Raw genomic sequence first — 1,084,408 nt, 5'->3', positions numbered from 1 at the left:
GATCCTGAGACTACAGGACTCCACAGTGATCAACACCTCATGCAAACCACAGACCAAGACCTCCTAAATGCCATGGCAACTTTAATGCGCCCCATGTACAATAAGCCTTCATACCACATAGCTCTTACATGAGCCATCATGACTCAGCGAACCTAACATTCATCAGTGACTATCTGCAATGTCATGCTTTTGCTACGTTGTTCAGGCAGCATGTTTATGAGGGACTTAGTCTTGTCCAGCCAAGACAGCTTAAAACTCTTCTTGCCTCTGCGCATACCAGAGGAAGCAAAGAAGTCATAATCAGCTTCATGGACTTCTCCCTTTGCACATTGACTGTCTAATGTTCTTGGAGCAGATCAGTCTATACCTCACGAAGGCATTAGGATCATAGAATAAGGAGCTCCCCATATTTCCCAGATAACGTCTGCATGCCACCTTGGTTCCCCAGGGCAACAAGGCAAGTAGCAAATGCTATAAAATTAATGCCGCTCTGTTTTTGTTTGGAAAGGTGGAGAGCAAAGACCACCAGAAGCATGTTCCATCACAGTCAGGTGATAGAAAATAAAACCTTGAGCATGCCGCTTCAGCCAAAAAACAAAACACTGGGGGAAAAATGCTAATTCTGCAGAATGACAGCGGGCACGGTGTCTTTAGCAAGAGGAACTGGTCTATTCACACCACTCTGTTTCGCACTGTCTGTAAAATCAAGCAAGTGAATATGATTAAAACGAAAGCAAGGAATCGAGGGAACAATGGTGCAACAAGTAGTCGATTCAATGACAAACGCTTCAGCCACTGAATGAAAGATTATTCATGAGACTGCCTATAATCCTCCAATGCCCTGAACCAGCACCTTCTCCTAGGAACTAAGAAGTATCCTGAGAGCATAAGGTCAAGCAAGCTAAGCACACCAATAGTGTCTATTGTTCAAAAGAAGTCTAGTCCTAGAAAAAAAAATTTTTCCGCTGGGTAGAGACTACAAAAGAAGTCATCCTTTGGGCAAGAAAATTGTTTTCACAGGGGGAAAAAAGCATACTATTTAGAATTTTTTTAGCTACTGATAGGGGAAATTTCTCACAAAACCCATTTGCTTGAGTGTTGTTGTGGGAATAACAGTGTATGAGGGAGAAGTTATTTTAATTCCCATATATATTCAGCCTTAATTTTGTGAGCTGATGTGCCAGAATGGATGCCAATCGGTGTCAGTGGACATTTAAAATGTGGACAACCTTTCACAAGGAAAGACTTTAAAGCTATGAACTCATTTTCTACTGAGTTCTTAAACAGCTGTTGAATGACAATGACTTTTATCGTTTGGCAATCCGAGACAGGCTCACACCATCAGTTAAAGGCTTGCAAATTAACTATAGGTTAAGGGTTTCCTAGACTATTAATAATCTCTTGAGACACAAATCCCACTATTCAATTGACTAGGGAAATAATTATGCTTGTATCAAGTGAGCACAGAACAAGCTAAAGATAAAATAATAAAGATAAAATGCTTTGAAAACAAAGCATGAAAGCCTATAAAATTACACACGCATGTACTAGCCAACAATGACTGGAAAAATACAACCAGTATGCTCCTACCCTGGATGCATGAACTGAGGCTTGAAAGATATGCTTAAAATCATAAAATCACTTCCTCATTAAAACCAAAGCTATAAAGTTTAGCATCCTACAAAGAATGATTCACAGCATCAAAGTTCCTTTGAAAAAAAAATCAGTAAATGCAGCAGAGACTAAAGCTTATCTTAAAATTACTACTATTTGGGCAAAATGCAGATCATCAGCTACTGAATAAATTACAAAAAGATAAAAAGTTGCGACCTGTAAGTGATCTTTTTTTTCATCGTGTAGGTTTATATACTGGCTGAAAGACAAAAGCTAGTTTTCACGAGGTTTTTCAGAACACCTTCTTCCTTGTCCTTCAGCACGGCAGCTTGTGTCATCATTTAATAAGGGAGGTTCATGGAAAACACATCCTTGTATTCATAGCCTTGGCAAGAGACAAATCCAGCACTGTTACGCTAAGATGCCACAATCAGAGGCTTAACATCAGCGATGCTGCTGCTACACTACAGCTGGGGTCGGCTTTCCAGCCGTCCACACGACGAGATTAGCCAGTTTAACTTGGAGCATGGAGAGGACTTTTTTCTCTTTGCCTCCTCTGTTCACTCTCACTGATCATTAGCCCTAATCTTTAGCCCGGGATCTTCATAGCTAGGTTTTGGCATTATGTCATCACACTGCATAGACATTGTATTTTGATTGCAATTAGGCTAGTACATACACACAACCTAGGACAGGCAAAACTGAAGTTAGCGACCCTAAGGCTGAAGGACAAATGTGATATTTTAGGAGAGTGTAAACGGCAAAGAGGATCTGCAAAGGGAAAGTAGAATTTGTGGGGGAGGGGGTCTCTCACTTTGCATTTCTTCATTAATGTCCCAATCTCTCTGGGCTGGATTTGAAGACTTAGCTCTGTGGGGGTGAAGCGCGGCAGGCTTGTGCTGCACAGCCCAGGCATTCAAGGCACATGGGGCTGCAAAGTCTTTGCAGAGGAGCAGAATTTATTCTCCTCCCCCCCCCCCAGCAGTCCCAGTCAAGGTCACTGAGTCAAATTCTGGCTCTTTTCTTTTTCTCATTAAAAAAAACAAAAAAAGAAGAAAGAATATTAGTTTTGTTAGCATATATTTTTTGTCCTTTTGATACAAAACTCACCCATTAATTTCATCTCTCCACATACAGAAACAAGCATCTGTCAAATTATATTAATTGGCTTAATTAATACACCCAACTCCTGTTGAATTAGGGAACGATTATTATTTTTATTGCTTCTGTCATTCTTCACCTATTACAATAATGAAAAGTGTCAGGAAAGAGCCCTCACACATCTTTAAAAACATACCACTCAATCTATAAAAATATGCATGGCCAGAAACATAAGCAGTGACATCTCTAGCTTCTAGATCTCTTACTCTTCGCATAGACAGAGGTCTTTCTAAACTGTCTGAATTACAGTTTACAGCGAGAAACGCTAGCTCTCTTCTGAGAGGTTGCAGTTTTAGTTGCTGTCAGCAGATGGCAATGAGTGTGATTCGGTCCCATAAGAGCGCAAGGCGCCATTCAGTATGTAACCTGCAGTCCAGGAAATACCAACGACTCTCTACTGCAGAAAGCAGAGGGACACCTAACAAAGGTCTCAGAAGTAGCAAAAGAGATAGCATTAAATTAAGCCATGTCAGTTATGTTCCTCATTTCCATGACTTGTTGTATTTCAACTGATCATCCATTTGGATGGGAGAGATTAGTGTGATTCTTGGTTTATTTGGCAGTGGCGTAAACAACGTCTTCCTCGGTTGCAGTTTGTTTATATGCCTTAAGCAAAACAGCTTTCAGAAATAAACCTGGACTGTGATGAGCTACAGGAGATAAGAAGGTTCTGAAGATAGTCCAGTCTTGGTACCATGTGCAAATCTCGTTTCTTTGGCTGATCTTTCTGCCAGTAAATGGGCACAGATAGGCACAAAATACACCACTTGTAGATATAAATTAGACAGACAAGCAATAAAACACATATACCTTATACCACTTCTTCTATACGTGAGAAAAGGAAGCTTTAGAAACATAGTTCTATTTCTACATAGAAATAGAAAGCACATGAATCCAAAAACCTAAATGTGTCCACAAACCTTAAATATCCAGAGATAATTTTATGAACATTGCCTGACAAGAAAAATATGTATCTAATCTGATAGAGACAGATAGATAGACATATAGACAGAGATAGACGGATGGATGGGACTAAATAAATATTTCCAGATAAATTGATCTGGCCATTCAACTGCTCCCTCTTAAGCAAAGTCCAGTTTTTCCCTAATAGTCAGTCACATAAACAACTGGACCTTAATTCCCTGTGATGGTCACAAAAAGCTGAAATTCCTCCATTTCTATGGCTACTGCTTCTGTCCTCACCAGCACCTTTATAGATTTCTATTTGTGTAGGACCATAAAGATATTAGTGCTTTTGCTGTTCCCTTGTTTTTACAGCCAACCATGGTACACTGTTTATGTGCCTCGATGGAGGCACTAGAACTTCTGCTGCAAAACACCCACAAAGGCAGCAGTAAGGATGAGAAGAGGGAAGGACCACTACAAGCGAAGACCTGGGACACTGAGAATGCACATCGTTTGTGCACGGACATGCGTGAAGGCTTTGTAGAGCTAGGAACTGGGTGCAGGTCTCTGGAGGTGTGGAGCTTGAACACAGCAGGAGATATGAGGATCGCACTTGGGGACTGTGGTGGAGAGCAAAGGGGCAGTCCTGGAAAGGTGCCTTGTACCACCAAAGCTTTATGAATTTGGTGCTGAAAGTCATCACAGAGAAGCTGACATGAAAGTGCTTGTGAGAAAAATAGGACCGTAAATATGAATAGGTAAGGTGCCAGTAGATGGCACCCCAGAATACGTAGCACTTTTCCCAGGATTTTGAAGGACAGATAGAACTTGCTGTTGTGCATGGCTATGGGTTGCTGTTTATAAGCAGAAGGAAATCTAAACGCTTAAGGATACTGGAAACGCAGGTGCAAGATGAGCCCAGGGCACAGCCATACCAGTTCATGTCAGGAGCCCAGAGGTGTCGGTCTGCTTATGCAGCCCCTGGCACTGTCTGTTCCTCAAGTCCTGCACATCCTCCGCTCACTGGAGCGATCCTGTGGCCTCAGCCTTCCCACTGGGTCATAGAGGCTTCAAACCTAGATCGGGCAAGGCAGGAAAGTCAATTAATCAGTCATATGCAAATTAGGTGGTAGTGTAGTGTTAACAGAGGAAAGTTTAGTGTTTTAGAGGAATAACCAACAGAAATAACTGTGCTTTAAATGCACAGACTCCTCTGTCTTCTGGTAGGATCAAATGTTAGTGATGCTTCTTCTTTAGAAGCTTTTTTTTAACCACAGCAATGCATTCAGAGTTGCAGCTGACCATTTTTTTTTTTTTTTTCCTTGGGGCAGCACTGGCCCAGCTCTACCAAAATGGTTCAAAGGGCTGTATGGCTGCAGGAGGGACGCACAGAGGATGCGTTCAACCCTGCTTGGCCACGTACCTGGATGTGCTGTACTGGAGCAGCCCTAGGCTTCATTAAATCCTTCCTCCAAGCTCCATCACCTTCACCAAAGAAACTAACACTAAAATGCTCATGAAATCCAGATTCTTCCTTAAGTTTATGATATGTGTAGCAGCTCAATCCAAACACTGGAGAGATCGTTTTTTTCTGTCAAGTATTAAGTTTCTTCCATTAGCTACTTTTTAAAACAATTGACATATCCCTTTTTATTTTTGTAAAACAATGATATTTTTTTGGAGATTTAAATTTCATTTTAATTTTCATCTTGTTCTGATTATGAAGAATATTTTTCAATGTCTTCTTGTAAATCTAACACGTGATTTTAAGATAGAGAAACTGAGTAGTGATGTGGAAACAAAATTTTTCTCATGCTGTCTGGAAAGTCTGTAAGTAAAATAGACTTAAGTTGCCCTCTCTTCTAAGATAGATTAGAAGTTAAAGGAGGCAGTGTTTGAAACAAGGTTTAAATCTTTCAGAAATACAAGATATGAGACCTAGGGAAGTTAAATTCATTTTCACTCACGTAATTCCTACATAACAGAAGGCCATACCCTAATAAACCATACAAATGAGATCAGACTACTGTGCTAAGAAGGAAGGATGTGAAGATTTTGTTGCTTTCTGAGCCTCACCACAATTTTTATGAAGTTCTCTTTAGATTTTTAGTTCACAAGGTTTTTATTTAAGTTTACATTTAGGATATGCACGTACATTTATGGGCCATGTTCTGTTTGCCACAGTACCACTAATATACAAAGCACTACTCTAGTTCAACACTGAAGATGAAAGCAGATGTGACCCATATGATACTCTCACAAATCCTTTAATACAGACACTAACACCAACCAGTAACCATAAAACATAGTTGGTTCAACTCAGTCTGCCAAACACAACCTTTTTCACAGCCATGCTGGCAACAGCCATTGTCAGCTTCAGGTGCTTTGAAATTACTTTTTGATTGCCGTTCAAGAATGTTCTCCTTGTAAATCACAAACAAGCTTGTCATTGCGGGGTTTCAGCACATCTATATTTCAAATAGCTTACCATCAAATTGTTTAACAGTTATTTTCAGAATTTCAAAGGATGCAGGTTCCGGTTGTTCCTTTTGCAGAACAGGCTAACTGGAGATAAATTAGAGGCTCTGACCTGCTAACATGAAAACACGGAAGCAACATTTTTTACGCACAGACCTAAGGAGAGCATTCCCTCCCCTACAAGCAGGAGACTGACCTGTCACCAGAGTATAAACAGAGTGACTGTTTTAAATGAAAGCAGCCATGCCTCCTCCAGACTTCAGTCATGCTTACAATTTTCTAAAGTGTTTCTCTTGTCATGTTTTTAATTACCACAGTAACTGGGCCTACATGTTCCATATTACCTACAAATCTAAGAATACATAACTCTCAAAGTGTAAAAAATTAGTAAAAAATTAGCAAAGAACATGCATTTTTCCCACTAAACTAATGTGCTACACCTATATCTGCATGTACGTGAACACACAAGTGCATCCTATGTATGAAAAGCAGTCAATTTTCTTACGCATCTCTCTGGGGAGCAGAAACATTTTAAAATCTACATTCACATCCTCCATATTAAAAGTTCACATAATATGCGTAAATTTTTAAGTCATTTTGGTTCACAACTGAAACTCAGCAGTAATACTAATGGACAAAAGTCTTGAAACTGCTTTTTACTTTGAGCCATACAAATCCCTTGTATCAACAAAGCAATCTTAAATGCTATAAGAAGCATTAATTTATAAGAGCTCCTATTCTTCAAGCTAGGTCAGAAAAAATTGCAGTCTTACTACCATTTCCTGACCAGGGAAAATCAGGAAGGCAAATAAAACTGAATGGCAATTAAATATTTTGGATCTCAAAAGATACATATGTTTAGTTCTATTCTGGCTTAGACACAAATTATTTTGTATTTTCCCATCCGTTTTTTAGGCCTCCCTGCTTTTTAACAAGTAGCTAACAATAATATTGCTACACTGACAAATTTTCATGTTTCATAATATTTGGTATTTTTTCTTAAAGCCATTCATCTCTAGTCATCTGAATATAGCTTCCGTTTCAGAAGAATAGCCCTCATAATAAGCTTACAAGTTTCAAGTGCTAAAAGGTAAATACAAACATTCCAAATATTGCCATTTAGACTCATGATTTCAGAACAGTTATGGTTGGCACACATTAATAAGATGATGATGTTTCGTTTTTGCTCAGAGTGTATCAGAGCAGTTCTCTCAAAAATTCCAGATGTCTCTAAGTTGTCACTTCTTTTTTTTTTCACTTACAATTCACTGCTTGTTATTGTTTTTCATATCCAAGCTCAGCACACAAAGATAGCAATGATTGAGTTTATTGAGTAAATCTCCAGTACACATTTGGAATCTACCTAGGAAATACTAATCAGTACTGTTCTTCATCTTCTATCAGAAAGAAAGGTTCAGAGATAAGCTAAAGTGAAAAACTACGGAAAATAACAATTCATAGGAATAGACAGAGATGTGAAGTGAGCTTTGTTTCAGTCTTTGGGAAATCCTGCCAAGTCAGCTATTTGTATACATATATGTTTTGGGGAGTGACTATGGCCTGGTGCACAGAGCAGGGACTGCCATTGCTCAGGACGCTTGGGTCTAACATGGATATGTTGGGTGGCTCGCTACTGTGCACTTCTTTCCTCATCTGCTCCACGGAAATATCAACACCTTGAGACCTAGCAATAGAAAACTGCGAGCTGTCTTGCGGTACGGGTACTAAAGGTGACATTACTCTGGAGAATTTGCAGGCTGGCTATACAGGTGAGAGTGAGTATGAGAATACTGGAATTCTTCTTTTATTATTATTTCACAGTGGCTTTTTGGTATGAATTGAAGCATACAGAATATAATGCGCTTTTTTTCTGAGACTTTTTGTGAGCCTCTAACGCGAAAGGACACCTCCCAGCTTCTCATGGGCTACAAAGAGCTGTTCTTGAACAGAGCCTCTGGTCTGTGGTAGAGGCCGCAGAGACAACTGGTGGAGGCCCCGACTCAGGTGAATGTCGAAGCACATGCTTACCTTTAAGCATGTGAGCAATCATCTCATCTAATCAACCATTTAACCATTAGATGTTTAAGTGAATAATCTCGTCCTGACTTACCAAATGGCATAAAGCATGAGGTGTTCGATTCTGCTCCTAGTGAAGGCAATGGCAATCCCCTGTGAAGAACATGCCCTGTCAATATCAGTGACTAGGGATCAACCCAACCACATGGTCCGAAGGGTCCCCAGATCAGATCGTGGTGGTTCAAGGGAGTCTCTCCACTGATAAAAGAGTGTTCTCTCTTTTGCTCCTCTTTTTCACTCCTTTTTTTTCGCCCTGATAATTTAATTTAAAAAAATTACTACATGAATCATACATTTTCAACCAAAAAGTCAGACTGATTTTCAGTGAGATGAAATATGAATAGTTGTCATTATTGAAAGATCTAAGGAAGTGCCACAGCAGAGTCTGTTCCATCATAAAATGCATCGGGGGTTTGATTTTTCAAATCTGTAGTGCTATGTTTTATGTATAAGGCATAGCACATTTGCTCAGGCAGGACAATGGACATGAACAGACAAATAACCACGTAAGTGCATCTGTATATCAGATGATTTTCCCAGCTGGAGTTTTTAACCGAGACAGAGTGATACTCTTCCAGAAAGTCACATTCATAGTGATATGCTACTTACTTATAAGATTTTACTTGTAGAATGAAAATTTCAAGGACATGTTTATGTAATTCAGAAATAAAAAAAAGAAAAATCCTGTAAGCCACAGTGGCAAATCCCACTTTTGTGGATGACACTGTATAGCAGGATATTCACATGATGCAAATTTCAGTATCTACATCAATGACTGACATGGGCAGTTAGTCTCCCTAGGTTCTTTCCGAAGCCAGAGAACACAAAGATGATCTCGCATAGGCAGAAGCCTGATCAGAGCACTCTGAATTGGTCTGATTTAGTATTAGTATTGGTGATTGTTTTACTCCAAAGATATTAGTTAGTTTTACACTGACCATTAAAAAGTTACTCATTCATATACACATCCTTTTTGCAAGGGTATACATCTGTACTCGGTGCCTCTCAGAGTAATTAAATCAATACTGTCACTAAGACAGTCAAAGTAGAGCAGGGTGAACAGATAGTGTAGTACAGTAGTACTGCTGATGAAGATATTATTATACCAACTCTCAGTTCCTTTTATAGAAGGCATGCTCAAGAAAAAAGCAATGTCTTCGTAACTGTCAGAAAGATCTAGAATAAAATTGTAACTAGAAGTCATCATTTGTGTTCTACCTCCACTTTCTTTTGATTTAGACAGCAAATAATCCAGCAGATGAATTTCGTTTTGTAGCAACAAAATGTGTGAATTGCCATGGCTGTCTCGTTATGTGTGCAGATTTATTATGAATCAATATAAAAAGCACAACCACTGTAAAACATTCTTCAAGCTAATTATCAGCTTGTGACATAATGCCAGTTGCATTAATTAACTACACTGATCAGCGCTAGCTATAAAAGTTTATGATGGGTGCTATTGTCTATACAGCACCCCATGATTTAAAAATTGAAGTTGTCCTTCCTGTTTTTAATCACAGGCATTTATCACGTGAGAGTTGTGCCACTCTTGTAGACTATGCCAAGTCTACCTAGATTACTCATTGCCTCCTGAGCTAAGAAAACAGTGTGCTGTATTATCATTGCTGCCCCAGAGCTAAGTCAATTTTTGGTGAGCAAAGGTTATGGGGTCTTCTAAGGACCGCTTCTATAAAAACGGCGTATTTGAGTGCAAAAAAAGGCCTCTAGGTACCTTTGTTTATCACTTGGACAAAACATTGAGCATAAAGAAGGACATTCACTGCGATTCAGCAAGAATGTTTATGCGGCCAGGTACTTAAACGCCACTGAATTTAGTGGGGCTTAGTCAGTTAGATGCACCTCTGGTGTTCTGGTGACATCTTCACTGGAGGACCCAAACACTGAGACACATTAAATCAATGGGCACTCATGAAAGCATTGGCATGAACAATTAATATCAGCCTCTGTAATGAGTCACAGGTACTAAAATGTGTGTGGGAAAGCTTGTTGCAAAGGCAGAGACTGCTTTTGGAAACCATTACACCTACAGTTTGTATTGTAATTTCCTTCTACACCTCGGAATTCCTAAAAATTGTACTGTTCCATACTTAGGACTTATGCTGAAAACCTATAGCAAATTTCTGAGTTAAAACTTTTCACCATGACTGAGGCTGATCCTTATTCATGATAGACTCAAAAGTGCTGTTCTTATTCATCTTGTAGATATGAAAATTGTAGTCAATATGCTCGACTATCCTTCTGTAGTTATTTGTTCCCTTTGTGGTAGTCTCTATTTGTTCAAAAAGTCGCAATTCGGGAAGAATTAGACAGGAACTACATAACAATGGACAGGATCGCACTTTTTCTAAATCTGTAGCTGTGTGTGGCATAGCTGTACAGTGTGATAAATTTATGCTTTACAGATGTTCCAACAGGTGAACAGTAAGGGAGAAGAATAGATAGCAAAAGAACAGCATTTTATAAAAACCACTAAAATTTAAAAAAATCAGGAGAATAATCAAGATCCTCTGTCATTTTTGTTATCTTTAAGAATCTTCCTACCCAGTGTTAAGTCAATACATTTCATCCATTTTTTTTATTGTTTTTAAGGCATTTTTCAAACTAACACTCCTTTTTTTTTTTCTAATGGCTCATTATTTCAAAAGAGGTTGTGTGTTCTTTCATATATATAAATAATACCAGCTGTTTCAGACCAGACCAAAGGCCATCTAGCCTAGTGTCCTACCCAGAACAGTGGTCATAAGCACATGCAACGGAAGGGTACAAGGGCAAGACAAACATATCTGCTTTGCCCTGTGGTATTCTCCTCCCAGCCTCTAACTCTCTTCAATTCTTGGACTTCTGGAGCCCGATCCAGTTGCTGTGTACTTAATAGCCCTGGATTTCTCTTCCATGAGTTTTTCCTGTCTTTCCTTCAGCCTGTGCATGATCCTTCCTGATTCACTGCGTTTGTGATTTCACAGATCTCTGAAGACGAGCCACACTTGCCTGAGCCAGAATGCTCTCAAACTCAGCCTGGCTCTACCAGGTGCTGCTGCAGAAGGACGATACGCAGGACAGCTGCACTAGAGACCCCTAACTGCTCCCTACTGAGCAGATTTGCCATCAGTTTACGGTGGACCTCAAAGGCAACACAGACACGGTAGGGTATTTTTGTACCCTCTTCAGAAATAATAGCTTTCTAGGAGTCTTTTATTTTCTAAGCTATTCATTTAATTTACATGTAGAACTTGAAAGAGCTAGATAATAGCAGTCAACATAGATGTGAAAGAATTTCAAATACTTTATTTTTGGAAGTATTTTTAGAAGCTCAATTTGAGCTAATTTTGTATGGGGTGTAGTGAATCAACAAGATGATTTCATATCAGTAAAAGAAATATTTTGCATCCAGACCTTGGATGAGCCAGATACCACTGACATAATGGTGTGACAGTAAAAAAAAAAAAAAGGAAAATACTACTAATTTTTTTTAAGGTAGGAACAGCGAGATCCTGTGCGGACATGCTCATATAAATCACCACAACTTACGATCAGTGATGCTTACTGAAAAGTGAGACATGCGAGATTTGGACCCTTGAGGTGTCTGTTCTATACAAAAGTAAGCATCATTCCTGAAGCAAAAGCAACACATTGCCATTGGGAATTAACAGACTGGCTCTTATTTATTTGTTTGTTTGTTTATTCATTCTTGCTGCCTTTTTTCTTTCACTGATTGCTAAAGAGACAAGAAAGAAAACACCATCCACTGACACTAATGAACAATGTTCTTTTCTTTTATAAGGGGCAAGGGGGAGTTTGGCTTTTTACATGCCAAAAAAATGACTAAAGCAATCTGCTTCACATTGCAATGTTTGTGTATGCCGACTATGTGATTTTTTCAAGCTCACTTCTGAAACCCTGACAGTGAGCATGCTCACTGGAAATACTGCCTGCTTCCTCGGCCTCTGTTTCTAGGCGCATAAGTTTTTTGGGTTTGTTTTTTTCCCTCTCTCCTGTCCCTCGTTCTCACTCCTTGCGTGTAGTCTCTGGCTGTGACTCAGCAGCACATGTAAACATGCTCACAGTTAGTTACGCGCTGTGTAAAGTCTCATTGATTTTAATAAGTTGGACATGTGCCCTCAGTCACTGAATGGGGATGGGGCTGAGCACCTTGTTTTCATCGTGCTGAATCTCCTAATCCACAGCTGCACCGTGCAGGAGCTTTTGACAGAAATCCCGTCAGACCCTTCTCTTTCATCAGCCCTTCCACAGACACTGCAGCATGAGAAGACGAATGAGTGACCTGAACGCTCGTGCTGTTACTGAAACCATGGCCTTGTTCCTAATCTCCTTGTGGTCTGGGCTCTCTCTCTTTTCTTGTCTATCTGAGCCATTCAGCCAAGGCTTGATGTGCCTTTTCTGTTTCTTTTTTCCTTCAGTTCCTCGCCCCTTTTCTTGCATTGCAATAGGCGATTCTTGTACCACAGAGCTCTAATCATCATATCTCTTCCTTCCAAGTCCATCACGTCTTCACCACTTTCTTGGGTTCACCTGGCCAGTATTTTTTGCATAACACTCACAGGTCCTTTCAGGGAAAGGGGCAGAAGACAGTGGAATTTCTCTGTGTGCTCCACAAACATCTGTAATCACTTGTTTTAGGCAACCCCAATGGGACAACTGAATCATCAGTCCAGGGCCATATCCCAGAAAATTTATTGCTGCTGGGTTTGCAGAATATGAAACTTTTCAAGACACAGTCCCACAACCAGCATGCCGAACCGTGACGTTTTAAACAGGCTCCCTATACCCTTTAAGTGCATGATAAATAGAGCTGGAAGCCACAGAGCCCATGATTCATGACCCTGCCGTACGTACCGGCCTGGTTCCTCTTTCTAACAGGAACGTGAATCAGTTAGGTATAGCTGCTGAAGGGAGTGATTAAGAAGTACCACTTCAGTGCAGGACTAACAAGAGATGAAGCAGCAGCAGTGATTACTTTTTCCTTGCGAGGCCAGTCAGATTTTGCAGATAGGGCAGAATGAGTGTCACCACATGAGCCTCCCCCCTTTCAGTCCTGGGAAACCACAGAGCTTGCCTCAGCTGTTCTGAACAGCCACGCTTCAGCAGGAAGAAGGAGACCCAGCCAGTTTAACAACACAACAAAACCTGCTTTATCATTAACGGCCACAAACATTTGTCTTTCATTTAATCTCCTTCCCTTGGGTGCCTGGGACATGCCACCAAGCCCTGGGAAGAGGACGGTGGCAGCTGGCTCCCTCCGGCTGGCCCAGGGCAGGCAAGGTGCTCCCAGGAGCCCCTCACAGATGCCGAACAAGTGCTGGGGGTCCCGAGAGGAAAAAGGCAGCTGCTAGCCCCTGGTGACTTTCAGACCCACGTCTCACCTCACCCACTTGCAATGCAAGCAGCAGGGAGGGAGACGCGGAGTATCCTGAGATGGAGAGAGGGGCCCAGAGAAAGTTTAGGAGATCAGGAAAAAGGGTCAGCCCTAGTGTACAGACTTTCAAAGCATCTCTGGGCACGCGCTGCCCCATTTTTATTTCAGCATTTGTGTACGGTAACTTGAACTCTGTTCTTTTTCCTGCTCTGTCGAAAGAAGGTGGGTAGCCCTGAGGACCTGAATTTCAAAACTTTGTAAGCCTTTCAAAATCACTTGCTTATGTCTAGCTATTTTAAGTAAGCACTTGCAGCAGTTGCACAAGTAGGTACATGCGTGTGTACAAAAAAAAGTTCCCTGCCCGTTTCCATGCACGGATGTTGTAGCTCTGTGCACCTGGGGCCTCAAAACTCTTTAAGAGGTTAATCTGAGCATCGCTCCAGGATTACACCACGTCACACACAAAAGTCCTTGCATTGTCACCGAGGCTTAGCCTTCTCAAATGCACGGAAGTCCGCCCCTGTTCGATCAAGGCTATTTGCTTGTTTAAACTCCTCGCACCAAGCACTCAACAGTTCTGCACTGTTACCGAGGTGCATTTCGTTTTAAAACAAAGTTGCCGTGGAAGCAGCAGAAATCTGGTGCTGAAATCTGGCACAGAATTTCAAAACAGATAGTGAGCAATGTAAGACATGACTCATTCCTCTTATTACAGGGTTTTTCACCAGTGCAGCTGGGTGAAGCGAAAGGAAACAAAGAAAGAGGCACAAGCTGTTTCTGAATGACTTTTTAAACCCAGTGACAACAAGAGTTTCTGCTGAGCCACCCCGAGCTGCCGTCAGAGCCCCACCTTGCAATATCTCCAAGGCCAGAGAGAAACAGCTTCCGCTTTCTGCTAGGGCTTACTCACCAAATTAGTCAGACGCTCACAACACTGCGCTTACAAAGCCAGAGAAAAAAAGGTTCTGCTAAAAAAAGTGATCAGAAGGCTATATCCAGGAAAGGACATTAGCAGAGTGAGTACCCACAGCCGCGTTGCCAGCTTTTTTGCTCAGTCCCAGCGGGTATTCTGAGTGAGGCTGCTCGACCGGACAAACGCAGCAGTCAGGTAGATGAGGAAATGTCAGGTTTCCTCCTGACCTGTTTTCAAACAAGAGAAATGTCTTTCCTCAGAGTTAATATCATATGATGCCCCCAGTTAGTCTGCATGTTAAGTAAACACGAGCTGGGGGCACTCAAAGTGTCTGCTTTCCGTTCTGCTACACTGGATTCAAGTGTATTACCTTAATGTAACAGCCAAAATATTCCTATTTATGAATGACTGCACAGGCTACAGTGCTCCTCACCAAAGTATTATTTTTTTTTACAAATGGGCCGGATTCTCCTTTCCATTACTCCAGCTTTACATCTATGTAGGTCTGCTGATTTTAACCAGGGTGACATAAGGATTCTTGATTTCAACAAGAAAAGCAGCTCTGCAGTTTGGAAAACCTGAACTGCTTGAAAATCATGAGTCATTTACTGTCTGTTGTCTATAAGGTCTTTGCTAGCAAAATACATCTTCTCGTAGCCTACACTGTAAAAGCTGAGCTCAATATTAACCTGAGGAAAAGAGCAGTAACTCTTGTGCTGAACAAGCGCGCTGTCAGCCTGTCCTCTCTTGCTGCAGAACGTCACGCCGACTGCAGGCACGAGGGAGATGCGAGGAGGATAATGCAAGGCAAATGCACCAGGCAGGGCTTAGTCTTGTCTCCCGGCTCCTTTCTTATCAGGGAGCAGGCAGGCAGGGAAGCTGAATGGTGAACGCGGAGCTCCCTCCAAAATATGTTATTGATTAGTAACTGAAGTAAGGACAAGGCTAAGATGCTGTACATGGACATTAAGAGGACTACTGCTGAAGTCAAAAATCTTGGGGTGAGTCATATCAGCTGAAAAAAATTAGACCAGCTCAGTTCACGACAGCTATGCCATTTTGCTGAAGCTGAAGATTTTGCCCATACAGTTAAATATCACTAAGCCTGGTCCCGCAGTACCAGACACCATGGGCCAAGAGGGTCCTGCTCAGGCACTATCGCTCAGTCTCAGTAACGGGAGAGAAGGCCCACCAGTTTGTGTGGAACAGCCATGCCGGACAAGACTACGCCGTGAGCAGCTAGCTGCCAGTTCCCTCCTTTTCAAGTATTCATGCTGAGCACGTTGATATATCTTTGGTGGTTTGATACATCTTTTGGTTCTCATGTCCTCGCCTGTGTGATCTTTTCAGACTAGTAATTTTAATTTGGAGGGCTTATGCCCTTTAATACATGGGTTTCATAATGATATAAGGAACTTGCATGCTTTTGTTGTTCTTCAGTAAATTTTCAAGTATCTAATTTAGGCACTCTCTCTGCAAGTAGGGATAATAAGGCCTTTAACAGTTTTATTTGTTTTAAGTAATGTGCTCAATATTAAGAAGAAGAAAACTAAATTACTTTGGGCATAGAAACTTTCAGATAAAAATCTGCCTAAAGCAGGCCTTCTCACACTGTTCTTAACATACCTTCTATTTTCACTGAGACGGAGCCCTTGATTATTAGGCAAAAGGCTAAATGCTCAAACTTTACACAGTGGTATTATGCATAAGAAATTCCCACCTATACACTAGGTTAAAAAAATGGTAAATTTAGCATAATTTTGATGTTCTGAGCTATTATTTTGATGGGAAGGACAAATATTCAAAAGTAGGGAAATATAGCAGAGTGGCATGGGAGTGCTCAGGCACAGGGATGAGGGGCTCACAGCTACGTGCTATAGACCTGTATAATCTATGAATCCACCTTCTTCAGCTAATTTCCAGTAGTCCCACATCAATTTTGTAGAGATTGTTACTGAGAACTGCTATGTGCAAGCTACTGTCATTCCTGAGCCTGGAAAAGCCTCATGATGTCTTCCTGCTTCCTGTTCAGTGAAAGTAAGAAAATATCAAAATTATCAAGCCAGGCTACTCTGCAGCTTCAAATCAGTAAGCATTTTTCACTGATAAATAGCGTGAGGATTCTGCTTTCCTTTTATTCACCCACATTAACTTCCTGAGGAAAGTTTTCCTCCTATTAGTCCAAAACATCTTGCCCTTTTTGTGTCACGTCCTTAAATAAAACATTTTATCTATATACAAAATTTTTGCATGCACTGCCTCAGCTGTCACAGACCAAAGCTATATTTTTGTTTTCTTGTTTTTATTAGCTTTCTTACTGCCTTTAGCCTGAGCTGTGCAGGAGAAATTATTGCAAAAATGTAACCCAGTTTTAAAACCAGTTATAGCTGCAGCTCACAGAAGCCTTGCAAAAATATTTACACAAACAACCTGTCAGATTTCCCCAAAAAGGATTTCAATGAAATCATTCTAATAATTAAATTTTATTTTGTCTATTTTACACTGCCATCCACACAACAGCACTTCACCAGGACCCTAGTATAGTAGTGAAGCAGTGTATGCTTTGATACGAGTAAAGCTGCACTTTTACTAGTATAACCTTGCTCAGCCTCCTAAAGTGAAATAGATTGCACCAGTAAAGTTTTGCCAGTATAGCAGGGCTACAGTACTTCTTTTGGCCTATTTCATCACTTTGGTTAGAATTCAGACGTCCCTACCTTCTTGACACAGCTATCATGCTGGTAAACGTTAGTAGAGTCTACGTAGTTCATTCTGTTTCTGACTTATGCCCAGCTGGTTTTGAATTTGTTTAGACAAAGTGTTGGAGATATTTATAGATCCAAATAATGAGATATTTGATCACAGGACTGCAGCTCCTAGATATGGGGGATAATTTGAGAAAATCAGATTTTTTGGTGTATCTGAAGACTGTGAAATCAGAGTTCCAACTCACTTTGCCACATGTGCAGAAAAATGAAAAGGAAACCTTTTACACCCTAACAGTATGCTTATTTAATATCAAAGTGTCTAATCTGTTTATTATCATAATCCCATTGCCAAAGCTGCCACATCAAATAACACCCAAATGGAAATGTATTCCATTTAAGTACATTTAAAAGATGAAATTAGAATACTAGAATCACTTGCACGGAATGAAAATATTGCAGATGACAACAGTTATTTACCAAAGAGCAGCACTGAATGAAATTCTGTGCAATTAGCTATTATTCTAAGTCAGCAGAAGATAATAGCTAGAAACAAAATGAATTCTTATGAACTAGAAAGCCCAGCAAAATTCCCATCTTCCTTCGTCATGATCCACCTAAGTGTCTTCTTGCAACTATAGTTTCCAAGAAGAACACCTTTAGAAAGCATTTATTTCAAGCAGTTACTGGATCAATGCAATAAGTGAACTGATTTTCAGAAGGTAATGTAATTCCCAGTACGAGAACCTGTTCACAGTTTCCTAAGCTAGGAGCTAAACTGTAACTCAGACTATTTATATCCCTTTTATTATCTAATGTTTACAATCTTTTATCTTACAAAAGATTCCCTCAGATATATGTTTGAAAATCACAAGACATCGCATTCATGACTGATGTTCTTCTAATCGAACATATACATGTGCTCAGCTATGAAGTAGAAGCAGAAAAATTTGAAAAATACCTTCCAAGCAGGCCATAGAAACAAAATGATGGGAGGAAGTGAACTGTTACAAGATGAAGTTGTAACTTCTGATTATTAAATATGGACTGGATATTAGCTGCAAAAAACTTTGAAACTCATTCAAGTTTCTCCACAGAAACACTAGCAGCTTCAGCCACTGCCTGCCCATCCCCAGACATCAGGTTGGGGTTATTCGTGTACCCAGTTCTCATTGCTCCATGCCAAAATTTAGAGTAGTCAAGCCAGAGACTGAAGCAAGACCTTTGCAGTCCAGCTGGAATCTGCCTCCAACAAGTCTGCACAGGTGCAGTGCAAACAGCTAGCTACTGCATGCTTCTATTTTGTGTTACAGAAACTCTCTACTCTGATTTACAGCCTGAAGAAAGAGGTGGGCACTACTCACTCAAGTACCTGCTCACAAAGGAAGGACTGCCATCTTCCCATAGGAACCCCAACCTGCCAGCAAGAGCAGAGGCAAAGCCACAGATCGCCTCAGCACTTCATCCCTGCAGCCCCCTCCTGGTATTTATGTATGGTAGTCAACGTGAAAGTGAATGTGACACCGAGCCACGTTAATTCCTTCAAAGTCTGTGTTGAAGAGCTGCAGTGAAGCCAGCTGATGTCCCAGGCCATAGTGCCATGGTGGGTCGTGTGTGGGCAGAGGGGAATCAGAGTCAGAAGTGTTTTATGTGAATGCAGAAGCTCTTATTCTGCAGATCCTTAGTTCCTGCTGTGTTCCGAGGTTTCACCATTTGCCAGCGCTGTATGACCCTCAGATGGCAGTTTAAGGCAACTTCCCTTTGCTTACCCCCTCAGGACTTTCTCTGTAGCACCAGAGAGCTGGATCTCAGAATGATTTATGGTTATGGTGGCTGGAATCACTTAACAATCTCAGTTACTAAAAATGCAGAGATAGACTTTGAGGCCACACTCTTCTCAGTGATGCCCAGCCACAGGACAAGAGGCAACGGGCACAAACTAATATACAGGAAGGTCTGTCTGAACATGAGGAAAAACTTCTTTCCTGTAAGGGTGACTGAGCACTGAAACACATTGCCCAGAGAGGTTGTGGAGTCTCCTTCCCTGGACATATTCAAAACCTGCCTGGACGCGATCCTGTGCACTGCGCTCTAGAGGACCCTGCTTGAGCAGGGACGTTGGACTAGATGATCTCCAGAGGTCCCTTCCAACCTCAACCATTCTGTGATTCTGTGGCTCTGTGACTTGGGTGTCCCTCTTAGCACGTAGCAAATGAGCAAAAAAAATTTCTCCAGGAGCTGTACGCTGTATCTGTGATGTGTAATGATCTCACAGTCAAATCTGATGCAGTCTCAATGCAATGCTGCATGACATCATATGTCTGCCAGAATAGAATTATTAATGATGCAACAGAAGAATTCTTGGCAGGATTTCAAAGCTGCTTTAAATGGTATTAGAACTACGCATTAAGTCACGAAAGGAGAAAAAAGTCAGAGACAACAAAAGCACTATTCAGATGTGTTAATGTTTCATTTAGTACATTAGACAGCAGATCAGATTGGCAAAGAGAAGCGGGTAAAATGAATATTCTGCAGGACTTCTGACAGATGAGCTCCCATTTTGTTGCTTGCTGAATACATACTGGGGTTGTTTTTATCCTCGGAGAAGGAAAAAGTGAGTTATGGAGTTGCATTGTGGAGCATTAAGGTTTATCTGGCATCAGCATTCTTCAAGAATAGATTCAGAATAGTTACATTTTCTCAGTTCTTCTCGAACATCTTCCATCCCAGGATCACAAAACGTAATAGAATGGGTACATTAATACAGTTAATTACACTGATTTAAGTGCATCAGTGTAATACCCTTTGTCTCCATCATGGTAGTCTCGCACGCTATTTGCCCGTGCTTGTGTCAATGGGGAGTAATGCCCTTTTTTCGGGAGGGAAATCTGCCTCAGGAGGACACAAGCTAGACACAAACCTGCAAGTTTGTATGAAGAGTGGGGGCCCCTTGCGCAGGTAGGCAGGACTCTGCACGTTCCCTACCCTTCTGCTCTCATGGCACTCTGCAAAGGCCAGCACCTTGCAAAAACAGCATGGAGGCAGCTGAGCGCATCAGGACAGAGTCTGGAGAAGTTTCACTCCTGCTCACACCTCAATGGTTGACTGTAATCTTGTAAAGTGCATATTGGCTGTTACCTTCGTTGGACAGAAAGGCAAAAAGCTGGGAACTTGACCATGAATATCAAAATGTAGCTAATTCCAGCCAATGCCTGATGCCCATTGGATATTCTTTTACTAGATTTCATCAGGGAAGCAGAAATTATCCCAATGACCATGTGGAATGAGTTGATAATACACTCAACCTCCCTACTAAAGTATTAAAGAAAAACTCAGCCACAGGGGAACTAACTTTCTGATGAAACATTAAAAAAAAAAAAGAAGCAGCATTGGCTAATTTTTCACAATAATAGACGTGTTAAGGAAAATACAATTCCAAATTCTATCTAAATGGCACTTTTCAGGTAGCAGTTTCATAAGTGTTTCTTTTGAGGCATCCTTGAAGCTCTTCAGCTATTGCAGCTCATGGAACCAATCTAGCTATAAAATGTTTTTTTTCTGGCTTTGTTCAGGTTTTCTTTTGTTCCAGATAAGCTTCCCAGTCCAATTCCATGCCCCACCCCAGCCCCAGGGTCCACTTGCATGGCCATGCAAACACTTTGTCTTTACAACTGAGTTTATACATAACTATATTGAATTAAACCCATTGATAAAGTCACATTTGGGTTGAATATTCTTTTCACTTGTGACACAAAGGGCAGAGTAAAGGTTATTCAAGTATGCTAAGGTAAGAATTTATGCAAGGGGAAGGAGCCTGTAAAGACAGCACTGCTGCTAAAAGAAACACTCATCACATTGTTGTCTGAACTTCCCTACCAAAACAACCTTTCACTAAATGAGACCTCTTCGTTCATTTCTGAGAACTATTTATGAAAATGTTTTGGTATGCAAAATACACTCATAATCAACTGGCTGAAGGACTACATTATTTTTCCCATTCTCTACCTGAAGGGTGTAATAGATGGTATAAAAAATCAATGCAAAACTCCCTGAAAGATAATCTGATCACATATCGCAAGATGACTGCAGTTATTTTATAACCAGTTCTAATCAACACCTTTGCAAATCTGTCAGTGTGTTTTCTAAAAATGTGTATGTCTTTTCCAAGTGGCACAACTGAATATCCTCAAAAGATGTCAAGAAAACGATACTCTCTGAAAACCTAGATTTTTCTGAAGTTGAAAAAATGTGAAGTTATTGCCAGCTGCTTTTAAATATTGCACATAGGACAGAGAAAGAAAGCATGGTCTCCAGGTGGTCTGTTATTTATTTTCTCTGCAGGAAAGAGAAACGTTAGAAAAACAGGGTGAGGATCACAGTAGGAAAGCAATAAAGCAGTAAGTAGCACCTTAGAGAGGAAAAAAACCACACAAACTGGCACTGAGGATTTGACCTCAGTTACCACCTATCTACCTTTTGGAAACAGAACCTGATGTGGTATTGGAGGGAAAACAGACACTTCTTATACCTGGTGACCCAGAGAATGCAAAAATGTAGATGAATGGCTTTTGTATTGTCTGGTATCCAGTGAAAGCACTTATATGTGTTAAAAATGTCCTTGTGCCTTTTACATCCATTTTTCACCAAGATACCGTTGCATAAAGAAGTTTTTCCATGAAAAGCTTCCCTGTTGTTGATTGACTAAACAAACATGTGAGAGAAAAACAAACCAAAGCAGAATAACAGAGGCTAATATTAGTAACAAAAGGCCATGCTCTCCCCAGGGCAACATGCCGCACAGTAGAAGTGCAGTGATGATAGTCCCTGGCCACATTCCCCTTCCTACTCTGCATGAATAATCTTTACCATTCTTACCTTCTCACATACCCTCTACACCAGCTCCTGATTCTGATTATAGCCTATTTATTAGGGCTGTCCGGCAATGCATCTCCTTATTCACACTGACAAGAGAAGCAACGGTAGCAGAAAAAGCCCGAAGGTCAAGCTCAGAATGGCTGGTTTCGGGGCACACTGAAACGATCACTGCTGCTGTTTGTTGCTCTCTCTGGACTCTCGGCAAACCCAGCCTTGACCTGCCTAACCTTGGTCCGGCCTTTGAAGTTTGATGATCTTGTGGTAACTGGCTGCTAGATAAAAAATATTTTATAACAGCTCCATGTGGATTTTAGCTCTATTTCACTCTTTCTGTCATTCTTCTGAGATTTCAAGGGCACAATCATTAGCCTGCATTTAATTTATGTGAGCATAGTGCTGGCAACTGAATTCATCATGAGCTACTGCAGAGTTTTACCTCAAGTTTCATTCTCAGCTTGGCTGCATACAGTAAATGCAATTAAATATAAATATGTTGTCATGAAGACTGCAGGAAATGTATATCACATAAAGGGAAAAAACTTGGGACACTTTACTAAACAATTTTCATTCGAGTGCCAGTAATTATTCCAGTGCAATTTGGTTAATATGCTGGTATATAGTAACAGGGAATAAGTAGTGAGGCTATATTTAATGCAGCCTAGTTGATTTAGTGTCAGCTCAGCATTCTAGCATGTTATATATTCAACTATTATTTTGCAAAAGCATTTACCCTCTTGGGGTATGACTCTTTTACAGTATTTTTGGGAGAGCAGGACTGAGTTTAAAATGCTTACTTCTTGAACAATGCTGAAAAGTATAATAGCATCACATGCAGAAAATTCTTTCTCACTGCCTGACCCAAAAAAAGCCAAAAACCCACAATGTACTCTCATAACATTTCTCAAAAGTTGAGCTAATGATTTGAGGGGGACATCTCAGGCCGTACACAGATGCTCAGGTGGCAAACGGGTTTTCTGGTTGAAGATTGCTTGTTCCTCTGCCAGCCATAACCAGTGTGGAGCTGAGCTAGCAAGAGGGATTATACAAGCGCTCCCTAGACCACTTCAAAATCAGCTTATCCAGCCAAGTGGTTTGAGTTGACCTTCCTGACTTTTCCTGATGTGGATAACTGACAGCTCATATGATCCCTTCAGCTGGAAGAAGTCTTGGGCTAGTAACCTCTGCCAACCTCGGCAGGTGGTCACAAACAGCCGGTAATGATAATCTCGTCACGTTCAGAAGTTGTCAGTCTCCAGCCTGGTCGACCCAGAGCTTCTGCTGGATGATCAGCCCCAGGAGCTGCTGGCCAAAATGTTCTGGCTGACTATAGATGTCATGAGAACACACTGGCAGGAAAAAACAGCCTCCCTGATAGCAAAGAGCCATTTCTTTCATGGCTTTACAGCTTAGCCACCTCCTTGAACTAGCATTTTGGAATAAAGAGGGCACTATACATCAGGCACCTCCAGAGACTCAAGCATAGCTGGACAGAACACTACAGTTAAAAAATAATAATTTCAGAATATAAGGAGGCAGGGTTAGCAGTTATTGTTTTGCATTATTAATTGTTCTATGGGAAATAAAATGGTTGCAATCCTCAAGGCTGTGAATGCTAAACACTGAAAGCACTGCAGAAAAAAATGCTTCCCAGATGAAAACAAATTTATGAGGTAACTCAGTCATTTAATAGCCAGAAGTGTTTGATGAGAAAAAGGTTCATGAAGCTACAAAGAGATGATTATTTATTAGCTTTCGAGTAGTGCCACAAGTGAACGTGCTACTCTACAGAAGCTTCTTTAGGCAAGCATAGCATAAGCCACAAAATCCCTGCCCTGAGGAGACTGCAGTCTAAGCTCATTTATTCTTGAACATAATGTAGTACATTACACGGCTTGAAAAGTGTGTATCCTGCTAACCAGGATACAATAAATCATAGCCAATAAATTGCTGATTTAGCTATCCTTTCCTACAGTTTGCTATTAGGATGTATGGTTTAGTGATATAATAGGATGCACAATAACGCTAATGAATATTTTCACTCAGCTGTAAGATATTTATTAGGCTTGAATTAGCAAGCAATAGTCTTTCTGTCCTCCCCCCTTCTTTCTCCCCCTCTAACAACTTCATAATTATTTCTCCTGAAAGAATGATTCCATTCAGCAGATATTTGAGAGACTATCTCTAATGCTTCTCACAGGCTCTATGACAAAAATGTAAAATCACCAGGTAAGTCATAAATGTAATCAGTTAATCCAGGCATCCTTTTCTGCAGTACTTTCAAAATAAGTAGAGCTAATTCCACTACAGCAAAAGGCAGTGAAGTCTTTCCAATGATTCTTCAGTAGATCCTCCTCCTGCCTCCCTTGCCCGCTCTTTCTGGGATATGAAAGGGTTTCCAGTTTTCTTCCGTGGTCAGTGTTCCTTGCCCACACACATAATTTCCACTGCCATCTCTCTTCTGATCTCACATGACTGCTAGTCCGAAGCAGACTCCCTTTTACATTGTCTTACATATGTCTTGAGCTACAGCAGGGAGGCAAACTGCTGCCCCATTGACTTTGCTATACTCACATCTGAACACTAAAGCCTATCTATCTCGAGCTTCTTTTACACCCACACTGTCTTTCTTCATTGCAAAATTGTTTCCTTGGTCTTTTATCCTGGCATTACATTTTTCTGGAATCTTTCTGGTTTTGCTGTGTAAAGTTCAAGCACTTGCAGCCATCACCTTCAACTCCCTTCTCAGTTTTGCCTTCTTCTCGTTCTTTAATCTACTCTGGTACAGGGAGAGATTACTATTGTTACAGCTACTCTTCCCTTTTCTGCCTGCACCAAACACCAACAGGAAAATCTTCCTTCCACATTAATCCTCTGCTGAACAACTTCTTGAATTGATTAATATGCTCACTTACTTTCTACTTCTTTACTTCTCTCTTCACAACTCACATCTGTGATTTTGCCCTAAAAAAATAACAATAATAAGCTTCATCATCCAGAGAAATTGCTTTCCATACATCCTGTCTATTTCCTATGCCAAAGAGCCATTGGCTATCATGATAGCATAAGCATATAGAAGCATACAGGCTGCAAGATTGGCCCAGCCTTCTAGAGCTGCTATGGCAATGGATACGGAGCTGAAACAGTAACAAGCTAGAAGTACACTACAGATACTTTTTTTTTCACTTCAGGTCATTCTGCTACGTATGTTTAATGATCTTTATTGATATATGAGAGGCAGTGAAAGAATGAAAGCTAACCCCTCCTTTTTGTGCACAATGAGGAGATAATGCCGTTCTTGTTCCCCTCCCTTCTCCAGTCGGTGCCTCTTAAAATACTTTAATGGCTGACAGGATTTCATTGTGGCTTTCCCACTGGGCTGCTGGCAACAGAATACCATCCCTTTCAAAGCTGCTCTGCCTTTTCTACCCTTTCAAACTGTAAACAACAGCGTTTAGAAACAAATGCCTGGGTACCATAGAGTTCACTGCTAATTAAACTCAATGAGACTACAATATGTGTGCTGAGTAATTGGTATCTCTGTCCATTTTATCTGTGCATTTTTCTGAGACCTTCTTAAACTGTTATCCAAAGATTGCTGATGCTGAACTACAGTGCTTTTCTGATTCACTTTTGGGGTTTTTGTTTTGAGGGGCTTTTTGCACTTGCACTGCTTTAGCAATGCACTGTTTGGTGTAAAGGGGAAGGAACAGAGCCGTAGGAAAAATGGCTTGCCAAGGTCACAAGCACAAAAGAGGTTCAAGTAATGCCCATATTACACAGTTCTACCAACACATAGGTCAAACAGCACTGCTGCTGCTTGTGCCAAAGAGTCCCCACTTCCCAAACAAGTTGTGGGAGTGCGTGTGGAATAAAGTGACAGGACTAATGGGACACAAATGAACTCTTTTCCTGCAGCTATACAGCCTGGAAAGCATGGGACCAAAGCATCTGAAAGTTAAGGTGGTTCATCTTCCGGGTAGACTGAACGTCACAGCTAAGGCCTCATCTACAGAGAAAAAAAAATCAGTTAAAGAAATGGGAACAAGGATCTTAATTTGTCCGAAGGACTAAGGCTGTTATAGGTACTCCTAGGATGTTTCCAACCTACTTTTCTCTCCCTCCCTTTTATTTATCTTTATAGCTTGCTAGCTCCTTCGTTATTCCAGGGCTATCCCATCCACCCTATTCTCATGTCTGGGTACCCTACCTGAAGATTTGCCTTTGAACACAAGCAATCTGAAATGAAGACCATACAGTTTAAGAAATGTGTGAAGTTGCATTCAAAATACCATTCCTTCCTTTTAAAAGTTCATCCACTTTCATCTTCCAATTTTTCCCCACTCCTTCTTCAGTCGCATATGTTTTGGACTACTTACATATTATGATAGTCTTCAAATTTTCTGCCTGACAGTCTTATATGTACTTCACTCAAGGCAATAATCCTAGTAACCCAGGCCTGTTCAGAGAAGATGCAGACAAAAGGACAGTGACAGCTCTGGCAGTGCCATATCTCTGCTAGCGTTCTCACTGCTGCTGCTACTGGTGGGGCAGGACCGCAAACTGGAAATGCGAGTAATGGCAGAGAAGAAATGGAAGTGCAAGCTCTGCATGTTACATTTGATTTGCTATCCTATCTTTCCACTATGCCTTCTATTCCTTGCTTGACTTCTCCCTTCCTGGCGCTGTCTGATTGTTTTTTTCATTTTCAAGATTCTGTAAACATGCCTCTCTACATTCACTGTCTTTCACATCACATTACTAGGCAACCATCCGTGTCTTCATGACTGGCAGTTTCTCACCTAGTCATTTCCTTGTCTTTGATAGTCCTTCCCCAGCACATGAATTCATCCATAGGCCATTATTCTTTACCTTTTTAACTATGTCTTCAAAACTCACCACTGCTGTTGTTGGCTTGGGAGGGGGGGGTGCCTTTTTTTGTAGTGAATCTTGTTTGTTTCACTAGAAATTACCTTCTACTGTTCTTGCTTCCGTCTTCTGTATCACTTTGTCTTCCTCTCAGACTATGATTCCCTTGCACTAGAGACTCTTCTGGTCTGTTTGGAAAGCACCTAGCATGTCACTGTGACTGCTGCAAGCAAAAAATCTTAACTTACTCCCCATGCAATATCATGTCACGTTGTGTCCTGAAACTTGTAAAGTTATGCTGTCACTTGAGTTTTACTACACAACCCTCTGAAACATTTTAGGGAGTACACAGGACGGACAACTTACATTTGTAATGAGTGCAGTCACAATCAAATAAAAATCTTAATATCTTAACCATCTGCACTTAAAATCAGGGCTCTACCACTTAAAACTTCACTTTAAGTTTAAAATATCCAAACAACAGAGGGACAACAAACATCAACATTTCTATAGTGATAGGCTCTAATTCTTTTATTTTTGATTTTTACATAGATCTGTTCCCAAAACAATAAATAAGATCCAAGACACAGTGACTAACTGCCTCTTCAAAGGAGATCGGGTTGATGCCTGTCAGAATCAGAGGGGAGTTTAATGAAGCATTTGGGTTTGGGGTTATTGTGGGCCCTCAGTTTCCCCGAGATAAAAAATCCTTCAATGACTTTGTTCATCCCTGGTATGAAAAATCTTGACCCACAACAAAAGTAGCTCCCTATTCCCCCATTCCTTATTATTCTATGACAGGCATGCTCTTTAGAAGAATTTCACTGAAGAGTTACCTGCTCTTCTATCAGCCTTTTCATGTGTCTGAATAAATCTCCTCAGCTGTCTGAGCTTCTGGATTCAACACCAGGAAACCTGAAAGAACGCAACTCTCCCACTCTCTGGCTTCGGCTCTGATTTCCTAATTACCATGTCTGCTTACCTGGCATATCTATGCAATTCGCTTTTTCCTCTGGGAGTTATAAACCGGTTGGGAAACCCCTCAGGCTTCTCAAAACTGAACTAGTTTCACCAGGAGAGACAAAACATTCTGAGAAAGAGAATCCTCAAACAACACAAAATCTGCACTCATTTCTTTTCACCTAAAATCCTACCATCCTGTAACAGTGTCCTCGCAGAGGCACAGGGTAGAGCTCAGGGAAAGATTGCTTGACTGCAGTTTGAGAGATACTTGGTTCAAATCCAGGTTCCCTCTCCAGAGCTTACCATTGTTTTGCCACACTGCCACTCTAATATCCAGGCCAAACCTCTTAAGAAACCTCAGCAAGTGCCTCTCACCCCTTGATCAGCTTCCTGAAAAAGAAAAGAGTCCAGAAAAAAGTCCTTTCATTCCTAGAGAGTGCCCTTGTTCCTGCCAGTTCCCAAACTGAGTTGGAATAGTCCCATGGGCTCACCAAGAGGTCAAATTGAACTCCTAGCAGACACCAGTTCTACCACTATGCCACAGCAACTCTCAAATGTTTATCATGAGGTGGCTCATTGCAAACTGCTGCTTCCTGTTCCTGCTTGTTTGCCTAATAGCCTTACTGATTTAACCCAATATAGTCACTCAGTAAGCATTCCAATAAACAGATAAATACTCACCAATTATAATGGTACTACAGAGCAGCTCAGTGTCTTCCGCAAACCCCAAGAGTTCCCACCACGTGTTCATCTGCAACTTGGAGCAGGTTACATTGCCCACCCAGTGCCTGCTACCATACCCTTTAAGTCAAGCTTTTTTTCAGAAGCTCAGTCAGATTAACTTTAGCTAGAAAATATTGAGGGAATTGTCTGGGAGTCCCATAGGGAAGGGAATAGGTCCTCTTGTGGACACTTATTCTTCACACAGCTACCACTGAAGAAGATTCACTTAGGAGTTCAGCAAAAGGTTCCTCACAGATGACGCCAGCTGATTTGTCCATAATCATATTTAATGCCATTTGGTAACTGATTTCACGAAGAAAACTTCATCTTTCCATATGCATATGTGTGCTAACTGGAGGAATAATGTGCTGGACAAAAATCCAGATGTTCACAAAGGAGTACCTTCAATCCAGTGCAGGTAGAGCTTATCCTTGTCACAAACCTAAAAAGTCACCATGACTGATTAAGCCTTTTTTTTTTAATAATGCCTCAGAACATAAAAGGCAAAAACTCCCTGAACAATTTTTTCTGTATCTGGGAACCATCCAGGACCTCAGCAGCAGCATGTGCTAGCTTTACTTTCGCACATTACATGGTAGAAGATGTACTTCCTTCACTGTTAAACATATGCAATTTAATGGAGGAAGTCATAAAAAAGATGAGATTTAAATGCCACTTGAAACATACAAACAAGCAGCAAAATTATTTCCCTTGACAAGAGAAATATCACAAAAACATCTACCTCCACATTAAATTAAAGTAGAGAAGTATCAAAAGCAACAGACAAGCTTGAAAATATCTGAGGGTGGCTTTCCTTTCAAATATAAAATGTTACCTCATTAATATTAAGTAAAGGATATAAATTAATGCAAAAAAATGTGATATAACTCTGTTAGGTAATATGCTAGGTTACACAAGCTAGGTTAGATGTAGCAGAGACTTTAGTTCAGTTTATTTTTTGTGAACAAAGTTTGGCTTTCAAAATATTTTTAGAGAAAATAACTGAGGCTTCACTTGCTATTAGCAGTGTTTTTTCCTCATCAGTTTTAAGATGTACAGCAAAGCACCAACTGAAAAGTTTAACTGATAAGTGTTTGTCAATTACAATGTAACAATTAGAAGGAATTTAGCTACTTACATCTGGAAATGATAATTGATAAAATAGCAGCTGCAATAAGGGAGGTAGGATGGCAAATACTTATGGCGCAATTGCTTTGTGATGCTTTTGGATCTCAGTAGGACCAGAACGGGGCTTTTTGTTAATTACATGGATTATTGTAGTTTTCACAACAGATTAGAACTTAGAAAACCGTATGGAAACAAATTTTGCATGAAAAGAATTAATGTGCCTTAGTATTCCTCCAAAGGCTTAGGTAACCATTCACTTCGTCATCATTACCCTGCAGGGTAGTAGGCTATGAAAGTCGTCTTCTACCTTCCTGTGTAGAAAATTATATCCCTTTCTTCCAGCTCAATCACTTTCTCTCCCATGTTCATCAGATTCTGCTTGGATTATCGCATCTCCCTATACTGCAAGGTTGAAAAGAAGCAAGGCAAAAGTCCAGTTAGTGGACTATGCCTGCCTGCTTTTTCAGTTGCCTGGATGACCATCAACACCTATTCATTTACTGAAATTTTTCCACAGGTTTCTGGTCTGCTTGTATTGTCAGTATAATACCTTGATCATGATATCCTGGACCATCATCCCTGTTAATAATTGCATCACTGTCAACAACTCAGCAAGATCTCCATAGCTGTCAGGGTAACGGGGCCCAAAAAGAAGAGAAATATGCATGCATGTGCTGGAGACAGATTCTCACTTTAGTCAAGCACAAGAGAGTAGAGGAAGAAGAAGACTAAGGTGTCCAAGTGACATTTCCAGTCCCTGATCCTAAACTCCAGCTTAGATCATGCTCTAAGTTATACCCATACAAATTCCTCCAAGGATCAGGATGAGCACAACACCTCTTGCACTTCCCCGACTTCCTCCTATCTTCTACTAACCCCTGGAAGATCCCAACCTGCCCTTTAGATTGGAGGCAAATGGGAGACACACTGCTGGCCACTTTCCAGCTTTGGCAGCTTCTCACCTATGTCTCTTTAGGGCAGCTTTGCTATGCTTCCTACTGCTAAGCTTTCTAGACCATACTCAGTGGTATTTTAATGAGGGCATTGGCTAGAGTTGATTAAATAACATCATTTCACCTACACTATAAAGCTTCAGCCTCATTGTAATGAAGCTGTAGCAGTGCTAGATCTCATGATAAATGCTGGCCTAAACAAGTCTAAATGAAACAACACAAGGTGTTTGTGACTGTTCTGACTACCAATTTGCATTCACTGGCAGAAAGGTACATTCTTTTGTTTTAATCCTTACCACCACTACCATTCTTTAATCTCATCTACTGTTTATGTAGTTGAGCTCCTATCTCAGTGCCCATAACCAAAGCATCTGATGCCTCACAAAGATTAAATTAACAATAATAAATCTCTCATCTTTCCCATCAGGTAGGAGTTGGAACTTAATTAGGAATAATTTAAGCCATTGTTGCTCCAGCATTCCCCTCAGGCAGCAAGCAACTCTTGTTGACTGAAACATCAGTAAACAGGAATATGATGAAACACATCATCAAAGTGCAAGAATTGGGGTGTGAAGCCCAAAGCATTTATAGAAAAGTATTAGTCATACCTTGGAAATCTATCAAGAATTTGTGGGGGGGGAGAGGGGACATGCAGGAAAGGCCAAGGGGAAGGCAGAACCAGCTGTAAATAACTTCCCTCAAGACAGCTGACTAATATATAGCGCATGGGCTGAAATGTCTTTGTTTGTTTGAACCCTGTGAACCCTGTACAGGTTTCTACTGGTCAAAAGTTTTGGAGGCAGAGGCAGAAGCAAGTGGCAAAGGTTATTCCCATGTTGCTGCAAAAGAAAAACGAGGTACTCTCCTGCCCTTTTCCGGGGGAGCAAGATAGCAAAGGCCTGAGCAAGGCGACCTGTCTCTGTGTCTGGGGAGCAAGAAGGGCTGGGCTGGCAGGGACTATCCCCCAGCACTAACCTCATCCCGTGTACCTCCCAGGCCTGCAGGTCACCCCAGCGCATCCAGCCCTGAGACACGGTTATGTGCCAGCCCTTCGGTGTCACCTGGCACTGAGGCAAGGAGAGGTGGGTAGGACAGGCTGCTCTGGCATTTCTTTACTGCAAATTCCCAGCTACTGAAGGGGGAAGCCAGAAACTGAAAGGGGAACTGGAATGGCACTGAGTCCCACCACATCTCTCCTCCTTCTTCCTCCTTTTCTGCCCATATCGCTTCATCGCCTTGTCACTGACATCTTCACTGCTGGAAATGAGTAATTCTGCAAGGACTAGAGAAAAAATAGATGCAGCACTGCCCAATGAACCACCCTGTGTAAACGTAAAAAAAAAAAGAACTCTAAAACTTTTAAAATGAATACTTAAAACAATTTCTGATACCATAGGATCTAATTATTTTATCAGTTTTTTACCACTTACGGATAGTGAGGATTTTAACAGCTCATCACTGAGATTCACTGCTCTGTAGATATCTCTCTTAACGTGTTTTCATTATGAATTTAAAGGAGAGAAATACTAGGACTGCACATAGGCAGAGAATTATTTCAGAAGATTAATAAACCTTTCATATACTAAAGGTGAACTATAATGAATATGTCAAATTATTTAAAATGCCTGTATTGCCATAAGCTCACTTTTTGGTCTGCTTGTGTTGCAGCATAGGTCACCTAGAGTGAATCTGCTGATCTCGGCCCCACTTCATGACTGAACTCCAAATCTAATTCAGGATAAAAGCTGAATTAATTTGGTTCTAGCTACCTGAGACAAATTTCTTTTTGCTGAGATCAGAACATCTCAAGACACCTATGTTCCAATGACAGAGTGGAAGTGTTTATTCATGCAGGAAAAGTCATGACCTAGAAGACATAATTTTAACAAGAGGAAGACTAAGACGGCAACTAATTGCCAGCTGAAGTGAGAATAGTTTTTGAGTTCATTGCACAGCAAGGTCGAAGCAAAACTACCTTTTCACAAAAACTCTTCTACAGCTATAGTAGTGCCTTCTTTCCCTTACTCTTGTACTTACCATATATCACTGTAAGAAAATAAATGCTACCTGATACCCATGCCTTACTAGAAGGGAAGAAGAAAAATAATTTTCTCATGTTTACAGCTGGTCCTAATTTCCTACTGAAAATTTTCTCAGATTATATATGCAAATTCAATGAAAATGACATTTTCTCCGATTAAAAATATTAATGCTTATTTTTTCAGGACGAAATGTCAAAATGCCATTTTTGTGTTTAAACAGCTATTTTGTCCACACCTCCCTCATTTGAGTATACTGCAATAGCAACTCACAGGCGGTTCAGTACAGCGAAAACAGTAAGCCAACTATGAAAAAAGAAGCTGTTTTTAACTGTGAACTGGTTCATCAACAACATCAATTACAAAACGACATTCATCACAAGAAGGGAACTTTGTTATTGTTATTTCAAGGGATAATATAAGTATTAGATAAATAACAGGTTAATTTGTATAATGCAAGCTAATTCAATGGGCTGCTTCAGGAGACATATGATAGGCATAAACAAGTTTTGACTAATTATTAACTAGGTTAACATGACATGGTGTGTATGTGCGTGTGCCGGATGGAGATATTAGTCTTTATACAGTGTTAGGAATATGTGTCATATCTGAAATACTGATTACTCATCTCTGCCTGCAGACAGTCTGAAAGTACCTTCTGTTAAGTGTGTGTATCGATTTAGTCAGTGTGCCCTAATGGATTAAGCGGAGAATATTGTCATATAGGGCACCAGTGATTCAAATACTGCAGCTCAGTGAATGAATTCTAATTTTGTTTTAATCATCTGCTGTTCACTTATTTCACAGTAACTTCATCATCTTAAGAATGCTAGAGTATGAGCTGGAAAACGATGTGCACAATTTGGCTAGTATTAGCCCAGGATCTACACCACAGGAGCCCTGAATTTTTCCCCACTAATTTTTGTGCCAAGTTCACAAAACAGACAGCCTTGGCGGCCCTCTGGGCTAGCAATTCCACAGCCATCTACATTTGCACTTTCTGATGTTTATACCCACAAATGTCAAATGATGTCGTATGGCTGCACTGACCCCTGGTAATGTTGTAGTTGTATCATCCACTTCTGCAGTTACAGAGCCAAACCAAAGACCCATATAAAACACTCCCCTCAGCCCTTAGTCATATATTGCATTTGTAAGGGTCACGGTCCTGACCTAAATCTCTTGCCTAGCATCATATCAGTCATGAGCTACAACTGAATACAGACCCTTACACTCAACAATTTTAAAAATAAAATGCCTTTCTGCCTCATAATATGAAGATATGCTTCAGTGGCAGGTTAGTAGCATGTTTTTGCATTGCCGGTAGCAGGGAAAATATCCACACTTCCATAATATTATTTCAAAAGAACTGAAACGTTTTGTTTAGAGAAATTCTAAACAAAATTAAGCCAGTGACCCTAAGGATCCTAACAGCTATGGGTCTTGGAGCCTCTTGTCTTTCATCTCCCTTTCTGCCTTAAAAGAGTGAAAAAGGACCAGATTCATGTAAGTACCGGTAGCTGTGGATGAATTAGGAGTCTACAAGTTTTGAGAGCCTCAAAATTACACCCTCAAACCAAGAGTCTCAGGGCTTAGCTAGACACAGAATTCCCAGGGCTTCCATTTCTTCTGCAGAGACTTTGTAAGTCCTGAGGCTTTCCAGAAGCGGGTTTCATGGAAAGTACTTCCCTTCTTCCTGCTGCTGTCTTGCATTTGTCTAAGGCAAGAAGCCAGGGTGTCCCTGACTCCAGAGCAGCATCCGAGGATACAGCTATTCACTGCCTTGGGTTCCACAGCCCTTGGACCACTCACATGCAGGATTACCATAGGTTCTCTGGCAGTCTGTCATGTGAGCTGAAGAAATATCAGACATATTTCCAATAGAATCCTGATGATATTTCATCTGATGTTCTTTACAATCAACATATTTTTCCAAAACGCTCAGGAGTTTTAAAAAGATTAGCATTTTTTAACAAAACTCATATCTTCAGACATTTTCCAGGCTGTTGTAGTCCTAAATAATCTGTCTCCTTCTCCTTTTCCTCTCTGTCAGCAGAGACAAGGGTTAATTGAAGCCTTAGAATACAGATTTTTACTTCTATTTCAGTGTTTTCTTGCTATTTCATTTATTCGTTTAAGCCTAATTTATCCAGAATTCCTCCTGAGCATTGGGCATTGCTTAGGACTGTTAATCTTCCAAGATTAGACAAGTTTACACATGGTCAGTCTACAGTCTAGATCATCATTTTTACCTGTCCTATGTAAATAGGAAAACTGCTAGCATGACTAGTTGAAGATGGCTGATCATTCCCACCCAGTGGTAAGCACTGTTGATGGCTCATAAGAGTGTTTTACAGGGATTGTACCTTGTTTTCATATTCAACAGAAAAGCTTAGGAGCTGAGCAGAGGTCCAAAATACTTCATACTTTAAGGACTACTTACACTGCTTGAAGAAAACCTCTAAGGACCCAAGCTTTTGTTGTGGATAAATTCCAAAAGAAGTGCCCAGATCTTAAAAGTAGGAAGAAATGACTGAATAGGTATTCTTGCAAATTACATAATGCTTTTCAGGGTAGGCAAAACACTGCAAAAATGGTTGGTCCTATAATGTTTCAGCTTTTCCCATCCTTTTGTATCTGGATCCAATAAGGGGCAATAACTATCACAAAACCAGAAAAACCTCTGTCCAAACTTCAAACCTCCAAAGGATATGTTCTGGAGTTTTATCAGGGTTAAACTGGCTCTTACTTCATTCTAACCAGACTCTATTCAGAGTAGCACTTAAGACTGCCTATCTGCATAACCTGTGCCATAATACATAGTATGTGAACGTTATTGTGAGCTTATTTTATTCATAAAAGTTACTCCATTAACTTCCATGGGACAGCTCATTTGCCTTGGGTGGTCTACGTTCTTAAGTGCTTGCAGAGTTTATGCTAAAAATAGCTATCAAAGAAGAAATAAATTATTAATGAACGATCGGCCTCAATATGTTTCACCAGGAGAGTTACGTTTAAAGATTTAGCCTTCCACTCTGCACAGGGTACAAGTACATCTGGGACTATAATATGCAGAAGTACAACCTTCCGTATACAGATGGTGGGGGAGAGGGGGAGGAAAAGAAAGCACCTTGCAAAAAAGGACCTAAATTGGGTTTATTAACACAGATCTTTGCTAGTGATTTAATGAGATGTTGCATCCCCTGTGTAGTGATTTTTCCTTGTGTGATTATTTCTCATTATCCCCTCTCTCCAGAAGAATTTAATGAAGAGATTATAATTTTAAATGCCTGGAAGGTATACTTAACATCCAGACCAGTTCAACCTGAAAGCATGGGAGACTGGAAAATTCTGACACATATGTCTGCTCTGAGATAAACAGGAGAGATAAGCCATGGTCATTGGGGCTTAAAGAAGACTTGAGAAACAAATTTCTTCAAAAGACAGAAGAACTGGCAGCTTGATGGAGGGGTAGGACAGGAGTCATCTCCACCTTAGTAACCCAGATGGTTTTGCTTACTTCCTTGCCTGCTATTTGTCCACTTTAACATCATGTCATTGCAGGATTGGATGACCAGTAGAGAAACTCTGGACTCTAGAGAAAATAAATATTGCTTGAACATGCACATTATCTGAACATTAACAGACCAGAATTTCTAGAAAAGAGTGAGAGGCATCACACGGGAGATAACAGATAACTATATCACTTGTCTTCTTTTGTCTTAAAAGATGCAACGCTACCTGTTTGTCTGGTATCTCATGTTAATATAGGAAGAAGCAAGCTGTTGATACTGCACCAAAGATTTATTGCAGCTACCCAGACAGACATGACCCAAGCTGTGTCACACGGTGCCTATTATAGCAGGACTGCATCCTCAGCTGACTCTTAGGTCTTTTGCTGATAGGTTGTTATGGGACAGCAGTTAGACTCGCAGTCCCATGAGGTGCCTTGACGATGAATGGAGGTGACAGCATCTTCTCTTCTTTGAAGCATAGGGACCAGGAGTATAAATGCCAGTTAATTCTGTACACCCCCGCAGACTCTTACCCTTCCTAAGACTTAATTTTTTCCTCCTCATCCCCAGATCGGCTTCAGTGATCCAGAAGGATGCTATCCCTTGACCTCAGCATAGGCGCCGGAAGTCCATACGCAGAACTACAGCTCTTATTCTGGATTTTTCAGCTCATGTAAATTTATACACCAGGGCATAATTTGGCCTCTAAGTAACATTTTTGTGCAGGCAGGTACCTCAGTTGTACAACCAGAATCATGGCTGATTTTACAATGGATATTTAGTTCTAATATTTCTGAAAGAGTTAAGCCTTTACTACTGCTTAAAAAAAAAAAAAAAAAGAAATGCTAAAAGTTTAAAACTGGAATGAACATTCAAAGAAGTCAAACTATGTTACTATTTTGAAACTGCTTAGAGGTCCTGTGATTTCTAAGTGAAAGAAGTCAACACTACAAGACTGATAAAACCACTTTGCTTACGCATCACCACCTGTCAGCAAGAAGAACTGTGAATTCTCCAAAAGTTGAATTGTTTCTTCCCTTAGTATCATTTAGGACCTGCACACTAAAATATACCAGTGTTTGATGTGTTAAAGAACTTTATGCAATTGCTTCTTGGCAGACATAAAGTAGCTGCTGAAAACAATCCCATCTGTAAAACTGCACCAATTTATCTGGCATTGAATTCCTTCTCCCTATACCATGCGCTGACTGGTGGAATATGAATCACAAAAATTAAAGATAGAAAAGCTCTATTAGCTCATCTGTTCTTCTCTTGCCAGAGCAGACTTGTTCTCTTCCATACATTCAGCAGTGTTTTCAATTCTTTTTATAAAAGTTTCAGAGATGGACTTCCACTATTTTTTTGGTAATCCATTCAACAAGCCTAAGAGCTCCCACAATTAGAAGATCGTTCTTAATATACAGCTTCTGTCTAATTTCTTGGCTTTACTTCCTCTGCATTCCATTAGCAATTTCTCTATAAGTGTATGTTTAAGTCTCTTTCCACTTGTTTCCAGTCTTGCCGCTTGATTTTTGTCAAACGCTGCGGCAAAGAAGCAGATTTGCAAGGGTGGCAGTTTTCAGCATCATCAATTTTCAAAGCTACTCTAAATAGAATAGTGTGGCTGCTGGGATGAATGGTGAACAGCTATTAAAAGGAAAGGGAGAGTTAAATAAAAGTATAGGGACAGTCTTCTGCTAGTGGAGGCATGACTGAATCACTAATGCAGAACAACAGGTTTTCCTGAACGTTGCTACATCTCATACAGTCTATGTATGAAACACTAACAAGAACCCACAAAGAATATACTGCAAGTCAAAATTTGAGGTCTCCCTTGCTGTTTAAACCTTCCTGTAACAAAGAGTTCCCTAACTGGACAAGTCGAATGGGTATTTGTCTGTGTTGGTTGCAAGCACACAAATAGCTGCCTGATGTTGCCTTTCAGTGCAATGTATTTTCTATTAGGATTTCTATCTATTCTTCAGACTCAAGCTGCAGCTGCTGCAGTAAATGTCCTGTTTTAAAGCATGTCAGTTGCTCAATATGCCAGAAGCCTAGTTTAAAAGACCAGACTCTAGAAGCAGCACAATGTAAAGCACTTGTATTCACTCACTTCCTACATCTACTCCTGTTCTCTCGCTACAAAGGTGACAATGGCACTGGAATTACAAGCACTTGTATGGCTCTATCACTTGCCCTGTAGTGACTTCAGCATTCGATTTAATTGAAATCTTCAGATGCCTCCATCCTTTTTCGTGATAGAAAATATTGTCTTATCCGGCATACGCGAAGGTGAGAAAAAGAAAATCTTCTTATTCTAGTAGTTAGCAGCTAAATTACATGGCGGCCTCAGGGGGAGACTTAAAGAGGCAGTTTCTCGTCTTCTAACAGTGTCGGATCACAGCCCACCCACCAGTGCCAGGCAGCAGTCTGAGCATGAGTAATACATCCCATTTTGTTGTTACTGCCTGTATGACTGGGAACTGATGGTGAGCAGTCAAAGCTCATTTCAATGGGTTAACAGCATATAATGTAGGGTCACAGAATCAGAAAAGTAAAAGATAGAAGAGCCATTTTAGTTCGCCTAGCCTTATGCTAGATTGCCCCCTAAAATATATTTTCTAGGGCTTTGTTCCTCTAAAATGTGTCTCAAATCATCATTTCTTCCACTTTTTTGAATGCTATATCCAGCCTATCATCACCCCCAATCCTCTGTCATTACATCAGTCATTATGAGGACAGAGCACTGTCAGAAATTAGGTTTTATGAAAGATTTTCACTTTTTATCCCTTAACTGCATCAACAACACAACATTTCAAATTTCTTCAGAAAGAAAGTTTCAGGATCTAAGGAGGAAAAGGAAATGTTGGAAGGTTCAAAACATTTCAAAATCATATAGTGTCAACGACAATTTTTCAACCGCTATATTACACTATATATATTTTGATGTAGATGGTACATATACTTAATAATTGAAATGAAAAGCCGTTTCAAATTTTTAAACACTGTAGGTTTTCGGCCTAAATACTCATTGGGAAATCCTGACATGGTTCGTATATGTTTTCTGTTTGCTTTTCGTAAAGGAAATTCCGACAAAGTAGCCTTGATTGCTATAGTTTTGACAGTTACACACTTTCCTTGTGCATTTTCCAACAGAAAGCTTGTCAGAAATAGTCTTACGCAGTTTATTTTTGTGGGGTTTTTTTTCTACTATAGTAAATGCTAGTCCAGACATGTGGCAAATATGTTCATATTTCGTTCCTTTCACATACAGCACAGTGTACTATGTACTCAATTCCCTCAGGTGAACTCCATGTTCTGAATGTAAGTATAAATATTTTGCCAATGCATCCTTGGAGATTCAACATATGCATAACCTGTTGCACACAGGTCTTTAAAATATATTTTATTTAAGAGAGAGAAATAGGCAGTGTTCTTGTTAAATAGCTGGGAAAAGGTGTGGGAGGGGGAGTTCAATTTTGTTTCTTCCATTCAGTTCTGAATGGAAGACACAGTGATGCTGTAGTGTCGTGTAAAACATACTTATGCAAAACTTCCTCCAATTTTATAGTTCCACCAAGTTTTATCACGGTTTTTAGCATTACTTACATTTTAAGAACAATTCCCCAAGGAACTGTGAAAACTATTAGGATCCAGAAAAGAACTGCACCGTCAGCCATAAGAAAAGTTCAGCAGTAGTATAGAGGCAAACAGTACTGATGTGGTAGGTTAGGCCTCAGCCTGTAATTTTTTCTACTTACGACCTTTTTTAGAAAGAGTTCAAGCAAATCACATTTTCCTGAGAGAATAAAGGCTGTAGTAGCTTTGGAGAAGAAAAATTAGCCAGGTTTTTGTTTTCTCATGATGTCATTGTCAGTTCAAGGAAGGACAGTAAAAGGCCCTGATCTCTGACAGTGTGTTTACAGTTAAATAAATGAGCAACTGTTTTCAGGATCGGGTCTACCATTGAATATTAACCAGGTACTGCAAGTTTCTGTTTGCTGCATTTCTCTCCCCTCCTCCAACAGAGCAACTCACGGCTGCAAGATTTGCATTGTTATATCTTCTCCCTCTTCCCCATGGAGCCACTCACATATATAGTGTCCTTAACATTTGCATGGCCTCAGCATTCAACACAGCTTACAGGAACCTTTGTGTCAAGTCACTGCGGAACAAAGCTTTAAAGCCCTGGCTGCTAAGCTGTACCAATACGATCTGCATGTATGCTCTGTGCACATAAAAAAAAGATTATTAGATTTTGTGTCATTATTTTTGTTCATTTGTATTTTGGCAATGATGACGATGCGCTTGGCATGTTCTCACCACGTATAGAGAAGAGATAGTTTGAACACACACACACACACACATACACACACACACACACACGCACACGCACACGCACATACACACGCAGTCCTTAATGCAGTTTAGGAGGGGACTGAAATTGTGGCCTTATGTAATGTACACCAAGAAAGTAAGAATCAGCTAGCTGCAAGACAAAAAGTAATTCTGTAAGTAATTCTGTAAGTAATTCACAATAGCCCAACTCAGTCAATGTGGCTTCTCATTATTAAATTTTGATTTTCATAAAAAAGAAAGCTGGTCAACGAAACCAAGACAAGGAAACTGCGAGCAGAAGAATAGAGTTTGCTCCTAGTTGTTACTCTCATCTCAGCATTGGTTCTACACCAGTGTTCAAAGTGGCAGCCTGATTTTATTTTCAAGCACTTAATTTATTGCTTTTCTCACAGAGCTGCTGGGGGAAAAGAATTCTGACATTTGTACAACAATAATTAAGCAGTGAGATAAACGTCCTGCAGTTTCCAGCCATTTGCTGATAGGCATTTTGAATTAGTGTCAAGGGACTTTGCAGTTTCATAGCCAGCCAGCATCTCTGAGCACTGCCATGGTGTTCAGCAGATCTCGTGGCTCTGCCTCATACCCTGACACGATCGTAACTCTGGCCTGTGGCATTTTATGGCAAAACACAAATCTTGTGAGTCTGTATTTAGGCCATAACTTGCAATAGAATGAGGAGGACAATACAACTTTTATTTAACATAGTAAGTCTGTGATTAATAGATAATTCTAGTTAATTTTTTCCAGGAACTGTGGTAATGAAATAACGTTGTCAGGCTTTTTTAGTTGTCAGACTTTACAGTTAGAGCCTAGGTGCAAAAATGCAAGAGTATTCCCAGACTGCTGAATGCATATATATTTTTATTTGCTAAAAAGAAGCCTAAGTTCTAGTGTCCTCACCAGAATTAATCTAGACCATCACCTCGGGACCACATCAATCAACCCAACACCTCTCTAAAAAGTAGCCTAGAGCAACTGAAATGAATAAATACTGCTCACCTGTGCATGCTAGTTTATTTCAGTAGCATCACCCCCAGCCATCCCAGTGTAGAAAAAAAACCCTTCTTGCGGTTACGTCAAGATGATGTACTTCATTTTAAGCTTGCCGTCTGAACAGGCATGCAGTGGCTGCATCCCAGTGGCTTTCAGTTTTCAGTGAGTTAACTCTTTCACACAAGGAAGGTTTCCTCTGATGCCTGCCCTTTTTTATACCACTGCTGACCTCCATTCACTGTGGCATTGGCCTGGCAATGCATGGTGGGACATGAGCTACAAAGTAGTCAAAAATTGCCATGTACCCCTTCTAGGGATCACACATAAAGAACCCTTGAAAGTTCTCCCATCATCTGATTATCTGACTTTTTTGAACAGCCAGTGCCAGTGAATAGCCACGAGTTTTCCTGACAGATAGCTGTAGAGGTAACTGTGCTGCAGTTTACAGCATTGATAATCAGGCATACACATTACACACACAATGTGTGCATATTTGACGTGATGCTGATTGCTGCAGCCTGGCTGCAAGCCAGGCACTCTGCTGGTCACTGGCCGTGGCAGTCGTTTTAGTGGCCACAGTGCAGCTGCCCAAAAAGGAGAATAAGAACATGGCTAAGAAAGAGAGGAAGCCTTAGTAGCTGCCTCACTAAGCACAACACCAAGAATAGCATCATTTACTGCATCATTGTCCTGGGAATAATAAAGAGGTATTGATGGGGGAAGCCGTTAGTGCTGCAGACCCAGAGAAACTCATGACTGCAGAAGATGATCTGTTCAGCAACAGCAACATAAACACAGGAGACCTCCTGCAGCCATGTAGAGCACCTGGAAGTTTGCTCCAAGGCTATCTGCAGTCACTAACCAATATAGTATTGACAGCCTGGCAAGTGGGGACTGCTGTGAGGAAATTGGGCACAACTATTTAACAGGGATATTGTCACTGCCTTGCACTTAGCAGTCCTCGAGAACTTAATGATTCTTTGAATGCATGGACATTTCAGCGTGTTTCTGTCTTGTTCTGTGTCTTGTGCTGTTTTCTTTTAGTGACCACAGTTGCAAAGGCTTTTGCTTGCACACAGAAATTGTCTAATGGTCACCAAAATAGCTGCAGGGTTACAGCAGAGTTTGACTTTGGGAGACTGATTCCTGCTGAGCAATATCACCTTCAAAGTCCAATTCTGATGTGTAGCCTGTAGCACCGTCAAAAGTAACAAAGAAAGCTTTGCAGCGAAACAAAGACAGCAATTTTCTAGACAGTCTGAGCACTCTAGGACATGCCATCTCCTGAGGGAGAATTGCCATGGACACAGTATCAGGAATGTCTCACATGTCTGCTTTGAGAAAGAGGCTTGTCTTTAGGATACAGACTTTGACTAACATATTGAATCACTTGTTCTAGCTTGTGAGGCATGAGTGCTAGCCAAGGCCCAGGGCCTGCTGGGCTCATGTTTTTGCTGTACCTGTGCTGTACCTTAACGACAGTACCTTCGTATGAGGGCACACTTACGGAAAAGAAGGTGATAAGCAAACCTTTGCTGTGGGACCTATTTAAGCTTTTTGTTCTATTGGCTCAAAGAAATGGTGGTTCCTGTATGTGGAATATCTTCTCAAATGCTTTTTAAAACTGTATTTTCTTAAAAAAATGGAAGAAGAGCTCTCTCTGGCTGGCCGCATTTCGTTCATTGGGCAAAAACAAAAGAAAAATCTCCACATATGAATAAACAATATCTTCGTTACACTGCAAACACAAACAGTGGTGGGGAGGGGAAGCTGAACTATAGGACAAGACGCTTCTCAGTTTGGAAACTTTAACCTTTTGATTCAAGGTTCCTTGTTGCCTCTTATAGCCCTCTTGAAAACCTCTTAAATAGTTCAGCATTACCTTCATGTCCACAGGAATCAAAGCAACTCAGCTTCTATTGGCCTCTCTTTTCACTGTAGAAGAAATCGATAGCTGAAGGGTTATGACACTTCAGGATATGTTCCTGGCAGGAGAGAATGTCATTTGTGCCTGTCAAAGGAAAACCCTCAACAAATTCACTGCCAGGCGTCACTAAGCCCTTGCATCGATCCTTCGTGGATCAGCAGAAAATTCTCACCAGTCCCCAGATTCGCTAAACATTTCCTCAGTGTTCAGGTCTCTCAAGACTGCCTGTGTACACCACTGTACTCTGATTTGTCATTTCATTTGAAACAGTGCAACATACACTTGATAGTTTCACTCTGATTCGCTACCCAGTCTTAAAGGCATAAAGAAAAGAAGGTTCATTTAGTGAAACAATGTCAATGTACAAGTTAAAGTTTTCTAATTACAGAAAATACAAATGCAATCCTATTTTCTACTTAACAACAGCAATATTTCCTATATGCTTCGGTACCCTTGCCTAGAACCCATCAGCAAGGCCTAAATGTGAGAGTGGAGAGCAGGTTTTGTAAGGGTTACATCTATACCATTGGGTCCTCAGGCCCCTCCTGGAGCCTAGATGAGCACCCAGCTGTATGACAGTTCTGTCATGATAAAATACAGCAAATAACATATCCTGCATCCTGCACCCGCACAAAGGAAACCCAAGCCAGAATGAAATCAAAGCACTGCATAAGGGATCCACTGATCTAGATGATCATAGAGTGAGGATGTGGAAGATAAACCCAAAAGGATGTTTGCTCTTCGGTATAAACGTAACCTCAGTTATATCGCCTCCTGTGTAGCATCCTCCGCTCTGAATGGTGCCCTTTCCACTGAAACTGTCCATAGTTTCCATATTTAGATGGGATATACTCATCAGACGAAGTATGTATGAAACATACACTCCACTGAGCTTGTATGCTCTGGTGCATTATCAGCTCCCTAAGGAGATCATACACAATATATTATTAATGTAAGTGAGAGAAATCTGTTCCTTTGCTTGACGATGCCTATGAGAAAAAAATTCTAATCTTTATCCCAGTTGCTAGTGGAGTTTGTGCGTCCCAGGTTCCTACGGGCAGCTGTTCTTCAGACAAGGAGTTTTCAACACCCACTGCTGATGGAACTTTACGTTAATCTAGATGCCATGAGACACCAGAGGAAGAAGGTAGAAGAGCAACAAGAAAGTATGTTCTGTTAGTTCATTTATCCACACAATGTACTTCTGCAGCTCCTTGTCAGTTCCCCAGTTACAGCAATTTTCCTTCTTCAGCAGTTCTTGGGGTTTGCCTTCTTGTCTGGCTTTCTTTTGATTGTCCCCTGTAAGCAAACCCTCCATACTGAAGCCTCTCTCCTTCATTTCATCATGCTCACATAGGTTACCAAACACATTTTGTAGATGCTGTGCAGCATCCAGCAGCAGTGTGCTATGAAGACTTCTCCTGCACTTTGAATGTAGATTTTCTCAGGATAAAAAGCAGCAAGAATTGTTTATCACTCAGGTTTTATGATTGCAAAGCTAAAGAGAAAAAATAGCAATAAAGTAACTGCCACTTGTGGCAAACTAAGGGAATATGTTGCATATATGCAAATCTTTTTATATAAATGCAGCCTGAGTCACTACAAAGTAAATTCCAATGCACATAAGCCCTCAGGTACAATCAATATTGACCCACAAAGTTAGTATTGGCTTACTTTAGTGTGGTGCTTAAGAGACACCATTGGTTTTGAATGATGACTCCAATAACTAGAAAAAATATTAGATGGCAAATTACAATGCCAGTCTATAACATACTGACTTAAATTGAGTAATACCTTATTCTGTTTGTTAGTTGTCTTATCCATTCCAACACTACTCTGTATGGAAGGAAATATTATTTGTTTTAGGGTGTTACTGCTTGGGTCTGTGGGAAGTCAAATGGAATGTGCTATGGATTTATATCAATGTTACTGATTTCTCGCTCTGGCCCAGAGCTAAAAAGAGCATTATTGAAAATGTATGGGAGGGCAGAATGCTTATTTAATAATAAAGAAAAAGGAAAGAAAACACTGTAATCCACAGCGTTCTGCCCTTATTTTTTTTTGAATTCCTGATCTTGAGACTTTTTTGCTCCTTCAGTTTGTTTGCTTTTTTGAAGCTGGCTTTTAGGCTATTTAAGGCTTTTTTTCAAAAATGTGGCTGTTGGATGGCGTAAGACTTTTGCCTCCCTGGTTAGTGAAATGAGTTCATCTTAACTGCCCCTTAAAAGAGGCTGTTAGTGTTAAATACTTAAAACAGACTGAACTACAATTGTACATATTTTCAAGACCCTTAGTTACATATATTTTCAAAGAACTGTTCTAGTACTCTATTAACATTAGAAGTATTACTACAATTTGCCAGTTGTACAGCATTTTAAATATAGGCATTCACAGCAGTGTAAATCAGGACTGCTGCACGACCACCAATGAAGCAGCTAGCGTAGAGAAGGAATGGAGCAGAATCAGGCCTACATAGAGTAGGTTGGCTATTTCCTCAATTCACTAGCAGCAGTCTACACTTAGTTCATTCTGTTGCAATCTTTTTTTACACTAGCATAATGCTTGTGATGGAGCACAGAACTAAGCCTCTGTTTAGTGCATGTCTTACAGCAATGCAGTGCGTTACAGTATAGATGTCGAAAATCTCCTTTTCCCGCATGAAGCTCGATGCGTATTCTGTGCCTGTAACGAAGGAATCAGGAGAGTTACACATCCAATATGGAGATTTTTTTTGACTTCTGAGCCAGAATTAAGATACCAGGATGACAGCTGCCAAATAAGACAGAAGGAATATGTACAATGGAAATGGGAAAGAAAACTAGTCCTATTTGCCATAGAGTCAATTCCAAACTGAGACCTCTTTGTTCAGCCTTAATTGGAGTCATTTACTTTCCATATGTGCCACTTGGAAATCTGAAGGAAATGTAGAAGTGCATGCATTTTTTCAGGCTTATATATTTAAACGTGGACAGCAGAATACCCAGGGATCCCTTTGTTCTCCCCTGCACCAGTTTTAAATGGCTAGGGCTCAGTTGTTTCACATCACCGTTAGAGAAGACTCCAACCCAAATCTCCTGAAAAATCTGTGAATTCTTCTTCTCTGAAGTAAATGCTATCATTGTGAATCTGCAAAGAGTACAACTAATATAGCCCTTCTAATTACTGTTTCAGAGCAAGAGAAGCATGGCACTGAGTTCTAGTACATTGCAAAAAAAGTCCATTTAGCCTCCATTCCATACTCTGAAACGCTATATTTTATTTTCCAAGATTTCAGTTTGTGCTGTCAGGACATGGTCAGGCAACACTGAGATCAGTTGGAAGTATTCATTACGAGTTAATAAAGATCAAATTCTGTTACAAAACAGTTCTTGTGAAATTTGAGAGGGGTATTTTTAGAAAAGGAGGTCAAATGTAAAGACCTACAAACCCACTTGAAATTAATCATGACTTTGCACATAAATCAGCTATCACACTATTTGCACATACTGTCATAGTAACTATCCAGCCTCCAGCAGGACCGCCCACGGATTTTTAACCAATTTACATCCAATACACGTTGCTTGTGTCGTTGTTAATGTCCCTGGCCTACAGACATCTCTGAAAATTCCAGTTCTTTCCTCCAACTAAAATTAGCTACAGATGTATCCCAATTTGTTTTTACTCAGTGAATGTCATGTATACAGCGAGGAAAAATATACTGTATTTGACAACATATCACAAAGCATCTTTGTTGTTTCCCTGATGAAGAGCTTTACAGCACGATGCTGAAAAGCTTTAATGGTTAAAACCCAGCAGAGGAAATGATATAGAGAGGGAACAAAAGGGTCGGTGCATGAGTGGCTCTCCAGCACCCTTTGCAAATATCTCCAAGGGTCATTGTGTACTGGATCTGGGTCTCTGAGCTGGCCATTTGTGCTAAGTATTTTATCTACATGGAGAAATTTGTGGGTCAAACAATGTTGGTATAATTATCTCACTAGAGTTATATCATCATAAAGCCTTGTATGCATCATAAAGCACTCTCCTTCCCAAGTAAGACTGCTCACATGGGAATTTATTCCAGCATAACTATAGCACTATAATTAGATCAATATAGCTCTACAGGTAAATTTTCCATCTAGAAAGCGCTATCAAAATTGCTAGAAGAAAGAATACAAATTCATCATGATTTGTTTAGTCACATTTCTTCACTTCTATATTTGTATATAGAGAAAGGAAATTATAAGTATTCTCTGGATAATGCAGGAGGGTTTTTTAGCATTATCTAGTATTATATCTCTCTCTGTGTTAAAATTAATTGCTATAAAATTTCATATTAAGCATATGGTAGTACAATGTGACTCAGAACTCTGAGAATCAAACCACACCGTTATATATACATATATATTTTTTTAACCCCAAAAGGACTCCATAGAACTCGATGAGCTAGAAATAAGGGGGCAAATGGCAAATTTCCCATTCACACTGATTAAACCTAATCATAGCTGACAAGTAACTGTTCCCCTGTGGGGCTTATCAAATCTGTTTGAAAGCTTTAATTCCAGATTAAATCAAAGTACAACCAGTTCCAAATGGCATCAGAGATAACATAGTCACCAATGGAATATTAAAATATAACAGCCATCTGACACAAACCAATTGATTTCTTATCTGGACGGTTCTTGCCATGATAAAAACCCTTGTTCATCCCAGTTCAATACCATTTTTCTCCTCTGTCTGCACACAGTAATTTGCTCCTTTCTCCACAGCCAGCCACAAACTGTAGAGGTGGAACAATGAACTCTTTCATAGCAAGAAAGAGAAGAAAATAAAACCCCTTTCACTGGAAACCTTGTGCTCCTGGTCTCTCTCTTTTCCTCAGACAATGGCTGCCTACACATTTTCAAAAAAGGACTAAAGAAGTGATTATTAAAGTTATAATGGTCAAAGAGGACACCCTTTTCATAGAAAATCTCTTATCTGTAAAATTTGGGCATTCCAAGAGCTAGGTCCTTATCAATTATAAACTAGTATTCTTTTATAACTGTTTGAAGATCTCTGCAGGCACTCACAGTGTGACACAATCTCCTAAAATGCTCTTAGGCCTCAGCACTGCAAGTGACTGTGCAGGAACGGACCCTTGCACTCATGATCAGCACTGCTGATGTTGGCAGGGCTTCATTCAAGTGTAGGACTCTTGAGCTGGATCATGAGTTTGGGGAAAATGAGTCAGAATTATCCATAGTGTGGCATTCAGGATGCCGTTCTCTCCAGACATGCAGTAATGTTTGGGCTTTGATTTATGATATTCAGGCACTTCTCACCTCCATGCATGCATGGAGAAAATCAACCTAGCACTGTTGCACAGCATGCATTACCTGGTGGACTAACATGCTGATCAGATGCATGACAGCAGCACTGCACAGGCAGCAAGCTGCAGAGCTGCTCTTCTTACCTCAGCACCTTGCATTAGCTTTGTTCATCAGACTCACTCTAGCTACGCCATCATCATCAAAAAACCCTGACCAACATAAGTATATGTTGGAAAAACCACAAAGCAGAGCCCAGGCCAAGGACAGAGGTTCCCCAAAGCTGCTGGGTCTCCATCCCACTAATTAGGCTAAAGGAACGGGTAAAGGAGTTTGCCCGCATGGGGCAACTTGTGACACTGGTGCTTTCTTCTCCCTTTCAGGGGTACACTCTTTCAGGGGTACACCGAGAGGCTGAAAAATGATTTCCACAAGAATTCCTGGATTTTTTTAATTGAATCACAACAGAAGCTTAGGGCTTTAATTACAATGGGTGGCGCTGAAATCTGTTTTCCACCCTCTCGACCCCAAAGATTTTTTTCCATGAGATTTTGATTTTAAAAATATGTTCTTATTGTTCATCTGAGTCTTTTTAAATGCCTGCTCTTCTACGAGAACAGTGTCTTAGGCTGTCCCCAGGGCTCTGTTTTTATATTAATTTCTTTTCTCCTCCAATATATTTTTTTCATTAGAAAAATACTTTATCATTTACTGCATGGTCTGGTTCCCCTGAGAAGTTCAGCAGCTCCTGAAAAGAGTAACTACTTAGGTCCTTGTAGGAGACGTTCGAGATAGCAACCCTCAGGGACTACTGAGGGGGAACTGGGAAAAGACTAAAGGTATCAAACTAAAAAGCAAATGAATAGCTACCATGAGAACAAAGGCTGTATTAGCTCACAGAATGAAATGAAACTGATCTAGTATTATGAGCATGGAAACTTGATTTTTTGGAGCATCTTCACCTCTATACTCTGCCTCTCAAAGTGGAAAAGGAAAGGGCAGAAGAGAGCATTATGTGTCATACGGAAAGGGAGGCCCATAGTCCAGGGTGCTTTATGTAACTCTGGTTTTACTATTTATCATTTTAGCAAACTTATGCCCCTTGGGCTTCTACTGCTAGCAGTTACTCTTTTCATTCAATTAGATAAGAATGCTGACTTGATTCCTTAGCTCTGTTTAGGCCCCACAGCAAAGATGGTCAGGATGGCCCAACAAGATGACTTTCTTCCCTTACAAGATGACTTCCTTTAAGTTTTAAAAACCTCTAGAAATTACATTCCTTCATTTCCCACATCCTGCACACCAAAAGAAGAGCCTGATGCTAGAGGAACTATTAATAATGCAAAGTTCAACACTAAAAGTTCACCAATGTCATAATTAGGGTAGCCAAGGCTAAATTTTGAGTAGAAAAAAATGTATGTAACAATATAATTAAAGTCTGTAGCATAATGTATAACGGCAAGAAGCCTGAACCAAGGCTCCTCCAGCAACCCTGACTTTTAATTACTAGAGGTTTTCTTGGATGTTTTTGGAGTATGATACATATGCAGCAGGATATAGGCTTCCAACAGCTTTGCTTCAGGATTGTATGGAAAGCAGCATTTCTTTAAAAAACTTCCTTTAAAAACAAGTTTGAAAAACATGGAATTTTAAAATACATTAAATCATTTTTGCAATAGAAAGGAAACTAGCAACTTACTTTCATTTGCAAAGTTTCAAATTCCTTGAAGGTTGTCTGTTTCTGAAGCCAAGCAAAATACTATGGTTAGGGTAACCAGGAGAAGGTAAGCTGATTAGTGCTAATTTTTGAATTTCATAAAAAACATAGAACATTCTTCCTAGAAAACAAACATCTTAACCCTGAATTTTTTACATTCAGAACCTAATCTGGTGGCTCATACTTGGAAGCTGGAATTTCCAATACTAAAACTTCTACCGTTAGCTCTTATTTTATTCAGTAAAATTCTACTGAGCTAGTGAATGATGCCACTCTTGCTAAACCCTAGCACAATTCCTCAAAAATGTAGCAGCATTTTCTCCCCTTTCAACAGAGGTGAGCATACACAAGACTCAGCAATTCAGCAAAAGGAGTGTGTTAAACGAAAGACGGGTGATTCATTGACATACTAATACAGATTTACAGGCATATTTACAGTTCATTGGTTCCTACAGCTACCAACTTCAAGGAGTTCACATAACAACCCTTGTTTCCATCTGTAGGATTTGCCAGCCTGGTTATAGCTGAAACTCTTTCTAATATTGAAAGATCTTACTAGTATATAATGACATAATATTTCCCTCTAGGTTACTCATACTGAAAAGAGAAAAGAGGGAATCAGCTGATGGTATTGAGACTCACAAACAGGACACTTCATTGTTGGTGGAACTTAAATGTACAAGTCATACTTAAAACATTTTGAAGGCTTCTAAAACAAGTGCAAGACCACAGGTCAAAAGGTCAGCCTGCCTGGGTGTTACCACTGTATTTTGTCATTTGTCATTGGTTTGGAAAGGCTTCTTGTTACAGCTGGTTGGCTTCAGGCTTACAGTCCAACCTCTTCAAAGCTAACCTTTTAATCTCAAGAGCTTGATTGCTTGCAATATAAAGTAGCTTAAAACAAAACAGAAAAGGAGGCTTTTGAAAAACCTAAAAAATTATCTTCTTCGTCTAAAGCACTAAGTTACACAGAAGATTGCATTTTGCATTGTTGTCATGATACTAGTTTTCCAAAGAAATAACTGTAGGACACGTCTATCTTGCTTTCAAATACAATCTCAAATCCAGATTTTCCAATTAGAAAAAAAGAAAACAGTGTCAGGAACACTGGGAATTGAAAATATATAGCATGAAAATTAGAAAGTGCTCTTTCAGTCTTAGAAAAAGCAGATGAAAAAATCTTTGGTGAAAGACTCGAGCCACTGAAGTCAAGGGAAACTTTGATGAAGATGTCACACAGATAACTCTTCACAAAAATCAAATTTTTTTAATGAATGATGCTAAGAGTTTTCAGTGGGTGATAAAAGTTAGCAGACACAGCTCCTGTCCATTTCCCCAACCAGCAAGATTTCCTCTTGTATCATGCATGAAGCAACAACAATACTAAAAGAACAAGGATATTTGGTGTGGATTAATGTTGCTGTCACCTCCAAAGTCAAAACATTGCTGTAAACTTTTACCAAAGTTTTTCATTTCAGTAATATAAGCATCACTGCATGCTGAAATTCATGAATATAAATAAAAATGTTAACTTCTTTGGAGATTTAGGTGAAAATCAACGGCATTAAAACCTACGCTCTTAGATACGCCAAAATTTAATCTAGGTTAGGAATTTGCATTGCACATCAGACATACAGTGACTCATGGTAATTACAGGACATGAACACAGAAACAGAGACTATTTGCAAATAGGCTGCACATCAAAGATGAATATAAACCTTTATAGCTGGTTTGTTCTTATCATTTGAGTCTTTTGGGACTCAGTTAAATACACATTTTAATAATACTGTGTTTCTGAAAAGATGGTCCACAGGATTATTTCTGCCACTAGCTCCTGTGAGCTGCCAGATAACTCCTTCAACTGCCGGGGTGTGACCAGAGCCCCATAGGGCCCCTTTGTAATCTTTATACTGCCATAAGATAGGCTGGCTATACTGCCATAAGATAGGCTGGCTTCCCCTGTGCTCCCCACCTACACATTCAGATTCCTTGTTAATGTGATGTAATTTAACCTACTTCCGACCACAGAAAAAAAGGAAAGAGAGAGGCATTTTTACTTTCTACAGTTAAAGAAAGAAATAGCTAGACACGGTGACACAGGGATGGAAGTGGGTGCCCAAGGCTGAAAACAGGAAAAGAAACGGAGCATGACAAACACTCCTGAAAGGCATTTGAGAAGTGAGAGCATTAAGAAAAGTCATTAGATCTTTTCTCTAAAATATAGAAGCAGGTAAAAGGTAGACAGAAGAAATCAAGCAATATGTAATAGTAAAATCCACCAACTACATTATGAAAATTCATTTGAAATTTTGATTAGGGAGTAAAGGGTATCCGGGCACTGGCACCAGGTAGAATGTTACCCAGAGGCAAATAAACACAGGCAAGTGGTCTCCATATACCTTTTTTTCAGTAGTTTTCAGCCTGTAACTAAACAGCTGTCCATTTATTTCCTTCAAGAAAAGCCACAGTACATGAATATAACCTCCCCAAAGTCACTAACCCACTGACTTGGCAAAAGCACTTATAAGCATGGCTAATTTCACAGTTGAAACGAGCAAAGTCTTTGCACAAAAGGGAGATGGGAGCCAGAAGCGGAAAGCCTTCCATCACTCTTCTGCCCAAATCCAAACTTGAGAAGAGAAGGCAGCATAGAGACAAGCCAACCCTTTGTATGCTTTTGTTCCTGGAGCACCAGGGCAGCACCACTACCAAACAGCTGCAGGCTGCAAAGGGACTCAGAGCATTAACATTCATCTGCTCAACCAGGAGTCAGGCCTGAAGTACTTACTAATTCCCAGCTATTTAATAGCAGAACTGAGGCAATCAGAGAAAACTGAAAACGGTGGTGTGCCGAGTGTGCACTGGCTTCATCTTTATAACGGACATGGTAAAATAAATCACTAAACTGCCTGTGCCTGTGCCAAATTCAGTTTCTAAGTCATAAGCTACAACATTTTCATGTGGTATGGTTGTTTTTTAATTTTACAGTATTTTTGCTAATGGCTGCAGGGCTGCTATAAAGTCCAAGTCAAGAGTCTTTATGTTAATATAGCAGAAAGCAGACATATTGACTGTGTAGGATAAAAGGCGGGGTTGTTGTGATCTTTGTATTACAGGAGGGGAGCATGGATGGATTCATCATGCCACAGCAGAAGTTTTACAGGAGAAGTAGTGTACCACTGCAAGAAGACAAGAAAAGAGGAAGACTGGGATACTGTGGCCCGTCTTGAGCAAATGGGGCAGAACTCCTCTGCAGCACATGGTCCATGTGAAAAGGCAGAAAATGTGTCCATGCTTTACCTCCTCCTTGCCTTTTCCTGTCCATATTTTCAGTAAGGAAGTAGTGGGGGAGTCATCTTTGAAAAGACCCCTAAACCATCACTATAAAGTTTCTGACGTACTCCTGAACAGAGAGAGGTCTCATGTGACTTGGGCCATTCTCAGGTTCTCCACAGAAAGATCAGCAGTATCATATTTGAAACCTTTCCCAAGCTACTCCTGTCCCTATTTCCTGTGGACTAGACTCCTAGGCCTGGGCTAGAAACAAGAAAGGATTTATTTTCCATCCAGTGTAGCTCAGTCAAGACAGCTTAACACCTTTGAGAGACTATCAAGGCCTAAACTGAAATACAGCCAGCTAACCTGGTTAGGCTGTGAGTAAAGAAGCATCGTGAAGTTTTTTCCATTATGTTCTCGAGCAAACACAATGGAAGAGCCACTCAAGCAGGATCTTCACTGTTGCTCCTACAATACAGTTCTGCTAGTAATGCAAATCAAATCTTCAAAAGTCACCACAAGGCTGTTCTGAATAAATTCACTCAAGGCCTCATTAGCAACAGACTGTCCCCTGCTTGTGCTCTGGCTGGCGGGATGTGTTTACCGACATCAAATGAAAGGTTTGGCAGACTCTCACCAGTCTTTCTGCCTCAGGGCAGGATCCCTGCATCCGAATTCATACTAGAAGACATTGTTGTAACTCCGCATGGCACTTGAGTTAATTTTGCTGTACAGAGGGAGGCCTTTGATGCCGTGAAACTTTCAGAGTCTGCTGGGGGGAAAGATGAGATATTATGTCCGAGTGTTCATGTTAGTGTTGCTTTCCACTGGAATTGCTCTGTTAGTCCGAAACTATATTTGAGAGTTCTACTGATATACTCTATGAGTAGAATTTCTTCAGAATGTTTATTTTACTTTTATTACTACTATTTCATTTTATATTATTTTATAACTACCAGGAATGACCTTAATGTTTGATGCACTTAGACTAACAACATTCAAAATGTCCTGTGGTTGACACCCTTAAGTGTGTAGATGATAAACACAATGCTTTAACAATAAAACAGCAGTGTTTTCTCCAGTGTGTAGTAAACAGAAGCACAGAATGACAAAACGCAGCAAGAAAGAATTTAATCTCTTCAAGGTTCAGATGCCTTGAGAGTATGAATGTCATTCTCTATATTTTGGCAATGGTCAAGAACTACATATCTTCATTACCTGTTACTCATGAAATACGTCCCTCCAAAAGAGAACATCTGGTATTTGATCTCTTGGGCCAAATTCTGCTCACAGATATTTGCACACGGTTCCATTAAGCTCAATGGATGTCTTGTTTATCCGACTTTGGCCTTCTTCTATTGTCCTAATTGCAACTGTCTAATGTTCAACATTAGTTATGTTTTGCTCTGCTATAACCAGTGACAGTTTCACTATTAATTCCAAAAGGAGCCAAGTTATATATGTAATGATATATACTAGCTCTAATTGTATTCCTCCATAGGCTATGATCTTTTATAACTATTTCTTAATCACTGTTACATAATTTCTAACTCTTTTGAGGGCATCATTTGGAAACTGATGACAAGCACAGTTATGCTTCCTTTGGTTCATCTAATGACTCAGCGAATCCCACTCCCCCCACCTTCAGCATGCTTTGGTCCTGTCAATACTTGGCTTCAATTCCATTTTTGTCATTATAGCTCTAATATTGAAGAGTACATAGGTCAGCTAACTGGGCTAGCTCAAACGAGCTCTCAAGGGAGGTGAACCGCCAAATTGAACCCCGGACTTCAGTGCGTAGGCTCAGTTTGTACCTAACAGGTAGCCCTGAGGAAGAAACGGAAAGCAGTAAATATGATGTTAGCTGGCATTTTGGCAAATGGAGATGTTGAATTTGTGGACCTACTGGCAGAGTCCCCATCACTCTCCTTGAGTGTTCAGCATTGTCTCAGTTGCACAACTGTGCCCACGTTTCCTGTTATCATCTCCCTTCTGCCATGCCCTTCTCCTTTCATCCCAAGCAGCAGAAGTTCTGCTTTCAACTCCCTTGTTCGTCAAAGACAGTGTCTTTCTACTGACGTTAGGGAGGTGCTTTTGATCCCAAATGGTATCAATATTTAATGGTAAATCTTAAAAGGATATGGAAAGAAGGTTAAGACTGCAAAGTGAAGCAAAAGAAATGACCGTATAACAGTATTGATGTCATGCCTGCAAACAGGTTATGAGGCAGACATCTCTGTTTTTGACAGAGAAAGTTTCACCTTAAAAAAGCCCACTATATTATACTGACAAATCACTCCTGTTCCAGTGAAATGCCTCCGGCACTAGTATAATAAAATCTCTCCCCTGTTCCTCTTACGACTAAAAGAAGCTACACTGATGAAAACATAGTTTAGTCATTATAAATGTGTTGGCACCAGGAGAGTCTGTAGCACAGACTCAGCCTGAGATAACACAGTCAAGATGTATATGCAGCATGAGCTTGCCTCACAGATATCTAATCCCAAGTTGGGCTCAGAGACAACTGAAAATAGGGTCTTAGAATTAAAATCATTAGCACCTATAGGTCTTATCAACAGGCCTTCTATATTAACAGGCCTTCTTTATTAATCATCCACCAGCTGTTTTTATCTATTTTGGTGGACTGAAGTAGTGAAAAATTTCCAAATATAAAGGTGTCAGTTTAAAAAAAGAAAGATATTACAGATATAAATTTAGATTGTCACTTTTACTTTAGAAATAAATTTATTTTCTTCTAGTGAAATAGCAGCTCCTGGAGCTCATGCATACCCCATATTTGTCTTTGCTCTGTATTTTATGAGCTTTAGCAATGACCTTCAAAACATTGCTTACAGGTGTATTGCCTCTGTCTTGCAGAAGCTGGTTCCTTTAAAGCAACGGAAGGGAAAGAAATGTTAATATTAAGCTACACACTTGGGTGCTATTACGCTCTGCTGTGCTTTTCAAATGTTGAAGTGATAAATCAGATGAAATGGAAAGATCTTGGTGAGATAACCCACTTCCCTCAACAGATCATTTAAATAACAGGAGAGAAAGGAAGAGATCAGGCAACGGAGCTGACATTTAATTATCTGTTGAAAACTGATTACTTAAGAAGGGTGCCTAACACTGGATCTCTTCCCAGAAAAGAAAACAAGTTTCTCTTCTGCGTCCCTTGGTGAAACACATTGAAAAGAAGGCTTCCTCCAATGTGTATGAAAGGATACTGTGCAACTTCTGGTGGTTGAGATATTGACAGTAGGTAGAAGGTCCCGTGAAAGAGCTTGTGAATATTCTAAAAATGCTGTTACCTTGATCTGATGGACACATAAAAACCTGAATTTCCACAGGATTGAGGAACCAAAGCCCCAAGAGTTCAGTGCAATCTGACAAATTTTCAGTCAACTTCTCAGTGGATACCTAGCTTCCTTAGTCATAAACTGTGAGACTTTAAAAATAAAACGTGATACTAAAAACAGAAGGTAACAGGAAGTTTGTCAACAACGAAAACCTAACAAGGAACGGGACAAAAAACTAAAAATATAATGAAAACAAGTCAACTAAGTCCAAACACTGCAAACCTCACAGGATAAAAAGAAAACACATAAAGGCTACTTAGATTTCCTGCTAAATGAAGCAAGAGAAGACCATCATAGTCAAAGAATGAATACTCCATTGGAGTTTTGGTAAATCGAGTTCTTCTTCCAGACCGAGAGATCTTTACGATATAGCTTTACTATTATTATTTTATTTTATTGTTAGAACGCTCACTTTACAAAAAGTGAAAAGCATCTTCAGCCCGAGAATGACAGAGTACACAAGACTGCTGACGGGCCATGAAGAGTTAAGCCAATGTGAGCGGGAAGGTATCACTGACATTGCTAAGGACAGGCCCGGAAATCCCAGTCAGTACTTAAAGGTGCAAGGCCAGCTCTCAGAGGAGATTCTCCCTGCCTCTGCCATTTTTGACCTCCGGATTATGGAACAATCAAACGTATCCAATGGCAGGGTAACTAAACTGTCTAGTCTCTGCAGATTGGCACATGAAAAATAGTGACCCAACATCATTAAGAGACTCATTCGGATGAGTAAGTTTGCTTCTCAGGATTGCACAATGCCTGGAAACAAATTTCATTGAATTTGTGAGAACCAGCACGGATTGACTGGGCTAATCTTTTACACAAAGGAGTACTTTGAGTACTGAATCAGTCTCCTGGGGATTAAACAAATGGCAGGGCTCCGAGACTCCTGGGATCCCTTTTTGATTCTGCCACCATTGTAAGAGGTGTCCTTGTCCCAGTCTCTTAGGTCAACACGTTCAACTAAAATTAGGCACACAAATCCATATTTAGGTATCTAAATAAAAGTTGACCTGCTTTCCAAAGGTGTTCTGTATAATTCCCACTTTGATCCCAGTACAATAGGCCCTCTTCAACTGAAGCAATAAATACATTTTCTCCCTAGCAATTAGGACTTTCTAAAAGAAGTAAATGTAATGAGATAATCAGTAGTAAAATGGATATGCAATTATGTATTAATATTATAGATCAGTATTGCAATTGTCTTTTTTTTATTGTTTCAGATTAAAGTGCAAGGGAACACGCAGCAGTACCCAAAGTGCCAGGACGTTCTGGAAACTGAAACTGGATAGACAGTACTCCCTTGTTATGCTGCCCTTCTATACCATCAGTCTCATACTGAAGCCCAGTGAAACACTATCCTTATTTTTTTATAAGTATATTCTCCAAAGGGAAAAGTGGAAGTTATAAACTGATACCGTCAGATACCTGCAAAGGGTCAAGAAAGAAATCTCCCAGGTGCTGAAGGATGAAGACATAGATTAAAAAGTAGTGTCTTTGGCGTGCAATGAAGGACATGCTTTCTCTGATTTCCTAATTTTGCATATTTATTATGTTTCAAACTGCATTTTCAGCAGTGTCATGTGTGCTTTTTCCAAAAGTGTCTTGCCTCTGGAAATGTAACATGAATGATAAACCACCGTTTTAATGAAAATTACGTGTATTTGTTTGTAGGGTTTTTAAAGTAGGCTAAGTTACAGGGAGTTTTAAGGCTTGCCAAAACAAGTAGACACTTCTGAGAAGAGTCTAGAGCAAATGGCTTGTGAGTGAAAGACCATCATGAACGTTTTTATATTCACTGTTTAAGTAAACAGCTTTTATGGTTCTACAGCAAGAACACTGGACTGGCATGCAAAGAATTCACTTGCAGAAGCTTAGACTAGCTGTTACAATTAACCAACAGCTGTGGAAATCAGATTAGAACACATCTTGGTTCCACTGATTTGCCGTATGCTTCTTAAAAGTCACTTAAGTCAAGATTTTCAACAGCTTTTAGGAATCTTGGCTGGATGGACATTCAGCTATTGTTCAAGGTGTGGCTGATAGGAACTTTGTCAAATCAGCTTCATTGAAGGCTACCTCAGTTTGGGTATGCACCACTCAGATTGCTAGTTTCTCTTGAAGGAGGTATTTTAATCTCTGTATGAATTACAGCAAAAATACTAAAGGATGCAATGTTTTAGCCTTCTGGAATGCTTTCAAATCTAGGAGGTGTTACATATAAATTTGGTGTTATCAGTTAATGAAACTAAAGACTAACAACGGGGTTGCAGGGAAGTGCCTATTAGGTCACCCTTAAAACTGTAATAAATGCTACCATGCCATTTCATATGCATGCACATGCTACAGTAAATTGAAGTAGTATATTGCATCTTTTACATACCATACAAAATTTTAAAATTCCAGAATAATAAGCAGGATCTCAGACCAGTATTAGAATTTTAATGAAAAAGGATGTGTGTATGCTTTCAGTTTCAATACTGAGCAACTAGTGCTTTTTGAAAGTGATATGCTTTATACAATACAGGCAAATTTTCAGTTGGCCTTAACTCTCCCAGAAGAGGCTGTTAATATTAAAAAAGGAGTTGCAGAGGAAAATTATGCAATTTTCATGCAGTTTTGCAGGCACATAGTTGTGGACATCACATTTTGATATTTGAGAATTGAATCCAAGTGCAATAAATGTTTTAAATTCCCACTGAGGTCTCCCCAAGTAGTCTCTTCTCAATGCTAAGGTGTAAACAAGAGTATGAGTGTACCAGAAGCGAATATCAGACCCCACCCTGTTATTTCACTCAAAAAATACATTGTTGGTATTTAAACATATGCCCATCTAAAGGGTCTGAACGCTTTTCATATGTTGATTTTATTTAGTTTATTTTGGGAACACATAAATACTGCTTTTAAACTATTTATCTTCCTTTGAAGGCAGATTTTATTTAGTAGCTTACTTTTTCTTGCTCTATCCCATGTAACAATTGTTATTTTCTTTGGCCTACAAATTATATGAATTGTTATGTGCCCATAACTGCCTTTGAAGTCAAAGTAATACTATAAATAATACACAGGACATAATACAAGCAATACTATAAAAGAATGTAAAATATAAATAGCACTCAGGATTGGGGGCTATCAATAGCTTACCCAACAAAAGAAAACTTTCCTGCTCAGGAAGTAAATTTTCAAAGACCAATAACTCCGAGTAATACCTTACATGATCTATAAGTCTTCTGCAGTCAGCAGGACTCTTTCTTATTTCAGTTACTGTGAAACAATTTCCTCTTGATATGTACGTCTGAACTATGCCTTTAAAATTCTAGTCTTTTAAAAGCTCTATGTTAGTCATAAAATAAATTTGCTTCTATACACCCATAGTCCTGGAAACACATTAATTACAACTTTGCTGGTGTTGCATGAGTCTCCATATGGCAGCATATGAAAAGCTTTTTCCTTTTCTATTTCATTGATCTGGTCTTAGCTCCAAGGCATAAGAATTTCTAGGCCTTTTCATGCAATGGATCTAAGCAGCTTAAAATGTAAATTACTTCCATATTTCTATCAATCCACATTCACAATTTTTGTTCTCTGAAGAAATTTACTACACATTGGTTTTGATCCAACACTGTGGTGGTACTCATGGGGTTCCCACAGAACAGCACATGAAAATGTTTGGGCATAGGAAATGAAGATCAGAAGCTATTTTCTGAGTAAACTGATGAATTCTCCCTTAGCTCTTCCAAGTATCAGAGAAAACAAAAATAGTACTGTCCTGAAAAATTCCTGTGAGGAGAGGGTTAAGTTTTTTTTTTTCTTAAACTGAATGAGTACATTCATAGATCATTACCAGTGGTGTCCTGCCAAATATTTACATCTCTGTGGTGAGCAAATTACAAGCCACATATTCAAATTAGCTCCAAAAAATCGCACTCTGAAAAAACAGAAAGGTAATCTGCTCCAAGTGAAGTCCTTGCCTTATTGCAAGAATATTTTTTATATCACATAGAAATGTGAATAATTGCTGTGCCCTGAAGAAATTATCTTTCATGTCAGATTTATTCCAGTATTGGTCAACAAAGATGAGTTTACATTTACATTAGACACAAAGAAGTGTATTGTAACAGAGCGAACTACATCCACAAGTACAGCTGGGTAGCCCAGTGGGCTTTGTATAGCTGCACAGACGCAACTGAAAGGAGAATTTGGTGCACACCGGGGGATTCATGCATTACATGAATTAGTAAATACGTTGCATTAAACAAGCATGCGCTTGCAGAGTCACACCTGCTTTCCCAACATAGTTTCATCTGCCTACCTCGATCCTCTTCTTTGATGACCTGCCACTGCTATAGCTATACATCCACCTTTAAAACCTTTCCTTCACTCTGAAAAAAATGAAAACATACCTGTTGATTCTCTAGGGACTGCGACTCAATCATGTTTTAGACTTTCTATATCAGGATGTGTGGTTTGCACATATTTGTCTGAGCTGACCACATCATCAGTACAGTTTGATCTTTGCCCAGGAAACATCCAAAAATAGAGAGAAATCTGACAAGCAAAATGAAGACAACATTATTTGCCAGAGAAAATGTAAAAGCAGGCTAAGCAGAACTTCCCAGCAATCTGAGTGTCCAAATTTGATTCTTAATTAAATGTAGTAAAAAAAAAAAATTATGAAAACTAAGTCAGACATCAAGAGAAATGGATGCCTATAACTGGTACTGCAGTTTTCTTAGGGCAAGCGTTGTGAGGAAGACACATGGCTGAGAAAAGGGAACAGTCTGTCCTTCTGTCCTGCAAAAAAATGTTTAAAAGCCCAGTGGCTAACAGATGCTTGGGCTCTAACTTATTGGGACTTCAGAATAACACGGTCAAGAGTGTTGCCATGATTTTATTCTCAGTAATAGCACACAAAAGTCACTGGGAATTTTACTCTTAACTGTAATGTAACAAGAATTACATTCACACTGTGATTTTCTGGATTTCAAATCCTAATGTTTCTTGAGCACTTTTTAGCAGTGATGGCGCAGCTACTCCAAATCTCCACTGATGTAACTAAGACCAGAATTAGGACCAAGAATACTAAAAATGGAAGAAGAAGATATCCTTAAGATTTGTAAATTTATCTGTTTTCATTTTTTGAATTTCATTTAGTTAAAGAAAAATATGCTTTTAATTACGCTTTTAATTAGTTTTAGGGCCCCCAAAATATCTAAAACATATGGTTTTAACCTCAGCTTGAGCAGTGTGATTCTTACCATAGCAACACTCATGACTGGCACTGGACCTACTTTCAGAGCAAAGAAAATGCTCCTTACTTTTCAAAGTAAAAAAGCAATTTTGTAAGGCTAGAATACTCTCTTAGGTTCAAATTCAGAACAGTATTAGAAGACTTAATGTGTCACTCTGCAGAGAAATTAAATCACCTTTATTGGGAATGCAGAAGCAAGAGAAACTGAATTATATTCTGTATTTGATGCTGCCCCCTGTTTACAAACAAGTTAGTTGCTCCTGTTTCATTGGTATGTAAAGAGGAGAACGGGCATAACTAGAGACAGAATACTACAGCAGTAAAGGCAGGTCTTTTATCTAATAAAGCTGTATCTACTAGGAAAAAGATACCACGTTGATTTAAATGTCCCATCCAAACTCAGTAAGAATTCTTGAATTCTGGAATGTATAAAAAGGAAAAAATGCCAAATTTCTATTTGTTAAAAATAATGAAGTGTTTTGAATGATAAATAAACTTGATAGTTAAATTCCAAAACTGCATTCAACAGATTTCAAACTTTTTTAAAAATAAATGTATATACACGCTATTTGTAATTAAATACATATATACATACGCATATGTATACAAGCAAGTCACTAAAGAGCATTTTCAGTCACTCTCTTACTGGGAAAATACTTTCCATACTTCCCAGGAGTATTGTGAAACTTAATTCATTGCAGTGAAAAGGGTTTAGGGCTTTAAGTAAAAGAGCTCCACAAATGTATATTATTACCAGTGCTTTTGTTTGCTCTTTTGTTGATTTATTTTTGTTTTGTTGTTAGAGGAAGAATTAAGGTACCACAGTCTACAAAGATATTCATCTAGTTCACATAGTCTGTTGTCTACTTCATTTTCTGTTTTCTTCCAGTTTGCTTGGAAATCAATTTGGTGCCCTCTGGAAAGGCAGAACAGTCCTCCTTCCATTGATGGCAGTGACGGCTGTCATCATCTTCAAAAAGCAGAAGCTAGCCATGGCAGAGTGAAATCAGGTGTTTCATGTTCTGATGCAGAAAGGACTCTAACAGTTTAACACTGCTGCAGCAGGATTCTTTTTAAAGGTGAAAAAACAGAAATTTGTATGAAGGGAAGCTCCTACAACATATGTGCCATGCAATAGACACATGTCTTATATACATGTCTTACATACTTGTCTTATACATACATAAGACACAGTTCATAGCCATTCAAGCAAGTAGCAGAAGGCAAATAGCAGAAAACTGAACAATCTCTTATTGTTGTGTTTCAGTTTGGGTGCTTTATTTATCTTACAGAGCAGCTACACTTTCAAGTACTGGAAGATGATTTCAGTTGCTCAGAGAATGTAGTAAATACAAATCTTAATAAGAACTCAAGATATTAGTAATGTTATCAATTCAAATCTGAACACAAAGAAGCAGTTGAAATTAAGGTCAGCAACAAAAAGAAAACACTGAGGCATCTAGAAATTTACTCAGAAACTGATCTATCTCCCATTTACGCTATTTATACAACATAAGGGTTTCTCATTTGTATTTTATTGATGTACATATTTAATTGCAACGTGCTCCTTTTGCAAAGAATTTACAAGCAACCAAGACTGAACAGGATACATGGATTCCTGACACAGGAACAAGATGCAAAATGAGAAACAACTAGGAAATACCAAAGAGAGATCTCAAGGGTATTTCTCAGATCAATAGTAGAAAAATTTTTTGAAGATGATGAAAAATGTTCAAGTTGTTTATAAGATTTGAAACGAATCTATTCATTATTTATATTTATTATACGAAATGTTATAAAAACTTATTTACCAGCAACAAAGATTTCAGTAAATGAACAATGCACATATTCATTTCAGGATACGTGGCTGATACTAATTACAGAAAAATTATTATATAAACTTAATTCTTTGTAAGGCAACAGCTTCTGGTGAGTAATTTGGAAAGTGAATACATTTTAATGAAAATGCTTATCTATCGCATACTATCTTCTACAAATTACATACTTTATATATGTAAAACAATAACTAAGATTCCAAGAGCCAAGATTTAGTCTGTGCAACAGATTTTGGACAGACTGATAAACGAACAGCATATCCCCAACTCATACTATATACACACCTCTCAGCACATACCCTGTCCATATGGATTGGTGAGAGAAGATTCAGGAGATACAGCAAGTCTCCAACCTGATGCGCCTAAAGCAGAACAATCAATGCTTAATATAACATGATCAATGTTTGCAAAATATTTGAGTCTTGGTTAAAAGGTGTTAATAATTAATAAAGAATCAATCTATTTTTACAAGCACATAGATAATACAGATGAGATCTCAGATACTGCTTGGTGGATGACACTTTCAGTATAACTCCTGTGAACTCTTCATTCACTCTTCATTTTTCTTATAAGGTGATAGGATTGACTCGTGATTGATTGACATGGTTCAGATGACCAAGTGACTTAAACAATTGGAGCACTTTGGATGACACAATTAGAGAGGCTTCTTTCTTGCTGTGTTGCAAAAAACATTTGGAGACAGAAATCTAGTTTCTGTGGTCAGATAAATTTTGCCACTTGCAAGCAGAGGCTAAGAAACTACAGAGTATATTCTTCATGTGAGACAGATAACAGGGGGATGCGAGGAGTTCCACAAAGAGAGAGCACACTATTCAAAATAGCTCAGGAACTGACATGTCTTTCAAAACCCATTAAGCTCTGGAGGTGAAAATTAATCTAGATAACATTAAGGTGCCTTTAGTACAATGAATGAAGGAAACCAGAAACACTGGCTAGGATCATCACAGCAGGCCTCACTGAGGCACTTGTCTGCCGCACTGCACTCGCATAGGTTCACAGCTTGGCATATCAAGGCCTGCTTTAGGTTGCTTAGGTAACACTCATAACAAAGATTACTCTCCTTTTGTCTGCTTAAGAATAGGAAAGTTTCAGTCAACAAAAGGCCTTGCTATAACTAACAATATATTTTCTTCATTGCAATTAGATTACTGTGACATGTTGTCCATGTTGGAACTGTCCAGGGTTTGAGATTAATACAAAATAGACCAGAGGATTTTCCTGCCAAGCCCATTATCACTGCTCTGTAGTCCACACTTGCAACTGATCAAGCTACAGATAGACTTAAAGATGTTCAGTTTGATAACTGGAACCCAAAGAAGACTTAGGATCTGGCTGCCTAAGAAGCAATGTTTTTTGCCATTTGGCATGTTTAATGAAGACACCTGACTTAGACGTTCAGAGAATGCAGGTAACAAGGTATTTTCCACGAAACGGCCTTGCCGGGAGACAGCTTGCGTGGCTGAGCGCTGCAATGGACAGGTACAGGATCTTCAGGAGAGGCCAGCAGGGGAGATGAGAAGGGAGGCTGCCCTCTATGTGGAAGAGCAGCTTGGGTGTACGGAGCTCCGGGTGAAAGCTTGAGGAGACACCACTAAGCATGGCATTGCAGTGGGAGAGTGTGACAGACCGCTGCGGACCAGGGTGAGGAAGGGGATGAAGTTTTCTTTGACTAACTCGAGGAAGTCTCTGTGTCACACATGCCTGTTCTCATCAGGGACTTTGACCTCCCTGACATCTACCGGAAGGGCAACACAGCAATGCGGGAGATTTCTGGAGGGTGTCATGGATAACTTTTTGCTGGGACTGGGTGGGCCAACCAGGCGTGACGCACAGCTGGTGATACACAGCTGGATCAGCAGATTCACTAACAAGCACAAATTGGCTGGGGATGTGGTAGTCACTGGCAGCCTTGGCTGTAGTGACCATGAAATAGTGGAGGTCAAGATCTTGAAGGGAGTGAGGGAAGCAGGAGAGTAGCAGAGACCAGACCTTTAACCTTAGGAGAACAGATGTGGCTTATTCAGGGAGCTGAATTCAGGGTAAGACATAGGAGGCCGTTCTAGTGGGCAAAAGAGGTCAGGAAAGTGGGTCAGCCTTTAAGGAGAGCATCCTGCAAGCACAAAACCTGTCCATGCCAATGTGCAGGAAATCAGGGAGATAAATGAGGAGGCCGGTTTGGCAAAGCAGGAAACTCGTGACAAAGCTCCAATACAAAAAGGCAGCATATGGGGGGGGAGGGGAGGGGGTTGAAGCACAGACAGGCTACAAAGGAGGAAATGGGAAACATCAGGTGTTGGAGGATTAGAACATTAGGCGGGTAGGGATGGTGTCAGGAAAGTCAAAGCTCAGCTGGAGCTGAGACTTGGAAGGAACATCAAGAGCGACAAGAAAAGTTTCTGTCATTACAGTACTTGTAAAAGACTGAACAGGGAAAATGTGGGACTGCTTCTGCACAGGGAGGATGGAGCACATAAATTTCAAAAAGTATGCACATAATTTTCATTTCAATGAAGCTGTATAAAGTACAATTAAAATGAGCATTAGCAGATAGAATGGAGAAAGTTTATTAAAACTAGTATTCACAGACATATCCTTTAAAACATGTTATATAATGAAATGCCAGCAAGTCTTCCTCTTCTGCAATCATGCAAATAAAGATTCACTGCCTTTCAAATCCCGCTTTGTAATAATTATTACCATTATTATCTAGTTGCACCTAGGAATAGCAGCTGTATCTAGGATCACATTATGCTAAGTAGTATACCAATACAGAAAAGGAGAGTCATTGCCCAAAGAGCTCGTGCTCTAGTTACTCTCTACCTCTCCTTTATTGCCCATAATGAAGACGAGACTGTTTCTCAGAGCATGCATCATTCCTGGAATGTCAGCATTACAGAAGAAAGGCGAGAGAAAATGTATTGGCAGCCTTTTGGTACCATTCTTAGGCAAAAATCTACAACTATGTATCAAGCAGTAGACTACTAAGTTTTAGAGGAAAGAGTCTGTGAGTGAAGATGGGCATCTGTCCCTCTCTGTCAAACTGCTCACCATCTATCTCTGATTTCCACCAAAACTTTTCAGGGATGCCACACTTCACCCTAAGCCTCTTCAAAGGCCAGTGCCCTTCACCACGAGGTAAGTTTGCTTTCAGGAGAGTGCCTGGGTGCCCAGAACCCTGCTCCACACCCTGCCACCTCGTGATTCCCCGACTGGGCATTTCATGCTAGATGCAGCCTCACCTGCTGAATCCAGTGAGAACACACCTACACCGTTGAACAAGACAAAATGCAACCAGGTATGACAGCTGTAAGTCCATGGAAGATATATGCGTCTGGTCTAGCTACTAACTTAAATTGAGGATGGTCACCTGAGAAGGAAAAGATTTGTTTAAAATTCTCTCTCCCTGACCCAAGTCCCACACTTCCTCGGAAGCACAGCTTAACTGTGATGCCACTGAGCAGACAAAGGTAAGGTCCAAATCATTCCCTTCTTTCAATGTTGTGGTTTCTAGGGGTGGAAGTACCCTTCTGCTCCCCCCTTTGCTTCCCTGGGTTACATGTTGAGGATACCCAAGGACTGAAGTTTCCTTTGACAGTTCCCTGATATTCCACTTATGCTGAGTTAGAAAAAAGGCTTAAAAGTAGCTTGAGTGAACCTCATCGTTTTCTTGAAATTTCCAGGCTATTTACAGGTTAAGCAGTCTCCAAAATAGGAGCTAGAATTAGGTCTTCGGCATTGAACAAGTAAAATGTGTGGTTACCTCTTTACTGGGGCATTTTCATTGTTATGTTGGGTTTGCTCTGAGGAGAAGGGGAGTATAGCTTAGCAGTGAGGTTAATAATCAGCAATTTACATAGAAGGCGCTCTTCCAGCTTAGGCCAATGCGGCTGCATTTCCGCACTTATGATTTCATAAGACACCCGGGTATTATGGGTAGGGTTCTTTTTTCTTCTTTTTATCTAGTATAAATCTAACAAAGCTGTGTGTTAAGGGTAATCCATTATCTTTGTGTAGTGGGAGTGTGCCCTCACGACTCTAAGGCAAATGGATGGTCCCAGAAGTCTAACCCTCGAAGGAAGAAATCTCTGGTAAATACACTTAGGGTCAGAGAGGCAATCCTCCTGCGGCTTGGAAAGGAGAATGGAGGGCCTCCCAGCCTGCAGCTTTGGCAGAACCCCATAATAGATGTGACACTCTGACACACCCTTGCGATTTACTGCTTGCTAGGCCAGGAGAACAGATCTTCTAAAGAACTGAGACATGCAGGGAGATACTTTCTTTCTTAGGCAGCCTACATGGGAAAGTTGATTAATGTGAGAAGAGCACATAGGAGAAGGATCTTAGCAGGCAAATCTGCCCAGTTCCCTTTCCTCTGGGGCTCCTGATCTTTGGGGAAGTAAACTCTCTGTTGACCTGCCTCTTGGAAACCACAGTGCTCTGTGAGATTTACCTCAGAAAGGGAAAAAGTAAGAGAAGTTAATGTTTTTCAGTTGAAACAATCTTCTGCCTCTGTCCTGCCATAGTAAGAGAGATGGAAACTACTCTTGAGGGCTACTAGTAGATAAAATTTGCTTTTTTGCAATTAGACTTATCATCATCTTTTAGTCCTGGTCAGAAAATCCCTGCAAGGGGAAAATAATACACGCTTTAGCTTTTTTTTTTTTTTTTTTTTTCCCCAGATGGGAAAATGAAGTTATCCAGCTCTAAATGATCTGAGAGTTCTGCTAGGAATGTATCCTGAAAATGCTGCATTTGAATATTTTCTTGTAATAGTTGAAACTGGGGCATGCTACTAAGTTTGAAGCCAGCCCAAACATTTCAGACAATATAGGGGTTATTCCAAAACCTCATTACAGATTGATCGCTGTTTCATAACATGCCTCTTGCAGTAGTGTCCTATGCTTATGCAGAGAGTACTTCAGCACAATATAATTCAATTTATCTGAAAGTTTTATCTATCTCAGATAGAAGCTTTTGGGTATCAGGAGATATCTCTCTGACAAACAAGGACAAAGATCAGCTCTAGAAGGCATTTCAGGCAAAAAGGTTTTCTAATGATCTTGGTGGTATATTTCCCACAGAGCCATACCTTCCAATTCTAGCTGTTTTCTTCAAATTAAACGGTTTCAAGAGGCCCATAAATACATGGCCCAATATGCTCTAGTCTCAAAATATCAGTAGAATAATACAGCAGAGACTGCATTTAAGCAAGGTTGAACTATTTTGAACTTTTACCTGCAGCTTTGAATTTGACTGCTGAAGATATTCTGTCCCTCAGAAAAAACATACTATACTTGTACGAATATATGCATCTTCCTCTTCCTAGAAAACTAACTTAAAAATATTTTATTGCCCTTAATTTGCAATGACAAAGTAAGTAAACCTCTTCCTCCTATACATACTAACAGTGTTTTTAAACTACAAGCTACCCTGTATTGCTCCCACAGTGAGCAGGAAGTTTGAAATAACAAGCTTTACTCTTTCCTTTGGTTTCTTTTTCCTCTTCCCACACTATCCAGGCTTGCATGACCACCTAACTCCTAGCTCCCCTCTCCAGAGTGATGCAGCCTTTCTTTCTCTCTTAACCATCCAGGTCAGTGCCACATCCTCTGAGCATATAGCTTTATCAACATCCTGGAAGACAGATATTTTCTTCAGCATCCAAATGACATGAAGTCTACTGTAAGCATGCCAACTTTGAAAGCTGATTTAAAGTCCAGATATGAAAAAGTATACAAATATTTAAATGTTGGGATATGCACACAAACTTGAAAAATTTGAATGCAAGTCAAGGTTTGCATTCAAGTCCCACCCTATGTTTATAGGTAGCTACAGCCAAGAAATAATAGGAAGCCCTCAAAGGGGAAGTGTTCAGTTAGAAAATATGTAAGTTGCTGGGAAAGACAGCATACCTCCTGATCACAGCACACAGAAAAGCAAAGAAGACCGCAAGCTTTAGCTAAAACATGCTTTCCTCTTTCTTCTATCTCAATTATCTTTAAAATGAACATTTCAAGGTGATATTTTTGTAAATTGTAGAAATTTACTTTTAGCAGAACATATTTCATAAACATTCAAAAACTAAGAATTTTAAATCAACAAAAAACACAGCAAATATAATTTCTTTATCTTACAGAAAGATAGCAGCACCAAACAACAGTTATCTCAATTCTTTAAACTGGTTTATCACTGCAGCCAACTCATGAAGTCTGATATCCTATTCAAAAAGCAGTAGCCAACTAATACTTTATTGTTTAGTATTTTTTTATCCTTAAAAATGTAAGCAGACAACAGCCTGCGTCTAGAAGACAGCCAAGATGTTTTTAGATACTGCACTTAGAAGTACACTTCTATGACTACACTTGGAAATCTAAGCAAGTGCCTGAATTCTTAGAAATACCACAATTTGTCACTGTTGAAAAGGTAGTCTGTACGGATCCCTAGTACGGATTTGGAAACTTGTTTTTTGGAAACTGCTTTTGCAGCGCTCAGCCCTCCAGCACGGCACAAACTCTGATGTTATCCCCGCCCAAGCGTAAAAAGCTCTTTGAAGAGTTTTTAAGCAGCACGAGTTACGGCGACTGCCTAGTTAACTCAGGCGGGAGGGCCCCCCAGGACCCCCTCCCCACCCCGATCGAGGGGGACCTAGCGGCGGCCGCATGGTCACATTTAAACGGAACCGTTAAATGGGGGCGCGACCTTCCGTTATGGGGAGGGGGAGGGGGAGGCTGCGGCGGGCCGTGCCCACGTGGTTCCCCCCGCCCCCGCCCCCGCCGGCGCGTGCCCCTCCAGCCCCCGCCTGCCCCCGCCTCCCGCTCGCACGCGGAACCCCCTCGCCCCGCCCCCAGATCCGGGCCCCGCCCCTCGGGGCGGTTGGGCGGGGCGAGGCCGGTGACGCTGCGCGCCGAGGGGGCCGCCGCTCTGCACACGGCTCTTCCTCCCCCTCCTCCTCCCTTCCCCCGCCCCCCTCTCCCCCCCCCCCCCCGCAGGGCAGACGTCGCTCTGTGACGGTGCGCACCGCCCTCTGCCCCCCGCCCACCAGCCTCCCCCTCTCCCCTCCCGCCGGCGGCCGGTGACTGCGCGGGCGGCGGCACCGCGCTCGCCCCACCCCGCGCAGCGCCCGCCGCCTCCGCCCGGCAGCGCGCGGGGCCGGCCGGCGGCGTCTCGCGGCGGCCGGGAAGAGGCGGAGCCGGGGCGAGCGGGCGGGCGGGCTGGGCTCCCTCCTCCCCCTGCCCGCGCCTTCCTTTCGCCCTGCCCCTGCGCGCCGCGCGTCTCGTTCCGCGCTGCTGCTGCTGCTCCTGCTGCTGCTGCTGCGGGAACAAAGGAGGGAAGCGGCGGCGGCGCCGCCAGCTCCGCGTCGGGACCCCCTTCCCTTCGCTCTCGCAGGAACAGCCCGGAGCGCCCCGCGCGGCGCCCCCTCCGGCACCCGCCGCGGGGTTTCTCGCCCCTCTCCCTCCCCCCACCCCGGAGCAGGTAACGCGGGCGCGGAGGGGCGGTGGGGGCGCGGGCGGTGCTCGCGGGGCCGTTAGCGAGGCGGCAGCAGCGGCGGGGCGGGAAGGAAGGTGTCTTTCGGGCCTCCCCGCGGCGTTTCCGCTGCCGTCGGCGGGTGCCGGGGGCAGGCCGCGGGCCGGGCTGGCGGCGGCCCCTCGGCGGGGCAGACAAAGGCAGCGAGACAATGGGGCTTGCGCGGCCCGCGCCGGCGGGGGGAGGGGGGCCGGGAGCGGCGCGGGGCCTCGCGGCGGCCGGTGCCGGCCATGACTCAGGGGTTTGCGAGGCGCCCGGGCCCGGCGGCGGCACCGGGGCCCCGCGGTGCCCGCCCGGCAGGCCTGGCCCGCCGCCTGCCCGTTGTGCTCCTGAGGCCGGCAGCCCCCGGGTCCCCGGCGGAAAAATAAATAAATAAATAGGAAGGCAATTAAAACGTATCACGCTTGGAGCGCTTGGCAGTGCCTTCCCTTTTGTCTGACTCACTGAGGTGGACTTAATCGTCATTGGGAAATGCCCGGTTTTCATCCGTGTTCTCCATTTTTGTTTCGCCTTACCGCTTCGCCTAGGACACTGTGTTACAGAGGCTTATGCCTGAAACATCCTTGCTGAATCTCTCTCTCTTCTTCTTCTTCTTCTTCTTTTTTTTCGCTCTCTTTTTCTAGAGGAGGATGTTGAGATAAATAAGTATTTAGGTCAGCTAGCCAATTCAGTCCTACCGTTGACGCAGTTCCCAGGTTTTATTATCGATTTAAGTGTACTTCGGATTTTTATTCCATGCGTTATATTAAAATCCGGATTTAACAGGCATAAGCGTTCGTTTCCAGCAGTAGTTTATTGGAAGCGTACTTGGGGCCCAAAAAGGAGCATGTTTTTGTTGATCAATGAAATAGTCTCGATATCTGGTATTGTTAAAATTTGCTATCCCTTAGCTTAGTTGTAATGTGGAACAGAAAAAGCTACCTTAGTTATGAGACTTAGATATCTAACTCAAAGATAATAATAGTTAAGTATTTATATCCCCTCTTTAGCTTCTCTGGGTAAGTTTACCAGTAACTATGAAGTTAAGTGGCATAAATCACTGTTGGAGTTAATGAATAAAATAGCTTCTTGTTATTATGTTGGTAAGGTCATAGGGTTAAATAGGAATATCCCTGAGATTGACTTGCTGCTTTTGGACGTAGAAGAAATCTTTATGCTTTGGAAAGGCAAATAGTTTGGTTGTAACTACCCACCCAAGAAGGTTGGGGGTATATTTGCAAGCCTGTGAAACGGTAATCATCTCTTAGGCCTCTGAGCACACCCAGTTGTTTTCTGTTCTTGCTGTGAGTTAGAGATGAAAATGGCTGTTTGAGACGACTAGCTCATGATGCTGCGTTTTCTTGATTGAATTTAAGTATCTGCGCTCCGTCTCCCTCTAGAAAGGAAGCTGTAGCCGTGTTAATCGGATTTTATATTTTCCTCTAACAGTGGGTGTATGCTCGGCTGCCTCAGTTCTGTGGGTTGTGTAGGAGTTGGCAGCCTTCGGGGATATAAATAGAAGCTGATTTCAGAGGCCCCTGTTGACGAGGTTTTGTGTCTGAGCCTCTAGCTCAGCCTGTCACATTGCAGCCTTGTGACAGGCGGAAGCTAATGCACTCACCCATGTGACCCAAGATTCTGAGAAATGTTAAGGGAAGCAGACACACATGTGATGATATTAGAAGCTAGTTTTCCAGGGAAATAGAACTGCGTTAGTAAGTAGGTTTTAGCTAGTTGCTGATGATCTCAGCAGAAAAGTTCCTACATTAAAGAACTGGAGAAGTCAGTAATGGCCCTTTTATGAAAACCTCACTTTCACTATTCTTTGTTCAAAAGATTAAACAGCTTGATTTAGTGTCCTGGTTATGAGATTCAGTACGGGAAAGTGTATAACTGTTTTCCAGTTGGTGATAAAGGGTTTTAGAAGAGACAGAGGTGATACTTGGACCTTCTTCAGGAGCGTGATAAAGCACAATTTTGTAGGCATTGGGTAACAACAACTTGACCTTTCAATTAGGGGCAGGTATTTCAAGTAGTGAAAGAATGTGCTGACAAAGGAGCCCTGAAGACTCTTGTTTGTAGTATGCTAATACCAGCATTAACACCTAAAGCTAGATTTAGTAAGTGGAGATACATGTTTACAGCATAGTAATTTGAAAGTGGAGCAAATCGATTGAGATTGATGGTGGCGGTGTATTTGATAGCACTTTGAGTGCTATCTGCTTAATAACATGGCAGAAGTATAATCTTTATTTCTATTATAGAAACATAAAGCTGTAATATGGGTGAGAAGATGTTTCGGATTTTAGATTTAAATAGTTAGGTTATTGTTTCTGCTGACTGCCTTGACCAGTGTATGGCTGTTAAGCTGCAGTTTGTTGAGAGGTCTATCAGAATAAGTGAGTTTGCCTTTTGTCCTGAAACAAAGGTGCTGGAGTCCCATAGCCATCGGTAGGGAGGAGATTAATTTTGCTTGTTTGTTTTCTCCCGCTACTGATTTACTTTGACCCTTGAGATTTTGTTTTTACCAATTGCAGCTGTCATACTGTTGAGATGTATTCACAACTTTGCAGTGTGGTATTTTTCACTTACGAAAAGTGTTCCTTCATACACTGGAACTAATTTATTTTTGGTATATTTGAGTTCTCATGAGCATCAGTAGTCAAATATCCTTCGTTATGGCTGCTCCTAAAGAGAAAGACAGTAGTCTAGAGATTTCACCGAAAGGTCTTCAAGAGACTTGTACAGTGCTTCTACTAAATCTAAGCTTTGGGAGGACAAGTGCAATATTCTTACATGTCCTCAATTTGTAGTACGTCACTTGATTACTGTGTTCCAGTTTTATTGCCCTTGGGAACCAAGGATTTGGTTACTATATCAGTTTTTCTACTAACCTTGTTTTGCAGAGGTTAACCTCCAGTGAAGGTGAAGTATTTTTATTCCTGTGTTTTGCAGTTGATGAGAGGGAGGGTTAGCATTGTCTGCCTTTGGGAGACTTGCTCTAACTTTTTTAAGACAAAGGATGCAACTAGCTTTTCGTAAATGCGTAGGCTGTGTGAGTGTGTTTAATAGTCTGAAGTTGTTTGTTTTGTATCTTCTTGGAAGAGTAAGATCATGTCTGAACTTACTTCAGAAATGCTGTTTGACTCTGAAGGCCTGTTGTACACATGTTGTTGCCAGTTAATATTCAGTATCAGGTTTCATATGCAATTTAAGCAGAGTTGAAGGCCTTGTTTTGGAAACTGCTCCTAAAGATAGGAATACAGATTAAAATTGACTGTTGCCCATACTTCAGTGATCTTTATTGTTCTGTTTAACAAGTGTATTTTGAAAGTAGGAACTGCTAGTAATTAATGGAATTAGCATCAAAACGATGCATCACTGGAAAAAGTGAAATTCTGTTGGAGCTGGAAAAAAACATCAGCTATGTTAATTGCCAGAATTGTTTAGTAGATACAAACTTGATCTTGCTTATTTCTGCACAGATATCTGGCTTTGTTCTTTTGCTGCGCTGTGAATGCTCAGAGATGGTAATAAAGCTTTTGTTGGCTGTTGAGTTGAACTTGGTCGTAACCTGCACACGCAGCCCGGGGTCGAACAAGTATATTACTTTTTGATATTAGTACCATAACACTTTTTTTTTTCTCTCTTAGGTTCATAAAGATGTTACTCATCAATACAATTGCAGTATTGAATGGTATATTAACATCAATAGAGCTCTTTTTTTAAAAGCTGATATGACTTTCTGGGGGCAGAGTGAGCAGACATACTTCAGTTCTATAACTCTATAATTGATTTTGGTGACATGCCAGCTCCTAATGCAGTTCTTGGTTTTATTTACAGCATCGAGATGGCCCAGGAGACAAATCAGACCCCAGGGCCCATGCTCTGTAGTACAGGATGTGGATTTTATGGAAATCCTAGGACAAATGGGATGTGTTCTGTTTGCTACAAAGAGCATCTTCAGCGACAGCAGAACAGTGGTAGAATCAGCCCAATGGGTAAGGGTTTCGGTCTTTTTCTTTTTTTTTTTTTTTGAAAATATAATGATGAAGAAAGGAATGAAAAAACGTATTTCAGGAGAACTTCTGAAAGCTGTGTACTAAGATTATGAATATCAGAGAATACTGCTTTAAAACACCGCAAGAATAGGAACGTGTTTTTGTGTAGTGAATTCTTGCCAACTTGGTGTTGAGCCTTAATTTGCGTTTCTAAGTATCTGCCGTTATCAGTGTGTTCTTATGTAATTGCTATATTTGGTCATTAACAATATAGTCAGTCTTTAAGTAATAAGTAAGAGTCAGTGGAATGAAGAATGAGGGGAAAAGGTTCATTTCTGTATCCAGGAATATTTGATTAACTTACAATCTGTAGTTTGCTTACAACTAACTTCTCAAATTCCTATTACATAGGAACAGCCAGTGGTTCAAACAGTCCTACCTCAGACTCCACATCTGTACAAAGAGCAGATACTAGCTTAAACAACTGTGAAGGTGCTGCTGGCAGCACATCTGAAAAGTCAAGGTAAGATTAAAGTATTATTTCGAGGTTGGAATGAGCTGAGAGTGCAGCAAGTGAAAGGCCTGCAGTAATATTGACCTAGTACAGTGAGTCCCTGCAGAGGGGAGAAAGGGACAGTGCACCTAATGGTGCTTTATGAATCTTTATAAAAAGAACTGATTACAATGTTCGGTGTTGGAACTGCTGCATTTACAAGGATGTTTGTTTTTCCTGGAGAAATACCCTCTACAGATTGAATATTTTCTTCTAGGGAAGCTGAAATAAGAGTGAAAAATACTTTAGCTATAGCAGAAGTAGAGATCAGGAAAATGTATCAGGAATAATTGAACAGGTAGCCTATTGATATAGATGGGTTTGGACAATTTAAGCTTTTATTATGAACTCAAAACTAATGTGAATTACCTGTTTCCCTGTACCTAAACAGAAATGTGCCTGTTGCCGCTTTGCCTGTAACGCAGCAAATGACAGAAATGAGCATTTCGAGAGAGGAAAAAGTAACACCGAAAACAGAGACTGAGCCAGGTATGTTTGCAGAGTAATGCTGGGTATAACTGGTGACTTAACAGAAACTGTTAGTTTAACTTCTTTAGGTAGGCCTCTCCCTTTGTGGTGGTGGTCCCGAGGAACTGTTAAGATACTGTTATGGATGCTTTTTGAGTATTGCTACCCTTGAGGTAAAGAAAAATGTCTAGTTCCAGAATATGGATTTTAGATACAATTCAGTTCCAGATTCAGTTCAAATTCAGTAGAGAATTTGATGCCTGTGAAGGCACTTTTGGCTCCAAGACCTTATTTTTTGCAAGCAAGACAGTTTGTAACTGCATGTGGGCAAGATGTTTGGTCTCAAAGTGAAAGCATTAAGATTTCTGTGTAAAATCTAGCAGTACAATTCCTGCTGACTCATGGCAGTCAAAATGGCTTGCTGCGTTTAGAGAACAAAGTTCTTAATAAATTCCATTTTGCAGAAGAATGGAAGTGTGGTGAAAGGGAATGCTTGGTTTAGAATATTGACAAAAGACTGCCAAATGTCCTTTACACTGATTGAGTAATCAGTAGTTAGAACCAAAGCATTTTTCTGCAGATAAAGAATATTTAATGACCTTAACTGCTTAGTGAGATTGTTCAGTTTAAAAGTTTTACTCTTGTGCAGGAAGGTTGTGGCTGTTGTATCTAAACTTTGAAGTGTAAAATATTTCTTGGAGGCAGGTGTATAGGAGGGAATGCTTTCTTACCTACAACTAGTGAATGATTGAATTTGTATTTTATTATGCAGCAGTTTATTCACACAGATATATTAACATACTTGTTCCATATACATAGGTACCCACATGTTTTAATTTTAACAGTTCTGAAATAGTCTTCAAACAAGAAGACTATTTCAGTCGTCTTTTGTTTCAAAACATTGAAGACTGATGCTTGGTAGGAAATCTGTTCACTACACCTAAAGGTGGTTTGTTTTTGTTTTTTTAATTCTCAGTTTTGAAAATCAGTAAGTTGGAAATTACAGAAGGTACCACTCAGCACTGTATAAAAATGTTTTTTGTCTAGATGTATCTTTACCGGTAAAAAGACTGTTGTAAGAGCTGATGTTTAATTGCTCAGTATTTGTGCACAGGATTTATCTATTTGAAATAAGTCATGTTAAGTTAAGATTGTGACATGAACTAAAATACAGTTGCTTTTACTATATTCTTTTTCGGTTATGCACAGACTGAGAGGAGATTCTTAACATGTTTCAGCTTCTTGTAACTGATGTCATCTGAAGAGGCTTATTGTATGTTACTGGGAAATAATTTATACTTTTATACAATATTTACAGACCCATATTGTCTTGTTATAAATACCTGAAAAGGTGACAAGCAGGAATGAGAAATACATAGAACAGCAGCAGTGGTCAAGTAATAGGCAGTTTATGTCTTGCTAAAACTTGCATAGGGGTTTATTATTTTTGCCAGATGTAAAGGGCAGTCTTCTGCTTCTATTGACTTAATATCTTTTTTGTTAACCAAGCAACTACATGATAGTTAGTGTCACACAATGCCCTTTATTGATTAGGGGGAAAAACCCTAAAAGCAATTCTATATATTTATAGCTGCAAATAACCTTAGAGTTGGAAACTCAGAAGTCGAGACCAGTAAAAGCTCAGTTAAAGCTTGTGTGTAGAGATTGCTGGAAAGACAATAAAACATAAACACAATTGGGGGAAAAAAAAAAACTTCTGAAAAGTAAACATGGTTGAGGGGGAAAAAAGTTTTCCACACTTCATACCCATAAATTCTTGAAACCACCTTCAGCTGCTCTAAAAGTGCAGGTTTTCTTTTTAGGTGTTCATGGGGTTTGAGGCAGGTTTTAGAAAGCATAGATTAACTTCCCTTATATTACGAAGGGGTTGTTGGGAATCTAAGATGCACCGAATGTTTGTTGTTGTGTTCACTGGTACCTTAATCTGTAAGTGTCTTGCAGTTACAAGAAACTGACCCAAACCCTTTCTTTTTATAAATCCCTATTATATCCTTGCTAGTTGCATTTTTCTTCTCTTCTTTTTCGAGCAGCAGTCAATGTGTGTTGGTCTGTCCTCATGAAGAGGAGCTGAAGTAACAGTAAAGCGTAGAAAATTCATTTTAACTCATGACAAAACTAATACTTTCTATGAGATGTAATCCTCCAAAATGATTTCACAACAGTCTGACCCCAGCAACTGAATTTTGTAACTGTCTATCAGGTGGAAGACCAGGGACGAACCATGTAGCCTGCAGGCAGAGTAGGTTGGTCTCCTTTTAATGCCTTTGCCAGTATGAAGGCTCATTCTCTTCTGCCAGCTTTTCATTAGCAAATAAAACTTCAGATACCTCCTCTAGAAGCCAGAAAATTGTAAATAGATTTGTCTGGTCGATTGTGTATTTTTTTTATTGTTGGGGTTTTTTTTGTTTTGTGGGGTTTTTTTCCATCTGTGGAGTTAAAGTATACTTTTTTGCCGTTGAGACTTAAGCATCTGATTCTGTAAGATGCTAAAACTGAGAGGAAAAATGAAGCAACAAGCTTGTTTTCCTTAATTTTTTTTGTCCAAATTTGAGGTTGTAACCTGGATCCTCATTCAGAACAAGTCAGGTTCTAAGGCAATTAATCATTTTAGCATTTGAAGGAAGAAGGATATGACAGATGTAACTGGCCAAGTTGTTTTAGACATGTGAATTACAAGAAGTTATATTTTGTTGTAAGTTGTAATTTATTAAGTCAACTTTCTTGCTCGTTGTACTTCTGTAATTGAATTGTGGCTTATGCTAAGTGCAATTGCTTATCTGATAAGCTGCTCACAAAAGTCAGTGAAATCTAAAGACCTTTATGTTATAAGAACTGCAGTTCATAATTAGGTACTGTTTATATCATACTTTTCACAGGCTTTGGATATGCTCCTGAACTTTTTATTAAGGACTGAATCCTAGTAAAGTCTTGACCAAAGTCAGACTACACCCAATTGTGAAATCTTTCTGTACTAGAAATATGGTGCATAGTTATGTTTTTTTCCACACTGAGTTATAGGATTTAAATGCAGAATTTAGCTAACTTCTTTGCTTTCCTTATGTTATTGCCTCAGAGCAATACCTTTACCAAGCTGGAGAGGCATAGTTGGAGGCCTTCCTCAGTAAACCTGTTTGGCTTTAGTGGCTTTGTAAGTGGTAATAAAGGATCCATACAAGAAAGAGAACAGAGTTAAATACTAAGCACTAGAAAGAAAGTGCTTTGAGAACAGGTATGTTTAAATAATCATATTGTATTAAATCATAGCATATTTTTAGCATTTTTTTGCTTCTTTATAGGTCACTACCTTTCTGAATGATGAGTCTCCTGTCAGGTCTGTCAGTGTTTCCAGACTTAATTAGTATGAGCATGCATATCAGAGTCTTGGTTTGTTTAACCCAGTAAAAGCACTGTTTTGAGGAGTAGTATGATGAGCTATCATAGCACTCTATAAACATTCAGTGGTGCAATAGCGCTGCCTGTAAAGACAGTGAACCAGAAATTGAAATGATTACAGTCTCTGTGTGTAAAATACATATTAGAAAATCATCCCCAAATATTGTTAACTTACAGTCTTATTCCATCCATTTCATAGGTTCTGTTCATTCTCTTCCTGAAAGCTGACACTTAATGAGCTTCACGAGGCAGGAGGTGGTGATGGTTAGCTCGCTTGTCTTTTGGCTCTGTACCAAGCCAATGTGATTAGAGTTATATTAATGTTAAACAACACAGCTGTCCTGTTTGCAGGTTGAGACCTTGTTTTGGGTTGCCCTCATTCAAATCTTAGATCAAAACCAGTAGCTATGATGTGTACAGCATATGTTGTAGATAATGTTCTGAATGAGATGCTGAATAGACAGCCAGCTTTAGATACGGTAGACTTAAGATGGTTTAAAAAAAAAAAAAAAAGGTATTACTTGTTTTTTGGTATTTTAAATCAGAAACAATAAGGCAGCTATTATCTTTAAACATGGCTGTAGTATTTACTCATGTTACTATCTATAAACAGTTCCTTTGTGGCTGGCTGTAATACCATCTGACGTAAGAATCTTGTCTTGTGTTCAGAATAGTTCTCTTCAAGTTTCCCGTGTCCCCTGAAGCTTGAGTAGAAATCCCTGATTCAAACAGTTCTGAAATGGAACCAGTAACTTTTTCTAAGACTTGAAACTGAACACCTTGAAAAGTGGGACAGAGCACAGCTGCTGGTGCTGTGCTTGTTACTGATAGGATGCTATTATATCTTTTTAACAGAGAGGTGTACAACAGACATCGAGTCTGATGGTGACCAAATGAAACTATATTTCAGTGTGATATTTAAACAGAGGTGTCTTTACCCTATATTGATATAACAGTAAAGGTATCCAATATGCCTATTAAAAGTTGCGCATGTGGGAGACTAGTTATGCATTGCAAAATAGCCTTATCTCTTTCTTTGGAATGAAATTAGAAATGATGCAGTTTATTCTTCAGCCTTTCCTGGGCATATCTAGATTAGCATAGCAATTGTAGTTTCTGAAGAGTAAAATATATCTTCAAGAAGCTTGACTAGTGTAATAAATACTGTCCATCCTATTCTCAGTGACTCAAATTTTATATACAAGTCAATTGGTGTTAATGTGCAATATAGTAAGGATTGCACAACCTGTAGTGTAACTCTCTGCTCTGCTACTGCAGAAGTGTCATCTGATGTGTTTCTGATGTCTTCTGGGTTCCCTTTTGGGTTTCGGTCTTTCCGTTACTGTTTTTTTTTTCCCCCCCTCCCTCAGTTCTTCCGCGGTGGGAATCGGAGGAGTAAAAATATGAGACTTTTTTTAGTGCTGTCATGACTTTCGCTTCAGTGGCATTCTTACTGCTTACTAGTACCATGGAAGTCATGTAGTTTGTTAAACTGAAGGGTTTCTATTTTGTATGCTACTTTGATCAGAGAAGAAGCTCCTAAAAATGTCTTGGTGTTAACCTTGGTATCCCTTTCTTTTTGCATTAAGTATGGGGAAGGTTAAAACAAATCTTGTTTTATTTTCATCTTGTTTTGACCAACTGAAAAAAATATCCGAGTCATTAATTTCTAGTATAAGTTTCAGTCAGAATATCTACAGTAGGCATGCTCTTTTACAGCAGCCAGAGTCTTGTATAAAGAAAACCACAATTAGTTTTGAAAATCCAGTTACTACAGTGGTTATTACTTCTGAGTAGAAGTTCTATGCAGTCACTGTGGCTTAGTACTGTGGGGTGAAAGAAGAGCATTGTTCTTCCTGCTTGTAGGACTGTTCTGTATATAGGTTGAGTAGCTGTCATGCTATGTTTGTGGCTTACTTCCAGTCATCAGTTGCCTTGCTGTTCCCACACGCCTTTCTTAAATTCTTCTCATCTTCAGACTATACATGAAGGAAATCTTCAAATTTACCATGCAGCACCTATATTTGTGCTTTTTTTCGGGTACCTGTCTAGTACTAGGGTTGTAGTACTGTTTTTATTTTCCTAGTAGAGCTAGGATGATCTCCCATTTTGTTACTCCTGGCGATACTGCCTCTTCCAATGCCTGCAAATAACTTACTTTTGTCTTAAATTGTTAATAAAGATTTTCTTAGTTCTGAAAAATCTCCGTTTTTCAACCTTGTAGCAGGAGAACCGGTTTGGTAAAATTCAAGTGAACTAAACATAATTTGGTAGCTTTCTGAGCCAACGATTGGGAAGCAAAATGACCAAAGCAATGGAGAAGGGTACATGCCAACAGAAACTCCATTACGATGACAGAACATCAGTTTTAGTGGTAAGGAGTTTGTTTCATCTGGACAGGGATATTGTTATTGAGGAAGCAGATCTGGAGACAGCCGTAACAACCATTTTCATGCTACTCTTTTCAACTTTTGTCCAGTGATTTATTCCATGGTGATCATATGGCAGTCATATAGAGCACTTTGATTTCATCAACACCATGTGATTTCTGGCATAAAATCGATTCAGTTTATTGTGGACTGGCATTCTGGCTGCCCATCTGGATTTAGCTTCTATGTTAAAGAGGGTCTTTTGTGACAAGCAGTTGTCAGGATAATATCTGCATGTATGTTTACTCTTGGCATCATGCCAGAACAACAGCATTTTAAATATGTTTCATTAGAGCCACAGTTTGAAAAACAATTTTGTTCTCTTTTATAAGCTTTAGTAAGGGCATTACAGGCAGCTTTGTCTCTGTTCTAGCTGTCAATCAGAAGGGACTTTATGAGGGTTTAAGATAATAAACGCTCATCGTTAGATTTAACTCTGGCATAAGTGGTAGAGTGCCTTCTTTCTGTAGGTATAACCATTCCAGAGTAATAAATTGAACATTTTAATTCATTTTTAAGGGGCCCTGCCAACTTATCTTTGTCTTGGGACCTTCTAACTGCCCATTTCTGGATGTTGTCTATTGCTTTTCCTTATTGAAGTGTGTTTGAGTTGTAGGGGGAAGGGTCTTGTTCAACAGCTTTTACATGAAATGGCCCTCTTCATTTCTCAGGATTACTCTCATCACTTTCCTGTTCCCATGTTGCTGGCTGTGGCAGTGAACGCTTCTTGTCACGCTTCTTTATATGGAGGAAGAAGTACATTTGTAGTAGTCTGTAGCATTTTCCCTTAGGTACTATTTTCCCTCAGATGGATTTGTTCTTAATATTTTGTTATGGCACAGAATGATCTCTTAGACTGTCTCTTTGTCTTGGTGAGTCCTGGGTGAAACTACCATTTCCACTTTTATTTCCTTGTAAGCATGTTCAGCAGCAGTAAAGTATTAAGGTTGTTCCTTTTCTTGTTTTCAGTTTCTTTAAGTGTTATGTTGTGAGTGACTAAATTATTTAGTTCACTGTTGCTTTCCCCTTTCTTTCTCATTTTCTTTTCCATCTAATTGAAACAACATGCATACTTCCAGGGCTTATAATATGAGTTAGTTCTGATGCAGATGAAGTTTCCCCTTGGCCAGCTATATACTGAATTGCAAAGTATGCAAGTACTTCTGGTTGTTCTTTTTCATCTGCCGGCTTACAAGTCTCATTTTATTTTTAGACAAACTAGCATTTTAACAAATCTGCAAGGAACTTGACATGCTTTTTGGTTTTGGAAGTTCTGTGGGGGGTTGTTGGGAGATTTGGTGTTTTTAATGCCATAGCTAATACCTGTCACTTAAGGTGTATGGTGACCCAGCAGGTTTGTGCTGTTTGCATCATTGATTCATTTTAAGCTGATACTTCATCATAGGCTTTCAAGTAGATTAACCAAACACTGAACGTTGCTTTCCTTGGTATTTAAATATAAATTCAGAGAATTGTATTCACAGATCTATAAAACATTAATTTTGAAGATAAAAGTTTTTTTTCTGGAAATAAAAACAGCTGAAACTACTCTGAAAAGTATTAGTAGGAGCAGTGATTAAAATGCTTGTCTTTTTTTAACCTATAATGCACTTAAAGTATTTTGTATCCAAGACTTTGTATGGTTTTATTGTCTTCATATTCAACAAAATAGCATGACTCTGAACTTTCCTTTTTTCTCTTTGTTAGAAAGGAGATATATAAGATATATCCAAAAAAAGGTAATAAATGGGTTTTAGTTGTTCATTAGGACTGTCACTGTTATAATTAGGTAATATTTCTGAAATAAGAAAATATTAGGAACCTTTTTTTACTGTATAAAACTTTCTGAGTACAAGCACTGATCGTTATTAGCTGTAAAAGTTTGTTACTTTTAAATCTAGGTTATAATTTAGGTTACGAACTCCTGACTAGATAGTTAACTTGTGTAGCGCATTTTGAAATGGGAATTGGATAGTTGAGGTTTTCTAGGTGTTAGTATTAATAGTGAGCTGTTTTTTATGATACACAATACAAACAAAATGATTGTTTTATGATGACGGTACAGATGGCTTTTTTAAAGACAGGTATAAATAATGAAGGTAGAAAAATAGTCAATGTAACTGGTAGTTCTTCCTGTGTGGATAAATCCACTTTTCATAGAATCTAACGCTGGTCCAAAGGATCTCAACTAGGAAATCCTGCTTGTGTACATGAGGTTGATTACAGCTGCGTCCTTTGAGCTTATGTCCTCAGTAATTTATTCTGGAATGCATTTTATAGTTTGTTCCTTATCTATTAGAATAATAGATGTCGTGGTGCAAGTGGGAGTGCTCAGGAAAACTGCAGAGGAGCAGGGGCCGTGTTTTGTATGTGTTAGATTGTATACAAACATAACCATCTTCAGCTTTGCTGTATGCCAGTTAGGATTTGAAGAGGATTTTAAACAAAGAAAAGTCATCATTTGATGGAAAGATATTTCAAACAAAATGAACGGATTCGCAAAAGGACAAATTTTTATCCTACAGAGCACTGAAGTAAAATGTGACTCAAATTTGACTGAAGGTGTTCATGACAAAGGCAATGGAAAAATGAGTCATTTTGACTGTGGCTGCTTGAACATTAAGGCTGAATACAGTATAGGAATACAGATATTCCATATAAGTCTGTACTTTGTTCTTTAAAATACTGGAAAACAACTCAAAAAGATCTCAATTTTGTTTGGTTTTGTAGCTGTGTTCTGGGTGTAGCACAAAATCAGGAGGTCTAAAGCTCAAAAGATTACTAGCTGCTGTTTTGGTTGACTGACATTTTAGATCATCTGACTCTGCAAGGATAGCAGCAGAGTAACCCAGTACTATCACAGTAACACATTACTGGAAATGGTTTCTGGAATGTGCTCCTGTTGATTACGTTTTCTACAAGTATCCCCTCTGTTCAACAACTTCAGCAGTGACAATATTGTTACTCTTTTGGATTAAACTTAATTTCGTTATACGATTTAATATTAAATATGAACATAGAATTTATGGAGTGCTTTGTAAGCACTTAACGTTGTATAGATGTGGCTGACAGGTATCTTATATTTTATAGCTGATGAAGCAGTGGGGAAAGTTTGATTGCCTTGGGTAGAGCCAAAAGGGAAGTTAGTACAGTACCTAAAAATCTGTGTTCCTGATTTACTTTTTCATAAACTGCTCTGCATAGTACTCTAGACAATAAACGTTAGCGTTAATAAACACATGCTTGGTACTGAATAGTTAGTGAAGTCAAGAAGAACTTCAACTTCTGTTTTCTTTGCTTGCTTTAACAGTTGTTACTCAACCAAGCCCGTCAGTTTCTCAGCCTAGTACTTCACAGAATGAAGAGAGAGCTCCTGAACTGCCCAAACCAAAGAAGAACAGATGTTTCATGTGCAGAAAGAAGGTTGGCCTTACAGGTATGAGAGCACTTTGTCAATATGGAGCGGATATGCATGATTAGTTGCCTCTTACAGGTTGTATTTGAAATACATGTAGCCGTTGAACTTACCTGCTGCTTCATAATCCAGAGTTTTTAGACCACTTAGTAACAGCTGATATTTTGGAAATGTTCGGGTTTTTTTACTGTTTGTCAAAATAGGTGCACATACCCCTTTGTCTCTATTGATTAAGCGCTTGATGTACTACAGCTTGCTTATATCTGAAGCTTCCTAGTGATGTTGCTTCCTCCTCTTTGTACAGGATTTGACTGCCGATGTGGAAACTTGTTTTGTGGACTTCACCGTTATTCTGACAAGCATAACTGCCCATATGATTACAAAGCAGAAGCTGCAGCAAAAATCAGGAAAGAGAACCCAGTTGTGGTGGCTGAAAAAATCCAGAGAATATAAACTAACCTACTTGTGAAAAGACTGACTCTTTGTTTTATTTTAATATATCCTAGGAAAACATTAAAGAGCAGATGCATGGCCATTTTCCTTTGATGTTCTCCAAAGTTTTACTTTTAGTCTTGTCTGTCTTAATGATATTTCAGAATGTTTGGGTGTTTGTTACAGGCAGAATTGGATACATACAGCCCTTGAAAATGTATATGCCCTCCCCAGAATATAATTGGATGATCAGAACCTGCACAGGAATACACATGCACAGAGGACAAACTCTAGTTCACATGTGCCAAACAGATGTATACTATCTGCATGTTTGCAGCAGATCTGCCTTTTGAGGAGTGTTTGGAGTGTATAATCTTTGGCTAGTGTTATGTGCCTGTTTGGGAGAAGGATACATCGGAAAGGTTTGCAGTCTACTTCTATCATTTAAAATCTCATTCCAATTTTAGTTTCCACACTCCATTGTTTTCCAGCAGAACGTAAGCTATGTAGGCGAGTCCGTCTTAAGAAACAGTTGCTTAACAATTGCAGTGGGAAAAGCGAAACAATTGGACATGTATGAGAAGAGAACTCTTTTGGAAACAGTTACATTAACTTGAGAATCATGGAAAATAGGTTCCCAAAGGAAGTGTCCTGTAAGGAACTTATGAACTGGCCGGCAACAGAGTTGTCTGCTTTTCCTTGCATAGCTAGAAATGTTGTGTAGCACAGTATTGTAAGATTGGTTTACAAAACAAAAGCTACATATGTTTTTTAGACATACCACAGCAGCTCAAGCGACACACGTACATCTGAGTAAGTTGCAGAAGTATTTGAACAGTTTATTATTCATGTACTACTTACGTTCTGGGTAAGTTCTAATGTGTTCTGGGTTCAAAAGAGTATTAGGAGCTTTTTTATTTTTCCTGATTTTGAAATGTAACAATTGCACCATTCTGCATGGAAAACTGTACCCAACATGGCTGCTGTAGACTTAAGTGGTAGCTGGAACCACTCTTGGAGGGCTGCTTTATCATTTTTAATTGTACTTGGGTCTAGGACTGTAGTGTTCTTGGGTGTATTGCATGGGCTGCATTATCTACAGCATTGTACAATAACAACTCTAGAAAAGGCAGTATACTTCACTGATGCTTGTCTGGTAATATCACTTCTGTGTTATAATGGAAGGTTTTTTGTGATGTATGAAACTTGTGTTTTTTATATAAACGAGTACAGTTTAGACTAGTGTTGTGGTAATGCCTGTTCTCATCTGTAAATAGTTACGTATGTACACAAGGCGCTAATTCTGATTTCTGTTGCAGTGTTCAGTCTTAGTTCTTACTTCACTATTAAAAGCATCAGGTTTTTGCTTTAACTTTCTTCTTTCAATTGAGTTATTAGATATGCAAACATGTACAGATAGTTCATATTTATGTATTGCACATAATCATGCTACCCAGCATCTATGCTATATTGTATTATGTAAATAATAAAAATCATGTACAGAAGGAAATACTTCCTTTTGTGATAGTTCATTGGTTTTAGTTATTGCCCTAACCTGAAGTTGACCTTGTGGAGATTGGGCTACAAAGTTAGTTCTAGTTTTGTATAGATGTTGTCTTTTTGCTTCAACCTGCCTATTTCTAACCTTTGTTTCTTATATTGACATACTAACTTGTCTAAGATGGCTTGTTGAGGTCAGAGAAGCATGAACAGCTGGAATACAGATAACTACTTCATGGCCAGACAAGAATGTCAGAAACGACGACGCGCTTAAAGGGAACAAAGGAAAGCATTTGCAGTGAACTTTAAAGGCTTTTTTTTTTTTTCTTTTGCCTACAAATGTTATTTCCAGCGGATCAGTAGTAATAGAGCCAGTACAGTGACTGCGTTGTTCTGTCCAAATCTTCATCAGCAGGCCTGGGCAGAGTTGTTGGGGTCTGAATATGGATGTCAAATATGCCAGACCTACCCTTCCCAATGACAAAGAAAAGTACAGAGCATACAGCACATTTTGACTTGGAAGAAGCTATCTTCATTGCTGGATTAAAATATAACAGTTGCTTATACCAGAAATGGATAATGTGCATCCCACCAGTCAGCTGAAAGTAACACCCGAGTGATAAGTTCCTGCTGCTGCCACTATATATACTTCTGATAAGGGAACAAAGGCATGCTTTGAGCCTTCATTTGACAGGATAAACTTTATGACTTGTAATTGTGGAACTGCTTTAAAGCACTGAATTTTTTTCCACCTTTTGTACTAAGCAAAATCAACTACTCAGCTGCAGCATAAAATGCTTTTCTCATTTGAATCTGAGAACACTTTGGAACTGGATGTTTAAAGAGAATGTATCCATATTTGTGATATTGTTATGGCTAGAACATTTTTAGGAAGGTTAGCTGTGCTGATACCAGTACTTAGTGAATCTGATGTTCTTGATCTCACCTCTGTCTGCTTTTTCATCTGAACCAAGACTGTACTTGGGAAGGCTTGTTGAAATCGTAGATCTCAGTAGATCTGTGAAAGAAAGTATGGAATGAGAAATCTCTCATTGTTCTGTATGTCATGAACTGTCTCGTGTGTATTGCCTACAGGTGAGGTATTCTAAACTGTATTCTAAACTAAGTTTATAAGCTCCACTGAGCTTTATTAATAATTCTTACAGGGTATGTAATCATTCAGGAGTCCTAGTTCTGTTGAGGCTCATCAAGAATTCAGATAGGAGGAAGCTTGTTTAGTAAGAGCAGGTAATGAAAAGTGTAGTAAATGTATATTTAAACTTCAATGCAAACGCTGCAGTACATCTTTGTTGGCAAAAAGGGATACGAATATAGGTGCAAAGAGTTCCCCCAATTTAACTTGGGAGACTGGTATAGACTCTTAAAATAAACGGCTGACTCCCACTGTATTGCCAGTCACAGTCAGTCTGGGTACATTATCAGAAGTATTAAAATGCTTTGAGGAAAAGAGGATTAAAAAGGTAAAAGTTCAAGCACAGGCCATTCATAAAGCTGCTGTAGATGGGCTATCTTCTGGTCTTTAGATTTGAAGTGACAAATGGCCACAAACAGTGTACTCTCTTTCCAAGAAAGAAACACGATCGCTTCACATGATACTAGTCCTTATTTAGCATTTGGCTGTTAGACTGAGATGTTATTAACTTGTACATAAACATGCTGTTCTGGAAAGGTTCTTCTGTGCCCCTGACAAGTTCATCAGATCATGGGGATTCTTTTTTTATTTAGGGCATTTAAGAATAATAAACGGATAAGCAGATGAAAGCAGCTAGGTGACTGAAGACTTATTTGGTAGTCTTTAATTTTGTAAATGTTTAGCTTCATCTTTAGCTTTGGCTGTACAATAGGGTGGTCCATAGGATTCTGTGCAAACTTACTCCTAGCTGTTAAACCCCAGATCTGGAGAATGAATGACAAGCTTCCTGTGGTGTTTCCAACCTGTCACTATAAGGCTGATGAACTGCCAGGTGACTTGGCTGGTTGCAGTAGGTGTAAGAATGTAATGGGGTTGAGAAGCCCTGACTATATCCTGTGATCTTGCTGGTATTCGGCCCGTTTGGTATTTCTGATGATCGGTTATTTTAAACTGAAATATCACAGATTCACAGGCATACTGTTTGAGCTGTAATGCTTAGTTTGGATTATAAATGATTCAGAAGCAGCTTTGGCTCTTTGGACCACCATATAAAGTAGCTGTTTGACTTTGTCTCTGTGGGGCTAATAGACTTTCTTCCCGTATTTTGCCTATCTCCCACCAACTGAGAATGGAAGATCTAATGTTAAGCCAATTAGATAACTGATTTAGACCTTGATTCTTTTTTAATACAGCTGCATGACACATTTCAGCATAGCATAAAAAAGTGTATAAATTGTTCCTTTACATGCATCTCTTAAAATAAAATCAAATTAAGATAATATGTAAATGAATTTAGCTTTTAAATGTTGCTATTGACTTTTTTCACTTTCTATTAACTGTTTTTGACCGCAGCTCTTGACATGATTTGGGGTTAACAAGCCAACTGTCACTGATTATTTCATTCTTGATCTTGTAAATAATGGGTTTGATTAACAAATATAATGAGGCTTTTGTGTGTGTGTGTGTGTGTGATGTTTGATGCGTTTTTATGGATAAAACCAGGCGAAAGAGGATGAAGACTTTCAGTATAAAGTGTTTGTGAGGCACTGGCAAACTTGTGCTTCTAAAGTTTTCTCTTCAGTTTAATTATTTCCTGTTGCATTACAATAATGTAACTTTTGTACATATATATGTGTTTTACTATACTGAAAAGATTAAGGAATGTTTTTAAATTTTCAGGCATTTAGCTTTTTCTTGTTTAAAATCACGTCTGAAAGCTGTATCTGCCCTTTTTTTCCCTCCCTCGTCTTTCCATAATGGAAGGAAAAAGAAATAGTCTTGCTGTCTGTATAGATGCAATTTTAATATTAGTTTTTATTAGTTTTAGTTTCCCGGCCAGCCAAATGATACATTTTTTCACAAATAACCTATTGCAACTCTCTTTATAATTAAACTTAAATACCCTGGAAGCTGCACGGGCTATGCTCTCAGATTCGCAACACAAAGGACAGTGCTTCTGAAAGTAACTGGATATTATTGGAAGTAATTGACAAATCTGAACAGTTGACTGAGGGGAACAGCCTATAAGAGAACCTGAGCTGGAGAAAGAGTGACTGCATGCGGAAGTGTTAAACCATAGTCCAAACCATAGAGCAAAGTTCTCTCTGTGAGTGCAGTAATGAGGTCAATTTCCAATGGAAGAAAGTTTTAAATGTGATTTCAAGACTTTGGGTTTCCCCTCAGAGTCTACCATAAACACTCAGCAAAACGTACTTTAGCTGTTAAATTGCCCATGCTAATACTAACTTAGCAGTGGTCAAAGAATAAACATGTTTCATTTTTATTTGCTATGTCTGAAGAAAATTCCGAGACCATTTGAGCTTAACGTTGAGAGCAAACCTATCAAAGGGCAGGCCCGTCAGCATGAGGAAACAGAACAGAGGACCAGATTCTTAACTCAGAAAGATCTGAATTCAATGAAAGAAGCAAGTATTGGCATATGGGATGCAAAGGAGCAGAATAGCAGCAGCCTGTAATTTAAATGAAATGAAAATAGAGGTGTAAAACCGATATAAGATGGCACTGTTAAAAGAAGAGCAAGAATAAACACCTACAGTAGCAACCCAGAATACTGCAGTTTGAATGCTTATTCGCTATAGATACAAATCTGTTTAAAAAAAAAAAAAGTTGTTAAAATAACTAGAGAAACAGCTTCTTGAAGAAGCTGCAGCTCACAGTTGCGTTCTGTGCTGTGTGATAAGATATATATGAAATAGAGAATTTTTTAATGCATTTTCTTTTCAGGATGTATTTGCCATATAGCCTCATAGCCTTGTGGCTAGTATTGCATGCAGTATTGCTTGTATTAGACTTCTCAGGCCGATGCTCCTTTTGGCTCAAGCCCCCTAAGTAGGGTATCTTTATTAAGTTACTTTGTACCCCAGGTTAGTTTCTCCTTGTCTCTAAAATCAGCTTGCAGCATTAATTTTAGAATAGCAGTAAGCCCAGTTATCACAAATTGAGGTTTACTTAGTACAGAGAGAAGATCAAAAATAAGTAGTATAATGGTATCCAGGCTTCTGTTTGTGTACAGGCATGCAGGGTTGAACTGTGTAATCAGTGCTGACCTGAGGCAGATTAAGTGTTGCGTTACCTGAGTTTACAGGCACCAGAAAGGGGTCTGCTGGAGTCAAGTCCTTTTCATTCTGTCCATGTTTCACGGTAGGGTTACTCAAACTGTGCCAATACAAAGCATTTAGTTAACTTCTCTCTTTAAAACATATCCTGTAGACTCTAGATTCCAGTCTGAATGATTCTTTCTTTAAATGATTAGCCTTTGAGTACAATGCTATTTTTAATCCGTATATAAGTGACAATATTTCGTGTTACCCTGAAGCAAGCTCTTATTTTGTCTGTTTTCCGTATGATTTTCTAAGCGGCGTGCATGGGGTTTTTTTTTTTTTTAAAACCTTTGTGTGTGCTTGCGTGTATCAAGAAATTTAATGTATTTTGTTTATAAAATATAAAGTTCCTTGGTCTTTTTTGTTTTTGCTTCCAGTTAATATCCCATATCTCAAAGTATTCAACTGAACATAAGCCTGACACTTACAATAACCCATAAAGTAGTCAGAAAGGGGCCATCTCATATAAGACCAGCCCAAACATCAGTGTATGTGACAGGCCCTTACGACAGATCAGTGCTATGTTTGCTAAACGAACCACCAGAGCTGGGTTGCTCAAGAAAAATGTTTAAATTCAATGAAAGCATTAGAATCACTGACTGTGTAATAGCCAAATGTATTTACCTGATTGGATTCAAGGCCCCTTAAGATACCTAGTACTACACATGCTACCCCTCCAGCCAGAGCTACCTGAAATTGTGTCTGCATCTTAACTTGTTTGGCTCTCCTCCAGTCCCACAGCCAGCCATCCTTGCAATGATTTCTTTTGCTCTTGGGGAAAATCACTATTTTAAAAAGTTTTGTTTGGGGGGTTGTTAGAGGTTTAAGGGAGAGGGACGTTACTGTTGTTTTGCAGGACTGTGAGAACTCTTCATGGTAAGTTACTTTTTTCTCCTATTTCACCCTCCTGGTTTTTTTCAGGCTCCTCTTATGGCTCTTGTTAATGGCTCAGTAATGAAAGCAATATAAATGGAGGCCAACGTGACTTAGAGGATAAAACGGGGCCAGAAGTCCAGAACGGACCTCCTTTCTCAGCATATCCTTTACCTTTTTTCAGCTTCATTTTCCCACTGTAACAAGATAATAACTCTCAGGCCCTTTGTCAAAAGTACATCCTGCTCCTGAAAGATGTTTAAAAAAAAAAAAAGCCACATACGTGTTTTTGCATGCATATTTGGACTCCTCTTTATTGGTTGATTTCACTTTTGATTTTATTGACAATGGTTTGTATGTGTAGTTAAGGTATTTTATTTCCTGAGAGCATTTTGGTAGTGGTATTTTTCAGTTTGTTGCTGAACTCATTTGTGAGATAGGTATTAGCACAAACTAAGCTGCTACGGGACAAACATGTTGGTGGAAAGAGGTTCCCTATGGCTTGGACCACTCATCTTCAGAGACCTCGTGCTAACTCTTTTTCCAGATTATTTGGTGATTTTGCAATGTAGACAAACAAGATGAAGTCCCATTGTGAAACTTCACGTGTAATGTTTCTGAGATCCGAGCACGGATCTGAGGAGACAAAAAGCAATTTCATTCGTTGTCCCTCATCCCCATTTATGTACTTTTTACTGTAGTGTACTCCTGTTACCTTTATATTAACGCTGTTTAAAGAATTATTAAGCCCAGCCAACCTGCCTGCTTGTTTTTCTAGAGCTGACCCTTCTGCATATGCCGATCGAGATTTTACTTGGATAGAGGGCATTTTTACTGTAGCTTTGACTGAGGTTTACATTAGTAGGTCAGCACATCCGAAATATGCGACAGGTTTCCAGAGGAGCCTGTGAAATGGTTTGTGCACAGGTCTTTGATCATGCTTCTGGGAGACCAGGTCAGACTAGATTTAAACAGGATTAGATTAAAGTAGATTTTGCTTGGTTGTATTTTAAGTACCATGAGATTTATGAGGGGAAAGTAGCTTTATGACCCTGGAAAAATCTTGATCCCTGTTAGTCAGCTTACAGCCTTCAGTGTTAAGAGGAAAACTGAGGTGGTCCCTTTAATGGATGTATCAGACTCATCCTACGGACAATGTCCATACTGATTTGTGCATTTTTGCTAGCAGCCCACCTTTTGATTGACCACATTGCTCACAGATAATGAGCCAGACAAACCTGCCCAGAGTCAGCAGTCCTTCAGCTCTGGTCCCATGTGTACTTGGCAGCAAAGAGGCAACTTGGGCCATGGTGCCATCAAGCATGAACGTCACCCAAGCCAGAGAAAACTTCGGTTTCTGGGTGCGTAGTGAAGCAGGCACATCCATGGCAGGCTAAGGTTAACTCAATATATGTGCTAAAAGTGGGGCTTCCTCCTTCCTGTGGCCTTGGGCACTTGCTCCCTCCTCCTCCTTTACCAGAGTCCCTGCGCTTTGCTGGCCAGCGCTGGACCAGTTCTGCAAACAAACCAAAAACCTGGGTGCTTTTCCTGCCGATTTAGTCACTGCAGCAGCTTGAGGAGAATTCAGTGAGTACCAGGGTTTGTGCAGGGAGGAGGCAGGGGCAGCAGGGGAGCTTAATCCCCTAGGTGCAGACGAGGACCAACTGCTGCGCTGCCATTCAGTCTCTGTGCTGCTGTGAACTGACTGGTAGCTTCACGCATGTAGCAGTGATGCAAAGGTTGGCATTTACCGTCATGGCTTCGAGGTTTGCTAGCTGAAGCCTCAGCCCCAACCTGCAGGCTGGAGAGAAAAGAAGAAACGGGTTTATGTTTGATTTATGGTGAGGTTTTAGCTGACATTAGCATCTCATTTACATGTAGGGCACTTGGCAAAAAATAAATGCTCAACAGTGAGAATAGGCATGAGATGATCTGACTTCTCCGCAAGATTTTCTAAGCTAGAGAATTTGGAAATTATATTATGTTAGGAAACGGCCTGGAGCTACATGTTAATTAACCCAGCTCTAGGCACCTAATGGAAGCTAAGGCTGTTGCGCTTAACAGTTTGTCACCTGGAGGGGGCGAATCACAGGTCAGCACGGACCAACCTTCAGTAAAGAGAGACATTTCGCTCTCACACACAAACTCCTGCTGGAGACCGAAGGTTGGACTGGTGGAGGGCAGCGTTTGCGCTTTTACAGCCCTGCTCCTTTTTACTACCCAGGGCCCCTCACGCGTGCGGGTCCTCAAGCGTGGCCATCCCTGCCCAAGGCAGGCGTGGACGAAGACCAGAGAGGGTCAGCGAGGACCCACCGGGCCACCCCGCTTGGAAACCGCTGGGCCTTGTCCGCACCAAGCAGTAGAGAGGGCAACGTGCAGCAATCCCCTCCATCGTGGGAGGGTGGCACTTCCGCTCCCAAATATCCCACCGCCAGCCCCAGAAACGCGCCGCCCCCGCGGCTGCCTCCCGCTGCCCCTTGCTTTCCTCCCTCCTTCCAGCCTGCCCGCAGCAGTCTGGCAGCCGCTGATGCAAACCCGCCTCTGGTTCACTTGCAGCAGGCCACATGCTTTGCAAAGCTGCTCTGGGGGTTATTTTTTAACTAACCGAAGCAGAAGATAATGCCAGGAACATATCTTTGCAGAGCTTATTAGTACCGGGGAAAGAAAGTTAATACATGCACAGCTGGCTTCTACGTATAAGCAGTATGCTGTTTGGGGCTAGAAAGAGAGGGCTATTTTTAAAAAGAGCTGACGCAGGAATGTCATTATTGACTGTAAATCCTAAGCAATCAGGGTAACTTCCACTCTTTTTCTGCAAACTATCCCTTTTTTTTAGGGCATGTTTCACTATTGTAAGTAAAGTTGCAGAGTTCCCTTTATTTTTCAAGCAAATACACTTTTTGTGTAGTAAAATACAGGCAAAAGGGTTGAACAAAATCAAGTGTTTTTCCCAAACTTTTTTTTTTTTTTAAGAGTCTTTCAGATGTTGGAGCGATGCCTCTGCTGTTTGAGCACATCTTCTTTCACTTGTGCCTCTGCTCTAGACGAAAGCTGGGTCTGAAAATCCCTTCCTTTCGCTATCCCACTTGAGTTATCAGAGTGCTGCGTCAAGAACGAAATCCTTGAGTTTTTTTTTCCCTGAGATCAAACGTGTGATGTTTTTGCTTTTCTAAAACCTTTCCTGTAGGCTGGGTTGCAGCCACAAGTGTGGCATAAAGCTTCCCCCCCCCCCCCCCCCTTCAAGGAAAGAGCCCTTCTCACCTGGCAGAGGTAGAAACAAAACCAGCCCGGATGCTGGAGTCAGCTTAAAATAACCGGAGGGTGTGCGAGCCTGAGCGGCGCAGCCGTGCCCGTCACCCTGCCGTGCTGAGCCTCCTCCGGCCGCCGCCAGCCTCTCCCCAGTGACTCAGCAGCCGAATAAGCTCATTTAATAGCTTTCCCCCCCACCCTCCCCATATTTACAAGGAAATTCAATACAAGGAAATTGCCTTTACAAGGAAATTCAAATAAAAAAATACATATATATAAAACAGTCGATTGCAGAATCCCCTTTCCCAAGGCCACAGGCTAAGGACAAAGCTGCTCCTCTGGTTTATTTAAATAAGCCCTCAGGAACATCAGCTCTTCGCTGAACAAAGTTTCAAGGCCAAGCAAACATTTTGGGCAGGCGTATTTGTTTTATCTGAGTCGACAGTTCACAAAGCCTGAACACCTCGACCGTATCTGTTGCGGACCGGCGCACAGGGCGGCCCCTCGTATCCCGAAAGGGGATCTCGAGAACAGCGTTACTCGAGGTGCCCAAAACCTGTGGCCGAGCGCAGCCACCTCACGCCCCAGCTTAGCTCCGCGGCCAGAGGGGGGTCCCGTGAGGACGCTGGCCTGCTGGACAAAGACTACCTGCACCAGCACGAGCAGTTTCACGCCCATCCCTTCTCCAGAGAACACTGAATTTCCCCAGTTTTATTTCTTATTAAAAAAAAATACTTTTAATTTTTGTTCTGAAGTTGTTCTTTTTCTTTTAAAAGTGAGGAAGGTAGAATTTCTGTAATATGCCATTGTCCCTTGTAGGGCACCCGACTGAATCTTGCCCAAGTCTGAGCTGATATGTGAGATTTTTAAAGCAATGGTTTTCCCGGCTGCCCAGGCAATCTGCCAGGGGAACGAGAGAAGAAAATAAGGGAAACTGCAAGCAAAATTGTTTCTTGGGAAGGGGAGGAAATCATTTCTTTTTACTGTCTTATGCTTTTGTAAGAGTTTGCACGCTAGAATTATATGTCATGTTGAGATGGTCTCACGTGCAAGCAACCTTAAATAATAGCATTCGTCCTGTTTTTCTGATGACAGGAAAAACTGTTAAAAATATGAGACTCAAAGTCTTGGGTGCAGATACCTTAATCACTGGTGTCATGTTTCACTGTTACTTCAATATTGAAAAGGGGCACTGATTCACTAAACGTGACAACCCTCTGCCCGGGAAATGGACCAGGAAAAGGCGGAGGGGAGCGTGGGAGCTGTTTGTCCCAGAGAGAGACACCACACCAGTCACACTCGTACTTAATTTTGCCTGATTATTAGTATGCGTCTGTGTGGGCAGAGCAGGAATCTGCTCGTTAAATACCTCTTGGAAATCCATTAGCTCAGCCTCCAACTTTTGGAGTTAAACAAGCAGAGATTTAGCGAACAGATGCTCCCCAAGCGATTATCGGGATGCTCTGGCCATCAGGGCCGCGGCGCCCTTTGCTGAACCAGTGAGACTCCCCTTCGTAAACACCTTCCCGTGCTGTGCAGGCTGAAAGCAGTCCAATTTTGCAGCAAATTACAGCTGCAGAAAGCTTCGGCCAGAAACTATTTAACAATGCATAACACTGATGTGCATCCTCATAGCTTTGAGGGTGGCGGGCCGTGATACCATCGTCCGCAAACACGTGGGCTCAGAAGGCCAAAGAGCATGAATGGTTATGCTTGAACATTAGCATGAAAGGGTAAGTAAGTGAGTCTTATTAAAGGCGCTGTAGTGGTTACCGCAGAGTGATTCTTGGTAATACCTAGGGCCACAGTTTGTAACTTTTTTCCACAAGAGAAGTCCAGCTGAAATTTTCAAGGTCTTTGAGTGCGTGTGGGAATTTCAGGGTTGCACCGTAATCTTGGATCTAGAAAACTAGTTGTGAACTCTTATCCTTGCTGGATACGAACATCACGCAGTTTGCTTTTCCATTCATCCGTGCGTCCCACGCTCGTCACCATGGTATCTGCATGTTTGCCTAATTGTGCTTGGAGGACAACTGAGAAAACAAAATGTAATCTTTCTGAGGGCTCCTATGAATAATGGAAGTGAGTGCAAACAATGATCCAAAGAGACTTTTTACATTTTGTATGTCTATTTGCCGCCAAACTGTTTTAACTTTGAATTTGCTGATGTCACAGCTCAAGTATAGCCATGGTTTTGTGCAGGTTTTTGAACACTTCCCAGAACACAAAGTTTTGTTAGTGCTCGTGAGCCACACGTCAGCGGTTAGTCAGAAAACAGCTCTAGAAAGGCTTGTGAGGAACGAAATCATGGCTCCTGTTCCTCTCCTGTCCATATTATGGGGATGAAATAACCATATTCTTATTGCATTCCTATCAGAAATGATCTCTTTTTCACAATTAGGTTTTAAGTAAAGGTCAATGGAGAGGAAGGAGAAAATACCCTCGTGTCTGTGCCCTGCTGCAACACAGCTACAGCTCTCCTCTTCCCCGTGGCTCTCCTCCTCCTCCCCTTCCTCGTCCCCCATCCCACCCACCCTATTTGTGAGGGAAAGAGAAACCCCAGATCTGTGATTCTGGTATAGGTCCTCGAGCCTAGCGGGGAGAGGACCGAGGTTGGCAGAGCCGAGGCCGCCGGCCCCTTGCGCAGCTCGTGCAGCCTGTTCTGCTGCTCCCAGCTCCAGGACACGGCCGGGGTTGCCTGCGGGATAGCTAGGGCTGGCTGCTGTTCTGCCTGCTGTCTGCGACACTAGCCCAGGCCACTTCATATTTAATTAGCTGTCCAACCCCAAGCTCCCTCTGGCCGAGCTGTAAAATAAATGAACGAAGACTGCAGCGCTGAACCCCACCGCTCTGGCTGCAACGTCGGCTTGGAGACTCCTCAACTTGTTTGCTGGCAGCAGGGAAGGTCACCAGGGAGGGCTCGTTCAGCGTCTCCGCCGCCTCCCTGCGCGTCCACGGCTAGAAACCCTGCTAGGCATAGCAGGACGCTCGTGCCAGGCAGCCCTGTGGTCGGCCCAGCCCCGTCGCGCTCAGGCCGCCGCTTGAGGGGCAGGGTAGGCACGGTGCTCCCCGGCGCGAGGGGCGGCGGGCTGAGAGGCGGTCAGCCTGCCGACGCAGGCGCCCGAATTCCCCGCGCGAAGAGGGAAACGCTGTGAACCGGTCTTGGGTTACTGAGCTGATTCCCCTTTGCCGCAGTTTTCTCTAGAGAGATTTTTTTTTTTTTCCTAATGAACGAGCGTTTTTCCTCCTCAGATGGAAAGGCCAGACTCACCTGCCTGACAGCTGAAGTCCCCCGCGCACCGCCCGGGAACTGGTGGTGATGGTCAGGAGAAGACTCCTAGTTAATCTTACAACAGCATAACACACCCAGTAGGGTTTACAGAGTAGCATGTGCCAGGAGCAAATTATCTCCATTTGCAGTGAGTGATTTTTTTTTTTTTTGGCTTTATTTTCCTTCGTTCAGTTGTATTTGGGTTAGCAGAGGCCACCAAACAGCCATTAGCCTGCAGTAGCTTTCTGTTGCTGACCACCTAAGCTGGATTTAGCTGATACCCTAGAAGTCACAGGCCATGTGCTAATTTTAGGAACAGCTGTTTTCAGCATCCTAGAAAAATGATTCCAGATTGACACCCGCACACTGGAAACCACTACTCCTGTGATCTCTCAGCTAAGCCCGTACCTTGCTTTTTGCTCAAAAATACAAATTATTTCATTTGAAGCCCATACTGCATACATTTTGATCTGGAAAATAAGAAATACTGATCCAGGCAAGCACATACTAAGAGAAGTGTATTTTAAATCAAACTGAAAGAGTAAACAACACATTAACAGAATTTCTTGGCTTTCCTGGTTTGTCATATTGTTGCCTTACCCTTAAAAAAAAGCCATTGACAGTAGTATGAGCTGTGACATGACAGGAGAGTGTATGTGTGGAAGGAGAGGTTCACACTACCTACTTGAGGTGTGGAGTTTACACACTGCAGGTTGTCTCCTGGAAATGCCAGCTCTGCTCCCCATTGACTACAGCAAGAGCGCAGGCACCTACCTACATGAAACGCTTTAAAATAGTAGGTGTGAATCTGCACTCTCCTGACACGTCACAGGGATTATTATATGCTGGGGCTTGCGATATCCTAGGAATTAATTGTGTCCAGATTTAAACGACATGCCATGAAGTGAAGTGTCAATAATAAAAGTGGAATGGGAATGTAAAAACAAAATTAAATGTATATTAACATATATTTAATATTTTTTAAACTTGACACCAGCTGTGAATATTCTTAATGAAGAACATTTTTTCTGGTGCTTTAATTCCATCGGAATTGATGAAATATTGACAACAATGGTTTTATCAAAAGGCATTTTCCACCAGAGAAATGTTTCATGTTGAATTTTCCAAGCAGCTCAATACTGATTTTTACAAGCAGGGCAATCGCCTGACTCTTCCTGCAGAAAAAAATCTGAGCTGACGCTATTGATGCTGAGAAAGAGTCATTTCCATGTGGGCCTCAGGAAGGAGGGAGAAGACACCCTTGCAGGGTTACATCCTATCTCCGCTGCTTGTATTCACGGTCATCGGAGAAGCCTGGCAGCATGTGTGGTGGGGAAGGGACCTGATCTGGTGCAGTGCTGTCTCTCCTGAAGCGTCCCCTCCCCAGCAAAGTCCCCACCACTATCCCCAGTGACATCCTCTCATGCCGAGGCCATGGAGGCGCACAGGAAGGAGGTCCCGAACGCTTCCCCTGTAGATCGTACGCTGCTCTTAGGGCCTCCTCAGCTGCATTTATTTAATGATGCCACGCGGTACTGAGGTGACATCCTTTCCTTTCTCATTCCTGTTTCTACGAATGCCCTTTTTTTGCTCTACCTATCCCTTTTGCACACAGAGCTGTGCCAAAGCAGATGCATCTTTCATTACTGCTTCCCCTTGTGTATGGACACAACAGCCGCCCCTGCCAGCATGAACAACAGATGCTCTTCACTCAAGCGGGGATTAAAAATGCTCCTGAAAGCACATTTAAAATAAATTCTGTTGTAATCCACTTTTTCCTTTTGACTTTCTCTTTCTTGCTTGGGGTTAAAAGGGAGTGCAAATGCAGTAATATTACTGTAAGGCTATCCCTGCTTGGAGGCTCTGGAATGACCACACGGGATGAAGGTGCCGCAGGAGAAGTCCTTGTGCCCTGGGGCCGCTGGTGCAGGGCTGGTGGAAAGGCTCACCGGGCCGGTAAATAGATGGAGCGAGGGAGTAAGTAAGAGGGAAGGAAAAGATCAAGTTACTCTTAAGGCCGGCTCTGATGTGGAATTAAGGGGTATAAGCTTGCAGAGAAAGAGAGGCTGGAAATGAAAAGGTGTCTGACCACCAAACCCACTGGAAGAACCTGTCCTCAAACCCACCAGTGCCAACAGCCACCATTTGACCTCCTTTTTAGCAGTAATTAATCCATAAAGCACTTCAAAGGCAATCTTATACCTGGTAGTATTTCCACATTCTTAGCAGCTTGAGTTCAGGTTCACTCTTGGTTTTCCTCTTCGAAATTCGCTGTGTTATTGAGACTAATTTGGGAGGCAGGGAGTGAGTTATTGCTGGCTGCCTAGTGCCGTTGTGATTCTAATAATGGTCTTCATGGAACTCATAAGCTGTGATTAAGTAGTCTTTCAAGGGGAAAAATAATCTAGAATTAGACTCCCTGAGGCTGTTTTAAAGGTGAACTGCACTTGTGATGTATAAAAGATGAAGAAGAGGAGGAGGCAGTAAGTCAGAAATGGGCTTTACCCTCCTTTCTCCCTTTTCTCAGGCTGTTATCCAGTTGCTTTTCTTTTCATCACCTTAAAATCACATCTACTTTCTCTTGCCCAGTAGCATCTCTCTCTGTGGGAAAAGATTGATATTACCAAACCAATTCTAGGCAGCTTAAATTAACTCATATTTTCACAGGAAATAACACATAGAAAATCATAAAGAGGGTCAGCACCAAGCACAACCACATCTGAGACTGCTGCTAAGTGTCCTATAAAGACTTTTTTTAAAAAGTCACTTTAAAAATGTTTTTTTAAAAATTGCTTTTTTCCTTTTTCTTTTTCTCTTCCCTTTTATTTTTCTTTTTGGGGGCTCAGGCCCCAAATGTGGCACCAATCCTGCAAGGACATACGTACGAGAGTACAGGTGATTTGCACACTCTTGGGTTCATTTTGTTTCACACTTTCACAAGCCACGGCCTTCAGCATTGCAGCCATGTTGCATTTGCTCTTTGCACAATAACCATCATGTAACTCCATGGATTCTAGCAGGTCCACATTACTGCGATCTATTTTTTTTCTTATTTCTTTTTCCTTTTAAGCTAAATGCAATTTTCAGGGCCTAAATACCAGGGAACCGAGGGTTTCTTTGGGTAGTTGTGGAATCTTCTACAATGCAGAGCTCAGAGAGCACTCTACTCTGTTCAAAGCAGTACTACAGCTTTTATACAGTACAGCTAAATTCTTGTACTTTGCCTGCCCTGGATTTTAGCTATTACTCCAGCTATTACTAATCTATAACTCAGATATTTAGTGGAATGTCACTGGGAAAGAAAAGGAGGTGTGAAATGGTGGTAAGTGTGCAGAGTAGTAGCTGCGCATTGCTTGCGAGCAATTTTTTCTCCAGGTCACACATTGAAGGTGTTGTTACGGTCACCAACAGTGGCTGTACATGGCATTGTTACAATGCATTGTCAAGGGGCTGTGCCCACCTCGGGCTAGGATGGCAGCAGGCCTGTGCTAGCGCAGCCTCAAGGACAAACAATTTTGACCAGGAAATAGGGATGGGCCCCTTCTCACCCCCCCTCTGGTACAAGGTGATCTAGTGTGAGAGGCAGAGGTGTGCAGGCACGAGCACGGAGATTGCGCAGGATTTCAGGGAGAGAGCAGTGCATGCCCCATGACTGAGAGTTCTTTCTCCTTCCTTCTTCCTTTTCTTTCCTTTCCTTTCCTTTCCTTTCCTTTCCTTTCCTTTCCTTTCCTTTCCTTTCCTTTCCTTTCCTTTCCTTTCCTTTCCTTTCCTTTCCTTTCCTTTCCTTTCCTTTCCTTTCCTTTCCTTTCCTTTCCTTTCCTTTCCTTCCCTTCCCTTCCCTTCCCTTCCCTTCCCTTCCCTTCCCTTCCCTTCCCTTCCCTTCCCTTCCCTTCCCTTCCCTTCCCTTCCCTTCCCTTTTTTCTCTTTTCTTTTCTTTTTTCTTTCCTTTCGTTTTCTTTTTTCTTTTCTTTTCTTTTTTCTTTTCTTTTCTTTTCCTTTTTTTCTTCTCTTCTCTTCTCTTTTTTTCCTTTCCTTTTCTTTTTTCTTTTGTCTTTTCCTCTTTTCTCTTCTCTTCTCTCCTCTCCTCTTCTCTCTTCTTTTGTTTTCCTCTTTGCTCTTTTTAGCGTTTTTTCTCTCTTTCTCTTTCTCTTTCCTTTCTCTTTCTCTTTTTCTTTCTTTTTCTTTCTCTTTTCTTCCTTTTCTTTTTCTTTCCTTCCTTCTTTCTCCCTTCCTTCTCTCCTTCCCTCTCTTTGTCTCTTTCTTTTGCTTCCTTTCTCTTTCTCTCTCTTCTTTAGTTTCCTTCCTTCTTTCCTTTCTCTCTACCTCTCTTTCCCTTCCCTTCCCTTCCCTTCTCTGCTCTTTTCTGCTCTGCCCCGCTTCCTTCTCTCCCTCCCTCCCTCCCTCCCCGGCTCCCGGCTGCCCGCTGTGTCTCCTGCTGGTCACCGGTGGAAGAGAAAGTACCCCAGGGGCTGCAGTACAGCCGGCTTCCCCAAGTAACCCGCCCGCCGCTGTTCTGACCCCAGCCACAGAAAGTATTCTCATACCAAAGCTGATCACGAATTTTAGTTCCAAAAAACAATTTTTTTTATTTTTAGCTTAAATAAGCATGAGCATAAGCATTTTTGCAAAAATAGTAACATAGGAACTATGCAGAGAACAACTCTGCATAGTTGAAAAGACATCTACCAGCTATGAACAACTCTTTTGCTTAAAGGTGGCCATTTTTTGCTTTTAAGAGGGAAAAATCATTTTAATTACTCTGAACAAAGACTATCTGAAAAAAACCCATAACCTTAGAGTTCACCTGAAATTACATTTTCATTTGTTTGCTAGTTTTTTGTTGAAATCCTAGAACTGAAAAATTACTCACCAGTTCTGCTTCTGGCTCAGATGGGAAAAGATGTGCAATCTGCAAGCTAAAATGACATCTAGGTAGGACTTAGTGCATTCATCTTATGAAATTATCTATTACTTTGTATATGAGTTAATACGAAAGTTGCTTATTCACATACTAAAAATTCATAGACATATACATTGCCATTAAGATGCTAATATTTAGCATATGAAAAACATGCATGATCTTTACCTGCATGCTCTTTCATGTTATGTCCTATAAATTATGTAGCAATGATATGAAAGACAACTTAAAAGAACTGAAAATCATCTAACTGTCTGTTCTGTCGTCTTTTACAAAAAGTAATCAGGAAAATTTCCTGAAAGGAAACATTTCTCCTTCTTTACTTGTCATTTTCCCTTTGTAGTCAGCGGCTGCTAGCACCACTAGAGGGAAACAATAAATAATGTGTCTGCAAGAGCAACAGAAGTGCCGTTAATTTGTCTAAACTAAAAAAAAGAAAATGACTGACTTATTCATTCCCCATCACCCCCACTACCTTGTTTATTTTTGTAATGGACCACTTTACAGCTGGACCATAACAATGTCAGAGAAAACGTAATGGTGGCCAGGTAGCAGCAAACACTCCCAGGATCTCGTGGCACGTTATGGAGAGGTTGCTATAGCTGCCCACCAGCTCGCGACAGCCCCTGTCTCGGCCTGAGCAGACACTGAGCCTCTGAACTTTGCAATTTCTTGATGCTGCCTCTCGCATTCAGCTTAAAATTGTCAGGGCCGAGGCTATTTCTTCTTTCTATTAATGGCAAGCATGTGTCCATGGGGAACGGGACTCTCCCAGGGCTGCCTTGCCGTGCCTGGGAAGGAGGCTGGGGAAATAGGGGGTGAGGCAGCCACTCACGTGCCGCAAATGCTTGAAACACAGGGAAAGGCACCGACCTTAGCCTCACCAGGGCCATGCGCTGCTCGATAACACTGCCTCTGCCCTTCTCTCTTCCTGGAGCAGTCTCCAGCAGAAGTCGCCCCCTTAGCCTCTTGTCATTACTGCAAATAAGGGGGGTGGCTGCAGCTGTAACTCCTCAAAGGGTTTTACAAAGCTGGGGGTGGGGGACGCTGTTACTAACATCCATCCTTTTTGAAGAGAGAAAACTGAGGCACAGAGTTCATGAAGGTTGCAAAGAAAGTTAGTAGTGTTGCTAGGGCAAAATCAGCTCATCGAGCATGGGGGAGTATACCCCAATATGCCCTGTCCCTTTGTTTTTTTGGCATGTTATAGTTTTCTCTTGCAGCCATGTAGATTTCATGGTTAAATATTTCCTAAGCATCAAAACAAAAAAGCCTCAAAAGACAAAAAAGAAAAAACATTTCTTCTTTAATATTTCCCAACAATGAAGGTTCCCACTGTTAGCAGTAGTACCTAACGGCAGCGTGCACTTGCTCTCTCTCCAGACCACCACCTCCGTCCTTCCACATCTGGCCCAAACCCAGCACTGCCCCACCACGTGGAAACCCAGCACCCACTCCTCACCACCCGCCCCTCGAAGCTGATGCCACATCCCTTGCTTTCACTGTCTTGCCTTGTCTCCCGTCCATGTCAGCACCCCGAGTCACATGTGGCAACACTGCGGGGCAGCTGCCAAACCAGGCAGAGGTGCCACCCAGAGCTGCTGGGGCACAGAAACCGTTTTGAGAAGGCCTTTGTGACATAAGAAGCGTGAGCACAGCAATTTGAAAATGATTTTATTGCAGAAAGTTTGAGGTGGGGTCGAAGCAAGGGTAGCCAAGCAGTTGGGGCACCAGCCCAGGGGCGCAGGAAATTTGCTCAGCTCCTTGCACTGCGACAGGTCTCCCGGAAGAGTTTGGGCTAATTATGCACATTGTGCTTGTGGCGAGGGCCTCCAAGACTGCAAGCAGCACAGATCTTGGCATGGCACCACGTTTGAGGGAATAAGCCCCAGTAGTAAGCTGAGATGGAGCATATGAATCTCCATACAACTATTTTGGAAAGAGCCTCAACACATGTAGCCCCGCAGCCTCAGTATGAGGCAACATTCAGCACTGGCTGGTGCATGCTGCACACTTGGCTCTCATTTGGCACATCTGTTTGCAGTTTCACAGGCCATAAAAACATAACAATGGTGCATGCTACATTTCATATAAAGCTGTGGTCAGATCACATAGGGAGGGCTCTCGCGAGGGACTGTATGGTAGCAAGGCATATCTTGGAGGCATCGTGGCCCCCAAGGAGCCCCCAGGCAGAGTGGACATCGGCATCTACAGTCAAGATACTGCAATCTATCTTCTGGAAAAAATGCTGTTAAATGCTTCATTAAACACAAAGGAACCTGAGTGGCTTGCTGAAATATATCTGTAACATTTACTGTGGACACTATTTTCTGCATCTGAAAAATGGCCTGTGGGTCAATGCCAGCAGGAGAGAGGCATATTTGTCTTAATACTGTGGTTCTGAATTCTATTGGTTAAAATCTAAAAATGCAATTATTAATGCAATAGAAAACTGAAAAATGAACTGTTCTCTTTGCACTAGGATCAGGTATTATTTGTGTCCTTCAGTGGAAAACTAGCAACTCTTGCCACTATTGCTTCCATGCAATAGTTCATGGGGTTTTTTTCTGCTTAGGCACATAAGAAATGATATCTTCCAGCATATACTGAAAAGAAAGGAAAAATACCTGGCAAAATCTTTTGAAATCCATGTTTGCTCTTTCATTTTGAGAAAATGAAAGCCCACATTCCTTGCTCCTTAGGTCAGGAGAAGTAGGACTATTTCTTTAACATGCGGAGTTTCCACAAACCCTCAGTATAGATGACTGGCTCTGCACCAGCAATAAGGGAAAAAAGCGCAGTCCTTATGCTTAAAAATTCCTAATGCAGTCAGCCAGACCAACAGCAAAGATCTCCCCAGAGTTGAATAGGAAATCATAGTCATAGGCTGGGCCAGCCGGTGCGCCAACATGCTGCACCCTGGGAGGCAGGGCTGGACTTAGACAGCCTTTTGAAAATAAACACGCACATCTTAAAGCTTGTTTTTACATCCTTTGCATACTTGACACTAACGAATGAGCTTGGCAGATGTAACCTAGAGTGCTTGATTCCACAACAAAGTAAAAAGTAATGGGTGCCAAAATTCAGCCTGTGAGGGCTGAAAAATGTTTGGGCAGCGAGAGGGCACTCGTGCGCAGGCTCCCCGGTAAAGATGTAGGCCTGTAAATCTCCGTCATTGCACTACTGGTATGTGTTTGGGAAGAGTGCCAGAAAAGCAGTGATTTTTCTTTCTTTCTTTTTTTTTTTAAGCCATTTAAACTAGGTGTCTTTTAGGGTAACTATAATAAATTTGAAGAATCTGATTTCCATCATGCCAGGTAACATCAACTGCAGAATAACTAAATGTAAGAACAAATGGCTGCCTACTCTACAAACTATTCTTCAAGTTAGAGGACGGGTTAGCTGGGCCTTTTTATGGAACTTACTTGCCATTTCAACATCTTTAGCATTAGTTAATTTTAAGTTCATTGGGTCATCCAGTGCAATTAGGACGAGATGAAAAGCTGGTGGGTCTTGCACCATTCTGCTGTGCTAGGAGATCACTAGGAACATCTCTTTTTTGTGTGTGCAAACATGTGGAAAGGATGAGCTGGGGAGTAGGATTTGCTCCATTCTGTTCAGTGCATGGCAGCATAGTCTGGTATCTGTTATTCAGTCTACGGTGACTACAGCGCACTGCTGCCAAGATTCACTTTCCTTCAGTTTATGTCATGCTTTAACTCCATTCTCATAGGCAATCTTTATCCAAATCGCCATAATTTAAGTTCCATCAATAATTTCTCACTTTTTAAAAATGTGAGGAATGTGCTGCTTAGAAGAATGTCAAGGAGGAACAAACATGTGTCTTTTAAAGGAGAACAACAACATAAACTAAATTGCAATAATAAATTGTAACAAGAGAATTGATTCAACGGACAGGCTTTATAATTCAGCAATTACAAGCATTTAAACTATGTTCAAGTTCAAGTTCTGTAGCAAAAATGTATTTTACAGCCTACATTAGCAAGTGGTACTGTCCAGTAAGATTGATGGATTGAATACCCATCGCATGTAGTAGGTGTACTACCCAAGCACATCTTCTGTTTCCTCTAAAAGCAATGCAGTTGTGCACTCCAAAACTACTCAATGATGCAAAGCAAAACGCAGAACGTGGAGATGACCTGAAGACTCAGATGGCTCACACTTGCTCTCAACTAAACTACTAATGTAGATGCACCCACTAGCTTTCAAAATGGAGCATTTATTAAAAGACAGCTTTGCATGTACGCAGGTAGGCCTGTTTGAAGACTCTTATTGAATTAATCTTTTTGAAAACAATATGAAAAGAAGCCATGAATAATGTCACAATATTTTCACAAGCTTGCCTATGAAAATGCCTGTGTATGTATTTTGTATATGTAGATCATCAGACTAACCACCTGAGCAATCTGGTACATTTTCACATACAAAATCATTTATCCAAAGGTTTTATAATGTATACATTTGAAGTATTGTTTGTGCAAAAGCTAAGATCTGTAATCTGTACACACAAAAGCTGATAGTCAAAAACTGAATGCACAGATGTTCACTTGTAAGCATGATCCACATACAGATCAGAAGGGTGGTATTACTGAGAGGAATCTATAGTAAAAACAGCCCCAGTAAATCTAATGGTAAAACTTTGCAAGGTTCTGTCTTTATAGTCCCACATTATCCCTTCGTTTCTTTCTTCCGTCCTCAAAAATAAAAGCTCAGGGAACAATTTCTCTAGAACTGTAGTGCACTATAATGAGAGTTAACACTGCCCACAGCTGGCTGGAATTGATATTCTTTACGAATTATCAGAGGAGCTGGGTTACTTACAGCTATGAACCTTCACCAGCAGGGCAGTATGTGTGATTTGTTTTAACTGGGGGTGGAGATCAGATACTAGCTACGATTTTAGTACTTCCAGGTCCTAGCAAGCAAAACACCTGTTGCATTTTAAAACGGTACCTTTAGGACAAAACATGAGAGGAAGAGGTGCCACTGATATTTTCATCTGGATTTTATGGCATTTCTAGGTATATCTGGTAATTCCTAAAGGACAGTTTTAATCAGAATTAAAAGCAAGAATGCAGTCATAAACTCATTACTTCAGAAGTCAGACAGCTAATTACAGAGGAAAAGCATAGGGTAAGCTTCTTTTTGCATTTTAATTGTAGTCTTTACTCATAAGCTATAAACCTATTAAGCTAAGTTATAAATAATTCTGTACCTGATCCCAAACCAACAGGACCCTTTGTATTCTTTTTAATAGCTATGGGAGGAGACTGATGAAAATTACACAGGTAATGCACTTATGATTACTCAGTAGGGTTTTTTTTAAGATTGCAAATTCTGTGTTCGCTTGCGTACACTGTGCCTGCGCCGACTCACTGAAGGGAAATAGCTAATTGTAGCTTGAGATTTAACGACAACATACCCAAAAGGCTCTCAAATTTTCAGCCTGGCTTACATACCCTTTATAGCCTACCCACTGCGCTCAGATCTAGAGTTTGTACTGCTTTACATGGATAGGTCTTGGATAAAATATTAACATAGTATCCTAGCAAAATGTTACAAAAGCATTTCTTACTGCTATTTTCCAAAATGAAACGTTAAGCAGCAGAATTCCTATGCTGAACAGTTTAAATGGATCCTTCTATTAAGCAGTCTATAAAGAAGTTTTGTTCCGATTCTGTTTTCTCTGTGGTTTGCATGACTTCTGCTAAGTTCGTTGATGAAAGTACAAAACAGCTTTATTTTGTGTGCACATAATTTTGCATAATTTGGTAATAACTTGCACATAATTCTCAAAACCTCAGCATATAGTTCCTCAGTGTGTAATTAGTGGTTCTCCTGTAGGAGTTTTTGTTTTAAGGAAATCCACTTCTGGTGTGCTTTAAAGCTGCTCACATAGGGGACATTTTTATGCTTAAGCTTTGTAAAATTAGAAAGTGAAGAAAAACATACTAAAGGAGACGTGACTCTGTGTACTTGTTGCCAAGCACAAGAAGAAAGCATTTCAGGATAGTCTATTTAAGCACCAAATAATAAAAATGTCACTGAAGCAGTTGACTTGATATATATCAACCCAGTAAATCTGGTAATAAAGTTACATGAAATGCTGTAAGAATTTTGAATCTGGAGAAAGATCTCCTAAAATAATGCCAAGCATATTAAGCAGTGTTTACAAATCTTGCAATTGCTGCGCCCCAGCTCCCTAGGGAACAGGTAAGTTCTGTGCATTTCTGAACTTTGCTGTGTACTGTGGTCCTCACTGTACATCTTCGTTAGACAGCTCGCCATGTTTTTCCTCTCCTCCAAAGTTACACACAGAAAAAGATGAGCGTTAATATAAACACAAGGCCTCTTTATTTTGTTTCAACAGAGATCATGAGTACATGAGAATCAAAAACAAGCAGAACAGAGCAAATCACATATACCATTATTCCAAACACATTGTTCCTCCTTTAAAATATACATGAGTACAACAGAAAGGAGGAACTGAACAATGTAACTCTCGGTAGGTAGTTTTCACAAAATAAAGAACCACAGCCTACACACAACAGGTGATAAGCGGACAACCAAGGACCAAAATCAGTAAAGCTCACTCCAGGGAGATGTCAACTCTCCCTTGGGGAAAGACGGTCATCTCAAAGCAAGGGTTGACAGAGTTCCTGCCACAGCCCTCCTCAGCTAAGATATATGTGCAAATGCTTTTTTAAAAGCTTCATCAGCACAAGCCTTTAAAGAAACATCCAATGCAGCTCAGAAGCCACAAGGTAAGACATGGAGGCTGAAGCCTTCAGTCGCTGCTAGCACTAGTCCCTTCCACTGAAGGCTTTTCCCCAGGGAGTTTTGGGCCTAAATGCACCTAGCAGACCTTGGCTAGGCAAAGCCTTTGGTAACTTAAGTGCAGAGCAAGATAAAACATTTTTATGTTCATGTCAGCTACTCACAGTTTACATCTGGGTCTTGCCTGAATTTAATTATTACTGGCTGACTCCAGTGACTAAGCCAAATCACCGAACGCAAGAGCTGCACAAACGCAGTAGCACTTTATGCAGACAAATCCTCTAAGTTGAAGCATTAGGTGGATGGGTATAAGACTGCCTTTTAGGCTTATCTTTCTCCCAACTGTACTCACTCAGAATTGTTATTTTCAAATTAAAATGAACTGTATGACAAATTAGGAACTAAAGCCAGAATTAAATTGAATACACAAGTCTGAATCCTGACTGGGCAGGAAGTATCAGTCTAGATACGATTATCGCCTTCACTTTTGCACAAGTACCTGACTTTGGCAAAGCCAGAGGGGATCCCACTGGTTGGAGCACACTCTGATTCACTGCATTTTCCAAGAAAAGTTAACGCTGGAGTTTCCAGGAAACTGCCCTCCAAAACACTCCTCAGTCTTTCAAGGAAAACCAACTTGACCGCTTTTCCTTTAACTTCAAACAACAAAGGATGCCCTTTCCGTTGCCTAGTAGTGTGCGTGGGTGCAGGCGAGAACAGAGCGTTGCAGATGTCATTTGCCAGCTTCTCTAGTGAGAGAAGCACAAGTCCTTGCACATGCAGTACAAGCACTTAGAAAAACTTCTGGCCAAAGTTCCTAGTACTCAGAAGCTCAGTATTAGACATATGTTTGCATAATTTAAAGTGTGCTGTGTTCTCTGCAGTGTTCTGAGGTTCAGAATGATCTGATTTTTAAAACAGCTTATTTTCAGGAACTCAGCCACACTAGACACCTGTGTTCTTGTGTTGGACTCAGTCATCACTGCACCACAAGGAACATGGCAGGAAAGGATATTGCACATAGAAATGATTGCTTCCCTTTGGAAATTTGTTCAGTTGTTGGGCCTCAATGACTTTGAGAAGGAATGACGTCCCCGATTCAATTGAATGTCGCTTGAAAAAGTATTTTCTTTTCCGAACATTGTATTTCCCACCTAGATTTCGTCGTCTTTTTTATATGAGCTCCTCAGATCGAGCTTCTTTCTATTTTGCATTATTTTATATTCTGCTACCACCCTTTTCTTGTCTACCTCTCTCTTTTAATCTCTTGCCAGATTAAATTTTTTCCAGGCCCTTCTCAAATTCTCAAAATTCCTTGACTTTTTTGAAGTGTCTTCTAGTTGTGCACCATCATTTTAGCAATGTGTTGGCCACACAGGGCTGCAGATAAGGCAGCACCGTTTATTTATATAAAACAAATATTACATTAAAAGTTGTTCCTCTTGTCATCTGTTATATATTATTTCTGGAAATGCTTAAAACAACAATATTGCTCAGACAAGCTGTTTAAAATGTTAATATCTCATTTTTAAAACTGGGCTACTCTGAAAAAACTCAAGCTTTTTTATCAAAATAACACATGTGTTCTTGTTTGGTGTATACACAAGAATAGTTACATTCTTGTGTGTTCAACATAACCGTATATGTTTAGCAAGAACGATTTGGCTTTTGTTAATCTGCATTGCGTAACCATGATTAAAGTAAAAAACTACCTCTCTTTAAGTATTTTTTAATTAAAACATTACTATTCATGTCAGCTTTCATAAAACCATTATACTTTTCATTCATGAGTGTATAACCAGGCACAGACTTCTAAGCAGGGTCATTTTAACATTTCTTCTTCTGGCAGAAATTCTACTGACAATAATGAGAATGCTCAGTACAGTGAACAAATACACATTTTTTCCCTACAAAGCTTTCTGTTTGCAAAAAAAAAACAAACAGAATGAATACAAACATTAAGCCAAGGCAACGTTTTTAAGTGCGGAACTCCACTTGCCACACATGAATAATTCAAATAACGCTGCATAATACCTAGGAGATACTTATTAGCATTTCATTAATAATCAAAAACTAAAGTGACACAATGAGATTAACACATAAAAATAACTCAAACAGATTCCACTTATAATAAGTAAGTGCTGGTCTGAACATAAAGCACATGAAGCATATTGTCCCAACAAGTAAGCTTTCCACAAACTACCCCTTTTTTTTTTTCCTCTTTATTTGAACAACGTGCTGACACTGAACACAAAGACACATCAAAAAACAAAGATCCCATCCACAATCTGGCAAGACGACTAACGAGGAGTGCCATCTGGAAGCAGTTGGGTGTACATTTTTCCAGAGGTTTTATCTTACGTTGGTATTTTGAGGGCCAGATGCTTAGCTAAAGTCAATGGTGCTATGTTGATTTATACTGACTGAAAATCAGCCCTGTCTTTTCTTCTACTTACTCATCTCCCATTAGTGTTTGGTTGCCTTATTTTCACTTTTTCTTGAAAGAGAAAGGAAGAAAAGAGGAGACTGCTTTGATTTGTCTTCTGCTAATCAGTTCAACACCAATGAGGATGGAAGGGAAAGAGAGAAACATCTAGCCTCTATTAACATTTTGATTTGAGGCAGCAGTGCTGTTTTGAAGTGAATGCTCCAATCATCCTCACTTACTGAACTTTGGTTCAGTTTGCAGAGTGGTTTTGGTGAACGAGGATTTAGTTTCATTTGGAGGAAACTACACTGGAGGCTCCGATGCATGCCAAACGCACTCCAACCTCTAATACAGACATTAAGATCTGCAACAATTACTTAGCCTGCTTCGAACCACATGTGTAGTGGGGACATATACCCAGGGAATTGGACTAATATACTCAGAAGTCACCTATGGGGTAGGTGTATCAGTCTCAGCAGTAACTTCTTTCATCTACTGATCCACTCCTACTGAACCAAATAACTTGACAATGTACAGAGACAATGTCAGAGAGTACCACGGATTAATACTTCCAAATGGGATCTTCAGTGGCTTTCCCAAAATTGTTTCTGAGAAGTCTGGATACTATATCCCTGGTATTGCAAAAGGTTCCCCTGGAACCTTAAAATTCTGGACATAAGCCAGGTTCTACTGTACCAACTTGTGGGAGCACCTCAACTTTTTTTCTGGAATTACAGTCTTGATTCATTCAATGCTATTTAAGGATGCTGCTGCTGAAATTACCTTCCAGTTTCTTTGTGATATGGCTACAATAATTCCTCCATTGGCTTCTTCTCACATCAAATTCAGGCTTTTTTTGAACCACTAAGCACCTCAGTGTTTAGTGTGATGCTATTCAACTTAGTCCTCGCTCTTCCCTTTCTTAGGCATTGCATGGTGCTGTGAAAAGTACACGGTACTACCTGCAGGCAGAGCTGCTCCTCCAGCTGAGATTCTTGAAAAGTTGATTTTCCAGTTCTATATTGAGTTCCTACCTTGTGCCTGAGTTTAATGAGAATCAAACTGCTCATTACATAGCCAATATTCAAATACAAAACTCTTTGGCAGCAGTTATTCTAAGGAGATGCTTTGCAACCACACCAGCAGGAGGTAGTGTTGAGCTTGTTAAAGTTTTTTTATATTCCCAGTTCGCCAAAAAGCAGTCCTTCCCTCCCCCTAAATCTTTTACGAAGAGGTGAATCCCATTCTTAACTACAAAAGAGCAGGAAAGCAATAAGAATCAGGAACAATTTGGACTACCACTACAATAAAAGCGTTGATTTAGTTCGTAACTCTGTAAGTGAAGGAGCGTGGCACAAACATATAGAGCACACAAGACTGTGTAATCTTTCCCCATCCCAGAATATATTCTTTCAGGAAAGCTTGCAAAGCTGCAAACCATGCAACTTCCTAAAAATAGTTTCAAACAGTAACTGGGAGGATTAAAACATGTGTCTCACAGATCTTCAGTTCTGGAATATGAAATTTGGTCAATTAAATCTATGTCAAAAATTGTGAGGAAAAATGCTCCCTGAATCAGGAAACAGAGTTAAAGAACTGTGGTTACTCCCTAGGGAAGAGACTGGGAGCTATGAAAACCAAAATTGTTAGGAAAAGCACTCTAACTGAACGTGAAAATCTTAATCCCTAAACCTTAACTCTTAAGACCTTAGGAATGATTAAATGTAATGAATACGAAGACTATACTCGAGCACACACATGGCACAGTGCAGTAACATGTGAAGATATCTGAGCTAGCTCTAAATGAGCAAGCAGTGCTGCTGTATTAAAGGGGTGTCTGCAAGCCAATATACCATGCTCTTCAATAGGGCTACTCAGTTTAGGCAAAACACCTAGACAGACAATACTGCTTTAAGTCCATAAGCTAGCCTGAATACTTCTACATGGTTCTATTCTGTCCCACGCAGGCATAACCTTAATCGCACATAAGCTTTAAACATGCTTTTAAAATCAGATCAAGTTTTTAGTACTATTGCGTCAACCATTCTTCTGGGAACTAAACATGAAGGGAAACTTCCATGCAGCTACCTCCCCTGTTTTAGGAACACGAGGAAGTCCTGTGCCTTTACACCATCAGGCAGTGAGGTAAAAGTGTGAAAGAAAGCTCAACGAAATCAAAGGAGTTTGAAGCAGGTGTTAAAATCATATATGCAATATATGATTATAGTAACTCTGTACAACATTGTCTCTATCGAGACTTAAATTCAAGTTTATATGCTCTGTGTTGCAAAATCATTAATAATCGAGCAATAGGAAGCAACCTCCCAACTAATCCCACAAGAAAAAAAAAAGGCTCAGGTAAAAAGTAGGGAAGTATGTTTTTTTAAGAAAGGAAGTCACACGGGACTTCCAAAATAAAAACGGCATTAATTTTTTTTACCTGGAATTATACAGGGTTGGAATTATTATTCCTTCAGTGCTGTAAGACACCAAAGGGCACTTTAAAGCTGAGCTGCTGCTTTCTCTAGTAAGAAATTGTACCTCAACTCAAAATTAGTAACAGCCAGGGATAATCCATTTCTGGCCAATTTTTGTTTTAAACCTACTAATTCTTTTCCAGAAAGGGGGAGGGACCTCATATCACCACAGTCTCAATAGTTAGGAGCAAAAGAACTTGGGAAGGTTCTGCAGGAGGTTAAATAGATGAAGTGTTCCCTCCGGCCCAAAAAACCCCTATTCAGTTATTTACCACAAGAGTTGCCCACTCAGATGTCCTACTGCCTGCTTCTGATTTAATACAAGTTCTGTTCAGCTGTCACTCCACCAAAGGAAGATTCAGTTGAACTGGTACAAAAACGGTGCGAGATCGGGCTGACTGCTCTAGACTTAAGAACAAAACTGAGAAGATGATGAGTTTCAATTCATAGAATCACTGAATAATACAGCTCTTCGGCTCTCCCAATTTGAGCCTATTTGACCAACCATGCATTTTTTACATGGCTTGTCCATCAGTTCTCTTTCATCTGAGTATTCTGAGTACTAATGACAAATCTTAATTCTTTGAAAATAAGGACTCTTATTTATTCATAAATACACACTTCTTATTTTATTTCTATTAAAAAAATAATATTTTAAATGAAATCATTATTTTAAAAACTAAGCAGCACCTAAAGAAAGCCGAAAAGTGTTTTAAATGCCCCAAAATGTCAGTAAATTATATTATCACATACTCAGTGATAACATTAACGAAATTGCACTCTTCCACGACACTCAGTATTTGCAAAATAATTTTGCTACTACTGGGTTGTTTGGTTTTTTTTAATTAAAAAGCTTAGAGATAATGGGAGTTTCACTGCTCATCGTAATATTTCCTACGCTATTATTAAAAGGACCAGCAGCTGTCCTATTTAATGAAAATATCTACCAAGTCCTTATCAGTGCCTACATGCTATTTTCATAGAGAAATTTAAATGCCTTTTTCCTCTCATAACTCTAATAGTTTTGGTAAAGTAACTCTTTAAAGGCCTAACAGATTTTCCAACATTGGCAAGTTTTGAAACATTAAATAAAAAATGAGATGTCATTCCTGATGATCAGGCACTGTGTTTAACCAATCTTTTCCAAATCAGATGCAGAATCATCAGCAGAACGCTTTGCAGAAGGGAAATGGATTTATACTGAACTTGAAAAAGGAACCACTTGCTTTCCAGCCACATATACTTCAGAAATATTCCGATCATCACCTGAAATAATACAGTCAAAGAAGAGATTTGGACATAAATCTATGCACCAGTCTACTTACTGAAAATGACGCAATCCTCAGTATCAGTTTTGGAGCAAATCATTTTCAGTGACTGTCTGCTACGAATGAGAAACTTTATTTGGAGAGGAACAGTCGGGGCTACCATAAAGACGAATGGACATTAAAGTACTCATGCTTTTTTGTAGAAATAAACGTGGGTCTGCATTCAGCTTTTGCAATAACGTCATGGATTTTCTGTATATTTAGAAGATTCAAAACATGAAATTATGTCTGTACAGAAAATGCACTGCTGCACAGATCTATCTGAACTAACTCTGGTACCAGTCACTAGTAAAGGTGTGTTAGGACACTGCTTTGCCTGAACTAACTTCGCAAAAAAACAAAAGCCTAAGTAGAGAACCACACAGATACGGCGAGAACCAGCTTCAAAATCCCTGCACAGCACAAGGATGTGCAGCACAATTCTTGGCCAGATAACGTCCTATAAAGAACACCTAATCTCTTAAAGAGTTTTTTTAAGGTGTTTTTGTCTGGGACTAAAAAAGACAGCAGCAACTGGTCTGCAAAAGTTCTGAAAATAAGTCTGACAGTTAAACTTAATACATCTGATCATGTTAAATCGATTATTTTACTAGGTTCCAAAGGACAAAAGTTGTACTACTTAATTCTTACTCAATACTTATAAGTAAATACAAAGTAATCTCCATACCAACTTAGAAGACTTTTACATATGAAATAAAAAGATAACTTTGTGTGTGGTGGAGGATCAAAACTTACCTAGATACAGGAACTTCTGGAGGGTATCCTGAAAAAAAAGGGAGAAAATCAGATTCAGAAAGTAGTATCTGCTACCCCAAATCACTTATTTGAAGTGTGAAATAGTTGGCAAAAATAATTTTCCTATATAGGATTAATAACTGTAAAATCAAAAGTTAATTTGCATGTTTTCTAATAATTAATTTTCAGTAAGGAGGCTGTATGTCTCAGGATACTGCACACCTTTGACAGCAGTTAAACAAATAGATGCCTACAACATAACACTTCTCCCTCCTCATGTTCAGAGGTCTCAAATTCATTCATTGCTACTGAAAAATGACACAAAGCTGTAAGCATTTTTATACTCCTACCTACTACTAACCTGGCTAAAAAGGTTTTGACTGACACTGGAAAATATTTCTTTTTCCAGAATGATTCAGTTTAGGAAAAACATTTACAATTCAAAGGGTTTCATCTAAACCCAGATCACTGTGACTGAATCAGGTTAAGGAACAACTACCTGACCAGTTACGCCAGCATTTCTAAGTGAACGATGGCCTTCACAACAGAGGCAGCAACAGGCAGTCTGGCTGCATCAGTAAATTCAGATAACTGTCCTTCTACTCTTTTTAATCATAGAAAGGTTTTGTTTGAGAAGGTGTCCCCACTGCATAATAGCAATAGTGCTTATTTAGTCATAGGAAACCTATGCTTTTAATCTAAATTAGCTATCTTGAGTTCTTGTTTCAATGTGAAGTCAAGGCAGCCTGGACTTGGACTGGGAACGGGTTCTTCAGTCTGAATTCAAAACGCTAACCGAAACTAAATTGCTCTCTCTTGACTGCTATTTGTCACTGCAATTAGCCGACTCCAGTTGCCAACGTGAGCTAACAAAACATACATTAAAATGTTATATGCGTTTTTGCTCACGGGGAATAGGACTATCAGTGTGGCTAATAAGATTCTGACAATAGTATTGTACCTCTCGGGCCACAATACAGACAGCAGTAGAGCAATACACCAGCTTCCTGTCACCGAGATAACCCTGAAGAGGCTGCAATAATTCTGGCTGTATCACAGATCTTTACTACATTATTTTCAGTAATTTGTTCCATCATCAACCCTGTTCTGATTACCTCAAAAGTATCAGCAGAGAACAAGTCAAAAGGACTGTCTGAAGCCTTTGCGTTGATTAGCAGTGCATCAAATTCTTTGCCAACTTCAAAGTTTCCAATCACATCTTCTAGTCCTAGAGCTGAAAAACAACATAAGCTCACAAACAGATCTTTCTTCATTACAAGCCTCTTTCCACTCTACAGAAAGATCTGCCAACTTATTTGAGATGTTCGTAAGAAAACTACAAGAGTTTAGATTGTTACAAGGAAAACCCTGAAATAATTATAACAGTGAATATGCTGACTTCTGAGTTCTTAAGTGACTCTTAATAAAAATATGCATCTTCTGGTGAAATGATGAAGGGCATCTGCTAAGGGTAAAAGAAATCTGAATAACAATTCAAACCCAATTTTTAATTTTTGTTCTATGAATGCTCTCCCTTACTTTTGTGTCATGAGCAGATCTGATGCATAAACTATTAACTTTTTAAAACAGAATAGTAATTGCTTCCATTGCAGAAACCGGAAAGTTCTTAAAGGGCCAATGAAATGAAGTCAAAGCAATAGCAGGGTATATAATAATGCTCACTTTGCTAAGGCAGGCTACATTGTTTATGTTTATAAAACAGCTTAAGCAACCTTGACAGTTTGCATAGACCTACTATAATAGTAATATATAACAATAAATAAGGTGTGTTTACTATTATTTGAGAGCATAATTAAGGGTAATCGGTAAGAAAAAGATCAACGTGATGAGATAAAAAATCATCTCAAGATCTAGCTCCTGTATCTAGCTGTAAGGCTTGTCTTAGTAGAAAACTCTATTATTTAGCTTTAGTATTTGTGGCTTCATCACAACCTTTAGATCTCAGGTCCACAAACACTGAAAATCTACAGTTTCATCATAAATAAATGGATGCTTCCAAGTGCTTGGGACAGCTAAAGAGACGCCTTTGCGTCTCCTTTGAAATAACTTAGAATATTTTTATGTTGCACAAAGTATCTGAGCATGAAATCAACATCTCCAACGCTCAGGAATTAAATTAGGTTATCAAAGGGCATAACATCTGCACATAATTTCTTCACTTGTTCCTAGACTGTACCTGTCTGACAAATGAACTTCAGTTTTTAATGAACTTTGTGTGTGACAGGAGCTTCACAATACCATAAAGATATTTAAACTCCTCAGAATGGTGAAATACTGACTCTGACTACTTAGCAGTGTCAACTGAAATGATCTCATATTCTTTTGGGTTGTGAGCAGAATGCAATTTTTAGATTAAACACAAGAGGGTGACAAGCGTATAGGAGTTTCAGAAAGGCAAATTATTCCAACAAAAACTCCGTCACATTTAAATTTCTCAAAACTGTACTTGTCCAGGCTGTTGACAGGGTATACCAGCACCTTACATTCTACTCACTTTCTGAAAGTAATTCAGTAAGGAAAAAATAGTTCAAAATCAATGCAACAAAATAATATATTACTATCATACGATAGTAATAATGTAAACCCCAGAACCCAGATAAAACAAACATGAGAGAATTAGGGAGGGGAAGAAGCCACATACACCAGTTTGGGATTTGAAAAGTTTTCCTTTCTATATCTGAATTTACTTACTTTCACCTTCAGTTAGCACAGTATTTATTCTGGGAAACAGATCTCTGCTTTTCTGTCCTTTGCTCATTTTCCTTCTGTCTTCTCTATTCCCCCATAACACCCTTTAGAAATTCAGCTGCACACCTGAGAAAAGCTACTTGAGGAAATTTTCATTACGTCTTTCAGGTTCACATTAATATTTCTAGTTTCCATTACCAGAAGGTTTTTTTGACAAGAGTAACAAAAAAGTTACCCTGAAAAGCCTTAGGACTAGTGTTTTAGCAGGTAGTGGGTGCATTTCTGCTGACTGAAACAATAAGAAATTTTTACCTGCGTGTGGATTTGCTTTCTGCAAAATCATACAAAGTCTGCTAAAATTTTGCTAATTGTAAAAAAAACCAAGTATTTGTGAATAGTGATCATGACAAAATATGTCAGTGAAGCAGAGTATCCAATACGATGACTATATTCTCCAGATGCAACTGCACCTTAAATAACCATGATGCATACACTGTTTAAACTTCATGCTTTCCTCTCAGGGGTGATTTGCATCATGTTTTGCTTTGCTGGAAAGGCCATGACAAGCTGTCTCACCAACAGCTCAAAAGAAGAAACAAATTAAGCAGCAGATGACAAATATGATGCAAAATTTTACAGCAATTGCACAGCTTTTCTTTAACTGTTGGTTGTTGAGAAAACAAAGCCTTTCCAATTGGTGTGATAAACACAAAGCCACCAGTGACTAAAAGTCTGAGTGTTTTTTCAAAGAAAATGTAGAGCCCTGAAAAATTATTAAGATTCTATTATTAAATTGTCAACTTTAATGCGAATGCACTTCTGAAATCAGTCTGGTATTGTTGAGAGGCTGAAAGAAATCTCTATCCAGCACATGTATTATTAGACTTCATTCTGGCATATGAATCAGCCATCTTTTAAAGACAGGGAGACAATATCAAAAAGATAAAGATAGAGACACAGTATCAAAAAGAGCTGTAGTTCTCTATGCACATTCTAGAGAAATTTCTTCTTACCTTGGCTTCCTCCTAGGGTTGCTAAGCGAAAAGCTTCTTTAAGAGTTAGTCCTGTTTCATTTGCTTTATTAACCTGAAGGGTACAAGATGCTATCATCGTTTTCCTGATAGCATCAAGCATGGAAGCGGAATATCCACCGGCAACATCTAGAAGAGATGAGACTCTTAGAAACAAGCTTTGTGAATAATACTCTGGTTCGAAGTATTATGAGCTTTAGTTAAATGTTACAAAGGAGCAAATGCGGTAAATACAAAAAGTTTTATCGCTAAGCACTGTCTATCAACATACAACTCTTAAGAAAAAAAAAAAAAAAAGGTGCTCTTATATACAAGGCCATGTAAATAGAAAGGAAACACAGTGTAATAGAAACATACAAATTTGCAGTTCAGGCCCTGTTTATTCTCATGACAGGAGCATCACTTTCTTCTCTCATTCCTGTATTTTTTTTTAGCATTTTTTGACCAGTGCTAGGTTTGAAGTAGTGAAAAAAAAGAATCAGGTCCATGGGTTGGAAGCATGCTGACTTTTAAATACAAACATGTGGTACGTTTTTGTCTCTTAAAATTGTTTTTAAAATAAACCAGTTCTACAGCAAACTACAAACCTGTGCCAAGGCCAAGCTTCACATTGTGTTTCAGAACCTTTTGTACGTCTAAGATACCACTGCGCAACCTGGATTGGAACAAGGAAAATATCTTGTATGATACATACAGTGGAAAGTTTATTCCTACACTCCAGTAAGAGTAAGGCTTTAAAGTAGTTTCATGGCAACAGCTCAGTATGCACGTGACAGATTAGGTAACAGTGATGCAGCGTTTGTGTTCATAAACCCAAATTATGTTTTTTAACCACCGAAAGTAAAGTAAATTTCTTAAATAGAAAATTCCCACAGTTTTATAGTTATCTGTTGAAAAACAGGCCTTAATATATTTGGGAAGAAAATCCATACGTGATGTAAAGTATACTCCAGGAGATGGGAGTTTATTTCATGAATCTTTTAAGCTCTGATTAGTCATCTATCTCAAACAAGGTAACGATTATGTTAAAGGCTAAAGCACTGCTAACATTTAGCACACTATCCCAGCTGGCCTCATGTCTGCTTAACAGATTCCTTAAAACAGATCCAGTCACATCATAAGACAACAAGAATTCCCCAAAATATACATCGGCGGCGAGGGGGGAGGAGGGGGGGCGGATGGGAGATGACCAGAATCTGACACTGACAGGAAAGTCATGTGAAACTGAAGTTTAGAGAAAGAAATACTCCTATATGTATTATTATACCCAAAGATCTCTAGTCAGTGTAAAGCATACCATGCAGAAGTGGAACATGAAGAGTCATCCTCGATCCAATATGTCAGGCTACTTCTAGTGGAATGGGCTACCCTATAACTAAGCTTGCAATTGTAGGCTGGACTGAAGGTACTATGTGAACAACAGCTTTATCTAACAGCAAACTATTAATTTTTCTTTTTCTTTTTTCTCCTTTCTTTTTTTTTTCCCCACTTACGAAAAATTAGAACTGGGGCAATGTGAAATTGCAGCTCCACGAAGGTTAAAAAGTTTCAGTTCTTCTTCGGAAAGATAACAGGCATGGGCCATCACTGCCTAAAGAGAAATAGAATCACTGATTTACTCAGCACTGGATTTATTTCAATGCTTGTGAATTTTTGCTGCATTCCTTTAAATAGCCCAAAGGGCACCCGGTCCTATCAAGAGAAATGAATGCAGCAGCAATCTCTTGAAATTAACAGCAAAGAAACTATCATTAACTTCAGTAAGCCTTAAATCAGACCTTAAGACACACATCATTCCCCTTGCATTTTTTCATTTCTTTATATAAAAAGGTAAGATGCTAACTCTTGCCCTGACTGTGTCTGTCACATAAGAGATGCAAGGAACAACAGCAAGAATTCCCCAGTTGCCATAGCACCATAGTAACCTTATGATGTGTATTTTATAGCTGCCATGGAGATTAAGTATTGGGTTTAGGAGTGTATCAGGTATAATGGAAGATGTGTACACCCATAGCTTGTTTTCCATGGCTTCTCCAAAGTTCTGCACTAGGTAGATCTCATCTGGAATATTCTCTGATTAATATAAGTTATTTTGTTATAGAAATGATAACCAACTTTTCCTTCTGGGTTTACATTTGTTGATTTTAAAGATAAGTTCATAAGCAGTCTACACAAAACACAGAAAGATATGATAGTATCATTTAATAGGACATAAGCTCATTATTCCCAGATAAATCTACTTTGAATTATCTAATATGCAAAACACCTACCCAGAGAGAAGGATATGACAGGGAAAGAGCTCTATTAGGCCTTGCAATTTGGTGATATAAACCAGAACTGCACAAGTACTGTTCTCACTTAACATCTCCTGATGGCACTATATCCTTGCCTTCTCTCAAGCTCAAATGCAACTGAAACTCAGTTCAATGAGAGTAGTCACATTTTAAGGTAAGCGCATGCTGTTACATGTTACATATGTTACCTCCTGAATCAGATCTCTGTAGCGCTCTACTTTTTTTTTTTTTTTAAAGGAGAAGTATTTCAGCATTAAAACATATTTCAACATTAAAAACACTTAATTTGACGTCTTAGGTTTTGGGAGGGAAAGGGAGGAGTCCTGCTGTTTTGTTATGCTCGTCTTTAAAACAATGTTTTCTCAAAGAGCAAGGAGCCTTGCATCAGAAAGCACTGGCAACCCTGGCTTTTAGTGACAATTTCCAGTGCTGTGTAAGTGATAAAAAAGTTTGACAGAATTGGGATCTGTGTTTTAGCAGCTCTGGTGTTCTCTCTACTATATTTATGCAACAACTTAGCATGCACAATACCATGCAAGAAAACAAAAGTTAGTATCATATACATACTTAAGTAGTCTGTATTGCCTTCTCAGGTAGAAAAAGACTATACATATGTAATTTACGGGGGTAGATTTTCAAAGGCAGAAATGGGAGTTTAATAGCTAATTCTCACGGAGTTTTCAACTGTCCTTTGTGTCTCTGAAAATTCTCTAAAATTTTAAATCAGTTTAGCTGTTTAAGCACTCTGACTGTAGTTAGGTGCTTATAAAGTCTCTCTTGCATGGGCTCTCTGATATCCAATAAGGTGTAACCTCACACTCCAACCTCTACTTAGAGTGAGCAGGTATTAAGATCTGTCTGCTTTTATCTAGTCAGGGTGAAAACTTTAACGAATTTCAAATTTTCAGGCCACTATGCCTCTATCAATATTTGGTAAAATTAGCTAATGAGATCAGAATGTTTTGGGTAGTAGGAACAGTGAACTGTCCATATGTGAGGCTCACATACAGACTGTAATAGGATAACCTACTTTTCCCTTGGAAACTGCTGAAAAAAATTGGTCCTATCCTAACGTACCTTCAGGCAACATCAATGTGCGGGAACACTGTAACACAACGTTAAATGGGTACTGCTCGAGAGTTACCAGCCGCAACATTAGCAGCCTTACCTAACCTCCTTCTCATCCTACTGCCTCCAGTCCTCTTTGGAGCACCTGGAAATTGGATCAGGGACCATAAAATGTCTTTATTGCTCATCTTTCCTAAAATGCTCAGAGAAAGCACAGGCTCGTCTAAAGTTGCAATATCTTTCCAATACCATGATCAACACATATGTAATGGATAACATAAGTCTAATTTTCTTTTCCCCAGATGTCACTCCGTCTCCTGACCTTGACAAAAGAATATACTTCTCAGGCAACTACAGTTCACCAATATATTCTCTATATAGATAAATCTAAGCTACTCTGTGGAAGGTTCTATGAAACTACCTTGCTGGTAAGCAGCTTGTTTTTATCATACACATCAGTGTAATTCTGATAGGCTGGAAACAGGTTCTCCACAAGTTTGAGTTCTTCTTCATTCTCACTTATGTGACTCTGCAATAGGAACATACACAGTGATGAGTATCCACTTATGTTTAGCTTTAAATAACAATAAACCTGACATGATAACCTTCTGAGCAATCTACTGGTTCTAAACACATAATGACGGCTAAACACTAATCTTTATTAAATCTATAGTTAGATCCAGTCCTTGAATGCTTCCACTTCCATCAGAGATCTGTACAGTCCAAAAGAGTAGCTGTTTTGTTCACTTAAAAATGATATGGGAAGGAATGCTTGGACAGCCCGTCCCAGTACCATGGTGACATAAAGACCCACTTGCTATTTGGCAAATGTTAAAATAAAAAAAACACAGAACTGCAAGATAAAAGAAAGATATCAGCCTACCACAGCGTGCACCCTGGGATCAGGGCAACATAAAGAGTAACTGCTCCACATATCTTCACATAGGCTGAGTAGTTCCTGGTCTCAGCTAAAAATCTGGCTCATCCTGTGCTTGTCACTGGAGTATGTACTTCCTGTATTTTGAAAATGCCCTGCCTCATAAGGACAAATAATCTTAACGTAGGGCAGCTTTAGTATAGTATATACTTACAGCTGTGTAACCAAAAAAGAAAGTTCTCAAAATTTTAACAGATCTGTAAGCTCTTCTTATCCACAGAAACCATATCACATAGTAAACCCTACATCTATGTTAACCATCCTAAATACGACATAAAGGTATCTAATTCTGTTATCTACTGAAATCTGCTTTGTGCAGAAACAGCAGGAGGCAGGGAGATAGAGGTAACAAGCTTGGAATAGGGGAGAGAAACCTTTAGCAACCTAAAGGTTGCTCTAACCTCCAATACTTGCAGTTGGTCTCCTAGTAACCATGTGTTGGGGGTTGTTGAAATGTGGAGCCTTCCAGCTAGGAGCTTTCTCATTCCCTGTGCAGGTCACAGTGATCTGGTAGAGAACCACTAATAATTTCAGAGGAATTTAAAAGATAGAAATTTAAAAGTTAAGAATGCAGTTTAAGTGCTTTGCTGAAATTATGAAAACTGCCTGGTCTGTATGCTTTCTATGCAAAAAGCTCTCTGTATAAGAGAGGTTTCAGAATTTACCTGCACACGGAGATCACAAGCCTGTGCTAAATTGCCAAGTGCACGCAGCAAATCCTCTGTGCAGGAAGGGCCAAAGCGAGGACTTACTATGGGCTGTACCCTTGGATACTGAAAACATTAAAAAGACATGCTTAGTATTGCACATATGTATCAGTAACCATAATAAAGAGCAGAATGAATGACAAGCATTTAGGCAACAATTAGATTTTGTTTGTATGGCTCATTCCTTGTCGCATCCTTTGCTGACATGAATAAATAGTCTGTTCCGTCATCTTCTGACTTTTATTAGAAATTTCATCATAGAAATAGAGAAACAAAGTTTTTTTTTACTAAAATCATTAAAATTGTTTTCAGAAAAGAAGCTTATTAGAACCCTTTTCTTAATTCACTGAGATTTTACCAGACTTCAACAGAAGCACTGAATGCTTTCTCAATTTGCTGATGAAGTCAAGTCATTAAGAGAGATGAGTCAGATGAATGAACAGACTTTTTCCCAAGTCCTGCTTCCATAAGCCTCAAAGAGAGGGTCCACAAGGAGAGGAAATGATGCAAAACTGCATATTCTGTAAAAACAAAAACCTTTTCCTTGCTTGATCTTCTCCACTCAGGACAACAGCAATCTGTCCTTACACTCCATAGACAGGAAGATTAGTGGTAGGACCAGATATGCTATGCAATTAGAAAACAGTGGAAAAGATACCTAGACTAGAATTGCAGCTATTTACTTTACACTTTGCACTTCTGGATTAAAGTTTTCATTAAAAAAAAAATTGCATTACTCTACCCTCACATACAGGCAATACTTCTTGTCATTGTGCATCTCACACCACTAGAAGAAAGTACGCGATAACTTGGTTTGCAATTTCTTATCCCACCTCCCAGATGCAGGATTTTGACAATTACTTCACTAATTACTCCAATTTAGGCACTAGACTTGAGGCTTCTATTCTTGAAAACATTGAGATAAAAATATTAACAAATTAAGCCACAGAAAACAGAAGGCTGATGAGAAAAGAATCCCTGCCTGTAATACACGAGTGTCAACCTGTATCTGCAGAACTTCTTTAGAAGCACACTTGAATGCATGTGCCAATCCAAAATACTAATTTGGTAATGGATTAGCAATTGCGTTGTAAAGATACCTGTTTTTGTCGGTGAGAAGACCTTCTTTTATTAGTCTACTTATATATACCACAAAGTGATGTATTGACTTCCACGTTTCTTTTACAGAAAATTGTCCTTTGTAAGGAAGCTGGGCACTCTGAAGTGAATAAAGAACATTCACAGAACATTTTTCTGCTGTACCATTTCTCAACAACCTGGCTAGCAGAACAGTTTGTGCAGACTGCGAATTTCTGTCAGAAAGGCTTATTTGCATTGATTTGTCACCAAGTCTGTAAAGTTTGTCAGTAGTAATTTAGTAATTCCATATATTCACACTGCATTTTCTGAATACAGAAGCGAATACAAAGGAGAGCTCTACTTACTTTCTTTTCTAGTAGTTCTTTAACAAATCTGAAAAAGGATAGAAAAAAAAACCTGTTATAATTGTCACCTATGTTATAAATTAATAAAAATACACAAAATATTTATTTAGGCATTTTATTAAGCATTTCAGACATATATCAGTCTTATACAGAAAGCTGGGCCAGATTCTCAGACGAAATAAAAAGATGAACTACACTAAAGTTAGGAGGACGGCACCAAATTATGCCAGCTGTGAACTTGACCCTAAATATGCAGAATTTTTTCATTTCTAATAATTAACCTTAGACATGTAGTAATTACTCTCAGTTCTCAGTGGACACCAAATACATTACATTAAATTCACTGAAAACATAACTGTATGCTACAGCAGCAGCATTAGAGGAAAACACTTAAATTTGTCTGTACTTGAATTTAAATCACAGCATTAAGTGTATTCTATCATTTAAAGTCTTGTTTTTGAAAGGTGTTGCAAGATTTCACACTTTCTTTACAGCAGTTGCATATGTTGGTATTTAAACTTATGAGTCTTTATTCCTCCTTTATTTAAAGGATCCTTGATTTTCTAGAAGTGCTTATATTAATGTTGGTGCATAAACTATCTAACTCGTGGAAAATATGATATAGTTTCAAGTACTTTGTTAAATAAAAGGAGCCATCCCAGAGACCCTCTGCAAAAACTCTCAAATAGTCAATATGGGTAATATAAACGAGCAAACAGAACTTTCTCTGACTTTGAAGAGAAGCAACGCACTGAAAACTTGTATATGCCATGTATACAAAGAACTCTCAAAAGCTAGCATGAAAAGGGTTTTGGACAGGAGCTCTGTGAATTTTTTTTATGTCATAGTTTATTTTTAAAAAATGTAATTTTGGTCATAACAAACACTGGATCAAATCTGTGAAATAACTTGGAAAGAAAATAATGCTAGATTCACAATACTGAAGCTGATACCAGATCACCTGCCAGAAACACAGCTCAGTTTCTATCTATGACTGATGGAATTTGAACCCACCATTGCCTAACTTTGAGAGCCAAAAGGCAACGTGAATTAGGTTTCTGTTCATCTGTCTCTCCTCTTAATGATTCACTTGCTACAATAATTAATTCTGTTCACTGGAACAGACACTAGAACATAAGCATTGCTCTCTCAGGTGAAAATCCAGAACTTCAGCGTGGTTATTTTCATTCTTTTTCTCATTCACTAGAAGTGTCAGCACTGTTTTAAAACTGAAGGACCTAGCTCAAAATACTCTACACCCTGCTGATTTGTACATTCCTCTAAAGAGAAGGATGGTCAGGTTCAAACCACTGCTAGCTGTAGGGCAGGAGCAGATTTCAATACGGGTATTCCTCTTTCCTGATGACTGCTCTTACAACCAGGATATCATGTATTTTAGATTTCAACTATCTAACTTTATATTGAACCTCCTCTCAGAAGAAGGGTAGATTCGAATTTTTAATTTTAATTTAGATTAAACATACAAAGTACTTCAAATTGTATATTATCTCCATACATAAGATACAAATATTTCCACAGATTGACTGTGAAGTCAACTGCAATCAATTTTGTGACACTGTGATCACACTTCTTGGGTTCTTTTTAAGCTTGATATCTGAAACACTTAAACCAGGACATAAATATTCCCATGAGCAAATTCACATGTCTGCCTAAGCATTTTCCAAGCATAGACAAGAAAGATGAGGCCTAAGACAGCAGGCCTCTATATCCTAATCTTGGCTTCCCCTCTGACCTAAAATAAATTCACACGGTACATCGTCTCAATTTGATCTTCTTTCATTCACTTAGTTGAAAGTTACAGTAATTTCACCGATGTTACGCTAGAGAACAAAAGCACTGGAGCATGTTTAAAATAGAGTATATGAAAGCTGACTTCTACAACTTGAATAAAGCCTTATTAAACGGGAGAAGAAAATTGCTCAGTGGTTAATGGGGGCAAAGGAGCTGCTTCTCCCCATATCAGGTCACAGACAGACCTCCACACATAGAGCTGTGAAGGGAAAAGAGGAGGCCACACATATTCCCTCTAACGTCTAGAACTGAAGCTTCCCTATTCCTTTCAAAGAGCTAGAGAGAAACTGCATGTACTGTGCCGCAGCTGGTAAGTATGAACTGCCAAAACCATAGGAAACAATGCCATAGGAAGAAAAAGGAAAGTTCCTAATAAATTTAGGCCTGTAAATCCTCATCAGCTTCACACTCACTTTGCAGCTGTATTAAAATGTCTTATTTCTGAAGGCTGTGCTATCAGTTTACTCATCTTACCTTTCTGTCTCTTGGATAGAATCAGCAGTAGTCTCTTTGTACTGTGGAACACTGTCATTCATATCCATACAGACTTTGCCGACAAATGCTCGTTGACCAAATTTATCTATTGAGATGCATAAAAAAATAAAGCTCAGCCTCATTCTCCACAAAAACTCCTGACAAAGCCTACACTGAAATCAAAATAGCAAATTCTACCCCGGACAGCTTCATTTAAGAATGAGCAGAATTTACACTCTTTTCTTCATCTTTAAGTTGGGACCATCCATGAAACTTCTAGAGCCAAAAAGGAAAGATAGGAGCTCTTTAAATAGGAGCTCTCCTCTTCCACATTAGCACCCAACTTTGTAAGTGTTATAATTGAGGATTGACTTACGTTGTTTAACCACAACTAGAATTCATAATGGTATTATAAGAAGGAAACCACTGGGAAGCAGAGGATGAGAAATGTCTCCTGGCAGGGAGAAATATATGCATCAAAGTACAGCAGCTGTAGCAGGTGAGCACCCTGAGCTGAAAAAAGGCATGAAGATCTCAGAATAGACTTTCTCCCTAAGATAGGCAAAAGAGCATTATAACATGTCTCCCACATGAGTTTGGCTGGAGAGAATAATCGGAGCTACTTCTAACCCTTTTCTTGAGATCTATCACTGTTAGGATTCAAAATTTGTGTGTAAAATTTAAAAGGAAAGCATGTAATATTAATTTCTATGCTTTTAAGCGTGTTTGTATATTAGATCCCTTTTAATGTCTGAGATGTTGAGTATACTCGCTTCAGAGTTTTGGGATGTCCTACAAAACCAGACAAACTAGAAAATTATTGATAGAAACTGAGATTCTCATTAAATCACCCTCCTTCAGGACCTGAGTTTTGAGATAGCTTGCAAGTATCACGAAACTTGCAAAGAAACAACAGGTATTTGTAACGGCGGAAAGGAGGGAGGGATAACATCCTGATGCCTCTCCCACCGTTCTGGTTTCAAAGGGTGTGTGGAGACTTTTGATGCTGATTCTCAGTTGAAACTTGAGCAGGAAATTAAGGCACTGACCGTACCTCTTGTCATTAAGCCCTTTAATCCTCAAACTGTAAAAGGCTGCAAGAAGCAGAGAACTGCAGCCGAACAGCAACTCCAGAGGACCTAATTCAAGTTCAGTCAGCAGTTGATTTGGGAATCAAGAACGGCCGAGAGGGAGGAAGCTAACAACAGCAAGAGAAAGGCAGATAAACGAATAGGGGTAACCGAACTGGATTTTGGGGACAGGGTGTGAAAGAGAAAACGAATAACAAAAAATGAATAGAGGGAGAGATCCTTAGCTAACCTAAAATGCCTAAGCTCTATTTGCTTCAACTAACACAGTCCACACAAAATCCTTCAAAACTCACTCTTGAAGTCTTACCTACAATTTCAGCTAGGAGAAGAGAAGTATCTGTGTAAATTGTTGCAAAGTAGCAAGCTGTAGTGGTGCCGTTCTTCAGAGTTCGTCTCTACAAAAAGAAACCAGTTTCAACTGTCTGGAAAAAAAAGCAGCCAAGCTGCTAAAAGGTAGAACAGTGACAGGGCAGCCAGTGATTTCAAACTGCAAGAACATTTAGTAACTGTAAAATTCAACAGAAGTTACAGTGAAGTGGAAAGGTAGTATATAGCTTTTTTATTAATATTCAAATTTTAGAAAGCTATTATAACATTAATACAAAAATTCCTCTTGCAAAGCCAAGCAGATTTATAACAATGGTTAAACCCACAGAAATTTGTCTTTATTTCCCTCAGGCACACTGGTAGCAAGTTCTGACTTATGTCTAACTTGACCTAAATTGAGAAATACAAACAACTAGTCATCTAAGTTACTCCCTAGTTTGGAAAGACACTCTGGTTTTCACAGCGAAGCACCGTCTATCTGACACGAGCAAAGCAAGGTTTTAGGGGAAAAGTAATGACTTTCATTTGGCCATTTGATGTGGCTAGGAACGACTGGCTGTCAGGTACACAAACCCTTCTTCACCCCCGAATGCAAAGTAACATACTTCAGGGTAAAAACAAGCCAAGAATAATTGCTTAGACCTTAATCTAATTATTTATTTAATTACCCAATTTGAAAGGAGATGGTTGTTGAAACCTGTTCATACTACTTTTGGAAGAGAAAACAGAAAATACCCATAAAACATAAATCATTTAAAGTTATATTAACTCATGATGTCATTTAGAGCCTAGTTTTATCTTGGGACCAATGTGTACCTCTTTGACCACCTATCCACTATAAAGATTTAAATTACTTCTTTGGATCCTGGTTAGAGTGTAATTTGAGAATTTTTAAAACTTTTTAATGAGACAACAGTAGCCAATGGCCATCTGATGCAACTTCTGAGAATAGCTAGAGCTAATTTTTCACAATATGAAGTCAAGCTTTGTCTTTTCCATACAATGTTCAAATTAAAGCCTATTAATTACAATATATCTTCAAGGGTGCCTAAAATGAGTCTCAAAATAATAATGTCACTACTGAGACAAACTACCTTTGTCATTTTTAGCTTTTAAGAGACAACATTCTCTTCCTCTGGATTTGTAACTTCATTGTCAAATGAAATCTAAAAATATTTTGTTCCAAAAATGCCAACAGAAAGCATTGGCTTTTCTAAAATTTGAGGGACGACAGGAGGTTTCAGCTAAAATTCTACCAAGTTGCAACTGATTCTTTACTTTTAGTAAACATAGGATTCTTATTTGAAATACAATATCAATTCAAAAAAATTGACTTTGAGTGAATATCATATTTTGAAATTATAATTTCAATATATGAGGATATTTTTCATACCAACATAATTCTTTAATCCTCTTTAACTCTTACTAAATTTTGGCCTCAATTCATGTGAAAATGAGTTCCACAGTACTCTTACAAATTGTGTGAAAGGTTACTTCTGCTTATCTTTTTTTAAAATTTACTACCCATCCCCTTGTCTCGGTATCACAAGCTAGATGGTATAACTTTTAACCTACCTCACCCAAACCAGCTGTTTTATATAATTTTAACTTATCCCTCATCTGTCACCATCTGCTAAACAGACTAGCTCTTTCCAGTCTCTCTTCCTGCGTTTTTCCTACCTTTAAGCTTCATCCTTTTCCATCAAACACTGCTTTCTGAGCTCCTCCTGCCTTTTTGAGCTCTGCAGAAAATATTCAATGTAATACTGCAGCACTGACTTATAAAAATCCTTTACGCATTCAAATGTCTTTTAGATTTCTTGGACCAAAGCTGCACAGCTTTTACCAAACTGACGGCGATTATGCCTAAGTCACATCTAAAGAGATACAATCATTCAGCCTTCCAGCTTGACTAAAACTGGAGAAACTCTGACAAGGTGGCTCTCAGACTATTTTTCACCAACGAGCTGCACTGAAAATATTCACTATCTAGATGGCTAGATCTAGTTCTGACATACTCAGCCATGAAGTATTGTGGACCTACCAGTAATCCGCAGTAGCTGGAGGTGAAGACACTTTCTGATATTGTCCTAGTTGATATATATTTGGGAAGCAGCTAACCATTGCGTTCAAGCTCCCCCAACTAACTGCCAGTTTTCACTCATTCTTTTCCAGGTGATATTATTAAATATGTGGCACAGTGAGCACTGACCACGTGATCTCACCCAGTCATGATCAGTACTGTCTGAACGGATGGAGACAGTAACAGGATGTTGAAGAATACTTCTGGAAGGTGAGATCATCCTTATGCTTTGTATCACTGAAGGCATGTGTGCTGGTTGCTAGAGTTCATGACCCAGCTGCTCTTAAGTGTTCTTATTACACCAGACTGCAGAAGGTCATTTTTTAAAGTCTGTTTCGCAGGCAGAGTATAACTATTTCTTACAGACTCAGAATGTTGTGACTTTGACAACACATACTGTCACAGTATTAGCCAAATGCAAGACGGCTTATGCTGGCCAAGTCAATTAACCTGGTGAAGATGTATCAGCTTACTTATCAAAGGATATATTTCAGTTCTAGAACAGAATCACTTCTCAGCAATCTGACCTAGCTGCTAACTGTTCAAGTGGAATTTGGCCTTTAAGTCTTTATATTGCTTAGCCTAGTTCAAAAGGTGCTTAGCCTATTGCCAGCCTAGTTCAAAACAGTCCTTCTCTACTTACGTTACAAATATCACCCAAAGGTTTCAGCTAAAGCCCCTGTGGTGAAATGAATTTCTGCTAAGGAGCCCTCAGCTGCAGAACCTCCTTCCTCAACTTGTCCAGAACACCCCAAATCTGTTAACTAGGAGAAGCCTCTTCTCTGTCAGGTACTTTTGCCAAAGACATGTTCATAATATAGGATTTTGCGCAGAGAAGAAAATATCCTCTGGGCTTTTTTTTTTCCTTTTTTTTTTTTTTACTGTACTTGATTATTTCTGAGTTGAGGTTATAAGCACCAGCTGGCTTTACTAGCTCTGACAGTACTCTTAAGTATTAGTCAATGTACTTAGATATCAGAAAAGATGATAAACAACATTAGCGTTAGTGATTTGATTAAATGAATTGTTTTCTCAGCAACCAAGGAACAAGACTGGAACCGGTAAGGGACAATCTTGGCTGGCAATTAGAACGGTGGCTGTATGACATCAAAATATGCTCTCCTATCTCCCAACCTTCTGAAAATATAAATATATATATATATCACAAATATGAATGCAATCAAATAAGTAAATTACATCTGCAATACTTACAACAACTCTAGTATACACTTCTTCTGCAAAATCACTGTCTTTGTATTTGGCTTCCGTTGGGAACGTGTAGGTAGTTAACCACTGCAAAAGAGGTAGATCTACTCTTGTACCAGCAAATGAATACTGAGGTGCATGAATGTGCGTATCAACCAATCCTGGCATGAAGAATTCACTAGGCAAAGAAAAGAAAACTGTAATAGTCCAAAATTTCAATTAACTCCTAAGTTAATAGTTTTGCTTTTAACAGTATTCTTGAATGAAAACCACCAGAGTAAAGAGCCAGTTAAACCTCATTCTTTAAGCATCAGTGTGTCCACCGCTACTGAATCCCTACCCCTAGTACAGAAACAGTGAACTCTAACTGTATGAAGCAGTTGACCGATAATTTTATATAGCTATATAAAATATATATATATACACATATACACACACACACATATATATATATATGCTATACAGCTAGCAGAGAGGAAAATCATCTGGGACTAGAAGTTTATACAGAAGCATGATGAATCCAATTAACTGCAACATTTATTGAGGCTAAATACCAGTAAGTAAAGCCAGGCTGACTGCACAGTAACTAAAATTACTTCACAGTAGAACATGAACAAGAGAAGAATCAGGCCCACTCTTACTTCCTAGTATAGATATATTTGGATGCCTTTAGATGCCAGATGATTATATTTACAAAACTGTAACTTTATACATTCCAGTTTTCCTCTGCATTATATATGTGTCTGTATACATAGTCAATCAATGAAATGTAAGGTTTAATGGAAGAAGAGTCACTCTGTCTAGAAATGCAGATGAAGAGGTTGATAAAATAATCTCTGTTCAGTATTTTGAGAGCAAAGATATAGCTACAACAAAACTGTAATACAGTTCATTGTCATGCAGTACTCATGCAATAATAGGGATGACAATATCAACGCTATCAGAAAATCACTATAATTTTTTTGCTGCATGCTGGAACTCTATACAATACTAAATTTCTCTCAGTCCTCCTGCTTTCTCCCTGGCTACTGAGGTAAAAGTGTTTCCTTCTTTTTATAAATTCTCCTCTTTCTATGCACCAGAAATGCTGAAAGATCCTTCTCAATCTGATGCACGTTCCCAGTGCCTTCCATTTTCCCCAGGCTATTTCAGATGAAGAAGAAAACACCTCATGATTCATATGCTCTCTATGATTAGTGTTCCAACAAAGCTTATAGACACTTTAACAACTGAGCACTAAAATGATGTTACAGGTCTAGACTCGAAGCCACCAGTTGCTTACAGTTGTACTACTGTGTGTAAAGCATAGTAGGCACAATCCAAAACCATTTCATTTCACCAGAAGGGTAAGGGATTTCACTGGCTGAAATAAAAAGAAACATGCTTGCTGAAATAAAAAGAAACATGCTTGCTGCAGTACAAGTAACAATGCAAGGCTCTATGTTTAGAGGATTTAAATCTTCTAATATTTTTAACAGTTTTAACTATTTTTTATTAGAAAGGGTGTCAAGCCCAAACTTTTTAGTACTGCATCTGCAACATTAATACTACCCAAATTTATTAAGGGTAGAATTTACAGCTAGCACCTATTGCTGCAGCCCACTGCTAGCAACTTGGACGTAGAATGTAATCTCAAGAATGTTGTTTACTTTTGTATGAACAGAAAAGGTCATATATGAAAACTAAATATAACATTTTGCTTTGTGCAGTATGAAGCAGCCAGCACAATTCACTCATGGCTGTGGTCCCAGCCTAAGGAATGCAAAAAGTCTGCAGACTGTTCACTCTCCACGCCTAATCCAAGACGCTTGCATCTTGGATTAAGAGTTCTCTCGGAACTGAAAGGGAGTTTTGCCCATGAGATTGGATGTGTAGTGCGTTCTGTGACTAAAATTGTTCACATAGGCTCACATTACTTCACTCAGAGAACAAACTGCATTTGCTGAAACTAATCCAAAACCAAACACATACTGATTATTCAGTTCTCTTATGTCAGATGTTTTGAATCCCCACTTCTTTGCCAGTTGCTCTTGCTGATCATTTTGCTCCAAAAACACAATCTAAAAGGAAGAAAAAATAGTTACATATTTCAAATAGGTGTCCCATATCAGCTTTATAGGAAGGCAAAATAAAAGCCATTAGCTTACACCAGATTTTACATACTTACTACAAAAGACTTAGGTTTGCGCTGAAATACTTGATCTACCTGACTATCAAGCATGATTGTGAAATAACTACTTACAAACAAGTGAATAACCTAACCCATTTTGTAACTTCTTGTAAAAAAAGAATTCATTCACTCTGAAGTGATACCCTGGCAGAACTGCACACACAGGCTTCAGTATCCACTGGCATTCCTGTAATACACCATGATGCTAGCAGTAAGGGAGTTCTTGATGGAAGTATGTGATAGCCTTAAGGGAATGTAATTACAGTATTTACAAAACAGAGGGGTCAAATTAATCACTTTACCTATGACTATCATGCACTGAGCTAAGTATTTTCTAATTTTCCATTCATGTCATTAACGTGGCTTTTCTATTTTTTAATTGCCTAGAAGAATGAAATTGAGGGAGAAAATGCAAATAATCTTTTACCTTTACAGAATGGTCTAGAAGCATGCCTAAGATTGTTATTTATCTCAAAAAAGTACAATCTAAAACCTAATTTGGCCACATGTGACTTCTAGAGGACATAAATTCTATAGCTGCTAAATTCCTGTTGCCACCTCACACTTGTAGTATGCTTGTTGTTCATTTTGAAATTTCCCGGTGTTTTTATCTACATCATGATTCTCAGTAGACTGATTCTAAACTTTTTAATTCTCTTATCTGGCAACACCAGGCATGAAAACCAAAGAGTGCAGAGTCTAAGGATGCAGGAATAATCTTTAGAAACCATAAAAACAATCAAATAACTATGATTTTTTACTTATTTGTATTAGAACGCTTGCCACAGGCTCTGGGCAGTATCAGGTTTGCATTATACTTCATAGAGTAGAGGAAGACCCCCTGATCAAAGGCTTTATATTCTGGGCTTTCAGAACTCTAAGTTCTTGCCTAACCACAATTTTTGCCAGAAACCATCTCATCATCCTCTAACTCCCTTGGTATGGTCATGAAGACCTCGTTCCTCTAAGTTTAAGGGAATAATCTCACTGCTACAGGTATCCTTCTGCTTCTATAAAAATTCCCAGATGTAGGATCTGTCTCACCTTCATGACTGCAGCTTCTAAGGCAGCGATTAAAAAACCATGCAAAGGAAAGATTAACTAGTTATAAAAAACAACAGGAACTTAGGAGGAAGGTCAGGAGGAACAGATGAGCACTGCTTAGCATATTTAGCAGCTATTTCCACTGCTGTTTTGTTACAGGTACATGTACCTTTTCCACTTTCTTTTTTTTATATATATAAGGGAACATAAATAAAGGCTATTCACTAAAGTGTAGACAATAAAAAGATTTTGGCTGCCTAGCTTTTTAAGTGCAGATATGGCGTTTTTGATTGTATTATATTCTCTTAAGAGCAGATGTTATAAAATTTGTACTCAGAAAAAAAATTATTAAAACCATACTGTGCAAGTAAATATCAAATTAGAAATAATTGCAAAAATATTGTAGTCCATTAATATTTCACATAAAGCAGTACATCTCTTACTGTAAGGAATATTTAGACTCCTCAGCCAGTTCAATTAGTTACATACCTGCAAAAGGATTAGAATATAGACCTACTGAAATTTCTGATGAGCAGTAAAGAAAATGTCACTCAGATACTGAAGTCAAAATGGATGCAGAATGACTAATGTTAGAGCTGCTGAATAAAAAAAAAAAAAAAGGAGAGAGAGAAAAAAAAAGACAAACATGAAATACAAGATGGTAAAAGCTGGAAACAGAGGTTGCCATGGAAAAGAAGTACACATTATATCTCTTAGGACTCAAACAAATGAAACATTTAAATCATGGAGAAATTAAGAACATACGCTTCAGGGTAGCTGAACACATGAAACAAATCCTAAACCTGACACCTGTTCCATTATTCTCAAATGTAGCTGTGGGTGAATCAGCTAGACATTTACACTCCTTTCAAACATAACAAGTTTGATTTTGCTTATTCTTAACCCCATCCCAACAGAACTGCTTGGTCATTCAAGAGAGATTCCCCATTGCTTTAGGAGGCATTTGTCCTAGCCACTTGTCTAGCCTCGAGTGCTTTGCAGTCTTTCAGGTCCCAGACTTTGACATTTTCCTGAGCGACTGCCTGTACATTCAAGGATAAATGCCCTGCTACTCTGGGAATTAGCACTTCAAACTAGTTCTGGACCTTAACACTATAAAGGCGAGAGCAAACTCTATGCCAGAGTCACCAAAGACAGAGGAAAGTGCACAGGCAAGGCTAAAACCTTCAGCTTATGAAGAAGGAAGCCAAGGGCAACAACCTTGGCTAGCTCTTGGGATTAGGCACATCACAAAGAGCCAGGTAGATCAATGGGTGCTGACACCAGGGCCCAAATGCTTTGATCAGTTCTGATGTGGGCTTCAGTGTCACTCACACGATGGGGCTAAAGGATCCAAAGATGAAGAGCTGAGATCTCTCTATCCCGGTGCCCAGCTCAGCCCTTCATTATTCCAAAAGATGATCAAACCCTTGCCACAGCCCATGGCTTGTTTAGTCAAATACACATCCACTACAGTGAAACCTGAGTGCCTCCAATCATCACCCTGCAAATAACTTAGCTACCTTAAGAGTGGAAAGTGAATGATACAGGCCAAAGGAAGATGCCTTTTTTGGATTTAATAGCGCCTGTATTTATGTTGTGTCTGACCATGAGGCCCCTAAATGAACACGAGTGAATGCTTCAACCTTCTCTGTGCTCCCTCATCCTACTCACCCCTCTCTAACCTCATAATTATTGGCTGCCAGCAAAAATATGTAGCTCTCCTCTGTCCCTGACTATGATGGATGTCCTATTTTTGGCCTCACTGGGTTGCTGCCACCGTTTAATGAAGCTACCAAGTTCAGGAATTTTGCTATTAAAGACATGATGTCCATCACTTCTCTGATTTCCCAAACTGGAACACGAGTCCAGATTTAGACATGCCTGCCAAATGAACAGCCCAAAAACCTACTGTAAAGGAGCAAGCAATGAACATCGCATGGATGCTGGTACCTTGCTACCTCCATCTGCACAGCCATAACTGCAACTGAGCGCAACACGTGTCACTGGGCCTACCAGGCTGATCCTACCGGGCTTACGCCAAACACCTATGCTTGGTAATACTTAACAATATTAACGTCCATAACTCTTGCTCCTCCCCAGCCTTCAAGAGCAGCAGCTTTTGTTCCATTTACTTAACATTTTACTCTATTAATTATTCCAGTGCTTCAACGGTAACTCATACTCTGCAGTTGGCTCTATTTTCTTTACTCTGAAGAACACTATTCTTTCTAAAAGCAATTCCTCAAGAACAGTACCACATTGCAACTGTTCAATAAAACCGAGGTTTTGTTAACTTCCGATACCTTTGGTCTCATACCCGACAACAAGGTTTCCTTTCCTAAAATTGCCTTTTCATCTTACTGGCAAAGCACAAAGGACCAACACTTTGGTCAGGGGCCTGCATCAGCCACATACGCCCATGCTGGACTGTGCAGTGTTACCATGCGCTAATTACACGCTCCTACCGTTTTGACGAGAGACCAGGACATATAACTAGGGAACAGCATCTGCCTGTTCACAAAAGCTCTCTGCTCACCCCGTAAAAAATCACGCAATATTTCCCCGTGATGGAGTCAGCAACAGGAGGCACCAGAACGATGCCTGTCTAGTTAAATTTAGTTCTTTGGGAGTAATAGTTTTGGTGTATATTTGGACAATAAAGATAAGCAATTTTCTACCCATCAAGTCCCTGTGCCATTAACTCTTCAGTAATGCTAATGGAAGTACTGCACGAGGTAAAGCTACAAGTAATAGACCACATGGTACCACAATTCATTGCGGTGGAACAGTAAAATGACAAGAATTTGTATTAAAACAGAAGAAGCTTCCTGTTACTCCCTTCTGGTAGAGATTTTATTTTTGGCCAAACGTTTTTCTGGAAAATAACTTTCTGAACTACTCTGTGGGAACGTGCCAGTTTATGCAGAAAAGAATATCCAGTGAATCCTCGTTCACTGGGAGAAAGGGAGAGAGTGGCTGACTGAGAGCACCAGTCATCTGACTGCAGCCTACTACCGCGTCTGTTTTCCAAGAAAATCTTGTAGAGGTCTTAATTTCCCAAGGGCAGAGAGCAGTGATTCTTTTCCAGAAAATTCCATGAGAGAGCTGGGTCGGGTGAGTTTCTGCCTCCTGCTCTTGAATTACAGAAACCAAACCCTTTGTTCATTCAGCTCCATTGTTTTTTAGTTAAAAATCAGCCAATATATAGCTTTGTAAGGTTTCACTCGCCTCCCATAAATCAAAATACAGCTTTCCATAGACTTAGCAATGCTTTGTACCAGACTCCTCAAGTGCCACCGGAGTCAAGAGCCACTTGGAAACAGGCCCTCACTGACCTGTGTGGATGGTGAAAGCAAACACTGTAACGGGTCCAAAATTCAAAGTGTGCTTTATGCATCTTCCAAGTGCTACTGAAGCCTGACATAGCTGTTTAGCCACCAAAAAGAAAAAAAAGAAATTTTGATTACGTATAGGGTAGAGACGGTAGCTTGCACTTGCGCTCTCTCTCTCTCTCTCTCTATATATATATATATATACACATATAAAATTGAGTCTCCAGGGAATTGCCACCTGCCTTTATACAATGAGCCCTGCGAAACCGTGATACTGTTACCAGCGTGATGTAGCTTCCCCACCAGAACCAATGCAATGCTCATTTTAAACTTAGCTCACACCACTCACTAACAAGCCAAATTGTTACCCTTGGTCTTCACGATTCTTTACAGACTTACTCCATGGCTTTTTTTTTTTCTTGTGATAAAGAGAAAAAAAAAAGGCGGGGGGGGGGGGAGAAGAAGCTTTCGGAGGCAGCATACGAGTACAGAAGGCACACTGCAATTATTTACAATCTTTTGTACTGCTTTGGTATTTATTACAGAGAACGAAAAACAAAAAAATCTGCAAAACTGAAAGACAGGCTTACGGCCCGAAGAATGTGTTTTGACAGTAAGGTAGAGCACCTCAGGAACAGCTTCTCGGCTCCCTGCCCCAATCACCCCTCAACTCCCACCAAGCGCCAAGCCCCGTCGAGAGACCCCTTACAGCCGCCGCGTGTTTTAAGCCAGGAAGTGCCCCGGTTCAAGGGCTGCAGCAAACGCCAACCGGACGGCCCCTTCCTCCCACCCGCCGGAGGACGCGGGCTGCGGGCTGAAAGGGGGCTTCCCGGCCGGGGTGCCCGCTTTTGGGCAGAGCGCCGGGCACCAACGTTTCGGTCTCGCCCGGGCGCCTCAGCCCCGGCCAACCGCCCCCCAAACCGCCGCCGCCGCCCCGGGCTGGCGCCCCGCCGTGCCGGCGGCGCTGCCCCCGCTCCCCCCGCCCTCCCTTTTCGGCCCCGCCGCCGCCGGCCCCCGCTCACTTTCCCGCTCTCGTCCACCCCCAGCAGGTGGCCGTGGAGGATCTCCATGGGCGCGGCGCGGCGCGAGTGCACGAAGGTGCCCCTGAAGACGTGGGCCAGCGGCGGGTGCTGCGAGGAGCCCATCGCGGCGCCGGCGCTGAGGAGGCTGCCAGCTGCCGCGCAGCGGGCTGCAGCCGCTCGATGTCTCTCGGCACCGACAGCGGCTTCCTGGACCTGTCAACATTTCCCCACCCCTTCCCTTCCCCCCCGCAAAGCTTCTTGCCCCGCGGGGAGTGGTTCCCGCCGCCGGCCGGCTCCTCCCGCCGGGCGGGTGCCCGCTGAGGGGAGGCGGTGGCGGCAGCCGCGGCCGCCCCGCCGAGGCCTCTGCCCCGGCGGCCGGGCGACCCCCGTCCTGCTGCCAAAACAGACAAATAGCGCCAGCAGGCAGGGGACAGGGGGCAAACTCGGTGCTTCCTGTTGCTGACGCACATGCGGGATGAGGCCGGCCGCCCTGAGAGGCGCGGAGCCCTGGCGCAGCCCCCGCGGGTGTTTGGTCTCCCCCTTACCGTGGCTGGTTGGTTCTCCTGTTTGTTTTTCCCCTTTGCCCCCCCAGCAGCCCCGATGTCTTCTGGCCTAGTGGGAAGTGAAACAGGCTTGGAAGTCATCAGGAAACACCAAAAATGGAACAAAGCGAGACTTGAATTTTATTGTTTGTAAAGCACGTGATTTTACTGAAACAAAACATTTCTGTCTAGTTCTACGCGTTGCCAAAGTAGCAATAACTAACCAACTTCCAAAGGGAAATCAGTACCCTTGAAAGCAGAACTTTTGCATGTTTTCTTCTCAGGAAAGATAACGTTATCACATTAATAACATGGCACAATACACAGAAATGTGGATTGTGTGTGTTTTCCCAGAGCAAGGTAGCTTGCCGTGGACTTCTTACAAAGGTACAAGCCTGTAACAGATGTTTTTAATAAGTGTGTTTCATTTACAAAATAAGGAGCTGCAGGCTCACAAGAGAGAGTTCTTAGGAAGACTGACAGCTACAGAAACAGCATCAGCGGTGCTTTCTGAGCGCCTCTGGCTTTTTCCAGGAAGTGATGACAGACCCGATAAGATGACTCACAGTAGTTAGTATATCCAGTGACTGATCTTTACAACCAAACCAAAGGCTGTAACCAGCTTCAGAAGCTTCATTTACAGGGTTCCTTTGGTTAGGCTTGCAACTGCAGGTGTTGCCCTGCGCCTGGAACATTATTGGACAATTTCAGAATAGAGCTAATCTTAAAATACTATAATATTAAAGGTGTGTTTCAGGTAGATGGTAGTTCCTGCCCCATCTATCCATTCTGCTGTACTCAGTACTTAATCTCTCTCTTACCACAGATTGTCTCCTAGGTCCTCTGCTCCTATGCTGTACATTAGTAGGATACAGGAGCAAAAAATCGATGCCAGCTGAAGCACTTCAGCTACCAGAAGAAAGCAGCCAACTGTTTCATTCAGCGGAGAGGGTCTATAGCAAAGGAGAAAGAAGCCCTGGGAAAACGAAAGGGAGAGAAGAATGAAATTTGTTAACTCAGAGAATTGCTCCAACAACTTAAGTTAATGTATATTATATATATACATTATTTATAATTAGGTGTTATTTACGTAATATATGAACATGCACTAAGATGATTTCTAGGGAGAATATTTGGATAAGAGTTCATGGGACATAGTAAAACCCTTTTCTTAATGTGAGAAAGCCAGAATCAGGGGTAACACTATGAATGTCCTGCCACTGAAAGTCACCTTGCTTCATCAGATAGAAAAGTGGTAAACAAAATTGCCATCCAAGGCTCTGGTACTGCCATTTTCAAAGCTGGATTACCAAGTTTATTATTACATAGTTTATCATAAAAGACCTTTGCCCATCCCACTGTGCTGACACTATACAAACATAGCAGGAGATAATCTTTCCTCTAAGCTTTCCAGATAAGTGGAGGGAGGAGACAAAGACACAGTGGGAAAGCACAGAACAAAGGTAATTTTAGTCTGCTCAGTGCACCTCATCTACCTTTGTTGTGCCATCTTTGAATGAGAATACTTCTAGGTTCACGTGAAGTAAATTAAAAAAAAAAAAAAAGTGGATTTACTGAAGCCAGCTGAAAGCTCTTACCTTGACTTCACTAGTGGTTCCGTCAGGCCATAAACAATATCCAGAATAAAATGGATAGGTGAAAGTGACTCTCACACTCTAAGATTGTTCATTTCCTGTGAGAGGTCTCATAGTTCAAGAAGATGCTAATAAGTTTTTTTTTTTTTTAAGAAGCTGCAATTTTTCACTGTATTTCTAATCTCTTTGACATGAGAAGCCAATAAAACACAAATTGGTCTTACAGGTTAATCTAGTTCGGAGAAGAAATTGCATGAGGGTCTTTCTTGCAATTCAGCTTGCTTACAAGATTGTAATACTTCATGCTTCTTTGAACAACAGAGTAATACAACAACACTGGATAGTTTCCTAAAAAATAGCACCAAGTGTCTTTTAAGTTAGCATTTACGAAAGCTTTCTTATAAGGACATTTCTCAGAGTAACACTACTGTGTTTATCAAAGCAGCAGCTGAAACCACTTTTTATCCATATACCAAGTTGTGATCCCAGGCAGCTGAAATGGTATTTGGCTGCCTTAAGAATAAGAAGCGAGAGCTAGGCTGCTTTAGCCATTAAATGCAAAAAGGTAGAGGGAGTGGAGCTGCAAAACAGTCAAACAGAGAGCCCTGGAGAGGTAAACTTATCACTCTTCCTCCCGACACAGGAGCGAGGACAACTTTCCCCAGCAATAGCTCCTGCCCTTTACACAGCTTGGCTCTGCCCTTGCAGCAGCAACTAGCCTCAGCTCCCAGGGCAAAGGAGGTAGCGAGGCCCCAGGGTATGCAGTCTTCCGCAGTATGCTGCCCTAGGTATCTGCGCTTCATTCACACTCACATCAGGCTACGTGTGGCTCTTTGCTTCTCATCCTGAGGTCTTGTCCTGGCTGCTGCCCAGGTCCACGTGGCCTGCTGGCCAAAGCAATATTCAGCAGAACTCGTACACTTTTGCTAAATCGTTATTCCTGAGAAGCCCTTGATTTGCATTTGGAGGTGGTGGGGGGATGCGTGCTGCCTCTGAGAATTTCTATGTCAACCATGTTCTTCCATTAGGAATCTCAGGGATTTCTTTCAACTGCCTTACAGAAAGATTGATACTTATTCCAACAGTTTCAGTGAGATTTAATCCAACCAGTATTTTATGCATGAGAAAAAAATCCAGAAACAGTGAAAGTTTCTTCCTTTAGAACTTTTTGGAAGAAATATGAATAATAAAAACTGTTAATTGTCAATCTATTGCTATAAGTGGATTCCAAACACTATGAAGACATATAATTGAACTGTTAAAAGAACTAGACTTCTCTTCTGCTTTTCCCAGCTGTGAGAGAGCATGTGAGACTCTTAAGAGGGCTGATGAAAGAACAGTTAAAACCCTTTCCCTCCTCGCAGACCTTTTTTCGTTATTAGCTTGTGAAGCTCACAGCTGCATACCCAAAATATTGGGATGGCTGCAGATGAGACCTCAACCAGCTGTGATAAAATGGGTCAATCTTCCATGATACTATAAGAGGACTGCTCAAAGGTGTGCTTGGTTTGTCTGGGGTAGAAATTGAATGGTTTATGATGATTGTTGGTTACTATTTAACTTAAAAAGTAATTGTAATAGCCTGCTCTTAATTTTGCTAAATGGTTAATGGTCTACAGTGAAAGATATAGCTTCTTACAAATTCCTTAAGAAGGTTTTGTTTGACTAGCAATTTAAAACAAATCCCAGCTTTAGCAGCTCTTTGAACTCATCGCACCTGGATTAACATGTTCATATTAAAGTAAATAATCACCATACTTTGACCCACTGCTGTTCAAAAAAAAAAGTCTATTTCGTTGTCTTTTGACTCAGTTTTAGAAGTTAAGTGAAAATCAGGTCTAGTCTGAGTTCTGAAGCTGAGCAACAATAGAAAATTTAGTCAAAGTATTTTTAGAGCATCAGAATAGATTTTAGCAGGATTAGAATGTCACCCTAAATTCTCATTAACTGTTCCACTTTTTGATATTTTCTTTCATTTGGTGGACTTTACAAAACAAGAATTCAATGCCTTGTTTTCAAAGTTTTGGAGCAACTCTGTTCATCTAGTAATACGTGAGAAATGTAAGAAAGAGGAACCTATTTTTAATTCCCTGCTTTCAAAAAACAATTAATAGGTACATGCCACCCAGTGGAAGCTCCTATCTTCAGGACACTGATAAAATACATGCCAGCAGAGCCTGAGCCTCAGGGTACAAAAATTATTGATCTGATATAGAAGTTAATGTTGTTATTTGCATTTGATTACCAAAGTATTCCTTGTGAATATTTTGTAACATAGCAACTAAGCCAATGGAGAAACAAAATAAAATTGATTTCTCTTTTATTGATTGATTTTTATCTGAAAATGAAAGCACTAAGTAGGTAGGAAATACTTGGGGCTGTTCAGAGAATGAAATAAAGGGCAGCATGGTTTATATCTACTCACAGAGAAAAGCAGAATAAATTGAGAGCTAAGGCTAATCCAGCATTGTCTAATTCAAGCTCCTCATGTTCCCTCATATTTTTACCTCACCAGGTCTGTTTCCAACGCTTTATTTTTCCAATTCTATCTGAAACTGAAACTTAAACAACCCAAAAAGAGGAAGAAGTAAAAACCATGTGAACAAGCTCCCTTTCATTTCCCACCATACACATTCAATATGCAGATGTGCAATAGAGCTAACGGCCTTTGATTTCCAATCTACCAACATAGTTTAAGCAGGCTGAGACCCCACATGGGAAACTGGAGGTGCCTTCTGATGTTTTCGACCTCCAAAAGGGGCCAGTACTAGAGCAGTCCCATCATAAAACATTCTCTTATGAGAGCTTAAAGCTATTGTGCCTTATTTATTCACCATGTATATTTATCTGACATGCAGATTGGCTATGTTTGCCTTACACTGATAAATATTTTCTGTTCTATTACCAAGGTTGACCCCTAGCAGGAATTGCCAGAGGGGTTCTTAAGGAGTGCCAGGAAATACTACACAGATGATCCACAACACTTATCCTTTACTAGAAATACATGGGTGAGTGGGTGAAACATGCCAAAGATTTTGTTGGCACACTTATTTTCAGTTTCCACAAGATACACAGGATAAATCAGCACACTTTATCTCTAACAGTATTAGGAGGGAATAGAATAGAACTTGGGTGTCTGCTGTTGTAAGAGGGCAGGACTAGGCAGAGCTGTATGAGTTCCTTCGTTCCTAAAACTTGTATCTGCAGAATTCCACTACAGGGGAAATGCAACACACATGGTAGAGAAAGCAGGGTTTCTAGTCATGACATCATCATAAACCACTATAATTAACAGTTTCAGAAACCTTTCTTGCTTGTGTCATTTTCATGCTCAAAACCTATAAAACCAAATAATATACATTTTATCAATGTATAATTGACTGGACATACATCTAACGTTGCACTGCTAGCAGAAGATAAAACCCTTAAGGCGTACAGACAAAAAGAAATTGTCATGAGGAATTGAAATCAGCAATCATTATTGATTTCCTCTTTATAGCACTATCGGCACATAAATTCCATTCCTGAATTAAACAGAAACAAATGAGTACTTCTTCCTGCTCTAATCTTGCCTGACACTGGTGACTGATAATCCTGAGGGGCTCAGTTGTCCAGTGTGTCCAGTTACTCCGGAACTCATTTTCTTCTGTAATGATTTGTGGTCTTTAAACCAAGCTGAGTAATCTAAGTTACAAATGTCGTTAACAACGCAAACATCCAAACCTACTACTGTAAAATTGTTTTAGAATTTTGATATGTTAACCAAAAGCAGTTGTATTTCTAAGGATTACAAAGGTCCTCTTGACATATAATTTTGTTCAGTCAACTAGTAAAATAATTCTGAAAGATTTTATGATCAGGCTGGAGTAAATCTACTGGAAATATGAGAATAGTGTCACCATATAATTATTTTATCATTATGTCTCAGAAGACATTAAAACATAAACATACATGTACTATAAGAATTAAAAAGAAGTCTAAGCAGTTATTGAATTCCAGTGGTAACAGTGATATGTAACTGAAACTACTAATTAATTTATTGACAGGTACATAGTGTAATGCATTACCAGCTTTGGAATTAAAATGGAATTTATTTCTATGCCCTGTTGGCAGAGAGTTTATTTTTCCACCCAGAGCAGGGTTTCTAAGCCTTCTGAAAGCGGCAGTCTCTTATCTGAGTTATACAACATTTCCAGCTTGCTGATAGTTCCTTTTAGAGAGGCGTAGAGAGAGGGAAAGGGAGAGAGGAATGGGGGAAGAGAGGAAGGAACAGATCAATGATAACCATGATATAACTCTATTATTCACCCGTGTTCAATCTGAGAAGTTGTTAAGAGCCACCAGGCCTCCACCGAAAAAGAGCAAATATGTACAATGAGTGGGAAAAAGAAGAATTTTCATCACTTAAGGTTGATGAAAATCTTCATCGCTTCACAGACTTCCCACCCTCACCGCTTTGCTAATAGACTTCTATGGGTTTGTGACCCACCGGCTAGAAAGCACTATGTAACCCAGAGTACTGGGCAGAGATCCTCTGTAGGGATCATGTGGGTATGTTAGGAAACCATGAATGATTTTCTAAGGTTGCAAAGGTGTGGATGTCAACTGGCCTTAGTCTTTCCCACACCCATTTCCCTAATCCTAGTTATTGTCTACTTTTTGCCCCAGTTTTCTGCTAGGTTTTCCTTGACGTGAGTCTTCTAAAAGTACTATTCTTATCTGGCTTGATGATCTCAGGCACACCATGGTGTAACTTCAGAGCACCACAAGTATATAACATATTGGCACACAACGGAACTGTCTGCATTAGCAATTTACTGTGCTAGATGGGCAAATTTCTTCCACACAAATTTCTTCTTGAGTGCAGGTTTGCCTCGTGTTTACGGCTGGAGTCACGCAGCGTGGGTTCCTGCGCGCCGCTTGTGAGGTGCTCCCTCCTGATGGGAGGGAACCCATGGTGACGCTACATTGAAGAAGACGCATGGAGGTCCCCATTTGCGATGTGTCTACGAGGTCCTCCAGCACCTTGCTCTCTACATGTGCAGGGGATTCTGTTGGCAATGTTTAAGCAATCTGGGATGGCCGCACAGAAATCTGGCTTCACTTGTTAAGTATAGACATATTAAATCTGGAATCACTAGGTATGGACACATGGTGCATACTTGGCACCAGCAACTGGCATGAACTGCACTGCTGGTAAACACACAATGTGGGCATATGGCCCTAGAGCCACTACGGATAGCACCAAATCAACCCCTTCTTCTTCCATGAGTCATGCCAGTCAGTAAGTTGTGATCCGTAAGCCACTAAGGTTCTGCCTGTTTCTAAAGATATCTATCCGTTTCCTTCCAAGGCAATAACAATGTTCACAGTTTTATAAACTATTATTTCTCTACAATCTCAAGTTGACATCTAGGAGGCACAAACAGAGACCCCAGGCCATCACTGAGACCTCCAGAATGGAATCCTGACATAATTCACAAAAGCATCACAAGACATCTTCCAAGACCAACACCAATGCAAAGTAGCTGTGCTGGAAATGCCCCTGGAAAAGCTGCAGAGAAACTCTACTGACTGGTCTCTCATAAACACTTTTGCAAACAGCAGACTGCCCTAGAGCAGCATGTCATAACATGGAGACATGTCATGGAGGGCATGTGTCACTGGTAAGAGGCATTGGATCAGTAGTCGTTTTTTAGCCAAGCATTGTCCTGTACTGCCAAGACCACGATTTTTTCATACTTGACGTTCTTTAGTTCTTCATCTTCATTTATTGACTAGCATGGTAACTAGCAGCTCTCTTGCAGTTCTACTTTTACATAGCTCCAATTTTATGCTGCAGTCTTTTTGCTGCTTACGAACACTACAGGACTCAGGTTTATTTCTAGAGTCGTTTGTTGGTTAACAGTACTGAGAGACTTCTGTGGCTTGTACAAAGTTTTCTTCAGACCATCTTAAAACCTTACCCAAAATTTTCACATTTTCAAGAGAGGTACTTTTTTCAGTTTATCTTGTTAGTGATATTAAGATAATTCCTTTTTCTTTCAGATATTAAGCTGAAGTGCACAGTACTCAACGTTCTTACAGTGTTAGGGGTTATAAGACACTTCTGTGCTGTTCCCTTCTCCCATACGTGCAGCTAAATTTACAGGGATAAAGAGGAAGGAATAACTGTGATCCTGTAGTCTAGTCATCTATGTAATACGCATCATTGGCCCTGCCTGAGTTTAGCCATGTTTGGATATAGCTCTAGGAAGACCTTGTTGTATAATTTATGAGTAATGGGGAATTCATTATGACCCTTAATAAGTTACGCCAAATATTATTATTGCTAACTATCTGGCCTGGCCAAAAAAAGAAAAAGAAAGAAAGAAAAAGGAAAGAAGGCACTTTATGTATAGTTTGAATCCATTTTCCTTAAGTTTCCAGACCCTCGATAATTTTATACTGAATAGAAGAACCTATTATGAAAGTTGTGCTTACAGTTAGATTGCGGTCGAGCAGATCCCTTTACTTTCCCTTTAACAAGCTAAACTGATTGCATTTCTCATATTTCACTATATAGCTTGTTTTCCCATCCTTAAATGTTCATAATTGCTCTTTTCTGGGGTCTCTCTTAATTTCAGTGTCTGTCATGGACAATGAGAACTGGACACAGCATGCCAGAAGCAATCATGCTAATGCCAAACGCAGAGGTTATATAACGTTCCTATTTATACATCCAAAACTAGTGTATTAGCCTTTTTACTTGTCCTGCTGCACTGAAAAGTCATTCTCTTGATTATTGATCACAGTCCACCCAATGGCACACTGAATAAATACAACCTACATTCTTTTTTCCTAAGTATATACCTTATATTTCTTTATGTTGAAATATGCATTATTTCTTTGAGGCAAGTCAGCTAAGCTGTTAAGATCAGAGAATTATACTCTTCATTATTTACTGCTCTCCTTACCTTCATGTCTTTTGCAGATTTTAGTGTTGATTTTGTGTTCTCTTCTAAGTGGCTGACAAAAATAGCATGGAGCCAAGCACTGGCATCTGCACAATTCTTGTAGGAACACACCATAATGTACTTCCCCATTTATGGTATGCTTCAAGATCTGTCTGCTTTTGAATGTGAGTTGGTGGTCAATAGCAGACTCTGAATGGTAACCCATCTTGTGTTTTATCTGATAAAACAGATTTGCTAATCATTCAGTGCAATGTTTTTTTCTGACTTTTCAATATTTTGAAAAGATATATTGCTTTTGTAAAATATATTTTATCACTTCACTGTAGCAGAAAATTCTGAACTCAAAATAAGCAACCAAAAAACACTGGGGAATTGAGACTTCTCTTTTTTTCTCTCTCTCATCACACCTTTTGATGCTTGCGGAGAACAGCAGTGGCGTCTCCACTCCAAAAACTCTGAGTGCATCAATCTGCACATTAGTAAATGTCAGCTCAGAAATGCCTTCAGAATCAGTTAAAAAAATATGTGGAACAACCTGTCAAGCTGCCACGGATGAGGCAGAGTAAACCACAGCCTATAGCCGATCTGGATACTGGGGTTTACTGAAGAATCAGTGTGATGCAGACTTTTACAGTACTATTTCACATGCTCGCTCCCTGGCAGTGCTATGTTCACTAAGTCTCGCCTTCCCTCCACGGCAGGGTTGTCACCACTGGTCCAGGGAGGTCGGGCAGAAAGTCATGTTGGCCTCAACTGTGCCGCTGCTTGCAGTTACCCTTCTCAGGCATTACCACCCAAAGTCCCAGGGCATCCCCTGGCATTCATTTTCACACAGCTCCCTGATCTCCAAGATCTTCCCGCTCTTCCAGGACGGAAGGACCCTCCAGCCAGGATCTTCACCTGCTCCCTTCTGGGCCCCCAGCTCACCAGCCTTCCCAATCTCAATAGTCTACATGAAAAGCATATCACACGATTAGCCTCCTAAATGGTAGTTCTCTCTCTGTTAATTTGAGAATTGAGGATGGGCCACTTCTGTTTAATCCAGGTGTTATCAAAATTTACAACAGCCTGTACTGGCTGCTGCTAGTAAGGATCAGGCTTCTGCTTGAGAGCATAAAAGTTCAATTTTGGACATTTACCTCTACACCCACATGCACCCAATTCTCTGCTGCCTGTTAGCATTCATAGTTTAAGCTATTTTTTCATCCGTGACACAAGCAAGGTTGTTTCTGTGATTCAGAAGTATGGACATGACTCATAGGCCCTTTTGATATGTAAGTACAGTGCTCTAAATAAAAAGATGTGACAGAAAGACGGAGCAGGAAAAGTGGCTTGTTTTCTTTCAGAATCTTGGTTCCTGGCAAGTCACACCCATTTCAAGTGTTAACATGCTGTATTTTTGTAGTTTTTCAGTCAAAGAAGGCAAAAGGCAGTCAGTTGCGAATGGAATGAGCTCCTATTTCTCAGTCCTCCATATAGTCAGAATTACAGAAACACAGGTGCCTGCATGGATTCACTGCAAATGCTTCATCGTTCTGGGGAAGAACAGTTTTATCCTATTGCCATCTCTGTGCAAGAGAGATGGACCTCTGGAGTAGCAAGCAAATACCAGCAAAAATTTGCATTTTCATACTGGCCGTGTCGTTTGAGAAGGAGGACTCTACAGCTGCACTGCTTTTGATGTGTCCGTGTCCTACAGCACCCAAGGCAGACCCTGTGTGCAGCTGAAAGAGCTCCTGGCTTGAGGGAGAAGAAAGGAAACTCCCATAAATTTCTCAGGAGACGTTCCATAACTCCCATGATATCAGTACCAATTTCTACTTCTGGTCTCAAAATGGATGTCAGAGAAAATGCGTATCTCTACTTCCTGCAATTATCTGGCTTGTTTTCAAGAGAATTAGGTAAAACACTACCTGCTAAAAAGCTGGAGAACAAGACAAACGTCTCCCAGCTGTTTGTGTAGCAATTATATGCCTTCCAAGGTGCTAGCTGCTAGATGAAAAGTCACATAGGTGCCGGAAACTTTAGCTGAGGTTCAGGTTCCAGGATAAAGTTGGGGAGATTTTGAAGCTGTAATATAAATGGACTCTAATATTACAGCAATGGTTCATGGAATTGAGGGCCATCTTTACCATGGAGAAGTGGGAAATATTAAGTGGGAAACAGCCACCCCAAGTAGCTACTGATCAGCTAATTGGTGGTCTGCAATCAAGAAATCTGTGGTAAATTCTAGTTTTCTAGGCATCAGGTAGTATGTGTCAGAGGTGTTTGCACAGCACTGCCAATGTGCCCGAGGACACTAAGACACTGAAGAAATTAGAAGTGACTGGGCTATTCTAGAGCCACATGCTAGTTAAACCCTAGAGGGCATTAAATGGAAAAATTGCCACGTTTCAGTAATGACAGCTTTGGTGCATCACCTCAGAGAAATCACGGTCAGAAATGTAAAATAGTCAGGCAAACTTTCTAATGGGAGAGTTTCATTAATTCTCAGCTGTTCCTGCATTTGAGGTGAGTGGTGATCCTCTCCGGACTCTGGCTCAGTCATTATAAAAAGTAGATCCTATGTACATTTGGGAATCCTGAAGGATCCTGGAGATGACTGAACTGAAATAGTAGGCAGCGACATTGAAATGGTTATTATAATACCTTCTGATTTTACCTTAGCTATCCAACTGCAAAAGTGTATTTAACAAAAGTAACAACTTACAGTAAGGCTAGCCTGTCCAGGGAGCCTAACTCAGATCGACTTACATTGCCACAGGCTACGTTGCCTCAGGCAAACTGCAAAAGGAAAGGAAATGCTCAATTGTAATGAGCATTTGGTGCTCATTAATGTTCATTTTAATGTTTTTAATCAGAAAAAGAAACTGAAAAAGGTATACCTGAGTCTACACAAACAGTGGTAGATCTAGTGTAGAAATATGAGATTTCATGTGTGTTAAATACAACTGCTATTACTCACAGAAACCCATTTATTTCTCCAGGGACTCATGACTCATGAGAAATGTTTGTATCGTGAAATGATTTTGTATAGTATAGGAGCTAAGTAGAAGAGCCAACTGTATTTCATTTATTAAACAGATTAAGTGAATTAGTTTTAAGATTGGGCAGATGCCATTTTAACAATTGGTAGTGGTTAAGATCAAACAGCTCACCAGCTGAGGCTTGTATTAACAGTAACAGCAATCTCAGTTCACCTGCCTTAACAAACAAGAATAACAACACCCACAAGCGTAACTCCTCACCTCCAGATACTTTCATTCACTTCCCACACACAGCCTCCCACGCTGTTCATAACTCATTCCTTTAAATCACACTCAGTTGCACCAGCTTAAATACAGTCTTGAGGTTTTTTAAACAGTGATAACACATTATGTACTTCTACAATGGAAGTCTGCTTGCTAGTGAAATATCTAATTTCACAAAGGGCATAGCTAAGCTCGTACAGTAAGTCTAATTAGTGCTTTTGGGGTTGGGTTTTTTTCCGTTTTTTGATTCAGACTCCTGAAATTAGATGTTACACTTAGCAACAGTTCTTTTTGTTGGCCCTGTCCAATTTCCACTGGGTGCTTTCTTTCACCTCTCCTAAAAAAGGAAAAAAAAAGAAAAGAAAAAGAAAAGAAAAGAAAAAAAGAGTTTTAATAGCTCTCTGCTTAACAGATTGCCGGTATACTTATAAATAATTAAGCTACAGAAAAGTGGTTTTGGTGTGAATGATGTGAAACAGCTTACTGTATTGTCCCTGTGACTTCTGCCTCTACAGCATTTTGTTAAAGCGTATGTGAGGTTTCTGCTTATGAATTTGAAAATTTAGCTTTGTCTCAGCAAGAAAGTTCAAGGACTGTGGAGAGTGACAAAACTGAGGTCACCCTACCCTGTTTAACAGAGCATCCTTCCAAATTAGTTGTTCTTTCAGCTAAGGATAATCACTATGTTCCTTTAGACTCAGAAGTGACAGTATATTTCTGCCATGTGAAGATCTGGCTTTCGATTGCATGTTTGTTCCTTAAGCCATTCCTTATTTCAAGACCCTTATGACAACAGCCTGGGGTTGGAAGAACATATATTAAGCTTCTGTTTTTTTCAATAGCTTGAAGAGAAGAAAGGAAGGAAGGAAATGAGAAGCTATTCATATATCCTTCACGTACAAAACCAATGCCTTATTTCCTATTAAAGTTCCATATATGAAGATTGTAAAATTATTCTTTCATCTTCTCTTCATATATGTCTTATATATCTCAGCCACAGTAGTAAGAGTTGTTTGATTAAGGCTGTACTTCTAGGGTTTGTGAAAAGTGCAAGCAATAGTAGAATGAAACAGGACCAGACAAACAATTTGGGTGTCTTGTTCTGGAGAATGCGATCCGCTATCCTCAAACAAATGAAAGGGAAGTTATCTATATTAAAATAATTCTCTTCTTTCTCTCCTGGAATGCTGGATAATACTGTTTGTTTGTTCTTCCCCATCTCACTTCTATACATGAAGACGTACATATCTGAGCAAGTGTCTGATTTTATATTTGAAATCTAGTGCTTTAGGGACTGCTTTCTGCAATAAAGAATCTCCTAGAATTATTGATTACATAACAAGTTTCTCCATACCATTCTTCTATTTCACTGTGATTTAACTTTGGGTGTATGTTATTTATCTAGCTATTTGGGAAGCGTGATTAAATTTTAATTTCAATTCTTAAGAATGAGGAGGGTTAATCTTTCTCTAATGACTTATAACAGCTCCATAAACAAGGGATAATTATCATGGCTATGCTGAATTTCCCATCAAGAGATTGTGAGAGTTGCATTTGACCTTCAGTATTGCATATGTACTCGAGTGACACCCACATGCTGCCTTGCCGTACAGATTGGTACTTAACGGAGCTGAGCTGACTCCCACCCATTGAACACTAGGCCTTGTATTTGTAATCAGTCGTCTCAAAGATTCCCTGAACACTAAAGGATACATGTATATTCAAGAACCTAAGATATCGTTAGGCTGCTTCTGTTTTGGATCCTTGCTTCATCTTCCTTAACAAACTAATGTGTTTTATTGAATCATGAGTTCTCAGCTCTTATTCAATATGAAGAAACAATGGGAAAGCACTTTGCCTTTTACTGTCTGTAACTATATGGAAATGAGAGTGGTTAGTGCTGCTAGGATGGTACATATTGACTATTCTGTAGAATGATCATTCATTGTATCCAGGGAAACTTGGGTAGAAATCAGCAAAAGAGACATTCTGCATAATACGCACTCTAAGCATTCATACATTATGCAGACATTTCAGCAGCCCACATAGCACAGCCTGCATACAGAAGAATAAAAAGCAGCAAAAGTAAAAGAACCTTTCTGTTGAATAAAAAGAGAGTCAGGTGATCTTACATCTAGTTTTAAGAGTTAAAAGAAATTAGTATTGGCTCCTCCTTCCCAGCCATCCACTAAAAAAGGAAGTGTTTCACAGCATACATCGACGTTGATCTCAACAGATGTTTACTTCAGTAGAATCCCTTATTTATTTCTGCACAAGGTAAATTCCTTGAATTAAGGGTTTTATTGAGGTTTTTTTTTTTTCCTACAGCAACAACTGCAGTCCAGTGGAAATGCTATAAGGCAATAAAAGTGTTTGAAGTTGGCATCAAATCAGCTCAGTGCAGTGTTCACCCGTGCTCAGACATGGGCATCTCAGTGGAGCCTTGCCTAGTTAATACTGACAGCTTCCATTTTTGATAATACTGCTAGTTTCAGTCAAAGAACACAGCTGCTCCAGAACTCTGTTTTTTTCGTATTAGTGGCAATGGTCCTGATGCTTGCAGGTAGAGGGGCTCCAGGAACCCAGCTGAGAAGGCGGAAAAAAGGGTGACCATGGACATTTCACCAAATGGAGGGCTTCATTTCTTGCACCAGAGCCCGTACCAATAAGCCTACTCTACGGCACTGTTTTTGAGCTATTCATCTACTGATTCCTTAAAAAGGTGGAACTAAACTCTGCTGTGTGTGCAAGCCTGACTTAGACATGTGTTGGTAATTGTTTAGGCCAGAAGGACTGGAAATGTGAAAGTTATCACCCTTTTCAGTCAATGTTGCCACCAAGACACACTTCAATTGTTGCTCTACATTTGAAATAACACAGTTCATGTCATTATTAATGAACAGAGGGCATGATTTACTCATAAAGTAAATGTATGACCATTGTCATAGCACACAGTCAATGAAGAACCTCAGTCAGATATATAAAGAAGGGTACTTCCCATTGCCTGTTACATCATAGGGTAGTTTTGTACTTTTTTAAACACGAAATAGTAAGCTTCTTCCTAGGATATCTACAGATATAACTATTACATCTACAGATATAATCCTAGATTGAATTCCTTAGTTACTTAAAGAATTATTGTCTTTAGGTAACAGGAGCAGGGAGGACGTCATTGGTCATTGAGACCAGCCAGCTGATAAACCCTCATAAAGTCCCATAAATCCATGCAATATCAACCTCCATCTTAAAGATAGCTAGGCTTTCTGTGCTGACTCCTGTGAAGCAGCAGCTGTTCCAGAGCCTCATTTCTCTAATGGTAAGGATTTTTTTCTAATTTCTAGCCTAAATATATCCACAGACATCTCATGGATTGAATGAGCAAGGTATCTTAATTTATGGCTGAAGATGCAGGCGTAATTCTTTCCATGCACTAGCAGGTTTGAAATCCAACTGATTTCTGTTAGCAATTAATTATAAATGAGGTATATGGGTTTTTTTCTATTTATATAGCACTAAAACTGTAATTAAATGTCTTTGCTTGCTTTTTATAGGTTTCCAAACTATAAACATTTTTATCAAAATTCACCTTTTTTTGCTTTAATTATTATAAAGGAAACAGTAACAGATCTGAAAACTTCCCAAATGTGGTGCTAAGATACAGGATTTCTGTAATTCAGTACGAAGTTCTTAATAGCTTTTATTACTCCCTGAAGGAAGCACAGTATGGAATGGAAGGGGTTTTTTGGCCTCAGTCCCCATGATTATGGCTGCTGTATACTGTCAGCACTTGCAAGGCTAAAGTAAAGGGCAGAGCTGGAGGGCTTTCACTGCTCCTGGTCCTGTGGCCAACAAATATTAGGTGATTTGTGAGTTGTGAAATAATAGCAGCAGCTCAACGTTGCCTATGTGTGCATGATGTATTTATTCATCTTAGTTTTTGTTCATAGGCCATACATATTTTCTTAAAACTTTATTATGTAAATGACTTCCATGCGCTGGATGGAAGGGAGAGAGAGAGACTATTTCATTTTTTTTTCCTAAGCTTGTTACACCAGAGCACTAAGAAGTGAAAGCAAGATAAGCATGAAAAGAGCATGTTCTCAGGGGCTGCACTACGTCTATTTTATGCTGCTGCCCTCAGAGGCGCAGTACTGTGGCTGCAGATGTGCAACAGACTTTCCATCTGTTCTGTCCTGCTGCTCTGTGCTGAGGCTGAAGTCACATACCCAGGTCCTCCTTTGATTTGTTCAACAGCTAGAAGGACAAATAGTTATAACTAATAGCATAGTAAACAAATATAGAAACAGACATACATGCACTTTATCTGGTCAGCACTATGTACTTCTGCGACAATGACTACTGAATGAAAAACAAACCTAGCCAGTCAGATTTAAATAAATAGTTCTAACAAATAGGTACCTAAATGATCCTTTAAGGAAAAGTCCTTCAGTGGATACCCAACACCCTCAAAAGATTTCCAACCTATGTACATACACAAATCCGTTTTTTTGAATTTAGGCAGTTTTAATGCAGCTGGTAATCTGAGCAGTTAGTTGCCCAGGGCTCTGGCTGTGTAGTTTATAACTGCCAGGTTTAGGGCGCAGTGCTATGCTATTGCATACATGGCAGCTATTAGCAGTCCATGGTAAACTCCTTCACAGTTTGTCCTTCTTGCTTGTATGTTGTAATAACTGGATGCTCAAATGAGAAGTGGGAAAGGGGCTGAGAATGGAGATAATAGACATAATGGAGTTGAAATTCCCCTTACAAAAAGCAGTAGCTCTGTCCATCTCAATCAGCAAAGACAGTTTCCTCCCATGGTTCTTCTGGCGGGGACATGTCTGTCCCACTCTGATTACCAAGAGCTCCAGAGAGGACTTATGGAAGAACAGTGCAAAAGACAACTGTTCCTTGCACGGTTGGGTACTTTTGCTCCTGTGGAAAGGACTGAAGTCCCATGTCTGGGGCTTTTGTGCTAATACTGTTATTAAAATATCGGCTGTGGGAAGAAGGATTTCTCAGAACAGAGAATCTGCACACGATATTTTAGGAGGATGGGATCTTAGGAAATTCAAGTTGGAATAGATCTAGGAGGTCTTGTACCATCTCCTGCTCAATGCAAGGCCAGCAATGAGATCAGACTTTGTCAGGGCTTTACCCAGTCAGGGCTTGAAAACCTCCAAGAACGGAGATGGCACAACCTCTCTGGCCCGGCTCCACTGTTGAGCTGTCCTTGGCAGGGAACATTTCTCCTCATCTCCGGTCTAAGCCCCTGGTACTCCCCCATGCCAGTTGTCCCACGGCTGCTGCCATGCAGGCTGTGCCGAGTCCAGTTCTGCAGAGCTGCCTCCAGCCCCAGCCTGGCCCATAGCGCTGCCAGCTGGGGCATCCTGGCTGAATTTCTTCGGGTCCCTGCGGCCCCTTCCTCCTGCCTCACCAGAGCCCTCTGAACAGCAGCTGCCCTCCCACGTAGCTACTGGTGCCCCCAGATTCAGGACCATCTGCACACTCAACAGAAGTGTTGAGTGTGCCTTCACACTCTCCGTCCCCTACTTCAGGTCATGGATAGAAACAGTGAGTAGGACAGGTCCCAGCAGAGAGGCTGTGGTGCCCCCCATGACATCAGCCTCTGGGTTGAGTCCAGCCCATAACCACCACCCTGTGAGCCTAACCATCCAACCAGTTCCCCACCCATCTTGCTGTCTTCTCTCCCAAGCATAACATCCCAGCTTGGACACAAGAATATTGTCAGAGACAGAGCCAAAAACCTTGCTGAAGCTGAGGTAAATGACATCCACTGCTCTCCCCTCGTCCACAAATCTGGTCATTTTATTACAGAAAGCAGTCAAGTTGGTCAGGCATGGTTAGGGAAATAGGCGCTAACTCTTCCCAATCACCATATACTCCCTCACATACCCAGGCATGTGGTCCAAGAGGACTTGCTCCATTATTTTCCCAGGAACCAAAATGATGATGACTAGCCTGCAGTTTTCCAGGTTAAGGTGTTTCCTCTTTTTTGAGGACAGGTGGAACACTCACCTCTCTCCAGTTGTTGGGAACCTCCCCCAGTCTCCACAACTGGTCGAAGCTATGTACAGTGGCCTTTCAAGGACATCCACCAGCTCCCTCAGCACCCTCGGGTGCAAGCCATAGGGTCCCAGGAACTTGTGTGGGTCGAGTGCTCACAAGTGATCCCTGACTCGATCTTCATCCTGGCTGGTGGCTCCTCTCATCCTTGCGCTCTGTCAGTAGGCACCGAGGTCTGGCAGACCTTGCTGGTGATGGCAGAGAAGGCAGCGAGCACCTCAGCCTCGTCTCTGTCCGCTATCAGTAAATCACCCACCCCATCCAGCAACAGGCCCACGTTTTCCTTGCTCAGCCTTTTATTGCTAATGTAGCCATGGAAGCTCTTCTTGCTGCTGTTGATGTTCCTTGCAAACCTCAACTCCAGTTGAGCTTTGGCTTTCCTGACACCCTCCCTAAATGCCCAGGCAGTGTTTCTAACTTCCTCCTTTGTAGCCTGTTCCTGCTTTCCCCGACTGTGTGCTGCCTTTTTGAATTTGAGCTGTACCATGACTTCCCTGATTAGCCAAACCAACCTCCTAATGTATCTCCTTGTTTTCCCGAGAATGGACCATTCTTGAGCTTGGTGCTCAAGAATGCTGAGTACAGCCCAAGAATGAGGAGTAGAGCTTTCCTCTACTCCTTTGCTCTTCAGAGCTGCCTCCCATGGGATCCACCCTACCAGTTCCCTGATAAGCCAAAGTTTTCCTGCTTGAAATCCAAAGTCTGTGCTCTCATATTCGCCTTCCTGCATATGTCATTAATATTAGACTGATGTTCGGGTCCTTTTCAAAGGCTGGACCAACAATTGTAACTCCAAAAGAATCTCATTTTCAGGAGACTTAGTTGTGAAGTTTTCTGTTCCTGGAAGAAAAGAACACGTTCCCTGTTTCCAGAGAAGTGTTTTCTGTTTGTTCGTTTGTTCCTATAGCACCACGCCAGTTTTCAGCAAAAGGTATGAGAAAGGGGGACAGTTATACAAAACGTTAAGCACAATCACTGCCTAAAATCAGATTGGGAAATATGTGTGTACGCAGTTTTCCTCCACAAGAACTTTCTGTGAAACAAACAAACAACTAAATTTCCTATTATTATCTCACCTAAATTTCTCTAGAAAATAAATCTGTTCCTCACACTTTCTAGAGGGTTTTACATGATATAGCAGTTGCTTAGATAATACTAATTTACCAAAATGGAATAAAAGACATATTGAACACAGATAATTTGTCAGCTTGACATTTCTGACATTATCCTCCCTCATTTTATTTTTAGCACAAAAGGGGGCTGCATTTCTATTTTAATTCTGAATATATACATGTAAAACATAATGGTTGAGCCACTTGCCGTTTTTATTTGTTCATTTGTGTGTACATGACAGGAGTTGCCCAGTCACATGGAGTTCACTAGACCTATAGTAGCAGAAAAAAGACGCTCATGAAAAGGGGTATTTTCCTGAAACATCTCTGTCTAGCGTGACTTAAGATAAAACAGGCAAAGTACCTTAGCTCATGAGCTTGAGTTAAACTTAATTTGGAATCACACTGAAAACTGTACATAGAGCAAGACTGAGAATTCAAAGAATATATATTTTAGATTTGAGTGTTTTAAAGGGATGATGTTGTATGGCTGTTCACAATGCATATTTTATACGTGAAATCATGAAATTATACATGCCAAAGATCCATCCTGTCATCTCAGATTCTATTTCTCTTCCTTGATCCCAACCTGAAGCGTCCAGCTAACCGTATGCTGCCCATGCTTCCCAGAGACCCAGCAAAAGGTCATTTTTTCCCCATTCCACTAAATACCTTCAAGAGCTGTCATATCTCTGCTGTTCAAAGCTCTAGACATGAGAATGCTCTTGCAGTGTTTCACATTTTGTTCATTTGGGGGAGAGGTGGCAGAAATGGGATCTTTCCTCAATGGCTCAGACTAAGCAAGATTAGAAAGTTATGTGCAATAAAACCAAAGACGCTGTTTTCTAGTTCTGACGCCAGAATCATCTAATTCAGGCCTCGTGGGAACTGGAGGAAATAAATACTACCCTAAAAACTGTAAGGTGATTAAGAATTGATTATAGGAGAGAGAACAAGTTAAACATGAGCCAGCAGTGTGCCCTTGTGGCCAAGAAGGCCAATGGGATCCTGGGGTGCATTAGGCAGAGTGTTGCCAGCAGGTCAAGGGAGGTGATCCTGCCCCTCTACTCAGCCCTGGTGAGGCCTCACCTGGAGTACTGTGTCCAGTTCTGGGCTGCCCAGTACAAGAGAGACATGGCACTCCTGGAGAGAGTCCGGCGGAGGGCTACCAAGATGATTAGAGGGCTGGAGCACCTCTCCTATGAAGAAAGGTGGGCCTGTTCAGCCTGGAGAAGAGAAGATTGAGAGGCGATCTCATAAATGTGTACAAGTATCTGAAGGGGGAGTGTCAAGAGGATGAGGCCAGCCTCTTCTCCGTGGTGCCCAGCAACAGGACAAGAGGCAATGGGCAGAAACTGAACCACAGGAAGTTCCATCTGAAGAAAAAACTTCTTGACTGTGAGGGTGACAGAGCATTGGAACAGGTTGCCCAGAGAGGTAGTGGAGTCTCCTTCGCTGGAGATATTCAAAACCCGTCTGGATGTGATCCTGTGCACTGTGCTCTAGAGGACCCTGCTTGAGCAGGGAGGTTGGACTAGATGATCTCCAGAGGTCCCTTCCAACCTAAACGATTCTGTGATTCTGTGATTCTGTAACAAGAACTGAATTAATAGATCCTCCTTCAGGCCAGGGAGATGTTAGTAGTGGAACTTCACAGGTTACAATGTTTTTTGGGGGACCCGTCATATTTGTTATTTACATTTAACAGTCATAGCTTAGAAATAGTGCCTCTGAAATTTGCTGATGATTAGGAGGCATTATACTTTTAAGCTGGAAAAGTTTATCATTCAGGAGGAAGTGAACTATATTAACGAGAAAGAGGAGGAAAAGGTGATGAAAAATAGAATGACTCTGAGACACTAAACTGCTGCAACCATGAATAAGACGCAGATGAATTTAGAATATAGCAGGACATATGTTTCCAGGAGAAATAGGGGCATCTTCATGGTATTGTCTGGAAATACATTTGACTGGGTATAGCTGGCCATCATGTTCAGGAAGACCGGATTCCGAAGGGTCATTTCAAGTTGCAACAAGTAAAATTCCAATTGGATAAACAGAAAAAACGCTTCACAATGAGGATGGTCTAACACTGAACAGGTTACCTGAAGACGATGTGGAGTCTCCATCTTTGGAGACAGTCAAAAGTCAACTGCATACAACCTAATTTTGAAGTTGGCATTGTTTTGTGCAGGAAGTCGCACTTAATGACATCCAGAGGTGCCTTCTGACACAAATGATGCTGTGATGCTGTGACCAGTGAGGGAAATGGAGAAGCTCCTTGGCGATGAAAAGGTGATGACTTATGTGGCAAACCAAAGCAAAAAAGAAGAAGCTTTAAAAGCTTTGATTTTGCAAGAGTCTCCCTTTGTCTACCTTGGCTGCTGACAAGGGAGCGTCAAACACCTATTTAGCTGCTGCCAGCCCTCGGGACTGAGACTTGTTAGGCTTGCTCTGTCTGACTTTTTTTTGACAAAGTCTGCAGCTTTGTTTCACTTGGTTTAGCTGTGGCAGCAATTTCTCTAATTCACCAGGTGTCTATGGCTCATTTATTTTGTTTCTGTTTATCTTTGTGTGGTAAAATCATAATTTTATATAGATAGCAGTAACAAGCAGCTACTCTAGGTAGAATGAGATATTTATAACTCTAACACAGTGATGTAGAGTAAAGAAATGCAGGCCTAGTCTGAGCGCAGAGGCCTTGAGGAGTGAAAACATAGGATGTAGCGTAGGGAAGTACAGGCATGGGAGGATAAGTGATGGGGCAGAGGCTTGGCGCTGGAGACCTCATGGCTATAAACAACTCACCCATGGTCAGTTAAAGAAATGCAGGCCTGGAGCTGGACAAAGCTGTTTTTAGGGGCAAAAAAGAGAACAAAGAAATATTTTCTAGCAGGTGTAAAGAGCACTGTATATAGTAAATTTAGTCGTAACATGGAGTTGCAAGACAATGAAGAAAGAGAAAGGCGCAAATGCATCTTAGCAAACATATAAAAATGACTGCAAGCAGACCCTAGAGAAAGAAGAAACCAGCAACTTCAACAGCATATTCGTCTTCCCAGCAAAGGACTCTGGAGGTTGCTGACTTACAGCTTTCTCATTTCCAGCAGTCCAAAGCTACTGAATTTAAGATGCAGAGGAGCAATGAAAGGCTGGGCATAACACCAGGGAACAGAGACAGGAGTTAGGACGTGTGGGTGTTACAATTTTAATTGTTTTATTACTATTACTGAGATTTTTTTTTCAGTACAGAAGTACTCTAACTGCATTATTATTCTTTCTTTTTCTGTCATAATTAGATTCAGATTAATAATGATTAGACTGTTAGGATATCCATTCTTCTAACAATAAATTCTTGACTTCACTTGTATATAAGGTGTGCTTCCTTGTTGCCCATAAACAAGAGTTGAACTGTAATGCTCCCCAGCTCCCAGGTGGCAGAGGCTGCCGCAGAGCAGCCTGTCCGGGGTCTCTGCCAAAGGTGATGCAGTGACGGGCCCCACAGCACACAGCAAGGTCTCCTACGCAGCCTGAGCAATGGTTCATCACTCATTGGAGGCCTCAAGCCAGCCCTGGGGAGGATGCTGATGACATCAGAAGGTGTCTTTTAGCCTTTTGTGTTTTTTAAAAAGTGCTAGCAGTGAAAATTAGTCCTAATAAACTATGAGGTTTGTAGTTTTGCTGCACAAGACTGAGCTGTAGAGGTATTCTTATTATCCAGAACATGCTACAGTTCTTTCAGCTCAATAGCGTAAGATTTGATAACTTGCTCACAATGCTTAGACTGGTTACGAGCACTTTTGATATCAGCATTTTAGTAAACCATCTGCAAGGTTAAATTGTAATAATAATGTAACCATGGTAATAATGCTAGTGTTCAATAGCTGTTGATTCTGTAAAAGACTTGAAGATTAGTGTGCATAAAATTGAGAATAAATATGCAGAGTAGGTAAAACAAACTATAAAGGACATTGTTTGTGGGAGGAAAGTTTATTCCTTAGATCTTCCCTTGAGGAGATGGTTATTTCAGGTCCCTCATGTATTTCAACCTAAAGGAGGTTGTATGGACATAAGCAACAGGCTGAAATAGTGGGTCACCAGTTGTTATGTAATTCATATTTTAGTGGTGTTGCAACAGTTACGCTTACGCGCCTGGGGACTGCCATGGTGGGAATGTTCTGGTAGACTGAGACTGAACCACTCAACACTTCTAACACGTATTTTTTTTATTTTCAGCTATTAGGCAATCTGCTAACAAGTAGAAATGAAGCAGTAATCAGATATATTAATCAGACCCTAAGCATACAATACGACATGTCTGATGCTCTTTTTCCGGCTCTGGTGCCCACAGTTTTCGACAGCTTTAGGTCTCTGAGGTCAGGAAGGCCCGGCTCAAGACCTCTTTGATGAAAGAAAACAGAAACCAAGCTGGCCAGTTTAGCCCAAAGGGTTGTTTCCTCATTTCAGTCCATTTTGGCTCCTCCAGATAAATTGGTTATTGATTTGTCCAGAAGGATGTTGCCTATTAGATGGCAGTTACCTGATTCCTTCTAATAGCTGCAGACTAGATATCATTATCTTAGTTGCACTATTCTTTTGCAGCTACACCAAACAAACAAATATTACCCAGTCTATCACTTCTTATCCTATATTAGTCACTCTTAGAGTATGATGGGCTGCAAGGGAAACAGAACAAAATCACAAGCAGGTCTCGATGCTACAGTGGCAGAGTAATGTTTAGATTTCATTAATAAGGCGTGTTAAGCTGTGCATAAGTTTCTGCTGAAGTAAATCTATGAGTTAAAAGAATTTCAAACTGCTGCAGAACCAACCCTGGAAAAACTAAGGCTCTGTCTAATCTGAAGCTTATTTGACGGTCAAGAGATTCCACAGAAAGGAAAAGAAAGTAAACCCCCTCTTTGCCCCCAGATACCTCCCTCCCAAAATCTCCCACACCCTACATTTCAAACAGTTTGATTAAACATTAGGGAGAATAAAAACCTGAATAGCATGCTCAGAATATAGCACACATTTTCTGTGTTCACATCTTTTTTCTCTGACTCATCCTTTTAAATCTCTTTTCATTAACCAGCCATGCATGTTTAGTTGAGAATAAAATAACCTCATTAATTCAAGGACGAGTGTAATCTTTTTTTAAGAAATCAGTTTGCTTCTTTGTAGCTCAAGGAGTGTGGTGAAAAATACAGTTTCTACTTCTTAGAAAAAGATATTATTCCACTTCTCAAAAATAAATTCAGCTTTGTTTAAATGGAACAAAAAGACTTGAGTCAAACACATATTTGTTTTCCACATAAAGGACTGGAACACCTATAGGCTAAAAGTTTTAAAATGTTAAGCATTTTAACACCTTTTTAAAATACAGGCATTGGCTTGGACGTCTCTTGACAGATAGCGTGCAATAGAAGTGCTAAATGGCACGTATGTTATTTATTAGAGTGCATTTGTGAAACGCAAGGAATAAAACTTTGCCATCTCCAAAGCAGCCTTTGCATTAACAAACCTGACTTTCCAAATAGGTGACCTCCCTCACCTGGTATCATCTAGTCTGTTAAAGCTCAAACGCCCATGCTTCACAGGCAGGCGTAGCCGAAATCAAGAAACAAACCAGTAGGTGGCAGCAAGCTTTTTTGTGAGGCTATCCTCAGTCAGAGGCAGGTGAGATTTGGTGTATGGGATAGTGACTATCTTGACTATTCTGTTTTTCCTCCGGACCAAGCTTTTCAAGCTATGAGAGATTTTAAGATTAGCCAACTGAAACAAAAAAAAAGTACATAGGGTGTTGAGTATAAAAGCATTTGGTTAAATTTCAAGTCATTCTTCACATTTCCAAGAGTCATAGAAGCAAGGGAAAAAAAGGGAAGATATATTCCCTTCAGCTGATTTCAGACATCATAGTGATGCTAGACCAGCTAACTAGATAGATCAGTCGTTGCACAAATTTTATCACACTGAGCCACGTAACGTACCTGGGTGTGCTTTCTGCAATCAGAGCCTTTCATCAGCAGCCCTCCCATTATTGCAAGGACCATTTATGCAGATTTATATTAAAAGCTAAAAGGGCCAGCTATAGATAAGATACCCCACTCTTTATATGCTTACTAGGGGAAAAAATGTAAAAGGTCCAACCACGACCTCTCATGGAGTGAATATACACAGTCCACATAAGCTGCTGTGCAGAAAGGGTGTGCGTGAACACTAGTGTACTATTGTAAGAATAGGAAGAACATAAAAATATGTTTGTATGATTAGTCATCAGTGCTAGAGCCCAGCCATGATTCCTCACTGGACTGGAAATACCAGTGCACGTCTCCAAATAATTCGAGCCAATGTCCCTTCTGTGGACAAGGCTACTAAGTGCCTTGGGAGGGAGGTTCCCTTCCGGCCATTCTGCTGCTACGCTACCGCTTGATGGAGGAGACCTCACCTGGAGCTGGACAGGCTCCTGCCCCATGGGGAACATCACCTTCCCTTGTTTCGGCTCTTTGAAGGGAGCTTTCCAGAGCTTTGATGTCACTCCAAAAACTTGTCACTTTGGGTACAAACCTGCTGGGCACCAGTACATCACAGATACAAGCAGCGCTCTGGCCAATTGTAAAGGGTATATCAATGAGGGATAGGTAGGCTTCACATGACGAGTAGCCATATCATCCTGGAAATGAGCACAGGCTCCACAGTCACATACATGCTTTGGAAAATCTTATCTTGCCTTTGGAGAACATCCTTTGGACGAGTTTGGTCAGCTTTTTTCCAGTTTGCCATCGGAATTACCATGTAGGTAGGATATCACAGGTAATCTGTAGCATGATATAATAATTGCAGTTAAAAATGAGGATAAACTATAATAAGCTTTGCTATTAGCATCACATTATGAAGCAATCAATTATTTTTGGAAGATAATTCTTTCAGGGGGTTAAGGAAGGAGTAAAGCTGTAAGAGATGATAATGTTAGAGTCTGTGTAGAAGTTAAGCATTCGCAGTCACCATGGTTACCTACTTCTAAGCGAGAAATAGGAAGCGAATGTATAATTTATCTTCTGTAACTGGCCTGCCACACCAACACCATATTACATTTGGGCTTGGCCCCACTTCGGTCAGCTGCTCAAATGCATGGGCTTGTTTTAGATATGAAAATACAGAAATTAATCAGTGTTCCTGCACTCTGCAAACAGGAATCATAAAAAAAGGAACTGATAACAAGAACCAAAGAAAATAAACTAACCACATCAAGGCCTTTTTTTTCCCAACTGGCCCAAAAATAGATACAATTTTTTTCAAAGGGTGAAATTCAGCTCCAACAAATTGTCTGAACAAGGCCAAGAGGGCTACTGGAGCTTTAAATGCAAGTTGTGTGTGCTGCATAGAGTATTTTTAAGCCTTCTGCACTGACAAAAGTCTCCTTCTGTGGGTGCCTTCCATAACAGGAAAAATTTGCTAGTAAAGAAGTTAATGACTGAAAATGATGTTTAAGGGAATATTCAGGAAAACAGTATTTGTGTTTATTAATTTATATCCACCCGCCAAAGGAAGGACTTTCCATTTCTGCTCCATCCACTTGCTCAAATTCTCACTGATTCACCCTTCCTCAGAAAGGAGAAGAGGTAGTCATTCTAGGAAAGGAATTTTATTCCACCTTTATTCGGTTTGAACTTAGGATATTCTTCAGCAGCTGCTTAACTGCCTGGAAAATATCTTTTTGAAAATTGTAGCTGCACTAAAAGTTTCATCCAACTCTTGCAAGCAGCAGTAATTCTATTTTGCAGTTCCATCATCTGTCTACTTATGTGTCACTTGGTTGCCTTGCCTTTATAAAGGTCCGACAGTGCTTAGTGCTAAACAGCATTATCACCTCGCTATATATTTTCTTATTTTATCAAGAGAGAATTTACAAAGGAGGAAGCATTTTTTTCTGTTATTTCCTGTCTGATCAGCTATGTCAGATAAATCATTTACTGCTAGAGCACAACAGCAATAGGCACCGTCTGGCTTCACAAAATGTAGGGCTAAAGATATAAGTCCAGGCCAGTAGGTATATGTATTATCTTTTATTAGATACAAAATTAGCAATTAGCAATTGGCTGTTACAAAGGTCTGCCATTTGATAAGCAAAATGAGTCCTCCTGTCACATGTTATTTTATCTAACCCAGGAAGGATTTGCAGAGGGAAATAATTTTCCGATGTTACATCCAATTTGGTCTAAAAAGACATATTACATCTCTTTCCAAAACAAGACTTACTTGATTTTCATGCACTGCAGGTAAAAGCATGTTGCTCAATATACAGTTTATTTATGCGACGTCCTGTGCCCTTTACAGCAATGCCATTTGCAACACAAGCAGCACAGTGGATCAAACTCAATGTTCCTTGAAAAAAACTCTGCTCTCAACATTTAATAGAGACTCAACCATTTAAAAAGCACTAAGAATGTGCTGACTTGGAATAGCTGATATGATACCATTAGATTTATGATATGATAGCAAATATTGATTTTACTTCATTTTAATATTAATAATTTTATTTGTACATCTGTTATTAATACTAGTACTAAAACAGAACTGCATTGTAAAAGCCGTAGATTTCATGTGCGTTTTCATTTCATGCTTTTGATTTGGTCCTTAATTGTTAATGTTTGCTTGTATCATAATTCGTGCCACAAACACAGAGACATCATTAGGCATGACTGTGACCAGACATTTGATTTTGGCACTGTTGTACTTTCCATTTTGTCAAGGAAGAGTTCTTGACAGCTGAATCATTGCTAGTGTAGCTAATCCAGTCACCACATTTACTGCAGTCGTGGCACGTGATTCATGAGCCAAATTGTGAACAGATTTTTTTGTCTGCTCTATCTTCTGCACCAAACAATAAAAAAGTATCTTTTTTTGTTTAAAGCAACTCTCTTAGACTTGAACTATAATGGTTCATTTGCAAATACCTTTTAACAGAGCACACTGATGCCCACCCCCCAGTGTGATGTTATAAATATAGAAATACTGTTCTCCTGTTACCATAGAAATGGTCCAATATCACAGCAACAATTTAGTGAGGCATTTAGAGAAGATCTAATCGATGCTGTTAAATTTCATCTGTTTTGCTTTCAGAGCATAAAATACAGTCAAAGACAAAAGCAGTCCAGCCTTAAACTCTGTACATTAAAACTACCCTAACTGGGGAGCTGGAGACTGTCCTGACATGGAAAAGATGTATCGACTGTGGGCACCGGATGGCCCATGGGAGGGACATCCGCCTGCTCAGCGGCCACTCTTCGGGGCTGCCACTTGCTGAGGACAGGCTAGAAATCCAGACAGGTGGTTTGTAGCCATTTCATCATCTCTGCTCCCCAGTCTCGCGCCAGTGGAAGATGGATCCTATAGCTCAGGGACCTGAGATTTGGCACTGAGAAGTTAATTCAGGAGTATATTCACACCTGTTGCATCAGTTTTATGGATTGGAAAGAATTTCACCCAAAAAAACTATATTGGTTGAGATCTGAGACCTCCTCTGGGACAAAAACCCGAGAAAACGGCACTTCGATATTTACCTTCTCTGAAACATAGACTGATGCAAGAGCCTTTCAGAGTAATTTTTGTATGACCATTTTGGATAAACCAGGTTGTTACTGATCGTGAGCAAATACCCTTATGAATTACAACATTACAGTGAGACTCCACATGCCTTTAAGGGCTTCTCAGTAGAAGCAAGATTTGTTCTAAATTTGTACAACTGCATAAAGCTTCATAATAAAAATAACCATTAACACAATACAAATTGGAGTTGTCAGTTCCAGAGCCCATTAGAGTTAGAAGCAAAACTCCCATTGGTTTTTATACAGTCTGAATTTGGTCCAAGATAAATGAACAAATCTGTAATTCTCAGAAAACCCTTTGGTACTGCCCAGAACAAAAAGCCTATGCAGTGCTGCTCTATACACAGACCTTTAAATAACAATTAGAAAAATACACCAATGTGAATCTGAATGCTAGTATGCATATGGCTAACTGCCAGAGATCACAGATCAGAGTATAAAAAGAATTGTGAAAGGAAGAAAAGAAGATAGTCAGTTTTTCAGGAGTGGCCAGTAAATCATTTCCAGATTTCTGTTTCCAAGCACTTGTGACTGCAGCTTGTCCTGCTTATGTAAAAATGACCACCCGCATATTCACATTTATCCAGAACACACATATCCTAGCAGCTATCCGGAAAGTTTTAAAAGAGAAAACCCAAGCCAGCCCACCCAAACTCAGATATCATAATTCTGCTTCCAAATGTTCAAATCCTAATAATCGAGCACATAATCGAGCAAATACTTAGCTAGTGAAGAAAGCATCGATTTTTTTAAAATATAGGTTCAGATCACTGCTTATCATGCATTTTACTTAGCAGCAAACAGCACAACCGACTTTCGGCAAGGGACAACCATCTCACTAGATTGATGCGGATCCCCATGTGTACACTCACAAATTTTCTTACAAACTTGATCAGTCTGTGCCTAGGAAGGTCCATACTGACAGTGTTATAATAATTTCTGTGTTTCGCACTCAGAACCAAGATTGCTGTAATGCTAAGACAATTCAGAAAGCAAAATTGGTGCTAAATAAGCAGGTGCTTATTTAGATAAAATTCCACATGCCAAATCAAACTAGTTCAACTGCTCCTCTGTTCTGGGCAAACTGATGAGAAGAGTTCAGATTCTGTTGGCTCTACCGCAAACATTCACCTGTTTTGGGGCCCTGTCAACTAACAGCTCATCTCTTCACTCTCAGATAGCCACAGCGGTGCTCCAGAGAAGCTGTTGCTGAAAAGCTATTTCTGGTCACATGTCATTTGTGGGCAACATTTTTCATTTTCTAGGTTCTTCCTCTCTCAGCCTCTCTACCCTAGTTTTCTTTGGCTAATGAGAAAAATCATGAGCTGAGGTTAATATATTAATGTGTAGTCCTTTTCCATGCCATTTATGTGTGTGTGTGTGCGTGTTCATTTTTTTGGAGTGTTTTTTAATTCACGTGGCAGAAGGCCAGAGTACTGAATAAGCACATAGCACTGGCTTTGGAAAATTCACTACTTGAACACGTACAGTATTCTGCTGCAGGTGTGGAGGCCAGGCTGGAAAGCATGCCCTACTAAGCTTTCCCTATAACCAGACGCCAAATTAAAAGCTGAATTCCTAGCTCAGGTGCCCACAGTGGACTCCAGCTCCTCTCTCGAGCTGTTGTAATGACGTGTTACACGTGCAGAATCACAGAGAGTTGTATCATTCTGAACTAAAATCCAGACAAAAGCCAGCTCCACCGTATGAAAACAAAGCACTTCAAAGATGCTCAGCCTGGAGCCCTGAGATAACTACAGGTTTTAAAAGCCATTATCATCACAGGCTAAGCCAACTTTAAGCCAACTTTCTCACTTTGTTATAGTGACACCTGGTGTTGTAAAGTAGTTTCTTTGAGATGGAAACACGAGGATGTGCTAAAAGGGAAACCAGAGAAGCTTCCTTGTTCAGCGATTCGCCACACACCACTGGTGAGCAAATATAAGCAGATGTGTTATTCTGAAGGCAAGAACTTTTCTATCCCCTTTTTCTTTGTTCTCTATTTATTAAGGGGAAAAAAAAAAAGAGCTAAATTCCTTTTTTTAGATTCTTAGCCTATATGGGGTCATACTTCTTAACATACTGTGTGTAGAAATCAGAGGAAAGGCAGCAAAATGAAAGGGGCAAGCCCGAAGACTGGGATTGAAGAGTTTTGGTTTCTATTTGCTTGTCTCTTGCTCGCTTTTCCCATGTGAAACCTTGTAGCTCAGGTGACCCTTCACGCACCTATCCTAACTTATTTACCCAGTAAACTTTTTGGAACAGCAACTGCCATGCAGAATCGGGGTCCTTCTCCTTAGCAGAGTATCAAAGTACTCTGCAATTAAAAAGACAAAAAAAGAAGTCAGAATAAGTCAAACATGAAGACTAGTAGACTCGCCTGATGTTAGATCAGTTAGGAAAGATATATGTAACCACCAGTATAGATTTCTCAGGATCAATACATCAAGCTCTGTTGTAACACAACTTACCTTTAGAAAGGGGCAAAGTCCCAGTTGTAGAATAACATGACTCAGTGGTTTTGTCCTTAAAGCAGTAGCTTTCTGCAGACTTTGCTCAATGATGTAACTAATGTTAAACATAGCTTTAATACAAACAAAAAAAAAAAAGAAAAAAAAAGAAAAAAGCTTATCAAGCTACAGAGCTAAAGCAGTTGTAACACTATGCTTTGACACTGGGGAGGCCTAGTTTCATTTCCAAGAATTGAATTCTTAATCTGAATTATTCTTTGTGGGTCATTGCCACTTAGGCCCGGGAGAATAAGTACATTACGGAATAGTTACTATCCACTACAAAGTTCTGTTTAAGTTGCTTCATTTTCCCTTAAAATTAGGAGTGCTCCAACAGTAACAATGTATTTCATTTCTTCCAGCCTGCTTGCAAAACTCATTAAACATGCTAGGGGGCAATAAACACTAACTCGTTCTCAGGCCAATTATGGTAAAGCAGCAGATTTATTATTAGGATTAATTACCATGCGCATTACAGTGACAGCTGGAGCCTGTGAAGATGAAGGGAAGCCAGTTGCAGGCTGTGTGAACCTCTATATTTCCTTACTCACAAGCTAAGCACTGTGCTTATTTCGCTGAGAAGCTTTTCCTTCTTTTTTGGCCTCTAACTGGCATTTTGGACAGACTTGGCTTGGGCACCCTGCCTGACACCCTCAGCCATTTGGCAGAGGCCCTTCTCTCAGTTTAAAGACGAGTGGCATATACATTATCCCTCCTTTTGCACCACACACTGCATTCTCATTAATGGCAAGCGGGAATTCTCTGCACAGCGGGGGAACAATACACGCTTTTAATGCTAACTTCTATAGAAGAGAGCGGTCTGGCCTGTCACAGGCTAAGGGTGGCGGGAAACAAAATGCCCAACAGCACATGTTTCTGACGTGCTCTGGGTGAGCGCTGCATGCTTTTGTCCCAGCCAGCCAGCTGCTAATGTGATTTTTTGAAGTAACATCCAGAGACAGCCATTATCTTTGTTTGGCTTCCCCAGACCACTGAGAAAAGCTGAAGCGTGATGATGTGAATGGAGCAGCTAGCTGAACATAGTGATCCAAAAGGTAATGCTTTCTTGATGCTGGGAGATCACAGTGTCAGTGCCGTTTATACCAAAATGCAACTCAAGCTACTAGGTACACTGGAGAGTGTAGAAAACTTTGCACTGAAACGCTGTAAAAGCGATAGATCTGAAGTTCCAATCACCACATACTTTTGAGACGGCTTAATCCTTAATGTTATACCTTCCTAAAATATGAACATTCTAGCCTAACACCATCAAATCTTTCTAGACATTTATGTCAAACTCCTGATTTGTATTAGTCTTTCCAGGGTGCAGGATTATAGCTTTGTAACATAACAAATATATTCTGTCTTTTCTCGAAACAGTGCAGGCACAAGCCTGTTCCATCTGAAATCATTGGCAGGTTTTGCAACTAACTTATAATAAGAAAGACTGAGCTATTATTGGACAGTTATTATCATGAGAGCATGAGATACTAGCCGTGCCCAGAGAAAGACGCTTTTTAATCTTTGTCACGTAAGCAATAGCAAATTTGCTATTGCTAAATGAATAGATTTAGTCTTATAGGTTCTGTTTTTCTCTGGAACTGGAAGGTTTGGAGGCTTTTTACACTACTCTACTAATAAAAAAAACATTGCAGGGGCCTTCTTTCCTTTCCCCATGACCTACAGCCTCATTTTATTTTACACAGATCTCACAAACATCACCACTTCGGAGCAAGACGTTTGCTTTATGGTTCTGGCGGCAGCTCTGTTGCTGCTACTGGGAGTAACCCAGAGTAATCTGTTCTTGCTGTCAGTCTGAGGCTGTATCAGCTTTCTTTCAAGCCAGCATCTTCTCCAGTGCAGAACCAGACCATGGGACAAAGACAGAAAACGACCTTAAAAGGGACAACATTCCAAGGAGACAGACTAAGGTGAGAAAAAGTAACTCAGACTGTCACAGATGTACCTTGCAATTATTTTTGTGATAAATGTTACAAGTTCAGTCACATATGTTCGCATAGGATTTAGGAAACAGCAAGCCAAGCACTAGGGACAGGACTGTGACCATCTTGAGACTCAGAAATGCAAGCTGTCCTAAAGAGAGAGATTTCAAGTGGGTGCTACCGTTCCAACAGAGATTTCAAGTGGGTGCTACCATTCAGGAACACATAAAACCCATGTATTTTTTGTACAAAAGCATGATCTTGCACGCTGTAAGTAAAACCTAAAAATATTTCATAACTACAATCAAAACACATTAAGGTATGTGATTTTGCCAGACCCTTCTAACTTAGGTTTCTGTATCTATGTCAAAGAAAGTAGAGGTGGTACATGTACCTGAAAACCAGGTTACATCTTAATATGAAGGATATAGTCTTCAGCCCTTATTTTTAAGGTCCTCAAAATCAAGCCCTTTATCTATGATTAAATTAGGGATCCTCTCCCTATTATTGCCAACAGCAGTTTTCTCATGGACTTCAGTAGGGAAAAAAAGCAACTCCCTATATGATTTCATCTAAGCTATTTTAGAGGCTCCAACAAGAAAATCTGCTACCTCAAATAATATACCAAGTACTTCATTTCTAATCTATGTAAGCTGATTTGTCCAGGAACACGTTACCGATCCCTGCATGGAATTACTTCACTTCTAATACTAGTTTATGCAACCATTCTGAGGGCAGGAACCTATCTTTCCAGATTAATTATATATGATGAGTTATGAAACTTTCTTTTTTATACACATCTTTTGTCCTTTTAATAGCTGTCAGACAAAAGGTAGGCAGAAGAACGAAGTGAAACAGACGTTGACAGTGTCCACGACCAGCTCTCTAAACACCTGGAGATCAAGAATGTCTCTCCATGCTACTTATAAACCTTTACTCATTAACTCTGTCAGTCAGTCTGATGCTTCCTATAAGCAGAGGTAGATTTACATTTTCTGCCAGAGTCCGTTTATGTGAGAAGTCCTGAACAAAGCAAAGGTGTAATTATAGGGGCAGAGGGTTACCAGGTGGCTCGTCTTTTACTACCTGCTATGTTTTCCTCTGTTTTACTTGCTAATGCAATGATTTGCATCTCAGCATCGGAGCACATGCTCATTATGGGGAGAAAACAAATCATTCTTTTTTAATTAATCAGTAGCCCTACAAACCTTCAGAGGCTCGTATTGCATTTGTAGTTTAGAGGAGTTAATCAGTAACCAGGACAAGAATAGAGGAGCCCAGCTCTATGCAAAGCTAGAAGTAAATCAACTAGCAATGCTTTTTGTATGGCCTGATACTTCAGAAACATTCGATGATAGGATGTCTGAGATGTCTGTCTGAACTTTTAACAAAGGTCGTTATGCTAGGACTCAGCACTGCATCCATACTGGACTGTTCTCAAACTGCAGTGAATCTGGACTCTCTGAAGAAATTCTCTTACGGGAAGTTGTTTTCGCAGAAATCTTTAATTTGGTCAAGTTAACAATGACAAGTTCTGACAGCACAAGCCTATGATAAGCATTTCCCCTTGTGATGTGAGAATCATCTTGCATGCCTTATTTCCACATGCTGATGGTCCATTATCTAATTAATTACTGTCAGCACTGAGTCACACTAAATGAGAAATGATAACACTCAAAAGGACAATCATTTAACAGGAATCCAACTGTGTTAGCAGCATCACTGCATCTCCTTTATTCTTCACATGACTAATTATTAACATCTATCATTCTCTTCTCCGGGAATATGTTAGGCAAGGACCAACAAGGTTCAGTTCAGTTCTTGACTCTCTGAAACCCCCTCCAATCAGTCACCCTAAGTAGAGCACTTAAACTGAATCTCAGTGTCCTGCAGCCATGGTGATATTACTATTCCCCCTCTCTTAAGGCTTACAAATACAAGTTCATTATTCTTTGTGAAAGAAAATAAAGAGGTAAAGACCTTTTAAAACTTCAAATAAAAAAAAAGTAAAAATCAAAAAATGATTCCTATTATGTAACAACCCTAAACATTTTCTCAGAAATTTCTTATGACACTTTTCATCTCCTTTCTTTTTTTCATTTTCTCATCTAAATAAGATTTTATCTCAGACCAGGGTGTAAAGCAGTTCTGCCCCTGGATAACCCTCTGTTCAGCAAGTTCTTCACAAAGAACTTGAAATTTGGAACTATTAATTAAAAGTCTTATGAAAACTAAACCTTACAGTCATTCCAAATATGTTCTAACTTTGGTCACAAATTAGACAATAAAATCAAAACTGTTCCTTTTCTTTCCCTGTAAGAACAGTCTCCAGGAAAACAGAAACTCCTTTTCTCTACAATAGCACATGTACACAACTCTTCTAAGTTAGCAATTTTTAGAGCTATAGTGTGTGGTTTTAGTTGCAGCAGTCATTTCCAGTAGAATCTCTTCTAAGCATAGGGATCAGACACAGGGAAACCTTGCCAGAATCCCATCTTGTCTTCACAGGGGCTAAAGCCAGCCAGCCACCACTGTAGCTGTCCATCATCTAAGCATAGTTTTACCATCTACAGTATCAACTGCCCAGGTGAATTCTGAACAGAGGATTTGGTATATGATGCGAAGACATCAACTTGAGGGGATTTTTCCTACATTTTTGAGTTCTGTTGCTACATGTGCCTCATGTGCGCGCCATTGCTCTTCCCTAGTATTGACAGGTTGTGTCACTGCTTTGACAAGAGAGCCCTTCCTCTTATTTTCAGATTGTGCAGCTATTGCCAGTTCCATGACACATTTTCCTATCGTTTCAGGATTTCCTCTCACCTTTGGGCAAAGGGCTAGACCATTACCAAATTTTTCTGCCTGGGAAAATGTTTGCTTTACATATAGCACTTTCAAAAGCCAAGTTTATTTTGTATGAAACTCTTTGCTTCCTCTTCACAGAGCCCCCTTCTGAAGCAAATTCCAAATTACCTATTAACCCATCACCTCTGCTCGTCACACGTGGCGGGGGGTTGTTTCTTGTTTACTCAAAGTCATTACTGACGTCAACCAGCAGGACAACAGGCGATGTCACATTAAGACAGGCGTCACCTCTGTCCTGTTGGGAGGACTCATCTGTCAGCGCATCATAACCTTCAGCCCAGTTTCCAGTCACTTCTGCTGGGGCCAGACAGTGAAGTGGCCGTTCGACCTCACTTGCTGCCGCCAAGCACCTCTTAGTGCTCTGTAAGTTTCCCTATCTGACTCAACTAAGACAAGCCATCATCCTTCTATGGATTTTTAAATTAGGCATTTTTTGGTTTTGGTTAGTTGAAGTGAAAGAACTTATGTGTCTGATTACAAAACTGGTTGTTTAGCTTACAAACAACATACTTGGAGACTAGGTGGGGAAAAGAGATGGGCTGTTTGGGTCATAAACCCCAGTTCTTTATGATAGCAGACAACTATGCAATAAGCAACTCCAGGAGAGATAGAGAAAGCCGCTCAAACATTCAATAAACTTTAGACTTTGTCTCAAGGAAGAGCCACAAAAATCATGATGCATTACAGCAACAAAGAGCTACATGTTTATCAATAGTTTGCGGCTAAAGGTTACCACAAAACATTTGGCAAAAACCACCTGCACAAAAGATCCACCTCTGACAGAAAAATTAAAATAATCTCTTAGGAAATGATGTTTGATCAAATTCTTGAAGAGCTGAAGGGTAGCAGGGAAAAGAAACAACTACAAAAAGAGAAACAAAGCATTACAAAAGCAGGTTTTAACTATTAAGACACAAATTTACAAATGATTTAGAAAAGGCAAATGAGGTGCATTATTGTAGCATTAAATTATATAAAAATGAAAGATAAACTTGAATAAATAAAATTAATAAAAGAAAAAGCCTGTTCTTAAGGTCTGCTGTGTAGTAACAATCACTTAAGCAGTTAAGAAAAACCTATATGAGCTCACTGTTCCATGACTGATTACAAGAATTTTGCAGTTGCTGTTGGCCATTTGTCTCATTAAATGCTAAACAGATGGGTAAGTCGTTCTTTAAGTTGGAGAAGTTTCTGGCCTACTTGCTGCTGAATGTCTTAGTGTTCTTCATCCTGGTAACTGAGAGTGTTTTATAGCTAAGGTGAACTACAACAGGCATGGGGTAGCAAAAAGTTCTATCTCCACTAAGAAGAAACTAAAATTTTAGTATTTCCCTTATTTGAGAGAAATACAAAATCACACAGTCCAAGTCCCTCACAATTCCTCTGAAGAAGCCATTTTGGGAATCAAATCTTTGCTGTGCCTGCTACTGCAAACCAGGCACAACACCAGGGAGGATGTGTGGCAGTTATGTGGCCAGACAGAATTATACAGAATGCTGTCATCTGTTCACAGGTTAAGTCCCAACAAAATATTTTAGTTAAATGATTTAATTACTAGGATGTACTTCTTCAGTTTTATTTATTGAAGGAGTAGATTATATAAAAGAAATCAAAGCATTCTGAGTTACAGTAAGAGATAGTTAACTGCAAATTTAGCTGAGCTCTTTCTAGATCTTAATGTACATTGATATAACCTCTAGGAAGATTTGAAAAATCAGGGAGAAGTAATTCTTCATCCTGCACTGTAATGCCTCTCTCTGTATCTAAAATAGTAACAAAAATAAATTCAGTTCTATATGAGCAACTCATAGAAAAACTAACTTAGATCTGCATTCAAAGGAAAAGAATACATGAAACCAATTATGAGAATTTTTAAAGGATTGTTTTCATTTTTCATTTTCAAGACACTGCTGATAATAACAATCATAAATTTTAAATTCATATTTATATATATGGTAAATAAGCATTAATTGCTTATGAATTGTACTGGTGATGGCTTTCAGGCGCTCTCTGCATAGAAGAAACCCAGCAGGCATAAGGGTAATGGGTACTTGATTTCTCAGCCGTGTCTGGAAGCTCACTAACAACATTAAGAGTCTCAAGTTTTTCCTAAAGAAAACTGCCATAGCTGGTTTAGCTTTTTTGTCTTAGGACAGGGCCCTTTATATACTACAGATTTCCCACATAGCTTTCCATGTGGCTATATAACAGTCACTTAATAGTGAATTTAGAACAATTCTGCAAAGAGGCTTTATTCTAGAGAAACAAGAAGTTGTCACATATATGCAAAAACCATCTGCGCTTAAAAATTCAAGTTCTAAATCCTTCCACAAGAATTCCTACTTTAATACAGGAATATGTATTTACTAATGCCGTCCCCCCAAAACCTAACAAATGTAAATAGATAAAATGCCAACCTTTAAATGCAAGGATCGTTGATGTCAAACCAGGCTTTCTGAACAGAAATTCAAGGCAAACCTAAGTTTACTACATCTGATTTTATTCAGTCTCTTGAGTAGATACTCAACTTTTAGACTTCTGTCCTTTCAAAATTCATACTTTTAAATCTTTCTTCAAGCATATCAGAATCTTCATCATCGTCTGTACTACTGAAATTTGCTTCAAAATCCAGTTCATCCTCCAATCCACTTCTCTCTTGGCCGTTTTCGGTAGCCTTACTCTCAGTTCTGTCTTGACCTTTATCAATCCTACAGAAAACAAAATGAAGGTATCACCAGCCTACTTTTCGAATTTATTTTTCTTTTAAACAAGAAAGGAATAAAAAGTAGAATATGTTACTTGGGACAGGGGCGACAAACTAAAGTTACTTTCATGTTAAATAGAAAAGACAGTCAGGAAAAAAAAAAAAAAATCTGTGAAATAGGGTGACCAACTAAACAACTGCTGGCCAGCTGACAGGTACTAGTATATTAATTCAGGAAGTTCAGTAAAGATAGAACTGTAGTAAAAGGGCAATAAAGACAAAATCCCACTAAACATATTATAGCTACTGCACTCAACATCAGCTCTTCTTTCGTTTACTTCTGTTCACTAGTAACTGAATCGTAAAATGACAGACTAAACGCAAAAAGTAAATTGGCTTATGCATATTTTATGGTGCTCTATCCATTTGAAAGTGCTTTGTTCCTAAGGAGGAGAGGCAATTTACCCTGTGATATTGCAGTAAAGTGTCTTATCCAAGTAAGAATTATTTGGCCTAGCACCACTAACATCACAAGTAAGAATTATTTGGCCTAGCACCACTAACATCAATAGGCATTTCACCCTGGCTTCAGCAGAAGAATCTGAGGCTGACGACTCTTAATGATTCCTGTCACGATTATTCAGAGTATGGCACAAAGTACAACAACTCCCAGGCAGTTTCCAAATATACTTTATTAAAAGGGGAAGACAGAAGTACAGTACTGAAGGTGTGTTAACTAAGAGCTACTTACGGAATTACGATGTCTTCTTCCTTTCCACATTTAGCACAGACTCCTAGTTTACAAGCACATGGTCGGCAGATAACATGGTAAGGATCTTTTACAGCTTTCTGGAGGCATTTGACACTGTGAAGAGAAAGAAAACAACATTGAAACACTATCTGTAGGCGCTTGTTAAACATTCTATGTTCAGAGACAATATACACAAACTACTACATTCTTCTGAAGAGGCACTGTTGCTACAGTCATTTTCATACGAAACAATTGTTTTTGATTGCTAAAACACAAAGAATATAGCCTGTTTTCCTTCTCCTTTAACTTTTTCAGAAATAATTTTTAAAACTAGAACTGAAAAAGAAACATACAAAGTAAGAATTTTTATATTCAAAATGGCAAAACACTAATCTTCCCATTCATTTCATACTTTGCTTTAAAAGCTGCATAACTTTTTCCTCTGGCTTAACAATAAAAGAAAATCAGACTATAGCACAAAAAGGCACACGCATTTCATAAATAAAAGCTTTCAATCCAAACAGTACAGTGTCTTCCTCTTGAACTTCTCAGAATATAAACAAAGCCAGTCCTGGAGTATGCTTTCTAGGAACATAGGTCTGCACAGAACTGTGTTCTGCTCTGAAAAAAAAAAAAAAAAGTACAACCCTAACTATGCAGAGATTATTGGCTGTTCTTTTCACGACATGATAAAACCTTGCATATTAAATCATTTCTAAATCGCTAGGGCTTAATATTCACCTGATATCTTTAAAGCTTTGTATTTCTGGAGAGCAGAACCCAGAACAACATGTCCTATGGTATGTGACTGGCCTAAAAGACATCCTTCCTTGGTTCTTCAGGCACTCAAGATCCATCAGATCTTGTATTTAGCATACAGCTCTCAACAGCAGATTTGCAAACTTAGCTAAAACAGGCTGCAGACAAATGTCAAGTGTTTTCATATGCCTTATAAGGAGAGACACATGAACTAGCATTTCGTGTAGCAATTTCTGACTTGCCTTCTCAAATTCCACTCCTGAGCACCATCTTCTGCCTACTACCTTCAGTAGGCTCTGCAGAGCTTTTATACTAAGATGCACACATACAGCTCCTTAAGAAACTGTGAATTCACAAGTACTGGCAGGCTGACCTGCTGGCAAGCAGTTCTGTAGAGAAGGACCTGGGTGTCCTGGTGGACAAGTTAACCGTGAGTCAGCAATGTGCCCTGGTGGCCAGGAAGGCCAATGGTATTCTGGGTTGCACTAGGAAGAGTGTTGCCAGCAGGTCGAGGGAGGTGATCCTCCTCCTCTACTCTGCCCTGCTGAGGCCACAGCTGGAGTACTGGGTCCAGTTCTGGGCTCCCCAGGACAAGAGAGACATAGAGACATACAGCTACTGGAGCAAATCCAGCAAAGGACTACTAAGATGATGAAGGGACTGGAGCATCTCTCCTATGAGGAAAGGCTAGGAGAGCTGGGACTGTTCAGCCTGGAGAAAACTGAGGGGGCATCTTATGAATGGGTACAAGTATCTGAAGGAGGGGGTGCAAAGAGGATGGAGCCAGATTCTTCCAGTGGTGCCCAGTGGCAGGGCAAGAGGCACCAGGCACAAACTGAAACACAGGAAGTTCCATCTGCATCTAAGCAAAAATTTCTTTCCTGTGAGGGTGACAGAGCACTGGAACAGGTTGCCCAGGGAGGCTGCAGTGTCTCCTTCCTTGGAGATTTTCAAAAGCCGTTTGTACACATTCCTGTGCACTGTGCTCTAGGTGACCCTGCTTGAGCAGGGGGGTTGGACTAGATGATCTCCAGAGGTACCTTCCAATCTTGGCCATTCTGTGATTCTGTGACTGCTGTAGGACACACTTGACAAAAGCAAACTCCTATTTGCCTCATGGTTCTGGTCTTCCCTCTCCCCTAGTAAAAAACTACAGTGAGAGCTCACTGAAAAGACTTGTTTAGTATTGTTTTTCCCCTCTATTCATTTGCAAAGACCCAGGAGTGTCTTACCAAACAGCGCCACTATCAGTGCAAATGTGGACAGATTTTTTTTCTTTTAATAGTTTAATTTGTAATGTTCAAATAGGTGAAATAAAAGCGAACTTGATCTTGAGATAATTCATGGTTGCTGTACTAAAAATCATGATTTTGGCAACATTAAGAAAAAAGAAAGGTCAAGCTCACCGAAGTCCTTCATTCTCACCCTCTGATTAGAAAAATTCCGTTCTCATCACGTGGCAGTTACATTTTTTAGGTAAATACAATACAGACAATCTAGAAACTTTGCCCATTTAAATTCTTCACAATCTTGTCCTTCCTTTCAGGACACTGGCCCACTAGCCACTGTACTGCTGTAGATAAGGCTAGAAATCACTGCCTGTAGATCTAGAGTGACATGCACTCTAATTTATCTGTTCACAGATATGTCAGAAAACATAATATATTTGTCCTAGCCAGTTGTTTTCCCATAATGTCACTTTTCCTATTTCTTATGCTTCTGTGATTTAGTTCTCTCTTTGCCTGCCTTTTTTTCCTTTGGGGTGGGCAGAGATGAGGCAGAAGAACCAAGTTTACCACAAAATTATTTATTAGAGCTCATTATTTCTGTACAGGATACAGTCATTTGAGAAAAGGTTTAAAAAAAAGAAAAAACTCTATCAATCATATGCACAACCCAAAACGTTTACTCTAGGAAGCAGTGAGACTCCTACTTAACCAGGAGTAAAAAAATTTTTATGCAAAAAGATGAAATAATTTATTTAAAAATATATATATTTATTAGATATTCTTTCATGTTAAAAAGTAAAACTTCTCACAAGCATAGGAGATAGTAGGAATGGACATTCCTTCCCTTTTAACCTACTGAAAAGCAAAATAAAATGGACAGCCATTTAGGGAGCTACATATTTCACTTAGAGCCTCTTCAAAACTCTTCTATAATTTTGTATTTCTGATGAACATAACTGAGAACAACACACATACGCAAAGAGAATTAGTGTGACAAAGCTGGCTATATCAACGCTTCCCAGCTCTCCCAGTTGCTCTCATTGTCAGGCCAGTGCCTGCAGCCACAAAGGTAGGAACCTCTACAGCTCAGCCTGTACAAGAAGGGAGAATATCCACCGAAGAAAATTAACCTATCGCATCCCTACAAATTATGTTAAGGTATTTATTGTTAGGTCCAAAATCACCTAATACATCTCTGTACACAAACAATGCTAAACATGTAATATTTAGGATTTTAGTTTCATGTTAGAAAAGAAAGACCATGCTAAGAGATACTGAAACACAGAGATTGCAAATACTTTGTAGAAACAGAGGTCCTTATAATGCTGAGAGCAGTGTTGCTGATGAGTTCTGGTAGGCATACAATTAAGAAGTCTTTCCTCTCTTTGCTTCTGCACCAGAGAGTCTTTAGCAACTGTGAAGATGAGATGTGCAGTTTCCTCTAGTATTGACTTGCCATTAAGCCTTAGAAAATTTGGTTATATCCGGTTCACGTTTCTCTTTTTGTTAAGATGCACGGACGTGCTTACAGGTCCACAGTGAGCACTAAGAATGTTCAAGCATTTTAACAGAAAGCACAGGGAATATATTGCTTTTCTACTGTGTTTTCTTTCCAAAACTTTAGGATGGAAAGATTAATGAAGTAGAAAATTAACATTGCATTTATATTATCATTTCAGACCACAAATTTGAAGAATGTCATATAAAAGCAACTACTACTTTGGAGTTTCCCAAACCATAACATTCTCCAAAAGGTTCAGAAACTATATTGTCAGTGATTAACAAAAAGTATCTTAACTCACCATTTTTTGGGTTTTGATAGTAGTTTATACTTGCTGAATTTTACCCGCCACTCCAAGATACTTTTACAATGCTGACATACTCCATCATGAAGCTTGGCATTTATTTTCTGAAAAGAAAAAAGACAGAGAAATATTTTTGTGATTCAAGTGTTTGGGAAGATGCTAGCTGATATTTAAGTAAATATTTCATATATGTTTACTAGTAGTAAATTTCTTCAGCAGAAAGAGCAGCAAGGTAGTCTTCTTGAAGTATCAGTAATAAATAATAAAAGGTGGGGGTTTTTTTAATTATAATTATGAGGTCAATTCCATCACTAGATTACAGAACAGATTTCTTTAAGCAGAAATGGGTTCGGAAATACACTGTTTTCATTCAAAGATGACAGCTTGCAAGACATTTAACTTGCTATTGCTCAAGCTGTTATTACACAACATAAAGTGGGTTGCCTCAGGATTTTTTCTCAGAGCACAATAAAATAGAATTTGCACATCATCTGCTGTCAAACCACTCGTCTCTTTCATCATAGCCTTCTCTGACTACAAAGTAATGTGGTTTTGTTCTCAAGTGTGTTAAGAAAATCCCCAAAATGACTAGTCATTTAAATCACAGTATATCTTCCAGAGAAGGCAAAATTTACTGTAAGATCTCCTGCAACGTTTTGTGTTTAGTATGCTTGAGAATATAAAATGTCAACCAGCCACTACTATTTGTACAAGAAAAGTTATTCAGAGAATAGGAAACCATTCCATTGCCTTAAAGAACACGCAACATATACAGAGTCAGTCTACTTTTTCTCTTCTTTCTCCAAAAGTTCCAATAGTAATTTTTAACAACAGTAACTTTTAAGAGTAACTGTTCCCAAAAAAAGCTCCATTGTGCCCATTTTAATATAATTTAAAAAACAGCAATTGTACCAAAATTACATCATTCTCATAGTCTAAAAGAACATCTAATGCTTAGAATACCTAGGAGTTCTTTGGGACAGAGTCTGCATTAAGCTTAACGTTTAGATTGTTCTCTTACAGGTAAGTCAAAAAGTTCACATATGCATACAGCAGTTTTTGAAGTAATTGTCTACTTTTATGACTCAGATCTTCTTACTACTCTACAAAACACTACTTCAGTATAATAAAGAAAAGAACAAGCCTACTTTTAAAAATATAGTCTTTATTCTATTCCCAAAATAGTATGTGGAGAGGAAACAGTACTTAGGAGTGAGACCACACTATGGGACTTGGTTTCACTATTTCTATCTCTATTAAACTTCAACCCTGTAGTATGAATTTTCCCATGCTGCGTTTACCTGAAACTGTGGTGCTTTTTGGCCGTTTAAGTAAAAAGACAGTTATCTTTCTTTCAAATGAGTCAGTGTGTTAAAAGAAAAAAAACAACAACAACAAACCACAGGTTTTGCAAAACACTTGAAATGCTCACACAGCTATAGTACTGATATCAGGAATGTATTATAAATGAAAATTTTCAAAAAACACAAATATGTAGCTAACCTAGAAACTTTTTGAGGGAAGAAAATCATTGGTGAGTTCTCACAGATATTTGTTAAAAGGCTGACAGTTCAAACTTCTGTGAGCACTGACTGCTTCATTCTTTCAAAATTCACACAGTTTGAAGAAAAGCCTTCTTTTCAGTGCTTCAATAGCACAAAGTAGGACTCCAAGTTGTATAGCCTGAATAAATATCTAATAACCTGCAAATTAGCCTGAAATTCCCCAGTTGTCCCTCTTGCTCTACTGATTTGCATTAATTAGTAATGCAGGAGGGGAGCAGGACACAAACGCTGTAATCTGTATTCCCAGAAGCACTTTAGTGTAATTAACTATTTTTAGAATTGTTAAGAAGCCAAATAAACTTCAAAAGACTGCAATAGTTTGAGCCGAAGACAGCTAGTTGTTGCTAAGTGATGTCTTTAAAAAGGGAGTTAGCCTTCTTGCTGATAACTAACTAGTTTCCAATAATACACGGTGGCATCACAACTGGAGACAGAAGCCCGGTTACTAAGTGATGACGCAGATAGGCTCAACATGCCACATACTTGGAACGCAAGAGTCCACACTCAGAAGGACTGCATATGGTACAAGCGATACAGAAGAATGGGAGGTGAGAGTAAATACCTTTTTTGAAGTTTGTCAGACAGGTGGCGGATTAAAAATGCTTCTTAAAAAAACTCTACTAAACATTAGTTACGAAACAAAGAAATAAGAATAACCCTTATTAGCAGAGCTTTACAATGCCTTTTTTCCCCAGTGCTTATCATATGGCTCCTGAACACAGTGAATATTTTTATCACAGACAATTAAAACAAAGGCCATCCCAAATTCCTAAGAGGCCTTTTCATATTACTCATAGTATAAGTCTTCTCTTTGCATGACCATACCAACATTCACTTTCCCAGAAGACTACTATATGGCATAAAGGCTATGTTATTGGGACTCTGCCATTTTTGCTTTTACAGGGTGTATATGTTTAATAACAAAGCCACGAGTTCTCATCTGATTTCCTCATCCTAGAGATCAGTGCTCCTTCTATATTCTTTAGCATGCTATAGCACCACTACAAAAAAAAAAAAGGCTTTAAGATGAATAACACACAATAAGCTATAAAATAAAAGAAAATAAAACAAAGTTAACGTAATTCCGTTTCAGCAGCAGTTCCATTAGCCACTTAAACAAAAAGTTAATCTCAAAGTTGGTCTCCGATTATTTAGACACAGTCCATTTTAGATTATTTAGACGTACTGTCCATTTTCTTGGTATGACCAGTGACACTTCAAATATTCAGTAAAAAACTAAAGAGTACTGACCAAAAAAACTAACAGCTTACACACTAAAATCATGAAGAGAAACGAATTCAGTGTTATCAAGCCAAACTTCTACTTATCATGTTGAGTCACTAAGAGACATTATCATATTGAAGTGCTAGATGCCACTTTTAAGTCAAGCCGGTGGCTTGACTAAGCCACTAGCTTCTGAGAGATAGTGCAAAGAAGGCAAAGATTCCCTATGGGAACTGCAGAATAATGCAATTTCAGTAGAGGACAGTGCTGTAAGGATGAAACCGGCTTGTATTCAGGTGGATTTTTGAGTAATAGCAGAAGTGGTCACTAATTTAGATAGACTGGAGAGCTAAGGGGCCAGTTTTATCCCATGTACAAAGATTGGAGAGCTTGTCAAGCATTGCTGTGATACTGTCACAGCAAGTATGCAAGGATGCTCCTGCTTCTCGGTTCTCCACCAAAGCTCTGTGTACCTCTCCTGTCCACGGCATTTGTGAAGACTCACAGAGGAAATTTAATGTGTAGAATAACTAGGCTGAGAATAAAGATAAGATGCAAAAATGAAACTCAAAATTCAGTTACAATGATTCCTAAAATCAGTAACAAGAAGAGGAGCAGTTCCTACCCTCCCCTACCCACTGATCTTGAAATGTATTTTGTATTAGAACTCACAGCAGCCACAATGTGCTAACAATCCTCCTTCAAAAATTAAGACACGTAGCAGATAAAGAGAGAGGCCTTTATCAAGGTTTAATAAATACAGAGATTGTCCTCAAAAATCTAGACTCAGGGAATCTCAGGGTGAAATAAAGATGGCATAGCAGTACAAGGAAATTCTTCTAAGTATTAAATAGAATAATTGAGTATACAACACTAGTAATTACAGTTATTTAAGCTACTCTTCAGGAAGAAAATATTTTGTTAGAATGCAGTCTCAAGCAGATATAATAAAATGTCTTGTTAAAACATGAACATATATTTGTAATAGAAGCTCACGATTCATAACAGGAAGGATGCTGTAAATGCTGTGGTATTACTATTAAAAGAATAGGATACCAAATTAGACTGCATCTATGATAAAAATCACATTATGTTTTAACTTAAGATCCTCATGTAGGCATAATGTCTCCTGGACTTATCTCAGCACAGTCAACTGTAGGCTCACAAGTCCTACTTAGAAAGGTGAAGAAACTACATATGGTATCTGCTCAGAAGATAATGATTGAAAGAAAGACTACAGCTTTTAAGTTCTAATTTCCTCCTTTTAACAGGCACACATACAGCACAGTTTCTTCCTCCCCTTCAGCAATTCCTTTATTTTTCATTTGGTGTGGCACAACAATTATTGGCTCAACATAATAAAACGTGAGAAAGACTAGGACTCTCACCACCATCACTGGCTGTTGATTTAGAAAGTCAATAGAGAAGGACGGATTGATGAAAAGTGACCAAGCAGGAAGCATTTGCCAAGCTTAACCTTAATTTGCATGTCTTATAAACTTAGAGTTTATTTTGCTCAGAAAAACATGATTCTTAAACGTTACTATTACGGAAACAAGTTGATTTGCAATTTCCTGTGATATTTACACTAAATTCAACAACTTTCTTTTTGACAAAAGGCATTAAATCACTTTCAAAAGCAAAGCATGCTCAAAAAAGCCGTCATCCATAATTAAAGATTTGAATCAACTGATTTTTCAGAATTTTAGAATTCATAAAAGTACATATGAGAATGAGCTCTCCCAACAAGAAGGAAGATAAACTTTCCTGCTTTCTCCGTTCCCACTCAGAATGATAAAGTTATTGGTTAAAGCAAGGAAATCCTCCTGATACTCACTTTTTCTGCTACTGTTCACTTTTTATTTTATCTATTGTGTAAATTCTCAAATATTCATTTTTTTTTTTATTTCATCCACTCAAAAGCTCGGTTTCCTTTTAATAGTTTAAAAAAGAAAGTTAAGGTAAACATAGACCTGAACAAAAGGTGTTAACTTCATTTTCTATTAAAACTTTTTTACCCAGGTACTTACCTCTCCTACAGGAAGATGGGTAAGATTCATGGACTGAAATGGTTTTCTTGGCGCAAGAACTACCTTAACAGATTAGAATCTCTGTTTATCACAGTAGTTTCCTCATTGTTTTTACTCTTGTTTTCCTGTTGTATTCAATAGTTCTTCTTTCCTCTCTCCCATTGTTGTACTTCCTCCAAGGACAAGGACACCTTCATGTGCGCATTATATACACACCACCAGGTCAACTGCACTAATGAAACAGCAACCTCTGTATGCCCAAGTAACCCTACATTAAGTCACTTAATGACTTCCCAACAGCAGTCAGAATGTATTAAAACAAACATACACACCTACACCTACTAACCTGGCACACAAAATAATCCCTGGCTTAAGCTAGCACTAAAGCAATCAGAAGCAAGATGTAATGATGGGGTTTCAAAGAAGCCTCACTGTTTGGAAGTCTGTAGTTATCTGTGCACATGTGTATTTTAATTCACTGTATTAAAAGCAGAACTCTAACACTGAGGACCCATCAGTAGTCTGTTTTGCTGCAAACGACCATGAGGCCAATGCCATCCATAAACTTCCTAGGCAGAAGCACATGTGATGTTGCTTCAGTCAACGCAGCTGAATGCAGAATTTCTGAATAACCACGCTTCTCCGAAAAACAAAACTCCACTCTTGAACCGCAGAGTTTGATTACAAAGTAGATAAAGCAGAACAGTACAACACAGCAGGTGCCAAACCACATAAAACAAGATGGCAGCTTGAGGGGGGGGAGGGGGAGAGGGTTCTAATAAACATTTCAGACTGAAATAAAGTCCCCTAAAGAACTTCACTTGCTCACATATTGTGCCAGTATTACTTTAAATTCCATTTTCTACACCCAATACTTTTCCACTCTAAGCCCAATTCCAAATGCCCGTCTTGGAGAGTAAGACTTTGTTCCATCCAGTCAAGAACTTCCTAACAACTCCATTCTCCCAGAGCAACCACGGATCTCAAAACACACAAATGTAAGCAGTAAGGGAATGCAGCGCACACTTGGAAGGACTGACAGTCAACTCTTATTCTCTTCCCCTCAAATAACTGAACATAGATACTCATTGCAGAGTTAGGTCAGAGTTGAAAATACAGGCTGTGTTTGCTCCTATTCTCCATATAGGAAAGGTTGCAATTCACTTTAAACACAGAATAACAGGGATAGCTAGAGAACAGACTTTAGCCTATTGACCTCCCCTACTCCGCGACAAGAATGCAAGTTAACCAGCCCAACACTGTTATCTGAAAATTTTAGTTGGCTACCAGTTCATCTACGTCTTCCCTTCTAAGCTTTAAGTCACTCTCACTGACTCAGCATTTAAGTCCAATACTCACCTGTTCCACTCCTACTGCCCTCCCACAGTCTTCATCAGTGTCTCCACTAAAATAAATGATTCATCTCTACAGCTGAAGAAGTAGCTGACACCAACTTTACGGTAAAGCTGAGGTTCAGAGCTAATAACCGCTGAAATTTGGGGAAATGTGGATTATCATCTAGGGTATATTTAATGAGAGGAAAGAAATGGAGAAACACATCAGTCATTTGGGTGTAAATATGAATGACTTTGTGTTTTACCATCTTATAACACTGGCGTTCTAAAAGTTCATGTTGGATGCTGCTTGCATTCATCTCTAGCGCTACCTTCCTTTCTAGTTTCTGTGTTGACTTATATAATATTTTTTATATAAAGCGTATATTTATAAAACATAAATAATGAATATTCCTCGTCTTAGTGCCACAAATAGCTGTTCTGGGATACACTATTTAAAGCATGCAAGCACCCACAAACAAATTCACAGATGCAATAACTAGCAACACACAGGGTGTCCTACCCAGTCTGGCTCGTCCTACTTCAATTCACCCTAGCACGCAAGCTTTTCCAGCACTGTTGTAGGCAGTTACCAAACCACAGTACAAACGCAGTGCACTTTGCTGAAAGGGTGCTTCACCTCAACTTCCCGAACCCAGAAAAATGCTGCAGTAAAGATGCATCATTACAGGAAAGACAGATGGATCTTTCACGATGTCCTGCAAGTAATTACATCTATGCTCTTTAAGATTAGAAAAAGGATGGCAAGGTCAGTGTCAAAGAGAGCACAAAGCCCTTAAAATAAACAACCTCCCCCCACCCCAAACTGGGTAATGACTGCCAGCAGGGAAAAATCAAAAGACTATTAGATCAATTTCATCTGCAAGTATTCCTCCACTGAGATAAGGAGCAATAGGACTGCAAATAACTACCTGAAGCTAACGTAGCTTATTCAACACTGCTCATGGAGTACATAAAGGCAGCATAACATAAATCTTAAACTAATAAGTGTTCTGCAGGTTTTCAAGATAGTTTTGAGATGCAGAGCGTTCAACAGTAGCCAGAGACAGGTCACAAACCTTAAATGAATTATTTTTTTAAGTAATGATTTGCAGATCAATCCTCTTTCAGAAGCTCTACGCGTTCTTTCGACCAGGGAGAGGTAGGAGAGAAGTGTGTCCACTCCTGCATCATTCTCATGGTCAAACTGATAGTATTTCTTCTTTCTCCTCGTCACAGCCTGAATGTCCACGGTACATCTGATCATTCAGGTCTACGTGTATATCAAGGAAAGACAAGAAAGAGATGCAAAGCTCAATGTTATCAATTCTGTGTCTAAACTGTAACGTTACACGCCATTTAATCTTTGTTAGTTCAACTTCTTTTCAAACTTTCTAAATAACAGGATCAGGCTTAGTTATCACACACAGGCAGGCTCCTGTATATCTCAGCACTAGATGCCAAAAAAATTTAATTTGTCCAGGAATGTGTGCCAAATGAAAACATATCATTTCCCTTTCTTCCCTTTTACTTCATGCTGTTTTACCCTGTATTAGGACACAGCTTCTTCAATCCCTGCAGCCAGCCATCTCTAAGAACTGGCAGGCACAGACGGGGAAGACATCATTTGCTTGAAACAGAAAGGAGAAAGATGCATTCCCATACCACAGTTAATGTCCACAGTGAGTCTTGGCTACCCCCTTTTTTTTTTTTTAATGTGCATGGTACTGCGTAACCAGTTCTACATAAAGTTAAATATTAAAAAAGGGAAAAAAAAATCCTATGTGGTTATTAAAGGAGTACTTCAGTTAGAAAACTGATGTCAGAGCTCTATTTTTCCTAAAAGATATTTTCAACAGACTGACTGTCTGGGATATTTTTTCGGATAGTCCCCAGGGCAGAGGGGAAACCATGTTCCTATCAGAGATCATGTAGTGAGACATGATAAAGAATACAGGCCGTGCTTGGAGCCCTAGGAAAGCAGCCTGTCCAACCGGCGGAACCAGTCCTACAAGCATCTTTAAAAACCTTTCCTCCTCAGTGTCATTGCTTTGATTTATTACTTTCTTCCCCTCCCCCAGTTATTTCTTTCTGACAACCCAGTCAGGCTGACTTAAAGGGATACTGACATAATAGCAATAGGACAGCATCAGATAAACCTTTTTCACAAAGCTCATCTTCTGTTTTATTCCCATCTTTCAGTTTTGCTATGCAAATGAAACATGCTGCTTTAGTGTTGTTACTGCTCAGGCACATTTCTGGATCTTCATCGCCTCCCACGCTGCTATCATGTTACCACAACTACAAGCGCATTAAGCACGTTCCAAAAACGTATTGTAAACTATTTCCTTTTCCTCACTTAAAAACAAAAAAGATACAACAATGCTGCTTTATAACAATAGTGTGAAAATATCAAACCAGGGTAATGTGTGCAGCAGAAGCACTAATAAAACAACAGAGAACAGCTCATTAATGGTTTTTTCTACCCAGAAAACATCTGAGTATTTATTTTAAGCCTTAAAGAAAACACGAGTCTCTCTGAAGTTACACCAAAAGCATACGAGAAGAAACTTGCTATTTATATAGAAAATGAGGTAAAATACGTTCTCAAACCGTGAAAACGTGTGAAGTAACATCAGACAGTTACGAACTTTGAAGGAAAACACTAAATACCTTCCCAGAAGTCACATTAACAACACTGCAGGAAACTCTTACGTACCACATGCACTGCACAGAAATAAATGATTTATTTTGATCTTTCCTTCTAACGCTTTGGCTTAGCTAGGTTTTTGCCTTCCAAAGATACGTTTCAAATACCACACAGCAGATTTGCTCATGCGACAGTGTAAGAGCAGGGCCCGGCGACACCTGACAGAAACGCACTGTCGTGCACCCGTCAGGGATTACTCCTTTAACCCCACAGGGAATCTTTTGCACCGAACTGAGCCAAACTGAACCTCTTTCCCCGCCCTCCGCCGCGCCGGGCCCGCCCCGCCGGCGAGCGCTACCGGGCGCCCAACGGCTCCCGGTAGCGCGAGGCGGGCCGGGCCGGGAGGGGCGGAGGAGCCGCGGCGGCGGGCGCGGCCTACCTTGCGCTGGGCGCTGGTGTCGTACTTGTCGTTGCGGAAGCCGTGCGCGTTCTGGTGGCGCTGCGGCCGCCGGCGGACCACGTTCCCCCGCTGCGAGCTCATCATCCGCCGCCGCCGCCGCCTGCCCCGGAACCCCGCCTCCTCCTCCTGCTTCGCCGCCTCCCCATTGGCAGCCGGCGCCGAGCTCCCTCCCAGCCTGCCCATTGGCCGGAGCCAACGTCTGTACCATAACTCCGCGAGCGCCGATTCGCTGCCTCCTCCCTCCCCGCCCGCCCGCCCCGCCTCTGACGGCTCCTCAGTGGCCGGAGCGGCGTTGCGCGCTGCGCTCCCATTGGTGCGCCGCGGCCGGCTGCTGGTCACGGCGGGGCTGCGCCCGCCCCGCCCCACCGCCCCTTTGGCCGTTGAGGCAGCTACTCCGCCGGCTTCAGTCAGCCGGAGAGGCGAGGCGAGGCGAGGCGAGGCTGGCTGGCGCCGCTCCCCTAGGCCGCGCGGCAGGGCAGCTCCCCGCGGGCCTCCTCTGCTCCCGCGAAGAGCGCGGCGGGGCACGGCTGCGGCTCCGCGGGCGCGGCTTGGGGCCGCGGCGCCGGGGGAGGCTCGCCGCGCCGTTACTCAGCACAACCGGCCCGGCGTTCGAGCGGCGGCCGTTGGGCGAGCGCGGGGCCGCCGCCGCCGCCCAGCGAGGGAAGCCGCAGGCGGGCGGCCGCGCGCTCCGGAGCGCGCGCCAGGCGGAGGTACGCGCTCCCCTCCCCCGCCGCTCAGCGTGCGCGCGCCCGCGCGGGGGGCTGGGGCGGGGGCGGCTGCTCGGGGCGAGGTTCCGCTGAGGTGGCGGCGCTTCCCGGATCCGCTTCCGCGGCGGGGAGGCTGCGCGGCCGGCCCGGCCCGGCGGTTCCGTTCCCGCGTCTGTGCCCTTTCTGTGCCGCGTCCCCCCCCCCCCCGCCCCCAATCCCCCAATCCCCAATCCCCGTCCCCCCCCCCCTCCGGCTCGGGAGGGGGCAGCGCGGGACGGCGGCCTTTGCTTGGGGAACTGGCACGCGGACTTCTTAACGGCTCGTTAAATGCGGGCTTTCGGCGGGCTTCAACAGTGGCCCTGCGTCGGGGTCGTTGGCTTCCACGAAGTCCTTTTTCAAGGCAGGACCTTGAAGAGCCCCTCTAAAGTTTGACGAGCCTGGCTTGATGCGCTTCTTCAGTCTGGGTTGTTGGGGTGTGTGTGTGGGCCTTAAAATTGCTCTCAGCTATTATTCATTTAAATGCACAGTTTGAAAGTGTTTAGCCAGGAGGTAACCACAAAGGCATACGACTGCAAAATGACAAAATAGAATTGTTTAAACATAGACCAGCTTTAAACGCATATATTTTCATCAGTGATGCCCTGACTGGTGCAGCAAACCACCAGACTGGTGTCCCTGAAGTACAGCAGGGGGCTTCAGCGCCTGTCAGCGCGCAAGCTGCTGCGGCTGCACAGCACCGTAGAGCAGTGTCTTGCTTGGGTGCCTGCTAAACATTATGTAATCTGATTTAGTCCTATGCTTTCTGACTGGGATCTTTTGAGGGTTGTTTGGTCTTTTAGGTGAGTAGGAATGGCTGAATTTTGCAATCTGTGCTTCCTTTCTTCATTCAGCTGTGCCATTAGGTCTGTTCAGGGGCGTACAAAATAACCAGCAAAAGTCTTGCTGGTGCAATTAAAAACATCTCTATATTGTCATGAGTGCAAGTTAGGCTTTTTCATATGCTTTGAATTTCCGAGACTACTAAAACTGTAGTTCTTGTTGTTTAAAATCAGACTGTTCCAAAAATGCAATTTTGGTCCTATCAGGCTGCTTAATTTTTACTTGTACGTTGTTATACACTTTGAGAAGTACTTGAAAGGCTAAAGAGTTACTTAAAGGTATTTCTGGGTACAGGTTTTTCCTTATTGAATAGATGTGCTCTGTGTTCTTTTCCAGACCTACTGTATGTTCTTTCTTAATAGTTCTGTTAGTTTAATCCTTATTATATAGTACTCAGTTAGACACTGATTTTTTGCACTTTTCTTATTTCAGCAATATATAATGAAAAATGGTGATTAAAAAAACCCAGCAGCGGGAGATCCTGCCTGCTTCACAGTTAGAGCAACATTAAATTAAATTTACAAATTGGCGGCTGTATTTACAAGGTTAACTTTGTTCTTGTGAATAGTTTTTTGGAAAAGGTAATTTAATGTAAATACAGGATTGGAATAATTTATATTTAATGTAAATATAAGATCATTTCTAGATAAGCGTTTGCAAGGGTAGGGCTTTTGAGGCTAAGCTACTAATATGGAGTGAAGTACTCGGAAACATAAATAATGGGAGCCATTCTCCTGTTATGGTTTGCAGAGGAAGGAAGACAGGAATAGTTGCTTGTATGAAAGAAATACATTTACGTTACCTTAGGTATCACAAGATAAATACTTGAGGTGTTCTTCCTGATTAGACAGGCTTTTTTCCCCTCTTCTGTCAGCCTTAATGAAAGGTAAATTGCCAAAGAATGGATTAAAACTACTGCCTGTAGGCAGTCTTAATTTTGTCATTTTGTGCATTACTTTTTTATTCATGAAGAAGTTAGAGATGTGTCTTTTCTCCTTTTAAAAGCTATCCCGCAAAGGATGGGTATGGGTGATGTTACTTGGATTTTTTTTGTTTCTTAGCCTATCTAGATGTACTAGTAAAAGTTTATGCATTTCATTTTCTTTTGTAGATTTTTTCTACTCAATAAAAAAGTAAAATTTGGAATTTTAAAGGATATATACATTTATCTCCCTGCCCCCACACACCCTGTGAGTAATTTTGCCAGCATCAGGAACTATCCTTGCAGAATGGCACTGGCTTCTTGATTAGCACTGAATTATCAAGCAGAAGTAGTGAAATAGTTAGGTTGCTGGGATGTGTAGATCTCTATAGCTGAGATATTACAGCTGCTGCTGTAATGAGGGCAGAAATTTATTTATTTACATTGTGCATGCTAAAAAAGTGTTAGATGATAATAGTAGTGTTTTTCTAACATAGGTTTTGAATACATAAGTTAAAATCATTCACCTGTATCAGTGGAACTATCTGCTTGAGGGAACTTGTGGTGGGTGTTGTTTTTCCCCTCAGTTTTAGTAAAAGAGTTCAGATAAAACATCCATCAAGCCAGTTTGTTATCAGAGTTATTTTTTTAATGCAAATTCACTCACATTACTTTCTTAATGTTCCCTAAATTATATTTTAGACTTAATGAAATTATTGGTCTTTCAAGGCTATTGGTCTTCAAATGGAATTTGGAATTGCTTTTGCCAAGGCTGGAGAATGCTAAATGAAGGTTTACTTGTGACTTTTTTTTAAAACCTGTATCTTAATAATTCTTGGCTAGAAGAGCATTAGGAAATCATGTTTAAATGCTTTTTGTTTGTTCAGACCACTTTTTTTTAATACTAAATGTAATACCTTTAGTGAAGTATCTCACCTGTATACCTTTTCAGGAAAGATAATGTCAGTTTTAATTGAAGTTAAATGATGACATCTCGTGGATGACTACTAGGTTAAAATGCTGATTCAGTTGTACTTTTAAACACTGATATCAGAATTACTCTATACGCCCTGGAGACTCTCTCACATCCTGGTTTCCTTCCAGATCGGGAGGTTAAGAACACACTCATGTGAATACAATGAATGACAAACCAGTTCCAGTATAATGAAAACATTGTTTGCATTTAGTTGAAGGTATTCTCCTGAGGGAGTTCGGTAGGTGTTTTGTCAGATTTGTGCAGTTAGTGAAGCTAGGAATCTACTCTCTTTTTAGGTCATTCAAGTAAGGAAAATAGCAAGTATTTGTTTAAAAGAGGGGGAAAAAAAAGAGCTGTTACTAGCTATGATTTAAGTGGAGAACAATAGTAGGACCAGAATCTTTAGCTTGAAGAGAGAGTTCCCATTGGATTAAGTGGAACATTACCTTAAGTCTGTGTTACAGTCTAGCATAGGAGCAAAGTCATATTTTGACTGTATTCATCGACATGGGTCATGATTTGCCATATGTGGCAAAGGTCCATTTTTAGCACATTTAAACTATTTGGGGGAACTGTACCACTTCAGTTGATTTTATTTAATCTCTAGTATGGCTTGAAATAGTTAGTGCCGTTCTGCCTTGTGTGTGAATTCCACAGGCCAGCTTCTAGTCTTCTGAAATGACTATGGCAAATAGCAAATATTTTCTATATGAGTGAAATCATATTTGTAGTTTTGTTGTGTTGTTTAAAGTTATACTATATATGTTATATATAGTTATATAGAAAGCTTCTATTTTAATTCTTTCTGGCAAGCAGATTGAGAATAAAGCAAGAAATTCTATAGCAATAGTTCTCTTGCTGGCAGTCTTGACCATAACACAAATGGTCATGCAAACAGGCTATTTGTACCTCACATTTGGAGATATAGCTAAATTCTTAAAATAAAGTAGAAATAAACGTTTCACATAAAACAGTTTGTATTATCTATCTTTGGCCTTCAGTTTTTCTGACAAAGTGGAAAAAAAGTTGCTCAGAACAGGTCATGCAATTGTTCTTCTGATAGAAAGGTGATTGAATTCTGAATTACAGGCTCTTTTTGCGAAAAAAGTCTCTTGAAGCATTAAAACAGTTTCTCTAGGCTATAGTCACAAACTTTCCAGGTAGAGCTGAAGAAAGTGTCTCCTATGGTGCTGACAGCTCCAAGAGGAGTAAAGAAAGAAAAATACTGAGTTTTTTGTATGTATAAGATAGTTTACACCTCTTGCAAATCCTAGTCCTCTTCAATAGACCTCTTCTACTTCTTGTCTTGACTTGCAGATTCAAATTAAACTTAATGTCCAGATGATCTTGCCAGGCAGGGAACAGATGAGCCATTACAAGTTTCAGTGACTACTTAGGCTGATTACTTACATGAGGTTATTGCTTCTTTGGCTGTTTCTTTGTTCCTGAATAAAATTATGGTCATTTTTATTCCGGATCTGCCATTCAAGATTCTAATTTTTATGAGAGGTTACCCTTTTTGCCATCTCCTCTAAATTGGTGGTGTTGGCTGCCCATGATATCTAAGAATCTGTAGTTTCCCTCTGTTTCAGAGAAAACTGGAGGTCTGAGATGAAAGCACTCAGCTGTAGCGTTCTTGGCAAAACACTTATTTTTGTGCGCTACAAACAGTGGTAGTATTCCAGGAATGCTCATGTTGTTCATCCAGCTGTCTTGTGCTGCTTGTTTACTATTCTACAAGTATGCTTTCTTCATAAGACATTACATACAGAATACATTCATACTCTTATCGTAGGGTAGAGACCGCTCACAAATTCAGAACAAGGATAGTTGTTCTGTGATCTATATTCTGCAAACAGTGTCCTGTGAAACTTTCCAAAGGAGTTGGTGTGCGTACAGGCATGAAAACTATGCTTGTATACAAATTAGAGGAGTAATTTTGAATCTGATTCAATGTCGCAAAGTATTACAGTTAGAAGTAAGGTTTTATTGTTGTCATTGGATTACATAGGTATTTCTGAAACAGTGTGTGGCTGTGGATATTAGAAGTTAGCTTGTTTTGTTCTGGATCATAGTCTTAGATCCAGCTGTTGAGGCTGGCACATCAAGCTATAAGAGCGTTTCTGTTTGCATGATCAGGTGGGAACTGAACTGGAGACCTGTGGATAGAGTTGGGATGGAAAGGCTGTTTAAGCTGAGATGAAATGTGAGAGCGCTTAGCATCGAGAAAGAAATAAAAATGCCTATCATAGCTGTGATCCAGCTGTGAGCCAGTATGGCTCTTGGCAGATTTTGTCACCTGTCTTTCCTCTAAGAAAGTGTTGTCAACAAAGATTTTTTTTTTTTCCTTCCGTTCTCCCTAAGAGAGCAAATTGCCTATTTGCTGGACTAGCTGTGTCTTTATCAAGCTTGTTTCAGGTGTATGTGTAGTCTTTTTAATTCTTCTTCTTCTTTTTTTCCACTTTGTTAACCAGTACCTGGAAATGGTAGCATGGGTTATACTGATTTGCCAGATATCTTTTTGATACAGCATTTGGGTGTGGGATGTTTTTTGTTAAAACACAGAGTAAAAGTAGCCTTGTCATTAAAATGGATATCATCAGCATGATCCCAATTCCTGCTTGCAAGGCAGAAAACCGTGGCTGATAAATTTCTGTGAAGGGCTCAGAAACATTGTTGCCAGCTAGTGTGGGGAGCAGGGAAGAGTTTATTGTTGGATTTCAGTGTACTGAAGGTCTCCGGTGTTCTCTAGGCCAGCAGAAGTGTCTCCTTTTGCCTTTTAAAAGTTTTGACCTTCATGCACCTTCCATACTGCTGATACTGCTTACAGGGGCTCATTATTCATGTTTTCTCTGTGGCTGGGGAACACTGTAGTGATTCTTGGCTGCAGACATCTTCATTGCCTTAGTGCCTTGCAAACACAACAGCATGTTTTGATGATTCTTTTTAAGATGTGTATTTGTCAAGGGGGTGAAGACTTCTCTTATTGCTTTGAGGGGAGGGACTTTATTTCCTCAAAACCAACTCCAAAATTCGTGCTTATTCTTGCCCTTCTTTTCAGCGTTAACATCTGGCAGGGCTGTAGAGTTATCATTTTTCTTTAATAACATACATATTTTAAACCAGTTAGTAAAATCAAATAAATATATAAGCAAATTTCAATATGATAAAACCTATATTTTGTTAAATGCTTCCACTAAAATTACTCATTACTGGAGATGTTAAGTTTATATTTTCCATGAGTTTCTTTATTCTTTTTATCTGGGATTGTAACTAGAAACTGATACCACTCTGTCTTCCTATTTCAGACTGGAAGATGAATAATCTTTCCTTTAGTGAACTGTGTTGCCTGTTCTGTTGTCCGCCATGCCCGGGGAAAATTGCTTCCAAACTGGCATTTTTACCTCCTGACCCCACATACACACTGATGTGTGATGAAAGTGGCAGTCGCTGGACTTTACATCTCTCAGAGCGAGCAGACTGGCAGTATTCTTCTAGAGAAAAAGATGCCATTGAGTGCTTCATGACTAGAACAAGTAAAGGTAACAGGATTGCCTGTATGTTTGTGCGTTGCTCACCTAACGCCAAGTATACTTTGCTCTTCTCACATGGAAATGCTGTTGACCTAGGTCAGATGAGCAGCTTTTACATAGGACTGGGTTCACGGATTAATTGCAACATATTCTCATATGATTATTCTGGATATGGTGCAAGTTCTGGGAAACCAACAGAGAAGAATCTGTATGCTGACATTGATGCTGCTTGGGTGGCCCTTAGAACAAGGTAAGATATTATTTGCAATTTTTTTTTTTCCAGCCTGCCTTCCGAATGGTTGTACTTAATCTGCATTAGCAGTTTAAATAGACATGCTGTAGTTTTGGATTAATGGATACACAACAAAGCTGGCTGACACTGAAGGCGTTGTCAGTGTTGAGCAGGATCAGTATGTAGTGCTGATGTGCTAGAGAAATTGCAATGGGATGAAGTTTAATAGTGTATATTTCACTGTCTTACTTAAACAATTAGAAGATAATCCTTATTATCACAGTTCAGAATCTTTTCTTTTGGAGATATCAGAAGAGAAGAGAAAGCTATAATAAATGATTCTCCAGTACTGAGCCACCGGTGTGATATGGGTGAGAGAAAATGGAAAACTGTTCTTCAGATGCATCCCTCCTGTACGTTTGTTTTGTAGGGATAGTGAAAGGGCCGTTACAAGAGATCCTGGTGAGACTAGGTCTGGGTTTCTGTGTAGTGTTCTGATGACCTTTGTTTCAGTATTGAGAGTACTAGCCTTTTCAACGACTGCTTTCGTTACAAAGCTAGAAGAGCTTTTATCCCAGTAAAATATGATGTCTGAGAGGGATTATGATTGATCTGCATAAATAGATTGTGGTGGAAACAAAAAACAGGAATCTGAATCAATGCTGTTAACTTGGATAAATTAAAACTGGAAAAGAAAAAGTTCCTAGCTGGAAGGCTGTTTTCTAAGTTTCTGCATTCTGAGTCTCTGTTTTTGGAAAGATTGAATGGTAAGCTAAAAGGTGGAGGCATTCTCTACTGCAGCTGGGAAATCCAGGCGCCAAATATATAAAGCACTGAATGCCCCCTTCTAGAATTCGAAGAGAATTTCAGAGCACTTCTTTACCGTGGTTTATTCCATTTGAAAAGAAAGCTCATTTCATTCCGTGAGAGCTAAACTACACAAGATTATTTTTGAAAATACTACGTGATTGTAAGAGTGGATGTTCACCCAGAAATTCCCATGATATTGTATATTTTGCAATAGAAGAGCTGTGAAAAACTCAATATAATATTATGCAGCTCATTGTGGATGGATCATTACAGCTTGAGTATACTGTTTAATGGTGTAATATGAGGGATGTAACTTAGCATAGGGGCATGCATGGAGATCCTGTAAATCCTGGGGCCTGGAACTTGTCGCAGTGAATTTAGAACTTGATCCATGTAGTTCTAAGTACTTTATTACTTAGGGGGATATCCCTTTTCAGTGTTTTAAGTACACATATTGTCTTGCATTTCTTCTACATTACAAAGGTACGAGACTTTCTTTTGAAGAAATGTGTCTTGTTCTTATGTTAAAACTGGGTCGATGATTATAATTGTAAACCTCATACAACCAGAGGGGGCAGATATGTAGCTCAGATGTTATTCTAAAACATGTATACTCTGCAGTTAGAATAGTTTTTGGCATTTCTCTTGATTGTAGTGGAAAGCTGGGATATAACTAGGCGTCTCCTCTGTCAGCCAATATTTAGAACAGGTGCACTGGTGACTGTGACCTGTAGTTGACAGGTGGTCTGGAAGATAGCCACTTGGCGAAGTACCCAGTAACGCTGACCAAAACCATATGGTTTGTGCCAATGCAGAAAACGGTCCGAGTTGTTTAAACATACCAGTAAAACGGAAGCAAAGTAGAAGATGAAACTTGGTTTATGTCAGTTTACTGGCTCTGTTGTATTATCTAATTGGTAATTTCCTCTACTCCCCCAATAATTTCTGACTGAAAACCTAAAAGGTAACAGGACTGCAAGGTTCATCTTCCCCTCCGCACCTGAAGAACCTAGTGTACCTTCTCCAATCAAGTAAGATTATTGATCACAATAATATGCTGTCTGAATAAGCCCTTAATATATTCGATTTATGTATGCCCTTTAGTGAATGGCCCTTGCAAGGGGGACACTATATATTCCCTCTATTTGCTTTTCCTCCTCAATTCAAGAATGACCTCAAACACATTTATTGCCTGCACTTATTTTTTGTATCACAATCTCCTTTACAAATACATGATTCTGTAGGATAGATAGAACTTGGGTTGGTCTTCTCAGTTTGTGGATTCCTCAAACCTGAAATGATTTTTTTCTACGGATAAAAAGTGTTTGCTATTGCTAGTTTCCACTGTGCTTCTTTCAACAATTTTCCAGCTGGCAGATCTGGTATTTTTTTTGTAGCTGAATGGAGAGCAGACAAGTTTAGCGTATGACTTTGGATCTACTGGTTCCTGGTTCTGCATCACAGTTTGATTACCAGTCCATGGTGTTCTTTGGAGCCCTGAGACAGTGCTCAACTATGTTTAAATACTTGATGAGTATCTTGACCAGAATGCAGCCTTTGACAGTTTGCTGCAGCGTTGATTCATTTTTTCTAGCGTAGTCCGTTCTGTTAGCGTTACAGAGGCACCATCTTTAACATTTATAATGTCAGTGTTGTGCAAAAACAAATTAATTCTGTGGATTGTTAGTAGGATAGATGTTAAGTATAGCTGTAACTCCTTTGAAATTCATGTTGATAGCGTGAGAGAAGAGGGCTCCTAGCCTTTCCAACCATGCCTCCTGGATTACGTGGTGGAACAAAGAGAAGAGTGGAGAAATTGCCTCTGTGGAAGGTTGATTACAGCCACCCACAACTCACTCCGTTCCCTGTTGTGAGAAATGGATCATAGGACCCAACATTAAAAGATGTTTCTGGGGCAATTGAAATGCTAATGAGGACTTCATTCTTAGTCAACACAACTGCTTGTGGTGGAGACATGTCAAGTGTTCTAAGTGGTATTTTTGGAAGGACAATGCTGATAGCCTTCTGTAAATTGGCATGATTTTCTGGTGGGGACTAGAGACCCAAAATAGAATAGTCTGTGGACTAACTAAGGTTAGTCTGTACTAACCTCACTATCACCCTGAATATTATCACCCTGAATATTATTATTCTTGCTGCTGTTTCTTAACTGATGTTAAGGAACTGTTGTCTTAGTCTATGTGATGTCTATAGAAAAACTAATGTAAAACTAAATATAAAACTGTATATAAAACTAAAACACAGATGTCTATAGAAAACTAATTTGGCAGCCAAATGCTTCCTGAATCCTGAATGTATAGAGGAAACACATTAGCATCTTCTTTTCATCCTCCCTCCCCGCCCCCATGCAACTCTTGCAAGTTAAATTACGGCCCTTGTGCTGGAGGCTGCTTTAATTTGTGAGGCAGCAAGTAAGAAAAGAAAAACAGCGGATGTAGATGGTGAATTGGATCCTCAGTCTTTACCTGCTTTGAGTGTATTTGTAGGAAGCAGTACTTATGCATGTGGATGCTGACTCTAGAAGATCAAAAGGTGATTCACTGTCATCCTGTTGTTTAGGAAAGGTTCACAGTGCTTGCATATTCATGGCTGTGGGACTATATAAAAGCTGCAAGTGAGGACATTCTTTTTCTGACTGTCATAGCTACCAAGTGTTGAAATGCCAATAGTCATTTGGGGATACGCCTATCTGTTGTGGTCCTGTTTTGTGAAGGCCTACGATGATCCACCCTAGCAAGGATGGAAAGGTTTAACCAGCCCCAGGCAAATTCAGGGTGAGTGCTGCTCATTCAGAAATGTGAAAGCTTGCCAGAGTTGCCTCATGACCACATTTAGCTTCGGGAAGCCAAGCATCCTTGTCATTGCTACTTGCTGTGGACTGTATAATATTTGCAAAATTAAAGGGTAAATCTCACCATCAGGCTGATGTGTGGAAGTAGACAGAATATACATAATTTAAACAACCAAATGTAAGAATAAAAAGACTATTTTGATGTTGGCTGAGAGTGTTCTTTTAAGAATTCATGAACTATGTATATATTTTTTCCATTTGAAGTAATTTTTTCTTTTTTTTTCTTTTTTTTCTTTTTTTTTTTTTTTGCTGGAAGATGAAGATATTGCTTTCAGGTGCCTAAACTCTGAATATTTGGAAAGAACTTGAGGTTTTATTTGAAGCAGTGGGGAAAAGTAGACCCAATTTATCATGAATACAGATCTTGCCAATAAAATGAAGGTACCAGTGACACTCTGAAGTTTAGAAAAGGCCAAACCGTTATGAGGAGGGTGGAGGAGGTGCGGTAGGGGAATATGCATCTGAGTTTACTTAGGAAGAGGTATACGTTCAAATTTTATTCATGGAGTGGAATGATGATAGTTAAAGGTATGGAACATGTTCATGGCCGTCATGTCTTGCACTTTGCAGCTTTAACTTATGTTGTGCATGATGACAGAAAGTCCTGAAACATGCATTTAAAACTTCCTCAGGATGTTCCCCTTTGTTCCAGGCACCCCAAGCCTTGCTGTCACTTGTCTGTTTGTGTTGCAATAGCTTCACAAGCAGTAGCCTCTCTCGGCTGTCTGTTCCACCTCTTTGTTACTGGAGCCTGAGTGAAAATAAACCTTTTATAGGGGATTATATGATATCATATTTTATTCTTGTAAAGGAAGCAAGGGATTATATGATATCTTATTTTATTCTTGTAAAGGAAGCAAGTTTTCTGGATTTACAGCAATAGTTTAGGGAAAAAAAAACAAAACTGTGTTTTCCTCTGGATATATCAAAGGCAAAAAGGCATGTACTAGAAGAGCCAGCAAAATGAACTATGGTAACTTCAGCTGATATCTTGTTGTTAAAGGTGATTAAAGTCTAGACAACACTTGTTATAACCACACATACCTTTTGGAGTTGGCAGGTCAGCTATAAGAATACAAGATATATCGAATAAATAGGAAGAAAGAGGACTATCAATAAGTGTTTTTAGAAAAGCGTAGAAAGAGTCTCTTGTGGCAGAGGCAAAAATGTAGAGCATGTTGTCAAAAAACAAAAAAAGAATATTTTGTGGAGTTAAACAATTTCCCCCCCCCCCCCGCCCCGCCAGCATCAAAAGCTGAAAAGACCAGGTAGCATCATTCAGGGTTGACTCCATTGCAAGAATCCGTCTATATCTGGGCTGCCGCCGTTAAAACCATCTGTAACTGGTCAACATATATAGGCTTGCAGAAGAGGATTGTTACTGCAAGAGCAAAATTTTATTCATGCTGGCTTTATCAGGGGTCCTGTGTTGGCTTAGGTGCTGATACTAGGGATTGATTTGATGGCACAGTTACATTGGTCTATTGCCTTGCTCACCAATGGCATGTCCTTTCTTGTCTGACCTTGAAGACAGTTGTATAACACAAAGGAGCAGAAAACTAGTTGCTACCCTGCTCCCAGAAGGGATTGGTTCACTTTCCTGAACTAGCAGACAAGCTGCAGTGAAGGGGAACTTGTGGCAAAAGATGCAAATAAGAAAGTGGTTCTGTTCTCTCTGACAGTTGTTGGCTTAGCAGTAACATTAACCCACGCCTGTCGGGTGCTGGTAGGGCAGTAGTTTGTGAGCTCTCAGTTGCTCTCTGTAGATGCTGGCAAATTCATGTCAGCAGAGCTATGTCATTATTGCTCTTCAGGTTCCACATGCTTTCCATGTAGGTAGTCCTTAGGTGCGTAAACGCAAATGATTAATCAGATGTTAAAAGGAATTAAAATCTCAGTTGCTGTGAGAAGGAAAAATAATATGGGCAGCCTTTTGACTGTGTAAAATATCTGCCTAAATTTTATGCCAGATTCAGTCCAGAATAATTTATCCATAAAGAAGATTGCTTGTAATGTGCACAGCTAATTCCAGGCTTTTTGTTGCAAGGTCCATTCAGGTGACTATGGCTTTTAAAAAAAAAAAAAAAAAAAAAAAAGCTTGTCTGTCCTGACACAAGTTATCTCAAATTGCTTGAATGGACAATAGTGTTTATATTACTACTGTGATCAACTTTCAAAGATATTGATATCAAAGGTATCAGTGCAGAGGAGGAGCTGGGCATGGCTTCGAGTGAAGCAGCTGGGCTGATGGAACCTGTGGCATGCATGAACACCTGGAAGAAGCGGCAAGTGATGGCAATGGGTGACTTGCTGCTGCAGGGAACATAGGTACACATCTGCCAACCTGACCTGGTTTGCTGCCTGCCAGGGGCTCAGATCTGAGAAGTCATGCAAAGACTTTGGAAGACTGTCCACCCTGCTGACTGTTAGCCCTTGCTACTCTTCCATGTGGGCACCAACAATACTACCAAAGGCAACTTGGAAACTATCAGTTGGGATTTCAGAGCTCTGGCAGCAGGGTTTTGGTTTCTGTGACCATGGGGCCCTGTCTGAAGATCAACAACTGACTAGGGGAGATGGGATCTGCCTCACTAAATGGGGCACATGTGTCTTGGCCAGCTGCCTGGTCAACCTGGTAAGAAGGGCTTTAAACTAGGAAAAATGGGGGAAGGGGAGAGTTAAAGACACCACGCAGTCAGCAAAACAGGGCTCAGTGGGGATACCTCCAGCAACTTAATGCAGCCAAGGAAGTTCCTACAAGATATGACTATGGGGTATCCTCTGGCACCCCTCCTGGGAAATCAGTGTACTCGAATACCTCTCTGAGGTGCCCGTACACTAACGCACGCAGCATGGGGAGTAAACAGGACGAATGAGAGATCTGTGTGCAGTTGCAGGGCTATGATCTCACTGAGATTACGGAGACATGGTGGCATGAGTCGCATGCCTGGAATGGTGCCAAGGATGGCTACAGGCCCTTTAGGAAGGACAGTCCAGGAAGGCGAGGAGGGAGAGTCACCTTTTATGTGAGAGAGCAACTGGAATGTACGGAGCTCTGCCGAGGGGTGGATGATGAGTGGGTCGAGAGCTTATGGGTGAGGATTAAAGGTCAGACTAACAGGGCTGACGCTGTTGTGGGTGTTTGCCACAGGCCACCTGATCAGGAAGAGGAAATCGATGAGGGCTTCTACAAATAGCTGGAAGTAGCCTCATGATCACAGGCCCTGGTTCTCATGGGGGACTTCAACCACCTTCATATCTGCTGGAGGAACAACACAGCAAGGCACAAGCAATCCAGGAGGTTCCTGGAGAGCATTGATGTTAATTTTCTGACACAGGTGATGGAGTAGCCAATGAGGAGAGGTGTGCTGCTGAACCTTGTACTAACAAACAAGGAAGGTCTGGTTGGACTTGTGAAGGTTGGGGACAGCCTTGGCTGCACTGATGACCATGAGATGGTGTTGAGGATCCTGCGAGGAGGAAGAAGGGTAAAAAAGATAGGATCACAACCCTGGGCTTCAGGAGAGCAAACTTTGGCCTCTTCAGGGACCTTCTAGGAAGAATCCCATGGGACAGGGCCCTAGAAGGAAGGGGGATCCAAGAGAGCTGGTTAACATTCAAGGATCACCTCCTCCAAGCTCAAGAACAGCGCATCCCTATGAGTAATAAGTCAAGCAAAGCGGGCAGGAGCCCTGCAGGGATGAGCAAGGAGCGCCTGACAAAACTCAAACAGAAGAAGGAAGTGTACAGGAGGTGGAAAAGGGGACAGGCCACTTGGGAGGAATATAGGGACGCTGTCAGAGTGTGCAGGGATGCGACGAGGAAGGCTAAGGCCCATCTGCAGTTTGATCTGGCAAGGGATGTCAGGGACAGCAAAAAGGGCTTCTTCAAACACATCGGCAGCAAAAGGAAGACTAGGGAAAATGTGGGCTCACTGCCGAACGGGGCGGGGGCCGTGGCAACAAAGGACACAGAGAAGGCCGAGATCCTGAACGCCGCCTTTGCCTCGGCCTTTACTGCTCAGGCCAGCCCTCAGGAAGCCCAGGCCCTGGAGTCCAGGGAGAAAGTCTGCAGAAAGGAAGACTCTCCCTGGGGCGAGGAGGATGGAGTCAGAGATCATTTAGGCAAACCTGACACCCACAGATCCTTGGGCCCCGATGGGGTGTACCCCCAAATGCTGAGGGAGCTGGTGGATATCATTGCTAGGCCACTCTCCATCATCTTTGAGAGGTCATGGCAGTCAGGAGAGGTGCCTGAGGCCTGGAAGACAGGAAATGTCACTGTTTACTGTGAGGGCAACAGAGAACTGGAGCAGGTTGCCCTGGGAAGGTTGTGGAGTATTCATCCTTGGAGATACTCGGAAGCCATCTGGATGCTGTCTTGGGACTAGATGGTCTCCAGAGGTCCTTTCCAACCTCAACCGTTTTGTGATTCTGTGACCCCCCCAGGGGTCACTACTGGGTCCAGCCTTGTTCAATGTATTCATCGATGACCTGGATGAAGACACAGAGTACACTGTCAGCAAGTTTGCCGATGATACAAAACTGGGAGGAGTGGGTGACACACCAGAAGACTGTGCTGCTGGTGAGAGGGACCTGGACAGGCTGGAGAGTTGGGCGGAGAGGAAGCTCGTGAAGTTCAACAAAGGCAAGGACAGGGTCCTGCACCTAGGGAGGAATAACCGGTTGGGGGTTGACCTGCTGGAAAGCAGCTCTGCAGAGAAAGACCTGGGAGTCCTGGTGGACAGGAAGTTGACCATGAGCCAGCAATGTGCCCTTGTGGCCAAGAAGGCCAATGATATCCTGGGGTTTGCATTAGGCAGAGTGCTGCCAGCAGGTGGAGGAAGGTGATCCTCCCTCTCTACTCAGCCCTGCTGAGGCCACAGCTGGAGTGCTGTGTCCAGTTCTGGGCTCCCCAGGACAAGAGAGACATGGCACTCCTGGAGAGAGTCCAGTGGAGGGCTACTAAGATGATGAAGGGACTGAAGGATCTCTCATACGAGGAAAGGCTGAGAGAGCTGGGCCTGTTGAGCCTGGGGAAGAGAAGACTGAGGGGGGATCTCATCAATGTGTCCAAGTATCTGAAGGGAGGGTGGGTGTCAAGGGGATGGGGCCAGACTCTTCTCCGTGGTGCCAGGTAACAGGACAAGAGGCCATTTTTTTCTTGATTTGACACTTCTTAACTTAGGAGACATACATTAAGAAGTGTCCTGGTCTGTAGCCCTTGTCTACTAATAATTTTTTATATTAAACTTCTCAGAGTTTACCTGTAAGACAGGACTGCCAAAAGGAGAAGACCAAATTTCTGAATAAAAAATTTACTAGCAGCTGTTTCTTCAAGAATTCTTAATTCTAGGTTCAAAAGTGATATTTTAAGAAAGGGAATAGGGACACTTGGTCTCCTCCTTTCTCCCCTGTTTTTTGAAATTTCAAAGTCTATTCAAGAGAAGAGGGAGAGATAGACATGACAGATGTTGTTCTCTGGATTCCAAGTTTTTTTGCTTTGTTTTTTCCTGAGCCAGAATACTCAAAAGTCTGAGTGCTTTGAACCACCAGTGCTGGTGAGCTTCACTATTTTAGTTTCCAAACTGTGAAACAAGTTTCTGGCAGATGTTGTGGAGGCAATCTGTTTGGCTGTGATGGAGAAAGGATTACTTTAATCCAAAAATAGTAAATGCTATTCTTGGATTACTTTTTCCAGCTAATATTTAGATCCAAATCCTTCAGCTTAAGGACAACTAAAATATAAGGGGATTAATAAAGCAGAGAATATGTGCTCCAAAATGTGCTTTTAAGTTTTGCTTTAAATACCTGTACAGGGCCCTGCATCTTATAAAACTCAATACTTGAGGAAATGTGAGTGGAAAAATTTGCAGGATGTTTTATTTGAGATTTATATCTTAATGTGCTGTGTAACTCAGTGCTATATTAGTGATTCATTGTGTGATGTATTTAATGTGAAGTTTGTTCAGATAAATTAAAAGGAATAGAAGGGCATATTGTATTTTCAGAATGTGGCTTGAATTGTTTGAATTGGAAATTAAATGATAGGAATGATGTTAAGCTGTTCAGAAGAGATACAGGAGTAGTGTAAAGACCTTACATGTATTTAGGCTTCAAAGCATTAATTGTATTTTTATGTGATGGAGTCTTGAGAAAATATTAATCGGAATGAGGTTTGTTTGGTTTGGGGATTTTTTGTTTATTTGTTTTTGTCCCTGAAGACTGTTGTAAGGTGGGGGTTTTGGTTGTAGTTCAAAATTGATGGCTGAGAGCCTTTGCATTTAAGAACTCCTAATTTGATTTTAATTCTAGAAAATATTTGTAGAAATAATGCTAGTAAATAAAAATAGTCATGGTATAAAATATGTATGTACGCATGTGTGTATATATTCATATGCATGTGTGTATATGTATTTTTTGTCAGCTGCAAACAGTGGATTTTAGCCCCAATTAGCAAGTTTTTGGAGATGCCTAATGGTAATGATTTTTGTATTTTAGTAATGCTTAAATGTAATTTGTTTTTCTTGAAATATTCTAGGTTTTTTACTGAGTGTTTGTTACAGTCTGATGCAACACACTCAGCATATTTTCTGGCTTATTGAAAAGTACTTGTGGTTTTTTGATTTTGCTTGGTTGCTAGCTTTTGAATATTTAGCTGCATGTGAAACATTCTTTTTCCTAATATTCTTTGAGGCTTTTAGACTCTACTGATAATTCTACTATTTTGTGCACTATCCAGTTATACAGTCATTCAGTCATATTTACAAAATACTGGACAGTTTTTCTTTACCTCTGCTCTGGTTTTACTGGAGCTATGTAAAAAGGTGACATATAGGCAAATTGAGCCAGTTTGAAAATTCCGGTGGTGTGGGTGTTTTTGTCTGATTCTGGTGTCCTGCCTTTGAGAGAAAGGATGCATGCCTCTGTTATAGCAGAGGTTATGGTCACAGCCTTTCCTTTACTTCCTCTGAAAATAGTTGGTAATCTGTCCTTTTAGGAATATAGCCAGTTGGTAAATGTTATATCCTCACACTATTCCACCATGGTTTCAGACCGGTCTGCCTTACATCAGAGAGCTGAACAAGCTCCTCATAGTACAGCAGAACAATTTCTGTTTTTTGAATGCAGTGAAGTATATCTTCCTATTTAAGGTACTCCCAATACATAAAACAAAGGTTTCCACATAGGTGTACTTTCACAGTGTGAACCTGTAAGAGTACTTGCCGGTATAGATTGATGATATGTTAGTAGTTCATTTCTGCTGTGGCCGCTGTTTTTGCCAGCATAGCTATCTGCTTACAGGCCTTTCCAGTACTTCTGTGTTGCTTGGGAACCAGACCCTCTTTATTTCCACGTAAGAGTGGGAAAAATATTTTAGATCTGACTTGTTAGTATCATACCGATGTTGACAGCTCTATTGTTCTACCTCAGAGTTAAAAATGGAAGTGATTTCATCTTAACTATCAGGGGTCTGACTTCAATTTTCTAGTATTTACTGAACAGTGTCAATTTTGGGTTAGGTTAGATATTCTCTTCCTAGCCTGCATCTCAAACCGACTGTAATAAGAAGCATCTCAGCTATTACACAGAAACCATAATATTCTGACTGCTGCCTGTATGGGCCGCCTTTTTGGTCTCCATAAATTGCTGAGTAGTGTTATCAGCTTGTCACTTTTGCCAAGTATCAAAAGAGTAAAACTGACCAAATATTTTATGAGTTTGTCTACATTCCATTTGATGAAACTGTAAGGATAGTAAAGCTCTAAGCAGTTTGCTGTTGCAGGTCTGTTAGTTATCTGTAGAACTATACAACTATTCTTACAGTCACCACATTGTGTTAAAATGTGAATATGTAAAACGTTCATCTCCCTCAAATATGACTAGCATCTATTAAATCCGATAGATCAGCTGCCTTGATTCTTTTACCACTGTATTCCTGAATTGTCAAGAGTTTATCAGTGCTGCAACTGCATTCACAAATACATATTAAAAAACACACACACATTCACTCTTTAAAAAAAAAAAAACACACACACACACACACATTTGAGTTATCATTCAAGGCAGAAAAGTTATTTAATTTGTATTTGCAGTCCATTTACCTTTTTAAAAAAAAAGAACTGCAGAAACAGAGTAAATAACATTTCTGACTTAAAATAAAAGGAAGATGATAAATATACTTACTTGTTCTTCTACCGGCTGCTGTTCTGTGGTTCTTGTTCATCCTATTCAGGAAGTTTGGTTCTAGAGAGAGGCTTTTTTGTCTAGTTATGTAGGAACTGATCTGTTTCCTTTTATATGCCTTTTTTGTTAACATATTTAATTTTCTAGGTATGGAATCCGCCCTGAAAATGTGATTATATATGGCCAAAGTATAGGAACAGTACCATCTGTGGATCTTGCTGCTAGGTATGAAAGTGCTGCTGTAATTCTTCATTCTCCACTGACCTCAGGCATGCGAGTAGCTTTTCCTGATACAAAGAAGACCTACTGCTTTGATGCATTCCCAAAGTAAGTTGTGGGATTTTTTGTGAATGTTTTTTGTCTCCCATTATTGACATTTTTAGAATAGGGAAACAAGTGATATGGCAAATTCTTTAAATTTTATTTAGAAAGTTTAAAAAAATAATTGGAGAAAGATCAGAGTGAGTTACAACAATAAGGAATATTTCATTTGAAAGAGTTTACGAAACTTTCTAAATCTTCTAAGTTTTTCACATCTTCAATCATTTCAGTGAGTATCTGTTTAAAAGTGATTGGTTTTCCTACAGGTAACCACTGAAAGCTAACAATTAGTTCTCTTCCAGTGAGTTGCTGGTCTGAGTAACTGTAAATAGTCTTTTGCACATATTTGTTTAAGTAGCAAAGACTGGAAAAAATGAGTAGACTTTATTTGAAGGAAACAGATTCCTTTCATATGTAATTTCAGAACTATGCCACTAGTTGGCCACTGCAAACAAGTATACTGGGCTAGAGGAATTGCTTACATTTTAAGTATCTAACTTTAAAGAGTTTTTCCCATAGGGGATATAAAGTTAAGAGTCAAAATTCTTCCAGTTCTGACAAGCACTTTTTCTGCTGGAAAAAAAACTCTGAAGCCCTGTTTTCCTCAGTCAAATGACTTTGGTTTTTAAATTGAACATGGTAGTGAATGCAATTCTGAGATTGGTTGCTTTGTTGTGCGACCCTAATAGTTTCTACCAGTGTTTTTTCCTTTTCTGTGTAGTTTTACATAGGCTACTGAAATGGCTTGCAGAGTGTTAATAAGAACAATTTATAATGATTTTAAAAACTTTAACCATTTAATTTTAAACTACAGTGCGTAATTAAAAAGTGAAATTAAGAGTCTCTGGTCCTTTGAGAAGGTTTGATCAGGCTGACTGCGTTCACAGATGTAATCTTTTTCTTACAGCATTGACAAAATCTCTAAAATAACATCTCCTGTGTTAATAATCCATGGGACTGAAGATGAAGTAATTGACTTTTCACATGGCCTAGCATTATTTGAGCGTTGCCAGAGACCTGTAGAACCACTGTGGGTAGAAGGAGCAGGCCATAACGATGTGGAACTCTATGGACAGTACCTCGAAAGATTAAAACAGTTTGTGTCACAGGAACTAGTGAACTTGTAATTTTCTTTGTATAGTTACATGCTTTTTCATTTCACTGCAGAACTGCACACCTTGATAAATACATAATCTAAAACCTGAAGGTTGTGTTTTCAAATCATGTTGGTTGCCTTCATTAAATGTACAGGTAATGATTTGTCAACATAATTAATGAAGGTTTTAATGCCAGTATTATGAACTGGAATCACATGATCATGCAGTCATGCTTGGCAGTTCCTATTACTTTGTGTGAGTTTTTTCTTCTTAGATGTACAGAAAAGATCACAAGAAGTACTGTATGAAATTTTAATTCTGTAAAATCAGATGCTGTAAAAGTGTTGCCAAATGCTTTAGCATATCAGAAACAAGTTTATAAATATTTTTAAACATCTCAAAATGTACTGTGACTTGTTCTGTTGCACAGGTGTAAATTAAAAACCAGACTTCTAAGCAGTTGTCCTGTAAAAATGCAATAGCCATGACATTTGAGCAAATACTCATGTATGTAATGAGAATAGACGTGTCACTGGAAATGACCTGTGCCCTGTTATAGAGGGAGGAGGTCAAAAGAGATTTTTTTCATATTTTCCATGTCTTTTGTGCTTAGCTTTGCTTTTGTTAGTTTTTTTTTGTTTTGTTTTTTAACCTGAAAAGTAAGGGTCAAATTTACCCACTCATCTTCTCAGCGATCCTGGTCCTGCCAAAATAATGTCACAATGTCACATTGTTATAACATAAATGTCATTCACATGATTGTTACTGAGGCCACTAAGTACTTCTTTGAAATCAGTAAGACTTCTAAAGCTTAGAAAAACTGTGGACAACATAGTTTTAAACATTGATCGTGCAGAGATACAGTATTTCAATAGAAATAACCTGGAAGTTTATCCAACTTTGTAATAAACAATTTGCAAGTTTGCAGTTGTCTGTTCAGGCTTACTTTGGGGTGTTTAGTGTAAGAGCTTTTTTTTTTTTTTTTTTTTTTTTTAAAGTATTGTATGGAAACTTTACTAATTACTCCTGGACAGTGGAGGGAGGGAGGGGAATAAGAGAATGTTGACGTTTTTCTATTAACTCGTAATAAAATAAACTTTGTAAGTTGCCTTTCCCTTGAATGCATTTTGCTTGAATAAAACTATGAAAGATAAACTTAATTCTATGTAGCCTAATTTGTAAACAAAGTAATATTCCAACAATACACACTGTGCTTCTAATTTTAAGGCCTTATGTAGTTTAATTGTTCTGCTTGTTTTTGTGATTGTTTGAGGCTATTGTATAATTAAATGTGTTACCAAATCTTGTGACAAATTTGGTTCAGATGTGTTGATTAACAGTAAACAATATTCCAAACATTTACTGTTCGTTCATTCTTTTTTTCTGAAAAGAAATAGCATCATTTAATTGTAATATCAAAATAAGAAGTACCTGCTGACTAATTTTGGGAAATCTAGGAAGCAATGCAGTAACCCATTGTTATTAATTGTTGGCAGACTCCTGTATTAGCATCTGTTGCTCTGATTACCCTTGCACTCCCATTACTCATAACTCCTTTTTTTTTTCTTTACAGTCAGCTGCTGAACATACAGGTTTTCTGCAGCAGAGCTGCATTTTAAGCATTCTTCTGTGACAAGTTCATGTTTAGCTTTCACTAAAATAATCACTTGAGTTTTTATCTGTTCTCCCTGGTTTGTTATTTGAATATAATGAAATTAAGCTTGTTCTTGATTTAAAAAAAAAAAAAGTACAGTTGTTCAAGTATGGATCACCGTGTTCTGAACTTCAGACTAGTACTCAGGCACAATAATACTAGACCCATAGATCTTCCTCTTAATCTAAGATTTTGCAATTGGAAATGCACCTCAATAGAGATGTAACTCAGCTTTTTTACATCGTGCTTTATAAGCTCTTTAATTTCAGTTTCTTACTGCATTTCAGCCGCTATGTCTGATAGAGATGGAAATCCCTTAAGCGTTTAAGGGTATATATATATTTTTTTTGGTTTTGAAAACAGAATTAATTCACAATTAGCTTTAGAAATTTGCAAATAAAGAGTGTGGAACTGCAATGAACAGTGATACACATTGACTGGGAGTGCTGCACACAAATGCCTGAGTGTCATCACTAGAACTGATTTCTGAGTTTCATGCTGGGCAGTACTGTGGGAACCTGTAACTGAAAGGACGAAAAAGATGGCATAGCCATTTCCCTGCTCTTCTTTCTCTATTTTGTTGAGGCAGAGCAAAAAGTCTGACTAGCAAAGTTTTGCCTTTAGTGGATGCAGGTGTGATGAATTACAGTGGTAAGTAAAGATTCTGGTCTCTTTGGGACCACTTATGCATGGTTAACTATTGCCAGGTCATTTTGATTTGTATTTTACACCTAGTTTTGTTTTGTTTTTTTATAAACATTGTTTACTAAAGGAAAGAAAATAGCTTTTTTGCACAGCCTAGCTCATACTGTGTAGCCTATCATGACAACAAACCTGTTATTGACAAAGCAACTGAGCTATTGCAATTAGAAGGAAAACATTTTACATGGTGGTTGTCTTGCCTTTAAACCATCATTTTGGTGAAATTGACAATGAGCTGTTGTTTTATGTTATAAATACAATTGTCTCATGATAAATAAGAGTTGATTCAGCATTCATTAAAAAGACAATGTCTGCATTTTAGAGAAAAAGAAGAGTGTTTTGTGAACCTCGTGGTCTTGCTTCTTCCTCCCCCCTTCCTTCTTTGAAAGCCAAATATTTGACAAACTTTCTTTTCAGTTTTAGAAAGCTGGCACATCAACTTCAAAAACAGCTTTATTTACATAAAATGTGAGATTACTTGCTGAAGGTGTGATCTTTTGGGGCATGTTTTGGTCCTGTGCCGTAAGAGGCGCAGCAATAATTTTCATCCGTTTGCAGGTTTGCCTGTGGCAGCAAAGTGATCTAGCCGATGTGGTTAGCTACTGTTACCAACTGATATCAAACCTGCTTTTATTTTCAAACTTTTTTGTGAGAGTTTTTGCATGCTTTTTTTTTTTTTAATTGAATGTCACTGTGCAGTGAGGCTAGCTACTTAGTGCCTCCTGCTATAGAATAACAAATGCTGCTGATGACAAAATTTTCCTCATTGTGTGATAGGCATTGTCAGTGAGCGTATGTTTTGATCGGCCAAAAAGACAAATATAAGAAAGCTTTGAGGAGAGGAGGGAAAAGCATCCTGAGTAAGTATGGTATGTAACGCCTTCTTTAAATGGTTAGCAGTGGGTATATTTGTGTGTGGTCATTGTACGCCAGCCTAAAAGTGGATGAAACTTTTGAATTGCAAAAATAATCTTCATTGAGTGCTCTGTATTATGACACCTTCATCTTTCAGCGACAGCAAACAATCAAACAAAAAAACCTAAAACAACCCCAAAAGACTAGAAGAAGTGCACATTTAGCTTTTTTAATCCTGACACCATCTATGCTTGATGTGCTGTTGCTGGGACTGACTATAATACCAAAATTTATACCACAGACAGCATTATCAGATCTCACAAAAGGAATTTTGAGAAGCTAAATGGAGCATGGTCATGCTATGCTAAAGGGAAAAGAAGTGCTTGAAAGATGTTCAAAACCTTCCCAAAGGTGGGTTACCTTATGGCCTTTGTGCTTGGCAGGCAGGTGATGAGCCAAGATGGAGATATTTTTATTAACCAATTTTATTAAAAAACAAACCACAGGACTGGTCTACTTGACTTGAATAGTGGTTGTGAAACAAAAATGCAGGGTTGTTTACATTCTCACGGGAGGAGGGAGGGTGTCCAAAAAAAAAAAAGCCTTTTGTAAGTTATTAACAATATGTTATGCACTTATTCCCCTTCATTTAAACAGATGAGGTAGGAAAGTTTGACTCGCTCTTTAAATCTTGAAAAAGTTAATCTGAAAACCACTGAGCACTGAGTAACTCCAGACTGAAATTTCAGCATGAAATGACTTTAGAACTCTTGACAGATGTGCAACTCTTTTACCAATTTGCGTTGAAAGAATATTAATTATAAAATAGCCATGGAAAGAAATGAAGCTTCCCTGTGAAGAGATTCTATACTATGACAATGGTAAGAAATTCTACACCATACTTTCCTTAAAGTGCATTCCTTCCTGTGAAAGGAAGGAAAATTCTAGTGTATTCCTGAGAAGATACCAAGGAAAACCTTTTAAGAGACAGAATAGTACAAAAATGTTCTTAAAAACTGATTTTTCTGCGAGAGAAGAAAGAAGGGGTCACATCTCAGCATCAGTTTTCCCCTAGAGGTGTTAAAAGTATCTTAACCTAATAATTTATTTCAAAAAAGTTGGAAAGCTTCAAAAGGGTTTTGTTACCTACAAGAGAGGTTTGTGTTTGGGTAAACTAGGTATTATACAAAGGAGTGTGATTGTTATAACGTGTCTTGTTTTCCAAGTTTTTCTTGCTTACAGAGGGCAAATAGTTTTCTAACCTTCAGCACTGAAGAAAGGACATTAAAGAGAGATTATGCAAGATGAGATCAGCTTACCTCCCCATTATGCTGGGAGCTATGCATAACTTCAGTAGGTAGCTGTGCCCTGCCTCCTTCTAGAGCATAGGACATACACATACGAATGTGGAGCAGAACTCTTACTTTGGGACAATATTTTGTGATTTTTTTTTTTAAATCTTCCAAAGCCGCAAACATTTTTACCTCAAGTTTTCTTTCTTAACGAGTCAGATAAATAGTAAATTTACTGTATTAAGAAAAAAATATTATACCAATGGCCCAATTGAAATAAAACAGCATTATAGGTTTATTGCAAAGATGAAGACCATTCAATCAGTAATTCATGTAGTACCTCAGGGGCGTGCAATGGTAACGCAAGTCTTGGCAAGTTATCTGTTGCTCTCCGTTGTGAAGTAACGGAGAATTATTCTTAGGTTATTTTTTTGTAAAACACTAGCATATTACTGTAATTTATATAGCAGCTAAGAAATTAAATTTGATCATATGAACAAGTATATATGCCATTACCCTTGTTAAGCATTTCAAAGGTCTTAGATGTGACAAGCCATCTAATTTTAAAGTTCATACGGTCTAAGTACACTTTAAAGGGGTTATAAGACATCCTAGGGAAAGCTGAAGAAAGTGGACTCAAAATCTCCAGCAGCTGGTCGAAGTATTACTGAATTAGAAGTATATGAATATATGATAAATTGTAAAGTCAATAAGTGAAAAAATACTGAAAATACTGAAACTGAATATATGATGCATTGTGATTTTTGCCCCAATTCTTGATTAAAATAAAGTTTTAAGGTCCATTTAAAAGATGGACCTTAAAACTCTGGACCCAGCAGAAGTCTGGGTCTATGGACCCAGCAAAACTCTGCTGGTTGCTGGTCTGAAATGATCTCCGAAGATGGTGTTATTTTTGTTGTGTTAATAGAGATGTTTTAATGCATTAGAAGCATATTTAGAAAAGATTTGGGAAATAAAGCTTGAGTGCTGGCAACAGTCATTGTGCTTTTCAACCAGTTCTGCTGAGATGGCACATGGTGATGCTAAATGTAGAGCTTATTCTTTCATTTAGCCTTTAATCAGTTCTTTTGCACCGTGCTATACAAAAAGGGCCAAGTATCGCACGGTTTATTTACTAGAGCTACGTTTCTTATAGTGACGGTTACAGTTAGCAATAATTTTAGTTAAAGCCACTACTTCTGAGAGGTTTTGTGGCCACTCTAGTGGTGTAATACAGAACATCTACATCTATGTACGATCAGTTCAGGATAAATCAATAAAACTATCTTAAAATAAAGCATATTAATTATGTTTCTGCTGTAGTGGTAGAGCCCTCTTTTTCAGTCTGCACATAACAGTAGGTATGTAAAACAGATAGATAACCTGTCACTGTAAAGCCTAGATCAGTTCCGGAAAACAAAAAGATTTGGAGTCATTCTGAGAGCTAGAATGACTTGTAGGCTATATTTTATGTGTTTCTGTGCTGTCACAAAGGCTAGAAACTTAATCTGTTTTGGAAGAAAGTTGAGAGTCTGATGATAATTGCTTCTCTTCAGTAGCTGGAGCTATGAGAGACGTGAGATATCACAAGACCTGACAAAACTGTGAGAGCTAGGAAATTTGAGTGTGCATTCAAGGAGGCGCCTGCAAAATAATCCAGGTAAGAGATAAATGTTAAATCTATGCCAGGGCCGTTTCAGACATTGATGTTACAGTGTGTTACTGTCATGGACAAGTTTTCACTTAGGGTAAGGAGATGGATTTTATGTAAGGCATTGTTCACGAATAACAAAATCACATTATAGTTGCCCATGTGTAACCTTTATACTCGCTTTCTACAGAAGTTTGCACAAACAGGCTTGTTTGCTTGGATGTTTGGGGAATAGCTACTCAAAGGAAATATTAGGTATGAACAGGGGTGTTCACGTGTGAATAAAGTGGTATGATTTATTTCTTAGTCGATCACTTCTGGGCTGCGTTGCCTTTTTCCCTTTTTATAAGCACGTGAGGACAGGGCCACTCATGAGAATGTGTTAAATAATAATTTGTTGTTCTTCTATTTAAACTTTATCACCCCCTCTGAAGCATAATCAATACTGTATGACTTTGAATGATTAGGTTTTATAAATAACAAAACGTCACTAGGGTGTAGTCTGGGTACAGACTACAAAGTGCAATGTGTTTGTATAAGCAGTTAATTAACATCAATTTTGTTCATGATGGGAGCTCATTGACAGTACTGTTAGCCTTCCATGGAAACATACAGAGGTCTGTATGCTCATTTAAGTTTTGTGTTATTGCAGCTTTCTGTTCTGTGTAGATGTTTGTAAAGTGCTTCATCTCCTTAATCGTTTTAGTTATTCTTCTCTGTATTCTGTGCCCTATTTTGAGAAGCAGTGACTAGAACTGCAGAAAGGGACTGTGCAGGAGCTGCCCACTGAAAAAGTGGGCATGTACTTTGAAGTAATCTGATAAAGAAGAAAGACCCAAAGTGCAGAAACTATAGAATTTAACGCGTGTCACATATGCTAGGTCCGTACTCTCAAAACATTTCTATTAATTTTAGATTTTAGTAGCATAAAAAAGGGAGGGTCATTTAATGGAATGTTGATGCCAACAATGTTTGTGCAATAGAATTGTTAAGGAAAATCATTTTTAAAAGGAAATACATTTAAAAAGAAAGCCAAAATCTCCAAAGCACTTTTTAACTTTTTTTTTTTTTTTTGGACAGTTAAAGCAGTAAAACCAGGGCTCAGTAAGTATTTGGGAGTGGGGAGGAATATTAATCTGTAATTTGTTAGTGAAGTTGTCTCATATGTACTGCAATTATTTTTGATATGCAACTTTTTAACCAAGTATGTGGGCCTACATAGATAATTCCTTTAGTGGTCCTTCCTTTTAGCTCTAGGAATTTTTCTAAGACAAAGCTATATTAAGAGCCTTAGATACTAAGTTAGTAGTTTTTGGTTTGCGTTTCATTGTAACTAATAATTTCTTACACTATTGTGTATGTTAAAACAGCTAGAGCGATGACTTTTTGAAAGTTACAGCAGTGGAGAAGCAACAAATAATCTCAAATGGTTTTGACTTCTGACTGCTGAGTCGCATGTTGCTAGACTGCTTACTGTTGCGATTGCTATTGCTACAATATTGTCATTAAAATAATGTGCTCTGGCATGTTACTGGCTGTCATCACTCCATCTGTGAATACTGGAAGTCTTTTCCTTAGTTTAGGTTGTTTTGCACACCATTTCTCCTTGCATGTTCTTATCTCCTTCCTTTTTTCACCTTTGCAGTCTGTCCAGCTGTCCCTTTGCTAGTCTCAGTGCTTCACAAGCAACTATATCCAGACAGAAATCTTCCTACCTGCTACCAGAAGTGGCTAAGGCTTGACCAGCTGCGTACTATATTCTGCATTTCAGTGGTGTGAAGGACCTCAAACAGGAAGGGACTTGTTGCAGCAAATTGTCAGCTATTCCCGCTTTCATAAGCGCAGTGTTGTTGCCAAGACAGAGGGTAGCCGGAAGGCTAGAGGAAACAGAACACCACAAAGGCATGTGTCTACTCCCAAGTATTTCTTTCCCATCTTGTAATGGAAAAAGGAAACAGGAAAGAGAGGATGTGGAAAATATCAAGGTCCCATTGGGGAAAAGAGAAAAAATTAAAGTGATAGCGAGGAATAGAAGGTGAAGGCCCAAGGATGGGTCTGAAAATAAGAAAAAAGAGGCTTATGGTTAGGTAAAGGAAGGCAAAAAAAAAAAAAAAGAATTAGACAGAAAGGGATGATGCTAGCGATGTGAAAAAATTATGATAGAACTTGACAAAATGCAAGAAAAAAGGAAGAGGGAAAAGACAAAAGGAGCTAAGAACTTTTGACTTTATAAAATAAAAGATTTTTAAGAAAAGTGAAACTAATCCAGATGTGAGTAAAGGAAGCATTGGACAGATAAATGCCAGAAATTAAAAACAGGAAGAAGGAAAATGGAAGAATAAAGGGAAGTGGAAAGGGGTGTTGGGGGAGAAAGCCTACAAATATACTGCTCCAATACCTATCTTTTGTCATATGACCTTGAGGAATTGGTTGGTCCTGATAAAACAGGATGAGTGTAATGGTGATGTGTACGTCTTAAAATGTTCCTATGGGAAGAGACACATCTATTTTTATTTGTTCATACCCGTCCTGTACTAGTGCTAGACCATGATGCAATGTCTCGAGTTACATAATGAGCTCTCTCCAAAGCTATAGCTGATAATTCTGGTGGCCTTGGTTTCTATTATACGGTGCAGAGCTGTCTCGGCTCTTTGTGGCAGTGGAATCTGAGTGTTTCCAGCACTGCACAGGAGCAGATACTAATATATATGGTTAGTACAGTAGAAAAACAAATATGTGACCATTCAGTCTGACCACATTTGAATTGTCTAGGCTCTTGTGGTCTTATTTTTACCAGCCAGAAAGAGCAAAATTATAGGATTCCAAAAATATCCACAGGTCTCAGTGAAGGTGGTGGCCACCAGTTTGGAAGTTTCTAGTCCTGCTACCAAAAAAAAGAAAAAAAAAAGTATTTGCTAAAGACATTGAAAATTTTACTCTATTTAGACTTGTGTATTCTTCTCATATTCTACTCAAAGTGGGATCTGCGAACTAAGCAGATAAGCCTTTATAAGCCCTTTGAGGTAGGCTTTTCTTCGATCATGTTTTCAGTATGCATAGATAAGATTAGACTAACCACTTCAGGAATAACTTTATTTACATGTGTTGACTCTTGAATTTTGAATATATTTAATGTAACACACTAACATGACATTCAAAATTTTAACATTAAATTGTACCGGGCTTTTTTGAGAAGAGTAAGCCTGAAAGCACTCGCCTTTGTTTTGTCATTTTCCCATGCATTCCTTTGGAAATTCCTATAACAAAGTTTATGGGAAGATACAGCCATAAGCAGACAAGCCGAGCCTTCTCCTTTAAGAATATTTCTCTTTAATAATATTTACACTGAATTTTTAGTAACATTTTCTTACATCCAGAAGTAGCCACTTCAGGCAGCAACAAACCTCAGATTTTGAAAATGAAATGAAAACATGATGAAACTGTGATTTTTTTAAAGGTATTTTTGGATTAGAGTAAAACTAAAAGCTTTTCAACTGTGTATATGCCCTCTGCTGACATATACCTGAACTGCCAGAAATTAATACATTAAACATACGAGGTTGAAGAATCTTGCAGTTTCAAGTTTTCAGTTCAAAGGAAAGGCTCTGGGTTTCAGTGCTGTAAGAACATGCATATATATATTAATATCAGCAGGAAAATAGGAAAATTCTTTATCTTTAGGTGAACTTATGTCTCAAATATATACTTGCATTGCAGGTGCTAGTGTTTTTTTTTTTTAATGACTCCCGTGTTATTTTACATGTTTTCTTGAGACACTGCATCAGCTGTATTGATAGTCCACGTGCAGAACTGGCAGAACTCTGACCTGAAAAGAATTTTTTTTAACCTTCCTGAGTGTGACCTTTCTACTGAGAATATGAACCAAGACAGTAACAAAACAGATACTGGTTCACATAGCATTAGACTGAGAAAACTGCTCGTCTTCTGTATACTTCCCAATGGCAGCATCATGCAATTCCCCTCCACTTTGTTTTCAGCTCACTTTATAAACACGAATCCATCATTCTTTTCAACTGTTGGAGCAACAGTGGAAGATGCCTTAGAGATAAAAGTACAGCAGGATAGCTGTATCCTGTTAGCTATCTGCTACCCTTTAAATAGTGTTTAATGGCTATACTGTTTGCGAGGGGATACAAGTTGAATGACAGCAAGGGAATACTACATTGTGAAATAAAAAAGATATTATCAATTAAATAATTTAAAAAAAAAAAGCTTCCATAGAGGTGTGTGTAGATAGTATGTTTGGAATTTTGTTCTAAATAGAATATATTCTGTAAAGTTTTATAAGAGGTCTGTCTCCCTGAGGATGTTTATGAGTCTTTTGAACAAGGAAGAGCAAATGAGCTCAAGCCCAGCCCAATCCGGTATATTAAAAACATATGCTGGGCCGCAGAAAAATCTCCCTCAAAACAAACTAAACCAAGCCGAGTCCTTCTCATGTACTTCTTGGGTTTTGAACTGCCAAAGGACAGTCAAACTACACTGCTACCTTCTGCAGCACAGAGGCAAAACATACTCCTTTTTTTAAAAAAGGAGGCTTAGATTCTGCTATAACTACTGTATTCTAGGGGCTGGGACTTCATGGCAAACGTTGAATTAAGCTTCAAGCTAATGAAAGAGTGCTGCAACTGGAGGATCAAACAGGTTGCTGAGGGTCAGCCCGATACTAGATACAACAGTGTCATGCTGACCATATTAGGTTTCCCAGATTCGTACTGAGATGTGGCTTGTCTGTTGCTAACGTTATCTGAACGTTTAGAAAAGCCCTAAGCCTTGAAGAACTTTCCCCTAAGCTGTTCCTTCCAATTCCTGTGAAAGAATTATCTTCTGTTCCAGGGCCCCATTATTCCTTGGTCCTGTTCAAGTGCAGGGGAAGCATAAATAGCCTTCTCCTGACCGACCTGCTATTTACTTCTGTAACTTAAATTCAAACTCAAGAGTAGTCCAACAAAAGAAAGTCTTCCTGTGAAGTTTGAGATGTTGTTAGCTGCATCTAAAAACACTGAAGGAAAGACCAGGAGTGGTCAGGCTCCCCAGCCTGATATGGAAAGCAGTCTGCAAAGGGAACTGCTGCCACTTCCCTCATTCCAAGTCAGGAGAAGAGACACTTTTAAACCTTGATTCAGAAATACGATACTGAGAACACTAACACCAAAACTGAGAAAAACCTATTTAGAATAAATCATCTATAGCAAATCTTCCCCTTGTGGCCTGAAAGCCTCCCACTTCAGTAAGACTAGTATTTTGTTGACAAAGTAAGAAAGAAAAAACATGTAGCTACTGTCTGACTTTCTCATTGAGGAAACTTTTGAAAATATGTCTCCTGAAAGGGAGGCTTTTCCCTCCAACTTTTATGCCAGAATAGAAGTGACATTCTTTTAAAGGGAGGAGGCAACATCATTCTCCATGCCAGTAATTTCAGGTAGCAACTAGCTGTGCCACTGCAGGTTTGGAATGGAATATGGCAACATCTAGCAGTGATGAGGAGATATCAGCCATATTAATTTTTTTTTTTTTCCTCTGTGCTGAAACCAATCCGTGCTACGGTATTGACTAGTACTTCCCTTTACAATGTGATTACTAAGCTTCAAGATTAGCGCCGATGAGACATACAGGAGCCGTTCACATCTCATGCCTTTTGTTCTATCAGTCAGCAATCTCTGTCATTAAGTTGATATGCAGTCCATATTTTGAAACTTAATTGTAGAGCTGCAGGCTTTCCAAGGCAGATATTAAGACTACCTGAATGTATTTGCATAGTACCGCACCAAGAAACTTAAAGACACTGGGTGGTAAATACATCAAATAACATAGATCCCTTTGGGGAGGTGGGGGGAGGAGGGTGGTACTAGTAAACAAAGGCATAAATTTTGGAGCCCAAATAAAGGCATAAGTTAAAAAAAAAAAAAAGTCATTACTACTGCAATGACTTGTTTTACCTAGCAACATGTTACTCAGTATTTACTATGCAGGATAGATGTGTGATGAGTAATGCTTAATTTTTAATGATATTGTATGAGAAGGGATCTGAAGTATGCTTGAGTAAATAATACATTTGTGTCCATTATCTCATTTTAATTCATTATCTCTACTTCGAGTCAATGTTTTGCTTTGAGGGGGATGTTTTGAAATTTTAAAAGTGATTTCTATGCTGCGTCTGGGCTTCAGTCAATCTATGATTTACCATCACATTTCTCTGTTTCTAAAAATGTGTTTACTTTGCCTGGTTAATTGTGACAGACAAGAGAAGTTGTGAGGCTGTCCAGAGGCAAGCCTTTTACTCTAAATTCTTTCGATTAAAATGATCTTGGAGAATACTTGTAGCAATAATAGTTTTAAAAAAGTAAACAAGTGTTTACCTAGTCTTTATTTTTTTTTAAGTAAAAAAGATTCCTAACTTTATTTCTCATGTTGTTTTGTTTCATTTGACTTTGTATGCATTCAGGTAGGTCATAAAAATGGAAGTACTAAATAATTTACATGAACAATATGTTTTTATGTCCCTGAAAAGTGCATGTTAAAATGGGGTGTCTATACAAGCACTTGACACTAGCTACGCAAAATGAATTGAATAATTAACTGCCTGTTAACCTCTGTAACTGTTGTAGAATAAACAGTCCTTTGTGCACATGAAGAAATTTTACCTGAAGGCATCCATAGCTTTAGAAAGCAACAATATTCTGGTCCTTGCCTGTTCTTGTTGGCAGGACCGTGGATCTCTAAGGATTTATATTCCAGACCTTGATCACTCCAAGGAAGGAACCGAATTATACCCAGTCTCAGACAGCTTCTTGTTCTGACCAGTCCTATCCAAGGTCATCACCTTTTTTGCAAGTAGAAGCTCTCACCATGCATATTTAAGTCTTTTTTTTACCAAGTTCATTCATTGACTCCCTTTGTTCTACATTCCCTAGGATTACAGCGTGATTCTGGTTCAAATCCAGGTGGAAGTTTCATCCAAAACCTGCATAAAACAGGCCAACAGAAGCTTTGTATACTGTTAAGCTCTTGAATGAGTTTTAGTTTCAATCCACAAAAAGGCCTAAGCATTGTATTAGCTCAGCACAGGAGTAAATTCCACCATCTGTGACTCCTTATGCTTGCAAAGAGTGTAAATCATATGTATACTGGGAAATACTGTGCTCAATAGAAAACGTTAGCCAAACTCTCTTTGAGAGAGTATATGTGATGCATAAAGCCTGCAAAGGCTTTTTCTGTTCAACGTCTGTTACTGTCCAGCCATTACCTCAGATTCTCTAATGAGTTGGTTGTGGGTTTTTTTTGTAGACCCCAACTGTAGCATGCTTTTTCCTATGATTTGGCTTGAGTTATGGTTACATTTTTCATCTTCATAAAGTCTGTGCTTTCTCTAATTCAGAAATGGAGAAAATGCCTTTGACAGATATAAGCTGTTATTATACTATGTGAATGCTTGACTCAAAAGTTTTAACTGAGAAATCACTGTCTAGGAAATCTTTGTTGTCTTAGATGCATTAGCTATAGCCATGCCATATGTACCCAGCTGTAGTCTTTCTTCTCTTGCTGCACACTGCTTGCTCCATGGTGTTTTGTGGAGGTAGGACTTAACTACAAAATGTTGGTATCAATCCAGCATGTACATCTGGCTTGCTCAGTAAATTTACTTCTATAGCAGTAAAACAATGGGCAATGGGGGAAGGGAGAGGAACCAAAAAGAAAGAGACAGATGACTGATCAGTAGTAAGAGAACTTGAAGGAAAATTAAGGGGTCAGCAAAAGTGAATTTTGCTGAACTAGTGACATTTAGCCTCATGTGTATAAAGAATGCCAAGGCTGCCTTGTGTGTGTGTTGTATCCCATATACTTTACTAGGTATTTTTTCTTGCTCCCCCTCTCACCCCCCCCTTGTTTATCTTAAAATTTAGATGCTCATGCTTTGAGAAGACAACAGGAAAACCATGTTCTGTTTCTTCAAAGGAGATGGTATGTTGTGAAGCTGTCATTTTTTCATTGTTCCTTTACATGGAGCTTTTCAAGAATGGGTGCATCTCAGTTGACTGTCATTTTCAGCGCTCTCTGGAGAGCAACTTTGAATGTGAACTATCTGTTTTCCCTTTTGGTGCTCCTAAACATGACCGAAAACAGATTTAAAACAAAAAAAAAAAGTAGGTGAATTCAGTGAAGTTTGAGCCTCAGTTTAATTCTTAAAGTCCTCCAAAGTCCATATGTTTGTAGGAAATCAAAGGGATGATCATGAAGAGGCATTGAGTGAGTTATCTAGCAGATGTTACAGCCTAGACTGAGTTACCAAATGAAGTAATTTGACTGCCTGTTTCTTTGCAGGTGCAAAACAAAACCAAGGAGCTGGTCTAACTGAACTGACTTTATTTTGTAACAGACTCAGAATGGGAGTATGCAATTCATCTGAAAGGTAAAGATTTGCTGATCTGATTGTGGTAGCATGTTGCACTAATGTTGCGATGTTGGAAAGTGTTAAGTGAATTTTATATACACAGTGATAGGGTCTAAACAGTTGCTGTTCAGGGAATAAGGTCTTGGCTTTGAGATGAATACTACTAAGCAAACATCAGCTCAGTATTCAGTGGGGCCAAAAAAGCAGGTGGAATTTAAACATGATTCAGAGAAGAGAAGACAATAAAAAAGAAAGCATATGTTTAAATCCATAGTGCCAATATTGTGGACAGGATTGCAATTCTGGTTCTCTCATCTCAAAAAAAAAAAAAAAGACAAAACTGGCATAAGAATGGTAAAGGACAGAAGATGACAAAATATGAAACAGCTTTTGTGTAAGGAACAAATAAATGCACTTCATTTATTTAGACTGAAAAAGAGATGACTTGGGGAAGTGTGGCTAAACGGCATGGAGAAGGTGAATAAGGAATGACTGTTTCTTTCAACGTAAGAGCTATGGGGTGTCAAATGAAACTAGTAGGTGAACATTCAAAACCAGCTGAAAAACAGGCACTTCTTACAAGAAGTAACTGCACTGTAGAACTCCCTGTCACAGGAAACTGTGGATACTCTGAGTTTGTCTGAGTTCAGAAAGCTGCAAATTCTTTCAAGGGCTGGTGCATAGAAATATTCCACCTCTGGTGGTGCCAGAGCTGGAAATCACTGGAGGCTGGTAGAACAGACAACCCGGAATCAATGTTTACTTACCTCCTTCTTACGCCCTTGTCATCAGCTGCTGTTGGAAATAGGCAACAGTGCCACATGAACCTTTGCTGTGGCATGGGGAATCCCATACTGATATCACTTTCTTTATCATTTCCTAAGAAACAGACCAAGGAAATCAATGATGGTCACTGTATTTTCACCTCAATCTCTTTTTTCATAAGCTCACTTTAAAAAAAAAAGTCATGACCTTTGGCACTACTGAATACCTCAACCTGAATTTCCAGTTGTTTAAAGTGATAAAGCAAAGTGGTTCTGCAGCATTGCAGATGCCTCTCTGCTCTGAGAATCCAAAGATTCATTTCAAATGGGCAAACAAATGTTTCTCATTTTTACATTTGGCTGTCATTCATATGAGACACTTCAATTCCTGTTTTGGTAGAAAACAAAAGGTCAGGATGATATCCTATGCAGGGAACCCAGCAGATAACTTTTCCTGTAACAGTGGTTAGCCTTTGTATTTGTTCTTTCCCAAAAGGAAAAAGGTTCAGTCAGCCATTTGGTGGCACACTATGCTGACAGAAAACCGAAAATTTACTGGAAGCAAAACCCTTCAGTTTTACCTACGCATATGACTGCTTTGATAAAAAAACAAGGTAAGCAGAAGAACTGCGATATTTCACAATATTACTTAAAAGCGTGCCAAATGTGTTTTAGTGCTATTTCAGAGAAATTTTATGTAAGAGAGGAATTTTGAGGACTATGATCTGAATGTACGTCAGAGTTTAAAGCCCAAAACTTTGCACAAAGATTTGCAATAGCAAGTCATCTTGTATGAGAGATGCTCATACAAGCATCTCTCAGAAGCTTGTACTGCTTGACGGCAAGTTCTGTTTTAAACTTGGATTTGATGAGCCCTTAATATGCGTTCCCTTGATATCTTTGGGTTGCAATTTACTTGTTACACTTCCAACGATACAGAAACTATTTTTACACCCGTATGTTTCTTCTTAGAGGAAGTGGGTTACGAACAAATGCAGATTTTCAGCACTTTTAACATCTGCCTTTGGCAACAGTCAAGAAACATTACAGCTTTCTTCTTTTTCCAGAAGCACTTATTAATGCTTTTGAATTATTTGATATTCCTGAGCATTCTATTTGTGAAAATATGTATATTGTCTCTTATCAGCTATCTAATAACTAACTTTATTAGTTAGTTTAAAGAACTAACTTTAAAGAAAAATAACACAAACACTTAGTGTTTTTCTCTATATGTGGAAGTCAGACTGCCCCTCTCTCTTCAAGATGGAAAGGACACACTTTGTCATATAACCAACTGATCTGTATATACCTTCCAATCAGGATCGTGTGGTTTTAGTGCAGCTCTGCTTATTGTATACTTCTTGGTACTTAAAGCAAAAACATTCTCAGTTAAGATCAAACTAAAAACTAAAAGCTTCAGGACACAAATGTATTGCTTAGAAATATTATGTGTTATTAAGTGTGTAGTTTTAAAGTGATTACATTAAGCACATGAGATGAAACACAACCATAATAAATATTCCAAATAGTCTCATTAAAGTCTGGTAAATAATTTGTAGGAAATAATGTATTTAACAGTTTTCAGTCTACCTTCTAGTTTGTGAAATGTCTTGTAAGAGCTCATAATCTATTACTTGTCAAAAAAATTCTGCCTAATATATAAAGGTCTGTAGACTGTGGCATTTTACTTAAGAGAACACTACTCCAAACTCAGCTCTCCTGGGACCGACTAGACACAGGATTTATGTAGTTATATATTTTTTCTGTTTCTCGACCAAATAAGCATAGTCTGTAAGGTTATGTTGCTGGTAAAAATCCTCACAGTTACTCATTTAAAGACTGGGTTCCTTTAATATTTCCATTAAATGTATGCCAAATTTACTATTTCAGTTTGCTAATAAATTTGGCATATATATCAATGCAATTCATGCTAAAATAAGTATTAAAGAAACTTGGAAGGTGAACACCTTCCCGGGGAGAAAGTCTTCTTAGGGAAAATGTTTAAATAATGAAGGCAATTGGATTACATGTTTTTAATAGCATTGAACCAAAACGTAAAGGTAATGGGAAGACAATATCTGTATTTCTTACCATGAGAATACTCAGTGTTTTGTTTGATATGAAACTGTGACTTTGAAACTGTGACTTAACAGTTTTACTGATTCACCGTGACTGTCTAATTACAGAGGAAAAAATCTAAAGGTCACAGAAAAGTTTGTCAGTTTTTCTTGCTGGATTTCAAAAGTTTCTAATGTCTGTATGAATCTGAATCTTGCAATTCTCACGTTTTCTCCACGGTAAATTTCTGAAAAGAGCTGGAGTGAGGGGGAACAATAGGATTTTGACAGAATTCAGTAACAGATTATTAGTCAAAAAAAGTGATTTTTGGCCTATAAATTAGTGCCTTTGATGTGCTTACATTCAAGCAATCTTAATAATTACAAATAGATAGAAAACATCCTTTGTCAGCTACCATGTGATACTTACCTCTTACTGATTCATGCGAGCAAATTGAACAGAGTTCACTATTACATATTCAACAAAAAACGTGACTTGAGACCTCTGTAAAGCCATGTCCTTCAAAGCCATAAAAGACTTTAAATTTTACAGTGATAGCAGATAAGCAAATCCTTTACAAATCTTTCACACGTAAGCTCGACTCAAAGCTGTTTTGGATATTGCAGTACATGAAAAATTCACTTCCTTAGCCTGGGCAAGTTGTTTGTTCGGTGATACCCCAGCAGCAGGATAACGAGGTGAGAGGGATGACTTGCAAGCTATCCGTGTTTGTGATGGGTATGTGGGTGGAATTTAAGCTGTGAAATTGAGGGTGCTTATTATTCTTTAGGAAAAAATCTAGAACTGGCCCTGACCCCAAGCTCATCAACGTGGGAGAAGCTTGTGAAATCCTTGAAAGCGCACAGAGCAGACACTGCAGTCCTGAGCCACACATCCCCTGCCAGCATCGCTGCTGTGGGGAAAAGAGTCACTCTCACAAATACAGAGAAATTTGTGTCAGAGCAGTAAGAACCAAACCCAGACTTCTGAACTCCTAAATGAATGTGTTTGCCACCTACAGGGGTTTCTTGTTTGTTTTCAATGCTACTAATTTCAGTAATAATAAATTCCGTCTCTAATGTCTTTCTTTGCATTTTTTTATAGACCTGCAAAGAGAAAATGAGTTGTGCATTGCTTTGTTTGGACATATATAAACAAAAAGGCAGGATAGCTAAGAAGTTTTATAAGTATTAACAGTTTTTCAATGAGCCAGGGAAGATTATACAAGGGGAATTGTCAGAAGGGAATGGTAATAGATTATGAAACAAGAAATTATGCTGAAAGTATTCTGTACTAAAATCTAGTTAAAAATTATTCAAATGTTCCCTCAAATATGCATTTTAAGCTCTTTTGTTTTCTTTTTTTAAATTGTTGTTATACTTTGTTAACTTTTGTTAGCTTTAGTTAAAACATAGTATTTCAAAATTTGAACAGGCTTTCGCCAAGAGCAAATCTCCCCTCAACCTAGGCAGCCTTTGTATTATTTTCAGGAATTTAACTTTTCTTTGCCACTCAACATGTTAGACTCCCAGAGAGGTAATTAAAAATACATATGCTTCGTAAGATAATGTAAAACACAGCTACTATATGGAAAAGGTATTACCACAGAGTACCTGGGAAGTATGCCAGAAAGGCTTAAATAAGGAAAGAAATATGTATGCTTGTGCTCTTATCCACAATATACCAACAGTAAGCTTTCCTGAATCACAAGGCTCTGGGTGGGAATTCAGAGAACAGGCCATTATTTTTGCTAGTACCTGGATCATGCTTGCCACTGCCTCCTAGTCTACCAGCACTTCATTTTGTTTAGAAGGAGAAAAAATGGTTTCTTTCTTGCTTATTTGGAAGGGATCACACCGTAGTCACCATCTCAATGACCTCTTTTAAGTGTATTTTTTGCTATTTTAAGCCTTTTAGGATATACATTTAGCACAAGGATTTATCTGCTTAAACTCAGAGCAGTATGAGTAAAGAAGTCGTACCAGATGATGTGACGCTTTAGTGCTACATTTGGGCTTGACACAGAGATTTCAAATATTCAGGTAATCTTAAAATCAAATCTTTCACATTGTTATGGGGTTTAAGGATTGCTTTATTCAAAGGCATCTGCCACTTTTTAAAATTATAGCGAAGACAAGACCTTAAACTTTATTGCATGATAATTCCATTCTATAAGATACCTGGCATTTTTACTGCGGACGGGTATTTGTGATTTGCCTAAGATTAATAGGCGTGCATGTGCATGCGTTTGTCTTTGTATAGGTACACCTGAATGAAATATTGGAATTGCTAAACTATACTGGACTTGCAAACAATTGCAAACCTATGGTCAGTCTCATTCGAGATCCCGTCTCGGGTGGACAGTCACAGCACAAGATTCTTCCTTGGGAAATACAAGAAAATATGCAGTTATACTCATCTGCGATAATCTTTCTGATAAAAATGTCTTTCAAGCACTGCTTGAGACTAGCTTAAGCCTTGAATGACAAGGATTTCTGTGGGTGTATAGATCAATATAAAATATATATGTACACATGTACACACACACAACATATTTCGCTTCAGACTGCCTTATGTGCGCGCAAGTGTTTCTACTTTATTCCCCTATACATTCAGTACCCACAAACATAGCGCCTACCACATATACCACTGAAATGAGTTTTTTACAGGCTTAGACTGGGAACATTGATCATTTTGTGTTTTGTGTTTTTTAATTTTGTATATAAGTATGTAAAAAGTAAATAGTTCTTTGTATTCATAGCTTTGTATTCATAGCTTTCGAATGGATAAGCAATGCTGTCTGTTAATGAAAAACAAAAGCATCTGAAGAAAAGCACATTTTAAGAGTTTGGTCCTACTGTTTACCGAGAACAGGAAACATATCCATCTGGCAAAGTTGCCTTTATAGATTTTTTTGTTGTTGCTGAAGTGCCACATTAAAATAACTTCTCAAAAGAGAAATTAGGTTTAATTCTAATTATGTAATCAAATTTGGAGGGGTTTCAAAAGTTAATTTGCGTGAACACTGTGTTACAATGGGCTTTCTCAAAGAATAATTCAGCATTTCTTTTTATAGAGGATTATATGAAGAAGGATAATTTAAAGTGTGCCTTGGTAAGGAAAAAAAAAAAAGGCCCAAATTTCAAAAGGTCAAACATATGCTAAAAGCAGGGCATGCTACAATGCGCATACTCTGTTTTTGCCAGTTTCATTGCATATGAAACTAAGGCAATTTCCCCATCCAAATAGGCAACCAAGCTAATAATTGGTCATCTACATTTCATGGACAAGAATTACGTTACATGTGTAAATTGGATGTCCAGTGCCATGCTGAGTTTTTTTTTTTTTTTAAATTGTGCACTTTGTCAGCTGAAATGTTTTAATTTCACACCACAGAAGAATAAACTGCTTCCAATTTGACTTGTCCTTCAATCAAAGTCATTCACAAATGCAAATATGCAACTTGCATGTGCCTTTACCAAAATGATGCAAAGATTTAGGATCATATGTGTTAGGATTGTGCTCCTTGGCATTTAAAAAAATTAAGCTAGAGGAGGAGGAATAGTAAGACAGAGAAGACACGACTAAAGAGAGAAGAAATCGCCTTATTCAGATAGCTAAAGGCTTATCTTCACTCTAGTGAAGTCTTTCTTTTTGTAGTGAAGTGTAGTGATCTTTTTCACAAGTTCAGGATTGTCCTAGCCCATTTTGTGTCTATACGGACAAAATCTTGAGTAAAGCAGTACTCTAAATCAGAGTCCTCAAAGTTAGGGGCTGAAGCCCAAGCAACAGGGTGAAATTGCAGTCGCAGTCTATTGCGTTACTGCAATAGTCTGCTTGAATTTACTGCAGCTGCTTATTCAATCACTCGGCATACTGCAACTGTTATTTTCTGTGGTGGCTGTCCGCAGTTGCACTACTCTGAACGCTGCTGCCACAGTGCAATATTCCAAACTCAGGGTCCTACTACAGGATTTCAGAGGCAGCTAACCGAAGTTGATTTGCAATGTGTTATTCAGTCACTAGATGTCTCCATATGCTGTAAGCAAACACGGGATATGGTTACTGGTAAACAAAGAAATAGCTAGAACTAAAGTTACGCGGGGCACTGTTTATAGGAATATAAATGAGTTATCACTTAGTTTCCAGCTGTCTGGAAAATTTCCAAGGAAACAATTATGTTGGAAAATGTTAGCTGTTCTTCCCGAGCCGCTTCATTCAAAGCATCTGACCAGGCTGGTGGTGGGTTGTTTTTTTTTCTTCATTTCTAGTGAGGTTGGCCCAACCTCGGTGCACTGCAAGGGGTGGGAGGTCCCAAGCTTAAGAGAAGTCCATTGTCAGATCTACATCAAAGCCAGCAACCTGGGAGGCTGCGGCGCTCCGCAGCGGCGGCGCCCCAGCGAGAGGTAAGTCCCGGAGCCCCGCGGGCCCCCTCATCCTCTAAATGAAATGTTATGCTTTTTTTTTTTTTTTTTGCTGCCTTTTTTTAGTGCCTTGAAATTCAGAACTTTTTTTTTTTTGGGGGGGGGGGGGGGGTTGGTTTGATTTGAGTCCAAATCGGACTTGCAAAAAAATACATAAATCCCAGAAGCCCAGGATCAGACTGCCCAGCCCGCTCTGCTCCTAGCTCAGACTCCGTCCCGGCTCCCACTCTTGTAAGTAACTTCAGCCGGACGAGCCCTAATGTAGTGATAGCTAGCTGCTAACTCCCCCCCCCTTTTTTTTGGGGGGGGGGGCAGTTTTTCACTGCTGTCGCCTTTTATGCAGCTTATGCCTGTCTCCCCCCGCGGCGGTTACCGAGCCGCAGAGCACGTTGTGTCTCTCTCCCCCCTGCGCCCCGCGCTCCTGTCCGCGCCTCCCTTTGCTCCTTCAACCTCCTCGGGGGGCCACGGGGACGCTCCGCACCTCCCTCCTCGGCACCTGCACGCTTATGTCCCTCGCGGAGGCGCGCACCTCCCGCGGCCCCGCCGCGGCGGGGGGGGGGGACGGGGACGGGGACGGGGACCGGGGGAGGCCGGGCCGGGCCTGCGCTGCCGGCGGCGCCCGGCGCGGCCCCGCTGCGCTCCTCCCCCGGCCGGGGCGGAGCCGGCGCGCAGCCGCCTCCGCTCGGGGCCGCGGTTTGTTCCTCCCGCCCCTTCCCCCGCGGCGGCGCCGCCGCCGCCGAGCGCGCAAAGGCGGCAGCCGGGGCGGAGAGGAGCCGCCGCCGCCGCCCGCGGCGCGTAGCGACATGCCGCGGCCCTGAGCGCTCCGCCGCGCAGGGCCCCGGGCTCCGGTGAGTGCGGGCCGGGGCCGGGACAGCGGGGCGGCGCGGAGCGGGGCGGAGGGGCGCGGAGCGGGGCTCTTTGTTGGCGCGCTGGGGCTGGGGCGGCTGCGAGCCCGGGTGGCGGCGCGGAGCGGAGGAGGAGCCCTGCGCGTTTTGGGCGGGTTTGCTCCTCCGTGCGCGTTTGTATGTTAATACCGCGTGCTGGCCGGGCTGCGGGTGGTGCGCGTTGGTTTTAACCCGGCGGCCCCGGGTTTGGCAGGTGTGGGCTGGGCAGCAGGTGCTGCGCTGCTGAGGGCGCGGGGCGCGCAGTGAACGCGCTGGCGGGATTATTTCCAGGCAGCGAGACTGGGTCGGGACCGTTTCAGCTGCAGTAACTCCCCTCGTACCTGTTCTCACAGGCATCCCCTGGTGTTCGGGTTAGCGTGGGTTGTCTTTCCGGTTTGTGATAACCTGCGGCATAGTTTTCTTGCCCAAAGACTTGGGAAAGACGGAAGGGGAGTTGTATATCTCAGCCCTTCTGATGGAAGAGGGTGTGCACTGGCGAACGTGCTACGCTTTGTGTACCTCACAGCTTAGATTAGAGGTGAGCACTGGAGAGGCTGCTCCTGGTTTGTATTTTAAGGACGATTTTGTGGCACAGATTCTGGAAAGGGGAGGGATTTTGTATTCCTTATTAGCTATAAAAATGAAATAGTATCTGGGGCTTGACAAAGATAATGCAATAAAAAAGACAAAGCTGTACCGGAAACTGCTAGGTGGCATCAGTCAGGTTTTGATGCAGTGCAGGAAAAGACTTGAAGCAGTGTGTCTACATTTACTGATGTAATGTGGCCCATCAGTGGCCTGGGTTGAACTACGCAGCAGCAGGAAGGAGAAAAGACTCTGTTCTTACCGAGTATGTAGTTCTCTGAGCTGCTTTGTCTGCAGGGATCCTGCACGCAGCCAGTGTGAATGCAAAATCTTCTGCCAGGTCCCCGCGCAGAAGGCCTCCCGTTTAGCTTGTTTCTTTTGCTCTCTCCCTGCCGATCCAGCAGAGCATTTGTCGTGGGCTCCGTCTGGGCAAAGTTTCCTGGAGAACAGCAGTTTTATATGGACTAAAGGTAATGCTTCCCCCCCCCCCCGAATCCCATTTATGGTTGAAGGTAAGAGAGCTGTAGTGAGGTCCTAAAGTGAGAAAGCAGAAGTGTTCTCTGAAATCTAGTGTTTGATCGGAACATTAGCTGTAGTGAGTGCTGTATGCACACATGGATAGGTACTTTTTCCAGTTGGAGACTGGAGGGTTTTTTAATTGCGAACATCACTTTACACTCATAATATTCTGTGGGGAAAACGGTGGCAAGGGTGGGCTGCAAGCTTTTAACCCATCCTTCAGACTTATTGCTAATTGTTCAGTGCTGGAGATACTAAGTGGTAGATGATGGTAGTGGTGCCCCTGTGTGAAAAACTGCTGTGTTTAGCAGGCGCTGTAAAACCTTCCAGAGGTGTCTCAGGGTAACTGATCCCATGACTGGGTGAGAGGCTTTGATCTCATTTTTTCCAAGCTGAGAAACCAGAGGATGGGATAAGAGAACAAAAAAAAGTTGGTTTTCCTCTAATACGTGAATGTAAAAGTAGGTGCAATAGAATGAGATCTACTAATCCGAGAAGCTTGAAGAATAAGCCGCTGGATTTTCTCTGTTATTTAGTAGCCTGATTTTTCAAACTCTCATTTGGTATTTGAATACCTTATATCTGAAAGGAGATTAGGAGATTTTATTTCAGTGGTAATGATAAAGTTTGGTGAGACAGATGCTTTTCAGTGTAATATAAATGCTTGAAAACAACTTTCTTATAAAGGATGCAAATTTATACCTACATAATGTGGACAATCGGCACTACTTGAAACATTCTTTAATTATGGATAATAACTTATGAATTTATTTTTAGTACCAAGTAGTCATTAAACTACCTTTGTTATGTATCCAGCATATTGTAGGAAACTATATATTAAACAGTTGTAGCAACATGTTTTTGTGTTAAGTCGGTGCATTCTCTATTCTTTGTGTTGGAGTCTCTTTTGCAAAAAAAGAAGGGGAAAAATAACAAGCTGCAAAACACTGCTTTTTTTTTTTTTCTTCAAATGTGAAGAGCCATAAAGGAGAATGGCTATTAAAAATATCATGGATGTTATGTTAGTGAGTCAAGTATGTTTATCTGATTTGCTGAATATGAGGTAGCCTCGTGCCTCTTTACTGGCACTGAGTGGATCCCAGCTGTCCTTCCTCTTAGTGCTGCTGCCCTCCTCCCTCCTGCTTGTCCCTTGCTGGCAAAATCTCTTCCAGCTTGGCCTCATCTCTTATTCACATCCAAGTTGTGCAGCTTGCAGAGCTGTAGTTGACTGTGCAGATCAAATTATGCTGTTTCCCACAGGAGATGGGAGTGGGGAGGAAAATCCCCTTCTGACCTTCTCTGCAGCGATTGCTGAGGTTTGGAGACACAGAGCTGCAGCCTCCACAGCTGGCTGGTGGCGTTTTTCTTTTTTCCCCTGCAAGCTGAGGGGCTCCTCAGCTGACTGGCTTCATCATGCATCTCTGCAAGGAACTTGTTCCACAGCTCTGCTCCTCACCGTTGTGTGATTATGTCATTGTTTTAAAAACTACTGGCATAAATGAGTGGGAAAATTGTCATCTAGTAAGTCTTGCTTTCTGCATATACAAAGGATATGATAGGCATGCATAGTGTTACATATTTGTCTGAAGTACATCAGCGAAGTTCGTTCTTTGGATTAGCAAAGGCAATTCCATAAAATCACTTAAAATATACGTCAAAAGCAAATGAAAATCCATAATGTGTATTTCAGCTTCTTATTTGCTGAATCCAGTCATGATTAGATGTGACAGTAAAGTACATTATAAGTTGTGTTTTACTGGAAAGGATTTCACTATTGATTTAGTGGAGATGGTTTTGGCAAGACAGATGGGGATGACTTGTTTATAGATGTGAATTTATTTAAATATTTTCTTGAAACAGTAGTACTAAGAAAGGAGGTGGTGGGATGAGGGAGGAATAGAAATCTGTATACCTTGAAGAAAGATGTGAGGAAGAAAAGTGATGTATTTGCCAATATGGAAAGAAAATACTGGAGATGTTAAAGAAAGCATACTTTAAAAGTTATATCTGATTTTGTTCCTCTGTTGTGAGCAGGTTAACAAAAGGGAATGCGTTAGCTGCTCATCTATCATTTTGACACACGGGGTTTAAAAAAAAAAAAAAGTAGTACAGTCATGCAAAATGACTAGCTGTACCTGGCAGGATATTGCAAGGCCTGGCTGTTGGGTGCAAAGTTCTTCAAGTAAATTCACTAGAAAGGAATTTATCACAGCAATCCAAAATGTGAGTGCAGCCACCAGCTCAGCAGAATGCATACTTAATAGAGGCTTCAAAGCCTTTGTTTGTCTTTCAAAGACTTGCTTCTATTGTCAAGTATCCCACATAGTCTGTTTCTGTTTGCGATTCTTACAGATGGGAAATAATGGGAAATGTTTTCATTTTCTAAAATTGTACCAGGGTTTTCTATACTGCAGGTTAGATCGCTGTACATTATTCACCAAGCTCTCCACTCTTCAGTATCTCTGTGACTCCGGTGACTCTGTAAAGCTATGCAGAACGTAAATGTTCAGCCATGCAGTCAAGTTACCACGTGTTAGCTGAGCTGTAGCAACTGTTTCTAGCAGGCACCTAGGTCAGTGTGATATTAGGGCTTTGAGCTCTTGTGGATTTAGCTGGTATTTGCCCTACCTGTCTGCTGGAGGCTGCTATCCCTATAGCAAATGGGAAGATGTTCCCGTGCCTCAGCTGCTGTATGCCAGTCTGGCGTGTTAATTCGAGTCATCAGTTAAAGGTATATGTTGTGCTGATAATGTTGACAAAGAACTGCCATGGCTAGGCTGATGACGGCCTTTTGGTATTCCTAGGAGGGGGTGAGTTTGGAAAAATGGGGGCGGAAGGCGACAGGCAGCTGGGAGTTTAAAGCATATTACAGGAATGGCTGTATCATGTCAAACCAAGTATCTGTCCAGACAATTACCCCATGTCTGACAGCGATGAGCAATAGATGTCTGGTAAAGACTGTATAATCATACCACTGCTTCCAGCCACCAGCAGCTTATGGTTCAAGGACTTCATAAGCTGCTGGTGGTGTTCTTCTATGCAGCAGTCTTTGGCTGACTGCTTTTTTGTGAGCTTGTTGCTTTCTGAACCTATGTAACCTCTTAACATCCACAAAATCCATTGTTGTATCAGGTTCAAAAACTTCTTTATATCTCTTTTTTTTTTCATGGAAGAGGCATGAGCAGTCATTCACCTGCTTATGCCACTTACGACTTTACAGACCTCTGTAATATATATCCTCTTAGTCATCTTTTTCCAGGATAAAGAATCCTTTGGGAGATGCGGATGTCACTGCTGTCTGCTCGGTGGGTGTGACCTGGGGCTCTTGGCTTAATCATTTTCTAATACAAACTCATGTAACTTAGAGTTGCCTTGTGTGTGTATGAGCCAAAAGACTGAAGGTGTGCAATTACAACAGATAGAAGGCAAGCTGCATTGGTTTTTTGTGCACAATTGAAAAAAAAAAAGAAAATCCTTCAAGTAAGATAAACAAGGGGTGGCATGTCATCACTTGAAATCTGAATTGGATGAAAAAACTTGCAAGAGTAGGACTTGAGAGTTTTAGCAGAGAGGAAAATCACAGTAAGTGCAAAGAACTGGGATGAAGAAGAGAGAGAAGAAAATGCATATACTGATATGGAGGAGAGCATATTGTGCTAGTGGTCGGTATTTTAAATACAATTTTGTGACTTAGGCCTTTCTTTTTTTAACATGGAAAGGCCACTGAATACTTAGTAATCCTATCAGTATACTCAGGAGTTTCCTGGAGCATTTATGTTTATGTCCAAACCAAAGCTAAACATGAGATCTGTATTTTTTTTTCCCCACTGTGTTCTGTACTGTCATATATGATTGTAATCTTCTTATAAGTGCTTTTCAGGTAAAATATTTAATAAACAAGAATTAGATATGTAGTCTTACCATCTTTGTCTTGACTACAGTACAAGCCAGAACTTGATTGTCATCAGTCACTCAAGATTGTCCCAAAAGTGATATTCACTTCTTTTTTATGCAATGGTAATACATTTCAAATTTTTCTGAAGTGAAGTCCTAAGCTGTAGCAGTTCTGAATGGGATTTGTGTACTTTTAGAGACTGCAGATATCTTTTAATTGCAGCCTCTTATTAGCATCAGCATGACAAGTAGTTAAAAAAAAGTTTTTCCTCCCCCTCTCCCCCAGATTCTCTAAGATGAGTGAAGTTACTTTCGCATGGAAGCTGTCCACTTAAACAGACCTCTTCATTTGCGTAAAAGTAGGCTTATACTTAAAGGTTTTCCTGAGCCGAGGGAGACCCAAATGTTCTGTAAATTGAGCTCTGCAGCATCCGAGTGAGGCTAGCGACCGTTTTTCTCCTGTTGTAGCCTTGGCACCCAATGAACCGGGACTCGCACAGCAAGCTAATGACAGATGCATGATTATAATGCAGGTCTCCACTTTTGATTTCTTATGCAAATTATTAAAGCTTTCCTTTCTGAAAGGGTTGAAATGAGAAGCATAGTAAAAATTATTGCATTCAGGTTGCCTATTTTGGGATGCATGTGGTGTTTCCTAGCGTGTTCTCTTGGATTCTCTGTATTTGAAACATTGGTAGATGCAGTTGTACACAAATAAATAATTGATTTCTGTATGACTTCCTCCAGCAGAACATTCTGCTCATTTTAACAATAACCAGAATGAAGTTCCCCAATCTGTAAATTTTTTCTAAAGATTAACTATTACAAAAGGAGAAAAAAAAGGGGGAGAAAAAGCGAGTCACTGCAAGTGTTAGATATCGCTTTAGCTGTAAGGACCACAATTTGATACTGTGGTTTCTGGCTTTTGTTTTAATGGACAAGATCTGTCGATGTTGCAGTGCTCTATTAGAGCTCTATGAGAAGTGGTATTAAAAATAGCAGTGCTTTGACATCAGTTAAGAGCACTTGAATGCTTACTGTATATAAAAGTTTAGTGTGCAAGACTTAATTAGAGAATACAGACATGTCTCAGCAATCCCTACAGTAAATACACTTGGAAAAGAATTACAAAACCCCCTAAATTCCATATGTGAGCTGTCTGAAAAGTTAGACTTTTCATCTGCTGCTTTCAAATGCTTTCCTGGTAATTATATAAGTGAACCTAAGTGACTGCTGCAAAACTCATACACACAAACTGTTGATAAAGAACAAAAACATACCCTGTTATCACTGGAGTGGGGAACCTTTTTTTTTTTTTTTTTTTGCCCAAAAAGTCGCTTTGCCTGTGATCTTTCAGGTGTCATCCTTAAGGGAGTTCTACAGAACACCTGCAGAAGAGACTGGGAACTAAATTCCTAATAGCCCAACTGTATGCTACAAGTCATAAATATGAGAGTGGTTTTACCTGACATGCCACAATTTCATGCTTGTTCCCACGCATGCTCCACAGACTACAAATTACCTGTCTCCTTCCCTTGGGAAGAAATTTTATCACCTTCTAACTCCTAAAATCTTTTCTAATCCATAGCTAATAACTAAATTGCTTCCCATATCACCTGATACGTATGTAATTAAACTCAGGGTAGTTTTTCCCTGCTTGTATAGAGCTTTGAAATTTGCCTCTGTTTCTGACCTGGAGAACCAAAATATTTCATTAGACTAACTAAAAAAAGATAACTTTTATCTATATGCCTTATCTTATATTATAAATATTATGCATGCGTGTACTTCTTTCTCTTGATCTGTGGTGTTTTGGGGCGACATGATTTTGGAAACATGATACTCAGTTTGAATAGTTTCAATGCTTGCATATCATTTAATGTTGTATGTTTTCTGTATGCCTACAAATTCAGGAAAAAATGAGTAGTCACTGTATAGGAAATTCTGAAAATCTGGGGCAATGTGACTTTTTTTTTCCTTGAACCATGTTTTTACTTCTTATCTGTGTTACTGTTTCTTGTTGACCATTGCTGTTTGTCCTCTGACTTTCTTCTGAAACCTCTGGGCAAGGGAGATGACTCATTTTTGGTGGCATGCAGCAAACGGTGTATGTGGTAGGGGATGTCTCTAGCTTTACAATTTATAAAGTCCGCTGGGGTTTTTCAGACCATCATAAGCGTTTTGTGATTTCCCCCAGTTACTTTTGTTACATTTTACCATGCACATATTCTTTCCAGATTTTGCGTTTGCGAGTGGAAAAGTAGATTCCTATAAACATACTGTCTATTGTTTTAGTGTATAGGCCTAATTTCAAAACAAGAGGGTAGAAGAAAATGTACAGCTGCCTAGGAAGGTGTATAGATACTACCCCTGGTGTTTATTAGGAACACCTTCATTTTCTTAAAGGTGAGCTCATACCATGCAGATTGTTTGACCTAGGAACTTCTAAGGCGTTTGAAACATTGCCCTGAAATTAATAGCTGTAGTAGTTAATGGCCAGCTTGGCAGCAAGTAAAGGTGTACATGTCATATTCTGGAAATTTGTTTTACACCACTTTCTGTACGGTGATTGTAGCTACTTAGGAGCCTTCTAACATGGGCTTGTTGTCCCTTTCCCTTCTCCGAGGTTTCTTGCTGCCTTTTGATCGCCTACCAGACAAGCCCACGTGCCTAGAAAGCAGTAGTAACCAGTGTGGCAGTGTGTTACATGAGGAAATATTTTTCCCCGATATGTATGTTTTTTTCCTCGCACTCCTTTTCTTATTGGTGATTATATACTCTGCAATTAAATTGTGTGGCAATAGGTTAGAGCTACAACTCGTAGCGTTTGATAGCAAAGAGCAACAGAAGTACAGTTTCATCTAGCTTTTTGCTCTTTTTCTTTTTCTCTCTCTCTCTTTTGGACAGACATGTAACTAGGCATCCTTAAAATCCTTTAATGCATCCTTTAAAGGAAGCATTAATGTCTTTGCACAATACGGAAGTAAGCTTGCATTGTTTACCAGTTGGCCCTGTGCTGAGAAGCGGGTAAGCGTGTTGCTTGCTGCTCAGTGCTCACTTGTGGCTCAGGAGATTTAGCTGTTCTCCCTTCTTTTTACGGTGCACGTTTCCAGTTGGTGCCAGTATGGAGCAACGTAGGTTTGTATGAGTGTGTAACTGCCTATTGCTACAGAATAAAGGCACAACTTAAAAGTGGTGAAGGACGATGTGAGGAAACTGAAGATTTTCCTGCCTGTTCTGGGGGTCATTGCCATCTGTCCGCGGGGCTTATTGTCCACGCAGTTCAACCACCCACTGGAACGAAACTTGCAGGTAATCACTGTGCTTAGCTGCAGTGCAAAATAAACTTGTTCATTTTAAGGTAGTTATTTAAGCCAAGTTGGCTGACATGTTGTGTACTTTACTGTTTGCTTTCGTTAAGGAGGGGGTGCATAAGCAGAAATCTGAATTGTGTAGAAGGAAGTAACGTTACTCCTGCAAAAGGATGACCTGTGAATTAATGTAGTGTTCCAGCAGAAGGATGCTGACAAGTACCTAGTGAGCTGTGGTACCCGAAATGTTCTACCTGAGTGTATTGGCGAGCTGGAAGTACATGTTTACATGTAACCCTGACTAAAAACTGTTGTGAATAACGGATTTGCAAAAATTGTGTAATACTCTGTCAAAGGGTGAAGGTGAAGAATTTCATAAATACCAACATAGCAGCCTGTTTGAAGGGTGCAGCAAAAAGGTTACAGTAGCAGATCTGCATTGAATTCGTACAACTTTGATAGCAGCTTTAATCAGTTGAATATTGACTACTGTTGCACTTGCGATTCTGTGGTGCTATCTGAAAACTTCCACGGAGTGGAAGGGAACAAAGAAGTCAGTAACTTCAGTCAGATTATTAGTGTGTCTCAGTTTAAAAAGAAGAGCCAGTAAGCTGCTATAAAGGATAAAAAAAGATCATTCTTTCAGGTAGAGAATTTCAGATGACACAGGAGGAGGGAAGGAAGTGTGGAAATAGTTACTCCTGTTGTAATGAAAAACTACGTGGTAAATATTTGATTGTACTAAATATCTGGTTATGCTTGTGCTGCTTCATTTTTTTTTTTTTTTTGTAATGGGGAAGATGTGGATTCTGCAGGCTGCTTTCCACACATTCCTGGGGTGACCAGTGTTTGCACTTGAATGGGATTCTTGGAAAACTTTTATAGTCAGCAAAATAATGTTTGCAAATGAGGCTTAATGTTTTGTAACATATAAAACAAAATATGCTTGAATATAACATCACTGCTTTCCATGTCTGCTGTAATGAATGACTTTCAATTGCCATTACTTTTTCCTTTGAAGTGGCAGCAGTATTAAGAAGAAGCCTTAGTAGATAAAACTGTGGCACAGCCATTCCAGATTTAGTGTATATTGCTGGGCAGTAAAAAGACTTATTAACTCTGTTAAGCATCATAGTCAGTGCTGCATGTAAATGCAGCATCTGAAAACTTTTTGAGCAAGTCTAAAAAAATTGATATCCAAAACATGAAAATTCTCATCACTGGGTCAGATTCTTTTAATGAAAGGCAGGTTTGATATGTGATTCAGTTAGACATGAATATTCCCTTTGAATTAGTTGAAAAGCTCCTTCCCTATTAAGCTTTTAACATTGCTTCTGAAACATAGAAAGTCATTGAGATTTCACTGTTGGAAGATGTACAGTTGAGTTTAAAAGCGCTTGTGGTGAAAGAAAGCTATTCCACAGCGCTCATAAAACATTGGACAGTTAAGTTTGAGAGCAGAGTAAGATTAGGTTTGTGGATCAGTTTCTCAAAGCATAGAAGGGAGAATGGTGAAAATCAATTTGCTGGGAGGAACAGGTGCAAGGAGCGCTGGATAGCTGCTGGGGGATTTGGCACTCTCGGCTGGCTACTCCAGTTAATGTTTCAATGCCTCTGTCTTCATTGTGTGTACATCTGGAGTTGCATTGTCCCCCTTGAAAGGGTAATCCAGCCTGTTCAGTAACAACAACCCCGATTGCCTTGAAACAGTGAAGTATCAGATTTTGCAGTGTGTGAGACAAAAGGCTCCTTTGCTACTTCTCAGAATAAGATTACAGTTGTCGCGTTTCTCCTTCACCAGTGTGCCTGGCACTTCAGAGTATGGCTTTAGACTTCCCTTTGTTAATGGAAGAGAAAGAGGATCTTTATGGCCTTTCCGCTTTGGTAGTTTTTATAATTCATTTTTCTATTTAATATGCATGACTTTTGCTTAAGCCCTTTCAGGATTTAGTTAGGAGGTCAGGTTTCAGTTAACTGAAACTTAAGCAGCCTTCTCAAAAATGCCATCCCTTAGAAACATTTAAAAAAAAAAAAAAGCCAGCTTTGTGGATACTCCTTACAATAAAATGCAACTGGAAGAAAGCTTGAGGAAATAATTGTATGCATTCTTGTATCTCTTAAAGTTAGCCAGGAAAGTGTGGTAGGTTAAAGCTGTTGGCCAGAATGGCTTGCAAAGTAATATTTTTAGTAAGTTTTTTTTCTCTCTGGTTGTTCCAGCAAAAGATGGAATCAGAATACTTGTACATGAAATAAAAATAGTACTCTATTCTGAGTAATAAGTATGAAGATATGGAATGGTCACGTTGCTTCCAGGCTTTGTGACCAAACCCAGACCTCTCTGCCAGGAGACAAACTGTGAGGCTTGCTGAGCAAGGTTGCGTTTGACTTGCTTACAGGATCATTCCAGACACACCTTTATTGGCAACTAAATCCTGCTGCAAGCAAATTGGAGCTTGCAGGCTCTACATGTCTCCGCTAATTAAAAGTTGCATCAGAGTGGAAAAGTGAATATAAATAGTTATGTCTGATACTTTATTAAATGCTTTTCTGTGTTTCCAATATGAAATGAAGACTCTTCTTCCAGTCTCTTCTTTTCAGTTAAAGAAAACAATAAGGAGTTTGTTCATCTTCTGCGCACAGAAGAAATACATTTAGGCATTCTTTGCATAGCTGTGGGCTGGAGGGGGTTGCTGGCATTCTCATTGTTCAGCAAGTCATTTCTCAATCGCGCAATAAAAATTAACTGTCAAAACATTCAATTAAAAATACCTAATGAAAATGTTGAGAAATGGTGTGTGCTCTACTGGGGCCCTGTACTGGATTACTGTGATATTAATTTTATTAATGAAATTTTATGTACTGTTGCTTTGCACTGTTATACTGTAGCAAATGACCAATAGCTACTGTGTGACTGATACTGCATAAATAGCCACATTAAGCAGGATGCATGTGACTTGAAATTGATGTTTTTTCTGGTGAAATGTACTCTCCATTCTGAAAGCCTGTTTTTTGTTTGTTTTTTATTTTTTTTTTCTCCCCGCTGTGTGTGTTGTGCACGTTCCAGTGATTTTATAACATGCAAGACACTGATCTCAGGGGGAGTTCCCCGGCTTTCCTTCGGCCTCAAAACGGGAGCAGTCACAGGTCATCTGGGTATGTTCCAGGGAGGATTGCCCCTCTTCGCCCCCCGCCGCCTTCACAGAGCCACGCTTCAGCCGAATTTACCTCCGCCAGACAAGAAGCCCCGGCCACGTTTGCGTCCTTGCCAGCGGAGCAGCACCGCCGCCAGGCAGAAGCCAACAGGCACAAAAATACTCTCATTTGCTTTGCCGTTTCTAGCTTTTCGCTTTTTGTTGCACTGGGGATTTTTTTGGGAATAGCTTCAAAATATGCTCCAGATGGTAAGTTCTTTGTGCAAATAAACTCATCCTAGTAGTCAAAGTCCCGTGAATGTAATTCAGTAATTCAGCATCAGAGTGGTATTAGAGGTTTAGTGCAAAAATGTGATGCTCACCGTAATTCTGACATGTGGACAGAAGCAGTCCTTAAGTGTTATGCTCATCTCCTTTTTCTGTTATCAGTGTTATTTTTGTACATGTTTTTATTATGGCTAATTTCATTTACTTGGAGGAAAAAAGCATAGCAATAAATAAAGACAACTAGGAAAGGGAAAAAGCATTCATTGAATAGATGTAATTGTTTTTTGTGTGGAAGAAACTGATATTTTCACAAATTGCAGACAAAATGAAATCTTGTTTGTCTGGTCTAAGCAGTGACTAAGGAAGACGGTTTAAAAAAAACATTCAAGTAGAATATTTTTAAAAATCTGTAATAACTTACACTGTGAGTATGTGTTTGTTTTTAAACAAATTGGACAGGCAGCTCTTTGTATCAGCCCAGATTTCTAGCTGATCTTGGAAGTCTGGATGACTTGCAGGGAACTTGAAGGAAAAAAACAACAACAGGTATGCCAGTAGTGAAAAAGCATGAACAGATGATCCGGTATATTGCTGACCATTAGCTAGACATCCCTCTGGCAAAATACTGCTAAGGAGATGCAGTTGATGGGAGTTTGGTAGTTTGCTTTGGACAGTGGGTTGGGGTGGGGGGAGGTGTGTGTGTGTGTGTGTGTGTGTGCGTGCATGTGTGTTTAATACAAAATCAAGTTTCTAAAAACTCGGTAAGTTTTTGAATTGAGTATGGCAGTGATTGACAATGACTATTGTGACACTTCAGGCTTAGCCTATTGAATGGCTTTTGACGTAGAAATACCAAACATTCCATTTCCAAAGTCAATACAATGCATGGTGAACAAATTAAATAACAACTAATTGAAGATTTCAGATAGCAATATTAAGTGGATGTATACAGGAGTACTCTTGGTGGGGAGTTGCAGAGGTCGCTTTTTGGATAAAGTTACAGAATTGGTATTTTCCTAACAATTGTGCAGGAAAGCTGAAAATTGAGAAAGTAGTAAATGGCAGGTTAGTGCTACATGGTAAGCCTAGATCACTGGTGATATAAGTACAGGTTTGCAGTGAGTGCTTCAGTACAGCCCCATGCAAGAGAAAGCTAAAGGTGATTTAATCAGCTGACTGAGAAATACCGTGGGAAGAAAATCTTCTGGGTTTAATAGAATATTTTTGGTATATTTTTGCAGATTTGTAGCAGTTTATTCCTGAGTTGCACAGATCTTTTGCACTGAATGTTTAGGCATGGTCAGCACATGGTTGATGGATCACCAAGGTTACTCAGGATGTTGCAGGAAGAGTTACTGTGGTCAATAGATAACAACAGGCCAAGGAAAAAAAAGTTTTGACTTATGTAAAGACTAAGGGATAATCCAAGGTCATGACTTTTTTTTCCTTCAACATCCTATTGCTCCCCTACGAAAAGTCCAGCTAGTTTTCAACATTAGTGGTTATGTTGTGTCTTTCTGAAGTTCCCCTGCATCATCATCTTTTAAAAGAAGTAGTATGCACTCTCTGGAAACCTTAACAAAAGAGAAATTCCACATAGGCACCAAGGAAAATCTGACTGATTGGAAACTTAATCTTGCGGTATCGCTGTTGCAGCGGCTCCCCAGAAGACTTTTGACAGGCAGGAATTTTAATACCCGCAGCTGAAACGCAGCATGTGCAGTATTAAAGTTAGTGTTACCAGTTCCAGCTAGGTGCTTTCTCGTAAAAGGGTAATTGGAAATCCATATTGTCTATGCTTCTCATGGCTGTTTAACAGGCCATTGAGGGAATGTGAGATTTGTAGTAATTGCCTGTAAATCTTAACCCTCCGGCATACTTTCCCAGCAGGGAAAGGGATACTTATCTTTATTTCTGTGCCTGCCTCTCCGCTGGTTTCTTGTTTTCTCCTTGGTTTTAGCTTCCTGCCATCGTCTTTTTCCCCAAGCCGTGGGGCTCTGGAGGTCATGGAGAGCACTGGAAATGCAGTTTCCCTCTCCAGGCCCAGTGGCGGGTGTTGCAGGGTCAGGGTTGCAAGGAGGAGAGGTTTTTTTCAGAGGAAAGCTCTCTTTGGCCTTTGTAGTGCTCGGCTGGAGCTTGCCCAGGGTAAACAGGATCCTCAGAAAACGGAGCTGCCAAACTGTGATAAACTTCTGCTGAGCATAATATAACACTGATAATTTTTTCCCAGAGGCCTGGAAAACTCCAGACTTGGTGGCTAAGCAGGTAGAAAGCAACTATTTAACTGCATGTTGAGAACTGTTTCCTGCCTTTTCTCCTGCCAGATTTCATATCCTTGCTCCAACTTGTGGACGGTTCCTCGGGTTGGGGGGGGGGGGGGGGGGGGGCAGGTTTTTTTTTTAACCAGTTGCAAAACTGCCACATTTTTTTCCCCTAACCCTGTTAGAAGCAACTAACAGCTGACCCATTTTTGTTAAAATTGAAGCAGAGGCTCGACCTGGAAAATTTTCAACTTCAACGGTTTGGCCAGGCTATAACTGCCTAACATTTTCCGTTATGTGTTTCTGTTTTCGTTTAACCTTAACCGTGGAAGCAACAACTGCAGACTAAAATCTAATCAGTAATTTTGGAGGTAATATGTGGTGAAGTGCTACATATATCCCCCTGCGCCCCAGTGGAATTACTAAGGAAGTATTTCAAAATGCTTTTGCTGAGCACATCTGATTCGCTTGCCAAAAAGTTGATCCACGTGCTTTAAAAGCGTACTCGCGTTACAGGCGTGCTTAGTTTTGATTCTGATGGCCATGTCGTTTTTGTTAAAATGCAGCGTTCAACAGAGTCTAGGGGTTGTTTTTGTTTGTTTAGTTTTCATGCTATTCCTCATCTTTCTGACTTGACAGAAAAATGTACTGTTACTAGATCTTACATGAATCATACAGTGTAGAAATCCTCAAGTTGCTGACTCATGGTTTCTTCACATTTCCCTCTGCTGCTGGCCAGGAAATCATGTTTCTTCACAGTGCGTGTGTATGTGGTGTCTGGGGCAAGGGGCTTAGTGATCCTGCATGAGTCAGGTTATGAAACTTGCACTTTTTTTTCCAGTGACTGCTCAGCAGTCTTGCAGATATCAATGCTCCTAGCTTTTTGGCTTCCTCCATCTATTGAATTTCATATATTTTTTAAAAGCTCTCTTCTTGGGCTCCCAGAGTTGTTGTTTGTTTGTTGGTTTGTTTAATTTTTATTTCTGTATTATCTCTTAGATGCCTTTAACTCTACTCAGTTCTGCTAATTTTTCCCACTGGCAGTCAAGGTTTGATTTCTGTGGGTTTCCTGGGTTGGAAAGCCTTTGAAATGTGGAAAATAACAGCAAAGGAAATAACATTTCTGTGAGCAAAGCTAAGGCTTGTGCTAAGTCTGAGTGTAGGTTTTACTTTCTCTAGATTTTGCAAGAATAGGCTATTGCTAATCACTTTCCCTCCAGTTGCCCTGTTTCAGATGTGTGGGGTTTTTTCTTCAGAAGAAAAGATTTGGAAAAGCTGTGTATGGGCTCCAGTGGAGCTTTGCTATTTTGACTATTACTCTCAGTTGGGCTGTGAACCTGTTTGTTTTGGCATCTCTTTGGTTGTGTTTTGCCTTAACGAAAACCTTTGTAGTCCCTTTTTTTCCTCCCTCCCTTCACTTTTTTTTAGAAAATACAAGAAATATACTTCCAGTCTGTGTTTTCATAGTATGTCTGTGCTGCTGCATTACAGCAGCTATTTATGCTGCATCTCCCATTCTGGCCTCGTGGTATGGTGGTGTTGCCTTTGTGGTGCCAAACCTGTCCTGGGATTTCAACAGCGATAGTGCAACTCTGCTCCACCTACTGTATAGCCTGATATTTAAGCTGACTTCTTAAAGAGTACAAACTGCGAGTTTGAACCCACAATTCCTCGCTTCCTAGGAAACCTTCTGGGAAGGTGTTATACTTAGTATATGAAATCTGCCTTGTCCCTATTTCTGAGTTGCCGGCAAGCCTGGACCTGAAGAAGTGTTTGGGATGCTTAAGAGCAAGAGGGGATCAGCCTTTCTCGCACAGGTGCCCGTGACCTTGAGGGAGGTGACGTTTTCAGGTGCCTTATAGCTATGTTAGTATTTTGGGTAGCTGTCCTAGGGTGTCCTGTGCTCAGCGTGACTGTTGCAAATCTCGGTGCTCGTCACTTACCTCTGTGCACCTGATCTAGGCAGTTTAGGCAATCTGGACAAATATTATAAGGCGTGCTGGGGTTTGAAAGCGCAGCGTATGGCAACAGTTCACTCTGCTTATGGTCCTCAGGGATTCTCATTTAAGCATAGGAACGCCTGCCTTCCTGTAAAAAGTTTAGCTGCTTTTACTGCAACCTTTTGGCCACTCAAATGCAAATTGCAGCACCAGTCACTGAAGTACTGTAGCCGCAGAAGGTGATGAGTCTTTTAAGGGTGACTGGTGCTACCTTACCCGTGTTCAGCCTAATGCTCCCTTGACTGCTGTAGGCCTGTTGGTGACAGCTTATTTTTAAAAACTGAATTTCATATTTTATTGCAGAGAATTGTCCCGATCAGAATCCTCGTCTTAAAAACTGGAGCCCTGGGCAAGATCCCGAAAAGAGAGTTTTTATCAAAAAGGGGGATTTATTTCGTCTGGATTCAGATGCTACAGTACACTCTATTGTTATACAGGATGGAGGTATGTCATGGCAAGATGAATAAGAAGCTTCAATTGACTGTATACTTTTTGTTTTGAGATTCTGTGATTTGCAGAATGCATGGGAATTTTGTATTGCAGCTTATTGACCAGATCCTCTGCTTTTACTTTTCTGTCTGCTCCCAAGCCAGAAGCATCAAACATTAAAAAGTTGAATGAATGCTCTCATGTCTTTTCAGTGGGGCAATGGCATGGTTTTCTGGAAGATACAGCAAGCGGAAGCATGCATAGTAGCTTCCTGGCTGCAGGATCTGATTGTCTTCTAACGTTAGTCGTGATGTGTTAGCAATTGGACCAAAACGGCAAAAAAAACTTAGGCATAAACTCACCAAATTCTTAGAAAGATAAATCACAGCTCGTAGGAGTTCCTTGCCAAAGTATTCTTGAATATATTTAAAAGCTGACTTGCTTGTTTCATGGGGATGGAAATTAAATCTTTTCTAACTTTTTTGTTGCTGTTGTTGGAGAACTGGGTTCTTTGAGTCTACTTTGATATTACTTTGGCTTACAAAAATATGTTTTCCTTTAGGGTTACTTGTTTTTGGTGATGATAAAGAGGGTTCTAAAAATATTACTTTGAGAACTCGTTTTATCCTGATAAAGGATGGTGGAATGCTTCATGTTGGAGCAGAGAAATGCCGCTATAAATCCAAAGCAACTATCATTTTGTATGGGAAATCAAATGAAGATGCTGATGTGCCGGAGTTTGGCAAAAAATTTATTGGTGTGGGCCCTGAAGGGACGCTGGAACTGCATGGGCACCAGAAGGTATCATGGACTCTTCTGTCAAAGACTATGTATTTCTCAGGGCTGGCCTATGGTCATTATACATTTAAAAAGAATTTTTCCCGAGGACTAAATGTGAGGGTGATCGATCAGGACACAGCAGAGGTTTTGGAAATATTAAAGTTTGATACTCATCAGTTCTCAGAAGAAAGCTTGAAACTCCAGAACTTGCTAAAGAAAGGAACTCCTGGTCGCATTGTTGCGATTGCTGTAGGAGATTCAGCTGCTAAAAATCTACTGGAGGAAACTAGATTGACTATTCAGAATCTTCTGGGAAGCAAGTTTGTCAGCGGATTGAGTTACAGGTAAATAGTTTATTTTCCCTTTCATATTGAGTAAAGTTTAAATATAGTTTCTACCCTCTTCGGGGATTTCATTAAACTGACAGTGCCTGTTCTTAAAATCTTAGAAGGATTAATTATCAGTGTAGTATCTTGATAATGCAGACCCCAATACCTACAGATATCTATAGGTTTTATTACTAATTCATAGTTACTGTCATTCACTGTTCTTTATAGAAATTAAATTTAGGTACAGTGAGGAATTTACTTCCTTTCAAACAGACAGATAGAAAATAGGTGCTAGGTGGAGCTTTTAATGCATATGATTTGATATTTGAGAGAGCAAGGAATGACATGCTGGAGACCGAATGCAGAGAAGGGGAGTTGATCAGGTATATCACACCACCCTGTACATCCTGTCTGTGCCTGTGCACTGTTGAAACCAAAGTGCATTACTCCTTCACTTATACTTCAAGGGAACTAGCCTGTAAACATATTTTGTTATTGAAGTACCTTTGTAAGGTGTTTTTGTAGCTTTTACATTCCTTTCATTCAGTGTGTTAGGGCTCAAATGGTGGGACAAATAATAAGATAAAACAGTATAGTATAACAAGAGTTGTGTAAGTATAATGAGAGGTGTTAAAGCAGGAAACTTAAAACTACTGTGCCATTCATTTTCTTATTGTAAGTGACTTTTTGCAGTGCATGTTTGACTTTTGCTTGCGCAATACAGGTTCACAATAAGTGTGAAAGGGACACCAAATCGTCTAATTGTTCACCAGGTCTTCAGCTTCCATAAAGATGGTTTTGTATAACCTCTTTTTGTTTTTCAGAAAATCAGTAGTTTAGTTTTTCTATCCTATTCTTACCACTCCCCCCCCCCGCCCCCGTTATCCCCTAAAATCTGGATTCCAGTTATTTTCCTCCCTCTGCTTCGATAAAGCCGTGTCAGAATATCAGTCAAGATTACATATTACATCCTTGATTTCCTTCAGAAAAATGTTCTTAGAAATAGCTGTGTAAAAAATCTGGCCGTTTGGTCGTGTGGAAAGTGCTTTCAAGCCTGCCTGCGAAGCAGTTTCGTTAGAGGTAGTGAGACCTACGTGTCCTAGAATAAGTACCACTTCTGAAAGTTGAAAAGACCACATGAAAGCTTTTTTTCGGTACCTGAGCAGCTAGCCTTGATCTGGATGACGGGTTTTGGTGTTCATCTCTGCCTGTGACTGCCACAGCGATTAATCTAAAATGAGGAACTGCTTTAACCTGCTGCTGTGAAGTAGATAGCTTTTTCCCCCTTTTCTGCTAAACTAATTCCTGTCTATTTTCATTAGTATTACAAGCCTTTAAATACATACAGTTGTGTTGTTCTGCTCTCTGCAGCAGAAGATGGACAAGTAACTCATTTCTTGGTGGTCATCAAGTCAAAACAGGGTCATTTCATTAAACTTGTGAAGCTAATAAAACAGAGTTCAGCGTGGTGAGAAATGCCACGTTATGTCCTTCTCCACTTCTGCCTCTTCATCCAAAATACAGTGTGCTAAATTCTGTGGTATTTATTTTAAATGTTGGTGTATGGAAGGTTCACCTTGTTTGCTGGTACCACTGAAAAGCATGCCTAGTATATACTGTTCTCATGAGTGGGTTAAAACCAAACAATTTAATTTGGTCTTTTAAACCCAAACATTAAGGCGAATGTAAGAGGGCTGAAATAAAGGCAGCTGGTGGCTCTAATACCTGCCTTTGCCTTAGCCCTGGACTACCGTCCAGCCGACTGGTCCTGTTTTCCTTTGATTCAAACCTCAATAATGTAATTGTTTCTGCTTTGTAATGAGGATCTTGTCTGCTGCCTCTGCGCGTAATTATGGCCTTATGGAGCAGTAAAAAACAGCAAAATACTGATTTTTCAACTTGGTGGCAGCGTTCTGTGCTACACAGTTTGTTTTCCATCTCTAAAAACTTGAATTCGTTGAGCGGAGCTGTAAGGAAGTGGAAATATATCAAAGACAGTTCCCAGCTCCCAGCAGGCACTTGGCCAAGATAACTGTCCAGCTGAGGGAAAGGCTAGCAGAGGGAAAAAATGAAACCCTTGGCCTCAGCCTTCAAAAACCTCCACAAGAGCACTCGTCCAAAGGTTTTAAGAGTATCCTTTTCTTTTTTTTTTTTTTTTTTTTTTGTGTGAGTATCCTGAAAGATTCAAAAGATGTTGCCAAATACCCTGCTCCCCAGCAGCTGCGGCCACGCGTGCGTCCCTCCCAGCCTGATGTAAAGACGTCTCCTGGGACTCTTGTGTGAACGCTGCTTACGGGCAGCGGCTGACAGCATTGCTGCGGCAAGAAGCCGTCAGTGCTGCCTCATAGTCTTCCTCTGCTCCAGTAAACCTGTTTGTAAACAGGAGCCAGTATTACTTCTATCACTCATCTTGTGTGGTTTGTTTAAAAAAGAAAAAAAAAAAAAAGGTATCTTGTTGGACAGTGTGCTAAAAATGTATCTGAAAGGCTTCTCTTCTAAATGAAGTGATCGTATATTTGCCAGTTTTTATACAGAAGAACCAAGTGTTTCCAGCTATGCTTCTTTTGAATGATATATGTCAGGGTTTTTTTCTATTGCTTTTTCAAATGAGTTTGGGAGAGTAGCAGAAGGGTTATAAATACCTTCTGTGTTCCTTGTCTTGTCCTGTGGCTGTTTGTGAAGAGTTTGTTTAGGGGGATTATATTTACATATTTACTTTGGGTTTTTTTTTGCAGGCAAGCCTGGGCTTTAGTTGGTGTCATAGGTGGTGGAAATTCTTCCTGTAATGAATCGGTGAGAAACTATGAAAATCACAGCACTGGTGGGAAAGCTCTTGCTCAGAAAGAATTTTTCACCGTGGATGGCCAGAAGTTTGTTGTGAGAGCATACAGCGAGTGGAACGATGGTAGGAAAGCATTTGGTAAAACTTTGTGGGCCAGGGAAAAATAAGAATGTTGTGTACGCTTTTTTCGCTAGAACTGTGAGTTGCAGTTCCAGTTTCTGGATGCTGCTGTGAGTTTTGCTTTTTGCTACGCATGTGGCCTGGCAGTTGGATTAAGTACAAGGACACAGTATTCTTTCAGTACAGCCTGTTTCCTCAATCTATATTCTGGTCTAATTATGTACAGTATGTGAAAGGCATTCAATTAAGAGGCAATTACCATCTTCATTTTTAGAATATTAGATAGAGATAAGGATTCTAACTAAACACTGAAACAGACCTTTTGTTTCTTTTAGCAGTCTGCCAGTCATATGTATTTTAAATCTAAGCTTCTGAGATGTTGCTTATGATCCTAAAAGGAAAACTATGTACAAACCGAGAGAAAAGTGTTATCTGTGTTATGAGTTTCTGTTCCTTATGATGGTGAAGTTCAGTTCTCTCATCAGTATTGGGCAACTTTTTTCAAAGTTGATGGTCTGGTATAAAGAACCTGAAAGATCTACCACTCACCTACTTTTATCCTCTGGTTGTTTTTCAAGAGGACCTTTGATCTATGGACAGTTGTCGTCTGCTTCTGGAATTACTGAACAATATTGTTTTTACCTCAGAAGACTTTTGTTAAGGTAGTCAGACATCTGTTTTTAAAGTAGTTCAGCTATTTGCACTACCCTTTTTACTACCCGTATATTTTTTGCTATGGCCCTATGCAATCATATTGGCTCACATTTAAAAAAAAAAAAAAAAAAAAAAAAAGCTAAAATATATCTTTTACTTGCTGATACGATAAAAGTAGGGGCTCCTTTATAAAGGTAAGCCAGATCCTGATTCAGTTCTTCCTTGTGCAATAAATAAAATGTTGAATGAAATTAGAATTGCTGAACTCGGGCAAATCCATCAGAAAGTGAAATTGCATGTGTGTGTGATTTAGCCTGCCAAACCATTTTTAGTTGTGCACAAAATGAAAGTCCCGCTACTTTGACTTGCCAAGTCCTTGGTTACATCTGCAAAGTTTTACGATGCAGAAACGTATCGCTTTAAAAATGCAGAGCTGGTTGGATCTACAAGTTGTTGCTGTCTGATATATCAATTTTTTATAGATTTTACTGATACTTACTGATTTTTCTTTTACCGCTATAGTTTTTATTGTCACTGTTAAATCTGTCTCTTCCTTTCTTTCTTTCTGAGATCCACAAAATAAGCAGACTCTTTAGAGGGTTTTGAAATATGTGAAGTCTCACAAATTTATCATTAGTCAGAACTTAACGATCTTCCTGGAGATGGTTTCATACAGAGGTGAACACAGTCTCTTACTGTATTTACTCCCTCCTTCTTTTTTTTTTTTTTTGTTTTTCCCATTTTTATTAGGTGTCCCAATTTCAGGCTTCCAGGTGGAAGCCGTGGGTGGAGTGATACTGAACCTGCTGGATGATGTCAGTAGTTGGGAGCCCGGAGACCGGATCGTGGTTGCGAGCACAGACTATTCGATGTATCAGACGGAGGAATTCACTCTTCTTCCCTGCCCAGAGTGCAGCAAACACCAGGTCAAAGTCAAAGGTATGGGAATGGTCAGCGTTTCCTGAATCTTGTGTGAAATGTGTGAATGCACCCCAAACAGGTCCTTTCAGCAGGAGCAGTAACAGTCTGTTAATGTCTCTTGTCTTGCCTTATTGCCATATATAGGAACGTATACTGCCCCTTACTATAAAATTGCCCTGTGTAATGCCAGATCTGCCTCGGGTCTCTAATGCTTCCCTTGCTAGCCTTGCTTTGCCTTTCTTCCCAGGCTCAGTGAATGCTTTAGTTTTCATCCAAGGATGAATTACATTTGTTTTCTCTTCTTAGCTGCTTTCTATCATTTCACTAATCTTCTTTATATGTGTTTGGATTATTGTTTGGCTCATTAACTGTTTCCTTTGGGAAAAGAAAGGGAAAAAAAGCAGTCTTTGAACCTGTCTTTTCTGTTCCTCAGTTTTTGCATCCGTGCCGCCCCTGGTAAAATGGTTATGAAAATAACTGGCAGCTCTAAGCCTGCGCCCGCACAGGATATCCCAGGCTAGCTTTTTTCTTTGGGCGTGATGCGCACAAAATGGTCATACGTGTTGTTGCCCATTTCCTTTCACTCTCTGACTCATGCCGTTTGACTTCACGGCGGCCTCCCGTGGGACCAACTTCTTGGCTCTGCAGACATCTGTGTTTTCCTCCTGCCACCCTGCTCCCCCTCCACACCAACCCAATGGCCTCCTCCTCCCAGCAAGGTCTGTCCACGTCTCAAAGCTTGGACTTCCCACGTTGCTCTTTTCTGGTGGTCTGCAGGGTTAGCTGCAGCTTGGCAGGCAACTTCTGGAGGTTTGAGTTTGTCCCATTCACCGCTGTAATGTGTGACTTCCTCTTCTTCAAACAGCTCTTATCTTCTGCTTTTTGGTTCCCCTAGAGCTTTACTGTATGCGCCCTCAAACTTTCCTGATCCTCTGTGCCTGCTGGGACTGCCCATTTATATATCCGCTTTGCAGCATTGTTTGCATCCCACGCCGTGCATTAGCTGTGCTAAGATATGTTTGACTGCACTGTGAAGTTCTAGGCAGGAAAAAAACTTATATAAGTACACCTTATTAGACATGAGAGAATACCAGCGTGCATGAAACCACAGAGCTGATTTAGTGGCAGTGTGCACGAAGCATCTTCGATTTTGTTCTTAAGTTTCTCACCTCATATGTGTTATTTTAAAGTGCAAGCTTGCAGTATGAAGTTTGAGATTTTCTGTCACCATTGAATAGAATATATGCAAATTCTGTTTCCTCTTGGAAACTGGGTACCGTAAGAAAGCAGCTGCTGTTAAAGAATCTGTTTAAATAAATTGTTTTATGGCATACTTGCAGTATGGCATAAAAGAGAAAATTTCATGTTTTGTGGAAGTCAATGCTGCCAGAACTGTATCTATATTGTTAAAAGATGTTAAAGGAGATGAATTTTTCTTTTCTTTCCTCTTTTGACCCTTTTCTAGTTGGAAAATAAAAATGTAGTAGTATATTGTTTTATAGGAGGCGTCGTTGCTGTCTCCTCACTTGATATGTGCATGCTACTCAGCTATGGGAAGAACAATAAGTCAGACTTCAAGGAGAGGAGTGCAGTCCCATTTACAGCTTTGTTAATCCCATCTAATTCTAGCAAGATACAAAAATTTAGGGTAACTACTTTTTGAAAAGGCTTCCATTGTGTCTCTCTTTTTTTTTTTTTATTTCTTCCTTCCCTTTCTCTCTATCCTGAACAGCTACAGCATTTATTTTGCTAGGAGCATCAGTAATATAAGTCCTGGCCTGTTTCACATTATGGTATATAAGTTTAGCTTGTATCCTTCTGTAAGATTCTGAGAAAGCTTTGAAATGGCAGTGGCAGTGACATTTCAAGGAAACGATAAATGGAAAAACAAAGGAGAAAATTACTTTTTTAAAAAAAGAATTAAACTCCTTTTAAGGTTTACTGGACTGGATCATGTTCTCAGTTTGTATTGATGAGTAAGGAATCGACTGTTTCTTTGAAAGTACACTGTAAAAAAAAAAAAAAAGCATATTTTGTTTTTTCTTAATTTTAGTTAATGTGTCTATCTGGGAAAGAACAAATTTGGTCAAGAAAGCAAATGGTATTTTGTTTTGGAGAGAGCGGATGTAGAATTTTCTGATGGCATTTGGCTTTGTTTTTAGGTCTTAATTTTGCTTTGGAGCAGATAAGGCAACCAGTGTGTGTTTTTTTTTTTTTTCTTTTAAAGCAGATCTGCATTTGTCTTTGTTCCATTAAAACCCTTCTAGATACTTTGGATTCATTTAAGCTTATCTGTAGTTAGATACATCCCCGTTCTGTTTACAAACTGTTAGGTTGAGGTTAATGTTCACTTGCAAATAAAATATTGGGAATTGTTTTAGGAATGACAAAAATGGAGATGTCTTGGTCCTTTTAGTAAAATGAAAAATACATATACAGCGCTTTACTTTGGAATGAAACATGCATTGGCATATTTGATCCCTCACGCTATAAGGTGCTCAAGTATCACAGAAGCAACCACGTCTGGAGAAGGGGAGTTTACTTGGTTTTTGCTTGCTTAATGTTTGTCATCTGCCCGTTAAAAGCTTTGTGTGCCTTAACATGAGAAAAGCTGAGAGCTTTTAAAAGCTTGTTAAGGTACCAGAATGCTAGTTTTGGTGCTAAAAATAATTTTTCTATATAAAATAACTAGTTTAATTTTAAACCAATTAAACTTCTTGCACTTTTTTTTTTAATTCAAACTTGTTTTTGGACAGAAAATCCTCAATATCCTCATGTGGGAGAAGTAATTGATGGAATAGACATGAGAGCGGAAGTTGGAGTCCTTACAAGGAACATCTTAATCAAGGGAGAAACAGAAAATACGTGCTATCGTGAAAAGGAGTGTCAGTTTTTCAATTATGATACGTTTGGTGGACATATCAAGGTAAGAAAAACACTCTTAAGTAGCTTTCTGTAGCGTAAAGACATATCGAGGACAAAAGGATTGCTGCTAAACTGGGAGGGATTTGAAAATTTGAAGAACGTCAATTCATATAGTTACTTTGCCTGAAAGACTGTCTTCTCAGCTTTCCCGAAGTTAGATATAACTCACCACACCTTGAATTGTAGAACTGCGGCAAGAGGGTATCAGTGCTTTGAATGCTGGAGAAGCATACTTTATACATTGCAACTTTGTATGGCAGTGTTTAAAACTTAGAAGTGACTTCCCTGCCTGTTCAGCATGTAAACTTGAATAAAACTTGATTTGCCTTTTCTCCATCTTCTTTCCTTTTCCTCCTTTCCTTCTTCCCCAAATCATGAGCATTGAATTCTAGAAGTCTGCCTCATCTCCTTAACATACCTCAAGAAGTCAGGCACTGGAAAGGAAAGAGACTGCATATGGGTTGTACTGTTTTTTTTTTTTTTTTTTTTTTTTTGTACTAAGTACTAAGATTATTGCACAGAAGTATATCAGCTCTGCATACACGGTGGAAAAGTTTGAGACTTTATATTTTAAATACAAATTTATTTGTGGTGTTATGTGTTGATCACAGTTTAAATCTCCCTTTTTGAAACGTTGAGATGCAGATCTTAGATTTATAGCGGCGGACATAATGCTGGGAAAGCCCTTTCCCTTTTGTGGCTGCTTTTGTTTTGTGGAAGCGGAAGCAGAGTGGGCTGTAAGCATGCTTTTGTGTCTGAGATAATGTAATGAAAGTAGTTAAGGACAAGCTGTGAATCTGACTTTGGTTACCACAATAGGGTGAGTAGGGCAGGCCTGTCAGATGGCTAGAAGATAGAACAGAAAACAAACGTTTTGCGTCATGGAAGTTGGTAAATTGTTCCCCTTATTGTTGGGTGTCTGTTGCAGAACCTAAACTTTAGCACTGAAGGCATTTTTTTAGCTTTTCTTAGTCTTTTGTGCTCGAGCAGAGAGAGCTAGGCATTAGCAAATACTCGTGGCCTCAGGGGTTTTAATCAGCCTGCGATTTCTACTGGTCGTGGGGACAGTAGCATAAAGGAGGTTTAGGGCAGTGGGTAATGAGGCATTAGTTTGTACCTTTACTGCTTCTTTAGTGTTCTTAAATGTTAAGAGTCAGATCTTGAAGGAATGTCTGCATTTAACCATCCATCTGCATTTTAAGCACAGGAACCTGAACTGTGAGATTAAAAACCTCAAATGGTCCTCCACTGTATTGCCAACTTCTCAGCTGTTTGTATGAAAACGATTGTATTTGTTAAATATCTAGTACTGATAAGTTAATACCAAAAAAAGTTTTTTTTTTTTCTTCAGTTTAGCTCCTTTGGATTTGCTGCCTGTGTATCACTATTGCATTTGTTTTCTCTTTTCATATTAGGTTAGATGGAGTAAAAAAGCGTATTTGTGCTTTCCTCCATTATTGGTACAGCCCCATTATCTTAATGTCTCCAGTGCTTAATTTCTTTGCTTTCTGTTGGTAGCTTTACTGTGCATAATTTGGAAGGCAATTTTGTATCTTTCTTAACAAAGAAGTTCCTCTTTGAGGTGCATTTCCAGCATCCATTTGAAGCAATGTAAATATGAGTTATCACTGAAAAGGAGGCAGTGGTAGTGCAGGGGCTGGTGGAAGGCAGTATCATCTCTTATCGCTGACGACCCCCACGTCTATTGATTTAAAGTGTGTGTGAAATTGCAGCTTAGAATATGGGCTTTTTTTTTTTTTTTTAATTGTGTGGAAGCTGGGTAGTTCTCTGGTTTGGTATGTGAGGCAATTTTGATGAAGAGTTCTTATTTCTCTCTCAGTTCGGTGCTAAAAGATGTCTTTCATGAGCTCTAATTTAAAAGAGTGTCCATATCAGCAGTAATGGTGTTACCGCAGAAGGAGAGCTGTTTGTTAATTCTGGCGTTTCCAGTTTCTCTGCTCTAGTATCAATACTTGGCTGCTGGGTGGAAAATCAGGTAAGGCGTTGGGCTCAATAGGTTGTGTTCGGCAGTACCAAGTCCAGCTGGTAGCTAGCTCCTAGCGGTGTCACTCAGGCCTCAGCTGTGAGGCGACTGCTGTTTAACATCGTTATTTAAACAGTCTGAATAATGGGACAGAGTGTGTCCTATGAAGCTCACAGGTGATTCTTAATTGGGAGAAGCAGTTGGTCCGTTGTGAGGTGCTGCTATTCAGAGGGGCCTCTGTAGGCTGGAGGAGAGGAGTCAAGGGAACCTCATGAAGTTCACAAAAGGCAAGTGAGAAGTCCTGCATCTGGGGTGGAGTAACACCATGTGATGGCGTGGGCAGGGTGCTGACTGACTGGAGAGCAGCTTTGTCTACTAGGACCTTTTTGCAAGAAGTTGACCATAAGGCAGCAACACGCCCCTGTGGCAAAGGCCAGCAGCATCTTGGCCAACAGCCAGCAACGTGCTGCGCTGTGTTAGCACAAGAGTAGCCAGCAGATCCAGGGAAGAGTTCTTCTCCTCTGTTTGGCATTTGCCAGGCCGCATCTGGAGTGTTGTGTCTGGTTTTGGGCTCCCCAGCACAAAGACGACATGGATATGCTTTGTGAAGATGCACTGTGATTGGGCAAGAGGCAACTGGAACCAAGGGGCAGCAAGGCAAACTCTGGTTAGATATTAGGAAAACAAGAGGGAGGAACCGGTTGCTGTCCTATGGATGTATCGTTAGAGGTTTTCCTTGGACAATGCACTGGGCAGCTTTTCTAAGCTGACCCTGCGTTGGGCCAGCGAGAGAACCGGATGATCTTGAGAGGTTCCTTTGAACCTGTGTTGTTCTGTGATTCTGTTCAACTGAGCTTGTGCTGGACGTCGGTACAGCTTCATGGTGGATGAGCCCTATGTGGGCGACTTCTGTTTATCTAGATGGAATGTGGCTGTACGTGAAGAATATTTAACGTGTCAGCTAGTAAAGACTAAGCAATATAATGTAGCAATATAATTTCAGGTGAATTTATTTTAGCTGTATGTAGATTTTGCTTTTATTCATGAGGAATGTTGTTTCATGAAATGGGATCTAGAACAAGAAAGGTCAGTTCCAACTAACCTTTCTGATGTTGTCTCATGATACCTGTGCAGAAAGGTTTATCTGGCAGAAATAGCTGATACATTAGCTTAAATTTCCACTGGTTAAAAAGCAAATAGTTTGTTACTCATTCTGGACATCTCGTTATGTTTTTAGATTCTGAAGAATTTTACATCTGTTCATCTCTCCTACGTGGAGCTGAAGCAAATGGGGCAGCAGCAGATTGGAAGTTACCCTGTGCATTTTCACCTATGCGGGGATGTGGATGAAAAAGGAGGTTATAGTTTTAAGACTTATCTGGAAGGTCTTTCCATTCATCACTGCTTCTCCAGATGTGTGACTGTTCATGCAACTAATGGCTTGCTGGTAGGTGCCAGGACAGTAAAACTATACTGTGTTGAAATAAATGTTAAAACCATTTAGAGCAAAAATAGTCCCCTTCCTTCATCAAGGTTAAATGCTCAGCAGCATGTTTTTTACGGCAATGAATAAACAAACAGGTGCAGACAGTCACTTACTTTATAACAGATCTTGCCATTCTGTTTTTTTCAGATCCTTGCAGGCAGCTAAGCTCTCCAGGCGTAGTAGTGTGTTTGTAAGAGATAAATAAAACTTCATGTTTGAATCATCTGAACTGCTGATCCTGAAGCTTCATTTCCAGCTGTGCCAACATAGTAAAACTAAATGGCCCTTGTCAAATAAATCCCAGTCAATGCTATTGCTAATGACATAATGAACTTGTATTTCTGCAGATAAAGGACACCATTGGCTATGACACACTAGGTCACTGTTTCTTCATAGAAGATGGCATTGAACAGAGGAATACTCTGTTCCACAACCTTGGACTAGTCACCAAACCAGGCACTCTTCTTCCTACAGATAGAAACAGCACCATGTGTATTGGCATTAGGGATAAAGTGTATGGAAGTTATGTCCCAGTGCCAGCCACAGACTGCATGTGAGTATTTCATGGTGAAAAAGCAAAAACGAACTTGTTGCAATAGTTAAAATGCTGAGGGTCTCCTGACAGTATAGAGAGGAGAACATTTTTATGTGTAAGCTAATGAATGCAGAGACCTTAAATGTAATTCACATAGCAGCACTGTTTAGAAAAAGAATTGGTATCTAGCCTTTTATTGAAGACAAAAAAAAATTTACTTTGTAGAAAAATTGTTATTTCTTGTGGTACATGTTCAAAAAACTTTTAAGATCGCAACTTTATTTCTGTGCAAAGGCCCCCACATTCTCAAATTGTTGCCACTAGTTTTTATTCATAGCAATAACTTATTGTAGAAGCTTACTAAAACAGTTTATCATTGCACTGAGTATTTGAAATGTTTTAAAATACTGTGCATCAAACTAAAAAAGAGGCATTTTCGTGACTACTTAAATGTGAGGTTTTGTGGGATTTTTTTTTCTTTCATATTTAAACTAGTGAATTTAGGCATCAGATTAGCATTTTCTAGCCTACTTGTTATGACAGATAAGAGATTTCTGTAAGGAACATAGAGCTTCTGAATAATAGCTTGTTTCTGAATAATATTTCAGGGCGGTTTCAACGTTCTGGATTTCTCATCCCAACAATCATCTCATAAATAATGCAGCAGCAGGTTCACAGGTGAGGCATATGGATGTACTTCAGCGCAAACTACTCATTGCCCTGATGTTCACAAAATGTGTGCAGCATTACTCTGTTTAAAAAAAAAAAACACGCATACAGATTTCCTTTTTTGCATATGAATCTCTTAGCATGTTTGGCAGCAGCTGGGCATTACAAATGCAAATTTTGTCTAAAGGTGCGTTTAGGAGATGCCACCTTTGTTCTGGTGGAAGAGGGAAGATTTCTTCCTTGCTGTAGTTTCTAGTCCCTGTAATAGTGTGTGCGTGTGTATTTATGTATATATCCTTTGACTCCCAAGGAGTTAGTGCCCTGCATTTTAACTTTAACGCTTCTGTGTCTTTTGTGATTTCTGTCATGATTCTATTGTTTGACTGTTTTTCAGGATTTATAGCTTTATTCATTGCACTGAAAAGTTGTTCATTATACAGGAAACAGCATAGCTAAGTTACCTTTTTTCCCTCCGACTTTGTTATTAGTCATTTGTTTCTCAGCAGTGATTGGTAGATGTATTTCTTACCTGTTGTGAATCCTACAATATTGCCTGTCTTATGTCACGGTACAGGTTGTGGAGCAGGGGCTAGAGTCTGTTTAGCTTTTAAATTGGATAAGAGCCTAATACGTGCGTTCTTTTGAGTGGATTGTTTTGAAGACATCAGTGGGAATAGAATAAAGGAAGGACTTCTTAACGCAAGGACTCCAATACTGAAAGTAGAATATATATGTCAGTGCATTATTATGACTTAGGCATAAAATACGTTAAAAAATTGATTTAATGGAACAGTATTTGAAGTACTGAAAGGAGTTGAAATATCTGTAGTGTAAAAAACTTACAAAATTTGTGTTCCGTTTCTCGCATGTTCTTTTTTTCTCTGGAGAAACATTTTTCTTGTTAGCAGCCTACTCTTAGGAAGGATCTGGGCAAACTTGCTGCATGAAACCATTCTTCTGTTTCCTACTCAGCATCTATCTGTTTTGTTGGCTTTATGTACTGTTCCTTTACCTGTTTTCAGTGTTGCAGGCCAAGTTACAGGAAACAGCTTTTATGCATCTGGTGCCTAAAATTTGCAAGGTCTTTTTTGCATCTGCAGTGTATCCCAGAGAATGACACTTCCTTTTGTTATCCTGGTGTGTATTATCAGAGCAAGCATTTGTATATGGCACAAAGTTTAGTGGCTCTGATATGCACGCACGTTAAGTCTGCAAACCTATGGACGTAGTCACTTCAGGATAAAAGGGCTACAGCTTGTTATGTTTCAGAAACAAAATATTCAAGCTGTTGCTATAAATTATAGTATAGAGCTTTTGCTGGCGTAAATTGTAAAAATTCACAAGCAAATAAAAGAACACCACTGCCTTCTCCCTTATTACACAGTGAAGTCTGTTGTAAGGCTGTATCAGCAAAAGATGCCTTTCTTTTGTTTGGGCTGTATAGGAGAGATACACTTGTGTTTCTTAAAAATAGCCTTTTCATCTTTCTGAATACCTGTAAGTGCTTAAGGAGTTTTTAAGTTTCCTTATTAACGGTTTTTTCTAAGCAGCAAGATGTGTTTTGGGTAAAAATTACTTGCTTTTGCCAAGCATGGAACTATATTTGATTATATGTGAGGTAAGGTTTTGGTATTTTACTAATGAAACATCCACATTTGCTCAGCATTGTTAATCATCAGAAGTGCGGAGCTGTGTCATCGTTAGGGATGGGAATACTTTACTGAGAAACAGTTTCCAGGGCTGCTGGAAAATTAAGTATGTTCTGTCAGAGTGAAACTTGTGAATTCTTTAAGCCAGATATTTCTTGGAACAGTTTCTTGATATTTCTTGATATTTCTTGGAACAGTAAGGAGGATGAAAACTTTTTTCCTTTCAAAATACAGAGCACTTGATAGGCAGTAATTCTCTGGCTACTGTTTAACCTTTTAATGCTCTCTATGTTTTTTTTTCTTTTTTTTTTTTTTAACTTTATAAGAGTGCAGAGCATGTGGCCGTGCAAGATTTCTTTTTTTCAGACTTGTAAGTGTTTACTATTCTAGTGCAGTCCCTATGCCGCCTCTTGTGAGCCCAAGTGTGGTAAGAAGAGGTGCTTTTATGGGTCTATCTTGCCAGATAAATCGAGGCTCTTTAAGAGCAGGGGTGTTGAGGAAGTAGAGAAAATGAACAGACGCTGAAATTATTACTGCATGTTATTGGCACAGTGCTCCAAACTGGCCAGACTTCTCGATGTACTTTTTTTTTTTCTGCTTTCCCTGAAAACTCTTGTGTGTGGTTTTTTTTGCTGTTTTTTTTTTTTGGTTTGGCTATGTCATTAAATGCAAGCAGAAATGAGCAAATCTTAGTCAGACTATAGCAGTAAGAAAGAGAGAAGGTGCTTTTGAATATTTTACAGTAACTAGCATCATTTGCTAGTAACAAAAGGAAACCAAGTATATATGAAGAAGTCTAATTCAAATGCAAAAAATGCTCAACGCTTTCCTGTGATTTGAAATATCAGAGGATCTTAAATGTGTAATGTTATGTGGTTTCACTGAAAGGCAAAACACTTTGTAATAGATATTATTCACTAGAGTATATCCTTATTTGAAAATTTTTACTTTCTTATCAAACAGCTGTTCAGAGAATTTATTTTGAAAAGTGTGTTCCATTGTACGCAGTTAATTTTGGCTTTGTTCGTATCTGCAGCCTTACTTAAAATATCCACGTTCTATTTAACATACATCACAAGTCTGTGATTAGAAGTAAATACATCAGCACTGATGTATCAGATTCTCTTATGAGTAATATTATTCTCTTCTTATTTGCAGGATGCTGGAATATGGTATTTGTTTCACAAGATTGCTACAGGAGATTCTTATGGTTCAGCCATTGAAACTAAGTCAGAGCTTACACCTTTAGGAATCTTCTATAACAACAGGGTTCACTCCAATTTTAAGGTAGTCTACTATCTCATAATTAAAGAACTTTAAAATTTTTTTGTTATTTTTCTATATAAGAACTCATCTGTTTAAATGATAATCCAGTTAGGTGATAGCTTGGGCTATTACTGAACTGTATGATTCTGTCTAGGTATTGTGGAACAGTTTATAAAAAGCATGTGGTTTCTTGCAGTGTTTCATTTCAAGTACTTACTGTGTTTTATGTTCTGTTAAAGCACGTACAACTGAAATAAACTAATACTCCTAGTGAAACACACTGCCTCAGGAGTAACATTTTCAGACACTGTTCAGTTTTACTGGCAGCATTGTTTGCTACTTTGAAGAAAGCTGATCCCTGAAGTAGTGAGGTTCATTATGGCTATGATTCACAGAAGAGCTGTGACGTGTTTTCCTGGAGTCTTCTACATACTTGAGTAGTTCCACACGGCGACGCAGCATGACTAGAAATTATACTTTCAGCTGCCTTTAGAAGTCCACCTATTGGCAGCAATTTTTTGTGAGAGGGTTCTCACTCTAGGTACATGCGCTCCTTGTTGTTTTGTTAAAGTGATTTTAACCTTTTCCACGTTCTGCTGAGTGAAGTCAGTTCAAGTCCTTTAACTGGTGCTTTCACTCTGAAGGTAGCTGCTGTCTGTGTAGGTATCTATGACGTTTGTAAAGCTGCTTAACTTCAGCGTCTGTTTTTGTTGGTGTGAAGCTAACCTAATAAAACCCAGAATCAGTATTTGCAGAGTCTTTCTGTGTTAAAGTCTTGGTTGTTTTCTTAGCCAAAAAATTCTCTGCTTTTACTTGTTAGTACCTCAGCCACCTAACTGTCAAAGTGTGGGTGCACCATTTTATAGAAGTTATGTTAAGGAAAGGTTTGTTTAAGACTATAGGGCAATTTTTCAGATTGGAATTAAAATGTATTGAAGGCAAGAGTGCATCATAAAGAAAAAAAGTGTTTCAGCAGTGTAACTGTTGTGATCTTTAAAGATAGAAAATTGCGTGCTAAATTACACGTTAAAAGAACTAACTCCAGTAGCAGATCTGAAGATCTTCTTGTATAGTAACAGTGACTTCTAATCGTAATTTGGACCACAGGTGAAGACAGGTGCACCTGCAGTGTATTTAATTTGTTAAATTAGTCACAAAAATGCTTTCTTATTTTCAAAAGTAAATTATTTCATGCTATATAATTGAGTTTCAAGTTGATGATGATGATTGTTTTGTCTTTTAGTTTAAATCACCTTTACCACTAAAGCTAAGTTTCACCCAAGCAATCTTGCACAGTTCGTTTTTTTTTTTTTTCTTCTTCCATTGGTGATATTTGTGAGAATATTTTAAATTCATCACAAGATTGATTTCCAGATTGTCTTAAACAGCATATGGAAGAAAGTGTAAAACCCCAGATAGTCAGATGATGTGAAAGAAATTTAAAATGAACTTTAATGATTTTTCCAAGAATGGAGTATGCGTGTGTGCATGTTTGTTTATTTGTTTTCTAATCCTATGCGAGTCTCCTCCTCCCCGCCCCCCCCCCAGCATAGACTATTTCTTTCTTAGAGAATATATCAGCTAAGGCCAACTGAAAGATCAGACAGTATGTAGTATAGTGTACTGAACGCATTGTAACTTTTTAATAAATCTAATGCTTGTATTTGTTGCTGAAGATAACTAGTTAAAAGCCTTCAGTGCTGGATAGTATGAAATTTCTTTCTTTCTTTCTTTCAGGCTGGTTTGTTCATTGATAAAGGTGTTAAAACAACTAATGCTAGTGCTGAGGATCCCAGAGAATACCTTTGTTTGGACAACAATGCAAGGTAAAGGATATTCTTTGTCTCAAATGTGTGGAAAAATAGATAAGGTAATAAATGGTTTGTACCTTCACATGAGAAAAAGCATATTCTAAATATTATAATAATAACTGAAAAATAAGGTCATATCAGAAAAAAGGTGTATATGTGTGTGTGTGTGTTCGGAAAAATGGAGCATAGTGTGCCTTAAAAGGGTTGGCTGTTCCTCCTGAGCCCTTGCCCAAGTGGTTTTCAGCCTTTTGGAATTCATTTTAACCATACTCCATTGTCACAGGCAGAGTATCTTTTTCAGCTATTGCTGCTAAAGGTAAAGGTATATTTTAAAATTTGTTTCTCTGATGATTCAGTCATAAATACTTGTTTGAAAAAGGCATCCAAGTGGTAAGTAATGCATCCACTTGCCTTTCCTATTGCTGAATGTTTCCTGGCATACGTCCTAGACTTAGAGTTCATAGTGTAGTGGTACAGTTTTATTGGAGGTTATTTGCTGAGATAGTACACCCCGAACACAGTTTATTTAGCTTACAAAGTGAGAGACAATAGTGGAGAATCTAGGAAAATTCTACGTTATATTGTATCTGGCTAGTCTTATCCTGAACTTCAAATAAAATATCTTTGGTTAGTGACCAAATGTCAGATGGCAAGGAAAATACTGAGTAGTTATATTCATCAATAATCTGTTGTAGCCACCGAGCCTTAAAACTGAAAATATAGTTCAGGAAGATGACTGTGTTGGTTACTGTACTGATCACTTGAATGTAATGACGTGAGGCCACTAATGATTGGAGTCAGCCTGGAGAAATTTGAATCTCAGTCATGGATCCAGAGACTATCAAAACCAAACAATCCCTACTTCTTCTGCCTGCCCAAGGAAACTTCCAGAACACGGATCATGATACGGCAGATCCCAAATAGAGTGCAAACTGGTTGAGATGAGGGGAATAAATATTTTTTATGAAACTGCAATTTGAGCAGATTGTATTTGAAAATTTATTATGAATTACAATGCCTTTCCCCTGCAATTTCAAGGGTAATTTATGTGACAACTTCCACCAGTTGCTAATCCAGCTATTTCTTCCTGTTGGCTAAAATAGATCCCAGCCATAGCTTACCCTGTGAGACCATCTTGGTGACAATATGGAGCCCTCGTCTGAGCTGGAATACAGGAGTATGTCGGCTGTGCTCCCACGCGGAGCGCTCCTCAACACCATGCGGGTTTGAAGGAGCAGTCAAACAAACCTCCAGCCCTTTTTTTGTCTGGTGCAGGGCAGCCTCGTGTGCCCTGCCAAGGAGCTTTAGTTCCCTCCAGCAAACTTTCATGTTAATACTGCAGTACAAGTGGGGAAAGGATGCATAAGGCAGGGAGAAAAAGCCAGGGTCTAAAGCTAAGGTGAAGCGCAGCCTGAGAAATTGAGGGAGGTTGAACGAAGAGCTGGAGAGTTCTGGGAAAAGAGAAGTTCCCACTTGATTAGGAAAGTGTCTACACAGCTCTAGAAATGGAGAATTACAGATACGCGTAGTTCTGGTTTCTGTCGCTTCCAAACGTGAAGCAGAGTTGAATTTCGTCTCTCAGATGAGTGCAAGTGTTTAGCTTTCAGGTTCTCTCAGCCCTACACATACAAAGCAAATAATATTTTTATTTTAAGCATTTGCTTTTCCTGCCCCAGGTTTCGGCCTCATCAAGATGCAGACCCTGAGAAGCCCCGAGTTGCTGCCCTGATTGACAGATTGATCTCTTTCAAAAACAACGATCATGGGGCCTGGGTCAGGGGAGGGGATATCCTCATTCAGAACTCTGGGTAGGTATCCAGAAGTAAACAGCTGTATTAGGTTAAAGAAATTTCCTCTAAAGGTGCGTTTATGACAATATATTACAACAGGGTTGTAAGAGCAGACTGATGCTTGACTCTGGGAGCTTTTCATCATCTTCCATTACTTTCACAACATCCCACAATTTTAGATGAAACAAGTTAATACATGATTAAATGGGAACGTACTTAAATGGAAGCAAGAAATTTGCTTAACCAAAAAAACGAATTCTGAAAGGTGGTTGAGACGCTACATTTGTACTGAGATGTTTATGGTTTCCCTGAAGCTATAGTGTTTCCACTTAAAATATGTAAAAGATTACTTCATCTCTTTTTAACATCAGCATTTTTATAAGAGGTATTTATAAAGGTGGAGGGTTTCTAAATTCCATTACTACAAAAACTTGAGCTTTATGTAGTTCAGAACATGCTGTACTCTTACAATAGTTTGTTGAAGGATAATTCAGAAAATGTGGCTTGAAGCTTCATTTGATAAACTTTCTTCTAGGTTTGCAGACAATGGAATAGGTTTGACGTTTGCTAGGTGAGTACTTTGTGTTAATCACTTGTGGTTTTGCATGCTTAAAAGTTCTGACGATAGCAATCCTTCTATCAAAATGAACGGGTGTACTTGCATAAGGCTGTAGTGTCATTTCTGGATCCTGGTCTATTTCCAGGGGTGCAAAAGACGATATTCAGGCTGTAGATTGGCATGATTGTCAAAGCTTGCACTTTAATTCAGCATGTACTGGCTTTACAGCAAAATTTGCTGCCTCTTCACCAAAATGTTTATTTTTATCCCAGTGTTTTTAGTATAGCATGTCTCCTTAGGCAGTTTTGGTTTTCTCTCTGAAGAGTTGAGTAGAGGAAGTGGAAGGAGATGAGTTTTCCAAGCAAGCAGAGTGCTGTTTTAATACAAGGCAATTAAGTGGCTTTGGTAGAATTGCCAAAATTGTTGCCAGGTTAGGTAACAGCAAACTGAGTCTAGAACTGCGGCTGTGAGCTCTAAAAGTGCAGGACTACAAGGGGAGACAAGAAAATGTAGTGCTCAGCTCTGGGCAAGTATGTTCAGTCTCTTAAACAATTAGTCTGAAATACTGTTAATGATTAAATTTATTGCGTTATGTATTGTAAATGAGGTGTAGACTGCTTTGCTTTATGAAGACCATTGTAAGAAGAGAAATAGCACCACGGCTTGGTTTTTTCACGTGCCGGTGAACATTAACTAAAAGCTTATCTCTGACATTGCTTTGATAGTGATGGGAGCTTCCCAAATGACGAAGGTGCCAGCCAGGAGGTATCTGAGTCTCTGTTTGTAGGTGAGAGCAAGAATTATGGGTTTCCAGGTGGCCAAAATAAATATGGGGGAACTGGAGGAGTATACAATAAATCACGCACCCTACCTAGAAATCGGTAAGTATTTTATGAGTGAAATAACTATTGCCCCTGAAATGTTTTTTGTATGAGATGTAAGCCCCTTTTTTACGTGATCTGTAGGAGATGAAGACTCTGTTGAAGGTAATAGTGTTTTTAACACTTTGCATGATAGGTGTTTCACTTTTGTCTTTTTGCAAATTGTTTGGATTTTATGCTACCGAAAGCTTTTCTTCGTTACCAATTTAAGTTATCCTACATAGTAATGAAAGCCTAGCCTTTTAAAACAGCTGGGCTCGGAAGAAAGAAAAAAAAGCTCTCAGGTAAAGGGAATTCAAGGGATAGGTTGGGACTACAGACTAAATCTGTCTCTGACAATGATCCTTTATTTTTTCCCTCTGGCTTCATGTGATGCTTTTTCAGCGCAGTGCCCGATCATACCCCTTGCTCCAGAGATGAAAGCTGGGTTGAGGCCGAGACTGGTTTTATGCAGCTTAGCCGTTTGTGAGGGCTCACTTACTTGGGAAGTGAACGTCGTGGTGATTCATGAGGTAGTCAGGCTAGTCGAGCAAGTGGTAGTATTTTCCTGTGGTGTTCCCCCTCCTTGGGGATGAGATGGGTTTGCAGATGGACTGTGGCAGCTATTCCTTCTAATTCAAAGACTCCAGGCTCTTTGGGAATTTTGGAGTCATATAGATAAGTCTAGAAACAAGTTTTCCTTTACTGAGATCTGATTTGTGGGTCACTGTCTTCATGTTGCTTTCTTGATTCTTGAATGGGACACCAGCGCTTGTTACAAATGCTATTTTAAAAACCATTAAATATTTACTTACATTAACAGGACGTTTCCAATCAGAGGTTTTCAGATTTATGATGGACCTATTCATCTAACCAAATGCACATTTAAAAACTTTGTGCCAACTCCAGATAGATTTACCAGTGCAGTTGGTTTCTTGATGAAGAACACATGGCAGATGACACCTAAAAACAACATTTCTCTTGTGAAGTTTGGTCCCAATGTAAGTTAGTTACAAGTTTGCTTTTATTGCTGTAAGAGGTTTCGCTTTGTTCTTGCTGTATTTTTATCATCTGAAAGCTCCCAGTCATCTTTTCCGTACATCCCTATTGCAGACTTTATCTTTTGGTGAGAAGTTACCCAAGGGGTGTCCTTTGTCCCCTGAACAAAAAGAAATACTGTTTGAGATGGAGGGTGTGTTGCAATAAGGAACTTTTGGGCAAAAGATTTGAACTTGAGCGTACTACTGAAAAATGAAATTCTGTTTGCAAGATTTCACTGCTTTTTCCAGAAAGTTTTTAAAAAAACTCTGTCAAATTCCTCTATTTCTGGAGTTGTGCAAGTGTTACTTTGTGCTTCACCTAGCAATAAGTTAACTATTTGAATTGTTATTACCAGGTTTCTCTGAAAGTCTTCTTTGGAAAACCTGGTCCCTGGTTTGAAGATGGAGATCTGGATGGTGATAAGACCTCAATATTCCATGATCTAGATGGTTCAGTGACTGATTACAAGGATACCTATGTTGGCAGGATGGATAACTACCTGATTCAGCACCCCAAATGCATTAACAATACAGAATGGAATGGAGTGATTTGCAGTGGGACGTATGCTCAGGCTAGTACTGGTGCTGCCTTCTGTTTAAAACAAATCTAGAACGTGAACAATTGAAGAGATAGCATAACAAAATTCCTATCTTTAGTTTAAAAAAAAAAGTCCTTCAAAGTGTTTTTAAAAGTATTTCAACTACTTTTATGTGTATTGTATATATTTTCAGCTCTGTATATTTCAGTTCTGTAATTTGCTTAACTCTCAGTGTGTCGACAGGGAAGATAATATTAAATGGAGCGAGGTAAAAGCAAATGTTTATGCTGTGAGTTTGCATACTGTAAGTTCCATGTTGCACTCCTGTCTGCTAAGACAGTTTTACGTTGGAGATTTTCTTCCACTGGAGAACCATCTTTTGTTCATGAGTTGGGTCTTGTTTTCTTGGTTTTGTGTGTGTGGTGTGTGTGTGTGTTTGTTTGTTTGTTTGTTTTAATGAAAATGTTAAATAGAGCTTTCTGAACTACAAATCTCTTCTCTAGAAAAATCCAATTTTTGCTTCACATTGGGTGTGAATCTGACCCAGCAGATCATTGCTGACCCAGCAATATTGATTCTATACCTCTCTTTTCTTTTCTTCATCCCTTTTTTAGTCTGTAAGGTGGGCAAAATCTACAATCTTTCTACAAACAGCTCTTTAAAAAGAGTTCTGTTTGAGTCTTGCATAGTTCAGAACCTCAGAATGTAGCAGCTCTGTTCATAATGTACTGGTTATTCTTCAATACTTAATTTCTGTTTGCACTGACTAAAAGATTGTGTCCAAACCCTTCTTTCTTTTCCTCCCTGTTAAAACCCCATAGGTTTATATCCAAACATGGAACGGGCAGAACCTTTCCATGACCATTGTACGAGATGAATACCCATCCAATCCCATGGTTCTGCGAGGTATTAATCAGAGAGCCGTCTTTCAACAGTACCAGCCAGTAGTGATGCTTCAAAAGGGCTACACAATACATTGGAATGGAAAAGCTCCAAATGTCACTTATCTTTACCTCATTAACTTCAACAAGTATGTTTCTTTCGGTTCTTGTTATTTGGTTATATTATAAAGTATCATCGAAGTAATGACATGCAGAATTAGCATCCATGAAAGTTGCACACCATTGATGAAACTGGATCTTGATCTTTGCTACAAATATTAAAATGTGAAAAGCCTGAGCTTAAACAGCAGACATGCACCTAAAGCTAAAAGAGTGTCTTTAAGGAAAATCTTTTGGAGAAAAAGTGTCTAATAGTGAATTTGTGCAGAGTGGGAGTTGAGTGCTTTGACACATTTAATCTTGTCAGATAAACTAATTACATATCTGAAGTATAAGATTAAACCTAGCTTAAGGGCATCAAAATTACTGTAAAGTTTAATGAAACGTTTTACGCAGAGAGGGGAAGAAAGGTCTTCTGGTTTGAGGATGTGGGGGTATTTCTGTGTTCCTGTTACTTCTTGTTTGAATGGATCTGTTTGTTGCACATTGTCACCTGAACCATTCTTAACGGTGAATCATACGTTTGATTTTATTTCCAGGAATGACTGGATTCGTGTTGGTCTTTGTTATCAACCAAATACGGATTTTGTTATAGTATTGGAAACCTTTCAGAGGCAGTCATCTGCTCTATCAAGCAAGATAGAGCGTTATACTCCTGTATCTTCAATGCTGGAACTCGAAAAGAATCGATCAGACAAGAAGTTTTATTTCGACAGCAGTACTGGGTAACTCCTTGTAGCTTGGCCCTACAGGAAGGTGTGGTGTTCAACCTTAAAATGGCCAGCCTGATACTGTTAAAATCAGCTCTGAGATGTGTTCATAAGAGGAAAGTGATTTCAAAGGAGCCCAAAGCATGTGGGAAAGAGCACTTTACCTGACTTCTAATTTCCGAAATACGGTGGTTGTCATTAAAATATTTTTTTCTGAGAATGCTATAGTTGTCACAGCTATTTGCTGTCCCAAGCCTGCAAAAAGCATGGTATACGGAATGCTGCAGAGCAGTGTCGTTCAGAAAGTAACTTGGTTGCTTAAAGTCTTAAAAGAAAATTTTGTGCCCTCCTGTTAAACTGAAATTTCTAAAAACTTCTGAAAATATTTTGATTTCAGGAATATTTTAAAGATCACATGTACCCATTTCTGAAAATACTACTCTGTTTTCAGACTCATCTGAAATACCTAAAAGTCCTAGTCTCCTCTTCAAAAGTACTTTTGACACTGCGACACTTCTAGGAAATTTAGGACATGGTAAACCTGCTACCATACATCAGTTGCACGTTAGCAAATTTTGTTCTTCAGTTTATGAGCAAATGATTAATACAGGCTTTGTTCCCTTGTGTGTTACTCTGACCTTCTGTGGTAAATGTGCTGATGAATGTACCTTTTAAAAAGACATTTAAGTTTCCTTTGTCTAAAAGCTTCCGTGATAGCAATTAAATGATAGAAGGACTGTTAGCAGTCTCTGTGCCCTATTGTGAGAACACTATTGTGAGTCACTCTATTGTGAGAACAGTAATGACCACTACCCCCTTAAATGCGTTTCCAGGCATTTGCTTAACATGCAGGAGTACAACTACATTGTCTGGCTTTGGTGGGTGAAGATGAATATCCAAACAGTTACTGCTGGGTATCTGTCAAGATCTACGATCAAAGAAAACATTTGTGCTCAGCAGTTTGTTTTTTGTTTCCTGCAAGCCTCTGTTTTGAGGAGTGGCTCTTATTTTCAGAACAGATGCCTTCGTAGTGATGTCCCCTGTAATTGTTAGGGATTTCAGCTATGTCAGTAGAGACTTCCTAACTCTAATAAAAACTGTAAATATTTTGAAATAGCTTAAACAATTGTATAGAAGTAAATGCTGGTGTAAATACTGTTTTTTCCCTGCTTCTTGAAATCATGGAATGTAGCCATAAAGTTTTGTTAGAATATGTATCTTTCTAGCAAATGATCTACCTTTGTTTTTTCTTTTCTCACCTTTTGCATAGATTACTGTTTTTATTTCTTCAAGCCAAATATAATAGGGATGGTCACAGTTATTGCTCATCTCAGGGATGTGAAAGGATCAAGATTGTGACCAAAGATTCAGCAAAAGGGATCAGCAACTGCATGGCAAAGGCTTATCCAAAGTACTACCAAGGGCCAACTGTCATAAAGCAAATGCCAGTAAAAACTACTGTACCATGTACAAAGTGTGGCACAACTCAGGTAAAATATATCATTATATTGATTGTCGTTGCTAGTAATGGAAATGGCATCTTTGATTATTACATGCATACGTTGGCTTTGGAGCATAGATTATTTGAGTAAGTTAAACCTTGTGTGGTAAAGTGTTGATGACACCTGCATGTGTATACTTAAACTGTTTTGTCTGATATCCAGATGGTATTCACCAGTGATCCTCACAAAAACTACCTCCTTGTGCAGATTAATTCTCCTGGTAAAAAAGAGTTAAGCAGAGGTCAGCAAGCATTTATTTCTGTAAGTACTGCTTATGGTGTTCTTCTAACAAGCTTTCTCTTCGGGAGTTTGTTTACAGCAGTTGTACAGCTTTACGTAATGCTGAGCTCATTTCACTCAGATAACTGTTGATTCTTAATTTAAAAAAAAAAAAAACAAGCTGATGTTTTTACCTCAGAAAATTAGGCTCCAAAGTCTTCTGTTATGTATTCAAATCCTCTGCTGCTGGCAAGAAAATTGTACCAGTAAAGAAGAGTTTAAAATGTGCAGATTCCTGTAGAAATCTGGTTTGTTATACATTTGTTGATGGCTTCTTTTGAAAAAACTGTTTGTTAAATAATCCATTTTGCTGAAATAATTTTTGTGCTAACAGATGAATGACGTTAATAGGATAAGTCATGCAAACCATTAAGCGTTGTTAAACTCCTCTATGGATCCTTTTCTAATTACAGTTTTGAAGATTTTTGTATTTGTAACTTAGTTTACTTCGAATTTTTTTGGTGTGTGTTTGGAAGCTAAGGGAGACTTGTACATGATGCTGAAGATCGAATTTGCGGGTATCTTCACACCACAGAGCTTAAAATCTGTATGTGATTTACTCTCTGCTATTTAAATGCATTATCTAGGTTGAAATAGTGGAACTCTGCGTTACCTAGACGAACAAATCAATTGTAATCTGTTAGCACAGCAGTCTTGACACAGAAGCTGCAAACTTTTAGGGGCCTTTCTGTACCTAATCATAAGCAGTAAGGGTGTTTCATGGGAAAAACAGGGCTAAAACTGGATTGCCGCAGAGGCAGATTAACTAAGCTCTTGCAAGAGGTGCAGACAGTTCAGTATCTGAACATTAGCTTCTCCGAAGGGGAGAACTCACCCAAGGCAGGAGTAACTCCTCTGAAACATAGGATCTTCACATAAAAGCAGCTGACTCAAGACTTCCAATGCAATTTCAGAAGTCCCACAAGAAGTCTGCTCTCCAGGGGAAAAGTGAAGAGATGCTAACGAGAAGCAAGTGTTTTGGGGAAGAGTTGTACACCATTGTGTCTAAGCTAGATGAAGATAACTTTGAGCGCGTTAGAATAGCTGTTGAATTCATAGGTAACTGAAAAAAAAATCTGTTTTTTCCCTCCCATCTTTTTCTCTTTTCATTCAGGTCAATGACACTATGTTTTCCCTCAAGGATAATGGTATACTTATTGTTGTAGTTGATGCCTGCGTTGGCACAGTGTCAGGAAATAAATTATTTTCTGAAGTAGACATTAAGCGTGTAGATGGATATTTAAAATCTGGAATTCCACAAAGGTATGTGAAATGACTGTTTATTTACCGTATGTCCTGTAAACTGTAGTTCTGTGTGGAAATATTTTGCTCTCTAACAAGGATTTCACTAGCTACGTTTTTACAGAAGCACTGTAAGTGAACCAAACATATGTAAGGTGAGTGAAAGAGAGAGAAACAGGAGCATTTTAACAGTTTTTGTCAGTGCCTTAAATGACAATATAATATTACAACATACACAGAATTTTTTTAAGCTAAAAAAAGGTTATTGCATGAAATTTAAATAAGGAAGTTTGCTTTTGAGGTGGAAGACAGGCAACACTAAGTATTTCAGATTTTCTCAAATTTTCTCACTTCTCTTAAAATCTGGAACTATCTAAAAATCTGAAGTACATCACAAAATGTTATACTGTTAGTGAATGACTTCTCTTTTTCATCCAGGGTGAAAACTACTTATCCCTAAACCCATTTTAAACAAAGATAAAAAGTTAGCATCAGAAAAATGAACTTTCTAATATTTTAATTTTGTATCAAAATTTTCATGTGTTTTTGATACAAAAATATTTATTCATTGAACAAACCGTACTTGAATCAGACTTCCAAATGATTTTGAAATCAATTTTAAAAGTAAGTTTTGTTTTTTAATAACAATTATTTTCTAAAACGGACTATTTTCTAGGAACCCTTTCCAGAGAATGTTGTCTATCTCTTATGTGTAGCGTTACCATGAGTATTATGAAGCAAGTGGACTATTGGGCCAGCTAACTGTAAAAGCATGCAACAAAGTATTCAGGAAAACTTTGCGAGTTTACAAGCATTGCCATCTCTGCATTGTTTCTGATGCAGGTCTATAGTTCTGCTGAGCACAAGAGGTGATATAGACAGCCCTAATATATCAGAAGCCTTCTTGTCCCTGGGGACAGCCAAACTGCCTTACCTTCAGAGCAACGGTTGGTGAAGTTTTGCATCTTCCTCTTCTCTGCAGACTTTTTTTCAAAGCTTAGATTTTTGTGCCACACCCAGCAAATCTGAGGGGCTTCGGTTCTGTTTTTAAAAGCGTCCTTGTGCCAGTCTAGTGCTTCCTGTTCTAACAAAACCTGAACGCAGCGATTAGAAGCTGCTGGTATTTTGAGGGACGCTGTCTTTATAGATCACATGGACTAGACCACGCTCTGCCTCACGGCCCTAGTTCAGGGTCCTGGCGCAAGTCCTGTATTGACGTGCAAGTTGTGTTTTCAAATAAAGATTTCAAAATATTTAATACCGAATGGAAAAAAAAAAAAAAAGTACCAACTAGTATTTCCTTGTGAGTTGCATGGGAAGCTGAGATTGGATAAATGCATTAAGGAGTCCTGGGGGGAGAGTAGCACAGTAGCGCATTATTTTCTTCCTGAGCTGTTAGTGTGTTGTACTTGAATGGATTTGGCTGCTTCTATAATACTGAGCTGTTTTTTGTCACAGGAAGCGTGGCCTTTCTGGGCTTCAAAGGAAACGTTAAGCCATCCTGGATTAAGCTGTTTACCAGTCCTGCTGGGCAAGGGCTAGTTCAGATAGAAAAGTATATCCCATTACAACTGGAAGAGTATGGCTGTGCCAGAGCTATCAAAAGCCGACGGAAAGACCTGGAACTTCTAAAGAAGGCTACAAGATCTCATTAAAGACTAAGATGTACATAAATGCTGGGGGGAAAAAATGTGAACTAACTTATTTTTAATTTATGGCATTTTAAACTATATTGTTATCCAAGTAAATCATGTTATTGTTTGACAGACGTTTGCCAGCATTGACCGCTTGAATGCCAGTCTGTGCACCTTCTAGTTGTACAAAATATTAAAGAATTTATTAGTATTTGTATAAACAGATTTCAGAGATTTTTTCAGATGTTTGTATTTGCTGTAAACAAGTTCCTTCTGTTTAATACTCCTTTGTATTTAAGAGGGTGTTCAAAAAAGCCTTAAAAGTTTTGATAACCGGTGTTGGAGTGCATCTTAGATTACTTGAAAGATTAACATTAAAATCTCTCTTTCTAAACAGCTTGAATTGGTCATGTTAACTTAATTTACATTTTCCCTCTACCATTTACATGTTTTTCTGAGAGGTCATTTAGCAGGCTGCTCAGTTATATTCTTCACCTGCTTTCCAAGATATTAAAGAGCAATTTCTCTTCTGCATGCAGCTTAAGCTCAAGGTATTTTAACCACAGTGATATTTTTGCCTTCCTCTCTGAAAGACAGAGAGGAGGAGGGTTTCCAAGCTCCAGCCCAGGGCAGGGAGTTGTGAACAGTGCAGCAGAGATTGCCAGGGCCACCTGCACCAGCGTAGCATATGGAGCAGCAGCTCTTCAAGATCACTGTTTACTGCTCACCCCAAAATATGCAGGAGTTTGTTTTTTGTTTTTATTGTTTGTTTTAAAGCTTTTAGACAGCAGAAGAAAGCTGAGAAATGGTTTTTTACTCTCAATTCCTTATGAAGCTAAACTTCTGCTCTTGCAGTGATTTTTAAGGCTATCCCCAGATCTAACTTTAGATGAAGGAAGTAGAAAGTGGTCTCAATTCGTTCAGTTAGTCATGTTACATCTTCTGCCTGTAACTGTGGCTCTCTTAATATACTCAAGCTGGTATTTCCTATTGGTTTTGTTAGACCTATTTGGTTTCTTTTGTTTTTGTCACACCCATTTGATCTTCTCTGGGTCAAACACATTTAGAAGAACTGAGACACAGCTCAGAGACTTAAATTTCAGAGACTGTAAAGGTGCATTCATAATAGGGGCCAGTAGAGCTGAAATGACTGACGTAATTCCTTCTTATTGCACATGTTTGCCTTCATTCCACCTGGTGTAACATATCTGCCATTCAGAGATGCTTGTCCTTTGAAGTTAACCTGAAGTGGCTGTTGGAAATGAACTGTCTTCACTTATCTTCTCCAAAGAAACTGAAATTTTTTTTTAATTGTACTTTAAAGGGGAGAATGCACAATAGCAGACCTATTATTCTGTTCGACTAGAATATGCTACCTCAGTGCTACAATTAAACTGCCTGTTTTAGTATCTTTGTTCTTAAGTGGGAGGGTAGGGGAAAGGAGCACGACACAAGTGGTGAAGTTAAACAAACAGGTGACTGATGTTACTTTTTAGTAAAACCAAGCCAAACGGATGCACAGTTCTGTTTTAATGTAAAAAGGGCATTTTGTTAGAGAAGTGTGTGGTAAGTCTTTTAAGACTAGCTATAATGTTAGTAACACAGGGCGATGTAGTTTACTGATGCTCTGAGTGCAGTAGTGATAGTATTTGTGGATTACAATGGTCTTAAGATTTCTGCTATTCTCAGCTGCTCAGTATGAGAAATCACAAATACAAAATGGTCTTTGAGCTTGTGAGGTAGGCCGTTAAGCATGAGATTCAGCTGTTCCAAGCCATCTTGCAAAAATCATACTTGGAAATGTCAAGATTATTCCAGTGTAAGAAGTACTGAGATGAACAATTGGACCTGCAGTTGAAGTGTCGTCTTCTGTAAATCTAAACACTTGATAAATAAATTTTTACATCTGACAATGCAATAAACGCTTGAGCTGGTCTCTTCTGTTCCTCTGTTAAGTAACTTTGTAATATGTGTTGTTCTGAGGATTATAAACCACTTTATTTTAAACACCAACACACCTTTGAGGTTTATAGCCCATATTTCGCTTTCATTCTACCTTTGAATTACGTTCGAAAAGGAGTTGAGAGCACTGGGAAATGCTGAAGCAAATGGTCTGTCCAAGTGGAATGAGATAACATCGAAATATCCCGATTTAGAAATGTTTTCAGAGAAAATGTTCTTAGAAGATGTAGTGGCCTCTTTTTTACATATAATTTATGCTAAAGAGAATATAAAAATGAAGTGATTTTTCAGGATCTTTTTGTGTGTGCAAGGTGTACAAGTTTATAAGTAATAATGCTGATCCAGAAGTGGTTGGAAGAGTTGGAAATGTAACTGTCTCTTTCTCATGTGGCATTTCCAGTGAAATTTTCAGCAGGCACACTAGGATCAGTTCAGCGTGCATTTGTGTAATTACTAGTCTTGGATCTCAGAAGATTACATGTTGTCCTTTAAATATCTGTGAGGTTCTTTAGTAGAAGATGGTTTGCTCCATCTGCAGGGTGTGAACTGTGATTTAATAGTTTTCTTCCATCCCTGGTGCAAATGATGTCTGTGGCACATGTTCTCAGTAATAGTAAAAAAAAAATCACAGTCTCAGTTCTATTTCTGAGAAATGACTCTATGATGAGCATCACTCACTAGCATATATGGCCCATTTCTGCTTTTTAATGATCTCCTATAAACTTCATTATGCAGCGTGTCCTGGAATTAATTTTTCTTTTTAGTACCCATATATTGACAACAGATTGTTTTCTGTCCTATGCAACAGTGAAACACAAAGCATTAGAAGATATAACTATATATGCTCACAAGAATCACAGCAGCATGTACAATTTCCATTTGGGTTCCTTGTGGTAGCTAGCAAACAAGAGCTCCTGTCACGATCGAATAGTTGGATGTGGATGGAGGAAAAGAAACAATGGTTCAAGAAGAACTTACTTGCAGTCTTTTCACCCTAGAAGCATACATGCATCTCTCCTTTCCCTATGATGGGACAGGGTTCCCCATTGCCTCCCTCCCTGACCACAGAGCCTGGGAGGCTTCTCTAGTTCTGTCTTATTCCCTTAGGAAATTTCTTATGTTGTCAGTGTTTTGCTGTCCATGGATTTTTCTGAGTAATTCTGAGTCCATTTTTTCTGAGTCCATCCTTCCCTATTAACTCTGTTTCCAAAAGATACTGGGAATTGGGCTGTACCTCTCCTGTTTTCCCACTCCTTCTGCCTGCCAAACCAAACCTGGGTTTCAAAGTGAAATCTGCCTCTTTTAACAAAGCCATTGCCTAACGCAGACTTGCTTTAAAATTCTGGTGTTTGCGTAACTCAGATTGTAGCAACATGTTCAGCACTGGGTAGATGCATGGAAATTGCTTTTGCAAATAAACATGAGGCATGGCGACCCTGCCCATATCAGACTGAAGAAGTTAAAGGCACAGAACTTGTATACACGTATTGATCTCCATTGCAAATTTTGTGTGCGGTGCCACTTGTGGAGTACCAGACGGGCCCTTTCTAATCACACAGAAGCCCAGAGGGTGGGCTTAAGTTCTTTGATAGCTATTTCATTGAACAAACTCAATTAAATGCTTAAATGCTTAAAAACCCAATTCCAGGGGTCCAGGATATATAATCAGAAAGAATACTGATATGAAGCTTGGAAACGTCGATGCCCACTCTTTCTATAAGTGAATAGCTGGGGGTGGGGAGTGGTTCTTACTATTATCCAGTTTCTCTTTTTTCCACGCTTAAGTCCTTGTGTACTCATTTTTTCTTTTCCCTAGGGCAGTCTTACACACAATCCATGACATCGTTGTCAGTATTGACATACAAGACAGTTTCTAAAACCAGGCTAATAAATCAAGTTCACACTAATAAGTATAGGCCTAGCAGTTACTGCTTATGCAAGTTTTACAACAGAGTCTTAAAAGAACTGCAAAATTCCTAGACATACATGTGGATGTGTAAATAACTAAATTAAACACAGTTCCCAAAGTAGATTCTAAAATTACAAAAATATTTTTGCATGCAAAAGAGCCCTCTCTTTGCCTGTGGAAGCCTGTTGTTCAAGACCTGCGAATGAATAAATGGCGATGCAAACTGCGGAGGATCTGCTCTGAAGCTGTGAAAGTAGGTTGCTGCCAGAGGATCCCAGGATGCACAGAACTCCGTGCTGAGCTCAGTAGGGAGACAAATGCTCTGTTCAGAGGGACAGTGCAGTGCAAGCCTGAGCCAAAATTGTCTTTTCCTCCTCAGAGGTACATCCTGCAGATGCTAAAACTGAAACATGGACTGCTACCTGTAATTAACTAAATTCTAACCATCCAGCTCTTAAAAGACCCTCCAACATTCTGTGTGTTGATTATAAACATTAAGGAGTTTCAGAAGTGTTATCAAACTATATTAAATTGATCAGAGACCTATTGTTTGCTAGAATATACTTGCAATATGAAAATTCAAAGTGAGGTCATCTTTCTTATTAGGAACAGACACAGTCTAGGTGCGGGCAAGTCTTTGGGCTGTGAAGAAAGTCATTACAAGATAGCTATCTTCACACTTTTTATATACTTGCCATCCTACAAATGCTTAAGCTTGTGAATAATCAGTAACATGAGCTTAGGTTCACAGGAATAGTAATTGAATCTAAGCACTATAGGTGCGGTGTTTTGTTCATGAGAGTTGTTGCAGAAGTACCTAAAGAAGATTTGTAGCTAAAAAGCATATTTAATTCTGCTTTTCTCTTTAATTCTGCTAATCTCTGCTTTTCTGTAATCAAGATCTTATCCTGGATCTGTTCCTTCTTATACAATGAACAAACGTAACCACATGCAAAGGAACTGTCTTGGAGATTTTTCAGATACACAGGGTATGAGTTTTGTGTGTTCACTGACACTTTTGAATGTTCATCGGTGTAGTTTTCCTAGCATTGCTACATTTATAGTAATGTAGTTTAATTTTCCTATGGCAGATAAACTGCATCGATATAGTTGTGCAGCTTTTGTCCACTGAGAGGCAGGAAGCCAATTTTTCTGGTTCCAAGAAAATGCAGTCCACATGCATGTATGCATATTGCATTAGGAGTGGGGTACCCACTCCCAGATTTTCAGGGCTGTTTTTGAAATTCAAGGCAGCAATCAAATATATAAATAGCGTCATTTCCAGTCAAGTTGCCAAAATTTGTTCAGAAAGCTGCTTTCATAGGCTGGGTCGAGGCTGTCCCAGGGAGAAGGTGCAGGAACCAGAGAAGAGCCAGAACGAGAGCTGAGTCATCATGAAAGAGGCTTAGGAAAGGAATCGCTATATACACGGATACGATTTTTTCTTTTTCAAATAAAGTGTGTCACAAACACGAATGGGTTCTCGTGCAGGAAACAGCTCTTCCGCAAAAAGGCCAGGGAACAGAGTGTATTAGGCCAAGGCAGTGGCAGAGCAAACAAAACAAGTACAGCAGCTACCGATTTCCTTCCTCTGTCATGCCACAGCATAACCTACTGCAGAGCTGCAGAGAAGCAATTAGTCCAGCCTTCAGCATAGCTCTTCTCTCTGATCCAGTACAAAGTACTACATGTGCTCATCCTAACAGATATGTGGGTCAAAAGGCACCAACTAGGGAAAAACAAATGCAGGCAGCTGAATGTATGTGCTACCAAAATACACCTCCCGGAGATATTAGCAGAAAAGAGGAAGTTCTGTTATTAAGGAAGTTGTTCAAGGAAAGATTAGCATGAGGTTGTAGAGTGCTTCAATTGAAGCAAATGACATTTTTGTACCTCCACTTAGCTAGTGTTCATAAAGCAAGAAGTGAATGATGTGCAAAACCAAAACCAAAACCAAAACCTAGCCCTACCTATTTTACAAGCACTGCCAGCAGAGGTGGAAAAAGCCCTCCAGCGTGTATTGTGGTCTGACACATGCAGCGAACGTTCCCGAGTGCCTGCAGCAAAGCAGAGGTAGCGCACCTGCCTGCCGAGCCAGCCAGCAGGAGAAAGGACGTGGCCAAGTAGCGCCGGTGTGAAAGAGATTCAGCAGCCAAACCTTTCTGAAGCGAAATGTTTTGAAGCGAAGCTGCTCGAAGCACAACTTTACTCGAGCCTTTTAGGAGTGCAGACTTCTACAGGGTACACCAGCCCCTGGCAGGCTTGCATTTATTTGCAAGAGGTGCTTACAGCATGTCGCTGCTGGACCTTCCACATCAGCCAATGGGAGCGACTGTGGGTCCGTGGCTATCGCTCACTGCATGTTTGCAGCTCCCAAACCTTGCAGTCCCACAGGATGCAGTGCTGTGCGGCGGGGATCACGTGTTGCCTTACTGCTTGGCACCTGCCCAGCAGGTATCGGGTCCTCTTAAAAAGAGGTGTCTGCCGGGTGCAGCATCACCATCGCGCTGGCTGTTGAGGGGGAAGCTGCGACAGTAAAAAGGTGGTCACTTTAATTAACGGGATAATACGAGTCTCTAGATTGAAACCCTGATGGAAGGAATTAGAATAACCTCTGGGTGAACTTAGTTGATGCTATTTGCTGAGCTTCAGATAATGAAATGTAAAGCATGGGTTGTCGTGAGGACAGATGAAAGAGTGTCTTGGATGGGAGCACTGGGGAAATGAAGAAAGGATTAAAAGAGGTGCTGCAAATTACTTTGACTGAAGAAGAGATTCTTCTCGTCTCTCAGCTCCCTCTCCATCTTAAGAATTAATTTCCAGATGTTCCCTAATGAAAATCTCCAACAGATGTCCATCTTCAAACAAAAACCTGCTAGTTCGCTATTGAGTAAAATCTGAGGCTCAGCCACACTGGTTATTCGCATGACCAAGCACTCTGTTTTAATTAGCCAATGATAACATTCTTAGATAGCTCTGGAGGCACAAGCTCTCTTGCCGTTCTACTTGGAAATTAAAAACATAACAGCAAAACCTTATAAGCTGCTATTTCTTGAATAAACTATAGCAACAGTGCATTGGAGACCGGGAAAAGCTGTGCTTGGTGGAGAGGTAGCAGTCCACTTCTCTTCTCTAGTGAGGCCATTGTTTGTAAAGCTATGCTTTAATCAAAGTCACAGCTATTAGTTTATGGGCTCTAAAGGGCATATCTGCATGGCAATAAAGAGCTTTGGTCTGCCAGCACCAGTCGAAAAGCACAGGAAGAGACAGCACACAGTAATTGCACTGGGATATTTGTTGACAGCTGATGACCGCAATAACAACCTGCTCCAAATTCGTGGTGGCAGGCCCTTGGCCTCTGCCTACAGAGCTGTTCATTCCTAAACTGATGTTTATGTAACATCTTTAGAGATTGCACTGGGGGCTCACGTCCCACATGTTTCCTGGCACAGCATATGCGAAGTACAGTTTCCACATACGTCACACGAGTCCTTTCTTCCTTGCCTGCTCCAGAGGTCTTGCTCCTCCATCACTTTTTTCTAATGTTAAATGTCTAACGCTCATTAGTCAACATGAGTTCAGCCTTAACCATCCATTTAGATGTTCTTCTCTCACCCATTCTTAGTCATCGTGGTTTCCCACACCCTTTAAGGAAGGCAGTCAGCAAAAACACAGTTATTATTAACCCTTCCTCTTCCAAAGAAAGGGTGAAATTAAACCCTAACTCTGCACAGATATGTAGAGAACACTGATAAAAATAGAGTTTTTTACAATTTACTTTGGCCACTTAAATAGACTGCGACCAATATGCAATTACTTTCCTCTGTCTGTGTAAGAGAAAGACGTTTGGCATATGTCTGCATCAGTAGCACCAGCAAAGCTCTCTGAGACTTTTATTATGGGACGTGCAGAACAGTTTGCACAGCTGAGCAGCAAGATTAGGATCAAAATGGTTCCATTACTGTCAAGGGAAAGCCTAAGGGTCTTAAGGGCACTTTTAAACTATTTTTATTCTTTGTATGTTGAGTAGGGATTATGGTATTGTTATGCCTTGTTTTTTTGTCTTTTTGCTTTTGGGTTTTTTATTTTTTTTGCTCAGGGCTTTTGATTTCAGCAGAGGGCACTGTGACCTTACTTAGAATTCAATCTTTTAATTGGGCCACTTAGGGATGGAAAAGAATTATAGCATTCCAGGCCTTAGATCATAGGGTTACATATACAGAATTTATTTATTCTTCATTTAAATCACTGCCTCATCGTCCTGGCTAAGAGACTGGAAGCAAGCAAGAAAAAACAGTTCGTGGAATTAATAGATTAAAAAAACACCAAACGTCTTCCTCTTTCATAGGGGAAAATTGTCTAAATAAAGGTCTGAACTCTCTTCCTCAAGGGTAACATAGTTTCCCACTGTACAGTCCCCACTGGAAGGATATTAACAAAGCCTTTCCAGCAGCTGCTATATCAGAGGATTAAAAAAAAAAAATCCTCTTCAAACCCCCAAGGCCTCGCTAGGGTGTAAAAGTCCCAGGAAGCACAACCTGCTGTACGCTGCATTATCACCCACACAAGGACAGCCCCCCCACCCCCAACACACCCACATACTGTAATAAAAGCAGGGGACACCCACGCTGGCTGTTGGGCTGGTGCCCTGCTTTGTTGCAAGAGCTGAGCTCCAGCCAGCACCAGGTTTCCCCTTGTGCTTGGCTTCAGTTTTTAAGCACCAACATATTTGCTTTTGAAGCATGTTTGAATCTCTGAGCAAGTAGGTGCTAGGAACTTGCAGCACATGGGAAAGGAAGTGAGGAAGAAGAAGCAGCAAGACGGTCTGAGAGGTCTCCTTCGGCCACTGGCTTACACTAGCAGGAGGGATATATATATATGTGTGTGTGTGTGTGTGTGTGTGTGTGTGTGTGTGTATGTATGTACGTACACACACATATAAAATATACGTACCTACATATTTTATATATATGCTTATACGCACACACATACATATATAGTATTAGTGATAAAGCAGGAGTGAGGCTGCTGTAGTGAGTAGGTTAGTCATGAACTGTTGAATTCATCAGTTGACAAATATTTGAAATTCAGCACTCCTCTGAATTTGAATTCAATCTTTAATTGGGCTGTTTGGCTGTGGAGGGAGTCTGTGGCCTCACAGACATGACACGTGAGGCTCCAGGTTTTGCAGAGGTTTAGCAGCCGAACTGTGCCCAGGTGCCGAGGGAGGTGGGTTTTGTCAAGCTGCTCAGCTTTCAGGGATTGCTGAGACGGAGAAAACCATGGCCACGGCTTTGTGCTTCAATACTCATCGGCTGTCCGTGAGGATGCACGCAAGGTCTGCTTCCCAGTTTCCCTGAGAAGGAGCTGTGCGGGAAGCAGTTGTTTTTTATTCAAAACACAGAGATCCTGAACTTCCATAGAGTTATTCCAAAATCTTGGCAGTTTGTTGAAAATTACAGAGCTTTTACACAAAGGACAGGCCCAGTTCACAATGAAACCGTAACAGTAAAAAACATATTTTTAATACGGTGAAGAATTAGGACCCCTAAATCAAAACAAATCTTGTGTGAATTTTTTGAAGTTGAATTGGTGGTGGTGGTGTTGATTCTTCAGGAAAAAGGAATTGCTTGCTTTTTGAAAAAACCAAAACTATTCTTTGTAGAAATGATTCTAATGGAAGGTGTACCAATAGCCACATCTGGTAAAATACCTGAGAAGCACAACAGTGATGCACTGCTTATAGCCAACAGTTTGTGGAAACATTACCAGCCCTCTTGCTGGCAAGCTGTCCCAGTAGTAGCTGTCAGCAGGATCCCTCTGAAGAGACAGATATTTCTTCACGACGTATTAAAAAGCAGACCCACCTGCATGTAAAAGCCATTTGCCGCCCCACCAGTGACTTCTAGCTAATTACTGCTCTTACTTCACCCGCCACACCCACAGGAAAAGGTGGACCAGTTTAGCTTCTCTGACCTTCTCTATGTCTTTGATCTGGGAGTAAACATGACAGCTGAAGCCAGCTGGGCTCATCTATGACAATGTGAGAACCATGTCTTGTTCTTTAATTCTAGTTTTGACCTTCTGCGATGTTACCACCCTTGCTGCTATCAGAAGATTGGCAGGCTTCACTGCGTGGCTCCACGTGCCTGGTACAGTCCCCCCCAGTAACCTCTGTGGCCCGTGTAGCCAGGACGGGAAAATCAGATAACTTTGTCAGTCATATTCATTCCGACACACTGTAGGATACACCATCTGAAAATCACTTGAATGCAAAAAAGGTTCTTAGTGAAGCCATGCTTTTGAAGTCACTAATACATTAATTGGATTAAGGCCTGTCATAAGATTTTGAATTTCCACATGATAAAAACAGTTTAAGTTATCATATACAAATATCGATTTGTAAGTCATTTTTAAGGGCTTGATCTATAAAACGGCTGACTTAATCAGTAGGCCTTTTAGTAGGCATCCCTAAGCTTTGGTATTCACGCTAAGACAGTTAGCTCTTAGGCTTTATAAATGCAAGCAAAATCAGTGCGTTCGTTGGCCTTGCCTTTCAAGTTTGCAGCAGAAAATAAATGGGGCTCGTACGATCAACAGATGGCTGATGCTCCAGACAGAGGATTACTTCTCTTCATTTAAGCAGTGTAAAAGGCAATTAAGGCTATAGGGACCTTGTAGAGTATGGAGGCTGGTTAAAGAGGAGAGTCTTCCTCATGCCCAGGCTTGGGAACTGCTCCAAAAAGAGTGCAATAGTAAGAAGAGAAAAATCTTGAGTCCGACCAAGAGGGGCGAGGTACAAAAGTACGTCCTTCAAACCCATTAGTTTACAATCTGAGCCACATGTTTAACACAGCAGGCAACACTGTATTATAAACTCCCTCCAAAACTGTTTAGAGCCAAGAGCAGCAGATCATGTTTACCTTGAGACCTAGCTTTGCTACCCTGCAACGCTGATGGCATGAAGATCTCGAGGCATATGCGCAAGTTTAGGACTGCCAGAACCTGATGAAACGAAGGCATTTTGAAAAAGCCTTGTTATGGGAAACACATACATTTGGGGGTGTGTGGTTTTGTAACAATACAATTTGTAAACTAAGGGTTCTTGCTTTTCAATTACAGCTTTTATATTTGTGACAGCAACAGCTCTGATGGTTGCTTTTCCCAGAAGAGAACTGTCAAATAGGTAGTTATTACAATATAAACATTTTAAAATGTTTTCTTTTCTGTAAGCATGAGATGCAAGAAAAAATAAATTACTTTTTGATTCCATTTCCTCAGAAAACAGACAAAATGTTTCTTCTTGCAAAAAAGGTGCAAATTCACAGAATAGAAATCCATGTAAATGCATAAGCATTTAAGGACAAAAGTATGAAGTCTATCATATGCCAGTGGTAGTCTTGTAATATAAATTCTATTCTAAGATTGCTCTGATTATGGTGCCATAGAGCCAAGCTACTGAAGTATGCAGCTTTTTCAAAGTTAAGCCTGTAGGGTCTCACCTGTGATTTTCCCATTATGAATTCCTAAAATCCAGCAGGGTTAGCCATCCACTGCTTGATAAACATCCCCTTGACCTGAATATGATCAGCCCTGGCATCCCAGCTCCTAACAGCCAGAGAATCCTCAGTCTCCTACGCCCGCGCTCAACAGCAGCTGACTTTTTTCTCCTGTTTGTTACCCAAAAGCTCCCACCATCTTTTACCCTGCTGACTTTTGGGGTTGCTTCTTCTTGGTCACTAGGAACCCGATGACCGTGGCCCAGACTCAGTCCTGGCAGGACTCAGCATCCCCAGATCTCCCTTTCTTTGCCTCAGTTTCCCAACTTTCTTTGCAAGGCTCTGGGATCCTGGTGGTAACTTTGGCTCTTCGTGCACACACTCACTACGTGCTACAGCCCTCACCTGGGCCCTCATTCCCTCAAATTGGAGTGTCATCACACCCATTAAATTATTTTCCCAATGTGAAAGCCTTGGTTTCCAAAAGAGAGAAGAGCATATTTTTCTCTTCTCTCTCCTCATTGGCTACATTCAATAAAGAAAACTGTGCTCCATGTAAGTTTTATCCTCCAATTTGAGCCCTTTTTTGGCATAATCATTTTCCTGTACAGCACCATAGCACACATTTGTAGACCAGCCTTAAAAAAAAAACAAATTAATGAACTTCAAGATGTTCTGTAACGGTGCCTGCCAGACTCTTGTAAGAAAAACGTCAAATGCAAAAATATTGGTGGAGATATGACTGTTACTTGACTCTTTTCAGTTTGTGAAGACTTGTGAAAAACTGAAATAACTTGATTGAAACAGGTCATGATCACATTGGCCCATCAAAAAAAACCCTCACTTTTAGTTGTAATGCATCACCTACCACATTTTCCATGCAATGTAACTAATAGCTACTGATATTCTACTTTATACTGACATAAAAGGCTTTCACTATTTGCACAGTAAAAGTTAATACCTGACTTTAGGGCTTTTAACCCACTCCAAGGTTAGGTAGGCATGTTAGAATCATAGAAAAAGGAAGGATAAGAGGGACCTCCTGTCCTTAAAATCCTCTCAGCCTAACAAGAGAAGGCTTAAGGCTAAGGGAGAGAGCTTAATTCTATCTACAACTACTTAATAGACCAGTTAGGGAAATTGCCATTTGATATAAAGAAAAATCTTCTTTCCTCGACGGTGGTCTGGGATCAAGCTGCCTGGGCGCTTGCTGGTACGTCCACACCTGAGTGAACAGGTCCTGCACGACCTGTTCTACGGGTGGACTGGAGGCTTCCTGGGGCCCTGCCAGCCTCCTCACTCCTGTCGTCACAGTCGCATGCCCTCCTTTGCCTCCTTTGCTCTTTTTCAGACTGAACTAACCCTTCTACCACGGCCTCTCCTTGTGTGCTGCATGCACCAGCCCTGTGATCATGCCTCCAGTTTATGGATGCCCCTCCAGAGCTAGGGATCCCCAAACTCCCTTCTCTCTGCCTGCTGGCTATACTGATGTCAATGCTGCCCAGCATATGCTTGGCCTTTACTGGAGTAATTGAGCTCAATACCACAAATCTTATCTCTAAGGTCATCTACAAAAGCTATTTTAACTCTATTAGTGAAACCATCTGTTATTCAATAATAGCAAGAGTAATTCTAGTTCAAATTTTGGAAAGCTCATTTTGATTTTTCATGGTGGGAGTATAAAAATCTGCTTGTGTATGGTTGAAAAGATACACACATGCACACACACAGATAGGTCTGAATATTTTTTTTTTCACTTCAAGTGCAAACAGATGCCTCAAAAGTATTGCAGGTGCAGCTATGGAAACTCTTTGGAAACTTGGTTCCTTGTGCTGAAATTATTTAACCATCATTCTAGATAATCTGAACATATTTGTATTTCAGAATGCTTAACATATACAGCTTAACTCAGCCTTCTGTCTCAGCCTCATCACTATTTTGAAAGACTTTATAATGTAGTTTGAGATCTTGTGTGAAGTCAGCAGCGTAGCATGTGCATAACAGAAAGTCTCCATTTGGCCTAATAGTAAGCTAGACTTAAAACTTTATCTCAGCATGAACTGTAGGAACAGTTCAGAGATGGAAGCGTGAGTCAAAACTCTTCCAATAAAACATAGTTTATAAATAGCAAGAATTACTACCCTCCACATAACTTTTCAGAACATTTCACTGAACAGAAGGCACCAGGTGAGTTTTGTGGGTGTTATCGATTGTTATATGGATCAAAGGGTTGAGTATGTGGTATAAGGTTAAGGCGTAAATGTCAAATCAGAGTTGCATTAGCAGTCCAATTCCTTTATGGATAATATTTCTTCATTTGGTTTAGCTTATTCTTCTCTCTCTTTGAAAGAAATTTAACTCAATCCAGAAAGCTTCGTGCTCTATTTCATAATTAGTATCCACCATCTTCTTTTAATTGTGCTGTAATAAACTGATAACCACAGCTATCTCCTCTGCACAGAAAGTTTTGGTTCCCTGAAAATATGCAGTATCAGAAAGTAAACAGAAGAAATAGTGCAGCCATGGTAGTGTAAGGATGTGAGTGAGGCAAAGCTTGTCGAGATGGATGTATAGTTTTGGGAGTGCGGAGAGCGGATGAACAGGATTACAGCCCTGCTCAAAGCCAATGCAAGAAGATGTTTGTCCTCTCCACACCAAGCTCTGGTTACCTGAAGAATGCCAGATCCCTTCCTTCTGAAGCAGCCTTCTTACAGAAAAGTACGTAGTTTCAGTCAGATTCCTGTGGGAAACAGTGTCCCCTGTGTTTTACTCCGTTGTAAGTGTTGTCTAGGCTATGAAAGTTCTGTAGAGACTGTTCTTCTAGGCTCCTCTGGCTTTTATTTTATGTATTTATTTTTTCAGTGCTAGACATGGTGCCTTCCCTCTGCCTCAAGGTGTGAATTATCTCATTCTAGGTCTAGTATGGCCTACTGGGTGCTTCTCGGGGTCTTTCCTTGCAGTCACTCATCCTCATCCCCACCCGCTTCGCTCATGCTCCCTTGCCTCATCCGAGCTGATCTGGCTTTTCTGCCCAGCACTTGGTTGGAAAGTTTGCTCGCATAGCCTTTTTTAGCCATCTTGAGTTATTTTAGGGGTGGCAAGAGAAGGAATCTTCTAGGATTGCTGTGGAAAAAAAAAAGAGTGGCAGTTTGAAAATAATTGCTTGCACAGAAAATAGAAGCATCCTAGGAGAAGTGTCTGGTGTATTTCTCTATGCATTAAAGCATTTCAAGATTTTCATTATTTTTGCACAGAATACTCTATGGTGGATCCTTATTGCTGATCCAATTCTTTTTCCTCTTCTATCTGATTGTTGATGCAAAACACCTCTACTTTCATCAACATCGTCTAATTTTCTCTTTTGTGGTTTCACTCTATACTAGGTACAATGCCAAAAGCATACTGTAGCTCCTGACTACACTCTTCTGAAGGCTGAACAGTTTCCAAACCATAATTAGAACTCACTCCTCTTCAATCATGTAGTCAGAAAAACTCACAAATGGAAAAGAAATGATGCAAATATTTATATGCATAACATAGACATGACACAGTTGCTCTTTCATCATGCTAGTTTAATCTCAGATTTTCATTACTAGAAGGTACAAACATGAGACAGAGGGACTGCATAGAACTCACAGTGTGCAAGTTATGACATACTGTTCAATAAGTGACCACAGTCTCAATAACCTTTATTAGTGTACATATAGAGTGAATTGGATACTTTCTACTAGATCACAAACTATTTCTGCCAAGTCCTCCATGGCCATAAAGTATTTCTGCAAGGGAAAGGAATAGTCTTAAAGGATCTACAAAACTGAGTATCTTTATACTGAAACATGTAAGTACCTATAACTAGTATCCAAAATTATTTTTTGAGATGTTAATAAATAATTAATAATGATTTATTTTCTTCTTGTCAAATGTTGACTTAGATAAACTGAATAGCAGCCTAATTTTCTAATTACTCCATTGCCAGCTATGTTGCTCCATCTCCAAATATCAATTTGAAGTGTAAATGAAAAAATTTCATTCATATTATGGACATAAAATGCCCTCTCACTTTTGAGAATGAAAACCACTGCCTCAAGAACAAATGAGCCACAGGAAATCTGGGATTTGCTAAGAGCCGTCGCCCCCAATGTTGGCCCCTGAGGAAGTTGTGCCTTTTCGGAGTCCATGGGGCAGTGGTGGTGTGGGACAGCTGCTCTGCTCCTCTCAGTCACGTGTGGTGCCCTCCTAGTGCTGCTGAACGGTGGCCTGCAGCATTTGACAGCCCTGGGAGAGCTTTCTGGAGGTCTGGATGAAAAAGCCTGTGCATGAGGGCTGTTAGTAAACATTTCAGGTTGTGCCACCTACTTCTCTCCTGAAGTCTTTTAATACTTAGATCCATACTTCAACTCTACTGCGGTCAAAGGAGGTGTACGCAGGGCAAATTCCATATGTGATGTCAGAACAAGATCAGAAGCATGCTGCAAACAAATTTCTGATTTCAAAAGATAATGAAATGAGCGAACAAAAAGGTCATAAATGACTCAAGTTGCATACGAGAAGGACTGTATTTCCTGCCAGTTATATCGCTGGGAAAATAAAGTATATGAGCCAAAGGTCTAGCTCTATTCAGAAGCAACAGCAGGAGTTAACTCTCCAGGGTCAGGAAAGAGGGCACCCCAGATATGTTTTCTTGGCTGACACTAGCAATGTTGGCTCTAATCTTTTAGTGTATATATTTTGCTTGAAGAATTTTAAATAATTGTGTAAAGAAACACTACTCCAATGCTAGCGCTAGGAAGCAAGCATCCTTCTGTAGCCACAAAATATATCAGGAGTAGAGTCCTAAGTGTAGTCTTTTTTCCAGCTGAAAGCACTGAAAATTTAAGAAAGATCTGTCTTTAGGAAAAATATTAGCATAAATGAAATTCAATCCTGTCTCAAGCAAATCATATATATTTTTAATAATTTAAAAATTATTAGCCTTTATTATTCCTTTCTGTAAGAGAAAACTCCTAATAAAAAGTAAAGCACCCAGGTTTTTACCAATCAAATAGCTCAAGACATCGAACATTTTCAATCTTTATTTTTCAAAATAGTGTTTTCTGTTATAGGTCATCCACAAGATTATCCTCTTGATCCTTTTGAGAAGGATTATTTTATTGCCTATTTTGATTACTTGCTTGTTTGCTTACTCTGATAGTATCAAAATCAGCAATTGTCCGGACATATCCAGGAAATGGAGAAGGAAAGTTTATATATAGTATTATGCTACAGAATTTTTGAGTTCAAATGATGACCATGCATGTTATAGAGCTAATTGGTTCAGCTCTTATTTGTCGGGGAAACGAGATTCACAGAAAGTGCCCTTCAGTCAAATAGTTAAGTACCTGAACTGCAGTTAAAGCACATTAACTGGTTTTATTTTTCCAGCTTGAGTACTCTGTACCACATGTTTATAAATACACTCAGCATAACAATTGTTAGCACATAAAAATCATATTTCACATTTAAAATCCCAGTGGCAGAAAGTGAATTTGTATCCCATGTTTCTTAAGTGTAAAATTTTTATTCCCTTCCCTTAACTGATGATGAAGTGGAAGCAGAGAAGTGTCTGATGTTTTTCTCAATACTACACACACTCAGGTTTGTCAGAATCGCAAATCAGGATGGGAGCACTCTTCGGCAGCAAGCATTTTCTCATTTCTCAAGACAAGTCCTTCTGATAATAGAAACTCACAGACCAGAATAATGTTCTGGGAACAGGACTAGTGGTTTCTGAAGCATCTATCATAAAATCTGTAAGTCATGCTAGGTAAACAGATTGTGTTCCCTTTCTTCACATCAGTAAAAATATCCCTTTGGAAGAATGATTTGGCTGACGTTAGCTAAGGAAGAAGTGAGACCTTGTGGCTGTGGAAGGTGCTTGGTGTCTTGCAGCAGCAAACCTCAGCTCTTCTGTGATCTTCCACACTCACCCGTTGTTATGAGGGCAACCAGCCCTGGGAATGCTCCTAAAAAAACAGAGGGGATGCATGTCAGCTTGTCAACACATGGATTTGGGGACGTGTTTATGTTGATTTAGAAAGGTTTGTAGCTCTTCGGCTTGCATCAATGAATTTATATTATTATCAAGTGACTTTCCAGCGCAATGGGTGATTGTTAAGACTCTCTGTTGGAAAATAAAATGTGGAACATTGGCTAGCTACAGAATTCTTCCTGCCTGCTGTTCTTTTGTTTGTCCAAGATTTCTGCAACTATTTATAAAAAAGGACACACCTTTAAAGTAAATCTCAGCTGGAATATTTTCACTAACATTAAAGAAAGGGAGGAATAGGGTAGCGGCTTGGAATTGCTGCTGGGTATAGCACAGGTGCAAGCATGTACTGAAGAAAAGTCAATTTAAGGCCATGTGGAGAAGGAACACTGCATTTATTAAATCTATCAATTTCTGCTGGGTAGGTCAGAAGAAAGACTCAAAAATGCATTTCTCTTTGCCATTCTCCCTGTATTTTTTCATAAGGAGAACTTACAGGCTAGAGCGAATGCTGAGGTTTTGTTGTTTAGTTAGCTAAGAAAATTGTCAAGGCTTAAAGGTGACCCTAAATTACCGTCATTCCCCAGTTGTCAGCCAGCAGGGCAGGTAAAACGACTGAAATGTCAAGAAAGCGATGCTGTTTTTTAAAACCATAATAAAGCCTTGATCTTTCAGTACATCTGTTATACATTTTCTGCATGTCATCTCAAACTCCTCGGGGTAGGATAAAGAGCTGTCTCCCTTCCTGTGAAGAATGCATGCTAGGAAGAGCTCACAAGACAGGAGATGGCAAGCTGAATTGTCTTGACGGCCTCAAGCCGAAGCTACAGGGATGGGGAAATGTATATGTGAAAATTGATATGAACTTTTTTGAACCTGAGAAATTAAATTGTCAGTTGGGGTACAATCTAAGTGCAAAACAACCTGAAGAATCCTCCTAACGCCTCTCTCTGTCAAAAGAATCACTAACACCTTCACTATCCCCAAGAAGACTGATGGGTTACACCTCTTACAAAATTGCGGTACTGTAAAAAACAGCTGTTACCTTTATTCATTCAAGATTAAACTTGAGGATATCTCATGTTCATTTTAGATTCAAAGGCATATGAATCCAGTAGCCTCTCCAAAATTCAGGTGTCAGGTCCTAGGTCTCAGGTCTCTACTCAGTCTTTTCTTCAGAAAAGCATAGCCTGCCGGCACTTCCTTTTCTCTTAAACTGAGAAGGCAGCAGTGTTTGTCTTGTCTATGGTGTGTAACTGCAGTATGTCATTTGGACACAGAGCCTCACTAAACTTGTGTACAGTTACTTTGTGTAGACAACTGAAATTTGCATAATATTTTGAACTCTAGAAATGAAGTGGATTTCAACTTGATTATTTCGTGGTAACCTTTTTCAAAAAGCTGTAGAAGTCAAAAGACAGTATATTTAGGCTCAGTGTCCAACTAGGTCTTGTTTGCAAGGCTCATCTGCTTTTAGAAAGGTAAAGATGAACATAGCAAGGAGGATATTTGTCACACCTAAGTTAGTTAATTTCTATTTTGCTGCTGGATAATTGAAGTGCTGTGCTCTCCTGTGACAGAGGTTTTGCTGTTTATCACTCCTCACGGATGTGAGCTATATGCGAGTTTCTAAGTTTTAGCTAGGTGTATCTGAGATCTGATATGAAAGCAGATATTTCCAGGCAGAAACTGATCTTTTTCAGCTCTCTGAGAGCATACATCACATCTATAAACCGTCTTAAATGAAAGGTAGTTATTTTGTCTGACCTACAGTACTAAAACTTTTCTTCATTAGTTTCTTTTCAGTAACAGTGGAAACAATCAACTACTTCCATCGCATTAAACTTATAACATCTTTCTATGTTAAATCACAGTTTTTAGAGCATCAAATCTTTCTGACCACTTGAGGTAAAAATTATGTTTCTTACGTCTCTTTTCACATTTCTGCATGTTCCTAGAATAATCTCTGCCATATGAAAAATTCTGATGCATTTTGGATTTGCTGGAGAAAGCAATTTTTACCTAATTCAGTGCTAACTGAGCTGGGATGTATGACTTTCAGTCATGCGCGACGTCTGATGAACCTGAGGACCCACTTTTTAGCCGTGGTAAGTAAAATTGATTTATTAAACTCCCCCAAGAGTGATAGACAAAACCTTATCTTTCACATCCTTGGTGGCCTGAAGGAAAATCTGACTTTCTAGAGTTGTCAAGACAGTTTTCACCATGTAGAGCAGAAACTGTGATATCAACAAGCAAGCTACAACAGCTTGTATTTACCGCTCTTTACCCACATATTCTCTTCTAGAAAGGGCACCGTTCCTGCAGAAATTTGCCTTGTGACTTTTAACTGTGGTTCCAGCTCCTGCCCTACCATAGTCTAGGAGACCGCAAACACTGAAGCATCTGCCGACACTTTCCTCCTTTTAAATATTAGACATTTGTTTTTTCAATTTTCCAGTATTTACTTACGTTACTTATGTCAGTAGGAGAAGATCTCGGCCTTAGTATCTTTTCAAAAACATGTTGAGAGATGATGCAATCACTTATAATTTGTAAATTACTCAGAGCTGCAAATCACACCTATAGATCAGATGTATTAAATATAGCTTCGTGTAAATATCAGAAACTCCTTAAGGGAAATAACTATTGATGCCTGCCTAATCACAAATGGTCACAAGGAAATGCAGACAGTTTACTGAACGAAACATGATACATTAAATGTTCAGTAAGAAGGTTAAGCAGACAACATATAATCAAAGCAGAGCTGTTACTAGGTGTAGCCAAACTGCAGACAAAATACAATATTATAGCAGAATCAAATCCAAGTGGACAGGTGGTCTTGTGCTAATTGCAGAGCTCCGAGTGTACTTGCATTTTATCTGTGCTGTAAAGGGGAGGGGAGGGGGGCTGTTAAATAGTTGTTGCTAATAGTGTGATATTGATGAATATTATAATCCCACCCAGGCCCCATGTGTCAGTGGCACATCAAAGGCTGCTGGCTCCTCTCCTACGCTTGCCACACTACACTTTGTTTACTCTCTTAGGCAGAGAAGACAGCTACAAAACCTCTCTTTTCAGAATCCAAAAGTGTGAAATCTTCAGCAGTTACATGGGAAAACTTGCTACTCCCAAAATGCTGCTGCAGCCGATGAATATGCAGGGAGAGAAAAAAAAATAACAGAAAAGAGATAGACCTGACAAGCATCGTATCTGGTGTAAATAAGGAAATCTCTATAGTGTGGTTGTTTTAGTGTTAGCATGAGCAGAAACGTGGTAACCTACGCTTTCCCTTGAGGAAATCAGGTATGAGAGGAGGGATTAGCTGTGATGGGAATGAACAATGCAGGTAAAGATCCTTTCCCTTCTTTTCCTGAAATCTGTATGTGAAAATGAGCACGTAGTACAGACCCTTAACACAGAGGAAGCTAGCATCTTATGACATGAGAAGAAGAAGCAGGATTCAAACAGAAATATGACTGCTTATTTCCAAAGCTAGTCAGAACAAAATGGGTTTGCACTGTTCCCTTTGTGTTCTGCTCAGCATCAGTTAAAATGATAAGTCATTTGCAGTGCAGAACTATTTTTGGTGTTGACCTTGTTTCTTCAAAAACTCTCTTGAATGCTCCTATCCTGCATCTCTTGTATGTTCCTGCTGGACTTTGGGGGAGAGGGAGTAACTTTCAGAGGAAAGTGGCTTTTTGATTTTTCCATCATGGAAATATCCAGACGGTAACCTACTTTCCCTCCGGGGACAAAGAAAGCACACAAAGCAATATAAAGCCTAATGTTAGCACAGTCTTTTTAGATTAGATTAGATGACATCTGCCAGCATGATCACTTTTCATGATAGTTATACCTCCAGTTACTCCTTTCCTTTGAAAATGTTGACTGTATGGCCTAGGTTTAGCCAGAAGCCGATTGGTAGGCACAAATTCTTCACTGGATCATCCTTCCCAAAGACAAGAAACAGTGCAACACAATGCACAAGCTAGATACTTGCAACTGCAAAACTGTCTGCCATGCTGCGTGTTGTTTCGTCTAAATAGGATCCAGCACCTCCGGACAGGATCCTTTTTGACAATGCTTCAGGTCTTTAACATAGACTTAACACCTCTGTTTCTCCACTGATATATCTTCTCACCTTTCTGACTAACCTTGTTCATATTTATCCTTGCTTTCTCTAGCTGAGTGATGTTCCTACCCTGACACTTTATTTTCTGCCCTCTCAGGCAGCTCTCACTAACCTGCACTCACACTGGCCTTCTCTCGCCTTCAGGTGCACCTGGTGTCTGCCACACTGCAATACCAAATCTAAGTAACAACTATTCCTTAATCTGCATGGTTCTCTCAGGGTTGAAGAAGAAACAGGAGGATTAATTTATACTTCAGTGATAAATTCATTGAGCTATTTCCTTGGAAACTAGGGGGCAGGAAGCAAGGAAGGCGGATGAGGTAGATGTGGCAGTTTAAGCTCGCAGGGGGTGATTCACAGATTTGCATTTTATCTCTGAGGTTCCAGGGATTCCTTCTTCATATAAACTATTGGAGAGGACTAAAAAGAGATAAGATTAATAATGCATGGTGTTATTGACTGAAAAAATATTGCTAGAATTCACTTCAAACAGCATACTGTATTATATTGTTAGATTTTCAGAGGTCTTCCATTAGCACACATTTAAACATGTAACATTTTCCAATTAAATGTGTTGGTAGGAATTATTCATTTTAATAATTAAAACATTTCCAGAGCTCCCTGAAGAGTGTTACCATGGAGGACTAGACCCACCGCTGGGAACACTCACAGCATGCTAATGTACAGTAGGCCAGCTGCTTAATGTCAGCTGTGCAGAAGTGTGAAACCCAGTCTTAAGGCACGTTAGCATTGGTAATGGCATATATCTATCCTTTTGTGGCTCTCTCAAAGTTAGTTTATTGAGGTTGCTTTCAAATTCTGCGTCTTACGGAGCCTGCTGGTTGCGCTCCTTCAGATGGGCTGCAAAGATACCTTTCTCCCACTGCATGTTATGGTGATGACTTCTTCACACCTTTCATCCTCCAGACTCATTGGGGCCAAAAGTGAAGGGTTTTACATCCCAAGTGTTTGCCTTGTCTCTCTTTCAGAAGACTGCCAGTCCAGACTCTTGAGGAGCTTGCCTTGCCCCACTTTTAGTTAAACCACGAGGTGGATGTATACCTTTTTTCTTAATAATGAGAAACCGAAGACATCGGCTCTTAGTGGAGATTGAAAATCCCATGACACATGCTGGAAAAGGAATCTTTACCACGGCATCGTTGGCCAATGTTGCCTTCTCCCACTGCCATGCAGTGCATTGACCGGTTACCAGTTGGCTTATATGGCTGTCACCCTCCTACCAGAGATGGCTCATGCTCTGTGTTTGCGTGTGGGCACAAGAAATGAGCCAGACAGATTTTAAATTGCTTTAGAAACAGGAGGTATGAAACACAATCAAGCCTCACTATCATCAGAAGGGGCTTTCCTGTCTGCATTTGAAGATGCAAACCTCACGGTGAATTGAACAAAAAGAAATTTGGCAAAGAGTGAGTGAAGGTGGGAGTTACGGGGGACATGGATCCTTCTGAAATCATGCAAAAGCTGCTTGTTTATTCATTTTGAGTAAATAAAGAGGGAGGAGGAGCAAGGAATGGGTAGGATGCTACCTTCTTTCAGGTAAGCAAAGAACGGGGTAAGACGAAAAATGTTTGTCCAACTAAGTCAGAACAATTAAACGAACGAAATTATATAAAAGAGGCAAAGTGCTACAGAAAAAGCTGTCTACTGAATCATTTCATTGTTATTGCAGGTCTGCTTGTAATATTTCCTTATATATAGGCAGATAAATCAGACTGGTTAGCAACACATCCCTTAAAGATGTGAAGATGATCCAGACCTACCACACTGTTCTAGTAAGTCCTAATGCTGCCAAATAGCCAAAGATTTATTGATCTTTTTTTTGATGTTTATTTCGTACCCTTACATCCTTGGATGGCTTACAAATAAAATTCACAGTTTATTTTCTTCAGACTGTGATTTGGAGATGTATGAGAATTTATCAACAGTTTATGGGGAAATATCAGCAGTCAAAGCCGAAACACTTCCTTCGGAACATGTTAGTTTAAAGAAATTCTTTGATGTTGAAAGAATCACTAGAAAAAGAGTCCTGAAATTGGCACAATCCCATTGGCAAAAATCGAGAGAATTTTTCATCTTGAAAATATCAAGTAATTACATAAAATGAGTTGTAATCCAGACAAAACATTCAGGGCAATTGCTTAGCCATTATGCTAACAACAAGAAATTAGCTTTTTGTCAGAATTTGGAAGAGATGATTTTGAAAGTCTTGAAAATTCATGCCAGACAGAAAGATCATTTCCTGCCTACACATAACGTTTAGCATAATATATTTTTAATTGCTTGATGAAAAAAATTAATCCCTCCTGCCAGGAAGAACTTCCTTTTGAGGAAGAATGGCACCATTGTAAAGTTCCCTGGTGGTTTTTTTGAGATATCTTTTGTTTTCCTTCAAGAAACAAAGTACTGGATTAGATGAACCACTGGTAGAATCTGGGATACTAACCTATCTTATTCTTTTTTGCCAGCTGATCAGTAATCTACACACATGATGTGAGTGCAAGTATAATTATGTATTTTGTATCTAACTAGAGCCATGGAGATGTACGGGTTGTTCTACAGTTGCTATCTTTAAATCTTGCCCTGTTTGTTCTCCTTATCATTGGTTCCAGTAAAACATAAAACTACCTGAAAGTTTTGTTTAGATAAATCCACTCATGTTTTGCATATTCTGTATATATCAAGCTCACAACGTCCTTTAAAATATTTCTTTTCTTTAAGTCATCTTAAAGCTACTTTGGGGCATTTAGAAGTATAAATAGTTCTATAAACAACCTGGTTTCTGTGAGAGACCAAGAAAAGCTAGACTCGTTTACCCAACCTCTTCTCTATAAACTTTGTACCATGGATACATGCAGTCTGCATATGATCCTCTTTTGAATGTTTCTTTGCCAAAAAAAGTAATAGTCCATAACTTTGCATTAAAAGGTGTGTTTATCTCTGTTCTTGAACCACTTTGTAGCCCTTACCAAATTGACTTTGGGTAGCACTGGCAATTCTTCATATTCTGTGTGTTTCTTAACTTATCATTGATATTATCTGGCAAAAACAGATTTCCAAATAGCATTGAACTGTGTGGAACAGACAATCAAATTGGATTAAAACAGTTCTCAGTTACAGTTATTTATATTGCTAAAGTACTGTTGCACTCCCAAATGAGAGCAATGCAAGCATCAAATGCTACTTATACTTGGCAGGTTTAGCCTTGAACATGTATTTGCAAAAATGATTTCCCTTTTCTCACTGACTTTTTCAGCCATGCAACGTGTAGCAGGAAGCTTACTCAAGACACTCTTGTTATACTGTGATGTAAAAGGAACAAGCAAGTCACATGGAGAGGGGGAGAAATTTTTTTTTTAAACATTCATTTATAGTTTTATGAAAAATAATTCACAAAGCTATTTTACTCTTCTGATATCTTCTCCTTTTTCATCCTGAGTACTGCAGCCCTACTTTAGGGCTGCCTTTTGTGATAGTTCACACTGGTGCATCTGGACTGATAAGCAAGGTCATGGTTACTTTGTATTCTTGTTAGCCTTTTTTCTAATGGGTGAGCACGAAAGTCACCCTGCAGCAAAAGAGTCAGGAATAACATTGCTTAAGAAGCAAATGGTGATAAAAAGTATGGAACAGAGGAAAAGACATTGAGTGAAACGGTCTAGCCCGGAGGACAGGTGAATACTCAATGGAGCTGACTAGCTGAACAAAACGCAGTGGTGATCTCCTAGCCATGGCGAGAAAGCAGGGCTGGGTAGCTTACCATCAGTGAGGTGAAGGAATTTGCTAGATGTGTATAGCCTACAGCCCAAGATGAAAAAATCTGAAATTACATCCTTGGCAATCCACTTTCTTCAGGAGCCCCTGCTACAATCACAACCGCTGTCACTATATCAACATATTATATTTCTTCTTCATACCTGTACCTGTCACAGTTGCAGTAGAGCTCTCCTGACTCAACCTGGTCCAGGCTGGACCTGACAGATTTCAACTTCTTTTAGCTCAGACATCAGCAGGTGAAGATATAAAGACTGACAAGGTTAATAACTCTCCTACTCGTATCTGGGAAGACCTTGAGAAGTCATTCCTGACCCTCCTCACTTTAAAGCAAAACATGTAAAGGTAAATCAGCATAGTTTCACTGCTTCTGCCTCAATCTGTTGCACCGTAAACTGCAGCAGATTGGGAATGACTTCTTCAAGAGTCAAATCCATAGGGCTTATTCTGCTCCTAGAGGATCCCCTACATTTAGCATTTCTCTAATAAACCCAAAGCTTGCAAATATAATTGGATTACAGTTGATTCTTCAGGCACATGAAAATGCATGGACTATACACAGACTGAAATACAAATAGTAAACATATTTACTGGCTAATAACAAATACAAATATTCAGAAAAACCACACGGACACAAGTCCAAGTTCCCTAAGAAGTCCATACTCTCTAGTCCTATGTGGGGATACAGTCACACAGTAAAACAAGGTCTCTGTGTTATGAAAGCACTTTCCTTCCTTATTCTACTTCCACTTCACAGAATCACAGAATGGCCAAGGTTGCAAGGGACCTCTGGAGATCATCTAGTCCAACCCTCCTGCTCATGCAGGGTCCTCTAGAGCACAGTGCACAGGATCATGTCCAGGCAGGTTTTGAATATCCCCAGCGATGGAGACTCCACAACCTCCCTGGGCAACCTGTGCCAGTGCTCAGTCACCCTCACAGGAAAGAAGTTTTTCCTCAGGTTCAGACAGACCTTCCTGTGTTTCAGTTTGTGCCTGCTGCCTCTCGTCCTGTCGCTGGGCACCACGGAGAAGAGTCTGGCCCCATCCTCTCGACACCCTCCCTTCAGATACTTGGACATATTGATGAGATTCCCCCCTCAGTCTTCTCTTCTCCGGACTGAACAGGCCCAGCTCTCTCAGCCTTTCTTCAGAGGAGAGGTGCTCCAGTCCCCTCATCCTCTTTGTAGCCCTCTGCAGGACTCTCTCCAGGAGTGCCATGTCTCTCTTGCACTGGGCAGCCCAGAACTGGACCCAGTACTCCAGGTGAGGCCTCAGCAGGGCTGAGTAGAGAGGGAGGATCACCTTCCTCCACCTGCTGGCAGCACTCTGCCTAATGCAAACCTCAGGATGCCATTGACCTTCTTGGCCACAAGGGCACACTGCTGGCTCATGGTCAACTTCCTGTCCACGAGGGCACCCAGGTCCTTTCCTGCAGAGCTGCTTTCCAGAAGGTCAACCCCCAGCCTGTACTGGTGCCTGGGGTTATTCCTGCCTAGGTGCAGGACCCTGTACTTGCCTTCGTTGAATTGCATGAGGTTCCTCTGTGCCCATCTCTCCGGCCTGTCCAGGTCTCTCTGAATGGCAGCACAGCCTTCTGGTGTCTCAGACGCTCCTCCCAGTTCTGGATCATCAGCAAATTTGCTGCGGGTGCACTCTGTCCCTTCACTCAGGTCACTGATGAATACATTGAACAAGACTGGACCCAGGACTGAGCCCTGGGGGACACCACTAGCTACAGGCCTCCAACTAGACCTTGCACCGCTGATCACAACCCTCTGAGTTCTGCTATCCAGCCAGTTCTCAATCCACCTCACCCTCTGCTCATCCAGCCTGCACTTCCTGAGCTTGCCTATGAGGATGTGATGGGAGACAGTGTCCAAAGCCTTGCTGAAGTCCAGGCAGACAACATCCACTGGTTCCTAGGTTTTAAGATTTATACAAATATCTTGAGTTTTTCTACCTTCCAAAAAATTGTTTTGAATGCCATGTTTTTTCAGATGATCTGTCTGTCCTGCTATCCACATCACTGGGAGCCCTCCAGAAGCATGGATCTGCATAGTCATGATGTATGGTAATGCCACTGCTTGGGAAATGCTAAGAATAAGAAGTTTTCATTCTGACCAGAACAACCGTAAGAACCTCACAGCATCAAACAGAAGTCTTTCACAGTCCAGTGAGACACTCTTAACATCAACACACATTTTCTCTTATCTTTCACAACGAGAAAGGTGGCAGTGGCACCAGTAAGGGAGACAAATAGCTGTAAAAGTACTAAAACTCTGAGCATGGGAAATGGAGAGGAGAGAGACAATGGCTTGCACAAACCAGGAAGACTTTGCCTGCTTACCAGCTTCTTGTCTCAAGCAAAATCCTGTGCAGCTAGTGAGGCTTGCGTGTGAATACCCTAAACTGGATGTAACCTTAGGTTGCTGATGGAGCTGGTTTAAGGAGGTGAGAGGACAAAGTAAGACCTGTTGGTCCAGTTAGGGAGTTATCAAAAAACATTCTGAAATACATTTGTACAATGTCTTCCTCTCATTAATGCCTTCTCTGTTAGTAAAAGAGATAATTAGAATATATATAGTCATTACTTACACCCTCCCCCAATTTTGCTGGGCTGATCTGCCCTGTTTCTTCTCCGCTCACCTCCCTCTCCACCCACTTCACCCTGGCTACCAATCTGTGACAATTTTTGCTCATTTGTTACAGCTGTGCAAGCTGGCCCTACTGTGCACGGAAAAACAAACTGGCTCATTTCCCCTCTACACTTCTAGCCCATATGCACAGCATCAACATGGGGCTCTCTCAAACTATATTACTATAGCAACAGGCCTCAGATCTCTCTCAGATCTACTGTCTTAGCAAAAGAATTGAATGCTATATAAAAAGTTCTTGGCTGGATATATTAATCTTTTCCACTTGACCTTATTGCCATTTTTGCTACTGTTAAAATAAATATTCAGCATTATATAAACAATCAAATTCGTTGGATATCCTGTAACAAATGTTGAGATAAATATAATAAATAAACAATTAAAGAAGAAGTAGCATATTTTTCTTTCAAACTCTTAGTTCAGGTGAGATGTTCCACTTCAACTTTGAGAGTGTTCAAAATCAAATATATTCCAGCAAACCTTTTTAAAAGCTGCTTTTCACTGGCAATAATTATGCAAGTTATGACAAGGTAGACTCAGGTTTATTACGTGATCTCTTGGGGTTTAAGTAAGTCAGCTACACAGCCTAATCTCACATATACTTAGCCATGTGATTAGAAATATATAGTTGAATGATTCCTTGAGAATATGAGGATCAAACTAAAATGCATGTTGTAGATTCATATCTAGTATGATTTTGGAAGAATGGCTAAACGTGCTTATTTTCAGTTAAATGCCTCTGACTATAGCTAAGTATCCAATAAGATCATTTCAAATCTTTTTCCTTCATTCTAGCAGTGGCCCCAATGTTTTTTAGCTGGTGAGGGTCTCAATGGAAAAGTTTGTAAGAGACTTGTAGGCGTACGTGCAAAGGCGTACCCCCAATAGATTTTTATGAGAATAATATCATACAATACAAGAACAGCATAGATTTATCAAGATAGTACTATCAAGAAAACATTCACCTGTTGTATGTTGAAAAATGGAAAAAAATGTCCACTATCTTGTAAAAAGCCTTACAATTTTCTCCCATATGCCCCTTGCCTTGCTCAGCCCACATTGTCAATGTTCCTCTCTGCAAGTTTGGGAACAGCAGCAATGTTCCCACAGGGAAATAATGCACATGTCCATGACTGCATGAGAACTGTCATGAGTTCATGAGAACTGTCATAAGTGGAATTAAAAAAAGAGCCTACAGAAACTTGCTACGTGTCATCTCCTTGCTATATGTTACATCTAGTGTTTTTTTGCTGCCATTGCATGTCAAAATTCAGACAACAATAAAGAAAGATTTTAGCAAGATTCATAAAGTTCTAGCGGGGTAATCATACTGCCTTTAAAGAGCCACCGTCACTGAAAGTGAAAATTATTTTGAGTTCCACATACGAATAACTATTTATAGCATTATGATGCTCTCATCTCAATATAAACAAAAGTTAATGGGAGTCTGCACTTCTTTGCTCCTGGGACTTACCAAATCACTTTCTTTCAAGTTAAATTGCAGCTGCTATGCTGTAGTTTGGCCACTATCATTGTTATTATGTCCCTTTTTCTTCAAAGCAAACAATTTCAAAATATAGTCCACAAAAAAATTGAGGTATAAAAATAACCTTTTAAAAAACCCTAATATGTACTAGATTTTTTTTTGCTGTAGCACCTATCTATGTGAAAGTGAACACTATTATATGTATATATAGTAACATGTTCCTAAAATGTTTGAAATACAGACATTGCAGCATTAACAAACGGAAAGAGAAGGACATCATAAATAATACGACTAATTTTCCTCCATTGTCCAAAACTGAGAGAATTTTAAGTGGTAAAGAGCACATATTTTGGCAAGAAAGTAAAAATATTAGCATTCATTATTTTTAAACATAGTTAAGGTGGTGGTGGTAATTTGTGTATTTATATTACGTCTTTAAGCTTACGTTGTAGCTTTATGTTTTAATGAAAAATCTTTATTATTTAGTTTTTCTTACCAATCCTCTCTATCTTCTATTTTAAAATAAACTAGATTATGGTTGTTTTTCGCTCCAGGATGAAATCTGTAGAAAGATCTGACTCACACCTGCTGTTTTATCCACTTGTTATCTTAGCTGTCTAAACCTTCACTGGGAGCAACTAATATGAGTAAGCTGAGGAAGATCAAGACCCTTGTATCTGTCCTAAATAATATCTATCTTTCTTTCCTTTATATTTTGTTTCTCTGTTTCATAGTGATGTGATTTAGAAATGACTCTTTAAAAATTAAACAATTTGTCTCCACAAATAATGAAGGATTCAACCTTCCTTAAAAAAAATGAAAAAGAAAGGAAATGTAATTAAAATACAGAAAGCATTGTACCAATGATACTTATTCCATTGGCACCTGGAATAAAGTTCAATATGAAAACTCAGTGTATGGTAGCTGTTGTTCAACCCTCTGTTCAAGCACTCTACATATTGAAAAGTAAGTAGTCCCATTCCAGCATAATCCTGCCTAAAGCTACGCAGTCAGAAAATGCTGATCTAAGAGAAGACTTTCACTAGACCCTCCGGATGTCATATTCAAGACTGTGGAGAGGCGTCTGCATATACTCCAGAATAGATTCTTGATCGGACCTGGTCCTAGTATCCTAGTCCTTTTGAGAAAAAACTAAGACTAACTTGTAGTAGTAGACTAGCCTGAAAGCAGATGCAGAGGGTTGTGTTTGGGTCTCATTTTATGTAATAGTAGCTGTTTTTTCCATTAAAAAGTATGGCACTGCTTAACTCCTTCCCTTGCCTGAGGAGATTTCCGTGCATGTGCACAGGCTCTGCCCTCCAAATGGGGCAGACACAGCTGTTGGTGCTGGCTGGCGCAAAGAGTAGCTAGCCCTCATGCCTCTGTTGGGAAGAGCCTTGGAAAACTTGGGCTGCACTGGGGATGGAGCCTGTTCTGGTCCCCATTTCTAGGATTCTGAATGCATTTGACGCTTAAGTAATTGTTGGATGGCCGATATATGTTGTAAAATATGCAACATCTTTTGGTATGGGGATGAGACCTAACATTCTCTCCAGGGTGCTTGAGCACCGTGCTGCACTGCGGTATTGTGCTCTTGTCTTCTCAGGCCCACATGAATCTTATTCTTCTGTACTGTAACACAGCATTGAGGCTGTTAGGATACTCTACTTTGAGATGGAGGAGAAGTTCGAGATACTGTGGAGCAGAGAAAGGAACTGAATTTGGCTTCTTTTTAGGAGGTAACTGTGCTAACTAATAGCTACCAAAGACCTGACCTTCTCCTTTCCAGCCCTCTTCCCTTAGAAGAAAGCAGCATTTGCAAGTGTATTCTGGACAGAGAGAGACTTTGCCAAAAGAGAATGAAATATAGTCTGGGATATAACCTACCTAGTAGAGGGACTCTGTAAGGAAATTTATACAGAATATCAAAGTCAGGCCTACATAAGAAATTTTACCTGAGGTTCTTGCAGCCATGAGAAAAATAGAGCATCTGGAAGATTTTAAGGCTGAAAGAAAACTTGAAGCAGTTAAGGAACTTTGTCAAGTGTCAGACAGTACACAAAATTTTAAGGATGTCAGCACTGGAGCTGAGCATGTAACTCAGCTGAAATGTCACACTAGATACATACAAACTTCATGTATCTGTCTTGTCTGTCTATCTGTTTGTCTCTCGTCTGGCCCTAGGCTATTCAAGAAATTGACTCCAAGCTATCAAATCCTAGAGAAACATTTTCATGGATGTGCTATCTCTTCTCTCAATGACTGATTTTTTTTTTGAGTAACTTTTGAAATGTGCAGTACAAAAATGTATTTCTAGCAGTTACTCTTGAAGGGCTAAATCTAGAAGTATAGATACAAATGTCTGTGGGATTTCCACATTTGCAATCATATCTTAGTTATTTTGAACTAAGCAATTTTTAGTGACATTACAGTTCAAGTTAACTCATCTAGAAGCTGGGCCTACATTGCTGCGGACTTGGGCACAGGTTAAAGGATGGAGCTGCAGGAGTTACATGAAAGGTAGAGATTAGGCTCAGTTTTCCATTTTTTTCCCTTCACCCGTTTTCCTCTTCATTCAGAGTTAAAATCCTGCACTAACATAGGGTTTCTTGGTCCCTAATCTCACGCTTCGATTTATTTTTAATGCTTTTATAAGTGGAGAAGTATGATGATAGTATAATTGACTAGAATAGCCAAGGATATTCTGCTTTAGCAGCATAACATGTGAATAGAAGTATGAGCTAATCTTTTTTCCTAGGAAAAAATTACGGGTCTGGGTTTACTGAGCTGTTGAACTTTTATCTATTTGCTAAAATTTATTTATATATATTGTATATATGTGTATATATATATACAATTTGTGGTAAAAAACCTTATTTTTAAAGTTTGTTTCTGCTCAGAGTATTATTGTTTGCTTCAGTAGGAAGTCAATCAATAATCTGAAACTTGTCCACTGCTACATTTAGACAATCTTTAGTATTACGATGGGATTTTTTTTTCTTCTGCTAAATGGTGACTTGAAATTTCTTAAAGCTCTTTTGTCTAATAATGAGGAGACGAATTGACCTTACGAGCATGTTCTTTTGGAGTGCAATGAGCAATGCTTGAAAGGAGAGGTTAGGCTGTAGGGGTGCTTTGTGTGGTAGGTAGCCCTTGGCCCTCAAGATGTTAGAAAACAGCAGCTTCTCAGTCTGCATGTAACACTGACACAGCTGACTCACCACAGTCTTTGTTTATCCAGCCATAAATAAATAAAGTGAATTGTTAAGTAATCACCAACTGTTTTATTGTAGTTTGTCATCAGTGTGAAAGATTTGCCAATTTATGCATCCAGCGAGTAGTGATACCCATGAAGGAAAAGCACAGGGTTCGCAAGGGGGAACTCTTATTCCCTCCTGAATTCCACATGACTTCATAAGCAGAGGAAAATTAATCTATAAATAGACCCAATGAACTTGTGTGCCACAAAGCCTTTCACACCAGTTTTAATAATCACTATCAGTGTCATTCACAGATCACTTTAAAAACCAGCTGGCATAATTATCTCCTGGCTTTGAAGTCCGCATCAGTAGGAGCATTAGGAAATTGATCATTTTATGGCAGGTGACAGGTGGCAAAACTTCTTCCCTCCCCAGGTATCGATTGTCTCCGCAGTTGACAAAACACCAGGGCTGGCTGCAGGAGGCAGCTCAAGGCACGGGCTGATTAGCCTTCATTTGTGCTCCACAGCTCAACAGGCAGCAATGTCAGAGGAGAGGAGATCAGCAAACGCCCAGCACTGAAACCTGCAGCAACAACAAGACACGAGACCTCTGAAACTGCTGTGAGGGTTGACTCTTCTCCCTCCACCCCTGCTTCCACACCCCTGCTGCAGAAATGCACCAGTGTTGTGCTCTGCTGATAGACTTGAACCCATCTCGCCTCCAACATTGCCCAGAATGAAGAAAAGGCAACTGGATTCGTATTAGTTCGCCTGTTGAGGGTTGGCTGCCCAAATGAAGAATAAACAGGTGAATTTGGTGAGTTTCCCATTTTGTTTAAATGTCTTGAAATGAAGGAAAAAGTTAAGTTTTTTTTTTTCAAGTTAGTATCAGATATTAGGATTGTTCTTTCCTTATTCTCTAGTGACTCATATGGTTAAGACACTGAAATTTTCTCTGAATAGTTCCCTGTGAGATCAGGTGCACTGTGGAGCAGAGCGACTGCAAAGCCACAAAAGCCTGAAAATATCAATCTTCCTGGCTGATGCACTGTCGGGCTACTGGAGATGTTGTATCACACAGTGATAAGCAGTTTTTAGGTTTGTTGTTCCAGGAAAGGCAAGCAAAATCATTTCCAGCCTCTTAAATAATTAGATAGTGTCCATGGGAACAAAACGATGGGATTTAAAACTACCACGGAGTTCAGTGTAACATAACTTAGCTAATTAGTTCCTACGTTTGAAAAATAACTAAAAATAAAAGTTCCACTTTTGAAGCTATGAAAGAGTCTTATTTAGTGTCTTGACTTCTATTTTCAGTTTGCTGAAAATATTTTAGTTAATTTATGTACACAGATTTTGAAGGCAGAGTACACTACACTCTTGAGGAAGAGTATGTGGGCTTTGTTTCATGTACAGTTTATCTACTTTTTCATTAGTATCTGTTGCATGGGAAAGGAAGTACCCGTGAAAAGAAATGATAGCTTGCTCCACATCCTGTTCCAAGTGACATATGAGTGCCTTTTGAGGGCTGATGTTTAGCTCTGTTGAAAACTTTTAACAGGAGATACTGTTTTGGGATATGAATGTGATGTTTACTTCTTGAATTTTGCTTTGTTATTGCTTTGGGCCTTACCACGTAATAGTCTAAAATGACTAACTTGTTTTATAACAATAACTTGACATAATTTAGGTAACAAAGTCACAGAACTTTTCTTGCCTTGTGAAACTCATTTTTAAATGCAACACATTTATGTAGGACTAAAACTATAAAAATGAAAAGAATTTTCCCAAAGAAGGCTAACTTGGAAATAGTTTCCAGTTACGGTAAGTGATCTTATAACTTTTTAAAGGATAAACTCCAATGTGATTCGTATTGTTTCCTTCATTTTTCATATTATGACTTTGTCGGTACCCTTTGCTTAGAGGCATTGCAAAGTGAGGTAAGTGTTGAGGACTGTTCCCTTGCAGTGAGGTTTGCGGGGTGAAGCAGTTGTCTTTGCACAGACTAGGGGCTGGACAAGAAAATATGTTACCTTATGTGAAAGTAGTGAGGTTTGCGACTTGCTGAAAACATTCGAGTCATTTTAGCAAGGTCTGTCTATAGATAGGTTAAAATGGTGAAGCACTCATTTCTGGGAAAAAGGACAGGTGAAATGTAAGATGGATTCTCTGAGTCTCTTCCGGTTCTACCTCAGATTTTGAAGCGTAGATGTGGTGGGATACAGGGGGAGAGCGGACAAGGTCAGTCTTGCCTGTGTGCAGCACCAGCAGCAGAGACATAGCACTGAAACATGTACCGTGACAGCTGAAGACATCTGAGTACTTCTCCAAAAAGTGGAGAGTCTGCTAGTTCTTAGACTGCACGGAGAGTTCAGTTACTGCTTGTGAAAGCTTCTTAAAAATACATGTTATTTACACTGCTTGCTATCCTGTCTTTGAAAAGTATATGGGGAGGAGGGCTGAGGGCAGCTTAGCACTGGACATCGAAATGGTTTGCAATCTCTGTAGTAACTTAAGGTTATATATGAAGTGTATTATAGGGATCTTGCTTTATGAAATACAATGATAGAAACATATTGTTTTTCTAATCCTACTGCCCCATGCACCCACACAATTATAAAGATAGAAGTACCTTTAAAATGTTGTAAGCCAACTTTCGGAAAGGCTGGCCAGATCTTGTGGAGATCTGATATGTTTTATGTAGTTTTTGTATTTCCCTCTCTTAGTGCAGATAACTGCACAAAAACAAGATACCTAGTGTTTGTTAAGGTCTTATTCCTGCTGATTTTGATGTCACATTGCTCTCCACAGCAATACTAACTGTTGTGTCACAAATGGTGAAGTGAGTAACGATCAACAGGAGAGTATCACTGAAATAATAAACATAAGTTCACATGAGAACAAAATAATATTAAAAAAGGAGGAGAAAATTAAAAAACAATGTTATCTATTAGTAGAAATTCCTCTGAAGGGTGTGGCTCTTTTCAGAAAGACATTGGTACATTTAAAAACTGTTAGGAATGTAGTTTCTAAGATCTCATTTAAAACAAAGATGAAGACTAAAGGATTAAATGATAATTGTTTAGATGATTTCCTTCCAGACCTTGAAAATATTAGTTCAGTTGTGCAATGGCATGCTCTCTATATGAAGTCTCTATTGCAAGAATATAAAGCATAGCTGCAATCTGTATTATTACATTTCTGATGACCAGTCTTACTCTGAACAGTAGCAAACCAGTACTCCTATGTACACACTCAAACTTATTGAAAACTATTATTATTGCTATTTAATGGGTATGTTCTTGTTAAAAGCCCTCTTGGTGGTGTAGTAACAATGCTGGTCCTATTGTTGCGAGGTATCTCTTCTCAGAAAAGTTGAAGCGTGAAGAAAAGGCCAGGATGGCACTGGGAAAAGCTTTCTCTGACTAGCACAAAAAAAGCAAAGAAGTGTAGGGTTTTGGGCTTGGGGCACCTCATAGAGAATGATGAGATTTGGCCTCCTGGAGCCTGGTCCCTTTGGTGTCCTCCCGCTCCTCCACTGTCCCACCTCCCCGCTGGCACTAGTGGGTGCGGGGCTGTTTCAGGACAGCCCCAAGCACAGTATCAACACAGGTGCCTCCTCAGCGCAGTAAGGCCAGAGAACCCGTGGAAGTCAGATGTTGCAGTGCTTCCCGTTCATGGATGTTAAATGCATGGGTGCCTTCCTGAACCAGTACCAGATGGACCATTTTCTAGACTGTGGCCCAGTTTACTGCAGTGATTGCTGCCACTGGTGTTTTCCATTCACCTTGGTATCAGTCTGCTCTGCTTTCTGATGTGAATGCTACCAGCTGAGGGACTGCCTGCCGGTGTTTTGGTAAGGGGTCAGACCTGTTGTGCTGTTGCTAATGAGAAGCATGCTGCATGGCTCCTCAGTACACACTGAATTGTATCTTACAGAAGAAATGTACCGTGACCAGGCCAACCCACTGCTTCAGCTAGTGAGGTAACCTACTAGTATGTGGGTTAGCAGAAATTTATTCCAGCTGCAAAACAGCTGTGGTGATGGGTGTGTATTTGGGGGGTTGTTTGTTGTTTTGAGAATTGGGTGTGAGGTCTTCGTGCATGCAACACCCTTTCCTCTCCTTTGCCGTTACTGCCTGGTCGTTGATGGTACTGCTGTTTGAGAAGGATTAGGTTCACAGAATTAGTTTTTAGTGTTATAATGATGGGGTCTATCATAAATTAACTTTTAAAAGCTAGGCTTTTGTGTGATCACTTACTGCCTTCAGTATAAATAATATCTAGGGTGACACGAAGTTAAATTTGGGGAAGGTGTTGCATGAGGAGAAGGTGGGAGGGCTGCTACAATTTTTGACAATCTCTGCTTTTGCATAGTGGATAGGGCAGGGCTACAGAGCACTGTCACCTCTGTTCATTGCTCAGGGAATGACAGAAGAGAATTAAAAGTGCTTTGGAAGAAAGTGAATGGAAAGGGAGGAGGGAAGTAGCCTTTCTGGAGGGACAGGGACGGGTATTTTACCCACATCTGCCTAGATTTCAGATGAATTTTGGTTTGCCTTAAGCAGAATCCTCTCTTAAAAGACTGTGCACTTGCATGGTTTGCAATATTTTTTTGGTACTGGCTACTTGCTATGAATGAAATGAACAATCATTAAGTTCTTATGTTAAGCTTCAAGTAACAAGCTTGCAATCACTCTGAATATGTCAAGTTTTCTTGTGACAGCTGGTTACTTCCCTGTGATTTCTGATGTGCCAAGTGCATGTGATGGTTGCAGACTGTTGAACTGGAGATCAGATGCCAGTTTAAGGGTCAGTTAGGGCAAGTGGCAGAGAAGAAGTTGCATGAAGCTGCAAAGTTTTTTCTTTCTTTGTCTCTAAGTAAATGAGACTTTTACAGTACAGAATTGCTTCTAATAACAGCTAAAAATGCAGAGCTCAAGTGTCTAACAAGTGAATCATCTCATCATTTTTCTCATGTTGTCCTGCTTAATTTCTTGCAGCAAAATGTTAAAGATTCCCGCATGCTCTAACAGAGTTACCAAGTTGATGGGTGATGGGGCTATTTCCTCATCACAGTGCTAGGCCTTTGATTTCTGGTCCCAGAAATGCTGAGACCTCCTGGATAACAGGTTTTTCTATTTTTGCAAAGCGTTGTAAAATGTGACACTCAGCTCAAGAGCTGGTGGCACACCACACTTTGGAGGCCCTGGCTGCAGAGCCAGGACAGCGCTGCATTTTGGGGCCAGTCCTCACGACCCCGCACCAAGCACCAGGGAGGCTTGTGCAATCGTGAGATGGCTTTGCCCTCTGGTGGCCTACGCTCGAAAAATCCCCCTGGTTCATGAGAGGAAACGTCCTTCAGAGGCTGCGAAGACTTGAGGAAAGGCAGGCTTATGCAGTGAGCAAAATACTAAAGGGTAAAGGACAGGGAGAAAGTCTTGCAGGCAGAAATACTGTGGAGTGTGGGGAGGAAAATAAGGAAAGGAGTAAGTGGTTGAGTCATGAAGATTTAGTACTTCTCTGCTGAGGCTAGCCTAATAATGATAATACAGCTTTGCTAACACGCTGTTCTTTGCTGCCCAGACCAACATTTCAACAGCTCAAACGCTTTACAAGTGAAAAAGGAAATAATTCTTTAAAACTCCATGCCTTCCCTGGTTATGAAGACTTCCCCCAAGGAGATTCCTACATCTTAAGGATAGGAACTTGGGAACCCTACTCAGAAGCATCCTCTCACTGGCCTACAGAGAACTATTGGTGGCACTAAGGAGCTTGCTTTAAAAGAGACTGGCCTCTACTTTAAACGATACAGGCATTCTGAGAGGAGGAAAAGGTTTTATTTTTACTGCCTGGGCAGTTTATGTGCTGGTGGTCCTGTGCGTGTGGGATCAAAACTTTGGCTTCTCTTGGAAGAGGATTTGACAGTAATTTTTAGCCTCTAAAAGAGAATAATGCAGTTGACCTAAGAATACAGGTGACACGTAAACCAAGTGCAGAGCAGCGATTAGAATAAGAAATACTATGTTGTGGTTTGAGAAGGAGAATGTTTGACTGTTAAAAGTAATATCAAGCTAATGTGCGCAACTTGAATGCCTATGTGTAGCTTTGTTTAATGTTTTTACTGCTTTTCACGGTACTTTAAAATAATGAGCATGGGGAGGAATTCCATCCAGAGAGAGGGTTACCCCTCATCCCAAGAAAAATTTATTTCATGTAGAGGAAAAAAATATAGAATAGTCTTTGCTGCATCTATTCATATAGAATAGGCAAACCCAGTCCTCCTGTTTTGGTCACCTTACCATTCACAAGCAGAGAGCTGCCAGCTAAATGCAAAATAATGTACTTACAGTGGCTATTGAAATATAGGACTAATCTGTGCAAAAGATTTTTTTGTGGAAAGATCATATAGGGAAATGGCTACTAATAAATGACTCAATAAAGCCTAGGGAATGGCATGAGAATATATCATGAGTATCCTAGAAGGACGGAGCTTTTTTAACCTCTGAAACAGCCTGGATATAGGAGACAGACCGCAGGTCTGCAGTTTTATCCTGTAGCCTAAATGATCTCTCCGTTTAGGTAGTCATTGCATAAATCTTTCAAGGAAAAGAGCAATAAAGTAATCCTGCCGGCTACCCATATGACTATGTGGCATATAAATCTTTCTTTTAAGCATTTGTTTTCTCTGTTGTGTCCCAGATCTTGATTTTAATTATTTAAGCCTTGCAAAGCACAGCAACCTGTGTTGGAAAGGGACAGTGCAGCACTGTTTTGTTAATCTATTGGTGTCGCAGCTCCTGAAACTGTTCCCAGCATCTCTACATTCCAAAAGTGCTGTGCTGAGAGAGATGTCAAAATGGTGCTAAGAAGCTCAAAGCCCAAATGCCTAGGGGAGGAGGGTTCCCCTCGCACAAATCAGCTGCTGTTATTTTCACATCAAAGCTAATAAATTCTTGGGTACCTAAAATGATGCTGTCCATCTAGTTCTTCCAAGGGCCTAGAAATGTGTTGATATCCATGATATAAAAGGAAAAAATACAGAATTTTTAATGAGCTACTACAAGGAGTAATAAATTTAAATCTGCACTATTCATATTTGTGAATATTTCCAAGTCAAATAAGGGCTCTTATTTTCTTTCTTTCTTTCTTTCTTTTTTTTAAATATATTTATGGTTTTCTTTTCTCTTTGGAAACAAAACAAAAAGGACTTTTTTCTCTATTTCATTTTTACTATTTTTTTCTGTTTTTCTCTCCCTCCAAGTTCATTTCCACTCCCCTCCCTCCTCCTCTGCCCCTTTCCATCCCACCATCTAATACCACCTATTCTGTTTCTGTTACCATGGTATTTTAGCATTTCCTCCAGTTCTCCATATATCCCTGTGTAACTGCTCTTTGTTTCTTCTCTCAGGTATTTTTCTGCCATTACAACTGTGTCTAAACAGCCTCTTTCAGAGCTGCAACCCACATCTTTTTGTATTTTTATTGGGATCAGGGGAGATGTTCCTTTTTCTTCATCCTTAGCAATATGAAGAAAAGCAAAGCAACCACAGTAGCCAGCCGCGGCATCACGTGTAACTCAGTGTTTCTGCCAGAAATAACGATAGGTGCTAAGCCATACATGATCATCCATTAAGTTACTGAAACTTTTAGAACATGAACTACTTCAAATTAAAAAAAAATAAGGATTTCAAAAATCTGTTTAAATGAACCACATTACTGATTTTGATTCCAACATCCAAATGTCACTCCATTTTAGCAAACAGTTTTTTTCTTTAAAGATGCATGCCTGCAATGCCCTGAAATAAATCAATATTCAGAGAAATAATTCATATCATCACTGCTGTATCACTTGTAATCTGTATTTTTAACAAAATAAGATCACTTGTTATCTCAAAACATTTTTGATACTACATAGTAATGGGGCAACAGGGAAGGTATCTTTCCATTTCCCACTTTCTGATATTTGCAACTATGTTGCCAGAAGCTTGTTAAATGGTGACACTGGTAATCAGTTAGCACACATCCTTGTGAGCATGACAATAAAGCTGGGACCTTCTCCTGTACCCATTCCACATTTTTCTCAGTGATTAATAATACACATTTGAATTACTAAACTGCCAAATGAAACCAAACCTCTTTTTTTAATAAATGAAGGGTTTGGATGATAAAATAAACTATCCCTCTTTGTGGGATTCCTTCCTCCCTTTCGTACCATGTTTTATTGCCTTCCGGTTGAAAAAGAGGAGAAAAGTCACAGAAAATGCCTTTTAAACATGCATTTGAAAATAAATTATTTCCACACTTAAAAAGGTTACCCTTTTCAGGTTTCTTAAATTCAAATCCTGGACAAAAGAACGAATGCCTTCTTTAAATATCCCACCTAGAACACAGTTTTTGTTTGTTTGTTTGTTTGCTTGTTTGTTTCTCAATCAGTTCTATTCTAGATGCTACTCTATTTAAAAACATGCTTTCTCCAGTTTGTGGAGATGAATAAGCAATACATTTCTCAAACCTTTATGTTTCTATACTGGCATTTTTCTCCTACAAAGGATAAAGAAATATAAAGATGATCAATGACTACATGAATCTAGGCACCTAGTACAGACTTCAGTACTAGCTTCAGTACAGTACTAACTTCAGATTTCTAAATTTCGGTGGTAAGAATATTCCGTATTCTGCGCTATACGGTGTATTAGCTTTGCTAGTTACTGTTTATATAACCCATCTTATAATGAACTATCCTTAATTATCCTTCAGTTTCAGCTTACATTTCCCAGTAAGAGTCATTAAGGCTGCTGTTAACACTGCAGAACTTTGTGGACATTGCTAAGAAAGGTTTTTCTGTTTGATGCATACAGCATCAAAAAATGCATAGAAATACTTACAAAAAAAGCTAATAACTAGATAGATGGCTCAAAATAGAGCAAGTTAGAAAATAAGGAAAGATGGAGTTAAAAACTGAATATGATGGTGGTAAGAAGATGTTCATATTTCAGTGACTGAACTATCGGAAGGACTTGAGAACTAACATATGGTAACAATTGCAAGTAAGGAGAACACCTTTCACGGGCACTCGAATAGGTCTGGGCTGGATGGTGAGAAGGAGGGAAAATTAGGACGGACAATGAGACCTGCAAGACCCTGATGAAGGGTCACAAAACAGTGCTCTGTGCCATTTGGGTACCAACAGCTTGTGCAAATATCCAGGTAATCGCAGTTTGGGTTGAAAGGCGAGTGCATTCTCCCCTCTCTACTGGAAACATCCTCCTCTTCTGCCTTGGTGTAAATTCCCTTGGCTTTTTCTTTAGGCCTCTATTTCTTCCTCTTTCTGCTGGTTGCTGTATAAAATAAGGTAGGAACAATAAATCCCACAGTAGAGAATAACTTAAGCTTAGTGACTAGTCATTTCTATTTCGTAGCTTAAATCAACATCCAGCATGCTCTACCACAGAGACTGAATTTAAGAAGAAACATTGTCATAGTTACTTTCTGTCGAAATGCATTTGCTGAAGATGTGAGAAGCATCTTATGGCTCAGCTGTTTAATCACAAAAGAATGTAATTAGATTATGGATTGGCATTTATATAGCAGGTAATGGCAATCTAATTATTAAACTCTTTTTGGGGAAACTTGATTTAAAGCACTACCAAACTTCTTTAATATCCCAACACATGTAAATCTTTTTGTCCTGAAACCACTCTTATTTTGTGCAGCTTGCATACGGAATTGTACTTAAAAAAAAAAAGTCTCTAGATTGTAAGGGGTAAAAAATATCTAGTCTATGGAGTATTGTCAGTATGTTGCATAACTCTCAACTATTAACTTCAGGATACTTCTGCAAACCAAAGTTTTATACTAATTGAAAATGGTTGCGTGACTTTGGCCTGATTTAAGTAGGCTGATGACAATAGTTTAGCTGTATTTAAATTTGAGACAGTTTTGGCCCTACAGAAGATTATATGGATGATAATTTTGTGAAGACTATTTACAGTTCCAGGAAGAAGTATCTTCCCCCTTTCCTCCCAAACAGGATAGGCTGAAGTGGAAGTCACTTGAAGTCACACAGGTAAATAGCTTACTTAAAAGTACTGTAAACTCTTTCTATTTTATTTTTCCAAAAAAAAAAAAAAAACCCTAAAAACGTTTTTTAAGGTCAATATGTACTTTCAAAAACAATTTTTCAGTTTGAAACCAGAGAGCAGTAAAATTGCTGTAGTCATATCAAACAGCCTAAAGTTTTATTTTCAGTGACTTAGAGTAAGGACAAAGCTGCCATCGAGGGATCGTCCACCACAGAGCCGATAACAAGCTCTAGAGGCATCCAAACTTGCCCGGTTTGGCTGCGTTCCCCACACTGCTGCTGTGGATGTGCGGACCTGGCCCTTGCCAAGGCCACCAAAGTCTGGTCAAGATTTGTGCTCTCAGTGCCCACAGGCCAGATAGGTCTCATTCAATAAGCCCTCAAGGAGCCCGTGCGTAGTACATCAAGGTGCTAGTCTGAGTAAGGATAAGCTCCACATCTGCCAGCATGGCATGACATTTTTTTTGCATGTTTTCTCTTTAATATCCTAGTACAAACTGTTTTATGGGCAGGGGACAGACATTGTCTCCCAGCAGAGCGCGTTCAACAGAACAACATCAGCTCTCTCAGTGTCTTTGTCTTTCGTGTATTACCCTGAAAAAACCTGGCAGACACAATATTGCTATTAACTTCATAAAATCCTTGTCACAGAGGTTCTGGCATACATTCTGTATTAGACTCTTAAATGGATTTTAGAGTATTAAGCCTTTTGTGACTCACTAACCTGTCAGACAAATCCCAGATGCAATAGAATAACTTTAAACAAATCTAAACTATTTCTTCTTCAGACAGAATAAAGATCTAAACCCCATAAACATGATTGAGTGGATTTATGGCATAAAAGATTGTCTTTGTTAATGCTGAGGATTCTCTTCACTGTACTGAATTGTGCTGTGATATGAATGTGTTGTGATGTGAGGTTACCTGTTTGTGTCTCTACAAAGTACCTAGATGGCAGGATTGCATGTTAATTGTTCCTTAGAAGTGGACTTAAATCTAGTAATCAAAATATAATAGGAAAAATAAGTGTACAGCTAGGCAATGCAATACCTAATAGGCAATGCTTTAATCGTGTTAACTATTCAAAAGTGGGAATTTTCAGCTACGGTGTCATGAATCTACATCAAAATAATAATTACAATAATAATAATAAGAAGAAGAAACCTAGCCATATCAGATTTCACAATCTCTATGGCAACAAGCTCTGTCCTTTAAACTAAGCTTTCAATCATTCTCAGCTGAGAAAGACACAATAAAATACAATGAAATTGTAAATATTGGCAAAAGGGTTTTATCTAACTGTCTTGATCAGGGCTTTAAGATTAAGAGGGAGAGACTTTAGTCCTTTACATAATTTTCTGCAGTAATTGGACAAGGTTTTTAAAATTCTGGTCAAAGGTGCTTAGTCTTTCATCTGAAGAGCCAGCCTGAAGGCAGATTGTTTTCCAGGCTGTGTTATAGAAAGATGTTCAGTTAAAATCTTTTGGACCTAAACTTGATTTATGTTGTATACTGCACCAAAATATACCTATGTGTCCTCTGGTATGGCTTTTTTTTTTTCAGAGCAGGAAATTCAGTTGTTTTCAAAACTGAGAATTTTAAAATAAAGAATTTTCTTGCAAATTGACAACAGGCATGCAATTTTTGATATGGATTTATTGCTCTTATCCTCATGAATAACAAGGAAAATTCATTGGGAAACTTTGTTTCTTTTCAATAATAATAATAAAAAAATCCATGGCTTTGGAAATTATTTACATCCCTTACTGCCATCTGTTAAACCTTTCTGGCACTTTTTTTTTTTTTTTCTTTCACCCCTTAGTTTCCCAACAAGCATCAGTAAGCTTGTCCGTGGTAGTTAAAAGAGCAATGCTACTGCTGCTTTTGCAGAGGCCAGGGGAGACTGACAACCCTGCAGCAAGCTCCAAAAGAGGCCAAATTTTCCTTTTTCTGACTTCTTACTGGTGGAAGGGAATAGGATTTGGAAATAAGTCAGGTGCAGCAGGACTTGTAGAAGATGCCAGGACTGCCTGCTCACTTGGCAACGACAGGAGTGAGGCTAAGGTCTCCCCCGTCTTGGGGATTCTTCACTCAGGCTGCAGAAGAGGCTGAGACGTGGCATGGAGATCCTGCTGCCCAGTAAGACCTGCTGCCTGGAGGCTGGATTGGTTGGGTGATTGCGGCTGGTGAGGAAGGAGGAGAGCAAAAGCCATGTAGGAAAGACACGTCCAGTGGTCTGATGCAGGGCTGTCGGTGAGATGAAGCTGGCAATGGGAGGAGCCAGCAGAAAGGGACAGCTTATGCGAGCCAGCCTAGATGGATGGGGGGAACTGCACTTTGAGAAGGACAGTGCCAGGCTCTGTCCTCCGCTCACTGTGGCCACGGACAGGGCAGGGAAGCCCTTTGGGGGGTAAGGTAAAACTACCTCCAATGTACCGTCCCTGAAGACAAAGAGAATTTGTGTGGAAAAGAGGAACAAGGAACCTACCTAGCCCAGAAACCTAAGATGGTCTGTAACTTTAGCCTTTTTATGGCTCTTGGCTTTGCATGTTTGTTCTTGAAGACTGCATATGGTATGGTTTTTTTTTTTTTTCAAGTGAGACCTGCTGTTTGACTGTTGTTTTCATTCGTAGCAAGGGAAAGCTCCCTACCTCTGACCTGAAAAAACAGCAGAAAATACAGCCAACAACTAAGGAAAACAAAAAAACATATAGCAGCCCTACTTGAAAAGGATCAAGAGAGATGAAGTCTCAAGTACCATTGGGCAGGCTGCAGGTGAGATTCTTTCCAGTCAGAAACAGTGCAACAGAAAGGTGGAAAGGTTTGTCAGTTTTTTTATTTGAAATGACAGAAACAGGTATGTTAAGGGAAAAGGCATCTCCCTCTCCAATATATGGTGTTTTACAGAAGTTATGGAGCAGCAGTTAGTGCTGGCTTGCTGAGCAAGCTCTGGCAGTGGGAAGGACATGGGTGTCACAGTAAAAGCAGCCATTCAGGGAGTAGGTAAGAGCACTAGCTGGTCATATGGCAAGTAAGGGTTTACACAAAGCACAGGCATTGGTTTCACTAACCTTTGTGATAATCAACAGTAATTTAATGCTATAGGGCTACAGCCTGTTTTGGAATGACTGCTATTTATCATCAGTAATGACTGCATTCTTTAAAAAGTGTTGCCTGATATAATATGAATACAATATCTGTATGTGCTCCAGAAAGAAGAGCCTTCTCTCTAACAGATAGGATGACTGTATTCCCAATTTTCAAGAGATTTTGGCAATCTCTTACTAAATCCTCTATGTACTGCCCAGGGACCACTTACTAAAGAAAAAGCTATACCTATGTGCAATTTTTATGTGATCTAGTTTTACTTAAAATATAGATTTTTTGCTTAGACAGAACATAATGGTAATACTAATCTGCTCATCAAATCATTCAATAACTACAGGTCCTGCTCCTCATCAGTACAGGGATGGGAGGAGTGTCACAGAAACACAGAGGCATGGAGGCCAGCAGGGTACTCTGGAGATTGTCTGGTCCAACCCTCAGCACAGAGCACAGTTACCTTGAACAGGTTGCTCAGGACTGTGTCCTGTTGGGGTATGAATATCTCTGAGGATGGAGATGTCACGGCCTCTCTGGGAAACCTGCTGCAGTGTTCAACCACCTTCACTATGAAGAAGTGTTTTCTTATGTTCACACAGAATTTCCTATATTTCAGTTTGTGCCCATTGCCTCTCATCCCGTCACTGGGCAACACCGAGAAGAGTCTGACTCTGTCTTCTTCACACCTTCCCATCAGGTATTTATATACGTGGATAAGATTGCCTTAAACCTTCTCTTCTCCAGGCTAAACAGACCCAACTCGCTCCTCATATGAGAGACGCTCCAGTCCCTTCACTGTCTTCATGGCCCTTCAGTGGATTCTGTCCAGTGTGTTCCTTGTACTATGGGCCCAGCACTGGACGCAGCACTGCAGATGTGTCTCACCAGGGCTGAGTAGGGGGGAAAGATCACCTCCCTCCACGTGCTTGCAATGCTCTACCTAATGCAGCCCAGGATGCCATTGGCCTTTTTTGACACCAAGGTGTACTGTTGGCTCATGGTCAACCTGTCTTTCACCAACACCCCCAGGGCCTTTTGTGCAAAGCTGCTCTCCAGCTAGTCAGCCCCCAGCCTGTACTGGTGCATGAGGTTGTTCCTCCCCCCGTGCAGAACTTGGCGTTTCTCTTTGTTGGACTTCATGTGGTTCCTCTCTACCCGTTTCTCCAGCCTCTCAAGGTCACAGAATCACAGAATCGTTTAGGTTGGAAGGGACCTCTGGAGATCATCTAGTCCAACCTCCCTGTTCAAGCAGGGTCACCTAGAGCATATTGCCCAGGATCACATCCAGACGGCTTTTGAATATCTCCAGCGAAGGAGACAGGTCCTACTGCATGTTAGCACAACCATGGTCTAGCAACCACTGCTCTCAGTTTTGTATTGTCTTCAGACTTGCCAAGTGTCATCCAGGTCATTAATGAAGATTTTAAATAATATAGGCCCCCCCATATTGTCACTGGGGTATACCACTAGGGACTGGTCTCCAGCTGGACCTTGTACTGCTGATCACAACCCTTTGCACCTGGCAGTTCAGCTAGTTTTCAGTCCACCTCACTGTCCACTTATCCAGGCTGTACTTCATCAGTCTGCCTACGAGGATGTTATAGGAAAGTATCAAGAGCTTTACTAAAGTAGAGATAAAGAACATGCACTGCTCTCACCTCATCCACTGAGCCAGTTACCTCATCATAGAAGGCTCTTAGGTTTCCCCTTTGTAAATCCATCATGACTATGTCTGATCACCTTCTTGTTCGTCATGGGCCGGGAAATGGTATCCACGATTAGCTGCTCCATGCCAGTGTCCTCTGGCATGAATAAAAATAATGCCCATACTCAAGGTCAATGATAAAGCCTAGTCCTTTTTAAATAAAGGAAACTTTATGGGTAGCTACATGGGTCTCTTTACCCTTGTAATTATGTAATGAGATATTTTATGATTAAAGGTTCATGCAGGCACAGTTCTAGCATACAAAAAGGTTTGGCAAATCTACCAATCTACGATTTTCTGCTGAGAATCAAACTACATTTATTCTTAACAGGAGAAAAATTAACACGTGTCTGGTAGCTAAAGATTCTTTTGTCAAATACATGTCACTCACTTGTTTCATAGATACTAGATCTCTTAAAATCCTTTCGCATGTAGTGCACAAAGGCTCCCCAGACTCAGACTTGCTGTGAAGATATGTCAGTAACGTAGCTCCTTTTTTGTTTCCATTCCCTTCTTTTGAGTGCTGTCCATTTGCAGCTGATCGGAGATGACGAGGGGAAAGACATGCATTTGCCAGTGCAATGATACATATTTGCTAGATCCTTATTCTCTTTGCTAGCTACAGTTCTATGTCTTATTTAATGACCTGACTCATTGTTACTTCCTACGGTCCCTTGCTAAGGAAGAAACTCTGTGTGTTTGTGTTAGGTGCTCTAGTCTTTCTTAAATTCACTATTTCTGCTAACTTCTGGCTTAGCACAGAGTAACTTTAATCTGCTCATCAAAACAGTGAACATGCAGGGTTCCTTCTCTTTTTCTTGGCAGAGGGGAGGAGAGAGGGAAGGAAGGAAAAGAAGGAATGGCATGAGAAAAAGGAATGTCTTACCTGACAAGCTATGACAAGCTGGCAAATCTGTGGTTGACAGACATTTGCTCTTACTATTACCATTTGCTATTACACATTTTAGTAATTACAAAGACAATCACTGCTATAGCATAAATGGCATGACTTAGCCCAGAAATACTAATATGGCCAACTACAAAAACCCAAAGTGACATTGCAACACAATACTGAAGCTTAAAATACCTGCTTGTATGTGCCATATGTCGTGGAACTCCATCCTTTAAAACAAAGAGCTAATCCTTTAAAACAGAGAGCTAATACTCACATGTGTGTAGTCATAGTCGCTACGAGTCCTTTGCGTTGTGATAACTGTCAGTCAGTGTGTGCTTAGACCATATCAAAGGCAAGACAGTTCAACTTTTCCTAATCTTTTTGTGGGCTTAGTTTAACCCACAGTAAGAGAGGTTGAAGCTAAATTAAACTGCCTCATGTTTGCTGCAGCCTAAGGCAGGGCCTGCAGACACTTACTACAAGCCAGCTTGTTTAACCATAGCAAATAAATCATGTGCTGAAACTAAGCCTAAGAATGAGCCCTGAGAAAGTAAATTGGGACTTAGTTTCTTGATTTCCTTCCACAGTGAATTCTACTTTCTGCTTCTGCATTTGATTAAAAAGATATGGGATTACTAAGGCCTTACTTTAAAAAGTAGGGAATTTTTTCCATTGTAACAACATTGGGGTCTTGCATCCTTTAACTCGTCTACCTGAAAGGCCTTACAAAATTTCCTCTTTTTTTCTTTTTTTTTCTGAAAAAAATACTATCTTTTCTAAATTGCGGAAATTTGGGATACTTTCTGTATATTTAACACCGAATCATTGTTCACATCTATTCAAACTGTGCAGCAGAGCATTGACTGATATTTTATTGAAGGGTTACTAAAATAGATTGTAATCATTTGGCCCTGTTGGTCCAAAGGCATTAGCTGCGATTTCCCTTTTTTATATAGTATATCTCAGTTAATTGTGAGCTGATGGTGTTTTTTCCCCTTTGCCTTCCGGATATATCATTACTTTTCTGCAGTGGGTATAGGTCAGGATGTATACGACAATTATCTTTGCCATTGTTTAATTTTTGTGGCTTCTGAATACTCTTTTGTAGCTAGGTATTACATATGGCTGTCTTCCGTTAAAATTGCAAGTTTACTCTATTACAACATAAGCCTTTCAGCTTGCTTCGTTCTTTGGCTCCTGCCCCAATTACTCTAATGTCCACATTTAATTTGCATGCAAAGGTTATGCAATCAGCTGCATAATTTTGTCTTCACTCTCTCAACAGTTATTAGACTGGATCTGACTGACTCTGTGCATGAGAATGTGTGTTGGAGGTCTAGCAAATATAATTATATGTAGTTACTATGGTAAAGCTTTTATTAATGAAAACTTGCTGGGGGGTGGGGGTCTAAAACAAACATCGTTTTTTTCAGAGTTCATCTTTTTGCCTGAATGAATTCTTCAGGGTAGGATTTGCTCAGCTATTTGTGTTCTCTGAAAGTTTGGTATTCAAAATCAATGTTAATGTTGTGGGACAAGTGAACGTGTGTATTTATTGTTAGTGAATATATCTTACCTACTTTTTTCAGTGCTTGTATGCCAATGGTAGGAGAGCTGTTTCAGCAAATTCAGTGTAGCTGCTATTCAGTTTCCCCAGAAGCATCTTTTCTGACATTTTTTGCCAAAAGGTGTTCACTGGCTGTTCAGTTCTTGTGCGCCAAGATGAGGAAAATAGCTCACCAGAGGGCTATCAAATTCTCAAAAACTGAAATGTAGGTTAAATGCAACTAGTTTGGAAAGAGATTGGTCCAAAACAGCTTCATTCCCTTGAGGGCTGATCCAGGTATAAAAGCCCCTGTTGAGAGCTGACCTGGGAACGGCAGGCAACACTCAACCCAATCCAGTGAGAAGCTCCTCTCTCTCTGCCAGGAGGTGTCAAAGTGGGCGCAGTGGACTTTTTTCCTTTAATGAGTTTCTAGCTGTTGTGCTGTTCACCTCTGTGGCAACTGGCACTCTCATACTGCACTTTACTGACCATGCTTAGGGAGCTCCTTAGGTAGTCTTAGTGGTACTTTCCACCTTTTATCTCTATGTTTCTCGGCAGGGAAAAGCTTTTAGGTTATTCGCAGGAAAAGACTTGCTGTCCTCCTGCTCTTAACCCTGGCTGATAGCTAGCGAGGGCACCAATGGCATAAACGTTTCTTCCTGCCTCAACTCAAGAACAGATGAGATTTATTTCACCCTTTTCCTTGTTTAAACACCTGAAAATGAGGGCAGATATCTTAACAGAGCAAAGCTTTAAGTATGCAAAAACTCAGGGGATTTTAATACGAAATTGAGATTTTGAGTTTTATCTGTTTAAAAAAATATCTGAGTAATGAACAAAAAAAATTGACTGGAACCGTGCTGGAGGCTTCTAAATGAGCAGGATTATTCAGCTGTGTCTTAAATTAGAACTTCTCAGAGTTATATAGTCATTGCAGAGCAATTTTTATATTGACTCGTGTTTAAAACTGGTCTGAAAACTTACTCATTTAAGGCCTTTTCCTTCCACCTGAGCAAAGCCTCTTGCTGAAGCCAGTCAAGCTCTGTGTTCTGGCTGAATTCAAAGGCTCTAAAAGGGTAGAGGTATAGAGATGAAGGCCCCTATGTCAGAGTTACTTCCTGCAGATACAACAGTGTGGGACTGGAAGAGATCTGGGCTATGAAATCTAATCATTTGTTATTGCAGGCAGTATATTCTGTTATTTTGGACTATGTCTGAGAAGATATAAGCAATAAAATATTTCTGTGTAAATGCCTGCCTGTGACCTGCTTTGAAGGCAAGCAAATTTGTACACATGTGCACACTACTAAGTCAAGGAGGAGGGAGATGTCTTCCTTAGGAAACACCAGGGTAACCAGATAGAATGGGGAATCTTTTTCTTAAATTTGCTGAGGATAGTGCCCAGAAGTTACTCTGACTGGAAGCCCAGATTTTGTGCCTCTTACTGTGGCATCCAATCTCTGAGGCGCTACACAGTTATCCATCCTGCAGGCTGGGAGATACTGGCCCAAACAGGAGCCATGCAAGTCAGCAAGGGCTGCTTTGGGAGAGCTGGGTGAATTTTTGGCATTGGCCAGAACTAGATGTTCCCACCGATATTATCAGCTACACTGATTCATTTTGCACCAATAAGCAGGATTTGCAGAAGAAAGGCAGCACAAGTCACCAAAGCTAGTTTTTTTCAACACTTGTTTCTCAGCTGAGAGTCTATAGATGCTAAAACGTCTGCAATTTCTATTTAGTTTAGGCATAAGCTAAATTTTCCCTCTCTCCTGCAGCGGTAGGAAGCATAGTCTGAGTTAGAAACCTTACAGGTAAGTAGGCAGGACTCTAGTATGGATAGATATGTGTGAGTACAAAAGACAAATGCATTCTTCAAGGATGTCTTTAGTCCATCTGAAATGTATTGCCTGCAAAGACCACTGGTTTGAGTCTTTGAATCATCAGCTTTTTACATCAAACTTCTTGAATACTCTCTCTCATCCTATATTTCCCATGTCTGTATCTTTTTCCCTCCATGACTCCCTTCTTATTTTACTTCTTCCTTCTTGGACTGAAGCCAGCACACTGCCTTCAAGCCATATTAGTGAGTTCACTTTCTTCTGAACAAATTCAGAATAATATAAAGAAAAAGGTTGTCTTTGCTATGGGAAGTGTAGGAACGCAACAGTCTGGCAATGTCTAATTTAGTATACAAATTCAACCTTATCACAGCTGAGAGGGTCTGGTACTTCATTCCTACGTACCTTCTGCATATAAAACAGCAGTGGAAGACATCTGCGGTCAGTTCTGAAACATCCTTGCCTGTACAGCAAACACCAGCTCAGGCGTACTGTGGCACATATCAAGTGCTTTCAGTAATGCACTGAACTCCCACAGCAATTGATGAAAGAAGGTTTATCTTCCTTGCATTTTTTGCATTTCTAGTAATTTCAACCAGATTTGCATATTTCATTTAAACTTTCCCTTACTACTAAGCCACCCTTCATGGATATCAACATGTAAGAGAATAGGGTTTTTTGCATTACTCCTCATAAAGGATCTCTGTAGGATCTCACAGTAAATTGCATGAAGAGCGTCTTCCTCGTGTTCAGTGTATCAACATCCTTGACGTTGCTTTTTGTTCCTTTTTCTTTTTCAGCTGAGAGCCCATGCTTCTGTGGTGATGTCAGGCACCGTCTTCCTCCACTGAAGTGGAAAAATTGTTTTTTGTTCATGTGGTTAGGCCTTGACTCTTGATGAAGTTACTCTAGTGAGAGCAAGAAGCAAAGATATCAAAATGTTCTTAGTGCAAACTTTTGCTCCCCATGTGGGACACAGTGATTCTATTTCTACTTCAGTCCATTTCCTTTCTTTTTAAACTATCCAGGAATACAGAACGTATTGCTCTCTCTTCTCTCCTTTTTCCTGCTTTCTTTTCCCACTTTAAAGTTTCAGGAGTCTCCCGGTTTTGAAAAGCGTATGGAAACTTTTCCAAGTACCTTCCTTCTGCAAAGGAGAAATGAAACAAACTTATGTTCAAGATAAATGCAAATTTTAGAGTAAAGAATATAGTTTTTTTCTTTAGTTTCTGAAACTTACTGGAAGCCATTAAGTCAAGAAAATACTGCTAGATTCTTTTTTTAGAATATATAGTTTATATAGTGATTGCCACATTGACCAGGAAATTCAAAAGTAAGTATTCCAATGCGGCTAGAAAAGTATCTCCTGAACCTTAGTCTAGGAGCATGTCAAAAGTGTTTTCCTTTATTACTATAATATGTCTGAATCAGAATTCTAAGTTGATATTTCTAAAAGGTAGAAACAGTCTGTTTTATACATACTCTTTAAAAATAACTGAACACTTTTAATTACCAAATCTGCTTCAGCACTACAGATATCCAGAAAAATAATATGCTTGAATGACTTCATTTTGCTTAATAAGTGTACAGAGGAAATGTGTGCACAGGAAAGAACTGATTCCTTCTGCCCTTTGGAAGACTTCAGAAGCCCCCAAGATTATCATTATAATTTGTTATATAGGGACTGCTTGGGATCAGGAGGGGTCAGACTAAGCTATTTGCTTTTCACACTATTATTACTTCCTAGAATTGCTCATCTGCAGAACCACAAGTAGATGTTATGCACATCAAGAGCAGGTGGATAATTAAAAAATACTGTAGAAGGTGTTAGGGAGCTATGCAAACCAATATAATTATAAGAACCTGTGATTTATTCTTTTGCCTGATGTTAAACTAATGAATATCAGATCATTTTGGTTTGTCTTTTTTTTTTAAACCTCAGTTTATCTCTGCTTCTTTATCCCATCCCCCCCACCCTCAAAGCTCACTACTTTCCTCCCAAAACTAAGCTAAAAGTGTTCTCTTGCTGAGCCTTATAAAAGATACACACCCACCCACCACATACACACATACCCCCCTTTCTTTTCACAGTACTTTTAGCACAGATCAGATCTAAGAAGAACTTAGTCTTAAGTGCTATCCCTTAAGTAAGGGTAGCTGCTTAGAAAATCCAGATTTTAAAATAACTTCTCTTGAGAAGTTGCTGGTTCTGGAGTCTTTGAAAAAGAATACTCTAAGTAATGAATTGTATTTGTTCTATTTCTACTCTGCTACACTTGTATCTGGGAAACTCACAGTGTATATTTATAGCTCCATACCTGCAAAAGCAAAGGACTTCAATAAACTATGACCATACTCCCATTTTTCAGTCCTCCATCAGAAGCTCTCATCCCAGCTGTATTGTATGTACATTGCATCAGATCCTGCCACTGCTATGGACTGGTTATTTTAAACAGAGCCACTGAAATTCCTTCACCAAACAAGGTGTGTTTTTAGCATAAATGAAGGAGACACTTTTATATGTCCAAATGGAGGACTGTTGTACAGATTCTACATCCTCTATCTTTTTGTATCCAGCACAAACTTCCAGCTGGCACCAGTGAGTTTTGGACTATGAGCTGTGCTTTCTCATTGCAGATCAAACTTTAATACTTATGCCTACACATTGCAGGAGAACTAGTGTAATAAACTCAGTGTGAGACCTTATGCAAGGAGAAGGTAATGTTTTTTCATAACAGCTTTAAGCAAGTTTTTTTTATGCATTCACACTTGTTACCTTGTAGTGCTGCAGAAAAGAGCCAGTCCACATTAAAGATACAATCAAATAATTTATTACAACACAACAATGTACAATGTATATACAGACTTGGGATGTCAGTACAGGTATTCCTGCTACTAACAGTGGACTCAAATAACAGACAAATTAACTTATTTACAGAAGTTAAACTATTTACATCTATTCTATAAGAGTTCAAGTTATTCAACTCCCATACAACAAGACAAAAAGCTGTAAGTCACTCCCTTTGTAAAGAAACAGTTACTCCCATAATCATCCCTGTTCCTCATGCACACCAAGTTACTCACCCAATTTTGGGGAGGAGTTTAAATCCTGCAGGAAATCCTCAGATGGGGTCCCACTCCAAGAAGAGTTCCCCACTGCTGCAGAGCCAGCTGCTTTCAGTGAGGCTGTCTCCCTTCACACCCCTCAGCCATGTTTTATACCCTCGATCAAATTGTGGGTGGGGTCATACAGTTATATTTCTGCTGAAGTACTTCAAAGACAACAACACAAAAACTTTAGCATATCTGCCTTCCTACTGCATACTCTAGATCTTAAAAACAGGTAAATAATAATTCATCTGTGTTTAAAAATAACAAATATCTTTGCTATAAAATCAAGGTGGCTGTCACTTCAGTAGAAGAGAAGAATGATAAGTGATAACAAGCAGTCTCTTGTTGATATAAGTTATCAGCCATTCTGAATATGTGGTCACATTAAATGACGTAACACTGCCAACTCTAGGGAAGAATTAACCTGCCGAAAGAATTCGGGGTACCATGGTGACTATTATTTCTAGAATTCACAAGTTACAGTTGGAGTTTAAAAGATGTCTATTTATGGAAAAAATCTTGTATAGACTAACGAGCTAAAGCATCAGAAGTCTATTGCTTCACTTTTCGTCTTAGTCCTGAGTGAATCCTTTCTCTATAGGTTTAAGATAAAAAAAACAACAAAACTTTTTTCCTTGCTACAGTGTTGAAAGATTAACAACTTGTCACTGCAGTATAGCACTTGATAGTTTAACTCCTACAAATAGGGTATTAACTGGAAACTGCCCCCATAAGTTTATGCCTCATTAAACTTTGCATAAACTACTGGTTTCTTCTAATCATTAGTTAAATTATCTTAATGTTCCGTAAGCAGAGGAACGAATGCAGTGCAGCAATGTTTATTGTTTTATTTTGTAAAGGTTTGTAAAGGTTAAAATGCTTATCTGTTTACATATGTTAATAGCTCCAGAGGTAAGATGATTCACAGCCATCAAGGAATTTCTGTGTTCTGGCATCCTATCTAATAACATCATTACAGAATACAACATATAAGGCCAGCTTTCTTATCTAAGAAATGCTGGTGACATGAGAGAAAAGCCTTTAATAGTTGGCACTTACGTACTTCATGTTAAGCAGGCAAATAGATTCATTAAAAATCTCTGGCAGTATTATTGACTTTGACATTAAATATGGGTTCAAGTGCTTCAGTGGGTTAAGATCTTAATTTTATATGAAACAAAATTTTATGATGTTCAACTTAATACAAGTCATAGTCTTTATATACGTGAATAATATGTAAATGATTAAGATGCCATCTGCCAGGTGTCAGAAGAATTTGATTCAAAGAGCAATAAATTTCTCTTAATTTAATGGATAACCCTGACCGGACCAGCTCTATACTGCTCTTCTCCTGGGCTTCTCTTCTGCAAGGGTAGGTGCTGGGTAGCCAGGTGAGGCAGTTCAGTGGTCACTGCCACTCTGGCTTGGCTTTCAAGTCTGGCAGAGGGGTCAGAAGAGTGACAGCCAGTGGTGGATAAAGATCACAAAGATTTTATCTAGAAAGGGGAATTACTAACCTGTGTGGGTGAGGGAGACCAGTTTTATCCCTCTTGATTTGATAATACCTTCCGGGAAGATCTTATTCAAGCTGGACACCTCTTAGCTTCTGGAGATCTTCTTTGTAAGTCATGCTATGGTGACTGTCTGAGAAATTCTCTTTTAGAAATAAAGAAACAAGGAAAACAATCTTACAGCTTACCAAGCTTAAGAAGCTTTTGCACTGAATGCTGCTATTCTTTCCTTGAATAAATAAAAATGGTATAGCAAGGTCACAGCATTGCCATCCACTATATAGGAATGTGAGGCTTGCAAGACGATTCAGAAAGGTGTGTTGCTAGTGTTTTTCTTTTTTTCAAGTGGACTGAAATTCCCAATATGAATAATGAAGTATATTGCTGCAAAGTATTGTTGAAACTTGAATGTGATCCACAAGGCAGATTACGTGTCTTACCTAAAAAATCCAACTTCTGATATAAATTGCAATACAAAAAATATATACAAGTTAGAACACTACACATATATCCTTATGCAGCAGAGGAGTTAACAATATATTTGAATGTATTGCTGTATTTGGGGACAACTTTTCGAATCAGAGAATGCTCATATTTCCTGCATATTAATCTTCTCCCACCTCCTACACTGAGCTGGAAAGTTTGAGAAATTCACTGAAAAATATTCTCTCTCCATCTTTCCTTGGAAGCTTTTCCCTCCTTACCTGCAAACTGTTTTTTGCATTGTATGAGGTTCCCCCACTTCTGTTCAAGCATTTGTATGACGGATTAGTCATACAAAGATAAGAGAAGGACTGGCCAGTGACTGCTAGTTATGATTTTGGGCATTAGTAGTGTACTAAGGAAATGGAGATGCAAAATCAGAGCAAGGACTCAATTTTCTCCAGGAGAATGAATTAAATTTCAAATTCCTGGTGCTCCCCTCAGTGCTTTAGCATTTTACCTGGACAGTCAACCATGTTGTCAAAGAAGGTTCCTTAACTGCAATTTAAGTGGTAATTACTTCAGTAATCCAGAATTGTCACAGGAGTCCAGTGCCATCACTTGTTTGAGGCTAATATGCATCCCAAAATTTTGAATACATTCACTAATGTATAAGTACCGTAGTGGAGTTCAAAGTAAGAGGGAAAATTTGCATAGGAACATCTTAAAATTTGCTATACATATATATATATATTTAATTTAGAGGAATTAATTGAAGTTTAGTGTGTAGCAGCAGGAATAGGAGGAAGCCTACTCCTGGCAGATGCAGAAGCTATTTTTTTTTCTTTCTTATTGGGCATATGGTAACCTAGCACACCTGGCTTTATGTTTTTTTTTTTTTTTAGTGAACAATAAGGAGTTATTAATTTACATGCTGGGAAAAATTATAACATTTTTAAACACTGGTCTATGTTTTTAAATCCATGTAGTAGTACTGACACAAATCTAACTATATAATTCTGCATTATTTTTTGACTGAAGTATTAAATATTGTGAGCTTGCATTAGCACAAAGTTGTTGTTTAAGGCTAGAATTGTCATTCCCACAGGGCTGTAGAAGTGTGCTTTAATAAAATGATTATGTAAAGATAAGCTGTAATTCTCAAATAAGTATATTATTTATGTCTCCTCCTGTGCTCTTCAAGAGCTGTATGGATGAAGAAAAGTCATTGGCAAATGTGTGCGACAGTGTGGCTTGACTTGTCATGTAGACTAAGATACTTGGCAGACACTTGTAAATAGGCCTTTATAGTTGCTATTGGAAAGCATTTTTATCAGTCCCCTCTTCGTTTCATCACTTCTTATCCTGTGCTATATTGAGTTCAGCTCTGCAGAGAAGGACCTGGGTGCCCTCGTGGACAGGAAGTTGACCATGAGCCAGCAACGTGCCCTTGTGGCCAAGAAGGTCAATGGTATCCTGGGGTTTGCATTAGGCAGTGTTGCCAGCAGGTGGAGGAAGGTGATCCTCCCTCTCTACTCAGCCCTGCTGAGGCCTCACCTGGAGTACTGGGTCCAGTTCTGGGCTGCCCAGTGCAAGAGAGACATGGCACTACTGGAGAGAGTCCTGCAGAGGGCTACAAAGAGGATGAGGGGACTGGAGCACCTCTCCTCTGAAGAAAGGCTGAGAGAGCTGGGCCTGTTCAGTCCGGAGAAGAGAAGACTGAGGGGGGAATCTCATCAATATGTCCAAGTATCTGAAGGGAGGGTGTCGAGAGGATGGGGCCAGACTCTTCTCCGTGGTGCCCAGCGACAGGACGAGAGGCAGCAGGCACAAACTGAAACACAGGAAGGTCTGTCTGAACCTGAGGAAAAACTTCTTTCCTGTGAGGGTGACTGAGCACTGGCACAGGTTGCCCAGGGAGGTTGTGGAGTCTCCATCGCTGGGGATATTCAAAACCTGCCTGGACATGATCCTGTGCACTGTGCTCTAGAGGACCCTGCATGAGCAGGAGGGTTGGACTAGATGATCTCCAGAGGTCCCTTGCAACCTTGGCCATTCTGTGATTTTGTGATTTTGTGAGTTGTTTATTTGTCTCTGTTAGTTGACAGATATATGTGTTTAATAAAGACATCAATACAATGGGAATGTTCTGGTGTTTCTAGAGTGCTTGATATTTTGAGAGGATAGGTCTCATGAGGAACCAAACATTGCTTCCATTTACCTATTCCAGACTCCGAGAACCCCTTTCCTGAAAGCAAAATGAACATCCGTGCCTCTTCTGTAGAGTAACTTCACAAGACATTGATTTAGTGCCCGTTGGCCCATGCATTATAGGCAGGTTTGAAAAATATGGGGCAAATATATGCAATATGGGGCAAAAATATGTTATGTCATTCAAAACGTTCTCTTTATGCTGTACTACCAAGAGGTAAACGCACGTTGCTGCCTGTTTTATGCATAAGATGAACTAGAGCCTTAGCAACAGTACTGTGCAATATTTGTTCATGCTGTCTGCTCTCTAAGGTATTACAAATGCTTCTGAAAATGTTGTAGGGGAGACTGTGACCCTTTGCTATGAACAGACGGGAGAAAGACAAACTGAGCATAATTAAGACTTGAATGTTAAAAGTTTGATCCTGCAGCCTGTGTTCAAACCAAATTTCCTCTGCAGTGGGAGTTCAGCTTGAATAAACACTATACTAAGGGCTTCTAAGAGACTATAAAAATCATGTCTTTGTTTGTCCTGTCATTCTTTAATGAGGTGTCCAGGCATATTTTAAAAGGAGATGTTACAAATTGCCAATATTTTTCCATTCTGGTCCTTCCAGTAGTGAGCCAGAAAACAAGCTATCTACTTGTAGTGTCCCCCACCCAGTTCATGTGAGGGGAAGAATGATCAGGTGATTACAGCAGTAGACAGACTTAAGAAGATACAGGTTAGTAACACCTGGTTCAGCTGTAAAGGTGGTGTGACCAAGTAAGAGGCCATTATCTCTGTTTTTCAGCCATAAACTGCCAAATAGTGCTTCTCTGAAAGTCCACTATCAAATGCTTAGGTCCTATGATGATGAATCAAATAGGCATACAGATAGAAGGTTCATTTTCTAATTATTCAATGCAACAAAGATCTACCTCCTCATCTTTTATCTTGCACGGGAAAAAAAATCTTTCTTTTAATCCAATTTTTAATTCATTTTGAAACAAGAAACTTCCTCCTATGTGAGTCAGGGTTTCTTTCTTTTTTGGTCAATGTCAGGAAGAGGAATATAAGCAGTATTTAATGTAAAAGACCTCATCAGTAGCCTTCAAAACCCAGAAAGTGCTGCAGAGTAATGCTTTATAAAAGAAATTTTACTGTGGTTATTACCAAGCTTTTCAACAGATTTATTTTCACTACCTAAACTCCAATATTTTAGACATTCCTGTTGGCCTGGGTCAGAATATTCATTTCTAAAAAAGTTGCACAGCTGATTTGGTCAAGGTTTGTTTTTGTGTCTGACTTACAGAAATGTGAATGATTAGCTTCACTCATGGTGCAAGCAATTGAAGACGGGTCACTCTTTTTATAGTATTATTGTATTTGAGCCTTGTCTTTATCTGACAGTGTTATGGTTGCAGTACAAGTATTTTGTAAGTATTCACCAAGGAATATTGATAGTAGCTAAGATTTATCTGTCTCTATAGAATAGTGTAATGTATAAAGTAGACTAAACCTGTATTGGTCAGGAAATACAAACAACAATCAGCAACTGTAGTACAGACCTTCTGGAAAAAGCTCTTACAGGACTTTGATTCCGAATGTGAGTATTCAAATTTAATTAAAAATCTGTGAACCAGTAAATTAAAAAAAAATTCTCTAATGGAGGTGACAAAAAGTGAGCATGTGTATGGCCCACTTCTAGCGGTATATACATGAAGGAAACTATAACATTAGCCATGTTCCCATTTTAAGAAGAGAAGAGAAAATTTTACATTTTTTTTTGCTTCTTTTTTGGAACAAGGAAACTTTATGAGTAGTTACTTTTTCTAACGGCAGAGAAAATTTGGCAGGGAAGTTTAGGCTTTGAAAACCTCTGTTTTTATATTATGAATGACACATTAAAAAGGAGAATTCATGGGCAACCTTTCTGCCCCTTTGCAACTGTGTAATATCCTTGAAGTAATTACTTCCACGAACAGTTAATCAGAGAAAACATTTAATCTTTGTTTATATGTCTTTGGTGGAGTTGGCAGAGTTTATGAAATAGTTGCATAATTTTGTGGAGCCTAAGTAGTCACGAAAGTAAATAGTAAAATAGTAAAATTAATAATAAAAAATAGTAAAAATTAAAAAAAATTGTAAACACAAAGTAAAAGACGTACTATCCCTTGCTGCGTTTCCGGTATCTCCTTCCTACCAGTGAAGAAAGAATGTGTGCTGTGTATATGCTTTAAGTAGATCAAATTGAAATCACAGTAGTGTGGTGTTGTCGTAGATACCGAGACTCTTCTTTGGGACTGTCATCTTTGTAAGTCAGTCATTGCTGTGATGTTATAGGGCACAGGCAACTGTGTTCTGGACTGGGGGAACACTACAGCTTAAAAGTAGCCCTCCTTTCGCTTTGAGCTCATGAGAAGAAGGACCATGATATTGCTTCTGCTGAGTACTTAGGGGAGAGGAGTGCAATTTGCCTGGGCATGGCCTGAGAGCTACATAGGTGGGAATTTCTTAGCTGGTAGTGCCTGCAGTGAGGCAGGCTTGCCTATCTCTGGGAAGCAGCTGAGGAGCAAGAGGTGCCACACGCAGGCATTTCTCCTCTGTGCTCCTCTCTAATGGAAGAGGCTGCATCGAGCTGTGGCGAGAGGACGTCAGTGTAGCTGGTGAAGATGCAGGCTACGGGGCTGCTGCTGATGAAAGAGGTCTTAGGTCCACAGTGAGGAAAGCAGAAACTGGAAAGAGCCTAAGACTGGGAGAGGAGAGAGGAAGGTTTTTTCTAACGGATGGTAAGTGTTTCACCCAGCTTTTTAGGCTAGTGGAAAAACACCAGAGAAGGGTTTAGTCTCTTTGTTTTTCTTCAGCATCTGTACACTTGGAAAACACTTGTAACTCATTTTTCTATGTACATGTATTATGAAAGCAACTTGCAAAAAGACACTAACTTTTAAAGATGTGAGAGAGTTTTATTCTTTTACTGGAGCAAAATTCCAAAACGCTATGTTTCTATACCTTGTCACCAACTGGAAACAACTCTTTACTACATAAAGTTCTTGGAAATACTTTGAATATTCTGTTGTGCATAGCATATAACTGCTATTTTTCAGATACTTCAGCAACTTCTCTAATGACACATTACAAATAAAAACTTGGAAGATCCTGCTAGTCATCATCAGACACAATGTGCCTATTTCTTGGTGTCTGGTGTACAAGAGTTGTACTACGACTAAGTAGAAATTTTGAGCAGAAATAAGGTTAGCATACATGTAAATGATCACAGACAAATGCACAAGGAGGTTGAAAAGATGAAGTCTACACAGGAAACTATGCAGGGTGCTTTCAGGCAGAAGTTCTGTTTTTATGCTAACTGTATTAGCAGATAATAAAACGTATGGAAACTTGTCCAAATCACAAGACTCAAAGTGTTGTGATCAGCAGCACAAAGAGCCAGAGGTAGCTAGTAGCATCCCTCAGGAATCAGTTCTTTGGCCAGTACTGTTTACTGTCTTTAATGGGTGGAATTGGATGGAATGACTTTTCAGCAAGTTCACAGATGATACAAATTGAGGGGAGGAAGCTGTTGATACATGGTGGAGCAGGGCTGCTATTCAGAGGAATCCAGACAGGTTGGAAAAATGGGCTGACAGGAACTTAATGAGGTTCAACACAGTGAAATTCAAAGTTCTTCCCTGGGCCAGAATAACTGCAGGCAACATGATGGGCCGGGGGCCGAATAGCTAGAAAGCAGCTTTGCGGAAAAGGACCTGGAGGTCCTTGCAAGGATCAACATGACTGCGAGCTAGCAGTAAGGGCGGCCAGCCACATCCTGGGCTGTATCAACAAGAGTGTAGCCAGTAAGCCGAGGGAAGTGATTTTTTTCAGCTCTATCTGGTGCTTCTGAAACTGCATCTAGAGTACTGGGCCTAGTTTGGGCTTCCTAAGTACAACAAAAATACGGAGATCTTGGAGAGAAGCCAGTGGAAGCCACCAGGCTGGTCAGAGGGCTGGAGTACACAACATATGAGGAGAGACTAGAGGACAGGTTTGTTCAGCCTTAAGGACAGAAGGGTACAGGGAGACTTTATAGCTTCCTTCATCTGTCTAATGGGAGGGTATAGAGAAGATGGAGGCAGACTGTCCTTGAAGGTGTTTGGTGAAAGGGGCAACAGACACAGGCGGGAACACGAGAAATTCCAGTTAGCTATAATGAAAACCTGTTTCACCAAGAGCACTGAAACATGTTGCAGGAGAGAGAGTGAAATCTTCATCCCTGAATCTTTTTCAAGATCTGAGTGGATAAAGCCCTCGGAAATCTGATCTAACAGGACCTGCTTTGAGCAGAGGGTTAGACCCAACAACCTCCCAAGGCTCTTCCAGCACTAATTACTCTGTGACTTTTGTCCTGCTAATGCAAGGTGAAATGAAGGCATTTCACAGGCGCTGAGTGACTGCTTCCAAGCCTCTGAGTAGTTTAAACTTACTATAAAGTGTGGTGGGTCTTGGACTCTGATAGACTGGAAGATTTAAACCAGGCAAATGGAGGCCTGTCACCACCTATTGACATGCACTCTTGTACTTTGTGATAAATATTAGAAAGTATTTATAAAAGATTGTGAATAACAAACATGTACGAGGAATGAGAGAGAGCGAAATAAAGATATTAGACTGCAGTATACATAGCATGTGGTCCCGTCACCACAGCTGATTCTCAGCTCAGGATGAAAATAATAACTTTCTTGCCAGGCATATAGCATGCCTGATTAAAGCCATAACAGCAATGTTTACAACAGTGTGAGGAATAAATATATGGTGGACATAATACGAATATTAGAAATGAATGGTTATGTCGATGGTTACAAAACATGCATATTGCATTAAAGCTTACAGGATCACGTAACAGGTTTAAACTGTTACAATGATTTATACAAAAGGTGACCAGCACATAGATTGTCTGGTTCAGATGAATTATCGTCTGAAATAAGGAGAAGGAAACACTTTTCTGTGCTGAAACATCAGCCTTAACAGCTGAAAAGAAACAATATTTTCATCTCTGTTGCCATATGAATATCTGACCTCCCGATGTTACTCACGTGACCAGTTTTGAATATTATATTAGACTTAAGGAAGGCTAGATCATAGCCTAGATCTTGGCTATGATTTTGCTCTACTGTAGTTTGAAGTTTGTGACCATTTACCTTTGCTATTTTAAATAAGAACATCTGCTTGCTTTTCTACTGTACCTTACATGGTACTGTGAGCCAAGTACGTAGTACAGCATGATCTGTGTAACTAAACAAATAAACGCACCAACCTTGATCTTCCAGCTACCGGAAAATCAAACCAGACTATTGACAAGTCAGTAATATAAATATTTTTGTATTCTGTCTATGAATTCCCTTAGAGATTCTTAATTACAGCCCACCCCTGAGAAGACTGTCTGCCTGTGTTCTTGATTTTATTTAATCTGTCTGTTTAAAGAAAGTCACTTCTATATCTTTGTAGAGTTTGAAATAATTAGATTTTTCTGATGCACAGTTAAAAAAAAACACTGGAACTGCGAAATTTAATAGTCATGACTAGCAGACAGGGGAGATATCAAAGGAGGTGATGTACAGGCCTGTGTTCTAAAACACAGCGTTAACAAAAATGATGAAGCTAATTGACTTAAATCAGCAATGTTGACCAAGTGCTGACATACTGCAGTGAGGAATAAATCAAGCCAAAATCACTCATGAGGATAGCTCACTCAAATGCACTGGCTTGCTACATCACAAAATCTTGATAGAGTTACAGGTCTTGGAAGGCAAAGACCCTCCAGATTGCTTCTGTCCTCACTGACGATATTTAATCAGACTGGGTAATGAAAGGCATTAGACTAGCTAATGTCATAACAAAAGCCTTAGTCATTAGTTTCCAATCTACATTTAATAGAGAATTTCACATGTTCTTTGGAAACTCTGACCCATCTTTCTTGATTATTATCATGGTATTAGATACTCTGCGCAGAAAATATATCCTTTCATGAAACACTTTAAATACTGTGGCTATAACTAGAATAATACTATTCATTATAGTGTCATATCATCTTTTTAAAATGGAAAGTTCCTCTTCTCAAGAGAGCAGCATAACTGAGACTCTTTTTCAGCAAAATACTTTTCTATTTCCGAAATCTTTGCAGGAAGGGTTAAATCATAAGCACAAATCAATGGTTTAAGTCTGAGAAAGAGTCTATTTTTGTTATTTTTAAAGATCCTTGAACAGTGGAACGTCTGTTTAGATTTTCCTTTTTTTTAGCATGATGGTGTAGCACAAGAGCAGAACAGGTATTCGTACAGTAATGCCGGTGGATAGCCTGAGTTTGCAGTCTTAACGCGCTGCCTCACCACCTTCTTAGTTCAGCCTTGGGGACTTGTACGTCCTCTTACCTGGCAGAGAAAAATCAGCAGAAAGGACTGAGGAGATCCAGCTTCCCCCAGTGACACAGCACGCTTGTGCCCTGTACTGTGAAATTTCATAAAATGCCCTCTGTGCAATAGATGGAGTGCAGGACCACAGCTGTGGCTGCAGGAGACCCTTGCAGTCTTGGCAAGGAGATTTAACTCCAGAGCCACTCCTTGCTGAATTTAGGAGAGGAAACCAGGTCCCCGAAAGGAGCGCCCTACAATAGCACCGTCCCTCCAGGTACCATGCTGCCTTTTGCTTATGGCTCAGTGTCACCGTTCTCCCTTAATGTAAATGGCGGATAAACGTGTTGGCCTTAGTGTGGAGCTTGTCTGTAAAGTGCTGTAGGATTTTGAGAGGGGACGCCCTTTATTATAGGAAAATACTAATTCAGTTGAATAATACCGCAGAGGAAGTCTTCTGTTAAGATTCTGGCGAGACCTAGGCGCTGAGGCAAACAGGTGGTGCAGCACTAACACTTACAGCAGGGTATAGCAGCCTGCCCCTTTCACTTACCGAGCCCCGGGGTGCCTTTTACCGCTCCAGCTCCTCGTGCCCTACGTTTAAAACTGTTGCTTTAACGTGGGATAGGAGGGGGTCGAACGGTGCCCCCAGCTGCCCCGTGCTCTGCAACGCCCGTCCCCGCGGCGTCGGGTCGGGTCGGGCCAGCCCAGCGCCGCTCCCTCCCGCGCCCCGTCCGCGGCCGCGGACGGAGGAAGGGAGGGACGGAGGGAGGGACGGAGGGAGGGCGGCGGCGCCCCGCCCCGTGCGCGGCTCCCCCCGCGGCGCCGGCAGCGCCGCTCAAACGGCGGCGGCGAGCGGGGCGCGGGGCGGCGAGCGGGGCGCCGCGGCCATGGGGCAGCGCCGGCGGAGCCCGGCGGCGGCGGCGGCGGCGGCGGCGGAGCGGGGCGGCGCCGCCGAGGGGGCGGCGGGCGGCGGCCGCGGGCGCCTGGCCGAGTCCTGGCGGCGCCTCAGCTCGCGGCGCGGCTCCGCCAAGCGCGGCGGGACGTCCGCGCCCGCGCCGCCGGTGAGTGCCGCGACGGGACGGGACCGGACGGGACCGGGGTGGGGGGTCCCTTCCCCGCGGCCGGCTAAACCGGGGGCGGGCTCCCCGCGGGCCGGCAACCTGTTGCATCTTAGGCGGAAAATCCCACTTTCCGTGCGCGGCATCTGACTTTGTAGTTCCAACAGGTAAAAGTATCCAGCTTTGCGTTTTGTGTGTGTGTGTGTGTTTTGCTTTTTTTTGTACGTGTGGTGGTTTTGTTTTTGGTGCGTGCCTGTGTTTTGTCAAACTGCAAGGCTGACTACCTCCTGGGAGAGCAGACAGTGCTGCTCCCTGGGCTGCAGGCAGCCCCTGAGGAACTGCTGGGGCACACGGGATCAGCATTGGTTTGATGGGAGAGAAAAGGCTTAAGGGAGTTGTGATAAATTGTGCACGTTAAGAAAGAAGTGGCTGATCTTCTGGGAAAGAGACTTTGAGATAGGTAGACTAAAAGATGTTGTGTGGGAGAGGAAAGGTGTCTCCTTGGGAAGCATGCCTTCCTAGGTGAGGTATCTGCCTTCTGCCAACTCGGTGGGTTATATGAAGAGTTGCTGAGGTGGTTGGAGAGACATCTTCATGAAGATGCCACAGCACTGATTACATGTCATAAAATTAACATATTGGCAAGATACACAAGGAAATTGAGAGAATTAATTGAGTATTCGAGTAGAAGAAGAGAGAAGTATTTATTATAGTGCTTGGAAGTCTTTTTCCCTGGGATCAGGTTCCTAGTGTTAGGGTGAACATCTACACAAGAGATTTTGGATGAGCTGCTTACTGCCCAAGTACCACCTCAGTCTTCATTTGTTTAGAAGCAGGGTTATGTGTTCTTCCCCAAAGCTGAATCTCTGAGGTCTGGAGCTATACATCTTATACAATGGAACAAACGTATCGCTTCAAAAATAAATGTAGATTCATTAGCTTGTGAGCTGGGAGTAAGATGCCCACAGGTTGAATGCCAGTTTGGGAATAGTGAAAGGGTGAGGAGACCTGCCGTAGAAAGGATGCCATGGCAACAAGAAAGCATCAGAGAAAGTAACAATATTCTGTTATGGAGGGGGAGGAGGAGGAAGAAGGTGGAACTGCATTCATCTGTGCCACCCTGTAGATTAAAATACTATCTCTCCAATTCAGGTTTTTCGAAATGCGCTGTTAAACTTCTTTTTACAGCGGATACTTTAAATTTAATTCCCAGATAAGGGTTCCACAATCAAACTCACCAGGGAAATGCACAATGCAGTTTAGGATGGTAGGGGTGGAGGGAGGGGGAAGTGTTGCATGTCTGTTATTACTGTGTGAAACAAAGTGGTTCTTGTCGCTTACAGTGGAGGTGAATTCTTATTCCAGGCAAAAGCACTGAATTAGATTCGGGTTACAAGTGATTAGCCAGAATTGAAAGGCTATATTAATCTTTTATTAATCTTTGCATTTCCAGAGTCCTTCAGTGTAAATGAAGAACTTCTTCCTGTCATCTACCCTAAAATGGTATTAGGGTGGTGTATTTATAATACCAGATTTGCATTACACTTAAAAATATTAATTCCATGGGTCAGAGACAGTGGCTGATTTTGTATGGGGTTTTGGGTCAATTTTTTTGTAATTTGTGTTAATTTTTTACAAATCACTTGTCCGTCTGTGACGGGGTAGCTATTAGTTTGTGTTTCCAGTACGCAATATTTTTTTTTAATGAGGGAATCCAGAGTTCTTGAAATCACATTTCATTCTGAAATTAATTTGGGGTCATTTTCCAAAGTGGTGTTCGTAACCCGTAGGACATTTCCAACCACCTCTTCCCCCCGCCCCGATGCCCCAAACCTTGAAGACGTTACACTTAAATTCCTTTTAACATTAGCAATATCACCTCCCCAGTTGCGTTCTTCCTGAGGTAACTTCTATTTTAAAGGTTGCCACTGATTTAAGGGTAAGTGATGAAGCAGGAGGCTGGAATTAGTGGCACTACGTGTGTGTATTTTTGTGGTGGAGAGTGGGTCCTTGCATAGTCTTGTCTTAACATCTAAGGCCTCAGATGATTGCTATGCCTTTTTAATTAAAAAGGTTGATTTCGTTCAATGTCATTGGTCATCTGGAAACTGGCTGGCATGTGTGCACTTGCTCTCTCACACCCCATAAGCAGGCTGGCATAGTAGCCTTTATAATGTGCCTTATAGGAGAGGAAGCTACTGTCCGCAGATAGTTTTGGATAGGTGAAAGATGCTGTGGGTAATACCTCAGCGCATCCTTGAAAGCTGAGAATTTCATTTCTTTAGAGCAATTTCTGAGGTTTAATCTACATCACAAAGTTCCATCTTTAAAAATGGAACTTATCCAAGACTTATCCAAGAAGGAGAAAATGTGGTGTAGTCAAGTGTTTGTGTAACGGATCTCATCTGAATGTCTTACAAAGCCATTTAGGTATGGGTCCTTCCTTGCGAGAAAAAGAGAATTCTGCATTTTGAAGAACTAATTTCTTCTCTGGTAACACTTGTTTTAGATTCCCTGTCAAAAAAGTTTTAAATTAGTAGTCATACATTATGGTTAGCACTGAGAATAGATGCATTGTTTTTCTGATCAAATCTTTTGCCTCATTTACAGCATCTTTCTCATCTGATGCTGTCTACCAATATCTGAATTTTCCAACCTTCGCTTCCTTCAGGTGACTATCGAAATTGTTCATCCTGATGTTTCACACACATGCGATGAAAAACTAACAAGTACTCATTCTAAAAGTTGACCTTTGTTTTATTTCTTTCACTGTTAGTTCCCAGAGAATAATTTATATTCTCATTTCTTTACTGAAACAGTTTTTTGGGTTTTGTTTAGCTTATTTTAATAATAATAGTCAGTGCCATGATTGATGGAGAGAGAGTTGTTTTATTGGCAGAAGTTGAGGAAGGGAGGGATATTTAAGATAGAAAAGGTTTACAAGAGCTAACACTGGAGAGATCACATTAAACACAGGTGGCCACCTCTAAACAATCCCCAAGTTGAAAGCTGTTATCTTTGTTTATAATGTACTGGCTCTGGTTATGTTTTGAGTAATTGGAGGGACTAAAGCGTGGCTGTCCCTTCAGAAAAGAAGCCTTTCCAGGTGTTCTCCTCCCTCTGTCATCCTTTGTGTAACACTGGTAACTGAAAGACATGTGGAAACCCCTGGCTCTGTCAAAGCTGATGAAAAGTTTTGCCATTCAAAGCAACAGATCACATCCTGGATCATGTTAAAATCTGCCCATAAAGAGGAATATCCAGCTCCTTTTGGCTAAATCTTGGGCATCTTTTGTACTTGTGCCCCTGAAGCATGTGGGCTTTTAAAATCTATTTTAATTAGGGGCAGCACAGGAAGATGTTCTCCTTTATCAAAAAAGGAGCTAAATGGGTATACAGCAGCACACTTTTTTGGTTACTGCAACTTTTTTATTTGTTGTACAAGTATATACAATGTTAATTTGCTCTTTTATTAACCCAAAGTTAAGTAAGGAAAGGGCGGACAAGGGTAGAAAGAAAAGCAAAGGGTGCAGGAGAGGGGGAACGAGACAGAGCTCAGGAATGACAAAACAGGGCAAAAGGACACCCACCTCAAAGTGTATGTGCACATAGAAGCACAGCCTGGAAGACGGGCAGGAGGAATGGGAGCTTTGTGTGCAGTCACAGAGCTGTGACGTTGCTGGCGTAACGGAGATGCGGTGAGACACCTTGCACAATTGAGTGCTGCAATGGATGGGTGCAGGATCTTCAGGAGAGGCCAGCAGGAGGGGGGCTACCCTCTTTGTGGAAGAGCAGCTCGGATGTGTAGGGCTCTGGGTCTGTACAACTTATGGGCCTGGGTCAGAGGAAATACCACTAAGCATGGCATTGGAGTGAAAGTGTGTGACAGACCGCTGCTGACCAGGGTGAGGAAGGGGATGAAGCTTTCTTTGACTAACTCAAGGAAGTCTCTGTGTCGCACACGCCTGTTCTCATCAGAGACTTTAACCTCCGTGACATCTCCTGGAAGGGCAACACAGTGAGATGCAAGCGATCCGTGAGATTTCTGGAGGGTGTCATGAATAACTTTTTGCTAATCAGGTACTGGGTGGGCCACCCAGGGGTGACACACAGCTGGTGATACGCAGTTGGATTGGATTCACTAACAAGGAAAAACTAATTGTGCATGTGGTAGTCACAGGCTATAGTGACCATGAAATAGTGGAGGCCAAGGTCCTGAGGGACGTGAGGGAGTCAGGAGAGTAGCAGAGCCCAGACCCTGGGCAGATTTTTGCTTATTCAGTAGGTAGATGGGGAGACATTTCCCCAGGGGAGACAGCTCTGAAAGGCAAAGGACGTCAGGAAAGCTGATCAGCCTTTAAGGAGAGCATCCTGCAAGCACGAAAACTATCCATCCCAGTGTTCAGCAAAACAAGGAGATGTATCAGCATTCAGGCTTCCTAACCAGGGAAGTCATAGCACAGCTTTAATGCAAAAAGCTGTAGACAGGAGGGGGGAACAAGGAGAGGCTACAAAGGAAACATTGCCTGGTCATGTTGGGGTGGTGTCAGAAAAGCCAAAGCTCAGCTGAAGCTGAGACTTGCAAGGTATGTTGGGGCAGCAAGAAGAGCTTCCATGGCTACTTCAACAGTGAAAGGCTGAACAAGGAAAACGTGGGCCTTTTGCTGGATGAAGTGGGTGATTTAGTGACAGGAGACACAAATGAGGCTGAGGTCCTTGCTGCCTTCTCTGCCAGCACCAGCAAGGTCTGCCAGGCCTCTGTGCCTAGTGACAGGGCTGAAGGAGGAGAGGAGCCACCAACTGGGATGAGGATCAAGTCAAGGACTGTTCACGAGCACTCGACCCACACAAGTCCCTAGGATCCAATGGACTGCACCCCAGGGTGCTGAGGGAGCTAGTGGGCTTGCAAGCCTGCTATGTATCAGCTACAATACCAGGTGAGGTCCCCCATGACCGGAGAAAGGCAAATATCACACACATCTTCAAAAAAGGGCAAAACTTAATCTCGGGAACAGCAGGCTGGTTAGCATCACTTTGGTCCCTGGGAAAATTATGGAGTGAGTCCTCTTGGAGCATGTTTCTGAGCACCAGGTGGAGAAGATGGTGTTTGGGAGCAGTCAGCGTGTATTTACCAAGGGTAACACATGCGTGACCAACTTGACTGCTTTCTGTGATAAAATGAGCGAATTTGAGGATGAGGGGAGGGCAGTGGATGCCATTTACCTCAACTTCAGCGAGGTTTTTGGCTCCGTCTCCCGGTATTCTTGTGTCCAAACTGGGATGTTATTTTCCGGGTGAGAGGGTAAAAGCGAGACGGGTAAAAGACTGGTTGAGGGTCGGGCTCAGAGGGCGGTGGTCATGGGTGGTGCCCTACGGGGAGGCGGGGGCCGGCGGGGCACCGCGGGGCCTCTGCCGGGGCCTGTCCTGCTGGCCGTCCCCACGCGTGACCGGGGCAGGGGACGAGGGCCCTCCGGCCGGCCGCCAACGGCCCTGAGCGTGGGGCGCCGGTGGCCGCGCGGGAGGGCAGCCGCCGTCCGGAGGGCCCCGGCCGGGCAGGAGGAAGCGGCCTAGGGGCCCCGGCGGGACGTGGCGAGCACGAGGGCGCCGCCGGCCGGCTGGGCTGGGCCAGGGGGAGCTCGGGGCAGGCGGTGGGGCCGGGGCTGCCGGGCCAGGAGCAGCGGCGACCTCAGGACGGCCGCGGGCAGGGCCGGGGAGGCTCCGCCGGCTCCGTCCTCGGGGGGTGCCCGGCCCCGGCGGCGGGAAGGGAGCCCGGAGCCGCCGCGCTGCCCCCGCGGCTCGGCCACCAGCTGCCAAACTTAGCGACCTAGGGACTGCGTAAATCAACGCAGAAACCCCTTCGAGACTTTATAAGATCTTACAGTAACACGTGTAGTAACTCTTATCTATAATCCTCATAACTGATTGGAAAAATTAAAAGCTTACCAACAACGGTTATCAAAAGTGAAAAGACACATCTCAACACGTCAAAAAATAGTAGTTCTAGCCCAGGCTTGGGATTAGTGACATGGCCTCATAATGTATGGGAATTGAAAGCAGCGTTTTGCCGGAGGCGACGGGCGGTCTCTGCACCCTGCCGGAGGGTACTACCGCCTGTCTCCTGCCTTCCCCCGCGGCGCCAGCCCAGCTGCTCCCGTCCTCTGCCGAGAGGAGTTAGCCTGCAGAAGCTGGTTAAAAGCAGGTGTCCGTTTTTCATTTGTTACGCTGGTAATACCTTTCTGATGGTTTCAATGTCCAGAAAGTGTAGCAGTAAAAGATTCAATAAAAATGGGAACAAAAATCCCCGCCAGCAGTGTGACTGGGAGGTAAGGCAAGGGCTTGGGTGAATTAAGCCTACAGCAACACACGTTCGTGCAGGTCAGAGGTTAGATATTGAGCTTCTCTAGCCCTCAAATCAGAGGGCGAGTTTTCATCTCATCTTCGTTTACCAGCTTTAAAGAAAAAAGTATATTTTTAATCATTTTTTAAAATTTTTATTCAAGAAAAACTAGTTCTCTGAAGAAATACTTTGTCATCTCTGACAAGTTAGACTTTTGTCTCTGTCTAACTTATTTTTATGTAACTACACTCTTTCTTCACTTTAGCATCTATTAAATAACATTTAGTTGGAGTGGTGAAAGTGGTGTTTCTCTTTCTAATCTTTTTGTAGGCTTATTTAAAGTAAAATAAACTCCAGTAGATGATGATAGAAAATTTTGGTTCAAACTTTATTGCCTTGCTGAAGGGGTATTTGTTGCACTTGTTCTTTGAGAGAGCAATTGAAATGTCACCTGTAGCTTGGTGACAAGCTTTTTTTTTTTTTAATGTTATATAGTATATATAGTATGGTTGGGGTTTTTTGTGGTTTGTTTCTGTGTAGTTCAAAGGAGCACTTTTCCTAATTGCTTTGTTGAATGATTTAGTTACAGAGCTAGAGAAGATACCTGTTTATACTTCAGTTTAAAGACAATTTCCTGCACCTCAACAGAAGGCCTCACAGTTAAGGACTTCTGCTATCTTTCTTCCTGCTGTGGGCTTCCAGTAAGCAAACCTGTCCGGATAAATCTTATGGCAGACCAGTCCTATAAACTTGCTTGAGTTAATCATGAGCTGGTCTTTTATTGAGAGGGGGAAACAAATAGATATTCTGTGAGTCACTCTTTGGGTGCATGTGCAGGCTAGTCTGTAACTAGCCTCAGAGTTGGACTTCTGAACATTAGTAATTTGTGATGATGTCAGGGATCATTTGCATACTAGAACTGTACTAAGAAAAATGTTTTTACTTGTTTACTACCATCTTTGTAAAGGAGTTACCTGTTTTGTGAACAGAGTTCTGTCTGATGCTGGAAAAATATCCATAACCCTCTGTTCCTGGTATGAACTGAATTTGAAGTTGCTAAATTTTTTGCTGAGGGGAAAGTGTCAGATTTTTTATTTGGATAATTCTGAAAGATGGTTAGACCAGATGACCCTCAGAAGTCCCTTCCATGGTACATTATTTATTCTATGACTGTACCTCAGGAGAGTAGCGCGCTGCACCTGAGAGAGGAGAGCGTGGCATAGGTGCCTGCAGTCATATGTGATACAAGTCAGATACAAGTAGAACTAGGATGTGATTTTCAGTGTAGAAGTTGAGAAAAACAGAAAACAAGAAAAACAGAAAACAAGCTAAGGGGGAACAGATTATCATTAAAATATGGAAGCAGAACAATGCTTCATTCAGTTTCCTCAGTTCTCACCTGATTGCCTCCCCTGAAAATGTTTCAAGGGTTTTTATAGGAAAAGAATGTGTCTAAGGAAATACTAGAGCCTGAAGTCACCCTGGTGTTTTTCTTGCTTTTTTGACAAGGATAATAATTATTAATTATTAATATACAGTGTATTCCCTATCTTAAATGAAAACAGGCATATTTCAAAAAGGAGAATGACGTTTAGTAGTTAGAATGATAGTGCCAAACTCCATGCGGATAAGTTAAAAATGATGAATAATTGGGGATATCTGATTTTATGTCATGTATTTCTTCAGGGCCTAAAAATTGAGGTGGCTGCTGGCAGTCTTTTTTAGCAAAAGGTTAATTTCAAACTGAACATCGAGAATCAAGAGACATCTTGTAACATCTCGAGCACTTCCAATTGTATGCGGTGGACAGATTAGTAGTCAATGATAGTAGTCAATGGTAAAGGTAGAGGTATTATTGTCTCTACCCACCCTCCAAAAAAACCAAAACACCCTCCTGAAGGCTTGCTTTGCTGCTGGAACAGATCCATTACCTGTTCTGTAAAGTGGGCCCAGGCTTGCCTGCAAATACTGCATTTCTTTAAAAAGAGAAAAAAAAATTAAATAGTGAGAAACAAAGGATTTAGGAGCAAGGAGAAAGAAAACTAAGGGGGTTGGGGGAGACAGGAAATCCCTAGACCTGTGACTTATTTCTAGATCATGAGCCTCTTTTGCGTTCCAGAATTACTCTTTGAAAGTGAGATCTGTGTAGTCTTTTAATTTGTGTGGTGTACCTTTTTAACTAGTACTATTTTTCAACTGTAGGAAGCAAATGCTTTGAAGGATTCCTGCAGGACTTCGGAATTCACCTGAAGCTTAAGGAATACTCTTTTATTCAGTCCAACATAATACAGCAAAACACTTTGCAAAGTACCCTAGATGTTAATATCACTTAAGAAAACAGCACATTTTTAGATGCAGCTTGCACTTCTTAGTCTAACGGTGGCTAGAAAGTGATACAACTTTCCTATTATAATGCAGTTGCTGAATTTGTAGCTGAAGGCAAGGCATTAGAGACACAAATGTTACGCTTCTGCTAGAACGCTTCAGCAATCCTGTCACGCAAATGGTTCTTTTAGAGTTGTGCCTTCCGAATGGAAATGTCAAAAAATTCCTATTCTTTGCCAGTGTAAGTAGCATTTTTCCTGTTCTTATGCTCTCCTTGCTTTTAGATAACATGTTTGCTTTAATGACACCATGAAAGTGGTGTTATAAAGAATATGCCAAGTAGGTGATCTCCTGTTGCAACTTCTTCAATTTTTTTTTTCCAGGTGCCATGAAATGCAGAGAATCTGCCTTGTCATAAAATCCTCTGAGCACGCTCAGTAATCACAATCAATACAGAGGTATAAGAAAAAAATAAAATATCATGTCTAAATAAACAGGCAAATGAAAACTCTCTGTCACTTGTTGCCAGACCTTAAGTGTTTGTTCTCAGGGAAATAAAGTGTAATGAGAAAATATATCTGATGGTAATGGGCTAATTGATTATACCTATTTATTATATGTTTATTTCTCATTCTTCCACCGAATGATAATGGCATGATATTTAATGTGACTTTCTTTTTCTTCATTTCACTCATATATTTAATTATCTTTTTATGAACACACATGAGATTTATTTTTAGTAGCTGAGCTGGTTTATAGACTGGGAAAATTTAGATCTTATGAAAGCAGGTGCAGCTTCACTGCTCTCAGAGTATTTATTTTTAATCCTATTATACATTTAGGTTCAAGAATATATGTATTGAGAAATGTGTGAGCTATCTATATATATTTCTCAACTTAATGGAAAATAAATTCCAAATCTAAAACCAAGAAAGAGAAGTAGTTCCTTGGATCAGAAGCTGCTACTTGCCTTTACTAATGATGCTCTATTTCAAATTGCTTAGGTCATTAATGTTGAAATATACCATCCTGTTCTATACCTTGAAGTAGTGGTTAGGGGTATTAACTAAGAGTAGAATTGCATAACCTCCTTCTTTGTGGTTCCCATCATCTGCAAGTGCTGCAGAAAATAAAGACCCCTTTTGCATTGACTTACAGGCTTTTTTATTTATGCATGCCCTGAAAATTTTAGCTGTGGATTAATAAAGTCCGTGAACTACTTTTTTTTTTTTTTTTTTTTTTTTGTGCTTTCATTCTTGGTACTTTCAAAACCAAAGGCGAAACTTGGGCCACCCTCATGAACAAGCCAGAGGTGACTGTTATGTGTCTGTACAGCTAATAGCTTAGCATTTCTGTTCTCTGATTCAGAGCATGGACTTGAACTGGTATCCCCTGAGCCCCCAGAATGTGACCTACAGCATAATCTGGCACAGGTGTCCTATCTTTTGTTGCACTGTTACTGTTTTGAATGAATAAGTCAATTCCGGAAATGGAAGATGGATACTCTTGCCCACCCTTACCTCTTCTTTACCAGATCAGTTGGTGTGATGAAGAGACTAATGAGATTTTCTGCTTTGTTTTAAGCACAAACATGAGGAGAATGTAACCTAGAAAATTAAAATTACTTTCTTGTTGGAAAAGCTGAAGCTAGCTGCTATTTTTTTTTCAGTATTTTCTCTCTTCTAATTGCTCTCATCATTTTGAGGACAGTTACTATGCAGAACCCAAATCCGCAGTAACTTGCTCTGATTCTGCAGTTGTCTCTGATTCTGTAGTTTAAGCCAATCCTTGTCATTGAAGGAGACCTCAGCACAAGAAGTGCTTCCCAGTCAGATGCGCTCCAGGGGTTGTTAACAGTCTCTCAAGAGAAGGGTAAGAGGGAAGAGAGGGAATGAAAAGGAAACATGGCAACTGTCTGCAACTGGATGATTTGGACATCTTAAGGAGCTGGGGGGAAGCTTTGGGCCTCAGGTCAGGTCTCCTGTTGGTCAGAGGAAATACAGCCGTAGCAATGTAAGAAACCTGGGAATGATGCTCAGAGACAAGAAGAGAGCTGCTGTGGCAGCAGGGTGAGCAAAAAGGAAAGAATTTAAGTGGTGAGGTGCAAAAGGCAGCTGGATAATTAAGCAGTGAAGGTAAGCACAGTGAGGTCACCCTCACAGAAGAGAGAATACTTGTTCTTCCACTCACTTAATTATTAAAATTGTGACAGGGCTGGATTTGATTCATTATAACTGTTCTGGGAAAGACGACCTTTTGATTTTAGGTGGGCAGTTTAGTTTGAAAAATTTATCTTATAAAGTTTAAATATTGGAGTTATTTTAAAAGCTAATACTAAAAGATTCTGTCAGTCATTTACATGGGCAAGGGAAGAATGTAGATTTTGTTGTATGAAAACACAATTTAACCAGAACTGAAATTTTCAAGCTGTGCAGAAGGACCAGGATTACCAAGGTTCAAGTCCATTCCTGAAGCAGTGCTTTTGAAATTGGTGGAACTTGCCCTGATGCTGCATATACAAAACCGTAAGTCATAAGAAAGTGAAAATCTAGGGATACTAGAAAGCTTTTAAAAGGTCACGGTCTTAAAATTAGCTTATACGAGCCAGTAAGAGGGCAAAGCCTTGAGTCATGATCGTCCCCTATCACGATTTGGTAGGTATTAAAACGAGCATTAAATAGATGTTAGAACATCAGGATTTGATGACCTTATTAAAACTCTTATGCTTATTTCTCTGAGGTACTGGAAGACTTCAAAGATATCCTATTTCTCACGGTTACATCAACTGAGATATGATGCAGGTAGCACATTAATGATTTGTCCCTGGGTTAGTATTGGAGTGTGATCCAAGTAGGGTGGCCCTACTCAGACTGTAGAATAATTTGCTGAAAATCTAAGTTGAATAATTAAGGAAATACAGAATACAATGAATGAATTGCTGTGCATTCATTCTTTTAACTATGGTGCAGTAGAAAACATCTGTTATGTTAATTGAGACAGTGCTGTTAATCACATGATTTTCCTGCAGTAGTGAACTGATTATGATTCTCTTTGCCCACCATAAGCACCTCTTTCTCTCACTTTTCATGTTTCCTCTGTTGTGAGACCCTCTGACACTTCCCGCTTCACTCTCCCTTAACAGTTCATTATGTCTCTTTAAAGATATCCAGTTTTTCCTCGAAGTTTATTCATGTTTGTCTGCCCTGTACTCTCCCCTTTGTCTATGTTAATGGTTTCACTCTCTCCCTCAGATCGCTGCTTTCTGCAACACCTAGGCTAGCATCTGCGTGAACATTTTTCTTCTCCTCCTGCAATTTATATATGTAGAGAGATATATATATTTATATATGTATATAATTATATATCTATATATAAAAGCACTTTTGAGAGTTGAGTCATAAGGATGTGTTTATATTAAAGTATTTTGGGAGAATGAGCAGAAGAGCTATTATACTGAAAAGCCTTGATGGGTTCATCAGCCACTTTTTGATTGGGTTTTAAATCTATAGGCAAGTACAGGCTGCTTGAAGCAATGGTAATTCTCTATGTCCTACCCACCAGTTTTCTTTTGATTCTCACATTTTTTCCACTACTGTTTCCCTTTTTCACAAGCAGCCCTGTAATTAAAGTTATGATGCCCAGACTGCTACCTGACTTTGAGTCAAGGACACTGGAGTGTGGGCAGGGCACAGGAGCTTAGAGCTGCTTGTTTGTCTCCAGAATTCACTGAGAAAATGGGAGTATCTAGGTATGCCTGGTTTATGTGACATAAACCGTTTCACTTTGAAACTACAGGCCGTTCTTAACAGAGGTGTCTGTCTAAGTATGTGCATATATATATATGCACATGTATGTGCATATATATATATATATATATATATATATACTTTTTTTTTAATTCTCGCAAAGGCTGAAGCAGTGTCTTGGAGAATTTGTATAATGACACTTCCTAGACCATTGGCTGCTGCTTACTAGTCATTATAACAGGATAGCTAAAAGCAATTCTGATACCTGAACAGAGACTGATATAGTCTGTGATAGTCTTAGTCATAGCTCATTTTATATAATGTCATGATTTCAAGGATTGTCTTTAGTTTCTTGCAGAAAATATGTAGTGTATTCCATTTACATAAGGGTTAAAATATTCTTAATTTTCTGGCGGTAGTGACTCTTACAAGGAAAAAAACAAATGCAGTATTGCAAGATTTGTTCCCCACTTATTAATATGGCATTAGAAAGCGATAGCTAATTGTGCCTCTTGCGCTAATGACCTTTCTATGTATTGTATAATCATCATAGGCAGCTAGGGAGATCACAGTATATTGCTGGAGGCTGGGGTGCGCTTTCCATTAACAGCTGCATGTCTCATTGCAGAATTTTTTCTGTGGTAAGAAATACTGTTAGTCAAATCAGGAAAGCTGAGACTATTTCACTGTTCTAGCAGTCTAACTAGATGAAATGCTTGTAGCTTCATAATCAGCTTTAGTACACTGAGAATACTCACTCAGATTCATTCTGTGAATATCCTTAAGTGTTTCCTTAATTCAATTTATCAACGTTGAGACTTTGGCTTTTGTAATTGCCAAGCCTCTGGATCTCGATGTTCTCCTTAAGTAGAAATCACTGTTGTGCTGTCAGCCTGGAAAAGAGATGATGCATCTCAAATTTTATGAGGAAAACCAGCTGTTAAAATGTTGATTCTGTTGGATTCAACTGTGTTACTGCTAGTGTGACAGATGTATATTCACGCACACAAGACCCCTGACACATTGATGGTAAGGGCTAATAGTAGACATATACACAGTTGATTCAGTGCATAATAAAGCAAATGAGAAAAGTGTAGCTAACAGCTACCATATATCTGGGCATACATCTGTAACCAAGTTCCCCATTTATCTCCGCCTGCCCTTGTCCAAATGACTTTGTTCATTTTTCTGGGATGTTCCAGATATCCCACAGCTATAGCTCCAAATGGACTGTTGAGCGTTCAGAAGTCCAAGACATATCCAGTATGCATGTGGATGAAAACTCTAGCACATACACAGCAGGTCTGATACGTCTGGAAAGCATGAGTTTGCAAAGCTGGCTTGTGCATGTGTAGTACGTCTGACATGCTCCGTATGCTTGTGCACCCCGATATGAAGCATATCGGCTGTATTATTGTTGAAGCCTCACTCTCTGGGAGAGGAGAGCCATCCTAACTGTGGCTGAAATAATTAGTTCATTAATGAATTAATCCATTTATTATATAGGACTTCCAGATTTCTTGATAGAATGGCTTGTCCTCAGCAAAGTCTTGGGTATTATTGTGGTTTTAAAACAAACTCTTCTGTCCAGGTATGGCACTGGCAAAGTTGTACTGCTTTAAGAAATGAAATATGATCTTAATAGGCTTTTCAGAGTTACTTATTAGTATGAATAGATTTTTTGGAAAAAGGAAGCTTTTGAAACAAAAGAGTGAGACTTCTTCTTGAGATGGACAAGTTGCTCTCAAATGCAAATTTTTACTTTTATTTTAAATAACTTTTATAAGACCACCACACCTGATAAAATGTAAATATTGCAAACATTAAGAAAATGGTTCTATATCTCACTCACACATGCAAGCTATGAAGTAACTTGTTTTCGCAGGGGCAGTAAGGGACTTACTGAAATACTAAGCACATTCTAAACAAGACAGGAGTAGTATATTTGCATGGAATTCAAAAACAAAAAGGAAGAAAAATCTAAGAAAAATTGTTTTAATTTCAGGTGAAAGGACATCTCCACTTTTGTTAAAAAAACTAAATTGTATTTTCTACTTAACTTCTTCATCTCCGATGGGCAAAATCTATATGCTGTTATTGGTGTACTTTTGGACGCTGATGTTGTCTCTCTTTTAGATAGAGAATAACAAGTCCACATGCTCCCCAGGATAGTGGAGAAATCAAAATACAAGAAATATGAGTAAATCACTGTGACATACAGGTGTGTGTTTGAAACAATTTGAAAAATGTATGCTAAGTAACCTGGCATAGTGAAAATTTGAAGATAATTAAGAACTAGATGGAGGTGAAATTATGACCTCCATACAATAAGAAACTCTCACCACACAGAGTTGTTCAAAATGGAGCATCATCTTGATTTATACCAGAAGTATGCCGCTATGAGACTTCTCCTATGGCTGGTTATATCTAAGGTTTAGCAGTACCGAGGTCTGGAAGGATGTTCTCATTGGAGAAAGAACCTTTTCTTCTTTCACAAACTGAATTTTAAGCAGTGATGTGATATATATTTTGAAATCCATTCCCATTATTTATTGTGAAATTACTGGAAGGCAGTGCAGAAGACATCTTAAAAGCCTCTTCCAAACATGAGTTTTGTAGAAGAAGCTGAATTACATGTCCTTTATTCAAAGTCCTTATTTAAACAAAACTAGAAACTCACATTAGCAGCGGAAAGAATGTGTGATTGATGTCTCTGAACCAAAAAGCACTTGTATGTTGAAGTTTTCCATATATTCCAAATATAAGTTGATTCAGATTTGTCAAGGTCGTCCTGCAATAGTGGAGGCTACTGTTTTGAGCTCTTAAAAGTTGCATCTGGTTTGAAAAGTGAGGGCTCTAGCCATAATTTTGGGTGATTTAAGGACCAAGACAGGCAGTATTTCCTGTCTTTCAAGTTGCTTTTAGCCTGTGTTTTCCTGCAGATGAAAAGCAAGTGCTTTTTCCCTGTGTGCTCCAGCAGGTAGCTAGGAATATGAGAGGTTAGAAATCCTGGTCTGATCGTTTACTTTGTTTCAGTGCAGTCTAGGTCAGAAGTGATGTGCTAAATAATTAACCCCCAAAGCAAGAGTATGACACCTGATTCTTTATGAAAGTAATCTTTAACAGATTAATCTGAAGTTAAAAAAAGGTTTTATTATTGAAATGCTAAACTAGTGTACAGTCCAAAGAGGTAAGATGCAACTGTGGACAGGAATAATCATAGGAATATATTTTAAATCATAAATACTAGTATAAAATAGGATTTTTGCTGAATTCTTAAACAGTCAGGATACTTCAAGTATATAATTGTTACAAATGCATATAGAACTTAGTTACCAAGATGTGCTTAAATAGAAAGTCACTCTTGGTATTCGTTGTTGTTAGTATTTCATTAGTAGATTTAGAAATGTTTATTACAGAATTTTCCATTGACTTTGGAACCTGTCATCAAAAGGCAACAATAGAAGGAAAAAAAGGCTGATAAATCTGTTCTCCATACATAGTTAGATCTGCCCTTTAAAAAAAAAAAAAACCAAACTGCTATAGCTTTTGGGAAAGAAGAGGAAACATAAAAAATTAATCTTTCTGAAGGGCACATCTCATCACCATCCTTTTCTCTCTGAACAAAGAAGTCTGGAATTTTTGTTTAAAGTCGTCACCCACTTGCCAGACTTATTGTGGGACATGTCTGGAAAACATTAGCAATAAAATATACGAGACTGATTGCTATTGTAGAAAAGGACACAGTTTAGATGTGTAAATCTGTACAGGCTTCAATCTACCTACTGCAACAAGTGAACTGAGAAACTGAAGTTTTAAAATAAAAAATATTACCCAAGGTTCTTACACTAAATCAAACATTATTTTAGACTCTTCAGCTCTGAATCATTAAAGTGGAATGACTCTTCCTTGAGTGTGCAGTATAGAAGTATAAATCTGATGACTTCTGTATAATCCTGCAGCAATAAAAAGTTTCCATTCAAATGTAATTCCCCTTGACAATATCACAGTGGAACTGATTAGCAGGCATAGGTATACAAGGTTAGATTATAGCCTGCAATAATAAATCATCGTTTTGTTTCAGCCTCGTTGAACGCTGTCTGCCTTATGAAAAAGTCCTGAGCAGAATCCTCTGTAAGGGGGGAGAGGCTGAGGATGGTTTGGCCAAGCTAAATGGGGAAATAGCTATTAGCCTTCTGAGTTTTGAGACTTTTATAGTAAGGATAGACTATACAGCAAGGACCCTTATTGCAGAATAAGCTTTGAAAAGCTTACCTATCGTTTCTTCTCAGTAGTTTGCTCTGGAGAGTGCTATACATCTACTGGAGTTTACCGAGCTGGAAAGCTGCTTTCTGCTAGGTTGGAGACTGTCTTCTCAGATGGTAACAGTTGATTTCACAGAGTATTTTGTGTGTAGCCTCCGTAACTCTTGACTTAACCTGACATCACAGGCTTTTGCGGGTGTTATCCCTTCTCTGCAATGTCTTCCTGCCACATTGCTTAAAAATTCTTATTCCTCTTCAGTCACATACTCAATGTGATACTGAAAGTCCCTTGGGTTGCCTTTGCCCAACGAGAACGGTAGGTAGAGGCAGAGCACAAGACTGGTACATTGCTGACTGAGCAGTGTCTAATAGGAACTAAACACTCAAGAGACAGAAATCCAAAGAATTACTTTATACTTGTCATTCCTTCAGCTGCATTTTCTGTTCTAGTATACCATGGGACTATACGGTCAACAATGTACAGAAGTTACCTGTGCCATGTATACTAATCCTGACCGTGTGTTAGGTGTGCATGTCCTTGCTATGCTTGGAGCTATTCTAGATATCCTGAAAGAACTAGAAGCGTGAGAGAAATGCAGTTTAAGCTTGTTGCTTGGACTTGGATCAGAGGGACATCCTGTAGAGGTGATTTAGGAAGAAATTTCTTATTGTAATTAGCTAGTTCACATATAACCATGTAGTCAGGCTTTAGCAAATTTGTAGCTCTTCATTATTTTTACAGCTACCCAGTGACTCATCTCAGGCTGTAGAGCTCACTTGCATGAGCATGTAGGCCTGCTTTTGGTCTAGTAGGAAGCTTAATTTAAGTGAACGCCTGTTAGTTACAGGCTGCCTACTTTAGAAGCTTGCTAGAGCAGTGCAGTAGCAGAGAGCTTGTTTAATGTGGCCAAAGCTTCAACTAATTCTTGTGTTTGCTTCTATTAGGCAGAAACTGTAATTTCATCAAGCCGTTAATAGAAACTTTGCTGATTTCATTTCAGTTTCTGAGGGAGTAAATGCTATAAGCAATGTGGGGTTTTTTTTCTCTCTTTTTTTCACAGTTGAGGCTAACTTGGCCTCTCTCCCCATCCTAACTTGAGTTCTGTTCAGGTGTGAAATCAGAGTGGGACTGTCTCCACGGTTCATTGTGCTTCAGGCTGCTTATGCCCTTCTGGCTGTTGGTCCATTACCCTGTGAAACTAACAGGCGAGCAGCATTCATTGAAAGCATGGGAGGTGTGTTCGGGGTTGTTGCATTCAGCTCCCCATTATTTTAGGTATTACAGCATGTTTCTTTCTTAAGTGTATTCATCTGCATTTTAAAAGCAGCTGGGTATTTTGCATCCAGTGATTAGCAATTACTGTCCTGAGTTCCAGTGTAAATTTATTCATGGCCTTGTTGATCTGTTTGTTCTAATTTTGATGCCAGTCCTTAGATGAGATAATGTTTATCCTATTGGTGTTATTAACACTTAAGCATCTTTCTCCCTCAGCAGGCCTTTTCTGCACTTATTCTGAGTGAAGTGAATCTTTTTTCTTTTCTTAATATCGCTGGTTAAAATTGTATGGAATACCGTTGCAGAACTCCAAAATGACTTTCTATCCTGGAAATATCTTTCCTGATATATCCTAGGACCAGGTGACATATAGTGTTATCATCTAATTCCCCTCATTCCTTAACAGGCCTGAAATGTATGACCTGACATTTTATATTATGAAATTATCTTTCTTCTGTTAGTTGACAGGGTTAAGTCATACAGGTATTTCTGTACATGAATGTACAGAATTCCCAAATTCTGTCAGCAGCAAATGTTACCAGTGTTACTGGCACACTTTTTTTTTTTTTTTTTTTTTTGGTAAAGACAACTGATGAAGCTGTTGAACAAGATTCACCCCCAGTGATTCATGAGGAAATCTGTTAGTAGCCTCCCTTTTGTCTGATGCTTTTTTGTTCATAACTACCCTTTTATGTGCTTGTTTTGAGTTTCTTTAATCATTTCTTTCTCCTCCAGTTTATCTAATCTCTTCCTGTGTGGCACTGTATCAAATGCTGTTTGACAGTCAAAAGAGATAAAAATCTACTGTACTTTCTGTTTGTTCAGAAAACAGGCTCTTTTTATCTAAGGAAGCTGTTTGGTTAATCTGACATGTTTTGTTTTTACCAATATGTTGTTTAGTCCTAAAATTTTTAGTCCTAAAATGGTGGAAATAAGTAGCTGTCTTTTCTGAGCCACTATACGGGAAAATGTAGGGTTTTTTTTTTTCTCATTTCTTTTTGGGGAAGTGAGGAGGGTTTAGGAAAACGAGTATGTAGTACTCATGCTAACAGTGCTACTGACTGATGCTAGTCCTGCAGTTAGAGGATGGCACATATTTTAGAGAACGTTTTCCAGAAATGTAACATTATTAAAGAAAAGAAGGCCAAACAGGAATGAAGTATTTAGTTTGTGTTCTACAGGTAGCCTTTTGATTTCCATTTGCATGAAAGTGTCTACAGACTCCTACATACACGTGTCTTTTCTCTTAAGTATTCTATTTCCACTGAAACAAGATAAAATTCAAAAATAGTCTTGAAGCCTGACATATATTTGGCTTGACTAAACAGTGCCATTACATAAAATGCCAGCCTTTTTGTACATGCAGGCTCTGTCATTTCTGATGAAAGTTTGACAACTTAGATGAATCTTTATACTGAAAGGGCAGTAAGTACTGAATATATTTGAGAAGTAAATTTTCCCAGCAAAGGAAAACTCTCATTCTGTCTTCTGTAGCAGATCTTGCTTTCTGTTCTCCTTTCTGTGTATGTGAGGATTCTGGGAAAGAGACCAGTGTCATTCTGGTCAGGGAAACAGAGATAGGAGTTTGGGAGAGCTGAATCTTCTGTGCTGCAGAAGAGGTCCACTTGTGCAAGGTAGACAGAGAAGTCTTGCAAAAGGATTATGATAATGTTTGAACAACATCAAATGTTAGTATGTGAACAAGGCCTTTGTATGTGGATCTGGAATAACATGGATCCAACTTCTAAATAATTGATGTGATTTGGGTGCTTCAGCAGATGCCCTGTGCTGCCTTTGAGGGAGCACTGCCTACCGTCCAGAGACCATTCACTCAAGCCTGACGGTCTTTTTTAAAAAGTTGTAGCACTGACCAGGAACTCGAGACCCGCCAGAGAGATGTACAATTTGTTCTTTGCTCTGTGCCCTGCTGAAACAGTTGGATAAATTAGAATTGTGGAGCCAGATGCAATGTTTTAGCCTCACTACCTCTTCTTTACTGAAGAATGAAAGTATCTTACATTTTATTTTTATGCAGTGTTTCAAAGCCTCCGTAAAAGGAGAAGGAATGTCCAAATGACAACTGTAAAAATCAGGGAGTGTTTTCCGACCCCACATATAGGTGGCACAGTATTATTTAGAATTCTTTGCCCTCCTCAAAGCTACTTCGTTTTGCCTTAAAGGAGGCAGCAAAGGTAGCCACATCACTTCCTTTGACTGTGCAGAGCACTGCATGTGGGTTGGTGAAGAGGGCTGGAGCCCATAGAGCTCTTGCTGCTGGGTGGTAGCTGGCTAGTTGAGAGTTTCTTGAAGTTAAACTGAACTTTTTTTCAGATTCTACCCAATTTCCGAGTGGAAAGTAATGTAGAGCTTCCTTTCCCTGTGTATCACCTCAGCAAACTAAAAACGATCACAGCTACAAACTATAGTTTGTAAGATTGCATGCAATTATTTTGTGTTTCCTGCAAAGATTTTCCATTATATTCCTCACCGTCATAAATTTCCACATTAGTGCTCAAGTTTTCTTTTCTAATTATTAATGATTTTGGCAGCTATGTGAAACCTCTTCTACAAACTTTCTACGCAATGATTTTTAAGCTGAGCAGGCTCTAAAAAAAAGCTGGCTGTTGCCAGAGGTTATTCTCTCTGGGAGGATTTCTCTCTATTGTTCTATTGAAATCACTCCATCGCTTTTGGAAGATTAGGTTGGGTGGGGGGATTCTCTCAGAAAAATATCCCAGCAAAGCTATTTATCTTACGCTCTTTCTCCCTTCGCCTCTTATATCGTTCTTTTTAGCCTAGCACTGTGCTCTTCTGAAGGGCGTTTCATACTTGCACTGAAATAGTAAATAGTATTGAATGGATTTAATGGATGGAATGGGCAAACTACTGAAACAGTATGAATTTTTGAAGTTCATGGATGTGCAATTAAACACAGTTGAGAAAAGGCCAGGATGCTTCTGCTAAAACAAAAGGTGGGATCCAGAAGAAGACCTCAGCAGAATTTAGGTGGCCATATCCAAAGCTGCAGTCCTAAAGATTCCTCTCATCTGCCACCCAGCCCTGGAGATGCCCTTTGGTCATGATAGTGAGCAACCTGGAGAGCCTAAAATTTTGTGGCTGCATTTCTTTCTTCATTGACCCCTGCTGTAACTAAGCATTAGAATCCAGAATTTAGGTGGTAGCCATATAGTTTTCTCACTCTGAAGCTTGCTAGCATACTACGCAAAATTCAGAGGGAAGGAAACTGCTGCTTTCTTTTATAGTATCAGTATGGTGGTAGTGCCTGTGTCACTGATGTAAGGAATTCCTCTTTCTTTACTCTCTAAGTAGGCATTCACCCGGGATGTGGGAAAGCCCTTCTAACAGATTTCTTTAAAGCTTGCATTTTCTGCTTCTGCAGACCTGGCTACTGTGAGATGAGTGATAAAAGTATTTCTGCCTCTCCTTTTGAAGTTTTTCTGCTGCTTTGGGCAAATAAATCCAAGATTTTGGGAGCCGGAGAGAAAAGGCGTTTGACTAAGTTGAGCGATTTGGGCTCTCAGTACAGAGAGGAGGTCTGAGTTCTGATTCTTATTTCCAAAAATTCCCTACTTTATTAAAGTCCTGTACAGAAGCCTTTTAAAATTTATTTTATTATTATTTGAATTATGATGTATCTGTATATTGTTTTGTTTTAAGCATCAATCTGAATGGCTTGGAAAAAAATGGGTTTTCCAGGGTTAGGGCAGTACTAATGTTTCCTAAGCTTCCTATCTCTGTCCCCTTAGTCATAAATTTTTGTCAAAAAAATTTACTATATAAATTAAGCATTGATGCTTACTTAGGTCTGGTATTTGTACTGGAAAGTAAATCTGTTGCACAGCATTTTCTGCTGTGTTAGTAATAGAAGCAATGTTGCTAAATTGCTTAAAACATGAATATGGTAGCACTGTTATCCGGGGCAGAAGGTCCCTATCGCAGGGTCATCACAAGGAAAACCGTTTAGCCATGTATTCTGTAGTTTAATTTAACCATTTGTGTTACTTTGGCAGTTCACATAATATTTATCTGACTTTATAATAGATTTCAGGAAGCTTAGCTGTTAAAATATGATGCTTAAAGTAATCAGATAATAGGAAGACAATCTATTCTTCTAGATAAGGAAAAAAGAGCGAAGAGTGGGAAAACATTCTTGCAAGGCTGTCATTAAATACAGTTGATATTCCAGCACTGGAAAATATTAAAAGCAGTTCTGGTATTATTTTTATAAAAATGATCCAGTGATTCCTCTAACACTATCCTGCAATGCAAGTCTTTGAAAATAACCCCTGAAAATTTATACAAGAGTATATACAAAAACAAAAAAAAACCAAAACAGCAAAAAACAGTAGCTCAAGGTTAAAGCTCATGTGTAAAAGTACAGACTAGGTCATTTTGTGTGGGTAGTTTCTCCAAGCAGCTAAGCGCTGGGCTTATAACAGCGCTGCGGTAATATTGCAGGTATTTGCAAGGGTATGGAGAAGGGGGTGGGTTTTGTAGTGTTTTCTTGACTCACTCCTCATTATTAAATACCAGCTTTTGCTTTATGGAGAATGAAAGTATGCTTTATTTATGTAAAGAGTGGGTAAAAATTCAAAAAAAGATTTGAAATGTTGGCATCATTCCAGAAGACAAGATCCTGACATGAAGCAGATGCTTTGATTAATTTGTTCCTACATAACCGTGAACTTCATTGTTTGGCCTTGTTTTTAAACCTTCTACAGTCTGACAATAGCAATGATTTGACATACATCTTACAGGTGTGTTTTTTTTTTTCTTTTTTTAAGGCTTTAATCTTTACATCCATAAAGGGATATCAATAATGCATGTACATATTCACTAGAAAAATATTTTAGAAATATGTTTGTGTTTTGCATGTGTGGTATGGGTTAAATAGCCACGTCGAAAGCTAGGGCAAGCGGCTGTTATCTGGGTTTTCTTCTATGTACATTCTTCCTTTTGATTTCCTCAACTGGAAATTAATCTGCCTGGGTCCTTGTGACCATTAGACCCCCCACTTAGTACATGGCAAGAGGAAGGTGACTATATTCTTCTCAGCACTGTAGCTCACGAACACAGATGTGTTTAGACACACCTGTCTGTCATTCACACCGCGAGTGAACAGACTGGGCCAGCGAAAAAGTTCCCTGTGTTTCATTCTGCAAGCTGGTGCTCCAGAAACCAAATCCGCTTTCTGAACTGATGTGACGTTTCCACGCGCAGTCTGAGCCGTGCCTTGGGTGACGTGTGCTTGCGCATGGTCTTCATTTGCTGACGACTCAGGGATCTCCAAAGATATTAGTGGAGATAACTGGCCCCTTTGTGCAATTTTGATGGTCTGCTTATTTTCTGATGTTCAGCTGGTGGCATAAGAAGATTGTTTCCTTAATCTTTTCTGCTCTGTTATGTCTTAAACTAAGAACTTGCAATAAGGGGAGGGAAGGCAGGCTTTGTTTTAGGTTAACATTACTAGGCTAGAGCCGTCATAGAAGTCAGATTTACCTGGAAGATGATCTCTTTTCAGTGACTGTTATTTATAACTTCTACATAGAGGGAATTTTTAAGCATCCCTACAACTTCATCTCTGAAATTAAGCCATTTTAAAGAGAGAATTTTCAATCCTATAGGATCCTATAGTCTGCTTTACACTGGCGTAAAGCAGACTGCCTTTGAGGCCTCTGTGAACCTCACTGTTACCCAGACTTTCAGAATCCTGAAACTCTCCTTCCAATATGCTCCTTAATCCAGAGTTTGCAAAAGGACACTTAAAAGACCTGTACAGAAACATTAATATCAGTTTAGACCAGCTCAGCTTATCTTACAATATACAGGGTTACAAAAGGGAAGAATATTTTTCTGCTCTGATACAGAGTATAGCAGGTGAGGTGACAGGAAATATTGTCTGGCCACCATCTTGTGCCCATTGTAGCTTCTTACCAAAACAGGGCCATTTTGTCCCCAAAATAATTCAGCCTTTCCCTGGGCTAAAGTTTCACCTTATTATAGAAAGTTTTGGCCGAATATAGCCTCTGAATTAGTCTGTGGAGATTCACCCAGGGTAATGGAGTTTCACACGACTAAAGAAACAATTTTCATTCATTTTCATTTTTAATTTTCATTCATTTTCATTTTTAAGTAATGATTTTTGACCAAACAGTGCTGAAGTCATCCATGAGAGATCGCAGAATCACAGAGGTGCTGAAGCTGGCAGGGGATCACCTGGTCCAACCCCTGGCTCAGAGTAGGGTCAGCTGCAGCAAGTTGCTCAGGGCCATGTCTAGTTGGGTTGAAATCGCCAAGGATGGAGATGTCACTCCCTCTCTCGGCAGCCTGCTCTGGTGTTCAACCAGTTTCACAATAAAAAAGTTTTTTTGTTATGTTTAAGTGGAATTCTCTGTATCTCAGTTTTTGTCCATTGCCTTTTGTCCTGTCACTGGGCACTGCTGTCTGTGTCGCGCTTCTTTACACCTTCCTATCAGATACTTGTACACATTGATCAGATCACCCCTCAGTCCTCTCTCTTCTGCAGGCTGAACAGCCCCAGCGCTCTCAGTCTTTCCTCATAGGAGAGATGCCCCAGTCCCTTCATCATCCATATCTCTCTTATGTTTGCGAGCCCAGTACTGGACCCAGCGCTCCAAGTGAGGCCTCACCAGGGCTGAGTAGAGGGGGAGGATCACCTCCCTCCCCCTGCTGGAAATGCTCTTCCTAATGCAGCTCAGGATGCCGTTGGCGTCCTTGGCCACAAGGGCACATTGCTGGCTCACAGCCAGCTTGTCCCCCAGGTCCTTTTCTGCAGAGCTGCTTTCCAACTGGTTGGCCTCCAGCCCTTAGGGTAGGGAAGAGCATATAGGTTGCAGGGTAGGAAGTCTGACCTCTGTGGTCATTAGTTCCAGGAATGCTGACGTGTTGCCTTCTAAAATTCTCCTGTAACACATAATAAAGATGCCAAAGTCCATGTCTGAAGAGTATGTTGCAAGAGTGAGTGATTTAATTTCTTGGATTTAAGATTACTTGTTAAACTGTATCAGGCTATATGAAATAGTTGTATGCTGAAGCTATTTTCCTGAAACAGCTCTTCATGCAGAACTCTATGAAATGAAAAAAGTATTTGAATGTAATTTTAATATTTCTTTCTTTTTAAGTAAACACTGGAGCAGCTTCCAATCACCTCTAAGATGCACGATAAAATGAAAAAAAGTGTGTAGGAAAACTTTTACCTATGCATCTTTAAATGTATCCAAATGTATGGTTTGGTTTTCTTTTTTTACATTGCTAACGCAAGATGAAGTGGGGAAAATATTTATAGTTTGCAGAAACTTATAGTGGAGGAGTATGTTGCAATTCAGTTTGAGAGCTTTTTAATACGATATTTTTCAATGGCCTTTATTTTGTTCTTAGAATTCAAAATCTGCACCTCTATGAAAATCTTTGTTTCATAAAAGGAATTACAAACCAATTCAACTAAATTACAGTGAAATGCTTATGGAAATGCTGGTGATGTGCTTCAGGGAAGTCTTTAGGTTGCCCCTTCTTTTCTTTTCCAGATGAGAACTATTATATCGTGAGTGTCCTGTCTCTGAAAATCGAAATGAGATTAAAATACTTCATTCCTGCTGAGGAGGAGAAAATAATTTACTGGGTTAAAAAGTATTAATTTATACTACAGTGCATGTGAAATTAGTCAAGGCAATCTTAAAATAAATTCTGCTATTCAAATTGCCTTTTTGTCATGTTGATCTTTGATTGCGGATCTTTTCAAATCTAAAGAAAAATGCTTGAAAACCTCCAACTACTTTTATAATTAGTATTTGCCTGCCTGCACTGCAAGACATTTTTCTTACAGACACATTGCAAATTCAGTATAAAATGAAGTAGCATTTTACATGCTAATAATCTCTTAATGTCAGGTATTAAAGAACTGATGTTAATTCTGCCACAAAGCAGGCCAGTTCGGTCTCCTGCCAGTCATGGTGTGCTACAGCCAGTTTGGTGTCTTTATAAAGACTAAAGACTTTAGTCTTTTTATTAAAGTTTTACCTTCAATCCAGCTAAAAGCACAGTGTAACTTTGCTGTTGGGTAACAACAAAAAAACTACCACCTCTTCCAATGCCCCCACCACCACCAAAAAATGTATAGCAAACTCCACCTCCTCCCTGAGTGCTCTTTCTCTTTGGGGCTCTTTGAGGAATCATTGTGCGTGTTTAAGGCTCTTCCCTGTGCAAACTGTGAGAATCTGGATCCAAACCAAAAATCAAGTCCTACATATGATTTTGTGATAGTGAGGGGCCAACATGTCCTTTGGCTACGAGAAGGGCCTGACAGGTTTTGTTTGCACACAAGCAAGAGATATAACTTAAAGGTATATTGAGATAAATTTTCTGAAACCCATGCTTTGGTAAGACTGCAAGACTGATGCAGCTGAAAAGAATCTTCTATTTAATCAAGGAATTCTAATAGCCATGATGAGGGGGGTATGCCTGTATATTAGTGGTTAATTAAGAAAAAGAAAAAGCTAAAAAAACCAGTATAAATTGTAGAAAATTAGAGATAAAAGTTTATGTGTCATGTTAATATCTGTGCCAGAGATGGAAATCTATACTGTTCTCCTAGATACTCTCCCAAAATAACCATTGCAATGTCTTTTCTATGTAGAAAAAGGGTTAAAGTACTTTTGTTATAGTCCCCGAGAAGAAATGTTACTGTCGTAAAGATGGTCATGAAATTATGTGTCTGCTTTAGCAGAAGTACTCAGAAGTATAAGCAATTTACTAAAAACTGCCGGTTGCAGGGGTACAACAGCTTTCAGATTGGTTGCTGTTTTGTGCTGCATATAAAAGTTACATGCAACGTAAAAGTTAAAAGTAAATATTTGTTTGGCTAATAGTACCACAGTTGTATCATTGTGCTTGAGCTGACTTTGTTACACTGTATAAACCAGATATTCCTATATTTTGGAGACTGGTGTTTTATTCTGCTCTTACATAGAAATTAGTGCAAAACAAAACTAACGGTCAATGAAGATGCTATACATATTGAGGAAATAAGCCTAATTCCATAGCACATGTAAATCACTACAAAGTGGATGTAAATTAGGACAGTCACAGTCCTGCCACACTTGACAGTCACAGTCTGTCAAGTTTTCTCTCAAAAGCAAGCAAAGGAGGCAGTGAAGGCAATGGACAGGTTTTGTGCATATTAATGAAGCAGAGAAATTAAAAAGCAGCAAATGCCTTATTCTATAGTAAAGGTGGCTGGTGCCATCTTCTGGAGGCGGCAGTGCTGCTTCAGAGCACTTTGGATTCTCGACTAAAAGCCAGACTGTTTTTCTAATGCAGTTCAGTAAGTCTTGAACAAACGAAAAAAATCTGCTTCCTACAAAGTATGGAGGCGATAACAAAGACATTTTGCAGTTCAGTACAACTTGCTCTACCTGCGACGCTTTTCCAGTGCCGATTTTTGGCAGCCCTGCTTCAAGGTAGCTAGAAGCGTTCTTCCGTTTTTCACAGAAAACGTTGCCTTGTAAATTATCTAACATAGCACACTAAAAGCAGCCTCAGGGTCTTAAATCTTTCCCAGAGGATGTATCAGTGCTGTGGCATCATAAGCATAGCTCTAGGCTAAGAGGAGCAGCCTAGCTGCAGAGATGCTCGTGTGTGGCACCGTGTGTGTTTGGAAAGCTGCGCGTGGGACCTGAATCCTTTCCGCTCTGCTAGATTTGTAGCAGATTTTGTAGTTCATGTGGAGTTCTGGTTTTGCTGCCCTTGGACAGCCACCGTGCCATTGCTCTTTCATTCAAATGAAAATATATTACATATTCATTTAAAAAAAGAAAAGCATATCTAGATTATTATTTAAATGCTGCAATTTAGCCCCCTTTCTCCTGTTCCCTCATTTCTTTGATAGCTGAGAAGAGCATGTCTGCACAGCATGGTCATAAACCTTTTGTACCAAGATAATGTAAATGCCTGTGTAATTCAGGCCTTCTATTTATATGGGAAGGATTTTTAAAAAGCAAAATATGAAAAAAGAAAAATCCTGTGTAGTATATGGCTCTGATTTTTTTTTTACAGTCAGAATAGAAGACTAGTATTTTTCTAATTATGTTTCAGGGTTGACTGTTTAATTGAGCCTCATTTTTTTTTAAGGTATCGCCTTCCTGTTCGATTTAATCATTCTGTCTTCACTTTTTTACCATGGTTTTGAGAGAGAAATCTTAGTACCTAGATGAGGAAACTACTGTGCTTGGCTTTTAGAGGTAGCCTTGCATTATTTTGTTGATAGAGGTGGTACAGAGTGGTTGGGGACAACACAGCTGCAGAACATGGCAGAAAATAACTAGCAGAAAATATTTCGTTTTTTTTTATGTGCGTGTGCTGCACAGAAATGAACCTTACAAAGAATACTGAAGAAAAATAATGGATGCATTTCTATTTTGGAGAGCTTCCCTTCCTGGATGCTTGTGTGTGCTTTCGTTTTCAGAGTAATGCGTAGCAGGGATAAAAATCCACTGCTTGATCTCTGCCTGCCAGTGTTGCTGTGGTAGGAATCTACCATGCTATGTTGATCATTATAAAGCTACTTAAATATGGGCCAGAGTATCTACTACAAACTGCTGCAGGGATCCCACAGTTGCTATTTTATTTTTGTAATGCACGAATATCTGACTGCTAATATGAAGATCATTGTTTCTAATCTTTTTCCTGAGTACCGAAGTACATCTGTTTTTTCTGAGAATACTGTATGTGTGTACCCTATCCTTATTCTTACCTTCTCAGGCATATATTTAAGGGTTATGCAGAGTAGTGTAGCCCAAAGCACTCATGATCATTGGCAATAAAGCATTGAACTCCCCAGTAACACAGCTCAGACTGTGCATGGCTTAGTGCTAGTATAATTCCTGCAGTGTAGTCTAAGGTGGCAAATGAAAGTCAAATACACCTATAATTATTTAACTTAACACAGGATTTTTATTTGTTTGGCAATTTCTCAGAAGGTAGGTTTTTTTCAGAAGTCACACTGTTCTTCTTTAAAGACGCTATTATGTAGTGAACTAGAAATGAAGGAAGGTATTGTGTAAAACACTTCTAGTTTAAACATATGAAAAAAAATTAGTCTTCCCATTTCAGAAATGCATCAGTGAACAATAAAACTTATTACTGGTAACAGTGAAGAAAAGTTCATGTGTCATCTGTGATTTAGCAAAGTTTAGTGAAAATAACAATTTAAAAATTCCCAGCCACCCCTAATTTAATATTTTCATGAGAAAAATGGTATAGTTGAGGTTATTTTTAAAAGATTAATTATTTCACTTTGCAGAAGAAACACATCAATAGTGCAGAAAAAAGGATCCAGTCTTGTAAAGTGCTAAATAACTCCTGATATTTGCTTAGCGTCAGCTTCACGAAGAGGTGAGGGTGTTTATGTATGCTACAAAAGGGAGATCTGTTTTGCGGAGTGAAGCCCATATAGAAAATGCCATTTATGCCATCTCAGAGGATGATACTCCTCTGAGAAGTGCTGAGCACATTCCGCCTCCAGCAGGCACGTTTTGTAAAACTGGATTGCACTTTAACATTTAATTCTACTTGTGAATATTGGGATAGCTGAAAAATTATGAGTATATCCTTTAGGAAATTTGAAGAGGAAATGAAAGGATGTTTCTTTCTCTCATTCTTGAGGGAGGGGTGGGCCCCTGAAAGCATTCATTGATTGTAATGTCATAGGGTGCTCAGATAGTAATGGCTGTGTAAATGAATTTGTGTGAGATTATAGTATGATAGAAAGTATAATCATGTATTATTATAATGAATATAGTATGATTGAAAGCCACTGGGAGCTCAACAGTTTGAGGAAAACAAGAAATTTCTTTGCTTAAAAACTGCTACAACTGGTGAATATACAAAATATTTTCACATGTCAGATGACAAGTTAAGTTACTTCAATGTCTGTTGATAAGTATGTAGGCAAAGAGGACAGTTTCCTTTGTGCATCCACTCCAGGAAATTGTACATCAATACATGCAGTCGCTGACAATTTTCTATTAAAAGAAATCACCAACTATATAGTCAGAATATACTGAAGTATTTTTCTGCTAAATAGTGCTTGTGTAATACAGGGAGATTATATAAAATATACATGCATGTGATCTATGTTTATTAAATAAACACACTTCCCAGTGTATGCAAATTGCTTAAGCTAGTTTTGACCTTTTTATGTGCCTGTTCAGAACAAAACATCACATTCTTCTGAAAATATATATTCAGTTGGATTATATATGTAGTAAGTGCATCTTTTACTTATCATTAGCATTGGGGTTATATTTTAGAAAACTTCTAGCTCCCAAACTGCTCACAGTGCTCATCTCAATGAAAATTACTCATTGTATTTATTTGCCCCAACGCTGTCTGCCTGGGCTAAAATTACAGGGTAGCACCCTATTATGGCTATCTGACTGGTTGGAGAGGCTTCATGTATAATGTTATCAGTTTGATTCTCAGGTCCGTAGCATGAGAAATTTATCTTATCGCACACGCTAATCCTGCTCTTTCCCTCACAAATGTTGTCAAAATTTTTGCCTAGTTGTTGCTTTCAGGAGTTCATCTTCTGTCCTTCGTTATCATCACACTTTCTGCTTCATTTAGAATGCATATTACAGTTTTCCAATGCCTATGTTTAACTGCTTAAATAATTTTGCCTGACTATTACTTGTCACCATTTTTTTTTTTTCATTTAGTGTAGCCCCTTTTTTCTCCTTCACCAAACTTATTTCAGAATTCCTGGTTTTAGCTTTAATGTCCAGCACAAATTTTTCTATTTTGTTATCTTACCTGCTTACTTTTTGTCATCCTGGCCCAGGCCTCTTTACGTCATTAATGAGCATTTGACAAGCTATTCCTGTTTTCCCCACAATCGTTTCCTTGCCTCTGTCTATGAGCACAATATGCTAAATGTTCTTCCCAAGTTAGCGTAGAAGACGACTAGTCTTCAAGGATTCAGACTTAACCGTAGTCTTTTTGCCATCTGGATCTTTATAAATACATAGACAGATCAATGTCTATTTTTATTTATTTATTTAATGTGCCTCTTTTGTTTTACCATTTCTCAGATTTTTCTCTGAGCATATGTTCTGTGGAGAAAAACAAATTAGCCCTTTACTATTTGTACAATATTTGGTATTCCACAGTTTTAAAAGTAAATATGTGCTCGGCAGTGCCTGAACTTGAGAGAGAAATCTGGCAACAAGTACCTAGCGTTTGATTGAATCCATCTTACATCTTGTACTTAAGTATGCAGAAACATGAGGCAGCTAAAAATGAAAATGCTGTAGTTGGAATATAATACTGATAATCACTGTGTTAGTAAAGCATGCCCTCAAACAAAAGTGTTGCAATTTAAATGTAATTTAAACACATGCTTTAACAGACCAAAGCAGATTCTGATCATATGTTCCTAGCAGTAAAATCTTGAGCATGCTCAATAAAATCACTAGAGTGAATTCACCAGATTTGTTATTGCTGTGTAACAGAGATTGATGTTTGGCCCTCTGAATCAAAAATGCTGAAAGGGATTAATTTTGTCTTTAGTTTTCCTGATTTCATTTTCAAACCATTGTATTTTGGGCCGGTAGGAGTTTGTGTTTTAATACAAATACTGTATTTAGGATATTTTACTGATCTCTAGATTAGTTCCTACTTCTGGGGAGGTGTTTAAATCTGAGAAACATAGGCAGTGCTGAGGATGGGACTTTTCAATTAATTTCTAGCATCTTTGGAGTTTAAAAGAAACACAGAACTCTCTCACAGGAGGTGAAATCCCCGCTGTTGTCAGATGCTCGAGCTCATGCCCTTACATTAAGGCAGCCCAGTGGGCCGTGACCAATATGGTTCAAGCCAAGAGACGATCCCGTTGTTGTTTTTAGGACAGCCTAGGGTCGCTGAAGAGCCTTGCCAACTCTTCCAGATGTTGGGCCAAGCTCAGAAAAGCTAAGATTAATTGAGCTTTATGTACAAAGAAGGAAATTTAACTGTAGTGTTCATAGGCCATGCTCAAGATTATTAAAAAGTGATTTGCTTCTAAAAGATTACACAGTATGATTTCACATTCATCTTTTATTTTTCCTTACATTTCTTTGCTATTTAGCAGGAGCAGTGTAATTGAATTCCATTAAAAAAAAAAGTTTCCTTCCTGTTGAATGTATCTTTTCAGCTGGAAATACTGACATAGCAAAATAGTCCCATCTTGAAACCAGGAGGAGCAAAAATATCTATTAAAATCTTGAAAACTGGCAACAATTTTCTTTTCTTTTTAAGATAAGTTGCCATATCTTAATGAAAATTGTAGAAAGAGACCTTTCTGATGCTCTGTTATTAGCTTTTACTCATTTACACTTTAGTAGCCACCAATAAGTGTAAAGAAAAAAGAAAACGAAAACACAGAAGCAACAGGGCAAGTGTAGGAGTAAAAAGCTGGTGCTCAAGAGAAAGTCAGAATCTTAACACAAACATCTGTGCGTGTTTAAGTGACTAAGACTATTTTGAGCAACATTTTAGTTAAGTTAGCAAAGATAATGAGCAGTTGAGAATGGGCTGTTTAAATAGTGGAACATGCAACTGAACACTATTCAGTAGTTCAGATTAAAACCAAGTAGCTTTTTCCAAGAGGGAGAAAATGCCGTTTGAGTTTTGATCTTTAACTCATAAAATATGAATAGATATGTTGTAATGAAGAAGTGTGCTGAATTTTTGTGCTGCTTATCAACACCTTTGAAAAAATCACTCCTGACTTCAAAATTAGTAAATGCATTGGGTGAAGTGCGTCAGTGCAGGTCCTTCAATTAATAGTGTGTTCATTAAGTCATAAGCATTTTAAAAGCAAATAGAAATATTTGAAGATGAATATCAGAACAAAGGATCTTTTCTCTGAACTTTCCTGTCATCTTGAGCAGAGGAAATAAGCTAGGAGGTGCTTTATTATGCATTGATGTGTATTTAACCTACTGTTTAAATGTCACTGCTTGGTTGATGTTCTTATTGCGTGCCTTCCCTAAAGGCAGGAGCAGTGTCTGTTCTTAGCTCTTTAGGAGCAGTAGTTAATATTAATTGGTGAGTCATCTAAACATTCAGCTGCATGAAATAAAAGAGAGACTTGACTCTTCTGCCATTTAAATTGCTCACTCTCTAAAATACTACTACAGTTAAAGTAATTTTTGTAGTAGATGAGTGCAAAGATCTGCCATTAATGCAGATTTAGACTGAATTTTGTGAATCTTCAGAAAGTCTCCGTTACTGTGAAGAAGCACCTTTTCTTGTCTCAACCACCACCCAACCGGTGGCGCAGCGGAGGGGAGCTTTCACTGAACAGCTGCGTGCGCAAGAGGCCGTCGAGACTGCTGAGAGTGTTCGTTCTGATCTGTGAATATAGCTGTAACAGTACAAGGTTTTCAGAAGGTTTAACCATTCTTATATGTTTAAGTCTTTCTATCCTTGGACTGAAGTATTAAGAAGTGGATTGCAGCAGCACATTCAAAGTCCTGATTAATTAAGACTGCTTAAGAGGAAAAACGACTATGTGAATATTGACTAAATGCGTGTTGGGCAGCTATGCTTCAACGATTTTGTCTTTTGCATACCCAAGTTTTTAACCAATCTCTAAGTATCATCTTGATTCTGTGATTTATTTACCTGTTAGGTGATGTCTTTAATTTAACTGCAGTTAAAACCATCCATTTAGGATCCACTGTTTCTTCTTAAAAATTACTTGGGCTCCTGAGACATCTCTTTGTTATGTTTCTGATCTGTCCGGCCAGCCTTAGTTACATAAAAATTTCTATATCTTTTTAAAAATTAAAGTTATTTATCCTTCTGATAGTTACTACTGTGAAAAGCATTAATTTTGACAAGCCGATGCTTTTGATCTAGAGAGTTCTTAAACATAAGAGACAAACTGAGTCTTGAATCACAGCCAGAAAGAAACTGAAGACAGGAATCTGTGTGTATGTGATATGTACTAGACATTCATTTTAATCCTCTTGGAGAGGGTTTTTAGCATTCTTGAGAACTTCTAGAAATAAATTTACTGTTATCAGTGCATAAGAAACCAAGATATAGTTGCTCTTCATTTATTTTAACTATTCAGGCACATTTTGGTCATTTTTGTTTTAACACTTAAAGCATTGCAGGAAATGCATCCATATTAAAATGACAAATTTGTTTGTTTTATAAATATGCAGTGATACAGTAGCAGCTGCAATGATCTAAGAACACAATCAGGGTTTACTGGAAGAAATAATCATACCCTAGATATGTTGATATATAAATGGCAAGTTGAAATTGCATCAGCTTCAGATGTGCTAGCCCATTCAATTTCAGGTCTGAAACTGAAGTAGCAAGCATGAAGCTAAATTCTTGTGGACAATAGGAGAAGTGATTGTGCTAATCCCTAGTTAATTTGAAAAAACAGCAACCAAACTTGTAACTGTCAGGAGGGTAGGAGAGCAGGAAATGTTATCAAGGGAAAAGCTGATAAAGCTTTTTATTCCTGTGAGACGGGGATCAAGGCCGCTACATAACATTGAAGGGATTGCCAGGAAGAGGAAAACTATGTTCTATAAAAGTAGTATAAGCTGACATGGGTTTTAGTGTTTAGTGTAGCTATTTTAATTCAGCTTGGTGCAGCAGAATTTTGGTTCCCAGATGCATCTTTGGAAGATAATCTGTAAGTCTCCTCTAGACCTGAGAGGTCATAGGTGGAATTTAGCTCTGTGGAAAAAGTTCTCCCACAGAATCAGGTATTTTTGTTCTTTTACTGATTTCTCTGTCCAATTTCATTCTGATGTCTAGTGATAGTAGTTTGTCTTCTTTCATATAATTTCATAATTTGGATGCTGTAACATGTATCCAGATAAATGTATTCCGGGATTTGTATGGGCAGGATGTTTGATTTGGAAGGCTGTGTTGCCGTGACATTTATTGCAGTGGTTATTGGTTTATGTTGGCAACTTTTGCAATAGTTTTTTAGTTCTGCTCTTTATTAGCATATGTTGATTTTTGAAAGGTATGCTTCTGATGACATTCGGAGCATAGGGATTACTTGAAGGCCATGTGAGTGAGTTCCAGGGCAACTTATCTCAAGGCATGCTCTTTTTACATTATGCACCGCAATTTTGTAATAACTTCCTGTAGAAATGCTACTGCAGGGTTATTCCTGGTAGTCAATAGTATATGATAGGTGAGGGTTGTTTTCTCTTTTTTTCTCTTTCTTTCTTTCTTCTTTTCTTTCTTTTTTTTTTTCCTTTTTTTTTTGGCATTGCAATGAGTTTGTAAGTGATGCTCCTGTGGTAAGAAAAAGCACCTATTTCACTAGCAGGCATCCTTGTTGAAAGAGGACCAGAGGTTGTGAGTGTGTAAGCACTGCACTGGTTCTAAGAAGTGTGTTTAAATCGTCTTATAAATAAAATAAAATAAGTCTAGATGATTTCTTGCAATCACAGTGCTGTCAAAGCTCTAAATTATTTTTAACTTGTCAAAAGATGATGCTTCTGTTCAGAAACATCTATATCAATATGTTTACTGGTGGAAAGCGAATATTAAACAGACAACAAAAAAAATTACCAAATGTACAGTTTCCTCCCCCCTTATTACTTTATTTTTCTATGGCTGACACTTTAGCCTCATTTACTTTGCACAAAGGCTTTTGTTTGGTCTGACTCTTAAGATAGTAAACTGGCTAAACTTATAGTTTTGGTTATCTCTTCTTTTTAAGAGCCATATTGCTGACAGGACTAATTTTACATCTCCTGAGCTTATACTGTGATTTCTTTCGCAAAATATCCCAAGAAATTCCTAGTCTGCTTATCTGCCACTGACCAGCCAATATATGATCAATTGTTCAAGGCTAGGCAAGAGTCTTACCTGGGGCATGAGTCAAAATTTCTTAAATCATGGGAAATCATTGAAATTGGGAAGCTTTTCCTTGCAACTAAGATGGACCAATTTTTAAGTTAATGAAATGAAAGTATGCATTCTGGTTTTATATATAGCATAAAACTGTGTGTTTTGTCTGCAGTATAGGATGGGGCAAGGGAGGAGAATTGCATAAAACCTAAATTATAGTGACATATGAAGTTCAGTAACAGGTGACCTGTGCTGGTGCAGAAGGCCAGTGTTGGCAGCAGTAGACTGAGCCACACGGACGATTGTGAGTGCCCTGTGATACTTTTCCCAGACGCCTTCCTGTCAGAGGTGGGGTGTTTATGACTCCTTGCAATTCTTGTTGTTGCCTTTCCACAGATGCAATAGGTGTTTGAATTTCAGTGCAGATGACAAAAATGTGCTGCATAAAACCTAAGCCAGCTGACAAAGCCTCTAATTTCCTGAAATGCTTATATAATTTATTTTCGAAGAAAGGTGTGGGGTTTTTTTTTGTTTTTTGTTTTGTTTTTTTGCAATGGAGACGTGATTAATGTGATTGCAGAGCCCTTCTTATGGGTATACATGCAAAGGGCATGTCCAGGCTGCAAATTCTAGCATATCCTCATTAGTGTGGGGTATTGAAAACTACTGTAGAAAGCCTTCTAAGAAGGTTAGTGAAACAAAACTTCTAGACTAAGCTAACTTAGGTAGTTGATTTTTCTGTTTCTTTGTGGTTTTTTTCCCCCTTCTCTGCTACTCAGGAGCTTGCAGCAGCATCGTTAACTACTGATTAGTGGTTATTCCATAATGTGCCTGAGCTGGTCATTAGGTAACCAAGAGAATCAGCTACAGGAGTGGTTTTAAAGTGCATATGGAAAAGGTGTGGATGATTGATACTCAGTGTTTTTTATCTGATTTGAGCTAGAGAGCAGTCTTGCTCTTTTGCACCCTTTGCCAGTACAGACCATCAGAAAATGCACTAGATCAAGTCCGTGAAGAACAATGCCAAAAGTTCTTTGGTTAACTGAGATTTATCAAAAATAAGATAAATGAAGTTAGCTTTGTCGTTATCCAATACATTTGGCCTGAATGTTAAGGAAAAGGTAGGTACAAGACTCACTTGTCAGGACAGTAGGAGTTTGTGGAGAAACTGCCATTCTCAGCAGTGACTCTCCAGTGTCCAAAACCTGCTGGACATTTCAAGACTTCAGATACATGGAGCATGGCTGAGATATGTCATTCCATGCTGTGAAATATCCTTACCAGTTAGATCGTCAATATACTTCCTCTTGTGATATGTCATTTGTCTTATCTCCACTTGGAGATGTGAATAGCTCACATTTTCTCTCTTTTTGTGTGAAACTTGTTAAAAGTAAGTGACATTATCATTAAAAAATAAAGCAGCAAAGTTTAAATTGGACTCCTTGAGGGAAGAGATGTTACATTCTAATCTAAATTTTGAAGCTGAAAGAATACAAATTTATTTTTGTTAGCACCATCAGAAAAGCTGGTTGAACTATTTTCGTCAAGGGCAGAAGGGAACTGTAGCAACTGAAGCTACATTTTGAAGTCATAGGGATTTAATTCCCGTCTCCCTTTTTTCCCCCTAGTTTCTTTTCAGTGGAAAAAAAAAATTTTGAAGACATCTAAACATGAAAGTCTTGCATATGCTGAGAACTAATAAGTATATATTTTTTGCCTTTCTGATACATAGATAGATAGATACAAAACCTACAAAAGATAGATAAAACATAACCTTAGGTGTCCCAAACCCCAAATGATTCTCAGGCCTTTGTACTCAGTGTCTTGGGAAGGGAGTAGCTTTAGTTTTTTTATACTGACTTAGTCATATTTACTGATTAGTTATTCCTGATAAATAGCTCAATAGATCAGCTATATTTTTCCTCAGAAAAAAAAATCATCGATCAGTAGAAGTCTTCTTTGTCTACATATATCCATTTTAGTTGTTTTTGCATGAGCGCACAAATGCACATTTACACACACACACATATGTGTGCAGCGATGCGCGCGCACACCCACCCACCCACCCACCCACTCCTAAAAGATATATGATAAAAAGAAAGCTCAGAATATTTGGGCTCTTTTGTGAGTTTGTATCTTTGCTATAATAATGTAAGTAATGCTTTGATAGGTCACAGCAGTGATCCATCTGTCTCAATATCATGTCTCTGTCACTGGCAGAAGGAAATGCTATTTAGAGAGATCGCACAAGCATGGCCATACTCTCCAGTTTCACCAAAAGCATCTTGTAGTATTGCCAGGTTTGGTGAATAGCCAGTCTGCATTTGGCTTATCTACTGCTGTCATGATTTTGTAAGCCCCAGTTCCGTTTTTCTTCTGCTTTCTTCTTTCTAAACTGAAGAGTCCTATCTTCTTTATTCTCTCCGAGTAGAGCAGCAGTTCTGCCCCCTTGATCTGTCCTTCTTGCCATTTTCTGTACCTTTTCTAGCTTTACTATACTCTTCTATCTCTGAGATGCAGAGATCAGAATTTCATTGAGTATTCAAGATACGGGAAAGCTATGCTCTTGCATAGTGGCAAATAATGTTTTCTGTTTTATTCTCAATAGCATTCATAAGGATGCCCAACACTTTGTTGGCATTTTTGGCTGCTGCCGCACATTCAGTCTACTGCTTCAGACAAATGTCAGTCTTGACTCCATGGTGTGTTTCCCGAGCTGTAGCTGCCATTTCCAAATTCAGCATCATGTCAGCATAATTCCTGAGGTTAACCTTACACTTTTTTTCACTAAACCTCATCTGTCACTTTCTGCCCTCTTGATTTTCTGAGGTCCTTCTGGCATTCATTACTATTGGCATGATGTTGGACTCTCTAAGGGGCTTGATGCCATCTGCAAACTTGATGATTGCACTGCATGCTGTCTTTTCTAGGTCATACAAGAAGATATGGAATAAGACTGGTAAACTATTGAATAAAGCTGATTCCAGTGTCAGTCTCTCAGAGACTCCGCTACTGATTGTTTTCCCTTCTGAAAAGCAACCATTAAACACTTTCTTTCCTTCTCTTCACCAGCTTTCTCTCAATATTGTGGTTACTTAGTTTCTATGATTGACTTTGGCAAGGAACCTGCTCAAAGGCCTTCTGAAAATCCAGATATGTCTACTGCAACTCCATTATCCATGGGCTTATCGACACCTTGTAGAACTCCAGCATGGTAGCAATGAAGTCTTGACAGAAGGTTTTAAATTAAACTGCCAGTCAAGTATTTCCTCTATATCCCCACTGAAGACTCAACACAGAAATTATTAGCGGTCTTTTTAACAGAGGATTTTTTCTTTTTCTTTTTCCTTTTTATTTATTTATGTTTTTAATCTTAGGCCTTAAACCTTTCCTAAGTAGGAAGAGTAAAAACAAAAACAGTTTAGGTCTGGGAGAGGGGGTTATGTTGCCTTGTCCTGTAAATAGCTTTTTATACAGTCAGCAGGATAATATATAAGTAAATAAAAGGGAAAAAGGGAATATACTGATGATCTGAGGATGGTCTCAGCTATATCCGTAGCCACACTGTGGTGTGTATATTGTACTGGATTTTATGGAAATTGGGCAAAAAGTCTCCATTCAGATCATTTTCTATCCACTAGCATATATTGCAATCCAGTGGAAGAAGTCGAAGTGAAGGGAGATACTGCATTTTTTTACAGTTATATAACATGAATTCAAAAACGCATGCACAAAGCTAAAAGATAAAGCAGTCTTTAAAAGCTCCTTTGCTCATAACTGACTGTTTACTCTGTGTGGTGTATTTAGCATGAGAAAATCCAGATCTTAATGGACTATTGTGAAATGAAATAAGTAACCAAAACAAATGCCGAATAAATTTTTACCATTCAGTCACTGTAAACATAATGCTTCAGTATTTCATCCTGGAGAAGGCTGGAAGGCAATACACTTTGAATAAGTGCCTTTCGTAGTTTGCTTTGAAACAAAAGCTCTGTGATATGTTTAGTACCATAACTTGTCCTTTTCTTGGAGATAGTGCATAAGCATAAGTGCTAAACTCCTCCTAAAGTTTAGCTCAACCCTTCTTTCTGAGGCAAGCTCACTGGCAAGTTTCCTGATGAGCATGTTTGTGCCAGTCAGTCAGTCACATCCTCTGGTTTCCACTTGGATTGTAAATACATTTGCAAGGAAGTCTCTGACCACAATGACCCACTTCCACCCACTTCCACCATCCCTGTTGACAGGGTTATGGTATGTGATATGTGCCAGCTGCGCTGAGGTGAGGTGCACACAGTGATGTATTCATGACAAAATATGCTTGATGAAATGACCAAGGACAGTGCCCAAATCCTTCTGTCCATCTGTTGCAACAGAGAGGTCAGATTAGACAGGGAGACTTCTCAGTGTTGCAGGTATAGTCATGTTGCACGTATATCAAACTGGTGTATATCAATATCAAATTGGTGTATATCAATTAATGATCATAGAATTCTAAATTAATTGGTTCCCTTTTTGCTGAATATTCTAGAAGAAGAGCTGAGTCCTGAAGTCTTAGTGCATTAGATGCATTCGCTTCTTGGGAGTTTCACTGATGTCTCTTGGTGTTTGAAGCCATCTGCTCAACCTGGGGCCAGTGGCTCAAGCCTTGTCCCAAATTCTGCAATAGCAGGATGGGATGCTGATGTGCCAGATGCAGATTGTGAAAATGTTTGGGCACTTTGATTATTTGCAGCATGGTAAATTAACTTCAAAGATTTCTTTGGGCTGAAACTTTAGTCTGTTAATTGAGACTCAGCTTCAGTGAAAATTAAACAGGACGGAGTGGGTGGAAACGAGCACCGTCCTCTGGTGGTACTGCCTGCTGTCTCTTTCTTGTCCTGTCCTGGTGCAAAGAAGGATGTGAGCAGAGGTACCCTTGTCTGTGCAGCCAGATTGCTCTGGTAATTGCCTCTTATAGTCAGTATGGCATGTGCTTTTGTTTTCTTTAAAAATGCTTCTAAAAAAGGAATAAATAGTTAGCTCGGTGAAGGATGTTGTGTCTCCCTGGAAAAAGCTATTTCATTTGATCAAGCCCCATACTGCCCTGTAAAAATTAAAATGAAAACGAAAATTAGAAAACAACCTGGAGTTTCAGCAGGCCCAATAGGAGTGTCTCCCAGCTAGCAGAGCAATTGGTATGTTTTCTCAGGATGAGTGGGAGCAATCTCTAACATTTCTGAACCGTGTCATTCAGTGCCTGTAATAGCTGTCCCTTAAAATGTGAGAGTTTTACAAAAAAGCAAAATGACATTGCTACTTGGTCTCTGAATGTCTTCCCTTGTTTAGTTATGGGCATAAATAATGATGACAGGGCTCCAGAAATTGAGCGCTGATCCTAGGGTGCTGCCCCCCTAATTCTATACAGTATACTACTTTAGAAAGCAATTTTAAAAAGCTCAGAAATAGCTTTAAAGGATATTTTTCTACCTCACAAATAGAACATTTTAGTGAAGAAAGAACTTCAGTAGCCTGATTTCTGTAAATAATTTATAGCATTTTATGAAACTATTGTGGACATTATATTCAGTTTATGCAAATTAAGCTCTGCATTCTGATAACATATAAATTTCAAAATCAAAGTTCTTTCCTGCAGTTTAGGGATATCCTACATTTATTAATTCCCTCCCCCACTAAAGAAAATATTTTAAAATGCAATACAACATCACTGGCAAATTCTGCGGTCACTCTGCAAAGTCAGTCAGGACGCATTTTTTTGAACAAATAAGTGCTGGTTTTAAATACTAAGCTTAAAATGATTCACAATTCAGAAAAAGCTTTAATTGAATAAACTAATGGTGTAATACACTATGCACAACATGTTGAGGACTAGTCACATGAAGAAGAGATAGCTGATTTAATTCCAGAAAAACAAAGCATTTTAAAAAAGGAAAATGAGCAAATATTTTCAGTTTAGGATTCAAATTAAGACAGCAAACCTATTTGTGGTGAATTGTGATGGAGGAGTGTCAGTATTTGCCTGAGCTGTACGTCCTGAAGATACTGTTGTAGTATACAGATATTTTTCTGCTTAAGAATTCCACTGAAAGCAAGAACTCAGAAGGAATTTTAGTAAATGTTTAAATCACTCTGTTACTTTTCTTATAAGATTTAAAAGAACACACACACACCCCCACACACCCCCACACACCCCCACACACCCACACACACACCCCCCCTCCTGGATTTTTCTGGAAGAAATCTTATATCACAAATGTGTCAACTCACAAGTATGTATTACATTGCTTATAACAAAAAGCTGAGCTTTATCCCAAACGTGCAACTTGCTTGAAAGAACTGTTAGTTACCTGTCAACATATAGAAATTTGACTGAGGCCTATTGACCTATGAGGTGGCATGTGCTTTTTGATGATAACAACAGGTTTTTATGATGATGTAGTCCTAGTTTTAAGACTTTCAGTGACTGGGTGTCTTCAATTGCCTATCAGTTTTCCCAGTGTAGCTGATACACTGGGAAAGATGATGCAGGATGTGCTGCTGTGGGACTTCATGTCCGTTTCTTGACATGTGTCACAGAAGATCAGCACGAACAGGAAATGATCGTGGTAAGCCCAGGGAATTAAAGGCCTGTGCAGGAAAAAGAGGAAGCGTGGGTTCCCAAAGAGAACGTAAAACTGCAAAAAACAATTGTGTGTGTGTGAGTGTGTGTGAGTGGTCATAGTTACTGCAGTGGTCTCTTGGGATCTTCATGCCTTTCAGTCTTGCAAGGTGCTGACGCCCTTTCTGCGAGGTGCTGACGCACGTCTCTGCTAGTAGTGCTTGGGGAGGAGGCACCTCCTGCTCTGCTTCTCACCTTCCTTCCAAAGCCAGCTGTGTTTCTCTTGGAAATGCTTCTGAGGGCCAACAAGTGTTGGCTCTTTCTCTGAGTGGCTTTTTACGTCTTTTGTCAGGGGTATAAGGTAAGGAATTAAAAACATGGGGTTTAATTCTTCCTCAGTAATTAAATGGCTTTCCAGGGAGAATCAGCTTGACTGTACATGTCCCTGTACAACCTGATCTAGGCTTAAAGCCAGCTTTGCTCTGAGCAGGCTGTTGGACTAGGTGGCCAATTTCTTCAAACCTAAATCCTTCCATAAGCCTAATAAGTAGTCCTCTATTCTTCTATAATCTTTCTGTAAGTTACATATAACTAAGTAATTTGGAGAAGGTCGGGTTGCCTGGAGAACAGGTTTACTTGAGCAACTAAACAACTCCTGCTTGCTAATGAAAAAAGCAAGACTTGGCTCTTAACTGTTCTTTGGAATTTGTGTCTAAAGTCACAGAAGGACGAGAGTCAAGTGAAGTCCAGTCAGCTAAAGAAAGGGGGTCCAAAGAAATTTTTGAAAACCTACAGCTGGAGAAGCTGGCAAAACACTATGTAATCCTCTGTTGTGCATGGTATAAAGTATCCTATAAAACAAAAGCTGGCAAAGTGCAAGCGTGTGTGTATGTATGTGTTCAGTTTCTAGCTGTAAAGATTCTTATGTTATATGCTTGTATTTTATGCATATGTATGTGTGTAAATATATATATTCATATATAAAATCCGTAACTCACCCGTTTCTTGTATATCATGGTAGTTCTTCTTGCTTTATCTTACAGCTTTCCCAGAAAGAGGAAACTCCTGGTGCTAGTGCTTGCCTGTGTTATGGTGACTTGGAGCAGTCACTGTTTATGTAAATATACATTAATGTTTTGATAGCCCTCTCTAATAGAATTTGAGAGCAAGAAATATTAAACAGAACATGGCAACATCAAGAAACAAAGCAAAATTTGGGGTTTAGTGTCTTATAGTAGCCATCTGAATGTTTCTTTAGTGAAGATAGTGGTGCCATCGAGGGTGTATTGTTAGTTTTCTAAACACAGGAAATTTAGCGTTGTGAGATTTTGAAGCTCCATGGCTTCAAGAGCATTGCTAAGGTAACTTTTTGTTTTTGTCAGATCTAAAAATGACTGCATGAGCTGTATATGTGTGTTTAATGGGACAACGGTACAGAAATTCATGTGGCCTTGCACAGTGGCTACTTGTCTTCATGTGACAGCATCACATGTGGAGATCTTTAAGGTATTGCCGCTGTTCAGTATGACCTGCTTGAATCAAACAGTGGAACTTTGGAAAGCCATCGTTGGCTAATCTGTGTGGCATATAATTTATGGAGGGGGAGGGGAATCCCTGTAAAGATTTAATAATAGAAACTGGATCTGGTTTATAGGAATTGGTGAGAATTTAGCTTATAAGAACATCTTTTGTCTGGGCCAAATGAGAGTTAGACTACTAACAAATTTTGTAGATAAATGTTCCAGTGCTTGATCAGTGTTAAATTAAGTGTTACATATTTGAGATGTATTTTGTCTCTCATATTCTGTTAATGATTTTCACTATGATCTACTCATCCAAAGAGTAAACTTCACAATGTCCTACCTGGAGACCAGCTGTTCTGGGAGTCTGTCTGATCAAGGTGCAATCTAATACCTTCTGAAGAATCTAATTTGGATGGTTTTGGACTCTCACTGGGCTTAAGACCTTGTCATCAACCTACACTATATGCAGCAATTCCTGCAGTTAGATTTTCAGGTCATCCTTCTGAGGTAAAGTACGATATTTTCCTTCCTGGTGCAGTTAAACATTTCTCCAAGAAATATATTGTTTTCTTGTCTTAGTGTTCTGGAGGCTTGGTAAGATAAGTTGGATAACAACTGTTTCTACCTGTTCTACTTCTAGATTCTGTTTTTTTGACATGAGGTGTAGGTTTAGATAGGTATGTCTACAGCTTTAAGTGGAGGGGCAAAGACAGTGCTTAAGGGTCATGAGATAGTCTCCAGGAAAAGAGCAGATGTTTAAGGGCCTGTCTCTGCTGTAGGCTTCACTGAAGTAACAAGATCTGCAGATCTTCTGGGCTTGACTCCTGTTTCAAGTCAGAAGTCCTGAACTCCCTCTGCCAGCACCTTGCTGACCTGTTGTTAGCTACAGAGTACTGTGAGTGCAACCTGTCTCTGCTAACACAATTTTATGTGCTACTCTTGCAGTGTTTTGTAGTATTGACTCACCTGCTGTGAGGAACAGTAGGTAGGACTGATCTGTGTAAACACTGAGATATATGAGCTCTTGAAATCTATTCTGACTCTCTATAAGTCCAAGCTAAAATGAAACTTGGTGCTTGACATTAAATACAAAAGGAGGCTGAAACAAGACAATTTGTTTTTGTCAATTAATTTTCAGAAAGATACACAGTGGAACTGTGTAATTATAAACAGTACGTAATCCTCTGTTGTGTGTTGCATAAAGTATCACATAAAAAGCAAAAAAAGACTATCACAAAATTCATTCAAATCTAAACAACAAGAGGCAATTCCGTTTATACCAATAGTGTAAATCTGCACACATGTGAAAAGTAAGTCCCCAAGTTTTTTATTGATAGACTAATATGCTCCACAGAACCAAATATTATACTTTTCTGCTATTTCCAGACAGGAGCTCCCCACTGATAAAGGCCTCTTGGGCACGATACTGGTTTAGGTTAGTTATGTGAAAGTGCTGAATTAATAGGCCAAATCCCCAAGCAGTAATAATTTATAGATAAATATTGTTCAATGGCACAAAAATGTCCTTTCATATTTGAAAGAAATTACCTCAGTAAATTCCTTTATCCCGTCTTTCAAGATGCATCTTGTGCTCTGCAGTGGAGGAAGGGCCTGCTGGCTGATAGAGGGGTGGAAGAGCTGGAAGGATTAGGAGGCAGGGAAAGAGAAAAGGGAGGCCCTATATGACCCTCTGAAGTATCCACATTCTCCCATCGCATAGCAATACACAGGAATACAGATCTAATTCCAAATTCTCACAGAATTGTTTGGGAGAGGATTCACATATGGGACTTGGAGCAACTTACCTTCTGCTGTATATCAAATGGCACCTTCTAAAGTTGTCATCCTCCCCTCTAACTTTTGTTTTGCCACCTTCTTCTTTACGGTCCTGTGTTGGGCTTCCTTCCACCCTCCTTTCCACCCACGCCTGCACGCCTAACAGCTTTTGGTATTAGGCACTGTCAAAGCAATTCACTTTTAAAGCCTTGTCCCTTAGTACTACCTACTCTGGTTGTCCAGGTTTGCAGTGGCTCCGTCCTGCCCATTCTGCCAGTCTCTCAGGTTTGTCAGCTGTCAGGTGGGCGTGCAAGAAGCTCACCAACTGCACTCACTTGTGGCTCACCCACAGGTCTGCTGCCATATCCAGATTTAATGAGCGTGTTTAAGTATTCAGCTTTTGTTTCTCTGCCTCTTCCTTGTGTGAGTCAAGGGCTCCTAATACCCTTGCTGTCTCTTCGTTATGCTATTTTATACTTTATCCTGGGCCTTTGATTGACATTTGTGCCAACCCACTTCCCTGCTGTTGTCTGAGAAGCAACTCCCACAATCTGCAGTCATTTAGCCATCTTGCTCTTTCTTTCCTTATGCTATTTTTCCTCCTCTTCCCTCCCTTCTTCATAGGTAGCTAAGGGTGTGTCTCAATACATAGCTGATATACTTAACATTCTTCTTACATGTGTTTACACAGAATAATGAAAAGCGTAGGCCTGATTCATTAGTTTTACAATAATGAAAGTTGATGTGGACATATAATCAAGTTCTCAAAATGTTTCAGATACAAATCTCTGAGACATAACTACTGAAATATCCCAGGCTATTTGAAATTGTGTATTGGTTGACACTGTTTCTGAAAATAAGCAGATACATTTGAATTGTAGTTCAGACGTATATATGAATATACATGTCAACTCTCTATTTTTCTACTCGCTTTTCTTCACTGAATATGAAAATATATTTTTGTGTTTGCATAAAATCTGTTATATTCTCATATTATAGTGCTAGTATGCTAATTTCACATGAATTACCCAAAAGGTGAAGGTCTACTACTAGAAGACTTTTGTGGCTCCCACCGAAGTCTCTTGGAGTCCTGCTGTATTTGAATGTAGATAGTTATGACTGAGGGAGAAAGACAAGCCAAGTTAATATGCTTTTTTGTAGCAGAAGAATTGGTTGACCACAGAAGCAGCAAGCTCTTGAAAACAAGATCTTGTAATATTAGTAGTACTAGCTTATTCTGGTGCAGTCTCGTTCACCTTTATAAGAATAATTTCAGAATAAGATGTTGTCACATGCCTTAGTTAAGATTTGCTTCATATGCTGATAACCAGCCAAAAAAGTTTATTTTGTGCAGTGAAGGAAATACTTCTTACAGGACGACGCAAGAAGTATCACGAGGTGATGAGCAATTATCCGAGTTGAAGAGCGACATTATATGAAACATCTTCATTTATTTGTGATATCTGTTAGTACCGTTTTAAACCCTGAACAGGCTTCTAATATGAGAACAATATAAAGCTCTTCTGAAGTGAAATTCTGGAAGATAGTAATTGCAATAAGTGTGAAACATTTTGAAGACACCGTGTGAACATTGTAGGAAAATTTGGTGATCTCATTAAGTTATCTGTATTTGTTTTATTTATGCATATACTTCTTTATATTCTTATTCATAAAAGTATTATTCATAAAATCTTAAGAGGTGGTAATGCTCACTCCAGAGAGTTGATGTTTTGTGTTGTGCTTTTAAGACGGAAAGTATCATTGTCTCAAATGTCTGAAAATTAATTGCTTAAATATTAGGTATAATTCTTTCAAAATATTTACCATCATACACTGAATTGCAAATTGGTAGCTCATCTGTGGGATTTAAATGGCTGACTATATACCTTATAGCCTGGAAAACTCCTTCTCCAGATTCTGCTGTGTTCTCTTTAGTTTAGGAAACTGCTTCCTAACTTTTAGAAAAGAAAGTACTACCTTTTGAAGTAATTCTTCTTTTTCTGTCTTTTTCTCTTTTTGTCGTTAATATTTCAATTAACGGCAGCACCTACCATAAGACTGACAAGAGGATAGGTCTCCCCTATTGCCAGTGGGAAACTGGCACATAAATGGTGATATCTTACCTTAAATATATTTTCACTGCGGGTTGAAGACCGCATTACTTACTTAGCTTGATCCTTGATCTTGACTTTTTTGGTGGCTGAATATTATATTAAGTAATTTCAGACAGCATAGATTAGTGTTTGAAAGCCAAGAGATATAAAATTCTATGTTCACCAGCATTTAGATATCCAGTGCTTAATACTAAATATTAACATATGCCGCTAAATAGCTGAGCACGATAGACTGTCCATTTCTTAAACGCAATAGAACGAAAGCTGGGAAAAAAACCCTAAAATCTGCTTTCTTTGTATCAATTTTGCTTGCGAAGATTTAATATAGACTCTTAATTTTTCTTTCTAAGCACATTTTTCTTCTACCTTCTTTATACTTTTTTTTCTGATAGAAGAAATAAAAATGTAGTTAGGAACATATAAAATCTAGTTTCTGTGGACAGATATGAGGTCTTGCATGTAATTTTAAAACGACCTTTTTTCTTTTTGCGACGCACAGATCTGGTCTCCTGCAGGAATAAGATTTGATGTTTGATTTCTTTTGCAAACCAGCTATGCTTGCATTGTTTTTCCACCTGCAGGCTTTCAAGTAGGCAGAGGCATCTGTTTTGCCTTGGTATGCAACGTGATCAGCCTGGAAAACTGGAACTTTTATCTTTGGTTTGGTTTGTCCTATGTAGATGTTTCTTATGTTGTTACCTTGCAAACCTGTATTAGCAGATTGCTTTTCTTTGTTACGATGGAACCAAGATCTTGAGTTACAAAATCTGGCGCTGATTGCACTTTTCCAAGGACAGCATGAGAAGCCTAGGAAAAGGCATTTGCTTCAGGGAACTGAAATCCTTTCTTACTCTCAGAGATGTTTTCTTGCTATGTCTATGTGAAAAATAAGAAAGATGGCCTTGTAGCAACATGAGTGTTACCTGGACGCTATTAAATGTGAAGGAAAAGGAGCACTGCATCCTCAGAATAGTCGCTCTGAGCACACCAGTACTGGTAGCTTCGGAGAAGCAGTTAAGTTCAGTATGCAAACCTGCTGCTATTCCTGTAGTATTCCAAATATTGGCTGGCTTATACCCCTTTTACATACATTTTTAATACATACTGATGCAGCTGTTTACACCATTCCCTTAAGGGTCTTATTAGCAAAAAAAAAAAAAGAGAGAGCAAGAGCATTGGCATCAGTGATAACCTATGGAAATGTATAAATTACAAGTCACGTTTCCACTTGTTTTAATTTTCCTTTTTGCACTTTTGAAATCCCTTTCTGGGTGGAACTGTTAGAAAAATGTTCTTTCAAGGCTGTTAATTTATATTCCTCTCTTTCCTTTTATTAAAATTTGTTTAATTTTTTTCTCATCAGAGCAAATTAAAAAATAATATATTTACTTACTTGCATCTGTGAGACTACCTATCATGAGGAGAGGTAGCTGAGAAGGGAGGAAAAGAGCTGGCAAAAGTCAAGGACCCACTTTCTTTTGGAACAAGTCTCTTCCTTTCACTGATCGGTCACAGGGTGACATAGTTTCCTCAGCCCTCACTTTACCCTCTTGTTTTGAGCCTCTTCTAACATGTTGTAAACTCAGTGGAAGTTTTGTTTGAATAAAGCAACAGAGGTTAACCTGGAGGGCTCATAATCCAGCACGATATTAAGTAAGATTCAATTTATAGCTCAAGTCTTCACTTTGAAAACACTAGGACCACTGGTGTGCTGAAAGAAATGTGTCTGGAGTACTAAATTTATTAGGGACTTTTGATTATACAGTGACTACTTTGAAGTCTAGCTGTTTCTATAGCAGCTGATTGTGATATTGTAAATGTTTTGTGCTCGATTTGCAGAGATGGATTCAGGCACTTGACTGCTTTAATTCCCCTCCCCCCCCAACATTTAACTCATTAATCTTACCTCATCAGAAAGTTACCATTTATGTATATTCACCTATCCTGAATTAGTTTATTTTGGAGAGAATTTCTTTAGATTTCAAATAAGGAAAACAAAGAGCTTCAAAAGAAAAAAAAAAGCTTTTCAGATACAGCAGAATGCAAGAGCCAAATTTCCATTTTCCTGAAGACATCTTCCATTTTCTTTGATAAGAATTTTACATAAATCAGAGTATATTTTCAATGATTGGACTCTGAGATGATCTTTTAATTGCTGTTGTATGCATTTTTGTTTGTTACGGGGTGACAGCAGACACTGCTTTAAGATTTGCAGTTGAATTTTTGTCATGTGGTTGACCCTCTGTGTGGGGGGTCAGCCTCATATATACCCTCATATATCTTCACTCACTCCCCGGCAGTAGTTTATTGAAAAATGAAGTTTTGTTAGAAACTGGAAGTTAGCAAGTTCAGGTTAAATTAAATTTATAATATACAATTTTAAATTGTAGAAACACTTTGTTTTCACAGTCTCTAAACCTCCTTTTTGTTCTTAAATGTCTTTTTAAATTAACTTAAAATGTTGCAAAATGCCCTCCCTCTCCCTCAGTAAAGGCAAATATTTCGTTTGAGGTTAAATAAAAGATTCCTTGTTGATGGAAAGTGTATTGTCTGCACTTCCCCACTCAGTTCTCAGGCTTTTGGGGAGTTAATGACAGATGTATTAAATTTGTTAGCGCTACCATTTTTTTTATATTTATCTTAATCAGTCACAAGTATAATTATTAGCTGTCCATATTTAACTGACTGCATTCACTTCGTGCTGTTCCATTTTAAAAAAGAACTATGTAACCCTTGATGGGCAGGTTGTGTCTGAGGAAAATGTAGAATTCGTCTAAGTTTGAAGTCAGAAATGGATGTCAGAATTAGTAGCTTTGTAGGAGCTCAGTTGAGTGAGAGATGTGTGCTCATGTAAGCAGTGTTTTGAATTCTTTCTCCGGACTCCACTTTGAGATGCAGGGTTAGTTAGTATGAAAAATATACAAGACGTCCTGAAATAAATAAGTATTGCATTAATGGGTTACAAAGAAGAAAATGATAAGAATAGGTAACGATGACACCTGTTAAATGTCACAAAGTACAGAAAACTGAAGACTAATATTTCAGAAGTGCATCATAAATGGGCCAAAGAACTCTGAAAATTAGTATGCCCACATAATATAAGATGATAACATATAGGTAAGCCTTTAGGGCATTCATTGCTGAGGTGATAAGCACTGTAAAACACAATAAAACAGTATTTCGGTTGCTTTTCCATAAAACAGTAAAGACCTCATTAACTATCAGAATTAAAATCAGTATGTTGTATTTACTGTGAGTTCTTATGGGTCACAGCCTGGGGCTGCTGAAGGGATGATCTCCAGCTATGGAGATTAAAACAAGGGGGCCTGAGAGGTGTTTCTACAAAATGAGTCTTTAGCCTCATTGGAAACATTTCCCGCATGGCACTACTTTTGTGCTTTTTCCTAGTAATGGTGCTTCTTGACTAAGTAGGGCATTGGTTTACCTTTTATTGCCTTAGAGCCACTGAGGTCTATTAGTTTATTTAAAAGTGGATTTCTTGTAAAAACCTCATATAGTAGCGTGGGGTTCAAATAAAACACCCTGATGGTAGTTAATATTGAATTATAGAATGTAAATGATCGTGGAGGAACATGAAGAACTCTGTGCTGATCATTTGCTGTAATGTGAGTCCCCACTCTTTGCAAATAAGCTGATTGATCTTTCTTAAGAAATCTCATTTCTTTATCATCCATACAGTTTTTATATGCAAATGACTGCAAGCTAAAAGCATCTGGAAAATTACCTCTTTAATCTCATCTATAAATGTTTGGTGTTGTACTACAGATGGTACATTTGTTTTCTGGTAGACAAGTGCCAGTATAATTAGGGTCTTATAAACTTCAGACAACTTTTATTTTGTGATGCATATGCAGATAATGCTGCAACAAGCTTCATGTTCTTTTTAGCTGTGTTTAAAATTAGGGCTTGGATAGAGATTGAGAATAAAAATCTAGGGCACAAAGATGCCAGTATATTGCTGTATTCTGCAGGATTTGCAAAGTGAGAGCAGTGTGCCCCAGCCACGGTGCTGTGCTGGGTGTTCTCTTACAGCTGGTGAGAAGTTGTCCCTTACTGTACCTGGTGCAATATTATGGCTGGGATTAGACTAGTGTCTGAGAATTTAAATTCTCAAAACCCGGTGTACTGTTGGGCTATGGCGCATGGTCCGGAAAGAGGAATGATGCTCTTCCAAATACTGTTTTATTTCTGTTTTGGCGCTGGTTAACAGAATCACAGAATGCTTGAGGTAGAAAGGGACCTCTGGAAATCATCTAGTCCAACCCCCTACTCAAACAGGGTTGCCTAGGTTGCTCACCAGGCTGCTCAGGATGTGTCCAAATGGCTTTTGAATGTCTCCAAGGAAGAAGACTCCACAACCCCTCTGAGCAACCTGTACCATTGCTCAGTCATCCTCACAGTAAACTTTCTCTTTATGTTCAGACGGATCTTACTATGTTTCAGTTTGTGCCTGTTGCAGTTTGTGCCTGGTGCCCTATTGTTGGGCACCACTGAAAAGAATCTGGCCTCATCCTCTTTGACACCCTCCCTTCAGATCCCCTTTCAGTCTTTTCTCCTGGCTGAACAGTCCCAGCCTCCCTCAGCCTTCCGTCATAGGAGGGATGCTCCAGTCCCTTCATTATCTTAGCAGCTCTCTGCTGGACTTGCTCCAGGAGCTGCATGACTGTCTTGTCCTGGGGAGCCCAGAACTGGACACAGGACTCCAGGTGTGCCTCGGCAGGGCAGAGTAGAGGGGCAGGATCACCTCCCTCCACCTGCTGGCAACACTCTGCCTAATGCAGCCCAGGATACCATTGGCCTCCTTGGCCCCCAGGGCACATTGCTAGCTCGTGGTCGGCTTGTCATCCACCAGGGCACCCAGGTCCTTTCCTGCAGAGCTGCTTTCCAGCAGGTCAACCCCCAACCTGTACTGGTGCCTGGGGGGTTATTCCTCCTCGGGGGCAGGACCCTGTACTTGCCTTTGTTGAATTGCATGAGGTTCCTCTGTGCCCATCTCTCCGGCCTGTCCAGGTCTCTCTGAATGGCAGCACAACCCTTTGGTGTATCAGCCACTCCTCCCAGTTCTGGATCATCAGCAAACTTGCTGCGGGTGCACTCTGTCCCTTCATCCAGGGCATTGATGAATACATTGAACAAGACTGGACCCAGGACTGAGCCCTGGGGGACACCACTAGCTACAGGCCTCCAACTAGACCTTGCACTGCTGATCACAACCCTCTGAGCTCTGCCACTCAGCTACTTCTCAGTCCACCTCACTGTCCACTAATCTAGCACATGCTTCCTGAGCTTACTTATGAGGATGTTATGGAAGACTGTGTCAAAAGCCTTATTGAAGTCAAGGATCACTGGTAACAATGAGAATAGTTTTATGGGTTGATTCACAGTATAGAAATCTAGATCCTGAGCCTGTTTTATATTTACTCTGTGTAAAGCTTATAGATGGATATAGGAAGAATATGTCAGATACAGATCCAAGCTTCACATTCACTTTTAAAACCAGGTTTTATCTTTAGTCTGTAGCTGAAATTAGGTTTTGCTACTTGAAACCTATTTACTGATGGATTCTGGATTTCTTGCACGAATAGAAGAAAGATAGTACTGTTGATGTGGGCCAATCCCTTCCTCTCTTTTATTTTTATTTTTATTTTTTATTCAGTTCCTGGCTACATTTGCTGCTCAGGCTTGGCTGATGTCTGAATGAATTTGGAGTCTCACTCTGGAGCAACTGAGGTTTGCATTGGGTGAATGGACTGTAGATGTGAAGAAGATTATGGTGTCAACAGCTAAGGAAGTTTTATGTTCTCTTTTACTGCAGGAGTAGGTCACCTGGCTATATTTAATTGTGGACCTAAAGCTAGATCTAGAGCTGGGAAATTACAAAGCTTTAAGAGCCCAATTAAATGCTAGATCCTAGGGAGTTTGCAAAGTTAAGAATAAGGCAGGCATCAACAGTAACTATCCCTCATTGTCCTGCTCAGCTAAAGGAACTAATTCACTGCTGTCAGTTGAGATTATATTTCTAAATCCTAAACAGAACGCATAAAGCTGGTAGCACAATTTACATTTTCCACTATGAAAGATACCGTTTTCCATTGCAAAGGACGAGGTTGCTAGGAGACTTTGTGCAGGTGGTATGAAAGTGAATAGCACCAAATTTAGCTCCTCCCTCAACCACCCCAGGTATCCAGCAATATCCCAAAAGACCACCTACCATCAAAATATCCACACTATGTCTTGAGAGACTGTGCTGAAAAGACCACTCTAGCAGCATTCAGTGAAGTGAGGGCACTTCTTGACACCAGCCCCTCTCTAGAAGCTGAGCATTTTCAAAAATGAGAAACTCAGCTGTTGTCTTCTCCATCGCCAGTCTCGGGAAAGACTAGCCTATGCAGGCATCTCCTCATTTTCAGCTCTTTTAAGTGGCAAACAGTCACTACAAATCTCATCTCAGACCCCTAAGGGAGCTGCACGAAACTGGAGCCTGTCGTACCAGCGCAGCAAGGCTGCTCGAGTGACTACCAGCGCAGAGCACAGCAATGTGCCCAGAACAGAGCAAGCAGTTCACAACAAATTGGTTGGTTGGTTCTCCCCTGGTCTGATTTAGAAAAACGTTTCCCCCTGCACATATTCCAGATAGTGGAGGTTTCCTGTCCTCTCTAATGTCCCACATACTTTTCTTCTCAGCTGCTGTTTTTAGATTTTTTTTTTTTTCTCCTTATTGGAAAGTTGACCTGACTTCAGATCAGCAGAGAGGTGATATCATGATTAGGGCAAGGTACTCAAGTTAGACAAAAGAGCAACAATGTTAATATTTTAATACTCTGCATCAAAAACAATGAAATGAAAGTTTTGAAGGACATGCTTCAAATGGATTTTTTCCACAACATAGATGTTTCACTATAGGAAATCCATTGATTTCGTGGAAGACCTTATTCAATGAAATATGTATACAAATATCTAACTCTTACTATATTTTGAGTTGCCTCAAGTTTTTCCTTCCTCGGTGTTTGCTTTCTTGGAGGAAGAGTCATTTTGTCAGGATCTTATAATTTTAAAATATTCCTTTACTCAAAAAAGTATAATTAAAGTTGTTCCATATAGGACAAAATCCCTGCCCTGGAAGTGTACAACCTAAAATGGAAATTTATAGTGACTGAGTAGCCCTAATAATGTAAACTGGTAACTGATGATATATTGAGTCTAATGGCACTGGGAAAAGTTCAAATGTGTGTATCTCCCTGGTACGTTGCTATAGAATAACAATAGAGCATTTGAACTTAATGCTGGTATAACTGAGATGTGCCTTCATTAATGTTCATTGCTATTGTTATGGATTTACATCCTTATTATGTATTGCGTAATTAGAATTTGAATCATAATTGATAGTACCACAGACTACTTTTTCTAGTTATTATGATTTTTTATTCGTTTTAGCTGAAAGTTTTCAGTAATATCTCCTTTATATACAACTTCTTCTCTGCACGGCATCTTTTAGATAAAGATTTCTCCTTAATTGTTATGCTAATATATTCCATAGTTATATTCCATATTCTCCACTTGCAGAATGCTTTGACAACATACATATATTGCATAGCTATCTGCTTGTTTGGTAGGGATATATGCATTTATAGTCTGCAAATGTGTGGGGTGGGGGTATAAACAAACCAAAAAAACCAAAACCAAACCCGAAACCGCCTAAAACACCTTACCTGATGCACAGATTATCCCTTCATAGGTTGATTATAGTAAGTGTTTTATACGTACAGACATAGTTTTATTTACATAATTAAATTCTAAGAAAATTCAAATTGTTCAAATCATTTTGAACTAAAAGTGCAATTCTCTGATCTTCTAGTTGCAGTTTAGTTAGAAAAATAATGTGTGTAAATATGGCTCAGCATTTTGGGGTTGTGTTTTACTCGCTTCTAGTACTGTTGCATCTTTAAACTTTGGCCATGAACTTTTGAAGCACAGGGGAGATATGTATACACCCTCCCCGAGAGAGCTGAAATATTAAAATACATTTAGCCTGATATATCTGCTTCAATTGATGGAAACTGCCGTATTATCAACCTGAGGGTTTATATAGAAGTTAAATATCAAGAATGAAAGCCCAGTTGTGAAATAAATAATAGACAATATCTCACTGTGCAAGATGCAGTAGAGCTTGCTCAGGCTGACCGCTTTCATCCTACTGATAAAATTGATTGTGCTAAAGATGCTTTAGCCCCGGGCCTCTTTGCCCAGGCACATTTCTGGCACATTTTCACATTATCTCCCCAAGCAGTCAACTAAAGTGACTATCTTTTAACTGTACTCTTTGATCCCTATAATACTTTTAATAAGAAATACCCAAAGAAGAGGTTGTTTTAGTTCTTTTCTTTTCTTCCAGAAGGTCTTGTTCTGGTTATTTTTTCATATATGCAGTCCTCACAAAGTAGTTCCCACAACAGGAACTGGGTAAAGTTTAGGTGAAGCAAATAGTGCTGTGAAATGCTGCGGAATATCTGTGTAGACTTTGGGGTTCTGGACTTGCCAGGTTTTTACTGCCACTGTTGTAACTGAGAAAGCTGGATTCATGTGGATGACATGTGAATGTTAACTTTTGCAACGTGTTGGAGTCTACTGTCTTTTCTGGGAAGCTCATCCCTACTGAATCAGTCAAAACCAGTTACAGAATGCTTCCCCCTGCCAGTGACACAGCCTGCTCAATAATCTGTTAAATAACTAAGTTGTGTTGTATTTAAAGTTACAAATTTAAGATCAAAAAATGTATGCTGTTCATGTACTCCTGCTTCTCTTACATGCTATGTCATAAACACTTGAGGAGTCACATATATATCACAATGGAAGTGGGAGTTTTAAATCATTTTCGTTTGGAATTGCTCAGCATCTTTGAGAAGTTAATAGAATTTCCAAACTAGCAAAGGGAATTTGGATAGCATGCAATACAAATTTTGTTTTTGCAAGATAACATATAGTTGTTTCCTACACAGATTTACTAACGACATGTGTTGTTTTTCCAATAAATTTCACTCTTGTCAGGGGCAAAGAAAAGACTAATCTTACCTTGTATTTCTAGTCTAAAGGAGGGTATTATGCAGATAAAACTATGATTTCTTTTTTCACTTTTGATAGTTCTGATATGCTATACATAGTTTCTCTCAGGGCATACGTTCATCCATATTTATGCCTCTGGAGAGAATTCCTATTGATACTCCATAAAAAACTAACTCTGATTTAAAGGAACATAATGCAGTCCCATCTTCTTACTTTTGAGCTAACAAACCCAGACCTTTTATCTGAAGGAACAGTTGTATGTTTTTAGTTCCTGAGATATCAGATTAAGTTCCATATTGATAGCAAATAGGTAAGATTGAAAAATGTACTGTCAGATCTGTTTCTCAGTAGAAAAAGATGTGGTTTTTTTAGTTAAAATAAGGCCTCCCACCATACTTCAATTAATTCAGTTGATTAATTGATTGATTTTCCCCTTTTTTCAATTGATTGATTGAAAAATTTGAGTTCCCAAGTAATAAAAAGATAATTATTTTCCTTTTACTGGGCTTTGCTGGTAGTTAGTGCCTGTGTCTCTTCTAGAGATTTGATCTGACAAATTGGCTTCCATTATACATTACTTCCATTCACCAAGAAAGACCTGGGATGGAGGGAACGGAGGCCTTGTGTGCCACAAAAGAACCCTAAATCTGAAGAATTAGATTATACCTTTCAGGAAATGCCCTCACCATATTTCTGAGCCAAATTTTATTCTTATTTGGGAGAACAGAACTTGTACGGTGAGGAATTTGAGTAGGAGAGGATAGCTCTTGCAAAACCCCATCACGGTTACACTGGAGATGGGACTTGTCCTCTGGATGAACTTTTGGTTTTCCCTGGTTTGAGAAGCCGTAAAGGTGCCATAAAGACAAGTCTTCCATCAGCTTTGGTTAGCCGTTTACCCAAACAACTGTTGTTTTTTTTTAAACAGTCCCTTACTGTGAAGCTGCAAGATGTATCAATAAGTTGCTTAGCTCAGGAAAGGTCTGCTGGAAGAGGGCCCATAGAAAGCAAGTTGTATGAAGGCAGGTAGAAACACGGAACCATTAGAGCTTGCTGAACCTCCTGGGTGGGAGTCCCTCTCCTGGTTTAAGCATCATCTACAACATCCAAAGCCAATGGAGCTGAGGGGCTTGTGGGTTATCAAAGCTGAGTGAGTACTGCAAGAAAAGAACAAGCCCAGCAGTTTTACCAGTATCTATTAGAGTTAGACATCCTGAAACATTTGTTGCACCATCACTTCTTTTCTCCAATTCCAGGAGAAATTCCAGAGTTTGTGGAAATCTTTCACGAAAAATTAAAGTGGGATTTGAGCTCACTTGTGTTTAGTTTTGCATAGTTAAAGGGAACAAAACATGAAAATAGTTTGTAAAATCAGAATAATTTTATTTTCTTAAGGTAGATTCTTCTGAATATGCTAGTATGACAAGAGTTATTACCATGCATCTAGAAATGGGATAGAAACACCAGTTAAGTTTTAATTTGGGATCACCAAAGCTAAACTGATAAACCTCTGTCTCAAGTTAGTTACCTAAACCTTATTACAGGTGATTTTAGAGAATTCATTAACCTTATATGGACTAATAATTCACAGGGAGGAAAGGGATATCTAGAAACAAACAAAAAGCATTAAAATGTTTCTAGTCACAAAACTTATGCTATAATTATGAATGAACCCAATATTATCTTTGTGAGCTTACAGTCTAAAAGAATAACTCTGAGAGAGGAAACCTGGCTTATTTAACTTTTGAAATGTAGACATGATTACTTAGGATTTTTAGTATTTTTGGGCTGAGATAATCTTTTAGCAAATAAATTAAACTTGTTAGACATTAAAATAAGAGACCCTTTGGAGTGAATGTTGTATAATCAAAGTGGAGGCAGATATTATTTTCCAGCTTCTACTCTAATATTCTTGGAAGAATTAAAGACTTATTGGACAAAGTAGTCAAATACATGCAGACATAGTTTCACAGTTTGGAACAGGCCTCAGAACCTGTTCTGCCCAAATTACAGTTTTGGAGAATTATGTTCATTAGGTAAAGTCTTTCTTCATACCTTACCAAAAGTAAGAGCCTGCAAATCAAAACAACTTAGCTGTTCATGGTTCTACAACTCATTTGTGGCTTTTATTTTTTCTAATGCTTACATCGATTTCTGTAGCGCTGATCATGTAATTTTGAAGTTTTTTTACATATTTAGGTAATCTTACAGCAAATGAATTGGTTTAAATTAATGAATCTGAACTAAGCACTGTAAAGCAGTTTTTGGAATGTGATTACATTCGACAGAATGGAGTTACATTCGCATCCAGAGAGCTACAGCTGCTGTATTTCATCAATTAATAGAGTGGGTGACAAACTAATGAATAGAAGTTCAGGTACAGGTGGAAATTTATACATAAAAAGAAAAGCTTCTCTGACATGTTACAGCTTCCCCACTTCCAAGATTAGTATTCCACAAACATTTTGAATTATGAACATAATTTTCAGCAATCTTATATGGATAATGGATATTTTTATATTCTACTAGGAGCATAGTTTCAGAACATGAACTATAAATTTTTGGAGAGGAGGACTGTTTTTCTTTATATATTGCCTAGCAATACATGAATTGAGGTAGCATGAAGAAAGATAACAAGAAGGAGTAGTTTTATCAAGGAATAATGGATTTTTAAATGGAAAAATGGAGATAATAATGTAATGTTTACATCTAAGAGCTACGGTTTTTAGGTAAAATTGCATAACATCAGCATCTGCAAAGAACAAGTGAATTTAACATGCTGCTTTACGATGTCTTGTCTTCACAACGTGCTTGCAGTTGCTCCCCTTAACCTAATGCATTTACACAGCCGCACACACCACCTATTCCACGCAGGTAAATGTCTGTCACTGTAGCATACGCTAGGAGGTAGATTTTGTTGTTTTGACACCAAGGAACATCCAATCACTGTCTATAGCAACCGAGCAGACATAGTAATCTGGATACCATGTTTTCTAGTGCTTCCTCTGAGACCTGTGCACGTACGTACCACACTATTTTCCTCCACTACTGTTATTTTAGACTTGCAAGTGGTCTAGCTTAATGCCCTTCTGGCCCCAGTGATGTTTTCTCCAAATTTTTCAGTTTCTAATTTTGAAACAACATAGTAACGAGCTGCTGTAACGGTTGTCTGTCATAGTTCTTTGGCCATATACGAAAGCAAAAGAGTCTTAATGAAATGAGCAGTTTCCACAATATGAGTACTCCAAATCAATTCAGACAGTCTAAATAGCTGTGGAGCTACCCTGGGCTTGAGTTGCCTGGATAGCAGTGTGGGAAGAAGATAAAGGCTTGACATAAGTGATCCCCTTGGACTCTATAGGTGATTAAATAGGATTTCTGCATTTCTTCTCACCAACATAAGATGAGTTAGCATGGTTTTCACTGGGACAGGGTTGAGCTCAGGTTCCTAGATATCTGCAGTGATAGGTTCAGTCTGCAGGCAAACTCAAAGCAAGAGTATGGGCAAGTGGCTCTAACTTACAAGAGAAACTGACTTCACTGAATGGGAACAGCTGCAGGAAGAATAACTGACATTTTTCAAACCCAAGTACAGGGCTCGTATCTTAAAGTCAGAATATGTAAGTTGCCAGCTTGGTTAAGAAGGATATTTGAATTGGTTCATAGCCTACAATAATAGTTCCCTCTTTGACTGATAAGTTATTTAGTATGGTCATTCATATTTCAATTACACTCTCCTGTTTCCTTCCACACTAGATTATTGTAAGCAGCAGATGATTAGAAGTGGGGAAATGAAAACCTTCAGTTTAGAGCATCTGGATAAACTAGCTTTTAGTAACTGAAAGTTAACTTAGTAAAGAAGTATATGTTGTTGCAGATTGCAAGCAAAATGTACGTTATCGCAAATAGCAATTACCAACATCTCATAGCCACGTTCAGGTGTTGCTCAGCTGAACTAGCAATCAGCTTTCCATGGATGCTGATTTGCCTTAAATCCCAATAGGCTGAATAATACCTTAGCATCTGTAGTAGTAGGATACAGCAAGAGAACATCTTGGGTTGAAATTAGCCAGACTGCTGGAATGTTTTGCTATCATCTGCTGTTCATGAGATAGGAAGTAAGAACTGACACATGCCACAGTCATCCGTGAAGGTCTGAAATAATACGTCATCTTTCTTTTGATTCCTGTTCAGTGGAACAGGAACCTGGGCATCCCGGCTAGGTGCCTAAGGTTGATGGGATATGAATACACCTCACTGTGGCATAAGAAGTCTCTCTGGCACTCACACTATGGCTGTGCTGCTCTTTATAGGCATGTGTAATGAAAACGCAGGACAAGCCAATACCATGCTGCCATAGATAGCCAGGTCACACAGCTGTTAGGCAGCTTAAGGGAGTAGCGAACACAGAGACTTAAGCATTGCCTGTTTTGCACATTGGTAATGGGTGTGTTGACAGTTACCGTTTCTCTTGTTGCCCAGATTGAGACATTCAGTAACTCACGTCATTCAGAAATTTCTGCATCTTCAGAAGTTAGAACTGGTCTGAAATCTAGTGCTTATGGGAGTAGAATTTGTTTTATGTGCTCCATCTGCAGATGCGCTTTCGGCATGCATACTTTGGCAAAACTGAATTCATAATGATGCAGATATAGTGATTTGATCATAAATGACAATGTTTGCTTGCTTGTCTAGGAAAGTCTCACAGTGGGGACAGTTACATTTTCTATGGCTTACGCCCTCCGAGGGTGAAAAGTGATGACGTAGAGTACAGTCTGAGAGGGTAGAAAGCAAACAGTGTGATGTGTGGACTCCTTAGCCTGCTGCCTGAAGGGGCATAGCTGCATTTTCCTTTGATAATTTTCTATGTACTACTTTTATAAGTAAGTATTGTCACTAGGACTGAAGGAAATGAAAAAGAACATTTATTTCCCTGCCTTTTCCAGTTTATTTCTTTATTCACTTCACAGTACAGCACAGTATAACAACACTCATACCTCTTGATCGAATTCCCATTTGTCGAAGGGCACCTACACTAAAAAGCAGGAGTAGACTCACAACACTGCAGGCAGTGATGTGTACTCAGAATAAAAAGGGGGAAGAGCATGCAGTTGCTTTATGCTTTCTGCCTGCCCTAAATCTCTTGTAGCTGTAGTCAGGGATACCTGAAGCTGAAACATAATAAATGTGTCCAGTCTTAGCCTTACCCTGTTTCCAGCAAAAGGCCCTGAGTAATTCTATTGGACATACACACTAAGACAGTAGTTTTCAAAGTGACTGAGTGAAAAAGGCCAAGGTCTGTGGATTTTGGTATATTGCAGGAGATAAGCAGTATAATTGACTAAGTTTTGGCTGAATGGCTTGATCAGTGTTTACAGCACAGACAAAGTAAGACGTGGAATTTAATCACAGATTTCAATGCAAAGAATTTATCTCCACTCATTCCTTAAAGACTCATTGTAATGGAAATTAGGAAAAACTCTTTCCTGGGGATATCTCAAGATAAACAGAAACGGTTGGCTGGATTTCAAATCCCAAGGAATCAATTATCTCACCACAACCAGAAATACTATTGCCCCTTCCTGTTTAATCTCAGTGGATTTTTAACATTGAAACTTTATTGTACTGTTTTTTGGCTCTTTTTATGCCTCACTTGTTACTTGGTAGTTACATTTGCAGAGCACAGCAATACTATTAGTATCAAGGAACTCTGCTCCTTGGTTGCTAAAGTAAATTAGTTTGCAGTCAAAGCTAGAGCATGACACCTAACCTCAGCTACAACCTTAGCTGAAATAAAGAGAATTTTACTTATATTTGTAAATTAGAGCATATATGTAGTGCAAAAGCTAATTAATCACCAGCTAGCAAATGAGGGGTTTTGTTTTTAATGACATGACTGATTCTCACAGTGCATCAAGATTTTTGCTATGACATAGAGTAGGAGCTTATTTGTTAGAAGCTGTTCCTCATGAAAAAGCATTTTTATGATCAATTCAATTTAAGTGGTATCTTATTACCTTTCTGTTTATATTTGACTGAGTGTTGTGTGGAGGCTCATGCTGAGCATATATTTCCTTTCTGATGGCAATATAATTATGTGTTATACAGCAAATATTTAGAGTGTAAGAAGAGCATGACGAATGACTAAGTAGTTACTATTTCAGCATTTTGAATTATGTTTCCCCAGGCAACAATGGCAGAACGCATCTTGTTAAAATTTCAGGAGAAATCTGGTCAACTATCTGAACACTTAAATCTCAGAAGAGAGAAACGACATGAGGTTGTTGATCTTAATCAAGGTTTTAGTGTTTATTTGCTCTTTAAATGTAGAACTGCAGAACGAGTTTCTTAACAGAATATGTGTTTCCAGATATCAGACATCTTAATCTCCTTCAGCAAGTATCAAAAGACATCACTTCATTGTATCAGGTGTTTGTACTTAACTGGTATAATCTTTTTGTATTAGGAGAAGGAGGACAGAAGAGAGCTCCTTTCTGTTTCCTCTGTTAAAAGTATGAAGGTAATAGTGTTTTATAGCAGCTGCTTACTCATTAAAACAAGTTTGAGGAGCAAAATGCATTTAATTCTGGATCAAGATTTAATGACAATCAGCAATACTGCAAAATCACTGCCATCTAGGTGGTTTTTTTCACCTCAGGTATGGATTTCCTTGTGCTCTAAACGTAGAGTTGCTGATTTGCCTAAGCGCTGTAGGGTAATCAGTACACAAAACATTCATTTGTCTCTGTATTCTAACTGCAAGTGGTTATTATCCAGGCAGATATCAAGGGTGTATAAATACCCTGCTGGAATCCCTGTGTTTAACAAACTTAGAACAGAATGCTTGAATGAGTTAGTGTCAAGCTTTCTTATTAATAACTTTGATTTTCTTATCATGTAACACATTTTAATGTACTTTTTAACAGTAATACAATCATTTCCAGTTTCTGGTTGAATGAAAACAAGAATGTAATCTGTTCTTTCACAAACATATGCAAAAAGATCGCCACTAATAGTAAAGCTAAAGCTGAAACAACACTGACTTCATAGCTGTCTTTGATGATGTACTTCAAATAATGGCATATCTTTGAACGCTGTCACTTTTAACTAATGACTAGGAAAGACTTATTCTGGCTGTCTCACAGCAATAGATCTGAAGCCTTGTGATTCAGAAAGTAGTAAGAGAAATATTTTAGTGTTTGTACCCTAAGTGTAAGGGACCCTCAGACATGCCTTTGTTGGCAAGCTAATATTCTGAATTATCTGGCTACCTCACTAGAATAATTTTCTAGAAATAGCTAGATGGACCTTGTCATTAAGTGATGAATGCAGTTATTTTAAGAAATATTCCTTTAATTACTGTAGGAACAGAACTTTCATATGCAAAATAAATAATTCACTTTCTTCTGCACACTGTTGCCTGTTGCCCGTTGGAGACATATGAACTCACTTTATTATCTAGTTCTCAAAGTAAAATATGTTTAATTCATTAGAAATGAGTATATTCCAGTGAAATTCATTTCACAGGTGATATTTTATTGTTTCAAGCCAAAATCTACGTTTAGCTGAGAAAAAGATAAAAGTGGTTCCTATAGCCTTCTAAAATATTGGTTTTTGTTTGTATTGCATAACATTAATATAGTACATAATTGTGTGTTGCTTCTTCAGCAATGGTAACACAAATGTATAGTGCCTTTTTGTTAAATTTTATTGGTTATCTCTGCATATACTGACAGTTCTAACAAGTTCTTCAGTAGTGAAAGACTTAATTTTGGATCTGGAACATTTTTTGCCCATAGTTAGTGCTATGACAGACCAGCAGCTATAGCATAAGGATGAAAAAGAGGATGCTTCTCTCCTTCTCTGTGTCACAAAGTAGCATGGACAAATGAGACAAATACTGTTAAAAGGCCAAGGTAAAAAATAAAGGGGCTGGAGAGTATACTTCTAAGCATGCTGTCTGTTCATTTTATACATTGCTATATTTGGGCTTTTGTCTTTAGTTTTAATGCCTTTCTTTACGTACAGTGATAGAGAAAACTGTACACGTAGAAAGTGCAGGCACTGAAAATTCTTCAACATCTGCAATAAGAAATCTATCTAAAGGACTGAAATGGCCTTACGTTACCACTGGTTATTTTTAAAGGTGAAGTGAAATCTGTCCCTTTAGCAAGTACTTCCCTGTTTTTGTCTAGGTCTGTTCTTAAAAACTCAGCTGAAAGCATTAGAGTAGTAGAAAATAACTACATTTTACTTCAACACAACAACAGCTTTTACAGCTGTTCTGACTTTTGATTTCCTCCCAGAAATATTTTGGAAACCTGCCCAAGGTATTGAGTAAAATTAAGGAATGACAGGACAATTTTGACAGTCCAATTTTTGGGGATTTTATTTGTTTTGTTTTGTTTACTTTTTAAGGAAGGTTTTATCATATATTTTCCTATACTGATACAGAATTCTTCTATTCATTTTACATTTTAATTTTAATTGCCTCATGGTGGCAGTTAAATAAACTTCTGTTGTTCTCACAACAGAACTTTTTTTCTTTAGAAAATTCTCCTGAACTTTTCTAAATGGCCCTTGAAAGAAGCTTGTGCTTTCTTCAGAAAATAACAACAACAACAACAAATTGGAATAATAGCAATGATTTGTACGTAGTACAAATACGTACTTGTAATTTAATACATATAAGTAGAATGTCAGTACAAACCAGCTATTCAGAGTAACTATTCGGTGTGTGTTGATATGTAAAACTATAACTCTACCTCATTGTAAGCAGCTCCTTGGATGGTTAATTCTCCATTTACTAGCTATGGGATACAGAGCGCACTGTGATGGGGGTAGCAGATGGGAGGCTAACTGGTAATGTTTCTGCTTCATATGTTTTGGAATCATAAAACAGCTTGGGTTGCAGGTGATATGGTCCAACCATTCAAAGCAGGACCAACTTAGAAAGTTGGATCAGGTTGCTCATGTTCATGGAGTTTGTCTTCAGAGCCTTAATTTTCAAGCGAGTTATGCTGCAACTGCATACTGCATGCTGTTTTCCTTCTAAATTAGAGTATCTGATATACATTTCATCACGTTTGCTAGGAAAATAATTGTTGTAGTAGTGTTTGGAACAAATATAGGTGTATTTGCTAAAGACTTCCACAGTACTCCTTTCATTTTATCTGCCTTCAAAATACTAGTTCTTGATGCTTTTTCCTTTCCAGCCATTTTTGTGTCATCTTCACTGAAACCTGTGTTTTAGCCACAGTATACCTGAAAATCAGTGCAATTCTCTTGATTTTCCTGTGTTTCCTTCAGTACAGTAGATCTTGTATCTTCTCTGGAGATACTGTTCTTGTTTGGTTTCCACAGCTCTGACCCATTCTCAGTCACCTGATCTCCCTCAAAACATTGTGTGTATATGACCTTTTTCTGCCCAGTTTACTCACTAGATTGCATGGGTCTGATGGCTTTCTCAGTAGTCACATCGGTGGGCGCAGAGTTAATTTCTTTTTGTGTGTGCATATTTTAGCAAATCTCTTCCTGCAGGTAATATATTTGACTACTAGGGCAAAGGACAAAAGAATTTTCTGAAGATTATCCCTGTAAATCACCTCACTGCTTCTTCCTCCACGTTACGGTAGCAGAACTTATTTCTGTGATACTCAGATGTCTCTTTCTGAACTCTGGAGATGTATTTCATCCTTCAGAAAGAGATCTTCTCTTCCTTTCTGTAACTAGCTTGAAACCCACATCATTTGTTTAGGTTCATTAGGATTAAATAACCCCAACCCAGAACAATTGTATCTTTTTGGTGGCATGACATTTTGTCTGGGATGCAGTATTTTGAATCTAAATACCAGCACTCATTAGCTTGTCACTTCCTCTGCTATATTATCTCATATTTTTTCCTTGCTGTACCCTTTTAGACTGTTTCAGTGATGCTTCTGGACTTCAGTTGCATACTTTAATATGATAACAGTATTTTATTATTAATGTCAAAATAGCAAAAGTAACAGTTTATGAAGAAAATGTTTGATTTTTAATAAAAAATGTAAAGGGGAAAAACATTTTAAGTGTACATGAAACTGGCTGAGGAATCTGTTTCTTCAACTTTATTATGCAAAATAATTTTTTGTATTACAGAGTTACAGTGAATTTCTTTTGTGGTTGTATTGCTTCCTTCTAGAGCTTGTCCCTCTAAAGAAAGTTATTTCTTAAAAAAATTGAGAGAGCACTAACTTATTCTTCCATTGAGAGCTAGGATTTATACTGCAGTCAGGACTGCAAGACTACAGTATATTTTAAATTTCCATTCTGTTTTAGAACAACAGGATAGCACCTTTCATGTTGGACATTTAATTTATATTTGAAGGTGTAGCAAGACGCTTGTAGTACTGTGCTTTTACAACTCAAGTTTCCCCCGAGTAGTTTTTCAATGGTGAATGTAATAGATTTTGTACCCGGGTGGATTGCCCTTATAATCAATGCAGCTAGGGACATCTAGAGGTTTAAATGAAAAAATACAGCCAATGCTTCTGCTGAAATTTGCATTGAGCAGTTATCAAAATAATATTAGCATTTTACAGAATATCTGGAATCTTTGCTTGTTTTTTTGAACGAGTGATTTCAATCAACTACTTCTCACAATGACTAAAAGGAGTGAATTTTTGGGCAACGTTGCCAAATAACTGAATGTGTAAGTAGGCATTACCTTACACCCAGTCTCAAAAGGGAGATGTGTCCATGACATTTCTTCATTTTTATGTCCAACATTACAGTAAAAATCACTTCAGAGAAGGGAAAATCGTGTGCCAGTAACTCATCAAAATTTGTTGGCTGCACACACTTTCACATTGCAAGTGGACATGCCCTGCTTTTGCCTTAGCAGTGCTCACATCCCTGCTGCTCACGGCCATGTTAGAGCAGGCAGGATGATACATGTGCCACCATGCACAGTGTTGTTATTTCCCAGCTAATGACAGAATGGCTGCAAAGGCAGGTTTCATAGTATGACTGTAAGATTAAAACAGTTTTCTGAAATGCTTCAAACTTCTGTTTTATTCATTCGTTAACAGTCACGATGCTGCAAGGAACACCTTTGCTGCCAGTTATTTTGCAGAGTGGTTAGTATCACTTTTACTGTGACGTGTATGCCAATTCTTAAGAGTCATAAACAGTATAATTCCTCTAGTATATATAATTGTGGATCATAAGAGTTCAAAAACAATGTTTCTGACCTAGCCAGAGATATAGTTTTCTCTGCCATCAATACTTAAAAAGTAGTTATAGAGAAGGTGGAGGTACTCTCATCACAAGGATGCATGATGACAGGACAGAAGGCAATGGGCACAGGTTACTTCAGGACAAATTATTTCTGGGTATTAGAAAAAAACCTTTATCATGAGAACAATTAAGTGCTGAAATAGGTTGCCTACAGAAGTGTTAGGATTTTCTTTGCTGAAAATATTGAAGACTCAGTTTGCCAGGGCTGTGGGTAACTTAATCTAAAGGGAAGATATTTTCCAGAGGTCCTGTCCAGGACAGGCTTTTGTATGATTCTGTGATTCTACGACTCTAGATATCATTTAAACGCCTTTCCTCTGTCAGGGACACGAAACTGGATACCGTATCCAGGTGTGATCCAGCTAGGGCCAATGAAAGGGGAATACCAGCTTTCCTTAGTTTATTGCTGTGCTCCCACTTACACAGCCCAGTATGTTCTTAGCCTTCAGATGGCTGTCCAGGTAGCAGGAAGGCAATGAGGAACATGCTTTCCTCATAAAATGCATCTTTATTTATAGGACACTTTAGACTATTTAAAGATGCTGAGATAAATACTTCCTTTTCGTATACCTCTTGCCAACCTTTCAATTTCTTGTTGGTAATATTGCTTTGTTTCAAAAAATTCTTCGCGCATAAAGGACTACTTTGTGAGAATAACAGTAAATCTCTGTCCAGGTTTTGCACGTGATGAAATTTGGATCACAGCCCTCAGATGCTAGCTGTAATTCTATGGTTATGATTAACCTTAACTGTCTTCCAGAAACTGTCTTGTCTGCATCGCTATAAAGGGTGTCAAAGAATACTGGACCATGAGACAGCTTGCCCTGTTGGTATTAGAGGGGAGGGAAGGAAAGGTTTGGTTTTCTTTGTGTTACCGGGATGAAAACTGGCCCATTAAACCCTACCTTTTCCTTATTGTCCTTTTCCCAATTCAGGTGGCCAAGAAAATACTACTTTCTCTATAACTCCTTAGCACTGCCTTTTTTGCAGAAAAATTTAAAAGCCCTTTTGAGAGTTTAGAGATACTATCAACTTACTTTCTTGTATCACTTTGACATGCTCAAAGAAATATAAGAGATGTCATTTCTCTTTGGCAATTCAAGTGATCTTTATCGCACACCCTTCCACTGTGGGTTTTCTCTTCACTAGCAATAAATGTTCTGGAGGGAAATGGTAAATCTCTTCCAGTGTGCATTAACTTCTTGATTATAGCCTTAACCAGGTCTATTCAGTATCCGTTCTTTATTAGCAATCTTACTGCATTGCTGAAAATACTAGTGACTTCATGTTTATCTGCTATCTTTTGCCATTTATTTGGGAACGGATGGCTAGTAGCTCATGGCCTTCCAACTCAAAAGTAGGTCTATACCAAGACTGCTGGCAAGATCAGATGCTGAAGATGGTTTCAGTAATATATTTGCTTTTTCATCCAGCCAGAGAAGCTGTTAAGAGTGAAAAATACTGGTTGGTTGCTCTTCCTCAACAGGTGTGTTTCTTTACCGTGTGATTTAGTATGGCTCTTGCAGTAGATTCACATCAATGCATAAAACTTATCATCTGAAACAAATAAACAAATAAACAAACAAAAAGTTATGAGTTGTCTAAAATTTGATGGTGGCTATGGTAACACAGTGGTCTGCACATTTTGAAAGATCTATGTGCTTCCAAAGTATTTTGACAATTGCTGTCTACTGAGTTTCATGGCTGAACAGCTTAGTGCTGATCCAGTTATAAACCGGACATGGGAGCAGCTGGGCAGTCAGAACAAGGAGTTGTTGTGATCTTCAGTGTGATAACCAAAACTAAATCTGTCTTCTTGCAAATCTATCATCACTTACAGAAATTTCATACACTCTTCTTGGTGTTCATTAGTTTTTAAAGATCAGTTGAGCCATGTTGCGTATTGACCGAATCATCTCATGTATTTATAATTCCTCAATTTCCTGGAAAGCTCCTCTGTCTCTAGAAGGGCAACATTTTCTACCTTGCAATCCTAAAGAATAGTTGCTCATTCCTGTTGACAAATTAAAAGCTTTAATTAGCTCTTACACTCTTTTACAAGTCTTACTATGTGCCATGTGGCTTATGTATCAGTACAGTCAGTCACCCTTCTCTTAGGTGTTAGACTGAATATATTTCTTCCATGATGTAACTCCTCAGTAGTTTTTTAATTGGCTATTTTGAGTATGTTAACCTTTGTGAAGACATTGCCTTCAAAAGCTCCTTATTATTAGTTTTTCTATATAAAGTACCCTCTTTGTTTTGGCACAACATTTATATGAATTCCAGCTTTTGTTCTTCTCATTCTCTTTACCTTCATGGATGCTATATTCCACAGTCTGAGGACTTTAATTTCTTCCTGATAGTCCAAAATTCTGCAGGGAGGCAATTGATATAAGTCCAGAAAGAAAATCCAGACCTAAGAACATCTCTGTAATTATTGTTTATTCCTTGTTTTGGTTCTGCTTCTAGCCATTATGTTTAGTTGTATCTTTGCTAGCACCTGCTGTCAAAAAATGTTCTCACATCAATACTCCTATACTATGATTAAAATCAATACTCCTATACTATGATTAAACCACCTATTAGCCTTTTCATTAATATATACTTTTAACAATTGATTTTAAATTATAGTCTTTTATTGTAAGGTATAGTTAGTTCTGACTACAGTTTCAGTGATATAGAAGGCTTAAACCAAAAAAAGAGAGAGAAGGAATGCTCCAAAAGGAGGTTTTTATTTCTTTAATTTTTGTACAGATGGTACAACAGATGTCTCCTGTCAATAACTTCTAAACTTGTAATTCTGCTTTGAATTTTTTTATGTATGTAGATAAATATGCAAACAACTTTGGCACAACTTGTATTGGGGGGAGACACTGATCTATATAGGAAAGGTGAAAGCTGCTTTATGTTTATAAATTATTTTTGCTGCTACTTTATGTCTCACTGACTAATTTAGCAGAAATAAGGTCAACTTGCCTGAAATATCATTGGAAGGTTGAATACCATGGCAGAATATTCCGGGGATGTTTTAAAACCAGTCTGTCAAAGCATCTCTAGAGCATGAGAAAACAGAATGTTTTCCATTCATTGAACAGGTTCCCCACGTTATGATTTTTGCCATCTGATGTGATGATGCAGCTCAGATTGGAGCTAGAAATTCCAAATATATTTTAATTTGTTAATTTTCATAAATGACTAGTTCTGGTAAATATAGTGCAATTTCACACATACTGTAGGTTGGATAAAACTTATTTAGTAAATCTGAGTGGTCCCCTGTAGGCGTTGCAGTACCTATGTTGGCAGGTGGAACGTCCCACGTGTGTCTTCTTTGCCGGTGGAGCTGGGCACCCATCAGCAGAACAGCCTGGGCGCCCGGCGGGGATTCATGTGCCATCTGTGCTGCAGACCTGCAAGCCTCGCGTGACCTGTGGCCAGGGTGAAAGCATACCCCTAAGTCATAAGCAAAAATACTTTCAGAACTCCATAAAGTTTAAATCCCAGTTGTTTGGCTTTTTCTAAGCCAAAATTTTAAAAAGAATGTTGTGCGTGAGCTTAGCTTTGAACACTTACATAGTGCCACTGGACTTGAAGATAACGTATAAGTTGAGAGCTAAGTGTCTATATTTGCAAATTTCTGCAGGATCACAACTAAGCCTTGTTTACTAAAGTCATCTCCTTTCTGATATTTCAGCACTTTTTAACAGAATGTGACTCTTGCCTCCAGAATTTATGTTCTACGTATAGGACAAACACAACAAGTGAATGTAGGAAAAAAGTCTGGTCAGTACAGAAGGCTTTGGGAGTGCATCACAGGGTAAAGCACAAAGGTGCTGCTTTGGTACTCTGAGAAAAAAGCAGTGATGGGGATCAGAGGAGGTGATGACAGTATGCAGGACACAACAGTGAAGGAATAGGTGGTGAATGACTACAGAACTGGATATAGGTCTTTGGTATTTCTGTGTTAGAGTAAATGGGAGTTGACAAAATAATCCAGAGAGTGTAGTGATGTAGGTTTGAAAAAAAAAAAGATTGCCTAAACAACATTTGAAATGTGAACAAGCCAGACAGTCCGTAAATCTAACCAGATCTGTGAGATTAAAAATAAATAATAAAAAAAAATGCTACTATACATATCAAGTGTCACTCCAATATCTCTGTTCTGTAGACTTTGTTTAGAAGTGTACTATCTGGATATGAAATACTCCTGCATGTTGTAACAAAATCTATCAAAAACATAATAAGGGAAATCCAAGCCAATCAGATATTAAAAGATCTTTAAAAGGGAAATAAGGAATCATTAACTTGAATTTGGGGTAGGAGAACCATAAGAGCTTTAGGTGATTTTTAACTACAAAATTTACAAGTGCCAACATAAAATAAAGTTTATTATTTTATCAACCTGATATCTTAGAAGACAGGTGATTTAGGATGGTGTAAATCAGCGCAAGTTGCCAGTAAACTGTGAGAAGAGTAAATCTCATATTTACTAGACATCTATTAGAAATTCTAGATGCAGATATGTGTAAACTAAGTTCTGCTTAGCATGTCTAGATACCAGATAATTTCCTACCTCTTTAGCAGCCTGAATGCAAGTTATTGCTGCTTTTTCTAAAAGCCATCATTCTAAGAAAACCGTGACAGTTCTGGGAGCAACTTACTGGCACTGTAAGATCCTTCCCAAAAACAGTGTTTCTGGGAATTACCTTGCAATATTGAAAGGTCTGCAGGAACCCCATCATCTTAGACATGTTTGCTTTATAGACTGTTTTGTAGCCTAGTAGCATTAAGCTTATATGGGAACTGCCTATCCATTGGTAGATAGATATTAGATACATACAGGTTAAATAGACTTCATAATTACAATAATCATATTAAGAAAAATTAACTAACTTCATTTGAAGATTTTTAGCTTTACAGTCTGCTCTTTTTCTTAGTTGTTAGTTGTTATACGGAGCTTGCTTACAGACAGCTTATGGCAGAAATGGGCCACTGATTCTGTGCTAAGACCTCAGACCAGTTGCAGGCATTGAATCCCATCTCTTTGGAAATGTTGCAGGTCTTCTGTAAAGTATCTCGGATTTGACAATTAAGTCATTCAAGGAAAAACATTCTTTGTAACTCTCCATTTGTAAAGCTTCTATTTGTTATATATATTTTTCAAAAGTTGGCACTAATTGCACTTTGTGTCAGATCTGTCTATGAAACTATCATAACTGCAAATAAAAATGTGGTAGCTGTGTGCACCTATTACTGCATAGGGCATTGTTCTAATGGTATTAGGTATGCATGCAACCCTTCATGAGCCTAACTTACTTGTAAATCTGGCAAAACTGATTTGCTTTTTCTTTGACAGATGATATTTGGAAAGTTCTACAGACAACTGCTTTGATGTCCTGCTAAAGATTAAAATAAGAAAAAAAAATCAAGTACAATTTAAGCATCTAAACTTGTCAGAACAGATCTTCTCTTTCCTTTGAATTCCTGAAAAAGAAAAATGCTGCTCTGCATCATCATAAAATTATCTACTGAAAACATAGATATTCCTTTATTTTTTTCCATGAAAAATTATTGAAATAAATTGGGAAGGTGCAGAATTTTATTATGCTTGCCAGCATTCCCTTTTTTAGGCCACGGTAATGTATGCATTCATTGTCTCTACAACTATTGTTTGAAAACACTTTGCTTCTGAGAAAAATATGTATCTAGCACACAGATTACCGAACGGATAATTGAGAGAAATTCATTCTTTATAAAATAAACAATGTCTAAATGATTGCACTTTCTTATTAGCATCATTAGTTAGGACCGTTATATATCAGAGATACTAAACCAAAAACAAAGCTGCTGTATGATGTATATAAAAAACATGGATCATACCAGATTTAGCATGCTGCTAACTAGTTACAGTTTATTCTTAATCTTACAAAGTGCCTTTCTGATCTTCACTTTGCTGCCTGGTCACATTTTAAGTGCAGTTAATAGTGATAGAAGTTGTTCTTGAAATCTAGCTTACAATCCACCAATAACTGTTGAATCTATTGAAAATGCTGTATACTTGCAAATGATTTGCAAGCCAAAGCAATACCAAGTGTAATATTTTATTTATTGATCTTTTCCCCAGGAACCTTACTCTATAGGATCAGTGTTTTACATGCAGTCACTTGTAATACTTTTATTAATTTCAGCAGGCTTGCACCAACTTATAGCCCTTCATGAATTACTTTTGTGTATAAGCAGAATGAAGGTCATTAGGACGTTGTTACATTAGCTTGTGTATGTGATGATTTTTTGAATTAGCACAACATTTTGCTTTGCATGCCTCTCCCAGCATGACTCCCCTCTATCTTTGTTTTTTTTCAAAAGGAATGTTCAGTAAGATATTTTTCTTCTTCCAAAGAATCTTTTAAAGCCAGAGTGTCCTTGCTGTTAGAAGAAACAAGCATACTACGAAGAAAAATATATGACCTTAAAATGCATATATGCATATATGCATATGCATATATGACCTTTTTTGCATTGTGATATGTAAGGCTCAGAAAGTTAGAAACTTAATATTTCTAGAAGATCACAGTGGTACGTATGAGACTAAATACAGTAATATCTATGTTATCATTCATCAGTTTACATGGGTAGGATTATGTGACCGGAGATACATTGGCTTACTGAATCCCTTCTTGTTTCCTGGACACATGGATTCCCTTAACTAGAGGTAAACGTAATGCTCCTGGGGAGCTCCTGGGTGCCTGAGCCTTCCTGGTAGAAACCCGGGGTAGGGGTAGCTAATACTCAAATCAGTACCCCAGATTCCTCAAGGGAAGGGAAGAAATTCATTTTCAGGGATTTAACTTCAGTAAATTAAATCTTGCTTCCGCAACAAAGTGGGATTTAATTTACAAATCTCTCTGACAACCGTGGTAAATCTAGGCCATAAAAAAAGAAAAATGTTAAAAAGTGAGACATTACAGGAAAACATATAAACAAGAAATAGAGAAAGAAAGAAGTAAAACCAGAAGCACTCTCTAGAGATGTTTGTAGTAGATTCAGCTCTTTCACTGCTGCAGCAGTAGCGGGCACTGAGGTACTCAAGAAATTGCACGTCGAGTCTCACAAGTACATTAATCCTGCCACTATTCATGTTATTTCTAATGGAGATGATTTCCAAGCAATTGTACTCAAAGTTGATCATCAAAGTCACCTACTGAAGTATGAACGAGAGCTGGCCTTCTGGTCACTGCTGTGTTAAGCTCTGTAAATGATATTTTCTCTTGTGGATGCTGCAGGTGCATTGTGGTAATAAACCTGAGCTACAGTTTCTATGAAGGCTCATCCAGAAAATAGATTCTCTTCCCCATTTGGTTCAAAATGTTTGTACATTTTAAGAGCAACTATTTAAGCTAGCAAAATGTATCTGTATTTCTGTGACATATCATACTAGCCTCATTACCTGCTAATGCAAAATTACAGGCGAAACTTGCAACACATGAAATTTCACTATTGTGTCCTTATCAAATACGATGGCGGATAAATTTTTTCTGAAGCTTCTTCGTGTACCATCATGCCATTTTTTTTTAGTTTGCTGTTGTTTTCAAGAACAGCTTGTTATTTATGTTATTGTATAAGAGGGCTATAGCTCAGTGTATGAATGCACAGGAACTCCTAGTGCTGAAATGCAATATATTTCAGTAAAAGTTGCACATTTTCTTTTTGTTCAGAATATATAGTTCTGATTTATGTTGTTTTTGAATGGATAAGATGGATGACTAACTTTGACCCTTTTGAGAAGGAAAAACTGTGTTATACCTAGTTTAGGGCATGTGAGTTGCTCATTCAAATTTTTTCTTTTGTACTGTATAAACAACAGAAATGTTCAGAAATTTTTTGACCAAAGTTCTGTCAAAAGATGGTGACTTATTAATAGTGAAATATGTATTGGAAACATGTTAATTTTGATATGCTGGTATTGAAACATGACCTGGTTTCTAAAAGAAAGTTGCTTTGCAGCGTGTGTGCTTGGTTGACAAGGAGACAAGGGTAAGGGAGCCCACAGCTCCCCTGAGCTTGACATACTCCCACCACATTGAATGCTTTGGGGCTGGTGACTCCATAATTTTATTTTTCTTGACTGATGAACTGTTCCAGGTGAAAGATCCTGGCTGCAGAATCCAACCCCTAATTGCCCTCGAAGCTCCTAGAGAGCCACAAAATCTCAAGAAGAATTACTTCTCTGGCACACAGCCACTTAGTCCTTAGGCAGGTAAGAGAGATCTTGGTATGTTTACAGTAATGACCTTGAGGATGCTTTGAGGAACTGGTTGTTAAAACTTTTCATGACACTTGAAGCAGCAGGAAGTGCAAATTACAGTTCTTCTAAAGGTCTCTCCTACCTTTTCTTCTACTCCTCGCAGTAGCTGTATGTTAGCAGTATATATAATCCCATGTAAGTCCCAAATCTACATGCATATTCGGAGGAGTGGACGTTTTTTGTGCAGGAGAAAGTTTATACAGCTATGCTGCTTAAAGCAAAGATAAGGAATCTATCCCACATTCAGGGTCAATAGAGCAATGGGTGGGAGGGATCTCTTTCAGAAAGAGGCTTTGTGTATTTTTTGTTGCAGTTTTGGAGCTGTTGAGTAGACAGTACAATGGGAAACACACCCCAAATGTGCCCGTAATTACAGGAATCAACCATCCTACCATGCCAACTGTTCCAAAAGAGGATATGAAAGCATTAAGCAATGTGATATTACTATTTTTATTTTTAATGCACATGCATTTGTAGGCCAATATTCATTTTAGAAAGAGTGTCGGTTGTATGATTTTCTTTAACAGAAATGGGTTTAAAATAGAGATTTATTTGAGTATAGAAAATCAATGTGATGTAAGGTGATGGACTTTGTAAAAGGTATGACCTCTGCTGGTTAATGGAAGAGGTTTAATGGAAAATTAAAAGACTTATTAATAAATTAAAAAATTTAATTTTTAATTAATAAATTAAAATTTTATTTCTATTTCCTATTTAGAAAAAAAAAAGCAGGATGTACAGATAATGAAAGGAATATTCACTTGAAGTAAAACAAGGCACTGAAATTGATTTTTTGTGCCGGAGTGGAATAAATGGTCAGTATAAATATATGGAGAATTAAGGACTGATTTTTGTTTACCAGTATTAGTAGGTACATGAATCCAAAGAAAAAGTTGCTTATTAGAACTTCAGTAAACAATAAAATCTAATATTTCATTCTTTTGTACTTTAGCTGTACTGTATTATGCAAAGTAAAGCTAAATTCATTTTAATTTCATGTATAAATGCTGTACAATATGAGAATAACAATACAAGATAGACTGGACAATTCAGGTATAAGAGTAGTTAAGAGCTACAATACAAATTAAATGCAGTAGAGAATATATTTTGCTTTGCAGTAGAGTTGCACCCTGAACTTTTGAAAGCAAATATGCAACAGTAATATAGCTGGCCAAAAACTGTAAAGAATAATGTTCAAAATGGGAAGCTTGTTAGAGTACATGTTATATAATCCTATATTACTGGTACAGAGAAGTGAATTTTTTCAGAAAACAAAGCAAGATACTTGAGGTACCCTGATTAAAAAAAAAAAAGTTTTAATTATCAATTTTATTCTCAGAAAATTAATCATCTTTGATTTTGTGTAAGTACAAGATAATTTAACTTTATGCACTCCAAGCAGTCCCACTGAAATCTTAAACAGAAAGGATTTTATTTATTGCACTACACAGAACAATTTACAGTAGCTGAATGTACTACACTCAAGGAGTAAAGAAAACACACAAAATATGTAGGCTTAATGCAGCATAACAGTCATAAATATAAAAGATCATATGCTTATGCCAAGAATGCCAATATCATTCTGCCTACCTACCTACTTTGATAAATCTTATGAGGAGATAATCACAGATCATAACAGCAGGAACTGTTTTCATCCATTTAAAAAGGCAGTAACAGTTGAGACACAAATACCCAGGGAAAATACATTTTATGGTTAGGAAGGCACTAAATACAGAATCCACATAGATTAATCTTTGTTTCTTGCCTGCTATTTATTTTATTTTATAGCTAAAGTAAAAATCTTTATACCAAGACAAGGAGAAGAAATTGAAAATATACCTTTGCCTAGCACTAAAAATGAGTTGCACAACAACAACCTCATTATGAAGTTTCAGGATTCAAAATACATTATTTGAGAGTTTCTTTTCCTCTGTTGGTTTCTATAAGCGCTTTATATAAACCAGTTACGAACAGAGAGGCACAGAGGCTTTATGGATATCTTCCAGCAAATACATGAGATTGTAGGATGGGATCATAGGAGAACTCAGATTGGCAGTGACTTCAGGAGGTCGTCTAGTCCAACCTCCTGCTCATACCATATGTGACAAACTTATCTTATAGTCCAAAATAAGAACAAACTAAGGGTTGGAAATATTTCTTCCTCTACTCTTCTTCCGGAAGACGTAGACATCTTTTTCATTAGCTGTAGAAAACGTTTTATTAGCATAATCAACACTTAGCTATTAATAGCTATTTTGAACTACATTAATAATCCTTATCCATAAATAGCAAGTTATATGAACCTCTGAAAATCAATGCTTAGGACTGAAGTTTACCTTACAGAAGTTCCCTATCACAGATCTCATTTGCGTTTGCTGTTTTAGTTTTAATTGGTGAGAATATGCTGAAATGATGGTATTCCTCTACTTAATTTAAAAAAAAAAGCATTGGTGAATCGATCTGCTTATACATTGCTTGCATTGTTTTCCCTATCTCTTATTAAGCATTTTATGTAAAAAGGACTATATTCAGCTTAAGAAACATATTTATGAATGCAGAATAAGCATTTAGTACAAATTAAATAAAGGAAAAATTCTTAACTGCTGGTACACAGATTTCTTTCTTTACAGATAGAGACATTTTTCGAAGAATTCCTCAGGAGTGAAAATATAAAGAACAACGCTTTTTACTAAAGGGAAAATATTAGGTCCACTTTACTAAGTGATCTTTCCTTTTCGCAGTCTGCATCACTTGCTGTGTTCATTGCTACCACTGCAACTGGTAATTACTGAATCACAAAACTGTTTGCTGTTAAAAGTGAAGGATTTCATTTATTAGAAATACATTTATTTATATTATTCTAGGTTAAAATCAGTCGCTCTATTGATGAGGATATTTCTGCATATCTAAGACTTATGTGAATTTTTGACATTCATATAATTCTTCCTCCTCTATTCCTTAAACATTAATCTTTTTTTCCCCTGTAGTATTTTTACTATTTCAGCAACATTCAACAACTTATGTTTTCCTTCCCCAAAGATACTTTTATTTGCCCCATGTCCCAGTTAAATCTTGAAAATCTATTAATAAGTAAGCAGCTTAGCTAGTGTGGAAGATATATGGTACAACCAAGCAAGGAACAAACATCTGATGCCTGGATGTACTGACTTTTTGGTTGGTTGCTGTTGGGCATTTGAGGAATGGGAAATTAGGTGTGTTTTTGTTGTTTTTGTTTGTTTGTTTGTTTGAGGCTGAAGGATACCTTAGTTTAAGAACTGTTAACCCTTTTTTGGTTGGCAGAGGTAGTGCCCAAAGAAATATGTTTACTGAGAGAAGAGAACTGAATACAGAACGGTTTTGAATTTGTCTGAATAACAGAAACAGAATAATGCAAAGGGCAGGGAAATCAAGCTTACTGAAAAATACCCAAACCTTAGTGCTATCCTGATTCACTCAACACAGCATGATCTTGTATGCAGTATTACATTAGCTGTATAGTTTCAGATTCTGCTTTTTGTGAGCACAGCTTTTAATAGTAACTAGGTATCTTCTGCTGCTTTTATTTGAATATTTCAGGATACTGACGGAGGCTGTTTGTTTTCCTGTGAAACTAAAGGAGAAAACTTCAGCAGCAACTGAAACACTGTTACCTGAGAAGTGGTTGTATCTAGCAGCAATAGCTTAGGAAATATAAAGGAAAACTGGACTAAAGCTACTCAAAATACTAGTTCTTCTAAAGGCAGAAGTCACTGCTGACAGCTGCATGCATGTTGCATGCAGCGCAGACACCAGTTAGTGTATTGCATGAAAATCTATTCCATTTCATTGAAATATTAGGAGAAAACATTCATTGGTGTTTTAGACATAAAATGGAACATTCCAGTCTTAAGTGAATGAATATCTTTGTTTACCTTCTTATGAGCTATACATAGAAATGACATTTCAGTGGATCCCAAAAACCTGAGGTACATTAAACTTGATTTTTCAAAATGCTTTCCTGTAATGCAAATGCAAAATCCTAAAAATTTTTAACGCTCTGTCTTCTAATACACTGATACAATAGCATTAATTTTCGTAAAGGTATTACTCAATGCAAATAATTTCTCTTTAACTTTTGATCCACATATAAAATTTAAGCACCATGTGATACTGTGTAGTTCTGCTCTTTTAAAAAACTGAAGTTCTAATTAGAAGATAAATCCCTTAGGCTACTTTCCTAGGTTACTCACTCATGAGATTTTCATTTCCATGTCTTAGAGGTTCTTTCATTCTGTTACTACTTTTATCACAATATTTCAGCAACATAATTACAGGTTCCTTTCAATACCCAAGATATTTTTTTCCAAAGAAATCACAAGATGAATAATTAATGTGCATAATATTTTGCAGAAAAAACAGTAATACAGAATGAGAAGAAGTAGTGGAAGTGGGGCATAACCCTTTCTATCTTCTGCATAACAGAAATTCAAAGTCAGCTTTCTCTTAATTCATACTAAAGTAATGCACAGTTCAAATTTACATTTGAGGGAATTGGGTAGGTGTTGCATGTTTGGCAGAAAGAACAAGTTGTTCTGTTATCATGCAAATTGAATATTGCTTTTTGTCAAAATGCTTCAGAACTAGATTTTATCTGCCTTTCTAAGCCTTGATAAAAAAAAAAAATACACCTACGCTCTGCTAAACTTTTCCCTAGAATTTTATATTTACCCCCACACACATACCACTTTTTTTCTAATGCATTGTCTGTGTGTTGCACTTTGTGGCAAAAATATCTTTGCCTGGTAATGAACTGCATATAGCTGGACAGCAACATTGAGCAGTGGAAGATTTTTAAGATTGCAACTAATATTTATTTAAGGAAAATTATACAGGAATTACAATGTAATATACAGGAATACATTTAGAACTATTGGTAATGCTGAATGAAATGAGACTCTTAACTGTATCGATTTTCTTGATATTTTAACTTCCAAATGCACTACTATAGAAATGAAATGAAGTTTTTTCATCTGATAAATACATTTAGTATAGTTTGACTTCCAAACTGGAGCTTAGGATTAGAGCTAGTCAGAACAACTTTGGAAATACATTGTCTGTGGTATATTTTTTCCCCTGAAAATAACAATATGTGACATTTTGGTCAAATTAGCATTTGGAGAGAAAAGAAACGGAAAAAAGATCCTAATGAGGCCAAGTGCCACCATTTGAAATATGCCACGAAATGTAGAGTGTCTAAGTGGAAAAATGAGCCAGAGTGTCTTGAAGACACAGCTGAAGACTGTAGAAGATGTAGGGTTCAATTTAATGCAAAGGATACATTCATGTGTGAAAACTTTACAAAAGTATTTTTTTTAATCTAGAAACTGGGAGTTTGTTAGTCAATAGGGCCGGAGAAGGAGAAGAGGAAGGCGGTATTAGTCAGCCGCAGAAGGACTGTAGACGCTGGCACATAACAGCTGTGAAAAGGCAAATGCAAGACTCCAGTTAACTAAATGAGGCATTTCCATCAGCAATATTAAGTATTAATTCCATTATACAAACTCTAAATCAGCCTTTTCTGGATGACTGTATTCACATCTAAGCACCTGTATTCAAAAAAATATGATCTAGGACTGGAACGGCTTCAGAGATGACTGTGCAAATGAATAATCCATTTCATATGAAGAAATCTGAGGGCATTCCCCTGGTTTTATGGTGAGTGGACCCACCCCTGCCCTGTGTGCTCTCCAGGCTGATTTCAGTGTACCACCAGGTCTGGGGGGGGGCGCCGTGCCCATGCGCATGCACCGTGCTCTGCAGCAGAGCTTGCTATGAGTGCTGAGGATACCTCATCCACTGTCGTTACAACTCTTGTGTTAAAATCCACTTCACATCTGGCTGGTTCAGAGCACACAAATGGTAGGCTTAGGTCAGGCTCCAAAGGCTGTCAAAATATAGTATCTTTCTTTTAAAGGAATAGCGACATGTATTATTATTCGGGCTTGAAAAAAAGCAAATTATTCATTCTGGTTTTTTTTCATCGAGTGTCATGTTGGCAGTTTTGACGTTTTCAGAATTGGAATTTTGAGTTTCACAGTTGTATCATGCTGAGAACGAATGAAATTTCTGTTCAGCACTTTAAGCAGCTGGGTCTATTGAATCAGTGGATACTATTCTACCACCCTGAATATAGGGTGGTAGGATGGTATCTTCATTTTATACATTTCATGAAAGTCACTATGTGTTGCCCTGCTGTATTAATAATGCTCTAAGATTATTGCCTCTTCCTGCACTTGCATATAGGGCTCTTTCTAGTTCTAACCCTTTAGTCTGGGTGGCCTTCGTTGAGTCACAAGCTCTTTGAAGGTCACTGGAAAAAATAATTCTCCTAGAGTTTTTTCTAAAAAAATAAACAAAACGAAAAACGCAGATGTGCAAGCTTTAGTTTACAGTACCACACACTCCTTTAATTTTAACTTTTAAGGAAAAAAATATGTTCCTGTGAATGACTCTTTCTTTAGATAAAAAGATAAATAGCTTAATATAAAGAATATATACTGTTGTCTTCACCATATTTTTCGATACAGTAGGGAAACCATATGGCACAGCTGATGTACAGATAACTATTTTGCTTATATCTAGTTTGATCTTCTAGTAATAAATATTGGCCCAATAGGTTGGGGTGGCTTCTGCACACAGAGTGGCACACAGAGGAGCACTTAGATGGTGGAAAGTTCTGGCACTGAGTTCCTATAGAAACCGTTTTCATTTACCCTATTTAATACAGCTGAGAATTTTTCCTATTAAATCATATTGCAGGATGTATTTCAGGTTAGATATACAGATTCTCAAGTCCTTTAAATAAGAAATAAGCATCTTTAGTAAAGGTGATCCCATTACAAAAGGATCAGATTTATTTTACCTTACAAATCCTATACTATAAGTAGTATAGAACAACATTTGTGGTTGTACTCTTTATATACTTCGGTGTTTATACCATGTTTTTCCATCACTGAGTCCAGTTCTGTGATCTGAAGTGACCTGCTTCTTTGCCTACTGGACAGTAAAAAGAAAAATAAAATAACCTAAGATAAATCTAGCTGAAAAATTACTTCAGAGCAACATATTTCATGAGCACATAGATACAGATATTTACCCTGTGCTGTTAATGCTTTAAAGAGAAAGATACAACTATTTTCTTTTTTCAGTCATCACAGAACTCAGTTTTTTCAGTATGTTCAAACTCTATGCTGCTTAAGTGCAAAGGAGAGAAGTTGTGTCAGTGAATCTGGAGAGCAGACCTGGGTGAATGTGTATATTATCGGTAGGCTTATGCAAGTATTTTTTCATTATTTAACTTGTATTGGATTCTTTCTGTGCCGTAGTGTTTGTATATATGAATGTGTACAGATGCAAATTCCTGCATCTCCATTAGATGCATTAGATGCATTGATCATGCATCAGATATATAGAGCTGGTTGTATATAAGATAGCTAATACTTAACTGAACAAAAGCCCATGAATATAACAGAGCCATTGTTTGATACCAGGTAGCTGGGGTGGCCAAACAGTACATACTAAATGTACAATGTAGTAGTATAAGTTATGTTTTCTTTAGAAACTATATTCTCAGTTTTCTTCATTTCCGTCCTTCCCTATTGTTCTTACTGATGTTGAACCAAGTGCTCAGTTCAGAGATCATGTACACAATTTGTACACATTTTGTAAAGACTGTGAAGAAACAGAAATTACTGCTTTCTTCTTCAGTGAATATTTATCTTAACTGGATATAACTTTTCAGAGTACCTTGATACTGACTCAGAGACTTGCTAAAATTTGAGCCTTTGTTCTTTGTTTCTCCGGGATCAGCATTTGTTTTGTCTTTTTTGTATTGATCTTTATTGGTGCACAGTGTAATTGATATTTGTCACATGAAACAACTAAGATTTAGCTTAAATTTTATTTACACATACCCTATTTTTTTCTCTTGTATCTTGATGGAGCTTTTAAAATAATTTCCTTCTTCCTTTACTTCCTTCACATCCGGTGAGCTTTCACTGAACATAATATGCTTGAAATCTGCAATACTTGCATTGCATCAGCTCAGCCTGATCTATTTTCTTGTAAGGTTCTTACCAGAACGCAGGACAAAAGATATGCAACAAAGGATATGCAGAAGAAATAATAGCAACTCTCTAAGAGAATGTAAGAAAAAGCTGCACCTAATTAACAATTTCATGATATTTGAATATAATCAATTGCAAGCAGTGTACCATGGCTATTTCAAACTCCTTTTATGAGAGTACTCACTCCACTGAATACAAAAAAAAGATGAGTGATCGGCTATATTGCTATGTGTAAAAAAGGTCTATCAGGAAAATCAAGACCAATGTTTCCTTTTATGCTTGCTGAACTAAATGTGAGTTTTCACTCAAAATGGCAATCCTAATGTCTACTTCACCTTATGATAGTGCTGCTGTCTGGTCTTCAACAGACCTACGACCATTTTCATCAGCTGAGGTTCTGGATCACTATATCTTCAGGAACTGTCACCACTGTAATATCATTCACTTGAATTTATCTTGTTCTGCCAATAATAAGGCTGACAACTGTGCACCAATAATGTCATCTCACCATTCTTGTGTGAAGTCTCCTGTAACTTTATAAATGAAGTCCTACACCAAATTCCTGAGGCACAGAGGTACTTTGTTTTTTGACACTGCGGATGAGGGGGATGTTATCTTTGGATATGCACCTGTTAGAAAACAGCAACAACAAACAAAACAAACTTCCTATTGAATTCAACAGGAAGTTAACCAATGAAGCCAAATAATATAATTCTACAGAAATATCATTTATTTATACTACCAACCTATAGGGTATTTTTAACGGAGGTTCTAAAGCCTTCTATAATTTACATTCTACAAGAATGCTTTTCTATTAAAACCCTAGGGGAAATTAAAGTGGATTCATATTTTTATTTCTATTTTAGCTTCAAAATAATCATTGTAAGTAGCAGACAGCTGGATGATGTGCTATGCCATGTTTTTAAATGAAAAATAAGCTATAACAGAATGACTAAGGTGTATTTTAAAGTAGTAAGTTGGTTTCACTTGCATGTGAGTTAAAATGTCCAAGTAACATTAAAATACCCCTTTTAAAATAAATTTTCAAAACTTATTCTACCTGTTTGATCTCTCAGACCACTAGATGTCATTGTAGTTGAATCCTAGGTCCAGTTTTTTATCAACTCTGTGCTGTCTTCAACCACTTGATGGCACCTTTCAATTGTTTTCAAATATAGGTCTTTTTAATAAGCTGATTTACACACAGCAGATTATTTTAATGCTTCATTTAATGCTACAGTGGCTCTTAGAGTAAAAGCCTATCTTCTATTTTCAGACAAAAACTAATATGGATGTCTGAATTGTAGATTTTTAATGAAGTCCAGACAGATAATACTCAGAAGAGGACTGGAGAGATACACATTTCAGTAGTTATATCATAGCCTTATTTAAGATGAGGTTTCTTGTGGTACATTTTCTGTGAAGATTAGACCCGTTGTAATCTAAAGAGCCCTTTGAATCTCATCAGCGAAATTTCAGGAGTGTACTGGGCTTTGTATGGTATTGAAAAGCTCCTGTGTACTTGCTCATTTTGCATTTACCTGGAACAATAAGTGTAATAAAACTTATTTTAATATGAGGACAGATAAGAATGTATACCTTCTTTTACACATATGACCTCTCGGCATCACAAGTGTTTGATAAAGCGTTAAGAAGTTTGATACAGCAGTGAGAGTTTTGGTTCTGTTGAAGGTTGGAGGGCCTCATGGCTTGTTTTCTCCTCCCTCGTAAGCTTTCTTTTCATTTCCCCGGTCTCGTGGACACATTGCAGCTGATGAGAGCGAGACTCCCTAGCCTCCCCTCCTGTGGCCCCGGCCGCTGTGTGGACTGGCCTGCCCCCAGCTCCAAGGAGGCCGTTTTGGCTGAGCCATGGCCAGTGATGCCAAACATGAGTCACCTGCAACCAAAGCAAGTTGGCATCCTTGGCACCTGTGAGCAAAGCCCATCTGTGCTGTGGGCAGGGAGAGGCCACATGAACTCCTCCCTCCCTCCGGTGTCCGTCCCTCACCCTGATTTCCCTGCTAAAGCTGCGGCCTTCAGCTGCAGACCTGTGTGTTTTGTTTCGGATCCGACCTCTGCTGGGCTGGGTGGAGACTTGCTAGGTCGCACGAGGGATCCTTCTCGGATGTCTTGCTCAGCAACTACTGTTGCTTCGCAGATGCTTCTGCCTTCCCTAAATTGGAGGCTGATGACTGCTGGGCTCTTCTGAATGATCCACAAGTGCGGGCCAGTACGATGGTCAAAGTGTGCACCAGGGGTGACACACTGCTGGCATCTCAGAGCTCAGCACTTCTATGGAATTACTTTTGCTGTAGTCTGTTGTTAAAAATTGATTTTATTTGTTGTTGAGAGTTACTAAAGAGCAATTCTGAAACCCCCTGAGGAAGGGGAAGATGATGCTGAGGTCTTTGCACAGCTTTTAACAAGTCCCATGGGCTGCTGTGCTAAATTCGGTCTAGCTTTTTTTAATTAAAATTCACAGAATCTATTGGCTTGCTCAAGTGAGTCCTGCATTTACTTCATTTACCTGCGGATAAGGGGACTCTTTTCCTCAGAGGAGAGGAGTCTGACTTATCACTTGCATTCACATACACATCAATGTAACTATACTTTTAAAGGCCTCTAAAATACTAAGAAATTGTATCTCAGTTGTGAAATTCATCTGCTTGTGAAGTCCATGCAGTTACCTGCAAAAGGTGGATGTCGGTTCTATACAGGTAGTAGTGTAGTGTCACATGCAGTTTGCTTTTCAGAGACTTTTCTTACATACGAAAGGAATTAATAGACACAGAGATTAAAAGTCTAGCTTACAGACTGCCAGAGATCATCATAGGTCTATATTTTGTTAACTTTATACATGTGAGTATCAGGAAGCACAGAACCCTTGATGCTTTGTAGCCAGCATTGTTGTGTCAAATGTCTTCAGGTCCACCTGCACATACGGTGTATGTAAGCAGTCAGGCTTCCAGAATTCAAAGTAACTGGAAACAACACACCGTCCTTCTCCATTGACTGCAAGTCAGGTATAAGAGTGTGGTGGCTGATCTGGCCTTTGGAAAACAAAACCAAGTAAGCTCCTTCCTGTTACTGACTAAGCTGTGCTTCAGTCAATGATCACTCCCCTGGTTCTGGAAACTGGGTATTTTTTCCGCAAAGTGATCAACATCTTGACTTCCTCCACCTAAAAATTAAAAGGAAGCATGACTTATTCTGCAGTGATCTGAGTGTTATATCTTGAATATGCAGAAAGATGCAGTTGGCCTTAGTTCTTGACAGGAACACTTCAGTATGCTTAATGGGAAGGGGAGGAATCTGTCAAGCACTTTTCTATTCGTTTGAACAGACGTGTTTTAGAAACCTGAGGAGTATCTTAAATACTACAGGAATATTATGAAGTTTCAGTGGAATGTTGTCAGGCAAAAAAATTTCAGTAAATCAACTGTCTCAATCAATGCATAGTTAAAGCAACAGATTGAATCAGCAATTCAGTCACTATCATGATAGTCACAATGACAAAACTGTAGTGACATAATCCACCAATACATATGTACCTCTTTATATTCTGAAATCATTGGGCAAAACTTAATTAATCTAATCTCTTACTACATCTAAAGTGATTTATTTTATACTCTTTATTGTCTTTATTATGCAACACTTGGTACTAAGACCTAGTAATTTCTTTTGTGGAGAGAAGGACTCCTGAGCTCCTCTTTTTCTTTTCCGTTTCCCCACCAACCAGCCTCTGGCAACCCCATCTCTTGCTTCTCCCCCTTCACCTTGACCTGTCTGCCATAATAGTCACATAGAGCATTACACTCAGCAGTCACAAAGAATTACACTGTTGAGTCTCCTTTTTTCTTGTTCTCCTGCTCCTCCTGGTTGTAGCATTGCAGGACCCCAAAGCCGCTTCCCCTTGTGGTAGGTTCTTTATGGAGCAAAGAGCCATTGCTCCAAAGGGCAAGGTCTTGCTGCATATTTCTGTGAAGTTATCAAGGTTTCTTTAGAGCAGTAGCAGCTCTCAATAACTATCACTACTTACATTTCTTTCTACTGCTGACGACTCTCTTGGATAGGTAATTTTGGTCTGATATTTTTTTTCCTCCCCCTGTTTCTTAAAAGCTTGTTTATACCCAAAAAGTGTCTGCATTTCATTCACTATAAATTTTACAAGAATTAGAATTTAGAATTTTTCCTTTTTTTTTTGAAGACTGATGAAACGTTTCAGGAGAAAAGGCTGATTTTGCTAACAAACTCAGAAAGGGCCAGAATTTTACCAGTTCTGCTTTTTTTTTTTTTTTTTACTAGCTAGAGAACAAACTGTTAAGCCTAATAGAAAAATAGCGCTTTTGTGGATAGAGAGCTTTTCATGAGTGAATTGAGTTTATGCCATATCTGAGATACCTGTTCAGTGCTATACAAAAGGAATTTTTTGCAACTAATCTAGAACTGTTCAACGATTCTGCTGTAAAGAGAAATACAGAGGTAAGATGCAAAAGGAAAATAACAGCTATATTTAAAATACAGGATTTTGAAAGATGGAATTAGCCTTCTAGCCTTCCTGACATCACCCCCTTTCTAAGAGTTTTAACCTGTGCACAGCAAATTTCTACCTGAAGGATGTAATGTATACTTTTATTGTTTTGCATCAGAAAACCTTTGGGTAAACTGAATTCCCATTTACTGCAATGCAGGACTAGTAAGCATAAGAACTCTTAACACAATCTGACAAGGGAAAGGATGAATCATAGGAAATTTATAAATAAAAAAGAACATTTCAGTTTTAATTAAGACCAGTGAATTAAAGCTCTCAAGGCCAGGAAGGGGGAGGGGAGAGGAAGGAAATTTGGATCATCCTGTTATGTGAGACATAAAGATGTGTATGGGTCAAAGAGATAGATCTGTTTTAGTAACCACTTCATGTGTAGTCCCTGTTTTCAGTTATTATCCTGCTGTTTGATGTGCCCCCCACAGAACTGCAGCAAATCGGTGCCTTTCTGAGCGCAGTGTGCTGCTGTACTGAAATATGCTGTGGAAAGGCGAGACGCTAAGGAGCTTTCCAGTAGCCTTCACTGTTCTGCCATGTTCTCATGCACTTCTGCCTAGAAAGACACCCTGATGTAGCCCATCAATTTTTATTTTTTCGTGTTCAAACGTGTTTAAGTTACAGCCTTAAAATATTTCTTCATGTTGATCGTAAAGTCTCTTGTGGGAGTTATAACTGACAAGTGCTGCCTTATTAAAACAAACGAAAAAAGTTTTCACCAAACAAGTAGGACACTTAAATACAGATCTACTGCATTATCAACAGTATCTGTGGTTTATAAAGATAAACTTATTGCTGCAATGCAAGTTGTGTGTGAATGATTACTTACTGTTATCTGATCTCAAAGGTGGAAATTCCTGTTCATTAGATGCTAACTAATAATTGAGAAACTAGGGAATTAAGTTTCTTTTTAAAATATGCAGGGGAAAAGTATATCATTTGCATTAGTCTTTCATGTTTAATATGACTTAAACAGTAAGTGACAGCATGATCATTAAAAAACAAAAACAAACCATACTTGGAAAACAATTACATTTTATTTATTCAAGTAGGATGCATTTGTAGGATGGAAAGTCTTTTTAAAGAGTAGAAGGTTGAAACATTTTACTCTAACAAGTTTGAATATCTTGCTAGTGAAGCCTATGCATACGTTTGCTTTGCAGGTTTCCTTTGTTTAATGACTGTTACTCTGATACAAATACAATGAAAGCATCTTCACACAAAATCTGGATGAACAAAGCTATAGAAGAATTAAACATGCTGCTCATTAAGAGGCTGTTTCAGTATGCGCCTGTTTCCTTGCTGAAATCAAAAGGATTACCTGTGGTTTAAGTAGTGTGGGTTAGTGACTACTTCATGATGACTGTCACTTACTGAAGAGCTTTGTGTGTCAGTGCTCAACATCAGAAGGCACAAGAGAAAAATACAGTCCCTCTTCCAAAGAGCTTGCAGTCTAAAAAGTAAGGCATGGCTTTAGGGAACCTCACAGTTCCGTGGCGACTGCATAGGTGCCTTGAACTGGTATTGTTTTCTGCATGATTGTCTTGCAAGTATCGGCTCTCTACAGGCAATGTATCTATTTCAGCAGTTTTATATCCTTGATACATTCCTGCCATATACAAAATCTTGGCTACATAAATGCATTGTGCTGCAATATTGAAAAGTGATGTTTGCATGATGCTTCTAGGATGTGTGCTGAAGCTTTGCTTCAATATTGGCAACTGTCAGTATTTGTGAGTAAATGCTTTCAGAACCAGTGACAGAATTTTCTTCAGACAGACTGTTTTGAGTAGTTGCTCTCATGAGGTTGAGGAAATGTCTGTTTCAATTGAGCACTTAGCTTTACGATTCCTTAATTTAACTGCAGTGGAGGTTTTACGCATTTATAATGCAGTTAAAAATAGAGGAGCAAGAAGTAATATTGTAAGAGCGATATATGCATGCTAACACTGTATCATCTCAACTGAGAACTAAAATAAAATAACGTGTCAAAAATAGGTATCATTTCTTGTGGAGGTTTTTTTTTCTTTCTATGCTTGAGCATAGAAAAATATCCTAGACTCTGAAATTATTGCAGAAGAAGACATTAAAGATCGAAAAGACACTATACCATACGGTCATGTCAGAGCTCAATCCAGCAGCTCCTCAAAGAGAAAAATTAAGTGGTGATTTGGTTTGTATCAACATATATTTGATAACAGCATGTTACAGTCCAACAGACAGGATATACCAAGAGTCATGAATGGGAGTCTGAAGCCTGGAAGTTTTAATCTGAGAAAAAGAACATGCTTGCAACAACCACAGCACTGCCCACTGCAGAAGTTAAGAGTTGCAAGAGACTCCTGTTTACTGGTAATTTTTAAATTGAAATCAGATGTGTCATATATGCATTTTAATGAAACAGTGATCAATTCAGGAAGGTGCTATTGTTTACTTTCCCAGAAAATCAAACTGAAGAGTCCCAGTGAGCCTTTCTGACATATACAGAACCAGTATGAATCTATCTGTATAGCTAGGCAAGGTATTTGCACAATGCCATCTGATTTCATTCAGTTGTATTTAATATCGTTGCCCATTTTCCCCTCTCTGGATGAGAATAAACCCTATTAGTTGAGATGGCTTATTTACTTCTCACCTTCAGCCTCGTGCCTGTAGGTATGTTTTTAGGTGGAACAACTGTCTTTAGAGACAATGTTACTCAACACATGCTCTGCTTTCATGGATAGAAAACATAGTTTCGCAGGACAGTAAAAATATTCCTGTTTTAGAAACACAACTTGCATGCATTTTTAAAAATATGTTGCTGGAGAGGAATTCTGAGCAAAATGAAAGGACGATCCTCAGTGATTTCAGCTGCATTTATTTAGAAGACAATATAGATACTGCAAGAATGTGGATTTGAATGGAAACTACTGTAACGCAAGACATTTTTAAACTGCTTAGAAATTCCCTTCTGTATTAGTTTTCTGGATCTCTGTCATTAGGATGGTACACACATTGATTTTAATAATGCATTTTTGTGCATAGTTGTCATATTTTTATAAATATTTATGAACAAGTTTTTGCTGTGGTACAGATCCAAAAATGTTCAGACTTAACGGGAGTTGAATACTGGGAGATGGGCCAACACATAAAGAGATTCTCAAGTAGATGTTATGATGTTCAATTAAAGACGGACAGACATTTGCAGTTCTGGTTTTATTTTCAGAAAGGTAGGCATTTTGACAGAACTCTAGAGAAGATCAAGACAGGGAAAAACATCTACAGTGAATAGCACCTGGGAGATGTAAAATTGTTATGGATGCGTCCAGGCTGCATGTACATAACTATTCGGTTTATTTGTTTAATATGCTACTGCTGTAGCTGAAAAAACAACTGCATTTTACTGGCACTTTTCAGGGGCTAAAGTAATCTACTGGCATTATTTATTTATGCACAAGAATGACAGAATAGTCCTAGTAGCAATTACAAACTACCGGAAATTTTTTGGAAAAAAAACTCATGCTTCTCCTGAAGTTTCATAAATACTTAAGGAATGTGGCTTGCTTAGTGAGTGCATCACCTGTTTTGGCTTGTGCTTTAGTTTTTCCATTTTTAAAGAATATTTAATGTAATCTTTCACTCTAATGGTACTGAGAACAATTAGAAAACTAAAAAAGTGAGCTGTATTCCACCTAAATATTTTTCATGTTGCAGTGTGCAGTCTGATACATAATGCGCTGAATTTCTGCTTATTTAAATATAAGGTAAGGAGGATTTGCCTGTTTAAGTTTTATAAAAGCATGAACTCTGTGCTACCTTCAGTACCTTGAGATAAGCCGGATTTATTTAATCACCTATATTCTAGTCAGCAGTTTCACATTTCCCTTAGCTATAGAAATTGGTTGATTCTTTTTCAGTTGCCACTAACATTTCAATTTCAGCATACAACCACATGTCGTTTCCAAGAATCTGTCATACTGGAAGATTTTAAAATTGTACTCAGTGACACAAAGTATTGGTGACTGAAATGTTAAATGAATGCTGTTTCTCTATCATATATATGTAAAATACGTATGATATATATGTATGATACATATTGGTTGCTCTCAAGTTGAAAACCATTAGTGTTTTCATATGGGAAATTACTGTCTAGAATTGCAAGTACTATATAATATCAAGACTGACCTTTTGCAGGAAAGTGGAGAAGGTTTGGAAGCTTTTGGGATTCAAGCTCTTGTGTGAAATACAGAATTTCTAGTCTTTCCTGTTGCTACACTTTTGGTCAGACCGAAATGCTATACGGCTGTAGTAAAATCCGTTGTTAAAGAAGAGGCATACAATTTTTATCAGTATTTTGTGGTTTGCATGTGAAGAAATAGGTAGGCATTACTAGGGGCTAGATGAACAGGGAAACATATCTCAAGCTATTTTAAGATTGCATAGCTGTGTCAGATCATGGACGCTGATTTTCATTTTGTTTTTTTCTTTTGCAGTAACATACTTGATGCTTGCATCTAATACAGGAATAAGAAGATGCTGAGTAGGCTATTAATGTTTTATAAATTACTGTTAAAAAAAATCACAATCATGCTTTCGTAGCACAGTCAAGATCCTTCTGATGTCGTGCTTTTTTGAGCTCCTTGATGGATTAAAATACTGCCAGTGTAAATGAGAAAAGGCTGTGGAATTAAAAAACAATAACCAGCCAAACAAAAAAGACTGAAACATCCCCTTTACATCATGCAAATCAAATGGATTTTTCATCTTATTCTTCTACTTATTATAAAGAAAGTTTTTTGGTTTTGGTTTTTTGATTTTTTTACTTTTTACAGTTACAACACTCGGACAATCTTACTTATCTAGGAGAATACTGAGAAAATATAGGAAGTGGAGTTCAGAAATTATTTTGTAATAAAATGAATTTCATCTCAGAGTTCAGGTGGAGCACATTGGTAAAGCTTCATTTCCTCAGCATGGCTTCTGTGTAATTCTTAAGTACTCTCTCTCAACTCCTAAAATAATTTAGGACTATCATGATACAGTGATCCTGTCAACTGAACATATGCATGGCAGATTAAGGCTGTGATTAATGATATGAGGAGCAAGTGCAATGAAGGGCAATGCAGAGACGAACCCCATCTACAGAGTCTTCATAGAAACCTGGTGCCCTGTGAAGGTTGTTCTACAGAATTTCTCTTGTGAATGAAGAAACTCTGTTAGGGTCTAAATAGGTGAATACATAATGCTTTGGTATTCTTTTCTGGATGAGAGAGTACTCTGTTTGGTGATCAGGTTATGAAATCATTCTCTTTACATTTTTAACAAAATTTGTAGAGACAAAAGATTGTGTTCCCAGCCAGCCACAAGCTTCCACTACACTATGTGGAACTCTTGCTTGATAGTTGTTTGCTTTGGTAACAGCAGGGTATTTGTGTCACTATATAGATAAGATTTAAAATATAAACCACTGACTGAAGGAACTGGCAGTCTCAAACCAAGGTGATGCTTTTGTATCAGGAACAGCTGGGAAATGGGATAAATGTGATGTGAGTGTTTCTATGTATGACCTGAGCATCACTATTAACTAAGGTAGCCAGAACATTTCAGGTCATCTTTGCACTTCGTTTGCACTGACAAAATAAACAGAAACAATGGAATAGAAGAAGTCCATCATGGTGGAGAAGAGATGAGAAACTCTTACCTAAGAAGTGCAACAATATCCCTGTCTTCTCATTTGACTGTTCATCTGTCTTGTTCTTGATGGGCAAAAATACTATGAGATAGAAGATGCATTTGTGATACCCTGGGGAGCGTTCAGAGATCCAAAGGTCATGGTGTGGGCAGGATCCCTCCAAGGGCTGACACTGGAAAACTAAAATGGAGGCAGTGAGCATTCCTGTCTGTGAGCTCTGATGGCTTCAAGAGTAATTCTGCGTTGTCTTCCTGACCATAATGGGAATCAGTCTTCCTGGCAGGAAAAGGGATTTGAAAGGAGAATTAACATTATATGAGAATGAGGACTTTGGAGTTGTGCCTTTTTTGCCCTTTTCTTTTCAGATTTTCCTGATGTTCTCAGCCACTTCCTTTGTCTGTTTCTTTTTGCTCATTTACTTCAGTATGGTTCTTTCTACCTTCCTGCTCTTTAGTTTGCTGTATTTGTACTGAGATAGTGCCTTCAATTCCCAGTCACAGATCTTGGTATGAGCCATCTAAGTATATTCCAGTGGATCGTCCTAGCCCCTCTCCACTATCCAAAAACCTGGAAATTGAAGCATAAGAAAAGAGAAAATACAATATCTCTTTAAAAAGGGCAAAGGGAAGCTCAGGTATTAATGGGACAACAATAGCTAGACCATCTACCATGGAAGAGGAGAGCTATAAGGAATGATTTAAAGAGTACAATAAAGGTGCTTCAGAGGTGTTAGGGAGAAGATGCATCCAGGCTTGGAAGGTGACAGAGAAGGACATACTGTCATTTGTTGAAAAAGTAATAAATGGGGAACTTACTAAAGAATATATGCAATGTTACCTTTCCTGATCATTGCTGCCTGCTGTTGAAAGCTGCATGACATGGAGCTTCTCGTGTCTCTCTCCTGCTCCATGCTGAGACTTATTGAGTATTCTTTGTTTTGTACTTTAAAATCTGATACTTATGATCAGAAAATCTGAGGATGCTATAGTGTTTTGAACCAGTGGGAGATCCAAAGAAGGGTCCTCGGTGAGCTCTAAGGATGGACAGGTGAAGATGTCAGAGGATGCAATGGTGCAAACAGCAGGGAAGACAGAGAACAGTACTGAATCATGCTTAAAATTGTTTGCATATTGCTGTTCTAGTGGGACTCAGAAGAGCCTGCAAATTGTTCAGAATTTCCAAATGAAAGTGATAAAGAAAAGACAAGCTGTTTAAAAAAAGGAAGAAAACAGGGAATAATGGTGATGAAAGTCTGAAATGGCCAGTTCACTTATGATTTGTTATTCTTGATTGTAGAAATATTCCAAATCACTTTTTTATTCAGAAATTCAAAGAGCTCCTTCAGCCAAGACCTCTTTGCCACTAATTATGCAGGATGCCTGTCCTTCACCAATATAAAATGCAAACTTCTTCAGTCAGCTTTCTCTTTATCCTTAGGTTTGGTTTTCTTATAGCCGTTCAGCCATGTTTTCTCTAAGAAAAGGAGAGGAAGACTGCTCTGGTGAAGGACTATGTAAGGCTAAAGTACTAGGCACAGTAAGAATGGGTTCGACTTTTTAATTTAGTTCCTCATAACGGCTTTAACAGTGAGCTGTACTCAGGAAGGCATTTTGTAAAAGACCTGCCTGATACAGCTTCAAGTCAACCAGTACTTCCTCTCGGTGGGTTATGGATAGTGCAGGAAAGAGCAAACATTTTTTACTGTCTTGACAAGTACTTCATATACTAAAAGCTTCCTTTCTTTGCTAATGAAACCTCTCTGTATTTTAGTCTTCTGTTATTTCTGATCTTTATGTCTCCTTTTTCCTTTCTAATCCCTGAGTAATTTTCTTTGCAATGTAGCAATCTTCCCTGTATTTACAGTTCTCCTGAGAGAGCTTTTTGAGCTTCCTCTTTTTAATGTTCAAAAAATATATAGTAGTATCTGAGCATCGGCATTTCCATAATAACTCATGGGAGACATATCAGACAGCTGTGTTTACACATTCAAATTGCAGTTTAAAGTCTGAGACTTATGGTAATCCTTCTCATCTAATCAGATACTTATTCCAGAATGAAAGCCTTAGAACTTCTCACTCATTATAATTATTTGAGTCTAGGTACCTCTAAAGCCATAAAGGAGGCTGGGAAATTTTTCATCAAGTTCCTTTTGGTCAGAAAGAAAATCTGATGTTCATTTAAACCAAGGCTGCCTGCCTCTGCGTGTGCCTGTAGCAGGTTCAGTAAAGCATGTGTCGTCAGTGGTTGCTCTAGTCAAAGGAAAAGCAGAGATATGAAACCCTGGACCAGCTGATGGTTAGCAAAATGGCTAACATGTACACTATACATGCAAGAGACCAAGCTGAAGTTTCTGTTCTGCCTGGATTACAGTAGGAAGTTGAACTGGCGTTTTCAACATTACAGACTACCAATCTGGTCAGTGGAGAATAGCGACACTGTAGCATCAGTCTCGTACTATCTTGATAGATATTTCACAGTTAAAACAAAGAAATAGCAGGAATTAGAGGGGGAAAGAAAACCCAATAACCAGATAAGTGTGGGACATTCAGCTAGTCTATGGAAGATCCAAATAAATATCTTTAGTTGGATAATTTTGAAGAAAATACTAAAATGTTTTGATTCTGTCGTAACATGAAATGCAATAGGCTTTTCCTTGAGTTGTGTTTTTGGTGAATTTTTTTCTTTCCTTTTTTTTTTGTCGTCTGGCTCATGATAGCCTGTAGTATAACTTTTACACTATCTAGACATTGAAATACAATATTAATGGACATAGTTAATGGGCTGCCTTAACAGATGTCAGATATGTAGTACTTAGTTTTCTTGTTGAAACAATAATGTGTTTGTGATGAATGATTATTACTGGTGCTTTCAGTTCTTAAAATCATCTTAGTGTTGATATGCAACTTCATCAGGTAGATGGCAGTGACCATATTATACGAGGCCCCTGTATTTTTAATATAAATGCAGAATATTAGGTTTTAATAGTAAGTCCCTTGTCCTATGACTCACAGATAGATCCTTCCATAAGATGATAATAACACATTTTTAAAAGGATAAGCACAGAACTTTGAATTAATTTTATGAAAAAGTAGTGTGAATGGGATAGGCTGTGCATTATCCACCATCCCTCCTTAAAAGGTGTGAATTAAAAAAGGAAAAATGATATATCTAATATGCAAAAACATTTTAACACCCACTTTCCTCACCTGCCTTCTTAAACAACAGAGAAGTAAAATATATTAATATTTGTGAGTAGTTCGTTATCACTGTCAAGGGAGCACTAGTCGGCAAGCATTTGGAGAGGTGAGCAAAATCTAGGCTCAATTTAGGTTTTGAGGAAAAAAAAACAGTTTTTAAATTTTATCTTTCTTCCTCCCTCTTTTATTATTATTTTCTCCAAAAGCAGTGAATCAGGTTGCTGCTATATCCATTTTACCCCTCTTTAACAGAGAGAGGAGCAGAAATATATTGCATCCGGCCTCAGCTAAATATTGGTGGTTGTCATTTGTTTTGCCAAAAAGCAAGTATTCCGAGCAAATATCGATGAATGAGGATGAATGAGCTCCTGTGTATTGCCACAGACTCGGTTTGTCTCTGTCCTAAGGAGTTTGGGGTGTGTTTGGGTTTTTTTTCTGATTATGTAATATTTTCTGAGTATCATAACTTAAAATGGTTTTAGTCTAATGTTATTTCAACATGAACTAAAAACCACAATCAGAAAAAAGCTTGCGTTATTTAAGACTTTGAGAGAACTCCCCAAGAATTTCATGTCACCATCGCTCATAACCTCAATTACTAAAGTTTTCCAAGAAACATGTTTTTAATGTAGTCCTAGAGGTTTGTCCCTAAAACACACTGGCTGGAGTGGGGTAAGAACAGCAGCAGCGCTGGGCCCGCATTTCTGAACCGATAAACTGAGATACAGAAAGTAAGCGAGCCACCGGCAGCCTTATTTTCAAATGTGCTGATTATGTGGCTGCAGCTCCCTGTCCTTTCGAGCGTGGATGTGGGGGTGCAGCTGAAAATGAGGCTGTAAGTGAACTCCAGAAACAAGAGAGGAAATAATGTCCACAAGCTCGTGTTCTCTGTTGTAGTAGGCGTTGATATTGTGCCACTAATATTTTAACACACTGCTTTAATTAGCGCTGTTTCCTGAGGCCTGGTGTTCAAGTACTTATTTTTGCTACATTTACATAGACAGAAGGTAATGTTTTTCTCGGGCTGAAGTAGAAAAGACTACTGTGCATAAGTAGCAAGTGTCTTTCCCGAGTGTCAAAAACAAACCCCCAAGTGCTTGGGATGTGTGAAAGATGTTTCTTTTTAACAGCTCAGACTGAGCACGTCACTAGTTTTCCAGCAAACCAGGGCACTGTAGAAGAGGCTGCACTTCCAGCAGACGTGAAGTCAGCCAGAGGCTTTCAGCAATTGCAAATGGTATTCATATTTCTGACCTAAGCGCAACAAAGCTTGGGGATACAGCAGATGCATGTAAGTTAATGTGGACATATTAAGTGAAAATTATTACCTATTTTCCAGGAAAACACGTCTGAATAAGGACTTAGATTTTCTGAGGCTCTACGAGCATCAGTCAGATTAAAGTATTTTTAAATACTTAGTGTTAATAATGTCCTGTCACCTAGAATCAACTATTTTCAGTTTAATAAGGGCCCAGCTAAAATGAGATTTGAGGATAATTATAAATAATAACTATTCCTTTTCATGTAAGATGTGCTCTTACTTTAGGCATGAAGAACGAATCTATTAATCTGCAGCAGCTGGGGCGTACTAGGGTGAAAACCTGTTTTGAGTTGGGTAATTAATCTCTTCTTCACCTGAGGATAACTTATTAATATTCTTAAAAGGTGTTGCAAATAAGTTAGCTTTCATAGTACTTTTGCCTGGATTTCTCAAACACTGTCCTAACATGGAAGCATTAGCAAGGTACTATTCAGAGTTTAAAATACGAGAAAAGTATTTCAAGTGAATGCACAGATTATCAGGTTAAGATGATGAGAATGAAGAGTATTGCGTACTACCTCGCACCTTGAGAAGTCTGAACGTGATGGTGTCTTACACTATAAAGCTACTGCTGAAATCAGATTTCTTAGTAACAATGCTGAGTTAATTTATACATGCAAAAATGTTGTTGAAGCAGTGATGGGCGCTTCATGAATGTATCTGGAGTGCAGTGAACCTGGCACTGTGCTTTTGAAATGGTGCGTGGAAATGTCAGGGAATTGGTAGAGGGCTGCAGAGACTTCCTTAATCCGGAATAGTGCTGAAAAGGACAAATTCGTCTTGCATGACTCAAGACAGACAAGTTTGTTGCCAGCTGCCAGAAACCAATTCCTCTTTGGTTTAAATGGTAGCACAAATGCTTTCAGGTTTGAGCAGTTCAGATAGAGCACAAAGTTCTCTTCCAATTCCTTATCAGAATTAGCTTCCTCACTAAATTGCAATAGGATTTGAGTAGCACTCTGAGAGTATGTGTTTGTGATTTATCAAGGTACGGTTAGTGCTCTGCAGTAATTTGTTTCAGTCAGTTTTATGTCTTCGGGAACATACATGAATCAAATGATTCATGTTGTTTTCACAGGGCCTGGCAAAAGGCCTTTTTTTGGAGACTTCCCTTTCCAAGCTCTCTCTGGAGTTATATTTCAAGCCGGCAGTTCTTTTGAATTTTCTGTTCATAACCTAAAATATGTTTCTAACCAAATAACTATTGTCAGCATATCTGTTTTCTGATCAAAATGATTCTTAGTTCCTCTTAGTTCTGTAGAGTCAATGTGGTAGCAAAAGAAAGGTCTCAAGCAAAGTATGAGGTAGCTGTGGCATGGAAAAAATTGTGGTTGTGAGAGGCTAAAGAAGAGAAAATGGATCTTGAGGTTTTTTTTTGGTAACTGCTTAGAAAAAGCTCTTTATTTACAAATGAGAAGGTCTAATATGGGAGACTTTGAAAGAATGCATATTTGAAACGATACTTTTTTCATTAGCTTTTCATACTGAAAGTGTATCTGCAAAGCACTGTATGTGTGACAGTATTGCTGATATGAAAACAAGCCATGTATTATTTAATGTTTTAGTCCACATAGATTATGAGAAAGTCTACTATACCAAATCCTGAGCCAAGGAACATGTAGAATCTGAGTGGTGCTATACAGTTAAACTAATATTTATCAAAAATGCAAAGACTGTATATGTATAAGGATACCATCATGTTAAAATATTAAATTACTTTTAGGGATTTAAAGCTGAATTTTCACTGTCTCCCTTGGTTGGTGTGTCAGTCATAAATTACCATGTTACAGTCTCTGAAGTAACACAGGATTCAGGAATGACAGTTCAGTATTGCTGTGATGTTGTTGATTAATTTGGGAACGTGGAACTTGCTAACCATGCAGTAAACACCAAAACTGAACTTGTTCACAGCAGTGCCTGCATAGAAGGGAAAAAAAAGGACGTTCACAGATGTTTCATAAGCAAAAATAATCATTTAAGAAAAGCATATGGACAATGTCCAGCGGCTACTGAGAGCTGTTCAGAATTCATTTTTGACATCATCCACCTCAATGCTGTGGTTGATTCAAACACTTCACAAATGTAGTTCAAGATCCATAAAGATTTTATAAATCTATCGGAGGAAGAAAACTCTGCCTGCCACATCAGACATTAGAAGCAAGAGAACAGGGACCGCACTGGGTCATCTGTAGTAGTCCAATAATGCTTTTTCACTGTGCTGAGTGGTAGTGTTTCTATTAATTTTTCTTGTGAGACCATCCATATTCTGATGCAATTCACTGTCCAGGAGTTTTCCTCTTGATTATTAGTGAGCTTTTACATTTCATCACATTCCTCCTAGTTAATTTGATTTTATCTCTATAGAAAGGCTTGCTTACGTTTTATGCAATTTTTAAAAAAAGAAGAATAAAAGAAAGGAAGAAAACAGTGAGAAATTATTGTCTTTCTCAGTCAAGTATACCTCTTTAGGTCTTTTAATCTTTCATCATTGAATGAGGAGAGATTAAACAAGCTTATCAGCAGAGATTAAAGGACTTTATATAGAACAGTATGTGGATTTGTGTTATCTCATTGGAGCTCAAACTCTTCGAAGTCACCGCATGCTCTTATGTGAAATACTAGACCAAAATAAAATAGTGATATCATAGCTTTCCCAAAAGCACACAGGCCATCGTCATGCAGGCTGACAGGAACTTTTACTCATGGAGATGTTGATTTTCCTTTAAGATCTATGAATGTCTGATCACACAGCTAGAATTCATTTTCCTCTCAAACCTGAGTGACATCTGCTCGTGGCTGTTGCCTGGCTGCTTTCCACTCCGCTGCTGCATCTTTGAGCTGCCAATCCATTTCCAAACCAATGAGGGAAAATGGTCCAGCAGAAGAAATTCTGTAATGCTGGAGGCTCCTGGCACACTGCACATAACTCAGGGCAGGCAGGTCAAGGTTTGAATTACAGTGCGGACATGGGGAATCTACCCACAGGAAATTATTATTCATGTATGTAGTAGTAGCAGCAGTATTACCAAGGGGAGATCATTAAGGATCTGGGTTGGCTGTCGTAGGAAGAGTATGCATATTGATTTTAAAAAGATGGAAAATACTTGAAATCATATCAGAAGCACATGAGTTTAGGGATGTGAGGGCTGTTTGTTGGTTGTATTCCTATTTTACAGGGTGTTTTCCAGGAGAAACTAAGTGCTTTGCAACTGTCTTTTCCTCTAAACTGCCAGAGAAAGTGACAGTAAGAAGCAAAGAGATAGAGTAGGGAAGTAAGTCGAAGCCTATAGGGAGCCCCACATCACAGCAGAGATTCCTGGCACTCATGTGGAAATGAAAAAAAGATGGCTGACAGATGTTTTCAGAGGCACTGTGTCTGCTCCAGCGCCTGTTTTACATAGGACCATGCTTCTCCATCTTGCTGGTCCACCTGCTAGATTTGGAGATCCATCTGGCTAGTTGGCTTTGAAAAAATTCTGAATAACACGTGGTGCCAAAACCAAAATGCAATGGAAAAATACTCTGAGTGAAAGATGGGAGCAGTTTAAAAACTTTATCTAATTTGGAACTCTCCCCAAAACATGATGGCACTAGATGCTGGAAACAGTAATTTACTCTGCAGGGAAGTGGCACAACTACACGGAAGACAGTAGCAGTCAGTAGCTGATTCTGACCCTATTGGTGCTTAGGTGGGCTTTTCAGTTCAGATTAAGAAGGTTAACTGTGAAACAGCATTGTAAGTTTTTTAGGAATGTATCTTTAATAAACCATTTGTGTAGAAGTGTCTGAAAAATAGGCTTTTGAACAGAAGTGAGATTAAAAAATGGAAACACAGAGAAATGAAGTATTTATGGCTAAAAGGACAATTTTACAATTTTGAAGTCAGCTAATCTCAGTGTCTGATAAAGGCTAACTCCAGTTCAAGCTGTGGGGTGAAGCACCCGATGGGGGAGGCCCTGCTGAAAAAGCACCCAGAATTCCCCAAGTGAAAGCAGCTCCTTTATCACATTTTAGAGCACTGGCTGGTGCTTGAAACTGAATGTTCTGCAGAGTGCTCCAAGCCGAAATCTGAACCAGAAGGTGTGCAGAGCTCAGTTGGAAACCACAATAGCAGTACATGAAGATGCATAAACTGAATCAGTCATCATAAACTAAGATATTTGGATAAGGCAAGCTCATTTGGAAACAGATGCAAGGGCTTAAGTGGATTACATCACTTGTAGGCATTGGCAACATCAGCAGACTCTGTACAGCATATACAAAAAGCTCAGTACGGTTAAAGGCATCATCACTATCTCTGCCCAAATGGTTTAGGAAGAGACCAAAGACAACATCAAGGATGAACACTGCAGGGAAAGTTGTGCCAAAATCAAGCACCACCTGAGACTGCTGCTCTAAAAAAACTGACTGTGGGAGGCGATCCCGATGGATGGTGGTGTTTGAGAATCAGGAATACATAATAAAGGGAATTTTCCCAAAAGGTACTAAAATAAAAAGTGGATCTTAATATACTGAATTATGCAATGAGGCTTTCATCTTATTATACTGTTATTTTTTATTATTACTACTTAAGGATGGACCAGTGTTTAGAAGAAAATGACCATAAGTTGTTTCTATACCACAAGCCCCTAATATGAATGTTATTAGCATATTTCATTATATTTTGGGAACAGATAATGATATTTTCCTGGAAGGAGGGAACACAGGGAATATAACATTCCTTTCTACAGGCCTTTCATCATACGAACTTATTTTCCTGTTGTTAATTGTCTAGTACATTTGATCTGAACATTCCAATTTGCCATCTGCCCCTACATAATGTTCCTGCTTCTGATGTCTTTAAATAGTCACGTTTCCCATAGATTCTTATTTCAGCCAGTTTTAGAGATGCAGAATCAGGGTTTACTTTTATTTGCTAGGAAATCCATTAGGATAAATGTTAGCAGAAGATGCCATATGACAATAAAGTAAGTATTCATGGACAGGCTAAAATACATGCTTTCCTTGCAGAGTATGATCATATATATAAGTTGCTTTATTTCACGCAGGGCTCTTTCCACCCCTGCCTTTTGACCCCTGGACAGGCTGCACTGAGTGCCAACCTGCAGAAACTTACCAGGTCCTGCGCTCTGGGTAGCCACAGGAACAGACAAGAGAGCCATTGGAAAATTTCTGGCACTTCTACGCTTCAAAAGTTCAGGCTAAAAGTGATGTGAACAAGAAATGTGTATTATTTACAGGACAGATTTGCATTCTGTTCTCGTGGTCTTTTTCTGATGAATCTGAATAGGCTATTATGACCTTTCTGCTCTGCTTGTCCTAAATGCAAAGCTAGCTTTATTTAAGTAATACTATGTTTTTAGCAAATATGTAAGCCATGTAATTACTGGTAATATAACTATACAGTATAAGCACTATATTCTTCTAAATTATAATTCTGAATTTTCTCTGTAAGCTATAATTCAGGTGAATTATATTGCTGGGGAAAAAAATCAGTGCATTTATTAACATTTTCTTATAAAGACATGATATATCTTAACATAGCATCTGAAAGCTGTCACTCTCAGATCTATTTTATTTCTAATGATGTTACTCTTTATGTGGGAGAACTGTTTTTCACAGACTTATATTTCAATATGATGGGTAGATACAGAGAACTGTGGATTTTAAAATGTACATAGGCATTATCAGTACTATTTAGGGCAGGAGTGTACCTGACCTATCTACTGTTAGCTAGTTGGCAACATCTGAAGTAGAACATGCGTAGGGAAATCCTCAAAAAAAAACCCAACAATTTGTTCCATGCTAGAAAACATCCTCTTTCTTCGCTGACTATAAGAAGAGCCAAGATGACTAGTAAAATGTAATGCCTAGCTGAAGTTATTTGTAAAATCCCATTCTGACTTCCTTTTTTAAGGTAATTTTTATGTGACTCACTGCTTTATTCCTTTGTTATCCATCCCTTAAGTGAAAATAGTGATTAGGACAGTATTAAGGAGAAATTCCATATTTTTCTGCTCCATTCTTACTCCCGCTGCTGCTACTTATGCTGCTAATCTAGACAAGATATTGAGTTACACGGGCACATGTCTGAATTAGTATGGCCATTCATCAGTAGGGGGGTCATGTCTACCGAGTCTTTTTTTTCTCTGTTCTTAACATCTTCTTTTTTTTACCTCAGACATTCTGTAATCATCTGTTTTTCATATATTCTCAAAAGCTGAATTTTCAAATAGTGAAACATGTTCCACAGTCATTATTTCTTTATGTGGTGCAACCTTGGTAATGTGAACACTTAAAATGAAACATTTTAGTGATATATTTCTGACACAATGTCAGTATCATTCTTTCACCCTTTAGTTTTAATACAAATTGCTCTTAATGTAAGCACTTTTCTATAATCCCTTTGAGTTTATAGTCAGTACTACAAAGCCTATGTATGTAAAATTGATATATTTTAATAAAATTTATTGCAAAACCAGCAGCAAAGAGAGTTAAAGACTATCCTGTCTTTATTTTCTGGTACCTGTGAAATTTTCATGCCCTTCCTGATTAGTTCTGTCCTCGGTTTAGAGACATGCAAGTATCATATTTATCACATGATGATACTGTAATGTTTGTGGCAATGTTTCTCACTAGACCCTTATTTAGTGTCATGTTTGCTATATCAGAATAATGTAAGATGTTCTGGGACGTTATTTCTCTTTGTCAGTGTATGTAAACAATCCTGGGGATCCTCCTGTATTTTATTTAAGATCTTTACAGAATACAACTCTGTTTGCATATTGTTTATTTTTGCATTTCCCTTTGGCATGACTTTACTAATTTCTTTATTTTCTGTGTTTTTCATCTCTCAGTTGTTATTTGATTGTTGGATTTTTTACAGCAAAAACTATCAGAGGAATATTTTTAAAGTAAGAAAGTCAAATTACAAATTTAGAAACCCCAGCAGAGACACTCACAGGCGTTTGTAGTATCGGCAATGATATGCAGCCAGAAGGACTGAGATTTCTGGCCAGCTAGTTTTAATCAGACCTGTAACTTAATTACTAAAATGAATATTCCACTGAAGCTCTGTATCATATGGATTTCTTGGTGGCCAGACTAGGTTGAGTCAAGAGGATGAAAAAAACATGTAGGTTGTTGAGAGCCAGGGATGATTCCCTGTTTTTCATGAACCAAGACAGAGACTACTACTCTTCCACATTACAGTCACATTTGCTAATCAGTCATAAACTCCCTGCTGCTAACTAAGCTGTATTGGCTTTAACTTGTTTATGGGGTAAGGGAGCTTGGTACCTTTCCCAGGACCTGTGTTTTGATTTGTGATAAGTATATTTGTGTTTTACCACGACAACCGTTAGTATGCTTGAGTGTCCAGGCAAATGGCACTGTTAAGACATTCCCTTTCTCTGACAATCTCTAAGAATAAGTTTCTTGTCCTCTGCTACCTGCATACATGGTCTGAATCCTTTTGATTTGCGAAGTGACTGCATCTTTTGCTTGGTATGCGGTTGGCTGTCTGATCTCTTCAAAAGTTTCCCAGCTCGGCTCTCACCGTTGATCGCGTGAATAGCACTCAAACACTCCGGGAAACGAAACATGACCCCTGAACAGGAAAATTAAAGAGGGATCCTATAGACACATGCTCTGGCTAAATACCAGTTCAGGCAAAGTATCTGTCCCCAGAAGTCTGTCTTTCTGCTACTTCAGAAGCAAAGTTTTTAGGCAGAGGTAATTGCCTTTTATGACAACAGCATTATTGCTAGAAAAAAAGTTGGGCCTTGAAGCACATTTTCTGAACATTTTGAATAAACATGACCTTTTGTATGCTTATTTTGAAATACCACTAATCCCTGAAATCTCCAAAAGGCCAATTCTTTAGGTTATGTAGATACGTGGTACTCAGAGGACAAATGTGTTACATCTAATGTGTAGTCCTCATTTCACTGTGGCTTATTTTGAGTCATGAAAGTCTGACAAAGTTTAGGCAATGGTAGTAAAGGAGATTTGCACCAGCAATTCTGCTGTGGTTGAAATATTGCTAGTATCTGCTCTGAAGGCTGTTGATAAGTACTTCAATCTTTATTTTAAAAAAAAAAGGGTAATAAATGGTACACACTAGCTTGCTGAAACCTAAGCTGTCAGCCTAGGATATGCCGGTAATGAATCAGAGGTTGCCAGGTGTACACGTTATACAGAGGGAGATGCATAATTGTTGTGGCCTGATGTGTTAATGAGTTTTACGCTGTTGATGGAACAGGTCAAATTTCAGATTTCTCTGTGGATACATTGGATGTGTTAGGAAAAATATCTGCTCTTCCATTTGCCTGTTTCAGTACTGCTACGTGCAGCTGTAAAGTGTACTTATGAAATGCTGTGCTCAGTCACTCTTATTGTTCTCACGCTGCAGTTTCTGGGCATGTTGCAGGAAATGTCAGACTCATTATTGTGAGAGGTGAGTGGAAGAAGATGTCAGTTTTAGTTTTTTGCATGCATGGTGCTAAGAAAGCTGAATATGGCTTAAAAATGTATGGTCTCTAATAACAGACAGAAATTTTATGTGTAATTCAAAATTGTTCCTGTACCTTCGTTGTTCACTGGTGCTATGTTACTGTACAGCAATGCTGAATTTTGGTAGAAAATAATTATGTTTTATGGAGTATAAGAACATTTATAGCTCGGATTCCTCTAAACTATATGACCTAAATTATTACGATGAAACTGTATCCAGGTATCTCTTCCTCTTATAAGAAGCAGTTAATTTTTCAAGACATTGCATCATGGAGCTGTGAAAGTTTTTCACTGTTCGAAACAGAGAGGGTTCATAATTCTAAAAACAGATTTTTCTCTGTGAATAAATAGTTTATCCTGTAGCTGTAAATGTTACTAGTTGTTCACCATGATCTATACAGAGTAGTAGTAGATGGAAACCTGTAGTGGAACTGTTGCACGTGCAGTTCTGCCAGACAACTGTGGCAAAAGCACATACTCCTATGCATTTTTTCCTCCTGCAACAGGATGGAGTAGATGCATAGACATGGGAATACCATTTTGTGTGTGTGTATGTGTAATGTAGCAGATACTGCTATTGTTGTTCTCATACACCGTAGAGGGAGAAGACAGTGTTCTCTGATAAGTTTGCAAAAGAAAAAATAAAGCAACTCTGAGTTTTTTCTAATATTAAATGTTCAATCCGTGAAATTTTGTGCAGATTTAACCTTTTTATGCCTGTGGCTTTCACTGTCTTTGCTTGCTTGCTTGTTTGTTTCTCATTTTGTTTCATTTATTTTTCAGATTTATTGTAATACTCATACATTTGCCTTCCTTGGCAATGCCACTTTTCTTGGGGGGGGGGGGTGTTAATCTTTTTTGGCTTAGCAGAAATGAAGTTCCTAAATCTGTCCAGTGCACCACAATGTAGTAATGTACATGAAGTATATACAGCGTAAAGAAGTGCGAATACTTTTACTCAGGATCAGATTCAGCTGTTATTCTTCATAAGGCTTCAGTATATAGGTTTCAGTATATAGTGGGCTTAGCTATACCTGATAGATTTTCCACTAAATTTATTTTCCTCTGTCAGGAAGTATGTTTTCCTGTCAGAATTGTATTCTACTCTGGAGAAGAATTCATGCACAGCTGCTTGCTGATAAATTTTTCTCCATCAAAAGTTATTTTCCTGTAACTCACTGATCCTCACATTCCCCCAGTGAGGAAGGACCTTCCTTCCACCTACTGCTAAAGAATTAAAAAGCCTAAAAAAGTAGTATACAAAAAATCATTGGGAAATAGTTGAGGCAGTTACAAACAACTTTCAGTCTAACCTACAAAGTTGAGAAAGTGGATCTTTAATCCACTTCCCAGTGAAAGTGTAGCCTTGTTACTCCTCTCCCTGAAGGGATGCGCCACAGAGTGTGCACTAGAAACCTAACTTCATTCCCCTCCTCAGAGCATGCTAATTTTTGAGTCCTTTCACTTGCCTTTTTAGGCACGGACTTTTACTTTCCCAGCACAACGAGTTACTAAACCAAAATGAGTATGTAGAATGGGAACATACGAAGAAAGAGAAAATTTCAACTGGCAAATTATGAGGAAGACTCTTTGGCATGAGATAGATATGGTAAAATGCATCCCGGTGTACAGGAGGTAATGAGGATATATCACTGGATGAATTATGCCTTTAATTCTTTGCTTTCACAATCTTGAACATATGTGGAGACCTGTCCATTCCTCAGGTAATTTATTATACATTAATAATTGCATTTTATATCAGATGAAAAACTATTTAGCAGTTATTTAAGTGGAAAAGTTAGGTATTTCAATGTATGTCTGCCCCATGGTGGAAGCTGTGATAACCAGTTCAGAAGCAACAGGACTGTGGTTATCACATTTTCATGTCTCCTTGTTATTTTTGGCTGCCAGTCAAAGCTTTCCAAAGGAGCCTTTGCAGGAGAAAGAAGAAATGAGGTTTCTATCTCAGGTAGCTTTAGTAGAACTTTGTGAAATAAAGCTATGACTCCAGCCCTGGACACGCTCCCCACTCCCATGCCTATTTAAAAGGCCTGCTTCAGACGTGCAGACCTTAAAAAACATAGGAATTCTATTGCCTGGAAAGTTGGAGGCAGCCTAAACAGACTCACTGGTTATTGTGGAGCTATGTGTATGGAAAAAAAGGCTGTTTATTGTGTGGAGATGCTTTGTAATTAGCAAATGGCTCTTGGGGATTTGATGCTGCTTTAAGCAATATTGCATGAAACAGGCTGTAGTTGTATCATTTACATTAGTATTTGTTTCTAAATATTCCGTCTATGCTATCCGTAGTGCTAGCATTTTCTGTCATTGTCTTTTGAACTTTTGTTGTATTGTCCTTTAAGAATGAATGATGAGACAACATGAGACAATTCTTCAGATATGACTTAAATTTTGCTACCCTGGTATTTTTTAGAAGAATTACCAATATAACTGAAGTAACAGATACAGTATCAACAGAACAGGCTGGAAGTTTTATGAGAGAGTACTTGCGAGGTACTGTAAGTGACTAATAAAATAGCTTTCGTTACAAAAGATGAAAACCTATATGCAAAAATAGCATTTGTCATAAAGTTGTACAGATGTATTGTAATTTATTAATCTTTTTTGTAGAGCTCTGAATAATTGTATTTAGGAAGCTAATTTAACATGATCAAGGATTTGGGTCTTGGAGGAGCTAATCACGTGACCACAGACTTCAATAATTTGATATATGCAGATGCTCCCAGTGAGCTTAATGTGACTATTCCTATGCCTAGCACTAATTGTGCACAAGTTTTTACAGAATGGAGGCTTTTATCTGCTCCTTGGCATACATAGACATTCAGACCAATAGGATTTCAGTTTACTAAATGCTTCCACTTCCTTTTAAATGCTTAAGTGAAATAATTGATGCTAAAAACTAATTTCTGCTGCCTAGACATAACTACAGTGGTCAACTCACTGTGGAGTATAATATAGATTAATTACCTTGATTATCTACTGGGAAATGCTCTGAAGCATTCAAAGAAACCCTTTGTCGGTAGCGTGTTCACAGAGGAAAAGATGAGAGTTGGTTTGTTTCCTTTTTGTCTGTTTTAACAATATGTATAGACAGCAAAACCCGCTTTTATTATTATTATTATTATTATCATTTTATTTTATAATCTCTATTATGCCTTATTTAGTGCTCATTTACTAACTATTCAGTCACTGTTAAAAAATGATCTTTGAACTATATACAGTTTCAACAGTGCTGCATAGTTCAGTATTTATGTACATTTCTGCATGCCATTTCCAAGTGACTTGGTAAGCTAATAGCATCCTCCTACAATATTCAAGAAACTGCCAAATAGGTGTTCCATTACATAGACCTGTAAGTCCTCTTGATGAAAACTATATGCTTAGGACTAATTCCTACTGAACATTCTGCATAGAGTGACACAAAGGTTTGATAGCAGCAGAAACTCAGTACTTCTGAACCGCAAGAAAGTCTGAAGTAGTCCTTTTCTTGTTCAGATTTTGAATGAGAAAACTTCACTTTAATTTTCTATGAAAAAGAAATAGTAAAGCTTTGAGTCTTCTTGAAATCTCCAAAATGTGGTTTCATTTTTTCATTTTAATGATTTTTTATTTCATTTTTTTGTTTTTGTTTCACAATATAACCAAGAAAGTAGTGCACAAGTATGTAATTCACATAAGGCATATTAAAACTCAGAAATATTGCTTTGTTAATAACTGTGTATCATGTATCATGATAGAGTCAAAAATGAAAACTATTTAATGATAACATTTACTTTGAAAGAATACTTCAAAATTTCATGTTGAATGTTATAGGTGATTTTTTCACTTTTTTCAAGTTTTACAGAAAAAAATAATACAGAAAAGTCAACTTAATAGAAATAAAGCTTTGACATTGAAACTTTTGATGAAAATAGTGTGACTGGTTTAAAATGTATGATACAATTAGTGGCAATAAGATTTTCTAAGGCATATAATGAGAGATTGGGGTTTATATGAGAATCTGGCGCTTCGCAAAGGAAAGGTACTTGACATGTAGGTTCCCCTTCTGCCATTTGTTGTCTACTTAGAAGGAGTTTTTGTTGCTGATATAGGATAAGTTTTAGCCTGCTTAGTTATACGCTTCTTGCTATGCATACTGTATTTTATTATTTCTTTGTGGATTCTTTTTTTCATGAAGCTGAGCTGTATAACCTAACTGTAGCCTATGTGCATTCTTAACACGTATGCTTCCCCATGGAGCCTTATTGCAGCACACGCATTTAACGCGCAATGGTGAGGAAGGAAGAGCTGTTCTTTTCATTTCTTTGTCCTCCTTTCTTTAATGAAGGAAGGAAAGGAGAGGTGTAATGTAGGGCAGTCACACAGATGTAGTTGCATGACTCTGTGAGGAGGAATTTCAGAAAAGTAGTGTCATGGTGCTTGCATGGCAAAGCCACTGGCACCTGGGCATGATGGCAGGCTGTGATCTTCCTGAGCCTGTCACTTACTCCATTAACCAGCTTATTATTAGTATCTCCATCCAGCCTGCTGTTTTCTCTGCCTCCTTGTACCTGTTGTCTACTGCTACAGCAACTTTCTACAGCTGCTAATGAATTCCATGTATTGCATTCCTGGAAAAAATTAGCAATGAGGGATTTAAGCTTTTGCATGGACTATTTTATTTATGTTCCCCATTTCCCATCTCTCTCATAAACACACAACTGTCTGCAACCCTATCTGAAAGAATGATTATAGGGTAACATGAAAGAGAGCGAGAACCATGTGCCCATATGGAAGAGTAGTGGGAAAACTGAGTAAATACCTTCTCAATTAAAAGTGGCTGTGGCTGGTCATGAGATGCCTGGAAACAGATGAGCACCAGAAATTTGAGAGGAAGGGCAAGAGGAGAGGGATGCCTTTCCAATGCCAAGAGTGGCAATAGCGGGGAAGCTGTCCCATGGAAGCTGTGGCAAGACTGGCTACCTGATGGAGATTTCCTTTGAGGAAACTAAAGAGATTTTATCAGAGAAGAAAAAAAATAATAATTTACAGAGGTTTCTTGGTGTTACTTGTACTATTTCAGCACTCCAAATTGTGCTAAGAGAAATGAAACCCCATTGGCCAAATGGAGTCAAGAGTTGAAAAAATGGAGAACAATGGAACTTTTCTAGAAATATCGAAAGGATATTTTAATATTTCTGAAAGTCTGTGTACTCTCTTCCTGTGTTCTCTTTCATCTTTCCAGTCTGTTAGATATAATAGGCACCAGATATAACATATAATTTTCTAATTTATTTTTAAATACCTTAGAGACTCTTTTTTAAAGAAAATTAATCACTCAAAATAGGGCTCGTTGACATATTTGTTATTGGGTGTTCCTCCCCAGTAACACCCTCTTGAAACGTTAAGTATCAGTGAGGCATTCATTCTTAATAGCACTTCCTATAAATATACCTCTTGATGGTGAACTTGAAAGTATTTGTTTTATCATGTGGGACACTAAATTCAGCTTTGTGTGTAATCCAATTTAACAATATCAATCTGATAGCCTTCTATGACGGAACGACTGGCTGGGTAGATGAGGGCAGAGCAGTGGATGTTGTCTCCCTGGACTTCAGCAAGGCTTTTGACACTGTCTCGCATCACATCCTCCTAGGTAAGCTCAAGAAGTGTGGGCTAGACGAGTGGACAGTGAGGTGGATTGAGAACTGGCTGGATGGCCGAGCTCAGAGGGTTGTGGTGAATGGCGCAAAGTCAAGTTGGAGGCCTGTGGCTAGCGGTGTCGCCCAGGGATCAGTCCTGGGTCCAGTCTTGTTCAATATATTCATCAATGACCTGGAGGAAGGGACAGAGTGCACCCTCAGCAAGTTTGCTGATGATCTGGGGGGAGAGGCTAACATACCAGAAGACTGTGCTGCCATTCAGAGAGACCTGGACAGGCTGGAGAGGTGGGCGGAGAGGAACCTCCTGAAGTGCAACAAAGGCAAGGGCAGGGTCCTGCACCTAGGCAGGAATAATCCCATGCACCAGTACAGGCTGGGGGTTGACCTGCTGGAAGGCAGCTCTGCAGAAAAGGACCTGGGAGTGCTGGTGGACAACAAGTTAAACATGAGGCAGCAGTGTGCCCTTGTGGCCAAGAAGGCCAATGGGATCCTGGGGTGCATTAGGCAGAGTGTTGCCAGCAGGTCAAGGGAGGTGATCCTGTCCCTCTACTCAGCCCTGGTGAGGCCTCACCTGGAGTACTGGGTGCAGTTCTGGGCTCCCCAGTACAAGAGAGACATGGCACTCCTGGAGAGAGTCCAGCGGAGGGCTACCAAGAGGATTAGAGGGCTGGAGCACCTCTCCTATGAAGAAAGACTGCAAGAGCTGGGCCTGTTCAGTGTGGAGAAGAGAAGATTGAGAGGCGATCTCATCAACGTGTACAAGTATCTGAAGGGGGAGTGTCAAGAGGATGAGGCCAGCCTCTTCTCCGTGGTGCCCAGCAACAGGACAAGAGGCAACGGGCAGAAACTGAAACACAGGAAGTTCCATCTGAACCTGAGAAAAAACTTCTTCACTGTGAGGGTGACAGAGCATTGGAACAGGTTGCCCAGGGAGGTAGTGGAGTCTCCTTCTCTGGAGATATTCAAAACCCGTCTGGATGTGATCCTGGGCACTGTGCTCTAGAGGACCCTGGCTGAGCAGGGAGGTTGGACTAGATGATCTCCAGAGGTCCCTTCCAACCTAAACGATTCTGTGATTCTGTAATATCTATAATGAGCTTAATACAGTAACAGATTGAAATAGATACCATTACATGACTTTGTTTCATACTGGCCAGAATAAACCTCTGGAAAGGATTCAGAACGCAGGCAATTCGAGTCATTCATCTTATATGAATTATTGCTTGTGCTTAAATATATAGGGAAGGAAAGAGCTATACAATGTGTTTGTAATTAGTTGCTACTAGAAATGTTGAGGAAATTATTTTGGTGGTTTAATTTTCCATGTAGTAGAGATATTATAGCCATGGTGGTCTAAGAAAGGAAGCTTTGCAGGAAAAAGCAATACATTTTATTAAATCAACTGAATATAAATCTTTTTCTTTAGATGAACTAAGTTTATGGATGGGTATTCCTGACTAGGCGAAAAGATTCTAAATTTGAAGACTTACCTATTTTTTCTGAAACAGTGTACATTTGAGTGAAAAGATGCTGCCTTTCCCTATATACTTACTTAGTTTTTCAAAACTGATCTGTATTTCTCATTAGTTGATCTGTTCCAACCTATAGTTAATATATTCCTAGTTCATTTAGAGGTAAGTATTGATAATGCTCAGAATTCATATAATCATGCTTAGAGAACTAGTTTTTAGCAAAAGACAAAAGTAGCAATAGGTCTAGGGGAAGAAAGTGCAAATAGTCCCACTGAGTCAATGCACTCAATATCTCATTCGATTCAAATGTTAAATGTCTACCCCAAAAATTAGTGTTAAAAGATACCTATTTGTACACATCTGATTTCAACAGAGAGGTTTGGCCACAGGACCCCAAGGCAGGAAATATTTGTTTTCTTGGATTACACTCACTCAGATGTAAAGTCTCTATTTGAACAGTGATTTCAATGTGAGCCTAGTTTGAGCCTGGTGACTAGTGGAATATTTTCAACAAGTTTATAGGTAGAGTCTTTGATTATACACAAATATTATAGAAGTAGAAGGTGTTGACTTTAATGTCTGAGATAAATTTGATCCATTTGAGGCTTGTCATTTGATGAACAATAGTGTCTCTGATGAATATTTGCTTTTACTTCTCAGTGGCCGTTTTTCAGCTAGGCAGTCAGCTCATCTGGTACAGTATTAGTCATGGGGATTCACATGGAGTGGGTAACGCAGTCGTTGCGTTCACAGTAATCCTCCTTAATTTCTGCATTCAGAGAGAAAATACCACTATATTAGAGCTGTTAGTAACTCCGGATAATAATAGATAAAAGTTATTATGCAGTTACAACTTAAAATAGCTGATAAGCTATATTTAGCATCACAAGCATGGTATAATCTCCAAAATAAAAGTTAAAGATAACATTTAAATCCCCAAATCCAACATCCTCTGCTATTCATAAAGAAAATATCTCAGAACAGAATTTCAATCAATATTAAATTCTAACACAATTTGGGAATGCTAGAAAGCATATAGGTTATGACTTATACTTTGAAAAATAATATGCAAAGCTGCTTATCTCTTGCCTCAGAATTTGAAGTGTTTTCTTCGCAGGGATTCCAGCTTGCTTTCTCCATTTCAGGAAGAATTTTGCAGATATCTGCTGTACCAGACTGGTGACGAAAACTAGAAAAATTTTACTGGGGGTATGATGTTCTCACAGAAAAATAGACAATGTCACAATCCATTTTTTGCTCTTCAAAATATCACCGATAACCTTCATTATGGAATAACACAAGCCTATGTTTATCCCAGGGTAATGAGGATGTTGCAGACCATGGAAATGGCATTGACAGTTTCCTGATATCTGATTGCAAATGATCTCCACAGAAAGAACAGGAGAGCAGCTGAAGGCACTTAAGTTAGGAGCTGAACAAAAAGGGGATGCAGAAAGAGGCTTAGATGGCAAGACAATGAGATAGTAGAGATAAGGATTCATTATGGATAGATGGATGTTCTAAATAAATTCAACTGCAAACAGATTTTTTTTGCTGAGACTGACAGTAATAGTTCTCTCTCTAAATAAAAAATGTGGAAGTGCATTTACTTCTAGCTTCAGCAAATGCAATCAATGCGGATAGGCTAGTATTGCGTTGCCCATAGTGAATTTTTCTTTCTGGTCTAGTATATATATTTAGCTATAAAGGCTAATTTCTTTCCCTGCAAAAACAGAACCCCTACATTATTAGGTGTCAGGCTTTAAAAATAAATGTATCCTTTTTTTTTTTTAATGGCAGGGCATTACTATGACTTTTTGAATTATTCTTGTTAGAATTTCTTCAGTCTACGCTGTCGGCATACAAGGAAGTGTTTACAGCTATGTTTCAAATAAATGTTGCACATTGTACCTCATAGCAACACCATGATATTAGGCAAAAGATCATAGGTGAAAAAATTGATCATGCTCCTTAATGGAATGCTGAGATGACTTTTAGGAGTATGTACAAAATATACGAACCAAAAGCTTTAGTGTTTGTTGTTATCCCGTAAACCTTTCAAAATTGTAAAAACCATGTAACAACATGAATGTTTTTTTTTCAAAATGTTTATACAAGCAACTTCATTTTGAGAAGAATAATCTCATCTATATTATACATACCATTCAAATATATATTTTTTCCCCCTCAGGAGGAGTGGTTCCTATATAGCTGAAATACTGCAGGCAAACAATAGTTGTCATGAAGCTGAAAAAAATCCTCAAAAAACACTTATGTAGAATCCTATTATTTTACCTACTATTTATGGCTAAGAAATAATTACACAGCCTTGTAAAGAAGTATCCAAGTGCCTGCTTCACTGCCTACCATCAACAGGATGTGGCCAGTTTTAGCTGGGAGGAAGCCCCATATCTGGGAATATTGTATGGTGCATCTCTTCCTTTTGGAAATGTGCTATAATTCTGTGAAGCCTACTTACTTCCCTTCCTTCCTTACTCCTTTTCTTCCCTTTATATTCTCAGGCCGTTTATTCTTCCCTCTCGTTTATATGGGACAGGGAGATGTTAAGCTTTCAGTTTTGTTTTGCTTTTAGTGAGGGAAGCAAATAGCAAATTCTCCTTCTATACAAAAGAAAATGTTCCACTGTAATGTAGGGAGCGGAGTCTGTAAGGGAATGTAGGGAATGTAGGGAATAGAGTCTGATTGCTTCATGAAAGGAAAGAACAGGAGAATAAGCATGCAGAGAGAATAGAAAATATAACAATGAAGAAGTCTGAGGTGGATAGTAGAGGGCTCTACTTAACAGCAGTAGTCTGCCATACTGCAGATAGTTATAGGGGTATATACATTTTCCCCAAAACTGAGCAGAACTTGAAGATCAGAGTGAGACACAGTATAAAGATTTTCGGAAGAGACAGGTGAAATTTTCTAGGTGAAAATATAAGAAAACTTTTCACCATCTCAGAAATATAGCTGTTTTGCGCAATTGGATAGATACTCATATTTTAGTATTTTCCTCTTGCAAATTCAGATTCTACGTATGATATAGCAATAAAAGAAAAAGAGGAGGATATCTTTAAAAAGCTAATTATATGTATAGCATATATTGTAGAAATGACCAGATTGTCATTATATGTTATTAAGAGGAAATTCGTGTATAATGTTCAAATTAAGCTGCTTACTGCAGAAGTAATGTTTGCATCATGTAATGGAAAAACATGAACAGCTAAGGATGTTCAGCCTTAAAGCCTGAAGCATGAATTTCTCTTAGATGCTACTTCCGTTCTCTCAAGCCACCTTGTCTTCTAGCCATGATTTTGGTTTTCAGACTTACACTGCGCAGCTCTTCGCTAACCACAAGGGAAGGCTCGTGGTGCTCGAGGTGTGTTGCCGCAGTGTAGCTGAGGCTGGTGGATAGCTTCGGCGTTAGAAGTTGGCAAAATGCTGCAAGGTGCCCTGAGGAAAAGCGGTCATCCACAGCCTTTCGTTTCAAAAAGACTCGTGCTGTATTTCTACTCCACCACTCACTCCCCTGCAAACTTATCTGATGCAGAGAAGTGCAGTAGTGTTTGCATCCTCACTAGGCTCACGTGCGGCACGTGCAGGCTAAGTAATTTTGGCAGCCCTAGTATCTGCCTGCCATTCCCTTAGAATCTGAAAGAGTGACTCATACTTTCCTTAATGGTAAGCAGAGAGTGTCAGTAAAACAGAGTGTCTTGTCAGGATAGTTGAAAACATCTTGCAGGGACTGTGTTCTGTTCTGCTGGGGCTGCCTTGTAAATCTTCCTGCGCTACGCAGCTGGAGATCTGTTTATTCTTTGTATAGACTCCAGCAACAAAATATGCACTCAGAGGAAATGTTCCCCAACTTCAGATGTTAGGATTTGGGTTCTAGTTTGAGCCAATTTCAATAGGAGGTCACTATTTAAAGTGAAAACTTAAACATCTCAAAGCATGCGGAAAAAAATCATGAGCTAGGGTTGAACTTTATTTCTCTTAAATATTCTCTTCATACCTAATGAAAGTTGTATTTACTTCTTTTAGGAATATTCCTTCCTCCATGTTATCCAGAAACATAAGTATCAGTAAGCTGTCTTGTATTCTTTTTGCTTTATACAATAAACCTAATGAGGTTCTGTCCTCCTACAGGCACAAATGCCAGTAGCCTTTACAGAATCACAGAATCACAGAATCGTTTAGGTTGGAAGGGACCTCTGGAGATCATCTAGTCCAACCTCCCTGCTCAGCCAGGGTCCTCTAGAGCATATTGCCCAGGATCACATCCAGATGGATTTTGAATATCTCCAGAGAAGGAGACTCCACTACCTCTCTGGGCAACCTGTTCCAATGCTCTGTCACCCTCACAGGAAAGAAGTTTTGCCTCACGTTCAGATGGACCTGCCTGTGTTTCAGTTTCTGCCCGTTGCCTCTTGTCCTGTTGCTGGGCACCACGGAGAAGAGTCTGGCCCCATCCTCTCGACACCCTCCCTTCAAATACTTGTACACGTTGATCACATCGCCTCTCAGTCTTCTCTTCCCCAGGCTGAACAGGCCCAGCTCTCTCAGCCTTTCTTCAGAGGAGAGATGCTCCAGTCCCCTCATCATCTTAGCAGCCCTCCGCTGGACTCTCTCCAGTAGTGCCATGACTCTCTTGTACTGGGGAGCCCAGCACTGGACCCAGCACTCCAGATGTGGCCTCAGCAGGGCTGAGTAGAGGGGCAGGATCACCTCCCTCGACCTGCTGGCAACACACTCCCTGATGCAGCCCAGGATACCTTGTTGGGCACAAGGGCACACTGCTGGCTCATGTTTAACTTGTTGTCCACTAGGACTCCCAGGTCCTTTCCTGTAGAGCTGCCTTCCAGCAGGTCAGCCCCCAGCTTGTACTGGTGCCTGGGGTTATTCCTCCCTGGGTGCAGGACCCTGCCCTTGCCTTTATTGCACTTCATGAGGTTCCTCTCCACCCAGCTCTCCAGCCTGTCCAGGTCTCTCTGAATGGCAGCACAGCCCTCCGGTGTCTCAGATACTCCTCCTAGTTCTGGATCATCAGCAAACTTGCTGAGGGTGCACTCTGTCCCTTCCTCCGGGTTACTGATGAATATACTGAACTACACTGGACCCAGCACTGACCCCTGGGCGACACCACTAGCCACAGGCCTCCAACTAGGCTCTGCACCACTGACCACAACCCTCTGAGCTCGGCCATCCAGCCAGTTCTCAATCCACCTCACTCTCCACTCATCTAGCCCACACTGCCTGAGCAAGCCTACGAGGATATGATGGGAGACAGTGTTAATAGCCTTGCTGAAGTTCCAGGCAGACAACATCTGCTGCTCTGCCCTCATCTAGCCAGGCAGTCATTCCATCCGAGAAGGCTATCAGATTGGTCAAACATGATTTGCCTTTGGTGAATCCATGCTGACTACTGCTGAGCACTTTCTTCTCCTCCGTACGCTCACTGAGGACCTCACTAAGGTCATCCAGGATGAGCTGTTCCATCACCTTTCCCAGGATGGAGGTGAGGCTGACAGGCCTGGAGTTCCCTGGCTCCTCCTGCTTGCCCTTTTTGAAGACTGGCGTGACATTGTTACCTCTCCTGTTCTCCAGCACTTTTCAAAGATGATGGAGAGTGGCCTAGCAATAACATCCGCCAGCCCCCTCAGCACTCGTGGGTGCATCCCATCGGGGCCCATGGATTTGTGGATGTCATGTGTGCCCAAATGATCTCTAACCTGATCCTCCTCCCCCAAGGGGGAGTCTTCCTTTCTCCAGCCTTCCTCTCTTGTCTCCAGGGTCTGGAATTCCTGAGGGCTGACCTCAGCAGTGAAGACTGAAGCAAAGGCGGCATTCAGTAACTCTGCCTTCTCTGTATCATTACAGTGGTACTCTAAAGTCATTTTTAACGTCGTACTAGTATATTACTCAGTATCTGCAGAGGCAGATTTTCCATAGCGTGCTTCCCCAGTGAAGAGCACACAGACCCTAATTCTGTAGGTGAGGTTTTTGTCATAAACATGCTCTAGGCCAGCATCCAGAATGGGAGAGACAGTTTTCCCCCAGCCCCTCTCATGGAGTCAGATGTTCAGATTTTGGGACTGTCCAGAGTTGTCAGTGAGTCCTTTGACTTCATAAATTAGCATTTGCTCTGAAGGGCACCAGCTGAAGTCTACCTTTGTATAAGGTTCTCTGCATCACTGAGGAACTAAACAAAAAATTTGTGTTTTACTTTGAGATTTTTCTTAAGACTATAATGAAATAATCCTTTATAAAATAGATTTTATGCCATAACTGCTCAGTCTGATATCCATCCTTTTCATCATCCATGTATTCCATCATAAACAAATTTTTAATCAGGGAAATAAAATCCACACTGCAGAAGGCTCAGCATCTGGAGGGTCATAAGTAACTGCCTGGCTATACTCTGAAATCTGCATGTTCTTGCTCGTGAATATTTCTAATCAGTTTTCTGTTACCTTCCAGTTTCCAGAGTAACTCAAGTGTTTCAAGAGCCACAAGGGTGACACTGTTTTAAAGTCAGCCTTTTAACCATAGCTCTCTATCTCCAAAGCAAAGAAAGCTAAACATATCAATTATTAACTACCTTCAGATAGCTCCTCCTTAAAAAATGTAAAGGAAATGTAGGCAGTCTAGGCTGGACAAAATAAAAAATATCTTTCAAACAAATTCCTAGTTGAGCTAGAAACAGAATAGAACCTGAGAGAAAATTTTCTGTATTTAAAGGAAGTTCAAATATGAGTTTTGGTTTGTTCAGACTTTGCCAGAACAAATTGTATTTCTATCTGGATGCAGATAATCCATAGAGATTATTGAAGACATCTGTTAAATAAATGAAGTGAATTAATTCCCATGGTGTAAAATTCTATTTAAAGCTACCTCTTTCTGAAGTCTTTTTAGCTTCCTTTTCCAAAGTAAAAATTGGAATAATCACAAATAAAATAGATCAGAGGCTGAACCTAGTAGCATTTCTTTGTGTTACATTAGTGTGTAATATGCCAGAAGTAGACTACGTTTTAACGAATAGGCGAATGCTCCTATTTTATCTTTCAGATGTCCAACACAAATGAACAGTCAGAGGTGGTGAGGCTTACATTCAGCTTGTTATTTTTCTTTCTTAAGAATTTCTTTCAATCCAGTTCTTTTGGCAACTCGTGCTTGAGAGCAAGGAGATAAAAGCATAGTGGTAGATTCTAAGTGATCCTACTTTCTGAAATACAGTTTCTGTTGAACAGATTTTCATTGTGTAATATTAGAAAAAATTCAGATGTCAGTTTATGCCCCACTTAGTTTCCCTCTTACCTGCGTTGAATTGATATCATTCACTCTTCTGGAAAGTGAACTGTGGAACAACAGTTTTTGTCTAGGCAAAAGTCAATGAATAGATGAATCCAGCTTTTATCATTCTTGCGAATGCAAGTCCTCATTGATACTTTGTGAGCCATATCGAGTGAATGCTAACATTTCTGGTGAATTGGAAAATCCAGTCACTCATACTTGGTGAGTTTGGGAGGGGAGGGTTCTGATGGAGAAAATCAGATTTAGTGAGCTCTCACGTTCAATGTGCAACCACAACTTCAAAAGAGTCAAGAAGAACTGAGTGCCTGTGGACTTCTTGCTGACATATTAAACCCCGGAGAACTTATACACTGTTTTTTCACTCCTTGAAAAACCCAGCCTGCACAAATTGTACTGTGTTTGCCTTTCAAAGAGCAGTTAATGCATGTACTGTCATCTTTCATTAATCTTACTCACATGCCTAGTTGCAACATTTGCAAAATAGAAAATTCGTTCTTGAGTTTCTGTGAGTATACAGAATAGTCATATTGGAAATATAATGAATTGGATGCGGAATGTTTAAAGCAGTTAAATTGTTCTGCAATCCCTGGACTTGTCCATAATACTGACTAGCATGAGTCAGTGAAACCTGATTGGCATGAATGTGCCTGTCAAAAAAGCAAAGATTCCAGGAGCAATTCCAATTTCAATGGATCATATAAAGATTGGCTTGAAATATATTTGTTATTTTGTAGTAAGTTCCCTCTGAACCTTTCTGTTTGTTACTCTATGAAACTTGTAAAGCACATATGCAAGATATGCCTTCCTTCCATTGTAAGTCTTACAGTAATATATTGATATGCATAAAACCAGTTCTATGCTAGTCCAGTGAAATCAACAATCATAATAGTTGCCAGTGAACGAACGGAAACAGCAAATATATCAGCCAAAGGTGGGGAAATATGTGGACGAAGGGAACACTTTTCTTGGGTGAGGCATGCTTGTTAGTTCCTTCAGGCAACTTCTGTGTTTCTGTTCTTCACTGTGTGAGCACTGAACTAGGTGGAGAGAGCTGAAGGGAAGCTGCAGTGTAGCGCAGGAGCTGTGCATGCACTGTGGCACACTTCCCAGCCAGTGCTATGTGATATTTTCACTGTCATGTAGCTTTGTGGTTCTCCCATAAAGAGACACACATTAGTATTGTATCCCCTGTTTCTGTGCACTCTGATTTATAAGCCAGATACCTTTAACATGTGATGAGATGCTACAAAGTCCTTACAAAGTTTGCCTTGCTAAAGCATCAGTCCTTCCATCTTACTGCAGGTAAGGTAATTGCTAGTCATGAGATTTAAAGATCTCAAAACGCCTGTCACCCAGGCTCACAAGACATCCTCAGCCACCTTATCCATCTGGCAGTGTCAATGCAACTGCAGTACATTTAGGTTGCCAATGATTCAGATGCTGAGGAAGGCAAAGTAGTACATTAAATAAAGGAGTTATGGGCCTCTGATAGCAGAGGAACAGACGCAGTGACCCGAACGGTGCATTGTGGTTCTACGTGATGTGCTTCTGTTGTCAGGGCAAGGATCCTTTTCTGCTGAGCATCTTGCCAGCAGCTCTTTTTGTGAAGTGTGGAAAAAATACAAAGGTTTCTGCAGATGGTAGCTATGGTAATATGGCACGGAGAAGGAAGCAGTCTCTTAAGCAGTAAAGTGTAAAGCTATTTTAGGTTTTAGGGGTCACAGCCTTAAAAGTCCATCCAGGTAACAGCAGACAGCTAGTGGAGATCACAGAACAAAGGTAGCATATGCCGTCTTTGAGAGACATACTGCTTTGCAAGAAGTATTCCCATATTCTGCGTTGTTTTATGCAGTAGATGTAGTCCTTTGTTCTTAAGAGGCTTTCAAAGCTGGGATTGTAGTAGCAAGTTTGGATATGAAAGAAATAATTGTGATGTCCTGTCAATATTCCAGATTAGTATTTTTTTCGGACTCTCAAACACAGGATATTTTATTTCTAATCTATCTTCACTTAATAATGAGAGGTTTTAGGATGATCCTTTTCACCGTGCCTACGTCAGTGTCTGGATGTTTGACTGGGGAAAGTGCGGCCTTAAGCATTGAAATGGTGTTATGTTTTGTAACCTAACACTTGTAAATTTTAACTGCTGAATAGAATTAAATGTAGCACACAGAAATGTTAGAAGCCTGAGTATTAGCATGTTGACTCAGCAAGTTAACACAGTTTTCATAAGCTGCTGAAAGGCAGCTGGGCAAACTGAAAATGTGCTTTCCTTCCAAAATGCAAATATGAATGGAAGTATAATTATGGATGCTCTGGACTGTTCTACTCCTTTTAAGTCTCTTCTAAAGCCTATTGAAATCAAAGGGAGTACTCCCCCTGGCTTCAATAAGCTTTAGATTTGGCCTTCGGTTATCTTCTTTTCTGTTGTGTTCTGAAACCATGTAATCAGTTCTGGAATATAGGGTAAGCTGCTGTAAATTCTTCTTAATTGCATTAAAATACAAAAATCGTCTCTTCTGCAGAACTTTTAGTTCACTAAATCTCTTCTCATTAGTAACAAATGCTGTGTGCATTTCCAATATGTTTTTAGATGCTATTGTTAGTTGAAGTTACCCATCACAAACATTTGTCAAGCTGGATGTCAAGACGATAATACTCATGATAGGTAATGTGTAATATAAAGACACATCTCCATACGAAGTTGTCTCTTTCTTCACAATTTTTTTCAGATAGTTTCCACTGACCTCATTTTCTCTATGTTATTCATTCAAAGATATTAAACTTCATAAAAAGATTGGTTAGGTATCTCCACAACAACTGAGCCTTTAGCCAAATCGCTGGAACCCAAGAAGTATTTTCAGGAGAGCAGTTAAGTTGCAGTTAAGTTGCTGAGCTCCTTGCTGCAAGATGCTGCTAAGGCAAAACATCTAAATGAATTAAGTGGGAGACAAGACAGCTCACAGAACAGAAACTACCATCGGGGTTGCTAAGTACTTAAAAACCATCCCACATCCAGGAAGCTGTAAATAATTGGGTGCTAGGAGACTAGCTTTGTATTTGTGTGTTTGCATTGTATTTGTGTATAGACATCTGCTTTCAGCAGATGTTGGAAACAGGATGTTTTGGTCTGACTGCTCTTCTGTTCTCGATATCTGTATGCACCTCCATATGGTCTCCACACAATCTGTAATTCCAATCTCTAATTTTGTAGAGAAATTCCTCTTTTCTTTTTAAGTTTCTTAATTTAAGTTTGTTGTGTTCTATATCTCAGTAATCTCAGAAATGTATCAGTTTGTAAAGCCCACGATTACCCTGGCATTCATTATTTAAAGATGCCTTCTCAAGATACAGTGTGGGAGGAAAGTGCATAAACAAGCTGATTATTTAGCGCATTCATGGTATTTTGACACTTTAAATAGCCTCTAACAATAATAATATTGCAATGTTAATTAACTGGACAATTTGTCTTTGGTATGTGAAGGAAGAATGAAGTTATGGGAAAAAGAGGGTAAATTATGTAGGAAAAGCTGAGAAAAGAAAAGAAAAAATATGCAGAAGAACAGAACTTCTAGGAGTTATACAGGGTCATCTGAAAGTTACAGCACAGGTTTGTGCTGAAGCACAACTTGTGCTGAGTACAAATGGAAAGAATGTGAGTAAACATTCTGACAAATTTCATGCGATTTTCACAAAAGCTAGGAAGAGTTATTTCAAGTCTCTGGTTCATTTTTTTTTGTTGCTCTGATAATCAGACACTGCTTGCTTTTCTTCCAGAGCAATCTCATTCATCTTACCCCTTCTTCTCTTTCTGTTGGAATCTGCTGTGTTGTGTTTTACTCAAATATCGTTGCGACAACAAGACAGTAAAAGGGAGAAATCTAAGCAGCAATAGTACAGAAGAGCAGAATGCTGAGAAAACTTTTCAGCAAATGCAGTATCATTTTTTTTAATTGATTTATCTAAAAAGTTTAGTCCTAAAGCGGTAGCACCTTACTTTTTTTAAATCTTACTTGGCCATCAAGGTGGTGAGCAGAACTTTTTCTCAGAGCACTTGGTTATTGAACAAAACTTTCGATCTTTAGGCAGGATGTTCCACCAGGTTCCTGTCATCATATGGTCCGATCGAATCCTTTCTTAGTCGTAAATCGCTTTTACAATTATTTAAATAAGAAGCTAATCTTAGCAAGGTGGATACAGGAGAAGTAAAAGTATGTGAAAGGTGTGTCATGATTAAATGAGGAAAAACAGACTTTGTAAGAAGTACCCATTTTCCTAAGCCTGGCTGTGGTGTAGGACAGGTATCACACTCATGGAAGGAATTTCCAAAGCTCACTGTTATTCAGCTTGCAAATAAAATTTAATTCCACTGGCCACTACAGGTCTTTCAGCTTTACTATAACACTGACATTTCCAATGGTTGGAACATGTTTAATTCCCTCTGTAGGCAAAAAGCTTTCAAGGTTCCTTTATTTTGTTCTTTTAAATCAGCATAATGTTTTACTTTCTACCCAAATATTGATAGGATTATAAATTTCCAGACCTTTCAGGGGCAAGTTCATACAGAAGTGAAACTCAGGCATCCTGAAACATTGATTTCTAAGGGTTATCATTTTACACCTGAGAACAGCCTCACCTGTGTCAGTTCAGAGGTCCACCCACCCCAGGCATTTGTCTCTGACATTGGCCAACAGGGAAGACTGTGAAAACAGGACAACCTTATGGAAACACTTCTTAAATCCTTAAGAGGAACTCTCCAGCCTCCAGCGCTTTTGCCTCTGGGCCACTCTGGCCTAGCTATGGTCTCTCAGTATTTAGCAGCCATGGATGGACTTTTCATTTCTCCCATGAATTTGTCGAATTACTTTTGGTATGCTGGTGAACTTTTCAAGTATCTGCAATGTCCTAGGACAAAGCATTCCCTGTTAAGTACAGGCTGTGCAAAGGACTATTTATTTTTGTTTATTTGGAATCTGCTAGCTTTGTTTAACATATCTTAGTTCTTATACAGAATGAAACTGTGAACAATTTTTTCCTGTTCACTTTTGACATTCCACTGGCAATTTCATGGCTTTCTATCATATCTGTTCCTAGTTATCTCCTCGCCAGGGCAATTTCTCCTCGTCTGTTTAATCATTTCCACTTATACTTCTGACTGTCAGTGTCACCTTCCTCAGAAGCTTTTCCACTCCTGCTATATTTTTTTTTGAAGTACAGGATTAAAACCTTCACAGTATTGAAGATTTTTATATTATATGAATTTATATAGTAGAAAACATCATTATACTGTTGAGCTTTTTCCTTTCCTAATGACTCCTAGCATCTGATTTGCTTTTTTTATCACTGCTGAACACTGAGAAGACATTTTCATGGAACTATCTATTAGAGTCCTAAAATCTCATTGCCAAGTGGAAAAAGCCACTTCAGACACTGTTACTAGGTATATAAAATTAGGACTGGGTTTTTTTTGTAGCGTTCTTCATCTTCATGAACGTTCATCATTTTATCACTAATACAATCTTTAAAGGTCTTTCTGCATTTCTTCATAATAAGGCATCACCTTTAATTTTTTTGACAAATACCAAGTATCAGCAAGCTTTGCCATTCACTATTTTTCCATTTTTCTAGGTTATTTATGAATCCAGTGAACTGCATGAGACCAAAACACACTGTGGAACATCGCTGACCTTTCTCTAATGCAAGAACTGACCCATCAGCTCAGCTCTTTGTTTCTCATAGTTTTTAACCACTACTTTTCCCTTTAACTTTCCTGGTATCCCATATCCACTTAGGTTCTTTAAGAATATTTGGTATGAGATGTTTCTTGAGTGACTCCTGAAAACTCAGATAAGCTATATCAACCTGACCTTCTTTGACTGCACAAATATTGGTTACTCCAAAGAACCCTTTTGTGTTTATGAGGAGTGATTTTCTTTCAGAAAACTCTATTAATGCTTTTTGTGTGTCCCTTTTTGCACTGATTCCATTCTAGGACAGTCCGCCTCAGGTATGTGTGAGACTTTTGCTTCCTGAATTATCTTTGGAACCCTTGAAAAATTTTGCCATCAAATTTGCTATCTGCCTTTTTTCTAGTGTCATGGAATCTCAAGACAGATGAGCTTTAGAATAATGTAATCTGGTCCTAGTGATTTATTATTGTTCATTTTGTCAATGCATTTTATATCCCATTTTACTTCACTTTAAGGCAGAGGGAATTCCTCAGAAGGAAGGATTCCAACATGAGAAACCTCCCTGTGCTCTCCAGGGCAAACATAACTATGAAAAATTCATTTACTTTCTGTTATGACCTTATGTTTTCTGAGGGATCTTTTATTTTCTGTCTGTCATCTGTTAGCCCTGCAAACTCTTTGGACAGCTTCCTGATCCTCGCTGTGCTTAAAAAAATCTATCTATTTTTTAAACCTCTTTGCAAGTTGCTTCTCAAATTCTCTTTCTGCTGCCTCGTGTTTTTAACCTGTCAGAGTTTATGGTCCTTTTTATTATCTTTCTTTGAACATAGCTTTGGCCTTCTTATTTCTAATATCCACTCTTATCCTGTTGTACTGCCGTGCAGACTTTCTTTCGATCTTCCTAAAATCTTGTTTGGCAGGTGCTATGCATTTGATCCAAGCCTCTAATAAATACTTTCTCAGCTATCTGCCAACATTTTTATCTTCTGTTTTTTTTTTTATTTTTTCTTTTTAAAGAGTCTCCTTTTCTCATTTATATGTTGTTTCTTTTTTAAAGTTGATACCTTCTGGAAGATTTTTCATTAGCAGTGTTTTGAATCAGGTCCTCTGTGCCACCAGGAACAGCTTTTTCTCTCCTAGACTCCCTCTATAATTCAGCCTCAAATTTAGGACTTGGTGAGATATGAACCAAATCTATTTGAAGATCACGATCTCCTGTTGTTATTATGTTTCTTGTCCTCCCAGACACACTGATCTCCTCAACATGCCACAATCACTGTTATTATCTTGGAAAGACAATAATAACGTTATGTATGCCAAAAAGTTATCTTGTTTGACTTAGTTTTACAGAGGTTGAATTAGTGTTGTCAACAGAATTTAGATCTCTCCCATTAATCTCAGGAAAAAAATGCATTTCGGGACCCAGCTGGGTACATGTATGCCAATATCAAGGCTCCATTAAGCTAAAGTATGTAGTAGAAAAACTTAAGTAGACACAAAATTCCTTTTTTTAGCACATTTTCTGTTATTTATGAAATATTAAAAGTGCACTACAATTTGAATATGGCTTAAGTAGTATTACATTACTGATAAAAGCATTGTTTTTAATTGCTGAAATATTGAACTATGTAAAGCTGATACTGATAGTCATTTTTCTTACTGATAGTGATCAAAGAGAAATACTTGCAAAGGTCCCTGTATTAAAACGGTAACAGACCACACCATTTATTCTGGTATTTCTCTGTTTTTCTCCTGAACAAACCTGTTAGCGTTCAGGCCTGACTTTGCTCCACGTGCTCCCATCCATCTTAGGTACAGCAGTACAGCAAAACTAGCCCAGCTGTTGTCACTGATTTACCACGTAAGCTTTTTGTTTGCTGTTGCTGTTGATATTATTTAAGTTAACATGTCTGCGTTATACAGCTGTTTAATTCTGGCTAATACAAAAATCATTGTCCTCTTCTTGTCCATGAACTTCCCAGCTATTAACATTTTACCCATAGAATATGTCTGAACAGTAAAATGAAGGTGTGAATCTAGCTTGCAGGATTACAGTAAGTGAAGGCAGCTTGGAGTGGACATAGACTGTGAATATGAATAGCTAAATGACATAGGCAAAGTTCCTTGGGAGTCTGTGCTCTGATAGCTATACTATGGACTATGCCAATAAAGCCTCAGTTCTTTTGCTGTCTGTGCCAGATAACATGTTAACATACTGGATGTGCTAGTCTGCAGGCCAGCACACCTTTTTTTGTGTGTACATACATACTCACATTTGTGTCTTAGACCAAGTGTCCACTGACAGCTACAGGTTGCCAGTGGGACAGTCTTTGCAGCAGCAGCATTTTAATTAGGTTTCTGAAGCAGTGGAATAAGAGGTCTTTACATTATTTCTTGATTTTCAATGTTAAAAAAGAAAGTGGCCTGCATTCCCGATCTTTTTTTTTTTTAATTGTGTCAGTTGTTAATGTTAGAAATGCCTGTGCATAGCTGACAAAACTCAGTGGCTTATCTTCTGTAATATGGCCAAAATGCAAATTATTCCCAGCTTGTGAGGGGTGCGTGGCAAAGAACTTTGCTGGCAAGATGTTACTGTTATACTACCACTACTATTATACTACTGTCTTACAGTACAAAAAATAAGCAGAGAAGGCCAATCTCCTTAAAGAAAAGCTAAATGAGAAGATATTTGATAAAGGCTCCAATACTGGTTACTTCTTAGGCAGGTATTTCAGTATGAATATTTTCCTAAGAAGTAAGAAGGCAAGTTTTGTATCTTTTGTTTGCTTCAAAACATAAGACACCATCTTTAAGGAAAAACCCACCTTCTTCATTACAAGAAAATCTCTGACTATTTGAGAATAGGAGACAGAACCTCCACAGTAATAATCAGTCACTTAAGGCTCAGATGCATGAATAAAATCATTAATAATATTTTCACTATATATTTTTTTAATAAAGTGGGACTTAATTGCAATGAATTTAGCCTAGATTTAAATCTAGAGTACCACTTAGACTTATTTGTTCTAATTCCTCTCCTCAAAAAGCCAAAGTGTATGTGATACTTACTGGTTTTTATTGCCTGATCTCTATTTAATAAACCAGAGCGGTCTCTGGTATTGAACCCTCTGAAAGACTATCAGTCATATGGCTGCATTGATCCTTTTTAAAGTCAGGACTGCCCGGACAATGGTTTACGGAGCTGGCGTATAATGCGTAAGCAGAAGCCCTACCGTGTGGTTATCCGTACATTTCACAGCAGTCTTTTAGGAGTGTGGCTACCTTCACCTTCTCTCACCTTCTCTCTTGGATGAGTACCTGCCTGCTGTTTACCTCCCGGTTATAACACATGTTGGAAAATGACTTCTTTACTAGATTTTTTTCTTTTCCTCATATGTTGCATATAGTTACTGTGCAAAGCTAACCAACGGTTCCTGTCTTTTGGGCGTGTCAACATTTCAGTGAAAGGGGATGCAAGATGATTAAGTAGGGCTTTTTTTTTGGTCCTTATTTTGAAATTGCTAAATTTTGGAATCTTTCAGGATGAGAAGCACTGTATCAACCTAAGTTTATGGTCAGAAAAGAGCCACTACCAATTAAAAATTCTACCATTCCTATTTTTCTAAAGATGCTGCTTAAATACCTAAGGTTGCTGCAAAACAAAAACAAAACAGAAATGTTCTCATGCAAATACTGAGTTCATGAGTTGGAATGAAATTTGTTTAGAGTCAGTTATGTTGCCACTAATTACGTTATATGAGTTTGCAAAACAAGAACAATGAGGGCTTTACTGATCTGAATGTACCTGATTGTATCTCATCCTTGAACTCCATGGACCTTCAATGGCAAGAGAAAAACCACCTGCGGACTCCAGATGTCATTACTGCGAGCCAAGGGGTATATCCTTGACCCTGAAAGTTCATCCATAGACTCTGGAGGCATGGAAAGACTCATCTGCTTTCTATAAAAACAGTCAGCTGAGATCACCCTTCATAAACAGCAATAGGTTTCTTCTTGAAGACTGGAGCATGGAGTTCTTGTGGGGGGATGGGTGAAGGGCCCGCTGAGAGCCAATGGGTGAGGATTAGTGGGCAGACCAAAGCAGGAGACGCTGTAGTGGGTGTCTGCTAGAGACTGCCTGATCAGGAAGAAGAAATAGATGAGGCCTTCTTCAGACACCTGGAAGAAGCATCACGTTCACCAGCCGTGGTCCTCATGGGGGATCTTAACCACCTCGCTATCTGCTGGAGAGGCAATACAGCAGGGCGGAAGCGATCCAGGAGTTTCCTGGAGCTCATTGATGATAACTTCCTAATAGAGATGATCATCGAACTGCTGAGGGGAGGTGCTTTGCTGGACGTCATACTTAAAAATGAGGAAGAACTGATTGGGGATGTGAAGGTCAGGAGCAGCCTTGCTACATTAGATGGTACAGTTCAGGACCCTGAAAGGTGAGGGAAAAGCACTAACCAGGATCACAGTCCTGGACTTCAGGAGAGCTGTAACCTGTTTAGGGATCTACTTGGAAGAATCCCATGGGAGACAGTCCTGAAGAGAAGGGAGGTCCAGGAGAGCTGGTTGCCTTTCAAGGATGACCTCCTCCAAGCTCAAGAATGGTCCATCCACATGTGCAAAGATGGCAGGAGGCCTGCATGGGTGAACAAGGAGCTCCTGACTAAACTCCAACACAGAGCATACAAGAGGTGGGAGCAGGGATAGGAGAACCAGGAAGAGTACAGAGACTCCCCTGAATATGCAGGGATGGGGTTCAGAAAGCCAAAGTCCACCTGGAATTAAATCTGACAAGGGACATGAAGGGCAACAAGAAAGGCTTCTCTGGGTACATCAGCAGCAAAAGGAAGACAAGGAAAAATGTGGGCTTGCTGTTGAATGGGGTAGGGAACTTAGTGACAAAAGAAACAGGAAAAACAGGTATTCAGTGCTTTTTCACCTCAGTCTTTACTGATAAGACCGTCTTTCAGGAATCCCAGGCTTCTGAAACCAAAGGAGAAGTCTGGAGCTAGAAAGACTTAGGTTAGGGATCATTTAAACAAACAGGACATACGCAAGTATGAGACTCTTGAGTGCTGAGGGTGCTGGCTGATGTCATTGCAAGGCCAATCTCATTTATCTTTGAAAGGCTGCAGCAGTCAGAGGTTTCTGAGGGCTGGAAGAAAGCAAATGTCATTCTTACCTGCTAAAAGGGCAAGAAGGAGGATCTGGGAAAGTACATGCCATTCTGCCTCATCTCGATCACGTTGGAGGTGATGGAGAAAATCCTGGAAATCATTTCCAGGCATCTGAAAGACAAGGATTTAACAAGGCCGGAAATAATATTTGACCAACATGATGGCATTCTACGATGAGATGACTGGCTTGGTGGATGAGAGCAGTGGATGTTTTTTATCTTGACTTTTATATGGCTTCCTACATAGGTTCCCTTAATGTTCTCAAAGACAAGCTGGTGAAGTATGGGCTAGACAGTGGACACTGAGTGGAGTGAAAACTAGTTGACCTGCTGGGCTCAGATTGTTGTGATCGGCAGCACCAAGTCCAGCTGGAGGACAGTCATTGGTGGTGTCCCCCAGAGGTTGATACTGGGTCCAGTACTGTTTAACATCACCATTTATTACCTGGATAATGGGACAGATGCACCCTCAGCAGGTCTGCAGATGATACAACACTGGGAGGAGAGGCTGATACACCACAGATCTGTGCTACTTTTCAGGGTGACCTCAACAGGCTGGAGAAATGAGAAGAGGTACCTCATGAAGTTCAGGAAAATGAAATGCCAAGACCTGCACCTGGGGAAGAATAACCTCATGTACCAGGACAGGCTGGGGGCCGATCAGCTAGATGCACCTGAATGGTGGAGGCTGTAAAGAAGACAGCCAGACTCTTACCAGTGGTGCCCAGTACCAGAGGCAATGGGCTCATTGAAACACAGGAAATTCCACTTAAAAATAAGAAAACACCTTTTAACTCTGAGGGTGGTTGAGCACTGGAACGATTGCCCAGAGAGGCTGTGAATCCCCTTCCTTGGGGATATTCAGACCCCGACTAGACATGGCCCTGAGCAACCTGCTCGAGGTGACCATGCTTGAACAGGGGACTGGACTAGACAATTTCAGAGATGCCAGCCAGCCTCAACCATGCTATAATTCTGGAAAACAAGCAATGAGATTCTAAGACTGTCTTCTCTTATAGCTTCCACTGAGCAGTGTTGGTGAATTATGCCTGCTCTATACTGATAATTGTGTTGAGTATGCAGTACTCAGATATTTTAAGTGCACTCAACTACTGCTTGATCACAACAGAAGATCAGCATTTGGAAGGATAAGCCGGCATATTGAATTGTTCATCAAGATATTTATGATTTTGTAAAGCTTATTATTTTTTCCGTTATTGGTCGATCAACTAATCAAATAATTCGATCAGCTAATCAAATAATGCACACATGGGAATGGTCTTTAAAATATTTAATCATTCCCTTTTAGCATTTTATTTTTTGTCAGCTCTAATTACATATATTAGATTCCAATTGCTCCTGGAATAATATTCCAAAAGCAGCTATATCATTTAGCTATATTCTAGTCTGTCCTAGGTCTTCTGAAAGGTATCATAAATGCTTATAGATAAAACCTGATAAGTGCAATGGAACACTTGAAAGAAGTCTGTTTCCTGCTCTAGTTAGAGCGGTTTAGTTGAGTTTCAAATAGAATCAAATGTAAGTTTATTGAGTTGATCTTTTTAACTTAGAAGTGCGTGTAGAAGTAGCACTAAGGCAGAAACCTGGACTCTAAAATGTGTACTAGTAACACCTATTTGCATTTTGCGTTTTATCATTGTTAACTCTTGCCAGGTGACGTTAAACAATCTTGCTTCATAAAAGATTGTTAGATAGGAACTATAGCTTAAACTGTTCTTTGAAAAATTACCACTGTCAAAGACTTTTTTTTTTCTGTTGTTGAAATAGTGCAGAAGAAAGGCACTGCATCTGCTGTGTGGTAGATAGCTGTAGACATGAGAAATAACAGTAACTTCATAGTAACTTAATTTTTGTACAAAACATTAATTTTACACTCCTCTGTGTACAACTGGTGTTTTCCTTGAGACGCTCTTTAATCCACACCACAGGAAGCCCATCTAGTAAGCTTGCTTAAGTGTTTCAATTAATGCTTTACATTGCACACAGAATTTTATGTAGCATTGCAGTTCTGCGGTATGTCATCTGTTCTACATTTTAACGGTCATAAGTGTTTATATGTGATGGCCCTCAAGCTATTGCTATCTGCACAAAAACCGCATGCCTCTATTGTGCTAGTTGGTATTTGTGTGTTAACTAATCCGTTTACTGGGCCAAAAATTAATTTCTATTGAAAAATGTTGGAATAGCTACATAAATATCAGTGGAGTAGATTGTCCAACCAGTCATGGTAAACCTGCCATCCAAAATATAGTGTAGAAAGTTAAATAACTACGTTTTTAAATTTTCTTCTAATGTGATACCTGGGAAACACTTGTGTATACACATATGTGTAACCTTTTTGCCAAATTTTATTTACCACTTATGTTTTTAACTGACAGATGTCAAATGTAAATATGGTTTTGTTGCCTTTGTGGTGCTTTTCCACGTGCTTCCTGAAACAGACCCTTTAGAAAGGATGGTCTTTCCATTCTAGGTACATAGTGTCTAGTGCCATCAAGATGGGGCAGGACAGGACATTGGGCACATATATCAAGTGGCAGTAGTCTGGAAACTTCTAAGATTCACTACTTTCCTCTGGTAAGCCAGGTCCCTTCTGTTATACATCATACAAGCGATTATATATTTGCACATTTTTGTCACAAAATTGCAGGAGAGATCATTATGCTAATGGCTATTGATTAAAGGATTTCATTTCTGCTGTACAATTTTTGCAATTCCCTGAAGAATTGAAAGAAGTCGAATAGAACTCAAGTTTCTGCTGTACTAATTAAGTTGGAAAGTGTTGTGCAACACCAGTAAATGACATTCCATTAAGTAAAAATATTCCTGGCTGTAGAAACTGTGCTATATTATGCCAAGGAAAGGTAGAAATTCAGTCATGGTTTTATAAGTATGTAATAATGCTTTCGTAAAGAATTTTCCCCATAAAAACATTATCTTCCCAGCTTAAGACTTTTATTGTACTGCTGGCTATTACTGTCCTAGATGAACAAAACCTTAGCACTCGCTGGTCTGGATCGAGAAATAATGAATTTGCACAATGTCAGGCTGCTCAGTAACATGCTGTCCTAGCGTGGCGTCATTGATGTCAAGATCCCTTTTTCTCAAAAGAGAGTTTAAGGGAAGCTTCTAGGATGAGTCTTTCTGCTTGTTCACTTGCCTGGATTACAGTTTAAAGCAATAGACCATTCACAGCAATTTTCACAGGGACTGTAGTTGTAATGAGAACAGTATTCGAGCTCTAAACTGTAAAGACTAACTTCACGGACTACTTCAGAAAACAGCTATTTAAATGATCGCATCTCTCTCCTGTCAAAATCTCTTTGTTAGTACATTTGATAATACATTTATTTGACAATAAAATGCTAGAGAAGACACTGATCTTTCATTCTGGAAAATTTCATGACGTGTTATCTCACTGTCACCATTTTGTACGAGGAAGTTGCCTACTGTGAAGAATATGCTGTGCCCTCTCAAGTCAAAAGGAAAAAGAAAGTATGTATAACAGAAATGCAACGTTAGTAATGCTTAATATAGTAAAGCCAGGCCCTTATCCGAAGGAGAAGAAAATAGCTTGCCTGTGCCCAAAGCGGTCCAGATGGAGTCCCAGTAGGCAGCACACTTGTGTAAGTGAAAGGAGTTTTATTTATTTCAGGGACTGCATGCTTCACATTCTGTTATGTTTCTTTGCTTTCCCAGCTATAGTATTCTCATATTCAATTACTAAATCTTCAAGGGTTTTTTTAATTTCCAGTATGCTTTATCTCAAAGAGCCTGAACATTTTCTTTTTATTAAAAATGTACTTACTTTATGACAAGACTGATTTCAAACCTCTACACACTGGTTTTGATTTTTTTGTGTGCTTCGATATAGTTGAAATATTGCACATTATGCCAAATAAAATACCTCAGGTAGCAAACCATCTTATCTTGTTACATTCTTTAAAGTAATTTATGTAAGCTGTGCTGAAACAACTTTCTGGAGCTCAAAATATAAATCTAGGTTGTCATGGATACACACATGAGAAGGCTTTCTTTATAAATATGTTATGAGTCTGACAATTTATTTTTAGCAGGTAAAAGTAGATTTTCCCCCCAAAAAAGATGTGGGATATAACTAGAGTCATCACTGGTTACTCTGACTGGACTTCAATACAATCTCTTTTTCTTCCTGATCACAGTGCCAAAATATTTTTAAAAACTTGCAGTTTATGTGCATGTCAAAATGGCTGAAGAGAGCCCTGGGCTTTTCTCTTACCTGTTTCACCCCTCCTTTGTACCAAATATGCCTAAAGTGAAATTGGTATATTGCTTACCAACAGTTAGGAAGTTAAGCTTTGTTATCTAGAGCAGTGTCCAGTAGTGCTTTCAGACATGAAAATATTTCACTTGCTGTTTTCTTTGCCAATAATTACACTGTATGAGGTAATTTTAACATATAGCTGGATAAGCTTAATAATTTATAGACCTTTCAAGTCAGGAGATAGCTCCTAGTATTGCGTGCTGGATTTGCTCTTAGTTCCCTATGACATCTGTAGTGCAAGAGACAATGTGCAATGTGATTCTTTGTTGCTGTTGGCTGATTAAATAACAGAAAGTTATTAGCCTGTGACAAAATGTGATAAGCCTGTGATAAAAAGTGTTAGAAAAGGGGATGGCTAAGAATAATTCACAACAATAAAATAAAAATATTATAAGTAAAGAATTCTTTTAAAAGTTTTGAATCTTTAGATTTTTATACACTAAACAGTGGAAAGAGCTGTCGAGTTAGGAGCTCTCTCATTAGGTATCTCTTGACATCAAGTAAAACAAAATAAAACACAACAAATTCTTAAAATACCTGTTTTTTCTTTAATGCACAAACTGTTAACAGTTCCTTAGAAAATCACATCTCTTCCAAGAGTACATAAATATTAATTTATTGCTTATTGCATGAACTATGGTACAAAACCACTCTGCAGAATTCGTCCAGTTCTTTTCAGGAAAAGACCTATGTTAACTAAAAATTTATGATAAACTGTGCAATTAATAATAAATATGTACACCTAAGATCTGACTTATTTTGGTTATATCAAATAAGAAATAATTTTGAAAAATAATTACTAAAAGTTTTTATGCAAGCACTGTTACAAATATTCATTTATTTTCCGGAAAGTTTTCCTCGGTATAGTTCCAACTTGCTTCTGTTTCTCTAGCTACAGTAGTCAATTTTCAATTTTTTCCTCTCTGAATTAGCTTGACAGCTGTAGCAAAATGATACATAAATCATATCCATAGATGCTCTGCTCCATTAAGAATCAGAAGGTCTTTTTTTTGTGAGTCTCAAAAATAATGTGTGTCATAAATATAACAGATACTTCATATATAACACAATAGAGGCATAAAGTCTAGCGCCAATGAACCTAGAAGAATCTGTTTGTTTGCCTTCTGGGAGTCAGATATAAATCACAAAAGCAAGATTTCTGACCAAGAGCATTAAGGAAGTGCTAAAAACGTTGAATAGAGGATGAAATCACGCGGTCTTGGAGAGAATCTATCATTTGTTAAGGCTGCTGTACAGTTTACACCAAGACCATTGCTTAATGGAATACATGGGATGTGCTGCACGAGGAAATCGTTGTCTCTCAAATTTATTTTCAGGTCCTAGTGGTAGAGAAAAGGCCTAATATGCAATTTGCATGTACTATCTTTGCTTGTGGGTTGCAATTCCTAATAAAAGATTTTTGAGTAGGAGTCTTGAGTGGAATTGTACAAATCGTGAGACCCAAAAGAACAGAGGGCCTTAAAAGCGAGTATAATATGCTATGCCTACTGCTGTTGCAGGACAGTCTGTAATGAGGACGTTAACCTGGCCAAGACTTGCTGGGTGTGCCAATAAAGGTCTTCAATAAAAGCCTTCCAGCAGCTTTCTCCTGCCAGAGGGATCTGTCTGTTTAGTGCTGGTACAAGAGGCTGAAGAAGGTGAGTTTCATAGTAGTGACAAGGGAGCCATAAGCACAGTGTAGTGTTAGAAATTGCATCCTTAAGGTGTTTGCGGAGAGCAATTGCATAACTGCCTGCTACTTTTGCTTTTAAGAAAACTAAACCCACTTCCTTTTCTTTTGCTCCGTTCTCCTGCTCGTGTGGATTTTGTTTGTTGTTATTGCTGCATCTGAATAGTTATGTGTATTCTCTTCGGAGATGTGGAAAAGTATGGGCAGCTTGTCTCCTTAAATAAATGAGTAGTCTCTCTGTCATGAATAGCGCTACTGTTGTACTCTACAGAAAAAGGTAATTCAGGAGTTTCTTCAGCAGTGTAATTTTATATTCCAGTTCCATTTTGCTGTCTGCTGTAAGGATTTAAGAATTGCCTGAACAGGGGGCTCTTCTCAATACCCACACATGGCAGAGGATCACACGCTACTGGTCAGAAGCAGCACCCAAAGTAATATAATTTGGGCAGACATTTGGGGAGAATAGGTGATGTCTCTTCAAGCAAACTGATTTAATTAAAATCTAAACTGCAAAAGTGAGATGAGGTAACATAAAAATTATGATCTGAATTTAGTTTCTGATTTCCTAACTTCTGTGGTTTTGTTTGAGCAAGGAACTAAACTGTGCTTTACAGCTGGGAAGGAGAATATTTTGAATCCTAAAAAAAAAAAAAATGCAAAGGATTGGAAAAAAAAAAGAGTTTTTGCTGCCTTTTCTGGAAAAAATTACTAGAAAATGATTGAGCATTTGATAAGCAATTTTGTAATAGTTTCTCAGGATTCTGCAATCACACAACTTCAGTATCATTTACATGCAATATCAGGCTCCAGTTGAAATTGCCTATAATATTGCACAGTGAAAGAATGTCACATTTCGTGATGGTATATGTGCTTCATATATTTAGATCCTCTGTTAGAGCCAAAAGGACTTTTAGTCCTTTTAGCAGCATTAGTAAGTCAATGCTGACCATTTCTCTCATTTTCACAGGCACCTGCCTTGATGCCTTCAATATAACATCAACCATCAGAGAGTGGTTAGAAAAGTTTAAGCTGACACTACAGCTTATTTGATGCAATTGATGTTCTTTTTACTGTTGCCCTCATCTGGCACCTTCCATGTCACCCATCTGTCGTGTCTGGGCACAAAATTAGATCATCCCTGGAGGGCATTATCCACTCTTTACTACAGTTTTGATCAGTGATCAGTCTAAAAGGCCTTAATCCTTGCCTTTGCCCCTACCATAGTACTGAATACAAATACATAATAAATGCAACAAATGCTTTTGAAAACTACACTTTTTTGCTACAGTTTTTCTTACGATCCAGAGTGTGTCACTGTCCAGATATGCTTATAATTTTCTAAATGAAAATATATGTGTGAAACTGCAGATGTGTGTGAGTCCAGGATGTAGAGGAGTGTGTGTAGATTAGATATATATCTTTAAAAAGAAAGATACATGTTTACAAAACATATAAAATGCTAGAAATATAATTGGTTAAAGAATTCAATTCAAAACCATATTTTGAAATACCTCGTAGGAACCATTACTTTTATCTGAAAGGAAAAGAATATTTTTGAATAAATGTCTTGTTCCACAACTTGATCCAGGGTTTTTTTGTTAAATTTCACAGAGCTTTTAGATCCGAAGCTAACTTGTTTCCTCTTATTATGTCTCAAAGAAATATACCAATTACTTATGGGCTGCAGAGTATCAGCAGTTTTGTAAGGCAGTCTTCTTCCCATTGCCTGGTGAAAGATAATGCTGCTCAAAATGAGTCAGGGAAAAAGAATTAAAAGACCAATAAGAAACAGTAAAACAATAAAAAAAAATTCTTAAGCAAGTTTTTTTTCCCAGCGCTGATCAGTGGATCTGAAACTCCCTTGAAGGGTTTCCTAGTAAAATCTCAAATATATGGCTAAGGTGTTTAGTAAAATCTATGTAATAAGCATCACTTTAGCTCTTAACCAAGAGCTGTTTGCTGTTTAGTTGCTAGAGCTGCTTTTGTTAGTGTTAAATTGATGTGATGATAAACTTTCCTCAGGTTGCTTTGTGCTATGCCTTTTGCTTTGTGCCTTTGCAAGTCTGAGCCCAGTGGTAGCAGGAGGCTTTATCAGCAGACGCAAGGTCCATTCTGGTGTAAGGCCTTTACCTCTGAGGGGAGGTTAAAGGCAGCACGGAGGACGCGTGCTCCATACTGTGCAGGTATATGTTCCGCGAGGGAGCTGGGGGTGCAGGGGACTATGTGGGGAGAGGAGGCAGTAAGGTTGGTATAGGATAAGATAACCCTCTGTAATTACCTTTCTGACAAGCATCTGTGCGTATAGTGAAAGAGTTGAGGGTGTGTGTATGTTTATTGTTTGTTCTTAATAATTGGTCGTATAGAGTGGAACAGCATAACTCCTGAGGTGTAGAAGATCTACAGAAAAGCAGAGAGAGAGAAACCGAACAGATAGAAAACGTCATTTGGTTATCTTGCTAGGGCTCCTTATTACCTTGCGGAGGAAGATGTTAAAGAGGTTTTGTAATTCTTTGCCACACTCAAAAGACACAAAACTACTTTCCAGCTCTGGAGGACGACAATAACTGAGATGAGAAAGATATCCTGCCTATTTACTGCTTCTATCTGCTGCAAAGGCAGAAAAGTGCACTGTTGCAAAGTAGTTGCCATATTGGGTCTTTGTTGAAATGCTTAGTGGTCAGGATGAATTGCCTTCTTTTTGAAGATTTCATGAAGATTTGCTCTGAATTGCATTTATGCTGACCAAGGCAATCAAGACTGGAAAATGTTTCCTGTTTATCTCTGGGAAAATATTATACCAATATATTTAGTAAATCAGATAACCGATTTGGAAGCGACAGTGAAAATGAGGTTACAGATCAGAACTGAAAAAGTTCATTGAAAAGTATGATGCTATTAACAGAAAGTTAAACAGTGCAGATAGGAACATGATGGCTAAGATGGAGAGAAACTCTAAGCACAAACATAAATCTGAATGTTTGAGCAGCCTAGTTTCTGTCACATACTGTAGAGGTTACAGAACTATCAGCTTGCCTACACTTGAAAGTTAACTTAAATTAAGATGGATTGTCATTTAAAATTCAGTATTTGTTTCTAAGGAAGAATCCGCCACGGACATTTTGAGACCCAAAATAAAAGTGTTATATTCTTATGAGGTTTAATCCTTTTCAAAGATAAATTTTAAAAGGCTGCCTGACCTTACCAAGAGCAGCTTTTTAAATGTCCTTTTGTTGAAATAAAAATGCCAAGTTCAGGCTTGCAGAGATAACACAGAAAGAGGAAATCAAAGCAGTTATTCCAGGAAAGAACAAGAGAAGAAAGGGAAAGAGAAGAAGAAAAGAACCTTTAATTAATGAGGAATGTTTGATCAAATACACCATTCTGGGATGCAGCTTCAAGAGTTAAGGACAGGCAGATTTACAAGTACCTGCAGAGCAACTGCAGGCAAAATGATGCTAATTATTATGACTCTTCCAATAGCTATAGAAGTGAAACCACAGAGAGAATGGCAAAGCGTGCTTGCTCCGTATCTGCTCAAACTTTAATTTTCTATGTGTACTTTAAATTTGCATTTCAGTTGCTCATTTTGGAACTGGGAATAACCTGGCAGGGTCCCTAAGAAAAAAGATGTAATAAGGAAGCACTGGGTGTATCTGCACTGCTCGGACCACCTGCTGCCTCACAAGTCTGGTTCCCCTGACTTTTTGCAGAGGGTGTAAGCTGCAGTGCCCCAAGCTCTCTCTTCTGAGATAGCCCAGCTCAGTGCTTTCCCAGGCAAAACCCAGAACTGGATCAGTTAAAAATGGCCTTAAAATGGCAGTGAGTAGGCTTAAAAGAAGAATTTCATGATATTTGATATTCATCACAGACTTACAGAACTTAATAGAAGGAAACAGACAGAAATCCATTAACCATTTTGTAAGCTATACCCTTTATTCTAGGTGTTCAATCAGTTGCCTAAAGCCATAATTCATAACTACATATAATACCATTTATGTATATGCTTGAGACAGTCTACAAAACTGCCTACATTTAGAATAAATTATTTAATTAACATTTAATAAGTATATTGCATTAATACTGTCTGTATTTGGATATGAATATGTATGAATATGGATATGTATTTGGATATATAGTGGATATGAACACGTGGCAGAAATTTGTGAAATACCTCAGCAAAGATAACAGCGTAAAAAGTTACCTAGCCATGCTATGAATAGAACAAGGTGCAGGAGAAATGGAATGATGTATAAAATAAAAATTAGTTGAGTTAAGCTTCAAGAAAATCTGTGCCTATTAAAATATTTTGATGGGTATGAAATTAAGCATAACTCATGGAAATCTAGTAACTTATTCTCATTTTTCTATTCTCTGATTTTTGCAAACTATCATGCAAAACAAAAGTAAATAAACTGAGATGTAGGTATTTGTTAAAAAAATTATTGCTGTTATAAATATAGGCTATTATTCATTGATATATACTTCCATTGTGTTTAACTGACAGATCTGTGAAGTTACTGAGTAATAAGATGTTCCTTCCTTTTGACTGTGATGGTAAAATGCGTTCTGTTAGCTCTAACTTTTAAATAAAAGTTGCTGAATTATTTCGTCTGTTGCCATCCTGCCATTACTTCCATAGTCTCAGGAGATGGTCTTGTGTGTTATGAGGAGCTACCACCTCTGCCCCAGACTGTTTCTGTAGTGCTTAGCTGAGGAGCACTCATAGTGCTGCAAGCGAACAAGGACAGGAGCAGCTCTGTTTTCTCTGCTATTTGCTACCCTGCAGGGCTCTGCAAGCCCTCAGGGGAGCTGGAAAGGAGTTCTGAGGTGAGGAAGCACTAGCACTAGCACTAGCCCCCTGTCTTTGGGGCCCGACTCTTCTCCGTGGTGCCCAGCAATAGAACAAGAGGCAACGGGCAGAAACTGAAACACAGGCAGTTCCATCTGAACATGAGGAAAAACTTCTTTCCTGTGAGGGTGACAGAGCACTGGCACAGGCTGTCCAGAGAGGTTGTGGAGTCTCCATCGCTGGAGATGTTCAAAACCCGCCTGGACGCGATCCTGTGCACTGTGCTCTAGAGGACCCTGGTTGAGCAGGGAGGTTGGACTAGATGATCTCCAGAGGTCCCTTCCAACCTCAACCATTCTGTGATTCTGTGATTCTCCTCTCATCTGTTGGTATATGCAGGAAAACCAAGCTTGATATCACAGGGAAATTCTTCTGCTTCCACGTGATGTTTGTCACCAGCGAGGCTGCTGCTGCTCAGAAAAGGTTGGTTTCCGTCATGCTGACCAATGTATCTTAATGGTTTCCTTGTGCTGCCCTCTCTGCTCATTCCATTTACTCGATGTCTTTTATTTTATAAAAGAATTGTAAACTGTGCAGAGTAGAAAAACTTTCTTTGTGGTTTTGTACGTGGATTCTATCTCAGTACAAATAGTAGCAACAACAGTCACAACTCCTGTTGAGGTACCTAAACCAGACTTGTATTTTTCTTGTGCTGTGGACTAATAAAAGGAGAGAAATGATTGGGTTAAAGAGTCTGCAGCCCATAATATCTTTTTGATGAATGTTTGCCCTCAGGTTGAAAATGTTGAACACTGCTGATGTACTGAGAGTGGTTTGGATGTTATGAGCTCCTCAGCTACTATTTCATTTTGTAGCATTCCCAAAGGTGTTAAAGTTTACTATATCAGAGTTTTCTAAAGGTAGCATTATTATCACATTAGATAGCAGAAATCCACAAAGAAGCATTCTTAAAAATGCTTTCCAGGAACAATAGGTTTAAGGAGCATAGAAATCTCTCCATCTGCAGGCAGCCATGGAATTTGCCTTCTCTTTGTTCTGTCTTTCTGCTGTTTCAAAGATGCGCCTCGGCAAGAGGCAGAGAACTAGATGTGAATGCTGATGGTGCACTGAGCATGCCTGGGGGAAAAAATATTTTAATCTGAAAGTGGCAACTCTGTCTTTCACCTCTAGCAGAGCAGGCACTCAAATCCTAGTGGGATTGCTACATCCTTACATCTCCTAATAGACCTCAGATTTTAGAAAAGCTGAGCATGTGCTTTTCTAACTCAATAGAATAAGAGCTTCAAATTCTGGCTTTTTCACTAACATGATACAGAGCCCTACAGAATAAACTAAAAAAAACCCCTCTCTAATCTTTCGTTTTATTTTTTAACCAGTTGTTCTTAACAGTTTAGCAAACAAGGTTTTTAGAAGTTGATTATTTTCTTCCTACCCCTTCACCACTTATACTTACCTAAAACTGGCATCAGCTGCTGCCAAGACAAAATGAGAGTAAAACATCTTATTTGGCCTTTTTCAAATTTATGTAGTATTCCTTATAGATAAAAGATGTACGTTAAAGTTAAAATGAATTAAAATTAAGGCTAAGAGGAGATTAAATGGTCTATCCAAAGTTACCCAAGGACTTCATATTGGAGCCTCTCACATCAGGGTAGCGGCCTGTCCATCAGGGTGTCATTGCTGCAGTTGCAGGAAGCTAGTATTCCTACACTTGCTATCTGCAAATGCAAATGACTAGGCAAGGCGCAAAGCCATGGAAAATAGGCCTGTGAAAGCAAGTTGGCATATATTAAATATTGCAATACATAAAAGCCATGGTCCCAAAGGTGCTGTTTGCAAAAGAAGGCAATGATGGAGTCCCATCTCAAAGATGGGAAGCTCTGTGGAAGCTAGAAGATACATTGGGCTCACAATTTTTACTTTATTAAACCTATCTGTTATGTTTCTTTATTGTCTTCAACTCTCTACATCCTCAGAGATTTGTTATTCTACACGTTGAAGAAGAAAGGCAGCAGGCTATGGTTTTTCTGTCTTCTTTGTCCTTAGCGCACAGACTGAACACTCAGGTTTATAGCAGATGCCTAACACAAAACACATGTGGAAGGGTCACGGTAATGGTGAATGTGGTATTCTTCCAGAGAAACTCTTTCCTGTTCCTTCAGAGGTAAAGAAAAGTTATCAGACTGTTGGACCGTGGTCTTCGGAGTGTTGAGAGTATCTGTTTCTGATTTTTGGGGGTCTTTTACTATCTTTTTTCTGTGAACCCTAAAAGCTTAGTTGCTGGATATTTCCTATACGTTGTTACCTTTGTAACTGAGCAAAGTTATCAATCTACATATATTTTAAGGGGCATGCTACTTACAGTCAGGATTATTTTTTCTATCTACTTAATTTGCCTTAGCAGAGTAGTTTCAGAAAATTGTATTTACCTAGTCATGCTCCATTTCATTATCAGCAGCATGGGTTTTGTTTTTCCCCCCTCCTTTTGTAAAATACACGCAAAGCTCAATTGAGAAGGCATTTAAATATGTATAATTTAAACTAGCTGCCCAGTCATAACCAAAAACGTATCTGCTTTGGCACAGATTTTGTCACAAGGGAATGACTTTTGGTCTTCTACCTATTTTATTCTGCAGACATCCTACTGTCTGCTCTCTGTAGCTTTGCAGTTTTGTATTTTGCCATGTACAGTTGAGTGGAACTGGTGAGAGAGCTCTTCTGGTGCATAATCAGCCTTGCACTATATTCTGGGCCTTTCTGTGCAGGGCATGAAAATGTTTTATCCAACATTAAGGCAGAATAACTACATTAATATGCTTCTCAAGAGGGTACAGTGAGGTGGAGCTGACTGATATGCTTATGTTTGAAAGGAGCATAAAGGTACTGGGTACACACCTCGGTGCACACGAGCTCCTTGTACCTGGACTCCATTATTTATAGGCTTCAGAAAATATCCCTGTATGTACAAGGGCCAGAATTCCTCTAGAGTGGAAGATCAAGGTGTAAACACCAGTCCTCACTGTTCTCCAGTTGGATGATTTAGATGATTTAAGGGTTCAGAGTTTAGATTCCTTGGAAGGTGACTGAAGTTTCTCGATTCTTCCCAGAGCTGTCGGTCCTTAGACAAATCTTCAAAACAGAACTATAAATAATGTTTCATCTTATGGACTTTTAGATTTGCAGACCCACTGCAAACCATTGTAGACAATAATATGCAAGATAGTCTAATTACGATAGCCTCATGGAAACAATTTTTTTTAATCTCTTTCCCCTCATTTGGAGAATTGGCCAGCTTTTTCTGATGGAAGTAATAATAATGATGAGTAAATTATAAACAGAGAAACAACATCTGAAATATGGGGAGTAACAGGAAATTTGAAAATGCCAGAACAATCAATAAAAACTATCCAAGTAAATGAGCAGTTACTTTGTAACCTGACAGAGATTTAAAACTTTCCTGAAAAGTGGCTATTTTCCTCCATAATCTGATTAAAAACTGATTATTACTGGCAAAATAAAATATTCCCAGGTCATTGTAGGGTGTTTACTTTTTGCACTTCTTATCTCTTCCCTAATGTAATCCTCATAAAAAAATTGTATGGAAAGGGTATTGTATTGTATTTCTCATCCTGCAGTTGGAAAGTTGGCGTTAAGAACGTCTTCATTAGCTGGGAAAGCCAATTACTGCCTCAAATGGAAGTATGCTTTACTAGATTGTCCCCACACCATAACCTCATGTGTTTGCACGTCTTTAAAAGAATTATTGTGACTGTAAATTTAGTTATCCTGGGCAATATGCTCTAGGTGACCCTGCTTGAGCAGGGAGGTTGGACTAGATGATCTCCAGAGGTCCCTTCCAACCTAAACGATTCTGTGATTCTGTGATTCTGTGATTCTGTGATTATCGAACTGACCTGAATTCAGACTTTTTTTTTATTTTAGTGGAATGTGCATGTTAGCACACATGCTCTTACAGCATACCTAAATGCTAACAGCACTGCTAGCACAGCAGTACTATGTCAGATCAAGCTATGCTTTCTAGGTCTGTTATATCAGTAAATTAAGAGTGAATTAAATTCTTTCCCTTCTCAGTCTTTGCTGCCGGCATGCTGGCCCCTCCCCTAATACCGTTTTCTATCTCCTCACAATGCTTTGGGGAGCAAAGTGCAAGTTACCCTGCTACTTGCTTTATTTAAATTCTTTCCTTTTAGCTCTGCGCCCTCGCCCACGGGAGCAGAGGAGCAAGGCGAATGGCTCATCGTCCCCGGGAGAGCCTAACCTGGCTGCTCTCTGCAGAGAGCAGGAGGGAGAGGAGAGGAGCAGCAGCAGCACTCACTGCAGCCTTTTTTTTATGCAGGCTACCCCTTTTCTTCAAAACAGTGCAGCCCTCCCCTGAGCAGCAGGCTGATTGCTTCCCTTCAGCCACATTTGGTATGCATGAGCACTACTGCTCCAAGACAGGAGGTTGCTTTCTTAAGGAGGATCAGTGGATACAGCAAATCCACTTTGCCAGCCTTCTCACCAGGTCCCGGCAAGCCTCCTTCCTACCTAAGGACCTGCAGGTGTGGACGGGGTGAACATGGGATGTCCAAGTGGTGGCGGATCATTTCTTTGGTAGATGCTGTCAGGTTTGCGGTTGATTTTTCCGGTGGATTTTGTGGAGGGTCATGAGTCAAACTGATGCTCCCCGGCCGCTGAACTGGACCATCCGGAAGCTGTGCCATGCTGCCTTTCTCCCATCTGTCAGACTTCTTAAGGTACTGTGACATGCCTCTTTGAAAGTCAGTGCGTGCCATTCCACATCTGTCCAGAGCTCTTTAGACTATCTTGCTGGAAAGTTAATTCAGAAATTATCTCAACTTTATTATTAATTGGTTTACCTGACACCTTTAAAACCCCTGTGAGTACCTGAAGATACTAAAATTGGGTTTCTGTACTCCAGTGCCACGTGTTTAGCGGTTGATAAAGGTCTGGGAGATGGGTAAAAACATGTGCAGGGAGTAAGGGATGATGGAAACAATCTGTGTTTCAGCTTACCTTGGCTTAAGAAAAGATATGAACTTCTAGGGTAGAAGAAGAAATCAGTTTCTAAGGTGTGTTTGTTTGTGAGCAGTCCTCTGCTACCTAGTATTTGGGGTTATTTACTCCACAGGTACAGTACCACTCAGACCAATCTGTAAATGGAGCAATATGTGAGTGGACGAAAATGATCCTAGTTTGCTAGCAGTTGTACATAAAAGCAGTGGTCAGTTAAAGACTGACAGGGAAGACAGTATCAGTGAAACTTTCTGATGATGATTTTTTTCTTGGTTTAAAGCAAGTGACATAGTTTGCTTTTGAAGATGTTTTTAAATATGCCTTCCTAAAATATAATTATTTGAAAATTACTTTGGTGTATTGATAATGGGGGGAGGGGGTCTCTTAATCTCATCCTGTGGAGCACCACTGCTGCTATATGTTCCACTTACACCTTTTCTACAGGCATATGGAACTGGAAAACAAAAACATCATGGATCAACTTTTTGAGGAATATAAATGTTATATTAAGCTGAAAAATCATGTTTGCTCTTGGAGCATGTTAATTTGTTTGAATAGACAATGCAAATTTAGACAGTATAATCAGATTCCTTTACATTTCTATACCTGTAATACTTTTTTTTTAATTTTGGATGCATGACTTTAGTTATCTCAGTTCATCTTAGTACTTGATAATTTATCTTTGAAATTCATGTACAGTCAAGTAAAACATGGCTACACTCACAGTGTCATGGAATGTAATGAGTGATATAACCATTTGATTTTGCATGGACAGCTGATACTTTGAAACTAAGTCACTCCTCACGGATGCAACATATTTGCATAGTAGTTTACTGTATGGTAGTTCTCTTACCAAACAAATAATGCACGTATAATTATTGTATATGAGAAGCAAAATGACCATACTGTGTATCATGACAGGTATTTGTCACACCCTGGCGGGAAGGGACTACCCTAGAACAGTTTTGCTGTTTCCAACCCAGGTGTATGGCTGCTAGGAGATATGTTGTGAGCAGCCCCAAATAATAGAAATAAGTTATACATTAGATCTGTTGAAAAATCAAAATACAACTGAAGTGTAATACAAAACAAATCAAAAAGTAGTGCTGATTATCTTCAAAGGCTTTTTTTTTCTTTTTTTCTCCTGCCAGAAGCATGAATTAGAATAACCATACTTTAAAAGCTAATACACTTAGGAAAACATAGTTTTCCCAGGATATGAGAACTCACATGTTGGGAATTTTATGGGCATTCTCAGTATCAAACAGAAAGTCTGCAATCTTTTTTTTTTTTTGACAGACAAATGTTGCCCCCTGTGTACGGTTTTTCTTCATTGCACTTGTTTCAAGGGTAAACGTCATTGATTATTTATTAAAAGCACTGACTCAAAATGGTTTCCTGTGGATACAGCTGTAATCTTTTAGGGATAGAGAGTGAGCAGACCCCATGGGGTGAGCAAGAGGAGCTGGGGAAATAACTGGAGATGCGCAGCCTTTGGGCGGAGGCTTGGGGGAGGCCACAGCAGAGGAGGTGGGATTCAGGCACCTCCTCAGCTGACAGGCAGAGCTGCCTGATCAGCAAAGGAAATGCACATACCAGTATCTTCAGGGCACACAGTCAGCTCAAAACTGTGCTTGTAACATACACTTTTTGCCGTTGTCTTTTATTATTTAATATGTTCAAAGCATGTGATCAGGCAAGAACAGGGTCCCATTGTCCCAATTCCCTCAAAGATAGATACAATAGGCAATCAAAAAGAATTTTCCTAATACAAAGAGCTAATAAGGAAAGAGTGTGGTAACAACAGCCACAAATTACCAAAAGGATAGTGTAAACATTTTCCTGTTTTTCTTCAGGAAATTTGAAAATTTTTACATATACAAATTGACTCATCAGAAGAGTGTCTGTGTTCTTTTCCTTTTTTGGGTCCAGCTCCAAAAAATAAATAAACCCTTTTTTTCTGAAAGAAAGGTGCTCTTGTAAATCCACAAACATTGGAAAAGCAAGTGCAATCTTGGCTCCTTTTTAATTGACCAGTTTCCAAACTGACTAAGAGGCTCTAAGGGGAAATGTAATATTGTATCTCAGAAGACATGTAGTAGATCCTTTTTTTTAACACGGATGAAATTCATCTCTATATGCAAAAACGTATATAAATATATATGTTGTGTTTCTCCTTAAAAATAATCCAGGTGTTTTCTTTTGAAATTATTGGATAAGTCTATGTTTTTCTTGTGATTTCTTATATTGTGGTGGCCAGATATAGAAGTATTCTTTTTTAATGGTGTTAATGCTGATTTGCTTTTGTGAGGACATATGCCAATTCTTTTTTATTTAGGTTTGATTTTGCCCAACATATTGTATTACTGAATGTGATTAGCCTTTTTCTGTAGTGAGTGCCCTCAGTTACAAAATAAATGTCATAAAAACTGATATGCGAAGGCATATTGTATCATTATCTGCATTATCTGTGGTTTCCAAACTCTATTTCAAAGTGTTTTGTAAATTCATTTAAAGAGAATATAAAAGAACGTTGTATTTGTCATTTCCATGCTTTATTTTAGTCCATCAGAGCAAAATAGCTGAACAACATCATTAAGTTCAAGAATACACCTCTGCCTGAATTTGTAGGAATGAGAGTTAGCAGAGATTTCCTGTAAAACACAGGGAAAAAAGTCACTGTGGTAGACATGCCACCACGATAGAAACAGTATGAACTTTTCAATTCCTTGGTTGTACATTAATTCTGTGTCTTATGAATGAGAAGCATCAAGTTCTCATCCTGTGGATTCAATTTTACGTGTAGTATCTGTGCTTTTAGACTGACAGAAATATTGGAACCCAGGATTCCCTCTGGGTCCCGCTCTTCGTATTACTTGCTAATAAATTGGTGGGGTTATCGCAAAACACCTGATTTTAAATTTAAAAAAAAAAAAGTGCTATTCAAGAGGTAAGCTATGCTCTTATTCCCTCCTGCTGACCTGGCACACACTGACATGCACTGGTTACCTGGACTGACAGCTGACACAGCTCTGGCCACAGTGACCTGATTTGATTTAGATAAATGAGGATCAGTCACAGATGCTGACAGGTCCAGCAGCTCTCCAGCTCTGCTCCCTATGCTTTTCTTCCAGGCATGTGTTTCTGTTCTAACCCACTTCACTAATACCCTCAGGTTTAGGAATGGTCTTATAATCCTATTTTCTTCATTTTTCATTTTCTAGCAGGCACACAGAGTATTAGAGAACTAGGAGCTATTGTATGTGAGGCACAGGCAAAATCAAATAATTAGAGGGCATTTTTACAATTTGTGTCATCAGCTCACCCTTCACTGGTCTCATTTTTTCCCCCAACAAAAATTTCCTGTAGCACATCCCATGTTGGTACTTTTTGTGGTTATTTAAATAGACTTAAATAAATGTTAACTTACCATCTACTCTCTTCCCACGTGAAGTAAGAGGATTAAGAACTGCACTGAGCACATGTGCTGAGAGGGTGATTTTGTGTTCGCGAGAGGAACTGTTATTTTCCTGAGACGGTCACTGAAGTGTCAGGTCGCTCTCCAGCAGCAACTATTTAGCTGCTGTTTCTCCACTTGAGCTCTGAAGTTTGCTTCTTTGTTTGTTTGGCCAGGATCTTGTTACCTTGTTTCTTCTTTATTTCTTATTCCGAAGAACCAACATTAATGGTAAGCCATATCCATTTTGTGCCATTATATGCTTAAGAAGCACTGTACCACTTACTCTGGTAGTCATATTTCTGTGTGTTCATCCTAAGGTGAAAGAGAGTTTCTGAATCTCCATACATCAAACAAAGAGAAGGTCTCCTAAGAAAGGAAGCCCAGTCCAAATGGAAAGATTTAGAGAAAAAAGACTTTTTAGAACAATACTGTATGCTCTTAAAAGATTGATGAATGATGATAATGTAGACTTCCCTTTGAGGACTCTATGCCCTAGTGGAGACTGCAGATGCTGCGCTTTTGCTTGGGATAGATTACCCAGCCTTTTTCTTAATAACTCTACTAGAAAATTTTTGTAATGGACTTTGAGTTACATATCAGTAAGTAGATTTTGAAGCTAGGAGCGTAGCTTTGGAAGGGCCAGAGTAAAAGAAATGGAATGAGTCAGAAGAAACTGGAGAAAATGTTTTGGATAATATTTTCCAGCGTATGATTCAGTAAAAAATGCCTGCCTAGCTCTACCAAATAAATACAAAGAGCACTTTTCCAACCTGGGCAGCTGCCTAATCCAGCTCCAGGAACAGCTGGAAGCTTAAAGAGACCAGACACTACATTTCTTGCTAAAGGAGAAGCTGGTCCTTATTTTTGTTAATTTTTTTTTTATTTGATTGTTCTAGGTGGAGTTCATAAAGTTACCCAGGAGAAAAATGAAAAGCTAAAAAGCAGATCATTAGAATAAAGCATGATGTCTTTTTAAGTGTAACAAAATATACATGTAAAATTCTGGCCATCCTGGCATCAGTGGAATGAAAGTGTGGTCAATATTTTTCCTATTCCTGAGCGCAACGTCATTTCAGGATACTTTTTGAAGTATTTTTTGGTAAACGGAGTGAACAATTTGCTTCTCAAGCACCATGGAAGAAAATATGTTCTTTAGAAAAAAATAAATATTTATGTTTCTGAATCCTCCACTGTTAGAAAAAAGGGATTGCAAGAGAGGAGAAAGCTGTATTTTTTTGGAGTTGGTTTTTTTCTCCATTGGGTTGAAAAAAGTTATTGGCCTGCCAGAATCATCCAGTAACTCAGGCACGATACTTCTGGGAAATAATTTTTACAATTACTTGTAAGTGGGTTTGTTTGCTATATTCATGAGATGGTAATACTGGATTGTGTTACGCTCTTGGGAAACAGAAGTGCAAGCTTTTTATTCTATTTTATTCCCTATAAATGAGAAAGTGAGCAAAAATATAGATGGACACTAAGGCAGATAAAGTGTGAAGATTATTTTTTCTTAGCTGGTCTTTTGATACCCATTTGGCACTAGGCTCTTCTGGTATATCACTACTTGATAGTTAAGAACTGATTTAGGTTATTGCTTTAGTTAACTTACCACATCCACCTTCCAACTGCAACAAAACCAGAGGGCAAGTTTAGTAGGTTTCAGATGAAAAACTGAGATACTTGGAACAAATCCTAACACATAATGTTATCATTAGCGAACTGGTACACTACGTGTTCCCGAAAGTAATATGCACGTTACTGATAGTAAAATGAGGGTAGTAACTTACCTGTGCCTGTACTCATCTGCTTCCTGACTTAAATTGTAATAAAAAATGAGCCATCACCTCTGCTTTCATCAGGAGGATGCGGTGCAATCTGGGAAGTAATAACAGCTCAGCTCAGACTGCCTAAAACAGAGGCATGTAGAAAATACCAGGCAACGTAACAATTTGCTTGTAAGTTCACTAATAAGAAAACCAGACACACCTCTCTGTATGGTGGGCTGTTGTGTATGGTATGAAATACAGAAGAGTTTTGAGAGTGCATGTGAGTTCTGTTCAGGAAAAAACTGCTTTGATAAACGAACTTCTAATTTCTTCTCAGAAAGATCACAGTTATGTATATATTACAGCTATAATAGCTGTTACGTGTTTTGGACTCTAATTCTCAGATTTTCTGGGGGGAAACATCTGTACTTAGCAGCCCAGAACCCAGACTGCCAGAGAACAGAACTCGTTTTTCTGGTGGGTGTTTTGCTCCTGTGCAAAACAATCTAACATTGATTTCATCATTTAAGGATGGCAGAAAGGAGAACAGAGCTAAGGCATTGCTGGGCCATTGCAGTCTCTTACTTTATCATCGGGAAATTGGTTTAACACCCCGAATCAGAGGAGCAGCAGGTGTTGTAGCATGGCTTCAAGCCACCTTTGCAAGCTTGTGCTCATGTTGTTCAACCATTAGTTCAGACTCTAGTACTTCACGTTTTTACAGACAAGTAATAGCGAAGACATTTTTTAGCTGTGGCTGAAGAACTAATGATATGCCGTTTGGGGGTTGCCTATGCCCAGAAGATGTTATTGCTTGAAGTCATGCTTCTCACCAAATGTGAAGTGAGCTAGTCCCTCTCATGTGGCAGCTGGACGTATATACATGTGTAAGGAGCTTCTGACAGATTCTTTCAGATCATTTCTCCAGAAAGGGAAGGAAATGTGGAAGCTGATAAAACTTTTTTCCCTATATATATACAGAAGCAATCACTTTGAGCAATTAGTTTTGCCAAAAAGGTAGAGGACACATTTTTAATTTGATCAAAGATGAAACAAAACTTGTTAGCAGTTTGAGCAATTGAGTCTGTTCCAGGAATGTGATTCACACTGGTGACCATTGACTTTGAAGTGATGTAGCAGCAAATCAGTTTCAACCACAAGAAATATTACCCCAATAAAAACATAAAAATGGAAAAGAAAGATTAAGACAAAAAGCCTAGTCTAACTGCCTTTGTTATAGAAGTTATGTTAATATATTAGTTTCCATGGGACTTATTTTAAGGAGCAGACACATCAGTGACTTTCTAAAGGAAGAGGTTTTAGTCTGCTGGAGTCATGTAGAGAAAAAGTGGTTTAGATTTTCGGGTGTTACTGCTACTGACTTTTGTTTACGACATATACATAATTATTTTAAAATTATACTTCTTCTGTCCTGGCAGTGAGACATACACAAATGCAGGTAATAATGACAGAAGTTTGCTCCCTCACTGTCTGCTCTGAGATTGGGTGGCTGTAATGTCTAAAGGCAGCTTCACAGTCAATTCACAGTTGATTTTGCTTGCAGAAAGCGTTCCTCTAATGTGAGTGCCAAAGGAGAGCTTAGACTGAGGTCCTTAAAGTTGTGAAAGGTTATATAAATGCAGACATTCTTCTTTTAAATTAGAGGTTTTTAGGAAAAACATGACTTCTTTTTTCTAGGTTCTTCTCAAGTTTGTGAATGTTTCTCAAAAAGAAGGGGTTGAATAGCTAATGCTAAATTTGCCATCTTGATGCTGCAGTTAAGATAATAAAATGCCTGGTTGTTCTAAAGTAAGAATCTTGCCTACAAGTCTTTATCCTCTTGTATATTAATACTATTTTATAGTATTTTCCCTAAATCCAGACCAATCATTATCGACTCTTCCCTCATCTCAGAAATACACATGGTTTTGCCTTCTACTCTGCTCTGTCCCCAGTGGAGCTAGAGTGAAGAAGGTGAGGCAACGGCAAATCACCAAGGGAGGTCCACGTTTAGTGCATGTTAAAGAACCTGTCTCAAAAACAATCCCTGCTTCCTGTGGCGCTCCGTCTTTTCAGACTTGAGCGCTTGCAGGAGGTAGCAAATGATCTCAACTTCTACTGACCCTGACAAGAACTGGGGATATGTGAAACACTGCAGTAGACCTGGATTTTAGGGATGAAATACAACTCTCCCAATTTCTGATATGAGAGATGACTTTGTGGATTCACTTCTAGAGAAATCATGAATAGCGTTTTCAATGTATCCTAACAGAATAGAAAAATGTAAGTCTAATTCCAAGTAAACACTCTTGCTTTAAAAATGATTGTAAGATACTACTACATACAGCAGTCATTTACACAAGATGCTACAAATGCAATGCCATTTAATGTGTTAATGGAATCCTGTATCAACGGCATAAGTTTTCAGTGCTGTTCTGCAATGCTGTTCCTTATGTTTGAAAGGGTAACGTGAGCGATTCAGGCCATAGGACCATGAAGTGAAGCTGAGTGATTTTATTCCACCTGAATTGCTAACAAGACTATGCTACAGTGTAAAAAGAAATGCACTCAGGGCTCTCTGGAAATTTGTGTCGAAGCCGGTAATAAAGCATGAAATAAAATCACTTCCTCGAAAATATCTTTCACCCTCCCCCAAATAGTATGGCGACATGAAACAATCTGACAAAGTGCTCTTAGCAGTGTCAAGGAAGTTACTGAAGAAAATATCAGGATTCTTATTACTTAATTGCAACAATCATTGGGCTGATTTTACATTAGTGAAGAAGCAATGGAGTGAAAACGTTGTCTTTCAGTGACCCATCTTTCTTCGCGTGTTGTTGGCAGAAGCAGAAGAAAGGTGCAGTAACTTAGTGAGCCATTATAATTAAGAATTTATGGAGAATGCACCACAATATTCTGTTATGGAAGGATGCCATTTTTTGAACTTTGTCTGTGGATTACTCAATTGGTATGGCATATTGCCACTGTGCGTGTTGTAATGCAATATCACACATCAGTTTCACAATGCAAGTAGCTTGAAGTGCATCTTTACATGCAGCTGGAAAGAGAGATCAAAGCTGCAACTGGATGAGCTTGGATATATGATAACCTGAGGTCCTTCCACAGTGACTTTAATATAGTCACCATGTATAACTTTCCAAATTACAAAAGGTATCTTCCACATACATTCTCGTTCAACTTTTGGACTCATTACTTCAAATTAGTAGGTTGTGTCATATGCAGGAGGCAATACTTGATGACCAGAGTGGGTTTTTTCGGCCATAAATTCCGTGGTACCACATAAAAACAGTGCAGAAATCTGCACAACCTAGCTAAAATACTTTTTCCAACTTTTTTTTTCTACATCTCTGCTCACCTCTCCACTGGACCTTTTCCTGATTTGAATTGCTCTCAGAATTTTTCTGATATTTAGCTGCTTGTCTTGTACTCACAAAAGCAATACTGGTGCCAGTTTATTATGGCTATAAAGCTAAGGCTAACAAATAATTTGCCACGTGCAGTCTAATGACTCAGTAAGCCACCTGTGGTCGCTCCCTCTGCCTGAAGGATAAGCAGATCTGACACCAGGATTGCCCATAGTGGTAGTGAGAAGAGCACAGCAGTAGTGAAAGGTATCTCTTGCTATTGGATGTGATAGCTGTAACTCTCTGTTGGCTTGGGGTATGTGCTTGTGAAAAAGAGTTTAGAAAGCAAATACTTTTTTTAATCTTTCAATTCAAATCCAACTTTGTCTTAAAAAACACATTCATGCCAAAATATTAAGGGTCCTACGCTTATGTTCTTCTGTGAGAACAGTAAATTGGGGTATGCTGTGAAAAGAAACCCAGAAAAGGTGCTTGCCCTATACTGCCACAGACCGGACTAATTAAATATTCATTGTTTTTGACATATGTTATCTAAGTTTGTTAAGTCCTTACTCTATAGGCAATCCATTCAAAAGTGACCCTATCAATGCCATCAGAAATATTCTAGGTGTTTACCTAAATCTTTCTTGGTGGTTTTTAAGTCCATGATTTCTTGTTTCACACACTATGAACACAGAAGGCACATGTAGCAGCCTTTGTATTTAAAAGTTCTAATATTGTGTTTGGAAATTGGCTAATTTAGCAGACTTGTTCATGACATATTGTTGTCGTCTTACAACATAGATTACCTGGTTGTTTATTCCAGTATTTTCCACCACTGAAGTCAAACCGAGATTCCCTTCCTGCTTGCTTTTTTCTCTCTTTCTGTAGTCTTCAGGTGTCTTCTGGAAAAGTCAGTAGGGAACAGGAGGGATGTCCCTTCTACCTGCCATGCTAATCTTAGGTCTATAAGCTGGAGAAAGACTGATGAAGAAACAGAAGGTATCAAAACCCATCTTCATTTGGGTATCCTGAAGACACTTAATAACCTTCCTTTAAATTACCAAAAAAGTCTTTCTCGTGTAATTTATTTTACAAGAGTGTGAGGTGACTAACAACTTCAGGGAGAACTTTGGGGAGGCACAATTTTCTTCTGTTTGCACAGTAGAAATATTATTTTTTTATTTCTTTGCATAGTAATAAAATCCTTTTAATAAAAATGTTTTCTTTACCAGAGAAATTTTAAAACTCAATGTGAGGGACAATAAGCAGCACAGCCCTCATTAAAACACTGACATTCAGGCACAGGTGCTGCCTATATTACATGCGGATGAGGAAATTTAATGTTTATGTGCACTTCTCTGGAATAAAAAAGCAGAAATTTGGAGGAAAAAAACCAAAGAAGGTTTTCACAGATATCCTAGTGGGCAATTAAACGTGAACAGGTTGTTTTGTCTTGATATATATGATTATCTAAGAATAATTTAAAGATAAAGATCTGATCTATCAAGCCTAATACATCCTGTGCAGCTTCTTATTAATGGTAATTTTGGGAGCTGTAGCTTATTAATCGTGAGGTACTAAATTGTTCAGAGGATTTCTTCCCCTTAGAAGGCTATCACTAATGTCCAGGGATGAGTATTTTCTTTTTGTTACTTTTATTTCTAAGGTGGTACAAATTTCCAGCTTTGTTCAATGTTTAGAAATTCTCAGGCATTACTAAAAAGTACCTTGATAAAATTGCTGTCGGTAGCATTTGAACAAATGAGAAGAAACAGTGATTCATTCGGTACTGCAGTCTGTCAAGGATGAGACAACAGCAGGAAGTCTTTAAGTAAGTACTGAAACTGAGCAAATTGTTTGCATCAAATTATCTGAAAAATTTAGTATTTTAGTGCCAGGAAGCACTAAGCACAGATAGTTTCCATGAATTTACTTAGGAGTCTTCTGAAATCCAGTTAAATCAATGGAGAAACCTTGTCCAATTTTTAAAGGGCGTGACCCTTATTTGCCAGGTAACAGAGCTTGAAGCAGAAACAGCATAATAATAAGAATATATATCATGTGCCTCATGTTGTTTTTGATTCAAGAGTGGAGGTGTGTTCAGGTATTTCTGCTAGAAACAGTTGTGTGTGTAACTAACATGCAAATTTTTTCCCTATGATATCTTGAAATCCACTCTCCTCTTAAAGTAAATGGGGACAATGAAAGCTGAAGCAAATTACTTAATATGATTAAATAAAGATGAATAACTTCAGAAAGATATGTGGGATGTGCATGGATTAAATTGATTAGCAGCATAGTATGGCTACTTTTTCATTGTGTTTGTTTTATCACTGAACATTTTGTAAGGAGTAAGGATGTGCTCGCTGTTCATGGCAGTTCTAACCCTTGTTTGCATTGGTACAGTTATAAAATAATATTGCATTACAGCTAAACCACATTAATGACTGTGCATATGCTTCTAGTGCTTTGCAGCTACAAAGTGACATGTTCTTTAAGCTAGTTTCCTGGAACATGCTTCATTTGAATAACTGTGTGATCACTTCATGTGACACGGCTTCAAGCCTTGATAACTAAATTCTTTGTGGCAGTCATCCAGATCCTAATTTCTTAGCACTTGTAAGTCAATGTCCATTTTAAAGGCAGAAGTCTTTCCCATGTCAGGAAGGATTTCTCCCCTGTGGTGGTTCACATTTGTCTGATGTGACGGCTGGACCCCCAGTTTTGGGGCACACTCCCTTAGTTTTGCTGTAGCAAGTTTATTACTGCAACAGCATCTGGACTATGTAGTCCTAGACCTCTATAGCATTTCTTCCTTATGCAACATTCCCATTATGTGCACTGCAAGTATAAATGTCGTCTCAAAAAAGGCCTCCTGATGGTGTAAAATCTCATTTTGGAAGGACCTATCATAATACAGTGGGTAAAGCTAGTATTAACATTCTCATATTTGCTTTTTAATGTCTTATTTTTGTATGCTGAGAATTAAGACACCTTGACTATAGTTTGATTTTTCAGAAACTACCGAAACAACATTCTTTGAAAATAATGGTACTCTAACAAAGCCCTTTGTCTTATTTCCTAAAGTTGAATATCTCAGTTAAAATCACTAGGATGAGCAGGTTTTAATATTTCTATATCAAAATTGCTCCATTAATATTTTGCCTTTTCCTGGATTTCCTGTTATGCGCTTCCGTGTTGCAATAGGCTATGACTCTGAATCCCAGATTGAAGGTCTTCCCCAGAAACTGAGATTAGCTGCTGTTAAAACACTTCCTGCTTTCTGCTGTGAGGGCTTTCAAGCTCACTGGAAGGCCACAAACAGTATAACGTAATGCACTGGTTTCAGTGCAAAAAAGAAACTTTCAGTAAGGAATGAGATACCCATGATAAATTCAGGTAGTTGATATGTAATATGAATACTTTGCGAATACATAAATGCTAAAACATATTGTGCTCAAAGTAGCAGTTATTATTATATCCCATTTGTTTAGATTACTTGAATATTAATGTATCTCTGCTCATAGTGGATTGTTTTCAAAATCCGTTCAAAAAACTGGGTTCCTTAAGTGAAATAATTTGAAGTAGTTGTGAAACAGAAATGTTAACAAAATAAAAATTCAAGTTCAGTTATAACTAAAATACAGCATACGAAAATAGAAAACAATATTAACATAATGTCATTGAACTTCACGCACAGGACAAAATACAAAAGCATTTTAGACTATTATATTACTAATATCTGTTTATTTCAGAAAGCTCATTTAGCTAAGCTACTGCTTACACTAACTCTTGTTAGCTTTCTCCCTCCGTGGCCTCTACTCCAGAGAGGAACAGATTACTAGTCACATCCTGTGCTACACCAGGAGACGTATAGCCAGCAAGGGTCAAGGGAAGTGATGCAACTTTGTTTGTGATGCAATATCTGGAGTCCTGTGTTCAGTCTGGGGCTCCCCAGGACAAGAAAGACCTGGACATACTGGAGACAGTCCAGCTAGTCAGGTTGCTAGTTCACATAATACACAAGGAGAGACTGAAAGAGTTAGGTTTGTTCAGACATAAGAGTGAAAGGTGGAGAAGATCTTATTTCTATCCTTCTATACTTAAAATTACAGTCGCCATAAAGGTGGTTGAGCACTGTACAGGTTGCCTGGAGAGGCTGCGGTTCCTCCATCCTGGGAGACACTCAAAACTCAGCTGGATAAAGTCTGAGAAAACTGATCTAATTGGACCTGACTGGTGAATTGGGTTTGTCTGATTTGATATATTTTGCAGAATGGGGTGAAGAGGGTTAATCTTCAAAGAAAAATATCCTTCCTTTGTTTAGCAAGTGTCTCTTCTGTTTTAACTGTAGCCGGAGATGCGCAGAATAGCACTGCAACTGCTGGTCTGTTATCACAGGAGCTTCTTGAATTCAGAAGTTGTCAGAACTGTCTTCAGGGAGCAAGGGGACAAACTTTATAAGTATTCCGTGGATGTCGAGCAGAGTGTGTCTTAGGTATGCATTAGATTGCAGTTAGGTTCCAAAGCTGTTTTTGCTGTGGAAGCTTTGCAGCTGAGTGTCCCATAAATTTGGTTGGATAGTTGACTGGATCATGATTGTAGCAAGTGATCTACAGCAGCAGGAGCTTTTAGGAAGTTCAGCAAACATCTGTGCCTGTGACTCTTTGGCTTGGTAGCACTTGAGGTAATAATTTATATCAATTCCTTGCTGTCAACGTGTTTGTTATCTGTGACCTGCTTCATTTCAAATTGAATATTTACTTATTTATGCACTGAGAGGCCGTAAGGCATTTCTTCAGCAGAATTTGTTTTAATGTATGTTCATGGCAAGAGCTAGGTACCATTGCCAGCAAAACCAGAGATTTTTGATCTTCCATAGCTAGCTCTGAATCTGTTGATATATCCTCATCTGGCTGCAGTGAACTTTGCTGGAGAATGTTACTTCTGTATAGTTGGTTCCCAGGCATTTGAAGGAAGTGGTGGATTTTTAATTTTATCCCCTTTTGCTACTCATTGTCTAAGAGGTATGGAAATGAAAGAGAGGTACAGGGATAGCTCTGTTTAAACACAAGCTATCTTCCTGGCTGCTGAGGGAATTCTCCATACCTGTAGGGCATTTTCCAGAAGAGCAGAAGATAAAAGTACATAAAAATACTGAGGAGAGAGAGAAGAAAGAGGGAAGAAGAAGGGAAGCAGTTAAAGAAAGCATCATCAGTTAGTAGCAGAAGTGGGCTACTCATTCAGGGAAGCCAAGCCAGGAGGTGAGTGTCACAGCAAGGTGTGCAGGGTACTGACATCATCAAGAACGCTGCAGTCTCACAGTACCCGACCAAGGAGAATGGAGCAGGTCTGGTGCTGGTGATCAGGTTTGGCTACAGTCCAGCGATCACCAGGCAAGTCCACAGCGATGAGACAGGGCTAAGGTTAAGCCGGTAAGTCAAGTTAGCAAGGCAAGGCCAGGATCAGCAGGGTTCAGGGCTGGACACAGCATAGCTCAGGCAAGGGTGAGGGCCCAAGCTTAAATACAGCTCCTGAACCGGTGGGCACAGGATGCAGGGATTGAGGCTCCCACCAAGGCCTCCCACAGCTCTTCCTCACTGCTTGGCTGTTTTCCCAATGATCTGATCCCTTTGAATCAGATCTGGCCTTGAGCACAGGCAGCCAGATCCCTAGGAGCTGGGAGTGGGGAAGGGAGATTACAAAGGAAGATGGTTACAGGCTGATCAGGGCAATTAGAGCCTGCTGGTGCACTCAGGGCCTTGACAGAAGCATCTTCTACCGTCATCACTCTACAAAGGTTAACATTTTTAGGGGTACTTGTGAAATGCTATGATCTTACCTGGAACATGCATGTTTTCTGCTGGTTTGCAGGTGCGCTCCTTGCGACTATAGCCCTGCCAATAAATGAGATAGCAAAGCTTTCCCCAGTGGAGCTTAGAGTCCAAAATTTGCTGTAGCTAGTAGCCTGGCTGTGCTGCTGTTGTGACTGCAGGGTCTGGAAGAGCTGCTAAGGGAAAGGGTCTGGGTATCAAGAGAGAGAAGTAAAAAACTAGGTAGATCTTCAGGGATTGCAGGAGCTTCAGGCAGTAGGTAACTGGATTACCCTGATCAGCAATGGTGAAAGCCCTCGGATAACGATGGTCCAACTTGGCAGATAGATAGTCAGGAAATCTAGATGTGCTTCCTGGAAAATCAAATTCAGTTTCTAACGAAGAAAAGTGTGTTTGTGGGGGACACTATCTGTCTATTTGTTTTCTATAGGTGTTTTTGACCTTGTTCCACAGAGTTATGAAGAGGGTATTCTACAACGAAGAACCTCTCGGAAATAGTATACGTGCACCTCAAGTGGTACAGTACATCAAGGTGTCATCCAAGTATGCCACAATGTATAATAATCCAGCAAGTTGCTTGCCATGTCATTTACAAAGTGCTGGAGCATTGCGGAGACCATCTGGTGCAGAAAGCTGTTTTCTGCTCATTCGCCTGCTAGATTCACAGCAAGCGGTAGGCCCCTCACAGGTCACATGAACCGCACTCCCATCCCACCCCTCCTGAACTTTCAAAGAGCTCCAGGATGAGAGGCAGCAGGTACTTGCTCAGCCCCTTCTAATCATGCAAGGCCAGAGATCTCTATCCTTCTCTCTAGTAAAAATTATGGGGTCCCTGGCAGGGAGATGGGGGGATGGATGAACTCCCTTGCGAGACTCCCTTACGCAGACCTGGAGAGTTGCAGATCCAGGGCACAGCAGGGCATGGGTGTACCTGAAGGGCACCTCCTTTCCTGGAACTGAGTCAGTGGGGTGGTTGCAGGGACAATGTGGTGGAAGCTTTTCCACCCCTTTCTTCTCAGAAACATCAGCAAAGTCAGGGAACTCATTTGGGAGTGCTGTTGAGGGGGGTCGAGCGCTCAGGGATGGACAGATGTGTGGGGCCTGGGGCCTAGGTGGGTTAGGGCTGACAAACTGAGCAAAGCTGTGGCAGTGCAGAGATCTCAGGGCTGAGGCTGTGCCCTGGTGAGGACAAGGATAAGACTGGGGCCATTGCGCTTGGCATGACTGTGGCGTGACCACCGTCCTCAGCCATGGGAAGCCCTTGCAGGGATGCTGGCAGCGAACAAGGACATGGCGATTGTGCAGCCAGACATCTGCTGACTTGGTGAAGGTGGAAAACTGAACAAACCCTGCAGGGTGCCATGGTGGAGAAGTACCCCAAGATACCAGGGCAGGCTTTTGTCCTCGGGCTCTGGCTGTCTCCTTCCCAGAGAGAAGTACAAGGACCCGACTGCCAGTTAATGATGAGTGAGTTCGTGCTGCTGTGACCTCGCCAGCCAAGGATGATAGGAAAAGGGTGTGCAGGATGGAAAAGGACTGAGTGTCTGGGTGCTGTGGTTAGCCAAAAGGAAACAGTCTCATAGATTACAGGTTCCATTTGGGTGATCCTCCCATCTAGAGCTGGGGCATGGGATGGGTTGAGGCTGGGGCTCTCTGGACAGATTTAGAGCCTGCAAAACTGCAGGAGCCAAATCTAATAGCTGCCCCAGGCTCTGGGACAGGTTAGCCCTGCCCGCCTCAACTCAGAGGACCTCAGCCAGCCCCAAGCCATAGTGAGATCATTGCCCCCCACTCGATTTCCACAGTCAGCACCCCAGATCGTGCTGCATTCTTGGCAGCTCTCCAGCAATGCAGTCCTGGCCGTGGACACCAAGTCATGGTCCCCAGAGAACAGCTCCAAGGAAGTGCATATGGTTTTGGGGGCAGGAGATGCTGTGGGGGCAGGGGCCACTATAGGAGCCTGCAGGGCTGTATGCTCAAATTCCACATATTGCTGTATTTTTGAAAAAGAAGCTCTGCTGTTCCCTGCCTTTGGCATATGACACTTGCATTTTCTGAAGATTGGAATTTATTAATTAGAAATAATTCAGCTAAATGTAGTGATCTATAGTATGCTGGAGGTAAAACCATGTGATTTATTTTTCTGAATGGCTTTAAATTCTGTAAAACCATCAGAAGTGGATCTCATTTTTTTGAAGATTTAAAACATTTTCTCAATAGGATGTGGAAACAAGAATTCATTGCAGTGAATTGGAAGGATGATTTCCTCCTCCATGTGTAGCGTTGATAATTAATTCTCATTTAATGCAAGCAGAACTAGAAAAATATTGTTTTCCTTAGTAAATATATGGTCTATTATATGGCAAAACAGCAATTCCAGTACAGTTCAGGTCAAAAAGGCATTCCTAGATTCAAGTTTAGATCACTGTTTGCATTATTCGCTGTGTTTAAATATGATGTGCTCTATCCATAGTTTTTATTCCCATTGACCGTTACAGGCTAAGAAATGTCATGTTCACCTCACAGAATATTTTCTAAAACTATGTTTGGATTTATACTCAGAAAAAAGGTAGTAGGTCTGTAGAATATTATCTCCTCAGCTTTTTCACATTGTATGACTCAAATTTCGGGTGTATTATTGCCTGAGAAATCTCCAAAGAGAACTCAAAGAAGGTAGTATTAGTGATTTAATAGTTGATTCTCTTAGCTGTGAGTCAGCGACCTGCACAAACAGGAGTATTGCTCTTTCAGATGGAATGTAAAAATTAAGGTTCAGCTCATTTATGTGCTCTCTAAGAATGTATCATCATATCTTGGGCAAATTTCACGTTTTGCACATTATCTTTATAATTTGAAGTGGGTAGGTAAATTTGTCTGCCTAGGATGTCCTGTATTTCATTGGTAAGACAGCCTACTTAATTGTTTACATATTCCAGTCCAGACCTAATGCTTTCTTATGAAAGAAAATATGATGTTTGCACAGATAATTTGTTCTCTACTTTGAGGTATTTTTTTTTGTATCCTGTAAAGTGGAGTTTAATTAAATGTAAGCTACTGCCTCTAAGGGCCTGAAAAATGAAAATGTAAATAGACAGTTCATGAGATATGATTTTCTGTATGAATACAAAGAATTGTTTATAAAGCCACCTTACTAGATTAGAATTAAAAATATAAATATATATATATATTCAGTTAGATACCTATTTACACAGCCTTCATTAAATTAAAATTGCCATCAGAATGTAAGAATAATTGGGATCACTATCTGCCTGTTCTTAATCTTTACAGAGATCACACAACGATAGACGTAATTAAGCTGAATGAAACAGGTACCTGGTTTCCCATACCCAGTATATGTGCATAAGCAAAAAAAATTCAAGCTTAACATGATGAGGCTAACCTAAACTCTAATTTTATCCAAATCTTATAGTTGCTACCAACTACCTGTTAAAAGAAAAGAAGCAGGAGAAAACCAAGCCATTCTCTTCAGGATAACTTTTTGTTAATACCCAAAAAAATATGCATTAATATTCTGATATTGAATACTTGCCTCTGTGTCCTACCTGCATGTCCTGAAGGACTTACAGATGTTGGTGTACAGACAGCATGGAGACCTATTTTGTCAGAGAACATGCACTGCTGCAAGTTGCAGCCTTGGCTGGTTTTGGCTCAAACAGTAGAGTAATAGCTTTTGTGTTTTATGGTGATTGCTCCTTTCCTGACTGGAATCGTGTAATTGTAAAGTAGAAATTAGAGGCAATTAGGCCTTGGCACGTGGCTGCATTCTTCTCTAGACACTGGGGTTACCTCTATTTATGATACAAACGTTTTACTGTGATCCTGGGAGAGGAAGCTGTGAAATGAATTAAGTTGTAAAAAAAATGAGTACTGAATTGAAAATATAGTACGAGGCGAGTGGAAATCTCATGGCTAATGCTAGAGTAGGTGATATTTAAAAAAAAAATTAGATAATGAAATGCCTAAGAAATTATGTATCATAATATTGCTTTTATTTTTAAATATATACATAATGCAAATTATAGTATTTACTATATATAGTATTTATAGTATTTATAGTATGTTTCTTAAGAAGCAGGCCATACAGCTGAACAACAACAAAATAAATAAAAATAAAAAACTGCCAATAGCTAAGTCTAGTGCCTATTTACATTCTTTCTGTTAATTCATCCACATTAGAAGATGCTTCTTCAGATTAAGACTACCTCATCATTGGTTATGAATGCTAGCGTCTGCTCCAGGAAGATAAAGTGTAAGGATTGTGGAGCAAGATTAAGGAAAATAGCAAGTCTATAGGAGAAAGAATTAAAACAGTGATATGGAATTAACTATGCTACCTCTATAAATGCCAGCAGTTCTTCCTACAGTAAATCTATGCTGCATAGTCAAATTTATTCTATATAGAATAAAAAATCATATGTGGTTTCTCAGCCTGCAGAATCAGAAATGTTCTTTCCCAAACTGTGAGCCTGATTTTTAGATGGAGGATTCAGCTGCCGTTTCTTGTTGTGACGTTGATTGTTTTTGCTTAATGGAGGTTATTTCTGTAACTTTGCACAGTATTTTTATTAGTTAGTCAGTTGTCTGATTTTTTGTAAGGTAATAAAGTACCAACTAAAAATCATGAAGTTGTCTGTCTTTTTTGTTTGTGGTATTAGCCTATAAACATCATGTTTCATTTATTCTTGATATATTGCTTTGGAGATGAGACAGCTATCATTATTCAAAGCACTGTTCATAAATCTGATGCATTTGTGTGATATCTTCAAACGTGGCTGGGTGTGAGAATACTCCAGACCAGAATCATAAGTTGTACAGGGAGGATCAGAAAAATGCTAGTACAGGCTACACTAAGGTCATAGGCAAACTGTGCTAAATTTTCAGCCCCTGTTTCTGAGGTGTATACAATTCTGCTAAGATATGATAGAATTGTGCAGAATTTATATGTATTTACATTTAAGTAATTTATGATCAAGTGAAAGCTTTCACTTTAGGCTCCTTTTGAAAAATGTCTCATTTCTGATTCTACTATGCTTTATTTACAATAAAATATGATACCATATTTTCTTAGAAGATTTCTTCGTTCTTTTAACATGCTTATCCATTTGTTGCATTAAAGTATATATAGTATTGATTTCATCTCAGTTATGATTGTTCCCTGAGTGTTGAAAAATAACAAATACAAGCAGGCTTCTATGATTCTTTTATGATGGGAAACACAGTTTTTGTGACTGATGAAATTTTTTTCAGTTCTACTTTGAATAAGACCAGGCCAAATATAGTGATAATGACCTCAGCCAGCTATGTTTGTACATTTTTATCCATGTACCTCATCTGTGAGTTATGTTCTTCTGCTCAAATCATTTGGCAGACCCAGCTGTGCTAATTGTACACTGCTCTGGAGGCTGGCAATGATTCCGGTTCACTGGGTTGTATATAGCACATGAAGATACAGCTGACTTCTTTATTAGCACCTTATGGACCATGATGGGATATCCCTTGAAGAAAGTGACTTTTGTTTGATTGTCTTGCATGAAACCTCACAATTGGAAGATTTATGACATGAGTTGGCAGTTGACTGCTGTCATTGTCATAGGACTGCAAATCTGAACAAATCCACAAATTTCTATTGTACAGGGCATTTGCTTTTGTTTGTAATGATTAACTTTTATAGAGCGTCTTTTCCGACTGGATGACTTGTCTTTTCAGGTTACATGCACTTTGTTGCACAGTCACAGTTTGTTTTTTCTGATTTTTTTTTCCTATAAGGCATTTAAAATCAAGCCTATTGTGTACTGTGTAACAAGAGATCTGTAAGACAGACTTTTATCCTTGGCATGACATTATAGTTTAGTTGGGCTAGAAATTTTTTTTTTTTTTTTTACAAATCATCATTTTGTTTGAGAGACTTTCCTCTTTTGGCTCTGTCTCCAAATATTTAATATTAATCTACTAATCAACTAATTGTGTTGCTTTGTAGACATATGTTGGATATGATGCGTTGCACTTGATTACAAAATGTTTGACTACTTCTTCTGCACATAGGGCATATGTTCTGTTTATATATTCTGCTTTTTTGAGGGTTTTTTTTCTATCATACTTGCTTCATATTGCTATAGTCGTCAGTAGACCACAACAAAAAATAGTTTCCGTATTTTGCCAGAACCACTGAGATTTCGTGAACTCTTTTTTTTTTGTCTTTTTTTCTCAGAGCAAACCTGACACTTCCACCCTTGCTTTGAACACTCATGAGACATGTAGGAAAGCTTGGCTCGAAATGTCTTGTATATATAAATATTTAATTATTATACCATTCTTCTTTACTGTGTGTCCCAATGAATAAGTAATGGTAAATTCCTGAAAATTGTCCAAATGGGGTCTTAATAGGTTGCCTGTAATTTAATCAAATAAACTATTCTGTGTTATGATTAAAATGGGATGATTTTTTGGATACAGTTTATTTTCATTTTAAAAAGATAACAGATGCTGATATAATTCACTGAGCAGTTCTGGTTAGAAAACAATATCATAAAATATTAAATATTTCAAATGCTTTTTTTTTCAATTTAAGATAAATTTATGTTTCAGGAGTTACTTCCCTTTAATGAGAACTTTGCAGATTTCAAAAAGCTAAGTTAAGTAGTCATTTATTAAATGCCAGTTAACAACAAAACACTGATGAATCAGAACACTTGCGCCCAGTTCAGCTTAGGTAGAGCTGAGATTCCAGGCCATAGTGTTTCGCACATATATTATGCAAGTCTTGTGCATGGCATAGGCTGCTTAATTTTTCTGTCACTGAGATGCAACATCAACTCTCATTAAATTTCTTGATCAGCCTTTGTTTTCAGTTCAGTGAAGAGCAAGGGAGCAGAACAATCAATATCAGCTGAATGGGTTTTAGTCCATGCTTTTAGATCAGCCAGCAGTGTTTTTCTGCCTCTGTGGGGAAATAACTTTTTAAATTAGGGACTCTCTCATTCCTTCTTCCTTTTTGAAGAGCCGCCCCCTCCTTAGTGCTGTATGCCTGGCCCTGCCTGTTCTCCTGCGCTGAACCTGGTGCCTGAGATTGTCTCCAGGATGCCCCTGCTGCCTCCCTTTGTGTGGTCGGTCTTTAGAAAGGGCCACACGCTTTGTTTGTACCTCTCTACAATGGATAAACAGCATGTCTCCTGCAAGGGTAAAACGGGAAATACCTGGCATCGATTTGGGGAAACTGTAGGGTTTGGTTCAAAGCTCAGTGACTGATGTGTGAAAAGTGCATAGTATAGCTCATTCCCTTTTTCCGGCTTTCTTTTATATACTTGACTTCAAGCCAGATCATTTTAAGGTGACAAATGCATGTGGCTATTGAAAGTGGAGGACCTTTCCTCCTTTCTCAGTTCTAGCTGCTTTTTCCTACCACCTCTCTTTTGCCAATATCAGCACTCTTGTGGCCACATCCTGAGCTGGATAGCAGTTAATCCCACTCAGAAGGATCTCCACTTGCATCAGCAGAAGGGGCAGCAAGTGGGAATGAGCTACTGGGGGCTGGACAAAAGTGGGATCTTACTTTTTGACAATAGCTCATTTTTTTCCAGATTAAAGTAGCGGTATAACCGCAGCTTTATGGATGTCTTTCTTTTCATAGCAGACTATTCAGATTTCTGTTGAAGTCGTGTTTGTTCGATACAGTGAGTGTTTGACACGAGCTTCCTTCTTCTTGCTTCATATGATCCAGTGTGCTTCTGGGTTTTTTCTGTTTCTGTGGGCAATTGTGAAAATTATGTACAAAGAGAGGATTCTGCGAATCCAGGAACTGAATGCAATCTGCATTGCTAAGAAATAACTCCAGCACTGGATACCTTGTATCTTGTCATTTCCTGCCAGTTATGAACCAACGCAGTATATTCCTGCTCTCAGCTCGCTCCTCATCCTTATACTCATATTAGCACTGCAATATTCTGGGCAGTGCATTCCCAATGAATGGGCACTTCTTGGGCTGCGCTTTTTTAGCTGTGTGCCAAAAAATTAGATTACCATCAGAAGCATGCAGTAATTTCCAACCAAATACATTATTCTCGTGTATCATTATCTAAATAAATTATAATCCATTGACTATATACATAATTGTCTCAGAAACTATTTAATTATGTATGCCTGAAAATTTCTACATTCTAAAAAAGTGTGCTTTAATCTGGAGCTTTCGCTCTCCTTAACTTTCTTCTTTAGTTACATCAGTCAGGACTGCCATTTTGGGGGTCACTGGGCACATTTCAGTGGCTGCCCTTAGTTGTTTATTGTGGCAGAACAACCCATCAATCCCTTTTTTAACCAAGTCTTTTCATGACTTGTAAACGTTTCTGAAGACATAAAAGCTAATAGGCCAAATTCTTCCATGTCTTGCATTGGTCTTGAGGCTAGCTAGCAAGTCAGAAACGTGATTTGTATAGAGTGCAGCTTCATGACAAATATATCTAATGAACTAAATTTTAGAAATAATTGCAAACTTATGTACAGTTCTCCTCCTGAGTTTGACTCCTTAATCTGGTTTTATTTATTTTTTTTACATACAAAATATATGTGCACACATATATAATACATAGTTTACCTATTTGGACCTTAATATGTAAATGCGATTCATTCTGTATGCATTTTATCAGCAGTGGAAAATGTTATTACTAAGAAAACTGGAGAGCAATGAAAAGCAGATGCTTTTCTCTCTCTCTTTAAATCATCTTAAGTTGTGACCCGCAGCAGGATCAACACTAATGCCAGTATAGAAGAGTAAGTGTGTGACAGATGTTGCTGTGGTTTTGTTAGAGCAGTTAATGCTGAGGAATTGATTTTGTAAAAGACAGTGCACAAAAAAAGCAATTGTTTCAAAGGAATAGGAAGAAAAGGGAAGAGAGGTGTATCTACGGTACTGGCTCTATTTCCAAATAGTTTGCATTCAATTTTGTATTCTTTCAGATTGGAGGTTTTTTTACTTTTGATACTATTCCATTATTTCTCTTCTATTTTAAGCAAATCATCCTGTTTAAAAACAAATAGACAAACAAAAACCCTTCACTAAAATCTATGAGAATGTGTGTGAACCATTTACAAATACAGATAAATATTTCTTCACTACTCCACTGCAATGCATGGCAATTTTTCTTCCTGCGTCTTCTTTGGAAAACTATGCTTACAGACCTAAGGCTCCTGGACAGACTCCTAGATCAAAGATGATCAATATGTATCTGCGTGTTCTCAGGAGAGTAGAGAAATTGCACTGCAACCCAGTGCTGGAGAACATGGACAAGGAGATAAATTCCTTCCTGTGTTCCTGAGTGAGCCTACCTACTCAGAGGGAAGTTTGCGCGTAGGGACACAGCCTTCTATGGTGTGCCAGAACAATAAGTATTACCTAGATCCTGATTTTGTGATCAGAAAGATGTTAGCGATCGTCAAATACTTTTTTTCTCCCCAGAAAGGAGCATTTGGAGCCTTCCTTAATTCCACTTCTGCCCTTGAGTAATGAGGGGAGAGATATCCCTCTGAAAATACTAGAGGTCCTGGGGAAGAGTGGGAGTGACTAAGGGCAAAATTGCAATGCATACCCAGGAATACCATGAAGTGGAGTAATCTGGGAATTTTTTTGACAACTGAAGTTTGTCAAAACATACTTTCAAGTCCAGTTTTGTCTGCTAGTTGGGTTTCTTAAATATGAAGATCATAATAATGCACAAAGATTAAACTCAGTGATAGGAATTGTACAAGCAGATAATACTTGAGTCAATCTATAGTTTTTGCAGTGAAAACATCAGTGAAGAAAGAGGGAGATCAATGCAGGAGCTATATGTTAGGATAACCCATACTACAAGCTGTGCCTCAGTAACACAGTTGAAACCTTGCCCCCTTCCTTTCCTGTTTAAAAGAGCTGGTGATTTCTGTCTCTCAGGGGGAGAGTGTACTTCATTTCTATGAGCTTTTAGCTCCTGAAGACTTGGAACTGGCTGCAGAATTGAATGTATTCACTTGAAAGTACCGTAGCAAGGAATTGTCTCGAAGTGGGGACTTGTCATGTGGATTTTAGTACAATAGAATGTTTAATCTGTCTTTTCATCTTCACAGCATTAACACTGGTCCTTTTTTACCAGTTGTTGAAATATTAGTGTTGCTGAGTTATTACATGTTGTTTATTAACATATTTATTAAAATGTGTTGTTGAGTACCTACTATATCCATGTATGTTCTCTATATATTCTAAATGCTAAAAGGAATAGCTTCTTCTGTTAACAAGTTCATAGTCTTGATATCCTTGAGGTGAATTTGTCCTGAGCTATCTATAAAAAGATTTCCTGCTCCATAGGTTAATAATAATTTCAGGATCTCTGCCAAGTTATTTGACTTTTGTTCTGAATATATATTTTTTTCTGCTGAAGTAACTTCTATTGTAACTATGGTGCATCTATAACCTGTGGAAACAAAGATAAATGTTCTCAGAACAGCTTGGGTTTGTGTCTTGGTGGTTTTTACAGTTTTGGATAGGTAGTGTTTTGTTTTCATTACAATAGCAATGACTGTTTACTAAGTTCAGTACAGCAAGCCTGAATTTCTATATTTTGCACTTCATTCTCCTTGATCAGGCTTTGTTTATTTGCTTAAATTCCCCTTCTCTTTCAGCTCTAGTGAAAAAAAAATCTTGAAAACCGAAACAACAATTATTTTTCAAACAACTGCCTCAGCAGTTGTTAAACAGATTGTTTTTTCAACTTCATTGACATATGCTTGTTACCACAACCATGGTATGGATTTACAATTGATCTGCTTTACAGTATGCATCAAAATTTAAGTTTATTGCTTGCAAAGTATACCAATACTCAGTCATCAAATACTTGGCTAAAATCTGGAAAACATATTTTGTTCCTGCTTCTGTGGCTTGGTTAATGAATAAAAAATATAATCAGACTATGCACAGCAAATAAAAATGGTTATCTTTCACTTTTGTCTGATATATAATAATAAAACAGTCGTATCTACCCTTGTCAAATTAAAACATACCAAGCAGCAGAGCCCTCAAAATATCAGAGTCATTTTGTCCCCCAAAAACATTGTCAGTGGAGTTAAACACATTGGGAATCTGTGCAACAGCCTGTAGAAGCCATTCAGTGATTCCTCAGGGCTGGCTGAAGGCAAATTTTTTGCTTCCCCCACTGAGATGCTAATGACTTCACTGGATATGATAAATAGAAGCTACATCAAACTTGGAGCACTTTATCTTTTTGAGGATTTTCCCTCCAGTGTAATTGCTCTAGTTACAGAAGAAGAAGTAATATTTTAGCCTTAGATGGGGTAATAAAGCTGGGTTATCTCTACACCTCTCTACTACAATTTCTCATTGCCATTCCCCATCATTCTTCTTATATTTGTGGGGGTTTTGTCATTTTTGCAGATATCAGGATCTCTGTTTTGGGGTTTGGCAGAGCAGCATCGTTTTTCATGTACGCCCTTTTGGAATTAAACTGTGACTTCCTGTGTGACTTCCTGTAGGCAAATGATGTGCAACATCATCTGTAAACTTATCATAAAGAAAGTCCTTGTTTTCTAATGTCATGGTATAGAATGAAGCTTTCTCAGGCCTATGTCCAATTGCTTACAAGTGATGAAGCAGGTAGTATATACTGTTCTTGTTGTAAGAGGAGTAATGCATTATGACGTCAACAATATTGATTTTTTTTTTTAACTCTCATTTTCTAAGACACTGTTTCTGGTAATACTTTAGCTCAAAGGCAAAGCGAAAAGGGTTCCTGAGAGTAAAGGCTGTATTACTTACATTCTACTATTTCTGATAGTCCCATGATGAAGATGACTATTTGTACTCATGAAAGAGGTGCACATAGCTATCTTTTGAGCTGCTGTAGAAAGAGAAATTTGAATTTCAGTTTATGGAATTGACTCTCTACTGAAGCCTTTTTTTTGTGGAAATTAAGAAAAGTAAAACATCTGTTTTTAAACCATGCATAACTAGATTTCAGAATAAAAGGAATTATTTCTTATTTTCTGTTGCAAGAGAATCATAATTATTAGAGAGGTCATAAACTCTCTGATGAATTTTTTATTTTTTTAATCCCTGCCTGCTGGAAAGGAGAAACAGAGTCAATGATAAGATACAAAATAATTGAACCAAAATATGACATGGGTTTCAGTTTACAGGAAGGTGTTTCTGGTGAAAGCAAGAAGAATTAACATATCTGAGTAACACTGGGGTTATCAGACTGGGTTGAGGGGTAGGAATGTCAATGTTATGTTCTCCCATCCGAGTGGAGCGCCACAAACATTAGTCTCATGGTTACTCTCAATTTTTCCTGTTGGAGCCCGGATGGAATAGTCATTGAACCAGCAGTTGGGATTTTAAAGGTGAGTTTTTGCTGTGTCTGTGTGCATCAGGAGCAGTGATGATAGTAGAGAGGAAGGAAGTCATCTTTCAGAAAGGTCACTTGCAATCTAGTAGCTATCACACTGGTAACAGAAAGTTTCTGCAAACTGAAGATTCCCTCACCCTTGTTGGTCCTCTTCCATAACCTACCCCTTATTCTGTGTATAAACCGCTACCACTGTAGGTCATGCAAATTGCTGATCCCTGAGGAAAGAAGCTATTTCATTGGAAAATAAAGGAAAATTCTACTCATTATATTCTGTGACTTGCTATTCCTTCTGCACACACCAATCTTTCTGTTTCCATCTGTCAAATGAAACTATACTTTTTTTAATTGACTTCTATCCTGTATTATAAATCTGCCTGCTCGTTAATCTCAGGCAGAATGACAGTGGAAAGTCATACAGCAGTAGTTATTAATAATCCTCAGAACTCAATGCTTAGTGTTATTCTGACTAACACTTACCAGAGAGGAATAGCAATTTTTTTAAACATTAAAAAGTTGTAAGAAGTGTTATCCATGTTAAGAAACTCAACTGTGAAATAGCCAGTCTTTCTGCTCAAGCTCGCTCAAGTATGTTTTTACATCTTTCACAAAGATGTGAAAAAGGATCAGATTTTGTAACCATGTCCAGATAGTGTGCCATATTTTGAACAGCTGTACTAAATCCAGGTGATCTAGGCTTTTAGTGGAGCCAAAAGCCAGAGTACAGCTGTTAAAACCATAAACTGTCAGACTTCTGATTGGAACTGTTTCACTTTGTACAAATTTTCATTTGCTGTGGTACCTTAGGATGGAAGGAAAACAGTGCTTAACTCCAGGCACCAAATACGCCCAGACATCTCGTTTGCTATTCTGAGAAATCTTTAATTAAAAAAAAAAAAAAAGAATGAGGACATGTAATGTAGACCATCAAAAGAAAGGAGCACAGCGATGATAAGAAAAGAAATACTGAAGATAATTTTCAGAGGGGGAAAAAGAGAAGACTATGGGAAAGTTAAGAAATTGGAATCCCAGTGAAATATCTGAGCAGCCTTTTTGTCTGTATCATGGGTAAAGTGAAGAAAAAGTATACGTAGCAGTCAGTATTGTGAAGAGAAAATATTAGGCACTAGCTTTCTTCCGGCTATAAAATAAATTCTAATGAAAGCTAGGTTGCAACTTATTTTTCAGGCCGATTTTTTCAAACTTTCATTCTTTCATTCAAAATCTAGTAATGATTTTTTATCTCTGAAAAATTAATAAAGATAGTGGATATTACAAGTATGTGTTTCAGAGAAAGGTAAGGGTTTTTGAATTTGGTTTTGATTTTGTTTAATTATAAGCCCAGTAGTCTTGGTGGCTGTGTTCCAAATCCAAAGATATCAGTTATAATAAATATTTCAAAGATGCTTAGAAAAAAGGGAGGACATTTTAAACATTTGTTTCATGAGTTAAAATTAAATCTAGAATCAGTGTACGAAAAACAGATAGAATTAGAAAGGAAAAATGCACTGCATTCTGCAAAAGTGACCTTCATGCAAGTCTATGCATCTGTCATGATCTCTCATAGCATGCAAAGCATGTAGCAGCCAGCAGTACTGGAATATATCCCTCTGTCATCCCACTTTATTTCTACTGCTCTCACTCATATCTTTTTTCTTCCTTCTGAAGAAAAGCTGTGTTGTGTAAATATTTAACAATGTTTCACTCTCGTTCCTTCATGGCATTCTGAATATCACAAAGATTTTGGGCATATTATCAAAATGCTTTCTTCATTCCTTTCCTCCTCCCCAGATTTTTATATTCAAATGAAATCTTTTGTACCTTTCATTATTATGACTCCAGAAAGCATATACTTGGCTAAGAACCATGTACTCAAAAAAAAAAAAAGATTTGGCCTACAGTTCCTTTAAAAGTATCTTTCAGGGAGAAAGGATCTCACAAGTTTTGACGTCTGAAATATTATTTGAAATATCCATTTCCATTAAAAAAATGCAACACAAAGCATTTATTGACCTAAGGGCCGGACTGTGGCTTGAAGACTGTAGATTGTGGATATATGTGTGAGATGACTTAATAGCTTATGGCTGCCTGGGGTCCTTGTGGGATCTCTGGTATCGGTCATGCCCTCACGCCAAGTGCACACACCTTGGGGTGCGGTCTCCATCTCAGTCACTGCAGAAGAGCTTCCTTCTACAAAACCAGCTCTGCTGAGTGCACAGGGAGTGAAAGGACGTTGCCCTAGTTTTATATGACTTTTATGTCATCTTTGGAGAAACTAATACTTTATCCATTAAGATACCAGTGTTGATTATAACATTCATTATTTCTTGAGTCACTTACACTTTCTTCCACAGGGACTGCTTATATTATCTCTCTTTATGCATCTGCAAAAGCCATGCTCACATGCATAAAAAAAATCACAACATTTCTTAGCATATGCAGTGCAGAGTACCTGAAGGATCTCTTAATACGTGTTAGGAATTGCTATAGGTAGCCACTCATGGTATTAATGATAATTCTTGTATACACTGCTGGGAATGACTGTCTAAGTTTATAAATATCTTTTCTTTTGGGAAGGGTTGCTCATAGACAGTCAACCCTTTCCTTAATTTCATGTTTCTAACATATGTGGTCCAGCTGTTTGCAAAGTGGATCACGATGACAGTTTGGACAGTAACTGAAAGTACAGTGCAAATGTCGGAAATAGACTTGGACACACAGAGGCTTAAACTTCTGAAATCTCTTGAACTGATTACATCAATCCTGTGCTTTGGTAAAGCTAATGTGTAGCTTCTCTTCTTGTGAGCAGAGAGGGTATTTGTGAAATTTGTTCCTAAAAATTGAAATACATCATGAGTAAGAATGGAGAAATAGAGGTGCAAGTACTTATGTGTCAAGGTACTGTAAGTATTACTGTAATAAAGCAAAATCGTGTTCCAAACAGTGTGCAATCTCTGACAGTGACTAGTACTTCCAGTTTTGCAAGAATACTTAAAGAATCAAACAGAAAACGTTTATGGAAAAGTTTTGGCCTTACCCCAAGCAGTCAGCGTTTGGTTTATTTGCAGAAGCATAGGGGTTTCCATATGTAGTAATCCTGTCTAATGGAACTGTGAATGTTCATAAAATTGTAAAGAATATCTAATCCTAATTTAGTTCTTGTTTCCCATATTATGTGGCAATAAATCATTTAGGTTAATTATTCCCTGAATTGTTTTCCTTTTATTAGATTTAAATTTGACTGAATATCCCTGCATTTTTCCAGTTTTCACTTACTCATCCCTGGGACCAGAGCAGCTTCCACAGCAGAGGCTTGAGAGCCAGATCTGCCAAGGTCTTGCAACAGGGTTGCAAAAGGTGATGAAACTTTGTGTAAAATGTTGATGTTTCTTACTAGTCATACAGTTATATGGGTAAAATACTATATGAAGTAGGTCTATATAAAGCAGGGACTCTTCCGCTCTCTCCCCTAACATAAGGTGTCACCAGAATTAGTGAGGAGGTCCTCCTTGACTTGGAAACACAAGAGATGAGTATAAATTTCACCTTTGCCTCCCTCGAATGCCCACCAGGGCAAGAGCACTTGTGCGGTTTCTGTGCGGTTACCGTATCAGCAGCGCGACCTCCAATTTCACCCGGCAGCGAGCAGCCTCTGCTCCCCATGGAGCCCAGCCCCAGCAGGGGAAGCAGCTCTGAAGAGGGAGGCACGCAGATGCCTCCGCGCTGTTCTCAGCCGGCATTGGCGCTTCGGGGCCAGGCTGCTGGCCCCCGGCCCGCTTCCGGAGCAAAGGACAGGCTGCCGCTGTCGGCGCAGCTGCCCTCCGCTCCCAGGAGACCTCTTCTGCTGGGGCTTCTGAGCCAATGCCTTGCTGATGCTGTTCATCAGGACCCATTTTTTTTATAACACTTTTTCTCCCCTTTTTTTTTTAATTATTAAAAAAAAAAAATCCAACCATGTGTGTGCTGTTTGCTGTAGATGCTCAGATAAAATCAGCCCCTGCCATTCACTGTTTCTATTTGGTTTATTTCCAGCCAGGGTAGCCCATAAGAACATTAGCAGAGACAGTGCTGGAGATGCTGCTCTTAAGCCTGTCACTTCCTATGTCAGTGGAAGCTGCATTGAAGGGACTTGTCAGAGGCGAGCTAGCTCTGCGAATTGGTTTGTAACACTTGACTGCTTCAGAAAAAGGGAATTTTCTTCATTGCCAGATCCTACCTCATCAATATTGTATTGCTTTCACTCTCCCTGGGAAGCCAGAGTTAAGCATAGTGCGTCTCTACCCATTTGCACAGTACATCAGAGAGTTTAAATGTCATTATACTGCCCAGAATGGAACTAGCTTCGAAAAGGCTTTAGAAAGTGGTTGCACTGTACCTTTTTAGTGTGCATGGAGTAGAAGGAATGATTGCAATTAGCAAGTAAGAAAGTAAGAACTGACGTGCTTCTTTCCCTGGATATAAATTAAAGAGTTTTTGTTGTTGAGAGAAGAACGATATGCAATTGAAATGATTACAAAAGCCTACAAAATTTAAGTACATCTCAATTATATTTCAATACCTTGGGGGAGTTCAAGTATGTTCATCATATGAATTTAAATATAATGTCTTGCCTATATTTTTTATTTGTTGCATATAATAGTGTCTTCTTACAGGGAGCTAAAGTACGTATTTAACATCTTATTGCACGTCTGTACACCACAGCTGTTTTTAGACCAGGAGAGAGATCAGATCCTGTGTCTCCTTGGATTACTAGTTTCTGTGCCAGCAGAAATGGAGATTAGGAATTTGAAGGATCAGTATTTTTTTTATAATTTGCTATTACAGACCCTTCCAAAACTGGTCTACTTCTTCACCAGAAGGGGTAGGAGGCAATGACCTCTGAGGAGTTACCTAGAAGAAGAAAGAAAATCAAAGCTGATGATTCCTCTAGGAAATTATTCAGATTCTCTGTTCTTACTGACTAACCAGCAGTTCATGTAATTTATCTGAAGTATTTCTATATGTTTTCAGCATCTGAATTATCTTAAATAGTACTTTAGGGACTAGAGATGTTGTGAGCTTGATATAATTCTTTAATCCTGTCACAGAATGAGGACAAGAGAGGAAGAAAATAAATCGCTCTTTGTACACCTTTTCCAGTGTTTTGTTTTGTTTTTCTGTTTTTTTGTTTTTTGGGGTTTTTTTTTAGAGCTAGCTAAAAATACACCTACAATATATCTGTTTATGTTTAAACCTAGGGGAAAATAATGTCGTGGGAAAACTAGTAATTATGGCTGATGCAGATGGGGTTTCTCTTGGGACTGCTTTAAAGCATGCTCTTCCCCCTTTAAATAGGCTAATATATGCAGTGTCGTTGACTAGCTCCTGGTTCTTTAACAAGCCTAGTGCTGATACTAAGACAAAGAATGTAACTGTTAATCTTTAGAAATAGTGCAGAAGAAAGTAAACAAACATAAATATAATTACTACACTTAGATGCAATTAAATGCAATCAGTGATTACAATTAATCATTCAAACAAAATTGATATTTGCAGTGTATCTTGCATAAGGAGTCAAATTATGTTCAGGATCGTACATTATGTTTATTCTAATGTGTGCATCATTCTATGGCTGATAAGTGTCGAGTCTTTCCCCTGTAGAAGAAAGAAAATTACTGAACAGAAATAGTGTTACCGCTGCAATGTCGCAGGTAGTGTTGCACAAAAATCTTTGGATTTTTCACTTATGTCTGCTGGCCTAACAAAAGGTGCTATCTTTCTCTACAAATTTTATCATCTTCATTTTTTCCAAGAAGGAAAATCATGCGTTGCCCATGTCTAGCACTACTTCAAAACTTGGCAGATGACAGGACCAGGCCTGTGCAGTACTAACCATGCCCTCCCAGCAGTACTGGTGTTGCTGTAGGGATCCCGGCTCATCCGCAGCAGGGAGGCGTTGCCCCCATCCCTGCTCTAGAAGTGCCAGGGAGCAGGGTTTGGGCTCACTCAAGCCATGCTGCAGCTTCTGTGAGCTGGGTACCCTTGCATTTCGAACTATTTGGGTTGCCATTTTACCTGACAGTCACCCTGAATATCACATACGTAGCAGGTCTTCTTCCATGATTCATTTCCAGTGCTGTTCCCAGAAAGTCCACCAATATTAGAATAACCACCCTTGAAGCAGCAGTATAGGCTGTGTCCCCACCTCCTCTCTTCTAAGGCTACAGATTTGTTTGTTTGTTTGCAGTGTCTGGGCATGTGTGTCTTGAGCACAGTGAGGAACCTGCTGATCACCAGCATTGTAAAAGGTGACCTTCCATCACATTCAAGAAAATAATTTTAAAATGTGTGTTAGATGAAACATCTAGCAGTCATCTGGTCGAGGCTCCTGATAAGCAGGACAAATTTCCAAGTTAGATCAGGTTGCTCAAATGAGTTTTGAAAATCTTTAAAGGTGAATATACCACAACCTCTTTGGGTAACCCCTTCCAGTGTTGTCTATCTCATTGGGATTTTTTTTTACCTATGCCCATTTGAAACTGTGCTTATTGCAACTGTATCTATTGCCGCTCACCCTTTCACTGTGTGCATCTTAGTAAATTTTCACTCTGTCTTTTCTACAACTCCCTTCATGCAGTGGAATTCAGCAATTTGATCACCCAGCTTAACCTTTCTTCTCTAGACTGAACAAACCTAATTTTCTTATCCACCCCTCGTATATCATATGCTCCAGTAATGATCTTTTTACATTCGCTCTTGGACTGAAGTTTTCTCAGCAGACTAATATGAACGTTGCATATCAGGATCCCTTTCGTTTACTGTTTCAGCTAGCAAAAGCAAAACTATCCTAAGAAAATGTTCTTTACTTGACTGGCAAAAACTCAGATTTTAAAAAGAACCCCCCCCCCCCCCCCCCCGCACCTTTTTGTTCTCTTCATTTTCTTCATACAGTTTGCAACTTGCATCATCATGATGATGCTCGCTTCTAATGCCATCTCCAGCAATGCAGCTTGCTGAGGTCTGTGACCATAGCACTCGTTCTTGTTCTGTCGTGATGTTTGTGGGGTACTTAATATCCCCTCAGAATCAGGCTGAATGGCTGGCAGAGACAAAAGACTTGAAGAGCTTCTGTAGGCCACCATCCGTAAAGATCATCTCTCCTGAACGTAGAAGTCTTAATAATGGCGCAACTTGCTAGGTTTATTTATTCGTACAAGTATCACTAGGTTGCCTTACTCCTTATAGTCATCATAATGATCCAATGGCAGATCCAGTAAAGGTGGTCATCTGGCTCACCTTTGAGTTGTCATTAGCCTATACTTGTCATCATGCAGGAAAGTGTTAAAATATAATGAGTTAAGCCCTCATTCTGAGTGAACCATATAAAGAACTGCAAAAAGAGCTTACCTCTAAAATAAATCTTTTTGCTTCAGTTAGTCATCTTTGAATTTCAACAACAGAAATCAGGTCAAGAATAGTGCTTTTTATGATGCACGTGTAAGTGCTACTCTGGATTTTAATCTTGCATCAGTTTGTGAAGCATATGGAAGGAAAAGTGGTATTTTGCAGTATTTTTATGTAATTAATTTTTTCCCCAGGTCATGGGCAATCATATAGACATTAGTGAGACATTTCATTGCTAGATGGTAACTCACAGATGAGAACCAAAACAAAAATACCAGGAGTATCATCTTCCACCTCGAATTCAGTTTAGAGCATTATAGAACTCTCCCCAGTAGACAGTAAGGCTAATAATAGCTGTGTTCTGGCCAGCTTCTTGCTCTTTGCTCTTCTCTCTCATACTTATAAATCAGGTTTAAATCAAATTAACAGCCTTTGAATATGGGAAGTTATGGGAGTAACTTCTGTGCAATATAAGACTCAGCACTTATATATATCTACGTATATGTATATATAGATATTTACATATTTATACTTCTATGTCATTGCAACAAGCAGCCTGTGTTAGTAACTGGGTATAGCAGGAAGTAGCAGTGAACTTTTTTTCTTGCTTCCCGTATCTATTTTAGTTTGCTTCAGGAGGTGCATGGGAAAGAGCTTATAGCCACATAGATGAATGGGAATTATGAATTTGGGGAGGGCTGTATAGACTCATGATGAGCCATGAAGCTGGAGAATTCTATTAGGACTAGATGTACTAAGGCATGACACTATAGTTTTACCGCCTGTAAAATTTGCATTAAGGAGCATTGAATGAAACGCCTTCTCTCCAAAGCTACAGGCAGTCTCTCTCTCATATGTTTTTGCATGCACAAATTTGTTGATCCGCTTAGGTTATAATCATAGTCCCAACAGGAATTGTTGAATACGTCATTTCACACAGAAAGAAAAAAACAAGTTTTTGGAGTTTGGAAGATTCTCCTACTAGACCCAATTCTCTTGTATGACTTAGCTGCCTATACAAGCTGTACGACAGCTGAAATTCAATTCTGTATCTATTCCTAACACAGACACTGTTCTTGTGTTGGAAAAAAGTGGGAGAAAAAAAAGAGGAATTTTTTTTCATTGCCCAATGCCAATAACATTTGTCTGATTTTTATAACTCTAAAAGAAGGTACTGTTATGGCAAAAAATGGAGCAAAAGTGTTGAACTGTGTCCAAGTTGAAGTTTTATGAGCTTTTGAGTAGAGTTAAGCTAGCTCAATAGATGTAATGCAACTGAAAATGAATCATTTCCCTGTTGTAAGCAAGACCTTAAACATGAACTGAAAGTATTACAATAAAGAATTAAAAGTTCTTGTTCTCCTAGTAAACATAACATCCAAATCTTTCTTACTTCTGTGATGCCGTGTTATAACCAGAGGGGAAAGAAAAGCCTTATAATACATAAGATCTGTTTTCCAGTGATGAATCAGGAGAATGTATGTTGTTTATTTGCTAAGCGTGAACAACATAGTCAATGTTGCATAAGACGTAAAAGCAATCGGTGCCTCAAAGAACACTTTTATCTAACAGCACAGATGTTGAGTAGGCAAAACATGCCAGAATCTCCAGCAGTAGATAATCGATATTTTAGTCAAATTTGTAATTAATGTTATTTATTCAATGTTTGTGGGCCTAGCTGAAAAGGTCTTGATTGAATACTCTCTGAGATAAGAGTTCAGTTACTAAACTGTGTAAAACATACTTAATATGAGGGATTGTTAATGTAATTTCGACTTGTATTTCTTTGGCAGATCAGTGAATGACAGCACTACTTCCCTGAACCTGTTTGCTTTACTCAAAGTAGAAGTTAATGCTTTGTATGTGAATAGGGTATGCTGTTCCTATTGGTACACTGGTATAGAAAGCGAGCTATTATTATAAAATTTCACAGTACCTTCTTGCTACTACTTCCGCTTTCACATCTGTCCCCCATTGGGCTAATAATATTGAATATTCAAAGTCAAGGGGAACACCTGTTGGCTTCTTGTGAACACAGGTGTTTAGGAGACAAATCCAGAAAGGAAGAGTGAGCCATTGTTCTCGGTGGGCCTAGAGCAGCAGCTCCCTCTCTACCTGCCTTGAAATTTAGGCTCTGTCAGGTGGAAGCAAGGAACACTTGCAGCTGCAGTCAAAGGAAGGGCAAATTTTAAACAGAAAAAAACTCTCTGTTATGAGAATTATCCTAAAAAAAAGATTTAGTTTGCTCATTTTGTGGCCTAAAATTAGCATATATGTTGATATGAATCTCTCCGTGGCAGACAGATAATCGACCTGCTTATTTCATGAGTGTCTTGTGAAAATAAATTAATATAGTGGAAGCTCCCAGATACTAGCAGAGATAGACACAAAAGTGAAGTTATGTGAAAAACTATTAGCATAATGTGTTTGCCCATTTATAATACTGTTGTAAAGAGGAGAAAATGGATGTTTGCTGATTTTAGTAAATAGTGCCTGTGCATATAGCTCAAAAAATGTTGCGTGCTGAAAGGCAAATTTGTTGTGTGATTAGAACTTTGCTGAGTATTATTTTAAAAATTCCTTTACAATGAATCAATAATAAATTATTCAGTTTATTTTCCTGCGGATATATTTAAAAAGTTATCTTTGGTTATTGGTAAAAAAAAAAAAAAAAAAGTTATCTGTCTTTTCTGTCCACCTGAGACTTCTGGAATGCTAAAGAGTAGGAGTGTGAGGGAAATAGCTTCGAGAGAAGCTCAAAACCCAGCCACAAGGGCTGGAGTAGAGGCTCTCCTCCTCAGCAGCAAGGCTCTGCCTGCACAGCTTTCTCAGCGCTAGAGGAAAGAATGAGGTGGTGGAGTGGATCTGGATCACCACTTCAGATTCCAAAATTCAAGAAGTGAAAAAGGTGCCAGGAAGGTGACCTGGGTGGTATCTGCTTCATCAAGATGAAGAGAGCATGTTTTCAGTTTCTATGGAAGTTGCACATACATATCTGAGTGTTATTCTTGCTCTGGCCCTTCTCTCTCCACGGGTCCACCAGCCCCAGTGGTGCCATGGTGGTGCTGGGACAGCTCTAGCCCCATGCGATGGGAGGGAGGCTACACTGCAGTAATTCGAACACATGAGTTATGAGTGTTGTAGGGGGTGGTAACTGAGTGGACACGCTTTGTCCTGAATGAGTTAAACTTAAAGGATCCCGTGTTGGTCACTGGCTTTTGTAATGTAATGTAGGAGTCCACCAGCAGGACAAGTAGATTTCTTGCATTCCAGTAATGGAAATGCAGCTTGCTTAGTCTTGGACAGTGTGTTTAATACTCTAACAATTTAAATTTTGTTTTTAATTTCATTGTTTTTGTGCCTTTTTATGATGATGATTGCAATAATTATGTTCCTTAGAGCAAAATTTTGCTCTTAGCAGCTACTTGATATTTTTAATAATTGATATCCTTAGGGGTAAAAGTAAGCATGAGCAGTAGACAGAGAAATTTAAGGCATACTAAGGAACACAACTAAAGATCTTTTCCCTCTAAAATTAAGAGATACTACAGATTACCTTTTAGAAACAAATGAGAAAAATGTCAATTAAAAGGGGCTTTTAGAGTAGGAAATATCTTCTGCTAAAACACTGGGCAGTTTACTTGAAGTTGTAATTATTACGCTTCATGGAGAGATACTCTTTATTAGATTCTTAATAGGAGATTATAATCAGCTGTAAGCAACATTATTATTTAATTATTATTTTTTAAGAGTTGCTGGAAAGCCAACATTTGCGAATCATATTCTTCACACATACTCTGAGCTTGCATCTTTTCCAGTTCTAGTTCCGTGACTCCTGCTGGAATCAAATAAATGAGCACAAAAGTGAAATCAATATAGTCCACTTAAAACTTGGCAGTGAAAAATATTTAATTCACTAAATACCTGTGTACTTGTGTGTAAAACCAGCAAGTATAGTTTGAATCTTCTCCAACAGCCATTGCAGTCGTTTCTGCCTCCTACTTAGTAGTTTTGTACATGTCACATCTCATTTTATTGCTTGATTTTGAACACACTGAGGAGCTTTCTAATGATCTGTTCGTGACTTTTTTTCCTTTCCTTCAATTGGTAAGTGTGTAATATTTATTTTAAAAGAAATTTCATGGTGCCAACCACAACCATGAAACTTCTCAAGTGCAACATATGGCCAAATTCCAGCTTCTGTTCAGTTGGTAAGAGATGGGAGGTGTAATGAATAGCATTAGCAAATAGAAAATGGCACAAATGTCAATATTTTTATATATGGATGACAGTCATGAAACACATACTTTGGTTTTAGTTAGAAGGGCATGGATAATATTTAGTGTTCAGAGTCCCTTAATACGTTTTTAGTAGTGTATTAGTAGTGTATCAGACGGCTACGTTGTGGTCAAGAGCTGACGCAGAGCGAAGCAGAAAGGCAGGCTGAGGTGTGCCTAGTGCAGGAGCCACATGCAGAATTTGGGTCTCCTGCTCCTCAAACCCACCCCTGTGTCTGAGCAACCTGTGTGACACTGCAGCGAAGGCATGAAGTTGTGCCATCACTTTAGAGTAAGCCTAATGGATTCTATGCATACAGCCCTGTCAACATACCTAGTGCTGTAGATTTACAAGAGATAGTAAACGTGGTGTGTGTTTTGGGCTTTTGGATTTAACTGTTAGTAGTGGCTCTGGAAATGAGAACTAGGGCCAAACAGTTCGTCTCAGGACTGAGGCTCTGACCCTGAACATCCCATCACAAATCAGCTGTTCAGCAACCTCAGCCCTCTTGCAGGCAATCACTGGAAGAAAGATTTTTGCAGCCAGTGTCTCCATGTGGGTTTCTTCCTCGTCTGTCCAAAAAGTAGTTGAATGGAGGCAGTTTACTTCTATTATTCATCATGCTGTGAGGACTCTTCTTGTTCCTGATTTGCTTGGCAATGTTTTTCACCTTCTCCGCTTGCTGGGATCCTATATGAGACAGCAGACACAGAGAAAAGAAGGCAGTAAATGCCCCATCAGTGGCAGCACTCTGCAGCCCCTACTGTTTCTTCCTTTGTAGATGATAGGGATTTTACCCAATTTTTCCTTGGTTTGCTTTTTTGTTGTTGTTTCTTCCAACACTGAATTAGTGAGTGAATCTTGTTGCCCAGGAGTTTGAATCTCACTGCCAGAATTTGCATGTGCCACGATATGAAATCTCTGCTGTTCAATGAGAAGGGAAAAGCTGATTTTAGGAAAAACAAGCTGGTCAGACTGTTTGTTGTAAACAGATCATTCAACTAATTTGATGTTTTTCTGTATGTATTTTTTATAACCAAGTTTTCTATTTGTATATATCAAGTACACTGAAGGTGCTATATAAAACATGTCAATGAGTAGGCTCAGTAACTTAGTAATGTTGCATTAGGAATACTCAATAAACAATCAGTTCAGACACATGATAGGATTTTTCTTCTTTGGAAGAATAGAAGGTGAATAAAGAGAGAAAGGGGTAGTTCAAATCAGTCAGTTCTTGATTCACAGAGAGAGTGGGACCAATGTGGATAGGACATAGTAATGTTTTCATTTCAGGTTCAGCTTAGAGACCTTGCTGTTAGAAAAATAGGGCTGCTGGTAATTTGGAAACAAATTTAAATAGAACTTTCCCTTGAAATGAGAAATGTAAGACAACACAATGCTGTTCTGTTGATTTGTGTTTCTACATATTGATTCAGTCTAAAATGGAATAGTCGGTTCCACCTGTTTCGTTTGACCTCTGGCTTCCTGCCTGTTTTTCATGGTTTCGGTTGCAATGGGTTTGGTCTCTTACTCTGTGATGGGTTACTGCGAACCTGGAATGCTTATCCCAGTTATTGTCATTGCTGAATGATATTTACAGTGTATTTGTGTGGAGGCTGCAAAGGCAGGACATGCTTGCTCACAATTTTATGTCCTTACTAGAGCTAATAGCTCATTGTTCAACAAGTTTGCTATGAATAGGGAGTGCAAGACAGAGTAAGATACCAAGTGTTTAAGGACAGCACGGACTCTTTTGGAAACAAGCTACCCCCGGCGTTAGAGTTTGTCTTCATTATTTGGTACATCTGTTAGTGCTGCTAAGTGGCCTATGAATTTTTAATATAATGAACTACTATTGGAGAGTTGTACCTTCAAGTCCATTTCTTGTGCTCATTGAAAGTAAAGTTTTTGTTGCACCTGTGATGTGGGAAGCTCTGCAATTCTAAGACTGGTATTGCTCCAGGCGCTGGCATTCAGACCTCCACACACTCATGCACGCAGGACAGAGCGTTCCTCATCCAGGGAAATGATTAGAAATGGGGTTTAGTAAGAAGATAGGAGAGACTGTGCTGATCAGGCCAGACAAGCAGATTGACCTGCTGCCTCTATGCATGGGACCAGCCTCTTTTATGCCCTTTTCTCTCCACTTTCCCACCCTTGTTTCTCCCCAGATCACCTTGATGCCTCTTGGTGCTTCACCTAAACATCTCGTAATACATCCTGTATGACCCACAAGTGCTCTTACTGGTTTTACAGCCATTTGGCAGGCTGGGAAACAGAGACAAAACTTAGAATTAACTTAAATAAGATTACTCAGGAATTTGCTGGCCAAGCCACACTTTCAGCTTCCAGCCATCTGAAGTCCCAGGCATGTAGTGTCTTGGATTTGTAGTGAAAGGAACCCCCCAAATATTTTCCTTTTGCCAGAAAGACACTGTTAAAACTACCAACGTCAAGTCAACAGTGACATCCAGTGGTCAGACCCATTTTACTTCCGAGACTCTTCTTTATCCCTGTGCCTAAACACTAGTAGTATCAGTGTAAACTTGATTAATTTAGTCCCTTTTTTTTCTCCAAACATCATCTGTGAAAAGATTGATTTTGAAAAACATACGCTGTTCAAAAACCTGTTGAAAGGGATATGCCCGTGAATCCATTTTGGCATGGGAACGGCTTCTGAATTGCTTTATTCCTTTATTGCAGTTATTGCTTTATGTTTCCACTGATCATAATTTACTGCTTGTTCTCTGGATTTGATCATCAAAGCCTATTAAGCTGAGATCCTTCTACGGCATGTCTCAGATCTACCAAGGGCTTACAGAGGGAGTATGGGTATGTGTCCATGTGCGTCTTTAGGTGCGTATTCCACAGACTACTTGGGCTGATCCTTATCTCAGATGCTGCACTTTTTCCATTTTATTGTATTGTGAAGAAAAATTCACCTAGGGAAGATGGAAAAATGGGACAGGAAGTGACCATATCTGTCAATTAAAGCATATAACGCATCCTCTATTTCAGGAACTGCTCATGGACTGAGCATCCACAGAGAAAGAGTACAAATATAGTTCAGCCAAACAGGCTTTTTACTCTTCTAAATTTCATTAAATACTCTTCTGCTAACTTTTACTCAGCTGTTACCGATGCCATCTCTATCTCCTAAGAGAGAGTGAGTAAGTAGTAATCTCTTCTTTCTAGACAGCAAATTGATGGCTGAAAATGCATATGGTAGAAATGAATGTGTTATAGAATGGAGGTGGAGAAGATGAACTCTGGTGTTTTTAGAGCAAGAGAAAAGCTCACATTAAACTTAGTCCCAAAATTTTTAATTGTGGAAATTGTCAGAATCTGTATGCCATTTGATCTCCCTCAGCCTTATTCAGTCCATCTGTATAAAAATAACATTATTAAAACTCAAATGCAGTATTTGATCTGTGGTTATAGATGAATCAACACTGTTATAGAATCCAAAATAATTAAAGGTGCATTTATTTTGATATCACAGGTTACAAAAAAATTGGTCCCCCAGTCTGATCATATTATATGTACTGGTGAACTATCACCAACCTGTGAATTTGAAGATAAGTTTTTATGTACTTTTTCATTTTATTTCAATGAGAGTTACGTTTTACCCAATTTTTTTCCCTGAAAGCTGCTAGTCAGTATGTAAGTTATTGCCCCTTAAAAGCCTGACCGCAGAAACTCAACTGATAATATGTACTGCTGTTACAAAAATGATGTGACATGTTAGTAATTCACTTACTCTTTATACACTTAACATGAGGTGGACCAATGAACTAGGCTTGGACTAAAAGATATCTGAGTCACATGATTTAAATGGGCTATTTTATTTTAATAATTAAATATCTGAGCTGAAATGGAATTACATTTCAGAGGGGAGGCAGCAATGTAATCATTTAGGCCATACTGCCTTGTGTTGATCTGTGCCTTGACATTATGTTCTATCCTGCAGTGAGTTGAAAACCAGTATTTTCTTTCTTAGTAGTAAAAAGAATTGGCAGTGGAGAAATAAATTCTAAAGTGTTTGGAACTCAATTCTTTTAAAATCAATTTTTATATCTTTAATTAGAAAAGAGCTGTCCTCAAGGAATCACCATATCCATTTGGATTAAGATAGGTGTATCTCTATTTAAAACATAATTAAAATAGCCTACTGTTTGAAATGGTAATATGCAAAAATATTATTCTAGAAAAGACTACTTTATGATATCTTAATTTTATTTTTTACAGTAGTAGTAAAGCCAAACTTTTTTATAAAATGAGAAGCCTAAACTTGCACATCTTAAGTTACTAAAGTACCTAAACTGACGTTTAGAGGGTGCTATTAACAAGGGTTTTGTTTAATTTTTTTTTCTTGTAGTTTTAGGGGATTTTGTCACATACATTCAGAATTTGTTTCACCTTGATTCAGAACAGTTTATATCGGGTGACCTCCTGAACATCTGGAGGGCCCATCTGCTTTTCCTGCTTTGGGTGAGTTGGCTTTTGAGAGATGCTAGTACTGAGAGATGGCTAGGGTGGGATTAATTCATTTTGTATTTTGTATTGGTGTGTCTACCCATTTTTTCTTTTTTTGATTGGCTGCTGCTAGTTCACAGAAGTGGTGATAGAAGGAATTGCACTATGCCTGTATGTTTTAAAGCATTTGTTGAAGCATTTCTCTAGGCACACTTTACTAATTTCCAGTGCCCTTGTTTTTGGAGGTGACTAATGTCCTCAGGAAAGGATAAAAAATAACTTTAGGCTTCTGTTTTTGTTAGAAACAAAGTTAGAAACATCAGATGCTAAGCATTGTTCTTTTTTTTTTTCTCGCTGCAAGCTGCATCTAGTCTTTAAGACTATAATTTTTTGCTCATTGCATTTTGTAACAAAGTAGTCATGTTACATGTAGAGCAAGACTAATAACGCAGGCCTAAAAAATGTAGTGACAGTGTTGTGTGCAATAGTGTGTATTCATAGAGCACCTTTTATCCCCAAAATGTCAGTGCAGTTCCCAGACTAGGTATGTGCTAAGGCTATATTCGTCACTGAAAGAGAGCGAGAGATGCATCATCTGTCATTACTAGCACATATCAAAAGCCGGCTCACCAAAAACAGGCAAAACATAGGGCCTTATCACTGAGGATGATGGCAGAAAGTTACCTTGTGTGACACATTGCAATGCAGTTGCAAAGAAAAGGAGAATGTGGTAAAATTTGACTGAGAATGGCAAAGTAAAAAATATAATAGGGATTTGTAATATTTGGGAAGAGTAGATATAGGGTTTCATGTGAAAAAAGCTATATCTCATGAGACTGTGCAGATCTGCCTATGATTCACGAAAATAAACAAATTAATTATGTTGTAGAGTGAACTCAGGATTCCACAGATTCAATGCCACGTATTGACGATCATGGGATATATTCAAAGGCTTCCTTTCCAGAATGCACCTTAACTTTTACCATTGATAAGAGAGGGTTAACATTTCAAAAAGAAAAACAGATATGGAATCGCACTTACCTCTTCTGTGAAAAAGTTGCTCTCTTTTTCAGTGCCCCAAGCAGCAATCCAAGCAGAGCTCACATTTTGAAGGTAGCTCTCTCTTGAATCAGTATGCTCAAAACCAGGGACTGAAGAAAGGGTAGTATGTGGATGTGCAATGTTCCCTTCCCTGCTCCCAAAAGTCCTCTTGTAGGTTCTGCAGTTATCTATTTCCCTAAATCCTCTAAAAAATAAAATGCCCCCCTCCTCACTAGCTTGTTCAGTATATTGCTAGTTCCATCTTCACTTGCCTGGACTCCTCACACTATTGTCTTCTCCAGTGCATTTCTAGTAAAGCTTAATTTTGCAAAAAATTTTGCCTCTTCTGCAGTAAAATTCTAGTCTCCTTCTCCCCTGAAGTATATTCATAAAAAAGTGACTGGCAGGTAGCTGGGATATTATGGGTTTTGGTTTTCCTCTCCTCTCCTCTCCTCTCCTCTGCTCTCCTCTCGTCTCCTCTCCTCTCCTCTGCTTTTCTTTTTCTTTTTCTTTTTCTTTTTCTTTTTCTTTTTCTTTTTCTTTTTCTTTTCTTTATTATATGTCTGAAAATAGTTCACGCTGTGTTTGTGAGAGGAACTGCTCTCACTAGTGGTGAATTGCTGGTTCCTTAAGACTCAGTTCTGAATCATGAACTTAGGTAGACATGGAGGAGGAAGAAGAAAGGGATTAATACATGTTGGAGGGACACATTAGAGACAGCTTGCATTAGGCAGCTAGCAACCTCCTGTATAATGCATAGGCGCTGTCAGGATGGGATCCTTAGAGGGACCCTGTGAAGTGGGGGATTGAGTACTGCACATTCATACTTGCATGCCTTGCCTGTGTTACTATAGGGGTTTAGGAAGGAGAGGTGAAAGAATCACATATTTATTAGGAGTATAATGAAACACTGTTATAATTTAGGAAAAAAGAAAAGCAGTACTCCTGCTCCTGACTTTGTGTAACGTTGCTGAAAGCCTTGGATATATGTCTACTCTTCTCCCAAGAAAGAACCGATCCTTTTGCAATCTGATCTTATGTGAAAAAACCAACAAAACAAGCAAATCTCTTTTACTATTCAGCTCCTCAATACAAATAAAGAACTTTAGTTGGTAATTACATACCCAAAGAGAGTTTCGTTCCTAAATAGTTAATAACAGTTAATATTAGCTTTCAAACAGTCAGAGAAATGGTCTTTTCCCTTTTCCCTCTGATATGCATATCAGAGGGAAGGAGCCTTCAGTTTGATTTTTGTTATTTTAGATCAACACATTAACAATGAGAGCAGAGAAGACAGAATCAAAGGTCGTAGTTCTTGCAGTCTGTATGACTGGTGAGGGGTAGTGCATAGCTTTGTCCAGCTGTTATTAATTTAATGTAATCAATTACAATGAATTGAGAAAACTCGCTACAATAGCATCTTCCATCTAAAAGGACTTATTCAGCATGGGCAGTGAGCAGCCACCCTTCAGAAAAAGACCACCGTTCACGGAAAGTGTTATCACAGTTATCAGAGGACTTCCAGGAGTTCTGCTCATGATTTCCCTTCACATCCAATATTTCTACTGTGAATCTCTGAGTAACATCAAGAGGTTTGAGCAGTGCTCAGGAAAATTGAAAATTAAGAGATGTGATTTATGCTCTAAAGAAGATTGTTCTGGTGACTTTGCAGACATTTGAAGTGTTGCATTTTGTATGTAAATGAACAAATGACCTCTTTTTTTTCTAGTTTAGTCATTTTAGTTCCATCTGAAATAACTATATGTTTTTCACTTTGGTAATATTACTGATCCTATTACACTGACCTCATTCTCACTCTTACTATTTGCAAGTTTTACTTTGGCTCTAGAGGAAGTATCAGACATTAGCATGAAAGATGATTTCTGTGGATGCAGGCAGTCTAGTTCATCAGTTAATATAAATCAGTGTGACTCTCTTGAAATTGATCCGATCCTGCTTTACACTTTTCAGAATCAGTTTTACACTGGGAATCTCAAATATTTATCATTACCGTTAGACAGAGCCTCCTGAAGCCCTGCAACCTGATGGAGCCCTCTCATATCTTAATATCAAAGCAAGAGCACTGTCACACAATGATTGTCAGCTGGTTTGCTACTGCTTTGTCCTCCTCTGTGCTGCAATCAGGTTTATCTCATATTTTCATGAGAGTACCAGGATCCTGGGACCCTCTTACAGACCTGTGTCCCATCAGTACACACATGTCAAACTGCTGAAGCCAGTTGCAAAGGCATACTGAGACACTCATTACAGCAGGAGCAAAAATCCAATATTAAAGGCAAAACCAGAGAATGCTCAGTGAGAATAAATAGATCGGTTAAGGCACAAAGCAGTGTATACAGTATACCCAGGCCAGCTTTTTACTTTTCTCTTTTAAAATAATCGTTAACATAGTTATGTAGCAATTTTGAATAAAATTTGTTGAAAATTGTCATGTTTCAGTTTAAAAACATTTGCACCTAAACTCAAGGATAAAGTGATCATGGTTTATGTGAGCAATCAATTCCTATTTTCTTTTTCTTTTCTTTTAAATTGATCTAAACATTTCTTTAAAAAGATGTTCCCTGAGATACAAAAATAAATGTAATAAATACATTCTAAATCAACATAAGCCAGAAAAAGGTACAACTTACATTCACATATGAATCTGGCAATGTATCTGATATTTGTTAGACAGCGTTGGTCGTGATTTGTATAGACTGGTCTATTGTTGTTTTACACCTAGAATGCAATATGTAAAGCTCTATGCACAGTGATATATCTGAAAATTTGCTTACACAATGAGGAAAAACTCAGATAGAAAATTCTTATGTGACTGATTACTTCTACTGCCTCAACATTTATGATGTAACTTTCTAACATTAATTTTACTTATCCCCTCATGAAAAGTAATTATTCCTAGTATTTGAAACTAAATAATGCTGTCTAATTAAAAATAATGTTTCCTGGTCTTGCTGTCTCATTTAGCTTATTAGTTAATTAAATGCTTTGCTGGATGTTTGAGGAAATCTGACATTTTAGCAACAAATCTCATACTGTTGCTCAGTTAGCACAGAAATATCAGTTTAGTGAGTTTATTAAAAACAAGTGGTTTCTGGGTTTTATCTATATAAATATGTAGTTTTACATACAAAAACTGTTTCTGTGCTAGCATCTGAAATACAGGCCAGATCTTGTTTTGGCTATTTCAGCATTGCAGGTGAGATAGTGGGCAAATATTTGATTCTTACTCTGAATCCCCTTAAAACAAATCATAAGATCATCCCCAGTGAGAGGAAGGAGTTTCTCCTCCCTGCCCATGGGTGAGACCAGTGCAAGCTGAGGAGAGGCAGCCAGCAGCCAAGGCCAGTGCGATCAGCTCCCACTCTGCCTAGGTTTTACCCTGTGGAAAGAAATGAGTCAGCTCCAGCTCTATGATCCCAAAAGCTTAAGGACTCAGAGCGCTGTGACTGATAGTCAAAGACTTCGGTAACTCAAAAGAGAATTGTCACCAAATCCATGCAACGATCCAGGTTTCACATAGTACAAGCACATCTATAATGAGGCACTTCCTGTTAACACTGAGACTGAATTCCCAGCCACGCCAGTGATGCTATCAAACCTGTTTTCCCTCAAATCTAAAATGCTTTCTTTATTAGAATTTTCAAATTATGTCAAATTCTTTATGTTCTTATGTCTAACTTTTTGCAGCAAGGCTGTTCAGCTACTGCCTCAGAACTCACTGACTGAATTTCTGAATCTCACTACTGAATTTTTGGTCTGTACTTTTCATGTTCCTAAAAGCTACTCAGTTATGTTCCTACTGAAGCAAGGAATTTGTAATTTATGCTTTCAGGAATGCTGGGTTCCATTAACTGCTTCACTGATGAGCTGAATGACATGTGTGAATACAGTGTGTAGCCCTCAGGTCTGAGTGACAGGTATCACTGATGTATTATCCTAATGCTAGGTCATTAGTAAAACTTCTTTATATACAAAAAGAAGAGCATAATTGAAGTTTTAAGGAGGCATATGGCATTTTTTGAATGGTGTAAACTACCTTGCGGTGTAAAATCTAAGATTCACATGCATGCAACATAATATAAAATCTTGGCTTCTTCATAAAAAAAAATTTTACAGCGTCACTATTTTCAAAAGGTTGAATTCTCTCCATTGTTTTATCCAAGGTTTCAGAGGTCATTTCAATATGTAATTTTGCTCTCTGTAAGATAAGCACTGATAAGCAGAGGGTCCAAAGCTTGTCAAGGGCCTAGTGAAACAGTAGCCTTTTTCTTTAAATGTTTGCCCAGTGAGAAGCTTTGAACCAAGAACAAAGTCATTACTTGATCTAGAAAACCACTAATATGAATTTTCATGTAACACAGGATGCATTGACTGGAATGTATATAACAGGTAAGTGAATGGTTTATTACTTAGGAGAGAGTAAATGTTGCCCTTAGAGCAATTGTTGGAGAGCCTTCATAGAAAATGGATGATAGAGATATTAGCTGAAGAAAAACATTCCTTTTTTCTTCTTGTTTCTCTTTTTTTTCTTTTTTCTTTTTCTTTTTTCTTTTTCTTTCTCTTTTTCTTTCCCTTTCTCTTTTTCTTTTTCTTTTTCTTTGTATTTTTCTTTGTCTTTTTCTTTGCCTTTTTCTTTGTCTTTTTCTTTTTCTTTCCAGAAGATTCTGGATATCTGGATTACAGAGCAGTTGCAATGGGTACATGTTGCTGGATGTTTAGAAATCTGTGTTACCATTTTTAATAGTTTGTCAGACATGAAGGAAATACAGTTCTTATCAGAAAAATTTTTTGTAGTGCAGTCTGGGGATATCTTCGTCCTGTACTACATTCTATTTTGTCCGTACCATGTTGGCAAACGAGGTCTTCTCAAACAGGTACAATGCTAGACAGGGAGTTGCACTTGCAGAAACGAATAAAAAGGAGAACATGAAGCAGCTCTTCCCCTGCCCCTGGCTCCTTCACCCTCTGTGCCCTGTCTTCCATCTGACTATCCTCTATTCCCCTCATCACTTTCTGAACCCCTTTTTTTATTCCAAGAGGGGATCTATTAGAAATCAGTGACCATCTGAGGACTCCACACCGATGTTCAGATTTGAAGGCCCAGGCTTGCACTGAGTTGTATCTAACTTGTGCGGTGGAAATGAGGAGGAAACCCTGAGGAGAAGTATGAAATGTAAAATTGAATTAGAGTTAGCAAATTGTGATTGCGCTTTGCAGCCAGTGAATCCCATTGTGTTGGTGGAGAAAACAAGACTTTTGTGCAGAAAGCTTGTGGTCAGGACGGAGCGGGAATCAAGATCTCTTGATTTCTGCTTCTGTGTGATACTTAGCAGAGCTGTTAGAATTGTGAATGTATTAAAAAACTGTTCTAGCTGTTCTGTGTGTGATAGATGATCAGCAATAGGTGCAAAAGGAAAAGGTATAACAAGTAGGGTAGCTATAAAAAGATCTTACTTTAAATACCTCTCCAGCTTATGGTAGTCAGTAGTTTAAGGACTGGTCAAGGCAGTCATCCAGATCAGCGTTTTTGCGATACTTTAATCAGATGAATTGATCATCTCTTTCATTATATTATCTTTGGAACTCTTCTTTTAACTCATCCATCTTAAATTAATTCCTTTAGCGTACTGTATCAATGACTTCCACAGTTTAACTGTACTCTAATTGAAAGAGTATTTTTATTTGCATGTTTGTTTAACATTTGCAGCAAAATTCTTCATCCCTAACTGCTGCTAGGGGGTATAGTTAATAACTGTTCCCTTTCCTTCTCAATAGTATCTGTAATACTTTAAGATTTTTATCTCTCCCCTCCCTCTCCACCCTCTGTTTGTCACAGGTGGGAGTGCCTTGTCTCTTACTGTATACAATACTATAAAAATATTTCATACTTATAATCATCTTTGTTCTCATTCTCTATTTTTTCATAATTATTCTACATCTTTCTTAACATCAACTAACTAGAGTTATAAAACATCTTATGCTTTTTTCTCAAAATTTTTTCCAATAATTTGTGAGGTTCTGTTTTCTGATCACACTCAGTGCAGATCTGTTGTTTTCAGGGATTTATCCGTGACAATTCCTACATGATTTCTGGTACTTATTTTCTGTACCTTTATTTGTGCTTTTCCCCTTTGCATCACTCTGTAATTTTTATATAATGTTTCCCATTTTACTGTCCAGTTACTCAGTGTTATCAGCACTTTTCTGGACCTCCTAAAGTTAGCTTTAGCACTGTGTATTCTAGGTAACTTTCTGTCACCTACTGTCCCCCTTTTCAGGGAATTTACATGTATGCTAACCTATTCACAGTACCTGAAAGGTACCTGCATTGTGTAGTCTGCATCCTACCACTGAACTACTTAATGAGGAGTCTCCCATTCCTCCTGTGACAGCATCGTTTCTTGGAAATTTTGCGACAGACTTGTTACAACTTCCCACAAATTCATAGATGCTGTATCAGCTCACCCACCTGCTCAGTGACTCTGTCACAGAACTCCAGCGTATTTTTGAGGAATTTTAATCTGGAAAACTGTATTGATTTCTCTCAAATATAGTTTCTTTATCCTTTTCCCCTTTTGCTTGCTGTATTTGCTCCTTATGGCTTCTACCTTTTGGTTTGGTACAGATCACAGACACGCCAGTCTGTGACTTTCATGTTGTTTCTGGACATGATTTTTAAAATGAACACCCTATTTGCTGCCTTCTATTACTAAAACTTTGCTGACTTCACTGGGATGGGATTTCACTCAGTGCCAATTATGTCAGAGATGCTGAGGGCACCAATTAATAACTTTTCAGAAATACACTCAGATATGATACATGTGAGATATTTGTTTCAGTAGACTAATGCCTGATGATTTATTTCCTATAACTGTCTTAGTTGTTAGTTTTGTTTCATGTTTTATTGTTAAACCGAACGCCACTGCAGCCAACAACTCTCACTCTGCTCCTGCTCCTCAATCTGACACGTGGATGCTTGATATAAAGCAAAATTTAGCAAGAGCAAAGTCAAATTAGAATTTCTTAATTAAGGGAGCAGCAGCATGTGAATTTTGTGGGATTCTCTTTAAACGTTACCATAAGAAAACAAAGCTAGCAAAGGCTTTGCAGATATTTAGTTAATCTTCCTTAAACAGCTTTACAGTTCTACGTGTTTGATAATACCATCTCCAGTATGTCAAATGCTTACTGTAAATGCAAAACCAATTTCTCAGCTGTAGGTACTGCAGCTTTTATATATAGTCAGGAAAGTTCTTGAATACATTTCTTCACTATGAATAACATTTTATTTTTATGGCATTTGTCTGCATTAGTGTGCTTGGCCTTACTAGCAGCAAATGCACAAAAGGAGGGGCTGTAACTGTTTCAATTAATTTTAGCAGGAACAGAGTCAGATAACTTGAATACAAAAGCTTCAGGTCCTGGAACTGCAAGACAGCTTTTCAGATTTTAGGTAAAATTTGATAATTTTTGTTCTTCCTGCTTGTAGAGAAAAGATTCTGAAAAACGTTTCTTGAATTTGTACTTTTCTTTGGGAGAGGAGCCAAGCTTTTGTTGGAGCTGCGCTGTAAACTCCACAATGTGTTACACTCAACACCTGTAAAATATACTGTGGTCTGTCCCAATTTAATTGATTAACAGGAATTTTCTCATTAAAGCACTGAAATAGGGCAGGGGAAGTGAATCCTCTTGCTTATGTTATGGATGACAACTGAATCCAGAGATTGCTTTCCTTTGATAGAAGAGGAGGGCTTGCAGGGAGTGAAGGAGAGTGGAAATATCCTAGGAGAAGGCTGTTAAATGGGTATGCAGTTCTTTGAAAGTAACTCCTGTGAATAATCACTGTACATTTCTACACAGAAAGTAATGTTTTACACAAATCTGAGATAAGATTAATTCTTCTGGAAGCAAAGTATTTATCTGTTTACTTTATTTCAACTGATGCCTGCTAAACTTTCTGACCTCAGGGTTGTCTTGTAGTACCTCATTTTAAATTAACTTTCTCTTTTTTTTTGTGTCTCTTAAGAGAAAAAAAAATTCTTATATTTCTTTCTACTTAAGATATAGTAATTCTTCACTTAGATGCTATCTTTTCCTCTTGCAATTTTTATCTCAAAAGTTAGCTACTACAATGTAGTTTGCATGAACCGTTTTTACATGAATGCAAAATTTGAGATGTGCAGGACTGACTGCTTCTATTTTGGGCAATTGCACTACAATGGTGCTTTTGTTTCTGTGCTGGCTTCCAAATGCTTTAAAGGTAGAGTTTAAAGAAAGAAATCCGCCACTGTTTTTTGAGACCAAGAAAAATGACCTCTTTCTTCATGCGACACCAATGCAGTTTCAGTCAGCATAAAGACTGAGCAATTCCCACTTTTCATTTGAAAGAAAAGAATAAAAGGTCAGTGCCTCCGAGTTCTCTAACAATGGAGCTTACGCAGCTTTCTGGGGAGTTCAGATGTAAAAATTGTCAAGGCACTTAGCAAGAGTTATTCTTTCTCTCCTAGAGAGAAAGCAAGAACTATTTAAGATGGTTGAGTTGCATCTGGTGACCAACTGATACAGCTTTACTCCGTTAGCTCAAGCTGTTAAAATCACAGCTCACAGTAGGAATAAAGGCTGCACTTCTAGCTCAGTGCTCTTCAGAGGATCAGTCAGGCCAAAAAAGTGAGATTAGATATTTGTTAGTGTCTGAGGGGAGATTGTGTGTATTGGGGGGCGGTGAGTGCAGTTTTGCTTTTGTGCTCTGGCCTGGAGGTTGGGTGAGTGGCTATTTATCCAGAGCGTACAAGAAGTAAATAATCTAAATGGGCATATGTTTTGTGGGATCACACTGGAGTCTAAACTATGTAACACAAAACACTTCTAAAAGTTATTTAGTAAGTCAGGCAAAGGTAGCTTGAAGACTTTTTCTGAGGGGACAGCAAAACAACATGGGCAAATTTAAGCAATGATTTAAAATAATTGAAAAGACACATGTCTGAGTTCCTAAAAAGAGCTCTGATTTTTCTGAGACAATACATGTTTGCAACTCCCAATGATTGACTCTTGGAAACATAAGACTTAAAAAAACCTAACTGTGGGCTTTTGTGTTTTAAAATTTGATTTTGGTTTGTCTTTGTTACAGTTTCAAAAGACTCCACTTACACTGATACAGTATTACTACCTGAAAATTGCCTTTCTTTTCCCCTCAGAATTTCAAAACACAAAAGTGGTAATAGGGTGCAAGATTCAAAAAATCACATCCGTTTTCCCCCTTTTAATTTTTTTCATTTTATTTCCTGCCCCCAGTGCCACTGCAAAACCTTCCTACATCCTCATACATTTTTCTTACTGCTTTTTCATGTGTTCATTTCCTTTTCTTTCTCTTTTCTTTGTACAGGGGAAGAAAAGGGTGATTTGTGTCTCTGACCCCTACCTTATGTGCATATATATGCACACATGTGCATGCTTGCTCACTCCATTCTTTCCTTTGAGGTATGCAGGGAACCACTTTCCTTCACTGGAGAGTACTTCCCATTCAATATCTCTCTTCTGATCAACCTATACGCTTGCAGGTCAGTGGAAAAGCCCAGGGACTGTATGCGTACCTAGGAGCTGCATAGGTCAGCAAATCTTCTAGTCTGTCAAGATGCCTGACTTTCCCTTTAAATAAATAAATGCTTTGTTATTGTATTCAGAAACTACAAGAAATTCATGTAGGGTTTCATAATGATTTATTGACATCAAGACTGCAAAAGGTGTGCTCTCAATCCTATTGTTCATACAACCTTTCTCAGCTAAAAGCATTCAGCTAACTACACTGAGGATATTTGCTTAGATGGAAATAATAACTACCTACTACCTTTTAGATAATAAATTTTTAATAGGAATGCAGCATATAATGACACAACTTATTAGTGCATCCACATTTCATCTGAGAAGATTAGAGTTTCTAGTTCAGACCACTGAAGAAAATGAATTTCGGGAGTGCTGCCATTATCTTAAATCAGTTGCAAGGTCAGAGAGTTTCATAAAGAGGTGATTAAAGGCAGGTGCTCAGCCCAGCTTTTGCTATTTAAATAATTAGCTTACTTCTCAGAAGTGCTGAGGATGCAGTGGTGAGGGACTGTGCCCTTTCAACATGCACATCCCAAAACCAGTACAGAATAGTGAATAAATATGAATGCCTAGCAGAATTTACCCAAGGAAAACCTTCAGAGTGGTACCACAAACTGCAAATCATGTGAGCTAGCAGCCTTCCTGTGTAAACTTACGTAGCACCCACCTGTATCATGTTTGGTTTTCCTTGCGTTTCTGGGCAAATAAACCTCTCACAGAGCGCAAGTGAATTTTGAATTTCCACCCAAACATATTTGCAGAATATGTCTTAGAAGATTCACGGTAAATTGCAAAATTTATCACCAATAACTCCATGTATTTGAGACAGAGACTTTAGGTAAAATCAAATCATTCTCATGGTTTTCTATAGGCTCAGGTCAAGGCTCATGTCTTTGCCTGATGTTCTGCACATGGAGACAGAATTCTAATGGTATTATGCACCTTTTAATACACTTATGTGGATAAGGATTGAAATGATGAGAGGTGTAATCTGAGTTGTTACAAAACGATTAAACAGAATTCAGTAATGGTGCATATCGTATAGCATTATTTTTAAAAAAATACATTGAAATGTAGGGCTGTGGTAAATAGTATAAATTTTCTTGGTGACATTAACTTTTACTGGAAGCTATTGGTCAGTGTACATTTTTACTTTGTCTTATCTAACTTATTTTTGCAATTATTACCCTGTTTAAATTTTCTCCCATCCTATATTGAAAGTCTTGAAATTCAGGTGATTACAGAATCTGTTATCAGCATATTTCTTCAATTCTCTTTGTCTTTAGTGTCTGGCATGAAACACAGCTTATACATATAGGAGCCAATTTATGTTTCTTTCTGTTGATAGGGGATTATGATACTTAACCGCCACGTTTAATTTACTTTGAAGATGAATGAGTTGTTATTGCTTGATCTCCAAATGTAAAAGACAAGCCCAATGACTTTTTTAATACAATCCAAATCTGAAGCCAGAGCTCCAGTTGCAGTTCCAGCAGAACTGCTGAACGTTTTTTCCATCATTAATAATTCCCTTTTATTTTGATTTTTTTTTTTGTTTAAGAAAATGCCAGCAATAAACTAACCTTGCTGATGAACAGTCTGGTATTAAATGAACAGAACAAATTCCTTGTATTGTCAGAGACAGCAGTGGATCTGTTATCCGTTAATGACTGAAAGGTGGTAAAGACAAACAAAATAGGAAGGTATTCCCAAAAGTCCTGGCTATGGCATAGAAATGGGATGTTCCCTTTGCTGTGCTGCTAAAATGAATTGTACATAGATTAATTGTATCTTGAGCTTTGATATAGTTGATCAGATATAATGAATGTGAACTCACTACCCTAAGTGCAAAGTAAAATGCTTCACGGTTTACAGACAGGGTGGATGCCAACTTCAGAAAATCTCATCTCACCTCCTCTCTTCATTTTGCTCTTCATGATGAACTTCTTGTCAGAAGAGGAATAAACATTTCACTAACGTTTCTTTCTGAGAAATTTGTGCACTGTGTATACATGAGAGGAGAAGGAGGTGAGGGAAAATAATAGTGAAGTGCTGGGAAAAACAACAAGTGTAAAAGCCATCAAGCATTCAAAGAAAAGTAAAGAATATAGACAAAATCTGAGCAGTTGTAGATCTGCAAAAAAACCCTGCTGTTTTGCTTCATATGTTCTTGAAAACTTTGAAAGCACTTTTTAGACTGCTTTCTTGGTGGGGGAGGAATGGAGAGTCAACTGTAAAGGTCTGTGTAAAAATGAGTGACCAGTGCACCAGTTTTACTTTGGGAATTAACAGAAAATAAAAATCATCAAAAATTAATGTGCAAGCAAAACACATTTATATATTGAGACAGGAACTTAAATTTTAAATAACAATCAACCAGAAATGAAGTGCAATTAAATGTCTGTTACCTAATAACAATGTCTTTAGAATCTGTACATCTTAATTCTATCAGAGATAAAAACAAAGTACAAAAAAGCTACACTAACAGATTTTTTATTTTTATTTTTTTTAATAAAAGGGGCAAAGGAAAAGATTGGTAGAGTATTCTACAGAGGAAATAATCAGATTATGCAGCGTGTATGAAAAACTTCCTGGGTAAAGCAGAGAACCTGTTTCCTTTACATGTTCTAAAAGCTTAAATCTTTATAGATCCATATGGTCAGAATGGAACTTCTGACATATAGAAAAATACTGTAGCTTTTACCCATTTCATTAGTTCCATTAAAGTATAATGACGGGAACAAAGATTTTAATACCTACCCCTAAAACAATGCTAAATCTTTTTTTTAATATCATATGGTGGGTGTTCTGAAAATGTGCAATTAGGCAAAAATATCCACAAATACATATATATGTCTTGATTGTACCAGGATAATGCGTGTGAGACTGCGAAAGTGGATGATGACACCTACACGTGGAATCATTCATGTGAATATACATTTGTTGCACTCAAGAGGATTTATTTGTGTACATGATATTATTCCCATATGTATAAGTGTTTCTAAATAGGAAACCAAGAATATTGTCATGTTATATGATGTAATGTAACACTTCTGAGAGCACTTCCTCAGTAAAAAGATATTCTCTCCTGTAGTCATCTAGGAAGACCTTCACACTTTAGTACAGCAAATCTTTCCTTCAGCAATCATAATGACTGACTCCCAATAAAGAACTAATCTTCCTAAAATAGATACAACCTAAAATTTCATAAAGCAGGAAACAGTCTCTTAGTTTTCCAGCATCTCTATTGGAACCAAATAAGTATCTCTTAGTTTGTCTCATTATCAAGTGTTTCCTCCTTTCTAGCTAAAACTGAAACAAGTATCACAAGATATCAGGCAGTATTTTTAAAACTAGTTATTTCAAATGCTGAGTTCCGTTATAAGGTCTGTGGGCATGCATGATGTTCATACATTACATTTAATCATATAAGCCTAATATTTTTCTTCCAAAACCACTTTGGCTGTGGAAGAACCCCTCAAACATTGCTATTTGACATTCCTTGCTGTTTGTTCTTTCTTACCTATCTCAGTACTTTTGTGAATTTCCTTTTTTATTCATTACAGCAGGTATTCTGCTTATGTAAAGATCACTTAAACAAGCATTGTTTAGCTGTGATTCACTTATGCTTTTCCCCTGTTGTTGAAATGAAGTTGAAAATTAAAGTAAATAGAAGTAAATCAAAGTTCTTGGAAAAGTTTTTTTTGCTGGAGTGTATGCAATGACTTAATACGTGCTGCTGTGTATGATGAGCAGGCTTGTTCAAATTCCTTCTAAAGTCAGCATTGGTAAACAACATATAAACCAGTTCTTTAGGTTTTCAAGTCTCGTGGATTGACTTGGAAATGCTTTGAAAATTTGACAGAGTTAATTAAAGAGAACTTATTTTGTCTCTCTTTCGTATTCTGTGGATGGTTTTCCTGGCTCCATGTTAATGGGGTCTGCTGCACTAATATGAACTACCATCAGAAAGCCCAGCAAATGACTTTGCTAATTGTCACAGGGATCTGTCCAAACAGCATGACAAATGTCAAATTTCAATCAAAATATAAATATTCCTTCCTAGGGAGACAGCTACTGAGCTGATGAGATTGACATTATTTCACTTACAATTCTGCAGGCAGAATAAGTAGCTGGAATAAGTAGCTTTTGTGGCTGTTTACAGTGTCCAGAAATTCTGGCCAACTACTTTTCCAATTTTAATCTGAGATTGTCTCCCTGACACATTTATTTTAAAAAATGGCAGGGTAAGACTTCAGACCTTCACATCTAAATTTGGTTCAAGTAAGAGTTCTCTGGAAAGAATGCAAAGGCTCTGTAGTCCTGCTATGACCTTCCTGCAAATGTACTCATATCCATTCAGATTTCAATGCACAGTTAGGTTTAAATAATCTATGAAAATCACTGTATCTCTCGATCTTACTAGTTATTATGATGCTATCTGTTACAGTGCTTTGAAGGCGAGGTTTGGTTGAAATTTTTGTCCATTCTTTCCTCTTGCAAGATTTGTTCTTTGCCCATTTGGAGTAAACAACAGCATCAGTTTCATTTCCTTCCACTATAAAACATGTCTAATAACTGAGCTCACACCTCCAAACTAATTTCACACATTGTAGGTAGAGCTAGTCAGCTTGCTGGCCTTATATAATCTGCAACTCAGAAGGTGGATTTTGGTGATGCTCTGTCTGCACAGAGTAGAACTGAGAAATTGAAAAGTCAGGTTTCTTAAAATATTTATAGCTTTTCTGCCTGGCTATAGTCATAAAGAAAGGTCCTTTGAAGATCCAATTTTTAAGCAGATTGGATATCTTACAAGCTTGAGTGTTGTCTTCTAGAACTTAGGGGTTTTTCAGATAAGGCTGCCCACAAGATATTCATGATGGTTCAACATAAGTTGCAAGGAGGCTATATGTTACTTGAATGGGGTCCATATGAAGCAATAACTCTTTTTCTTTGCTTGTTCCAATGCTAATGTCCTGTCAGTTCTACTTATTTCAAATGAAAAATAGTATGACTATAATGAAAGAATACCTAATAAAAGGATGCTTATATTATAACTAATATCCATGAGAATTCTCTGATAGCTGGAGAACTTAGATCCACACAAATCTGTGTCAGCCACTGCCATACTGAGCATTTCTCAGTATAGTCTCGTGGCCAGGGCAGTGTTTTTTCAAGTGTGGAGCTGACAGTCTCCAGTGACCTCTGTAGTGCCTGTTTTTCTGTGTGGCTTTTAGGAGGCTCTCTGGATGTCTACCCTCTCCTTGCCCAGTTTGACTCACAGGCTAAAATAGCCTAAAAAAACACTCGGTGCTCCCTGTTCATCTCGGCGTGTTGGCAGGTCTGCGTGCGTTCTGACTGACTCAGAACTGTTATGGTGACAGATTATCACTTGCTTCAGCTTTTCAGATGCCAGTCAGGTTAATATACTTTTTTATGATGCAAACTGGAGCTTTTACTTTCTTAATCAAGAAGTAAGACTTATCCTTGATTAATGAAGCACTATTTTAGATTATAGCCTTTACTTTTCATGTTTGTTTGTTTATTTGGGGTTGAGTACCTTTTACTTGGACAGACTGGAATATGAATCAAGAACACAGAAAGCAAATCAAAATAGTCTGAATTTGTTTTGTGACCTCTAAAGATATCCCTACAGGAGTGCTGTAATTTGGATGGAGAGAACATCCTAATCATCCTGCTTGCCATGGTAACCACATCCTGGAGGGTGGGCTAATACTATGGGGTATTACTATGGGCTAAAGCTACTTGCTATTGTAGACTTTGCCAGAATTTGTGACTAGCCTAAGTTTCAGGACTTGTACTAAAAAGAGTTACTTACATTTTAAGAAACAATCCAATTAAAAACAAATAACATACTTAATATTGTTTCTTAACAAGAAATCATAAATCCTCCAAAAACGTCTACAAAGTTATACCAAAACAAATAAAATTCCTCACAAATGCTTTTAAAGGAGTATAGTTTCAATTCTCTTCTTCACTCTGGTTTTGGTCATTTAGAGCTTTCTGTAGTTTCTTCCAAATTCCAGAGGTTTTCGACTGTTGGTCTATGCATTAAAGCATTGCAGGGTTCTAGATACATTGAAAGTAGAGGACAGAACAGGATATTTTCAGCTCTGTTACAAAGTCAAATCCAGCCCAGCTAACTGCAAGTCCTTAATGTCTGAAGGTCTTGACCCGCTGAGTTTAAACTAGTAACTTTGCCATCTTCCAACATTTACAGAATGGATTTTCTTTCTTTTTTTTAAGATGAAGCCCAGCACGCTCTGGAGTCGCCTTCCATGGAAAGTAGAAGTGCATGCCACTTTTGAAAATCAGGTTTTAAGTGTACATCTGATGGCAAAAAATCCAGCCCACTATCCTATATATTGCACCTCTCTTGGAGAAGCCAAAGCCTGACTGACAAAGATTTTGATAAATCACCCTGCAGCCCCCAGTAAAGACACTTATGCTTGCATTGTCTGTGTTACGCTTCTGACAACCAGGGTTAGAGGTCAGTCTTGAAAGTTGTCAAGCTAGTTTTTTACATGAAAAATAAACTTATTTAAGTTCTGTCTCCCTTCTTCCATTCTTTTTTGTATTAGATGGTGTCACTTTATTTTTAGGATTATCCACTTAGCTCTGGCATTTGAGATATCAGGTTGAAAAGAGAATGACAATGTGAAGATTGCTACTGGTGATAAAAACTAAATGATCTTTTGTCATTCTATCTCTGATTTTCAAATCTCTGGTACTTTGAAGCCTTTTGGGATCCCTTCTGGAACACTTCCCACAGCAGTGCATTTCTTGAGGGAGGGGAATGGAGTACTTTTGTCAAACACACTGTCAGTTTGATAGAAGGAAGCAAGCATTGTATATGTAACGAAGGTACAAACTATTTTGACATAAAATTGTAACATTTCAGAATCTTGTACATTTTATGCAATGGTAAGCCTCTAAGGGGTGCTTTTAAGTGTTTGTAGTTAGATATTTTTTATTTGTTTTGAGTCAGGGATATCTACATTTTTGGGTTAGCCTCATTTTGTTTCTTTAATTTTTCTTGTGTTTTCTCTCCCTGTGGACTTTTGTTCCATTATTGGAACACCATCCTTTAAACAAGTGTCTCTGCGAGCATTAAAATTAGTTTCCCAGATTTGCCTTTCTTTGGTGAATGACTTGGATGTCTCAAATGAAGTAAAGTTTAATTCAAGTTTTTCTTGTTTTGAGGGCATGTATCAGGGCAGTCACTTTGTCTTTTCTCCTTCTTCTTGCATATGGATCCACAGCATTAGGTAACATGTGCTGCTTGTGCCGATTTCCTACAGTTGCCAACACCTATAGGATCACTTCCTTCTTCTCTGCAGGCTATTTTAGGACCTTTTTTTTCTGTGACCTCTTTTACTCTGACCAGTGTGGATTAACTCAGTCACCGGGGGTCAAAAGTCTTGGAGGTGGGTCATGGAAGGCATGACTACACAAGTCTAAGAAGCCTAGCTAAAAATAAGAACACCTGCTCAACTTGCTTTATTTTCCATTCTCTGGAAGGGGAAGTCCTCTGGCAAGACTTTTTAGCCAGCTCAGCAAAGTCAAATACCAGCTTCCACGGTGTCTTGATACTTTCTGTTGCCTTTACTTCAGGAATTTCAGCATTTCTTTGTGTTATATGGTTAACAGTTATTTACTTCAGATGTTCTGCACCTCAGTTTCACCAACTTTATGATATTGAACAATGTACCTTTAATATTGAGTTCGAAACTGATTTCAGAGTCTTTTGGACCTGAGGATTTGGGAAGAAACAGATAAAGAGGAAGGAAAGCCTCTGTGATGGTAGGTTCTGGGACGGAGAGTTCTCATGATACAGAGTTAAATTGAAGTGGCAGCCACACAGTCAAATGAATTTGTTGCCTCAAATAAATAGATACATAACTAAATACACACGTTGAGGACATATAAAATTGAAAATGGAGACAGTATTTAAGCCCGGGAAAAAAAGAGGAACCTGTAATTCTTGTGTTCTAAGTGAATTGGGTAAGTCCAGGAAACATCTTAATGACTGAAAAGCTAAACTCTCTTAAAATAAACCTGTGCAATCAATGAATGTGTCTGTCTGGCTCTTCAAACTGAGAAACTGAGGTTGGCAGGATGCAAGGACAAAAGACCTTGGATCACATTTGTACTTTGGCAATGTATTCCTGCCTCCTTCTGAATATTCTGTTCAGCTTGCAGTAAGGTATTCAGGGGTGCTCTTTGCTTCCTTCAGTATCTCTGACTGCAACTGCTCATTTGCTTGAACATGCATTGGGCCAGAGAGCGAGCAAGAGTGAATTCAGTGGTTAGAGTGCCTTCACCTAGGAATGAGTGCCTTACTGCTGCGAACACTTAGTTATCTGTGAACATAAGGTGAAAGAGCATTAAAAAGAGCCAAGAGTACTTGATCCCATTGTATCCTAGGGCAATCAATAACAAGTTCAGATTCAAATCTCCTTAGGCTGAGGATGGAATTGAAGTCGGGGTATTTTTTTTAGAGAGAGGTAAAGGAGCTTTACTATCATAGTTCTTCATGGATATTTTTTCCATCTGATAACATTTCACAAAATCTATCCAAATTCATTAACCATTTTTAAATAGCTAGAATCTGTTTTTAAATTAATAAACTATTTACCATATTATAAGATGGGATGTTAGTGCATAATGTATTTCAGTCCTCCTGTTACTTATGGTAATGGACTGCACTCCTTGAAAGCACACATATAGTTTTGATTTGGAAACAAAATTGCGTTAATGAGGGTGTTTTCTTCTCAGGGGTTGAACTGCTGCTGTGATTCACATATTTTGAACCAATATCAGAGCATGAAAGAACATTTGTGTTAAATTCCAGGGTCAGATGCTGAATATTTGTGTAGAGGTGGCAGTAATCAAAGACATTTATAATTCCTTTCCTTCATAGTTGCATCTGCAAATGCTAATCCAAAAAGGCAAATGTGAAGGAAGACGTTGGAACAGGAAAGAAAGGAGACACCTGAGAAAGGAAATAGTGAAAGAAAAAATAGATGAAAGAAACAATGGGGTGAAAGGAAATACTATGGAGAGTTAATAAAAAGTGTCATAAACAAGAAAAGTTGCAGAAAGGCATGTTTCCCAAACAATTTTTTCTTTTTAATTGAAAAAGCTTGGCAAGATATTAGTGAAGACAGAAACAATTAAAAAGCAAGTCAATAGCAGTCATAATTCATCGTCTTTCTACTGCCTCCTACTTTTCTTGTCTTGAGTGGATTAATCAGGTAGGTATAGCTCAAGCAAAAGAATTGTATAGAATCATGTACAAATACAAACAGAATGATGAGCAAGATGCGAGAGAAAAAAGAAATCATATAAATTGCTTTCAGATGGCTTTGTGTTGTTATGTGTTGTATTTTTCATTTTTTTAGCATAACATGGTCCCAAATCACTTTTTGTTTTTAGAGAAGATCTTAGAAAGTCTCATCTCTTTCTGGGGTTCATCATCTCCAGGTGAAGGTAATCATCTCCAGTGCTTCCTTTAACATCCGTCTCTTCATCTCCAATTTGAATTGAGGACTCAGTGTAGACTTTGGTAAAGGAAGGCCAGGGGGCAAAATATATCAGTTTTCTTGCTAAATCCCTAGAATGCCCCCAAGAGTCACTGCATTCAGAGCAGCAGCTGGATGTTCACTGTGCTGAATCAAGTGTAATGAGAACAGAAACTGTAGGTACTGCTCTAGCAATTGCCCCGGGAAATCCTAGGAACATTCTCATCCCAGTAATCTCTTGCAGAAGGAAGGAAATTGAATCTGCCAATTCTGCTTACATATTTAATAATAGAGGCTTTAATTATTGCTTGATTAGATTAATGTTTTACTTATGGTATTTACATGCACAAAATTTCAGGTTATCTGTGTTTTAAAAGCTAAATTCCTCTTACAGTTCAGTGGTGGAATGGGTTAATATCTTCCTGCTACTTACTTTCCCTTATTGCTTTTGCAGTCTTTTGCCATTCATTTGATATGTCTTATCTGGTGAAGGAACAATACCTTGTGAAGGAATACATTGTAGCTTTGCAGGTTACACTATGAAATGATGATAATTTCCTAGCAACTTCAGTAATATTCAGTGCTAGCAGCCTGAACTAATTCAGAAATTGTTCTAGTAGTACTGATGGGTGAAACAGCTTTGGTCAAACTAGAACTGAGTCTGTTTTGCCTGCAGTGTAGCTATTAATTACTGCCCTACATATACCACAGAGAACTCTGCAATCAGAATTGTTTCCTTCAAACAAATTTCTGTGAACGCATTTAAATTTAATTTCTGGAGAAATTTTAACTGTAGGAGGATGCTTAAGGAAATAGCAGAAGGCAGAACTTTTTTCCCCACTTTTTTTCCGCTTACTGTTCCAGTAAGTATACTTTATGCTGTTGTAGAGGCCTGCCTATGACAGGATGAAGGTCTGAAGGTGGGCCAAAGCAGTCCTGCTGATGATGATTTTCTTTATGAAGTTCCACTGAAATAACTACCTAGATGCCTTACATAAAGCATCAATGGTGAAAATTCAGTGAACTAGCAAAACACCCTAATGTCACGGTTTGAAACCTTTGCGTTCCATGCTGAGGTTAAAGTGTGGAAGTTTCACAGGTGTCTGCTACTTGATTGAGAAAACATTTTCTGAAGAATGCCACTTTTTTCCACTGTCCTACTTTGGAATGTTGGTTTGCTGTGCTTAGAGCTTTTAATTCTAGAAAATGGACAGTAGAAACACATTAGCAGAGAAGAACAGTGAGTGTCAGTACAAGACACTAATTCATTTAGCTCCAGGCAAAACACTTTTCGACAGAAGAAGGTGTTTCATGCAAACATCATATTTAATTTATACTTTTAGTTATGCTCATGAGTCTCAGTTTTCTTTCCCTGGCAACAGTCTAAAAGAGGAATGACTTGACTGACATACTCTGAGTTACACAGATAGAAATTAAATAACAATCTAATTGAATAATGATTATTCATAATTAAAGTGTGATATGTGGTATATTAAAGCTGATTAAAAGTGGAGGCCATAAATGACCATTTTTGCAAAATACCTTGAATTCCTGGATTTTGAATTCAAGAAGCAGACATAAAATAATCTCACTCTTCTTGTTTCCCCATCGCCATCTTTTCATTAAAAGAAGAGAAATAACACATGAAAAGGGGATGAGATTTTAGTTTATCTCTGAATCTTTGTTTGAAGACTGTCTGAGGAATTAAAAAAAAATGCTGCCGAGCACATTCCCCAGTGGTTGCTGGAGTTGCTGCATCAGCTGTGTCTGAAGCTTTGACCCAGACAGACCCTCTGACAGCAGATGCAGCTCTACAGATCTCAGGCTGCAGGGAGTGCCTGGGGCCTCTCCGTGAGGCCTGGGCTGACAGTCAGCTCTCCTGCAGAAGGTGTGCTGTGGCTGATGAGGTGTGTGGTCAGGTAAAGGAGTTACGAGAGGAAGTCAGCAGGCTGCGTAGCGTCCGAGAAGAGGAGCAAGAGATAGACAGGGGATTCTCAGAGACCGTGCAGCTCCAGGAGTCCCAACACCCCACAGCGGTGGAGCTGCTGGAGGGCTCTGTGCTGTGTGAAACAGCACGTCATAACACTGTCGAAACTGGTCACTTCTTGTAGAAGGAGAAAGGTTCTTGCTCCTCCTGAAGACTTGCCTTTGAGGAAGAGGTTTAGTGCCCTGCAGGCTGAGGAGGAGCTGGGCATGGCTTCAAGGGAAGCAACTGGCCCAACAGACCCCGTGCCATGCGGGAACACCTGGAAGAAGCGGCGAGGGATTGTTGTGGGTGACTCCCTGCTGCAGGGGGCAGAGGCACCTATCTGCCGACCTGACCTCTTGTCCAGAGGGGTTTGCTGCCTGCCAGGGGCTCGAAGAAGAGATGTCCTGGAAAGACTGCCAAGGCTTGTCCATGCATCGGACTATTACCCTCTGCTGCTCTTCCATGTGGGCACTGATGACAGAAAGGGCAAACTGGATACCGTCAAACAGGATTTCAGAGCTCTGGGAATGGTGGCGAAAGGTGTGGAAGCCCAGGTCATTTTCTCCTCATTCCTGCCAGTGAAGGGAAAGGATGGGAGGAGGAGTAGACGGATTTTCCAAGTTAACGACTGGCTGCACGGCTGGAGTCAGCAGCAGGGTTTTGGTTTCCATGACCATGGGACCCTGTGTGAAGATCAACAGCTCATGGGGAGAGATGGGCTCCACCTCACTAAGAGGGGCACATGTGTCTTTGCCAATAGGTTGGCCATCCCGGTAAGGAGAGCTTTAAAGTAGGGAAGTAGGGGAAAGGGGAGAGTTATAGAGACAGGGTAGTTAGCAAAATGTCGCTCAAGTCAGGATGCCTCCAGCGGGTGCGTGCAGCCAAGGAAGTGTGCATGAGACATGGCTATGGAGGATCCTCTTGCACCTCTCCTGAGAAACCTGCATGCTCGATTGCCTCTCTGAAATGCCTGTACACCAATGCGCGCAGCATGGGGAATAAGCAGGAAGAGTTAGAGATCTGTGTGCGGTCGCAGGGCCATGATCTCGTTGCAGTGACAGAGACATGGTGGGATAGCTCACATGACTGGAATGCTGCCATGGATGGTTATGTGCTTTTTAGGAAAGGCAGGCCAGGAAGGCGAGGTGGTGGAGTTGCTCTTTATGTGAGGGAGCAACTAGAAAGTATAGAGCTCTGCCTCGGGGTGGATGAAGAGCGGGTTGAGAGCTTATGGGTAAGGATTAAAGGGCAGGCTAACATGGGTGACTCTGTTGTGGGGGTTTACTACAGGCCACCTGATCAGGAAGAGGAAGTCAATGAGGCCTTCTACAGACAGCTGGAAGTAGCCTCACGATCACAGGCCCTGGTTCTCATGGGGGACTTCAACCCCCCTGACATCTGCTGGGAAAAGACAACACAGCTAGGCACAAACAGTCAAGGAGGTTCCTGCAGAGCATTGAGGATAACTTTTTGACCCAGGTGATGCCATTGAGGAGAGGTGTGCTGCTGGACCTTGTACTAACAAACAAAGAAGGTCTAGTTGGGGATGTGAAGGTTGGGGGCAGCCTTGGCTGCAGTGACCATGAGATGGTGTTGAGGATAGTGCAAGAGGTAAGCAGGGCAATAAGTAGGATCACAACCCTGGACTTTAGGAGGGCTAACTTTGGCCTCTTCAGGGACCTACTTGGAGGAATCTCTTGGGGTTGTGCCCTAGAAGGAAGGGGTGTCCAGGAGAGCTGGTGAATATTCAAGCTTCACTTCCTCCAGGCTCAAGATCAGTGCATCCCTCTGAGTGAGAGGTCGAGCAAAAAGGGGCAGGAGACCTGCATGGATGAGCAAGGAACTCCTGACTAAACTCAGACAGAAGAAGGAAGCCTACAGAATGTGGAAAAGGGGACAGGCCACTTGGGAGGAATACAGGGACGTTGTCAGAGTGTGCAGGGATGCCACAAGGAAGGCTAAGGCCCAGTTGGAATTACATCTGGCAAGGGATGTCAAGGACAACAAGAAGGCCTTCTTCAAATACATCAATAGCAAAAGGAAGACTAGGGAAAACGTGGGCCCGCTGCTGAATGGGGCGGGTGCCCTGGTGACGAAGGATACAGAGAAGGCAGAGGTACTGAATGCCTTCTTTGTTTCAGTCTTCACTGCTAAAGTCAGCCCTCAGGAATTCCTGACCCTGGGGACCAGGGAGGAAGTCTGGAGAAAGGAAGACTTTTGCTTGTTTGAGGAGGATTGAGTTAGAGATCGTTTAGGCAAACGTGACACCCACAAATCCATGGGCCCTGATGGGATACACCCACAAGTGCTGAGGGGGCTGGCGGATGTTATCGCTAGGCCACTCTCCATCATCTTGGAAAGTGCTGGAGAACAGGAGAGGTGCCTGAGGCCTGGAAGAAAGCCAATGTCACGCCAGTCTTCACAAAGGGCAAGCAGGAGGAGCCAGGGAACTCCAGGCCTGTCAGCCTCAGCTCCGTCCTGGGAAAGGTGATGGAACAGCTCATCCTGGATGACCTTAGTGAGGTCCTCAGTGAGCGTACGGAGGAGAAGAAAGTGCTCAGCAGTAGTCAGCATGGATTCACCAAAGGCAAATCATGTTTGACCAATCTGATAGCCTTCTCGGATGGAATGACTGCCTGGCTAGATGAGGGCAGAGCAGCAGATGTTGTCTGCCTGGAACTTCAGCAAGGCTATTAACACTGTCTCCCATCATATCCTCGTAGGCTTGCTCAGGCAGTGTGGGCTAGATGAGTGGAGAGTGAGGTGGATTGAGAACTGGCTGGATGGCCGAGCTCAGAGGGTTGTGGTCAGTGGTGCAGAGCCTAGTTGGAGGCCTGTGGCTAGTGGTGTCGCCCAGGGGTCAGTGCTGGGTCCAGTGTAGTTCAGCATATTCATCAGTAACCCGGAGGAAGGGACAGAGTGCACCCTCAGCAAGTTTGCTGATGATCCAGAACTAGGAGGAGTATCTGAGACACCGGAGGGCTGTGCTGCCATTCAGAGAGACCTGGACAGGCTGGAGAGCTGGGTGGAGAGGAACCTCATGAAGTGCAATAAAGGCAAGGGCAGGGTCCTGCACCCAGGGAGGAATAACCCCAGGCACCAGTACAAGCTGGGGGCTGACCTGCTGGAAGGCAGCTCTACAGAAAAGGACCTGGGAGTCCTAGTGGACAACAAGTTAAACATGAGCCAGCAGTGTGCCCTTGTACCCAACAAGGTATCCTGGGCTGCATCGGGGAGTGTGTTGTCAGCAGGTGGAAGGAGGTGATCCTGTCCCTCTACTCAGCCCTGCTGAGGCCACATCTGGAGTGCTGGGTCCAGTGCTGGGCTCCCCAGTACAAGAGAGACATGGCACTACTGGAGAGAGTCCAGTGGAGGGCTGCTAAGATGATGAGGGGACTGGGGCATCTCTCCTCTGAAGAAAGGCTGAGAGAGCTGGGCCTGTTCAGCCTGGGGAAGAGAAGACTGAGAGGCGATCTGATCAACGTGTACAAGTATTTGAAGGGAGGGTGTCGAGAGGATGGGGCCAGTCTCTTCTCTGTGGTGCCCAGCAATAGGACAAGAGGCAACGGGCACAAACTGAAACACAGGCAGGTCCATCTGAACGTGAGGCAAAACTTCTTTCCTGTGAGGGTGACAGAGCACTGCAGCAGGTTGTCCAGAGAGGTTGTGGAGTCTCCTTCCCAGGAGGTATTCAGAACCCGCCTGAACATCCTGTTCACTGTGCTCTGGAGGACTCTGCTTGAGCAGGGGGGTTGGACTAGATGATCTCCAGAGGTCCCTTCCAACCTGGGCCATTCTGTGATTCTATGTTTATTCTTTAAATATATAGAAAGTAATTTTATATTTGAATAATATTTATGAATGTATAGGGAGAATTTAAAACTAAAAGCTGATTTTAGCAGAGATTAATGGCACCATATTACATTTTGCTATCTTTATTGGACTGTCAGAGGACAAAGGCAAAGATGGAGATATGTGTATCCAGGCTAAATGAGGAAGAGCAGGGGCTGCAGTTGTGAGATCAGAACAGCTTTGTGTGCCAGAGGAGCACATGGTGCACTAGATGGTAGTAATACCACAGGGAGGCTGAGGGTGACTTTCGATACTGGTAAGTCTATGCCTGGAGGATGTCCAGTCAGTAAGACAGAGTACCTTGAATAATACTGGCATACTAAGCAGTGTCGGATCGTATCTGTCATGGGCTTTCATGGTCCGACATGGGTTTTCAGAAGAACTAGAAAAAAGAGAACTTTTGATTAACACTGTGGTGGGGAAGTTCAAGGAATAGGGAATTACAAGGTTTGGAAATCATCCTCAGCTCTTCTATTACTGTCTTTTGCAACAGTGCTTGCTAGATTAATGACATTCATGGGGGTTTACTTGCTGTTGGCCTGTACCCATAGCACTCTTCATGCCAGGGCATAGTGGAAATAAAGCTTTAACAAATCAGAGCTAAAGCATTTTGCACTTTCTTTGCCCTTGTAAAAAATAACTACATGAGATGCTAGGCAACTGATGAATCGTCTTTTTGCTTTTGAAAGGTTTTGGTGCTCGGACAGCACCAAGGCTTGTGGGGGTGTTGTCTGCTCCAGGAAAGGACCCCTTCCCTGAAGTCACATCTAACATATATTGCTTAAATTCAGGCTCCAGAGTATGTATAGAGACCTACCATCCAGGTGTACAGCTAAATGAAACATTCATCCACTAAGTAATTTAGTTTTCTCATCTCTAGAGCTTTTTTTTTCTCTCTCTCTCTCTCTCTCTCTCTCACACAGAGAGCTAGAGGAAAGAAAATACTCTAGGTTGTCTTCACTGGTGAGATTCAGTGGTAGGATGATTGTTCCAAGTTTGACAGGTGGCAGAAACATTGTGACATTTGTGCCTTTAACACTGGAACCCAGAAAAACAGTCCTGTGTTCCTCTGAATGTGTGGGAAGCAACTGTTCCATGTACAGTTATCAGCACATTTCTGACAAACTAATGAGAAAAAATTGCAACTCCTCAGAGGAGAGGAGAGGAGCAGCATGTGGTGTGCTGGGTCACACTTCTGCTCTGTGTTGTCCTCCGCTCCCCAATGGACTCCCTGAACTGCCCTGCCTTGCCAGTATAAGAAGAGATGATTGTCTTCATTTAAGGGTGCTGTGGGTAGGAGCGGAAGCCACTGCATGCTTACATCTTCTCAGTGTTCTTCAGGAAGTAAATTTTGGAAAAACAGAAATCCAGGAGGGATGGAGAACATAAGTGGAAGCAGAGTCTCCATTCATTAGGTGAATGGAGTCTCCATTTCATTTAGGTGATGAACTCAGAGGACCTAGGAAGCTTAGTACTCATTTTGCAAACTAACTTTCTTTGCTTTCTGCTGAGACTTGATTTCAAGTCTATTAGAGGAATTAATCTGCTGGCATAGGTCGCAGAGCCAAAATTTCCTGGAGTTATAGAACATATACATATAGAAATGAAATGGAAAATTGTTGAATTCAAGTATTTTGGTTTTATAAATAGTGCAGTACAAGTCAAAACACAATGTTTTTTTACTCAACAAAACTGTAAAAGGTGTATTTTGTGAACTTTGATGACTTTGACATATATATCAAATGTCTCTTCATAAGTTAAGGACTGTATATAGAGTTACGAATTTCTGCAATTACTGCAGCAAATTTTTTACATACAGGTCTTTTTTTTTCTGATGATAGCACTCTGTTTATGAGTGCTATCATAAACAGTGTAAAATGGGGCAGCCACCACTATCTTGAGCTGTTACCTATCCGAGTTTGAAACCATATAATTCCAAAACAATATCTATTTGAGGTAACACAAAGCACTATAAAATATGCCAAGGTACATACTGCACTTTGTAGAGGGATGATAATGTCCTTTGAAAAATAGTTCTTTACCTCTAGGCTTAATGCATCCAAGTTCTGTATGCCTGTGCATATATAAATCTTTGCATGTGAGTGTATGGGAATATATATCTAAAGATGTATCTTACAACTTGAGGTTCACTCAAGTCGTCTTTTCAAGATGCTTTGGCTTCAGTGCTGTCTGGGAAGGTCTGCTATACAAGTTCAGTTAGTGAGCAGTTGTTATAGAAATGTAATATATAATATATACTTTGAAGAATTCTTGGGTTTTGAGAATTTATTTTCATATATTTCCTAACAGTAAATATCTGTTTTCTGCAGGTATGTTTATACACAAGTGAATGTGAAATGTCATGTTATGCACATTTTACAAGAAATATTGTGAATTCTATTTTATTTTCTGGAATGTCTGCATATATATCTATCTAAAAAAAGGATACATTTTTATATAATGGTAGAGGTTTGTATATAATACATGCCCTTATCTTCTTGAAAACAATTAACACGGCTAGTGCAGAGAGTAAAAATACCTGAAATGAAAATATGCTATCTCACAAAGCATTTAAGTAGCACAGCAGGCGTGATGTAGTGTAGTCTCCAATTCACCCCACTGATATGTCTCAATCAACCTTAAATAGTTATTTCCCCATGCTATGATATTTTTCTCCTCACAGAGTATGCCAGCAGGAGCTGAAACCTGAGTAAACACAGTTAGACTGTCTATATCATGACCACTGACAAGGTAATGAACTGAACACCCACTTCTTCAGACTGTAAATTTTCTGACACGCACAGGCAGCACTTAGAATGTATTTATATACTCATGCAGAATACTGTTGCTCTCAAAAATATTGTCAGGCGATTACATTAAAAACAATGGTGAGCTGGATGATATTAATTTCATTATTTTGATACATTTCATGTAGATATCGAACAGAACAGGAAGTAAGATGGCTTAAGATTCATTAAGATGGATTTGAGCTTAAAGATTGCATGTGAATAAATGTGCATGTGATTGCATGGTCTTTCACTAGCAGGAGAATAGGTAAGACAACCTATTCTGCCTCTCCTATTTTTCCTTTATAGAAATAAGTGATTTTCCATTTTTGAGGGGGAGGTTGGAGAAGGAGGATGCATCCTATGCATCACTATTTTTGCGTGTTGTGATCTACTCATTGCAAGTGAGTCTGCTCATCAGTCATATGATGGTAGGTCGTATGTTTACTCTCACATTAAAGCACCTCCATTTGTCACTGGGCTTCTAACTATTTTCATGCAGTCCGTGTAAATACAAATCTTTTTTTGTATTTGCCCTTTTCTCTTCCATGTCACTGTTAGAGATGCAAACTGCTTTGTTATTTCATACTCTAGCCCAAAGCACATATAAGATGCTGAACAATATTAGGAATTAATTTAAAAAAAAAAATTCATTGCAGTGTGTGTGAAGGACTTTATGATAGCAAGCTCAGAAGACTTTGTCATGAGGGGTAAAACAAGGATGGTAAAATGCTCTTTAAATGATAAATTGTGCTCTAAGTTATATATTACAGTGTTTTTTATAAGAAAGTCTATCACTTTTGCAGTGGTAGTGCTTGTTTAATAAACAGGCAGCTTTAGCAGTAGAAGATCTTTATCTTCAATTTAAATACAATATATTTGGATCACCAACATGCCTTGATTCAGAGATTTGGTCATAATTGCTCAGGAAGTCTTTCCCAGAAAGATAGAAGTAATTCTAGATGATTTAACAAGCAGGTTGCACTGAGGCAACTTGTATTAATCTTATGCACTGTATCCTGCCACGGTTGTGGAGGGCTGTTCATCTTCCAGTAGGAGCCGTTTTGCAGAGGTGCTGTACTCAGTGCAGTGGTAGAAGAGAACAGCATTCAGGTTAGACCAAGTCAGCAACGTATCACCTTGGCTGCTAGCCTGGGGTGGCTCACAGAGGTAGACCAAAAATTAAGCAGCCCCTCTACTGACTCCCTCCGTGTGCCGCTCTTCTTTTCACCTGTGACAGTCACTGCTCTTCTAGACCGAGTCTGTAGCAGATGGCCTTTTCAGAGCAGGAGAGAGGGCTTCTTCATTCTGGAGGAAGCTACAGAAAGCAAGTTTTACAGGGCTATGTCTTAACAGTCTTAGGGGTGTTTTTCCCTATCAGTTTGTAAGAGAATAGATTTTATGTTCTCTCAGGTTTAACTAAGAACTACACTTATGTTTTACTGCTTGATGGGTTATTTTTCACCTCTGATTCTATCATCTCTCCTTCCTGTCTTGTTCTGCTTCCTTATTTTGACGTGTATCTTGTATTTATCGTATTTGAATTCCATTTCCATTGATGTGTCAAAAGTAACAACACCGTAAAATGAGACTGAAAGTTGACCTTTGCCCCACACCTGAATTCCGGTGGGACTCAAACTCCTATTTCTGCTGCCTGCCCCTTTTCAGAGCCTTATCTGAGATAAGCTAGTGTCATTTTCATGGAGATAGCACTGCTGTGAATATGCATATTGTTGGCTCTGAACAAGAAATGGTGATGCAAATATTGATTTGTGTGGCAGACAGGTATCTTGATAGCCGTTTGTAAAAAGCAAAGCACGCTGCTAGAATTCAAAGGAAAATACCAGCATCAACAAAGGCTCGGGCAAACTGCAGATTTCAAGCCCTGGCAGGGAAAACTATTTATGTTCAAGGACTGATATGGACAGCTGTACCTGTTACTAATGAACGGAGATGCCATGAAATGAAGTCTGTCTTCAAGGACTTTGGCTGGAAATCTGCCTAGAAAAGCTGTTTATAGGGAACAGCTGACTGACTTTTTCATGAAAATTAGTAATAGTGATTTACCATGGTAGGAGATCAGAGTAAACAGGTAATTCCAGACTGTTGAATGTCTGTTCGAGAACTTCTCATCCCAGAGTGTGCTGCTGCCTGCTCCTTTTTCAGTTGTTCTTTTCCATGCATGACTGTGGTGCAGGTATGTTTTTTTTCTGTGGGGTCACCTCCTTTTGCTCTTTTTGGGAAGAAAAGAGAGAGTCCTGCATCAGCCCCTTAAATTTTAGATTAAGACAACTGAATTAATTTGTTGAAATCTGTGCTATGCTAATCTGCTTCCTCAGGAAGACTGGACACATAATTGTCTCTTCTTTTATAATGGCACCAAGATCACAGAAGATAATTTTATTGGCACTAGTGCAGTTCAGCTATCTCAAAGCTTTCTGAGCTTTCCAACTGGCTACTTGATTTTATGATGCACTGAATTCTTGATCAGAAGCCAAAGGCAGTTTTTTTGAAGTCTGTTTGCTTTAAACTCCTTATTCCATGACAAACTTTGTCCAAAAGTCTTTAGCTCTTGTATATATTTGGCAATTACTCTTTTCTTCTGTCACGCTCCTGTAATATCTGTAAATATCCCAGCTGTGTGATGTGCTCTTAGAGGTAGCATGTGGAAAAAGCTTCCCTTTCTGTAACGCTCAGCACGAGCAGTCTGCCAGACTCATTCACCCTCACCTTTGTGCTGCTGGTGTCGTTTAGCATGCTGCACATTTTAAGTCCCAAGAAGAACCAAAAAGGGGGGGAAAAAAGTCTATGTGACAAACTTAAGAAATTATCTCCTACTTCTTCTGTGATGAATCATCTTGTTTTCTGCTTTTGGATGAGAGGGTAGAAGTAGCTCTAGAACTAAAACAGCTCCTGTTTTGAAGCACCTGAAATTCTATAATAACCTTGTTCATTTTTTTGTCCTGTCTTGAGCTCCCCGTTGCCTTTATTCCCTACCCACCCTCTTTTTTCATATGTGCTTAAATTTGGAGGGATATCTACTACTGACAGGCATGTCTTCATGATATCTTTGTGAATCAACAAAATAAACTATTGAAACAGAGAGAATACTATGTAAAAGAGAAGTTAATGTTTTTTGTGGCATCCTTCCTCCTCGTAATTTGTCAGGAGCAATTACTTGAGAGATCAGAATGTTCTAGAGTGCAAAAACCCTAATATTAGTATGACCAATCCTTTACTGAACCTGTTCAGTCAAATTTTCTATTTTCTGGCTTGCATACCTGAAGGTTCGTTTCATCAGTACACACTCTGTTTTCCTTTATGCAGAATATAATACTCTAAGGGATAGAGGGGCGTGTCAGGAGAGCCAAAACTCCAACCTGTGCTTATTTTAGGAGAAAGTTTTTCTAGTTGATAGAGGATGACGTTTTTCTTCCTGATGATATTTGGGGCTGCTTATTGACTTTCACCCCAACATGATTTTTCTGCTCTGTGTTAGTAGGATAGTCACCTGGATCAAACCCCATCAGCTAATAATAACAACAACAGAAATGCAGATAGAGAAGGAAGGCTAAGGTTGCTGGGGTTTTTTCTTCTTCTTTTTATAAAGCAGTTTAGCAAGCAGTAACATCAAACCTGGAAGTCACACAGAGGAAGCAAGTTTAGCAAACACTGAGGGAGCAGAGAAAATTCCACAAATGCAGGCTAGAGGAGTGTGGCTTCCTCAGCTTAGAAAATAAATGCTGTGGAAAGTGGCTGTAAAAGTGGCTGAGTGAACAACAGGGGGAAGGATGAACGAAGCTAAGCCAAGAACAATCTTGGCTATTGACAGAGAAACAAATGGTAAAAAATAGGCCAGGAATAAATGTAGGTAAGAAAAAATAAGTTCCCTGACCGTATCAGCAGTGTTGTTCTAAAACAGTCTTACCATAAGGATAATGGGGCAAAAGAGTACACTCATTTAAGGACACATGATTAAGGAGGTTATGTGATACAATGTCTGTGATAGGAATACAGGGCATAGGAGCAACTGGCCACCTCAGTCACCGAGCCCTGTCAATGACTGCGCTGCTGAGTTACTGGGTATTTTCACTGGTTCCTCATCAACCAGTCAGTAAAGGATCAGCCTGCTTTTTAGATTCCCTCCTTAAAAAATGCAGGAAATTGCAGAATCACGGAATGGTTGATGTTGGAAGGGACCTCTGGAGATCCTCTTGCCCAATCCCCCTGCTCAGCCAGGGTCCTCTAGTGCATATTTCGTAGGATCGCATCCAGTTGGGTTTTGAATATCTCCTGGGAAGGAGACTCCACAACCTCTCTGGGCAACCCGTGCCAGTGCTCTGTCACCCTCACAGGAAAGAAGTTGTGCCTCATGTTCAGACAGACCTTCCTGTGTTTCAGTTTGTGCCTGCTGCCTCTCGTCCTGTTGCTGGGCACCACGGAGAAGAGACTGGCCCCATCCTCTCGACACCCTCCCTTCAGATACTTGTACACATTGATCAGATCGCCTCTCAGTCTTCTCTTCTCCAGGCTGAACAGGCCCAGCTCTCTCAGCCTTTCTTCAGAGGAGAGATGCCCCAGTCCCCTCATCATCTTAGCAGCCCTCTGCTGGACTCTCTCCAGTAGTGCCATGACTCTCTTGTACTGGGGAGCCCAGCACTGGACCCAGCACTCCAGGTGAGGCCTCAGCAGGGCTGAGTAGAGGGACAGGATCACCTCCCTCGACCTGCTGGCAACACTCTGCCTAATGCAGCCCAGGATACCTTGTTGGCCACAAGGGCACATTGCTGGCTCATGGTCAACTTCCTGTCCCTCAGGACGTCCACGTCCTTTCCTGCAGAGCTGCTTTCCAGCAGGTCAACCCCCAGCTTGTACTGGTGCCTGGGGTTATTGCTAGCAGGTTTGCTTAAGGAGCACATATTTTTTGATGTGGCTTTTCCAAGCCTGAATCCCAGTAAAATCAGTGCTAACCACATGTGCAGATTTAATGGGCTCTGCTAATTAGACTGCTTCTCCTTTGACCACCAGCTGGTCTGCAAACCCAGCTGTTTTCTAAAATGCTGTTTCCTGAGGCAGTGAGGAAGGTTCTTGCAGTTGCTGTTGGGGTCATTTTTGGAAGCAGCGGGGGAGATTGTTTGTTTTTACCTTATGATCAATGTGTTTGTGTGGAAATAGTAAGAATTCAGAACGCTTGAAGAGTTTTGTTTGAATGATTTTGGATTAGTGCTGTGCAAGTCCATGGGAACAATTTCATTTAATTGGATTGAAGATGACACTGAATGCCTGTAGTTCTTTCCATGCTTTAGTAGAAAGCATCCTTATTACTCAATTAGATGCTTTTATATTCAGTTTGTGTTGATTCTTCTTCTTCCCTTTACTATACATATTCACCTCCCCTCACTTCTGGCTTGCTTTTAAAGAGCTTCAGATATTCTGCCTAGGATTTCTGCTGCATATTTGTGGTTTTAGAATCTGTTTCTTGTACAGTTAATTTTTTTAGTTGATTTGTTTACGTTTATGGTAGGTCACCATTTTAGCTATACAAACTAAAGCGGTCTGGTTAATCAGATTTCAGTCTTAAAAATGAGGCTTGCTACAACCATGACGATCATAATAATTCCATAAAATGGTATAGTGAATGTCTCCCTCTATGGGTTTTTCATCTAACATGGAGAGTAGAAGCCTGCTAACTACTAACTTTTTACAGTTTCAAGATTTGGGGCTTGGCTTAATTCCCGTAGTTGGCCACAGTGTCTGCTTGTGTTCAGTAATGGCTCATTACCTTCGTATGCACAGCACTTGGGTTTTTTGTCCTCCTTTATAGTATAAGCATTTCTCATTGCCAAATACAGAAAGTTAGACTGAATAGCATAAGAATATGATCTTTTATTTCCATGCGTAGCTAGCAAAATCTTACACTGCAGTTATGTAACTTTTTAAAAATATATTGGACCAAAAAAAATTCACAACACCTGTGTAAATTTGAAAAAAGAATCTTTCCTTTTGATGTCTAGGCTCAGTTCCCTTTAATCTTTTCATTGACTCTGTGCTCTAATTTTTGCATTTATAACAAAACAAGAGATCCTTGAAGCCTGCCAAAGTATGCATGAATAATCTTTATTTTCTCATTTTTTAGTGCCTCTTTTTTTAAAGTTGCCTCTTTTCCAAGGTATTCCTTAGAAATATGCTCTAGGTGACCCTGCTTGAGCAAGGGGGTTGGACTAGATGATCTCCAGAGGTCCCTTCCAACCTAAACCATTCTGTGATTCTGTGATTCTGTATTTCCTGCACCATTCTTCATTTAGCATGTTTCATCAAACTAGGCAACTGGAAATCAAGCCAATTTGTGACATTAGTAACATATTACACAAATCTCTTTGGCCTTGCTGCTATTATTATTCTCTGTTCCTGCCTTCCTATGCCTGTTGTATGAGTGGATGGGCTGTTTAAATGCATTCATTGAGGAGGGAATCTCTTCTTCATAACCATTCGTAAGTCTTCTTGTGTTCTGCTGGTGCTACATGAACTTTACATAGCAATATCTAGCCACAATAGGAATTCGCTGTAGTGAATATGAAAAATTAGTTTAGAGAGTACAAACTACTTCAACAGGTTTTTTTAGTTTACAGTGTGTTTTGTTTTTATTCCACTTTGGGTGTTTCCCAAAGAGGAAATTATTCTGGTGTCTGTAATACAGTGAAAGATTTGTAATGGTACTCTCCAGAACTTTGCATGAACAGGTATGTATCTTTAAGAGGCTAGTTTACAGAAATTCATCACCATGGGACTGCACTAAGGTTCATTCTCTGAATAAAAACAGAGAAATTATCCGTTATGTGGGCTCTAAAATTTAATTTAAAGTGATGAAACTAAAGTGGTAAAAAACAATGCTTAAATCTCAGTAGGTCTACTCAGGTTGTTTCAAACAATATATGCTATCTTACATAGAGCAAAAAACAAATCCCTTCTGGCAATTCACAGAAATTTCTTCTTGTTTTGATCTCTAGATAATATTTTTCCTTACTTTTATCCCTACTCTTTAAAATAGAATTTTTTCTTTCTTTTCTTAACCAAAATGTCAAGTATTGGAGACTTAGTTTAACTTATAAAAGGGCACCAGCTTACATGACCTTTCCCTTCCATGTACCCAGCAAATACAGCTTTTTCAGAACAGGGTTTCACAAGTCTGTAGACAAAGGTGGCCTGCACGTTCCCAGTGTAGTATGTTAAAGTTTATATGGGCAGCCCCAAGATTGTTGCCTGCACTTGCAGCCTTACTCTTATGGAAATAAAACATGGATATGCACATCGAGTCAGAATATAGCTTTTAAGAATATGTTGTTCTTAAAAAATATTCCTCTTGATGACAGCTCATGCTAAATCTCTTACAGATTTCTGGAAACAAACAGGTACAATGAGGTCCTGTTAGATGATTATGTATGTGAATATTTTTGTTTAAATATTTTAAAATTGCCTATTTAATCGTCTTCTATAAGAAAACAATCCATTGCTTACTAGTAATACCCATAGCAGAAGTAGGAGGCAAGCTTGCCTTTTAGATTATTTCAAAGGCCCAATTTTTGTTCTCTGTTGAATATAATCTCCAAAACTTTAATTTTGCTTGAATGAACGTTCATAAAATGCGTTACCTGATAACAGTCTGTTGCACACTGTGTTTCTATGCTTTCTTTCTCTGGTAATATTGATAGTTAATTAGATAGAATTAATTTGATTGAAAACCTATTGGAAAAAATGAAGGGTTTTCTGTAATTCATTCAATTGTACTACCTACTATTGAGGTAGTAAAGTTGCAATTTAATGTAATTTGAGGAGTTGTCACATTCTGAATTTTGACCAAAACCTTTAGCAGTTTATTTGTGACTAACTGCTCATTTATTCAAATGTTCTATTTTTAACCAAACATTCTCTATTAACATCTTTGTTCTTTTCTAATATGAAAGAGCAATGTACAGAGCTGAAAAATGCTATGAGAGAAAATAATTTCCTTTTTCTTTTTTAAGCAATCTACTCTAAGTATGTTCTAGTTTCTTAGCTTATTGACAGACGTATCTTCCCCATCCCAACCACTGTATATTCTACAAGTTATGGCTAAATTGCCAAAATCAGCTGTACTGCTCACAGACATCATGGACCAGCTGTATGAGATCTCGACCCTGCTGCAGCAAATGTCAAATATTGACTCTCAGAAGCCCAGACTTCACCCGAGATTTGCATGTGGAGTTTGCAGAGGGTTTCTAGATAGCAGCAAAGTGAGATGGTTAATATTTCGGAACTCACTTGATTCTTGCCTTTCCGTGCATTCACTGGAAGTGTACAGGGAGAAACATATGTGCACAACCTGCACAAGAGCCATGGCATACAAATCATCCTTGGATGAGGTCGAGCACTTGTATGTTCACAAGCAGCTGGAGCAAAACCAAAAGAAATTAGCTGCAGCTTGTGCTATGTAAGAGGATCTTTAAATAGGAAGTAGCTGCTGCCATGGCTCCTTCATTCTTCTGGCAAGTAATGATGTTAACAGGGCAAAGGAGCTGTTGCCAGAACATCTCTGGATCATGTTAGAAGTACTTTCAGAGACAAGATGCTCTAGAGAGCAGCCGTAAATCGGAGAGAGCAGAGCAGTCCCCTACCTCCTCTGCCGGCAGCTGCATTGAACATTCTTCCTAAAAATCTGGCCAGCAGTCCTTGTTTAAGATGAGAAATCATTATGTGCAAGATGAGGCACACATCTGTTAACTACTCCCGAATGTATTTTTGTCAAGAATCATCTAATTTCCATATTTTACAAATGCTGTTTTTCTTCTCGTCCTTCAGCAGCTAGTGATATGAAGGCTTTAAATACAAAGAATAAAATATTGGCAAATCTTTTGTAAATTTTTTGTACAATTTTCTTAGATAGTACTGTTTTTGACTTTTTTTCTGGCTCACAGGATTTTTGACATAAAATATACACAGTTCATGTACCAATTTTGGTGATCACTTGGTGTCTGTTCTTGAGTATTTACTAAAGTTTCTCTATTTCTTTTAAATATGATGTGGAAAGTGGCTTGCTGAGTTTTTCCGGTGTTCCTCACTCGTTTAGAATTCCAGGCAAATGTGACAGCTGTAATTTGCATGAGGGTAATGAACCTCTCTATGATGTTTTGACGAGATGTCAAACCTAACTGTTAGTTTAAGTCCTCAGGATGCTAATTAGTGAGTCCAACTAATATAAACAAAAATTTTGTGGCTTTTCTTTACTGTGCCATCTGAGAAGTGACACAAGACAGAAAATGAAGAGCAAGGGAGGCTGAAGAACTGTAGAAGACTATGAAAGAACAGGATCCCTTGTTAGGAATATGGCCTTTTACAACAGGCACATGGAAAGTGGTGTTCATCCAATTTAAAATAATCACCCTGGCTACTTGCACATATGAAGCTGAACCCAAAAAGAGGAAGCTGGAAGAATGTGACAAACCTGAAACTAGAAGCTTATCGGGGAAGGAGATGAATTCTGTTCTACAAGAATTGTTTCCTTTCTTTAGCACGGTTTGCATTCCTTCTAGTATTTTGAGATCAGTATAACTACAAATAGGCAAGTCCTTCTTGTGGCCCACTAAGAGATGGACGTATAGATACTATACACAGCACTCTCATTCCTTAATTCCTGTAATTTATAAGGCCAAACCTTAGGCCTCCTCCCTAGTTAGCAAATTATACAGTGTCTATTCTTTTGGGTTTTTTTGCTTGTAGTCAAACATAAGGGGCATACAGCATATGTGTTTACTTTCTCTTTCATTAACTTCAGCTGTTAATATCACCAGTCCAAACTACAGTGTATTATCTAAACCATTGCTGGTATCAAAAGTAAGCAAGCTTTGAATTTCTTTACCGAAAGGAGGTATCCCAAATAATATAAACTAATAAATATGATCTAAATATGTACTGAAAAAGAAATTTGCCAGGATAGTTAGTGAAGGGAGGCACTTTGGAAATCTTACAATTTATGAGCGAGAAGGTAGTTGCAATTTCTAACTGTGTTTGAGCTACAAATTCTTAAAGGTAGAAACTATCAGAGTCTCCAAAGAACTTAAAACTAAGTCAATCTATATTAACTAATATTTAGAATAGATCACTTTAGGGTAGATCAATTATTTAGCATAGCTGGGATTTTTTATGAATGCATTTAATAATGCTGAGGAAAAATCAGTGCCTAGTAGTCAGAGGGAGAGCTAATATCACAGGCATTTATTGAGATTTAAGTGGGATTCATTTTGAAACAAAGGAATTGTTAATGCTTTACTCTAACTGCATGTTCTAACCTTATTTCAAAGTACTTTTACTTAGAAGCAGCAGGTATTTTCTTTTAAATATTTAATTCTAAATGAAGGTTGTTGTGTGTAGAAATTAAACAGATTTTATCACATCCTCAAGTACTATGCAAAGGCAATAGTGTGTATATTATTAATGAAGAATGAACAATAAAGATTTGGTTTTCATTGGGATAAACATAGTTGAAGAAAAACATAGGAAAGCTCCATGATTTCAGCAAAATAGACTGCTGTAATGAATAATTTTTTTCCAGAGAAAAATAAAAGCAAATCAAACAAATCAGAGCAAAGGAAAGCTTTATCAAAAGTAGTAATTTCAAAAAAAAATTAATTTTTTTTCCCAAGATTTAGAGATATGATTGCTTGTCTAAGGGCTCTTCAATTATTCCCTGTTTTATTTTTTTCATGATAAACACAGCTAGAAAGGAGATCTTGTATTGAATCAGTATTTGTCATAATGTCAATATTTTAAGACATACTGCATTTTATTTGTTTTGCACATTGCTTTGGCACACATTATATATTGCATTAGGTTTAGGAGATTTAAGTAATTCAGAAATGAAAGCATCACCAATTTCAAAACAAAAATCCTAAAAAAAGTTCATATTGAACATAATTTAAAATGTTTCCATTTTTCTCAGCAGAAGAGAAGAACAAATCGGCTTTGTGTCAAGCAAGTTGTTAACCATTAAACCCAAGGTGAAATGTGTTGGTAGTGGCAGTAAAAAGGCAAAGCAAAGGCTAGATTTGCAAAATGGGAGTTGGGACCAACCTTCTGCCTATCTGCTGGTTTGATCATTCATTCAGGATATGGTAAATGGAAGTCAAGATTGTTCTAGTTTGTCTAAATAATTTAGCGCTCCGTGGAGTAGGAAGTGTAATTCTGGTGTCCCATTTTTCTTACCCTTGATAACTGTTTTAAGTATCAGAAAACCATTCTCATACTTTCATTATCTCTTTTAGTGGGCCAAATTTTACACCAGAGGAATGGTGCTCTTTCTTTGTAATGTGTGCTCTTGATAATATTTTATATTACTCTTCATAATATTCATTTTTAGTATTTTATTTGCTCTTCATAATATTTTATTTACAGGTAGAAGCAAGGGAATTTTTTTCAAAAGTTGTTGTAAACCAAGGAAAGCATGATTTTAAACTTTGGTCCTAACTACAAGGAGCCCTATATGTAAGTCTCACTTTACATCAATGACTAGCTAAGCACTAAATACCAAGAGCAAGAGAAAAAGTACTGGAGAGCTGGTTAAGGCATTCACTAGGCATTAGCGGTACTGGGTTTCCATTCTCTGTTCCAGTGTATGTGTGCATATGCAGGGAGCAAGGCTCTCCGCTGGACAGGTTGGGAAAACCCTGTGTCTGAATAGCCTGACAATTCAGAGTCCTTCTGCGGCAGAGGAGAAATATAATTCAGCGTAAATTCACCTTTTTGAGTGACTATTACGATCAGGCTTGTAACTTGTTGAAAAAAAAGCTTTTGCTGCTGTTCTGTGGAAGAGTGTTTGTAATTCTTCCATTTCTTTTTTTCTCTTTGTCTCTGCCACTCTCTTCCACTTTTTATTTGTTTGTGGGGGGGAAGGTTTCTTTCAGTCATCATATCTTTCATTCTGTGAAGACTGTGACTACCATATTAATTAATTTATCGTCTATTTGTCTTTTACCAGGTTTTTAAAAATAGATGCTAATATATTTTTCTCTTGACATATACAAAATTACCACAGGGAAATATACAATGTATTGAAAATTTTCTTAATTGCAAGAAGTAGTTTATAATATGCTAATTCTTAATTACTGTAGCCCTAAGTTATCCAAGTGATTAACTGATTCATTAATTATTGATTGGCTAACACTGCAAATCAGAGATAACCGGATGATCAGTTCAAAATACTGCTATGTCAATTTTCTTTAAGTATAATCATACTTATCATATTATTTTATTTCTTCCTGGATGAAATTTTCTTTCCTAATTTTATTCAAATATTTTTATTCATGTTCTGAAATGCCATCTGAATTCCATAAAAGTTTAAGTAAATTATGAAATACCTTTTCCGTAAAAAAAAAAAAGTTTACATGAAAGTGTTACAAAAACACTTCTGAGTTACTTTATTTTCCAACATGTGTTTATGAATTTCTCAAATATTACTCAAATGTTGCTCACTAGCATAGTGCTTAGTCTGTGCTTGTACCTCATAAAGATGTTTGTATTGAAGCAAAACTGAAACTGGTAACATTAAATTTTGGTGTTGCAGCTGCTCTAGGAGTTAGTTCTTTGGATAGAGCTGGAACTTTTTCTGTATCTAGTCGGTGTAGGAAAGCTCAGAGTGCAGGCCAGTATGCACCATTTCAAAGTGATTTTGAAAGTTTTCACAGGAAAAAGAACAGTATTCATAAAATGTGATTTTATTTTATAGATCTGTTTACAGCAAAACTGTCTTTGCCACTTGGTGTGTAGGCTGTTTACCACATAGGACCGTAGGATAATTCGGGCTGGCAGGAACCGCAGGAGGTGTTGGTTAGATCGCCAGGGGAGGACATGGAAAGAAAAGGAGGCAGTTGTCGGGAAACAAAGAAAGATGACAAACAGCTTTAAGAGGAAAGAAAAAAAAAAGAACAAAGAATATGATTTGAAAACAAGATGGGAAAAGATCTGGACCTTTTCGAGGGAAATGAGCTTTAGAAATAGAGAGCAAAAAAACTAAGAGGATAGAAATTCAGATAGGAAAAAACTTTTAATTTCCTGCAGTTTCAGAACTCCCAAGCTCGCCAGGTCTTTCTGGTCTAGACAAGCACTGCACACAAAAAAACTGCCAACTTGTAACTTAGGAGTTTCCTAGAAGCAAGTTTAATATGTTTCAATAAGTTCAAGATGCAAGAATCTAGTCCAGTTACTATAGATAGACTCATACAGCATCCCTCGGTGCAATAAGGTTGTGTTTTGTCTTACCATCATACCCTGAGAGCACAGCAGTTTTAATGCTTTCTGAGAAAAATCCAGTGTGTTGTCTACCATGAAGCATTAGGGGAGAGAGCGTGGTAATATACTAATAAGACCTGGGCAAATGCTCTTGGGTGTCTCAGACACGTGACTGGGTGGAATCTGATTTTTTTTTTTTTTGTCTGAACAGCTGTGGAATGACTGCTGAATCCTGTTGAAACTTATGGCAAAAGCAGGCTATGGTGAGGTGGCAGGCGAAAGTCTTCCTGTTGTGCATACACAGAAGTCCCTACCAGTTACATGTTATCCTTGAATTAGTGTAATTAGACCAATAGTCCAACTATTTTACCGTAGCCCTGTGTAGCAGGGCCACACTACAGGTCCTTTTCCATAAGTAAGTCACGGTAAGAAGTGAGCTCATTTCTACTTGTCAGCATATAGCATTATTTTACCCTTTAAAATCTCAAAATTGCTGGGGTATACGAAATGCTACAATTACCAGATAAGCAGCTAACCAAAATAAATGTATGAAAATAAGTATATAAATTAGCCTTTGAATTTACCAGGTAGTTTCAATGGCTATTTCTGTTTCTGCTGTGTATTCTCTTTACAGAATATATAGTTTATAGAAATAAGCAGAAAAATATTTCTAGGTTAAAAATAGGCTAGTATTAAATAGTTAATAATAAGTATTATTGCAGGAAAAACTATAATCGCGTGTGTGTGTGCGTGTGTGAACTCTAGTTGTATCAGCTGGTTTACAGATATTTTAGTAGTAAGTACTGGAAGGTTAACGTCTTGATCAGTGACCAGTCACCTCTCAGTGAAGTATCCAGGGCTGATTCCTTTTCGTGCTGGAATCTCTGCTGCCATTGGAATCAGTAGTGACAGTTTGCTTTAAGTATAAGCAGGTTGCTGAGCATTTAGAAAAATATAGTAGGGACAATGTAGAAGTAGAAGAAATATGGCGTATACAAAAAAAAATTAATTCTCTAGGTACCTCACAAAATAGACGCTGCAGGATTTATGTAATTCAGGAGATTTTTTGTTTTTATTATATACGTGGTAATAGGTTGCACAGTTATTTAAAATTCATCCAGTTGTAACTGAGCACTTCCCTCTTTATACTATTTTGTGGCAAGTCACCTTTCTATTTTTAGCAGCTGAAAGTGGTGCTTGAGAATACTTTTTGTAACTGCTGTTACTTATAAGGTAGAGACGATTTTCTTTTTTAGGCCAAAGAGCACTCACACTTCTGATGGACTACGTCTATCAGAAAGTCCCTTCAGAAAATCTAGTACGTGTCATCAGTATCTCTTAGAGTGCATCAAAAAAGCTACAGTTTCTGGACATAATCTTTTAGCTCAGTATATGTCACTGAGGTGAGGGCTAACTGCATTCAGTGCCTTGCAGGACTGAATCTTTTCATTGCCTTATGTATAATGTAGGTAATGATTCAGGTAGTAAAGAATGAATGTTGTTTTTTCAGGCCGTATCTAAGAAAAATACTTGTCTGAGCTGCGATATAAGCAGATATTAAATGACTAAATGCTCTATTACTTTGTGAGTGAACTTTTCAGAATGATAGCCAGAAAAACACTAAAATTTCAAAACTAGAAAAAAACATTATTTGTGAGAATGGATGGAGAGCTGATACAGAAGTCAATGTGAATTGCATATTTCCAGAATGATGGCTCACTGAACAAATTACAGCATTAAATGGAGCTCAACTTTCTTCTTAGCCAGTACTAGGCTTATAAAAATCACATTGATTTGGTTGTGCGTTGGAAACCTGACAAAACAGGATGATGGTACTGAAAGGAAGTAGGATACAATTCTGAAGTAGCCCAGATAGGGTGGGTGCGTATGAAAGAGAAGAGAATTTTTTTTTCTGGCTTTTATCTTCTGCTGTGGCATCTCAGTGAGCAAAAACAATGTCCAAGCTGAAGCATAGGAAGTGCTGCATGTATTTTCTGTGCTACAAGGTAGAGTTCAGCTGAGCAAAGTAAAAGAAATGTTTTGGGAATATTTTAAATAGCTCAGACTGGTTCTCCTCCTCATGCTTTATGTAAAGTCCATTGAAATCCTAAAAAGAATCCATAAAGCTTCAATTACTTTAATTCCTGCCTTTACTGTTCAGATGGCCTGGTACATGTGGAAGATCAATAGCATTTCGTTTGGGTTCTGAGTGGTGTCTCCATAAAAAAAAAAAATTAGCCGTAGAACTCCTGCTCTGGAGACAAAGAAGTTTTAACAGCAAAACTGACTTTAAAATAACATAACAGTGGATTCTGGACCATGAAATACAAAGAAGAACAGCTTGAAATATAAGGAAATATCTTCACATGGTAGCGGTAGTGAATATGTCATGTGGTTTAACCACGGCCTAGTAGTAACTGCTTGGGTAAAATCTGTAAAACTGCTTAAAAAGTAAACAAATACAGACAAAAAATTCTCTTCTATTGCCTTCTGCGTAGAAGAAACAAAACTCCTTATTTTCGAGCTCTAAGTGACTCCAGAAAATTGTAGGAAGGTGAAGTGAAGTAATAGGGATTATATCCTGCATTTAGATTATTTATATTAGCCTGTCTACTTTTTGGAAGAGAAATCTAGCCCTCAAGTAGCTTGCTTCTCTGTCCTGCTGCAATTCAACAGTTAAACGTCTCTTCTTTTCCAAAAAGAAACAAGACTCAAAACTATATGATAATCTGAAAATTAAGCCTTGTCTCCGGTTAATATACCACAGGTATTGACAGCAGATATTAAGAAGAGTTATTAGAACTCGCCAGTGTTTTAAATCACAACTCTTTGTCTTTATTCATCCTTCTTTGAGGGTAGAACTAATAAGACAAAAAAGATGTTACAAATTGGTTTGTATTAGGGAGAACTGCATGGCAGCCTCATTTTGTGAGCTTTGTAAAGAGAAAGAAAATGCACATAATTTTATATATAATGCGTGTTTTTATGAATGCCAAAGTTAATATGCTGAGTTCTTCAACAGCAGGCAGGAGGTGACTCTTCTGATTGCGTTCGAACTGGCTCCAGCAACGGAGGCAGCAAGTCATCAAAAGATTATAGCTGAGATTTATTTTGTAAAACCACACTGCTGCTCTAAAGGAGCTCAACAGTGGCACAGCATTTTCCTCCACCGATCCAAAGCACAGAGCTGCTTAGTAGGAGAGCTCCAAGAACTTGGTCCTCTCCTCCCCAGGCCCTGGCGGTTGTTTCCGAGTTAGCCATTCAGTTGCCAAGGTGCTAAAACCACTGCAGTTATGCCACTTCTGAGGCTACAGAGGTGAATAAAGCTTGTGATTCATGAATTTTAACTTAACCTGAGCCCCCTTTCCTTTTGTCAGGAGGCTCTGCAGTTGGAATTGCAGCCTTCTGAGCAGCGTACAACGGCTCCTTGCCTTCTTTCCATCCCCTTCCCCTGGGATTCTGACTTCTGGAACATGGTTATTTGAAAGGATATATCATCCTCTTGCTGTTTTTAAATATGATTTTAAAAAAATGAGGGAATGGAGCCTCTTACGGGGAGGATAACATCACAGCGCCTCTGCTTTGAGTCTAGCAGTTATCTCTAGAAAACATCTGCTATGTATCTCTGGAAAACATCTGCTATGTTTCAATCTTGTTGCAACGGTAAGGCTTCTTTTATCTAAGTCTGCAGTAGTGTGTTTTGAGATGTAGCTGTAGGGCAGTATTGTATGCTGCTATTATTAGATCTTTCAGTGGATTCTGACATAGATAGTCATAATATATTTTCTTTGATCATGTACAGCGCTTTGGACGCTGCCCTAGTGTACCACTTATTTTTTTATTTCTTTCCTATAGCAATTTTCATTTCCTCTTCTGCAGTAAATTGTTCTACTTAGATTCATGAGTGAGAAAAATCTGGACTTTGAGTTCCATAAAACCTTCAATATTTTCACATTTTGGGGAGTCTGTGATCTCTGAAGAACCAGGAAAATCAGGAAAGTCTCAGGAGGAAAAGGGAAGAAAAAGTTTTGTTTAAAACTAATATGACATATGGAGAAACTGAAGCAGAGATGGATTTTTGAAAACTGTCACATTTTTACTTCCTGGGAGCCAGATCAAATAAGAATTTTAGGTCCCCTAGGTGTCAATTTTGATGCATGTGAAATATATATTGCGGTTTAGGCATCCAACTTAATCCCATCTATCTGAAGACCTAAACTGGGAATGAGAGGGATGATCTACTCTGAATCATAGTGTGCCTTTTCTTTATAATCTCAAATGCTCTCTGGTGGGTGGAATACAAAACTGTTACTTTTGATTGTGCTAAGCCCCCTAGAGTTGTTTTTGAAGCCTGGAACTCAATCAGCTGAATTCATTTTCTTTAAACTGTTGTATTTACCTGAAGAAGCATTTTTTTAATGAAAATGTGTTTATGAATTGCTGGGAGAGCTTCCTTCATGGAATCAAAAAGAATTGCTTGAAATTTTCTACCCTTTCGCACAGACTTCCTTCCCACTTACAAAGCCACGCTATGTCCTTGCCTTAGCTAATGGTGCAAGTGGTCTGATTCTCTTTCCATTGTAATTCCTATTGCTCTCAGCAGGTACTAAATGTTTCTGTGTGTTTTCCTGTTGCTCAGTAAGACTATGTGATCAAAAAAAAAAGTATCTTACTTGTGAGATCCTGATAGAATCTATGTGATTTGGACATGTGATTTTTAGACCTGATTAGGTGTATATGCTGAAAGAGATTTTATTTTCTCTCCAGGCTTTTTTTAGCATCTGACAGCCCACAGAGAGTGTTCTAGTGAATGGCTAGCGATATTTGACACTGTTCTTTTTGCAATGTATTTTTAAATATGGCATAGTTAAATAATATTTTCAAAATATTTGGCAATTTGTTTATGACCTGAAAGCAACAGCTGACTTCTACAATTTAAGAACCATCCGCATTCTCAAGGGAAGTTCTGCCTAGCAAGCTTGAGCCATTGTTTCTCAAACAATTACAAAGTGTGAAATCACTTTGAGAAGCACTATGCACGAAGAAGAAGGCAATCCTGTTCTTCTAGAAGTCCAAGTGACTTGCACACTAAATACCAGTACTAATAATGTAGTGCCATCTGCTGAAAGGTAGTGAGGCCCTATTGGTGCGTGAGCAGAGATTTCCAAATGCCCCTTTCTATCTTTGGGAGGCATATTCTAAGCTCCTAAGCTCCCATAAGCTTCTGTGCCTATCTAAGAATTACCTTTTTCGTTTCGTTTTACTTTTTTTTTCTTTTTTGTAATGTGATGTGAAGCACATTAGGCTTCTCAATCATAAAGCATTTCTGCTGCAGTATCATCACATCAGTGACATTTATGTAGGAAAAATGTGTAAGCAACAGTAAAATTATGGCACAGACTAACAATATTTCATATTAGTCAGTTGGAAGAGGTTTCCTGTAACTTCATTTTGTTCTGAGGTCCTAGACCTAGAATTAGAGGGAAACGGACACTAGAAATAAAGAGATGGTCTCTGTTTTCAGGATCCCTGTCTTTGTTGTCTGTATCACCAGTGTTAAATTGTGTGTGTTTCTTGCGTGACATTTTCATCTGAATTATTATTTTTTCTTATTAGTGCTAGATGAAACCTCTAACTACCCCAAAAAAGAGGTCTATGCCCAGGTTTTTTGAGTCCTTGTGCTCATTAACCTTTTCTTTTAGATGGAGGACAGTAGCCCCTGTCCTCTGTAAAAGGGTAGACAGCGAAATAAACTAGATGGAGAGCTGTTGGCCTCAGCTACTTCTCCTCTAAGTCTTAGAGCTACAGTTTGACAGGGAAGCAAGCAGTGCAATATCAGGAACGGTGGAGCAAGTCTGGCTGTGGGTATCACCTCTCTGGCAGAGCAGGGCTCGCTGGCCTGCCTTTCTTTTCCAGGAAGGTTGTCACCTGTTCCCAGTGGATGGTGGGTGGCATAGCTGTAAAGGTCAACTGCAAGATTTTCAGTGGATTCCCAAAATCTAAAGAGAATGGTCGCGTCAGTTTTGTGGAAGAAACTTTGGAACTTATTTACTTTGACAGCTAAAATTCTTTTAGCAAAGGGATCCCTAGGCGTTGTCTTCAGTAACATCTATCATAGTGAATGTTCTATTAAACACAATATGTTTTTTGTCAGTAGTAGCTAGAAAGTGTTGAAGGTGGACTTTATGGTCATGAATAATGTTGTCAGTGGTTGCAAAGAACAAGACTAGAGATAACTATGTGCTTTTAACCAAATACTGGGTGCTATAACTGAACCTTAATGAGTACAAATTGAAGCTCTTAGAAAAATTTGAAAAGAAAGTGCTTTTGCTACTCATAATTTGGAAAGAAGGATCTACAGTTAGACCTAATGGTATGTTTCTCTTTCTATCAGTGCAAACAAAATAAATATGAGGAAAATCATTCAGGTGAGTTGTTGACAAAGGGTAACATAAGGCTAGAAGTAATTTTCACTTTACTGGGAAAAATAACTTTATAGTTCTTTGATAATGAAGATCAAACCAATAGATTCTGCAAGATTTTTACGCATATAAACTTATTTCGCTAAATCTAATAGTGTCAAAGCAAGGGATAAATCATAGAAAGCACATCAGTATAGGCAGTAATGCAAAATAAGAAGCATTCAGAAAGACAATCGATGTTTTAAGTCTGATGGCGAAATACTAGTACCAGAAAACAGTGCTCTGTCTATTTTGCTGTAATAATAATACTGCTCCAAAGTTGGAACTTCTCCTTCAGTGGATAGGGAGAGAGCAAGGTCCTTGATAAAATATGATAACGTCTTCTAAGGACCTGGATGAGGACTATAGGCATAGTGGTGCAGAATGTCACAAGCGAGAGAAAGTATTTATAGGGGTGGATTAATAGCTGTAGCAAAGGCGATCCCTTGGGGCAGTCTCTGCACGCTCTGGTGCCTTATGGAAGGGTACACGCCACATTTTGTAGGCTCAGCCTCTTTGCTAAAGGTGCCTTTACAGCTCAGTTTGACTGGAGAGTGGTACTTCAACTTTGCGATAGCTAGGAGTTCAAAATCATGATTTTAATCTATTTTGGACCAGAAGGAGTATCTGAATGCTTTGTTTCCATAAGCATAATTGGTGGGTGCTTGCATCACCCCTAGCCTTTAGGGTACAGGGTCCTGTGGTAAGCAATGCATGTTTGTGTCTTTTCCCTTTCTGATTTGAGAGGCAGGAGGAAATGACTGCAGATAAAGTTGTAGACCTTCTCCTCACCTGACCCTTGGTGAATTCAGGTTAGGTATGCCAGATTCCAGGTCCCCTTTGGTACTGTTATCTGTAGAATGAGGGGCTCTTCCTCACACTTTACCAGCAAAAGTTTCCAAAATGTATCTATGAACCATTATAGCATTGTCACAAAATATTTTGCCACACTGAAATGGCTAATTTTAATAACTATGTCAGCAGATGGTCACTTGCATTTACTTTATTGTCAGAGCTGAGTATTTTTGTAATGCTAGTTAAAATGGCCTGCCTGCTGTTCAGTTGTTTGCTTTGGAATAATACTCCATTTTGTTGCTCATGGATCCATAAAAACAGATCTCTGAAAAGAATTTGTGTCACATCAGTAGCTTGCTTATCTAAACTCCCGTGGTTTTTCTAACCAAGCCTTCTAAGAACCAGTCTAGTCTTTTTGTCACCAACAATTTAGTAAACAACTAAGAAAAAAAAAATCCTAACCTGATGTATCACATTCAGCTGGAATAGACTAGCACTAATAACATCAGTTTAATCAGGTTAGACTAACATCCAATTAATAAAGGAAAAAATGGCTCAGCTGAAGCAGATGATTCTCCATTTCAAGCTCAGGACCTAACAGCAGAAAGTTACTCTTGCAAATTAAATTTACAAAAAACCCTTACACTCATCAACAGGCTTACTTTTAACATCAATTTAAAAGGGAATAGATGGAAATGCTAATACTTGACAGGTCAAAATGCTTGTGCATGTGAAGATGTCACTCGATCAGTTTTTTGCATTTAGAAATGTTCATTTTTCTGTATAAACCTTTTGTAGTTAACTAATAATCTTTCAATCTTCTTTATTTATTTATTTGTAGATGTATATATCATTGTCAGTAAACCTACTGAGTCAATTTTCTGAGCATTCAGTTAATAAAGAATTTTTTATGATGATATTTTCTTAATGAAAAAGGTACTTTCTCGTAATTGATAGAGGATGTGACTGCTTTTAGAAGCAAGGCATCTACAGAGTTGCTCTTAATTTATTTTTTCTACTGCTATCCTTATGCGACTTTACTATTCAGACACAATATGTTCCTGAAGACTTTAAAAATTCATAGTGTGCTTCACGGTTAGTAAAGGATCTCTGCTTCCTGACATAAATACAGAACTTCAGAATAAAGGAAATCAATGGTTATTTGTTTCAATTTCATAGACATGCTTTTCAATTTTTGTTTTTAGTTTCTTTTCGACTTTTAAATTTTAGTTGACTATGAGCTGTGAACTTTTCATATTGTTTCCATTTTGTTTTCGTCTCTGTTAACTGTGGAAATACAACATACAGTTTTTAAATTATGTTAGGCAATGAACAATTTTATTCAAAAGAGAGTAAAATGTTTGCTTACGGAGATTACCATTCAGGACTAAAATACTTGATTATGTCCTGAGATTCATTTCCTGTTTGAGATGTGTTCACAGAATTGTTTGGACTGATTTCCCTCTAAAGTCATATGATCTCTTATAGATGTGTTCTGCTCTGAAAGAGTTTGTGGAAACTTTGTCTGTGTTTTCAATTAAAAAAATTTAGTCCTCAGTAGTAGTAACAATAACTTGAGATGTCTATTTTGGCAGGATAGGGGGTGGCTTGATCCAGATCAGCAATTTTTCTGGAACTAGAAATAAAATGTACATGCTGTGTATCTCAAATCTGAAATATGGTAACAAGTACAGTAATTATTTTATGACAGCTAGCCATCCAAACTGAATAAAAATAGCTATGATAAGGTGAGAATGAGTTCACTGTCAGTTATGAAATTTTATTAATGTTCTGAATGTTTCTGTATCTCCATCTGTTCAACCATTAATTTAATATAAGTGTAATATTACTGGATTTGACTGAAACTTTTTAAGAAGGGCAAAGAAACAATTTACATGAACAAATGAGTGTACATATTCTTCTGCAAATTTTAATTATAGCATTGTAAACAGAACTGAATTTAGGACATTGAGTAGGAAAAGGCAAAGGTCTTCAAAACTGTTTTCATATTTAGCTTCTGTTTTTCTGTTTGTTTACATATGCAATTTTAAAACAGCTAGAGAAAATACTAAATCACTGTGGGGCTGCTGAACAGAGAGTTCTTCCTGAAGTCTGTCTTTCTTAAGGTTATGTGTAAATTAGGGAGAAATGTGGTGCAATAGGTTTAAACCACTTGAAAAAGCAATTGATGCTGAGACCCTGCATTGTGCAACATGCAATTTGGACATGTTACTTTAGACCAGTTCCCTGGATCAAATGTGTCTGCCATGAACATGGTTGAAGCTGTCCAAAGAAAAGTTACTTTCTTAATTCTAGATCCTAAATGGTTCAAGAAGTGCCAGACTGCCCCTTTCTTCCATCTCTTGCAGGCAACGGTAGCATGTCACTGCCCCTGCCACCTTGTCCTGTATGAAGGCTCAAGTATGGAAGCAGCCCTTATTTTTATTCCTGCTTATTCTTTCCCAATATTTCCGTTTGTCCCTGCTTGTTTCTAAGTGACATCGTGGTGCCTATGGCCTGACTGTCCCTGCTGACTTGAGGAGGCCCAACAAAGATGCCATAGAAAACGGGGAAGGGGAGGAATACTGTGCTTAATCTGCAGCTGTGGCAAAAGCTCTAGGAGAACTCCCCACTGGGGCTTCCTTTTGTGAGAGGAAGAAAATTTGGACCATGTCTGGGAGTCTTTGCTGCTGCAGCTGCTTTGACCCTTGTCAGCCAGAGGTCCTGAGCCTAAGAAATGAGCATCATCTGGTGAAATCACTTTGTCCCTTGGACATGGAACAACCATCGGTAGGTTCAAAGCTTTCAGATGTAGAGGAGCCACGTGAAGTCTTTTACCACGAGCCAAGGGCTTGACTTTTCTACTCTTGTATGAAATTTTGGGGAGGAACCTGTATCTGTGTTGAAGAAAGTTGCAATTACCCTGTGGAGCCTTGGCACTATTGGCCCATACAGGTCATTGACTAACAAGTTCAGAGTGGGCTGCCAGGGCAGCTAAAACAAAGACTATGGTCATGCAGGCATTGGAAGACCACCAAGACATACTTAGGGACATCTCAGCTGCCTGTGCTGGAAGGACTCATGATGCCTGTGTTGCTCATAGTACCAGCCTCATATTAAAAGAGGATGTTGACACCCCCTTTCTGAGCAGAGATAGGATCACTTGGAGAATCAGGGTGCCTGATTCATCATCTGGGTGCCCCATACTACATGTCTTCCTGCACCATTAGTTCATGATAGCATATCCAAACCACAATGGACTCCTGGTGTCCAAGTGCGACTAGAATGCTCCCATGCCTTTCCATCCACCATCCCCACCCTAGAAATGTATCTAGAAAAGCTGTGAACTTACCCTTGGACTGAGATCACTGACATGGGAGATTGCTGACATTAGCTCCGGCAAGGATCATCCCAGGGGATGCTCCTGGCTGATGCATCACCCAGAGGTGATGCAGGCTCCAGGAGTGCAAACCCCCGGGCATTTGTTCTCCTCCAGGCTCTTCTGTGTAATGGTCCCCATGCACTGTGTATTATGTGCTGAAGGGCTTCATGCAGGTATAGTTCACTCATCAGTTCCCGCTGGGCTCCATTTTGGAGACCACTAAGAGCAGGTCTTCCTATTTAATATATTCTGAAAGGAGTCTAATTCATATGCACTGAAACTGTTTCACGAACCAAACTAGCGAGTGAGAATAATTGAGGGATCCACTTCAAAAACTTACTACTGGTCTAAATGCTAATGTGGACAGAGTGTACCTCTCCTCAAGTTAAGGAAACTTTAACAGGCTTTTGCATTTGGTGTGGGACTTTTCAGAAGAAGGGTATTGTTTGAAGGGGTTTTGCTGCAAGATAGTAAAGCCAGCCTTTGAAAATGCAAGTTTCTAGAAAAAACAACAATGTGTTTTTAAATTTAATAATCAAATAGCATTTTACAGCCTTTTTCCACCCTGAAAGAAGCTGGAAGCTTTTTTTTTTTTAATGAAAGCTAAAACAAAATGTGTTCTTGGTAAGGTTTCAAATGAATTGATGAGGGTGCTGTTCAATTGGCATCATTAGGCCCCAAAGGCTGTCTCTATTGATATTGTTAACAGCATGGGAAGAAAGTTATTTTTTAGCTGTTATACTCTAATTTTTTTGCTTATGAACTGAAAAACCATTGGTAATGTACTGAAATCATGTTATTTAATGTTTGTATATTGCTTTTCATCTGCAGAAAGAGGCTGTGTTTTGTAGACTCAAAGGGGAAGGAAAAGAGAGCTATTGTGGAGGAGAAATTGCATTTCCCCTCTTGTTTACCCTGAGAGATGCTGCTTTTTTAATACTCAGACAAAAGAAGAATGGGGATGCTATGGCTCTGAATTGACCCGTACTTAAATTCATCAGGGCAAACTTATGTGAAAATGTGCAGTGCTTAGCATAGTGGGTATCTATCCAACAATCATAGCTTAATTTTTGTAATAATAATAATGTAGCTATTTAGTGGTGTAAAAAGCACACAGTGAAATAAATAGAAATTGAAAACTGAAGTTCTGTCTTAGAAGAACTTTTCCCTGTTTGCTTAGAAATGTATATAATTATTAATGACTTAGATTTCTTAAAAACTAAGTATAACAAATTCCTAGTAACTCTTTTTGGCAGTGAAATAAAAGCTTATAATTTTTATAAGCATAAGATCTCCTTTATGCTTCCTGCAGAACTACTGATGGCATTTTATTTCTGCCCTACGTAATCTCTAAATTGTTCCTTGCACTTCAGATTTTGGACAAATGGATACCAGCAGTTCCATTCACGGCTCTCTTGTGAAAGTTCAGATCTCATTACTGTAAATAATTGGGTAAGATAAGGTCTTGTAATAGGAGAGAACAGGGAAGGACTAGCATAGAACAGAGAAGCAATCATAACTTAGCTCTCATTTAGACTCTTGGATACCACTTTTTTCTTTTCTTTTTTTTTTTAATGGTGCTGAGTTGTCATGTACATGTAATGGCTGTAATCCCCACAACCAAACTTGTCAGTCAATCTCTGCCATAATAATGTGCTGAGATTTGAAAAAGTCTAGTGATAAGTAGGATCTCATTTAAGCAACAAAGAAAACTCAGATAATTGTTTCAAGGGCAAAGCCCTGCTACAGGGCAGACTATAGCCAAGTCCTCCACATTGTCCAGGTTCAGTGACCTAGAAACAAGAACTGCACTGCTAACAGAGGGAATTGAAACGTCAGGAGTTCCAATACAACGAAAGCAAGAGAGAGCAGTAGAGGGCTTTTCACATGTAGCTTGACACTTATGTTTTCCTTCCTTTAAAAAAATCTCCATTGAAAACTGTATTTTTTCTCCAAGCACAATCAACTAGTAAGGAGCAGCTTTGTAATGGCAAACTGAAAGAAGGTATTAGAGTACAGCAAATGGGCAGTTTTGAGGTTTGTTATGTAATTATATACATTTCTCTGTTTTAAAGCCGCAGGCTTAGAGCTGCTCTTTATTCCTCGTAAGCACTGGAAGAGAAAGTTTATGAAAATTGCTGACCTGTAGTTCAGATATCTTGACTCTGCTGCTGTAATAAAAAGGCTGATTCAACTCTCATTGATGCATCCAAGCTAGCCTTCAGCTAGATATGTGAGTGCTGGAGTTGAACCCAGACAGAGTTCAGCATGGCTTAATGCCTGAGTGTTTGCTCAGGACGGGTTTCGCAGCTCACATTTTGCTTCTATTTTCTGTGGTTATCTGACTATAGGTGCCTGTGTTTGCAAACTTAAATCTTGCTTTGTGCTGTCATACCCGCGGCTGTAGTAACACTATACCCTCAAAGTGATTCATGGTGAATCAACCATACACACTGACTGCCAGTGCCCGCTCCTCAGTCAAGGCATTGGCCCTGAATTGCTCCTTCCACCATGACCCACCACAGTACGCTTCTTCCTTGCAGAGATCTCCTGTGGATAAAGCTCTGAGACTGTAATGAGTTCAGCAGCCTCTTTATTCCAAGACACTTGGTCTTGCAGAGTTTTCTCTGTCATTTCAGGTTACTTTATGGACTTTATCCAGTGAGATGATGGCATACAATCAGTTAACTCTGGAAAAGGATACAGTGAGACATATTGTGCATACCCAGCATGTCCTCAAAATTATCATAGGCTCAGTCAAGAAAAAGAAACAAAATGAGCTATGTGGCCTCAAGTCTTTCACAAGTATTGTATCCAAACTTCTCTTACTGTGCTACAGTTTTCTTTACACCAACAGTGGAAAGGAGAAACCTTCCCCGCAGTGGCGTAAAAGAGCCTCTTATCGCATTACAATCCAAATCACAACCTTGTCACATCACCACTTATATCTATGCAGAGCTGTGACAACCACTCCAAAGCCTGAATATTCCCCACATCCTGTGGAGAAACAGGTTGATGAAATGGAGACACTTAGGACAGCAAGCTTGAATGAACTAGAGTGAAGGAAAACCATTTGTTTTTCTCAGAATCACAGCATGGCTGAGACTGCAAGGGACCTGTGGAGATTGTTTAGTCCAACACCCTTGCTCAAAGCAGAGTCACTTGCAGCAGGCTGTTCAGGACGTTGTTCAGTCAGGTTTCGAATATGTCCAAGGATGGAGACTCCACAACCTGTATGGACAACTTGTTCCAGTGCTCGATCATCTCTACTGTCAAAAAGCTTTTACTTATGTTTAAATGGAATTTCTTGTATTTCAGTTTGTGCCCATGCGTGTTGTCCTTTCACTGGATACCACAGAGGAAAGTCTGGCTCCATCTTCTTTACACCCTCCCTTCAGATATGTATACACATTCTCCTAGGCCTTCTCTTCTCCGGGCTAAACAGTCCCAGCTCTCTAAACCTCTCCTCATATAAGAGGTGCGCCAGTCCCTTCATCATCTTCACGGTCCTCCACAGGACTTGCTCCAGCAAGTCTCTCTTGTACTGGTCTCAGAAGTGGACACAGCACTCCAGATGAGGCCTCAGCAGGGCTGAGTAGAGGCCCACCTCCTTCCACCTGCTGGCAAAACACTCCCTGATGCAGCCCAGGATACCTTCTTGGCCACAAGGGCACATTGCTGGCTCATGGTCAACTTCCTGACCACCAGGACGTCCAGGTCCTTCTCTACAGAGCTGCTTTCCAGCAGGTCAACCCCCAGCCTGTACTGATGCATGGGGTTATTCTTTTCTACATTCAGGGCTTGGCACTTGCCTGTGTTGAGCTTCAAGGGGTTCCTCTTTGCTCCTGGGGCACGTTGCTAGTGACTGGTCTCCAGTTGGACTTTGTGTCACTTCCTTCCTTCCTTCCTTCTTGGTGACCACAAGTTTGTACCTCAGAGTGGTGGGCTTCCACTGAGATTTTCAGATATGTTGTTAGCAATAATTTTTCCATAGACATTTTTTTTTAAGGTTCAGTCTTTACAAAAATGTTCATAGTGTTTTTGAATCTGGCTTCTGAAGCTGCTTTTTGAATTTTTGTCACATTTTATGGCATTATCTGTGTGTGCTGAAACTCACTAAAATAATTTTTTTTAAAAGGTCATGTATAAGAACAAGGTCATGAGCATTAGCCACTTCCTCTTCACTTTTTTCAAACGAAAAGATCCGATCCCTCCCCTCCTTTGTAGCCTATTTATTGTCTTTCTGTTGCACTTCAGAGTTTGGGTGTGCCTAATAAGCGATTCACCAGATGAGGGGCCAGGAATGTTACCTTACAATGTTACATTCAGATCACTTAAGCTAAGAACCTTTGTGCCCTATATAGCTATATAATTCTCCATATATAATCGAGAAAGGCCCTATCTAGGGGGCAATAAAAGGCACCCATGTCAGCCAAAAGTACGTGGTATGAATACTCTGGAGTGTGAGGTTCCTAATGGATGTCCAGTGTCTTCAGGTTATATTAAGCATACAATCTAAACAAACTCGGGCTATATTGGACTTGCTGAGTCAGTGTTATACAGAGATTGTATGTGAATGGAGATAAACTTCTTACCATTGATGAAAATTGTCCGGTAGACCCTGTACTCACGGTTGTTAGAAGCAAGACAGAAGGACCATTGAACTGAAGTACTCAGCTGGCTGAATTTGTACAGGCTCTGCAGTTCAGCGACAATCTGCTTCAGCATGGATTTTTCAAAGCAGCTGAGTTCTGCTTGTCAGGAGACACAAGCTAACAGGTGAAAAAACAGATTGCTTTTTGCCTGAGGCATTGAAAATAAATAATTGCTTAATGAACCAGTGAGCCACGTACGGTGCCTGTTTCTGGGACCCATGCTAGGCCTACCTTGTTGCTACAAAGGCATATGGGATCCATTTAGTGCTTGCAATTGCAAGAGGATATTCTCCTCTGACACAGGCACTATGGAACCTGGACTAACACATATAGAAGATGTACGAGATTCTGTGGTGATCCAGATTGCAGGTTATTTTCAGGACAATGCAGTCCTGAACAGCATTGCTCAGGTAGGCAAAACATATCCCAGGTTCATTTAACCACTTTCGCCTGCATCAAATGCAAATATCGTATACCTGAATCTTTTTACTCTGGTGCAACCAGTGATGTGTAGTTTTTGTTGAGTTTTAATGTACCACTTTCTCATCACGTATCCATCCCTAGCACAGCCTATGAGTAGATTCCTACAGGCAGGTATTTTTTGTATAGTTGCAAAGAAATTTTAAAAAGTGGTTGAAATGCAGAAAAGCCATGCTTACCAGCAGATATTTCTTTTGTGTGTTCCCTTAGGTAAAAGGCTTTTTGATGAGCTGCCTCTCTCTTGCTGTTACAGCTTAGCTTTTTTTTTTTTTTTTTGCAGTTTTTATGATATTTTAATGGTATAGTAAATTGTTATAGAATATTTATGCTTGCAAATTATTTTAGAATGCCTTAATAGAGAACTTACTTCCATTTCACATGATTTCACTCTATTTTAAGTCATGCGCATTTCACTCCAAAGAGTTCTCTAAATACATATACCCAAGTATATATAGTAAAATTCATCCAGCCAAAATTCACTTCAGTGCTACTGTCTGTAAATTGGGCATACATCAGCACCAGTGGAGTTATATCAGGAATGGATTTCTCTGAGTGTGCATAACATGCTAGAACTCGTATGAAGTACAGTTATCCCACTATTAATTATGAGGTATTTTTATATGTCATTATCCAAAATTTGCTCGGAAATACTGGAGTGAGTGCTTACAGCAGGCTAATTGCATACGCTTATAATAAATCTGTACTTTAAGATGCAGTAAAGAAAACCATTGAAAACTAAATAAGGCCATTCTTGTGCTCTGCGTGTAGTAATTACCCTGCTGTACAGCATGCAAAATGGCACAAAAATTGTGGAATTAGCCCTGGATTCGAATGATTAATGGTTATTAACATAATGTGGGACTACACTGTGCCTGAGGTATCTATGTGAAACATTAGCTGCTACCAGTGGGATTCCCATTGTAGACTGAGCGCTGGCTATGCAGAGCTGTGTTGAAACAGCAAATGAGAAACAGTGCATTATCAATACTTATGTGCGTGCAGCACAAAAATGTTACAATGGAGAAGGATCATACTGGAAGTCCCTGAGAACTGTCACCTTGGGCCTTTGACTAACTTAAGATCTTTTTTGGCAGAAGATAGCTGAGCTAATAGGAACCACGACCAAACCACAGGATAGACCAGAGCCATTTAGAAGCAGACTGTGTGGATGGATGTGACCGGGTGACAGCTAGGGGCAGGAGGGTAAATGTAACAACCAACAGCTGCCAGATACACAGATATCAGCGAGCAGAAAGCCAGGTACAGTCAAAAGAAACCACGAGAACTGAGATAGACCCAACAGAGGTTTGGCGGGACAGATTTGTGGCTTGAAAGAGGTTTTAGCTGTTAGCAGAGAAATCAGGTGACAAGATAATATTTTTATAACAGAGCATCAGTGGAGGTAGAAGGAGACTGAGTTATCATATCCGTTTTGCTGCTGCCTGTGAAGCATTACATTCCCTTTCTCTACCTTGGCATATTTGTGTTTCTGCTTGCACTCTGTTTTGACTTTTTTAGCTCTGAGCTCTACCTCCCTTTATTACTGTGTGAAGTGCGTAGAACAACAGGATTCTGATTTTAGATGGTGATCTTAGGAATCAGTGCAATATAAATTATTAATAATAAATCAATTAATATTGCATAACTAAATTCATATATGAATCAGGATGTACTTCAGACACTCCACTTCCTGTCTAGTTTATGAGGCTTTCAAGTAATAGTATCCCCAGTTTACTGAGAAACAAATGGAAGCAGAGAAATGAGGTGGCTTGCTCAGTGTAGCATAAGAAGAGATCAGTGGGAGAAACACATCCCCAGCACTATTTTGTGAGTGGCAAGTGGTACAGCTGTGCTTTTCAGAAGGTAGTACTTTTTCATGTTCTTTCTTTGACAACACTGCTTTAATTTTGATACAGCCTCAACAGAGCTGGAAACGTTTCTTCTCCTTTTTTCTACTCTTCTACTTTGTTGACTCTTAAATTATTAATTGCATTCAGGGCAGAAGTAGTATCTGTAGTGTCAATTATCCTTGAGCATGTTACCGCAGACTGTCTTCCTCTTTCACTACTGTGTTAAAGATGATGATGACGAGATTGTTATGTGTTTTGAAGCATCATTTTAAAGAAAAAATATCTGCTGTTTTTTTAAATCATCTCAGAAAATTGATAATATACTACTGTTACAGGAAAAAATAACAGTTCTTAGGACTTTTTTTCACTGTCTCCCATATTTTATGTGTTATTTTCAACACTAAAGGAAAATTATTACAGATGATACAAAATATTCTTAAACTTCTCATTTTGATTGCCCCAAATACCAAATGCTATTTTCAAGCTGTTTTTTCTATTATAATTGTTGAGGCCATGTAAGCAAGGCACTGAATATTTTCAGCCCACTAGGTTTTACTAGATGCTTTCTTAAACTGTTGTTTACAAAGTATATAGCTTTTACTGTCATGTATTGATGTGTGTATAAATGGAATCTGCAAATGGAAAGAGCAAAGGAAGAAAGCTGAAGCATTCTCAGATCTGCTCACTGCACACTGGAAGAGAAAGAGAGAGAAGGAAAAAGAGTTAAGTTCTCATATTCCCTTTTCAGAGTTTTTTTAGAAAAAGAATTATTATTCAGGCAGAAGAGGCAGTACCACTCTTATACAGCGAAGCAAAGAGGCATCTTGATTGTTTCCAGTGCTATGTCCATAATCTTCAGAATGCTGCTAATTAGTGAGGAAGGAATCACTCATAATTTTCAGCTACAAAAACAGGAAATTATGAATTAACTCAGCATAAGAGTGACAGTGTTCCAGCAGATACTGATGATAAATTTTCTTCAATTAGCAAATTCAAGTAAGGAAAGTTATTTCAAGTGAGCAAGTTCCTAATTTTTCCATGAGAAAGGATTTATAAAGCAAACAATTAAAGTGAAGACAAGAAAAGAAGAAGGGGAACGTTTGTGGTACACAACCTGACTTCAGGTAGTAGGAGGTTCGTAAGTGCCCTTTGCGACTTAAGTGTTGGTGATGTTTTCCCCATCTCCAATGTAAATAAGGTTTCTCATCATTTATTTCTTTATTTTCAAATAAATGATTATTCTGGACACAGATGCCAGTCTCTGTACCAAAACTGTATAAAAAACTTCAGAACTGGATGGGGAAATCTTTCCTTGGTTTCTGGTTCCTTATCTTTCTTTTACACACCTTTGGCCCATACAAGCCATTCAGTTCCCACTGCCTTCAGCTTGTGATACGATGTTGTCTGGATCAGAATCCTCTGGACATGCAGGAGGACACTTGGCTGGTGATGAGGAAAGGGAGGCTAAATGTAAGGATGAAAGTGCTTACAGACCGGAAACTGTGGACTGTCAGATCAAGAATGCTTCGCAAAAGAGGCAAGGCCAGGTTAGTCTTAGAAAGTAAACCATCTGTGAATAAAAATATCCGGAAGCAGATGGTGAAACTGGATTTTTTTTCAAGCTGTTTAATATGTCCTACCGATAAAGTGGAATAAATGATTTAGCGTGAGATTTTGCTTAACTGGTGGGATAAGTTCTCATTCTTTCGGATCGAGAAACGTGGACTTAGTTTTGGAAAAATTCCACAAGTAGCATTAATTGCCTGAACCTAATCAAATACATTTGGCTCACTATTACTTGCAATCTCTTAAAACAAGTGATGGTATGTCAGGCTAGATGTTTTAGAATATTGTAAAAAATATATAGAAAACAAATTTTAAAAAAAGTAATGAAGTTTAGCTGCAAGGCTTTATACTCATGTGCTAGAACATTTGAAGAAGATAAACTAATTTTACAAATTCTTCCTGGAGATAGATAGACTTTTTTTAAATTATTGTTTAGAATTTATCATAAACTTTCTGTGCAAAAGAGGCATTTGTGGCTTTTGGCTGTACAACTGGCATACTATAAGAACCTTATTTTAATTGCTGGGGACTGAGTTGAGGGATGGCAGACAAACAACTAGGGCTTTAATGTGTCCATTTTGTAATGTTGCTGCATCTTTAGCGTTTGCAACTAGTTAATATTTCCTTTCCTTGTCTCTAAGGTGATGGCACAGCATGTTTATCCATGGGAATGTGAGCTGCAGCTGAGAGAATATGACCTTAAAGTTTTAATTTCTCTAGTAATGTGAATAAACAAGGAATGAATTATGTGCATAATATGAATTTTGTTTTTTTAAACAAAGTGAATGCTGTTTTCATCATTGAAGCTTTTTGTGCTGACCCCTGTCACCCTCACAGTTTTCACTCTTCTCAATTCTTCTCTGCTCTGACAGCTCTCTTTTCAACTTATGAACTGCTTTTATTAACAGCAACGGTGTTGGTGGCTTCCATTTGGTGTTTGAGCATAATGTGATTTTAATGACCTGTATGACTGCCCTTTAAGGACAGTATTTCATATCACGTATTCCACAGTGTTTCAGCTAGCCCAGGCAGGATTCAGCACTGCCCATTTATCAGTCTCCCTGACCAGTGTTCCCAGCCCATTAGGTATTTCCCCGTTCCATGGGGAGAGGGAAGCATATTCCCATGACGAGGGGAACCCACACTGAACTCTGCCTTGGCTCTGTAGGAGAAGGCTTGGAGGCATCAGTGGCAGTCCACAAGGGCAAGCTAGAAGTGGCCCAGGTGAGGAAATAGCCAGTTTTCTCAAGCAGGCTTTGACATTCAAAAGGAAGCAATTGCTCTTTTAGGTGAGATGTATGTGCTTGGAATATGTGTGTGTGTGTTTGTTTATAGATGAAGTGACATGACTGCCTCCCTGTCAGAATACTGATTCATGAATAACCATTCTTTATGTCATGACCATTCTGGTGCTTCAAATCTTTATTTCCTTTAGCACATATGTTATAAATGATTATCCTACAAAATCTTCCATACTATCAACATAAAAATTGTGGTATGATGGATAATGTTCAATCTGTGTAGTCACCTGCAGAAGGACATAGCACAAGGAAAGCTGCAATGGGTCAGGCGAACGGTCTGCCATCCCCAGTGCTCTTCCTCCAACAGCAGCAATGGGACGAGCACACAAGCCAGCCCACCGTTGGTGACCTGGTCCACTCACACTGCGTCCCAAACTTTCACAGTTATTGCATTAAAGATGTTTGAGGGTTTCTCCCAATCTAGTCCTTTTAACAGCTTTTTATTTACCTGTTGTCTATGAATTTGTCATAGCCTTTTTTGAACTTGCTGATATATCTGCACCTAAAACTTCCTGTGGCAACAAATTCCAGAAATTCGGTACTGACAATGCAAAGAAATCCTTCCCTTTCTTATTTAACATATACTTGTGTTTACATATAAAAACTTAAAAGCAATTAAAAAAATAAATGCTCTTGAGAAAGCTCTGATGATGAGCACTGGTTCCAGTTGATGGTACTTACGAGTTTATTATTTGTAAAAGGTGGCATTTATATTGTAGGTTTACTGCGCTTATTTATATTAGGATAATGATAAAGAAAAGTACTTTCTTTACTTCTTTTCTTTACTTTCTATAAAATTTCTGTTAAACACGGAAATATATCACAGAGTCACACAATCACAGAATCACGGAATCACAGAATCACAGAATCACAGAGTGGCTGAGGTTGGAAGGGACCTCTGGAGATCATCTAGTCCAACCCCCCTGCTCAAGCAGGGACCTGTAGAGCACAGTGCACAGGATCATGTCCAGGTGGGTGCTGAATACCTCCTGGGAAGGAGACTCCACAACCTCTCTGGACAACCTGCTGCAGTGCTCTGTCACCCTCACAGGAAAGAAGTTTTGCCTCACGTTCAGATGGACCTGCCTGTGCTTCTGTTTGTGCCCTCTGCCTCTTGTCCTATTGCTGGGCACCACGGAGAAGAGTCTGGCCCCATCCTCTCGACACCCTCCCTTCAAATACTTGTACACGTTGATGAGATCGCCTCTCAGTCTTCTCTTCCCCAGGCTGAACAGGCCCAGCTCTCTCAGCCTTTCTTCAGAGGAGAGATGCCCCAGTCCCCTCATCATCTTAGCAGCCCCCCGCTGGACTCTCTCCAGTAGTGCCATGTCTCTCTTGTACTGGGGAGCCCAGCACTGGACCCAGCACTCCAGATGTGGCCTCAGCAGGGCTGAGTAGAGGGGCAGGATCACCTCCCTCGACCTGCTGGCAACACACTCCCTGATGCAGCCCAGGATACCTTGTTGGGTACAAGGGCACACTGCTGGCTCATGTTTAACTTGTTGTCCACTAGGACTCCCAGGTCCTTTTCTGTAGAGCTGCCTTCCAGCAGGTCAACCCCCAGCTTGTACTGGTGCCTGGGGTTATTCCTCCCTGGGTGCAGGACCCTGCCCTTGCCTTTATTGCACTTCATGAGGTTCCTCTCCACCCAGCTCTCCAGCCTGTCCAGGTCTCTCTGAATGGCAGCACAGCCCTCTGGTGTCTCAGATACTCCTCCTAGTTCTGGATCATCAGCAAACTTGCTGAGGGTGCACTCTGTCCCTTCCTCCGGGTTACTGATGAATATGCTGAACTACACTGGACCCAGCACTGACCCCTGGGCGACACCACTAGCCACAGGCCTCCAACTAGGCTCTGCACCACTGACCACAACCCTCTGAGCTCGGCCATCCAGCCAGTTCTTAATCCACCTCACTCTCCACTCATCTAGCCCACACTGCCTGAGCAAGCCTACGAGGATATGATGGGAGACAGTGTTAATAGCCTTGCTGAAGTTCCAGGCAGACAACATCTGCTGCTCTGCCCTCATCTAGCCAGGCAGTCATTCCATCCGAGAAGGCTATCAGATTGGTCAAACATGATTTGCCTTTGGTGAATCCATGCTGACTACTGCTGAGCACTTTCTTCTCCTCCGTACGCTCACTGAGGACCTCACTAAGGTCATCCAGGATGAGCTGTTCCATCACCTTTCCCAGGACGGAGCTGAGGCTGACAGGCCTGGAGTTCCCTGGCTCCTCCTGCTTGCCCTTTGTGAAGACTGGCGTGACATTGGCTTTCTTCCAGGCCTCAGGCACCTCTCCTGTTCTCCAGCACTTTCCAAGATGATGGAGAGTGGCCTAGCGATAACATCCGCCAGCCCCCTCAGCACTTGTGGGTGCATCCCATCGGGGCCCATGGATTTGTGGATGTCATGTGTGCCCAAATGATCTCTAACCCGATCCTCCTCAACCAAGGGGGAGTCTTCCTTTCTCCAGCCTTCCTCTCTTGTCTCCAAGGTCTGGAATTCCTCAGGACTGGCCTTAGCAGTGAAGACTGAAACAAAGAAGGCATTCAGTACCTCTGCCTTCTCTGTATCCTTTGTCACCAGGGCACCCGCCCCATTCAGCAGCGGGCCCACGTTTTCCCTAGTCTTCCTTTTGCTATTGATGTATTTGAAGAAGGCCTTCTTGTTGTCCTTGACATCCCTTGCCAGATGTAATTCCAACTGGGCCTTAGCCTTCCTTGTGGTATCCCTGCACACTCTGACAACGTCCCTGTATTCCTCCCAAGTGGCCTGTCCCCTTTTCCACATTCTGTAGGCTTCCTTCTTCTGTCTGAGTTTAGTCAGGAGTTCCTTGCTCATCCATGCAGGTCTCCTGCCCCTTTTTGCTCGACCTCTCACTCAGAGGGATGCACTGATCTTGAGCCTGGAGGAAGTGAAGCTTGAATATTCACCAGCTCTCCTGGACACCCCTTCCTTCTAGGGCACAACCCCAAGAGATTCCTCCAAGTAGGTCCCTGAAGAGGCCAAAGTTAGCCCTCCTAAAGTCCAGGGTTGTGATCCTACTTATTGCCCTGCTTACCTCTTGCACTATCCTCAACACCATCTCATGGTCACTGCAGCCAAGGCTGCCCCCAACCTTCACATCCCCAACTAGACCTTCTTTGTTTGTTAGTACAAGGTCCAGCAGCACACCTCTCCTCAATGGCATCACCTGGGTCAAAAAGTTATCCTCAATGCTCTGCAGGAACCTCCTTGACTGTTTGTGCCTAGCTGTGTTGTCTTTTCCCAGCAGATGTCAGGGGGGTTGAAGTCCCCCATGAGAACCAGGGCCTGTGATCGTGAGGCTACTTCCAGCTGTCTGTAGAAGGCCTCATTGACTTCCTCTTCCTGATCAGGTGGCCTGTAGTAAACCCCCACAACAGAGTCACCCATGTTAGCCTGCCCTTTAATCCTTACCCATAAGCTCTCAACCCGCTCTTCATCCACCCCGAGGCAGAGCTCTATACTTTCTAGTTGCTCCCTCACATAAAGAGCAACTCCACCACCTCGCCTTCCTGGCCTGCCTTTCCTAAAAAGCACATAACCATCCATGGCAGCATTCCAGTCATGTGAGCTATCCCACCATGTCTCTGTCACTGCAACGAGATCATGGCCCTGAGACCGCACACAGATCTCTAACTCTTCCTGCTTATTCCCCATGCTGCGCGCATTGGTGTACAGGCATTTCAGAGAGGCAATCGAGCATGCAGGTTTCTCAGGAGAGGTGCAAGAGGATCCTCCATAGCCATGTCTCATGCACACTTCCTTGGCTGCACGCACCCGCTGGAGGCATCCTGACTTGAGCCACGTTTTGCTAACTACCCTGTCTCTATAACTCTCCCCTTTCCCCTACTTCCCTACTTTAAAGCTCTCCTTACCGGGATGGCCAACCTATTGGCAAAGACACATGTGCCCCTCTTAGTGAGGTGGAGCCCATCTCTCCCCATGAGCTGTTGATCTTCACACAGGGTCCCATGGTCATGGAAACCAAAACCCTGCTGCTGACTCCAGCCGTGCAGCCAGTCGTTAACTTGGAAAATCCGTCTACTCCTCCTCCCATCCTTTCCCTTCACTGGCAGGAATGAGGAGAAAATGACCTGGGCTTCCACACCTTTCGCCACCATTCCCAGAGCTCTGAAATCCTGTTTGACGGTATCCAGTTTGCCCTTTCTGTCATCAGTGCCCACATGGAAGAGCAGCAGAGGGTAATAGTCCGATGCATGGACAAGCCTTGGCAGTCTTTCCAGGACATCTCTTCTTCGAGCCCCTGGCAGGCAGCAAACCCCTCTGGACAAGAGGTCAGGTCAGCAGATAGGTGCCTCTGCCCCCTGCAGCAGGGAGTCACCCACAACAATCCCTCGCCGCTTCTTCCAGGTGTTCCCGCATGGCACGGGGTCTGTTGGGTCAGTTGCTTCCCTTGAAGCCATGCCCAGCTCCTCCTCAGCCTGCAGGGCACTAAACCTCTTCCTCAAAGGCAAGTCTTCAGGAGGAGCAAGAACCTTTCTCCTTCTACAAGAAGTGACCAGTTTCGACAGTGTTATGACGTGCTGTTTCACACAGCACAGAGCCCTCCAGCAGCTCCACCGCTGTGGGGTGTTGGGACTCCTGGAGCTGCACGGTCTCTGAGAATCCCCTGTCTATCTCTTGCTCCTCTTCTCGGACGCTACGCAGCCTGCTGACTTCCTCTCGTAACTCCTTTACCTGACCACACACCTCATCAGCCACAGCACACCTTCTGCAGGAGAGCTGACTGTCAGCCCAGGCCTCACGGAGAGGCCCCGGGCACTCCCTGCAGCCTGAGATCTGTAGAGCTGCATCTGCTGTCAGAGGGTCTGTCTGGGTCAAAGCTTCAGACACAGCTGATGCAGCAACTCCAGCAACCACTGGGGAATGTGCTCTGCAGCATGTCATGACCATATCTGAAGAAGTTACACTACTATGAGAAATGAATGTGCCTCCTTGCCTTCTGGCACCCTTCTGCAACAACTGCTGCACAAACTGCTGCATCTGTTCGCTGCCTCTGTTAGCTGTTACATAGTGTAGGATGTATAAAAATGATGAAAATAAACTCCTTCAGTACTTACCTTTATCTTTGTGGCTCTGAAATCATATGTTTCAGGTTCAGGTTCAGAGTTGGGAATTTCACAGTTTGAGGCAAGAAGCCTCAAAGTTTGGGAAGAAACAAACTTCTAGCCCTTTCGGTAGTGCAAATCACGGGACAATCTACGCAGTAGTGATCTATCCAGTGTGGGTAGCCTTTTCTTTCTGTCAGCGTGTGCCTTTCAAATAGATGTCCAATTACATCTCAGAATGTCAAGCTCCTGCAGCTAGGAAGTGGCTAACAGTTGCAGTAAGTCACATTTCTATTCATTGTCGTTACTAAATGTTCTAGATTCTGCTAATACCCTTCCTCTTGTTTTCCTGATTTCTTATTTTTAAGGAAATGGAAAGATGTTTGCCTTTACAAAGGATTAACAAAGGCATCTTAAGTGGTTCATAACAACTAAAAGATCATCTTCGCTGTTAACTGTGTATGTGCATGTGAGTCTTTTATACTCTTTGGATCAGGAACCCACTGCAAAGCTAATGAAGACACATCCTCTAGTTAGTTTAGAGAGAGGGCCCAACTCTTTCCTGGTGTAACTCCTTTAACACCTGGCTGCAGTTCTGGCAGACCAGTGTTGACCCATTCTGGAGTTGGGAGCAAGGCAGTCACAGGGATGGGGGGAGGGTGCAAGTCTACAAACTGGGCAGGAGCTTCGAGGTATGGCCCAATCAGGGAGGAGAGCAGGGGCTGGGCTGAGCTCAGCTGAGCTGAGCAGCTTGGCTTCCAGGTTAAGAAACAGCAGCAGTGGGAACAGAGCTACCTGGAGGCTATTTTCATCATCTAATTTTACCAAATGGCACAAACCTGCCTCAAGCACAGCTTGATATCACACTGATTGGATCAAGGCTATAAACAGTGAGGAAATGAGGAGGAAATTCTGAATGTCGGTGGATGGGTATAGTCTAATAATCACAGCATATTCTAATAACTCAGCACAAAGTAATACAGATGGTGAAGTCATGATTTGTGTTTACAAAATGTTTTCAAATTACGTTAAGGCTAACCTATTGTATATTGTGTCTGAAAGTAGTGAGTTCTATATGATATTCTCAAAAATAAGAGGTCTTGACAGTCTATCTCCTCTTTATGCAATATACCAACTTTGTGATGTAGTATATTTGCTGGGTGGCGTTAAGCCCAACAGCTGTCTCCCTGGGATCTTTGGGCATATCCTTCAAGAGATCAAGGGCCAATCAGTCATGTAAATTCTGGTTAACAAACAAGTGACAGTTACCTTTTGAGTTTGAAGATTTTTTGCATTTGATCTTCTTTGCTTACGTAGTACTTCTCTCCTGCAATGTAATAGAAACCCTCATGTGTATGGCCATGCTCCATGTCTAAATGAGCATTGTCCTCCACAGTTAGCTTAGGTGGGTGTACAAAATTTTGAGTACATCTGAATCATCATAGAAAGGCTGGAGAAAAAACATCACAGCAGGATTGGCTTGCCAACTGTCCTCAGCACATCGAAAAATACCAAGAGTTGTTTTCCTAATATGATATTCACAGTGAATGGCCAGGAAACCATGTTTGCCATGTCCTAGGAGAGCGTATGGCATTCCATGAGGTAGAGCAATAGCTGTGACTGTTTGTTTAGACTGTTATTCCTGTAAAGCTTGTTTCATGTAAAGCTTGTTTAATTTTTATATGATCCCTCCTCTTTGCTCATCTTCATGTTTGCCAGCAAACAGACACCGAAATACAATGAGGCTTAAGATTCTGAATTTGTTTGATGCTATTTCCGTTGCACTCTGGTCAGCTGGTTGGATTGGACACCAAATGGTGTGACTAGCTCCCACAGGGGCATGGGGATGCTTTACCTGAGCGGGTAATATGTACGCTTTGAACTCAGTTTGCTGTAAATCACTTTCATAATTCTGGATCACTGTAAGCCTTATTTGAGAACTGAGCTGAGAACCTATTATTGTTCATTGCCAAAGATTGTAATTATGTTGACAAAAAAAAATCCTTTTTCTAAAATAGATTAATCTAACTCAAACGCCTCATATTCTCTGATGAAAGCCAAAAGGACCATCCTCTGTATCACAGTAACTTTCCCATGAAAACGTAAAGTTCAGCTTCCATCTATACCATATAAAAGTCAAACACCACAGATAGAAGGGGCTACTTTACCAGCAAACCTATGGTTTGCCAGATTTTAAGTCTAACAGCAATTAAAGACAAATTGGAAGAGTATTAGACAATCACATCAAATAAAGCTATCAAAATAATTTTGAGCCCTTCCCAAATAACTAGTGAGCCTGAAACAACGTCATGGGCAAAATGATCAGAGCAGCCAGCATTATTAAAATGCAGACAAATTATGAGGACAAAAGATGAATGTAAACATCCGGAGCAGATATCTAATTTGCAATGCTGAATATTCCAGTTATACACTGTAATGGAACAAATAGCACACTACATTATGGAACAGAAAAAGGAAAGAGAGAAGACAAATGTTATGTAAAACTCCAGTGGAAAAAAATCAGCTGAATAATACATTTATTTTCTTTAAGGCCACTTTTAAAGATGTTCTTTCTCTGTTTAAAGAAAAGATAGAAAATAATTTTTAAGATACCTGGAATTTTAATCATAAAGAGCATAGGCATACTCTTCAGAATATGCTTTATCCTGTTTAGAAATGCTCCAGCCTAAAGAGATCTCCTGTAAAGAGATAGACCTTTCATGCCAGAGAACGAGACTGACCTAGTAAGAGTCTTTAAGGTTGGTTCGTGAATCTTACCTTCTGATTGAAACTCTGAACACAACCTCTTATGCACTAAGCTGCTGTCGCAATGGATTTTAAATTTATTTGGCCTATAATTCCCTCACCAATAGAATGTAAAAGAGAAACAATGTAAACCAGAGCACATCCCGTTGTAAACCACAGCACGGCCTATTAGCTTTTTGTTCAGAAAATCAGACCCTTAGTGTGCTGTTTTATTTTTCGTGTACTAAATCAGTTAAAAACTGCAGTGTGGTTATAGGAGGCCAAGAAAGGCAATTAGAAGACTGTTTGTTGACTAGAGCAGATGATTCAGCACGGATAATGCAGCATAATTCTTCACTTTCTTATACCTGTTACAGGAGAAACACTTTCCTTTTGCCTTTCAAAATGATAGGAAAGGTCTGAGAAGTGCCTTTTGAATCACAGCAGAAAATAGAATAAATAAGCTCTCCTCTTCCTAAAGTAAATGTAGAACTGTGGAACTCCATACTTACAGGATTTTTTTTATCAGTCCATGTTATTATCATGATCAGAAATCAGAATTTTTGGTAACATTACAGGCATTTGCACATGGATACCAAATGGCTAGATGTTGCAGCTAGTGGAATCTCCATACTTAACCTGGAAAAGGAACCACTTCCTGTAAATTATGGATTTCATTGGATCTGGATTTGTACTTTTCCAAGTGTGTCCTTAGTGTGATTTGAGTTGGTAGTTGTTTTTCTGCCCTAGCTGCTCCATGCAAACTAACTTGTTTCTTTGCAATTTCCTATGATATCTTCCCTGATAAGGGCAATCCAAGAACATCTCATGCCAAAGAAAGTTCCCTTCAGCTCACACATAGTTCTTTTGCCGAAGTTGAATTTAAGTGACTCATGGGAGAAAAGCAAAACAGGGCATCACTTTCTGTTCCATATTTCATAAACACCATTGACTCTGTCTGCTGCCTAATCCTGAAACCCTTGTTCTTGCCTGATGCGCAGTCTTATAGTCACTGGTAGGAGTCTTACCTGTGTGAGGACTGAGGCGATAGCTAGCAAGGTCTACATGTTGGCACTCATAAGAAATATCTACGACTAAAAGTTGGTAGTTATTAACAGCACACCATAACCGTTCTATTTTAAGGAAGATATATTCTCTGGGAAAATATGAAGGGACATCTAGTTGTGGGTATGTGCCGTGCTTTCCAGAGTGGCCATTCCATTACCAGTACATGAACATAGCTATTTGTGCTGAGCTGGATATCTTAATCATTACGTATCACCAGCACTGATCTGATGTTGTCCATAAACATGGACTCCCAACCTTGGCCCACACAACCTTGGCCCATGTGTGCCAATTTCCTGCAGCATGCATTGGATGCTGCTGATAGTTGAGGCAGCATTTCCAGCAGATGATGTTCATATTTTATAGCGTTTCACTCACCATAAACTCACAGTATATTTAAATACCTACAGCCTATTGATTTCAATGTGGAAGAGCAAAGAGGCTAATATAAAAGCTGAGCAGCCTGAGAGGAAGCTTAAACAGCAGAGTCCTTGGGAAGGTGGCTGTAGTCTTTCTCGGTGCTCCTGCCATACTGCCATCCTTCATGCCAGGCATTAGCTAGATATTTATTTTCTGGCCTGTTTAGTATTCAGGGAAGCCTCCTAACCTACGAAGAACTGGTGCAAAGCATGACCAGGGACCACTGCTAGAGGCAGTGTTCGGGCGGATGTGGGCTGCCACAGATGCCAACTTAGGGGTCAATGGAGTGAGTTATAAAAGAGCAGAGCAGATGCTGTGCGAAAAGAGTGGAAAAAGGATGTAGGTAGTACAACCTAATAAAAACAAGTAAAGGGGGAGAGAGAAAGTAAGATAAAGAGAGAGAGAGAAAGAGGGAGAGAGAGGAAGAGGGAGAGAGAGAAGCTGAAAATTACCTAGGTAAAGCCATAATCTTATAGAAAGGGGAGTGAATGGAAACCAGGAAGAGGGAAAAGTATTAACAAGGAATGCATTAAAGAGAAGGCTAACTTGAGAATGCTATTTTACTATAAATAGAGTATATTAAACAGTACACCACTCTAGTTCCTGTAAACTGCGGAAACATACGGTCAATGGGGAACCATCATAGCAGGGGTGTTTTTCAGGCTTGTTGCTAAGCAAGTGGGTGTTGGGTCAGATTTAGATTCTGCTGCAATGGTTTGCCGGAGCTGTACTGGAAAAGCTAAAGATCACTTGTTTGTTCCCTTATGTGGCTTATGATCATTATCTTCACTCTTTATTATAGTTTAGCTGTTCAGCATAAATAATAGTTTTGTGACATTGTTAAATTATTGTGCTATTTAGGAAAAATATTCTTTTCCCTTTTTTTAAATGAAATATTTCCTCACCTATTAAAACTAATTAGTGCTCTGTAAGAGCTAAAAGAGTTTATAGAATCTAATATTCAATTTATAGTATTGCTTAATGACTCTGGCAAACTGAGTCATTAAACTTTTAGAAAAGTATTTAAATAAAATCCATGATATTATTGAGGCTTAGATTTAAGAAAACATGGCTTCAGAATTTGAATATGTATAGAAACGAGTCAGGGCCTAAGAAGCAAGCTTCGAAAATTGTCTTTGACTCAACAGAAAAGCTTTTTTGCTCTTCTTAAAAGAGAAACTGCAAATACATGTATTCTAGTGAAGATGAGAGGAGAAAGTGGTTTGTATCAAGTCTGGTGTGTGGAATAGTAGTACCAATACACGTCCTCTTGATTTCCATGGGAGTCAAAAACTTATCTCAAAAGAGAGAATCCAGCCCAGTGTTTATGTGCTGGCTTAGCTGTGTCACACCAGGATGAAATTCCAATTATACAAGGCACAGAGGAACTATAACACCCATGTATTTCAATGGAAACTGAGATTATTCAGCATTTTGCATATCAGGATCTCTAGAATGACAAAAGCAGTGACATTCAAACTAATCTCCTAATCTATCTCTTATTTAATGCCTACACCTACATCATATAGTTCATAAAACTGACCCTTACATTTTATGAGCATCATGATAACTGTTATTGCGTTAGAGCAAAATTCAATTAATATTCTCACTTTTGGCTGCACAGAGCTTTCTTAAGTCTGTGCCAGAGGTAATTAAAGAATGGTTCAAATGGCACTCTCTAAAGCTTTGAAAATATCTGTGGAAAATAAGCCATTCAGTTGTACTTCACTGCCATAATGTATTAGAAGTGACATTACTAAAAACAGGCTCATCTTTCTGGTCCAACAGACCGATTGAGGCATTCACATTTTGCAATGCCATGATTACACAATTGTTAACATCACTTCTCCCCTTACAATGGCTATACAGGAGGATCTATAATGTTATGTGAAGCCATTTAATATCTGTGTTTCAGGAAAAAAAAGCTTCTGAAGAAGTTTAGAGTGAGTAAGGGGGATAAACTAAGGGATGTTTCTTAACCATATGCCTGAGGCATACAATTTGCACATAGTGCTTAGTGTGATGGATTGAAAGGGAAAATTGCAACTGCTGAAAAAGATATCAGCAGTAAAACCAAAATTACTGACTTTTGGTGGTCTTAATTTCAGTTAGGCTCAATGGGTGTTACTCAGCTGTCTAAATTCAGCCTTTTGGAGTGACAGTCTGCATATTGCTGAGTAAGGTCTTTTCCTTCTGTTTAGTCATAAGCTTTAAGGCATTCAGTTAGTAAAGAAAGGTCCCTCATTCACAAAGGTATTTAAGCATTTAAGATGCTTAGGACCCATGCTCAGAACTTCTGCCTGTCTCTTTTTTATTTTCGCAGTTTTTGGTACAGAAAAGCTGCTGGCATCCTATTTTTACATGCACAGCAGCAATACCGTCTTAGCAAGGCTGACTGATTTGGTACTTCCAGACTAGTTAATACACCTTTTCAAGCTCTACCTGTCTTTCATAATCCACTTAGATTTTCTTGAAGTGCACTCCACACTCACCCTTACTGCTAGCAAAAGATTTTTCCTTGCAGTTTTTAAAAAGAAGATCTCCTATCTTCACTAGAGTTTTTCAAAAACTGTCTAATATTTTGCTTTTCCCTCTTAATTTTTTTCAACTCCTATTTAGTTTCAGAGTCTCGCAATAATTTTCATTTATGACAGAGATTATTTAAAATAATCTTGTAATATAGGGAGAGGAAGCTCAATGTGAGAGATAAAAGTAGTTAAGCAATAGTCTCCACTATTTACATACTTTACCTACTGCTTGTTTCCAATGGGCTTCGTGTTGGAGACTCCTGTTCAGATGTTGAGTGTTATACGGCAACAGTATTAGTCATTTTGTCAGTGATAAACTGTAACTCAGATCTCCACTGAAGCTAGAAAAAGCAGCAAACATGAGCTATTACTCTCATGACAGTTTATTTCAGAAGTTCATCAGAGAAGACATCCTGCTGTCAGTGAATTTTAAGCAAAATTGCTAATATCGTTATTTCTTGACACAGATTCTGACTTGCTTCCTTGTCTCAAAAGGCCAGTGTTCCCATCTGTAATCAGTTATTAGGCTTTACGATGAAAATTTCAACTAGCGGTAGAGTGATCTGAAAAGAGTTATGTAACCTTAATTTCAGTGTATCACTGAGATTGCTAAATTAAGATAAATGCAGGGCTATGTTATACAATATGCAGTGAGGCCACGAGGCACCGATGGTAAAATGGAGACAAGTTAATTGTGATACATTACTGAAATGTTGTGTACACAATTCTAAGAGCATTACTAAAAGCAGACTTTTCCTGTAGGAGTTGCTTTTGTTATGATTTCAGATGAGATGTGAAAGTAACAGATCATGTCACTGTAATTGAATTAGTGTAAGTGTTTTCAAAAAATGATTTGCAGTGCGATTCATCTATAGCGAAGGAAATTAATGTGTCCTGTGGCTTATCTAGTAAATTATTGTGGGGATGGAGGACACTGGTGGGGGGAAATGGAGGGAAGTAGAGAGGACTTTTTGTCTGTTAAAATTGTATGTGCTGTTGAATGAATCTTAATGCACAGGATAAGACAAATGAACCTGTTTATCTAAATTTGCATAGCTGAGCAGAAATTTGAAGTATGGACAAAGCCTTACGGCTTTGTTAAATAAAACTGACATTAGGTGGCCACATTATATTCCTTAGTGTTCATGAACACCCAGACATCAAATACGCTCTTTTCCAGCACTTAGGGTAGCACTCCAATGCGCTGTGGGGAGAGGAGTGTGAAGGACTCTTCCTCCTGCTCCCTGCAGCAGCGCCTCGCTGCTACTTCCTGTCCGGCACCGGAGCAGGAAAGAGCTGCCAGTTGTGTGTGTGCAAAACCAACCAGAATACCATAATGCATGAATTCATGAAAGGCAACCTTAGATTTAGGGGGCATTGAGGACAGAGTGGTTTGTTAGGTCTAGAAAAACCCTCTGCTTTCTCCTCCCTTAATTCTAGATCAGGTGTATCAGCTGCAGACTCTCTAGTGCAAGATCATTATTCTCCACAAATTGTACGTGACATCCTTTTTTACCTCAAGTAGATGGTTTTTCAGTGCATTTCTAAAGGACTGCTTCAGAAGGAAGGTTTTGAACAATGTTTTTTTTTTTACTGGCCGTTTTTTATACAGTGCTGTTAGGGAAAAGCCAGTCTTAAAAATACTGATGTGGTTTCCCAAAAACTCCTCAGAAGTGGGTTGGGAAAGTGTTGATGGTAGCAGAAACATACATGTAATAAGCTGAACTGAAACTTCAGAGCTAAAACATCCCAAATATTTTACTGCTTGAAATATCGATCCAGCAGAGGATTCACATTTATTTTTCACAGTCCCAAATCAAAAAAGCCCGTTTCTATTCCTAAAATGGTTACAGATATATAGTGTTCAGTGACTCTCTTGCATCATATTCTTCTATGCTCCTTGAGTTTTGCTACAACATAATGAAGAATACTAATATATTTACTGCACATCACAGAATTAAGATCCCAGTAACTATGTGGCACAGGACCAGCCTTCACACAAGTAGAGTCTCTCATGAAAGAGAAATTTACCCCATCCTTAAATAAGCAATGAAAGGTTAAAAAAAAAAAACTTCATTTTCTTCTCTTGCCTCAGATACAAAGGAATCATTAATTTCTGACTGCAGTTAGAATAAACACGTGCATGTTTTTTCCAAGCAGATTACCTGGAAAGCCTGCATAAAGGGTGCATAAATCATTCATGTTGTAAGTAGGGCCTGAAATATTTAATACAGCAGGAAAAACACTATAGATTTGGTTACACTGAAAATTAATTTTGCAAGATACTAAGCCTGTCTAGGCAAACAGCTGTCTCTTGTGGATCAAATTCTCCTCTGACATAAGCGCATATACACCTTACTTCAGTCAATGGAGACTGAAACTGAATTTGATTCACCGTGTTTAGATCCAGGTGTCAATCATTTATACATTTAGTCACAAAGGAAAACCTGTGATTGAAGGCTGAGGACAGATTTTTCTGTCTTTTGATTGATGCTAATTTTGAAGGTGTGTTTGGGAAACTGGAGTTTGCAGTAGCCAGCTCCTCAATGTTTTCAAATTATCAGTGAATCAGTATCTTCGGTTTTTAAACTTTTCATACTGTAATTAGACTCAAATCATTACATGACACATTCTAGAAAAAATACATTGAAATAGGTAACTAGTACAACCAAACAAATGTTAGGTCTTTAACATAGCTGAAGCTATACCCTGAAGCTGTCCTAAATGCTAAAAAAGAATTTCACGTTTAGTTTCCAGCTTAGAGAAACTGGAATATGTTCATAGATTTACATCAGAGTCAAGATTTTTCACTTTTACAAAAAAGTTGGGGGGGGGGTTCATTTTTGCAAAGTGTAGGAATTTTCTAAGGGAACAAATGCCTAAGTGACTAAACACAAATAGAAATCCCATTCTGTTTTGACAAAGCTAAACATGTACGGGGAGTTACTTTCTTCTACAAATCTATGACATTTGCTTCTTTGGTGGTTTGATTTTTATACTCATTTCTACCAACTAGCTTTGCTTAATGTTAAGGTTCAGGCATGCTGCTATCTGAGGCTTGCTTTAAATACTAGTAAGTTTATATGTGCACAGAGAACCATGAAGTTAAGGAAGGCTGTAAGTACACAAAAGAAAAATCTGTGAATTACAGGTTGTTAGTACGAAGTCACTACAGATAAAAGTAATAAATGTTAAATAAACGATAGGAAACTTGGTGTTTATTATTATGGAGTGGAGGCATTTAACCATTTCTTGCCTTTGAAAAGGTTCAGATTAAACAAAACTTTGCCACCCTACTGGGGGTATTGTTCTTTTTCCATTTTTGCAGCAAGACAGCAGTTCAGTTTATGGATAATAATGAAGGAGAAATCTGCATCAAGTTGGTTTTAAAGTATACTACGGAACACAAGGTTTACTGTTAAAGAACTCATAGCTGATCTTATTCTCCTGCAATACCAATGTAGGGAAAATGCTTTAAGTAAGCAGTAAATGAGCTACCAGTTTACTGTTCGGGAGCCTTCTATGACTCCATTTGGAAAGCTCACATCAGTGTCAGGAAGTAGCAAGCATTAGGTAAGTTTCCAATTGCAGCTGAGAAAGAAATAAGATATTTAGGAAAGAGAATGATTTCCAAAGCAGCTGCCAAAGAGAGAGTGGAACTAGATTTCCCAGGTGTGATGTTCACAGTCCTTTGCAGTGCAGAAGTCCCAGTAAAACAGCAACTATAAAGGGGATGGGAGCTGGCAACACAGGATTTTCTGAGGAAAGAAGAGGGTTGTTTAAAGGAAAATGCAAAATTGCTGCTTGCTTTTCCTTCTGGACCCGAACTCAGTCCAACCCAAACTAATAACAGTGAATTCTAGCAAATGCTGTGCTTTTGTGATTTGAGCCAAGAGAGTTTGCTCACAAAACATTTGCTTATTTGACTTTTTTTTCAGGTTATGGAAACAGGGCACCTTTTATAGTCATACACAGGAGTGTATGGTCACCTTTCAGTTTAGTTCAGCAGTCTCATAAGTAGCATCTGTTCTGCGCTCACAGGACCAACGCTTCCTCAAGCTGTTGTCACAGGGAAAGTCCACTTGACAACAAGCACCAAAAATGCCAGTACTGCATCCTTCTCATGTCTCAGTGTCTTCACCTGTGTTAGCTGAAATGTTAATATTACAATATATGTTTTGTATCAAAAACTTTAAGACATCATCAAAAAGATTAACTGAGTACATATTGGCCTGTTTGCAGGTGTTACATTACAGAATAAGAAGTCTGTTAGGCACACCTCTTTCTAAAATATCCTCTTTTTGTCTTTGTGAAAATCCTTCTTTCCTCTTGTTTTTTTCTGCTTTCCCAAAACATTTGAAAAGCTTTTACAGCTGAAGTCTGTGACACTAACGAGAAAGCTATGGGGAAATGGAATAATAACATTCTGAGTGAAATATTCAGAAATATCAGCTATATTGTAATAGTTTTCCAGGTCTGTGACCTTACTTCACTTTTTATTCTATATTGTGGTTATTGAACTTGTGGCATTTTTCTCTCTAAAAAATGTTTTTCATATCTTTTATCTAGCTAGCTGCCTGCTTATGAATGTAATGTAAAGTAACAAACCCAGTGACCTATTTCCCTGTAGCATTCGAATACAGAAGAAGGTGATAGTCTCATTCTTCTGTGAGTTGAGTTACCCTTTTAGAGCAAAAAACAGCTCTGCTCTGAGCCCATAGCCTCCAGGTTTTAAACTTATGGAAGTCCAATGGACACGGAGTTGTTACAGGTGTCTTAACATGATAGTTTCATATATATAGGATATAAACTTGAGAAATGCAACATCTGTCTATCTGTGCAGAAAAGAGAGACAAAAATGAGGAATACTGCAGGTTTTTCTCCCAAAGTACCATAGCTGCCACTTAACATACACTTCACTTGGGCAAGCAGACTGCAGCTGCACTGAAACTATGAAAATTGCAATTTAGTGAGAAGAAGCATGTAAAATTCCAAAGTCTCGATCAAATGACTTCACAAGGTGATACCTAGAGACAAGTAGTTTGCATAAGCAGGGCTTATGCTCCTGAAACTTGCGGTGACTGTCACAGACACAAAGTCTTCCCTGTCTTGAGAATTTTACAGACCTGGACAGAAGTACAGTACTGATAACCAGGCTAGTCAGTGGGGACACCATGTGAGGGAAGCATTTAGATTTCTTCATTATGGTGAAGGTACTAACTTTCAAGGAATGATTTAAAATGCTCATTAAAAAAAAAAAATTCTTCACCTGGAGGTATGGTGCATATTTACCCAAAAAGTACTATTTAGATTTAGACCTCAATCTACTCGGTACAGCCATTGGTGTCTGTGAATTTAATCTTGCACATTTCCTTTGCTTGGAGTTCTTTGAAAACTGTGATAGGCAGATGAGTAATAAAAGAAGAATAAGAGGTTTTCTAGACAATGTATGGTATGGATGCTTACTGTAATTCAGTGATTAGTTCTCTAGTGATAATTTTTAATCACATGGAAGGGTAGTTTGAATCTAGAGAGTGGGAGATGGATCAGAGTTGCTAATGCAATGGGAAGTTTCCAGTGAGTGAACCTTTACGGAATCTCTAAACAGTCAGCTAAATCTCAAGATAACTGTTAAATTCCTACAAAAAATACAACGTGGTAAAGGGACCGGCAGAAAGAGCATGGCTGGGCTGCTGCTGTGACTCCCAGGTGCCCGAGTCACTGCTGAATCCCTGGGCTGCGTCATCACCATAGCCAGCTGCAACATCTCCCGCAGCGAGAAGAAGCAGATGCACAGGAGTGCATCCTCCTCCTCCTCCTGCCACAGATCCCTTCTCTTCTGCAGTCACTATTCATTTGGAGTTGCTGATCTGGGGTACCAAGTCTAACAGAAAATCCTATGCTTTTGGAGCAGCTACGTTTCTGCACTCTAAATGAGTTCCTGTGTTTTCTCTGTGCATATTTAAAAAGTGCCAAGAGCACTTTAACACCTCAGAGATGGAATGGTTCTATATCTTTTTTTTTTTTTTTGGCCTTTTGGCTTGTGAAAAGGTATAAAACTACTGGAGGAACATAAAAAGAAAAGAGCAGTGTTCCCAGTTGTGCTGCAGTGAAGTCCTCTGGGTTGTTGAGAAATGCAGGCAGGCATCACTATACTGCAGCAGCCACTCTAGCTTGACCTATCACTTCAATCTGCAGACTCTTCATGCACAAGTTGCTTATTTGTGCTTCATTCGCTCTGTGAATCTGTGATTTTCAGCAGATTGAATAACACGAACTACTAGACTCATTTTTAGTTGGAATATATCCTGTCACAGGTCCTCTCCCTGGTAATGAAGTAGCACAAGTATTAGTGCTGATTACTGCAGATAAGAGTGTTGCCTGGAGCGGTTCAAGGAAGCTCCATTACGGTCACTGAATTCAATAATTAAAGACTGTCACATATATACTAGCATTTCAAAGCACAAAAAAAAATTAGATAAGATTAGGGCCAAGTTCATCTCTGCAGTTCACTGATGCTATGCCATTAACTTCAGTAGTTTTGACTGTCAGACACGAAAAGTTCAGTTTGGACACACACAGTTCTCACAGCACATGCTAGTTCAAAAGATGAAAGTAAAATTTGGATACCCTTATGTGTATCTCTGAAATTCACTTAATTCATCTCTGCTAAAATGTTTATTTCCCGCTCTACTATCTAGTTTAAAACAATGCAAAATGCCATGAATTCCTAGTACAACATTTTTTTTTGTTTTTAGTCACACCTGATCTGTAGTGTCTTCTTTATAGAATATAGAGTAAACTACTCTTATAGTCAGCAATGAATCTTTATGCTGGTAGATAAACCTTGCCATAATAAGGTACATTATTTTGAGCAACTTTTGACACCCCAGAATTATAATAAAGTTTAACTGTAATAGTAATGAATTAAATGTATTTATTCCTTCTGTCACCAAGCTAGTGATAAACAGGTGTCACCAGTAGATCTGGATCACTCTTTCCCCTAATCACAATGCATTATTCTGCAGCACGTGTAGTTATGTGAACTACACCTCTTTTTTGTTCAGCCACTGTAGCAAGCCTTATTATACTCCCAAGTAGCTAGAGTCCTGTTTAAAAAAGGCAATGAGAAGTATCCCTATATGACTTGCCTTTGTGCCTTTTCTTCACTGTCCCTTTCAGTTTTTCAGGAATTCTGCTGTTGTGCCAAAACAGGAGCCATTTAGTTATCACATCTTCTCTCTTGTACAAGCAGAGGCATGCTCATGGCTATTTTAGGTACATTTGTACTTGGCACGTTATTCTTCCCATTAATCTTCTTTTCAAGGTCTTGCTAAGTATTATGCTTTTATCAAATGAAGAATAATTCCCAGGGTATGAGAGTTACATACTAAAACAGGCAGTACATTAAAATGCACATGACCTATTATTTTCAATTTAATCTTAAACTATCATTTCCTACAAAGTCAATAGTGAAAAATAATGAGGCAGACATGTTCTTTTAGAAGCTAAGTTTTCCTAAATAATCTTTTAATACAGTAGTCCTTAATGAGTCTGTGACATTCAGTCGCTGACTTCAGTGGGTACAGGATTAGTCGCTAAGTTTTTATAATCTTTCTTAATATTGCTATTCAACTGAAAGTAAAGCTGGCAAATGAAAAAATATTTACAGAAGCCTTTGGAAAAAGCAATTGCATTTTAAACAACAACTATTTTCTAGTTTTTTCTTTTCTGATCAGAGAACACAATGCCAGATTTTAGTCATACGTTTGGTAAGTCATTCTTGGTGGTAGCCTTAGTGTTTTCCATTTAAAAATTAAACCAATTGGAGAGAGTGCTATTAGGGATTACTTAGTGTCAAAGCTTATTGATCCATAGTCATCTCTGTAAGGTAGAAAACTATCTGTTTAAAGTATATAAACCGGGAGCCATACAGTAATGTCACCTTCAGTAGCACTATGGGAATAGGTAATTATTTCATTCGGCATTACTTTTTTGTGAGAGAGCTCCAAATTAAATCAACTAATCCACTTCACTGAACAATACTTAGCAAAGCTCGGAGGCTTCAATTAATCACAGTTTAATAAAGGTACTAATCTGTATTAAATGAAATCCTTCAAGGGCTCGCATTGAAACAACGCGCAAGTAATAATCAGCAAGTCCTGATGGGGGGCCTGCTGGGGCAGTTAGCTGGAATATGCTGTATAATCAAATTCTAGATTTAGACCCAACAAAAAAAGAGAAATTGCCCAAGTCTTTCTAAGTGAAAGGTTTTTTTTTTTCCCCATTACTAAGCTTTAATAGCTAGCATATTCAAAACTGCGAATTCTAAAAAATGCTATTAAAATCCTAATTACAATGTCAAGTCAAAACAAGAAAGTAATTTAAAATTGCTTATGTGCCCTCTCTGTGAATGACCTCCATCATGCAGCTTTGCAAAAAGTAAGACTGGATTGGGTGCTTTCTGCCTCTGTCCTATGAATATTCACATAAATGAGAAGTGCTAATAAGCTGCAATTTGTGTAACTGCTTTCCAGAATCTTCACCCACATTGCAAGCTGCATTCAACATACAGTGCAGGAGATCAGCAGTGGTTTTATTTCAAGTCATGCACATGCATTGTTGTGTTTGCAAAGCTAACTGCACTGCAGGATCCAAGAAGACGAACGTTAGCCCTGTGTTGTCTTTTAACAGACAGTATTGGATTTGTGTACATTTCATGAAAGGTCCACACTGCCTGGCTTTCCAAAGTAGTTTCAGCACCAGAAATAATGCTTTTCAGACATGGATGTGTTCTGACTTCTGTCAGTGCAAACCTTTGTGCAGGTCTCGTAGTATGCAAAAATGAAAAACAACAAAATACAATTGAATTGCTTGTTAGGAATGTCCAGGTTTTTCACTTTCTGTCTAGAGACTTAAACTCCAACATTTCCATCTGTGGATAAGGAGACTGCTAATTTTGCCAGTTCTGTCTGACCCGTTAGCACCACTGAGTTGCACCGTAGGCTGTGTGGTGTAATAGGATGCAAATTGGACTTCCCGCACCAGCAGTGTTAAAGTGATACACTACATGGTCTAAACTGTGTCTTACATTACAACTCTGCTTTCCCTTGTGTATCTTTTTAAGTCATAAGAGACAGTTGTGATTACCAGTCTGACCAGCTGGTTAACACAGGCCATAACAACAATTATTTTCCCGAGCCAAGAGCTTGTGACTGAGGTCAAGTCTATTTTAAGGACACCATTCAGTCTTTAGGAGGGAGGAGGAAGAAGGTTGACTAGCCTACAGAAAATCAGCACAACATAGAAAGTTGTTACATAAAACATATCTGTTCACATGAAAATATTTAATCAGGTGCTAGGGAAAAAACAGAGGAAAAGACCTACCAAAATGTAATGACAGTTCCCTTCTTCCTATCTTCACGTTCAAATGCTAGCACAGCTGTAACTGTCCACTCCCCATGCCACTATTGCTTCTCATAGTGATGCAATAACTGTGAGCTTAACAAAACCTCTGCAGGTGAATATCATCTATCAACCTTTGCCTTTGCTAGCCTTTGCTACTGCCCAGTTGGAAATTTTTAGGAGAAAGTGATATTGGGGTCCAATTTGAGAGAGTGAGGTTATCATGTGATGAAAGCTTACAGTACTTTGCCCATGAGTCAGTGTCTGTTTCTAAGGCTTCATCTAGCATATTTATGTTTCCAATTTTTTTCTAAATTGATGTAATCCAGCTTCCCTATCCCATTTCTGTTTTTTACCTATGCATATATATAAATATATATATACATAAACATCTGTAAGTATTTTTCCTTTCAAAAAAACAAAGTTAACATTAAGACATCAAATAGAAGTATCCTTTTCTCATTGAGTGCATTCCTGGCAGTTGGTTTACAGAACTAGAAGGCATAATCAGCTATTTGTTGTGGCCAAAAGAATACTGAAATAAGCAGTGATGTGAAAGTCTGTGGTTTGCTTTCCTCTGTGCTAGGCTCCAGTCCTTCAGAGTTACCAAAGTCGGTGCACAGAGGGTTGCCTACACAGAAGAATTTTTAAGATTTGAGATTTAATGAGGCCCACCTGTGTTCACTATAAAATTGTAAATCTAATATTAATTCAAGGATTAGAAATGGAACTGTAGGATTGACTTAATAATCCTTTAAAGTCAAAGCCAAATAGGCTGAAAGAAGGCCTTTCAGTAAAGCTTTCATGCACCAAGCAAAGCCGAATCCATAAATGCATGTATGTATGCAGCAATGTGCCCTTGTGGCCAAGAAGGTCAATGGTATCCTGGGCTGCATTAGGCAGAGTGTTGCCAGCATGTGGAGGAAGGTGATCCTCCACCTCTACTCAGCCCTGCTGAGACCACATCTGGAGTGCTGGGTCCAGTGCTGGGCTCCCCAGTACAAGAGAGACATGGCACTACTGGAGAGAGTCCAGCGGGGGGCTGCTAAGATGATGAGGGGACTGGAGCATCTCTCCTCTGAAGAAAGGCTGAGAGAGCTGGGCCTGTTCAGCCTGGAGAAGAGAAGACTGAGAGGCGATCTGATCAATGTGTACAAGTATCTGAACGGAGGGTGTCGAGAGGATGGGGCCAGACTCTTCTCCGTGGTGCCCAGCAATAGGACAAGAGGCAGAGGGCACAAACAGAAGCACAGGCAGGTCCATCTGAACATGAGGCAAAACTTCTTTCCTGTGAGGGTGACAGAGCACTGCAGCAGGTTGTCCAGAGAGGTTGTGGAGTCTCCTTCCCAGGAGGTATTCAGCACCCACCTGGACATGATCCTGTGCACTGTGCTCTACAGGTCCCTGCTTGAGCAGGGGGGTTGGACTAGATGATCTCCAGAGGTCCCTTCCAACCTCAGCCCCTCTGTGATTCTGTGATATAGCGTGGAAAAGCCAGTAAAATATTTGCTATTTTATATAACTTAGAGCATAACTATGTATAACTTAGAGTAGTTGATATACATCAAGGTTAATATGATTAAATTATGATATAGTTAGTATTTAAAATCATTTATTACATAAGAAAGGAAAATTAAAATCTTGCTTGAGTTTTTATTTTATGCCTATTGCTTAAGGAAGTCAGCAGATCAAACTGTTTCAAACTTCCTGAGACTGAGATAATAGCCCATTTTTTTCAATAGTCCCTTTAAAGTAAGGCTCTCTATTCAGTTCAAACAAGAAACATTAAAAACACCTATTGAAATTATTTTTCAGTGTTTTTTTCCTTGTTCTTACTCTATGTTTTAATAAGAAATTCTATCTCAAAACTGTTCTTTGCTTTCTGCTTTTTCAACTTGCTCTGAATTGAAGTCATAAAACTTCACTTATATCTTCATATTTGGTAATTGTTTCTTTGTTATTAAAGAGTATTATGTGAGTAAGCCACACATTTAGCCACACCAAACATCGTGGAGAAAAGAAGAGTGATGGAATCCTGCCCATAAAAGGAAGAAAAGCGCTAAGCTTTTTATCACGTGCATCTTAGACAAAATGCATATGCTTTTAGAGTCATCTTAGAAGTCACAGGACAGTTGGGATAATGATGCATTTATTTTTGAATATAAATGATTATTTTTTAACTTTCTTTGCCAATTAAGAAAGTGCATTCAGGTAACAATCTACAAGATTTCACAGGTCTCAAGCCACAAGGACGAAGACAAATTATTATTGTATGCCTGAGCTATGTTAGTAAAAATATCTTGATTCATGCACGTGTCTACAACAAGGCTCCAGGTTTAAGGGATAGTATTATACACTTTTAAATTTTATCTATGTGAAATTTTCCCTTTTTATGGAGCACTGTAGGGTTCTTGGATTAGATTAACTGCTGTCCTCTGAACAGGAGGAAGACTAACAGTTCTAGTCAGAAAAATTTTTATTTTTTCATTAGAGTTGAATCGGTGTGGACTTTTGATAGAAAGAAGAAAAAAGTAGAGTATCATTGCCAGGGTGAAGGAGCAGTGACCAGCCCTACAATAAGTAACTGAGCATACAACCTAGATGAAAAATATTTTAGCCTGAAAAAGGTCTTTGAGCTCTTGAATGTAGTCCAAAACATTAAAAAGATAATGAATATTCCTACGCCTAAAAATAGTAATGACTTGTCTCTTGAGCCTGACAGACATGTGCAGGGCATGGAATTCTTATGGGCGAGAGAAGATCAGCAGTCTCCATAAATATGCCACTGCTGTTTGCATGACCGATTCCTGCATTGATGCAGGAAAGCTGTGGTTTGCAAAATAATATTTGATCTGAACCTTTTCTAAAAATAGTAAGTTACATAATACTATAAACATTTTGAGAAAAATTCATTCCTAAGAGTAGAGGTACAAATTTATTGTAGTTCTACTGGGGGCAGCCTAACTATTTCAGATTTGCTGAACTATGACATTTTAAATATGCTGCTTGCATCATTACAAAATTAGACATGCTTCCCTTATGACAGCATTATATGTCCACAGCATAAGGAAAGTGCATAAAAGCAATTTATTGCACTGTTCTCAGAAGGCAAATCATAGTTTATCTGACAGAGTTTCAAATTGATCATTCACTCCAATGAATATATTAATGTTCGTATTCTTTAGTTGTTTTCACCTCTTTCACTTGCAGCTAGGTAAATACGCTGTAGGTATTATAGAGAGAGTCATTTTTTATAAGGAAAAAGTATTTGTAAGGCATTGCAATATTCCTGAGGAATTCAGGAATTTAATTATTAGATTATACTTTAATAGTGTTTTTACTCTAAATCTTCCTTATGCATTTATTCCTGCACTAAAATATTCTCTTGGTTTGACACTTGATACTTGGTTATTATTTTTGAGGAAAATCAGGTGTCAACAGTCTGCGGGTACTAAATAGAAAAAAACAGATCTGCTAACTGTACTGCTAAGCCATGTATACCTAGATTATAATGCAATGAGATAATATTGTAATGCCAAAATCCTTAGGAAATAGAATCATATAGTGCAAAACTTCACAGAAATGCCTCTAAAAGAAATGCAGCCATTATCACAGGGAGCGTGTTTCATTTCTCAGATACACATTTTTAAGAACCATTCTCCAGATTTGCTAGGTTTCTGGTAAAGAAACTGGCCATCGTATCCTTCTGATGAATAAAAGAATAGACTTTTCTGTCAGAAAAAAAAACCCTAACCAAAAAATAACCATAGGTTCTCAGCGGAAGGTCTCTCAGACAGCATGAGGCTTGCTCAGATATTTTCTATCCCACCCTGTCAGACAAGGCAGAGAAGAGGAATCCGCACAGGAAAGGGAGGAATAGCGTGGCAGGGGCTGATCACGCAGAGGTAGGGGAGGCGCTGACTGCTCCTCGAGGTCACATTTAGGGGCAAGAGCTACCCCGTGGCAGGTGGCAGGAGAGCTGCTGGATGGCAGGAGGGCTGCTCTCTTTGCTCTCAGGAGTGGTGCTTCTGGCTTCGTTTTGGAAGTGCATCGTCTCTCTGGGACACAGCCAAACGTGGGCCGGTACAAGCAACAAAATTTAAGAGAAAGCAGTGTTTCTCCTTTTGTGATGCATTATATGGTTGAATTCTTCCCTGGCCATGTGCCTAGTACAGGCATCAGGGTAATACCTGTGGCTCAGACGTAAGCTCACAAGTTCGAAAACTCAACTTTTATTCCTTCAGCTGCTTCCACGTTTGGTGACAGGCAGCTCTGAGCTATGGTCTAAATATCTGTTTTGACCTAATCTGCTGAGAAAAGTTTTCTGTAGGTCTATTTGACTTCATCAAGGCTTGCGAACATTTTGCTCAATTCAAACAGTTTCAAATGATATGTGACTGGCATCACTAAACTCTTCCCCTTTATTTTAGAGTTTCAGGTCAAGCTATCACTGAAATCAAAAGTTACAACAGATCATATAGTAGAAAATGAAATGTGAAGCAACATTTTTCTGAGCTATTGCTTCTACTTCCTTTTGAGTAGCAAAGCCAAGAGAGCAATATTCTTGTAACTTGGCTCAAACTATGTCCACTAGCTCTTCACATAAGGAAGCTGATGTTGAAATCCCACTTTTATTTATTGTTGTCAATTCAGCTACCAGAATCTAAAAGACAGATTGGGCTTGAAACATGTCTAAAAAGTATCTCTGTTTTATTTATTGTTTCTTAGAGCAGAAACCAGCAAAGGTCAGTGCTTGAAGTGTCAGGAAAAAAAAAAAGAAAAAAAAAGAAAAAGAAAAAGAAAAAAAGACAGGTTAGACTACAAAAAAGAAGTAGTTGCATCTGTCTAGGATCCATGCCCCCTAACTCCTATGTTTTGTATAATAGATTTAGAAGGTCAAAAGAGCGGCCCCTGACGGACCCCTCCTGTCTCCCTGCACCCTGTCTGCGTAAGCTCTGACTGACACAAAGATAGCGACAAAGATAGCTTAGCGATCCTGATTAAAGTTTTAGCAAAGTCTGGGAACCAAACTCTCCATCTGGCATGGCGTTAACAGCGTTGGGGGCAGGGGGGTTGGGAGATGGTGGCTGGGGCCCTGTGTGGTTTCCCTTACCCCAGGAGCAGTTGTGCTCTCTCTGCACAGGACTTTGTGTGACAGCCAGGAAGGTCTTTTAAAAAGTAAATAACCACTACCAGTAACCCGTCGCAGCAGAGAGCCTTTCTCACAGCTGCGTGGAAAAGATAAATGCCGTAGACCCTACTGTGTTGTTCTTCCCATCAGCACAGGATTAGGTTAGTGCTGTAGCTGACTTAGAATAAACCATGGTTTGCTGGTGATTGCTCTCCGTAGCAATGTCTTCTCCTGAAAGTCTGTGCCAAGATGTTGTGGCCATTCCTACCCCTAGGGAAACCTGCTGTGTGCTAGAATTTTCAGAGTCTTCAGATGCTCAAGCAGTGCATTTCTAGTGCCTTTCCCAGGTCCAGCTCTGATATTTGATCATATACTTAAAGACTTTTCCTTTTTAACCCAGGCTGGAAAGAAAAGGCAAGGAAACTCTTTGTAAAATTGCTTTCATGTTTACGAGTTCATCATGACAGATTAGCCATAAAAAGAAATCATATTTATGGATTTTGTGGCTTTAGAAAATTTTGGCCCTTCTTTCTTTTGTAACCAAAGTGATTAATGCAAGACTGCTATGCTATCTTTGGAGTGTTATCATGCTCTGTTTTGTAAAACAGTTGTCTATAGTTAGTTCTCTCACATTCTCTTCTACCCTCCCTCCCAACAGCTATCACTGGATTCATTAGTTTTTTTGTAGTTCTGTATTTTGAATTTTTAAAAAAATCTTCGCAAATGGTCTCTTTTTGAAGCTATTAATAGAGATATTTGGAAAAATAAGCATGGACCTCACATTACTAAAAAGGAGGAAAAAAAAGTGGAGAAAGAGGTGCCAGTTTGGCGGGATTATCTACTATGAACAAGTTTCTTTTACTTTTGCTTTGAAATTTAATTTTTGTACCTCACCAGTGTCTTAGTAGTTTCTTAGTGTGTAAAATATTTAGCTATCTGATCTGCTGATGCACTTCCTGGATTGTATCTTTTGTAGCTTCTTTCCTTATAGAAATCTCTGTACTGCTTCTTCTACAGTGCAGGTCCATTGCCTTGCAGAGTTGTACTTTCAGGCAAAAATGAGCCACTCGCGCATGCAGTCCAAATCTGTATCTAATAACCTTAACTATCTAGAAAAATATCTAATTAGTGCATCATATCTCATAGAAAACTTATAGGACTTGCTTTGTTTGCTTTCTAAAATGCAGACAATATAATTAAATTTACACTTGAGAATGAAAAAAAATGAATGTCACCCTGAAATATTTCCATGTTTTATCCCTTCATTATATGAGATGATAATATGATATATTCCCATTTATAATGCTCAAGATATGTGCTCTGAAGCTCCTCCTTATAATAAGAAGGTTTGGATTTACTTTTTGCTATATCAGAACCATCCTCTCCTGTGCTGCCAGGGGTGACACACTCCTCTCCTCAGACTTCTTTGTCCTGTGTCCATTTGTTGAATGTGCTTGGGCAGGGAGCGGAAATCGCTCCTGCCAGGAGCCCACCTCTTACTGCCTTTAGGCTGTGCCATGCATAAGGGAAGAGAAGAGTTATGGATAGGAAATGGTAGGAAAGGCAACCTCACACTCATCTGCTGTTCACTGGCGTGAAGGTAGTTTCAAATAGGAAGACCCGGAGGGAGACACGTGAATGCAAGGAGGCCCCGGGAGAAGAGGAGGGAGGAGAAGGTGAAGAAGATCAAGCGGAGGAAAGCAGGGGTTCATGCGGCCAAGGGCAGGAGAAAAGGATGTTGCAGCAGCTCTCACAATTTCATTGAGCAACAGAAGCTGAAATTACTTTGGCAGTGTTTTACATGGTCAGTCTTTCTCTTGATTTTGGCCCTGACCAGAGGAAATATCTTCTGGTCTGCTGCCTTCTGGGTGTTTCAGGAGGCAGACTGAATTTTTCCTTTCTTCACTTAAAATTGGCATCTGAGAAAATGATGAAATTACTTCAACAGAGGACAAAGGAGACAAAAGAGCCTATAAAAGACATGGTCTTATCCCTCATCTCTGGTAACTGGCTCTTCTTGTACTCCATTCTTCCGAAACAGTGTCTGGAGGAAGGCTGGAGGATGAGGAAACTGAAATTGAATTTTGCATTCTAGCAAAGGACACCTGTGGGACTACAGGTGCAGAGATCCCGCTCATGCAGGGATGAGAGGGGGGTTTGTAGATAATAGTAGGGCCAGAAGAGGAGCTGAAATGTGAAGAGCGGCATGTAATTGGTCCATTTGGATGTTTGGGCTTGGAGAATATCTGGAATCTCCACTCCTTCAGGACCTTTCACACAATTAGGTGCAAATTAATTAATTACTTCTTCAAGTCAGCACCCACACAGTGATTAACGAAACCACCGTACTCTTTGAATTTGAAAGAGCAGACAGTGTTATAACAGTCATACATTTGTGGGGTAGAAAGAATAGTTCAGAAATCAAGTAGTTCAGACCAAATATCGATTCAGTGAATCTATATTTGAATATATTTGAATTTTAACCTCATGATTTTTTATGAGAGAGGAATGAGATCTGTCTTAATGTGGAGGTTATTTTCTTTCCTTAATAAGGGGAGTTAGGAATAATGCTGCATATTTTTAGAAGATAGAAACACATTTATTGTTTTAAAAGATAAACAGACTGTCAGTGTTGGATGGTATAATATATATTTCCTGTATATACTGCTGTGCAATTGTGTATGTGTACTTGTAGACTTCTGTGAGACTTCTGTGCAGACTTCAGGTTTTGTTAAGATTTGTTAGACCATGTTTGACAGGAACTAGAACTGCATATGGGTATACTGCTATTCCCTTGAATTTTGATTAAAATGGCTTAATTTTGCTGGCATTTCTTTATAATTAATATTATAAATTCTTTACTACAGTGGAGTGAAATATTGGGGTTATGCTAGATAGTTCCATGAAAATATTAACTCAGCACTCAGCAGTGGTGGTCAAGAAAAGCAAATCAATTTTTTTAGGAATCATCAGGAAAGGAATTGATACCAAAACAGTGACTATCAGCATGCTGCTATACCAGTCTGTAGTTCACCAGAGGTGCATTGTTCTGGTTCCTTCTTGCACAGGAGGGATAAAGTGGAACTGGAAAAGGTTTGGAGAAGGGCAACAAAGATGATAAAAGGTAACAAATGGTTTCCATGTGTGAAAAGACTTGATAAGTGCTCAACCTGAGGAAAAAAAAATTAGGAAGAGGCATATAATCCATGTCTTGAAAACTGTGATCGGCATAGAGAGGATGTATGGAAATTGACACAAATGTCACATGGAGGTACTGGGAGCCAGGCTTCCAAAAGCTTACATAAAATCAATAGGCTAGTGCATGGAAGGAAAGTCCATGGAGCACTACAAAATATACAGAAACTACATTCAACTCAGGAAGTCCCTGAGCAGAAAATGGTTGTTGGCTGACAAGCGTATTAGGAGAAAGTAGTATACACATTTGGCCTCTTCTTCCATTTCTCTAGCACTTGTTTGTGGCCCTCTTAGAGATAGGATGCTGGACTAGATGAAATCTTCATCTGACTCAGTAGGGCTATTCTTGCTATAAAAGGTTTACTCACTTGCTTAAATAACTTTAACCTCATGACAAATTTGAGGAAACCATTAGTATTTCTTCAAAGTTAAAATCAGAAATGGAGGCAGTAGGCAAAATTCTTCCTCCCGTGTACCGGTACAAATGAGAAGAAAATAACAGGAACTTATTGAAAGTATCCGTAATTTTAACCAGTTTTTACTCTGGAATATGCCCCCCCAAACTCCTACCAATATTGAAGAGGTCTGTGGAAGGCTGGATGTCTATACAAGGTCTCAGGTCTAATCATTATCCATGGTTCTTTTTCAAACATCCCTTAATCTTTCCATTAATTTGTCTATAACATAGATAATAATATTTGGTCACTTATGTGCTGTAAGGGTTATATCTTTACAATGCTTTGAAAATATACAAAGAATAAATACATATTTGACTAGCAGGGTTTAACAAAGATATACAATTTTCTTTTCTGTTACCTTCTGATAAGAACAATGCCAGATATAATGTTGTTTAAAATTATAAACTATTGATTGAAAAGTTCCTGATTATTTTCAAGTTACTCCTTTTCTTCCAAGTACAATATAAAAGTTACAGCTGGCAAACAACAATAACAGATAGATTCTGTAAAATATTGTAGTAATAAATGACTGCATTCTATGCCCTCCTACTCTGTACTGAATAGAGACTGATTTTCAAGACAATTGAATGTTGTTCTTAGAACAACTCTGAGGATGAAGTGTTGGGGAAATCAGTTAGAAGAAGAATGAAGAGCACTAAAATTCAGCTATCATGGCTAAAGGTCTGATGACCAACCTCTAAGATACTACTAGTAATAAAAGCCTCGTAGAAACTGAAACATTTGGTGACAGCCTCATGAGCTATGTAGTTTACTATCCAATTCATAATGCTTCAAGAAAGGCATAAAACTGCTTATAATGCTTACAATTAGGCAACACTAAAACAAGGGGGAGAAATTTGGCTCAAGGACAACTTGTAATAAAGTTATATTGAAGCACTGCCATCCCTTGTACTCATCTAGCTGTAGAAGTTTCTCAGTATAGGGCTCGTTACTCAGAGGCAGTGGGATTTCCAAAAGTGCCCATGTGGTTAAGGAATAGTAATCACAACAGCCTGCAATAGCACGGATGTACTTCAGTCACCAGATGCTCCTGTAAATCCTATCTGTAATTTACCTCAGTAATAGTCTATTACCTCTCCTGCTACCATGTCCCAATGCAAGATAGTGAAAGGCTTTTATCAACACTTTATCTCTTGCTGTGATGAAATCTGTCTTATACCCCCTTGCTTGTTGGAGATTAACAAGGTTGGGATGCACAGGGTTAGAGCTGGCTCCTGCTCTGCCCCACTGCTGAGGCTGAATATGCTTCTAATATTGCCATTCTTGATTCCCTTTTAAAAATAACTTCAATTCATAGGTCTGTAGTTAAGCATTCCAGCTGCTAAACATGTTAAAATCTGCCAAAACTTATTTTTCTGAAAAATTTCTGCTCTTGATTTGTTTTTTATATCCACCTTCCTCTCACATAGGGAATGAGTACTGGGTTAGCCCACTGCTAACATTGTTTCAGAATTCATTTCATTTACAGTGAGCTGGCCTGAGAACGTTAACCGCGTGTATGTTTGTAGACTTAAATGTGCAGCATCCACCTCTCTAAAAGCACTAGCTCTATCCTGCAGTTTACACAGTACAGAAAAAATAGTTGTGTCTGTTTATTGGCTCTTTCTTTATTGTTGCCCAAAATACAAGATCTGTGGCCTTAGTAGTTTCATTGCTGGTGTCCTAGCATAAAGCGTCTTTACATGAATTACCACAAACAGAGTTGTAGTGCCCTGTGGCATCAGGGCTTATTTAAGCTCTCCTTTAGTCCCTACCTATGAAACATCCTCCTTAGTGTCACTGCCTTCTGCCCAAGTTACTTTGCAGGCTAAGACCTGAGTGCAGGAAAGATCTCCAGGATCTTGCAAGGTTCATACTGAAGTTTCTTTTCAAAGTTAGCTTTGGATTTTTACTTAGTTGTCCAAATCATCTGAAATCTTTCTGTCTCCTCGTTTCACTCCTTTTCAATCTCCCAACTAAACCAAATTCCCTTTCTTTAAAATGCAAGCAGTCTTCTACTACTGTCTCACAAATCATGTTCTTTACCCCTACAGTTTACCAGATGTCATCTTGACACTGCAATTCATCTTCTTCATCGTTCTCCACAGACCATCGCTGGTCTGATCCTATCCTAAAGAGATCTCCCAAGACTGACACTCTATCTCTGCTGCTCAAAACCATGTAGCAGAGAAATTATATATATATATGTACATGCATACATACATACATATATATGCACACACAGAGAAATGTCAGGGAACTGAGAGGGAAAAAATTTCTCACCGGTTAGCTAGCCTTGCAGAAACTTCTCAGCACCTGTGATGGTATAAGAAGTTTAGCAGCTGGTGCATATGCTCAGCCTAACTCATCCTGGGCCCATCAGAGCTAAGGCACATGTAGAGGAGTTCTGTACTTGTGTGTATCTGCCACTTCTGCAGATGGACAGAATGATTTCTATGGGCTAGATGGCAGCCTTACTGAAAAGGAAAGGAGAGTACAGGAGAGTGGAGTTCATTCATACGTGGATTGGCGGGGGGGGGGGGGGGGAAGAGGAAAAATACTGGGTTTTGGCTAAAGCTAGAAATAAGTCTTTGATTCAAAACATATCATTAGTATGTATTAACAAAAATCTAAATGTTGTCTACATGAAAAGGTTGTTCTTTGGTGTCGATACCAACTACTCATAGCAAAGAATTAACCCCCAAATTTGTAAACATGCAAGTTAGAGTTACTTTTAATTACGCTGAAAATAATGCAGTTGCTTGTGTCTGAAAGACAAAGGTTTGAGCTTATAACATTCTGAAAGATACATTCATTACAGCACAGCAATTGTGGTGAGAAATAGCAACCACACTTGGCTTCTTTGGATAAATGCCATTGTTGATTATTCATAATATATTTACACTGCGTATAGATTCCTCACAGTTACCCAGTAAACACACTGGGTTTCATTCTTTAGAGATTAACAATCTCTCTTGTGTGTTCAGGTTTTTTCCAGCTTAGTACACTGTTTCTTTTGAAGGATTTGCTTTCCTGAGTCGAACTTTAAGGACCCGGAGCACCTTATCACACTTTCACAAGCTTACTTTCCGCAGCGGTGGGGAGAGAGGGGCAGAGGTGAAGGGAGGAGGGAAAAAAAAAAAGGGAGGGGGAAAAAAAACCTTGTCAGGGCTTGTGCCGGTTCAACCCAAGCTCCCCGGGGATTTGTTTTTCTTTTGGCGCCGGATTAGATGTCCAAACCAAGCAGCGTTTCGGCGGCGGGCGGCTGCCTGCGGAGCCCTTAACCGGGCTAACCCGGCCGGGGCGCGCAGCGCGCCGCACCGCCCGCTGGCGGCCAGCCCGGCTCCGGCGCCCCCGCGCCCCCGCGCCCGCCCGCCCGCGCCCGCGCCCGCGCTCCCGCGCCGCCGCCGCCGCCGCCGCCGCCGCCGCCGCCGCCGCCGCCGCCGCCGCCGCCGCCCCCGCGCCGACCCGCTCGGCCGCCCGGCTGCCCCCGGGGCGGCCGCAGCCCTGTTATTAGCGGCGGCCGGTGCCGGCAGCGCGGTTTGCTCTGGGACCGTCCCCAAGGCCAAGTTTGGCGCTCAGGTAACGGCGAGCTTCGGGGGACTTTACAAACGGTTAATGAGCAACGATGGTTAACCCAGGGGACTGAGCCCAGGTATAAGTATGGCATGGCGTTTGCGAGCTCGCTGAGGGCTTTGCATGGATTTTTATGAATTAACGTTGAAGGAGCGTTTGTGAGATAGCAGAAAGTGCTTTTTGCTTTACTCTTCTTGAATATACTTTACCAAAAGCTTTACTGCTTTATTTCTTCACGATGCACAAGATTTCAATGCAAACTGTTCATATCTAATGTAATTTTGTTATTAATGTGGTAATTTCCTCAAGTTATTCTCATTCTGCTATGAAGACTGTACTGCAAGTAACCTATTTTATTATACCTCTCAACTTTGTATTTCATTGCAAATGATCTCTGTCTCAGAAAGATCCTGGCTTGGGGCAATATAGTTAGATGCTTTCTCTTTAGTTTGGAAAAACAAAGAGTTATGAAATGAGTAAATCATGTGTTTTGACATTATGACTGTGGCAGACAGCATAGCATATTGTTTGAGTTCTAAAACCTAGAAAGTCTTTTTTCCTGAATAGAGGACTTTTTAAATCAGATTATTAGTGTGTAATTTTACGTGTGGTGAAGTTTGATGAAAATTCAAATGCAAATAGTTATTATATTTAGCATAGCTAGAGTTTTAGTCTACGTTCAGCATCTGAATTGGAGTTAGTAAGAAAAAGAGTAGGAAAGCAGGTTCTGAATGTTGGTTTCTTGTCCATAGTTGTATGATAGCCTGCTTGGGTACCCAAATTAAAAAGTTCTCAGTGAAGTACCTGTTACTCTACCTTTTTGTGTGGGATTGTGTTGCTTAGAGAAATTGAAGTAGTGACCATCTTTAGAAAAGATACCTCTGGCCTATGTAGTAAATAAGGTCCCCAAGGTAAATTTGCATTAAGTGTATGAAATGTAACAAAGGATTTTTTTAACAAGTCTTGGCAGCATGAGTGAAATCCTGTGTTACAGAAGTTCTGTTCTAGGAGCTAATTTTGGATGCTATTCAGAAACATGCCCTGTAAAAGCTTTTAATGTTTCTAGAGAAGATAAAGGATATTGCAGGCACCTCGTTAGTGTTAAAACAAACAAGCAAGAAGATAAAACTGGCATTACTCTGATAGCATTCCTTACTCAACCAAAAGTTAATGTTTATGTGCAACAAAGGTGGTTCATATATCTGCAGCTTCTTATCAGTGTACCTCTTCTTAAGGCAATACAGAAGTATGTGTATTCCTGGAGCTTGAAGTAGGGGGAAATTTCAAGTTTCTAAAGTCCAAACAGTAAAGTAAATAATTTCAAATGTTATCACTGGAATACCTGAATAATAATTGTAACTTCCTTTCTTTCTATACAGCACTCTGAATAAAAAATACATATAATTTTCTAGTACAGTTTAGCTTCAAAATTGCTGCAGGAAGGTCAAATGAAGTTCATAAAGTTCACTCTATAAGCCTTGAGAAGTGTAGAAAGTTATTTTTAAAAAATCTTTTCTTTTTTTGAAAAGGCTTCTAAGTTCAGGAATTACTCATTCATTGCTGCGTTACACTTCCAAGCTGATTTGGCTGTATAATTTACAGTTTTGTCATTATTATTGTCAGGATCACAGGCTTGTAAGTATTTAGGAAGTTAAGTTAGAAGTTATAGCAACTGAGAATTTCAATGAAATCTCTTCTGTGAAGTCTACAAATTGTTTAGACTTCCAGAGTTTCTATTTAACTTCCCTTTGTTTAAACATGAAACGCACCTTATCCCAGAGTCTCTAATGTATTAACGTTCTGTTTGTTGAAGTAAGGAAGAACAATCAAATGTGGTTCCATTAAATGTTTTTTAAAGTTTTTTTTTATACGTGACAGTAAGAGTCATATGACAGTGTCTGTCATTCCTACAGAATACAAAATCTAGCAGACATTTCAAATAAAAATGCCAAGTAGAGCAAAGATAAAATGTTGTTACGTAACATGAATGTCCACTAGTTCCACTAAAGGAATTGGATTCTCTGAAAAAGGCTGAAGAACAACTTTTTATGTATGATGTGGGACAAGCAATGGATGTAGTTAAAAATTCTTATCATGGGACTTTATACTTGGGACATTCATTGATTCTAAGAAAAGTCCACAATTCACAGTGTTTTCCAGAAGTCCCAGAAACACAGGTCTTTGGGATCAAAATAGGATGCAGATTTGGCTGACAAAAATGTAGCACTAAATAATAGTTATCATATAGGTATTTCAAGTAAATATATAGAGGGAATTTCCTATTTTCTCTTTTTATAAATGCAAGGTGATAATATTTCACTTAAATTGTGTGAAGCTCATTTCATGTTACTTAGGTCCCCGATAACTTTTCTGTAGTTCATAATTTATATTTCTTTTAATACTGTGCAACTGAATAGGCTATGTTATTCTTTACATACATTTTGTAAAATATATCTGTCTGTAATGACTTTTTATAGGAAAATTTAAACTCAGCTCCTTATTAAATGAAACAGTTGAGTTCTAGCTGGAGGAACTGTTTAGATAATTTACCAGGATTCATACTGTGTTGGGTGAGGACTGTCCAGATAATTAAATAAACTTCAGAACTCTGAACTATTCTCTCTCTCTCCCTCTCCCTCTCCCCCCCCCCTTTTTTTTTTTTTTTTTTTGCAACTCCTCTGTCTTTCTTTTTAAAAAATAACTCTCTTGTATCTGGAAATTAATACTATACTGAAGGAAATTACTTGATTTCCTGAGAATTTCTGGGACTAGATCTTAGTTGGTATGAATTGGTTGGTATAATCTTGAACTCAGTCAATTTTACAATTTACACCAGTTCATCAACTGAGTCTTAATGCTTGAAAGACTTTTTTGTCTTTTTTCCCCAGTAAGTCTTCCTTTTCTTCTTTTTTTTTTTTTTTTTACTGAAGGTGTCTACGTTATAAACTGTATACTTTACTTAACTTGGCTACAAGTTAAACGGTACTTTCAGTGCCTGTACAAAAAGCTAGAGTGGAATCATAGTGCTATCAATTTTATTTGGGGATTTTTTCTGGTTTCTGAGATTTCTTTAACTTAGAGCTGACTTAGTTGCATCAGTAAAATGGAAATCGTTTTTTAAGTATTCTTAATAAAATGGTGTTCTTTTCTCTTTCTTTTTTCATGCAGAAAGCTCTGATAATTTTGTTTGAATTAATTATTCTCCAGCGATTGCTGTTATAAGAATGTAGACAGCAGCATCAAAGTCATCTGGCTAGTGAATATGAAAAAAACGTTAAGAGCTTTTGTTGGGTGCTTAGCTCTAGAAGGGAAGCAGAGCTCTAATGGAAAGTGTTTATTCGGTACAGCATACTCATTGCCTATCTGCACTGTCAGTGAAATTTTCTTTTATGTTGGAAGTTTCTCTTTGGGTGTACTCTTAAGTAGTGTTTAACAAGCACACAGAACTTAAGGCATTTCCTCTCTCTTTTTTAGGCACAGAAATCATGGATAGAAAGAGCATTTTACAAGAGAGAATGTGTTCATATCATACCCAGCACCAAAGACCCCCATAGGTAATGATATACTACTTTTATGAAAAATTAAAGTCAATTACAAGATGTTTATATACGTATGTGTGTGTATGTGTTTATGTACATATAAGTCATTTGTAAAGACATATTTAATCAGAAAGGTAGCTGAATTACAGTTGGAATGTACAGAAATGGCACTTTGCCTCATAGGAATCCATCTCTCCAAAATGCACATCATCAAAACATGGAAATCAAAGATGGATCAAAGTCTATGTTTAATTCCCTCATCTTCCTAGTGAAACATTTGGTTCCTTGGATATTTATTTAAATTGGAGGCATAACACAAAATACTCTCAAAATAAGGTAATTGCAGTGAACTACCATTTTAAAATGTGTGCAGGTCCATGCAAAGGCTGATTATTTGGGCTAATGTCATCTGAGAAAATTATAAAATGTTCTTTACTTTCATTTTATATATATTTAGAACAAAGCATAGTATTAGTGTAAAACAGAAGAGTCCTAAGAAAAGAAGATCACAGAAAGAAATGGTATTATCTGTATTATTTGGCTTCTACATACAGAGGCTTCAGATAGTAGAAGAGTTGAGTTGAAAGAGGAGAGATAGTAAAAGAGCAGTTATCAGAGTTAAAATGATTTGGGGTTAAAACAGTTTTTGTGGTTTTTGGGTTTTTTTTAAGATCTGTAATCTTTTTAATAAAGCTTACTCCCCAGTTAAGTGTATACGTGCAGGTTACTCAGGTGTTTTGTCTGTTTAATGTCATAGGTGTTGCTGTGGGCGTCTAATAGGTCAACACGTTGGACTGACTCCAAGTATCTCCATTATTCAGAATGAGAAAAATGAAAGCAGGCTTACTCGAAATGACATCCAGTCCGAGAAGTGGTCCATCAGCAAGCACACGCAGCTCAGCCCCACGGATGCTTTTGGAACCATTGAGTTCCAAGGAGGAGGCCACTCCAATAAAGCCATGGTAACCCAATTTTTCTCTTAGACAAATAATGCTTCTAACTCAAAGAAGGCATTCGCAAAAAGTAAACAGCTTACTTTCTTAATATCATTCTAAAGTTTTGTTTAGCGTAAGACCATACCATATGCTTTTATGTATCTTGTGCCAAAGAATCAGTGAACAGAGTGAACCATAAAAGCTACAATGCAGCATGAAAGGACCTACCTTTATGAAGACATGCTAATGTGCTGATACATTGATTTTCTTCCATTGGCCAGCCATCGCTCTTTTTGGAATAACTTCAGAATTAAATTGTGGTTTCCCATTGCCTGTGTGCCATTGCAGGGCTGAAAAATCTGAGATATACCAGATTTCTCTTATATGCCTCCAGACATAAATTAGAGGGTAGACAACTTAGACGTCCTTGTTTATCCCTCAATGAAATAAGAGGCCTAGTGGTAAGCCACTAAGCTAGGAATTGGGAATTCCCTGTTCTGCCACACATTTCCTTCGGAAAGTCACTTAGTCATCATACACTGCTATCAATCGATGCCAAAGTGTATCAATCTGAGCAAACTGCTTCACTAAGGCAGCGGTACGTTTCCAGTGCCCACGCTAACCCAAGCATGTATTTCTACATGGCATTACATGGTCATGAAAGAGAGTCTCTTTAGCTGTGTCTAAACTGCAGTGTCTGGGGCTTTAGGAAAGAAACATGATTGTTTCGAAAGCAGATAGTGGCCAAAATGCTGATTTGGGCAGCTACAAGAGCAGAGGCCAAACCTCTGGGTGCTCTCTGGAGTATCCTGCCAGCAACCTCGTGGTATCCTCTTTGCCTCAATTCTTCCCAACAGGGCTCTCAGAGCTGTCATGATAGTAGGTGGATTAGAGAAGATGACATGAAGAGATGGTGAAGCACTCAGGATAGAGGAGATGGGAAAAATTGCTTGGATGGATGGTTTTGTTCACCCAGAGCAGTGGATTCTTTTGATAAAATAGAAAATGCTGTTGCGCCAAGAAGCAGATAGAAAATTATGTTGTTTCTCTGTCACAGACACCTTATGTTTAGCTGATGACCACTCACCTAAAAATCCACAAGGCAGAGCAACCTATTACTAGAGAATCTGGTTCAGTAAATAGGGTGAATAAATTGAGACCTCCCTTGACATGGAAATGGAACAAGCTGTTCTCATGGTATCTCACAAAGAGTGGAAACAGAACAGAATTTTCATGAATTCTGAGAGAAACCCAGAGATATAGTAACCATCATGCTATTCTCCACCTTGGGTTATAGCTATATTTATGGGAGAGGGTAATTGCTAGAGTTTTTTTGAGTGATGTCCTTCATGAGCTTTATAAAACAATAAACTGTACTGACAAGAAAGAAGTAGTCTAAGGCAGCCAGAAATGATGAAGAATTTAGGGAAGCTGTTGATACGAACTGGGCTGGAGGATTTATATTTTTATCTATTGAAATTCTGTTGTCCTGCATACAGTTCCGTAAGAGAACAGGAGATGCTCCAAAGTACATGCTGTGCGCTCAAAAGAATATGCTTGGAGTGCAACTATGACGATAAAATTAGAAGTCAATATGAAGGAAAGAAAGATCTTGTCACAAAGCTCAGTCAAGATTTCTAACAAAAAACATCTATAAAGAGTTTAGAGAAAAGAAGACAAAAAGGTATTAAAAACTGCAGACACGTAAAGTACAAGTAAATGCAGACAAAACATTTACTGTTGGAAAAACTCTGGATTTAAATTGACAGTGCTAGAAAATAGGAAGAATAGTTGCATCTGCCATCTTATCATTGTCATTAAACCCCATGCAATGCATGGGAACGACAAAATTCTTCATGATTTAAAAATATGTATAAAATCTCCAGAAATTCAGTAATCCCACTAACAGAAAAAGAGCTTCAAGTCAAGTAATTCACTAAAAAGCTCTGAATGGGTGTCCAGTTTGTTTACCACTAATGAGAGAAGCTTCTTGCATATGATCAAAGCACAAATGAGGAGATCTGCAAAAAGTAATGGTGCATTTTTTTAGCGAGAAAATATGGAAGAACTTTGTTATGCTATGGTGCTTGTCACTGAGAACAGTGTGAAGATGTCCTTATGGTCACATTTCCAGTCCCAAAAATTATTTTAGGATAGATTTTAGCCAAGGTCCTGGCTGAGTAGTTGCTGCAGTTTTATTAATAGAAAAAATGAGACTTCTAGCTCTGAATTTACTGCTTACAAAGTGTTTCCCATAATAAACAATGAAAGTTACCAAATCAAGGGCCTTCTGAAAAATCTAAGAGATGATTAGAGGACTGGAGCATCTCTCCTCTGAAGAAAGGCTGAGAGAGCTGGGCCTGTTCGGCCTGGAGAAGAGAAGATTGAGAGGGGATCTCATAAATGTGTACAAGTATCTGAAGGGGGAGTGTCAAGAGGATGAGGCCAGCCTCTTCTCCGTGGTGCCCAGCATCAGGACAAGAGGCAATGGGCACAAACTGAACCACAGGCAGTTCCACCTAAACCGGAGAAAAAACGTGTTTCCTGTGAGGGTGACAGAGCATTGGAACAGGTTGCCCAGAGAGGTAGTGGAGTCTCCTTCGCTGGAGTTATTCAAAACCCGTCCGGATGCAATCCTGGGAAAGGACCCTCTGGAGGACCCTGCTTGAGCAGGGAGGTTGGACTAGGTGATCTCCAGAGGTCCCTTGCAACCTAAACGATTCTGTGATTCTGTGATTGATTTCTCAGGTCAAGCAACCAACCAATTTTGCCAGCAGAGGTGGGGGAAAAAAGAACATTTTATTGCTTTGAAAAATAAAACTTGAAGAAAGGAGCAAATGCATAATAATCCATGGAAATGTTCCTGTTCAGGCAATACTTAAATATTACATTTTCAAACCCAAAAGCAAAGGAGCTCAAACGTCAACGCATACACACACAAAGAAAGAGAGGGAAAAGATAGAAAACATGATAAGTGAACGTTTGTTCTTCTCTGAGATAGCCTGCTTACTCAGTTATTTTCTAAGTGCCAACAACTGGATATCAAATATCACTGTAGCATACAAGCTGAGTTTTATCGGCAATCATGGTAGGTTAATAATATGCCTATTGCATGAAAGAGCAACCCTACAAAACAACCAGATTTAGTAAAATGACCAATATCAAACAAAGGCACAGGATAAGAATTTGGAATAAAATTCAGCACCTGTTCCTTACTTTATTTCCTGGAATGGATGGCCGTACGTGACAACTATTAAGCAGCGTTAATGCAGAACTGAGTAACATTGTCTTCATCTGTGCTAACAGCAAACCTAGTAAATTTTTCTGGATAAAAGCTATGAGGCATGTGATGAGATTTATTAATATAAACAGATGTAACCTCAGATTTACAGTTGGGACACCAGGACCTGTAGTCAGTTCGTGGAGCAGATTAGTGGGTGTAACACTGAAAGATAATGTTTTCCTCTGTTGAAAATAACAAACATGAATTTGATGGTAAGCATTTGCTTACTTTGCATGTGTATTTGCAAGCCACAAATGCAGTGATATGTACACTATCAATTGCCACCAGACAATTAACAGTGTCATAGAGTAATTTTGTTTTCACAAAAAGACAATAAGATTGTAATAGCAAATGTGGGTTTGGAACAAAACAGCAAAGATCGTGTAGGTTTACATATTGCCAATAAAAGTGTCTGTCTCATTGATTTTAATTTCCCAATCACAGAACAAAAATTCTCGAGTGGCATTAATTTTGCTAATACCATAGAGTTGCTGAAGCATCTTCAGTAGGGCTGCACTAAGCTACTTAAGTTAATAATTTGAATAACTGAGTGTACAATAGAAGCTACAAAAACATATAATAGAGATTAGATAACACTGTTTAATGAGATCAGTTGCGGTAGAGGCCTTTCTTCCAGTCTAGTAACCACAGATGATCCTGTAACAATATTGTGTCGCTCTTTTTAGATGAGTATCAATCCCTATTTTCTTTACAAATGGCTCACACTGCTAATGTTTAAAGAACACATTTCGCAGTTTTGCCATTCACATTTAAGTTTGTTTTTGTGGTGGGTTTTGAGTTATGACTACTGTAAAAAGGCATCTTTAAACAGGAACAGCTAAAGGCAGAGAAGGATGGGGAGATGCATAAACTTTTTCAGCAGCTTTCACAACAAATCAGTGAAGTAAAAAAAGATTGGAAAATTAGTATAATGGAATAAGTGTGTCTCTGAGTAGTTTTAGAAATAACATGTATCAGTCCATCTCACTTTATACCAGCAAAGTAACACTCGAACTCCAAAAGCAGTTATTAAACTAATGTGACAGATTATGTTCCAATTATGAGCAATATTCTGGACCATTTCAGAACAAAGAGATTTTGATCATTAGAGGACCAGCTAAGACTGTGCTGCATTTTGCACTGAACTTGTGAACAAATTAAACCAATTTTTTGAATTTAGCATCTGCCTTTCCACATACACAAAAAAGTGACATTCTTTCATTAATTGGAAAATCTGGATTACATATCAATCTTTTTTTAATGACTACGCTTTACTGAACTGAAATTGCTTTGATCATGTTTATTCAAGATTAGATGGGAGACGGCTGTTTGAAAAGCTTCAGTGAGTTAAATACATTTGTTCTTTTTTTAATAACTTCCTCCTAATCAATGCATTCCAATTCTATACTTAATATGCATAATAAAAAGCTACCATATGTTTGCAGCTGTAGAAAACAGAAAGTTTATTACAGTGTTATGGGCTTAATGGCTCTTACGGTGCATGGAAACATGAAAGAACTTCAATAGAATTTCAAAGTACTTAAACAGTTTTGACAGAGAGACCTTCTGATATTCAGATACTCAGTACATTATACTTACTAAGGATATTTGGAAATCAATCAAATAAAAGGTATTATTTTTTGCTTTTAAAATGTATAAAGTTTCATCAAAACTGTGCAAAAATGATCTGAAGAGCCCTCGAGTTTTTGAGACAGAAAAAGGAGAGATAATCTTTTAACTGACATGAACTATGAAAAAGGCAATGGGGTTTATTTTTGTTATAGTAGATTAATATTCTAAGCATATTTACAGAATTTAAGAGATGATGGGCTACATGGAGAGAGGGGAGAAGTAACACAGAAAGACGTTCATCCAAGGTCCGTTTAAATCAGTGAGAGTCCTTCCACAGACTATTCAGTAGAATTTAAATGTCCTTAAGACATCTAAGAGAGTAGTAACTAGTAAGGAATCGGTGTGGTTTCAGTTTAAGTGATAGTTTTGCTGCTGATTTTAGAGAGAATTAGATCAGGCCTATTTTCTGTGAAGATCACACCTCAAGGGATCAATCTTGACCTTGAAGAACTGTCTGCAGCACTGGAATCTTACTCAAGGTGGGTGAAAAGGTCGGTACTATTGGCCTGCCCCCAAAGAGAAAACAAAGCAGCACTGTTAGACTGCCTTGCAGATCACAGAATGTTATTTGACATGATTTTCTTTAAAGAAATGCAACAAAAAAGATACTTATCTAGGTCTTTCCATTTTTTTTTACTGAAAATCTCCTCTGTAGGCAGGCACCAGGGCCTCTGGAGGACAGCTGTGCTTGAGTAACAGCGTAAAACTTTTAGCACTTAGGAACTTCCATTTTTGGCCTGGGACACAGGAGGAGAGGGTCCAGCCTGGAAACATCTGGCAGTTTAACTGGTGAGAGGAGCGTTTATTTCTTAGATAACTGCTTGATGACAAATTGAAAGAAATACTAGTATCAAATGGCACCCTTCTTGACAACCTCTAGGCCAGGTTAGGGATCAAATGGATGTGACAACTTGGACTGATGTGTCGTTCATTCTACAGTGTTCTGCCAAGTCATTCAGGTCGGTCAGTAGGTTTTGTGGTTAAAAACTGTGCTACTGCTTCCAGTTTTTGACCTTCTTTGCTGATGTGTAGTAACTGAAGACTTGCATCCTATCCATATGCCCCTCCCCTAAAGGAGAACTAAATAATTTGTCATTAAGAATGATCACTTCTAAAGCTGACGGATGGCTACCCTAGACCCTGAGGTTTGGGGGAACAGAGCAGTAGCCTAGCTTAGGTTCGTATTTAAGTTTTAGTTCTACCTCAGGAAGCTATCGCAAAAGAAATCAGGAATGGCAGAAGTACTCATTAAGACAGAAAGTAAAAAGATCAAATGTTCTGCTACAGTATTGAAAGAAATGAATTTTTAATATGGATGAAAATTGCCTTAAAAGTATTTATTCATAATTTAGTGGATACTTAGGAAATGATGACAAAAAAATTTCTTGTCCTCAGTAGGTATCATGTGAAGTAATGGCAAAAGAGTTATTGCAGGCATACCAAACTGGAAAAGCCTTCTGTAAGAGTTAAAATGAATCCAACAGTCAGAACAACTGAGATCTATGCATTTTCTCTGCAAAGAAGAAAAATCAACATTTAGATGCCATTGTTCTTCTCAAAAAACTTTCTAAACAGTAAAGGTCATCCATGATGGTTTAAATTTCAATTTACATTTTAAAAGTTCAGATTTATTTTTGCTTAAGTTTCCTCCTTATAAATGAAAATGAATTCTTATCATAAGTGTAGAGGTTTTTGGCCTGCAGTATAAGGGACAAGCAGGCATTTGTGATGAAAGATGTCTACATTTCAAATAAATGTAAGAAATTACTTTTTTCTTGCTCTGCAGTTTAGCAGATAGCTTTATCCTTAATGAATTCAGAGGTCTAGGTAGATAAGAAATTGAAAGAGATTTTTGCTAATCAGTGAGTGGGCTTAAGAAATTAGGGACAGTGAAATCACACCTTCTGGGCATAAACCAATACTAGAGGATCAAAAAAGCAGTCACTAGGTAGATTAGGTAGTATACATCTGATGCTGTTTTTGTCCTCGTTTTAGCATCAGCCTGAGGCAAGATGGATATAAGGATGATCCCAGTTAGAGCAGTTGTCTGGATGGTTCAGTGGCCTCAGCTTTCAACAAATCTATGTGGCTGTTGGTCATATCAGTTAATTTTCTGTAATCATCTTTTTGATTTTAAGCTCCTAGCCTGCATTTATCAAAAGCACAGTAAGGTGCCAATTGCACTGTAACAAAGTCTCCACGCTTTCACCGTCAGAGGATTCAGTCTTTGGAGTCACTGAAGTGAAGCCCGTGCCTCACTATAAACCCTTGCAGCGCAACAGGGACTTGCCTTTGCAGCCTCAGTTCTCCCCACAGGCAGAGCCAAGGGAGTAAACATTAGTCTCCTGGCAGCAGTCCTATGTGTTAAAGCTTTGACAGCTCTTGATTCCTAATGAAAATTGTGCACTTCACCTTCTGGCCAGTGGGATCAGGCACCACACAGGGTTTTCTCAACTTCCAGGTAATTGGATGGATTACTGCTAAGCATACAGTACACACACAGAAGCTCAAAGGTACTTTGCACTCCTGCCAAATATGAATGTTGTATGTTCTTTCTCTGTTAGCTGTTAAGAATTTGCCTGGCAGCTGCAGGGAACTTTACTGATTTAGTGGGGTAAATTTGTGCTCACAAATTCTTGTTCATCTTTCAGTGTGGCTGTGCTCCGCTTGCTTTCCTGTGACCGTTTGCTCAAACGTGTCTCTGCTTCCAGAAATGCAGGGAATGGCTGTTCATCATGTGACAACCCATTCTTGCAAAGAAATCTGGCTGTTAGGAATTTGTGATGAAAAAAGTCAAGTCCTTTAGCGTTTCTTATTCAATTAGAGAGGAGTACATGTAACTATGACATGATTTTCAGCAACTGAACAACCTTATGGCAAGAAATACGGATCAGACATATTGAATAGAGACAAAATTATATAATGTCTGTGGATATCGCATTACCTGAAATGTTGCAGCACATAAGACAGAAAAAGATAAGTTCCTCTAGGCTGAAGGCAAGAGTGCTTATGTTACACACCTCATCATTGTGTCAATAACCTCCCAAGGGAAAGACCCTTAAAAAATCTCTATATGCATTAGTTCAGTCAGAGTTTTGATAGATGGGCAGCTTTCTGTAGCCTACTTTTCCTGATTAAGGGAGCCCTTCCTGATCTTAAAAGCTATAGGAAGGATTTTATCCTTTCATGACCCTTTTTCTGCTATGCAACTGGAATTCAAAAAAAGTACAAGCCCTAGCACAGGCTTTGTGGGACCCCTCGTACATCAGCAACAGCAGGAGCAGGGAAAAAGCCCAGAGAGAGGGGCTGCTCAGAAAGAGACAGGTATGTGTGCTGGGTAATATTGCTATAAAAATTTTGAACACACTTGTTCACTTTGAGCACTCACAGATGGGCATCATCTCACCTGGGACAAAATGCTGGGTGTAGCACAGAAAAGCCAAGAACTGGATATGTGTAGGGGTGTTTCAGAGTACTTTTGCGTTCTTTTGGCCTTGTTGTGCAAATTCAGGAATGTGTACAAATTAGTCTGTAAGTCCTAAGTTAGCCCTTACTGTGTTCATTCACCTGAAAAGTATCTGTTTCTTGGTCTTGCTCAGTGTTCAGCCTGAACAACCAATCTCATCTGGTATTTCCTACCTATTGAGTGTTTGGTTTTGTTAATTTAAGCATTAGATACATGGTCCATTATTGCAATATCGTGAATTTCCTTTAATGTCTGGAGGATGAAATTCAGTTCATAACTGTGACTCTGGCTACCTGGGTGGTCTTTAGCAGATCACTTAGATTTCTGCTTCAGTTTCCACATCCATAATTTAAAGATATTTATCTTTTTAACATTGATAAGCATGCTGAAATAATCAATGGGTTAATGTCCTTAACAAAGGAAAATTGTCCAGCCTGTGAACTGCAGGTACTGTATGTTTCCTTGTTTCACAAATAGCCATTTTTCAAGTCATCAAGCTAGCAATTAATTAGTGCTTTTTGCTGTGCAGGTTGCCTTTTTTTCAGTGGCTTGTTGGGCATACATCATATGCACTAGACGCTGGGTATAACCAATCTTTTTTCTCTTTGCTGCCCACCTTATTTCTGCAGTATGTACGTGTGTCTTTTGACACAAAGCCTGACCTTCTTCTGCACCTGATGACCAAAGAGTGGCAGCTTGAGCTCCCTAAACTTCTCATCTCTGTGCACGGGGGCCTTCAGAATTTTGAACTCCAGCCAAAACTCAAGCAAGTCTTTGGAAAAGGCCTCATTAAGGCTGCTATGACAACTGGAGCATGGATATTCACTGGAGGAGTAAACACAGGTGAATATTGAAAGAAAAGCGTAGTGGCATCTCAGAGATTTCATTGTTTTAACAGAAGATATTTAGAACTGATTTGATCAAGAAGCTGTTGGGTGCTTTATATTAGTAGAGCTGGCTAATGGGCAAAAAAGAAAGTGCCAAGTTCATACCAGTCTGGCAGCTCCCAGAGAAAGAAAGGTTTGCTAAAGCACACCAAGGTGCTGAAAATAAAGCCTCCTGTGTGGCAATTATATTAGTATATTGCCAGTGAGGACTTTGTAAGATCAGCGGTTAGCTACACAGAGGGCCCGGTAACCAGAAGCCCGAAGAAAGAAAGCTCTAATTACATAGAACAGGAAGTATTTTCATCTAGAAAAGACCTTTTATTTTCTCTTATAAGATCATCTGAAGTGTGAAAGAAAAAACAGTTCTGTTTTGTAGCTATAGGGAAAATCTTCACTGTGTGTAAGAATCACCTTTTCCTTTCTTGCAAAGAGCTTAACCTGATTTTTTTCTGTTATATGTGGAGCAACAGAGATAACATTACCATTTGTATGCAGAGTAGAGAACATCTGCAACATGCCATATGGGCCTTCTAAGGACCCAGGAAAGCAGCTGGCCCAGCTCTGCTGGAAAACTGCATGTGAAATTCCAGGAGTGAGCTGAGGAGCAGAGCCTCCCCAGATGAAAAAGGTCGAGCAGTGGCTTGTCAGTCACCCTCCCCTAGGGAGGCAGAAAGGAGAGAGTCAAGGGAAAATCAGAGTTCTGTGAAAGATAAATGCATAAAGTTTTGAGCCAGCGGATGTACATATAATTTCTTACGTCATTCTCATTTGCTGCATTAACAAAAGTACAATTTATTGTTTTAGTAATTCAGCCTAGCTTGTCCTCTTACTACATATGGAAAACATTGTAATCACTCTGTCATGCATTAATTTTAGTGTACTGTGCGTCAACTTCTGCATATTTGGATATGAATGCTTGTCTCAGGCTTTTTAGTTTCCAGAGCATATCAAATTTAAAAGAATATACCGTTTTCTCACAGCAGAAATATAAGCAAAGAAGAGGCATAACTTCTGGAGTGTTAGATAAATCAATAGGTGCATATGTATTTAATATGCCCCATCACTCTGCAGAATAAAGAAAATTAGGTTAAATGTTGACGTCTGTACTGTGGTCACAGTGATTGCATTAGTTGCTTAGATGCTATTGAGGTGACAATTTGCAAAGATAGCTAAAAATTCTGTTAAAAACATTAGAAAACAGTAGACGTCACACACTCATTGCAGTGGCTTGCCACAGGAACACTGGATATGAAACTGCAGAAATGTTGTGAACAGGGACTGAATATAATATTTTCATTTGGCAAATATAAGAATTTTTTATATCATTTTTCAAAGCATCATAACTGTGAATGCCCAGACAATTCAAACAAACCAAGCAAGTTCACCTAATTACTGTTGAAAGGGATTTATTTTTCCTGTAATCAAATGTGACCATAGTCAAAGCAATGGAGTTCGAATAACAGTTTCTGTGTGTTATTTTAAAACCTTGTAATTCCAGAGGCAGTTCTACGTTATCAGTTACATCTCATTGCTGCTTTTAAATTGTGGAGCAAAGCAGCTGAACGCTCTAGGGCTAGGTTTTAAAATTGTATAGGTAACGGTTGTGTGTTTTATCTCTGCGTGAAATTGCACAAATTGAGAATTTCTGCATACAGTCAGTTCTGTTGAGGATGAATTTTTACATTAGGTTTCTCTCAAGAAAAATATAGTAGAGAAATCCAGAAATGCTGCTGTTGGACTGCGAATCAGTGGTGCGAAAAGGATGGTGCAAACATGACTATACCATGACTGTTTAATGACTTCAGTTGTTTTGAATATTCATGTCATACCGTAAGAAGTTTTTGCAGTCTAGCCAGATTTTCTGCTCTGATTCCGTTGTGATGTTGGTAGTTTAATTCATAGCTAATAACAGGTACCGTTGAGGGGTTTTTTTGGTCATTTTGAAATTCGTGGAATTTGAACAGGAGGTAAACAGAGGAAATGAGTAAGAGAGAGCATCAATAGCAAATTCACAGGCATGTTTCCATGCAGCCACATCACAAAAAATAGTTAGTTATTGATCCAGATCATAAAAATGATTTTTTTAAAGGGAAGGAGGAATGATACTTGGGTGAGCAAATTTTTTGCTAGCCTGTCACAGTCTTCCTCCCCACATGTTGTTTGCACGAGAATATCACTGAAATGCTTACAAAGCTGCTCTAAAGCATACACAAGTAGCATTATCAGAAAGCATGGGAAAGAGAGCTGGGGAGCAGTCATTCTCTCTGTACTAATTTCTGTTTTCTCACTGATCCCCAGGGGTTTTTCCAATACCCTACTGGAAGCTATCTCAGGTGACTGAGCGTTTGGAACGAATGGTAGAATAGCTAACCACGGGGTAGCGTAGTGATGCTTTCACAACTCCTCCATCCTTTATTCGGGTACAAGAGATTATTTATATGCAAGCTACACTTTTTTTTTCTCTTCATTCCTTTTTTTCTTTCTATGCTTGGGAAGGACATACGCATATGACATATGGTATGTCCATATACCATGCGTTTGCTTGCATGCATATAAGTTTGTGAACACAAGTACAGAAAAACAAGTTACAGTCACCTGTCAACATTTCCATTTTTATTTCTAGAGCTGTAAAACTTTTTATTGCTACTTTATCTAATAATTTTGTAAATTATATAAATTGGTCTACCCAGCCCACCAAGGTATCAGTATTGTGGACCAAGTTGAGTAACACCTATAGTAAGACTGTAACAGTAATAAATAAGAAAATACTTTATAGCTTTACTTGGTTGTAAGCATATGCATAGGTGATCCCTGAAAGGGAATTCTATCGTTAACTCAGACCGTAATGAAAAAAAGGGGTTGCAATTTGAATTTTACATTTTATGCTGCTTCTTTTCCAGGAGTCATTAGGCATGTTGGAGATGCACTGAAGGATCATGCCTCAAAATCTCGAGGGAAGATCTGCACTATCGGTATAGCTCCCTGGGGGATTGTGGAAAATCAAGAGGATCTGATTGGCAAAGATGTAAGCCCTATGCAGACATAGATCACCTCCAATACATATGAGTCTTGTGGTTGTTTTTCCTTTACTCTCTGCTCCTCACTAACAATTTGTCACAGAATTAATGTCTGCAGCAAAAAAAAAAAGTACATTGGATTTCCGGTATATTTGATAACAGCTTTGAGATAGCAGCAGCAAAAATTCCCGCACTGTGCAGATGAAGAGATAAGAATTTGCGGTAGCTTCTAGCATATGTTCTTTTTTAATAAATTATTTTAAAAATCCATTAAATGGTAATCTTAAAATATATATTAAACTTGCATAATTAGATCACTATGAGCTCTGAAAAGTGCCTAAGAAAAGACCAATTGCAAAGCTTGAAGTCTGATTGATTTTGCAACAGTATTGTAATGCATTGGTTAATTTCATATTTACAGATGGTCCCCCTTATATTCTGTCCTATCCCTTTTTATTAGCATAATTGGGAGGAGTCTTAAAAATGTATTGGACACAAGGTCAGACCTCAAAGAATCATTGTTTCAGTGGTCTTTTAAGCAGCAGAGTCAAGATTTATTACAGTCCATCATATCATTCTTCTCTTTTAAACCTGTACTGTTCTTCAGGAAAATTAACTCCCCGACTGCAAATAGATGAATGTCTTGCTTATACTAGTTATATGTTATCTGAAACTTTCCTGAAACTTTCCTTTTTTTCTCTCATTTCTGGTTCTTTCTCAAGCATTCTGCCTGAGAACCTGTGGTTAGTTTCGAGCGGAGAAGAGACGCAGTCTTCGTTCTGCATAATGAACATTTTCTTGTCTAAATGACTCTGAATCATCCTTCTCAGTATATTTGTCCATTAGCAGTCTGGGAAGAGGACTCAATTATCAGTCAAGTGAAAAGGAATTACAGTACAAGTGGGAAGAAAAACATCCATTTGGGATTCATGGCAATTCACTATTAAAGTCTAACCATTAAGGAGAATTCCAGTTAGCACACTTTTAAAGTAATACCACCAATGCATATATAATCGCAATACTTGCAGCACAGTAGGATGAGGCTTTGCAAGAGTATTTCAGAGTCATTTGTGAACATCTCTGAGATGCAGTCCCAAAGCTGAGTGGCAGAAGTTACTAACCACAAAGACAAGCTGCTTCCGATTATATAAGTGTAAGACTAATTTCAAATAACCCATCTTGGCTGAAGATGCATGGAGGTCTTCTGGAAACACTGCAAGAAGCCATAAGGCAAGAGAGGTCCTTAAATTAGGCCTGAAGTAATTCATTTTGAAACGTTTTAATTCTATCCTTAGTTGTTTCCACCTGTCAGTAATCCTCTCTTCCCTGCAAGTCACCCCCTGTTAATGGGAATCTGCAACCCTCCTTTTATAGAAAGGACTGAAGAAAACATTTGCTTCTCTTGCTGTTCCAGTCATCTGAAACCCATCCCCTGATTTACAGTTTCTTTAGAAGGTGTTTTCCGCTAAATATCCTTCCAGTCTCTGATCATCTGAGAGAAAGGGACAAGCATTTAAAAAACACTTAAAAAAAAAAAACCCCTTGGCCAAGTCTTCTGTTAATGCAGCCACAGTGACATCGTTAGGTTTACTGTCACAGAGTCGTCAGTAGAACCACTCAAAATGTTTCTCTGGTAGATCAAACTGAAACTTTTCATCTGAGCCTCCTGGCCCCCACTGTTTACGTGACCTGATTGATCAGTGACGTGACACAGCACTGAAGCACTTCTGCTTTTACATGTTTCTAGTGCACATGTAATGATACCGCCTTACACTTACTGATACTGAATTTCATCTTCCCTTTAATGGCCAAGTCAGGCTTTTTATATGCTGCCTGGTGCACCGTGTCACAGATAGCGACTGTGACATAGGTGCTGCCGCAGGTGGGCTCTGGGCCAAATAGGGGCAGGAAAGCCCTCGGCTACCTACTTTGCGCTGTGACCACGGCCACCACATCACCAGGGTCAATGCAGAGCCCTTGGCTGCCAAGCAGAGAGGCAGGTTGCCCTCGGAGCTGGTGTCTCTATTGCCCAGGGTCCCGTTTGCAGCTCCCTCTGGGCCTGAAGCAGAGCCAGGCTTGGTGAAAGGCCTTATGAAAGCCGTCTTTAGCTCTTTGTAGTCTGCTGAATTATCTGTGAGCTTTTCTGCCCTACTATTTCCCCCAAATCCTTTACAAATATGTTGCGCAGAACATACAGAACAGACGCAGCTCAAGGTAGGTCACTTCTACTACTAATCTGCTTATTGACATTCAGTCATTACAAAAAGTAACTTTCCTTTCTTCCCCTTTTCTCACCCTATCCCTAAATTTCATCAGTTATTAGTCCCTAAAATGACTTTTCCTCTTACCCAATGTGTGCAGTTTTTTTAGAAGTATTTGGTAAGGAAGCTTTTTGAAAGCTTTTTGAAAAACAAAGAATACTATATTGACTGGCTCATTAGAGGTGAATGCTGTGAAATGAACCAAGAAGGGGAAATACAAATAGCACCATAAGCATGTAAAATGAATCATCGTAAAGCAAGCAACAAAGGGTACAAAGGATTATGCAGGGGGGCCGGGGGGGAAATAAATCAACCAATAGCGGAAGCCTTGTTGAACTTCAGCATCAATGTGGCTTTATGCCTATTTGAACTATGTCTAGTTAAATTATGATCAAAACCAAAGAATAGTCAAAACATACCCTCGCTGCTTAGACCACGGTCAGATGCAGAAAATTTGCTTGGTCATGGGATATTTGTAGGGAAGGAGGGAGTTATCTGTATTGCCCATGTACCTACACATGCTCCCTCTCCCTGCCTCATGGACACCCAGTTTGCTTGGCAAAGTCATGCTACAGTTAACCCTTCAGCGTGTGTTTGGCCCTTATGTTTTCTTAAGTCATGGTTGAGTTTTATTACTTTTACCAACCCATTCAAATGGGTCAGTTCTCAGGAAGCCTTAGGGATTTCCTCAGAGCCATAAAGGGAAGCAGCCAAGATAAGCAAACTATTACTGTTGTAAGCTATTTGGTTTTGGGTTGCTTAAAGGTCCCAAATGAGATTAGTCTTAGTGCAGTACTGCAAAAGCACAAAATAGTGCTCATCTTGATATGCTCAGGATCTAATTTAAAAACAAAGCACAGAGGGGGATGGTAGTCAGTTGCATTATTCCCAATTCTCTGATAGAAACAATGAGAAAGTAAGGTAGCTTGCTTAGTCTCATAGAAAGCTTGTAATATAAGCATATTTCTCCTTAAGTACAAAGCCACTGCTGCTTTTAAAAGAGCGCAGCTTGCAAACCTTTGTAGCATACTTGCTGTTAACATTGCTGGGTCTTTCCTTTCAGAGTCTGTTCAGTCCTTACTTGGGTTTAATTCCTATTTCGCCACCAAGCACAGTATCTGGATGAATAAAAGGACATTGATTTTAGCGCTTTCTATTTCCTCTGCAAGATCTTTCAGATAAGTCCCATTTTAGTCCAAAAGTCCAAAGGAGCTAGTATTTGAGAGTCACATCAAGATGTTTTTATTTCATGACTTAGTGAACAAAAGGACATATCCAGCATACTATGAAGTACTGTTGATCAGAGACAATCTGTAGTATATTACATAGGAACTTGGAAGGAATGCAATATTTTAGTGAGTAAAATTTTGAAAACAAAAAATCCTAAAACTTTTGTATCTTTGAACTAACTCTGAAATTAAAATTCAGCTCCTGTGCTGCTGTGCTGAATCACTACAAAATATGTTGCCCACTGTTCCACGTTTCCTATAAAATCTTTCTCCAAATTTCTTGGGTTTTATTTGTCTCACTTAAGAGCGCTCTTATAGCCATGGCTGATAGCAAGTGTCTCTCCCCACATTGCTTCATTCATCAGCAGCTTACACTCACAGCTACTATGTTGGCAAAAATGAAGCTCAGCAGAACTTTGGGAGAAAGTAGGATAATTATTACTTTTAACAAAGGCTTTATCCAATGAAGAGGAAGCAATAGTGGTTGGCTTTTATGATTCAGTGGAGCAGAACACAGGCACTGCAATATAAACCTCCCCTGTAGACTTGTGGCACAAGCAATTAACCAAGTGCTACATGAGGGCAATAAGTGCTATCATAAAGAAAACCCCTTTCTCACAAAAAATTATGAGATATGTATTACATACACAGCTATATAGGCACATAGATATCAACCCCTTTAATGCACCCTAAGTTCCAGAACAAATTATATTTTTGGTTCGCTAGAAATTGAATGCTGAAAACAGGATCACAGCCAGTTGTAGCTGTTCTTTATGGACCTTTATGGAACAATGGGTACCTGCTTTTTTATATTGTTCAGAACATTTAGGAAAAATAATGTGACTAGAACTTAAGCCATGAGTATGCTGTTACTTGAAACTTACTCTCATATAAAGCTGAAATGACAAAACCGAGGAGTACAAGTTGTCCATTTTAGTATAAAAACTAAATTTGTTTGGATTAAACATAAGTTTATAATTTTTTTGTTATAAAATAAATATAAGTTTAGAATTATAAAATAAATATAAGCTTGGATTTTTTTTGTTTTAAAATAAAACCTAGCTTTCCCACTCTGTGTCTAGATAATGTTTCTAATTTATTAAAGACTGTAGTTTCACAGTAACCAATTCGGATATCAGTGCAGCTGCTGAGTTTTTTTTAACTATAACTGGAGTATAGGCATGTCATCCGCAGAGTTTTCTCTAGGAGGCTCAGATAGCTCTAATAGTAGAACTCTGCATTTCTGCTGTAATTGCTCAAGTTATTCGTACATTCGGTTTTTTGCAGTAATAATTTGGATGGCAGAACAAAGAAGGTTGTATGCACTTTGGAGGGCAGGCTCAGAAATCTAGAAATTCTTATTAACTGGAGAAATTGTTTGAAGTCAGCCCATCATGCAATAAGTGCTACTGTGAACTTCTCAGAATTACTGGGGCAGTAACTGACTAATCAACTGCTTCAGAAAAGACAAGGACATCCCACCATTTTGCAGTGATTCACCAAATAATTATTAACAGCTAATGACTTAATAACATGACGCTTTTGCAGAAAGAAAGATGAGTGTTATGTCACAACATAGTAGCAGGAGTGCTATATGACATAGGGGGTCACTTATTTCTATGGCATTTGGCATAGATGAGGCCTGCTTTGAGGTCCTATATATAGTTTTAGGAGTCAAGGAAAGTTCAGAACTCAGTGGAACAAATAGTAGATGTAGAAACAGAAATAATGAAGAAAGCATAGAGAGTTGGGTTTGTTTGCTGTATATCACAGCCGGATTAACGGAGAAAGACATATTTTCATCAACACACCGAGTCCCTCCCCTCTCCCTTCTCCATGATCTCATCTGTGAATCCTTCATTATAAGGGACTTCAGCTGAACATTGCTCTGTCACTAGCAAGTCAGCTTCATTTCCAGAATGCCACCTTGATATTACCAAAGGTTATTTAAACCAGAAAAGATCATCAATCTCTGCTTACCCCTCACATATAAGAAGAAAGTCATACAACTGTCAGACTTGATAGGTATGTAGCCACATTTCACCACTTTAAACCACAGTCATTAAAACGCGTCCTGGTGAGTGTTGTCATAAAGCCCACCATTCATGTTAATTGCTCTTATATTCTGTGTTTGTGTGCCAGACAATACATGCATCAGGCTGGGGATTGCCAAGATGGGCTACGTGTTTTCTTTTTATTATTTCATCTTAATTGTCATGTTAGCTTAAGGCATGAGATCGCTTCCTCCTCTCCCTCACACATCTTTGTTGTTACAGAGACAGAAAGATTTTATTTTTCTGTAACTACTTTCTGCAGGTTTCAGAATAACAATAAAGTTTACAAACCTCAGGCAGCTAATCATTAAGAGCATACTACCTCATAATACCATGGAATTTGTTATTACCAATTTTGACTTAGTTTTTGTAGATATTTTGCAATTATTTTCAATAAATATATTATGCTTTGAGATTAAATTGAATTGCTGAGGGAAAAAATAATTAACTATAGCTGGTTAGTTCCCAATTTTATTTCAGTATAGCTTTTATCTAGTATCAAAATATCAGAGCCCCCTAAGAGGCCTAGTCCTAGTCAAGAAATAATTATTCTAGGAAAAAATGCAAGGAAGAGAGATTCAGGCTGTTTCCTGGCAAACCTCCATGTGGGGAGCCTGCCTGAGGCCAAGCTGGAGACAGGCATACGCGCAGCACATACAAAGGCTTTGGAGAGTGATGCTTCCAGCAGCATCTACATTATTCGAAGATCCACCCTATTCCCTGGTGTGCCACAGAACTGTGAGGGTACAAAGCAGGCTTAAGTTGAACAATAGCTGCTTGATTTCCGAGAAGCAAAGTGCACATCTCACTTTTATTTTATACCAGTGAGCTGAACATGCAGTTTGGCCTAAGTACTGTGGCTTCCCCCCGACTGCCCAGGCTTGTGCGTTGGATTGTATGGCATGTGTGTGGGTAGGGAGCTTTAACAGATGTGCTAGTACAGAGCCGCGTCAGAGCTGGAGCCGCTGCCACAGTGGGTCAGGTTCCCCGCTGTGTCAGTGCTGCACCTTGTCCTCTGCTCTGGGGGCGCCAGCACCTGGCATAGCTGCCCCAGCCTGGTTGGAAATGGGGCTCGGAGCTGGCTGAATGAACATGCCCAGGACTTGACAGGCCTGGCCCCTACTGTGCACGTAACACTGAGGAAATGGACCAGTATGGTTTTTGACCTCTTTCCTCTCCCAAGATCTCAATGTCTTGGGTGTTGCTCATATGATTCATTTCTCTTCTCTCACCTAATTACATTTTCTAATTTACATCTCTCACCCAGTTACTTAATTACATTTTTGCTCATCCTGCGCAGTGAGATACCCGGAATTATTTTCAAGTGCAATCCCTATGCTGAGTCTCCAGTGCCCACAGACAGTGTAAACTGAGTATGCTAGGGCTTTTAATTCAAACCTGTTGCCTCCCCAGGGTACAAATGCACTCACTGAGGTTAGTGCAGCTCGTCACCTATTGCCTGAATCCCATTGCTTGGTGCAACAGGAGTGCTGTTTCTGCAGTGTGCTGCTCTCACATAAGCTAACCCATATTTAGAGGAGTTGTCTTGAGGATAAATAGTTCCTTTCAGCTCTGCAGAGGAAGATGCCAGGGGCCATCATTCCCTCTTTTTGATGCAGAAGGAGGATGAGAAGACATTAAAGTCGAACTTCTTCCAACCTTTTGACTTGCCTGTAAAATGGAAGAGTTGAAAAGAACAAAGGAATGGGAACTGTAAGAAGGGGAAACTGAAAATCTGCTAACTGTTGTGGCAAAGCAATTCACTGCAAGGAAATAACCTCAAAGCCTAGGATATGGTTATCTTCAGGAAGATTTTGCTTATCCTTTCCTCCTATCAGGATAGGAGTCTGAGTTCATGATATAGTCTGTGAACTTCATTACAAAAAAAGGTATTTCAGCTAGTGAACTGCGCATGCTGTGAACAGTCCCATTGAAAATAATTGTAAACGTTTATAATTTTTATTAATAAAAGGATTCACCTTGGAATTAAACAGCAGACACAGAACCAGAGCATTACCTTCTAATCTGCCTTCAAGCAGCATTACCAAATCAATATGTGGAGGTTTTAGAGCGGCAGCTCATTAGAACTGTGGATCAAGCTATTGCTGTTAGAAAACTCTGAGCAGTTGCTCTTGAGGACAAACTGCCAGCCTACAGTAAAACTGCATTCCCATCGGCTGATTGTTTTTCTTGTAATCACACGATGAATGGGCAACTCAAGACCTGCCTCTCCTAAAAGGTCTTGCTGTCCTGTGCCTTCTATATTGAGAGATGGAAGAAGTATTAGTTATGAAATCTGTAACTGTTTTACCTTGATTTTATTTGATTTTTAAGGGGTATCAGAGAGTCTTTTTTTTCTTTCTGTCTGTGGCATAAGAGACATGGTTTCTGCGTCTGCAGAAGCTAGCTAATGAGCATATTCCAGCAGCACACTGGTGTTTGTTAACCCATACTTCCTTGTAGAATAAATGTTTTATGAATGGGGCACTGAAAGAAACGACATAAATGAAATCGAAGCCCAGGCTATCACCAGTTCTTGCAGTGGAGGGCACTGCCTTACTGTTGGCCAGCTGCCCTCTTGGTCTGCTCAGAACTATTTCTTTGCTTTTACTGGAGAAACACCTTACAGAGCACCATTTGTACTGACAGTTTATAGCAGTAGTGGAAGTTTGTGGGTTTTCCATTTGCCATCAAAGAATCAACCAAAGTGCAGCAAGCATTGCCAAGTGAAAGAACGGAGACATCTCTGGCCAAAGATGTATTCATATTATTTGTAAGATATTATTTCTTAATTGAAGAGCCCTTTTAAATAACCAAAATGGACGGAAGCTTAGAGGGAAATAAAGAAGTTTATATTTGTCCATCTGTAAGCACTTTTGCCAACACATAAGAATGTACATTGTTGTGCACAAAAAAGACTGTATTTTTGTTAGATTTGCAAAAAGAACAATACCAGAGCCTTGAAGAAAATTCCTTGCAGATCAAGCATAGCACAGCCGAGTTTTGTAACAAGTCACTTCAGCATTTTTTCAACCAGGAATTTCAACTTACGAATTTTCAGAAGGAGTTTTGTCTTTCCAAAAAGAAAAGGCAGACATATGTAAACAATGCAGGGAGCAATATTTCTAGCAAATGGCTTTGAATGATCAGCCAGAATCCCTTAATACGAGATGAAATCTTTTGTCATGTCAGTGCAGTCTGACAGACATCACTGAAGACCCACCAAAGTAGCTGCTGGCCCAGTGTGGCACAGTGTCATTGTTTGGGTCTGATGGGAGGATACGAGTGGGTCCACTCTGCAACAATTTACTTTGTATTTTCCTCTGAGGAAAATACATCAAAGGTAACATAGCAAATTCTCTGTGGAATGGCAACCTTGCAATGCTATTGTGAATGCAAGTGACTGCCTTTGAATTGTGCTGAGAATGGGCCGACAGTTTTTTACGATGAAATCAAAAACATGATATAATAGCATGTGTGCACCCCACCGAGAGTGGCATTCACTACTCTGCAGACCCAGGTCTTTTCTCCCCTTGTAGAGATTTATGCTTGTATTTGGGTGCTGGCAGACAGTCCCTTGTGCTGATTCCCCTAAATAAATGGGACCAGGAAATCTGAGCAGAGGCGAGGGCAGTGGCAGGTCCCGGCAGGACCACAGGGCAGGTGGGTGCTGTGTAGAAAGAGCCAAAGAGGATAAGGAGAAGGGGACATGTGGCAAGGCCATAGAAAGACAGGTGCAAACACGGTGTACAACTGTGTGTGGTCACACAGTCCCTTGGAGGACTGACCCTCAGTTGGACTTGCCATCAAAACAGTGCCTGCCGTTGCCACTGAAACAGATTACCCTGAAAAAGCCTTTAAGCAGTGTCTGCTCTGAAAGGTCAGTCTTTACAAAACTTACAGATTTTTACAAGAGATGGCCACACTGTTTTAAGTGCAGAAGTTACTTTCTGTTCGTCTTTATGTAGAGGAAGACCGCCGTGTTCAAGTGCAGTACTTGAATAGCTATTCACAAACAATTTCAGTATTTTTTTTTCTATTGTATCATCTTGTCAGCTGGTATATCATAACTGATTCTGTTCAGATGGTCTATTGTGTTTAGTACTACCTTTTTCCTCTGTCTCTAAAATGCAGGTGGTCCGACCGTACCAGACAATGTCCAATCCCATGAGTAAGTTGACAGTGCTCAACAGTATGCATTCACATTTTATTTTGGCTGACAATGGCACTACTGGTAAATACGGAGCAGAGGTGAAACTTCGTAGACAGCTGGAAAAGCACATTTCACTTCAGAAGATAAATACAAGTGAGTAACACTTTACCTATATTGTTTTATAATTGCAATTGTATCAAGAACAGTAGTTTGAAAAGGCAATAAGGTCTATATAATTTTAGAATTCTGCTATCTAAAATGGTGAACATGAGTTAATAAAAGTAAATAATGGTGAACAAAGCTAACAATTTGATTCTGCAGTACTGTGGGTGGTAGTACAACACAGATGAAGTAGCTGAGTAGGTTCCTGGTGGTTTACAAACAGTCTTTGTTAAGGGTCCTCAGTTCAACATAGATATAAATCTTTGCTACCATTTCCTTAAAACAGTATACAGTTCTGGTCTCCTTCATCTCATAAAGAATACAATAGAATTAGAAAAGGTACAGAAAAGGGTGACAAGAGGTAAAGGAGAGTTTTCTATGCGATGTGAGTAAGCAGAAGAGGACTTTTCAGGCTGGAAAGAGATGACTGAGATAGAAGTGTATGAAATCCTGCAAGGCATGAAAAAGTTGCAGGAGAAGTGATGGTTCATTCCTGTGCAGAATATAAGCACTGTGGGAATCAAATAAAATTATCAGGTATTAGGTTTCAAACAGATGAAGTAATTCTTCACATAATTTGTAGAACTCATTGTGCAAGCTACTGCAGACACCTGAACTACTTAAATACGTTTAGAAAATTTCTCTGTCATGGAACTCATAGAAAAAAAATCCACTAATGGCTAGTCCCTTTTATTTCCCACAGCTCAAGTAGTCTCTGAGCCCCAGAGGCAGAGAGGGTATCCCAGAGAAATGTCACTATTTAAACTGTGTTCATCATTTTTAATTAGTCAGTTGTCATTGGCCACTGTCAGAGAGCATATGAGGTTAAATGATCCTTTGGTCTGATCTGCTGCGATCATTTTTGCAATGATCTATTCCACATCATGATCAGACTGGAACCCAAATTTTTCTCTGATGTGTGTTTATTTCTTTTATAATCATATATCACTTTGCCACATAAAATGCAGGAAAAAATAATGCATCAAGTAAGTACCTCTGCTTGGACTAAAAAAAAAGATGATATTCTGACCTGAACATGCCTGTTATTGTAACCATCTTTTTGTAGCCCAAACCTAGAAACATTTTGATGTTTTGTTTTGTTTTCTTACTGCTATTTCTGTAATATTACAGAAGCTTAATTTAGGCTAGGAGATAATTTTCTTCTAATTTTTTTTCTATTTTGTATTTTTTTGCATTCTTTTAGTTGTTGGAAACTTAGTGCAATGCAAGGGGAAAAGGATCAGCTCTGGGAGCTGAACCTGTGCCCTGCCTAGGGAACAAATCTTTCGTTTGGACAGTAGCCAGGCAAGACTTTCTCAATCTTAAAAGCAAACCTCAGTGTTGACCTGTATAAGCTAAGTTTTGGAATGAAAACAGAACTTAGTTTTCAAAGTAATCACATGCACAGCCTCTCTACTGCTAACTCCCTGTAAACATGCAAGTTTAAGGCTAGGAAGGTTGTTGTTTTTTGTGATACTGGAATCATTTGAAACTGGAATGAGACCAGGAAATACGTTTAGCCTCTCAGCTATCAAGACGATAATGAATTACAGACAGATTCAAAGCAGTGTTTTGGTAGTGCTTGATATAGCTTTCGGTATCAAGATTACAGTCTGTGCTTAAATTAAAATCGTGTCCCACTTAGCTCTTTCAGCACCACTGCACAAATAGAGTGATTTCATGCCACAGTAGGTCAAAACGGGAGAAATTCAGGCTTATTGTTTTTGTGATATCAGTATGTATTTCACTTTTTTTAGATAGTGGTATGTGTGAATATGTGTGTATATCCATAGCAGTGTGTGCATGTGTGTGCATGGGTGTCCTTAGCAGATGGAGATACCTATGTTGACCAGCATTAATGTGTCATATTTGAAAATTATATATATGCTGTAATGAAATTATAGAAAACTATGCCATAAATAATAATTATTTTGAGAATATGCATGAGAAATATGGGAGCATATTCAGTTTACAGCACAAAATTTTGGGGAGGAAACTCCATATTAACATACAAATCTCTTCAGAGACTTATTTAATTCAGGTTTAGACAAAGATTTATCTGATGGAACATTGACAGATGAATCTCAGAACTTTGGTGGTTCAAGTCAAATGTTTATCTGACCTCATGAAAAATTTACAAAACCATGAAGGATCTCCCTTTTCTGATTTCTACCTGGACCTCCTCTCCTCTCGAGGGTCTATACGTTTTTTCTTCCCTGTTCTAGGTGACAGAGTTGCTCTGTCATTTAGCCTCTCCCTCCCAAATCTTTCTCTCTTGCAAATATAAGAATACTTGGGTCTCATGACACTTCTTCAAAGAGAGAACTGTGAGAGGACTGTTAAGTGAGAAGACTGCTAGTGAGATTTATAGAGCTTCATCCAGTGTAGTCTAGAATTTTTCCTGGTTTTTAGGTCTGTGTAACTTCAGCAAACAAAATACCTAGCACTGTAAGGATTTGGAAGTTCCTTGCCTCTGCCGTGCGTTGCTGTCTTTTGCTTTAAAAGAAAGTGACTGAGTTTTGCCCTGCCTCTAGTGACTAGAGAGGTGGCCGTATGGGCGAGGTGAGGAACACCTGCCCCGGCAGGTTAGCCTAGCAGATGGCCACTTTCTCCTGCCTTTCCCCAAACCCATCCTAGTGGGGTAGGGTCTTCCCTGGCCCAGCACAGACAGTGGCACTGTTGCGAGCAGTGCCAAAGGGCAGCAGCCAAAGCCATGCATGCATGTCCATATTTACCCCTTTTCAGTAGTCAACACGCGGAGTGGAAAAAAAAACCCCAGCAGTATCACACTTTTGTTCTCTGAAAAGTCAGGAGAAGGTACAATATTCACCTAATCACCAAACAAAAGAGCAGAGGGCTAGAAACCAGAACAGATTTAGGAACTAATAAACAGCTGGCACCTTCCTATTTCACAGCCTCTCTGGACAATAGTGCTGAAAGCAGATTTTATTCTTATTTTTAAGCCTGCTTGACTTTGACATGCCAAGCCTGTCATTTCCTCTTATTTACTTTCCTTTGCTTCAACTGCATCTTTCTTCAATGTGGGGATAGCTCTTCTGGATGTTTAGGATCATATGCTATTCACAAAGGAAAACTTCAAGCTTGTGTTCACATATTAAAAATACAGAAAACTATTCCTCTCAACAGATTAGGCAAGTAACAATCTGTCTTCTTAAAAAATTTAAGATTAAATCAGGCCCTTAAGTATGCCAAATAATTCTGAAAGACTGAACTGTTTTTTCTTCTTAACAAGCCATCATTCTGAGTCGTTCAGCAGCATCTAATTTCCCAAATGTTATCAACTTCACTGTTAAAAAAATAATAAAAAGCTTGCCTTATACCCGCTATGAATTTGTAGAATATTATTAGGCATAAGAAAGTTTTCACTTAAATACTCTGTTTCCCTACCACTTTTCCAAATTTTACGCCTTCCATAGCTCTTGTTTTGTCTCCAGCACTAATTAAAAAAAAAAAAATCTTTTAAGGCAAGCAGAGAGTACAGTTGCATTTGTGGGTCATTCTGAGTCTGCAGGTCCAGGACAGAATCAGTGAGTTGTGCGTTTAGCTAGAGGTCAATCTGATGTTCAAGGCAGATCTTTCTTATTTTCACAAGTGAAGATGGTCTTGAAACAGGTTTAGAAAAGTTCATATTGCTTTCACTATAAAACTATGTATTTTGAAACTTCACGTGCTTCAGACAACTGGTAGCTCACTGCAAGAGGCAGTTGCCAGTCTGTGTTAAGACTTAAGTTCAAAATGAAATATTGAAAGTGATCTATCAGAAATGTTTCTGGGTTTTCAATTCACACAAATAGTTTGAGTCCTGAACCTTTTGCTGGAATTTGAAGGCAGGGTAATTATCTTAAAATATATACTGTAAAGAAGAAAAAATATCTTTCTGACCACCTCTACTGTATGGCCTATTCCACAGCATCACAAGGATAGTCTGACAGCTGGTGTAAAACTTTTTACACTGAAGCATGGAATTAAAACAGTTTTAGTTCATCATATTGCAAGGATATTGCATTAATGAGTAGAAATTTTCAAGAGGAAGGCACAGAGATTTTAAGTGCAACAAAGTGTTCCTGCTCAAAAGATACAATTTTTCAGGGATATATTAAGTGGACTGCAGCTATGTTTTGAGCTATGATGCTATGCTTATACCTTTTCTTGACATGTAGGGATCTATAGCGTGTTACACTGGCATCATTCACCGCTGATTTCTGATTCAGTGCTTCTAGAAGTGTCCTTAATGCTAAACTCTGTCTCATTACCTTGAGTGCGAGAGGGTTCACAGCTATTCCAAGAGTGAGAGGTATCATAGTGGCTGGCAGAGACCACGGGAGGTCCCTAGACCCAGTCTTCAGTCAAAGTGGGACCCTCACCAGTGCTAGATAAGTTTATCCATGACTTTGTCTAGCCATGGCTGAAGACTTCCAAGGATGGATATATAACCATCCATACAAATCACTTCTTCCAGTTCTGCACTACCCTACTAGCAATTTTTTTTTTTTTTTTGCTTACATTCAATCTGAAGCTTCCAAACTGCTGTTTGTAGCCATTTCCACTTGATATACTGCCTGGCTGTAGCCAGAACAGACTGGCTTCTTCGTCTTTGTAACTCACTTTCAGATATTCGTAGGTAGATATTAGATTATTCCTCTGACTCCTCTTCAAAAGATTAAACAAGCCCTTCTCTCTCAAACTATCTTCATAGGACATATGTTCCAGGCCACTGAATACCTCAAAACCTTCTTTCTGGATGGTCTCCAGTTTTTCCTTATCCCTCTTGAACTGGGCAGCCCAAACCTGAACACGATATTGCAGGTGCAGCCTTCATCAGTGCAGAATGGACGAGGGGGCATAATAACGTGCACTGGAAACACGTCTCCTAATGCAGTCCAGTTCGTGGTTTGACTTATTTGCACTGAAAGTATGCTATTGGATCATATTCAGTTTATCTTTCTAAGGATAATTGAAATTGAAAAGGCCTGTGTTCTCAAGAGATGTTCGGCCACAGTATTGGTCCTGGTATTCAATTACTCTTTTTTTTAAATTTCTTATGCATTTGTCAAGCTCCTCTCATCCACAATATTTCTTGATTAAAGTCTTTCTAAAATCTTATGTTTCAAAACTTTTTATTCAGTTTTATTCAGAGTTATTAAGGGTCAACTTTTCCTCAAAAAATGTTAAGACTTTCTTTGTTTTTCTAGAATCTCGTACAATGCTTTCCCTCCTCCCCCTGCTGTCTGGAAAGCCTTCAGCACAAATTGTAGATTTTCTTTCCCTTTGCAGATATTTTTTCCCTGAATGTTGTATTCTTAGCTGTCCTTTCCAGTGGGGCATAATGATGGGGAAAAAAAGGTTACAAAAGAACCTATTTAAAAAGATGAGGCAGAACAGTTTTCCCCAGAAATCAGGTATTGTTAGTAGGCATTGGATTAGAAAGTAATGAACTTCTTATGAAGTTCACACAGACGTAAAAGCACAGCTAATCTTTTTTTGCTATTCTGGGAAAATGCTAACGGCCACTACTTAAACAGAACTCTGCGCAGACAGACGCAGCAGTTTGCACAGCAGTGTCTGGACTCTGCCTGGGCCTTTTGTGGGCCTTGTTGGAAGTTGTGGAGACTTTCTGGGACACCCAAGGAGCTAGACGGTGCTTGATGCTAGCAGGAAGGGAAAGCTGGGCAAGGACTCCTGCAGGGGGCCTTACTTAACTTCTCCTGGGAAGTTCTAGCCAGGTGGGGCTGCTGCTAACAAGTTCTCTGGGCTGCCCTGGTCAGAGGGAGCTGGGGCTTTTCTTTCAGGTGGCTCCTGATTGGGTGGGTCAAGCACCCTTGTGAGTCACTGCTAGGTGGAGGCCTATATAAGAGTCAGGCCTAGAGCGCAGCTCCCAGAGTGGAGCCAACAGATGCAGCAGTTTGTGCAGAAGGCAAAGAAGGCACCTCTCCATTTTGCACAGTGGTGTGTCCTTCCCCAGGCATGGTCATGACACACTGCAGAGCACATTCCCCAGTGGCTGTTGGAGTTGCTGCATCAGCTGTGTCTGAAGCTTTGACCCAGACAGACCCTCTGACAGCAGGTGCAGCTCTACAGGTGTCAGGCTGCAGGGAGTGCCTGGGGCCTCTCCGTGAGGCCTGGGCTGACAGTCAGCTCTCCTGCAGAAGGTGTGCTGTGGCTGATGAGGTGTGTGGTCAGGTAAAGGAGTTACGAGAGGAAGTCAGCAGGCTGCGTAGCGTCCGAGAAGAGGAGCAAGAGATAGACAGGGGATTCTCAGAGACCGTGCAGCTCCAGGAGTCCCAACACCCCACAGCGGTGGAGCTGCTGGAGGGCTCTGTGCTGTGTGAAACAGCACGTCATAACACTGTCGAAACTGGTCACTTCTTGTAGAAGGAGAAAGGTTCTTGCTCCTCCTGAAGACTTGCCTTTGAGGAAGAGGTTTAGTGCCCTGCAGGCTGAGGAGGAGCTGGGCATAGCTTCAAGGGAAGCAACTGGCCCAACAGACCCCGTGCCATGCGGGAACACCTGGAAGAAGCAGCGAGGGATTGTTGTGGGTGACTCCCTGCTGCAGGGGGCAGAGGCACCTATCTGCCGACCTGACCTCTTGTCCAGAGGGGTTTGCTGCCTGCCAGGGGCTCGAAGAAGAGATGTCACGGAAAGACTGCCAAGGCTTGTCCATGCATCGGACTATTACCCTCTGCTGCTCTTCCATGTGGGCACTGATGACAGAAAGGGCAAACTGGATACCGTCAAACAGGATTTCAGAGCTCTGGGAATGGTGGCGAAAGGTGTGGAAGCCCAGGTCATTTTCTCCTCATTCCTGCCAGTGAAGGGAAAGGATGGGAGGAGGAGTAGACGGATTTTCCAAGTTAACGACTGGCTGCACGGCTGGAGTCAGCAGCAGGGTTTTGGTTTCTATGACCATGGGACCCTGTGTGAAGATCAACAGCTCATGGGGAGAGATGGGCTCCACCTCACTAAGAGGGGCACATGTGTCTTTGCCAATAGGTTGGCCATCCCGGTAAGGAGAGCTTTAAAGTAGGGAAGTAGGGGAAAGGGGAGAGTTATAGAGACAGGGTAGTTAGCAAAACGTGGCTCAAGTCAGGATGCCTCCAGCGGGTGCGTGCAGCCAAGGAAGTGTGCATGAGACATGGCTATGGAGGATCCTCTTGCACCTCTCCTGAGAAACCTGCATGCTCGATTGCCTCTCTGAAATGCCTGTACACCAATGCGCGCAGCATGGGGAATAAGCAGGAAGAGTTAGAGATCTGTGTGCGGTCGCAGGGCCATGATCTCGTTGCAGTGACAGAGACATGGTGGGATAGCTCACATGACTGGAATGCTGCCATGGATGGTTATGTGCTTTTTAGGAAAGGCAGGCCGGGAAGGCGAGGTGGTGGAGTTGCTCTTTACGTGAGGGAGCAACTAGAAAGTATAGAGCTCTGCCTCGGGGTGGATGAAGAGCGGGTTGAGAGCTTATGGGTAAGGATTAAAGGGCAGGCTAACATGGGTGACTCTGTTGTGGGGGTTTACTACAGGCCACCTGATCAGGAAGAGGAAGTCAATGAGGCCTTCTACAGACAGCTGGAAGTAGCCTCACGATCACAGGCCCTGGTTCTCATGGGAGACTTCAACCACCCTGACATCTGTTGGGAAGTCAACACAGCTAGGCACAAACAGTCAAGGAGGTTCCTGCAGAGGATTGATGATAATTTCTTAACTCAGGTGGTGGAGACACCAACGAGGAGAGGAGCAATGCTAGACCTTGTACTAACGAACAAAGAAGGACTGGTTGGAGATGTGAAGCCCGGGGGCAGCCTTGGCTGCAGTGACCATGAGATGGCGGAGTTCAGGATCCTACGAGGAGGGAGCAGGGCAATGGGTAGGATTGCAGCCCTGGACTTTAGGAGAGCTAACTTTGGCCTCTTCAGGGACCTACTTAGGGGAATCTCCTGGGGTAGGGCCCTAGAAGGAAGAGGGGTCCAAGAAAGCTGGTTAATATTCAAGCATCACCTTCTCCAGGCTCAAGATCGGTGCATCCCTCTGAGTAAGAAGTCCAGCAAAGTGGGCAGCAGACCTGCACGGATGAGCAAGGAACTCCTGGCAAAACTCCAGCAGAAGAAGGAAGTCTACAGAATGTGGAAAAGGGGACAGGCCACTTGGGAGGAATACAGGGACGTTGTCAGAGTGTGCAGGGATGCCACAAGGAAGGCTAAGGCCCAGTTGGAATTACATCTGGCAAGGGATGTCAAGGACAACAAGGGCTTCTTCAAATACATCAATAGCAAAAGGAAGACTAGGGAAAATGTGGGCCCGCTGCTGAATGGGGCGGGTGCCCTGGTGATGAAGGATACAGAGAAGGCAGAGGTACTGAATGCTGCCTTTGCTTCAGTCTTCACTGCTAAGGCCAGTCCTGAGGAATTCCAGACCTTGGAGACAAGAGAGGAAGGCTGGAGAAAGGAAGACTCTCCCTCGGTGGAGCAGGATCAGGTTAGAGATCTTTTGTCCAAACTTGACATCCACAAATCCATGGGCCCCGATGGGATGCACCCACGAGTGCTGAGGGAGCTGGCGGATGTTATCGCTAGGCCACTCTCCATCATCTTGGAAAGGTCCTGGAGATCAGGAGAGGTGCCTGAGGCCTGGAAGAAAGCCAATGTCACGCCAGTCTTCACAAAGGGCAAGCAGGAGGAGCCAGGAAACTCCAGGCCTGTCAGCCTCACCTCCATCCTGGGAAAGGTGATGGAACAGCTCCTCCTGAAGGTCATCACTAAGCATCTGGAGGACAAGAAGGTAATCAGGAGTAGTCAGCACGGATCCACCAAAGGGAAATCATGCTTGACCAATCTGATAGCCTTCTATGATGGAATGACTGGCTGGGTGGATGAGGGCAGACCAGTGGATGTTGTCTCCCTGGACTTCAGCAAGGCTTTGGACACTGTCTCCCATCACATCCTCGTAGGCTTGCTCAGGAAGTGTGGGCTAGATGAGTGGAGAGTGAGGTGGCTTGAGAACTGGCTGGATGGCCGAGCTCAGAGGGTTGTGGTCAGTGGTGCAGAGCCTAGTTGGAGGCCTGTGGCTAGTGGTGTCGCCCAGGGGTCAGTGCTGGGTCCAGTGTAGTTCAGCATATTCATCAGTAACCCGGAGGAAGGGACAGAGTGCACCCTCAGCAAGTTTGCTGATGATCCAGAACTAGGAGGAGTATCTGAGACACCGGAGGGCTGTGCTGCCATTCAGAGAGACCTGGACAGGCTGGAGAGCTGGGTGGAGAGGAACCTCATGAAGTGCAATAAAGGCAAGGGCAGGGTCCTGCACCCAGGGAGGAATAACCCCAGGCACCAGTACAAGCTGGGGGTTGACCTGCTGGAAAGTGGCTCTGCCAAGAAGGACCTGGGAGTCCTGGTGGACAACAAGTTAAGCATGAGGCAGCAGTGTGCCCTTGTGGCCAAGAAGGCCAATGGTATCCTGGGCTGCATCGGGGAGTGTGTTGTCAGCAGGTGGAAGGAGGTGATCCTGTCCCTCTACTCAGCCCTGCTGAGGCCACATCTGGAGTGCTGGGTCCAGTGCTGGGCTCCCCAGTACAAGAGAGACATGGCACTACTGGAGAGAGTCCAGTGGAGGGCTGCTAAGATGATGAGGGGACTGGAGCATCTCTCCTCTGAAGAAAGGCTGCGAGAGCTGGGCCTGTTCAGCCTGGAGAAGAGAAGATTGAGAGGCGATCTCATCAACGTGTACAAGTATCTGAAGGGGGAGTGTCAAGAGGATGGGGCCAGCTTCTTCTCCGTGGTGCCCAGCAACAGGACAAGAGGCAATGGGCAGAGACTGAACCACAGGAAGTTCCATCTGAACCTGAGAAAAAACTTCTTGACTGTGAGGGTGACAGAGCATTGGAACAGGTTGCCCAGAGAGGTAGCGGAGTCTCCTTCCTTGGAGATATTCAAAACCCGTCTGGATGTGATCCTGGGCAATATGCTCTAGGTGACCCTGCTTGAGCAGGGGGGTTGGACTAGGTGATCTCTAGAGGTCCCTTCCAACCTAAACGATTCTGTGTGATTCTGTGATATAGATAAACAGGTATAAACTGATTATGGCAATGAATCTGTATACTGTGCCATTCGTGCCAGCTACATTTTTTTATACTTGAGATTATTTTTAAAAGAAAGCCACGCAGTAAGAAAAGTAGATTGTTCTATAGGGTGGTATTTTGTAGCCTGAATAAATAGCTATGCTAATGGAGCAGTCATTTCAGCCTACCTCCTTTTACTTTGGCTTTTATTTGGAAACTGAATGAATCCCATTTCAGTGAGGCTTCCATGGCACTTAGACCCATGATTTATGTTTAGCAAATATCATATTGTTCAGGCATTTTGGGATCCAGTTGCCATCTGGTTGCACAGGTTATGTTCAACAAAGCAAAAGTAAATATTTTCAGTAGAGGGCAATTGGGTTTTTATAATTGGAAAAGTCAAGTAAACGTAACAAATACTGTAGCTTGTTGCTAACTCTGCATGAAATCATCAAATCTGCCAATTTTTTACTGTGTTCTATCAACAAATATTTATACTTCATTTACAGGGGTCTTTTTTGTTTGGATTTGTGTTTGGCCTGTGTTAGAGAGGGATAATTTAGTCCGAGTAGTGGTTAGAAGTACAGAATAAGGGCTTTGTAAGATATTTGCAAATCTGACAGATGGTCTTGTAAACATTTTCATCGTGTGCTAATGACATTTTTGTTTTAAACCTAGACATCACTGTTGTATTGAACATTTCATCTATCAAAAGATTTAAATCTTGGTCAGAGTACTGACAGAACTTTCTGTTCTCTGTAACTATCTGACAGAGACTTTACATCTTTAAAATTTGCTTTGGGAAGAGGTAAAGTCCAATGAAGGAAGCAGAGGTGTTCACATTAGAATTAACAGTTACTCTCAGAGATTAAAATGTAAAAAAGATCTAATGATTGCTCTACTGATTGAAAAGAGGCTTATTTGCTAGTCTATTTGGAAATTAATTTAATATCAGAAGTCGCTACTTAGATTTATGCCATTTTACAGTATGAGGCATAATCTTGGGGAAGAGAATAGAAGTGATGAAGCAGAAGGGCTTCCCTATCATCAGCAGTGAAAATGACAAGGATAGATAAAGTAGCCTAGATAGTAATATAGCCTTTACTGATGGGGAAAAAACAGAGTTTTTTCACTATGAAAGTTATTTTTTCTTCATAAAACTAACTACCACCTTCCCCTTCAGGAAGAGCTGTCTGAACATTTCACAGTTGTAAAGAAAAAAAAGACCTTTTTTGGAAATTTTTAAAGATGCTTTTTCCAGAAGACCCCAAAATTAAGTAACAATGAGAATACTTATGAAATACATATTTGAAACAATTTTAAGCCAGCAAACATAGCAGCAAAGCATATTTAATTTCAGGTACTATCTTTCAAAAAAACAGTTTGGTTTATTTTGCATCTTTCATATACTCCCTTAACAAATACACTCTTCAGTTTGTTTGAAGCTTGCAATTCCAAACAATGGACAAAATGCTTTCTTCTTCAAAGCTAAATGTGGGCAATAGATCAGAATCCAGCTGCATGCAGTTGGGCACCTTTCTGGAGTAGGCAAAGTGCATCACAAGGCTTTGAAGAACAAGCTGTACACTGTGCTTATGGTAAAGCTGGCGAGACAGATTTATTTAGTGAGCCTCAAGACTAGTTTTCATCTCCTACCCTCCCCACTGAAAGAGTAACACTCAGTGTTGCCTACTGTGCTTTATCTTGTCAAAATCATGTGAGAATAACAGAAAAAAAAATTCTGTGCTGCAGTTTTCTTAAGAGCTAGTGTCTAGTCTGCTTTTCTAGAAACTCTGCAGTTGTCAGTGTCTTGGTTTTATTTTCTCTAAAAAAAGCACAAACCTCTGTGTAGTGCACCCCTGATTCCTTCTGCACTACTCAGTGAATTCGATGCACTGATCCACCTTGATGTTTCTTAGAAAGATTTTCACACCAAATCCTTAGGTTATATAGGTCCATCTTGTGGTATTCTTACTCTTCTTGATTAGTGCATTTCTGGACAATCAGTCTCCTAGACTTGATAGGGCTTCATATGGAATACTATTACTCATTATAAATCTGCAATCATTCTTATTCTAAATACACTGTTCAGTGCCAAAGGTTTGGCCTACCCGTAGCATAATGTTCTGATACAGAAGGACCGCAGACATTGGTATACATATCTTTGCATTTAATTTATCATTCTTTATCGAGTTGGCAAATGTAGTTCATTTCTGGTAGGCATATGAGAAGAACTTACTCCTGAATAAGGAAATGGTGGAAAAAGTTGAGTGAGCTGATTAGATGAAGAAGGCAATTTGGACAGTGTAATATGTCGACAATATCTGTTCATGTGACCCGTGGACTTCCCTTTGTCATCCTATGCCTGAGAATATATGAAGGGGGCTGGGAAGGCAAAGGGACGTTCAATTGTCATCACTGGCATCTTCTCTGACCATTGCACCATCATCAAACACATTGGAATTCTCATTTATTTCAGATTTTTCGTTCACATTCTGTGCAGCACTAGATGCATTTTCATAACTATATAGCTAGAAAGATATAGGTGCAGCCTTCTTTCCAGTGGAGGGATCCTACTGTAAAGTAGACCTCTGGGAAGCCTGAGTAAAACTCAGAACTGTTTGAGGTTTCAGGCTTTGTTTGAGATAGGAAACCTGATCTTCTTTCATCAAAAGATTCAGAGTGTTTGTGAATCTGGCACTGGAGCCAAAAATATCGCAAGAGACACTTGTGAAAGCAGGTATGAGTTGAAATTTTTTCCTGAGGCACGGAAACGTGAACAATTGAAAGGGTGCAACTGGAAACACACATTCCTCTCATGGACTTGATTTTCAACAGATGAATTCATGGTCTCGCCTTAGAGCTACATAAATGTGTGGCTTCATATGAGATCATATAGTGCCCATTATATTCAAAAATATGCAAAATATAACAAGGAAAAATTTCTTAATATTTAATCTGGGGCAGTGATAAATTGGTTACGTTACTGTGATAACTTTGTAAAGTGATGGCTTCAATACGCGGCAGGACTTGCATCCAAAGGGCACCAGGGAAAACACCAACATAGAGGAGACAGACTGTGAATGTTATTGAAACTCTAGTTGTTCCTGAGTGTCTTAGGCCATTACCTGCAGCTGATGAGCTCCAAGAAGAGCAAAACCAGTTAGGTGCTGTAGTACTGGCCTAGCAAACAGTTGACCCCTAGGACAAAGAGGTTATATTCCGGATGAAATCCATGAAGGTTCTTGTGTGCATGTCTTTGAACTTAATGCCTGCCTTGAACAGTATGTTCACATCCAGTAGGAAGTAACCAAGGAGTTTGTAACTAGTTTCCAGAGCTTAGAAATCCTAACATTTAGTCTTTACATAGACTGTTCTCATGTCTTGCCTGTCTTTAGGACTCTGTAAACTTTTTGTCCTTTTGCAAAGATTGTTGTGAAAGTGGAAAGAAGGTATCATGATCACAAATTTTGCATTGGTTTTTCCTTTTGCTATCACTTGACATTGTCCTTTGGAGCAATTTTTAGTATTGGTCCAATATTAAATGAAGATGCAGTCCAGATGTCAGGTCCACAGGCTTATCTGTCAGTACCATAGCTGGCAGGATCAGTGTACAGATACCAATGGCCGTGTTTGTTCTTGCTGCACACCAAGTTGTGTAGCACTCTCAAATGGCTTAAACTGCGTGCTTGATATGTTTACCACATTTTGCGAACCATGAGACTGAAGCGGAGGCCTGCCCAATAGCTTGTTCTTTAGTTCTGTGGGATCTAGTGCCATTGCTGATAAAGATGGAGGACATACTATGACCTATCTTATGCAGCTATCCATTCCCAGAAAAAATTCCTTCTTTTTTGGGTAGCTGCATTTATGGTATTGGTTTTGCTAAGTTATTTGTACCTATAGCAGAGCCAGTTACATTTAGACAGACCTTAGAGGTACTGTTTCCATCCAGCTGTCAGTTCTTCTCTTCAAGAAAAAGAGCATAAGAGACAGTTTAGCTACGGTCAGCCAGGAAATGAGAAGAATGGAAGGAGAGTGATTAATATATCACATAAATGCCATTTATCATTTATTACAAGTTGGACTGAGATAGGTGAGGAAGGAACACTGGAAAATCAAAATGAGAGGGAAACTACTGAGGTGAAGCAAGAGGAGAAAGTAAAACAGGCAAAGACAGATAAAACCAGATCCTATTCTCAGTAAAGAAGAGAAATCAAAATAGAGGAGATAAAAAGGTATTGCGTATTAGACACGAGGAGACAGAGAAGAGGTAAAAGTGTGTTTCGGATACCAAAAAGGAAATTAGAAAGATGAGAATGCAGAATGGAAGTGACCATAACAAGAGGAACAAGGAGAATGAATGCAAACTAGAAAGCAAACAATAAAGCTCAATAAAAGAAGAGTTATAATAGTAATTTTAAAATGTGGTTGGAAAGCATGAACAAGAAAAAGGAAATGATAGCAAATGAAATTTAATGAGGCTAAGGTAGAAGGAAAGTCAAAAAACAAATTGAAAAGCAAAAAGAAGCCCAAGGCTTGTGAACTTTCCTGTGTTTAGTAGTAGTTCTGTGTCATTCTGTCACATATAATCCTTTAGTTCTATGCACTGGAGAAAGAGACAGAATATTCTCAGAGTTTGCTGTATCAGTTTCCAGGTCACTTTGATTTCTCTAGACAGAGAGCATGTAATGAGCCTCCAATCAAGTGGAAGCTCCATATAATTTATTAAATTAGAAATCTATTAAAATTATTCAGGAGAGAGTGGAAGGAGTTTTCACATTTGAACTCCTTTTTGTCTTTCTATCCGCAGGTTTCTGTGCTCTCCTTACTAAACAGTCCTTTCAAGGATTAAAAAAAAAATCTGTCTCATCTTTGTCTTATCTAGAACAAGCAAATAACAGTTACTGCACTAGTGAAGGCACAAGAAGTAAGGGGTGCGGTGAAGGAAGGGCTCACGGTACAAAGAGCAGCAAAGCAAATTACATTGGCTTCCGAACATGGCTGTTACAGGAAGTTCCCATCCCTGTGGGTAATGAGACGGATCCCGGTCCAGCCTCCTGGGAAGGTCCATTCCCTTTGTTGCAGAGGGGTTCCCTGCACAGGGAATAGTGTAATTGTCCTACTGGAACACAGGGGCAGGAGGGAGCAGCTAAAGGAGAGGCAAACTCTCAGGTCACTAAAGTCCATCTTATGTAAGGAATTAAATACCAAGAGGCTCTTCTTTAAATGTATAATTCCTTTGAGCAGCCATTGTAGAGGGTAGAGACCTGGGGCTGGTAAGCGTTTGCAGACCTGGGAGAAGCAGAGCTTCAGATATGCAGATGCTTTTATCTGTTTGCTGTTGGTATTTTAGACAAAAATATTTCATACGGCTCAGGAGGGGTTTCTGGAAGGGCCCAAAGGCTAAAAGAGAATAGAAGAGCTGATCTGTAACATTCCTTTTGCTTTAACCTAGGAGGAAGGATCTGGATTATTTTGGGATGTTCTCTATTACCGCTGAAGCCTTTTTGGGGCAATAGGGAACGTAGTCAGTGACATAGAGAAGTCCAGAAGGTAAGACAGGCTTACACTGTTGCTTACTCTGCTAGCCCCATGGAGCATAGTAATGCTCCAAAAGCTAGAGCTTTAGGACAGACTTCTCTGTTAATAAAACTAAGGACTGTCTTTTTTTTGTTCATGCAAATTCCCAGAACCCCCAAGTCCCAGTTTCACTTTCAAGCTGTCAAAATCTTCAAACTCTGCAAAAAACTCAGTGGAAAATGTCATTTTACCCTGTTTCAAATATGAATGATTAATGTTCATTAGCTGATTTCCACTTAAAAATCTTAGTTCTTCTCACATACTTAAGTTAGAGCTAAGATCAGGTGTGATTAACACGTAGTTCAAAATTGTAAAAAAGTCTGTAAATTCATGACTGTTTTGCCTGATCTTCACAACACTTGCTTAGGGTAGTTTTTGTTGACAATTAAATAGAATTTTCCTCTGAATGCCAATGAGAAAGGACTACATAAAAAGTCCTGAATTCCAGTCGCATTTGTTGAATAAATAGTCTGTGGCTGGGAAACATATCATCTGTTTGATGTAACTGGATTTGTTACACTAGCACTCACTTTAGGATTAAAGATCCACATATGGATCGTGATTTTGCTATTTCTACTCCCAGTTAGTAGAACCGCACATCAATTGGTATTGTCATGATCTTTTCATTCATTTTTCATTTCAATTTAGTAGATGTTCGTCTACATGGCAATCAATTTTTGTGCATCTGAAACATTTGTAGCAATCAAAGAAAACCAAATTCAAATGCGCTCATGGTCTCAGTCCATGTAGGCCCAGGGAAGTTTAGCAAACTGTAGACCTGGAGGGTGATGCTGTGTAAAACTACAGAGGCACCTTGATCATGAGAACATGCAAGCTTTCATGAAGAACTAATAATCCATTCTAGACTCATGTTACCCTTTACATGCCTATCTAGGATTTTCGGTGCAGCATATACATGTCTGCAGTAGATACAGGATTTCTAGAAAGGGTCAGAAGTCCTGTTTCCACACTGCATAGATGACTACTGTGTTCCCTGTTAATCAAAGACCCTGGGATGTCATAAACTGACTGCACATGCACTGTGCACAGGCTCATGAAGGCTTACTCTCCCCACTCTTTGAGAAACCTTGGACCCACTCGATTCGTCCATCCTGACTCTGTTTCATGTGTACCATAAGGCTGAAGTTATGGTCGCAGCCACCGTCGCAGCCACCTTCTGGAGAACTTGCTGTGTGAGAGATGAGAGAGGGATTTCCAGCTATATTGCAGTGCAGTAACTCCAGTGCGACAGCCACAGGTCTTGGCATCCCAGATGAATCCAAACGTTTACTAAAGCCCCTGGCTAAAATTTCCAGTTCTAAAAAGAAAACAGATCTAGGAGAACCCACAGCAACATGTCCAGCCTGCAGAAAATCAGCTCAGATGTGCCTACCCTACCACCCAGCATTAAGATACAGAAATTAGAAACGTTTGTGTCAGGGATAATGAACTAGAGCTTCTCCGTTTTGTTTACACATATCGCAGGGGTGATCTTAGAAATATTTCAAAATATACTGATATATCCTAGTTATTCTTATAAGCACATTTGCATACATGAGTAGTAAATGGCATTTTATAGTAAATAAGGCATTTTATTCACTTATTGGTCTATATAACGATGGATAACTCATGTTTTGCTCTTCATAAAAAGAATTCGTAATAATTTATAAGCTGGTTATATATTATTTATACATATACTCATAGCATAAAATATTAATGTTTTTCCAAGATCTGGGGAAACAAAGTATGGCTTCTGCAAAACATGGTAGATCTTTTTAATATCACTTTTCATCCTCCACTGACATTATGCAATATTTTTCTTTGCTACCGTATCCAGATTCATTCATTTATTCTAGTTTAATGTTTTAACTTACATATTCATGCAGTACTGTCGTTGCAAAGTGAAAAACAGGATTTTTCCATGTATGAACACCAAGGCGCACAACTTTCCGATAGTGCACATGAGAATTAAGGTTCTGGTGTTTACATACCTGCATAGAATAACAGTTGCTGGAATGTTTCTCATTGCTCTATTGCTTACCACAAAAGCAAGGGCATAGTAATGAAGTATTAGGTTGACTGTATACATCTCGTATGCATGTCCGGTATTACAGTGTAAATTACGATATTATACAAATAGCAACCACAACAATGGACACTGGGAAACACCAGTCTAGTCTATTGTGCAAAAAACTGTGTTTACATTCTTGAAATACTCTAAATACAAATTACAGCTTTAGAAATTAAGATGATGATGAGCCTCAGAGACCCAACCGGCAGGTCTTCTGTACTATTTCATCTTCATTTTTGGTGATTCACTATATAAAATGGAAATAAAAAGTACTGTTAACTGGATCATAACAGAGCACGTCTTTTCTTATTCATAGCAAGAGGGCTAAGACTTCAGTATGGGACTTGGAGGCCTTATTAAATGATAAGTAGCAACAGAGGAATTTGGATGAGATGTTTCACATGCCTGCTCTTGAATTCAAGTTGAATTATTTCCTTTGAAAATTTGAGAAAAATCTCCTTGCTGGCTTAAGAACTATTTTGGATAAGACAGAATAAAAATTCTGAGAATGTTTTTGAGTAGGAGGAACTTTGATTTTTGAATCAGATCTTCACTTTCTTCAAATGTGGGTGCAGCTAGTGATGATAACACGGTAGTCAGCTTTCAGAGCCATTCTCATGTCCACTTGATACTTGAATATTTTGGGACAAAGGAGTTTCTCTATGACTTCCACAAGGTAAAGGATTTGCTGAAACCAAAGCTCATCCGGAAGATGCTGGAAAAAAAAATGTGTGTAAAAACTTAGTAAACTTAAAAACAAATCCTCCATGTAACTGCCAGAAGGTAGAAAAACACCATAATTTTTCAGAAATTAAAAAAAAAAAGCAACTGAACTTAAGAGAAGATGAATCTTTCTCTACAAAGAATGTAATAAACTGGGTGATATGCTGTTTGTTGTCTTCTAAGAAACAGACAAGTAGCTGGCTCTTTGAAAATGAATAGTTCTCTTTATATGTTTGGAAAACACCACAAATGTTCAAGATTTTTTCCAGACACTGACACATTTTCCTCTCATCAGAAGGGTAATCTGTGATTTCTGGATGGACAGTATTCCCATGAACAGTATTACTTCCACTCTCTCCCCAGCTAACAAAATATGAGTGATGATTTTTTTAATTTTACACTTTTCAAATACATCATGATAACAGCAGTGATATTTGAGGTACTCTAGCAGGGTGAGTGCTATTCTTAGTTTTGCCTGATCAGGGGATAAATTTCAAAAAACAATATGAAGGGAAAACTTTCTCACTGATTTCTTAGACTGTCCAATTTAGCACTTAGCACAAAGTTGGTTCTTTCTGGATGTGTGATAGGAGAGAGCAAGCCAGGCACTTTAGCCCAGATTTTATGAGCCTGGTTTCATCTCTTCATTGCTTCCTTTCTGGCCATCTCAGCTCAAGGAGGAAGCTGTATTTATAATGACAATGTCCTTGGCTTAGAAGAGAGTGTATTACCTTCAGATTTAGCATCTCACCTCCCAGTCTGATATTCACCTACTGAATGGCATGGCTGAAACGAGACACTCCCTGCGGATGTATCAGGCACTTCCAGCCCCTTCCTTATGAACTGTTGTTACTGTGCCTGTGCTAGGGAACAAGCTAAAGTGCTGCTCTTGCAGAGAATTCCTGCCTCATGGATTTCCAAGGAGATAGAGATATCTAGAAGGAAAAATATTTTGAGAACCAGTCTAGGAAAAGTCTTCATCAAATACCTTTTTTCCCAAAGTCAGAAGTGGTGTCTTATCTGACAACATATTCCACCATTTTTCCAGTCAATCTGGTTAATAGTAACGCAATACATGGTCAGTTTACAATATCGTACAGACAAAATTGCAGCCAACTGCAGTATTAATATCTGCTTACCAATAGTAAGTAGATATCTTCCTACACACTGAATTTTTTCTGTATACCCTCTGCATATGTTTTCAGATTCCTAATATTTGGTGGCAAAAATGCACCCAGGCTTTTCTGGTATTAAACCATCTGGAAGACTATTTTAAGTCAGTTCTGTTGCTTGTCCAAAAGTTATTGAGGAGCAGATTTCTTTGATATATGCAGCTAAGCTTTTATGTTGAAGTGAATATAGTGTCACAAATAATTTACATATTGTGCAGAACATTATGGAAAACAGAGAATGTGATATTTCTCACTGACCATCTTGTTTTCAAATTTGAAGATACTCAAGCAGAGCAGATTTCTTTTTCCTCTACGTCTGTGGACTTCCTTTCACACACTCTGAATGCTGTCAGAGCTTAGAAATTAATCATAATGAATCTTGAAAGGCCCATAACATAACATTCAGAGAACTACAGTTTAGAGAGCTTTCCTGAAAGCTGGAAATGTTTTTTACTGTGAAGAAATACCAACAAAATATTGTAAGCTGATTTTAAAAATATTGTATCTCATTGCAGAGTTGTACTTTCCACTTTTCCCTCCAAACTAAAGAAACAATATTTGTTTCGCAACCACATGTGATTTATGGAGAATAATGAAAATGAGCAAGAAAAAAAAATCAATATGCTAAAACTCAAAGAGAATTTCCAAAAGGCAGATGAGATGCAGAAAACCAGTTTGTGTATCTCACAAAGAAAACTACTGGAACAATTTAGGGAGCTGAATCTGAGTATGGAACTTGATCATGTAGGGATCTCATGGTAACTTAAGGTTAATATGAGCTTTTACTTCTTTAAGCTCAAAGCAATAGTGTTCCATTCAAGAGTAGATTTGGAGGGAAGTTGTTTTATTAGCCACAAATTAGAGGATTGTATTCATGCTGGTCATGCTTCTACAGGATTGGGGAAGAGAAACAAAGCCATCTGATTAACCACAGTGAAACACAACTGGAACACTTGCCGAGACTTTTTGCATGGAACTGCAGTAACTGTAGATGTTAAAAAAAAAGAAAAAAAGTGCAATTTTAGAGATATTTTCAAATAAGAGATTCATTAGCCCACATAGGCTAAATTGTTCTGTTAAATTATTTGTTGCAAGTTACTGATCTAAACATAAAGGCTAGCAGTCATTGTTTATTGTCAGAATTATCTAACTGATCAATATCCAGTAGAACACACCAGGACTGAACACATTTCTAGTAATCTGAAGGAAGCTCTAAAAAATCTATATTAGAAATCAGTTTGAGGTGCATGAACTAACTGCATCTGTAATGGTTACTCAGTATCATTTCAACCTCAGTCCTATTAGAAGGCTGTGACATACTTCACTTCTCTGATAGCCAGAAATCTTCTTCTGAACTCCATCTGAAACTAGTCATGGCCAATATCTACCTCTTTGTTCTTATGCAAAAATTGTTGGGTTTTTTTTAATAGTTCTCTCCCCTTCCCTAGTGTTCTCTGTAAATACAATGAAGCTAATCAGACATACTATCTTTCACCCTTTAATTTGCTAAGGTAAATGAGCCAAACACATTTAATCTTGTCTTATAAGGTAGGATCTCCATTTTCCATACACCCCTATAAGCCTTTTCCTCCAGTTGTTCTAGTTTACTCTTTTTGAACATGGATGAGCAATGCTGCACACAGTAATCTAGATGATATTTCATGAGTAGCTTGCACTATGGCACTGATGTGTCCATATTTCCTACTGCAAATACTTCACTGTATTTATTCCAGGATTGTACCTGCCTTCTTCATGGCTACACCATACTGAAAACTCTCCTGCGATGAGCTGATTCATATGAATCTTTCTTCTTTCTGTTATTTCCAGCTAAAAAGTTCCAGTTTAAAGCAGAATTTATTAGTCCTCAAGTACCTGAGTTTGCCTTTGGTGCTACGAACTTCCTCCATTTCTATTACTCAGCCCTCCAAGTCCTGTAGACCCCAGTTTTCCTCTTTACTGACAATGCCTCTTAACCACCTCTTTACTGCCATCTGCCTCATCTCATCAGCAGATGTCAGCACCACTTGTACTTCTTGGTCTGAAATCATTAATAAGATGGGACCAGTGTAAATTCCTTAAGAAACTTCAGTGGTACTACAGAATGTACTTTTAATGCATGTAGTTTTTTGCATGCTAAAAATGAGTATATTATGCACCTAAACTTTACCAAACTAAATTTAGTTTAGTCTAGCCAAAAATATGCACAAATCTAGCCAAGGGCTAGATGAAGGAACAGCGAGGTGGATTGAGAGCTGGCTGGATGGCCGAGCTCAGAGGGTTGTGATCAGTGACGCAGAGTCCAGTTGGAGGCCTGTAGCTAGCGGTGTGCCCCACGGGTCAGTAGTGGGTCCAGTCCTGTTCAACTTATTCCTCAGTGACCTAGATGAAGGGACAGAGTGCCTCCTCAGCAAGTAGGCCGATGATACACAACTCAGTAGCCTCAACAGGCTGGAGAGATGGGCAGAGAGGAGCCTCAGGAAGTTCAATAACAGAAGTCCTGCCCTTGGGGAGGAATAACCCCATGCACCAGTACAGGCTGGGTGTTCACCTGCTGGAGAGCAACTCTGCAGAGAGGGACCTGGGAGTCCTGGTGGACAGCAATGTACCCCGGTGGCTAGGAAGACCCATGGTATCCTGGGCTGCATTAGGCAGAGTGTTGCCAGCAGGTGGAAGAAGGTGATCCTCCGCCTCTACTCAGCCCTGGGGAGGCCACATCTGGAGTGCTGGGTCCAGTGCTGGGCTCCCCAGTACAAGAGAGACATGGCACTACTGGAGAGAGTCCAGCGGAGGGCTGCTAAGTTGATGAGGGGACTGGAGCATCTCTCCTCTGAAGAAAGGCTGAGAGAGCTGGGCCTGTTCAGTCTGAGGAAGAGAAAGAAGACTGAGAGGCGATCTGATCAATGTGTACAAGTATTTGAAGGGAGGGTGTCAAGAGGATGGGGCCAGCCTCTTCTCCGTGGTGCCCAGCAACAGGACAAGAGGCAACGGGCAGAAACTGAAACACAGACAGGTCCATCTGAACATGAGGCACAATGTCTTTCCTGTGAGGGTGACAGAGCACTGGAGCACAGGTTGCCCAGAGAGGTTGTGGAGTCTCCTTCCTCAGAGCTATTGAAAAGCCATCTGGACACAATCCTGGTCAATGTGCTCTAGGTGGCCTTGCTTAAGTAGGGGGTGTTGGACTAGATAATCTTTAAAGGTCTCTTCCAACCTTAATTTTTCTGTGATTCTGTGAATTTATCTTTAGCTTAAATCCCTTCAGGTTAATGGAAATACATAAGGGATAGTTTGACCCGTCAGATTCATGATTCTCTCCTCTAAATTCAAGGTTTTTATTCCTCCCTCTCATTTGACTCCTCTCTCTTTTTTCACTAACACCTTTGAAAGAATTTAAATACCAAGTAATGATTAGAGCAGCAATTGAGGAAAGTCCTTTGTATGAACAAAAAATGTAACTAGTGAGCTATGTGCAAATAATTCTGTTAATTACTTTGTTATGTTCCACCCTTTTTTCTCTCTTTCATTAGCCTATGTTTTATAACTCTGCTTAAGGTTTTATAAGATAAATAAACTGCACACACTTTATTTAAATTATGATAACAAAAGAGCCACAATTTTAAGGTAGATTATGGCCTTATTGAAGTGTGCTAAGAGCGTCTAGAAGAAATGCAATCTTTGCTTCTGATGTGGCTCAGAAGGCACTTATGTTTTTGCTGCTGTATATAAGAACTGTTGGGGTTTTTTTGACAAAAAACAGTTCACATCATTTTTTGGCAGTAATTCAAATCCTTATAAGCTTTGGTTAATATGCAAAATGGTTTGATTCAGGAATGTCTCTCTAGGGTCTAACAAGACTGAAAATATAGGTATTTCAGGTTTACCTTTGTCTCTCTCCCTGTAAATGGAAATGTGAGGCAACTAGACTAAATACAGCCTCATACAACATTCTCTTACTCAAGTGTTAAGTTTTGGGGGACTCATTTCTTTTCTTTCAATGAAATATCAAAATTCTGTGCAGAAAGCATGTAGTTTTCATAGGAAAATCTGGTTTCAAAAAGAAGAAAAAAGACTGTGCGTAGACAAGAAATGTTAATAGAAAGTGTTCAATTAGTTTATTAGCTGGCTCCTTTTGAATGACCCAGTCTTCAGTGGTCAAGAAATGAAAACCACAGAGGTTTTTCCAGTCATTTAAGTGCCAGCCTTCTCTCACATTTTCATTCTCTAAATCCGTGAGACTCTTCTGGCAAAGTCTATGTTGCAACTGCTGCAGAAAGTTCCCATCTAATTACCGTGCAAGTATTGAAGATGAAGGTGTCTCCTCCATGTTTAGCACTGGTTCCACTCTTTCTGGAGTATTGTGTCCAGCTTGGGATCTGCAACTGAGGGAATATGCTAGAAAATTTGGAGAAAATTCAGAGGAAAACATAAGACTGACTATGGAACTGGAAAACAAGTATTACATTGACGTGGAACATAATGTGTTTGTTTTATCAAGGAGGAGGTTACAGGGCTATCCAGCTGCAACCTTAAAAGCATCTAACACAGGAACAAAAATATCATGACAGAGGAGATTTTAAAATAGAAAACAAAGGTTCTAGAAAACCCAGTGATGGGAAGCTGAAACCTTAAGTTTAGATCAGAAGCAGGTTGCAATGTCATGATTCAGAACGAGTTAGGAAGAACTGTAGTAGCTTCTGTATGCTTTTAAATCAAGAGTCAATGTTTTTAAAAATGTATGGTGTATTTCAACCATAGATATTCTATTTAAAGAAGAAGATAATTCTAGAAAATCCTGTTTTATGTGGTAGAATAGACCAGATGAAAATAATTGTTTTCTCTCCTTAAAATCTGTGATTTGCTGAACGCCATTTTCTCTAAAGTGATACTATACAGTCTCAATGTAATAATTTCAGTTTGGGATTTTTTTTTCTGTCTTCATTATGATTTATTTGGTTTCCTGGCTTTGCGTTTTTTGTTCCTTTTCTTTTCGGTTTTGGTTTGTTTTTTTTTTATTTCTTTCTTTTACTCCAGGAATCGGTCAAGGGGTTCCAGTGGTGGCCCTCATTGTAGAAGGAGGTCCCAATGTTATCTCCATCGTCCTGGAGTACCTGCGAGACACTCCTCCCGTTCCTGTTGTGATATGTGACGGCAGTGGCCGGGCGTCTGACATCCTTGCCTTTGGTCACAAATATTCTGAGGAAGGAGGGTGAGTCATTTACTAGTGAGTGTTCCTTCTCGATCTGCAGGCTCAGTCTGGTGGTAACACAGAGCCAAGGAAACTATTAGCAATGTAGTACAAAACTAATCCCTTCCTCACATGGCTGTTTCTGTCATTGATATGGGTAAAATATTGAAGGTGTGCAGTCCAAGAAAATAAGAAGTTAAAGCAAAACTAAGAAATTTCCTTAGAATAAAGCAATCAGAGTTTTAGAAGCTGTATAATATAGTTATTTGACATTAGAAGTAACACATGCTCAAGTACGGTGTGTAATATCCTGTATTTCACTCAAAGGGCATGGGAAATTATTTTCATTGCATTCAAAGCTGGCATAGATTTGATATATTTGATAATACAGTGTCCTGCCATCTTCAGGTTTCAGACAGCCCCACCTAAATCACCAGGATCCCTAAAAATTCATATAAGGTAGTTTGTAATTGCCTTGTCCTTTGGGCAAGATTCTGCATGCCTGTCCGTATTCCCACATGGCTCTTTGTGCACTGATCTGTGTTAGCTCTGTCCCACCTTTCTGTGCAGACTCAAGGTGAAGCAAGGATAGTACTGAGCTTGTATTAAAGAAAACTCAAGTGTGCTTTTGTTGAATCAACCTGTACATATACTTTGCAAGAGCCCAACTTCATGTTATAATTAAGTGCCTAAATGTTTGATATTCTTTGTTCTTTTCCTCTGCCTATGAACATATACACAATCAGAGCAGTACAAATAAGAGAGGATTCAGCTATTTAAAAAGAATGCATGAAGGTGGAACCAAAATCCCCTCAGATTCATATTAATAAGAGCTAATTCATGCTCCTTGTCTCCAACTGACTGCACTGACCTACACAGATCCAGGGCTCACTGGGAGGGGGCAGATTTTTGCATGTATTAGCATATGTAAAGACAAGTATTCAGACCTACAATAGAATTATGCAAGTAAAAAAACATAAATACATATTCAGTGGGCTCTAATCTAACATATATTTTGAAAATGAATGTGATCATGAAGCTTCCTCAACTTAAAACTCCTAGCGGGAATAAGGAATTTTGCAGCAAATATTTAAATGAGTTTTATATTCAGGTTCATACTTAGTCCATTGATGTGTCTGGGATAGTTCTGAATATCTCAGGCTTTCTTTGAACCCCTGAGAAGTAGTCCCTCTGTTTTAAGTGGCCTCACTGTTTATAGCTTTAACAAAACCTTACTCAAACGTGTTTTATTCCTTTGCTCCATTCGTACCTACACGGTTTCTGTCTACCTTCTCTGTGTTCTGATGTCATCATGAAAGAGAACAGAGCAAGAACAAAATGGATATACTCTACTTCATCATCATAAAGTCCTACCTACAAGAAAAGCAAATGATGGAATGCTTTTTGCTAGAGGCAGAACAAGCAAGTGCTTTCTTATCTGAGCTGCTCAAGTCTGGCTTCTTGAACGCTACTGTTCTCTAGTCTGAGGTTCTTCTTTCCATCTAACACTTTCCAGTCTGTACCTGTAATATCATCATATGACTTAAAACTTTTCAGGCTATTCAGCCTGCACTAAATAATATGTACATACTATGAACTATGTAAAGCTAGCTATATGTTTGTCCCACTTTTGAAAACACTGATCTGAAGTGCAATGTTGTTTTTAAGAATACCAAAACTGAAACATCAATATTATTTTTAATTCATAAAAATACTTTACCCAAATACATACACAGGTCAGGTGCTTTTCCTCCTCTGATTTTGTTAACCTACTTTTGAATAATGTTTAGCAACATGGGGAGAGTACAGAATAATTGGCACCTTAACTTGGTTCAGCTACTAGTTTTTTCTTTCAGACAGAATCGAAGTAGGTTGCACAGAACTGAGTCTATTAGACTATAAATCAGTGTAGCACATCCAAATTGCAGTCAAAATTTAAGTTTCCAGTTCTCTATGCAATCAGGCTATAAAGTCAAAAAAACCTACTTTAGTTCTGGCTGCTGGCTGGAAATCAGGGTCTTCTCCAAGCTGTAGCGTAGCTTCTCATTGCTATGCGCTGGGCATCTGATCTAAATCACTCAAAAACCCCATCAGTCATGGCAGCAACAGGCTCTGCATTTGAATGTCAATATTACCATACTGTTTTTTCGGTGTCTTAAATTTTCACTCACTGCAGGCAAAAAATGGACTCATCATTTTCTACATATACAAAAAGAATGTGTGTATGTGCGTACCAAGCACTGCTGTGAGTTTTCCAGTTTTTCTGAAAGTTTGTTTCCATGGGCACAGAACTATGTCTGGAGGTGAAAGAGGACGAGGCATAGCTCTCTACTTGAGTTTCAGTCAGTGTGGCACCAATCCTTCCTCTCTGAGAGAGAAAAGAAGAGCACTGGGCAATCATTCACCCAAAAGGCCCTTTCGTGTTGGGTTTCACTGAGTTATGCTGTGCCTGCCTTCTCTCCTCATTGTTTATCATTCCCAGCTGATTTTACATAGCAGGGAAAAAAACAGTTGTGATAATATGCAATGTGCAGTACCTCTGTGCAATGTGAACTCTTATGCGACCTTGAAAAGACCTGAGATAAAAAGCTGAAAACTCTGCCTTAATTTAAGGCCTTACTTCAGGTTTCTTTTGCAATAAGCAGTTGCTGAGTACAACAGGAGGAAATTCCTATTCTAAATTCCTGCTCACTAAAGCAGATTCCCAGTATGTAATGCAACTGCAAGCAAAACTTTCCTGGGCTGCAGTAGAAGGAGCCTACTCCAGCATGCAGTGATGGCCCAGGCCAGCACCGCGCGGAGGCTTGTGCCGGCGGTCACTTGCAGAAGGGTTGCCTGCAGCACTGTAATGGAGCAGGAAATAGATCAGAAGGAACTCTGAAGTGTAACTTAAAAACATCTTTGAAGGTCAGTCAGTTCTGAGGACTAAGTGCCTTTTCTCTTTCAAAAATAGTCTGTTCAGATTGGTGGGGGGAATGCAAGCCCAATATGCAATGTTTCATGCTGGGCTTGATTTGAGCACTACAAATAACAAATATGCAATTAATGCTTTTTTTTTTTTTAAGTTTACCATAACTGTTGTATTGGAGAACACATACCGCCTTGGTCCAAAAAATTTTGAAGAGAGCATTCAAGGATGTGCAAGGTGGCTCCATTTTGCTACAAGCAAATAACAGTCCTCATAGTAAGCCACATTTCCAGTACCCTTTACATCTTCCTACTTGAGAAACAATTATGGATAGGAGATCACCTAAATGAGAAATAGGCTTAAATGCCACCTTCCCCATGTTATGAAAAGGAGGGACTTGGTGGCTGCTTATCAGTATTGTCACTAACTGACAGATGAAGATCGACAGGCCCTAATGCACTTACATGCTCATCTACTTAAAAACTGAAAATGTGCAGAAGTGCTCTGAGGGATGAGAACATGGGAGCAATCATAAGCCCCCAAATTTAGCCCCCTGCTAAGTGCCCAGACTATGAAAGTGAATATTTAAGTAGTTTGTATCTGTCTCCTCCACACAAAGCCAAACTACTTTTTTACTGTATAGTCAAGGATATCTTCTCATTTCCCTTTCTTGCATACAAGCACAAGCTGAAAATAAAATGACTGTAAAGCACAACTACTTATAGAATCATTCAGCCGTAGTTTTTAATCCTCAGAGAATTTTTTTAATTAAATGCTGAATTAAAACAGAGAAAAATGAAACACTAGGTTAAAGCTATGTCACTTCTTAAACAAATATTTCCTTACAGAATGGGAAATGACTTGCAATACTCGAATGCAGTCTGCTAGCTGAGTTTATAGTGTCTTAACTATTCCACCAGCTCTGTCCCTGCAAGCATGAGACCCTTAAGGAATTCAGTTCGATGCAATAAAAATGTACTTCTTGCCTAATGTTCATAAGGAAACATATAAAACATTCTCTCTGCTTTAAATGAGCTATACATCCTCTTGTGGGAATCATTAAAGATTGCCTTTGTATTGATCTGTCTCTACATCTCCCATGGCATAGCTTTTAGGCTTCATAACCAAAGCATATGACTTAAATATTTAAAATAAAGGGGAAAAATGAGCCTTTCACTTTGAGCAAAAGGGATCATAAAGTTGGTTGGATGTCTTGTCTTCTGTGTCCACCGTGATGTTTAGTATTGCATCTGAATTCTTTTGTAAGGTTGCTTTCACATTGCATACATTTGTACTCGTCCCTTTCTCTTGTACCAGAGCACTTTGCAAAGCAAAACCTGCATAGAAACAGGTCGTTTCTTTGCTGAAATATAGCCAACTCTTTTTCGGTAAAGGGACAGCTATTCAATAAGCAGAAGTCAGGCGAAAATGGTGTAGAATGACAACCACCCATGAATAACTTCCAGTAAGCACTTTTTTTGTGAAAACACCTAGGAATCATGACTGTTTGAATGGAACAAAGGAATAATTATGTTGATTTTCTATCTCTTCGCAGAACAATGTTGTGTAAATTGTATGGATTTCAAAGGCATGAAAAATTTAGTCAGTCCCACTGAGTTGCACAACTGTGTCTTATTTACAGTAACAACCACAATAAATACTAACAGAGCCTCTGGTCTTGTGTGTTTCTTATATGTGGTACAATTGTAATTGTCTATAGTGCAAATCATAATTAAAAAAGAAAATACCTTCAGTTTCCCATGAAGACGGCTGAGAACAGTTTTCACATCACACAGATATTGTATGTATAAACTTCCTTTATCCTGAATAAAAAGAATAAGAATAAAAAAAGAAATAGGAATTCACAAATGAAAAATTAGAAATAAATTATATGCAGTTCACTGAATGGAACTATTTCCTTGAGAGAATTTCAAAGCATTCAATATCAGCCTGTTAAAGAAATCTAACTTATGCTTAGAAATCTGATTGGAGCATAATCGTTGTACATCTCCCAGCATGTTGTGCAACTCCAGATCTGTAGAGAAAAATGACTAAATAATTTAGGGAACTAGCTATGGACCAGATCTTTCAAATCCTCTCCAGTTTGCGCTACCAAATGTATGCGATGAGGCTGAAAGACTGTGATGTCAACGAGTGGAGTGTCTATTATCTCCTCAGATATTAGGCATGACTTCAAAAAAGATTTCTTTGTGAGAAGGGAAGATGCTGAAATGCTGTCATCTGTCTCTACTGGATCAGCTGAAGCAATGAAGGGAGTTCTGCTTTGTTGTTAAATTTGCCAGCATATTTTGGAGAGAACTAGAATGACACTTTATTTAGTTTGTGATTTCAGTTGATTCAAGTGGCCTCTCTTAATGGATACAGGACATCTTCCTTTTTTTCTATGGTAAGGTCGGTCATAAAGATCAGGTTTGATGATCTAATGCTTTTCAAAACTAATACTGACACATTTTAAAAAAAAGAAAAAATTAGTCTTAAAACTTCTGAGCAGATGTTTTCTGAAATTAATGGAAACTGGTGTGTATGGTTCTAGATTAGATGTCAGATTTTTGAAAGTAGGTACCTAAGTCCCATCAAAGTGTAAGATAGCAACCCAGCTTCTCTGGAAATAAAGTAGATGGGACCTAAACTTACAGAGAATAAGTTTGTGTTAGGTATGTAGGGAATGAAAGAACGGGTTTTAGTCATATGGGAGAAGAAATGAGCAGGATGAATTGTTTTTTTGTAGAAAATTGTTTCTATGCAGGAGGAAGTTACCTGCAGTATTGCTACCGTGAAGAACTCAATGGAATTCAGGGAGTTGTGCCACCGAAATGCCTGAAACAGGACTTTATTGCTACACTTCAAAATATTTTATGCATCAAAGCCTAGCAGAAAGATTATAAAAATACTGTCTTCATCTGATACTATTTGTTTTTAAATATGAAGTGTACGGTTTTCTGAGGGGGAAGTATGCTGACTTTGAAAGAAGACATGATCATAGAAAATCAGTCTGGTAAACTGAGGCATATGACGTCTATGGAGCTTTCTGTATATGGAAGCATAAAACGTCGTGGAGTCCGCTGCATATACTGTTTTTGATGTTACAGACGGAAAATCTCCAATGTTTTAGGTAAGAATTAAAATCAAAAGACTGTAGGGTCCATTTCCTTTACCAACAGCCTAGAATTAGGAATTGGTAATATTAAAAATGTGTGCTATAATTCTATGTGTAGTGAATACCGTTGTTTTTGCATAGTGGATAAATTATTGCACCTGGAAGTTATTTTTTTCACAGTGGTCTGTGAAGTTACCTGTTTTACATGCATCAGGTTTGGTATATGCGTCATAGACACAGACATTTTAATAACGTGGCACAGGCTGTATTTGTCCCAGCTGGGTTGCACATCTGGTATCTTTGATTGGAGAGCTTCTAATTTTAATGGATTTCTACATGATATAGTCTTGACATGAATGTTTTCAGTTTCCACAAATCTTGACTCGGCTATGTATACTTTATTAGAAGGCTTGCTATTTTTTTCTAGTTCTGATTATAATTAGTAGTTTTCTGTCTCACAGGGACATTGAACAGGAAAATAAGTCTTGGCTATAGAGCCGAGATATTAAAATAAGTACTTTGTAAGGCTAGAAAACTGCATAAGTCAAATAGTGATAACAAGCTTCTGGGCAGTGATACTTTGAGATGTGTATCCCTGTAATTAGGAAACCACCTTATTGTGTGGATTTTTTAGAAGAACTCTATAACTTTCTGTGGAACTTACTTCATATGCTATTTAAACTTATGATATAGTATGGTTTCCCATAGCTATAATTCAGGAAAAAAAGAGATGGCTACTTAGGACGCCTTGGGAGCAAACCCTGAGGACTTAATTGTGCTTTCACTCAATGCCTGTCAAAGCAAATTTCTCTTGCTTCTGTGCTTATTGGCTTCAGACAAAGCTGATTGTATTAAATGAAACTTCAGATTTAGGTTCTAAACTTTTTTTTTTTAAGAAAATACGTCATGACGAGAAAATAGGATGAGCTTTATCCCATGATCCTTGGAAACCTTTGTGAAAGCTTCTGATTTCAAATGTTTGCAAGTACGCATTTTGTCATACACTTCACATTGTTTCCAGTGGAAGTAAGAACTTTATTTAAACCTCTTATTTAGGACTGTCTAGTTGATACTTTTAGAAAATTCGCTCCTTGTGATTGTCCCCTTTTCCTTTTCTTAGTCTGAAGGCTGGAAAAACAGCTAGTTCTGTACCACTTACATTTACAATGATGGCTCCTTTCCACACCATTTTAAGTACAGCATTCTTAATTAAAGCAAATTTCCAACTGATTTTTGTAAAGACCTCCATAAAAGAACTTCGGAATTTGCATCACATATGATTTACCAATCTGCAGCACAAAACATGTTAGACTGGGGAGGCCTTAACTGGCTGGAATTATAGGATGCTCTTCGGGGTGTCAGCCTTTCTAAACTGGTTCTCTCCATGAGAAGTGAAGACATATTTCCGCCTGTGCCAACAGGTGCCTTAGATGCAACTCAGGTTTCAAAGAACTCTGACACCTTGTTTCATGCTTCCATGTGCTTGTAGCATCCTTCCTTCTACACAGCGGGTGAGGTTATTTTTCTTGTTTCCCCACATACAGAAAGTCCTCCACTGCCAGCTCTGCCTGCTGCCCCCAGAAAGAGGGCTTGTGGTTTCCACTGACCTCGTCATATGTCCCCTTTTTGTGTGGAAAGTGGGTCATACGGGGGCAATGAGTGCTTACACAGTGAGTGAACTGGAAATGCAGTGCTGTTGCCTCTCCAGGATCCTAGGACAGCTGGGGCCATATGGAAACTCTCCATTCAATAATAGCCCTTAAGAAAGAGTAGAGAGAACAGTGATGTATGGTGTGGTGTAAAGCCCTGTTTTAATTCATTTTGATCCTAGCCAATTGGCATTAGTCTTGCAGGTTTCTTTGTGTGGTGGAAGACCTACTCAACACAAAGATATTTACATCCCCTGTCAAATTTGCAGTAGAGAGCATGTGCACCCCGTATGCCATATACTCTTCTATGCAGCTCTTTCCTATCCCTCTTTCTTATCCCTGCTCATTATTCCTTCTAATGACATGTTTGCTCTAGGTATGATGACAAGATGTTTGAATCATACCTTAAATTCAATTTTGTAGTGAATTACCTGCAGTTTCATTCAGACTTCCTTGCTCCACAGAGGTACAGGTGACATTTACCAATGGTATGAAATAAACAGGGTTTTGGTCTTTATTATCCAAAAGCAACTGCCAGAAGCAAACACTGACTTTTACATACTGCACTGCTTCTGATAATTCTTTCCAGTTGCTGCAGGTCTTTAATCATAAAGCTTTGTTTTTCTGCCGTTATAAAATATGACCGATGAACATTTACTGATTTTCATATCCCCAAATGATTAACATTGATTTGTCCTTTAAAACATTCTTTTTCCGCTAATTTCAAAAACTCAGCTACAATATTCTAAGTGAGAAAACTGCGATAGTGCAGAAGTTTTCACATTTCACAGGATATATATCCTAAATTACTGAGCCAACTAGTTTGTAAGACATTAAGAGTAGCAGTGTTTCCTTCAGAACAGTCTTGATTAGGCTCCCTGATAGCAAGGGCTGAGGTTCAGTTACTGATATTCCATGTAATATTACTATTTCTCTCTGCTCTCAGTCCACTTTTTGTAAATACTAACGTTACCACTTAGGAGGCACATGAATGTGGAAGGTCAGCATAAACAAAATTCTGGAAGGTCAGCATAAACAAAAGCAAAATGGTTTCTTTGGGTGGTTTCAGGAGCAGTGCAATAATCTTTGTGCTTTTCTTACCTTACATCAATGTAGTAAGATGAAGTTATTGGAATACTAAAGCGAAAATCAAAAACACTGACCCAGTTTCGTAAAACAAACTAGGAGTTAAATTCTGCTAATTCCCTGGTAAAAATGGGTGTTCTGTTCAACTACATGTGCTAATGTCCCTCAAATCCCAGGCTGACAGTGTGGTTCTTGTTTTCATTAGGAAATCCTACAAAGCTGATAGCTTGAATGACCTCCTGTCATGCAACATCTGAGAACAGAAATGAAAGCTTTGGAGATGGGAGCCCGCATATGATGGTCAACATATTTTTCTAGGACAATGTTTTCAAGTTTGTCTCTGATGCTTTCAGCAATTCCTGCCCTTCAAACCTGGCCAGAACAACTTTCAGTGCTTTGCTAACTTCTTGCTTGAATTTGCAGCATTTTCCCTTATGACTGTTTTTGCTGTCCATTTTAGTAACAGAAATTTCCTTTTTCTCTTTTTTTTTTCTGAATTTCAGACTCATTAATGAGTCTTTGAGGGACCAGTTGCTAGTTACCATCCAGAAGACGTTCACCTATACCCGAACGCAGGCGCAGCACCTCTTCATTATCCTCATGGAGTGCATGAAGAAGAAGGAACTGGTAAGTTCAGACCTTCCTTAGCAGAGAAGAGAAACCTCACTGCATTGTTTGGATTGAGTGTTTCAGGAGCGTTCTGAAGGATTTTACAAATCTGATAATGGTGATCTAAAGTCTAAAAGGTATAAGGGAAGAATGTAGTATTCCCAGATCTGATCACTATAGTAGACTTCCGTTTGCTTTACTCTGTTTCCTGATATAAAGTGATTACTCCAATAATTCTCCTCCCTCTGTAAATTCCCCTATATTTACTTTGACAGGACAAAATATAGCTAATAGAACATGGATATTATTACTTTTCAGTCATTCCCAAGAATACTGTGATTAAAATTCTACCACCTTCAACTCTCGAAACCCTCAGAAGAAAGTCTAATTGTGTATCTGTCAGTGCAATCATATTTTAAACATACTGTGGAGATACTGTGCAAGTATCACTAGGGCTGTTATTTTATTATGGAGATGTGTGAAAGGAAAAGAAAACAGCTTGTCTCCAAGGATCCTGTTCTGCAGTGGCAGGCTATCACTTTATACATACTTATACTTTCTAGGTGAACACAAGATCTTTCAATAACTTCTGGGAGCTCCATGAGGCTGTTTTTGTAGAGGCATTTCTGATGCAAAATCGCAGTTTAAAACGGTTGGAATTAAGTTCTAGTAGCTCTTATTTCCTGCAGAGTAACTGAATAAACATCCTATTTTGTAACTTAATCCTTCTTCTAAGGTCTGTTTCCAATTCATATCACAGCTCCCTGAAATTCCAGGTTAACAGCCTGCAACACTTTGTGTAGGGTAATGTTCGAGAGAAAAGATAGACTCAGTTTTTTATACGTGTTTCTTTTTCTGAAGTTATTTCAGTTCTCTTTAATTTCATCCTCTGTTGTGCCTTTTAATTTCAGTTGAAAATAGGACATGGAGTGAATGATACCAATGCTTGTGGGTGTAGTAAAGGTTAGGAAGGGTTAATAGGAAGGCTGGTCCTTTTAGCCAGAGCTTTGCAAAACAGCAGAAGATATTCCTTTTTATGATTTAACTTGCCAAGTGGGCAGTACCCTGGTCACTAACCAGCTGCTCATGCATCCATCAAAAACTAGCCAGCCTTCCTCGTTCATAACTAGACATTTATACATATCATAAGCACATGGCTTTTACCTAGGAGAGCTGCAGGAGGGGGCTGTCTAGGACAACTTTGCAGGAAAGACATAGCAGCAGCATTGCGGCTCCACTCTGCTGTTGCAGCATAAATGGTTAATGGAGCTGATCTGGGTATTTGCCCATTTATCAGCACGCCCCATGGGCTGCTTCCTCCCACAGCCAGAAATCAGATGAAACGGTAACCCTGTGCCTCATACAGCTTTGGTGCTGTAAATGTACTCATTTATGTTAATATTTTTAATAATCATCATGTAGATGTACAGGGCCTACATAGGAGGAGGAAGGAATGATAGAAGAAAGGAGAGAACAAGGAAGGGAGGGAGGGAAGCAAGCAAGCAAGAAATCAGGAGAGAAAAAGAGAGAGAGAGAGAGAAATAGAGAGACATTGACTATGTGCAACATGCAATTCTAGCTTATTGCAGGCCTTTAATTCCAGACTTAGTTGTCAGGCTGTATTCAGACGCTGCCACTGTGAAGTTAGCTATGGAGTTTTCACCTGCTGTTAACAAGTCAGGATTTTTATTCCAGGCAAGGTAGTGAGTGCATTTGTTAAATGTTGCTTTGCAGTTGTGTCACCTCTGTCACCATTTATACTCCTCAGCCACCTCTCCTGTGCAAAGTCAGCAGCCAGGTGATGGTTTGGCCGTAGTTAGATGTTTTGAGCTTGAGTTTGTAACATTAACCCAACTATACACAAAGGGAATACGTTAAAACAGTGTTTCTCTCAGGTATCTCAGCTGCATTGTGTGTGTGCAAATTTTAACATTAGTAGGCTGAAAAGATTCTCTACCTGCGGTGCAGTTGTTAAGCTAATGGTATCCGTAAGACTCATGATGATGCAGATGAATGTAGAACAATGGCAGTATTCATAATGATGAAGGTAGCATTGCCAGAGGAGTGTAGATGGCCTTGGAGGTGTGAAGTACTACCAGGAGTGAGTGGAGGCTTCACCAGTTCTACACAGCCAGATGTTTCCATATCTGCTCCAGCTCTTCTTCCTCCTCTGGCTTGACCTTCTGATTTTGTTGTGCATAAGACAAAGCACTGCTTGATGAACTGACATTGTCATTGCTCAGATCTTCCCTCTCCCAAAGCAAACAAATGGAACGAAAATGTGAAAGATTGTCCCTTATTAGAGCTCAGCAGCAGCCAAACTGATTACAGCTATTTTTCCTAAGCTGATGTCTCCCAGGCTATCTGGTTTTGTAACTGCTGAATTCATAAGTAGCAAAGCAGACAGTATGGGAGAGACTTGCCATACTACAGTAGGCAGCTAAACAAATAAATGCAAATAGGTGCAGACAAGAATATGTTCTTACGGTAAAGTACATGAATACAGCTGAATTACAGATGTGCAGAGGAAATTTCTAAAGAGAAAAGAAAATGCAAGTTTATCTGTGGAAAGGAATAAAAAGCTGTCTTTGAAAACAGGATTTCCTACTGTACCTACTTAGAATGTATAAATGACTGGCATCTCTTTTATAAACCTAGCAGAATTGTGGTGGCCAGGGAAAACACGTAATCATAACAAAGGTTACCCCCTTCACAGGAAATGGTTTTTTTTTATTCTGACATTTTGACATTCATTTTTAAATAATGGTCTCTGAATTGTATGTCTTACTATTTGATGCTTGTTTGATGAAGAGTGAGTCCATTTGCAGAGTAAAATCGGAGTACATGAACAGGGTGATGGTGTGAGGCCGTAGCAGATGAGAGACCTAAGTCTGTTAGGTCTGCAGAACGGAGCAAATTTCACCCCTCTGTTTAATGAGTGGGTTTAATTAGCTGTGCTAGTACTGCATGCATCCGAGCTTATATTCAGAAATATACTTGATCCAAGATGCTTAGGGAGGTATATGATATAAATACCTATTTAGAATTAAATAGAATATAGGTATCTGTACATGTAACTGTAGAATACAGAGGCAGGAGAGTGGCTTGTATATAATTTATGGAGATTCACTACTGTTACACTTACAAAGAATTTTTTTAAAATGTTTACCCAAAGTGGTTACTAAAATAAGAGCATGAAGGCTCATCAGAGCTAATTGTGCAGGAAGTAATATTGTAAAGTCCAGTCAACACCTTTTTTCAAAAATTATTATGAGCACTTTTTCTACCTGTTCCCATCTCCTCCGTGCAACTTCAGCGGAAGCTAGAACAGCAAATTTGATGATACTTTGTCTGCCACTAAGAAAAAAGAAATTGGGGAGGAAGGGAGTGAAAGGGGGAAATCTTAAGGAAAGAAAACAAAATTTTTCAGGTGGGACCTTTGCATTCCATATCAACTAGTCCAAAGACGCAATAAAATGAACTTCCATAAGTTAAAAGAGAAAAAATGAGAGAGAGAGGGAGGGAGAGAGAGACAGAGAGAGAGAGAGAAAGCAGAGAACAAGGCTGTCTCCAAGGCTGTTCTCTGATCTCTCACTTTTATTCTGGAGTTACCCTGCAGAAGTGAGAATGCGAAGAGCTGGCGAGGGCGTTCCCTGAGGATTTGGTCTGGCAGGGATGTCGCCTGCTGCAGTCCTCGTTCAGCCCCCTTGTCGATCGGCAGCTAGGAAGGGAATCCTTCAAGTAGCAGACTAGAAGAAAATTCTCTTCAGATGGTGTCTTAACACATGTTATGTTGGGTTATATCTCAAAAGTCTGTTTCCCGCTTTGCAAAGGAGTGGGGGGAGTTTTGTTTGTTTTTCTTTTCTATCTTAATAAATAAATTAGCCTTACGATTTGCCCTTAAAGACAGTAATTCTGGTTTTGAGCTATCTGGCAAATGCAAGTTACCCCACTGTTTCGAGAGTATTCAATCATTTTACAACTTAGACTGGCATATTGCCGGAGTGCCTTACTCCCAGGAAAGTTATGTGAGTTTTTGAGTCAGAGCCTGCTTTCCAGAGAGCTGAACGGGTCCCTCTCCAGAGCAGGAAGAGGAAGGAGGACGCTTCTTTGGGCAGCCATGGGGAAAAGCCCCTTTGGCAAGCCAGAGAGGTGTATGTCCCTGAAAAAAAATAAACTTGTTGCAGTAAGATACAGTTGTCATAGAATGTGTGCTTTGAAAGCAGTGGTTTGAGAGTGAGTAAAGCTAATCTTATCTTATTTCCATCTGATAGACAGAGGCGTGGATCAGGAAAGGTCCAGTCTTAGTCCCTTAGTAATTAAAAGATGGAACAAGTAATATCAGTGGTAAAGACTACATACTATCTGATGGTTACGTTTTTTGTTTTTTGGTTTTTTTTTTGCTACCATGACATTTTTCTGCTAAATATCTGAAATTCCAATTGCTACAGTAAATGAATTAATAGTGTAGTTGTCTATAACTCCACTACAAGATAGGTTCTCAGAAATAAGAGCTTATGGATGGTGGACATACATAGGTTTATACACACCAACAGTTTGGCGTGCAGCTGTAAGCCCCAGGAGCTCCTTACCACCTAGAGGCCACAGGATACAGTTTAATTAGTTTCTTCCTAAGAGGGAAACAAGAAAAATCCATCTCTATTTCATGTCAGCGTGTAATGGATATTTTTCCCTTGCCTACCTGTTCTCTGCCACTCCTGTGGCTGGGTGGTGTGGTCAGTGTGACAAACATGATTACTGTGCGGGTATAGCATAAAACCTACAGCTGCTCTGTTTGACTGAGAATATGGTGCTGCTGGAATAAACAAAACAGGTTTCATGCTAAAGTAGCTGGGCACAATGAGCTGAGACCAGGACGGTGTGAGTCATGAAAATGCTTACTATTTATTGGATTTTTGTCTCAAACAGAAATGGAACCAAACTGTCCAGAAATACAAAAATTCAGTGTATGAGTGGCTTGAGTTGCAAAGCTAACATTCATAGCCTGGTTTTATCTTACTAATATAAGATTTTGACTCAGTTCATCAGTTACTTTCCCAAAGTACTGACGGGCTAGTGAGCGATTTAGCAGTTTCTTTTCCATTTGAACTATTAATAAGCTTTATTCTTCTCCAGAGCTTTCTATTTTATTTGACTGAAAAGGCTGGCGCAAACCTGTCAGTGTGTCTGGAAGAGTTTATACTGGTAAAAGCTTGCCCTGGTCATGTGGTGGCTATGAAAAGAACTGTGCTTTTCAGCTTGATGTATGGGTTCAGTGAATTAGCAATCTAATTAAAAGTTATTTGCAAGTGTTCATTAACATACATGTAGAAACGTTTTGAATGGCATCTTAGCTAAGTCAACTGGCTTTTAATATGACCAGGATATTTTCTCTTTCTTTCCTTGAGGCTTCTCAAAGGTTAAAATAGCTCACTGAACTCCATTTTTTTGCATAAACAAGTAAACAAATAAATTATTTCAGTTAAAATTTCTTAACGCTGATGAAATCCTTTTTTCTAGAGAAGGTGGAAGGTGGTAATTTCGCAAACAGTAGAATCTTGGTTTCTGCAGAAATGTAGTTGCTGTGAATAGCATGTACTTGGCAGTAAAGATCTGGAGCAGGGGAACCCCATATAACTAATGATCTGCTGGTTGCTAGAACAACTGGACTTTTGTCCATCAAAACATTCTGTAAGATTTCCAGCATAAAGTGAATTGATTCTAATTTTTATTTTTCATCTTAGTGGAGGGGCCAGTCCTGTCACGCATTGACCATAGCAACTTTCCTTAATTTTCATTAAAATTAAACCTCCAATCCTATCATTTCCAGCCAACAGGATTAGTCTAGTATGTAGGTCCTACCTCCGTAAATATGTGTTAAAATTGTGATTATAGGGAGGTTTTACATTCCATAAACCTTATTTGATTAGTTTTTGCTTAGGAAATAAACCTTTTTCTAGCTGAAATTAGTTGGGGTTTGCCACTGACTCCACTGAGAGCAAAATCTGATCCTAGGCCCAAGTTTTTGTGTCTTGTGCTTCAGTAATGCAGAGAACAAGTTCCATGGGCAAAACAACTACTTGCATCAAAAAGGAGACAAAGGCAGCTGTTGTATTACACTGAAGCCTTGAAAAGCTTTTGATCGTAGCAGTCACTTTTCAACTGGTGGCAGATGAAGTAGGGCTTCTCCTGACAGGAAGTACAAGAATGTCAGACTGGCTGTCAAAGCAGAAGTGTGCAATTTAGACAGTTATTTGATCTGTCCAGAACCTCAGCTGTGCCATCTTCAGCGCAAGTCTGCAAAGACCAATAGCCCCTTTGTAACTTGAGCCACTTTGAGAGCTACAGAAAATCCCTGATCTGTTGCTTACATTCAGTAAGCGTGAATTTTCTGTTCTGTTTGCTGCATATTCCCTGCCCAGTTATCACAGATAGAGTTACCTAGTAGAGAGTAATGCAACTTCAGATAAATCTCTTCCCTTCCTATGTATTCTGTGATTAAAACTGCATCTGGAGAAATTAAATTTAGAACGTTTCTGTGCCCTTTAAAAGCGTATGTTTGTGAAGATGTCCATTGTCCTATTCACACTACTAACAAGTGATTCTGTAAAATGGACACTGAATCGTTACAGAGCTCTGCCATTTGCCCCAGTTTAGGCAGAACAGCAGCCTGTGGCACAGCAAGTTTTGCAGCAGATGATATAAGCGAATCAGTAAGTTGGCTGTACTCAATACAGGTTATGTGCTACACATACTGCTCAGAAACCTTTCTCACTCCCTGACCCTGTGGCGTCCAATGAGTTGTAATTTCTCTTGCCCTTTTTTTGGAAAGAGAATTTCCTTGTCTCTTGCCCCAGGCAGGGCAGAAATCCTTTCTTTACTGCTGTAATAGCTAAGAGGCATGGACTAGTAGCTTGCTGTATGAGATGCAGTTTCTGTGTAGATGCAACATCTGCAAATTTGCTGTGCTCTATGCTTACCTTACAATAAATGAGATGCCTTTGCCAGGTTTTGCCTGCTTAGTATCACGAGCAAATTGGCTAGAAAACTAATAGTTCGTGGCTATTTTTGCTGATTTGTTTCTGGGTGTTGTCAGGACTTTGATGTCAACTTAAATACAAACTAGGCACATGCCTGCATCATTAATGGCAAAGCAAGCTGGATTTCCATGTACTACCAAGGTTTCTGATAATAAATTGCAAAGTGAAATTAGAAAGTGAAGTTTTAGGTGGAGCAGGAGTACGGGTCCCCAATCTTAATACCTTTCCCACCTGCTGAACTACAACACCTTCCAAGGTCAGTGTTTTCAGTTGAAATTGAAATTGGAAGACATATTTGTGCGTGGAAGTCCTACAGATAGTGTTGTTTAAGACAGTGACTTGCAAGTCATAGTTTTTGAGTATATACAGCAGTTGGAATGATGAAATGGGAGTTTTGTTCCCTTAAAATCACAGAATACTAGGTCTGTCTGTCTCAGTGGTGAACTCTTGGCGTCACTCATGACTTCTATATTAACCTTTGGCTTGAATAACAATTCAATTTTACAGTGGTTACTAGCTGTGAGCAAGAGATGAGTTATGGGTTAAATTGCTAATTAAAAGCCCTGAATGACACTAGCTTACTTGGCTGTTTTTTACAGAAATTTTCCTACCCAAGATTCATTATTTAGCAAGAGAGCAGAGAAATTGAGAATCTGAGGTTACCTGCCAGAAGGAGCCTATTTACCAGCAATATCTAATGCTGTGATTTGCTGCCAGTTCATAGTTTCTCAGAATGAACTAGTGGGACACGTACAGCTGTAGAGAGAAGGGGATACAAACATGCACGCAAATACCAGAGGTAGCTGAGTCTCTAAAGTGTAAAACAAAACTTTAAAGGTATGCAAATGGGTCTCACTTGGAAGATCAGACAGGCAGAGATCAAAGTTGACTCTGATCCCTCCAGTCCATGGCACAGGTGCCTGCTGCTCTGCCAGAAGAGTGTTTTCCAGCAGAAACACCGGTCTGATGGAGTTATATTTTCTAAAGGTGGCATGTAGCGTCTTCTGCAAGTGCATTTTATAGAGGCTTCTTCCAAGAACATGCCGTGCACCCAGAAGAATGGCCCTGTAGGATCCCATACCTGTTCTTGTATTGTTAGTATATCAGTGTCTGTGGACAGCAGCTGCTGAACTCCAGTATATTAGGTTTCAAACGGTTGTAATTCCTGCTGTTTGAGATTCAGATGACAAAGTCTAGCAGATATTAAAGCATCTTTATTTTATGCATTCATGTCCCTTTTTACTGTTAACATGTTTTTTAAAAGTCTGTAAGAGCAGCTTGATTCTGTGTCTTCTCACGATTTCTCTGAACACTCTCTACGGAAGAGATGGTGGAAGTGAACAACATCACATTGACTTCACTTTTCTTTCCTGAAGTAGAGTGCTGGAGGGGCTCAGGATATATCAATTTTTTAAATAGAATGCCCATTTCTTCTCCAAAAACCATCTGTCTTTCCTCACTATATTTGCCCAGTTTCAGTGTTGCAAGTCTACATGGAATCACATCTATTTGTGTCTATCATCATAATCCGTTGATGAGTACAGCCTAGTAGTTTAAAGCACAGTCTCTAAATCTGTTCCCCTGCTTACATTCTTTGTGACTTGCAATTTATATTTATTCATGTTTCTTCAACTTTGAAATGAGGAACTGATATTTCACTGCCTGAACAGAGAGGTAAATGGCCTAAGGTATCAATTGCAAGAAAGCTGCTGTACAAATGAAAAGGCTTGTTTTCAATACTTTTACTGTCAGTACTTATTTGCTGTCATTTATTCCACTGGAAAATAGGAATGTCCCCTTCCAAAAGGAAAGGCTTCAAAGGGACATGCACAGTCTGCTTACCCAAGCTTGGAAACACACAGGCTAGCTGAAGAGCTTCATGGCAAAATATAAAGTTTTTTACATGGGGCAGAGCTGTGAGATTTCCATAGCCTTTTCCCTTCAGTCGTTAAGTAGTTGACACAGCTGTCTCATCCTAGAGCAAAAGCTACCAATTACAGGAGAAGCCAAACATTGACAATATTTTTTGTCAAGCAATTTTCAGTGGACCTGGATGGCTTCTGAACTGCGGAACTGCTGCCTTTCTTATAAGCACTGAAATTGTTGTTTGTTCCCTGCCTGCTTTTTAGCAGATAATGAGTCTATGACAAATTATGGGATCAAAGAAAAATGTGAAGCGTGGCAGTGCTGCCACAGAGTGGAAGAAAATGTAAAATTTCTGCAACTTTACAGCCAGCCTTCAAACTTCTCCCCTCACGTATCTGCTCCCTCTTGTTTCCTCATCTGGAATTCTCTTTCTTATTCCTCAGAATAGCGCACCACTTGATTTAATTTTTCCTTAAAAATTCCTATTGCTAATCTTCCTGTTGCTGCATTTCCCCTTATTTGACCGTCTCCTTTCTTCCAGCTGCTTACCTGCTCACTTTGATCTTTATTATGCTGTTTTTCCACTGCATTAAACAGGATTATTTATTGCAAGAAGAAAGGAAGTGTTTTTCCCCTCTTATCTTAACCATTTTGAGGCTTTGCATAGCTGACCTATTTAATGGTTTGTTTTATTAAACTCTGATCTTTCTTTGTTAGGGAATTTTCCCCTGAAATATTCAGGTAGGCCTAGCTAACTTATAAGTGCTAAAATGCACTCCAGAACAAGTTGCCTGTTTCACTGAACCCATGCTCTCAGCCAGAATTGTTTCAGAATATATTTACAACTGTGAATGCTTCTCTGTAGAAAAGGGAGCTATTTCTTTTTGACTTATGTAACTGTGAGGCATTTACAAACAATTTGTTTTTTCATAAGAAGTGATATTTAAAGACATTTAAAAAATTTTGGAGAGAGCAAAAAAAATCACTTGAATGCAAGTTATATCACTATTCCCCCCCCCCCGATATCATAGTGAAATAATGATGAAAAATGCTCCCAGCTCTGAAAGCATGAATAACTTGCAGCATTTTTAAGATGCCATAACTACAGTATATAAAGAGAGTACGGTTGGCTTCTTTCTCTGCTCTCATCACTGCTACATGTGTCTTCAGCTATCCATTGTATAGTCAGCAGGCGCAGTCAATCTGAGGTGCAGGGAATAATTGGTCTTCTTTATCTCCTTCATGAGAGAGAGCAAAATGCTTTTCAGTGCAGCTGGGCACGGCGTTCTGCCTACCGATTTGGCATTGTTTCCTCTCTCTTCAGATAAATACCAGCTAAAAATCTGAATATATTTCAGCTGCTTCTTCTCACTCTGAAGTTGTTGAGGTTAACCCTAATTTTAAAAAAGAAGTTAGCAATTCATATTCAGTCCCAGGCCCTCACACTGGCTCTGAATGGAAGATGCTCTGCAGCCTCCAGGATGTTTTCATAAAAAGCTGCAGAAAAAAAAAAGCAGTGTGATGAGAGGGAAGGACTCAATTTTAGTTAGAAAAGGCACTAAAAGAGGAAATAAGTATGCCAGTAGTTGGGAAGGATCTTTATGCTGTGTAATTAATCTCATGAAAAACTGTTCTAAACTATTTCAAAACAGTTTTTCAAATCAGTTCTCATCGCATGGCCTGGAGAATTTTCAGTTAGTGATATCTGTGGCTATGGCCCCTTCCTGTTGCTCTCGCTTCTCATTTTAGGAGTAAAGTCAACTTCACCCATGTAGAATAAAAATGTGTTTGCAGTGTAGTAGCTTCAACTGCTGAAAGTGTTATCATTTATATGTTCTACTAGACCTGAATATATCAAATGGTGACACAGCTGTGCTAACTCAGAGAAAAGCCTACAAAGCAAAATGAGCAAGTTTTTGTGTCAAGAAATTTTCAGTAGGTCTGTATAACTTGCTCATTATAGGACTACTGCCCTCCACACCGTGCTGTTTTTGTCTGTCTCCCCCCACCCAGTCCTGTCCACTCTATGCACAGTAGCTTCACCTCACCCAAATTAGTAAGGGGCAGAAAAGTCAACAGTTTACTGTTTACAGAAATTTTACAGTTAAATTATTGCAGCCTACTCCCTCTCCCCCTACGTAGGTGAATACCCATATTACTGCTAGGCTTGTATCTCCTATGACTTCATTTGCTTTCTCTTTGAAGAAACTCCTCAACATCTATTTGATATATTTGATCTTAGTTAGACCTTTGATTTGGCAGCTGCCGTTAAGTGGACCACAGGTGCATATTGCATATGTGCCGTCGTAATTTGTATTTCCAAGGCGATTGTGCCTTTACATGCATGCAGAACTTGGAAAACCCAAAGTTCCAGTGTAGTGTGTGTGTGTGTCTCACGGTGTACAAATCATTTCTGAAAGTCTAGTTCGTATTTACTGCTTTGAGATAAAACAGTATTACCTGGTTTTGCCTATAGACGTGCAATGCAGTATCACTGTGAAGGGAAGCAAACAACAGAATGCAACATATTAGGCCAAATCCACTCTGCTGAGCTGAAAGCTACATAGGGAAAAGGGAAAGGAAAGGAAAAAGATATCTGTCAAGCAAGAATAGAACTGGTGCTGAAAAGAAAGCAGAGCTGTTTTAAAATGAGCGCTTTCCATGAACAGTCTAGGGTCAGATAATCTCTTTCTCCTATACCTCATTGCTTTCTATCCTGCCGCTTTTTATCTTCATCTCTTTGTTTTTTGCTTACTTGCTAGCTGCCTTGCCTGAAAATTAGGTTTCTGCCCTGCTGGACTGTAATTATTGCTGCCAAGAATCAGTGTGCTGCAATCGTTGTGCTTGCAGAAAAGGTCTGTTTTGCCTCAGTGATTTCCCAGCACATTTTCCTAGGAAGAATTAGAACACAACTAGTTTTCTTCCTGGAAGTTAATTGTGTTCACACAAGATGTTTCACTAAAATTTGCGGTCGGGTAGGGGGGAGACCTTACTAGTTTTTTTTTTCTCTCTCTCTTTTCCTGTTTTTAAAGGCAAGCCTTGTCCTGGGAGGCAGGTTTTGTGGAGGCAAATGAGAGGCAGTTCTCTGTGCTGCATTCTCTCCATTTTTTCTAGGAAAACTGATGCAACAGTTTGGCTAGTGGGTGTCCATCATCCATCCACCTCCCCAGGGCAGTGCTCCTCCGAGCAGCCTCTCAGAGCTGGTCCTCCCTGCCCGTCTCCCACCACTGCTCCTCTCCTCACCTAACCAGGAAGGTTCCCTCTCGTTCCTGTAGATGTTACCGTCAGCCTTCCGCTTATATAAGGGTACATAAATGTGAGTCACCTGGGTTGGAAGTACATGCTGTACTTTGCATATAGTGATGGAATATAGTATGGAAAGGAAGCCATAAGACAGATTTAGCAAGAATGCTGCTTTGCAGCATCTTGGTGTAACCTTTTTGGTCATTTGGAGGCATTTTTGGTTGTCTTTAAGTTTCCAGGGGTGTTTTTCATTCAAAGATTTAACTCCATCTTCAGTGCAGTGTAATGCAGTTTTGTATGTGTAAGGGATGTTAACATCAGCTCTTATTGTATTTGTAAAGAGGAGAAGAAAAATTTTATTAAAAAAGGCTTGTGCTGCTGTTGGAAGTCGCATTTGTTCACTGGGATGCCTCAGGCAATTATCTGCAACAGTCATTTTAAGTCAATAAATAGCATGAACACTGAGGAAGAAAAAGAGGAAATCGAAATAAGAGCAACCCCAAGGCCCCCCAAGGTGGTAGTGGAGGAACAAAAAAAACTGTTGTTTTAAAATAATTCAGTTCAGCAGTTCTAAATAACTCAGTTCAGCAGTTGGAACTACCAGCCACACGGAGGACATAATGTGACCCAATCCCTTTGAGGAAAAAAGGGTACTTAATTTTTTGAATTTTTTTCTTCTTTGAAGGTAAATTGTTTTTTAGGTTCAAAGGGAATGGCTGAGCAGGTAAAATGGCAGTTTTTTGCTCTAATACAATTTTATTATGCTCAGAAAAATGGAATATAGAAATACTTTGAATTAGATGAGCATAAAGAAAATTGCTCACTTTAAAGTCATCTACTCTTTTTCCCCACAATGTGAAAAAATGGCTAGTGGTAGTCTGGCTAATGCTGCAACTCTTTCTCCTTGTTTTCTTTTGCTACAGTAAGTGAGTCTTTAGCATGTATTACTTTTCAAAATACTTTATCAGCTTCTTGTGTTTTATGTTTTTGTAATTAAATGGCCTGGATTACACATTCATGCCTCATTACATTATTTTTTCTTTTATTTTTTCATAGAAGTTGTACAGAAGCTAGGACTACAATAGACTTAGGATGACAGCAGGCTTAAACATAAAGTAGATCTTGTTAAAGGTAGATAGTTCTTAGGCTCTGTGTCACTTCTCTTCTTTCAAATAAGAAAAACTTTTATTATTCTCAGTGACAAATTGTCAGGAGGTTTACTTAGACTGTAATTTCCTGCTGTTTTCCCTTCCCAGTAGCAGACATGTTTATCCAGTTAGAGGAAGCTGGAAATAGTTTATTGCACCCAGACATTTACCTTTAGCACAGTAGTTTTATAAGAGTTTCCAATAAGACTCAGGTCAGTGTCTTATTTTAACAGCACTAGTGGAGTATTTCTCAGTTTTCTGCAGTTTTACCCACCAGAGAACCTCAGAATGGCACCTAGTGAGACCTCAGACATAGTAAGGACTCTGGAAACTAGATGAGGATATTGCAAACAAACAAAACACTGGACAAATTCTAAAATTCTTACTTGTTAACTGGGAGAAAAAATCACAGGTCTGTAGCAAGATAGGCAGACTGATTCTGAGGTGACCTAGAAATAATGGACATTTCTCTTGCTGAGTAAATACTTCAGGATGTGTCTCTATGTCCTCGTTCCTCTCACTATGAGAATTAAAGAATGCTGGAAGAATTATGAACAGTGTTTAAATAAAGAAGTAAATCCATATTTTAGGAACAATTTGCTATGTGTTCACAGCTGTGCTTACAAAGCTTAGAAATAAAAGTAATGCTTTCTTTCTGGCAAGGTGAAGAGAGCCTTGAGCATAAGGCATTAGTATCTCTTCCAATAACAAACCTTATATGCTTCTCTGTCTCTCTCAGTGTTTTACAAAATTGTTTATTTTCTTTTTTTATTCACGTTAAAATAAGACAGAAAAAAGAAGGGAGTAACATCTGCAGAGGCATTTCTGATAAAAGCTGTGAGAAAAGGCAAGGAGAATTGGCAGCCTTCTTCATTAATGAGACATTAAAGCACTATAGCAACCTGACATAAAGCCGTATTGGAGAAGCATTCAAGATCTGCCTGAGATCCAGGACTCCTCATGCGCTGCTGCTCTGGGACTTGAAACATAGCAGAGATATTCCTCAATCCATGTGCCTTGTTCCTGAACCATAAATCGTTACTGAAGGAAAATGGAAGCTGCAGCTACTTGGTTTGGTAGCAAACTGGTCTTGACAAATAGAGTAGAAGTGATGGTGATCCAAATGGTTCAGCAGCCAGCATGCTGTGCCTTGCCTTTCTGTCCAAAAAAAAATGTTGTGTGTTCAGAGCAGGCAAAAGTTCATAGTAGCAGTTGAGTATATGAGCTACTAAACTTTCAGTTTTTTGGAGCAAAATAGAGTGAGATTTTGCCTTGGTTCTGTCTAAAATTCTATACCTAATACAGTCTTGGGCAAGACACCCAAAATAATTGTAACTCTCATTTGACTCTGAGAAATCTTTCCATTCCCATCTCTAATTTAATTATTTATCTACTTTGTCTTTATTTTTACATTCTGGATTATGGCTTGGCCTCTTAAAAACCATAATGAAATGATAGTTACTGTGGACAGATGGGTTTTAATTCTAACATAACGAAAGTTTATAGCTCTACTTTAGTTTTGGTAGAGCAGCAATTTGTTCTGCTATGGTGGGTTCATTTTCCTGTGGGGGACAAAGGGAGGCAGGGGAAAGGGGTGAAAAAGAAGTTGGAAATTGGGGTTACATGTTGTCCACTACATGAAGCCTAGTTTTCCAGTCATGGTAAGCCTTCCAGTGTCTGCATTTTATCACCTTTTAACTACAGCTTATCTCACAAGCTGGAGGTTCACTGAGCATGTGTTTAGCCCATTTTTTTTCTTCCCTTACATGCTCAGTGCTCCCTTTGTTCAGTGTTTTCAGATCCCAATGTGCAAATTGCTTTACCTGGCCTTAAGGAACAAAACAGGCTTTTAGCCATACTGCAAACAAAGTGCTCCCAGCTGAGCTGTTCACCAGGAGCTGCCTGTTGATGCAAAACTGGGAAGGAAGTTGCCAAGCAGCGTGTGGATATTATGCTCAGGCTGTTTTGCAGCAACACTGTGTTCACCCACTTGTTTCCAATGGCTGCCAGAGCTGGCAGCAGCAAGGGAGACGTTTCTCTTTCGTGCCAAGGGGAAGGGAGGAAGGCTTTTTCTTCCTTCTGCCTCCTGACCCATCCGCCTGGCTGCTAACCTCCGCGGTGCTGTTCATCATCTGCAGTGTGGGAATCGCATCACGCGCTCGTACAGCAGAGGGCCCGAGCTCATCAGTTTACATTTGTATTGTGTTTGGGGGATGAGACATACACAGAAAAGCATATTGCTACCCCTGGAAGTATTACCTGTGCTGTGCAGGTCAGGAGAACAGGCACTGACAGGGAAAGTTTCCTTGCCAGGTACTGGGGAGATAAGAAAAGCTGTGATACGAGGGTGGACATCAAGTGGGCTTGCCAGAAACATCCATAGACTCTTGGGGGAGGAAGGAAGATAAATCGTTAAAGTATCATTTGTGTATAAATAAAGTGTCATCTCTCAGGAACACTTTCAAGGGTCAAACTGCATCAAATTTGAAAACCATCTAGTTGGGGCAGACACTGAATGTAAATGCTTTCTCACATTAACTTTTTTAGATGACACCTAAGTCAGTTGATTAAGTGAGCTAAGCCAGGTTGAGTGTGGTTTGATCCGATTTGTCTTCTCAGTGCCTAGTATTTTGTGCTAGCACTGAGGCCAAAATCTCTTGTTTCTCTTTGATCTCCCTGAGCTCCCAGGGTCAAGAAAAGGTGAAACAGGGGCAGCCTTCCTCGTTAGGACAGCTAAACTGAATTTCCTGAGATATATTCTGCAGGGATATTTCAGCTGGTAAACTGAAGCTTGTCACCAAAGTGCTGTCTTAGCCTTGGCCACTCTATACCTCTCCTTTCCCTGTTGCTGCATACTATTCTAGCACGCTGCCACAGTTCAGCGGTGCTATATGAGTAGGAATTTGGGATCTCAGGGGGCTAAATATGCAACTGAGTGTGAGTATAAAATATGATTGCATAATACTTAATTAAAGGTATCAATTAAACATTTATAAAGAAATTAGTTAAGTGATCGTGAATCGTTTGCATCTCCATCAAGGCAGCAGTAATGTATATTAGACATAGTAGAAAGGATTTTAGCAAATAGTATCGAGATGTACAGTTTCAAAAAGAGATTCAGGTGTCACAGACAACCTAAGCTGTGGCAGTTTTAGTATGCAAATTTTGGAATGAAGATATAGATGTAAAGGAGACTGATGTCTTGAGGAAGCGTTAACTCAGGTGCTTGCAGGCAATGAAACGTACGTGCTCTGTTGAAAGTTTTCTGTCCTTTCGTAGAAAAAATGGTAAGTCAGGAAATTAATGGCAAAATGGTTGTATCTCAAGTTGTGTTGCAAAATGCAAGGTGTGGTCTGAATCCACACTCTCCCAAAGCAGAAGCAGTTTGGGCTGTTTCTGTTTGAAAAGTTATGGAAAGAGGTCTAAATTCTTAAGTTTTTTAATCCATATCTAAACTCAGGAATTCTAGTGAGTTCCATTTCATATCCCTTTCTTCACGCCTGCCTATTTTTAAATAGTTTTCTATAAATAACTTCATAGTTGTTTGTATTTCACTGCACCTTGAGAGAGAAAGTGGTTGAGATTACTTTGAATCTGCACACAGGTAACTGAGGTAAATCAGAGTAACTGAGTTAGAGAAAACTGAAATTGTTTGGAGGCAGTGTCTGTGAAAAACAGGAAAAAAAGCTGATATCAGTTGTTCAGATCAAAATGGTGACACAGGGTGCATTAGTAAAGTCAGGTCACTAATAAAAGGCTTCAGTCTGTGTTGCCTCAGAAGAGCTCTTGGGGCCCAAGAGCAGCCATTGCCATAGTAACAAAAAGAGCAAGAGGATTTACGCTTCTAGATATTTCACTGCACCCTTAACTGGAGGCTAAACTGGCCTGAAAGAACAGCCCCACCACACTCATTTTTATTCCTTATGAAACGTATAACTTCGCCTCACTGCCTGTGAACTGTGTATGTTGTGGTGCTGGGTCACTGACTACACATGCCTGAAGATTTTCTGGACCTGGTAGCCCATTTCTTAGATTATGTAGCAAACTTTCTCCTATGTAAAATCATGAGGTTGAATAGGTTGCTGGATTTGATGGAAAACATTTTTCAATGCCATACTCCATAAACTAGGCCCACAATCTGTAGTACTTCTAATTTATCCTAGGTTAACTCAAGTGAAGTAATGTATTGGACACTCTAAATCTAATGTTACTCTAAAACAAGAACCTTCTTCCATCCCTGATTTCATCCTGTAGGTATCGCCAGAGATTATTCTTTTGAATGCTCATTAAAACAATTTCTGCACTTAGTGAATTGCATCACACAAAAATACTGTGCATTAATCCTATCTAATAAGCTTCCCATAAAATGACTAGAATAAGATCATGATCTTGTAACATTCAGGGTAATTTGCGATCCAGAAGATGCTGCCGTGATTTAATTTCTGTTTTAAAAAAAATAGAACAGTTTCAATAATGGTGTTATCTTTTAACATTTCAGATCACAGTATTTCGCATGGGATCAGAAGGACACCAGGATATTGATTTAGCTATCCTGACAGCATTACTGAAAGGTAATAGAGTTTCACTTCACAGTGATCCTGTAACAATCCAGATGGGTTACCTCAATGTCTCTGCTGTAGCAGAACCTGCATTTATTGACAATATATACCATATCAAGGTAGTAAAAGGTAGTAAATTCTTACTGTGAAATTGAAGTATATTTTTTGCTCCAGCTACTTTACACAGATCTAGCTCTTTCTTTAATGTTTATCTAGCCACTGTTTTTCCTCTCTGAATATTTATTCTCCACCCACAATTCCTAATGTGTCAAAAGAAACATCAGTGGTGAGGAAATTAAAACATTTGTTATGCCTTTGTCATTTTAAAATACTAGCATGTTTCCTTTTTCAAAGCATGTTAATCCAAGAAATAATCTGCAGCAGCCATCTTGGTTAGTGATTCATAACCACCGGGTGACTGGCAGAGTTTCAGACTACCTCACCTGCCCTAATTTAATAGTGACTCCCCACCATTTACTTCAGAAGATTAATACTCATGAGCAGCCAGACGACAAACTTTTCAGAATTAAAATTATCTTCATGGCTAGTAGAAACTCCAGCAAGTGGCTATCTCCTCTTAGATGAAACTGACACTATAGTAAAAGAAAACTATCTTTATTTCTAATCCTCCTGGGAGAGTCTAGGATGGAATTTCTTCCATCCTCTGCAGATAGAGCTAAGAACTCGACTATTGTGTTGATAGCAGTTATAATCTTAAGCCTCACAGTCTGCTAAATCTTTCTAAGCCCTTACGTGTTATACTTATGCTCTTAAAAGACTGTCTTGTAGTAAATCTGTGGTTTCTAAAATATTTTCAAATTACAGTTCATTATATGGGCCGTGGTCTTGCAGACTCTTAGGCAATTAAGCTTGGCTGTCTTCACCAAATGATGTTATCAGGTAACTGAATACCTGCTTGCAAATACAGAAAGAGGTGAGGCTGTGAAGGCTCTGAAGTACATGTACTTGCCTGATGAAATATTGCTCACCTAAGCAAATGTTTGCAGGATCTAGCCCTTCGTTTACATGATATTTCCCCAAATGAGGGTTTTCATAATTGCATGTTTAGTAAAAATGATTTATAAATCACCATGCTCATCTTGTTTGATAGGACTTCATTGCAATATGTATCACAGGCTATACTGATTTTTAGAACAGAGAATAAGAAAATACCAAACAATTTTAAAGCACATTTCTGAGAATCATTAGGGAATGGACTTCAGAAGGTGACTGGGGAAAGTTATGTTCATGAAGCACTTCAGCAGTTGTAATCAAGCTATTGCCACCCCCACATCTGGGAGAGAGGGTACATACTGCCATGTGGCAGACTTGAATTTGAGTCATATCATAAAATTTAGCAGAACGGCTGGGTATTCAAAAGCTAATGGGAACTATTCTTGCTTGTTTTAGAGCTCAGTTTTCTTCCTGGTTTCTTCCTGTACAGGCTGACAAGAAGCAATACGAAAAGAAAAGGGAGAAGGCCTGGTTTACTTTCACCTTACCAAGCAAGAAAGTGTTTTACCTTTTACACGGTTTTTAGTCTCATTGCATAAATGCTGTTTCAAACGAAATGTCTGAACAGGAGGAATAAACAAGCACATGATAAAAACATAAAAAACCTTGACTGCGAGTTGATAACTGCTAATTGAAGAAATATGCTGGGATTATTTTACTCCAGTAGCTTCCATTTCTTTAGGCTTTTCTGCTGTCACTTGCGCCATCTCTTTCTTCATCTTGATAAAGATGCCAGTTTTTTGGCCTGTAGGTAACATGACTGTTCTGCTGCTACCCTCAGGTAGCAAGTTGTAGGCATCTGTGTAGTTAAATCTCAAGGCATTTTGGGAAGGAAGAAGAAATTAATTCAAAGTAAGAAACCAGAATGACATTCAGCACCACATTCCTCTTTTTCTCTGCATCCCTATCCTTAGGAAATATTTTGATGTGCAGGTTTCATTTTGATATTTTCTATAACTGGATCCTTCATTATCCTTGGTGTACAATGTACTGACTTAACATTTGCTCTTAAGGCAATCAGTGAGATTGTGGCTCCTGATCCTTTTAGTAAGATAAAGATTATCTTCTTAAAGTTGTACCACTTTTTCCAAGTATATTTTCAAGATCTGAATCCCAACATAGATTTCTCAAAGTTTTTAACCACCTTGAAAACAATCCTCTCAGCAGCCAAAGAGAATAAATCATAGGGCTGGGAGGGATTGAGCCCTCTTTAAAAAGTTCTTTTGCTCTATTAACTGTTTGCTGTCGGAACAGACAGGTATTCTGCAGTAGTCTGCTCAGATGTAGGACATCCATTTTGCAAGCGCCTAATTGACCCTGTCTTCTCCTTAGTAAATGAAATTGCCTTCCTTCTTCAAAATGGTAGTTTAGGATATCATAGTGAACTTCTAATATCTTAGGAGGAGTCTGGACCTGTGTAAGTAATGTTGACATCTCCTTTCATGCTTTCCTGACCTTCATGATTTTGTAATTTGCTGATGGCAGCATTTGTGTGTTGCTCAAGAGTCAGAGGAACTAAAACTTAAACATAATCTTCTCTGCTTCCTGATTTGAAGATACTTTCTGATTATGAAGATAGTCAGAGAAGGTGATATTTATCAGATGTTGCTTTAGATCCCATTAACCTGCACTTTCTGATCACAGAAAATGAAAATGCATATGACTTTGTAATCAATGTGTGCAGAGATGACATCTCTTGTCTCAAAGAAATCGGTTATCCTTGTGCACACAGTCCCACAGGACAAAGGTTCTGGCCCAAAATGAAAGAAACACTGCCTTTCTTTAAATATAACCTTCATGGTAAAAAATCAAGGTAATGGATGGTCTGGTCTTCCAAGAGATCAGTAAAATAAAGGTAGCAATGCTGAAATATTTATCTAATTCAGTCTAACCCCTAAGCAGCTTTAAAGAGTGGACTTCTTCATGAGTGAATGTTTAGGTTCAGGAACTGTTATTCTCTTTCACCCTTTTTGAATTGTGTGAAAAAGGGGCAGAGGAAAGAATGAAACCAATCTCACTGACCAGGATTTTGTAATTCTTCCTTTATAGTATCCTAGCCAAGATACATAAAAGCTAATTGCTAATCCCACCCTGGTGTGAGTGATTTGTCCAGGGACTAGGTGGAGAATGAGGACTGGGAAACATAGAGCATCATTTCTTGCTTACTGTGTAAGATCTGCAATGAGTTATTGCCTTTTTAATCCTGATTTAGGCACATTGCCACTGCAGGAACTCTCTTGTCCCAGATATTCCACAAACCCCAAACCCTGCACTGAGTAGATGAGATTATTTCTGTATTTGTTTTCATGAACCACTTGCTTCATCTTGTCAGCAGCTCTGTCTTTCTTGGAAGTGATCTCCAGTAAACCAAGGAACGGCATCCAAACTGGTTATCAATTTATATTGCACGGATGTCACAACAGCATATGGCTTGTAAATTCCTTTTTTTTTTTTTTTAATTCTGAGAGACGTGCAAACATGGAAAGTAAGTTTCCAACTGCATGCTTTTGTAGCAAGTACATTTATTGATACAGTTTAACTGTCTGTGCTCTCTTAACTTGAACACTTGGAACTGAAACAGTCATGGATTGTGTCCTTTTGCAGCTGCTAATTGAGCATAAAACATATGACAGGGAAGCTAGGGGCACCATATTGCAATGTGCTAAAATATCATTGTTTTGCAGAGGCGTCAAAGATCCGAGTTTGCAAGACTATTGCAATGTCTACAGCTTACTAGCAGCACCAGTCATGTTTCAGCTGCTTCTCCAGAAGCCTTCCCAATGCAATAGTTAATATTTAGAAAAGAGATGCTGTGTGGTACATGCTTATTATAATATTGCTGCCATATAGCCCTCTGAGATGAGCCGTGTTAGGCTAATGCAGACTTGATGTCTTTGCATGCCTTCCAGCCTGTGAATAAATCATAATTCATGCTCACTGAACAGCCGTCATGTAGTATCAGATGGTCCTGGAAGACACAGTGGGATGGTCTGTCAACCATGAAATCCCTGAGGCAGGATTAATGTTGGCTCAGTCCAGTATGTTTCAGAGTTAAGCCAGATGTCTGGTAGCTGCCCCTGTAGTTGTTGCTATTGGTTTTGTTATTGCCAATTGGTTTGCTAAACGCCAGGAAGGTGCTTGTAGGAAATGCATTGGAAATACAATTCTTTCTCCAAAGAGCTTGCAATCTATGAAGCAGAAGGCAATATAAGACGTGCTGAAGTGCAGAGAAGAAAGTTAATTTGTGTTGCTTTTTTCCTAATCTAATTCTTTTGTTTAAATGATGCTTCAAAGAGGTTCCAAGGTGCTTGAAAGCATTGTGGACGTGTCTTCTGGAGTTTCCAACAGTGCTCGCTGTCTAGATTAATCTGTGTTGTGTCAGTTCAGCTTTCCAGATTGCTGACCACTAAGTACCATAGACTCTTCCTAAAGAATCCATCAGAGGTTTTCCTTTGGTCACAGTAAAACTCAGTCAGTTTATAAAAACTTGTGGTGCACCTCCTCAGTAACATGGGATCGTGCAAGGGCACAATACCTATTTTCTGACCTGCAACCTGACTCAGGTAGGATAAAGAGTCACTTTGATGGTCCCAGGCTTTATCATCAACGTGCTGCATTTTTGGTCCAAGATATTGGCTGGAGCACCTAATGTGAATGGATTCTTTACCAAACAAATCCATGCAAGAGACTTGAGTTCATCCAGAGCTCTCTCTGGATGGCCAGCGTAAGAATATGAAGTTAATACCTGCAGCTAACAGCTGTCATAGATATCCTCCTTGCTCATTCAGCTTCTCTTGTTTAGCATATATCTGTATCTACCAAAATCTACACTGAAATGAAATACTGCTAAAACAATGCATTACATCCATGCATTGCGACAAGGGATGCGACAAGGAAGGCTAGGGATGCGACAAGGAAGGCTAAGGCCCATTGGGAATTAAAACTGGCAAGGGATGTCAAGGACAACAAGAAGGCCTTCTTCAAATACATCAATAGCAAAAGGAAGACTAGGGAAAACGTGGGCCCGCTGCTGAATGGGGCGGGTGCCCTGGTGATGAAGGATACAGAGAAGGCAGAGTTACTGAATGCTGCCTTTGCTTCAGTCTCCACTGCTAAGGCCAGTCCTGAGGAATTCCAGACCTTGGAGACAAGAGAGGAAGGCTGGAGAAAGGAAGACTCTCCCTCGGTGGAGCAGGATCAGGTTAGAGATCTTTTGTCCAAACTTGACATCCACAAATCCATGGGCCCCGATGGGATGCACCCACGAGTGCTGAGGGAGCTGGCGGATGTTATCGCTAGGCCACTCTCCATCATCTTGGAAAGGTCCTGGAGATCAGGAGAGGTGCCTGAGGCCTGGAAGAAAGCCAATGTCATGCCAGTCTTCAAAAAGGGCAAGCAGGAGGAGCCAGGAAACTCCAGGCCTGTCAGCCTCACCTCCATCCTTGGAAAGGTGATGGAACAGCTCATCCTGAAGGTCATCACTAAGCATCTGGAGGACAAGAAGGTGATCAGGAGTAGTCAGCACGGATCCACCAAAGGGAAATCATGCTTGACCAATCTGATAGCCTTCTATGACGGGATGACTGGCTGGGTAGATGAGGGCAGAGCAGTGGATGTTGTCTGCCTGGACTTCAGCAAGGCTTTGGACACTGTCTCCCATCACATCCTCGTAGGCTTGCTCAGGCAGTGTGGGCTAGATGAGTGGAGAGTGAGGTGGCTTGAGAACTGGCTGGATGGCCGAGCTCAGAGGGTTGTGGTCAGTGGTGCAGAGTCAAGTTGGAGGCCTGTGGCTAGTGGTGTCGCCCAGGGGTCAGTGCTGGGTCCAGTGTAGTTCAGCATATTCATCAGTGACCTGGAGGAAGGGACAGAGTGCACCCTCAGCAAGTTTGCTGATGATACTAAACTGGGGGGAGAGGCTAACACACCAGAAGACTGTGCTGCCATTCCGAGGGACCTGGACAGGCTGGAGAGGTGGGCGGAGAGGAACCTCATGAAGTTCCACAAAGGCAAGTGCAAGGTCCTGCACCTAGGCAGGAATAATCCCATGCACCAGTACAGGCTGGGGACTGACCTGTTGGAAAGTAGCTCTGCCGAGAAGGACCTGGGAGTGCTGGTGGACAACAAGTTAAACATGAGGCAGCAGTGTGCCCTTGTGGCCAAGAAGGCCAATGGGATCCTGGGGTGCATTAGGCAGAGTGTTGCCAGCAGGTCGAGGGAGGTGATCCTGCCCCTCTACTCAGCCCTGGTGAGGCCTCACCTGGAGTCCTGTGTCCAGTTCTGGGCTGCCCAGTACAAGAAAGACATGGCACTCCTGGAGAGAGTCCAGCAGAGGACTACCAAGATGATTAGAGGGCTGGAGCACCTTGCAAGAAAGACTGCAAGAGCTGGGCCTGTTCAGTGTGGAGAAGAGAAGATTGAGAGGCGATCTCATAAATGTGTACAAGTATCTGAAGGGGGAGTGTCAAGAGGATGAGGCCAGCTTCTTCTCCGTGGTGCCCAGCAACAGGACAAGAGGCAATGGGCAGAAACTGAACCACAGGAAGTTCCATCTGAAGAAAAAACTTCTTGACTGTGAGGGTGACAGAGCATTGGAACAGGTTGCCCAGAGAGGTAGTGTGGAGTCTCCTTCCTTGGAGATTTTCAAAACCCATCTGGATGTGATCCTGGGCAATATGCTCTAGGTGACCCTGCTTGAGCAGGGGGGTTGGACTAGATGATCTCCAGAGGTCCCTTCCAACCTAAACCATTCTGTGATTCTGTGATTCTGTGATCCCAAATGCAATTTTTCTTCTAGGAGTAGATGAAAGTAGGGAAGAACTACACAGCAGATCTTATTCATATTGACTTGTACATTCTTTCAAGGAACGTATCTTGTGTTGCACCAGACATTAGAATATTGAGTAAATATTATATAGACATTAGTCATATTGCCTAAAACACTATTTCAAGCAATAACTATACTATGGTAATTAAAATAGTACAATGAAACTAAGCAGAGAACCTTTCCATGAGGTTGGGTAAAACAGAATTGTGAGGCAAAGAAAAGCTAATTTGTCATCACTAGCAGTATTAAGGGCCTAAGAAGTGGTTCCAGTGTGAGCCTCTGGTTTGAGCTGATAAGAGCAGCAGGTTATTAACCTAGCTTTTTTCTTTTTTTTTCTTTTTTTTTTCATTTCCTAAGTATCCTTTGGATTTGATTTGAGTGCATTGCAGTGGTGCTCATGAGTGAGATGAATCCTCACAGGAGATACTTTTTCAGTTCTTCTTACTGAGTCAGATCAATGAATGGCTCGTGGCACCTACTGCAATCCTAACTCACATTTTTTCATGGCAAAGATGAAACAATACCTTAAGACAACCTACCTCACTTTTGTTCAAGAGGCTATTTCTTGTACTAGCAGAATTATTTTTGCTTTTTAATGCCAGGTAGAATTTCACCTGAAATAATCTGAACAGTTTATTTTTTCCATTAAGTCAAAAGTCATCAGTGCATCCAGGAATAAAATCAATTAAACTGCATCCCCAGCCCATATACTGTTCTGCATAAAATTCCCATAGCTTTTATTTTGTTTCTCCTCTCATGTAACACCACCATAATCTAAACTCACCTGAAAATCACAGAAGACAGCCAAGTGAAGATAAAAGTGAGAGGGTCTCTTAGCAACAAAAGCTCTGGGAGCAGCCCTGCTGCTGGGGACCAGGGCCAGGGGCCACTGCCTTGCCAGGCTCATGAAAGGCAGGGCACGCCAGTGCTCACTGCCCAGAGTCTTGCTGCTTGCTGTGGGGCAGGTGTGGATGCGAAGTATGAAAACCCCTTGAGAAACCATGTTTCCCCCAGCTATCAAATGTTTCCAGCACTATGCTAGATAATAAAAGGAACCACCAGAGTGACCAAGGCTGAGAGGAGCAGCACCTCTGGGCCTGCTCAGCCACCTGCAGGAAAGCTCTTCTGCAGCAAGCGGCTTTGCAGGATGTGGAGGGAGGTGGAGCCTGGACCACGACTTGCTTTCCCCTCCCACCAATTTTTGGAGCAGTAAAGATGCACAAGGAAAGCAGTCTTAATGAACTACTAGGCTTGGGGTACGTTCAGGAGGTGCAAACGCTCCAGGCCCCAAGCCTAGTGCTTTTCCCTGCACCCAGGCACACCAGGCAGCCCCATGTTTACCCATCAAGCAGATCCTTCCCAAAGCCATTCTTGCACGAAAAGGCCCAGTAGCACTAGACGCCTCTATGCAAACAGGAGAAGGTTCCTTGCTAGGGGTCAGAAGGTGTTTCCTTGAAGCCACACCAAACCTCAATGCTTAGGTTGAGTTTTGGCTGATATGGAGGCAGTGTGTGTAACCCCTTCTTCCTCCCAACCTATTTTGCCCCCTTTCCATCCAAAATGGTCTCTAAACAGGCAGCATTCCTGGCTACCCAGGGCGTACTGCTGCAGCCAGGTTAGCAGGAGATGGGGCTCCTCGGCACCCCATGCCAAAGGGCACCTGGCGGCAGGACCACCATCGCCACTCCCAGGTGACAGAGTTCGCCCACAAGCCTCAGCCTCTGCCACCAGATACCTCAGCTGAGCTTGCAGTGAGGCTCGCCCTTTCCTTGCAGGCACTCAGATGGGGAGGAGGAGGCCCACCAACATTTTGAGAGGGTCTGCTCTTTGTCTGGGAATGAGAGAGCATTACTTACTCTCTGTACTTAATTTATTATACTACTCTGCGCAGGTTTTTTCTGGTTTTATAAATAGAACTGTATAGACATTTTTGCCCTCCCCAGAGGTGAATATTTTACGTTATTGAATGTCATATGTTGCTTACATAAGAAACTCAGATGATGCTGGGGTGCCCCACGAGGAATCTCAGGAGATCTTTTGTTTGTATCATAGTAGGAAGCAAAGAGAATCATTGTCTTACACACAGGGCTGTTCTTGCCACTTCTTAGCTGTAGAAAGGTGGTTTTCTCTTTTCACTAGTCTTTTTTTTTCCCTCGTCCTCATTTTTATCTATCTTTCTGCTCTTGCATCACCTGCCTTTTTATTGGAGCTCATTTTTGCAATAAAATGAAGATTACTAAGATGACCTACAGTCCTCCCTGTCCCAAATAATTGCTTTTGAAATTGCCAAATATTTGGCAAAGTTTCATGGCAGTGAACTGACTGAGAAGTTGAATTTTGAAATTAAACTGCAAGCTAATCTTTCCTGAGGTCTACTGAACTGATCCTTCACAGGATTTCAGCAGCCATCATGCCATATTAGCCTGTATGTTTTCTTGCCTCTGATTTCAGAGTCTGCTTTCAGCTGGAACAGTGCACAGTTTTGGATAGTACTGAGCTCTTATTTGTGTTCACTCCATGAGGACCATTTTTCAGTATAAGAATAGATGAAGACAAGAAAAAAGTGGAGGTATTAGGCCATTTAAAGTTGTGCCTTTATACAATCATCTAATCTCCATAAGCAAGCCTGTAGTTAAAAGTCAAAGGGCACTTTATTTAAATTGTTGATCAGCTCATTCAGGCCAGTTCTCCCTGTGACACCAAAGCATAAACACTGTTTTATTATTATACATCAGGTAATAACCGTGAAACACTCAGTGAAAAATTAAAAACGCACAGCAGGGCAGGAAAGTCCCACAGTGTCCGTTAAAACTAAAGGGAAAAACATATCCTGCCTTCCAAAAACGAACCGCTCCAAGCCCAGTCTATCATCTGCATAGTTTTTTTACTTAACTGAGATATATTATACTTCAACACCAGCCCTATGGCGTGTTTGGTTTTGTGAATATCACATGTGTGAGGGGAAATATATCCCAACAACACCCCTAAGTGCATAAAGATGGAGGAGAAATTCCTATGCTGGCGCGAAATCCTCCTTCATCAGTCAGGAATGCATAAAAGATATGCATAAAATGCGTATTTATTTAAATAATGGAACTAACGGGATTTGAACTTGTTTGTAGCTGCACATGTCTGTGTATATATGTGTGCACGTGCACAAGCATACATTATATATATATATATATAACTGGGCGGGGGGGTCTACATATACTTATATTCGCACAACTGTAGCAGGAGCACCCTTGGACTCTATTTCTGCTTCCTCTTTGAGTGCAGGGAGACCAGCACCTCCACTGCAAATGAATCTGCCAGAATACTACTTACCTTTTCAAGGGCACTGTAAGGTAATTATTAATGTCAATTGAGACAATTTGAGAACGATAGATTTAGATTTGAGAATCAGTATTTTATTATAGGGGCAATGAAAGGTTTGGGCTTGTTTTAATTCAAGATTATTTGCAGAAATGGTATGGACATCTGTGAGACTTCTGACTAAGAGGGATTATTATGATGGACTATTGACTGAGTCTAAAGTATGTCTTTTTTTTTTTTCTCCTCCTCTCTTCCCTGCACCCTGTCTATGTACACAGGAGCTAATGCATCTGCTCCCGACCAGCTGAGCCTAGCGTTAGCCTGGAATAGAGTAGACATCGCCCGCAGTCAGATCTTTATTTATGGGCAACAGTGGCCGGTACAGTATATATACCACATCTTCTACTGAAAACACCTTCAAAACTTATACAACATTAAATGCTTTTTTTCCTTTTTTTTTCTGGTGTGTGGAGTGGGGGGGGGGTGAGGAGATGTTTTTGAACCAATTTTGTGAAGGTTTAAAATATACTGAGTCAAGTTCTTAGTCAAACAAAAAAATCCCGTTCATAGCTACTGAAAACAGGCAAGGTTATAAACATACTAGAATGTTCACTTGTTCAAGGAAATGGTGACACCTAGCGACACCTTAACGCCAGAAGACCGCACCTTCAGAAAGATAGGAAATAAAAGACTGAGTGTTTTAAAAAATTATTCTGAATATTAAAAAAAAACAAGTGTCTATTCAAAGCTATGGTAAAATAAATAATAGCTATAAATTAAAGGAAAGGCAAAAATTATTTCGGCTTTTCATACTATATGTTTTTAACTACTGAATTTGCTGATGACTGGAAATCAAAATTACACTGCATGGGCATTGGAGGTCATCAGCCAGACCAGGAGAGCTGAGTTGTGACAGTACCACAGTAGAGCTGTGGCTCCAAACCCAGTCTTGTACCCGGAGCTGCCAGACACCAGCCTACCTGCATCGCCCCAGCTCCAGCTGCCACCAGCTGTGGGACAGGCTGCCCCGGCTGGCGTCGTGGCCGGGCTGCTCGGTGGGAGAGGTCCATGGGAGGGCTGCAAATGCACGTTGAACCCCACCCCCTACACACACACACACTAGACCCTATCTGGGGCAGCGGAGCAGCAGTTTCCCGTGCCACAGCTCCATCTCATGCTGCAGTGTTTATAGCAGTAGGAAAGTCACCCAGCAAGACCAGATGGGCCAAACCTTCACCTGCAGGTCCTTAACCAGCCCCACACACACATCTTTGTTCAGAAGATTTAGCTGGAGCACCATATTCAATACCGTGACACTTGCTATGTCATTTTCATGAAAAATTCAAATGCTAGCCCCATTGTTATATGAGCATTTACACCTCCCCGTGGAAAAACTATAGTAAGGGAAAATTCCTTTGTTTAAATATACTTATTTTAAATGTAGTTTCTAGAGCTTGCTGCCCTCAAAGGTGGGATTTTAAAAGATCCATGCCTTTACAGCTATAGAATGAACCGGACTATTTCTCTTGCCTTCAATATGGGGCATAGGTGTGTAACAACATGCAGCAGAGATTTAGATGGTACTAAACTGCCACTATTGCTATTGCTCTATCACCACATTATAGTGACAGTTTTTGTAAACATTGTTGCCTGTAATCCTTTTGCAAGCTAAAAGCTGTAAGTATGAAGTACCTTCTCATCTCTTTTTCCCCACCAACCTGAAAGAGATAGAAAAGAAGAGGTTATGCATAAGAAGACCTCTTGTGTTTCACCCTTTGAGGAATTAGTGTTTGTGAAACTGTTTCTGCTTTCTAACTTTCAAACTTTCCTTGAGTTTCAACGTCATAAACTAAGGGGAAAGCTCATAAGGATTGAATTAAAGTGAGTGTGTGTATATATATAGTAAATATATCTCATATAAATAGAATATTTGTCTGGAAAGCAAGAAATAAAGATAATAATGAGATTCTGAATGGAGTAGAGGTGAGGTCACCAGTATGCTAGGTTTCAATTCCTTGATGCTAGTCTAGATTTCCTATAGTACGTTAATCTTAACAACAATACTCATTTTTCTCTAAATTGGAAAAACCAAGCTGTGATTATCCCATTTTAAGCTTAGCAAAGCAATACTCAGGATTTTGGCAGGAGTCTCTGCCTGTACCAGGGTGTGAGAACCACCTGGAAATGGTCCTCAGTGCCCAGGAACAGCCTAAATTAATCACTTGCTTTGCAGGTGGGCTCCCTTGAGCAAGCAATGCTGGATGCACTGGTGCTGGACAGAGTGGATTTTGTGAAATTACTTATAGAGAATGGAGTAAGCATGCATCGTTTTCTCACCATCTCCCGGCTAGAGGAATTGTACAACACGGTAGGGCCAACCTAAAGCAAACTTTGTATCTGTGCATTCCTTATTTTAACTCCCACCCGTATTATAATGTCAAGATGATGCACTAGGCAGCCAACATCTGCTGGGGAAATTTTCCATACCAGAAGTTCACATTGTCTCTTAGCTTTATCTCTCGTGTAATGGAGCTCTCTGTGACTCACCCACTTAATCTCCCTACATGTATTTTGTGAAGCATAAATTAAGCCCGACATACTACCCGCTGATTTCTGGTCATTGTAATTCAAATGTCATAGACCTTAGATTTAGGCAGACTGGACTGGCCGGAAGACAGTAACTGGCAAGTTAGCCCCTGTGGGGTGGTCAGATATGACTCCTGAGACTCTGAATGGTTTCAGAAAAACCCTGCAAATGTTAATCAAACTCAGACACCAGAAAACAAATAAAAGTTGCTTTACTGGGAAGGCATCCTGACTTTAAAGATAAAATCTGGCAATTTCAGGAGGCCTGAATGACACTACAGTGAAGGACCTCCCCATGTTTTCATACAATGTTCCGAGAATGATAGTTTTGACTTTTAAAACATTGTTTGTGAGTTTTGTATCTTCGCCCTTAAAAAAAACATAAAACTGTGCTGGTCCAAATTGCTTCTCAGTTCTCAGCTCCAAAGCACATTCCAACATTCGTATCGTAACTGCCTAATGGAAGAAACCAATAAGTTAAAATTGCTGGAGTGGTATGAAAAAAATCTTCAAGAATTGTCTAGCTCTTATGTTTGCTAGTTCTGTCTGTTGGAAAGAGGTTGTGTTATAGTGTACAAGGCTTTTCAAAAGCTTTGTTTTGCCATTATTTTTCAAAGACGTCATTATCTGCCATACTGCGGGCTATTATCCAGAGATATTTCATGCTGATGGTGACCGGAAGTCAGTCTTTCAATAATATCAAACACAAGAAGAATGTATTAAATTTGTGCAAAATATAGAGGAAAAGGTACCTGTGCTGCCGTAGAGCCAGAGATTTCCATCTGTTCTTTGAGTGACTTGAACTTTGCCTACCTATATTAGCGTATACGTATCAAGAAAAGAAAGCCTAGGAGCTCTCTCACTACAGAGGTAAGCGGCACAGTTCTTGTACTAAAGCCAATTTTTGTAGGGAATAAGTCTGAGGAAAGTCTTCAGCTCTCCATCTAAGAGAAGACCTTTTAGAACAAAATTATTAAGTAAACTATAGAAATCACTGTAAGTTATTCTTGCAAGAATTCAAAAAGACCTTGGCTGTGAAATCCTGAACGAACAGTTATGGTATATGACATACCACATCCACGCCTCAGCACCAAGGGAATAAAAGGCCAAAAAAGGGCCAAACTTTTTACGGTGACTTGGGAAACTACAGACCAAAAGAGTGACTTCTGCCATGGCAAGTTTGTAAAAATATAATAAAGAATAGAATTAACAGCCACAGGAATCAATCTTTTGTCATGGGAAAAAACTGACATGGCTTTTGTAGAGAGGTGCCAAGCCTGAGAAATCTGTTACCATTTTTGAAGTCAACGTGCGAAAGAATAAGGATAATGCACTTGATACACCTGGGTTTTCAAAACCTTTTCACAATGTTAATCCTTAAAGATTTTCAAAGAAATTAGGCTTCCCATGGTGTAGAAGGTAAGGATTTTGTGGATTAAATTATACTTGAAGGATAGAAAACAGTGGGTAGGAATCAATGCTATTTTCACTACAAATTAAGGTTGCTATCAGTGTCATCCAAGTGCCTATGCAGGAACCAATGCTGTTCAGTCTATTTAGAGATAATCTGAAAAATAGTGACTAGACAGTGAAGGGACAAAGCCTGCAGCTGATGCAGGGCCATTCAGGATAGGCAGATTTGAAGCTGCATGGGAAAACTGCAGGAAAGTCTAATCACACTTACTGATTGGCACATATCAAGTTAAACATTGATAATTGCAGAGTAGTGTATCTAGGGAAACACAGACTCTGTGCTGTGCAGGGATGTTCTCATATCTATCATCAGTCACAGCCAAGCAGGCCTCCTATAAAGGTCTCTGAAAACACCAGCAACAGTCACAAAAGTAACTGAAAAGAAAGTACTTCTCCACACAACATGTAATTAAAATTGTGGGAGTTATTACCAGCCGCTGTTTTGCGTGTCAGATGGGATTAAGAAAAGATTGGACAAGCTCACTGACCGTACATGCCGTTAGTGGCCATCAGCCTGGCTGCAACCTCTGGTGCGGGAGTGCTCTGAGCCAGCGGCAGTGGGAGCAGGGGCTGTGGGCACGGTAAGGCTGCATCTGCCTGCAGCCCCCTCCCAGCCTCTGCACCTCGTTCTCCTCCTACCTAACTCTGCATGGCATTTCTTGTGGTTTTGTTAGAGAAGTGCTTTGGACAAAAAAGAAATTAGATGAACTGATGCCCTTGTAATTGATTTTAAAATGATTGATAACATTGTATAATTGAAGTGCTCTCAGTTGCCTGATTTTTAAGCTGCTAAGGTGAGAAAGCCATTTCAACATTTACATCTTACATGGTCTTTGGATAGTGTAAAATGGATAAAACCATTTTATTCTTCTTTATCTGTCCTTTGCAGAGGCATGGACCATCCAACACTTTGTATCATCTAGTCAGGGACGTCAAAAAGGTAAGAATCCAATAGACGGTAGGTTGGAGATAATGTCACGGTGGCTTTTTTGTAGCTACATACAGTCTCTGTTTTGCATGAGCTTTCAGTCAGAGCCTTCTCCTTCCCCTGCCATATCAGAATGCTCTGTTTGAATGTCCTGAATATGAAGTTTTGTGAATATAATGCACAATCAGCAAGTTACTTGGCTTGCTTTCTCCGTGGTTTTAGATGCTTTGGGTTTAGTGCTTCTGCTAGCGGAATTGTAGGCTTTTACATACCATGTGGATTTACGCTGTTATCTGTATTTTTCCATACCTTCAGCTAACCTCAAAGCTAATTTCCGTGTTGTTGATTTACTCCTGAGTCTGTTAAATATCCATTTCCCTTGTGCTGGATCCTAGTTCATTGAAATGGTTCCTTTTTGTGTGTTGTGTGTTATGTTGTAAGCGTCTCCCTTGCAGAAGCATACAAGAAGAAGTAGTGTAACTTTCCCCTGCCCTCTTGTCAAGTTCATTTCAAGTATCTTGACCCAGAAGGAGGGTAAGAGAGAGATATAGAAAGCTGCTGTGACAGGAAGGAGACACCAAATACCCTTAGCAGTTTGTTCAGGATTAAAGGTGTTACAGCAGCAGCAATTAATGAAAATCTATTATCCCCTAAATATATGGATCAAGGAAGGAGGCTGAGTCTGCAACCTACCTCATCAGCTTGAGTTTTCTCCCAAAGCATGTGTAGATTAGGACCTTAGACGTTACGTGACATGGTCCTCAAGGAAATCTCTTTACATGGGAACAGCTAAAGAGAAGATAGAAAAGGAATGAAGAAATTTTGTAGGAGCACAGACTGGTGATTTCTTCTGTCTGTGAGAGCTGGGCAGAACTAAAGGGAAATAGGGGAGGATAGTGGCAATGCTTCAGATACCATTTTTCTATTAAATAATCCTATAGAATAACCAGTAGCAATGTTGAGGAAGTTCTGATGTTTTTATTTCTGTTTAGTGTGTTACATGGCATCATCATTGCCCACTTATATGTAATCCATCAAGTGACTATTAGAAAGTTTGAAATGTCTACAGAAGAATTTGAAACAGTTCTTATGCATAAATCCCCTTGGATGGAGCAGAGCAAAGCCAGAGTGCATTTAGGCTGGCTGCTCTTCTTGAAGTGCAAGTTAATAGATTTTGTTTGTTATTAAATGTGTAGTTATTTATGTGCCTTTAAATGTTTGCAACAAATATCATCTGTCTTCTTACACTAAAATAGATTCCTTTTCAGACTCCTCCTCTCCCCCGACATCACCTTTCTGACATCCTCTTTGGAAGGCCAAGCAATTTATATATTCACAGAGTATATAGTAACAATATATTTTCCCAGAATCCCTAATAAAAGATGTATTTTTAAAGGAGCATTTGAAAAGAAGGTATGAGAATAGGCAAAAAGAGGATCATTACTCGTGGATATGCATAGGCATACATTGCCATTAGGTATACTTACATTCATATTTATTGATATTATTTATCCACAGTGACTGCTAAATATTAGGTAATGGTGATACTTTTTCCTTAAGTGTATCTTTCTTTCTTCTCTCCACATCTGATGCCTCAGTAACTCCAACTATGTGTATACTCTTGTTAGAATATATTTAAGGGCTTTGAAACTAAACAGGTCGGGGCAGCCCTCCAGCACCTTCATCAGGAACTGCACCTCTGTGACCGTATTTCTCATTTTGTCAGTGATAAGGAATACCCATGGGTCACTGAGAGAAATCTGACAGCTTGCCATAGCCCTGCCACCTGAGCAATACAGCCCTCCCCAGTCAACCAGGCTATAAATCAGTCAGCAAATCTGACACCAGTTTAAATGAAAACATCGCCATGGAAATATCTTCTTAATGGACATCATTATTTGACAGTTAAGTGCCTCACCATGCATGAAAAGCAGACCACAATGTTTGAAGCTAGTTTTTGAGTTTATACACATTTTGAAGCCAGATACCTAACCTCTCAGATTTATTTACAGTATCATAAAGCATAAACACAAAAAATGTAGCAGGACACCTTAAGACAACACTTAAAGGATAGTCTGTGCTATTTATGCATGCATCCGGATTGTAAAACTTGCAGTATGCAAAAGGGTATACTTTATAAAAAGTTATTTATATCTTCATAGTTGTGAATTCTCAAACAGAAAACATCTGCTTACAAATCCTAAGTGGAAGCATTATTTAATTTACTGCCATTGTATTACATATCCGTATAAATCTTGGGAGGTTTCATTTTGGTTCGAAAGGCTATCCTGACTCCTTGACATAGCAGAGAATTTGTGCTACAGAAGGGAAGTCACACTGCCACCATCCTGCCTGCGGCCGGTTAAACACACTGTACACAGAGACACACACACAAGACAATAACTCGTTTTCTTCCCGGGGTTTCCAGATACCATGGTTAGCTCTGGGCAACAGATTCCAAAGGCATGGAGAACCATGTTAAAAGACTATTCCATAGTCAGAGAGCTTAAATTGTCTCTGTATCAATTAACCAAGCAAATTACTCCGCAACGACTCTGCTTTAGAGAGCAGCGTTCACCTCTGTTTCTGAGCCTCTCAGTTTGGTGCCTACGCACCGGGCCAAGCCTGTCTGCATCGTCTGCCTAAGGTCCTTTTTGATATTTTAGTCGAGGTACAGTTTCACATGCAGGGTTGACATTCTTCCCTTGACTGTACAAACCGGTGCATTCAGAGCAAGAGGGAAGAAGTAGCGGCTGTGCCTGACATCCTTTTCGTAAGTGGAGATTGCCCTCTACTGGTTAATTTCAGAAAAAAAGTCCTCCCCGACTGAAATACCTAGCGAAGAACAGTAGAAACTAAGAGATCAATGTTTTTCTTCTTTATTACAAAAATGGGTATATAATGAGTGTGTCTTAATCTCAGTCTTGAATGATGCATGTTTTCAAAGTCCCTTGCTCTAGACTCCCTCTAGATTTTTGTATTTCCAGAGAATTAGCAGGTATTACATTACTGTTCAGATTTTTTAAGGACTATTTATTCCTCAGAATGCGAAATCAGAGGTTCATTATCTGTTGAATATAAAAATACATATGAAGTGAAAACGTATTATAACTGATTTAACTGATTTAGCTGATATAACAGCTTAAAAATGGAAGTTACTACTGGAAAAGAATAATGCATTAGCACTGGAAAGCTTATCTCAGCATTGATAGATTAATTGATTATTAATCAGGGTACCAATCCTATCCCAAAATCACATCTCCTCCTCCCTCATTCCAGACCAGCCGGGCTCTACTTGAATTTGCCCATTTGATTTTTTGCTGTTCTTGGGGGGCTTCTGGCTCGTTCGCAGCAGTGTGTTTGCAGCCGACTCACCACTGTCAGGGCTCGTCAGCGTGTGTGCTGATACGGCAGACACTTTGGCACGTGCGTAACTCCTTTTGCAAGGGTAACCCAAGACTTTATCGAGGCTACTCGCTTTGAGAAAGTAACCCTGTCTTTGTTAGCAGCGCAGAGCCATACATTCATGTATGTTGGTATAAAATGTGTATTTCTGCTGTGCTTTTTTGAGTTTTCTTCAATGAAGCCTCTCAGCATTTTCTCCGAGAGTCAGATACATCTTTTGTTTAAGTTACTTTATTGGAAATTTTGTATATAAATTCCCTTATGAAGTTTTAGAAATCAGAACAACTATATCAAGAAAGTCAAGTTTTCCAACATATACTGCACCCTGTTGCCTGTTATACTTGTTTTGTTTTTCTTTGTCACTCATTAACTTCAAAGCATTCAGTTTTAGTGTCTAATATGATTCCTGAGACAGCAGGAGTTTGCTGAGGGAGTACAATTGTAGCTTAGTCATTCTCACTCCTGCCCGTACTTTCTTCCTTGTTCTAGTAAAACTTTCATTGCCTTAAGCGTTCTGGAGAGAGGAGAATACTTCTGAAAATAGAAAACCAGTAGGGTTTAATTTTTTGTTTGATGACAATTTTTCTTTAAATTGTTCGAAAAACAAATAACTGGGTATAAGTAAGCTGGTATGATTTGCAGTCCTGCAAACCACAGTGATCTCCCCCATCAGGCTGGCCAAGAGTAGGAAAAGTGCAAAGGGCTGGGCTAAGGGTGCAGCACTGAAAGGTACTTGGCAGCTGAACTTTTGCCATCCCATTTGCTTAATATTTATCCCCCATCCCCTCAAATCCCAGCCCACTGGCAGGGACAGCATGCCACAGCGCTGCCTCCCTCTCTCCCTCCCCAGCCTTTCTGCACCATGAGGAGCAGAGACGGAAATAGTTTTTGCTCTTCCTGGCTGAAGGAGAAGAGGAAGGAGGATCTCTGCCTCCATTTCATGTCTTTTGCTGCCATGGATGGGCCAGGTGCCATCTGTTCCCCATTAGTGCCTCTCTGTTCTGAATCTAATCAGCACATCTGCAGAGAAGCCAGGCAGACATGCAGATATTTCTAGCAAGACGCGGCAGTCGTAAAAATTGTTCAATGTGAATTATTAACCTTCTTCTGAGGATCACATAAAGAGAGCTACAGGCTAACTGTAATCTGTGCTGTATATCATTATAGCAAATGTGATTATTTTATTAGAGTACATTGAATAAGTTTGAAGCTAAAAATTGCAATTTCCTGGTCCTTCTGCAATGTTGACCATTCAAGTTAATTTTTGACTAGACTAATTTTCTCTTTTTCCAAGGCTACCGCTCACTGTTTATGGAAGGATAATTTAGCTTTTCTTCCATCTTTCAGGCATAGTCCCATCTCTTGCACAACAACATACGCAAGAGAGAGTTGTAAATCTGTGGTGTTCTTAACGAGATCTCTAGACATGGGTGACCTATTCAGAACCTGCTGAATCATGCCCTCTTTTCTGGTAGGGAACTGCTCACTGAGCAGTGTATGAACAATTTGGAGGCAGTATTATGGAGAGGAAGACAAATTTTAATTTGTGGGCAATCCCTTCCCCTCAGCCCTTTTCTGCTGTAAAGGGATCAGATCACCCGCCCTTGCAGGAAATATCTCAGATCCATAACCTCATGGCACCATTTCCAGGCTTGACAATAAGGGGAAGGAAGAAATGTGCAAGGGATTGCATGAAGAATGAAAGCTGCATGATGAAGATATTGGAAATTCATATTATATTTAACAGAGAATAAGACAGGGAAGTAAATAGGAGAGCAAGGATATAAAGTTTTTTCCAGGACCTTGCTAATGACCCCCACCACAAGTACAGTTCATTTCTCGGTGTCTGGGATAAGAGCTCATTGGCAGTGCTGCAAATTAGGTAGCAAGATTCCTGTGCTTAGAGAAGTTTTCAGTAAAATACTTCAGGATTGCAAGAGGAATCTTCTAGGAAAATTGCTGGGCTGGTATTTTGCTTCTTGAACAAAACCCCAAAGTATTTGCCAAGAATGGAGTCACAAATTTTGTTTATCACATCTGTCAGTGATGCTTTCCTCACACTAGTTGTAAGATTTAAGTAAGCTATTCTTTTATTTGTGCATAATTCTAAGAAGCAAAGCTACCAGACCCTCCTTGCCTCTAGCAACTAGCAATAACAGTAACTCATGCACTGTCGTCTAGAGTAGGTATGCTGGTTAGGCAGCTCTTTCTACCCCCTGTTCCTCTTCTGAACTGCGGGAAGAAAACCCGTCAGGATGCAGAGATCACACGTAGGAGCTGGTTTCATGTGAGCAAATGACACCGCACGGTGCCACCTCAGTGGCACGGCAGAGCAGATGAGGCAGCCCAACGTGACGCCAGCACAGGAGATGCGGGGGACAGGCGGTGCGGCAAAGGTGCTCTCTAGCAAGACTAGCCTTCAGCAACTGTGCCTGATCTTTCAAGTGTGCTAATCCTCCTGCTTTTTGTTCTTCAGTCATGTTCCTTGTTTCCCCAGCTGAAGAATATGAGTACTGTGTACTGACGTTGTCTTCTGTTACTGTCAACAAGTTCTTCACCTTCTTATTTAACTTATGTCTTCTTTCCAAGCGAGAATATCCAGGTTTCGGTTGGATCTATTTTAAGGTGAATTAATTAACTAGCATAATAATACATTCCTCTTTTTAACTATTTTAATTTGTTTTATTCTAACATAGTTATAAAGTGTAGTGATCAATGCCATTAATAACCATTTTTTCCTCCCCCACAATCCTCTTTCTTTTCATTGCAGGGCAACTTACCTCCTGATTATCGGATAAGTCTGATAGATATTGGTTTGGTAATAGAGTACCTGATGGGAGGAGCATATCGCTGCAACTATACCCGAAAGCGGTTCAGAACACTGTACCACAATTTATTTGGGCCCAAGAGGGTAAGGAGGAAGTTGTTTGCCATCAGTGTGACTGCACCCATTGGCAGTGAGGAAATGAATTACAATGGTTCCTTAGATGGTTCTAGGTTGGGGGCGAAAATCCGCAGGCACGCACGGTTTTGTTTGCTGATTCACTTCCATCACGTACTGAGCAGCTATTTCGATCTACTGCAAGTCAGCCTCCGACACAAGCTGCAATTTTTTAGAGTTTGATGTAAATTTTTTAGGTGGGACTGTTCTGCTGCCTTCTTAAGATCAAGATACAAAGCTCTCTCTTCTGGCTTTAAAGTCTGTAATTGGGAGTATCCATAGCTTCGGAAAGAGCAGAGCTTCTTGATCTGTCCCAATGGTACTGTAGGGCACTCAAGTTAGATTGGAAAAAAACTGTTTTGACAGAAGCATTTCCTTGCTTCAGGGCTGATCTCCTTGACTGTCACCCAAAGCTACCAGGGCAAGGAAACCCATAACTCAAAATTAGCTTTATTGGCTGGATGTGGCTCCCATTGAGTCAGGGGGCTAATGGAGAAAATACTGTTCTGTATTTTTGAGGTTTTCTTGTTTGACAGGTTACACTACCATGAATCCAAAGTAAAACTACTGTCCTTTCAAAACATAAAAGATATTTGTTGTCATCCATAATGCAATTGACCCAATCCAACTCAAAGCAAAATCTGATCATGTTTCCAGTAAGATTTGTAGCAGTGGTTCTTTCTTTGCCTATTTTCGTGTCACAGTGTCGTTTTACGTCTCTGGTCAGGTTTTAGTAACACACGCTATCGAATATTTCTGCCAGTGACCATAAAGAACAACAGCTCTGTAAAACATTTGCAGCCAAACACCTGAAATGGGTTTTTTTATTTCTTGATACTTTCTTTGGTATCATATTTTACTTTTGAGGGGAAGGGCAGTAATTTTCTGTGCTGGGAGAGGCTTCTTTCCCTTGGCCACTCTGTCAAGTGAAGTTGAGACTTCACAGACCCTGGGCCAGGCAAGCAGAGCAGCTTCATAGCTGTCAGTAAAAGTGTGCCGGGGAAGGAGCCAAAATACAGATGCACTCCAGATAAATTCACTCGTGCAATGCAAGTGTCTCTTAGCACTGATTCCTACCTCCCAACGACTAAACAGCCTCAAACCATCTGTAATTTTTGCCTAAATCCAAATGTTGTCATTCTGTTGTTTGTTTTGTTGAAATAGGGTGGAACTCAAGGTTGACTTCAGTTTTTATTATATATTTATATAATGATATCATAATTTAATAATGTAATTAATAATTTTATAGTATAATTGTTGCACAATATTTTGTGTCTTTAATATATATACAGAATATATATACATACAGTTGGAATTTTTGATCATACCTCTCAGAGAAATAATATTTTTCTTAACTTTTTTGTACAGCCAAAAGCCCTGAAACTTTTAGGAATGGAGGTAAGTGACCTGCGATAAATCTTAACATCTTCTCCTTTTTTAACAAATATATGTATTATCAACATAATGTTTAGATTTACAATAATGAAGGCACCAACAGTTTTTTTCAAGTTTTCAGTGAGACGAGCGTTACAAAAAGTGTATTTTTGATCTAGGTAACTTGTTTATGCAAAGGCCAAATTAAGAAATGTTTCTTAATATAACTCCCGCAAAGAAACAAAAGAAATGAAGGGTTTTCCTCCTTTCTGCATCAGATTTCTTTTGTTGAAGATTAAATAAAATATTCCACTCCATTAGTTCAAGCAGTATTTCAGTCAGGTAATCGTAAAGCTTAAAAACATTTCAGAGAAATGAAGCAGTTGTAGAAATGGTAGCACAGTGCAGAAATCTTTCCATGGGCCAAATTTCCATCTATTGTGTTGACACTTTTGGCTACCCCGATGCTTCAAAGACATAATAGTGTTTGTTTGCTTGTTTTATACCATAACTTTCATTTTGCTACCCGCAGATGCAGCCCAGAATAGGTCAACTCATCTGGTAAAAATAATACGCTAAAATGTGATGTGAAAGAAAAAAAGCAAGATAGTCTAGCAAGAGAAACAACATGAAGCTGGAGGCAAAAGGGATAAACATGGGATAGAAAGTGAGAATGGGAGTGAAGAAAGGAGATTCCTGCTCTACTGAGAGGATAAAGGGAGAAAATGCACAGCATAAATATGGAGGAAATGTTCAGGAGACTGGAATATCCCCTGGATACCCCCTCTGTAGGTAGACAGAGGTGGATGCATCCCAGCAGACTCTGCAGTTAGAGGAAACTCTTAGCTTTATTTTAATGATGGCTTTTCCAAAATCGTTCTGCACATTATGTGATTGTTCTTCACCTTATTAGGGAGAAAGAACAATTTAGACTGATAGTCCACATCTCTTTTTCCCTGTGTTTAAAAATGGGGATATTGACTTACTAATTCGTTTGCATGGAACAATTTTTTTTTTATTATTTTATTATGTGAAATATTTTATCCACAAGAGCTGAAGAGGCTGGCCTGCAGGAAGTATATGATGACTCAGGTACTGACTCTGATATATTGTATGACTTGAGTAGGCCCCTCCACTGGAGAAAAAAAAAAACACCTTTCTCTATAATTCTCATAGGATGATGTCCCTTTGCGGCGAGGGAGGAAAACAACTAAGAAAAGAGAAGAAGAAGTTGATATTGATTTGGACGACCCTGAGATCAACCATTTCCCCTTCCCCTTTCATGAGCTGATGGTGTGGGCTGTGCTGATGAAGCGTCAGAAGATGGCCCTCTTCTTCTGGCAGCATGGGGAGGAGGCTATGGCTAAAGCGCTGGTGGCCTGTAAACTATGCAAAGCCATGGCCCATGAAGCTTCAGAAAATGACATGGTGGACGACATATCGCAAGAGCTGAACCATAATTCCAGGTGGATTTTCTTTCATGCATACTTTCCTGGATTAAAAAAAAAAGAAAAAAAGATGAGCCTGCTGAACCTGCTAATGGTTTGCTCTTCACTGCCTTGCTTTCACTTCTAAATTGCAGGGAAAATACAGTCCTTTCAGAGAAAGTCTAAATGGCTTTTAAGCAATCTGTCTGCCAGAGAAGCAGTGTTGCTAGCAGTATAACTTCTGAAATGAGGAGGTGTCAAGAAGGCAATGAAGTAGCTGTACTGCCTATGTGTTTTCCCTGAGGCCTCAAGAGTCAGGCTGCAACCTTTTTTTGTGCCTTTTCAAGACAGTTTATTTATCCTAAGTGGTTGTTGAAAACCTTACAAACATGAAATTCAGGCAGAAGCTGTAATTAACACAGAGCTCATGCTTAGGTGAACAGTCGGTGAGACTAGATTTCATAATATTTTTTTCTAATATTAAAAATCTGACACATGAAAAATGGTGAGAATTTAGAAAACGGTATCAGACACACCTCTTTCCAGGAAACTTGACCATAAAACCGTGAGCAAACAGTGGAGAAGTGATCCACAAAGCTGCAGACAACCAGTGGGTTTCAACCAGAAAATGTCAGGGAGGTGGGCAGGCAGGTGGGAGCAGACATCTGGTAGATGTGGGTGCTCAGCACTTCTAAGTTGGACCACTTATTTATATGCCTACCATTAGCCACTCACATTTGAAAACGTGGGTTTCCTTGTCTGCAGTCACCATCACGACTTGCATGAGGGCAGGTGATGCCCCCTTTGCAGAGGCTGTCAGTTACAGAGATCCCTCTTTGCAGCAGGCCACTTGGGCTAACACAATGAACAAATGTGCCCCCATTGCAGGGACTTTGGCCAGTTGGCGGTGGAGCTGCTGGACCAGTCGTACAAGCAGGATGAGCAACTGGCGATGAAACTGCTGACCTACGAGCTGAAGAACTGGAGCAACGCCACGTGCCTGCAGCTCGCAGTGGCAGCCAAGCACAGGGATTTCATTGCTCACACTTGCAGCCAGATGCTGCTCACGGACATGTGGATGGGTCGTCTCCGGATGCGCAAAAATTCTGGTCTAAAGGTCAGCACTGTTTTAAAATGAAATTAACAGTTAGAGCAGTTCTAATAGAAGGTAGTGAAGGCTCACAACAAATTAGAAACAACTGGATCTATTAACCACTTTTCGGCTGCTTATTTATAATGATGTTAATTAGGGTCTATCCTTCCTGTGTTCAGCTTTTCAGCAGGAAGGTTATCACAAACCCAGGTTCAAGGCACGTTACTTAGGTTTTCGTCATCATCAGCAAGAGTTGTCAGAGTAAGAATTGTGCCAGCAAGTTAGTATGTCACCCTGCCTGGATACCTGAGGTGTTATCCAAGGTTTCTAAAGATAAATAAAGAAAAATGTGTGTGTAAGCAAATTAACTGCAAGTGCAAGGTCCTGATCTGACGACCTTGAGGAGCAGTTCCTCAGAACAGGCCAAAGTGAAGCATACGAATTTTCTTGCAAGCCCCTGCCAGTCTTCCTGATGACTGACCTGAAGGGACTACCCGAGGGGATCTAGAGAATAATTCAATTTCCAAAGCCATTTAAGCTTTACTTCCACCAGCAAAACTGCTAACAGAGCAAGGTGGATTCTGAGAGGTGAGTTTCTGCCCAGAAAAAAATGGGCTGGTATCTTTCACCTTCACTAAAGTACTCAATAGTCAGTACAAGGCCAGGAGTTGCCTCTTCCTCCCAGCTGATAGGGATGTATTTTCACAGGGGAAGATTGTCTCTCCTGCATTAGCTTTGTGTGTGAATAGTGATACTTGCTCCAGCTGTTTTGCTGTGTGAAATGATGTTTGGTAATGGTGAGAATGATTATGACTAAAAGCATCATTATCATACTGGATCTAATCCAGTAACAATGATAAATGAGGATAAGTGACTGAAAAGATTCTCATCATCCTCCTGTAGGAGCTGCATTTAAATACCGTGCTACTTACAGATAGAAAGCATCCTCATATATGGGGACATCTTCACTACCTGCTTTTCTGAATCATGTCACAGACCCTTCGTCCTCCATGAGGGATTGGTCCCTTGCTGACCGCTTGGCTTTGCAGATATTCCACCTGGGTAGATCTGGCTCGGTGCAACAACTCATTTCCCACTGTATTTTTAATTCTTTACAGCTTGCATCTCAAGCCATAAAATAGACCCTCTTTTCACAATGATTAATTAAAAGTAAAAAACTCTTTTTGCCTCTCAGCTTCTTGTAACAGAAGGACCTCCAAAGGCTCCTTCACTCAGTTTATAATCTGCGTTTACTCACTGACGTTCATTAGCAGGCCCTGTATAAAGGCAAAGCAAGCTACAGTCTATGCGAGCAAGAGGCAGGGTGGCAAAGAAATAAATTTGCAAGCATGAGTCATGAATTATTTCCCATGAACGGTTTTCTCCAGCTGAAATTGGCAAATGGCAAGAAGGCTGAGTCTGATTCTCTTAATGTCTCACCAGGGAATGTATAGCACTAATGCAAGGGGGAGAAGCAATTGTTAATTCTGCCTGTTCTTAAAAACAGCCTCTCTGGGAAGTCAGGTCTGCCTGACTTCTTGTCTTCTCTGCTTCTCTTCCTGACCCCTCTGCTTTAACACACTCTCGCCCAATTGTATCCTCGTCCCAAAAACCAAGGGCAGGAAGAGTCAAGGCTGCTTAGTGCTCAGCTGGTCTGAGGCTGGACACAGGGTTCACATATTCTGGCTGCTCCTAATTACAGTAATTTGGATGATTTCTGTAACACGCTTGCTGCCTGCCAGTATGATGAGCACATGCAGTCTCCCTTTTCTGACAGGCCAACAGCCTAACTGTCTGGTTTCACTGTCTTTTAGGGAAAGATGTATAATAAAATTGTTTTCTGTGAGGTTCCAGAAAAAAAAAAAAAGGCCAGTAGCTGTAACTCGATGGCCCGTTACAGATAGACCACTTCTTTTTATATTGTGATGTCCTTAGTTATGCTATTCATTTGACCCCAAGCATTATGCATTGCACATATCAGCACAAGGTAAATTTAATGATTTCTGCATTCCCTCTGCACAAGAAAGGGGATACAGAAAACAAGGAGCTGGCATAAATATGAACATTACATGGCTGCCAGGTTACTGAAGCAAAATCTAAGGGGGCTGCATGGTCAGTGTTTGCTATTGCTGGCTTTGTCTTTTCTCAGACCCACGCATGCTTATGCCTTGACCTGTACTACCTGGCCATATTAAGTTATATTAAATTAATGCTTCTTGTGCGTCATTTACACTGATATTGTCTGTTATGTACAATGCAGAAATCTGCAGGTTTAAGGTCTAAATGCATCCATGGTCCCACCTGCCATTGAGCCTATGTACTATTTTATAAATGTATTCTAGTGGATAGCAATATGCATCTGATGAGCAAACAGATAAAATATTCAGGAAAGTCAATTAGCCATAGTACTCATAGCACTGCTAATGGAAGTTACATGCTTTGTTTCACCACAGGGCTCTGAAAACATTACCCCAAGTGACAAATACTATATTGCCATAGAGACTCACATGCACAAGTATATTTCTTCCCCCTCGGGAGTTGTTCCGTTTGATACTAAGCAACTACCATGATTGTAATCTGTTTACTGCGATGATTACTGTTGTCATTATTATTGCTTTAGGTAATTCTAGGAATTCTACTTCCTCCTTCAATCCTCAGCTTGGAGTTCAAGAACAAAGATGACATGCCTTACATGTCTCAAGCCAGTGAGATCCATCTTCAGGAGAAGGAGCCAGAGGAATCAGAAAAACCAGTGAAAGAAAAAGAGGAGGAGGACATGGAACTCACCGTAAGAGCTGACAATAAATCACTGGTGTCAGTGCTGTCAGTTTGCTGTTCCCACCTCTGTGGGTGTTGCAGGCTATCTGTTGGCTAAATTTAGTATATGAACAGGACACCAGTCTTAACAGCCCCCTCTGCTTTGTGGGACTTACACTGTGTATGTTGGCAGCATTGTGTCTTGATGTCGCAGCAGTACATGATGATGTTAAAGCATTACTTTCTGATGTAATGTCCTCATATTTTGATTCAATTCAATGCTGCATTGTCTGAATTAAATTCTAGAGATCTCAGAATTAAAAGCACTTAGCCATGACAGATGACAAGGCACCCTGATAGAAAATATGCTCACTAAGTCTTCCTTGGGATGCAGAGGCCCAGAGAGTGATGGAAGCTAGAGATTTCCTTTCAGTTTTTCCTCTCAGTTCATTTTAATAGAGTGCAAGTTAGTGTGCAAGTAGGCAAGAAAAATGATGAAGACATTCTTCAAAATTCCTTATGGATTTTTAGTCAATGCCTGTCACATATATACACAGGCAATTTTTAATCCACTGAAGACATTAGCAAGTAGCTAGACAACTCAGCCCTCACTAAGAGCTTCCATAGCTCAGTAGAACTGTGCAAGGAAGGGCTTGTCTGTAGTAGTAACAGCCTCAGATGACTAATTTACACCATAGAGAGAATCAAATAGCTAACGCTCTGAAAATTATGCAAGTCACCTGCTTCCAGTCTGTTCTCAGACTCGTTGGACATTTTCTAATTCTGGCTGTTATCATAAGCGTTAACAGCTCTACCTTAGCTTAGCTCAGTTTGGCTTGGTTCTGATTGTGGTGTAAAGACACCACAAGGCTTAAAGGCTTAAAACTTATTCACAGTTCTTCTAGGTCAGGACACAGGAGTGGAAATAAAAGGGTTTTTTCCTGGTTAATTTAAAACAAAAAACAAAAAAACAAAAAACAGACTGTTTCCCACAGGCAAACAGCAGGAGCTGCCCCCAGGACCCTGTCTGCAGGCAGGCAGAAGGACCTGCCTACGGGACCCAATATGCAGGCAAGCGGAAGGAGCAGCCCACAAGACCCACCTACAGGACCCGTTTGCAGGCAAGAACCTGGCTGTTGGGAAAGACCAGAAGCCAGAATAGCAGCAGTGGGCTGTTCTCTGCCCATGAGCTACTAACAGTGATTTACTATCCCTGGCTTACGATCCGCTCATGAAGTGCCTATTCAAATCAAATAAGCACTTTGCAAGCTGCCTTTTTCTTGGCAATGGGTAGAAAATTGGGGGGAGGAAGTCACTTCCATCTCTCTGCAATTATCCCAGCTCCTAGTTTCTTGTCTACAATACTGTGTTTCCTTTTTACCTCCTGACTCCCCATGCAAGGAACTGATGTGCTGAACTGTATATGCTTTTCCAGACGAGCTTTAGACCTTCTCTTCCTTGTCCTTTCAGTGTGCTGACAGTCCTGTTGCTCTTCCCCGTCATTGACTCTGCCTAGCTACTCCCTCAAATTTGACGCATCACTCCAGTGAAGTTTCAGATACAGCCTTTTTTTATAAAAGTGAGAACTGTTTCCATGGAGTCCAGCAATTTTAGAAACAAAATCTTTGGCCCGCTACTACTGACTTATTATTTTGCCTATATAATCTGTAGTGAGTTTCAGGACTTGTAACATGGCTTCTTCAGTCAGTTTTTAGAGCAATGGCAGCAATGCCCTTCAGTGCGGTGGAAAACAACTTGATAGCAAAGAGACCTTTCTATATATGTTTGTGGTTAGATATCAGAGACCGTTATATCTTGTCCCTTTCAGTCATGGTGTCAGGGACAGTGGTCCTGCCTGACGTATTTTAAGTATTAAAAAAAATATTCTAGATTGAAGTGTGGGGTTGTTTGGCCTAAAGCTTAAAAAAAAAGGGTGAACTAAAAATCATTTTGGTTACCCCAAAAGTCCATTTCTGGCCAATAATCTATTCATCCAAATAATTTCACGTAGCTCTATTCCTAATTATTCCCAATGAATACTACCCAAGTCTGTGTACTCCTGTAATATTATGTTCATATGCATTTTTATAAAAGTACCCTTAACATAACAGATCACATTTAGACAAGCTCAGTTGACTGATTTCTTCTGAAATCTTCTGTCTCCTCTGCTGCTAAACGCAGGTGACTGCTTAATGGAGGGATTTTGCCACTGCTTAATGGTAGGACAACAGAGCCAGTTCTTCCAGACCGCGCTTGTGCAGAACGGATGAACTACAGCGCTACAGTGATTTTTTGTTCTCTTTTATACCTATTTTGCACAGAAAAATGTGGTCACAGAGTACAGCAACAGTAAAATAAGTCCACACATGGTTGCGTCTGTATGTGAATATATGTTTATTTTGTGCCATGTTCCTCTTAAAGGATTTGGTGGACTGGTGAATGTTGGGATATACTATATAAACACATAGTGTTTATTCGCTGTGAACTATTTGTTACTCACACCTGTTTTTAAATTATAACAGGTATATGAGAGTGCTGGGCACACGTTTCTTCGACACTTTGATGCTAGGCAACAGATTTGGTTTTTTGCAGCATATTCACAAAAACATGCTAAAGTACTGCTCCCCTCGCCACCTCAGCACCAGGCAGTTTAACACAGTTTCTGCATGGACATGCCAGTCGTTAAACCTTAGTAGTAGTCCTCGAGGAGTAGAAGGGCGCTAAAATTTAAAGGTCAGGGACCTTTTATATTTGTACACTGTCCTGACCAGAGCATTAGTTTAGTGGCTGATTTTTAGGTTAAAGCCTTTTAGAGGGTGTTTTATTTGTTGTTTTGTTCTAATTTTCCAGGTCAATTAAGAAGTTTAGGCTTTCACAGACAGCACTAAAAGTCTGAGTTAGGACATTTCAACAACCGCAACGTTGATTAGTGCTGGCCTTTAGGATGATCAGTATTTTATTCATGTTGTCTATGCTTAGCCTTTTCCCTCTAGTAAAAGTAGCTCAATATTAAGTCAGAAAAATGCAGTTCTCAAGCTGGGAAACTTTGAATATCAGTGCTCGTGCAAGGTCAGTGGGTGCTGGTGAAGGATTACAGGCCTTCTGTGCTAAAGCAAAAAGCTTTGTTTTATCTGCAAGAAGAAAAGCTGCTTGTAAGAGGAACTCTGCTTTCCTATAACCCTTAGACCTATTTTCCATGGTGGGGTTACCTGAGAGATCTTCCTGCCCATTAATAGTAGCGCCTGAAAAAGCTGAGGACAGAGAGCCACCACAAGGGACACAGCTCATGGTTGCCAAATCAGCACTCATACCTCTCTCTCCCAGGACAGGGACAGAAGGCGAGACCAAACTTTTGCCCCTGTGAGTGACCCAACTGAAGCAAGGTACAACAGCCAGGCCTAAATGCACGGGATACATAACAGGGATAGGGAATTTTTCTTTTTTCTAAAAAAGCTATTTGGTTATACATCATCCCACATGGCCTCCATCATGAGTATGTCAGCATCATCAGTACCATATCAATTATGGCTAAGTAGGACAAATATATGAACCATCCTATCTAGAATTGCCACAGCGGTTTCCTTTTACAGTCAAATTAAAATTCTGACGAACTTTAAATAGCCATTTCTTATTTTTTATTTTATGCCATGCTGCACGTGCTTGCTTTCACGCATGGGAATATAAGCATATGAGGATACTTTTAACAGGCTTGAGGGCATTTTCATATCATTTTGAAGACCATTTTTCTGTGGGCACCAGTGGTCCAAGAATGTGAAATTCCTCCATCGCGTCCACCTCTCACTAACCTCCTTTGGGGAGAAATGCACTCACAGCGCTCTTACATCTGTGTAAGAAATCGACATAAAAGCTAGGCAACTTCTTAAAAACTATGGTTTGAGACTTTTTAGGGACTTGCAAGACGCTAGGCCAGTGCTAGCCTTCTCCATAATTAGGAATTTCCTCCATTTCTCCAGGCTCTTTGGAAACGTCTTGCGCAGCTGCTAAGCAACCACTTTGGCACTCTCCATTTCTTTCACGGTGTTCAGCATTCTGGAGGGTTGAGCTCCTAAGTCTGCAGCTAGTGTTTCAGATGTGTTCTCTGTTTTCAGCTTTAAAAATTGCTGAGCGTGTGCAAAATCCCATTTTATATGCTTATAATTCAAAGGTATTAAATATTTTTCACTACCGGTAGTTCAAGGCAAAGAACCGTAACCCTGGAACAATTATCATGGAGGCATCATTTCCGTATGTATGGTAGGATACAAAAGGCTATGCAGAGGGATGTGTAATATATCCACCCAGCTGTGTACAGTTTCCTCACCAGTTCTGTGTAAATACGAGGAAAGTCTGTAAGTAGCACATACCTTTCACTAAAGATAAAATGTGAAGAGCCTATGATCGTTTTATCGGGGCTCAAATTCCTGTTGATCAATTATAAAACAGATAAGTGTATCATAGGATTTCATGCTGCTCTCTAAGGAACATATTTTAATTCAGAAGTACACTGCCCAAAAGTGTCCTGCTTCCCTATCAGTAAACAGTCCTCAATTAAATAAAGCTAAATGCCTGGGAAAAAAACTCCAGAATTCTGATTAGAAAATCTCCATGTAAAAGGAACGCACACATCAATCCCAGCCCCCCAGGCTAAAATGATGCAGTCGTACTGTACTTCACATGTTGCACTGCTGTCAGGCTTACCTTGCATGACTCATAGTGAATCATGGACAGAATTGTGTATTAGAAAAAGAGATGCCGCCTACACTCAGTGTCTTGAGTTGTTCTCACCCTATTGCTTCTCCTTTCAAATGGAAACACATTTATTCACATTCAGCACTGCAGCTATTCTGTTAATGCAGGGACTTACCTTATTTCGGTATATTTCTGATGAAGAGGCTTTTCAGATGGTTAATACTGTGATATAATTAACGTTTGGGGACATTAGGTCAAATCTAATCCCCAGCCATCTCAGAGCAATTCCCCATCTGTAGCATGGGGGAAGGGAGACATTAGTATTGTATGGTACATAGTTAATTCAGAAATAATTATAACATGATAAAATTACAGCATCATTTATCAACAAGAAAGCAATAACAAGCAGGAAATCAGCATCCGTGAGCTAAAACATAAATCCGGGTACTGAAAGAGCATTATCCTAAAATCATCCCAACTCACTGATTTCCGTGAGAGCTGTGGGTCTCAGAAATGTGAAATTTATAAAATTGTGAAGGATTTAAACTCTCATAAATAATCCCCTTCACTGAAGCACCGTGCTGCTCATTTGTTAAACCTGCCAGCATTCATTTTTACCGCTTCTGCGAAATTCTTGAGTGCAAGAGGACAGCAGAGACAAAGCCTCATGAAAAGCTATGGAAAACTCTGTAGCACCAGATGGCAGTTTTTCCTAAAACAGTGTCAGGAGGTAGAGAGAAGCAAAGAAATGAGTAACTTCTTAAGCCAGAAATTTTTCAAAGCATACACGTCCTAATGGACTTTTTTCCCAAGTAGCCAATCCTTGATCTGTATCTGGGAATGAGTTTGGCTTTGTAATCTTCAGGTAACGATATGCAGGGTTCTGTGAAGTCTCTGTTACTGTAATTATATTCAGTAGGTTTCATGTTCTTGCAGACTATCTGCTTATCTCATGAGAACCCTTCAACCATCTCCTCTGCTCAGCCGCCACTTCCTTTTTTTTTTCTTGTGAAACTCTTGCCAGACTTTAAAGGGTTTATGTGCTCAGTGAGAATCAGAATGGAGGCATCCTTTTCTTTTTTTTTCTTTTTTTAACACACATTATTTTATATATGTATGGTAATGAACACAGAAATCTGAACAGGCATTAAAAGGTAAAGGAAACAGATAACTTCACTGGAGCAGGCTGCAGTTATAAGAAGATATCAGCAAGCTAGTTTCGCAGCCGTACTTGTGTCCTGAGTCTTTGTTCTACTTTAGTAAAAATGTGAAAGACAGCACCTGTGCATAGTCAAATTCAAGAATATAAGGGACAACATGGAAAGTAATAATACCAGAGAAAAAAATGAATTTGTAAATTAAATGCAATAGAAATACTAGAGAGCAGGCATCATGTAAGCAATGTTACAGATATCTAGACTGACTGAAAGAAGAAAACATGGTCACCAGTTTATTACTAAAATTTAATATTTTCCATGACCAAAGACCTGTATGAATGGCTCTGCATGAGGCTCAAAAAAAGGAAGAAAAAGAAAGATTGTGATTCTTGCTTTTAAATACATGGAAATTGCTTGGCCTTTGCGGTCATAAATCGTCTCCTATTCCTGCAGGGAACTAGAACCAGATCAAATAGCTCACCTGAAGCTGATGAGTGAAGTGTGTGTAGAACATCCTATTGAATCAGAGAACACAGAGAGAGATAAAAGAGGGGCCTCTGCACTGAAAGACAGCACGTCTGGAAGCTCATTGTTCCCTTTAACGGTTGTCTCAGTGGCTTAGTTTTCCACGTTTTTTATATTGTGATTGAGAACAATGGTATCTTCAGGGATGTTGAAAGTTCGCTTCAGTTAACATAAAAGTACTAAAGTGCTTTGATCTGCTTGGAGAAAAACATTATAGAAACATTTAAATAAAAGCATCATGGTGCAGTCCCTGCATACTTAGACGGGGCAGTTATATCTCAATTCTTGCAGTTGCTTTCATCTGCAGGAGTACTACAATCTGTATCTGCTGCCACAAACTAAGTAGTAAGAACTTGCTCAGGACACAGTAACAGAAAATCCACTATGAGTCTGATACTCACAAAAGAGTTTTTTAAAAGAGAACATTTATCAGATTAATCTGTATTCGAAATACAAAGGGACACCTTAATTTTAGTGAGTATTTGGTTTAGTCTGTCCTGCCACTTCTCTCTGGAGCTCTGAAGCTTCTCTCTGAAGCTGGTCATAAAGTTAAGAGTAAACATAATATTATCTTCTTTTGCCTGTTAGCTGTGCACTTACTACTGAGGACTCCTTAAGTATGTGTTTCTGGAGCTCTGGGTAGATCTTTGGGGAGCATGAATTCCAGCAGTATCAGTGAAATCAAGTCAGCCACGGGCAATGCATGACCACTCTGCAGCTTCATTATGGAAGAAGCTGCAATCACTGCTGAAGGAAGCTTGAGATCCAAGGCCTTAATGCTGCAGTGAACTGTACTGCTCTGTCCTCTACGTGCATATGACGTTCACTGTGGGATCATTGCCTAAGGTGGATCCAGTGATCAATACAAAAACCATCACTAGCTTCATTGCTTCCAGCTCAGCAACCATCATCTCATCTTTCCCCCTGCTGTTCTCTTTCAGCGTCAACCTTATGATCTTTTCTTTGTAACAAAACTTCTCTGTTTTCTGTATATCTGTTTGTTGTGTGTAAGTATACAATAGGAAGCTACCACTAGGAGAAAAGAAATCAGTACAGTAAAAATGGGAAATGTTCTCTCCATCTTATTTTTTGTCGGCTAGTCAAGGATTACCTTGGTGTTGACAGTTCCTGAAAAGCATCGCTTTTTCAACTTACAAGATGCTAAATAGTAGCTTCTTACATAAAAGATAATCTGAGAACAAGGCATTTTACACCTACCTATGGTCATCTGTTTTTTCTAAAGATCAAGAAATCAGAGAACTTTTGAACAGTTTCCTTCTGAAATTTCAAAAAATAACTATTCATCTTTCACAGAGAAAGAAACACAAAAATGTCCTTTCTTATAGGCAATGCTGGGACGAGGGAACGGAGAGTCATCAAGAAAGAAAGAGGAAGAGGAAGTTCAGAGCAGGCACAGACTCATCCCTGTTGGAAGAAAAATCTATGAGTTCTACAATGCTCCCATTGTTAAATTTTGGTTTTACACAGTAAGATATCTTTCCAGTTACGTTACTACTGATGGAAGAAATGCTGCCGTAGGATCAAGGTCATCTTGTGTATTCCTTTGAAAGTCTACATCTGCATACATTGGAGGGCTTCCCCATAAATATTTTCATAAACATCACTTGTGGAGGTCAACTAGCACCTGCAGACCTGTCAAAGGGTGTTAAATACTACTGCTTCATTCTGGAATTTCACAGTTATAATATGAACCACTGTGTATGTTTTCCTTCAAGTACAGTAGTAAGCGGTAGCTTGCTATCAGCAAGCGCTCCCATGAAATTCACTGCTGAGCCCAGTGGGAGGCTGGTCTGATTCAGGATATCAAATTGGACAATAACTAATGAAAATAAGAAACAGATAAAGCACATTTTTTCTTGGAATATTTTTGCACTGTTCTGTTTGGCTAATCTGCAGAGTGTCTTTCAGACAAAGAGTTTGTAAGTACCTGTTAAAAACCGAAGATAGGAGTAGCAGTCAACATGGATTTTTCAGAGACAAATTATGTCAAGACAGTCTAATTTCCTGTATTATAAAGAAATAGGCTTTTCAGATGGGGCAGAAAGCAACTGATGTCTTATCTTTCGACTTAGGTGAGATAGTGTTAAAAACTTTACTAGATTTTTTGACTGACAAATTAGTAGCTGCCGTATTAAGCAGTTATTATGTGGATACAAAGCTTTTTGGCAATTGGTCCTCAAGAGCAGTTATTAATTATTCACTATGAAGCTTGAATGTCCCCCCTTTAGGAAGGGTTCCTCTAGGGTCTCTCCTACATCAGGTACTACGTGGTATTTTCATTCACAACTTGGAATAGAGACTAGTTATTAAATTTGGAAATGACACTAGAATGTAGAAGGATGGGAAGAAACTGTAAAATGGACACAGAAAGTAATATTTTGTATCTGCTTGGCACTAGTAAAATCTTGGCTGGAAGAGTATACCCCAGCTTCTGCATCATATGACAAATGTCGACTGGTCTGAAAGACCCAAAAGAGAGTCAGCAAAATGTTTCTAGAGGTCTATAAAACATGACTTATAGGGAAATATTTAAGGAGGCAAAGTTGTTTTCCATGGAAAAAAGAACTCTGAAGAAAGGATTTAATATGTATATGTAGCTGCAAAGAGGAACAAAATGGAATATTCTCCAAATCCCTGCTGAACAGGACAAAAGGAAATTAATTAAGTTGCAGCAAGGCAGTTCTAGGTAGGATGTTAAGAAACAGTTTCTAACAGGATAGTTCTGAGAAACACTGCCATAAATTGTCTAAGGAGACGGTAGATTTTCCATTATTAGTGATTTCTAAATCTAGCTTATCAAAACATATGTCCAGTATGGTACAGTATAATTGATCCAGCTTTGGCACTGGTCAATTGGCCAGATGATTTCTTGTCATCCTTCCCAGCTATACTTTCTATCATTCTGCTGAATGCAAAGCAGCACAGCTTCCACAAATCGCAAAGAATGTACTTCACTCCCTCCTTCTGTAGATGATTTTGTAATGGAAAAACTACCTTCTGAGACCTGGACAATACATCTACAGACAGGAGGAACAACCCACATCAACAGAAACTAAATTATGGTGGGCAGCTTATGCTAGCAAATAGCTCCAGTTTGGCAACTTGGAATTACTGCTTGCTGAACTGCAGCCAATGCCTGTTAATCAGGCTGATGAGTCTAGAAACTGCTCATCAGCAGTCTCGTATCATTATCAACTGCAAAATGTATTATGCCTAACCAGAAAAGTCTTTCCATTATAAGCTGAAAGAAGCATCCTGGGTCTCCCTGTTAGTTCAATTCTGAAATGGGAGAGAGAGATCAATACTGAATTTCCATTTAGACCTGTTTCTACAGTTTTATGTCCTAAGGCAGGTCTCAATCAAGGCCATTTATTAAATCTGGATCTTGGCTACACTGAGTTTCAAGAGCAAATTAAGGTGGATTTAGGCTGCAGTGGTGGCCAGTAGGATATACTGAGGAACTCCTGGAGAAAAGAGGGAAAGCAACTTTTAGATGAGGGTTGAAATTGCACAGTCTGTCTCACTTTTCGCAAGCACACAGATGGAAGCACTAATCATAGCTCTCAAAAGAAATCCCCTAAAATTTTACACTCCACAGTCTGCAATGCAAGAAATGTGTCCATGGCTACTGTACATCAATTAAAACCACTTGATTATTGTATACCCTTCTAACTGGTATTATTCTATACCTATATCCATCTTCACTCTTAAAATATGAGAAAGCAGGCTAAATGTAGGGATATTTGAGTAATATTTTGGGTCAGCAGAGGTGTCAAAATAAACAGCCTTTTCTCACCAACAAAACTTTTGCCTTTCACTCTGGACATCCATTAGTTTCAAAAATCATTTACTTTGTATTGTTTTGTGGCTGTTTCATGGAAATCCACGACCTGAAGGTCTCATCTCACAGACTGCCAGTGAAGAGGGTAGCCTTCCTCTTTTAACTACTAACTTTGGGTTGAAGTGCTAGCCTCAGTGTAAGACATAAGGTGTAAGAGGCCACATTTCTACTTCCTCCTCTGGGGAGGAGCTATGGAGGGAGCTGGACCCCATTAAGAGCCATCTTCTAAGCATCAGAGTGGTTTTGCCATAAGTTTTTCATTTTGGGACCACTTCACTTTATGACCGTGTAATTACGGCAGACAGTGAGGAAAGGGGAAGGTAATCTTGCTGCTGAAGCACTCCCTCACTGGTACAATTTCCAGGCTTGCCCCTCACCTTAATGAACGTTTTAAGTATTTTTTACAGAGTGGGACAGCAGCCGTAGGAGGCCAGGGAGTAACCCAGCCTAGCAGGCGTTCCTGTGCTTAGTTTCTTCAGGTGCTGCCTTCAAGCATGGGAAGAGCAGCCCCTAGCTTTCTGCCAAGCCACACAAAAGCATAAGAGACTGTTCAGCTGCTTGTGTAGTAGCACTTTTGAAGAAGCTTGTGTACCAGCATTGGCAGCTGCACTGAGGTTTGACAGCAATGTGGGAGCAGGATGTGCTCCTGGGAAGGCAGAGCTACAGGCTTAACGAGGGAAAGGGAGGGTGTCACTGGTGGCCTGAAGGGCTGGTCTCTTGGGCAAAAGGGGCCCTGCTTCAGCATCATTCCTTGCTTAAATCAAGATGCAATGTATTTTTGCCAGGTGAAAATTTTCAGGAATTGTCATTAAATTTGGATTGGCAAAATCTTAGAAGGAAATTAAGAAAAAGCAAAAGCCCCTACTTACACTAAGGGTCTTATGGTTTCTATTATTTTAATGTTCCTGTTCTTCTGCTATAATAACCACAAAAGTTCAGTAAAGGTTTATGAGTCAAAATAAATCAGTTAGATTTGCTCCTGATTAGTTTTTAATGAGATCTAATGAACCCATTCCAAGAGGGACATTAGGTGACCCTGTCACATGGCTTTTTGCAGTATGGTAGAAAGTGTTCCTTCAACTGGGGAGGCATGTATCCAAAACAGGGTTTCTGCTGACTCACGTGATGCCCTGGATGCTGACATAAGTCAGTATTGCCCTCTGTTTTCTTCGGGAGTGTTCAGGGAAGACCAAGAAAGCTCTAGACCTGGGCATTGCAATCCATCGTCAGGCACAAATCAAAAGACAAACGAGATCATTTCCTCCTCTGTTTTAAGCAGATGAGAAGCAGTGATTCGGCTGGCTGTCTTATGTGTGCTGATAGTTATGGGCAATTTAAAGAATTCTCCTGAGTATCCTTCAAACCAGCAACTGAAAGGAAAATCAGAATCCTGTGACTTTTGCACAGTGCAGAAATATTTTTTTCTAGCATATAGAACAAGACTATAAATTCTGTCTGTGAGGTGCTGAACACTGGAATAACCCTACCCAAAAGTCCCAAGCCCCTCTAAAATTGCATCATCTTGAGTCTGATACTGAGAAAATAAATAGTTATGAGTAAAATGCGTAAGGGAAAAATATCTGTTTGAAATATAGATGTATTCAAATATAGATGTATTCAGTAAGCTTTCTCCAGCGGTGGAGGTTGTAATCAGAATGTCTAGGCACAGCCTTGAGTGATATTTTCTCTGACCTGAATTTGCTTAAGATGCATTTTCTTGTAGGACTGCTGTTGAAAGGTGAAGTAATCACAGTTAGATGCTGGCTACGAGAAAGCCCATCCACAGCCACTCACCCGTGCTACAGGCCATGATCCACTGTGGTACCAGGGATTCTCTGAATTTATGAATTTGATGAGGAGCTTTGCCTTTTTTTTTTCTTTTTTTTTTTTTTTTTGGATTGACCATTTGATTTGACTGGGCATATAGAAAGAAAGGAAAAAGGAAACAGAAATCAAAAACATAATCCACAGTTTTCACTATGTCAAAGATTAGGGCAGAAGGCAGCTGTATTAGAGAAGTAGAAGCAAAATGGTTATACTTAAAAATTAGCAAAAAACAGAAGATGAGAATGTACAGCTACTTACAGCAGTAAGATCAGTAGGAGTAAGAGTGTTCAGGAAAGGAGTCATGGTACAGGCTAAGTCAATACTACACTGGGTAGAGAGATCATGAGCAACACCTAGGCTTCACACAAGGATTGCGCAAAAAGGGCATGGAAAGTCAGAGTGAGACCAAGTGAAACGAACAAGGATAAACAGAAAAGAGGGGGAGTGTTAGAGCAGTAATGGGCTGGGGAGAAACATGCACATAGGTGACTTAATAAGTCAGTATGGGATAGCTGGCGTCAAGGTATCCCATCACTGTGGGATGATCCAGGGGAGCTACTTTAATATAGTTTTGTTGGGGAGGCAGATGTAGGTGGGGGAGAGGAGATTAAGGCATTTATTTTGCGGACTCCATTTTGTATGTGATTTGATGTGAGCTTTTCCAGAGAACACAGAGCGCTATCTGATTGTTCTTTTGTCTGCTTAACTCTGGTTACACTGGAATTAAGAATTATCAAACAATGCCTGAGAAACAGCCCAAGCTGCATAAATGTAGTGACTATTGATATTATTTTGTTTCCTTATAGCTGGCATATATAGGCTACTTGATGCTATTCAATTACATAGTGTTAGTGAAGATGGATCGCTGGCCATCTACACAGGAATGGATTGTCATCTCGTACATTTTCACTCTGGGAATAGAGAAGATGAGAGAGGTAAAATCAACCCAACCGAGAAGGGTAGCGTGAAAAAGGAAATAAATGCTTTTTTCATTTTAATATCTGGTTTTATTATTTTTCTCCAGGTATTTTTTTATGGATGGACTTATCATAAAATCACCTTTTTTTGTGAAAAAGTAGATGGATTGTTAAAAACACAGAGTTAAAGATAATGCAAGTTTAATAGCACTCATAAGTACATGGTGGTCTTCTGACATATCTTAAAGCTTTGTCATATTCCTTGAAGTGTGGCCAGGGAACTGAAGTACATTTTAAGGGGAAGGAAAGGAGAAAGGTTATATGCAATGGACATGGAGATGGGATACCAGCCAAAAATGCCATGTTTAACTCCCCCTCCCCCAAATAAACTTCCTTCAAAATTTACAGCTGTTCTGTCTGTCCCAGCTATGCTATACAAGGTCTGTGAATAAAAACAGCCCTGATCGTCGGAAATTTACAACCATATTGAGTATTGCAGCACATTTCTAATAGGTTTTCCCCCTTTTTATCTTGAAATTTCTTGATAATTATGTCAAGTAATCGCATACATCTCCTTAAAGATGCTAAAGCATGACAAACAAGAAGAGGCTCTTTAAGGTGGCACTGTGCATGCAGTCTGTATGCAGTGTGGAGCTCTTCTGCCTTCCCCTGCCCCTCACGGTCTCACACTCCCAGCTGCTGCTGTGCCCTTTTCACTTGGCCAAATATGCATTTATTCCACATTGGCACCAGAGGCCAAATTCAGCCCTGATGTGAGTGAGTGCGATTCCCATTGACCTCAGCTGAAACATGTACCCCTGGGCTGAATTTGTTGCCATCCGTGTATGTCTTCTCGGCAGCAAATGTGCTTTTAAATGCTTTGGAGGGCTAGAGGAAAAATGATCTTGGAACAGCCGATTAGACTTCAAAGATAGATGTCAAAGACTGTGCGATAAACTCTACATTATAAATAAAAGGAACAGAGGTACTGAGAGAGAGAAAGACACTAATTGCATGGCCTATTTCACTAACCGAAAGGAAAAGGGAAAGAGAGACGGGAGCCACACGAGGGCTCTGCAGCACTGACGGAGACAAAGCGCCAATGGCTCCGTACGCGGGAGACTGCTGGCAGAAATCACGCGGGCCGTTTTTATCTAACCACTCACCCCAAATTGTGCTTTCCACAAAAGTTTATCAAGAACATTTGTGGGGATGGATTTCTAAGCGGATGTTAGAGATTGTTCATAGAAGATGAGCCTAAAATTCATTTTGAGAATGAATTATAAGAAAATTGTTAAGAATTGCACTCGTCTTTCTAAGGAATTGTATGAGTCTGCTCAAACGCTCTCAAGCTAAATATAGAAAACTAAAAACAAATAGCTTGTTAACTAGCTAAAAGCTAGGAATTATTCATAGAAATCACTTGAGGAATAGTTTCAACAGTAATTCAAGAAAACAATCAGCTCTTCCAAATGATTTTGCCAATAGAATGATGATAAATGCCTAAGGTAAGATTAATTATTTTTATGAACTGTCTTCCCAGCTGTGGAAATGAATTTCCAAAAGCAGGTCCAAGTAGTAGCTGGTCTTTTCTGGACTAAATGCTAAATCAGGATCTTTATGGTCGTTAAACGTTTCTTGGCACTTTGATACACAGTTTAAAACACGTTATAGCTTATTTAAATGTGAATTCTCTGATTAAATATACCTCCATCTTTATTCCTCCATTCCGTAATTCCAAGCAGAGTCAGACAATTTGGAAAACAAAAAGAAATTACTGCATTTCTTCTAATTTCACAAGGATTTCAGAGTACGCGAAAGACTTTTTCTTTTTTTAAGAATCTTGCGCATAGATACAGAAGATGGCTGAAATGAAAGATTTCTTAAGAAAATCGGAAAGTACATAAACTATTTATATGATAGGAGTCTGTCAGCTTTGCTTTTGGCCTGTGTGCTATATATCTGTCTACTATAGATTTACTTCAGGCTTAAATTAAGACAACTCAGCTCTTTTTCTCTCTATGTGCTGTGTCCTTCAGATATTGATGTCGGAGCCTGGGAAGCTGTTACAGAAAGTAAAAGTTTGGCTCCAGGAGTACTGGAACGTTACCGATCTCATAGCGATTCTCCTCTTCTCCGTCGGGATGGTGCTCCGTCTGCAAGATCTGCCTCTCCGGAGCGACGGCCGAGTGATATACTGTGTAAACATCATTTACTGGTATATACGGTTGTTAGACATCTTCGGAGTAAACAAGTATTTGGGACCATATGTTATGATGATTGGGAAAATGGTAAGAGAAGCTGGTGCATTCCTTCTATGTTTTGTCAGCATGTTCTTGACTCCATATCTTCGGTTTGGCCAGTGAAACAATTGCAGATTTATTTATATTTTTTTACAGATTAGCATTTTCATGTAACCTACAAATCAGAGCCTTACTGAACCAAATCCTCTGCGTAGTCCCCAGGGTTGGGGATTAGAATATCCCTCTCCTATTACCCTGCTCGTCTTTCTCTGAGATCTCTCTCTAACAGCAAAACCCTCCTACACCTCTCTGCCTCATTTGCAGTAAACATAGAGGGTGATAATTCTTAACTAGTTGCAAAGAGGGAGGTTTGTTTAGGTAACAAAAAGCGTTCAGTACCTTGAGACCATCAAAGAAAGTGTGCTATAATAGGGATGGTACGTTCAAAACTGCAACAGTCATGATTAAAACTGTGACCTTTCTGTATTTTGCCTGATGGCCACATGTTCTTTCAATGCCTTTGTCCAATTGTGTCCTTGTGAGGCTGGAAACCTATTTGCATATGTGCAGCCTCTGTCCCTCAGTCACACTATGTGTACATAATATGGCAGGGATATAAGTAGTTTACATGGAAGTAAATGCATAGAAAAGGACGGAGATGTATTTGCGGCCAGATATACAATTTTGAGTGTCTTAGCCTTTTCTCTTTACAGTTCAGGAGAACTGTTGCATTGAGTCACCACTTTGCTTGTAGGAGCTAAATAAAATGGCTGAGTTTACAGAGGTGCATGCATGTGTCCCTGGTATTTGAGTACCAGCTAGTCTCTTACCTTCACATGTGCCTAATTTACATGCTCATGTTTACATATATAGCTATCCAGCCTTTGCTGTGTAAATCATGGCTACTTCATGCATTCTGAGCTTTAAGATTTATTTTTAAAAATCAAGATGAAATTACCTTTGAGGCTGGCATTCAGTAAAAACAAGGAAACAAAATACTAAACTTTCCAAATACATATATTACCGCTGTCTGATCTGCATGTGGACAATAATCAGTAATTCCAAATAGCTTCTACACTGTGCTTGAGCTTGCCATGGTCCGTAAAGTAAAAACCCAGCCACTCCTCTTCCTCATAGTTACAGGAAAAGAGAAGGTACATGAATGCAGGGACTAGGATCCCTCCCTGATATGACAATAATCACAACAAGCCCAGTGACTCTAAGCAGGTAATGTCAAATCTCTGGAACTGAAATGCAAAATATATGTCCAGTTAGGCCCCCTATCCACCAGTGTGATCAAAGAAACTATGTCTTCTCTCTTCAGTATGCAAGGTGTCAACTCCCAGCTCATAGGTGAGAATGACACAAAAGAATAGTTTGCCCAAAACCAGAAAGAGATAGAAGGAAATCACAAAATAAAAGGACTGTTAAATGTTTACTTCCTGCAAAAAGGATTTTGATGCCTTCTTTAAAGGAAGCCAACAAGATGTTGAGGAGAGGGATTTTTGCAGAGCCCTGGAGCGCAGCAGAGAAAACACTCAGCAGTTCTCACTGTAGGTTACTGGAGAAGGACAAGAGGACAAAGGGAAGGACCAAAGACCAAAGAGAAACCACTGCGTTATCATCTGTTCCTTGCTTGTCCCACCTATGCCATGTTCCTCCAGCAGGGGATCTGGGTTGCCTTTAGGGCTTATGCAATCCATAGTCTATAAAACTTCTTTAAAAAACAACTACCTTCATATTCTGCTGTGTTTTTCCCAGGTGCCATGGACAAAAAGCTGTGATGCCAGCAAAGGCAGTCTGAAAACCAGTAATATACAAATAATGAATAATGAAATAATGAAAACCAATAATATACAAATTGGCCATGAATAAACAAAGTTCTAGTTGTTAGTGTTACAGAGGACTGACAGGAACCCAGCTTTACCAGTAGTACAAACTGTCGTATATTTTTCTCCTGGGGTCAACACAGAAAGGAAATGACTGAAAGCAACAAATAATATAATTTCCATCACTTTGGCATCCTCACATGTGTACAATGAATTAAGCCTCACTCCACTTCTGTATTCTTTGGAAAACAAATGCAGGAAAATCACTAGCCTCTGTGGGCTTGGCACCCACTCAGAGGGGGTTGAATTTAGCTACCAGAGTACTCTGAAGGTGTGGGCATCTGCTAAAGGAGGGAAGTTGTTTTATTTTATGCCTTCCTGTTATTTGATTTTCATACCTCATCCAACTTTCCATGCACTCAGCAACTCTGACACATCCATTTTGCCCACACATGGAATGCCCAGCGGGTGCGAGTTACATAAATTTGCCTCTTGCACCTGTTTTCTGGCCAGCTTATCTCCATGTGTAATGGCCACCCCATTTATATCGGCGCATGGTCATGCAGAGGCTTCCCTGGGAGTTGCACCTGCTTGCTGCAGGCTGCAATGGGCTCCCCTGTGTATTTTTGTTTAAATTACATCCTCCTTCAGCTCCTTGGGATCTGTCTTTTTGATCTGTGCTCTTGTAAGTACCATACAGCACAGTGGAGTGGATCGAGCTGATTACACGTATTTCTGCAGAGTAAGCCCGTTATAGCTACTGGGTTCTTCAACAGGCAGTCCAAAACCTCCATCTTTAATGCACTTTGTAGCCTAAACTTTTATACAGAGCTTTTACTAGGAGCAAGTTTTAGACTCTGGAGGCAAAAGACAAATCTCTCCAGTCTAAAAATGTCTAAAAGCTCTCTTGCTTCATCTGCATCAATGTTGCATCCAACAAAATTGCTGTGATAGTAAGTGTTACCTCTGGGCCCTGTGAGCAAATATTCCTGTGAAATTAAAGGAGGAGCAGGAATGGGTTTGCAAGGTTTAAAGGCAATGGACTAAAGTAAAAGTGAAGAAATGAGGAGTAAGAAGCAGAATGGCTAAGTTTACTAATATCAGCTAATTTCAGTACCACATTATGCTTATCATAATGTGCTTTCTGATCTCTGCACAAGGGTAGAATTACACCCTTTCCATTTGGGGACGGAATGAAATCCCAGTGGCAACCTAAGAGGGTCAGAAGTGTATCAGCTCCCCTCCTACACAGGAAAGTCTAATTTTTCTTAGTTTCCCTGCAATTCAAAATGAGCAATGGAGCCAGCTAGTCTATAAAACTACACTAAGACATCCCTGCTTTATCACTTTTTTACACCGGTAATTGAAGAGTTCTTTGGAATGACTGAAATGGTCATAACCTTGTTAAAATAGTGATTTTAGTTTGGCCCTGAAGACCAAAGGACCTGATATACTGCCCATTAGAGTCAGTGGAAAGGCACCCATCTCTTTCACCAATTTTCAGCCAAGCTACTGATGTTTTAGAAAGACAGCCAACTGAAAGAGTGAAAAGCTGACATACTGCTTGAATAGAGGACAACACTGAAATTTTAATTTCTTCTAACATGGGTTCAAACCTGTGTGACTCTTAATTAAAAAAGCTGGAAGCTTTTAAGAAATTACCATAACATTTAATTACCGTAAAATGCTCTTTATATTTATTTGCTTGCATGAAATGTTTTTATATTATATTGCATTATATCATATTATATATTTCTATTCAAAAGCAGTTTCATCAGAGGAGGAAAGAGGATATGGGTTTCATCTATAAGTTTTTTCTCTAAAAGCAGTAAGAACTAGAGTGTAATTATGCAGATTCCCCATTTCAGGATGCTCTCTGAGACATAATGATTTGGATTTCCTCTTCAGCCAGGTTTTCTCAAGAGATTAACACTCTGCGTAACATAGAAATGTTCATGATTTACTTGTCCATTTTTTAATGCTTTATGATATTTATTTTCCTCTCCCATCTCTCCAGGTTTTTTGTTTCTTTCTTTCTTTCCTACATTTTTGATGTACCTCAAGATTTTGATTTTCCCCTGCCTTTTTTCACCTACCCCCAGTTCCTTCCCTCCAGCTCCTCAAGACTCTCCCACTAGGGCCCTGCCCCACAGGTCTCTTTCTCTTACAGCCTCTCTCTCAGTAAGTGTAAGAACATCCTTTTCTGTTTGCTCCTCTGTGCCCCTCCCTTTTCTCCAGCAAATAGTTTCCCAGTGTTATTTTGACGTCATGTCTCAGATCCACCTGCTACGCAGGGGTCGCCTCTTCTGTCAGCTCTTGTCATGGGCAGCCCTGCTCCTAAGCTGCAGCACGCAGCCCCCAGAGCTATACAGCCATCACTTCGGGGGCACGTTGGTTGTACACCTGCCCAGCCCACACCTTGCACTGAATACAATTGAGCCAGAAAAAGAAGAGAAAAGAAATCTGTAAAGATTAAAGTTCAAAAAATTTTAGAGGTGCTCTTGGGTTGAGCATTGGCCAGAGACATAAGTTACTTCTCTAGATGAGCAAAAGTGTAACTGAAGGCCATAATAACTCAGGTGTTTAAAGGGATCTTACAAGAGACCTTACAGGACTATCATTTCTTTTACAATCATTTTGGGTATCTATGCGTATCTATGCTCGATACATTTGACATCCAAGATTTCTCCTTTGCTCTGCTCTTTTGAGGGTCTCACTCATACTGCTTGCACAGCTCCTGTTCTTATCTTCAGCCCCTCTTCAGTACCTCCTAGGACTGATGTCCCATTTTTGCAGGAACATTTGGAAGGGGTAGACATCGTTTGCAGGCACTAATTAAAGTTGTGCATATGCTAATGAGCCGTTCAACAATGGAGAAAAATAGGGCTGAGTGCCTACGTTATCTGCATTTTATTTTTTTTAAATGTGGCCTTTGTCAAACTCCCCCACTAGTCCAGCCAGTATCACAGCTTTTCTTTCTCACTGGTTACCACTGTGGTGTCCCTTATGTTGCAATAACAGACTGTTCTGCCACCCGTTATTCCTTATGTTAGATGCAGCTTCCTTCCTTTGCTTCAAGACAATGAGTGCTAGTGAATAAAATGCTCCATGTCAGCTCTTTTGTTCTGGTACAGTTGCCAATAGGTGCCAAAAAACAATACATCATCTTGTGACCTTTGCCCAGACTGGACTGTTGATGCCAGTGAACCTATACTGCTGTTCAGGCAACTGATGTGACCAGATGGTAGTCTGTATTTTCAAGCCTATTCATGGCATGGAAATTGTTCTTAAAAGCGAGACTGGGGAAAATGAAGGACACAATAATACCACTTCCCTTCCTTGAAAATGAAATGTGTTATGTGTAAAATTGAGAGTGTATTTGCAGAAGTTGTTTTTGAAAACTCTAAGGTTTACAAACTTTTTGCAGTATAGAATGATAGAAATATGGAAAAATAAATTTCTCTAATTCTTATCTCTTCTATCTCTTTCTCTCCCTCTCTTTTCCTCTCATGACTTTCAGATGATAGACATGATGTATTTTGTCATAATCATGTTGGTGGTTCTGATGAGCTTTGGCGTTGCGAGACAGGCTATTCTCTTCCCTAATGAGGAGCCTTCGTGGAAGCTGGCGAAAAACATTTTTTACATGCCTTATTGGATGATCTATGGGGAAGTGTTTGCAGACCAGATAGACCGTAAGCAAGTTTATGATTCTCATACTCCAAAGTCAGGTATCCAACTCTGATCGGATGATGTCTTACTACATCTTGTGTGTTCTCAATAAATGGCTCAGGACAGGGGACTCCTCCATCACAGAGAATGGTCACAGAAATATTTATATTGCTAATATTGGGGTACCAGTTTTAGGACATGTTTCCGACATCACTTTCCAATTATTTATCCAGAAATCTGTAACACTAAATTTACCTTGCATACAAATAACTTTCTAAATGGTTCTTTTTACCAGTTGGGTGAAGGAGATACCCTCCCAGGTATCCATGATGAGTTCTTTGGTTTTTCTGGGACATAAAAAGTCACTTCTTTTTCTTTCATCCTTTGGTTTGATTTTAGACTTAAATGCTTTTGACCCAACTTCATACTAAGTATTGGATCTAATAATAATTGGGTTAGACCTTCAGCTCCTCCACTTCATGAGGATCTAATCCATTGTGTTTTCTTTTCTCTGTAACTTGCTCACTGCCACCACCCTTTGCTAAACCATGTGATGCAATTCTTTGGGGACATTCTGTCCATTATTAGAATTTTGCTTTTTTTATTTATTGGAAGGCAAGAGCGTGCTCACGTCAGTGCAAGCACAACGAAAGCCAGTATTTCGTATACTGTCTCCTCAGGATTTATTTGGCTGGTGATCAGAAAAATGCCACTTTTCTATTTAAGTTAAACCCCCTGGTGCCACCTGGTGCATTATGCCAAAGAAGATAGGTGGTCATGCAAAATGATGCGGTACGATGAATGGAACAAACTAAGAATCACAAATAGCCTTTAACAAACCCTGACATAAAATTGATCATAATTTCTACCTACATGTGCAATGGTCTTGGCAGCATTTACAAGTGAGTAGCTCTTCCTGTGGTAGGTAGAATCTATTAAACCTAAACTTAAGCTATTCCTTTTTATCCCATGTACTGCCCTAGGAGAGGACAGTTTTTCATAATTTATCTTCTGCTTGTTCAGCACTGAAAAATTTTGAATGGAAGAAAATAAGGATTAGTTGAGACTGTTTAGGTCCAGCAGATAATAACTGTATCTGTATCACCACGAATACACACACACACACACACACACACACACACAGAAGGAGTTTCATATGGAGAGATGAATATATATCATATGATAGATATCTCAGCAGTGCATTTGTATTTTTCCCTCTTCCTGGTGTGCATAGAATCAGTACTGCGGATGCAAATAAAATCTCTTTTTTGTGATTACCTCTCCACTTTCTTCTCAGAGGCAGCATGGCATGCAAGGAAGTAAGCAATTACCTAAAAGCATAAAGCTTCTCCTTGAGTCTAGCTTTTCACCTAATCCCATATTCATTTGTTTGTTCATTTTCCTTTTCTTTTATTTTAAAAAATGCATTTCATTCCAAAGGCATAATAGTTGGCAGGGGGGTTGAAAATTCATCTTGTTCCAAAGGCATGACAGAAGGATAAAGTTTCATCCCTTTAAAGTGTAACTTCCTTCCACAAGTAGAATTCTGTCTGTCTCTCTATAAGTGGCCATTTATTGATGATGTACTACATAACTAGCACGGAGCAACAAATGTGGCAATTGGCTGAAGAAGTTCTTGGTATATTTATTTTAATCGAGTGCTGACTGTAGTTTAGAACCCTGAAACTTTAGAAATAAAAGCGTTTTTGAATGGAGCATGGCTTTTTAAGTACAAGAGGGTGACAGGCTCCACACCCTTACATAAGGATTTAAAGGTAATCTTGTGTTATTCAGATGCCCAACATTTAAGCCTTGCAAAAAGATGCAGGGTAATTTCTCTGAGGTTTAGGGAAAGCAAAATTCCTGACAGTTTCAACGCTAGCTATAAGTGCGGACATGTTGTTCTTCTGTCTGAGTCAAGGAAACCAGGAGTTGCCACAAAAGTAGTAGTGCCAAAATGAAAAGCAACACCTAGTTCTTCCTTTCTGAGAGACAGATGATGCAGAGAATTAGAATCTGCCACTCTTTCAGCACCAATTACATGCAATATGTTATGTCTGTCTGAGACTCAGTTGTCTCAAAAATGTTAGCTCTAGAATACACTGGGAGCATGAGCAAATGGTTGGAGATGTTGCTATACGATCAAAATGACCTGATTGGCACCCAGAAGGTTTTGCTAAGATACTGACATTTTTGCACTCTTTGGAAATTTACTGCCATATATTTTTCAAGTTGGTCTAAGCTAAATCAGCCACCGTATTCTTCTCAGAGTGCTACAGAGTGTTTGTACTTTCTCAGATATGATGAACACGTACTAAAAGTCATGCTAAGCCTAAACTGCAACTGAACTTCATAGCTTGGAGAGGGGTTTTGTTTGTTTGTTTGTTTGTTTGCTTGTTTGTCTAGCAAACCAGAAGGGCTTCTTTGTGGTTTTCTTTAGAGTACTGGCATTTCATATTTCTATGTTATTTGCAAGTTTGGGATCCAGCAAAAGTGCTGATCTTGGAAATGCATATACCTTTGAGCTATTCTCCCGGAGATTATCCTAGCGTGTTTGAGAAATGTACAAATAGAGTATGTAACTCTAAAATTTCTGACTTATTTTTCTTTTCTTTTCTTTCACTTTCTGTTGATTTGTGAAGCATGCCATTAAGGTTGACCAGATACAATGTCTGGATCCATCTCATCAGCTGGCAGTCTGTCCATCCAGTGGGTCTACTCTGATTTTTATCTCAACACACTGCACTGTTGAAACGCTAGCAAAATGTCTTGCTCTAAAATAATGCATGTCTTACACACTTATACTTTTTACCCATCATGCCTGTATTCATCCCATATTAAAAATTCATAAACTAACCGGATTGTGCATTAATGTACTGTCGGCATGTGATCTCACTTGCAACTCAAAAGTGGGGACAGAATTATATCCTCACTTCTGGGAGTCTGAATACATTATTCAGTGGTGTGTTTTATTATCAGTGCTGTACATAAACACTATATTCCTACAAATTCCTAACTACCAATCAATTGTAAAGGAAAACAAGCAGAGCAAATCTTTTAGAACTATGTTGAACTTTTCAGGCAAATCCCACTCAAAAAAACCAAAACCTGTTCCAAAATTGAAACTGAAAGATAGCTCCTCACAGACTGACAGTTCATCACAGCCTTGTTATCTGGAGGAGGAAGAGGGGATCCGAGTCGGGGAACTCCTGATGGTATGTGGAACTGTCTCACTTTGGGGTTGCCTTTTCTAATCCAGCTCAGCCTTATGCTGACTGATGGGATCCATGGGGCAACAGCCAGCCAGTTAAGTTGCTTCTGTGAATTTCCGACTGGACAGGTGTTCACTATCATAACATTTCTCCTTCAGTTTGCCTCACTTACTTTGGCAATATCGCTGACAACTTTAGTCAAAGAAATAAAGAATGGGGTTGTAACACAAAAAAAACTATTTTCTTTTTGCCTTACCAAGCTATCTACCTCTCCAGAATAGTATGGATATAGAGGTATATCAGAAATACTGAAGAGGGAAGGATTACTCCAGGGAGTGAGTTTGCTGGGTAAAATGTGCAGACAGATGACGTAAATGGCATCTTGAGAAATGGCAGTCACCTTTAGAAAAGCAGCATTAGACTTCACATTTCCCTGTATTTAGCATGTGAAGCAACTGAGAGTGCTGTTAGCCAACATGGGCTTGTTTTTATGGTTTGGGTTGTTTTTCAGATTTGCCTGGTGTCTCACATGTCAGATTTGCATCTGGATTTTCTTTCCAGCTGACAGTATTTCAAATGCCATCTGGAATCTGAGGATCAGTCTGTGTTGTGTTTGTTCCCTGTGCCTACTCCCTTGTTGGAAAGTCCTATATAGTTTAAGAGAAAAGTATGAGGCCCTCCTTGTCTTTCACTTACATTGCAGCAGCGCCCATTAACCAGAATGCATTTGTTCCCATTTAAGAGGAGACATAAATCAGTATGCACAAGTTTTAACTGTCTAATGAATTTAAGAGGAAAGTATAATTTTAATATAAAGGATGTATTTATTTAAACTTTTAAGTTTCTTGATTTCTTAGAATTTTTTTAAATTATAAGTTTTTAAGGCTTCTTAGTGCAAGTGAAAATTTTGTACTAAATTCTATACTGTTTTGAGATTTTGTTCTTTTTATGGCTCTATAGGACTTTTCTATAAGGGATGTCATCTGCATGGATTGTTCTGGAATTAGAGCTAACAGAGCAGCCCTGCACGAAACCAAATAAATCATACCTGTGCTCTTCTGTGTGGTTTTTTTTTCCAGCTCTGCAGCACAGACAATATTTTTAGCACAGTTAGACAAAAGCAAGGGAAAACATTTGTGCATAGCCTACACACCATTTTGAGAGTGTCTTTGGCCTGTGTCAAAGAAGGAGTCTTTACCTTCCTAGCCCTCCTCTCATCTCACATTTTGGGTTGCATTTGGCATCATAGTTTTAATAAGGGGAGGAGAAGGCAGTAAGCTTTAGGGAGAACAAGAAGATTTCATAGATTTGTGTGAAATGTGATCAAAGAACCAGTGATAGGAAAGGTATTTGAAGGATGCTTTTAATGTGGATGAGGGCAAGAAGCAATGCGTAAGGTCACAATACTATAGCTAAAGCAACTTACTTGAAGCAATGAGACCCTGTTCAATTTCCTGGATGTGTCTCTGGTGAGTAGAGCAATGGTGTGAGACTCGGGGCTTCTCAGAGTTCACTGCTTTGTCTGTCAGTGAAGAAGGGAACACCCCTAGGCAGCTCATTTAGCCGGCCTGGCAAACAATTAATACAAGGTTGTTTAGACATTTCATTAAATAATTATCAAATGCTTTCCCATCTTTTCAGTTCAATGGTGATCAAAATTGGAAGGCACCCATCTATTCATAAGCAGGATAACAAAAGCACATTTCAGATGTCCAGACTTGAATAAAAAGGATGGGTTTGTTTGTTACTTGATGCTCACGTATTGGTTTCCTTAGCTTTGTGAATTGTGATCATATGTACATGTTCAGCAGTTTCTTGTGCTTCCAAACAATTAAACCCATGTTATAAAAGTCATATTCATTTTTAAATGAGATTTTTTCATCAAAGACAAAAGGCTATTTGGTAACAGAGCTGTTAAATTATGCGCTTTCCTCTCTGTGTTATTTTCCATAACTCCTTTGGAAGGGTGTAGCTGGGGGAAGAGTCATACCACAATAATTTGCAAATGTTGTTTCCCAACCCCTCCACCCAATGCACATAAAAATGAGCAGTGCCCATGTCATGCCTGTAATTGCACCAGGGGAATATACTCTGCCTGTAAACACAGCCCGAGGCCTGAGCTCCACCGATGCCTTCGTCCCAAAACAGAGACACGGGTTGCTGCTGTTTGGTCTCCAACGATTAGCTGGCCAGGAAAGAGGAAGGGTTAGGTATGCAGCAGGAAAGGCCCATGCAGGAAACCGTAAAGGCGAGCCAGGAAGGGAAAACTAGCATAGGAGGGGATTATGAAAAAGGAAACAAAAGATGCAAAAAATACGTACGTCTACAGATGTCAGGATGCAGTGTCTGAAAGCTGAGTGAAGTTAACACATATAACTGAAATTAAAACTCCAGGCAATTAATATCTTTTAAAGCACTTCTGAGGTCAGGACACCTTCATCCAACGGTCTGTAGGTATCAGACTACCTGGGTTTTTTTGGTCAGATGTAGTTACACTAACAGAATTTGCTCCAGCAAAACACTTCACTAGAATTAAATAGTCTACATAACTTTGCTAAAACAAGGCCATAGCATGAAAAGATATAAGAATACATTTTCATACATATTAAAATTGTGCTTTGAAAAAGTTTGTCGTCATGAAATTAGTGTATTTACTACAAAAATGAGTGTATTTCTCAAAATACATTTAAAGTAGCCAAACAAAACTCTAGTTTCTTAAACATAAGCAAGTATTTTTGTCACCTGAAATAATATCATTGCTACTATTAGCCAGCAGTCAGACTTTTTAATAAAGGGAGGAATTTCAGTTTCTGGTTTTCTGGGTCTAATTACTTTTTGAACAAATATTTATTTAACTGTGGAAAAACATCCTTTAAAAGCTAATTTTATTGTCTAAAACTGGAGTGAAATGTTAATTTTGGTGTGATGATCAGTGGAACACAAGTGTCTGCATTTTCATCACACATCACACTTTTTCTCATGCAGCAGCAGATCTGAAGATTGAGTCGTGCTTTAGATCCCTATAAAGTGAGGCACATAAGTAATATTCCGTTGTGATTTAAAATTATTCCCCCAACAGAACTGACAAAAGCTAAAAGTTTTGGTAAATATCCAGGAAAAGCCAACACCTGTGTATGAACAGAGCAGAACACTATGGGAGCTTGCCTTCATAGGACGTCTAATTTGGCCATTACTGTGTGGCATACACTAACAAGGACGCATTAATAATACTCTGAATCCTGTGTGGTGGCCAAAAGAAAGTTGGAAAAATCCTCTTTGCCTAGGTGGCTTTCTCAGCTGGAGGGTTTTTTAAATGAAATTCTCTTAGTAGAAAAAATGGGATAATAGGATTTTAGCCAGACTTCGGACTAAACTTTTGATATCCCTGATCTATGGTTTAAAATATGTTTTTTCAGAAATTTCTCTCATTAGTACAAAAGACACTATTTGTTGTGTGCTTCAGCACATAAAAGGGCAACAGGTGTCATCAGCTCACAGAGTGATTGTTCCATTACTGGTGAAAACATGATGTGCTTAGGTAGCGTCTTCTGTTGGACTCTGTAACTCTGAATCAGCATGTAAGCTAGTGTTTCCACACAAACAGAAACATAAAGTCCCATTTTGAGGCTGATGCCAAGAGGTGTCCAGTATCCCTGTTTCTGTTGGATGAAGGTTAGCACAAGAAATCCAGCAGCTCACAAGTGGCACTTTGAATGCCTAAATGAAACTGCACCAGAGCAGTGCAGGAAGCACAAAATCAGTACTAATTGAAAAGATCTGCAAGGGCAGAGTTTTCTGAGAAATAAAGAATTGCTTGCTCTGAACCTGTTCCAGTGATAAAATGTATTTTTATAATGGAAAAGACTAATATCAATGCAGATTTCTGGTCCAGGCTCAGCAGAGTTGCTGCTAAAAGTAGCATTGCTTATGTTTGACTTTGTCATTTATTTTTTCTGTGCATTGAACACTTTTGGAAAATTCATGTCTGAAAGCTGATGTAGTGCATAGTCTTTTGTCCCATAAAGCTATATTATGTCTACATGCAAAAGCCTAACATCTTCATGTAGTTCCTCAAAAACAAATGCCCAAGTGACACCTAATATCATGCAATTCACAATACAGTCACCCATGGTTGAATCCTGTGCTCTGTGAACTGAGGTTAGAATGAACATTTTGATAAGAAATAATACTCGGTAACGTAGATCATGGATTTGTTGACACAGGGTGGGATTTTACGAAACATGCGGCATTAGCAAACTATGCTCTCCTTGAAGTCAATGGGAAACGCTCATTGATATCTGCTGGATTGCAGATCTGAGCCAATGCAAAGCACATGGAAATTCCTCATTTGAATCTTCTTTCTCCTTATGGGGACAAGGGGAAGAAGCTAGCTGCAGTGCTGAGCAAAATTTACTGTGATAGAGTATCTGTAAGCTGCTGCTTCAGTGATTTTCTTGAAGAGCTTATGGGAGATTTAGGACCAATCTCACTAGGGCAGCCTGAGACTAGAAGGGCATAAACTGAACCCAGACTTGGAAATGCAGATTTTCTGCCAAAGTAGTAGAAAGAAGTAACAAAAACTATTTTGCAATGTTTTTTCCCTGCTTGCCTCAGTTCTACAATATTAATACAAAGGCTGTTTCAGTTCTAAAACATTCAGGGAAGAAACAGGTGGCGGCCCCGCTGCCTACCTTTCCCTTTACCTGGTACAGTAAAGACTTGATAATCTCCCCCATTGTTTTTAGGCATGCAATCAGAAATCCTCAATAGCAGAGGGTCATTATGAACACCTTCCACAGGGGCTCCAGGCAGTGCAGCACACAGAAATAAAATTTCTATTCCGTATTTTAGTTTCATGCACTTACTTTACGTTTATGCTATTTATAACATCCCGCTCTATCCATCAACAAACACCAAACTTTTGCCAGTAAAAAAATAATATGTTAGCTTTTCACAGAAGTAAGCATTTTCATCAGTATTTGCGCAGCCACTAATTACTACCAGAATACTACAGTATTTTAGCAGTATGGGACAGCCAGCTCACTCACACCAGACAGGCCTCCCGAAATTTCTGAGAGGGATGTCTTGTGATTAATAGCAAACAGCATTCAGCATCATGAACAGCAGCTCTTAAATTCTGTGATAAATCTGAAAAGCACTTGATCAACACCATCTATAGTGAGTGTAAACTTCTTTGGGGGAGCGTCAATGCCACTCTTATTTGAGAGATGTTGTTTTGGCAGGAGGGGCCTTCATAAAGTTTTAAACACTTCTGCAAAAAGTACTGAAAAAATAAGATTCATTCCTGTTTTGCTTGTTTGCATTTTGTTCCTAGCTCCTTGTGGTCAAAATGAAACCAGAGAAGATGGCAAAATAATCCAACTGCCTCCTTGCAAGACAGGAGCATGGATCGTTCCTGCCATCATGGCCTGTTACCTCTTGGTTGCAAATATCCTTCTGGTGAACCTCCTCATTGCTGTTTTCAAGTGAGTTGCACCTTGCTAAGTATGGATTTAGGGGGGTTATTCATAGTCTAATAAGGCAGCTAAGCCAAAGACTTTGCCTGAGAGACACAGGAGGGTGAGAAGGTGAAAGACAGCATCTCCAGGGTATGAGGAAAGTACTCACTTCTTTAAGTTGTCTCATGTCTGAGGAGTGGACACCAAATGTAAGTGTGAGCAGAGAAACTAAGTATTCAAAGTTCAGTTATAGCATCATTCACTCCCGATACAGAAAATGAGAATAAAAATAATTCATTGTGTCATTGGGGGTTGTTGTAATGCTCAACAGCTGTACAGAGCAGGAATAATTAGTAGTAACATACTGTTTGAGGTGTGGGAAAAAAAGGAGATTAGAGCATCACTCAGTCTTTCACGGGTAGTTAACAAAACAAGGCCCTGAAGGAAGGAGCAAGACAACACTATAAGACAACCAGATAAGGAAGTACCCAAATAAGCTCGAAAAGAACAAAAACAGTTGATAAACAAGAGAGAACTACTTGAACTACGGGTGAACTATCCTAATTAGCATAATAAAAAACTCACCCACAGGCAGGGAAGCCCTCTGCTGATCAAAGCCCCTTCCCCATGTAGTACAAAAAGAGGATACTATGACTTTAAATGAAGATGAGACCTAGCAGGAACCAATGGGAACAAGGATGACTTGATGTAGTTGTAAACTCTACTGATAGCTGCTTAAACTGTATGAAGTGTAAGCTGTGTAGTAATTAGGTGTGCAAGCTTTGTGGAATTACCACCTAGCACCCATCTCTGCGCAGAAATGAATTGAACAAATATCTTGACTCTGTGTGTTTCTCAGCTTGTTGCACACTGGGTGAAAGAACCCTTCTTTAGGACAACGACACTTTTGAAATGGCTGATGGAGCCACCGAGTTTCACTGAAGGGATAGTAACTTATGATGTCCATTTCCTGTGTTCTTTTTCCTTCCTTGTGATAAGGAATAATACTAATGTGTGTCCAGTTAAGATTAGAAGTGCTGTCTTACCATCTCAAACATTTCAAACTCATTTGGTTTTCCTCTTCTCTCTTTCTAGCAATACATTTTTTGAAGTCAAATCCATATCTAACCAAGTATGGAAGTTTCAAAGGTATCAGCTAATCATGACATTTCACGAAAGACCAGTTCTCCCACCACCTCTAATCATTTTCAGCCATATGACTATGATATTCCAACACCTCTGCTGTAGATGGCGGAAACATGAAAGTGACCCAGATGAGAGAGACTACGGATTAAGTAAGCCTTCAACAATTTACAGAGGGGAACTTTCTAATGCCCATGCTCATATCTAGTGTTTGGTGTGAATGGAGGCTGAGTCCAGCACTTAAGTAAGCTTTTTCAGTAGAGAACTACTTTTAACTACAGAATTCTTACCACCTGAACCAGTTAGTTTCACCTATATTCCTCAACTTTTAGTTCTCTTGAGACTATTAATGAGGCTCTGCTGTTCTTGGGCTTTTTTATTTGTCTTTTTTTTCTTTCAAAGCAAAGGGTTTTGTTTTACTGTCCATCACGCTTCCAGGTCTTCAATCTTATGGCTGAAATTGCAGAGGAAGTATTCCTATTTTTAAAGCAAACAGCACGTACTTTCTCTCAACATACTTTTTTCCTAGACATGTAGAAAAACTGAGAGATGGTGTAGAGTAATTATTTTGTAGACACGTTCCCTCTTTTATTCAAACCAGAGGAGTAGTGTCTCCAAACACTTTAATGAACTCCCATAAGCATGACTGAAAACCTATCAGATTATTTTGACAGTGCTTTCTCCCTTCTTCCCCATCTTGTTCTTCCTCCTTTCTCTTCCCAGCCTAACTAGCTCCCCCTCCTCTCCAAGTGTTCTTTTTGGAGTTACCCTAACTTGGTGTGGATCTGGAGGCAGACAGCTTTTAATGCTATCTCATGCCAAAGCCTGAACCCCTCTCCGCATGCCTGCTACTGCACTTGCATCTCCAGCATCATGCCACAAAACCAGAAGGCATCTCCAGTTCCCTCACCATATGCCAAAGGCAGGGAGTCTGGGGAGCTGCACCTCTGCCCAATGCTAGCCCACACCACAGCCCACCTCTCTAGGAGGAGGAAGCTAGCGATAGACTATGCCACTGGAGATGCAAGTGCAGCCAGACAGCCCCCTCAGCCCTCATTGTGTCTGTCCCAGGCCCTGCTGCTTCCAGCAGACCTCAGCTCCTGCAACATCAAACAGACCCTCCACACCCTCAGACTCCTTTCCTAAGGGCCTCTGAATGTGATTATATATGTATTAGGTTACAGGTGGGTTTTGGCCCCCACCATCTCTCCAGGTCCTGACCAGCAGCTGTGTTTAGATCTGATGCAATCAGAAAGCATTCATGTTTGCACAGTGTTTGCCTGTTAAAGTGTTGCCAGCTCCAGAAGTGTATGTAATTGAAGCCACTAATTCAGTAATTAGATGCATCTGATTTCATATCAAAGTGCCTCATAAACTTGAAGCCTGCTTTTTAAAGTTCAGTCCATGAATTCTGCTGTAAGAAGAGTGGAGTTAATTTTACGTGTTAAAGTGGTTTGCCAGGTTTACGTTCTTTCCGTTCTTTCTACAGAACTTTTCATCACTGAGGATGAACTGAAAAAAGTCCATGATTTTGAAGAGCAGTGCATAGAAGAATATTTTAGAGAAAAGGATGACAGATTCAATTCCTCAAATGATGAAAGAATCCGTGTCACTTCAGAAAGGTGCACATATTTTGTTTGGTCTATTTCATATGCAGATCTGGAAGTGTGTTTTGATTGCCACTCTCCCTCTTTCTTTCTTTTTCTTGAGGAGAGAAATATTTGAGGTAATTTTTAATTAGTCTTAACTAAAAAGAGGAATGATAAAAGGTGGTTAATTTTTTTCTCTTGTATTTCCCTTCCTAAAAGAAATCTTTCTCTAATTTTTGCATAGCTGAACCATTTCAACCAGTTATAATAGAATCAACAAAAATAGTGAGAAAAATACAAAGTCTTCTTGCATATCTGTTTTTGAAAGCAGAACTTTAGGACACAAGTGGTCAGAACAGAATGGGAGAGCACATGGGAGTTCCTCAATGAAAACAACATCTTTAGCACAGGTCTGCTGGCCACTTAGATAAAGTAAGAGCATTGTTTCACGCTGGCCTTGCGCCGTACAAGAGCTTAATTGAAAGGAACAGGAGTCTTGCCATTAATTTCAAAGGAACTAGACAGTTCACCTACAAAAAAGAAATGCACAGACAACAAAGGCAATATTATATAAATTTACTGCAGGTTGCCATTCTTCAAATTCATCAGTCCTAAATTTTGTCAGTCTATCTACTCAGGTTCTTATATGCTGTTTTTATACAGCAGCTGAACAACAGAGTTAAATTTTGAGGACAGAGTTTCCCATTAGATTGATGGCATTGTTAGCAATAAACATTCTAGGGCAACACCCGGGTTAGATATTTGTAATTACTCTAGGAAACCACAAAATACTCCATTTTAACCTGAATGCATGTAAACAAGGCCAGGAGAGTAGCCATAGTAATTGATTACACACACATAACACTCTCTTCTACTTGTACATAATCCTCCAGCACTACCTAATGCAGCGATGCCTAAAATATGTTTCCTGTAGGCAAGGAAACATGCTTTTGCTTTGGTTTTGAAATAAATCTTTCCCAGAGCAGGATTAGCAAAAATAATATCCTTTAATCATTTGCATTCCTGAAAATAGCACTCTCAAGAAACACATATTTTAGAAAAGCATATTAGAGGAGAACAATGGTATGGAATGGCCTCCTCATAATAAATAGCCAAGTAACCCAGCTCTACTCAGTCTGGAAGAGACAAATGAGGAGTGAAATAATGGAGGTCTATATAATTATGAGTACTTGGAGAGGGTGACTAGAAATCAATTGTTCACTGTTGCTTCCAGAAGAAGAAATAGAGGGGGGAGCAAATGAATCTAGTAGAAGCCCAGGATCAAAATAAGCAAACGAGGTGAGTTGTTCATGTAAGCAGTGGAGCAGAGCAAATTCTTGAAAGCTGATGAGGTCTACGGAAGAGCTAATGGTGTCAGCTAAAAGTCTACACTGGTCCAAAGGGAGATTAGACAAGCTTACGGAAGGGAAATCCAGTAAGGGCTACTAAATACATAGAAATCGTATCCAGCCCATGAAGTTCCTGAGCTGAAAATGGTTAGACACTGGAGAACACAAGGGGACAGAATTACGTATGCTTCAGAGGAAGACAGGAGGCTGCATGGATCTGTGGTCCAACTGACAGCAGCTTTTCTTGTGTTCTAATAGTAATCAGAGAACTAACCTAAAAATGATACATGCAGATTCAAATCTCTGTGCTGGCATAGCTTTCCTTTTGGCGGCCAAGGAAAGAAATTCAGAGGTATGCTTGAAGCCTCTATATGAGAAGAAATCCGACTGGGACCTCCCCTACATTGGGCAAGTGCTCTAAGTACTGAAAAATTTATATATAGAAGTCTATCATTGCAGTCTGTTCTGGCCCCATTTTACAAGAAAGGAGCCCCTCCTTGTGTTTTAAGTAACGATTGAAAGCATCTCTTTCCAGAAGAGAGTTCATGATTATGAATACGAAATGAAGACAAGCACCTGAACCTCACAGAGAAGTAGCTCTTAAACAGCCTATTTTTCTTGGACAATAGCTTAATGTGGAAACCAAACCACATGGGAACCAGCTCTGTAAGGGAGGCGTAGGTACGGAGGCCGTGCTGGGACCCAAGCACACAGAAGCTGGATTTTCCATTACTATGACTTGCAGCAATGAAGTCCGAAGGGAATACTGTTCTTCAGATTGTAATAGTTCTTTTCTCCCTTTGCCAAACCAACTGTGATGATCTACCACACAAGGCAAGTGCAAATACATTACAGATTTGAGGTGCACAGATGCTTGAGGATTTGGGACTAACTGATTATCTTAAGTAAAACACATTTTAAGAATTGGATCCCCAAGTCTGTCATTTTGCCTCCAATTATAGACCAGGAAATATCCTTCTAAATGTTCTTAATCTAAAACACCAAACTTATTCTTTTCCCTAATGTTTGGAACATTCAAATATTTAGAATTCAGATTTGTCCTTTAAAGTTTCTCTATATAGATGTCTTTGTACGCTTAACAAGATGTAAAGCAAAGAAAACTGAGAAGAGGTGCAAGACTATACAGCTTCTGTTCCAGTGTCGGGTCATCAGTGTGTGTACCTGCACAGAATACCTACAATATAGCCATAATATCATCAGCCTAATTGTTTGCCCAATTAACTCAGCTTTACACGGTGTAAAATTGCTCCAGAATGTCCTAGCAAACTGAATTTCCCCCTGTACTTAAGATCTTCCACATACAGGAAGCTGAGGACACAGCTAGGACGGAGGAGAAAGGAGAATGCTGGAAGAAGATTTGTGTGATGTGTCTGCACCTGGACAGCTCACAGCCTTTCCTCTCCTCCATGCATCTGCTTAACTCACAAGAATGTTTTCACGTCTTAAATATCCCCTGAGTAGCTCCTACCTACAGCTAGATTTATCAGCATGCCTACTTGGAGGAAGAATAGTTGCACACCAAAGGTGCAAAGCTCCAGTAAAACTGGAAGGGGCAATAAGGTGTCAAGAATTGACTGGGAGATGGAAGCCAAGTCTTGCCTTGAGGCTCAGCCTACTGGAGTCCAGGAAACAAAGAGGAACTCAGGAAAGCAAAAGAACATGAGATCCTATTTCTTGCTGCACTGAGCGGTATGTTAAACCAGTGACTTCCAGTACGCACTCAATGGCTCTGCTGGGTCAGGACCACAGTGCCTTGTCATGTTTACCTGAAACAAGCTGTAGTTCATACTCTCACCTTGGAATGAGCTAACATGACATTGTGTGGGGTCTGTATGGTTCAGAAAACATCTTACCTCTTTTATGACAAAAAATTGCTTTAACTTCATTAATCATAAAGACAAATCTCGGTGAATGTGCTGGAGACCAGAGAGGAATGCCAAGTAGGGCAAATTGACTTTGCTACTGTAGAAGAATCACAACAAACAACTTCTGGAGAACCTTCCTTTCTAAACACTGTGAAATTTTCAGTAGCACGTTTTGATCAACTTAGAGATGTGTAGTATGATCAAAAATGACTGCAAGATTTTTCTTAATCTGCCATGAAGCCACTAAAACAATCTCTTCTGCAGGTATTTCTTCCCTATTGCCAAGTCTTGTCTCTTTCATAGCCACTGCGAAAAACTGCTGTTAGTTCCAAAGGGAGCAGGGTCATATCCTACTAGTATTCAAAAAGCAGATAAGCTGGTTGAAGTAGATATTATTATGTCATTTTTGGTACAATATGGCCTCCATTACCATAGTACCTGAATGCTTTAGTGCATTACCCTTACAGCAACCTCATGAATGAAGAAAGGCATAGCTCTTATCCTGATTTAAGAGATGGAAACTGAAGTGCATAGAAGGAGGTGTGGGTTAGTAAAAGGTCTGGTAGTGAGCCTACCCGATGAGGCCATAGGCATGAAGTGGGGTTAGGAAAGGTCTGTGAATCCTACGGTGTCCCTGCATCAGTGATGGTTGCTCCGAGTTCAGCAGCCTGAGGGTGTAGGTGGGAACAAAGCCAGGGCAACCTGAGGGCATTAACCTGCAGAAACTAAAGCACCTAGGAAAACTGACTGGCTGCTTAACCAGTGACGCCTCACCAAAATATGTCACGGAAAGTGCTAGTAGCCTGTTACAGGCCAGGGAACCGCTCTCCACATTTTACTTGAATAAAACCATTCTACAGTCACTTAGAGTGAGCAATGTGAACACCTCTGTAAGTGACTTTAACTGTCTACAATCTTTATAGCAGTTGAACAGGATTTAGAAGACCTCAGTGATGCTTAAATAATGGCCATAGGTCCACAAAGAGACCTGGGCACCTAACTCTAGCATTCAGAGTTAGGTGAATGAAAAGAGTGCCCTACTGTCATCATTACTTCAATAATTACTTCAATTAAATTATAAATAAATACGTGTGCTCAATAAATGTTAGAGATAAATGTTAGAGATAAATGTTAGAAATAACTGTAATCATAATGAATGCCAGCAAAATCCATCATCTCCCAAACCGTAACTAAAAGGCTGATCACAGATAAAATGAAATATTTGTCAGGTTCTCAGTCCTAAGCTTTTTTTTTTTCCCCTAGCTACTGAATGCCATATTCAGATAGTCCATATTTATGCTTTGCTAGTAGAAATTTTTGAGCATCAGCAAAATACACTTGATGTACATTTTAGATTTAGCCTCCTCTTTTTCTTTTCTCATACCCATCTGTTAGGATGGCTTCATGCCCTCTCATATGTTGGATAAGAGTCTTGCTGTAAGAAGAGGCACAGGTGCGGTGAAAGCATCATACGTGGATATTATTAGATTGGCCAAAAGGTTTATACTATCTCTAATACACATGGGAGAAAAAAATCTGAAGTAGAATCTGGGCATTCTTATTTTGAACTAGTGCTTTAATTCAAGACTGTTCCTGAAGGAAACACAGCTCTAGCTGTCTATTCACTGAATTCAAGTATCTTCACTGAGTTCAAGTATCATCTAGCATTATAGGACAATAAGAATATTTCATTTATTAAAATATTCTAAGGATCAGATTATGACTGTTTTCCTTCAGAACACATCCTCTTAATTCTACAGTGTTTGGCTGATGTAATTATATCATGTTTCTTGCAGGATTACTCTCAGAGCACGGTTCTGCTCTGGGTGACGAATGATTCCAGATCTGAGCACCATATGAATCTAAGAGAATATCACTAATTGAAAGAATAAGTATTTTTTAGAAATAAATCTGAGAGTAGACATATGTAATACATATTTTAAAAAGGCAACTGAATTCAGCTAATAGCTTTGGGTTTGGAGAACATCACTATCTCTTCAGTTTTCTTTTTGTGAATAAAAATGACAATCAGGGCTCACTCAGTGTAAACACATGTGTGTACTTCTCAGTCATCTATGTGCATCTATGGTTGTCCTTGGTTTCTGAAGTCAGACTGCACTATCCTGATCTTGTTGAATTTCTACATAAATTTCCCACTATATCAATGCAATTAGATTTGTGATTATTTCCTTAGGAGCCAACAGTCCATGTAGCCCAGAAGCCTCTCTCTGACTTGGCCAGCAATGCCATGGTCCTTACATCCTGTATCTCTATCAGGAGCTAGTAGAGCATGTTCAGGGAAGCGGGACAAATATGCAGAGGTGTACCATCAGGATATGACTCTAGGCTCTTCTCAGGCTGCATCAGTTTCCTTGTGTTCAGTAGCACTGCATGGACCTCACGTGAGTGCAGCGGGCACAACTTACACAGATAGCTCTGCTCATACTCCAGGCACTAATATGCAACCAAATGCAATAACTCAATCAGTTCTTGCTGTATTAAAAAATATTTCACTTTTGTACATTTCTCAAAGCAAGCAATCAAAAAATCAAGACTATCCATCTCGTTTCACAAAGATGTTATAAATTAATTCCAGTTCTTGGGGTGACTGTTGCCTGGGTTAATGGTTTTTGTTGGTGGAAATAAATAAATAAAATAAAATCACAAATAAAATCCTGGCTCTGTTAAAATCAGTGGAAAACGCTTCCATTCACTCCAAAAGGACCTGAGGAGATTACTCAGGTTGTTGGGTATCTCTGACAGCCCTAAAATTATGAAGTTATATCTGTCGTCATCATTGAAGGGTTGTTATGGAGGCTGGATGTGTGATCAGGCACTCAATTATTAGCTGATAAATATTTCAGAAGTATAATATTTTGATAAAATAACAATTTGGGTAACAGATAACACAAGGGAAAATTTAACTGCTTCCAATGTAAACTGATCTCTGACTACGGAATTACATCCTGTGCTTGCAACAACATTAATCTGTTTTTTGTGGGGAGGCTGGTAGAAAAGGCAGATTAGTGGTGAAATAAAAAGGGAAGAGTGAGATTCTTTGAAACTACAAGTTCATCTCTTAGCACTGATTACTTGATTGTTCATCTACTGAAGTAATACAGTAATGACAGTAATCCAGATGCCGTTTTAGAGAAGACTTCAAATCTGTACATTTGGTTTGCTGTGCTTGTGCTTTCAAAATTCAAGGACTTCACTACAAGACATATTTCATAGGAACAAGGGACTTGTTCTAGGGACCAGCATAACGTTGCTCACTCCCTTCTCTCGTGCAGATGGGTTGTTGCTGCTCTTCTCCATAAGGTAGTCCAAGTTCAGTGTTTCAGGGGATAAAATTCTGTAATGTACAATGCATTAATGCTGCCTCATACTCATTTATTGTCGAAAATCTGACTTCCTTTTTGGATGGGTAGCAAAGTTAACAGTGCTATCAGTTTCAGGCCACATGTCCTGTTGGAAGTTCAACTAGTAGTAGTAGAATATGCTATTTACCTTATCAGAAATCCTAGCTATGATTGTCAGGGCGCTTGTTAATAAAAAAATTGCACTGACAGGCAGAGAATAAGAGACTTGTGAAAAGAAAAGTGTGGACATCTTCCTGTTTGTTATTTGTCACGTCTTTATTCATTTTGCAGGATCTACAGGAACGGAGAAAACCAAAAGTATAAATCTAGAAATATGACATATGTACTTGAGATACTTAAAACTGTTGCTTTTAGTACCTCTTTGGCAGACATCGGAGGTCCCTGGTCTGCCCTAGGGACTGCTACTGGGGAAAATAATTATGGAGGACATTTCAGAAGACAATTTGCATATGTGAGAAGCCTCCATATGAGTCCTTCAACAGAAAAGTTTTAGAAGTCAACAAACTAAAATATTTGAAAGCCACTGGCATAAGTTAGTACCCAATTCACCTTACTGTTGAAAACATTTTAAAATGAGGTAAAGCTGTATGCAGTTATTTTGAAGTTTAAATTAGTAAATAATTGGGTGATCACACCCTCAATTATTATCTATAAATACTTTAACTTTTTTATTTAAATATGTTAAGCAGATAAATAACTTTAAAATACACTATTTCAGTCTCTGAACTACTAACATAAACTACACAAAGCACAAACGCAGTTAACAGAACAATCTTAATATGTGTACACTCTTGTACACTCTATTTGATTTAATTGGTGTTCTCTCCTCTTTAATTTTCACAGATACTTCACCTGATATTACTTATATTCAGGATAAAAACTGATCTTAAAAACCCTATATATCTGAAATAAAAGCACATCTAGGAACAAGACTGTCTCCTTAGGTGTGCACAACGTTGTCTGGTGCAAATCTGTGGGAAAGTGTGCAGAAAAGTATGGCATGTTACCCTCTCTTTATGGCATACTACCCACGTTCATGCCCTCATTTAATTCTGGAATTAACCACAGTAGTTTGGCCTGTGCACGACTGAGTGCAGTGCAAGTCACGTGTGCTCTAAGTTGTATTCTTTTCCAACAATCTAAACAGAAGTTTTGGCAGCAGACAGGCAGCAAATCATTGTTACGTTTCCCTGGTGATCTGTCCCTTGTGTAGCACACACCCAAAATCCCCTCTATGTTACCATCAACAAGCAACAAGACACTGCTCATTTACAAGGAGTATCATTTGACTGCTGAACCGCATTTAGCAGGGTTTGAAGTAGGTGAGCTGGCATAGATTTGCTTTGAATTTTAAGACCTATCTGTAACCATTCGTTTTGGTGTGCTATTAGTTGGACACCACTGCTGTGTAGAAATGAACCAGTTTAATTCTTCCCTTTTTTAAGGGTAGAGAACATGGCCATGCGACTGGAAGAAGTAAATGAGCGCGAGCACTGCATGAAGGCATCTCTCCAGACTGTCGACATCAGGCTTGCTCAGCTGGAAGATATGATAGGAAGAATGGCAACGGCCTTGGAAAAACTAACTGGTATAGAGAGAGGTGAGACAACCAAGATACGATCCAGGACCTCCTCCGACTGTACTGATACGGCCTACATTGTAAGACAGAGTAGCTTCAATAGTCAGGAAGGAAATACTTACAAGCTTCAGGAGAGCATAGATCCCACAGGAGAGGAGTCCATGTCCCCAACATCACCTACAATCACACCCCGCATGCGAAGCCACTCTTTCTATGCAACAAACATGAAGGAGAAGTGTGGGCTGGAAAAGTTTGAAAGCATTTTTAAGGAAAGATCCACAGGCCTGCACCGTGCTTGTAGTTCCCACTCCATAGCAAAAGACATGAAGGTTTCCTTAGCCCCTACCAGCACTTTGTCGATTGCCCCAGACTCCAGAAGGCCTTCATCTTGTATAGACATATATGTTTCTGCCATGGATGAGATGCAGTCTGAAATAGAGCCTCTCGACAGCTCCATAAACTTTCTCGGTACTGGAGATGTGGCTCTACAGGCTCACATAGCCTCTTCCATTTTAGCTAACAGTGCATACATTAGCAGTACACCAGGTGAAAGAATTTCTGGCAGGAGTCTTGATTATGAGGAAACCTCTGGAATAGAAACAAGAGCATTTTCTTCAGACTATTCACAAATCACAGATTGCCAAATCCCCTGGGATTCAGATCCTCCCTTGTATCATACCTTAGAGCGATCTAAAAGCAGTCGTTATCTGGCTACAACTCCATTTATTCTGGAGGAAACACCAATTGTGAAATCTCACAGTTTTATGTTCTCTCCATCTCGAAGCTACTTCAGCAGCCTTGGCGTCCCTGTCAAAACAGCAGAGTACACAAGTATTACGGACTGCATAGACACGAGGTGTGTGAGCGCTCCCCAGGCCATCGCTGAGAGGGCCAGTTTCCCTGGAAGTCTCGGAGGCAAGGTGGAGGACTTGGGATGCTGCCACCCCGAAAGAGAAGCAGAACTAAGCCACCCAAGCTCTGATCATGAGGATATTGAGGCCAAAGACAAGAAGGGGACCCCTTTATCTCCTCAAGATGGCAATGCTGCAAGAACTCTGACCAACAGCATCCCACTTCCAAAAATAGAGCGGGCCAACAGCTACTCTGCAGAGGAGTCCAACATGTTGTATGCACAACAAACACGGAAAAGCTACTCTATCAGTGACAAACTTGACAGACAGCGAAATGCAACAGGCCTGAGAAACCCCTTCCAGAGGAGTAAGTCCTCAAGGCCAGAGAGCAGAGGGGACAACCTGTCTATGAGGAGACTGTCAAGAACAGGAGCTTTCCGCAGCTTTGAGAGCAAGCACAGCTAGGCCTAGACAAAGCTCACAGGCAGTCTAAGGGTCATCTGCTCTCCAGTCCATTTTCCTTAGAAGAACTAAATAACCTCACATCATCACATGTCAACTCCAGTTGGCATTAGCCATTGGTCAGGGGAGCACATTGTCAGTCTCAGTATCACCCACTGAGTTACTGCATCTCGACCCAGTTGACGTTTGCACTTAAGGAAAAAGGGAGGGAGGAAAGCTTTATAGAGACTTCGGTAAACAACAGGAACAACATTCCCCCCTTATGAAATCACAATAAATGAGTAGTTTCAGAAATCTGTCTTTTACTAGAAGGCATCATAAGATGTTTGATGACTATTCACAAATTTTTAGGACCCCAGAATTACCTAGCAAAAAGAGATATACAAATTAGATATTCTAAACTTCTATCCTAATTTCTTTTTCATCTGTTTCACGATTGTGATGACTCATGAAAAGCGTTTACTTCTGTAGAAACCGGCAGCAAGCAAACCCGAACTCTCCCAAATCCCTCACATCCCCACACTTGTGAAACTGGAGAAACATAAACAAGATAACAACCGTAGAGTTCACTTGTCTCTTTTTGTATTAACTTCTAGTGCCACAAAAAGTTTATATTTTCAAGAGCAGAAAGGGAAATGAAATGCCTTTTGTACTACAACTTAAATGGAGGAAGAATTTATGTTAAAATATCAGGTGATTTCCTGTATAAAACAGGCATTCTAGATTCTAGCACAGCTGAGCAAGCTCAGGATGAATGTAATTAAGTGGAATAGTATATATTTATTTTTTTATCACATTTTTCATCAATATGTCGTCTCACTAAATCAAATGATACGATGAAACAGTAAGAATAATGTGCTGCTAGGGTGATCAGAGCAGAGCACAGCAACATCATCAGGTTCTCGCTGCTCTGTTTAATTGCTTACACAGATTGTGGAGGTTTATCCACCAAGTTGCTACCAGGTTCTTCTTGCTGTTCCGTTTGAGCTGCCGATTTTTCACATCATTCCTTCACTCAAAAATATATGCTATTTTTTTTGGTGTGGATATGACTGTATTTGAGCATTTCAAAGCACACAAGGTTCATATGAATTCAAATTAACACCATTAGACCAAAGCTGCTTAAGAGAAAATGTTTTTGGCAGAGCACTTGAAAACATAAAAAAATATATATGCTTTTAAGGTAAGTTGAAGGACCAAAGTGAAATTTGAAGTGTCTGTTAAAAGCAAAAGCCATCGGTTGCAAGTATGCTTCACTGTACAGCAACATATCACACAACATGCATTTTAGCAGGAGAAAATATATCTGACTTGTAGTGTAGTTATATGGTTTTGGTTGAAGATGGTAGTATCTCCACTGACTCCACGTACATTCCAAGTGCAAAACTCAGTCCACAGTGTCAACAGGACTTTCAAACTTCTCATGAAAAGATATCACAGTGGTCAGAGGGGGAGGAGGATGCAGAAGATAAGGAAAAGGTAGAGAAGTAAAAGTAGCACTAGGATCACAATTTCACATGCTTTGTGAGGGGAAAAGTTAAGCTTGAAAATAGTTGAAGCTTTTAAAAATTAAAACATCTCTGAAATGACTAACAGCTTTGTAGGGCCAGGTTCTTTCTGTTTTTAAATATGAGCATGTGCAACTGGTGTACATCCCATTTATTATCTTCCAGATCTCTAAGGCACCTTTGAAAATGCAGGCTGACATTTTCTGACTAGGATCTCACCCTGGGAGACTCTGAGCACTGTAGGACAGTTAATTCTGAAGGGCAACAAGAACCCACATGAAAATAATCATCTGCCTCAAGACAAGGGGCAAAGAAAGTAAAAACCCTTTAGGTGCCAACTTATTTTGTTGGAAAGTTCATGAAATAAAGAAATACAATATGGTAACACTGAACCAACACACTTCACATTTCCTGCACCAACGTGTTCCTTTCTCTATTTTGTTGAACCAAGCTTTCAGTGAGCTAAACCATGTTTACACAATTGCCTGGCAGTCCATGTGCAGCTTCACGGTCACATGGTGACACTGAGAAAGATCAGAAACTGCCCCCTTTCTGTGCATTATGAAGCATGCTTGCGACAGGCTGATTGTTGAACAATAGCGCAAAGCCCAGCGACAAAGGAACTTGTGTTTAACAGTCTGCTTCAACTGTGCCAACTTTTCTTAGCAGCCTTTTCTTAAGGCTTCTCCAAATCTCTCTCTCCTTGGTGGGTCTGAGGGGAGTTTGTTTTGGTTTGTTTTCTTTGTTATTTTTACGGAATGTCTCCTCAAACTCTTCTACCCCCATCATATAATTGGCCTATCCTAGAGGAATTTAACATTCATTAGAAATCCCACAACAGTGGTTGGTGGATTAGTTCAAGATGCAGGCCTCTCCTCTAGGGTAGGTTTCATTGCTTAGTTTGTCAGGGTAAAGGAATTTGCCAAACCCAGAAGCTGTATAAATGTTTTTGATACAGCACTTTATTGATCTGGAGCACACATTCCAGGTAAAATGGAACAGGACACTTTATTTACCTCTTAAAATTTGCCAGTATATATCAAATGAAAATCCGGATGTTAAAAGTGTGATTGCAAGATGTCAGACCACTACTTTTCTGGAATGTTTCCCATTTATTCTGAAATATGCTGTCTATAGAGTATATTATGATGGATGTTAGATTATTTTATCTTCACCTGTTTTTTTTACACATTGCATCAAGCTACCCCTTTCTGAAATTGATGGCAAAACACCCATTCTTTGCAGTGGGGTCAGATTTCACACTCCCAATACTATTGTTACCTTTTAGTGATAGTAAAAGCCTTATCATCCATCATTGTGTAACTGTAGCATGTGCCATATGACATAATCTGTATCAAACGATAGCGTATGAAATATATATATATTCACATGTATACATATCTCCCATGTATAATCCAGTATGATCGTGACATGTGATAATATTAGTGAACGTTACAGGACAATCCTAACAACACATTATAAAGTCATATTTGCAAATCTGTAACATTCAATAAAACAGCACATGTTGCACTGAGCATTAAGTTTCACTTTCCATTATACATATGGAATATGCATTTCTGGTCACAGTGCGAAAGTTCTGTATGGATCACTCATTCCTCTGTATAGCTCCACTATAAATGTCCATATGAGCTGATGTATAAATCTCTAATGAGCCACTGTGGGCTGTGACAGGTGGGTTGTGATAGTGTGAAAGATGAACTGGCATGTTATGCAAAAGATTATAAGATAAATGAACTTTAAATAATATTTTGAAACTCAATTGAACTTAGCTGTTTGTTTACATATGCTGGCCGACTGAGGAAGCAGTGTACAGTATTTTATAAATATTTTCCTATAGTAATCCGTTCTGCTGTTTCCAGTTTAAGTGATGCTGTTCTAAAGTTGGGTATACACGTGTCCTAGGTATTGGATTATAGTACATTATTCTTTCACAATAACCATGTGATATGACTGAGGTAGTTTCTCTTCCTTACAGTCCAGTCTTTTTTTGTGTCAATGGAAATGCATGCATTGTTCCATGAATTTCTTCGGACTACTATGAGACTTAACATTTTACTATTGCCTGCTTGTAAAGATGAATCCAGTTAGGAATGAATTCAAGCTTTTGAATGTTTACATTATTTTCCATTATGTCTGATCTTTAAGTACAGGAAGGTAATTTTTTTATTATTTTTAAATTCTATTTTATGAAATTGAGACATTAAATACAAATTGAGAACCTACAGCAGTCCTGAGACATTTGGCTCCCTCTTTTTTGGAAGAGAGAAGGTGCTATACTAGCATGTGTTCTTAGCCCAAGTGTCAGTTAACCAGTGGCAATGAGAAGCTAATTTCAAATTATAATGAACACTGACAATGTCCAGTCACGCACATAAGGAAATCACTCTGGGTTCCAGATAGAGGTTGCTTTTATTTTTTCTTTTTCCCTTTATAGATTTCTGGTGAAAGCAGATTTGTATTTTTGGTGGAACAGATATCCCTTTGTCAGAGGATAGATATCTTAGTTAGGTATATTTTTTGTAAGAGAAGAAAATGATTTGCTTCTTAGAAACTGTCAGCATATGGAAAATGCAGCTTCGCAAATAACTGCTCAAAAAGAGCGCTGGTTGCAGCACAAGGCCTTAGTCCAGTGACGTGACCACAGTTAAGAGTAAACAAATATCTCTGTCCTGCAACTAAGAGTTATCAAAGGTATTAGTTTAGAGTGAGCCAGTGAAACAAAATTCTCTGTAAACATACAGTGCAAATTTTAAAAACAAGAACAAAGGTCTTGTTGTGTTGCTCAGGTTACATACTTAAGAGGATTCGATAATCACCTGTAGGGAAAATGTGAACTTGTCATTCCTGGATTTCCCCAGGAGAATTTAAGTAGTTGTGACGCCTCTCCCCTGCTTAAATATAACAATATATTTGCATTTTTGCACAAAAAAGCACATCAGTCTCAACAAAGGCCACATTCTCAGTTTTCTTTAAAGTTATCAAGCACAGATCAAGCAAGAAATAGAACGCTTCCTGGCACGAATTTTCCCTCATCCACCTCACATAAGAGGAGAGTCCAAATCAGGCAAAAGCAGAGGGTCTGTTTTGGGGTATCTGCTTGCCTAAGGAAACCCTTCAGCCCTCTAAATCAGATTCATTGGCCTTGCCACACTTGTGCATAGAAGCACCAAGGCTGAATGTGAAGAGACTGAGTTTCTGCACACCCGTGAAAGTTATGCTGCTTTACAGCTGGTCACAAAATAATGCAAAAGGTTACATCCGCTTCACCTCTCCCAGGCTGACCACAACTAGGGTCTCATTGATGCTGGTGCAGCTCTGCAGAAAACCCCCAGATTTCAATAGAGTTACTCCGATTTTTACCAGAGGATAGATTTACTCTGCATACCTAGCTCTATATTACGTTGAGTCATGACACAGATTATCCCAAATCATCATCAAGTGCGCGGTCTAAGGACTGAACCGTTGAGCCAGACTGGTTGTGAAGCAATTTCCAACCTTTTAATTTTTGCCTTATGCAATTCCTTTTTCAGATCTATCATAGAGCCACAGAGTACTTATTTCAAAAAGCTATTAGGAAAAAATGTTTGATTATGGAAGTGCTGCTGTTTCTGCTGCAGGGAAGTGATAACTCTTGTTCATTTTAGTATTGGATAGGGAGGGGGAGGGGACAGAAGTGGGAATTGGCTGTGAAATACAATGTTATGCCTGCACAAGAGTAAATTGCATTAAAGTTATATTCTTCTTCCATCACTGCAGTTGCTGTACATGAGGAGAGTCTATATGCTGCTACTGCTGTCTGGAACAGTGTCTGCAATATACTGTACTAATAGCTATGTAATGGTTTATTATTAGGGTTATCATTTGTAAGTGTACAACAATCATTTATAAAGGGAGAAAAACGATTAAAATGTCATTCTAAACAAGTTCCTACAACTATGAAAGTTTTCAAGTTTAATTTGTCTAAATGTATCTTACTAGGGAAAATGGTCCTTTCCAAAGGTCTACTGGATTCACAATGCACTTTTAGACTGTGTTTAGATATGTAATAAAAAGCAGAAGTTGGCAATTACTACCGTAGAACTTTCTGAAATTTCTGTAACAATTGTTTTGCAATAAAAAAGATGTAGTTCAAAACGTCTGTAGTGTTTACTGGTGCATTTATTTATGGTCATTTGCTTTCAAAGCAATGAAGAATGATGCAATTGCAGGTGCTTTTCTCTAGGATCTCTTACTGCTTTAGTTTTAACAAAAGAGCTTAAAAAAGAAAAAAAAAGGTTCTCTCTCTCTTCCAGCATCTTATCAATACACTAATCAAATATCCAATTATTAGTTTAGGTACGTACCTTCCAGATGCTCAAGCACAGCACCTTCTCTCCAAACTTTCCTGCAGCATGCTTGGCCCTGTAGCCAGTGTTGGTACAAACTATTATCCCACATTACGGTGCTGAATTTTTGAACAGTCTAAGTAATTTCCAACTTCAGATCTGGTGTCAATCTGGTATCCCTTCTGGCCAATATCAGGCCCCTGTCTGAGCCAAGACAGACATACTTTGTGCTCTGTTTATTTAAAAGAAGAGTTTGTTTCTTTTACCTACAGCTACCACTTCAGCAGGGAGGGAGACCTGCACATTAATTGCAGATCCTCTCTCAGTTATTCTCGCATAGACTCAGAGAAACACTCTCATTTGCATGGCGTTCTCCTCAGATGGGTGGCATTACAGGCTCTTGTAACTAAAGAAGCTCTCCTCGGTTTATTAAAACAAATGCCACCGACTAAGGCACTAATACCTATGACCTCCTCTGACCCAGTATCTCACCTTCCTCAAGACAGGAGTTGTTGTCTTTCTCTCCATGCTGCTCTAATAATGATCAGGTCTGATACCTTCTCACAAAAACACTAAAAAAAGACAGACCTTAAATGAAGGTCAGAATCTGCTCCCTCTGCAAATGCATCTTTACTGAGATAACAGATCGCTTATCTAAATGCAAAAGAAACACAGGAAACAAATATCCCATTGAATGAAAAATATATCAGCTCAACAGCTCTGCACAGATCAGTCACACTTCAGGAGAGGAATGGCTCAGGGAGGTTTTCTGTATTTCAAATTTCTGAGAAGGAAATGCTAAATTCCTTAATGAGATTTTATCTAATCCTTTCTCAGGGTGTGCCATTCAACAAAAGACTGTGGGAGCTTTGAGGCTTTGAAAAAAGAAATCTGCACTAGACAATATTCATTACGTTTCTTTCCAGGTATCACTATGTATCTGTTTCCCCGAGGATTCTTCATGCTAACATATTTCTCCTAATTCTCATGCAATTAATAAATAATGGAAACAAGAAACATCACCAGCCTTGATTTTCATTCCCAAGAATTGCAGCCTTGTAACCTTGATGCCAGTGGTCTAGTCTATTTTGCTCTTGTTAACACAGAATGGCAAAGAGCTCCATTTGGATTAGACCGTGACAGTAGCCCCTGATTCATTATCCTCCTGACCAAATACAGCAAGAACTTATATTTACAGAAATAATTCCACATGCTCACTGTTTTTGCTTTAATCAAGCTTTAATTGCACCCTGTTTACATTTCTGGCATAATCGAAAAATTGTAAAACTCTAAAAATTTCATGATTTCGAAATTTTCAGAAAACTGATTGTGAGCATAAATATTGTACCTTTGGATTCTACATTTAGGAAGCAATAACAACAAACAGAATCTGAGAAGAGGTTACTGCGGTGTGTCTGTGAGAAATAACAGTAGCACTCAATGAGGAGCTACAGAAATGCCGCTGCAGGTGATACAAGCAACTGTCATATAGAGCTAGGAGTAGAAAACTAACGGCTATGAGAGGCACCACCTTGGTTAGTTTGGATTTCAAAACAAGAAGTTTGACAGCTATTCAGAAGGTCACCTACCATAAAGTGACCATAAGGATAAGCACCTACCACCTTACCACACCTAAATTCTTGTTACACCTTTCCTTGCTTAAAAACAAAGTCAAATATTAAACAACCATACGTATGCCACTGAAGAGGGGAAAGAATTACCTTCACAAAATATATCAATGTATTTGGTTCAAAGTGTGCAAGTCTAGAATTTTTTTAACAAGCTTGGAAAAACTCACATCAAAATTCTAAGGACATTACAGAAAAAATTAACAATCTTTTTTTTCCTTTATCCAAAAGCTCACAAAAATTCAACTGCCAATGTAGCATTTCACTACATTGTAATGAAAACTTAGAAACTAAAAGTGCATCTTTTGCTAAAAATCAAAGCTTCTGAAAATATCAGTAAAAATTAGTAAAACTGATTGAAAATTAATTTTTTTTAGAGAAGTCACTAAAAAAAATTCGTCACAAACCTGAATTCAAACCCACTAGATGCTAAACTACAGTAACTGCACTATAATTCTAAAGAAGGTGCAAAAGGGGAAAAGTAGTCTAGCTAAGAAAAATATGATCAACGTATTCTAAAATTCACATCAGTCTTGTGTTATGTGGCTCGATCCCACTTCTCTCCCACAGTGGATGCTCTGGGAACTATATAATAGCTCTGAAATTAGTAATAGGCGCTTTCTATGACTAACCCATTTCTACCCTGCTCTCTATTTTAGTAATACCGTAGTGTGTTCCTCAGAGAATCATAACTTAGCCATATAACTTACAGCAACAATGATTAATCTGGGTTTATTATTGAATAAATAGTCCCCATCTCAGTGGGGCTGTTGAGCGTTTTTTGATGAATATCTGAAAGGACAGTCTGTCTCTTTGCTCCAGTCTTATGCAAGGGATGGTGAATAGCTGCCCTGTTGCAAGAACAGGCCAAAGATTCAGGAAATGTGACCTGGTCCCCAGTTCCCCCAAAGATCATTTTCTCCCTGAAGCATTTTGGCTGCTTAAACCAGAGCAGCTTGCTGCCACCTCCACCCTTGTTCAGCTATGGCAGAGAGGAGCGACAGCCGCCCCAGGAAGTGCACTGCAATGCAGGGACATTTTATTTCCCTTTTCTCACTGTGCAGAGGTGTAGCTAGGGTCTGCATGGCTGCTGGAGTACTTTAAACATTTATATGAAACCTTTATATACTTACTTGGGTTGACAATAGTTTTCTAAAACGAACTAAGCCTAGCTTAGTCCGCACACGATCTCTTCTGAAACGCCTGGGTGTTTTCAGGCAATAAAGTACTGTGGGCATTTATGGGAAATCAGGATCTCCTTAACAACTGCTGATCCTGGTCACTGACCGCTGGTGGTGATAAAAATTTTCAGCAGTCTGAGAGGACGCAGGAAATAGCACCGTGCAGCACCTCAGCCCTTCCCAAGCAGGCCTGAGCTTGGGCCCGCGGAGCTGGCCTTACCCAGTGCGTGACGCACACCCCAGTGTGCCTGCACCACGTCAGGAACACAGGCAAGCCATGCGCAGGGCCCCTTGGGGACGGAGGTGGCCACTAAGGCCACTAAACTCAGTACCCAGCTGGCAGAAAAGAGGAAAGAGCAGCAGCAGAGAGAGGAAGAGAAAGCAGGACAGGCCCCCCGTGAGATATGGATTGCCACCAATCTTCTCAGGAGAGGCTTGGCTGTAAGACTGGGAGCCGGCGCATTATCTGTGTCTCACATTCTCTTCTGCTCTTTCCCTCTCAAGTTTCTATGGAATTATGTCAATACATAGGCTGTTACACACAGGTCTTGTCCAGATAACTCTAAATAATGCATTGAAGTCCAAGATGATAATCTAGTGTAGGACTGCAAAAAAAGTGAGTGTTTTAGGCTTACAAATCCCATAGTAAAAGGGAAAAAAAGTCAAGTGTGCATCCAAATATACTTACGGCCACACACACAAGAGATTTTAGTGGCATGTTGGACTATTTCAGGTCAAACAAGCGCTGAGCACAAAGCTGAGCCCTGAGTCTCCCTGCTCTGAGACAAGTGTGCTAAACTGCTGTTTCTAAAGCCATAATTTCTTCTCCTCCCTCTTCCAAATGCTTAAATATTAGAACTGGTACAGGAACAGCTTCAACAAGACAGACTCACAGCACCTTTCTCTGTGGCTGCTCACTCAGCTCCGCAGTCCCACGGTGCATTGGTTAGGGATTCATCTGGAAGGTTAGAGGCGTAGCTTTCCTAGGTGTTCATATCCTGCAGACAAGGCAAGGCAGATGAGCAACTAATTCATGGATCAAAATGCGAGGCAGGAACCAAAGGCTTAGCTCTGCTGAGAAGTTAGTTCTGGGTGCAGCAAGAAGTCAAGCATGCATTTTTAAAGTTTAGAAGTGCTACAAAATGATCATACACTAAAATTGCATTAATCCAGGCTGCTAACATGAAGAGTAACTGCACTATTGAAACTTGGCACTGCAATTTCTTTTTTAAATAAATCTTTTCCAAAATGTATACTACCGTACAACACAAAATAATATGCAATATTTATAATTTGTCAACATTACTCTGATGATGCTTTCATGAGGAAGAAAGGACTAAGACTTTGCTTTGCCTCTACCGCTAGGGAGAGATTTAATAACTAGTCATTTCTGTTTTAGTTAACTAAATAAATAAATGCTATGTTTTCACATGTTTTAATAGAAAATCTCATCTAACACAATGGAGGCATAGCACTTGTTCTTTGCACTGGGTGCCTAAATACGGATGGAAACTAGCAACGCGGTTGTCATGGAGAAGGTTGGGCTTACACAGTGCCATATAAGTTCCAGTTCCCACACCTTCTGTATCTCTAGGACTCTCTACCCATAAAGATATATTCAGAGTTGATTCACTTTGCCTCAAAAATATGATATTAAGGAGAGGACTACCTGAAGTGTTGCTTTGGTACAAACCAATCAGAACCTCTCTCTCATACTGAATAGAGCCTAGAATCCTAGTCATATTTTTGGTAATGTGGTATATTAAGTACTGCTGTCTGTGAAACTAGGTAATTTCTTAATTTAAGAGGGGTGTATTGGTTAGTTTTCCCCTTTGCTAAATTTATTTATGCTGGAAGTCAGAGACATTCAAAAGGTGAAGAGAGAGTTAGGGGAAAATGTGTTCTCCTCATAATAAAGCAATGACCTTCACAATATTTCAGACTTTTTACCGTTTGCTTCTGTCTTCCCCCCAGGCCTCAGTCACCCCAGAAAAGGTGACCGCCCCCCCCACACACACAACTGCAGAGCAGTAGTGCTCAGGCTACATTTTGCACTGTAGGTTCTGCCTTAGCAGCAGCTGCTGCCATGGTGCCCACCACACCCTGCACGCTCGGTCACACGGGTTTCATGATGTGATGTCGTTTTTGTCTGCATGGCCACTGGATGTCACTGTTTCCTCTCTGAGAGACAGCCGCATAGACACATTTCTCTGGCTCTAAATAATAGCATTGGGGTCCTTAAGGACAATCATGGACGAGGCTTTGCAGCCTGCTACAGGACTGCTGGCCGAAGCGGCCCTTGTTGCAAGAAGAAGTGAGGCAGAAGCAGCTGGTGGCAAGTGGTGGCCAGGCATGCCCATAGCTATAACAGAGGTAATACTGCAAAGCTATGATTTCTCATCAGGTCACAGTGCACCTTGTTTGAGTTATACCAGCAATGCAGATTACTAACACCAGCAGGCAGAAGCAGGAAGTCTTCGGAAATAAATTCCTGGCACTCTACGGTTGACAGATCTAGCTCTGTGTAAAGCAGGAGGTTTTAATCTATTTGCATTATCCATGTTCACTACAATTTTTTTAAATCCCAGATGAAAAGGATTGCATAAATAACTTAACTCCTTACCTGCAAAGTATCTTCAACATGAAACTCAATTATATATATGGATAGTAACATTATTTCTTACAAAGAGAAATGTCAGGCAACCTTAACCATGTTTTAATTGTTCACAACTTTGCTAAATATTGTAATCTTTAGGGATGAAATTTTCTAGGCTGATTCCTGGTTGCAGGTAAACATAACCCAGGAAATAAATGAACGTTTCATTCATGTTAAAAAAAACAAAGGAAAAAAGCATACTCATATTTGAATTTTGCATGTATACACTAAAATCAGTGAGCAGAAACAGTTTAGATTTTAGCAGCTAAAACCCATGGAGATTTAATACACGTGGAAGACTGATGAGAATTGGTTCACACCTGCAGCACTGGGATGCTGCAGATCATTTTCAGTCTGGCCATCAACCATGGGAACAGGAGGTTTCTCTCTCCCATCATTTATGAAATTACCTCCCATGGTAGCAGTCTGTGCAATAGATACGCAGGCTTCCACCTTGCTGGCGAATCGCCCTGACAGACGGCTGCAGTTGAGCATTCAAAGTTTGGAAGCGCTAGACTTGTAGCAGTGCAGTCTCTGCAGTCTTGATTTGCTGCTCTGACACAAACATTTCAGATAATCATAAACCACTTGCGTCACAACAGCTTCCCATAGCAAGGGCCTGCTCCGGCTGTGAACCGGGCCTGGGCACAGAAAGCCTGAAAGGTAAAAGACTGTCTGGGTGAAGCCATTTCCTTTTGTTGAGGGATTTTTGGAAATTTAGTGAGACAGGGAGCACCGGAAAGAGCAGTATTGTGGTGAGCACACTCCAGGCAACTGGCTTCTCTCCTGGACCATGGCACACAGTCCTCAGGGTTTGTTAATCAGAAAAAATGTCCCTGCAGAACTTCAAGGTGATGTGATAATTGGGTACAATCCCTCCTCTGAGTCCCTTTAACAGACAAATCCCTCAGTCCTACCTTCCCCCGGAGCAGTTAATCACTCGCCTCTCTGTAAAGTATCCTTAGGCAAGCCACCCCCTATAAGCAGACTGTTTGAAGCTGTTCATCAAGTCAGAGGTCCCCAAAGTCCAAAGTGAAGTGAGCTTAAGAAATTCCCCCGCTACAGTGTGAAAAGTCTCAGACAGAGAAAAGATTGTAGAACGTAGGAAATCTTTCAAAGTTCAGAGCACTTTTTATATGCTGTATAATAGGAGAGGACACCAATGTCATAAGCAGCTGTATCTCCTGCTCCCTGTTTTATTAGGCATGTTCTGAGTTGGCCTGTTTTAAGCCTTCTGGGCTTGGAAAGCAAAAGAAAAGGGCAGAGGGGGAAAACCTGTTTAATGATTTCTAAAGGGATTTTACACATCAGCTAAGCCTGGTTATGTCTCCCTCAAGGAACTTTGGGAAAATACATGCACTTAGGAACTTTAGGCACTTACTGCAATATGCAACAGCTGAGCAGATTTATGAATCTAAACTTTGTGCATAGGTGTTTAAAATGGCCATGATATTATGTTGTTTTGCTAAATTGCCCTGTCCTTCAGTTCCACATCTGTCAATATAAACATTATACATGCACAAACACTGAAAATTGTGAAAACATTAAAGATTTTAATCCTGCACTGTAGCAATGTCACCCTTTCAAATGTTGTATTAATCTGAAGTTTAGGAGGGATCTCCTGCTGCCTTCTTTCTACTCGTGTCTCTTCAATGCAGTACAAAAGCTGAACCACAGGAAAATCTGACTACTGCATTTACCCAAACGGTTCACAAACAAGGAGCACCTGAGCTATCACAAGGCTCCCAAGTTGATTTCTCTCAAGGCTCTGAGCAGCACAGGACCATCTACACTACACCAGCCTCTGTGAGCACTGGCACAGGTTGCTCAGAGAAGCTCTGGAGTTTTCATCTTTGGAGATTTTCAAAAGCCACATGGACAGGATCCTGAGCAGCCTGCTCTAGCTGACCTTATTTAAATAGGAAGGATGGACCAGATGAGAGGTTCCTGCCAACTCCAAATAATCTGTGAGCCTGTGATTCTCCATCCAGAAAAAAAGAACTACCCAGGATTGTGAAGAAATCCTGGCAATCCCTGGCTGCTGCAACTGAACCTGGAACCTTTGCAGCCAGATCTAAGTCCAACTCACACTATTTCATGGCAGGGGTTTGGGTAGCCTAACGTACATTAGTTTCTTTGCTTCACACTCCAAAGTTGCCTCAAATGTAAGTTAATCAAAGCAGAGAACCAGGAAGCTCCTCTGTTCGCTCCTCTTTACCACTTGCATCTTTCTTCTTTTGCAATCGAAATATTTAAAAAAAATTACTAAATAAATAGTGAGAAGCCTTAAGCAAGCAACACGTGTTACACTGCTGTGAACTAGTTCCTGTTCCCTCTGTGGTTAGCCGGAGAACAGCTGAGATTGAATGAAAACGGAAGCGTGTGAAGGGTAAGCACCATGGGCATACAAATAAGAAATAAACACTGCTGAAAGTGACCATCTAACAGGAATGCTGAGGTCAGTGGCAGTTTTTTACTACTTAAACCATATAAAACTTTCAGAAATAAACATCCCGTATACAACTGTCCTCACGTGGCAAAAGAAACATCCGCATTCATGCTTTCTGAACAGACTATCAAAAATGCAGACTTAAGGAGAAATGACTACTTTGAAGGCAAAATTCTCACGTCGGTTAAGCCCACATTGGTCAGCTGTCTGCTCCACCGAAACAACCAAATCACTCACACCAGACACCAGACACTTAAATAACTAGAAGTAAAACTTGACCTGACAAATGAAACCAACCTGAGCCAGCAGTGCATACATAGCGTGATGAGCAACGTTGGCTCTCTATTCCAAATAAAGGAGTATCTAAACTCAAATGAGTAGCTTTCCCGAGAGCTGCCTTAAATTATTGCAACAGGATGCATCAACCCAACTTTTCTTTCAGCTTTCTACAAAAAGCTCTTCTCTGTCTACTTCTTTTATATGGTGGTGGTTCACAAATCACGTGGGCTGCAATGATTCATCAGAATTTACATAGTGGCTCTGTACAAGGTTTTAGCTCCTTTCAAAAAGGCAAGCCAACTTAAAAGCTCTGAACTTCTGTTTAAAAGCTATTGTTAGAGTATCAAGGTGGAACATTGGCCCAACTGCTAGTACTACAGCCCCAGTAATCAGGGCTGTGAGAACATGATTTATAATTATCTTTTACTTCTGTTTTAGCAGCACACTGTGGGAATATATTTCTAATATTGCCATTATTATTATTGATAGCCACATTTCTGCATCTAACATCAATCTCCTAAAGCTTACCTGTGCACATAAATTATAGTGATTCATAGCTGGTGACTAGCCAGAGTCACTGCAATCAATGAGAAGATAAGGGCATGAGTCCCTTTTATTCTCACCTCCAGTCAACATCTTCATGTGATCTCCCCAAAAAGAGCTTGCAAATAAAAGAAATAGAACATTTACCTGTTGATACCTGCTATCTCACTACTATTATATACATACTCATGTTACAATGAGCCAAAAAGCTATTCATGAGGCCAGCTCTTGAGCTGCAGGATGAAATCAGCTACTGAGCTATTCCCTTTCCTGCTGTAGACTTCACGTGACACGGGAGATGAGGGGAACTGATTAGCCAGCCTTAAAATGAAGTTGCAGCTGTAACTGAGCACCATCCACTACTTTCAGTTCAGTAAGGCACTGCTTAGATACAAGAGCTGTGACTATCCACTTACCACATGTGCCAGGCATCCAACTCCCCGCACTGAAATGTTAGGTCACCCCAACATGATGGCTCACCTACCATACAGTGAGCAATGCATGGCATAAAGAGCCACCAAAGTGAGATTAAGCAAGCTGTAGGACTTCAACAGGTGACGCTTTGCAGAGTCCACAGTCCATTTGCTATAAGCTGCATGGTTATTGCTCCTACAAAGGAGGGCATAGCATAAACGACCCATTCTCTTCAGCAGGGCAGCCTCTTTAGGTCCACTTCCAAGTCTGAGGTCCAGAGGCAAAAATCCCATCACTCATGTTTCCTGGTGACAGGAATGATACAGAACTTTTCCTTTTCCAGACTCAAGCCTCACATGGTCACAAACTGCCTAATGTTCCTACTGGAAGTGTTTATACAGTGATGCAGCTCTGCAGCCACTTACAGCAGTCCTAACCCAAATAAAGCTTTGTAACCAAAGGGCCACAGGAGGGAGCAAAGTTAGGCCCAGGGGATAATCCTTGCCTGAGAAGTTTGCCCTTGCTTTCAGCAGGGCTAGAATTTTACATAAGCATGTCTGAGAACATTTTTTTTGGCTGGTGCAGACTTTAGTAGATATGCACATCTTAAGTCTGCTGGTATGCCTGTAACAAAAGGGTTAAGCGCTTACTAAGGAAGATGCTTTAACAAGCTGTAGCTTAGAGGTATGTCTTGAGAATAGTAAACTAACTTCTAGTTGCAGTTAGAGTCCCATCACTTCAGTTAGCTCTCTTTGGGTCACAGGCAATCTTTGAAGCTAGTTTCCTACCATGCTGTTGATTAAGATGCATTCATTTGTTCTAGAGCCACTAATATGAAGCCCTACTGTAACGCAGTATTAAACAGATTGCTGATTGTCTGTCTTGACATAGATTTACTTGGATTTAGATGCACAGAAGGAGCACGGTTGTGTTCAGGGTTCGTAGGCCACTAACAATGTTCTAACTGTTGTCCTCTGCACTGGTATATGACACACGTGGTCATGCGAGGTTTTGGGGCTTTGTACCTTTTTCTGTACAGATGGTGGATTATGAACACCAGCTGAAGAGGTCATATCATTCTCAGATTCCCTGCAAGTTTCTGGTTTCATGCTAGAAAAATATTCTGCAGTGCTCTCGACCCAGACTTTCTCTCTCTCTCCTGAAAGCATTGCAATGTCCATGCATTTCTGCATCTTACCTGCTTTTGTTTAAAAAAAAAAGTTAGATAATGTAATAAAATAGATAATACAGCTTGAGAACTTTTTCTTTGTTTTTCAAAAAAGCACTAGAAAGTGAGCAAATAACTAAAAGATAGGAAAAGCAAACTCCTGGTATTTTTTTTTAAATAATCTTTACATAATTATCACTTTTTGTCACTTTTGACCAATATTTTTAATCAACCTAGCAATTTATGTTGATGAATTTCAACTGTATTAGCAAACTGTTCATGAACTAGTATTAGAATTCCCAGATTCACTCTCTGCTTGAACTATCTGTCAAATATCTGGAAAGTGCTTCCCTGGTTTTTGACTGTTTGCAAGCAATTTAATCTCTCTGACCAGAGAAAAAGTCAACAGACTGTTTTAGATTCTCTGATGAACAGACTGGAGTATATCCAAATCCTATTTTGGAAAATTAATTCTTCCACGTATCAATTTGAAAGTTACGTTTTGTAAAGAGTCTGCAACTAGCCCTTGAAATTGCGGCTTCAGTTAAGGCTTCAAGGAGAACCCATTTAGTTTATTCAAGCATAGAGCGGTTCAGAGGGCAGAACAGAGCTACTCTTCTCCCCCTTCAGGTCTAGGCAATCAGATGTTACTAGTTCTACTTCTATTTCTAGTTAAGCTAGGTATTAGACTGTGCCACAGAATCAAATATTCAAAGACGTTTAGGCACCTAATTCTTCATGGGTAGTTTAATATCAAAATACTCGAAAGACCTGAGCTTTGCTCCTTCAGCCATATAGCTTTTTTGTAATTGAGTTATCCAAGTTATTCAAATCAAAAGGGTCGCAAATTCAGTCACAGTCAGTTACTTAAACTGCAGATAGGTATTTATTAACATTCTTCAGCTATCTGTCTAGCTCACTATGGGATCAGCACAATAAACCTGTTTTAATATGAGAAGTTCAATGGTTCCAACAGAGCTTTCAGATCTCTTAAAACTCCAAGCAGTAAAACAAACACAAGACTTTCTTTCATTGTATTTTGAAAGTACAGGGAATACTAGTTACAAGCTTTGGTTTCTTTATATCCTATTTTAAGAAGCATTATTAAAGTTGCAAAGCCCCAAAAAGTTCGTAACCAAAAGGTAGCCTGTGCAGTCTCTTTGTGCAGAGAATGATAGATTTATTTACATATTCAAATGATAGATTTATTTACATATTCAAATGCTATTTTGCCCCACCTGTCCACAGATAGGACTGGTTTAAATTAATGAGCAGCTACACTGTTTTCTGATTAGTCCATGCCTTATTTACAGCACCCCTTTCACAGCCTGCTCTTGAAGACAAACTTACTAATGTCATTTGTTTGTTTGTTTTTTTCCTGTGTTAGTCAGTGGTACATTATCAAGTGTTTCGTATGCATATGAATTAATTTATTTCCACAGGATCTTTGGCATGATTGAGTGCTGGTAATCTCAAGTTTGTAATTGTGGATACCAAATTTGAAATACTTGCAATCCAAACTTCTAGAATATTTTATACTGAATCTTACTCATTTGAAATATGTTAGTGGCTTTTTCTACAGCTGTAAACCTATATTACCTTTGCAAATAGTCTCAAGCCAGGTATCTGAAAAATGAAGGACATGTGATGACTGGAAAGTTTGATTGAAATGACTTAACTAAATCCCACAGGAGCTTTGTGGCCGAAGCAGACATAGAACTGAGTCTTCTAGAGAAACCCTCATCCATCAGATCTTCTTCCTTTCCCTGGAATCCCCTGCCTCGCTCATGACCACTGATTGGGAGTTTTCCCCTGGGAACTGTTTTGTGACGGAAAAAATTCTTTTGGAAAAATCTAGCATTCTTTAGGATACAGAAAAAAAAACACAGAAGCTAAAACAGTTGTTCTTCGACAGCCTGCCCAAAAGCAGACAATTTTCCTCCCTGCCTGAGCATGCTGACATCTGCCTGCTCAGCTGCCAAGGCTAAGCTTCCTCGTAGCCTCCACTTCTTTGTGAGCCAGACACAGGGAGGGAGGCTTTGCAGCTCCTGCCTAGTGCCATTGAGGCTGGAAGGGCCTTGTCATCATCAGTTTGTGCTTGTAAGAAAAGGGTAAAAATAAAATTCAGGCATCTAGGAAGACAAAATTCTATTTCTGCTCCCCAATAATTAAATTCTTCTCAAATATATATACATATGTATATATATACATATACATATATATACATAATATATATATATACACACATATATACATTATATATATCTACACACACACACATATATATACATTTTGTGTGTGTGTGTGTGTGTGTGTGTGTGCGTGTATATATAAATTCCCATTGGAAAGGAAATTTTCTAAAAAAAACCACACACTCAAATCCAAATGCATTTTTCCATATAAGGGGCTGTCAGATTCTAGTCAGCTTGATTCAGACTTCAGAAAGAAATGAAATCTGACTCCTACAGAAAAAAACTCTTATTTGCAGCACACTTCTTATTCATTCCCAAAGAAATTCCATCCTATGCACTGACTGAGGCAAAATCTCACTGATAAGATGGCATGTAATCATATAACTAAGGACCACCGTACACATAAACCGCAAGGGTCTAATTGAAATTATAGGGGCACCCATAAAAGTAGCATTTCCCGACTCCTGAATATGCAACTTTGCAAGATTAATATTAATAGTTTGTGGTGTTCGTATTTTCTTCTTAAAAGAAGAAAGTGAAGCACCTTGTGTGCAATGCCGCTGGACCACAGTGGTGCTGGGGCTTTCAGAGCACTGCAGCTTGCTGCTGCTTGGATTAGCAAGCAGCAAATTAACTGGGAGCAACCAGCATCACCTACATGGTCCAGCACTAGGGAAAGGGACCTTACTCCTGCAGGTAGGGGCTTGTGTCTGTGCACTGTGAGTCTCAGCTCATTCCCTGTAGACCTCATTTCACCTCGCTTCAGAAGGTGGTTTCTTCCTCACTGCCCACATTAGTCTCGGTCCCTGTGACCACATGTCTTTCCAAGTACTGTTTCCCCATTGGTTTTGTTTCCTCTCAGATTTCACCACTTGTCTCCTCTCTATACCAAGCACTCCTCGTCCTCCCTCTTGGATGTTGGGGAAAGCCCATTCATTGAAAGACGGTTCTCTTGGTAACATTTTTGTTTCTCACTTTCTGGCTGTTTCCACAAATTGCTGAAAAGTGGAGGCTTTCCACATGAAAGGGTACATGCTTGAAAAATCTCTTAACTTCACATCAGTGTGTTTCATTTATCTTCAGTGGTACTAGTCCTGACTTACCTTCAGATAAAAAGAGATCAAAATTAGACCACTGTTTTAATAGTGTGACATAGGCTCTAAAAGGAAGTTGGCAACTTAAAGTCTACTCTTTGAGCTACTGAGATTAATTTCAGAGAATTTCAGTCGCTCCTGAGTGCCCTCTACCTCTGTGCTGCTGTGAAGTACCCACATACAGGATAATACACTACCCTGAAGAAAAGGTCAAAGGGAAACTAATCTAGACACTACACCTAACACAAAAACATTAACAAAGCAGTGCAGCTGCTATGGCCACTGAAAGAATCTTGTCTTTTACCTACACTAATGTGAAAAATTATGTCAGACAGAAAATCTGACTTCCAAGCTGATTGTGACCTCTTTAATTTATGACCTCGTTTTAAAATAATAGCCTGCACTGAAAGCATCAGATCTTATCTGTCAGCAGAACTGCAGGTTGCGTTCTCCTCCGTTTACTCCTGTACAAAATTATAAACTTCAGTAGGAAGGACCACTGGAGATGAGAGAGGGAGATGAGGGACCCGAGCAAACACCACAACCCGCATAGCCGCAGCGGGCAGTGGTGTGCCGGATGAAGCTGCCTTTGCCTCACTGCCTGTGCCAGACTCTCACCTGTGGTTAAACATTGGAGGAGAAGAACATATAGTGGGTACGTGACTGCACGGACATGACTATCACCCTCTCCTCTACGTAATATATGTGCTTTCAGTTTCACACCCCAATATGTCCTATATCCTCTATTCCTCCAGTCAGTCCTGACGCCAGCCTCCTCCGAATGCTGCCTTTCTTTGCAGGAGAGGACTCCCAAGGGTTCTCGTTATTCTACTGTAAATCCTTTAAAGTCCTATGTACAGCTCAACGCCCACAGAAAACAGTCAGGTTGCTGGCGTGGTAGTATGGTGCTGTCCCGTTGCTTGCTTGCACTTCTCTGCTTTCTACCTGCCCTTACAACAAGGTTGTAAAGGCCATGCCCTTATTTTTAGCATATACTTGCATGGCACCCGGCCTGGCGAGGTCCTATCCCTGCCTGGGGCTCTTATTTTCTCCACCGACACAACAGCAGCATTGCTCCACCTAGCCGCCATGGCGCTGAGCAGCCCCGGCCCCAGCCACCCCCAAGGGTATTCTGGAAGCAGCACAAGCCCGTGCCGTGCCATCGTTATTACCCACCACTGGGGTGAACAACTTGGTATCTTGTTTTTGTCTTTGCTTGGTATTTTAAACAAACGGGGATTTCTGTTCTCCCTGCTCCACAGCTCTCCGAGGAGTTTAGTACAGACTGTCCAGTTCAAGCAGTACTGGAGAAACCTGGGAAGTTTCAAAAAGAGGCTTTGGCAGCAATTGTAAAAGAAAAAAAAATACCTAAATGTATCACAGTTTAGACATAAATCTATTAAAGATCCTGTTCTTTTGCAAGCATACTTTGTCATTTGCTCTGTTTACTGAATATATCTGGCTCATAAAAGAGCTTTCTCTGTTGTAGGGAATGACCATTAAAGAGGTCTTAACTATCCTTTTTTGTTCTTGAAAAAAGTGCAAAATTAGTTTCATTTTCAGGGACAAACATCCTTTTCTGTACAACTGCAAATAATTGTAAAGTTATTGGACTGCACAACATAGCAGGAACAAGAAGGAAAATGGCTAGAGTCACTCTTTTACCTTCTGTTCTGTGAATTTATCATAGAAATGTCCCAGAAACTCCTTCCACTTAGTGTCACTGTGAAGGCCAGTAGCCAGACTTGTAAGCTATTACTACTTTAACATCTGGCTTAACCAAATTTATTTTTAAAAATATTAAAACCTTTTCTATGTGATCTATAGACAAAAGAGGTTTTGTTAAAAAAAAGTTCCAAGTAATTGGAAAATATTTTTTTAAAAGTTGCAGGTGATTAGAAAATAATTTTGTACATATTTAGCCTCGATAAGCAAGTCAAAAATTATAGAAAACTACCGTTACACAGCTTTAGTTCAAAGTTCACAGAATGCCGTAGATACAAGCAGTGCTTGCAAATGTCTGCAGACTGACTAACTCTTGGCCAGGATTTTCAAAAATAGACATCAGAATTCACATTCAGGAATTTGAGTAAGTTCTCTGATTTCCACCGCCCCCATCACCAGCATTTCCTACTGGTCCTTCTGCAGCCTCTTCTCAGAATGAAGAACTTGTCGCAAGAAACTTCTGCCTTGCCAGACTTGTTAAGTGTGGTTTCACATACGTTTCACAGAATATATGTTATATATTCAACAAATCTGGCAGAGATGAAAAATGTCCCTATACTCCTATCCAGAAGTCTCAAGGAAACCCAATGATAAGTGTATTCAGATGAAAACATTTATGTCAGAAAGTGTGCCAAGAAAACATTACTTACCAGGGTTTTCTAGAGTATGATTTGAACTTTCAGGCCACCAGGAATAGAAAGAGAAGCCTTCTTAACATTTCTACCCTAATTTAACATCCAAATAAAACTCAAATCTTTATAAAATAGGGTTACAAGCTCCAATACTTTAGTAGTACTGATCTGTCCTTGTAAATACATGTAACAGTTTGAAAACCAATACATGGATGAGTCAATAAATTCAGGATAGCAGTTCAGAAAAACAGTCTTTGCTCTGATACATACTGTGATACCTTCCTCACTGAGTACCCATGTATTTCCAAAATATTCATGTATTCTCAAATCACAGATTACATTCCCAATATGAGTCATATCTTCTGCATGTGAAAAGCTGCCCATAAGTAGGCCCTCCTCCAGCTCTACTCCTTCTAAATGAGCAATAATCAAAGTATTCTTTCATGGCATACAAATCTAATAGAGGTTGAATGCTCTCAGCCTCTAGTGACTTCCCAGTTTTACTAGAAGTATCTAGGTTTACCCACCCATAGCCACGAAACTGCAAAACTCCTCCAGAACACACCCTTGTAACACATCTGTGATGGCAATGGGGTCTTTTACTTCCCACTCTGGGCTAGAAAGATGCCTTGCTTACTTGATGTACCCTTTTCAAGAAGCCCCTACCACTTTTATTCTGCTCAAGGCAAGCTGTTGAACCACAGAGAAATCAGATTCTACCTCGCCAAATGCAAAGCTAGCCTTCCAGGTTTCCGTTCTACCAGCTCCCAGACCAGGCATTCCTTTTCTAAGTTAGTAGCTGGCAAAACCCCACAAGAGTAGAGGTTGCAGATATTCCTATAGCATTTTGAGATTAAAAGGATTCAAAATAGCACAAGCACAGCCTTTGGTCTCACATCTTATAAAGTCAGTACGTGAGCTGGCAGTGCAGTCAAGTCCAGATCCCACTCAGGTTTTAGCTCCTAACCTAGGCACCAAGCTCAGTTTCAAATTTATTTGGGGATCAGAACCTGAATACTACTTTCTTTCAGGTCTTCTCTAACTATAACTTGGTAGTAGGTTCATTTGTGCATCATGCTTGCTCAGAATTAATTACTGTAATACTGCTCAGCGTCCTGATGCCAGTTTGCTACGTATTCAAGCAATAGTTTACAACAGGGCTTTGTCTGTCTTATGGAAAGAGAGAGAAGAGGAGACTTCAGCCAGACCTATAGGTTGTCAGTAAGGCTAAAGATCTCGAGCTAAAGTTAAGGCTTAATGATGACTGTAGGGTAGGGATGCAAGAGCCGGAACTGTTCTGAATGAGCATATTAATGAGGACTAGTGAGCCATTCTGACAGGTTAATTACATCAGAAGGTTTCATTAGTGTGTCAGTTTTATTCTTCCAAATAAAACATACATTTTATATATATTATATATAAATTTTTTTTGTATATTACGATGATATATAGAGAGATAGATAGATAGATAGATACATACATACATACATACACAGACATAGCACCCTAATATACAGATATATATATGTACATATTTAACATCCTAAGATACTGGCACAGTGCCATGCATATATTCCCTATTACAGAAATGAACTTTCATACTGTCAGGTTTTGATGAAACTGATCCTTCAGTTCTTCCAAACACAACTCAAAGTGGAGGGATAAGAGCTATAGACAGTGGCTCACTTGCCCCTAGAGCAGACAAGGTTGCCCAGGATGGAAACACCAGGAAAAGTAGAGAACGCTATTAGTGGCTAAAGCACTGAGCCGCACCAGGAGGAGGCATCGGCTGCGAGAGCAGAGCAGTGCCGGGGGGACAACGAACGTGCCGCTCTCCTCCTTGAGCAGCATCAGAGCAGATCATGCTGTGCGCTCTTCTCCAGGATTCCCAGCATCTGAGCTCACCCTGCCCGCAACGCATCCGCCAGAGGACAGCTGACAATATACAGGCACTTCCTCTGCAGACACAGATGCAAGCCACAGCTTGGAAAAAAACATTATGACCTTTTCCTTGCTCTACATCTCTGGACCTGCAGCTGAAAACATGAGGCAGGAGCATGCATCGTTCAGCTGCTCTCACAGCTGTCTGGGTAGGTTTTATTGATGCTGTCATGCGTGGAAAGCAGCGAGGCCCTCCACCTCCCTTGCTGCTCTGGAGAGCATCAGTTGTCATCACCACAATGATGACTAACTCCAAGCCGACTCTTGCGTTATCTGCCCTGAGAGCTCTGCCCCTGCCCAGGCAGGCAGCAGCGCAACTGCCAAAGAGCTGCACAGCCCTCCCCATTGGAGGTCCTGCCTATAGAAAAAGTAACAGCTCGTAGGGAGCCATCACTATCAGCAGGGCTGATAATGCCCCTGCCTTGAACAGTAACCTTAGCTCGTGGTAGATGCTGGAGCTATTCTCTTTTTTCATCTGTGGACAAAGATAACTGAAAATGGGGAAAATAAAGTTGCCTGGGACTTCTAGACTGGAAGGGAACCTGCCAAAATTGCAGAAAATAGTTACAACACTTCCCATTATCGCCTCACAAAGCGGTACTGGAGGAAAATCATTCAGAGTGAAATCTTCCAAATCTTCCGCACTGCTGCATACAGCAAGTCCAGAGCTATTAGAGACCTACAGCGTCATCCCATAGGTGCACAGAGAGAATTGCAAACTGCTGGAAAGACTTATTCAAAGACTTATGCAAAAGAATTCCCCTGGACAAGGTACATTTTCTTCATAAGAACAGGGTACTGGGTGGCCTCAATGAATAAGACTAAGTCCTATGAATTTGAGTAGCTAGCAAATGGGCTAATTAGGGACTAAATTAGTTTGTGATGTAGCTAATGGACAGATCAAAGCAAAATTATAGTGACAAATGGGTCATGGGTTCGTAAAGAATATTAAGTCCTTACAGGGATTGCAGAAAATTGAAGTTCAAGGCAGAAAACGTTAGTGAGTAGCCAAGAACTGAGTCTATACAATTACAAGTGTGTAGTGGGACATGAAGGCAGAATGGAGGGGTAAGGATACGTGCTGTCCCCTGGCACACATGTGAACGAAACATGATGCAAAAAAGTGCTCATTGCAAGTGCTGCGAGTACCATGACCATAATAAAGCAACTGTTTTATAAGGGTGTGACCTTGTTTTCACAAACTGCAAAGAAACAGATACAAATAAAAACCCCAAAACGTAGTTAAATATATGCACCTGGAGGACAAATCTGTGATAATCATGAACTTTAAAAAAGTCTTCTTAATGATAAAAATAATATTCTAATAGATCTGAAAATAAATGAATAAAAGTGGAACTTCTTGAATAGCAGTGGCTCCAAATGCAATGCTATCACAGTAAGGACCTACAAGGATACATATCATTTAATGTTAGAATGTGAGTGATAGGACAAGAGGCAACGGGCAGAAACTGAAACACAGGCAGGTCCATCTGAACATGAGGAAAAATTTCTCTACTGTGAGGGTGACAGAGCACTGGTGCAGGTTGCCCAGAGAGGTAGTGGAGTCTCCTTCGCTGGAGATACTCAAAACCCGCCTGGACGTGATCCTGGGAAATATGCTCTAGAGGACCCTGCTTGAGCAGGGAGGTTGGACTAGATGATCTCCAGGGGTCCCTTCCAACCTCAACCACTCTGCGATTCTGTGATTCTGTAGAATCGAAATCTCAGCTCGTGCACAAAGCAGCATAAAAAGCCAAAACAAACCCTGACCTTTTAGTCCTTATGCCAAGTCCATAGCTCTGTTAAGCACACTGCCCTATTCTACAACGTACAGAAAGTGTTAGGTGTGTTAGCAATAAAATCCTAAAAGCCAGGAAGCAGTGTAGGGAGCCAGGCAAGCAAGCTGCATTTGCAAACACTAAAAAGACAGATGTGTCTTAAACCTTGCCTTTGTCCAAGGCTTACACTCAACACTGCTTTGTACTGACATCTGAAATTTATGGCCTGGAGGCCAATGGGTCTCATCAAAGAGCCTTATCCAGCCCATAGATTAGTTTTAAATAGGTCACTTCAAACATACATAAAACAGTTGGAAAAAAAGGGCTGTCCCACCTCTGTTAGCTCCCACCTCTGTACCTCCAGCTCCTTTCTCTCACATACCCTCCAAACTGTTGGCACAGTCAAATCATTGACTTCATCCAGTAGAAAAACAACTCAAAAGAGACTACTTTTCAGATAGATCAGCTCCCTGGTCCAAATTACCACTGAGCTGGAGATACCAATGCTGCAGTTAACGCATATTCAGAAAAGAACAATACTGTTCTTTTTGGGGAACACCCTGAGCACAAATCGGTTTCAAGTGACCACAGGCACAAAGAGTCCAAGTGATTTCCTAGAGTGCTGCATTTCTGGGGTACCTGCAACCTTGACCTATCCACCTTCCCCCTGCTCCCCTGCCATGAAATTACCATGGCCTGCCGCTCAGTGATAACTGCCCATATTCAGCTCACCTCTCTTTCACAGAGAGGAAATGACCTTAGATAACTTTTGCACAGATCTGCAATAGTTATGGCACAGTAGTTTTGTAAAGCACAAGGGGAGAGGACCAACTTAGCTCTTAAGGGCTGTGGATAAGATCAAACAGGCAGGGCCATGAAACAGGCATTACCTGCTAAGGAGCAGAGGCCAGGGCATCACCAGGTGCTAATGTCCAAGACAAGCCATAAAGCCAGGCAGCTGAAAGATAAAGGACAAAAGGCAAAGGGAGGGGACCATCAGTGAGACCTGTGAGACAACGAGGCAGCTTCATGTGGTGGAAAGAAAACAAGGAAGACAGATCTGTCCCAACAAGACACCAGACCAGGAGTCTCCTTCTGCAGCAGGCTAGGAACACATAGACATGGCCAGCACACATCCTCCAGCTCCTCCATGCATAGCCTTGCAGACTTTAACAAGGCTACACGATGCCCAGCATCCTACCTGACTCCCCTGAGCCTCCCCTTCTCTTGGTCTAGGGGCTGCTCTACCTCCCAGAGCAGAGGTGGGGAGCTGCACATGGCAAATGGCACAGATCAGACCAAAAGGATGCTGCCACCTCACTGCCTTTTGGAGCAAGGCTTACGTCAAGCCCCTCCTAGGAGCTTGTTCTCACACTTGCTGGATCCATGTGCTGGGATGCAACGAGAGCAACTTTTCTCATGGTGCCTAGGGGATGAGTTCCAAAGCAAGAGAGGGACTTCTTCTCTGCATATTTTCATACCTGAGATGCAAGAAGCTTACCCAATATTTGGGGTTATATAGCAATAAAACAAGAGAAAAAAAAATCCTGACTCACTGGGGTTGAACAGCAGACTGCAAGAGGTTGCATCATTTAGCTATTGAACAGGCTACAAAAAATGTTCTTAAAGGATTTGATGAGGTGCTTAATGGCCTGGAACACACTAAGGATATAACATATCATAGTGATATAAATCCCAACTTGCTGCCAAAAAATATATGTGGATGGCATCCAGTCAGCACTGAGAAATAAATTAGAAGTTAGTTAAACGGGACTAGGTGGTGAGATTAGCTATTGTGAAGAATACGCAGACAGTGAGTAAGTAGGTTAACTCTGTGCTCTCCATTATGAAATCAGAGAAACACAGCGATTCTTTCACAAGCTACAGAAGTCTGACATTTGCATGAAACACAAGAAATTAAGCCACCAGCATTTCCTGAGATTCCCAATTCGTTTTGATCCAAGATTGGCACAGATCTGATTGCATTAAACAAGAGAAATGCTTAAGCAGGCTGTTAATCCAGCTGCTTCCTATAATCAGGCTTTTATGAAGATAGCCTGTGGCAATGCGGCACCTTGGAGCAAGCGTGTGGATACCAACTCTCCCGTGTTGCAGTCTGCCAACACAATTACCTGTTGCAGACTAAAACTACTCAAGTTGTTCATCTGCACAAAGGTATTTTAGTCCCACCAGCCCCACGTAGCCCTGCCTGAAAACACCACCACGGTGGCACAAAACTTCTGAGAGCCACCAGCTATTGAAGACAAACTCTTCAAAAAAAAAGGCTGTGTGGGTGAGGTGAGGTGTTCCTCAAACCTTTGGCCTTTCCTTTATCTGGTGAAGTCAGCTGCACTTTCAATTTCTTCTAGAAAAAGAACTGAAGTACAGTGTAAGGAGCAGGGTGAGAGACACAGCACAGTAAAAGCACTTGTTTAACAATGACAGGCATAGTCAAAGAAAGTGTCAATAATCTATTTCTGTAAAGCAGGTATGCTGAGTCTTTTTTTTCCCCCCATCTTTTGCCAAAGGGTGTTTGTTTAGGTATGCTGATTGCTTTGGAGGGCGGCTTAGTTTTTTTTTGGGGGGGGGGTTGTTTGTTTGTTTGTTTTTGTTTTTACTTAAACAGGAAAAAAAAAACAACCTAAATACTTACGGTGAAACAAATCCTCTGGGAACTTCCTTTCCTCCACCCGTCTTGCTTTTTTTACACTCTCTAGCTCCCCACTCCTCTCCTCCCACCCACCCCCCTCCGGTATATCTGTGCGGTTCCTGAAACACAGTGGGCTGGAGAAGTTCATTCCCAGTTCACAGGAGGGAACAGGCTGTACTCTGCACAACAGGCAGGGCTGTGCTGCGAGACTGCATCAACAACGTGAGCTCAGCAAGCCGCACCACGACAGGGACATTCGCAGTATTTGAGCTGTCCAAAGAGCGCTCCGCTTGCAGAAGACACACCCCGCTCACACCCGTAGACACACACACGTAGGTAGGTGGTCGGGGTCAGTGGATTCTTTGATTTTCCGGTCTAGGACTTGAACAGTTGCATTTTTTTTCCCCTCAGTCAAAAGGAGTGGGATTTTTTTTTACTCCTTTCCTCCTCCCTGCCCCCCTTCCTGAATTTAATTACAGCAAAAGCATTTCCAAGGAAACAAGCCTGCCCCTCCCACTTCCCCATTCCCTCAAATATAACTTGGCCAGGGACTGGGAAAAGTATTTTTGTGTGTCACTAGCACCTGAACTCCGGGATTGTAGCCTGCATTTATTACTGACTTCATCTCATTGACTTCAGCGGGAATTCACAAATAAGCTGGAAGCACTTCCCCCCCCTCCAAGGAATATGTTTAACTGGAGCCGGCAAAGTATTGCTACTGCCTCCGTGGGGCAAGAGCTCTGTTTGTTGTCAAGCCTCCTCCCTCCTCGTGATGAAAAGCGTGACCTTCTCATCACGCAACCTGTTTACTGTTTAAAATGATCAATAATCGGAATGGACGCATATCTGGCAGGATTTGCTGAGAGGTGGCTGAGATGGGAGTAGTAAAGGAGGGTGCAGATTGAAGAGATGTTTTCAGCTGTGTGCAAGCGTCCTCCGCTGACCTGCATATGTAAATTACAGTGATTCATTGCTTCAGCAGTCATTGGATCTGGTTATGCTTTAAATATAGAAAACTGAGATTTGTACTATACTCTCATTACCTAATCTAGGTTTTTTTTTTCCCCCCTGTTTCAGGAGAAATACAGAGGTGGGAGGAACTGCAACAGCCACGAGCATTCCACATATATAAAAGCCTTGAGTCTTATTCCTGCATAATAACGTGTAGTGAAACAAACCCTGGGTATGAAAAAGAGTTAAACAAAATACAACCATTAACAAAGCCCAACAATACTCTTCAGTCGGTTCCTGCTGTAAGAGAACGTCAGCAAAATGAAACCAGAGGTCACAAGAGTGAAGGATGAAAAGGTCCTGAAGAGGGAATCTTTATTATTTTTGATAATGCGGGTAATAATTGGAGGCAGAAGTCTCCTGACAGAGGAAGGCAGTCAAGGAAGAGGCTAAAGTCTGTGGAGAGACACAATCCAGGCCGTGGTGCTGTCAGGGTCCCTGCAGGGGAGTAGCTTCAGATGGTGGTGCCCCACTGCTGGGTGAGAGCTCCAGGGCACAAGGGTATTTTGCAAGGTGCATGCTGAAAGGTTTACATGGTGGCTATTTCATGGGCACCATAAAATATGGGCCGCTGCCTCTGCTATCTTATGGTGCAAGAGTGCCTTCCTCATTGCCTAGTAAATGGAGCAATCTGGTAGAGAAAGGTATCTCCAGCTTTACCTTACACTTAATAGAGTCTTTGGCAGGTTTGAAAAAACAAGCATTACTCACCCTTAGTATTTCCTTCTCTAACAAACATACATCTCTGGCCCAAACTCAGTATTTCTTCATTTCCTCTGGGACTGAATCTCTAGCTCAGTTGGTGTAGGAGTTTCAGAAAGGGTGGAGAGAAACTATGAAATGAATCACTAAATTCACAGCCAAAAGAAAACAAAAAGTACAGCTGAATAGCTCAAGCATTGGCCTCCTCAGATGCAGAAGAGGCCCTGACCATTGTTACCATTTTATAATACGTGCATTATTTTTACATTGTGCTATTTTTGTAACTGTAGTGCTGTAAGCTGAAAACAAAACTGGATTTCCACAGAGTAGGATAGGAGGCTATTATAAGGACATCAGGAGTTTACTACTTTCTACAGAACTATGCAGAATTTTTGCATAACCTGCTGTTCAGATTCCTGCCATGTTTGTGTGTTCATCCTATGTTTCATCTGATATCATTATTCATTTTAAACTGTCACCCTTTTCCCCCTCACTGACTGTCATCTGTCTCCACTAATTTCTACAAATATACAAAAAGACTTTGATCGTTTTAAGATGGAAAAATATTCCTCCTCAACTCATCCAACCCTTCCCTCATCATCTGAATGGATTAAAGTCTCTATGCATATTGCCAATGCATTAGTATCCAATTATTCATAATTAATCTCTGGGTGTAACCATGTTTTTATTTCAGCTTCAAAGGAACGATTTCACTTTTTTTTTCTGTATCTTTTATTATTCACGGTTAATATGCTGCCCCAATTCTACAGACACTTGTGAAATACAAGAAGGATTTTCTAAACATTTATGTTTTGAGGAAAAAATGCAGTGAATGTGAAAAACAAGCACCTAATCTTAAAATGTTTTCAGTTGTCTCTTTCACATAAAATAAATTGAAAAGACTAATACTTGCCATACTATAGCAAGCCTTCTCCAAAATATGTGCGTGTGCACACAACACACACACACACACACACACCCCCATACGTACGTACGTACTTTCCATGAACCAGCGTAGTGGCTAGCGTAGCTCTTTCAGTGCTGCAGACGTAAAAGAAATTTGTGACGTGCAGAAACTCAACAAATTCCCTTCATCCACACCTATTTCAACCAGGAATATCATTATTTAAAACTGGGAAGGGGGGGTTCTCAGATGAAAGCAGACTATACCTTTTCAGGAAGTATTTTGTGAGTGTCTGTATTTCATTTTCTAATTCCATAGGCTTTTAATTTCTATAGTTTCCAAAACATTTGATATGCAATATAAGCTACTATTTTTTCCTTAAATCCTAATGCCAAAGTACTGAGGTTCTCAACTATTCCAGCAGAGCTTTGAAGGCATGGGCAAAGCTGTTGTACATTTGGTTCTCACCTGGAAAGGCAGCTGCAACGCTTTGCCAGCCTAGAAACTGGGAGGTGCAAATCGATATGTAGCTAAACAACAGTCTTACAAAAGAGGGAGGCAATGATATCATTGCATAGTAAATGCACGGGAGTGTACGTGGCTGAATCATACAGAATGTTAAAAATGAGCAAGGGCATTTGAACTTGCTGTGGCTTGAAACAGTGAATTAGTGGAGAAATTCAAGAATGGACTGAATTGTTCAGAGGTATGCCTCTGCTACCATGCGTTGACTGGGCTGGAGTAGGAGATAAAGGGGGAAGAAAGGAGAAAAATGTGGTGGTTGCCTGCAAAACAACACTGAGCACTTGTGCCAAAGCGTTAGCAATAAGAGCAAATGTTGAGACTGGAGTATGCCCACTCCTTTCCTCTAAGAGGTGAGGCCAGACATTTCAGCTTGCCTTTCATCCAACAAAAGAGAATTGGCAGAATACTTTCTTCACAATCATCTTAGCCTGTGTATGTCATTTCCCATCTTCTCCCCAGAACACTTTGGTTAAATGGTTTATTCTTAAAGAATTTTCTTTCCTAATGGTGGGCTATAGTCCTCAGCCCTCCCTATGCTCATAGCTGAGCTCCCAGACACGAGATCTCTTTTGGCAGTCTGTTACTATAGAGACAAACTAAAAGGAGTATATACACATCTATCATGTCACCGTGCTGGAGAGCACCCCTTGGTGCCTACATCAGAACAAAGGAAAGCTATAGCTACTATTTTCCCCAGTATAAACTTATGAAGTTATAACAGGTACTCCAAAAGAAGAACATCCTCTGCTAGTCTACATTTTCCAGCAGCACCAAATGCAACTGCAATGGCAAAGGGGGGAGGCTGTGCAAATGGTAGAGCCATTAAAGATGGCTCTCTCAAGGGTAGAGAGATGCACAACCACAAGCTGGTAACACAAGAATATGTGCTGTGCTAGTCACTGCTAATGAGGCGGTTAGGGGAGGTTTAAAACTTAAACCCCTTAAAACCATGGATTACCCCGTTCTTTCTCTCGCGACACACTCATTCTGAGCTATATTGTGTAAATAAACAGTTTGTTTAGACTTTCAGTCTTCTCCATCTGTTCTCTCACACCCTATTTATGCTTTTTCTCCCAGTTAGGAACGAATGCTCTCCTGGGACAACTACTTTTCTGGTTTTTCATTCTCAAAGGGCACTCTCCTCTTGGAATAAAAACTCTGAGGTGTAAGTCTTGAGCAAATTATGTAAATATTATTATGATTCTTCTGACATTCATATTCATACTGTGGACAGGAAGCAGTCATGTGACAAGCTTTCCACAGTGGTCTCAGTAAGCATATCCAAATACAAAATCACTCTGATATTATCAAGAAAGCGGTGTATTACACAGGTGAGACTAATACTTCTCAGCACACGCAAGGCCCTTGGTGGCTTTAATCCAGCTCTGAATCATGTAAGAGAGCTTGTTTGATTTCTGTGTAAATGATTGAACAGCCCCAAGTCATCCAGTCTTTTGTCTTAAATTAGCACAGGAGTCAACAAGCTTTTTTCTCCCAGTACCACAGAGTAATAGGTGTAAATATGAGTGAAGAGGGGAATAAAGTGTCCATCTGGATGTCAACTGAGATTAAGAGAGGATGACAGACCACAGTTTAGCTCCCCACATGAATTTATATTCACTGCAACTTGCATTTCTTATATCCTGGTAAGAAATTACAAAAAGACCAGTTGAACCAAAACAAAGGAATACCATGAATACAATGCATGCTCATTCCCTTCTCCTCTGCTTTTTTTTTTTTTTTTTGGCACTATGGGATCCCCTGGTCTACTGTATACTCTTGCTCAGCAATTGCTCTGATTCTTAAAAGCTTTAAGAATTTGTTCAGCCACATACTAAAAGAATGGTAGGAGTTTGCTTTGATTTCTTCTCTTTTAGGAGATTCTTTAGAGAGATTCATTCTTCACATATGCCAACCACAGGAACGAAGGTAAGCACATGAATGCAGCCATGCAGGGTAACTCCTTCCTCTGTGAACTCCCCGAGCTGTTTTGCAATGGCTGTGTCAGGATCAGTTAAGCTGAAGCACTATGAATGGCAGAGAAGTACAGGGGCAGGCACAAATGCACACACAACACAGGCATGTGTGTACGGCTGTGTACGTGTGCAGAAATAAGGTATATATGTCAGAAATATTAAGGGGATTTTAATCCTCCTGCTAGCACCATCTAGTCACATACAATCACATGCGTAACTGCATGGCCTTCCTGCTTCCTCACCTCTCCGACTCCAGAACAGGGCTGGAGGTTGCCCCAGGAGGGAAAAAATGCCAATTACTAGTCTTCCGCCCATATATTAGAGAGAATATACATTAGAAATATTACCATACTATATTCTTTTTCTTATTTATTTGTTTGTGTGTGTGTGGCAAAGAGAATCATCTGGTGACATGGTCCTCCATGGAGATGAATTTTCACAGAAATCCAGTCCCTTTTATAATTTTCACATAAATCTAATTGTTTGGAATTTTCTAACTGACTGGATCCCATAAACTTGGAATATTTCTTGTCCATGATGTCAAAAGGTTTTGTCTGAATGAGATGCCATAGATGCCTTGTGGGTATGGACATAAATTAGACATAAGTTTGAAATTCACAGGCATTACAAGATTCACTAGAGGAAAAAGATATTCTGTTGTATACAAGAAAAAAGTAAATAATTTAGTTGAGAAGTGAGATAGACTTATTTTAATATGGGAGACAGCTCTAACTCTTTTGATGAGACATGCTACAGTCTGTTTGGGTAGACAGGAAGCTTATCAGCTACATTGCCTGTAGATACCCAGGCTGTTATCAGTAAGACCTCAGTGGTTTTGTTTGGGAGCTGGTAGAGGGAGGGGTACCTTACAATTAAGATTTCATTTTTTCTCAGCTCTCTGCGATGTGCATGCCAAACTCAGCCCTTCCCATACGATTGAAAGCAACATAGATTACCAGTATGTTAGACTTTTAAGCTCTCACAAAACCTACAAATATACAGTCGCATGAAAATTTTATATTTTACAAACATAGTAACCATCCACAAGTAAATAAAATATTTGGTGGCTAGGCCTTGGGTCACAACTGCTTTAGCTCACTTAATTGTAATATAGTCAAAATGACTGTTTATCATTTCCAACCTTTTTGAGTAAGCAGTAATAGAGAACAGGGTTTCTGTTCATCAGTCAGTATCCCTATACTTTAAGTGCAGATGAAACAAAAATAAAGTACTAATTAGTTTTTGTTTTCTTTTTTTAAGTATAATTCTTTTACTAGAGAAGAGCAACACTTTCAGAGAGTTGTAACACTTATTTGTTTGGCAGCAACAAGGGGCAGTTTATAGTCGTAACCGTCTCCACAAAGCTTCATGCATCTCAAACGCCCCAGTCTTCCCCAGAAATAATGAAGACTCATTGTTACTGGTTTCAGAGCCTCATGAAGTGCTTCATTATTAGGCTGCTGACTTAAAACGGAGTGGTAGAGCAAAGTGGGATGGATGCATATGCACCAGGCAGCAGGGGGAGAAAACATTAAAAAAATGGGCACATCACAATGCCTGCAGATAAAAAGTAGCGCTGCCCCGAACAAAGGCACCCTGGCAGCGCTGCAGAGTCAGCAGTATGCCCAGGTCAGGAAAGGGAAGTGTTAAAACAATTTGATCATTAAAAATACGCACGTTCTTAATAAAATACACCTTATAGCTCTATCAGTTTGACTGGATCTCATAAGCTCAGTCATGATGGCTTTGCTTAGTAGCTGGATGGAAGACTTGCTGGGAATAAGCAGGTGCTTCAGAAAAATAACTTGAATAATTCAAAAGGTAGCATTGCTCCACATTGGTCAGAGTGAAACCAGCAGGAGTTAGAATCCTAGAGAGTTAGGAAGTGCTTGCTGGTCACTGAAGAAAAAGTCCAAGGCCTGTCCATAAAAGGTAGCTAGAAAGTTGCCTTTGCAGGCTTCATAAAGAAAGGTTGCTAACTGAAATCTCCTGCTCACATTTCAACATAAATAATTGCACTCTGCATATAATACTGCAGCCGCATTAAAAGTGTTCCTTGGTTCTTGTCCTATGTTTTTGTACTGTTTGAGAATTGACTTTTTAAATTCCTATGAAGAAGCAGTTACTTTCAGCAAGGGATTAAATGACGATTGCCATGCCTTGCTCTTCAAATATTTGGAGATTCCTTAGGGTGGCACAATATAGAATGAAAATCATGATCATCTGCTAACTCTTTTGGCAGTCCAAGATGAAGTTATAAAGCCTTAGACACCTATTTACGTGTGTCTGTTTCTGGGAGACCCTGACGATGCTGGATTGTAACAATTTTTATTTTCCAAGTGAGAAACACTATAAATCGCAAATAGCTTTTGGTCAAGGATACAGTGCATATTCCAGGATTTTTTTGGCACCATTTCTATAAAATACATTGACAGTGCCTATTCAAGTCCTATTATCTAGGCAGATTCCTCTTGCTTTGCCATAGTTCTTTCCTTTACTACATTTTGTTAGAAAATAAAAATGTCAGCTTGAAAGAGCAGAAGACTGACGCTATGGATAATTCCATAAGTCATATGCCTACCAGGAACAATACCTTGGATCTAATGGAGTTTGTCTAGAGGGTTACTTCACTTGGAGTGACCATCTCCAGAGCACCAGAACAGAATAACTCATTAGAAACTCTGAACAAAGTTCACTTTTGCTGACATGGTAAGAAAATGCATATTCTTTTAAAAAGAAACAGGAAAACTGGTATTAAATTGCTATATTCTTTTTTTTTAAAGTGTTCAATGCATTTCTTATTTTAATAGGAGAATTAGCATCACTCACTGAGAAACAAAATGTTATCAACAAATATATTAATTTGTGGTAGTTTTATGCCTATCCAACCTCCTTCAAAAAGCGTAAGGCTTCCTCTTATTTGCTGATTACCATAGGAACTTCCTACTGAGTAACAGAATATCTCAGGGAACTAGTTTAGTAGTGTATACCCTATTTTCCATTTATCCAAGATGATTTTTTCACTACACACTGTTTCTGAAGAAAACAAGAGGTTTTCTCCCCTTAACAGTGATTTTTATTGTTTGCATTGCTTAAAAATAAACTGCACTACATGTCCATTGCACAACACTGGAAAAAAAGGCTGATAACATGAGATACTTGGAATGTTAAGTCTATTCTAAGTATTGTACGGTGTTTTTACAAAGCCATAAATCATTCTGGACAGCAGTGAAAACATCAGCTACATACAAAACCAGCAGGACAAACAAGCCAAATCCATGGAAAGATATCAAGTGATCAACAGACATCTTGACTACAGAAAAATTGCTCAGGAATGCAGATGCCAGCTTTTAAGAGAATTCTTGAGTGAGCTGTTCCCAAGCCGAGGACATTAACCACTGCTAAGAGGCTGCACATTCCAGCATATCTAAAGAAGCTGAAGGGCATTGTATACGTGATTTAGATCTCCCCTATGATAATCCAGATAAGATATGTACTGTTTGTGATTGTTCCAGAAGTTACCACTCATGAAGAGAAGCATTGCCTTGACCTGATATTTTATATTATCGGAGTGTTACCACATCTTCTACATTTTTGGAGGGCAGATTGCTCCACAGTGGAGTAATATTGGTTATTAAAAGTAGCGATCGCTTTGAAATTATCTGACTGAGACCAAAGGTTGCTATGATAAGTTTTTTTAAAAAATCATCTTTACAAGAATGGGGGATTGAAATGCCCAAAAAACGTTTGTATCTCTGCAGTGCCAGAACTACAAGGTGTAGATACTGTATAATCTTCTGCATACAAACTCCTAGCTGACAACTGTTTGTACTCCCATGGTCTTTAACAATTGGTCAGGATAAAATACAACTTGCATCTGTTGGAAAGAATGAAGTCTTGCTATATTTACTCTGTTTTCAATACCTATTCCATAAAGTGGGTTTAGTTTATAAGCTAAGAGGGTAAGAAGAGCATTAGGGAAATTCCAGCTACTACCTTCAGCAACCTGAGAGGTAGCTAAAATTAGCTCCCGGACTGGCACCTGCTGAGTATTATTACTGTTCTCTGTGGGCCTCCCTGGTACAGCAGATTTAAAGTCAGCAAGCCCTTATAAGTAGACTAGGAAGAATAAACTTCTCATTAGTCTTTTTTAGATGGATGGATGGGAATAACTAGCTATAATTCCTTCTTGGTTTTTTGCTCCTCTTCAGAAACAGTGGCTGTAATAGGATTAGATAGGCGCTGAAATCAACAGCTGTGATGCGGAGAGCGTAGGCTTCCCAAAGCTGTATATACATGTGAAGATCTACCTAAAAGTGCATTTAATCACTTTTCCTGCCTTTCACAGTCAGGTGACTCCTGGGAGGAAAATTCAAGATGTATTCATTTTTGCAGAAATACCAAATGTCCTACCAAATACTAAATGTCCCACTTAAATAGCCATTGCTGCTTTGGGGGAAGTGGAGTAGTAAATATTTACTTGCTTGATGGAATGGATGCTGTAATTCTCAAAACAGCTGCTGATGTAAACATCACCAAGTAAATTGAATTTCAGTTCACAGGCTTGCACAAAATACAGCATGATGGATATTAAGAAGAACAGCATAGTTATGTAATGTTTTTTCTATGGGTAAATGTTTACTGCAATCAACTTTTATTATTTGATCTTACATTACGTTCTAAGCAGGACAACTAGTGGATCCGAATGAAGCTCTTAGCAGAGTCAGCATTAAGAACATATGTTCCTTGTACATGTAACTACTGGATGGAGCTAAACAGGCTTTATATACTGTATTTGCTCTATGCAGATGGCTATTTAATTAGCAAGTTAGGTCGTTTAGATTACTACTTACAAATAACTTTATGTCAAATGTTGCAGCAGCTGTTAATTTTATTGTAATTCTATTTTCACAAATAGCGGAAGTGTACTTAAATGTTTTTCGTCTTTGGGGTGCTGGAATCCACACTAACTAGGTAAAATGTATGTTTTCATTATAGGACCTTATAAACTATTTGATTTTTTTTTTTTTTGGATTCTGTGTTACTACTCCTAGCTGGTGTGACGTGTCCCTAGTCACACTCTAGCTGGTGTCCCTAGCTAGTTCTCTTGTGAACTAGCTAAATATAACCAGACTTCTGACACACATACATTTGTGAGGGGAGGTACTCAGTCAAGTTAAAGCTGGAACATGAAGGGGAGAGTTTTCCAGGTTCTACAAAGGGAAGTTTAAGTTTCACAACTTCATGGCAATGGACGACATTAAGAGAGCCCAAATAGTATGTTTATTCTCTCTACCTAAATCCTTCTAATAATAAGAAAGAGTATTTCCTACTAGTTCTGTATTTGAAGCAGCAATAGCTGTTCCTTGAAGAGTAATAGTGAGAAACTATTCGCTTGTCCACAGAGAAAGTCATTTTAGAAAGCAAAGACAGCAGATGTCTGTGGTGCCTGGAGCCCGAACAGCTGTGAGGCGAGTCGCTGAGGACCACCCGTCAGAGCAGTGCTTTAGAGAGGAGTGGAGTTTCCTTTATCCTGAGGGGTTTCACACCACAGTTCTCACATTGATACCAAGCGCTCAGGCCTTTGGGCAGTTCTAGAGAAGCAGTGGCAGTTCTCCACCCTTCTTTTTAAAACCATTTGCCATGGAATGACAGAACTAATCTCGTCCTTAGTATACTTCCTTGGGACAGTTAAGATAGGCCTTGATGGAAGGACTTCTTAGTGTTTTGCATTCAAACATCAACGATATCACAAAGCCTCTGAGTTGCAAAATGCAAAGGGCTTGGAGAATGATTTGAAGCAGTATCTTAAACCCTTCCCTAGGCTACTGTAACAGTAGCTGTCTGTAACAGACAGCATGATGGACCTGATGGGTTTGACACAGCTGTCTCCATGTTCCTAGCAGGGGCTGAAATCTAGGCAAACGAATGATGGTTTCTGTGAAGGCTGAATTGTTTCTGGGCATGCACAGGAGCAGAGTATGAGGGAAATTTAAGAGAAGTTAGTTTACACTCTTTCAGCATCAACAGTCAGCTGGATGGGCCTTTGCAGTTTTGGGTTTGTGTGGGATTTAGGTGCCTCTCTGCTGCTCTAGGAATCTATAAGCTCCTTTGGCTCTGTCTCAGAGTAACCAAAAACAAGTTGGCTAAAGAAGATTGGCCACAGAGTTTAGCTTGATTCAGTCAAGTCACTTAAATTGATTTCAAAGCAGAACTGACTAAAGGAAATTTTAGTTAAACTCAGTATAAGCTAATGTTAAACAAGGGCACGGAAAAGGTGCTACAGCACAAGTAGATGGTTGATTGTTGTGCAGAAAAACATACTGTAAGTCTAAACTAAAAGTCCAGTATTTTCTTCAGTTTAGCAAGATAATAGCATTTCTCACCTTCTGGGGAAAATGCAGCTGTAATAATATTCGAGTATATAATAATATACTCGAGTATGTAATAATATTCGAGCTGTAATAATATTAACGAGTAAGTCAGTGTTCGTGACTGATTATTACTAAACAAAGCTTGAGTTGGTAATCAACTCAAGGTACAACCAAATCACAAAACAAGATCTGCTATCCTATTGTTTCAGAGTACATCTTTCTGAAACAAAATGTTCCTTAACAGGGCTGTCTTTTTTAAAATAATGAAGGGACTAAAAGGGTGCGCAAGAGAAGCCTTTTTAGCCACTCTGTTGTGCTTAGAGATCATTTATGATAAAGTGGCACGCATGTACAAGCACGGGCATATTCATTTTGCTTTTTTTTTTTTATTTAAGTTTAGGAACTGGTATTTGAGAGGCTGTGTTTCTTAGAAGTAAATCCTAAAAGCTGAAAAAGCATCAAGGAAATGAGCTGTAGAATCCATATGACCCCGCATACATAATTGTAATATAATCACAATTTTAATATATTTTCATATAATCTAATATCTTAATATCATATAATGTTTTATGTAGTATATAAATAACTTAATCTATTAATATGTTGATATAACTTAATATTTTAGTAAAATATTGCTAGTAAACACAGGAGAATCATTATAAGAATCCTACCTAGCAGTAGCCAAAATTATAAGAGGAGTTAGTATGTTTACTGTTATTACTTATTATTGTAAGAGGAAGTCAATATGTTTAACTTTTTCCTTTTTTGTCCCATACTCCCAAATATGGGCTGAACCTGTACTGACTGTCCCATCCAACTATCAGATCTTTGATCTGTCTGGAAAGAATTTCCACTGATGACGAAGTAGACTTCCTAAGGAAATTTCTCTCAAGGGCACTGAGTAAGGCCACCAGTAATGGTAATTACAACGTTATTGTCAATTTATTTGCAAGTACAGTTACAGCATCCAGCGTGGCTTCTCGATAGTATAGAAACCTCCAAAGCAGGGCTATGCTAACACTTCAGCACTCCCACTGCTGGAGGAATTGTAGTAGTAGTAATGCAATGATGGAGACTGCAAAGACGCTTACTTCCTAAGGAGAGTTGGCCAGGGAAAAATACACAGAGGACTAGAAACTAGAAAACTCCAAAAGTGTTATGTAAAGCCAAACAATCCACCAAAACACCTATTTTATTTTCTGGAAAAAAATTTACAGGAAAGTAGTGGGAAAGGAGAAAAATTTCTGCACATAACCAAAAGCCAAATATTATATTGGAAAATACTGAGCAACATAAATTTAATTTCCAGGACATGTAATACAAGTATTCCCAACTTGTTTCCCTGCCTCGCCCCTCCCTCGTCTTCTGCACCGGAACTACGATCATGCAGAAAATATTGGACTGTAAGTTAAAGGGAAAAAGCGTGCTAGGAGATATTAGCATTGTTTCAGATCAGCACACTTAGTAGAAAATTAATGGTTTCAGGAACCGTGCATACACTGAGGCCAACAGCTGAGGTGAAGTGGGAGAGGTCTGGACACTGCAATATAGTATCACTATTGCCCTTGCAGTGGGAAGCAGCGATGACTCCTCACCTCTTAGTATCTTTTCAGTGTGAAAGCCATTCAGTGATGGGGATTAAGGTTAGTGTGACCCGATCAATGAAAACTTCATACTCCTCAGACCGGTATCTGGGAAAGGCCATCTTTTTATAAAATAAACCTACAGCACCAAGCAAAGGAAGCTGGAAAAAGCTAGGTCATTTCAAAGCCCAGACATGCTGATGAACAGGCTGGTTGTTTTCAGCACATGGTTTTGGGAAGGGCACGATCCCCTCGATAATGTCCAGCAGGCTTCAAAACTATATGGCCCAGCTCAAAGGACACCTGAAAATAAAGCAAACCAGCAGCAAATTTCACAGTAGCCAAACATACTTGAGTAACTTGCACCAGACAGATTTCAGCTTTTGTCAGCAGTAAAAATGTATGCAAGGTATACATCTCAAAGAGCACACTGGAGACCTCTGCAGAAAATGCTCAGTTTGCAGCTCTTTCCATTCACACCGCCAGAAAGCCCTCCTCCACCCTCTTTTGGCACCTGGAGGACCCCTCTTCATCTCTGCCGTCCGTTCAGAGTGGCAAGGGGGGGGGGGGGAAGAAGGGCTGTCCTAGGTGGAAAGGTTTCTGCCTTTACAGCGCTATGTTGAGCAAACTGTCCTTGAGGGCGATGGGTGCAAACATGCCTTCTTCATTCAGGATGGGTGGATTCAGCCGTGGAGCTCCTTTCGGGATGAGAGCAGCAGGTTCTACACGGGACCAGGGAGGGCTGCAGGCTCCTTTCGGTGTGACCTAAAAAGAAAAAAAGGTTTAAACCTTTTCCTAACATTCTCTCGTCCTTCAGATGTGCTACCTCTCCCTTAGAGAGTCAAAGCTCTGCTGGGTTCCCCAGCCCTCATCGCCGGTCGCGTGCGGGGCAGAGCCAAGAGCACCGCCGGAGGAGGACAAGGCCGGCGGCCCCAAGGCGCAGCCGCGGCGTCGCCCCGAGAAGACCGCGGGGCTGCTTTTGGGGCGAGCGGATCCTGAAAGGGTATAGCTGAGGGACAAACCTGCCCTCCAGCCTGCATGGGGAAACGCCTTGAAAATAAGCAGGTTTGTATGACAGAAAAACCCTGGACGGTGAAAACCCCAGCTTGCGAGATTTTACGTAGGGGGTACAACTTCCCCGAGCAGAAGCCGTGGCACGGCATTTGGCTGGGGAAGGAGCCGCGCCGTTTGGACAGAAAAACCGACAGGCTGTTCCTTGCCAAGGGGTTGATTCAGCGCGGCCAGCGCTGCCGGGGGCCTGAGGCGAGCCGCGGGGTTCCCCCCCCACCCCGCCCCCTTTCCCTGGCGGCGGAGGGAGCTCGGCGCGGCCCCCGCCGCCCCCCGCGGCGGTTGGCGGCGCCCGTTGCCCCCCTCCCGCCCGCGCGGTTGGTGCCGCCGCCCGCGCGCAGCGGGCTGGGGGGCGGACATGTTAGCGGAGGCTGCCGCGGTGCCTGTGACATTGCGGGGGTGTGGGGGCGGGGGCGTAAGATGGAGGCGACGGGCGGGCGGGAGGGAGGCAGGAGAGGGAAGGAGGGCATCTGAGGTGAAGCGGGGCGGGGACGCCGGAGGGAGGCAGGCAGGATGGGCGGGCCGGGAGGCAGCGGGCGGCGGCGGCGGGGGGGAGCCGGGTTGGGGACGGGTCTCGGTGGGGCTGCGGGAGGGGGGCGAGCCCCTCCGCTTCCCGGGGCGGTGGGGGCTGCAGCGGCGGGGGGGGGGGGAGAAAAGTGGAACAAAGTGTTCGAGCAAACAGCCACAGGAAGCGCAGAAATGTGACTCACTACGGGAAGGGGGGGGAGAGGGGGCGTGATAAAAGGGAAAAAAAAAAGAAAAAAGATCCCTGCAAATGTGTGTCACTCGCACGCAGGCTGCAATGGTGGCTGTTGTTTTTTAAACAAGTATAAAGGGGAGGGGATCTCTGGCTTCCCTAAACACGTATTGCCATAGCTCTATTTATAAATTCGCAGCAGCCTGTCATTTATTTAGTGAGCGGGTGCGGGTGCGTTTAAACTCTTCCACCCTCGAAAGAGGTTATTATTATAACCCCCCCCTCCCCCAGATATGTTCCCGCAGCCTGCCAGTCACGGAGGTGCGTCCACGTAGAGCTCACTCCCTGCCGTACAATGCAGACGAGTTCTTAGCTCTTCTAATAGCTCATCTATCGATAATCTAATGTTACGCTCTGGAAAAAGAGACCTGCCACCGAAAAGCACAGTAATCAAATCAAGGGGGAGAGCCCCCCCGCTCCCCCAAGCCCACAGGATAACGCCCCAGGGGCGGCGGTGCGGCTGGCAGGGTTACGAAGGACTGCGCTGTGGGTTGGCGGGGCGCTCTCCACCCCACCCCCCCGCCCCGTAAAAAAGATCAGGGCAGACCCAAACCCCCACACCCGAAAGGGACGGGGAGCCGCCACATCGGCGCGGACTGACAGGAGCCGCGAAGGTGGCCTGAGGCCGGGCGGCGGGGGGGGGGCGGAGGCCCCGCTGCCGGGCGCGGGCGCGGGCGCGGGCGCGGCCCCGGCGCGGCTCACGTGGGGCGCGGCGCGCGGGCTGGGGGCGGGCCCGGCAGCCCCCGATCTAGGGCAGTTTGTTCAACTGCAGTAACGGGAGCTCGATGTTCCCGCAGCGAAGGGATTTCTGAGAACTGGGACTGTGTCCTCGGATGAACCCGGCTCCCTCGCCTCCCCCTCCCGCCCGCTGCCTGCGCCACCGCCTTAAAGCGGCGATGCCGCCGCGCCGCGCCGGGCCCGCCCTGCCCGCGCCGCACGTAGGCCTGCAGCCCGCAGTGCGGTGCCGTGCGGGGCCGGGACGCGACGCGCCGCCACCCCGGCCCGCCGCTGCCGCCTGCCCCGGGGCCTCGCCGCCGGCCCCGAGCGGCCAGGCCCGCAGGCTGGGAGGAAAAGGGAAAGCCAGAAAGGAAAAAACACCTCAAGAAGCAAATAAGTTCCCTTCGGGATTTTTCCCGGGCGAAGGGGAAAACACGCCAAGCCACGCCACCACGCGAGTGGGCCTCAAGCCGCGTCCCAGCGCAGCGCGGCGGCCGGGCGAGCCGGGCCGAGAAAGCTCTGCCGCGTGCCCTGAGGAGCTCGTACGCCTGCAAGGCTGGCGGCACCTGCCCAGGTTGACATCAAAGCCGTGGCAGCTGGCAGAGGGCAGCTCACCCGGGTGCCAGGGCGCACGGGCTGGTGGGGAGACCATTGGAAGCAACGTCTCTGCCCTGTTAGCGCCCGCTCCGCTTATGAGACTTGACAAGAGCCAGCGCAGTGCTGGCTGTAAGAGTCATGCGCGCGCTCCACTGTGGTGTGCTGCGCGCACAGCTCTCCTTCACTGGTGGAAAGGCAGAAGGCCCAAAAGACCTCGCTCCTTATTCGAAATGTGTGGTGAATTACACTTCAGCTGACTGGATTTCAATCTCCCTCCTGTGTTTGCTTTTTTTAAATGAAAGATTTTAGCAGCCCATCTGATGGGGTAAACTGGTGGCGATGTTTTATAGACCGCGTTGCAGCACCCCTTCCCAGAGTTGGCCCCGCATGGGAAACGGTGGCTCTGCCAGACACTGGCTCTTACTTCCAAGTCGGTTGCAAAGCTTTACATACCAAGACACATAACAAACCCACCTGGTGAGCTCGTGTCCAGTGTTCTGTGATAGAGATGACAAAAACCTATTTTCAGCTAGTAGAGTAGCACAAATCTTGAGAAGCAGAGGGAGGAATGGTTTTCTGATCAGTTCATAAAAAACGAATGGGGAGCATGCCCAGCAAGAATCCCTGCATCAAATGAAATTACGTGATTTTATTAAAGTCTACCCCCAAAGCAAAGCTGATTCCCAGGCCATGTTTGCCACATTCATTGTGTGTTGGCTTTGTCGTGAACTCAAGTTTTCACTGGATGTCTTTGCTGTAGTCAAAGGTAGACGTTCCCAAATTAACTTTAGTCTAGCTTTCTACTTTTGAACTTGAAACTCACACACCCATACAAGCACCCAAAGAGAGTGTCTAATGCAGGCTGCAAAACCCATCTGGGATCCTGGGTACGTTCTCAAGCAGCTAGCCCACGCTGAGTTCAATGCTGCCATGGCTACACAGCTGCTGGGATCCAAACCGAATTTAAATCTAGCTCCCTTGCACCCACATGGGCTGTAATTTTATTGAAGCATAGACATCCCTGAGGACTGATCACCTGCACAGCTAAGCGCCGCGGGAGGGAGGAGTCATTCTGATTTCTGAGGTTCAAAATCAGCAGAATTGGTCACCTTAGCTGTAATTCAGCAGATACTAGAAAGAGCTCATGACCAAGACCTGTGATTAACAATATAGTGCAAAATTTGTATGGAATTACAGGAGAACAAGTTAAATGTAACAAAAGACAGAGAAATGTTAACTCTCAGAGTAGCCAAGAGTTTGCCATGCGCAGTAGAAAAAGGGAAAGGGCCATGCTCTCCAATACGGCTGTGTACGCACACCACTAGTTCTCCCACAAAGCTGAATCTGAGACCTCTAGTCCTCAGAGTCATCAATGTTAAGGTCGGAAGTGTCTTCCATCAGCAGCCTTCTACTACATAGCTGCTGTTAGAATGGACAGTCAGTTTGCTAATATAAAAAAACATTTTCCGCATACTTCCTGTATCTTGCATGTGTTTATTTAGTAATGAGCTGTGCTGACTCTCATTTTCCCCTCCTGATCTAGAAAAATCAAATTTGTAGTCGTCTGTTACTTCAGATGACTTTCAAAAGCAAGTTTTTCTCTGTCCTGTGTGTTCAGTGCCTAAGAGGCGTTTCTTCAAAAGGGTAAAACACTTCCTTCTTACTGCACTAGGCTGTGCTGTGGTTAGTTGCTGTTTTCTCATGAAAGGGGTAGCCATATTTCACAGACACTATGCAGAGAACCTGTGCAACACATTGGTGTGAAAGATACCGTGTACATGTGAAATATTTTATAATGTCCTTGTATTTATATGGCTGTTGAATGCCATTCTGTAATGCTGCTTGAATATCAGATATATCTAACATTTTCAGCATGGCTACAAACTTTTAAGAACACGGATTAGCTAACAGGCCATTTCTACTGGCATATTATTGTAGCAATTTCGAACCACCTTGCCACTGGTCAGTCCTCAGTGGCTTGTCAAATCATATTGAGCTTATATTAAACATAGTTTCAAGGGCTGTGGAGGATGAAAAGAGTCAAAGCAGGAACTGAAATAATACTTGGAACTTCTAGCATTCAAAGCATTAGCAAATATGAATACAGGAGCAAAAGGGATTTCTGTACTTTAGCAGGAAGACACCAGCAGAGAAGAAACTTCTGTGCTCTGTAAAAGAACTCGGGGGAGTAACTGATCAAAATTTGAAGTAAATTGACTGATTTCTGTATGTCTTTATGCAGTCATTTGCCAGTCAAAGAAAAGCTTTTTCAGTCATAGCAGCACACAGGTCATTTACATGAAGAGGCCACTGGGGCACAAAACCTTCAGTGTTCCTGCAGATTGCAAGTCTCTTCAAGCATGCCTGCGTACCACGCTTATTCTCCAGGCAAACAAGAATGCAATTTTTAGGCCAATGTTAAGCACAAGATCAGAGTGTAGGAGACTGGGGGGGTGGAGAAAAGGAGGGCTGGTTTGTTTTTTACTCTGAAGAAAATCTTCTGGTTTTGCAAATAGAGAACATTTTGAAAATCCCAAAAATAATAAAAATAAGAAGACCACTTCCATCATAACGTATCGTCTTTCACAGAACCTGTACACAACTTTCTTATAAGGAAAACGTTAAGTACCACATAAAGGATCGCTTTTGCCTTCACATGCGTGAGATGCGTACAAGCGAACTTGTTCTTCCTCTCCTCTGCACGTGCCTGAATCTCACTTCTCGTTTTCCCCTTTGCCACTTCCCTTCTGCTGCACCCTGTGATGTCTCCCCGCGAGCCGCTAGTGTGTGACTTAGTGGTGTGAGCAGAGTCCTGCCCTCTCATCCTCTCATTCATCACGGGGTCACCATCTTTCTCTGTTATGCCCCCTGTAACAGGCAGCTCCTATTAATGTGTGTTTCCTCTGGTCAGGGAACAAGCAGCCTCCTCAAAAACTGCTGCTAGTGACCTCAACCCTGACACGAAGGAAGTAGCTGCTCCTGAGGAGGAGCTGCCAGCTGTGCTATACTCCTCTATACACACACACACACACACACACACACACACATATATACACATCTATATATCTATACGTGCCTGTTTCAGCTGCAATCCCACGAGAAGCTGGTCTGAGGTCGTAAACAGCAAGCTGAATTTGAAATCTAGATGTGGGCAAGTGAGTGCCATTTGGTCTTGCAAGCACCCAAGCTTTCAGGTTTATTGAATGGCTGTGGAGGATTTCACTGTTACCTCTACAAGTTATGATAAACATCTCTGGTCATCCAACTACAATCTAGATATTGCAATAAATTAGCTTTGTTATGAATTAAAAAATGGGCTGTAGATTAAATGGATGTTTTGAAATCAAATCCAACTATTCTCTTCACTACAGCGCAGTCTAGGTGATGGCCCTTATCTGTGATCATCTGAAGACAAAGCAGTTTGCAAGCATAATCCCATTCCACTGTACGTATATGCTGTTATTTAGAACGTAACTGTGGTCATTTTGAAGCTGCCTCCAAGTATCACATTCTGCTAACATCACTTAGTATGTGATGCTTGGACCTAATTATCTTGGAGCCTCAGAGCTCTGGGCTCCTACATATATTACAATAAAATAAATTATTTCCTCTTTAATAGGCAATGTAGTTTTGGAGTCATACTGAAGTTATTAAAAAAGCTCGGTATGATTCCTCTTTATGGAATTTGTCAGAGATTACTTTATGGAATTTGTCAGAGATTATTTTCTAGCCTTTAAACTAAATGCGAAGACTTGGCTTAAGACAAAATAAGCTAACAAATAAGAATAATATTTCTATTTTTTGGTCGTTAACACTTCCCTCTGTGAACTATATGAAGTAATGTACATTTCCTAAGTCTGCAGAGTCTAAAACGATAGCCTTAAGAGAAACATGAGGTTGTCCCAAAGATCTCAAGATAACCTCTTTCCTAAAGAACAGTTACGGCAATCTATGATTCAACTATGGATTTTTATAGGAAAAATATTTCTGCAGTAGTGAAGTTAGATGAGCAGTTCTGCTGGATGTAGCGACAGATAGTGGAGCAAAGAGAAGAAAAGCAAGGTATAGCGAGAAAGAAAATGAACGCAGTCCTACTTGCTTAGACCATGTGATAATGATGATTATTAGTGGTCTTGAGCCATCAGTCTGAAGTTTTTGAGTATGTTTCTCCTCTGAATCAGACCATCACCAACACCATAACCTCAGTTTACCTAAGTTATATTTGATCCCAAGAACTTGAGGTGGTGTTGTGCTACCCTGCTGCGCATCACAGCCACACTTAATGACTTTCTACCTCTCTCCAAACAATTTTTTAATGTTATGGTTAGATTTGAATTAAGCAAGTCAACTTCTGGGAAGTCACTTTCATGTCAGTAAGAGACTATGACATTTCCTGTTGGAAACTTTCAGATAGTGTCACCCAAAGAAGTCCTGGAAGTGCTATTAAAAGGCTGACTAAACTGCAACTTGAAACTATGTTCCCTATGTCCAGTTTAATGCACCGGGGGTCAGCTCTCAGGGCAAACTATTACTGCCCCTCTTAAGGAAAGAGAAGGTTTTGGCCACTGGTATTGCAGAGAACACGCCATATTTATTTCAGTATTAGTGATACATGAACAACAGCCTGTTCTGTATCTGCTTCTGATCAGATCCAGATAATACAGCCTGTTATTCTTCTTAGGGCCTTGCAAGCACCGGAGACCAACGGATGCAGAATCAGCTGGGAAAATTCTCAAAGAACAGAGTAAAACTGACATTCATCCCTTGATGGCTGCCTTGTTAGATAAATTGCTCTATTCATATTTTCTATTTGATTTTCATCAACTTGCAGATGATCCAGTAACAGATGTAGCCACTGGTTCTTTTATGTTAGGTTTTTTTCCCCCAGCTATGATATGCTAAATGATTTCAGCCTTACACCAGTTATCCATGGCAAAGGATTATTATTGCCTGGGGTTGTACCTAGAGATTGAGTGAGCTAGTGCACAAAATGGCTGACTTCTACTCATTTTTATTCCTTCCAGGAAGAGAGCAAGCAATGCCGTCTCATATTCTGTACTCGCTTCCTAATTATTTCCATATTCAGTTAAGGAATTAAAGCAATCCATACGGCTCTTTATGGTTTGGGCCCTATCTGTTTTTGCCAGGAAAAGTGATTTGTGGTCAAAGCAGTGGAAACTGAGGAAATCGAGGTTGGGTTCTTGGCCTGTCACAAGGCCTTAGGGACCCTTGGTGACCATCTCTTTGTATCTCAACTCACCATTGATAAAACAAGAATAAAACTCCTCTGTCTGACAGGAATACTTTTGTATGTATCTACAAGGCAGGTATGTATCTAGAGGCACTCCGGTTATACTTCCATTACTGCTTTATAAATAGCGACGTAAATAATTTCAAAGGCAGAGTCTTTCCCCATCATGCTCACTCCGGACACTTGAGAAACAGAAAAAAACAGCAACATACTTCACGTCTCAGTATTTGTGGTTTATGGATGATGGCAAGTTCCTTCCCTTTTTTTTATAGTACTTGATCCAGAAAATCATTTCTTTCTACTCTTGTAGACTGAAAGTCAGTTCACCTTGACAACACGCTATAAGCTCTACATATTTGCCAGAACGGATGGAGGTGACGGACATGTTATTTGGGTAGAGGTGGTAGGTTTTCTAGAATCATTTGAGTTGCATGACAGGAAATACCTTTAACCAACCTTACCTTTGTTTAGTAGTTGTGGCTTATATCAGCAGCAAAGTAGGTAAAAACATTTTACAAGGTAATAAAAGTTCCCTGAGCAGGGAAGCCAAGGAATCCTGGCTTCCTATGGCGTTTGTCTAAAGGGTGAGCTCTTGTCAAGATATCTGAGCGTCTAGCAAAGAGCAAGCTCGTACTGCGTCATCAGTGAAGATACTAAAGAGGTTTTTCTCTTCTCTGCCCATCATCTGTTTTCATTACAATTGAAGGAAGTCCCTATCTTGAGTATGAAATTCACTTGAAACAGGCTGAAGAGCTCAGAGGTGTGAGGGGGACAGAGGTGTACAGAGAGTATGATAAGCTAAATTTTCTTTTTGCAGAAAGCCACCATAAAAAATGAACTGAATAATGCTACTGAATGGCAGAAGTAAAGCTGGGTGGTAACTTTAGTGGCATGCAGAACCTCACAACCAAGAGCAAAGACTAGTCTCCTCCCTGAGTCCTGAAAATCCCCATAAACAACCCTTAATTTGTTTTTGTTACCCGTCAATAACAACTGTCAAACGTTATGACAACTTTAAAGACCAAGATGACCGCGTGACTAGATAGAATGAGACTAGACAGATTGTCAAGTACTCAGTGCAAAGGAGTGCTCTTGGCTCTTATTTCAGTGGATGATGTTTTGACCTTCCAAACAGGTACTACAAAAAAGCATGTACCTAAAGGTACAGAGCTACCTAAAGGTAAACCCTTCCTGCCACCATGCTTTCTTAAGCTCCTCTGCAGTAAGTCCCATTATCAAGTGTTTGAATTTCTCTACGGGGCTTTGAAAGCAGACTGGGTTCCTGTTTTTTGCACTGAATCTGTATTAATCTCCTAAATCTTCAAAATGTTTGCTGATTGCTTGCAGGGCCCAGGAAGGACTTTTTTTTCTGCTATTTTTACCAGACTTGATTTCTGGGGCTAGGGGGTTTTGAAAGTGAGATTTGCAGGAGGGAATTGGAGGCGGGGGGGGGAGTTGGTTTTCTGACTATGAAGCACACAACAGCTAGAAAAAGGATGCGAGATAGGGTGCAAAGGTGCATTGCAGTGTTCCTCAGATACCTGACTTGTGGTTGTGGTTTTCCCTATGCACTTGAGGCTGTAGCAGTTACCAAATCTTTGGTCAGGAAGAACATCTCCCCCAGGATTGTTGAGGTGGTTTAGTTTTTTACAACAGCAGCAGCAGTCCCTTCTGCAAAAAAAAAAAAAAAAAAAGAAAAAAAAGCAATATATCGGCAATAGACTAGAGTCCTCCTACTTTCTCCCAGTGACCCTGTTGTAAATGCAACTTTGATCCTTTACATAGATACGACAAAGGGCGCCAGGGAACGGTCCATGTGCCAGGGGCCTGTTTTCACTTGCTGCTGCACGCGTGGTGCCCGAGCAGCCTCCGCCAGCCGGCTGTCAGGGCAGCGCGCACTGTAGCAGGCTCATTCAAAAAAACGTGTGCCGCCACCGCGTCCTCAAGGTGATACGGAGCTGTCGGTCGAACGACTGTTTGTTCTGGCACAGAGGGATGAGGCTCGGTGGGATTTCTCCAGGCGCGTCGGTGAGCCTTTCTAAAACTCCGTGTATGTGTACGTAGAGAAGTTACTTGTGAAGTAATCTGATGGTGATCTAACCTCGTGATTTCTTGCGGGTGTTGGAGAGAAGGCCTAGCCATTTGCTATCCCGCTTATTTGGTCTTGAACATTGGCATTTCTGTAATACTTGAAGGAAAAGCCGCTGAAGCCGTACCAGTCTTCTCGACTGGACTGCTGGATGAAGTGCAAAGCTCTTAGGTCAGGAAACAACTTTCAGACACTTTAAACGCGGCGAGAGAACCGGGGTTTCGGGGCAATTTGTGTCAGTAGATCACTAGAGGATCTCCGGCAGCCCCAGGCACAGCGGAAACGCGATGTCCTGGAGAGGTTTCGGGGAGCCGGCTGAGCGCCTCGGCGCTCCGCCCGCCCCGGGCCGGGCCGGGCCGGGGGGCCGTTGGGGTGGGGGGCCGTTGGGGTGGGGGCAGGGGCGGGGCGCGGCCGCCGAGCGCGGGCCGGCCCGCCGGGTTTACAAGTGCTGCGCACCCCTCGGCACGCGGCGCCGATTGGCCGAGCCCTTGCCAGTGACATCAGCCGGCTCACTTTTCATTGGCCGGCCCGTTGCTGGGACTGTCGGGCTTCCAGAGAGGCACTTAACCCGCTCGGCGCCGGGCCCCGCGGGGGGCACCTCCGGGTCCTGCCGGCCGTCGCCGCCGCCTTCCGAGCGCGGGCGGGGGCGGGCGGTGCCACGCGAGCCTCGGGGAGGCTGCGGCAGCGGAGCCGTGCGGGGGAGGCGGCCGCCCCTGCCTCGAGCCGCTCGCTCTGCCCCCCCCACGCCATCGCCCCTTTAAGCGGGCGCGGCGGGGCGCCTGGAGTAGCACGCGGCATGGGGAGGGAGCGCGGGGATTGGCCGGGCGGCCGCCCGCTGGACACACCCCCCGTGCAAAAAGGCCCTTCTGAGTGGAAGGGGGAGAAGGTAAACAGAGCCGGCTCGCCCTGCCCGCTGACCAATCGGGGGGGGCGGGAGGGGGGCTCCGAACCTGACGTGATGGGATTCGGCGAAACTGTTACTGAGCAGGAGCACGCGGGCGGCGAGCGCAGCGCCCGGCGCGGGGCGGCCAGCGGCGCGCCCAGCGGCTCCGGCCTCCTCCTCCTCCTCCTCCCCGCCGCCTCCGGCGCTGCACCCGGCCCGGCCGCGCGGCCGGCGCCCGGCGAGGTGGCGCGCCGCGCCTCGGCGCTGCCCTCCGCCCGCTGAGTGCCACCTCTCCCGCCGCCTTTGAGGGGGCGGCGGGCGGGAGAGCTGCGCCGGGTGCTGCTCCCCGGGTGCACTGCTTTTTTTTTTTTTTTTTTTAACTTATTTCCCCCCCCCCCGCGCCGTTTTCTTCGCTGAGCCCCCCCTCCCCCGCTTACCCCCGCCCCTCACCCCCCACCCGAGGTGGTGACAGCGCTGCGAGCCCCGGGGGCGGACCATGGCTTGCGGCCGCCGGCGCGGCGGCGCGGCCGGCCCCGCGGGCGCGCACTGAGGCGCCCCGCGCCGCCCGGGGGCTCGGCGGGGCGCGGCCGGCAGCGCGGAGCGCAGCGCAGAGGAGCGCGGCGGCAGCGGCGGCGGGGGGCGGGGTGGGGGGGGGCCGGCAGCGGCGCGCCCGCACCATGTCGGCCGTCGCCTACATGGACTTCGTGGCCGCGCAGTGCCTGGTGTCCATCTCCAACCGCTCGGCCGTGCCCGAGGCGGCGCGGCTCAAAGTGCCGGGCGAGGGGGAGGTGAGCAAGGAGCTGCGCGACCCGCGCGACGCCTGGAAGGACTACTGCACGCTGGTGACCATCGCCAAGAGCCTGCTGGAGCTGAACAAGTACCGGCCGCTGCCCGCCCCCTCCGTCTGCAGCGACAGCGTGGAGAGCCCCGACGAGGACGTGGGCTCCGACAGCGACGTGACCACGGAGCCGGGCTCCAGCCCGGCGCGCAGCCCGCCGCCCGGGCCGCCCCCGCGCCTCCGCGGCGCCGCCGCCCCCAAGGGCAAGCTGGCGGCCGAGAAGCGGCACAAGTGCCCCTACAGCGGCTGCGGCAAGGTCTACGGCAAGTCCTCCCACCTCAAGGCCCACTACCGGGTGCACACAGGTCAGCGGGGCCGGCGGGAGGGGCCTGTCCTCGGGTGAACCCTGCGCGCCGCGGGTGGTGCAATCCCACTTCTTTTCTCCTTTTTTTTCCCCCCCCCCGGTCTCTCCTCCTCCCGTTTTTCCCCTCCCTCCTTCCCCCGCCTCCCCGCAGCGCCGCCGGGGCCGCGCACGGCGGAGCCGCCCCGGGCTGCGAGCCGGAGCCGCCGCCGCTGCCCGCGCCCGGACCGCCGCGCCGCGCCGCGCCGCCTCCCCAAAACTCCCGCTTCGAGCGGGGCGGCGGCGGCTCGCCCGAGCCGGGTAAACTCCGGGCAGCCGGAGCCGCTGGGGCAGAAGCGGCTGGTTTGGGGAGTTGCTGCGTGACGGCCGGCGCCGGGACGGGCGCTGCCCGCCGCCAAGGCGCTGAGCCCCTGTTGAGTGTTTTCAAGGAAATCCTCGCGCCTTTTGGCAGTATTAAGTCCAGGAAGAACACGGAGGCGGTCCTCCCCCCCCCCCCCCCCCCCCACGATGTAAACGGCCGAGCTTCCTCGGCGCCGGCGTTGTGCCCGCTTGCACTAGTAGAGGTTTTGGCCCGTATTCTAAAAAGAAATCAGTGGCGTGAGGTAAATAAGCCATTGCGCTGTGTGTGCTTCAAAAGGACATGTATTTGCCAGCACTTAACAACTGGTTTTTACCTTTTGAAGCTAGGTTCAATTCTTCAGTTTTGCAGTCCGTGTTCTGGTACCTTTGTTTAAGCTTCGCGTCGTGCCAGGGAGGCTGGATGTCTCAGGAGCCTAGTGATGGCTCAGATGCTGACACATCGGGTGGTCGTGACCGCGAGTGCGTTGCCTCTGTACTGTATCTCATTTCTGGTTTACCTGGAGTGAACTGTTAATCTGAGCAGAGCTCCTCACAGAGGCGAAGGCACGTCTCCCTCGCGCGGATAGATGGGCGCCTTTGGCTTTTGCAGGCATGCTCTCTCAAGCAGCTGAAGGATCAAAGGGGCTTGAGGGGGGAAATTTCAAAAGCACGTACCATGAAAACCTGGGTCACTCCTTACAGACAGTGGAGGAGACTTTCTTCAGAGAGTTGGGTTACTTTGCAAACGATACCGGCAGGTTAGCTTGTGCTCCCTAGATGCGGCACACTTGGCCCAGAGGATTTGGCTCCTGTCCATATGATGTGAGCTTCTGCTCTGCCCAGTTATTCCCTTTTATACCTGTTATCACAGCCCAGCTGAGATGGCATTTTCCACAAGGGCTTCATTCATAAGACTTTGTGCTTTAATACCCGTGTACTTGCCCAAGTGCTTTGGAGGGTGTGGCAAAATGGAAACCTAGTGATTAAAAATATCTGCTGCTGTAATTCTTAGTTCCCCTGGCTCTGCCCAAGAACTAAGAGCACAGTAATTGTAGACTTTTTTTTTTTTTTTAAAAGCCCTTTAGTGCAAGTTGCTGAATAAAAACCATTACATGTCTGAATTGCAATTGGGGTTACAGAGCCAGTACACAAGGCTGCTTAAGAATTGCTCTAAATTAAAGGGTGGTGTATAAGTATGGAGAGGAGGGGGCCAAAGGAAACAAACACTGCCAACCTTTATTTCACATGCTTCACGTCTGTATTGCAGATGAGTGATCTTTTCTGGGTTTTGTATATTATCAGTGATGGTAAGCAGTTAAGTACAAAATGGATATCTCACTGAGAAACATACTGCGAGGCATTGTTTTGGCATTTAGTGCTGTCTGGGTAGGGCATGGCCAAATCTGAACTTTGGCTATGTTCCTATTGCTCTGGCTTGCCTTTTCCTCTAGCTCTATTTGCATTTCAGAGGAGACCTGGAGCTGGCTGGCTACCTATGCGCTGCTGTCCCTGCTGGCAGGTTTCTTGTATGCTTAGCTCAAGAGGACTCAAGATGAGGAGGCTTACTGAATGTACTGAGCTCTGTGGTTAGATAGTTAGGAGTGTCTCCCTGAGCCAGGAAAGGTGGTGGTCAGTGATGACCCTTAACTACCCTCAAGGGCTACTCCGGGGATTATTGTATTATCAACTCAAAGATTTCAGCTTTAATGCTGTTTTGGAGGCTGGATATAACTGATATCTTGCAGAATTTTGGCTCACAAGTGACAAAGAAAACGCATTAGTATCATTTCCATGTAGTACGCAATGCTCAGATATCTACCCTGATACGGAGGCTGAAATAGGCATCATTTGGGTGTTGAGATGCAAATAAATATACCAGATAATCCACACTGTTTTGCTGTAAGCAGTGTTGTCGTAAGTGTCTTCTGAAGTGGCATGAGGTTTACAGCGTGCCACCCACAAGTGGGTGGCCTTAACTCCCAAGTGTTAAATGTTTAACTCGGATACGCTAATGTACCTTCACTGTAGTTGTGTAATTAAAAGCACCACAAATATCCGAAGTAATAAACGTTCAGAGCTTTCTAATGTGAGCGGAGTTAATTGTAGATAACTGAAATGCTAAATGATACTGCTAACGCTAATTATTTTTATAAATGGTAGAACAATTCCATAGCAACAGCGGGATACGATTGGACCACCAGAGTTATTCATAACAACATGTTACAGAGACCATTAAACTCCTCAGTGTATTTCCTTCTATTTTTGTAATCATTTCACTCTCATATTTCTGAGCCTTTTGAACACTTTCCATCTACTTTCCATTTTTTAGTCTGAGATGATTTTCCAGGCCATCAACTTGGTTTTTTGCTACTTGTAGCCTTTAGTTTAAGTAAGATACATAGCCACTAACAGAAACTTCCTGCTCTTAAATTTATAATATTTACCTCCATTCTCTCGATCTTGGAAAATGACCTCCAAATTTCTGTTCACACCCATGATCTTCCTTGTACCAACATCCCTTTTCACTAATGGATGCTAGCTAGTCAAGTTAGAAAGCTCTGAATATGGATTTGTGCTGTGTGCTGTTGAGAGGTCTAAACATTCATTCATCTTTTCTCATGTAATGGAAAGTGAGACATGAAATGACAGATAAAGTTATAAGAACAAAGACTTGTTGTTGTAAGGTTAAAGGTCTGTATCTTATTAGTAATTCCCTCAACCTGTTGGTTCAAAGGCATCCTGTATTTCAGAGACTAAAAATACCTGTGATAACTATTAGTTTCATGAAGTTTGGGCCTTTGAGTTTAGTTCAGTTTCCAGAAGACCTCTGTTACACATCCATCCCAAATTGTCTTCTATGGTGATCTTAGTGAAAAAGTCAATTGATGATACTTGCAAAAGTCTGTGATACAAGGGCAAGCCTATCACTAAAACTAAAGTATGGCCTATCTCATCTCCACTACCCAAAAATAACTTGGAAGGTGTTATATAAATTCTGATCTCCTGGACAGGAACACTATTACAGGTAAGACTGTTCCATGTGGACTGTTTCCAGTAGCATCTCTGAGGTGCAAGGTAGAAGATATAAGGTGGCGTTATCCCAGAGAGCTCACAAGCCAAAAGCTGTTTGTCTGGAGGGCAGGTAGAGGATGTGATATACAAAGTGACCTTATCTTCACAGAGAGTATTTTGAGAATAGGACATGTAAATTCAAAACTAAATTTTGGAAGGGGCAGGAAGGATTACAAGAGTGATCTGTCTGCAGGAGAGTCTTCAGTATTGAGGTGGCATGGGCAAGCCTTGCAGACTTGAAAAGCCTTCTGAGCATAGGAAAAGACGCAGACACCCAGGCAAGATGTGGACAAGACCAGAGCCATAGAAGCAATGCAGAGGTCAGGAGAAAGCAAGAGACAGTGCAGAACAAAAAGATAGGTACGGGCAGATATGCAGAAGGTTGCCTTGAAAGTACAAAGCCTTCTAGCCTTCTTCAAATAAATTATTTGGGGGGTTTGAGAAGGCCAGTGATATGGTTATTACCTTAAAAAAAAAAAAAAATTAAAAAGGAAAGGAAGACTTAATACAGAAGGATATGCAGGCCAGAGGATTCCCAGGGAAAGAGAAGACAGATAAGAGTAAATAAGGAATCTCAGTCAGAGACCTGCGCAAGGAAGGCTGAGCAAAGGGCAAAATACCAAAAGAAAGATCGGAAAGGACAGTAGGAGAAACTAAATTACGGAGTATATATGTGATAAGAAGGTGTGAAGGGAAACCAATTAAAGGGTGTATGGCAGCTGAGTAGATCCTCCTGGCTAGGAAAAAGCAATAAAGAAGGTGCCATGAAGCTGACTTCTGTGATGCCTCTTACAGAACCTGTAGAAGTTTACTTGCCTGGGAAAATGAATCCCAGACGCTTCCCAGAATTAGTGCAAAGTTTTGTGGGAAGTCCATGTCTACATCAGGTACTCTTCAGAGGTTGGACATTTAAAAAAAAAAAAAAAAAAAAAAAGCTGTTGTGTACAAAGTTCTCCATCCTTAGCCAGGCTTTGCAGTCACCTATGTCATCTTGTAAATCAGATGGAAACAACGCAAAGAGTTTTCTAACATTAGGTGCTGCATACACCCTTAAACTCGTCTGATGTTTTGTTCCAACTGATAGTCAGTAGTAGGCTGTGGGTAGAGGCATGGATCCGTGGATCGCCGTTTTGCAAAGTGAAGCTGAGCCTTTTTGTTAAAAAGGAGAGAGAAACACTGCAGCTGATGAGTGCGGCAATCTAGATATCACAGCATCAGGCCAGGCCCCATATCAGTTCAGTGTGGTTTTGACTGAGCTGCTTTGTCATTTGTGTTCTAGATAATCGCTAGCTTGACAGACTGTACAGATGCTGATATACTGACAATCCTCTGCTTGCCTGGAGCTTTTTGGGGGTATTTTATGGGAGCATAATCTGAAATTTAGCATTTTAAGCCCCTCTTATCCAGCTCACGCGACATCACATTGCCACTTCCTTTACAAAAAGACCAAAGGGCAGAGTGGACCCAGCAGGATATTTTTGCTGAAACGAGAGCTCCATCTGCAACCCCTGTTCCCAAGAATTTACAGAAATGTATAAATCCCTGGAGTGCTAATAGGTATGTTTCCAGGTCTGGCAGAAACATGATCATATTACCTGGAAGCCTTGCTAGCTGAGCAAGGCAGGCAAAGATCATAAAATTCAGTGTTGCCCATCTTCCAGTTGTAGGGTTTTCCAGTTAAACAAGAGTACACTTCACAGTGGGAAAACACCCCAGAAAAGTTTACATGGGTTGTATTAGTGCAGTCAGTGTTAAGGAAGTGCGCATGTAGGAGGGAAGCAATGAGCATGCATCAGCCATACAAATGTGGCTCCTGTTGCCGGATGGATTATTGAAAATGCAACTCTAGTGTGTTCCTGCACACTGTTGTGCTGTGGTATTGAAGACCATGGTGGTAGGTGTCACCTGCCTTTTTTTTTTTTTTTTTAAGTTTGCCTGTCTTGCACTCCTAGCTGCTAGAATCAGTGTGGGAACAACCATTCCCCTTCATTAACTGCAGTACTGTTCTGTGCCGCGCTGTCATTCGTTGCCTCACAGTGCTGCCAAACCTGCAGCTAGAAGAGTAGGGAGAAACCAAGCTGAGATTAAAAGGCCAGGCTCTGAGGTGGTGATAGTAAAGCACGTTCCAAATAATGTCTTTTTGTGATAATGTAGTTCATCGTGTAGATGCAAGCTGCGTTGACTACGAAGAGCCTGAGAACACTGTATGAATACCTTAAAGTTGAAAGAAATATGTTGAAATATTGGGTAATGAATTCATAGTAAAATAATGAAAATGGTATTATCTTTCTGAATACACAAAAAAAAATGAGACCAGTGCTGTAACTTGGTTCAGTCAAAGATGGACAGAAGCATTAAATACAGTAGCCATATGCGTTTCTGGCCTCGAGCATTAAGCTTGACTGTACATGAGCAATTTGATGAGATCACCACCACTCAGCTTCCCTCACACATGTCTTCAGAGAACAAAAGAACATATTGCAGTGCGGACAACACTTGCTCTCAGAAACTGAGCTTAGCCTGCTGCCCACCCAGCTGTGGTAGGCCCTAAGGACATGTTGACAGTGGATACTTTGGGCCAGCCCCACCAACATGGGGGTTGCAGCACCTATCGCTGCAGAGCCGACTCACCCAGCAGAGTCCAGAGAAAGGCCTTCAGCCAAGCACCTCAAAGAGGGAGCCCCAGGTGTGTACAGGGCTGTCTGTGTTATTGCGTCGTCCATAGTTCAGTGCCTGACTCCTGACTGGAGAAAGATGCTCCTTTCTAGGATGCCTAGGCATGAACCTTCTTCCGAAGCAAAGAGCCTGTGCCAAGTCATTCCTTTTTGCACTAGAGGGCAAAAAGTCCATAACACCATTGTACCGAGCAGCTCAGTAGTTGGAGAATGCTACTAGCAGTCGAACACCTGTTTTTCAAGTCTCTGCTATGTGGGGTTTGGAGAGGGCCCCCTCTGACTGGAACAAGTTTCCACCCCTTCCCCTGTTGAAGCAGCTCCCCTTTAACAAGCATTTAATTATTTAGACAGAGCAGGAACCTAAATCTAGTACTAGCTCCTCGATCACAGGTAAGTACCCTAAGCACGAGACTGTGAGTTGATCTCTCTCTGTTGCTCGATTAATTTTTCAATATTACTGTAAAATGAAGGCAGTTCAAACAGAGAAGAAATAGGCAAGGAGAAGAGGTAGAAACTTACTCCGGAGTACCCAGGAGTTTATTGCTGAGGATATTCCTCTTGGCTATGAAAAGTGTGGACTTCACTCTGTGGTGGGATTTAAAAAGAGGTCTTTCATTTCCTGGGTAGCTTCCCTGACTGATGGATACCAGGGGGCCCGATCCACCAAAGAAAGCCTTTTCTAAGGCAAACAAGGAGGAATCTAGTCCCGTAGAGAAGTTCCAAGGATATACCTTGCATGCGATACCGCATCAGATGCGGGTAACAGCAAAACTGAGTCTCACAGGACTTTTGGCATGAGCTAGGACTTTTCAGCAGCTCAGCAGAGCTGGATTTTAGCACGTGCCTTTGCATCTGGTCTTTTGAAAGAAGCTGAAACACCTGCACGTGTAAGCAGCTGTTGAGCGGTGGTTTTGAGAATGTCGGAGCAGTGTAAATACTTGCTGAAGGCAGCTTTTTAACACCTCAGTCATCCCATTTAGGATGTTTAGTCCTGAGTGCTGGTGGAAGAAACCTCTTCATGCAAATTATCCATCCATTGCCTATGCTGTAGTCAGTCGCCTGTCCCTGATTAGGGGTCTGTTTGGTCTATTGCCAGACTAACTGGTCTGGGTTTAAGTCTTCTAGAAATCTTTGTTTTATACAAATAGTACGTACATGCTCAGCACTGGTCTTCTCACCAGTATCTGTAGCTTTGTGGTTGCATGTGTTTTAATGATCTAATTTTGGAAAATCACAGGAGAGGAAGAAGGCTGCTTGAAAGGCCTCCCGTCATCTGCCCAGAAGTGGATGTATAGATGCACGCGGGATTCATCTCATCAAAATGGCTTGAATTTTCACTGAGCGTCCACATGCAGTGTCCCACAGGAAATGACTCACACAGGGGGTGTGGGGGAAACAGAACACTGGAGGAAAGTAAAGAGACCTGAGATAACAGCTAGCTATTCTGAGGCAGGGAAGAAAGCCTGTCTCTCTTTTTTTTTTTTTGGCCCCTCCTGCGTTAAGCTGGACCACGTTCATGGCATCTACAGAACCTGTGATACTTCAGGAGATGCTGAGACACTCAAGAGTGGTGGCTGAAGGGGGGGGGGGGGGGGTCATAGGATGAAAAAAAGGTTTATCATGGTCCGGGCTAAGCCAAGGATTGTAGTTCAGGACCAGATCTTCCCAGGATACAAAAATGTCTTTGGACAGTTGAAGCTGCAGCAGCCACGGAGGTTCAGGAGGATCTTAGAAGACAAAGGTATGTTAGTTTCTCTTATTTGAACCATGCAGAGTTGATTCTCCATGTTGCAGCCGTGGGATTGCTGTTCCCGCTAACCCCCCAGCTTCCTGCAAACACCAGTCCTGTTCTAAGTAATTTTGCTCTTGCCCAATGACAAAAGATTTTCAGCATGAGAAAAACTCTGTGTTTTCCCATCTTCCTTTTTGCCATCAGCTCACTCAGATTTCTGACAGAGGGACTGGCCCTGCTGTTGTCCCTAGGTCATGGCTAGCTATGCCATGTCATGTGGCCAGACACAGAGTGGAAGTCAAGCACAGACATCACATCCTGGAAGTTGGACTCAAACCATTCTTCAGTTTTGATATACAATATAGTTGCTATTATGCCTCCCAGTCCCACCATGTACCTGGTGGTCTTTCTGTTGGTGCGTATGTTACTCAAGGATTCTATGTAGCTGACCATTCAGTGCAGCTCTAAGTACATTCCACTTGACTTTCTAGTTGATGTATAAAGCACTGTCACTAGCATTATCTGGTAGCAAACTGCGTTAGCTAGCATAGACCCGGGACTCCAGAATCATGGCTGTGTCCAACTTTTGCTTTGTTTTTCTGGGTGGCAGAAGCAGAAGTCTAGAAAGCTGTTCATCTTGGCCAGACTTCCACCCACATTCTATGAACGTCTTCTGTAAAGTCAGCGCTCCAACAATTTTAGTAATTCATTTAATATTTCATTCCCTCACAGGAGCTCACTTTGTTCCAGTCGTAGATCATGTCCTGTTTTAAGCCAAGAGAGTAGCCCAGGAGTATGATTGTCAACTTTGTCTTCAGCTTTTTCAAACATCACTTTTTTTCTCCCCCACCACCTTTGGAGAAAAACTCAGTCCAGAATTTGTCTGCCAGTTACTCGTCTGAATTAAGTCATCTCTGTTAAAACCACTGACCTACAGCTCCCAACCGCAGTCACCCACATCAAAGGCAGTGCTTTGTAGTGAGAAAACAGATGATGAATCAGGATACTCGGTGCTACCTGTATTATTAATAAGTCAACTAATGCCCGTTTTATCTTCTTTTTTCAGAAACTCTTGCTGCACCAAGACACCACAGCATGGAAAATCTGCAGTGTCTCAGAGTAGGGCAAAACTAAATCTAGTTAGAAGAAAATGGAAGGTTACCTGATTTGGGTCATGCAAAGCAGCTTGGATACAGCATTTAAACTCGCAGAGAAAGAGGAAACTAACCATTTGAAAGAGAGGGTGAGGAGAAGGAACAGGATGAAGATCAACTGGAGCAAGAGAACAGACTGAAAGGCAATGACATGTACATCCATATGAGATTTAAAGCAAGCTGGGGCTGCAGGAGCAAAAGTTCTTCAGACTCCAGGGAGGACCTATGAAGAGGCAAAGTCAGTTCCCCTGTTCCAGCAAATACTGCTTTCCCCGACTCCATCCCTGGAGGCAAACAGGACAAAGAACAGGAGTTCTGCAGACACACCTGCTCCAATAACCTGTAAAGCAACTTCTGTGTCATTTGTGACCTCTGTAGTTACTTCTGTAAGCTGTCCTGGATATGTTTTGAATAAAATTATTTATATCTTATCTCTTGTGATCAGACTGCTGTTGCACCTAATTTTAAGTTATTGTTGATGCATCATCTTTGGCTGTTCCTTCATCACTTGATTAAAATCCAAGCTAAGGCATCCCTTAAAACATAAGAAGTGCACTGCCACCAAAGAAAACGGTATTTAATAGCACTCAGTTTCAGTGTTTCATTCTGCCTCTTTCAAGCCCTAGTGCTACTAATCCTAAAAATAAAGAGGGGAAAAGCATATGAAAAAATATATGACTGACTTGTTCATGGCACAGAAATCAATAGCACTAGATGGAGGCAGCACCAGCACATATTGCAGCTTTTTGCACTGTTGCCTGTCCAGTTGCATAGGAGTCACAGCATACCTCAAGACTTGTTTACTCTGTAGACTCTTGCACAAACACCTCTCTGGTGCTTTAAAAAACAGTGTTGAATATAACCAGCAAATACGGTGTCCGTCTTTGCGAGTGCACAGTCATCACATGTCAACAGACATCTCTACTTTGCTTTAAAAGCCTTCTAAATGCACACTGCACCGCTGCTCTGCATCTATGAAGTCAGTCACTGAACCGCTATCTCTCTGGGCTTGTGTAATTGGTTATGGCTTTGTAACCAAGGGGAGCAGTAGATTTCCAGGCTCAGAGAAAATCACTGAGGGCCTGGAAGTTTCCCTCCCCCTCGTCTCTCTGCTCTTGAAAAGTCTAGGGTTTTAACACTTTCCCGTAGCACGGATTATGCCTGGCCTACTTTTATATACGCGTCTCTAAAGTGGTGGTGACAATCTCCTAAAGCTCATAGTGCCAAGGTGGTGAAATCATTTTCTGTAACTGTACTTTAGGACTTGGCTGTAGGTGGCTTGTGATGGTTTCCAGTTGTAGTTCTCATGTATTTCAGGAAGTGCAAATGTTCTTTTAGAGATCTTTTAGATCTTTTTTTGATCTTTTAGAGATCTCTGCCATGTTTGCCACTCTGAGCACATAGGCACCTCTTCCACTTATGGGGGGGGGGGGTATACCCGCCCCATGTAAGGCTCTCTGTGGCCTTCACAACTCCACCTGTGAAGTTTTTTCTCTCAGTTCCCTGGTCAACAATGCTCTTATCGAGGTGCTGTGGTACTCCAAGCTTATCCGAGGAGTCTTGAGCAAGCGCTGCCTTTTCCTGTAGCCCTGTCGTTACGTTACAGCTAAAACGTTTTCCTTGTCACGTGAAATGGTTATGCAGGGGAATGGTGGTGGAAGCCACGCCGCTCCCATTGCATTTCAGAAGGAATTCCAGAACCAGGCTCCATTTTTTGTCTTGCTTCCTACAAGTACTGAAAAAGTAGGCTGGTTTCTCCTGGGCTGTATGCGGTCAGATTCAAAACATCTGCTTTTAGGCACCCAGTTTGGATATTATGGTACCTAGAAGGAAGACACTGACCCCAAAGACAGTGATCCTGGTTGTTTAGCCTAGGTACCTATCTCTAATAGAATTAGGCCCCTTTGCTGGTAGAAGAGTTGTCAGGTAGGTGATAAGAATTGTTGCCTCTGGGGAAGGGGCAAGGATTCCTGAACTTCCTCCACTGCTCTGGAGCGTAGGTGCCGACACAGGGCCATATAGCAAGTGCCTTCACATATGTAGGATTTATAGTATTTCTCTCACCTTCCCTGGGGATCTAGAAAGCTTTCTGCACCTCCTTCTGATGGCTGCCGCAAGAAGCTGTGACAGAAACCATGAGATAGGTAGTAAAACAGCAGTGCAAGTGAAATGCTTGACCTGAATGCCATGTGCAGACATCAGGCAGGGCAAAGCCAGAAGAGACCAGTAGCTGTGTGTGGTTGCGCACACCTCCCCGTGCTGCTCTGCATTGTAGCTGTGATCATGGCTTTCTCACAGGTGTAAGCAAACGTATGGTTTTAATTATTTTCCTCTCTATAGGCAGTGGTTATTCAGAAAGGCTTCCAGCCATGTCCAGAAACGTACAGCAGGAAGCCATGAAACCCGTGAAAAAAACACAGGTCAGAATGGCTCGCAGGGATGTATCCTTGATGCTCTGGGTTAGCGCACCAGGCTAAGCTGGCGTTTTGCTGCTTCTGCTTTCTTCTCTGACCAATCTTGGTGTGAGATGAGGAAAGAAAATGCATAGGAAGCAGGCTATGCTGTGGCTGGCCTAAGAGGCTGCTGTAACACGCGCAGTCTACTCACCTCACTAAAACTACCGAATGCCCGTCAGTCTGGGACACCCTAGTTTGCCTGTCAAATAACACCATATAATTAGAAGCCTAAACCATTAAAACAACTACATTATTTAAGAGTCTTTCATGAGCACTTTCAGTGCTCATTGTGTGGCTGAATCTCAGCTTGTCTAGTTCATCATCTTCCTCTTTGATGTTACATCCTTTGGATGCCATCAGTCATTCCCCTTCTCCCACCGCCCCCATTCCTCCCTAAAGCTCTGCAATACTTTCCATTCCCAGTTGTCCTGGCTTCTGGGCTATTCATTGCTCAAGTCTTTAGTCTAGTTTTACGTCTTTCGTCTCTGCTGTTGTGTCTGGGGAGTATTCCAAGGCATACTTTCTTGTAAATGACTCCCTTTTTTGCGATCTGTAAATGTAAAGTGAGCTTGTGTGTTGTGCCAAACTTCACAGTATCAAGAAATACTGGAGCTGAATTTCTCTCCAACTCTTCCAAGTTGGAAAAACTCCTAAGATAGTTTCTGTATTTCACGGTTGACTATAAATAGCTGTCAAATAGCTGTCATTTATATTCCCTTCAGGAGATTCTTAAGAAAGGGAATTAAGGCATCAAAATGCACTGGTACATGGTGTCTGTGACTGAAAGCTTTCATGCAAAGTTAAACTTTTCATTTCCTTCTGTGGCATGTAATTGAGTCAGTTTTGCAGATGAGGAAGCAAGGGGTCTGTGACTTTATGCAAGACCCGTGCAACGTGCAAAGGTGAACCGGAGGGATCTGGGGTGCTGGAGAAATTGTAGTGAGTACTGTTCACTCCAGACATCCTGTTTTTTAATACAAATGTGTGCGGTGTATTGTAGGTTAAGGTGGTTGGTCTGTTTTTTTTACCACCATAGCAAACATTTATATTGACAGAGCTGTGAATAGTGAGATAAATTTCTTGCCCTCAAATTAGCTATCTAAGAGATGGAGGGGAGTCATTTATTTTCTGGAGCAGCATGGATTTCTGTGGGAAGGGACAGGAACATTGAGGCGAGCATAGGCCTTCTCTCTATTTTAGCCCTTGGGCTGTGCAGTACTCCCCTTTAAATCCCCACTCAGTTCTTCCCAGACTGGACTTAGGTGTCCTAGGTGAGAGATTTTTTTGACTTCTTTTCTAACGGTTACAGATGATTTTATTCAGCAGAATGGAAGTGTTAGAGGAGTAATAGTGGTGTTCCTTTCTCAAGCCTCCGTAGGGAGCTCAGCATAAAAAACGTCCAGGAATAGGCAGAGCTCATCTGTTATTATGACAGCATTTGGGGTCATGTAAGGTTCTGCACGACAGTGTGAGTTTCATGCAGTTGGAGGGGGTTTTGGCTCCTGCTAGAGGTGAGACTGAAACCTGATGAAGTGAGTGATCAACAGCTCCACAGACACTGGCACCATGGCAAGAAACCAAGGCATCTTTTCTGCTCAGCAGTGTGTTCCCTGGCTTCTCAGCTGCCCTGGTGCAGCAGAGTTTGTACCTGTTCTTGCCCTTCCCCTAAACTTCTTGTTGCCCTTTCCTCCCTCAGGCGAGCGACCGTTCCCCTGCACGTGGCCCGACTGCCTTAAAAAGTTCTCTCGCTCCGACGAGCTCACCCGGCACTACCGAACCCACACCGGTGAGAAACAGTTTCGGTGCCCCCTCTGCGAGAAGCGGTTCATGCGGAGCGACCACCTGACGAAGCACGCCCGGCGCCACACCGAGTTTCACCCCAGCATGATCAAGAGATCCAAAAGGTCCAGCTCCAGCTCCAGCTCCTTGTGAAGGCAGAGCTGGCCCGGGGAGGGAAGTGGGGGGAAGCGAGCCGTGGTGAACAGTGAGGAAGTGGTGAACAGTGCAAGAGCAGCCTGCTGCACTGCCGCTCGCAGTCCCTACTCGCAGTTTGAAAGCACATGTAGCCGAAGTTCAAGAAACAAGTACTCTGTGCCCCCCTCGCCACCCTTCGCTGAGAACCACAGTCTTAAACAAGTGAATTGCAGAGTGCAAGGTGAGGGAAGGGATGGCGATCAGACTAGGCAATTACTTTCTTTTGTAATTTAAAGCATTGACACTGGTGTATATATGTCTGACTGGATGGTTTGGCCTGTGACACCACAGTAGCGTGATTCCAAGGTCTTTGTGATTGCTGTGTCATGAACCTGTTTTGTTGAACAATGTAATGCTGCTTGTATTTAAAATTTGTTGAGTAAAACCACTTTCCAAGTCTCTTAAGTAATTCTCAAGTAAAAACTCCATAGCACATTTTAGAAGAGGGTTTACGTCTCTCAGAATGATCCTTCATTTAAAAAGACTGTTCAGAGAAACATTGCATCTGCTACTAATAGCATCTGATTGACATAAAGAAATAAGGTGAATTTATACTCAAGTGAGTTTATACCCACTAAAGTGAATGGGTCTTTTTAATTTTTCTTTGTATTAACTATACTTTGGAATATAAGCTGCACTTTTTTCCAGTAAAAATGTGTGTAATTCAAGCGGATACGTAAAGCAAAAAAACCCACAACAGCTCAGTCATTCGCTGACAGTATGTAGATTGAGCTCTATTACTCACTTACCTGGAAAAAGTACAAGTCGGCCTACATAATGTGGTAGGGTTATGAGGGCAGAAACATACGTCTCTCAATTGATCCTATACTTTCATTTGACAATAAATACCGTACTGTACTAGAGAAATGCCACTAACAGTGCTTTATTCTGCTGTGTTTTGTTTAAATGGATGCATAACAGCAGCTACCATCTTTATAAACTGCTGCTTTTTTAAAGGTTTTTTCTCTTCATACACTTGCCTTAAAGATTTATTCTCTTCATACACTTGCCTAACTCCTGCAAAATCCAATGGGAGTTGTGTGTGCTTATGGAGAGAGTAGACCTTTCCTTAAGAGCACTCTGCTAACGGAAACAGCTAAAATTATTGCAAAGAGCACTTTGAAAGGGCTCCTATATATCTCTTTATAGCTGTTTCCGTACAGTATGGGGGAAAAGAGTGAGCTAGTTGGAAATACAACACAGAAGGTGTGTCATAATATTTCTTATGACATGAGCTTCCCTAGGTACTTTGGATGGTACCTGTGTTATGTGTGACACGTCAAATACTGATAAAAGGCAATATTGCATTTATTTTAAAGCTATGTTTTGTTCTTTAAGAGGAGCAAAATCATAACTGAAGGAAAACTTTAAATCATTGTCATTATCTGAGTATTTCATCTTTGTTTATGTTAAAAGCATGAACTGTAAGAGGTTATCAGTGACTTTTCCCTCCCCGACTATTTATAGGGGGAGAATTATGTTTACACATTTTTCTTTTCAGAAACATTCTTCTTCTGTTCTGTTTTTACCCCTTCCTCAAGAAGAGGAAGGGGAGGTGCAGCCCTACTATGGAGGCTTAGGGCCAAATTCATCTCGGGAGTAATCACCCTGAAATCCGAAGTGTTTCCGCTACGGATGAATTTAGGTCATCTTGTAAAATTTTGTACATAAAAATCTTGTTAGTACACCTGCAATTACAGTATCTTATTGTTTTACCTGATAAAAAGCTTGCTTCCTAGAGACAAACAAAAAAAAAATCAACTCAGAGAGTAGAGTATTTTCTTCTACAGTTGTATATGGCTTTCAGCATTAGAAATCAGTTTGCATATAGTGTTTTTACCTGTGTAGTTCATGATAAATTCCGTCTATGTGAAGAGAACTGCTTTTAAGGCATTAGGGATATTGAGCAGTCTGTGGATTAAAAAGGGATGTGTTTTCTTCAGTGAAGACATCAGGAAACCAAGCACACTTTCTACCTCCGTTTCAGCTTTTTGAAACATTTATTTTAGAAACCAAACTTTAATTTCTGGTGTCCAAATTGAGTTGCAGGGACATATGTTCTTCCTAATAAAAAATAGGTAGCCTCAGTATTTCTATTGAGCTAGAAATACATAGAGATTGTTCTGCTTACCAGTACTGTTAATGCTACCTTGTTGAGTGGGGTCAGGGCCACATGCAATCCAGTGAGATTCAAAGGAGCATTCCCCTTCATCTTCATTTTTCTCTATGAAGATCACACAAACTTGAGAGTCAGTTCTACAGTCTGTATTGCTGCCATTTTGTAGGACAAATGCAGTACTTGGAAAATTAAGGCCTGATCCTTTGAAATATAAGACTCTCTCACATCCTATCAGCTACAACAGGGAGCTACAGCTGATAAGCACCTCTTAAATCAATATGTAAATGTTTTGGTCACTTTGCTATCAGGATTAACCTAGGGATCTCAGCTTGAATATTTGGGGTAGAATGCACATTTAAAGAAATGTCATTGTTTCTTCAAATTCTGAAATGATTAACAGATGGGGAGTGCTTTGGCCCATGCAACAACAGAACATGTAGGCTCATTACTACTTGGGACAAGACCCTGTTTCTGGAAAACAAAAACAAAAACGAAAAACCAACCTCCTGAATAGTAACTGATTTGCTCTAATGTATACTGTATTTCAGCATAGGACAGACAGGATTAATGTGATTCATTAACCACTAACAGAATACATTGGCAATGATCAGGTTTGGAGATTCCTATTTTATTGTTTTGTTCATTTGGGTTTTTGAGTTTTTTCTTTTAGTAAAAACAGACAGCAGATCTAACACATGAAATAATAAACTCCAGGTTACTTCTTTGCATCTTGAAGTTAAGTTTAGGAAGAGTGTTGCAGTTGTTGGAAAAGAAAGGAAAATCAGGTTCTCTAATAACGTATGTACGTGTTGTACTATTTTGGAAATACTTAATAGTGCTGAAGTTAGGACAGCTCCTCTCCTTGGTTAAGAAAGCCCATTACTATAGAGAAGCCATGGCTTTAAAGGTATAGCTATACAACATACATCTTTTTTGAACAATTTTTCGTGACCTGTATTACAGATCTACTTTCAGTTTGCAGATGGACTTAGCCCAGCATACACCAGACTGGACACATACTTCAAAATGCTGTTTTACAGATAGTGATCTGTAACACTGTAAAATACCAACTTTCCGACAGTTTAATCAGTTTTATTTTTGTACAGTATTCGTATCCTTTATAAGTTATTTTGCTGTCCTGTTTTGTAAATCACATGAAATTGTAAAAAAAAGAAAAGCAAAAAAAAAAAAATTAGGCATAGATGTTTTTGTACATATGTATATATATTGTCCAAATAAAAAAAGGGATTAAAAGAACAAATGTTGTTTTGAATAATTGGAGTGAGAGAGCGATCATGAAAACCAGTCTAGATGATTATAAAAAAATACTGCTGTGCATGATGAAATCCCTGAGTTGAGTGTAACATGAGCTAGCTTCAAAGATCTCAGTGTTGCTAACCGTTATTGCGCGTGGGTCTTGTTTTCCTGCTTTTCCCACATGTTCCATCTCCCGCTACTGCAGGGAGACAACAACTTAATTGTGGCACAATTTGCAGTGGGGAAAGAATATCTCCTCACCAGCATGCTCTGGCTCCCAGAGAGTTTCTCTTCATTGTTCAGTGGCTCTTGAGCTCAGACTGATGCTCTTTCCTTGCACCATGCAGCTGCCCGTGAGCTAATGATGCTTCAGCCTGGGCTGCCTTGGGATTTCCCTGGGTTTCGAAGGATTCACTGATGTAACCCACCTGTTCAGCCTCAGAAGGAAGGAAAGACAAGAAGCCCAGCTCACTGACACTTAATCGGGACTAGCCAAAAGCAACTACTTGCACACACTAACTTAACCTGGTACCTGAATTGTGCTAGGGTGTGACTGCAAGATCAGACCTGAGGGAATAGTTAATCTTCTGGAAGGGCAGGCAAAGGCAGGGGGGGTGGGATAGTGCCATCTGCAGCTAGAACAAGACAAGTAAGCAGATACCATGTTTTAACATGATACTTGTTGTTTGATAGTGCGGTCATTTTTATGCCCAAGCATGGCAATTTTCTGTGCTAAGACTAAGCAGCCAAAAGACAAATGCACCAAACTCACCATAGAGTTTTCTGGTTTCCTGTCATTCTTTTTTAGGAATAAAAGGACATAGGACTGGAGCATTAAGCTCATTGCCCTGCAATGCCATCATACAGCACTTTCCACAGATTTATCATTCCTCACTTAAAACACACTGATTTTTGTCTTTAGTGATCTGCAAACACTACTAAAATCTTCCTAGTGTAAGTGGGCTTAAGAGGACATTTCCAGCCACTGACATCTGAAAGACTCAACAGAATAGTTCTTGCATGAATGATGTAGTTTTTGGCTGGACGAGGCATGACATATGAAGAATAGAAACATTCCAGTGGAAGCTGGAAGTGAACATTTCAACTGCAAAATGAGGAGGTAAGCGTGACCCTAAATACTGACCAACTGATTCGGAGAGCACAGTTTCTACAAGGACACGTTCCCCCCCGCCCCCCCCTCCCCCCGCCCTACTGAGGGGAGAAGAAAGGCATGTAATGTGACATGTAATGCCATGAAAGTTCAGTTAAATGCCTGCAGCATAGTTCAGAAAACCACATCCAAGGGTAATATCCTACCTCCGAGGGTGACGTCTTTCGTTTCCGTGACAGTCTAAAACATATGTTGTTCAGCATTTATTCGGAGCCAAGCGTTGGGGAAGTCTCCTTTCTGCATGAGAGCTTCGTACTAACTGCTGCTTTCCCAGTGGTTTTTGTTCTGGAGCCAAAACCTCTTCCAGGTCGAGCTCCTCACATCTCCCAGCCACATCTGACAAACTACATCAACAATAACTTAATGCAAAATTGCAATTGTCAGAACAAGGTACTTACCGAAGTCTGCCTTAAGGGGTTGCCTTAAAGCAAGGGAACCTTTCCCAATGGCAGGAATTGTGCAATTACAATGCCTTCAGAGGTATTCTGTCCTCAGTTGACAACTTCCCTGGCCCCTAAAATATCTCATTTGAAAACTTCCCTGGCCCTTAAAATATCACGTAAGAAAACTTCTACAGACATTACGGAACTCCTCCCCTTTCAAAAAGGGGAAGAGTTTTTACTCCTTAATAAATATTTGTTTCTGAATTAGTATACATTGTATCTTTCCAGTTTATATATCTGCATATGGAGCTCACCTGTTCCTTTTGGGGGGGAGAGGGATCAGAGTCCCTGTTGCTTTTAACATCTATTTTTGAAGTGGCTGCAACTGTTTCACTTTGAGTCATCCACATTGTATGTTACCTGTCGTTTTCTGCTCTGTTCTTTTCGAAAGCTCCTCCTTGGTATCTTCTGCAACCATCTTCTTACTTATCATCTGTCCTTTCATTCTTGCTTCTAGCAATGCCAGCTTTGTTCACTGCTGCCCATAGTTACTTCCCCCCCGCAAAAGTGAATTTTGATCAGCTTGCTTGCAGCGTCCTTATCTCCACGCCCCTCAAAAGGACTATCAGTCTCTGAGAGAAGATGCCTTGCTCTTCTACAGGTAAGCACTAGGTTTGCTTGCCAAGATGTGTAGCTCCAGCTACAAGTTTATGCAAATCATTTACAACACTGAACTGTAGCTACTGACATGTGTAAGGCCGCTTCATTTTGACACTAACATACACTGTCAACAACATATTAGCCTGGTGGCGGGAATAAAGTAACAGAAGGAAGACTGGCGAACAAAGGAATTACTCCGAGAACAACTGGGAAGCAGAAGAATTGTGCAGAAAAGCTGGTGGCATTTGGTGGAAAGCACAGAGATGGAAATTGCTGGCTGGGAAAATGAGCTGTTGGGAAAGGGTTGAGCTATAGGAGAGGAAGATGACTGGCAGACTGCTATAGCGAGAAGGTAGGCTGGTTACCTCTCTCATCTTCTGCCTCTGGTGTTGCTACTTGCCTTTATTTTTGCACATTCTCCTTGCTAAGTTCCAGCATCTGCCATGGTAGCCCCTGAAAACCTTGAACGTATCCAGTCCCTGCCCCCACCTCCTCTCTCCACTTGACAACAATGCAGCCTTATCAATAATTAAAGTTAACACTGTAGTAAAATGAAGTGTATGTACAGTAACTACTCCTAAATAACCCCTGCACAGCAAATCCACATTCCTATGGAAGGCAGCTGGATCAACGAGCCTCACAGAAGGAGCATGGCTTAAGAGCCTGCCTAGCCTGTGACTGCAACCTAAGGGAAACATTCCTGCCACTGCTCAGGTTCAGGCTGAGACGGGTGGAGAATTTTTCTTAGAGCAGAGGTAGATTTAGCTCTCTTCTTCATTTCCTCCTTGCCCCAAATTATGACGTAATGAATCCTGGCTTTATTCTGAATTAGCAAAACATTGGGAAAAAAATGCTTCTGTAACAAGAAGTTCTAAAAAAGTCTTGTTTTGGATATTTTGTTTCAGCAACTCGTAACTGAAAAGGGTGATTTTGGCTCTGTATATTTATAGTAAAGCTGGAGCGCCAAGGCTCCCCCTCCTTGTCATGTAGGCTCTCCCCCCCAGACACTTTCCATCATATATTGTGTCAGTTAAAGCAGAAGAAACTACAGCACACCTTCAAGAAGCAGGCCAATGAAAGACAGGGGAAGGGGAAATGATATACCTAACGCCAAAATAGCTCCCATAAAATTGTGAAATATTTTGAGGTTCAACTACCAGGGAACTACTGAGCCAATACAGCTCCTCAGTCCAGCTCATGTATAGCAGTGGTGGTGCTGAAGGTTCAGGGGGTGCAGGAACAAGAGTGGGGATTATGCGTTGCCCAGGACCTTCCCTTAGCGGCTCACTGCGGGTGGGGACAGGACTCTTGCTGAGCTTCGTGAGCAGTAAGTATCTGTAACTACACATCTCCCTTCCTCACTTCATCCTCCCCACCAAGAAAAACCCTACTACCCAAACCCTAAGAATGGGCAGCACAGTGTCAGATAACACGTTAATGATATTGTGGTGACCCAACAGGACGGTATTGTGTCTAATGAACGTATATGTTGTGATTTATTTACCTGTAATTGTTATGATTGTGGTTCGATATGTAATTGTGAGGGGATAAAGGCGGGAGTTCCCAGCCACCAGCGTAGGTTTAAAAATGGTTGGTGGGACAGTACCCCGTGGGCCCCGGTGGTGCCAACACGGGGATTCCAGGAAGTTCTCCTCCCGAGCGCTCCAGCTGGGGTCTCTGAGACCCCTTATCCTCTGTGGAGCACTTGGGGTTGGAGTGAACCAGGAGGGAGACAGCTAGAAGTGAAGGCCGTGAGTGTGACCAATGGTCATTCAGAAAACACCTGCGTCACTTGGCAGGGGCAGCACGTAAGGCAACGTTGTAAGTAGCCAGGCATGCTTTTCGTGGAGGGAACGGAGGAGTTGAAATCACGGACTGGCTGAGAAGAGTCAGGCGCGGCACTCCTCCGTGCCTGTGAAGCGGTGCTGTCACTAAGCCAGTTGCAGCGCGTCACTGCACTGCCGAGACGAGCTGCGGGATAGCCGCCACCGGCAGCGCAGGAGCAAGACCACTGGCACCTTCCTCAAACCCCTGGGAGCGGGACGCCGTTTCCAGCGCACGCTCCGGAGAAGCCACCAGAAAACCGGTGGTAAGATTCAGCCGTGGCCACTTCTCGCCGTTGACAGGCCTTCGCTCACCCTTGAGGGTTTACCAGCCGGTGCTCCTGCAGCGGTTCCCCTTCACCAGCACCAGCCACAAGCTTTGCTACCTGGACCTATCCCCGACAGGCACGCTGTAGGGTGCCTGGGTCCGGTGGCTCTTTTCCTCGCTGCAGGGGTGTAAGGTAGCCAGCCTCGAGGTGCTGACCTCCACCCTGTGAGGGTAGGCGGTGGCTCACCCCTCCCATCTCCCTCCTCCTTTCCAAATGGCGTGGGTCGCCTCCCTGCCAGGCGAGGGGTAGTAAGGTTGACTGGAATCGGTTGCATATGCCTCGTAACATCAGGGTACTGTAAGGACTTGCTGTGTATTTCTGTCACTACTTTGTTATTGTGGGTTATTGTATCCTTTCCTTACAGTATAGTATGGCGTATTGTATATAATAGGATAAGGAATTGTATTGTTTTTATAAAGGATAACAAGATACAATAGTATTTGCATTACTACGCTGTTTAGTTGTTATATAATCATTCAAACTTAACAGGGCATGTTAACTCCTTTCTAGTTTACTACGATCCCACCTGCCACCTACGAACCACCAGCCGTAGGAACCCTTCAAGGGAGCAAATACATATATAGGTTCTATACCTAGTACACAGGTGACTATATCAACAATAATGGCATTTAAGTTGTACTGTTGTTGCACCTGTGAGGGGACCGCCTCTCCTGGCACGCAATAGATATGCACGTGGTTGTAAAATTGAATGACAAATTGCACATTTTACATACTTGCTTGCTCTAACACTTAATTTCCTTTCTAGAAGACATAATGGAATAATATGGGAACTGGGCAAGGAAGGTGAAAATTAAGACTTACTAGTAAGAGATGTTCAGAAAAAAAAAAAAAAAAGGGCTAAGAGAAAGGGCTAAGGCTCATGAAAGAAACTGTAAGTCTGTTTCCACAAAGTATAGAAAGCTGTGTTTGAAGATGGGCCAGCAGCTTCTAGAAAGGAAGCAGCAGCTGAACTGCTTACTAAAAAAAGAGAGGTACCTGGACATGAACCATAAACAAAAGCCTCCCACAGTGTTAATTCTAAATAAAATCTGTTATCAGGCCTAGAGCAGATGCATATTCTGGTCTCTAAAGAGCACCTGCCATACTTAATAAGCAGCCCGCAGTCAAGACCAGGTCTGTGCATCTGAGCACCTCACCTCCAAAGCCTGCAACACAGACATTCAAGTCAGCAGCAGCCTTAACAGATCTCCTCTATTCTGATTTCCAATATAAGCCCAACTTTCAAGTAGGCATGTTACAAGCACTGTACTCCCGCAGCGGCCTCTCCTCATTCTAGCTTGCTACCTCACTTCCCAAGCGCTGCTTTACAATCTTTGCTAGTTAACAATAACGCACTTGCACAAATGCTATTTTCAGTCATGAAATACAGGAAAGGCTGATTTAGAAGTGCTTTTGAGTATTTGGTTTCTCAAAATCTTTTTCTGTCTCATAGTCACAATTTCCAGGCTGCTTTTCTCTCTATATGAGCAGACACAGCTGTTTGTCAGAAGTGCAGATGGCGGTGGAATATCATCTTTATAGTAGTCTTTTGCTGGCTTAAACAGCAGAGAAGAATACTTGTTTTTGAAAGTTCAATTTATACTTCAACTGCCAGGACTATCTGGGGTCCTTCCACTTCTATACTTTTGAGAGGTCCTGTCCAGTCTGCAGGAAAAGTTGGGTACTGTATGCATGTTTAACCTTAACTGCCAGTCATCCGCTCCTCCTCACGCTTACTCTGAAATTAATTCCATGTGCTTTTATAGCAAGTGTCCAAGAGGAGCTGAGTGGAAGCAGAAAAGCATGAGGAGCAGCAGGAAAGCTGGCAGCAATGCAAGGGTCCTGTACACAGCTAAGGAATGCTAAATAATGCTGTAGCTCCACTAAGTGGCTTCATGTTGGTTTTTCATGGTTAAATATACCGTCCCGCTCAAAAGAGTTACTGTACGCCAGAGGAGTTCTAAACATAGCAACGATGCACCTGCCGATGAATCATCAGGTTACCAAGACAAACTTGTGTATGGGAAGTATACGCTTATGTTTATAGCCTATTTGCAAATAGCAGTGGCTGCTTTTATATACAACAGGTCTGCCCCCTACCCCCAAGAAAGGCTTTAGCTAGCAGGGCTAGTGGACAGTGACGCTCTACTGACCAATAACGTGACAATGTGGTACTTGTCACACTGTCTGGGGAAAGGCAATGAGTGACAGTGTCGTATTAAGTCTGTAACTGGAAATGTTGAAAATAGGAGCTCTGGACAGTAGTGATAGACCTCCATGGGAAAAAGCAAACACGCATAACCCCACCATCCTCTTCACCCGTGCAATGTGACAGGCATGTATCCAGAAGTAACTTTAGAAACAGTAAGTCTCACTCTTGAAAGGAAAAAATCAGACTTGCATTACATACCTCAGCCTGAAAAATAAGAAGAAAACTGAACTCTAAGAAGAAATCCTGTAAATTTCTAAGACAGCATTAAGAAGAGAGAGATGCTGACCAGCCACAGAAGAACTGACCATTAATTAACCATACAGGTTCAGGGTTCCTAGGAGCCAAGTATTTTGATGATCAACAAACACATTTAAAACCCTGATCTTGCAATAGGATAGGCCTTTTGCTTTTGCAAAGCCTCATTTAAGTCAAGGAGACTCTTCCTGCCCACTCAGTCCTTGGACTACAGCCCGAGTTTCCGCATTCTTTTTGTTCTCCTGTCAAATATTTGTATATGGACACTAATCCTCATGGAATTCACTTCGTAGTAAGACAGAGCTCCATTGATTAACAGTGGTCAATATTCTGGCCTGTGATGTAGTAATATGTAGCTCTCCATTCCCTTAAAGGCACCTTTATTTTAAATAGGAACTCAAGTATTTCTTTTAATTTTAATCTTTGAAACTTTTCAGAACTTAGCTTTTATTTTGCATAGGGATTCTTGTTCTATTTTTAACACACCATTTTTATGTTAAAAGCCAGATACATCAGTTCTATTGGCAAAGTTCATTGATAGAATATTGTTAAGTAAAAATCCCACCCACAATCAAAAGGATGCTAAACTTTGCATGAAATTCTATCAATGGCCACTTCTCTGGTGAAAATGAGGATGCTGCATATATTCAGAAGGCATTCTGGGACTTGCTCTTTTTAAAGTATATTTTACATATAGATGGTAGTTTCAATTGCTTTACAAAATATGTTCTTCACAATTGAGCATTAAGTTTAAAATTTTTAATAGTTAACTGAATAACCGATATTTTAGTCTAGGCATTCAGTGTTCTATTGATAACACCTACTTTCAAATATTTAACAGCGGCAGCCAAAATTCTACTAGTAAATTTTTATGGCTATTTGTCAAATTGCTATTGTGTCTACAGTCACTCCAATGCAACCAAAGCCTTCTAAGTTTAGTCCAGGAGCCTTTTTAGATTAGAAATCAGCAGGAATATTTTCTCCATCTATCAGCAAAAACATACCAGGTTTTATTCATAGAAAAGTTATATATTGCTTAGCTTTATTTCTACAGGATAACTAGTTCATTCTTTCAAAAACCCCTGGCTTTGTCACAGCCTCTTTGCTGTGAAAAAATGAAGACCTCATCCTTCTATGAATAGAAAATGGAACATTAGCTCAACTATAATAAATAACACTTTGTTACTTACATTACTATAATAATAGTATATTCTTTCTGTTAACATCAGGTATATTTTCACAAAAGAAAAAACAATGCACAGCTACTTACAAACCGCTCTTTTCCCACACATCCCTCATTTATTCAGAAAGTTCCAATTTCAATAGGAAAACTTCGGAATAAGCCCTTAACTGAGTTAGGACACTTTTTACCAAAAGTAAATTCCAATTTTTGGAAAAAAAATTGACATAGGATCAACCCAGTGTAATCTAGAAAAACTAACAACTATATTTCTCATGTTACATGCTTACATTGCAGGAGCCCTTACTGACAAAAAAGCAAAATACAAGCAACATCTTTTTTATTTAAAACAACTGCTGATAAAAAGTAGTTTCTTTGGAGAAATAGCCCATTATAAAAGATTTGGGAAAAAAAAATCATACATTTCAAATCTTTTATACTTTCATGTAAGTTCTAAGAACCAAGCTGTTAGTCATCAGTTCTTTGCAGGTTCTCACCTTTTACAATCTTTAAGTCTTGAATGCCAAGTATTCCAAAAAGGATCTACAAAAAGATTACATACAATATATACACACACACACACACATATCTATACACATATGTATGTATCACTGTTCGTCCATCCTTCCAACTCGCCGCCGTCGCCTACAGAAAGCCTTTAAGTTCCATTTGTTTGTTTCCATCATAAAAGGTCCATTGTAGACAAACAATACTGTCATCTTGTCATTGTAAGTGAGATTCTGTAGGAGCTGGGGAAAAATACAAAAAACAAAGTAAAGATAGAGCAGAAGGTGTTGCCCGTTATCTAAAAGAGATGAAGGAGATCTACATAAAGCATTAGACCTCAAAAGGTCAACACAGCAAGATCATTTTTATACCCTGACAGATGACATTGAACTTGTTCGTACAAACTTCCAAAGAGACTCTACTGCTCCCTCAGACAACCTATTTCCGTGCATCACTATTCTTACTCTGAGAAAATGTTTCTTGATATCCAATCTGTACCTTTTTGCTGCAAATGAGGCTACTACTTTTTGCCCTATTCACTGTGGGCAGAGAACACTGACTGCTTCTCTTCTTTGGGGAGGGTGGTGGGTAGAGGAAAGATATTTGGACACAGTTGTCTCTCTTCAGTCTCCTCCTCCTCTGAGCTAAGTGATTTCCTTCGTGGGAAGTTAAGCTTTCAGAACTTCTCACAAGTTGCACTGCTGTCTTCTGGAATATCCCAGCCACTGTACTATTTTCCTGATGTGTGACAGCCAAAGCCGGATACTCCTAATCAGGGTCTTGTTAGGGCTAAGTGCAGCAAACCGATAAACTTCATGCATCTTGCAAGCTACATGCCTATTGCCATGGTACTGCTAAGGAAAGCAACTTACTTGCAACTCATGCTCAATTTGTAATGTGCTGTAATTTCTCTCCCCCCAAGTCATTTAGGCATTTATGCCCGAGATCGGATGCTGTTTTTCATTACTCCCATTTAAATACCAAGACCTATGCTTGTCCCTGCTGAAATACACCCTGTTTTCAAATAATATTATCTAATCTAAGATTGTTTTGAATTCTAATCTTGCTCTACAGCAAAGCTGCAATCACTCCCAACATGGTGGTTATCTGCAAGTTTAATAAGCATACTCTATTTCATCGTAGACTGGTATTAAAAACACTGATTTTCAAAGCAAAGACTCACTCCTGAAGAACATATTCAGTCATCTGCTCATTTTGATAGTGAATCATGACTATTCAGAAAACAATTTTCCTAATCAACCCTATTGCATGTTAATCCATATCCCTATCCCTCTGTAGTTTCCTTAAAAGGATATCTGGGAAAAGTGTCAAAATCATACTGAAAAAATCAACATAACAGTTTCTCCTGGAGCCACAGGATACATAAAGGAATTTAGATTAGCATACAATTTGTTACCTGTTACTCCATATCTCACTTTCTAAAAAGGGATTACATACAGCTAGGACTACACTAATTTCTCCAGAAACTGCAGGTAAGCCACTGGAACTCCATGCCTCAGCTTGCTCTTGGCAGCCTTTTAATTACCCTCTGATGCAGCTCACCTGAACCATCTCATCAGCTAATATGAAGGCTAAAATCAGCTTTATATGAAGTGCACTCTCAATACTGTTCTTTGTGGTAGGTCATTACAACTTCACCACAGGTTACTGTGTTAATCACCTACCTGTGGTTGATCTTAGTAAACAACAAAAAGCAACCCCCCTAAAAAACAAAATAAAACTTCAGCCTTCTCTTGCTACTGAATAATGGTCCGACACAGTCCTTATCTTCCTCTTACCATAAACTTTAAATGGAATTTTCCTCTTAAACCGCTGAAATTTGTTTCTTTTTTCTCATTTTCACTCTAACCTTTCCAGTTAGCACTGCATGCTTAATTTTCTTCCTTATCTATTCTTAGTAATTTGACAGCAAACACAACTTTTAAAACTGACTTAGATCCCTAGACAGTTGTCTTCTACAGCCCCTCTTTGTGGGAAGCACTGCTGCTGGTAGAACTATATCCTTACAAAATCTAAATCAACCCTCTTACTTCTCAAAGTAGGGGAGAACATAGAAAAGCACAGCTGACAGTAAGGAGAAAAAAAATACAAGACGACAAAAGGGGAAAGATTACTTTTGTCCTACTTGTTTTGTATTGGTAACGCAGAAAAGAAATGAGCAAACTGTGCGGAAATAAGGAAACTGCAAGATCAGAAGGAGGAGGAAGCACCACCCTTTTCCTGTCTTCAGTCAGGTAAATCGTGCAGGTGGGTTTTCACAGGTCCTTCAACTGCTCTTTAAAGAAAATTTAAAGAAAACAAGGGCAGCCAGATCTTTTAAAATGCAGTTAACTGGGTGATAGGAGAACTGACATCTTAATAAAAAGTGCACAGATTATTACTGACCACTTGCCACCTTGGTGCATAAGTAATCTTTACTAGTTCAATCTCTCTTGTTTTGAACTGAAAATAACATTAGCCTCTGATGCAGACTGAACAGCCACCCTACTACCCCTTTCAAGTCATGTAATCTTAACCTAATAAGTCAATAATCCAGTTTTTGGTTTTAACATTAGAGTACAACTAAGCACCAGTCATCCCGGACTGAAAAGTCCTCCTCTAGCCTTCTTCCATGGAACATAGCATTGGCCCTTTCTAAGCTTATATGCCTCAGTCTAATACTTGAATAGTTTTCCCCCGTTAACGCAAGATGCTTGTGCTTCAGAGATCAGCAGCAGCAGCCTCTTTTAAGATCGTTATTTGACTCGCCTGGAAGTTGGTCTCCACTACAATCCATGTTCTGTGAGAGGTACGGGTATTACATTTGACAGCCTTATTGCACGGTATCCCTATCTACTGCTAGTTAACTTGTGATGCTTTCACAGAAGTCACAAGTTCCAAAATACATTTATTACAAGGTAAACCTTGGTATAGGTTGTTTGAATTCCTGCCAGGACTTTAAAATGGACAAATTCTGTTACAGCGCATCCATTTAATACTGTCAGAGGAAACCAACCAGAAGCAAGTTATATAGTGTTTACAGGGTTGTTACCATACAAAATTCAGCTCTCATACACATCAAACTTTCAATTTAATTTCCATCCTTATACCTTCGGTGTAATAAAGAAGTACTGAGATGTGCTTTCTTTACAAGCAGTTTTCACAACCATTTCAAAAACTCTTCTCTCATTGACTGGATCCATTCCCTTAAAAAAAGAAAAGGAAAAAAAAAATAAAGAAAAAAAGAGTCTGCTCCCTCGACTGTTTCATAAGCAAGTGTATAACAAGACTTTATTTATTGTGCTATTGATTCTTACCTGATTTATTTCATCTACAACCCTAAAAGGACATCTGTTGAGTTCCTGTAGAGCCATCAGGTACAACATAGTTGAAACACTTTTCTCACCTCCACTCTGATGATAGGGAGTCAATTCATGAAGCTCAGTGCTACTACGGAATTTGACTCTAATGCGAATCCCATACTTGTCATACTCCTCCTACAAAAGTAAGCATCTGTTAAACTTAGCTCCTCTGTATTACAGCTTATTTGATAAGAAAACACAAATGACAGGAAATCAACCTAATATTGATATATTCGCTTCGATTCGATTTCATAAGGTTTCCTAGACTTTGATCTGTTCTTGTTAGACAGAGAACTTTTTTCATACCACTCTCTCCTCACAGCAATGATTTACTCATTTCTGAATCCCTAGTAAGGAAGACTTCATATGCATTAAGGACTTGACAACAAATACATGTCCTGGCTAGAGGAAGAGGATGGAGTAACACCACTACAAATTCCACTGATTCAAAACATGCATCAGGGTGCATAATGCTATCAGCGTAAACAGTGGGGAGGATAGCCAAAAAAAAAAAGGTTACGCTCCCAGAGAAATATCTGATACTTTCCAAATGCAAGCACTCCAATTAAATCCTTCTGAAACTGTATTCCAAAATAGGATGAGAGGCTACTTTTCCTCCACTAGCAGATGAGATACAAAATCTCTACAAAACCCACCATGACAGCAACTTCCTTTTCATCTGCAGAGTCAGGAAAGCCACACACAAAGGATTCTGGCTCAGGCCTTTTCTTTAACAGAAGATTGATGCTTGAGAATGGTTTGAATCTATGAGGCATAGGCGTAGGGATAACAATTGTGGTTGAAAAGAAGGCCCATGCAAGTAAACTCATTCGTGATTTAAAGAAAAAAATATCTCTGGAGTACTTCCTGATCTTTGCAAAGTCCAGGTAAACTTAGTGCAAGAACGGGGATATAATCTCCGGTGCAGAAAACCCATATTTACTGCTTACAACTTTGTCTACTAAGACAAAATCTTTCACGCATGTTCTTCATTCTCCAAATAGTACACAACACTAATGCCTAGAGCAGAAGAAAGGACTGATGACCATCACCCCAGTGGTTACCTGCAGTTTTAGAAAGGAGGGTTGTGGCAAGAAGACAATGAGGAGACCATCTCACAGAAGCTGGCACACATCAGACTGGTTTAGGTTCCTACATACCATAGACATCAAAAGGCATACGAGTCTTGGTGATTCAGCAGAGTCGAGCCCCTGGATAACGGCAGGGCTGCCTTCTATGAAGCGTAACAAGGCCTAACAGTTGCCATGAAGTAAATACGCCACACCCTCTTAATTGTCTTAATGCATTTTAAGTCTGTGGGAACAAAACTTAGCTTCTTTGCTACCCTCGTGTCTTGTTTTGGGATTAATAATGTATATGCCACATAGCATCTAATACTTGAAAGGATTTGAGAGGACATCAGCTGATCTGCTGAGTCAGGAGAATAAGCCATCTTTTGGTGTTCCTGATGTTTTGTTACAACTGTGGATAGACAAACATCCTCAGGACTGCAAAGCGTACAGTCTTATACTAGTATTTACTGTCATATAGTACAAATCTCTTGTGCTTCTGGTTTACCAGCATTACAGAAACACAAAACTGTGAATCCCTGAGGCTAAGACAAATGCATATGGTCTTTGCGACAGAATGAAGGTGATTCAGCATAATTGCAAACTCAGTCTACAGAAGTGCATGATTTTTCCAGTTTTGAAGACTAGTTACCTTTCTCACTCTCAATGTCTCCTCTACTGGCAATGGGTTGGCACTTCCAAGGAAAACTGGAGTACCATGAGGATAAGCGCAACACAACTACAACCTACATTCTGGAGTAAAGCAAGACTAACTACAACTTATACCATTTGCAGGCTAGTTTTGCTTACCAATTCATTCTCCTCCACTATTGGAAAAATTCTTCTTTTGCCTCTAATGAAGACTATTAAAAGTACACTTAACTTCTCAGATTTGCAGATTGTACCTTCATAGCCATGTCTGAAAATCAGGAACCTAAGCAGCAAAATCATGCAGCATGTTTTCCAAACAAGCACGTGCTGTTGCGTTGACCTTTTTGGGGTGATATTTTGCGGAGAGGAGCTAATGAGAGACTCTCCTACTCAGCAGAGATAACAGACCCATCACTTAGATGAACTCTTTCCATCTGACTAGGATTTGGTACTTGATTGTCAGCTCAGCCTCAAAAGACCCACTGTCTGACTTAGCAACACCTAAAAATATCCACGTGAAAAGATATCCATGAGTTTACAATTTAATTCCTGTTTGTTCTCTAACAGATATTTGCAGATCTTTTGCAAAGATCTTTTGCAAAAGATCTTTTGCTTTGGAAAGTGACTGAGCTTCCTGTGGGACAACGAGAACTTGACCGCTTCACAAAAGGAGAAATAAAAAACAGGTCCTAAGGCCACCAGGCCCACTTTAGTTTCAGACGCATTGACGCAGCCTGAAGTGAGGCTGGGAGAAGTTTACAAGGCATAGGCTGGCAAAACCTCTAGTAAGAAACATCTGGGCTACACCACAGCCACAGAGGCATCACGAAGTCAGGTCTTTGTTGACAGACAAAAAATGGTTAGGTATTCCAGGGCCTGTCGAGAATGGTCAAAACTCCCTGTGGGAAACTGAGGAAGGTGAGGATGATCAGTGCAAGCACTCTGGATTCTGGCTAACAAGTGCTACCAAGGAAACTCAGAAGGTTCAATGACGTTTCTGCTAGGATGTCAAGGGAAGACTAGTGAAGGTTCCTAAAGGACTGCAAGGTAAGCTGACAGAAGCCTGACCTTCAGCGCCACAGAAATATTTGTAACAATGATAATTCTGCCTAAAGGCTCTCTCTTTTGATATTTACAAGGTCAGGGCCAAAAAGCCTCCTGCAGAGAGGGAGGGTAAAGAACCCAGGCTCCAGAACAGCTTATCCACCTCTCTGTATCAAGGTCTTGATTTCTTGGGGAAAAGCTATGCACCTCCTTGGCAGTGTACCACTAGTTCACCTCTCAAGTTACTTGCAAAATCTTCACAAGATGAAAAAAAAAAAGGACCTTCCAAGAAAGATACTTAGAAAGACGGTCCAGACCGCCTTTGCCTTTAAATTGCTTTACACCGTTTTTGTGTACTCTCTCCCAACTTATTTTTTTATTTTTAGATAACAGACAGTATTTGTTTAATGCAGATCTGACTCTGCATTAGTCAGTAAGTAACTATCTTAACTAGTAACTACATTATGATAGTTACTTACTATCATAAAAGAACTGAAAAGCCCATGTTTTAATGCACTGCTTCACAGTACTAATTTCTATATAAACAAACCTTTTTATACACTGCTCCTGTAAAGAGCTTTTTCAGTTATGCTTCTGCCCCCAAAAATAACTACCACTTTAATATTTTAAGAACTGCTTGAGTAATTTACAACAGCAAAAAATGTTTTAAGTGTCCACTTTCACTGTTGTAGAATGCAAGCATCACATAAAACAGTCTTAAAATCATCACTACAGAGATCAATTTTAAACAAAATATCCAATTTCATTTCAGCCCACTCCACTGAATATCTCTCCCCAAGGCACTACTGAGGCTTTAAACTTTTCATCAGAGGTAAATCCTGCCTATCAACAATGGCATAACAGTCTGGTCCAAACGATTGCTACTGCTCCAGAACAGTCAAAACGCCAACAGACTTGAAAATAAGTACACATAGAACCAAATCACTGTAACACCAAATAGTCACTGTATGGTAATAGAAAAGCACAAATTAGCCAAAAAAGCAGAAATAAATCACTAACATAATGAATCTGAGTTACAGCTAAAGTAAGTAAAATGCTTCTAACTGAACACTCTAAGTTATGGAAAAACAGCAAGGAAAAAAACAGAACTAAGATGCCCACTTCGACCTACTACAGTGAGAAGAAGGAAGCTGGTATATTATTCTGAAAATTTAGATAAATGCACAGCTCCAACAGTTGCTGCATTCCCTGAAGGGTATTGTTTTGGCAGAAAGTAAAAACATTTCCAGAAATTTAAAATCTAAAAGGCTTTCTCAAAATCAGCCTTTGGTGAAAAGATAAAAAAACCCAGCAATTTAGTCTTAGAGAAAGATGATTATTTATTCAGTTGCAGGAAGCTTCCAAAAGTCAATAGAGTTGAACACCTACGTAACCGGACAAAGACTTATTTTTCTTTTGTTAGACTGATCAGCCAGTTCTAGTATTTCAAAAAAGTTTGTTCAATAGTTTAAAAAACATGAAGAACCTTTGAACAATCATCTTTCCTATAATCCAAAAGCCAAATTATTATTTGGTCTCTAGCAATATACAAGTGCAGGAAGATGCAGGAAAATGAGTTTGTTATTCTTCTGCATGAAAATTATATCATACCTCATTTTCTACATGAAGATCAACTTCGCCAGCGCACTGCATAGAACTAAAAAAGTTACTGAACTTCTCATTGATTTGCTCAACCAGCTTTTTCAAGGGGTTTAGCCACCTCTCTTTGACCTAGAACAAGAAATACTCATGTAAAACCACGTTTAACTCAACTTTTCTTAATAGCAACTAAGTATAAAAAACACTGTAACTACGGAACACCTCAGTTCACACTCAAAACTTGAAATGTTACCCAAAAATGAATGTACACATATTTATATTTTTTTTCTACATACAGTCTATTCTAATAAGGACACACTGAAACAGAAGTGCTAATTTCAATTATTACCTGTGAAATATTTTGTTTATAGTTATCCAGCACATTTTTCTTTTCCTCTAGTTCTTCCATCAGCTGTTGTATTTCTTGTGTCCGCTTATTGTATTCTTCAACAACCTGCCAGAAGGAAAAAAACAAGTAGTCAACAAAATGTTTATCATTTCTAGCCTTCACTGTAAAAATAACACACTGCACTGATTCTGTTCAAATACAATTACATAGCCTATTGCACCGTGTTCTGAACAAGAGACGTTTCTAGTTTTAAACCAAAAAAACCTGTAAAGTATTGCTTTTTTCAGGTTAATGCAACTTTTTTTTTTTTTTAAATACACAGAACACACTGTTCCTTCGGAAGAACCTACTTAAAATTCTAATAGATGCAGAATCTGGCATTTACAGTACATTGTTCCTGCTGTCTAGCTTATTATACCAAGAGATCTAGTACAGAGTGGGAAGCAAATACAATACAGTTGGAGGGGGAGGAAAGGAGCAGGGAGAGAAAGCAGTGAACACACCGAAGCATTCAGGCCTGTGAAACAGGAGGCCCTGGATTTCTCCTCATTCAGGAAAGCATCAATTTCCTCCAACGTGTTCGGAAGAGCCTGAAAAGCCTACAAGAGAAAGGACGCATACGTTTTACAGCAATACTAATGAAGCAGTGAATTTTACTAAAAAGAAATCGAGCAAGACAATATTAGATTACTTTTATTCAGGATGCCAGATATTCAGATTTACCACTGCAAGATTCCCTCACAAACTATTCTCGACTGAGAGGGAAGACTACAGTGTTATTACAGATACATAATTGCTCCTTACTTGCCTACCTTGTGCACATACGGATGCTCAAAGACTTAGCACAAGCTAAGGGCTATACTAGTTAAGCCACACAAATACTCTGAATGCTGGGAAGACCTCCAGGTGGGCAGTTAGGCCAGGTTTAATGCTTCTGTGTCGCTCCATCAGAGCGATAATTTAAAAGAATATGGCCTCAAACTACTTCTGTTAATAGAAGAATGTGGATTTTAACTGAAATTTCAGATCAGATTTCCTCTCCCCTCTGCACAGAACAAAGTAATAGTCATAGCATACCCCAGCTTTTATTAGCTCACTATTTAAAGGTGCTGTAAAAGGATTAGCAACAATATACAGTCCAACAGTACCAGAAATTCACATCATCCCTTACTGGTACACTACTAGCATTAAATAAATTATATTCTTTGCTGGAAAAATGACAACAGTGTTCACTGCACAAAATGTATATGGAGATTCATTTTTTGTACGTACAGTTTGAAATTCTTTTGGAAGATGTTGATCCGGACTCAGTTTGCACACCTGTCGAGCTTTTTTCAGCAATTCCTTGCAGTTCTCTATAAGAATACGCTTCCTATCATCCAGTTCACGAAATCGTTGCTATTAGAAAAGATATTGAAATTGACATCTTTTTATTTTATTTTAAATTTCCTGTTGGTTTCCACTAGTGCCTGTGAGCTTGCGTTACATTTCACTGACTCCTTAAGACAGAGCTGAACATTTATCTGAATGTTACGAGTCGTATACACACCTTCTACTAACTCCAGTTCTAACCAGAGACGACGCTAGCATAAAACCAAGAGAGAACATCACAATCAAATGAAGGTGCAAGAAATCACACTGCTTAAAGACTGAAAATCTTCAACACTCAGAACTCATTCTGCCTCTTTGCTCAAATTCAAGAGATGCCAAGGTAAACTGATCAAAAACATTCTCTCTCGTAATACAGCTAAAATCTATTTTCTCTCATCTAGACAAGCGTGTACGTAGACTCAATACATGTCTCAAAGTAGATTATTTTACAGTAAATTCCCTATAAGCCAAAGCACAACTACTGTGAGCCTTCTTTTTCTATCACCTCCCATTTAATTCTAGTCATCTAATTGGGATAACATAGTGGACAAGATTTACAGGGAATATTTTATTCGCAACAGTATACAACCCCACAATTACATAATCAGAAATTCTAATTCCTTTGCCGTTTCATATTCCACCTGTATAACACAACTAGCAAAACACACACACACACACACACACACACACACACACACACACACAAAACCCTACACACCATCATAGCCACAATTTCTAAACTGGTATCGTAAAATAAGTGAAAAGCAGTTACGGTATTTGATTTTGAACAGCAGCCTTAAGACTAAACTCTTTGGAACTTACTATAGGTAAGGTGACCAGCCCAGCCCTATGATTTTTACAATGCTATGCTATCACAATAGCAGCCAAAATACAATGGTAGTACTTTCACAAAACAGTAAGCTATAGATTATCATGAAACAGTGGTATCCCGGCAAAAAGCTTGGAGAGCTTTAAGTATCTCCTCCCCCTGCCACCAGAAATCTGACTTACTTATCCCTGTACATCCCCTCCCTACCTCAGCCTTGCCACTTGCACACACTGAAGAGGAAGCGCTTAGGAATAACTGCTTGTTGCTGTCTTCCAGCTCAGGTGAGCACTCAGCTGCAGATAGCTGGGAAATGCCAACAACTCTGAAGTGCAAAGGAGCATATACCAATAGATTGGGAACCTTTAATCCAAAAGATATTTTACTATATGTTTAGTCAATGATTATACATATAATTCATCTTTCTGATAGACAGTTAAACCCTGGGAATGCAGTTTTACCACTTTTATTACAGGCACAAAATTGTAAGTTAAAATTCATCTCCACAATATTTGGCTTCCATACTTCCTTCTGACAGTTTGGGAAGTTTAACTATGTTCCCATGCTTTGGAGAGCTTTATTCTCCATTTTTGTGTGTATTTTAGTTAAATATGGGAGCCCTTCAGTGTCAAAATTTTCTTGACATGTTCATCATTTGGAGACTCTACAGTTGGATAATGTTTATTCCACATTTTAAAAATATACAGCTACTGACATATAGCTCACATTACTCACATTACACATTAATTACATTATTAATCTCTATTTCCTAAAAACAACAAAAGTAGTTACAACAGATACAATCATGAGCGATCACCAGTGGAGTTCTCGTGCTCACTCAAGAATTAGGGCTGACATTCTGAATGGCAGAAACCAACTCAGAAGTCCCATTTTCCCCTTCTTTCACAGAGCGCTAGGGAACAGATTCTTCATTAGAGTTAAGCATTTCACAATCTTCCCAAACACACTGTAAGGATATTTTGTTATACTGCATTGATATTTTCAGCAAGGTGAAACAAATAGCCATCATTTAGATTTTTCTCCACTTCCATCCTCCTCTAGCATTAGCCTTAGAGAAGTGTCATACAGGGGGCAAGAAGGAATGGCATTAAAGCTATAAGATAGTACAACCACAAAGGGAGGACAGCCCATTTAGTCACAGCCAAGTTATTACGTCACTCAGAATTAACATAAATACAACTGTATACCACAATGCATACGTTCCATTACATATCTGTACCTGCCCTGTATTAAATTAAAAACACAAAGCACCTTCTAAATTGAAACTAGACTGTATTTTGCATCCCAGAACTTTTAAAAGCCCATTGGCTTCATTTGAAATATATGCGTTCGACCTCATGATGAATGCAAAGGATCCAGGGAAAGGCAATACACCCACACCTTTTTTTTTTTTTTTTTTTAAATACAAGAAGCATCAGTTTTGTAGTCATGCCTCTGGTCATTTCCAGAGCCAAAGCCCATTCGCAATCATCTGCAGTGGGAAACCTCAGCTTTCAACTACACATAAAGCTCCCACTTCAAGCCCTGCAAAGCTGCATGAAATAGGATTTTGAGTTGATTTCTAGGCACTGAATATCTGAAAAATTCAGCTAAAAAAACCCCCCAGCACTGAAATTCAACACTCAATTGCCCAATCCAAGCCCGAGGCAGGTAAATGTTTTCAGGGTGCGAAGAGGGGAAAACACGTCTGGGGAGAGAAAAACCTCAACGTGCAACAGGAAGACTGGAAAACAAAAGACATCTGCTGCGGCTGAGAAGCGTGTACTAGAATAATCGCACTGACAGATCAACAGCAAGGTAAGTCTCAATTTTCATTCAGCTTCGTCATTTGATTGTCATACCCACATGCTAAATGTATGTTAAATTAAAAAAATATAAACTTTTGATTCCTGCCCCCTCTTACCTATTAAAAAGTATGCACGGCAATGCTAACAGCTCCTGTTGATTTTCTGAAGATGCTTTAATGAAACCCACCTAGATATAAAAGTAACTCTAAGTAGAAAGAATTACTGTTTTGAACAGAGGTGCTAGTAGGAAAAATGCTAGCAGCAAGAGAGCTTTAAATTTGTTTCAGGCAACAGCATAAGAACCAACTTAGAAAGAGCTGTATCTGGGTGGGTACTTCAGGGAAGTTCTATACTAGTGTACGGCTGAGGTTACAACTACTGGAAGGCACCTACCAAACAGTAGAAGCCACTTACGTTTTGTACTCATAAGCAATTTGTGTTCTGTTGTGCTCATCAGCAGTGCAATTGGTTTTGTGCAAAATAAGAAGCTGATTTAAGAAAATATAGTTACCCAACGTAGTTGCCAATGTTTTCTCCTGAACTTGTGTTTGAACGCATGCTCAGTGACAGTATTTAATTATTTAAAGTCTGGAAATTTATACATAGAAAAACAGAATCTGCATTTTCTTAAACTTGGCTTAAAAAGTAAATGCTGCAATGTACATTCTCAGTGTTAATACCAATTATTTAAACAAATTTGTATCAAATGGACTTAAAAATTAACAAGCTATCAAAGCAAAACAATTAGCAAGTCTCTTTCAAACAATCCTCCTAAACACAAAGGCCACTGTGCCAATTATCTAATGAGCAGATGGGGCTAACAGTCCTTCCGAATGTTGAATGTGGGTCTTAGGCTCATTAAATAAATTAAATACAAATAGTTGTTAAAATAACACTAAGGTTCTCACTTGAACTGCCATGACAAAACATAAACCCAGAAATCTGTTGTTGCTAACTTGACTTGTCCAAAAACATGGAGTTTTTTGGCCTTTCCATCTACGTATTTAAAAAAGAAAAACCACACACACAAAGCAACAAACATGCTGCTCTCTCCACAGTATCCCAGTGCCAAGACCTTACAAAAGGAACATATGTGATCTTCTCTTAGATGGAATAAGTGGGTTTTGTGTTTGCTTCAAACCTTAATCAGATATTTATTCACATATTTTACAGACTCAAAATTGCTTCGGAAATAAACTTCACAAATAAGTTCTAAGTGTTAGCAAAGTTTCACAGCTTCTTTGGCTGATTCCTACCACTCCAACTTCAATGAATGAACGCATCAAGACAGCACATGACCTACAGAAGTGTCTACGGATCACACAGAAATTAATGGACATAATCATAATATTTAGGTACCAGTTTAGTTTCACTATATAGCTTTTGTCCAATACCCTTATTTCTATTTCTTTCCGGCTTCCTCCTTTTTGCAGGTTTATTCTATAAAAACATGCACAACTGTTTGTAAGACCTTTCCACAGTGTTGTGACAGCATCTTCAAGGGCAGTTTTGGAACAAGACTACCTTAGCACAGAACTGCTGTAGAAAAATACCTTTCACAAAGTCACTAAGAAGAAATTGGAAGGGGACACTTTAAATACATTATCATTTCAAATTTTTATCATTTGAGATAATACATAATTCAGCTAAGAAATACTCAGTTTTCCCAGTGAAAGAGAATCTTAAAGTAGAAAACAAAAAACAAACCACAAAGTATACAATATGCATCAACCACAGAGGAATACAGAAGACTTAAAATTTGTAAGAAGCAGCTAAAGACTTAAGTCAAAGACTCACCAGGGAGGATGCGCGGAAGCTAGGCTTCGCACTTCCATGCTAAAACTAAGGATGCACAAGAGTATTTAAAAAAAGCTTTCCTCCAAAGTAGTTAAATTCTTCAGAATTCTAATCACTGGGATTACTGATTTAGGTTAGGTTGTGGTTTTTATTATTTCCAAAACTGACTAAAGCAGCCACTCAAATAGGAGTTCTGATAAGATTTCCTCTACTTACGGGGCTGATTCTAACCAAATAACAATGACTAATGGGGACTCAGTTAAGCCAAACACATGTTCACTTAGGAAGGAGGCAATTTTGGCTTAACCAAGAATTATCAGAATGTTTAGCTTACGAGTCCTGTCTACTGATCTGACTAAAGACATCTATTCATGCACCACTCCAAGCTACATCCTCTAAAGGATGAGGAAGACGGGGATGGGGTGGACTGAAAAACTTTAAACGAATCTACCAGCGATGATACAGACTACTCGCACGAAGTTCATGGCTTTGTGATACATTCTTATTCTTTGCTAAACTTCAACAATGAAGTGACTTACACCGGATTTTGATGACAGTATATATAACAGCAGCTTCAAACTACAAATGCGATGCAGCAAAGACCTTCCGAGTAACATCTTGGGCTTGTCTTGGTCTTCAGGGACCTTTTGCTCAAGATCTCCCTTTTGTAATTTTTCTGCAAGTGTAATACCTGTGACCTTTAGTGGTTTCCTGAAGATATGCTAAGGTCAATCTTTCTGGAAGTGCATAGCCATCTGAAATAAAGATCACTTACCTTTTGGCTTGCTTTCTAATTCAACATGCAATTATTTTTGTGGATCAAATTGAATTAGCATTAGGTTACAGTTAAACTGACTCTTGAAAGACAAGGAAAAAAACACCATCCTGGAGTTTGACAATCTTTTCCCCAATACCTTGAAAGTTTGTCTCTGTACTAAAGAAATATGAAAACTGACCTCCAAGCACTGGAGATCACTGCATCCTCTGCTCTTAGAAGAACAGTACTCCTCTGCAGGACTAACGCTACCTGAACACTGCACAGTTTCCTAATATGATCAATGGAAGGGCTGGTTATTTCTCTCTTCTCTCTTCAAAGAAAGGCATTTAATTATAATATGACAAAATGGTTATGGAAGAAATGACAGAACAGCTCTGCTCCATTCTATTGCAGTCCTTTCTGGTTCATCTTGAGGCTACATATCCCATGTGGGTTGGGTCTGCTTATCTACTAACGACTCAGGAGAAAGAGAAGACTCCTGAAGAATAGCTAGGCTTCTTACCTAGACTATGTACACGGACACGATGTAAGGACACGGACTATGTAAGGACACGATGTTCACCACGTTTTTCCCCAGAAGCTTAGCTGCCTTAATCAAGGAAAGCAAAGCTTGTTTTTAACTTTAAATGAAGAGGCTATAGTAACGAATCAAGCTACAGCAATCAAGGCTAAATATTTAGCAATAATAATACCCACTGCTAAAGAAAGGCACAGAAGCATCCTTCCCTACACTATAAAGACTTGAATTCAACATACTGTCATAGTGGATTTCCTAGCATTCACAGAAATGTTTACCTCTGAAGCTCTCAGTTGTACACTTGCCGCTTTATACTCCAATTCTAATCTGTTCTTCTCAGCAGCCACTGTAGTGCTCTGAAGAACCAGGTCTGCTTTGATGATGTTCAGCGATACGCAGTTCTAGGTAGGAAAATGGAAAGTGTCAATTTTTTTCCATGATAGACTCAAAACTGATATAACTACTATCATGTTTTAGAAACTGTGCATTTTTTAGCCATAGCATACAATCTCAAACTGTGCTCAGCTCTTCAACTGGGTTTTCTTCCAAATTCAGTTTAAGAAAGAAAAGCAACTTACTAGTGACCTACATACTCTTCAATGCATAGTCCACATCTATTCTTATTCTGCAAGCATGCATGTATCACCTGCAAAGAATTTAGGCTTGTACACCAAGCTAAGTAACGCTAAATAATTTATGCTTGTACACCAAAAAAAGTATGTTCTCTTTCTCTTCATCATACACTCACATGCAAACTGTGAGAATACATAAAGCTATCTCAGTTCTCTCTCAGAGATTGACTCCAACAGGTGGATTTTGTCACTCAAAAACACAGACAGAAAAGGGGCAAGAAATAAACGCGGGGCAAGATATAAGCCTCTCACTGGCAGTACAAGCTGAGTTGACAGTATGCGAAGTACAGTGCAGAAGCTGTGATATTCTCCCATGTTCTTGTACCCAAGAACAGAGGAGCAGGGTCTTCAAACAACCAATAATTACCGAGTATCATACAAGCCCTAGATGCCTCTCTGCTAGGACAGTAATCACTTCGCAGGTGTGCTCTCATGTCCTAATATAACTTGAACAAGTTAAGACAACAGAAGCACTAAAGCCTTGTAACAGGCTTTAGTGAACCCCACCATCTGGTTTGACAACTTTGACACAGAAATCATTGCTTCTTTAAACGAGCCAGCCTCAGGGATTCAAAAATCATCAACATATTCTGTAGTGCAAGAAGGATAGCTTCAATCCTGTAACTGCGAAGCAATCAGAAGACTGACTGGTTCACTGACTTTGTATTTCTGTGTTGATTACAAGAAAAGAATCTTCTCTCTTCAGGCAACATAGCAACAGGGTCCCAGCTGCAGACGTAGTGGACATGCAAGATGAAGTTTTGAGAGTGTTAGCATCTGACCATACTCATAGGTCACAGTCTGAGATCTTCATCATTTCTCATTTTAACACAAAATTTCCAATATTTCAACTTCCTCTCCTCTTTGGAAGAGATGTGAAAGAATACCCAAATAAAGTCCAGAATGAACTTGGAAACAAAAAGAAGTTGCATAGCTTTCAACCCACTTAGTCATTGGAAAAAAAGAAAAACCAAATGAAAAGAAAGTCTTAATGAAAGGAAACGAAAAATGGAAGCTAAAAGCCTATTCAAACACAACTGCACAAAAAGAACTACAAGCAAAGCTATGCCAGAATTTGAAATGGTAGAACAACTCAGTTTCTGTCAACTGCTTGTAAAGAACTCATTTGTGCCAGGAACACCCTGCCTTGTATGTTTATGTCTTGAACATTCATAAAGAAAGCACAGGCTCCCTTCTGTGGATACAGTAGAGAGAAGACAGTTCTGAATGTAAATACACAGGCATGTAATGCACTCTAGTGTCTTCATATGAGGTGACTATTTATCCCACACAAACCCTAGAACCTTGTAGAAAAGTAGCAGGCCCCATTGTTACCATGCAAAAACACGAAAATCCCATATATGCTTTTGGTTTCCTTCTGTGGCAGAAGTGAGCATCCCCTAACTATAGGGCTGGATAAGTCTTTGCCATTTTAGCCTGTAAATGATATAACTACAAAAACCTTTTGAAGACAGTAGAAAGACTCCCATAAACTTCAAAGCAGTCCTGAAGTTTGGTTTGCGGAGGAACAGAAATGTCAGCATTTCAATTATTTTGATAAACCATATAACGAAACATCTTTCTTGAAACCGACTATTTTGGTTTGTTCAGCATGTACCAGCATCTATTTCCTGCAGCATGCAAAGCATCAAAAGTAAGCTGATACACAACCAAAAGAAACCCCTTTTGTAATCAGTAACCATTTCAGGCAAACACCAGTTAGCCCTCCGCACCCCCACCCCTCCTGACATGCTGAGAAATACAGTGCATGTCTCAGATCCAGTTTCCTACACAGCGTAAAGAAGGGATTAACATACTGCTTCACGTGGGTTGTACAACAGTCAGTAAATGACTCCAGCTGAACTTTACAACAGTAACACGCTTTACATGGTTTACACACTGGGAAACGGGCACCTACTATAGAAGTGAACAGCATACTCCAGAAATTCCCACATTAAATGCAAAATATTTGTATAAATTTCAGTAGTTACTTAGCAGTGTTATTACCTGCACAACAAGTTCTGTAAAGTAATCTAGAAGCCTAAGCAACTGTTTCAATGTGTCAGGTATCTTCTGCCATTCTTTGGAAGTGGCTCTGGCTAGCTGACCAAAAGGTGATCTCTGAAACACTAACTACTGCTGTACATGGATATCAACACACAATAAGAGCACACCCGTTTGGAATAAATATGTATATATTTTTAAATATTAACAACTCAGCATACTGAAGTCAGTCTCATGTCAAAGGTCATACCCAACTCCTTCCAGGTGATAAGCTAGAAAACATTTCAACATATTAGTTAAGGCATGGCAAGGAAATAACATGCAGGGTCAAAGTGGTTGCAAGAACAGCATCATTTCTTGCTGAGTGCAAAAGCACAAGCAGAACCCACTGGAACTAACAGTAACTGTCTCTTGTTCCTCAGTTATTGAGAATACAAACTAAGATAGCTCACCTCATGGCAGCTCCCATTGTAAGTGCTTACAGTTAAAGCCAAAGCAACAAATGAAATCCAGAGTTGTTTTTTTTTTTTTATTTTTTTGGCAGTGGGGCTGGTGGGGGTTGAGTGTAAAAAGGTATCTGGAGATATAAACACATGCACACACACACACATATATGTGACAACATCCCTCATGATACTGGAGCCTGAGACCCGAGTCCTTTTCCCATCCTACCCCCTATTCCACAATCACCGATTCCTACAGTGTCAGGTCAGTTCTTCCTTAGCGGCCATGTGAAAAATACAGTTAAAAGAGAAAAACGAATTATGCAAAGGAAATAGAGAAAAACTGAATGTAAAACACGTCTAAAAATATCAACGAACAAAACAGTCAAGTTGTAGGAATTATTTCTTAGTTATCAAATAGCAGCGGTCTTCTGTAGGGAAATATCTTCTGTATTCTTAGAATGAGGACTAATGACTACTCTTTTTCTAATAGAAGCAAAGAAATGGAGATGATGAACCAAGAGGAAGGAAGGGTGTACAGAAATGTGAAGTATGCTGAAAATGTACAGACTGAAATAGTTACATAGTTCACACTTATTTACTGGTTCACTCCATGCATCAGAAGACTTCAGTGAGAGAAAGCCTAAATCAAAGGAAACAAATACTACATAAATTGAGTTAACAACAGATGAACAAGTTCAAAAAGGTTTTTAAAGAAGTGTATCTTCAAGCAAGTTAGCTCATTAATATTCACGTGAGCATAGCCAAATTTTGCACATCTCCTAGTTATGTTACAGGAATTGAAATGAATTGAATTTTCGCAAGGGAACACTTATCAAAACAAACAAAAAACTATACCTTTATGAGATGCATTAATTCTGTAACAAGTCTTGCTTTTTGGACATTTATTTCTTTGATCTTCGTATTTGCTTGTTGAGATTCCTCTTCTAGGTTGATAGCATCTTGTTCCATCTGTCTTAAACTACGGGAAGAACCAATGTATATTGTTAATCCTGACTTTAAAAAAAAAAAAAAAGTACAGAAACACCAAAATTCTTAACCTCATTTGCGCAGCAAGAAGAATTTGCATTTTTAAACATTTCAGCCATATTAGAGGAATTCCCAATCCATACATTTTAAAGGTAAACAATTCAGAAAACAAAAAAAGCATAATTAAAGAAAGCACAACACCTTACTTTTGTTAATTGCAGATTTTTTTTAAAAATAAATCAGTGCAACAACGACATTTTTCTTCTTTTTTAATTTCTTGTAACAACACAACATGGCAGAGTTAAGGAAGTTCGCTTAGTTCTTGCTATATATGTATTTGTATATGTGTATCAGTAAGAAATAACTGTGTTTTCAGCTACTGTGCACTGCAGAAAACTTTGACTTTTCCCTCATCCTAAATCTCAAAAGCGTGTAATAATGGATTGATGAACTTCAAGTTAAATAATTGTGCTGTTCAGGGAGGTCCAAAGCATTTGGAGACCTTCAAAAAAGGTCAAAAGGATAATCCCAGAAACTACAGACCAGTCAGCCTCACTTCAATCTCTGGTAAAATTACGGAGCAAGTACTCCTGGAAAACATTTTTCGGCACATGAGGGAGAAGGTGTTCAGAACAACCAGCAAGGATTTACAGGGGTAAATCATGCCTGACTAACCTGATCGCTTTTATGACAAAACTCCTCGATCTGTGGATGGGGGAAGGAAACTGTTTACGTTACTTACCTCAATTTTAGCAAGGTTTTGATGCAGTCTCCTACAATATTCTTTTATCCAAGTTTAAATGCTAAAATCTGGATGGGTTGACAACTAAATGGGTATAAAAAGGGTTTGAGTGTTGGATTCAGAGGGTCATGGTTAATGTGTTGCACTGTTCCTGGAGGCCAGTATCAAGTGGGATGCCACAGGGGTCTATCCTGAGACCTGTTCAACATCTTTATCAGTGAGTGACCTGGAGGAAGGGATGAAGAACGCTCTCATCCAGTCTGCACATGACAACAAACTGGGGAGTCCAACAGGGCTGCCATTCAGAGAGGCTTTGTCAGTTGAGAGGAACAAGTCAAGAGGAATTTGATGAAGTTCAGCAAGGACAAATGCAAAGCAAATGCAGAGCCATTCCTCTGAGGAGGAAGAGCCCCGAGCCACAACACAGGCTGGGGACAGGCTGGCTGGGCAGCAACTTTGTCAGGAAGGACCTGGGATCTTGATAGGCAGCAAGCTAAACAGGAGCCAGCGGTGTGCCCTAGCAGCGACAAGGGCCAACAGCAACTTGGGCTGTTTGAACAGAAGTACAGCCAGGTGGTTGAGGAAAGTGATTATTCCCCTCTGCTTTGCACTCTTCAAACTGCATCTAGATACTGAGTCCAGTTTTGACCCTCGCCAAATATACTAGTAGATGTTGAAAAACTGGAGTAAGTTCAGTGATGGACCACCAAGACAGTGAGGGGCTGGAGCACAAGTCCTATGAGGAGAGAGGGAGATTAGCTTGTTCAGTGTGGAGAAGAGGTAGCTTAAAGGGGCCAACCTAACAGCAACCCCTCTAGTATCCATGAGGAAGTCATTGAGAGAATAGAGCCAGGCTGTTTGAAGCGGCGCACGGCAGAAGGATGAGAGACAACGAGCATAAGTGGAAACAAGAGAGATCCAAACTGGATATCTAGAGACACTTTCTCCCAAACGAGGACAGTCAAGCAGTAGAACAGCTCGTCCAAAGGGGATGTGCAGTCTCCATGGAAGTTTTCAAAATGAGACACAACAAAGTCCTGAGCAACCTGGTCTGAATTCAGTGTTGACCTTGTTTTGAGCAGGTGGTTGGACTAGAGACCTCCTGAAGTCCCTTCCAACCTGAGTGAGTCTATCATTGAATATTAACTTCAAAATTACATACAACTTTATTTAGAAATTCTGATAAAAGAATTGGAAACGAATTATGTTTAAGAATGGTTATAATCACTGCAAAGACTATTTATCTCATTTCTATCTCTACCGAAAAACATCTGTACTATATAACACAGCTGGTAAGAGCCTTTTCTGCAATTGTCAGCGTTCTTCCCCTCACTTCAAAATTAAAGAATGAAGTCATGTGTTCTGAAGGAAGATTTAATCAATATTCAGGTAGTTTAGGTAGAGGGTCCATCTCTCTCCTGCCTTTAAACAGTATTCTTGTAAAACACTACAACAACACAGAGAACAAACATATCTGTATTCTTAAGAGACCATAAAGTAAGCAATAACCTTTGAGGCTAAGCTCGCTCATTTGTTTGGCCACTTGCAACCACAGTGCTTGACTCTGACCCCACAGTAACATTCCTACAGCCCTAGGTTTTTTTTTTTGGGGGGGGTGGGGGGTGGGGGGGGGAGGTTGTTTGCTTGTTTCTTTTTTTTTTTTTCCTGGATCCCAGAAGTAATGCAAGAGCTGTGCACGCAAGGACCATCATCATGTTTTTCCAGAACAAAAATAAGTATGGCACGAGAACATGTAGGAATATTTGAGGGAACACTCTGCTGATACAGCATTGGAGAGTTGTACAGAGTGGAAGGAGTGATGCCTGGGGGGGGGTCTATCCATACTTCAGATCACACTCTCAGAAGGCAGTGAAGTATCATGCCAAGGCTTTGCCTCATGACAAAGTAGTAACAGAAGAATTAATTGCAGAGGACTGCAAGCCAGAAAAGGAGGTAACACCTAAATACTGTGGATGGTCAGAGTCCAACTTGATCTCTGGCATTCTTTCTTAGCATTGTTTGTGTGTTTTATGGTGTCATTTAGATATGTGCTACGAAGACAAAAGACTATAGTAATGTCTAAGTAAATGAATGCAGTGATGTCTCACTGGAGTCCTATGATTATCACAGCAATCTGTCTCGGATGTTGTTACACGGTTTCTCAATTTCTAAACATCTTCTTCATCTTGATCATCACATATATCTGAAGCTGAACTACTGGTTACTCTGTAAGAGTAAAAGCACGCCACAATAGGAGGAAGCCAATATACATTTGTTATTAAAATTGTTCTCATCTCATATATAATAACATTTGTCCAAATTCCTACCTATCATGCTTCACAGCAATTTTTGATTCCAACTGTCTTCTTTTGTTTCCTCTCTCTAAAAGCTCCTTCTTCTGTTGCCTGAGTTCATTGTCTCTGCGTTCCAGATGTTTCTGCCTTTCAAATAATGTATTCAACTGAATATCCAATGACTTTAGTGTATTACTAACTTCCTGAAATGAAAGTGTTAGGAAATACACCATTAGCATTCTTATTATAATGGTACCATACCAACACATGCAAACAGGCTGTGTTTATCCGGCAATAAAATTGGTAGTAGCTCACATCATACCCAACACCCAAATACAGTTTTACCTGTTGCTGGCTTTCCAACTGTCTTCTTTCATCTGTATCCACTGAACTAGTGAGAAACTGTGCTGCCCTCAGGGACGTGTTGCTAGAGAGAGTTTGGTTTGTATAAGCAGATACTTTAACGATATATTTTTCTTCTGCTGTGTAGATTTGCTTAAATTTGGTCTCTTGTATGACCTAAAAAACCAACAAAACATTCATCTGACAAAAGCCTTACTTAAGGCAGTGCTTTTCAGAATAAGAAATAAACTAATTGCAATTCATAGTAAAGAATTTAAGCTTACAGAAGTCTCTTGATTTTTTAAGATGCCGTTGCAAAAAGCTGATTGAGAGTTTAATACATCACTATGCTTGTAATTTAGGTCAGTTAGCAAAAAAATGTTAAGAAACTGTCATATAGAGTACCACAAATAATTAAACAGCTTCTGATTACTCTAATTGATAAGTTACTTCTAACCCTATCATAGTTACTTCTAACCTTATCATAGGGTTTTACTGTTTTCTGTAAGAATATTACAGATATAGACCTTGGTAAGATCTATTAATATGTGTATTGCATCACGAACAAGAATTATATTGGGGGTACCTGCATAACATGCGCAGGTAGCCTGTGTACCAAAGAACTAAAAGTACTTAAAAAATGAATACATTAAACTATAAGGTAAGCTGTAAAGCATAAACTTTGTTTAAGCAACTGTATCTGCAGGAAAAAAGTATGAAGTATAAAATATTTTACTTACTATTTTTAAACTGTTTTAAATACTATAAATAACAAAAGGCTTATTGTAATCCAAGGTACTACAGTACTTCAAAAGGATATAAACTCTTCAGTAAATCAAGCAGAGTAAAAAGACATCGTAAGACAAAGCAAATTTGACTAATGACTTTTTCTAGATTATCTACCCAGCACCGGCAATATTCTGCTGATTTGGTTCTTGAACACTGAAAGCTATGTTTAATGGGTTTTACTTTGCTTCACAGCTCACACTGAGGTTGGCAACATTTCCATCCCAGGCCTCTTTCCACACGTTCAGCTTTATGAAAACAGCTCTCCTTTAAGCTAAAGCTTTCCTTGACAGGTATGAAACAAAACGTTGCAAACAATGCATCGTTCAACAAAAAGTAATAAAAGCTGAAAGAAAAAAATTCTCACAACTGAGAAAGTGCCATGCCCAAAACATTCAGAATAGTGGCTTATCTTTCCTCTAGATTAGTGATTTTCTACTTGCTGCCCACTGAGCTCTGAAAAGAATGGAGTATCTAAGGAGTAATTTTGAATGGTCCACAAAGTATAACTCAAAGAAAGACCTGCAATACAGGTATCTGCTTTATCATGTGATAAACAGAAAGTACTGGAAGAATCACAGTTCTAAGAAGAAAATCCTTAGATTGGCTTTTCCTCCCCAAAAGTTAAGCATTTTCATCTAAGACTCCTTCCAGTTTTACTTTCCTCTTCCTCATTCTTAGAAAATGAGAAACAAGAGAAGGCAAGGAAGAGCAACAGTTATCCCATTAAAACAGGAATTGCTCTCTATATAAAGACTCAGTCCCCTAAGTTTCTCAAAACCACAACTCATATTCTTCTCGGAGAGCCCAAAGAAGCCCTTTTCCACTTGGGAGAGTTCACTCTCTGTACAAGACAGACAGCAGCAGTCCAGCACAGACAGAGAAGTGAATTAAGGATTTAAGTGGAAATCTGTCATGCCTGTCACCTACTATAACCCAGTGATGACTAGCTCTTGAGAGTCCAGAAGAAAGGAAGGTACCTAGTGGAAGCTCTTAGCCTATTTCTAAGAATTCAAAAGTTTTCATACGGTATTTATCACACTACTCATGACCGCAGTTATAAAGTAGAATTGGTCAGAAATGGAACATCTTATGCAGAAAAAAAAACCCTCTGTAATTGCTGCTGTAAACACTAAACAGAAGAAAAGGTCAGGAAAAAAAAATCTGGAGTTTCTTCCCCTTGTCTAGAAAATATTTTTTCCCAATTTTTCCAGTTGGCACTGTCATGTACTATTAACTCTTTTATTAAAACTTTGTCCACAATACCTCAGGCACTTTAAAATGTCTGAGTTGTAAAATATGTCCAGTGCTTTTATTATAATAAAGCGGCTTCATACGATTGACTTGGAACACATGCCGATCCAAGAAATATTTATCTTCCTGCGAAGGACTACATTAGATTGGCTGGATTTGTCAAGGTGTCTTGTAAAACGTTTGTGTATACGAACTGTTCTCATTTCAAAAACACAAATAAAAGGCTACAATTTTTCGCTCTCTCCATGTTAACTTGTCAAAGAATTTCCTAAATAAAACTCGAGACCATAGGTGTGTTTGTGCTATTTAGGATATCTCACCCTTTCAATCATGTTTTTGGTCTTCTCTGTTCCCACAGGGACATCATGAACACGATACTGGGAGCAAAGATAACTCATCACAGGACGAGGAGCATCAAATAACTCTCGTAAATATGAGAAAAATCCGTATCGGCTAAAGAGGAGAAAAAAAGTGAGTATCGCAAATAAAACTTGGTAGACAAGGAAGCTGAAGTTACTGCAGGGTCAAGAGAAGTCCCACTAATTCTGAACTGAATTAGTAATAATTTGATTTGCAAAGAAAATGTTAACACACAGCAGTGGTAACAAAACACAAACACATGTAGTGACATTTAAAGCACTTCCCACAGAGTAACTGATACATACTGTAATTCTTCAATAGGTCTTGAAGGTATGCTTTCAGCACATGATTCAGCAGGCGCACACACAGCATTCACTTTTAGTTTCCGATGATCACGCATCTAAATATAGATTACATTAGATAAATGGTAAAAAAAAAAGAGTAGAAAAGAAATCACTACATGAAAACAAAATACTTACTGAAGGGACATTTCATAGAATCAGAACTTATTTTAGACTGGCTTAATACATAGAAGAAGTCACAAAAACCCAAGCTGCTTCAGGCACAACTGAGTTTCCTCAAGGCCAAGCTCAGTTAATATCGATACATGAAAATACCATATGTTAGTAAAAATAAAAACAAATCAAAGAAATCCACAGCCTGGTGCTAAATCTCAGTAGCTAAGCTGGATGCTAATCTGCACGGATGTAATGACGAAGCCCACTCTCTTTCAGGCTCTATGGCCACTCTGCACAAAAAACAGCAGATCAGCGGCTACAGAGGCTCTGTAAAACCTGATGCTAACAGGGCAGAAAAGATGGAAGATATATATGACAAATCAGTTTGGCCTTTTAAAGCAGCCTTGCCCTGGGTTCCACAATACTGGAGGCAAGATGAGCCTCCAAAACCTCAGATTCCAACACTATGGTTCACTTACATAATAATGACTAGCTTCTGTGAAGGGCAGATAGGTCCTTGAAAAAGGCAGGATAGTTTTTCATTAATTACACTATTCCTGTAGACAGCAGTTGGGAAGTGGTACAATAGCTAATGCTATACCTTGTAGCTTTTTTCCCCTCTGTGTCATCTCTCTGTCTCTCAAAGGGAATTATCTGTATTTCCTCTTCTCTCCAGGAAAGAGCAGCATTAGGAAAAAACAGTCCTGATTTCCTGCTTGGATCACTATCTTCTCACAAAAGATGTCCTCTCCTCTCTTTAGTCAGAAGGTACTGGAAATGCTTAGTACTTAATTAGCTGTTTCCTGGTCTTGTCATTTTTTTGGGCAAAGTATTTTCTCCTCAGCAATTGTTGCCTTGTCAAGCCAGACATCAATATTTCTAAAAAGAAAATTATTCCTAATATTCCTGCATTCTTCTAGTTGCTCTGAACTGTGAAAAGTTCAAAGTAATCTTGCTTATTAATTAAACCAGAAGTAAGCCTTTGGCTACTTTGTATTAGCTGCTCTGCTGATCTTATCTAGAAAACCTATTAAAAACAAACTTATTTAGTAAACACAGACCCCAAACTATAGGGCTCCTATACTAGTTTTAATCAGTTTTTAAAATCTGTAACTACTTACCTCAAGAAGGAACATTTCCATATCTTCTTGGCTCTCAAAAACGAAAGCCCTCATGTCATTTGAAGAAATGTGATTTTCAACGTATTTAGCATGTCTGTTGTCTTTCATGTTGATCTGGTCACGTAAAAAAGAAAAGCAACGGAGAGACACTGATTTGGTACAGTCACACTTAAAACCCCCCAACGTTTTAAGCGGTCAGATGATATCCAGGCCTACATTTTATCAAAACAAAGATGAAGTTTAAATGTCTTTGAAGACATACTCCCAAACATTTTGCAATCAATCCTTTCTGGAGGAAACCAGCAATATCTCACATCTCACTGTGCTCACTTTTTAGCCATCCATACGCTTCTCAGCATTCCTGGAGCCACCACTGTCTCTGCCACGTCACTTCCTCCTTTTCCTCTGTCCTAGCCTTATAATTGCAACTGCCACCGTCTTATCTCTAGTGGCTCTGCTCCTGCACCACTAAGCACATCTTACTGCCTAGAAGCAACTAGACTAAGGAATCAAAATATAGAAAACTCCACAATTCCCAAGTTTTTCACATACCGTTCCCTTTGACTCGGACACAGTGAATACCAACAAACGTGAATATAGAGTTGTGAAGCCCTGGAATGACAAAGCCAGACTCTATTGTGTTTGATTTCTTAAAAAGAGCCACAATGTAAGATGGATGAAGCTTTTCATATCTGAACAAAATGTTAAAATCCATAGCTAACTAATATTACGCCTCTGTCTGCGAAGTATGAAGACAAAATTACACCGAACTACGCAATTTAATAACCTAGAGATAGCCAAAGGCTGGGTACACTTACTAGTGATTCTAAAAGTGGAATTTATAAATAAACAAGACTAATTTATATTATATCATAGAAAACAAATTCAGATCTCAGCGGATGTCACAGAGGTTAATGAGGCCTAGAAGTAAAAGCAAAAGCCAATGCCATCAGACAAAGGTATTTGTATAATTAACTTGATGAGGTCTTTCAGGAAGAAATGGAAAGTCCTGGTAATAAGAGAAAATACTTTGTACTTTACATTGACGAAATAAAAGCTGTTTTGGATACTTCAACAGCATATACAGCTGTAGAACACGTACATTCTGCATAGAGCAGAATGCATGCAGCATTCCTACAAAGCATAGGAATTGGTATGTAATTCTCAACGTTCAATAAACTTAAACTCTGAAAATATACTATTAAAATAAGCTTGAATTCTGAAGAGGAAGAGGAGGAGCGTGCTAGAGTTCTTCCTCCTCTTTACATTATATGGAGGACAGTTCATATGCGGCCGGGGTAACGGTGGAAGAACGCTCCAGAAAACCATTAATCTCTGAAAATTTAATCCTGCTATTCTCAGATAGTACAAAGACTATCAAAACAAAAACCAAAACAAAACAGAGTGTTTCCGTGCCTGTAGCTAGCTGTGCAAAGCAAGCTACAAAAACACCTGGGGATCACAGTGACATCTTGTAACCTCTGCTAGCAGTTGGTGCTAAGAAGGGGGAGTTCAATTGCAACTACTACTGCTTTTTTAAGAAGCCACTTAAGCCTCAGTAATGGGATGTACCTTAGAGGAAATCTGCCCTGGACACCTTAAGAAAGGACAGCTCATCGGAGGGGGAAAAAAACCCACCCCATCTTCCTGCTGAGTATTACTACATTGCTTACAGAATTGAAATTAAAAATAGTTCACTATGCTAATGTATACTGGTTGTAAATTGGCAGCTAATTTTCAAACATGCAACAGAAACTTTTCAAAAGCATAAATAAAAAAGAAATCGCACATATTAACTGGGTTAGTATAATATACAAGTAAATTTTCTTACTGCAAGCATCATGGGTTCACAAACATTTTTTTTAAACTTGTCTTTGTTCTTTCTTAGCCACATAAGAGCAGAGTGTGTGTCTCGGAATCTCCCTTTAAGCTTCTCTTCCTTCATATTCATTATATTATCAAGTTCTACAATGCAACCGGTTATTCCTGTAATTTAAGACAGTTTCTTAAACACAGTAGTCCATAGTAAATACACACTATAGTTAGCATTTTCCAGTATTTAGTGACTACACTACTCCAGCGATAAGGCTGATAGGCGATTATAAGAATTAAGAGTTCAACTTCCCACAGTCAAGATACCATTTATTCTAAAGCGATCTTAAGAACTAATCAAAGCTTAAATAGAATAGAATGAAGCTTTACCCAAAGCATAACCAAATGTGGTGATACAGTACTTATTTATAGTACAGATCATAGACATTCAGTCCTAGAATTCTCTCTCTTCAAGCCTGGTTCTCCCTTTATATATAAAACCAAACATGCCCCAAGAGGAAAGAGGCAGCAGGAGTACAGTTAGACATTTCTGAGGTTTAATTCATGTTTGCAGAAATATGAAGGTGCAATAGCAGACCAGGCAAGAAAGGATTTGCTATTCAGGAGAAAAGGAAATTAAATGCTTTCAGGAAAAAAACATATAGCCTCTCCTTCCCTAAGCAAGTCCCTTGGTCTTTCTATATCTCAGTTTCTTCTCGAGGTACCTCAGACATACAATCAGTCAGATATGTTAAAGGTGTTTGGACCCTATGAAATATGAAGTGCCAGACAGACGAGTATGTGCAGAAGCAGCACATTCATCAAGAAACAAGTACAATACCCAAAAAACCACAACCCTACCATTTTTTATTTTGCTTCTTAAAAAGAACGAATGGGAATTCCTAGGTTAACACAAAGGAATGCAACATAATTCAGGTTAGCTGAAGTTCACCTGAAAAGGACAAAAGGAGGAAGAACAGCTAATGTCCCGCCAAAAAGATCATTTTAAACACTGTACCTTCAAAAGTAACTCCACTGACTTCATTTTTCTGCCTCCTGCTAACAAGAACCTCGCTTTATTTAATAATAGAAAAAATGTAATTGGCAAAGCAGTCTCCTTACTCACTAAGTTATTTATGTTCCTTTTAACAAAACTGATAACAGCAAAGAAAACTGCTATACATTTAAGATAAATATAAGGCTTGAAGTAACCATTTCAGAAATTATTTTACCACAGCAGTTACCTACCACAACAAGTAGGTTCTGTAAGAATGGTTTGAACAAACAAACAACAAGAAACTTACTTTTCTTTTCCCTCTCTTGGTTAATTTTCTCTGTTCTTAGATCACTAACATCACTATCAATATTTGCCCGTTCTTCTTGCAAACGTTTCAGCTCAGTGTTAACAGCATCAATTTGTGGCTGAAGATTCTCACAGACTCCCATGGTATTGAGCTCATTCTGCCAGTCCTCTATCATCTTACGGGTGTTGTGTATTTTTTTCTGTCTGTCCATTTCTTCATCTTTTTTCATTCTCAAGGCTTGATTAATTTCTTCAATCTAAGAATGTTGAACATTTCCAACATTAAAGGAATTCAGTAAAGAAAACTTAAACAACTAAGACATCGACGAAACAGGTATTAAATGCTGATGTAACTGTGCATTAAAACTGTAACAGTCTGTTCTAGTGACAGTTTAAGAACTGGTAAGATTTTGTTAAAATTTAGGACTGTTTAAGTAAAACTACAATCAAGCCTTTAAATCCATTTTTTTAAAGTTCCTCTATTTTTACGCAATCAGAAGCTTAAGAACGTCCTTAACACATTTCAGAGTTAGTCTAAGGCTACATATAAGCCGAACGACAAAATAGGACGTGCAACTTTAACTCTGCCCCCTTGTGTTTAACTCTGACATTACTTGTCCAAGTGCTTAGAGGAGGATCAGTAATTCAGTTTTGCAGCATCTTTTTGGATTGTGTTTTTACAGAGTACTGGATGTATACTCTTAGTTAACAGAAGCAAGAACTCTAGCCTCTCACATAAAATATTTGACGGAATGTTTAATGCTGAGCACATTACTGTGCTGTAGTGGCTGTAGCTTTCCAATCGCAATAGTTGACAGAAGGAAAGCTTGCAAATACATAGCACAAACATATACCATCTATTCTGAAAGTTTATTGCATCAAGGTAACTGATTTTATACAGTACAAACCTGTCCCTTAGCAATACCCTGTTTCACTAACAGGCATTGTATTGCCAGGGGACTTCTGTTTTGGCCAGAAGATACAAAGATTCATTGTGTTCTGGAGGGAGTGCAGTGGTTCAAAGCACTTCCAGCCTCTCCAGAGAGATTTCCCTCTCCAATGACCAAAGAGCAAATAAAACATATATAGATACAGACAGACACAGATCACTACAGAGGTTAAGGAGCAGCGCTCTCTCTGAAGGCAGAACGTGCTATAGCCAGTACTGAATTAACACATTAGCAAAGAAGCCCCAAAAAAGTCATACTCATCAAGATTCTTACTTGCTTATCTTTCTTATCCAAGGCATCTTGCTTTTGTTTACATTTTTGAGAAGTGTCTTTGATTTCAGCAGCCTGCATACAATGACATATTTAAATTAGTCAGTTGTATAAATTCAGCACAGCTATATTTGTAAAAAGTAGCCAGTCATATTTTTAAGGACATTCTGTATACGCATAACTAAGCACTTACTCCACAGCGCACTACTGATAAAAGCCTACTCATCAGTTTTATATTAAAACTACTTTTAATCTGTAACATATCTATCTTCAGAAATTTGTGAAGAACTGAATATTGGCTTTTAATCCGTTCACAACAATGCAACATCAGCAACAGATCTGTAAATTCAGACATGACAGATAAAGGAAGGCTCATAACCCAAACTGAAAAGAAAGTCACCCTTGATTTCAATAAAAGCGTTATAGTTAGACCATTTCAAAACACTCGTGTCTTTTTCCAAACCAACTTCACCATAGAAAGCTTTACTATGATCTCAGAGAGAGAAAGATATAACTTCCTAGACCCAGGAACAGGTAAAACGGCATCTGTCAAAGTCAACTTACTTTTGGAGCATATCTTGCTAGAACTATAAGCCTATGCAGCTGGGCATAACAACTTTGCCTGTTTGGACAACACGTTCCACTACTTGACCACCCTCATGGTTAAAAAATAAAAATAAAAAATAAATAAAAAAATCCTACTACCTAACTAGAATTTCCTATTTTCCAAATTTTGTCTTTGCCTGTCATCCTTTTTACCACCTATCGCCATGACAGGACCTCCTCTGGGGAGGAATCAAATGAGTAGGAACTGGGAAGGCTTATGAAATCTCTTCGCCTCAAGAGGCTACCTGGAAAGTGCAGTGAAAGTGGAAGAAAAGAACTTGGCAACCTCGGGACTTCTTACATTCTCTTATTGCTACTTCAAAAGAACTAAATTGTGATGCGGCTAAAATTAACAATTTATAAGATTCTCATCTGGAAAAATTAGTCAGAAAAAGCTACTGACTGCGGACCGGATAAACACTTTGGGAGTATGACCACGTAGTGGAAGTGTACTGTGTGTTCTCTACATGTTTAATTTCTCGTTCCATGAACCACCAAGGCTGAAAATATAATACAAGCAGAACAGCAGAAGACAGTAGAGGGACGGAAACACTTTAGTTAAATTCCAATGCAGACCTTAAAACAAACAAACAAACAAACAGACAGGACTCTGACTGGAAGGAATTTCTTCCTACAAGGAGTCACAGTGCAAAAGCTATGATGCATCAAGAATGGAGAAAATAATAAAGTTACGCACAATCTTTCCCCTCTCGCAAACCAAAAACGCACACAAATTTAAGGCCCTGACTCTGCAGTTGTTTGCATGATGACAACATGAAACAGTACACCTTGATCTTGCAGTTGACTGCAAAAGAGTATCGATTCCATAATGTCCTCTCCAAAGACATCAGGCAGACATTCTCAAGAGGAATGTCTCTCCTGGGAAACAGGAAGCTGCAAAATGTTCAGAAAACAATTCTGAAAGCTCTCAAAGTCAGGACAGTAGGAAAGATGTGGAATTAAACATTTCAGTTATCATATATTTACACGTACCAACCTTACAAGAAACAGTCTAATAACATCAATTGCTTTTATGTTTTTGATGGTACAACTACAACACACTGTTTTATACTGACAAATACTACTCAAAAATAGCATTACGTAGTCCATTCTGTGCAAACGCCATTGAAGAGCCTGGAGGGGCAACTATTCTAGGCTTCTCTCCTGAAATCTTATCATCTTCTTCACGCAAAACGGGCAGACTTCTCTTTCTGCAGAACATCCCAGTAACCCAAAGCACAAAGTTTCACTAGCTTTTCTTAATCTAATCAAATTCTTAAAATAGTTTTAAAACAGAAAGAAACAGAAATTGCCAAGCAGCCCCTGGATGCATTAACTTCTTCCTGGATTTAAGACTGCCTTTACCTTCAGTCCAGCTCCTCCCAGACAAAATCTGTAACTGTATGCCTGGCGTTGTGCCAACAAAGCCCAAACAATACACACTCAAGATGTGGTTTATCTCTACTCTCACACATGTATCCTCCAGCAAAGAGTCACATCTCAAGAAGCAGTCACATTTATAGTTATTTGATAACTGATAGAAGCCTGGACCAAAGGGCCTGAAGAAAGTCATGTAACCTACAGATCTGTGTGTCTGACTGAAATACAGAGGACTTCTAATGCTAAGCTGCTTACATTTAACACCAAACTGACAGTAGACTTACTAACCAACTTTAAGTAGACTCAAAAACCAACTTCTGTGCCAAGAACAGAGCTATACTTCTTTCATAATAAAATCGCTCATTCATCAACTCATGCTGGTCATAGCATAACCACACACGACATACTCATGAAATGTTTCCATCTAAAGAGATCAATTTTTAAGTTCCGAAACATTCAAGCAGTGTCTCTGAAGAAACGCAAAACTTCTGAAAGGTGGCAATTTAAGCAATTTCTAGGTACAGTATTTAAAAATCTTGAGGTTTTGCCTTAGGTTAAGAATTGTCTCATGATAGTACCCGCAGCACAGATTCTGCTTTAAATTAAGGAGAACTCCATTTTCAAAGACCAACAAAAAAAGCTATGTGTGAGGGAAACAGGTTTCAATACCCAAAAAAGAGGCACCGGCACAAAAGTTCAAGAGGTATCAATACTCCTGTAACATACTAATTTGTAATCACATCAAGAAATATTAAGTCTACCTAGGTTAATAGGCAGCTGTTTATTTATCTTAAGGATACCTCTTAACCGAAAAAAGCAAAGGAAGATATGTAATTATCCAGAACACCCTGCTAACATGTCTGATATAATTCAAATATCCGTGGTATAACCAGGCATATGGCTTATCACCATAAGACTCTCTTTGTTCTGTTAAGATCTTGGGAGTTTACACGAGTTCTTCAAGAAAGAAGAAAACGCACCCAATTCATTCTCTGGGCCCAAACTAGACACTACTTTGGCATAAAGTTAACCTTGGAAATGTTTCGCGTATCAAAGTCTTAACCCACAAGTTTGAATTAAGCAAAGAAACATGTTGATTCAAGTGTCAGGTAGGTCAGCCAGCACATCCTCCGACTTTGCTTCCACAATTCTCTTAGCAAATAATCTATGCTGAGCACGCGCTCTGCAAGTTAAAACTAAAATGCTTACTGTTCTTTCTCCAGGTTTCATACACAAACAAAACATAACTTTTGCATTAATATAGCTCAATACTTTCAAAAATTGTGGCACCAGTGGTTCACAGCAGATTTCCTTCCTGTTTAAAAAGATGTATCAGTAAAACATTAATTAAAAATGAGAGATATGATTAAACCCTAGCAGGATAATACCAAGCTGTGAAAACACAGCTTAGCACTTAACAAGCATGAAGGCCCTTACTGCATTATGAAAATTAATCTCAAGCTTCCAGCTGTTAACTTCCCTCTAAGGAAGCACATTCTTTTTTCAAAAAAAAAATTCAATAAAACCGCAACATTTTAAAAAGTGTAGATATTTTGAATTACACCATAAAAAAAACCTAAGCTACTGTACAGCACAAAAATCAAACATTCTTGCATGTTTTCTTCTTAATGGATTTATTTAGCAAGGAGTTCTCTTAATAATAATGTATTGTGTAAGTTCTATCATTTGGTCGGACTTATGTTACACACCTGAACAGAAACAGTGGCGGTGTAAACAAAAATTTGCTTTTATTAGGGAAGGTTTTTCCACTAAAGTGCAGTTTCACAGAAAACTACACAAAAATCAGATAATTGGGACTGAAATTTTAGCAGCAGCTTGTATCTAAAATATTGCATAATTACTAGTCCATCTTTTTTTCAATAAGCACATTGAAACTATATTAACTCATATTGCGCTGCTAACTGCCAAGATTCAGACCCTTATTCAACACGCTGCTCCATGACAGCAGTCCTCTACAGGTGTCTTCACATCGAGTCTTTCAATGGGATCGTAGTTTTCTTCAACTAGAACTCACTGCAGCAAACATTCTGATGTTATCAGTTAACTTTGGTCATCCATTGCAAATTGTCTGCTGGTGCCTTATAGTAGAATTTCTGCAGCCTATCTGGATAGCACACCTAGTACAGGATAGTTAAAACCCTGCAGAGAATCACAGTACTTCTGTCTCCTAATCTCATGCAAAAATTATAATTTCCCATATCCTTAGAGAGAGCAGCTATTCAAAAACAGATACTACAGCTGTTAGATATAGTTAGGTTAAACATTTAAATTCTTTTCCTCATGAAAATATTCACAATTGATGGAGGATTAATCTCTGTTAAAAAATTACGCTCTACTTACAGAACGAGGTTAAATGTCAGAGGAAAGCATTTAGGCCAAAAAAAATTGTAAGCTACTTTAAACTAACAGGCCGAACTGGCTAAATTTTCAGAAGATACAGGGTACCCATAACCCTAAAACATACAATAGATGAAAATACATAATTAATTTAATTCAAGTACCTAACTTTGGAAAACTGTAACAGCATGTACCTGAAGGTTTTTAAGGTTCTAGGGAGAGAAACTCTAAAATGTGCCCGCTCTAACAATGCCAAGAGAGTGCATTTTTAAAGTGGCTATCAAAGTTTTATTAAGAAACGCATTTCTCTAGTTGTATTGCTTTTAACGGAACAAAGACATGAAGAAGTGAGTGAGACCCGAGAGTATTTCAAAAAAAACTTCTTCTAAAAAAATTATCACAGCACACTAGAAAGAAAAACATTATTGCTTTAAACTTTACAAAGCTGAACACAGAACACCTGGAATGTTAAATACTTGGGATTAAATTGGAATTTAAAATACCTACCTTGTCTCTGATTTTCATATCAAGATTCTTATAATGTTCTTCAATTTCTTGGATTTTTTTTGTCACTGGAGACTGCATTTCTTTCAGATTCTTCAATTCTTCCTTGGCCTGGTCACGGCTTTGTTTCACTTCCTCATGCTGCTGACGAACATTTTCATATTCCTTGTGAGAGTTTCAAGCAAAAGATTTGATTTCATCTTCTATTCCACGCGATTTGATACTGCTCTAACATTTCATTTCATTGTACATGAGTTTGAGGAGAAAAAATTCATTCAGAAGCTAGTATTAGAGTGACTACTTAAGTAATCCTCCTGTTATTGGTCAGTATCACAGTATGACCAGAAGAGAAACAAATCATTCAGTCCCCCAAAAACTGCACACACATTTAATGCTCCTTAGGTAACACGTTATTCAAGTAGCAGAAGAAACTACCAATCTCTCGGAAATTACCTTGCCTCTAAGTTCATCCTGGGTCGGGGTGGAAAGAGTAATTCTTAGCCCCTTCTGTCCATAGTTTGAGCACTATTTATGCAGAAGTCCTGAAGCTAAGGGGTAAATAACCACAAATAACCTTCAGAAAGAGAGGGACTAGCTAGGCAGATGATCAAAGCCAGTTATAGACATAACCCTGAAGTAAAGTGAGAGACAGAGACACAGAGAGAGAGAGACAGAGACACAGAGAGAGAGAGACAGAGACACAGAGAGAGAGAGAGAGACACAGAGAGAGAGAGACGAGAATAGAAGGAAAAAAGCCACCCATATACTATAAATACCAAAGAAGTCACTATCTGGGGAGCTGAACTGGAGCTGCATTCCTGAGAAGAAAAATATGGTGAGCAGTGCAGTGAACAAGAACTACTACCACCAAGAATGCAGGAGTTTTTGGAAGAAAATAGCTTAAGGCTCAGAGAGTCATTACTACAATTATGAGAAACAGTCAAGTACTTTGGTGCTAGGCTGACTGATAAAAAAAAGAAGCTGGTGTTCAACAACTGTTACAGGCTGAAGAGAAGAGAGATTCTGAGGACCAGAGGAAGGAGGTGATGTATGCAAGTTAGGGGGCAGAGGAGGGGAAGTTTTTGGTATTGGCAAGGAACAGAAAAGGTCCCCGCTCTAGAGCATAAGCCTGGAACATGCCAAGTTTTAAAGTGCAAAAAAAGATAGATAACTTGCAAGCTCCATCTGAATCAGCTAATTTTGCTTTATCCACCACCACTTTTTCCCTAATTAGTTATTTAATCATTTCATTTGTACATACACAATTAATCACAAATAAATCTACTCAGGCTATTAAATAAAAATTATTTCTTCATAGTAGCTTTTTCATAAAGCTACAGAGTCTTTGAAGAAAGCTGCTATAATTCATGGATGTGGAGTCCTATTAGTAGTCACCATCACAAACAGCTACAAAGGTAAAGCAATTATACCTCTACTTAGCCGACCGAATAAGCTCAGAATTTAGCTCTATTCTAAATAAGGCATTATATTTCAAAGTTAAAGCAAGAAAACACACACAACTGCACATAATTTCTTGAGATACAGGAATGTTTGTCTAGAAACTGTTACGATATTGTTTTTTTAGAGCGAATCTCTTTAATGCTGTAATAAAACCTGACTTTCACTAGACCTATGCGTTTTGGCAATTTCTAAGCAAACAATCTAGACCCTTGCAGTTATCCACTCAGCCAGAGGTCTGCAGAACTTCCGAAGCATTTCATCCCTCCCAAGAGTTATTTGCATCCGAGCTACCTAATAAAGCTTTTCTCAATTGGGAATGAAGAGGAAGAAAAGGAGGAGCGGGCGTAGCTTGGTTAAAACACATTTTCAAAATTATCATTTTCCAGACATTTACAGTTTGAGGAACAGCACCTCATGCTTCCATACTGCCTCAAGATATGCCTTATAATATACCACACTACCTTAACCTTAAGCTTGGAGGGCCAAGAAATCCCTCTTCTTTAAGAGTTTCACAAGAAGGGCTATGTCAAAAAACTTGTAGCTCCTTACATCTGCTCATTGATTCTAGATGACATTAAGGTCATTTGATGCAAGGCCCATTAAAGTATACAGCAACAGAAAGAGCCCTCTGCATACTTGAGTCCAAAAGTAAACTATGTTCAGTCCTAGACTTGCTCTTTTTCTTTAGAATCAAGAAAAAAAATCTACCGTCATGAAAACAGTGGCCTATTTCAGTTGATCTGTTTCCAGGCTGCCTGTAAGAAAGTAAGTGTTTTCTCCATTATGTTTTTCTACTGCAGTGTTTATAGATCTGCATCCTGGTTGTTTCGGAGGCTCACCTAGTGATTCTGTTTTGTTACAGAGGCAATTCCAAACAGCAACTTCTATTTGGTCTACAACTAGACAACTACCTTTTTGAGGAGGGCGGGGGGAAAAGGAAGATCCACAGAGGAAAGAAAGAACTCCCAGGCTAGTCTCAGTTTTGGTGAACCCAATTTTAAGGCATCAAAAAAGTTTATTCTTAGCGTTAAGCAGTTTAAAGGCAGATGACAAAGAAATATGACTTAGCAAAATAATATTTTTTTCTTTGAGAGAGAATACCTTTTTTGTTTGAGAGAGCGCCTGATATTTTGCAATATAGGAAAATAGCAAGAGACCTGGTCTGAAGACTTTGACAAACCATGGAACAGCAATGATCTTGTACATTAAAGATCACGATGAAATGTGAAATTTCATCTCAGCTGTCAGCCACAGATTCACAAACAACTGGGGTTGGAAGCAACTGGTCAAATATTTTCTACACAGTAGACTGATCAGGTTGATGACTCTTGATTTCAACTACAGTGCATCCACAAGCAGTGGCTTCTGGTACACCCTACGTTACTGATTCTGTACTGCAAGTTGGCACTTCAAGCAGGTGTCAAAATCCACCGCTCTTCATACAGACTCAGCGACAAAAAGTCACTTTTTTCCTGACGGAGTGTGCCTGCCAAAAGGCAGGGAATCTGTCTAGAAGAGAGCAGTGAAAGAGTTAGGTGTGGCCAAGTCTGCCTAAATTTGCTTAGGAAACACCTAAATAAAGGCAATGTTTGCAAGCTTATGGAAGACAATTCAACTCATACCGGATAAGATTTGTAACTTAGTTTTGCCCCATAGTCTCTGACCAGCTTTCAGAGTTCTGTATCTACCAATATTTTACAGGGGAGAAAAATCAGTCAATCACTGCATATTAACTACGCACAACCTACATCTCTACTGATAAAATATGTATCTCTTTTCTTCTTAACTAAGCCAGGCTACTGCATCTGTAGTAGGAAAAATTCCTATCATTTAGCAAGTGCAGAAGTCAATCCCCAATGGCACAGAGGAAATACAGCCCACCTCCTTAGCACTGCCCCTTTCCAACAATTTTGATAGCTGCTCCTATCGCTCTGTGCTGCCCGCACAGTGGTTTGAAGGCAGTAAAGCCACACACCTTGAATCCACCTGCTCTTCAAGATACAAGGGACAAAGATCTTTGTATACCCATAGGAGGCTTTTGCAAAACTGCCATGAAATACCTTCAAGAAGTTTTCTGCATCTTCTGCAAGTATTATCGGAATGTTTTTAAACCTTCTGTATCTGTATTTCATAAAATCCATACAGCATGCCAACAGAGCAAATAACATACCACCTCAGTATAATAAAAACTGCATCAGCTTAAACTCATGCTCCATTCTCAAACAGAGGCCGTTTTGTAATAATTTAGTCTAAGTGATCATTCATCATTAAAATAACCAAGAACTGTCAACATGCCATTCAGCAAGTCTTATTTTGCTTTGTGTACCTCCCCTATCCTTAATTTTAGACTCTTTTAGATATATTTAAAATTTCCATCTCTCAAAATTCTTCCATTTTTGAGATGAGAAGCCTATATTCACCATGATTTAGGCTATAAACACCTAACCTAACAGTTAATGAACTACAGTTAGTGAAGGGAGAAGGCAACTTGTCTTTCTCCTGAAAACAAAATAGAAGTTACAGCTGGAAAAAACTAAGTGGAACTAGCTAGAGACAGTTTAAATTAAATCATCTTTGCAAGGAATAAAAGAAATACTGCTTTTGGCCCATTTTGCTGCCTCTGCTAAATGAGTAGAAACTTCTTAAGTCTATCTACACGTCCAAGAAAACCTCTGATCAAAGTTTGTCCAAGAACAGTATTTCAAGATCTGTCCTGTTTGCCCCAAGCAGTTCTGGTGATGTTCAAGCTACTCTGGCCAAGTTAATTTTTAAAGACACTGCTGGCACATTACCAATACTGCAATTTTAGGAAAAGTTGGTTACTTCACAGAAAGACTGAAGATAAAATAAAAGCTTACCACCCAAGGCCTTTTCCTCTCAAGCATCTCAATTAAGTCTAAATGACGCTTGCGTTCATGGTATCGCTCAACATCTTGTTTGTATCGTTCAATCCTCTGTTTCATTTTCTCCAAAGAATTACTCTTCTCTTTGCACAAGTTCTGTAAGAATACATATTTTCTTATTTTGCAGTATGTACTCTGTGAAAACACTTTTTAGAAATAATCCACATCTCACCCGCACATTAACGAAGCAGGACATTTTAGCGTAGCAGTAATTAGAGGGTAACAATCCAACTAAGAATAGATGTCTAGTTTTTTCAAGCACCTTTATGGTACTTGAAAAGTACACGCACTTTCTCTGAAAGCACATCTAACAACAGTGTTAACCTGCAGAAAAGCTTTCAAAAAAGCTTTTTTTACGATGGAGTTATTCCCACAGTTCAAACCTCAATTAATCTAGAAGTTTCTAAACAGCTCCAACTGATTCAGCTAAATACAAGCAGCAAAAATCCTCATGAAAGATCCTGAAGAGATCTGTAACTCCAATATTAAGGCTGGCAGTACGTATGACTGAAAAAACCTGTGTGTGCACAGGCACAAGAAGAAACATCAGAATAAAAGAATATAAGAATGGCTCGTACAGATAATGAAGGACACTGCTCCCAGCAGTAAAACTGAAGAACATGTTACTTCTGTCAAGATCAAAAAGCCCGCGCTCTGGTAAGACTACAGCGTAAGTGACAGTCAGAGAAAGACCCTGCCTCCTCACATCAGGACGAAGGTAACGAGGTTGCAGCCCATCGCATACACCAGGCCTTCTCCTGTTAGCACATCAGTTATATTGCAAACAAAGAAAAACAGACAATGGTTAGCAATCTCGTCCAAAATTTATGGAGGCTGAAGTCAGCACGACTGAGGCAAATCCTAAGCACCCACTAACAGCTGATGCCCAGATCTGTCCATAACACAGTTTGTTATTGCCAATCAAGAATTCCAGAGAAGCAATGAGGACCTGACCAGAGACATCCCTTGTCATCCGTGTCCAGATCACTTGGACAGATGTGTTCTAGCGCTTGTGAATATGTGAGTGTGTGAGTGAAATCTGAGAGTGAAATCTGAGGGAAGATGAGCATGAGCAGATAAAATCAACTTACTTACACACTTAGTAAATAAATACACTGCCGAAAGATCTCACATTAAATTTTATCACGCTAATTTTCCTATATTTAGTTCTCTGTGTCTCTATAACGGGCATGTATACCTCCAGCTCTCTTTCTTTTTCTCTGAAGTTTTTCAGTTCACAGTGAAACTGGTACATTTCTGGAGGACCAATAGATTTTTCAGTGGCTTCAAGCAACTCGATCTTACTCAGCTTTGCAAATTCTCCAACTTTGTCCTACAAAACAAAAAGTTATAAAAATACGTTATTAGTTAGAGTAGTACAACAACGCTGGATTTAAGTAGAGCAAACTACTTCTCATCCCTATCACCTGATTTACAATTCCATGTCACATAGCTCTGAAAGTAAAGCATAGCATGACCATCTTATAAAACAGCAACCCTGACCCTCTTAAACATCTGTATGGATTTCATGTATGGTTTTGCTGGACCAGTTCTGGCCTAATTTAAGCTTAAACCTTAACTGTTTTCTTGTCCTCAGCTGTTTGGCTTTGGTGGCAGCTTCTGAGGTAGTTGCTTGAAGGGAAGGAGGGTTGCTTGTTTGTTTTTCTGTTCACTGTCATTTTTCTGAACAAGATAGTTCAGTTCAGATAATTTCAGATTTTATTCCACTGTATTCCTCACGTTGGTTCTCAAGCTGCTGAGGTCACACCTTTCCAGTATAAACGCTATGTTTAACTCAAAAATTAAGTAATGTGAAAGTTAATCTTAAGTCTGTCAGCCAAGGATACTATGAACCACTGCTGCTGTCTAAGGCAGAGCTCAAAACAAGACTGGAGTAAACGATATGCTTCCCTTTGCTAGAGTGACAGAGAGCAAATTAACCAAATGTACAGCTCAGTAGTATTCATCAAACTGATATTTATGTACTAAAAAAAAAAAAAAAGCTGTTCTATATACAAGAGTTACAATTTCTATTTCTATATTTCTATTTCTGAATTTCTAAATTTTAACTTCTTCAGCACGTCTTCTTGAATGTTTTTCTCCTTGAACAAAAAAGCAAATGCATGCTTGGCTAAGCTCTGATAAGGCCTCATTTTACTAACATCTCTGGTGAGCCACACGAACTGGGAAGGACTCAGGATGGAACCCATGCAATTGTGAAGCAACTTAGCTATCTGCACAGAAGCCCTAACCTGTCTGAGCACAGATGGATGGATTCAGCTACAGAAGCAGCATGTAGTATTCTTTAGTCTTCTCCCTCCCCTTAGGAGCTATTTCCATCAGGATAAATTCACTTTTACATAATTCTGATCCTGAATACCTTTACATTCTACCCTATTCTCAAAAACACTGTTGAACCACAGAAGTTAACCAACAGGGCTGGGGTAGCAGGCCCTTCTGCAGCTGTAGGGTCATTTAATTGAATTGTGTCAATTTTTTGCTTTTTGGAGAAATAGATCTACACAACTCTTCCCCTTCAATTATCAAACACAGGATCTAACCCTGAGGAACTGACTGGATATAATAAGTGAGAAGCACACACAAAGACTGACCGGGAAAGCGAGCAACGCAGGATTGCGGGAGCTATGCAGATAAAAGCACAGAGAAGGTGCTGGGAGACCTCAAGACCACAAATTTCTCTTCAGACTTGTTATCTAAGAAGACCTACAGCAGAAGTAGTGGGACTGAGAGACATCACTGCCTCTGCCGCTACCCAAGCAACAACACAGGGAACATCGTTAGCTTTCCTCTCAGCCTCAACTGACAGCATGTACAAAACTGTCTAATTAGCAAGCTCGAAAAGGTCACACAGTTCCTTCTTTCTTTTACCACCACACCAGCAAGGCTACCTCCTCCCTCTCATTCTTTTTATGATCCTATTAAATTGCAGAAGTGCTGCAAGATGCAGCAATTAGAAGCTGCAAAACCCTCTCAAAATATAGTGCTCCATTTGCATCCACTGTCTTTCAAAATTCTTTCATACCTGAGGAAGAAACTGGCACAAATTGCCCACTTGGATATTTAAGGCTGCAATCTGCTCTTCTACCATTTTCAGAGTTGATGGCTTTCTGTTGATAAACCATGTTGACGTGTTGTTCACCACCTGAATCTCCCGTGTGATAATGATATTGGTAGGTGTCTTGGACCTGAAAACAAAAGGAGCATTCACACTTTTAAGAACCCACAGAGATTAATGTCAACAAAATAGGTTAAAGAGTTACTGTATTAAAAGTCTGGCATCATACAGTATGAAAAATACTAATTTGTTTTCATTTTCTACTTTTAAAGAACAGCAAAAACGTTATCCCTTGTCCTGATGTCCACGTTTAGTTTCCTAGTTCAACACACATCTTCAAAAATTTAGTTGGAGCTAAGACGGATCAGTAACAAAAAAATAATGAGGTGGTAATACACTCCAGAAACTTTGGTCACCGCTTCGGTTTGGAAATTTGTCTAGTACCTATTCAGTTAGCATACTGTTAAAGAGGGAAGACAAAGCTTAGGAGACATTTTGGAGGTCATGTACTTTAGGAAACTTTAGAACAGAGTTCAAAATAGAAGTGAAAAGCTTCCAGCGCTTGGAACAAGCGCCATAAGGATATGAACCTACTTCTTGAAGACTATATGATTAACTATTCCCTCACAAACAACCATCACCTCATTCAAAAGACCTATGAAACCATGTTCTTTCCTTTTAACAATCAAGAACTCCTTACTATTGTAACATTTCATTTTAGCTACAATCGCAGGGCTAAATTCACCCAACACAGTGCATGCTTATATCAGTCAAATTTTAAAAGATACCAACATTCCCATCAGCAAGTATTCTTATACATCATTGTTCTCCTATACCATACCTTCCATTTAAATATTTTCTACCCATTAGATAAAGGACTAAATTAGCTAAAGGACTGAGAATCCAACTACTACAGTGAGTACAGAGAGAAGGAAGTACATTAAAGAAGGAAGCTCTTTGTAAGGCATCTTCGTTTACCTGAGAAAAATCACTGCTTACTTCTGCCATCTGACATACAGATATATATGTTTTTAGATGAGATTTCTTTAAGGTATTAGAGGGGAAAAAAAAAGAAAGAAAAGGAAACACACTCATTGCAACCATTACAGTCAGTCTCCACATGACGTAAGTCTCTCTCCAGAGACTTTTCCATTAATATCACAATGTATTACAGGTAGCACAGGCTCATCCTCCCAGAAAGAAGTACCACCTGCTGACCCACTGAATGGCCAGTTTCCAAAGACCGAATGACTTGACTGTTTCCACAAGAATAAATGCGAATAGAATTTTCCAAAGACTTATGCCAGCCCACCTTTTTTTAATTTATCCAATTATCTTTTTACACAATTTGATCAGGGTGCCCAATTTTTATACAAGTTAACTCGGAACCTTAATCAGCTGATTAGTTCTAAGTTTCGCTTAGTTTAGGCAGAGAGACCATGTTAAGGCTTATCTAAATAACTTGTGATACTACAGCTTCAAGTTAAAATCTGCACCAAAAGGCACCCATTGAGGAAGTCTCCTAGGATAGTCTATTTTTAGATACCAAGACAAAATACATTTAGGAAAACATTCTTTTAGAATCTTCTTCTGAGGTATCACAAAAATCTGAATCTTCAGCATAAAATAGCTCCACAGTCCCATGTCCAATGATGACTAGGGATGTCTTTATACAAAAAACACCTCTCACTTTACAGACACTACATTATTCCTAAAAGTAGGAATCTAATATTCCTGTTCCTAAATTATACCATTTAATTACATGCAAGCACACAAAATTAACACTTTCAAAAATGCCTGATATAATTTTATAGACTAAGTCCAAAAGATGTTTCAGTTGCTCTGTTCTGTGAAAGTTTATCTAGAAGACTGCATTATTTCAAATTAGCCAGATCTACTTTTTTTCCTTATGCTTTACTTCAGTAAGTGGTGTCTTCACTAAGAATGTAAATGAGCCCCTCAAATCAGCAGTATCAATATGAGAAAGTGCAAGCAGAACATTTGGTTTTAGAATTTCAAAATTCTTTGAGAGACCCTTTGTTTAAACCACCACTACATTACAACGGTAGTACTGACTGTATCTGAATCATCTGTGTCTTAATCAAAAGCTAAACATACTGCCTAAGTCATTCTTTCTCTATACATTCTATGTACATCAAGACGAAGCAAAACATTTCAGAAAGTGAAAAATCAGGACCTGCCATCACTCATCATTTCTTGGGAGACAGGTTTTTAAGCTTAAAATTTTGAAGTCTGAAAAAAAAAAAAAGAAAAACCTGTTTCAAAAAAGACCTCAGTACACTAGATTTTATTAAACAGCTTTGTGAAAGACTGTGTGGGAAAATAATCTAATTAAAAATGCATGAAAAAATATAATTTTAGTACTTACAGTTCAACTTCTACCACACCTTTCAAGCATCCTCGCTTTACAAAGAGACCAACCTACAAAATGAGTTACAGACATTATTATTGCAAATTAACACTTACTTAAAATATAATTTCATACAAAAAGGTGCATTTATATAATACAGTCCATGTGAAGGAATATTTTTACAGAAAATTGACAGTTAAAAAGTAGGATTCATTTTGTCTGCCTATTAACAACAACTAGTAATAAAGGAAGACACTATTAACTTTTTCATTAACTAGCAGTACTAGCCCTTCTTCTGCAGATTAACAATTTCTGACCAGTTTCAACCTCCAACACCGAACAAATTATAATCAAAGGATCGAGAGAGAAGGAGGAGTTTCCACGAATTCAGGTAACAGAGGCAATGCAAATGAAGAAAACTGCCAAATGTTTTTTCTAACAGCATAAAAAGTATATAAATATGAAGGCCAATAAACAATACCAAGATGCAGTGCTGCCATGCAGACAATTTCTATATTTCCGTTTGCTCAGGACTGAGCTGTAACCAGAGAATATGTAAGATCATTTAAGTACCCAGATTTAGTGCTCCAAAGGTCTAGTGAAACATACTCCATGTAACCAGAACATCCAAAAAAGGAAGAGGAAAAAATTAAAAATCTGATAGCGCAAATGAAATTCCTACTGTGATGTCAACACATTATCTCTTGCGAGTAAAAGTGATAGTCCGATTAAAGATAATGGGAACACTTATTCCAAAATCATCCAGCTTGCATTTAAATCAAATATGAACAGCTGCAGGCTTTCAGACAAATTCTCAGACACATCAATGACATATCGATGACTTTTACTGATCCTATACATTTGGAAAAATATGTTAGACTTAATTCTAATTTTACCTTAAGTTTAGTTGGTATTCTTATTTGAACGTTACTTATGCAACAGGAGGCATTTTCTTACCCCACTGTGAAGACTTAGATGTCTTCAGAAGGTAACATCTAGTCTATTAAGGTTCCAGTAGAATTCAGGTGTTCCCATACTACAATTCAGCCAAGATAACAAGCAGTTAAGTAAGGCCATCCCTTTGGTAAAAGCTATTGCCCTGGATCTGGGTTATTCTACAATTCAGACACCTCACATTTTATTAAAAAAAAAACAGCAAATCAATGAAGATGATCTTTTCTCCTTCTGCAGACCTCAATGAAATTCAGATTAAACATCAACGTTATAAAAGTTTGTACTCACTTTATCAGCTCGCCCTATAAAAGAAGGTTTTCCAGCCAGCCCCAGGCAGATGGCACAAACAATGCTTGATTTGCCTGTTCCATTAGCGCCTACGATCATGTTCAAGTTGGGTCCTGGACGTACCTCACAGCTGTCATATGTTCTAGGAAACACAATAAATTTACTTCTCAAACCTTATAAATACTATGTCATATTAAAAAAGTAGACTTGCTTAAACCCACCTAAAGATTGTATTAAATAAAACAAATTATATTTTCTATCAAGTCTACATTGTTAAGACTCATTCCTCAAACATTATTTTATAAGAAAACCTCAAGGCGAAAGAAATGACACATTAAAACAACATGGAATAAAATCCTACTTGCCACAGAAGTCTTCCCAAGAAAAGACTATAAAGAATGAAATGTTAGATCCAGCCAAAAAATGATGATGTTCCCACTGACTTAAGTAAGACTTCGTATTACTTTGTGCCTCAAAAAAAAAAAAAAGAAAAGAAAAGAAAAGGAGAAGGAAATCAGACAGAAGGAATTTAGCTAAGTTTGTTGCATTTGATTCCAGCTGCCTCCTGCACTGCAGTCACAGAAGGGGATTCCAGTCAAGTCCAATCCATATGATGCATATGGGCCTTTAGTTCTGCAAGAAGTCTGTGAATTCTGTTGTATTCCAAATTGATGGACTGGATATTGTAACCTTCTTTAGCTACAAGAAGCTAAAACGTTAGCCTGTTATCAGGTATTTTTTTTCTTATATCAGATATTATCTTTCATTCTGTGCATGCAGCAGGCCTACCACAATAGTGCAATAGCAACTACAGGAAAGGACCGAGCACTAGCATACAAATTCAAGACAAATTAATAATGTTAGTACGATCAGCAACACCCCACATCTATAATGAAATTCATCATTTGTTTTTCTGTTCTCCCACAATACCAGACACTGGATACACAGACAAGAACTGAGACACTGACACCGAAGAAGAAACAGGAGACAGCATGGTTTCACCAAAGGGAAATCATGCTTGACCAATCTGATAGCCTTCCCTGATGGAACGACTGGCTGGGTAGATGAGGGCAGAGCAGTGGATGTTGTCTGCCTGGACTTCAGCAAGGCTTCTGACACTGTCTCCCATCACATCCTCCTAGGTAAGCTCAGGAAGTGTGGGCTGGATGAGTGGATGGTGAGGTGGCTTGAGAACTGGCTGGATGGCAGAGCTCGGAGGGTTGTGGTGAACGGCGCAGATTCTATTTGGAGGCCTAGACCCCCAGGGGTCAGTCCTGGGTCCAGTCTTGTTCAATATATTCATCAATGACCTGGAGGAAGGGACAGAGTTTGCTGATGATCCAGAACTGGGAAGAGTGGCTGAGACAGCAGAGGGCTGTGCTGCCGTTCAGAGGGACCTGGACAGGCTGGAGAGCCGGGCGGAGAGGAACCTCATGAAGTTCAACAAAGGCAAGGGCAGGGTCCTGCACCTAGGAATAAGCCCATGCAGCAGGACACGTTGGGGACTGACCTGCTGGAAAGGAACTCTGCAGAGAAGGACCTGGGAGTCCTGGGTGGACAACAAGTTAAGCATGAGGCAGCAGGGTGCCCTTGTGGCCAAGAAGGCCAAGGGTATCCTGGGCTGCAATAGGAAGAGTGTCACCAGCAGGTCAAGGGAGCAGATCCTGCCCCTCCACTCAGTGCTCCAGATGTGGCCTCAGCAGGGCTGTGTCCAGTTCTGGGCTCCCCAGTACAGGGGAGACAAGGCACTACGGAGAGAGTCCAGCAAAGGTCACAGAGATGATAAAGGGATTGGAGCATCTCTCCTATGAGGAAAGGCTGAGAGAGCTGGGCCTGTCCAGCCTGGAGAAGAGAAGGCTCAAGGGGTATCTGATCAATGTGTAAAACTATCTGAAGGGAGGGATAGTCAAGAGAATCCCTTCCTCTCTTGTCAAGAGAATGGAGCCACACTCTTCTCCGTGGTGCCCAGTGACAGGACGAGAGGCAACAGGCACAAAATGAAACACAGAAAGTTCCATCTGCATCTGAGGAAAAACTTCTTTGCTGTGAGGGTGACTGAGCACTGGAACAGGTTGCCCAGAGAGGTTGTGGAGTCTCCTTCCTTGCGGATATTCAAAAAACACGTGGACACGATCCTGGGCAACATACTCTAGATGACCCTGCTTGAGCAAGGGGGTTGGACTAGATGATCTGCAGAGGTCCCTTCCAACCTCAACCATCTGTGATTCTGTGACGAGACAATAACATAACCTAAGCACTTCTAGAAAAGAAGGTGAATGTTCAATGCATGCTGAAGCTTAAAATATAATGTTTTAGGCTTCATTTGTAATCTGTAGCATGACCCTTCATTTGTAATCTGTAGCATGACCCATAATTTATGCTACTCAGAACTGCTTTCAAGGTTAGCAGAGAACTATCAGCATATTTGCCCCCAGAGAGTGAGCTGAAAGCTTCCGCTCATAACTGTAACAGCTCAAAACAGAACGGTTTTCCCAATGAGCAGACACCTGAAAAAGAATGTGCACAAAGTAATGCCACAGATACTTCATCCTAATAGTTCTTAACCCCTATTCCCACAGCCCCAAAAACATATTCTGCATTTCTCTCCCTTCCACTGCTTGACAACCACCTAACTGGGTGAAAGAAAGGAAGCAGAAACAGACAAGGACAACACGGCCCACCACACAACCGCATCTTAGAGGAAAAGAGTTCACGTGAGCACAACTGTAGCCATGTGCCACTGAAGTGATGCTACACCACAAGCCTAGGGGATCCCATAACCAGAGACCACAGCAGGCTCTCTCCTACCGAGCACGGCTTCACCTTCCGCCAGAAAACGTTTCGCGCTGCTCCTTTCTGCAGCCCTGACTCACCTTGACAGCCAAGACCGTAATGAGGCCTTCCCTCAACGGAGGGAGGCGCTGCTCATCACCCAGGGCACCACCCTGGAGCACTTCGCCGGCCTGCAAGCCCGCGGCTCCAGGTTTGGCCTTCCGGACTCAACAGCCAGCTCCTAAACCTTGCACCCTTTTTAAAACAGGCGGACGGAAACGAAAACTGAGAGCGCCCAAGCCGGCCGGCGCCTGCCAGCCCGGCTGCGCCGCGATAGGCAGCCCCCGCCGCCCTCCACTCACAAGAAGTTCTCCATGAAGATCCGGACGATGGAGCCCTCGACGAAGCGGGCGCGCGGCTCGGGGGCCCTCACTGCCCGCGGGGTGCAGCTGGTGCCGAGCTGAGAGGCGCCCAGGCCCCACTTGCTCCCCGCCGCCGCCGCCGCCATCTTTGCGCCCTCGCCTGCACCCCCAGCGCCTCACCCACCCGCCGCGCGCGAACTCCCGTTGAGCGCGCGGCCGACGCCATTGGCGGGCAGGACATCGGGGCGGGGCGGTAGAAAGCTGCACTCATTGGCTGAAAGGGAGCGACCAAGCCGCGCTGAAGCTGCTCATTGGCTCGCAGAATGCCACACTGGTGCCTATTGGCTGCAGGCGTGCGGGCGGGGGAGAGGGAAGGAGAGTCGAGGCGGAGTGTTTTTTGCGCTGCTTTCGGTTTCCGAAGAGGGCGGGCGGTGCAGGGCCTGCCGGACCGTTGAGGCACGCGGCGTTGCCGTGTGCTTCCCCTGCGTGTAACGGCGTTGGGGGCCAGGCCCTCCCGGGCCAGGCCGCCGCCCGGCCTCCCTGACGTAAGGCACCGCTTCGGCTCCCCCCTGCCCGGCGGAGCGCATCCCTTCCCGCCTCACCAGACTACATCTCCCAGCGGGCACTGCGGCGGGAGGACCACGCCTCCCAGCGCGCATTGCGGTGGAGGGGGTTGGCGCAGTGCACGTCGGGACCGGCGCACCGTGCGGGGAAGGAGGCGCCTCTGCTTGTGGCGGGGGGAGCGACATGGCGCCGGCCGGGGCCCCTCCGCCCCCCTCAGGCCTCGCCGTGCGCGGCGGGACGAGGCGAGGCGGCTCCCCGGGGGCACCTCTCCCTCGGAAGAGGTGCGAGCGGCGCCGCGCCCCCCCCCCCTTCCCGTCAGGGCGCCGAGGCGCGGGGGACGGAGGCGGCGGTAAGGGCCCAGCGGGCTCTCGGCGGCCCTGCCCGCAGCGGGAGGCCGCGGGTCGCGCCGCGTTGCCCGGCCGGCCCCGAGCGCCGGGCGATACCGCCCACGGCTCCTCCCGGTCGCGGCGGCCGCGGCTGCCCGCGAGGTGGCAGCACGGCGCCGTGAGGCGGGCGGCGGCGGCGCGGCGCGGCCGGCGGGGGGCGTGCGGCCGCCGCCCGGCGGGAGGCGGATCCTCAGGGTCGGGCGCCCCTGGGAGCGCCTGGCCTTGCTCGCGGGGAAAGGCTCGGGTCCGGGTCGAGCGAGTTCCTCTGGTTTCTAGACGCCGGGATCTACCTGGGCTTGTTTATTTTTTCTTAATTTTTGGCACCATATAGGGAAAAGACGTCTTGCCTGTATTGTTCCGGGGATCTGGAAGCATATAGGAAGGATAGTTGTCCTTTGAAAGAATCCTCGAGAAATGTATGTCAATGTTTTATTTATTTATTTATTTTTGGCACCATTGCAGGATTACTACCAGTGTTAGAAACTGAGTCCTGCAGTTGCCTTTCCTTTCAGGGGTGCTGTGTTGTGTTTTGTTTTTTGACTCTGAGCAAGAGTTTCTGCTAGAGCACACGGCTTCATAACTAGACAAGGCCTTTGCAAAGAACCTGGAGGCCAATTACAACTGTTGAAGGCTAAAGATGAGAGACTGCTTGTGTTTAACTGATTCTTCTTTCTCATTGCAAAGACTAACTAGACTGATTTATCTTAGAAAGTTTACAAGGAAAATAACGTGTCCCCAGTATGAACAGATAATTGTAAGGAAGACTTGGCTCTCTAGGGCCTTTCAAGGCCACTGATACCTACGTGGCATCAATAACACCGTAAAAGGTCAAGATTGCCTTGGTAATGATATCAGCAACTTCATATTAAGGTGTGCCTACCCAGTAGGGTATGGATGTAGCAGAATTGGGACCGATGAGGAAAAAGTAATTTAGGGCAGGTTGTTTCTTTGGGAGAAGTTTTTGTGGCAAAAGGGAGGTACAAGCGCAGTGAGAAAAGGTTGTTCTGGATACAGGAAAAAGAATGAAGGGGTGTGTGTTGAGGGAAATCTGCTAACAGTGGGAACGCAGATGCCTGCGGAACAGTAATGAAGCTGACAGTCAAGCCTACCAGGGATGCCAGACAAGTACTTTGGACAAGCCACAAGACTCTCCATCAACTCCATGACCGAAAAGCTTGGTGTAGGAGCGTAAAGAGGGCCAGATGTGCACCCTTGTTCTAGGTGGTGTGGGGAGGGAAGGATAGAACTGTAATTAAATACAGAGTGTCACTTACAAGGTTTGTGGTAACTAATAGCTTTGTGATTCTGTGTAATAATGTGCAAAATGATATAGTTGTAAATTAAAGCAGTATGTTTATTACTTAGATTAATTGACTTATTTTCTTGGTAATGTTTTGCTTAATCAATAAAAATTATAGTGTCTCAAATCACTTAAGTCTCAAACTTGCAGTCTAAAAGGGGAGAGTTGGATCCATGAAGTAATAGTGCTTTGCAGCTAAAAGTGATGAGGTTATGTTAACCCTTTCTCCGTTTTGCTGCTAGAGACTGCTGAAGAAATCGCTTGTTCACAGAATTTGTCAGGCTGGATTTTCTGGGGCCTGGTTAGCATGAATGCTAGGAAGAGCTGGAAAAAAGACATTGATGTAAGGTGGATGGTGCTTGGAGCACGAGGAAAGAAGAGGATGAGAACTTGAAAGTTAATACAGAACATAAAGGCAGCTGGATGCAGCACACTGCTTAGCACTGAGAAAATGAACGTAACAGAATATGCACAGCGGTAGGAAAGAGACCAGAAATGATGGTTGAAACACTGGTCTTCAGAGAAACCATAAGTAGATGGGGAAGAAAAATAGGTTGGGGAGAGAGAGAGAGAGAGTCAAGAAAACCACTCAAACCACTCATGAAGGATGGGAGAAAACAGCATGGAGGTGAATACAGAGCAGAAGAGAAAATATAAAGGAGAACTGAAAGATTATCTATTCACTTCAACTTGCGCCTAAGCAACTCAGAAACTGGAAGTAACAAATGGAAATCATTTTCCGAAGGAAGGGCTAAAAGGAAGCGAATGTTACATCTCACGTTTAGCGTTTGTTTGAGGGAGCAAGAGATGAATGAATGTTCGCTCCTCAAAGTGTGAGCGGTATTTTGACTCGGTGTGTCAGGGTGGAGGAAAAGCGCGCGCTCTTTGGTCCTCTGCCTTACCTGGGAGTGCTTTTGGAGCAGGGGGTACCTTGAATAGAGGAAGTCATAATTTTAAGCCGGATTCAAATCTAGAAAGATAAACGCCAGACTTTTCAGTGCTCAGCTTGAGTGGTCTTAGTGAAGCTTCATGATTGTAAACTTGGAGCTGTGTTAGGTTTATTTTGGTCTAATACAATATTGGGCCAGAATGTGGTTTCATTACACTTGTATGAAGCTAGAGTAACAATCACGTTTTATGTAGTTATTCTGGATTTCCATTGATGCAACTGAGATCAGCATTTGGCCCTCTTTTTAGGAGGTAATACATGTATGACAAAATGTCAAACAATTGAAAACATTTAAATAAAATGAGTATTAAAACAAAAGAGCAATAAAAGGGCTTTTCCCCTGCTCTCAGGATAAATTGGGTTCTGCTGTGGCAGAACACAGCTCTGTTTACAGCAGTCCAATACAAGCCTCTTAGTGTTTGGTGTGTTACAATAGCTTTTGAAGTTTGCTTTTTCGTAGCATTTTTGTGGACTGTGCCACAAGTAGGCTCAAAGCAATTACTTGTGGGTTCTTTCATATTTACAGCTTTCGAAGAAATTATCTGACAGTAAGCACGCCCAGTGCAGCACGGTCTCAGAACTGTTCTTTGCTCTGCTATGGTCCCTTTACAGCTATTCCAGTGACAGGAAAGGAAATATTAGTAAATAAAAGAAGGATCCAGGGCAAAAATTAGTTGCAAGGGAAGTTTCGGAATTGGACAGAGCTGATGGAATGGTTTTTACCTCACCACAGGATTGAGGTTTGCCACTGGAACAATCTTAATGCGTTTGTCTCTGTTTTTCAGATGTTTTGCAGCCTTTCACTGGTCTTGCAATATGCCTATTCTATAGGCTGAAATTTGGCAGGCGTTTAACTTAAAAAGTAATAAAAAGCCTGAAAAGCAGCCACCTTTCCAATTCTCCCTCCGTCCTTCAATTCATGCAGTGACAGTAACAGATGGAAAGGGACTGTTGTTTCCTGGTGAGGGGAGAACTTAAGCTTTTCCTTTGCAGTCAAGATAGTACTTCATACCCTCGAAATAAATATCTCTCAGTGATAGGGGCCTGTAAAATAACTGAGCACAACAGAGTAATTGATTAGGTCTCATATCTACCTAAATCTGAGCAATGGGATGGAATGAAGCAGAGTTGCATAACAGGGTTAGAGACAGAAACCCAGTGGTTGCACTTTGTATTTTATTTCAATTATAGAAAAGTCTCCTTAGAAGTATGCAGAATCACCAAGCCTGGTGATTTTAACTGCTTCGTTTTCATTTGTATTCTGCTGATGTTTTGATCTTAACGTTGGCGCTTAAGCATCAGCGCTCTCTTGAACTCTTTCATAAGCGCAACTCTTATGAAAAAGTCCATTTTTTCTGGCTATTTTTTTATTTTCAGAATGTAATAGCCAGAATGATGCATTGGTAACCAGCTGCTAACAGGGACTGTAGATAGTTAGGATGTCAGTTCCTTTTGACTCTTGCTCAGTTTCTAGGAAATAATACCCGTGTGGTCCAATAAACATGTTTGTTACTGGATATATTTAATTGCACAATGTCTTTAATTGTTTGTCTCAGCAAAATGAAGGAAAAAAAAAAAGGGACTAGAGATGCTAGGGGCTAGATCTTCAGGTTTTGTCTCAGAAATGCTTTGTACAGTTCAGTGCAACAGGTTTTAAGTGGGGACAATCTATAATTCTGAAATCTGATCTAACATGTCCCAGGTGCTAGTGGTGCTAAAGGCTAATTAGAAAAGCCCTATACTTTGTGCTGAGAGGAAAAAAGCTGTTTTCGTTTATCTGGGCTCATGTCTTGCAGAAGCAGATTGGATGTGGTGGCTCTAAGAATCACTTGGGCGGCTCAGTGCGGAAACTTCCTGCAACAGATGAGGGCTGTATTTGGGATGCTCTGTGTTGGCGGTGTGAAATGACGTGACCCATGCGTTTCTTTTTTTTTAGTACTCAAAATACTGAATTCAAGCTATTAGGTTCAGTTGTTTCTCGTTACGCCAATAACTAAAGTTTGAGGCAGAGCAAATAAATGTAACTTTGAAAATCCTCTTTATTAGGAAGTTCTCTAATTTCAAAACAAAGTCTTATAAACAAACACAAAATCTGAATAACAGGTGTAAATTCAGTTTCTTATTAGCATAAACACAAAGCATTTGTGGTTGGGTAAAGTATAAGAAAAGACAAATATATTCTATGTGAGTGTACAAACTGATTTTATTTAAAAAACAAGATCTGTATGCCAGAAAAGCTACACCTACAAATGTATGCAAACCCATTTCATATAGTTCAAAACAGCAGTCGCTTACACTGAATTATACTGGAACACTAAAAGTCAATTTGTTATTAGCAAGAATGACAAATATATAGTAAAAGAATACAAAACCACAAAAAATTGCTAGCAACATGTTAGTTTCCCAGAGAGATTTGTCATCATGAATAATTGCACTTAACCTGCAGGATATCACTAAAAGCTAGTACTATTTTTTTATTTCAAAATATTTATAATTTCCTTTAAAAAAATCCATTCTATACCCAACACAAAACATTCACTGAATGCAGATTTAAGATAACACAATAATAGATTTTAATTGTGCATATCTACTTTCCTCTTTTTATCTATACGACAGAGATTTACAAAAGCATTAAAATACTTTCTTTAATGATCTGTGCAAAATGGGAAGCCTTTATCTAATAACCAATACCTCATGCAAAGGAGAAATAATAAAAAAAAAAAAAAAAAACAGTCTAAGAAGCCCTGAGTCAATAATTTCATTGCAAAGGCAAGGAACATGAGTGCTCTGAGTTCTTCCTATATGTCGGTGAATATTCAACCCAGTCCAGTATTTCTTTAAAACATGCTTTAAAATAGGTAGTTTGTGCAGTTTCTCACATATAAACCTGTGCACGTCACTTCTTTCAGCAGCATGTGTTTAATACTCAATCTCATTTAAGCTGTCAGGATGACCTGATGAAAACTGAATTTCTTCCACTTCTAAAATACAAAAGAAGGGGGAAAATACTGTAATTATTTGCATTTTTTATCACTTTACATAAGAAGAATGCAATTATCATGTTGGATTTTAAATGAGATGGCCATACAACTGTTAAAAAGTTCCGTAAGACCTTTACTAGTCTGAGTTGTCACAAATTTCTCAGGCTTCACATCTTATAAAAAAGGAGAAAATTCTGCAGTAGCCCAGCAGCATGATACTAAGATCAGACCCGTTCGGTGGGGATTCAATGGAAGAAGTATGGCCTATCTAATTACAAAAACCGCTGCATTAATTGCTAGGTGTCTCCTAAGAAAAACAAAGTTTATGTAGCTTACCTAAACAGGGTCCTGCCTGGAACAGAATATCATCAATAGCTGTGTCACTTCTTATCGACACCCCACGAATTGCTTCAAAAACAATCTGTAAAGGTAAGGCATAGCTTCATGAATACCCTGTCTAGGGTGAAGGACTGGAGACAACAAAAATACCACTGCAGTCTATTGCAGGATCTTGTGTGTCCTGAAAGCCTGCTTCATGGAAAGAAACATATATTCCATCAGTAGTCTATCTGAATGGATTTTCCTCGGTCAGAGATCTGGGGACGTAATGATGCTGAAAGGAGGAGATTTGTTCTCACAGTCTGACACAACAGTTGCTGTGTTTACAGAGTACTGATAGCTTTATGACAGTTTAGTGATACACTGTTTCCATCTTGCTTTTCAGCCCAGATTGGTTGCCATGCTTTATTAAGTGGGTAAGGTTTGGGCGGGGCGGGGGGGGGGAAGAGTATTACGATATTATAATGTTGTTTTTCAGTAAAAGTTCATTTTACCTAATTAGTTTCCAAACTCTTAAGACAAACTGAAAAAATAAGTACATCTTTGGTTAGTGGTCAGTGCGCAGTGCAGTTTAGAGCCCAGTGCTGTTTCAGTCAACAGCAATTTCAGCTTTCTCCTTGACAGAGACAGAAGCAGGCTTTTGTCTCTGGCAGTGTTGAAATCAAAAGCAAAGCTCCAGCGCACATCATCCCTTGCCTTTGGTGCCAACTCAGAAGGCAAGTATCCACCCACCCTGCAAGTATCAGAGCTTAGTGATTATATTAAATCTAGACAAGGCTTTGGACAGTTAAAGAAAAAAAATGGCATGAGTGATATAAATAAAACTGCTACTGGCAAGAAGTCAAGTGAAAATGCATTTAATTTTGAGTTAGTGAATTAATGAACTTTTTTTGTAGTTGCAACCCACTTATATCTTTAAGGATTCCTTCCCACCTCCATTTGTAAGTTCTTCATTACATCAGCTTGTTCAGATGGCTGTTTAATCCTGTCTACGTTTTTTCTTTTTTATGCAGAACTAAAATTTGCATTCTAGCACATAGTTAAGTTTAATCTTCCCTTCTGATTTTTGTTTGGTTTTTGCTTACCTGGTGGTTTTTTTCACTTTCATATTCTATCAGTCCCCTTAGCCATGAGATGCTTTGTTCCCCTGTTCTTCTCCATAAAGGAATCTCTTCATCACCTTCCTTTTTTAGATAAACACTTAATAATCCTGTCCCAGCTCCATACATGTGATAGAAGAATGTCAAGCACAGTTTTCCAGAGATCCCTCTTAGCGTTCTTGAAGTTAGGTATGCTCTCTGTCCATAAACCATGTCGGATGCCTCTATATACATGTAGTAGCCTTAAAAAGATATACAATCATAGCCTAGTAAGAAGCCTAGTAGAAGAGTTGTTGATCATTATATAAAAATGGGCACATGAAACTATTTTGATAAAGAAATGCTCTTGCTCAAACTAGAACTCAGAAAGGAGGGGTTTTTTTTAAAGTATGTAGTGGAATATTTGTTAAATGAATACTAACAAAGGAACACTTAAAATCCTGTGTATATCAGAGGAACACATAAAGGATAGCAGTAGAAAGCAGTACAAAGTAAGAAAATAAATCCTGTAGAAAACTGGTATTTTAATAACACTTTTTTTTTTTTTATAAGAGTTTTCCATTCAGTGGAATTGAAGTGAGGGAGGCAAGTTGAGAATGTTTCTCCTTTTGTACAGTACTGTCCTGTGCAAAAGGCCAAATTAGACCAAAAACAAACATCTAGTATTTCAAGCATAGCTACGGCTTTGACAGAAGTAGAGGTTTAATTTTGCTGATCCAAATTCTGCCTTTACCTTTATATATACAGCCCTCACTTCACCTGTTCTCAGTCCAGGAATACATATTGGTAGTGACTGATTAATCTACTCTTGGGCTTCAAAGACACTCGCATGTACAGTTGAGAGTATAGTTTAGGCTATGGTTAGAGCTGATGCTACTAACAAAGCAAATCAATTTAAACACCTCTTTTACATCACATATGACATCAATAATAATTTTCTTTCTGTGATGTGAACTGAGGATACAAGTGAAGAAAACTGGATTATCAAGAGTCCAGGAGTGAATGAAAGCTTATGTTACGAACTCTGATCTGTGGAAAAATTATTCAGTGGCAGAGAAATTATTTTTCCCTTGACACTAGAATTCAGTTATTTCCAATGGGAGCAAACTGACGTATATTAGAGGACTGGGAAAAAGCCTAATGTCCCATCTGCTACATATGGCAACTGCTTTGCATCGTGAGGCATATGCTCCGCCAGTAGTAGAGTAGGCAGCGGGCTCAGATTTTGCAACAGCTGTTCCCATGGTCCTACTGCTCCCTTCTTGCCACATGGGCGAGGAAAAGCTGCCCTTCCGCCGCTGCAAGTAATGACGTTTGCAACAGCCTCGGAGAAGGGGGATCTTAAGGATCACTGAAATGAGAAAAAAACAGAGAATGGCAAGAGCAGCTGGTAGGTGCTCCAGGTGTCTCCTATGATGTTGAAAGTCCTAATATCTAAACTCCTGCTGAAGACATCCTCTGTAAACAAATTACAGTTTGGCAGTAAACAGCAGTAGTAGAAAGAAAGAGGGTGGAGAGGAATAAAATTATCTACAGCTGTGGATCTACAAAGAAAAGACCATTTTCGTACAGTGTGTTGGAGGAAATTCCCAAGGTTGCTATACCAAGCCTAATGCATGCCTGATTACAGGAATTTTGATGTTGACTGTGCTTAAAAGTTACTTGTGTTAAAAATCCAAACCTGTCATTAGTAATAGAGCATAATAAAATAACTTGCTTTTAGCTTTAAGGCCTCAGTGACTAGATCATTTCTAGGTTTTTGAATTCAAATCCATGTTTTTCTCAACACATTTTGCTGCAAACAGATGTGTGATACAAGGACTAAACTTTCTTCTAAATTTGTTTTCTTGTCACAGCCTAGACTTAAAAGATTCTCTTGCTTCAGAATTTCTAAAGGCAAGCTATCAGTCTCAAATCTCAAAATGGTTAGTGATCTACTTAAACAGAAAATAGATCGGAAGTCAGTCTCTGCTTTGGAAATTAAGAAAGTTAAGCAAACAGCCCATTCCTTTTCTTGAGCAAGACACTGTCAACAGTTGTTCCTTCAACAAGTAAAGAGGATTTGACCTTGGGAGCATGAGACCTGGAACATAGAGTATTTGGAAGAGGAAAAATAAGTGACACTATGTAGGGAATGGCCAGGTTAAAAACAATGCAGCAAACAAACCTGAAGACTGAATCCCTTTATTGAATAAAGCTTTGTTACCTACCAAAACAACCAGCAATTTTAGCATGATATAATCCTTTCAGATTGTATTATGTAGAAAAGTGTGCCAGACAGTACAGAAATGGCCTACGTATGCGTCTCCGAGAGGTTCACCGACATTTCAAAATACGGTCACCCAAATGAACTTTAAAATCTGTTAGGAAAAATACTCACTGATTTTAAGGATGGTTATCACACACCTAGCTGATGCAGAACTGGACAATAGGGATGGCAAGGACTTACTGACAGTTCGTCATCTAACTTACTCTCTAAATATGGTAGTTTTTCTAATATTACATTTCCACCTCTTTCATTTTTAAACAGAAAAGGAACAGGAATATCAATATTCCCTTTTGAAAATCATTACACAGTACAAAGGAATCATTATTAGGAAAGTGTTCTTGATATGTAGCCTACATTTTTCCTTTGCGTAGCTTATCCAAAACAACTACATCTGGTCAGAACATGCTCAGATTTACAAACAATGCAGCTGCTGCTTGTTGTCATTTCAGAACACATAAGAGCAGTTTCAAGGTTTAAAACTTACTTATCCTTGAAGGCTCTTCATAATTCTACCTGGAATCAGCGCTGTTTAGAACTGACAATGGAAGAACATAATTTCTTGGCAGTCTGAAATTTCAAGCCAAATTAAAATATTCTCACCTGCATTCTCAGTTCCACATGCAGGAATTTGACAGTAGAGTCCCATATGCCATGAATTTATACCTCTGTAAACAATTAATTTCTATACCCTGCTCAGGATACAGCCACTACAGAAGTTTTACTAGGGAATAGGAAAGTGACATTTTGCTGAGCATGTTCTTCCCTTGTGAGAAATGCCATCCTTCTAGATAACGTGATCAAAAAGAGGACAAGAGGATTTGTCATTTTATTAACTAGAAGCAAAGAACTTTCCAAAGATTCTTGAATTAAGCTTGCGCAGAGCAGGCTTTCATTTGCACAACCGAAACAACTATGCTTAACATGGTTTACACTCACTCACGGTTGATTGAATAGTAATATTGTCTGGAGAGCCTTTTGGACAGGCCAACAGCTTTAATAATCCAGTGAAAATTTTTAACACCTGCATAGATGGCTACAGTGAATAAACCAGCTTGGCTGTAACTGACTGTATAACTTGTTGAATGAGTGTCATCCACTGTGAGTGAGGGCAAAGCCAACGGCCCACAAAGCCTTTTTAAGCCCGTGTAAACCTTTAAAGTTCAGAAGCCTTAGGGCAGTTTCATCCATTATACTGAAGCCCGTGGAATTATTGCTGGAGGCCTTCACTGCTGGAACAAGAGTACCGAACTGAAGGCCGTAACACAGTTCCTTAGTTATGAAATCCAGCAGATACGACAGTCAACGTGTGGGCAATTCTGACGCAGCCTCCTGCTAATGAGCCCCGCTTGCCTAAATACTTACAGAGTAAAATGGTGCAAGTGGGACTACAGAGCTGGTTTTCAATGCAGCAAACTTTAGTACCTGTGGTTTCTTCGAACGTCGAATAGGAAGGAGTTCATGCAGAAGAGCTGAGCTCCCACCAACTAGTTCGCCTTGTTAAGGGAATATTCACACAAGTTAGGGATTTGGGAGAGGGCTTTTCTGTGGAGCCCAAAGGGGTATTCTGTTCTTTTTTCTCCCAAAAGGGCTACTTTGGGGCATTAGGATCAAATGTTTTACTTTTCCGCAGATAATTCAGTTTAACCATCACTTTCTCAAAACCAGTTCATCTGTGGGTCCCTAAGAAACTTGTTTGCTTAATTTATGCAATTAATGATTGTTCCGAACAGAAGAATAAAAACATTCCCTGTGTTCTAGGTTATCATTTCAAAGCATTTTAGATTAACTCAATCTCTCTTCTGAAAGTTCAATGTGAAGCTTAACTCACCTACCCCAGTAGTGTGGTCTCCTCTTGGTCCAGTGTAAGAAGTGGGAGTTGGACCCCTTCTCCTGTGCCAGCTCCCACGACCTGGCTTCTTCTGGGTGAACATGCACTCATCTTTTTCAAAAGTACACTCCCCGGGATTGGGTGGCAATAGATCTATAAAGAAAGGTGATTGTTTAAAACTGCAAATAGATTAGCCAGATATATGGAGAGATTAGATAGATAAATAATATAATGCGTTCACTCACCTTCTGAGATCGCTTCCTATAGCTACCTAGCAATACTTACAGTAGTCACAAGCCTATAAACATTAGCTTCAAACTGAAATAGCAGATATAATTTCACTTTCTTCATAGCTCTGGGGAAATCTGCATCCTAGTCTGACTCTCTATCATGTTGTAATAGTCTTTAAAACATCTCTTACAGTTTATCATCTCGTCATAGCTCCTATTCTGCAGTGGGCTCTACCAGCCTAATTTTCTTCGACTGCATGGCATCCCAAACAGTTTAATGAGCTCCTGCATGTATAGCAGCTATAATAATAGATCTTGTCAAATATCAGGGTTTCTGAGATCTGCAGTCAAATGGTCAGATTTAGCTTTCCTACATTCCCTTAGCATCAATTCTAATATCACATATGGTGGACCACCGAGACACATTTCCTAGAGTATTTTCAGTGTTTGCAGCTCTACTGGCTGATGCAGAAGAGAGACAGTTTAGAAGTCAGGTGCAAGGTAAGAAAATGAGGAAGTGTCTTTCACATCTTCTGGTATAATTTGTTGTTTAGGAATAAACACTGTAAAGTGCTTTTTTTCTTGTGAAAGCCTCACGCACTCTGGGGTATTGTGTATTTTGTGTTGCTATAAGTAAGTGACAAGTCCCAGTATGACTATACATCCAAGTATCAGTTTTGCACCTTTGGTTCTTTTTAAAATTCCTTAGGAAGTACAGAAAGCCAAACTGGATAACTGTTGGGATTATTTTATAAAAATAGCATATTGTGTTGTACGTGTGACCTATCTCTAATCAAGAATGGTTAGCTGCCTGAATGCATGAAGTCCAATCAAAAGAGGTCACAAAAAAGTTGTTATCATACAGTAACATGAAAGGCATCGTAAGTCAGCTTCATCACCATTTCAAAGGCATGACTCCAGTCAGAAGAAGAATGGGATTACAGATTGTGCCTGTCTCATGAGAATGGTTTCTAAAATGGGATGCAATTGTTGTATTGTCAGACCTCAAAAAGCCCCAGAAAAAGAGACCCTGGGTGAGTTCAGAGAAGTGAGTCTGTGAATGTCAGACAGTAAAAACTCATTCAAAAACTTTCAGTTCCTCCCAGTATGAGAGGGAGACTTATACTTGTCTTATTTTTGTTCATTAGAGAACTGCAGCTTAGATAAGTGACTACATGTTGGCCTTGCGTAACTGTACTTTCGGATTAAAAAATAATGCTGTCTTTCAAAAATGTTGCCTTTGCGTCTGTTTCTGGTCTCCTAGTCTAAGACTCAGTAGAAAAGTGCATCCCCTTCTGTTTAACTATTTTTCTACCTGCAATGCCCCCAAAAGAATGCCCAAGTATATACAACTGCACTGGAGTCAGTGAGGTTAATTAGGCGTTAGTTGGTACCACCATGAACGAAATCTGGTCCTCGGGATATATACTCCGTAGCAAAAATGGGAATGGGCTTGGAAAATGAAGATGAAAGATGGCATTTTATTAAAGAGGGGAGCGGGAGGGTAGTAGCCATTGGAAGACAGAAATACATGGTCTTACCAGCAGCCTGGCAGCTTCCTAGGCTCAATGAAATATCATCCAGTGCCACAAGTCCACAATCCCAGAAGCTTTTACACCAGCTCACAAAGACAACCTGCAATACATGAAGCAAGTTTCAGGTATCCCTAATAAAAGCTGGCACTGTGAACAGTCTGAAATTTTAGATTTTCTGAATGCAGTACTAATTTTGACATCTACAGTACATAAGTGATCAATTAACTTTGTTTTTTCCACATAGTAATTTTGTCAGTGACTGAAATTTTAAATCCAATGCATTTTAGATGTTTTTATTCAGTAGAAACTGTTACCATATTTTTTAAGGTTAATGATGTATCTCTGTACATAGTTATTTTATTAGTGGAATAGGTACTTTCTAGTATATGGGAAAGAAAGTATAACTCACTACAGTTGTTGGGGTTTCCCCTCTCCCCCCACCCCCCCCCAAGCCAGAACTGACCAGCTTCAATGTCCTCAGCTGCCCTATGCTTACAACCTCCTTTGGAGTTTCGTCCCTGGGAAAATAAATCTGAAAGAGTCAGGCAGAGCGCTGGCCAACAGAAATGGCCCAGGCAAACTGCAAACAAAGAACAATGGCAATGAGACGAAACTGCCGCATAAGATGAGATTCTTCACGAATGCCACAAGGCCATGATATCACAGAGCAAAAGGCTGGAAAGGCAAAGCATCATTCACAGGGTTCATCTGGGTCCTGTGAAGATTAAGAACAGGGTCCAAGATGTCTTATCTGACTAGTCATTAATTATGCCATGGAAAATGCAAGTCACTCAAGATTTGAAATACAGAGTCAATAAAGTGAAATAAAATGCAAAGAAACCACTGAAACTGTAAGATTCCCAGCTGCCCTTCCCCAAGGCTGACACAGATCTGTTTGGATTAGACAAGAAACAGTAAGGTTTATTTTGTGAAAATATTGCTGGCAATTTTATTTGCCTAACTACTGCAAACCATTTGTATGACCACTGGGGTTATGACTACAATTTGGGAGGGGTTTTTCAAAACAATTCCTTTGTGATGAGGTCTGAGTTAGTGGCTGGAGACAGATAAATGTCACTTGTAACAGTTTAATGCTCCAGAACAACTGCAAACTCCTCAGTTACACGTTTGAGGTTCAGTGTTGACTGACAGTTTCATGCTGTTACAGAAAGGTTTTTAAAAGTACTGTATCCTTTATTTACTCTGTCTACTTTAATAGGGTCAGTCACACCTTCAGTGTTGTCATTATACAGGATTCTGCTAGATTGCGTTCCTACGTAGTATTTATTTATCCATCTGCTCGTGAAACAGCCTGAGTGGTAATTACACTTAAACCTCTGAAAAATGTACGGATTTTGCTGCCTGGCATGAAGCAGTTTTCAAAACCACTTCACAGTCAGCACTGCTAATCTTGGTAAAAGGGATTATCTATTTTGCACACTGCTACAGGTATCGACCTAAGCAGTGCCCCAGCATAGCACACACAGCAGCTCAGTGTGCAGCGGCCCGATACAGGCACTGGATTTTTCCTGCAGAGCTGCTTTCTTAACACTAAGGTTTGACAGGACAAAAATGTTTTCCTAATTTGTAAGATCATTCTCAAGAAACAGGCACAATCTATTAAAAATTAAAACATGGTAGCATGTCTTGGAATAAATAATACAATGAATACTGACGTTGTGTAGATGTCATTGACTAGACTACTTAGCTGTTAATATGTGCATTCTGGCTAACATTTGTACTAAACTAAAGATATATTACAGTCCCAAACCCAAGAATCTTCAGAAAACCACACATGAAAGGGTGAAGTCAGTTCTCGTTTATGAAACAACATTTCCGCACAGTGGGCCTAATCATGTTCTAAGTGATGTTTTCCTATTGACGTCATTGGGAACAGGATCAAGTTCTTTATTCTTAAATTGCAGTAATTTGTTCCATACAAGGTATGTAATTACCCATTGGATCCTGCAGAAAGCAGTCCATTTTAAAAGCATCCCCACAATAACCGTAGGTCTGTCAAAGGTTTAATTGAATTAGTACTCTTTATACAAAAGAGCGATCTGTTTCAGGTACGCTTGTAAACTTGTTCAGTTTTCTCATTTGTACCTTTAACGCTCCTAATTCTTCACTTGCTTTTTCTGGTATTGAATGACATGCTGCCATGAGCAGACTTCGTAACTGAACAGGGTTGGGCGAGAGTTTGTTAGCCTGTGCTTGGGAATGTGGAATTTCCAATATTAGCTATAGCATAATGTACGGAAGTTGTCTACTGTCCCCCGGCTGATTTTCTTGTAGTCTTGATTTGTTTTTGAGCAATGGGACAGAAGATATTTTTCACAGGTCAAATGTGTTCACTCCTCCTTTGTCCCAAATACCTTTGGCCCTTCTAGAGTATTTGAACTTTACCTACCAAAATCGTATCAACTTGGGTATTACTCAGCCACTCATTTGCACCCCAGGTTAGATCTCTGAATCCCTTCTACACTCTGCATAGGACTGCTGTTTCATTGTGACTTAGATTAGCTCTTGTTTTGAATTAAAATATTTTCTAAGTTGATTCTTCCAAAAGAAATCTTTACAAACTTATCTCATGCCTTGGAAGAGAGAATAGAGAGATCTTTGTGCTCAGTTCACACTTTCTTTATGAAACATGACAGATGAACAATATACTAATTGTCTTGAACTAGATAGCAACTCTTCATAGGTTTGTATGCTTTCCTGGAGGCAAAAATGAAAATGTGATCAAATACAGGGAGCCATTGTCAGCGTTACCGAAAAACAAAACATATTTTCCTCTTCTGCCTCTTCTTGTTCCAGTAAGAGGAGATGGCCAGGGCATTAGTCCCTTCCAAATTATTGCCGCAAGTTCTGGAAGCTTACTTGTTTATCTTCCAGTGTTTAACCAATGTTATTGACCTACAGCCTCAAAAGTATCAATGATCAGTTTTTATCATTTATCCTGGATTATATCAATAATGAGTAACGCCAAATGAGAACAATTAGTAGAGCAGGGAAGGTTCCATTTCTCCTATGATATTTTGTTGAGTTTTGGCTCAGATACTGAGTTAGGTACAAAGGATTTCTCAGCCTTACCACTCTGCATCTCTATAAGCAGAAACGAGCTGAAAGTAGGCATATAAAGAGAATACCTGCTTCTGGAGATAAAGAAAGAATAGGAGATGGGTTAAGTCTCTCAGTCAAGAGGTACAAAGACAGGACTAATGGAGAAGCTTGTAAAAGTAGTCTTGAAGGAGCTGGACTGAGAACAGGAGAAAAGGAGAGAAGATGCCCCTAGATCCTTCTGGGTCCTGTGCGTTTTCTTTCATACTTGTAGGAATAGCTGTTGCTCAACTAGAGAGCCAGACCAGACAAACAAGAGAAAAACCAGGACAGTGGCCAAATCTGGTGACTGGAAAGCAAGCTATGCCTTTGCAGCAAATTAATTTACCTGGTTCTATCCTGCTATATATTCCTAGGTTTAAACTACATACGGTATATCCGTAGATATCTAAAATTTGTTCTGTAAAGTAGACGCATTGTTAGATCCAATTTTTTAAAGCCGAGAGAAAGGCAGTTCTAGTGGAGTCTGGGTTGGGTTTCTGTGAAGAGCAACAGATGCAACTTCAAATACTGTGACATAAAACTCAGTATTATGAAATCCAAAAAAGAATTCATTTGAGCATCAGAAGCAAAAGTGTGACATGACACAAAGAAGTAGTCAGGCATTTTAACAAAACAGTGAGCCTCACTTCAGTCAGTGACACCAGTATGCAGCTGTGTAAGCGTATAAGCCATGCAGCTCTCTGGCATGGTGAATCAGTGAGCTGTTTGGATTGTCCCGGGGCTGTTTGACACAAACATCATCTGTTCAGCGCAAATTACTTTCAGGTAGTTGAATTAAACTAGATTTTTAAATGGCTTGTTTTCATTTCACTTACACAGGAAGTAATTTATCAAATAACGGAAATAAACTATTAAGCCAAAATCTGAGCATCTGCAACCTTCTGTATCATTTTAAACAAATTGATTTAAAAGGGCACTTGCCATGCAAGTTTAATTCCCTTGCTATATAAATACTGCGAGCTGCAGTGGGTGAAATAATAGATCGTAAAAGTTTCCACATACATACAAAATTGGATAACGCCAGTACAAGTTAGTGACCTTTGAACAAATATTTTTGAAAATCTCTCTTGTCCAAAGGCAAATAGGTTGCAGAAACAAACAATGAAAATAACCACAAAATTGACAGAACAAGCTAAGGCCACAGGCTGTTAATGCTGCATCTATATTCAGTGGATAGCACTTTCTAGTACAGAATACTGTCTGCACAGAAAAGCTGATAGGCCAGTGATAACGTCTACAGTCCCCTAACGCCCTGCTAGATCCCCAGTATTCTCTTCCTACGGCTCTAACTTCTTTTCATTGAAACTGCTGTGTTGGCTCTTTTTGCAGGGGAGAAAGGTTCTCGCCTTTAGACTGGAGTCTTTCCAGATGATCCGGCATAGTAATATCACAATACTAAGTACTGAAAAAAAACAAAAACGGACCAGACAAGGAAATGCGAGTTAAGTATCACAGACACCAAATGGAGGCATGTAATAGTAGTGCAATAACAGTGCTAGTGCAACATATCCCTTTGCTTAGCTACTGTGAAAATGCAGGTAACTAAGACAACACCTTCTGACCAGAATCATTTTTACATTTGTTTCAAATATATTGTTTTCATAACTGTATATCAAATATCACAGACTGTAGGGTACACATTTTGCAAACACTATTGTTACTATTTACAAACCCTAATGTTGTTATTTTAGGGCATCCTCAGAATGACACTTCCAATGACTGCTCTTTGAGATGCTTCATGTTTGGGAGAAGGTGGGAGAAGGAAGGACAGACGGGGCTTACTATAATACTGCAACGCATTCCAGCATCTTTAAGCAGCGTATCTCACCAGGCAAAGACAGAGCAAGAGTTGTTTCAGAACCTTACCAAAATGCTCTTTTACCTGACACAAGTGAGGGTTTTCCAGGAGAGGAGGAGATGAGGACGAGGATGCCCCTCTTGCACTTCGTATCTGACCGAAGGACTGTCTTTTACAGATTTGGCCGCGGTGATCTAGGCCTTTATGATATCCAACCCCGGATTCATCACTTACCTAAGACTCAGGTGTGCAAGCAGGGGACACAGATTTTTCAACAACAAAGGGAAAGACTGGCATAATTTAACAGAGATGTTAAAAGTCTACTGTTTTGCTGAGCATCATCACTGTGACGCTGTGTGACAGCAAAGGTCCCACCACCCTCATATCAAGCCCTGGGAAGGGGATGGGGGAAGAATGTGATAAGAGACGTTTAGGGAAAACGGTAGAAGAAAATCTTAACCATAAGGCATTCTTCCTCTGAAATATAATGTTCATCTTGCAGAGAGCTGGTTAAAGACCTTGCTGAACCGGAGGTCACACCTGTACCTCTGTGTTTACTGGTCACTGCAATTCACGTACTCCATGGATTTGCCTAATCCCTTTTTAAGTGCATGTATACTCTTGGCCTGCACAGCATCCTGTGGCAAAGGATTTCAATGTTTAGTCATTCAGAAAAAGTCCTTCCTTTTGTTTGTTTTAAAATAACTAAACACTGAAGTGCAACACTCACTTGATTTCACTTTCTCACAACTGCAAGTAAAACTAGTTCTGGAGGTGGGGTAAAAAACAGAGGAACTCAAGGAAAGAGAAAGAGAAAAAAAACTGTCAGAGAGGAAGAAAAGCAGATTAACAAAATGTAAACCTCCAAAATGCTGCCACAACTACCCTGAGGGAAGTAGAGTGCAGTGCTGGGAGGCCAATTATCCTTTTGTCGATTTAGTTTTTAACTCTTTGGAAGGTGCTGAAATGCTACAGTGTCAAGCAACTTTATAAAAACTTGCATGAATGGATAAACGCGAGGCGGTGCTTTTGAAAACAAGTGAGAGCTTCTGAAAGGTGTATCCAGCCTAGCAGAAGCGAGCAGAGCTGATGTGGGTAAAGCGAACTACACTCAAACCTTCAGTTCAATACAGGGATTTGGACTTTGCTCTGCAGCCTTATAAAAGAAAGATCTTTCCATGGTTGTGTGCGCACACGCACATACACACACACACAGATATACACACTATTAAAATGCAAATTCATGCTCACTGGCGCATATGAGCATCTGCAGGTTACTCATGGCATAAGTGAATTTGGCTCTCAGCTAGCTCTCACCCTTTCCTGCCATGCGTTAGCCCGGAAAATCAATTTCAGTACATTCAACAGGATCAAAAGAACCTATATATTTCAGAGTCAGGTTTTTATACTGCTGTTAAACAGGTTTATACAATAAAGCATGAAGGGTTTCATTTATTTTAATAAACGGTGGGAAATTCTTTCCGTTCTCTTCATTCTCACGTTTCCCTGGGCACTATACAGTACAAAAACAACACTCTTCATGTACAAGTAAGTACCATAGGTACTTGCGTTAATTAAAAGACAGAGTGACTCAAGAAGAAAGTGAGAAATCATATTTTTGAATTTCCAACTGTTAGCATTATGTAGCATATGTATTTGCAGTAGATGCAAACATTTACACTCGCATATACAGACATTTATGAGTTGCTCAGTTGGCTGTTACCCACCTAACCTTTTCACATGGTGTTATCAAAGTGTCATACTACAGCATGCCTGTCAGCCTCAAGTTTCCTGCTCACAGAACTCAAGCCAACAATGTGTGCCAGACTCCAGTTAGTTAATTCAAAAAGAACTTATGAAAAACCATTACACAATCCACGAGACCAAAATCGGAGCCTTCTTAATGGCCTGGTGCAAAAAAATATGTTATTAAAAATAAAACATGTCAGAAAGATTTCAAAATATTCTTGTTAAGGGCTTGGGAGTAACATGCCTGGTAAGAAGAAAGACGAAAGATGTATTTAATTAGGAATGTCAGAACAACCATCTTCTGGCTGAAAAAGCTTTATGACCTTCACAGCTCTTTGGCCCAGGAGGCACGACTGTGTCTCTGGCTTTACCGGCCATTAAGGAACAGCCAAGAGACTGTTTACTGTTTCCACAGACACTGAGCCAATCTACAAGTCACACCCAGTAACCAAGAACTCCAGCAGCCAAACTACTGTGCACGCTTACAACTCCTTATCACTTAAGGCTAGACATGACGCACCCCAGACAACAACACTTTTTAAAGGAAAAGTGTTTTAAAGGAAAGGTAGTAGCACTATCTAATTTTAAGACCACCTCACTCCATTAAAAGACCGTATTTTCACTTGCTTAGAGCACTGCCAAGATACAGTGATTTCAGCTCAGACTTTCCATGCTGGGTGCTTGCTTCAACCTTGTTTTGGAATTTTTAAGCCAAAAGGTTCCATCACTTCCAAGAACAAGGCTAGGAAAAAAGGCATTATTTTGCCTCTATTTTAAAAACTCTGTGAAAAGTTTGGGCACTCCTAGACTTTGGAACAGGAGCCTGAAATGTGTCAGGGTTCGGTCACTGTGCCAGAATTGTGCGTTCTGGCAGGTCATTAGTTTTTGAAAAACTACACTTTGTAAGAACTGGGACAAGGCAGGCAAAGGGACTGGGACATGGCAGGATTCGAGGGAAAAAACTGAGACTGGCCAGAGCTGAGGAGCCAAGAGTGAAATGGGGAATGTGAGTGGGGAGTTGCTGCCTATAGGGCAGCATGGAAAAGACAGAGGTATACCAGTGAGAAGCTAAGGGATGCAAGGATAGGTTGGAGGAAACAAGGGCAAGAGAGGTCAAGCTTCAGCAAGCAGAAAAAGGTCTCTCTGTTCCTCTACACCATGCACTGGCCTACGCTGAAGATCGGCAGTGATCACTCCTTGTCAGCTATTTTATTACATCATGGGCAGAGATCTTTACTTCTTTAAGACTCCAGTCCTCCAGATAGCTAAAAGAAGTGTCTATACAATGCTACCACCAAGTGCTCTCTCATTTCCTTCAGCTGGCTTGGAAAAAAAGAAGCAAACAAAATTATGCAGAGAAGGATTTTGAAAAGTATTAAGGCTGAAAGCTGGGCAGGAGAGTGCAAGAATTATTAGCTTCACTGTGCAATTTAATCCAAGCCCCCTTGTGAATATTACAATCAGACAGTCTTTAAGTACACTAATTTTTCACCCTTGCCTTATAGCAAGCAGAAACAGACTTTAACTCTGGCATTACTTGTCTTTTGCACGCTGCCTTCTCAGCCCTAAGAATACAATTTTTACACAGTTTTCTACATTAATGTGTGCTACAGAGGCAGACTTTACTATTATCTCCTGTATACCATTTGTCCAATGAATGCTTTATAAACTGATTTGGTATATACTTACACAGCTATCACTAAAACCATAAACAGTCAGTCCATTACAAAAGTCTGAGACATTTCAGTTTGCACATGATTTGTTATTTACCAGTAGCACCTCTTATAATTCAAGGTTTAAAGTTTATCCCTATTCAAAAACTAGTTTAATCTTCCAATCCAGGGGAAAAAAAAAAAAAACCGACATATTACTCATGAGATAACAGGCCAAAATGGAGGTTAAGGGAGAATTTTTTTCCCCAAACTACATAGTTAATTCGGTATGTGGTGCCTGAATTATGATACACTGAACACAGGAATTATCTAACGCACAATAATCTCACTTTTTGCGATATTTGAGAAATGCCTCACAACGGAATCACAACAGAAATACCAGAAATAAATTTTATATTAATTACAGCATCTTTGATAAGCTTTATCACCCCCTACTAAAGGGTGGTTCCAAAAGTTAATAACTTCTGATTACATAATTCTGTAGTGAAGTGTATCTGGCCTAGTAGGTTGGGTGTACAACACCAAAGATTTGCCAGAGACCTACAGTTTTTGTTTTCTTGTCTAAAAACATGCCAGTTCTGGTCTTTGGCTTCTCGAAGATGGCCTCTAATAGTTGTTTCACATTTTGAAATTTGTTTCAGCGGGGAAAGAATATTTTCCCATCAGAAGACCCAAAGAACATGCTGAAGGTTTTTGAGAATTGCCACAGGCTAAGGAACCCTCCTTCCGCAGACCATTGGGTTTCTTTCCTCCTGCAGACCTCAGGATGCAAAAGAAGAGAGGATATTCCCTCGATTTCCTTCTCTTTTCTCGCCCCACATGCTACTGCCTACAGACAGGCATGAAAGCTGCCATTCAGGAAAGGCTTTCCATCCCAGTCAAGCTTTTTTACAAGTTTTTTAGATATACTAATTTCTAGAAAAACATAAAAACTGTTCTTCAGCAATTCGTATGGGAAATGATTCTCTTTGTAAATATCAGATGTAAAAAAAAAAAAAATGCAGAATGCCATCTCCAAGGCTATGAATTTTCAGTGTAAATGTCCTTTTTAGCATGTTTAGTCAACTGTTTTGTGAATTTTTCTTTTAGAATGCATCTATCTGCTTCCAGCTAAAACATTTTTTTCAAGAAAACTTAAACTAAATAACTACCGCCATTTTTAAATTACTTTATAGTGGGAGGGGGGAAGCTTCAGATGTTTGTCTGTAATTTAGAAACAGTTTTTTCATTGCAAGAGTTACTGAAACAAGCTTTCAAACATATATGCACAGTACCATCACACTGAAAAAAAAAGCTGGATTTATCTCAGTGTCCTCAGGTAGCGAGCCAACACTCAATTAGCTACACCTGGTCCTCCTCAGATGACTTACAGATTGTGAAGAAACATTACAGATTCAGGATATCTGCAGGCGTAGCTCCTCTGCTAATTCGTATGAGTCATCTGAGAAAAATCAATCTTTGTTTAAAGAATAGCGACACGGAATAGAAGCAACAGAGGACTTACTCAAGAGGTGATGTGAAACATTATGTTATTAGTCTTATCAACTTGCTGAGACAACAAAGTGTCCTCTCCAACCAGACGCTGCAAACACTTCAGGCCCATTGCTCTAAATTACACTGACTTACGGTTTCATATTTTAACCCAGTGGTTTAGTTTAGGAAACTAGGGTCATCTTCCCAGTTTGACCAGAACGTAACCAGTTCTGAATTTTTAGATTAGTCAAAACTTGCAGTTCAGTAGGGTAACTGGAAATCTCACAGGAAAAAAAAAAACAAAACCCGTATGGACGTAGAGCCCACGGCACAACCACCTCCAGCTGAAATCTCTACGAATACTGCGACTGTGGTCCAGGACACCAGGGCACCGCTGCCCTGGTCCCAGTAAGACGCCTTCTTACTGGGGCTCACTGAGAGCCAGACCGCGAAGAAGACCTCCAGCCAGACCTCCCCCCACAGCTCTGCCCCAGGACCCTTAATTCACTGGCAGGTATGGCTCTCCCAGGATGAACATCTTGATAACATAGTTCTCAGGGAGGACAAGGCAAGGGAAAACCCTGTCTACACCTCTGCAGAAAGAAATAAATTTGAAGAGTGGTCTCTTACCTTGCAAGGCATAGGCTTTTTGAATGAGATTTCAGCTTGAGTCCAAACTCCCTTTGGAGAGTCCAAGACAGACCATATTTTCTCCTGAACCACATGATTCTCCTCAAAGATATAAACAGCAAGAGTGCCACTCATTTTGAAAAACCCGTATAAGGCATAATAAAAACGCAGGCAATACTGCAAGTTTCCTGGCAGAGTGGGGCCATAGAGCCGTCCGATATACCCAGGCTGCGATGTAAACTTTGTGTTCGCCAGCAAGTAATAACCTGTAAGACAGTGCAATTATTGAGTATTTCTAATATACTATTTGCAAACCCGGTTTGTTATTAAAGCAGCTTGTGCTACTGCAGCAGACTTTGGTAGTAAAGACCGCTTCTACTGGCAGGAAACAGATTATCATACTCTTGTTTGAAAGGAAATAAGAATTTTTCTAAAAACATCCCTGCTATTTTAAACTGCACTGGCAAATGGCTAAGTGATTAGAAGTGAGCACTTTTCAAATTTACATTGAAAAATTCTCTCCTTTGCAGTCTGCTGGCTCCACTGGAAGCATAACTTTATTTCTAGGGCACCACTCCCAGACCAAAGAATGAACGATGGGACACACAGCATATTATTTCCTGCACCAAGCATGGAAGAGGTGAGACTTTAGCACATACAGATCAGTAATCATGAATACTCTGTATAAAATGGATGTGTGAGAAGCACGACATTCAGAACACGCTGTTCAAGCAGCAGTATGCTGTTTCACTATACAAAAGTTCAAAGTTTTCCTTTAAAAATGCCACTCTCCTAAGCCTGGAAGAGCTGAGAGCCCAGTGCCCTTCCATACTAAAAGCAGTGCATTAAACTACTTGTATATTTTCTCGTGCGTTTTTGTGGGATCACATCGTCAGTGACCACCAATCAGTGCAGCCCAGTGCAGTTACTGTGATTTACGGCCTGACGTGACCGCAGGGAGGATGAGCCTGCATTGTGGGATGGCATAGGTGACCTCCCCCTTCCACGTGCAAGGCCGGGCACAGCCAGCCTCTCAGCCGGGGCCGAGCAGCGTACACAGACTTTTCATGGAAGCGAGTTGCAGTGAGGCAACCTAACCTGTGTGCCAATGACATTATTTAACAGAGTGAAGAACACGGTAAACTTTCTATCCGGTTTGACTCTTCTGACGAGAAGGAGTTTTGATTTACCAAACCCTGTAGTGTGATCTCCTGCTCTATACACGTTGCGCTTTACTTTCACTCTGCTCCATCCCGGGCCATCCTTGTGATCCTGGTGAAAATTACACAGATCTTCCTCAAAATTGCAGCTTGCCTCAGCGGGATTGAAAGAAATTCCTAAAACATATATGCATATGTTCTGTTAGGAAAAGCACAGGACAGTAGGCATAGGTATGTGAAGAACAAGGATGCCAAAGAATACTCTGTTTCATCTTTTTTTGCCGATGTTTAACAGCAGCCTGTATTGCAGCAGACCAACATATGCGAAGGCATTAGGGATACATGGTACAAAGTCACACTTGATATCAAGCTATCAATTTTCTGTCGCAAGTAGATCTTATTTTCTTCTATTTTTGCCAGAGGGAGGGAAAAAAAACCCTCCTCCACAGTCCCTATAAAAATGAATAAGCTACATATATTAAAAGAAGATTTCTCCTTCAGGACATAATGCATAAAGACATTCAGACATTTATTTTCATCCTGCTCCTTTCCTCAAAAGATATTTGGACAAAATGAGTGTGAGCATGTGTGTGTGTGCCCACTTATCACATTTAGTCATATTTAATTTCCACTTTAATTTACAACCGTATAACTTTCTAACATAAATAATTATTATTTTTTTAATTGCACTGTTCTCAAAAGCCTTTTGTAGTAACGTACAATGTGTGTGCATATACATGTTGTCCGTATGTACGTCAAATTGCATTTGGTTCATGTACTGCTTCACGGCCACTGGCCTCTGGAACTGTACCTCACTCATCTGAGCACTGCACGTGTCTGCACGCAGAAGAAAACTGTACCATATATAGCGATGTTTATTAAAAGCTAAACTAATCCCCTCAGCCCAGCTGATGGCTCTCTCGTTGACCTGCTATGTGGAAATCACAGATTAGAATTTGCTTTAGTCTGAAAACATCCCCCTGTGAAAGCGTGCTTACAGTCAAAACACTCCTACTCCTGTAAAAGCAGCATCAATCATGTGTTCTGGTTGCCGGGGAAGAAGGGGACCCAACCCAGAGCGATCACGCGATTTTCGGCTACGTCAGAAGTCAGATCCCTCTACAGCAGCACACGACCTGTGCAGGGCTAACACGCCTGCACAGAGGCTAACAGGGACTTCCCTGGCAAGGGCAGGAAAACATGCATTAACTTCAGGAGAAGCAAAAGGTTGGTTTTTGAGAGATGATACCTCTGTGTTCTTCAGCTTCACATAAGCAGCTACCCTTGTGACTTTCTCTGCCTTCAGAGAAAGAGGTGGCAGCCCTGGACTCCCACCTCTGCTTTCCCAGGCTCAAGAAAACACAGTCGGAGCACTACCAGACCCAGGTAGCATCAGACCCAGCAGCATCTTTTGAGTCTCCTTTGGTGAGCAAGCTTAATACTCTGCTACATTTTCCCTCCCTTGGGCTAACATCCAGACCTTTGTTGATCAAAACTTCTAGAAATTGGAAAAAAATAATGCTGTAATATACAACAAGAGAGTCTGGTCTTTTGCAGAAGAAGTCTTCAGAACAGCTGAGAAACTGTCTATGGCTGAAAGCAAGGAGAAAGAACATCTGTTGCTCTTAAACAGCTCTATTTAAAAGAGTAGAGGATGGAAATAGAAGATAAGTCTAAAGAATTATTCAGCAGCTAAACTTATTTCAACAAAATATCAAGCAAAAGATTGGCATTCATTTCTCAAACAGAAAAAAAAGCCTTCAAAATCACAGTTAGTAGGCAAAGTTCTAGCCACATCTATCATTTTAACTTGTCGGAGTGGATCCCAACTTGAGCCTTGATATTGAGACTAATTTGGGATTGGGGCAGCAGATACTATAAAACAGCCCACAGCTCCAGATGGATAAGCCACCTGGGAATTCAGAGGGAAAACAGAGATGAGCACACAGCTCCAGTCCATGACACGCTGCAAACATAAGCCAGGATTTTTGTCACAAAACTAAGCTACTTGTCGCAATGAGAAGTTAACAAAATAAAAGTAGACTTACTAAGCCAAGATTAGTGGATTAGTAATATATCTGGAATCTGCCTCCTATTGCTATTAGAGCTGTGCAGATAAAGCTAGCAGAGACTCTATGCAGATAAAAACGTTTATGCAGATAAACCTCTCTCTCCTTGATCACTTCAAAACATTGGCAGAGAATTCAAATTTGTGTCCGAAGCGAATGAATGGGCTTGTTCAAAAACCACTAACCTGCTTTTGACTTTTTGCTTAGCACTAACACTAAAATCCAAACACCCAGTGCATAGCCAGTGTAGAGACTGCACTCACAAAAGACTAAGTCTGGTCCCAAGTGCCTCTACGCCAGAGATGATGGGGATCCGGCTGTATTCTGCTGCTGTGAAAACCTAATAAAATGCTGGCAGACGCTCCCCTGTAAGATAAATAATACCGCCTGGAATGGCAAGGACAGGAAGACAAGGCTCCTGTTCCCTATTTTGGCTCTGAAGAACATCTCAGGATATGTAGAATGAAAGAAGATATCTCCTAGATTGGCAATAATCAAAAGCCCGGGAGATTTGCTTCTCTCTTGCTACTCTCAAATGCGGAGAAATCTCTCTCTTTTCTGAGACCCGGAAGCGGTCATTTGTTTAAATGTCAGTGAGATGCAACTGCAGCATTCAGCCCAGTGTTGCAGTTGCAGGCCGCTGAAGCAAGATCACTGGAGAAGAAGCATTAAGGACGGGTTTCTGGATCAGCTGATCAAATGAATAGCGTTAGTGTTTCTCTCTCTTATAGTGCCGTTTTGTTCCTAGGAGGAAGAGGATCCCAACAGCATTGGTCAGTTGAGAAGGCAGCATTTGCATGTCACTACAAAATGCTGCAGGTATTAAAACATGTGGTTCAAAGAGGCAAAGCATAGCGGAAACTTTTCCGCACAGCGGAAAAAAGGAGTGTAAATAGTAGTAAGAACTCATACCTGTCTGATTGCTGCAGTAAACTGGAGAGAAAGCAATGTCATCAAGGGCAACGTAACCTCCCTTTGCGCTGTTGAAAGCAACTTCAAATATCACCTGGAAATGGTAATCATTTGTTATTCATCTACCATATACCAAATAATGTACAAAGTACATGTTTGTACTACTGAGTTCTGATCAGACAGCCCAGGTAGACTCCAGGGCAACTCAGAGAGTACTGCAGACGTTGAGATGAACACACTGACTAGTGACACAAATCACGGTCAGACCTTGGGGTCAGATCTTTGTTCACTCAAGCCTCAGGAAGAACCACGGGAAACATATCTGTTCTACTACTTTACGAGGCATCAGTAGTTTTAAAGGTGCAGTAAGGTTACTAGCAGGAGACCATCTGAAGCCAGTACTCAGGGTTGTTACTCTGCATTGACTATATCTTCAAAGCTGCCTGATTACTGCTTTATCTAGTATCTATCTGAGTCAAGAGCTAAAAAAAAGGCCACAAGTAATACTCTGCATGAACTGTCATTATCATATTAAGTTTTCTCTGAAGACAATATCCTCAGACAGTGAAACCCATGCCTTGGCATCATCTGGCAGGGAAGAATTTATTTAAAAAGTTATAGTTAAGATAAAAATCAGAAAAGTTATTATTCTGCTTTGTTTACCATAAAACCAAACAATGATTGTACTCAGCCATTCCCAAGAGACACCATTTCCCAAGATAAGTGGAGGACAGTCCATAATTCTTGAGGAAGTGTGTTAAAACTTATCTTAAGTACCAAAAGCTCTGAATTACAGGAAGACCTTGAGAAAAGGCCTGAACTACAAGGCAATCCCAGGGACAAAGCAAGGATATAAAGACAAACGCTTCCAGAGTGAGAGCCCATTCAGTGAAAGCAATGCCTGTGATGTCTTGCCTAAGTATGAGAGCCAAATTATGAGAGCTGCAAAAGAATCCCCACACTTTTTTAGCTGGAAGAAAAAAAAGAGACTGATGTGAAGCGCAGCCTAAGTAAGCATAAGCAAAGTTTTCTCTTATTTCTGTCCAATGGTCTCTAAAAATAACACCTATGTTATTAATAACTGGATTACATGAAGAATCATGGGGCAGAACAAAGGCACATCTAGCCCAGTGTCTTGTTTCTGATAGAGGAGGCCTACAGAACGAACAGAATAAGGCAAGTCTTCACGTCTACTTCCCTCATATGGTATTCCTGATTGACTTTTTTCTTCCATGAATCTGTCTAATCACTTTTCGACTCATGAAAATAATGGCATTCATAATACGCTGTGGCAGTGAGTTTCACGGCTTAGTTATGTTATCTGTGAAAAATGTCTCTTTTAGTTCATTTTAAACCTGTTACCTGGTCGTTAAGAATTTGGGAAGGCAATGGAAATTATGAGAAAGAGTGACTAGTTAAAGCTTCTCCATTTCATTCACGACTTCTATGAACCTCTACCATGTTCTACTTCATTTTGTTTGCAGGTTGAAGTGTCTTCTTTCACGTAACTTCTCCACTGTTCTGATTATCCTCACCCCTCTCTTCTAGTTCTAGGATATCCTTTCTTAAATGAGAGGATTTGAGTTGTACGCTCTACTGAAGACATGGGTACCCTGTGTATTTATTCAGGGTCATGACATCTTCTATTTTGCTATTTATTCCTCTACAAATAATTCTAATATGAATTTTATGAAAGCCACTAAGAACTGAAATGATATTTTCACAAAACTAACTGCAAGTGACCGTTAACTAATTTATAGCTATAGTGCTGGGACTGTTTTTCCCTTTGCAGTTTATGTTCATTGATTATTGTTCATTACCATTCAGTATATGTTCATTACCATTCAGTATAATGAGATCTTTCTGCAATTCTTCGTGGCTCTTTTGGTTTTTATTATCTTTACGATTTTAAATAGTATCATCAGCAATCTCTGTCACTTCCCTACTTTAAGATATATTTAAGGTAATTTGAAAACTCACAGATACACTTATAACTGGGAGATAAGCATGAGAAACAAGAGCTTTGCATGTGGTCACAGAGCTGTGACATTGCTGGGATAACAGAGACTTACTGAGACACTTTGCGCGACTGCGTGCTGCAATGGACAGATACAGGATCTTCAGGAAAGGCCGGCAGAGGAGACGAGGAGGGGAGCTGCCCTCTGTGTGGAAGAGCAGCTCAGACGTGGGGAGCTCTGGGTGAAAGCTTGTGGGCCTGGGTGAAAGGAGCCACCACTACGCATGGCATTGCAGTGGGAGTGTGTGACAGACCGCTGCTGACCAAGGTGAGGAAGGGGATGAAGCTTTCTTTGACTAACTCAAGGAAGAGACTGTGTCGCACATGCCTGTTCTCATCACGGACTTTAATCTCTCTGACATCTCCTGAAAGGGCAACACAGTGGGATGCAAGCAATCCGGGAGTTTTCTGGAGGGTGTCATGGATTATGTTTTGCTAATCAGGTACTGGCTGGGCCACCCAGGGGTGACGCACAGCTGGTGACACACAGCTGGATCTGATATTCACTAACAAGGAAAAACTGGTTGGGGATGTGGTAGTCGGTGTCAACCTTGGCTGTAGTGACCACGAAATAGTGGAGGTCAAGGTCCTGAGGGGGGTGAGGGAGGCTGGAGAGTAGCAGAGCCCAGACCCTCAACTTTGGGAGAGCCAATTTTGGCTTATTCAGGGAACTTGTAGATGGGATCCCAACTGATGCAACTCTGAAGGACAAAAGAGTCCAGGAAACCTGGTAGGTCTTTAAGGAGAGCATCCTCCAAGCACAAAAACTGCCCATGCCAATACTCCGCAAAACAAGGAGATGTATCAGGAGGCCAGATTCCTAATCAAGAAGTCATGGCACAGCTCTAAGACAAAGAGCAGCATACAGGAGGGGGTGGGAAGAAGAGGCTGCAAAGGAAGATATAAGAAATATTGCCCGAGCATGTCGAGGTAGTGTCTGGAAAGCCAAAGCTCAGCTGGAGTTGAGACTTGAAAGGTATGACGAGGATGACAAGAAGAGCTTCCACAGGTATGTTAACTGTAAAACGCTGACCAAGGAAAACATGGGCCCATTGCTGGATGGGGTGGGTGATTTAGTGACAGTGATTTAGTGACATCCTGAGAGATGAGGCTGAGGTACTCGTTGCCTTCTCTGTCGCCACCGGCAAGGTCTGCCAGGCCTCTGTGCTTAGTAACAGCATTCAAGGAGCATAAGAGCCGCCAGCCAAGATGAGGACTGAGTCAGGGATCGATCAGGAGGGAGTATGCCAAGAGCTGGTGGATGTCCTTGCAAGGCCACTACACATCAGCTTTGACAGAAGGTCAGGGGAGGTCCACCACAACTGGAGAAAGGCTAATTTTGCTTATCTGCAAAGAAGTGCAAAAACTCAGTCTGGGGAACTGCAGACTGGTCAGCATCACTTTGGTCCCTGGGAAAATTACGGAATGAGCCTTCTTGGAGCATGTTTTTGGGCATGTGAGGGAGAAGCTGGTGATCAGGAACAGTCTGCATGGATATACCAAGAGTAAATCCTGCCTCACCATCTGTGATCACATCCAGATTTGTGGATGAGAAGAGAGCAGTGGTTGTCATTTACCTCCACTCTAGCAAGGCTTTCAACACCACCTCCTGCAATATTCTTGCATGCAAGTTGTGACATTACAGTCTGGGAGAAAGGACAGCTAGATGGATAAAAAATTGTGTGGATGGTCAGGCTCAGAGGGTTGTGGTTAATGGATTGTGCTATACCTTGAGGGCAGTAACAAGTGTGGTTCCACAGGGGCCGTTCCTCAAAAAACACCTATTTTCAAGTTTTATTGATAACATCAATCAGTTTGCCTGATACGGAAATCACAACTCAATCTGCAACCCTCCTGATATCCCCTGGAACCTTTCAGAGCCACTTGCACTCTCTATTCCTGACACACATAGGTAATTATACGTTAACTGTACACAACAATTAATAACTTGGTAATTTTATATCTGAGTTCCTTCGACATTCTTCTGTGAATACCATCTGTGTTGATGATTTGTTATTTTAACCTACTCCCCCACTGATATATCAATTTAAGACAGTTCCTTTAATTTCACTGCAGCAAAAAAAAAAAGCTCTAGTGTGAGAATTTCTCTCATATCCTTCATAGGGCACTCAGATGCAAAGGACTCATTTAGCTCTTCTGCTGTGGCTCAATAGCTGTGCACTTCCATTACAGTTCGTTTGGACCCCCAGATTTTTAGCCAACCTTCCTAATTCTGATGTGCTGCCAGAGGCTTTGTAATTCATTTTATTCCTTTAGAATATTATTCCTGCTCTTTCTTTATAGCATGCCAGAGTACATCATCTTTTTGATTCTTCTCATTTGCATTCAACCTCTGCTTTTAGAATAATGTTTTATTCACCACATAGCTTGCTTCACTTCACTGTTTAACCACTCCAGCTTTTTTTGTTTTTGATCCTTTTAAAGTCTTTTCTGATTGTTGTTACATATTAATTCCTGGCTTCAGATATGGTGTCTAATTTAAATGACTTCCATGATATCAGCCAACATTATACCTTGCTAGCTACCCTTGCTCTTCTGTTCCTATAGCTCTGGGCTGAAGTGTAAGTTGCTATCCGATCTCAGCTCCTTTCCTATACAATCTGAAGTCTGACTGTCTCAATGGATGACGTGTAAACTGCTGCGCTTATCACCAGTTTGTCTGCCTACTTACTCTAATGTCCTGCATCACTATAGGAATGTACAGAAGAGCCTTCTATATACAATCAATACTAAATCTAGCTCATCTCACCTTTCTGGGTGAAGAGTCTCCTGCTGGTAAAGCAACTTTGGGTTCATTTGATGGGTTCTATTCATTAACAGATTTATTTGGTCACTGACATCTCAGAGTGGGCTGAGAGAACCTTGACATTATTTAGTGGGAGCTAAAAGATCTTGCACTAGTGGGACTCTACAACCTCCCACAGTGGCCTGTTCAAGTACTGCACCACCTGACCCCATCTTTGCTGAAAACCAAGTACCAGGGTGAAAAGTGATTTCTCCTTCGGCTTTCTGCAATGGCAAAGGAAGCAACCGATCACCAGTATCTTTATAACAATCTTTCAGATGCTCAGAGGCTACTCCCATGTTCCCCCCTTGGTGTGGGACAGCACTGATGTATGTTGCAACCTGGAAGGTGTAACTGGGCCATACAGGAATGGTTGTTTTACCTCCATTGGATACGGTGCATTGAAGTCAACTTCTGCTAAAGTCCAGTCTGCACTCAATGCACTGTCTGTTTTCCAGATCTCTTCATAAAAGCCACTCATATCTCTCAAGTAAACAGTAAAAACAATGCTACTCTCCTGCTTAAGTTGATAATAAAAAGATAAGCAGCCAGACATTGGGGCCGTTGTCTTTGGTGAGATTAGCTGGGCCACTTCCTGAAAATGCTTGATGTAAACAGAGTCCACATACATGTAGTGACCTAAAAGTATAAAAGAAACTTAGTATAAGAACACCCTTTAAAGGACACCATTTAAAAGAAGTATTATAAAAGAAACTTGGTATAAGGACACCACCTAAAAGAAGTATCTACAGATGGGCAGGAATTAGCGTATCGCTACCACTTGGACAGCAATGGTTGGTTCCTAGGAAATTTTAGTAATTCCAGGCAACTTTTTTTTCTCCTTTCTACATTTGGACAACTCACAGTTGCTTGGCCAAAACACCACGGGCAAAATAGCCAGTCTCAGCTCTTTCCCAAGTCTTTATTTTAAAATTTTACAATAAAGATAGTAATAAGCTCTCCACGTTTGTTGGAGCTGTTTATAAATGGAAAAATTCATTACAACTGAGGAAATTCCCTGCCTCACAACAGCTTAGCTTATTATTTAATCTTTAGCTAAGTGCCAGCTTCCACTGAGGTAAACTAAGCAAATGAACAAGACTATAAGCCGTGTGTTTCCTCATCTGTTTTCTTCAGCATTTTGTTTAATATATTAAACGACTTGGCAAGTAATCTTTACTCTGTACATTTCAGTGCATGTATAATTCTGTTTGGTCTGCCTAAGATTTGATTTCTAAACGTTTTATCTTTAGTGAATATTTTTTTTTGTAAAACTTTTATTAAAAAAGGGCCTTGGGGAGTTGCTCATAAATGGAAAAATGCATTAGAATTGAGTAAGTGCCCTGCCCTCCAACAGCCAATACTACCTGCAGGATCTTCAAAAGGTACAGATTCTCAGACTTATGCTGATTTTGGGAGAACTATCTTGATTTAAACAGGACATATACATGTGCCCATATGGGTATGCTGTGCATCTATAGCGTTTTCCTCTTTTATACTCTCAGAAACATGGATTTGCAGCATCAAACAATATTGCTGATCAGCTGAAAAACGTTGCCTCACAAGCAGAAAACTGAGTGTCGGATGAAATGCCAAATTCACAGGCTACTTCAGCATTGACATTGCAAGCTGTGTATTTAGGTTTGTACCTGTCCTTTTACCACATCCCTATAGCCCATTAATTAGCTAATACTGTTTTCAAATCTGGAGATTTTTTTCTCCAAGTGGAACAAGGGAAAGGGCTCCCCTGGCATTTGCTCTCCTCCACCACGTCCAGAGTCACAAGACTGTTGAAACTTCAGCAGTACTTGCCTGAGAAGTCAGAGCTTCATTCCTCCTCTGCAGTTTTACCCCATTTCACAGCTGAATTACAATCTCCCTGACAAATGGTTGAAGGGCTTCGTAACATACGTCTTGCAAAAAGAAGGCAGAAGGCTCTACTGTGAATTTTGGCTTCTTGGGATCTTCTCAGTCCATGGTCAGCAGAGAGGGTTTGGCATGAAAGAGAAACCGTCTGGCTACCAGAAAACAGATCCTTCCCAGCTGGAACCTCTTGCTATCTCATACAGTACTTTTTATACTGATATAGATCCACTGTCAGCCATGGAAGTTTTGGTGAGTCAAACTTCCATCAAACATTTTACCAATTTTTAAGCGACTCAGGGTTATGCAGGGCTGGACTGACACTCTGTACTCAACTCACACAATTGTGAAATGAAATAAGAAGGCACAGCGGCATGAGTTAAGGAAGGAGTATCAACCTTACTTTTCATGATGCGATTCCTTGTATTGTCACAAACTTCACTTTGTCTGAGATGAGCAGAGTGGTGCAACAAGCCAGATCTCCTGAGTGTCATCTACTATGGTATTTCATACACAACTATGTTAAAAAACTAAAATATCTGCCAACCCTTCACTCTGACTATATAAAAAGCTCTTCCCTCAGCAAGGTGCCTGGGACAAATATTTCACACAGACAAAGTGCTGACAAAACCCTTAAGCTTTTAAAACTCTGCCTTCTGTGGGCTGCATTTATAGCACTCTGTCTGAGTAAAAGAAACAAAACTCCTAAACCTTGTGCGATTTAATGTCAAATTCTCAAAATGTGCTTCAGTCCCTCTGTTTTCCCGCTCGCTTCCAATGGTCACTGAGAAAAAATCCCTGCCAGACGTATGGGCCAGCAGCACAAGTTTTTAAAAGAAATTATATGTTATCACGGCCCAGACTTTTAAAATCCACAAAAAGATGGATTCCTTTCTGCCCCTCCCTGTCCAACATATTATCATAATTCTGAGTCATTTTTAAGCAGAGCAAAAAGCATAGACCCAAACTTTCCATTTTACTTCCATTTTACATTTGTTGCTTACCCAATTCACTGTTAAGTGTGTGGTCTTTGGGAAGGACAGACTGAGAATTGCGAATGTTTCCTCCACCAACAAACCAGTTTACATTGGGGTTCCAGCGGTTCACGAAGCCACAAAGATGATTTTCTTCAAAGTCACATTCTGCAATTGTAGACAGCATCACAAAGATCTCATTACAGCTCAACAGATACATTTTCATCACAAAAACTGGAAGAAAAGCTACTGCTAAGCCCTGGCCTTGCTTTAGGTGAGTCAGTGCCTTGAATGCCTACGCTGACAAAGCTGGACACAACACATAACAGCTTATACTAAATGGAAGCTAATTTAGCCACAATACTTGATGACTGCTCTAGATTCTCATTTCCACCCCGCTCAGTCCTACTTATTTTTCATTATTTGGTAATATATGACTATTATAGCTTAGAACTGGGTAAAATAGATTTAAAATGTACCACTTTCTAGCCCTCAGCCCATAGTTAGAACAGCATTTCCACTTGTAAATCTTACTGCGACTGTACAAAACGACTGTGTCCCTCTGCTGAATGGATGGTTTTGCAGAGAGCTGCACTAAAAGGGTGACCCACTGCAAACCTGCCAGCTCGCTATAGCATGGGGCGAGGGAGCTGTCAGGGGTAGGTGGAAGCAAGGCAGGGCCAGCAGTGTGCACAGCCAAAATATTGTAGTAATTCAGCTGGACTCCACCAAAGTTGTTAAGGCCTCCTAGCCTCCCAGCCACTCCAATTTTTGAACTCCGCTAGCGGTTTTTGGAAAAAGTCATGTGGAACTGACAATAATCTCAATATCAGCATAGTTTTGCCTCTGCAGCCTTCAGGATGCCTTTGTAAGGCAGCATGAACAGGCAGAGAGCAGAAATAACATTGCAGCTGTTATGTCTAATGTTTGCAGCAGTCTAGTTTTGTGAGACTATAACACTTGGTCATGCTCGAACAATGAACAGCAAAATAACAGAATGAATTACTGTATGTGAAAAGTCTATATACACTAGAAAGCAAGGCAGGCAAATAAATACTCATATAAGTGTGCACAATCTTAGTTTAAAAACAATAAAATGTCTATTGCACTAGTTTTTCAGACTATTTTTAAATTTAAAAAAGCTATTCTTTTTTCCCCCCTAAACCTGCACCTTTTGTTCAGTTTTTAAACAGCCAGTGAGGTATTTTTTTCTGGGCAGAGAACATGGGCAGCTGAGCAGAGAGTACTCACCAATACAATATCCTGGAGTTATTTTAATTTCAAAAACTGCTATGCTGGCAGACTTATCTTTTCCCATCTCACCTTCCAGAACAATCTGCACAATATAAACCAAGCAGTACATTTTAGGGTGTCACTGTTCCCATCATAACACTGGACATTTACACCACAGAAACAGGTGAATTAGTGAAACATATGCAAGGAGTCTCATCATCCCTACAGACAGTAGAGGTGCATTTGTCGAAAGAGCCCGGGGTAGTAATAGGCAGACTGCGTTAAGACTGAGTTCACCTCCTTTGTCTACGACAGAAAGCACACTGAAAGGTAATGGGACAAGGCCTAAATAACCTGCACTTTGCATCATTGCAAGTAAAGGACTTTAGACTCCTCAGCTGTGGTTATACAAGAAGTTATTGCAGAGACGTGTGTGACGGGATTTGGCTAGAAATACTCTCCCCTAAGCTCCGGACTCTCTCTGCTTTCAGACAGGTGCAGAGGACAGGAATGAGTGAGCACAGCTGCAGACCTAAGGGCCCGGGAGATCATGCATCTGCCACAGGACAGCAGCTATGCTGGTCTGCGGAGAAGCAAGGCATCATTGGTCTTTAGTTTGATTACTTGTGCTTTCCAGCAAGCCGGAAAATGCATTTATTTGGGAGCACATTAACTGTCCGACTCAGAATAGCATTATTCACTGATTTTAGGGACAGAAAAGGTCAACTGATTCACACAGTGCTAGGCCAGATCAGCTGTAAGCTAGAGGTTTCGGAGCAAGCAGCCAGCATCCCAACAGGATCGAATAAATTCTCCATCTAGCCAGGAAGCATATATTGAAGGCCACACACATGGAAGTCTTGTAAGTGAGAACTTAAAAAGAGAAGTTCTGTTTGCACCCAAGCATGATGCCAAGACTGATTTACAGTTGTGCCTATCTTATGTGCAGTTCTCAGAGAGCACGAACCGTTACAAACATAGGTACCTGTGACACTTCCCAGACTGCCACCAGGACTGTCTGGAGAACGAGCCTTAATTCTCTAACACTTCCTGGCCTTGCGTTCACTCTTGTGTGAACTATATCGCATATAAACCAATAGATGCTGCGTATGGCAGGCCTGAATGTTCAAGCCCTTAAACAAGCAGGAAAGTAAACAAAATCCAGCCTCAGTTCCTGGGGAAAAAAATACCATTTCCGCTTCATTCTCTTCGGTTTCACTGCAGTTAAGTGTTCCTACCTGAGTCAACAATGACAGCCAACAATAAGGCCAAGCGTGCTCAAGTTCAAAAAATAATCCATTTATCACAAGATGTGTACAATAAATCCTGCGGTATCTTCTAAAATTGCACTTACCTTGTACTTTTTTGTGCTATTTGCTAAATCTAAACTAGCTATGAGCCAGCTATCTGAAGGCTCCTTGGCTGACCACAGCAAACGATCAAAGCTCTCTCCTTCTTGCCTCAGATACAGGTTGAGCCTGGTGGGATCAGTTGAAGATCCTGAAGATGTTGCTATTTGGTAAATCAGTCTGATACAGCTCCACTCTTCAGAATGTAGTTCGGGACTGGAAAGTACTGCTTTCTCACCCTCGTAAGATGTATCCACAGAAATATAATGTCCTGGGAACAAAGACAGACACACATCAGAAGAATAAATGTCAGTCTTTACTTTTGCACCTCTGGATAAAAGTGAATATACAGGAATAGTTGCCCCAAGGTTAGCCCAAAAGAATGAGAGCGCCACTCATTTGCGAGGCACGTTATTTTACTCTTTGACATCCCACTATACCCATAAAAGCCTCACTTCATGTATCTTTCAGCATTTTTAATCACGGTTTTTAAATTGTGGTACTTAATGTGTATTGTATTCAGCAAAGTATGTTGTATCAGTGTAAAGCAGATTATTGAAATAAATAGCCAAGTATTTTTACCCAAGTATTGCCTTCCAAGAGTGAAAACTATAGATGGACTGTTTGACTGACAGGATAATTCACACAGAAATATGCTGCAGGAACATTGAGCTGTTTTACAGACCAAAACTCTCTTACTTCATATTTATAATTTAGATTTAAAAGCAATAAATAAAAAATGCATCTCAACTGAAAGCTTCTAAAGCATTTCTGTTTTCATAGGAGAAAATGAGAAGACACTCTCAAGCAATAATACTAGCATGTACAAACCTGTTCATTCAAAAACCGTTAATGTAACACTAAGATTAAACATATTGGCAATCTCCATAGGATTATTTCAAAACTAATCTCCAGATGGATATTCTAGGAGCAGGGCCTAAAACATCAGCTCTTCTATAAAAACAAAAGAAAGGATGTGATGACAAGCTAAAAATGCTCAAGGAGGCCAGAAAATGCCAAAGAAACAGCATGTAGAAAAAGGGGGCAACAACAAACAAATCACAAGCGAAGCGGAAGCTCGGTCCCACAGACTTTGCCAGCGCACCAAAACCGAGATCAGGAGGAGCGTAACGGGGTAGGAGATTCACAGAGACCAGGAATGGAAAGCCAGAAGCAAACGAAACTGAGAGAGAGAAAGAAACTTTCAAGAAAGAAAAAAAAAAAGAAGCTAGGACATCCACAGCTGAAACGTTACTCCGCAGACGGCCTGGAAGATGATCCTCGCGACGCAGTGGCAGCGCGTATCAGGCAGACCCCGCTCCCAACGCCAGTTCTCAGCACCCAGGCTGCCAGCAAACGTCACGAGAGGCACGACCGTCCCGTCAGCCCTTCGCACGGCAGCGTATCACACCTAGGCTCTTCGCTTTCCTCTGTCTACATACCCCTCTTCCTTTAATCTCACTTCACTCAGCCGCAGGGCCTGTCCTCTCTTCCCACATATATGTCAGCACTTGCTTAACTTGGGCGCGCTGGCAACCAGATTGACGTTAAATATACTGCTTGACCTTGGCCTTCAGGCACCCTTCACCCTCCCCTCCCAAATCCTGCCTGAACCCTCTGCTGCTGCCGAGCCGTCCCGGGGTTGGCAGCACTCTTACTGCTCTCCCGCATTCACGCGTATCCTCTCTATGCCGAAAAAGCCAGCAGCCCGGACAGTCCCGAGCTCCTCCACCCCGCGCCGGAGACCCCAGCTGTGGGCGCCACGCGGGTCACAGCCGAGCTGCACATTTGCGTTTAGCAGATAGAGAGGCGGCCACTGTTTATCAGCTTTTGGGGTAGGTGCAGCGCCAAGCAGTCCAAGGGGCTGTGCAAACACAGGGAAGCTGCATTTTCTTTCCCCTTTTTAGGGAATGGAGAGATTTTTGCCTCTTTCTATAATTTCTCTCTATAAACCCTATCTACCGTGTTTAGCTTTAGTTTCTTGGAAGAACACACAAAAAATCATAGGTGAAGTGCAAGTAACTCGTTACTGCAGCAGTACAGGAAATAAAAATAAACAAAGGATATGGGAATATTTTAAAATAGGTACCTAACGTGCCTGCCAAATATGCAATCTGCCATCAGCTACAATGTGAGTGCATAAAACATCCACTCACATATGGATATCGGGTTTACAAGGGATAGCACGCAGAGTATTTGCTTGCTGCCATGCTCTAATCCAGGGCGTGCACATTTTCTCAGCAGCACGGAGGAGAGAGGGAATCACCACGGCTCTGTTGGAAATGGAACATTTCTCACACCACGCTTGCTCACAATTGATTTAAGTGGCAATATCCAGTTCAGAGAAAGAATCTGGTTTTTTTCAAGGTAGTCTTAATTTGGATCATTTTGGTTACAATGAAACCTACTATTCTGAATCATGCCTGGCAATTTCAGCCCTATTTCTGTCTACTGTTCATGAGAAACCCTTTAGGAAACAGAACCTTCTTATAATAGTCACCTTTTTCTCAGAAATAAATTAGTGTCAAGACAGGAAAATAAACTTACATCGAGACCTCAAATTACCAGCTGTTGAGGCTCAAAGGGCTGTCTGCCTTGAAGACTTAATTATAAGTCGACTAAGGTTCTTCTACAAAAATAGTCATTTAAAAAAGAAACAAAATGTCTTAAGAGTCTCCAGTCTGGAGGATTACATCACCATACACTTGACTTTGCTTCCTCTATATGCTCTACACTTACTTTCACTTGATCTGACTCCCCCTTGATTAGAAAGCAAAAATCATGAAGTTTTTTTCAATCAAGTTCCTTTTTTTTTTTTTACGATTAATTTGATATATTGGGTAAAGCCTCCAGAAATGGAGTGCTCTCACTCCCAACTTGCTAATCATTTTAGCACGCTCTGAAATTTAAGTACATGATCGGCTCCTCTGAAATCAATGGCACTATTGATGAGGCGCATTATGTGCAAGTCTCAGTGCTTTGCTCATGAGGATCAGAGAGCCTGGCACTTTGCAGAATCAAGCACAGAAAACGCTAATGCTAAACTTTCACCAAATGAATGCTGGCATTGACTAAATGGCCTTTATACTGAACTGTATTTCAATAATAGTGTTGCCATGTGCCACTGCTGCAGAAAGGAAGGTCTCAGCATCGACCTCAAGGGCTGACACAGAGCGACTGTGAGAAGCAGTTGGTGCAGAGAGAGGGTTCCTCCGAGCGCAGAGACCTTCCCCACTTCTTGGGGGAGTAACAGAAGGATATTTAGCAGTTCAGTCTACGAAAATCTGATGAATGCATAGTGCTGTAGAGTGAAACCTCTCATTAAAAATGCAACATAGAGCTTCATTTTCCAGTATGCCTTCCCCCTCCCCTCAAATCCTCCTCCCTCCAGCTGCCCAAAGCACCTAGTTTTTACAGCAGCCACTCATGAGTTATCAGGGAGCGCGATTCTTCGCAGTCACACAAAGGTAAAAGAACAGCAGGCATCAAGTGCTGGAAAAAGCCTGATCACCCAGAAACACAGATACATCATGGTGGGCACCATGCTAGCTTCTTTAAAGGGGACAGCAGCCCGAGATTGGCAGCTACCTTTAATTGCTGATGATTAGCTGTTCCCTGGCAAAGGTAAACACATACCAGATATATTTCCCTCCCTTATTCACCTATTACCCAAGCTGGCAAGTAAAGCATTTTACCACATTCCTACAGTGTTTTTTCACCCACTGGGTGACTTAAGTGCTTTCTCCTCCACCGCTGAATCAGACTCTGCACAGCATCACGCATGTGCTCACTTTACATTCCTCCTTATCTGAGCAAAACACTGAGCCCCGGGGGGTCTAGGACCCAGTGTTGCAAACCTAACCATCCTCAAAGCAACTATGCATTGGGGTAGCATGACTTACAAAATGAGACCTTTAAAAACCTTGTCTATGCACGTCTTTGATCTTGCTATTCTAATAAGCAGTTTCTTACAGAGTATCTCTCAATTACAATTGATTAAACTGTAACTTTATGAGTCATTCACCCAGATTTTGCATAACTATTTAATCTCTTTTATTTTTACTTACCAAAGAGGCATCAATATGTCAATTAACAGTGATTACATCAGTGATTTGGGTTTTTTTTTTTGAGATAGGCAATACTATTTTGTCCCCAAAACAGGAAGAAAATTACACTTATTGCTCTCTCTGTAAATAACACAAACATGGCATAACATCAGACACTGGCTAAAAAAGTAAACCAAATTCCATTAACAAAATAAAAAAATGCTTAGGATAACTAAAATTACCAGCTAGCTTTTCACTATGTATTTAGCCTGTAAGCATTTGGAAGTAAAACCACAGGTGTGTCCCACCCTTCATGGGGTTTATATCTGACACAGCTGTTTGCTCACTTCAGCAACAGTGTAATTTTAGAAGAAAAAACGTATATAAACAGTGAGTTCCAAGAGAAACATTATTAAGGAAATATGAAGCAGAAAAAGGGTAGGATTTACATTTTATTAGACACTCATTTATATCCGTAAATGTGCAAGAAATGTCTTAAAGTTACCAGTCATGGTTGGATTTCCTCCATACTTCCCATACGGAAACAGAAAATATTATTATCAGGGTTTCTTAAAACAAATATTGATCTCCTGATACCTTCTTTGGAATCTCAGCATCTAGATTTCTCGGGGGGAGGAGGGGGGGTGGCTTTTTTTTTTTTTTAATATGATACTGCTAAAAATAAAATAGAAAAGGAGACCATTTTCAGGACCCACTAAGCCTTCTTATGTCACCAGGAAGAGCTAGTTAAGAAAAAAAAAATAATGATAGAGCCAGGGAGATATCATTTTGCAGACTGAGTTTGTACTATGGATGCTATCCTTGGGTACAAATTAGGTTTAGGTGAAGGTTCAGAGTTTGAGCTGAGAGCACAGAAGTTCCACCAGCTACTTCTATGAGATTTTGGCTGTAACTAGCAGAAGGTTCGAGATACTGGACAGGAAACTTCACACTCAACACTCCGCATTTGGCTCAATCTTTTTTCAACAGAAAACAAAATTTTCAGCTGAACTGGACGTTTTTGAGGACAATTTTTCTTGAAAAATAGAGGCACATGGATCAAAATCAAATTTATTTTATCTAAGAAAAGTTAAATTTTCTGAAGAAACTCCTTCCCCTACCCAGGATCAGTCATCATGTTTTCTGGTCTGAGGGTTTTTTTGGAGGGAAGATTTGGAGAGTAAAGCGGGGGAGTTTGAATTTTTTTCAAGGTGTGTCTTGGGAAAACAAAACATTGTATGAGTAAGTGACTTTTTGGTAGGAAGAAAAGCTTTTGCTCCACCATTCCACGAAGAATTGCGAACGGGCTTTCCTCCTCTTGCACAACTGCAGGGGCGTCTCCAGTCTGACACTGACGCCTGTCTGCAGCCAACCTGCCCATCCGCCTCTCCCCAAGCCCCTCTTCTTGCCCGACCAGGGACACCTGAGGACCCCATGTGAACCTGCCGCGGCATGATTTCAGCTTTCTCAGGAGGAACAAAAGGGTTTCCAGGCAACTTTCATAAAGCCGGGTACTATTTATTCCAAACAAAAGCATTTTATACAGAGGCATCACCTCAGGCAGCGAACACACGGGGAGTTCTTCCAGGCAGCCACGCACCAACCCAAGGCCTGACAACAGCACATCGCCCTCGGGCAGGTAAACTAAGCTCATCTTGAGCCGAATCTCCTTCCGGAGGTGAGATTTATTATTTGACTGTTTGCCAAGGACACCGAATCTGGTCAGAGCGCCTGCGTTTCCCAACCCAGAGGAATGAATTTTGGAAGATTTGTTACCCACGCAGAAGTCTTGCATTAACTACCACCCCCACCTCCTGCGTTATCCTTTGTTTCTGCAGAAAGCTCGGGAACATAGCTGTTAGCAAGCTCATCAAAAAACATAAAGGAAATACCCTGTGACTATGGCATGTGGTCACCATTGCTACCACACCGCAGTGCCTTCCAGCCTCCATCCATGGGCTCGATTACAAGAGGCTGGCGGATGTTCAGCTTCTGCTGCCGTTCTCTGTTTCTGATTTGCAGCAGTTGCTCCACTACGGCTGTCTCACTGGGGATGTTTCCACTGTAAGGACTTCTGGCAACCGCCATGTCCTCTCCTCACTCTCCCCCTTGAAATCCCAAGATCCTTACATCATGCACCAATTACACCAGATCTGCTGTTTTGTTCCAAACGCAACCATGTGGCTTTGTTTTTGTTCATAATGACCTCACATGTTTTTATATACTTTTCAACTTTTCCTTTCTGCTTGTTTCAACCGATCCATCAGTTTCAGGGAGCTGTTGATCAAATTACTGAGCTCTCCCTCTCACATGGTTCATCATATAATTTTGACAGGCTTTTTATCTGCAGAAGTAAAGGCTTCCAGATCCCTGTCTGTTAGCTCTGGTTTTACTTGCAACAGCTGTTGCAAAAGCCACTTCTCTGACTCTTATTAGCCGGTGCCTTTGAGCAGGAAGTAAGATTCTGAGACGCACGATTCTCTGCTGTGAATGTGTAAATTGGAAAGATATCATTCAGAATAGCTTTTTTCTTCATGCTTCGGCTTCCTAGATCAGTTTCCGTCGTCCCCAGTGCACAGTGAAAGTTAAAGATAAAAAACAGACCAAGTAGAAACCATCAGGCATGTTCACAGTATTCTGCTCTTTGATTCCTGGCTCTGCCCCTTGACTAAATCATGTTTCTGACCAGAATCAAACACGCAGCGGAAGGCTCTGCGATAGCTCTTTCAACACAGTTGCTTGTTTTGGCAGAGAGTAGCACAGGGTAGCCGTTCTTCAGTAAAGGAATATGCAATTTCTCTCCTATAGTGTTATTTATTCATCTTGTTGACATTTAATTATGCAGTTGCACACAGCGTGATGTGGTGGCATATGTCTGTAACGCATTACCAGCTCTGCTTTGCATTACTTGCTGAACACACACATGACTCAGCTTGCCCAAGGCAAACCCACCGATCTGCAGTCCGCACAGCTGGCCTGACCACAAGAGGTGTTTGGCACTTTTTCTTTGAAAAAGAAGCTACCAGGTTTGCAATTCCGAGTGAACCTGCCGGCCCCTGCTTTAAACGCAAAGACTTATTGGAGGAGAAACTTCCTCCATATGCCCCAATTCTTCCACGTTGCTCCAAAGGGGTTAAACAAAAAGCTTGCCGCCTAAGCGAATAAAACCTCTGGAGCAAACCTGAATGCAGCCAGCGGAGCGGGAGGACCCCGGCTCTCACAGCAGCACCCCCGGGAGGGACAGAGGACAAGCAAGCCTGGGAGTGGGGCCTGACACCCAGAGAGGAGCAGTAACAAACCTCTGCCTGGATTGACTTGGGTGCACGTAGGAGCAGGGTTACACCAGGCACCTCACATGCAGAGAGCTCCTGGGCCAGGCCCTAAAGCCGTCCTTGGGGAAACAACAAAAACAACCAACTGGTAGCCCCCTAGAGTGAATCTAAAAACAAGGATGCGCTCAACAAAAGATTACAGACGCTACTGTGTGGATCTGCTCACTCTGCATCTGCCAAATCACTTGGCCTACTGTATTACCCTGAAAAATAGCTCATCTGCCTAAAAGCTTGTTTCTCTCCCAGCTGCATCAGACGTTCTAATAAAATGTTACCTTGGCCCACAAGCCCTGTCCCTCCAAGGAACGTTATAAACGTAAATGTGCTTGACCTACATCAATTACATTTACTCCAGTGCTCACAGGAAGATCTTTACCTGGGCCTGAGGTCCTGCATGGACTAAAATCATCTACTTCTTATCACTGGCTTCAAAAGCTGAACTCCTGTGAGTTCAGATCGCTGTTTTCTGCACGGTTTGTGTTTTCATACCACTTTTTTTGCACCAGCGTCCTTAGGATGACCAGCAGAGTCCTGGCGGACTGATCAGTGATCTTACACCACAACATACATACAGAGCTCCTGACAGATGAGGTATACGTTTAGATTCACGTCCTGAAATAGCTAGCTAGAGAAAGCGCTTAAAGGTGAGCTAATCAGATCCCGATGGGTGCTAACAGGCTACCTGAGGGCCACTCCATCCGCTTCAAAAAACAGTTGCTGCTTGCTGGCTCGCATGTTGTTCACCCACTGGCGGCTGCTGCAGCTGCCTGTCAGTTGCTGCCACTTTTCCTCAACAGCCGCTTTAAGCGAGAAATCAGGCAGCAGGACACATCCTCCATCCCAGAAAGCTTCACCCTGGACCAGTGAGATGCAACAGTGACAGTTCAGCACCTGCAACCACCAAACCTGCAGCCGAGGAACAAATCTATTGATGCTGAATACCACAACCACCAGGACTACGGCCAATCTCTCCCGAAGCTCTGCACAACTGCGCCCAGCAGTTATCCACTTCAAGGATCAATATTTTGGGCCTCAATTTAAAGAGATACCTCTGTGTCAATGACCTCGTAACTCGTTCCTCTTTGGCAGGCGGCTAGCAGCAACTGAAGCTGTGCGCGAATGTATACAGATTGAGCTAAAACTCACAAAATTGGAGAACTGGGTTTTTCAAGGGTTTTTCAAACTAGGTTAAATAACTGCAATCTCTGAAATATCTCATATGCACATTTTATGAGGATGGAAACTATCTGTATATTTAATCCTGAAACATCATGCCATGCTCACCTACATTTGCCGTTTGAAATTTAAATCTATCCAGCTGCACTATGTTCATTAGGTGTCAAATCCACTAGGTCCAGAGATGTTCATATTTAGCCATGAATTTTTCCTTCAAGTATAATGCATCCAGCTCCCTATCTCTTCCCTTCAAGGAAAAAGTATACTTTAAACAGTTTTTATTTGTGCTCCATGGTAGATAACATCCATCAGAAGCTGAGCACAGGAGTTCTGGTCAAAAATCCTGCTCCTGCAAGGGATTTAGAGCTCCTTTGCAAGAACATGAGTAATGACTTTTGGCCTGAGTAACCTTAAATAGAATCTGCTAAAACTGGGCAAAATGAATCTAGAGGCGGATTTCACAGCCCGCAAGCCTGTGATTCAACCTATCAAGGCTAATCCAAGCTTTCAGGCTTTTATTATTATTATTAGCCTCTACCCCTTTTTGCTGAGGTGATAATTTTTAAAATATGAAATGGTATAAATTATAAAGTTGGGCTGAAAGCTTGCCATGTTTCTTCCAAAAACTCCCATGCATTTATGATCCCCAGGACGGCTTTCCGAATTTTACAGGGATTCCAGACAATTGTATATTTATAACTTCACTGTTGGTCTCAAAATTCAGAAGACCCCAAGGTATTTTACAGGAGGCGATGGCCCTCTGTGGAGAGGCGCTGGTACCCTGTGGCTCCCTCCCCTCTGCCGCAGCAGGTGCAGTCTCTCGTAGTACTAGACGGGAGGTTCGGCTCTCAGTGAGACATTTGTACTATACAGAATTATTTTTGTAGGGAAGGCTCACTTGATACCAAAATCAAAAGACACTTCTTTGGGCAAACTCCAGTCTCAGGGACCGGGAAGAAACGGATGCCCACGGCCATTTAGGAACAGAATTAGTATTTTGCTTTCCACCAAATACCTTATCTCTGGCCTATATTAACAGAATTCTGCTAAATTTTAGCTTGCTTGGCTTTTGCGTTTTAATTACAACAGCCAGGCGTTTCCTTCGTTGAGCCTAGTTCCAACTCAGTGAATGACCTTACATCTGCATTCATCTCCGGTCATCAGATGCCACCTAGAATATGCCCCAAGGTCTGCCACCTGCCCGGCCCCATCCAGCCGCTACGCATCCCCCACGTCCCTGCGGCCGCGGGGCTCCCTCTCGCTGGGCAGCGACCAGGGCACAAACTCCTCCGGGCCACCCCAGCCCACGTTCCTCCAGCTCCCCAGCGGCACTCGTCGCCGCACGTGCTCAGGCCTTACGCGCGCCCCGGATAGCTTCCCTTTTTTTCTAGATAACTTTGGAAGTGAAGCGCTGGTGAAACTTTGGAAAAATTTTAGCATTTACTGCAATTTCATTCCAGTGGATATCTGGTATTGCCCTGAGGCGTTTCCTTGCAAGGGCCTTTAACCTACTTAGCTTTGAGCTGTGACACACCTTTAGGAAGACAGAAGTAACACTAGAGAGATACACTGGTCATTGGAAAAAAAGGATCAGTCTGACTGTGCCAGTTCATGACATTGTTTCCTTCAGGATATCCTCACTGACTTGCACTTCACTGCCAAAGTAGGTATAACTCTGGCAAAACTTCACAAAATTTGGGAGTTTATAGGTCCTCATTAAACTTGCTTTTTTTTCATAACAAACTATTAAGGCTACTAAGCCTCATTTTATTGACTTTACAGTCTAAATATCCTCAAGTGGTAACACAGATGTTCAGGCAGCTTACGTAACCCATAAAATATAATTTAGATTAACTTACCTTAGTGCACCTGGGGTACCAAATCTCACTGGGCACTTTATACTATTCATACAGCGTGATTCTCCTGAAAACGTGCCCCCCAGTTTATTGCTCAAAAGACGATAAAAGAGCACAGAATGGCTAAAACAGATGTGAAGCAGGATCCACCTAGCCCAAGTGGTAATATCCAACAGCAGCATCGAGTGGAAGCTCAGGGAAGAATTAAGAAAGAAACAAGAGTATTTAGATATTTCCCCTTATACCCTCCCAGCCCCTGACATTTTTCAGCTCGGAGGACTTCCTGAGCTGACAGTGGTATCAACTGTACCATTAGATGAGCCTAATTTAGCAGCATGCGCTTTGTATGTATTCTAAATCAAAACAGATTCTGTAGAAAATAAACTCTGCAGAAATCACTTTGTTCTGTCTGCCAAGCTTTGTGTGGTCTTTCTGAAAAACAGTCCGTGGCACAGTTTTTTGAGAAAGATTTTTATAGTGTCATATTTGCCATAAAATATAGTTCAGAAGCTATCAGAGACAAGGCAAAGGCTCGAATGTTGAAGGGTGTTATAAAATTCCATAAAGAAAGTGCAAAATAAATTCATTCCGCCACTGCTCCTAGCACATTGTATGCATTCTTACAGCTTCCCCAGGAACAAGGAATTCTGAACTGGGAAAGCACTTTCTGCAAACAGGCAGCCTTTTGAGGGAAAACAGAGCAGAGGGGCAGGGTGCTGGCGCATGCGAGCGCTCCAGGCGGTTATTTTCTGCACTTGACGGCCCTGGCCGAGTCCTGGCACGCCTGCCTGGTCACCGACCGTGACTCACTGCTTTGTTTCTGGTGTCAAGAAACGGATTTTCAAGTCTCAAACTGTCCTGGCAGCTGATCTAAACGGGAAAAGAAGCTCTGCCCGTTAGCCTGCAGAGTCAGAAACTTCTGCTGCCTGCAGGGAAAGCTCAGTGTTTACTGAAGAAATGTGCAGTTGTACTTGCCTAAGAGGTATCAATGGACATCTTGGGGATTACAGAGGCAATTGACTCATTATTAAATGTTACTGAGTGCTTAGACTAGCTTGACAGTCTTCATTTTGGGTTCAACTTTCACACATACCAGGCTCCCCACGTACCCCATCTCTCACGTTGTCTCTTCCAGTCTCTTCTCCAGGCTATAAACTTACACAGCACTCACAACTACTCCACACCGCACATGCTGGAGATATTTGCCATTAGAGCCATAGAGCATACATCAGGGCAACTTCCTTATACTGTCTCCAGAATAAGGAAGCAGGAGCCAGACTCATCTCCGCAGCGCAAAGAGGGTGAAGCTCCCTCCTCCAGACCTCAAAAGCTGAGATTAAACCAGGCCACAAGCCTAGCTACTTGCCAAGTTTTATCTTGGAAAACAAGGAAAATATTTATGACTGTTGGGAACTTGGAAAAAAAGAGGAAAAAAAAAAAGGACAACTTTTCAATGTGTGATACTGAAATAACCTTAAGCACTGAGCCAGTATTTCTTTAACTGCTGTGATCTAAAGGAAAACACAATGTCATATACACCAGCCTCCAAAAGTCTGGTCTGCAACACTACCAAGAGGCTGATCCAAGCTGACCAAATACACTGCAATTGTCTAAGGCCAATAATTTTCACCTCTAAAATTAAGGTGAATGTTATTTCACAAGATCACAAATGCAAATGGAAGCTCTGCTCTACAAATTTTGTGCAGTTTAAATAAAAATGATAATGACGGGGGGATCAATAAAATATAGCATGCAAACAGCCCGCTAACTCTTCTGATTTGTATATTAAATTTTTGAGAAGCAAAAAAAAGCATGCAAAGCTTTAGAGAGAAAGGGATAAAGGATGCAACACATGGAAAATAACCAAACACGCCTATTCTTATATATATGGTTTTTTCTTTTAACAGGAATCTTTTCTTCATGCTGTTTGCTTTTTTTTCTTTTTTAAACTGCTTTGAAAAAACAATCACAGTCTGCACCATCCTTACATTTTGCAAATAAAGGAATTAATTATTTCTTATGCTTCAGACTCTACATCACAGAAGCAAAGTAAAGGAATACTAATGGCCATGCAACTGGCATCAAGAAATACCTGCTGCTATCCTTGCAACCCCCTGGGCAGGAGAATGGCTCTGCTTTCCAGATATTCTCACATCCATGAACCAAGATGTTTCAGGAGAATATAAACTGACTCCAACAGGGGAAGTGTAAAAGGAATTTTAAAACTGCCTTCCTCTTCTGCATCTCTGTGCCATGTGAAACCCAGTTGGGAGTGAATTAAACCCACAATGCCATACTGAACACAGATCTAATCAGATGACTCAAGTTCTACACAGCTATTTCATGAGAGAATAAACCTGTAGTTGCTTCTTTACATCTCCCTCCCATAAGCAACTCAATAATATATGAGGGCTTAAATGCTGCATCTGTTGCAAAGCGGACAGGTAAAGGTATCAACAGAAACTTTTGTTTAACCATAGCAGGAGGGATTGCTGATGGACCACACGGTAGAAACTCTAAATACTAAATAAATTATCTCCTGTATGCAGCAAAAACTGAGACTGTCTGCCAGACGGTGCCATGAGAAATAACGACATTGCACGGAGGTCCCGAAATATGTTTGTTGGCATGGAGGAAATGTGTCACAGGAAGCCAGTTGGCAACCTCGTTCAGACAGGAAAGGATTCCCCCAGCGCAGGATCTGAGGCAGACGTACACACTCCCTACTGAGTAATTTTCGTGGTGCAGATTTTGTTAAAATTCATCACGGCACTCCCCATCAGGCACACACCTACAGAAACGCTATGAGCAAGCTTGCTACTGCTGGTATGATCAGCGTTGCATAAATGTAATCTCTCCCATTAGGCTGAGTGCCTTATTTGTTTGCTGAATCTCTAGGAGAACCAAAATCACTAAGTAAAAATTCCTTTTTAATTCTAGGCATATTTTCCATCTGAAACCTACATCTCTTCTTTTCACAGAAAAAAGTACACAGACATTTGATGGGACAATGAATAGCTCAGTAAGTTTTCCTTACTGAAAAGCAACTGTGGACCACTTTTTTTTTTTTTTTTTAAAAAAAAGAAGCTCACCCTGCTAAGCAGGAACTCATAACAGTGAATTCCTGGTTATATCAAAATAATCTTGAGCTAAACCAAACGTGCACATTTTGTCAGTGTCTGGTTAATATAATCATTTCTCCCGCTGAAGTAAAGATGGAGGAGGTTCTCATTAGAGCACCATGGCTTGAATTTTGAAATAAAAATCAGACTTCACCTTTTTGAATGCCCTTTCACAACAGCTCAGTCAGAGTTAGGTGCTAGAATTCAGACTCAGAGTGGCCTTTTATTAAATATTAATTGAAAGGAAAAGTGTACTTTCTGCTTCAGGATAGTTAAAGCTTTGCTTTTTGTTTGTATATGGTCATGTTTTGTGTTAGCACAAGTGTTGCCAGAAAATTACAAATATTGGCAGCAACCTATGGAAACCTGGGCAACAGACCATGCAAACAGACAATAACGCTAATAATGAAGCATGTAAGCCAACAGAAAACAATTTCCACTGCAACCAAACTGCATTCATCAGACCTGTTGTATGCTTCTGTGCCAGCTATCAAAGAAACACAGTGGTGTAACTGAATATAAAAAAAACTATGCTCAATAAAAATCAGAGCCTGATCCAGATGAGTCTAGTATTAATTATGACATTCAAATCTAGCAACTGCTTATTAACATCAGAATATTCTCCGATGGTGAGATCAATCTTTAATAATAAATACGAATGTCATTATGGAGTAAGTTGGTGGGGTAGGAGATAACAGCAATTAGTAGGTATAGAGTACTTCTTTCTAGGTGGCATTTCAAAATCAATGAATATATGTTTGCAGAAAAGTACAAATATATGTGATCACTGCAGAAAACAGAAAAGTCCTGCTTTAGCATCCCCCTCTCAGCAGACCTACCGTGGACTAAATACCTAATGTCTTCCTGGCTTGAGACAACCTCCACCACCGTAGACCCTTGCCCACGCCCTCTGCAGGGCCGTACTTCTGTGGGACTCGCAGGCAGTTCTTCCACGTAGCCTTCGGGCAGCTCAAGGGGTAACGGTGACCACAGGGGCGGTAATGCTGACCACAGGAGTGGTAACGCCGAACCCCGCAGCCAGTTCACCATGCGCCTCACTCAACCTCCCGGGCAACACCTCTGTAGAGCCACCAGCGAAACGCACGGAGGGAACTGACTTCACCCAGACCCATCATGCAGGTACAGCCAGCAAACATCTGTTTTCAAAAAGGTCTTACAGACTCCCCTCTTTATCACCCTAGAGCAATGCACCACTACGAGCAGCCTTCAAGCTGCCACTTTCCCCTCTCGGGAATTTTGGCTGTAGTACAATGCAGGTTGCACACATGCTGTACAAAGTAGGGTGGCACAACCGCTGAAACAGGAAGGGCCTCAAGAGGGAGGTCCAGCTGGTACCGTTGTCCAGCAGGCAACAATTCCATTTCCAGCAAGATTCAAAGATTGTTTTCGTTTTCTTCTCACAGAACCGTTTGAATATTTTTCACGCTGTGGGCTTCGGTGGAACCTTTCATGGCTCCGGGTTTCAGCTGTAACTCTCTCTCTCTCACTCACCTTCTCTCTTTCTTATCAGGGGCAGAAAGAGACACCTCAGCCGCAAAGTGGCTGCCACCTGCATCTTGCGGTAAGCGGCTGAGTTATTTCTTCTAAGAGGAATGTGCTAACTTGCAAACTGACCACAGGTATAGCGGTGACAGTCCTTGCCATAAAGCACAAAAAGGTGTATGAAAAAGAAAAAGCACAAAAACCTAAGCAGCTCTGGAAAGGCTACCTGACAAAAAAAGATCTAGTCAAACCAGCACAGGGAGAGACTATTGGGAGTCCTTGGCTAGTAAAGGGTGGCTGATCGTGTAACTCTATTTTTGGCTTTAATGCCCACCAGCTGTGAAGCCGATTCAGATTCGTGAGTACTTTTTTCATACAGAAATAAACGCTAACTACAGCTCTTTGCTTTTTACCTTCGTGTGGAGGTCCAAGCTACGCATACCACTCATCTTATTTCCATATATGACAACGTCACAGTACAAACTTCTCTCTTCTTTTTCAAACAAACTGCAATTACTGCCTTAATAATTCTCCAGCTTGACACATAGCCCCTTTTAGTGCTTATTTTAAACTAAACTATTTTTAGAGAACAATCTGGTATTGATATAAATCATCTCATGTTTCCACTTAAGCATACAAGAATATGCTTGGCCAGGAAAGAAATCCCTCTGCAAAAGGCTTCGTAAGAATTAAAACACAAAACAATAAGTGGACTAAACAGAAACTAGTAAAGACTCCTGCATTTGAACTCCTCTCGCTTTTTACCAAACTTCAACTAACCTTATACAAAGCAATAGCTTAAGCTAGCATCACCTAACTATACGTAGATATAAAACTTTGCTACAAGTAATCCTTCTTGAAATTCTAAAACAATAGTTTAAAGTAGTTAATAACTGCTTTGTCTGTGTAGACACTGTGATTACAGGTAAGTGCTATGTAAGCAAGCTGACAGTAAAGCACTATGAGGCCAAGTATAAAAATACAAATGCAAAGCAAACCAGTATATGGATACAGACTTTATTCCTCACACTGACAGCCTTTATCATTACACTTCCTTTACACTTCATCATACCTCCAAGGCATATATCCAGGGGTAGGGGGAAAAAAAAAAAAAGGTAAATCCTGTTTACTTAAGGGTCTTTATTTTCTTGATATATTAGGTACACTTTAAAAATCTGGGTACCGTGGTGCTCGTATGTGCAGTTTCCATTTGTGTACAGATACGCGCTTTAGAACTCAAGCCTGCCTTGACCTCCCCTTATGAGTACGTAGGAAGTTAAACAACCGCAAATGAGCAGAGACATAGGGAAACCATAACCATTGATCCTCCGATTGCTGGGAAGGATCCAAATTTGTTCACAGCCATGGAAGTCTGCCGCTGCCCAAGCTACGGTGATGACCTGAGCAATGCTAAAAGCTCCTCATTTTCTTGCTGCCTGTACTGAGTAGCTTCTCTACTGAACTCTAAGCCCTCTAAGCATGACACCAATCGGTAGGGCTCTATATCGGAAGGTGACTTGGAGTCTAGAGGACAGGTGAGAGTTTAAAACAAAGGCATTAGCCCAGCTCTGCTACAAACTCCCTCTACTGCTCTGCCGTAATCATACAGGACAAAATTGGCTATCCCCTGAGTGATGTGGTTTTCCTGGGATGAGATGGATAGATACTAACCTATTGGGCCATTAGATTGCCAAGCACAGCTCGACACATGGAAATGTGTCTTTGAGTCTCTGATCTTCCTGCTCCAGCCCCTAGCCAAAGCTTTCAAATTTTTGTGACTGTCTGCCACAAGCCCGCACATGTTCAAGGCAGGGGGAATACATTTCTGGGAATGCAATTCTCTGTATGCCGGGCACCTGGCACATGGGGGAAGGAGAGGAGAAGGGACTTGCTAAGAGCAGACAGAAGTAATAAATATGGATGATGAACTGCAGGTTAATTTGGGGTTACATGGCCCTAGAGAATTAAGGCCTCTATTTCCAGAACAGATGCAAGGCAGACAGCGCAGAAATGCTGCATCTGCTTCATCGCTCGCCTGAGCCTATTCTGAGGCTGAGAGCTGAGAGAGCAATCCAGAGCCTATATCCATTCATTCATCTGCCTCGCTGCTGACTCCAGTAGACAAAGATGCCAATTACTGTCAGATATAATTGTGACTCTGTCATATGGCCTAAAATGAACTCAACTCACTTCGGCTAGGCAGCTATGAGACAGTGCTCTCAGTTAAGGAGGTTCATTTGCAGAGTGATCTGCCAAGAGTGATTAGATGGAGCAGGACTACTTCACTAAAGCTTCCCCAGCCTAAGAGCCACGTGCAAAACAGCACACAGCAAAGACGTGTGTCTACACACCAAAAAAAGTCTTGATTATCAGATTACTAGAAAAGTAAGAAATGATGAAGAACAAACGCTTCTGCAAAACGCATCAGGGAGTGCACCATGCCTTAACTGAAAGTCCCTTTCTCCTTGAAACGTTGCAGTCATGAGCACCAGAAAGCCTTAACTACATGATAATAAACTTCCCTCTAAACTTCCCTCTAATGCATCGAGTCAGAAAAATACCAATAAGGAAAAAAATTTCCGTCTCCTGTTAACAGCAGCTGAGAGATGCTCTGTCTAACAGGAGACCTGCAAAAAACTCCCGCTTCCTCTCCTGAATGAATTCATGCACATACACTTACATGAACCCAGGCACGTACACATACATGTCACTATTCAGTTTAGTTTTTACCTTAAAAAAATACTATAAATTCTCACATTCTCTGCTGTGGGTGGAGAACTCTGAAAGATCACTGAAATAGGGTTTTTCTTACCTTTCAGTCAAAAAGGTGAAGATACTGGAAGTTCAACAAGAAAAACCCAGTGCTTCCAGGTATGTGAAAAGTAGATATGTGCTAAAAGTATTCAAAGAGCTTCAAATAAAGACTAGAAGCCCTCTTTCCTTTCCTCAGCTTCTCATTACTTGTAATGCAACAAAGCCTCAACAGCAAGGAGAGGCCAAGACTTATTATTTCTAAACCAGTCCCAGCAAAGGTGCCTTTATACACCGAAGAGGCAAAAGAGAGAAATTCTCTTTTTTCCCCCTCTTGAAAACAGTTTTAATGTATGCTTTTGGGGCATTTCCACTGCCCACTGCAGCACATAGGCAGCGAGAGAGCAGCCATGCCACAGGGCAGCTCTGCTTCTGCATCACCTACACCTTGGCTGCAACACGTTGCCTTCCCCATAACGCAGCAACAACAGCTCAAAGAATATAGTCTTGCAAATGTCATCAGTAATTAAAAAAGTACTAATAATCACTGTTTCCTCAGAAAGATTTTTAAATGCAGAGCATAACATTTAAGTTCATTTGTTCTATCCTCCCTTACAGCAAAATAAAGCAGATTTCCCCCCATCTTTTCCTGTTATACTTTACTCCATTCAGATTTTCTAGGCCAAGCCCTCAACACTGTATTTACATATTGTTTTACACAGTGTGTATAGAGACTTAAGCAATCCAAAAGATTTCTGAAGCACAGAAAGCCTATCAGAGACAGCTCAAAAAAATCTAAGTGCTAGCCAAAATCTTTTGGTTGAGATGCTGTCAAACCCAGTTACTGCAATAAAACCGTGCCATCCGAGTTCTGCCAACATCCGAAGCAGGAAATAGAGAGTCAGGGAAAAGTCAGAGTGTTATTTATAACTCCCCAGGAGAGTCAGCATTATTGATTTCCAAAGAAAATACCCCATAAACCAAATTACCATCTCTGTACAAAAGCATAAGGAAAGGAAAATTAAAGTAGAACTCATGGGTTTTTTGCTCAGAAAGGCTCAGGCACATTCTCTCCCCTAAGGGCAGGACTACTGATTCCTGGGAGGTTTAGTGGTACAGACCAATACCCACATGGACATAGAAAAATATCTACTGCCCACCCAGCCTTTTCACTCTGTTTCCCAGATATATTCCCAGACATATCAGAGACTTCTTGAGCCATCCTTAAGCGCTAGCTAGTGCTCCTGTAAACATCTCTTCCTATTAACATGCAGATAGAGCCCTTATCATGGGCTTTCAGCCCAGATTAACTAGCATGGCTGGGAGAACGCGTTTGGAGCCATGCCTGCTTCCCTTGTGCTGCAGCCTTCCTGTACCAGCTAAGGGTGCAAGCCACATCACCAAATTTCTGCCGTTGTCTAATGTTTTCCTTCAATTCTCAACCTATGCCCCGAACTGATTATTTTTTCTGTAATATACTGCAAAAGAACTAGAGTACCTCGGTTTACTGTGGCACAAAAACCATGTAATACACTCCCAAAGGACCTTTCAGCGCTCACAGGTCTTGAAGTACCCACAAGGACTTTAACTCAGACATGCCTTTGCCTTATGGCTGCTCAAACAGACGTGAGCCTGGCACCCACCAGGTACCAGGGCCCTCGGCATCCAACTCTGAAGTGAAGAGAGAGCCATAAAATCTCAATGACTAAAGAGATGTTTACATGCTTCCCGTATATCACGGTTTCCTGCTCCCGGCAGAGTAAACCCACGGAAACCTATCCTCTTTAACAGGCTTCTCAAGCCAGGTTCATGACTGTTACTGAAGGGCAAAAAGCCATGATCCAGGCTAGAAGAAACATGGTCCTGTGAAAGGAGACTTGCTTTCATTGCAAGATCTACAAATGCATCAGGGAATCATTGGGCAATTTACTTTACCTGTCTCTACGTCGGCAGAGAATTTCTACCTACAAATCTTTGTGAAGTAGGCTAAAGAGAGAAATTTTGAGAAAACTCTATGATTCTGAAGGGAAACATGGAGAATGACCTCCCCTGATAACTGTGCATTTCACTATGGCTTTTGCGTGCAATGGCTGTAATCTGCTCCTTTCATTTCCGCAGCTCTTTCCACATTTTTCATATGAAATACAGTTTATGGCCCAACAGGTTTAAGGAAACTCATAAAGTCACAATGGAGCCTCTTAAAGCGTTTTAACAGTTCACTAATTAAAAGCTGCAGTCTGTGTTTCCTAGAAGACTTTGGCTGATATTTCAAATGGAAATCTAATTAGTGTGATTCATGGATATTTTCAGACTAAGACCTGCAAGGCTTTCAGTACTGAGCAAAGTGTTAGTAACATGCAGTGCATACTTTATCTGAGAATACATCTATTTAAAACAACATTCAAAGTGCACCAACACAATTATTCTACCTACTACTGCTATCTAACACACTCATCTCAAGCCCTGTTTGCCAAAAGAAAGTGCGCTGCAGGAATAGCTGCACACCGTACCAGAAATGATCTGTTAATCAAAAAACATCTTTAAACTGGCAGACACCCATATATTGTTGTGTTAAAACTGTAGGCATCTTTGATTATAATAGCAAAAAATTCTATCAAAATCAGATTTGAAAGTTTGGCTGCATGGAATCACAAGGGAGGACAGAGAAAAAAAATATTTAGTCTTCTAAACTGGAGTAATAAAATGTGTTCAAATGATATAGAGGCTTTTAAGCAATCAAAGCAAATGGTATGAAGCTAAAAGAATGACTGCACTGACCTTTTATCTGACCTTCTCTTGCCTTGCTTTTGCACAGGACTATTAAGACAGTAAAAACTAAAAGATTAAAGGAAAATATCTCCGTATTTTTCTCAGCATATTTTCTTTAGATGTAACAGTATAACACTTGACACTTCTGGATGAGTTTAATCAGTTAGCGAATTATAGTGTTGCCTGTACTGTTCTAACACTCTGTGGCTGGGGATGAAGAATCTCAGAAGGCAATAAAATGAAAGAAACTACCAAAAAAGGCAGGGGGACACAAGACAACTAATTGTAACTACTTTTAGCTATTTTATTTTCAATAAGCTTTCAAAGATTTCCACTCGATAACATCCTATATAAGACTATTAGGACATGTTCAGGCTCATTGGACTACGCCTGTGAACAGTTTATACCCTATGCAAGGTGAACAAATAAGTCATTTTTAAAGAGAAAAAATGCTTCTCAAATGTCTGTGGTGCTGTGCTGCGGACTCTTCAGTACAAGTGCAAACTCATTTTTTCTCACCATAGATCTAGATACATATTCACTCCAGAATTTATACAAGAAATTGACAGTGGTGAAAATACTTCCCTTTCTGTCAAAAAAAAAAAAAAAAAAAAAGGAAAAGAGACAAATGATTGGCTCTCCCCTTTCTCCCCTTCTATTTCAAGATGAGTAGCTGTGTAGTAAATAAGCTGAATGACCACAAAGGACTTTATACTGCCTGTCAGCAGTTTTACTGATTCCGATTTCCTGTATATAAAGATTCATGCTTTGCATCCTGAAATTGCTAAACAAAGAAGTCTGGAGTTTGATTCATTTAAGCCTTCCGTTTTTTCAGAAATTTAAAAATATTTCTAGTTGTTTTCAGCAAGTGATTTTGCCTGTTTAGAGGTGTATTTCACCAAACTTCAGTAACAAGTCCACTGTCCATCCTGCCTACAACAAAAAGCTGAAAACATTATTTAACTATACTGGAGAACAAAACGGTACAAAGCTAGGGCAATTTCCTAACACTGGGCCCTAGCCCTGCCCAGGAGGGCCAGCCGCAGCAGCTGAGCCCAGGCGGGAAGCCCTACCTCAGCTTCCAGCGCTCCACTGAGACAAGCCCAGATCCCGGCAAGCTTTCAGGCAAACTGCGTGCACAGTCACTTCACCCACCTGTGCAAGCCCTCAGCGCGACGACATTAGTCTCTCTGGGCAGGCTGTGCCACCAACATGCGCAGTTGCCTTGTAACTTTAAGCTAGCTCAGCTGTGTCTGCATGAGCTGAAATCGCAGCACTGGATGCTGCGCAGACACACCCCTGGTTTTCTGTGTTAAATATGAATATTTTTGTAAACTTGCCACATTTTGGCCTGCCGAAGCTGCAAAGCGCTTTTCAGGAAGTGCGGCTTTACAGTGCCACACCGCTGACAGAGAATCGCACAAGCGGCTCCATCCTAGCAGTGAGCAGGAAACCCCGCTAGCTGGAGGGAAGCAGTTTTTCTCGGGGGTTACATGTAAAACATTTGTTTGTCTGAGGTGCTTTGGCCTCCATCACTTCTCCCCAAAATTCTGTTTTCTTCCTACAGTTTTCTCAAACAGATTTAAAGAACCAGTGCTCGTATCCTGCTATTACCGTGTTTAATATTACCTGTGACAACTGTCCCAGCTGTTGCCCTAAATCAATTTCTAGTGGTAAATTACCTATTTTCAGTTGTTTTCAGTCTAGATAAAGTCAAACCCATTGTCAGGAGTAGCAGGTATATTCACTATAGAAGAACGTTACAACAGCTGTCCTCCCTCTTGTCGCCAATTGCCACGGTTCAGTGTAAAATACACTAAAATAGATTGCTAATTCCCTAAGCACTGAATCACTAACAGCTGTAAGCAAAAATAGGCTTCTGAGAACATTACTATCTTGTGGAGGGGCAGGAATGCTTTGAAAGTCTTCTCTCATCCAGTGATGCACCGATAACAATTTAGGATTTGTTTGTTCTTCTACTGCAGATGCAAAGCCAAGACTTAGCGAAAGTCTCACCCATCGCCAGCTGCTGCTGAAGCCCTCCATGAACACAAAGTGCACTTGGCCCCCTTTCTGCACAGCACCTGCCTTTGAAAGGAGCTAAAAGCATGCTAATAACCATAATTCAGACGAGGCTCAGGAAAAATCCTATTGCTCAGGAAGCCAGAGCAGGAGGTTATACCTGAGCAAGCAAAGCGTCAGGCTGCCTCACAGCAGGTCAGCCTGGAACGAGGCTAAAGGGCACCATGAGCACAGGGCAGTACCAAGCTGCCACTGGCAGACTGCACGAGAAAACAGCAGAAAGAAATGAGCTGAGTGGTTAAAGTTGAGTGGACAGGAGAAATAACACCACGGAAGAAGGAAGAGTAAGGAGAGCATGAAAGCCTGACTGCACCAGAAACCCCTGAAAGAGTAAGCCTTTGATTTTTTTTTCCTCAGGGTTGACTAGGAGAGGTCTGTCACTCCAAATGCAATTATTTTGTCCAGAAAGGTAAACATTTTAATTATCATTTAGCAAGGCAAAGCAGATTGTGAGCCAGTTCTAACGGCACCTCTACTCTGCAAAATGGCATTCAGGACACAGATGTCCAGCGACGGAGACCCAAACCACTGAGCTGCCTGGCAGAGCAGATTTACCAGCCGAAGATCTCGCCCGTGAGCTAGCACGCGCTATGCTTGCCTGGCTCTCCCACATCTAGATACCAGCTGGCGCAAGTCTCCCTGAAATATACTCTTTCCTCCCGATGTCATGTTTATCATGAGCACAGGAAGGCCACTCATCTGATCTTAGAGTTGTATAAAGCCAGCGATGTTACGCCCTTTTCAAAGACATGTTTTAAAATTATATGCTTTCCTAGGTACAGGAAAGTAACTGTGGACAGATGTACAGAAAACTCAGACAACTGACTGGTCACTAGTGATTACCTGTTTTGCTGCTCTGTATTTACACCCAAATGAAGTGGCACTCGAGATGGGAGAGTTTAGGTCAAAAGAGGTCAGCTTTAAATCATACGACGCAGCTGTAAACACAAGCTGTTCGAACGGTATGCAGGCAGAGCTTAGATTAGAGATTCCTCATGCTGCTGCTCTCATTCCTGACTCATCTGAAGCTCTTTGATGGCTGCTCTGTTTCTTGAAATTATTTTTCCTCTTGAAATCATTTGCAAGTGTTACTCTATGATACACATGTCACAAAAGACAAACTTCAGTTTCCTGACACTATTGTTAGAGACGTTGCTTGGTTACTTGGTTACTGTAAACTTACCTGATTGACTCCCATTTAGAATATATTACAGCAGTCCAAGACTCAGTTTCTGTGAAAAAACTAGGTATGTTTTAAGAAGAAGAAAATCAGGAAATTGGTGAGTACATAAAATTCAGCACATCACTATTCTGAATGAAGTCTATTTCTTTTTAAGGATATGTCTTCTATTCTTTGGAATATTGCAGAAAGAGAAAATGTTATTCTAAACCTCTGAAACGCATGCTATTAAAAATGTATCCTTGGAGATATGAGACTTGAAGCAATGCACATTTCCAGAATTTTAGAAGAAAAGCAGCACAAAAACAAAACACACGCACTTAAAGCTGTCACTGAACATATGACAGCCAGATGCATAAGGCTATAGCAACCACCAGGCACAGCTTCAGCGGTTCAGTTCACATAGCTCATTACAGAAGAAGGACAGTGAAAGCTGCTTGACAGCTCTCCACAGAAGAGCAAAGGCGATAAGGACAGAACTGTACAAAAGCTGGTAACACTAAAATAGCTCCAAGCCCACAACTGGCCGTGCATGGGCACATTTAACGGAGATCACCTGCTTTTCAGAGCCCATTGCTAAAATAAATGATCTCTCTTTTCCCTCCAGCTTGCAGGAGTTAACAGGCAGATTTCCTATCTAATGCTTAAATCCAGTCAAACACATGCAGCACAAAAACTCCCCTAGTGCAAATTTGAGCTGACAGCCCAAATGCCCAATATTTCCAGCTCTATTAAAATGGTCTCTGTCCAACTGAAGGGAGATTGAAAACAAAACGTACCCACAGACACAGGCACACAAAATGCTGTATAGCTGCTCTTGGCAAAAATGTAAACACATCGTCCGGAGTCATAAAAAAGATGTGCCACAGATACTGTGTCTAACGAAACTAATTTATAATACTGCTATGAGCAGGATGTTCTTATAGTCAGATTACGACTGGCCCTGTGCTGGATAGGGCCGGGAAGTAAAGCAGAAAAAGCCAAAATCCAGCCTTCCTGTATGGCTGTGACTGACCAAAGACAGCCCATTTCATTCAGACAGTCCCTTGCTTCCTTTGCAGGTGGCTCTATACAGCTTTATTTATTACTCTACTGAGGATTACTGCCTATTTTACATACAGCACCTTCCTTTGTGTTAAACTAAGCCTTCAGAGTGGCCTATGGTGGGTTTGTCATAGGGAGAGAAGAAAGAAAGTAATCTTTTGCTTAACAGAGTGCATCAGTACATTTACAAAGCATGGTATTTTCTGAAACGAACGTCTGACCTTGTTAAACAAAATCTCAAGGTTACTTGATAAAGGCCTATCAAACAAAGTTTGACGCTCGGTAATGTAATTAACAGTCTTTCACCAGTAACACATCACGTATTTTGCTGACATATTCTGCTGACACAACGGTGGATTCCTACAGAAACTGGCCATCACGGATCCACAAAGCTAGATCCAAGGTAACTGCACATGAACTCATGCCAAATTTGCTCGCAGATGTTAGTGGCAAGCAACATGGAATTACAACCACTCAACTATCTTTAAATACCACTGCAGTGATGAGTATAGATCTGCTTTCTAAGTTTCTCACCATCTGAGTCCAAGGAGTTTGATCTTTGTTTTATACTCCATACCTGGATTTCTTTTCTTTTCTTTTTTTTTTTAAAACATAAATTCCCTATTCAGAGGCTTTGTGAATGTAAGAACATTTATGCTGAAATGGGAGCACACATACACCCCCAGTCCTACCACACAGCACTAACACCTTGGCTTATATGTACTACCAAATCATTTAAAGTTGGCATAGCTCATTACGGCTCCACTGTACACATATGAAATCATCTGTTGCTCATCAAATTTCAGACGCAGGATTACATAATGCAGCCCTTTTCCTGAGCAACGACCTTACTGTGTTTCTTGTGTATTTAGTAACCTACAAACAGCCTCCTCACCAAGCATGTCAAGCGTGCACTGGATTTCGCTGTTCTTCACACAGCTTCCACCCAAAACAGAACTGGCGCAGGAGGAATCGTGCTGCCAGAGGCATGGTGCTGTATTTATCCAGCTCGGACTCAGCCCCTCAGCTGGGTGCGCTTCTCAGCCCCAGGTAAGCTTGCCAAAAGTTTATATATCCTGAACCGAGTCTAATTTTCACGTTATTGCGTGCTTGGTGATGATCTGCTACAATGATTATCATTCCAAAATGCAGATACCAAGTTAGCAGATGACTGACTCAAAAAGCTAATAGTCAAAAAAGGTACCTTGATGTTTATACTTAAGGGTCCCATTCCTGAACCCAGACCCATATGGGAGAGCATGAAGCAGAAGTTTACAGGAATACAAATCCACTGGACAGATATTATAGCAAGGTAGAGACATTAGAGCCCAATTTGCAAGTAGTCTCTAAAGCAGAACTTCTGTCCATTTTAGTATTTCTTTCCTTTTGCATTTAGACTAAAATGGGCTCTTTAATGTTGCTCAATTATATGTATCAAAAGTTAAGGTAAAAAAACCGAAACCTTCCAATTATAAAAATGATAAAATTAAACACAGAAAAAAAAGCTTTTATCTCAGAACTACCAGAATACTAGGGAGAAGCCAAAGACATTTAAAAAAATCAGTTGAACCCTAGAAACATAATAGTTTAAGTGGGAATGCCCAGCTGTAAACTAAAGCAAAATTTAGCCTCATATTTCCTATCTGTATCTGGCCCTTCTGAAGATACTGGCTTCCTTGGCAACCAGGCAAAAAACTTTCAAGTATGGAGTGGAAATTTCTGGGCAGGGTTTTAGCTATATTTACAGCATCTTGACAGTTTGGCACAAGACCACACTACCGAGAGATTTATAAGATGAAGAACTAACACTGCAAGTCAAATAGTCCCTTTAGGAGATTTTACTGTATATAAGCCTATATTCCAATTTATATTTTAAAATAATAGTAAAAGTTTTTGAATTAATGCAATACGTGGAACATTCAAAGCTAAACTGTCATTCCCATTCTTAACTTCCTCCGCTGTGTTGGTAAATTACCACATGTACTGGTACTGGTCAGAGACCCATAAATAGCAGGGCCTGGTACTACCAAATGGGACAGGGTTGTATTAAATGAGAGAGTAGAAGCACATCTGAGGAAGACTCGTTTTGCACACCTGCCTCCTAGATGTGGCTGAACCATTTTCAACTATAGTTAGTTACAATTCTGTCAATGCATTTCCAAAGAGGCTAACACCTTGCATGCCAAATGTTTGCCTGGATTGACACATTATGATTAAATTATAGACTGCAGGAAAAAGGGTTTATAATGGAAACGCTGACAGGACTATACCTATTAAGCGTGCTGGTATACCACATACTTTGCCAGACTATAACAATCCAGTTATAGATATATCTCTCTCTGAAAAATAAGATCTACAATGACAGTAGCTCTGCTGCTGTATTAGCTACCAGTATGGTTACGGTCATGCAATAGAAGCAAGCTGCAACAACCTAACTAGTGCTCTGTGGGCCAAAAAATTTAGCCTGCTGGTGATCTAAATCACTGGTCTAACTTTCCGGTTTCTTGAAGCACTGTAACATGGGTGCTTTGCACATCTTGCACACCCTTGTCTGCAGGTATTACTCCCAGCCTCTCAGAGTCTCTTGGAGCTGAATCAATATCGCTACTGTGTGGCTTCCTATTAATCACAAAAAGGAAGTGCTGCTTCCAAGAGAAGCAACTTCAAGGAGGCATGATGTTGACAGGCACAGTAGGGGAAGCAGAGACGCTTACCAAATTCCAACTAGTATCTTCAAAAATACAGGAGAATCTAGTTATCTTTAAATAAAAAAAAGGGAAGAGAAAAAAATCATTTTAATAAGAAATCATGACATCCTCACAGCTAAGTTAGTGCTCTTGGGATATTCTCAAAACCTAATGGTTAATCTAAAAATTAACGATTAAGGTGGCTTACTTTGGATTTGTGAGAACTGGGGATAAATCAGGAAAAAGCCTCATCATCAGCTGAGTGACAAAAATTAAACCAGCTAGTTCTGAATGGAGCACTGACGAGGGGTATTTACCTCCTTGCATCTGTGCTCACCTCTTTTTTTTCTTGGCTCGTTCTTCGGAGTTTTAAAACTTCCCAAATGCACAGTCGTCTTTATTGTGTAACATAACTCTCACTTTATGAAACGACATTCTGGCCAAAACATAACCCCACGTAAATAATTATACTTCCCTTTTATACCCATGTTGTATTTAGTTTCCTCCAGTCTCTACTTTGGTCCCCCCACTGATTCTGTCAGCAGCCAGAGTCTATCCTAAAAATTGATCAAGGGTTACAGCTGCATGAAACCGCTGTGCATTGACTGGATTTTGTCCTCCTTTTGAACTGCAGTCAGACACATATAACCCACTGAAACACGAACGTGTGTCTTTTTCCTGCTGAACTGTAGGTACCATAAAACGGACAAAAGCCTTAATTAAACACCATAAAAATACTGTTCACAAAGACTGTCTCTCCTGCTCTGAAGAAGCAGCCACTGAGAGGGTAGAACACAATATATAGGTAGAAAAACCAACACTACTACTTCACAGAAATTTAAAAGAGCTGCGCTTCGTCTAGGAAGAGGATAAATCACCAAAAGCGGATTTCTTGCAAAGAGAGCTTTTTCCCCCCCGGGGAGTGGAAGCAGTGGGAGCTTTCTGGGATTTCACTCCGGCTAGCCCGGCGGGGGGACCGAGGCACGGCCGGTCCCCCCCCGCCGCCGCCGCCCTCACCTTCGCCGTTCAAGGTCCAGGGCAGGTGCCCGTAGTCCCACTCGTAGCCACAGGCGCTGTCCTCGAAGGCGCAGGACCCGGCCGAGAGCCAGGCCGCCCCGGCGAGCCGCAGCGCTGCAAGCACAAAGCGAGCCCCGGTCAGCCGCGGACATCGCCCTCCCGCGCCCCCCGCCCCGCCCCGGCACGGCACGGCAGGGTGCCGACCCCGGCCGCCGCTTACCGTGCGCAGCGAGCAGGCAGAGCCGCAGCATTTTCCGGCGGCGGAGGACGGACGGGCGCCGCTGCGGCGGGCGGCGGCGGCGGCGGGAGCGCGGGGGGCGGCGCGGGGGGCGCGGCCGGGCCGGGCCGGGCCGGGCCGCGACGGGACGGGGCTGCGGCGGCCCCGGGGGGGAGCGCGGCCCCGCTCTGCCCCGCAGCGGGCCGGGCCGGGCCGGGCCGGGGGCGGGGGGGCTCTGGCGTGGCCCGGCCCCCGGCTCAGGGCAGGACCACCTCCCGCAGGTTGCTGGGGGCCGTGTCCGCTGCGGGGCTGAGTGTCTCCACGGACGGAGGCGCCACAGCCCCTCCGGGTGACCCGCCCCACGGTGTTCAGCCACCCTCGGGGGTGGGGATCGATTTTCTGTATGATTAAGTCAAGTTTCCTATATTTCAGCTTGTGCCTGCTGCCTCTCCGCCAGCCACTGGGCGCCACGGAGAAGAGTCTGGCACCATCTTCCTTACTCCCCCATCAGGGATTTATACACTGAGACACCTCCCCTCCCGCCCCCGCCGCCTCGGAGCCGTCTGCGCAGAGCAAGGCTGCTCCCGCCCCACCGCCGCCGCGCCACGACCCCCCGTCGGGGCCGCGCTTGCTCCGCGCAGCTGCCCCGGCCCCGGCCACGGCTGCGCCCTCGGGTCCCTGCGACCCCTGCCTCCCGCCCCACCGCCACCCTCTGAACGGCAGCTGCCCCCCCCCCCCCCCCCGCCTACCCACTGGCGCCCCAGTTCGGTGTCATCTGCACACTCGACGAGAGGGCCCTCCGTCCCCTCCTCCGGGTCAGCTGTAGTGGCCAAGCCCGGATAACACAGACTAAAGCCCCAGTCCTGCCTGTCGAAAGGTTTCTCGTTCATCTGGTCTTGCGTGCTTCAACAGCGGTTGCACAGCGGTTTCACGCTGAGATGCTCGGGACAGCTTTGTTGTCCATAGGATTCCTTAGTCTATCCCCAAGGCGAATTCACTTCAGCCATCCGTTTGGGTCATCATCTAAACTGATCAGCTACAATGAGAAATTGGAACAACTGACTTCCTGAAAACATCTCTCGAAATTACAGAAGCAATCGAGAGGATATAGGATGTCAGAACCTTTTTTGTAGGTTACTTTAACACCACGTTCTACCTGTCAGAGAGCGCTAGGGAAATGGGAATTAGCATCAATCTATAGAGATCTGCGTTTCAACAAAAACTGCTTTAATTCATGCCCACTAAGCTTTTCTCAGTTATAATGTGTAGTCACATTTCTTCATCTTCTCACCGTTTATATAAAGATCTACATCTCAGGGATGCATTTTATAAGCACAGTGACTGGCTTCATTATTAGATCTTTTTGTAAGGCGATCTCAGGGAAGTACTAAGAATAGTCCAGAGCAGCTATATAGGGTTTTTTTAAAGCCACTATAAACAAATGTATTGTTGATGATATGGTCCACAGAGGCTGTTTCTGTTATTTGCCTTTATTTTTCATATTTCTGGCAAGTTTGGGCATTCATCACCCGCGTCAATAGGTTTCTAGCAATGTCATTTGAAGCCAGTAAAAAGATCCCTTGCGCTCAGTCAGTTTTGAAATTCCTAAATAACTGTCATGTAACCTCTTAACATACCCAACATATTACCATTTCTGAATCCCATGAAGAAGTAGAAATTTTTCCCTTTACTTGACATAGGGCCTGAGACTACTCCGCCGTGCTAACAGTCTTAGCGATACCTTGCATTGTCACTGTAGCTCTCACACAACCCACATTTTGTCTGAGAAGGTTTTTAGATGACAGACTTTATTGTGGTGTTTGTTTGCATTTTTTTAATGACAGCTTAGCGTATACGTAATCTGCCTCTTGAATAATCACTCTCAAATGTGTTTTCAATTTGAAAGGCATCCTTTCGTACCTAGAAGAAGAAACTTTGCATGGAGAGAACATGTTTACCTGCTTTGGAGGCAGTGACAGTGAATGTTTTTTGGCCAGTTTCGTAACAAGCATAAAGATATTCAAGATTTTTTTTGTGTTCCTCATACATAGACAGCATGTCCTTACTTTCAGTCTTTCCATCGTAGGAAGACTGCAGGAGGACCTGCCTTGGAGATATCCATGAGCAATTTAATTTTTAATTTGCTGAGTATTAGTGCCATTCCTTTAGTTTCTCAGAATCACAATGAGATTTGCAAAATTTCATTCTCCCTTGTTCATTAGTAGATTTTGCACAATGGCATTCTCAGGTTTCCTGCTCAGCTAGCTAGATTACACATGATTTCCTGCATAGTTCACCCTTCCAAAAAACCTTTATCCCTTTTCTGTTCTTCAAGGCACGCTGGCAGTGCCTTGAATCCCACTGTGATTTACCTGTGCTCTTTGCGGTATTAACAATAGTTCTGTAATACAGAATTTATGATTTTGTTTGTTTGGCTTTTGCCTAGAAGCTAAAGATCAGTCTAAACTTCCTGAGACCTTCCAATCATACTCCTCTACCAGCCTCCCAGATCAAAACACTGTATATGCAGACCTTAGCACCCACAGTAAAATCAGGAAGTTATTAGAGTATTTTCCAGTGAAATTCCCACATCAGCCACAAGCCATGTGTAGCCCAAGTAAGTCATGAGTCCAGAAACAGTTTCTGAATGTCCACAGATATATTCTCTGCTTTTCCTAAGGACAACAGCCAGACCTCTATGGACACATCAAGCAAAGAAAATAGTTGGCAAAAATATCTGGCATGGGCTCCTTCCAAAATGTTTCTTCTCTAGGTAGTGGAAAAACATTCCTCTTTTAGAAATTTGCTTCACACAGGTCTTAAAAAAAAAAAAGTGGTCTTGACCAGCACATATACCCTCATAAGATGAGATCCAGGACTTGGCTCATTTGTAACCCCATTGATGCCCTGCTCTTTACTACAAGTTTTATATTTTCAGGTTTATTTTTTTCAGTTTGACCTGTGATTTCCATAATGAGGTGACTGCTACCCCCTCTTTTAGATTTCTGCTTCTGGGAAAGCACAAGGGTATATGCATCCCAGAAGAGGGGGTTCCCACAGCTCTGCTCTGTACTCTGTCGAAAGCTGCCTTGTCTCCTTGAAAAAGATCTCAAAAATGCTGTTAGGGTTCCCCATTCCATCTCCTCCAAGGAATATGCTGAAGATATGATAAGATGATATCCAAGACTTGCCTTGTTTTTAACCTAGTTTATGCACTGCTTTTACTACAAGTTTATATTTTCAGGTTTATTTTTAATCCATCACAGACTTGGTGGGTAGTTTCTTGCAAGGTAGTTTGCACTGGATTCCAGTCATGATGTGTTCTCAACTCAGAGGTCTGACTAATCCCAAAATGCAAAATTGGCCTTTCAGCCATAGGTCAATCATAAACTCTACGTTTTTTTGGCTTCTTCTGCATCATTGATTTAAAAATACATTATTGCCATAACTCATTTTTTTTACAGTGTGCACAATATCATAACTTACTAGAAACATCCAGTGCTTCACACCAGCTTTTCTTCAGAAACAAGGTTAGCTTTCTTTTTTTGCAGGGCTCTGTTTCTCATAAATAGTCAAGCACTCTGATTCATGTTTTCAGGGAATCCTCTCTTTCCTATAGCATCTACTTGCTCCTGTCTCCAGTCCTTAGTTAAATTTGTTCAGGACAGTCAAAAGATCCCAGGAGAATGCAAAAAATCCATATGGTTCCCTGTCTTCAGTCTTCTGTGAATTAGATCCTTTGTCAGAGAAAGGAGTCCAACCAGAGACAGGCCTGAAGCCAACAGCTTTTGCAGTTAGGTTACCTTCTCAAAATTTGAAATGGTGCCTGTGTAGTACCTTCATCCAAATTTTGCAGCTGTCCCTGTGTCCGCCCTTCCTCCCGCTCTCCACTGCCGTATGAGCAAAGCCCGCACACACATACACAAAGGCAAGGAGGTTATAGGTGAAAAAATGAACAAAACAAAACAAAGTAGATTCCTGGTTTTTTTCCAACTGGCTAACAAAATTTATCAGAATCTTCTTCAGAATTAAGTCTAGAAGACTAGAGTAAAATGGCTGCTTACTCAGAAATATGCAAATCCAAAAATAAATTCTGTCCAAGTTTTTTTCCTCTTTTTGACAGAAGCACCATGTTTTTTTAGTCTTCTTTAGATTTTAACTGTGTTAGGTCCACCAGTTTTATAATGGTCATGTTGCACTTGAGGTGACCAAAGTCTCTTGAGGTGACCAAGAGCCTTCTGTTGCTGAAAACAAAACAAAACCCAACACACCCTGTGCCATTATGCTGCATTACAGTGTAATGGCAAATTCCAAAGAACTGTTCTGAGTAGCGTACACAGAAACCCCAGAGCTGAGTAAAGCAAGAGAATCAAAAGGAAATACCCTAATTTTTCCTAAATTTATTTTGATTGACTTACTTTTTCCTTTGTTCCTGTAGTTTCCCTGCTGCACGTTTCCCTTAATGTTAATTAGTCAATTGAGACCAGATGTGTCTTCTTCTCTGTCATAACAGCTCTGAATGCTACTCTAAAGATCAGTTCCCTACCTTTGACCATGACACACCTCTTTTCCCATCCCTCCGTTAGCTGTATGTCTTCACTTTCAAAGTTTAGACAGCCTTTTTCTCCCCTATCTATCTTTACCTCAGCATTGACATCAGCTTCTACCCTCTTTGAGCCTCTCAGGTATAAGAAGCTCCCCATAATCATCCACAAGGTCACTCATTTGTCTTTCTTCAGATTCCTATTTAAAAGGCTTTTTCTTTTGTGAGGCCTATAAAAGATTGACAACAACATGGAAACTGGTGTGCCGAGACCAGTGGAATTCAGGCAGCATTGCTTCATTTATATTCACTGTCTGGTTGGCTGTTTTTATCTACTCTTCCTTTTCTTGGGCAAAAAAACTTTTAGGAGAGGCAAGATTTACTTTTTGTTCTGTTTTTGTACAGTTCCTAGTTTAATAGAGATACTGCTCTTTGAATAAGGTTCCTAGTTGCTATGGTAAGACAAACAGTAAGAAATAACAAAGAAATCAGGATCACTTCATTTGTTACATTGCAAATTCTGTGTTATTTATCCGCTCACTCTGTAGACACAGCATACTTGCCAGATCTGACTTGTGGCATACAAAAATGCTTAAAACATAGACTTCCATTTTAGCAGTATTCTGTAGTAGTGTCTTTTGTAAAAAGGCTTTATCATTAAACAGATTTATCTAGTCAAAGTTATACACACTTTTGATTTTGGATTCTCTCCTGGTGCAAAGTCTCATTGCTAAAATCTTCAGAGACCTGAATGATCTCATTTCAGGATATATCTGCCGTGAAGCATTTCTGACAGCTGGCTGACTAATATCTCCAACTAATCTTTTAAAACTGATGGATTTAATCTCATTTCAAATAGCCACAAAGCCAGGCAAGACAAATGGGCTGCCGGGCACATCTTTAGCCAAAACTTCTGAAGTCAGACGTGCCCACCTGCCATGAATTAATGGGAATATTGAGGGAGCCAAATAGCCAAATCTCTTAGCACCTTTGAAAAAAATGTCTATTTGTATTATACATACATACAGAATTGAGTATAGTGCATTATACAGTGGACATTAATTCTGAAGAGCTCATGGTCCAGTTAGACAACCAATGTTAGTGACTCACCAATGTAAGTGGATCAAACTAGAACAGCTGAGGTGGCTCCAGCCCCTGGTTGTCGTTCCCCCCATCTGTCTCCCAGATGGTGCAGCTCTTAGCAGCAGTGGCTGAACCCCACGTGAAGCAGTTCCTGAGCCACCAAAGTTTTTCCATATTCTTTGGACTCCTGACTACAGATATTCTCCTCTCCAGTGTTTGTTTTGAAATCCCGGAAAATATACTTTGTGAAAAAGATCTCATTGCATGCCCAGGCACATCCAAATTTTCCACATATTCTCAGACATTGGACACTGGTGCTGTTCTGAGTTGGAAAAGGACACCAGGGCTGGACAAGGAAATGAAGTCCCGGAGCACAATTCAGTGTTTATATTTCAGTCTCCTCGTATTCATGTGCTAATGTTATTATAATGTATTGCATCTGTTAATAATACTACAGTTGTGTGTGGCACTTTACAAGTGAACTTAGCCAGAAAGTCTGACATCTATTTTATTTGGTATTTATTTTCAGTATGAGAAATAGGAACAGTTTGAGCTGAGGTCATCTAATCAGGTTATGTGACCACAATTACACTGTGTAACTCTGTGTTGTTACACCCACAGTTCCTATATCTTTTGCCCATTCTCTCCAATGCTTCACAATACTAATTGATTCTCATCTTGTTTGAAAGCCCATTTTTGCAATTGCTGTCTTCTCCCTTCTCTAGAAGAATTTCACACTCTGTGAGTATTTCCACTGGTTTCTGTTGAGCTTCTCACAGAGTAAGGTACAAGTCAGCCTGAATCCAGTTCTGCCTTTCATAGGACAGGGCTGCATTACATCTCAGAGCAACATAGTCATATTTAGTTCAGTTTTGATCTCCGGCGTGTTGCAGTCCTTGCATAATAAACCCATTGCTCCCAGGGACTTGGTCCTAATTGGAGCCTATGGGCTGAACTATGGTGGAAAACAAGTAGCAATTCTTAAATTTGTGCTTCTCTGTAAAGACGCTAAGCAAAGATGCAAAGATGCCAACATGCATCTGCAAAGATGCAAAGATGCATCTGCAAAGATGTTGTAAAGCGAAAGATGACTCTTTTTCTGTTGCTGACCAAAGAGATGACATGTAATAGGGAAAGCAACTAGGCTGTGGTGTACCTATTCATCTCTCCCCCTCGCCGCCCTCATTTTTCTGATTTAATTCATAAGAGAAAGCCAAAGAGTGGCTGAGTAGAAGGTATAGTGATTGTGCTGGCTGTTTTTGCTGCCATATGGCCTATGTGGCATTTTAGGGTGCCAGGACAACAGAGGCACCCATGCTACTGGTAAAAAAGTAGGAGAAAAGTCTTGACACTTTGGTTTGATTTTTCTGAGTGCTGTTGTGTTGCACTATTCGCAGCAAACTGCAACAGCCAAATGAGGTGTTGGGCTCCCAGCACTGCTGTCTATAGCATCTGCCACAGGTGCACATCAGCACAGCAGATACATCCGTGTGCTTTTTAGAGTGGCTCAGAGAGGAAATTTTCTTCCATTCTGTCGGACTGGTTCTATATAATATTTTGGAAGGCTTTGACCGGAACAGCTTGTTATGGTTTAGTACTGACCACGTACATGTGTCTGGCACATTGTCCCATCATGTTGTGCCACGCTTCATGCACTGAACTTGCTTCTGGTGATTGATAGCCCTGAAAATTTCATGCAGAGAGCATGGATCTCTGCTACTTCTCATTTTCTGAGAGCTGGCGATTGCCCTGACTGCAGAGAGGGGCACCTGCGTTTATTAAGGGAACTTGCAATCAGTCTGTTCATCATTCATCGGGTCAGTACAGGGAAGAAGGCAGCTGCTGAGCTTGACATGATTAGCTGGTATTGAAGTTAGTCCTACAGAACCAGGAGGAGAGCAGATGATTAATTTGTTTTATGTGGGGAGACAGAATTAATCCGCACCACTGTTTTTCCAGATTAAAAACTTGGTGACCTGACTGAGTAATCTTTAAAGAAAGAAACAAAAACAAAAAACAACCCCACCTTCTAAAAAACTGTGCAATGTGCTGGCTGTTAATAGCATAGAAAAGACCAGGAGGCCAAGAAATGGTAAAGCTGGGCATGAAATTGCAGCTCTCTAAAGCTGGCTCTTTCTCTGTGAGTGAGAGAAAAGACTCCAAGATCCCTCTCTTAAATTAAAAGTGTCAGTCCACTCTTTTTTTTCCCCTTTGCTCTCTCTAATTAGTTTCCCAGACCTTATTTAATTCACTGTAAAGGAAAGCCAACTGCCTGAAAGAAGCAGGCTCTTGTTGCATATCAGCGTGTTATTTTCATGAAGAGGAGGAAAGGAATCAGTCAATAATGACACCTACCTGTGAAGTTATTAAATGAATTACATCCCCTGCTCTATTTCTTTGCTTGTAAAAACTCTACTGGCATCAGCAAACTGCAACTTCCTCTCTGGAAAAAGCACTCAAACACTGGGGAAATAGCTGGCATAAATAAGCTCAGTTTTACGACTAATTAATGGTTTATAACAGCTATAATGTCTGACCTTTTTTTTTTTTTTTAACAGGTGGTTAGAGAGTAATTGGACTATAACGTACCTAAACATTGGCTACAAGGTTTGAACAGGTGTTGGCCTGTGAAAGGTGAGCGTACTGAATATTGCTTTCAAAAGCCAGCTGTATCCTTTCCCCAGTCAATGCAAGGACCCCTGAGTGTGCCAGCCACTCTGGTTTCTCACTTGGTATAAATGCTCCACAGAGGGCTTTGGAAAGGAGGCCAGTAGGTATGCAGCCATGCCAGCGCTGGCCCTTGCAGAAGAGAAGCCCAGAAGCAAGAAGCCTCAGGGCAGCCACAGCAGCTGCAGGTAATCCAGCTAGAGAGGAAGGCCACTTACTTTCTTGTAAGGGAGTTGCCTTGCCTAAACCGAAGCCTGTGCTCTTTTGGCAAAAGGTTCAAGCCTGTGCAAGAGAAGACTCAGCTTCCCAAGGCTGAGCGAATGCCTTCTGCGGTGGAGCTCCTGACTGCTACGCTAGAGACAAATAGTTATGAAATGAACTTGGAGTGAAGAAGAAGGAAATATTAGTATTCTTGTCTGAGATCACACTTTGTTTTTTTGGGCTCAGTACTCAGAGAGGTTTTGGTTCCTGCGCTTAGCCACAGAACACCATTAAAAATAATCAGTCCACCAGGTGTTCAGTTTTATAGATTCAGACCCAAACTTGATGAATCTTGACTGAAAAGAGCATATGTTCCAGACTACGCCATTCCCTTTACGCCAAGCAAGAAATACTATTACCCTGCTCTACACCTCGCTTCTCCATAAGCACTATGAAATTTGGAAGTGTCAGTCTGAGGCACATCCTTGGGGTTAGACAAGTTGATTATGCTATTTCAAAATTTATTGGTATATGCAATGTGAAACCTACTATAATAAACCTTCAAAATAGCCTGACTCTTTTGCAATAAAAATCAATGGAAACTTCCACACCACAACATCCATTAACAATTTTGTTATCTACTATTGTTTTTATCTATTTATTTGTACTGGGACAGCACTTGGCCAGTGCTAGTCAAAGACCAAGAGCCCTCTCTTCTAGCGGCTGGGAAACAAAGCACCTCTGAGGCAGGCACTGTGATATTGTTATTAACTGAGACAGGAACAGGAAGAATTGGAAGTACTGTGAGGATTTCCAAGGAGAATATAGTGCAAGAGAATCAACATCAATCAGATTCCTAAAATCCTCCTTCTGATTCAATATCCATTCACTTCAGGGAAAATTTCTCTCTGATAGCATCTGATAAGTACTATGCAGTTCGTAACTATGCCGCTATACTTTTTAAAAATGGCTTTGTTTTCAGACAAACTATCACAGAATCACAGAATGGTTTAGGTTGGAAGGGACCTCTGGAGATCATCTAGCCCAACCCCCCTGCTCAAGCAGGGTCCTCTAGAGCATATTTCCCAGGATCACATCCAGACGGGTTTTGAATATCTCCAGCGAAGGAGACTCCACTACCTCTCTGGGCAGCCTGTGCCAGTGCTCTGTCACCCTCACAGTCAAGAAGTTTTTTCTCAGCTTCAGATGGAACTTCCTGTGGTTCAGTTTCTGCCCATTGCCTCTTGTCCTGTTGCTGTGCACCACGGAGAAGAGACTGGCCTCATCCTCTTGACATCCCCCCTTCAGATACTTGTACACGTTGATGAGATCCCCTCTCAATCTTCTCTTCTCCAGGCTGAACAGGCCCAGCTCTTGCAGTCTTTCTTCATAGGAGAGGTGCTCCAGCCCTCTAATCATCTTGGTAGCCCTCCGCTGGACTCTCTCCAGGAGTGCCATGTCTCTCTTGTACTGGGCAGCCCAGAACTGGACACAGGACTCCAGGTGAGGCCTCTGTTGAACTTCAGGAGGTTCCTCTCCTCCCAGCTCTCCAGCCTGTCCAGGTCCCATGTTGAACTTCAGGAGGTTCCTCTCCTCCCAGCTCTCCAGCCTGTCCAGGTCCCTCGGAATGGCAGCACAGTCTTCTGGTGTGTTAGCCTCTCCCCCCAGTTTCGTATCATCAGCAAACTTGCTGAGGGTGCACTCTGTCCCTTCCTCCAGGTCATTGATGAATACATTGAACAAGACTGGACCCAGCACTGACCCCTGGGGGACACCGCTAGCCTCAGGCCTCCAACTGGACTCTGCGCCATTCACCACAACCCTCTGAGCTCTGCCATCCAGCCAGTTCTCAAGCCACCTCACCATCCACTTGTCTAGCCCACACTTCCTGAGTTTGCCTACGAGGATGTGATGGGAGACAGTGTTAATAGCCTTGCTGAAGTCCAGGGAGACAACATCCACTGCTCTGCCCTCATCTACCCAGCCAGTCATTCCGTCACAGAAGGCTATCAGATTGGTCAAGCATGATTTCCCTTTGGTGAATCCAAAGGTGAATCATGCTGACTTACTCAAAAGTAAGACATTTCCTTAAATGAAACTTGTTTTAAAGAACCATTTAAAAGAGAAGCAGAGATACCCTCAGGAGATTTGCAGTCCCTCCTTATTTATGATTCAGGATTTTAAGAACTATCTTCCAAGTTTTCATCTTTTTCTGCATCAAACCCTGGCTGAGGTCAAAGACAATATTAAAATTCAAAAAATTAACCTTTTCTTTAATCATTCAATAAGCTTTTAAGTGAGTCTTCCAATTTATATTCTACAAGTATCTATCGATCACTATGATGAGTGATATAATTTAGTTACTTTAAGGTTCGAATATGTTACTGACTGATATTTCACTCGAGAACACTAATACATGCTTCAATTAAACCCATAATATAAATGTCAAATTACTCAAGGCCGTGTTTAGATTAAAAAAAAAAACAAAAAAAGAAAAAGGCTTTGCTGCTCTAAATGAAGATGTGAATTTAAATGGATATAAATTCAGAAGTAGAGGTTACCTGCAAAAATATAGTATAAATATTCATTTCACCACGCATGTACTTTTTTCAATTAAAAAGGGATTTAAAATACACTGAAACAAAACGTGCTTGAGTAGGTATCCAAATAGGAGGTGATGGTGTAACTATAACAAGTAAATCGTAAAATTTTTCCATGAAGACAGAAATCCAATGAAGTCATGCTCAAATGAAAGAGCTAGGATGAGGACTGGGCTTAAAATGGGAGACTGGGATAATGACGATCATCACCCCTTTCAGACTGGGAGGGTTCGATATCTGCTCTACTGAAGCACAGCGTTAGGGCTGACGTTAGGGAAATGAGGGTCTTTAGAACTGGGACAACCCCAAAGTCCTGCTCAGCCCAGAGAGCTAGATGAAGGCAGCCTCAGCATGGAGCTGAAAGTTGTTGTGCATTTTGACCTGGGAAGGTTTACCATCTATTCTGCAGAAGGGTAGAGTCAGAGCCAGGGTTAGGGCTAGGGAAACGAAAGCAATTAAATTTTGGCAACAGCCTGCTCATCCCAGAAAGCTGGGATGACGGCTGGGCTTGGGGCAGGGCTGTAGTTCAATGCACATCTGGAGTCAAGGAATGGCCTTATCTCCTACAAGGAAAGCTGAGTTGCAAGAGTAGGAATTAGGTTAGGTAGCTGTGTGCCACCAGACGATCCTTGGAGCAATTTGTAATTGATGAAGATAAACTATTCTTTCCATTATAGGGCACTTGTATCCAGCTACATGTTTTAGCTCTGAAAATAGAAAATTGTTGGCTTTGCTTGTTTTGTTTTCTTTAAACAATATTCAGAAACCATTATCATATTTGGATGTTACAGAATGAATCAGATGAGAGGGATCAGGTAATCTGTAACATTCCAGAAAGAACAAAATACTGTGGACAGAATTCTCTGCTGATTAGTATTAGATGCTACACTGTAGATATAATGAAAACATAACTTCCCCTATTAGCAGCAAAATAAAACCATCCGTTGTTTGTAAGTAACTCTTACTTGTTCAAATGAGCAAACCATAAAGCTATTGACAATTGCAGAAATCCTTTACTAGAGATACAATCTTTTCCTTATTTATTGTCTCTATAACAATCCATATTTTAAGCTTTCTTTGAGATACCAGCTGCAGAAGAAGCAGGGGAATGCCTGTCTGTGCAAGAGCAACGTCACAGTCCAGAGGACTGTATAATGAAAAAAATGAGGGTTGCCATGGTAAAATATTATTTGTGTACAAATAAATACTCTGTGGTCAGTTTCTCCCTCAGATGACAGTGCTTTGCAGACCTTGCAAGGAAACAAAGGAGAAGGCCAAATAGAAGGAGATGTGTAGAGATGAAAGAAGGTTAATGAAGCTGAAAGGAAGAATTAAAAAAAATTAAAGGAAGGTGGTAGGGATAGGGACAAGGAAAGTGAGACAGAAGAAAAGGAAGATTTGTTCAAAAATAACAAGGGACTCATAAAAATATGAGTCCCTTTTTTAGGGCTGTGTAGTATACATAAGCATTTTCCATACATTTTCACTTCTTCACAAGACTTGGCACCGGCGTAATGAATCTCCCTGGGAGGGGCAAAGTTACTGCCCAAAACATTGCAGAAATTCTGCAGAGGAGGGTTGCGCTATTTAAGAGAGGCCTCTGGGACAACTTCAGCTATGGCTTTTCTGTCTCCTGAAGCAGCAAAGAACTGGCAGATACTGCTTCAGTTCTGCCCTTGGGCTTTGGCACCCTAGAATTGGAAGTTTCTGCACTCACCTGTCTGCCAGCCTAAAATTTTGAGCGTCTTAAAGTCATGTAGTAATGACTCTCTTAACCTGGGTATCTCCTCCTGCCTTTGTCAGAGCTTTGTCTGTGCCACCATTGGCACCATCTCTTCTTCTCAAACATACTGAATAGAGCAAGGGCATACATAAAAAGGACAGAAATGTTTGTAGCAACAGCAGTCGCAGTTGCAAAATCAGTAATAACTGAATGAGAGAAAATAGAAAATAAGACAAGCTGAATACATATACCATTTTTGTCTAAAGGGGCTATAGCTGAAGTTCTGTAAATTCATGTCTAAGTGAGGAACAGCAGCTAGAAAGGAAATCAGTATTCTCACTTACACGGGGAAATTTTTGATTAATACAAAAACTATGGCTTTGTTTTTACCAGTCTTCCAAATGATGGCAGCTCCAGCTGCTCCCTATGTCTTAGTTTAACATTGATGCATACTGCAAATGTACAGAACATAAGGTAAGGATTTTTTTTAAATGTATTTCTGTAACCAAACAGGCCCACAGGGTTCCCCCACACCCGTTCATGTTAAACGCTGCCATTTCAACAAATTTCATAAAACACAGAAAAATGACTGTAATGCATGACTTGCTTTAATTACAGGTCATAACTTGTTACTTACCTAATGTATAACTTCAGTTGTGAATGACAGATCCACACTCTTCCTACATATCTAATTGATCCTGACACTACTTCTTTTATTGGGATAACTGGCTCTTTATTTTCCTGTTACACGCATTTTTTTTTTTTTGATCTGTGCACTTTTTCAGGAGGATTTTTTAAGAAGGCATTTATTGCAATTGGATTACAAAGGACATTGCTAGAGAAAGAAAGGACAGGGATGAAAGAGGTGGTTATTCAGTGACTAGAATAATCCATTTGATTCCTTAGTAAGAAGAAGGCATGCTAACACAGATATTTTGTTTAAACATTTAAAGCCTTATTGGGGTTTCATACCCCAGTTTTATACCTCAGTCTAGTTCTTCCCATTTACCTTGCTGTTGGTGCATGGAGAATGAGGCTTCTCAACCTGAAACATTATATAGCCCAAGATAAGGAGTATAGGGTCCTAGCAGCAGACATAAGTGCCTTAGAGGCAAAGAAAAATTCCAACATGTTCTGGTCTTTGAAAGGCAAGTTCCGTGAAATCCACAGCACCACTTTAGTCATTCCCCATCTGCTCTCCGATCCAAAAGCCCTGTCCATTCAGAAATCAGGGGTGGCAGAAATGCATTCTTCGGGTTAAAATAGTTACTCCTCAGGAATTACGCAGGGACAACTGACAGGCATTACGCATTCTCCCTGTTAGGCAGAAGGAATGACCGAGTTGTGGCAATCATCTCTAGGCAGAAAAAGACAGTGCCCCTCCACCCCCCAATCCCCACCTCAAAGGGTAAAATCTAGAAGCTTCAGAGGTGCTTCTTCCTTTTTTAAAAGCTAGTAAGCAGATGGGGCTGTTTTTTCTAAATATTTTCACTTAGTCAAAAAAAGAAAAGCCAAAACTACATCCCTTCTTGTGCCTGTGGTTTGCACTGTCAGCTGGTTTGATCAGTGTCTGCAAACAATCCTGTGTGCGCATATTGGGCATCTGATACCAGGCCAAAACGGTCAGATGTGCAAGTAGGGGTCTTTGCACCAAACACAGCAATTCTTTTTCCCTTCTGTGGTAAACAAAACAAATTTAAGTTGTCAACAAAATGACAGCTCTGTGGCTTCCTTGCAACCATGTGCAGACAAAAGCAGTGACTGATGATAACGTAGACGGCCAGGTCCAAAGGGGAAAATGACTAATAATTAATGACACTGGGTATGAGAATGCCACAACAGTGTGCTAATGTGGACTGAATCTTACGATTAGCTTACAAAGCACGGGTATTTCTTTTTGAGTGGTGTTTTGCTCTGATTAGCAATACTTTGTTGTTTAGTTCTAGCATCATGACAAGATGGATCTTGTAACTCACAAACGACCAAATTCTCTATTTCCACTAGTTTCTAGCCATCCTTTACCGGATCTTCTTGTAAGACATACTGAGTCTCACTAAACTTTCTGACTCCTTTGTTCCTCAAACTGGAAGGCAAACCTTTACAGAAAGTGTTGGCAGTGATACCTCAACAGCTTCTTTCTGTTGTTTCCCCAGTGTTGACTCCAGGCCTAAAGGTCACACAGGTTTACGGTTAAGATGTGCCAATTTCTGTAGCCAGCGACCAAGACTGAGTGGTAGGGTATTCAATTACAGGCAAGTCAACAAGAGGTGGTCTTCAGCACAGCTCCAGAGGAGAGCTCGCACTCAGATTTGGTAACTGTCACCACAACATAGCACGGATGCCACCAGCTTCTCTAGGCTGACTCTGAGCAACTTACTGCTCATCATTGCTCTATCTTTTCCAAGCACCAGGCCACCTACTTCTTTAGCCAGATCAGGTGGTGTAAAAAGGGAGAGCTGGGCACCATCAGTATAGTTACAGCACAGCAATTTCACCTCCTAATTAACTTTCCATTGGCCTTCTTTATACTGATGTGGTCTTGGCAGAGGTAAGGAAACCATCACACCAACTGACAAGTGACTGGTTGTTTATAGCAGAATGAATTGATGGTGCCAGTCACTCCCATTTACATGACAGCTCACTTTATCCCTCAGATCACTTTCTACGGAGCAGAAGGTTTCCACGAAGGGCCAAGGAAGCATTCCCTGTGGGTTAGGTTTGAGTCACACTGGGAGGGACAGTAAACAGGAGCCAGTACTGTTGCTATTTGTATTGTACTGTGCATAACAGGCAAAAGAAAGGAAACCCACTTTGCTGATCATCAGCATTAAATTAACCCCTCACAGATGCTCTCTCACCACATAAAATCCTTTTTCTTTTCTCCTGCCTATCTTCTCTCTATATATTGTTGCTATAGCTGCAGATAGACTTTGACCAGCCACAGGTGAAAGCAGTATATCCTATAGTACTTTAAATCAGGCTTCTCAGGCTCTCCCAGCAGAAATCAAGTTTTATCAGGCAGAATGGGAGAACCTGCTGGGAAAGCTCTCTAAAGAAAATCAGCATAACTTGGTACGCCAGTCATTACACACACTAAATATCTGCGATTGAGGATAAAGTGAATCTTTCTTGGCAAAATCCTTCTTTCAATAAATGTGAATTTGCAGGTCGAGTATTTGGTGTCCTTGCAGAACCCGTTAGACAGTGTTCACATCAGTACTCTTCTTCCTCATTTGGTGATTGCCAGCATAGGGTTAGTGTTGCCCTAGGACATGCGGTATCCCAGTTCAGCTCTCTCTCTGTCTGATTTCAGCTGGGATCTCCCACCTCCTGGGAGAGTGTTTCAGCCACTGAGACATATGGTATTTGGGGTCTGAGCTTCTCTCCATCTGTCCTTCTGCAGCTCTTTCACTTTATATCGGAAAAACATTATTTTTTGCATGGGAGAGAGAAATGAAAATCACTGAGTCACAGAATTACTCAGGCTGGCAAGGACCTCAGGAGGTCTCTGGTCCAGCCTCCTGGCCAAAGCAGGGTCAGCTCTGAGCTCAGATCATGTTACTCAGGGCTTTATGCAGCTGGGGCATGAAAACCGCCAAGGATGGAGATGGCATAACCTGGGCTCTAGCTCCCCTGTTTGGGTATCCTCATGGATGAAAATGTATTCCTTATGTCCAGTTGAAAGCTCCTTTTTGTATTTATGGCCATTGTCTCTAATTTAGTAACCCCCTCCCAGGTGCTGGGGGATGCTGCGAGGTGCCCTGAGGCCGTTCCTGCTTCCAGCAAGCCAGCCCCAGCCCCGGACCCACAGCCTCTCCTCATCATGTCGGGCTCTTGCCCCACCGTCTTGGTTGGTCTCTGCTGAATTTACTCCAGTTTGTTGATCTTTCCCATGCTGGGGGACCAAAACTGGACTGCAGTATTCTGCACGCAGTCTAATGGTGCCGAGTAAAGGGATACTATACCACTATGCTTCTAGTGACTAGTAAGAGTGATATGGGGGGAGATCTCTGTTCAGCGCCTGGGGCTGGAGTCAAAAAGGGAGGATTTGAACTTCAACATGTCACCACTGGGTTACTGCGCACAGAAAGGGTGTGGGCACTTCCTCCTCTTCTGTTTTGCTAAACCAGCTTTCTACTTCTGCTTTTCCTGCGCTTATATCAAAAATACTCCAAAGTAAAGATATTAAATTTGCATTAAGTTTGTAATTTCATTCTTTTCTTTAAAAATGTTTCCAGATCAAATGAAAAATAAATTCTCTTTTGCCTTTTTTCTTTTTAATAGAATCAATAAAAGAAACATCATACAATTTGTGTTTGAACTTGCCAATTTTGTGGAAAAGAATTTGGTGACTGGAGACCTTGCTAAGTACTTTGCACTTAGCATGAGGCACTCCAAAAAGCAGTGATGGTAACAGCTCCACCAGTCCCCCAAAATAGTGTTTCTGATTCCCAGGAAACTACAATAGAAATAATTGCCATCGCATTTTAAGCTCTGTTCCTCCTCCTATCCTCTCCATCTGTGGCAGCAACCTGTGAGAGAGCCTTGCCATGTGCTTGCAGAGCAGCTCCTACTCTCCTCATATATCCTACTATTCATCTGCTTAACACCCAAAATGAACACTTTCACTGTTTAACTTACAGCCTTTATTAAACAATGGACTAATTGGATTATGTTGTGCTAAAGTTGCTGCCAAAGTAGTCAGGAAGTTGCTGCCAAAGTAGTCAGGAAGTACCATGCAGCAAAGAGATTCCCGGAATCTCTTTTAATCAGCTTATTACAAAGCAGCATCCTTAAAGCAACCATGTTAAAGTGCATCCTGCAGCAGCTGTTGCTAAAATCTTAGGCATACCACCCTCTAGAACTGGTTCCTTAGTTAGAAGTTAGTGATTCCTTGTAATCACTCTAAGGGTATGGGCTTGTTTGCTTTTCTAAAGTTTACTGTGAATTCTGTTTTGGAATACTATTATGATTTTGGTCACAGATGGAAAAAATCACAAAATCACAGAGGCTGGAAGGCACCTCTGCAAATGATCCAGTTCAATCTCTTGCTCAGGTAGGGTCAGCTACAGCAGATTTCTCAGGGCCATGTCCAGTTAGGGTTTGAATATCTCCAAGGATGGAGACAGCACAACCTCTCTGGGCAACCTGTTCCAGTGTTCAACCACTCTCACAGTGAATAAATGTTTTCTCATGTGTGTTCATTGCCTCTAGTCTTGTCACTGGGCACTACTGAGAAGAGTCTGATTCTGTCTTCTTTATACCCTCCTATAAAGTATTTGTATATATTGATCAGATCCCCCTGGAGCCTTTTCTTCTCCAGGCTGAACAGGCCCAGCCCTCTCAGCCTTTCCTCATAGGAGAGATGCTCCAGTCCCTTCATCATCTTTGTAGCCCTGTGCTGGACTTACTCCAGGAGTGCCATGTCTCTCTTGTATTCGGGAGCCCAGAACTGGACCCAGCACTCCAGCTGTGGCCTTACCAAGGCTGAGTAGAGGGGGAGGATCACCCCCCTCAACCTGCTGGCAATGCTTTCCCTAATGCATCCCAGGATACCATCGGCTTTCTTGGCCACAAGGGCACATTGCTGACTCATAGTCAACTTGTTGTCCCCCAGGACTCCCAAGGCCTTTTCTGCAAAGCTGCTCTCCAGCTGGTCAGCCCCCAGCATGGAGGTTGGCACCCACTGGTGCAAGGGGTTATTCCTCCCCAGCTGCAGGGACTTGTCTTTTCCCTTTATTGAACTTCATGAGGTTCCCCTCTGCCCTTCTCTCCAGCCTGTCCAGGTCCCTCTGGCAATACAACCACCTGGTTTATCAAGCAGTCCTCCCCATTTTGTGTCATCAGCAGACTTGCAGAGGGTGCACTCTCATCATCATCCAGATCAATAATGAAGTTAATAAGCAGTGTGGGACACAGTATTGACCCCTGCGGTATTCCACTAGAGACAGGCTTCCAGCTGGACTTTGGGCCACTGATAACAATCCTCTGAGCCAAGCAGTGCAGCCAGTTTTCAGTCCACCTCACTGTCAACTTTTCTCGTGTGTACTTCACAAGCTTTTCTACGAGGATGGTATGAGAGACAGTGTCAAAAGCTTTACTAAAGTCTAGATAAATAACATCTCCCTTCATCCATAGAGCCAGTCTTCTCATTGTAGGAGGCTATCAGATTGGTCAAGCTTGATTTCCTGTTTGTAAATCCATGCTGATCACCTTCTTGTCTTCCATGTGTCTAGAAATGGTACCCAGGATGTTGCTCTATCACCTTCTCAGGGGTCAAGGGAGGCTGACTGGCCTGTAGTTCCCTGGATCCTCTGACTTTCTTGAAGATAGGAGTGACATTTGCCCTCTCCTCAAGAACCCTCCCCACAAAGACCATTGAAAGGTCATCAAGAGCGGTCTTGCAATGACATTGGCCAATGTCCTCAGCACTCGTGGGTGCATCCTGCCAGGGCCTATCGACTTGGGTATGTCCAGTTTGTTTAAGCGTTCCCTAACCTGATCTTTCTCTACCAATGATAAGTCCTCATTGTTCCAGACTTCCCCTCTGATCTCAGGGATCCAGGTTTCCTGAGGGCAAGTATTACAAGTAAAGACCAAGGTGAATAAGGCATTCAGTACCTCATTTTCTTCTGAGTCCCTTATCACCAGATCCCCTGTGCTACACTCAGCAGCAGGCCCACATTTTCCCTAGCCTTCCCTTTGCTGCTGGTGTACTTGCAGAAATCCTTTGTTTTGCCCTTCACATCCCTAGCCATATTCAGTTCCAGGACTTTGGCCTTCCTAGCCCTAACCCTAACCCTGACCCTAACCCTAACCTAAGCCTAACCCTAACCCCTGCACGCTGGGACAGTGTGGCTGTATACCTCCTGGGTCCCCTGACTCTGCTTCCACTTTTTCTATTCTTTCTTTTTATATCTGAGTGTAGTTTGGAGCTCCTGGTTCATCCATGCGGGCCTCCTGCCACCTTTGCTTCATTTCCTACACATATGTCACCTGTGTCAGGAAGTTATCAAGACATTCTAGCAACCTCCTATTATTGCTGTATTGCCCCTCCAGCAGATATTGGGGTGGTTAAAGTCCCCCATGAGGACCAGGGCCTGGGAATGTGAGGCTTGTTCCAGGTGTCTGAAGAAGGCCTCATCTATTTCCTCTTCCTGACCAATAGTCTGTAGCAGACACCCACCACAGTGTCACCCATGTTGGGGCTGCCCACAAATCTTGACCCACAAGCTCTCAGCTGGCCTCACCATCCCCAAACAGAGTCCCAGGTGTTCCCGCTGCTCTCTCACATAGAGGGCAACTCTTCCTCCTCACTGTCCCTGCCTGTCCTTCCTAAAGAGCCTGTTGCCATGGATGGATACCCACGGCAATCCCCAGCTGTGTGAGCTATCCCACCAGCACCTCTGTGATCCCAGTGAGATCATAGCCTTTCAATGACATGCGGATCTCTAATTTCTCCTGTTTGTTCCCCATGCTGCATGCATTTGTGTACAGGCACTTCAGAGAGGCACCAAGCCATGCTGATCCCCCAGAAAAAGTGTGTGATTTCACCTTAATGCTCTCCTATAGGCATTTCCTTATTTGTGTGCATATGCCTGAGGTGGGCTCTCTTCAGCCCTGTTTTGTTTATTAGAAGGTCTCTCTTGTCCACATTGACCTGCACCTTTTGCTTGCCAACCCAGTCTGTCACTTCCTCACTCGACTGTGGGTTGTCACCTCCATCCCTTGTTTTTCCCATTTTAAAACTGTCCTGAACACATTGGCCAGCACATAGGCAAAGATGATTTATCCCACCTGGTCAGGTGGATCCCAGCTTTCCCTAGAAGTCCTTGCTTCTCAAAGATGTAAAGGCCAAATTCCTGTCATCTGCACGAGCTGCACAACCAGGCATCGACCTGCAGGATCTGTCCCTTCCTCTTCAAGACGCTCCTCTGGAAAACTGATTTGTCATACACCTTCCCAAAATATGCGAGTGATATTCCAGATAGCTGTATATTTTTCAGTGGAAGTCTGAAGAGCAGAATGCTCATTAGTAGGCCATTAGTACAGTGGCATTTAAAAAGGAGTAGACAGACTGAAAGAAAAGTGTTAGAAAAAGGGATGAATAAGAAGTAATACGCTGGGCAGGGAGGTCCACCTGTACAGGACAGTATGGGCAACAGAAGGGGAAGATGAGGCTGGCTGCTGCAGCAAAGAAATACAAGAGTTTTTCTTGTAGGGGAAAGAAAGCCAAAGAATTCAAGGTAGAATCACATGTAGCAACCTCCTTTTTTTTATTGTACTAATTGTCACATTGTGATATTTGCAAAGAAATAGGTTAGCTTTCGAACAAATATGGAAATTAAGATATTTCTGCCTTGATGAAAGAGCTGTAGCTGTCAAGAGAAACTTGCACCACAACAGCAGCAACTGTGGACAAAAGCAGGTGGAGAATAATCCTGATCATAGACATGTTTCCTACATGCATCAAACAGAAGTTAAAATATCTTGAACAACTTTGAGGGCCATTTGACAATGCCAAGTTTTAAAAATCAACACACATTGGTTATTTCTGTAATGTGCTAACTTCATACTTACAATCACTTCACCCATCAAAGCTCTTGCAGACAACCTCACCTGTCAGTTTAGTATATTAGCTGTTACACTGCATCATTCCCCTTTCTGCCAATCTGTTAACTTCTAGTTTCATATCTCTATGCTTTTCACTGGAAAATTGTCTTACGTATTTAATAACGTATTATGAAATCCCTTCAAACTTGTAAATGACAGTCACAGACAGTTCTATAAGCTGATTCTATAAATGAAATGCCAGTGATTGGAGCTCTGTTTCACTGAAGATCCTGGAAAGGAGGTATGAGGCACAAAACAAAATATATCTTGTTAATTCCTGTTCAGCAAAGTTCCAGACACGGAAGGCAGCTAGTTTCCATAGAAGGAATTTGTCTGCTTTACTTTTTACACTTACAGATGAGGGCAACTCCCGGCTTAGAAAAACATGTTTATCATTTGTAATAAGTGTATTATTTTTTGTGGTTTTCCATATATTTAGTAATGTCGATTATCTAGCAAATTCTAAGCTAAAGCTGTCCATTTTTAAGTGCAGCTAATGTTTCTGTGTCTGAAGTTATAATCTGAGGGAGAACCACCGAGTATATACATCCAATATATTTTTAAGACTATATGGCACGAGTAGGAACAAGATGTGCAGGCAGAGATTTCATCTCTCAGTAGGCCAACCAGTATAGCTGAAAAAATTAAATTGTTATTGTCCTGCCTGTGTCCTTAGACTGCTGTCACTACAGCACCAGCCCCTTTGCTCGAGATCAGCCTTTGGACACAGCACTACAACGAGCGTTAGAACAAAGGATAAACTTAGCACTTTCAGGGACTCCTATTGGTAATGTCTTTGGCTTTGATTATCATGGATCAACAACTCCAATTTTCATTTGGGACTTAAGGTTAGAACAGCCTTCAGATCACAAGGGTGGTGATTAAAAAAGGAGAATATATATTTCTCCTGAGCCTTGTCAACACTGCAAAGGTCTAATAAAAACTCCTACAGCAAATGATATTTTCATCTGTTCAGCAGAGAATTGAATTTACCATCAGAGGAGCAACCTACTGCCATTTTACAGGAGGTTCCTTGCACCTACTGGTTCTTTAATCCAGTTACTAAATTCTTGTGATCTCGAAAAGATACTACTTCTCTCAAAGTAGTTTCAGAGACAGGCCTAGTATTGTCTTGTCACTATTATGGCTATATCTGTGAAATTGAAAACACTTGATACTCTGTTACTTTGTTATACAACTTAAATGTAATTTAATTTTAAAATGCATAGCGTGTTAGGCCTCTCTGCATCTGGTTATCTCTGCATTATTGCCTTTATGATAAGATGTTATCCACTGGTAGAGAAAATGATGTGACACTAGAGATATCCTTATTTTCTCTTTAAGAGAAAATTAAAGTTAAAGGATTATGTCACTAAATGCTTTGTATTTCACAGCAACTTTTCAAAAATGAAATTAGTCCTTCACAAAGTTAAAATAAATGTTTTTTAAGTTTATCTTTATGGACAACACTATTTTCATTTGCACTGATGAAAAAAATAATTACAAATTTAGGAAGGTTTAAGTTTTCATTGAAACTGACTTATAGGCAAATAACATTAGGGATTTGGGGGAAACCATGGTGCAACAGGATTTAAGGGTTTTAAATACATTTAATGTTTGTGTATCTGAGTGCAAACACTGAGGCCCTGAAGACTAAACCCAAAAAGGTACTTTGGGTGATTACTTCCCATTTAGGCTGTTTATATGCCTTTGTGCCCCTGGGACCTGGTGTTTCAGGGACAGTGACTGCTTCCCTCTGTATCTCTGTTGCTTTGTGCTACATCTCACCCCTTGGCCTCTTGCAGGGGCAGTGTCACTTACAGCAAAGCCCTCCAGCAGTACACTATACCACTCTGCCACTGTGGGCAAAGCAGTGAAGGGCCCATTTGTGCCACTGGCTGCTGGGCTTTAATAAATGTATCAGAACTTCGTATCTTCTTGCTCATACTAGCCAGCTGAACAGCCATGCAAGTAGAAAGAGGAAGCGAATAAGGACCTGAGCAAGGACTGCAGAAGCTGACTCTAAGAAATTAGCAATCATTGCCTTATTTCCCTACACTAGTTTTTTTTTGGCATTGACCGCATGGTGTGACGGGGGCTTAAAGGCACTAGGTGCGACTGTTGAAGAGCAGTCCTCACAGGCTCCTTCCTGTTCAACAGGATGTCTCAGCAAAGCAGCCCTGGCAAGCCAAGTAGATAACAGGCAGGGAAAGGAGCACAAGGCAGGAGTGCAAGGGAGAACACAAAAACCAGAACAGTTCCAGTGTAACCAAAAACCCCAAGGAAAATTTTCCTTTAAAAATAAAAAGGCTTGAATTAACTCCTTATGATCCTATACGTCAGAGTACCTTCATGTACCATAATCTCCCTGCTAGATGGGCTGAAGGTTATACGCTTAGCTTGAAAAGAATACTGTAATGCATTTCTGGTATTAATACAGGAAGAGAAAATGTGGGACATGTGGCCTATGTGTGCATCAAGCTCTGAAGAGACTAAATTTTCCTTCCCTAAACTTTCCTTCCCTTTCTTTCCCTTTTCTTTAAAGCCATGGAGCGAATACGTTTTGTGATTTCGTACTAGGTTATGAATAAATATATTAAAGGACATACACAGGTTATTATTCACCATAATAATAGGCACTACTAGTCCTTTGCATGCTTTGATCATATAAGCACTCCATAGAATCAGAGATAAAATGTCCAGTATTCCAAAGTAAGCAGCAAGCTAAATGAAAGTAAACTCTGTTTAAAGGCATAATGGTGTGTAAGGATACTGACAAGACTGAGCTGTTGTGCAGTGTTCAAGAAGATCACGGGCAACTTACTTAGTACCAGGGATGGATGTGGCAGCAGTAGAGTAAAATGGTTCTGAAAAGCTATGACACAGTGAGCATATTTCTATGGAGACAAGCTGTCTCATTTTGAAGAAGCCAGAAATTCAGTGGAAAAGATATGTGCAAAACTATGCCAAAAGGTATATGCCATGATCAACACAGTCTTCCTGCTTGGAGTCCTAAGATTCAGTCCTGCCAGGAGTTACTCTTTACTGCTGCAGACAGCTTCACACGAAGCATGAGTGCAAAAACAGCAGCTGCTCCTTTCTACAGGGAATCATAGTACCCATCAGAACGTAATATCATTTTTGTATGAAAAAGACCTTAGGCAAAAACATAACAAAATTCTTCACTGAAATTATTCGTACTCAAGAACTACCTGTGCTAGTTTTCTTCAAATTGAGGAGTTCCCAGACAACCACCGAAAGCAAAGACTTCCATGGACAGAAAAACTGAAAGCATCTAGTTTTAAAGACAAACAGGATGTACAGAAGCCTCATAGTAATGTCATGATATTTACAAATATAACACAACATAAAGATCCTAACTCTGATCTCCAGTATACTCATGAAAATTAAGAGAAGCCTCCCCAAGCCACTGGAACTACTGTTCATGAAGAAGTTCAAGAGAATCAAGAAGATCACGATCTACAAAGTGACAACAGTGTAAAACAGCCCGTGAACATCAGGCCTATTGAATTTAGACCACAGACTTACTAAGGCAGGAACTGCTTCTTTGTTTGTGCCTCGTGTCTTATATCTCAACTAGCAGTGTTATTACCAAACGAGACTAGGACTGAAAGCTCTGATTTTTGCTAATCCAAAGCAGAATCAGAAATATATGATTTTATTAAAACCGGAAAAGAAACTTTGACCTATTTAAATAACAGAAACCCTATTATACCATGTCAGGCACCACACAGAGTCATGCTTAACTTTGCTCTGGTCAGACATTGTGTCCAGTACAATAGAATATTTACACATTCTACTTAAAAATGCATCAAAATAAGTGAACAGTTCCCACATTCCTAGTACAGAAAAATTACCCAATATTTTTTATTAAAGTGGAAATATACAACTGTTCAACAATAAGTATAATTGGAACTTTTATACAAGTTACAGGATATGATACTGATAAAATCTACCCCTAGAGCCTAAATTATACTTTAATAGAGAGCTGAGTTAGGTCAAACCTGTTATAGACAGAGCTGCGAAACCATAAGGAATTCATTGTTATGTTATGTTAATGAACTAAAACTATGACTTAGCACCCTATTTATAGCACTTTAAGAATAATGACTCTGAAACTCATTGAAGGGCACATAATGAAATATAGGAGATGCACATGAGAGCAGACTCCTGCTTTCCAGTATGCCCTAAATAAATTAGAAGCCACAGAGGCTCCCATTCTACATCCCAAATTCCAGCAGCTACGTCAACCAACGTTCAGGTCAGGTGGATGGACAAGAAAGCAACAGTTAGTAACTGTGCTGCTTTTAGGCACCTTTATCAAACCTGGGGCCAGGCAACAGAGAATTCTGTAGATCAACAATTGCTTCACTTCTGCAACAAACACACTTCTGAAAATGGTGGCACAGGCAGAATTAAGTATCAAGCCTACTTCAGTCTGTCTCGTAGTGATATATTGCCCTGGTTTTGCTCATAAGCCTTCTCTGAATAATAACTAAGTCTTTCCACTGGCAGTTCCAGTGTGTCAAAACGACACATTGGACACTGAAAATGAAGACAGTAAAAGGCCAGAGAGTAGCAGAATTACTAATTCCTCATTAATTTCCATAATAATAGCCACAAGGAGGAAAATGTTTTGAATAAGAAATTCAAAACAGGATCAGACACTGGTTTCAAAAAACTGTACTTAATGACTCAGCTATGCTCCCACTGAAGGAAGGAACAGGTGCTTTGTTGATATTAATGGAAACAGGAGAAGAAATTTAGACACCTGGAAATGCTGCTACCTGAAGAGGTGCATATTCTTGAAGACTACTGGGGAAACAAAAACAAAATTACATTTTATTGTATTTATCTTACCTTTGTTTTCCACTGTTTGGCACTAGAAATACAAAAGTAGTTCCAATAGCACCCAAAACTTTCAGTCAGCCTCTAGAGCATCTGAACACGGCAATAAAAATGCTTAGCAATTTTTCCTCTGACATCCAGAAGAGGCATGTCTTAAGCAACAGCAGCCAGGACCTCTAAACAACTCACTGAATTGTTTGCCACATCTCTGATGGAAAAGCTGATCAAGATTTAGGAAGGAACATTTGTAGGGGAAAAATTTCAAAGTGTGGGTGCCCATTAAGAAAACATGCTTTCTTTTCAGATCAAACTAAATTTGCCCATACACCCAAAAAGCCAATTCTCTCCCTCTTTGCAGCTTAGCAAAACTATGCCAAAGAGGAACCTGGCTCAATATGTTGCTTGTTCAGTAACATAAAATCTGTTTGGACACAAAAATCTGAACTAATGGAATCAGTGAATAACCCAGGGGCTATTTGTCTTGAAAACACAGTTTAAGGCTATCTTCCAGTCTTAAAGAATTTTGCCAAACTGTCATGGCACCTTCCGTTACAGAACAGAAGCAGCAACATTAACATCATTAGAGCCACATCATGGAAAACTTGCATGAGATTGGAACTAGATCCAGACTTCGAGTTATTGACCACATTCTCAATGCCACTATTTTACCTAAGGGCAGAATAGAAGCTTATACAACTGATAGGAAGCCATCGAAAACACAACGAGGTTCCAAACATAGACAACCTACGTTTAAAACATACGATCTGAACAGCATGGTGGGAATTGTTTCCCAGGATATACCAAAGGACACATAAGGAATAAACGCATAATGGTTATGAAAGGCATCTTAGTTCATTCTTCCCATCACAGCAGTGGATAAAGACTTCTAATTTCAGAACGGAAACAAACTAGTATTTTTTAAATGCATTATTGTGTGAACTTTTAGAAAAAAGTTCATGGAACTTTTTTAAAAATAGCCTTGAGGTTCAAATTTTCTAATATACCTTAGAAAACTGTAACTAGAATAAAAACCATTCTTCCTTTCTCTTTCAGAAGTATACAGATGCACATCTGCATTCAGAGAATCACTTCAGCTGTAGGCAAAGCAGCAGCTAGTCCACAGGAATGTAAACTTAAATCCAGTTCCTGTTCCTAAATATACTGTATAAGTGTTCTTTGTGACTTAGAGGTATTCACAAGAGGCAATGGGTCAAATTCTAGTCTCATCCAATCAGAGGCAAACTACAGCAAACTCATGAAATCAAGGTCAGCAGAATAACAGGCACACAATCTTTGCATCAGATCTTTTCGGCAAGAGCCGCCCTACCTCACCCAGAAAACAGCTTTGCACTTTTTTCCTTTGCCTTCCAATCAGTTTCTTGTAAAGCTATGATGACCATTTACCATTTCTACCACTGGTTATCTTCAGGCAACCATTTATTGGCACAAAGAACCTCTGCCTTCCTCTACCTTAACCATGTGCTATTGCAGAAATCCAGCCAGCCCTACTATATTCAATTGCATCTTTGGCAAACAGCCCTGCTAGAAATGGTCTCCCAAAAGCTGACTTTTGATCTGCATTTGACAAGCATTCCTGTGTTTAAAGAATTTGCAGAGTATTCCCAGCTAAGGGCAACTTGAACACAAACTAGTCATTTGGAGACAATGACTGCTCTGCCAGCTTCAGACAGACATTTAACTCTGTGGGTTTTACAAGCCTTTGAAGCTAACCCCAGAACAATTGTCCACATTTACAGTACCGATTTTTAACATGCCACTGGGGATTACTTCATAATCACAAAGAAAAGAAAAGAAACCACAGAAGTAAAATCCCTGCCAAAAAATAAGTAGGCTAAATCAGGCAGATGTTTAATATTAACTGAAAGGACATCTAAATTTGTGATTTTCATTTTTCTTAATAGCAGTATCTACAAACAAGTATAATTTTAAAGTAAAAAGCTCATACTATTCCTCAATTAACTAGTCAAACACTTAATCCGCTTGTGTATTCCATAGGTGATTTATCAGTAGCATCAGCTTTGACTGTCATATCGACCATAAAAGTGAGGCTAAGCGGATACCTCATGTTAATCCAGAGGCTTCTCCTTTTGACACACTAAGAAATCTTTTTTGTCCATTAAGAAAACAGGTAACCAGTGTTTTCTGTCTTTGATCATTTTGGAGATGCATAGTATTTTTAGTTATTAAACTCATGTCAGAGAATACGGATGCTCTGTTGATGCGCAATTGAAATCCAGAAAGGTACAAGAAAGGAAGTGAAGTAGCCCAGGCAGTAACTAAAATAGGTATTTTGGTATTAAGAAAAACTGCTAAACCTTCTTGTAAGAGAACATATCTTGGGAGATAACAGTGAAAGGCCTATTTTTCCTACTCGGACTCCAAAAGTGAAGAGAACAAAGGAAAGAAAAGAGGATTCAGCTCTGGACTTGGGCCTGACTGCATCCAATAATTATGAGATAAGAATATGAACGTGGTTCTCTCCCACAAGCCAGAGACTGGTTAAGGATGTTATCCCATCTACATACCCAGGGTCAGAGGCCAAGGAAGAGCTACAAAAGACTTGCTTCCTAACTTAATAAGAACTCTGCCACAGCAGTGATTGTGTCTGCAGACCCTGGGGCCTGAGTCAAGGAGACAACCACGCCACTGGGTCAGTTTGGTGAGAACTGGCTTTTATCCAACCTGCTCGGTGCCAGCATCTTATGGAAGGGCAGGGCTGTGTCCACAGTCTGCAGCAGCGAGCCTGAACCTGCTCCGCACCATCCCTGTGGTCCTGAACATAGTGATCATCATTATTTGGTGGCTTGTTAGTTCTAAGTACTCACAAAACCAAGACACACAGAGCACAGCTAGCCACTGCAGTATTATTGAAACATCACACTAGGAATGTGCTTTTCATGTTCTGGTGTAGGGCATAAAGGCAAACACTGACCTCCTGAGATTGCATGTAGTAAGAGACATCACATGTGGTGTAACGTGTACTTATGCTGCCTGTTCGTAAAGATCTTGGAGTGAAATATCCTGCCAGCTCTGCCTAGGTTTCCTGTGGAGGAAGCTTGATGATTTGTTCCATCTCAGAGCATACTAGCATGTGTACGTCCTGAACGATCGTGAGGTGAGGTCCTTGCAGCAAAACAGGTAGTAAGACAAACTGACAGCACAGATGCACCTGTAAACTCTCATACGGTAGAGGAAGACATGTTCATCTATGAATACTTCTATGAAGAAGAAGTGCATCTACGTGCTTTCATTTATCCCATACTAGTCTGCTCTGTAACTATCTCCCCAAAAGTTTTCTTTTTTCCTGATGCTCAGGTCTCCACTTGAAACCCAGAATTCATGGCTGGGAGGGTATAATCTCCAGGGCTGGGAGCTATGTGCCATTCTTCTTGGGTGGCTTCTACAGTCGCATGCTGTAATCAGGATCATTTACGGATTTCTTTGCTATGAAGAACAGCTGCTTCCCATGGTTTATTCAGTTTCTTGGGCCAGGGCTTGAGGCAATTCAGACTCCTATGTCTCTGTCAGAAATGAAATTATTGTAAAAGAAAGAGGAGAAGATTTAGGCAGATAGGACTTCTTGCAACTAATTCTTACTACATGTAGCAGGCCATAATGTAGGCAAAATGTGTCTTTAGAAAGTTATTACTAGGTCAAGAGAAAGTCTTTGAAACTCTTAGGACAATCTATGTGAAGGTCTTTCAAAGCATCAGAAGGTAACGTTGAAACATGAGGCAAAACCAACATACAGATAAGCCAAAGAACAAAGGTGGAGCAAACCTCTCCTTTTTCATACATGAAACTTGGGCTACGCAGTGAATGGAGATTCATGCTCCTACTACCCAAACCAGTGAAGTGTCCCAGAAGTCGCAGCTTCATAAAATCCCACTTTGTTGGAGCCACAGAGTCTTCTCCACAGAGCCATGAAACAGCACCGTGCAGCCACTGCGTGCCTGGGAGGTGCAGAGCTGCCCAAGTTCTAGCCTCAGCCAGGCAGGGGGACATGCTGTAGGCTCATGGCCCACCGGGCAGAGCAATTCCTCTAGCTGACTTTCCGCAATAAAACCTGAATTATCAGTGTGAGCCAAGAGGACCTGTGCACCCTGAAGAGTCGCAGGCTGTGAGGACACATTACAGCCACCTCAGGGAAACAAAGGTAGCTAGGCCACAACACTTTTTCCTATTCAGATGCAGACCTCACTAGTTCTGTGCTATTTTGTGTGCCGGGAGGGGTACAATGCCAGTGTAACTACACTGCACGTGCCTGCTGCTTACGCTGCCGTGCTCCAGCCGAAGACAGGCCTGCTTCCGCACTAGAGTCTATGATCTCTTTGTGCATGGAGTAGCAGCAGATGCGCTTTCTCCTCAGCCAGCAGTCATGTTAATCACCAGCAGAGCTGTTCCAGCCCTATCATGCTTGTTGATGCATCTGTTACCATATCAGATAATAGTGTTTCAAAAGCTTTATTCACTGCTATTTTCAGCTGTCAAAATAAATATTATCTTAGATACTAGGTGTATCAGAGATGCCTGCGGTGAGGTTACAATGACACTCATTAAAATCACAGTTCACATTCTTGTGGTCTGTGACTTCAGATGAGCAGATAACTCTTACATGTAGTAACTGCTTATTGGCTTCTAATCGCACTTTTAACTCTAGCTAAAGGATCTACCAGGACTTGAAAAATTGAGGCATGACTCAGTAGAACATCAGAACAATAAAAAGGGCTTTACACACACACCACACTGATATGAAAAAAACATTCTCATGGTTTGTTCCTTTGTTATCATTTTCCCAGCAAAATAAAACTATTTGTGAGTTGTTTAAAAGGTGTTTAAAAATAGGTTACTGAAATAACAACCACTTCCCTTCAACTTCTCAGCCTATTGCATTAAAGGGGGAAATTAATGGGCAAACACAGAAGAGGTAGACCTTTCACCACTGAAGTATCTCTGCTGCACTGTGACGCAATGTAGCTCAATAACTCTGGCATATCCTTTTGAACAAGAAGCTTTCGCTTTTAAAGCACAATTCTCTCTCAAGTGAAAAATGATGAACAGTGGGACTGGGATTAACAACATCCACTTTCTCCCCTCATCCACCAAGCCAAATGTCTCGTTGTAGAAGGCTTTCAGGTTGGTCAAGCACAATTTCCACCTTGTAAATCCATTCTAACTACTCCTAATCACGTTCTTGTCCTTTGTGTGACTGGAAATGGTACCCAGGATTAGTTGCTCCATCACCTGCCCAGGGATTGGAAGGAGCTGACCAGGCTTCCCAGATCCTCTGCCCTTCTTGAAGGGATAGGAGTGACACTGGCCTGCTTCCAGTTTCCAAAAACCTTCTCTGATCACCAAGACCATTCAAAGGTCATCAAGAGCGGTCTTGCAATGACACTGCCCAGCACCCTCAGCATTCATGGGTGCATCCTGCCATGGCCCATGGACATATGCATGTCCAGTTTGTTTAAATGTTCCCAAACACTGGTATTTACATCACCAAAGTCCCTTTGCTGCCAATCCCATCCTCCACTTCTGTACTTGATCACTGGTCATTCTCTCCCTCATCAACATAAGAAAAATGAAACCTATGAAGTAACAATGGTAATAAATCTGCAACTACAATACCTTTCACAACCGACTCTTCATCGGCAACCTAAGGGAAGGCTTAAATAACTATATCCTGAACCTATGCTATATTTTCTCAAAACAAGCATTCTATTTTTTATCTCTCAGACTGATTTTCAAGGAGGACATTTAAAACCCCTCTAAAGGATGAGCTAGTTAAACAAAATGCACAAAGGTCCTAAAAACCAAACATGCCAATTGAGCCAAGACACAGATTTATGCTGCAATATTTTACAATATTTCCCATACCTTATCCATCCTCTGCCAACTTCTGTTTCCCAGATTCTAATTATATATTTCTTTCTGCACCAAGAGGACTAACAGACTTCCTCTCTTTCCCTCATGCCGTTCCGTGTTCCAGACATTTCCTTTTCATTTTACCTTTTTCACTGAAATCTGACTAGTCAACTAATGTAATTCGTAACTCAGCTTCATGATCTTCCTCATGAAACTATCCAAAACTGCACTCGCATGAATACAGAATACACGCCCTTTTCAGAAGCAGCATGTTCCTCGCTAGGCTTAAACAGATCATCCAAAGTGCTACTGTTCTGAATTATTTTAGAACAACATTTGCTACTGCTTTATTAGCGCTCATGTATCTGAAAACTTGCTTTTCCCCCTAACTATATTATGTGATCCTTTAAAAGTTAACATCTGTTCCTCTATATCTTGCTTAAAAAGATCAAGGAAGAGCTCACATGCTCAGAAGTTTGTGTATTTTTTCCAGCTAAATTACCTGGACTAATTATAGACATGATGTCTATGTAAAACCGTTGTCTCCTCTCTGTACTTGATCACCATAGCTAAAACATTAGCATTCAAAGAGCAATCATTCTCTTAAGTACACTATTTTCTGCAGCTACGTCACTTAAAAAAATTAATGGCTACATTTCTTCTTCAGCTGTAAATTTCTGAAATGAATACTTAAGTGGGATTGTCAAAGGCATTCAGTGATGATCTACAGCCGATCCTGTTGAAACCTTTATTGTAGATCCATTGATTTTAAAGGAAGAAAAATAAGGCCAACATTAAAAATCTTTATAGATCTGGGCCTTTAGTGTCTAACTCCCACTGAAACCAAATGCCTAGGTAAGGCACATAGCATCTTTCAGGGGTTGTACCCAAGTAGTTACAGACTTTCTCCCTACTGCCCTGTCTGATCTCACTCTCAGTCACTGCTGAGAAACGAGTATGTAAGATTTGGCTAGATATCCTAGCCATCATATTTTTATAAGAACAGAAACATCAGTCATCTCTCCTAGTGTGCTTGATTCATTGGTATGAATTACGAATGGCATTTCTGTTACTAGGATGCTCCGACAGAATTAGGCCATTGCACCTGTGTTTTTGAGGGAAGAAAGGGAAGGGTAGGAAAAGAAGGCATGCACATGTTTTCTCCCCTCCTTTTTTTGACACATACTATAGGCACAACGCAAACTCACCTCACACTTTCTGCTTTTCATAATGATCACAAAGCAGAGTGTAATTAGCTTAAAATCTTACAAAATGATCTGAAAAACAGGATAAAGCACTGAAAATACAGTCTTTGCCAGAATATGAATCAAAGGTAAGTGTAACCTAAGAACAGCCATCTTTGAAAATAAGAAAGTCTTGTTATTTAAAGGCCCCAAAACAACTTCTTAAAGTCTAAACTCTAGATCCAGACATAGCTTTGCTACTGGGTCCCATAGAATTTTTTATCTCCTTCTTGGATTTCTCCTCCACCACCTCCATTACCACCCCTCAAAAAAACTTCCCGTATAACATTATTCAGTATGTAAGAGTTTATTTTTCTGGTGTGCCCATAACAAATACACAGCAGTTAACATTCTTCAGTTTTCTTCAGACAGTAATTTCTTTCTGAGAAGCACCTGGTGGTAAACAACAGTCCCCCTATCTCCCCATGTTAGCTTATCAAGACTTTTCTGCTAGTTATCATAGAGCAATCTTTGTAAGCACTTTGTTCAGTCTCAGTGAGTTAGTCAACAGAAGCTGTTTACATATCTCACTACAACCTCTAGCTGATCTACTAAAAACAATGGATAATTCAAACACCATCAGTTTTCCACAGACACAGAAAATCTGAAAGCAGTATGAAAACAAGTATGAGTGAAACAAAAAGTGTTCCATCTAGTCTTATGTTTTATTTTTTCTTTCAGAAAGAATTTGTTTTAATAACTCAGCTAGCTCTAAAACACAGTAAAATACCCTGCGACAGATATATGCCATGCGTAAATTTACCAAATGAGTTTACTGTGACTCATCCAACTATAAGAAATCCCAAACTAATTAATACAGATAAGATGGTTAAAATGAAACGTTACTCGTTTTTTGCTATGCTCATAAGCAACTGTGAAAAATATTTCATTTACAGGGCATATTTGATGGTAACTGGACAGATGACATACAGCAGCAGGAATAATTAAAAAATCTTTCTTTTAAAATGTTATGCTGTTTTTATAAAAACTGAAACTAATTAGTCTTTTTATCTTTCAGAAACAGCCTGGAAAGCATGGTCTTAAATCAACCTCAGCACGATATCCTTTCCATTCAGGGATAGTAGCACCAGTGGTGACATAAAATGGAAAGCCTCTGATTAAATCTCATTTGAGTTTTAAAAGTTTCATGTCTGGAAGAGCTCCAGTAATTTGAGACAATCACATTTAGAGCTCTCTAGGTTTCACAGAGATGCATTGCTGCACCTTGTCCTCATACACAAAATATTGCAATGAATAAAGGACATAAGAACAGTCAAATAGCTTTTAAATCCCCAAATACGTACACAGTTCAAATGCTACCTTATTCCAGTTGTCAATGGCAGAATTATTTCTCTTCTTTCAGGTTTCAGTTGCGGGGAAAGAAACCAACTAATGAACAGCACAATAAAATGTTCATATGAAAATGGCCCCCAAAACCATACAGTTTGTAATTCAGAGTAGTTGTGTTTGAGACGAGGGATACAGTTATTTTAATACTGTAGAACTGACCTTAACCCATCTAGATTTTAAAAATACTAAAAACACTGAGAAAATATGTTTAGGACTTCCTGGAGTCCTGAAAAGATTCCAGTGGGGGGGGGGGAAGGGAAGGTGGGGAGGAGGAGAGAGAAAGACTGTACTGTTTGTTATCTTTGACTTAACATTTAAACATCTCTGGTTCTGAGATGAGACAGAAGGGAAAATAAAGCAACCGTATTTGGCTTTGGTTTTGAATTTGGTTCCATGACGTGCACCATAAAAAAACTGAGATGTTATAAGAAATAAAAACAAGAAGACTACATAGTTTCCTAAAAATGCTTTTTGAAAATTCTTTCATAACAAACCAAGATTTGCAGCTCCTTGCAACTGAAGAAACCCAACAAGCAATTTTCTTGCTGACTTTTACAGCTGGATGAATCCATGCTTAGCCCAGACTCATGGCTATCCATTTAGGTAACGACAGCACCACTCATGGGTTTTGTAAAGTTTACTATACTCATGATCATGACATTCAAGATCTTCTAACAAACAAGAACATGAAATCTTGACAGCAGGCAAATGAGACCAAAGTATATTTATGTCTGCAGATGATGCACAGTTAAGACGAATCTTCGTTGACTGTTGACTTCAGTGATATTACTTTGATATCATTTGAAGACACTATCAGCATGTCCTAATAGTTTTAAGACATAGCCATCAATACTTGCATCAGATTTACACTCCTCAGATTTAACTCAGTGGTCTATATATAATTGTCAATGGAATCTTAAACTGATTTGGAGTTTAACTGTGATAAGAAATGATTCAACTCTTTCTTACCCTTGAAATTCTGAAAGGAGATTTACACTACCTCAATTATAGCAGAAGGAAACCCAGAATACTAGCAAAAGTACAAAGTAAGGATATGCCAGCTGTAGCAGGTGTTCATGACTTAAATTTTCACAGATTTTAAACTTTCTCACAGCTTCCTTGTAAATTACATATAACTTCAATGACAAAGAAAAAATCTTCTAGATGGACAGGAATCTAGTTCACAGAATTACACACCAAACTTCTAAAGCCTTTTAAAACATTCAGAACAACTTATTCTAACCAAATTTTTATCTATGGGGTTCTAATCAAATTTTTATCTATGGGGAGAGGAAAATGAGAGTGAGATATTTCTGTCTATGTAAAACTTTTATCACCGAGAACACACAATCACTCAGGTTCGAAAGGTCCTCAGGAAGTCCCTAGACCAACCTCCTGCTGAAAGCAGTTTCAGCTCTGAATTCAAAGCAGAATGCTCCAGGCTTTGTTCAACTGGGTCTTGAAAACCTCTTAAGATGGAGGTGCCACAACCTCTCTGCACAATCTGTTCCCCTGCTTTTTTATCCTCACAATGACTTCTTTTTCCTTATATCCAGTCAGAACCTCCCATTTCAGTTTATGATCTCTTTCTCCTGCTGCGCACCAGTGGAAAGCCTCGCTCTGTCTTCTCAGTAAGCTCCTTGCAGGCATTGGAAGGCTGCAATTCAGTCCCCAAAGATACCTCTTCTCAGGGTTGACCAAGCCAACTTTCCTCATAGGGCCCGTGCTCCATTCCTCATCTCCGCCAACCATCTGATGGCCCTCCATGGTATTCAAATTTATTAATGTTTTTTCTGTGTTGGGGGCTCAAAACTGGAAGCAGATTGTCAGTATCCACTACTTGTTAATTTGTCTCTTGTTATTTTAACACATGACTGCACATAGCTGAGATATGAACCAGGAGATAGATGACTACACCACCATGTTTAAACTGCTGAGTACCCTTTTTTCACTTTTCTGTTCAGCTTAAGTGAGGGAGCAGTTAAATGTCTCTTTATTGAGCAGTATTTAAACCACTGTGTAGGGAATAAAAGCCAAGCATATTCTTTGTAAGTAAGTATTTATCTTTGCCAGCTTTTCTTCCCAAGAATCGCAAGAATGTTGACTAATAACTGAAGTCAGAAGGGAATGTCAAGACTGGTGGACATAATTCCAACCTAACAGCAAACTCTAAAAATGTCACCCTAGTAATCTTCCCTGCACTGGTAGATTCGCACCTGCCTGGTGCAAGTTGAAAGCAAAAAAAGAAAAAACATTAAACTTAAAGACCACATGCAGAATTGGCAGCCATCACCAAAACATAAATAGAATCTGTTCAAGTGCGTAAACCATCCATCTGAATATTTTTTCTTGTTATTTTTCTTTAGAATATTTGTTGAAAAACTACAGCACTTCATAAACATCTAATCTCCAGAGGCAGAAATTTATAAGTAGAATGGAAATAGGTATGCATGTAAGGCACAAATGGATACATTTTTTTGCTGCTGAGAACAAAGTGTGATGCTTCTATTATATCAATCATTCCAAATAGTCATCACTTTTTAACACATTAGATTCAGCATTAAAAGTTTGAGATTTTACTTTCTAATAAAGCACTGCACAGGCAGAAAACACAGCTTTTATTTGTTCTTTGATACTCTAACTAGCAATTAATATACTTAAACATCTAGGTCAATATAGCCCCAAAATTCTTTCAAACTGATGTCAACAAACTATTTAGTAGCCTCATACAAGGCTACTACCTGGAGCACACTCATTTTGGACATAAAACATGCTGTATGGGTAGTTCTTGGTATTAAATCACAACGCAGTGCAGCAGAAACCTCTCTCTCTCCCCACACGTAACACACACAACTCTCAACCCTCAAATGTCTCTATCTATAATTTAGTTTGTTGTTTTTGTGGTATAGTACTGTTGTTTTTCCCCTTGCACATTCTCTTTTGAGTTGCATAAACCTTGATTTGTGCTTGAATCTGTTTAATTGCAGATAGATTTAGTCTTCCCTTTCCATTCTTAGTTTGATAGGTAACTTACCACAAGATGAGGAATTCTGAGCAACAACAATGTTCAAATGGCTCAGAGACAAAAGTCTAGTTCGATGGAAAGTTCCTCTGGGATATTACTGAGGACAAGGCCTGACCTTTTTAAACAGTGCCAAACTCTTTGGTCCTAGTGGCATGAGGTCAGCAAACCATACTTACCACCATCTGTTGTACCAGAGCAACTTATTTTACTCAAAAGTATGCAAGCCTATTAACCATATGTCTTCAGTTCTATCAACCCTTTCCTTAAGGGCCTACAGTTTACCAGAGATACCTGAAAACCGTCCTCCAACATCTCTGTATACACAAAAGAGGATGAGGGGACACATACCTTATTTTTCTCGGGTTTCAATTGCATAGAGAATCAGCAGCCACCCATTTCTGCAAGCAAACAGGAAGCAATGTAATTACACTCATTAAAGCATATGATTCATTATAAAAAAATCTCTGTACAATTACTGTATTTATTAAGGCTCATCTAAATTTCTATTTCCCAGTCAGAAAGTTGGTGCAGTTAATGAACTGTGTGGAAATAGATTGCCATGCAAGATTTACCAGAAAGAACATCTAGTATAAGTTCCAACGGACCATAGGTCCCACACCTCTCTCTTTTTCTTCAGCCGAACACTGGTTTTATTGTCCGCTACTGCTACTTATCTGGAAATTAATCATTACACAAAATTGGTTCAATAATATAACATCTAATCTTAATCTAAAGACAAATAGAGCAGACAGAGAACCCATTTAACATCTATTCCAAAGCTGCTCTAAGCTTCCTGTGCTTGTGGCAAAGCAAGTGGTGATGAGCCTGTGTCACTAGCTACAGCCTTTTGGGACATCATTATACTCATTCATTACTACACAATACTATAAGAAAGTCGCATTTGACCAAGCCTCCCTTTTTTCTAATTCACTGTATCACTATTTAGATTAGGATGACGGTCAACTACAAACATTTTTGAGAGAATGTCTATATCGTCTCATTTATCAGAGGCAAATTACCAAGACAATACCTTGGAAGGTAGAATGCATTTTTATAATCAATTATTAATGTTGTTTAGAAGAGAATATCACATTCAGATACAAAGTCAAGACGAATTTATGCCACACTTCTAAGTTCTTTATCTGGATTTCTTTAAGTGTGCATTATTTGGAGGTGACAGAATGGTGGGAAAAGAAGAAAAGAGTAAGAAGAGGTAAGTGATCAGTATGGCATCAGCCACAACAGAGAGGGAGATTAAGATTTTTTTAGTGTGGACACCTGATCTATATAAAAAGAGTTTCAATACAAAAACCAAATTTTAAAATTCAGTGAATGGACCTTCACCTTTCAGACTGAAAACTCCTAAATCACTCATTTGGCTATATATGCATATATTCTAAGTAACAGCTTAATAGTACCTTAAATAGCTTTACAGTACCTACGTCACTGATACCACAAAGTTACACTCCTGTGTAAAAATGTTCTCATGTGGTTAGGTTGCAATCACGCATGCAGGCAAGTGCCTCTGCTCTCCAGAGCGGGCTTCACCTTGCTAAGTTAAAATGTTTAGAGTGACATTTTTGGATCTGGGGATAGAGCAAAATGTTAAAGAATAATCCTAAAGTATCACTAATTACTCTCCATGATTGTAGATGCATGTAGTTCTTCCATCAAGTTTAAAAGATACAGCACATAAAATGCCCCCAAATAAGTTAGAAATTCTAGATTTCCTACCAAGAGTTAAACAGCCATCACCATTAGCATTCTCTATTTCAAAGTCTGTTCTTTATTTCAAGGTCATGACAGTGCTTTCAAATTTACAGTCAGCAACTTTTTTTTAATTATATCTACATTTCTATATAGTAGTAGTAGTTCTGCTAATCCACATATTTAGGCTAGCACAAATCTTTGTCAAGATGGGTATGTTCTGCAACCAACAGATTTGAACACTGAATATGCCATGCAAATAGCACAGTGACAACTATTTACCTAAACGGGATATATTGTTTCAAGGCAAAGAAGAAAAATAGAAGTTACCTTGATCAGTAAAATTCAGAATAAGACCATCTCAGGCAGCTAAAAGTGGAATATATCCTCAGCAAAACACATTCTTTAACAAATGTGGTACTACTTTCCTATATTTCACTTATGCTTTCGTAACATAGACACCTGAGAGAACAGTTAACACTCCTTTTGCTGCCTTTTTCCAGTCTTGGAAGTGAAACTCATACATACTGACAACAAAGAGCAAATCAAGAAGCAGTTCTGAATTACACTAAGTAGAACTTGGATAGAATCTTTCCAAACTTTTTTTCTCCACTAGGCATCTGCCACCATATAGATATGAAATTCTTCCTTTTAAAGAAGAAAAACAGAAGTCATGAACATTTTAAAATGAGTTGGATGATGTCTTCAGAAAACAGCTCACGTGTGTGTTGCAGGCAGCTTCATCTCCCTAAAAGACAATCTGTCAATTACCTGAAAAACAATCACCATTAGAAAGTGTTTAGACCTACTCTATTCTATATGAAGAAACGTTTAAATACTAACCAATTAATGACAGACATCTGATCTGATAGATCTTGTAAATCTAAACAGATTTACAAGAATGTGTAAAAACAAAAAAGTGTATGTATTCTTCCATTGAGGGAGGTGTTTGCTGAAAGACTTACAAAATAACATGCACTGATCATAAAATGTTGCTTCTTCTGCCATAGCTAAAAATGGTATTTCAAATACTATCTTCATCATAGCTTCATCCATTAGTAAATGAGATTTCAAAGATATTTGGTGCAGATAAATATGCAATAAATGATTTCAGTATGGGGAAGGCTTAGGTTTTTTCCTGTTTTTTTTTTCTTTTTGAAGTTCAGACTCTAACACCCTCCTGTATTATAAGCCAATATGTAATACTCTAGAGAAATTTTTATTAAGAAGAGTGTATTATAATCACAGCACTCCGTTGGCACAATTACATAAGGACAATCCTGCCATGTACCACCAAAAATTCAAGCCAACGCATGTTAGAGCTAGGTCTCTTTAGACATTAACAATAAAGTATTAGTGCACCCCCTTGTGTCTGAGGATTCCTCCACAACATCTTAAAATCTAGTGTTCCGTATGTTTTAAAGTGATTCTCTCGTAACCATTCTTATCGTATAGCAAATCATTTTTCCAGAAGCCACAGTTGAATTCAGAATTTTATAGTAAAACATGTGAAGTGCAAGTATTTACCATAAAAATCTTCTCATTTTTCACTTTTTTCTTCAAACTATGAAAATAACATTTAGTACTCTCACTACGAGGTCTAAGATTAGAGTGACTGCTTGGGAAACTAAGTACAGAGAAGAAGTGACTCTGAAAGCCCCATAATATAGTTAAGAACAAGTTCAAAAGAGTTTGAAAAATGGGTTTAAGATCTAAATTAAATCATTTTTCTACAGTTGTAGTAAGAAACATTCCTGCTAGAACATAGGTACCTGGTTTGTTCTTCTTCACATTTAGAATGGCAGCACACTACTGCAATTTAATGAAGAAGGAATGTAATGCACAGGAAAAGCTACACATCAGAAATTTACGTGCTATCTTTGTTGGCACTGGACTTCAGCAATATTTAATCTCTCCCTTCTGCAAAGAATGTCAAATAATCTTTCTGCAAGCCAGATGACTTGACATGAAGTGGGGCCTTGTCTCAATACCCGAGAAGTAAAATCAAAAAAATTCTGCCAGTGTCTCCACTACCGAGGACAAAAAAGAAAAAGCTCCTTATGTTTTATCATCACTCACACATTCAAGCATTTTCTCTTAGCACATAGTAGCAGTAAAATGTTTGATATGAAGTTTTACAGTGAAGTACATCACTATATTAATTTAATCAATGGATATTAAATATTTCAGATGGATGAATTTAAATAAGACTAACATAACTCCATAATCCTGTGATTTAATTCACAGAATCACAGAATGGTTTAGGTTGGAAGGGACCTCTGGAGATCATCTAGCCCAACCCCCCTGCTCAAGCAGGGTCCTCTAGAGCATATTTCCCAGGATCACATCCAGACGGGTTTTGAATATCTCCAGCGAAGGAGACTCCACTACCTCTCTGGGCAGCCTGTGCCAGTGCTCTGTCACCCTCACAGTCAAGAAGTTTTTTCTCAGCTTCAGATGGAACTTCCTGTGGTTCAGTTTCTGCCCATTGCCTCTTGTCCTGTTGCTGTGCACCACGGAGAAGAGACTGGCCTCATCCTCTTGACATCCCCCCTTCAGATACTTGTACACGTTGATGAGATCCCCTCTCAATCTTCTCTTCTCCAGGCTGAACAGGCCCAGCTCTTGCAGTCTTTCTTCATAGGAGAGGTGCTCCAGCCCTCTAATCATCTTGGTAGCCCTCCGCTGGACTCTCTCCAGGAGTGCCATGTCTCTCTTGTACTGGGCAGCCCAGAATTGGACACAGGACTCCAGATGTGGCCTCAGCAGGGCTGAGTAGAAGGGCAGGATCACCTCCCTTGCCTATGTTGAACTTCAGGAGGTTCCTCTCATCCCAGCTCTCCAGCCTGTCCAGGTCCCTCGGAATGGCAGCACAGCCCCCTGGTGTGTCAGACACTCCTCCCAGCTTCGTATCATCAGCAAACTTGCTGAGGGTGCACTCTGTCCCTTCCTCCAGGTCATTGATGAATGCATTGAACAAGACTGGACCCAGCACTGACCCCTGGGGGACACCGCTAGCTACAGGCCTCCCAACTAGACTCTGTGCCACTGACCACAACCCTCCGAGCTCTGCCATCCAGCCAGTTCTCAATCCACCTCACCGTCCACTTATCCAACCCACACTTCCTGAGTTTACCTACGAGGATGTGATGGGAGACAGTGTCAAAAGCTTTGCTCAATGCTAGTTTTCAGCAAAGAATGACAGCACTGCTCTACCAGTAGAAAGCGATTTTAAGCTTGTATTGTCTAATACTGTAAGTAATTTATATTTACAGTATTATAAAGTGTGAAATCTTTTCACTTCAAGTAGGAGTGGTTGTGTTTTATGGCCACGTTACAGAGCTGTAAAGCAATATGGAATCTCGCACCTCAGAAAGCCTTTGCACCTATTGTAGACTTAGCAATATCCTTCATACTTACTATACAACTATTTTCTGTGACAACTATAAAGCAGATATAAGCCAAATCAAATGTATTAAGTCATATTACTGCAAAATAAGAGATAGGCCAAGCCCTATTCACACATGTAGCTGAATTTAAGTTTTCACCCCCGGGCATAAAGGAGTTGGGTTTCTGAAAATAAGTTGGAAGAAAGGTTACAAAATCTCCCACACCAGTCATGTAAAACTGTAATCTGTTCTCCCTGATTCTATGCCAGAGTGCTTTTCAGATTTGTTTCTTTCAGAAAACACTTCAGAGATTGTCCAAGCCTGACATTTCTCATGTTAGTATATTTCAGATATAAGAATGTTTCTAGTAAATAGAAACATCATGGCATAATATAACTCCACAGCCAACTGAATAAAGAAGCATAGCTAGACTATTTAAAGATGTCTAACAAGAAGTGTAAAATGCATAGCTGATTATATAGCATCAAAACATATTTTACTTTAGACTTAGTCTGCTGGAGTAGTTTGGTTTCATTATTAAAAGGCTAATAGAACAACTGTATCAACTTTTGTGCCTTAATTCACTAAGCTTAAGAGATCCACAGAGTAATTCAAACCACCGCCCTCTCAAAAAAAAAAAAAGAAAAGAAAAGGAAAGACTAGTAAACAGCCGTTGCCTTGGAAACTGCAGCAAGGTCAATGACAGGTTTTTGGAGAAAGATTCCTATACAATAATCCTTGTTTAATAAAGTGTTTCGCACAATTGAATGTACCTTTCTCCACACTATATCATCTGAGCAGACAGGTCTGCTTAGTCTGCACAGACTGATGTAGACCTATTGCTCACTTTGCCCTACTGACATGTGTGTGCCAGCAGATTAGACCCATAGAATACACAGCAGCGTCTGCTATATTTGAGAAACCTTGTTTGTTTTCCTGTCTGTACACATCACATGACTATTCACAGATCTAATATATTTTTAGCCTTTTACATAAAAGAAGAAAAACTACTTAGTTTAGTGAAAGTAAATATACATTTAACCTTCTCAATGGAAACTGCACATTTAGATATTATCTTTGCTGAATAAACTGAAGCTAAGGGCCATGACGATGTACGTTTAATTAATCAAAGTTACACGCAGGCACTGAACCTTTAACAAAGGAGAAGGAACAATCAATTGCTTACCCCATCTGTATTTCCATGTAGCAAACTAGCAGACCAGCATAAGTTCCTTGAGCCCAAAGGAATCTCATTTATATCCTCGACCCTGGGATCAGTCTCCTGGTATTGGTGCCTTAAAAAAAGAAACAAAAAAACAGAACTCTCAGTTGTAGGAAGACAGAACAAACCACCCTCTACTTTCAGAATCAATATTAGAAATTAATCCTTCTTTTGAAACTATTGCACTATGCCTTCTTCTTCCAGTTTAGATGAGGCTTGCAGCTGCATCTCATTGCATTTTAGAGATGAAGAATAAGATTCATGCCTCCCCTCCAGAGAAAACAAACAAAACCATTTAGTAACTATAGTAAACAAGATTTAGGACACTAACGAACAAAAAAAAAAGTCAAGAAGGTGAAGTCTATTTCTTCAGATATAGGCTGATATAGCATATTGCTAGAACTATCAAAAGTTCTTTTTTATTTATGTTAATGCATACCTAGAAGAAATCCTCTCCAACAATATCCCTTAAACATTTTCCAGATTGATGATTACCATTTCCCAGTCACCACCTCAAAGCTACTTCATCTTCTTAAGAAGAGATATTTTGAATATAAGTCATCAATAGCACTACAAAAGCATAACTGAAAAAGATGCAAATTGCAACAGCAGCCGCAGAGAAAAAAATCAAATGCAAATTCCAAGAATCTCTCCTTTTTCTTCCCAGCCTGTAAAAGATGATCCAGACATCATCCAATTATATTAATTCCATGGGTATTTTGCCACTAACTTAATTAAAACCATAATTTAGTATGAAGGAGCAAACAAGTCCCTGATTTAAAGCAAATTTCAGTCTAGGTGTCATTTACTTATTTCCAGAAATCCATGTTAACATCTGTATAAAGCAACATGGTATTTTGAGCTGCAAGTACCAAGACTGAGCGTTGCAGGATCTGAAGGCTTTAGACGTAACAGCTCAATAGCCCTCTGCTTATATGTGTTTTTAAATTATCTAGGGTGATGGAATTAACTGAAGCTTGCATTCTTCACCCTAAAAGAAAACAGTTTTATTTGATCAGGTGAATATATTTTGAAAAGCTAAGAGGGGAAACCTTAGCAAAGGGTGGAGAAAACCTAAAAAAAACCCCAACAAAACAAAAACAAACAAATCTGAAATAAGCTTAATTTGTGGTCGCTGAAAAGTATGTTTCTGAACCACAAGTATTTAGCTTGAGAGAATAAAGTTTTCTTCCACTATTGGCATTTTATCTGAACTGCATTCTCAGACTTCTGAGAGCTGCTGATTCACAAGTTTAAGCTTTAATATTAAAAAAGATCTTTTACTCAAAACAGGACAGATGGTCCATACATACCTCTCCATCTGTTTGGTAATTGCTTAAACTGGAGCTCTACTTTTCATTTTAGAATTGGAGCTGTTTGGGGCATTTTACTAAAACAATTCAAGAAGCCAAATTGAATCGAATGAATGATTATTCCTCTGTTTTCAGCACTTTAAGACCACATCCGGAGTACTGTGTCCAGTTTTGGGTACCCAAAAGGTTTAGGTAACTCAGCTTGGTCCTTACTGTCCATAGCAACAACTCCAGCTCCACAGAATAGTGAGGCAGAACGGCTGAAGAATTTCAGGGAACTGTTTATATATGCATCATGGCTAAACTTTAACTGCTGAAGGAGGGTACTGGTTCACAAACAGTATTTCTAAGATAAAAATAGCACCACAGCTTCTGGACTAACACTCCACAGACAATAAGTGCCCCAAAATCCCAGCTTCGTCACCATGACCTTAGTGAATGCACCAATGCAACCACCTTGCCATGTTTCAAGTGACAGACCTGTAGTTGGTGTTCTTTCTTTCTTTTTAAAGTATGTCAGCACAAAAAGAGAAGAGAAACTGACAGTTATATTACAAATTAGGACACTTGGAACAACTTTAGTCTTTAGTCACAATCTTATACCTCTAAAGCATAAATTTGCATTGTTTTGTTTTACTGCTCATCCTTTTCACATCTCTGTGCTTTATACTGGAACAAATAATTAAGCACATCCTCACAGAATTTTCTTTTCCTTAAAGTCAAAAAACAGACATCACTGTTTTCAGCATATGTAGCCATTGTGCATGAACAAGGCTTTCTGGAAAAGCAGAACTCCATCAGCATCAATTGAGCAGAAATCACTGAAATCTACAGGAGATTTTTCAATTTAAAAATACAGAACTTCACTTCTTGTTAGTCACAGGGCTCCCTAGCTAACACTAAGAGCACACCAACATTAAAATAAGGATAGGAATAGAAAAGCATTGGAGAAATATACATATAGAGTTAGTGCATTAATATTAGTAATATTATATATTATAATATATAGGATTGTGATCAGCTGCTCAGAGTCCAGTGGGAGGCCTGTAGCTCGCGGTGTCCCCCAGGGGTCAGTGCTGGGCCCAGTCTTGTTCAGTGCATTCATCGGTGACCTGGAGGAAGGCACAGAGTGCGCCCTCAGCAAGTTGGCTGATGACACTAAACTGGGAGGAGTGGCTGACACACCAGGGGGCTGTGCTGCCATTCCGAGGGACGTGGACAGGCTGGAGAGCTGGGCGCAGAGGAGCCTCATGGAGTTCAGCAAAGGCAAGGGCAGGGTCCTGCACCTAGGGAGGAATAACCCCGTGCAGCAGTCGAGGCTGGGGGGGGGGGGGGAGAGGGGGGCGTTGACCTGCTGGAAAGCAGCTCTGCAGAAAAGGAGGACCCTACTTGAGCAGGGGGGTTGGACTAGATGATCTCCAGAGGTCCCTTCCAACCTCAACCATTCCGTGATTCTGCAGCTTCTACTTAAATGCATCTTGCACTGCCATAGGGGAAAAAATAGAGAGAAAGAGAGAGAGAGAGGGGGGGGGGAGGGAGGGGGGGAGGGAGGGAGGGAGAGATCTAGTTCCTGATTTATTTGTTAAATATCTCTAGATATATATATTTTTTAATTTCAGCTAAAAATCACTTTGATTTTAAGTGTAACAGAATATGTAATACAGAAACTGAAAGCTAAATTGTAGCCTTCATAGTCTCACTGCTTTAAATAGTAGGTCTCTAACTCCCACTGCAACTGATAAGACTTAGCCATATTATAAGATCACTTAATCTAAATACTGTCTCTTGTTATCATAACTGTTAGGCAAAAACAAACAAACACACAAAAACCACCCCACTTTCTTTCTTGCCTTTGTTCCAAAGTGATAGCAGGCAGAAAAAGTAGTGGAAAAAAAAACTACTTTCCCCTTAAAATTGCAAGACTAAATCTACAATTGCATTCTAGAAAGACATCTGGAACAGAATCCCACCACTTTTTATGAAACAGCAACTATTCAGACCTAAGTGGCACTTTAAATTACATGGGCATGCTCTAACTGTGTTAATTAACATCTAGTTTGCCACACTTAAACTGCTAAAAGAGTATTTTTAAGCTGGTGCTCAGTTTCAGCATATCTATCAAGTTTTACGGATAACTGAAGTCAGCTACCCAATTATCCTTCTTTACAATTGTAAAGAAGTCTTCAATTGATGCTTATATTCTTTAATTCTGAGCTTTTAGTAAAAAAAAAGTTAACACCTAAAAGAGAAAATAACATGCTATATACCAATAAGATTTCAAACAACTTTTGTTACTATTTCTTCCTCAAAATCGGTTATTTTTTCTTTCTATTAAAATGCAACTTAAAGGCTGGATAGAACATTAGCAGCAGCACTAAAGTTGCACATTCTTACTTCTGTCTTTCCCAATACAGCAAAAAGGTGCCTTAGACAGCAAGACAGTAGTAGCAATTACTGGATTGGTAATGGCCAATTCTTTATGACTTTATAATTAACAGCTGCAATAGTAGCTTACTATTCACTTTGTTTAATGTAACGAGACATTTTTACAGAAAATTTTTGATGCTAGACAAAGTTAAACCTTTATTAAATGAAAATTTATTTTCTCCTACCTAAAGATAAATTAAAAGCCTTTTTATGATATGTAAATATCTATAAATTTATACAGATTTTCCAAAGTGTCTAAAAGCTCTGTCAACAGACATCTTTGGAGAGCTATTATGGATTCCATTTAATTCAACAACACACATGTAAAGTTCTAAACTGATAAACTGTGTTGTCACAAACTCCAGACCTTTAAGTTATGGGCATTTACAAATCTATCAGTATCTGCCTCTATTAAAAAATAACAAACACCTTACATATAACAGTGTTTGTACCAAATTTTATAATAATGGTAAGGTCACACTACTGAAGTACATCACAGAATCCAATTAACATTTTAAAATAAAAAAGAAAATGAAACCTACTAGGAATTTAAAACGTAATTATTAAATAGTAAGATAAATGGACCTAAACAAAATCTTTAATTCAGTGACATTTCATTTAAAATAAATGCAAAAGTTTATAGGCTTAGTTTATAGCACATAATGAGAAATAAATTATCACACATAAAGAATGTGCATATTACTTTTATCAAAAAAGTATATTTAAATATAAGAAACATTCCTCAAAATTAAATAGTAATATACTGTCTGTATTATGCATGTTACACACAAATACAAAAGTAGATTAGCAAACAAATTAAAATGCCAGTATTTCCAATTTCTTTTCTTTTGTTTATTGATACCTTCTCCCCCCTGGCACCCAGAGTAAGTCTTAAACAACTATATCCTCCTACAGAGCCAAGCACTATTGTTAGCAATTGCGACAGGCTTAAGTCTGGAGGCATTAAATGATGGAATGGATGAATTAGCACACATTATTTTGCATTCTTGAAGCATTCTGCTCCACTTTGACCTCCTTCTATGTTTCCAAACAGCACTGAAATATTTCTTCCATTATGTCATCAATATAAACACTGCTCTTCTTCTTTCTTAGGTACTCAAGTCCCTTTTGCATATCCCCTACGATATATTCTACGATATCAGTAAGTTGAAGCAGGAAGAAAATTTTGTCCAATAAGGAGATCTGTTTATTCAGTCTAATAAAAATTACATACTAGTTCACTGTAAAAAGTAATTTTTTTGCACTTTGTTTTTTCAGTCCTTATCTGGCAGTTCATTACACGCACATTGACATCAGTAAGGAATTTGTTCCTTTCTTATACACATACAATGGAATCTAGGTACCTGATTAAGGTATACAATTTAAATACATTTTATGATGCTATTAAAATAACAGTAGCAATTTAATATTCAGTCCTTTTAAAAAACATGCATGATATTATACACAGAATATATATTGTCAGTTAACTGCATTATTATAAGTAACTATTCTTGCTCCTTAAAAGTACATTAATACAGCACTTTGAGAACAGACCTCTGCATTGTAATGACTGATTTTCACATGTACCCAATACTAGAGCTAAAAAACACACACAAAAGTTAGACTTTTAATCCCTAAAGAAATTCTAGCAAGATTAATGTCATTTTAAAGGTGTCCTTTTTAGGTCTAGTTCACTAAAACCTCTTGATAGAATTCAAACTTCATACATAGCTGGAAATATGTCATTAAATTTGTCACTTTAAATTTATACAAATCTGTACAATGAACGAATCACATAGGAAAAAGTGAGAAGCCAGTAAGCCTTAAAATGCATGCAATCCCCTACACAGAGCTGGCTTATTCCTTTTTTGGAAAGGCAGGTGGGCATAACTCAAAGGAGTTCTTGGGTATACTAAACATATCTTTCAAAGCTATCAAAAGCTATTGAAAAAAAGTGCTATTGAAAAGCTATTCAAAAAACATCAGGTATTTCAGCTAAATATATCTGCAGTGCCCACCTAGAGTTAATCCACTCCTCATATTTGTATTTTTGCTTATTTGACATCCAGAACGCATCTGCTTGCTTCTGCATTAAAATGGTGTCTGGGCAGTCTGTATAGCGAATCAAAGCCTGAAACAGCACAGTATTTGCTAATTAAAGCATTCTAATTTTCAACCTCTAACAGAAAAACCTGCGCAGTCACATGCACATTCACATGCAAAATCTTTAAGACCTCTTTGTTTTTCAGTCTGTTCCAACAATACTTTTAATAGAAGTTAGAAAATGTAATGACATTTCATTCTCATTTCATTATTTTTATCTAGCAAATCCTGACTGTTAATTCACCTCTTAATCAAATCTGAAACTAAAGCACGCAAGTAAGCATTACAACCTATTATATACCAGCACCACCATCTCTTTTTGGAAAAACAATGCTCTTGTGGAATTCAGCGGACGTATGTGTGGAAGCCACTTTACTTGTGAAAGCAAATGTGAACTCTACGATATTAAGACCCAGCTCTTCAACTGCTGTGGACAGAAACAGGAGTTACATTCCAGGTTGCGAGGGAAGAACCTGACCGCTAGCGTAAGCTACAAGCTAGCTAACGCAACAGAACCAGATAAATATTCTTTCCACATACATTACATAAAAGGTAATCACAGTTTTTATGCCTCAGACACTGCAAATAAACTTCTTTTCTAAAGTGAAATCTAAAAATACTTTAAAATATGTAAAAAACGCACTAGATTTTTAGAAATCCATCACTTGAAGTAGAATTTGCAACTGCCAACATTGTACTGCAAACTGAGTGTAATTCCTATGACTTTGTAACATTTGGTTAAGAAGTTAAAATAGGTTAAATTTTCAAAAAAGTTAATTACTTTTCAGTGTAGAGATTTGAGGATGCGCGTAAGTAACCACTTCTTTGACCATTAGCTGTTCATCTACCAATTTTTGTAATGTTCTCCAGAAAGCTTCTTTCTCCGTAAAAACAGAGTTCAGCTGTGTGTTACGTTTATCAACTATTTCAATAGCTAGTATCTGTTTTGTTTCCAGTTCCATGAATGAGTATACACAGTACTGTGCAGAGTGACCTGGTCCATCCGTACGACAACCTCCTGCATGGTTAGGAAAAAAAACAACTCCACTCCATTATTCTTGGAGTAAGGTGAAATCAAGGTAATCAATTTTGCTAAGAAGGACTGTATTGTTGGAACAATAAGATGCTGCTGCATTCTGAAGAAGCTATTTACACTTAAGAACATCAGCTTCATAAAGTTTGCCATTTGAGAGATTTTTCCAAAATTGTTTCCTGAGTTTTACTGCAGCAGATGCAAGATCACTTGCATATGCATCTCCTTTTATCAAAGGCTAGGGAGACTACTCAAATGACAGATCCTGCACCACATTTCTGGATCTATTTGAAGATTAAAAAAAAAAAAAGTACAGAGGAAAAGAAAGAAAAAAGTGAGACCACACGCTTACTGTTTGGTGTACTAACGAACAGTAAAACTAACAAGATTCAGAAACATATAAAAATGTTAAGGGATGTTTTCAATTAAAAGTAATGCCACACACTGAAAACTAACTATACTGCCCGTGCTACTATTAAATTCTTAGAAAATTAAGTAATTCTAGGAATCCAAGAAAACTCATCCCTGTTTGACATGTCTTCACTGTTTGAAGTTTTCTCAATTGGGATGGGGAAATTTAATTAAAAATAGATTCTTTTGGCCATTTTTACTTCCATGTTTTGGATCGGTAGGTCTGAGTTTCAGAAGTTGAAAGGGAAATAACTGTTTTAAACTTTGAAAAGTGTGTTAATCTTTGTAAACTTGATTTTACAAGTACCAGTTTAAGCAGGGCCTGAAATATACCGTGTCTATCCACTGATATGTCACTTGAAAATACAGATACACAAAAATGTATGTTAAACCAGGAGAATCTACCATACAGACAGGTACACCTCAGGGTAATCTCTGATCAAGTAACAATCACACTGGATTAACCAGATTATTTAGTCAGTAAATATGAAATAAGCAAATACGTATGTATATTTGATGCTCTCCATATAACCACATCTTATTAAATATAAACATTTGAATTTCAGCTCCGAGTGTGCACGTAGGTAGTTGAGTTTTTGGTGTTGAATTGACCTCAGCAGGTTTGTCTGCGAGTGTAAGACACTTGGGAAGAGCCTCATTTAAACTTTGCAAGGTGTAGGGTTGATTGTTTGCATCAAATACAGTCACTTACAATTCATGGAGAAATTATCAGAGCAACATAAGACAAATATATTAACAAGGAATACCAGTCACCCAAATCGAATGCACACAGGAGGAGATAGGCGGTGTAGAAACTTCATCAGCAGAAAACAAACATTTGGCAATAACTTTTTTTGGCTAGCTGGAGAAGGCAGCGATCATAGACAATACGTGTTTTTTCATGAGCTGCATCCTGGGCGTCCTCCAAAGTCATACTGAGAGATGTTTCCTGAGAGCTTTCTATAAAGCCATCCTGTGACCCATCCTCACATTCATCTGTAATAGCCAATACATCCTCTGCTATCAACACATTTCTCAAGTATTTAACTGAAGAAAAACTGAACAAACAGATAAAAACAAAGTTCAGTAAGCAATTTAAACCTAAAATATTTATATCCTAAGAAAATTAGGCTTTTGGGATACTTTAAACTTACCCCTTAGACCAAAACTAACAGATTTATGATTTTAAACATATATGTAAATAAGTTATTAGAAATTCTGTATTATGGAAATTACAGTCTCCAATAGACTATAATTTCAAATACGTCTAACAGCCTCTGTAGCATACCAGATTACCTTTTAGAAAGATCATATTCTTTATCAATGATAAACTCTTCCTCTGAATTCCCTGTAGGCTCTTCCTTTAAGTCTTCACAAGGTAACCTGGTAAATAAATTCAGCAAAAAGACGAATCATTTAATGCGGTGTTTCCATACACATAAATAACATCTCTAAGAATCTTCAGCAGCAATCAACCAAGGAATCAAAACGCTATGAAGATGAGGGATTAACAGAAACGTATCAAGACAGAGGAGTCAAAAAACAAAATAGTACTATAATTGCTACGGAAAAACCTTAGGTCTTTGCTATTTATACAATAAACTCACACAAGTTTTGACACTCTTTCAGCTCTGTATCTTGCATAGTCTGCGAACTGCTGAAGCTGGTATCTAAAGACCTAGTCTTGAACGCTGTTAAAGACCAATGGATCAGGCAGCACATAAAGCAACTATAACCTTGTTAACTGAAACTAGTATTATTTAGAAGGTCATTACAATTTCTCATGTCAATTTAGTTTTCTAACTGTAGTTCAACATAGTGAACCTTAAAATAATCCTGTAGAAGCCCAGATTTGTGAAACACTACAATTTTTAATATAACAAGCACTTTCTGAGTGCCAAATGACTTTACAAGTCCTTGTCTTCTCCTCATGTATATAAAATAATAAAAAAAAAGTTAATGAGCCGAAGCCCAAACCAGAAGAATTAAAGCATCATCTTCTCAAAAACGCACCAAACAGACTAATTGTTAAACACTTAGATGATGATATCTTAGACCAATCTGATGCCATTATGTTCTTATTTTTCTGGGCATGTACTGGAAGAAAGAACTGCTTCAACCGAACATTTATGTAGTAGCACAGTAAATTCCTCAGAATCCCAAAGAAATTTTGGCAAGTATGCTGCACTGGAGGCAACTGGAGCTGCAAGCATAATGGCATTCTGGGTATCCTTAAATTGCAAAGGAATGTAGTTGTTCTGAACATTGCAATTACAACGGCTTGCCATCTGGCCGAGATCCTGACTTAGATCTATTTGCATACCTCAGTCTTACAACAAAGGGTAATATAATGGAGAAAAAGAAAAAGAGATCACAGGAGGGGGAATCCAGGAAATCCTTGATTCTAGTCCTGGGATACATGCTCTATTTAACTTCAAGTCAGGAGCAAATACGACCTTAAACTTGCATTCATAATAAATCAAAACAAAGCATACATGTGGAAAAATTCTGCAGTAGAGTAGACTTAAACAGAAATCCATCAACACCTAAAATTATTATATTTCAGGGACTATATTGAAAGCAACATAAAAATCAAAAAGTTACCTTTCAGCCGTTGCTGCTGAAGAGGTCTCTGGCACATCCTGTTCAGCTTTTAACTCTGAGCTTCCATCAGCTTCTTGCTACAGTTGTAATTCCTTGCACACATTATCTTGGTGTTCATAGCTGTCATATCTAAAAATATATGACAAAAATGAACTATCAAAAAGACAAGAATCATCGTGTATTTCATACACGATGCTTTAGATAAAGATATTTAGTTTACTTACAAATCCAGCAAAAGCTTGGCAACTTCAGCATGTGAGAACACATTAAGTGTTTCTCTAAGGGACATCCATCTTCCTGTTTGTTCTCTTACACGTGTCCTTGACTGAGCCCTTTTTCTCTCCAGATTCTTTCTTCTCCTCCTTTTCTCTGAAGGGGAATATATAGTGGGTCTGCCAGACCTTCTTGGTGGTGGAGACGGTGATGAAGCAGATGATGATGGCATTGCAAGCTTTCAAATGAGAGACAACCTAATTAAGCAGAGTTAAAGCTTTGTAAAACAACATGTTTTGGAATAATACGTTATCTTTTACATGTCAATCAAATATGGTAGAATTACAGTATTCAGAATTAGAATCTGTTCTCCACATTCCGCCTGCAGATAAGAGTACCTATCTCTTTTTGAAGTCAGGGGAAGATACATATGCATGTTTATCTTTTAAAGCTTGGTGCCTCAATGTCTGTTGTGAATGTTATAATAAAAGTATAAATTGCTCGTTTCATATGTAAAGTACCTATTGTCGTTCCTTTTTCTGGTTTATATGTCAAACAAAGGAAAAGGAAAAAGAAGTGTAATTTGAGTGCAGCTAAAAAGGGGAAAGGGTGTCAGCATACAGTTAGATATAATCTAGTTGCACCTGCTTAAGGAGTTATCACGTCACTGCTGCCGTAGCACTCCTGAACAGCACAATGCCACCTTGCAAAACTTTGGCAGCAGAGACAAAAACCCTCCCGGGGAGTCCAGCAGTAGCTGAAAAAGAGGACGTGGGAGCAGAAGGTTTAACAACGGTGGCTACACACAGCCCTACCCACCACACTTGGCCACGGGCAGCTCCATCCTCATCCTGCCTCTCTCCTCAGCAGAGCTCAGCTACCTGCGGCCTTCTTCAGCGCCGCCCCAGAAGCTCCACAGCGGCGCGGGCTACGCGGTGCCTGCGAGGCGCATTAGTAAAAACGGGGGGCGCAGGAAACTGAATGACACCGTCACGCATTTTAGAGGATATTACGCAAGAGGCCCAAAACGCTTTGGGTGCTGCACAGCGCGAGAGGGAAACCCAAAGAAAACGCGGGAGAGCCGCGTTTCGCTCACAGAATGAAGGCCGCCGGCCGGGCAACGCTGCTCCCGCTGCTGCCGGTCCTTGCCCCGCGGCGGCGGCCGCCGACCCGGAAGCGCTCCGCTCCGCTCCGCTCCTCTCCGCTCTGCCCCGCCCCGCCCCGCTCGGCGGCGGCGCGGCACGGGCGGCGGCGGCGGCGGCGCGGAAGATGGCCGAGTCCCCCGAGGAGGTGGCGGTGCTGGTGCAGCGGGTGGTGAAGGACATCCGCAACGCCTTCAAGCGCAACCCCCACATGTGAGTGCGGGGGGCCGGGCCGGGCCGCCCCGCGCGCTGCGGGAGCGCTGCAGCCCGCCGCGGGGCCGCCGAGCCGAGCCGAGCCGAGCCGAGCCGAACCTCGGCCCCGGCGGCCGCCTCGGCCCCGCTGTCCCCCCGGGAGCGGGCGAGGCTCTCACTTGCCGTGCTCTTCCCCGGGGCGGCCCGCGGCCGTTAGCGGCCTCCCGCGGCGGGGCGGGGCGGGGCCGCCCGGCCCGGCCCGGCCCGGCCCGGCCCGGCCCGGCCCGGCCCGGCCCGGCCCGGCCCGGCCCGGCCCTCCGCGCCGCGCGGCCGTTGAGGCGCCAACGGCCGCCGGGGCCCCGCTGCGGGCCGGGGAGCGGGGCCAAGGTCACTCCGTGGCGGGGGTCGGGGCCCTGCGCGGCAGGAGCTGGTCACGCTTTCTCTCCGACGAACGCGCTTCAGCCTGCGCCCTGATTTAAGGTGTATTGGCGGGGGCTGGGGTTAAATGAACGTTGCTTTTCATTTCCGTTGGCTTCCTTAACGCGTGTGCTTAAACAGGGCGAGCTGATAATAGCTCATGTGCTCTTCGCTGTCTTTATTTTTCTGGATAAAAGCAAACGCTTGATCTGAGATTTTATGTAACTCTTCGATGCTGGCATGATTGGTACTTCGTGCAAACCATAGCAGGGCTGGTGTTTCTAAAGAATTGCACTTGAAAGATCTGAAGTAGTTGCATCATCATACTGTAAAAATAAGATTCATAAATAAAACAGGAAAGTGAGTACTTACTGTTTTTAGTCATGGAAATCAGCAATGTCTTTAACACTTGCAAGAGATGAGTATCTTTTTTAAACACAAATCTTCAAATGAACTTTACTTAAATTTGAGGTCTAGCACTGCTAAATTCATAGTGCAGCTGAGAGTGGATTGATATTGTGTGTAGGTGAATGAAACGTGCAAGGTCCCCCTGAAGACAGTGGGAACCTGTGTATGTTTGTCACAGGATTACTAGTGATGGAAGCAAATCTCAGATCTCAAACCCACTGAATTGCATCTTTGTAGAAATAGTGCAGTTTCTTGAGTAATACCATCAAATTTGCTATATCTTTGTGCTCTGTCTCTTATGAAGATTCGGGTGCTTTCCACTGTGGCTTGTTTTGAAGGAGTCATACAAGATGACTGTGTAAATGGGAACTGTTAGTGCTGTCCTTTGAGAATCAGGTTTTTCTAGCAATCTGGGAGTCAGAAAGTCTGCATTTTATTTTCAGTTCTATTCCTGACAAGCTCTGAGTCCTTCGTTTACGTGCCTACCCTATTTCTTTGTTTGTTCCCATCACTTGTTATTTGAAGACATAAACTGTTTGGGGAAGTGACTTCCTAACTGTTCATATAGACTCCCTATTGGTTATGGCGAATGAGATAGCAGATAACAGATCGTAACTTCGTAATACAGGCACGGTATCTATGTGTTGGGCAAAACAGCTGCAGTCTCTGAGGTGGTGGCCTATTATCTGTTCTATAAAATGAAGTGCTGAGCTATTATTTAGGGATTTTTCCTGGTCCTTTTTAATTAAACACTTTGCATAAAGGAGAGGACTAGAATGAATTTCCTTAAGTTTCTATAAATGTAGCTAGCAGCTTGGGTTGGTGGCCAGGTTTTAAAATATAGCATATGGAGGCTGTCAAAAAAGAACTGCATTTTGCCATGAAGTTTCGTTTTTAGGTTGTGAGGCATAAAGCCCTGTAAACAGCCAGAATTTGTGAATGAGTGTCCTGATTCTTTTTAGTTCCTACTCGATTGCAAAAACTGTTCACTGGTAGCAAATTTTGAATTTGTGTTTTTGAAGAATATGCTGCTGTTGCTGATTTCTTTCACAGACGCAATGTAGAAGATGAAAGTAGGTTGCAAGAGTTGTGTGCTGTGAAACTGATTCACTGTGTCATGCTTAGAGAGAGGAATTATGTGCTACTGTTAGTTTGTCACTCAGTTAGACAAAATAGGGGAATTCTGTCTGTTAGATTATTCAACTGAGGTTTTGAATTTGGATTATGCATGGCTGGAATACTCTGTAAAGCACATATACAGGCCCTCCACTATGAACGCCTCCTGGGCACTAGGTTGCGGCCCTGCTGGCCAGACATTTTCTTGCACCTGAGAGAGGTGTTCTCTTCCTGTTGTTGACCAAAGCAGTCATGATCAGTTGCAGTCCCTGACAGTTGCTACCCTCTTGAGTGGCTGGTTTGCACCATAGAACCAGGTTTGAGTTCTTCTGTGGGGCATGCACCTGACTCCACTGAAAACCGTGGCCTGCCAGGCGCATGATGTCCTATTCAGTTCTCTTACTTTTGTCCCCTCCTCTTGTCTCTGGTCGTAGCATTTATTGTCTCTTGTCTTTCGTTCTTTGTTTATTTGCCCCCTTTACATCTGAGGGAATGGACTTTTTCTTCTGGCAGGGTCACAGTTTTCTAGGGTTTAAAATGGATGTAGTCTTTTGTCATCACTAAAAAGCAAGTAAATACGATTTTAGGCTAAATAGAATATTAGGTTGTTGTTTCTCATTTTTTGCTTGCATTTAAATTTGGAGCAAGGATTTGCATCTTTTTGAGGCAAGCCTACTTCTAATTAAACATACAATACACGGTTCATTTTGCCTTGTCTCACTGATAGCTCCATCTTCCTCAGAGGAATAGTATAGTCAGCAAGCTAGCTTTCAATTTTGTAGGGTTGTGAAATTTTTTGCGAGATGTTTTTACCCCGTCCTGCAAGCATAGATCTTGATAAAATCATTTACGAGAGCTGTTCCATTGAAACTAAGTGGATTGCCAGCAGTAAGCAGATCAATGCTTACTTGTGTTTCCAAGAGAACCACCTTTAGGAAATGGTGCCACAGTTCCAGAAATTACAGAATACCGTTACTGTCCCAGGAAACTGGGAATGTTTTCAATTGTAAAAGAAAAAACAGCATGTTGGGGGAGGGATTCTTGGTTTTGTTTTTAAACTTTACTTTTCTTTTGCTTATAAAGTCAAACAGAAATACAGACTGTTTGTCGTAAAGCATATGAATTTGGTGTACATAATTGGAAAGACATCTCTCAGATGATAGCCTGGCATTTGAGTACAAAACCAGGGGACACCATTTCTGATTTGCCAAAAATTATTAATGTCACCTTGGCTCACTTCACTTTTTCTGTCTCAATTGACCACATTCTTAATGTGGTAAAAATACCGCACTTCATTTTGTTAGATTTGAAACTGTGAATCAGCATGTCTCCTGGTAGAATTACAAATGTCTTTTCTACAGACTCAGAAAGAAAAATACTGTAATTACTTTCTTACGTTCTTACTGTAGCTGAATATGAAATTCTTCTTGCCAATTTACTTTTTCTGAGACTCTTTAGTAGTACTGGTTTGAAATGCATTGGTGCTTCTAAATATACCAATACTAAGTACAAATAATTTACATATAATACTTAGAGATAGGGCTCACCAATGCAGAAGTTTGTTATTATAGCAAAAGTTTGAGAGTTAAAGGAAGATGAGTATGACAGCAAACAACAGTAATCTTTTAAAGACAGAAGAACTAATAGCTAAAGCTTCTTAAGAAAAAAATAGTGGCAAAAAGTACTCTGGATTTCAGTAATATCTCCCTGTTTCCTTTGTGGAAGAGATTTTAGTTGTCTCACTAAGATAATTACTGATTATTACTTGCAAACTCATTTATTATATGGTGCACTATACAATAATGGAAAAAAAAGTTTCAGTGTTTGGATTTAGGCCCCTTCTACCTCTCCTCTCAAGTGTTTTAAGTTCATGAGGTGTGTAGTCTTGTCATAAGACTTACTTTACATTAAAAATATAAACCTCTCAAATGTCCATGCTCTAGATTGTCTTCCAGTATTAGAGGATTTTCAGAATTACGGGAATATTTAACTATGTAGCTCGAGTCATCTTTATCAGTAGAATAATATTTGAGCCGTGTCAATTGGTTATGCTTCAATCAAATGTTAACCATCTCTTGACCATTGGTTAATATCCTCTTGCTTATTTTTGGTGGGGGGAAGTAAGGCTATTTTAAAGGTCTTCTGGAAACAACAAACTGACTCCCTTAATGTTGGGATACCAGAAGTTGAAGACCCATCGTGATAACCACTAGGAATGCCTCCTTCCCTAACAACCTATAGTATTACGTTTTTTGTCAAAGAGGGAACTTATTGTGTCATCAGGATTCTAAAAATTTAAAGTAGTTTAAAGTTCGCCAGAGTTTAGTTGGAGTTGGCCATTAAATGACTAGGTCATCAGACTGGGGCTCTTGAAGCATATGCTGCAACAGCTTATCAGTATTGATTTGCCATGGCTGAGACTGCAACTGTGAACAAGGTCTGGATCGTGCAGCTCCAGGGTCTATGAACTCCGTGTTCTGGCACATCTTCCTCGATCTCAACACAGGTTGGCTCTGGGACTACTGCAGTCTTCATGACAAGCTGGTTCATCTAGGGATAGCCGTAGTTAAAATCTTCCTTTTAGTTGTGGCTGCCTCCAGGATGTATTTGAGGAACGTGAAGTAGAGTGGTATCTTGATCACTTGAAAATCTGCAGATAATTAATGCAGATTTTGGAACGTGATTGTGTTACCACTATTTTCCTAAAAGCAAGTAAAAACACCAAAACCGTTCTAAAACTCAAGAGGCAGTATCAGAAAACCGGGAAGAGAAATTAAACCTTATTTTCACAGTAGATGGTGCCTCGAGTAACAGAAAATACCAAAGAGCAGCTGTCAGTTATTATTTCCTTCAATATTATGTGAGCAGCTTGCATCTGTCACTTGACCTAAATGTAGGCATCTTCCATGCTGCAATAGGTTTGTGACTGGTCATGTGACAGGCTTGCACATCTTCTGTGACATGATCAGAGGCTTTTTGCACACAATTAAGCATGTTTCAGTCACATAATCGTACAAGCACCGACTGTGTGACTAGTGGTATCTGCATACCAAACCTGCTGCAGATACAGTTTTGGGTATGTGTTCAGGGAGAAGCTGCAGGTGCTCTCAAGCCTTGGCTATTAGGCTGAAAAAATGAACAACCTACCTCATTATTTGCACCTTAACGCAGGTCTGAGGGCCCTTCAGGAGCAGCCAGTTGAGAATAGGTGGTGGTTTGAATAAATTGTTTTGGTAAGCCATAAGTTAGGCACTCCACCTTTGGTAAGTCTATTCTTCCTCTGATATTTTAATCAAAAATTCTGTTCTTTCTCAGGAAATGAATGCAACAAATGGTTTCTGAACTACCCAGACAATCAAAAACAATGCAAATCAAAAACAATACAAATTATTGTAGGCAATGTATCTGCCTGAAGTCAAGTCCTGATTTGCATCTTGGGATAAACTAAGTAGTTAGACACAGTTCCATGTGGAAAGTAGTTTATCGTCACAAATTTCATTGTCCAGCAGTCTACATCCTCTATCCGTTTGGATTTACTGAATGAATTGGGGTATTTCAGACTGATTTGTCAGCTCTGTTAAAAACCCTAACTGTTTACCATTATGGCATATATAAAGCAGTCTTGTGAAATCAAGCTCTGCTGAGTGAGACTTATATTTGGAAAGAAGTGAAGGTGTGGCTGTATAGGTTTTTGGGGTTTTTTTTCCCCCTTCTCTTCCCTATTTACCTCTGGTGTCTGTGTATAAGCATGGACTGGTAAATTTTCCTATAATTAGCAGAATTAATTAGCAAAGTTGTGGGTAACTGTCTTCATTACAGCTGAGAACCTGTATGTCCCTGTATACAACGGCAGACAAAGTTTGTCCAAGGATCGGGTTTAACATTCATAAATGAAAATTTGGGCCAACAGTGAATACAGACTTCAGGATATAAGGTGCTATCTTGAAAGAAGCAGTCTGGAATGTCATTTTAGCTCTAATCTGACTAGCCTTCTGAAAAGCCTAAATTGTGCTGAGTGGAGCTGCAGAAGTGAGGGTCTTGCTTTGATACGGGTTGCTTATAATTGATGGAGTAGCTAAATGTTTGCTTTCTTCTTTCTGTTCCCAGATGACAAGAGAAGGGTAAAGGTCTTAATATGTGTTTGGAGAGAGGGCCAAGTGGTTTGTATGTACTTGAAGTTACTCTTGCTTTTTGTGGCTTAAGAAGTATGTTGCAGTCTGACAGAATATATCAGTTTTCCAAACAGGAAGGTATGTTCTTAAACAAGCGCATGATTTCACTTTACTTTTAATTAGCTTAGTAATGAGGACAGATAATTCAGTTAGTACCTTTTAGATTATCCAGTAACAACATAAAATCAAATTCAGATTATCGGGTTGACACTTGGAGTGTATTTGTAGACCTTGTACTAAGAAAATTTAAGGTGGAGAATTCATCGTCTTTCTATCTGAGGTGACAACAGGTGTGGATTTGTTTTGTTTTGTTTTGTTTTTTTTGCATCTGAGATCCGATAATCTCCCTCCTCAGCAACACAATTTTTCCACTAAACAAGAGGTGATGGTGAAGTCACGCATAGTAGAAAGTACAGAATAACGTTGCATTTTGTCCCAATGAATGTGAATAATTAAGTCCCTGTCTTGTATTAAGAAGCTATTAAAAGCCTCTCTTGCAATATTCACACACATTAGAGAAAGCTGAGGAAAAAATGAAAAAAGAATATGTTGCTTTGACACTAAAAAGCTTGAGTTTCTTCTGCTTTGTTTGCTTTATGAATTTCTGTGGCCATCATTGTCTGCTGGGCAGAGGCTTGGTTAAAGCTCAGAATGTTGTTACCTCTCATTAAGTTGCAGTCTAGTCAGACTGGCCTCTCTGACTCAAATCTTTCACTTAACTGGATGCCTTGCTTAGAAAAAGGAAAAGTGAGAGCTGAAACAGGTGCATACGGGAGTGCACACCTTGCTTTGTGTGTTGTTAACAGTATGAAAGAATGTGATTTTCTTTTGCGTGATCTTTGGTTTCAGAGCAATTTGCCGCAAATCCTCTGTGTCGTTGAACACACCGGGTGTGATAGCTTTGGACCAGTCTGGTGACTGAACCAATTAATGTGCTCTGTTTCCCTTGTGGTAGCACTTGTTACAGCTTCATCACATCTCCATCACAAAATGAGAATTATTTGTGTTATTTCAGCTGGGTTAAAGTAGTTGGGCGATAAACTGAAAATACAAAAAAGGGGGCATTCTCCTTAAATCTTTATTCATACTTTAAAACACATGTGAATCATTTATTTGCCAAATTAATTTACCTCATGAGTTTTACAGAAGAAGATTTTTTTGAAAATGTATTTTATAGCACCTGCAGTCCAGTAAGAATCAAGGGTGAATTGAGGATAATGAGTGCAGCCTTAAATAAAGGCAAGGAAAACGGTCATGGGCCAATGGAATGCGAAGAACTGGCATTCTGTTATGCTGAGAAAAATAATTGATAAATACTGCAAATAAGTTTAACTGTATTTCTTTGTCTTTTTGAAGAGATGAAATTGGATTAATACCCTGCCCTGAAGCCAGGTATAACCGGAGCCCTATAGTCCTGGTGGAAAACAAGCTTGGTGTGGAGAGTTGGTGTGTCAAGTTTCTTTTGCCGTATGTCCACAATAAACTTCTCCTCTACAGACAAAGAAAACAGTGGCTGAACAAGGATGGTAAGTTACTCAGTTGCAAAGCGTGCATGTAGAATCACATAAGAATCTGTTTTACTTTTTGTAACACTACACTTGCCCTTCTTAAGGTCAGTTTAACCTGTTGTGCAGGATATCATGGTGACCTAAGCGTGCTGCGGTGCTGCTTTGTTGAAAATGAAAATCTACTCTCTCTTGCCCAAGTTGGAATAGTTAAAGGGAGAAGATTTTTCCCTTCAGTGGTTTAGGAAAATAACGTTTCTGTTTAAAGAAGGAATTTTGTCCTACTTTCCTGAGTCAGGAGGACAGCTCTGGTGAAGTATGAATCTAAGCAACAAGTGTGACGTTTTTCAGATTTAGAGGTACCAGAAGTCATGTATCTAAGCAATTTGGTAATTGTAAAGCTTTTCTTTTTTTTTTTTTTTCTTTCACTTCTTAATGTGTTATACTTGCATTAAAAACTTCTGTATATGCTTTTTATTTTGAAAGTTATGTCATGAAAAATGTTGCAAAGTTCTGGGTCATTTGCAGAAGGTTTTCTCAGGAGGAACTGATAGATCTTTTATTACAATTTCCTCTGTGGGTAAAAAGAAAAACAGCTTAATAGTTTATCAGAAAAGTTTTTCATGAGTGCATAGGATTCTGCTGAGTACTTGCAAATGAGAGCAAGGCGAGAAAAGAGATCAGTGTGGAATTTTTTTAGTTTTAGTTAGTGGCTGATACTTTCATGAAGCAAGCATTATATATGAGAGTAAGGAGTAGACTAGTGACCTTGATCTTAAAAAGAAACAAACAAACAAAACCAGAAAAAACCCAAACAAATACTTTTGAGAGGAAGATAAGCTGGGAAGAAGAGACATTTACATAGGTTGTTCAGACAATGATCTGCAAGAAAAACAGGAATTCATGTGGCAGTGACCAAACTTGTTTGTGGGGCAGCTGAAGTAGCTAAGTGGAAACACTTGTAAGCCTCAGTTGCTGGAACACAGCTTTTGGAGAAGAAACTGATTATAAGCAAGTGTGACATCAGATATATTTGACTGCTTACAAAATACTCTTTTCTGGTTAAAGTAGCAATGAAAAAGGGTAAGTGTAGTTTAAGAAACTGCAGTTTCTTAGCTCATGGCTCGTCTAAGTAGCGCTCAGCCTAAAAAATATTCTTACTTTAGACTTCTCAGGTTGATGTTTCTAGTATTTGTTCATGTTCTTTCTGGGGTTTCTTTGTAGTGCCTTTCAGCTGCCAGAGTGTTTCTCCTGTTTTTATGCCCCACAAATAGGGCCATCTCTTATATCAAAGAATACCCAGTAACCACGCACATAGTTCAGGCCTTTAGCATATCACAGTCACCAGGATTTTAGCTTGAGGCTGTTACCATCTCTTAAATTTTTCGGTTTGCATGAAATTAATGTAATGCATAGAACACTGGATGTGTGCATTGTACTTTAAAATGTCTATCTCAGGCTATTTAGCTTTTTGCATGCATCATGCACATACCAAAACTGAGACTCTAACTGCCCAGTGTTGTTCTACCAACAAGTATTTGTCTTTATGCTTTTTTGCGTGTGTTTCTTCAAAAAGTTTGGAAAATGTAAATGCTGTGCATTTAAGGTACCAAACTGTTACGCTCGTTTTTGTTCTAATTCTCCTCTTGGAACATGCTTAACAGCCATCCTCCATTAGGTCATGCTGATTGCGGCAAAGATTGGCCAAATGGTATTGCACCAAAGGCAACCTCCTTAGTTGCTGGATTCTAGAGTCTTGAGGATGTGATAGGTTAAACAGTAACGTTTTAAGTAATAGAACACTGGCAGACATCTGATGTAAATTCAAGAACACTGGTAATATGAATCTAGTCATCATACAGCTAACATACTGTGCTATCTTGAGTAGAAGGGTTTTCAGAGAAGAGGTCTGTGTAGGTTAAGAAAAGAGCCCTGGCTGGTAACATCTTTTTCTTGACATAAATGCCATGTGCTTTACTCTTGTATACTCACTCTTCTGCCTCATTTAAGTGGGTAAAGCCATTTGTGCACTTCGCAATACTGAAATGTAGTATATGGGACAGTCAGATGATGTTGTTCTACTCTGGGGATTTTAATTCATTTGTAGACATAAAACTTGCTAGAGACTTGCTGTGTATTTGAGCATCTTGCATGTTCTGGACAACATATAGAAAGAAGACTGAGGTCTTCAAGTAAATCTTGGCAGCGGAGCGTTCTTAAGGCAATGAATGTTGCCTCCTTTAGTTTACCTGAGAGCAGGGCCTGGAGTTACTGAACTGACTTCAATTCCTTATTAGAAGCACTTGGATACGCGACTCAAGCATTTTGCAAAGAATGGCATTAAATGGCAGAGAAGGCTCAAAATATGAGTATGAGCGTGCTTGCTTTCTTGTGGGCAGGGAGAAGTTATACATTGGAACTTTGTAACCTGATTGCAAGCCAGGTTATGATACAGAGGAGCGCATCTTACTGGTAACGTACGGTCTGCCAGGGCCTGCTGCGTACTCAGTGCTTGAGAATTGTCTTGATACTTGGAATTGATTCTATATTCACAAAGTAATTTAAGAAAGTTGAAGTATTTCCATATGGTGTTTTATATGACTGACCTATCGATTGTCTGAATTTTCTTTATGCCTAGGGAAATATTTTTCTTGGGTTCGCCTATGCGGTTTGTGCAAGAGAAGGTTTACATCATGCCTTTATGTGATTGCCTAGGGAAAGTGTTTTGTGAACTTCATAAATGTTACATTTGTCCCTTTATTTTTTCACATTATTTATTTTATTGAATATTCTTTCTCATTATGAAAGTCTTCCTTCTTTGGAAGTCTTTGTTCTTAAGGGATGTGTATTTCTAACGCAGACAACTCAGTCCTGTTTGTTACTTGTTCTATAGATACAGTGATATATATTCAGACATAATAAGACCTGGATCTCTTTGATAACTGCTACCGAGTTTCTGCTGATGTAGTCGTTTCCAAAAGAAACCAGTTATTGTGATCTCATTGCAAATTCATAGTTTATGATGCATACAATTACAGAATTTAATAAAACTTTTAATATGGGCAACAGAAATGATGTTCACTCTGATAAGTAGTCAGAAGCAAATTTTAACATTTACAGAACAAAACTTGCTAAGACAATCAGAATATTTTCTTTCATACAGTGTTTTTTGCACATCTGAGCTTGAATACAGAACCTTGTGAGATCAATACACTTCTGTGTATTGATTATGCTGCAGATCTGCATGGAAAATTTTCGTGTAATTCTGAACAGTTACAGAAATGTCCTGCCCTAGAAATCGCCATATGGCCAAAACCCTTTCTTTACCTCTAGGTGAAGTTTAAACCGCTGGGGCGAGGTTTGTTTCATTCTTGCATTTAGAGGAAGGAGACGACTAGTAGTTCTCATTTAATGAAAAGGCTGCTGAATTCCAATTTCCTGGCACTCTGTTCTATTTATGCAGGTTGGGGTAGTTGTTGCAGTGACACTAACAATGACTGCAGCAATCAGCACCTGCCTATTCAGCTGGAATGGCAAGCATGCTTTAACTGTTTATCAGATCTTTTGTTCCCCCTACCCCTGGCCAGACAAAGCCTCTCAGAAGCTTTGCCATCAAAATGCAGATAACAGAACCGTGTAACGTAATAAATACTAGAGTGGTGTGAAGTTCAGATTTCTGCCTGATTTGTTGAAAGTTGTTTCTCTTTCCTCTTTTGAAGAGAAACGCTTTTCTCATTTGTTACTTTAATTACAAAAGTCAATGTAAACTGTGTGAGAAGAGATGGTCTGCAGTGTTTTCATGTCTGACATTTTTATGTGTCACTACCACAAAATATAATAAGGATGTCACAATGTTGACAATCTCTTTGTAAGGTAATGTGTATAGCATTTAGTATGCCTTATCCTTAAACGAGGTTCACATTTGATAGAGAGTTTTAGCACAAACTGAACTATAGAGGTGAAGGGAATGAAGGCAGAAATTTTTCTCAGGTGGGGTTACAGAATTGTTTTTAACATACATTAAACAGGTATAGTCTTCTAAGAGATGCTACCTTTTCATACATTTGGAGTGTAGTATCCTCAAGGATTTTCGTCAACATTTCTTTTCATAGACATAACTCCTGCGTATCTGAAATTTTGCAAGGTAGTTGTATTTTTCTGAATATAATGGGAAGATAAATTTGACTTTCACTGCTGCCAAACTCAGTTGCGTATTCTGTTGATACTTGTAACTACCTGTGATTGCAACCGTAGTCTCTTGTTAACTCTTTTTTGTTGTTTGAATTACTGTAAACGATTTTAAATGTAGAAGAGAGGAAAAACAGGATCCTGATTCAAGCATCTGCTTTCAGATTTGGCATTTGATATCTTCCTGGCAGGATCCTGGAAGATGCAAATGCTTTATAGTCTTCCATTGATAGTTTAGCCTGAGAGGTGTTTAATCTATTAGTCATGGTTTGTTTTGTAGACTTGAATAAGAAGGTATCTTGGAATCTAGAATCATGACTAATTTCTCTTGCTATTGTTTGCATCAGCCTGAACTGAAAACTTTTAGAAATCCTAATTTCAGAATGTTTTCATCCTTTCCCCAACATTTTTTTAATATATGCGTGTATATTATTTGTGGTATGATCACAAGTTTTTCGTCTGGTTGTCTGAAATGAGTACAATTATCTTCATTTTTTTGATGCAGTATTCTGTGCCAAAATTATGTATTTCACTGCCACTTTATTTTTAATTTGCCTTATTCTGTGAAAGAATGAAAATAATTTGATTTTGGAACTGGAAATGTTAGTATGTAAAAAAATAATTTCAAGGTAGACTTATGGGCCGGCTGCTAATGTGGTTCAGTTGAGGATCTACAAGTGCCAGTTGCTCAAGAAAAAATGAAATAAATTGTTATAGCAGAGGAACAGCATAATGGCAGCTTAATGGCCTTGGCCCAGATTCTGTATGCACATGAGCTGCCTTGGTAGCTCTCGTAATGAATCGTTGAATGTACCTGTTCTTGCCGAACTAGACTAGGTTCGTCAGCCTTGGGATATTCCATCCAAAGTGTTGGAGCCCTTTTAATTCCCTTAGGTAATTGAATATCCTTACTCTCTGTAAAGCTGCAGTTCCATTTTTACAACGTTCCTCTGAAAAGCACATCTGAGTGTGCTACAAAAATAAAAATTTGAATATGGCCGTATTTTAAAAGAAAATGAGCTAAAAGCATACTGTCATGTGGGTTTTGCAATTGATGAAACTTTGATATAGCAGAGAATCCCTATGCTGTGAGGACTTAATGATGCTACATTTTCCTTAAACTCGATCCAACAGAAAGTGCTTTGGTAATGATAATTAGAAGATATGTGCTGTTTTTGTTATTGTCATAGAAAGAACTAGCTGGCAGATACTACCCTTGTGTGCCATATCCGAAATATTTTTTTCTGCAGAAAAAGATATTGCAGAGGTAACTAGAATCGTATCGTTGTGACATCTCTGGCTCAGAATCCACACTTCATTAAATCTTCATCTGCTGTTTGTTACAGATAATATCAAAGATAATAAAACTGAAAGAACTGGGTATTGTTTTGAGTTTTTCCTTTTTTCTGCTTCCTTCCTTTGATAACATTCAGTATTCAGTGGATTTTTTCCAAGCTTCTGTGGTGGGAAAATGCAAAAAACGGTAGATATGCTTCTATTTAAATTCAGCTCAGTTTGACGCTCTTCCTGACCTTTGATGTTACCAGAATAATCATGTTAACTGGGAATCATGACATAGTAGGATAAACAAACTATACCCTTCTAGGTACAGTCATGCAGACTATCAAAATTATTTTTTAAAAGTATTTGAATGACAGATTTGAAAGACTAGGCTGTAAAAAAGTTTTATTTAATACGGCTTGTCTGCCGTAGGCTGGACACTGATAGTGCCTAATAATTACTAAAAGCATTATTAAAGTTAAAAAATCAAACATTCAAAAGCTAAATATTTTTTATGTCTTAATTCAGAGTCTCTGCACTCTAATTCTATTCTTTTTCTCAGTATGGTGCTGCACCTCTTTTTTTTTTTTTTTTTATCCTGCGTTTTGTGGTTTCATTGACTGCTTACCTTTCAGCTGTGACAGATGAGAAAGGTCCTGCAGACGGATCTCCTTTGTTGCACTGTCCTGTTGTATAGATACATCTGTGATAGAGCAGAAGCGTTGGAGCGTTTAGGTGCAGCCTACAGACCTCTTTGCAATATGAAAAGTAACTGAAGATGTAGTTCATTGTATCGTTCCATAACGAGAAGCGTTAATGAGCCTCGATTTGGTGCTCCAAACATTTTATTATTTGCTTTAAAATTATAGCAAGCCAGCAGTTTGCTAGTAGTTTAGATTAAACACACGTTTTAGATGCATATGACTTTTGTCTTGGGGAAAAGCTAATATTAAAGGTTTGAGGTTTGGGGGTGATTTGTGTTTGTTTTTTGTTTTAATAATCACCAACTAGAGAGACGATTGGCTGAAGGGATAAAAATGAAATAGTCCAAATAAAGGAACATTCTGTGTAGCTTTGCTTTCCATTTAGCAACAAAGATTGTAATCACTGAATGCTTCCCTACAAGAAACTGTCAGTTGCCATGTTGTAGATGCTGTGAATTTGATGTAAAGAGGAAGATTTATATTACCTTGAAAGAGTTATTATTAGTTCTTGCCTTATTGCATTTTGAAAGGCAGGAAGTTTTCTATGTGTATCTTGTTTGTGACACTATGTAGTAATAGTGGAATACCCAGAGAATTTGATTATGTATATGCATTATATCTGCAACTGAGAGATCTTAAAAAGATGGAATAACTACTAATATTTTGAGAGGGTAGAATGGAAAAAGTACACAAAACAACCAGAGCTCACAATGTAGCATATTTTTCTCATTATAAAGCTGGTGCCGTTATGTTAAATGTTGCTCCTCAGGCGTTTTTTGTATAAAATTGAAACAGTAGCCAACGAAACACTTAATAGATGCTTAATTTAAATGTATGAGTAATCCTGGAAAATTCATTTGAGCAATTTACCTGTTTAAATAGATGTTTAATCTGTTTAGTAGGTGTTTAGGTACTTTATTCATTCTGGAATGGATAACTCAAAAAATTTTCACTGTATGTTTAGGCAGCATATTATTATTATCTATTATTATATTTTAATTTTATAACTTCTATATTATGAATTATTATATATTATTAATATAATATATTATTATTAAAGCATTTCATTGTATGTTTAGGCAGTTACAAACATTCTGTCACATTAGAAACATTCATGCCCTCAACAAAGAGATTTTTGAAAGGGAATCTTTTATTATAGGGTAAACAAACAGAAACGCCCATAACTACAAAACATGAAACACAAAGTTGAATTAATTCTTTACAGTATTTTCACCATAACAGCTAAGTGTAAAATTTGCACAGCGCACTGAGGTTTTTTTTCACTACAGTAACGTAATGATATAACATGTTCTTCTAAGTGGGAACATCATGGGAAACACAAATTACTTTGGACATATATGAATGATTAGTCATGCAGTAATACACTGTAAGTATATTAAGAAGAAAGGTATTCCACTTTTTGACCCATTTCTTAAATATTGGCTAACAACTTCTTTTTCTGAAAAAGTCTCACTTCAAAGATGCATGATGACATTTTCCTGTGCATTTTGCATTAATACGCTCCATTATTCTTTTATACCATCAGTGAATTTTTTTACTTTGATTTTAGTCGTATTAACTGAACAACAAGAGATTTAGTTCCATGAGACAGCCTCCTTTTCCCTTTCCCTTTTCCTTTTTTTTTTCTGTTTAGAAAGTAGTGCAGCGACTCTGCTGGAAATTGCATGGAATTTAGTGTGATCTGTTTAGTATCTTAAGTATAGGATTAGCGGTAGAGAATCTGACCAAACATTCTTGGCAGTAAAAGCCTGGATAATTGTGTTTGGTTTTGAAGATAGTGTCATCTAATTCTTAATCATAAAATTACCATGTAAATTTAAGAATTTTGGCTGCAGGGACAGATTAACTGAGCAGATTCTTTGTCTCCTGAGAGTAGAGGTTAAGGAAATTAAACTTAACATTGAAGGCTGTTAGTGTGTTTTATGTTGAGAAGCCTCATGCGCTAGGCTTTTTGCTTTGGGAATCCGACTGCTTGACTGGTGCAGTGGATAAGGAGAGACAAGGTTACGATGGTATTACTCTTACCTGTTACCAGCCATCACATACCTCCTTCTTGATTTTTAAGACAACGTTAAAATTTGTGTAATGTATACAGTCTGTGCTGTACTTAAGGGGACATAAACAGAAGTGTCTATAATATTTGTTTATTCTTGAATTAGTCATAGTACCTCGGTCCGAAGCAAGGCGGTCAGTTCCGAATTGAAAGTATATTATCTGTTACATAGCTGCGCAGCCAGCGTTTCTTCTGGAATGAGACTTAGCAACACTTTACAGAGGTGGGCAGCCTAAATAAGGGAGCCAGTGGAGAAAAGAATTTAAGAAAGGACAGGCACTGTGCGAGTACAGTGAGAACACCAATGTTGCATGTGAATCACTACTAATTTTTTTGTTTGTTTGTTTAATCTCTTAGAACTGATTGATATCACATGTACACTGCTGCTGCTGAACCCAGATTTCTCCACTGCTTGGAATGTAAGGTATGTTGCACTCAGCAGATGGCGTCATAAAGACCTTGGCCAGCCACCTTAAGTATGAGTCAGCCATAAGCTTTATTTTAAGTGGTATTGGATTACACAGCAACAGCTTTTCTGCCAAGAAATGCTGAAAGAGTTTTAAAAAAAATCTCTTCTATTCTGTGCATCTCACAGATAATTCAAACTACAGGTTAATCTACAGGTCTACAGGTCCTACAGGTTAATCTACAGGTTATACTACTGCATGTGAAAACACAGTTGGTCCATGTTTTTTGGATAAGTCACATAGAACTGCCACTCTTCTGCTGTCAGTTTAGGAAGGCAATTTGTAACCTTGAGATGGACATGCCCTTTTCCCTGAATCATGTAGCACACAACTGGTGTCTACTGTATTTTCTCACTGTTTTCATTTTATCTGTCTTTGATTATTGCAAGTCCTTTTGAGATTACTGTTCTATTTGCTGCCCTTATCCATGCAGCTCATGAAAGCTGAATAGCACTCAGTAGTACTCTGCCATGTAGACATATTGTGAAAAAAGGGGAGGAAGATAGCATCGCTTTACCCTGGCATCTGCCCCCCCCCCCCTTTTTTGTTGGTACCTCTTGGGGTTAGTCTAGCTTTACTATTGCTCATGCTGCAGCACCTTGCTGTTCAGGAGTCTTTATGGAGGAGGAGCAGGAGTGGAGGAGGAATTTATTTTCCTGCTTTTGCCCATGCCCAGAAGCATGTTTTTCACAACCTTGTAATTGCAGTAACAGCAGCTTATTTTTGTGTAGCGCACACAGGTAAGGAAACATTAGCTCTCTCCTGCATAGGTAAAGGTTAGGGACAGTCTTAAAAGAGTATTTTTAGAGGGGTTGGAGGGTTGGCAGGAAATTGTATCTTAGTGTCTGGAATGGTTCTCAATGTTAAAAATAAACTCTTTGTAGGTAAGATGCTCTACTGCAGTAGGAAAAATGAACAAAAGGATCTAGAAGGATGGTGTCTCTGGGAAGCCATCGGCCCTAGATATGCCAAATGCATCTCTTTTCTTTCACCGCTGATGTAGTTCCCAAGGATTCTACAGTGACCTGATTTTTCAGTTGTCTCAGGTCTAAGAAAAGGGGTATGAAGTTGATAACACAGAACTTCCTATCATGAAAAAAGTGTATCCTTGAGTAGCTTTCAAGTGATGAAATGAAATTATCAGCATGTGTAAACACTGGAGCTGCTGTAACAATGTTATCTTGTTGATATTTAAAACTGAATCCAGGTTTTTGTTTTAGTTCTGTTTTTTTTTTGAATGGAAATGCTTCCACTATATATCTACCCTTATTAGTACTTTTTTTTTTTTTTTACTTGACACCTGAGAAATTTTTTAGGACATACATGAGATGAATAACTTGAAGTTGCACATGGAATAAAAGTATTTAGGAATAGAAGTGAGGACTGTTTTTTGTTCTGTGACATTTAAAGTGTCTTTGAAGCAGCTGTATAGTGTTCAGAGAGAACCTGCTGTTGTATCAGCCATTCATCAACAGCTGTGGGAGGTACCATTTTAGTCTACCTTAACCAAAGTTAGGGTAGCTGAATCTAAACGTATACTGGTTTAGCTGCTGCTGAGAGTTGGCTCTTTTGAACGCTAGGCACCGTTAAGTGGCATGACCTCAGCTGAATCACAGCATTGCCTATTCTCCTGTCCTATGAAATATCTGCCAGACGCTATTTGTCACCAGATTACAGATATGTCTGGCATACAGGGTCATAGAGTAGAAGATAGACTATGTTCCACATGAATATTCAAGGCATGACCTTACAGTGAGTTAGAATAAGCTGAGAGCATAATTGTGTGCAATTTGCACTCTGCTTGCAGTGAAATGATTGTTTTCATCTTGCTGAAGGTCTTTGTTGCACTACATCTGTCTTACATTCTCTACAGACAAGTTCCTTGTTTTTTCTGGAGGGGAAAAAAGTGTCATGGACTCTAGGAAGCCTAAAAAATAAAAAAGGGTAATAATTATTTACCAAGCTTTTATAACAGCAGCCCTTCCTGTAGAGTGCTGCCTGTATAGTATTGTTTTATTTTAGGCTGAGATAATCGCTGTGTCCTGTGTTGAATTCTCTGCTAGATGTTTATTGCTGAGAGCTTCACAGTTAGCACCTGACCCAACAGCACTGAGTTTGGAGAGAGGGGAAAAGAGTTATCTGAAAGTGGGAAAATGAAATCTCTTCATAGGCGAGGAGAGGGGACTCAGTAGAGCAAGGAGGCCAGAATACAATAAAAAAGTGGACGGCTAATGAGCACTTAAACACAGGAGGTTTTACTTGGTTAACGATACACAGTGGAAGGTAAAACTTAGACTGTGTTGCCTGCTAGGAGCAGATAATGTATCTTGACTTTGTCTAAACACTCGTAATTACCTAAAATCTATGCCTGCAAAGGTTTGTGTATTTATTTATTTATTTTAACTAAAAGGAACTGGGAAGGCGTAGGAGGGCAGCAAATATAACCTGACCCAGGAGAACTGAGCAAGAACTAGTTGTACGGCATAACAAAGCATGCTAAGGAATGTAAGACATGTAATTTTGCTTAGAACTTAGAGGGTACTTCACAGCCACATGGGACAGAGGCAGAAATAGAAAATATTGCTTAGTCAGCAAAATATCCTGTCTCTACTGAACGGGCAACAAGAGGAGAAAACATTTGCAGCCACTTATTGTGATTTTGGTTACCTTCTGTTTTTGGAAGTTGAAAAATCTTCCAAGCAAAAATGACCAAAATCTTTATGTAAGTGATTGTGAAGGAATTGTCACAGAAATGCATGCAGAGAACTGCATTTATGATATTTCTTGTTGATACTTGCTGAAACGTACAATTGATCAAAAGTTAAGGGACAGCAGATAACAAGAAGCTCTGAAAGTCAAACATTTTCCCGTAAGATATCAATGACTTAAAAAATGTCAGTGAAAAGTCAAGGCAATTGAAAAGCACGTCACATTATCTTCTGCACAGTTCTGAAGGCTGAAAAATTATCTGTGCTTCCAACGGCAAAAAGGGAGGTGGAAGCTATAAATGCCAAGTTAGATGTTTGCTTAAAGAGCTTGAAACAGTTTTATTTGGGGGTATCTAATCTTTAGTCGTGCCAGTGCCTGAACCCCCTTACTTGTGGGTGGGAGGATCTTATGTTTGAAAATCTGTGAAGCTGAAAACTGCTTTTCTGCTGCAGTTTCAAAACTACTTTTCTGCTGCTTTGCTGCTGCAGATTCAACTGAATCTTGTCTGTAATGTTCCTAAATTTGCTCTGAGTTTTGGAAAGCTGAAGAGTAAATACATGTGAGCCTATTATCAGATAATACATATTGGTATTCCCACCAAGAGTTTACATCTTTAGAGGTAGCTGGCCTGGTAATATAAATCTTTGTTAAATATGTACATGCTTTTATTTTGAATATTAGAGTGATGCAGGCCACTTTTTCTTCATACGTGTGGTCAGTGACTTAGCAAAATGTCACCTTTTGCATTGCAGTAATGAGCCAGTTCTTTCCTCCTCCCCCAGTACTTCTATTCCCTGAGTCTTCCTCTAAGCTGTTTTGCAAAGGCAAGGCACAAGAAGCTATACGATGCCTGACCAGTCTGGCCAATCTGCCATTCCTGACTGATACCTGGGTGCAGGTACCTGGGTACCTATTGTGCGCCTAATAAAAACATGCAATCCGATGTCTACTGGGACTTGATTCAGATGAAGACAAATGTCGCAGTAACTATGTTTTCTGATCTTTTTAGACAGTTTTCTAGTGACTTTGCTAGAGATCAGGAGCAAAACCTCCTTGTGGGTTTGTTCAACCGTTCATTCAGAAGTGACAAACGAGTATAGGCTACTGCCCTCCTGTGTTCTCTGGGATCACCTTTCAGTCAATAAAGGCATTGTATACATGTAACCATTTCCTTTGCATTGAAATAATGTGTTGCTTAATCTTAAGGTTGCCACCATCAGCTTCTGGGTCAGTGGGTCAGTGATAGTTCAATTAAAGCAATGCAAAGCTAAACCTAACAGAGTGGGTTGATTTCCTAGTGAAAAACAAATGAATGAGCCCTGCACAGCTGTCTAAAACAGACAGATAATGTCAGTAAATGTTCACATCAAAGGACTATTTCAATTTATGTGTGTAGCTCAGTTCATGACTTTTGCATGTTTTATTTCATACTGTAGAGAAATTTCAACTTCTTCGTGGAAAGCAGCTTCTTTCACAGAGTGTATTTCTCCCCCTTCCTCCCCTCCCCCCATTTTTTGTAAGAAAATCCGTCATTTGCTCTTCACCTCTATTGCTTTGTCCTCCCTCAAAAAAAATATTACCTCTACTGTCTGCATTCTCAGTTTTTCATTGTGACTTCTGGAGGTTCTGGGAATTCTGTATTCCCTATCTACAGATGGTAACTTTGGAATTTACTGTACCAGCTCTCATTTTCATTTCACAGTAGCTGTCTGTTAGATTGGAGAATGGAGCATGGAGATTAATGTTTTTGGAACACGCAATGACAGGAGAGTGTCTAAAATGGGAAGGGCAGTAAGAGTTTTAAATTAAGCTAGGAAGACAAACAGGATGTAGGACAGAGAATTTCATGCAAAAAAAAAGGCAAAAAAATAGGAAATACAGACTTTTGACTTTGATAAATCAGTACTGGATTAACATTAAGTGTTATTAGGGAAAAGCCTTTGTTTTTTTTTTAAACCAGAAGTTATGTTTCACTTGTAAGTACACTTACCTTTCTGGTAAAGTTTAAAACATTCTACGTGCTTTAAACATATTTCCTCTTCCTCTAAATTTAAAGGATCCTTGATACCATACTTTAAAACTGTATGTGGAAGGAAAAAAAGGGAGGGAGGAAGGAAGAGGCTGCATGGAAGAATGACTGTGTTTCAGGTGTACAGTGTGACCTAAGGGCTTCCTTTCAAGTAATATTTAGTCACATATGCCATCCTCTATTCAGATTGTTTACCCCCAAAAAGATAGCTTGTGTTATTGAGGTGCTTTTAGAATATGCAGATAATACACATACTCAACTATAGTTGACTCTCCTGATGCTTTTTTGTTAGGTTTGGGAACAAAAAGGTTGTGTATGTTCAGGTAAAGATACCTTTCCTTTATTTGAGTTTATTTTTTTGGGGCCTGGTTAAATAGGGTGTGCTTGATATAGTGGAATGGAATAGGTTAATCCACTGATGGCTTTTTAAAGTCTTGTGGTTTGACAGTGAAGTTATATTACACTACAAAGGAAATGCCATTCTATATGTAAGTGGGATTTGTCTTTTGTTTTCAGGTTACATCTTTTATTTATACAAACTTATTTTGTCTTTTGTAGGAAAGAATTAATACTGTCTGGCACTTTAAATCCACTTAAAGATCTGCATCTTGGAAAACTGGCGTTAACCAAGTTTCCAAAGAGCCCAGAAACGTGGATTCATAGGTTTGTTTCTGTTACCTTGTATTATCTCCTAAGATTTAAACCTTTTTCCCAGTTTTCCTTCTGTTAAGGAGAGTGATAGATGAGGAACATCTAGAAATATAGCAGATTCTTTGATCTAGTCATAAAATTGAATGTTTTGGCGTTTGAAGACACTCCCCTATATTTTAGACTTAAAATCATTTACACCTTTTCATATTGCATGTTTTTAAAACAACTTTGGAGGGGAGGTTTACTTTTCCTACAGGTTTATCGTTTCTTGCAGAACCTAAAGTTCTCAATTTGAGAATTCTGATTCAAATAACACTATTTGAGCATTGTTGTTTTTTCCCCACCAATTTAGTACCATATTGCTTACTTACAGGCATTCCAGAAAGACAAGAAACTGTAAGACAATGTCTGTAACTGAAGTTGGGCTCTTTTCGATTCCATTATGGACTTTTTGCCTTGGTGAATTTATTTTTGTCATGTCTAACTTATGCAATGTCTTTAAGTCACTGTTAGTAATCATTAAAATAACAAAGCACGTTTTTTGAAAAGATAACTCCATTATTGCTCAAATGCAAGAGGCTGTGTCAGTTGTGATTAAATGTATATAAAATACCTGGAGGACAAATGAGTAAAGTATAGATACATTGTTCTACTTTGTAATAAAAATTCTTGGTATATGCTTTCTTTTTATGTATATCTTAACAAGATATTGCATCCTTCTTTTAGACTGGAGATTTAAATGCAATACATTAGAAAGCAGTTCACAATGTTTACATTTTGTGTGCTTTGTGTTAAAACAGCCATAAAGTAGATACCCCATTAAGAGATTCGGGCTTTACTAAGGATAAAGTAAAGTTTCAGTCTTACTGATAGCATGCAAATTTTTGGAAGTAGGAGTTATTGGTGAACTCTTCTTTATGTGTGCATGGACAAAAATTCTGAATTTTAACATAAATGTAATACATTGTATATTACTAAGTTTTATTTACCTCATAAGCACCACATAATTTCTATTAATTTCTGTCTTAGTAGTGTTGGTACAGCAACAAAGTTAATAAATTTTTGCCATCTTAACTTTTTATTTTATTGTTCTCCAACTGCTTTTCATCCTCTCCAACTTATTTGCACTGCCTGGCTGCACTGTAGGGAGCAAAAAGAGCATGTAGAAATAATGAAGGAAAACAATCTTACCGTTTGCCATGGGTTAGCCCTACCTGCATGGTAGCTAACATTAGAAAACTTATTGCAGCATGTAACTCCTGGTGCTATGGGTATATTTTGATGAACAATACATTCTTATGAAATGAATAAGAATTGTAAGTTCTCAATATATCTTTACATCTTAGAAATAGTGCAAATTTCTGTCTGTAAGTTCCATACAATCTTAAAATAAGAATATTTTTCTCCCATGGGAATTAGCTATTCTTTCTCATATTTGATCAAAATACAAAAGTGGATTTGAGAATGGATTTTACAAATGTTTGGTTCAGATTTGGTTGTCCTGAACATGATTAGCAGTGCATGTTAGAAAACAAGATATGCAAGATGTTTCTTTCTGCATGATTGTAGTGGTCTATGTAGTATTTTTTGTCACCATGTGCTACCAAATTGCAGACAGAACTGCAAAAAAAGTTGAATGGAGCAATTGAGTTCAATAAAAGGTATTGAAAACTCTTTTCTTATTCATGGCATACACACTCACTATCGCTGTCAAAAGATCTGTCACAAAGTTTGCCATATGCATTTTGCCTTGCATTTTGTAACTCATTTCATAACTTTTTGGAAGTTTCGTATAGATCCTGTGCATATATGGTCAGTATGTCTACTCATTGCACAATTGTCGTCAAGTAATCCTTTTTTCATTCACTATAATTCCAGGAGCTGAACCTCTCAGATGTATTTTGCCTGAGCAAGAGATTTTTCAAGCATGTTTTACCTTAAGTAATAGTGACAGGAACATGTATACTGTGGAAGAAAAATCAGACATTTCTTTTCTCCAAGTTTATTAGAGCAAAAAATCTCTTTAAAACCTCTGAAATAAGACAATGATATTCAGTAGGTACCAAAGATATAGATTTTTTGAAGATGTAGATCTTCTGAGATAGTGCTTCACTTGCTTTTCTCCTCTTCTTGACTTTCTTTTTTCTCCTAAAAAGTCTAGAAAGTAGCTCAGACTTGATGCTATATTTTTTGTCATAACTGGAGACTGTGAAGTCTGTATTTTTTCACATACTGCTGTATTTTTCATTTATCCAAATTCCTTGTTTATTTAAAAAAAAACCCTTGTTTTAAGAAACAAGTAATTTTAGGATTAAAATAATCTTTCATTGTCTCTTTTAGTATATGATTTTACCAAGAAATCAATATTAATGAAATAATATTTATCCTTTTTTCAAAGAATGACTTTCTGCTCGTTTAGATTTCCTGCTTAAATGTTCTTAGAATTTCCCATTTCTTGCATATCTGCTGATTGAAGTCCAAAAATACTAAGTGGTCAAGTTAGGATCAAAGACATGTTTAAAGGGCAAAAATTAAGTTTGCAAAATTACTACACTTCATTTCAGAAAGTAAAGTCATATAGCAGTCAAAGAGCATGATTTGTTTGGCTGTCTATCAGCCAAAACTGTTCAAGTGACTGTTATATAGGAGTCTAGTGTATGAATGCAGGTTTAATCCACTGCTTTGTATTTCTGCTGAGACTCCCAGTCAATTTAAAAATTACATCCTTGTAAATTATACTCACTATTGTCTTCCAGTAGTTTAAATCTTGCTTATAATAACTGTAATAAAAATACTCTATAAATAAAATATATAATAATGCTAACAAACAGTAGTATTATACATCTTTTCAAAAAAGAGACAAAGCAGATGGAGTACCAAAAATGTTTTAAATTTAATTAATCTTAATGTCGACATTTTTTTTCTAAAGGTTGCCATCTTTCTAGAAGTAGCTGTTAGCTGCTCTTGAAAGTGCTGTGAGCCAGTACAAAATGGAAAAAAAAACATATCACAGTCCAAAGAATGTTCAGCTTTCCAGAGCATTCCTTGTGGTCCTGTGGCTGTTTTCTTAACATATGCTACTGCATGAAAGTCTTAATGGCTGCAGTCCTTTATAGTTTTGTAATGAGTTTGGAGATATACACTTTCTGCAGTATTGAAGGCACCTCTCAAAGTACAGTTCTCATTTAAAAATTCAGCTAAAAATAATCCAAAATAAAAAGCCATATAGGAATCACTGTTTGTCTCAGTGACTTCAGATCAAATGTGTACAATTCAGTGTAAAAATATTTGTTCCGTTAATGCCCATAACCCTTAAAATCTTCGGTTTTGTTGCACTTTCTTTCTGTTGTTCATGTACAGGAGCTAATTTTGCTTGCTGTGAGCAGTACTGAAAAACTATACACGATGTGCAGTTAAATATTTTTATTGAACTACTTTTTCTGACTATTTTTTTTAAACTTCATTTCAGTGCTACAGAAGTTTCTGAAAGAGGGGCACCTGTCAGAAATCTCATGCAGCCAGTTCTAGCAGTGTTTTTCCTAAATATGCTATTTCCTTTTCTTTTAGTATGCTGTAAGTAGCTGTGACAACTTTGAGTGAACAAACAGAAATACAGCTAGAAGTGTAGACTACTGTGGAATGTGATTGTAAAGCGATAGCTTTCAATATAGGAATAGCTCAGATGGTTATGTTTACTTCCTTTTTGTTCAGCTTCTAGTTGCAGCTTAGCTCAAATAAAGGAAATCTCAGTAAAGCTTGCTTGATCAATATAAATGAAAAAACTTTTTTTTCTTAAAATTCCGCTCACATCATTGACGCTGTACACCCTTTAACCAGACGATGGGTGCTGCAACAACTAATTCAGGAAAACTCCTTGCCCACTCTTGTGACTAAAGGAAACTTGGGAGCAGCACCTGTGGAGAGAATTCACCGACTAGTGCAGGAGGAAATGGATGTCTGCTCTGAAGCTGCTGGGAGATATCCAAGCAACTACAATGCCTGGTCCCATCGCATCTGGGTTTTGCAGCACTTGGGAAAGCTGACTGTCAAGGTATAATATAATAATGAATGACGTTTTAAGTTTTTGTTTAAAAAAATGGTTTCCCAAACAGATCTATGATATGGAAGGAGAGTATCATTTTAACTCAGCACAGATGGATAGGAATTTTAAAAAGGGTAGGTGAAATACTGTATCAGTTAGTGATATTTTGGATTTTTCTTGCCAATGTAGCTTCTGTCCAGCTGTTGGTACTTATCGTAATGAATTGGTAGATGGTAGATAGGACTCTGGGAGCCGAAACAAAGAATGTACAACTGAACATTAAGTCTCTAGTGCTAAACTTGAAGTTCCTAATAGAATAAAAAGACAATATGTGACCAATACTATTTGCATAATGTAATGTGATTTCTTGTTGTCCTACCTTTATTCTGCTTCTTTATGGTGTCAGAATATTGAATGTTAAGAAAAAACTGTAGGAATTTTAGAGAAATTGTAATTGTGTTTGTTACTGGTTTCTTCAGCTCCAAAAGCATCTTTTGGCAGAGCTTATACTGAGTGCTGATCAAATAGGCTATTTCAGCTTCAGCAGGAGTGTCTTAGGCTTTGGGAAAAATTTCAAGTCACACGATAGTGTCTGAAACATTCAGACGCCCATTGCAAATAGAATTAATTGGTGTGACATGATCTAAAATTACAAAGGCAGTTTTATAATATTGCAGTTTCTAAGCTGTTAGGTAAATTCACTGTTTTCTGTTAATTGTTACCTGACAAACATTAAAAATAACGCTATGAGTTAAGTTGTAAATGGAAAGTATGTTCCCAACTCTGACAGAGACAGCCCAGAATTGCATCCCATCGACAAAGTAAGTTTGTGTGAAAAGGTAATTATGAAAAATTCAGAAGAATTAGAGGACTGAGCTAGATCAGAGGTTAGAAATCAGGGGTCAGAGATCTATTTGTATGAAATGGGGACTTTCACATTAATATTTGATAGCTCTATTAAAAAGGAAAAAAAGGTGACAGAAAAAATGTTAGCACGATTAATTAAAATTCAATTGTTTTATCTTTTAGTTGAAAGTAGTTTGAAGGCGAGGACAGCACCTTGAGTGCTCTTGGCATCTGCTGTTCTTTAATATTTTAAATGAATGGGAAGAATTGTGACTTGATAGAAGTAACTCTTCTCAGAGTCAGAATTTATCTGGTAGTTTTATTCATTGGCAAATGTGAATGCTTTATGTGATGACAAGTCCCAAGCACGGCTGTGAAGGAAATGTTTTAAATTTGTTAGATCACTCCCAAGTCTGTCTGCCTTGGCAGCTGTCCCAGTTCCCCTACTGATGTCCTTTTTAGCTTAGTTGCCAAGGAAGTGATTGTACTGTCTGTTTTCATCCAACTGCCTTTGGCAGTATTTCGTTTGTGCCGCTGCTCGTGGAACAGTGTGTTTAACCCATTGGGAAGATCCTCCATGTTGATTCCACATTCTTCCATGACAACTGGTGCATCTCCTCAGATAACCTTGTAATATTTGCTTGGGATGCAGGAAAGCTAGGAAACAGTGTAGAACATCAAAGATGAAAATTTTGTTGATAATTTTAAGATACTATTTTTTTCTAGGGAACTTTAAAAGACAGAATTAGAAGGTGAGTATTTGCCAGATTTGATATGGGAAAGAAAAAAAAAATTAAGGAAAGCAGGAAAAAAAAACACAACAAGTTTTCACAAAAATAGGATTTCTTCTTCCGTAATGTCTCATTTTGGGTCATCAGCCAGTTGTGTGTCTGAATATCTGAAAATAACTGTAAATGTCCTTGAGATGAAAAACTAGACCTGTGATGAAAAAATTCAGTTGGTAAAACAATTACCCCGATTCTTCAACCTTTTAGTTCTTCGAAGTTTGCCTCAAATTAGAGGACCTTGTATTATTTAAGTCTGTGTTTGCTAGCATGCAGACTTTGCTTATAGTCTTTTTTTTCTTTTTTTAGGCATTGTTTATTATAAGTGTACAACAAAATAGATGCCCCCCAAAATAATGCATATGTAGTATTGTTATTGAAACTTCTCAAAACAGGTTTATCAATTATAAAACTGTCAGATTGCTTTAAAGGCAAGCTTTTTGCTTTTTAGTTGATTTCTGGAGGTTGCTTGAGGGGTTTTGTACCTTTGGTTTTGTAATCCTAGTAGTTCTGGAACTAAAACAGTTTGCAGCTCAGTTCAAATCAGGTGGGACTCTTCCTCTAGCAAAAATATGTGAAATAACAGGAGGAGAAAGTTTGGCCTCGTGTGAAGATTTTTCTTAGAAAATGCAAATGTTTCCTAACTCTTACACTATATAGTAAAAAGTGTTCTGTCTTATTTCTCAACTTGTTTTTTCCTGCATTATTTGAACCATATTAGCAGTTTTACATAGTTTTTGAGTAGTCTTAATATTTAATTTGTGTTTGTCAAGAATGAATTACTCCAAATCAACCTACTCCTCCTGTTATTTGAGTATGTGCTTCATAACTGAAGTCCAGTTTTTTCTCCTTTTAAGTTTTTACATTGTCTCACATGACAGTGCCTTTAGCTAATAGGGGAAACATGGTCTGGAAGAGCATACTAACCTGTGGGTGCTTGGAGAACCAGAATTAAGAGAGTAGTATCAATGTAGTCTCTGAAAGTTCAAGCCCCTCTTGACAGGTTGGAGAAACTGGTCAGTGACAAAACAGGGTATACTTCAGCAAGAATGTAAAAAAAGGTTTTTTTAGATGGAAGTAGTCTAAGATAAGTTTTATTATCTATTTCAAACTAAGGCAACACCTCATCTTGTGAGCTACCCAGAACACCTAAGTTTGCCATAAGATATAAAGTAAGTTTTTTCCTGTAGTCGTTCCTAGTAAGGCCTTTACTTTTGCTGGAATGACTGATTTTTATGTGAGAGGAGGCTGGCCTATTTATCTCATTATTCTTGTGAACGTTTTTCCCCGACTGGACTCCCTTTTCATTTCCCCATTGTCCCAGACTGAGGAGGAAGTTTTAGGCTACAGTTCATGGTGGTTACCATATTAAAAAAGAAAGGGAGAGAGGGAAGGAGGATATAAGAGGGAATGGAAATCCAGAGGTTTGAGGGAGAAAGTTGGCACATGCTTAGTGCGCTTTCCAGTAGGATACGAATTCTGTTATACTCTGTTTGCCACTTAATATAAAGAGGGTCCTTGGGAGAGTTATCGGTAATGGAGAGGGAGATGTTTTCATGTTATTTCCTCTTTGATTCATGGAGAAATAACAAAGGAGTTGCTGTGTTTGGTGTTGAAATGGTGATAACTATGTTGGTTTAACTTCCCCCCCACACACACTCCAAAAATGGCATTTTAAATGGAAGTCAGCCATTAGTTGGCTTTTTTTTTTTTTTTTTTAACCTTCAGTTCTTCAAAGCATCTTTCACTGTTACTGAATCTCTGAGGTCCCTAGAGGGAGAGCCTTTTTGTTTTAATAATAGATCTCAAGAGATTTGATGGAAGTCTTCTATCGTGCATTTCTAAAGGTGTTCTAGTTCAGATAAGGGATGCTGCTGGGAATCCTTTACTCTGTTTTATACAGGTAATTAAAATCACAATGCTGCAGTTTAACTTTGTAGCTTAAAACATGTCAGTTACATGTATCGGATAATTCCAGGATCTAAATTGCACGTTATGTGTTCAGCATCAATTCCAGCTGAATAAAGGCTTGTTTGATTTTTCTCATATACCCGTTGAGCCTTATGTTGTTTTTAGTAGAATCTTAAAATAGTGGTATTCAGTAATTTAAGATTCTAACTTCAGATCTGTTGGGAAGAGAGAAGCTGGTCACATGGTTTAAAGTGCAGGACTGAAAATGGAGATTTTTGGCTTCCTTAAGAGACCGTATGTGGTGTCTTATTTGATAGTGAGCATCAGTTTGCTGCTTTGTAAAATTAAGACTGTGCTGTGCTTAATTTTAATTTTCTCTCTTGCCGAGACAAAGAAAGCTGGCTGAGTTTTTCAGGTAGAAGATGCTATTTATACTGTTTGCATTCGCTCTAATACCTTTTAGCATGGATATGCAGAGAAAGAAGTATATAGATAGCCTTGTGCATATCCATGATTTTATTTCCAGGAGGCTCTCTTTTGTGCTCAGGAGAAGAAAAGAAGTACTTCTACCTATGAAATGTTCTTTGTATGAATCAAACCTATTAAGTGAAGGAGCTTAGAAAAAGTGATGAAAATGGAGAATATGCCAGTAAGGTTATATCCAGAGTCCCTAGAAGTAAACAAAAAGGGTACAGTCTTCAACTCTTCGCTGAGGAGGAGGATCAATATCAGGAAAGAGGTTAGGTCCTTTAAATAGTACATCCATTAGCTCTAGTAAGAGAAAGTAAAGTAAAATAGGCTTTGTAAGAGAAAGTAAAGTAAAATAGGCTTTGTCCAGTAGCCAGACTTGTGTATCTTCCTGGAAATAAATTGTTGTTATTCTGAAAATTGAAAAATTTAGAACGAAGATACATTATAAATGCAGCTGCACCTAACACTGCGTGAATTCTTCACAGTTCATTTGAAAGCCTTTCTGGGAGTTTACCCCTTAGCTATTTTAAGTCAAGCAATGTAGTTCCAGACATACAATCTTGTATTCCACAAGTTCTAGGACTGAAAACACAATGTTAGAAGTTTAAATTCTTTCCTGGAAAATGAAAGTATAAGTTACTTTAAATCTCTTAATATTTTTTTTAACAACCCCTGCCCTCTCACACACGTCATTCACTAGGCAAAACTTAAAATGCTTTACCTGATATCTTCCATGTAGTTTGGTGTACCTTCTGCCTCTCTCGAAAGAATCTTTATTCCTAGCCACTTTGAGATTTTAAACCAGTACCTCTTCCTTCTCGTAAGTATTTTTTTCTTGATCGTATGGGAAATTTTCTGAGACTGCTACCTTTTCAGGGTTTGGAGAAATATAAGTGCTTTATTCAGGGATGCCTAGGTAGGTATCTGTCAGGACACAGTGGAAAAGGATGATGGGTTATTTCATTTTTCTAAAACGTGTTTGTTCTAAAAGCATCACAGTGACTGTAAGTTCTGAGAAACTCCAAAGGACAGATAATGTCAGTCTAGAAAAGTATTGATAAATTCCTCTGGTATACTATATTTATAACTGTTGCTATTTTTTGTTTCAGCTTCTTCTTGATGAACTTTCTTCCACTAAATATTGGGTGTCCACGCATGTTTCAGACCATAGTGGATTTCATTACCGGCAGTTCTTACTGAAGTCCTTGATAGGCAGAACTGTGCCTGACAATGATATACTGATACAAAAACAAATGGTAAAAGAGCAAAACCCTAGCCTTCAAAAGAAGGAGGAAAGTGAAGGGGCAGAGGCTGCCTGTGCAGAAGAACAGAGCACGGATCTCCCCCGTCGTTTAGAGGAAGAATTAGAACTCTGCACTGATTTGATTGATACTTACCCAGGTCATGAAACTTTGTGGTGTCATAGGTAAGAGGACTTGATCAACAGAGTATTGTTCTGATTATTGGATCGTTCTTGGCTAATGTTTCCAGAGAAGTTCTGAACTTAAAAGGTATTGCTCAGTAAAAGACTTCTAAACGAACACGTCCTGAGCCTTTGATTTTTCTCTTGAACCTTTTCCAGAACTATTGAATGGCAAGTTTGATTGGGCTTAAGCACCTTGTAAGCATAAGCTCTACGTGTCCCTCTAGAGGGCAGTTGGTGCCAGAGACATCCTTACTGTTAATCAACCTCCTCATGTTTAATTTTTAAAAGGGCAAAAGATGGACAAAAGATGGATCAACTGCAGAAAACCGCTGTATTGCCTGACTGGGTGACAGCAGCATTGTCAAAGTGTATTCATTCGACCAAAATGAATGAATATATAAAATACTTTTGTGTTTGATCCTCTCTCTCTCTCTCAGTGCAGTGTGCAGTATTTTGTTACCTAGGAGAGGCCTGGCTCACTCTGAAAGCATAGTGACAAAACATAACTGGACAGAGTGGATGTGTGCCGATACAGTAGCCAAAGCTGCTATACAAGATGTATGTTGCATGAGGTGGTTTGGTACCTTTTCCAAGTACAAAATCTGTTCTGTTTCTTAAAATTCAGGACTAGTCATTTACAGGATCACGTTTCCACTGTCTTTTAAATAAAGACACTTTGAGGGAGAATAGCTATTATATACATGCAACAGTTGCTTTTCCCAGTTAAATCTCTGTTTCTCTGACAAGTGTTGTCTAGGCTGAACAGAGGGGCTGCACTGAGGACTTCTGGTGCCGGAACATCTGTACTTTTTGATACAGCTTTCAGTCAGAGATTAAAACAATGAGATCAGACACACAATGGGGTTACAAGTGCACTGAGATAGCAGGAGTCTGTACATGATGCATAATGTTTTTGAAGTTCCTATATTAAGCTCTGTTCCGGAGATAGAGAAGGTATCTTCTTGTTCAGCTTTGGAACCAATGTAACACAAACAGCAACAGCATGTGTCCCTCTCCATTGCCTGTGCAGCTTATCTTCACCCCTGCATAAAGTAACGCAGTGCATGGTGTAGAATGTGAGCTGTGGTAGCAGATTTTATGCAGTGATGTTTATTTGGAAGGGAAAGGAGTAAATTTTACAGTTCCTTAAAAGGTGTTTGAGATACTACTGGTTGGATGAGATAGGCACTCTGATACTGCTGATACCTCTGATACCACCACTGAGATAGACATAGAGAAGTGCCAGGATTCATTTCCCTTTGTTAAACTTGAAGTTGGCATACTCTCTATCCACTTTCAATAAGCTGGGGTTTACTGTGTGTGGGGGGAAATTTGGTGGGTGGCAAACTGAAATGTAATGTAAATATGTTCAGCAACAGCAGTGGATTATTTTCAGTATGTGACTTTTTTTTCTTCCTTTTTTTTCCCCTCTGAAGGAGGCGTGTGTTCTACCTTCAGCACCACCTAAGCAACAAAATTCCTCTTCTAAATATGGTATTGTCATCTGGGGACAGCAGTGAAGAAACTTTGAATAATTCACAACCCAGTCCTGCGACCAGTCACTTGGCACAAGCTATGGATGTTGATGGTTTGAATGAATGCAGCAGCAAGCAAGGTTATACCCAAGAAACAAAACGTCTGAAGCGTGCCCCTGTGCAGGACTCTCTTGGCCCAGAAATGGAGTACAGGTTCATTGACAAAGTTTTATCAACCTGTAGAGACGTGGAACAAATCAGATTTGCTACTGCATATAGAAAATGGTTAGTTACTTTTTTAGGTCAGTGAAGGAAAAGTTCAAAGCCTGCAGGGTTCTTCTTTTAGTGCAATATTCTCTTTTCAGACACAAATGCATGTCTTGTTTGCAAGTGTTAGCTAACCATGTGGTTCTCACTCTTTTAATGGTCAGTGCTACAGTTCGTATTCAGAGTAGATGTCTGTCACTTTATTTATTAAAGAGCTGGCATACCATGTTACTAGGCATATGCAGTTTGCTATTCTTTAATCCTTTTAAAAAGTCACCCTCTTTCAACTTGTGGCAGCTTCCTATTATACTTCTCTTCTATTTTTTAACTTCTGTATTAAGATGGACTCTGAATAATTTGGCTTAAAGAAAAAAAGTCTGAAATGTTTTTGAAACAGGTGGAGTGTCTGCAAAAGAAATAGGAGCATCTGTCAGCATCAGCTTAACCTGTTTCCAGGTTGTTGTTCTTCACTGTAGTAGATCTGCTGGTATCTTACAAAAGCTTATTGGGTTCAGGCTTTATTCAGTGAGGGCTATTACTTTTGTATTAATAATCTTTCGTAGAAGACCAGACTGCAATGTTTCTTCTTCCAGTTTCCATTAACAGTATTGGAGTCATGCTTTCTATTATTGTAATTTGGATTTTTTTTTTTGCTTGTTAGTTGTCACAGAGGTTTGATATGAAAGTCTATGAAGTTAAAATTCTTAAAAGCACATGCAGGAAAATGAACTAATTTTCTCCCTTGTTACATGCGTGCACACACATTCACAGCCAGAACTATATTGGAAACATTTTTCTTTGAACAGACGTCTTTATGTTCATTTCGTACTCGGTATTTATTTATTTATTTTACCTCAACAATCCAGAGTTAATGACACTTGATACATATTTCTGAATGTATTGTGTACACTACAGAATTTCAGCCTACTAAATCACATATTTAAAAGTTGTACATGAACCAAGACTGTGCAAGTCCAATAGATGATGGGGCAAAAAGTAATTCTGTTGATTGGTCATTGAAACTATGCAGTTTTAAAAAAGGCAGGAGGGAGCTCTCTTCCCTTTTTTCCTTTTTCAGGGCTTCAGTTTTTTGGAGTTTTGCTGTTGTTGGGGTTTTTTTTGTTTGTTTGGTTGTTTTGGGTGGGTTTGGGTTTTTTTTTTTTTTTTGACCCTTATTTCAGCACTTCTTCTCCAACTTTACACCTCCGTTTACATAACTGTGTAAATGTTAAGGGAATCTGATGTGCAAATTTCTATTCCAATGGAATTAAACATGAATGGATTATTTTATAATTTCCTTAGAACTTACCTATTTAAGGGACTTTTACACTAATGAAATTGTGCTAATCCAAAGACCCAGTGTAGAAATATTGCGCAGCTGTAGAAGTTTGTGCAATGGCTTCATTACCTCTGTTCAAAACAGAGACTACTTGCCGAGGGGATTAGATATTCAAGCTAAAGCCTTTGCCAAAATGGCTGTATGTTTCTCTTGCCCAAAGTGCCTCTTGATGATGATAAGTTTCAAGCTGTTGTTTCTGTTGGGCAGAGAGCAACAAGGAGGGAGAAACAAACAGGTAGCCCACTCAAAAAGTTACCACTTGAAAAGAAGAAAGGTGCTTGAAGCATGTGGAATTACAGCAATTCTAAATGGTTGCATGGATAGGAGCTATTCTTTCCATTTCAAAATGAAAATGGACTACCTCTGGTCTTAGTATATTCATAAACTCATTTCAGCCACAGAATAGCTAACAGAGACATTTCTAAATGTACACTCTGATGTTTATAGTTTCTAGGTAAGACTCGAGCATCTTCAGGGCAAAGCTTTGCCTGTGTGAGGATCCGTACTTGCCTCTGTGTAGCTGGGGATATACATGGCTGTGTGTTTGCAGATGCCCTGGAATACTTTCTTCATTGATTGTTTTTAATTACAGAATAATGTAATCATGTGGAAAGGAGATGTCGGAATGGAATGAGAGTATTGTTAGGTTATATGGCGTTGTCTCTCTGACCTTTGAAAAATGGGTAGGTTCAGGTACGAACTGGAGCTTACCTTGAGCAAGGACTTTCATCCGTACTAGATGGCAGGGTGTTTTCTGTGTACAAAAGACATATTAAAACAATTGTAATAGCGTGTGTCAATTTAAGTAAAGATATCCAATTAATGACTAGTGCGTACCTGGAAAGCGTGAAGTCCTCTGGTGTTCTTTGTTGTGGATCATGTTCTTGGTCATAGCTTACTTAGTAACTTAGTTGTTTTGTCCATTAACCTTTGCAAAACTTACCCGTTCATCAGAAAAGTATTAGAGGAAGAAGCAGCCTGGGAAGTGGAGGCAGGACAAGAAATGTACTTGAATTGCGGAAGGGAAGAAATGCTCTCTTTTTCCTTGCGCTGGAGTGACTGAGATTTTTAGAGGAACTTGCAAGAGTTAGGACAGAATCTAACTTGAAATCCATTGTATATTTTTTTTCTAGACTATAATCTGGAGTTTTAATTGGCTTTCTTAGAACTGTATCATGGAAATACTGTGCTGTCAAATTTGACAATCCTTCCATCATAAACACTTAAGGTAAAACTGCTGCCCTGAAATAGATGTGTGCAGCTCCTATTGATTGTCGGTAGGGGTTATGCATGTTTGTGTGAATACATGATTTGATCCTACTTAGCTGAATAGAGTTGCATTATGTTTTCATACCTGGAAAAAATTCTGATAATTCTGAGTAGAGATGATGCTAATAATTTATTACATTTACAAAACACTGGGTGTAGTATGACTCCAAAGTGTAGGTTTTGAAACCTACATCTGATGGAAACATTCTCCTTTTTTTTATCCAGTGAGAATAGTTACATTTAAGAAGTGGTTGAAGCCCCAGGTTGCCACACAGGAAACTAAACATTAAAAAGAAAAAAATGAAACTGGTTGCAGCAGGTTATGTTTGCCATTTTGAAAGAAATGTACTTGGTAAACTGTTGACAGAGAACTTTAATTTTTTCATCCCGAAAGTATAAAAGGTACTACAGAAGAAAATATGTAGCCAAATTTCTCAAAGCTGTCAAGCCTCTTATGTGAGGCCCCTTATATGACAAGGCTGAAGATACATTTCCAATTAATTCTAAGCTCATGACTGTATGATATCCTTGAAACATGAGCTCTGTAATATAGCTGAGCTTTGTAATATAATCTGTTTAACCGTTCAGTGTTTGTTCAGAGCTTCATTTGGTGACTTTTTTTTTCTTAAATTACTTAAGTAGCAGTTTAAAAAAGTCAGCTTCAGGGCATTGGCAGTTAACATACATAAAGGTTACTGAGAACAGCTCCATAGTGTTAAGTAATGTGTGTTAGTCATTTTGTGCTTTAGAGAGCAGAGTATTTTAACTTAGTCAGTGAGCGTTCTTATGGAGGAAACATCCTACTGAAGCTGTAGAGTAGAAGGCTGTCCTTCTTTGCTTTATATCTGAAGGAACCTCGAACTTTGTACATCTCTAAACCTACATCTTTGCAAAAAGTTCAGCATCTTTACAGATTTTAGCTTTTGCTGTAATATGTGCCATTTAAATTAATTCAAAATTTTTGTTCCGTGGATTAGTCTTTGAGCGATTTCGTGTTGCTAGAAATACATTTGTTCCTCGAAATCTTTTATTTAACTTGAAACTACTGAAATAAGAACAGAAGGATCACATTTTTAATGTGTTAAATTCTGTGCTGTTACGTGCATTGGGAACTATTACTGCATTGGGATTTGGGTTATCGTCTTGGATGTTACAGCCACTGGAGCAACATGTGCAGCATTAAAAATAGCTACAATAACAAGGCAGTGTAAAGTTAGTATTGGAACCCATCCCTGTATTTGCTGTGATTAATATTTGTTAATCTGTTCATGCTTGCATATTAAAAGTGTTTTGTTGACTTCTTACACATTTTTTATACTGTCAACATCCTTGTGTTGTTTAAATATGCGGAAAAGTATCAGTTTATACTGATTGATTAATTACCTTATATAGAACTTGTTTTAAGAGAAATAAGCGAAGTGTTAATATAGTGAGAAAGTTTAGATTCTGTTTTGCAATCGACGTTTCAGGCATTTCAAATTTAGTGTTAGTGCTACCTAATCAGAATGTGCAGCTAGATTTGATGGACAGGAGTGACCTTGTTTACTCTAAGTAGATAATTAGTGAAGTTTTAGAGCAGTACTGTATAATAATGCTGGACAGAAGCAAAGGGTCTTGGAAAGGCTTGTCTTTATAGACAGCTGAGCAAGCAAGCAGTTTCAAAATAATGTATAATGCAATGAACACAATGTAACTACCACAGAGTAGTTTAAGCAGGGAGTCTGCAGAGGCTTGATTGAGTTTTTGGACAAGGATTTTTCCTTAGTTTTGCTTTGCCTTCTGCATAAGAAGAATGATCCTCAGCTTTTTGGATTTAGTAGAAAGGGAATATTCGCACTTGGAGTGGATGGGGAAAAAAGGCTATTGGGCTGCATCTTCTACAGAGACTTTGAAAAAAGCAGTGAAGTGGAAGGTAGATGTTAATTCTAAATAGTGTTTGTCCTGTTCTCTCGTGATGATGAGAGTTCTTTACGCTTAGAATTTACTGGGGAGAGAGAGGGGAAAATCACCTATTCTTAAATGCACCTAACATTCAAGTTAGTTTCACAGGAAGGCCAGTGTCCTTGTCCAAGATAATTTTCCTTCTTTTTTTCCCCGATGTATGCAGAGGCATGTTTCCTTCCAAACTTCATGTCTGTTCTTCCAACCAGCAAAGAAGAATGTAGCAAAGTGTTGGAGAGGTGGCCTCATTTAAAATTCAGATAACTCCGACTACCTCCCAAAAAATGCTCTGATTAATGTCCTTAAGTGGAGTTCATCAGGCTCAATTTTTTGGTACCTCATGTTAGGTCTAGATCCTCTTTCAGAGGTGAAAAGCAAGAGCTTTATCTGTGAAGCCATCTAGTTTGCCCAGAAGAGTTCAAACAAGAAAAAATAAAGGAAAATCTTCAAGTAGTGGTTAAAGTTGGGAAAACTATAATTTGCATTAACTTTCAGTAGGCTTTTCCTCTGAAAAAGCAACGTATTGCTGAAAGACTGAGGAAATATGTGCTTCCAAGAAATTCTTTGTAGTCAGTTTATGCTTTTGGAATATTGTAAACCTGACACTTCCTAGTGGCTTTTACATAGTGTGTAATGTTACTTCTCAGGGCATAGACTATCATAGTGAATTAGGGTACGTTTTTAGAGTTTATAGTAATTGATCTTAAAAAATAAAAAAATGAAACATATAATAACTGGCTTTTAAGATTTTTTTTTAATAAAATAGTGTTTTATATCTAGCCACTAGCTAATACTGTACCTAGTTATCTGCTTTAGACTTTCCATCTTATCTGCCACCAGTACTCATCATGTCTACACATAGTTTATTCTGTATCGTTAATTACTGTTGCAGTCTGGCGGAAAGTTCCTGACTATTGCTGGGTATCATCTGAAATTTCCCTAGTGGCATTCAGTAGGACATTTGGTAACTCAGAAGGTCATATGTTGTAAAGCTACAGGATTTTTTTGGTTTTGTATCCATGTTGATTCATAATGTATCTTAGCTTTTTTTTTTTTTTTTAAAGTCTTGATTGCTAGAATTACAGAAGCTTTTAGTTGTTGATAGCCAGCATATGTTTATGCATAAAACAAATATTCCAAAGAGCAGAATTCCTAGCTGAAGTCTAGTTTATTAAGCATCCTTATCCATACCATCTGGAAACTGCTGTTAGTCTTACATGTAGATAGTGATGGGAGGAGAAGGAAAAAGAACCTATAGCCAACAAGCATATTTTGTTCATATGACACTTTCCAAATAGAATATAATTATGGTAAAACAAAGAGATTTTCTTGGAAGACATCTTCTTGTACATTCATTGTGAACAAAGTTATAAAACTGGTGCATCAGTAATACAGTCACGTTCTCTATGTGGCTGTGATGAATGAGCAGATGAATGCTTTTTAGCATACAGATTATGGTATTGCCGGTTACTGAAAAATCACGTAAGTGACGTAAGGTACCAGAACTTGTTTTTACACGGCAAAATACATGTATATCTACTATGATCATTCCCATTTTTTCCAGTTCTTTCTTTCTGAATTGTCTACATTTAAAACTGGGTAATCATCTTGTAAAAGCATGCTAGGGAACTTTCTTCTTTAATTTCATGTAATAGAAAATAGTAGAGGTCTTGAATGATTTCAAGTAGCACTGAGAGCCATAATAGTGAAGGTCAGCACTACGGTATTTATGTGAGCCATCAAACACTAATTCTGTAACACCATCATGTCCATCAGAGTACTATTCCATATAGGGCAGAATGTTTATTTTATCAAGATACAGGAAAAAATATTTAATTCTTGCATCTTTTGTATTAGGAAAAAACAGCTTTTTTAACCATAATAATATTTTGCATTTTGTGAAAAATTCTCAGATAGACAGATGTGACCATTGAGAATTTTATGCAGATTTCTAGTGCTGATAAATTAGATAAATGGTAAGTTTTATAGCAGAAAGAATAAAATGATGATGAAACAGTAAGACACTGGAAAGTAGTCGGATAAGTGACCGGTGTTCTACAGCATACTGAATATTAAGCATTAAGTTTGTCTTTCACTGGTACTACTTTGTCATAGGATAAATTTATTTCAGAGAATATTTTTTGTCATGAGTAGGAGGTCTTATCTGAGCAGGTATGCATAAATGATCTGTATTTATTCTCCTACAATAAGTGTGTGTATATGCAGATGGCTGGCTGGTAGTACTCTGTCAATGTAATGTTCTGTAAAAGGAGAAAATCTCCCATATGTATCTATTTTTATATAACACTGGTGATCTATGAAGCATTTTTTTTTCTGTGGCAGATGTATCTTAAGTCTCTGAATCTGTCTAGATCACTACCAATATCAGGGTTTGCTGAAAGCAGAGAGGTAGGTTGCTTGCTTCCCCTCTGCAGCTTAGTCTGCCTTCATTCCGTGATCCTTGGGCAAATGCTGCTCGTCCACAAGCCAAATTATTAGTGGCATTGCCTACTCCTAGTGCTTGTATGGAGGGTTTGAGAGAGTGGAAGAGTTTGTGAGGTCCTGCAAGTTTAGCTGGGAGAACTGCGAAGCATTCAGTCAATGTCCAACTTGCAGGATACCTTTCAAGAGGCCTCCAGGAAGAAACAGGCAGGCACATTAATGGATGAAGTGCTGTAGTGCCTCAGGAGACTAGGAAGAGGAAAGCATGTAAGACACAAACTGGTGACTGAAAGTGATGTTTGAATATGCAAACATCAAATAGTCTTTTTGGTACTTCCTTATTTTCAAGGTTTTCTCATGTGTTTTTTTTTTTTTTTTATAAAAATAAATCACATTAAAAGATTCCTGAAGTCACTAGTCATCTTGAATGCGTCCTGTTTCTAAATTACGAGTTTGAATTCCCTCCCAGAAGGGCTCGATTTTATTGGAAAATGCTAGCACTTTTCCTCTCTTCTCCTAGACAACATGGTTCATTTTGAGTGTCTTAAAATGAGCACCTGAAATCACAGGGCATTATTGAAAATATTGTTCATCATTTTAAATGCAAAATGCAAAAGCAGGGACATTTTCTGGTTATATGGGAAATACGGCTTGTTTCATTTTATCTTACTGGCTGCTGGGATGGAGGGTTGAAAGGATTTATAGGAAGCTGTGAGTGGGTCGGTACAATTTTGGGGTCCATTAAAGCAGAGAACTTAGTGTGAGAAAGTAAAAAAAAAAAAAAAAAAAAAAAATCCTTCAGGGACTTCAGGGACCGTGTACAAAATTTGCAGGATCTGGGATCTGGTCGTTAGTTTATTACCACTTTGTGTGCTTGATTTTTACTTCTGTTAAAATGAGTGACAGAATTGCCAGTGACTTCACTGATAACAGGATCAGGCCGTAATGCAGAAAAGGTATCAGTCGCTATGTGGTAGCTTTGACGTATTTAGTGTGATGGATTGTAAGTGACTTCTTTGTCTTATGCGAATGGTTTTATTTTGTGGCTTCATGGAAAAAGCTTGTTAGGGTAGTGTTTATTCATTAGCACTGTTGTTGAGAAGAGACTGTTAAGATTGTGCGATGTTGCAGGTTTCAAAAGACAGCTAGAGAGAAATATGGGTACTACCAGATAGAGCAGCTAGGAAAACTTTTCTTTTAATGGAAAAGATTTTGTACAATGTACATGTGTGCAAACCAGGGTAAAACATGAGAAGTATGGAAAGTATTCCATATCAAGATGTGAATGTAGGTTGATAACTGAGCTTAATGCCAGTTATTTAGTGAGGGATGGTGAACTTTTAGGTGATAACTGATGTAACCTTAAAGGGAGGAAGTCTTAATAAATACCAAGCGACTGAAGTTTTACTGTTCTCAGTGTGCTATAAACATTTATGGTGCAACAATAAACTGCACATTTGTCATCCTGTCATTTCATGATTGCTTATAAGTAGGTAACAGCTATTTTTTTTTTTTAAATGCAGCTACTTAATGTTGATTTGAGATGTTCTAGAATTATCTCTTGTCTTCTAGTACTAGCTCATTTCTTCCACTCCTTTTAATCCTTCTCCATTGGAACATGGTTATAAATCTAGCTTTGCTCTGAAGGGAGGTTGAAATTCCACCATATAAACTGCTCAGCTCTCTCATGTCTAGTTAGAAACATAGGAGGGCATCCTAACATTGCTTTCTGGTTGTGCACACTGAATTTTACCTTGTTTATCTCAAATATTTTGTATAGCATGTTAATTATATTTTTACATATCCTAATAGTGCAAAATCTATTTAAAAAAACACCCCTTGAGTCCTAACCATTCTATGCAGATGTCTTCCAAAATTTACAGGTACAGTTTTAGTGGTGGAGGTTGGTAAATGGATTTTTTCACTTATTTATCAGCAGACTTGTTTTTATATGTATTAGTGACAGAATGTACTAAGCACAGCTGTAAGTTATTGTATTTCTGTAGAAAATGGAAAATAGTATAAAATTGTTTTTGTTAAATGTTGGCAGTTTTTAAATAAACTTTTCATCTCCTAAAAATCTCTGTTGTATGGCAATGTATTTAACCTGGAGTCCAAAGTCATTGTTTGTTTACAAACAGATGTCCTTCTTAATAAGCACTGATCTCTTTTTCCATAATAAACTGCTTCTTGCAATAGGGACTGCATCTTCTCATATGAACATAAGGTAGTGTCAGCAGATTTAATTTATGGTCTATTTAAACATCAACAATTAAGACATTTTCAAATGTATTCCTGCAAATTTGATTTGAACATAGCTTATGCAAGGACGGAGAACTGTAATTTTTACTTTTAATAAATTTACTTTTGACAATGGAGAGCTAATGGCACTATCTAGAATTGTAAAACTTTGACAGCTGAATGAAGTTCATGTTTCTGTAATGTCCTTGACTTTCAGCATGTTGTATATTGAAATGCTTACCTCTAACGTCTGGAGGGTCAGTTGTAATAGCTTATGCCCCGTGGACAGCAGTCTTCCTAAGGTCCATAAAATTCCCTGTGCTTGTAATTGGATAGAAAGCATATCACATGTCTTAAAAGCATGACGCTAGGTAACTGTCTTTTTGTGTTCAGACAATATGCTTTGCTTGATTCAGGTTAAAGATAGAGATAATATAGAAGTGTGGAACCCTGACTGCAGCTGATTGCCTTCAGAAGAAAACGTCTGCTGCATAAACTGATAAGAATCCTTAGATAACTTCTAATCTGAACTTGGTGAAAAATTTCTGGAGGAATGCTCATTACTTCTCTGAACTTCCTAATTATGCAAATATGTATGTATTAACACCTGGGTCCACAGGGTGAGTTCTTAGGTGTGCAGTTATGCTTCTCAAATAACATTCTATCTTATGTATAATTTTGAATTTTAATTTATTGAATATTATTCATTATTTATTAAAATCCTATGTGAAGATGCCTTTCATAGATAAGGTAAAGCTGCAGGATAATTGTTTCCAATGCTTTGTCTCAGGGCAGTCAGTAATTCTCTGAAGATTTTTCATTCCAGGTTGTTATCTAGATAATTCTGAGGTTCACAATATTTACATAAATTACTGATATTAGCAGAATGTCTTTTTTTTTCGATCTAAGATATGACTGTATTAGGTTATTCTAGTATACCAGTGTATGTAAAAGCTGCTTCATTCAAGTTAGTCAGTTGCTTATTTTAGAAGGTTCACAGAGCTTGACTGGAATCCTAGGTCCAATCATTGTTAAGTTTACTTGCTTGTTTTTTGGATCGTCTTGTCATCTTGGTATCATGTACATTGGATGCATGTGAAAAGCCATGGACAAGATGAAAAAGAATACAATGTGTCTGCTTAGTCATGTCTTCTATTTGTAGTTTATAACACTTGTTTGTTCTCTGGTGTTGGCCTTCAAATCTTCCACTGTTTTCTAATTCTTAATAAATATCAATGTTCCTCAGCAACTCGTAAGCATATTAAGACCTTAAAACTCCTTGCTCAATGTCAGACTGGCTTTTGGAGCATTTGTTTTGGTTTTGCTTGTCAAATAGCTTTAAGAGGTTAGTGGCCATTTCATGTAGGCTTTTTGTGTGCACTGTCCCCTTTATATGTGAAAATTTGATTGCCATTAAATATATACTTATTTCAAAGCAATAACAAGCATCCATAGAGGAGTGAGTAGAGGGCTCTTAATTTTCTTTTTTTCCTTAGAGAAGCACCTCAAAATCCAGAAAAAAATTTTGGCTACATCATCTTCAGTGCAAAGAGATGTTTCACTATTTTGACCGAAGTAGTCATACATAGTACCTGTGCTATTGTTCAAAGTTCATTCACCTAGACTAATGGTCCCCAGAGTTTGATAACTTATGAGTAACAGTGTGGCGCAAGAGGCTGCTGCAGCTTGTGTTGTGCTTTTCTGTCTCTTTGCAGAGTCAGAGCTTTGGGAACTATTGCTATATATAAGTATGCATGGTTCCATATGTATTGAAGAAGTCATATTTCTGACACACAGCTACTTAACGTTGTGCAGAAGTCTAAGTGTAAAACTCTAATGCTAATAACAAAACCATGTGAAGGAGCAAAGGAAGGCTGAGACCAACCTGGGTTTTTTAGGTGCTGTTTAAAGTCAGAGTTTACCAAAGTCCATTAAAAGTTACCGGTATGAGACTGCTGTTTGGCCCATGCGATAACGAGTTGACGGCTATACTGGAGAACTGTCTGCTGATCAGAACTCTTGATGTAATACGTATTCATATTTTGCAGACTCAGCAAATTACATGTAGTCCTTGAGATTAATTATTTTCTCCCCCATATCTAAGCCCTTTCTGCAGCATTTTAATGGAAGAATGAAGCTAGCATTGCTGTTGGTCCGTTATGAGCAGAGCTTCCTCACCCCGATGTCTTTTTTTCATACTTTACACAGGAGCTAAATGCCAAATAATCCCCTGTTTTAAGCAACGTACCTGTATACAGAATCCATACATTGCATTGCCTCTTTTCTGAAAGATTTGAAGTGGAAACTTGCTGTTGTGGCAGGCAGGATATTTCTAATTAAAAGTTAATTAAATCTACCAGGTATTTGGTATGTTTCAGTCTTGCTTGTGCGGATTTATAAAGGACAACTCCCAAAACGTAAAGGAGTTCTCCTTTCTGCTTACTGCAACCCTGAAACGCATACTATAAATGCCTGAAGTAGAAAGTGTACTTTGGAAAGGTAGTAGGGACCTTCCGAATGTT

General features: G+C 39.9%; 10 protein-coding genes and 5 long non-coding RNA genes across 46 annotated transcripts; 8 read left to right on the top strand and 7 right to left on the bottom strand.

Moving 5' to 3' along the window:
• Nucleotides 1–63,255: 63,255 nt before the first annotated feature.
• Nucleotides 63,256–75,496, bottom strand: LOC138064462 (uncharacterized). 2 transcript variants are annotated; one of them, XR_011137718.1, is made up of 3 exons: nt 72,376–75,496; nt 64,601–64,677; nt 63,256–63,549 (listed from the first exon to the last, which is right to left on the bottom strand). It is a non-coding gene; the product is annotated as an uncharacterized lncRNA (long non-coding RNA). The 2 variants fall into 2 exon arrangements; XR_011137719.1 differs by having other exon boundaries at nt 64,615–64,677.
• ZFAND5 (zinc finger AN1-type containing 5) lies at nt 71,576–88,061 on the top strand. Of its 2 annotated transcripts, XM_068927219.1 has the most exons (6): nt 71,576–71,809; nt 75,683–75,840; nt 76,252–76,363; nt 76,785–76,882; nt 86,015–86,140; nt 86,424–88,061. In XM_068927219.1, the coding sequence occupies exons 2-6, from the start codon at nt 75,690–75,692 to the stop codon at nt 86,570–86,572; spliced, it is 636 nt and encodes a 211-aa protein (XP_068783320.1). In that variant the 5' UTR covers nt 71,576–71,809; nt 75,683–75,689; the 3' UTR covers nt 86,573–88,061. The 2 variants fall into 2 exon arrangements, with proteins under 2 accessions (XP_068783320.1, XP_068783318.1); XM_068927217.1 differs by lacking the exon at nt 71,576–71,809 and having other exon boundaries at nt 75,630–75,840.
• A 5,458-nt stretch (nt 88,062–93,519) lies between these two features.
• Nucleotides 93,520–96,617, bottom strand: LOC138064463 (uncharacterized). The gene is made up of 2 exons (XR_011137720.1): nt 96,461–96,617; nt 93,520–95,000 (listed from the first exon to the last, which is right to left on the bottom strand). It is a non-coding gene; the product is annotated as an uncharacterized lncRNA (long non-coding RNA).
• A 16,640-nt stretch (nt 96,618–113,257) lies between these two features.
• Nucleotides 113,258–143,834, bottom strand: GDA (guanine deaminase). Of its 3 annotated transcripts, none has more exons than XM_068927114.1 (14): nt 143,159–143,432; nt 137,559–137,647; nt 135,594–135,765; nt 132,279–132,366; nt 130,881–130,986; nt 128,595–128,622; nt 127,108–127,215; nt 125,927–126,034; nt 123,637–123,734; nt 122,731–122,798; nt 122,126–122,272; nt 119,519–119,637; nt 118,404–118,431; nt 113,258–117,606 (listed from the first exon to the last, which is right to left on the bottom strand). In XM_068927114.1, the coding sequence occupies exons 1-14, from the start codon at nt 143,279–143,281 to the stop codon at nt 117,536–117,538; spliced, it is 1,353 nt and encodes a 450-aa protein (XP_068783215.1). In that variant the 5' UTR covers nt 143,282–143,432; the 3' UTR covers nt 113,258–117,535. The 3 variants fall into 3 exon arrangements, with proteins under 3 accessions (XP_068783215.1, XP_068783216.1, XP_068783217.1); XM_068927115.1 differs by lacking the exon at nt 143,159–143,432 and adding an exon at nt 143,704–143,834 and having other exon boundaries at nt 116,926–117,606; XM_068927116.1 differs by lacking the exon at nt 113,258–117,606 and adding an exon at nt 117,762–117,860 and having other exon boundaries at nt 143,159–143,389.
• A 38,273-nt stretch (nt 143,835–182,107) lies between these two features.
• CZH9orf85 (chromosome Z C9orf85 homolog) lies at nt 182,108–639,467 on the bottom strand. Its single transcript, XM_068927056.1, has 5 exons — nt 639,444–639,467; nt 196,115–196,235; nt 186,870–186,976; nt 183,080–183,193; nt 182,108–182,332 (listed from the first exon to the last, which is right to left on the bottom strand). Exons 2-5 carry the CDS (start codon nt 196,217–196,219, stop codon nt 182,155–182,157), a joined length of 504 nt encoding a protein of 167 aa, XP_068783157.1. The 5' UTR covers nt 196,220–196,235; nt 639,444–639,467; the 3' UTR covers nt 182,108–182,154.
• On the top strand, nt 196,692–218,030 carry ABHD17B (abhydrolase domain containing 17B, depalmitoylase). The gene is made up of 4 exons (XM_068928388.1): nt 196,692–196,845; nt 202,928–203,402; nt 215,400–215,579; nt 216,481–218,030. The coding sequence occupies exons 2-4, from the start codon at nt 202,936–202,938 to the stop codon at nt 216,698–216,700; spliced, it is 867 nt and encodes a 288-aa protein (XP_068784489.1). The 5' UTR covers nt 196,692–196,845; nt 202,928–202,935; the 3' UTR covers nt 216,701–218,030.
• Nucleotides 231,175–285,248, top strand: CEMIP2 (cell migration inducing hyaluronidase 2). 11 transcript variants are annotated; one of them, XM_068927247.1, is made up of 26 exons: nt 231,175–231,255; nt 232,498–232,615; nt 238,331–238,465; nt 250,741–251,077; nt 255,660–255,800; nt 256,348–256,909; nt 259,630–259,799; nt 261,201–261,389; nt 264,128–264,297; nt 267,518–267,727; nt 268,114–268,319; nt 268,910–268,979; nt 271,778–271,906; nt 273,623–273,711; nt 275,373–275,504; nt 276,022–276,057; nt 276,771–276,926; nt 277,729–277,906; nt 278,302–278,517; nt 279,306–279,514; nt 280,025–280,210; nt 281,466–281,685; nt 281,860–281,958; nt 283,091–283,239; nt 284,062–284,165; nt 284,677–285,248. In XM_068927247.1, exons 4-26 carry the CDS (start codon nt 250,753–250,755, stop codon nt 284,871–284,873), a joined length of 4,143 nt encoding a protein of 1,380 aa, XP_068783348.1. In that variant the 5' UTR covers nt 231,175–231,255; nt 232,498–232,615; nt 238,331–238,465; nt 250,741–250,752; the 3' UTR covers nt 284,874–285,248. The 11 variants fall into 11 exon arrangements, with proteins under 11 accessions (XP_068783348.1, XP_068783349.1, XP_068783350.1 ...); XM_068927248.1 differs by lacking the exon at nt 231,175–231,255 and adding an exon at nt 234,850–236,101 and having other exon boundaries at nt 232,311–232,615; XM_068927249.1 differs by lacking the exon at nt 231,175–231,255 and adding an exon at nt 235,969–236,101 and having other exon boundaries at nt 232,440–232,615.
• TRPM3 (transient receptor potential cation channel subfamily M member 3) lies at nt 318,063–793,699 on the top strand. 5 transcript variants are annotated; one of them, XM_068927053.1, is made up of 27 exons: nt 318,063–318,335; nt 643,092–643,171; nt 643,914–644,118; nt 653,102–653,315; nt 656,260–656,384; nt 666,055–666,226; nt 690,885–691,059; nt 700,303–700,426; nt 718,204–718,276; nt 728,693–728,793; nt 730,648–730,782; nt 733,363–733,413; nt 739,396–739,431; nt 739,577–739,717; nt 741,116–741,145; nt 742,298–742,587; nt 743,437–743,665; nt 746,262–746,429; nt 747,394–747,519; nt 754,116–754,256; nt 759,265–759,393; nt 761,415–761,666; nt 766,968–767,142; nt 775,667–775,817; nt 776,886–777,085; nt 778,423–778,555; nt 786,586–793,699. In XM_068927053.1, exons 1-27 carry the CDS (start codon nt 318,312–318,314, stop codon nt 788,033–788,035), a joined length of 5,130 nt encoding a protein of 1,709 aa, XP_068783154.1. In that variant the 5' UTR covers nt 318,063–318,311; the 3' UTR covers nt 788,036–793,699. The 5 variants fall into 5 exon arrangements, with proteins under 5 accessions (XP_068783154.1, XP_068783152.1, XP_068783153.1 ...); XM_068927051.1 differs by lacking the exon at nt 318,063–318,335 and adding an exon at nt 499,719–500,190; XM_068927052.1 differs by lacking the exons at nt 318,063–318,335; nt 739,396–739,431 and adding an exon at nt 499,720–500,190.
• Nucleotides 793,700–829,919: 36,220 nt separating this feature from the next.
• On the top strand, nt 829,920–837,729 carry LOC138064783 (uncharacterized). Its single transcript, XR_011138035.1, has 4 exons — nt 829,920–830,010; nt 830,109–830,356; nt 835,802–835,875; nt 837,112–837,729. It is a non-coding gene; the product is annotated as an uncharacterized lncRNA (long non-coding RNA).
• A 3,517-nt stretch (nt 837,730–841,246) lies between these two features.
• On the top strand, nt 841,247–855,411 carry KLF9 (KLF transcription factor 9). 2 transcript variants are annotated; one of them, XR_011137787.1, is made up of 3 exons: nt 841,247–841,796; nt 849,116–849,619; nt 850,677–851,195. XR_011137787.1 is itself a non-coding variant. In XM_068927465.1 (2 exons), exons 1-2 carry the CDS (start codon nt 841,331–841,333, stop codon nt 855,150–855,152), a joined length of 702 nt encoding a protein of 233 aa, XP_068783566.1. In that variant the 5' UTR covers nt 841,251–841,330; the 3' UTR covers nt 855,153–855,411. The 2 variants fall into 2 exon arrangements, 1 of the variants encoding a protein (XP_068783566.1); XM_068927465.1 differs by lacking the exons at nt 849,116–849,619; nt 850,677–851,195 and adding an exon at nt 854,917–855,411 and having other exon boundaries at nt 841,251–841,796.
• Nucleotides 855,412–866,392: 10,981 nt separating this feature from the next.
• On the bottom strand, nt 866,393–917,308 carry SMC5 (structural maintenance of chromosomes 5). Of its 2 annotated transcripts, XM_068927256.1 has the most exons (25): nt 917,059–917,308; nt 913,925–914,066; nt 912,701–912,753; nt 910,279–910,441; nt 908,434–908,568; nt 907,191–907,331; nt 902,875–903,036; nt 898,027–898,098; nt 896,805–897,060; nt 895,520–895,674; nt 894,241–894,300; nt 893,689–893,802; nt 892,415–892,509; nt 892,070–892,202; nt 889,713–889,886; nt 889,401–889,570; nt 886,200–886,323; nt 882,541–882,663; nt 876,438–876,563; nt 875,669–875,764; nt 875,166–875,270; nt 874,829–874,948; nt 870,408–870,587; nt 870,201–870,296; nt 866,393–867,332 (listed from the first exon to the last, which is right to left on the bottom strand). In XM_068927256.1, exons 1-25 carry the CDS (start codon nt 917,202–917,204, stop codon nt 867,192–867,194), a joined length of 3,282 nt encoding a protein of 1,093 aa, XP_068783357.1. In that variant the 5' UTR covers nt 917,205–917,308; the 3' UTR covers nt 866,393–867,191. The 2 variants fall into 2 exon arrangements, with proteins under 2 accessions (XP_068783357.1, XP_068783358.1); XM_068927257.1 differs by lacking the exon at nt 894,241–894,300.
• A 317-nt stretch (nt 917,309–917,625) lies between these two features.
• On the top strand, nt 917,626–919,438 carry LOC138064573 (uncharacterized). Its single transcript, XR_011137834.1, has 2 exons — nt 917,626–917,903; nt 918,340–919,438. It is a non-coding gene; the product is annotated as an uncharacterized lncRNA (long non-coding RNA).
• Nucleotides 919,439–922,435: 2,997 nt separating this feature from the next.
• Nucleotides 922,436–984,251, bottom strand: MAMDC2 (MAM domain containing 2). 2 transcript variants are annotated; one of them, XR_011137833.1, is made up of 14 exons: nt 984,154–984,234; nt 983,934–984,047; nt 955,374–955,639; nt 954,038–954,122; nt 952,817–952,954; nt 950,332–950,588; nt 945,127–945,220; nt 942,176–942,322; nt 940,986–941,251; nt 930,546–930,639; nt 928,779–928,927; nt 924,663–924,919; nt 923,575–923,659; nt 922,436–923,238 (listed from the first exon to the last, which is right to left on the bottom strand). XR_011137833.1 is itself a non-coding variant. In XM_068927815.1 (14 exons), exons 1-14 carry the CDS (start codon nt 984,182–984,184, stop codon nt 923,177–923,179), a joined length of 2,049 nt encoding a protein of 682 aa, XP_068783916.1. In that variant the 5' UTR covers nt 984,185–984,251; the 3' UTR covers nt 922,436–923,176. The 2 variants fall into 2 exon arrangements, 1 of the variants encoding a protein (XP_068783916.1); XM_068927815.1 differs by having other exon boundaries at nt 928,775–928,927; nt 984,154–984,251.
• Nucleotides 984,252–1,011,553: 27,302 nt separating this feature from the next.
• Nucleotides 1,011,554–1,039,578, bottom strand: LOC104142229 (uncharacterized). Of its 11 annotated transcripts, none has more exons than XR_011137710.1 (7): nt 1,039,473–1,039,545; nt 1,038,388–1,038,633; nt 1,038,164–1,038,292; nt 1,036,856–1,036,942; nt 1,028,237–1,028,345; nt 1,022,303–1,022,352; nt 1,011,554–1,013,991 (listed from the first exon to the last, which is right to left on the bottom strand). It is a non-coding gene; the product is annotated as an uncharacterized lncRNA (long non-coding RNA). The 11 variants fall into 11 exon arrangements; XR_011137705.1 differs by lacking the exon at nt 1,011,554–1,013,991 and adding an exon at nt 1,017,899–1,021,149; XR_011137708.1 differs by lacking the exon at nt 1,011,554–1,013,991 and adding an exon at nt 1,017,899–1,020,944.
• PTAR1 (protein prenyltransferase alpha subunit repeat containing 1) lies at nt 1,039,344–1,080,034 on the top strand. Its single transcript, XM_068927166.1, has 7 exons — nt 1,039,344–1,039,731; nt 1,047,180–1,047,349; nt 1,055,933–1,055,999; nt 1,061,339–1,061,443; nt 1,065,269–1,065,482; nt 1,070,596–1,070,912; nt 1,072,349–1,080,034. The coding sequence occupies exons 1-7, from the start codon at nt 1,039,358–1,039,360 to the stop codon at nt 1,072,695–1,072,697; spliced, it is 1,596 nt and encodes a 531-aa protein (XP_068783267.1). The 5' UTR covers nt 1,039,344–1,039,357; the 3' UTR covers nt 1,072,698–1,080,034.
• Nucleotides 1,080,035–1,084,408: the final 4,374 nt, after the last annotated feature.

This window comes from Struthio camelus, chromosome Z (assembly GCF_040807025.1).
Source record: "Struthio camelus isolate bStrCam1 chromosome Z, bStrCam1.hap1, whole genome shotgun sequence".
Lineage (NCBI taxonomy): Eukaryota > Metazoa > Chordata > Aves > Struthioniformes > Struthionidae > Struthio > Struthio camelus.
This window is presented reverse-complemented; position numbering and strand designations above follow the sequence as displayed.

Bases quoted from the DNA above. Each gene is read 5' to 3' on its own strand.
- ZFAND5 (XM_068927217.1), top strand. From the start codon at position 75,645: ATGCCAGCTCCTAATGCAGTTCTTGGTTTTATTTACAGCATCGAGATG. The intron at 76,883-86,014 runs GTATGTTTGCAG...TTGCTTTAACAG, and splicing joins GAAAACAGAGACTGAGCCAG to TTGTTACTCAACCAAGCCCG. The intron at 86,141-86,423 runs GTATGAGAGCAC...CTCTTTGTACAG, and splicing joins AAAGAAGGTTGGCCTTACAG to GATTTGACTGCCGATGTGGA.
- GDA (XM_068927114.1), bottom strand. From the start codon at position 143,281: ATGGGCTCCTCGCAGCACCCGCCGCTGGCCCACGTCTTCAGGGGCACC. The intron at 128,623-130,880 runs GTAAGATGAGTA...ATCCTTTTTCAG, and splicing joins TCTATCCAAGAGACAGAAAG to ATTTGTTAAAGAACTACTAG. The intron at 126,035-127,107 runs GTAAATTCTGAA...TTCCTATTGCAG, and splicing joins CTTGTGATCTCCGTGTGCAG to AGTCACATAAGTGAGAATGA.
- CZH9orf85 (XM_068927056.1), bottom strand. From the start codon at position 196,219: ATGATGAGCTCGCAGCGGGGGAACGTGGTCCGCCGGCGGCCGCAGCGC. The intron at 186,977-196,114 runs GTAGGCCGCGCC...TTTTCTTTTCAG, and splicing joins ACACCAGCGCCCAGCGCAAG to AAAATAAATGCCAAGCTTCA. The intron at 183,194-186,869 runs GTGAGTTAAGAT...TTCTCTTCACAG, and splicing joins CTATCAAAACCCAAAAAATG to TGTCAAATGCCTCCAGAAAG.
- ABHD17B (XM_068928388.1), top strand. From the start codon at position 202,936: ATGAATAATCTTTCCTTTAGTGAACTGTGTTGCCTGTTCTGTTGTCCG. The intron at 203,403-215,399 runs GTAAGATATTAT...TTAATTTTCTAG, and splicing joins TGGGTGGCCCTTAGAACAAG to GTATGGAATCCGCCCTGAAA. The intron at 215,580-216,480 runs GTAAGTTGTGGG...TTTTTCTTACAG, and splicing joins TGCTTTGATGCATTCCCAAA to CATTGACAAAATCTCTAAAA.
- CEMIP2 (XM_068927247.1), top strand. From the start codon at position 250,753: ATGCAAGACACTGATCTCAGGGGGAGTTCCCCGGCTTTCCTTCGGCCT. The intron at 261,390-264,127 runs GTATGGGAATGG...GTTTTTGGACAG, and splicing joins ACACCAGGTCAAAGTCAAAG to AAAATCCTCAATATCCTCAT. The intron at 279,515-280,024 runs GTATGTTTCTTT...TTTTATTTCCAG, and splicing joins TACCTCATTAACTTCAACAA to GAATGACTGGATTCGTGTTG.
- TRPM3 (XM_068927051.1), top strand. From the start codon at position 500,101: ATGAGTCAAACTGATGCTCCCCGGCCGCTGAACTGGACCATCCGGAAG. The intron at 656,385-666,054 runs GTAAGCCCTATG...TCTAAAATGCAG, and splicing joins AGGATCTGATTGGCAAAGAT to GTGGTCCGACCGTACCAGAC. The intron at 767,143-775,666 runs GTAAGCAAGTTT...TTTTGTTCCTAG, and splicing joins GTTTGCAGACCAGATAGACC to CTCCTTGTGGTCAAAATGAA.
- KLF9 (XM_068927465.1), top strand. From the start codon at position 841,331: ATGTCGGCCGTCGCCTACATGGACTTCGTGGCCGCGCAGTGCCTGGTG. The intron at 841,797-854,916 runs GTCAGCGGGGCC...TTCCTCCCTCAG, and splicing joins CCACTACCGGGTGCACACAG to GCGAGCGACCGTTCCCCTGC.
- SMC5 (XM_068927256.1), bottom strand. From the start codon at position 917,204: ATGGCGGCGGCGGCGGCGGGGAGCAAGTGGGGCCTGGGCGCCTCTCAG. The intron at 893,803-894,240 runs GTATGTGAAAAA...TTACGTGACCAG, and splicing joins TGTCCGAGTCAAAGGGAACG to ATCAACATGAAAGACAACAG. The intron at 892,203-892,414 runs GTATGTATCAGT...TCTCCTCTTTAG, and splicing joins AGACCTATTGAAGAATTACA to CCGATACGGATTTTTCTCAT.
- MAMDC2 (XM_068927815.1), bottom strand. From the start codon at position 984,184: ATGCTGCGGCTCTGCCTGCTCGCTGCGCACG. The intron at 950,589-952,816 runs GTAAGCAACAAA...TTATACTTTTAG, and splicing joins CACACTTAACAGTGAATTGG to GTCACTACATGTATGTGGAC. The intron at 924,920-928,774 runs GTGAGTTAAGCT...TATCTTTTTAAG, and splicing joins AGACCACACTACTGGGGTAG to GCTACTACATGTATATAGAG.
- PTAR1 (XM_068927166.1), top strand. From the start codon at position 1,039,358: ATGACACCGTCACGCATTTTAGAGGATATTACGCAAGAGGCCCAAAAC. The intron at 1,039,732-1,047,179 runs GTGAGTGCGGGG...GTCTTTTTGAAG, and splicing joins TTCAAGCGCAACCCCCACAT to AGATGAAATTGGATTAATAC. The intron at 1,056,000-1,061,338 runs GTATGTTGCACT...TGTCTTTTGTAG, and splicing joins TCCACTGCTTGGAATGTAAG to GAAAGAATTAATACTGTCTG.